Here is a 1,153,433-nt window from a genome sequence, read left to right as displayed (position 1 = left end):
TTGCTCAAAGGACTATATCTCAATAGAATTTATACAACACCCACAAGATTTATAAAAGATTAATATATCTTTTTATTTAATATACAAAAGATTTAATATAACTTAAATGAAGAGAGAATTTGGGCCCCAAAAGAAAGCAAGCTGAGAAAACAACTCACCTTAGAAACATCTGCTATCTTTCATGAAAAAAGACAGAGATACAAGGAAAAGCACAGAAGGTAAGGCAAAGAACCATAAAGAATTATTCCCAGGCTTCAGATCCAATCAAGAAACTTCCAATATTTTCCCATCTGGATCTCAGAATTGCTATGAACCAGGGACACCCTGGCATCTTCCATTTTTGCCCTTTTAGAACAAAACTATCTAGAGCAGTTCTCCTATGCCTGTCCCCCATTGTATGTTCATTCAGTATTGCAGGTGGGGAGAGGCAGATGGGGCAGAATGGTACTCAAAGAGCTGTGCTTGAGGAAAAACACCCAAGGAACCATATCTAAGCCCAGACCTGATTTAGAAGATGAAATTCTGTACTCTGAGATGATATAGTAACAGAATGAGATATGTTAGGCCTTGGGAAGCAGTGGGTGTACTCTGCATGTGGGAAAGACATAAACACCTGGGGTCTGGAGGAGAGACAGTGGCAGCCAACTTCCTTCGTCCTGTTACTCACATTTCCATGTAGTCTCCTCCTGCACAGTGCCAGAGTTGACTTGTATGACCAGTACTAAACAGGAAAAGTGATAGCATCACATCTCAGAAATTTTAACATTGTGGCTTCCAGCTTGGATGCCCTCTCACTCTATCAGATCACTTGCTCTTGGGAAGCCATGTTGTAAGCAGCTCTAGGGAGAGGCCCAACTGGTACTTAAGTGAAGCTTCCTGCCAAAAGCCATAAGAGTGAGCTTGGAAGTGGCACTTACAGACCCAGACAAACTACAGAGGACTGCAACCGTAGCTGACACTATAACTACAATCTCATGAGAGATATCCTACATCAGAACCACCTCTAAGCTTACCATAAATTTCTGACCCTAAGATACTGTGTAAAATAATATTTTTCATTTCAAGCTGCTAAATTTTGGGATCATTTGTTACATAACAGACAACATGTGAACACCACTAAAGCTCCCAGATTCATTCATTCTCATCATCACTGAATTACCTGATTTTCCAATTCAGCAATAATTTATTTCCTATGTAAGGAAAATCTTCCTGTAGAATTACCAAAACAAGAATGCTTTCTCTTACTGTCTCTTGACTTTAAAAAATATTGGAAATTAGCTTACATAGCTCAATATTTTCAGAATTAAGGCTGATCTGGCTGAAAGTCTTTCTTCATTAAGAAAGAAAGAGAGAGGAACCTTACATTTTTAATTAGAACAGTTAAAAACACAAACACATATGCTTGTTTGGATAAAACTAATTATGCATGTTTCCTACTGAAGAAAATATTCAGAATAAATAAGCTTGTTTTCAATAGTTTGTTTTCAATGATAAAACTGAAATGTCTAGTTTTTTTAAAGTACTTTAGTATTCCTAATGCAGATAAAATTTCCACCATTATAATCACTCACGCTGTTCCAAAATAACAAAATACTACCTATAAACAATAATACTCTAATCACAATTACCTGTCAAACACATTAGCACAAACTGATTTATCATATTAGTAACCTAGAAAAAAGTAGGAAAAATTCTAAAAGAACAGTGTACAAATAAAAAATGCTTTCATGCTGGCAAAAAGAAAAAAAAAAGTGCAAATGGTCTCCAGTAAATCCAGTTTGTGTTGGATCCAAACCTAGAGCCATCCGGTTTAAAATTCAGGCCATAATCCAACCTATAGGAAAGACCCTACCACTGCCTTGACAGCAGCTTAAGGGAGGTTACTTCAGCACATTAGGATTTAAAAAATATATTTTACAGCATAAACCATCACTCTTGAGAGGCAGTCAACACCAAAGGCCATGCCCAATCACTGGAAGTATCAAGAAAATCAAAGTGAAAGGGTACAATATAGCCATAGAAAGGCAAAGACAAATGATCACCCATTTAAAGACTATATAATGCAGGAATCAAAAATTCAAATGTCTACAGGCACCAGAAAGTTAACAGTCAGTCAATACATGCAGTGAGCCCTGTAAGTCATAAGTTTACACTGTACGAATGTAAAGCCTGCAACAAACTGAAAAACACATAGTTCATTTCAAGGGAATTGTAATTTGTAATTTATTGTAATTAATCGTAATTTTCCCTACTGTTGCTATACAGTGTGAAGACCCAGTGTGACTGAAACTTTCTATTTCTCAGGAGAAACAAAAACCCTGGATATTTTACTTAAATTAGCTGAAAACTATTTTACAACATTAAAGATTGTGCAGGTCCGTTTAGGCTGGATATCCCCAATTTGCAAACTCTGCTCAATGCAGTATTATAAAGGGTATAATTATCTATTATTTCTCCCATATAGCTCAATAACCTCCAGGGCAAAAACAGGTATGTCAGTAATAAAAATAAGACTCCAGTAATCCCATAAACAATAATTTCCCAGAAAGTTCAATCAGGTCAAAAGTATTTTCCAAAATCAAGTCTAAGATAGATACTCCCAACTACATTAAAGGGTATTAAACCAAATGGATCAAGATGATTAATTTCCAAAAAACCTGAGTACTATAACAATTTCCATAATACACACAAAAATGATGATACCCTGAAGAATGGGTAATACTAATCAGGAGAGTATTTAACTATTTTAATTAATCAAACTTTTGACTTTTTAAAAATGCCTTACTTTGAGTTATAATTTTGGTTACAATTCTAGCCTGTCCATATTCTAAACAAGGCACACAAAACCAAGTTATGCCTTATACCTGAAAAGGATGTCACTTAACACTCCTTCATTACCTTAGATATTAACTGTGGATTTTTTTTTAAAGATTTTATTTATTTATTTGACAGAGAGAAATCACAAGTAGACAGAGAGGCAGGCAGAGAGAGAGAGAGAGGGAAGCAGGCACCCCGCTGAGCAGAGAGCCCGATGCGGGACTCGATCCCACGACCCTGAGATCATGACCTGAGCCGAAGGCAGCGGCTTAACCCACTGAGCCAGCCAGGCGCCCTGTGGATTGTTTTTTAAATAGAAGTAGTGTGTCTACCCACATATAGTATCATTCTTGCTGCTTTCCGAAGCCAAAACTCGTATGAGGGAAATGTGATTAGCACAAGATAAGAACATCAGCCACATCTTATGACAGTTAATAGTTATACTTTTGGATATTAGTTGTGACCATTTTTGTAATGAGCTCATAAAGGGCCTTACAAAGGCCCAAATCCAAAATCTCAGTCTTTTTTTTTTTTTTTAATATTTCACTTATTTATCTGAGAGACAGATTACAAGTAGGAAGAGAGCCAGGTGGGGTGGGGGGGGGAGCAGGCTCCCCACTGAGCAGAGAGCCTGATGGGGGGCTCCATCCCAGGACCCTGGGATCATGACCTCAGCCAAAGGCAGAGGTTTAACCCACTGAGCCACCCAGGCGCCCCCAAAATCTTAGTCTTATTAGCATCTTTCCAACCTCCAAAGAAATCAACCCTGAGTACATTATCAATCTAGACTATACTTAAAATAAATATTTTATCTGCTATATAAAATGCTTTGCTTCAATAATGTGTCTTCACAGTGATATTTTTCTCTATAGCAAAATCATCTACATTATCTATATTGGAAAAAGGAACTAGTCCCCCAAAAAGGAGACAACAATACAATAACAGAGAAAGCAGCAGAGTACTGCTATCTTTGCCTTGTCTTTAACTTAGCTGTGAAACCTTGAGCAAGTCAGTCATCTGCCATGTCATCTGTACCAAATTAATCAATTTTAATTTGCCAAAGAGTGATGAGCAAAATTGTGATACAATTTTTCACTCATTACTTTAAATTAATCAGTTTAAATGAGCTTTATAACTGAAATAGTTAGCTAAATGTAGTACCCAAGAGTATTTTCTAGACAATGATAGTGTACAAAACCATTCAATAGTTAAAAAAAAAAAAAAAAAAGGGAAAAAAAAAAGTGTTACGTTGACCTACTAGACCATTAGCTATTCTGGACAAAAAAACTCCTTTCCTTCTCATAAAAATAATCCAAACCCCCCCCCACCCTTTTTTAACAATGCTGAACATTGTTAAATTACACAATTACTCATTAAATTACTCAATTAAACCTCATTATTCTGTGGATGGAAATAATGTGATACACTGCCTGAAAAATTGTTTATTCCTGTAGGACTGTATATACTGTACCACCTTCCAAACACTGACTACTGAGTCAGATGAACTGACAGACACACTAGTACACAGTAGGTCTTATGAACTACTCAAGGCCAAATGGCTGATTTCAGAACCATATACTGAGATGTAGCTGGTGATCTGCTCTCTCCCGCCCCATCCCATTCCAATCGGTGGAGCTATATTAGTTTCTGTCACCTTGTTGCTGAATCTTATCTCCTCTGCTGCCAGTTCTGCCGCTTATTGTCCATCACCGTTACTGATGTCCTTTGCCACTCCCCATTGTTATATTGCTATCCAGTACTTCTTTCTTCTGTTTCACCATTTTTAAGGGGAGAAAGGAGAACTGAAAAAGAGAATCTTAAGCAGGCTGCACGCCCAGCACACAGTCAGATGCAGAGTTCTACTTCACAATCCCGAGATCATGACCTGAGCCAAAATCAAGAGTCAGATGCTTAACTGACTGAGCCACCCAGGTGCCCCTGTTTAACCATTTTTGTCTCTTCTGTTTGTTTCCAAGCCTCTAGCTCTCAGAAAAAAGAGATCAACTTCACAGACACAGTCAGCTAATCAATACACTCCTTGCCTTCTAATTAAAAGAAAAAAAAAATCAAAGCAGGTAGGAATGATTCTTGGTTTTTCCGAACTGTTTTTTATCACAATCTGATACTCAAAGGTTCATTCATTGTTATAAAAGATGCTTTATGGTCCTTTTTATTTCTAAGTTTGGAGTTATTGCAGATACGTATCTACAGATAATTGAAATTTTTACAATTATAGTATTTTAGGGTTAAGATAATCCACAGAAAAATAGCGGCTGTCTCCTTAATCCTTAGAAGACTCACCAAAAAAAAAAAAAAAATCCAAAAATTTCTATTAAAATCAGATCTTAAAATAAATGAATAGCACTCCGAAGAAGATATACATATGGCCCCAAAGCATATGAAAAGATATTTAACACCTCCAACCATTAGGAAGCTGCAAATAAAAACTACATGAGATACTACTTCACACCCATTAGGATGCCTATTATCAAACACAGAGAGAGAGAGAGAGAATGTGTTTGGCAAAGATGTGAAAAAGTATCAGTAAAGACGTAGAAAAATTGCAACCTCTGCTCATTGTTAGTAGGAACATAAAATAGTACAACCAGTGTGGATAACAGTAAGGTGATTCCTAAAAAATTAAATACAGAATTGACATTTGATTCAATTCTGGATATATAGGCAGGAGACATGAAAGCAGAAACTCATTTACTTGCACACTCCTGTTCAGAGCAACCTTTATTCACAACAGGCAAAATGTGAAAGCACACAATCAGCCACGGTCAAAATGATTTAAAAAAAAATGTGGTACACACATACAATGGAGTATTGGTCAACCTTAAGAAGAAAACAAGATACAACATGCATGAACCTTGAAAGCATAATGCTAAGTGAAATAAGCCAGTCATACTGTATGATATTGTATGATTCCATTCAGACGAGTTAACCTTGAGTAGAAACAGAATATTCAGAGACGGAAAGTAAACTGGTGGTTGTGAGAGGCTAAAGGGAGGGGAGAACAGAGAGTTAATGTTTAAAGTGTATGGATTTTCAGTTGAGGAAGATGAAAAGTTCTGGAGATGGATGACAGTGATGATTGCCTAATAGTGTAAGTGTACTTAGTACCACTCATATATACAGGTTAAAATGTTTAAAATGGTAAATTTTATGTTATGTGTATTTTACCAGAATAAAAAAGATGAATGAAAAGTAAAGTTTACAATAGGGCAGGAAAGTACTTGATATTTACTTATCCCTGGCTACTGTGTAAACCTTATCTGACTAAAAGAGACAGCACAAGTAATTTATTAACTAAGTAAATGGTGTTTAACTTCATTAGTGTCAATGAAGAGCGGAAACATCTCTAAATATTTAAGGACTTCAGATTCTCCTAATAGAGCTCTATCTGGGAAAGATGAAAAAAAAAAAAAAAAAAGAAAACCCAGTCTGTCAATAAGTAAGATCTCTCATGCACACACCAAACCACTGAATAAATACTCATTTTCGAGATTCTTAAACCCTAACGCCTCCATCATTGCTACTCTCAGATATACCAAACATACCCTTGCCTCACCATGTTTTGCTACACTAAAACACCCATCCCCACAACCTGCAGAGTTCACTCTCTCATTTCATTCAGATGTCTACTCATATGTTCCTTTATCAGAGAGGCTAAGCTTGAAAATCCTGTGTAAAATAGTATTCTCTGAAATTCTCACTCCCCACAAAGAGATTTATTTTCTTCACAGTTTTTATCACTACCTGATATATACATTTACTTGCTAATCTTTTTCTCCATCCACTACGACTGAATTCCAGGAGCACAAGGACTTTGTCTATTTTGTTCCCTATTGTACCCCCATCACCTACAACACCACCTGGCACATTGAGGGTGGCCAAAAAATACTTGTTAAATGAATAAACAGATGGATGCTCACAGCATAAAATCATATTTTCCTCTTGGTCTTGGTACACTTCTACCATCTCCAGCCTTCCAACAGCCACCAGGCACTGCCTCAAAGCCATCCAGAGTAGGAATGATTAAAGTAGAACACCTAGTTTAAAAAGTCAGATAGAAGCCTGGTACCAGCACTGACAATAATATCTTAATTAGACACTTCAAACAGTGCTTGCTCTCAAAGTTTCTAAATACCCTAAGTGAATACACTATAACCTCACAACATGGAATAAAGTACAAGGATACAGAATTTAACTCTAACACTGCTTTAAAACAAAAAGATACCATGTATTGCGTAATAAACATTGCACTGCATCTGTTTTAATGAACATTACGAGGCACTTGTTAGTCTGAAAACCGAAGAATTTTTCCCTCTACAACTTCTCAGAGGTAGGGAAATAACACAAGTTGTTAATAAATATAGACAAAAATTAAGTAACCAATTCTTGGCCCAAGAGATATACACTCTGCAGCATGAGAAGAATATGTTAAAACTCTGGATATGAGAGAGTAAAGCATGCTTCCAATACACACCTAAGTTTATTTTAAAGTCAAAAGTTTAAAAACCCATTCCAGTCAAATGTCCCACCGGCGCTTATACATACATTTTACAAGTTTTGAGAGATTTTTTTTTTTTTTTACAACTGCACTTTAATTTTCTGTCTGCAGTTAATGACATCTGGTAAAGCTTCCGCCGTTGATTATAATTTTTGTAGAAAAAAATGTTTAATCAGACAGTAAATACCGTCCCTCCTGAGAAATCATACAACGGCCCATTAGTCTACGGTCTCTAGAGCTCACCGAACCCCACATGTTCATTTGTAAGGACAGTCAACCAGGGAACGGACGTGTCCTGCCCCGTCTCGTAAGTAAAAAGGGCAGGGGGAACCTGCCCTTCGCCGGTGTCCCAGAATTGGGAACACCTGTGCGCAGGGAACGCAGTGTGAGATGTGGACAGCCTGCGGCCCTGGGGCTAACGATCCCAGCCCGAGACCCACCAGGCCAGCCCCTTCCTCTGATTTCCGCCCAGGCCTGCCCCCGGAACTCATATCCCCGCAAACGCAGGTCCTACCTGAGCTCTGCCCCCAGCTACAGGGCTGCGGGGGGAGTCGGGAGGAGGCGTGGCCTTCCAGCTCGCCAGACGAACTCCCTCGTGCGGTTGTTCTGACTTTCCCTCTCGGGATCCGCGCCCCGACCAAGTTCGAGCCGCACTTCCGGGGTCCGCGGGCAACTGAAACGTCATTGCGCGCGCGACGGCTTCTGCGACAATCCGGAAATGGGCGGAGCGTGGTCGCTAAATTAGTTCCTGTGGAGCTAGGTGGGCTGGGAGAGAGGCTTGTGGGAGGTAAGAGTTGTTCTATTCTTTCTCCGCGGGCCTTGGTCGCCTTTTCCTTTACCCTTTTTTGTAAAGCGGGAGACTGCACTTCCTGAGTAGCCTTGAGGATGGGGCCGCCTTGAAGCCTCGTTCTCCAAGAAAATTAAGAAGCAGTTGCGAGACTGTCCATGCAGCCAATTGCCTACTCTCCCACTTATGTTTTGGTTTGTTTGTTTGTTTATTTACAGCATAACAGTGTTCATTGTTTTGGCATCACACCCAGTGCTCCATGCAGTACGTGCCCTCCCTATTACCCACCACCTGGTTCCTCAACCCCCCACCCCCGCCCTTCAAAACCCTCTGGTTGTTTTTCAGAGTCCATAGTCTCTCATGGTTCATCTCCCCTTCCAGTTTCCCTCAACTCCCTCTCTCCATCTCCCCATGTCCTCCATGTTATTTGTTATGCTCCACAAATAAGTGAGACCATATGATACTTGGCTCTCTCTGCTTGACTTACTTCGCTCAGCATAATTTCTTCCAGTCCCGTCCATGTTGCTACAAAAGTTGGGTATTCATCCTTTCTGATGGAGGCATAATACTCCATTGTGTATATGGACCACATCTTCCTTATCCATTCATCCGTTGAAGGGCATCTTGGTTCTTTCCACAGTTTGGCGACCGTAGCCATTGCTGCAATAAACATTGGGGTACAGATGGCCCTTCTTTTCACTACATCTGTATCTTTGGGGTAAATACCCAGCAGTGCAATTGCAGGGTCATAGGGAAGCTCTATTCTTAATTTCTTCAGGAATCTCCACACTGTTCCCCAAAGTGGCTACACTAACTTGCATTCCCACCAACAGTGTAAGAGAGTTCCCCTTTCTCCACATCCTCTCCAACACACGTTGTTTCCTGTCTTGCTAATTTTGGCCATTCTAACTGGTGTCAGGTGGTATCTCGTTTTAATTTGACTCTCCCTGATGGCTAGTGATGATGAACATTTTTTCATGTGTCTGATAGCCATTTGTATGTCTTTGCTGGAGAAGTGTCTGTTCATATCTTCTGCCCATTTTTTGATAGGATTATCTGTTTTGTGTGTGTTGAGTTTGAGAAGTTCTTTATAGATCCTGGATATCAACCTTTTGTCTGTACTGTCATTTGCAAATATCTTCTCCCATTCCGTGGGTTGCCTTTTTGTTTTGTTGACTGTTTCCTTTGCTGTGCAGAAGCTTTTGATCTTGATGAAGTCCCAAAAGTTCATTTTTGCTTTTGTTTCCTTGGCCTTTGGAGACGTATCTTGAAAGAAGTTGCTGTGGCTGATATCGAAGAGGTTACTGCCTATGTTCTCCTCTAGGATTCTGATAGATTCCTGTCTCACGTTGAGGTCTTTTATCCATTTCGAGTTTATCTTTGTGTATGGTGTAAGAGAATGGTCGAGTTTCATTCTTCTACATATCGCTGCTTATGTTTTATTCATACTTTACCCACTCCATTCAGCTCCAGAAAAGACAGAAGGTCGAAACTTCTAGATTTGGAAGGTTAAATTTACTTCAAAATTACGACTTATAAAGTAGGAAATTAAGGTTAAGTTCCCTCACTTGCTTTTTTCCTATTTCCTGAGTTACTAGTGGGATGAATGAGAAACATTTGTGGAAACCTGTAATCACATGACTAAGAGGACTTTGGTTCTAAACGCAGCCTTTATGGGGAAATTCCTGGTACCAAAAATTGCTCATGAAAATCATTTAAATGGCCCACAAAGTACAGAATACATAATGTTAAAAATAAAGTCTAGATATTTAATTCTTATCCACACTTGAATGTGAGACCTCTTAGGTAGTTGAAATGTTAGAATGAAAGAGTTTGTGTGTCAATATCCGGGTATTTAAACAATCAGAAATCCAAGAGGCAATTTCATATCCTAGTAATAACAACTTGTTATTCAGCATATTACTAGGATATTTAATATGCATTTCAGACTCTATCTTCTACCTTCAAAATCTGTTTCCTATTGCATATCTTTCCATCTCAGTAAATGGCATTGGATTCTTAAAATTGTTCAGATTAGGGGCGCCTGGGTGGCTCAGTGGATTAAGCCGCTGCCTTCGGCTCAGGTCATGATCTCAGGGTCCTGGGATCGAGCCCCGCATCGGGCTCTCTGCTCCGCAGGGAGCCTGCTTCCTCCTCTCTCTCTGCCTGCCTCTCTGCCTGATTGTGATCTCTGTCTGTCAAATAAATAAAATCTTTTAAAAAAAAATTGTTCAGATTATCCTCTGATTCCTCTTTCTCTAACATCCCATGTCCAATCCCTCTGCTAAATCTGTTGGCTCTTTTTTCAAAGGGTATGCTGAACCTAACTAGTTCTCAACACCTATACAGCATTATTCTGCTACTCAGTGGATGCTGTAATTGTCTATTAATTGTTCTACAAGCTTCTTTTTTTTGCTTTCCTACAGTCTAGCCTCCATTTGGCAGCTGAATAAATGCTTCTAAAATACATGTCAGAATTTGTTACTTTCCTAGGCAAAACTTTAAAGACCTTCTTTACTCAAGTAGAAGAAAATAAAAAATTGTTTTCTTAAAACTCTAAGATACTACATGATCTGGCCCCTGGTTCCTCTTTGCTGCCACTGAGGAGGAGGGTTGTAAGAGATTTGGAGATGTGGTGGGGGTGAGGCTTGACCAGTAATCTTGGAGTTTGGGAAATGGCAGTCCCAAAGGTGATTACCCAGCTCTCTTGCCTAGAAATATTTAAAGGGAAGAGACCAACTGAGGGTGCCGGTGATGACAAAGATAAAAACTGTCACGTTTTCCCAACAGCTAGTAGACATGTTGGTACATGGCTGTTGTATTCATTTTCAAGGGCTACCAATAACAAAGTACCTTAAACTAGGTGGCTTCACAACAAAAAATTACTGCCTCACATTTCTGGAAGTTAGAAGTTCAAGGTGAAAGTGTAGGCAATGTGGTCCTTTATGAACACTGGAGGGAAATTTTCTTCCATGCTCCTCTTCTGGAATCTGGTGGTTTGCTGGAATCTTTGATGTCCCTTGGCTTATAGATGCATTATCCCAATCTCTACTTGTATCTTGTCATGGCATTCTCCCTGTGTATTGTCTCTGCATCCAAATGTTTGCCATTGTATAGGGACTCTAATCATATTGCATTACGGTATACCCCCAATGACCTCATTTTAGCTTGATTATCTAATGGCCTTATTTCCAAATAATGTCATTTGTGAGGTAATGGGCTTAGGACTTTATTGTATCGTATCTTTTCAAGGGAACACATTTCAACTTGTACCACTCCTAGAATTGTTTTGAAAAGGAAGTGTTTCCAGTAAAATGAAAGAAAGGAAAAGCAACCAGGGAGCAGAGTGAAGTTGTATGAAGTAAGCCACCAGGAGAGGATCTGCATGGAAATTTGACATGCTGGCTGGAGCATTCATTCTGCATATCTGGCAATGGCAGTGTTGGAGTTCCAGAATTTGGGTGAATCTCCAAAATGTCCAAAAGCATCAGCAGTTGTTTTAGGCAGCTTTTAGGTAGTTGTTACAGAGGGCACCATGATTTTCCTTTACCATAGCCTTTTCTTCCCCCATCCCTAAGCTGATTCTAATGGACTTCAAGGCAAGAGAGTGAGTGTGGGATGTATATAAGTAAAAGGTGGAGGAACCAAGACAAAACAGATTTACCTTTTTCCTCCCAGTCATATTTGTAGGTCAGGCCTATGCTAGGAAAGAGGACACTTTAAGTAAGTTAGAGGTTTCTAGTTCAATATGTAAAGAGTTTGGAGCTTGGAGGTCAGTCACTTCCATCCTCACAGTAAGGAAAACCTGAACAAACTAAAAATCATCAACTCTTCTAAATCCATGAAAGACTGAGGTCAGCAGGAAAGTTATTGACCCCCCAAAAGGAGAGACAGGTATTTAAAGAGCACAGCTTAGAGGGAGCAGAAGTTAGCAGCAGGAGTCAGTGTGGGTAGGAACACCCGAAATTGTAATTGATAAATTGCTGGAAGCTCATTGTGGACTACCATGAGAATTTAAACTCAAAGACTAGCTTTAGAGTTAAAAAGTTTCAAGTGGTTCCCCTTTAGGGGGAAGGGATACCACCCACATTTTCCTGAATTTTACCTCTAGAAGCTCTGCCAGGTTCTCACTGTGAAAATAGAAAAATCCTCTTCTATCTGGGGAAGAGGAAAAATGACCATTTTGAAATATGCCTAGAGCTGTCTGTTTTCCTTATCAACCCTGCCATTAAGGGAAACTATTTTACCTACCCAACTGGAGGTTTAGCAATCTAGAGCAATAAAAATACTCATCCACATCCCACTCTAGTCTTTGAAGTGGGGTGGGGGAATGGACAACACATAGGAACAGAAGGGAACTGTAAACAGAAATGAAAACACTAAGGATGAATCCAGAGGAAATGCTAGAAAACTAAAACACATGAACAGAAATGAAAAATAGCTTTGATTGGCTCATAAGTATACTGGACACAGCCAAGGAGAGAATGTAGGTTGAAAATGTGTCAATAGAAGGTTTATAAAACTGAAATGCAAAGAGAAAAAAATGAAAAAAATAATATCCAAGTACTCTGTGGAAATGACAAAATGTGTAACATTGGCATAATAAGAAGCCTAGAAGAAGTAAGAAAGAAATAAAAGAACTATTCGAAGAAATAGTGACAGAATTTTCTAAAAATTTTCTTAATGCAGACACAAAACCCAGAGATCCAGGAACCTAGAAAACTGCAAACTGGATAAATACTAAAAAATCTATACCTGGACATGTATATTCTGAAAGTAAAAAATCATGAAGCCGGGGTGTGGGGGGGAACCTTGCCTACAGAGAAAAAGGGGTAAGAATTAAATTGGACTTGGGGCATCTGGGTTGAAGCCTCTGCCTTCGGCTCAGGTCGTGGTCCCAGGGTCCTGGGATCCAGCTCTGCATCGGGCTGTCTGCTCAGCAGGAAGCCTGCTTCCTCCTCTCTGCCTGCCTCCCTGCCTACTTGTGATCTCTGTCAAATAAATAAAATCTTAAAAAAAAAATTAAATTGGACTTATCTTCGGAAACTATGCAAGAAGAGAGTAGAGTGAAACATTTAAAGTATTGGAAGGAAAAAAAAACAGAATTTGATATCCAGTGAAATTATTCTTAAAAAGGCAAAAGAAAAATACTTTTTTAGACAAACAAAAATGGAGGGAGACTGTCATCAGTGGACCTGAACTGCAAGAAATGTTAAAAGAAGTTCTTCAAAGAAATGGTAATGTTATAGGTTGGAAACTTGGTTCTACTTGAAAAAAAAAAAGTTTTAGAGAAGGAATAAAGGTAAAATTAAATCTATTTTTCTTATTGTAAATTGATCTGACAAAATAATATTGTCAATATTGTGTTCTATAATTAGAGCTTGTGGATAAGTAAAATGAATGACTGCAGTGTTACAAAGGACAGGAGGGAGGAATTGAAAATACTCTGCACTTTCACTACCCATGAAGGTGTATAGTGTTAATTTGAAAGTGAGCTTAGATATGTTATAAATGTATATTGCATCCTCTAGGGCAACTGCTTGAAAAAAGTGGAAGACAAAATATTAAGTAAAGGAAGGAAGCAATGGGGCAAAGAATAGAAAACATTTAAAGTGACTTCAAGGGGCGCATGGGTGGCTCAGTGGTTTAAGCCTCTGCCTTCAGCCCAGGTCGTGATCTCAGGGTCCTGGGATCGAGCCCCGCATCAGGCTCTCTGCTCAGTGAGGAGCCTGTTTCTCCCTCTCTCTTTCTGCCTGCCTCTCTGCCTACTTGGGACCTCTCTCTCTGTCAAATAAATAAATAAAATATTTTTTAAAAAAATAAAAAATAAAGTGACTTCAAGATCATATTGGACTTTTAAATAACTAAAAATTAGACATTTGAAAATGTCCTACTGTGACCAGAAAAGCCATAATGCATGCCTGGCATAAAATCCAGGGATGGGGGAGAAGATCTGATAAAACGGGTTTGGATTGTAGTAGTAGGAGAAAACCTAGGTTTTACTGCTTGTTACCACACATCTCCCAAGTGCTGTACATTGAATATATCAGTTACATCCAAATATTTATGTTACAGAAATTATGAAGTTTAAAATGTTATATAGTATTTATAAAAATCATGTTTTCAAGGTTGGAATGGTACTTTCCCATTGGGGTATTAGTACCAAGTAATTCTTCAATCTGTTCCTGGTACTTTTCCTCTTTTATTAACTTTCCCTTCCAGCCTATATCTAGTCTGAAGTTCTCTATTTCTGATTCTTTATGATAACTAATGTAAACACAAAACTTACTTGCACTCTTCTTCATTGTAATCCTTTTATGTACTGATGTTGCTGTTGTGGGCAACTTGGTTATTCTCAAATACACTCAGAAACTTATTCTCCCTCTCAGTATTCACTGAAACTTGATATATTGGATGTTAAATGTGGTCAGTAGGCTTTTAAGATACATTGCCACATCCTTAAAATGATCCTTCTTTATTACCCACATACTACATACTGTAATAAATCCTAGCTATGAGTACAAGTATGTAATGAATCCTGTGAGTTCTAGTTAATGTCCAAAGGTAAGTGTGGCCCTGAAGACTCCCCCAGCACAGTTAACCATTCAGAAGAGAAAAGACACAGTGGAAGATCTCAAGATGACTCATTGTTGGAGTCATCAAATGACTTTAAAAAGCTATTACAACTATGCTTAATGACAGAGAGGAAAGTATGCTCGTATGGAATGAAAATACAGGAAATCTCAGCAGAGACATGAGAAGTATAGTAAAGAACCAAATGGAAATTCTGTTACGGAAAAATAGTATGAAAATTTTAAAAATTCACTGTTTGGGCCTAACAGCAGAATGGAGATTCTGAGGAGAGAGTCAATGAACTTGGAGATAGATTAATACAAATGTGTCCTACCTATGCATAACACAGATTTCTCAAAAACAACACAGATTTTAGGGGTTCCTGGGGGGCTCAGTCACTAAGTGTCTGCCTTCGGCTCAGGTCATGATCCCAGGATTCTGGGATTGAGCCCTGCATCCAGCTTCCTGCTCAGTGGGGCTTGCTTCTCCCTATCCCACTCCCCCTGCTTGTGTTCCCTCTCTTGCTGTGTCTCTCTCTGTCAAATAAATAAAATCGTAAAAAAACAAAAAAACACCCAGATATTTCTAAAGCAGACAGAATAAAATGACAGTTGTATATAGAACAATCCATATGAACACTGTCTTATCAGAAACAGTGGAAGCCAGAAGAGATTGGATCATCTTACAAGTGCTCAAATAAAAAGGTAATCAGTCCAGGGGCACCTGGGTGGCTCAGTGGGTTAAAGCCTCTGCCTTCAGCTCAGGTCATGATCCCAGGGTCCTGGGATCGAGCCCCGCATCAGGCTCCCTGCTTGGCAGGGAGCCTGCTTCCCTTTCTCTCTGCCTGCCTCTCTGCCTACTTGTGATCTCTTTCTGTCAACTAAATAAATAAAATCTTAAAAAAAAAAAAGTAATCAGTCCAGAATTCTGCATCTAGTGAAATACCTTCAATAATAGTGGAATAAACATTTATCACAAGCAGATCTTCAAGAAGTGCTAATGGAGGGGAAATAAAACCTCATGGAAGTTAGGATCTTAAAGAAGCATCAGAAATAAAAAAACACCTCAGTAAATATGTTAGTTTTCCTCTCAATTTCATTAAAATACATAGAACTTTAGAACAAAAATTTTAACATTGTCTGGTGAGGCTTATTAGATCTGTTGTAATACATGTGAAAGCTGTATTACATACGGCAGGATGAGGTAAGAAGTAAATGGACCTAAACACTATAGAAAGTTAAGGGTATATATTTAATACTTAGAGGAACCACTGGGAAAAAAAATGCAGAGCTATAGCTTAAAAGCCAATAATTAAGATGTGTAAGAATGTTCATAGAAGTTTTATTCATAATGGCCCCAAACTATAAATAGCCCAGGTGTCCATCAGATTGGGGTATAAATAAATCTTGTTGTATTCATGTAATAGAATACTGCAGGCATACCTCACTTTATTGTGCTTTGAAAATAATGCGTTTTTTACAAATTGAGAGTGCTATTGCAGCCTTGCATTGAGCAAGTCTATTAACAGCATTTTTCCAACAGTATTTGCTCTGTTCATAACATCACATTTTGGTAATTCTAGCAATTACTTTAAACTTCATTATTGGTTATGGTGATCTGTGATTAGTGATCTTCAATGTTACTATTGTAATTGTTTTGGGTGCCACAAACCATGCCCATTTAAGACTGTGAGCTTAATTGATAAATGTTGTGTGTCTTCTGACTGCTCCACCAACCAACCATTCCAATTTCTCCCTCTCCTCAGATGTCCGTATTCCCTGAGACACAAAAAGAGTGAAATTAAGCCAATTAATAAGCCTACAGTGGCCTTTAAGTGTTAAAGTGAAAGGAGGAATTGCACATCTCTCACTTTAAATCAAAAGCTAGAAATGATTAAGCTCAGTAAAGAAGGCATGCTGAAAACCAAGATAGGCTGAAAGCTAGGTCTCTTGGGTCAAATAGACAAGTTGTGAAGGCAAAGGAAAAGGTCTAGAAGGAAAGTAAAAGGTCTTCCTACTCCAGGACAAACACAAATGATAAGAAAGTGAAACTGCCTTCTTGCTAATATGGAGGAAATTTTAGTGGTCTGGATAGAAGATCAAATCAGCTGTAACATCCCTCAATCCAAAACCTACACCAGGGCAAAACCCTAACTGTCCTCAATTTTATGAAGGTTGAGAGAAGTAAGAAAGCAGCAGAGACAAGTTGGAAGCTAGTAAATGTTCATGAGGTTTAAGGAAAGAAGCCATCTCTATAACATAGAAGTTCAAGGTGAAACAGCAAATTATTGAAAGATCTAGCTACGATAATTCATGATGGTGTTTATACCAAACAACAGATTTTCTTTGTTCACAGCCTTGTATTGGAAGTAGATGCCATCTGGGACTTTTACAGCTAGAGAGAAGTCAATGACTGGCTTCAAAGCTTCCAAGGGCAGGCAGTCTGACTCCCTTATTAGGGGCCATGCAGCTGGTTACTTTAAGTTGAAGTCAACGCTTATTTGCCATTCTGAAAATCCTTGGGCCCTTAAGAGTTATACTAAATCTATTCTGCCTATGTCCTATAAATAGAACAACAAACCCTGGATGATGGCACATCTGTTTACACCATGGCTTACTGAATATTTTAAGTCCACTCTTCACACCTGCTCAGGAAAAAAAAAAAGATTTTTTTCAAAATATTATGGTTTTTTGACAATGCACCTGATCATCCAAGAATTCTTGGCAGCAGAGATATTCAACAAAATTAATATTTTCAAGCTTACAAACACAACATACATTCTTTAACCCATGGATCGAAGAGTAGTTTCACCTTTCAAATGTTACATGGGAAATGCATTTCTTAAGGCTATAGCTGCCATAAATAGGGATTCCTCTGATGGATCTGGGCAGTCATTTGAAAACTTTCTGTGAAGAATTCACCATTCTGGATGCCCATAAAGAACATCATGATTTGTGGGGAAAAGATAAAAATATCTACAAGAATAGGAGTTTGGAAGAAGTTGATTCCATGGTTGACTTAGAGGCACCCAAAATTTAGTGAAGGAAGTAACTGCAGGTGTGGTTCAGACGAGACCGGGGCACGTTCAGGGTGTTATGGCTGTAAACTGCAGGTGTGGTTCAAATAGCAAGAGAACTAGAAGTGGAGCCTGGAGGTAGGACTGAATTGTTGCAACCTCATGATAACATTTTAACGGATGGGGAGTTGCTTCTTAAGCATAAGCAAAGAAAGTAATTTCTTTAGATGAAATACACTCTTGGTGAAGATGCTATGAAGACTTTTGAAATGACAACAAAGGATTTAGATTATTACCTGAACGTTGTTGATAAGCAGCAATAGGATTTGAGAGGATTAACTCCAGTTAAAAGAAGTTCTGCATTGGGGCACCTGGGTAGTTAAAGCCTCTGCCTTTGGCTCAGGTCATGGTCTCAGGGTCCTGGGATCAAGCCGCACATTGGGCTCTCTGCTTGGCGGGGAGCCTGCTTCCCCTTCTGTCTGCCTGCCTCTCTGCCTACTTGTGATTTCTCTCTCTCTGTCAAATAAATAAAATCTTAAAAAAAAGAAGTTCTATGTATATAATGCTATCAACATCATCTGCTACAAAGAACTTACTTGAGAAAGGAGGAGTCCATGATGCACACTTCATTGTCCTATTTTGAGAAATAAGACCCCAACCTTTAGTAGTTATCTCCCTGATCAGTCAGCAGCCATCAACATGGAGGCAGGACCTTCCCCTAGCAAAGAGATTATGACTCAGTGAAAGCTCAAATAATGGTTAGCATTTCTTAGCAATAAAACGTTAATTAAGATATGTACATTTTTAGGGACGCCTTGGGTAGCTCAGTGGGTTAAACTGCTGCCTTCAGCTCAGGTCATGATCCCAGGGTTGTGGGATCTAGTCCCACATTGGGCTCCTTGCTCAGCAGGGATCCTGCCTCTCTCTCCGTCTCTGCCTGCTTGTGTACTTTCTCTCTCTCTCTCTTTCTGACAAATAAAATCTTTAAAAAAATGTACATTTTAAGACAATGCTATTGTACACTTAGTAGACTACAGTATACTGTAAATATAAGTTTATGTACTAGGAAACCAAAAAATCCATTTAACTCACTTTATTGTGACATTTGCTTTGTTGTGGTGGTCTAGAACCCAACCTTCAGTACCTCTGAGGTATATGCCTGTACTCAGCAATAGAAAGGAATAAGCCACTGATATGTACAATATGAATAAATCTAAAAACATGCCTAGTGAGGGACACCTGGGTGGCTCAATGGGTTAAGCCTCTGCCTTCAGCTCAGGTCATTGTCTCAGGGTCCTGGGATCAAGCCCCGCATGGGGCTCTCTGCTCAGCAGGGAGCCTGCTTCCCCTCTCCCTCTGCCTGCCCTGCCTCTCTGCCTATTTGTGCTCTCTCCCTCTGTCAAATAAATAAATAAAACCTTTAAAAAAATGCCCAGTGAAAGAAGCCTCACATGAAGAAGTACATACTACTTAAATTCATTTGTATGTAGGTCTAGAAAAGGTGAAACCTATTCTGTGGTGAAAAAACTAGAACAAAAGCATGAAGGTTGGCATGTGCCTGGCATATTTAAGAGGTTCTAAGGAAGCCAGTGTGGCTGGAGGGGAGAAAGAAAAGAATAATAGAATGTGTAATCATAGAGGAAAGAGGGATTGGTGAAAGAGAAGACTAGAACTTGTAGGCTACTTTAAAAGACTTTTTGCTCTTGGGGTGCCTGGGTGGCTCAGAGGGTTAAGCCTCTGCCTTCGGCTCAGGTCATGATCTCAGGGTCCTGAGATCGAATCCCGCATCAGGCTCTCTGCTCAGTGGAGAGCCTGCTTCCCCCTCTCTCTGCCTGCCTCTCTGTCTACTTGTGATTTCTCTCTCTGTGAGTCAAATAAATAAATAAAATATTAAAAAAAAAAACTTTTTGCTCTGAATTAAAAGAGGAGTCCTGGAGAACGTTGAATAGAGGAGAGACATGATCTGATTGTAAAAGGATTGCTGTGGCACCACTAAGAATTGACTGAAAGGGGTTGGTGTAGAAGTATGTAGATAATTTGGGAGGCTGTTGGGTTCATCCAAATGAATGATGATGGTGGCATTGATGTGTGAGGAGCTTAGACTGGTGTCTTCTACTCAGTAAGTTTTAACTCAGTGTTATTTTTTTAAAGATTTTATTTATTTATTTGACTGACAAGAGATCACAAGTAGGCAGAGAGGCAGGCAGAGGGAGATGAGGAAGCAGGCTCCCCGCTGAGCAGAGAGCCCGATGCAGGGCTAGATCCCAGGATCCTGGGATCATGACCTGAGCCGAAGGCAGAGGCTTTAACCCAATGAGCCACCCAGGTTCCCCAACTCAGTGTTATTTAAATTCCAGATGACCATGCCAGTTTTTAGTCAATGAATGTTTTTGAAGGCTCAGATATTTATTTTTAATTTTCAAGAAATATTTATTTTCTGATTGCTTTTTTTTCATAGAAGAGCGCTATTTTATGTTGTTCAGTATCATCAGAAAGTTCTTTTCTGTTTCCTGAACCATCTCTTTTTTTCTCTAAGGTTGGATATTCTGTTTATCATGATCCTTTAAGTGTATTTCCTGGCTTTCTGTTTATGTCTTTGTAAAATGGGTTATGTTGACTAGCAGTAACTAGAATGTTTTTCTTTCCATTATTTTATCAGGAAAATTTACAAGCATACAGAAGGTTAAAAGAATAGTACAGTGGACACATGCATGTATCTCTATCTCCTAGGTTATACTGTTAACATTTTCCTATACTTGCTTTATTACATAACTGTCCATCTTCTCCCAAGCCTTGGGAGAAATCTTTTTAAAGTCCATCTCAGTAAGTATCATAGTATTGTTTTGTGGTTTTTTGGGTATATATTCTTTTGTATATAGTAGTATATTTTATAAACAAGAAGGGGAAACTGTGGCTCTGAGTCAGTAGATAAGGCCATTTAAGAAGTGCCCTCAATGCTATAGGGCTAAAAAACAGAGGTAAGTTGAAGTCTTCCCAGTTATCTAAGAAGGGTTTTGTTATGTAGGAGGATTTCCCTCCTGGTCTGTTTTTCTGCACCACTCCCCTACTCCTAATTTTATCCAATTCATCCAATTTTAATCTTTCTCAGAGGCACAGTGTAACCTTAGGGTTCAGTATGTGGTATTTTGTTCCCATATCATATGTTAAGATATTAAGAATTTGCTGTTTGTGATTTAAAAAACCCAAATAACCAGTTTAAGCAAGATGGAAGTTCATTTCTCATTCACCTAAGTGTAGGCACCCTAGGACTTTTATGGCTTTGTGGTCAGTGACCCAAGTTTCTATATTTTTGTTGTTCTGTCAAGTTATCATGTGCCATCTTTATCTAGCCAAAATGGCTACTCCAGCTCTGTTATTATGCTCACAACCCAGCCAGAAGGAAGAGAAAAAATACCCCATGAGAATTTGTGAGAAGTTGCTTGTACAATTTTTGTTTATATCTCATTTTTTAAATTATTTTTTAAAGATTTTATTTATTTAGTTGACAGAGATCACATGTAGGCAGAGAGGCAGGCAGAGAGAGAGGGGGGAGGGAAGCAGGCTCTCTGCTCAGCAGAGAACCCAATGCAGGGTTTGATCCCAGGACCCTGGGATCATGACCTGAGCCGAAGGCAGAGGCTTTAACCCACTGAGCCACCCAGGCACCCCTATTTACATCTTATTGATCAGTACTTAGACATGCAGTCACACATTACTACTATGCTACTAAGCAATTGGAAATGCTATTGTTTTGTTTTTTTAGAGTTTTTGATAAAGATCTTTACTTTTCCCTCCAGGATTGTATTTAAATTCAAATTAATTAACATGCAGTGTAGTTAGTATTAGTTTCAAGAATAGAATCTAGTGATCATCAATTAACATGTAACACCCAGTGCTCAACACAAGTGCCCTCCTTAAGCCCATCATCCTTTTAGCACATCCTGCCACCCACCTCCCCTGTAACAACCTTCAATTTGTTCTCTATAGTTAAGAGTCTCTCATGGTTTGCTTCCCTCTCTGTTTTTATCTTATTTTCCCTTCCCTTCCCCATGTTCATCTGTTTTGTTTCTTAAATTCTACATATGAGTGAAATCACGTGGTATTTGTCTTTCTCTGACTGACTTACGTTGCTTAGCGTAATACACTCCAGTTCCATCCATGTTGTTGCAAATGGCAAGATTTCATTATTTTTCATGGCTAAGTAATATTCCACTATATAAATATTATCCCTTCATCAGCCAGTTGGACATTTGGGCTCTTTATATACTTTGGCTATTGTTGATAGTGCTACTATAAACATTGGGGGTGCATGTGCCCCTTTAAATCAGTATTTTTGTAACCTTTGTTTAAAGTGCAATTGCTGGGTCATAAGGTAGTTCTATTTTTAACTTTTTGAGCAACATCCATGCTGTTTTCCAGAGTGGCTGCACCAGTTTGCATTCCCACCATTTTAAGAGGGTTCTCCTTTCTCTGCATCTTCACCAACATCTCTTGTTTCCATAGCTGTTAATTTTAGCCATTTTGACAGGTGTGAAATGGTATCTCATTGTGGTTTTAATTTGTATTTCACTGATACTGAGTGAGGTTGAGCATTTTTTCATATGTCTGTTAGCTATTTATGTCTTCTTTAGTGAAATGTCTGTTCATGTCTTCTGCCCATTTCTTACCTGGATTATTTATTTTTTGAGTGTTGAAACTGAAAAATTCTTTATAGACTTTGGGCTCTAGCCCTTTATATGATATGTCATTTGCAAATATCCTTTATTCTGTGTGTTGCCTTTAGTTTTGTTGATTGTTTACTGTGCTGTGTAGACGCTTTTTATCTTGATGAAATCCCAATAGTTAATGTTTGCTTTTGTTTCCCTTGCCTCAGGAGACATACCTAGAAAGAAGATTGTTTTTGGCTGATGTCAAAGATGTTAGTTACTACCTGTGTTTTCCTCTAGGATTTTGAGGGATTCTTGTCTCACATTTAGGTCTTTCATCTATTTTGAGTTTATTTTTATGTATGATGTAAGAGAGTGGTCCAGTTTCATTCTTTTAAATTTGGCTGTCCAATTTTCCCAACACCAATTGTTGAACATACTGTCTTTTTTCTATTGAATATTCTTTCCTGCTTTGTTGAAGATTAGTTGATTGTATTGTTGTGGGTCCATTCTGGGTTCTCTGTTCTGTTCCATTGATCCATGTGTCTGTTTTTGTGTAGTATCATGCTGTCTTGATGATTATAGCTTTGTAATATGGCTTGAAGTCTGAAATTGTGATGCCTCCAGCTTTGGCTTTCTCTTTCAGCATTCCTTTAGCTATTCAGGATCTTTTCTGGGTCCATACAAATTTTAGGATTGTTTCTTCCAGCTCTGTAAAAAATGCTGGTGTGATTTGGTAGGGATTGCTTTGAATGTGTAGATTGCTTTTGGTAGTATACACATATTAATGGTATTTGTTCTTCCAATCCATGTTTTTCCACTTCTTTGTGTTTTCTTCAATTTCTTTCATAAGTCTTCTGTAGTTTTCAGAGTACAGATCTTTTACCTCTTTGATTAAGTTTATCCCTAGGTTTCTTACGGGTTTTGGTGCATTGGAAATGGGATCAATTCTGTGATTTCTCTTCTGATTCATTATTGGAATCTAGAAATGCAACATATTTCTGTAAGTTAATTTTATATCCTGCAAATTTGCTGCATTTATTTATCAATTCTAGCAATTTTTTGGTGGTGTCTTTTAGGTTTTCTACATAGAGGGTCATGTCATTTGTGAAGAGTAGAAGTTTGACTTCTCCCTTGCCGATTTGGATACCTTTTCTTTCTGTTATCTGATTGCTGAGGCTAGTACTTCAAGTACTCTGTTGAACAACAATGGTGAGAGTAGACATCCCTGTAGTGTTCCTGGTCTTAGGGGAAAGCTCTCAGTTTTTCTCCACTAAGGATGATGTTAGCTGTGGGTCCTTCATATATGGCATTTATGATGTTGAGATGTTCCTTCTATCCCTACTTTCTTGGGTGTTTTTATCAAGAAAGGGTGCTTTATTTGTCAGATTATTTTTCTGCATTTATTGAGAAGATCATATGGTTCTTATCCTTTCATTTATTAATGTGGAATATCATGCTGATTTGTTTGCAGCTATTAAACCTTCCCTGCAGCCCAGGAATAAATCCCACTTGGTCATGGTGAATAATCCTCTTAATGTACTGTTGGATTTGATTAGCTAGTGTCTTGTTGAGAATTTTTACATCCACATTCATCAGGGATATTCATTTGTAATTCTCCTTTTTAATGGGGTCTTTGTCTGGTTTGGGGATCAAAGTAATGCTGGGCTCATAGAATGAGTATGGAACTTTTCCTTCTACTTTTATTTTTTGGAACGGTTTCAGAAGAATAGGTTTTTTTTAATTTTTAAAAATTTATTTAGCTACAGCTAGCTAACATATAGTACATTATTAGTTTTTGATGTAGTGTTCAGTGATTTATTAGTTGCATATAGCGCTCAGTGAATGGTAAAATTCCCCTGGGAAGTGATACAGCTCTGGACTTTTGTTTGTCGGAAGACTTTTGATTATTGATTCAATTTCTTTTCTGCCTATGGGTCTGTTCAGATTTTCTATTTCCCTCTTTTAGTTTTGGCAGTTTATATGTTTCTAGGAATTTATCAATTTCTTCCAGATTGCCTAATTTGTTGGTTTATAAATGCTCATAATATTTTCTTAACAATTGTATTTCTTCAGTGTTAGCTGTAATCTCTCCTCTTTCATTCATGATTTTATTTATTTGGGTCCTTTCTCTTTTCTTCTTGATAAGTCTGGCTAGGGGTTCATCAGTCATAATAATTGTTTCAAAGAATCAGGTCCTAGTTTTGTTGACCTGTTCTAGTCTTCCTTTCCTTTCCTTTCCTTTTGTTGTCTTGCCTTGCCTTGCCTTCTTTCCTTCCTTCCTATATCATTGACTTCTGCTCTAATCCTATTTTTCTTCTCCTAGTGGGTTTAGACTTTATTTGCCATTTTCCCAGCTTTTCCCAGCTTTTCCCAGCTACTTTAGGTGTAAGTTTAGGTTATGTATTTGAGACTTTTTTTTAGTTTACGTTGTGTATTTAAGACTTTTTTTTTTTTTTTGCTTCTTGAGGAAGGCCTGTATTGCTATATACTTCCCTCTTAAGACTGCTTTTGCTGCATCCCAAAGGTTTTAGACAGTCCTGTTTTCATTTTCCTTTGTTCCCACGTATTTTTAAAAATTTCTTCTTTAATTTCCTCGTTCTTTAATTTCCATTCATTCTTTAGTAGGATGATCTTTTACCTCCATCTGTTTGTGGTCTTTCTGATTTTTTTCTTGTGGTTGACTTCAAGTTTCATAGCGTTGTGGTCTGAAAATATGCATGGTATGATCTCAGTGTTTTTGTACAGGTTAAGGCCTGTTTAGAGACCCAGTATATGATCTATTCTGGAGAATGTTTCATGTGTCCTTGGAAAGAATGTGTATTCTTCTGCTTTAGAATGAAATGCTCTGAATATATCTGTTATGTCAGTCCAGTCCAATGTGTCATTCAAAGCCATTGTTTCCTTGTTGATCTTCTCCTTAGAAGATCTGTCTAATACTGTGAGAGGGGTGTTAAAATCCCCTACTATTATTGTATTGTATCAATGATTTTTTTAAGTTATTATTTGATTTCTATAATTGGCCGCTCCAAAGTTGGGGCCTAAATATTTAAAATTGTTACAACTTGTTGGATAGACCCCCTTTATTATGATATAGTGCCCTTCTTCACCTCTTATTACAGTCTTTGTTTTAAAATCTAGTTTGTCAAACACCACATCAAAAACTAATGATGTATTATATGTTGGCTAATTGAACATAATAAGTAAAAATAATAACAAAAAAATTTTTAAAACCTTGTTTGTCTTATATAAGTAGGGCTATTCCATCTTTCTTTTGATGTCCATTAGGATGATAAATGGTTCTCCACCCCCTCACTTTCAGTTTGGAGGTGTCTTTGGGTATTATTATTTTTTTTAAGATTTTATTTATTTGACACAAACAGAAAGAGAAAGAGAGAGATCACAAGTAGGTAGAGAAGCAGGCAGAGGGAGAGAGAGAGGGAAGCAGGCTCCCCGCTGAGCAGAGAGCCCAATGCGGGTCTCAATGCCAGGACCCCAGGATCATGACCTGAGCCGAAGGCAGAGGCTTCAAACCACTGAACCACCCAGGTGACCTGTCTTTGGGTATTAAATGTTTGTGTTGTAAGCAGCATATCAGTGGGCCTTGTTTTTTTAATCCATTCTGATACCATATTGTTTTTTGCCTGGAGCATTTAGTCCATTTACATTTAGAGTAATTATTGATGGATAGGAATTTACTGCCATTGTATTACCTGTAAGGTTGCTGTTCCTGTAGATTGTCTCTATTGCTTTCTACTCTTTGTTGCTTTTGATTCTTTCTTTCCTGCTCAAAGTGTCCTCTTTAATATTTCTTGCAGAACAGATTTAGTGTTGATGAACTCCTTTGGTTTTTGCTTGTCTTGGGAAATCTTTATCTTTCCTCCTATTCTGAATGGCAGCCTTGCTAGATAAAATACTCTTGGCTACATATTTTTCCCATTTAGCACATTGAATATATCGTACTGCTTTCTTCTGGCCTGTCAAATTTCTGTGGACAGATTTGCTGCTAACCATATTTGTCTGTCTACCCTTATAGGGTAAGGACCTTTTGTCTCCAGCTGCTTTCAGAATTCTCTTTCTCTTTGTATTTTGCAAGTTTCACTATGATATGTCTTCATTTTGATCTGTTTTTGTTGATGTGGAGGGTAGTTCTTTTTGCCTCTTATACTTGAATGCCTGTTTTTTTCCCCATAAGTTGTTCAAATAAACCTTCTGTCCCTTTTTCGCATTCTTCTTCTTCTCAGACTCCTATGATACAGATGTTTTTGCACTTTATGGAATCACTGATTTCCCTAAGCCTATGTTCATGATCTAATAGTTTTCTTTTCCTCTTTTTTTCAGCTTCATTATTTTCTGTAATTTTATCTTTTATATCACTTATTCTTTCCTCTGATTCTTCCATCCTCATTGTGATTATATCCACTCAGTTTTGCATCTTAGTTATAGCATTTTTTATTCAGGCCTGACGACTTTTTAGGTCTTTTGTATGTACAGCAAAAGTTTCTCTCATGTCTTCTATCCTTTTTACAAGCCTAGATAGTATTCTTAAAGCTGTTGTTCTAAAATATTGTTCAGTTATGTTGCTTATATCTGTTTTAAGCAAGTCCTTGGCTGCTGTTCTTGATCTTTCTTTTAGGGAAAATTCCTTCACATTGTCATTTTGGCAAAGTTTCTGTCTTTTGTGTCTTATGACGGCTTTTTATGTTTCCTGCTCCTGAGAGTAATGCTATATTATAGTAATGCTAAAAATTGGTCGTACACTTTCCAGGGCCTGGCACTTCAGGAAGTGTTTCCGATGCATGCTGCCAGCATTCTGTTGTGTTTTAGCTGTTCTTTCCCACAGGTCTATGAAGTTTCTCCTTGCTTGCAGTGGGAAGTGTTTGGGCCTTTACATAGGTGTGCTTTGATTTGTTTGTTAAGATAAGCCTGATAACAGAAAAAAAGAAAACAAAACAAAAATCATGGCCCAAAAAAAAAAAAAAAACAACAAAAAAGGAAAGGGAACCAAAAAAGCAAACAGACAACTATAAACTTGATTCCAAAAAAAAAAAAAAAACCAAGAAAAGGGTACATACAAACACACAAACAAAAAACTATAAGCCTGATTTCAAAGAAAAAAGGAAAAAAAGCTCATGCAGGGGGCCTGTGTTGTTACTAGGAGAGAGGCCCACTGGGCTGGCTCTCAGTCAGACCTGGTCTAGTAAAGCTGCCCTGTAAGCCACAGAGGGGTGGGGTTTGATGTAAGGAGCTCTAGCCTCTACTGGGGCACTGCTTTTCTCTCTCAAGTTCAATAATGCTGGCAGGCTGGCGAGTGTGACAGTAGAAGATAACATCACTCCACCCTCTTGTCCCTGGGGAGGGGAACTCATAGCCACTGCTTTTCAGGAGACCCTTAAAGAAATGCAAACAATCTCCCCTTCTGTAGCCCAAGCCTCTATCAGATCCCTCCCTCAACCCATCTGTACCTGGGCCTTTGGCAAGTCTGGCACCACAGTACTCCTATGCTTTATCTCTGGTGTGCTGCTGGGATTCAAAACTCCAAATCTTAAATGACCTGGTAAGGCATGAACAAGATCTTCTCCCCCAGAGGAGATCCTTGCAGTACTTTGCCCAACATGGCGAGGGTGTCTGGAGCTTATGGTACAACACAGTAAAAAGCAGTGAATGGGTTATCTGCCCTCTACACTCAACAGTTCTCCTATGTTTTATCTCTGGTTGGGGGTGGCTAGGATTCGAAACTTCAAATCTTAAATGACCTAGCAAGGCTTGGACCTGCTTTCCTCCCCTGGAGGAGAACCTCAGCACTGTCCCCAGTATTGCTCTGTCCCAGAAAAGCAGTTGCATGACAGTGAAGGTGCCTGGAGTCTATGGTGCAGCACAGCAAAAAGCTGTGACCATGTTTTCTACTCTCTGCACATGCTTCTGTCCCCTGCTGTTGAATGACTGCTCAGTGGCATACACTGGGTTCCTTGTCCTTGGAGAGAGAATCTGTCCTCTTCTCAATGTACTCCAGGAAGGAGGATATTCTCCCAGTGCAACCCAGGGGATCCCCACACCAGGCTGTCCACCATCAACAACCAGGCCTCCAGCCTCCCTTCCCCAGGGTGCCGCTGCCTGCCCAGTTCAATTCCAGCAAATGGTGTGGACTTCTAAAACCTTAGAATTTGGGCTCCACAGTTTACAGAAAACTTGGAATAGTCAGTTCCTCTCAATTCCTGAATCAGTGGTCCTGAAGGAGTGTTTTTCTTGCATCCCAATGCACTCCTCTCCAACTACCCATCCTCTCCACAAAAAAGGGCTCCCACCCCCTCCATAGCAGTGTGGCTTTTCTCTCCCTGAATTTATGTCTCTGAACCTTGCAGCTTCCATGTTCTTTCCCTTTAATTGTGTAGATTGTTTTCTTAATCCTCAGATGGATATCCTAGTTGTTTAAACTGTTTTGACACTGATCTAGCTATGTTAAAGGGACAAGCAAGCTAAGGATTCTCCCACTACTTTGTCATCTTAATTCTTCCTTGGGAAATATGATCTTAATTTGAGGTGATCGTGTGCTTTACAAAACAAAGGGAGAATGGATGTTGCAAATAGAACTAGCACTTCTGCCTTGGGCCTTAACATCCACATTATTTCCAGGAAGACATTTCCCAAGCGGATTGCTCACTCTCTATGAGGAACCATTCTTAGTATGTTAGCCAGGGCAAAAGAGTCCAAATATACTTATCTGAGCCCAAGATAGCTGTTTCTGTCTAGGTGGTCATCTTGAAACAGAAACTTCCCTCAGTGATTTTCAAAGTGCCTTGAAATTACTTTAAGAATTTTCTAAGAAAGGGGATATGTACTATCTAAATAACTTTCTTAACCTTCATATCTCTTTTATAAATTGTATTTCCTAAAGTAGGAGTTCGCCTGAAGAAAGCATTACTCTGTGAAAGTTTGAAAGCTATTGTCAGTATCCTCTACAGATAGCAAAGGCTCTCTAGTTGAGGAACGTCAGAGCAAATTTTGCCTCTCCCTTCTGTAATCCTAGCACCGTTGTATCATCTAGGGACAGTCTGACTACATTGACTCACCAGTTCTGTTCCTGTTGTTATTTTTAAGATTTTCTTGGCATAACACCAAATACCAATGCAAAGGAAATGCTTCTTCATTTTTCCTTTTCTATTTGGTTTAAAGATAACCAATTCAACTTAGAGATTTTGTTGCCTAAGGTAAAACATCTTGAGCCTATGTAACTCTTAGCTTTAACAGTGCTTACCATGTTAGAGCCAAATACAGCATACAGCACAGCACAATTTATATGTGTAGTAACTTTAATTTCTGTAACTTATCTCATCTTGTTTTATAGCTCTCATTTCTGTTAGGATAGGCTTTGTTGTTGTTATTTTTGTTGTTTAAAGATTTTATTTATTCATTTATTTATTTGACAGAGATCACAAGTAGGCAGAGAGGCAGGCAGAGAGAAAGGGGGAAGCAGGCCCCCTGCTGAGTAGAGAGCCCGACTTGGGGCTCAATCTCAGGACCCTGGGACCATGACCTGAGCCGAAGGCAGAGGCTTTAACCCACTGAGCCACCCAGGCGCCCTATGTTGTTGTTTTTGTTTTTGTTTTAATCCTTAATTTTACCAGTTAAAGCTTGTCTTCTTTTCTAGTTTAAATTTGTATTCTTATAAATGTTTCTCATTCTAATGACTAACCTGCCCACTATTGACATTTGGCCCCGTTTCCTTTTCCTTCTCAAGATAGTATTGAGTGTAAGGGAAATTTAAGTATAAGGTAGGTGGAACAGGAGCCTCTGTCCTCATGCTGTCCTTTGGGTTCTTGTTGCGGTCCATTAAGGTGACCTTCTATTTGTCTAGTTCCTGAGAATTCTACTTTAGGGTACAGTTGGGTGTGGGTTGGTCTGTGTGGTCTGTGTTCATCCCCCCTTTTTTTTAATGTCATTGTCCTAGTAGTCTTCATTTCACTGTGACTTGCCTCTAGTTATGGTCCCTTCAGTCTGTGTTCTTTGTCTTATGACACCAGTCCTAGGACTGAAAAACCGTTGATGGAATGTTTTCAAATAAAACATTTGAAGGTTCGTTACAGTGCTCTCTTTTATAAGATTTTATTTATTTATTTGACAGAGAGAGAGGGAATGCAGGCAGGGAGAGAGGGATAAGCAGGCTCCCCACTGAGCAGGGAGCCCGACACAGAGCTCAATCCCAGGACCCTGGGGTCATGACCCAAGCCGAAGGCAGATGCTTAACCGACTGAGCCACCCAGGTGCCCCGGTTCATTACAGTTCTTAAGAAGAAAAAGGTTAACTAAGAATATTAAATAATACCAGCCCAGTCCTGTTTATACCAAACAGTATCAACAAAAGATTGCAAATTCCAAGCATGAGAAAAGTTGTCAAAACAAAGAACTTATATTCTTTTTTATTTTCCAAAGATTTTATTTATTTGACAGACAGAAATCACAAGTAGGCAGAGAGGCAGGCACAGAGAGAGGGGGAGGCAGGTTCCCTGCCGAGCAGAGAGCCCGATGCGGGTCTTGATCCCAGGACCCTGGGATCATGACCTGAGCCGAAAGCAGAGGCTTTAACCCACTGAGCCACCCAGGCGCCCCAGAACTTATATTCTTAAAGACACAAAAAGAAGACCTTGACCTCTTACTTTACATCATATACAAAAAATTCAAAATGGGTCATATACCTAAATACATATGGTAAAAACAATCATCTAGAGAATATAATAACTTCATGGCTTTGGGATGAGCAAATATTTCTTATGTTACAAAAAGTGTCAACCATAAAAGAAAAGATAGTAATCTGGACATCACAAAAATTTTTCTTTTCATTGTGGAACTGCTGTCTTATTAGCATGTAAAGGATGATTTGGGCTCCAGTGTTTTCAAAGCTTCACACTTAAGATAGACCTTCCATCCCAGGAGTGGGAGCTGAGCAGGAGGAGAGAGGCCCTACCTCTTGACTGCATATGCCAGGGACTTAGCCTCCATACCAGGTGGTTGAGGGCAGGATTAGAAGTGTTGAAATCCTGCTCTTTTCAGGAATAAAGTCCCCAGATTGGAAGGATTGGGTAGAGGGAACTCTGTGTTTTTTTGCTGCAACCTTCTGAAGTGGAGTCTTTGCATCACAGGGAGCAGTTAGGAAGCAAGTGTTCTTGGTTCAGGTACCACATACTCTAGCCTTTCTGACAAAAGCCTGGAGTAGATTTTTTTTAATCTCTTTTTAAAATTTATTTCATTTATTTGAGAGAGAGAACGCACAAGCAAGCAGAGTGGCAGCCAGAGGGAGAGGGAGAATTAGGCTCCCTGCTGAGAAGAGAGCCCAATGTGGGGCTTGATCCCCAGATCCTAGGATCATGACCTGAGCCAAAGGCAGCAGCTTAACCGACTGAGTCACACAGGTGCCACTGGAGTCGATATTTTTTTATTTGCTATTTGCATATGAGGCATTTCCAGAGTCCTTACACGTATTTTTTTTTTTTTTTTTTAATTTTTGTTTTTCAACTCTTCTTTGGGGGAGTGAAGTTTCTCATGCTGTTATGTTAGAAGTCAGTACCAGGTGTGTAGTTTGGGACAGCTGGAGTCTCTTTTTATTTCTGGTGCATTAATTTTACTTTTAAGCCAGATCCAGTATTCTGTTTTTCATTTGTTATATTATACTTTTTAATACTATGTGGTTGGGTTAGAGGTGATGTGTTAAAGCCTGAAATTTGCTGTTCATCTCTTTTTTAAAATTGACTTATAATTGACATACAACATCATATTAGTTTAAGGTGTACACATAATTACTTGATATTTATATATACCGTGAGATGATTACCACAAAAACTCTAGTTAACATCCTTCACCATACATAATTAAAATTTCTTTTCTGGTAATGAGAATTTTTAAGGTTTACTCTCAGCAACTTTCAAATATGAAATATCATTTTAAATATAGTCATCATGCTGCACATTATAACCCCATATCTTATGTATTTTATAGTTTGAAGTTTATGCCTTTTGACCCATTTTGCCCACTCCCCCTCCTGTCCCACGTCTGCAATCAGCAATCTGTTTTCTCTGCATAGGAGCTTGTGTTTTTGTTTTAGATTCCACCAAAAAAAATGAGGTCATACAGTATTTCTTTTTCTTTCTCTAAGAATCATCCATAGTGTCACAAATGGCAAGATTTCACTCTTTTTTATGGCTGAATATTATGCCTGTGTGTGTGTGTGTGTGTGTGTGTGTGTGTACATTTTCTTCACCCATTAATCTAGTAATCTAGTGATCCATGAATCTATCAGTGACCATTTAAGATTGTTTCAATGTCTTAGCTATTATAAATAATGCTGGAATGAATATGGGATTGCATTTTTTTGTTGTTGTTAATGTTTTCATTTTCCTCAGATAAATACCCAGAAGTGACTTGCTAGATCTTATGGTATTTTTTTTATTATTTTTTTTTAAAGATTTTATTTATTTATTTGACAGAGAGAGATCACAAGTAGACAGAGAGGCAGGCAGAGAGAGAGAGGGAAGCAGGCTCCCCGCTGAGCAGAGAGCCCGATGCGGGACTCGATCCCAGGACCCTGAGATCATGACCTGAGATGGGGCGCCTGGGTGGCTCAGTGGGTTAAGCCGCTGCCTTCTTATGGTATTTTTATTTTTAATCCCTTGAAGAACTTCCGCACTGTTTTCCATAGTAGCTGCACCAATTTACATTCGCATCAACAGTGATAAGGATGCTCCACATCCTTACCAATATTTGGTATTTTTTGTCTTTTTTTTCTCTTGATAGTAGACATTCCAGCAGGTGTGATATAATATCTCATTGTGATTTTGATTTGCATTTTCCTGATGATTAGTGATGTTGAGCATCTTTTCATGTACCTCTTGGCCATCAGTATGTCTTTTGAAAACTATTCAGATTTTCTGTTCATCTCAATCAGAATTTTTTTGCTATTGAGTTGTATCAGTTTTAAAATATTGTGGATATTAGCCCTTTATCAGATATATAATATGCAAATATTATCTCCCATTCAATGGGTTGCCTTTTGATTTTGATGGTTTCCTTTGCTGTGTAGATTTTTAGTTTAATGTAGTCTAATTTGTTTGTTTTTACTTTTGTTGCCTTTGCTTTTGGTGCCAAATTCCTAAAATTATTGCAAAGACATATCAAGGAACTGACCAGTTGTGTTTTCTATTATAAGTTTTATGGACGGGGGTGCCTGGGTGGCTCCGTTGGTTGAGCATCCAGCTCTTGATTTCCACTCAGGTTGTGATCTCAGGCTTGTGAGGCTGGGCCCCATGTTGGGCTCTGCACTGGGCATGGAACATGCTTAAGAATTTTCTCTCTCCCTAACGCTCTGACCCTGACCCCACCTTCCAATAAGATAGAGGTCCAGTTTTACTCTTTTGCATGTGACTGCCCAGTTTTCCCAACAACATTTATTGAAGAGACTATTTCTCATTGTATATTGTTGGCCTCTTTGTTATAAACTAATTAACCATGTAAGTATGAGTTCATTTCTGACATCTGTAATCTGTTCCATTGTTCTTTGTGTCTGTTCTCATGCCAGTGTCATACTGTTTTGATAACTATAGTTTTGTAATAGAGTTTGAGATGAGGAAATACACCTCCAGCTTTGTTGTTCTTTCTAAAGATTGCTTTTGATATTTTTATGGTTCTGTTCAAATTTTAGGATTGCTCGTTCTACTTTTGTGAAAAGTATCATCAGTACTTTGATAGGGATTATATTCTGTAGATTGTTTTGGGAATTATGGACATTTTAATACTGTTAATTCTTTTAATCCATTAGCAATGGAGAAGAAATCCACTAATTCCATAATCCACAATACATCTTTTCATTTATTTGTGTCTTTTTCAAATAATTGTTTTAATGGCCTATAGTTCTGAATGCACAGACCTTGTACTTTTCTGGCTTAATTTATTTCTAGATATTTTATTCTTTTTGATGGCATCGTAAATGGGATTATTTTCTTTATTTCTCTTATAGTTAATTATTAATGTATAGAAAATGCAACAGATTTTTGCATGTTGATTTTGAATCAGGCAGCTTTACTGAATTTATTGATTGACTCAAAGTTTTTTGGTATAGTTTGGTATATATAAAGTCTCTTCATTTTTTTCTTTAAGATTTTATTTATTTATTTGACAGAGATCACAAGTAGGCAGAGGCAGGCAGAGAGAGGGAAGCAGGTTCCCCACTGACCAGAGAGCCCGAGGTGGGGCTCGATCCCGGACCCTGAGATCATGACCTGAGCCGAAGGCAGAGGCTTAACCCACTGAGCCACCCAGGCACCCCAAGTCTCTTTCATTTCTGATATATTTGTTGAGTCCTTCCTTTTAGGCTAAAGCTTTATTAATTTTATTTATCTTTTCAGAGAATCAGTTCTTAGTTTCACTCATCTTTTCTATTGCCTTTTTTTTTTTAAAGATTTTATTTATTTAACTGACAGACAAAGATCACAAGTAGGCAGAGAGGCAGACAGAGAGAGGGGGGGGGAAGCAGGCTCCCCGCTGAGCAGAGAGCCCGATAAGGGGCTCAATCCCAGGACCCTGGGACCATGACCTGAGCTGAAGGCAGAGGCTTTAACCCACTGAGCCACCCAGGCACCCCTCTATTGCCTTTTTTAGTCTCTATTTTATTATTTTTCTGATTTTTGTTATTTCCTTCTTTCTACTAACTTTGGGTTTTGTTTGTTCTTCTTCTAGTTCCTTGAGGTGTAAAGTTAGGTTGTTTGAGATTTTTCTTGACCTTGAAGTAAACATTTATCACTATGAACTGCCCTCTGAGCTTCTTTTGCTGAATCCCACGTTTTGGTGTCCTGTGTTTCCATTTTCATTTGTCTCAGTGTAGTTTTTTATTTCTCTTGATTTCTTTGATTCGTTGGTTGTTCAGTAGCTTGTTGTTTACCACATATTCCTGAATTTTCTAGTTTCTTCTTGTAATTGCTTTCTAGTTTCATACCATTGTGGTGAGAAAAGATCCTTGGTTTAACTTTAGTCCTATTAAATTTATTAAGACTTTTTATGTGGCCTAATCTTTGATCTGTCCTGGAGAATGTTCCATGTGCATTTGAAAAGATAGTGTACTCTGTTGTTGGATAGAATGTGTATATACCCATTAAGTCCATCTGGTGTAATGGGGTGTTTAAGGCTGATATTTCCTTGTTGATTTGTCTCGTGTTGATGGAAAGCCAGTCCCTCAAGCAGCAAGTTTTAAAGTAAGCAAATATATATAGCTCTTTGGGACTGCAAGCATAAGCTCCAATTGCTGCCAGAGTCAGGTATCTAGAGGAGTTGATCTGGGCAGAAGTTGCAAAAATTGTAGCTCCAGATGAGTGTATAAGCTTCTTTCTGGGAGATACTGGAAAGCTGTAGCAAGGCTGAGGGAGAGTGTCTCCTGGTCTTTGCTACCCATGGACATCTCTGTATACGTCTAGATGTGTGCCAGACCTGAAGTCTGCCCCTCAGGCTGAAGCTCCAGGACAAGTAAAAGGCCTCTTTCACAGAAATTCTGAAAACATGTTTTAGTCTTCTGTTTCTGTTATGCCCTTGGGGTGGTAGCCTGCCCAGAACTGTCTCTCTCATTGTTAGAGCCCTGTGAGACCCAGGAACATAAGCTTCCTCTGGCCACCAGAGCCAGGCAGTGAAGGGGCATCCCCTGCATGACAGCAGAAAAGACCAGAGCACCACAAGTAAAATCACTTCATCAGGTGTGTGTAAAAGTTCCCTTCCAAAAGATACTGGTGTTCTGGTGCACAGTAGATGGAGAGTAGGAAGATAGTGCCCATCTTTCAAGGTTTCTGGGAAGGCTTACAGATAGTCCTGAGATGTGTTTTGAATTAGAAGTCTGCCCCCACAGGCTGCAGCTGTGATGATAAACTAACAGGCCTCTTTGACAGATTAAACTCCCGGCTTCCTTGCCTTTCTCTATGTCCTGGGAGTGGAAGCTACTTAAGAATTCCTTCTCCATTGCTTAGTTTCCTGTGAGAACCATGACCATAAGCCCCACTACCAGAGCCAGGTGATGTAGAGGTGAACCCTGATGGCAGCCACAAAAACTAGGGTGCCAGACAAGGGCATAAGCTCCTTTCTGGGGAGATGAGGGAGCTGGAGTGAGGCAGAAAGAGCACAAAGATCTCATTTACTGGTCTCCGTTCCCTGAGAACGTCTCCCTAAGTGAGTGCCAAAGCAAAAGCCTGCCTTAAGCCCAAGCTCCTAAATAAGCAGTTAAGTCTCCCTCCCAGAAAGACTGCTGTGTCTTGGTGGAGGTGGGGGAGTGGGTGGGATGGTGGTCATCTGCTCATCTGCTCTCTGTGTAGTGCCCTGGGATGGTAATTTGCCAAGAATGGCCTCTTCAATTGTTATAGTCCCATAGCACCCAGGAACACAAACTTCTCCCTAGCCTCCATAGTCAGGTGAAGAAACAGCATCCCCTGGGTGGCATTCATAAAAACTGGTGTACCAAAAGGTGTAACCATTCCCCTCTGGCAGATAATGGCATTCTTCAGTGCAGCAAAGGGAGAATGTGTAGATGGTGCCCACTGCCTAGAGCAAAGCTGAGGGTTTGTAAAGGTGGTGCCCACTGGAAAGAAACAAAAAGATGATGCCCACAAGTTACAGAGCAGTAAAGGGAGGTGTAATGATTCTGCCCTCTTTGGGGATGGGGAAAGGACTAGGCTTTTGGAAAAAAAAAAAACCTCAGGAATGTAATACATTATGGTGCTTTTAGATTAGCAAATGAGATTCTTCCACATAAAGTTTGGGCATGATCAGCTGCATCTGATGTGGGGCAGGTAAGTCTGAGTGTATGAGTTCTTTCAGACTTATTTTTCAGATTACTGTAGATTTGTATGTCTTGTATTTACAAGCCCCATTGTTTCTCAAAGCTAGATGTTTTGGGGATTCATCTCTTAGGTGAAGATCTTAAAAGTTGAAATTCCCCATTTGGGGTTCAAACCATTCTTTTTAGGGAGAAGCTGTGGGTTTTGAGTTCCCTCCCAATTGTATGTTTTCAAGCCAATGGTTGGCTTTATGGTGAGCATGTGTTTCAGTCTTTCCTACCCGCTTTGACGTGGTGTTTTTTCTCATTTGCCTGATGTGTAGCTGTTGCTTAGCTAGTTTTTAGGTTTTTTCCGAGGGAATTTTTCCATATGTAGCTGTAGATTCAGTGTGTCTGTGAGAGGAGGTCAGGATCTTTCTACATTGCCATCTTGAAGTAGAACCTCACTGTGCATCTTTATTTAATATCTGGGTCACTTTCTTCACATTTCTATAACTAATTTTCCTATTATTATCTAAAATGGGGCTCTCAATGCAAATCTCAGTAGGGACTTAGAGGGATTTAATTGGCTATTTTATATACAGTGTCTGGCACATAGCCTGGCTTACTGTAGCAATAAAAATTAAGTCCTGGCTCTTATTCCCAGTTCTACTTCCACTTCTCAACATGGTTACTGTCATAAAGGATATTTCAGTGCCTAAGTCCTGATTTGTTGTGGATAGACTCCAGAGTAGCTGCCATCATCCTCACCTCCTGGCATTCATGCTGTTCTATGATCCCTTCCCCTGAGCATGGGCAGGATGAATTATTTGCTTTTGACCATTAGAATTTCTTAAAGGTGATGGAATGTGCATGGGGTGTGTAACATTGACCTTGCAAGGAGATTCTTTGTCTCTTGCAGACTTTGAGGAAGCAGGAGTCCATTTTGGGAAGACAATTATGGCAAGTAACTGAGGTCCTGAGTCTGATACCCTGCAGGGTAATGAATGCTGTCTACAACCATGTGAGCTTTGAAGTGGATCCTTCCTCACTTGAGCCTCAGATGAGACCACAGCCCTGGCTGATACTTTTATTTTAGCTATGTAATGTCCTAAACCATGCCCAGACACTTTATGCACAGAGACAATAAGATAATGTATATTGTTTTAAGCTGCTAAATTCTGTCAGTAATTGTGTTCAGCAATAGGTAACTAATACAGATCTTTATTTGTGCAAATAATTGTAATTTAAAAGTGTTTTATAAGGTTTTGAATTCTTTAAATTCTGGAGAAACAAGAGTTTACTGCTTTACTGATAGTAATGTTGAAAACATTTCTCAAAGGCAAAGCAGATGGTTTTTGTTATTGTGTAGAGTAATAGCTGATGCTGAATATAATGGTCTCCTAGTTTCCTATTAAAATTTAAGAACTTTCAGGCATCTTGTTAGGAATATTTTGCAGTGGAATTTCCACATACTGCAGTTTTGGAGTGTGTGTGTGCGTGTGTGTAATGTGGTTAAAAGAAAAAAAGTAACATAAAATCTACCATCTTAACCATTTTAAAGTGTATAGTTGAGTAGTGTTAAGTATATTCACCATGTTGTGAAACAGAGTTCCAGAACTTTTCCATCTTTTAAAACTGAAACTCCGTACTATTCCACAACTCTTCTTTTCCCTAGCCGCAAGTAACCACCATTTTACTTTCTGTCTCTGTGAATTTGACTAGTTTAGCTACCCTACATAAGGGGAACTATACAGTATTTGTCTTTTTCTAACCGCCTTATTTTTTTTTTAAGATTTTATTTATTTATTTGTCAGAGAGAGAGAGAGAATGAGCACACAGGCAAGCAAAGTGGCAGGCAGAAGCAGAGAGAGAAGCAGGCTCCTCACCGAGCAGGGAGCCTGATGCGGAACTTCATCCCAGGACCCTGGGATCATGACCTGACCCAAAGGCAGCTGCTTATCCAAGGCATCCCCTGACTGCCTTATTTCATTTAGTATAATGTCCTCAAATTCATCCATGCTGTAGCATGTGATAAGATTTCTTTCCTGCTGAAGTCTGAATACAGTTTTTTTATGTTTTTAATTATGAAATATTTTAAGCAAAATGAAAAGTATTTAAAAACCTTAAAACTTCTTTCTAATAAAAAATTCTAACTATAAACAACCTGAAGTTCTTTGTGACTCAGGCATATATGAAATGAAATAATAGAATACTTTGAGTAAGCACATATTGGTAGACATAAGGTGATTTATTTTTCACATTTCTTGCTAGATAATTCTATAAAGAGTGTTTGGTAGAGACAACAAAATGTAAAATACCTGAAATTCACATTATCACATATTTTATTAAGAATTCATACTGTTTCACATAATAACTGACAAACCATTAATAAAATAGATATATCACAAATGTAAAATAAACATGAAAAAGAGTTTTGAAATACCATTCTTAAGAAACACATTAAGCATAAAGTCAAAATGATCTGATAAATCAATGGTTTATCATTTAGCATACCCAGTTATAAATTTTATTCCACTTACAGTGGCAGTACTTTCACAAAGGAAATATAGAAGAGAATTCATCTGGGGGTGTATAGAAGAGAATTCATCTGGGGGTGCTTGGGTGGCTCAGTTGGTTAAGCAACCAACTTTTGATTTTAGCTCAGGTCATGATTTCAGGATTCTGAAATCAAGCTCTGCATCAGGTTGTGTGCTGGGCATGGAGCTATATCCTGGCGTCTTTCTCCTCTGCCCCTCCCCACTGCTCACTCACTGTTTTCTCTCTCTCTCTCTGCCCAAAAGAAGAAGAAGGAGAAAATTCATCTGCAAGCTCTTCTGTTTTCCACTTTTCTCTCCTTCCAGTTGATCTCCTTCTCCCCTTATTATTCTAAATTCCTCTCAAATGAAGCCATAGAGAAAATTTTTTTCTAGAGGAAATAAGTCACTTCTCAGGATTACTATAGACATGTACAGATTCAGTTAAAAAAAAATAGTGTTAAAAGATGATCTTTAGATATATTAGAAGACAAGAACTCAAATGTGAAATCCTTTACTCTGTAAGATTACTTAGTTTATTGGCTCAGTTTATTTTTATTTTGACTTTCTATTTTAGTGTCTTTCTTGTAAAATATGCAGTTTTACACAGACCATCACAAAGCTGAAGAAATTCAATTGTTGTCTTAAATTGATTATTATAGTAACTGTTTATAGGTAAGTTCACTTCTCATGAAAATTTCTTACCATTTTTTAAATGGTTTGTAGAGAAATTTTAAATTATTTATTTACTTATTTTAGGGAGAGAGCATGAGTGGGGGGAGAGGTACAGGGGCAGGGAGAGGGAGAGAATCTCAAGCAGACTCCGCACTAAGTGTGGATCCTGAAGTGGGGCTTGATCCCACAATCCCAAGATTGGGACCTGAGCTGAGACCAAGTGTCAGGTATTTTAACCCACTGTGCCACCCAGGTGCCCCAGTCTGTATAGAATTTTTAGAAATTACTTCAACTGTGTCTTAAAACACTTGGCTCATGATTATACTGATCAACAAAAAATACATTTTTTAGAAATAAGATGTGTTACTGGTAGGCAGCTAGCTACATGGCCATTTATATGTTTTTATGTAGGAATTAATGCAAGAGATTTTCTAAGGTGACCTCCTCTGCACTCTAAGCTTTTACTTTTTGAAAAATGCATAAGTACTTTCCTTTGGAAATTGTGTAGCCTACACATATTTTATAAAAATCACAGAATGTGGGAATATGGACAATCTGAGAATATCAGAATCATGAAGTTCGATATCATATGTTCTAAACAAGGTAAGGCTTCTCCCAGATATCCTATAGATTGCTCAACAGTCAAATTGCCTTTTTGTCTTCTTTTAATGACAGTCATTCAAACAACTGTGTTTATTAATTGCCCAATACATGAATAATTCTGTGGCAGGTATTTGGGGAGACTATGAAATCCCATAAAAATGTTTAAAATCCCTTAAAAATGGCTCATATTACAAGCCATTTGAGGTTTTCATAATCTAGTACCATGTACTAATAGGAAGGATATAGTAATTATAATTTGATATACAGGGCACTAGAACACATTCCATTTCCTCTGTGTGTGTGTGTGTGTGTGTGTGTTAATATAAAAGAAATAAAAGAAATAACAGAAACCATGGGATTGCTGGAATGAGTTTTGGAAGAAAGGTACTTTCCAGTTGGGAAAAATTGTAAGCACATGAACCAAGAGGATGACAAGCAGTTGCTCGAATATGGAGACAATGGGTATAGGATCTGAAAGCATAGAATTGAAAGTTTGAACGTGGTGTTTGAAAAACCCTACAGGCAGAGATAGGGCTGAAGTTATACTTCAGGAAAATGTTTTTGTGGTTATGATTCACATAAACTGCATGAGGAAGAGGCTGTGGAAAAGGACGCTGGTACACTGGTGGGTTTTTAAAAGTGACTAAGACCTGAACGTGGACTACAGCTATAAAATTGAATTGAAAGTTTCAGATGACCCTCAAGGGGCTATGTTACTCCATTCAACTTAACATGTAAACGCTGTATTTAAAAATCCTTACGGAAAAGATTTCCAAACATTTTGTCTGTTGTCATAGATACTTCAAGACTAAGAAGAAACAAAAATAATTCAAAGGGAACACGAGATGGCAGCAGTTATATCATATAAAGAGAACAACTGAGGGAAGAAAAACATTTGAAATTATTTTTAAAGTAAAAAAAATGTAGCACTTCATTCGTTATGTGGTGTATTCCTTTTCATTTCAGAGATTACTCAGTTATTGGTTTCATGCTTCACAGCACATCTGAGGTTCATTCTGACTGTAGTAAAAATCCTACTCCGTTACATGTGATTATTTCCTAAAATAAAGCTGTTGCTGTTTTCTGCAGATTATGGTTCCTCTGTGTTATCTGTGGCAGAAGAGTCCTGGATGGTGCAAAATTGTTTTAAATGTTCCAGCATCACTTTTTCTTCCTCTTCCAGTCTCTCATCCTTCCTCATTTCCCATCTAAAAGAAAAATCATATCTTAGTATTTTTGAACTTCCAAACTATAGTCAAGCAGTTACTTAGGACTCAAATATATGTAGTCACTGGTTTACTTGAGGCATGTATTTCTCCTTGTTTATTCTTTTACTGATCCCCTCTCAGGCACCAAATTTCACTGACACTGCTCCAGCAGAATGGGCCAGAAAAATCGGAGAGGAAAGCAGAGTCCAACCAGTTCCAGTCTAGGGTAAAGTTTTAATGTATTGTTTTAAATATGTTAATTTAAAAACTTTAGATGCCTGGGGCGCCTGGGTGGCTCAGTGGATTAAGCCGCTGCCTTCGGCTCAGGTCATGATCTCAGGGTCCTGGGATCGAGCCCCGCATCGGGCTCTCTGCTCCGCAGGGAGCCTGCTTCCTCCTCTCTCTCTGCCTGCCTCTCTGCCTACTTGTGATCTCTCTCTCTCTGTCAAATAAATAAATAAAATCTTTAAAAAAAACAAAACAAAAACAAAAACTTTAGATGCCTTACTAGGATATACATGCATGTAAATAAAACCTAGAATTTGCAATTAATAAGCAAATACTTTCCATAGTATTTTTCCTCACTGATCAGCGTATCTGTGGCTTTAAGTTGCAGAGAGATTTATCAGGAAGACCTCAGCAGCAAGAAGAATATCAAGCTAAATTGAATATGCCTTAAAGGCAGGTCAGTGTATTCCTAGAAATAATATCAGATTTGAAGTAATCGATATAGAATGACCCAAGACAAGTAGCAAATTGTTAGCAAAACTCCGTAGGGAGTATCTCCCAATCTCCCAAAATTAGAGTCATTAAAGACTCTAATTTTGGGAGATTTTGTGTCAGAATATGGAAGTGTATATGAATATAATCTTCAAAGTAAATAGCACAATAGCCCAAGTATGGTCAATTCCTCCTTCTCCTTCCTCTCTCATATATGCCACTTCCTCGGGTCTGGCTAGGGCACACCTGACCCAGCAATCCAACAGTGAATGAATCATCTACATATATTTTCTTTCTGTTTTCCCTACTCCTAATTCTGCCAACCCCCAAGCCATCCACCTTGATATACTGTCACAAAAGGATTTTAAATCCAGTGTTTTAATCCTAAAAAGATATATTCTCAAAGACCCTCAGCTATAAGGGGATAGGATTTCTAACAACAAACAAGGAGCTATTCTCACTGAATGTCTTCCAGAAGCCCACTATTTGATTATTATAGTCAGGACTCTTGGATAAGAGTCTGTCATACATGAAGAAAGTATATTAAGTTTGGAGTGGGATCTTTCTGGTTTTCTCCACTGAAAAGAAAGCAGGGGCATTGGATTTTCTACAGGAACCCCTATTAAGATCCTTGTTCCCACACACAGGTTTTCTTAGAGTGTTAGGCTCACTATGTCCTGACCAATCTTCGGAGGTAGTTTAAATAAAGAAGGAGGAAGAATGGAGAGAGAATTATCTGAGAAATTCTGATCTGAGAAAAAATCTGAGAAAAAAACCCCAACTGACTTGGGTTTAATTTACGTTTCTTCATCATTGTCTGCCTGGGATTCTTATCTCCTAGCCCCAATCTTGGCAGCATCTAAAAACTGTTATTAATGGTTATCTTAATTTCTCTATATGTTCCCATATGGTCAAAGTTAGGTCATTGGTCATATAGGTTTTAATAACAACTTGAAGGATAAAGAGATTTTTCACCACTGCACTGCTCAGTCATGTGACAAGGGACAGTTCTTAGGTCAGTATTTTGAAATTTAAAATTTAGCCCATAAGGTTACCTTCTACTGTTTTCATGAAATTTTATAGATCAAAAACTGTTCACTGCCCATTTTATATAGGTAAACTTGGGCATCATTAATTTGCATGTTAAATTGAATTTCTTCCAAGCAGGAAAATATCAGTAACAGAAAATACTTATATAGCCCTATGTCATTGGCATTGTTTTAAACACTTGACATATCACTCTTTAAATCCATATTAGAAAATGTTGTTATTCCCATTCTACAGAGGAGTAAACTGAGATACAGAATGTTAATGTCACTTGCCCAGGTATCTTTGGATTGAAATCAGGGACCAGATTCTAGAGTTTATGCTTAGAAATGCAACACTCACCATTTTTTAAAAACCATTTATATTTATTATTAATTAATGTTAAAAGTAGTTTGAGTACTTTATTTCCTGAAAAATGTTGCCAAAATTGGACTGTATATTTTAAAAAAAAAGAATTCTCTAAAATTCATGTAAATACATGACATCCAAACATGAAAAATGAGCTTTACTTTTTTTATTCCATGGAAAGGTGTTAATATTGTACTGAGTAAATGAATTATTTTATGAATGTCAACAGAACAAAATATGTAATATGCACATAAATATTTTGATCATTGTCTCTCCTTGTGAAAATTGAAAGCACGATCTCTGCTTCATTTAAATATCTGTATAATTAATGTAATTTAAATGTATTGTATACATAATAGAATCCAAGATAAGGATTTTTGAAGCTTCATGAGAATTGTAGGCATCTCACAGTGTAATTGAGCTGTTAGTAATTAATGACATTAAGCAACATAATTTATCTACTACAGCCTTCTTATATTTGCTTTGTGCTTATTAAGAAGAAATCATTTCCTATGAGAAGAAATCATTTCATGTGAGAATAAATTCTGACAAAGATAGGAGAAAAAATAATATTACAACTACATTTTCTCTAATAATTTTACATTATTGAATAAAACATTAGGGATGTGAAATGTATGTTTATTTACCTCAAGCCCTGTTTTATTTCAAATATGGAATTTTTTTTGAAGTACAGTTGGCATCATATTAGTTTTAGGAGTACAACATACTGGTTTCATATTTATATACATTATAAAATGATCACCAGGATGAGTCTAGTTACCACCTATCACCATACAAGATTGTTATTAGAATATTGTGGACTATATTGCCTGTGCTGTAAAATACATCCGCATGACTTATTCTGTAACTGGAAGGTCATATCTTAATCTCTTTCAATTATTTCATCAATGCCTGCACTCGCCTCTCCCTCCACCCCCAGCAATGTATGAGTCTGTTTCTGTCTTGTTCCACATATAAGTGAAACCACATAATATTTGTCTTTCTCTGATTTATTTCACTTAGCATAACATCCTCTAGGTCTGTCCATGTTGTCACAAGTGGCAAGAATTCCTTTTTTTAATGGCTGGGTAATATTCCATTGTATACATACAGTGTATATCACATCTTTATCCATTTGATCTGTCTCTGGACACTTAGGTTGCTTCCATATCTTGACTATTATAAATAATGATGTACTAAACATAGGGGTGCACATATCCTTTCAAATTAGTGTTTTTGTTTTTTCCCAATAATACCCAGAAGTGGAATTGATGGATCATATAGTTCTTTTTTAAAATGTTTAGGTAACCTCCATGCTGCTCTTCATAGCGACTTCACCAGTTTACTTTCCCACCAATGGTGCAAGAGGATTCTCTCTCTCTCTCTCTCTTTTTTTTTCTACATTCTTGTCAATATTTGTTATTTCTGGTCTTTTTGATAGTAGCCGTTTTGACAGGTGCGAGGTGACATCTCACTGTGGTTTTGGTTTGCATTTCCCTGATGATTAGTAATGCTGAGTATATTTTCATGTGCCTGTTGGCCATCTGTATATGTTTGGAAAAATGTCTACTCGGGTTCTCTGCTCATTTCTTAATCAGAGTTTGCTTTTCTGATACTGAGTTTTGAGGGTTTTTGTTTTTTTTTAATATATTGAAGACATTATTTTCAAATATCTTCTATTCAGTAGGTTGCCTTCTTGTTCTGTTGGTTTTAGTTTGATGTAATGCCATTTTTATTTTTAAACTTTTTAACAGTTTTTTTAAGGTAATTTCTATACCCCAGATGGGCTCCCAGTTCAGAACCCCAAGATCAAGAGTTGCATGTTCTTACAACTGAGCCAGCTAGGCGCCCCATGTAGCGCCATTTTAAAATATTTGCTTTTGCTGTCCTTGTCTGAAGAGACTGATCAAAAAAATACTGCTAAGACAGATGTCAGAGAGCATTACTGCCTATGTCTTCTAGGAGTATTATGGTTTTATGTCGTACATTTAAGTCTTTTATCCATTTTGTGTTTATTTTTGTATCTGGTATTAGAAAGTGGTCCAATTTCATTGTTTTGCATGTAGCTATTCCTTTTATCCCAAAACAATTTATTGAAGAGATTCTCTTTTCCCCACAGTGTTTTCTTGACTCCTTTGTCATAGATTAGTTGCCCATATAAAGCATGGGTTAATTTCTGGGATGTCTGTTGTTTTCCAGTAGTGTGTGTGTGTGTGTGTGTGTGTGTGTGTGTGTGTGTGTGTGAGATTTATGTGTTTATTTATTTATTTTGCCCATACTATACTGTTCTGATTATTAAAGCTCTGTGGTCTAGTTTGAATCTGTTTTAATTACTAAAGCTCTGTGATCTAGTTTGAATTAAGTGTCATGGTACCTCCCGATTTATTTTTCTTTCTCAAGATTGCTTTGGCTACTTGGGGTCTTTTGTGCTTACATACAAATTTTAGAATTATTTGTTTTTGTTATGTGAAAAATGCCTTTGGGTGTTAATAGGGATTACACTGAATCTGTAGGTTGCTTTGGGTAGTATGGACATTTTAACAATATCAGTCCTTCCAATCCATGGGCTTGGTGTATCTTTTCATCTATTTATGCTCTTTTCACTTTCTCTCATCACTGTCTTACAGTTTTCAGAGTATAGCTCTTTCACCTCTTTGTTTAAATTTATTCCTAGGCATTTTCCTCATTTTGATACAGTTGTACATAGGATTGATTTCCTCTTTTTCTAATAGTCATTAGTGTAGAGAAACAGCAGATTTCTGTAAGTGAATTTTTTTATCCTGCAACTTTACTGACTCCACTTGTTATTTATAATAGTATTTTTTAGTGGAGTCATTCCATTTTTTAATCTATAGTGTTAAATCATCTGCCAATAGTGGCAATTTTACTTCTTCCTTTCAACTTTGATGCCTTTTTTTTTCTTCCCCTAAATTCTATGGCTAGGACTTCTAATACTATCTTGATTAAATTGGCACCCTTATCTTTTTCCTGTACTTAGAGGAAAACCTTTCAACTTTTTACCATAGAGGAGTATTACATTAGCTTTGAACTTATCATATAGGGCCTTTATTATGTTGCAGTACATTCACTCCATACCCACTTTGTTGAAAGTTTCTGTTATAAATGGGTGTTGAGTTTTTGTTAAATGCTTTTTCTGCAACTATTGAAATGATCATATGATTTTATCCTACATTTTGTTAATGTGATTTATCACACTGATTGATTTGTTAATCTAAACCATCCCTGGAATAAGTTGCATTGCATTATGGTGTATGATTCTTTTACTGTATTGCTGAATTTGATTTGGTAAAATTTTTTGAGGATTTTTCATCTATATTTATTGTGCATATTACCTTTACTTTTCTTGGAAGTCTTCCTGTCTTGTTTTGGTATCGAGGCAGTGCTGGTTTTGTAAATTTAGTTTGGAAGTATTCCTTTCTTTTCAATTCTTTGGAATAGTTTAAAAAGGAAAGGTGTTAACTCTTCTTTAAGTGTATGGTAGAGGGGCACATGGGTGGTTAATTCAGTTAAGCGTCTGCCTTCGGCTCAGGTCATGACCCCAGGGTACTGGGATCTAGTCCCACATCAGGCTCCCTGCTCAGCAAGAAGTTTGCTTCTTCTTCTCCCTCAACCCATCCCCTCTGGTGTTGCTCTCTAGAGTGTGCATGTGCACACTCTCTTAAATAAATAAATAAAATCTTTACCATACATACATACATACGTGTTTGGTAGAATTCACCAGTGAAGCCCTGTGGTCCCAGACTTGTATTTGTTGGGGTTTTTTTTTTTTTTTTTTTTTTTTTGAATACCGACTCCATTTTTTTTTCCCGAAGATTTTATTCATTTATTTGAGAGAGAGAGCATGTGAGAGAGAGAGAGAGAGAGCAAGCCTGAGAAGGGCAGAGGGGAGCTGGGAGCAGGGAGCCCAACATGGCTGATCCCAGGACCCTGGAATCATGACCCGAGCCAAAAGCAGATGCTTAACTGACTGAGCCATCCAGGCACCCCGAATACTGATTCAATTTTATTGCTAGTAATTAGTCTATTCAAGTTTTCTATTAGTCTATTCAAGTTTTCTATTTCTCATGATTCAGTCTTAGAAGACTATATGTGCCTAGGAATTTTTCCATTTCTTCCAGTTGTCCAATTAGTTGACATTAATTGTTCATGGTAGCCTCTTAAGATCATCTGTATTATGGTATAGGTTGTAATTTCTCTTTCATTTCTGATTTTATTTGGGACCTTTATTTTTTAAAGATTTTTATTATCTGACAGAGAGAAAGAGCACATGCAGGGGAGAGGAGGAAGGAAAGGGAGAAGCAGTCTCCCCACTGAGCAGGGAGCCTGATGTCAGGCTCAATTCCAGGACCCTAAGATCATGACCCGAGCCTAAACCAGATGCTTAACTGACTGAGCCACACAGATGCCCCTGGGATCTCTTTTTTTCTTGATGAGTCTTGCAAAAGGCTTATCAGTTTTATCTTTCCAAAGAACCAGCTCTTAGTTTCATTGATCTTTTCTATTTTTTTTTCTGTGTTTATTTCCTCTCTGAACTTTATTATTTCCTTCCTTCTACTAATTTTGGGCTCTGATTGCTCTTATTTATGTATAATGTTAGGTCGTTTGAGATTTTTATTTCTTGAGGTAAGCTTCTCTGTGAACTTCCCTCTCAGAATTGCTTCTGCTTCATCCCTTAAGACAAATGGAAACGCACTGTTTTGGAACAGTGTGTTTCCATTTGTCTTAAGGTATTTTTAAATTTCCTCTTTGGTATCTTCATTAACCCACTGGTTATTTAATATGTTGTTTAGACATTATGTGTTTTTGTTTTTTCCTAGTTTTCTTCTTGTAATTGATTTCTAATTTTATTCCATATGGTCTAAAAAGAAGTTTGATATGATTTCAGTTTCTTATATTTATTGAGGCTTGTTTTATGTCCTAACATGTGGTCCTTTCTGGAGAATGTTCCATGTGTACTTGAAAAGAATGTGTATTCTGTTGTTTTTGGATAGAATGTTATATTCCATCTGGTCTAATGTGTCATTTAAAGCCAATATTTCCTTGTTGATTTTCTGTCTGGATGATCTATCCAATGATGTAAATGCAGTATTAAAGACCCCATTACTGTTGTATTACTATTTCTCCTTTTATGTCAGTATTTGCTTTATATATTTAGGTGCTCCTATGTTGGGTGCAGAGATATTTATAATTGTTAAATCTCCTTGTTGGATTGATCCATTTATAATTATATAATGTACTTCTCTCTATTTTGTTGCAGTGTTTTAAAGTCTATTTTCTGTGATACAAGTATTGCTACCCCACCTTTCTTTTTGTTTGGATTTGCATGAAATACCTTTTTCCATCCCTTCACTTTCAGTCTGTGTATATCTTTAGATCCAAGTGAACCTTTCGTAGACATCATTTAGATAGGTCTTTTTTTTTTTTAATCCTTTCAGTCAATCTTTGACTTCTGATTGGAGAATTTAGTCCATTTACATTTAGAGTCATTGTTGATAGGTCTGTATTTATTCAACATATTAATTTTTTCTGACTGTTTTACTATAAAAACAAAAAGACACTATAGTCTTTTTGTTCCTTTCTTCTTCTCTTGCTGTCTGATGCCTTTTTTTAGTGTAATCTTTGGATTCCCTTTGCTATATATTTTTTATGCATCTCTGGCAGATTTCTGGCAGATGTGGTTACCACCCCCCCCAACACACACACACACAGTTTAAGTTGATGGTCACTCCAGTTCATTTACATTGTAAAAGCACATTTAACTCCCCCCCCCAACTTTTTTTTTTTTTTTAAGAGTTTATTTATTCATTTGACAGAGAGAGATCACAAGCAGGCAGAGAGGTAGGCAGAGAGAGAGGAGGAAGCAGGCTCCCTGATGAGCAGAGAGCTTGATGTGGGGCTCGATCCCAGGACCCTGGGATCATGACCTGAGCCGAAGGCAGAAGCTTTAACCCACTAAGCCACCCAGGCACCCCTCCTTTCAGCACTTTGAAGACATCATGCCACTCCCTTCTGGCCTGAGAGCTTTTGCTGAAAAATCAGCAGGTAGACTTATGTGGTTCCCTTGTATATAACACAATGTTTTTCTCTTATTGCTTTGAAGATTCTTTGTCTTATTTTTTGACATTATAATTATATGCCTTGGAGTTACTCGTTGGGTTAATCCTGTTTGGAATTCTGTGTTTCTGGGATTTAGATGTCTGTTTTCTTCCATAGGTTAAGAGAAATTTTCAGACATTATTTCTTCAAGTAAGGTTTTTGTCCCTTTCTCTCTTTTGTTGTTCTGGGACCCTGTAATGTGAATATTAGTATGTTTGATGTTGTTCCTGATATCCCTTAAACTATACTTGTTTTCTTCAAATACTTTTTTTCTTTTTGCTGTTTTGATTGGGTGATTTCTACTACATTGTTGTCAACTCACTGATCCATTTTTTTCTGTATCTAATTTGTTAATTCCCTGTAGTGTATTTTTCATTTCGGCTATTGTATTTTTCTGCTCTGATTGGTACTTTCTTATATTTTTTGTCTCTTTGTTGAATTTCTCACTGTGTTTATCCATTTCTTCTCCTGAGTTCTGTGAGCATCTATATGGCTATTACTTTGAACTCTTTATCAGGTCGATATTATTTATCTCCATTTCATTAAGATCTTTTTCTAAGGGTTTTTGTTGTTGTACTTTTGTTGGGAATATATTCCTCTGTCTCTTCATTTTGCTTGACTCTCTGTGTTTCTATGTATTCAGCAAACTGGCTAAATCTCTTAGTCTTGAAGGAGTGTCCTTGTGTAGGAGATGTCTTCTGGGGCCAGACGTATGTGCTCCCTTGGCCACCAGAATCAGGTGCTCTAGGGACATTTCATTTGTGACCTTTGTGTGCCAGGCTATTGTGAGGGTGCTGCTGCTGTAGGTCCAGTGATCGGGGCTCTCCCCTTGGCCCAGCTGGCTGGGTCACTACAGTTGCTGATTAGGTTTCTTTCTGTGGCTCAGCTGGCTGGGGTTGCAGCAGTGTGTGGGGGCTCTTCCCTTAATCAGGCTGACTTGGGCTGCAGTAGTGGGCAGGTCTCTCACATACCACCCCCCCCCCCCACTTCATCCTCTGCCACAACAGCTGGTTGGTGCTGTGATGGGGGGTGGGACTCCCTTATGGGCCCAACAGACATCCCTGCCAACATTAGCATGTTGGAATATGAGTACCAGCCTTGGCACAAGCAAGATAGAATGTGATCACAAAAGTGGTGTGCCTGACAGTGTTTCCATCCCCAGAGAGTCTCTCAGAAGTTTCCCACCTGACTGACAGGTGTCTCAGGACTAATAAGTGGTTCTCCTTCACCTATGTTCTAGGTGTTTTTCCAATTGGTGTTGTATCACTGGTTCTCAGGGCCAGACTATGCACAAGCCCTTTAAGAGTAGCTTCTCCATAGGGTGCCTGGGTGGCTCAGTGGGTTAAAGCCTCTGCCTTTGGCTCAGGTCATGATCCCAGGGTCCTGGGATCCAGCCCAGCATAGGGCTCTCTGCTCAGCAGGGAGCCTGCTTCCCTTCCTCTCTCTGCCTGACTCTCTGCCTGCTTGTGATCTCTGTCTGTCAAATAAATAAATAAAATCTTTAAAAAAAAAAAAAAAAAAGAGTAGGTTCTCCATACTCTATAACTGCTTTTTCTGGTTGTTATCCCTGTTAGTTGTCAAAGCCTGACTTTTTAGGGGTTTGTCTCTCCTGTGAAGGAGAGGGTTGGAATGCCTAATGGAGAACTCCATCCCTTCACTCCTAAGGGGGAAGTTCTGTGTTTTTGAGATCCCTCTCAGTTATGGATTGCCATACCTGGGTTGGACTTTTTCTTATTTTGGTGAGAACTAGTGTCTGATACTCCTACCAGGTCAAGTGCTGTCCTTCTGTCCCTCATTTTTTTGGAGGCTCTGTCTACCAGTTTTCAGGGCTTTTCCGAGGAAATTATTTTATATGTAGTTGCATATCTGTTGTTATATATGGGAGGAGGTGAGCTAAGGTTCTTCCAGGAAGCCATCTTGAATCTTCTCTTATCCATAAGTTCTTAAAAGTTTATTTTTAATTCCATCATAATTTTAGGCTTTTTTTTTTTAACACAATGTAAAAACAAGTCAATTCTATCAAATAACTATTGGAAAAGAAAATAATCTATTAATTTGTTAAACACAACTGACTGGGAAACTTGTTTAAAATGTCTATCCCAAGTTTATTTTGTTTAAAATCTAGTGGAAGCTTGTCCCTTCAGAACCCAAAAACGTTGAAATCAATGTATTCTAGTTCTCCTTTAAAAGCGTTATAGGGGTGCCTGGGTGGCTCGGTGGTTAAAGCTGCTGCCTTCGGCTCAGGTCATGATCTCAGGGTCCTGGGATCGAGTCCCGCATCGGGCTCTCTGCTCAGCAGCAAGCCTGCTTCCCTCTCTCTCTGCCTGCCTCTCTGCCTACTTGTGATCTCTCTCTGTCAAATAAGTAAATAAAAAATCTTTAAAAAAATATATAAAAAAAATAAAATAAAATAAAAGCGTTATAGAGTGAGTATGGTGTTTGTTTTGTTTTTTGTTAGTTTTTTCCTGACTATGGTAGCCTGCTCTCTTTCACTGTTGCTTAATTCTCCACCTGCCTACTATGGAAAACGAACTGCAACCTGACCCACACTCCAGCTGTTGGGAGTGAATTTTTATATTTTAGTCACTAATAAGTGACAAAACTCTAGGAGACCTCACTGATCTCTACCATAATCTTAACTATCTTCTGGAATGTGCTCCATCCATATGGCTCCTGGCTGTGTAGATATGAGAACTTGGCCTACCCTTGACTAGGGCTCCTTTTTCCGATCCAGTCACAACAGGGACCCTCACACCTGGGCTGAGGTACTCTAATAGAACCACTGTTGACAACCTCCTCCTCTACTTGTATTGATCTGAGAATTCTCAGCCTTGGTGGGTCTTGCCGAATTTACACACACATATTCAGACCTGGACCAGAGGTATTCACCTACTTCTCTGTATGTTATGTGATTATTGGCTAATATTTAGGGCTCGTTCATGTATCATGCATGGACTAAGAGCTTTCTGTTTCCACTAGCCTCAGTGAGCAGTGTTGGACTTGGCACCTCTAAAATAAGACCTTGAGGGGTAAAAAATAAAAGTCATAATATTGAGTAACTTATCATCATTTTAGTAGAATCTTTTATATTGGAGGATTATCATCATTTAGTAGATTCAATTTAGTAGAATCTTTTATATTGGAGGATTTTGTGACTAGCTGTGTGTTGGAGCCAACTAAGAGAGTCTTGGTAGGGCTATAGTTAAGCATAAGGTATATCTTTGGTAGGGCAGTTCTAGACTTTCATGGAAGCAATTCCTAGGGCACCCTTACTACAGCAAAGAAGATCCAACACTGGACTGAGGAGGAAGGCAAGAATCTAGAGTGCGACAAGTTCTCTCAGGTATTTACTATGGTTTCTACTAGGGGGAAAAAAATCTAAAATCTGTGAACTCAGTAGTATCCTGCACGTAGGCTCTAGAATCACTCTGCCTTTGGTTGAATCCACTCCACCACTTACTAACTGAAATACATCAGGCAAGTTTCTTAACCTCTCTATGCCTCAGGGTTCTCATCTGTAAAATGGGGTCAGAATAGTTTGTTAGGAGCACAGCCATGCCATTTGTTTATATACTGCCTATGACCGATTTCAGTCTATGTCAGAATTTAGTAGTTGTGACAGTCTAACTGGGATTACAAGCCCTATGAAAGCCTAAAATACTTACTATTTGGACTTATACAGAGAATGTTTGTAAAACATTGTTCTAGAACAGTGATTCTAACTGGGGTGGCACTGCCTCCCTGTGGGGAAAAATGTTGAGAGCATTTTCAGTTGACACTGTCTGGAATGTTTCCAGGATCCAAGGAACAGAGATAGTAAACATATTTAATATATAGCAATCCCAAACAGTAAAGATTTTGTCTTCCCAAAATGTCAATAACATCTTTAATGAAAAGCATGTCTCTAGAATCTCCAAAATACTGTTGGAATATCCCTATCTAATTTGTGATTTTAGCTGAAATGGTTTTAATGTTTAAAAGTTTAGAATATTGTTTGCTAAGGAGTGGAGGTTTAGAAGCCAGGTGCTGGATTTGAATCCTTTACAAGCTGTGCGGCCTCAGGCCAGCCAGATAAACTGTGCCTCAGTTTCCTTATTAATAAAATGAGAATAACAGTGCCTGCTTCATAGGGTTGCAGTCAGGATGATAGGACTAAGTAGTAAAATGGTATATGCTTCATAGTAGACACTCAATGAGATTAACTGTTATCAGTATTTTGGTGTATGGATTAAAGTTGCAAATAGCTGAAATCCTAATTATGCTGCCTTAAACAAATGGTGTCTTAAACAAATAAACAAATTTTTCTCACATTACAAGAAATCCACAGGTAGGTGACTACCCTTATGAGTTAAATTAGCTTGATAATATTAGTACTCATGTCTGTGTGGTTCTCTTGTCCTTTACCTCACGGTTCCAAAATTGTTGCAGCTTCAGCCTCATGTCCTGGTTTTGAGTCAGGAAAAAGGAAGAAGGGAAACGCCAACTTTTCTTGTCCCATTTTAGCAGGGAACTAAAACCTTTCCTAGATTCCTCTCGGTGGACACTGGAAGCCATATTGTGTAGGCTTGAATCCTGACACTGCCTTTTCCTAACTGTGTGACATTGGGCAAATTTCTGAATCTCTCTGTGCTTCAGTTTTCTCATATGTTAAAAAAAGAAAAAGAAAAGAATGCTAATGGTTTATATTTTAGTGCATTATATAAAGAGTGGGTGAGCTATGAATTTATAAAACGTTGGTTTTATTTTATTTTTTATTTTATTATTAACTACTTCTATCAGGTGGCTACCCCAGAGCTCTTGCTTTCACATTCCTCTTCTGCCCTGTGCCTTTACATTGTTTTATCAGATAAGTATAAAGAGATAAAATGAATTTGGTAAATATTATAATGGTTTTACTCAGTGTTCAGTTACACATTTCTGTGATCATGTTGTTCCTTCCTTTCTTTCATGAAGGAGATGTTTCATGCTAGTTCATTCTGTTCAGCCTAGCATGACCATGGATGTTTTGTTTTCCTGTAAACCCTTTGCTGTATTTTTCAAATACAGTCTATAATGACGACATTTGATCATATTATTGGCATTTCTCCTGAAACACCAACAAAGTACTTGGAAATAAAAATGAAATTTGAAATAAGCCTCCTGATTTAATGTTACTATTAAACATTTATGTAGTACTTTATATTTACAAAGTGCTTTACAATTACTTATTAGTTAATCGTACTGTTAAACAACATTAACCATCTGGCCAAATTAATGATTTCAAATTGTCCTACCAGTTGGTAGCTCAGGAGTGAAAAAATGAAGTCATATTGGATTTTATTCTCATTGAACAGACTGTTTCGTCCTTTTCTGTACAACATAGTACAGATTGGCTTCACAGGGAGGTTAAAATCAGAGGGAAAAGGATGTCTCTTTTCTCTTCTTCCAATTGTCCTATAAATGTGGGCTTTCCTCCAAATTCATGCTAGACCTTCTGCACTGAAGACAAGTTTTCTCTCACATGGAAGGCACCACATCTACTTCCACATATTCAGCTGTTGTCTCCACATCTGTAATTCAGTACCTTTAAACTTCATTTTTTAAAATTTATTTCTTTTCAGTGTAACAGAATTCATTGTTATCGCACCACACCCAGTGTAAACTTCATTTTTGTTTTAAGCTCTCTAAATTCAACTTCTTGATGGTCATTTTCACTCCCACTCCAATTATACTCATAATTCAGATTTATTTATTATTTTTAAAAAGATTTTGAGAGAGAGCACAAGCAAGGGGAGCAGCAGGCAGAGGGAGAGGGAGAAGCAGGCTCCCCACTGAGCAAGGGGCCCAGTGTGGGCCCAGGACCCCAGGATCATAACCCCAGCTGAAGGCATCTGCTTAACCAACTGAGCCACCCAGGCGCCCCTCAGATTTATTTTTTTAACATATTTTAAGAAATTATTCCAACTGACCATTACCATCATACTCTTTTTCTTTTATAAATATATTTTGAAAGACATTCTTTTTTTTTTTTAAGATATTTGACAGAGAGAAATCACAAGAGAGGCAGGTAGAGAGAGAGGAAGGGAAGCAGGCTCTCCGCTGAGCAGAGAGCCCAATGCGGGACTCGATCCCAGGACCCTGAGATCATGACCTGAGCCGAAGGCAGCAGCTCAACCCACTGAGCCACCCAGGCGCTCCCATCATACTCTTAAAGCAGGATCGGACTTTAGAAAGTACTGTGCACCTGCACTCCCATCTTGTTCACATAGTTGTCATTAAAGGATAATTTATTCTGCAATCACTTTCATATTTATCTCTCTGCTGTTAGCCCACAGTTCAGGTGCTGCGATAATGTGATTTATAATAAATAGATATTTGGTTTCCATCCCAGTTTCTCCTATAGAGCTCTTAAAACCTTTGGAATTTCCTGTGATGAGAACTATGAAGGTATCTTTTGTTATGTTAAGGAGGTGACTTTTGGAAAACATTTGTTTGGGAAATGGTTACCAGTGGAGCTAATCATGTGATTAGACAGTTGGAATATGCATTCTACTCTCAACCTCCTAAGAGGAGAGAGGGGCTAGATCCAATGGCTAGTGATTTAGTCAGTCATTCCTATGTAATGAAACCTCCATAAAATCCCAAAACACAGGGTTCAGAGAATTTCTGGGATGGTGAACACATGGAAATTGATGCTGGGAGAGAGCACGGTAGCTCTTTGCCCTTCCTCATGCCTTGCCCTGTGCATCTCTTCCATTTGGCTGTTCTGGATATATCCTTTTATAATAAAATGGAACTCTAGTAAGTAAAGTATTTCTCTGAGTTCTGTGAGCTGCTCTAGCAAATTACTGAAATGCAGAGAGGGGTTCAATAGAACCTCTGTTCTGTAGCACTATCAGTCAGAAGTACAGGGAATGGGGTGCCCGGGTGGCTCAGTTGGTGAAGTATCCAACTCGTCATTTTGGCTCAGGTCATGATCTCAGGGTTGTGAGATGGGGCCCTGCATTGGGCTCTGTGCTAAGTGCAGAGTGTGCTTGTCACTCTCCCTCTGCTCCTCCATATCCCTCCCCCTGCCTTTCTCTCAAATAAAAAATCTTAAAAAAATAAGTACGAGTGACAACCTGCTCTAGTGATTGACATCTGTAATATAGGAGAAGGCAGTCTTAAGTCTTAAGGAATGAGTCCTTAACCTGTAAGATGTATTGCCATCTCCAGGTAAATAGTCTCAGAAGTAAGATTAACTGTAGGACACCTACCTGGTCTCAGAATTGCTTGGTGATATGGGGAAAGTGCCCTCACATTGGAATTGCATGCAGAATCACAGGCACTTATGATTTTATTGCCTAAACAGTACAACATTCTCCACATATTCAGAGTTTCAACCTCACGCCATTGGTACACCAAACCTGCAATGACTGCCCTGCCAAGAGAGTTCAAAGTCTTACTATTATAGCTTGCTGGTAGTACTGTTTGGCTATCATTCTCTCTCCTCGGGGAGAAAATGCCATTTCTTATTGCCTCTGCCTTGTGTTTTCCCATGGGTGTGTGTCTACTTCTGCTATTCCATTCACCTAAAATGCCTTTCCATATATCCCCAAACTGCTCATTCTTCAGACCTAGAGTCCAAACCCTACCTTTTTCATAACATCCTTCCCCACTACCCAACCCTGGTGTGATTGTTCTCTTTTGAGTCCTGTAGTTCCTAATGTGAGCACTATTTTGGTCACTTAACCACATACTGCTTTGTTAATCTCTTCTGTTACTATTTTGAACTGTTATTTTATTATATTGTGTGGTTTTTGTCCCACATGTATCTTTTTATCTATACTTGCTTTTCTTTGAGGAAGACTTTTAATTATCTGTAGCTTTTAATTCCGAATATTTTATTTCAAAGAATTTATTATTTCAAATAACAAATAACATAGTGCTCTTTATACTTTGTATACTTTAAGCACTCACAAAATATGTTAATTAATATGTATTAGAAGCTTAGGTATTCTGTTACTCTTAGGTGGACTGAATAAAAAATTTCCTTTAACCACCAGTATCACAATGGATAGTAGTTGGTATTTCAAATAAGGTTGTTAAATTGTTAGTTGTATGAATGATTTAAAAAAAGGGCTCTTTGAGCCTGAAAATTAGTCTCCTCATCTTAGTTCCTACATCACTAGTTGATTCTTGAGGTCTTAAATTCAAGTGATCATGTTAAAAGATGACAACTTGCTTTAAGTTCATTCATTTACCAACCTTTCCAAATCCTTTTCTAAGAATGAGATGGTAGTATGAGGAAAACAAGACATTTGGTAACTTAATGTTATTTGGTAACTGTCTAGTGTTTTTGACTAATGTAAAAAGTTTTAAAACAAGCTTTGCTTAACAAAGTACTTTATCATATTTTAATTGATATGTTTAATTGATGGCCACAGTTGATATAGCCATCAGCTATCTAAACATTTAATTTCGGGGCACCTGGGTGGCTCAGCGGGTTAAAACCTCTGCTTTTGGCTCAGGTCATAATCCCAGGGTCCTGGGATTGAGCCCCACATCGGGCTCTCCGCTCAGCAGGGAGCCTGCTTCCTACTCTCTCTCTCTGCCTGCCTCTCTGCCTACTTGGGATTTCTGTCTGTCAAATAAATAAATAAAATCTTTAAAAAAATAAAATAAAATAAACATTTAATTTCTGGTGATGTGACATCATGAATGATTCCAATAACCTTTCCTTTATTTTGATTTTCTATATAATGAAGTATAACATTCCCTTGGTCTCATTTGTGTCTGTAGTTGTCTTGTTTCTCTCATTAGTTTAGAAGCTCCTCAAAAGCATATCATAGAATTATACTAAAAGGGTTCTGTCATTTTAGTTCTTAGGAACTTTTCACAGTTAATTCTTAGAAATTATACAGGCCAATAGAGTTCTTTTAGTCATCAATAAAAATCACTTTTTCATTCTGCTTAACATAATTAAGAATAACCATTCTTAATTCTTAAAGGATGAGAATATGTCACAGTCACTAAGCAAGCTTAAATCTCTGTTTTGTGACCCAGGAACCTTTTAAGACTATATAGTCTTATTTATTATAACTAAGGCTATCCCATTTCTTAGGATATGGTGCTACAGATAGAGAAGAAATAGAAGATGGTCCAAATTAGCAAAATCTCTGGGCAACTGTCTTAATTGAAGGGTAGTGGTAGGAAACTAATTATAGTGAGACCCCTACATAAGACTGTTATAAGATTAAAATTAAAGTTACCTCATGGGCCTTTATAACATGTAGCTTGTTTTAAGAGATCTGCCTTGGTTTGTTGTTTATTTGATATGTCACAATGAGCCACATTGTAGAACTGTTTTGCTATATATAATTAATTTGCCATTCATCCAGCAAACATTTATTGATAGTCTGCTAACTTCAGATCACTGTGCTAGGTAATGTAGAAGTGAGAGGAACTATATATGGTTTTGTCCTCAAGAAGCTTATTCAGACCAAGAGTTCATCATATGGGCTAGAGTGAATAAGTCTTCTAAATCCATATTCAAAATCCCAGTAAGATTTTATAGAATATTTCACTGAGGTATGAAATGTTAGTGGTAATATAAGGCACAGGGACCATTTCCTTAGGCTTTATTTTAGCAATTGTTTATGGGAAAGGCATAATTCAGGAATTTCTTCTTTGACTTATGGAGCATTCTGAGGTAGCCTTAAGAAATAATGTCCTTTCTTACTTACTGGAGTGATAGCAACATTAATAACAGAAAGTGTCCTGATTTTTTTTTTTTTGCATTATAAAATTCTAAAGTCATTATCAAATTCTACAGTAAAATTGGAAACTCTAGAATTTGATGTTCTTCTTTAAAGATATTTCTGTAGGAAGGTGATTCTGAATAGCAATTAGTCCCAAAGGACAAATTTTAGGGAGGGGGACAGATACAAGCCTATCATATATTTGAGAATAACTTCATGGGTGCTGTCATTCATGAATAATTATGGGAAATCTATTATAAACCAGAAAATTAGCTTTGAATGTAATCACCTTGAATATAAATGGTACTTGTTTTGTTTTGTTTTATCTATACACACCACAAGAGTGGAGAGTTGGTCTTTCCTTTGGAGACAGGTCCTTACAGTACTATACTTAATAGATGATATCTACACTGTTTATGATATGTTTTCCAGTTGATACAAATCTCCAACTCCTTTGGTCTAATATTTTACAACCTAACTTTTAAGAAATGTGTAAGTTTTAGTCCATCTCTTTTAGCATACACTTAGTGAAGACAGAGAAATCAACATTATTCTTTTCATGTAAACATAGAAAATTGACTTATTGCCAAGATTATTTTCTCTGAAATAGAATAGTTTAAAACTTCCTTGTAGATTGTAATTTTTAATGCTTTAAAAGTTTTGTTCTTCTCTCAACTTTATATTCCATTTCTAAATAGTTGAATTATAGTGGTCCTATATTAAACTTACAAGACCTTATACCATTTTCAGTGGGGGGATTAAGGAACAAGTAGATGGCAAACATCTTTGGTAAGGGAGCAGAGAGAGCTTTACAAACTTATTTCTAAATTTAGAAATTCGCTGAAGCTAATCAAGGTTTGCTAGTTTGGGGAGAATTCATTAGGAAAAGGAAAAGCATTAAGGAAACTCATCCACAAAAGAAGGCCAAAAACAGCTAAGAATACCATTATTTGTACTGTTTAATAAATTCATATTTAAAGATAGAGATTTTATTTTTAATATTATAGTTTTCCATGAACTGTAAAGGATATTCAGTTTTTATAGAATACTATAAGTGGCAGTTACATCTTTGCATGTGGAAATTATGTAACATAGGCTTAGAATAAGCAAATGGGAGTTATTTCAACTCCCCACAAATTATTCTGACTTAATATTTTAATCTCCAGAAAATGTTTATCTTTACCAAAATTACATCAGTTTGTTAATACAGTATACTACTTAGAAGCCCTGAAGCCCAATGTTACATACATAATATATACTATATAGACATACAATAAATATATTTGTTAGAAACAATGTATTTTAGGGGTGCCTGGGTGCCTCAGCTGGTTAAGCATCTGCCTTCGGCTCTGGTCATGATCCCAAGGTCCTGGGATTGAGCCCTGCATTAGGCTCTCTGCTCAGCGGGAGTCTGCTTCTCCCTCTCCCTCTGTGATCTCTCTCACTTTTGCTTTCTCAAAGAAATAAAATCTTTAAAAAAAAGAAATATGTATTTTAAATATGTAGAAGTAGTTATACCTATGAAAATCCATACTCAATACTGTTAAATATCAATGCTTGCCATCATGAATTAGAAGTTTGGTTACTGGGGCGCCCGGGTGGCTCAGTGGGTTAAAACCTCTGCCTTCAGCTCAGGTCATGATCCCAGGCTCCTGGGATCAAGCCCTGCATCGGGCTCTCTGCTCAGCATGGAGCCTGCTTCCTCCTCTCTCTGCCTGCCTCTCTGGCTACTTGTGATCTCTGTCTGTCAAATAAATAAATAAAATCTTTAAAAAGAAAAAAAAGTTTGGTTACTTGCTTCAGCCAAGAATTTGTTATATGATGAAGATAACTAGCTATAAGTCCAGTTTATGTAGCTATTTCTCCAAGAATTCAAATGAATATTCTTTTTGTAAGGTGGTTGATTTCTTTTACTGCTACTAATGCAGTAAAAGGAATCTTTCCAAGCTCAGGAACAAGCAGCAAAACCCTTAATTTGAATTTATAGCCTTCAGAGACAATCTGCAACACAGCTGAGCTGTCCAAGCAATTTATTTTAATTAATATGATTTGTTCTATATATTTAAGTAGGAGAGTTATATACCAACAAATGGGACAACTAAGAATGCTAACAGTAACATTTTAAATAGTTATGGCTTATGGAAAACATAAATGGAAGCATAGCCATCAGTAGTTATGGAAGCTGAACTCTTCTGTAATCAGTAAATCATCCATATCTTCTTAGAGACTTCATTTCTAGTAGTGGATTTTTTTTTAATTATAAGAGTTTAGATTAAAGTCCAAGGTCACACTATTTGCCCAGCATTTAGTGCTGATGTAGAAGAAATGCCCTCTGCTAAGAGAAGTGTCAGGAATACTATATATTGCCAGAGAACATTGCTGATTTTTCTTTGAGTAATGTATAATTTAATGAATCAAAAGAAAAAAAGTTTTTTTAAGTTAAATTTGATAGATCTGAAAATATTCACAGATTGTTCTCTAGACACGTAGTGTCTATTCCATTTATAAAACTATTATGTTAAAAGGTACTTAACCTGTGTCAAGCAACCCTATTCTTGCTCTGAAAATATTTTAAAATGTCCTCTTTTCATCAAAAGGAAATAATTACATATTTACAACCCCAAAACTTCCAAAACTTGAGTGCATTTGTACTAACCTTTGTAAAGCTGATGGCAACACAAGGCTAACCATTGCACTAACCACTTCTGGAGATAACAATCTGAATGAAAACTTTTAGAAATACATGGTCCATCAGGTAAAGATCCTAGTTTGCAAGCTTTGTTATTTAAATTAATAGCAACATCATATTTAGTAAAAGATTTGAAATATGGGCCTAGCTCATATTTTGCTTGAAATTGCCTGAGAATTTAGAAAGATTAGAACTGCTCTAGAATCTAAGAGAAAATCAAAGCTCTACATGGTTAATGCCATTACTCTTCATTTAGTCACTGCCTGCATGTTCATATTCATATAGCTTTCAGGGCACCTGGCTGGGTCCGTTGGTTGAGAGTCTGACTTTGGTCAGGTCATGATCCAGGGGTCCTGGGATTGAGCCCCACATCAGGCTCCCTGCTTAGCAGGAGGCCTGCTTCTCTCTCTCCCATTCCCCTTGCCTGTGCTCTCTCTGTCAAATAAATGAATGAATAACCTTAAAATTTTTTTTTTCTTTTCATTCATTTGGTAATCAAAGTATTTACCAAATGAATACCAAAGTATTTACCAAATGCCTACTATGTGGTGTGGAGCCTATAATAATAATAGCTAATACTTACTTAACCATTTTAATGTGGTAGGCAGTGTTCTAAGTACTCTGCATATATTAATTCATTTAGCCTTCACAACAACTTATATTCTTGCTACAGACCAATAGTTACCCAAGGTCACACAATTGCTTAGTGATGGGAGCCAGTATTCTAACTCAAGCAGTTGTCTCCATAGTTAATGCTCTTACCCACTATACTATAGTACATCTGCGGTAACCTATGTTTCTGTGTCTTTGTCTCCCATAACATTAAATGTTAGCTTCTTATAATAAAAAAAAAAAAAAAGTTAGCTTCTTTTGTGGAGTTCCCACTTTCACATCTTATGTCCACTCTGCATGTGTCAAAAAATTAATGGATAGGGCGAAAAATACCTGTCTCTTTGTATTCCATATGCCAGGCCAGGATTGGAAGAACTGATTTAAGTACAGTGTAGAACCTCTTGAGTTGAGATGCTATCATTTTTGCAGTCGTGGCAGAGTAGAAGCCTCTCAAAATAACTCCAGTTACCTCAGCTCCTTAGGGACGATGGAACCACTTCCTCACTTCCTTTCCTAATCCCTGGGGAAGGAACTAGTAAGAAATACTGCTTCCTGTAACTTCATGCTGGCAATCAAGTAGATTGAAAGGCATAATAAACAAAATCTTTACCCTCAAAGAACTGTTCAAATGGAGATCCAAGTTACTCCAAGAATATTTTTCATCTTGTGGCCATTCAGTAAGCTCTCTGGTGGTCCCCTCTTTAATAGCCACAGAAAATATGGAGTACATCATGTTTCCAGACCTGGTCACTCTTTCCAAGATTCTTGGCTTTGTCTCTCCTTACTGTTTCACCTTAGGATATTTAACATGAAATCAACTGCAATGTGGGACTCTCATAGATGAATTTTAATAATTTATCACTTGAACTTTTGAGAGATACTCTCTATATATTAAAAAAAAAAAATCAAAAGACAAAACAAGGCCAACACTTCAACCAACGTGACTGAAAGCTTTGGCAAGATGTATAAAAGTAACACTAAGTCCAAGATAAATTGAAACTCTAAGCACATTTTGCTTGCATTCCTTCCTTGTTTCTAATTTAATAAATGTTTCCCAGAATGAAGTTTGAAAAAAATATATATATATTTAAAATGCTTACTTATTCCCTTTTGGGTTCTATGTCAATTGTGTACATTTCATAAATATAAACATAAGACATATTTGCTAAGGAATTACATTTGTTGATGTGGCAGCCTCATGGCTTAAAGTATGAAAAATTCATACCTTGTCAATTATGAATTGCATTTCTCCCATTTGTATAGAATATGGAACTTGTTTGAGTACTAGCTAAAAATGTACGTGATGCTATTTCAGATGTGAGTATTGCTTAAAAAAAAAAAAAAAAAGCCTCACCCTGCCTTAAGAGGTCAAACAACATCTAAAAACTATAATCCTTATAAATAAATTTCAAAAAATCTGCCCTTTGCTCATTTCTTCATCTTTCTTATTATTATATCCAATTACCAACCCTATCAGTCCATTTCCTTTGATTTATCTTTCATTCCAATGAGTGTGATAATAGAAAGGCAGCATGAGTACCCTTTAATACCTATGGATTTTTTCAAATTTAAACATCTTCCTTGCTAAGCAGAATTTATGCACTGACTAACTCCCACAGCTATCACCCTGGATGCCCTCTTCCTATTTCATTACCATTTTGTGGATGAACATATCATTGGTATGGTATTTATCTTGATAGATAGTGAAAAAGGTCTTGCTCTAAAAAGCTATGCCATGTTTCTAGCCCTTGTTTATGAGGCATTTTCCAGCAGAGTTGCCTATACTAAATGGGGGTCCAACTCAGATCATTGCTATTTTCCCTGAGTAAAATCCTATATATGCTGTCAATTTAATTAGAAACTGGCTCTTTGTTCTATCTTCCCAATCATGTTACCCATTATCTCTCACACCCTAAAATCGTATCCCCCAGTGAATAGGCTGTTTCTCCAAACATCCTTGTCTCATTGCTTCCAGATAACTATCTGTGACTCTTTTTCCCTTTCAACTGCTTATAGTCATTTGAACACCTGTCATCACAGCTTCAGGTGTGATTATATCTAATAATACTTGATGTTTGCAGTGGGTGCACCACAGTTACCGCCGCATACAGAAATTTCTGACTGACATTTCCAGAGCTTTTAAGCATTAGAGTAAGTCAAGTACTGTGTTACCTCTTACCATGATGGCCTCGTGAATAACCCAACACAATCACCTAGTATCTTGAAAGAAGGCCTTATTATTTTGGGGAGCCTTCAGAGCCCCACAGTTGCCCTTTATTCCTCTCTTCTGATGTTATCTCCTTAATTTAAATTCTAATTTCAGTGTATCATTTGGCTAATATTCAAGTTAACTTCCTAAAGGAGTCCATTTGTTGACAAAATTAAATAACTTTTTTTTTTTAATTTTTATTTATTTATTCTGAGAGAGAGAGAGTGAGAGAGAGCATGAGAGGGGAGGTCAGAGGGAGAAACAGACTCCCCATAGAGCTGGGAGCCCAATGTGGGACTTGATCCCAGGACTCTGAGACCATGACCTGAGCCAAAGGCAGTTGCTTAACCAACTGAGCCACCCAGGCGCCCAATTAAATAACTTTCTTTAGCCACATAAATTTAAGGTTGACTGATTTCCTTTTTCTTTTCTTTTCTTTTCTTTTTTTTTTTTCAGGGAAATAGCTAGGAAGCATTAAAGTAAGCTAGGACACTAAGATATTTAGTAAACAAAATCATTCTAGTTTTTTCTGCTTGCTCAGCTATTCTATTTGCCATAACCCATGAATTTGGTGCAAACACAGCAAGTCTAATTTAGTTATAGGCAGTTGATATTCAGAAGTCATCTTCCTTGATGTCTGAATTTTTGTGATGAGTTCCTTCTACTATATTACAATTCTGATTTCCCCATCAAATTTATTAAGCTTTCTCTTCTGTTAAAATCCATCATTTGTCCAGCAATCAGCAGTAAAACCAATAATGTCTATTGATGTTTAATATGCCTAACTTTGTTGTAAATTAAGTTATTAAAAACAAAGTCTTTGCCAGTCCTTTCATTTATAGGTGATAGGGTATACTCAGGAAGATCTGACCTAACAATTCAGAATTATTTTAAAAATGTAAAATGCCTATAATGGGCCAGTTCTTCTTTAACGTTAGCCAGAAGATGAACTCTTCTGGAAGAATACTTTGGGAATATAGTACATTAATGACCCAGTGGGATAAACGCTTGACCATCAAAAAAACACTGCATTTGAAAAATTGTTTTTTCTTAACCTGACCCTGCTTTATACAACATAAACAGAGTCATTACTGCTGAGATATGCTGCATCTCTAATTTCATTTTCACAAAACTTCAACATACCTCCATAGAATCCAGATTAGTTTTCTCAGTAAATAACTATGACATTACCATTATTAGTGTTCATAGGAACTCCCTCTTTAAAAGCACAACAGGGAAATTACTATACAGTATCCCCATCCCCAGCAAACACATAAAAATACAAATACACACACACCCATAGATAGTAAAACATTCAAAAATGATAAGAATAATCAAGAAAATGCTATATCTGCATCTGTGGTTTAGCTATTTGATCAAATTTAACCAATTTTATGATATTTCATTATTTTTAAAATATAGGGAAATATTAGCAATCGAATATTATGATAAAAGTGTCAACCTAATTATGAAATGAAATTAAGCTGTCAAGCAGTAGAATACTGTGAATCATTAATCTTAAATTTTATATTATATGGAAGCAGAAAAGATTCCAGAGAAAAGGCTCAGACTGCATACTGTGAAATATTTTACTTTTACATGTTCCTAGATTCTTTTCTGGATTTTTTCCTTTTCTAATAGCTCAAATTTTTAATAACTAGAATTCCATCCTCATTCATTTGCTACAAACCTAGCATAGCCTGTGGGACCTGAAAATTGATTTGATGAAGTACAACCAACCGTTTTATGGAGAATGGCCATTTGTAAAGTCTCCTAAGCTCCCCTAAGCTTTGAAATTCTTGGTGCTCTGTTGTGGAATCCATTAATATCACAGAGGGAAAGTGAAGAAAGATAGTAGTGCAGGAATCTAGGTACATATGTTTTAAGCCATGAAGCTGTCTATGGTCAAATGGGTGGGTATTAGGCAATGGTAAATAACTAGTCCAGTCTCCTTTCAAAAGTGACTAAGCTACTTAGTGTATGTGTCTTAGAAGCTATACAAATTTCATAAAACAGATTACTGAACAAAATATTGGTATATAGAAACAAATGGTTTTGGAGTGTCTGCTATGAGTAAGGCAATATATTAGGCACAGGAGATAACAGTGAATATGACAATAATTGCCTCTTCTTTTGTGGAACTTATGTCTGTGGCAAAGAGATATTTTGGACAAGTAATCAAATTAGTTACAGTACTGAAAAAGTTAACATTCAAGTTCTTTATATTTCTATAATTTTATAGTTTTTCTATATGGATCCTCCATATTTTGGTTAGGGCTATTCCTAGAGATTTTATGGTATATAGATGTTAGTATTATTCAGAGAATTTTTTCTACTATATCTTTTTTTCTTATTGGCATGTTGACTTTTTTAAATGTTTTTCTAACATTTCACAGCCTTACAGATTCTGTTTAGAAAGATTTTACAAGGCATTTTTGGATTTTCTAAGAAATATTCTCTGCAGTTACTAATGACTTTTCCCTTTTCCTCTCCAGCTGTTAGTCCATTATTTCTGATTTGTGTGTTATTGCACTAGCCAGAAATTCTAGAATAATGCTGAATAATGAGATTGGGGATTCCATCCCTCCTTGATTTTATGAGTTCAGTTTTTATAATTACTATTATATGATGTGATCTGTCTTTTTATATATCCTTTTTTATGAGAAGGAAGTATCCTTCCCTCATTTTTTTTCTTATGATTTTGTTTGTTAGGAATGCTTTTTTCCCCCTAAGTTTTTAAATATTATCTCACAGTTGGCTAAAGTACCATTTCAAGTAATCTTTTTTTCAAGAGGAGCATTTGGTGCTACAATTGTAAAATTCTTGAGTAATTAAGAATTCTGCTACCATCGCATATAAATGGGATCTAGAAGGGCATACAATTCTTAGTTTACAAGTTTTCTCCTAAAAATGCCACAGACAGGTAGAAATGCAGAGTTGTACAGCCACTTGGGGAAGTGTTTTGGCAGTTTATTAAAAAGTTAAACATACACCTACCATATAATCCAGCCATCCCACTCCTAGATTTCTACTTAAGATTAAGGGAAATTCACATTTACACAAAACCCTGTAAAAAATGTTTATGGTAGCTTTATTCACATAGCCCAAACCTGTAAACTAACCAGGTGTCCTTAGACCATTCCATACAATGGAATATGGCTCAGTTCATACAACAGTTGGGTGAATTTTAAATGCATTTTCCTAAGTGAAAGTATGAAAACCTTATATGATCTAAAGAAGACAGTAGTTGTCTGTTGTGTGATTTGGTTTTACATGGTGGTCTTAAAAAATACTCTTAAAAAGGCAAAAGTACAGGGAGGAAAACCTATCAGTGGTTGCCAAGGGTTCTGAGTGGGAGGAGAGATTATCCATAAAGGGGTAACTCTTCTTTTGGAGGATGATGAAAGTGTTCTGTAGGGAACTGTAATGATGGGCATATGACTCCATGCAGAACTGTATACAACTAAGGGTGAATTTTATTGTATGAAAACAACAAAATCAACTAGGATGTGGGGGAAAATATGGAATGTAGATGGTGACAAAAGTAACTATTTTACAAATGAATCACATAACTACACCGAGGGGAGAAAGGAGCTGAATGAAGTAACTCTGGAAAACAAACAGCATTTTGACTGAATACTCTGCTTAAATATGGAGGTTGAGTTAACAAAATTATACAAAATGGGAGTTGTGTTCCTTATTGTCAGAAAAGGTAGTTATAAAAAAGAGGCTACAATGTGCTGCATCATGTATTAAGATTGGAAGTATCAGTGCGAACTTATTCTTTTTAATTGCATGTAAACGATACAGAAATGATCTCTGATATGTATATATTGCAGGGGCTAATATCCATACATGTATTTCCTAGGTTCATCTACTGAAGGTCTAGAAGGTGTCCAGTAGCAATGAGCAAAGCCAGCATTTAAATCTTGGTTTCTAAATTCCATTCTCCAATGAAAGAAACAGGACTCCTTGGGATAATAACTGTTTCTAGGGGTGGGGCAGGGAGAACAATGGGAGTGTATCAAAAGGGCATGTGAGCCATCCTGAAAAAGTTGCCAGTTGCCAAAGCTAGAACAGCTTGAGCAACAAAATAAATAACAATAGCATTGGATTATAGTCAAATAATTAATTTTTAATGAATGTATACCAATATAATTAACTTTAATGAATGTATACTAATATAAATAAACAACTGAATAAATGGGGAAGAAGTGACAACTCTCCCTTAAATAACAATTATAATTAATAAATATGAGCGATTGAGGGAAACAGAAATTATCATTAAAATGCCACAGTAATAATTGCAACACAATGGATGCTAAAATTAGTAGGTACAAAAATAGCATATTTGCATTAGCTCAAAGTATCTCCCCCAAATATTAAAAAAAAGGAAAAATCGTAAAAATGGTAGAGAATCCTAACAAATCCTGGCTTAATTAAGTGACAGTAACATCGCCAGTAATAAGACATACTGATACTCTTGTTAATCCCTGATGTGATACACTGAGAGGGGCACAGCCTCTACGATCTTCCTTCCCAATAATGCATAGTCTTAAACTAATCACAAGAAAGCATCAGACAAACCCAAATTGCAGCAGAGTCTACAAAATAACTGACTGTGAACCTTCAGAAGTATTAAAGTGATGAGAGTCAAAGATTCAGGAACTGCCACAGATTGGGGGAGACGGAGACATGAAAACTAAATGCAGCATGGGATCCAGAAACAATAGAAGAACATTAGTAGAAAAACTTGTGAAATCTGCAAAAGGGTCTCTACTTTAGTATAATAGTAGTGTCCCAAGGTTAATGTCTTTTTTTTTTTTTAATATTTTATTTATTTGACAGAGAGAAATCACAACTAGGCAGAGAGGCAGGAAGAGAGAGAGGAGGAAGCAGGCTCCCTGTGGAGCAGAGAGCCTGATGTGGGGCTTGATCCCAGGACCCTGGGATCATGACCTGAGCCGAAGGCAGAGGCTTTAACCCACTGAGCCACCCAGGTGCCCCTCAAGGTTAATATCTTAGTACTGATAAATGTTTTTTGGTTACATAAGATGTTGAACATAAGGGGACTCTGAGAGAAGGTATATGGGAAATCTGTGCACTATTTTTGCCACTTTTCTGTAAGTCAAAATAAAAAAGGACGGTGCTAAAAAAAAAGAAATGCTGTCTATATGCCATCATCTCGTGTCTCCACTGCTTCAAACAACGTTGAGGCCAACCTAATCTTTGTCCCTTTTTAGGTATCTTGCTTTATGTTTTTCCTGCATGGATGCTTTAAATCTGTTTCTTGAAACTGAGTCCCATGTATCATTAATTTGATTTTCTTTAGTGCCAATTTAAATAATTCTTCCTAGCCCCCAGATGTTATTATCCACTTCCATTTTCACTTTGGTCTCTTGTTGTTACATCACATTGTTTCTCTTTTTTGCCTTACAGATTGTAACCTAGGGCTTTGTACAGTTTGTTCACAGAGGCTATGCCTCGCATCTACTGAGGATGTATCAGCAGGGTGAGTGTTCTAACATTTTTGTCTGATCTCCACAGTAAGGATATAAAACCTGTGTGTGTGTGTGTGCGTGTGTGTTTCCAAAGTGGTTTTTACTGTTCCCTAAGCTAGAGTCTCTTTTCACAAGCACCATTTGCATTCTTTGGATCACTCATCTTCAAAGTAGACCATTTTAATCATCTTGTGATTTGTGGAAAACCACTGACAACAGGTATACTGATTAAATTTGAAGTTGGAGTTTCATTGGGTAGTTGGAAGAGATTTTATTAGGGAATGTTAGGTAGAGCCCATTTTAAATCACAAGCTACCTATTCAAAATGTCTGTGTTTTCGAATTACTGATTTTAGCAGTATCTCTCAAGATACTTCTTTTGAGGAAGAATATGTGCATTGTAAGCATTATGTCTGGATCGCTGTACTCCAGAATCAGAAAAAAGAACGTGAAGCGATAATTTGTATTTCACAGGATAATTAAAGTAAGAAATTTGGTATTTCTCCATGAAGAGAATTATGAAGTTAGATAGTGGCCTGGAAACTGGTGAAGTTGATTGCAAAATGAATATTTAAAAGCCCCTCTGATTTAATATGCTCTTGCTTCCATTCCCTTTTTTTCTTTACAAAGACAAAGAGTCCTCTGTAAATATTGCTTTAAGGATTATCAGGCTTCAATTTTCAAATTCATCTGAAGGCCATAATTTAAACCATAATATTGGATTTGCAAATGCAAACAGTGATTGAACCCCTTTCCTTTAGCTAATAGGAATGCCAATGAAATTAGAGTCAATTAAATAATTGCTTTGCTAACCTAATGTATTTCTGCTGTAAGACATGCCATGGCACTTCCAGCCAGGAAGAAAGCTAGGAGAGAACAAACCTGCAGCAACGCAAAGAGCACAGAAGCCAGCATATTTTAAAAACTTATGTGGTGGGAGGAGTTGAAATCTTGATTCGTCCATTTCATGCTTTGTACTTTAACCCTGGCTAAAGATGGAAAGGTCCTCAGGGGATTTAAAGGTTTTCATTTGATTTTGTTGATACTTAATGTGGGGCCGTTGATGTCTCTAGGTTAGGTTTAACTTGACGTACCTCATCTCTCTGCTTTCTGGACACCAGCTACAGGGAACTAGCTGCCTTCACCTCTGTGGGCTGAAGTCTAGTTGTGTCTCTTTTATGGCTCTTCATTAGTGACTCGCCATTGCTGACAGAAGGATGTTTCAACTCCTTATCAGAACATACAAATCCCTTGATGGTTTGAATCCTAGTCACATATTCATATTCAGCCTCGCTGATCCCCATACTTCTTCCATCCTACCCCTTAGGAGGACCTCCAGCTCTTACTACAGACTCTGCTGGCTCACATCCCTTTTTGTACATTGCAAAGAATAGGTGATTTTCCCTGTGAATTACTGCTCTTTCAGTATGTAAGTTGAAAGATCCCCTCTTCAGTTAAGTTTTCTCTGTCCACCTGTCTCCGGTCTCCTCCTGTGCTTCCCGCAGGCAAGTTATCCCATTCTTTTTCTTTGGTTATATGCAAGTATGTGATTACTTGCTCCCAGGGTTACATACCTTCAGAGATTATACGCAATTATTTTGTACATCTTTTCCTCCTATTATGTTGTCCCCTGGCTTTTCAAGGGTAGGATAAACTGATCAGTAATTTCAGAACTTAGTGAAGTACTTGGTTATACTGCTCAGCAAGTGTTTGGAGAATGAATGAATAGGCAGGTAGCACATTGCTATCTCTAGAAAGATACAAAACAGGTTCTTAGTAGTTACTGCCTTTTTTATAGCTGACACCCCTCTTGTTCTGCCCCAGCCGTTCTTATGTTCCTGAGCATAGAAAAACAAGAAGAATTTTTTTTTCATTTTTTTTTCTGACCCAGGTTCAGACTACATCAAAAGTACAGTCAGAGTTTGTTCCTTTGGAAAGCTTTTATAAATGTTAAGGATGGAAAGAAGGGAGGAAGCAGAGAGCAAGGAATGATTACCACGCTTCGGGTGCTAATATATCTAACATTAATATTATCTCATTTAATCCTAAAACAATTCAGAATAAATATTATTCTCATTTTTACAGTTAAGGAAACTGGGATTATATAAAGTATATACTTTGTATCAGGGCACACATCTGACCAGTGACCAAGCTAGAATTTAAATTGCAGTTGGCTTATACAGGGTATCAAAAGACACAGGGTATCAGAATGGATAAAAAAACCAAAACCCATCAATATGTTGCCTACAGGAAACTCACTTTAGACCCGAAGACACCTCCAGATTTAAAGTGAGGGGGTGGAAAACAATTTACCATGCTAATGGACATCAGAAGAAAGCTGGGGTGGCAATCCTTAGATCAATTAGATTTTAAGCCAAAGACTATAATAAGAGATGAGGAAGGACACTATATCATACTCAAAGGGTCTGTCCAACAAGAAGATCTAACATTTTTTAATATCTATGCCCCTAACGTGGGAGCAGCCAACTATATAAACCAATTAATAACAAAATCAAAGAAACACATCAATAATAATACAATAATAGTAGAGGACTTTAACACTCCCCTCACTGAAATGGACAGATCATCCAAGCAAAAGATCAACAAGGAAATAAAGGCCTTAAATGACACACTGGACCAGATGGACATCACAGATATATTCAGAACATTTCATCCTAAAGCAACAGAACACACATTCTTCTCTAGTGCACGTGGAACATTCTCCAGAATGGATCACATCCTGGGTCCTAAATCAGGTCTCAACGGGTATCAAAAAATTGGGATCATTCCCTGCATATTTTCAGACCACAATGCTCTGAAGCTAGAACTCAATCACAAGAGGAAATTTGGAAAGAACCCAAATACATGGAGACTAAACAGCATCCTTCTAAAGAATGAATGGGTCAACCAGGAAATTAAAGAAGAATTGAAAAAATTCATGGAAACAGAAAAAAAAAATTCATGGAAACAAATGGTAATGAAAACACAGCAGTTCTGTGTGGGACACAGCAAAGGCAGTCCTGACAGGAAAATATATAGCACTACAGGCCTTTCTCAAGAAACAAGAAAGGTCTCAAGTATACAACCTAGCCCTACACGTAAAGGAGCTGGAGAAAGAACAAGAAAGAAACCCTAAACCCAGCAGGAGAAGAGAAATCATAAAGATCAGAGCAGAAATCAATGAAATAGAAACCACAAAAACAATAGAACAAATCAATGAAACTAGGAGCTGGTTCTTTGAAAGAATTAATAAGATTGATAAACCCCTGGCCCCACTTATCAAAAAGAAAAGAGAAAAGACCCAAATTAAAAACATCATGAATGAAAGAGGAGAGATCACAACCAACACCAAAGAAATACAGAAAATTATAAGAACATACTATGAGCAACTCTACGCCAACAAATTTGGCAATCTGGAAGAAATGGATGCATTCCTAGAGACATATAAACTACCACAACTGAACAAGAATGAAATAAAAACCTGAACAGACCCATCACCAGTAAGGAGATTGAAACGGTCATCAAAAATCTCCAAACAAACAAAAGCCCAGAGCCAGACGGTTTCCCAGGGGAATTCTACCAAACATTTAAAGAAGAACTAATTCCTATTCTCCTGAAATTGTTCCAAAAATAGAAATGGAAGGAAAACTTCCAAACTCATTTTATGAGGCCAGCATCACCTTGATCCCAAATCCAGACAAGGATCCCACCAAAAAAGAGAACTACAGACCAATATCCGTGATGAACACAGATGCAAAAATTCTCACCAAAATACTAGCCAATAGGATTCAACAGTACATTAAAAGGATTATTCACCACGACCAAGTGGGATTTATTCCAGGGCTGCAAGGTTGGTTCAACATCCGCAAATCAATCAATGTGATACAACACATTAATAAAAGAAAGAACAAGAACCATATGATACTCTCAATAGATGCTGAAAAAGCATTTGACAAAGTTACAGCATTCCTTCCTGATCAAAACTCTGCAAAGTGTAGAGATAGAGGACACATACTTCAATATTATCAAAGTCATCTATGAAAAACCCACTGCAAATATCATTCTCAATGGAGAAAAATTGAAAGCCTTTCCGCTAAGGTCAGGAACACGGCAGGGATGTCCATTATCACCACTGCTATTCAACATAATACTAGAAGTCCTAGACTCAGCAATCAGACAACAAAAGGAAATTAAAGGCGTCCAAATCGGCAAAGAAGAAGTCAAACTATCACTCTTCGCAGATGGTATGATACTATATGTGGAAAACCCAAAAGACTCCACTCCAAAACTGCTAGAACTTGTACTGGAATTCAGTAAAGTGTCAGGATATAAAATCAATGCACAGAAATCAGTTGCATTTCTCTACACCAACAACAAGACAGAAGAAAGAGAAATTAAGGAGTCCATCCCATTTACAATTGCACCCAAAACTATAAGATACCTAGGAGTAAACCTAACCAAAGAGGCTAAGAATCTATATGCAGAAAACTATAAAATACTCATGAAAGAAATTGAGGAAGACACAAAGAAATGGAGAAATGTTCCATGCTCCCGGATTGGAAGAACAAATATTGTGAAAATGTCTATACTACCTAAAGTAATCTACACATTTAATGCAATCCCTATCAAAATACCATCCTTTTTTTTTTTTTTTCAAAGAAATGGAACAAATAATCCTAAAATTTATATGGAACCAGAAAAGACTTCAAATAGCCAAAGGAATTTTGAAAAAGAAGCCAAAGTTGGTGGCATCACAATTCCAGACTTCAAGCTCTATTACAAAGCTGCCATCATCGAGACAGTATGGTACTGGCACAAAAACAGGCACATAGATCAATGGAACAAAATAGAGAGCCCAGAAATAGACCCTCAGCTCTACGTTCAACTAATTTTCGACAAAGTAGGAAAGAATGTCCAATGGAAAAAAGACAACCTCTTCAATAAATGGTGTTGGGAAAATTGGACAGCCACATGCAGAAAAATGAAATTGGACTATTTCCTTACACCACACATGAAAATAGACTCAAAATGGATGAAGGACCTCAATGTGAGAAAGGAATCCATCAAAATCCTTCAGGAGAACACAGGCAGCAATCTCTTCGACCTCAGGCGCAGCAACGTCTTCCTAGGAACATCGGCAAAGGCAAGGGAAGCAAGGGCAAAAATGAACTATTGGGATTTCATCAAGATCAAAAGCTTTTGCACAGCAGAGGAAACAGTTAACAAAACCAAAAGACAACTGACAAGAATGGGAGAAGATATTTGCAAACAACATATCAGATAAAGGGCTAGTGTCCAAAATCTATAAAGAACTTAGCAAACTCAACACCCAAAGAACAAATAATCCAATCAAGAAATGGGCAGAAGACATGAACAGACATTTCTGCAAAGAAGACATCCAGATGGCCAACAGACACATGAAAAAGTGCTCCACATCACTCGGCATCAGGGAAATACAAATCAAAACCACAATGAGATATCACCTCACACCAGTCAGAATGGCTAAAATTAACAAGTCAGGAAATGACAGATGCTGGCGAGGATGCGGAGAAAGGGGAACCCTCCTACACTCTTGGTGGGAATGCACGCTGGTGCAACCACTCTGGAAAACAGCATGGGGGTTCCTCAAAATGTTGAAAATAGAACTATGACCCAGCAATTGCCCTGCTGGGTATTTACCCTAAAGATACAAATGTAGTGATCCGAAGGGGCACGTGCACCCGAATGTTTATAGCAGCAATGTCTACAATAGCCAAACTATGGAAAGAACCTCAGTGTCCATCAACAGATGAATGGAAAAAAGAAGATGTGATATATATACACAATGGAATACTATGCAGCCATCCAAAGAAATGAAATCTTGCCATTTGTGACGGCGTGGCTGGAACTAGAGGGTATCATGCTTAGTGAAATAAGTCAATCGGAGAAAGACAACTATCATACGATCTCCCTGATATGAGGAAATGGAAATGCAACATGGGGGGTTTGGCGTGTCGGAAAAGAATAAATGAAACAAGATGGGATCAGGAGGGAGACAAACCATAAGTGACTCTTAATCTCACAAAACAGAGGGTTGCTGTGAGTCGGGGGGTTGGGAGAGGGTGGTGGGTTTATGGACATTGGGGAGGGTATGTGCTATGGTGAGTGCTGTGAAGTGTGTAAACCTGGCAATTCACAGACCTTTACCCCTGGGGATAAAATACATTATATGTTTATTAAAAAAATAATAAAAATAAAAAAATTTAAAATTAAAAAAAATGCAGTTGACTCATTCAGAACTCAGTTCTTTCCTTAAAACGTGGGAATTAAAGAACTTATAATTCTACAAAACTGTGATGACCCATTCTATGAGTATTCTCAAATTGATGCAGTTTGTTTTCCAACCTTAAACACGAGGACTCAGAAATGTTTTCCTATCATTTCTATTACACTTAACTTCATTTGGTAGTTATTCACCTATTGGACATTTATTAGACATTTACTGTGAGCCAAGCATCAAGCTATACACTTGGAATGTAAGCATGCCTAAGAGACATACTATCCCTCTACTCAAGGAGTTCTTTTGCCATTTTCTTAGAAGCATTCTCATTCTGGAAAGCCAATCTACTTGCCATCCCATTTATGGTTTATCTATTTTTTTTCTAACTTTAAACAAATTAACCATTCACACAAACATATACCCTATACTCTTTGTATTAATGTCTTATCTGCTTTCTGTCTTATTCTAAAAGGAAAACACACTGCATCTTCTCCATGGCCAACAAAATCTCCTATTCTTTATATATGCAAATATTTAAGAAGCTTGTGTAGAGATTTTTATACTATTAAAGAGGAGTGAAATTAATTTTATAAAATGCTCATATACATATATACATATAAACAACACACACACACATTACAGGTATGTATATGCATGTGCATATAGTCTTTAGAAAGTATTCAACTTTAAATGCACAGGTCAGAGAAACCTTACTCTTTGGTATCTTTTTAAGTCATTTCATCTTAAGTTTGTACCTTCTGTACTTTGCCCATGAAGAATCCACAACTCAGAATGAGGAGGCTTCCCCAAACGAAAAGCTGGCAGCTAGGTGCATCTATTTTCTATGTAACACAGCACCCAAAACTTCGCGCATTAAAACAACGAAATTTACTATTTCTCACAGTTCTCTAGGAAGTTCTGTTTGTCCTGCCTAGACTCACTCACTGGAAGCTCAGTTGGATGGGCTGGGTCTTTGTCTGCCTTTTATACCAGTCTTCTTCACAATATGGTGGTTTCAAGATTCCAAGAGCATAGCCCTAACACAAGTATTTATCAAGATTCTTCTCTTCTCTTTACTGAAGTCTACTGACCAAATCAAGTCATTTGGCTAAGCTCAGAGAAAATGTAGGATCCTGGGAGTTGTGATTCATTAAGAGGCCATTATTCTAAAATATACCACATCAAATATACCACATCAAGTATCTTTATAGCATACTTAAAATTGTATCACATATACTTCTAAGGCTGAGGATATGCTTAATTAGCTACAAAGAGCCTTGAGGATTCTGACAACTTATTGATGGGTATATATCAAAAGAATATAAAGTTTGGTTTAGAGGTATATGCATACATTTAAGTGCTTCTCTGAATTGATAAAGAAACCACATATTAAATATTTTTCCTCTTTTGATTTCATATGCCTTTAGAGGCCCACCACATAATCTACCTGTAGCTGCTGGAGCAAATGCCAGAGCCCTTCCTTTACTTCAGTTTTTCTCACGTTCCAAGTGCCTGGAAGGACTGCTCCTGTATCCCGGTCTTATTTCAGCAATTAATACTCAACAGTTCCGCATTCAGCACTGCAAGCTTGCCGACTCAGAGTACCTGGACTGCATGTTCTGGACAAGCACAGATCAGAATCCATGTAAATTCCTAGGACAGATTATTATGATGCCTAACAAGTAGAGACTTGGAATCATCTGTTCAAGGTATTGGCATAGGAAAGGGCATAGGACTTAGAAAACAAGAGCTTCAGTCTTACCACTGACCATCAAGTCACTTAGTCTCTCTGCATCTTAGTTTTCTCATCTAGGAGATGGAAATAATAATAATAGTAGCTACTTTATAACATTGTTTGGAGGATTAAACAATACAATTACATGAAGGGCCATACAGCACTAAACAAATCTATTCTAGGCCCACACTGCCTTACCTGAAACCCCTGAGGTCATTTTCAAAATTTAGATTTATTTAAATTTTAAAAAGGAAATACAGTATATACCCTGTTTATTAAGTAACATTTCTACCAGAGTCTAGGGTAGTACCTTATACCAAACACATTAATATATCTGCAGTAAACCACTCATTTCAAGTGGAGTGAATTAAGACTATAGATTTATAAAGACTTAGAGCTTAAGAGCTTTTTGTATCTTAGAAATGCAGATAAGGGACTGAGGGTCTCTATTTGTTTAATAAATTTAGGCCATTATTATTATTTTTTAAATGATTTTATTTATTTTTTTTTTGTTTGTTTATTTACAGCACAACAGTGTTCATTGTTTTTGCACCACACCCAGTGCTCCATGCAGTACGTGCCCTCCCTATTACCCACCACCTGGTTCCTCAACCTCCCACCCCCCACCCCCGCCCCTTCAAAACCCTCTGGTTGTTTTTCAGAGTCCATAGTCTCTCATGGTTCATCTCCCCTTCCAGTTTCCCTCAACTCCCTCTCCTCAGAGAGAAATCACAAGTAGGCAGAGAGGCAGACCGGGGGGGGGGGGGGGGGGGGGGGGGATTGGTGGGAGGCAGGCTCCCCGCTGAGCAGAGAGCTGGATGCAGGGCTCAATCGCAGGACCCTGAGATCATGATCTGAGCCGAAGGCAGAGGCTTTAACCCACTGGGGCACCTGGGTGGGTTATACAAAACCTTTAATAGTTAAGATTGCTTTTATATAATATAGATAGAGTATAAATGATTCACACTTTTGTTTTTATGGTTTTCTTTCCTTGCTGGTGTAGGATCTTCATAAAGTAATGAATAATATTTGTATTTGGAAGGAAAGAAGAGGTGAAAGGAGATTTTAAGGACAATGAAGTTATGAATGTGTGATAAGCAATTAAACTAATTAAACACCTATAGGTTGCCTTATATATGGAATATATATAGTTAGTGAGTACGTAAGAAGTATACTATAAAGTTGGGAAAGCTGTGCACTCTGTGCCCTGCATTCACCTAACGTTATTGGGGAAACAAATTCAATATAAGATCTGATCTCTGCCCTCAGAGACCTCACAGTCCAGCACAGAGATAGAGCTAATGTGCAAAAATGAAGGAATCATTGAGAGCAAAGCATTTTCCAATTCATTAGAAATTTGAAGGTATAGATATGAAAAAAAGGTTAGTATGGATAGGAGCTGCCAGAGAAGGTTTTGCAAATTAAGTGGTACTTAAAGGATGCCTTCAGTTTGGATAGAAAAAAGATGACTGAGCAACAATGTCATTTCAAGTAAAGATATGAGAATAGTAGCATGTTCCAGAGGCAGAGAAGGGCCAGTGTATATAGAACAACAAATGAATCTGAAGTCATGCAGTAGAGCCATTTGTAGAGGGATTTAAAAACCTAGAGGGAATAGTTGGACTTGATGGATCATGTAATAGGAAATCACTGCAAGTTCTTGAGCTGAGAAATGAAATCCTGAATTAGTATAAGCTTAGTTAGACAGTGAAATACAAAGGTGAATCAGAATTGGGAGAGACTGGAGACAAGGAGGCTGTTGAAATAATCCATGCAGGCATGTAATAAGGGTAAGACTTAGGAAGGAAGTGGTTGTTAAATAGGAAGAAGAAAAAGGTAAATTTAAAAATCTGGTTAGAAGACATGAAGACAAACAGGAAAGAACACTGGCATTTTTACCCAGTTCAGATTCACATTGGCAAACCAGTTGATGGAACTGGAGACAGACAGTGGAAAGAAAGGGGTAGGTGGTGGCGGGAGGATGAAAAACAGAAAACTGGGGCATCTGGGTGGCTCAGTGGGTTAAAGCCTCTGCCTTCGGCTTGGATCATAATCCCAGGGTCCTGGGATCGAACCCCACATGGGGATCTCTGCCTACTTGTGATCTCTGTCCATCAAATAAATAAAATATTTAAAAAACAAAACAACAAAACAAAAAAAACCTAGAAAACTGAGAACAGGAAGTCATTTTTTAAAAAATATTTATTTGTCAGAGAGAGAGAGAGAGAGAGCACAGGCAGGCAGAGGCAGAGAGAGAAGCAGTCTCCCTGTCGAGAAAGGAGCCCCATGTGGGATTCGATCCCAGTACACTAGGATCATGACCTGAGCTGAAGGCAGCCACTTAACTGACTGAACCACCCAGGCATCCCAGGAAGTCATTTTTTAAAAAGCAAATTACGGACCTAAACTCCCTCATACTCTACACTGTGATGATTCATGTCCAAAAATGATGGTGACTCCCAAGTCATCGCAACATTCTCAATCATCAAAGAAAACAAATCTAACAATGTACACCAGAAAAATATGACAGAACACCATGGTAACACATTTTATAGAGACTTTTCACCAAGTATCTGAAACAAAAACCTGAAGAATCACCCAGAACTAATTTAGGGTTATTCAGAAAACGCAGTTAACTACAACACACCCTTCCAAAGCAATGAGGAGAGCCCGAGAACACTGGAATGGGAAGAGACTTTGAGGCATTGATTTCAGTTCGCAAATATACAGACCTTTCTAATTGATGGTTAACATCTGTCAAAATGTTCTTCCTTAAGCCATTCTGGTATCTCTTTAACTCCTACCCACTAGTAAAAATTATCTTCTAAAATAGCTCAAAAGACCATCTCCCATGGTAGGTAAATTACTAACTAGAGTCAGAGGTGGAAGATGTTACTGAGAACAGAGGCAAGAGAAAAACTTTTTAGAATGGGGGAGCTCTGCTGTACCTTGATTGTGGAGATACAATCATATAACCAATTTAATCCAATTTACTTGTATGAAATTACCTAATTCAATTAAACTGTCCAGTTAAAACTTCAGAACCAAGACCATCTCCCATGGTAGGTAAGAGACCTTCAAATATTTGAAAAGTAATATCATATGTTTTCTTAATTCATCCTACTTATATATTTGGATATTTAAGATGGAAATACCTGATCTGGAACGTGCTAGTAAATCTGCTCAGATTTACTAGCTAGGAGGATTTTATAGCTAGGAGGATTTTGTTTTCTTTTTAAAAAAATAATTATTCAACAACTTGAATATAATAAATAGGAACCAAAATAAAAAATAAGTAGATAATTTGATAGTTACTTAGATAACGTCTCAGGTTACAGTCATTCATTTAAGAAGATCATCTTAGATATATTAACTCTCCTTAGTTCCACAGACCTAGAAATGCCCAGTTTTCTATGTAGTGATTTAATATTAGCTCAGAAAATAGTGTTGAAGCTCAAAGAGTTGAAGAGACCCTTTATGAAAGAGTAAATGGAAGCCAAAAGAAGCAATAGATTGGGCATTTGCATAACCATTTTGGAAAGGCACCATTTGCTTAATATACTGACTTGTATTCAGTAGATGCTTCTGTCTCTGTAACATTTGACTGTCTGTTAGTAATAGTAGTAGTTTTGTATCAAGTTGATTAACTGGACCACTAAAGTGGGTAAGATTGGGAAAAGGCATTTTCAAGAGGTACATAGAAAGGCAGACAAATAAGAACATACTTCTTCGTTTCCCTGATAATTACAACAGCAGAATCACATTGCCCTTTCCAGTGCAGCATGATTTGTAAGCTCACTTAATTGCATGTTTCCCACCAGTCGCTATCCTTTATCAGCGTTCTTAGCTAGAATTATTATAGTCCAAAAAACAAAGAAGAAAACAAAAATCACAGAATAACTTCTATATGATTATATCCTTTGGTACCAAAACCCAGGATCCTCTGAATACATTCTTAAAAGAGCAATGTTTTCTTTATAAAGGAGGCTGAATCACTTCTAAAGCTTTTAGACAGCTTTGGCCCTCCTTTGGCCTCTTCCATAAAAAGAAAATATCTAAATAGTTAAATGACTAATAGGCTTATATTTGTAGACCTTTTGACTAGGCATTATTTTTAATCCTGTAGTTGAGGAAAAACTTTAAGTACAAATCTTTAAAAATGAAAAGATATATACAGATAAGAGACCTCATCTAAATTATACCATTGAATTCTGGGGAACTCTGTTTGTTAAAAAAAAATTTTTTTTTAGGAATTTTTTACTGAAGTACTATTTATATGCCATAAAATTCATGAATTTGAAGTGAACAGTTTAAAGAATTTTGGTAATTTCATATAATTAAATTGACTGAACCTCCATAATTGATACACAGAAAAGTTTCCTCGTGCTAAAAAGTTTTTTCATGCTTTTTTGTTATTCAGTAACATTTTCCAATTTTGGCTATAGGCAGTCACTTGATCTACTTTATGTCATCATATTTTTGCTTTTTCTAGAATTTCCTACTGTTGGGATCATATAGTACCTAGTCTTCGGTTTTTAAAATCTTCTATTTACCACATTTTTGAGATCTCTTCATGTTTTTGAGTTATTAAATATTTTGGTCCTTTTTATTGCCAAGTAGTATTTTCATAATAGTGGATATACCACGGTTTGATTAGCCATTCAACTGTTGATACATTTTAGGGTTGTTTCTCTTTTGGCTACTATGAATAATGCTGCTATGAACATTTGCAGCAACATCTTTGTGTGGAAATTTGTTTTTACTTCCCTCGGGTAAAATACCTAGAAGTGGAATAGCTGCGTTCTGTGGTAAATATGTATGTTTAACTTTATGAAGTACTTTCAGACTCCTTTCCAAAATGGCTGTACCATTTTCATTCCTACCAGCAATGTATGGAAGCTCCACATCCATATCAGCATTTACTATTGTCAGTCATTTTAATTTTAGCCGTTCTAGTAGGTATGTATCCTCACTGTGGTTATAATTTACATTTGCCTGACAGCCAGTGATGTTGAATATCTTTATCTGTTTATTTGCTGTATGTCTATCATCTTTTGTGAAGTGTCTGTTTAAATCTTTCCTCTGTTTTAAAAACTTAGCTGTTTGTCTTTTTCTTACTGAGGTGTAAGAATTCTTTATATATTCTGGATTCAGTCTTTTTGTCAGAAATGTTCTGTGAAAATTTTTTCTAGTCTTGGTATGTTTTTTGTTTTCTTAACTGTCTTTTGGAAGAACAAAAGTTTTTAATAATGATGAGAGTCCATTTTAGCTTTATTTCTTCTTCCTTCATGGTTTGTGTTCTTTATATGCTATTTAATAATGTCACAGAAATTTTCTCTTTTTCTTTTCTTCAGAAGTTTAGCAGTTTAGGTTCTGTAAGCCTAAGATTCCTTTTGAGTTAATCCTAATGGAAGGTAAGGATCAGGCTAATATTTTACCCCGTATCGACACCCAATTAGTCTAGTACCACTTGTTGAAAAGATTATTTTTTCTCCATTGAATTACCTTGGTCTCTTTCTCAAAAATGAATTGATCATGTAAGTATGGATTAATTTCTGGACTCATTGTTATCCATTTCCATATATGCCTATGCCTATCCTTATGTGAGATTTACATGGTCTTAATCTATAGCTTTATACTAAGCATTCAAACCAGGTGATAAAATGCCTTCAATTTGGGTATTCTGAGCCCTTTATCTTTTAATATAAATTTTTAATCATGTCAGTTTATTCAGAGAATGTTGCTTGGATTTTGATTGGGATTGCATACAATTTAGAGATTAGAGACTGTAGAGAATTTAGAGATTTAGAGGATTTAGTGTTCAGGGCTTGCACCTCTTTTAAAAAATTTACTCCTGGGTATATTTTATGCTATTTTAAGTGGAGATTTTAAATTTTTTTCATGGTCACTTGTTTGTTATTACATATAGAAATGCTGGTTTTCATTTTGATCTTGTATCCTGCAATCTTCCTCAACTTATTCATTAGATTAATAGCTATTTTGTGGATTCCTTATGGTTTTAGATCTATACCGTCATGTCATCTACAAATAAGGATAGTTTATCTCTCCTTTTCCTACTCGCATTCCTTTTATTTCCTTTGTCTTATTGCACGGGCTAGAACCTTCAGTAAACATTAAATAAAAGACATCCTTGCCCGGTGCCTGAGTGGCTCAGTCAGTTGAGCACTGGCCTTCCCCTCAGATCATGGTCCCAAGGTCCTGGGATCAAGCATCAGGCTCCCTGTTCCGCAGGCAGCTTGCTTCTCCCTATGCCCTCCCTCTTGCTCCTATTCTCTCCTTCCCTCTGACAAATAGATGAATAAAATCTTAAAAAAAAAAAAAGACATCCTTGCCTTGTTCCTGATCTTTGAATGTGATATTAGCTGTAGTTTTTCATAGGAGCCTTTAATTAAGTTTGCTTTTATTCCAAATTTGCTGAGAGGGTTTTTTGTTTTTTTTTTTTTATCATGAAAAGGTTTTTTCACAGGCCTTCCTACATCTATGGCGATGACTATATGGTTTTTCTCCTGTACTCTTGTGATATGGTGTATTGCACTGATGGATTTTCAAGCACATGTAAGTAATTCGCCCTAACCTGGAAAATAAAGGAGAGAACATAAGGGCATAACATAATAATGTCATTAAATGGAAAATGAAAACATATGTCCTAATATTACTTACTTAATACTTAAAAAAAAAATCGGAAAAAAAAATCAAATGCTAGCTATGTGATTTAGTATAGGTTGGAATGGGACCTACTCCACGAGAAAAAAGCAATGTTTTTCCTTTTCTAATTTAAAATTTTTTCAGGTTTATTGGGAGTACTCATTTCTAGTTGTTTTGACAATGCATTAAAAAGCTGACAACTCAGTGCTGCATTTCATTTGTTTGTTGGTTTGTTTTTTTAAATTTTGAGTCATTTGCCTAAAATTACTTTTTCTATAGAAAAAGAACTTGTCTTCAGGTAACTTGTTTGTACCTGATTATGGAGGAAAACTAAATTCCCAGCTAAAAGTTTTACTAGTGATTAAGTCTTCTTTATAATAAAAACAAAAATATTTCTGTGATTAAATTTAACTGTAGTATTGGGCTATTGTATGATACTTTTGATTCTAGGAAAGCTTAATTTCATTCCACAGAGAAAACATTTCGGTGATTAGGGGCAGGACTAAGCACCCATCCCCACAATAACTGAACATAAAATGAAACAATTCATCATGCAAAAAATAGCCTCTAAAAAAATACAGTTTCCTGAAAGGTAAATTATAAAAGTATGCATTTACCCAATCATTTTAAATACCATAATTATACAAGCTGCTCATCAAAAGACTTTTAAGACTCATTAAAATCATAAAACAATTCTAATTAAATCCATATTTAAGTTTCTGTAACCTACATGGTACTTTAAATCAAACAAGAAAAGTTATATAAAAGATCCAATTAATTCTAAGTTTTTGTAAGAATTAAAGCCTAATTACTCTATGATTAAGTTTCTCCAAAATGTAATCATCAATGGCTCTATTCAGAAGAATTAGCCTTCTGTACCCCAGATGCCAGTGGAGAGCTGCAGCCCATCTTTGACACCAGCAACCCTATTCATCTGAAATCAGCCTGACTGGTGGAAACTTTACCTCCACCCCCACTGGGGAACCAAGTGACAAGACCAAACAGAGCTGCATATTTTATACAGATAAATTTCTCCCTATCGGCAGAGGTCCTTAACTGATTAAATGGATTCGTGTTCATTAGCAAATTTAAAAAACACATCCTCAGAGAAGGTTTTGGAAACAATGGTCATTTCAGGGATTCCCAAATTGGTGGTAAAAGATGCACAAGAGAACAATAAGATTTGCAGCTTATGGAGAAAGAGAACTAGGCCTTCTAAGGGGACAGCACTAAAGCATTTCCTTCTAACTAGGCAACTCTTCTTTCTTACTTAGCTACTTGAAATGTTTTTCATTTTTATTAGGCCAACTTCCCACGGGAAAGAAAATAAAAAAGCTCTGTGACATCGCCGCCTCTTGTGTGTTCTCTGAAACTAATTAACCCTATGAAGTTATTAGGGCAGCATCATTTTTTTCTATGACATCACACAAGGTGAAGGTCACTTCTGTAATATCCTTGGCTTCATTCATGTGGTGCATACCCCACAAAATATAATTTATTGTAATTTCCCCAGTGCCCTGATAGCCAAGTGATTAGTTATTATGGTACATAAAAAGTTCAGACGTACAACATATGACTTATAGCCTCTATTTCTGATAATCTAATTTTCTTTTATGGTAAAAAGAAATTTACTATTTATGTTTTATAGATTGTTATTTTGAGAAAATGACTATTTAAAGTCATCTTCATATGGACACTTGCTGATTGCACAGCATCTGCAAGCTGAAACATCCAAATGTTTGGTGTATAAAGGCAGTTCTTTATCCAGCTGACAAGAACTTTTTATGAATGACCCTTGTCTGTGAGAGTGGCAGAATGGTTAAATTAGGCTGGAGCTAACTGCCATCCACCCCACAGACATAAGTGCAAGAAAGGGTGGTTCTGGACAGATGCAGCTAGGTTCAGGATCCCACTACGACAAGATTTCCTTCCCCTCAGGTACACTGTCCTTGACCTGAGAAGCCCCCAACTCTGCCATAAAAAACATTTCCAGACTTTTTAGATGTGAAATTGGCTTTCCTGCATGTTGCTGCATTTAGAGAAGAGACCGTTTAGAGCAATGACCTTTAAATTCCTGTAACAAAGTTTCTTTCTCCTTCTCCTGTTAAATGAATGCTACATGCAAATGGTTATATTAAAAATGTTTTCTGGGGGCAACTGGGTGGGTCAGTCAGTTAAGATTCTGCCTTCAGCTGAGGTCATGATCTCAGAGTCCTGAGATCGAGCCCAGCACCAGGCTCCCTGCTCAGTGGGGAGGCCGCTTCTCCCTCTTCCTCTGCCCCTCCTCCTGCTCATGCACACTTTTTCTCTCTCTCTCACACACACACACATAAATAAAATCTTTTAAAAAAATAAAAATAGGGGCGCCTGGGTGGCTCAGTGGGTTAAGCCTCTGCCTTCAGCTCAGGTCATGATCTCAGGGTCCTGGGATCAAGCCCCATATCGGGCTCTCTGCTCAACAGGGAGCCTCCTTCCCCCTCTCTCTGCTTGCTTGTGATCTCTCTCTCTCTGTCAAATAAATAAATAAATAAATAAATAAATAAATCTTTAAAAATAAAAATAAAAAATGTTTTCTGGCCCAGTTGGTTTGAGATGTTCATCTGAAGGGTGAGGTTAGCACAGTCACCACAGAAAGTAAACCTGAACAGGCTTTGGTAGATGAAAAAAATGGGTGATCAATGTATCCTGCTCTGGTAAAGACAGAAACACATGAGTGAAGCTGTATCTACGCATGGTAGACTGCCAGGACCCACGGGAAGCCTGTCTGTATCAGGTGTGAAGTCGGACCACAACTCTGATCCCTAGTAAGCTACAGAGCTAATAATAATGGCTCTTAATTATTCAGTACTTACTAAACACTTTACACAAATTGACTCATTCAGTCCTCACAATTATGAAGTAGTTGGTATTATATCACATTTTATAACTAAAGAAACTGAAGCTCAGAGAAGTTAAGTAATTTGTCCTAAGTTACATGCTAGTAAGTGGCTCTAGTATTTATACTTTCAAACATGTATGTTGCTCTTTCAATTATTTTTATTCTGTATTTATTTAATAGCAAATGTTTACATCTAACTTTAGATGTACCAGGCACTCATCTAAGAGTTTTACATACATTAAATCTACTTAGTTCTCACAACAGTCCTACGAAATATGTACTGTTATTACTTCCATTTTTCAGACTAAAAAACCAAGGCACAGATAGACTGAGTAACTTGCAAAGGTTATGAAACTACTAAATGGGAGAGGCTGGGTTTGAAAAAAAGATGGTCTCGTTCTGGAGAGTCCATACTGTGTACTACCTCCTGTTTATTTCTTCTGTTGTCTCTTAATGCCTAGCAAAGTCTCTCCTTAAAGATTTAGCCGGTCCCACTTGTTCTAAGGGTAAACAGAAGAGATTGTTTCTGGCAAAGCACAAAAAGGTGTTGAGTCTAGGCATGGGGATGTGGAGGGAGGAGGTAAGGAGGAGCAGAAAGAAGATCATCTGCACAAGCGAACCCAAGGTAAAGGCAAAACCAATAGAAGCAGAACAGATGGTCAGTGTTCTCCCATAAACAATGGTTCTCCTTCTAGTACTCCTCACTTTGGATCTATTGGTTTCATTCTTCTAAGTGAGGAGCAGCCTCTCATAGACCATCTGCTTTCTTTGCTCTCCCCAGGCTTCCCACCACCCCAATTGCTGAAGACCATTCTTTCATTGGCTTCCATACCACTATCCTAGCTTTTCTCCTAACATTTTGACCACCTCTCTTGGTGGGTTTATTTTTGATTGGGCTACTTCTGCTTTCCTCTCTATAAGTAGAGAGTATCCTCCACTCAGTTTTTGATCTGTGCGCTTTCCTCTCTCATTGACAGCCTAATGGGTTTAACTATCACTGTAAGGCTGGTGACCTCCATTTCTGTATTCTCTTCAGAATGCCAACCCCCCATCTCTAGCTATGTGAGACATAGTCTCACTGAGACATCCTGTTACCTCAGATCTTAGAACTCTGAAATGAAGTGATTTGTATGTCTCCAAACCCATCCCCTGCCATCCCCTCCTGTCACCATCAGGCCAAAGCAGGATAACCTGAAACCGATCGACCTCACCTCCTCACTCACCGTTACTCACTTCCGTCTTTGTCTCTGCTCATGTTCTTTCATCCAACAAGTTTCCATCTTACTCCCTGCTACAGACTGCATGTATGCATTCTCCCAAAATTCACACACTGAAACCTCATCCCCGATGTGATGGTGTTTGGAGGTGGCAACTTTGGGAGGCAAACAGTCATGAAGATGGGATTAGTGCCCTTATAAAAGAGACCTCAGAGAACGAATTCCCTTGTTCCTTCCACTATGTGAGGACACAGTAAGAAGACAGCTGTCTGTGACCCAGCAAGTAGCTTCTCAGCTGGTGCTATGATCTTGTACTTCTCAGCCCCTAAAACTTTGAGAAATGAATGTTTGTTGTTTACTAGCCACCCACTATATGGTATTTGGTTTTAACACCCCCAAACAGACGAAGACACTCTTTAATCCTCTCCATATTTATAGACAAAATCTTCTCTGATTACTTCAGCTCTCAGGGACTCTCAACTCTTTCACATTCAATGTCTATATCCCAAAATGCAACATCTAATTACTTCAGTCTTGCATTTTTTACCATGTATTCACCTGGGTCCTAAACTAATCTTAGTGGAGTATATATACTGTACATCAGGACTGGGGTACTGTCTGAACATCATTCTACCAAATCTTCATTATAGCTCTGTGGGGTTTCATTCTCTAAATTAGAGATAAAAATTAAGATTTTCATCTTAAGAGATTAAGAGAGATAAAGTGGCTTAAAGTCATGGGGCAAAACAGCAAAGGTAAAATTCATACCCATTTTTGTTTGTGGACAAATCAGATCTTTCCCCTTTCTGTTGACCGAGTCCAGTTTCTTTAAACTAATTTTCTAAATCCCTGAATTGGATTTCTTTTCCCTATGAAAGAATTTGGGTTATGATCTGGAGCATACATGTGACCACCTTCAGTCTTGTCTTAGACAACATAAGGCATAAATAAATACATAAATGTAGCATCAGTGGTTTCTATTTAAAAACCCAAGAGGTTCTAATATACATTTTGAATTTATTTCATATTATCAATGTAGAACAAAAATATATTACTACAACTTTAAAAATTTTATGCAATTTGAAATATTTGAGAATCAATTATTTCATATATGCTATAGTCATTATAATACCTGTCTGTGTAAAATTAATGTTTAAAAATATGATTATTATTTATAGCACCTCAGACAAGTTTAATTTGACTAATCCATCATCAGTTTAGAGCTCTCATCTTGAAGCCTCTTCTACTTTAACAGAATATGGCTCCATTAGTACCTAGTGATTTTACTGATGGATAATTTCAATGCCAGTGGTGGGAGATGCTGTTGAAGATCTGCCCATGGTCCCTCAGAGTCCCGTACCATTTCTGTGCCCTGCAGGCCGACCAGCAGTGGCCAGCACCTGCAACTTAGAAGGAGGGCTGCTTTTAGGCTGCTGGAATCTACCCTGCCAGTATGGAACATTCTAAATAGAACTGGAGCTTGAACGCATGACCACTGACCTTTGACCTGGATGAAGTTACACATCTCATTCTACCAACTACCAAATTAAACCAACCCATAAAGAAAAAAAAATTCTTATACCAGAAAAACTATGATTTCCTGCTCCTATTCCTTGTCATTCTGCTTCCTTTTATGGAAAGTCCTTTTCTCAATTTGTTCTCCCCTGCCATATTCCCCACTTAGAGAGCACACTTCTATCACTCCTCAGATCTGCTTTTTCCCAGGACCTTAAACGATATATCTTTTTTTAATTTTTAGGGATTGTTCCTCTTTATTAAACTACAGTAGTATCTGTATAAAAAGTATTTTGCCAAAACATGATCTATAAAACCTAAAAAAATGAGGAGAATAGGTGTTTGAGTCTGTGAGGGTGACCCATAGAATCCTTGGTCAATACAAGGACAGGAAGCAGTGGCCATTGAGTAAGGTACCTTTCTTTAATAAAACGTAGTAGGGTCTCAGTGCCCTTAGCCTTGTTCTTGGCATATGCAGGAGTAAGCGAGCCTCTACCCAGCTGCTGAACACTGAAGGTCTACTGTTTGTTCCATCTCTTGCAACTAAAATATGAATATAAGGATTGTAAAAATGGGGACAGATAGAGGAGAAGAAAAAAAAATATATCACAAGGGTAGCTTATGTGGGAGGTTAGAGGTCTTGGCCTGCTATGCTACATGAACAAAGGAAGGGGAGGACACATCTCTCTATTGTTTGCATATGCTGGGCTTAAAAAGTGACTACTATTATGCTTAAGAGGTAAATTGGAGAGGGAGACAAACCATGAGAGACTGTGGACTCTGAAAAACAAACTGAGAGTTTTGGAGGGGAGGAGGGCGAGTCTGGTGGTGGGTATTATGGAGTGCACGTATTGCATGGAGCACTGGGTGTGGTGAATAAGCAATGAATGCTGGAACACTGTAAAGAAAACACAATAAAATGGGGGGAAAATCCAAAAGGAAAGAATACAGTGAACCTCCCCAGGTGGCAGATCCAATATAGATTCAGTGTTTATCAAGATTTCCCCTCATTTGTTTCATCTTTTCCTTCCTTCCTATTCTGAAGTGTATTAAAGCAAATCAATGAGGAAAAAAAAAAAAGGAGGTAAATTATGCCAACCGTGTGGCTTAGGTGGTTATTTCTGCCAATGTAAGGGACCTCACTAGAGACAGGAGGAACAGGTTGTCAACCTCTGCAATGTCAGTGCTTTTTGTTTCTGGGTGGAGAGGCTTCAACATCAGGAAACACACCAAAGCAGATGTCAAGGACTGGGGAGAGTGTGGGTTCCCAAACAGAATTAAAAGTATGGCAAAAGTTGGTGCCTTTTTATCTAAAAGTTGGTGTAATAGAACCTAGTGACTAGGGTCAGTCTGGGAAGGAGCCTCAACACTGAGTTATATCATCATTGCACGTGAAGCACCACCGCAAGTTTCACTGTAGTTTTTGTTTGTGAACTCAGTGCAATGAACTAATACAGAACAATGAATGCTCCAGCTGACTAGACTAGCCACAAATTGTCCTGGATATGCTAACTGCTGCCTAACAGGAGCTGTTGCTTTATTTTTTCTCTTGTCTTTATTTAAGTTCTGTGCCAAGTCACACGCTCTACTGACTGAGCCCGTCAGGTGCCCCAAATAGTGTCTTTCTCTCTCTTTTTTTTTTTTTTTTTTTAATAAATTTCACACCCAGTGTGGGGCATGAATTCATAACTGGAAGATCAAGAGTTGCATGCCCTATGGACTGAGCCAGGCTGAAACACTTGCCCTTGATTGCTCTGTCTCAAATCCTTTTGTTCTGAGATGGTAGTCTTCAATTTGGAGCATCATGGGTGGTATTTTAGCATCATTCCCAAGATACTGGTATCACTGTTCACAACTGTCCCCATCTGTCCTCAGGGGAACAAAGGCTCTAGTTATAATAATGGCATCCATATGTACACACAGAGAGACATGTAAGTTCATTATTTCTAACAGAAGTACAGAAATTTCCAGAAATAAAGCATTACCTGCCATTTTCGTGATGAACACTTACAATAGAGTGCATAAATGCTTCAGTTTACAGAAATAGACCTTCCTGAACCCTCCCAGTGATTAATTAGAAAGCCTATCTTACAGATTTTTCTCTCAGGTGTAGTAACCTTATAGCCCTTTACCATTAAGAACTAATAAATAAATGCTTGGTTAAGCATAAACAGAGTGATAGGCAGTGAAAGAGTGATGATCTTGGTTTTTATGCAATATGCTCACTCTGTCATTTTACCTTGGAGGACAAAATAATATACAGAACTAAAAGTTACAAAAGCAACTACAGTGAGCAGTTTGTTATTATCCACTTAAAAAATGTTAATAGCCCCCACTGTGAAAGATCATCTTTGTGATTAATCATGTGATATCAAAATTAATTTTAATAAATAAAAATTCATTATTTTAAGAAAGCATTTCAAATTCTGCAATTAAACTGAAGACATGTATTGGGTAAAGACATCTAGAGGGTGACCAGATGTTTAAATATACTGTTAAAAAAAAAAAGAAGGAAGTAAATGAGATCACAAAGTGGGTACTCAGAATCAAATGGAAGCCTGCCCATTTAGCAGATATTTGAGTATCTGATTTGTACAAATGTTTAAGTGACCTATCATATTAAATATAATGCCTCACCTCCTTCCCATAGATTTTACGCCAGTAAACCTACATAACTGCCAAAGGGTCCCATCATTCTCTCTTTTTAAATAAACTTCAGAAAGTATTATGTCAAGCTGGGAGCTTTGACAATCATGAAATGTTATCTTAATCTTCAAAATTTTAGCTTCTGTCATGAAAATGACAATAAAAAGTAGCTAATGCCATTTATAGCTATGCAATCAGAATCCCACAAACATGACAGTATATTCAGAAAAAAAAATCAAAGTAGGTGATGACAAAATATTGGGATAACTAGCTAAATCTGTAAAGAACTAATTCATCTTTACAAGGATCTTTAGAGCAGCAACAAATTATTTTACAAAATCTAGGACACAGTATGTGAGTCAGATCATTCACTTTCATTATTGGGGCAATGTGGGTTATGAAAATCCGAGAAATTTGTACTACTTTGAAAATTGCCAGTTCAGTCAAGGATTTCCTTTCAACCAAAATAGTGACTTGAGACATACACTAAAATATATTCTTACTGTAAAATAAAAGTTTGCATCTACATTTTTTCTCTTTCAAGCCCACATAAAATATCTCTCAAAGATGTTGCCTTATATCTTAAATAATTCCTAAATAAAAAATTACCTTGGATCTGAAAGCCCTGGATTATGAGTGAACAGGGAATAAAAGAGCTACCTAAAAATAGCACAGTTGAGTCTATGCAAATCCTCTTTCCCCTACACTGATCTTTAGCATGGCACTTGCATTCAAACAAATGCAAAAAACTAAAGACCATCAAGTTAAACTGTAAGCTCTTTATGCAAAAATAACTTTAGCTTTCTTTGTAATTCTTCCAAAGATTAACATTGTGCCACTGGGAGCATCCTACCTATACTGATTGTTAGGGCCAATTTAATGTTAAAACCTGTTTAACTATTAGGGCCTGCTTAGCCAGAGCAGCTCCATATTGCCTAGGTAGCCATATTGTTATTTACATCCATGGACTTCATTCCGGGAATAAACGCCGCAGTAGGTCCTGGTATGGTTCCGGGTATCGATTCCGGGAGTAAACGCCTTAACAATAGAAGTCACGTACCTTGGGTCTGCGGTTACGCCCTATAAAACCAGCCTGTGAGATCGGGAGGGGGTCGCTCTCTCCGGAGGCGGCCCTGGCGGGTCGGTCTGACTTCTAATGCTTGGCATAGAATAAAGCTTCACATAACTTTCACTTTGTCTCAGTCTCGTTCCCCTGGCTGGTCAGCCTAACTTCTAATGCTTGGCATAGAATAAGGCTTTGCATAACTTTCACTTTGTCTCAGTCTCGTTCCTTTGATAACGGACCCCAACACTGATCAACTGGGTTTTACCTACCCCCTTCCCCGGGAAGACATGAAAAGGAATATACAAAAGACGAAATCAGAAAAATACTCCAATTCATATCCTTTTTTCTGGACATTTAAAACTGTTCATTCATAAAACTGTTTATATGCTTTCATCTATAGAGGGCAGTTAATAGTCACTAAAATCCCACTACCCAGAAATAACTTCAATATTTGGTGTATGTCTCTCTAGTCATCTACATTTATACATGGACATGGAGATTTTTTTTTTCAATGGGATAATTCTATAAATGCTGGCTTTTATAACAAAGAAAGAAATGAAGTGAAAGAGAAAAAAAATTGAATTCAGAGAAATATTCCTTCACTGAGTTGTTAGAATTCCTTTAAAATTCCTTGAAATTTTAGGGGAAAAAAATACTATGAAAGAGCTCTTAAGGGGCTGAAATTGGTACTTAAAGTCTCTCTGAAAAAAAAAAAAAAAAAAAAAAAAAAGTGTCTCTGCAAGCTGATGGTAAAGGATATGCTAACACATCAATGGTCCTGCCTACAGCTTCCATTTTTCTCCAGCATTCAATAGTTCATATATGTCTGTGTGCACATGTATATATATTTTTTCACTTTCAAGGTTTATAAGACTCAACCATATAACTGGATTTCCATAATTGTTTAATCTTACATATTTTTACCAGTTATTTTATTTGAATTCATCTTTTGCTACTAATAATTGTCACGAGTGCTATAATCCCTAAATTCTTACCTGCTTAAGAATGTTATCTTTATATTTGAAAGATAACTTGCTTATGAATGGAATTCTTAGATCATATTTTCTTGCCCCTGGAAACTAACAGACACAGTCCCACTGTTCTCTGTCATTAAGTGCTGCTTTGAAGTAGTTTAAGACACACCTGGTTTTCCCCCTTTTATAAGACTCACTTTCTCAGCTAGGATGCCCAAATAATTTTATCTTTAAATATCAGAAATTGTATTAGTGAGTAAATAATAATGTTTGGTATTGATTATACCATATTAATTTTTCTTACATTGAAGAGACCCTTGATTATACAAATCAGATCTTTCTTTTAGGAATTTTTTTTCCATTTGTTCTGCTGTTTTCTTCAGAAGTTTTTTTGACTGTTGAATCTCCTTTGTCTGCCATATCTATCATTTTCTTTATACTAATTTTTACATAATTTTTTCCTAATTTGGTTTGTGAGATTTATCTTCCACAATTTAATTCCTCAATTCTGATCCCGATGACTTTGTTTTCAGGAGTAAACAGTTGACTCTTGAACAACATAAAGGTTAGGGGCACAAACCCCTGCACAGTTGAAAATCTATATATAAATACTGACTCCTCAGAAACTTTACTGATAGCGCATTATTGATGGAAGCCTAACCAATGACATGGCAATCCGTATGATATAGATTATATGTTATATTCTTAAAGTAAGCTAGGAAAAAAAAAACACTTTAAAGAAAATCAAAAGGAAGAGAAAATATAATTATAGTACTGTTAAAAAAAAAAAAAAAGGCAGATCTGCATAGTTCAGACCCATGTAGTTCAAGGGCCAACTGGATATTTTAATTTTTATTGCCTTTCATGGGGTTTGCATGTCTATGATGACTTCTAGTTTTCTTTCATTTTTACCCCTGAGCTTTCCAGCTCAGTTTCATCTTCTTTTACTTCATTGTATCATTTTTTTGAATTGTCCTTTGACTGTTTTCAAGAGGCCATGTTGTCTGTAATTTGAGACTCTGGGGAATTATTTTTTTTTAACTTCCTTTGTTTCTCTGTGCCATGCCTCTTCAGATACATATTCTTCATTTGTCTTCATCTTTCCTTTTATTCACAAGTTTGTTTTATGCCCAGGTCATAGTTAGGATTTTAATGCTAATAAAGTAAGCAAGATACCTTCTTAAGGGCAGTCTATTTTTATTTGTGCTCTGTGGCTTCCTCAAGCCTCTTTAAAAATATATATACTTTTATTTATATATATTTACTCATATATATACTCTTACATATACATTTACTCTCTATATTTATATATATGTGTGTGTGTGTGTGTGTGTGTGTGTACTCTCTCTGCATATACTCTTGTCTTCATCAAGAGTCTTCTAATACTCGTATCATGAATATCTTGAGGTCAGTGTTAAGAACTTTTCATCCAATGCCTCAGTAGTTCTCACACATCAAAGGTTTCCCAAAAACTCATATCATAGGTTTTAGTGCTTATCTCTCACACTCCTTCAGGCTCCTCTACAGAGTCTAATCACTGCTCATCAACCATTTGTGGTCTAACCTTTTACTCCATTTCTGTCTCCAAGTGACATGTGATGTTTGTGAAAATAGTTTTAGGGGATTAAGACTGCTCTGGAATGGAGGAATAAGCAGAGGATCAAATACCACATTACTGTTCCTTTTTGGTTAGAGAAGTGGAGGGCATATTTTAAAGGTAGTATCCTTTTTAGTTATTTATTTTGACATGGTTTTATGTTTTATATCACGGATTATTGTGTTTCTTTTACTCTCCAATTCAGATATTGAATCAGCAATGTTCTTTCCTCCTAATTAGGTTTCAGTTATATCTAGGGGCTCCCTAGTTGCCTGTGGCCAAGAACTCTAATATAAATAAAAATGCAATATCATTTTCTGTTCTATTATAATTATCAACTGAGTTGAACAAAACTCACTGAGATGACTATTAAACTACGATAGAAACTTTATGAAATGTGTGGTCCCTGAAAGTACTTTTTACATCAGTTCTTAAACAATCCAAGGTATCAGAAAGAGGTAAGCTTACATATCACTGTCTTTTTAAAAGCATACTTTCCTAGACCTTAGAACTTTCCCAAGCCACTCTGCCCTGGCTGTGGTCTACCCTAATTATCTTTGGCAATGAAGGAAACTAACAGGCATCTTCTCAGCTCCTGCTCCTCTTCTAGTGTGTTGTAACTGAAGACTCAGGCAGATAAAGGACTATTCTTCTAACTAGAACAAGTTTGGCTTGAACTTGTTTACTTTGTTAAGTGTAATATTCTCAGGTATCTGCAAACATTCTTTCCCTGTTTCTGTGGTGCCTAAACACACAAGAACATCACAGGGAAAAGGGTTGTTGGTTTGTTTTACTAGTTTTTATTTACGTATTTGAGAGCGAGAGGGAGAGCGCAAGTAGGGGGCAGAGGCAGAGGGAGAAGCGGACTCCCAGTGGAGCAGGGAATAAGATGTGGGGCTCCATCATGACTTGAGCCAAAGGCAGATGCCCAACCAACTGAGCCACTAAGACACCCTAAAAGGAAGTTTTAAACACAATTACCATGTAATATATTACCATGTAATATATACAACATGGTGAGTAAATAATAATGTATTGCATATTTGAAAGTTGGTAAGAGAGTAGATCTTAAAATTCTTCATCACAAGAAAAAAAAATTTCCTAACTTTATATAGTGACAGATGTTAACTAGACTACTGTGTGGTGATCATTTGGCAATATACACAATATTGAATCATTATGTTGTGCACCTTAAACTAACAATGTTCTGTGTTAATAATAAACAATTGTATAATTGTAATAATACAATTATACTTAAAAATAACTTAAAAATACTTAAAAATAACTGTGTAATAATAAACAATTGTAACAGGTAGGGGAAAGATACTACCTTCAAGAATGATAAAAACTGATTGCATTCATCTCCTTCAGTTTCTAATTTTTCATGTACCTCCAGGATATAGGGAGGCTCCAAGTAAAACACTTCTTTGCTTTACAGTCAGGCAGAACTTACTCTTTAGGTCATGAAAATCCATGTTTTAGGCTACATTAAGATCTATGATATTGGTCTCAAATCAGACATAGTTAAACAATTATAGCCACTGACAGTTAATCATTGTACAAAGCTATCAAATATGTAAGGCCATATAGGTCATAGGTTTGTTTTTTTTTTTAACTAAGAATATCTGAAATATTTATAAAACAAATGATTTGTAGTAGGTGTACTGGTTTGTAGTACTATAATATAGTGTATTTTCCAGCATAATTAATACACTTTAAATATCTGTTTCAGCTGAAGACTTAAAATATTAACAAGTATTGTTTCAGGGGAAATATCATTAAAGCTAATTTAGAAAATCTAAAGCAGAACAACACTTTACAGATGAACCACGGTTACATAAAACAAACAAAATAACAGGTCTCATGTACTTTTACTTACAGGGAGACCCACTCCAAGATTCTAATGAGAATTCTGAGCACACAGTAAGAGAGAACCCTTATCTCTGTGAATGACTTGAAAGTACAAAGCTTGAGTTGGAATTAACATCTCTTAATAAGCAGCTCAGCTCAACATTTATTGTACATATAGCACAAGGCAATGAGTGAGCTGGTATGTGGTAAAAACAGATATGTAAGACAGATCTGAAGGAGTGAACGAGCTAGTAACTTCGAGATAAAGTATGCGTCCAGGTCACTGCTACAGAAGGCAGAAGGTGGTGATGCTGCGAATGGTACAAACAAAAGGCTGGAGGAGCAGAGAGGACAGAAGATCGACCTATTGAAACTACAATCTAGCTGGAAGTTCATGGAGTAGGCGTCATGCCCGAGGGAGAGTTTGAGCTGAATCTTAGAGAAGATAGGACTTGGGCCTATGAAGGGCACAGTATGATCTAAGTCATGGAATGTGAAAACACCAGAGTATTTATGAACAAATGGAACACAGCTTGTCCAAGGGGATATGTGTAAGAGGTGGAGGATTAAGTGTTTACATCTGAACATGGACTGCGGGTTATTCACATAAGAAAAAGTGGTTTCCCAGTTTCCCTCTACATTCAGAATCACCCTGGGGTTCCAGTCAAATTCCAGTTCTCAGGCCCATCCCAGAGATTTTTCTGCACATTTGCATTTTCAGTGAGCACTTTAATGTGTGGTCCACATCCCACACCTGTGTGGGACTTGGAAAGCAATTCTTCTGGCGTTAGAATATATTTTTAGGTAATAGAAATTTTGCATGTTTTTTGAGCAGTGAAATTTTGCTTACAGAAACTGGTTGTTTGGATTTGTTTATGGCACTAAATTTTTTTTCTAATATGAAAACAGATAATCAGCTCTTAAAAGAATACTGATAAAATGTAATCTGTCTCTCTCTCTCTCTCTCACACACACACACACACAGAGGAATAGCATGCACCTCCAGATACAAGAAATTTCTCTCCCACCAAAAAGAGTGTTCAGAAAATAGGCAGTGCAAGCCCAAGAATTCTGCAGAGTTTGAAGTGTCTGTATTCAGAAGCAGCGTGAGACATCAAATGTTCTGCACATCAGTAGGTTTGGATAGAAAAGAAATTTAAATAAGGGACAAACTATGCTGTGGGGCCGTAAGGAGGACTTATATGGAATCTGACCTGTCAGTGTTGAGTTGAAAAGGGGTGTGCTCATGCTTACATAAATCTTCATGCTGCTTTTACTAATTAACATGTGTAAAAATCATGGGAAAATTTTCCACAGGGATGATGCCTCTCCTACCCCTTTATAATTCATTTTTCTTCTAAGTTTTTTTTAATGGTGGTTAGAATCCTGCAATAGGAATCACATTCTGGATTTTTTTTGACAGCATTGCCACATTTTCATCCTTTTGGTGTTTCTTAATTTCATACTCTGCATTTTGACAGCTCAACCCTGTTGATTAATGCCTTGTAGGAACCCCTATATGGCCTGCCTGTTAGCGATCTAATTTTGTGCTGGAATGCCTGGGCTGGTATGTTGAACTGATTCACCACCCAGGTGGCTACATTTGGACTAAATGAGCTGTGAAGGGTTTCATCTTTGCCCATCACAGTCTTCCTTAGCTGAGCCCCCACAGTATGCAGCCACCGCTTCGACATGATTTGTCACAACCCATCAATAGAAAATAAATTATTGCCGTTCTCACTTGTCAATGGGCTTGTCTTCACTTCAGCTGGCCTAATGATTGGAAGCTCAAAGGGAACATTTCCCATTTTTGTGGAGCATGATTATGACCGAATGCACTGCTCCCCTATGCATCTTGGCCAGTAAAAACACGTAGGGAAAGCAAATTAATTGGCTGTTTTGCGCCAGTGATTAGAACATTACACTCGAAGTCTGCAGAAACTGATATTAGGCAAGCAAGATTAGGTCGGTTTTGACTTTTATTTGCTTAGTGCAACATGATTAGCAACTGCTTCATTCAAGGTTAGTGCACTTGCTGCTGCAGGAGAAAATCTTCATCAGATAATGATACTGCATACCTTTAAGCTGATAAGCATGTTCCAGGCAGAAATCAAAAATCTCTTTGGGAAGGAAGCAAATGAGGAGATGTAACAGAGAACTCATCAAATGGCTTTAGAGTCATTCTTATGTCTGGCACTTTTGAAAATTATATTCCTAGGAAACCCGCTTTGCAAGCTATATTTGCAGAATGTAGAGGTGGTAATTGTGTCAGTTCACGAGACAAAGAATAAAAGGACCCAAGGAGCAACACAAAGTAGAAGGTGACACCTTTCAATGAACTAACTGAAAATGAGCTTGCATTAAAAGAAACCGAAACTCTTTTTTTCTTCTTCTTCTTTTTTTTTTTTTTTTTTTTTTTTTTACAAACTACAGCGAGAGCAAGAAGAGCAAAAGATACAATGGCAGAGCATCAAGTAAGACCTCATAATTAAATTCAGAGATACAGTAGATCAAAGAGGAAACTTTAGTAAAAAATTAGGTCTAGGGTATGAATTAGATTTCTCTGTTAACAGCTTTGCCTGCAGTATCATGATGAGAGTCTTTACCTAACAGAACAATAAACAAAGATGTAGTGTACCAGGAAAAGAATGTCTGACACCTTAATTTTTTAAAAATATGATATTGTTTTAGATTTTGGCCATGTCCACAAAACTAAGCAGTTTATTTTTTTAAATTATTATTGCCCTATCTTGTCTGCCACCACCCAGGAATAAGAGAGAGAAACACTGTCAATAAAGATGACAATCAGAGTTCCTAACTTCCATTGTCTCTGGCCTTCTTTTTTTTTTTTTTTAATATTTTATTTATTTGACAGAGAGAAATCACAACTAGGCAGAGAGGCAGGCAGAGAGAGAGGAGGAAGCAGGCTCCCTGCGGAGCAGAGAGCCTGATGCGGGGCTTGATCCCAGGACCCTGGGATCATGACCTGAGCTGAAGGCAGAGGCTTTAACCCACTGAGCCACCCAGGCGCCCCTGTCTCTGGCCTTCTTAATGGATCTTTTTCTAGCTCACCGTTTGTTCTCTAGCCCAGAGATGGATGCCCCAGGACTACAACTAAATCTACAAAGGAGACACAGTTTAGAAATACTATTGGCATAGTTTCGTGTTTATTTAATATGTAGTTCAGATTTCATCTCTGCCATCGAACATGACACCTATAGTTTAAGAACACTCAGGGGCCTCCGTGTGGTGCCAATGATGCAAATGCACGGAACTTTTCCCCCATATCACAGACATTTGTGTTTACCAAACTCTTAGTTCTTCCTCTTTCACCATCATTTACTAGCATGAGTTACTGTCTTCTGGTCTTTGGAGACATAAGGTTCTTGAGCTTTCAAGTCCATCTCTCTGTCTTCTGGAGTAAGATCACATGTCATCACAGAGAACACCTCCTTTCACAGGTTAGCGGTCCTTGTTGTAGGAAGTCTTGCCTGCTCAAGGCTTTATTGCTCTACCTCTCCTGTACTGCATTTCCAGCTTCCTCTATTAAGGCACACTGGATCCTTTTATCTTTTTTTTGTCTTGGACTATTCAAGTAAGATCACTCTCCTGTATATTTTGTCTACTATTTGGATTCTCCTTGCAACTCGGTTTTTATCTTTTTGTCTTTGTGTTTTGTTACCCCCTTCCCCTTTTAAATTTACATGCACTGTTAGTGGATCTCATCTGCTCACATTTGATCCTGGTGAACATTCTTCATCTTCTTTAGCTCCCGGTTCATGGTATTTCCTTATAAAGCATATCCCTAATTGCATTCTGAGATATGACTCTGTGTTTTATAGATAACAATGATGCACACACACAAATTAAATTTGAGGTCTTTCTAGAAATTATGTGCTCATACCCAAGTCAACACTGCTAAGTTAGATGAGATCACCTGACATGTACATAAATACACAGTTGTTATTCTGCTTTAACACATAGGTGGTTTTTGTGACCCAAAGGCTGCCCTTTTATCTATGCTGTCTATCCAATGACTGCTGTCAATACTGTGAATATTCGTGATTTCAACATATACTTGTGATATTTCATATTTATTAAGATAGTAAAGATCTGTCCTACATACATTTGTCCTCTGTGGATCGTGGAAAAAGAAGAAATTTTTAAGAACAAAGTAGTCTTGTATTTCTCAAACTTTTCCTCAATCAAAAAGGCAAAAAGATTGAATTTTTTTTTAAGATTTTATTTATTTATTTGACAGAGAGAGAGAGACCACAAGTAGGCAGAGAGGCAGGCAGAGAGAGAGAGGAGGAAGCAGGCTCCCTACGGAGCAGAGAGCCCGATGCGGGGCTCGATCCCAGGACCCCGAGATCATGACCTGAGCTGAAGGCAGCGGCTTAATCCACTGAGCCACCCAGGCGCCCCAAAGATCGAATTCTTCAAAGTAAAAATAAAGTCTTGTCTCTTGAGCTCCTGTTTATATACTCTTCATAATTAGAATTATGAAAAATAGGGCATCTGGGTGGCTCAGTTGGTTAAGCAGCTGCTTTTGGCTCAGGTCATGATACTGGAGTAACAGGATTGAGTCCTGCATTGGGCTCCCCGCTCCACAAGGAGTCTGCTTCCTCCTCTGACCTTCTCCTGTCTCATGCTCTCTCTCATCGTCTCTCTCTCAAATAAATAAAATCTTAAAAAAAAAAAAAGAATTATGAAAAATACATAATGTCAAGATTGGGAAATAGTGTCTTCAAATACCTGCATCAAAGCTTTACAATATATCGGTCTACACTGAAGAGACCACTTTCTCAAAAAAAAAAAAAAAAAAAAAAAAGAAGGGTCTGAGATTTTTCCCTGTTTGGAAGCTAGCAAAATAGGCTGCCACATTTTCGTAAATGTTGATAAAGACACAGGCCCTTATGAAAGAGGCAAAGACCTTAATTACTCAGGGCACTGGGGGCAACATGAGCTTCATGTTCCCATTGGCTACAATTGCTCCTCAAGTCCCATAGGGCAGTGCGATTGGCCCAGGGAGATGCTGCACACATAGTGGGTTGTGTCTCACCTGAGGAACCTCAAACTTAGGAAACCTACTCTTACAAGAGGGCTGCTAGAGAACCTGCCTACCTTTTACCCCTGAAGGAGCCATTATCTTTATTATCCTGGTTAAGAAACAAATCTGCTCTCTGCCCTGAAGGAGTCACTACCTCTGTCTTCCAAGGCTTTTTGCTCTGCCATCATCCTTGAAATGCAAACATTCTTGAAAAGATAGTCCAGAATAAAAGCTATCCTAGACATGTGGAAATTTTTTGTTTGTTTGTTTGTTTTATTACATTTTGGTTTTTGCTTTTTAAGTGGTCTCCATGTCCAGTGTGGAGCCCAGCATGGGGCTTGAACTCACAACCTTGAGATCAAGACCTGAGCTGATATCAAGAGTATGTTGCTTAACAAAATAAGCCACCGAGGTGCTCCCTTGATAACGTTTTAAATACTATTAATAATATTAGTTAGAGTACTTCTGTGGTCTTGGTTGCTGTATATGTCGTTTCATTCTGTCACTAGCTCTGTGATCCTCATTTCATAGATACGGAAATTGAGGCACTCTAAGGTACTTGGCCAAAGAGGACATTTTTCTCCAGGGCCTGCTACTTAGTATGCTATATAGATATTAATATCTCATGTAAAAAATAACTAGTCAAACTCAATTTTGGGGTGCCTGGGTGGCTCAGTGGGTTAAAGCCTCTGCCTTTGGCTCAGGTCATGATCCCGGGGTCCTGGGATCGAGTCCCACATTGGGCTCTCTGCTCACCAGGGAGCCTGCTTCCCTCTCTCTCTCTGCCTACTTGTGATCTGTCTCTCTGTCAAATAAATAAAAATCTTAAAAAAAAAAACAAACCTCAATTTTGATGCATGTATTTCAGAAAGGAGGTATAAAATATAGTTCCTGATAGATTATTGGAGCAAGTGTGGATTTGACTGGTTATAATCAATATTAATTACATATATTTGTATATTCTTTCATAATTAACCATGGGGTTTCATGGGTACTGTCTTTTCATTAAAAAATTATTAACTGGTTGTCTACTATAGGCAAAGTGCTAAGTTGTGTTCTAGTGAACAGAAATAATGTTATTGCCTTCATTGAGCTTAAAGTCTAATCATGGAGACTGCTATCAAACAAGTAATGCATAATTCCTTATTTGATGGCACTGTATACTCTTGGCCTGGGTGAGTTCATTTATTTCCCCCAGATTCTGTTGCCATTTGTATGCTGATGATGTCCTAGATCTATAACTCTGGCTTCTGTCTGGGAGCTTCATATTTTTTTTTATCTGAAAGTTTTGCTAGGCATCTCAGGTATTTCTTCCCACAGAAGTCTTTTTCCGTGGTGTTCTCTATCTCAGTGAATCACAGAACCAGTTATCCAGTGGCCAAATGAAACATTTGAGCATCATGATTTTATTTTGTCTTTTGTCTGATAAACCACCAAGTCCAATTTTATCTACTAAATACCTCTTGAATTAATCCCCTCTGCTGCTAACTTAATTTAGAACCTCATTATCTCTGGCTATAATCACTGCAACAGTGACTTGCAAGTTGATATTACTATCTTCTCTCTTGCCCACCCCTTCTAAACCCATCTCCACTCTTCCATGAGAACCAAGTCTCTACAAAGAAGATCTAGTTAAGTCATTTCCTTATTTAAAACTTTTGATTCTCCCATAGTCCTCAGGGTAAATTATTTGCAGAGCACACAAAAGCCCTTTACTATGGGGACCTAGATTCATCTTTTGCCTTAACTCTTCATCTGACTTCCAGACGTAGATAACTTTATTCACGTATGTGAAAGTACAATGTTCTTTCTCATCTTGAGTGATCCAGGTGCTCTTTTCTAGAAGAATGGAATATTACTCTGTTGCCTTCACTTTTCTGCCCCTCCTTCCAGCTTTGCCTGGCCAACTCCTATCCTTTATTTCTAAAATATTGTTGTCAATCCTTGCTGTTGTTCCTAATCTGGACTGAAGTTACTTGCTCAGTTCTCTGTCACCACACACCTCATGCTGGACTGTAACTGCCTTTCTCTGTGTGTGTTCATACTTCTGTAAACCCCAGGAGAAGAACGAACTACATTTGTCTTGTTTACCATTTTGTACAGAGTGCCGAAGTACCTAGCACACACCACTCACTCACCACTTTTTAATGCGTGAATGAGTATATGCATAAATCAGTAAATAAGTGAACAAATGAACCATGACTCCTATAAATTTACCTACAACCAATGGGATACATGGAGAAGAGACTCTATAAAGGCCAGACTCCTCCCTCTCTTATTAAGTAACTGGGGACATATTTGAAAAGAAATGGAAATTAGGGTGCCTTGGTGGCTCAGTCAGTTAAGCATCTGCCTTTGGCTCAGGTCATGATCCTGAGTCCTGGAATCGAGTCCCACATCGGGGTCCCTGCTCCCTGGAGAGCCTGCTTCTCCCTCTACCTCTCTCGTGCTCTGTTTTTCATGAAAAAAATAAAAAAATCTTTTTTAAAAAAAGAGAAATGGAAATTTAAAAAAAGATAATAAAGAGGAAACCCTTCAAAATAGACCTTTATTCATTGAGGCCAACCTCTGATATAAAAGTTCATTTTCTTTTTTTTAAAATTTTATTTATTTATTTGACACAGAGAGAGAGATCACAAGTAGGCAGAGAGGCAGGCAGAAAGAGAGGAGGAAAGCAGGCTCCCTGCTGAGCAGAGAGCCCGATGTGGGGCTTGATCCCAGGACCCTGGGATCATGACCTGAGCTGAAGGCAGAGACTTAACCCACTGAGCCACCCACCTACCCTAAGAGTTCATTTTCATTTTGACTTTGTCTCATCTCAACATCCTTTCCTGATTAGCATCACTCTCCCCTCCTCCAGCTTCTTCCCCTAAATGCATAATTGAGTATTCTTGCTGAGCTGAGCTACCCAAAGCCATCTACTCTAGTGGCTCCAGAATCATACTCTGAGAAATTTCTGGGGTCCTGGGTTGTCTTTATCTTGCCTTCATCAAACTTCCTTTCTTCCTACCCTCCTTTGTAAACTTAACACTGGCTGATGTACTAATGGCTCCTAGAGGGTTAAAGAATTACTTTTGCATTCTAGGACTCAAAATGCCCCAATTCAATGGAAAGATAACACGAAAGCAACTGTGACATGGTATTGAGTTTTAGAACACCCGTCAAATAATAATCTCCATTCAAACTTTTCCCCTATGTTGATGTGAGGGACTAGCCTGAGTTCTGACAAAGAAAAAAAAAGAATCATTAAAGCATTGTTAATTGTATGTAAAAAATGCAGTATTTGGTTAAGAGTAGGGTAGTCTAAATCAAAATGTTCAAGTGATTCTCTTTTTCCATTGAGGAATTCATTTAGGGAATATGAGAGGCAAACAACTTCAAAGAACAAGAAAATATAAGTGAGAGTTTCAGAAACATGACTTTTTAAGTTGCAGAAAGCACTGGATGACAAATGTTCTAGGACTCTGGAAGCAAGATGGAATGACAGTGAAGGAAATGGAAAAGAAGGATCAGAATGGCAATAAGAGATAAGGCCTGAGTGAACATTTGAATTTATTACCAGAGGAGAGCAGAAGCTCATGAAAGTAGTAGGAAAATGGGCCTCGTGTGCGTGAAGCACTAGTGTTTGTCCAGTACGTACATTTTACACTGGCTGGAAGAGAGATCAATGCAAGCAGTATACCAGCGTGAAGGAAACACCATTGATTGAGGAATGGAAAAAAAGGGTCCTGAAGGCAGCGCAGAACAAAGATTTGACCTTAGACTTACTGTGGGGGTTGTGAAGAGTCAGATGTTTTAAAAAATTGATGAGCTGAAATACTGATGGAGAATGTAGAGATATATTTTTGTATGGATCTAAATAGGAGATGAAGATGGAAGGAAGATTTATGAATTCAGGTTCCTTCTATTTTTATTATTGCTCATCTCATTTGCCTAAGTATTTGCTTTCTGTATTTCTCTCTTTTCATTCTCCCTGGCTAATCTTTCTGAAAGCCATTTGATTATATAAATTAATCTAGTTATTTCTTTGTTAGTCTCCTTTTATGAGTCCCTTCCTTATCTCCCATTATTTAATGCCTTGACTCCTTTCCTTCTCCAGTAAGCTTCTTGAAAAGGGTGGGCATCACTGCTGAATGCGTTTTCCTGTGGTCACAGTATCTCCCTGGCCTAATCAGTGAATACTTTTAGTCTTTAATCTCTGGCATTTGAATTTATGAATACTTGTTTCCAGAAACTTTCTCCTCATTGCTTTCTTCCTTCTTCTTCTTTCTTCTCCCTTCTGTCTGATCAATTGTCAACTGATCAAATTGTCTGATCAATCCCCCCAGCTCCTCCTCCACCTATACCTACTCCCCCCCCCACTTAACTCTATAAACCCTTCTTTAGCATCTCATGATCTTCTGTCAGGTAAACCCCTAGGCATCTGTGGGGACTCACAACTGAGTACTCCCTGATAAGCTCCAAGTCCGTATTTGCAACGCCGTCCACTTCCACCAAGGTGAGCTTCTGGCATTTCAGATTTGTTATCTCACTGCCTCCTCCTGACCCCCCGAACTGGGCTCCTTTGTCGTGATTTTGGTGTATTCAGCAAAGACAAGTCAGTTTATCCCATCGAAAGAGGCTCTCTCAACATGTGTGGTTCAGGCTGGTCTGACACCCCAGCTTTTCACCTTAACATTTTCCTGTCGGTTTGGAATTACATATCAGATGGTTCATTTGACCCTAAGTAGGTATCAGTTCTGTGTAACTGGAGGAAACAGAGAACAAAGTAAGAATGTACTAAAACACTGGTTAGGGAAGGTCTGGCAGTAAATTGAAGGGATTTAGGCCTGAATCTGGAACCTTAGTCTGAGACTCCAGATGAAAAAGGAGGAGAAGCGGTGGAATAGAGAGAGAGGAAATTTGTTTTAAGACTTGCTGACAGAAATGCTGCTGGGAGCCAGTTCTATTCAGCTGGAGTAGAAGGTATGTTTAGTTGCTCTCATTTAGGCTTTTCTACTTGGCTTTTCACACTGGTCAGGAGGAATAAAGCAATTCATTTGTGATAACAGGAGGTAAAATGCCATGACTGCCTGGTGCTAGAGGACCCTGGGCCGGGCCTGCAGGGCTCCCATTGGCACTAGAGGGCTCAGTGGGCCCTGAGCCGATTAGCAGAACACCACTCAGGAGGCATTCCCAGAGGTGGGCCATTTTTCTCCACCACCTCCCTTCCCCTTCATAGAAAAGATTCACAGGAATTTTTTCTTAACAACTTCCCTATGCCAGAGACAGCCACAAGAAGAGGAAATAGCTTGCTGGATTTTTGCTTTACACATTTCTAATCCTCTACTATTGCCCTTTCTTTGGTGATATTTTAGGAGAACTGAAAAGTACAGAAACAGAGTAGATTAAAATCTATATTTTAATCCTCTAGTTGCCAAATTTCCATGAATTTATGTTAATTAAGTAAATCAGGCCCTCATTTACACATTTACTCCTTAATTATTGTGATTATCTTCACTTTAAAATTCTGCATCAACTAGAAATGAGTCCCATAAAACAAAAAATATTATGACATTAATATTGACATAAGGGGAAAATATGAACATTTCAAAGGCTTTTTCCCCTCTTACTGTACATACATGTAAGAGTTGAATTTGAGGCAATTATTCAAGCTTCTCACAGTTCAGATATCTAGATTATGGAAGGAAGCATTTCAGACTTAACTATTTACATCTTTTAATTTGCCATTTGGTGAGTGTAGACCATTTCAAATGGCATATGTCATTTTGTATTGTCATAAAACTGAAATAAATAGCATAATCCGAGAATTTAGCAAAAGAATGAAGTGCTTCACTTTTACAAATGTACATTTCACAGTGGTGTTGATTTCACATCTCAGCCCATAGTAGCCTCTTTTGTAGCTGAGCAGAGCTTCACAAATGAGAAGTCATGAAGACTGAGCTTCTGCAGCCAGGCACAACTGCCACAGAACTGAGAGGTGAATGAAACCCTGATGCTGCGTCCACTATTTACATACTCAGGATCATCATGGGCTGAACTAGTAGCCCACTGAAAAGCATATTTAGTCCTATATACCTGTACTACAGATAAGCCTATATTTTAAAATGACAGTCTTGACTTGAATTTACTTTCTTCAGATTCATTTCAAGCATAGAGAATTAGGAAGTCAGGGTAGAAAACAGAACTATAGTGCAGGAGGAACACTTAGGTGTATAACACTGTAATACTTCACATAAATATGTGGGTGTTCCGGGAAAGTAACACCATCAGTAACTCCCAAGTCTTTAGGTGGAGGGAGTGGGCCTACAATGGAAGCCTCAGCCTGTATTCCCACCTCAGTGTTACAGCAAAAATTCGACATAGAGAAAACCCAAAACGACGGTTAGCAGTAATGATACCCCTTAGAAACCACTCCAGGCAATGCTTCTGCAGTCCTGAACTAAAGTTTCTCAAAATCAAATGTTATGAAAAAAAAAAAATCTTAAAAAAAATCAATCAGTCACACCTTTTACTTTCGTTCATGCTTTTCCCCCCTGTGCCTTGAACACCTTGGTTTCTGTTTTTTACCTAACACTAACCAGTCAACTTAGACTGGGTTCCAACTACCCTGCTTTTGACAAGCCTGGTCTGACTCCACAGGCTGGGTTAGGTGCTCCTCTCCATCCAGCGGCATTCCAAACATATCTCTAGTAACCATAATACGTGAAAGGATTTACCCCAGTGTAAGTGATCTGAGAGCAGAGAGTGTGTGTATACCTGTTCATCGTTTCTTTCCTTGCTTTGGCACAGTGCTTGTCACTATGGGCACTGGAGGAGTCGCTGTTGAACTAAACCAAAGTGCAGAATCAAACATTCCAGAAGAGGGCTGAGGAAACAGGAGATTGCCAACACACGGTAGGGTCGATCCTGTGCTATGATTAAATTGGAGTGCTTTGTCCAAGCACTTAACCCACGTATCTTACCTATGAACTCTAATTATGTTCCTTCCTTCCCACTGCATACTTCTTCCCAACATTGCGTGCTAAAATCCTATCCATGCTTCAGAGTCTCCAGCAAATTACCTGTTCTCAATGAATTTCTTATTTTTATTCCTAGATATTATTCCTGTGACCCTAACCCATAGGTTTGTTCTTGTTATTATTCTTATGACATTTACTTTATTCAGCTTTTCCCTTTATGTATATATTTCTCTCTTATCCATTTTTGTGCTCTTAGCTTTATACATACTTAATACTCTATAAATAGTTCTTTAATTGAATGCAGTTAACCTAAGGCAAAAACAATCTGTTGTAATGATATACTGGTAATAGCTTATAAATATTACCTTGCTAGGGTCTTAACCTATAAAGAAATAAATATTTTCTTTAAAAAGATCATAAGCCATATGAATTTGTATTTTCACATGAATGTTAATAATGGCTTTATTTATAATAGTCAACAATTAGAAATAACTCCAATATCCATCAGCAAATGAATGAATCAACAATAAAAATGAACATGCAACAAGGATGAATCTGAAAATAATTATGCTGAGTGCAACAGACAAGAAGAGTGTTACTGTATGATTCCATTCATATAAAACTCTGGAAAATGCAAACTAATCTATAGTGACCAAGAGCTGATCTCTGGTTGCTTGGGAATGGGGGAGGCAGGAAGCATTATCAAAGGGCATGAGAAACTCTTGGGGATGATAGAAATGTTCACTGTCTTGATTCTGGTGAGGATTTAAAAGTATACATACTATGTCAAAACTTACTAATTTCTACTTATTTCTTTGCACACTTTATCATATATAATCATCAATTATATCTGAACAAAGCTGTTTTTAAAATTCCTTTTTAAAAAGAACTTGTGATAAATAATTTGATCTGGTTCTTTCATATATTTTCTGTACATGGTGAGACAACTGAAGAGGGAAAAACTGCACTAAAAGTCTTAGAACTATTTTAATATGAGAATGAGAACAGATTAATAATAATGTATTTTCAATAATAAGCAGATTCTTCTACTTGGCAACAAACACATGTGAGAATGATCTACAGTTCAGACTCCTTGCTAACTACTGATCCATTTGTGTGAAGTTATACGTGCCTCTTCATTTTAATTATTCACTCATTTTGTAATAAAAAAAATTAAAGCTGGGTTATTAGAATTCTTATTCATTTTCTCTCTTCCAAGAGAATGCTGTGTTGGGTGTTAATCCCATTAAGAGATGATACTGATCATGCTCATCCTCCCATGGGGTGCCCTGAGGGTCCCACCATTGTAGCCCAAGGGGTAGAACCTGCTGAGATTCCAAAAGAGGCTTGACTTGAGAGTGGCTTCTCCAGCTAATTGACCAGGAATCTGCCCTCATCCCTGGCCTCCCCTGGGAATTGCCAGATGACAAGATATTCCGATCCAATCCACAAGATGTTTACTGACCATAAGTAAATGCTGTATATTTCTATGTCTTTACAGATACAGACTGTGAAGGTCCCACCAACACACATGGAAAGATCACTTCTGTGAAATCAGATGTGGCCAATATGTACATCAGAGCCCTCACTAAGTCTGAGGGAAGAGGCCAGCCAGATGTAGGACCATTCTGACAGAAGGAGGCTCCTGAAGATCAGGGAGTAAGGCCCAGTGGACAAGGGAGGAGGAAAACTTTACAGCCTCTGTGTGTTCTCTAGCCACCAGTCCATTCTGTCACCAAGAAGCCAGAGCTCAGTTCCTTGGTTGCTGGAGCTTAGAAATACTTAGAATACTTAGAAATCTAAGTAGCCCCTAAAGAATGAGATATCCAGGCTGACCTCATGGCACAACGGTAGTGCATCTGACCTCAAGAATGAGATATCCACCTCCCCTTATTCTCTGGTAAATTCCTCCATCACTGAAGGAACAAATACACAGTCTTTTTGTTCCCCTTCTCCCCAAAGAACCTTGTCTTTTTTTGGTAAATCCTACTTCCTCTGCTCAGAAAAAATAGATGTAAGGGTTAAGAAGTTAGGATGTATGTGGCATGTTAGACATTGTATGAAAGTCCAATTGTCTTGGGGCGCCTGGGTGGCTCAGTGGGTTAAAGCCTCTGCCTTCAGCTTGGGTCATGATCCCAGGGTCCTGGGATCGAGCCCTGCATCAGGCTCTCTGCTCAGCAGGGAGCCTGCTTCCTCCTCTCTCTCTCTGCCTGCCTCTCTGCCTACTTGTAATTTCTGTCTGTTAAATAAAATAAATAAAATCTTAAAAAAAAAAAAAGTCCAATTGTCTCACCCATGCTTTTGCCTACCAGTTCTGGGCAAAACTGAAGTGTGTGATTATCCCTGATGATCTCACCTCTTCACTTCCATTTAGTATCTTCCTTCCTTTTTCTCTCATGCCACCCCCGGGCTACACAGAACTACTTATAATAAAACATTTCAGGGTTGAGGGGCGCCTGGGTGGCTCAGTGGGATAAGCCTCTGCCTTCGGCTCAGGTCATGATCTCAGGGTCCTGGGATCGAGCCCCACATCAGGCTCTCTGCTCAGCAAGAAGCCTGCTTCCCCCCCCCACCCCCCGCTCTGCCTACTTGTGATCTCTCTGTGTCAAATGAATAAATAAAATCTTACAAAAAAAAATTTCAGGGCTGAAAGGAACATAAAAAGTCATCTATTGGGTGCCTGGGTGGCTCAGTGGGTTAAAGCCTCTGCCTTCGGCTCGGGTCATGATCCCAGGGTCCTGGGATGGAGCCCGACATTGGGCTCTCTGCTCAGCAGGGAGCCTGCTTCCCCCCTCTCTCTGCCTACCTCTCTGCCTACTTGTGATCTCTGTCAAATAAATAAAATCTTTTAAAAAAAAAAAGTCATCTGGAGATATTCTCCCTAAATCCTTGTCAAACAAGGACATCTGGCTTACAATGTAAAACTATTTTGGCTAACTGAACAAAAGAATCCATGCCAGTAACCAATGTGAAAGGACTGAAGGAGATTCTTGGATTCTTCTCTTCTCCCAGGCAACCAACATATGTTTTAATGATGATTCACTAAAGATAGTATTTGATTCAATACTTCAGGGAAGCAGGGAAGAAGAGAGGAGAAGATGATATGATGGAAGGATGGAAGAGTGCTGTCTTTTTTTTTTTTTTTTTTTCAGCAGGTAGGAATACCTATTTATTCTGTGCATAAGCCTTGATCTCACTATTTTGATTAACCAAGAAAACCTTCTGGATGGTAGCAGGAGAGCAATACAGAAAAAAGCAAGGATTTAAGTCCCAAGAACATTACTCTATAAATTGGAAACTAACCTGGAAAGTCACAATGAAATGTGCCAAGAGACCATTTCTGACCGATGATTAGAATGCCACTATATATTTACTTTGTAAAGAGGCACTCCTGCACAATGAGCTCTCAACAAGTGTAAGAGCATGCCTTGATGTGGTAAGGCATCATTTTATTTATTTTTCTAGATGATGTTCACATAAAAGTAAGTTACGCTTTATTCAACCATATACCAAGTACCTCTCTCTCTTTTTCTTTTTTTAAAGATTTTATTTATTTATTTGACAGACAAAGATCACAAGTAGTCAGAGAGGCAGGCAGAGAGAGAGAGGAGGAAGCAGGCTCCCCACTGAGCAGAGAGCCCAATGCGGGGCTCCATCCCAGGAACCTAGGATCATGACCTGAGCCGAAGGCAGAGGCTTTAACCCACTGAGCCACCCAGGTGCCTCATGTACTTCTCATTTTTAATAGTACTTCTCATTTTTAATAGTGTCAGTTTTTATTGGTAAAATCAAATATATGAAAACTACATTTTGACCAAATAATACTATATCCATTGCTGTTGTTGCTTTTAACTTTGAAAAGTGAATTTCACATTTCATTTTTACCATGTTACAATCCTGTGAGATGGATGGATGGCTTTAGTAATGAATAGGTAAACAGGCACTATGAGACTTGTTCAAGTCAGAGAGGTAGTTATCTGTTACTAGTTAGCTGGTTATCTGTGGTGCCATATCTGGGATAGATCTTCTGGGTTCCACCTCTGGGCAGTCTTTAGCTCAAAAATGTACTTTGAGTGGACTGCACCCCTCTGTGCCCTGCTGATGGTCTTTTTTTTTTTTTTAAGATTTTATTTATTTATTTGACAGAGATCTCAAGTAGGCGGAGAGGCAGGTAGAGAGTGAGAGGGGGAAGCAAGCTCCCTACTGAGCAGAGAGCCTGATGCGGGCTCAATCCTAGGACCCTGGGATCACAACCTGAGCCAAAGGCAGAGGCTTTACTGGACTGAGCCACCCAGGCGCCCCCTGCTGATGGTCTTTACAGAAACTGATTAAACTGGCAAATAGAATCTTTCTGTTACCTTTTCTCATCAGTTTGGCACATGTCCTGTTCCTTAAGCTCTTCTCAGGAGACAGGAGCCACAAGTGCAACTCTGTCATGTCAGTCATTTGACAAATATTCTCCAAAGGAAATAAATATGTTAAACCACCTACAGTGTACAAATATGCTGACTCTATCTAAGGGCTCAGATCTAGAAGGTGATATGAAAAGAACAAGTGAAACTGTATTTTCTTCTTTTGGAAGCACTAAAGATGTCTTCTTTAATTATTACACTAAAGATTCTCTAACTGACAACATATACTTGCTAATAATTTTTGTCTTGCAGGAATATGAATGTTTTCTAATGGGAGGCATTTAAATGCCTTAGCGGAAGATTGATTCAAAGAAAAGCTCTCTTTTGGATTCATCTCAACATCTATCAGGTGGTATTATTTTTCCAATAGTCTTTTACGCTATCCTTTGCTTTTGAAAGAGCTTATGTCCAACCTATAATTATTTTCTGCTAATTAGAGTAATTCATGGTTAATTATTCAAAATGATTCCTCTTCAAAATCAAATCCATTTCTTGTCATGACATTAAAAAAAGATACAAATAAAATATTATCAGAATGCAAATTTCCATCAGAAGGGAATACTTTTAAAAAAAATTTTCTTTAAATAGCATTAAAATCTTTCTCTACTAGCAAAGGCTCCATGATTGCCTACTTCAGTTAATATGAGCTAAAGAAGGGCAACTGAACCATGAAGTGATGACTGTTAATGTTTTTTGATAATTACTAAAGATTAGCTATATTGACTATATCGGAATAAGTAATTTACTATATCCTTAAAGAAGAGCTGCAAAGCAATAAGACCTAAAAACGGTGAGGGCAAACAGTGACTATGTGAGCTTGAGACACTGGACGTCTAAGGACATACTTTGAAGATGTACGCCTCTTTGTGGACTCTCATGGGGCTGAATCTTCCTTTCCTGTTATTGTCCTGGTCCTATTTCCTCAAGAGGCAGCTGCTTCCCTCTGGTATATCTCCTTGGGAGGCCCTGGAGCTCCCTCTTTATCTAAGTGAGGATCATGCGGACCATTGTCCCACTCTGATCTCAATCTCCATTTTATTCTATTCCAATTATTGCATGAATCCCAACTGTCTTTTCTGAGAAGGTAAGGTTCTCCTCTACCTACATTTTTCTTAGGCTATACTTATTTAGGTCTTCAACATACATTTATTGAGTACCTTCAGTGTGCAAGGTCCTGAAGTTGTATAATTTAAATAAAGCAAGTTGAACATGTCATAAACAGTTCTATTAGATTCAAACAAAGAATAAAATTATAGATGCATAAATGTAAGCATAAGAAAAAGAAAGATCTTTAGAAATGGCAGCTACTTCTGGGATGCAGAAGACAAGAAAAGAAAACTATCTATCTGGGAAATGCTGAAATCATTGCTAAAGGAAAGCAAAGTCCTTGCACTTTGATGAGGACTGATCATCATCTTGTTCTCAATATTCACTAAAACTCTTCAACTTCTTTGCCTCCCCCACCCACCAATGGGAATTAAGCTCAACTTTTATAATAAAAATTAACTGCATTAAATTTTTCTTGAGCATCTAGATTTTCATAACGGCCATGACAAAAACTAGGAAAACACAATTAGATGGTAAGTGACCTTATAATGTCTGTGACAAGGACATTCATGCTTGCTAAATAGTCCATGAGTCCCTTTTGTTTCATTGGAGCCATGTGACTTGTTCTGACCTCTGGATTATGAGCAGATTTACCAGGTGTCAAAGCATACCAATGGGGAGAGACCCTCTAGTGGGCTCTTTCATCACCATGACAACAAAAGTAGCTAGGTACTGAGACGGCAGATTCGGAGATGTAAGTGGCCTTCATTGCTCAGCCACCACATGGAAGATGATGCTCGTGGCTCCCAGTTACATTGCCGTCTTCAGCATACAAAAGTCATGACATTAATCTGTGCTATATGTGGCACAGGAGGGATCTCAAGGTACATCTCTGCAATGAATGAAAATGTTCCATATAGGCACATTTCTCATCTAAATGCCAGAGTAAGTTTATACAGGCAACGTCGTGCTGTGTCCTCCAGCGCCCATGACCATAAATGCAAAACCCCCTTGTTGTGTTTGCAGAAGTAATTTCCTATCTTCCATATTTGGAAGTCAGTATGAAAGACGGCATGCTATTTATTGGGAGGGCCTTTTCTTTCTTTTTTTAAAATATTTTATTTATTTAAGAGAGACAGAGAGAGAGCATGAGAGTGGAGAAAGTCAGAGGGAAAAGCAGACTCCCTGTGGAGCTGGGAGCCCAATGCGGCACTCGATCCCAGGACTCTGGGACCACAACGTGAACCAGAGGCAGTCACCCAACCAACTGAGACACCCAGGCGCCCCTGGAGGGCCTTTTCTTTTAAAAGCTAATCAAACAATTAAAAAAAAGGCATTCATATTAATTTACTTTCTATAGTTCATTGAACTACACTGGAAAGCAGAATGAAGGTAATAATGGACTTTTTAAAATCTATATGGAGGGGCGCCTGGTTGGCTCAGTGGGTTAAAGCCTCTGCCTTCGGCTCAGGTCATGATCCCAGGGTCCTGGAATCGAGTCCTGCATCGGGCTGTCTGCTCAGCAGGGAGCCTGCTTCCTCCTCTCTCTGCCTGCCTCTCTGCCTACTTGTGATCTTTGTTTATCAAATAAATAAAATCTTTAAAAAATTTTTAAAAATAAAAAAATCTATACAGAAAATTGCTTTGCTATTCAACTCTTTGAAAGTGTTGCTATATTTTGATATTTTGGGTTTATGTATCAAAAATAGTAATATAGGGAGCCTGGGTGGCTCAGTGGGTTAAGCCGCTGCCTTCGGCTCAGGTCATGATCTCAGGGTCCTGGGATCGAGTCCCGCATCGGGCTCTCTGCTCGGCAGGGAGCCTGCTTCCCTCTCTCTCTCTCTCTCTCTCTCTCTGCCTGCCTTTCTATCTACTTGTGATCTCTCTCTGTCAAATAAATAAAATCTTAAAAAAAAAATAGTAATATAATCATTCCTATTTGGATGAATGTTCAAAGATTTGAAGAATTTTTACCATGACATTATTTAAATAAGATATTAGAGACCAGATAAATGTTCAATTATAGATTATTCATATATTTGGAACATTCATTTTATGATATATTTTATAGGCATTTAACATGATAATGTAGAACATCAGCTTTCAGGTGGGATACAGTAACATTCATTTATCTGATTAAAAATGAGAAGAATAGGGCACCTGGGTGGCTCAGTTGGTTAAGCAACTGCCTTCGGCTCAGGTCATGATCCCAGAGTCCTGGGATCGAGTCCCGCATCGGGCTCCCTGCTCCTTGGAGAGTCTGCTTCTCCCTCTGACTTTCTCCCCTCTCATGCTCTCTCTCTCAAATAAATAAATAAAATCTTTAAAAAAAAATGAGAAGAGTAAAATAAAATCTTTTAAAAAAGAGCAGGGGGCACCTGGATGGCTCAGTTGTTAAGCACCTGCCTTCGGCTCGGGTCATGATCCCAGGGTCCTGGGGAGCCTGCTTCTCCCTCTCCCACTCCCCCTGCTTGTGTTCCCTCTCTCCTTGTAATAAATAAAATCTTTAAAATAAATAAATATGGGAGAGTTAAGCCAACATGATACAACTGTATCCATCTTGCAAAGCTATTTTACCTAGGCTACAGCCTGATTTTCAAAATTTGAGCACATCCTTTTAATTTTGTATAAGTGAGCATGTGCGTTGCTTCAGGGTAAAATAAACAGAACTACCCTGAAAAGAAGAGTCCATGATAGGACAAGCAATAAAGGAAAACTGAAGACAAAGGAAAATGATCTGCATCGCCAATTCATGGCAGCTACTAGAATTGCAGGGATTGACTTCAGAAGGTACATGAAGTGTTAAGTGTTAAGTGCTAAGTGTTAAGTGTTAAGTGAAGTGTTAAGACAAATGGGCAAAGGAACTTAGGAGGATGGATACATGTTGGAGTAGGAGTTTGTTATGAAAGCAGAGACTTACCTAACTTGAGATGCATTCATGTATACCTTTGTGAGGCTATATTTTCTTTCTTTGTGTAATGCCAGTTGTTGGTCATGGAATTTGTTTTTCTTTTCTTTGTTACTTTAAATAAGTTAAGGTCAACTGATCATTTTTATTCTCTACATTTGAATCTGAAGCACAACAATTTCCATTGAGGATTCTTGTGGAACTTCATTTTCGTTATGTTTTAATAAAGTCTTATTTGTATTGACTTCTGAGGTGGCACGGCATTCCCTCACTGATAAACTGTTTGGGTTTAGTTTTTTATGGAGCGGTTTTAATTTAATATGATAGATTCAACCATTGTTTTTCAGGTTTTATATGCATGCCTGGGAGCCTTTTAATAACTTGTAATAATAAACAAAATGAATTTGACTTTTAGGGTAGACACTCTTGTAATTGATATTTTTACCAACTCAGGGTGTTTATTTTTCCAAAAAAATAAAGTGCATTCTTTCCATTCTTGAGGAATAAAGAGTAATGGAATTGCAATTTATGAAAAAGTTGTGAGAGATTCCATAGTTGCAATTTAAAAAATTCATACAGATCTATTTCTTACTTTAGACATGATCCTTGCATAACTCAAAAAAAGGAATTTTTCCTGTGTCTTAAATTCATTTATCTTTCTGGGTAAAGTAGTTAGGGATGAAGATATAATAAAATATTTTTTAAAATATATTAACAGGTAGTAGGTAAGGCTAGTATGGACTAAAAGCCTGCATAGGAAATGATATTTTAACTCACAAAATTGTATATTTTCAATACTGAAAAATGGAGTTTTGAACACAGAAGTGATTTTGATAAATGACAGAATTCTGCCTAAGGCCACAGTAGAGACCAGAACAAGGAACACAAGAATAGGGAATCTACAAATTAGCATGTTATGATTATTCTCTTTCATAGCATTTAAGAACAGCTTTGAAAAGATCTAATGTCTTCAGTAGTTTAAACTTATTTCTACTGTACCTAAGTTGCATGTACTATAACTCAAATTGACAAGGTTGCCTGAGAAATATTGGCATGAGTCTTGTATAGCGATGAGGCATTACTGAACAATATTTTTTGGATGATAAACAGTAATGGAAATTTGAGATTGAAATGGCCTTTCCAAGGAAGGAGGTCACACCTACGAAAACACAAGATAGGTATTTAAGTTTGTCTCTCATTCCTGGATATTGAGCTTCTTCAAGTGTTTGTGCGTTAGTCAATTTGACACCTCAAGGATCCCTAATTTTTATGAAGATGTCAGCATGCTGGTAACATTTTTTTGGAAAGATCTATTTTTTTTTTTAAAAAGTCTGTATCTTACTTGCCCCAAGATGGAATATAATTTTTCATGATAGTTACAAGGCTGGTGAAATATTGAAGGGGTTATGGGAAGAGGGGTTGCAGTTGGGGCAGAGCGGAAGAATATGAGGATTTCACTAATTTTCTGCAGTGCTAATACTGTGTTTACAGTTCTCAAGAAACAAAAGTAATAGCCACTACTTAGTAGGCTCTGCTAAGAACTTGAGGGGAAAAAAAAATCACTGGGCCTCAGTTTCTTCATCTGTATGTAAGGCAATGTCTAGCTCTCAGGTTATTGGCGGGGGGGGGGGGGGGGGGGTGTTACATGATATATACAAAAGCCAGTCCAAGTTAAGCTACAAAATGATTTAAAGGTTTCAAATCCACAGGCATGTACCATTAAGAAAGGAGTCAGGGTTGAAGGAAACACTACTTAATATAGATGTCATCTATGCCATCGAAGACTCTGAAGGTCCCATACATTGCAACCCTTCAGGACATTCCAGTACTGATCTTCCTTCACTTAAGACAGGGTTATGTCCCAGTAGACCCATAAAGCCATCACAAGTTGAAAATATTTTAAGCTAAAAATGCATTTAATGCACTAACCTTCTGAACATCGTAGCTTAGCCTAGCCTACCTTAAATGTGCTCAGAACAATCACTTTAACCTCCAGTTGGGCAAAACCATCTAACACAAAGTCTGTTTTGTAGTAAAGTGTTACATATATCATGTAATCTCTTGAGCACTACCCCGAAAGTCAAAAACAAAATGGCTATATGAGTTCAGTATGGCTGTAAATGGATCAGTTGTTTACCTTCCCCAGTGGGAGCTGGGGCCCACTGCTCAGCATCAGGGCAGAAATGTACCCCACGGAGCTAGCCTGCGAAGAGATCAAAATGCCAAGTGCAATTATTTACTGCAAGCATATTGCCTTCCCACTATCAGGAAAGCCCCCAATCATTAAGCCAAACTACCATAAACTGGGGACTGTCTGTATGTAATCTCAGATGCCTTTGACCCATCCCCTGTTGTTGCCACACTCACTTTTTCTTATTGCAGATCTTTTTTTTTTCTTATTGCAAATCTTATTTTTGTGTATTTCTAAATTCAGTTTTCGATGATCAAATAATTATATCCGACTTGCAAAAAACTAATATAGTTATTATAGTCACTCAGTGAAAAGAGTAGTTTGAGGTTTGTTTTTTTTTTTCTGATCTCATTTATATTACTACTTTCATTGTACCGAAGTTTTAGGTAGGCCTGTAAAATTGTCCTGCTTGTTTCCAGGACTAAAATAAACTTCTGAGTTCATTTCTCTCTCTTGCCTGTATACAGATGTATGCTAAATATTCTGAGAGGAGTCTGTTATCAATATTGGTCATTTCCCCTGGAGCTTGTTTCCCTTCTAGTTTCTAAACTTGAGTATCTTGGAGTTCTCTTGGATTTTTCCCTTTCCATCTACATATTGATATTCATCAAGTCCTATTTATGCTTCCTTTTCAGTTTTTGGACTCTTCTTTCCTAGTTTACTGCTACTTTCATTCCAGTGTCCCTCCAGAAATCTACACACAAACTCCGTAAACTCATTTTCCGTGGTAGTCCAACAAGCTAGCCATGTGTTCTCCTTTTCAAGTATCTGCTGACTTTGGGCAGCTGGTTGTAGGAATATGGGTGGTTTTCTTTGGGCAGAGAAAACCTTGCAGTGGGGATATCTGGCTTGAGACCTGGATGAGAGAAGGGGTCAGCCGTGAGAGGCTGCGAGGGGGTGCAAACTTGATGTGTGTGAGGAAAAAAGAAGGCTAGCAAACAGGACCTGGGCAGTGAAAAGAGAGGCCCGGAGGTGGGAGGGTACCCAGGTCACACAGGGTCTCATGGAGTCTGCCATCTTTTTAAGAATGCTGGAAAATCATGGAGGGGTTTTAAGCAAAGGGAATGAGAGGATCTGATTTACTTTTTAAGTGGTCACTCTGGTTGCTCATAGAGGATGCTGTGGAGATAGAGTCAAGGGAGGCTTCCTAAACACTGCTTCCTCTGAACTTCCTGAAATTCCCTCTCTTACGCAGTTGGCTTTTACATTTATGCAATCTTGTATTCCACTTTAGGTGTGTAGCACACGATTTCACCAAATGCTCTTTGATGGACCCCATATCTTGGCCTCTGTATCTTAAGATTCCTTTGTGCTCTCCATATCACTTGATCAGACACTCTGCATCTGATAGGTACACTACAGATAGTATAGTAATTGTTGGTGGAGCCCTAGTATATGAACTACCCATCCTCGTAGAACAGAATAAAGGAGACCTGAAGAGGTCAGTGTTGCAAGGAGAAGGCCCTGTAGACAGCTCATCCTAGCAATGGTGAGCAGTCTGAAGAGAGGGGTCCTAAGTCTCTACATTCACTGCCCCTCATTCCATGCTGACATCTAATAGAGTTCATAAGCATCACTGAAATTCACTAATAGTTTGCTGAAAATCACCCAATGCTACACTTAAGATGTGTGTATGCACAGATTGTGTGCAAATGTGCCCTCAGAAGAAAAAAAAGGAGTAAACCAAATTTACACTCTAGTTAATGATATGCACATTGGAGTATTAGGGAAAAGAATATTAATGGTTATAAATGACTTTGGAAAGCACCAAAAAATAAGATGAACTGATGGATGGGTAGAAAGATGGATAGGTAGGTAGATATGTGAGAAGTTGAGTATATTAAAATGGCAGGATCAAAGTGATTCTATATATAGGGATGTGGGTATTACAAAATTATTTCAACTGTTCTATGCATTTCAAACTTTTCATAATAAAATATGGTGAAAAGCCAGATGAAAGTGATAACTAAAAAAGATCATATCAACAAAATGCTTAAGTTTATAAGTTCTATACTTCCCATTTTATGTATCTGAGCTTTTAGGAAATCTTCCAATCCTTAGACAGGATACAGATTTTTGGCCATTTATTGATGACTTTGGAAAGTGCCCCAAGAAGCAGTGTAATCAATTCAGCTTCCTATGGCTTCCTAACTTAACAATTTGGGTTCTATTCACCTATATTTTCTAAATGATGGCTCTGTCTCTGATAAAATATTCTGATCTATAAAAATCAGAAAATAAAATTGAAACATTAAATCATTATTAAAATGCATGTTTTGTGATACCTAATGATAGTTAATATAAATAGTTATATATTACTTATTGGGCAGTACAGTCTTACCTGAGCATTTCATCAGGAGAGATATCAAAAAGTATAGTCAGCAGTCTCTCCTCAATACCCTCCCTACCCTCTCTCCTAGCCTTTCTCTCCCTCCACTTCCCCGGCTCCTTTCCCCCATCTCTTATCTGATGCAGAGACACCGAATAGCTCAGGTAAGCATGGCATGTAAATGATCGATATTAGTTCAAGATTGAAGTTACATAACTAGTTTTGTCTTTTTTTTTTTTTTTTTGGAATGGAATTTCTAACATGAAGGATACTGTGCATACCATGTAACATAATATCAAAGCACAATTTTTGGTTTCCACCTTGTTTATCATTTTTCTAGACAGTTTATTTTAACATGCTACTTTTGTGAATGATTTAGATGGGGAAAAAAATGTCCCTTAGTTTTTCTTTTCAAGCCACAGAATGCACATTCTCACATTCGCACTTTTTTATTCTAGGAAGAAGGAATAGAATGTCTATCCAAAGTATACTTTCAACTTGTAGACAATCGATATCTTTGAAGGAGACTTGAAGTGACAGCACAAAAGTATCCCTGCTTCCACTGGGCCAAGCTAGGAATAATGTTTGAAATCAGTGGAAGCTTTACATTTTTGAAAGGTCTGCCCAGGTGTCAGTAAATATGAGAAATGGGCTCAGAGCTGTGTGTAAATGAATAGGTTGCATGCATTTTAAGGCAGTCTTACAGGAACACATTGAGAGATCTGGCATTCTTAAAATCGAGCATATGTCATATCAACATTCCTAGTACAAAGTATTTTGTTACTGTTTCTTTGCTCTAAATAGCCCCATGCAAAGGCACATCATTGAACCAAAGCATATGGCCACGGCTACTCAGTTATGCTGAGCTATGCTACAGTACCAATTTGCTACTGCCTTACTCACCTTTTTCTACACATTTGGCAATGGAAATTGTGGCTCAGAAATCATACTGTAGAAAAAGAAGTAAATACAGGAGGGTGGATTCCATTTCTCAAGACCTATCAATATGAACCAGTGCTATTGTCTGTTTCCTGCTGAATCAATAAGACATATGCACCTATTTCTTAAGGAAACAGTCACGCTTTAAATTGCCCTATATATTTACAATTACCTAATTGCTTTATTTTGCCAAAAATAAAGGTCATTAAAATCATCTTGAAGCTTCCCTTGAATCTCAGAAGTAGCCTGCAAGTTGTAGAGTCTTTAACTATGTTCCATTTAACACATTTAATAGATGTAAAAGCTCACAAGTGATGATATAAAGGATAATTTACGCTTGCAATGCATTTTTGTCCAATTAATAGATTGCCTGCGTGTTGCATATTTTGCATGACAAAAGAGCAGAATATTAAACTGCCATTCATAATGAAAATGCACTTTGCAAATTAAAAGTGCCGAAACAGAAATTTTTCACCCTGTTTAGGAAATAAACAGTCCTTAACCAATTAAACTGCATTGTAATAATTCTATGATTTATTGCAAGTTGTTTAACTTTCAAAACTCGGCTAACCCATATTAAGGTCACAATCCATCATGTCTTGCTTGGAAAGCCAGCAAATAATGGCTGTTGTATTAGCTGCTTTTGATGATAGTATGAAAGAAGTATTAGCACTTGTCAACAAAACTGCTTACAACATAACATTAGCATGCATGGGCTGCTGTACCTATTTATTATTCTGGCAGCTTCACACATATTGTTACAAGCTTATAAAACATTTTGTCGGGTGGAAACCGAATGTACACTGTTTGGTTTTCTGATAGACTGGCAGCATAAATGTCTGGGCTGACTTAGTTTAGTTTAAGTGTAAATAGAGACACAAATTCTTCAACCTGTTCTCTTATTGATACTGAAAAGTGCTGAATTATTCAGCTTCCAACTCTTCTGTTTGTGTCTATCACAGTTATCAATTACCCATCAGTCTTCTTGTCAAAACAGAATGGATTAATCTGGCTGAAAATAAGACAAATAAATGGATACTATAACAGGGGTGCGGGGTTGCCAGACTGTCAAAGGGAAATCCAGGCAGTGACATTTGCCGTCAAAAATGGGATCTCTGGCTTAAGTGAGCAAATGATTCCCCTTTGCGAGCCAAGAATGCACTTAGCTCACCGTAAGTAAATTAATCTGCCTTCTTTGACTGCTAATGCATCAGCACTGAGGTAATAGTTCAATTGCTGAAATTCCTTTATGTTTAAATAATTTTGGTCATCATTATTGTTTCTCAAGGAAATGCAGATACTTTATCTTGGTGAGGAGAGGGCTGCCGGGTAAATAAATGAGCCCGTTTAACAATGAAGTTATTGCTGATAGTTTTGTGCTACTTCATAGCTCTCAGCTTATGTGATACCAAGTAACTCTTTGCACAGATGGCTGGTGGAACCCATCCAGCATCTGCAAAGTCCATCCCTGTTTTCTTTCCCAAACATTTTATTTGGAAATCTTGTTTGGCAAACTTCCTGAGACTCTGCCTAGCTGTTCAAAGTACATATTTCCAATCTATCTCATTTGGCCCTTCTATAAAAAAAGAGCCAGCAAAGTGCCTTCTTATTTGGCACAAAAAATGCAGCCACAGACTGAAGCAAGTTTTAGGTTCCTGGCCAAAAATTTACAAGAATTTTATCTTAGATGCTTCCATACTGGACTGTTTTACATAGTCATCATTAACATCTGAAGCCTTCATATCATGACAGAATCAAATCCCCCCCCCATCTGTATCAACCAATAGCTTCACTTTGCCAACAAGTTCCCTCTTGTTCTCATTTTCCCAGACAGTTGTATCCTAACTAGTGTGGACGCGGGTCTTACTTACACTGTGGGATGGTGAGATATTTAAGCTACCTGCTAGAAAATGGTTCCATCCGCTTGATGAATGAACAGGTTATTTTTGAATGAAACCATCATCTTTTTGTGTGTGTTTGTTTTTCCAACAAATGGTGTCAAGAATTTCAAGCATTTAAAAACCAAAAACCCTTCCTGTATATTTGGGGAGTTCAAAAGAGATCATGCTATTAATTACATTCTAAGTACAACTTTCTCAATTCTCTTAAAGACTTTGACGGACTGGAAATTTTGGTCTCACATTCCCAGAACATTACCTCAAATTTCTCCTCAATGCAAATCAGTTTCCCAGAACTTCAGCATTTAAGGGAAATGCACACAAATTGGCCTAGTCACAACTCATCTTTGCTAAATCTCATTCGCTTGGTATATAATCCCAAAACTACCTCATGGAAGGCAGCTGGTGAAGATATACAAACACTGAACCTTCTCCTGCAATGAGACAGTATTTTTGTTGCCAGTTAATCTATCACTTTACTTTGTCACTCCTGACCTTCTTCTCTTTTTAAATATGTAACTCCCTTATAGGCAAAAGTAGCAATGTATAAAATTTTGCGTGGCCGAAAAGTATTTCCAAAATTGTAATTTTTTCCTCCTTAGGATTAATTCTTTGCAATACCAGTGACTAACTTAATTGACAGGTGTATATAATGAACTTATTTCCATATTCTAGATGTCATTTCCCATTCTTTGAGGAACTTCTTTAAATGTAGCTGTCATTTCAGATCCAAGTAGTCCCAACCTAGACATTCTCTCCCACTGGTTCCCCCCACCTCCACTTTTTAAAAAATATTTTATTTATTTGAGAGAGAGAGAGAGAGAATCAGGGGGAGGGGGAGGAGCAGAGGGAGAGAGAGGAGACATCCCCGCTGAGCAGGGAGCCTGATGAGGAACTCGATCCCAGGACCCTGGGATCATGACCTGAGCTGAAGGCAGATGCTTAACCTACCAAGCCACCCAGGTGCCACCACTGGCTGCCTATTATCAAAGTCTTCCATTGGTTGCTAAGACCTACACAGTCCACCTTTACAATGTCTGTTATTTTTCCCTTCAATTTTGACAGTCACGGTGCTTTTGCAGTCCCTCCTGATTCATTCATACATTCATGCATGCACCAGTTCATTTATTCAACAGCTCTTTGAAGGCCAGACATGAGTGGTCTCTCTGCCTCAAGTCTTTCCAACACACCTCCCACTCTGGCCACCTGCCCTCAGTCTGAAATACCCTCTGCCATCCTACTCAGCTTTTAAATCTCAGTTGAAGTGCACCCTCTTTGCACATTTTTAAAAAAAATTCCCTCACCCACGTTACTTCTTACTTCTTCTAGTCTCTTAAGGACTTTTCTATCTCCCTTATCACAACAAGGTAGAAAACAAGGTAGCTACCTCTGCTACTGACTAGCTTTGGGAAGTTACATAATCAACTGAAGCGTCAGTTTCTCCTCTGAAATCAGAGATACTATTACTCCATAGGGTGTGAAGTTAAATAATGCATGTGACATACTTAGAAAAATGCCAGTGTACATTCAGGTTCTTGTTTGAATGTTCTTTTACGCAGGAAGGAGTTAAAAATATTTGTTGTAACATCTGTGTGTTGAGAGAGAAGCATTGTAGTTGCCTTTGGTGTTTCTGGGGGCCTTAAAACTACATGTACTTAGTGTCCCAGGTGGTGGGCCTGGGGATCCAATTCTGGGCTGATGACTCTGGGGTCATGCTGTCCGTATCCTAGCCCTTGCCATTTACTAGCTCATTTTTTGGGGGGGGAGGGGATATGAAATCAGGCAGTTATAAGTTTCTATACCTCATAGGTAGTTGTTAAGATTAGCCGAAAACATAAGGCTTAGCAGTGCCTGATTCGCAGCAAGACCTCCGTAAGTGTAGCTTGTCATTACCCTAGAGAGGTTTCAGAATGCTCCTTGATCTACTTCTAGGTGGTGAGGAAGGACCATCAAAATGAATGCATAATTCCCTGAATTATTGTCACATCCTTCCAAAAGGCTTCCTGATTAACACTTCTCAGGAATCTGGTCTATCATGGATCTCCCAGACTGACTTAAATATGACTAAATTATATCACTCCCCTAACAGAGTGTGATTCACGTTCTCCCTCTACTGGGACATTGACCCCTCATTTCCAACTTTCAGAGTGCTTCCCAATCATCTCCTCTCTTCTGAAGAAATGTTGTACCTCATTTTCTTCCCGAAATGTATCATTAATCCTCTAACACTTCAGTTCCTGTCCTCCCAGGTCTATAAACTCAAGAGGTCATTCTTCTTGGCCTTGTATCTTCCCTCCTGTTCATCACTTCCTTCCCTGCCCCACACATCTAGAAACATCCACCCGTTAGCGATCCATCTCCCATCCTGGAAGGTTTAAAAAGCGTGCCACTGCCACAGACTTTCTGACTTAGTCCTCAAAGATCTCTCTCTCACCTAAATGCCTGAAGCATTTAGAGATTTTACACACAATTTAGCTGTTAATTACAAATTGTCTTGCAGCCGTTTGCTACGTGTTTGCCTCTGCAGAGATATCTCTCTATCTTTTTTGCTTCCTAGCACTCTCTCTTTTTCTTGGCTAACCCATAATCTTCCTGGTGTGTCATGGAGACCATGCCATTTGTCTTCCAGCTGTCCTTGCTATTGGCCAAATCTGTTTTTATGTACCAGGAAGAATTGTCCCTCCTTCCAAACTGTATTTCTGCCAGTTCTGAGTATCAGCGGCATCTTTACTCTATAGCCAGCCTTCCCTGATGAAGGCAGCTCTGTGCTGGGTGGAAGCACGCACTTCAAGATACTAGAGTTTGGGGTTGAATCTTGGTTTTGCCACTTACTAACCAGGTGACCTCGGGCAAGTTACTTTTCTGAGCCTCAGTTTCATTCAATATAAAAATACTATTACCTAGCTCACAGAAAAAAATATGAGGAATATAAGAGATAAATAACATAAAGTGCCTGATAAAATAATAGGGAGTACATTTTGATACTTTGCCCCTCCAATTAATATGAAATCATATTAAGAGTATCCACAATGGGGGCGCCCGGGTGGCTCAGTGGGTTAAAGCCTCTGCCTTCGGCTCAGGTCATGATCCCAGGGTCCTGGGATCGAGCTCCCCGTCGGGCTCTCTGCTCGGTGGGGAGCCTGCTTCCTTCTCTCTCTCTGCCTGCCTCTCTGCCTCCTTGTGCTGTCTGTCAAATAAATAAATAAATAAAATCTTAAAAAAAAAAAAGTATCCACAATGTGTCCTTACATTATATACACATTGACACAATCATGATTATCTAGAGATTCATGCTTATGTTGGGTACTTACCCATGCATTTGACAACCCTTATCAAACAATTAAATGCTTAACAGTAGGATACAGACTAATCTTAGTATCTGTAACTTAAAACTCAGTGCTTTGTTATGAAACCTGTAGAAGCCATAACTTACTAGCTGTTCAAAGCTGATGAACACTGGCAGTTACCTTTCAAATGAAACACTGGTCTCTTTTCTTTCTCACATTTAAGGAAATTGAAGGCCGAAGGCTAAAAAGTCCCTTGATTAAGAATAAAATGCAGGGGGTGCCTGGGTGGCTCAGTGGGTTAAAGCCCCTGCCTTTGGCTCAGGTCATGATCCCAGCGGTCCTGGGATCAAGCCCGGACTCTGGCTCTCTGCTCAGCAGGGAGACTGCTTCCTCCTCTCTCTCTCTGCCTGCCTCTCCACCTACTTGTGATCTCTGTCAAATAAATAAATAAAATATTATCTTTAATGCAGAATGGACTACCATGGACATGGCTTGTCTTCCCATTTTTGCATTCTAGAAATGTATTCCAAGATAATGAGGCAGTGTTTTGCAGGGTATCTAATGAAAATTTCCTTTAGAGCAGTCACAATTATCATGCCAAAATGATTGAAATTACCTCAAAATTTTTAATAATTCCCTTAGTATATGGTTGTTCTGGTTGGGTGTATCCACACTCTGGTTGAGACATGAGTGGTTTAAAACTAAAACGTGCTTTAAGTAGAATATCTGAGTAGAGCAATCACAATACAATGTCGAATACCTAGGTTTAAGGAGAAAGCCAATTTGAACCTATTTTTCTTTCTTTCTTTTTACTCTGTAAGGATGCCTTGATCTAGTCCATTCATTGACATGTCTCTTTCTAGCTATGAGTATTTTCATCTTCCCAGGGATCAATCTAACCTCTCAGTAGGAGTTAGCATGCAAGGGTTAAACTACCTCTATGGGCAGGATATAGAGATAGAGAAAAATCTAAAACTTAACATGACTAATAGATGACTGAAATGACAAGTCTATCACATATGGTGGTAAAACCAAGTTCTACCTTCATGGATCCATCCTTGAGTATTAGAGAAGTCTTGAGAAACCATGACTCTTCCCATTGCCTTCTGGAAGAAGGGGAGTCAGGGAAGATTTTACTGCTCCCTCTTTAAACTCTTATTAGATGGCTGCCAAAAAGCTCGGACTCAGCAACTTCCCAAGTCACCCAGTCCTTTAAAAAGGTTTCAATGTGACCTCAACTCCACACAACACAGATTTATAATCAGTCTTCTGTTTGGAAAGCCAAAGCTTTGGAGAAACTGAGTGAATAATGTCAAAATAATAGTATTTCAGCTCAACAATGAGATTTTCTCCCATATATATATATAAAAACAGACCCTGGGAACAATTTTCAGGAGCATTTTATTGTTTTGATGGGACAACAAAATATAAAGTTATCATAATAACAGTAAGCTACCTTTTCTCCTTCCGGAAGGAAAAGGTGTACAGCAAAGTATTTTCCTAAGTGGACAGAGCCTCTCTCTGTCCTGTGTAGGAAGCGTCTAGTCTCAGAAGTGAGATTTCCAGAGCAACAGTTTCTGTCATATTGTGAAAGAGGTTAAAATTTTATCCTTTGTTGCAGAGTATTAGCATTGACAAGCTTACTATAGCAAACCAAACTGACCTTCCCCCATCCCCAACTGGCGGGCCATTCCTTCCCTCAGGCTCTCTAATTCACCACACCTGAATGGGGTTTCAGGAAAGAGGACTCTGGCAGGTGAGATGCAAATAGTAAATCAGTAAATGAAACTCCGTAGCAATTCTCTTGAATACTGTTCCATTCTTATTACTTCATTTTTACAGTTACTGCCTCCTTTATTCATAACTATCCCAAGAGAACTTTGCCGCTCTGATGGTACATATAACAAATGTTAGTTATCTCATAAAATCCCCATACCTGTTCTGCAAGTGGTGTCTTAATGTTTTTATATCAGAGCAAAAGTGAGGCTCAGAGAGTCTAAGTGACTTGCGTAAGGTCACACAGTTAGCAAGTAGCAATACCAAGATTCAAACCCAATTAAGACACCACAGTCCATGTTCCTTTCATACAGTATCATGCTGCCTCAATTGGGGAAGGCTGACTGTAGAATAAAGATGTCACTGATTCTAAGAAGTGGCGGAAATACAGTTTAGAAAGAGTTTTATCTTTTCCTCTGGTTCATCTTTCCCCTTCTCTGTCTTTATCTTCCTCACCTCTTCATTTCCCCCATCTTTATTTCCCCCATTTTCATAATTAAATAAGAAGGTTTGTTCTTGAGGTAGAGAATGGTGGCAAATGTGGGCTGTTTCCTAATTCGTAGACTTGGGGGGGTGGTGCTCCTGAATGGACTCAGACTCAAAAAAAAAAAAAAAAAAAAAAACCAAAAAACTTTCCATTCACCTGCCACCGCTACTGAAATTCCTATCATTAGAGAGTCACTTCTTTGGATTAGGTGCGCTTTATGTCTAAAAACTGTCATGGAACATGTAAGTTTCGCATGCTATTTATAATTTTCCCCAATATTTATGCACCCATAGTAATCAATCACGCAACTTTTGGTTGGTAATAAAACAACATGAAAGGTTCAAACAAGTCCTCTGTCGCAGAGAAAAGGACAGGTTCTTGAGGAAAGCATTTTTGCTAAGTTACTAAGAATGTACTTTACAATTCCACTACTGACTCAAAAAAAAGTGCAGGTAGGTTCAAAATGTTTGAAGTGTGGATCGATAAGCTGGAGATTTTGAAAAAGGAAAGAAAACAAAAAAATGCAAGAACTGGAAGATATGAGTGGAAGAACTATAAACTACTGGATTTTTTAATGCAAATGAGTACCAAGTGAGAAGCAACTAGATGATGATTACTTAAAATCAATAACCTCCCCAAAGAAAAGTTAAGAAGCAAACAACAAAAAACTCTCATATAGAATAAATTTGAGAATGTGTCAGCTGTAATTATAAAACCACCTCCTTGTCCTGATCAGAAAAATCCCGGTATGACATATACCCCTGCTGGCCAGATTCTATCATGTGACCCTAGCATGACATTGTACCTGGGTGAATCATCAGGGCCATCAACACATTTCAGTAGATTGGTCTAGAGGAAGAGTAGTGGTGAGTAACAGCCTTGGCCAAAACTCTATAACCTGTTGCAGCTCTGAATGGTGGCATGGACCCGGGCCTCTCCCCCAGTAAGACCTGGCAACTCACCACTTGCTATAATGCAGAATGTGGTAGCAAGTGGGTGTGAGGCTGCAGACACCATGCCAGGGACGGGGGTCACTGCTGACCAGTGGGAAGGCTCAGCTGCAGTGTGGGTTCGCCTCTAAGGAGGCCCATGGGTGCAGGCCTGACAGCACCATTTAACGTGTTGCACAAATGAATGGCCCTGTGCTAGGTGTGTTGCCGTCTCTTAAATAAATTCTGCAGGAGTTACAGAGATGTTTGTAAGATCTCTACAGTACTTCCTTAAGCTACAATTTTGGTACGTCACAAACCACTGAAATTGCCATTTTCTAGGTCAAAAAATGGTTGATTATCAGTGATTTCATGTGACTTGATCTAACTGTTAATTGGTCATGCAGATTTGGTAGCACGGTGTAACTGGGAGAAAACAAGAATTCAAATGTGAACACTAAAATGTCCTTTATTTATTTATTTTTCCCAAGGAAACCCTTTTGGGTTCAAAGAGAAGGCAAATTCCTTTTAGCTGCAATTAGTATTTGTGGAATATCTAATCACACGGCGCTGTTAAGTATACACAATACACAGAAGAGACCAACACTACCCTTGAGAAATCTATCATCTGTATGTGAGGATTTGGCTAAATATAGAATAAAAACAGCATTTCCATTTTCCACACTGCAGACAGAAAAGGCTATAGTGTATAAAGTGCAACTAATCTTTCATCAACTATACTGATGCCAGTACCACAGATACCCAGAAATATCAATTACTGGCTTTATTTTTAATGCATGCCTGCCCGCCCCCCCCCCCACCTCCAATGAATACACTCCCACCACCACCCATTACCCCTACACAAAATCTATTAGTTTTCTTTCCAGGATTGGCTAGATAATTTGCAGGAATAATACAAGATCCTTGTTAAAAAAATTATTAAGAACTTTAAGATGGTGACAGGACAGCATAAACTGAGCCCTTCTAAGCATGGGACCCAGTGTCACTACCCTGTGTCCCCATGAAGCAATCTTGCTGGTGTTTCTTACATATGGCTATGCCTGGCTCATTCTACCCCACGGCTTTAGCACTTGATACTCTCTCTGCTTGAAATGCTCTTCTCTTGGCTAAGGTCTCAGCAAAATATGCTCCCTCCTCAAAGAAGTTTTCCATGACAACTCTGTCTAAAGAAGCTCCTTTTTATGTCATTTTATGTCATTTTCTGAATATTACTGGTTCCAACAGACTTAGCTAATCCACATGCATGAATCCAAACACAAGAATGAACCAAAGAATGAAATTCAAAACTCCAGCTAATGTAATGCATCAAAATTGGAACACTCAGTTATGATTACTAAGTGATATAACTTTATAAATCATACTACATTCTAAAGGTGAACCAGCTATTAGAGTTAAATCTGCTATAGATCTCGGGGCACCTGGGTGGCTCAGTGGGTTAAGCCTCTGCCTTCAGCTCAGGTCATGATCCCAGGGTCCTAGGATCGAGCCCCACATCAGACTCTTTGCTCAGCAGGGAGCCGGCTTCCTCCCTCTCTCTCTCTGCCTGCTTCTCTGCCTACTTGTGATCTCTGTCAAAAAAATAAAGAATTTTTTAAAAAAATCTGCTATAGATCTCATATCTTAAAATTTTTTAGGTAAAAGTTAAAAGTAGACATATATGAAAATGTTGACAGGGGGCACCTGGGTGGCTCAGTCAGTTAAGTGTTCAATTCCTGGTTTCCACTCAGGTTGTGACCTCGGGGTTGTGGGACTGAGCCCCACAGTGGCCTCTATGCTCTGTGTGGAGTCTGCTTAAAATTCTCCCTCTCTCCTGCTTCTTCTGCCCCTCCCCCAACTCCGCTCATGCACACACACTCTCTCTAAAATAAATAAATAAATCTTTTAAAAAAGTGTTGACAGAAAATGTCTTATAGAATAATTTCTAAGAAAATATGGTAATTTTTTACTGCAACTGTGCTTGTTGGTAATAGGATATAATTAAGTCATTATTAAACACTTTATTAGAAAGCTGAATGCAGCCATAATTTTTTCACAGAGCTAATATTCAATCTAGAGTAGCTAAATAACAACAACAAAAAAAAATTGAAATGATTATAAAAGATCATAAAAACTAGGACACTGACCCCTGGCAGGAATCGTGATCCAGAAACTAACCTTAGTTGAATTTACTGGGAGCTCATGTTAGATTATAAAGCCTCTTGTAACCTACTTATTTAATGATCTTTTCTGAATTTAAGGGTCAAAGATAGTGACCCCCCCCCAAGTCTTGACTTTCCATGGTCCAAACGATTCCACCTAGAGTTGGTCACTGCATGCAACTCATCCTTTTTGGTGATTTCATCTTTTCCAACCATAATCAGAAATGAACAAAACAATTTATAAGCACTGACTGTTGAAGACATTCCTACATATCTGACGAGATACGAGATACGCAATGCAATCTAAATAGGAGAGCATTTGCAATTTAAAATATAATTTTCCATAATGAAAATGTAAAGCAGTCGTTCTGTTTTATTCAGTATGGCAGGTTAGGAATCCCCATGAAGCTACATTGAAGCAAAGAGTAGATTAATAATTTAATTTGGTTCAGAACTATGCAACGGGGCACCACAACCTTTTATTCTGTAACCAGCTGCTGACCCTAATATGAATGAACCCATTAGACATCTCTATTTAATTGTTGGGTGACCCATCTAAAACTCACTAGGAATTTTCATTTTAAACAATACTCAACAGTCGGAAAGAATCCTAGGTATCCCCCTGGTGGAGGTGGTTGATTTGATAGAAGCACACAAAGGAGTTCAGCAAACAGGGGGAAGAAACTGCAAGATCATTTTAGACTGTTGTGTAAAAGAACATCTTAATATAATGAGCCTTTTTTCAGTGTCCCTTGGCAGAGCATCAGCCCTCTCAGATAACCCCACACAAAGCAAATACCATCCGTCTGAAGTTACATTTGCTCCTTGTTATCACAACTTATGCCACTTAATTCATTATTCAACGAATTCACTTTCTTGTTTATTAGATGCAAGGTAGCCGCTTATCCCTAAAGGCCATGTATGCAAAAGACTGCTTGTAATCCTGTCACTTCAAACCTCTCTAGGCTTTTACATTGCTTCAGGAATTAGGAGGAAAGAAGCAAACAATTTAGATTTATTCCTGATGATATTAAATCTGTACATGATGAAAGAAATAAGAAAGAAATGCTAACTTGAAATTTCTTGATTTGGAGAGTGGCTTCAGATGCTATCTTTACGTGTAAAAGTGAGTATATTCACTCACTTCCCATAATAAACACCTTAAATTATTCTTCCTACATTAAAGAGGAATAAATTAAATGCATTTGTGTGTGGGGGGGTACAAGTTGCCTGCAAAAAAAAAAGGTAATATAGCTCATAAACTTCATTTCAAAATGCAGGCCAGCTCAATTCACGTGCTGAAAACAGATATTAAACATGCTTTAAAGTCTGAAACCTGATGTGTCAAGGCTTTGGGGCACCATTCTTCAAATGTATTTAAGGTTGGCTTAAAAAATGCTTTCAAAATGGTTTTCAATTTTTTCAGTATGGGTATTTAAGATTCCTTTTGGTTGTCAATAAAAAGATGTGATAAGCATATTCTGAAAACTGTAAGACACTAACTGAACTCTTCACACAATATAGTATAATGGTCAGAGATATTTCAATTTGATTCGGTAATCTAATGCTATTAGAATCATTAAAATGTAAACGAATTACTGAATTAAGCAACTTTCACTGTACTCTTAGCACAATTAATATTGCATAAAATTATCTCCATAATTATACACAGCGTGTTTACATAAAACAACCAGGAAAAAGCTACAAATCAGAGGCTGGGTGTAAAATATTTTAAGCTGTATGCTGAAGTCTTCTAAATATGGAAATCTAAGTGCCTGTTTCGGTATTGGTGCCTGACGTAACTGAAGACAGTTCTAAATTTCATGCTTTACTTACTTAAATGCTAAATAACTCTATACTTATTTTTTTAAGTTCTCATAAATAAATATATGAAATATATCTAGACTGAATGTATTTTGAACCTGAGTGCATTATTCGCCAAACTAAGAGCCACCTACTTTCTTCAATTAATTTGCATTTATGAGGTAACTACTAGAGATTCAACATTAGCTCATCAACAAAAGCCACAGAGGACATTTTAAAGCAGCATAGCCTATACCGATAATGCCTAGGACAAAAGACTCGACATCTCTAGAAAAGAGGAGCCATTTACGAGGAACCTCATTTTGTGAATAGAGTTGTGACTAGCAAAATAATGTGTAAAGAATTACCTGCTACTATTCTGAGGAAGGAAATACCGTCGAAAACTCACATAAGCTAGCAACAGTGGCGATTATTGTAATTCCTGCCATTCTTTCAAATACCACTCATATTAATAGAGTGATGCACAAATTGATTTACCTGAATAATTAACCTTTACTATAGCATAACTACCTGAAGTACAGATTGTTTTCTATTCAGTTTAAGACATAAAACTACCAGAGAAAGCACACTCATTAAATATACTGCAAAAATCAATTGTTTCCTGCCACTCTGAGGAATTAATATCAACAATTAAGTTATGCAGTATTTTTACAAGCCTGTATCCATCCGTCTGTGCCAATTAGACAAAAACGGCAAAACAGAGCAAAATGAAATTAACAAAGAATGCTAATAAAACACAACTTTTCTGTTGATGGCTTAGATATCTAACTTTATTCATTATCGTACAACTCTTGGTTTTTTACATGTGGGAGATTTAAAAAGTCACCCAGTGATTTTTTATAGTGCAACCGTATGCTAGATAAAGATATTTAAGCTGTCAGTATAAACTGCTTCTGTTTTCATTTTGCATTTAATTTCAATGCCAGACTCAAGGCATAAATTTTTCATCACCTGCAATGCTATGAATAAAAGATTAAAAAAAGAACTGAGAAGAAATTCTAACACACGCGGTGCATGCAGCACATTGTGCAGACGCAGTATTCAGAACTAGATGTTTAATTTCCATCCCCCCTCCTTTTTTTTTTTTTTACATCAGGAATGTTATTATTTGAGTTAATACATCATGGAGCTAATTTCCCAGTATTTTAGCTTTGCAGAATTCAAGTTTACCTAGTTTTGGCCAAACAGGCCATTCATTCCACTTGAAACCTGAAGTAGACGCCCTAAGATTTACATGCTACTTTGTTAGCACTGCAGGATTCTATTACTCTCATATTTCTGGAAAGGGAATATTTCAACATCATATATTTTTGTTTTATTCCATGAAATAGCACATACATTAACCTTGCCTGAGAGTTCAAAGAACTAAGAATTACTAAAATGGTCCCACCTAATATCAGATCCTCATTAAGGCTGGCTTCGTGTTCTCAAACCGAAAGATATAATCAATCCCAAGAGGTAAAGTTAGGAGCTCAGTGTTGAGGCATTTTTTATTTAGTACTTAGGACTGTTTCCTGTAGCACAATGCATCTTCGCTGTCACTTTATTAGCCTCTAAAGGACTCGCAGACCAAGACAATTTCTAATTCCCACCAACAGACTCTTAGTGAGCAAGATACGCACAAGAGCCCTTCCTAATCTCATCAGGAGGGCCTTGGGTTTATTAGCCCTGTCAATCTGAAACTCCACTTTCTTAGGCCAGTCAAGAGCCTCCTGAAGACCCCTGGCCTGTCAGGGACATCAAGGGTCAGTCCTTCAGATGTTAGTGGCATCTAATAATGTCTGGCTTATTGTCTTTGGCTCTAATTACTCAAGCTAGTTTTTTATGGTTATTGAAATTAAGTCTAGGGAAAGCTTTGGAAAAAAAATAAGCCAAGCCATGTTCTGATACATTATTATCAATGTGGTATCCAATTAGCTCAGTTGGTTAGCCGATAGTGCTAATGAGACCTAGGTCGTTGGTTCAATTCCAGGGGGACCAGTTAGCCTTACTTTGTTCTATGGTCACAGATGGACACCTCATCTTACCCAGCTGTCTTAAGAGCTGCTGTTCACCAAAATAACCAAATGAGACAGTATGAATGGATCAGCACAAATCCATCCGTACAACTAGGCTCTAGAGGGCATCCGTATCATCTTTTGTGACCACCGTACAAAAATTAGTATTTTAATATAAAACCATGTTTTTCCTTATTTATGACTGCAAAGCAAGCACTTGAGACCTTCAAAATCATTTCGTGAGCTATAATTTGTTAGACTTCATAACATCTCTATGACTTTGGCAAGTTTAATTAAGCTTACTTTACAGATGACAAAGCCCAGAGTGATAGGTTAAGTCACTTGTCGGGGGTCACATAAAGTGTCAGGGGCATTTCTCGGTTTGGAATCCCTGTCTTCCGTATCTCATTCCATATTGGTACCCAAGAGACCGCTCCACCTCTATGGAAACAGCCTGAAGTCACAGTAATATGTCACTATATTATCACATTATTTTTCATTATGCTAGAAGACACAAGCTTAGTAAGAAGGCCTAGGGAGTCAGGGATTACAGATTTATCTCCCTTTAAGCAACATAAATGTATGGAAATTTGGGTTTGTTGAACAGATAAATTAGAGGGTGTCATGTATCACTTTAGTCTATGCTACCTCATACTGTTATTAATCACTTTTTTTTTTTTTTTTTTGCATGCTCTAACTTCCCAACTAGACAGCATGCACAGGGAGCAGACCAGGTCTAACACAGCTCTTTGAATCTGTAGCAGGGATTAAGAGATATTTATTCATGACAGTGGCATTTGATTGGAGGAGGAGAGTATGACTTCATATCCTATGGGAACCGCAAAATAGGAAGTGAGATAACCTTCATGATGGTGGGCAGGATTTTTCCTCCCGAGCCTCTACGATTAGAGCAATTCTAGTTTAATGTGTTATGGGCAAACCTAACATATATCCTGCATATCAAGCCTGGAGAGGACCTATAGAGACAATGCACTAAAGGGAAATGTTTGCAAAGAGTAGAATGCTTCAAAAGCAGGGTAGAAGAGGCAGCTTGATGTAGCTATGGGAGGTAGCAGCACAACCAGACCCCGTCAATGGGAAAATGACTCTGTGAGAAAATTACTTACTCAGTATTACAGAAGAGAAAAAAACTAAACAAAACAAAATACATGAAGGTGAAGTGAGGGAGGACAGTAAACACATTTTTCATTTTATAAAACGATTACTCCTAAGATGTTTTAAAAAGTGTATTTTTCTCATGCCTGAAGTGATTCTTTTTTTGAGAATGCTCGCACACGCATGAGTGGGGGTGAGGGGAGGGGAGAGAGAGAATCCCAAGCAGACTCATGCCCAGTGGGGAGCCTCAAGTGGGGCTCTACCTCGCTACCTTGAGATGATGACCTGAGCTGAAATCAGAAGTCTGAGGTTTAATTGACTGAGCCAGGTGCCCCCACGAAGTCATCTTATTTAAAAGTTATTTTTTAGAAAGTTTCAGAAATTAAAGTAGGCCTATAAGATATTTCCTCCTCCAGTAACTGACCTAGTTTTGATTCTTTTAGTAAAGGATCAAGTCAGGAAGTCTTGGGGTTGCTTTGTCAGAGGAAGAGCTAGTTTAGAAATAGGTCTTAACATCCATGTACTCCAAGAAGGAAATGGCGGACAGCACCAAACTGAGGTATAATATATAACTCCCCTGGACATGGGCCAGTCCAAGTTTTTTTCATTTTAATAGTCACCTCCTTCCTGTTCATTAAATCTCTGGGTATTGGAATTCTTCAAACAGCCTCCTCTAGCCTATGATCTGATCACTAACTCCTGTAGTGGTTAGGAATAGTCACTCTCTTTAAAAAAAAAAAAAAAATATATATATATATATATATATATGAATATCCTGTACAAAATTATTAGAAAATATAAATTCATTGCTCAATTGCGTTAAAAACTAGAAAAAATTAAAATCATTTAGGGCTTATTCTCAGGTGAAATATGGCACTCACTTTCATGCTACACAGATTTACAGGATAATTACATGGTCGATATAGTTCAATTTTCATCTTCTGACTTTTAAAATAGTATTAATGAATTAGTGCTTTATACCGTCAGAGCTCTGATGATAATTTACCCACTTTAATGTATGAGAAAGTGTACTGAGCACCAGTATTTCAGGGATGGTTTCTTCCCACCAGATTAGTGTTTATTAACCTGTGAGGCTTCCAGGGTCCATGAACCTCCTGAAAGTATATGCAAATTTTTGAGGTATATGCATATGTTGCCTGTTTCTAGGCAAAGAGCTCTTCTTAGAACTTCAAAGGAGTTCCTGTATCAAGAAAAGGGTATGAACCACTACCCTACATCTTCAGCTTGTGTTTGCTTTTAAGAAGTTAATAGTCACCTCTTTGTAACAATTAAAGCTATCTATCTATCTATCTAAAGTTCAATTTAAATGTTTTATGAATTAGTGGCATACTCAATGAAAAAAATGCTGTATTTTATTTCTAACAAGGGAAAAGAAAGAGACAAAATGGCAGCTACAAAAGTTTACACTAATGATTTCCATACTGAAGCAGTGGGAGAGATTAATAGGGACAGTTAGAGAAATGCCTTTCCTTGAGATATTTAGGTGTGGTTTCTTCCTAGGAAGTCAAGCACTAGATGAGAAATCCTGGGGTCCTTTCCAGGTTTGTGATCTCTTTACTAGGTGCCTCTAGATGATGATGTGAAATAACTATTTTTATTCATTGTCAATCAAACACATCACTTCACACACATGCTATGCTTAGCCAACCTGTCTTTTAAAACAGGAAACCTATTTTTAAACCCAAATATCCCAATCAGACGCACAAACACTGACACAGGATGAGATGATCGAGCATCCGGTCTATGTACATTTGTGCCATTTTTGTTCCTGTTTTTGTTTTGTACTCCTAATTGCCTTAAATCCGAAAGGCTGGATTTGACTAAGTCAGATGTTTCTCAGTGTATCTCAGGTGACTGAAAAATGACAGATTCTCAGTCCCCATTCCAGGTTTATGCAAACAGAATTGCTTGGGAAGAGCGCTGGGAATGTATCACTTAACAGGTAATCCAGGTGACTCATGACCATACAAATTTGGGAAATCTGGATCAGGAATTCTTAGCCCGTTAAGATTTTTGGATTCGGGCTAGTTGGTATGTGGTTCCTTTCTTTTGAAGAACTTCCATGTATTATATAACTCCCTCAAATCAATTTCACCTGGAGGCTGGGAGAATACATTTCCAATCATGAAATGAATTGTTGGTGAAATGCAACACAGCATTGCAGGAGTTAATTCAAAATTCTATTGTCAAGGAAGGTAAGGGAATGGGAACATGTGTGTGGTATTAAAAATGACAGCTTTCTTTATCCTCCTTTAAAAATCAGTACTGATTTCAGAAGGCATTGATAAGCACAGGGTCAGCATATTTTTTTAGTCATGCTCTTGGGGAAACACTAATTTAATATGCTCTTCTGGACAACTGATTGTTTTTGGATCTCACACAAAAAAAAAGCTTTTAATTCAAAAAGGGAACGGCAGGGTATTGGTGGAAAATTGTAAAAGGTTTATGAGGTTTGGTTTTGTTTTTTTTCCCTTGATTAACAAAATTGAGAGCCAAGACACCTTCTGTTTCTAATCATGTTTCTATTAACTTGGACTTTTTTTTTTCTCCAACCTGAAAGTGTGGGGTGAAATCTTATACTTAGTTCTATGAAGGCAGTTGCCAATATCATAATGCAATTACATTTGGCCACTTGGAGAACAGATCTGTGACCAAAAACACTGTTAACAATGGACATTTTTGCCTGGGGTTATTTTTTTTTCCAGTAATAACACAGCATATTTAAAATAGTGTAAGCTTATATATAATACAAACACAGGAACAAATGCAAGATAATTACACGTCTACTGGCAAATACCAGTGTTTCCAAAACAACTGTATATGATTTCAGAAGTAGATTAGTGACCACTGATTATAACTAAGCTACAGAACAGTATCAAAAGTGTAGAAGATAACTTTCTTAAGTTTCTAAAAGTAATGCCCAGAAAATATGGATATATTTCCAGGTTTTTCTTCATGCTAGAAATGCTACAGAATGGTTGTTACTGTATAACAATGGACTACTTTATTATAAATACAAGGCCGTACTCAACTGGTAGCTCCATGCTGGCTGGTGTGTGATATAGTTCATTCCATTATTATTTAAGATAAAAATTGCCAAATTGTCCCTTTAAATTCAGCTGCCCCTTTCAGTAACGTATGTAGATATACTTTTCCCATTTGGTCAACTTCAGGGAGGAACTCTAAATTTCATTATGGATCTATGTGATTTTCATTTGGGGTGTAAGTGGACATTTTTAAATGGAATTCCTATAGATAAAGAATGGATTCTTGGAGTTTCTTCTAAACTTTATGTGCCAACATGTTTAAATTATTATAATTGGACTAACTTTTGATTTCAGACTATCATCTTACAATTATTTTATCTGTAACAGAAGCTTGGCTCTTCTGTTTCTTCATGATAATTTTGTTGTGCCCCCAATTCAAGATTCATTCTTTTAATATATCAAAAGTGATCATCTTCTCAATTAAGTGTTTGCAAGTCTGTAGGCAACTGATTAATAAGATGAATTTAGAATGCCCTCAGGAAGATGTGAAATCACGCATGAACCACACAATGTGTTTTGTAGCATTACTGTTAAAAAAATCACCTACGTTTCAGTGTGACTTAAAATGTTTTCCAATGCTTTCCATGTTGATCTTTACTAGTATTCCCATTGATAATATATCAGTAAACTAATGACCCAGTGTTTGAAACTGCTGAACATGACTTGCTTGAAGCTTCTATTACACAATAAATTATTTTAAACACACCTTTTGGGTAGTTCATTTATTTAAATGACCCCTAAACCTTGGGGATAATTAAGAATAAAGTTTTATGTAAGCTTCATTTTTAATGATTTTCTGGTACCTTTCTTCTATTGTTGTCTTATTTAGGTTGTCTTTAAAATCTATCAGATATATATATTATCATGTATAATTATTCTAAGCACAGGCATTATTAGTATTTTCATACTTATAATTATTCACTTCAAGTCACTCGACATGCTATTAATGGGTCATAAAGTTAGATATCCAATTTGTTCCTATGACTTATAATTAATTTAAACAGAAGTTCAACATAAAGTATTTTGAAGTTTATAAAAATTATTTCTTGTGTTACATGCATGTCCATAGATATAAAACTCAAAGAGTTTTTTTCTTTCATAATATACTATAATACGGTTACAAGTGCATTGAAATTCATCTTGTTAGAATGGTAGTAATATATCCCACCAGGACTACTGTTCCTAGTAGCAATTTAAAATAATTATTGTGAGACTTGATGCTAGACATCAGGTTTGCAATAGAATTACAATGAGGGAAGTGTATTAGAGACAAAACATTGCTGGAAGAAAACTTCATAATGGCGCAATTTGGAACTAAGCCTCAATTTTACAGTAATAGATTCTCTTTATGATGGCACAAAGGAGTGAATGCACTTAGCAAATTTAAATCTATTATTAGTCACACTTTGTGGATTGCAGTGCAAAAGGAGAAAAGAAATTAGCTTTTTAAGTATGTTCTTATATAAAACAGGTTCTAGTAAGAACCGTCTTATATAAAATCTCCTTGTTATAGTTCAGAAGTACTGTCAGTCTTCATAACAGCAGGGAGTTGTCTGGGTTTAAAAGACTTTCCAAAAGAGTTCTGGGGGTCTCTAATTTCAAATTATAAGTTTCTGAAGTCAGGACACATTCAACATCAGTACATTTCTTATTTACAGAAATTCAGTATAGGACAAGAGAGATGGAGTTAATTTGGTCTCTGCTGCTTTCTGCGATCTCTCTCCTTGAATGAAGAGGTGTCTGGAGTTCACACTGGTACTATACCTACTTTTAACATGATTTTGATTACAGTAGAAGAACGCAACAGCATTAAGCTGCTATGATTTGGCACTCATCTATGTAAAAGGAGTTTCAATTGTCAATTTTGCAAAAGAAGCCAACAGTAAGAATTCAGTAGGTATTTTTAGTGTAAAACCAAAACACTAAAGATCTAAGCTTCCATTTTCAAGTTGACTAAAATGTAATATTTTGTCTTAATTATGACCCATTTTTCCTACCTCATCTTAAAATAAGGCTGAATAGAATATTTGTTAAGAGCCTAATTTAGTTTTAAACGAACAAATAATGTATCTGTTATTGACTGGATATATAGGGATGAAACTATAATCCTAACGAAATATTAAACAAAATTTCTATCTGAGATGTTTCACTGAAGTATTTATCTGTAAAGAGGAGTGGAATCACCCGGCTGAATTGGGAAAGATTAACCATACATACAAATTAATGTTGTTAGATGGATGGGATAAGAAAGCGAGGACAAAAAAAAAAACGGCCACCTGTAAAATCAAGTTCTGCACAGCCTAAATAGGGCAGATATAAATAAAATACAATAATGTAAGGGAATTACTTTTAAAAAGCCTTTTCTCATAAACTATCCACATTCGCTGCACATATTAACACTTAATTTTTTTTTAATGATTTCATTTTCCTTCTGTAACTGGCTTTGTTGAGGAATTTGTAGTCAGTGAGTAGTTCATACAGAGGCTCAGCCAACATTCGATTAATCTCTAAAATATACTCTCTTTTCCCTTCACTTCAAAGACCTCACCCTCTTCTGGTTTCCCCCCTACCTCCTGGTCTCCAGTGTGTTTGTGGAGCTCAGGACTGCACCTGGCCTCTCCCTCCACATGCTGGGTAGTGTCACCCATTCCCTTGGCTGCAGGCAGCATGAATATGCTGATGACCCCAACCTATCTCTCTACTGACCTCCAGATCTGGTTAACCATCCACCTAAGGAGTATCCATCTATTTTCACACACTCCGTGCAGGCATCTCAAACTCCATGTGCCTCAAACTGAGTTTGCATCTACTCTCTCCCTGCAATCACATGCATTCTGCCCCAGGTATATTCTCCATCTCAGGGAAACATCTAGCCAGCTTCCCAAGCCAGAAACTGGTGTATCATCCCAGAAATGTATCCCTTCCATCGCCCATGTCCAACCAATCTCTTGCACAGGTTTTTACCTCCTATTTCACAAACTTTCTATATCCATCTATTCCCCCTGCATTCTCTGTGATATGGAAGAAAGATTATTCCACAATAAAAAATGATAGGAGAAATGACTGATAAATATAGATAAAAAATTTTAACATCAACTCAGGAAAAAAAAATCCAAATAAAATAAAAGATAGGGGACGAGTCAAGATGGCAGAGAAGTAGTAAGCTGAGACTACATCAGGTAGCAGGAGATCAGCTCGATAGCTTATCTAAACATTGCAAACACCTACAAATCCAATGGGAAATTGAAGAGAAGAAGAATAGCAATTCTAGAAACAGAAAATCAACCACTTTCTGAAAGGTAAGACTGGCGGAGAAGTGAATCCAAAACGACGGGAAGATAGACCATGGGGGGAGGGGCCAGCTCCCAGCAAGTGGCGGAGCAACGGAGCACAAAATCAGGACTTTTAAAAGTCTATTCCACTGAGGGACATTGCTCCAGAGGCTGAACCAGGGTGAAGCCCATGTGGGATCAGTGTGGCCCCAGGTCCCGCAGGGTAACAGAAGGATAGGGGGTGTCGGAGTGTTGCAGAGTTGCAGGGATTAGAACGGGGAAGCCGGCTACAGAGACAGAGCCGAGGAGTGAACTCTCAGCTCGGGGTTACCTTGAACTGGTCGCAGGCTGGGTGAGCTCGGAGCACAGCCAGAGGCCGGGGATGCAGGAGTGATTGGGCGCTGTTCTCTGGGGGCACACTGAGGAGTGGGGCCCTGGGCTCTCGGCGCCTCTGGTCTGGAGACTGGGAGGCTGCCATTTTCATTCCCGTCCTCCGGAACTCTACAGAAAGCGTTCAGGGAAGAAAAGCTCCTGAAAGCGAACCCGAGCGGATTAATTAGTCCGGCCCCCGGTAAGGGCGGTGCAATTCCGCCTCAGGCAAAGACACTTGAGAGTCACTACAACAGGCCCCTCCCCCAGAAGATCAACAAAAAATCCAGCCAGAACAAAGTTCACCTACCAAGGAAAGCAGGTTCAATACCAAGGACAGCAGTGGAATTCCAGAAGAGGAGAAAGCAAAGCACAGAACTCATGGCTTTCTCGCCATGATTCTTTAGTCTTGCGGTTAACTTAATTTTTTTTTAAATTTTTTTAAATTTATTCATTTGACAGAGAGAGAGATCAAAAGTAGGCAGAGAGGCAGGCAGAGAGAGAGGAAGGGAAGCAGGCTCCCTGTGGAGCAGAGAGCCTGATGCGGGGCTTGATCCCAGGACCCTGAGATCATGACCTAAGCCGAAGGCAGGGGCTTAATCCACTGAGCCACCTAGGCGCCCCGATTTAATTTTTTTTTAAATTTTTCTTCTTCTGCTAATTTTTTTAAACTTTTACCCTTTTCTCTTTTAACGTTTTTAACTAGTTTATCTAATATATATATTTTTTCTTTCTTTCTTATATTTTTTCTTTATTTGTTTTCTTTTTTTAATTTTTTCTTTTTTTTTCGGAACCTCTTTTTATCCCCTTTCTCCCCCCCACGATTTAGGGTCTCTTCTGATTTAGTTAAAGCGCATTTTTCTGGGGTATTTGCCACCCTTTTAGTATTCTACTTGCTCCTTCATATACTCTTAACTGGACAAAATGACAAGGCAGAAAAATTCACCACAAAAAAAAGAACAAGAGGCTGTACCGAAGGCTAGGGACCTAATCAATGCAGACATTGGTAATATGTCAGATTTAGAATTCAGAATGACGATTCTGAAGGTTCTAGCTGGGCTTGAAAAAGGCATGGAAGATATTAGAGAAACCCTCTCTGGAGATATAAAAGCCCTTTCTGGAGAAATAAAAGAACTAAAATCTAATCAAGGTGAAATCAAAAAAGCTATTAATGAGGTGCAATGAAAAATGGAGGCTCTCACTGCTAGGATAAATGAGGCAGAAGAAAGAATTAGTGATATAGAAGACCAAATGACAGAGAATAAAGAAGCTGAGCAAAAGAGGGACAAACAGCTACTGGACCACGAGGGGAGAATTCGAGAGATAAGTGACACCATAAGATGAAACAAATTAGAATAATTGGGATTCCAGAAGAAGAAGAAAGAGAGAGGGGAGCAGAAGGTCTATTGGAGAGAATTATTGGAGAGAATTTCCCTAATATGGCAAAGGAAACAAGCATCAAAGTCAGGAGGTGCAGAGAACCCCCCTCAAAATCAACAAGAATACGTCCATACCCCGTCACCTAATAGTAAAATTTACAAGTCTTAGTGACAAAGAGAAAATCCTGAAAGCAGCCCGGGAAAAGAAGTCTGTAGCATACAATGGTAAAAATATTAGATTGGCAGCAGACTTATCCACAGAGACCTGGCAGGCCAGAAAGAACTGGCATGATACATTCAGAGCACTAAATAAGAAAAATATGCAGCCAAGAATACTATATCCAGCTAGGCTATCATTGAAAACAGAAGGAGAGATAAAAAGCTTCCAGGACAAACAAAAATTGAAAGAATTGCAAACACCAAACCAGCTCTACAGGAAATATTGAAAGGGGTCCTCTAAGCAAAGAGAGAGCCTAAAAGTAGTAGATCAGAAAGGTACAGAGACAATATACAGTAACAGTCACCTTACAGGCAATACAATGGCACTAAATTCATATCACTCAATAGTTACCCTGAATGCTAATGGTCTAAATGCTCCAATCAAAAGACACAGGGTATCAGAATGGATTAAAAAAAAAACAAAACCCATCTATATGTTGCCTACAAGAAACTCATTTTAGACGCGAAGACACCTCCAGATTTAAAGTGAGGGGGTGGAAAACAATTTACCATGCTAATGGGCATCAGAAGAAAGCTGGGGTGGCAATCCTTATATCAGATCAATTAGATTTTAAGCCAAAGACTATAATAAGAGATGAGGAAGGACACTATATCATACTCAAAGGGTCTGTCCAACAAGAAGATCTAACATTTTTAAATATCTATGCCCCTAACTTGGGAGCAGCCAACTATATAAACCAATGAATAACAAAATCAAAGAAACACATCAATAATAATACAATAATAGTAGGGGACTTTAACACTCCCCTCACTGAATGGACTGATCATCCAAGCAAAGGATCCACAAGGAAATAAAGGTCTTAAATGACAAACTGGAACAGATGAACATCACAGATATATTCAGAACATTTCATCCCAAAGCAAAAGAATACACATTCTTCTCTAATGCACAGGGAACATTCTCCAGAATAGATCACATCCTGGGTCCTAAATCAGGTCTCAACTGGTACCAAAGATTGGGATCATTCCCTGCATATTTTCAGACCACAATGCTCTGAAACTAGAACTCAATCCCAAGAGGAAATTTGGAAAGAACCCAAATACATGGAGACTAAACAGCATCCTTCTAAAGAATGAATGGGTCAACCAGGAAATTAAAGAAAAATTGAAAAAATTCAGGGAAACAAATGATAATGAAAACCAATGGTTCAAAATCTGTGGGACACAGCAAAGGCAGTCCTGAGAGGAAAATATATAGTGATACAAGCCTTTCTCAAGAAACAAGAAAGTTCTCAAGTACACAACCTAATCCTACACCTAAAGGAGCTGGAGAAAGAACAAGAAAGAAATCCTAAACCCAGCAGGAGAAGAGAAATCATAAAGATCAGAGCAGAAATCAATGAAATAGAAACCAAAAATAAATAAATAAATAAATAAATAAACCAATAGAACAAATCAATGAAACTAGGAGCTGGTTCTTTGAAAGATTTAAATTAAAGATTGATAAACCCTTGGCCACACTTATCCAAAAGAAAGGAGAAAGGACCCAAATAAATAAAATCATGAATGAAAGAGGAGAGATCACAACTAACACCAAAGAAATATAGACAACTATAAGAACATACTATGAGCAACTCTACACCAACAAATTTGACAATCTGGAAGAAATGGATACATTCCTAGAGACATATAAACTACCACAACTGAACCAGGAAGAAATAGAAAACCTGAACAGGCCCATAACCAGTAAGGAGATTGAAACGGTCATCAAAAATCTCCAAACAAACAAAAGCCCAGGGCCAGACAGCTTCCCAGGGGAATTCTACCAAACATTTAAAGAAGAATTAATTCCTATTCTCCTGAAACTGTTCCAAAAAATAGAAATGGAAGGAAAACTTCCAAACTCATTTTATGAGGCCAGCATCACCTTGATCCCAAAACCAGACAAGGATCCCACCAAAAAAGAGAACTATAGACCAATATCCTTGATGAACACAGATGCAAAAATTCTCACCAAAATACAAGGCAATAGGATTCAACAGTACATTAAAAGGATTATTCACCACGACCAAGTGGGATTTATTCCAGGGCTGCAAGGTTGGTTCAACATCCGCAAATCAATCAATGTGAGAGAACACATTAATAAAAGAAAGAACAAGAACCATATGATACTCTCAATAGAAGCTGAAAAAGCATTTGACAAAGTACAGCATCCCTTCCTGATCAAAACTCTTCAAAGTGTAGGGATAGAGGGCACATACCTCAATATTATCAAAGCCATCTATGAAAATATCATTCTCAATGGAGAAAAAATGAAAGCTTTTCCGCTAAGGTCAGGAACACGGCAGGGATGTCCATTATCACCACTGCTATTCAACATAGTACTAGAAGTCCTAGCCTCAGCAATCAGACAACAAAAGGAAATTAAAGACATCCAAGTCGGCAAAGAAGAAGTCAAACTATCACTCTTCGCAGATGGTATGATACTATATGTGGAAAACCCAAAAGACTCCACTCCAAAACTGCTAGAACTTGTACTGGAATTCAGTAAAGTGTCAGGATATAAAATCAATACACAGAAATCAGTTGCATTTCTCTACACCAACAACAAGACAGAAGAAAGAGAAATTAAGGAGTCCATCCCATTTACAATTGCACCCAAAACTATAAGATACCTAGGAATAAACCTAACCAAAGAGGCTAAGAATCTATATGCAGAAAACTATAAAGTACTCATGAAAGAAATTGAGGAAGACACAAAGAAATGGAGAAATGTTCCATGCTCCTGGATTGGAAGAACAAATATTGTGAAAATGTCTATACTACCTAAAGTAATCTACACATTTAATGCAATCCCTATCAAAATACCATCCATTTTTTTCAAAGAAATGGAACAAATAATCCTAAAATTTATATGGAACCAGAAAAGACCTTGAATAGCCAAAGGAATATTGATAAAGAAAGCCAAAGTTGGTGGCATCACAATTCCGGACTTCAAGCTCTATTACAAAGCTGCCATCATCGAGACAGTATGGTACTGGCACAAAAACAGACACATAGATCAATGGAACAGAATAGAGAGCCCAGAAATAGACCCTCAACTCTATGGTCAACTAATCTTCAACAAAGCAGGAAAGAATGTCCAATGGAAAAAAGACAGCCTCTTCAATAAATGGTGCTGGGAGAATTGGACAGCCACATGCAGGAAAATGAAATTGGACCACTTCCTTACACCACACATGAAAATAGACTCAAAATGGATGAAGGACCTCAATGTGAGAAAGGAATCCATCAAAATCCTTGAGGAGAACACAGGCAGCAACCTCTTCGACCTCAGCCGCAGGAACTTCTTCCTAGGAACATTGCCAAAGGCAAGGGAAGCAAGGGCAAAAATGAACTATTGGGACTTCATCAAGATTAAAATTTTTTGCACAGCAAAGGAAACAATCAACAAAACCAAAGACAACTGACAGAAATAGAGAAGATTATTGCAAATGACATATCAGATAAAGGGCTAGTATCCACAATCTATAAAGAACTTATCAAACTCAACACCCAAGTCATCGTCATTATCATTGTCATCATCATCATCCTGTCAAGAAATGGGCAGAAGACATGAACAGATATTTCTCTAGACACATACAAATGGCCAATTTACACATGAAAAAATGCTCATCACTCGGCATCAGGGAAATACAAACCAAAACCACAGTGAGATACCAACTCACACCAGTCAGAATGGCTGAAGTTAACAAGCCAGGAAACAACAGATGTTGGCGAGGATGCGGAGAAAGGGGAACCCTCTTACACTGTTGGTGGGAATGCAAGCTGGTGCAACCACTCTGGAAAACAGCATGGGGGTTCCTCAAAATGTTGAAAATAGAATTACCCTATGACCCAGCAATTGCCCTGTTGGCTTTTTACCCTAAAGATACAAACGTAGTGATCCGAAGGGGCATGTACACCCGAATGTTTATAGCAGCAATGTCTACAATAGCCAAACTATGGAAAGAACCTAGATGTCCATCAACAGATGAATGGATAAAGAAGATGTGGTATATACACACAATGGAATACTATGCAGCCATCAAAAGAAATGAAATATTGCCATTTGCGACAACGTGGATGGAACTAGAGGGTATCATGCTTAGTGAAATAAGTCAATCAGAGAAAGACAACTATCATACGATCTCCCTGATATGATGACATGGAGATGCAACATGGGGGGTTAGGGGGATAGGAGAAGAATAAATGAAACAAGACGGGATTGGGAGGGAGACAAACCAGAAGTGACTCTTAATCTCACAAAACAAACTGAGGGTTGCTGGAGGGAGGGGGGGTTGGGAGAGGGTGGTGGGGTTATGGACATTGGGGAAGGTATGTGCTATGGTGAGTGCTGTGAAGTGTGTAATCCTGGCGATTCACAGACCTGTACCCCTGGGGATAAAAATACATTATATGTTTATAAAAAAATAAATAAATAATAATAAAAAAAGAAGAAAATAAAAGATAAATCACAACTCAGAAAAACATTTGAAACACATATAGCAAAGAATTCATGTTGCTAATCAATAACAAATTCTTATAAATACGTATCTAGAAGAAATGGGGCAGAGGAGAGAAACAGCAAGTTTACATAAAAGTAAAATGAGTTTTAAGAATCCGAAAAGATTCTTAACCTTACTCACTGTAAAGGGAAGGGACATCAAAACTAAGTATCATTTTCCACCTACCAGAATATGAAAATTTAAAAATTGGAGCATGTGGGGAAAATGAGTTCTATCTTACACTATCGATGGGTATGTAAATTAGATAAACAAACAAGGATGCTTGCTGAAGAAATCTTTACAATAAGAAAAATGGAGAATAATATAAATATTAATTGGGTTTTGGTTAAATGCTTTATGGAAACCCCTATTCTGGAATATTAGGTTCCAGTGAAATAGAGTAAGATGGATCTTCATGAAGTCATAAGAAAAAAATCTTCATGTTATCAGGTGGAAAAAGATAAAAACAGTTGTACAATGTGCTCTTACTTCTATAAAAAATGGACACACTCATATATATGATGTATACACATAGATAGAAATTCTCTGAAAAACTGTCTAAGACATGTTCACAGTGATTTGTCTTTATGGAACTCTTTGACACTGAGACATGTACTGCTTTTTCAATAATTAAAAACAGCTAGCTATAAATATTAAAAATACTACCATGCCATTCTCACCTTTAAAATTTTTTATGGCTTCTAACTACTGTTAGAATAATGTTCAAGTTCTTTAACGAAGATTATGCAACATCTAAGACACAGCTTCAGCCTCATAGAGACCCTTCCTCTCTCTAATCCCCTCCCACAAACTCTACTTTCAGCCATAATGAACATCTTCACCTCCTCAAACACACCCGGAACCATTCTTTTTCTGCATGATTCACCTTTTCCTAGCCAACTCCTCATGCTTCAATACTCAGTTTCCAAGTCCCTTCCACGAGGAAGCCTTCTCTGACCTTCATATCCCTTTCTTAAAATGCTTAATGCTTAACTCCATGTTTTTCCTACACCTATACTCTAAGCTCCATGAGGGCTGGTACTATGTATCCCTTGTTCTCAACTATAACCCCAGCGATTAATATAGTGTCTGGATAAACGGATATATGTGAACAGAAAAAATTGAGACATCTGAATGCTTTTTAAGTCTGACCAATCTTTAGTAGGAGTAAAACAGGTGCTGAAAGTGGGTATTTGGGGTGCAAAAAACTCAACATTCATAATAATGACAAGCATAGAAATAAAGCAGAAGAATATTTAACAACTGATCAAGGGGTAAAAATATTAAAAGGTGCTGAATATGGGAATGAACTCTGAGAAAGGCTGAGTAAGAGTAGATTTCTTGGTGAATGTGAAGCGTTAACTTGACATAACAATGATGGAAATAGGGACAAAGAGCTCCTAAATGAAGCCAAGAATGTAAGCAGGCAGAGGGGCTGTGGAGATGTCATTTCCCAATGAAGCTGCTTTGTTTCTTCCCGGAGGGAGACTCTGCGTTCTGCGTTCCCTACAGCTTTAAGGCGACTCCATGTCGGACCCAGGCTAGAGTTTCTCTGCTCTTCAGAAATGGGCACAGTGAGAGCGGAGGAGCTTCCCAGCAGCCCTGCGGCCCCTGGGGACAAAAACACTGTTGCTGTGCCCTACCCAGTGCCCAAATCTGTGCCACCTCCTGGAGAATTTTGCTGAGCTCTAGGACACTCTAGCTGTTTCAGAAGTCTTTAGGGGAACATAAAAAACGAGATATCCCATCAGAGAAAATAGAAAAATGCTTCTCTTTCTCATTCAGCTGCAGCAACACTAATGACAGCTGGTTCACTGTTTCCCTTCAACTGTAGTGCTCGAGCCCTCAAAGACTTTTTTCTGCCATATGGTCATGTCTGCCCTCTTCGCTCCACTTTCAGTTGAATCTCAACCTCCATCACGTCTTCTCTGGAGAACCTGACTTCTCACTTCATTCCTCTCCACTCACAACCCAGTTTCTCTTCACATCTGCCAGAACAGATTCCTGTGCTTGGCGCTGTCTCTTCCCACTCTGTGTGTTTTCTCCATCAGTGATTCTTTGCTCCCATTTCTTTAACAATCAGTTGTACACTAATGACTCCCCAGTTTATGTTTTAGTCCTGACCTTTCTCCTGAGTGTCCAGTAGGAAACTCAGTATGCCCCCAAACCAGCTTGTTTCCTTTCCCGAAGACCTTTCCCTCCAGGATGTCTCGTCTTGGGGACGCCACGTCCCTGCTCTGAGTGGATCAAGTTACAAAGCACTGCATGATCTTTTGCTTCTCCACAATCACTTAACATATTTTACTAATTCTTCTTCCAAAGATTTCCCAGACTGTTGGCTCTTTTTTCATGCCTGCTGCACTGTAGGGATTCCAGTCCTCAGTATTTCTGGCCTAGTCTTTAATTGTTTTCTAGTCTATACTTGCTCCATCCCTAGACCATCCTCTGACCTGCCAGGATAGCCTCATTAGAGTCTCCAGAAGCCTCCAAAGGCCAGAGTATAGAGTGTAGATGGTGTTGCTATCTGAAGCCAGCTGAAAGTGGCAGTCTTATTTTCCGTGTTTCCTACCTTCTCACCATAATAAACAGCTCTCCATTTTTAAACAGTGCCAAGTTTTCCCACATCTCTGCCCTTTGCCAATTCAATTTCCTCCCCCCAGCATGTGCTTTCCCCCGTTTCTAGCTGGCCAACTCCTCTAACTGTTTCCATTCAGTCTCACAAGTCATCTTTTACATGCAATTTTTTTCTCTTTACCCCTAAGATAAATTAATTGACCGTTCATCTGCATTCTGGTAAGACATTAAACACACATAATATGTTTATGGGCAAAGCACAAATCTGGTTCGATGCTTACACTCGAGTTCTTGGCCTCCTTCGGAGCCTAATACAGTGTCTGGCACATGGTGGTCATGTAATACATGTGGACTGCATTGAATGAGTGAATAGATAATATCCTATGCCTTTGTTTTTCTACATCAAAGTTAACTTCGTCAGATTGACAATCAAAGAACTTTGAAACTGCTAATTCCCATCCTGTTATCATTTCTTTATTTTTTTAAGCCTCAGAAACAGGGTTCTGTGTCTTATGCAGGTCATAAATATCCCTTATTTGCAATTAAATCCATTTCTGAACCTTTGCTTATACTATTTCCCCTGCTTGGGAAGAGTTCTACATGTATAAAGTTTCCAAGCACGTCTCTCTTCGACTAACAAACTCTCCAGAACTCTGCATTTCATGCTCACTGTGTATTAGTTTTGCATTTCCTTAGATACACATCATACATGATTCTTCATACACACCAGGTATATTCTATTTTAGAAATTGAATGATATGCAATTGCCAATATTCAAAAATTTTGACCTATAAAAACAATGGTTGCATATGGTTCAACTCATTAAAACTTTTAAGATTATTTATTTATTTATTTGACTGAGAGTGATCACAAGAAGTAAGAGATGCAGGCAGAGAGAGAGAGAGAGAGAGGAGGAAACAGGCTCCCTGCCGAGCAGAGAGCCCGATGTGGAACTCAATCCCAGGACCCTGAGATCATGACCTAAGCCAAAGGCAGAGGTTTAACCCACTGAGCCAGCCAGGCACACTCATTAAAAACTTTCTAAAGGCAGGTTACCATGTCAAAATTTTTTCCTATTTTTTTTTCTTGGGCACAATTCTAGGCAGACAGTAGGTAAGAGGTTCTTAAACTGAGGTTTGTGGGCCCCTCTGAACTTCCAAAATCTTGTTCAAACTCTAGTGGCGATCATTGCATTCTTTACTGCCACTCAACTGTATTAAAACAAAAAGTCAGTCTAACTTAGGGGATGCCCTTGATAAGCCAGTGAAAATCATTACTTTTATTGAAACTTAACTCTTGTGTGTTCATCTTTTTAATAGTCTATATGATGAAACGAGGAGTGCAGATAAAGCTACTTCCACTACATACAGCAGTACAATGGCTGTTTCGAGACAAAGCACTTAACATGGCTCAGTTGAAGGTTGAACTCACTACTTTTGTCTTAGAATACCATTTTCACTTAAAAGAACAAGTGGCAGGGGTGCCTGGGTGGCTCAGTGGGTTAAAGCCTCTGCCTTCGGCTCAGGTCATGATCCCAGAGTCCTGGGATCGAGCCCTGCATCGGGCTCTCTGCTTAGCAGGGAGCCTGCTTCCCTTCCTCTCTCTCTGCCTGCCTCTCTGCCTACTTGTGATCTCTGTCAAATAAATAAAATCTTAAAAAAAAAAAAAAAAGAACAAGTGGCAGGTATCTAGTACATATTTTCTCAAGAATGAACAAAGTGGGATGGTCATTTCAAGGAAAGCAACTGACAGTTACTATTGCCAATGGCAAAATTCAAACATGAAAGCAAAATAAGAATTTTGGAAAACTTGTATTTGCCACCATATACTTGATAGCTTCCCTATATTTAAAGATTTCTCTAAGAGATCATGGTGATATTAACAATTATATTTTTTTGATATTGTGTATTGTGTGTATCAACATCTGAAGATCTAAATAACTAAGTGGGCCAATATTTTTCACATGAGCAGTACATGAAGTTACTAAATGTTATATAGTAAAAGATCTATTTGAAGCACAAGATACAGTTTCAGATTCCACGTTGCAACCAACCTTGAAGCTCACCACTTGTTGAGTTTTGGTGTAGTATCAAAACAAAGTAGTAATAAAAATATTCCTAATATCTGTGTGAGGCCAGATTCCTTTCCATATACTTCAACACAAGCAATATATCAAAATAGATTCTATGAGGAAGCAGAAACAAGAATCCAGCTCTATTAAGCCAAAATTAAAGAAATTTGCAAAATTGTAAAGCAATGCCACTCTTACTGCTAATTTTTTGGTTTTAAAAATATAGCTATTTTCCAAAAAAAAGTTATTTATGTTCATATATAATTGACTTAATGTTATTTTCAAGTAGACTAAGAAATACTTTTAAAAAAATTCCCAGTTCTAATTTCTAACAAAGTAAGTATTGTCAGAAATAACCCACATAAGCAAAAGCTTATTGAGTCTGCAGTCATTTTTAAGAATGTCAAAGGGTTCTGAGATGAAAAATATGAGAACCTTTGCAGTAGGTGCTCAATAAATGTATGGTGAGTTAGTGATTCAGTGAAGCAGTACAAAGGAAACATGGACAGTTGTGATTATCTAAGCCCAGTTTTTGATGAGGGGTTTACTCTTGTGGGCTGCCTCAGAGAGTTGGCTATTAACCTACCCAGTCACCACAATGAGAACTAAATGAGGATTAAATCCTACTCAGTTTCAGAAAACAACGAGGTTTTCTGTCAGAGACAAGTTAACCAAAGCTCGGTTTTACATGGAGCAAGATTAACTATCATTTAAAAACTCCAACTAAAAAGAGGATTCACAGAGTAAATGCCTCCCTCACCTTGCAGTGGTTCCAAATATCAGGCGAGGTCTTTAAAAACAACCCTTGAACTTCCCTTAAATTGCTTTAGAAAATGTGCATTAGGAATACTACTTACTACATGGTCTGTTTCCTAGGAGGCTGGATCACCAACCGCACAATATTGGCAAGTGGCCAGTCTACTAGCATTGAAGCTGTCCTGTCACAACACAACTCCTCTGGGCGGGATGGGTGTGGGGAGTGGATGGCCCTGGAGTAGTCAAGCAGCTGCTGCCTGCTGAAGTGAAGTGGGGCAACCACAACGGGAGGGGGCAGGAGCAACACTTCAAAGGAACACTCAATTACAATGTCAAAAACATGTGGCAAAGTTGTTGACTGCCAAGAACCCACAGCAGCCGACAGACTGGTCTGCTATGCCACAAATAGAAACAGGGTGGCTCTTTTTGAGCAAAGGCATTGGGCCAAATGCGACTCAGAGGCAAATAGCAGCTGCAGCCCCCTATCAAAGCAGAATCTTTATAATATATTCTATGAGAAAAGGATTGTTGGTCATGCTCTGCCTGTGTATTCAGCCACACCTGCACAAAGAGATGTCAGGAGCCCAGTCTTAAAAAATGAAACACTCTGAGGAATAAATGGCACACAATTTCCCAATAAGTGTCTTTTTTCCTGAGCCCTCCCTTCACATTTTATTCATTTTTCCCTCTCGTGGCATAAACTGTTTTCAGCCTGGCATTCTAGTTATACTTGGACAAATCCGATTCTTCCCTATCTAGTGGAAACTTCCTGACGACCACTCATTTGTACTTTCAAGCCCATCGCACTATGATATATACATAGTAGATGCTCAGTAAATACAAGTTGAATAAACACAGTCTAAAATTAGCTAAGCAGCTTTGATGATATTGCAAAACTGCCAAAAACCTCCTATCATATCTTGATTCCTTCTATTTGTTCCTCCAACAAGTATTTATTGAGGCCCTACCACATGCAAGGTAATATGCTAGATGATATTGGCTGTGTCAACGTGAAATCGACATGGTTATTTCTAAGTCTCCATAGTTCAGTAACCCAAATTAGTCTCTTTACTGAGAACTAAAGGCATAATGCACCCTTGGTTGCTCTTGACCATCAACATCATTGTGTCTATGGAAAATGAAGAGAGGTAAAAACCACGATCAAATTCACAAAAGATATATGCAAGGAGAAAAAAGTTAGGCTTACTTTGCTGTAATTCCAAGGATGACTAGGATGCTATCCATATAAAATAGTTATAGTTGATATAGAATAGAAAAGATGTGCCCAAGAAACATGGTGTGCACATTTAATGAGCCAAATTGAGTCCATAGCTAGGAGCAATACAGCTCAACCGAGAAAAAGCCTACTTTGGAATTTATAAGAACTTACAATCTTCATGTACTATATAGGGAATAAAAAGAACAATTTTCAGGTGGTAAGATTAGCTCACATTGGCATATATAACAGAATAAGGTTGTGGAGTTTATCATTATGAGATGATTGAACTCTCTCTCTCTCTCCCTTAGCAATTGTTGGATGACCTTTCAGGACCCTCTCAGTCATAGGACTATCAGTGAAAAGAATGTAACAGGGTTTATGAGTAAATTTATGTCAATTTAATCAGTTTAACTAAAAAAAGAAATAATTATTGACATTGCCATAGCATCACCCAAATTTAGATTAATTCTTTCATTTCAACAAAATAATTATTAGGTACAGAATATTCCAGGCACTGAACTAGTTAATACATCACTAGATGTAGAGGCAAGGTCTCCATCTTTAAGGGGCTTACAGAATACAGGGTGTTGTGGTGCCTGGTTGGCTCAGTCGATTAAGCGTCTGCCTTTGGCTCAGGTCATGATCTTAGGGTCCTGGGAATGAGCCCTGCTTCAGGCTCCCTGCTTAGTGGGGAGTCTGCTTCTTCCTCTCCCTCCGCTCCTCCCCCCGCTCTCTCTCTGAAATAAATCTTTAAAAAAAAAAAAAAAAAGAACATGGAGTGTCATATAAGTGATTCCAGTATTATATGAGTATTATATGATGGTCACAATGAGGCTGATCTGATTTAGTTCTTTGCATTCTAGGTCCAGAAAGTCCAATTCGAACCATCTGAAGGAGAGCTAAGATAATAGTAGCAATAGATACTCAAAGATTAATCAGAGGCCATTCTCCTGATTTCGGCTTAGCTTCCTTCGAGTTTCTTCATTTTTAGACAATTCCTCCCTTGCAGAAAGAAAGGGGCTCAAGTGCTGTACATGTTGTACAACTGAAGAGAAATCAGAGCCTTAGAATATAGTATTATTGGGCCTAATTAAGCTCATGTGGATCAGTGCCCAATTCTGACCAATCCTGGAAGCTAGGGGGATCAAAAGCCCTAATTGGCTCAGTCCGATGCTTAGTCACCTTTCCCTGAGGCACACAGGTGTGGAAGGAGTGATTCCCCCAAGCAGAGACAGGGTACTGTTATCTCACAAAGGAGGGAGTGACCTGGACTGCTAAGGCACCCAATCAATGTGCACTGCCTGGGAATACACATGCTTGTCAACATATTCAAGAAATAGTCTTTGAGAACACTGGAGATAATGCACTGACCTAAGCATTTCTCAAGGTTAGAAAGATGCGGACAGAAAGCTCATCATCTAGAAAGGAGGGGCAGGAAGATATACACATAAAACAAAGGAAGGACTCCTTTGTACTTTGGAGAATTGCTGGAATAGAGTTAATTTCCCATTGGAGAAATCGGGAAAACCCCCCAAAGGAAGTAGCCTTTGAAATGGAAGCTAGAAAGTAGGCTGTAGCTTGACCAAAGGCAACCTCACCATAACCTCAAGTACTGTGGTTTCTCCTTACTCTGGAATGACCTTTGAATATCCATTATTATCTTGTTCTAAAAACTCTTTCTTCAAGAGAAGACAACATTTTCCAACTGGGTTTCCGGCGGAAAGAACAGGATTCCCATCTCTAACGGTGCCTACCTTAACCTCAGGGCCCAGCACTGACTTGGTACTCAGACCATCTTGGGCGAATGAACGGATGAATGAATATTTGAATGAACACGTACTATGGCAACATGTTAACGGGTAATAGATGAGATTCCTGTGGTCGTGTAACGTCAATATAAAAGACATCACTAAACCTTGCCTACAACAAGTTGCTTCTCCACAGGTTCCCACGGAGCCACCTCACTCCCCCAGCTAACCCTCAGAGGCTCATCAGTGCCATCATTTGCACGGCTCACATTGTGTGTAATGAAATCCAACCTGGCATCCACCACACCTTCAGTCTTTCAGCATAAAACAAAGTGCAGCTTCCCCCACAGAGCATCGTGATTAAACAAATTAACTATGGCTCTGCCTGCAAATACACACACTGGAGTGCAGGAAATGAACAGATACAATGGCCAAGTCTGTATTTAATTTTAATTAAATTTCATTCTGTAGCTCAATTAATCCACATCTCCAAATGTCAGCAGGACTTAGGCAAATGGAATGACATCTGCTGTACCGCATAGGACCATAAAACCTTCACCGCATGCGAGGTCTCTGGAAGCACACCAGGAAAAATGAAATATCTTTATTAAGTGTGTAGTAACATATAGAAGTCTAACTCAGGGTCTAATGAAAGAACATAAACTAGCGAAGCACGTGAGTGGTTACGGTGATGGCAAGTGTTGCTCGATATCCTGCCTAGTGTTATTTATTGTTGTAAAGTTGCATTTGGCTTTAGAGCTGCTTCCTTTCATATTTACTTAGTGGGCTTCCCAGTTGTCCAGGTTGGGGGATGTGTGTGTGTGTGTGTGTGTGTGTGTGTAAGTGACACAGATTTCTTTCCTGAGAAAAGGGAATCGGTGGAGTATGGGTGATATTTCTACACAGAATATGGAAAAGACCCATTTGCTCTGCAAGGCCATTTGTTATAGGAAGCCAGAGCTGTGGCAGGAAGTGTGTGAGGTCTGAGAAGCCTCGATTAAAATGTTTGTTCTGCCACTTATCGTATCAGATTGGAAGGCTGGTGGGGGGCAGGGGCTGGGGAATCAACACCCAAACATTATTAATTGGTGAGACTGTTCTCAGCTTGACAATGACTGGTTTTGGGAAATGTTTGTGTAGTGTTCTTAGAAAATGTCAATGTGATCACTCTTGTTGGATGAAAAGAGATAGATAACCTTAATAAAATAAATTTGTTTAGTATTTTGTGCCAGACACTGTGCTGGAGCTGGAAACACAATGGTGACTAAGATGGTCCCTTCCCTGGCAAAGAGAGAGGAACAAATAAAAAATAATCACAATAAAATATGACAATATTTTTGTCAAGGAGAGATGCCCAAATAATTAGGCGAGACCTGGAGAAGGGCCAGATGCCTGGGGCTGGGCCCTTGTCTCCTGTGCAACGGCTCTGGAGGATAAATGCGGTTCGAGAAGATAAACAGTGGGGTTCGTTGGGGGTTGGGGGGAGCAGAGGGAAAAGCATGAGCAATGAGAGGAGGTGAAAGTAGTTTGTTTTCTACATTGGGAGAGGAGTTCAAAGTCTACAAAGTAGAGAATAAAGAGAGGAAGGTACTCTGAGGTCAGAATGATGGATCCTGAATGTACTGTGAAGAACTCAGGGTTTGATCCTGGAGGCAATGGGGAAGCTCTGACAGCTTTGGGCAAGGGGACACAGGATCAGGTCTGTGTCTGGAAGTGTAGTGTGGCATATGGAGTACAGAGGGGAGGGCGGCAGACTATCACACCCCAAATATGCCACTTCAGCATAACGATTATTTAGAGCTTAAAGACACTTGAAAGACTTGCCAGGTATAGGTCGTCCACTCGGATCTTCCCTTCTCCCCCCTGAAAGCAGGAGCTAAAACTCTCAGGGGAAAGATGTTCTCTTTCTACCAGGTGGAAAGAAATGTCCTTATCAGCAGAGCTAGGAGTCGAGCCTGAGGGTCATCTATACAGACAGACTTCGTTAAAATAACTCCTATCTTCAGTCTCCCCATCTATTTTGGTTACTTTTCCATGGTCGCTACTCTGTTCAACCTAGGACACAAACACAGGTCTAAGAAGATTTTTTTTTTGTTGAAGATTTTATTTATTTCTTTGACAGAGACAGATCAGAAGTAGGCAAAGAGGAAGGCAGAGAGAGGAGGAAGCAGGCTTCCTGCCGAGCAGAGAGCCTGATGTGGGACTCGAACCCAGGACCCTGAGATTATGACCCGAGCCGAAGGCAGAGGCTTTAACCCACTGAGCCACCCAGGCACCCCCATACACAGGTCTAATCACCTCTTTGGGTCTGCATTTTCTTACTGGGGCTGCCATGCACATGTAAAAATTTTGTATGATCCTCTCCTGTTGATCTGTCTTCCATCAAATTCGTTTTCAGGCCCAGGCAGGGACTGAGAGAGTAGAGAGGAAGTTTTGCCTTTCCCAAAAGGACAAATTATCAGAGCATGGAGACCAGCACGGAGGGATTCCTGGCTTCTACCAAATCAAAACTAATGTGTACACCCGGCAAAGGAGGAGAGGGGAAACTGCATTCTTATTGACAGGCCCGAGAAAGGGCTAAACTAGGTAAGATAAAGACGAGTGTGCCAGCCATGAGAAAGGCCTTGTGGATCATCAGGAGACCAGGTGGGTGGATTCCTGATGTCATGAAAAATGGAAGGAAAGGGGACTTAGGGCAACCCGAGGTCAGTGGGCCCTGCAGCTCCACAGTGTTATTGTCCGCTCAGAAGAAACAAAAAACCCCAAAAAACAAAAAACAAAAAAACCCCACCAGCCTTTTCCCTACTTCTACTTTCTATAAATGGGAATTATTTTCCTAAGCATCCTGTTGGTCTCCGTTTCCTTACTTGTTCTGTCCAAGGGAGACATGAAACTGCTTAACCTACTGATACGTTTGGGAATAACTAAGCAGATCATGCCCACTGGACCCTCTCCCTCTTGAGATGTGCCTCGCTAGCTGGGTAAGTCTAACTGTGGGACTCAGGGCAAAGGCAACATTTTAAGTCTCATTTGACACTGTTTTGTTTCTCAAATTGCTAACGACCCAAGTGGAAAGGAGGAGTGCTGTGTATTGGGGCCCACTCAGGGACTCCAACAGTGAGGAAATAATTCTTGGCCTTTATTCTAGTGTTTGGGACTGTGCTACACCCAACAGGAACACTTGTAAGGAGCAGCCACATTATCTATGGAAAGCCCTCAACAAGGAAGACAGACAGAACCTGGGGAATGTAAGCAAGGAAGGGAAACACCGGGCTAAATGAGGGGCTGAGCACAGAAAGAGTGCTGGTTTTCTGTTTGTTCAGGAAAGAAAACCACAATGAAGGCAAGGCTTCCTCACCTCCGTGATGCCTGTGGTCTGATCAGAGGTAGAACATCTGCTGCCTTTGAAATTCAAGGGATCAGAAACGTGGGTTTGTTACTTTAGAACAGTAGCATGGTAGTTTACTAAACTATGGACCAGGAGGGTTTTATGGGTTGGTTGGAGAAACTTTGATCTACTCTAACATTATAATAATAATAGTTTGCTGCCTTAAAAAAGCATCTTAACTTTTAACAACTAATTTGCAAAAAGTAATTCTCAACTTGATTATAAATTGGAGATTCACTGGAATGATAAAAAACACATATAAAGCAGAAATAGAAACATTTCAAGTTAAAAGGAAAGATGATGCTAAAGACAGAGTAGACAGTCTATCATTCTTTTTTGTTATTTAAGATTTTATTTATTTATTTGCCAAAGAGAGAGAGAGCACAAGCAAGGGGAGTGGCAGGCGGAGAAGCAGGCTCCCACTGAGCAAAGAGCCTTACGCAGGACTTGAACCAGCGCCCTGGGATCATGACCTGAGCCGAAAGCAGACGCTTAACTGACTGAGCCACCCAGATGTCCCAACAGTCCAAGATTCTTATTTAACAATCCAGTGTTAAAGACTGAGAGATCCTACACAGACATATCATCCATGAAAGCTAGGTCTTTTTCACTATATGTAAATATCAATGGGGGGAGAATAGAGCCTCTTTTTATTTTGTTATATTTTGTACTAATCTCAAATTTTCTTTCCTGTTTCTCATAATTTGGTCTTTATTCTCCTCACTTTTCCACATGCCTATCTAAAATTTTAACTCTCATCTAATTTTACATTTGGATTTAAATTAGGAGCTTACACAAAACAATATAGTGCTTTAGAAAAGATCACGGTTGTCTAACAAAATAAAAGGGGGATTGAACTGAAGGAGGAAACTATTAATTATTATATTATAATATTATATTATATTATAATCATAATTATATTATATTATAATAATCTATTAATTATTCAAAATAGATAACATAATTACAAAGCTTGATTTGGCAAATTCATCAAGGAAAATTTTCTAGCTCTGCTATGCTACACTACTGAATTTTAAAATCAGCACACGAGGGTGTGTTACTTAAACTGCACCTAATAAAAAGGTACAGGAAGTAACAATTAGCTTCCAACTATCTCAGGATCCCATCTAGTGAGACACTGAATTGACATGTGGTTCTTAGCGTATTAATGAATCTGAAACAGGAATCAATAATGTATCACTAATTTAATCAGGGTTAAAGTTGGCTTTATTCTTGCCAGAAAGACAATGAGACATACTGATGTTGTAATGGTCCAAATATGTAAAAGTGAAGAATTGAAGTTGTAAAAAGAGAGAGAGAGAGAGAGAGAGAGAAGAAGAAGAAGACTTTAACTGAGTTTAGGAGTTAAATTGCCTCTAACAATCGATCTTAAAGTATAATGGGAATAAGTACATTAAAGCACTTCTGGTTGCATGATTTCATGATTTGTTTGCACTGAGTTGTAAGGATTCCATACACAAAATTAGGTATGAAAAACTGAATTTAGAAACACCTACTTAGACTACTGAATGTTTGCTCCATTTTTCAGGGAAGTGCAAAAGATAGTATCTAACTATGAAGTTGTGTGATTCTACCAAAGATGCTTTTCTGTTATTTTATTTTATGAAAGATTACATTTATTTGTTTGTAGAGAGAGGGAGAGAGCACAAGCAGGGGGAGTAGCAGGCAGAGGGAGAAGACAAATCCCTTCTGAGAAAGGAGCCTGATGTGGGACTTGTTCCTGGAACCCGGGGATCATGACCTGAGCTAAAGGCAGACATTACTAGACTGAGCCAGCCAGATGCCCCAAGGATTTTTTTTTTTTAAATTAAATTGATTGACACTAACTTAGGTTGTTTAGTTGAGGATTTTCTTGAAGTCAGGGACTGTGAGATTAGAGCTCCATCAATGTTTCGTGCAGTACTGAAGGGTCCAGGAATTTAGATTACTTGTATTTATGACAGTATGTCATTGGTAGAAAGAACTTCTATCTTGAGTGATCACTATCTTAAGTGGGATTTTTTTTTTATTATAAATGAACTTAAAATATATATTTTTAGATGTTGAGGTTGGATATGCATTGTTAAATGACAATTCCTTTTTTCCTTAAATTATCTGAATAATTTCCTCAATATTTAATATTGGCGCTACATATATGACAATGGGAAGTCATTACACAATTAGAGATTTTCCTATCTCTTACCCTAAGTTTTTCTCTGAGATGGAAAACGAATGGTGACATAATACAAATCAGCTATTTCAATAACATTTCTTTATTTTTTATCAAAATAAAATATAAAATTCTACCATGTCAGGATTTTAGACATAAGCCCAAGCAGCTTGAAGGGCCAATAAAGCACTAATATTGTAAGTAATGAATAACCATTAAGTATTAATTAGTAACAGGCTTTAAGAAAAATTGACCCAGGGCGCCTGGGTGGCTCAGTGGGTTAAAGCCTCTGCCTTTAGCTCAGGTCATGATCCCAGAGTCCTGGGATGGAGGCCTGCATCGTTCTTTCTGCTCGGCAGGGAGCCTGCTTCCTCCTCTCTCTCTGCCTGACTCTCTGCCTACTTAAGATCTGTGTCTGTGTATCTACTTAAGATCTGTGTCTGTGAAATAAATAAATAAAATCTTTTAAAAAAAGAAAAGAAAAATTGACCCAATTTTCTGTATTTACATGTTACGTTACATGGTATATTACCTAAGTAAGCTTTTAAGGAGACACTGAGAGACTAATATGAACTAAATAAATGTCAAAATAAGACCTGCAAAGTTTAGTGAGTAAAAGCAACATTTAGAGAGGTTCAAAAGTCTAAATTTTGGTCTGGAATTATGCCCTCCTACTAGAGATCCATGGCTCGATAATCCATTCAAAACCAAAGGATTGAACAAGAATGACTGCAGGATAGTATATAAAATGCCATGGCAAGAGTAGGCTTCCCATGGAATACTGTAATAATATAGAGTCACTAACATTTAAAACGGGATTGATTTTAGAGATCACCATTCACTAACTACATCACCCATCATTCCTCTTTCCTTGCCACTTTTCCTACCTATTCTGTTCATGTCTCCTTACTCTACCCCACCCCTTCTCTCCCTTTTCTCTCTTTCCCCTTCCTCCTCCTTCTGTTCTACCTGTTCCCTACTGAATGCCCACTCTCTGCCACACATCATGCTAGCTACCAAAGGAAGAGAATTAGAATCAGGTATCTGTCTTCAAAGGGTATGTCACCATTGTTACAAGAGGCCAAACACCTAGACAGGTACTTGTCACTGATGTGGTAATTATGATGGAAGTTTAGAAAAGCCTAAGGAAGGGGACCTAAAATTAGCCGGCTCACCTGATGAGGTGATTCCCAAGATGCATTTCAGAGCATGACTATGATTAACTAGGAAAAGAGAATGGAGAAAGAAGTTTCAGGCAGAGAGGAGAACATGAATGAGGACCCAAGACACAGAAAATACCAGTGTGTGCACAAGAAACAGTCTGCACAGCCACATTTGGTAGCCCGGGGCTGGACAGGAGTAGTTTTATATGTTAGAAGGTTTGTGCTGGCACCAGAATGGAAGGTGGCTTTAAAAAGAATGAAACTGGAGTTCAGAAAACCATTTGGGAGTTTTCTTCTACTCTTCTGGATTCCAGATGAGCGATGATTAATGCCTGTTGGTCATAAAGCAAAGAGCACTGAACCACAGGCTTAGCAGCTCTAGAATCTGGCCCCTAGCTACTCCACTCTCAGTCCAGAACTTTCTCTGCCATAGCAGAATGGAAATGCTTTGGTTGGAGGCTCTGTTAACTCCACGTAAATCTATGAAGGATAAACTTTTGGGATGACCTGATGACTGAGCTCTAGGATCTGAGCTCCGTATGTTTCACATAGAGCAACTCAATGCTCGTTTATCCTGGGTATTTGGCACATCACACTCATCTTGTACAACAGAGTTGTGCCACATGAAGGGGGAAGCTAAAACTCAACGGGGGCCCTGGATATTACAGTCACTGTTATCGGTTATTAAAATTCACTAAAGATAAGCATCTTGTTTCCACAGCAGAGGGTGTGAGCCTTCTCCTGGTACAGTCTCTTTGTGTGAAACCTCTCGGTGCTGCTACTTGCCATGTCCTAATAGCTTCTCCATCACACCCCCAACTGCTGGTGCCGCAGCAACATTTCAGGTAATGAGGTAAGGGGCACACTTGGGTTCTTTATGTGCCAAGAGGAGAAAAATTAATTTTCAATGCTAAAAAGATGAGACTGCTTGTGCAGACGGTCACTAACCACCACCAGCTGCTCCATAGATTTGGAGTTTGGAAAAGGAAGCCCATTTCAAAATCAGTAACATAACTCCAGGACATGAGAACCCAAATTGTATCAGTGTTCGGAGCAAGAAGCTATTGCCCAAATCATATGCAGTAGCTGGATCATTTAATGTAAGTCTTGATAATTCCGTTTGTGCTTACACTAAACTTCTAAATATCTCAACGTATACAGAAAATAATAAATGACAAAAACACTGTGTGTGCATTAGCAGATTCATAAATAGACTTAAAATATGCACCTATGGGATTTCTTTGCAAAATGGCAGTTTTATGATCCTTGAGGTCTTTTTTGGTGGGAGCCAGGAGAGAAGGCGAGAACTGCATACGGTCTTCCTGAACTCCAGTAGAAGCCCAAAGTAATTTTGCACACACACACACGCACATACCATACCCAAAACCATTTTCTTACACTTTGCATCATTTAATATATAGACAATGAATATGCCTATTCAATACTAAAAAAACGTGATTGTTTTAAGATGTGGCATGAATAAAGAGCGCAAAAAAAATCCTTCAATCTAATCGTCTCTTTCCACTCCATGGATCCAGATTAGAGATTCTCCGCTTTGGCTGCTCATTAGAATCACTTGGGAGCCTTTTAAAACCACCAGTGCTTGAGGCCCCACCCAGGACCAGTGAAGTCTGAATCTCCAGGGATGCAGAGAGTAGGTATTGGTAAGTTGTCAAGTTTCCCAGGTGACTCTGATGAGCAACCCAGGTTAAAACTTGCTTCTGTGATAGGATTTGTCCTCAGCACAAGAGACAACTTTGTATCCCAGGACTCTTGCCAGTATTTCTGGTCTTTACTCATTACGTGCTAGTAACAACCCCTCCTCCCTCTCCAGCTATGACAACCCCAGACTCTCCAAACATCAGTTGTCCCTGGCTGGGGAGAGGAATTAGGGGGGTGGGGAGAGGAATTAGCCCTATTGAGAACCACTGTTTTAGGGGGTTTAATCCCCCATTCTCTTCCACTGACTCTCAGCAGCTGCTGTTTGGATGCCTACCTGTGGTCACCATGTTTTGCTATTTTGCTCTCATCAAAACTGCCCACCCCTTGCCTTGTTCTATGTTCTCCATACCTGTCAAATAGGACATAATTGTATTTCCCACCAAGAGGTCTTCCCCAATGATCCCACCCATTGTGACTTCCTCTTCTGTCATCTCAGCAGACCTGTCACCAGAATGTTGGCAGGCTGCTGCATAAGTATTCTTGTAGAAGATGTTCTCAGTTTAACTATAATCCCACTGAAGGAATGAAGGAACTGTCGTCCGTTTATGTTAGAATTATAAATTGTTTTTAAATATAGGCTTTTAAATATCATCTATTGGGCTCCTTCACCTCAACAGGCAATATATGACAGTGTCGGGGCGCCTGGGTGGCTCAGTCTGTTGGATGTTTGACTCATGACTTTTGCTCAGATCATGATTGCAAGGCTGTGAGATCATGACAGGTTTGCTCAGCAGGGAGTCTCTGCTTGAGAGTCTCTCTGCCCCCCCAAAATAAATAAATTTTTAAAAAGTGTCAGTAAAACTTAATAAAATGTCAGTTCTCCCAATTAAAATTTCAGTTGGCTTCTTGAGGGACCCAAACTTACTTATAATTGATATAGGGGAATATGGCCTCATAGAGCTAAGTACACCTTTAAAAGGACTTGTCTCACCAGATATTAAGACATACAATGAAGCCCTAATAATAATAATAATAATAATAATAATAATAATAATAAAGGTTTAATTGTCACAAAAACAAACTGACAAATGGAACAGCATGGAGAGCTCAGAGGCAGACCCACAAATACATGTGAATTTAATAAATGAGGAAAGTAGCATCACAAATCAATGTTAACAGAGGAAGGCGAATAATCAGCTAGTCTTCCTGATATGAAATACTGAAATTCACAGTTACGGTGATTTTCTCAAATAGTTTCAACTCTTAATTTTTGTTTTGTCAGTTTCATCTTCAAAACCAAGTCGCTTTTTAGCTGGTTGCTTTAGTAAAATGCCACCAGCCTCTTTAGTTAAAAAAATGTTTGTCAGAATGACCAGCGACAGGCGAATTTTCAAACGTGTGGAGAGCCAATTTCAAGGTAAACAATTGTCTATTTAAAGAAAAATCACAGGGAATACTTTCAAATGAAAATAGAAAAAGTACAAAGTAGAAAAGAGATGCAAGGTGTAAAAATTCTGGGGGTGGAGAGAGGGCGTGTAAAATGAAGAAGAAAGCACCTAAAATAGAAGCTAAGGGAAGCCATAAAATAAAATGGTTCTCAACAAAGCAGAAGAATGCAATAATTACCTTCAGAGGATTGAAGCTTGAAGGGAATACTATAAACATTCAAGACTAAAAGGCAGGAGTAGGAAGGAATTCTAAATTCAGAGACTTTAAATCTGAGCTCAATGGTTACTACATTAAAGAACTATTACATTTTAGATGAGTAATAATAATACTACTCCTGATTTATTGAACATCTTTATTCCACCGATTCCAAATGCTCTGAAAATATCTGGTGACAGATATTATTTCCTCTTAACATATGGAGAAACTGAGGTTATGTAGAGCTTAAGTGACTTGTTTGTTTTCTCAATTAATCAGTGGTAATGCTGAAAATGTAATTTAAAGTTCTTTGCTATCCAGTGGAGGAACGGTTTTCTGTCTCATGCTAAATGATCCCTCATTGATTTACTACAGGAATAAAACAGATTCCTAAAGAATAATTATGAAAGTCATGCCTTGGTTAAGATTCATGCTCATGTTATATCACTACTAAAAGCAAAAACCCCCCAAAACCTAAATACTTAAAATAATTTTTAGAAAAACCTAACTTAAAAAAAAAAAGAAAAACCAAACTTGTCACTTAAATAAGACCATTGCAGAGATGGTGAAATTTCAGCAGCAACCAGCAAATTAGGAGCTTGAGTTTTAACTTAAAAATTTTTAAATCTATTTGTGAATCCCTAATAATTAACTGTCTTCCTAAAGAGTTCTTAGCAAGTCCAATGAGTATTTTTACAACAATTACTTCCAAACTAAAAAATAACCTCGTGTATAGCTTATGACTTTTCAAGCCCAACATATCTTTTTGGTGTACTAAGCTCTCCTGGGAAGAGAGTGATTACCAGTTAAACACAAACATGATTACTGAATGCCTAAGTTGGCACAACAGGACTAATCTACCGATTTTCTAAGTGTTTTATTGATGGAATATAGTGTTGATATATTTTTAAGTGAGAAATCCAACTAGTTATTTAATTACATACTGACTACAAATAAGTGATCATTTATTGATTGCATAGCCTACTGATGCATAGTTATTCATCTGGATCTGACACAACAAAAAACAGTGACATTCAACACTACTCTCCCAAATAAAGTCACATCATAGAATTTATGTAAAAATTATATATTTGGGTTGAATTCCCTAACTAGGGTAAATGAACTTGACATGAATCACCAGTCACTTTCCCACTTAAGATTTTTTTCTCAGCTCTTTCATGTTCTCCACTTTTCTATAGTTCCCCAATATCTAATTATAACTGCTTTTTTGTAATAAAGGTGTCTTCTTGACAAAATTATGTTCTGAAACTGTAAGAAGAGGCTGGCACTCTGGAGAAAGTCCACAGACATCCTTGCCTATGTCATCACGCTGTGGTGGCTTGGTCCAAATAATACTTAATTATACCTTATCCTGTGCAAGAAAACTGCCACGAACAGAATCCTTTTCATCCAAACAACCACAGCACGCTGTCTTAGCTAGACCAATCGTCCTGCAGACAACATATTAGATTAACTCTTTTAGATGCGATATACTCAGCTCCATTTGTCTAGCAAAACTTCATGAGTGCTCTCCCTCCCTCACTTCTTCTAAGTACAGACTCAGACCTTGTCATTCAATTCTCTGTTCAATCTGGATTTAACACAACTTGCCAGCACTAATGCGCACTGGTGAAGCTGTGCTGTTCTTTAAATACATCTTGCCCCCTTTTTCTTTACCTTTTGCTTGCAATGTTGTCTGCCAAAAATGGCTCCTGACCCGCAATGGTCCACCATCAGTGTTACCATCTCTGTGCGGCATCCTTTCATCAACCTGCTCATCACTCCCTTCTACCCTGCCCCTGCCCTCCCTTAATTCGGTAGAAATAGTTCATGATTTTTACTAAATGTATCCTGTGTTAATTTCTACATGGCTATTTGCGTGCAGGTCTCAGTTTCTCTTACTGGGCTGTGAGCTTCCTGAAGGGAGGTCTCTCTTCTGCACAAAAGCTGGCATTTCACACTCAGTAGGTGCTCAATATCTATTTGTTAAATGAATTAATGCAGGAGAAGAAAAAAAATTAGAGGAATTATATTTTATGGTTAAATTAGGGAAATAAAAGTAAAAGCTGCACATGAAATTTACATGAACTTATAGCTCAGCCTGAGTGTTGAAATAATTATTGACTTCTCCAAAGAGAAGAAGATAATTCTAGAATATAAATGTGTATAAGGCAGGAAGTTCTATTTTGTTCACTGATGTATTCCAAGTGCTTAAAATAAGGTCATGCATATAGTAGGAATTTAATAAATACTGAATAAACTAATAGGTACCAAAAAATAGTTACTTTAAAACATGCACCATGGTCACCTGGGTGCTCAGTCCGTTAAGCGTCTGATTCTTGATTTCAGCTCAGGTCATGATCAGGGTCGTGAGATTGAGCACCACGTTGGACTCTGTGCTGAGTGTGGAGCCTCTTAAGATTCTCTCTCTCCCTCTCCCTCCGCCCCTCCCATCCCCTCTCTCTAAAACAAAACAGAACAAAACAAAACGACGTAAAACAAAAACAAAATGCTCCAACTTTTCCTATGTTTTGTAGATTTTTTACAGACCCACGATTTCCTAACATTCTGGTTAAGGGAATCTAGTCCAATCTCATTTTCATAAATATTCCTGGTAGTGTCTCTAAACAGAGAAAATATATATATATATGAAGCTACCCATACAGACCGTGAGTTTTGCATAGTCAAATACTTCATTACAAAGAGAAAGTCAACTGAACTTGCTTGAACAGCTAACATGGTTTCAAGCTGACGGTGATGGAGGGTGCTATGGTCTGTATGTTGAAGTTGTGAAAGGATCTAGCTTAAATCCTTCAGTGGGTATAGACTTCTCTAGCTCTTGCCCGAATTTAACTGGGCTGAGAAAGTTATGAAGACTGAAAAGTCCATTAGGTAATGACTAGTTACACCTGAACTAATACGAGTACTTCTGCTCCACTCCTCACAGCTCCCAGACAAAGCCGTCCCGCGACCATTCGCTTAGCCTTCTGAAACACAGCCCGCACAGCCATCCCCGGCAAGAGCACAGAAAACCAGGAGCTGGGGCCGAATGGGATTGAGTTCATACCACTAGTTCTCCAGGAAACTTTTCCAGACCAAAACATGCAAAGGTCAACAGTCAATACTGGAGGAAACCCAGAGCAATTCAGAAAGCAAAGATGAAAACTATAATCAAATTCTGCTACCTGAGCGGCACATGGGCTAATGTACTGATGACAAAACAGAAACCCCTAATCAAGAAGTCAGCACGCCACGCAGGACCAGAGTAGATGAAGTGTGGTGTCAACGTGGCCACAGAGCCGAACCAAGCGAGAACAGTGAATGCTGCCGACATCCTTCTGTTTCGGATCTTTCTTTCTGATGAACAGATTCAGAGAAGGTGGCGCAACAAGGCTCATGAAGAGGAAATGTATGTGTGTGTGTGCATGTGTGTGTGCTTACGTGTGTGTATTGAAATACTGCTTACTTTCCAAAATTCCTCTCTGATAACACTCTTCAATACGCCTTCATGGATGGCCACCTCCCCCTTTGCAGATCCTTGTTCCTTGACAACCAATACATGCTAACAGAGACCAAATCCCATAAACGATTAAGATCTGTTTATGTGTCAGTCTCTGCCTTTGGACGGCAGGCAGGGACACGTCCCGTCACCTCCGCATTCTGAAGTGCCAGCCACCTATTGGATGCTTCACAAATCCCAGAGAGCTAACAGAAGCTTTTGATCTAGACAGTGCTTGCTGAAATCCTAGCTCCACCTGTGGAGGCCTGTGGCCTGGTGCTATGGAAATTGCCCCTTGATGGTCCGTTTGGCTTCTCCTCTGGGGTCATCCTTGGCCTTGAGGGCCCAAAAGCCAATCCCACACATCCATGGGCTTACCTCATACCTCATATCCAGAATTCCAGGCTTTCCTTTGTCCAGAAGAGGAGGTGGCATAGGCCCCAAATTTACTAGCCTTGTATGCTCCATAAAATAATTTATTTTCTCTGAGCCTCCGTTTCCTCATGAAGTAAGTAGGCGTAATAATACTTGTGCCTCAAATGGTCATGACGATGAAACGAGACAGTGTATATGGAGGCCTCCACCATCAGCGTCCAGCACATAGCAGGATTTGAATAAATGGTGGCTACCAACATTGTCTCTAGTTACGTATCTTACACAGATAGGTCTTCTAAGAGTCATAGGCTGGGTGACTCTTGGGCTGGAATAATATAATATACAGCAGCCTTTGCAGGCATATCCAAACAAAGGTCGGCAACATTACCTTGAAATTTAAAGACAACCAGCACTTCAGGAGATGCTTAAAAGCAAGCAAGCATTTTTTCCTGAACCCTGACGTGCCAGATTTTATACCTTCGCTAATTATCATTTTATGAATAAAAATGGGCAACTAATTCAGCTGCTCTATCTTCCTTCTGTTTGGAAAACAAATATAATTATTCTGAGGCATGGAAATATATGCTCAACACTTATTTGTCAAATCAGGACTTCAAAAAAAAATTACCGTATCTTCGCACAAGAATTCTCTATATTGTTCATGTTAAAATTTCAAGTGCCTGACAAATGATGAACTAAAATAGGACTCTTTTCCCCCTCAGAAATATATTTAGAACTCAAAGAAACTTATGATATTAAGGAAAACTTCACTCTAAAATCTTAATGAAAGAATTGGTGAAATAGAAGTTTCCCAGTCACTGAATTTCTAGAAATAAGTACTAAATTTAAACATCTAGTACTCAGATTGTGAATTTTAAAAAATTATCTTACTCCTGGTACTTGGCTGTGCCATGAGGCCAAATGGTAACTCGGCCTGTCATCATGCTCTTAGGGTTACCCCGCAGGGGTCTGTCAGACATCTTGGAGATGTTCCTGTCTTTGAGGGGTACACAGCATGGAGGCTCCCAAGCAGGGTCCTACTGACTGACAAATTCACAGTCTCATCCTCTTTAACCAGGATTACAGAGAGGAAGGTTTAAAGGACCTGGCCAAGCCTATTCCTCCTGCTCCCTTGTAGAGGTTGTCTTCTGGGGGAAAAGGTTAACTGCCCTTGGGTTAGCCCAACTCAGCTTTCATCCAGAGTTTCTAGAAGGAGGTACTTAATGTGATGGCAAGTGAGGGAGCCCCAGCTGTGAGCAGGACCTGAAGCTGGCAGGACCTGAATTGGCAGGTTGCGGCTTATCTCACAGCCGTCTCCAGCCCTCTGCTAAGCCCCTTGTCGTCAACCATCCCACAGACACAAAACATCCTCAGATGTTTTTTTCCTCATTTCTGATTTGCCTTAATTTCCTAACAAGAGGTAAAAATGTTAAAAAAAAAAAAAAAAAGGATTGGGGATGTTTTTAAGGAAAGTTATAAATGTAAGAACTCTTACCAAACTCAGTTTCAAATAGAGATTCAGATATACTCCCAAGATGTCTACAATAAAGGGATCAAGGCTGAAGAATACAGACAGGGAAAGAAACTTCTGAGTTAGCGAAATCAAGGGTCTATTTAGCTAATCTGAATAGACATGTTTACCTACAGGTCTAGGAGCGAGTCTTTTTAATGTACACCTATTTGGGTAGAAATTTAGCACAAAACCTGGGATGCTTTCCCATTTTCCCTTTGGTTTTATCTGCCCATAAACAAACACACATACGTTTGAAATGTGAAAAAAGCTTAAATGCTGTAGCAGCTTTTGTAAAAATAATGGAAACTTTCGTAAAAACAGCTTTAAACACCCTGTTTGCCAAGTCAAACAATGTGCCAATTCTGTGAAAGCTGCTACAGGTTTTATGCTTGTCAAGAGTTGTGGAACCTGGGCCGTCTGACAGTCACTAGAGACTATTTAAATATAAGAATAATTACAATTTTATCAGCCACTTCTTAAGGTTGAATTTAGGCTTCTGAATTCAAGGCCTACCCCAGACGTGAGGGTGTCTCTGGCAGGAAACCACACTTATTGGGACAGCCTCCATTGTGTGTGTGTGTGTTACGCTCATCAACCCTCATCCCCCTTGCATGACCTCCTGATATTCAGAATTTCTGTTGTTGCAGAACAAATTCAAGGCCTATGTCCTCGTCCTTCTACCTTATTCTGTACCCTTTTGGGTAATAGCATGTTTGAAAAGGTCATTGGCTAAGAACAGGATTACTCATAGCAGAGTTCTTCTCTGTAACTATCCTTTCAGAGGTTTTCAGTTGTTTGCTAAAAACAATCGTACAGAAGGCAACAATTTTCATTATTTTTTAGACAACTCTAGTAATGTATACATGCTTGTAGGAAAAGATAAGAAGCAAGACCATTGCACTAAAGAAAGGAAGAATGACTTTTGAACTTTGGTGGTGACCCTGACACATATATAAATGAATAAAATAATAAATGAAGCAATATAAATATTTGTTGAAAAATATTCAAAATGATAGTTATTTTATATTCACTATCTGAAGAGTCTTGGAACTTAACACTGTACAGTGAGATGAAAGCCACTGACTTATTTGACCTCATCATTTTACTGATAATAATAACAGCTTAACTCAAAGGCATACCAAGGGAAGGGAGGTAGGAGAAGTTAGTGTCAAGATCAGGCAGTAAGAGGATACATTTTTGGTAGACTATTTAAAAACCCTTGAGCCAGAGTGCCTGGGTGGCTAAGTCAGTTGAGCGTCCAACTCTTGATTTCAGCTCAGGTGAAGATCTCAAGGTTGTGGGATTGAGCCCTGTGTAGGGCTCCATGCTCAGTGCAGTCTGCTTTTCCCTCTCCCTTTGCTCCTCCCCTTGCTATCTCTCTCTCTAAAAATAAATAAATAAAAATCTTAAAAAATAATAAAAGATAAAAACACTTGGGGCACTTGACTGGTTCGGGCAGTGGAACACATGACTCTTGATTTTGGGGTTCTGTGTTCAAGTCCCACGTTGAATGCAGAGATTACATAAAAAATAAACATTTAAATTTTTTTTAATTAAAAAAACAAAAAATAAAAAAATTAACAAGAAGTTAGCCTGTTTTTTACTATGGCCATGTTCTAGCAATTCGAAATAATATCAATAATAGTCCTCCCTAAAATACAAATCAAAACCACAGTGAGATACCACCTCACACCAGTCAGAATGGCTAAAATTAACCAGTTGGGAAAGGACAGGTGTTGGCAAGGATGCAGGGAAAGGGGAACCTTCCTACACTATTGGTGGGATAAAAAGCTGGTGCAACCACTCTGGAAAACAGCATGGAGGTTCCTCAAAAAATTGAAAATAGAGCCTACAACCCAGCAATTGCACTACTGGGTATTTATCCTAAAGATACAAAAGTAGTGATCTGAAGAGGCACGTGCACCCAGATGTTTATAGCAGCAATGTCCACAATAGCCAAACTATGCTAAGAGCCTAGATGTCCATCAATAGATGAATGGACAAAGAAGATGTGGTGTACACACACACACACACACACACAATGGAATACTATGCAGCCATCAAAAAACCTGAACTCTTGCCGTTTGCGATGACGTAGATGGAACTAGAGGGTATTATGCTAAGCGAAATAAGTCAATCAGAGAAAGAAAATTATCATATGACCTCACTGATAGGAGGAATTTGAGAAATAAGACAGACGATCATAGGGGAAGGGAGGGAAAAATGAAATAAGATGAAGTCAGAGAGGGAGACAAACGATACAAGCTTCTTTTTTTTTTTTTAAGATTTTATTTATTTATTTGACAGAGAGAGATCACAAGTAGATAGGCAGGCAGAGAAAGAGAGGGAAGCAGGCTCCCCGCTGAGCAAAGAGCCCAATGCAGGTCTCGATCCCAGGACCCTGAGATCATGACCTGAGCCAAAGGCAGCTGCTCAACCCACTGAGCCACCCAGGCGCCCAAACGATACAAGATTCTTAATCTCAGGACACAAACTGAAGGTTGCTGAAGGGGAGGGTGGGGGGAAGGGATGCGGTGGCCAGGTGATGAACACTGGGGAGGGTATGTGCTATGATGAGGGGAAAAAAAAAAGATTAGCTAGTGTGGGAGGATAGAAATATGATAAATTCTGTGTGAAGAATAATTATAATATTAACAGGAAAGGTGTACTGAGAAGATGAATAATATAACAAAGACAAAGATGTTAAAAAAAATAATAATAGTCCTCCCTAAAAAAAAATCTGTTACAGGTCTAAATTCTAAACAGTTGCTATAGTGGTTACAGCTGAATTTTAATACTAGTTAAATACTAGAATTTACTAGTTTGTTTGTTTGTTTTAACTATTGTATTTATTTATTTGACAGAGACACAGATCACAAGTAGGCAGAGGCAGGCGGGGGCAGGGGGGACACAGGCTCCCCGCTGAGCAGAGAGCCCAATGCGGGGCTTGATCCCAGGACCCCAAGATCATGACCTGAGCCACGGCAGAGGCTTAACCCACTGACCCACCCAGGTGCCCCAAATACTAGTTTTTTAAAGCTTGTTTTTTAAAGTAATCTCTACACCCAGCATGGAGCTTGAACTTACAACCCCAAGTTCAAGAGTCGCTTGCTCTTCTGACTGAGCCAGCCAAGTGCCCTGCCCTGATTTTTAATACTATTTATGCAAGCTTCAAATTAGCATGCTTTTATTACTTATCCTTTAATAAACATTTTATTCTTCATGGAAAATAATTCAGAGAACTTAATATTATATGGTTAGGTCAGACACATGGAAACTAAGGTGCTCCTTCTTTGCAAGACTAAGTTCATAAGCAAGATAACAACAGGGCACCTGAGTGGCTCAGTTGGTTAAATGTCCAGCTCTTGTTTTTGGCTCAGGTCATGTTCTCATGGCTCATGGGATTGAGTCCCAAGTGGAGCTCCACACTCAGTGGGGAGTCTGCTTAAAAATTCTCTCCCTTTTCCCTTCCCCTCATGCTCTCTCCTTCTCAACTAAATAAATCTTAAAACAACAACAATAAGTAAGGTGGGGCTGGGTAGCTCAGTCAGTTAAGCAACTGGTTTCAGCTCAGGTCATGATCCCAGGGTCTTGGGATTGAGCCCCGTGTCAGGCTTCCTGCTCAGTGGGGAGCCTACTTCTACCTCTCCCTCTACCTGCCACCCTGCATACTTGTGCTCTCTCTCCGTCAAATAAATAAATAAAATATTAAAACAAAATTTAAAGGAATGTAAAAAATTTAAAAAACAAGTAAGATGACAACCACTCCAAAGTGCTCTATCTAGCTTCAAGTGCAGTTGGAATCTCCAAGCCCTGGGCTGGGCACATTCCTGTGCTTAAATAATGGGTTTGAAATAGCTGACAGTAACACAGTAGGATTAAGATAAAGAAACAGAACTCCAGTTACTGTGATCTCTTCTTTTATATGACCACTTGGAGTTTCTGGGTTGAAATTTTTTAGATTTAAAGATTAAAGATGTTTTTTCTAAAAAAAAAAAAAATCAATGTAATTAAAAGATATACATAAAAAGATATAAAGCAATGAATGATTTTTTTCTTGTTTTGGTGCCAAAATATTGATTTCATTATTTATCATTTTTATTGGAATGTCTATATGCTCCACGTTCAATAAAAGAATATTTTCTCTATGTACGTCCCTCCCCCCAGACATCATCATCATCAGTTATTATTCATTTTGCTTTATGATTGTTGCTGAAAATAATTTTGTGGTATAGAATGAGGGTGTTAAGAATGATCTGCTCCAGGTGTCAAATGTGCTCAGTATGTCACTGACTTAAATAGGAGCTTTATGCAATTTACTGATGTCATTAGTTTCTTCTTTCTTCCATAGTGTAGTTATGATAAAAATGCACAATTTAGGAGACTGGGAGAAACTGCTGATCTCTTCAAGTTATCATCAGCTCAGAGGAAGCCAAGATTAAAAATGCCTCAAATTTTGAAGGCAATGTTTATTTGTGTGGGACTGAAGCACTCTTCCCTTTTGGAACTGAAAGAACTCGTTTGAACTTCCACGGGGAATTTCTGTATTTTGTTTTTGAGGTTCCAGGTTCTTTATTTGCTCACTTTGTTTCTGCTTTTCTTTTTCCCCTCCTTCCTCACAGCGCATTCCTGTAGATTTCTGCCGTGCCTGCACTGGAAGGAAGATGGGAGGGTTCTGAATCCGCAGAGATGCCAGGATCAGATCCCTTTGAGTATTTCAGTTTTTGAATTGATGATGTGCCTCCTTCCAGAAAGCCTCAGCCGTGAGAGGCCTGTGAATATGCTCATCTTGTATTTGAGCAGCTGGAGAATCAGCTGGCAAGTTAGTTATGAAGATACAGAAATGTCTCAGCACAGAGAACTATGTGGTATGACCCAAGCTTTCCTTTTTTGTCAGCTGGGAGGGTGTGCCACAGGGTTAGATAACCCCCAAAGTACACTGTGTGGGTCTGAGTCACACGCAGGTGACCCGGATATACAAACTCACCACATTCTCTTCAGCCTCTTGCACGTCACTTACAAAGCAAAAGGCTTTATTTCTGTTTGCTTCCCTTCTAAGAGCATTTTCATCTTTTTCCTACTTCACTGATCAAATTCCATGCAAGCTCAACTATAAAATTTCCAAAGGATTGGGTGCAAGCCGGTTAACTCTGCATTCATTCCTAGGTTTTGTGTGTATACAGGGCAATCCTTCTTGTTTCAGGTTTGTATCTAGTGTTAGTCAGACTCACACCTATTCAGTTGTTAAGGCGAATTCTACTCTCCCTCGTAATTTGGAATTTCTAATGCGAATTTTACTTCAACACTAAAAGTTTCATACTGAAGGCAGAGATACAGTGCTAATAATAATTATGAAAGTTTAAATGGCTTTTGGGAGCTTAAGTAAAAGGAGATAATTTATTTTTGAAACATATTAGAACAAGGAACAGAGTGTCAGCATTCATGAGTTCCTTAACTAGAGCTATTAACTATTTCAGCTTGTCTCAGCAAAAATTATGAGATATTTGTATCCGTTTCTCATCTGGAAAATGAAGGCACATACCTAAAACAAAACCAACTAAATTCTTATGAACTGACCTGGATAGCATTATGAAATGATTAAAAAACAGACAAATAGGGGCACATTTATATATAAAATTCCTCTGAGCCTCCTTGTTATATTTTACAAGTGGGGAACATATTTTTAGAAATCACAGTATGGCACAAATATTATCTTACCAAATAATATATTTAACTGGTTTATATATATATATTAGGAGATGAAGAGATTATTTAATATGTATAACACATTTCAAAATAATTTAAGCTTTAGGATAAAAGATACTATACAGTAAGGTAGTGTAATCCCTGTCTTCCCCACCAGAGATAAAAATTTCATTTCTTTGTGAAGGTGTGTATACTTAACCTTGGTTTAAATCATATCATGGTTTGAAATGGTATCTTTAGCTATTCGTTTTTATATTAAAAGGCATTTCCTAAGAAATAGCTCCCAAATTATATATATATTTTAAGTTGTAATTTGATCTTAGTCAATTGTCCCATTACTAATACACACTAAAATTTATTGACTTAAATTCATCAAATATCAATGTTTTAAGAAACTTAAGTATTTGGTGTTTGGAAACTTGTCAAAATGAGATGGTAGCTGATATATTTCAGTTACATTTCAGGGGCAGGGAAAACATAATCTTACTAGACATATACTGCTTTACAACAGGAAGCCGTAATAATTCATCAATAATAAAGTTTATACATAACCTTACAAAATCTGAAACAAACAGCGAGATCCACTTTCATTTACCTTCAAAAAGGAAGAGGCTTCAAGTCCATCGTTGAACAAAATGATGGCTATGTATTTCAGAGGAACTTATTCTATGTCCTTTCAAGACTTTTCTGTAATAGGTGGGCAAGAAAACAACTTACAAGTAGTCCACAGTCCTGGGAAGGAGAAAGAAAGAGGAGGGCGCGGGAATGCCAGGGGAGAGCCATCGCTGCTCCCTGCTCAGCTGGATTGTCCATACAGCTCAGCTGACAGGGAGTGAGCAGGAATGGACGGGTCTTCTAGAGAGACACGTTTTACTTTTTCACTGAGGATGAGTAAGGGGATAATGGAAAATGCTTAGGCAAGGATGTGGCTAGAGTTAGTCCTGAATGACAGAGTTTTTCTGACCCTCTTCATTACGAATACTTTTCCACAGCCTGTTCTACTCCCTGATTCTGAGATTAAGTTACTGCTACCTTCTGCTGAATGTCCATGAACCAGGAAAGACTGCTGACTACCTGCTACACAAGGTTGATACACCATGTGAACTTGGGCCTATGTCCTTGAGAAGCTGCCAGTCCGGGTGATAGACAGACTTGCAGACTGGCACAGGTGAAACTGAAGCCATTACGAAATACGCAATGCAGTGGGGAGACTTAGGGCTTCAGGTATTCAGAGAAGGGTATGAGTTCTTCTGGCAGAAGTTATCAAGGTACATTTCAAGCAAGAAGAGGGTATGTGAGTGGGTGTGAAAGAGTGTTTTGCTTAATATATGCAAAGATGACAAGGATTTTAGTGAAATAGCCAAATAAAATCAAACATAATGAGAACACATTATGACCAAATTATGCTGCTTACATCTAATACATTTTCACAAGGAAAGCTACACATAAAACAGGTTTTGATTTGACTTCCCCTAAAGGGAACGTGAAAATAAACTGGGCTCCTTCTTAGATACAAATCATTAGAAGACTTCCCAAACTTTGTAACGTGAATGACATTTGTAAGCCATAACTCTGAATGCTGTATTTCACGGAATGCATTTGTTAACTGTAAAGCATAAAAGGTGATTGTTCATTTTATCTTATTAGAAGCTTCCCAGGCCTCATAGCAGTGCTCATCTGGCCCCCACTTCACGCTCGAGTCATGCAGATTGGAGTTGACTCTCAATTACACCAAGTCTTTCTCCAACGATGACAGTCCAAATACAGTAGAGATAAAATACATCAAGGTTTAAAATAGGCCCGTTCAGCCCCAGTGCCGCTTCATCATGAAATGATATAATTCACTGATGCCTCTGCCTAGCCTAACATATGTTCTATTCACAGCCCGCGTCACTCTTCATTTGTAATTATTTCCCTTTTTTTTTTCCCCTTACCCCATCTTGTAATACTTTGCTTGGTTGAAGACAAATACTGAGAGGCAAAGAGTATTATCGTATGATGACCTGTTCCAGGGTGTTAAACCCCTGTCAAGGTTTGATTTTAACGTAGAGTATTGATGACAGTACATCAATTCAAGCATCATGTCCTGAATTAGACTATATTAATTATCACTTGAGAGCAATATGCATGAAAATGCGGTTTCATTGACTAAAAGGATCTGACTGAATAAAAATCCATTTCTCATCTGGTTGCTTATGGATAAAGACATTTTTTTCTTCTTTGCCTTGGATTGTTCTTTATTAAATATGATTTTTATATGATTGTATGAATAAATTGTCTTACCCAACAACAGAACTGGAGAGTTTTAAACAAAGAAAATTTAATGGGTTGTCTACTCTTGGCATGTCTCTAACAATGTATTCTCAGTTAATAATTTAGGCGTATTATTTACAACAATAACTGCCCCCCCAAAAGTTCTTATTTTCAGCGTGCCCTACCTAACTTGAGAAACTCGCTACGAGAAAGAGGTATTTTCAAATTGTTGCCTCCTTCATTTAAAGGAAAGGAAAGTTGTAATTTATAGTTATTTTCGGATGCTGGAAGAGCAACGAGCTCAGTCAGCTAACAACCACACTTAACAGTGAAACTTAATATTACTCCTACTTTCCAAAGAAAAAAAAGAGCATGCGCATGAAGAGCTTCAATGATAGACAAAGTTAAAATTATTTGTAAGTTCAACAAACCCATAGGTGCGTATTTTTGCTAGGGAGATACCTTGGTAACAGATAACCCGAATAACCAAGGCTTAACTTTTACTATACAGTGCTCCATGTGCTTACAGTTTCCACTTAGCTCCAGGTCGGGCTTAAGAAAAGAATTTTCTCTATCTTCTTACAGTATCATGTATCTGAAGACCTTTTCCAACAGTATCTCAAAACTATAGTATAAGCCTAAATTTAAAATATGAAATATTAGGAATCTTAAACCCAAATTGCACCAAAAAAATAAAACAAAAAGACACATCTACTAAAACATACACTATGTTTGGTCCATGTAATCAGTCCATATATTAGAAATAATTTTCAGTTGCAATGTAAAACACACCACCTCCCCCTTAAACAGTCTGAATTGTTTTTACTTTAAAATCCAGCATTTCTTAGTAAATAGGATTCTAAAATTTCCCCCCAATGGCCTTTTCAGTAAAAATTTCACAAAAGGTCAAGTTTAAATTTTGCAGTAGGGAATTTTAAAAATTGGCAATGTGTATTTCATCATAAAGAGGAGTTTGGTGTCCTATAGAAAAGAATATTCGAATTCAACTCCCAAGGGAAAGGAGTTGTCACAACTAAAACAATTCACTCCCAGGGTGTCACTCTCTAATGTCGTCACTAAAAGCATTAAGCAGGTTCTAGGAGGAAGGAAGGTAAGCTGTGGTCATTTGTCCATGGTAAGGCTTCTTATACTCCTACCTAGCTTAACCTTGGTAAAATGGGACAGGAATTCCCAGGGTATGTGACACACTCATGTCACCAAAGAGAGGTTTGGCCACAAAGACATTAATTAGATAGGCTGTGCCCTATCGCCACCTTGATCTTATGAAACAACTGGTTTCTCACCGTATTCTTTGAGTTATCACTGAATACCGCCATCAACATTAGATCACGCCCAGGTAACAGGGCCCAGATGACGCACATCTGCTTGGCCTAGAAAATACTCAATAAATTTCACCTTTGCTTCAAGTTACAAATGACTAAGTTTACATGAAAATTCATCATGTGGGAAGAAATGAATATATTTACCGAGCAAATACTTGGTGTGCTGGAAAGAGTACTAGGATAGAAGCTATTAAAGTCCTGATACAATCCTGGCTCTGCTACTTCTGAGTTACACAAAACCAAGACAAGTCCCTTCTGGGATTGTCTTAAGTGAAGGTGCCTGACGATGGTAAGACATTACGGAATTGCAGGTAGTGCTTCTTCTGCTTTGAGCCTGGTATGGGGGTGACCAGTCTTGCTGGATCTCATTTAACTGTAGTATTATTAGTTCCCCTGATGTCACAGTACCCACTTGCCCTTTCTGTGCTTCCTTTGCTTTCTGGTTGGTCAGTGACCCAAGCAAGCCATTCAAAGATCTCCCTGACAATGGTCAACACAAACACACATGCATTGGCCTTGGAGGAAAGACATTTTCCCATTTTAAAATATTTGAATAAATAAAAACATTTCAGAACCCAAAATAGTCCGCTTGCCCTTTGCTATTATATTCTGAGTTCATAACTCTACAGTTATCACAAGACAAAGGATGGTCCATAAAAATCTTAAAAATTCTAAAAACAAAAACATACTTATTCTTTTGCAATTAGTAACATAATTCTCTTCATTCACAAACCCAAACCCTCCTGCACTGATGAAGAACTAATTAAATTACCTGTTAATACCTTGTATATCATCAACACGTTTTAAAAATCTACCTAAAAAGAAAGGTTAATTTTAAAGAACAAGCCTTGACTTATTACTTCTCTCCAGTACAAATTCCAATGTAAATTTATGGAACCAGGATACACAGAACAATTACTGTTGTTCTAAAGTCAAAATATCGTATTTCTCCATAGAAAAGTAGAATTTAAGTTTTCTTTAAAATTTTATTTATTTGTCAAAGAGAGAGAGAGAGTGTGTGTGCACAAACAGGAGGAGCAGCAGGCAAAAGGAGAAGCAGGCTCCCCACTGAGCAGGGGAACCTGATGCGGGACTAGATCCCGGAACCCCGGGACCATGACCTGAGCCGAAGGCAGACACTTAACTGACTGAGCCACCCAGGCATCCCTGTTTTCATGTCCCTTTTCTTACTTTATGCCATCGAAATACTGTGTCTGCTCACTTATACTAATAAAATGACCAACTTTCCTGATTCATGTACATGAGTCTAAAGGCTTAAAGTTAACTTATAAAACAAAAATTTCTCTCTCGCACGTGCACACACATGCGCACACACACACCCCTACCTTTCCTGAGGGCTGTAATAAAAACAAAGTCTCATTGCCTGCTAGTAAACATAGAGTATCATGTGACTCTGATACCGTCAGAATGCCGTGTTTCACAGCCACCACAGTGTAGAATGATTGACATATGACATTTATAAAATGTCAGAACCCTTCCCCCAATTTTTATAGCCTATTCCCCACTAGGGTTTCGTGATGTAAAATGAACTAAAGGCAACAGTGTGCGCTCATTAGTTGTGCCACTTCTGATACATTACGTCGATTGACAATGAACCACTGTGATATCAAAGTGCAGGTGTAAAAAATAATAAGGCAACTGCTTATGTAACAAAATCTCACTAACTGAGAATGTGTAATAAATATGCAAGGAGGCAGTTTTTTATTCATTGAAAATGTGGCATGGTACATCAAACATAAAACCCAAGAAAGGGTTTTGACATGCCATACTCAATTAAAATGTGTTTTCATGACTATCAACAGAGAAACCCAGTAACCTATTTGTGAATGTAAAAGGTGATTATGCAAGTATCAATAGAAGGATTCAAAGATAGTAATAGATTCAGATAGTGCCAGAAGCAGAACTAACGTCTAACTCTTGCTATCACTTTTAATTCTATTAAGTGATAGAAAACTTGTCATAATGGAAATGATTTTACTACACTTAAAACCTGTCTTAGAGATCTCCTGCCTACTGGAAGAATGTATGTGCTACTATCTCACCATGAGCTGTGCCTCACCTCACCAATGGCTCAGGATCCTAATGCTTAAAAAAAAAAAAAAAATCCCTAAAGGGGGAAACTTAAAATAATTAACAAAATAATAAACTAAATAAAATAAATTTTAATAGACTTAAAATAAATAACAAAGCAAAACAGTGATAATGATTTGAATAATGTATATTACCACTTATATATACGTGTATATGTGTGTATATATATATATATATATATATATATATATATATAAAACCATATAACTGGTTTTACTGAGGGATAAAAAGGAAACATATGAGATCTGAAAGTTTATTTCCTATAAAATTAATTACATCACTAATTCCCCAAATCAAGAATATATTTAGATGTTATTGCCTTTAAGAGTCGTCCCCAGGAATAGGTATACCATTATAACTGTAAAATCCTGAATTCAGATGATAAATACACTGGAAAAGAGTTTGTTTTGTTTTGATATGTCCTCATCATTTAAGAATCAACAAAATGATTAGTGTAATGCACCATCTGGGCAATTCCAGAACCACATTAAAGGTTATGGAAGTAACAGCCACATTTTTTTTTTTTTCAAATAAGGCAAATGTCCATTAGAACTTTGGTGAGATATTTTACCTTCACAGGATGCTCAGAAAAATGACCAGGTAGGTAAGTTCTATTCATTGTACTCATTAAACCCTCAATTTAATTGATAATAAAGTTTCTTTAATAAACTCTTCTCAATGATCTTTAATGGATCATTTTGAGAAAAATATAGAAATTAGAAATTATCAAGATATCATTAACAATAGTAATATCAATATTTAAATATGGATGTTGTAGCAAACATTCCTTTCTATAATTGTTTCAGCTAATCATCTTAACAGTGGTAAATAAAAGCACAAGGAAAGAACATATCACAGTCATGGTTTTCCAACTTAGTACAAATCCAAACCATCTACAGAACTGGTTACAAATACAGAAGTCCCGGTGTCCTTCCTGGGCATTGTGATGAGGTACCTCATGAATGGGGCTTCATATATCCATATCCATCTCTGCAGGTGTTTCTGACAAATATCAACACTTGCTACAATTCTTCCACATTATTCATAAAATATTTCATAGGACATCTTGTTACTCACATCTTAGGGGATTTCTAAAAACTTCTAGATAGTCTACATTCACATATTTATCACTAATAATCTTTAAGCTAACTCCTGCTTTTCACAGAAAAAAAGATAAGCAGATGGGGCTCTGGAGTCACAAAAAAATGAGTATAAAAAATATTCCTTAGTTCCTCCTAGTATGCCTCTTCTCACATTAGTCTCAGATCCGGATCATAGACCCATCCCACCACCACCACCACCACTAATGCACCCCGTCAGTCTGATCCATGATGTTCATTCAACTACTATGGTTTTATAACTCAAATATCAAAACTATTGTTTCCTTGTCACTGTGCCTCCAAACCCAAGGAATCCAAGGATAATTCCTTCCTGTGGAATGTAAGGCTCACTGTGATCTCGCTCTAATCTCTCTTTCCAGCTTACTTTTCTTCCACTTGAGCCAAATGGTACAGTCTCCTCAAAAGGTTATAAACTTTTAAGCCTTTGGATCTTTGCTCACATCATTTGCTTTATGCTAACAACCATCCCTGTAAATTTTCATCCATCTGAACGTGATTTCATCTTCCAATTCCAGCTCAAGCTCCACTTTTTCCAACATTATATAACAACTCCCAACCAAAAAGAGAGACTGCCTTCCCTCTGGGTCCTCATGAAATCTCCTTACATTTGACACTTACCCCACCCCACAATATATTGTATTTCATTACCTTAATTTTTTTTTCTGCCAAATATGGTAATGTTAAGAGGAGGACCACTCCTTCATCTTCTTAATTTCCTTTAGTGCTTTTTGGAAATCTTACTTTCAGGAAATATTTGTTGACTAGTATAATAGAGTCATTTCTTTAGTTAGATACTAAGAATCAAATTTCTGTTCATAGACTAGAAGAGCCTGGGTCATCTTTACTGCAGATAAGCAAGTATTTAATTACACAGGGTAGAGGGAATGGAGATTTTAAAGGTTTTTCTATACCAAATCCTCAGCATCACTGTCACACAGACAAATTCAGGTGTTATTCATAGCAAAATGAAAGTAAACTCAACCAATATTTATTGAGTGTTTCTGCTAAGGGCAAGACACTCAGGCCTCAGGAACTGTGGGGCAGTCACATGGTCTCTCAGAAACTGACACAGTGCTTTATATCTATCACATTTGGAATTTCTTTTCTATTGTTGAACTAATTTAAATTAGAACATAAGCACTTGTGGGACAAAGAGTAGTTAAGATGTAGCCTCTTTCTCAGGAACTTTGAATCTAGTATTGGTTTCAAAACTCAAGCAGCCTGATACTCAGTCACTGGGTTGAAAATAAAGGGAAGTTAGTAAAATTCCAGAAGGAAAAGAAATTATATATTATGATGAAACTTTAAGCATATGGTTTATATATTCACACAGAGAAACGTAAACATAAATTTAAGGGTGTCTAGATTTTCTACATATGAAGCACAAAGTTCCTTGGTAAAAACAAAGAATTCTTGTGTCTTAAGACAGGATTATTCATTTTTTGACTTGTTTGATCAGTAAGTATCAGAGGGAATAACTGCATTCTCTCTTTTAATCAACGTGTAAGGACGGGCTTCCTGCAAAATGTTTCCTTCCATTTGTCCAGGAATAGATTCATGTGCTCAAACTTAAGTGGCTTTTTGGCCACTTCTTTTGGTGAGACGGGATGGAATGAAAATCCTTTCCATTCAGGCTCTTGAGAGGGAGAAGTTTTTGCCATAAACCACACCTCTGAACTTGGATTTAAAGGCAACATATGGGTGCCTGAGTGGCTCAGTTGCTTAAGCATCTGATTCTTGATTTCAGCTCAGGTTATGATCTCAGGGATCTGAGACCCGGAGGCCTCTGCACTGGGCATGGAGCCTGCTTAAGATTCTCTCTCTCCCTCTGCCCCTCCTCCCTTGCTCACGGCAACACACGGCACACGCTCTAAAACAAATGAAAATAAAAATAAAAATAAAAGCAACAGAATCACATTACCAAATATCTCCTTGAAAGCTTGAAACTGGCTACTTCCATTCTCAGCCACAACTGAATGCTCTCTCCATTCACTCGGCTATGGTCTGTTCTTCTATTATTCACATTCATTACTCTCTTGCCCACTGTATTATAGGCTCCTTTTCAGTATCAACAATAACAGTTTCTATCATATCATCCTAAGCAATTAGCACAGGGCCCTGTACCCACGTATTCAATAAATGCTAGTTAAGTGGTTGAAATTTTAATTGAAAACACATTGAGGGCTGTGGTGGTGTGAGGATGACAGTGTGGGCTATGAGGATGTCTAAGACATAGTTCTGCACCCACAGAATTGACATTTTAGCTGAAGAGATAGAAAAGACATTCTCAAGTAACTAATCAAAGTATGATGTGCTTAGGGTCACAGAAGAGGTAAAAAGGAGGTGCCCCGAGAGCTCAGAGGAGGCAGAGATGACTTCCAGCTGTTCTGTGGCCCGTGTCTGCTCAGGGCAGCGAGGATTACAGGATAAAAAGGACCGTACTTGCTGCAACCGGATATACAAATTCACTAGTGGGATAAAACTGGCAAATGCACAGTTTCTGTTAAAATAAAAACCGGAAGACAGACATATTGGACCCAGAAGGGGCGATACAGTCAGTGTTGGACTGTCTGCCAAAGATAACCGTGGTGCAGGATTGTTTGGGAAAGGCTCCATGGAGAGAGATGCTCACTGTTAAGCCTTCAACAAGGGGCAGAATGACTCGGTTCAAAAGGAAGGATTTGAGGCAGAGGACACTGGCAATGTCTCAAAAAGGAAGTTGAAAAAAGGAGATGCTATGCAGTTGCTTCTCTTTGTACAAATCAACCATCTGGAGCATGAGGTATGGCTCATCAATTCCCTCCAGTGAACCCTAAACAGGGATAGCAAAGGAGAGTGGATGAAACCCCACATGGTATAAATAGCAGAGAGTGTTTGAATCGCTGTTAGTGGACATATATCCCTGGACATCTTAGTCATTGACTAGGGAATGTGATGGTGTGCCCTCTGCTCCCTTGATCTTGCTGTCTCATATGAATCTGTTAAAGCCATCATCCCTTATTTTAACTCACTTCTGACCCATATGCCAGATAATGGACATATTACGTGAAACTTTTATGAAATGATAAAGGATCCTTTTAATGGAAGATTAAAAAGTGTTGTAATAGTGAGAAAGAAATTTGACTGTATATACTAAGGTAATATGTATCAGGAAAAATCCATGGTATTCATATTATGTCTTAAGGGGAAAAAGGGTAAAATGTTTTTTTTTTCCCCCCATAAACCTTCACACTTTGCTTTTACAGCTCCCAGATGATGAACCCTTACATTTTCAGAACATTCTCACTGAAAAGGCATCAGACACTCCTCAGTCTATCTTTGGTTCCTATTTTGAATGGCTTCAAGATGTCGGCTGAATGTTTTTTCTTCCATTTTATGTTTTGTCATTGAGGTATTTGCAAAAAACCAGAGTTCTTATTGCGTTTAACGGTTTCGTTTTTATGTACATCATTGTTTTTAAGTAGATTGCTAAGGACAAAAAATTTTTATTCATACTAAAATGCTATTATTTTTTGTTGAATGGACATAAAAATGTGAAAGTAACATGGATGAAAAAACCAGTAGAACAGTTTTAACTACTTAGCATACCACAATAAATTATGTCTAAGTAAAATTACTCAGAAGTAATTTTTCTTATCAACAAGCCATACGTATTAACTATGGTAAAGTTATCTCCAGAAATGATGTGGTAAAGGAAAAAAGCTGACAAATTATTGAACAAGAAATGCATATGAACTCTATTCTAGAATTCTGTTATAACAATTTGGAAAGATTTTCAAAACCCATTATATATGATATATAATGAAAGCTTCTAGTTTCGTTTTGAAAAGCTTGTCATTTGCTTATTTCATCAGAAAAATCAGACAACCATAAGATTTTCATAATGGGTTCCTTAATTGCACTTAATATGACTGACTGTACAGGGAAGACACATAGGATCCATGTATTTTTATCAAAATATCATGCAAACTGTGGTGCATATTAAAAGTATGCGGGATCTACTTTTGTTTTGTTAAAGTGTAGAAAATTTGTAAATAGCAAGGGTGACCTCCAGTGTGCAATAGGTTTATGCCACTGCATTTCTCAGTAACAGAAACCATGCGTTGGTCTACACCAGTTCTCTGAGAGTGCTAAAGATACGGGGAAAGGGAATTTACTATGTCAAAATGAGTCTGTAAGTTCAAAGCAATTGCTTTGTTTTAGGTTGCTTTTTCTTTCTTTCTTTCTTCCTTTCTTTCTTTTTTTTGAAGCTTGTGATGTTGCTTGGAACCTGGAAACACAACAAGCATTAAACTATAGGAAAACAAGAATCCATGACTAATGAGAGTGAGATGACTGTTTCTCTTATACATGATCTAATTAGGGCTTATTCATTAAGGCTTAGATATAAGTTGAGTTTACATTTTTTGAAATAAAAATTCTAAAAGGACACCCTTTAAATGTACAACCCTGCCATGCAAATAGGCAAACCACCTGACATAATTTCTAGACACGGATACTGCCACTTACACCAAATAACAAACACCACAAAATCAAAACTTTAAAAGCTTTTCATCAAGTCTTCCAGATCAAAAGCTTTTCACAGTAGATAAAATTTCTTTTTATGAAAAGCTAATGGCTTGCCACATTGTATAATATAATTTATATTTGTCTCTAATCTCAACACAATAAAAACTATTCACATGAAAAGAAAAAGCATGATGCTTTCCTTACAGGCCAATCCAACATCACTCACTTCCACTTTTACACCGCGATAATACATATTATCCAAAACCACCAGGAGATTTTTCTTTGAAAACTTTTTATTTTCATTTCTGTACCTGATCAACAGCCTAAACCTGGGGTGGGGGGGGGGGGATGCGGTTTCTTTTCAAACCATTTTGCTAGTAAAACATCAAGTTCTGTCTTGGCTAGGCAGACCCCACGAAGATCTAATTATATGGGCGCCCACCAGAGCTCCTGCCTGTCACAGTCAGTGTCACTCAAGCTCTGTCGCTCTTTCCATTAGGCATCTCTACTTTCAAAGGTCTAGGCTATGGACATGAAAAATTTGCTCCAGGCTGACTCTTGGCATAAAAGGTAGAAGGCTGAGAATGAATTGTTTTATGAATATTCATAACAATCAAGGGTGGACTTCTTGAAGTTCCTAGATAGGGAAAATGTAACATAACTGCATGTAATCTGGTTTGCTGACATATTTTATAACATACATTGTGTGTGCATGAAGCATGTATTACTAGTAGAATATAATTAATGAATTAAAATTCACATTGGTGATAATATGCTCTACTTTTAATAAACTATAAAATCCCCAAGTACAGTGTAATCTAAGAAATGATAATTATTCCTTTGGACTTGTTATGATCTATCATGTCAGGAGTCTGCATGCTACCTGCTAAGATTGTCTGAGCAGGCCCTGACATGATGGACCCTAATGGCTCCAAAGGAGCCATTATCATCTATTGTGTCAATATTTTGCGTGCTAAAGAGGATCCACAGAAGAGTTTTAAACCAGGCCTTTGCATATCAGACAGTAATGATGACTCAATCTATTATGTCAATAATATGGAATAAAAAAGTCATTCCCCTGAATGTACACAATTACAGTCGTAGGCGTGTTTTGTCAATGATCTGCTTAGAATATTCTTTGAGTACTCTCAGAAGACAGCATTTTAAGAATCTTGCTAGAGGAAGTTTTTTCTCATCCTAAAAACTGGCTTTTGAATGTCATTTACATGCGTCAAGTATCACAAAAAGGTCTGGGTCAAAATTAAATTCACCTGAGCCAATAATCTTCACAGACTCCTTTTAAATCATTACATTCTCCAGGCTCCTCCAAAACATTTTAGGCAACATTGCAAATAAAGACAATGACTCTTACTTTCCTCCCATAAGGAAATGAATCAAATTATCAATGCAGCTTTGACCTCAGCCCCCACCATTATGTGTAGTTTCCTCAAGGGGCTCGATGTTGAAAATATGTCAGTACTCAACACATTCTACATTTTCTAATCAAAAGAAGAAGCCAGATATCAGAGTCTACGTCAATTTTTGAAGGTTATCATTATAAATGATTTTATTTTTGGAACAAGTAATTTTAAAAAATATATTAGAATAATCTACTTCTCACATTAATCTTAGAATGTTGATTATGTCTTTGAAATACTAAGAATTATTAAATGATATTTAAGAACACAGAGGGTATCTGTAAAATATGTAAACAAGAAAAAGCATGAATTACGTCCCATATAACTTCTTTCAAAGCAACATTTTAAGACGGGGGCGAAGAAGGTAACTTTCATGGCTTCTTAGTAATATTATCCCAGTTATTTGTTAAAAACCCACACTGGCAAAATGCCAGTTATATTCATGCACTGAGTTGAAGATCAAGAATTTTAAAAAATAGTATCAAACGCCTTACATTTAAAATAGGAATTTGAATAAAATGTCTCCTTTTGGAATTTTATACAAATAGGTGAGGTATCATAAAAAGTAGATAAGGTGCTTTTTTGTGTGTATTGATTTTTAAGAAATACTTTCTCAGATGTGTCAGACATGCCTAGATTTTTGAGTAAGAGAGTATTTTTTTCTTTCTTCTTTTTTTTAATCTTGGCTCTGTTCTTTTAAAGGAATGTTTTGGCAAAGTCGGCAAGTTCCTTAAATGAAGATCTTTTTTTCCCCTTCTGGGTATCAGGAGACCATTTTAATTCACTCACCCGCTAAATTCTCAAAGGGACTGGTGTATATGGTAACATAGGAGCCAATATCCTAGCTATCAGTTTTCATACAGCCTAGCTGGACCTTTACATTACGGCTGCCCCACATTTATTGTTCTTTCATTGCATCTGTCAGCATTTCTTGACAGCGCATTATGGAGCACATGGCTACAAAGTCAGTATCAATCAGTCCACGATCATGCAGATATAAGTAGCAGACTATTGATAATGGGCCTTAAATCAGATCATCATGGTTTAAGCATAAGATTCTTAAAAGGCAGCAATCTCACGGGAACTCCTACTTGCCTGCACCTGTTATAAGCCCTCCAAGCCAGTCTCTACTGCCTACCAACTACGACTTCCCCAAAGGGAAAAAAAACAAAAAACAAAAACAGGATCCATTAAATACACATGCACCGTAACACGTTTCACCATGTAAACTGAAGCATGAAGCAAAGGTGGCAATTAAGACAACTTTCACTCTATCTCTCTAAAAAAAATGTGCAGATGTATGGTATCTCCCTTTCCACTAATGAACACCCCCTCCCCGCAACTGAGCTGCATATACACCTCACATTGACAACAGCAGTTTTGTTGTGCTTTGGAAATGTCTTACTTCAAAAGCGTTTCAACTTGATATGGCCATTTAACAAGAAAAGTGAGTGAATTCATTGAGTTTAGAGGTATGCTCCACCGAACTCAAGGCACCATGTTAAAAACAAAGGCATCTAATTTTTCCCAGACATAAATAATAAAACAAAACAGGAGTTGCATGCAAATTTAGTAACATAAAATTTAAGGTGATAAACAGAATGGAGGCTGGCTTCTTGTTTAGTATTCCTTAGTTATCACCATAATTGCTGCATGTCTGTCATCACTAGCAAAAGAAAAAAGTGTCTTTCTCAGCTGCTCCCCTACTTGTTTTGTTCGCTGTATTCTTGTAAAGTGGGAGAAAATAAGTGTCATTTAATGAATAGTGCTATTCTTTGTCTGACAGCTTCATATCTGTTAGGTGTAGGAGGCCTAGTACTTTCTTTTTCTGATAATGTTTTTGACAGTGTGCTAAATTCCTCCCCCAAAAGGCCGGCGTGTATATTCTGCTAAAAGGGGCTTCATCTATCCTGAATGGGTGCCCTCTTTTAACCCCCTTCAGCTTCTGTTCTTACATTAATTGAGCTGATCAGATTGAGCATATGAATTTGTCTTTGATGTATTCGTATGTTTAGTTGACGTTGCTCTCTCTCTCATTGGCAGCGGACAGAGCTCTCAGACAAATAGGACTGTTGCCATGGTAACAGGCAATAGCTAGGGATCTCTTGAAAAATATTTTTATTTCAAAATTCAAACTAGAAAATTCTCACTGGATATGGTTCTCAGTTCTAAACGTGTCATATCTAATGATGAATGCAATTAGGAATCCCACCAGTGTTTTAAATAATAAATTAGCCTAATTTTCTAGGCCTGGCATGATGACATACAAATACTAAAAAGGCGTCTTCTTTTTTAAAATCCATGACAAAGGACTTATTAATGACTTTTGTTCTTAGGATTTCAAATTAAAACGGATGGGAGGCTAATGATAGCGCTTTCTATCTGCTGAAAACCAGAGGCCTAGAGGTAAACTTATTTTTTTTTTTAAAGAAAATACTTCAAGCTTCTCTGATATTTGGTTATTTCATAAAAAAAAAAAACAGGTGTAGAAATTCTTCTATAAATGTTGAAAGCTATAGCAGTTGGTAAATCTCAGTGGATAAAAAATGCCCATGGCCATTTTTAATTACTGAGCACGAAAAAAAGGAATGGATGGTAAACGTAAGTTTTATAGATCACTATCATCTTACAATGGTGGAATTTTCAAATTCCACTCTTTTATTTGAAATAAGAAGAAAAAACAGCAACAAATACTTTGATACATGATAAAAATTCTAGTTATTTTTAAAACAATTTATTTGTGATCAGACAATTCCAGTTATATTAACTATTATAACCCTCCCCAAGTGGGGGCCTTAGAAAACAATGAAAACTACTCTAAGTTGGACAGTTTCAAGAATCTGACATTATATGGAACCACATTATAAAGAGGGTTATTAAAAACAAGCCAAATTTTTCTATTCCTTAAACTCTACAATTTAACATTGTTCAGTTATTTGGTATCTGTTATTCAAAACTGTGTTATATGTCATACTATGGAACTTAGCTTTTTGATTTAACTAATTGGCAATGGTACATTCTTTAATTTTGAGTTATCACAGTCCACACATTAAAAGGAAAGCAAATCTTATGTATATTTTGGATTTGCCTGAAGCAAATAGATCTTCCTCAAACTTTAGAACATCAGCGCAGAAAGTAACCAACAGTGAGGTTAAATTAAATCCAAAAGGTAGTGAGTGTCTATAATACTTGAGTGTTCCCCTGTTAAATATCTGTACATATAAAATAGTTTGTGCTTAAAGCAAAAGATAGAAAAAAGCTAAACCTAAGACGTCAGCAGTTACTAATTTCTATTCTTTCACTATCACCTTTTATATAATAATCTTGTTATTATGGTCAAAACAGAAGGACTATTTTAAGTTTTTTTCTAGGTTATTCCACTAAATCACTTGAAATACTACTTTTTCATCAAAAATTGAAGTGTAGTGTTTCCCAAAATACCCCCCAAACACCCCATTATATGAAAAACACAGAAGACTAGCAAAGAACACCTCAACTTCATTGATAAGTGAACACTTCTCCCCTTGATCGTATTCTGGTCTATTTCATTGAAAAACCGCAGTGACGTTAGCTCATCCAAACTGACTTTAGAGTTCACATGGATAGCTGTGGCCTCCTGAAGCTCTCCTGGAGGGTGGGCACATACTGGGAAGACCCAGGCATGCACCCTGCCCCACCTGGTCATCCTGAAGGTCAAATTGAAATAGTTCACTCCGAAGAGGACATACCATTTCTTCGTCAATAAGGCTTTTATTGTTTTTCTGAGCTGGGGAAGTATGTCTTCTTTGCACCATCTCGGAGCGATTAAAAACCATTTTAAAGGGTATCTTTTCTTGGTTTTGGAACTACCAAGGTAATTCATAGCCATCACCCAAAAGCCAAAAAAATAAAAAATCTTCCCGGCATCCCTTCAGCTCCAAAGCTAACCACTCCACTCGAAAAGAACCACCGACTTAAAAATCAATAATTGGTTATGTATCCTTTCAGACCTCTTCTTACTAAAAGCCATTTTGAGAGCACCACTTTTCATTTACCTTCCACCATCTGATCCATGATAATAAGTGGTATGAGAAAGGAAAAGGACAGCAGGAAAATTTTTGATTCTTGTTCTTATGTCTACACTAGGTAGTAAGACTGGAGAAACAATACTGTTTTTCTCAGTCACAATCAACAGCCAAACTCTGGATCAGGGAGGAAGGGAACTCCGTTCCTGCTCCACCACCATGACGAGCCTCCAAAAGCCTGAAAGTCACAATCCTCCATGTCCTTCCAGGCTCCCGTCAACGCCGCTGCCCTGCCCGGATGTGACTGATCATCTGGAAGTGAGAATGCGCAGCCCTCACCATAGTACCATATTGCCATGTTGGGTTGTAGAAGGAAAGCCCTGCCTTTCAGTATTTAAAATATTTTGAAAATACAAAGCAAGATGATGCCAGTTCCTTCTTTTGCTCAGCAGCACAGTTCTACTCCAAGTACACAGTGGCTCACTGACTTTGGCGCTCAAGGCTTAAATCCGCTCCCTAGTCGTCCAGCAAGCCAAAATAAAAGCTAAATACATTGTTACTGGAACCTCTGCTGTATTCCACAACCCTCAGAAAATACAAGGCAGCACCACGCAGTGGAAAGAGACCTAGATTTGGAATCAGAATGACAGGGTCAGACATTTCTTACTAGCACTCAGACCTTTATCGACCTTCCTGAGTTATAATATCTTCATCTATAACATAGGGACCATGGTATCAGCCTCCTCCTACAGTTACTGTGCAGGGAAAATGAGGTAAAAGATATGAATGTTTTAAAGTGTGCTTTAAATATGCATAGCTTGCACTTGAACCTGACGTTCTCTATATTTTAAAAACTTAAAATCAAGCATATTGGTTTTGCTATGTAAGCTACATTTCTCCATAAAATCTTCAAATTTATACTTATCATGGATAACTAATGTAATTTTATAATGTATCACCTTACATAAAATACCTTCAACTTTAAAACCTATTACTTATTATGAAAAGTAGTTTTCTTCTATACCATAATTAACTTAAAAATGTCTAATTCCTATGTACCATTTGTTTTCTGCAGTGGAATATGCTTTTGAATTCATTATTTTAGAAAGTAAGAGAAGGCAAAAAATTAAATGTTCTGATTCAGTAAATTATAATTACAAAAACTGCTTAAGAGTAACACATAAGAATTTATTTTGATATAAAATTTCTACCTTGCCTATTTCAGGAAATTTAATTAAGCTCCATCATTAATTGTATCTCTTATAGATGATAGGTAAACATGTATACTATATCTATGTATATATAGGATACAAAATTAGGCAAGATGGCTTTAAATACACAAAGCAGCCTCTCAAATATAAGTGGATTATATCTGAACGTTTATTGTAAATTGCTTATTAACAACTTGGGAAATACCTTCTCACAGAAATGATAATATGATATGGTGGGCCCAGGCTACCCTAGAAAAAAAAAAATCCAGCTGACCATAATTTACCCCAGAGATTAATAACCTTACAGGGACAAGCATTTCTTATAGATAATACACACCTGCCCTTGCTGGCAACACCAGGTTCTTTCACTGATTATTGGAGAGCTGGAAAGTCTGAGTGGTAGTACAGGCGAGCTCAGAGTACGGAGAGCAGATGCCAACTTATTTACTTTTGGGGGAAAAAACCAAACTCAAAAGATCAGGAATAGGAATAAAGAATAGTGGCAGAAAGAGCCTACTATCTGCTGATATGTAATAAAAAGTTAATAATTAAAGCTAAAAGAACACGCAGTAGCAGAACTAAGCAGGCTGGGATTTGTGGGCTGAGAAGAGGTAGAGGAATACATGAGCAGCAGTAGGAGGAAAAAGAGGGATTGGCTTAGGAAGGATGTTTTCCTCCTCATACCACCAATTCTGGTCCCCCTGGAGGTTGTCCTGGGTCAGGCATCCATCAACCCAAGAGCGAAGTGAGAAGCACCAGGAGAAGCCTGTGAGGGAAGGAGGTCCATCTGTATAGATGGTAGAGCTGGAGCCCGTCCGGCAGGAGACAGGGAGAGCATCAAAGTTCACGTGCTATGATTGGAAAGCAGAGGGGTACACAAAGCTACAGTGTGTCTAGGAATTTGTGGTCTCAATGATAAAGCAAGAAGGACCCAAGAGGGCGCCTGGGTGGCTCAGTGGGTTAAAGCCTCTGCCTTTCGCTCAGGTCATGATCCCAGGGTCCTGGGATCGAGCCCCGCATCGGGCTCTCTGCTTGGCAGGGAGCCTGCTTCCTCCTCTCTCTCTCTGCCTGCCTCTCTGCCTACTTGTGATCTCTGTCTGTCAAATAAATAAAAACAAAATCTTTAAAATAAAAAAAAAAAGGACCCAAGAATGGACAGGGCATTTAATGTCTCCCTACCTCCAAGCCAAGCGAGTCTGTTGGGATGCCACATTCTCCTAGCTCTTTTCCTACTCCACTCCTGTCTTCTCTCAGTGACCCAACAGCATCGTCCTCCTCCCAACATCATGTCCCAGTGCCCTGGGGTCTCAGGGCTCAGTCAGAATGTCCCTTATAGGCTCCATCACAACTTACAAATATCCTCTGAACTACCATCACTGCCACAATAATTCTGCTCCCGGTCATTCCTTTAACTTCCATGTAACCACATCCATCTCTTACTCCACCTTCCTAGAGGTCTTAAATGCATCTCCAACAGAGAATGTACTGAAAAGAATTCTTGATTTCTCCCCCAAATTCCATCCTTCCTAGGTTTCCTCATCTCACTAAATCAAACACTCATTCTCATAGTGGTTCATGCCAATAGCCTGGGAGATATCCTTGATTTGTTCCTCTCAAACTTCACACTCAATCCATCAGCAATCCTTCAAGTTCTAGTTTTCATGTGGTTTGACTCCACATCATCAAAATGGCTGCCAGAGTCCAATCACTTCTCAACACCGCCATCAACCTAATTTCACCTGGGACTGTGGTCCCTGCATTCTACTTTTTCTCTTCTACTCTTCCACCCTTACGGTCTGCTTTCATAGCAATCAGAACAATGCTTTGAAGGTATAAGATTACACTCTTCAAGCTCAGTACCCTCCTAAGACTTGTTATTACATAAGATCAAAGCTTTCCCATGTGATTTGACCTCTGGTCACCTCTTTGCCTCCCCTCCTTCTTCCTTCCCCTCTCATTTAGCTCTAGTCACAACAGTCTTCTTGCTCATCCTAGACCATGTGGAGCTTGTTTCTTTCTCTGAGCAGAATGGCAAATGTGCTATTCTCTCTGCCTGATGTGCTCTTCCCCAGACATTTTCATAGATTAGTCCCTCGGGTTGTACAAACAACATTTTCCCCACAAATGCCCTCCCCTGGTTATCTTACCTGAAGAGTCACCTGTTCACCATACTCTTATGTGGTCTATTTTACATAGTCTTTTTCCGACCTGAGAGTATGTTCATATTTATTTACTAATCAGTTTATTATCTACTCTATCACTAGAAAGTAAACTTGATGAAGGTAAAGATTTTGTCCAAACTCCTCTCTCTTGTCCACCCCCTCCAGCTAGAATCATCCTAACCTAGTAAGGACTCAGTCTATGTATGTTAACTGCTCATTTTCACATTGCAAATCAATTGCTTTACAATGGAAAAAAATATTAGTTACTCATATTGACACATAAAAATCTTGTTTTGCAAAAGGAAGATACTATGTTACAGGATATTACTTTGCATGATTATTTTTCTTAGAGTGATCTTCAAAACCAGTTAGATCTTTCAAAATCAATTAAGACCTTTAAACATAAGTACTTTCTTCAATTACATGGTAGGAGAGAGGAAAAATGAAAAGGCTGACAAATTCTTTACTCCTATGCTTTTAAAATGTGTTCTGAAATTTAGGCAGTAATTACGTAACTCTTCCTACCGAGACTTTGTTAAAAAATTTACTATTTGACAGTCTATGTCAGTTTTTCACACTGTATCTCGAGTTATGAACGGAACTATAAATGGCCTACTACTATAATCTGGAGCAGAAATTCCAAGGATAAAGAGTTTATTTATATTAATGGGTTAGATATCATCAAGTCATTCACTACCTAGAAGCATCTTAAATAAATTCTAAAGCACTTTGAGAGTTATAAAACTGAAAGCTACATTTCATTTTTTATACCATGTACTCAAAGTTAGCAGCATGAATATTACTAAAAAAAACCCTGATATTTATAGTGCTTACTTTGTACCATGTACTATTTGAAATCGTTTATTTGATGAATTCACTTGTAACCACCTTAAAATGTAGCTCCATTTTACAGATGAAAACACTGAGGCATCAAAAGGCTGGCTGCCTAAGGTCACACAGCTAGAAGGTTATAGAGGTGAGATTTGAACCCAAGCTATTTGGATCCAAAGCATGTCATTTAAATACCAAAGAGTCATATCATATGCACTTTGCTCCATGATTTCTGCCCACGAAGTGTAATTTAGTTAGCAAACAAAAGCCAGAAGTTCGTATGTGTAAGAGATTATCACTAATAGGAAATTTGTTCCTAAGAGTATACTTTGAAGCTGCTTTATATACTAAGCATCCTCTGCTCTGAAATGGCTGTTTATAGTGAACAATTTAACCCACTACCCATCCTCTAGTTGTCTTTAATTCTTTAAAGGTCCATTTGTTAAAATAATGTTTAATAGAAAAAAATTCTTTTTTTTTTTTTTTTTTTTAAAGATTTCATTCATTCACTTGACAGAGATCACAAGTAGGCAGAGAGGCAGGCAGAGAGAGATGAAGGGAAGCAGGCTCCCCGCCGAGCAGAAAGCCCAATGCGGGGCTCGATCCCAGAACCCTGGGATCATGACCTGAGCCGAAGGCAGAGGCTTTAACCCACAGAGCCACCCAGGCGCCCCAGAAAAACTTCTAATTAGCAAATTTAAAACTGTGTAAAATTCTCAGAAAAGCAAGACTTCATCATAAATTAAGTTACAAATGACTGTAACTTATAAAATTTCACAATTAACTTGATTTCTTACTCTGAATTCCAAAAAACTATGGGCATCTTATCAACACAGAAATATTATTTTAAATGGGATTTTATTTAATTTGTATAGGTCAAAACCCACAAAAAGTTCAAGAGCCATGCTAATGATGAATCTTGCTTTTAGGATGTTAGAGGCTGGAATTTTTTTTTTTTTCTGATTTCTAGCAATTTTGAGATCATTCTCTTTACGGAAGAGGAACCACAAAGATTAAAAAAATATTCGAGGTTTTAAAAGTCTTTTCAAAACAGAGCAATACATAGGTAGTGAGCCACAAGAGGCAAAGAGTTCCTGGTCATTTATTTACCTTTTATTATCTTAAATTTCTTTGTCATTGACATAGTATCTTTTTAGGGAGATAACTAAACAGACCCCAAAATAATAGTCTGCAATAATTTAAGGCATGCCCAAACTACCAGAAATGAATAAAGTTTACCCATCTATAAACTAACTGCCAAAGAAAGCCATCATCTTTTAAATAAATGTATAAGTTAATATTTTAAAAAATCACTAGAAACTTCCTATATGTTAGATTGTCCAATACTCTGCATTCTACAGGCATGCTTTGCACTCCAGCTGTAGCAGTAAAATTACTGAAACTGTAATTCTCTTAATATTTAAATAATATATTAAAATTTAATTTTCAGCACCTGGAAGAATCTGTTTTTGTGCCAGCAAATGAGGTAGCTGGGCCTGGAGCTCCTATACATATGGGACTCAAAAACAACCTATCACAAATAATTACTAAGCTAGAGCAGCTGTAGTCACCACAGTAGTCATTTAAAAATCAGGTCAAAGTTGCTTGAATTCTTTTCCATTTTCAAGATACCGAGTGCATAAATTCAGTGGTGTTTATCTTTTCCTATTTCCTGCATTTTGTAAATTATTTATTTTTACTGATAATTGTAGATTGGGGTGGAAAGGGTAGCAAGGATATCTTGTGAGCATTTTTTTTTTAAGTTGCGCATGTTAAAAGAAATTATGCTCCTGATTTCTCTGCTTCTTCAAATGGCTTATGTGAGTGTGCTGATCCAAAACCATAGGCATTTATTAAATCTGCTTACAAGAAGGATTAGACTATATTCTGGGAATTAATAACAACAACAACAACAAAAACTGAGGCATATTAACTGTTGTATATATGCAGCTTTCCATACATATGTGTGTATAAAAGGAGTCTAAATATAGACACACACGTCACTAATGAGATATTCTTCTAAGTATTCTCTGTAACTTTTCAGATCATGATGCCACCTAGTCCATGCGTTAAAGAGAAAAAAATTCAAGTTTTTCATTTATTAAATTTGGACAAATTACTGGGTGAGAGGAATAGTGAACTGAAGATTCAAAAACATTTTCCATTTTATACACTTTCATTCACACCTAGGAAAATAAAACTGTTTTAAAGAATGTCTTCATTGACACAAAATTCCCAAGTTCGTAACCCTTTCTGGAGTTGGGTAGGTAGCCTATCTCTCTTCTCCAGGCTTCAGCATTCCCAATGTACTTAACTGAAACAAAAACTCAGGAGAGCATGGGACATGTTAGGATTTTTTTCTACCACTTCAGTGAAATGCACATTGTTTTACCCAAAAGCTCTAATAAGAAGAAAATTAATTTAAAAAGTGTATTTAGTATAAGGATGGCAATGGCAATAAACTCCTTTGAAAGAAAAATTTTAATTGCTTCCAGTTATTTTTAGATTTCCAATCAGATTCTTGGATATGAAAAAAGGTCTAAATGTCTGCTTTTGAAAGCATCAAAAGACATGCTACACCTGATATTTAGAAAGAAAATAAATTAAGATTTTTATTGATGGAGGAAAGATGGGAATTAGGGGATAAGGAAAAAAATGTACCAAGAATTTATACACTATTACCTTCAATCATTTTGATGCAAGTCATTCATACCACCACCATGCTAACAAGACATCCAATTTACTAAACAATGAATACTGAAAATACATTTAAAAGGTACAAATGACTGTCCAAAGAATGACACTGAAAAATATTAAGTAACAGCTCTACCTCAAGATAAGCTCACCATTAAAGAGTTTTAATGAAGAGAGCCTTCAAAGGCTAAATCAGGAGGCATTGATTAGATTGCCTCTAACTTTGTGTTTTGACACCTTCGTCTTTCGTGGCATTATATTGTCTCTGTGCATCTTACAAAGGAAGCATTTTACTAGGCCCACACAAGAACAGGAGACAGCAATGCTTATAAAAGAGACTGTCAAGGGTGTGAGCCAAAATGGGTCTCATTTGGATTTCAAGTGAAGAAAACTCCTAATGCATTTCATTACAATGTATGCGAACCTCTGAAAAGAAGGATGGATTGGGATTCTCATCCCTATTAATTTATTGAAATAGATTCAGTTTTTTCTTGTATATCAAGAGAGACCATGTGTTTCAAGCAAGGTAACAATATTATAGTCCCAATAACCAAATATGCTATGATTCAGTATGCCCTTCTGTGAGATAAAGACGATGCAATTTTCTTGATAATTGGGATTGGAGTTTAAAAATAAATCCTACAATAGCATGGCAACATATAAATATTCTTTGTTACTATCAGTTTTAAAGATATGATCAAGCTGCTATACAACACAGGGACTGATTCAGCCTTTGTTACCAGAGCAGGCTTTTTGCCATTTGAAATCCTATTTTTTCCCCTTACTACTGTCATTCACATATTGACTTTTTATTTCATTGAGGAATTACATGCGTGATGTAATTAGGATAACACCAATGAAAGTCATATTGTATTAAAAGATAGTGAAAAGAGAATGAGACACAGTCACAGCATTTTAAGCACTGTACTGTAGATCATATATGTGTATGTGTGTGTACAGTGCATATATATACACTGTACCTATATATACACACACACATATATATATATATGCACTGTACACACACACACCCCTTCATAAGAATACTCTAGTCATAAAGGCACCTACTGAGTAATTCATGGTTTAAAAAAAAGTACTTATATTTGGCTGATTCTCTAACTTCAGTAGAATGATACCCACCATTCAAAAAATTCAATCTCTAACCACAGAGAAATGCCACATGGTCTAATGCTCTTAGACATTCTAAATAATTTCATAAATTCACAGGATTACAAATATAAGACATATGCTCTCATTGCTCTTTAACACCATTAACATTTAGAGATGATTGATTATGTTATACCAATAACATTCAGTGAATTCAAAGCTGATCTATTTTTTATGTAAATCATACAACCTGCTAGTCAAATTAAAGGTTAAATATACATAAAGTCTTAGAATAAAATACAGATAATCTTTCACATAGAACATGGACCCATGATATACCTACTCCAACATAATAGGAACAATGGATTCGCAGGTTGCCTACTAATTAAATCCAGAAAAACAGCATGAGCATGTCCTCCTTATGTTATTATACGTTTTCTTCCAAATGGGATTAATATATCCATAGCTAAGTAGAGTTACAAAATATAGCTAGAAAACACAATTAGAAATAAATGTACATATACAAACTTGGAAAGAACCCTCTATAAACATATTCATATTCATCATTTAAATTTTCCCATAGATATAACTATAAAATAGGTGCACTGAGAGTACACATAAACCAAAAACTCAGCATATGTACATACATGTTTGATGTATGTGTGGATGCATATATTCTTTAAGCAAGAGAAAACTATATACAAAAACAGCAAATCTCAACATTAGTATGTGATTATTTTTATAAGAAAGTATACATCTCCCTGTAATACATACAATAGAGGGATTTTTTGATGAATTGTAATTAAATTAGAATGATGCATGTTTCTTATTTTTATCTTGACAGTTCTTGTATTCTCAAGCAGAGCCATTACACACGAATATACAGCAGGTTACTTGCTGAATAATGTATTTCAAGTACTTAAAATTACTGGGGTGTTGCCCAAGATCTACATGTGAATACATATTTTGGCCTTAATTTTCATCACCGCATTTCTACAACTGAATATATTTTATATCCTACTTACAAAGCAGTTAATATCAGATTTTTTTTCAGGACATAACAAAGGTAATAATACCATCTTTATGATATAAACTTTATGACATTCTGAATAAAACTGACAAGTATAAAATTTGATCCATAAAACAAGTGATATACTTATGTTAATTCACCTTTTTAAAGATATTATGTGTTGCTCCGTTTTTTTGACAAGGCTTCCATTCATACTAGAGACATGTTGAAAAACACTATATTTTCTCTCAATAAGGAAAATCACTTTACCCACTATCATGCTTGTTCTGTCTCAATAAAAAATCAATCATCAAATGCTTGCTTCCAAGTTTTACTTGTTAAACTGCCAATTTATGCATACAGTTTGGCTCAGCAGAATTTCACTCAGCACCATTTCTTTCATTATTATAATTTTGCACATCTCATAAAATGTCTTAAACTTAGGGGTTAATGGAAGTTATGGAAGTTTCTATGTGCTCCTACATAGCATTTGAGGTTTATAGTGAAAATAGAGTGGTGGGATATCGTTTCAAACCATCATTTTTAAATAAAAAGAAAAACTATATCTTTCTGGGGTTTTTCAAAGTAATAAAGGCCTGATTGATCCCACTGACTAAGGCAATTGAATCGGTTGTCTAAATGGTAGTAACGTCAATGTCAGATATGTGGTTATCTTTTCATCTGGGCCCATTCTTGAATGTAAAAATCAGATGTTTGAAGGACATTTCACTGACCTGTTATGGCCTCTACGACTCTCAAACACAATACTAGTATTCCTTATATAAGTGCCACATTTTGGATAAAAACCGTTTCATCAATGATGCCTTTGCGACATCTGGCGGTCCTTGGGATATATAAAAATTACTTTTTGTTTTTCCAAATCTATCGGTACTTGAAATTCCAGTCCAAAAGCCTTTGATACCCCCTAGCGGGGGCACAAAAGCACTCTGGCCTGTAAGCTAGGACGTGGACTACCATGAATCCATATGGTGCAAAAGGTCACAAATCTTGAGATGTGGTGACATCATGACAATAAGACACTTTCTAGACAGAAGCTGACCCATTTTGAATATAAAAAGGACCCTGATCACATGTTCCCACACATTTAAAACCATAGAGAAAAAAGAACTATGCTAAGTGCTCTACGCAGAAGCTGAACACTGGTGTTTGAGGGTACCTATAGTTCTCACACTCAAGGAATACTACCCAGAGATTTCCAGCAAGATTGCTTTAAAGGATCTAAGAGTCCTGGTTTTTTATAAGTTGCTGCTCAGTAAATGTTAATAAGCAGGGGAGAAGTGGCTGAATCACAGGATGCATGTTTCCAGGCAATCTTCGTTTCCTTTTTAAATTATTAATCCAGCCATTCTGAAGCTTGTTTTAGATGGTTCTGCCTTTATTTATATTTTCAGCAAAGCACAGACCTTAAATATTATTTGATACAGAAGAAAAAACTGCCCTTTGGATTTTTATTCTTGTTCTGTAGGCAATTAAGCATAAGGAAGGGGGAATAAAAACTAACTTCCATCTCTTCATCATACTTTCTACAGGTGTATTTGTTGTCCACATTGAGAAATGAAGACTTTGTTAATTCCTTGCTCAGCAGGAGAAAACTGCAGATGCTATACATTTGATTTGTTTATTCTGAGTCTTGGTCAAGTAGCACATATGACAGCAGTGAGACCAAGTTCAAGTGTACTATGTTGATTCTACGTTTTCAACTTCCCTTCCAGATATTTGTTTGAAAAAAATCTATATTACTTTGGCTATAAATTAATACTTTCAAGGGGTTTTCCAGAGGGGAAAAAATCTCACGTTTTCCAGCTTTTGTTTTATAAGTTTAATATTTAATATGTAATATTCAATTATGTAATATTTAATATATAATGTGTTTATTATGTAACTCATTTTTAAATATATAACTCATTTTTTATTTTTTTGAATATTAATAGTCATTATAAAAGACACTAGATTCACTTTCCCTGACATGGTACCAACATTTATCTTATTTATGTATGCATCAGTGAGTTGTATACAAATATATTCTTATTTCATAATTTTCATTCATAAAGAATATATAAAAACTTTTTCCTGTAGAAATTACATTGAATTTACATGTAATTATAAAAAGTTTCATGTATATTAAAAAGTTCTCAGGTGTGTGTCTTCCATTAGTTATATACTACTGTTATGGTGGCAATAAGTTCCCTTGATTTTATCTGTAGCAAAATTTGAAATGGATATACATATTTATCCACTAAACTTATTCCATCTTAACAATGCAGAATTATACAGAATAATAAAGTAAACAGAAATTGATATTGTGTTGTCTTGTCATTGTTTAAAAGGATCTTTTTGGAGAAAGTAATGGGATATCAAAAATGCCAGTGTGTATTATTATTAAAAATAAATAATAAGAGGAAAAAAGGAAAATGATCTATTATCACTATATTATTTGCTAATACTGTAGACTACAACAGATGGCTTGATAAATAACAAAAACTATAATGAGATGTACTAAGTAAAATAATAATTTACCTTTCTTTGCCCCAAATGCATTTTAGTGAAATAAACAGTACAATGGAAGCTAGAAAAAAGTGACCACAGACATATCTTTAAGGTAATGACAAATCTTTTCAAATGTTAAGCAATAATTTTGATCAAGGATAATACTAAATATGCAAGCCTTCTATCCATACTTAGATACAAAACCAGCAAAACGTGTTTCAAATATGATGGTGTATACAGACATAAAGAATTAAAGTCATAATCCTGAAATATATTTCATTGTTTTGTAGAGTCTGTCTTTTAGAAATAGATTTATAGGATGTTATGGAGAAATTTTACCATGTAACTTCCAAGAGACACAACAAGAATTATCAAAATAAATCCTGTCCTCAACTGTCAATACAAAGAAATGGGAATTTTGCCACATTATCTATATATTCATTAAAGTTATATTGTTTTGTGAGGGCCATTGTGGAAGCAGCAAAGAGGAGAAAAGACACACAAGAATTAGGATAAGTGAGAAAATAAAATGGAAATAAGCAAACAACTAAAGATAAAAGATATTAGACATGGAAGGCATTGAGGGAGGTCCAACATAAGCATAATTGGTATCCCTAAAGAAAAGAATCAAACACAGGAATTGGGGGAAATATCTGAAGATATAATTTATGAAAACTTACTAGAAATAAAGACTTGCACATACAGATTGAAAGAACACATTACCTTGGGAAAAATGATACAGGATGATAAATACCAAGACATATGCTGGTGAGAGAAACACAGCTTCAAAGATGAATAAAACAATATATTTCACCTTTCAGGTAAAAATATCAAGTTACTAAAGGCAAAAAAGATGTGCTGGCTCCAAAGCTATCTATAGAAACAGCAGGACTATGGCTATCAAGTTTTTTGAGAAATGAAGCAATAGTAAGTACACAGTCAGTCAAACTGTCATTTAGGAATAAAGACAACACTTACCATAATGAGTACAGGGTGATGTACGGAAGAATGGAATTACTATATTGTATAACTGAAACTAATATTACACTGTATGCCAACTAAGCAGAATTAAAATAAAAACTTCTAAAAAAACAGGGAAGAAGAACAAATGCAACAAACACAAAATATTTAAAAATGCAATATTTAAGAAGGACAACTGGTATGATCCCATTTGAATAAACTACTAAAGACTGAACTTAGGCTGAGAAGTAAATGGAGAAACCATGGCAAAAGGATAATAATGAGAACTGAATCCATTTAAATATACAAGTAAGTTTAAAATAACTATGAGAATTATAATTATGAAACAGAATGTAAAGGCTAAAACCAACACAATTAAAGAATAATACGAGCAAAAGTTTCTCAAGAAGAACTTAGCAAAAAAGTTGAACTTATGGTGGGTACTTTAATTTCTTATCTTCTGTGTGGGAGCGCAAGAGTTATTCTTTAATTAATTACCAGCATACTTAGAGTTATGACTATAAATAATAAAAGAACCAAGACAATATTTTCAATTAAAATTAGGTGGTGAAGAATGGGGGAGGTTAAAAAGGAAAGAAGGAGGCAATTGAAGATACTAATTTTACCATTAAGCATTGTGGGGAGTCAATAGGTAAAACCAAAGAAATATGATTAAGTATATTAAGCAAAGTTATGGATATAAAGGGTAGCCATTAGAAGAACTAACATCAGAAAACAACCACTTGCTGGGGAAGTGGAGTGCCTGGAGGACACGGAAGGGGAGACTTACCTTTCGTTATTCATCTATCTATGACTTTTGATTTTTATACTACAGCAATGGTTTTGCTTACTCAAGTTAAGTACTTTTTGAAGGCTGAAGATATCCCACATATCTTCAACATGATTCTTAATAACAAAAGACAAATCTGATCATATTGGTCCCTCCACCCACACTTACCCACTAAAGCATTCTTCATTTAAGTCTCCAAAACCTTAAAGCACTTTACAACCTATGCTGATTTCTCTCTATGACCTCATGGAGGACTGCTCTCCACCATGCCTTCTTTATTACTTCCCCTCCAGGCCCTTCCCAATTCCTTGAAAGCCCTATGCTTCTTCTTGCCACCAACTCATACCTGTGCTATGCAGACAGTGAGCCCCAGATTACATTTTAGTGTGGGTAACTAAGGTACATTGAAGAGTTACTTAACCAAGAGTAAATTCATGTTTCCCATAGGAAGTGCTACCATAGCTGAGACCCAGAGAATAAATGGAAGTTGAAGGAGCCCAGTGAAAGCTCATGTAGAATAAGAGGTCACCAAGCAAAAGGTATTATAAAGGGAAAAGCCTGTCAGTAAGAGATGTTGAGAAATTGACTGAAACGTGATTGAATCAAATTCAGTAAAACACTAAGGGGATAATGCACTTCAATGGAGTTTCATTCTGGTAATACAATAATGACTTTGAATAGGATTCTAAATAATGATTTTCTACACTATGAATCACATAACAAAATATAGTAAGTTTTGTTACATATCTAAGGCCTTGAACAGTTTCTGATATACATTAGGCATACAAAAAATAGTTGGTGAATTAATGAATCTGAATACTATGAAGAAATAGTCACATTGTGATCAGATTATTTCAAAACTTAGAGTTAACCAAGTGAAGCCCGGTCAGTATTACCTTAATATTAGCAACCAATAGAGTGCTTTGTTGGCAGTGTCTACATTATTTTAAAACCTAATATATTTTAAAATGTAGAGTTCTGGGTCTGGAAAAATGGTCTAAGTTTGTTGTAGCTGACCTCTCACACTGATACAACTAAGGACATAGACAAAGGAACAAACACAACATTACTCAACAACTATGAAAAGCAAACAATAGCATGAAGTTTAGGGAGTAAAGATTAAATTTGAATAAAGACCAATATGATGGCAGTAAATTTTTTAGGTTCTTTTCCCCTTCTTTTTCACTCCAAATGAGGCTGAATCAGAGACACTGTGAGCAGGCGTAATCAGCAAAAACTCATAGATGCCCAATCCTCTGGCCAGAAGAGGAGAGAAAAAATTCCCTATGAGCCTGGTAGTTGAACATATTTCTGGTGTTTTTTTTTTGTTTGTTTGTTTTTTGTTTTTTGTTTTTTTCTCTTCTGGTCCGTTCCATGGCCAGCTTAGCCTCCCATATACATTGCCATGGTAGCAGCAGCAGGAGCACCTAAGACAGGGAGAAAATCTGTCTTCTAGATAGAGGAATCAGGGGAAGAAATGCCTATTGTGCAAGAGTGTCGGTTGCATTTCTACATTCTCCTTTCTTCCTTGCCATTTCACCCTAAGGACAGTACCAGGGATAGAGAGCTGTGTTACAATGAGGGAGGCTTAAACTCTTGAGAGAACCCAACTCTTCTGGCCAAAGGACCAGGAAAAGAGGGCCCCTGGAAGCCAGGAAGTATGGGTGGAGGGCAGTTAAATCTTGAGGGAAAAGAGCATGTATTGGGATTCCTAATTCTGTATATAAATCAATAGAAGTCTCAGGCTCACTCACAAGCTATGCATGTGCATAACATATGCAAAGAACCACAGCAAAGGCTTCAGGATCTTAGCTATACAATATCCACACTACCCAAGTAGAAGACTGATGCCTGAATGGCTCATATGAGGGGCAGAACCGGAAAACTGAACTGACACTGCAAATATCACCGAGAGAAAGTGAAACAAAACTTAAGGTCTGATCCTAACTGGATTAATTGCTTGCTAGAAAACAACAAAACAAAGCAAAGTGACAATCTCCAGAGTATTATAACAGGACCCAGAGCCTCACCACAATACTAATGTCTAGGATACAACACAAAATTATTCAACATAACAAAAAAATCTGACCAACTCACAACAACATAAAAAGACAATCAACAATGCCAAACCTTAAATGACCAAAATGTGAGAATTATCAGACTTTAAAAGCAGCTATTAAAACAATACTTAATGAAGTATTAATACTCTTAAAACAAGTGGAAAAATTGAAATTCCCAGCAAAGAAATACAGTGTTTGAAATAAAAATTTTAAGGAATGGCTCAACAGAAGAATACATAAGACAGAAGGAAGAGTGAACTTGAAGGTAGCTGTGTTAAGCTCAATAATGGTCTCCTGATGTCCACAGCCTACTCCCCGAATCTATGAATGTTACCTTGTGTGGCAAAAGAGGGTGCAGGTAAGAGTGAAGCAGTACTTTTGGACGAGGAGATAATTGTGGATTATCTGGGTAGGCCTGATGTAATCCCAGAGGTCCTCATAAGGAGGATGCAGGAGATGAAAGAGAATGCAATGTGATAAAGAAGCAGGGATTGTAGTGATGCAATCTGAAGATGAAGAAAGCAAGAGGGACATTAGAGAACGATTAAAAGGGCCAGTTCACCAAGAAGAAACAATAATTCTAAAGGTGAATGGTTCTAACAACTGACTTCTAAGATATTTGAAGTGAATTTGGTAAAACCGAAAGGAAAAAGAGAGAAGAGGTAGATAGGAAATAAGCAAAAATACAGAAGACTGGAAAAATCTGAACATGACCTGACTCACATTTATAGAACAGCCACCTAACAACTGCAGAACAGAATTTTTTCTAATGTACATGAAACATTCATTAAGATACCATATTTTAGGCCGTAAAACAAAATTTAGATATTTAAAGGAATCAAAATATACAAAAAATGTTTTCTGACCAAATAATTAATGTAGAAATCAGTAATGGAAGGCTATCTGGAAACTCTCTAAACATTCAAAAATTTAAAACACAAATAACCAATGGCTTAAAGAGGAAGTCTCAAGGGCAATTTAAAAATATTTTTAGCAAAATGAAAATGAAAATCCAATACATCAAAATTTGTGGGACACAGCTGAAGTGCTCAGAGGAATATTTGCAGCTTTATTATTTGTACTTGAAAATCTCTAGCCAACAGTCAAAGCTTCTACCACAAGAAATTAGAGAAAAAAGCCTAATAAAAGGAAAGAAATAATAGAGTAGAAATCATTGGCACTGAAAACAAAACACAGAAACAGAGAAAGTAAGTGAAATCAAAAGTTGGTTCCTTAACAACAACAACAACAAAATCAGTGATATTGATCAATTCTACTTAATCCCCCCAACCTTAGAGACAGAGAGAAAAAAGAGAGACAGAGACATAAGCCAACCTAAGAGAAAACACAATGATTTACTACTCTCAGAAATCAAAGTATCACTATAGACCTTACAAGCAGGAAAGGGATAATAGCTGAGTATTACAAACAACGTAAAACACATGACTTTGACCATTTATATGAATTGGACCAATTCCTTGAAATACAACCACAATAACCTATTTAAGAAGAAACAGATAATGAAAACAAACATATCTCTTATAAAAAATAAATTCAGAGTTATAAGTCTTCCAAAACAAAAATTCCTAGGCCCAGATGGTTTCACTGGTAAGCTGAACCAAGTATTTAAGAAATAATACCAATTCTACACAATCTCTTCCAGAAATTTTAAGAGGGGTAAATACTTCTCAACTCACTCCTGGCTTTATGGGTTGGCTATTAAACCAGACAAACATTATAAGAAAACAACAGACCAATATCTCTCATGAACACAGATAAAAATCCTCAAATAAATATTAATGAATTGAATCAAATTATTTGCATAAAGAATAGTGAATCAGTAACAAGAGAAAAATGTCCCAAGAATACAAGTGTGGGTCACTATTTGAAACTAAATTAATATAACTCACTAAATTCACAACCTAAAAAAGAAAACCACATGATCATATCAATAGATGCAGGCAAAGAATTTGACAAAATTCAGAATTCATAAAAAAATATAAAATCAGGGCAAGGCAGAAATAGAGTGAATTTTCTTAACCTGATAAAAGGTATCTATAAAAAATCATTGTTAACAATATACTTAATGGTTAAAAATGCTTTCTTTGTAACAAAGGAATAATGAAGGATGTATGCTCTCACTACTCCTATTTAACATGTTGGGAGTTTTAGCCAATGGAATTAAAAGACAAAAGACAAATTAAGGGGCGCCTGGGTGGCTCAGTGGGTTAAGCCGCTGCCTTAGGCTCAGGTCATGATCTCGGGGTCCTGGGATCAAGTCCCGCATCGGGCTCTCTGCTCAGCAGGGAGCCTGCTTCCCTCTCTCTCTCTGCCTGCCTCTCTATCTACTTGTAATCTCTCTCTCTGTCAAATAAATAAATAAAATATTTAAAAAAAAGACAAATTAAAAGAATAAAAAGACAAAAGACAAAGTAAAAGAAATAAAAGACAAAAAATACTGCAAAGGAAGAATTGAAATGATATCTTTTGTAAAAATATTTTATTTACGTTTTGGACAGAGAGACACAGCAAGAGGGAACACAAGCAGGGGGAGTAGGAGATGGAGAAGCAGGCTTCCCACTGAGTAGGGAGCCCCACGTGGGGCTCGATTCCAGGACCCTGGGATCATGACCTGAGCTGAAGACAGATGCTTAACGACTGAGCCACCCAGGTGCCTCAAAATGACATGATCTATTTTTTAAATGACATGAACATCTATGCAAAATACATAATATAATTTACCCAGAGAAGTACAAAACAACTATAGAAACTGGTCATCTTCTACTGTTCTCAGAATGAAAAAATAAAAATTAAAACAAAAATTTCACATCCTAGTTTTTTAAAGTCCAGATTTTCCAATCATGATATTGGAAACTCACTCCCCATTTGGTGCAATCTTCAATCTCAGAAGAGCAATCCCTAAATTTTGGCATGCACTTCTGTTTAAAATATAAAATCCCAATTCAAGGAAAAGAGAAAGAATATCATGCTATATAGCATGTTATGATGCTGTAACAACTAACTTCCCAATCTAAGGTTTTTTTTTTTTTTTATCATTACTGAGCTGAATAAGAACAGAATTTCTTCTGTTCCATTTATTTATCAGTTCCTTTTTAAAATTTTTTTTATTTTTTTAATTTCTTCTCAGTGTGCCAGAATTCATTGTTTATGCATCACACCCAGTGCTCCATGCAATACGTGCCCTCCTTAATACACACCAGGCTCACACAACTTCCCACCCCCCACCCCTTCAAAACCCTCAGATTGTTTTTCAGAGTCCATAGTCTCTCATGGTTCATCTACCCTCCAATTCTCATACGATTTCTATAACTACTGTAGATTTTTGATGTGTTTAAATACCTGGTTGTTCAATTTCCCTGTCATTACTCCTTCATTCCTTCCTAAATTTAGGATTAGTTTTCAAGTTCCCCATTTCATTGTCCCTCAAAATTCTGTAGGTGTTTGAGTCGAAATTGTATTCAAACTATAAACTATGTTTGAAAAAATAACATCCTTATGATACTTTATTTTCCTTTTTATAAGCATGTTATATTCCTTCATTTATTCATTCTCTTTTAAATAGCTCAGGGAAATTTTATATTTTCTTAATATACACCCTGCATTTTCCCATGGCACTTATTCCAACGCGGAATATTTTAAGGTTTTTATTGCTACTGTTACTGCTTTTTCTCCCTCCATATTTTGAGTTCATTGCCACTATATGGGAATTGATTTTGTACATTTAGTTTAAATTTTATTTTGTATAGTTAGTTTAAAACTGACTTTATAGCTGATCTCTCATTAATTCTAAGAGTTTCTCTGGTTAATTTTATATGAAAAATATTACATCAAAAAAAGCATCCATCCTAGTCTCATTTTAATAAGATTGTCTCTCATACTTTTGATACTGACAATGATGATTATTGGGTTGAGATTAAGTTAAAGGAATGTCCCACTCAGTTTTCATTAATTAAGAATTTTCATCAGGAATTATGTTGTGTATTACTGAGTGCTTTATTATCACTTACTAAAATTATCACATGACTTTTTTTATTTAACCCTGTCATGTTGTCATAATATTTTAAATAATCATTACCCTCCTGAAATAAATCCAACTTAGTTGTATAACATTATAACCTTGTGTTGCCCTGAATTTGATTTGCTTGTATTTAACTTAGTATATTTCACTTATAGTTATCATTGATAGTTGCCCATCATTTTCTGGAAGGCTATATTTATCAGGGCTTAGTTTAAACATACAAGTTTAAAGGGTACCTGGGTGGCTTAGTCAATTAAGTGTCCAATTCTTGATTTTGGCTCAGGTCACAGTCGTAGGGTCCCGAGATCAAGCCCTGCATCAGGCTCCACTCTTAGTGTGGAACCTGCTTAAAATTCTCTCTCTCCCTCCTGCTCCTCACCTACCTCAAAAGAAAAAGATAAAGTTATATGAATGTAGTAAAATAATTGGGTAGGGTTTTTTTTTCTATTCTCAGTAAAGCTCAGAAAACATAACTATTATTATTTCTTGACAGTTTAGGTTCAGTTGATGATATTGTTTTTAGGTTCACATATATTTTTGGTCAATCTTGATTTTTTCCTTTTCAGAAAAGTGTCCAGCATATCGAAACATTCAACATCATTACAAAATCAACATAATTTCTATTTCTCTTTGATTTCTCAACTACATTTAGTACTCATGCTTTCTTTTTATTAGTTTGTTGACACATTCTTCTTTTTTTTTAAGTTCTCAACAGGAACAACAGAAACCAGGATGGAGTAAAGGACAAAGTGCTAAAAGAAGGAAACTATCGGGGCACCTGGGTGACTTAGTGGGTTAAAGCCTCTGCCTTCAGCTCAAGATTTGATCCCGGGGTCCTGGGACTGAGCCCCGCATTGGGCTCTCTGCTCAGCAGGGAGCTTGCTTTCTCCTCTCTCTCTGCCTATCTCTCTGCCTATTTGTGATCTCTGTCTATCAAATAAATAAATAAAATCTTTAAAAAAAAGAAGGAATCTATCAACCAAGAATTCTAAATACAACAAAGTTATCCCATCAAAAATAAATGCAAAATAAAGCTGTTTCCAGATAAACAAAGACATATAATTTGTTGCTAAAATGCCTGCTTTATAGGAAATACTAGAGGAAGTCCCTCAAGTTGAAAGGAATAATACTGGATAGTACCTAGAATCCACAGCAAAAATATAGTACTATAATAAATAAATATGTGGGGCAATAGTTATAAAAGACTGCATAAACACTCTCTTTTCTCTCAAATTCTCTACAAGACGTAAGATTATATAAAGCAATTATGGCAACTGTATGGTTGGGTTTAAAACATAAATAGATATAGATATAATATGTATGGCAAGAATAGTACAAAAGAGTAGGGAGGAAATGTAATGATATAGGAGCAAAGTTTCTATATTCTAACAAAACAGTATTAATCCTAAGTAAATTGCAAAAAGTTGCATATTTTAATATCTAGAGCAACGACTAAAAAAATAGCTCAATCATATGCAACTGATGGATCACTAAATTCTACCCCTGAAACTAATAATACACTATATGTTAACTGAATTGAATTTAAATAAAAATTTTTTAAAATTGCTCAAAAAGAGTAAAATTTCTCAAATTGCGCAAAAAGAGTAAAAATTCAGTTGAGAGGTTAAAATATTCTGTAACAGGCCAAGTCTTGTTCAGCTACCAAACTGGACTACTACACTAAATGAGATCAATACTTGCCCTTAATAAGTTTTATGTTTGGACACAACAAAGTTTTCTTTCAGTTCTGAAAATGCTCTAAAATCTCCTTCCCACTTTGGAGTCTGTGTATGTATGTAATCTCTGATAATCTCTGTGTATGTATGTAATACTGATAAGTATTACCCAGGTTTTCCTTGATACGAAAAAAAGTTTGGTTGAATTAACTTATGACACATTCTTAATCTACATTTTAATGGTAATTTTAGCTAAGTTATTTATACAAAATGATTAAAGATAATTTTTGTCCACATATAAAAATTAATATGAACATGAATTATTAGTTAATATAAATATTCATATGTATTTCATATCTTCGCAACTCAGGATACCTACGTATACTTTCCTTATGCCAATTTAAGTTCATGGCAACAGAAGACAATAAACCAGTCTGGATGATTAAGTTTCTGAAACTAATACAGTTCTGTTGCAATAAAATATAATACATTAGTTACTCTGACATCCTGTGAAAAGGTTCATGATGGATACATCTTACTGACCTTTAGCTACTCTAAAATATACATGGAGCTATACTATCCCAACTTGGGGTATTGAATATAAGCATTAGTTAATCCCCTTAATGGAGTCAGGTAAGTGGGAAAAAGTAAAATGTAGCAAAATTTTGTAGTATGCAAAATTCGAACTGTACAATTATTCATCAGTGCACTATATACGCTAATACTGGGAAAAGTTCAAGATGTATTACATAAAGGAACGAACACAGTTTGCATAGATCTACATATTTTTTTTCCATTCTTTTCAAATATTCCTAAGCATAAATTTACTGATAGATTCCTCATAATTTCAGTGTGATCTTCTTTCAAACATGTTTATTTCTGTGGGTGAGGGGAAATCTGATGATGACAGCTTGAAACAGTAAAAGTTCGATTCTGACATTTTCTTACAACAAAATAGAAAATATACTTTAATCTTTAAAAAGAAGTAATAAGTACATTGATGTTACCTGGAAAAATGTTCTTGTTCATATACTATGTAAACATAGTCTGGAAATGTGTGAGGAGACTCCATTATTCTTGACATCAAATGTCAAGTTCTCGTGAAAATTCCTATGTAAGAACTTGCTAAAATTCTCCATCTTATAAAGTAGATACCCAATGAAACCAGCAGACACTCTGCTTTATACAGGTACAGCACATCTACTCAACGCTCTGTAAACTGGTTACCCTAGCATCATTATAACCACCACCTCCGTCATCATCATCATCATTATTGAGTACATCTAGCTGGACTGAACAGGTCTGAATCAAGGCAGTGATCATTTGCCACTGATATGAAAGTTCTAGGTACAATGGAGGGCTGAGTCTGCAGAATTTAAGTATGGAAAAAGCAGGACCATTAAGAATGATACCTAAGATGTGTTAGCATTTTCATGCAGCTATCTTTGTTCTTATTTTTTCCAAATACTATCAGGCAGAAAGACATTGATTGAAAGAGGTGGAGAGAAGTCAATGCGAAGTATATATATATTACTCTCTTTTTTTTTTTTTTTAAAGATTTTTTTTATTTATTTATTTGACAGATAGAGATCACAAGTAGGGAGAGAGGCAGGCAGAGAGAGAGAGAGAGGAGGAAGCAGGCTCCCTGCCAAGCAGAGAGCCCGATGCGGGGCTCGATCCCAGGACCCTGGGATCATGACCTGAGCTGAAGGCAGAAGCTTTAACCCACTGAGCCACCCAGGCGCCCCTATATATTACTCTCTTTTTAAATTTTCTTTTTTAAAGTAAGCTCTATGCCTAATGTGGGGCTTGAACTCACAACCCTGAGGTCAAGAGTCACATGCTCTACTGAGTAAGCCAGCCAGGTACCCCACATGTACTGCTTTTTCAATCTGCTAAAATAAAACAGACTGATTACTTATACTTATTTCCATTGCTACACAGAACCATTACAGTAGTTTAAATTACTTATTTTGATAATCTGGAATAATGACATATTTGAGTGATCAGCAAAAATATGTTATACTGAGGGGAATAAAACTCCCTTCATCTCAGATTAAGAACAACTTGAGAGATGTGTGTCAAGATGAATTAACTATTTTTTAGTGATAGACATACAGCTGGCAAGCAATTGAATGTATTTAAACAGTTAGGTTTGCCTTTTCTTTCTATGAATGTTCCGTCAAACTAGTCAGTGAGAAGAATTTGTAAAATTCCAACAGAAATACAGACCTAGCCACATTTTAAATCAGCTGTTATAGAATGAAAAAATTAATGTAACATATATAGACAGGGTATTCAGTATCAAATCATCAGAAGTGAAGGCTGAAATTCAGGGGGTCAAATATTTTTAAATTTTTTTGAAGACTGTATTTATTTATCTGACAGACACAGTGAGAGAGGGAATACAAGCAGTGGGAGTGGGAGAAGAAGCAGGCTTCCCATGGAGCAAGGAGCCCAATGCAGCACTTGATCTCTGACCTGAGCCAAAGGCAGACCCTTAAGGACTGAGCTACCCAAGCACCCCAGGGGGTCAAATTTAAAGAATTTTAGTGTTTGGAAATCAGTGATGGAGAGGTTCAAGTCAGAACTTTGAGAAATAAAAATTTGAAAGGGAGAGTAGTTGTAGAAAAAATATCATCTCTGCATATACCATATAACTGGTAACAAGCTAAGGTTGTAAAAAAAAAAACCATTCAAAATTTTATTCTCATGTTTCATTATTTATAGAAATTTAGAATGAGTCTCAGGTAGGTTTTCCCCTTTGAGATTAAGGAACTGGAGAAAAAAAGCACACAAAAACCATTTTAATTCCGTATTTATTGAAGATTGTAAAGAAGAGGGTAAGAAAAAAATTTAAGAAAAGTTCTAACGACTGAAGTAAGAATGAATGAAGATGTTGTTAATTCTCAATATGATTATTTCAAAAGAAGATCAAATATTTCTGATAAAATTATTAGAATAGGTAAGTTTAACAAAGTTGCTGAACTCACTATCAACAAACTTTATATTTACATTTATCAACAAAGAGAAATAAAAATTTATATATAATATTTATAACAGCATTAGATATCACAATAATGTAGAAATAAATTCTAAAGCAAGATGAACAAGATACCTATACAAGGTACTTAACATGAAAATACATTAAGGAAAATCAGAGACCCAAGGAGGAATATAACATATTCATAGCTTGAGGGACTTGATATTATGAAAATAATAATTACCTCCAATTAATCTATAGACACAATGCAAATTCAATCAAAATCTTAACACCTCCATTAAAAAAATATATATTGAAAGCTAATCCTAAAAATATTTTCATGACTTTGGGATAGGGAAGGATTTCTTTAAAAGGGAAACATAACTAGTATTCAGAAGGTTTCATAAATCTTACTACATAAAAACAGGGGCCACACACACACACACACACACACATATATAAAAATATGTATATTATATATAATATATAAAGATTTATTTATAAATATTTATAATATATTATATATTTTAATATATTAAATTATATATAATTATATATTCTATAGGATAATTATGCAAAAAGAATTATAATAATATATATTTATATATAATAATATATATTTATATATAATAATATATATTTATAGGGGTGCCTGGGTGGCTCATTGGGTTAAGCCTCTGCCTTCAGCTCAGGTCATGATCTCAGGGTCCTGGGATTGAGCCCCGCATCACGCTCTCTGATCAGCGGAGAGCCTGCTTCCCCCTCTCTCTCTGCCTGCCTGTCTGTCTATTTGTGATCTCTCTGTCAAATAAATAAATAAAATCTTTTAAAAATAATAATAATAATAAAGACTCACCATCTTTAGTAATCATACCTATCAGAATGGCTAAAACCACATTTGTATTGGTGAAGATATGATGAAATGAGAACTCATACATATACTTTTTGGCAGGAATGTAAACTGGTACAATTTTGGACAATAGCTTGGCACAATCTAAAGGTGAATATATGTATATTCTGACCCAGCAATTCTACTTGTAGGAACACACACAGTATACCCCACACAAACACCAAGATTCATGGAGGTTAATGGTGCCAGCCATATTTTTCAGAATAGTTCCGGTAAAAACCAGAAACAATCCAAATGTTCATCAACAGTGAAATGGATAATAAATTGGATATAATCATATAAAATGATATACAGAAAAAAGGGAAAACTTCAGTTATATTCAACTACATAGATGAATCACAAACAATGTTGAGCAAAAGCATCTAGAATGAAAAGAAAAAATGTATGATTTCATGTGTGTACTTTTTAAAAAGAAAATTTTTAAAAATAAAAATAATAAGTTTTGGAAAGGTCATGGAAGATCTGGAACCTTTGTGAATTGCTGGTGGGAATGTAAAATGCTGTAGTCACTGTGGAAAACAATATGGCAACAGTTCCTCAAAAAATTAAACACAGAATTACCACATGACACAGCAATTCAACTCCTGGGAAACTACCTAAAAGGACTGAAAGCAGCGACTAGAACCAAAAACTGTACACCCATGTTTATGGCAACATTTTTCACAATTGCCATGAAATGAAGAAACCCAAGTGTTCATCAAAAGAAGAATACACAGGGGAGGAGCTTGGTAAGATGAAAGAGTAGGAGGACCATGAGCTCACCCAATCCAATATTTACAACCAGACATAATCTGAATAAGTAAACCAGACAGCAATCCAAAGACGGGCAGAACAAACTGAAGAACTCAATATAAAGAAGAAGCTGCATCTGAAAGGTTAGGAAGGTCAGGAGGCTGTCTGCAGGAGAAAGGCAGCTGTGCACAGGGAGAGAGCAGAACAACAGGCTCTCACACCAGGGAGCTCACACTAGGGAGACTAATCGCTGTAACCTTTGGCTCTGAAAACCAGAGGGGCTGAATTCCATGAGTTTGTATAACCAGTGTGACTTTAAGTCTGGAGCTTTAAAAGTCAGCTGACTCAGCACTGGCGGAGCATGGAGAGTGAGTGATAGCTGGATCATTGCCCTTAAAGAGACAACAAGCTATAAGGACAGGCAAAATGAATGTGGCAGTTTACAGAATGCCAGGGATAAACAGGAGACAGATCTGTTCATTCTGATTTCAGAGTGTGTTGGAGAACTTCTCCCCAAATGAGGAAGCTGGCAGGTGCTACTTTCCTCCCCTCCCCCCAACACACATAAACACAGGGCCAGCATAGGAGGTGGGGCCATAGACACTTGTCTACAAGTGCCAAGTTCTGGTGAACAGAGGACATTGCACTATAGGGCCCTGCAGGACCTCGTCTTCATAAAGCCACTTCTGTCTTTCTTTTCCTTTCTTCTTTGTTTCTTTCTCTTCATCTCTCTCTCTCTCTCTTTCTTAGATTTATTTATTTTAGAGACAGTATGTGAGCATGCATCAGCAGGGGAAGGGGCAGGCAGATACAGAATCCTCAAGCAGACTCCCCCCTGAATGGGGAACCCAACACTGGGCTCATTCCAGAACCCAGAGATCAGGACCTGAGCCAAAACCAAGAATCAGCTGCTTAACTGACTGAGCCACCCTGGTGCCCCCATGAAGTCCCTACTTTGAAGAGCACAAGACATAGTTGACCTTCTTAACACACAGAAACAGACACAGAGAGGCCAACAAAATGAGCAGACAGAGAAATTTATCCCAAATGAAAGAACAGGACAGGGCCATGGCCAGGGATCTGAGTGAAACAGGTATAAGTAACAAGCTTGATAGAGAATTTAAAGTAGTGATTATACGTATACTCACTGGGCTTGAGAAAAGAGAGGAAGACAAAAGTGAGACCCTTAACACAGAGATAAGAAATAACTTAGCAGGGGTGCCTGGGTGGCTCAGCAGGTTAAAGCCTCTGCCTTCGGCTCAGGTCGTGATCCCAGGGATTGAGCCCCACATCGGGCTCTCTGCTCAGTGGGGAGTCTATTTCCCCCTCTCTCTCTGCCTGTCTCTCTGCCTACTTGTGATCCTTGTCTGTCAAATAAATAAATAAAATCTAAAAAAAAAAAAGAAAAGAAAAGAAATAACCTAGCAGAGGGGTGCCTGGGTTAAGTGTGCGCCTTTGGCTCAGGTCATGATCTTGGGTTCCTGGGTTGAGCCCTGTGTTAGGAATCAGTGCTCAGCGGGGAGTCTGCTTCTCCCTCTTCCCCTGTCACTTCCCTCTACTCATGCTCTCTCTCTTTTAAAAGGTGAAAGATTTATGTGATCTGAAGAGAAACCAGAGTATCTCTCTTTTAAGTAAATATTTTTAAAGGAACTAACATAGCAGAGATAAAGGGATCAATAAGTGAAATAAGAAACATGCTTGATGGAATGAACAATAGACTAGAAGAAGCAGAGGAATGAATTTATGACCTAGTAGACATAGTAATGGAAAATAATCAAACTGAAGGAAAGAGAGAAAAAAGAATTAGGCAACACAAGAATAGACTTAGGAAAGTCAGTCACTCCATCAGATAAGATAACTTTAGTATTACAGGAGTTCCAGAAGAAGAAGAGAGAGAAAGGGGGTAGAAAAATTATTTGAAGAAATAATAGCTGAAAATTACCCTAATATGGGGAAGGAAACATATCTAAATCCAGGAGGCACAGAGAACTCCCACCAAAATCAACAAAAGCAGACCCACACCAAGACACATTCTAATTAAACTGGCAAGATACAGTGATAAAGAAAATAATTTAAAGCAGCAAGACAAAAGAAGATAGCAACCTACAAGGGAAAACTCATAAAGCTAGCAGGATATTTTTCAACAGAAACTTTGCAAGCCAAAATAAAGTGGCATGATTTATATATTCAATGTACTGAACGGGAAAAATCTACATCCTCTCTCCAGTAAGGCTATCATTCAGAATAGAAGGAGAGATAAAGACTTTCCCAGACAATGACTAAAGTAGTCCATGGCCACTAAATTGACACTGCAAAAAGCATTAAAGGGGACACTTTGAGTGAAAAGAGAGACCAAAACAGAATATAAAGTTAAGGGATGCAAAAAACAGTAAAAAAGAACATTTCTATAAAAAAAATTAGTCAAGGAACTCACAGAATAAAAATGTATAAAATATAACAACATATACCAAAAATGTGGTGAGAAGAGGAGCAAAGAATGGGTTTAAATTTAAATGACCATCAACTTAATAGAGACCGTTATTTATGCAGAAACATTATATACAAACCTAATAGTAACCATATACCTAAAACTACTAGGGTTGCCTGGAAGGCTCAGTCAGTTGAGTGGCCAGCTCTTGATTTCAAGTCAGGTCATGATCTCATGATCTCAGGATCATGAGACAGAGTCCCACATCAGGCTCCACACTGGTCATGGAGCCTGTTTGGCATCTCACTCCCCCTCTCCGTTTGCCCACCACCCTACTGCCCTCTCGCCCACTGCATCAGTCTCTAAAACAAAGCAAAACAAAACAAAAGCACAATAAATACACAAAAAAATAAAGAGAAAGTATTTCAAATATATCACTAAAGAAAATCAGAAATATGAGAGAAAGATAAGAAAGGATCAGAGAAAACCTTCAGAAACAACCACAAAACAAATAAAATGATAATACCTATCTATCAATAATTATTTTGAATGTATATGAACTAAACACTCCAATCAAAGATATAGGGTAACAGATGGATTAAAAAAAAAACAAAAAACAAAATCCAAGATCCATCTATATGCTGCCTAAAAGAGACACACCTAAGACCTAGACACCTGAAGAGTGAAAGTGAGGGGATAGAGAAACACCTATCACACAAAAAAAATGCATGCCCAAAGGAAGTTGGAGTAGCAATGCTTTATTGCACAAAATAGACTTCAAAACAAAGATTGTAAGAAGAGACAAGAAGGCCACTATATTATTTTTTTAAAAGATTCTTATTTATTTATTTGACAGAGAGAGAGAGAGAGAGAGATCACAAGTAGGCAGAGAGGCAGGCAGAGAGAGAGGGGGAAGCAGGCTCCCTGCTGAGCAGAGAGACTGATGTGGAGTTCGATCCCAGGACCCTGAGATCATGACCTGAGCCGAAGGCAGAGGTTTAACCCTCTGAGCCACCCAGGTGCCCCAGGGCACTATATTATTATAATAAAAGGGACAATCCAACAAGAATATATAAAAATTTGAACTATTTATGCACCAAACATAGGAGCACCCAAATTCATAAAGCAGTTAATAACAAACATATAGGAACTAATTGGGGGGAAAGGAGAGCTAATTGATAAGAACAATGTTATAGCAGGGGATTTTAACACCCCACTCACAGCAATGGAAGATCATCTAACAGAAAATCAACAAGGAAACAATGACTTTGAATGACACACTGGACCAAAGGGATTTAACAGATATATTCAGAACATTCCACCCTAAAACAGCAGAATACACACTCATTGTAGGTGTGTATGGAACACTCTCCACGATACATCACACATAAGCCCACAAAACCCATCTCAACAAATTCAAGAAGAGCAAAGTCATATCATGCTTCTTTTCTGACTGAAACACAAAGAAACAAGAAGTCAACCACAAGAAAAATCTGGAAAGACCACAAATATATGGAGGTTAAGTAACATGCTACTACACAATGAATGGGTCAATCTGGAAATAAGAAGTAAAGAAGCACATGGAAACAAATGAAAATGCAAAGATCCAAAACTTTTGGGGTGCAGCAAAAGTGGTTCTAAGAGGGATTTTATAATAACACAGGCCTCTCTAAGAAGCATGAAAAATCTCAAACAACCTAAAATTATACCTAAAGGGGTTAGAAAAAGAAGAAAAAATAAAACCTAAAACCAGCATAAGAAAACAAGATTAGAGCAGAAATAAATGACAGCAAAAGTAAAATATATATATTATATATATATATAATATATATATATTCATTCATTCAATAGAACAGAGCAGTGAAAACAGGCACTGGTTCTTGGGGGAAAAAATCAGTAAAATTGATAAACCTTTAGGCAGACTAATCAAGAAAAAAGAACAAGAGAGAGACAAAGAACTCAAATAAAATCACAAAGGAGAGCAGAGAAACAACCACCACACCATAGAAATACAAAAATTTTAAGAGAATATTATGAAAAACTATAGCCGACAAATTGAACACCTAACAAGGGCTAACAAACATGTGAAAAGGTGCTATTTACTTAACACCAGAGAAATGCAAACACATCTACAATGATAGATCACTTCACACCTGTCAAAATGACTAAAATCAGCATCACAAAACACAACGGGTTTTGGGGAGAATATGGAGAAAAAATCAGACTTGTGCACTGCTTGGTGGGAATGCAAACTGGTGCAGTCATTTTGGGAAACAGTATGGAAGTTCCTCAAAAAGTTAAAAATAGAACTACCCAGCAATCCAGCAATTGCACTATTGGGTATTTACCCCAAAGGATAAAACATTAATTCCAAGGGATACATAAACCTCTATATTTATAGAAGCATTATTTACAAGAGCCAAGATACAGAAGCAGTCCAAGTGTTCACTGACCAATGAATGGATAAAGAAGATGTAGTTATATATAATGGAATATTATTCAGTTATAAAAAGAATGGAATCTTGGCCATTTGCAACAACATGGACGGAGCCAGAGAGTACAATGTTAAGTGAAACAAGTTAGATAAACAAATACCACAAGCTTTCACTCATATGCAGAATTTAAGAAGCAAATGAGCAAAGGGAAAAAAAAAAAGGAGACAAATCAAGAAACAAACTCCTAATTCTAGAGAATAAACTGTTGATTGCCAGAGGAGAGATAGTAGGGGGATGGGTAAAATAGGTGATGGAGATTAAGGAGTATACTTGTCCTGATGAGCACCAGCTAACGTGTGGAATTGTTGAATCACTGGATTATACTGGATTATACTTATACTGGACAGCTGAAACAAATATAACACTGTTTGTTGACTGATATTAAAGTAAAACCTTAAAAAAAAGAGTGCAGAAACACTATGGATCTATACACAGTAGAAATACTATGCAGCCTTAAAAAGGAAGGAAATAGAAATCATGACACAAGATGCAACATTGATGAACCTTGAAGAAATTATACATAGTGAAATAAGCCAGCCACTGAAGGGCAAACATAGTTTAATTCTACTGATGAGGCACGTAGAATGGTCACGTGCACAGAGATAAGGGCTAGGAGCAGAGAGAAATAGGGGGCTATTTTTTAACTGGTTTAGTTTCAGTTTGAGAATGTGAAAATGGATGGTTCTGGAAATGGATGGTAGTGAGGACTATACCATAGTGTGAATCTACCTAATGCTGCTCAACTATACATTTAAAAGTGGCTAAAATGGTACATTTTATGCTCTACATATTTTACTGCAATTACAAAAAAACACAAACTTGGACTACAGTGTTAGAAGGAAGACAGTAGTTAATTTTAGGGGAGAAGGGAGAGGTGTTTGTAAGGGAGCAAGGGGGGGTACTTCGAGGGTGCTGGCAATGTTATAGTCCTAGGTGTTGGTTATCAGGGGTGGTTAAATGAATGCATGCTTTAGAATAATTTGTAGAGCTTCACAGTTAAGTTTTATATCATTTTCTGAGTGTTATACTTCTACAATAAAAATCTTTAAAAACATATGACATACATACATGTTCACAGAAAACAAGATATTCACATCATATGTCATTTCAACTTGCATTTTGCCAGCAGTCTGAGGTGAAAAGGACGTGGGCTTTGGAGCTAGCCACCAACCTTGGACTCAAATCCCAGCCTGCCCATGGACAGACTGTGTGACACTCGGCAAATGCTTTACCTTCTTTAACCTACTTTCCTATCTTTGTAATTAAGAACCTGACAAGTGTTTTATAGAAAGTTTTTTGAGGATTAAAAGTTTATATATAAAAATATACAGCATGTCGCCAGTCAAGGAACAGTGCTTTAAACATATCAGGCTCTGTTTTCTTTCCTTTAGGAGAATTTCTTCACATTTTAAGTCTGTTATAATTGGAGAGTCAAGAATACTTTTGTGGAGAAACCAGCTCCAAAGAATACAGATAAAGTTGAAAACTGCCCCAAATTAAGTTATTTGAAAAACGTTGTGTATTTCACTCTCTCATTTTAATTGATAAAATTAAAAAACAAGTAGACTGGATTCATAACTTCTCTGTGAGGGTATCAAGCTACATATGTATTTTTTTAATAACATATTGGGTATTTTTTTATTTTATTTTACTTATTTATTTGACAGAGATCACACGTAGGTAGAGAGGCAGGCAGAGAGAGAGGAGAAGCAGAGAGGCAGGCAGAGAGAGAGGAGGAAGCAGGCTCCTCGCTGAGCAGAGATCCAGATGTGGGGCTCGATCCCAGGACCTTGAGACCATGACCTGAGCTGAAAGCAGAGGCTTTAACCCACTGAGCCACCCAGGCGCCCCTCAAGCTATATTTTTAAAAAGCGGACAGACAGTAAAGTCATGAAACAACAATTAGTCAAATATTTTTAAAGAGCTATTTATTAGAATAATAAGAGAAAATCTTCCTCTTAAGAATTGCTACTACTTAACATTTTTAAAGAATCCTTTTGTGTTTAAAAGACAATGGGACAGTCTTTAATTTTTTTCTGTATCATTTATGGAGGTTTAACTGTACATCGTACAAACACTCCCAGTTTCATCCAAATCTACTGTTAAATTACCCATGTAATTATTCCAGTAGAAATCATTATACTTTTTTATTATTAATTTCATTAACATTTTACTGGTGGTAGGAGTGTGGATGTCTCTTTAAATGTGGTTCAGAGTGTTAGTATGACAAAGGAACATTGCTGCATTATTTTTAAAGGGGGTGTATCATTATTAAAATAAGAAAAATTATCAGTCACTAACAATGTAGATTAAAAAAAAAAAAGGTCATGAGGGCTTACTTCAAGACATACTTTCCAATGACCCCAATGACAATATCGTTTTATACATACTTCCATTAAAATGAAGTTTAGTCAGTTGTATATTCCACCTATGATGAGACTATGATGTGACAGCTCTTCGAGTCTTCGTCAACAAGAAGAGTTGCTCAAAGTTATGTACTAACATACACAGACAGCAAAATGGGGCAGGGGGACAATCCATGAGGATGTTCAAACAAATGTTTTGAGGCTAATACGAGCATAGAAAACTGTATATAAATGGAACTTACAAGTACGTATATCTTTTCATTGGAAATTTAACTTTTATCATTATTATATACTGTACTTGTCTATGTATCATATAATATTATTTCTTTTTTAAAAATATTTTTTATTTATTTGACAGAGAGAGATCACAAGTAGGCAGAGAGGCAGGCAGAGAGAGATGGGGAAGCAGACTCCCTGCTGAGCAGATAGCCAGATTCGGGGCCTGATCCCAGGACCCAGGATCATGACCTGAGCCGAAGGCAGAGGCTTTAACCCACTGAGCCACCCAGGTGCCCCCATATAATATTATTTCTTATTCTCCATCACACTTACTTAAATAAGGATTGCAGATGGGATAGAATTTTTAATACTTCAGTTAACTCTCAGTACATAATTCTCATTCTTTCATTTCCTACTACTTTCTTCTATTGCTATTGATCCTCCCACTATTTTCAAATCAAAGTAAGTCATTATTGAGGGCTGCTTCTGTGCAAGTATTTACACCTAAAATAAATCAGCTTGATGTCTTTCTAACCAAGAATTCCCAGAAGAAACTTGGGGGTAAACAAACTGTAAAAATATCAAAGTTTATTCAGTTTTATTGGGGCAACCATAACATGGACCACAAAGTAACTTATTAATTTCTAGTTGTAACAAACCCATCCCTTGCCCTGCCTCCCACCTAACTCTTTTAAAGCAATTCTTCAGCATCAACTTAAAGTCAACATAGAGTAGTAATCACAATATTTTACGGGAATTTATTATATATAACCTACTATTATTTTGGCAGAACAGAGACTGACAAGGAATGTGAATTAGGGTGTAACTCCCTGAGTATAAATTGTGATTTCTGTCTTCTTTTGACATTCCAGTCTATGTGGCACAAATATTCCTATTTTTTTCCCAAGGGACAAAGAAACAATTTAAAGAAGTGAAAAATAACATACTTCATTTGCCTTAGGCTTAATCAGAATTGGCAACAGAGGAAAGCATTTAACCCAGGTAAACAATTTCATAGAGGATGTTGCAAAAATCCTAAACATTTTAAAGAATGTTTCTGACTTTTTCCACATTAAAACATTTTAAAAAAATAACACAAGGCTATGAAATAGTTAGAACTTCGTAACTGCCTTATAGTCAATGAAAATATGATTTATAACTGTTTATGAACAAGATATGTCTCCACTTTTTTGCATGCTCTGCTCTTTTCTACACTAGAGAAAGATATCCAGACTTATTACATAGATGCCTTGGCATAGTATCATTGATCTTTGCATATTTAATGATCACTTAGTTATATTTAAAAGATCATAGGCCACCTCAATGTAATTGGAGTGTTTTAATTCTATTTTTAACTTAATATTCATTGTATTTGATATTGCTTATAACATCCAGAAAATTAGAGTCTGATTATGTTTTTTATATGAGAACTCTGATTTATAATGGTATTTACTAGGGTGATACTTAAATGGAGGTAAAAACTAGTAAGAGGAAAGAATGGTCCAACTCACCTTAGCCTAATGCTTCTCCAGCTTTAATTGTGCAGATGAAGCAATTTAGTATCCTGTAAGAATGCAGATTTTCATTCAGTGGGTCTTAGGAGGGACCCAAGGTTCTGCATTTGTAGGCTGCTATTCATGGGCCAAGCTTTGAGGGGCAAGTTTCTAGAGAACCTACACAAGTTCTAATTGCACCACACTTCACTCTAATTCCTCTGCTCAATGAACACCAATATACTCTCCAATGCTTGAAAGATGATGGGAGTGAAATTGCAATGAGGAAAAATTAAAAAAAAAAAAAAGAATCCTTTGGTGTTATGTATTCCATTTGCAGAAAAAAGCAAAAACAGAAATTACTCACGGTTTATAGATCTCCGAACATCAGACGTACTTAAGGCCATCACGTACTATTTCACTAGAGTTCACTGAAATTCCCCCCCCAAAATATAAACTATATATTCATTTGTAAAGTTACTGATTGTCATTTTGTGGCAAAGCTCCTGACAAAACCACACACCAAACTTAAGGTTTAACTTGACTTCTTTTGTGATATAATAATTTTTAAGAAATAACCTAAAACAAAGTAAAAATTATGATTCCTTGGAGATCAAAAGAAAGAGAAACAAAAGAAATTGAGCTGTTAACTTAGAGAATTTCTTTAGTTAAAAAAGTACTTTACATACCTCTTTCATTAAAAACATCTACAAACATTTCCTCATTAATGAAACTCTTCTGAGTAGCACAGATCAAGTACACACACATGCTTAAAAGTAGATTTTCACTACTGACACTAGCAAATTCCAAGGTCCACCCCTTCATGTACTGTAAGAACAGATAAGATAAGATAAAGGAGAGAAAAGAAGCATTAAGAAAAATAAGATAAGAAATAAAGGCACTAACAAATTTTTATGGGGAAAAAAGCCAAATCTGATTCTTTTTCAAGAAATTTTCATTTTATGAAATAAAATAAACATTTTATGGAGGTTTGGAGAAAATTTGCCATTTTAAACATCACATCTTTAAGACAAAAGAGTTGGAATTTTGCTCTGTTAGAATGTTTATGGATGGGTCTACTTTGACAATTTAGCCTGTCTGATGTGACTTTCACAGTCTGTTGGCAGTTTGTAGGCAAGCCATCACACCTGTGACTCCGTGGTTGATTAATGAGTCTTTCAGCTCATTGCTACCCTCTGAAGGAGGGCTGTGGCCTTTCTGAGCTTCACTGGTTTATTCGCCTTCAACTGCAGTCCTGCTGAGGTATCTTCCATAAGAAAATCACACCTGGCTAAAGCTAATGAAAACCGCAATATGTCATTTTCTAGACAAGTCAAAAAGCATGTAAAACTAGACAAAAGATGTATTCAAGTAACATGAATGCAGTTTTGTCATAACCTGCCACTCCGAAGAGTAACACGAGAAAAGCTGTCCTCAATGACATATTTCAGTGTCAACTTTTAGAGTGAGAACTCTGAATTCTCTGTGTTGTACGATGGCTCTCTACAATGCCAGCTCTTATGCTAGACACAATATACAATTTCATCAGACCTGGGAAGGTTCTAGTTCATGACCCAATAGCCAATTAACTCTGATTATTGATAAGTGGTGAATCTGACTGGAAACTTTAGAGCTTGTTTCAAGTTCTTCAACTTTGGTTGGTCCATTTTAAATGTGTGCCATAATCTTGCAACTTGAGTGCAAGACAGCACTGAATTGCTTTCTCCCCAATCTTGCTTTGGAGATTGAAAAGACATTTAAAGCTTTCCCCCATCTTAAAACAAAATGTGAACTAGAGAAGAAAGGGGAGGAGAGAAGAAGTGGTGGAGAGAGAGAGAGACAGGGTAAGGGAGAGAGGGAGGGAGAGAACGACAGAACGCAAAAGAGCAGATAACAAATAAATAAATAAATAAATAAATAAATAATTTAAAAAGGGGGCGCCTGGGTGGCTCAGTGGGTTAAAGCCTCTGCCTTTGGCTCAGGTCATGATCTCAGGATCCTGGGATGGAGCCTGGCATTGGGCTCTCTGCTCAGCAGGGAGCCTGCTTCCTCTCTCTCTCTGCCTGCTTGTGATCTCTGCCTGTCAAAACAAAAACAAAAACAAAAACAAAAAAACAAAAGAGCACATAACCTGAGGTCTATTGCCTGAACAGTCTAGTACAGGGTAACGTAGTTGGAAATTAAGGAAACATGTAAGATGGGAAACTTTTTCTCTTCATGGTTTCATACCATACCTTTTTTTTTTTTCTTTGAAGTCCTATGAATGTTCCAAACATCAATAATACTTAAATAAATACTAAAATTCCTTTTAAAGCTACATAGTTGTTCTTTATTTTGGATTTTGGATCAGCATTCCCTTCTGGTAGCTACATACACAGTACAAAGGGTTAGATATCTTTTTTTTTTTTTTTAAGATTTTATTTATTTATTAGAGAGAACACAAGCGGGGGAGCAGCAGAGGGAGAGAGAGAGGCAGACTCCTCACTGAGCAGGAAGCCTGACATGGGGCTCAATCCCAGGACCTCAGGATCATGATGGAAGCCAAAGACTGAAGCCTCCTAGGCACCCCAGAGTTAGCTATCTTTAAGTGGCAGATGGAATCACAACACTCCCAGTACTACTGACAAGTGAAGGACCAAAAGTTTCCGTTCTAGCAATGACCATTTTCTGATTCACGGTATTAACTCAACTGTTATATCATTTTGTACACATTATCAGTAAACAGTCCTCTGAACTGGAAGGGCACACCTGCATTATTTCTATTGCACTTATTCAGATCTCTACTACCATGTTTCCATTCAGCTGAAATTGAAACTGATCGAATAAAGAGTAAACATTATTTCTATGCATTTTACCCAAAACATGAAAAGAAATATTTTATTTTACCATGCAATAATCTGAAAAAAATTCATCATTATCATTGCTATTTTTCCAATTTCCTATTCAATGCCTATATTTAGAATTATGGAATGAAAAATATTTAGTACTCTACTAATCTTAATTTTTAACTGATTTTTATTTAGAAAAATTAATTTTGGCTAGTAAAAATATTGATTCCTTCAACAATGTCAACAATGACTTTTTAAGCATTTACTAAGTGTTTGATCATTTCAACAAATTTTTAAATAGTTATATCAATTATTTTAATTATCCTGACTATGAAATCATATCACATGGAAAACTTACCAGAGTATCAGTAACTGTACCTCACCCCAGAGATTCATACTTAATTGATCAGGTGGAGGCCTAGCATTGTGTTTTGTTTTGTTTTTTAATATTTCCCAAATAATTCTAAAGTATATCCAAGATTATACTGCTCTCTCTATATATCTATATATACATAGTTTATACTACATATATAGAGATTATACTGCTCTCTATACTGCTCTATGTAATAGCCCTCATGTTTATTTTGACTTGACTTCAAAGGATGAAAAAATTAAATCCTACCAAAGAAAAGAGATTTCTCAAATTAAGTTGGAAAATGGAATCATCAGTTTGTGGGATTCTTCAGCCTATTATGGTTTATAAGAAAACATGTGGGATCATTAGTCAAAAACCCTGGGCTTGCGTCATTGTTCAGCCCCCTCCAAGACTTTAGTAAGTCCCTCAAGACAAATGCATTCTGATGTACAAAATGAGAAAATTAAGAATCCATCTAGCTTTAGAAGGATATTCTCAAATAATTTCCAAGAGTGCAGAATGCTATTCTTAAAACTAAACAGAGTACTTATCTGATTATATACATAACAAAGGTAGGATTTAAGTCAAGGTGAACAAACTTCACCACTGAAGCTTTCATTCCCCTCTCCTGTCTGGCAGACATTGCTTAATGGTTATATCACTAGAGGGCAAAAACAAACAAAAAATTGTTTTCCTGGATTTTGCACTCAAGATAAAACTATCTCATCTTTGAGTGTTAAGTGCTTAATAGCTCTTTCAAGACTTTTGGACATGCCACCTGAAAATGAGACACTTTGGTACGTTGATTGTTTTGAGCTTAAAGCACTTGAAAAACAGGGGCGCCTGGGTGGTTCAGTGGGTTAAAGCCTCTGCCTTCAGCTCAAGACATGATTCCAGGGTCCTGCGATTGAGCCCGAATCTGGGTCTCTGCTCAGCAGGGAGCCTGCTTACCTTTCTCTCTCTCTGCCTGCCCCTCTGCCTGCTTGTGATCTCTGTCTGTCAAATAAATAAATACAATCTTAAAAAAAAAAAAAAAAAAAAGAAAGAAAGAAAGAAAAGAAAGAAACACTTGAAAAACAGCAGATGTGGGGAGGAGCTTTCCCTGAACAACCTTATCTGCCTAAAGACAGGTCCTCCAAAAGAAACTCAGTCGTCATAAAACTCATCCAGGAGAGTTTCATTAACCAGAGAAGACTGATTCTTACCACAAAAGGGACTAGATATTGACACCATCCCCAGACAAACTATATCACCAACTATCATACCTCCCATCTATTCTTCTAACGGCCCATTCATCTTTCCTAAGTGGCCTAAATTTCCCTCTTTTCTTTCCCTATATTAAGAGGGTATATAAGGTTTCAAATCTCACCATTTTTTGAGGTATTCACATTTTCCCCCATAATGCTCCAATGCACACTAATATTAGAAATTAATATGTTTGTTTACGTTTTCTCCCATCAATCTGCCTGTTGTCAGTTTATTTCATAGACCCAACTATCAAACTTAGGAGGGTAGAGGGGAAGGAAGTGTTTCCTCCTCTACCTTGTTCTTCTTAAAGAGATGATGTCACAAAGTAGTTCAGCAGGATGCTAAAAATGTGCAGAAAGAATCAAAAATTGTTAGCACAGTACAGAAGTAGAGACACCATGACTCACAACATGTGAATAGGTCCTAATGGCAGGCATAGCTTCTTGGAGGGATGGCCTACTTCTACTCCCCAAATAAACCTTTTTGTCATGACCTAGCTTTTGATGTCAATTCACCTAGAGGGAGAGAATTACCAGATCTGCTTGAAGTTGTACTTTTCACTGTACATTAGTAAAATGGAGTTCTGGATTTTACAAAAGTCTCTGTTGAGTTTGGTTACTGTGAGCCAATATTCCTATATGAAGTGAAACTGTCAAGCTTTCAAAGCTAAAGACCAGATCACAGATTAGGATGGAAATAGCAATAAAACCAAGCCCTGCCCAAGAGGTCAGCTGGTCCTCCAGCAGGGAGACAATGAGAAAACACTTGCAAATGTAACTGAAACAACTCAAATAATTTTTACATAAAGTATTTTCTTACACAAACTAAGGAAAAGGAAGTTTTAAAAAGAGCCAAAGCCTTCCCACCTTTGAAAGTTCTTCGCATTTAAAAATAATAATTAACATAAATGTTGTAATGAGGTAATCAGGGTGGGAGTCAATGCTCTTTGAGGACAGGGCCCCCCTCTCACCCAGTGCTAGATGCCATCTCTCATGATAAATCCTGTACCAAAAGACACACTAGTCACACCATCTGCTGCCTCCAGGGAGATAAGTTGCACATTTCAAAGTATGGCAACATTCCACTATAGCATAATGAAGAAAATGAAAAACATATTAGCAAACTGAACACTTTGGGGAAATTTCATTTTCAAATTGTGTGCTGTTTTGCTTTTAAAGAAGTAAAATTATTAAATAAAATGTGTGAGAGGAAGCAAATATTCTCCCTTGTAGCAAAATTACGAATGTTTTTCCTTTGTGAAAAATAACATTATTTCCAACAAATGCATTAACATCACACACACCATCTACATTCGCAGAGTCGTTCTGAGCAAACATCCACAGCTGACATGCATGTACTTGTGCTAAAATCCAATTTCAGTCCTAAAATCTCTGTTAGATTATTTGCTAAGTGAGAAAAACTGAACAATTAATTGGGAAACAATTGCACTTCATTTCTGCTCCAGGAACCCTTTGGGGTCTAGAAATGTCACTGAGGCCATCTCAGACCAGTCGGTTTGCAGCAACAAACCTGAACACACTTAGTTGGAGCATCACTACCTCTCTTGGGCGTTCCCATCACTGTCAGGCAATTCTACCATCCATGGAAAAACTGAAGCACTGAAGAACCGTGCACAGCCCCAGGACAAGCTGCAAGTACACCGAGAGATTAAGAGCAAGACAAATCAGGTACACCTCACATACTTGACCAAGGCCAGTATTAAACTCGCACAGCTTGTCTGAAGAGCCATCAATCATGTACCAAGAGTGCCCTCATGAAGGTATGTCCCATCCAAGCCATATAAATAGAAGGCAAATAGAATTTTACTGACAGACTACAAGGCCATTTGATCTATGAATTATGCAGGACCTGCAATTGCTTACACATGCCTGAAAACCTTCAGGGTTAGGCAAGGCCAAGGATTCAAAAGAAAGAATCTGCAACTCTTAATATTCTTCAGTGATAAACCGAAATAGGACAGGTGCCCCTTTTTCCCCGTACCATTCCTCACTCAATTCAGCATCTGACTTTGTCCTCAGCAGCCTACCATTCATTGTGCCTACATGTTGTGAACAGAATTGATTTTAAAATGAAAAAAGGTAGTAGAGAGACCATCACCCTAGCCGAAATATCTCTGTTGTGGTACTATCTACCTCAAACCCTCTCACTAGACTGTCTCTCACTTTGGCTACCTGGCTGACTCAGGTTCAACGGTCAACACACAGCTTAAGTATGACCATGTCCTGGGTGTCTTTGCCGACTGCTCCAGCATTTAAGTTAGCTCTGCGATCTTCCACTGTATTTAAATGGTAACTTGCAGGAACCTCTAGTATAGCTCCAGCCACTGATTTTTTTTTTTTTTTTTTTTAGTCTGTCTTCTCCACTAGATTCTGAGTTCCTTGACAGCAGGGGCTGTGTCTGGCTCATTTCTTTATCTGCTACGCCTAGAATGCTTGATGGATGGATGAATGAACAAAGAGTCACAGACCCATCTATTTACTCGAAGTCTTGCTGGACTGAATAATGGGATGGAAGTTTTCTTATAATCAACACAGTGTATTCTGTGGGTTATAGAATATCTTACTTTCTTTGCTGCCAACGTATTCTTTGCATAGCGAAGTAATAGAAGTCTGGGTTGTCCTTTATACAAAGGTACCTATTTCCAGGAAGTCCTGACTCTCTATAAGTCCTTTAGAGATGTGATTGTTGAAATGGACAAGTAGATGTTCATCGATGGCTTTGGGCTGAATCAGATGCACAAATGTAGCAAAAACATAATCCTGATGAAGAGAGTCTACTAGGCAAGTGAGACAGGTAAACAACAAAAACGTAATCAGGATGCTGAGTCCTTTCCAAAGACCCATTCTTTCATCCTAGGACTCTATTTATAGGCTTTAATTGATTAACTTGGAGTTATCAACTATGTGACCATAAGAGAATCACCAGCTTCCAGGTCAGTCACTAAATCCTGTATATCTCTGTGCCTTTAAAAATTTTCATTTTATAGAAAGCTAGAATCTTCTTTTTAGCTTTTATTTTTCTAAATCACTAAATTCATCCTGATATTTTTTTCTTTTAAGATTCTATTCAGAATGATGACAACGCTTGAAGGATATTTTAAGATTTAAATGAGATTGAGAGGAAAGGACAGTTTTGTTACCTCAGGTGGGTGGAATTACAAGGCACATGGTGAGGCAGAACAAGGGATTAGTGACTTTGACTGTCCACAATGCCCATATTATTCACTTTGCCTGAGCATATATGTCATTTTAAATAGTTTAATAAAGTTTTTAATAAATGAATTAACAAAGCCTCTTTCTGTTGGTGATCCTTTCCTTACCTCAAAAAGGCCTAAAAGCAAATGAAAGTCATTCCAAAATAGTAAATTGAGACTAGGAGCCAAAAAGCATGACCTGCACAGCCCTGTGCTTTGAACACTGCGTCTTACAGCACAAGCATAGAGCAAGAAGAGCCCGAGCGGCCTGCTGTCGGGGTGCTGACTCTCTACCCAGGGAGACAGAAAACCAAAAAAGTTAGAGAACATTTAGGGTAGCGCATGGTGTATGTTAACATGTGTAAGTGTCTACAAATGCTCTGAGAATTTGGAAAATGGGGGATTTTTGAGATCTCTGAGCCTGGAGAGGGGCTTGACCGTGTGCCTCAGCAAGTAAAGGGCAGACTTGAGTGGTGACAGTCAAGGGGAGCACAGCGGACAAACCCAGGAAAAGGTGGCAGCATCAGTGACACAGATATGAGGAAGTGCTTAAGTTCCCGACAGCCATTCTCCTAGTCTAGCTGTGTCTGTCTTCTCATCTGGAGCCGCCAGTCTGCCAATGATCTGGGGTGAACTTCAGTCCTGGTCAGGCAATGAGGAGGAGACCCTGTCCCTGAGAACCAGTGTCCAGATCAAGTTTCGTCATGGATGCTGGTACACTCGACTCAGAACCCATGTCTACATCCTGATTTCTTAGTAACTCAAATCGACAGCTGAAAACAGGAATGGGTACACAGACTCATGGGTTGATTGACTGTTAAATATTGGCCCTTTCTGGTCACACCTGTCCTGCCTCAGATTCATGAATAACCAGGCTTCAGCTTCTACCTTGAGCCCAGACCATGCATCACACAGCCAACACTTAGTAAAGAATGTTCTAGACCTGACTTTTCTCATTTCTGCTTTTTCTCCTTGGTCCTCCCTTTCCTCATTTTACAGTTATCTGGATGCTTAGATTGTGCCTTACTATTTTATCCCTGGCCACAAGTTTTTGTTTTACCTTACTCTGGCCTGTGCAAAGGAGAGAGCCAAACAATAGCTGAAAATGGTTTTAATGCATATTTATAGAGCATATCCTATGCTCCAAGCTTTGTGCTAAAAACTTGCTGAGGTTAACTTCTTTGATCTGCCCATTTATTAAGAAACATGCTGATACGATCTCCATCATGCAGGCAAGAGAAAGGAGACTTGGAGAGAAAGACTCGAACCACAAATTGCCATACTTCAGAATGGGCAAAGGGATGGTGGGATTATAAAAAAGGCATCTGTGAATGGAAACACCCAATGAAGGAGGCTCTGAAACTGGGGCTAAGGAATTTGGGTTTGGTGCAGTAGGCAATGGGGAGCCACAGTTAAGTTTTGAAACAGAAAATATTTCTGCATATTTCACTCTACTTTTACCTCTTTGAATATTTGGTAATTTATACACAAGTTTGCCCCTGTCCTTTTATTTACCACCTCTATCCTAGCAGCATCAGGGACTAATCTGCACCCACGTGACAGTGTAACATGGAAAAACAAAACCAACCCAGAATCTGGAAGGGCTAGCTAAATTGAGCTGTGATAATTTGGGATAACACTCTAAGTTATTCAAAACAAAAAATCACATCTTCGCATTAATGAATGACAAAAAATAGTATGGTGAAAATGTAGAACCCATGATGGTGAACATAGACTCCCTCCTCACAGTGAGGTGTGAAAGGAGGTGTTTGTTGTGTACACGTACAGGGAACCAGGAGAAAAGAGTTAACAGAGGTGATAGCATTAAATTATAGACACGTTCTTTCTGTGTCCTGAAATGATAATGCTATTCTCAAGTGGTTTTGATAATGATGGAAAATGTTAAGGAGAAAAACACACTAACTGAGCTGAGATCAATGGACTGGAAGTTAAGGTGAGAGAAAGAAGGCCATCTAGCCATCAGCAGATGGGGCGCTGGCTTCGAGAGGGACAGCGCTCGGGGACAGAAAATGGTGTAAGAAACGGGCAGGCCGGGGGTGGGGGGTGGCTTTTGCTGTCCAACAACACACATGAAGGGAGATGGAAACTTTGCAAAGTGATTCAAGATTTCTAGACTGAGGCTGGAAAAATGTCAGTGCCACAAGTAGAAATCACACGACTCTCAAGAGGAGGCAGTTTTCAGATGAAGGTCACTATGATGTTAGGCCTTCTAGATGAGGTGAGAGTTATTACATTAAAATATTATTACAGTGACAATCTAAGTGTGTGTGACCCAGAGCCTCATTGAACAATTACAACTGGAGCTACAGAGGCTGCCAAGGCATAGATTTAGAGATTCACATTGGTGGGCCTAATCCACTCTGAGGACTTCCCCTTCAGCTAACAGAACATTTTTTAAGATTTTTTTTATTTCATTATTTGAGAGAGCGAAAAAATGAGAGAGAGAGCATGAGAAGGGAGAGGGTCGGAGGGAGAAGCTGACTACCTGCAGAGTTGGGAGCCTGATGTGGGACTTGATCCCGGGACTCCAGGATCATGACTTGAGCCGAAGGCAGTTGCTTAACCCACTGAGCCACCCAGGTGCCCCTAACAGAACATTATTTTTTAAATAAAATTTGGGGGGCGCCTGGGTGGCTCAGTAGGTTAAGCCTCTGCCTTTGGCTCAGATCATGATCTCAGGGTCCTAGGATCGAGTCCTGTATTGGGCTCTCTACTTGGCAGGGAGCCTGTTTCCTCCAATCTCTCTCTCTGCCTGCCTCTTTGCCTACTTGTGATCTCTTTCTGTCAAATAAATAAATAAAATCTTTAAAATAAATAAATAAATAAAATTTGGATATTTTCCCTGAGGGATACTTTCACCTCTCCCCCCATTGTATTATACCTTGCCTTCTTCACAAATTTATTTTATTTGCCCAGGCTTGAATGCATCTGATTTTGAGACATAGGATAATCCCTTAAAGCCAGAGAAGTGATTGAGTTTGCTGCAGAAAAAAAGGCAGAAAGGATAGAGAGAGTGTGAGAACAGGAGAACCAAGGACATGAAGCCTGTAGCAATATCCGAGGAAAGAATAAATTAGAACACCTGTCTTAGGAGGAATGCCAGAAAGGGATATAGATGTAACTGGGGATGGGGACAGAGGGAATAATCAAAAACAGGGGGAAAAAAATCTCAAGAAAATCACAATATTAAAGAGGCATACTCAATATGAAGAGAAACCAAAGACTCACACATAGACATGAACTCATTTCAGAATGAAAGGGGTGGCAGGAAAGGTGAAGTAGATGATGACTTAAAAAAAAAAAAAAAGTATCCAGGAAGAAAAAAGGGGGAAAAGAATCCATTTGGCCTCAAATTTCTCCTAGGCAGCACAAAACACAGGAAGACACAATTTCTTTATAAAGTTGAAATAAATATATTACATAACCCAGCATTCCCTTCTCTAGGTATTAATCAAGTGAAATAAAAACCCATGTTTGTGCAAAACCTACACACAAATGGTTACAGAAGCTTTGCTCACAAGCACTGAATACTGCAAACAACCGAAATGTCCTTTAACAGATGAATGGATCAACCAACAATGGAACGTTCTTACAGCGGACTACTATTCTACAATAAGAACAATTGGGAGGAATTTCAAATGTATTGTGCCAAGTAAAAGAAGCCAGATTGAAAAAGTGAAATAGTGTATCATTCTATTACTAGGACATTCCTGAAGGAAAAAATCCTTAAGGACAGAGAACAGATCAGTAGTTGCCAGGGATTGAAACAGGGGAGGAAATGACTACAAGGGAATCTTTTGGAGTCATTTTTATAGTGATGATTGTTAAACAATTTTATGCATGTTTCAACTCAAAACTATACACCAGGAGTGAATCTTATTTTATGTTAAATACACACACACACACAGAAAAATCAATAGAAAAATAGAGGTTATAACCTACGACAAAAAAGTGACCAATGGAAGGGCAAAATTTTAATTTTATTAGCAGAGCTTGAAGAGGAAGGGTAAGAGGAGGTAGTATAACTTAAATTCTGTATTTTTCATCACAAGAAATCAGTAATATTAAGTTGTTAATTTTTTAAAAATTTAGCAGTGGAGCATATCCTTTAGATTTGTCAACTGAACGAAATAAAAACAGAAATGGTTCAAATGGTTATAAGTGAATGGGATTTCTGTGAGGGGAGCTTTTCTATTTCCTATCTTCTTCTACCATTTGAAATAATACATGAGCATGTATTGCTTATAGCTTATTACAAAATAAATTTCAAAGTTATATCAATACAAATAGTCTGGATACAAAAATATCTTGATTAAAAAAAAATTTTTTTTAACCGTATCTCCTATTGGGGGGGGTAATGAAATTTAGAGCTGCATCCTCAGGGTACATAAAGGTGAGAATTTTATTTACAATATAAGGATGCACTATAGGTATCCTAACTAGTTTCATATAGAACAGACCACAAAAGTACTGAAATAATATCATAAATGTTAATATATAAAGTGAACATTAGTTGTTCAGATTTGTTATATTTCATTATATTTAGTAAACATTTAAATTTCTTTCATAATTATGTCTTAATGAAAATATTTTCATTGAGATCATTTCCTGTCTTTATGTTGATAGAGTAACATAAACAGAAATAGTGTATGGTGACAAATAAGCCTAAAAAGTAGTCGATGGTATTTTCATCTTTAGCCAAACTCCTGGCTGAACCTAAGCTAAGACATTTTGTAGAAAAACATCACAGAGGCTTTGGGGTCTAAACAGAATTTGACAGGGGAACAACTTAAAGAACAGTGATTGAAAAAGGAATGTACTCCATACAAGAAAGTTTTTAATAGCTTCTGATATATTGTAAGAACTCCAAAGTGGCAGTATGTGAATGCATAATTAGGTAGGCGAAAATTCATTACAAAGTGAATTTTGGTTCTACTTGACAAGTGAAAAATTCTCCCATGGCTGCTTTTGAGAAAATTATTATACCTTCCTTTCATCAAAATGTTGCCAATTCTGCGTTTCTGTCAATAGCATTTAACCTGTTTATTTAGGTAGTCTGTTCTCTACTTCATTAAAGTAATGGAGAACTTTATTTAAATCACACTCCTATTAACTTACACAACACATGCTCATATCCTCTCACATACCAGAGAAACACCGTTTGTATCCCCATTCTTGTAGCCATGGAAACAGGTGCCACCCACATCTCCTGCTACAGTTAGCATGGGGACGAATGTCCCTAAGTGTCATTCCCCTGCATCTACCATGTGTTCAGGTCATGCTTCTCCCAAGCAGACTTTTGCCAGTGTCTGAGAACAATGAAGGTACTAGGGCCAGCCCATTCTTGCAGGACAAGAGACTCTTCCTTAGCTTGTGGAGTTCTCATTGGCCTTGTCAAAACCTTCTTAGAACTACCCTGCCACCCATGACTCTTTTTACCCAACCCTCCTTCCCCCTCTCCTTTTGCAGCTATCAGATCAGCAACTTGGTCTGAAGGTTCACTTTCCTCCCCTTCCCCCCTCCACTTTATCTTTCATGTGCAACTCTCCCCAAAAACTTCTTGTACCTCTCATTCTATCTGGGATCTGCTTGGAGGATTTGAACTGACACACTCATTCTGAAGGAATGGTAAGCATTGTTCCTCTCCACCTGAAGATCCTCTGGGCCACACTATCTTCAAAGAGAACAGACTGTACCTAACTTTTATGCAAATCAGGAATAGACTTAAATGAGCCTCCAAGCTTCCTTGTGAATATCTTTTATATTTGTGGTGTATAATATCTTTCTCAGCCTCTAGCCACAATCTCCAACCCTTCTCTCTTTGTGACTACCCTGTCCGTCTACTTCGGAGAGAAGTGGTGAAGAGCATGGACGGGAACCAGAATTAGCACTCTGTGCCTAAGTGCCTGAGTGTCCTTACTAGGAAAACTAGGGTGATAGGGTCCCTTATTAATAAGGTTATTTTAAGGATCTATAGTTAAATATGTGTATTCAATTCACTTAAATCATGCCAGCCAGGTGGCAAGTGCTCTCCACGTTTACCCTCTTTGTTATCATACCTACAGCTAATTAACAAAATTGACCAAAGGATACAAATTTCCAGTTAAAAGGTGAAGATCTAACATATGGCATGTGGATTATAGTTACTACCATATTATATACTTGCAAGTGGCTATGAGCGTAGATCTGAAATGCTCCTCCCACACAAAGGCTATGGCGACGATGTGCCATGATGGAGGTGTTGGTTACCACTATGGTGGTTTTCATTTTTACAGTACGTACATGTTATCAAATCAACACATTACACAACTGAAACTCACACAATATTATGTGTCAAGGGTTATTTCAATGAAACTGGAAAAAAAAATCTTAACCAGCAATATGGTGTCGGAGGTAAAGCACCATATACGGAGTCAGAAGTCTTCATTCTAAGTTCCAGATGCCACTTATCATCTCTGCCCTTAATGTCTTTTAATGTTTTGCAACCTCACAGGCACCTGTCTCTTATTACCTAGTTCTTGGGAGGGTCAGAGAAGATCTGTGGGAATGTACTTTACGCACCGTAAAGGACAACATATAGAAGTTACCAAATATAAAATGATACACAGGTATTGGATTGTTCCATTCACTTACCGAAGCCTGGACTCCCGGAAATCTTGATCACCGTGTTAAATTTTTATATCCTAAATACACTTTAGACATGCTGCTTTGGGAGTTAAGGATGAGAGGGAAGCCTGCTCTTGCTTGAGAACACGCCAATGAGGGGTAGAGAGTCACTGAGTCTCTGGGGCCTTGCCTTTTGGGGGAGGTGGGAAGAAAAAGGATTTTTAGAGAGTCAGAGCATGACAAATACCCAGATTTGAATGCCACGGCATATGTAATATACGTAATGGCTCAGAGGTGTGTATTTCTAAAATCAGCTTCCCTTTTTTCTTAAACCCACCTCTCCATAATCAGGCAGCCGGCTGCTGCATCCAGAATTTACTGTTGTGAGCAACCATAAACCTCGTGTTAATGGCAGGGCTGCCCGAGGACAGACGCTGCCAAGCACAGTGTGTGCAGTGAGAGGCCACAGATATTTTCTACTCTCTACACACCCCAGGGCACTCACATTATCATCTGATACAACGTAAAGGTCCTTTAATAATAATAATTATTATTAAAAGCAAACAATCAACTCCACAAATCAACAGCTCTTTTCAAACAGAGTTTCTAATCTCCGTTTCCTCTCAGATGTATGGTTATTGTCCACCTGGAAAGGCCCCAAAGTGATAGCCAGAAATCTGCTACCACCACCCCTTCTGCTGTTCCTGCCATCGTATTTAATTGTGTTTGCTCAACTCGAAGCCAAACTCATATGCAGTATATTTAGATGGTTAAAATAGCAGAGCATTCCTCTGTATTCACAGATTATTTTCAACACCACAATTCTTGGGAATTAGTCTGGAATAAATAAGGTAAAGCAACATAAATTTGTTCCAGTGACAAAGAAAACAATATCAAAATGGCAATCTGGAGATTCGCCATGAATGAAGGACTATACAGTGTCCCTTCTGGTGAACTCTCCTGCAAATGCAATCACCGTCTCATTCACCACTGTGGATTTATTTTAAAGTGAGTGAGAAAGAAAGCAAGAAACTAATAGTAAGAAACTGATTCAAAAGATCAATGTACAATCACTGTACTTGCTCTTACATAGCCTTAAATGTAAAGACGTAGAACTGATATATATGTTGATTTTCTGAACCTCGAAGGAGCCTTTTTTCCCCACAATGGCAAACTTTCTAAATTGAAAAACATCTATCATTAATATATATTCAGGATCTCTCTGAGGTCTCAGCTACTACATTTTTTTCCCAAATGCCTTGAAAATCACAAATTTACAAAGGCTTGGTTAGATACTTTTCTCAGCTATCTCTATCTTAAATTTTTCAACATGTATTTTTAGTATCATTTAATGAATACAAGCCCTATCACTCAAATGTCAAAAAATTTCTGAATCAAGGAGTAAAGAACAGACTTTGTTGCTAAACAGGTAATGACTTGAACTGCATCAGTTAATTAAAAATAAAGACTAGTGTTCCATGCTTTTAATCTGAGCTAAACTTTACATAATAATAAAAACAGGCATTGTAAACATACAGAGCTCTAATGAGATTTTCATTTAAATTGGAAAATGCAGAGAATGAACATGTACTAAATGATTTTCTTACTTGAGATTTTCCACAGTAGACTTTTCCTATCTACATTAGACTCTTAATTCAACCTCGCATTTAGAGAATGCCAACTTTGTGCTCATCTGTCAGGGGCTGACTTCTCTGTACTCTTATTCCTCATTTGTCTGTTAATTCAGCAAATATTACTCAAAACTTATTGTGTGTCCAATGGCTGTTCAAGGTACTGAAGACACAGTTTAAGTAAGACAGGGAAGGTTTTATTCTCCTGGAGTATATATTCTACCCCGGGAGGCAGGACTAGGAGACAACAACCAAACAGAAAGATCTCAGCAGGTGATAACTCAATTAAACACAGTAGAGTAGAACGCTGGGGTGACCTGGAAGGGCCCTTAAGTTGCGTGATAAGGGAAGGCTTATCACGCAACTGGAGGGTAGTAACATGTACTCCATATGAATGAGATGGCAGCAAGCACATGAAGGGCTGAGGGAACGGCAAGTACAAAGACCCAAAAATGAAAAAGAGCTTGGAGAATCCAAACAACAGGAAGAAGACAATGGACTCAGGACACCATGAACTGAGGAGAGGTTTCAAGATGAGGCTGACAGTGAGCGGAGGGCACATCCCTGCCATGTGCTCAGGTCGTCACTTTAAGATTTGTCCTAGGCGGGTGGGGGGGGGGCACAGTGGGTTAAAGCCTCTGCCTTCAGCTCAAGTCATGATCTCGGAGTCCTGGGATCGAGCCCTGCATCGGGCTTTTTGCTCTGCAAGAAGCCTGTTTCCTCCTTTCTCTCTGCCTGCCTCTCGGGCTACTTGTGATCTCTGTCTGTCAAATAAATAAATAAAATCTTAAAAAAAAAAAAAAAGATTTGTCCTGGAGGTGCCTGGATGGCACAGACGGTTAAATAGCAGATTCTAGGTTTTAGCTCAAGTCAAGATCTCAGGATCACAGAATCCAGCCGTACAATGGGCTCCACACTTGGCGTGGAGTCTGCTTGGTGTTCTCTCTCATTCTCTCTCTGCCCCTCCCACTTGTGCAGTCATGCTTGCTCTCTCACAGTCTCTCAAATAAATAAATAAATAAATAAATGATTTTTCTGCCTTTGGAATCCGCATAGAACTAGCTTGTGGGACGAACAGAAGGATTGTCTCAGATACAAATAATGTTGGTACCACCACAAGTCTACATGGTCCTTCACATGGTCATCTCTTGTGTATCTCCTGAGTGGTTCACATGGTTATTAGATGCCCCTCCCCTTCTGCCCATTTTCTAAGTAATGCCTCTGCTGCCTGGTCTCTGACCTGACACTTGTTCTGAGTCTCACTATCGGTTTAATCCTAGAAACTACATAAACTCAGTGTCTGTAATATCAGGTATAACCTGACTGCTCCGCTTACCACCTAGCTCCCTGATAATTCTTATGACATTTATTGTCCCCTTACCTGAGCAATGACATGACTGCTATGAGCTATGGGCATACTTTTTAAATTATGTGTTTTATTTTCAACTTTCAAAAACACTGCCATGTCCTTTAACATTCTTGATTATGTCAACAGTCTCCATGAAGGAGATACATAATTATCATTACTTCACTTTATTTATTTAGTTTTAAGATTTTATTTATTTGAGAGAGAGGAAGAAAGCATAAGTAGGGGGGAGTGGCAGGCAGAGGGAGAAGCAGGCTACCTGCTGAGCAGAGAGCCCGATTCGGGGCTTGATCCCAAGACCCTGAGATCATGACCTGAGCCAAAGGCAGAGGCCCAACCCATTGAGCCACTCAGGCATCCCAAGTTCATTTTAAAGATGAGAAAATTCAAACTCAAATAATTTTAGGTAACTTTCCTAAGGTAAGCTTGTAATAGGGACTGAGAACTCAGGCATCCTGCTTTCCTATCCATCCTGTTCCAGGAGTGTTCTGGAACACTCTAGGCTTGTTCTCTAGAGAGTAAGTCTAGAAGATTTCTACGCTTGAAGTCTCTAGAGGGTAAGTCCACAGATGGTCTGTTTATGCTGCAAAATTTGAAGATCGGCACAAAAGACTTAGAAGGTGAATAGAAAGGACTCCCTTCTCCTCAACTTTTTTCATATGTATATTTGAGTTCAGTATTGTTTGTAACACTATGTCCTCAGACAACATTTGCAGCCCCATATACACGCTTGAACCACAGTGCAGGGATAGATTCGTATAAACATCCTACCAATTAAAGAAAGAAAAAGAACAAGTTTAATTGCCAGGTCTGAGAAAAAGAACTGAGCATATTCAGCAGAACTGCTGTAGGTTTTCTTTTGGCTCTGCCTTCCTCCTGAAATCACAACAGTACATAAGAAATATCACTTGTGGGGCGCCTGGGTGGCTCAGTGGGTTAAAGCCTCTGCCCTCGGCTTAGGTCATGATCCCAGGGTTCTGGGATCAAGCCCTGCTTTGGGCTCGCTGCTCGGCAGGGAGCCTGCTTCCTCCTCTCTCTCTCTCTGCCTGCCTCTCTGCCTGCTTGTGATCTCTGTCAGATAAATAAATAAAATCTTTAAAAAAAAAAAAAAGAAATATCATTTGTGAATGTAGGGTAAAAACCATAACTCTCATTCTAAAGCTCAGTGTTCTTTTGTGTCACTGTCAAATGTAGTTTTAGATAGCCATGTTGTCAAAAACTCAATTCACTACTTAAAAAAAAAATCAGCATTTTCAAGTTCAAACAAAAGAGTCTCTTAGAAAAAAATAACAGAAATTATTTCCTTACCTGTTCAATTAATCAAGTCACATAAATTACATTCTTAAAGTAAGGGAATGTAAAGTAAGGGACTTAGGGAAAGTCCTAAAAAATAATTAAAACTCTCAGGTGTCCCTTATCCTTCTAAGGCAGATCAATTATGTTCACTACAGCTCATAGTATATAGCAGCTTGAAGTGGAATACTTTTCATACCGTTCTTTAAAGTTCCAAGGTTCTTATTAAGGTGATAGCCTAGTTGTTACTATTAAATATTCATGACCCTTTTCCAAGAGAAGTGTTTTGAGCTGTTACTTCTGGCTAAATTTGTGGGAGTTCTTTTCTCCCACCTGACTCTTGCATGTGCTCTCTCTCAGGGAAAGAGACTTTAGTAGACATTGTCCTAAATGAAATGTCTCTAAAGTTTTACACAAAAATAACATGCAATTTTGTAAAAATTCATCTCAAAGTTAATATTATATATAGCAAATGCAAAAAGGTTTGAGGGATGTGTTGCCCCCAAAGTATCATTTGGTGGATTAGAAACAGCAATTCAAAGCTTAAAAAATTTAGTAATACAGAATACAGTTAACCTACATCAACTCGAAATTTTACAAATAGCAGGAAAAAACTGACTCATCATTCCTAGTTTATTTCCAGATAGACATGTAACATTGTATAAACATTGTATATTGTATAAACATTGTATAAACATTGTATAAACAGACTCAACAGAAGACCAGGTCTCTCCTCTACCACCCCCACCTGACGTCTCCCGGGCAACTTTGGGAGAGGATAGGAGCAGGTCTGGGGGACTTTTCTCAACTACTGCCTGCCAGGTGCTAAGCTTGCTGGGAGAAGGCTGTCCTTGATGGGAAAGCTACATTGTTTGGCTTTGTCCATGATGGGTAGGAGAGCTTCATTCAGGGGTGAAATATTAGGAATACCACTGTGACCATACACTTAAATGACAGGTTTTACTGACAATAAAGCTGCCTTTTTTAAACCTCCATCTGGGAAATTATGGGAAATACCAGATATCTCCCCCCTTCATATTTTCTCATATGCACCCAGATTTGTCACGGATGATTTGATGATTCTATTATGTCACTGTCATTATGGTCTTTCAAGAAAAAATGGTATTTAATATTTGTATTGAAGAGATATAGAAATACAGTCTACATCATAAAGATTATATAGAAAATACTTCTCATACTGAACTATAAGCAAACAAATAATACTTGAATAAAAAAGTTGCACACATATTTATCTTAGATGAAAATGTCATACCAAATAGAGAAATCCAATTTTTAAAGACTACACCTTATGGTTTTCAGTCAAGACTTTAAAGTATTTTAAAATCCATGTTAATAGATCCAAAATATAAAGGAAATATTTATACTCTCATTCAAAATAAACTGCATGTGTAAGTTCCCAGGCAAAAACGATGGTACCATTTTATTAGATTGTCCTGGGCTGTGTGGGTGTGTGTGTATGGGTGTGTATATAAAATAACATGTAACAAACTATAGTAACAAAATACCAAAATAACTGGCTTCAAAGCAAAAAATTCAATCATGATGGTTTTAGGATATGTTTCCCTGATTAGACTGGTTGATTTGGCTTGGCATTTTGTATGCATTCATTAAATTATTATCAACAAATACAAAGTAGTATAAGGACATTCAAGTTGATAACTTTTGGTGTGCACAATGCAAAATTATTATATATACAAAGTCAAACGTATTTAAAATTCAGACTAAAATGGACTAATTTCATCTCAGAAAAAATTTCATACTGTCTTTTGTAAATACTATGGAAAAACAGCATTTACAAAGTATACATGGTATACTTTCATACAGGTCTCTCTTTATATAACTAATATGTAAAGGACACACACACACACACACATACACACACACATATATAAAATATATACCCTTTTCCCCCAACCAGATCGCCCAAATCACAAATCTCATTACCTGTTTTTGAGCAGTACACTGAAGGTCATCTTATCCAGTCCCAGATAATCTGGCAGCAAGTTTGACCAATTCCAGTTCCATTTTGTGATGGCTGACTGTTGATAAATGAGAAAACGCTATTGTTCGTTATTAATCAGAGTTAATATGATCAGTAAATTAAAGCTCCAGCTGTGATAGACTAACTAAGAAGGAGGGGGGTCCAGAACAAGGACTTAGACAGATAACATCAATCATGTCCACAGAAGAAGGTTTTTATTCCAATAAGACAGCAATTAATTTATAAATCCATTTGGGGATGTAGTCATTATTTATAAAAATATAAATCAATTTCTTGAGTCGTTATTCTTCCCAAGTGTTAATGACATTTGCCCAACAAGTTTCCCTGAGAGGGTGACTCTTTGAGAAGGAAAGTGAAATAACTGGCAACTTCTTCATCTATCAATTGATAGTTTTTATTCTTTAGCACCCAGAAATTTGATGGAAAAAGGACTTAGAAGTGCTATGACTCAAAGTGCAAGATACCGCTTAATTAGAGTGTGAAAATAATGCCATTTCTGGTTAAGAAAATAATTTAAAGGGGAAATTAGAACAACCTGTAAATGTAAATAACATTCTCTTTTCTCATTTAGTAGGTAATTTCACAACAGAGTAAGGAGAAAAATTGCTGTGAAAGATAATCTCATAATTCAGAACAGAATAAAACATGCCATTTATTTAAACTCAGTGAGGCTAATTTAACAGCTACAATGATTATTTATGGTTTGGAGCACTCTAATGCACAACATAGAGAAGCAGCCAACACACTCAAACTTACACAATATATTTGGTTTTCAAGTATTATAGATGCTTCCATTCCTTAAAACTAAACAGTTTTGATAATAAGAGTCCAGGCCAATGTTTAAAATCCTCTAAGAACTATGCCCTGTCACCTGCTGATTAATGGAGCACCACAATCCTGTCATAGAGCAGGAGAATTCTGCCCCAGGTTGTCAGCATTGAAGGTCTTATTCTACTACAGTATTGATGAATGTAGACTAGGGTTGTAACAGGCATGGCAAAAATATTATCTGCATTCCGAATTAGGCCATTGTTTTAATTCTTATTTTCCTCAGAGCTCTAGGTCAAGCAATCCTTCTCTTCTGCCCTGTTGGTTGGAAGACTCTGTCAGGAGACTTTTCCCTTTTTTATTTACCAAGAGAATAAACAAAGCAAAAACAACTTTAGATTTCAAATGCTTTGGCTTTAATTTGACCTTTTTAATGTAATGATTGAAGTAGGTAGCTTAAACAATGGCATATTCTGACATTAAAAACGTGTGGTATTTATTACATTACCTTTATTCCAAATATCCAGACTTTAAGATCATTTGCAAATTAATTTGAAATGCAGGAATATGTTTAGGATTATAAAAAGGGAAATCTATCTCATGCCACTTAAAATAGGAGCACGAAGCTTTATTTATAATTAGTTGGAAACTCTTATTATTTCTCTGATAAGTTAGATAAATTCATAAAAATTGCAAGGCGTTGAGTGGGTGGATTGGGGATGGGGGCGAGCAGCAAGGGAGAAGACCATTACGAAGTGCCTGCTTTTTCAGGCCTTCTCTAGACACAGCCAAACAGATGTTCCCTCTGCCCATGGTGAACTGACCTGGTCAAAAGTTAAATTATACAGACCAAACATATGAATCAGTTTGACAAATAGAAGATAAAATAACTTTTCCAAAGTCAATTCATGCAGACCACATAAATGAGAACAAGGCCTTTTGCTTCCCGTGGGGGGGAGGGGGAAGAAAGCTTATAAAGTACTCAAACACAAAGCACTTTTCCCCTTTATTTATGTGAAAAAACCCCACACATTTAAGTTAACTTTACTATTTTCCACATACCTGATCTAGCATGTTTTCACTAAATGCCTTGTACACCTGGAAAGGGTTAAAGGCAGAAGGCTGATCTTCCACACTCCTCAAGGTCGTCTTTAAAGGTCTGATGGGTAATGGCTTTTCCTCTGAACCATTCATAGAAAACAGCTGTTCTTTTAAATATTCCTTCAAGGGGAAAAAAATTACAAGTCGTGATGGTGGGAAGCATATATTCTCTTTAAAAATACACTGATCAATATCCAAAATCCACCCTTTCAGCACATTTGCTCGATTACAGTGTATTACTTGCCTCAGGACAAAATACATTTTCAGAAGAAACATAGCAGAATACCAATCAGCATTGCAATAAACCCATCAAAAACAGGTTCACCTAATATACAGGATAGATTAGAAAATCATTTAACAAATTCTCACATAATGAATGTATGCTTGATATATCAGAATCTTTTAAACAGGCATTGTCTTCTTATGGGTTCCTGCGTTAACGTGTCTGGTTACCGAAACTGAACTCAGATGCATGATTCCTCACAGTACAAGATTGCTTGTTCATTCACTAAGTGCAGTTGTTACCTACTCTCTGCTCAGCAGAGTGCTAAGTACTTCGATATTTCACTGCAATCTTCTTTTATGTAGAATTAATTATAATTCAAATTTCTAAACTCTATGTTCATGCTGTGGACTGAAAAATACCAAGATTCAAATGAAGCTCAATGTATGTAATTCTAATCCCCCAACTGCCAGTGGCAGCCTGGGCAAAAAAGTCTATCTACTGCTTTATATTTCCTTTTCCATTCATAAGTAAAAAAGGTGAATGATCCTAATCTATGTTATTGGACTCTTTCTGGAAGACGACAATTAAAACGACATCAAGGTTCCTGTGTAAACCAACAAATACTTACTATTAATAAGTCATTTAAGAAATTAATATAAAAATTCTCCAGTATGTCAAAATATAACTTTTTCTTCAAGAGTAGGACCAGAGTGAGAACATTAGAGCTGAAAAGAACTTCAGAGGTCATCTGGAAAACCCTTGCTACTCAAAGTCTGGCGCCCAGACCAGCCCAGTCAGCCTGGGAACTAGAAAAACAGACTCTCGCCACCCCAGGAGACTGGCAGGCATGTAAAAGTTTTTGAATAACTCTAGCCCACACCACATTCTGCAGTGGGCTCTGAAAGGTCACAGATGAGCCTGAGGTTACACAGGGGTGAGTGGTAGAGTCTGAGTGAGGAGCCACGCCTCCCATCTTGGTTCACTGTGCTTTCTCCTCTACCTCTATAATATAATTTCCTGAACAGAGAACGCCCACTGTACTCATCCAGGAAGGTAAATTTTAGATCCTAAAATCCTCAACATCAAAAACAACCACTGCTTAACTATGATAATCATTTCTTAAATTTGCTCATTGTGGGCCACAGCTCCTTAGATGAATTGTGTAGCGTCATCCACACACAGAAGACTCCCATGTATTATTAGATTAATAAAACCACCAGAAAGGAAGGTTATGTCTAGATTTAGATTTTTATACAGAAATAAAATTTCTCTCCATCATTTCTGAATGTAAAATTTTAAAAAGGAGTAAAAGATTCTAACAAGAACAACTGCTTTGTTTGCTAATAATAATCTGTTTCAACTGAGTTCTCCTTACACCGCTACATTTGACTTTTTTGTTGTCTTGCACCACAATTCAAAAAAGATCAAGTGCTATGTTGCAAGTTGGAAACACTGTAAGGACCTATTTAGAAACTGTCCCTGCTCCCCTTCCCCCAGGGGATTTACTTGGAAACAAGTCCCGGAAACCAGCTCCAGGTAACAAAGCCCAGATACAAGGATGGTCAGGCCAGGTGGAGACATCCGATGAGTGGGGGGTTGCATACTGTCTCCTTAGCTACCAAGGAGTAAGGAGCCCCCTCCCCCCCACTCTTTGGGAGCCTTTTTGGCACCAATCCTAATCAAGGTGTAATAGGCTGGTTCTAATGTCTACTAGGGTAAATTGTAATTCAATTGGTCACCTAGCATCACTGTGGAGTTTCCTGTGTGTGTTACAATTTCATAGGCCACCTGTGCATGGCCAGGCCCAACCGCATGGCCTTTGCCCTTAAAAGCTAGTCTGTGAAAGAGAAGGGTCGCCCTCTCTTATAAGAGGTGCGGCCCGGAACGTTTGGTTAGATTCTTGATGCTTGGTGCAAAATAAAGCTTTGCTTGACCTTTCCTTTATATCAGTCTCGCTCCCTTAATCACGGACCCATTATTGGGGCATAACAAACACAGCGGTGTTTTCTCCCTTGTTAATTTTGCTGAACTCTCCACTATCTTGTCACTCTGGTCACCACCCCTTCTCAAAAACCAATTTTTGTGCTGTCACTTTAACCGGATTTACTGCTAATGTGATTCATTTCTTCAGAAAAATACATTCTTCCTTGAACATCCTTTCTTAAACCCCCTCCCTGTGCAGGGGAATACATGCGTATTTCCCTACCCGCCATTTCAAGAGGTCCCATGACCTCAACCACCCCCTCAGCGAGGCCACCAGAATCTCTAAGCACCGCCTCCCTCGTCTTTGCTCGTGGCCGGGTTCTTCAACTACCCACCGGACTTCGAAGCTCCGACATCCTCCCTGTATCTCAAAGACCAACACTCCTCAACTCCTTTCCTCTCGCAGTTCGCTAGGACGCGGTAGCACACTCAATCGGCCCCTCGCCCAGGCCTGCGCCTGTAAATGCCCCTGTATCTATGCTCCCGTTTTAAAGCACATTCAGCAGTACCCCTGAAAACTCCCAAGCCTCACCGCGCCACTCGGCAGGCGACCACGCCTCCCTGCGCAACTGCGCCCCCAGCATAACGGCGCGCTTCCGGGTAAAAGCCAAGGGGAGTGCGACCCTGGGCGTTGAGTTTGTCGCGGTCTGCAGGTTCTGCCAGTCCCGGGGCAAAGGGCTCGCTCCTTTCTCTGGTCCAGCCTCACTTCCCAGCAGGCCACTTTCTACCTTGCCGCGATGCTTCTCCCCGCGCACAGTCAGCAAGCATTTGCCTGACATGCCACGTGATAAGCAGTGCCGCCAACAGTAAGTGTACTCAGTGGTAGGGAAAGAAAGATCCTAGCTCGGAGCTCATGGCCTCAGGGGTCCACAAACCCTACCCGGAGAACAGCCTTTCGATTTCCTGACTAGGACAGGCGGCCGACAGCCAGGAAATATCCCTGCTTAATTTTGCTTACTGGTGATCACTGATCTTTTTCATGTTAAGGGCTTTTGAGAAGTGGACTGGTCTATCGGGTTAGCAATCTCTCCCAGCCCTCACAACTCTGGTAACGCCACTTTCCTAAAAATCTGAGGGTAATCCTTCTGCAACATCTGTTCCTCAGTAATCACCATGGTTACTTAAGCCCATCTGGGTGGCCATGTGGCCAAGCCAATGAAGGCCATGATTTCACAAGGGTGGTCTTTCTCTTAGCCAAGGCCAGGCGCTCCTGAGTTCCCCACATAGAAACCCTAAACAAATTAAGAGGGACCATTAGCAAATGGGAATAGGTTGTGTTACTTGCTAAACAATTATATACTGAGCTCTAGTGCCTCAGGGACAGGACCATTTCTCATAACAGCAAATCCCTCACACCCTCTCGGGTGATCACTGAATGCACTATTACATCACCTGTTTATTGACTGGTTGGTTAGCTCTAGGAAAGCCAGGAAACAAAATTTACTTGAGGTAACTTTCAGGTAAATGGTAGCGGAAAGAACATTTATGTAACTGAGTTGTAAAATGCTGTGGTAGGATTTAATTCAGTCCTCGGAAATTTATCGTTTTTGAGGCCTACCCCAATGAGATAAAATACTATAGCTTCCCATTACTCACATTTTAGAATTTTTAGTATTCTGAAAAATTACATTCATGCATTTGCGACTAAAAACATGATGTCACGCTGTAATTCAGGTACAAATGTTCAAATTAAAAACCTGATAAAGTTAGCACACTTGTATTGTTCCAAGTCCACAGCTGAGATACCCGCTCTTTACATTTTTGCTCAAATGGCCAGAAACATGCAGGGTCAGAGGCTTAACCCAGCAGAGACACATACAAGCATGACATCGGCCCTAAACAGTGCCCATGCATTAATGCATTTTCTTGGGTTAATCAAGCCGCGCCCTAATAAGGTTCAATATTCTTCTCGAAAAAAAAAATATTCTTCTCGAGTTTTCTCATTATGGAAGAAATCTACAACTTCACCTGACAAGTATGATGTTTGTAGGAGAAGTAACTCTCTCTCCAGAAAATTCATCATTTCACAAGCAGCAGATCTTAACATCAGCTTAACAGTCACAAACACACAATTCCTAAACTCCATGTCTAGTCTATACAATTCAGAACTGAACTGAGTTTATGAGCCGTGTTATTGTTTAAACCATATAAATAAAACCTACATTGTTTCGGTGAGGCTTCTGCTATACAAATGCAGAACAGCCGGGGCTGAATAGATTTTATTAATAATGCAATATTGAGTTTGGTATTGACTTTAAGAAGTATTATCACCTCCTTGACTAACCCTTAGCTGCCAGCAGACGCTGCCTCAGGCCAGTACACACCTAATTGCTCGGTAAAAAGGCCGTTTCCCTACCTCATTGAGCCGCATGATGTGATAAATTTGCCGCAGGTACTCGCTGCCACCTGGTTTGTGGCAGATATCCAGGACCATCATGTTTATTTTCTGCTCAGTCGGTTCAAGAGCACTATCTCCTTCTTCTAAGGCTGTGCTTTCCTCTATTGTCATAAACGCACTAAGTACAAAGAAAGCATAGAAGTATCAGTGGTGAAGAATTGTAAAGATGGAAAATAATCAAAGAGATTGAGCGCAGAGAGTCGATGTAAATCTCATATTCAAAGCACCATAAAGACCGCTCAAATAGGTAAGCTTTCCCAAACCGCCCCTGAGCATAGAAACGGAGCCGCAGAACTAAGCACCTGAAAGCGTTTTTAAAAATTGAATCGTTTCTTTAAAACAGTTCTTTATTGCATTTGTACTCCTATCTATAAAACATTTTCCCATTACTGCAATTGTTGAAATTGCTATAATCATGGGATGAAAACAAAACATTTCTTTTTAAGAACATGTAAGAAATAATTTGTATTTTCTCTTTGAGGATAAAAAGTATCTTTGATGCCTGAAAGAGCTTTGGTATTCTGTCTTTTGTAGATTCCTCTTTACACCTGTCTTTGGAACACATTAAAGACTAATTAAAGTGTCAAAAGGGGGAGTATATTATGCTAAATAAAGGCTGGGCACTCACTGGCAGCGTGCTTACCACTGGATATTTTAAATGGGCCTTTTGACACTTGTTGCCTTTTAAAAATATATACCCCCCCCCCCAATTTCTTCTTGGTAAGGATACCTAGCAAAAGCAACTACCCTGATTATTCTTCAGGAAAAGGGTCTATCATGGCCACCCTGGAATATGCACCTTTTATTTGTGGAACATTTCTTGTTACTGATTTTAAACATTATTCAGATAGTAACGTTGAATGGCATAAATTAAAAAAAAAAAAAACTCCAAATATACCAGTGCAAAAGAAATCATGATATTCAATGTACATGATATATATCCCATACTACTTTTCTTATTACATTGCTATTAGGATCATGTCAGGCTTTGCAATCTAAGTATTCTTAAGAAAATGCATGGTTTTCCACTGTTCCGCAGACTAAATGAAATTTACTGTGGTGTAATCAGCTATATACTGTAGTTCATTACTGAGATTTTGCCATGATTATAAAATTAGTTCTGCTAAGAGTAAGTGCTGCTGACCTGAAGACTGAACCAAATGATACCCAGCTGCTGGACATTAACTTTTATATTGCTTCCACATGTAGTTTCAAAACATCTTTCTTTAAAAAAAAACTAAACTTTACAACTGTGTAAAGCTTGCAAAAAATAAAGTGAATCCTACTCTTAGACGAATTCGTTAGCTACAGTAAATCTTCAACCAAAAGAGACCTTGTTGCAATAAAAGCAGTTTGTAAATATTTTTTTGAAGCTGCATACAGGTTGCAAGCAAAATTTGTCAGGTTTTGTACAGGCTGACATTGAAAAAGTTGAGGCCCTCTGACAAAAGAGTGTCTCAGTGTCAACCCCTGAATTGTATCCTTTCCTGTCCATCACTGTGCAGGTGAAGCAAATGATTGGATTCAGTCAATGCCATGATTAATGAGTTCCTCTCTGGATTTGGGACTGCCTATCAATCATGTCATTAGGGAGAATGTGCCCTGAAAGAGGCAGACCTTAGCCAAGGAATAACTGCATTAATCTTAATCTGTATATGCACCCAGCCAGCCAAGTCAGGGTCACCATGATGAAAAACAATAATCTTCAACTCGACAAATTACTTTGCAAAGACAGACATTTCTTTACTTTTGGGGCTGTGTGTTCTCCAGAATCTAAGTTGACTGTTTACAGCTTGAGTGTTACTACAAAGTGAAGGTTATTTTAATGAATAGTAATGCTTTCAGGCAGTACACAAGACAAGCAGTGCTTACAGCTGCCTGCCACCTTTCCACTACAGGTCTTTTCACAATTTTCATAAAATCAAAGTTAAATCTGAATGCTAGTGAAAAGAAGTCTACCTAAAGGATATTGTGTAGTTCCAAGATAATCATCAGGGGGAATTAAAATTTTGATTACCCTAACCGAAGAACTATTTCAGTTTAAATGGTTACATTCCCAAACTTAAAACAATTATGGTAAAGCCAAGGCAGCCCCTCACCTATACACAGACATCAGGGTTTAAAATACATTTTCCTTTATGGCATAGATCTAGAAACTAAATGATCATCGATTCGTGAGAACTATGCAGAGGGAGAAGTTCACTTGTATAATAGATAATCAATCTGAAATCAGAATCAAGAAGTACATTCCTACAGTGCCATTAAATCCTGGAAGAGATGATCTAATGTGAGTTAATAAGTCAAATTGATGAAGTTCTAGAACCTAGGTGAGGATTGGTGGGCTGAGGTCCGGAGCTGATGACTAAGAAAGAATTCTTGAGACATCTTTGGTGCAAAATGGTGGTTTATTAAAGCATGGGGACAGGACCCGTGGGCAGAAAGAGCTGCCGCCCGTTATCCCGAGGAGTGGTTGATTATATACACAGAAGTTGGGTAGGTGAGAACAAAGAGGGTGATGTCAGTCTCCAAGGAATCTTGGAGGCAAGGTCTCCAGGACCTTGAGGGGCTAACTATTGTTGGGAGAAAGGTTATTTATTACTAGTAGTAAATCAGTGGGCCATATGCTTGGGAATGATTCTCAACACTATCTTGGAGGTTTAGAGATAAAGTTTCCTACAGGAATTGTTGAAGTAGACTTATAGGATTCTGGTCGGACCTGTCGGGGTAGGGGGTCCGTCAGGCTAGGATTGTCCTTAGCAAAACCTCAAGGTGAGGGCAGTTAAGTCCCCAGGGGAGAGCCACTCTGTTTCAAGGGCTTGAGGAACTGAGTTATTTGCCTCTGGAAATTGTGTTATTGTTAAAATAGCTTCTTTGTTGTAAATCTCCAGGACTTTCCTAAACCAAGGGAGACTCCTATCTTGCAGGATTGTAATCTCTGCAAGTTAACTATTTGTTTCTCTTTTATGGCGGTCAGGGGTGCCTGAGGAATGTCACACATATTACCGAGGGGTGCAAGGTGCCAGCTTTTGCTTTGTCCTCAGCCAGCCTCCTGCTCCCTCATCAAAATCTACCGTTTCAGATACATATAAGAAATAACTTTAAAACTGAACTCTTATATATTGATATTCGAGAAACTGAGAAAGACATAGCATTGTGCTAATTACATACTCATACACATTCAGGAACTTTGAGGACTGTAAAACATTTTTTTAAAATCTGTAAAACATTTTTAAAAGATCAGCAATTCTTCATTTTGGATGCATGTTGCAGCAGATAACTAATCAGTCAAATAGAGCTAGACAACTTCCTATATAGAAGGTATCAGATGTGTCCGTGCTGTTTATAAAGAATTTAAATAAACTTTAAAGGAAAAATTTTATTAATTTTATTAAAATTTTATTAATGGAGTCCCGTATGTGGCCCCAGGTATATAGCTGAGACATGACTTTACACTGATCTTATTGATAGAAGGATCCCTAAATCACAAGTATCATAAATTTAACTTTGTAATCCACTATTTTTATTCTTTTTCCCCCCTCTCTCTTAGTAACCAACGCTGAGGATATGACATCTGGCCTTAATCCTTCATTCATTGGTTTCAATAGCCGCCAATTGGTATTGAATGCAAATGTAAAGATTAAGAAGGCTGTTTTTAGCATTACTAAGCATTTGCCTGACTGTGGTTGTTATTCCTACCCACAGCACACCTCAGATGTAAATTTCTACAAGTCCCTATGAGAAGACCAGGAAAATCACCATTACTGAGATTTTTCCATTTGGATTAATATGAAGTCTTACTTCATATTAATCCAAATGGATACAAACCAGTACAATACAATACAATACAAACCAGTAACGAATATTCGTTATCATAATACCAGTGAGTGCAATGTATTTTAACAAAGTTTATAAATAACAAGTGCTTACTAGTTCTAAGCTTGATGCTAAAAACTTTATGAATGTTATTTAGTTTTTCAGAACCACTCCCACCAGCTTGGTATCACCACTGAAAATGAGGCTTTGAGAGATTCCATAATTTGCCCAAGATGGCCTACTCACAAGGGATTCATTTTTGGCCATCCGATTCCAAAGCCTGAGCTCTTTGTCACTACCACATACTAAGGAAAGTAACAACTTTTAGTCGTTTCAGGCAGAGAGTTAAAATAGTATCTGCTAGCGACATGAGAGGGACTGTGTGTGTGTGTGTGTGTGTGTGTGTGTGTGTGTGTGTGTGTGAGTGGTCTGAGAAAGGGCTGGCTTAGTTATCTGTAGGCCATATGAACTGTAATTCCTTTATCAGTATCATGCAGTTCAAAAGTGAAGACTAATTTTAAGACAGGAGTACTCTATGTACATATTTAAATTCATCAGGGACCCTTAAAAATCTTAGCAATACCACAAATCACTGAGTTCTTGGTGACAAACCTATGAGAACGCTGACATTTTCATACAGAAACAGCTGGGTGTGTTTATAGCTCAAGTGTGATATGCCCTAGTTGCCCTCTGGGATTCTTACATTACCAGATGAAAAATGTGTACCTTTTTGACAATCAGGTACACAGAAAGCAATAAAAAGCCTTTTATATCTATTAATTCCTTCTTAATTTAATCTCCATGGCCAATCCATTTACAAAATGCTCCAGGCTATCCACGAGATACCTGTTTGTGCACTGAAAAGGAATGAAACCAAATTCTCTCAGGTTTAACTACCACCCTTTTTATCAGAAACCTTAAAATGGTGACTAAACAGGTATAATGTTCCAGCATGTCAATGGGGTTCAAATTTTAATAAAACAAGGAATGTCTGATAATCCTGTTTTTAATGGGATATTTATCTTTTTCTGTATTCGTCAAAGTTCCCAGGAAGTTAATAAAATAACCACTGTTGCCTATCTCCCAGTTTTTTGTTGTTGTTTATTGGTGATTTTTTTATTGTGAATGTTATCTGATGAAATTCAGTGAGAGAAAAACATCGCCTTACCATTCCGTGCTCAGTTTCCTTGCTTTCACCAACTGGCTCTCAAGCCAGTTGGGTTTTTCCTGCTCAATGCTCTGTATGACCTTCTGGGTCATGTGATTAGGGCCACTTGTCTGCTTTCCCATTATGCTTTCCAAACACACACAGATTAAACCAAGTTTCTCTTTACTCCCTCTGTCAAGGGAGGCACCTGTTAAAAGTTCCACAGTGTTTCCATCCTCAAATATCCGACATATAATTACAATCAAGTTCCAGACAAGAAGGCTAGCTTTCTTCAATTCAACAAAGTTTTTTGACATTTTTCTCTCAGACAGAAAAAAGAAGTATTTAATTGGGGGAGGCAAACATGCAATCACCGTAGGTAACTTGCTGATTACAATAGATACTGCCTGAGCAGCAAGCCTTGTGAAGCCTGGGGAAGAAAGGAAAGAAAAGGTATGATTAATATTAGCATTTGCATTCCATCACTGTGTTGTTTTGAGGGTTGCGTGGGGATGTCTAATTTTTGTGGAGAAAATTGTCGAGAAGAGCAAGTGCTTGACATATTCCGACAGAACTCCACTAGGGTCCCCTCCGGGGCTGCCTAAAATTCCTCAAATCTCAAACTCACTTTTTTTCCCCCTTTCTCAAGAATGAAGATTAGAACGTTTAAAATTATTATACTTTTATCTACTAAGACTGCAGGTTTAAAGGGCTCAGGTGCCCTCTTAATTACCACATGTAAAGGCACTCCTGTTGGACCTCTTTGTGGCCTTTGGTACTTTCTTAAGCCTCCTTCTCCCTTGGAATCCATAACAGAATCATTCTAGATCTTGCTGTGCCTGGCTCCCCTTCTACTTTTTAGCCCAAATGTCACCTCCTCAGATACCTTCACTCACCACCCCATCCAAAGCATCCCTCCATGCTCTTCCCATGCCAGGTCCCACTTCCTCTGTTATCTACTTTGTCACCTAATAATTATCTTAATTGTTAATGATCTGTCACCCTCCACTAGAACATAAGCTCCATGAACACACTACTGTATCCCCAACATTTAGTACCTCATAGTATCAGCTGTTCAATAAAGATTTGGTGAATGAATGAACCAACAACTGTTTCCCATGCTAGTTCTAGTTTATACTAACACCTCTTAAATATAGGTATTGTTAAGAAGTCCTTGCCTTTTATTTTATTTTTTTTTAATTTTTTTAAAGATTTTATTTATTTGACAGAGAGAGAGATCACAAGCAGGCAGAGAGGCAGGCAGAGAGAAAGGGGGAAGCAGGCTCCCAGCTGAGCAAAGAGCCTGATGTGGGGCTTGATCCCAGGACCTGAGATCATGACCTGAGCCGAAGGCAGAGGCTTAACCCAATGAGCCATCCAGGTGCCCAGTCCTTGCCTTTTAAATGATGATTTCACACACTCTCCCTTGCCTGGTGTCATTTCTCTGAAGGATGTACTGATGCTCCCTCTCTAGATCAGGGTGTCTCAACTTTGGCACTAATGACATTTGGCCTGGACAATTCTTTGTTGGGAGGAGCTATCCTATGCACTATAAGATGGTTTAGCAGCATCTCTGGCCTACACCCACTAGATGCCAAGTAACATTCTCCTCAGTGTGACCACCAAGAATGTCTCCAAGCATTGCCAAATGTCCCCTGGGAGTAAAATCTTTCCTGGTGGAGAACTACTCTTTTAGACGAGTCTTAGAATCTTCAGTCTTGGCCTTTCTCCAGGGTAACAATCCTACAACTACAGCTTCCTGTTGGACATTTCAGTTCTCTGTTCTAGTAATCATTAACTCATTATAATTAAGATCAAATTAATTGTTTTCCTCCCAAACTAGCTTGGCCTTGCTGACCCTCCCTTCCCTCTCTTTGTCCCCCCATCCCTTCGATTCTTCCTTCTTTTATAATCTTTAAAGTAGTCTTGTTGATCTTTCATTCCAGAAACCACATTGATAGATCCTCCTACCCCTTCTTCTCTGACATAAAGTTTCACCTCACTGTGAAACATGGCTACTGACCTATGGAAAATCCTCCTTACAAAAGGTACCTGGACTGCTGCAGTGCTCTCCTAACTCATCTCCCTGTTCTGGACCATGCCCAGCCTCTCTCTTGTGTCATAAGCCAAATTAATATACCATATAGTGTGTTATCTAATTTCTCAGCCATGGTTGTTTGAGCTGCTCCCACTGTTTTGAGATCAGTCTCTGGAGTGTTGCTGTCAAAACATTCCACAGTCCAGCGTCAGCCAGTTTCTGTAAACCTTATCTTTATTTTTATCCTCACTGCTTTTAGGCTTCTGAATATCTCATTACTCTCACATGGAATGCCCTCTCTCTCCATGGGTCACCCATTTTTTTCAACTCTTGGTTCAAAGTCCTCTCCTCCTATGAATTTATTCGAATGTACTATCTGCATGACCACTTTGGTAATTAGGTCTATAATATGCCATGCTGTCATCTTTTGCATTATCATCTATTATCGTTTATGTTATTTATGTCTTCATGAGTTGTCTTTACAAACAGACGAAAAGCTCCTCAAGAGAATGGAAAACAACCTCATCGGTCCTTGATTATCCCAAAAAGCCAGGCGCAGTGTTTTAATTGACTATATACATAAAAGCATTTGAAAAATTAAACTGAGTGACGAGCCAAAAGAAGTTAGCTTCAAGTTCTTCAGTAAAACATTCTTTACTGCTTTTGCTAAACAAAAATACTAAAACAATGTGAAAGATTTTTCAAGATACTTGTGACATTTAAAGAAGTCACTCTGCTCTAAAAAATTACAAAGCTCTTGGAAAACATGTCTTGTCTGGTGACTCCACAGAAATTCATGACAACTTAAGAATCACATTAAAAATGAACTGGAACCGTCTTCATAAGTCTGTTAAAGTGGGCCCAGCATATATTTGAAAGATCTCATAAGATTATTGTGTTCAGTAAAATAATAAATTCGAGAACACCTAATTCAGTACTTGGTAACGAATAGTTCCCTGATAAATGTTTTCTTTTTATCCAAATGAGTATGCTTAGATGAAGCTTGAAATAGAAATAAAGCAAATTAAGAAGCTCCTCTGTGACCACTCTTCCCTGTGTTCTTAAATGATTTTAAATGTTTGTTTTCTTCACATGTTTGTGTCATTTACTCCCTATTCTACTCTCAGGTGTTTGACTTAAAAGATTTTATCCTGTGTTCTGTTTATTCAGAAGAGGGTTTAACTGCAGATACCAAGGAAACATTTGACAATCTAAGAAGATATCAGGTAAAGATTACCAATTCTCTTCACACCTGCACTCCTATTGATATTTTATAAAATCTGAGTACTCCAGATACTCAGATCTCCATACCTTATTAAAGCTTATGGCAGATTCCAATCAGAACCTTTAGACTAATGACAAATGAATAAACCCAAATCATAGGGAGTCTGTGATGATGTTAACAATACTCCAGGAAGGGATCTTTTTTAAGAATGCCACACATTAATTCTTCTGTCCTTATTTAAATATTCTGACTTCTATCTAAGCCATATATATGTTACATGTTAAAAGGGCCAATTTCAGAGCTGACAAAGTGTGAAAAAAATATATGTCTTAGGATGGATGCAATGTGATATGAATATTTATGTATTTATCATTTCTTTCTTCCTAGACACGAACCACTGGTTGTTAATATTTTGTGATTATAAAACATGCAGAAAGGAAATTTACAATGAATTAAGTAAAGACAAAATAATATCTTAAAGTCATTTTTAAAATGTTATTTATTAATGGTATAAGGTGTCCATAATAATTTCTCGACTGAGGATAATGTCTTTAATATGCTTTATTATTTTTAAAATCTGGGCTTAACATTTTGATACAGTGATTCAAAGGGCAGGTTCTAAGTTTGGTTTGTTTCAATACTTGATTTTACTGGCTGTCTTAGGTGAAAAAGCTACTACATGAACCTACGTAGATTCACACTGGAACAAGTGTATCAATAACTGTGCTTGTGAAATCATGGCACTTGCTTTTCAATCTCAGTCATCAAATAGGCAAAAGCTGTTGTTGACATTTGACTGCTAAATATTCATTAATCATAATGTCAATGGTTATTCTTGAAAACAAATAGAAAAATATTTCATTTTTGTATTTTCAAGAAACATATTCAGGAATCACTGAAACTCTTATTTGGAATATTTTCAATTATGTTAGAAAATTTTATTTCTAGGTTCTGAAGTGTGTAGATAGGATATTTTTATTGGTGATACTGGTTTTTATAAAAATATTTCTGGTTTTTATAAAATGAACTATTTAAATAACTCCTGATACCATTTTGTATATTTCTGCCATCAGTTTCTCTCCCAATAATCTGCATGCAAATGATATCATGAATACATTTTTTTCTCTTTCCTCCCTAGAATCCACTCATTTAAAACAATTACTCCAACAATTCTCCCACATAGCATTCTTTTCATTCATTTATTTATTTTTAAAAGATTTTATTTATTTGAAAGAGAGAGATCACAAGTAGGAAGAGAGACAGGCCGAGAGAGAAAGGAGTAAGCAGGCTCTCCCCGCTGAGCAGAGAGCCCAATGTGGGGCTCGATCCCAGGATCCTGGGATCATGACCTGGGCCGAAGGCAGAGGCTTTAACCCTCTGAGCCACCCAGGCGCCAAATAATTGGGGCTTCCTCTCTCTTTCTGCCTGCCTCTCTGCCTACTTGTGATCTCTGTCAAATAAATAAATAATAAAATCTTAAAAAATTATAATATATTGGGGTAGCTGGCTGGCGTAATGCAATTCTTAATCTTGGTGTTGTAAGTTCCAGCCCCACAAAGGGTATAGAGATTACTTAAAAATAAAAACTCAAAAAACTAAAATAAGTAAAAAGTAATATACAGCCACAAAACTTTCTCTGGTATATCTTTCATTTAATTGCTGTCAATGAGGGATGCCTGGGGGATCATGATTTCGGGGTCCTGGGATCAAGCCCCGCATCAGGCTCCCTGCTTGATGGGAGTCAGCTTCTCCCTCTGCCTGCTGTTCCCCTGCTTATGCTCTCTCTCTCTCTATTTATTTGTTTATTTAAATAAATAAAATCTTTAAAAGAAATTGCTGTCAATGAAACAAAACAACTACTTTGGGATATCTGTTCTTTGAAACATAAGGGAGCAAATATCTAAGCTGAGCTGTAGCAGAAGCATCTGAACTTTCATTCAACTCTTTGGTAAATCTCTTACATTGTATGATTTATTGTCTTATTTCCTTAAATCCTCACTATTTTCTATGTAACAGTATTTACTGACGAAGTAATAAAAAAATGCATTTCAGTTTGTCACTATAGTGTTTTCCATGTTCTCTCATTTTCACCCTTTCAGGAAGGACAAATATTCCCTTAAGCTAGTGATTATTTGTCTTTTAATAAGTTAGAATCTTAAAAAAAAAAAAAACCACCACCAACAACAAAAAAAATTAATCATTTATCGTTACTTAGACAAATACTGTAAAGTACTCCATTAACTATCACTTGACTTAAAACATTCTTTTTTTTCCATTTTTTTAATGACTTAAAACATTCTTGAAAACAATTACAGAAGTTTGTCTTCATATTTTGCTTAGTTTTGAAATCTTTTGCTAATCAAGATGATTTCCAACCACCTTTAGCTAGCATCTCAAGGCAGGATACCTACCTAAGAGGGATTCATGTTTAACAATAATGTATGGGAAGTCATATTTCAAATGGTTTTCCCATATATTTCCTTTTTTAAAGTCTTTTTTTTTTTTTTTTACCAAATCTGATCAGATCATCATCATTTTTACCTTATAACTACATACAAAGAAAATAATGGAGGTAAGCATGAACCATTTTCGTACTCCAGGTGGATATGACAATAGGAGAATACCATGGTTCTCCATCTCTCTACCCTCTGTTAGACTGACAGTGTTCAACCTTTATTATCACCACCATATACAAAACAGATAATATTTATAGGCCAGACATTAAGTCCCTTACTTGTTCAATTGATATTTATTAAGTGAGTTACCACTATATGCCATGCGTTTCAGTTGAGGTTAACTATAAACTATAAAGTAGATACCTCCTCTTGGTGCTCAAAGACTAGTGACTGGTTCTAAATGGGTGCAAACACCATTGGGGATGTACAAGACAATTCTTTGATATATGAGAAGAAAGGAAGAAATGAAACTTTACTAAAATTTCATATGAAGATTGTCACTGTAACTCTCCCTTGGTCTGTGAGGCCATTATGGGGAGGTGATGGAGGACAGGGAAGCCTACTCTTTCATTAGCATATGCACTTTTTTTGAACCTGAGATTCTTTGAAAGATTATGGAAGAATTCTAGAACACCTGTACAAAGCAAAATTTTTCATGAATAGAATGACTTGAAAGCCACAAACAAAATAGTGCTACTCATACAACAGAAGTTAGCTATAGATTATGCCTCCTGAATTGCTCAAAATCTATGACATATCTAAAAGCTAGAATGGAGGAGAGATGGCAACAACTCAGACAAGGAAGAACTTAAGTAATGAAAAGCTGACATTTTCCAATTTCAATTAAATGGCTTTACTAGATTCAAAGGAAGTTTAATAGGGCTTGGACAGAATTAAAGTATTACTGTGAAAGGTCATAGATAGATAATTGATTTGAGTTGATAATATAAGGTTGCTGGATAAAAGCCACATTAGTTAGGATCTCCATGGAGAAGAATGAAAGAAAGACTAGTCCCTTCAATTGACTTCAGTAGGTTCAGTTAGAATATTTTACCACTGAGTTTCCTTAAATTAATGAAAAATATTCTTCTTTAAAGATAAATACAAAGGAAAAAGTATTATTTTAAAAATCCTAAAGAAGATTCATTAACATGGTCACATAATACACATTCAAAGGAATCTTAACACAGAAACACATAGGTACAAAGAAACCATGTAAGAGGAGAGGTCTTAATAAAATAAATGAGGGGCACTTGAGTGGTTCAGTCTGTTGAGCCTCTGACTCTTGTTTTCAGATCAGGCCATGATCTCAGGGTTCTGAGATCGAGCCCCAAGTCCCGCTCAGCAGGGAGTCTCCTTGAGGATTCTCTCCCTCTGCCCCACCTCCCCACTCTCTAAAATAAATAAATTAAACCTTTTTTTTTTAAAGATTTTATTTATTTATTTGACGAGAGTGAGAGAGCACAGCAGGAGAGGGAGAGGAAAGAGCAGGCTCACCCGTGAGCAGGGAGCCCAATTAGGGACTGGATCCCAGGTCCTGGGATCATCACCTGAGCTGAAGGCAGTCGCTTAAGCAACTGAGCCACCCAGTGTCCCAATAAATAAATCTTTAAAAAAAGAAAAGAAATGAGTAATGTGAACTCATGGTTCTAAAATGTACTTAGAGGCATAGGCCCTAATAGGAACAATGCACTGGATTCAGAACCGTAGATATTGGGGGAAAATACTCTGTCAAAACATGTAGTTACTAAATGGGGTATTATTTTTGACCTAAATGCTACACAAGTAGGTCTGTTAATAAGAGAAAAGAAAGTAGTAATTGGTGGTTGCAGTGGAAAAAACTTCGAGGAAAAATATTACACTGAACATCAGAGCAATATTCTTGAAAGTATAAATTTTAGATTACTTAGTAGATTTAAGGTTACTCACAATCATTGAATAATCCATGAATACTAACATGATCACAACATACCACAGAAAATTCTGATTTGGTAGTTAAATAAAAATGATAACCAGTTGAGTCATTTTCATTTCTAGTTTCCTTGGCCATAAGGCTCACAGTAAAAAAAAAAAAAAAAAAAAAAAGTAAATTTATAGGTCCCAAATATACAGAAATGGTGGAAAAGGGACTAATACAGCTTACAAATCTTAAAATTTTTAGAATTTTATTTGAGTTCATATCCTGGAAAATTGTTTCCCCACAGATATGTTGAAAGAAAGAGAAAAAGATACCTTTGCTTGATTCCTTCCTTTTAGTTTCTTGTGGAATATAATTCCATTCCTTGGGAATGCTCTCACGCAAACAATCAGGAACACTGTGCTTGTTGAAGTTGGTCTCACAGTTCCTCCCAGAGCTCATCACAAATATTATCTGCTGTACAATGTCCTTGACAGCATCGGTCAGTGCCAATCTCAAGCATCGGATGACCTCTAGCTCGGACTCCATGCACGTTGAGACTTTAAAATCAGACAGCATATTACAGTTAGCAGAACCTGGAAATATTTTGTATGTTATTCAACTGGGAATTCAGTTTCTCAGTAATCTAATTTAAAGCTATAGAAAAGGAGAGCTTCTTTTAACCTTGAAATCAAATAATTAATAAGCAGTCCATAAACGTTTGGAAAAAAAGTTTCTTCTTAGTAATAAAGAAAACAGCAATTAAAATAACTGAATAACAATATCTGCTTGTGGTTTGGAACTCTAATGGTAGAAATATAAATGGTATGACCTTAGATGACAACTTGGCAACAATATCAACACTTTAACATGTTACTTACCTGCAAACCCACTTAATTTTGTCTCTAGGACTTCACCCTAAGAAATTAATTATAATCATGTAAAAGATATAAAGGAAAATTGAAAATAATCTGAATGTCCAATAATTGGTTATTTGTTTAAATATCTACACATCTACACAACAAACCCATATATTATTCACTAAAAAAATAAATAAAGGCAGGTTAGGAAAAGCATGACATGCTATTTATTTTATTTTATTTTATTTATTTATTTATTTATTTTAAAGATTTTTTATTTATTTGACAGAGAAAGAGAGATCACAAGTAGGCAGAGAGACAGGCGGAGAGAGAGAGGAAGCAGCCTCCCCGCCAAGCCTGATGTGGGACTCGATCCCAGGACCCTGAGATCATGACCTGAGTTGAAGGCAGAGGCTTAACCCACTGAGCCACCCAGGTGCTCCCATGCTATTTATTTTAAATACACACACACACACACACACACACACACACACACACACACACACAAGAGTTAAAGGATGTACTCTACAACGTTAATAATGAGGTTCAGTGACTGATGGGATTTCAGATATTTTCCTCTTCCTTACCTTTTTTCTGTTTACTTTTGCTTCTTTTATATCTGTAAGGGCCTATTTAGCCAGAGCGACTCCATCTTGATTAAAAGCCAGTTTGTTGTTTGTGCAGTAAGACTTAAACTGACCCTGCCCCCCCACACCCCCAGAGAAACTTACTTAGAAGCCAGTCTGGGAAATCAGTAAAATATGGTCGGCTAGCTCCTAATAACAGAGCCCAGAATACAAGGACGAGTCAGGCCAGATGGAGACATCCAATCATTAAAGCACACATATTGTCTCCCTAACCACCAAAGAATGTAGACTCCACCTTTTTGGCGTCAAACTTGGGCACCAATTCTGACCAGAGTGATAGGCTAGTTCAAACAGCTACTATAGGACAAATTATAATTCAACTGGCCACCTGCATGTGGCCTAACATGACTATACAACTTTCTGTGTATGTTACAATCTCATTGGCCACCTATGTTTGGCCAGGCTTTTGCTCTATAAAAGTTAGTCCGTGAGGCTTGGAGAGGTCACTCTCTTCAGAGGCAGCCCTGACCAGTCAGTTGATTCTGAGCCTGTAAGCTGCAGGTGGGGGGGAGGGGGGGTCGCTCTCTTCAGAGACGGCCCTGGCAGATCAGTCTGACTTCTAATGCTTGGCATAGAATAAAGCTTTAAATAACTTTCACTTTGTCTCAGTCTCGTTTCGTTTAATAACAGACCTAACAGTATCCTCTCTCCCTTCTGTCCTTTTGTCAGCCATTCTACCTTCTTTCTGATTATATATATTACCCACCACAACTATGTATTACTTGTGTGATAAATGCAATAAAATTTTACTTGTTTTTTAATATGACAGCAAGTCTTGGGATAATCACTTGAATCAATACAGAAAAGTACTTATGTTTTTCCCTCAAATTTTGAGGTGATACTTCTTTTTTTTTTCTTCTTCTTCTTCTTTTTTTTTTTTTTTTGTTAACTTTTACTTACTTAAATAATCTCTACACCCAATGGGTTCTCAAACTCACAACACTGAGGTCAAGAGTTGCATGCTTTTGTGAGTCAGTCAGGTGCCCTGAGGTGATATTTCCCACATGCCTCAATCCATTGTTAAAATCACCATCCTGCTGGGATGCCTGGGTGGCTCAGTCTGTTGAGTGACTCTTGATTCAGCTCAGGTCCTAACCTCAGAGTCCTAGGATCAGGACCCTGTGGGGCCCCGCACTGGGCTCTGTGCTCAGTGGAAAGTCAGCTTCAGGAGTCTCGCAAAATACTCAGTATTTTGTCTTTGTAAACCCTCCCCAAGTGATGGTCCAGGTTTTGTAGAGAATAAATGGTGGACCCTTCAGAGAAAAACTTTAATTTTTCTTACTCATAGCTCATCTAACAGAAAGTTTTAAATAATACCTGTAAGTATTCACTTATGTATATACCTTATACATAAGTGTACAAAAGTTGAGTCCCTCACGACTGCTGTAGGGTCTCAGGTTCCAGAAAATATTTAATATCCAAAGAATATTTAATATTTACAAAGAAACAATTTAAACAAAGATCAAGGACATTTCACAAATTTGAATTTCTGATCCTTTGAAACACCCCACACAGTTCAGACTGTATTAATAAGTGTCGTACCTGTTTTAAGAGACTTGTCTGACCTTGTGGAGGAGGATTTGCTCAAAGTGTAGATGAAAAGAAGACTAATTAGGAATGAGTAGCATTTTTGCTTTCTGGTGATAGCACCTAAAGGCCACTGGTATCTTCTAGGTCATTTTCAGTACAGTTTTGTGCTAAGAATCAAAATAGTTCAAGAGCTTAAGAGTTGAAGAATAAATAGTGGTTGAAGCATGAGGGTCACCAATTCTTTTTAATCCTGGGAGAGAATTCGGCTCTCAATTCACCGGAATAACTAAAAACAATAGGGGTGGAAGAGCTTTCAAGGTTATTTTTCTTTCAGTTCCATAAAGTCTACATCAAAAGTAACTAAGTCTTGGGGTGCCTGGGTGGCTCAGTGGATTAAGCCGCTGCCTTCGGCTCAGGTCATGATCTCAGGGTCCTGGGATCGAGCCCCGCATCGGGCTCTCTGCTCCGTGGGGAGTCTGCTTCCTCCTCTCTCTCTGCCTGCCTCTCTGCCTAATTGTGATCTCTCTCTCTGTCAAATAAATAAATAAAATCTTTAAAAAAAAAAAAAAAGTAACTAAGTCTTTCTAACCTGAAAACTGTCCCTCCTTTGGGTAAAGAGGTAGCCATAAGAAATACATGGAAACTAGGAGATAAAACTTGAAAAGGAGATAATTGTTACACAGTCATTAAGTAATAGATTCAGGTTTTTAAAATCATTACAAAAAGTAATCTATTGCTGCTTTTCAGGGATAATGATGAAGAGAAGATGTAACATAATGACTTTAAACTAGCTAAAAAGATACTCAAGTAATGTCTAGAGGATAGTCAAAAAGTCCAGGAAGAACAAAACCATGAATATGAACAAGTTAGATTTTTTATATGGGTCCCAGGAAATACTTTATGGAAATGCAGTTTCCAAAACAGTGTATAAACCAGTTTATAGGCCGACAGCCAAATGTAAATGATGTAAATAGTTAATGGACTAACTACTAAGTTTTTATTCTTTGTTTTCCCAAGATATTATGTAGAATTAAAGTCAGGATATTAAGTATAAAATAATGTAAGCACCTTTCCACCTGGCCCTGAAGATGGGGAAACCCAGGAACACTTTCTATTCAGAAATGCAACCTGCTCTGGCTTTATCATCCATTCTAGTTGTAGGCAGAAGAACAATACAAATGGAAAAACATATGGTCCCCAAAGGAACAAGAGAACATGCTGGCTTTGTAGAGACAGAGGCACACTTTGGTCATAATAATAAATGCCTTTCACATTTAAAGAAAATTGACCAGTGGTTTTGTCTATCAGTTTGTTGAATAAATGCATCTAAGAATCACAAAATATTTTTTCAAAATATTTTATGCTCAATCGCAAAACTTAATCTATGGTAAGTGTTAAATTAAATTTTTGTGAGGACACTTTCTAATAATAATTTAAAAAGAAAATCTGTATTACATAATTCCCCCTCCCCCCCCCAACCTTCCCTTCACCTTGTCCCAGGTATACTATATTTTGATAGGACCTAATGGTTAATGATTCTCAAAGAAATGTTTATACTGAAAAACAAATATAAGAGAAACTTTTACAACAGACTCAGCAAATGTGACGTCAATAAAATCTTCAAAACATCTTTAAAGTTTTATTTAATTATCTATAAAACACTTCTTTTACAAAAAGTAAATTTCTCATACCTGGGATATTATATAGAAAATCCCATAATTGTTCTTCTTCCATGTAGTTCACAAAAACATTTCCAAATGTTTGTGGAGAAAAATTGCAATGGTACAGTACTTTAAAGATGGTTTCTATCAAGCTGGATTCTTGATTCAGATTATTGTCTGTATCAGAAGCTTGTTCTTGAAAGGTATGTTCTTGGGAAAAAAAACCAAAACTGATTTAGTAAGATAGGTGTCAGTGAACGTGAGTAAATTCTTATCACTTGAGGCACCTGAATGACTCAGTCAGTTAAGTGTCCGACTCCTGATTTTGGCTCAGGTCATGATCTCTGGGTAGTGAGATTGGGCCTCTCATCAGGCTCTGCATTGGGTGTGGAGCCTGCTCAAGATTCTCTCTTCCTGGGGCACCTGGGTGGCCCAGTGGCTTAAAGCCTCTGCCTTCGGCTTGGGTCGTGATCCCAGGGTTCCAAGCCCCACATCAGGCTCTCTGCTTGGCAGGGAACCTGCTTCCCCCCACCTCTCTCTCTGCCTGCTTCTCTGCCTACTTGTGATCTCTGTCAAATAAATAAATAAAATCTTTTTAAAAAACCAAAAAGATTCTCTCTCCCTCTCCCTGTGTCTCTCTCAAAAATAAATAAATAAATAAATTCTTACCACTTACCCAAGCATAGTACAGTAAAGCTGTATTTGAATAATACTTACATATAAGAGAAATGGCACATTCTTTCAGAGTAGTGTCCTACCCAACCCAATATTGTTGCTGAGATACTTATGCTATCTGTAGGGGGAAAATTTTGAGAAGGCCCACAGTGACATCATTTCAAAAGGCAAAGCTAGTTTACCTTTAAGTCAAAATTCTCTTTCTCTTAAAGAAAATTTTTTATTCCTTTTGTCATTAAAAATTAATATACATTCATTCTAGAAATTAGAAAACAAACAAAAAAAACAGACAACTAAGAAAATTAAAATTGTGCCAAAACCCATCAACAAGTAATAGCCTACATGTGATGCAGTGTTTCATTTGTATTAAATACAGATATACATAAATGAATATAGGTATGTATAACTTGATCACCAAATAGAATTATTCTATACATATTCTTTTGTTTTCCAAAATCTGTGTAAATCCAGTTCAGTCTTTGTATCTCTCTTTTGGATTTATGTTCTGAACATTATCGTACCCTTTATTCAGAACATACATTTCATGAAAATTCAGTTACAATCTTCCCAGAATTATGCTATAGATTTACAGATAAATAAAATAGGTTTACAAATGTTTACAAATAAATTTACAAATAAATCTACAATAAATTTATAAATGTTTCTCAAACCCATAGATCCTTTCATGGCGATTTACCAATTGGTTCCTCAGTAAAACTATTTAAGGAATTCCCACAAAGACAGAGCCACCTTAATTGCCCTTTTCAGCCCTCATCTGGCTCCATTATGACTTCCTCAAAGACAAGTAATCATAAGTCCCTACACAATTGTATTTATAGGTTGGACTGGAAAGGTGAAATAGTAAGTTCTATTTTGTTTGGACTATTAGCATGATATGCCCAGTATCATAATATGTAAAAATATTTATTGGATTAAAGGTAACATATAACACTGTATGTTAACTACACTGGAATTAAAGTAGAGCAAATAAATAAACATATCTTGTGTCTTATATTTTAAATATCTTGAATAAATAGAATCTAGATCATTTTGGAATGAGTACAGTTCTTCTCCATGCTCATTTGAAAGCTTATGACTTTTATGTTTCCTGTGGATAATTTTACCTCTGTGATTTGATTTTCAGAATCTAGAGAGCCCTCCTCGGGATTTTTGCTAGGCCTATTGGTAAGGTGGCATTCGCTCTCCATGGAGTTGCTAAGGTGGTAGAAAGTTGACTGGAAGTTACTGATGGGGATTCCGGGAAGGACCTGACTGAGAATGAATCCAACACAGTAAAAAGTAGAACCAAGAGATAGAATATCCCTGATGATATGATATGACCCTGAAAACCTGGATCCAGCAATGCCTATATATTTGTGTTAGCTGAGCTGATACATTCCCCTAAATTGTTAGGCCAGGCTAATTCGTGTTTCTAGCGCTGGCAGTCTAAAGCATAAAAGGTTAAATGACAAAGAGTCCTAATCTAGGCATTCATATTTCCATCTTTTTTATTCAAAAAGTTTCGGCAGTTCTCTGTCATTCCCTCCCTCAAATTCCTCTGACATACAACTGTCAGTTTTCCTTTCTGTCATTCCCCCATGTGTAAACCTTTCCCTGAAATTCCTTAGTCTGACAACGAAGAGTTGGCACAATATTTTTCCCCAATTATATTCCAATCCCCAAATATCTGTCCCACACAGATTGGTTTACTTGTTCTTTCTCATAATTGTTCCCTCCCATCTCCTTTTGTTCATTTATGCTATTTCACTAGTCTAGAATGTTCTCCTCCAACAAAATCCCCATGGTTTAATGAATCAGTTAATGAGTCAGCGTTATTATCCTAGATGCTGAGGCCTATGCCTTCTAGGGAGTTACTGACCGTGTAGATGTATATGTTTGTGAGGGGAAGGAAGGAGAGGGGGTCTGCAAGGTAAGAAGAAGTAGGGTGACCATACACTCTGGTTTTCTCTGGACACTCCTGGTTTATGTCTGTTGTTCCGGCATAATTACTGCTAGCAACTTCTTTTAAAAGTGTCTGAGTTTAGATGACAACTTATTCAATCACCTTAAGTCTAAATGGTTTGAGAATAAGGCACTGCGAAAATGCAAAAGACGATGCTTTAAATTTTTTCAGAGAACACAGAGGAGAGCCTGTATTGGCTCAGTCTTTAAGGAGGAGTAGAAGTTTATCAGCGTGACAGGTCTGAGGAGCGGGTACTTTCCAGCAACGCTGGAAAGGAATAGTGGAATGACAAGCAGGCAGGTAGCTGCCGGCAGGATGACACAGCTGAAGTGTGCCAGGTGTGCGGGAGGTGGGAGACAAAGCTAGTCAATCAACACAGCATGAATAATCTATAGGCTCCGTGAACCATGCAGAGAGGATACAGTTGGAGAAAGGGGGTGGGATATGAGCAATAATTAAAATAAAAAATAATTATTACTGTTATTACCATATAAACGTGTCAAGATGCTTCAATGAAATATGATTATTTTAAAATTTTTCTCTGTTTTCCTTTGCCCTGAAATAAAGTAGTCTGTTTCTGTTTCCTTGCCACAGAGGGTTTTGCTCTCGATAAAGCATTGAAGTCAGTTGCCTTCCTAGATTTAAAAAAAAAAAAAAAGAAAAAGGAAGGAAAGAAAACTAAACCTCTCAAGTCATTATTTGAACTACATAAAATAGCCATTTTTTTGCAGGCCAAAAAGGTAAAATATTGGCACCACCGTATGATACCAAAGTAGAATAGTGTGTGCCTTCTGAAAGAGGAGATGCTCTGAGACTGGAAAGCAAAGCCCCTGGGTCGGCAAGTAGCAGTGGCCAGGGAGGCTGATCAGTGTGGGGCCCGGAGGGAAGCCAGCACCCCGACACAGCCTCTCAGTTCCGTGGATATTTCAAGCCCCACCTGATGGCTGCACCTGCACGAGGTGCCCAGGTAACTGATGACCAATAAAGCCTCACAGGGACCCAGTACCACCCTGGGTATGGGGTAGGAGCCCTAAGAAGGGCATTAAGTGTTCTGCCAGCCTGGAAGGATGGGGCTCAGAATTTTCTTAACACTGATTTGCAGACGATAGGGGATTTTGATAGGTCTTTTATATCTGAGTTTAGAAAAAGAGGTTTATACCAGCTCTAAAAGCAAAGCCACTATTCACAAAGTACTTAGTGTATGCCAAACATCACACGAACTGCTTTACAGACCTCGTGTCATCTTCATAGTACTCCTAGGAACAAGGGCCGATGATCCCAGTTTTACAGGATCGTCAGATCAACAGTGAAGTTGAGACAAATGAAGTGACTTGCCCCAAGATCACAAAGGGAGTAAGGATTTGCCTGTGCTGTTTACATTAAACTAGAATCTCCAACATCTCAAAGTCTGCTTTGCCTTTTTTTTTTGACAGGAACCTCTGAATGAGGAGTACTCGGTCCAAACCAGACATTGGGCCTGTGGTAATTTGCTGTCTTCATGCAACATCCTTTAACTTCTGAGAACATTCTACAATTCCACATACACTATCTTAGTCCATGTCATTACTATTAGACTTACTCTGAATGTGCAACTTGTCTCGAGCCATCTTCCCAGCACCTGGAGCTGTGTTATGCGTTTAACTAAGGTTTTCATACCGACAAAGGAAGAAAAAAAAGCAGAGGGGAGAAAGTGAAAGAGATCTGCTGAGTATTTTTTTGTTGGGTTTTGATCCATCTCAAAACTGGATTTTTTGAGATGACATTTACCTCCTTATCACAATATTCAAAGGTTTTTATCCCCCCGAGTTTCATCTTCCTTGTAATCTACTGTATCTTTCCTAGTTACCTTCTCCTTGGAAACCCTCTTCTCTCTTGACTTCCTCATGGCTATGCTCTCTTGGTCTCACGGTGCCTCATCTTTTCTATAGCTCCTTCTCTTTGATCATCTTGAACCAGGTTGGCAAACTTTTTCTATAAAGGGCCAGGTAAATATCTGAGGTTTTGCAAGCCGTTTGTTCTCTGTCTCAGCTGCTCAACTCTGCTGTCATAACATACAACCAGTCATAGACACTATGTGAATGCAGGGTCAAGGCTGTAAATAAAACTGTTTACAGAAACAGTAGTGAGGGAGAAGTGGCATCAGTCCGTGGCTCCCCCAGAATCTTGGCCTTAGCCTTCATTGAACCTTCCTGCTTCACACCTAGCTCAGCGATTCTGTTACCTTTTGATTTCAAACACCACTTTTGTGCAGAAGTTTGTAAATTCATCACCTCTAGATCTAAGCTGTCCCTTTCATGCTCCTTGTGGTATTCTCCATTTCTTTCTTTTTTTTTTTAAGATTTATTTATTTGATAGACAGAGATCACAGGTAGGCAGAGAGAGAGAGGGAAGCAGTCTCCCTGCGGAGCAGAGAGCCCCATGTGGAGCTCGATCCCAGGATGCTGGGATCATGACCTGAGCCGAAGGCAGAGGCTTTAACCCACTGAGCCACCTAGGCGCCCTGGTATTCTCTATTTCTAACTAACACCCCATCATTGTCTTTTCATCTCCAGGTTCCTTGCCTTAGCAATTTGTACTCCTTCTCTGAATTGTTAGATATTATAAATTAAATACGTCTCTCCCCTTAACTCCATTTCCATAATGAATCAAAGGCTGATTTTTTAATGAACCAAATGTTGATTTTTTAAAAGTATTTATTTATTTAAGTAATCTCTACACCCTACATGGGCCTCAAACACCCAACCCTGAGATCAAGAGTTGTGCTCTTCCAACTGAGTTGGCCACCTGGTGCCTCTCAAATGTTGATTTTTTTTTTCCCCTCCAACTCCTTGCCTTCCCTTTTCCCAACACTATTAATTACAGTTCAGGGTTTTTTGTTCGTTTGTTTTTGTTTTTACCTTTTAGTTTAATCAAAACAATCCCCAGAATACACATTAAATCTAACTTCACTGGCTACCTTTTAAAGTCCTCCATAGGGGCGCCTGGGTGGCTCAGTTGGTTAAAGTCCTCCATGAACCATGCCTCACAAATCCAGACTTACCATTTCCTATTACCTCCAATATTCCAACGTAATTTCTAAGTCGAACTTCACCCACTCTCTAAGAAGGTCTGAATGAAGAGTGAGCCTTAGCGGATTTTAGATGTCTCTAAGGTCTGCGCCCTGGAAACCAGGTGAAGACCAGTACCTGTGTGAGGCACTCATGCACAAACCTTGGTTTTCCTTAGATTGCGAATTTCTTATACTACAGGAATTTTCCTCTGTTTTCTCTTTTATTCTCCTACCTCCCATTCCTTTCAAGAAGACTCAGCTAGAGTTCTATGATTTTTGCCTTCTTTTTAAGGTAGTCCCTTCCCTTTTCCTCCACATGTAGGTCTAGCCCTTTCGTATTCTTTCCCTCGGCCTTCTGGACCAGACTCTTGCTTATTTGATGTAAAATCCTCCAGGTGTGTTTTTATAGAATCTTCAGTCATGAAAAACATAAAAATCAATGAGTTGTAGCTCTGTGTAAAGTATCCATTGTTAGGACAAATGTCAGCCATTTAGCCTCATCTCCCTCAATCAATAATATTACCCAAGAGGTATTTTCCCATCAGATCTACAACTAACCAAGGCCTGTACTCCCTTATTGTTTTCCCTTTAATATGAGTCACACTCCTGTCTTTCTCCACACCTCAAGGTAATGGACTCTTCTCAGTGGTGAGCTTGGGGCCCCCCGTACCTCCGGGACTTGCACTCCCGGGTCTGTTCTCCCCTCTGTCAGTCTATTAGGGCTGGTTCTGCTATTGCAAGGGAATCCCAGGGCTTTCAGCTCTGTTGGTGGTAAGGGGGCAGCTAGAGCAGTTGGAGGGACAGAAGGATCAACTTAACTCTGGAGATCAGTGTAGGCAAGCCATATTTAAAGCCATATTTTCTGACCCAGGTTTTACCAATAATAAAGCTGCTATTTTGAATTCCATCTGCCTCTCCTTTATCTATCAAATGTCTTATACATTCTATAAACAAATATAAGATTTGAAAACAGATTGTCTTTTCAGTAACACTGAAGGGCCCTTTTCACAGCCGACATGATGGAGAACTGAACTCATTAGGGCTTCAAGGGAAGGGTGGTATCAGGCGAGCAGCTCCACCACAAACCCACCAGGAGACTATGTTTATTGCTACGAGAGATTTACACATACGTGGTATACTAGCACTTTGCTTTCCAAGACGGCTTAATTTTTACTTTCTACAAAAATGCTGTTAATGACAAGCTCCTGCTGAGTCACTAAAATGGATTTGGCAGCAATGTTGTTGAAGAGAGTGCCATGAGCTGAGGGATGCTGAATTAACCAGGCTCTAACGAGCATCCCTAACCAAAGGGAGGAGACTCAAAGACTCACTTTAGACACAGGTATTAGAGAGAAAGTACAGGAAGAGAAAATGGAGCATATAAAACCAGGACTCCAAACCTAGAACACCAGGCCGGTAAATTAATACCTGAGATGCACTCCACAGGGGGTGAATTATCACATGAAAATTGCTTTAAAGCAGTAAATTTGAATATCACAGCCTAGTTCACTATGAAAATTAACAAAAACGAAAACTGAAACCTGACCTGAATATTAGCTTGAAGTCTGTTGTATAAAAGGTAACAATAGATATAAAGACCTGCCATTTATTTACAAATTTTTGATTAAACACGGCTTGATTATTACTTTTCCCCCCTTCAAACTGTTTTTCCTTTGGCAAAATTCAAAATCTTAAAGAAAAAGTCTAGTGAAATGGGTCTTAAACTACAAGGACCAGAAAAAAAAAATTATTATTTTTCAGAGATCTTCTTTCCCAAGTTTTTCCTGGGACTTATCTTCCTGCTTTATGTTCTAAAATGCTCTATGCAATTTAAAGCTTTTCTGACTTATTCTGTGCTATTTTCCTCAGTACCCAAAGAAACTAAACATCAGATTTCTACCTCTTTCGATTATCCACAGTCCCAAATTCAGGGCTACAATTGCGGTGAGATGGGAGAAATGTCTTCATTGAATACCCACCATGGCATTGGCTCTAGGCTCAGTGTCTTGCATACATTTCACCCATTTATTTAAATCCTCGCAAAAACTCTACTAATTGGATATTATCTCCATTTTTTTAAACAGGTGAAGAAACTAAATCTTAAAGAGGCTGACATGTAATGAATAAAATAGGAAAGTACTCTCTAAGTCATCAAAAGAATAGCTACATTCACTAGAGATTTAAAATTAGACAATGGACTCCAGCTCCTTGAAAACTGATAATCTTTACATGAGAAGCACAGGCAGTTCTGTGTGTTTTATTTATTTATTATTTATTTATTTATCAGATAGAGAGAGAGAGAGAGCACAAGCAGGAGGAGAGGCAGGCAGAGGGAGAAGGAGGCTCACCACTGAGCAAGGAGCCCAATGTGAGACTCAATCCCAGGACCCTGAGATCATGACCTAAGTCAGTCACACGTTTAACCAACTGAGTCATCCAGGTGTCCCCCATATAATTTTTAAACACAAAGAATTGGGACACCTAGGTGGCTCAGTTGGTTAAACGTCTGCCTTCGACTCAGGTCATGATCCCAGGGTCCTGGGATGGAGTCCCACATCAGGCTCCTTGCTCATCGGGGAGCCTGCTTCTCCCTCTGCCTTCTACTCCCCCTGCTTGTGCTCTATCTCTGACAAATAAATAAATTAAAAAAAAATATTTTACAATATCTACAAATTTGTAAGTGTAGATAGGCAAACCTCTGCAAAAGAGTTTTATCTTTGGGGCGCCTGGGTGGCTCAGTGGGTTAAAGCCTCTGCCTTCGGCTCAGGTCATGATCCCAGGGCTCTGGGATCGAGCCCGGCATCGGGCTCTCTGCTCAGCAAGAGGCCTGCTTCCTTCTCTCTCTCTGCCTGCCTCTCTGCCTACTTGTGATCTCTGTCTGTTGAATAAATAAATAAAATCTTAAAAAAAAAAAGAGAGAGAGTTTTATCTTTATCTATCTGTATCTTCTAGAGTTCTTCTCTATGCTTTTCACAAGGTAAGACTTTCTCCAAAGTGCATTTCATGGGATGTTAATGGTTAGCGGTGCATATGTTCTGGAAGTGCTGGTTTCAATATTAAACACTTTGGTTTTCTGCAGGATTTCCCAGAGCCTTTAATTATTCATGAGCCCTGTGCCTCGCCAAGAAGGGATTTTTGTATATAGTGTTTTTTTTAAGCATTTTTGACCATAAAACCCTTTTTAGTATTACATCTAGCAGGACTACTATTCTATAAAACTGAATCTAGAAATCCTGGCACTAATGTTCACAAATACATCTTAAATTAACTTCAAGCCCTTTAGGTTTGCAAATGAAAGTGAGCAGTACCAATGGAAAAAGGAAGCAAGGTAGAAGTACAAAGGGTTACTCTGCATAAGGAGATTGCCAATTTGAAAAGAAATCCTGTCACCACAGTTGAATTTAATTTTAACTCAACTGAATCATGTTGGAGCAGAGAAGGATTCTTACCAGTTGGACACTGGCAAGGATAACAAAGCACAGCCAAAACAGGTCTTCAAAAACTGATTCTTAACCCACAGATACATACCAAGTTCTAACTATCTGATTAAAAAACACAATGAAATTATATGGCTGGCAGGCACCTTACAGAGAAGTCAGTAAATATTTGGTCAACAAATGAGTAAACGTTTGTTGAGTGAATGAATAAAAAGTCCTCTAGTATCTGTGACAATTGTGACCTCCCTCTTTTTGAATACTTTCAGTGGTAGGATTTCCACTACCAACCAGACAGCCCGTCCCTCTGCTGGGCAGCTCAAGTTACGAAGCTGGCATTTGTAAGAAACATATAGAACACTGTTATCAGAAAGGACTACAGAAATCGACTCTGTCTCTTTAGGAGATAAAGAAAAGAAGCACAGAGTTGTAAACAATCTCCTCAAGAACAATTAGGGATGAGAATTCAGGTTTTCTGACTGACAGAGTGACAGCCAAAATCCATCTCCTTCTAACTTATTCCCAAGTACTTCTACCTGCTGACTTGGACAGCCTACTTTTTTTTCTTCTCACATAAATATTTAAAACATATGAGGCTAGCTCTCCTGCCTCCTCTAATCTTTTCTTCTCCAAGTTATACACACCTGGTTTATTTAAGTAAGGTATGGCCTCGTTAACATCTTATCACTCTTCACTCTTTTTTTAAAAATCACTCTTAAATGGGCAATCGCCCTTTAAGCAAGTTGCACCAAGAAAAGACCATGATACCTTGGGCAGGATCTGATGACCACTAAGCATAGGTGGACTAATTGGTCCAATTCTGTAGGTGGCAGCCCTAGGTAGTAAGAGATAAGTTTTGAGCTCCACCTGTGCTCCCTGATACACAAGGTCCCTAGATGTCCATATATTGTCAAACCCAGTTAAAGCTATTTCGAAGGGCAATTCCTTCTATAGCCGATACCAAGCCTATCTACCCAGTGGAAATGTCTACCCAGACCTTGGGAGAGAAGTTTAAAATGCCATGCTAATGCTATATGCAGGTCTCCTCTCCAAATGACTACAGTGCAGAGAGGTGATGAAGCCACTGTGGGAGCTTGGGTGCCACACAATATTCTAGAACAAGGGTTGGCAAGCTCAGGGAACAAATCCAGACTGATGCCCGTTAATGTACAGCTCACAAGCTAAGAATGGTTTTCACATTTTTAAATGGTTGAAAAAAATCAGAAGTAGGATATCCTTTGTGACACACAAAATGATGTGCAATTCAAATTTCAGTGTGCGTAAATTTTCATTGGAATACAGCTGATGGAAATCAGACATGCTACCTCAAATATGGTACACAACCTACTGACTATTTGAGGCTCAGGGAGTGTGAGAAAACAGCAGAAGCAGAAAGGTCACTCTGACCTTCTCCCTACTCTTTGCTCCTGAAACAGCTCATAAAATCTACATGTGACAGGTACCCTCTCTATACTGGGAGGATAGGAGCATCCTTATCCCCCAAGTTCAAGGACACTAAGAAGGATCCTAACAAGTAGGCCTTGCTAAGCTTCCCCCAACTTACTACATTTACTTCATACTCTTTGACCTATCACGTGTCTCCATGACTGTCTGCTCTTCCTTAAACAAACCTGACATAAAAATACTGCAGTTAAATTTTTTCTTTGGGTCTTCATGTCCTTATGAAGGCTCCTGTGTCATGTAAAACTTGAATTAAATAAATTTCTATGCTTTTTCTCCTGTTAATGTGTGTTTGTCAGTTAAGTTTTCAAACACAATCAGGAACCCTAAGACGGCTGACGAAAACCCGCTCCTCCCCTACAAAGCCAAGCTCCTTCACTTACAGCGGCCTATAACCGTTTGTATGCCCCAGTGGTAGAGTTTGGTAGTTGTGACCGAGATGCCACAGTGTACAAAGCCTAAAATATTTACTATCTGGCCCTTGGTAAAAAGGTTTGCTGGCTCCTATTCCAGAATATTGGAAGAAAGTGTACATATATTCCAAATATCTAATACTGAAAAACATCCTCTAACTACTCCCCAAAAACCGGTAAGTAGAATCGGTGTCCACTCCTCAGGGCAGCCTCTGCCTATCACCCAATCTGTCAATCTTTCGTCAGTCACTCTGTTTTAGAAAAGAACTCCATGGTACTTATTAGCAGCTGAACTTAACCTAATTTTTTCTATTTCTTTACTTTATAAGGTCTGCCCTCTCCAATTTTCCCCCAGCAATTAATTCCCCCAAATACAAACGCAATGTGGCATGTAACATTTTTTTTTTTAAGATTTTATTTATTTATTTGACAGAGAGAGATCACAAGTAGGCAGAGAGGCAGGCAGAGAGAGAGGAGGAAGCAGGCTCCCCATGGAGCAGAGAGCCTGATGCGGGGCTCAATCCCAGGACCCTGAGATCATGACCTGAGCTGAAGGCAGAGGCTTAATCCACTGAGCCACCCAGGCGCCCCGGCATGTAACATTTACCATTGTATTCTCCAGCTAACAGTGCCTTGTACCTAGTTGACGCCCATTAAATATTAGTCAAATGGAAAACATACTTATAAAACCAAGTAACCAAACATTTTCAGAAATTAATTCAGAAGAACATTGCTTCTTATTTCTAAGAATGAAATACCTTCACAAAGTCTGAGTTTTTCATTTTAGAATTCATTTAAAAACAATGGATAGACTGTCACAAAATAACGGCCCTTCTTTCTTCTAACAAGGACCTCTTAAACACCAAGTGGGCAATTTATTCAATTTCCCTGTATCAATGTTTCATCATTTATAAAATGGTCCTAATAATCCAAGGGTCATAAAGGAAATAATACTTTAAATTGCTTTGAGTTGTTGGGGAAAAAGATGCTACATAAATTCATGATAATAGTATCACTTGTAATATAATGCCCAATCATTTTGCACGCTAACACTAGAAGCACATTAACTACTAAAGAAGACACATGTTCCTGTAGTTATATTAGACATTTTCTAGATGCCATCAAGAGAGAGAATATAAAATATTTCAGCCACTGTCAAGCCAGATTAAATTTGATTCTACGTAGGAGAAGCATTACAGCAAAATTCATGCTACCAGTCTCCCAAGCTGCATGTGAAGGTTCTCAAAGAGTGTTGTAATATTTAGAACCTGGGAATATTTATTTGGCCCAGTTCTCATCTTCATATCCTAGCATCTTGACAGCTGCTCGGGCAATACCTTCTCAGACACACAGGTGTCAAAGGAGAAGCCCCACTTCCTAGAAGGTGTTTAAATGTACGCTTAGACAGGGCAGAGTTACTGACAAGCGGAGGGAGAGACCATTGAATTGGGCCACAGGAGGAGTGATGGGAGAAGAAAAATACATCAGGTATATTCTTCCAGGCATCCAGTATAAGAGAAGGAAAGAACTGAATACAAATTAAGTACTTACTAAGTGCCAAACAATGGTACTTTATAAATATTTACTGTCCTAAGCCTCAAAATGAACGTATAAGGTCAATATTAGCACTCCATTTAAAAATGAACGAAACAGAATTGTTTCATGGAAATTTAACGGGCTTTCATTCATTCATTCAATTGATGCTTTTGAAGCATGTTCTACATGCTTAGTATCAGTCTGAAGTGTGGGGGACTAGACCAAGCCCCGGTATACAATGGTGACCCATCCCTGCCCTTCTGGAACTTATAGCAGCTGAGACAGACATTAAATACCCAATTATGTCCATTAACCATTCATTTAAAATTATGGAAAGTGTTACAAAAGGAATTACAGTGGGACCTTACAGAACGACCAAAGGTGACTTTCTAGGAAGTAATATTTGAGCTGAAAGATGATTCGCAGCTGCCAGGAAAATGGAGAGGAAAGAGACTCTAGGCACAGAACCCCACAACATTTCAAAGGTTCTGCAGCAGAACAGAACTTGGCATATGGGTCAAGTGAAAGGTCCTTGGTATTAACAGTAGCTGCCTCTTTCCTCAAGACACTTCTGCAGGGACTTTGCTGTTATAAATATACAGATCTAGGATGTACAGCCTAGACCAGAATGTGCGTGCTAAGCTGGAGGAAGCAGGACACAATACATTGGATATATGAGCCACAGCCAGAGCATGACGGGCATTGCTCATGTCTCAGGGTCCCTACCTGGTAAGTAGGGGGACGCCACTAAAGGAATTTAGCAGGGGAGTGACAGTATCAGATCTGTATTTGTGTAAGATCGAGTTTTCTGATTGCTGTGAACTTCTTGATAAAATGGTTTATAAATATTCTTAAGTAAATTCTGTCTCTTCAAAGGTCAGGAATACAATGGCAAGACAGGCCACCTAGTCAAATTCATTTGCCCTCTGTAGCAACAGATACCTTTTTGGATAGCCTTGCCCTCTCAACGTGGTCCAGGGATCAGTAGCAGCAGGGGCAGCATCACATAGGAGCTTGTGAGAAATGCAGAGTCTCAGGCCCCATCCTAAAACCTACTGAATCAGAATCTGTAGTTTTTCGGTTTTGTTCTGTTTTTTTTGTTTGTTTGTTTTGTTTTTAAGATTTTATTTATTTATCTGATGGAGAGAGAGTACATGCAGGGGGAGGCAGGCAGAGGGAGAGGGAGAAGCAGGCTTGCCACTGAGCAGGGAGCCCAACTGCGGGTTCCATCCCAGGACCCCAGGATCATGACCTGAGCCCGAGGCAGGCGCTTAACCAAATGAGCCACCCCAGCGTCCCAGAATCTGCAGAGTTAACAAGCTCCCCAGGTGATATGTTTGCAGGTTAAAGGCAAGAAGCTTTGCTTTCTACTCTACCAGCAGCACGCCCTCAGGGAGACTCAGCAGACCCTAAGTGGTAACCGATTCTGGGACTGTAAGAGTTCTTTGGAGCCCATCCATATTCTCAGCTAGTCAGTCCATCGGCATTCTAAGACAGGATCCATGGTTTGAAAAGACTGGGACAAAAACAAATATGGTTCTACTGTTCCTAATACGAATAGAGTACAAATCCAGTGAAGAAAAAAAGATTGAACAAATCAGAGTAGAGATGTCATCGCTAGCAAAAGCAGCTTAGGACATCCACGTCAGATTCACTAAGGGTATCAAGAGGCAGCATATTTTTACTTTTGGTCAGCTCCTTCAAGACAGTTAGAAAACATCACTTTGGTTATACTTTTCAAGCAAAACAAAACACACACACACACACACACACACACACACACACACACAGTATACAGCAAAACACCAAATTTCTGCCATAACAACCCTCTCATTATCCAAAAGATGAGGAAAATATTAACTGTAAAATAACAGAATTTGAATGGATTCATTCATTTTAAGCCAACCATCCCTTTTTAGTGGTAGCAGCTCTTTTTCTAGAGTTTTGCTTAGGTCTGCTTCTCAAATACCTTCAAGCACTTTGTTACAAGGTTGAAAAGTATGAACAGTACTATCAGAATTATGCACTATACAGGTTCCTGACGGCTCCCAGGAATTGTGCAACTCTACAATTTGGGAAACTTCCTCTGGTTCTGCCTAGAGGCTGTGTGGCGTGGTGAAGAAAGCACAGCCTCCGGAAGCCAGCTGTCTGGATCAAAGGCTGCTTTGCCAGTCTCATGTCACTGGGTCAAGTGACTTAATTTCTCTGTGTCTCAGTTTTTTCACCTCTAAAATGGAGATGAAAATTGTTCCTACTACACAGAGTTGTTATGAGGATTCAGTGAATAAACACATTTAAAGCACTTAGAAAAGATGTCTGGAACATAGTAAATATTATGTATTTGTTTGCTTGTTGTTATATTACAAGTGAAAATTGCCAAAAGCCAAGAAGTTTCACTGGGAATCATTCTTGGGGCAATGGGCAAAGGAAAGAATGTTAGTCACACTTCATTCAAGTGTCACTAACAGGAAAAGGCCACCTGTGAACAAATGGGGAATTGCCAAATATTTGTTCCTTTGATGCTGCAAGTAAGAAACTGGTTTGGCCATGGGGTCTTAGTGAAGTAATTACTGAAACCATCACCCGAGTTTTTAATGTCAATAATCCAAAATAGTATCTTAAAACTTCAAAATCTTCTGTAAACCTCTGTAATTGACAGTTTTCCCCTCAAATTTAAGATGGCCTTTCTTAAAAATAAAACCAACAAACATTACCTTCTAATGCCAACTGAACTGTACCCAAAGAATGTCAGAAACCAACCCCCACGTGAAATCAGTTTATTTTCGTCAAGTTTTTGCAGTGTAATCACTCCTTCAAAATGCTACATCTTTTTTTTTTTTTTAAGACTTTTTAATTTATTCATTTGAGAGAGAGACAGAGAGAGCACACAAGCAGGGGGAAAGGCACAGGGAAAGGGAGAGAAGCAGGCTCCCCACTGAGCCAGCTAGGAGCCAAATGTGGGGCTCGATCCCAGGACCTGAGCTAAAGGCAGACGCCCAACCATCTGAGCCACCCGGGTGTCCTAAAATGCTACATATTTTTATACAGGAGAAATTATTATCCATGGCAAAAACAGGATTTCACTTCCTAGAAGTTTGGAGCCTATGAAGCATATATTATAAATTAAAATTTAACCATTCCTTTATTAAATTTTGCTATTTTCCCCCCTCAGTGAGGTTGCATCTCATACACAAGACAATCATTTCCATTTGGATCTGCCGATTTAAAAAAAATAAATAGAAATTCTGATAAATCACTTTCACAGAGCAAAACCAAAAGTTACAGACATAAAAGTGATTAACTGCATGTGTTTTAATCTTTATAATATATGGTTGTCTATCTAAAATATTTATACTTCATAGAATTTAGTAATTGCTCATTAGGCAAGGAGAACTTTTTTAAAAAATGTATAATGGAAATATGTACTAAAAATCTATTTTTTTTTCCTGAGCCAATTTAACAGTTCAGTTTTATCAATGAGACCAGAAAGGCCCTGTTTATACAGGAAAACTCTCCCCTAAAAAGTTGATAAAACTTAAAACATCTAATTCAACATATCTCATTTCAAAATTTTGCTTTTTTAAATTATCAAATGGTTCTGAGATACTTTGAGACTTATAATCAAATGAAATGAATAGTTACACAAAAAATAGTACAATTTATTTTTTATGTTCAGTTAGCCAGCAGATAGTACATCATAAGATGGATTTATTTTTATATACATAACGATTTCCATTTTAGTCTAGTTAATAAGGTTCCCTAAGTATATTGTTTCTAACTGAAAGTGACAAGACTTCCGCTGGAGCTTAGTAAGGCAATCAATTGATTAGTAAATTCTGTCACTTCATTCTTTTTTTTTTTTTAAAGATTTATTTATTTATAAATTTGACAGACAGAAATCACAAGTAGGCAGAGAGGCAGGCAGATTGAGAGGGAGAAGCAGGCTCCCCGCTGAGCAGAGAGCCCAATACGGGGCTCGATCCCAGGATCCTGGGATCATGACCTGAGCCGAAGGCAGAGGCTTAACCCATTGAGCCACCAGGCGCCCCCCGTCACTTCATTCTTATGGTATTTGCAGTTGCTAACAAAATTCCTTACAAGATGATACCAGAACAGCTATGTAACCTTGATCAAACACTTAGCGGCCTTTGAAAAAATGATAGATATTTGAGCAGGTGGGACAAATACCCTTCCACACTCCATAAGAACCACAACTGAAGGTAACGTAATGTAGGTAACTTTGGATTATTGAAAATTTCTCAAAAATCATATTATGTTATACATATCAGAAAGTGGATGTAATATTTTTGGTAAGTAAAGGTGGTATACATTTGTAAGACAACATGGTTAGATATTCACAACTATGACTACTATGTGTGGTTGCCAAATCAGCTTAGTCGAAAGGTTTGGTCGCAATTGATTTTCCAGGCTGCTCTACAAAACTCTATCAATAGGAGACAATTTCCCTGCTGGGACCATGGCCGTGAGTTTTACCGATGATATTAGGTAACTCTGCAGCCATGTCAGATACTATCTACGTCAGCCACCTTGCCTGAAAGCTCAGAATACGAAGTTTAAGGAAAGCTTTGTATTTTCTATTCTAACTGAGCATTACTTGTCCAATGCTGTTAAATACATGTGCATTGGGATGTCATGGTTCATTCAACCTTGAGAGTGAGCAGATAACAGTTCTTCCAGACACCTCTAGTCCACCCCACAATTTGTCTGAATATTTGTATAGGAAGGACAGGGGACAGAAAGTTCTGGCTGGGTTCAGAATCAACCTTTACCCACCATTTATCAGCTTTGTGAGTCTCTAGGCAAGTAACATTATCTTAAACGCTAATGTCATTATTTTTAACATGAGGAAAACAATACTAAACACTTTATTAGGTTAAAAGAATCCAATGTTGGGCACCTTGGTGGCTCAGTCGGTTGAATATCTGACTCTTGATTTTGGCTCAGGTCGTGAACTCAGGGCTGTGAGATCAAGCCCTGGGAGGGACTCTGCACTAGGCATGGAGCCTGTGTGAGAGTCTCTCTCTCCCTTGGCCTCTCTTCCCCCTGCTTATGCTCAGAGGTGCACACATGCGTGTTCTCTCTCTCAGAATAAATAATTTTTTTAAAAGATTTTATTTATTTATTTGTCAGAGAGATAGAGAGAGTACAGGCAGGCAGAGTGGCAGGAAAAGGCAGAGGGAGAAGCAGGCTTCCCGCAGAGCAAGGAGCCCGATGTGGGACTCAATCCCAGGATGCTGGGATCATGACCTGAGCCAAAGGCAGCCGCTTAACCGACTGAGCCACCCTGGCATCTCATAAATAAATTTTTTAAAAAAGAAAAAAAAAAGAATCAAATTTGAAGTGCTTAGTGCAGCGCCTGACGCCTAATAAGCAAACAATGAAAGTTGGCTACTCAAGGAAGTATTTCCCTTATGCCAGTTTTCTCTTTAGGAGAGTGGCCTTAGAGTCTGAAGTTAAAGAAATTGATTTCAGGTCGACTTTGTGAGATTTGAGGCACAAACACTACCCTGTGGGGGCTAAGGGAATAAAGTCAGATTGAGGATTTAGGAGAAGAGTCAGCTCTGGACTTCTCCTTCAACACAGTGAGATGAGAAGCTGAAGCGATCTTTGGCACCACAAGATTGGACGAATTTGAGAGCACCTAGGAATAAGCAATATTCTCACAAGGGGCTCAGCAGTAAAACACCTCCCCTAAGTGGCTTCTGGTTTAGCAAGTGTCAAGGTCAATGGGAGAGAATATGAGGAACTGGCTGTGAGCAGATCTGGGAAACCAAAAATTTCCAGAAATGACCGGAGCCATCTGGACAGGGGAATGCTATGAGCCTCATTTGTATACTGACAGGCTGATAGGGCCTGGTGACATTTGTCCCATTTATATGCATATATAATAACACTATAAGGCAGCATATCATAAGGGCAAATAAGCAGTCAAGGTAATGAAGGAGTTGGGGAGACGAAGAGATCAGTGTGAACCAGAGCATTCAAAGATCTGGAACATTGACTGGTCCTTGGATACTGGTAAAGACTGGGTTGTCTATGGAGGGTCTTTCAAGTAGGAAAAATGGTTGAGCCAAGGGTGGAGGGAGCATGTGCACAGGACATTGGAGACAATGGCTGAAATGAACATGCTTATGTGTGTGTGTGTGTCTATGTGCACACATGCAAGTGAATAGCGGGGGTGGAGGGGGGAGGAAGGTAAGAAAACTAGTTGAGTGTCACACTTGAATGGCAGAAGGATGGAAATTTGGTCCTGCAGGGTACAGAGAGCTAGGAAAAAAAGACTGTGAGGTAGGAAACCGATAGTGAAGCTAGTGATTGATAAAGTTCATCTGGCCTCCCATGTGGTATAGAATAGGAGAAATGTGTAGGGGTATGTGAAAATGGTTAGAAAACTCTTCATAGATATATCAGGAGAGCAGTGGAATATAATTAGATTGGCATAACTTTTACTTACCGTTCTCTAAAATAGCACTTACTGGGAAAAAAAGAAAGTCTAATTAAGAGAAACATGGTCTTCTATTACTCTTCAGTTTCCATTCATACTTTTCCCATGATTACTTCTCCATGTCCCAATGGACATGGCTATAAGCCACAGTTTGCTTGTTTATAGATTAAGTAAGCCCTCTTCATGATCTACTGAAATTTATAGCATAGTTCTAATGATCTCTCTCTGAATCTCTCTCTCATAGATCTGGTTGAGACTTCCGTTTTGGACATACAACTATGTTTGCATAATTTTCTTCAGTATTTCAAACCCCAGGTATTAATATATTCCTAGGTAGTGATATTTTTGATAGACTAGCACCACATAAAACATATTATGTTTTCCTCATTCGGAGGTCTTGAAAAAGAATCCTTTCAGTAGATGTACAAACTGATCTAGGGTTTTCTTTGCTGCTAACCCCACTGACAGTGGATCTAATGAAGTTGGCTTACATCCCTCTGCCAATGTCCAAGTAGGACAAAAAAAATTCATTCAACTTGAGCAATGACTGGGTTTTCTGAGGACATTTTTGTAACTACAAATACTCACTTGAGCTCTTCAGCAGAATTCTCGGTAAAAGACCATCGTCATGCAGTAGGGTTTCTAGAAGCAGGTTCCAATTACAACCTGGCTGGGATAAGAGCAGTTTCAATCGACCCTCGGCTGTTAGTCCTCCAGACGATGGAGTCCTTTCAAAATGCAAGATAAAGGTAGAGTAATGAAGTTAATTTATCTATGAAATTAATAGCCTTAAAGTACAGATGTAATGCTAACTCCTTTAAATGTCAATTCCTCCCAGATTACTCTGAAAATGCTTTCATGCTTGCTTACTTTAGGGTTGCTCTGGGAAGGAATTACATTTAATCTCAACTAGCTAAAAGCAAATTAACGTTTGGTAGCCTGCCAAATTTAAAACTGATACAAAATAACCATGCCTATATTTCACAAGACTGTGTCTGGTTTTGTTTCATGGAGCAAATTAAAATTATTTATGCATTTATTTTAAATGCATTTATTTGTTCATTCACCAAATACACGAGTACCTACTATGTACTATTAACTCCTTTCATTATTCATGGGAAGAAACTTACCGTGGGTTTAGACTACTTTGTAATTTGCCATGTATTGTGATTGCTGATAAAACTAAAAGAATTCAAAGCTTCTGTCAAGGGTCAACCATAATCTAATTATTTAATACATAAAGCCTTAAATCAACATGCAATTATCAGAACCACTTTAACAGTCACACTGCTACCTACTTGGGTAATCATTTCATCAAAGAGAAATGATTCCAAGGCAAATAAGCTTCTACTTGGGCAATGATCATCAGTGTTGAGTAGAAAATCAAATCAGATCTCCACATTACTACATTAATTTACCAATGGATTGGCAAGAGATAAGAAAGTAAAAGTAGAAACTGAAAACTGATAACATTATTTGCTTTTTCCTTTTACGATCTCAAAGTTTAGATTGGCTAAAGATCATAACATCCAAAATGAGCTTACAACCACCACAACAGAAAAGGCAGGAAATGATGGAACTCAATCTGGTTGCGACCATAAGGGTTGTGGGAATAAGGTGGTGTTGGGAAGGAATGATGTGACTCAAATGGAAAGGTGTGAGTGAGAACACCATATGCTTAGGAGAGGAAAGAAGCAGAACAAAGGGTATCGCTGAGAGAGGGGATTTGCAGCATAATTTCCAGATAACATTTATGGAGTGATGACCCATCCAATTATCAGCATAGTCTAGCCAGTGGTTTTCAAAATTTGGGCCCTGGCCCAGCAGCATCAGCATCACTTGAGAACGTGTTAAAAATGCAAATTCCCAGGCCTCATCCCAGAAATCTGTTTGTGTGTGTCTGTGTGTGTTTCAGAAATCTCTGTGTTAATAAGCTCCTTTTAAATGACTCTGATGCCCACTCAGGTGTGAGAACCAATGTGGTGGGGCAGTGCTTCCTGGAGCATAGGCAGTAGGGACAGACCTAGCTGGTATCATTTCTCTTCCCTCTGTGCCTCTGTGCCCAGACAGATTCACCTTGGCTGCCACCCACACATTGAACTCCCTACAATCCTTTACTTATCTTAATCCTACTCATCCTTCAATTTGCAGCAAAAATATCACTTTCCCTGTGCAGTCATCACTCAAAATTTCTTTTTTTTAAAAAAAGATTTTATTTATTTATTTGTCAGAGAGAGAGAGAGAGAGAGAATACAAGCAGGCAGAGCGGCAGGCAGAGGCAGAGAGAGAAGCAGGCTCCCCGCTGAGCAAGGAGCCCGATGTGGGACTCAATCCCAGGACCCTGGGATCATGACCTGAGTCGAAGGCAACGGCTGAACCAACTGAGCCACCCAGGTGTTCCTGTCACTAAAAATTTCTCTGCACAGGAGTTTCATTCTGAATTAAAGCACCTATGGCAATTATACACATTTTAGCACTTTATTATTCCATCAATTAAAGCTTTATCTGTCTACTTTAGAGTCAAGCTTTGTCAGAACACTTGTTTTATACCCCAAAGCTCCTCCTGGAAAACTAAGCACATTTAAGGGCTCTGTAAATGTTAGCTGATTGACTCATATGATCACAGATGGGTAGGCAAACTCTTAAAAAAAAAAAAAAAAAGAGGATACTTTGTCAAAAGGCTGATTTAAGCAAAAAGTGAGAGGATCTGAAGATACAAAGTGAAATTTCAAAGCACCTCCCCTTGGTTTGGCTTGGCTTGGCTTGGCATAGGTATATCTCACAATGTGATGATGCTCAAAATCTTTCAGCCTCACATGAACTTTGGACCAACTCAAACCTCCCAAGTGAGAATGTCTGATAACAACTGAAAACAGAGAAACTCCTGGGAGATTGGTGGGTCAGTGTGAGGTAGGCCAGCTCCTTCCCTGGGTGGATGGTGAAGAGAGAAACAACAAGTTAAAACTTAACTCTCATGCCAGAGGAATCAAGTCCATCGCTTGAAGAGTTCTGAATAACTCTGGGTACTCCCAGACTGGTCGGCTCTTGCAGACGTTCCCAACATAGTGCCAAAGGAAGGCTCCACCCTTTGGACTGAAACACTGAGGCAAATCCTCACAACGGCAGTCCGGAATCCCAACCCAAACTCCAAGTGCTGATTTCTAGGAACTTGTTTGGGGTTCACAGATGAAAAGGAGCTAGTTGATAGTAAGTTATATATTAAAAGCAACTTAACTTTTAAACATTTCCTACCTATATATTTTGCTTGAGTCGTGGCTGATTTCAGGATGCATTTAATAAACCAAAAGATCCAGTTTGGTGGAGTGTAGGAAAGAAGGGAGGGGTTATTGAGAAACAATCTGAAGAAGGAGACAGGAGCCAGATCGTGGAGGGCCTCGTTAGCCAAAGTGGGGATTTGGGATCAGTCGAAGAGTTTAAGGGAGATGGGTTTCCTGATCTGGCTACAGTGTGGAGAGTGGATTGGACGGGATTGGAGTGGATTGGAGGAGTGTATTTGCTCTGCCCTTTAGACATGTATTAAAACAAAATAATCTGAAGGTCATTTCATACCTCCACATCTGAATACCTGGTTATAAATAAAACCTCTCATTTTCCAGATGGGAAGCTGTTTGTTGAAATATACCTCCATTCTTGGATCTTTCAACTTAGCACAGATTTTGAAATGTACAGTAGAATGACTCACTATGAGGAAAAATAAAATATTACAAACATTCCTCAATCACTAAGCTCCGAGTAATAAATGCATTGAGGAGTCTGTGTTAGGCATATGGAGAAGCATATGTTCCCTCATCCTTTGAGCTGGTAGAGCTGTGAAAGTGAGATTAGCCTCACAAAAAAATGACAGAAAGGGAGATTTTATACATATATATATTTTATATATATGTTTCAAATATGTACATGTTGAATTCCACTATAATACAAAAAAGAGAACAAAAATTTATAAATCCACTGGAACTCATAAAGCTTGTATTGGGAGACAGAATGAATTTATGCCTGGGTTTTATTAGGCTTATACTCTAATAAGTGCTACATTTCTGGGGCATGAATTAGCCTAAAGAATTTTTCAAGTCCTGGGAGTAAGGAGTGATATAATAATAGAGTTCAATCATTACTGGTTATGAAACTAACAAATTATTTTTATAGACTCATCATGTAAAATCTGGGTGTGTTTATTTTATGGAAACTTATCAGGTAGTTCACTTGCAATTACTTCAATTTTTTAGTATGAAATCATACTGCAGTAGAAAGTTAAAAAAAGAAAAATCTTAGCTCTATCAGTATACACCAGCCTGGCTTCCAATCATGGTTGTGCATGAGGTATAGGGCAAGAGAAGTCTCTGTAATATATTCAGGCTGCATGGCCATGGGATTTACTGATCCCACCATGTTTGTTTCATGCAGATACTGCCAGACTAGAAAAACACTGGAATGGGCTCTAAAATGCACAGCTTGAAGATAATACCCAATAATGTTTAGGAACTGTTCTTCAGAATCTAATATTTACTATGAACCAATAGCCATTATATAGTACTATGTTCCTAACAGATAAACTACATGAGTCTCGGTGTGAAGAGTGAAAGTACCAATGGGCCCCTCTCACCAGCGCTCCTGATGATCCTTTGGGGGAATGTGTGTTTTCTATTCCCTAACTCCCCATAGGTCATGTAGGAGTAGAGCTCCTGGTTTCCACCGTGGGGTGAGATGGAGTATGCATACCTCTATCAGGATACCATCAAGAATTCCACTAAACTTATAATATTCCACCTGCCATCTGATCATTTGTGGATTACGATGCCAGCAGTCTAGCAGGGAAAGAAAGGAGTTACTCTACTGGCAAGAGTAATGAACCCTAATTAACATTAAGGAATTGGGAGTTGCTACTGCATAAAGGGAGCAGGGAAGTGTACGTCTGTGTCTCAAGGGATTCACCAGGGCATCTCTTGATGCCCTCATGTAATAACCACAAACAGGCTACAGAAGTAACACCATCCTGATAATGGAATGGTAGTCAAGGGTTCAACCCTTCTTGTACGAACATCTCAGTGACTCCATTGAGCAAGTAACGTAAATCCTCAGATGCAATGCTCAAGGGTAAGGGGAAGATGGAATAAGTGGTAGAGGGATGTAATGATGATTATCCCTCAGGAATAATTGCATTCTAGCTTGTCCCATGAACTCCATGGCAATAACACTTTTTTAAAGAGATGTTTTGACCAGCCATCACCTTGAAGAAGCAATGATAAGACTCAGAGAACTTAACATGGGTAATGAGTGGATTTCAGTAGTGTAAGGGGTATACCAAAGCAGATGTTGTCAATGTCCCCATGTTCTCTTGCCCTTACCAACCACCCAGTTGACATGGCCTGAATTTCTCTGCCTTCTGGCAAGACAAGTTGGAAGTGTCAGTGAATTCACAGTCCCAGAGCAGCCTTCAACTTCAACTGATGGAATTTGCCATGTAAATACCTCCTCATCCTTGCTCCCTTGATGGGATAACTCTCATATATATGCCTTCCACACAGGCCCCAAGAATTTCCCCAGAAGGTTTAAGTGCTGGTTATTCCCTCAGTAGTTGGCTTGATTAAATGAGCCTTTATTTGCTATCTTCCTTCCTGGTCTCACTTACCCACTCTCCTTCCAGTGTTCCCTCTACTTAGAAAAAAAAACTACTTTCACTTAAATCTTCATCTCAGGGTCTGCTTCTTGGGAGATCTAAAATAAGACACGCATAGAGATACTTTGTATTCATCTCAGTCTTTGTTTCAGGAATACTGAGAAACTAGTCAATGGTCATTTAGCTAATAAATATGGCTACTGGACTTTGAATCTAGGTCTTTCTGACTTTAAAACCTAAGCTTATTCCTCTACTCCATGTCACTTGCCATTCAACCTGGTTGATATTTGGTAGGTAAGTTGTATTTTCCAGCACTGAGTATGTTTGTCTGTGTTCAACCTCCTGATTGAGGATACCATCTTTTTGACCCAAAATCAAGTTTGTGGTCTCAAGGCTGATTCTCAAATTGGAGCCAAGTTATTCAAGGGATCTAGGGACTGATTTCAACCAGATGGTTCCTGTCATGGATTATGGGACCAAATTTATAACAGAGACCATAAGTTACATGATTCAGAGAACAAAGGCAAGGGCACAACTAAAGAGAAACTGAGAGTAAAAGACTTAAAGAGAGAAAACAAAAGCAGAGGAGAAGTCCCGTGTTGCTGCACTGATCCTTCACAATCTTCCTAGGAAAGGAAGTAAGTACAAATAGTTAAAGCAATTTTGTCCTCTTTCTCTCAGAAAATAACTTAAATACTTTTGAGGGGGAAAAAGCAACACCAAATATTATTCTGCATCACATTAACCCAGAGTGTACAGATTATATGTAGTTATAGCACTGAAAATGTTTGTACATATTTTATCTCGATAATGGGTATAGGCAACTCTCTATGATCTTTATAATTACAGGTGATTTAATAAACAGAAATCAGCCAAGGTTCACCTGTATACTTGCATAGAGGTTTTGCCTTGATTTTTAATAACTCTGTAGTCTACCAGATTATAGTAGATTGAAACTTTTTTTTAAAAAAAGATTTTATTTATTTATTTGACAGACGGAGATCACAAGTAGGCAGAGAAGCAGGCAGAAAGAGAAGAAGAAGGAGGCTCCCCAATGAGCAGAGAGCCCAGTGCGGGGCTGGATCCCAGGACCCTGGGATCACGACCAGTGCCGAAGGAAGAGGCCCCAACCCACTGAGCCACCCAGGTGCCCCTAGATTGATACTCTTAAAGCGTCCCTTTTTTTAGTTGGTTGTATCTACACTTTCTGGTGTACAACTTAAGGGGTAGATGCTCAAACTATGAGCAGTGGTGTTATTTCCTAATTTTAGCAAAATTAAAGTTTTACACGGGATGACCCCATTTACCCCAAATCACCCAAAGATATTGGTACCCAAACTCATGGCTCTAACTCCATACTTTAATGTTACACAGGTTAGCATATCCTATTGCTAAAAATGTATAAAGTCAGATTTTAATTTTTAAAATATTACATATCCACCATCCCTTTCAGACTCCCCCTGAAGTGCTAATCTAGCACCTGAGTCACTGAGATACTGGACTCAGTGATCACTGAGTCATCCCTTTTGAGGAACAGAAGTTAGTTCTCTAGAGCCTTTAACTATTGTTGGTCCCTGTCTACCAGATAATAAATACCTGTTACAGAGAGTTCAAGAAAGGTCTCCTCTGGCATCATGTTTCAGATAAGTGAAACTCAGTGAGAAAGTGGTTCAATATTCTATCCACTTTATCACACTTATGGGGAGTCCATTGAATATGTCAGGGTAACTGATAAAATCTGTCACTTTCTGAAACATATAGCTCTTTACTAACACACCAGTACTGAATGACTGTTGAGTGAGTACTTATGTGATGAGGCACTTTAGCTCATTTAATTAATTCTCATGACTCTGGTAGGACAGTATCTCAAAAGCTAAGGAAGGAAGATGTTTCAAGACGGAAGAAGTAAAGAATGGTGTTGCAAGTTGTGTGCAAGTACATCTGTAAGGCTGTATTGTATATATGCATGTTTTAAATTTTTCACCAAAATGTAAACCATTTCATATACAGGGAAACTGAAGTTTATGTAGGTTAACAACTTTCCGAGTTCGCAAAACTACAGAAGCCTACAAATCATGTCTATCTAATGTAGAAACCCATAGTTTTCTGTTATCTCATTGCTGCCTCCAGTACTATATTATTTTTTTATATAATACTTTTAAACCATAATAGAAAAGGGAAAATATGAATAAATACCTAGTTATATCAAGTATCTAGCTCATCTGACATTTTAACTTTTTTTTAATAACTGATCCACAGACATGTGACTTTCTAAAATTCTTTTTTTAAGATTTGATTTATTTATTTTAGAGGGAGAGAGAGTGGGTGAGTGAGCAGAGGGAGAGGCAGAGGAGCAGGAAGAGAGAGGGAACCTCAAGCAGACTCCATGCCGAGCACGCAGTCAGACACTGGGGCTCAATCTCACCACCCTGAGAGCATGACTTGAGCTGAAACCAAGAGTCAGACATTTAACCAGCTGAGCCATCCGGATGCCCCTCTAAAAATCTTTTCAATAATCCAGCTGCTTGTCCATCCCCACTCTGGAACAACCACTTAAGAGCTTTGGTGTTAAAAGGCTCTCATTTCTTCTCCCCTGACTGTTGGCTCTGTGTTAAAGCTTGGCACCTCATCAGAGTACAAGATCTCTAAGCTCTTCTCAGTCCTGTGGAATAGCCTATCAGCAGCAGCTGAGACCAAAACTCTTTTTCATCTTCCACCCCAGATATTTTACCCTAAGGATACTAGAAGCCACCTCCTCAACAAGACCATGTTTCTTCTGCCTGAGCTTTACCATTCAGATCAAATGTTCGAAAAGAGCTAAATGTATCATTTAATATGGCAATATCTGAAACAATAGTACAATAATTCATGTGTTCCTTCATCCACTCATTCATTCAACTACTAATTTTTGGCTAACTTGTATGTCCTAGGCCATGAATACAAAAGAGTAAGTAAAAACAGTCACTGTTATTATAGACTTTAGTGGAAAATACATATATAGTTTACATGACCATATAAATAAAGATTAAATTACAACCATAAAAACTCACTGACTGAAGGAAAAGCAAAAGATGCTATTAGAAGATGCAGTAAGAAGTGAACCAATTTTTTTAGTTGATGAAAAGCTGCTCTACAGAAGTCACACTGGAGCTGGGATATGAAGAGAAGTTGGCATTAACTAGGTGAAAGAGAATGAAAACATTTTGGGGAAAGGGAAGAGCATGTGCAAAAACCCCGTGGCAGAAAGGAGCATGGCACAGCAAGGAATGCTAAAAAGGCTAATGTGTATGCAGAGCAGACTGACAGGATAGTATGGTATCCGATGAGGTTGCAGAGGTGGGTGAGCCACATCTCTGTAGGTCTTCCAGGATGCTGAACATTTTGTTTATATTAAGGGACAAAGGAAAATTCATGGAAGGTTTTTGAGCCATAAATGTGAAATGATAAAATTTAGCCTTGAAAATAGATTTGGGTTTGAAAATGTCTGGCTGCATTTCAGAAAACATTGGGAATGGGAGTCAACATACGTATGGGAAGAAAACTAAGAGGTCATTACAGTGCTGAGGAGAAAGACGATTATTTGGACTAAGGCGAAGGTGGTACAATGGATAGCAAATTGTAGGGGTTAAAATTAATAAGACTTAGCAATGGATTGCATATGGAAGGAGAGAAAGAGGGAGATATGCAGGTTGCCTCCTATGTCTCTGGCTTTTACAACTGCATGGAGGTATCATTAGCCAAACTAGGGAATAACAGAAGAGGATCAGTTTGGAGGGGAGTATCCTAAGTCCTTTTGGTTGTGTTGAGTTTGAGGTGTCTTTGTGATCTCCAGGTGTAAACCTCAGGAAGGCATTCATGTATGGTTGGCACCCATGGATATATAGGTCTGCAGTCCCAGAAGAGGTAAAAATTAGAGATTCTAATTTGGGGAGTCATAGGGAGTATATAAAGCCATAGGCAAGTTTCACTTCCCCCGTAAAAATTCTGTGACAGACACAAAAGACGTTCAAGATTTAATAGCCGGGTCTAAGGAGATGAACGGGCAAAGGAAACAGAGAAACAGCAACAGAAAAGGAAGAAGAAGATTGGGAGACTATGTCAGGAGGGAATCGGGAGTATGTCTCAACGTGGGGGAAGTAGACAATGGTATTATATGCTGTTGTCAAGTATGTCACTAAGACTATATTGCTTACCAGTATGTAACTGTTTGAGGAAAGGGGCTTAGTCTCCAAATTCATTGCTTACCTCTTTCCTCACCATTAACACCTAGCACAGTGCCTTACTTATAGAAAAGAATTTATATGAGTTCATAGAGAAAATGAGTATACATCTCTTGGTGAACCAGATAAAAGGAAAGACCCACAGAGCATATATAATATAATGTAGCCAAAAGTAGCTTAATATATTTGGGGAGGGAAAATGTATATAAATCTAAACAGGATTACATTGAATAAAACTAAGTAGAAACAAAAGCAGAGTAGAAAGACATATCTACAGCTCAGAATGGACTGGCCACGGATCAAAACATCATGTTGTCATCATAAAAGAAACTGAGCAGTGTAAAATGAATGGGCTGTTTACTCACACTGTTTATGCTACTTGGTTTCAGTGTGCAGTTATGACCTACTTAGGGAAGGAAGATGGGAAAAATATTAGGAAATATTTAAAGAACCACAAGAAGATCAAAGTTTGGAAAATAATAAAAGAGCATTATAATGTAACAATATAATTGACTAAGATAGTATTCTTCCTTGAACATTCATATGAAAGCACAGTATGGTGTCATAGTATTAACCTTGAGATTAATATATCCTCCACATGTGTTAGTTTAATCTAGTATGAAACTGATTACCCTTTCTAAATCAACTCACATTGTTAGCCTATACCAGTGCTTGGGATAATGAATACAGTACATTTTACTTACTGCTTTGAAAATACATTTATTTTCCCTAAAGCAAACTCTTCTAAACTCTAGTCCAGCGGTTCTAGGAGAACATGAAAAATTCTATTTTTACCAATTTATATACTTCATAGGCTTTTACTAGCAATCTTACAGACAAATTTATGGGTCATACAACTGTGTATACATTCGTGACTCTTAATTTAAGTCTTAATTTCATGTCCTCTTCCTTGCTCTATCTCTTCCATCTCATCTACTTTTAATTCATTACCTTAATATTTTTAACACTTGTTAAAGGCCACATTAAATCCTTTCTAAAACAATGCACAGATGCAAATAAATAAGCAAGTAGGTGAATAAATTACTAAGATCCTTCACAACATTAGATATTTCAGTCATCTCTCCTCTCAACCTCACCTTTTCCAAAAGAGAAAAGCTTTATATATTTTTAGTTTGTCATTATCCAGCCCATGTATTTCTCTGAGCAGTTCATTTTAGTTGTTAAAGCAAGGAAGGGAGTTTTGAGGTATAATTTGGGGGTGACAAACACATAGAAACAGCAGATATTATGTGAGGGAAATGGATGGAGAGGTGGGGACTTTTAAGGTCACACGACAGTGGTCCAGGTGCAATTCACACTGCAATGTTTCACAAATGCAAATCAATACCTTGAGTTATCTGAAATTACTTTTATTGCTACCCTGGGTTCCTCTGACTCTACCACTGTTCTGAGAGAGTTAGATCTTAAGTCACATGGATCATGTCTTTCTAAGCATATTCAATGGACCTGTCAGAGAATAATTACCAGAAAGTACTGCCTTCAGTGGAGGGGAGCTCATCCTCTGCCTTCCATGGGGAATTTTGAGAAGCAAAGAAGAGAACCAAAGGTATTTCAGGAGAGAAAACTTCATAAATAAAGATCTGAAGCTGAGACTAAAAATAACAACAGTGAGAAGTACGGAGAACTGTGTTTTAAAAGATAAGAAAGGAGACTAACAATGGGAGTAGAAAACACTGTTGGGTACTCCAGGTAATAAGCCAGCCAGTGTGGGCCACGCAGAAGCTACACCAAATTCTTGAGCAGTGATGTAATTAAAACAGTGTCTGAAACATGTTTAATAATAGTAAAATGGACTAGGGTTGTTGTAATGGGTTGGAGAGAAAGGATGGTTTTAAGAGAACTGTCAAGAAAGAATCAACTGAACATGCTAATACACTAGGAACAGGCAAAGCAGAGGTCAATATGGAAACTATCATCAAGATTCTACCTGGAAGTGTTTAAGAAGGATGACACTCTTAATACAAAAGACACTATGCATGGGGGACAAGGGAAGAGTAGAAGGAAGGATCAGCTGAGGACATCATAGTGGACTTCCAGTAACAACAGTGGGTTATTCAAAAATATGAGCAGCTGGACATACAATGTGGAGGTAAAGGCAAGTGCTCAGAGTTGGAGATGTGAAGCTAGAAATCATCTGCCTAGAGGATGGAGGGTAAGCCATGTGAACAAAAGAACAATAAAAATTGGGGTTTCTTTCTGCTTTGAAAAACTTTTAATACTGGTGGTCCCGACTTATGATGGATGGTTCTACTTACAGCTTTTCAGCTTTATGATGATGTGAAAGCGATATGCATTCAGTCGAAACCATGCCTCAAATTTTGAGATTTTGACCTCTTCCCAGGCTATGATATGCCATCCGATACTCTAATGATGGCCGGGCGGTGGCAATGAGCTACAGCTCTGGCAGCCGCAAGGGGATCACAAGAGTAGACAACCCAAACCCCTACAACCAATCTGTACCCATACAGTTATGCTGTTATTCATTTCCAGTACAGTAGTCAAGATATGACAGGAGACATGCAGCACTTAATTACAAAATAAGTTTAGTTTTAGATGATTTTGTCCAACTGCAGGCTAATGTGAGTGTTTGGAGTACATTTAAGGTAGGTGGGGCTAATAAGCTATGTTTGGTAAGTTAGGTGCATCAAATGCATTTTTAACATAATATTTTCAACTTATGATGAGTTTATCAGGACGGAACCCCATCGTGAGTCCAGAAAGGTCTATAAAATCATTTTCATTATATGAAATTCAGAAAATATGGAAAATAATACATAAAAAATTATAATTGCTTGCAATCCTACCATACAAAGATAAAAACAATGAGCTCCCCAGCATATATAGCCGCTCAATTTTGCTTTTCTATACATCCTTTTTTAATGCTCTATGTAAAGTAGTATGGCCTAGTTCAACACTTTCAACTGTGTCCCACTTTCCAATAACTGTTCATCCCCTAGGAAACATGGGTCTCACATTTAGCAAGCTTAAGGAATCCACATACTAGATCCCTCCCTTGGAGATATATACTATAGATTAGGACATAAGCACTAATATATTAGTACATAAAAAAGAGATTTTACATAATAAATAACTGACCATCTGGATTTTTTATCCACACCTATTTTTATGTACATGCTAGATTTTTTATGCATACCTTTAATATGTGTTAAGAAACACCTGCTTTTATGCACACTCTGAACATCTGCTCTCCCACTGACAGGTGAAGGTGTAGTTGTCAGAGGCTAGAACTTTGGAGGCAGACAAGCCTAGGCTCAGAGTCTGCCACCCAGCATGGTCCTCTTCAGAAAGTTGCCACCTACGTATCACTTTACTCTCCATGAAAGCAGCACAGAAATAGGTGCCCCACAGGCTGGTGTGATGTTTAAAAGAGATAATGTACATGAAGCACCTAGAATGTGCGGTACACAGTTATCGCTGGAAAAACCGGGCTGGTTTTGATGCTGTCATAATGACTAACAGCAGCTTTCCTTTAACTAAAAATCAAAATTATTTGTCATTAATTTTTTTCAAAATCGACCCTTTTAATGACTCCACAGTAATGTGGAATATGACTATTCCATAACTGATTTGTCTGATTTTATACTGTGGGACATTTATTTCCATTTTTTCCTTTCACAATGTTTCAATGGCTAGCCTTCCAAACAAAGCTTCATCAGCTGCTCTGACTATTTCCTTATGATCAATTCCTAGAAATGAAATTTCTGGATAAAGAAGAGTAAATATTTTTAAGGTTTTTGACACAGCTTCCTAAACTGTCCTCTGGGAAGCTTGTACCAAGCTTCATTTCTACTATGGGCTGAGTAGTGACTCCCAGGTTTGAATAGTTTATGTTAGGATAATGGTGGACATAGATTACTACACAAAAGCAGAAAGAAAGAAAAGCCTTATTACATTTATGCTTGCTTTAAGTATAGAAGAGAGAAAGACGTTAAACACAAGAAGTGGCTATGTGAAAGATAAACCCATTTCCGGGCTGCCTTTCCAGGCCTCTACATGGACTGAATGAGCTTGAAGGTGGAAATCTTACAGAGCAACGCCTGAATGGGGATAATCTCAACAGTTATAGACTAAGATGAATGTAGTAATACTGGGACACCTGGGGCTCAGTTGGTTAAGCATCTGCCTTCAGCTCAGGTCATGATCCCAGGGCCCTGGGGTTGAGTCCCGCATTGGGATCCTTGCTCACTTTTTTTTCCTCTCACTTTCTGTCAAATAAATAAAATCTCGAAAAAAAAAAAGAAAAAAGGAAGTGGTAATACTAATAGATTAAAGAAACTCTGAAAACATGGAGAACAAATAGGTTGAGAAGCTTGGAAACTCTTTAAAATAATACAGATTTTTTGTTTAATTCACACTGTAAAAGATTCAGTTGTTTAATTTCTTATTTTTGTAGTAATGAGTATTAAAAGTCAGCTATTTAATTCTCAATGCCATGAGTCTATTTACACGCAAGCTACTGGATGCTGAGATGACAGAGTACTGAGGGTATTCTGTTTCTAGGTATCAATCATAAGGAATTCATCAGAGACGGTGAAAATGTTTTATTCATAAGTGAAGTAACAACAATACACTAAGGTCTTTGAAGGTAGAGTCTATGTGTCACTGATCTCAGATTCCCCATTGCCTATATGGAGACAGCAACTTAATTGGTAACAGGATTTATTTGTTGTGTTTATAGAGATTTTGTGTACAAGGTTTACACAACATCTATTTATGGCCAGGACTCTTGCTCCTCAAGAGTGAGAGACAGTTACTCAATTTAGAGAGTGAAATCACTGATGGTGTACTTCCAAGATGAATCAAGAATGTACAGGAATTAACAGGATCTCCTTCAGCTATACATGATATATTTATTCACAGATACCAAGGAAAGGTACTTTCCAGTGATATATTCAGCAAAGAATCAAACTGACATTCTATATAATGCCACAAAATGTCATCAGATTATTCTGCGAGTATATTTCATGCTTTAAATGATTTTTTAATGCTTAAATGCTGTTAATTAAATAATAAAAGTGAAAGACCCTATTCATAATTTTTTAAAGTTTCTTCTCTCTCAACTTTTTCCTAAGGCTCTAGTTTGTTACATGAATTATCCAGTTTTGCTGTCTTTCTTTTATTTTTTTCGATAATTAGTTGGAGAACTGTCAAATCCCCAGTCATAGATCAAGCAAGATGAAAATTATAATGGCTAAGTAATTAGCTAAAATAGAACTAAATTCCAAAAATTCATATTTTTCCATTACAACAGTAAAGCTGTAAGTTAGCAGAATGATTATGAAGCTTGTATATTGGATCCTTGGGCTAATAAAAAGAGAAGTAATACTTTTTACTTACCTGCATACTATAAAAATTATAAGCTCTTTTTGTGAGATGCTTTTACCTCCATGGATAAAACTTTCTATTAAACTTTAAAGGGATCATAGAATTATACATAGTGTAGTATTTAGAGGTTCTCACCTGAGTAAAGAAGGGTAGAAATGTGATATGCAAGAAAACCAATGTAGCGGTTGCTTGAAAAATGGTTTTATGGAATCTGAAGCAGAATCATCTATGCCATGCTGAAAAGTCCTGGGGAAATAAAATAATTATTTCAGAATACACAGGAAACATTAACCATAAAGACCAGCAAAAATTTTTATTTTCACTAAGTATTTGAAGTTAATGATTTTTCTTTTCTTTCTTTCTTTTTTTTTTTTTTTTTTTTTTTGAGAGAGAGAGTGCATGTAATTGAGAGGTAGGGGCAGAGGGAGAACTTAAGCAAACTCCATGTTCAGCACAAATCCCTGGGCTTGATCTCATGACCCTGAGATCATGACCTGACTTGAAATCAAGAGTTGGGTGCTTAACTGACTGAGCCACCCAGGCAGCCCTCGAAGTTCATGATTTTGCACAAAATGGTATTGCGTTAGAATGGACAACACATCCATCCACTTGGGATCTTTGTTAATAGGTAACTCAGAGGCCCCTATACAGCAGTTCTTACACTTGGAAAAGTAAGACAATCCCATTAGTAGGTAAAAACTACCATTATAAAATTTATCAAAAATGAATGAATAAAGAATAGGACAGTGTATACATTTATATCACCCTCCTCAACCTGGATCAAATAAATGTCAATATTTTGTCATATTTGCTTCATTACTGTAGAAATGTTTAGCATAGCTACCTCTCTTTATTCTTTAAAGTGATTTATAAATACTAAACAATTAATGAGAATTGATAATTAATTTTATGTTCCTAAGAGCCCACAGAGGGCTTATAAAGAAGAATTTAACTATAAAATATATGACTATGATTTCAAAATTAGAACAATTTGGCCAGTTATCTGGTCTACAATTATCTTTGGAGAAGTGACTGTAACATTTTTCTAGGTTGGCCCAAATTCAGCAATAAATCTTGAGGTAATAAGAAAGAATCTGCTACATAAAATCTTTAGTAGAGAGCTTGGCTAATAAAATTTTTATCATAACAGGAGACTGTATTTGCCTACATGGAGTAAAGAGTAACAACTGGGAACATTTTAGTAATGGAATTGTTTGAAGTGGTACTATCTCTCTTTATATACAGTATAGGAGCAACAGTGTCTTTTAAATAATATGTAGAACAGAATTCCATTTTGAAAACCCATTCAGATTTTTCATTCCATATCCTGCTTCTTGTATTCTCACATTTTCCAAATGTGACCTGTCCCTCTCCAGTTTGTCTTGCTAGCAGAATACCTACTAATTAAATATACTTCAGTATTTTTTCAAATTTTTATTTACTTTTTAAAATTTCTTTTCAGTGTTCCAGAATTCATTGTTTATGCACCACACCCAGTGCTCCATGCAGTACGTGCCCTCCATAATACCCACCGCCAGGCTCATCCAACCTCCCATCCCCCACCCCTCCAAAACCCTCAGATTGTTTTTCAGAGTCCATAGTCTCTCATGGTTCTTCTCCCCTCCAATTTCCCCCAACTCCCTTCTCCTCTTCATCTCCCCATGTCCTCCGTGTTATTCCTTATGTTCCACAAATAAGTGAAACCATATGATAATTGACTCTCTCTGCTTGACTTATTTCACTCAGCATAATCTCTTCCAGTCCATGTTGATACAAAAGTTGGGTATTCATCCTTTCTGATGGAGGCATATTACCCCACAGTATATATGGATCGCAGCTTAAGCTAGGGATAGAGGGAACATTCCTCAACTTCATAAAATCTATCTATGAAAAACCCACAGCGAATATCTATCCTCAATGCTAAAAAGCTGACAGGCTTCCCTTTGAGATCAGGAACACGACAAGGATGCCCACTCTCACCACTCTTGTTCAACATAGTATTAGAAGTCCTAGCAACAGCAATCAGACAACAAAGAGAAATAAGAGGTATTCAAATTGGTAATGAAGAAGTCAAACTCTCTCTCTTCGCAGATGACTTGATAGTTTATATGGAAAATCCAAAAGACTCCACTCCCCAAACTACTAGAACTCATTCAGCAATTCAGTAATGTGGCAGGATACAAAATCAAAGTACAGAAATCAGTTGCTTTCTTATATACTTCAATATTTTTTAGACTTCTAACATATCTCTTCTTTGAAAGCCTTTTTTTTTCTTACTAAATTTCAGAAAGAACAAAATTTGTTACATATGCCTCAAATGAGGCTGTCATGTTTCCAAGCCCTACGTTATACTGTGTGAACTAAGCAGAAGCCTATTGTGATATACTTTTTGTAAGGAGTCTGGACTTCACGCCAGCAATGGGGAATCGCTGAAGAGTTTATAGCATGGGAGATATATCAGCTATTTTATATTTTTCAAAAAATCACTTGTGCAATAGTGCAGGGAGGTCTGGAGGGATCCAGACTGGAATAAGGGAGATAATGAGATGATATTTCAGTAGACCAGACAGAAGAGGACAATGTCCTAAATCAAAGTGAGAAGCAGAGGAGGAAGTCGGTAGGAGGCAAATATAAATAACTTAAACATAAAATTAATATATTTAAATCCCTAAAGACATGGGGTTTGAGATGGCACAAGGGAAAAGGTAGAAAGGAGACAGATTAAGGGTTAAGAGAACCCCGGGAGAACTCACAGGTATTTTACTTAGTTTCAGATATGCTAAGGGAGCTGCAGGCATTTGAAGTACATCCAAAGAGAGACATCCAATAGAAATTTGGATTTGTTGAGGTAGTTTATACAAGAGATATCTGGGTGGAAGATACTGATATGGAAGTCATAATGGCAAAAGCATGGGGTTGGGTGAATTCACCCAAAGAAAGAGTGTAAGAGGAAAAGATGGTTAAGAACGGAGCTCTGGAACACACCAACATCTAAAGGGTAAGGTGAGAAAGAGAAGTACTCAAATGAAACCAAGAAGGAAAAAATTCAAGATGTAGGCAAAGAGCCAGGACAAAGTGATATTAGGGAAACCAAGGGAGGAGAAATGGCCCACAGTGAGAAAAGTTGCAGAAAGGGTAATTGCATGGAGGGGCAAAAACTGGAGTTATTGACTGGATAGGCATGGATGAACTGGCCCATGCTGTTTGTTTAGCGTGATGAGCGCAGCTGCCGTGCATGGAGTGAATGACGGTTGTCAGAGTGGAGACAGTGAATACAAACTATGTTTTAGAAGGGAAATACCATAATAGAGAAAGAAAGAATTTTAATATAAAAGAGGCTTTGGGAAAAGGAAGAGAGAAGTAATATTGAAATAATATTTTAAAGACTACGGCCATGGAGTAGGAGGTAGATGTGATCAAGAGCACAGGCAAAAAAAATTAGGGAGTCAAGATGGCGGGGAAGTAGGAGGAGGCACCATTTCAACCTGTACCCTAAAGTGAGCTGATTACCTACCAAAGAACTCCAACCACCCATGAAATCAGCCTGAGATCAGAATTATACACGTCTGGATCTCTACTGGAGCAGAAGACGCCAGTGGCAGGTAAAGCAGACTGGGAGCATTGGACTGATATCAGAAGATAAACAAAAGGGGGAGGGAGCCACCAGAGGTGACCGATTGGAAAGTAACACCCCAACACGAGAGTGCTCTGCATCTGGGGACCAGCATTAACTTGGAGTCTGGTTGAAAGCACTCAAAAAACAAACAGCAAAGGATCGCGGGGGTAATAGTGGGAACCTGGGCGGTTAGGGTCAGGGACCTAAGTCCCCGGACCCAGGACAGCCTCCCCTGGCGCGGAGCCAGAGAGAGTGCGGCGGAGAAATCAGGTCTCCGTCCCTGAGCCGCCAGTGCACCTGAACGCCAGCGCGCCCGAGAACGAGTGGACGAGTGGGGTCTGGCTCCCGTGAGGGGCTGGGAGCCTGGCCAGACGGCAATCCTGAAACGCGCGCGTCCCACACCCTCCCTTGGGATAGGTGCTCATAGGCGCTAGCCTGGAGCTCTGGCAGCCGGAAAAACCAGACATTCCCAGCCCGGGACAGCGGGAAAATCTCAGTGTGCGATCTCTGCTCGGAACCTCTCTGGCGGTGTGGAGCTGACTAGACAGCCACCGCTGCCCTGGTTTTGGGTACAAAGAGGAGCTCCTGCATCCCCAGGGACAGTGACTCAGAACCGACTCTGCCAGCAGCTTTTGCAAAACAGTCTGAGGCTTCTCTCTGAGAGGGAGGTTGGGGTGCTGTTTGCTCTCCTCTAAACCTCCAAAAACCATCAAAAGCTGTCAAGGCGAGAGAAAGCAGATGAAAGAACATAAAAACCCCCAGAGAACAAAAGGCTGAAAAAAACAGTTTCCTGAAAAAAAAAGAGCTCACCCCCTTGAGGGGAGTGGGAGGACCTAACTCAGGGAACATCATTGTCTGAAAACCCACGTGGCAGGCCCCTCCCCCAGAAAACCAACCAGGAAGAAAGAAAAAAAAAAAAAAAAGACTACAAGAGAACAATCACCACTACTTCATAAATACAACTTTTATTTTTAACTCTTTACCAATATTCTGGTTCTTTTTTTTTATACATACAGATAATTTTTTAACCTATTTACCATCACACTGAGATGTCCAGTACATCAAATTCTTTAATAACCTTCTAACCTGAACTTTTTGATACATACACCCGTGTTTTTCTTTTGTTTTTCTATTTTTTTTGTTTTTTTTGTTTTTCTATTTTTTTAATTCTTTTTTAATTTTAACTTAGTTTAGTCTAGTTTATTCTTTTTTAATTTTTATTTTCTACTATACATATAGAGTTAAACTTCAAGGTAATCCCCTTTCCCCAATCAATGCTACCCCTATAGGCAAACCAGTTTCTAATCCCCCTGTAACTTAGGAAAGTTGAGTCCCTTAACAAAAACATCAAGATACCTTCAGGAAGAATCAAAATAACCTTCCTCACCCACACTGAGAATCTATAACCATTCTCCCAATTTTTCCTTCTGTCAGTGTTTCTGTGAATTTGTGTTTGTCCTGATAATATATAAATCTTATACTTGGGGTTCTTTCTGATGAGGTTCTTCCCTTTTTTTTGCTTATATATACATATTTTTTTCTCTTGTCATATACTTTTATCACTCTTTTTGTCTGTCTGTTTTTGTTTGTATACTCCACAAATCTTACCTTGTGGCCCATTTGGGCTGAACCTTCTCTTTTATCTTCCCTTTTTTTCCTATCTCTCTCTCTCTTTTTTTTTTTCCTTTTTTCTTTCCCCTTTTTTTTCTTTCTTCTTCTCTATTTCTTTTTCTTCTCTTTTTTCTCTCATTTGGGTGGGGAATTCTGATTGCACAGAAGCGTTCCAGGGTGCACATTGACTGCACCACAATCGATAAGTCCAGCTGCATCTGTTTAGTCATCTCTTACCAAAATGACTAGGAGGAGGAATACCCAACAGAAGAAAAATACAGAGGATGGGCCTTCTGCAACAGAGCTAATGGCTATCGACATAGACAATATGTCAGAAAAGGAATTCAGACCAACAATTATCCAGGCAATAGCTAGGTTGGAGAAAGCCATGGATGACCAAACAGAATTGATTAGGGCAGAACTGAAAGCCACCAGGGATGATGTTCACAATGTTAGGGCAGAACTGAAAGCCACCAGGGATGATGTTCAAAATGCTCTCAATGAGTTCCAATCCAATCTAAATTCTCTAAAAGCTAGGGTAACTGAGACAGAAGATAGAATTAGTGATCTGGAGGACAAACAGATAGAGAGAAAGGATCAGGAGGAAGCCTGGAACAAACAGCTCAGAAGCCAAGAAAACAGAATCAGGGAAATAAACGATGCCATGAAACGTTCCAACGTCAGAATTATTGGAATCCCTGAAGGGGAAGAAAAAGAAAGAAGTCTAGAAGATATAGTGGAAGAAGTTGTCTATGAAAATTTTCCCAATCTCACGAATGGAAACAACGTTCATGTACTAGAGGCAGAAAGATTTCCTCCCAAGATTTTAGATTCTCGAAAGTCCTCATGGCACCTTATAGTTAGAATGGGGAATTATGTTTCAAGAGAGACCCTCTTAAAAGCAGCTAGGACAAAGAAGCTTCTTACATACAGAGGAAAGCCCATTAGAATAACGTCAGACCTTTCCACAGAGACCTGGAAAGCCAGGAAGGGCTGGCAAAATATATTCAGAGTACTAAATGAGAAGAACATGCAACCAAGAATACTCTATCCAGCAAGACTGACATTTAAAATGGATGGAGAGATAAAGAGTTTCCAAGACCGGCAAGGCTTAAAAGACTATGCAACCACCAAGCCGACACTGCAGGACATATTAAGGGGGGTCCTATAAAAGAGAAAAAATCCTAAGAATATCATTGAACAGAAATATAGAAACAATCTATAGACAGAAAGACTTCAAAGGCAACACGATGTCAATAAAAACCTATCTCTCAATAATCACTCTCAATGTGAATGGCCTAAATGCGCCCATAAAACAACACAGGGTTGCAGATTGGATAAAACGACAGGACCCATCCATATGTTGTCTACAAGAGACCCATTTTGAACCTAAGGATACACCCAGACTGAAAGTGAAGGGATGGAGAAGCATCTTTCATGCCAATGGGCCTCAAAAGAAGGCCGGGGTAGCGATTCTCATATCAGATAAATTAGATTTTAAACTAAAGACTGTAGTCAGAGATACAGAAGGACACTACATAATTCTTAAAGGGACTATCCGCCAAGACGATCTAACAATTGTGAATATCTATGCCCCCAATATGGGAGCACCCAATTACATAAGAAAACTATTAATCAAGATAAAGAGTCATATTGATATGAATACAATAATAGTAGGAGATCTTAATATGCCTCTCTCAGAAATAGACAGGTCATCGAAGCAGAAAATTAATAAAGAAATAAGAGCATTGAATGAAACATTGGACCAGATGGACCTCATAGACATATACAGAACATTCCACCCTAAAACAACAGAATACTCATTCTTCTCAAGTGCACATGGAACCTTCTCCAGAATAGACCACATACTGGGTCACAAAGCAGGACTCAACCGATACCAAAAGACTGACATTATTCCCTCCATATTCTCCAATCACAATGCTTTGAAACTGGAGCTCAATCACAAGGAAAAGTTCAGAAGGAACTCAAACACCTGGAAGCTAAAGACCACCTTGCTTAAGAATGCTTGGATCAACCAGGAGATCAAAGATGAACTTAAACAATTCATGGAAACCAATGAGAATGAAGACACCTCGGTCCAAAACCTATGGGATACAGCAAAGGCGGTTCTAAGGGGGAAATACATAGCCATCCAAGCCTCCCTCAAAAACATTGAAAAATCCAGAATACACCAGCTGTCTCTACACCTTAAAGAACTGGAGAATCAACAACAAATCAAACCAACTCCACATGCAAGAAGGGAAATAATCAAGATTAGAGCAGAGATCAATGAGGTAGAAACGAGAGATACAGTAGAACGTATCAATGAAACTAGAAGCTGGTTTTTTGAAAGAACCAATAAGATCGATAAACCATTGGCCACACTAATCCAAAAGAAAAGAGAGAAAGCCCAAATTAATAAAATTATGAATGAAAAGGGAGAGACCACAACTAACACCAAGGAAATAGAAGCAATCATCAGAAATTATTACCAACAGTTATATGCCAATAAGCTAAGCAACCTAGATGAAATGGATGCATTCCTGGAAAGCTACAAACTCCAAAAATTGAACCAGGAAGAAATTGACAACCTGAATAGACCGATATCTAGTAATGAGATTGAAGCAGTGATCAAAAACCTCCCAAAAAACAAGAACCCAGGACCTGACGGATTCCCTGGGGAATTCTATCAAACTTTCAAAGAAGAAATAACACCAATTCTCCTGAAGCTGTTCCAAAAAATTGAAGCAGAAGGAAAACTTCCAGACTCTTTTTATGAAGCCAGCATTACCCTGATCCCCAAACCAGGCAAAGACCCTACCAAAAAGGAGAATTTCAGACCAATATCACTGATGAATATGGATGCAAAGATTCTCAACAAGATCCTAGCACACAGGATCCAGCAGCACATTCAAAAGATTATCCACCATGACCAGTTGGGATTCATCCCTGGGTTGCAAGGTTGGTTCAACATTTGCAAATCAATCAGTGTGATAGAACACATCAATAAGAGAAGAGAGAAGAACCACATGGTCCTCTCAATTGATGCAGAAAAAGCATTTGACAAAATCCAGCATCCATTCCTGATGAAAACGCTTCAAAGTATAGGGATAGAGGGAACATTCCTGAACTTCATAAAATCTATCTATGAAAGACCCACAGCAAATATCCTCAATGGGAAAAAGCTTGCAGCCTTCCCGTTGAGATCAGGAACACAACAAGGATGCCCACTCTCACCACTCTTGTTCAACATAGTATTAGAAGTTCTAGCAACGGCAATCAGACAACAAAGAGAAATAAAAGGTATCCAAATTGGCAAGGAAGAAGTCAAACTCTCTCTCTTCGCAGACGACATGATTCTTTATATGGAAAACCCCAAAGACTCCACCCCCAAACTACTAGAACTCATACAGCAATTCAGTAACGTGGCAGGATACAAAGTCAATGTACAGAAATCAGTGGCTTTCTTATACACTAACAATGAAAATACAGAAAGGGAAATTAGAGAATTGATTCCATTTACTATAGCACCAAGAACCATAAGATACCTGGGCATAAACCTAACCAAAGAAGTAAAGGACCTGTACTCGAGGAACTACAGAACACTCATGAAAGAAACTGAAGAAGACAGAAAAAGATGGAAGACTGTTCCATGCTCTTGGATTGGAAGAATAAACATTGTTAAAATGTCTATACTGCCTAGAGCAATCTATACTTTTAATGCCATTCCGATCAAAATTCCACCGATATTTTTCAAAGAGCTGGAGCAAATAATCCTAAAATTTGTATGGAGTCAGAAGAGACCCCGAATTGCTAAGGAAATGTTGAAAAACAAAAACAAAACTGGCGGCATCACGTTACCCGATTTCAAGCTTTACTACAAAGCTGTGATCACCAAGACAGCGTGGTACTGGCCTAAAAACAGACACATAGACCAGTGGAACAGAGTGGAGAGCCCAGATATGGACCCTCAACTCTATGGTCAAATAATCTTCGACAAAACAGGAAAAAATATTCAATGGAAAAAAGACAGTCTCTTCAATAAATGGTGCTGGGAAAACTGGACAGCGATATGTAGAAGAATGAAACTCGACCATTCTCTTACACCGTACACAAAGATAAACTCGAAATGGATAAAAGACCTCAACGTGAGACAGGAATCTATCAGAATCCTAGAGGAGAACATAGGCAGTAACCTCTTCGATATCAGCCACAGCAACTTCTTTCAAGATATGTCTCCAAAGGCCAAGGAAACAAAAGCAAAAATGAACTTTTGGGACTTCATCAAGATCAAAAGCTTCTGCACAGCAAAGGAAACAGTCAATAAAACAAAGAGGCAACCCACAGAATGGGAGAAGATATTTGCAAATGACAGTACAGACAAAAGGTTGATATCCAGGATCTATAAAGAACTTCTCAAACTCAACACACACAAAACAGATAATCATATCAAAAAATGGGCAGAAGATATGAACAGACACTTCTCCAACGAAGACATACAAATGGCTATCAGACACATGAAAAAATGTTCATCATCACTAGCCATCAGGGAGATTCAAATTAAAGCAACATTGAGATACCACCTAACACCAGTTAGAATGGCCAAAATTAGCAAGACAGGAAACAACGTGTGTTGGAGAGGATGTGGAGAAAGGGGAACCCTCTTACACTGTTGGTGGGAATGCAAGTTAGTGCAGCCACTTTGGAGAACAGTGTGGAGATTCCTGAAGAAATTAAAAATAGAGCTTCCCTATGACCCTGCAATTGCACTGCTAGGTATTTACCCCAAAGATACAGATGTAGTGAAAAGAAGGGCCATCTGTACCCCAATGTTTATTGCAGCAATGGCTACGGTCGCCAAACTGTGGAAAGAACCAAGATGCCCTTCAACGGATGAATGGATAAGGAAGATGTGGTCCATATACACAATGGAGTATTATGCCTCCATCAGAAAGGACGAATACCCAACTTTTGTAGCAACATGGACGGGACTGGAAGAAATTATGCTGAGTGAAATAAGTCAAGCAGAGAGAGTCAAGTATCATATGGTCTCACTTATTTGTGGAGCATAACAAATAACATGGAGGACATGGGGAGATGGAGAGGAGAGGGAGTTGAGGGAAACTGGAAGGGGAGATGAAACATGAGAGACTATGGACTCTGAAAAACAACCAGAGGGTTATGAAGGGGTGGCGGGGGGGGGTGGGGGGGGTGGGAGGTTGAGGAACCAGGTGGTTGGTAATAGGGAGGGCACGTACTGCATGGAGCACTGGGTGTGATGCCAAAACAATGAACACTGTTATGCTGTAAATAAAATAAATAAATAAATAAATAAATTAATTAATTAATTAATTAATTAATTAAAAAAAAAGAAAGGGGATTAGGAGGCACAAACTTCTAGTCATAAAACAAATAGTTCACAGAGATGAAAAGTACAGGATGGAACTGTAGTCAATAATATTGCAATAATGTTGAATGATGACTACGTTTATCTTGATGAGCACTGAGTAATGTATAGATCGTTGAGTCAATATACTGTACACATGAAACTAGTATAAAATTGCATGTTATTTTTACTTCAATAAAATAAATGTGGTAAGCAAAAATAACTAAATTTAAAAAAAAAGAGCGCAGGCAAAAAGAGGGGCTTTGCCTAGAAAAAGAGACACATTGACTGTCAAAGGATTTGGAGGTGAGTAAGGATAAAGATAATTACTAAAAATGGAAATGAGAAGTTAAAGTACATTCTTGAGGGCCTAGGTTTTTTCGGAAAGTACAGGGCAAGGCCATCTGCCTACAAAGAGTGGGATGGGGCAAAGTGGAGGGTTTGGCTAAAGTGGAGAATGACACTTCGGACAAAAAGCAGCAGCATCAGAAGGTACAAGAGGCCAGCTAAGTGACACTCACCAGCAGTATTGAAAACTCTGGACAGACAGGCCAAGAGAGTGAGGGCAGGACATGCACTAGCAAAGGAAGTAGGAAGGGAGGGTACTGCTATCACGTGAGAGGAGATGCAGCAAGATGTCTGGCAGGAAAGGAGATCTCAAAGGAAATCAAGCTGGGGGAAAAGGATGGGACAAGAGATGAGAGACTTCATGATGACCAGTAGAGACTGGAGGTTATGTTATGCTAATCTCCTCCTAATTTGCCACATACTTCATGAGCCCTTTGCATAAAGTCCCACTGGCCCCGTTCTCTGGGGGGCAGTTCCTTTCTCCAAGAATGAACACCTTAGCTAGAACGTATTCTCTGTCATGTTCAGCTGGCTCTCTGAATGGCTCTACCCCAAAACCTTGTAGTAAGTCTTCCCTGACCACCCTGTCTAGGATATTTCTTGTCTCACTACCTCATCCCTCTCTATGTCCTTAGTTTGCATCATTTCTTCTTAGGAATCAACTCTACCTCTGATCCTTTCACATTTACTTTTTGCTGCCTGCTCCATCCCCAAGGGTAGGGCCACTGAAGACTATTCAGGGGCAGTGCATGAGCATGTGCCCCAGAGTTCTGGAGCCAGAAAAACTGAGTTTGCAGCTCCGATGGGCTCTTCACTGGACATGTAATGTTGCTTGATGATTGATTCAGCTTCAGTATTCTTATTTTGGAAAATGGGAAGAATAAGAATAATCACCTCAGGTGGTCAGTGTGATGACTGAGATTAAGCGTATAAAGGACACAGAGAAGTGCATGCACGTAATAAGGGACCAAGCTACATAAGATATTATCAGTATGTTAACAACAGCTGCAAACACTTTTTTAAAGAACTTTTTAAAAAAGATTTTATTTATTTATCTACTTGAGAAAGAGCAAGGATGAGAGAGCAGAAGCAGGGGGAGCAGCTGAGGGAGAAGGAGAAGCAGACTCCCAGCTGAGCAGGGAGCTCGATATAGGACTCGATCCCAAGCCCCAGGGATCATGACCCAAGCTGAAGACACTTAACCCACTGAGCCACCCAGGTGCCCCAAGTTGCAAATACTTCTTAAGAAGGTCTACAACTATCTCATAGTCTAAATGGTTGCCTAATTACAGTTCCATCCTTGAGATTAGAAAAAAAATAATGGAGAATCTAATAATAATAGGATGGCTATTTGGAATGGTGCCAAAATTTCTTAAGACGACAAACTACCGGTGATACAGTATTTTCCAGGACATTTCTGCCACTACCTAAGCTCTTGTATTCCACTCATGGTTTCTCAGTCATCCTGGTAATAGTAGGGTTATTTGGCTATACGAAATGTTATGGCAGATGTTTATGGTCTCAGAGGGGGTGGGATCTGTATAAGCATTTAATTCCACAGCAAGATCCCAAATTAGTGTCATTATTCTGGAGAGTATAACAGGGTGAAAATTGGCCCACAAGCCTCATTGGGGAAATGAAATGATGAGCTGGCTATTAGATAACCTCTAATGATGTTTTGGTATACACTTAAAAAAGAGGACGCTCTAAATAATTCATAGTGGAGAACAAAATACAATCGTAAGAGCCACAGAATTATATTTTCCACAAGACATAAAAGAATTTTGATAGAGTAAATTTAAATACTCTTTTAAAAATAAGTAATTGTCCATAGGTTGAAGCAGAAAACATTTCTTCACATATCCAAATTAGCAGACTGTAAAGATGATTTTGTTTCAGGAGAGGAAAGCGGGATTTGGGGAAATTCCTTGCCTTGGCCCTTGGCCCTTGGTCCAGCCTCGGGTGCCCCCTGCCCCCTCCCTGTCACTAGCATCATGCAGGCTCTGTGCTCATCATGGCAGGCCACTTGGGCCCTCTGTCCCAGATTCAGTCTCTTGTGGTTCTCTATGTACAAGTGTGTTGCCTTCCTTCCTTTCTTCATTAACAAAACTCATGGACTTTTTGAGCTTATGTAGCCAGCTGCTGCTAGAAAGAAATAAATCCAACACACATCAAAAGTGAGAACAACTGATAAGCTAAAAAGAGCTAGCTGGGTTTTATGCTTTTCTTGTGCCGCCCTGCTTTTGGCTGCCCTCCCAGGAGAGCGGTGTCTCATAACATAATGCTAATGGAACAAGCCTCCAGGATAGAATCGAGGCAGCCCAAGGACAACTTATAAGTTCCAAGGGGCAGAAGGGCCGGGCCAGATGCCTCACTCCTGTGTCTGTCATGGAGTCCCAGCCGTTGGAGGTGTTCAAGAAACTAAAGTACCAAGAGAAGACCACGATGTCAGAAGCAGCAGAATTCGTTTGAAATTGAACCCCCAGGACAGCGCTGGAATATTTGAGACAATGAGGATATGCAAGCCTTTCTGATGCCTCTGACATCACAATTTACCATAAAGATGTACCAAGAATCAAGCTCAATCTACTTCACCATTTTAAACGCAATTCTAAGTGATTGTTTTGCTTTCATAAGCCAGCATCACCCCTGCGACTATAGGTAGTTGCCTGAATGTCATTAAGTAAGAGAAATTAAGGGAAGACACTCAGATGAAATGTGGCTCCCCACCTTCCCCTGCCCCCTGGCTTGAGAGCATGATGAAAATAACACTTTGAGGTCAGAAAATGATGATTTGAAGTTAAAAAACGACTAGCAGAATGCTTGGACTAACTGTAGGTACATAGCAGATGCTGCTTTAAAAAAAAAAAAAAGTGAAGAATGAATAGAGGGTATTGTCAGACCTTGCTTAGTGGAAAGGACAATGAATTTCAGGGGCCATCTGTGAAGAGCAGTCTTGGGTGGTAGGCAGCCAAAGGGCAGACGGAGAACAGGACATATGGCGGTCGGGCCAATCAAGACTTGATCTCAGAGGAGAGGGCAGGAAACAGCTAGTCAGAGAATCAGGGCACAGGCTTTCTCCAAAGCAAAGACTAGCCCTTCACCAGTGTTTTACATTATTAGAATCACATATAAGGCTGTTTGATTTTAGGTTTAAAAAAAAATAGATATGGGGCGCCTGGGTGGCTCAGTGGGTTAAAGTCTCTGCCTTCGGCTCAGGTCATGGTCCCAGGGTCCTGGGATCGAGCCCCGCATCGGGCTCTCTGCTCTGCAGGGAGCCTGTTTCCTCCTCTCTCTGCCTGCCTGTCTGATTTCTGTCTGTCAAATAAATAAATAAAATCTTTAAAAAAAATAGATATTTTCCTCAAAAGCAACACGTAGAAGAAGGGGACAAAAGGGAGACATTTAATCTAAACAAAATGGCTAAAACAACTAACTCCACTTTCTGAATCACTTTGCATTGTGCCATTTGTTTTTTACATTTTAATGATTTAAATTTTTACTTCTCTTCAGTATATATTCATTTTTTAAAAAAGCTTTATTAAACTATCTAATTCATATACCCCAAAATGTACTCATTTTAAGTTAACAACTAAATGGTTTTTAGTATATTCAGAGTTGTGTAACCTTCTCTCCCATCTCACTTCATAACATTTTACTTATTCTCAAAAGAGAGCCTATACGCATTAGCAGATACTATCCATTCTCCCCTCCTCCTTGCCTCTGGCGACCACTAACCAATTTACTTTTTGTCTCTTATTGTGTATTTTGGAAATTTCTAGTAAGGTGAACTGGACAATATACTCTCTTTTTTCTGGCTCTTTTAACTTAGCATAATGCTTTTGAGGGTCAGTCCTGAAGTAGGCAGCCTCTGTTGGCTCACCATAGGTTTTGTTGTTGTTGTTGTTGTTGTTTTTATGGCTGAATAACACTCCACAGGATGGACAGCTACACCTTTGCTTATCCATTCACCAGTTGGTAGGCATTTGGGTTATTTTCACTCTGTGCTATTATTAAAACTGCTGCTATAAACACCGGCATACCAATCCTTGTACTGGCATACATTCTTACTTCTTTTAGGTATACACCTAGGAGTAAAACTGCTGGGTCTTTGGACCATACGCTCAATATTTTACATAAGCACACTCTATGTTTAATGTTGGAGGAACCGCATATTTTCAAAGCATGCCAGACATTCTTGAAGTATGGAAAATGAAATTTCAGTCCATGCTCTGCTTTGTGAGGGACAGTGAAATAGTTTAAAATAAATAAGTAAATAAACAGATAAGACCATCACCTCAAAATGCCTAGCTATAGATACAGCATATTTTAAAATACCTTGGCATTTAGTTATTCAAAGCCATATCAGTGAAACCAAGTGAACCTCAAGGTAGGTGTGCTGGTCAGTAGCCTGGCCCATATTTGCGGACCCGAGCCTTTGCCTGGTGTGTTGGCACCTGTACTGAAATTCATTCTTCGGTGTTATTAAATGTCATGACACTGGGGAGAGTGGGCGTGTGTGTGTAAATAAATGTAATCTTAACATTAGAAATTTTATTAGACTTGATCTGATGGCAGATATTTATCTTGCTCACTGCGTAACCCTTGTGGCTTAATCCCTGCGCTTAATCAGAGGGGCTAGAGAGGCAACAACATTGACGGAAATGAAAATAAATTGCATTTAGCTAAAATTTTAAGAATTAAATTTTAATTCACTACATAGAAACTAAAATTAATGTTGTACGCAAGCAAAATGCACCAATAGAAACCACATTTGTGTGTGTGTGTGAATGTGCACTGGGTACAGCTCTGAATTGTGCATTTTAACTGCCTTGATGGAAGATCTACAAGCAATAGGCATTTTGGAAAATACATGGTGAATATTTTATGTTTCAGCAGGTCTCTTTCCCTGGAGGACAAACTTAAAGTACTCCTTTTATAACGTTCTAACAGAAATCTACAAAGGAGAGTTGAAAGAGAACACACATTTTTGCAAACAGGTTTCATTCTTCCTGAAAAGATTTTAAAATCATGTATTCCTGCCCTGGGATTTGGTGGTCCTACGCTAAACTCAGAAAGGAAAATACATCCAGTTCATCCGTCAGAACTACTTGGAAGAAATGCAGTCACCTTCAAAAAAGGCCTACCACGTGTAGTGACAAATGTCAGGTGCAGTTTATAAAAAATTCAATACTATCAACATCTGATTGTTTCTTTTCACCGATTCCTCAAAGGATACAGCTTAATTTTTAAATGTGAAGTAGAAATATGATTTTTTCCCCTGAATACTAATAATATGACCATTTCATACCCTGGCTGTGAAAAGAAGCTACATAAGTCAACAGGGTCCTTGTAACACACACAACTTTTTCCTACTTGAGAAGAACATGCTGTCCTGTAGATTTCCTTTCTCAATACAAAGTAAAATACTTTTCAAAGATTGCATTGATATTCTAGAAAGACAATCATAAAATTTAAATCAACACGAATGCGTACGATTTGTGAAAATTTATATGAACTGAGAAATATTAAAAGGGAAAGTATCTAGACTTTCTGTTCATGCTTCAAAGCAATGTAGCTATCCATGTTGTATATTAAGAAAAACCAGAGGCAGTGCTTGATATAAAATGTTCTGTAATCCTGGTTGAAATTAGCAATTTAAATTTGTTGAATGAGGTTACAGTGCAATATCTAATGCACAAATCAGAGATTTGAGTACTTGTATAGTTGTTAAAAATGTATCAAAAGGCCATGGGTTAACAATAATGAATGTATGTTACAATATTATTATTAAAATATGCAATCTTTGATAATAATTTATTTGTTTTACAAATGCATTGGGGGGTTAAAATTTTTCTATTCATCTGTGACAAACCATGAAATTCAATATCGCTCACCATGACCAATCCATGAAATTTGTCAACTTTGTTCCTGATTTTTCACAGGGCCTTCCTCTCAGATGAAATGACCCGTTGAAATAAGAGCATAGCAATTTTTTCATCTATGGTAAATCAGTTGAGTTTACTAGGATTTATTATGTGCTTCAGACCTTGAGCTTTTTATGATTATGAACTACTACGCATATAATCCCAAACTTATGGCAATTTATCTCACTATTTCTTCCCCTTTCTGAAAGAATTTTCCATTTCTAAAATTAGCTCTCAACGGCAGGGTTGCCAGAAGAAACAATCTATAAACAATGGGTTTGCTGAAAGTCAGAGTGGGTGAAAATTATAGGGAAATTGAAATCAAACTTGTTAATTACTTGTAGAATTTCTAACACAAAAGTCTCAAAATTTACTGAAAAATCAAGATTTATATGTTTCTCTTACCAGAATCTTCCAGAAAGGAATACTTTACCCAATTTATGCTAAGAAATAGAAATATGCATACTTTTTCCTATCCAAGAAACTAGGAATATGCAATTATCTAGTTTCTCAGGATAAAGTGACTATTTTGGAGGAAAGTTTAAACAAAATTGTATTATTGTTTTATTATAAAATCTACTTCAACGTCTTCTACAATATTACCAATTCAAATGAAATAAACCAGAAAATTAGTCCAAAATTTTTAATTTCCCTAAATCTTATTTACTATGTAAAATCTTTCAACATTTTAAAAATGCAATTGCTGAGTGTCTCCTTTGCTGTCCTGCCCATTGCTCCCTTCCAGTGTATTAATAAACTTCTGTCTCCTTTGTTCTGCCTTGGGTAAATTCTTTCACCTGATGGATCACCCCACATTTGGTAGCTCTCACCTGGAACCTCTGCTGGACTGGGACTTACCCTGGATTCTCTGGGAACTTCTCAGGACTTTTCCCTCAGTGGATAGACTCTAGTTCCTTGGGGGAACTGACGACCCTGGAGAACTGAGTAACCAGCAGAGGTTACTCTTCTGTGAGGATCTGAAGCTCCAGGGGGAGCCAGTTCCCCTTTTGCCTCTGGAGGGTCCCTTCCCTCCCTCTCCTTTCTCTTTTTGGCTCTTCTGCTGTCTAACCCTAGCACACCTCACACAACAGATTTCTGGCCGGGGTGGGGGGCACTTGTTAGTGTAGTCTGAAGGTCTGAGGGTGAACAGATCGGACTCCGGAGCCTGTGAGGGTGAAGGACCCCTTTCCTCTCTTCTCCCACTCCATCCTCCTGAGGCCTCTATTCCAAACATATGGTGGAATTGGTAGGGGCAGCTCATTCAGGGTGAATTCACACACATTACAAACTTGGTTGGGACCCTTTCCTGACATTGCCGACTCCCAGCTACCTTGATTCTTTCAGGCTCCCCCTTTTCCCTTTGTCCCCCGAGATTCAGCACCATTTTGATCTATAGACAAAAACGTTCCCATGAGTCTGAGTGAATCCAACAATTCCGTATGAATGATGATTCAATAAGGATCCCAGCCCATACCATTAGAGGATCCCTCACCCTAAATCCCATGGACCAGGGCACCAGGGATTTGTCACTCAAATCGCCTATCCACAGGCTAATATAATACCATGCTCTGGTCTATACCTGCACAGAACCCCTGATGGAGCAACACGTTTAGGTAGGAACATTGTGCCCCCATCCAGCATGAAGGAGCTACTGAAGATGAGACTTCCACCCAAATGCCAAAGATCTGTCATTGTTGATCTATCATGGGGGAATGTGGAGGACACCTTAGGCAATAGGCTTGAGCAATGAAAACCTGAGTAAGGTAAAGGGTCCACAGTGACCACTGGGCGGAATGCAAACAAGCTCATTAAAGGACCCACCTCAAAATATCCATAGGCCCTAGCTGACCAATGGGTTACTAAAAACAACACACAGCTACTAAAAAAGGAAAATTCCCTACTTTCCCATACCTCCGCACTCCTCTTAACTATGGACCCCCAGCACCGCCTCCTGGCAGACAGTCTCTCCTTTCCCCTTATGCCTGTTCCTCCCTTGCATTGTATTCAACAAACGTCCATCTCCTTTTCCAAAAAAATGCAATTACTGGGGAACAGGGCTGACTTAGTAGAGCATGCAACTCTTGATCTTGGGATCATGAGTTCAAGCTGCATGTTGGGCGTAGAGTTTACTTGAAAAATAAGTAAATAGATAGACAGACAGAAAATAAAAATGCAATTACTTATTCTTATTGTCACCTGCCATTACTAACTCAGACACTGTAGCCTAATACCAAAAAAATGCAAATGTCTGGCAGATTAACTGAAAGTGTAGAAACATTAGGTTTCTTCCAGATTTGGGAATATTTTGGTATCAACTTTTAAAATTTTTCTATTAGAGCAAAGCATTTCATATAAAATTAAAATTAAAAAATACTTTTAAAAGTAAAAAGCCATTAGATATGATTTTCTCCTTCATAAAGTATCAAGCTGCGCTTGAGATAAGCAACCCATTAATATAATCATTTAAACAACTCAAATAGTGAAGCTCAAGAGTATCCCGATCCTACTGGGGCCTTAGAATCTGAATAAGATTGACCAATAGAGATATAACACAATTATTAGCTCATTTTGTAAAATGGCTCAATTCACAATATCGAAAATGCACTTCAAAATATTTCTACTTGCTACTTCACACAATTCAATAAGTAGAATGAAAATAACTTTGTCACATTATTTCCATATCATAATAGCTAAAAAGAAAATATGTTTGATACTTACTGATATAATTCAGTTAAGGGTGAAGTCAAAATGACTAATGTTGTGAACAAATTATTACAATGTGTGTGAATTTTAAAAATTTTGTCATCTATATACTCATGAGGATTCAAAAGCTTCTGTACAGATGTGCAAACTGACCATAGCATGTTCTCAGTGCATATTAAAATTGTTGTGACATCAAGTCTGTTGGAAAGAAAAAGAAAATCATGATAAGCAAAATTGTTTTTCTGCTTGCTATATACACTATCATTCATATCTCTTATATTAAACATACGTAAGAATAGAAATACTTAGTCAGATACCAGAGCTTCAGAGATCAAAGATAGATAGAAAGAACCAAAGCTTAGCATTTGAGTTTCCAGGTGTTAGATGACTCATATACCTTTATCTTTAGGAATGGTGAGGTCTACCTACAGTACTAGAGTGTTTTAGGAGTACTTTCCTTTCTTTCTTTTTTTTTTTTTTTAAGATTTTTAAAATATATTCATTTGAGAGAGATACAGAGACAGAGACAGTGAGAGCTCAGGAAGCGGGAGAGGGAGTAGGAGAGGAAGAGCAGACTCCCTCCTGAGCTGGGATCCTGAGGTGGGGCTTGCTCCCGGGACCTGGAGATCACGACCTAAGCCAAAGGCAGATGGTTCACCATCTGAGCCTCCCAGGTGCCCCTCTTTTTTTTTTTTTAAAGATTTATTTTGCATTTTTAGGATACTGTTCAAGCTCAAGTGACGTTCCTTGAAATTATGTCCAGCAAAAGAGGAGCCAGATTAAAAGAAAATTGCTATTATCCACATGTAAATGATAGGTAAAATTTTGATAGGAGAACAGTTTTCCTTATCCAACTACAGGCTGTCAAAAGAAAGTTACAAGTTTGAGTAACATGTTTCCACAGCAAATAGGAGAGGAAGAAAAAAATGAGACCAGAAGCACAAATGGAGAAGGCTATAGTTTCTGAAATTTTCAATATTGAATAAAGTTGTGGAAATGTTGTGGTATTTTATAATCTCATTCATAAATTCATTTCTTTGTTTCTATCTTCCCTGTGTTTTAACAGAGACTCAAAGATCTGTTTAAAGATTTTGGTATATGACTGAATTGTACAAACCTCAACTAATTTTTTCTTTTAATTCAGTGTTCAAGGAATAGATGATGGAAATTATAAAGCGATAAGAAAACAAAAAAGTATGAAAATTTTAAAAAATGAGACTTCAGCCTCAAATTTATTACATATATATAAAATAAGTTTATACATATATTAATAACATATAACAGATATTACATATGATACATATGGTTTTAGTCATGTGACAGCTGGATGCCACTAGAATACTAAAAACATCAATAACTGCCTTTAGGAAGGTTTAACTGCAATTTGCATCTATTTTCTCTAATAGTTAATTAAGCAATTACAAATGCAAGATATATGTACACACACACACACACACACACACACACACACACACACACACACACACTGATTTCCAGAGTAACAGCGGTTTAGTCTTAACCATTCAAATAAAATTAAGTATTTATTTTATCTTTTCATGCCATTTTTATATAGCCACCCAGAAAACAAAAACCAAAATCTCTATAGTACATTTAATTAAACATACTACCCAGTAAATCTGATTTCACAAACATCTCATAATGACTCACCACCTCATAGTCAAAAATGATTTAAACTACTGAGGAAAATAATGAAGGTACTCTTTGCTCTCAGAAAAAAACTTGCCATCTATTCTTCTGAGTTCGATGATTTAAAAAAAAATGCTTGGTCAGTAATTCAAAACAGTTTTTGCAAAATACCATATTTATGAAACACTGTAGCAGGACCTGAATACCCTTCAAATGCAGAGTGCTTTACAAGAACATCATCAAGAAACAATTCCTACTGAAAAAAAAAAAAAAAAAAAAGCTTCTGGTATCTTTAGGTTCCTCCTAATACCTATCAGAAGAACAGAGAGATCTTAATCACATCAGTGAGACTATTTATAAAACAAAGCCTTATCTTCATATGACCCTTGTTGTCTTTTATGCACGTTTTTTGTAGTCAACGCCTAGATTTTTCACAGACCCGGACTACAGTTTAATCATTAATACCCTGTGACTGCTGCTCCTCATTTTCTGTGATTTCACATTCTATTGAACTTGCTTTTAGTAATACATAATAGAAAGAAAGGGAAAAAATAAAGGAGAGAAAGAAAGAAGGGATTAGAATATACTTAGACAAAGGAGTTTCCTTATGAAGATGAACGACACGATTTAAAAACTTAAAAACAAAAAGAAAAACTAAAATTCCCTGGTTGCCTAGAATTTCAAAGTCAAATTAACTGCCCATCACAGTACTGCTGCTTTCTTCTCCATTTCAGGCCTCAATTTTCCCTCTTTATCTTATTTAATAACCTTTGTATATAAATGTCTTAGACTGTAATACAGCTTGAATCATTTTTTTTTTAGAACAAGTGGGTTCTATATACAATTTTAATAAGAAAAAAAGAGCAAAGTTATTTTGATTGAAGTGCCACATTTCCACTTAAGTATCTCAGGAGAGTTGAATATGATTTCCTTTCAGATGTTAGAAACATGTTAAATATACAAGGAGTTATGTCATGAGATTCAGAATTACATTCTGCTTTATACCAGTTGATGCAAACATTCTTGAAAAGCAATGATTTTCACAACTTCAATTACCTGATCTGTGGAGTTCTCTTGTAACTGGGATGGGCCCGAGCATATCTGGAGGCCAGTAGACCCAAAGATTTCTCCAGCACTTCTGTGAGGATCACCTGGGCTAACTTAGGGGGCAGAATGGTCCAGAGATCATGATGAAGAGCACAGAAGAAATAATGCCACATCTGGAGTGAGAAGGAGCATCTTTCCCCCTAGCAAAACCACCACACATAAAACAATAGAATCACATCTTCCAAAATGTCAGTTTGCTTCCTATGAACATAATTGGTTCAGGCTGAAAGGAAATAGCGGGAGAGTCTGACACACTAGATGACCAAGAAAGATTTTTGACAAGATGTAAAACATCCTTATTGACAAAGGAACATATGTTTTATTTCAATTACGAGACCAGATATTCTAGTGCAAATCCAGACCGCAAGCTTTTAACCTAGCATATCTTGATTTATCCACTCCCAGCCGGGGGTTTAAAATTTATTTTAGGCAATCAGCTCTACAACTGCCAAACAAGTCATGCTAGTTTAAGATAGAGGGCTGGTTCTTTGAAAATTAAATCTTAATAATTTAAATTGTTTATGTATGTATATTTTTCTGAGACTATTATCATCATAGGAGGTCATTCTTATAGATGTTTGAGATTTCACATTATAATGAGATGACAGGAGAAAAAATAAACTTACATACCACATACTTATCAAAATGCATGAAACCAAGGAGGGGGATGGGTAACTATTAAAGATTATTACATTAGGCTACTGCATTTGTGGGTTTTTAATAACCATGCTAGAAACGGATATACCATAATGGTCTGATTTTACAAGAGTTTGTAAATCCTAGGCAGATGTTATCATTTCTTAGCATTTTTACAGTATTTCATACTTCTAAGGGGCCAGATTCTCCTTCCTTCCACCCCCGAAAGACCTATTCTGTGGGTACCAAATTCTCCCTGACCCCAGAAGAAGACCCAAGAGCAGCTAAGGCCAGTGGGAACAGGCAGAAATGAGAAGGTGGCCTCAAGTGATTTACAAGCATTAATGAGTTAACAGGCTCCCAGGGAGATATGCTAGTAGTTTGACCTCATTTTCCTCAAAGCAGATTAAAAAAAAAACTACTTGAAATAGGAAGAGTAGAATGTGTTTTTCAAATAGTACCTTATTTGTTACCATATCAAAAATTAAATGAGCAAAACTTCACATTTTATCTCTAAGCAATCCTCTTTGACTTAAAATTCTTGCTTTGCCCACTGCTTATAGTTCTCAAACATGATTAAAAAAATTTGTTCTTTTATAGCAAAAGTTGAGTTTCTCATGCAGATATGCCTATCAGTATTTTCCTTACATATTATTCTTCTGATAATTGCTCTGATTTCTAAAATCTTTTGTAGTCACTATAAGAATAATTTACGGTTAATTTCTATTGACTTTCAAATGGAGTTCATAAATGAGTAGAACTGGTATACTTGGGTGGGAAAGTAGAGCATCAAAATGTACAAGAGTCAGGTTCAAAGGAGGAGGCTTTGACCACTTCTGACTTCTAGACTAGACGTATATCAAAACTGTTAAAGAAAAAAAAATTACAAAATTCATGTGGAAGTAGCAAAATTAGAGTATCTTATGCTTCCCTTGCTGTGTGTTCTGTGAAGGAACGTTTTTTAAAATTTTCTGAAGAAAGGATTTTTAGGGCTTGATTTTGTCATACTTTCTGTGTTGTATGTTAATTAAAGCAAAATTGCCCCAGTTGATGTAACGAGTAGTAATGATTTACGCTAACTCTCTCCATAGCAATGGATGGGTGCTTTTAATAACGCGGCCAACATGATTTCTCATATTTTTCAAAATGAAAACCAATTTCCTTAATAGTTAACAATAATGAGAAAGCAAAAGTAACTAGGCATGTAGATTTCTTTTCCTGAAACTGAAAAATACTTCTTTTGAGACTTCCTAAAATGTAAACTTCGTGTTTACTTAAAAATATTCCAAACTGGTCCTCATTCTCACAACTCCCTTCAAAGTGTGTATAACTGTAATAATATACGTAAGGGTTTTCATTAAACTAAATGTGATTCATTTATTCTTCTGACCTGTTTCTCTAAATGTTGTCATTTCAAAAGTATTCTGCTAGTAAACATCTGTTATTTTTGTAGACCCACCATAATGTAAACAGATGTGAGCTTTTATTTAGATTATATATCAGGAAACAAGCAGCTGGGCTTTATTATATAAGCCATTCAGTATTATCTTTGAACAGACAATTCTTTATTCTTTGACTATTGGAAAACACAAGTTGCTAAAATTGAGCAGATGTCAACTATACTCAAAGCTTAATTTTAAACATGTAATCTGAACACCCACTGTGCCATCTGACCAGCAGCTCATCAGAGAGAAACTGAACTCTCTGACTCTCTCAACCTGACAGTTTAGAGAAGGGAAATAATGCATCTAGAGCTCAACTGATGTCACAAAACACGACCAAATATTCCTTCATATCTTGTAAATTCTTTCGCTATTTCCTTATTACCCTTCGCACGCAGCGATAGGCTCCCCTGAGATCGCTCTCCCACCTTTTGCCTCCAGTCAGGCACATTTCATCTCCTTCCCTCTCACAACGGCCCTGCCAAAAACATGCAGTCCTGTTTCACCAATCAATTGGAATAATGGGGAGAGGAGAAGAAAAGGGTGCAGTAAACGGGATAAAACCATTGTCAAGTACTCCGGTTGTCAAAACAGTTTAAAATCTGTGCTATTTTTAGCAGTTTCTTATTTTTGGTAAATAGAAAAGCAGTATCACTTTATTTTCCTGAGCCTAAGTAACAACCACTAACTCTGCAATTAAATTGTAACTACTGACCATGTAAGTATATGGAAACTACGGTACCATGTAATCACGGGGTAACTATCTCCTTATTTCTGTCTCTGAAGCTAACGCCTTGTCATAAGATCTAAGAGCTGCATGTTACATGGTAATTTGGTTTTGTTGTTGTTGTTGTTGTTTTTTAATACTTGGTAACTTCAATAACAGGTTCTCAACGCATCCACTTATTATTTATACCGTACAACTCTTCTAGCTCCCATTTTGCATACGAGAAAACAGAATAGCCCGATGGTGGACGTAGACTGAAAGGATACTTGTGCCTCAACGAAAACATCGTATAAAATTGCTCATTAGTACACTGACATATTGAAATAGTTTGAAACCGGAGATGGACTCATTTTCAATCTCTCTGTTTACCTCAAGGCAAACAAGGAAGCTGGGATGCTGGCAAGAGAGGGGAAGACCAATACTCGGCCTCTTATCTCGAGCTGCCAGCCGCACCGCCACTTTCTCGTGCTCATTCTGCTCGCTGCTGTTTGAAGTGTGTCATGTTTGGAAAACCCTATATGAATGCTCTTGCAAAAAGAAAAACTATCCGGGAAGGGCCTCTAAAGGAGAGATGAAATGGCCTTGGAAAAAGTGGAAATTCCTTTAAAAGAGCTTCTTAGCTACTTCTCTCTGTTATGGCAACATTTGTTATGATTATAACTCGGGCATAAATAGAGCACAGGAACCTTGGGCGTCAGGGGGTTGACAAGAGGGACTTCACTATTTGAATAATACTCCACTCTGGTTTCCCCAGGACTCCATAGCCATCAGGACAGACAGGAAAAACAAGGATCATAAGCTTCAATCCCGAGGACAGGGTAAATTGGGAAAGCTAATGAAGTTGGACTTGACTGATGAATTTTTTAGAAACCCTAATTATCTTTTATTAAGATATTGTAAATGTTTCACTCTGCCCTGAAATCAACTTCATATATTGGGGCTTATGTATAATCAATGAGATTGAAGCCTGACGATGAATAATTTTAATTGATGCTGGGTTTGGTCGTACTGGGAATCATTAGGCTTTAATTCAGCGGAAGTTTGGGAATTCAAAACACAGGCTAAATGAAAATAGGTAAGCTATAAATGATCAGATGGGTCTTAAATCACCCTCATAAGAACATACAACGAGAGGAGCCAAAAATATGTACAAAGAATAAAGTGGCTTAAGAAGAGACATTTAGAGGGGGAAAAAAACAGCGGGGGGGGGGGGGGGGGGAGGGCAGGGATACCCACAGGTAGTCGTCCCTTTGGAGAAAAATATGAAGTAATAGCATTTTGGCATTATCTCTTTGACTTTTCATTGTATCCCGTTACATTCCAACTTAGATAGCACATGCTGCAGCTCAAATTAAGTTATTTTTACTTTTAAGCAGAAGGAGAGTTCTGATGTCTAGCTATTTCAGGTTTTTAAAAAGCGTTTCTCCTAAGTACAAATTCAATATTTAAAAAATATTATCCTAACAGCCTTCATGTGTTAGTAATGCCAAGCTCATGTTTCTAATTAGCCAGAAAGCAGGTAGGCAGTAAAGCATACTTGTGTAAAAAGGAGGGATAGTAAACTTAACTTCACACCTCATAAAAAGCTTTGTAGTCATCCCAGTGGTGGCTCTCAGCATCCTGTAAAAGGCTTGTAGCACAAACTCTGACGCAGTAGTCCGTAACCTGAAACTGGAGAGTGTTGATGAATTCCTGATATCTTTGGACAGGCACCAGGAATATGGGTCTGTTCAGAGGGAATGATCAAAGAGACAGAGATTTAAGGCCTGTGCAGTAGGCGGTAACAATCTCCAGTACTACAAATGGTTTTGATTATTAGATATCAATCATTCATTTCCTCTTAATGCTGAAGTCTGCATCCACATTCACTTTCCAACAAGGAAAAAAAAAAAAAGCTGGTCTTTGTTTTGCAAGTCCTTTGAAAATGTACATCTGCTGTTCCACAAATATGCACTTCAACTTGAGACAAACGGCATTGTCAATACATCATTCAAATATAAAAGTATTCTTTGTAAGCCTATTATTAGAGATCAGTGCATCATTTAGGCATTAGGGTATCGTTATTATAGAGAACAACATGCATTTGTCAGAACCAACTTTTATAAAGCTATCACACGTCCCACAAACACACTCTATTTGTTTTAAAAATTGTAATTTTGTAGATGTCAATTATCTCATAAACTGTTTTAAAATATTCTGCAGAAATATAGTGATTTCTGGCACATTCTGTTTATAAAGTCAAGTATGATTTACCGTATCTGACTACTTACAGGAATTAAAAAAATGTCAGAGCTCTATTTTGCAACGAGCCAAATTTATTTTACTTTTATCTTCAGTTGTCTATATCACACTTTCTTATGCTTTCTCTCCTAAGCAAAGAACTACAGATGCTGTGTCAGGAGTACTGAAGAGATTGTCAGACTCTGGCCGAACAGCCAGGTGCATATGGTCCTTTCATAAAGGGCTGTGCTATCTCCTAGAGGGTACAAGTTTCGCCAGAAAGACTGTGTGGTCATCGTTATCCTATTTCCAGAAAATATACAGTTTTCTTAGACTACTACTATGTGAGAATTAAGACCACCAGATGCTTTCTGCTCAATTATTAAGGACAGCTCATTACTACATGGGCGCTCTGAAGTACATTTACATTGGTCAGTAGAATAGATGGAAAATGCATTTATTCACTGTGTAAGTCCTACTATTCTGTTTGTGTAGAAACAAAAGAGAGAAGTGCCTATTTCACAGTGGTGTGTATGAGGGGCAAAAGCAAGCTTAGCCTTCCTCTCCAGGGTGGTCAGTGCAGTATGCCTTATGAAACGGAGAGGGTCTGTTTGGTCAGGTCATAAATAGCATGTGGAAAACAGTTGCTCCAGATCAGAATATGGAAAAATGTATGGATTTCTCTCTGGAGCAGGCCTTTAGAAAGAGGAGCTGTCTTCCTTCCTAATCTAGGTTTTTGGGTTAATTGATCCCATGTTCTACCTTTTTGACATGCTCAAGTCAAGACAAATCAAAGTCATTCACTGTGTTCATTATAGTTTTCTCTTTCTCGAATATTATCATCAAGATTTCACTCCAGTGATATCCAAAGATTACACATTCCTTTAAGCAAGGCCATCAACCTAATGTAATTGACACTCACTTCTTAGTGTTTTCTTTCATCATATTATCATACTGCATAAAATGCTGGAAGACATAGACCGCTGTGGAGAGCAATGTGTGTAAGTTGGTCAGGGGTGCTTTGGAAGGAAACTCCTTGCTTCTCTCTTGCAGTCTCGCCAGGACAGCTGCTGCCACTTTACAACAGGCCTCCACAAAGTTTGCTCTAATTTCCTGGAAAGAATCATCTCTGCATGCCAGAGCCAGTGGAAGCATTGTGTCAAGTTTTTCCATGATGTCAGAACAAAACTAGGGAGAAATAAATGTAGCACTGAGTTATTTGTACTCTGACAGCACCGTGTAATTAATGTATATGGGAGCCAAGTTCCTAAATAATGACTTTGACATCAAGCATAAAGACACGACGTGATAATAATCAATTTCTCAGTTTCTTGTAGAAAGTTAAATGTTTTATGTCAAATAAGGAAATACCAAAAGGATGCTTCTCTCTATATAATCTTCAAACCTTACGCTTTCCAGACAGACATTATAAAAAACTCATGAAATAGCATGCATGACAATACTTTATTTGTAGTTAATAGAACTTGGAAAACATCCATCCTTGATATTAATCTGATTGCATTATTTTTGAACTTACTCGTTTCTTTGCTGAATTTTTGTAAGTATCTTCTTCTTAATCACCACCTATACACAAGGTCTACTGATTTATTTTAAATAATCCAGAAGCATCAGAAACAATATCACATGGTATCTTTTTTTTTTTAAGATTTTATTTATTTATTTTAGAGAGAGACAGTGAGAGAGAGCATGAGTGAGGAGAAGGTCAGAGGGAGAAGCAGATTCCCCGTAGAGCTGGGAGCCCGATGCGGGACTTGATCCCGAGACTCCAGGATCATGACCTGAGCCGAAGGCAGTCGTCCAACCAACTGAGCCACCCAGGCGTCCCTCATATGGTATCTTTTTAATTGGTAAGAAGTCAGCAACTTTCAGAAGTGATGTGCCTGGCTTTTCAGTCGTTATTATGAATCTACTCTTTATGCGGGATGGGAAGGCAAAACTTGCCAGCACGCCCAATTTGCCAACAGTGTTCCCAGGGGAATATTCTGGAGCCCCAGGCTGGCAGTAGCCAAATAAGGAGGCCATCTTTAAGAATGCTCTTTTTTTTTTTCTTCTTAAGATTTTATTTATTTGAGAGAGAGAGAGAGAGAGAGACTGTGAGCTAGGGGAGAGGTGGATGGAGAAGGAGAAGCAGGCTTCCCAATGAGCAGGGAGCCCCATGTGGGACTTGATCCCGGGATTCTGGGATCATGACCTGAGCGGAAGGCAAACACTTAACTGACCGAACCCCCCGGAGCACCCCAAGAATGCTCCTTTAAAAACATCCCAATCATAAACTGAACTCATTGGGGCTTAATACTGAGTAACTGTATTTATTTATTTATTTGCATAATTACTTTCTATTTTCTCAGTATGATCTGTGACTCTCAAGGTACACACAAAGATGCAAGACAGATGTTAAGGAAATAGAATGTGCATTAGTATGTAAATAAAGATTTGAAAGTTGTCTAGACCAGTAAAAGGTAGTAATTCCTTCAACCTCCTAAATTTCTCCTGAAGTCATTAAAAGGTATAGCCCAAACAGGCAGTTTCACCAGCTCTCCATTAAGTCACAGAAGCCTCTGCTTTAAGGGCCTCAGATTCATGGAGCCACAAGGTGGCCACAGGTTTCAATCTTTTTTGCTACCAGTGGCCATGGCCCATGGACACCAGAGAAGAAATCTGGTATTGAGTTAAATACCAAGTATTTGCCAAGAAACTCCAATATTGTTCTATAGGTTCCCTTTGCAACCTCTTATATTTTATTCTTTTAAAGATTTATTTTATTTATTTGAGAGAGAGGGAGAGAGTGAATACAAGTTGGGGGAAGGGGCAGATGGAGAGAATCTTCAAGCAGACTTCTGGCTGAGCATGGAGCACTCCACAGGACTCTATCCCACCAACCATGAGATCATGACCTGAGCTGAATTCAAGAGTCAGATGCTCAACCAACAGGCGCCACACAATGTCTTATATTTAAAGAAAAAAAAAAAAAGTCTCATTATGGCAGTCAATGGTTTGAAAGGATTTCATTTGATACTTGCCTTTGCAATTTTCTTTGGTTGCTCTTCCTCAGGAACCACATGGCTGTCTTGCCAAACTTCCTGCACATTTACAAGGTTCATAGCATAGGTCACAGCTAAAGTCCTTTCATTCTGTTCCTGCTGGAGAATTTTTGTGGAAAAATCTTCAACTGCTGTTGTTATACAATGTGCCATGGGAAGAGACACTTCTTTAAATGCACTTCGCCAAGCAAAATCTAGTAAAGTAGCCTGAAATATAAATTTATATGAAGTTATATTAATCTTAACTCAGCAACAAGTGTTCACATTGTTATAGATATAAAATTATTACTTTCTTTCAGCATTTGAATATAGGTATTCTTTGATAAATGGCAAAACCATTCTTACAACCTGAAAAATATTACCCAGCAAATAAAGCAATATACAAAAACATGTGTATTCTTTACACAGAGTAATACACTGGCATTTCATTTTAATTCATCAGTAAATTTAATCAAAAACTTTTTTCAAAATTTAATCTTTTAAATATAGTTCAATAAAACTATCTTTATGAAAGTTAAAAGTTACATTTACTGTTTATCACATAAGGCAATCTTTAAATTCAATATATTTAATAAAGCCTAAATTAGATTTTTATAGTCTTTTTTATAGTTTATTGTTAACAAGTACTGCAACATAAGACAGAGTTTAATATTCAATCTTTTATTTCTTTTTCATTCTCAGAAATCCAGACAAGCCAAAAAAGAGCAACAAGAAATCTCTCAGAGAAATTACATCATGGCACCTTTCTAGAGTTTTACTTCTTTAGAATTTTATTCCGTTTCTTCACTACTTTTGTTCCAAGAAATGAGGAATTAAAATTATCTGCATTGTTCTGTGTTGGAGAAGTGGGAGGGGATGTAGTAAATGGAGACTGGTAGTGTTTTGTCTTCTTTTTTCTTGGGGTCTGGGCTCCATATAATTATGAACGTATTCTATCCCCAAGTCCTCTAATGTTCTCTTAAGTACTAAAAAATTATGGGTAGTAGGTGAGCCCAGGCTTAGCATTAAATTTTCCCTGTTTCAATGTAATCTTGCTTACTGTAATAATTCACCTACTCCAACTTTAGAAGACCTGAGGCTCAATATGCCTGATTGAATTACCTATTTTTCTGGATCTCAGTTTTTTCGCTGGAAAAGTAAAAGAGCTGATTTGGATGATGTCTATGGTTTCTCTCAGTCTGAAATTACTGAGATTATGGCCGTTAGCTTACTTTTCCTATACATACATCCCAGTCAGCATTTATTTAGTGCTTTCTATATACACTGTATGAAGTAATAAAGATGATTCATCTTCTAGAGCTAAAATTCCATATAATTCCATGATATACTCCATGAGTATAATCAATAATCAAATCTAAAATCAAAATCTATAGTAAAAAAGTAGCTCTCATTTTCACTATGTATATAATTATGGTATAATTTAACTTTCTTTCTTTTTTTTTTTTTTTAAAGATTCCACTTATTTATCTGACAGAGAGAGATCACAAGTAGGAAGAGAGGCAGGCAGTGGGGCGGGGGGGAGCATGAGCAGAGAGCCTGATGTGGGGCTCGATCCCAGGATCCCGAGACCATGACCGAGCCGAAGGCAGAGGCTTAACCCACTGAGCCACCCAGGTGCCCATTTTTTGCCCTTTTACATGTTTACCTGCTATATCAGTCAGGATCCATTCAGAAAACAGAAACCACATGAGGTATTTCATAAGGAAGAATTTTAATGTAGGGTGTCAGTTACTAAAAGTGATGGAATTTTGACGAGCTAAACGTGGGCTAGGGAGCAAGACAGATATTAACAGAGTAGGAAGCCACTGCCACTTCTGGGGCTGGAGGAACAAGCAAAGGGACTGTATATGGGAGTGTAGTTCCTGGGGCTACCAACCTCAGTTAAAGGTAATGCAGACCCGACAGGTGGAGCTGTGTGTTGAGAGCAGGGTCCATGGAGGAAATGTTTCCTAAAACAGAGAGGGGAAGAAGTACCCTGGTTTCCCTCTATCCACCCTCTAGTCCTCTATCACCGCCTTCCATGGGCCCAAACTTCCTAGAATCCTGGAAGGCGTAGTTCTCTATAACACAAAACAGAGCAGGGAAGAGTGGTAATGGATCTGAGAACAGACAGGCGCAGGCAGGGCACTCTAAAATAAGAGGCCAGTTCAAGCTGTTCTTTCCTCTTTCGTTTCCTTTCTAATGTCCATTTTCTTGCCTTCAACAATTATCTACAGCACAAATTCTCAAAGTGTAGCCAGTGAATTGGGATAAGAACAAACATTTCTTCACTTGCAGTACCCTAACTTCTTCCAGGGAACAGACTGGGCAAGAGAGCAGCGTCCCCACTAAATCCAATTTTTGCCAGAACTTACAAGCTAATTTTCAAACAGGTATTTTTTTTTCTTTAGTGGCAAAGGGTAAAACTCAAGACACTGTGATTCATAATGGATTTACAGACATATGATACTGTTACATATGAGTAAAAAACTACCACCCTTCTTTCCTCATTTACCTCTTTGACAGGTAGCAATTGCTCTGAAGGAACCCTGGTTTCACTTGCTCTGGGTTTCTCTATCATAACTTCTTGACTGGATGGATCCAAAATTCCTAAAGAAAACAAACACAAAAGTGTACATTAAGAAAAACCTTACCAGATGGAATTAATAGACTCGGGTTAAAATTAATTTGGTAGAAAAGTTCTGTCCCTAGTATAGACACACAAACACATATATCAAGATGCAGAGAACGTAGTCAATAAGATGTAGGGTGATGTCACCATTACAGAAACTAGAGGATTAGGGCGCCTGGGTGGCTCAATCATTAAGCATTTGCCTTTGGCTCAGGTCATGATCCCAGGGTCCTGGGATGGAGTCCGGCAGCACGCTCCCTGCTCAGCAGGAAGCCCGATGCTCCCTCTCCCACTCCCCCTGCTTGTGTTCCCTCTCTCACTCTCTCTCTTCTCTGTCAAATAAATAAAGAAAATCTTAAAAAAACAAACAAACTACAGGATCAAAATATGTAGAGCCCCCTTCCATACATACAACTTGATGACATTTATATGCTATCTATATTGATATTTGATATACATGTATATATAACATGTAAAATATAGATAACTTTGTTCTTAATATATTTTCATGTTGAGAATGTAGGATGACAGTACAGAGTAACATCAATCTCCTTGTCCATTTAAGTTTTTTTTTCCTTTTAAGATTTTATTTATCCATTTGTCAGAAAGAAAGAGAGTGCGAGCACAAGGACGGGGAGCAGCAGACAGAGGGAGAAGCAGGCTACCCTGCTGAGTGAGAAGCCTGATATGGGACTCGATCCAAGGACCCTGGGCTCATGATCCGAACCGAAGGCAGATGCTTAACTGGCTGAACCACCCAGGCATCCCTAAAAATTTAACTTCTAAACTTAAGAATGGTGCATTTAAGACATGGTGATGCTCCTTAGCACATTAATACTTCTTCTCTTGAAATGAGGAAGAACAAAAAAGTACATGGGTAAACATCAGCACATCAGGAAAAATTACACTATTAATAAGTATATCAATAATCCATTGGAAAGATACAAACCCTGGGATAAGAAATGATCTTATTTTAAAATGGAAATATTTCCACATATGTATCTTTTAGAATTAAGGAAGTATTTTCCATGGGAAAAAAATTAGAGCTACAAAAATGTGATAAAAATATGCCAAAAATTAATCTTTAAGAATAATTGGTCACCTGGGTGTCTCAGTTGGTTAAGCGACTGCCTTCAGCTCAGGTCATGATCCCTAAATCCTGGGATCGAGTACTGCATCAGGCTCCCAGCTCCATGGGGAGTCTGCTTCTCCCACTGATCTCCCCTATCATGTTCTCTCTCACTCTCTCTCTCTCAAATAAATAGATGAAATCTCAAAAACAAAAAAGACTTGTAAGGATTGTTCCAAAAAAAAAAAAAAAAAGAATCTTTCCACTTTTCCAATCAGAGTCTATTAATTATAATTTAATTTGAAATGAATGAGTTAACATTTACCTTTTGTTTTTGCTTAGTCTTGATATATGATGATTAATTATAAATTTGATGCCCTTTTTTTTTTTAAGTTTGAGGATCTTAAGAATTGGTTTCTGCTTATGTCCTGAGCAAACAAAGTTCAAAGACTGATTCTTATCAGTGGGATTTCTGACAGATATAATCATCTAGAAGATGTGTAGGGTTTTTGTCTTCTGTTTTCTGAATACGGCTCTCTGAGCATAATCATGGATGATTCTTAAGTAGTATAATTTACAAAAGCATTCCCTAGAAAGGTAAATACTCCATTTGGTAAGCAATAATTTCCTTTTTGAAAATTTTATCAGAGTTTATGTATTGTGAGGAAAAGTCTTCCTCAATTCCAGTGTTCTTAATCATTTTGGATTTGTGAACACTTTTGAGAACTTCATTACCATCCAAAATGCACAGTATGATTGCATGGTAGGTGTGCTCACACATACCCATCCCCCCCATACACACACACACACACACACACACACACACACACACACACACACACACACACTATTGGGAATTCCCAGGCCCTCTTGCACAGTGCATTCATGAACTCCAAAGGCCTATGGACTATAGTTTATAGTTTAGGAATCCTGCTTCATTTCTCTTCATATACTATAACATAGAGAGGATTTTAGATCAGTGTTATACCATTTAACCTAAAATGCCTTCTCTCTCTTTCTTTTTAAAAAGATTTTATTAAAAAAAAAAAGATTTTATTTACTTATTTTACAGAGACAGACAGAGCACAAGGAGGGGGAGCAAACAGCAGGCAAAGGGAGAGGGAAAAGCAGGCTCCTCAAGGAGTGGGGAGCCCAATGTGGGACTCAATCCCAGGACTGTAGGATCGTGACTAGAGCCCAAGGCAGATGCTTATCCGACTCAGTCACCCAGGTGCCCCTGGAGTGGTATATTTTTGACAACTAAGGAACCAATATTGATTATTATTACCTAAAGTCCATAGTTTATATTAGGATTAATTTTTTATTAATTTTTTATTTTAATTCCAGTATAGTTAACATGTAGGTTTACATTACTTTCAGGTGTACAGTATAGCAAATTGACAATTCCACATATCATTCAGTGCTCACCAGGACAAGTTTACTCCTTACATTCACCTCCCCTCTGAAATCTATGAGTCTGTTCTCTTATAATTAAGAGTCTATTTTTTGATTTGTCACTCTTTTCCTCCTATTTATTCTTCTTTTGTTTGTTTCTTAAATTCCACATGAGTGAAATCATATGGTACTTGTCCTTCTCTGGCTGACTTATTTCATTTGGGATTATACTCTCTAGCTCCATCTATGTCATTGCAAATGGCAAGATTTCATTCTTTTTTATGGGTGAATAATATTCCATTACATATCTCACATCTTTATCCATTCATCAATCAATGGACACTTGGTCTGTTTCCATTATTTGCTATTACAGATAATGCTGCTATAAACATAGGGCTGCATGTATCCGTTTAATGATTCTGTATTTTTTGGGTAAATCGCCAATAGTTTGATTACTGGATTGTAAAGTAGTTCTGTTTTTAAATTTTAGAGGAATCTTCATATTGTTTTCCGGAGTGGCTGTACCAGTCTGTATTCCCACCAACAATGCAAGAGGGTAACTTTTCTCCACATCCTCGCCAAAACTTGTCTCTTTTTGTGTTTTTGATTTTAGCCATTCTGACAGGTATGAGGTGATACATCATAGCCTCATAGTTTTGATTTGTATTTCCCTGATGCTGAGTGATATTGAGCATCTTTTCATGTGTCTGTTGGCCATCTGGACGTCCTTTTTGGAAAAATGTCTGTTCATGTCTTCTGTCCATTTTTAAATCAGATTATTTGTTTTTTGGGTGTTGAGTTTTCTAAGTTCATTACATTTTGGGGACTCCTGGGTAACTCAGTTGGTTAAGCATCTGCCTTTGGCTTGGGTCATGATCCCAGGGCCCTGGGATCGAGCCCCACATTGGGCTCCCTGCTCAGAGGGGAGTCTGCTTCTCCCTCTCACTCTCCCTCTGTGTTCTCTCTCTGAAATAAATAAATAAAAACTGAAAAAAAAAGTTCTTTATATTTTGGTTACTAACACTTTCTTGGATATATCATTTTAAAATATCTTCTCCCAGGTTGCCTTTTGGTTTTGTTGATTGTTTCTTTCACCATGCAGAAGTTTTTATTTTGATACAGTTCCAATAGTTTATTTCTGCTTTTGTGTCCCTTGCCTCAGAAGATATATCTAAAAAAATGTTGCTAGGGCTTATGTCAGAGAAATTACTGCCTATGCTCCCTTCCAGGATTTTTGTGGTTTTTAAGGCCTCACATTTAGACCTTTAATTCATTTTGAAATTAAGGATTCATTCTTTGTGTTGTGTGCATTCTATGGGTTTTGCCAAGTACATAATGTCATGTATCCACCATTACTGTTTCATATAGAATTATTTCACTGCTCTAGAAATCTCCTGTGCTCCCTCTATTCACCTCTTTTCCCCTTTTCCCTTCCTTTGGAAACTACTGATCTTTTTACTGTCTCTATACTTTTGCTTTTTCCAGAAGGTCATTTAATTGGAATCATGTAGTATATAGTCCTTCCAGATTGGCTGCTTTCATTTAGCAGTATCCGTTTAACATTCTTCCTTGTATTTTTGTAGCTTGGTATCTCATTTATTTTTATCACTGAATAATATTTTATTGTCTGGATGCACCACAATTTATTTACCTATTCATCTACTGAAGGACATCTTGGTTGATTCTAAGTTTTGCCAGTTATGAATAAAGCTGCTATAAACATTCATGTGTTGGTTTTCATGTGAACGTAAGTTTTCAACTCATTTGTGTAAATATCTGAGAGTGTGATTACTAGATAATATAAGACAGTGTTTAGCTTATAAGATACAATGAAATCATCTGCTTGAGAGGCTATACTATTTTACAGTCCCATCAGCAAAGAGTGAGAGTTCCCGTTGCTTCACATCGTTGTGAGAATTTAGTGTTGTTAGTGTTTCAGATTTTAGCCAATCTAACAAGTGTGTAGTGGTATCTCTTTGTTTTGCTTTGCATTTCCCTGATGATATATGAAGTTGGGCATCTTTTCATATGCTTATTTGCCATCTGTATATCTTCTTTGGTAAGGAGTCTGTTCAGATCTTTTGCTCATTTTTTAATTGAGTTTTTGTTGTTGCTTTCTTATTGAATTTTAAGTGTTCTTTGTATATTTTGGATACAAGTCCTTTATCAGATATGTGTTTTGCAAATATTTTGCTCCGTCTATGGGTTGTCTTTTCATCCTCTTAACCACCATATCTTTTCACTTCACAATTTTACTTTAGAAATGTACTGTCCAGATATGCATGTCCACATTTAAGACAAAGTTCAAGGAAATTTGCTCTATCATTGTTTGTGGTAGTAAATAAAGAGGAAAACAAAACCCTATATGTTCATCAGTGAGTAACAGGTTAAATTATGGTACACGTGCCATTGGAAAATTATTTGCCTATTAGGAAGAATGAGATCTTTCTATATAACTGTTAATAAAAAAGAAGTTCTGCATAGTAAGACAAGATTTCACGTTATTTTAACTTGGGGATATATACAAAAGTCGTTGTCTCTGTAAAGGAAAACTAGACAAGTTGGAGCAGAAAAAGACTTAATTTTCACTATATACTCTTTTACCTTGTTCAAAGTTTTACTATATGCTCCGACTACTATTCAAAACAAATTTTAAAGAAGAAAAAACAATAAAGATCAAATTGTTAATGATATGAAGGGACAATGCTAGATTGGTAATGTCATCTTGTTTTTTTTACAGAGAGCTCATAAAACCAGCTAATTTAAAAAGATATTTAACTCTGGAAAAATAATACTAGTTCAAACTACAGGCTTTGCAGATCTATTTCTGGAAATAACTATCTGCCATTGTGCAGCTATAGTTTAAGACTTTAAAAAAAGTTAATTATCTTATATTTATCATTTCACTTCCAAATACATTATGCTTATTCACTGAAAGTAACATGCTTTGATGTTTATACAAACCATTTGCTATTTTCAAGATGAATAAGAAAAAAAGATAAGCTTCCCAAGACTTCTTTTGCCAGTGAGCAGTTCTACAGTAAGACAGAAAATGAATTATCAAGCAGTTATGAATATAATGTTTCCCCTAAAATTAAAAAAATGTAAAAACCTAATCCTATGTAAAGAGCAAAAGGGATCATTTTAAGGTAGTATTAGTAAGATTGATTCTAGACTAATAAGATACCTTGTGGTTTTAATGAATTGTGGCATTTTTGCATTTGCTTGGAATTCAATATGGTCAATATCCAAATTTGGCATTGTCAAACTTAATGAGCTCTGTGAACATGTGACAAATTATTTCATTGATTTAAATATATATTGAAAACTCTATACACTTATTAGCATTATCTAGAGAAGTAGCCCATGTTTGGCTCATCACGCTAAAACATACTTATTTGTATGCAGTCAACACTGGTTTCCTTAAGAGCATGCCCAGATTAAGGACCTCAGTAGAGTGCAGAGGGTCACAGGAATGCCAGCTGCTAAGCAGTCTCCCCCCTAAAGAGTTCGCTGTGGTTCATTTTACATTTCTGGTTAGTTTCCACACTGCCGCTTTCTTTCATAGACAGTAGAGGTTGGCAGTACTTCCCTGTGACATCCACTTTCACACCCAAATTGGTCTTCATAGGCTCCCATTGTGTGCACTACAAAGCAACTTGCCTTGTTGGCAGCTCTAAGTGGGAACTACAAGTCTTTCTTTTCTTCACTGTTCTTTTCTGGCTCACAAGCAACCTCCCACCAAAAGCTGAATCTGTGGAAGAGACTACATCCAAGAGATAATACTATGAAAAAGTATGAAGAGAAGCCCAGGTGGCCACCTTGCAAATTTCCAATGTGGAAGCCTTCGACCTCTCTGCCCAAGAAACAGCTAAAGTCCTAGTGTAATGAGCTTTACAAACCCTAGGAGCCTCTTTACCTTAACTACATACGCCTCCCTAATACAATCCCTTAACCATCTAGCTAAGGAACTCTTAGAAGCCATTTGACCCCTCTTAAGACCCCCTAAGAGTACAAACAATCTTTCAGAAGATCTGAAATCTTTGATTCTTCTGAGACAAACCCTAAGTGTTCTTCTTACATCCAATTGAAGCAGCCATTGCTCTTTGTCATTGCTGGGGCTAAAGAAAAATGAGGGCCAAGAAACCTCCTGGTTTAGATAAATCTCAGATGCCACCTTTGGAAAATTTGAGGAACTGCCCGAAGAACAACTGTATTCCAAAGGAGCATTAGAAGTGCCCCATAAATCAAACCTGAGGCCGCTCCAGAAGACATGATCACCTAAAAGAAATACCGTAAGGCACCATAACAGTCAAATAATGTCCTATCGTTTGCTGAAATGACCAAAATAGAAAACCATCAAGTTATGACCAAAAAAAACAAAGTAAATAAATATCATAGCTAAATATATTTCTTCCTCTGAAAATACTTCTTATGTCTCTACAGGATCTATTGTATCATATTCAAATTATTAAGAGCAATGACAATTCAGCTAAATGGACAATAGAGTAGTAAACATCAAAGTAAAATATTTAATCATCTTTATATTTTCTCTATGTGATGTTAAGCACCTGGGTATTTTTAAAACATCTGGACAATAAGGGGAAAAAAAGCCCTCATTTTCATCACACTGTTTTGGTTACATGGACATAGTAGGCAACTCTTTCCAAGATCTTTATTAGCAAAATATGCTCCAATCAAAAGAAATACACAGGAAACCAAATGACTTGGTCTTTTTTTCCCCTTATTCCCTCCCACACAAGATTTCCAAGCAAAACATTAACTATCAGGATAACTTAAGATGCATTTGGTTTCTTTAATCATCTGTTTCAGGGAACCTTTTCCTTCCTGATTTAAGAAACCAATGCTTTTGATAAGAATTCATTAAGTTGGCTACACTGAATAAAACATTTAAGTTTTTCTTGACAATTTCCCTCAAGATCATTCTTTGCAGGGAGCCATTTATATAAAGTTATGTCAGATTAAATCAATCTTAGTTTTGTTATTAAAAATATGAATTTCAACAATGAGGAAGACATATATCACATGGGGATGATTTAGTACTTAAGACATTTCTTATACCTGTGCTTTAAGATTCCTTCCACATACATTGTTCAATAACCCACAACTGTATTTCTATAATACATTCTTATTAATATGAATTTGAAGTTACTTTTATCTGCCATGCTGCTTATATAATGATAAATTTGGGTAAGGCAGCATGTCGTAGAATAATTATATATTTTCTCTGTTGGTTTTATTCAGTAATGGTAACTATTTCCCTCAAATATATAGCATTTGTAAGTCTCAACAACGCTTGATCTCAATCTGAATGAGTTGAGCCAGCTTTTTCTTTTTCTTCTTTTTCTGAAATCAGTATATCAAACCTTTGCTTCAACTGTTGGCCATTTGAGTTTTGTATCTTTATAATACTTCTCTCATACAATTTAATTTTCAACCTATGCTGCCTTTAAAGGAATAAAGTTCTTAAAATTCACCTAATTTCACTAGAGTCTAGTCTAGGACCAAAACAATATGAGTTCAAGAGGTAAGAGTCTAGATGTGTTGTGGTCTGCTCTGTTTCTTGATCCACACTTCAGAAGAGAACAGCTAGAGATGAGGACAGGAGACACAAACCCTTCGCCAGGCATGATGGATGTTGAGGAGCAAAACCAAGTGTCAAGTGCTTGAGGCACAAACATATCAGTCAAAAATTAGGATGGCATATTTATCTACTCAGATATCTCTTCGACCCAGTCAGTTTAATCTAGAAAACTCTCTAGGGTTTGTATTATCTCCTAATTAAATCTACTTTTCCATTGTCTTTTAATTTTCATATTTTCTTATATTTTTATTATTTTCTTACTGGACTTTTTTGACAGCTTTAGAACCCTGAAATCCACCTCCAATTTTTCTTCAAATTATCTCCAAGTTTGAAAAAAATGATCCACTTGATAACTTAGTAGTGCTACTTAAATTTAATGGGACTCATAGAAGGCCAGTATGCTATGCTTAATATAAAAGAAACTTCAAGCCTGCAACTTTTCAACATTATTTACTCAAGTAAAATAAATAAGGAAATACAAAAGTCAACATCATAAAGTAAATGTAATTCCTTACTAAGAAATCGGGTTTTGAAATTTTCTGATTGATTGTTAATCATTCGGTTCCCTCACTTTATTTTGCAAATGCAGTCACAAGCTGTATTTATTGTGCTTAAACTGATACATGATACCATGTAAAAGAGAACTTCGTGTAGTTCATTCTGATATAGATCAAAATATTTATAAGTATAGATATGAACACAGGGAACATATTTTAACTGTTATGCCTCTGAATTCCACCTATAATATTAGAAACATTATTTTAACATATATGGCATAGCTTTCTTCAAAAGGATTTTGTTAAGATTAACTAAACTTAAAACAACATATTATATAATTTGAATTGCTTTTATAAAGCTCAAGTTTATTGCTTGTTACGTACTAGACATTCTTTTCAATACATACACTAAATTGTTTAATTCTTACAACCTTACATAACATACTGAGATTTGAAGCACATAACAGTAAAAGAAAACAAAGAGAAAGTTAGTTTAGTCCTACACCATCATTTTGAAGATGAGTAAATGACGTCTAAGGAAACTAAATATTTTGCCCAAGGTCATCTGGCCGCTAGAAGCAGAAGAGGAGCTACTAGGTCATCTGGTCTGCTTGTTTTCTTCCATAAGCCAGGCTGTGTTTCTCAGAATTTAAAAAAAAAAAAAATTAATCTGATTTCATCTAAAGATTATTATCCAGAATTGACTTATAATGATTTGTCCCTTGGAATCATGGAATTTGTCATATACAAAGGAAGAAAATGTAATTTCATGGTGTGCATTATAGTCAACATTTATTTAAGGAATTCTTTTTTTTTTTTTTTTTTCCAAGTAATAGTACAGATTCAGCAGGAAGTGAAAACACGGAGAATAGGTATATAAATTTAAACAAAAGAGCATGTTACCTGAAATATTTCTGGGTGTTTTGAGAGATACCAATAATTCGTCCAATAATTTTTCAACATTTTCTTCCAGCTTCAAGAAGGATTTTATGAGTTGTGATAAGAATTTGAGTTTATCAAAGGAGAGGAAAAAGTTTCTTCCTTTCTGTGGGCATTCAGGAGTTACTGTGAAAAGAAAAGATGAATACTATTACATTTGTACATTTTATTTGTTTTCTCAGTAAATACTGAAATAATCTATGTGATTCCATAAGCCATCAAAACTAATAAAATCAGCATTTAAACAAAGTTTATTCTTTAAGAAATGCATATAAAATCTCCTACGAGTTTCTTTTCTTTTGGGAAGCTGGAGATGAGTATTCTGTTTAAAACAAATATGACAATTAAATAATTATATTGATTCTCAGAGTTTATAGACTGGTAATGTGATTTGTAAAATCATATCTTATATAATTCTATTTTTTTTTAAAGTCTTAGACAACTTCAATCTAGTCACGAGAAAACATCAGGCAAACCCAAATTGACAGAAATTCTATAAAATAGCTGGTCTGTACTCTTTAAAAGTGGTATGTCACAAAACACAAAGACTAGGAAATGTTCTACTCAAAAGGAGGAAAAAAAGACATGACAACTGAAATCAATACATGATTGGTATTTTATTTACTTTATTATAAAAAAACATTATTGGGTTAAATTGGTGAAATCTGTGTAAGGTCTACAGTCTGACGCTCTTATTTCATGATTATTTATTTTCTGATATGGGTAACTATACTGTGATTATTAAAGAGAATGCCCTTGTTTATTTGTTTGTTTTCCAAAGTCTACTGATTTATTTCTTTTTAAATTTCATTAACATATCATATATTATTTTCTTCAGGGATACAGATCTGTGAATCCTTAGTCTTACACAATTCAAAGCACTCACGACAGCACATACCCTCCCCAGTGTCCATAACCTCGCAGGGGAGAATGCCCTTGTTGTTAAGAAATACACACTGGGGGTGTCTGGGTGTCTCAGTCAGTTAAGCATCTGCCATCAGTTTAGGTCATGATCTCAGGGTCCTGGGATCAAGCGTCACGTCAGGCTCCCTGCTCAGCAAGGAGTCTGCTTCTCCCTCTCCCTCTGTCTGCTACTCCCCCTGCTTGTACTCCGTGTGTCAAATAAATAAAATCTTGAAAAAAAAAAAAAGAAATACACACTTAAATATATAAGAACAAACATATGTAATCTACTCTCAGTTCAGTTTTCAGAGAGAGTGAATGCAAATGTGGAAATATGGTAAAATACTAGCATTTGAGGAATCTTGATGTTTTTTGTTAGTCTGAAATTAAAATAAAAATTTAACTTAAAAGAGAAAATGACTACACAAAGGATATGAGTTTTTAAGGCCTTAGAAGCATTCCTCCTAAAAAAAAAAAAAAAAAAAGAAGCATTCCTCCTATAGCATTAAAGAGAAGCAACTTTATTGTTGAATCTAGAATACATAATTCATGAAATCATGTTTAAAAATAACTTCTATCTAAATAATTGTGATATCAGTTTCTTTCAGGAGAACAAAAAGAACTTAAAATAAACAAAGATTGATTTTTCTTTTGTAATTTTTTTTCTTTTAAAATTGTAATATACTACCATTTGAATATAGAAAAATATCTTACACTCTAAGCATGTGGAGAATAGAACCAACCTCACCAAAAGGCACTGGGGATCAAGTTTTCAAGAATTTAAGGAATTCATCCTTTATTATTGTCACTTCTTTAAATATGTATTTAAGAACTACCTTGAGGCTTAATGACAAATTGGAAAATTTGTAAACTCTTATAAAGTAAGCACGAAGTACATTTTGTGAGAAAATGCTGAGAATGCCACTTAGACATAATGTAAGGCCTGGTGATTCCTTGTGAAAAAAACATTACCTTCATCACAGGGATTTAAAAAGAAATTTCCAAAAAACAAACCAGTTTAATGGGCAATCCACTTCAACTCAGTTAAACTTTAAAATGTGGGCATCAGACCCGGAACCATATGATAGAGGTTTTTACTGACCACCACAAATTTGAGAGAGACCTGTCAGACAACTTAAACTGTAGAACTGAGTCCTGTTCTTAAAGAGTAAAATAAGGCTTTAAAAAAAAAAATCACAAGTACCTACAAAAACTCTATTTCATCTCTAAATTGATGTTAGGCCCACAAACATTAAAGTCTATGTCTAAACGGCCCTGCTCACTCCCATCGTTCTTCCAAAGGTGTGCCACAGAACATAACATGCATAATCAGCATATAACTAAGGTTCGACCATGAAAATCATGACCTAAAAATGAAAAGAAAAGAGAATAAATATATTGTGCCTCGTTTAGTTGTTGCTTGATTCTCATTTTGCCTGTTTGATTTCTTTTAAGCTCTGCTCATGTGGTTAGAGGGGCTAGTATAACCTTCTAAACCTTAAAGATGCCCCTTTGGAACTAAATATTTATAAGCCAAAATTTTGGACTTTAAGAATTCTTCCTCATTCTTGAAGCAAACCATGAGACTCTGGACTCCGGAAAACAAACTGAGGGTTACAAAAGGGTCGGGGGCAGGGGAATGGAGTAACAAGGTGATGGGTATTAAGGAGGGCATGTGTTGGGATGAGCACTGGCTGTTATATGCAAATAAGGATTTGTTGAACATTTACACAAAAACTTATGATATACTGTATGCTGACTAACTGAACATTAAAAAAAAACCCACAAAAAAGAATTCCTCCTCGTTCTTTAATTGCTTAGCTAGAAATTAAGAAGGCTTTGTGCATCCCCATTCTAATTACAAGTACTGTATTTATAAAGCAAGCAAAGAATCAAAAAATCTTGGAGAATCAAAACAGTGTAATCTAATAGAGCTACTTGTTTAAAAATTATGTAGCGTCTGAGGATTCTATATGAAGAGGTCTTACCTTCATGACCTGGATTTAGAATAATCTTGTATTCCAGAAGTGTAACAATATTGAATGGTAAATCCATTTCAATTCAAAGCATCTTTATGACTTAATAATGAAAGAGGACAGAATAATATGTATGACCTAAATCTAATCATTTTTGTTCTAAAGAAGCAATGATTATGGTAGAGGTCCACTAATTAGCAATCCTTATTTCCTATTAGTATCAGCTCAGTGTTCTCCCAAGGGCTATTGTGAAGGTTCTTAATTTATGGAACAATAATTCTGTGATAAGTTCATTTTTTGAAAGTCCAATTAAAGCAAAATTAAACAAAAATGATGAAAAAGCATAGCCCAAACTTGTCTTATTTTCCCCATAGTATCTGCCAGGACTAGAGTTCTAATCGTCACATCTTAGGTCACTAATTCTTATTTGCCTACATATATCTATTTTTCTGTTCCTTAGACTCTATACTGTCAACCAAATTAGGAAAAGATTTCCCCTTTTACTGTTGCTTTCACTCAATTAATCTTTCTTTCCTTCTTCCACCATTCTGTTTATTCCTCTCCTCCAACTCATCTCCCCAGAAAACCTGAGCTGGATAAAATCAATTTACCTTCTCCTCTAAACTAATCTGGCCTTTATCTGTTCTTTCCTAAACACTGTGCAAAGCGTCTTCCGTCAGGAAATTTTGGACATACAGGCTTATACACAGGCGACTGTGTTTAGCTGGCCACCAATTACCGCTATAAAAGACCTGAAATAATGATTATCACTCTATTATATAGGATGGGCTCGATGTTTCTTAGGAAATACAAAATTTCCCTAAATCCTAATAATATTATAGATAAAAGTTAAACTGACATTTTACAGTAAGACTTCAATTTACCATCAACTAACAGAATAAATCCATGTTGAGGGTTCCCCCCATATTATTTTAATAAAAATTTTAATAAATTTTAATAAATTTAATAAAATATTTTAATAAAATATTTAATAAATATTTAATAAAATATTTTAATAAAAAATTTTCTAAAATACAATATAAAATTCTCTGCTTTCTTATTTAGTGTTTAGAACAAAGTTTAATAATTTTCTTTATAACAGAGTTATGCTAAAAGTTACTTTTCAGATGCTGCTCTGAAAGATGACTATCTGTCCCTCAGCAAAGGGCATTTCTCAAACTCATTTGAAGAGGATTTTATGATCAAATAGGTTTAGGAATCACTATATACTAAATACTACTTAAAGTGACTCACAATGCATATTAGCATATTAAACTCGCTATTTAATTTTATAACACTGTAAATTTTTTAAAAACTTAATGTTTCTCAAGCATTTTTGACCAATGAACACCAGTTTACTAACAAATCTATTAACTTCTGTAACTTTCTCAAAGAGCAGTGCTGTTGAGGGCACCCTGCTCTAGATGACAGCACTACCTGAGTATGTCACCTTGTAATCCCCCCCCCATTGTTAGACCTTTAGTTGGTGGGGGTTCTTATTGCTGGCTATGTGACTGATTTTACTAGTATTTGCTTCCACTTGTAAACTACTGTTCCTAACAGCATTATAGTATTCTGCTGACCTCTTTGAGAAACTATTTAAAGCCTTCTAAATCCCTGTAGCCCCTCTTGTTGAAAAAAAAATCTATACAGTCTTAGATTCAGGGCTGACCAGAGCTACTTGAAGTCCATTATGGCTCTCATTGGGCACTGTGGTCCAGGACCTTTGAATGGTTAAAAATGCATAATCCTTGCCTTCACCAGACCCTTTTTAAAAAAAAAAAATGTTTATTTATTTGACAAGAGAAAGAGACAGCGAGAGAAGGAACATAAGCAGGAGGAGTGGGAGAGGGAGAAGCAGGCTTTCCACTGAGCAGGGAGCCCGATGTGGGGCTGGATCCCAGGACCCTGGGATCATGACCTCACCACACCCTTTTTTTTTTTTTCCATTTTATTTATTTTTTCAGCATAACAGTATTCATTGTTTTTGCACAACACCCAGTGCTCCATGCAAAACGTGCCCTCCACATTACCCAACACCTGTTCCCCCAATCTCCCACCCCTGACCCTTCAAAACCCTCAGGTTGTTTTTCAGAGTCCATAGTCTCTTATGGTTCGCCTCCCCTTCCAAATTTTTTTTTTTATAAACATATAATGTATTTTTATCCCCAGGGGTACAGGTCTGTGAATCGCTAGGTTTACACACTTCACAGCACTCACCATAGCACATACCCTCCCCAATGTCCATAGCCCCCTCCCCCTCTCCCAATCCCACCTCCGCCCAGCAACCCCCAGTTTGTTTTGTGAGATTAAGAGTTATTTATGGTTTGTCTCCCTCCCAATCCCATCTTGTTTCATTTATTCTTCTCCAATCCCCCTAACCCGCCATGTTGCTTCTCCATGTCCTCATATCAGGGAGATCATATGATAGTTGTCTTTCTCCGATTGACTTATTTCACTAAGCATGATACGCTCTAGTTCCATCCACGTCATCGCAAATGGCAAGATTTCATTTCTTTTGATGGCTGCATAGTATTCCATTGTGTAGATATATACCACACCCTTTTTAAGCAAGCGCCCCAACTGAGTTCTCTGCCCTCTGGAGTTCGAGACCATGACCCAGGGGCCCAAGAATTCCAGTTAAAAACTGTTATGGTAGGGGCGCCTGGGTGGCTCAGTGGGTTAAACCACTGCCTTCGGCTCAGGTCATGATCTCAGGGTCCTGGGATCGAGTCCCGCATCGGGCTCTCTGCTCAGCAGGGAGCCTGCTTCCCTCTCTCTTGCTCTCTGCTTGCCTCTCTATCTACTTGTGATCTCTCTCTCTGTCAAATAAATAAATAAATAAATAAATCTAAAAAAAAAAAAACTGTTATGGTAGATTATGGACATTGGGGAGGGTATGTGCTACGGTGAGTGCTGTGAAGTGTGTAAACCTGGCGATTCACAGACCTGTACCCTTGGGGCTAATAATACATTATATGTTTATAAAAAAAATTTAAAAATTTTTAAATAACCGTTATGGTAGAAATTACTCTCTGGGCATTAGAAAATCTGGGGATTTTGGTCTTAGGAAGTCAACCAAAAAGGTGTTGTTATGTAAAATATCAATAACTTCAAAAGGAAATGTTCCTTTTTTTTCCTCTGATTTCTGATTTTTAAAAACATTTCTGGAAGAAATATGGAGCAATTGTAGATAATTTCTAAGAGCAGATCCTACACATTTGCCCTGGGCAAAAGTACTGTTCCCAGGAAAACACCCAAAGAATAGCTATAGTTTTATAGGCACATTCATCAGAAATGTGAAAAAATTTCCATGAGGCCAGACATTATTCCCAGTGTATTCACAATAGTATGTCAAGAACACACCGTAATTTCTTACACAGAGTGGGCACTAAAAACAAACAAACAACAACAACAAAACTGGTTAAAGAAATAAATATATGAAATCCCACAGGTCCTAGAAATAGCTAGGTTTGGCTCAGAACAGAAAGATTTTACACCTATTCCTAAGATGAATTTTTCAAAATGAGAAACATAGATTTAAGTCAATGAATAAGTAAACACATATATAAATAAATACAGTATTATACATTGCATTTAGTATGTAGTCAGACAAAAGAAATTTGGAGATTATTTCTAAAATAGAAAATGTGTGCAAAAAAATATGAAATCAATGATGAACTGGGAATTTGATAGAGCATGTTGATACAACTGACTTTAACCCACTGAGCCACCCAGGCGCCCCAGATACAACTGACTTTAAAATAGGATTTTTTGTGTGAGTTTAAAAAAAATAAAATTATACTTCAGGTAACATTATTGTCAACTATACTCAAAAAAGAATATACTTAAGAAAAATTTTCACTATGAAATAATAATATGCACAGATATTCATAAAACGATTGTTCTAAAATTAAATGAAATCCTTTCTCTTCTCTCTCCAAATATATATGTATATACATATTCATCATAATATACATCCTTATGGATGTATCACTCATAAATAATATAGACTACAGACTCTACACTGAAAGGTGTTTCTCATCTCAGGACTAATAATTATAATATTAATTCTATTCTCTTGAGCAAAATTAAGGACATTGAAAATAAATCTTGAGGGACATTAGGGCTCCTCACATTTGATCCACAACAAAACAGTATTTGGAATAATTATCAAAGTCCAGCTAAATCAGACAAACCATAAAAGTACAGGTAGTTGCTGAAAGCACACGTATTATTTTTCAAAACCATTAGCAACAGAATTCTTGTTAATAATAGCATTAAGATACAGGAGAAAATGAGAAGCTCGAAAATCAGATAATCTGAAGGTGGTGGATCAGTATAATAGGATAAAAGGAACATATTTTCATTTTCCCAAGAAAAACGAACACTAGCCATTCTGTTATTGACTGTAAATGGATCCATCTGCAGTGAGGAAGTATTCTTGGTGCTACCAGACCAATGATGTAAAAAAGAGGTAATGCGCAAAAGCTATTGGAAGTCTCATTATTCCAGATGAAATTCATGACATAATCAAATGGAATATATTTCCTCCAGTAGAGGAAACTATTAAACAACATTACAATAAGAAGTCAGCAGGGACCACACAGGAACAAATAATAAGCAGTACTTTTCCCAGTACCCAAGTCACTTCCTGAGAGCAGGTAGGGCTTTGGAGCACACTACGGTGTTCCAGAAGCCTGAAGGAGGGCTATGCCTCCCCTCAGCACCAGCTTCCACAAGCCACATACCAGGGGAACGAACAGAAGGCAAACACTATGTCCCCGAGTGTGTAAAGAACCTTCTGTGTCATGTTAGCCTAGTAAGTACATGGAGAATCATGGACAACCACAGGCATTGCTTTTTTGTCACATTAAGAAAGAAATTAAAGCTACTTTCCCTTTTTTCTTCAGCATTATCTTTGTAACTTTTAGTTATTTCTCAACAACTGAAAATTTTTAAAAATATTTTTCAAATATACAGAACTAGAAAAGGATTTGAAGTAAAACTATGAAAGCAGCATTTTCACCTTAGTTTTCAAAGCCGAATTTATGATTTCTTATCTCTGGTCAGGGAGCTTCCATAGGTAGGACCCAAATCAGACAGGGTAAAACTTCAAAATAAACCGAGTAAACGAATGAGGGACTGAAGAAATTATTGAAAGGATGAAGTGTTTATCTTTTTTTTTTTTTTAAGATTTTTATTTATTTGACAGAGATCACAAGTAGACAGAGAGGCAGGCGGGAGGACGGGGGCAGGCTACCCGCTGAGCAGAAAGCCTGATGCGGGGCTCGATCCCAGGACCCTGAGATCATGACCTGAGCCCAAGGCAGAAGCTTAACCCACTGAGCCACCCAGGCGCCCCAAGTGTTTATCTTTGAAGTGAAAATGCAACCCAAGACAAGCTGAGTGTGTGAAAATTTAGATGCCCCACTGACAAGTGTCAGGACCCCTCCTCCATATGATGAGAAAATGGAGAAGGAACTCTAGGGAAGGCTGAGCCTCATAAAGGTTAAGGGATCTGGGGCGCCAGGCTGCTTCAGTCAGTGGAGCATGCGACTCTTGATCCCGGGGCTGTAGATTTGAGCCTCACCTTCGGTTTAGAAATTACTTAAAATCTTTTGTTTTCCTTTTTAGATTTATTTATTTATTTATTTGAGAGAGAGAGAGAGAGAGAGAGAATGAGTACATGAGCTCACAAGCAGAGGGACAAGCAGACTCTGGGTTGAGCAGGGAGCCTGACAACGAGGACTCCATGGGGCTGGATCCCAGGACCTGAGCCAAAGGCAGACACTTACCCGATGGAGACACTAAGGCACCCCAAAATTACTTAAAATCTCAAAAATAAAATCTTGTGAAAGTTACTGAATCTGAACTTGAAATCAGAAAACATTTAACTCTTAGGAACTGGAAGTTGGGACGACTCTGCGTCTCTCTGTCTCTCCCCACTTCCGTTTCTCCCGCATGTTTTATTATTATGGAGTACTGTTTATAGTTACACTATCTGAAGCACAAGAGGTGATAGAGTGGAGTAGCTAACATGTAGAATTATGAGCCACAGGGCGTGGGTTCAAATCCTGCCACTCCTCCCTACCAGCCATGTGACTTGGGACAGTTACTTAGTCTGTGACTCAATAGTGCATAGGTTGAACTGAGTTAACATATTAGAGCAGTAATTGAGAGGTAGTAAGTGCTGTATAATTATTAGATATTATTACCATCTTCTCTGAGAAGCCTGCTCTCAGATCCTAGGCCAAATTCGTTTCCTGTTCTACATGCTCCTTCCTATTTTACCTCACACATAGCTTCATTTTAGCACTAAGTAGGTCACATTGTAATTATCAGTTTGGGAAATGTGTCCTTTAATCTCCTAAAGGCTGAGATCCTTTTTCCCTAGTACTGCATTCCCACTACTCAACAGAATGCTTACATGAATGAATGATTTCAAAATGATACATACGGCTAAGCATCAGAGACAAAACCAACTGCTTTTAACTCATTTTGTTTTTTCTCCTCGCCATAAATATATGTCTTTAGTAAAATACTAATATTAAAAGAGTTTAACGTTAGTTACCTTATGCCAGTTTGAACAGGAAATGTTTGGGGAGAAAGAACTATAAACATATCAGAGATCTTGTTTCACTATAAACCACTCTATAAACCACTTTAAGTATTACTATTTTTTTAAAGATTTTATTTATTTGACAGATAGAGATCACAAGCAGGCAGAGAGAGAGGAGGAAGCAGGCTCCCCGCAGAGAAGAGAGCCCGACGCGGGGCCTGATCCCAGGACCCTAGGATGGACTCAACCATCTCTAAGCTTAAACACTCACAAAGTTGCATGTAGACCACTCCAAGTCCTTTCACTGCTCCTTTGCTATATGGATCCTTCAAAGCATTGGTTTTGCTTTTGTGTGAGTCATTATCTTTTCTTAAAATCTAAGCTATGCGCCCGTGTTCACAGAAACAATGTTTTGAATATAGCTCTGGGAGGTTCCCAAATCCTTTAGGCCTTATGGTTCTACTGATCATCAGCTTGAAGCCCTCTGCCTTGGTCTGCTTGACTTTATGAGAATAGGCGTCACAGGTCTCTCTTCCACTATGAAGAGCCGTAGCCCCTAGAAATTCTACTTCCCTTTGCAAGCAGAGTAAGTTTAGTCCAGTTTCTACCCTACAGTCTCCTCTTCACACTTCACATGTGAGAAAACAAAAGATCTCAACATTTACGGACAACAAACTCTCTTGCCTACCATGACATAGACCTTAGGTAAGATGAGGAGATAAACTGAGGAATAACTAATACTCCATCCTTTTAGGAACTTAGACAAACACACAGGTCATACTAACTGACCACTGTGATGATAGTGGAACATGACAACCAAAACATTCTATTATAAAAGACTGAGTTGCTAAGCATATGCTTCATCTGCATTTTTAAAAAGATTTTTCTTTATTTATTTGAGCAAGAGAGAGAAAGCACAAGCGGGAGGTGGGGAGTGGCAGAGAGAGAGGGAGAAGCTGATTCCCTGCTCAGCAGGGAGCCCAAGCGCGGCTCAATCCCAGGACCCTGAGACTATGACCAAAGCCAAACTTAAAAGGCAGGCAAAGGCAGGCACTTAACTGACTGAGCCACCCAGGCGTCCCACTCTGCATTTTTAAAATCTTCTTCCTTTGAGTGTTTTAGGCCAAGATAATTGTTATACTTAATTTTGTATCCACTGACAGGACCAGAATTCCTGGTCTAAAGGCAGGTAGACAGGGGCGCCTGGGTGGCATAGTGGGTTGAGCATCTGACTTTTGGTTTCAGCTCTGATCATGATCTCGAGGGTCATGAGATCGAGCTCAGCACGAAGTCTGCTTGAGATTCCCTCTCCCTCTGCCCCGCCTGCTCTTGCTTGTTCCCACTCCTCTTTCTCAAATAAATTTTAAAATCTTTAAAAATAAAAATAATAATAATAATAATAAAGGCAGGTAGACAAATGGACAGAGAGAACTTCTGCATTTGGAATAAACCCTGACAACCCAACAAAACCCCCACATGACAAGGAGGTTTGCTCACACAAGAAACACATCCTTGCTTCACATAACAAGAAAAACCTAACCGACGAAAGAGGATGGAGGCATGTTGAAGCTATTCTTCTAGGTCAGTGAGAAAAACTGAAAAGAAACTGCTTCTGTGATTACCTTTACGATTCCCAGGCCGACACTGGCTCCACTGGATGTCACCTAAACGTACGGCTAAATGATAACAAATTCTCCCACACTCCATTCCATCTTCTTTGGCAGAAGCTGGCTGTATTACATTAACAAGGGATCAGGCTTCTTGTTCATTTGCCAAGGGCTTAATGCTTGTAGCCCTCTCCTATTTTCTACCTTTCTAATTTTGTTTTCTTTTGACTGAGAACATGAGAGAGAATATCTGACTCATGATGTGGCCACTGTTAGTTGAAGATGCTAATCAAAGAATGGCTCATATTTGAATCCAGCCAAAAATGAGAACCGTACCCAGGGCAAATTTCTGAATATTTTCTCAGCTGGCTTCTGTTTTATGCTCATTTAACTCCCAGTAATAAATACTTAGATACGCTGACCCTTTCAGGGAACATCTTAATAAAAAGACATTTCTAGTGTAATGAAATGAGGTTTGAATTCTAAGTACTGTATGCTAATGGCACATTATTAATGAAGTATCTTCCTAATATCCCTTTCTTAGCCCGAAGTTTTGCTAAAGTTCAGATAATTGTATCTCTTATCATACGTGTTACTTTCTATCATCATGACCCAAAATTAACCAACAGAAAAAACTTAAACTAAATTAACAATTCATTTTTACTACAGTCTAAGGTTGTATCTGAGAATTGATATTTCATCTTTAAAGGAATGTACCATGACAGAGATGTTACATTATCGGCTCTTAATATAAAATGTTAGAAATTAATTTTAAATTTTTTTTTTATTTATTTTATTTGACAGAGAGAAATCACAACTAGGCAAAGAGGCAGGCAGAGAGAGAGGAGGAGGCAGGCTCCCTGCGGAGCAGAGAGCCCAATGTGGGGCTCGATCCCAGGACCTTGGGATCATGACCTGAGCCAAAGGCAGAGGCTTTAACCCACTGAGCCACCCAGGCGCCCCAGAAATTAATTTTAAAAATATAACACTGGAATAAAAATAATGCCATCATCAAAAAGATGGATATAAGTTAAGACACCTGCTGAGTGTGTGTGCCTCCTAATATATTTTCTAATTAAATCCTAAACTTTCAAAAGAGTTGAACATTTTCCCTCTTTTATACTAAAAAATAAAGAGGAGGATTCTCTTCACACAACCAGGTAGGCAAATTATAATGCCTATGAATGTATGTTAAAATTAATATGAGGGGCGCCTGGGTGGCTCAGGGGTTAAGCCTCTGCCTTCAGCTCAGGTCATGATCTCAGGGACCTGAGATCGAGCCCCGCATCGGGCTCTCTGCTCAGCAGGGAGCCTGCTTCCCCCCTTTCTCTCTCCCTGCCTCTCTGCCTACTTGTGATCTCTCTCTGTCAAATAAATAAATAAAATCTTTAAAAAAAATTAATATGAAAAGAGATAGCCATGGTGATAAGTGCAATCTCTCATACTAACCCCAGGAAGCTGTAGTCAATGAGCTCATTATTGTAACAGAGACTAGGGCAGGCCTTAGACTTTGGGAAGCCATTTCCCAGGTGTGACAGCACCTCACACAGCAAATTTTATGGTCAATTTTATCCTTACAGCTGCCTTCCTCATCTAAGAAATAGTTATTCAGACATAAAGGCAAAGTCATATTTCCTTCAAACTTCAAATAGGGCTTTGGAGAATCTTGGTGGCAGATATCATCTTTTAGTCTTCCCTCAAGACCTATGAGCTACAAAAACCACGTTTAAGTGGGTTTTGCTTGCTAATTCAACCAAAGATTTGCCTTGTGCCTACCATGCATAAGGTACCATGTAACTCATCACTCACGGTGACTGATATCAGAGGAACAGAGTGAGATCCCAAAGCAAGATGGGAGTGACTAACACGGGTCATACCTCAGACCCATCACCATCAGCTCCGGTGGCCCTTCCTGTCTCTTCAGAGTAAATTCTTCTCCCCTTATCTAAGTTCAGGCAAGAAGAAAAACACTAGGTTTAATATATAAGAAAAAATTAGAGCTAAGACAAGTCCATGGATTAAAAAACCAATTGAAGAAATCATCAGAGTTGATGGGCCATCCTATTTTGATATACATGGTCAATGCTGGGCTCTGTTGTCCTGTTTGCGTTTGTTTCATGGGAACATTTTTTAATTGAAAGTAAAAAAAATATGAAAATTAAACAACTGGATTTACCGCTTTTGAGTGTGCAAATCTTAGATGTATTTAATTTTGATATACTAAAAACCATAAAATTGTTCAATAAAAACAATATTTTAGAATTCAACTTGCATTACATTTTGGGTGCAGGGTTACTGGTGACTGAGCTGTGTCACCAGTCCTTCCTGAGGAAGGAAGGGAGACAAGAGGAGCTAGAAGGAAAGACAGTAAGACATTAGCAGGACGCAGTTTCCTCAAACAGTGGCTGGTGCATTATAGTTTGTGGAACGAGTTGGCCCATAGCCTATCTTGGATGGTCTGTGAGCTAAGCTGGCATTTTCTTCATAAACGGATAAGGGAAAAATCAAAAGAAGGAGAGTATTTAACAGTACGTAAAATGATATGAAATCCAAGTTTCAGTGTCCACAAATCAAGTTCCCTTAGAGCACAGCCACGCTGATTCACTTAACTATTGTCTGTGTCTGTCCTGAGCTACGACGCGTGCTGAGTAGTGGAGACACAGGCTATACAGCCTGCAGAGCCTAAAATATTAACTTTATCCCTTCACAGAAAAGGACAATTCAGCCCTGGAGAAGTAGGAAGGATGTGAAAAAGAGCAACAGTTACAGACAAGTTGATACACGAAGGAGAAACAAGGTTAGAAAGGGACAGGCAGGGGCGCCTGGGTGGCTCAGTGGGTTAAGCCGCTGCCTTCGGCTCAGGTCATGATCTTAGGGTCCTGGGATCGAGTCCCGCATCGGGCTCTCTGCTCAGCAGGGAGCCTGCTTCCCTCTCTCTCTCTCTCTCTGCCTGCCTCTCTGCCTAGTTGTGATTTCTCTCTGTCAAATAAATAAATAAAATCTTAAAAAAAAAAAAAAAAAAAAAAAAAAAAGAAAGGGACAGGCAAGATGAAAAAGGTCTTCTAGGTGGATTCTTTATATACTTCTTCCCGTTAGGTAATCTTACCTACTACACAGGTCTATTTCTTCAGCACTTTCCTCAAGTTACTTTTCTGCTCTAAAACCTTTAACAAGAACCATGTCTAATCTAAACACCAATGACTGTTTTTCAAGACTCTGTAGTCTGTCCTCATCCTGCTCATCTCATCATTCATTCAATCCACCATTTTTTTGGCATCTTACTTTTCATCTGCCCAGCACTCTTTGTCCCCTTCTTAACAAGCTCATGATTCCTTGGCCAATCAGAGGCTTTCCTTAGACTTTTTGAATTGAAGTCCGAGGGAAGCAGGAAGCTCCTAGGGTGCACTTACTTCAGACACTGGTCTGAGAACAAAGTCACCATATAGGAAGAAACCAAGGCAACAGATGATGAAATACACTGGAAAGCTAAGTTCCGGCTGCTCACATTTCCAGAAATCCTCCAATTTCTATCTTCCTAGAGATTTAAATGTTTAGCTCTTTCTTCTCTTGTGTAAACTACCACATTCTTTTTAAATGAGTGCTTCTCTCTCTCTCTCTCTCTCTCTCTTTCTCTTTGCATAAGAAACAGAGATGAGGTGGCCCCTGGGCCTCACATTTGCTTAAGTGTCTGACTCTTGGTTTCAACTCAGGTCATGATCTTAGGATTGTGAAATGGAGCCCTGCTTTGGGCTCCCTGCACAGCAGGGAATCTGCTTAAGACACTCTCTCCCTGCCCTCTCCCCCTTACCTCTCAAATAAATAAATACATTTTAAAAATAAATAAATCTTTAAAAAAAAAAAAAAGCAGCAGCAGCAGCAGAGATGAGGACTGGAAAAACAAAGCTGTTATTTGCAAGTTCAGAGTCCTGGTTAATGACCTCATCAATTATATATAGAATATCTCCTATATATCAGTCACAGTTCTCTTCACTATCTCCAACGGTAACCTCTACTATACTGTTCAAATGCAAGAGAACCTCTTTCTCTTTCATCTGCCTACACAAGTTCTACTCATACTTCAAGGCCAAATTCAAGTCCATATTCTTTTTTTTTTTTGGATCTTATTCATTTATTTGAGAGAGAGAGAGAAAGAGTGGAGTACAGGGCAGAGGGAGAAGCAGACTTCTCCAACGAGTAGGGAGCCCGACGCGGGGCTCTATCCTGGGACCCCAGGATCATAACCTGAGCCAAAGGCAGACATTCAACCGACTGAGCCATCCCGGTGCCCCCAAGTCCATATTCTTCATGTAATTTTTCTAGCTTGCTCTCCCTTATGTTAAAACCTCCCTTTCGTGAATTCCCGATGTATTTAAAGACTTAGACAAATTAGTTGGTAATTAATTTAATACAGCATTACATGCTTTTTCCCCTCTCATATGGCTTTGTGGGTTAGTCTTTTTCAGCCCTAGATTTGAAAGTACTTGAAGACACCAAGTAAAATTAGATTTTAAATTGATTTCAAACTTCAGAAAAATTTGCCTCGAGGAAAGTAGGTATTCTCAAAAGAAATATTATTAGTTGCTCCAGAGTTGAGCTGGGGGTGTGAGTGGGTGTGAGTGGGTGGTAGAAAGTAAGAACAGAGTAAGGTATCTTATCTTGTCAGAACTTTTGGGATGGAACAATGAGATGAGAGAAGCCATAAGACCTGAGAAACCAGGCCCTGGTTTTCTTACTATTGTGTCTTCCAAATAAACCCTCTATTCTGTATACATCCCCTACTGTGTGTTATAGGAAAGCACCAGAAAGTGAACAGTGGTTTGCCTCTTCCCACTTTCTCCTTCTCCAGATCCTGTCCACCCTGCAATCAACAAGAGTTCCATTTCATCTTCAACACCCTGGACAGCAGAAGGGGCCTCCACCTGCTGGAATCCCTTTCTCAGAACTCAGCACTGCTTGTCTGCATAACTTCCAGGAGCTTTTCATAGATTCATATTTTATTTCTCAATCTAATAGAAAGTAAGGTTAATATACTTTTTGGAATCTCCATTAATCCTAGCACAATATTTTAAAAATATTGTAGGGGCTCAATTAGTAAGTTGATAAGTGGGCTCCTACATTATACCTCCAAAGACTGATTTATTTCGAGAAAATGATGCAGTTAAAAAAATATTCATTGAACTCCTGTTGTGTGTTAGGCAGTAGATTGTGTGCTGGGGAAAACAAATAATACTTGCCCTTGAGGTGCTTAGAGTCCATATGGGGAGACAGACCCCTAATTAGATATTTTAATAGAATATGCTAAGAGCTTTGAGAAAGGCATACGGAGATGCTGCAGGAGCATGGATTAGGGGATCTAGCTCACAGAAAGCATCCCAGAAGAAATAACACATGAGCGGTCATAAAGGATAGATGGGAATTAGGCAAAGAGGAGGAAGAGGGTAAGGAGGTGAGAGCACAGCACGAGCAGCGGTTTCTGTCAGTTCCGTGTTACTAGAGAGTGAAAAATATAAGGCTTGCAGAGGCATGAGATAAGGCTGAAGAAGGCAGGTGCTAGGTCTCAGCTTGGTTTCTAATACTGAGTGTTGCTGGGGCTTTATGACAGTGGTGGGGAGTCACTGAAAAGGCTTAAAAAGGGGAGTGGTATGTTATCTTGTCAGAATAAGGGTAAGGATCCAATAAAAAAAAAAAAGTAGAAAACTATTTTACGAGTCCAAGTGAGAGATAATAAAGACCCAAATTGGGTCTTGATGGCAGAAAGGGATAAGGGATAGACTTGAAAACTTTTAGGTGGTGTGGCAAAACAAAAAACCTTGGTGATTCTTTTGATGGTGGGGAGGTGGGCACAAGGGGAAAATGAGTCACGGTTTCTTCTTGAGTGATTATTAGTGACATTAACTTCGGTTGGGGAAGAGGATCAGGATCAGGGGAAGGAGGAGGAGCTTTGTTTTGTCCACGCTCTGTTTGGACTATCTGTGGAATATCCCAGAGACCAGAATAAGCAGGCATTTAGCTCCAGAAATACACAAGTTCCAGGGTGGGATCAGTGTTGGACCTACATCTGGTAGTCATTCAAACTCAGTGATGGCTGGAGTCAAAAGGATAAACAAGACAATATCTACATGAATCTCTTAACTTAGCCTTATTTCATTATTATTGTTTATTTTTAAGTTGAAACAAATTAGTATAGCACTTCCAGGGAATATCATATAAAGGATTCTAACGATAAAATATTCAATGAGAAATTGATGAAAACAACAAATAACCGGCCCTCTGTCATATACAGGCATTCAGGAACACCATCTTAATATAGGACAAGTCACCTTTTCGGTTTAAAGCAAAGTATGTACATAGTATATGTTTTATATCATGGTAACAAAGTGCATAGTTTGTGCCAAACACTATGCAGGATACCTATATTAATACTGAGACACCTTGAGATGGGTTTTATTATCATCTCCGCCTTACAGATTAAACGACTGACACTAAAAGAAGATGAGCAACCTATCCAATGCCAGGTGGCTGCCCAGTATTAAAGCTGGAATGCAAAGCCGAGTCTGTGGAGCTACAAAACTCCTAGAAGACCTTGAGCATTAAACACCCTCCTCCTTCACCTCCTTCCCTTCGCTGAGGGCCTTTTTTGGCAGCAATGAGAGGACAGCTGACAAGACAGCAATAGCCTTGATAATCCAGAAGGAGGCAGGCGAGCACAGGAATTTTAACACTTGAAAAAAGTGGTTTATAATGAATTGATGTTTAAATGAATTCACGCATTAATTTAGATATTCATGCTTCTGAATAGTTGTAGTTAAAATCCAGTGAGTGTATTAATTTTCGAGGACTATTTGAGTTCACATACCAAAATTTAATCAGCTTACACTTTGGCCCAGGGATCTCTTCTGAGAAAAAAAACTTTAAAAGATACTCACATGAGCAAACCAAAAAAAAAAAAAAAAAAAAAAAAAAGAAAGAAAGAAACTGGGAAAACCCCGGTACCTATCAACAGGAAGTGGTTAATTAAATAATGACATAATCATACAACACAGTAGGTTATAGCCCATGTGTACACATGTATATGTCTTTATATAAAAGTGGGCACGTTGCTTCTGGGAAGACAAAAATTAAGATTTTCTAAACCCAGTGAGTCAACAACCTGATGAGATCAATTTAAATTTAGCCACATGCAAATAAATCATGCTACATCCCTATTACGGGATGGCATAGTGCTGCTGAAAAGAATGCCAGACCAGATTGCACTGATGTGGGAGGAGGTCATGAAATATTAATTGAAAAAAGCACATCGCAGAACAATATGTCTAGTTTGATCTCATTTTGAAAAGTACAAATTTGTATATTAATTTTCACATGTGCGTAAGGAAAATTCTAGGCTGTTCAACAAAGTGTGAATAAGAGTGGTGATCCTGGGGACTGGAATTGGGAGGGAAGGAAATGTAAGGTCCTTGACTTTCTTCTAAATATGTATTTTCTGTTATATGAAATTATATGTTATATGTATTTTCTGCTAATGAAAATTCATTACTCTGATAATTTTTTTAAGGACTAAGAACATTGCTAACAAAATGCAGCCTTAGCAGTGGATTAGTGGATCGCTTTATTTCCACTTTATTTCAGAACTTAAATATTTGGTATCACAACATACACAACTGTACCCTAGAAAAATTTTGGATCCGTAATGTTTATGAAATACATAATTTAGCATAATTTTTCATGTTTAATAGTGCACTAAAGACTGATTAAAATGTAAAAATACTCTAATATATTTTCAAAATCTCAGTTTCTCTGTTTCTTCCCATTCTCACAATATAAATCTAGGCCAGAAATGTCCCTGGTGTTCAATTTGGATGTGAAGCCACCTCCCTTCTGGTCCCACCCCCTTTCTGAAAAGGTACAACTTTAACTGGCAAGACCCCTCGTGAGACCCTCCCCCGCCCCGCCTTAGAAGTCAGGATGCCTGTCCTTCTCACCTCTGTACTGGCTCTTCCCCTACTCTTCCCTCACACTACTTCTTGGTTACCTGACAGTCTCATTCCTGATTCTGAGCTCTTGCTCGTCCCCTTAAGCACTCTTCTTCTCCTTGGTTATCTTTAGAAAAGACCAATTTGAAAACCTCTCTGATTTCTCATAAAGATTCAGAAAAAAAGTTCTGCCACTTGAGAAGCAAACGTGTATCTTGCTAATGAGGAATCATCTACTCTGCTTTTTCCAACCTCTGACATCCTCCAGGGAGCCAGATATCTCAGAGCCAGACTTCATGACCTTTAGACCACAGTGGCAGAGTGCTGCAAGGCCATGATGGGGAAGACGCCTAGGATTCTAGCCTGTCTACCAAGGATTATGATCATGAACATGTACCTGAATTCAAAGGGGCCCACGGAAGAAAGACCTCAATCAGATCAGCTTATGAACCGCCCTGCTTTTAACAAATAACAAAGAGAGTATTGTAAGAGTCCTTTAGATATCTTACCCAAGCCATTTGTTGGAAAGGTTGTAGTTCTCCAAGGTTTTTGGTTACAAGTAACGTTAAAGTAAATTCGAACAAAAAATGGGAATACTGTGTAAGCTCAGAGCTGTCCTGTGTTCTCTGTCTCATATGGGTCGAGAGAGAATGGACAATCAGCTGGAGGGAGATTTCTAAAGTCCCTCTCTTAATCCTCAGCTGAGTCTGCTTCCACTCATGCCAAGCAAGATGATCAGAAAGCAGCCATTTACAGTTGTTGGGAGAGCCAAGATTTCCAGTTTGCCAAAGTGAGACTTATATGCTTGGAATTCACTTGGAGGCTAGAAGGCTCCAAAAGGCTTGTGATAAATTGGGGAAGCAGCTGTGCCCCTTTGTTTTTATCACAAAGTGGCACGAGTGATTCCAAAGTGATATTAGATGAACAATCTTATTTTTGCGAGTGATTCAACATGGAGATCAGATTTCATCTCAGTGTGTGTAAACTCTTAACTATTGAAAAAAATACAAATCTGTTCTTCCTCTGAGAAATCAAAATCTATATTAGCAGATCTAAAAGCTGGCTTTTTAGAATTCACTTATATTTATTACAAATCAAATTAACATTTAGAATTATGTCTACCTGATATTTAAAAGTTAGTCTCAGTATTCAAATTTTTATTTTGTGTAGACATCAACTTAAAATATCTTAAATGCTAATTTTCAAGAAAAAATCTAAATTACGCCATAATAACTAAGAGCATAGACTATGTCAGCTCCACCACATCACCAATTAAAGATTAGATGCTTCAATTGTGAAAACCAGGGATGCCTTGGGTGGCTCAGTCAGTTAAGCATCTGCCTTCAGCTCAGGTTGTGATCCCATGGTCCTGGGATCAAGTCCCACATCGGGCTCCTTGCTCAACAGGGAGCCTGCTTCTCCCTCTGCCTACAGCTCCCTGCCCTCCGCCCCCATGCTTTCTCTCTCTCTCTGACAAATAAATCTTTTTAAAAAATTGTGAAAACATAAATAACTTAGCAATTCTCATTTGATGACTGTGAAAGCTAATATCCTTCAAATTGTTTTAAAATTAATATAGAGGATGACATATATCTTCTTTTCAAAGATTTATCTTAAGTAAATAAAAGGAAATAAAACTATAACTGAATAGAGACTTTAAGATCTTGAAGGAAAAGGCCAAATTAATGATAAACATGCTGCATGTAAAAAATAATCATGCACAGGAAAAGCCCTACAATAACACTAATTTAGCAGAAAATTCAAATTTTATTACAAGATTTCGATACAGAAACTTTGCTATGGAGTTGAGCAACCTCCTGACATTTAATATGACTTTGCGGGATTTGAGAAATACAATTAGTTATCAGCAATCAATTTGTTGACTCTATTGTCCCCAGATAGCCTTTGCTACCAGTGGGAAAATACTGCTTATGCTCTCAGTACTATTGTACACTTCATAACCTGCTAATTAGCACTTAATTTTCCCTTTGCTTGGGGAATAATGATTATTGCTTTCACCTACTACAACAAGGGCTACCTTTAACAATCAATTTTTAAAAATTAGCTAATGATCCGTAGACAATACCCATCCCCCAATGAGTGCCTTACACATTCCATCAGGGCAGAACCACTACAATTTTTCAAGCTCTGGTGAGAGATAGTTAACTTTAATGCTAACATAAATGCAGAATAGTCGCTTTGATTATTTCAGGAACAATAAACCTCTGAACATTTGACCTTTGGTATGAAAATTTCGGTCATAAGTTTTAAACTTGAATACTAAATGATTAGGGTGTGATTTAAAATATTTAACACGAGTGGGCAAGAATGAGACATTAATTCCTGTCCAACAGAAGTTAAAGAGGCAAAGCACAAACAACTAAAGCCAAAGCCTTTCACCCTAAAGTTCTTTAAATTTGTAGAGGTGTTTGGTAACATGTGACTTTGGTAAAGGAAATAATTATAAAAGGTGAAAGCTGACTTCTAAAAGTTGTCTATGGTTTTCAATGGTAGATTCTAATCTGGAGACAAAACTTTGCATTGAAAGATATTTTCTTAGTGTTCAATGTTATTTCATTTTTACTGAATCACATACATGTCATAATGGAACAGATAAATAAAGTTAGTTCTCTCACTTTCGATAGAATATATACTTTAAAAAAACATACACACTTAAAAAACACTTCTCTAGTTTCTAAGCCTCAAAACATGCTGTACCTTTAATCAAACAAGTGAGTTTTAAGTGCAAATTTAAGAAATATGAATTGTGATTCTGATAATGATGAAAGCATAAAATCTAGATATTCCAGGTGCTAACAGTGAATTTACAATGTACATATAACTTGTGGCTACATGTATATTACCACATATTAATTAATATCATACACAGGGATGAAAAGACAAATACATGAATATGCAGACAAGAAAATGAAGTCAAGACACTTTCTATAGCAATTGGAGTATGAAAGATATGATTATCCAAATTTTCAAATTCTTAATTCTTTTTTTTTTTAAAGATTTTACTTATTTATTTGACAGACTGAGATCACAAGTAGGCAGAGAGGCAGGCAGAGAGAAAGGAGGAAGCAGGCTCTCGGCTGAGCAGAGAGCCCGATGCAGGGCTTGATCCCAGGACCTGGGATCATGACCCGAGCAGAAGGCAGAGGCTTTAACCCACTGAGCCACCCAGGCGCCCCCAAATTCTTAATTCTAATTAGATTTATTTAACAAAAAATATGACAAACTTAAAAAAAATGTTAGCAAAGTAATTCAGACAAGTGAAATAGCAAAATGACTGCCAAAAAAAAAAAAAATTTAAAAATTCACACCAAAGTCTTAGGACACACAAAATTTTAAAGACAAGGGAATGTAAATCTTGACTAAGTAACCCAATCAAACAATTCCCAAATTTTATTTGTGGTTTACAGTAAACCAACGAAAGATTGACAAAAACTAATGGAAAACCCTAGGATTTAATGCTTATAAGTAAAAACAGAAGAAAACAAAAATAGTGTTAAATCAGATATGAAGTAGTTTAATAAGCTAAAAACAAAGCAACTTAGCAATTGTGCAGGGGAAATTTTAAGGAATAAGTTTTCGAAGTGGTGCATGGTAAGATCTATGCCTAAATCCTATCAGTAATAATGTGCTCCTCTGATCTTGGCAATACTCACTTTTAAGTGATACCATAACTGTTGTAACAATCCTGCATTTATGACAACATTCATCTACTCAGTCCCTGAAGACAGTGAACTTAAAAGTAGTTATTCTTTCCTTTGCACTTACTAACAATATATTTAGTTTTATAGGCACTAGTCACAGATCGACCCTTTTTTATGTCTCACTGTGCTGTGTAATTTTTTTTTAATAACTGTATGTTTAAAATAATTAGTACTGCTAGATATAATCACTAATTTCCTAAAACTGCAAAAGGCAACTTAATATTTCTACATAGCAGCTGTAATACACAATATTGCACAGAACTAAATTATTACAAACAGTGCCAGCAGTTTTCTATACACAGTACTTAAGATAATTATAAAAAATCATCTTCATTACTGCTTGCTAGCATTTTTTTAACAGTTTAATTTGGATAGGTTACAAAATACATTCAAATCACACAGATATAATTACTGTAAACCCAAGAAGCTATAAAATGTTCCCAACCAAATCCCTTTGACCCTGTTAATGTCTGTTCCTTGTTAATCTAAGGCAAACATTGTTTGTAGTGTGCATTTGTTATAGAATATAAAAAAAAAGAAGGGGGGGGCTAGGAAATCCCTTAAGAGTTGTTATTGATTCCAGCATTTACCGACTGAGAGTTAAGTGCTGTTTACAAAACAGAACAGATGCAGATGCTGACAAAAAGGTAAACAATTGTTGCATGGCTTCCTGCCAGATTGTGAACCGATATATTAAACTCCAAGTGAAGCACATTTCCCCTATGGATTGCACTTATTGCCACTTCATTTCCTATGTGCTCCATCTCTCTCTTGCCGTGCCTGGCACTAAGCTATTTCCAGTTCTTTGCTGACCCCTGAGGCCTGGTGCTACCACACACAGCCATTAGAGAAGGGAATTGCATGTGTCTGACACGGCCTGAAACCAATTATTTGATATTTTCTTCAGAATGATGCCTAACTCTGTTGGGAATGAGCAATCATGAAATAATTTACCTCCTGATTTAATTTTTTCCTGCACAAATTAGTTGTAGTCTGAGCTGGCTATACACAGATGCCTGTGACATGGCTGTCTTATCAAGATGATACTTGAAATGAAGCAGGGGGGTCTGAATTGAATAGGTTGGGGAATCCTGCTTCAAAGAGGCATTGACAAGTTTATCAGATATACTGATCACATGTACTCTCTGTTGATTGAAAATGACAGAACCTTAAAGAACTATCAGGATAGCAGAGAAAACCGCAAGGATGCAAACCTTACCGGAGTATTTAATGTTTTTAAACATCTGTCCAATTTCTGGTTTCCTCTTTGTATCCCAGAAACCTTGGCACATGATCAAAATCTAACAAAACAAAACCAAAAACTCGCTTTGGTTCATGACTACGTGATCTTAACCAAATTTAGTATTCATTGATTCTGTTTTTAGATATACCCGTAATGTCAAGAAACTATGCATTTTTCTGTAAGTCGAATCCCTACAAGTGCCTTTCATAAAATTATAAAGGATATGTGCTTTATAATTTGTTCTCAGTATGTCACAGAAACAAGGCCAAACATGAGATGATCACTTATCAATAAAGAGAAAGCTTGTATAAATTAACACAGGTTTAATCTGAATAATGAGATATTAAGGCCAACTGCTCGAGCTCAATAAAGACAACACAAGTCTCTTTATAGGGGAACTCACTGAACATAAGCTTTAACCAAATCTGTGCAGTAATAGCTTGTCCATAAAGTTGGGCAAAGATTTTTCTCACTTTCACATACTGATTCCACATTAAACCTTGGCCATCAATTCTTAAAGGGACTGTGATTGCTGCGTTTTCCTATCTCTTTTCATGGTCCAGGCTTTCCTAATTAGATCATATACCAATAACTGTGAACTTTAAAGCTTTTGTAACCATGACTAGGAAGAACTATAAGAAAAATGTCCATTAAAAGTATACCCTCTTTAGAGGCAGCTGGGTGGCTCACTTGGTTAAGCGTCTGCCTTCAGCTCAGGTCATGATCCCAGGGTCCCGGGATGGAGCCCTGCATCAGGCTCCTTGCTCAGGTATTAGTCGGTTTCTCCCTCTCACTCTCCCTCTGCCCCACCTCTCCCACCTACTCAAGTGTACTCTCTCCCTCTCTCAAATAAATAAATCTTCAAACAAAATTTTTTTTCAAATAACTGAAGGATCACTGTTTTATTATGCTACAAAAACATCAGTAATGATGATCATAAGTGATTTCTGTACAGTTTGGAAAAAAGATAAAGGCACTACAAAACAATTTTACAATATAACTTTTTCTGACAATGATCATTATAAAATGTAGAAGCAATTTCTCTTTTTGGGACAGAGTATTTTGCAAACCTGGGTATCCACTCCAGTAATTACTACAAGAACTAATACTGTGTGCCTTCTGCTAATGGAAATGCTAATACTGAATTTTAAACTTAATGTCTGGGTGCCTGGGTGGCTCAGTGGGTTAAAGCCTCTGCCTTCAGCTCAGGTCATGATCCCAGGGTCCTGTGACAGAGCCCTGCATCGGGCTCCCCTCTCTCTCTCTGTCTGCCTCTCTGCCTACTTGTGATTTCTGTCAAATAAATAAATAAAATCTTAAAAAAAATATTAATTATAAACTTAATTTCTACCTTGGAGGACAAACAATAATAATTCCAGCTATTCTAAAATCAATTCAATATGATCATGTTATAGAGGTCTAGAAAATCAAAACTTCAAAATATTTAGTCTTTTATATTTCACTGACATGATAATTACAAAGGCAAAGAGTATTGGGGCACCTGACTGGCTCAGTCAGTTGAGCATACAATGCTTAATTGGGGTTGTAAGTTTGAGCTCCACATTGGGTGTAGAGCTTACTCCAAAAAATAAAATCTTTAAAATGAATCAACCAACCAACCAACCAACATATCTTCTTACCTTTAAAAAAAATAACACACACACAAAGGCCAAGATTATCATCTCTCATTAGCACTTATCTGTTAACTTGGTACTTCCTACTGTTGTTCTATTACAGAAGAGATTAAACTAGTAATAGGGTAAACTACACTTTTCTAAATAACAGACATAGGTTTTTACTCGAGGTTAAACGGAATTACAAAAACAAACACTGACTCTGCTTTTGAGATTTTGCTTCTGAGGCAATATACTGTCCTTCATTTTAAATAATTTTTCATTTCCTTATATGAACAATTTTAGATCTCCGTTTAGATACCCGACCATCAAAGTTCTTATGAATGCTTTGGTAACAGTAGAAGAAAATTAAAAATATATGCATAAACAAAGAAACAGAAATTCAATTTTAAGAATGATGGAGGCAAAAGAATTTCTGACTGGAAATCCATTAGGACTTTAAACATTTTACCAAAAGCTAAGGATTGATTGTTCATTTCCACATTGGGAGACTAATTGTTCTAACACTCAAAGCTACTAGCAGTTTCTCCTGTATAAATCCCTACACAGAGATCCGCCCATACTTGGAAAATGCTACTTCCGACAAAGAATTTTAACAGTCCCAAGTGTAAAAGACAGATTTCCCCTGAGTTCAAAAAAATAGGTGGAGATGTTAAATAATGACTGCTTTGAGGCAGAAGATCATTTTATACCAAACACCTGACTTCACAGATGCAACACTGATGGTCAAAGATTTTCATACATACATATATAAATACTGAAAATGAAAATGTTGTACCATAATGAACATTGTCCAAGTTGATTTTTATGATAAAAGAATAACTATTAAAATTTTCAGTTGTTAAAGTGATTACATCTTAAAGGAATCTTACCAATGTTTTTATGCTTATTAAACTTTACTTACTGAACATTTATGAAAAATAATGTGTTGGATACTCATAACCAGAAGTTAACTGTTACATTTTTGAGAACCTGAGAAAGAAATTAGACAAAATTCAACATTATAATAGGCCACTGGAAAATGGACTATTTTAAAACAAAATTTAGGGATTTATGACCTATAAATGTAAAATTCCACAAATGTTTTCATATAAAACAACACGACTAAGCATTCACATTTACTATTATGTTCATAAAGCAAGACAGAGAATAACAAATAATTTTAGCAGGTTAAACACAAGTTACAAAAGTTTTAGGAAGATTGCAAAGTGAGTTAGCAACTCACTTTCTATAGGATATGAATTTCTGGCTTGCCACAACCTCATGTATATCACTTTTATATCTTTGCTCAATATAAAATAGTTGCAAAATAAATTTGTTTACTTTAGAATAATTTTGTTTTAAACTTTGCCATGATTTCTTTTTCAATTATTTTCACCTTGTTCTAAATATGTTACTTATATTTTTAGTTAGAAATTTTCTTTTTCCAAATACAAAACTGGGTGTTAAAATCTCAATGTTTTAATCTTTGGGTTTTTTTTCTTTCAGTTTTTAAAACATTACTGAATGGTTCATAGGCATATAAATCTCAAACTGTCTTATGACTGTTCATGAGAAACTAGTAAGTCATTTCATCTCTCATCCTTAGTATTTGAATGTCATAATTAGAGGATGTAGCAAGTAAAATATTCTTTCCATTCTTTGAAAAACACACAGGTGTTCCATGGAGGGAGGGACTATGAATAACAGTAAGTGCTATTTTATAGTTGCTAATTGTTGTTGTATGAAAGCAAAATTACTAAAACTAAATCTATCCACATTCTCTCTTACAGAATATACTCATCTTTGTTGCCCTACTCTCTTTAGAACAAAGACTCAGAGGTCTTAGAACATTTAACGGTGAATAATGGGTCAGAAAAATTGATTCCATGCAGCAGAAAAATGTTTAAGGTAAATAAAGATAAGCATGCATATGCTTATACCACACATATATCCAAGCACGTAACTACCCTTCACTCATATACCTACACAGCCAGTCATTTTTCTTAGTTCTTCATTAAATAATTTTCACAGATGATACAACCTTCAATAGGAAGAACTGGAAATAAAAACACCATCAGTTCCTCAGGGAACAAACATCCTGGTGTCGAGCTTTTCATTTATGTTCTTATGAGGCATTGAGATACGATGGGAAGACACTTCTAATCTTAGTTCTGTTTCAGAACTGATTTGCTAACCAGCCAAAATGACTTAATTTTCACCCAAAACACAAGAACTGAAAATATTGCACTAATTTCAGAGTAGCAATGCAGCAAAGATAACTTAAAAACAAAAAACAAAAAACGAGGAAGCCTCTTGCAAACATAATGCTAACTAATGGTATTGTTATTAATTAGTCTAAAAAGTATCTCAAACCTGCTAATAACTGTTTCCATGTTTCTGTTACTTTTAGCTTAACTTTGACAAAAAGCTTAAATGTAAGCAGCTTAATTGCATCTCTATGAATAAAATGAGAGTCTCCTTCTAGACACATTTAAAAAAATATATTAAGTAAAAAATCAGTATAACTTTCCTTTTCATGTGTTAGTATGTAAAGTCTTGGGTAACTTTTTTCTTTCCAAATCTTTCCCATAGAGAAGATCTAGTGGTATAGATTGGTACTCTACTACTTTGTTCCTTCCAAAACTCAAGTTTGTTTAATTTTACATGTAGAGAAATAAATACATGTGTTGCAAATCCAGAAAGTTCAGAACACAAATCAGAATTGTGGCTAAAAGGGAATTATTCTTCAAATTACACATAAAAGGATTATTTATCTTACAAAGGAATCCATTTAGCAAAAGACAAAAATTACATAGTTAAAAGAGAATGAGTTTAGTCATGATTCAGAAATGGACTTGAATACCAACTCAAGTAGTTCCTATAGTGGGACTTTTGGCAAGCTACTCAACTTGTCCAAACTCCATTTCTTTATCTATAAAATAGGGATAATAACTAATTTTTGAGAGGTGTTGTATAAATGGCATATCAATACATAAAGTTCTTAGCACAGTACAAGATAAACTAGAACTTATAACTTAAACTTCTGACTTTATGTATTTGTAAGCAGACAACAAGCAAGAGTGAAAATGATCAATAGGGAAATACTAATGAAAACTAATGTTGAATTCATGTTCTGAGTAGCATCCTTTGCCAAGTATCTACTTTATTCAAGTATTTCCCACAAAATAGATCTTAAGTGATATGTGCCCTTACCAAAATTCAAGAATTAGCATGGCTGAAAATGATTTTTAAACACACAAAACACAATCTTAAATTGCTTGAAGAATTTGTTCTGTTCTGGCTCATACATAAAGGATGAAATTAAAATGAAATAGTTCTAGGTTTTACCCTCACCCTGATGGACCACCTTGTATACTTCTACTAGGGAAAGATCAACAGTACAGAAAGGAATTAGGTTCAATGGAGAGAGAATGCCCTCCTGGCTCAGAAAAAGGGAAGACAAGCCCCAAGCCCCCTTTTCTCAGCTGATGGCATGGCTGCCCTAGCATATTCTAGAAGTCTCAAAAAGGCACTGAATATGCCATGTAACAGAACTGGCTGCAGCAAAGGCTTTAGGATAAGTGATGCCAAAACCCAAATCATCACTTTTGACATTTTTTACATGTGGAAAAAAAAATACTGAAATTATTTACAAAAGTTTAACATGTGTAATAGTTTCATTATAGTATGGCTCATCAAATTTTTACCCACAGACTTTTAGGACAAGATCATTCTTCTCTGCTTTCCAGGCTTAATTCTGAGGCTTTCATTTTGTACTTATATAAGGATTTGTATGGAAACAGAGAGGTTTTTAGAAAAAAAGTATTGTCCATGCCTACTGTCTGCAGCTTTGCAGAAATGAGCTGGTTCTTCCTCAGAAACCACCCCCCCTCCCCCACCACACACACACACACACACACACACACACACACACACACACACACACGCAAGTCATTATTAAATCCCTGCCTTGTCTGCTTTTAAAACATGCCAGAAAAAAGGCATAGGGATTTTTTTTAATCGACAGTACAGAATAATAATTGCATTTCCAGTTCTTGCCCGTGATCTTAATTTTCAATTATCTGATTAAAAATGCCCCTGAAATAAATAAATAAAAATAGAAACTAAAAATAAAACAAAAACACTTGATTGTGGAATCAAAGGGGAAACCCCCAAAATAATTACTAGGAATAGCTTCAGATGTTAGTTGGAAGAAAAGACTCTATTTCTTCTTTTTGCTTAACTACCTACTGCCCTCTTCACCATTCCATCCAGACAAAAAAATACAAACACAGGAGGTGGGCAGTTTTTGCATTGTTATTTTCAAGTTTCACTTGAGGAAGAAAAATCATATAGATAAATATCTAAAACAAGTTTTTGTATCTGCTTTTGTGGCAAATAAAACCATATTCTTAGCCAGTTAACACATCTGTACTGTCAGCAGGGAAATAAACGTGGCAGCTTCCAGTGACAAATTGTAGGTATAAAATCTGGGTGTGGAATGATTTCCATGACACACAGTCAGAGAAAATGTAGAGCTTAGATACCACCTAATATAACCCTTTAATTTTATCTATTGGAACAATCTGAAAAGGTTAAATAACTTACCTAAGGCCACAAACAAGGGGGTGGGAGATGTAGAACCACCACCCTTGAATCCCAGTAAATGCACTTTTCAACTTCTGAGAGCCAAGTTCATTGTAAATAAGGAATGCACCAGTATTTCATTAAAAAATGGTATTCATGATAAAGCAGTGGGGAAAAAAAATCAAGGAACAGTATCATTTTCTAGAATGCAACAATGCTATGAAACCCGAGACTACATTATTATTTTAAAGGAACTTGTAATAACTGAATAAACCTATTGCTTTCTCTTAGGAATTCTTTTTGCCCGTTACTGTTTTGTATTATTTGAAATTTCAGCTTCTACTAGTGTGGAGTTAGAGGGCATAATTGTCATTAGAGATTTATTAACAAAGCTCTTCACTTCTGCCTCAGGAGCACATGACAGGGTGAAGAGATGCAGTGTCCTTCCAGAAGGCTTGGAATCTTCTCTAACAATACTCATACAAATGCTTCTTTTTTGTACATATTTTGCATGCTGACCTCAAGATACTTCATCTTTCCTGAGTGATCTTCATCACTCAACTAATCAGAGCTAGTGGAGGAGCATGAGAGAAACTGGGGTGAATTTAACATTGGCCTACTTTCCAACTGTGATCTGAGCCTCCTTAGTCGAGAATTTCTACCTTTATTTGGTTTCAAGGTCTTCTTTACCCTGAAGGATCTTTTCTTCCCTTGAAGGATTCTGTTTTCCCCACTCTTTACCTTCCTTAAACAAAATAGCAAGGGACTGTGAATGCGAAGTGGCCTTAGATGCCACTTAGTTTCAACCTCGCACCCACTATAGATCGTTAGACACCTTCCAAATATTCAAAGGCATGTATTGTATTCTCTTATGTCTTTCCTTTTCTAGCTAACAATAACCTCAAAAAAATTCAGAGTAAGATATACAAGGACCAGGAAATTTATCCTATGAATAAAATCTCCTAATGTATTATTTCATAATAAAATACAGAGGATTGATATGCCTGAAATTTACTACACATAAATAAATCCTCTCTTTTTCAAACATTGAGAAAAATGGCAATAACTTTCCTTAAATATAAAGAAAATACAATTTTAAAAAGTAAAAGTAATTTGATCAATTAACCACTCCAAATGTAGATATAAGAAATGTTCCAATATAAAGAGGGGACTATTTTGAAATACGGATGACACCCATACATGAGTAAATATGGATCTGACATCCCAGATAATGAGCTATCAGGTTATAATAAAAATACTAAAAGGTGGATTTCTAGCTTTATGAAAGTTGTTTGACTTTAAATGAAAATTTAAAGCCTTATAAATTAAATGAAACAACACTATTAAAGCATAAATTGTTATAAAATAATTGATAATTTTCTCAAAAAATTGTAAGAGAAACTATGAGAACACAGATGAACAAAATCAGAATTATTGAGGAAATCTTGGTTCTTAAGTCATTTTTGAAACACTGTAAAAGAATATCTGAATAAATAATATGGTTCTTTTCTAGACAGATCATCAAATCACAAAGATTCAATAATATATATATTAACATGATTTCATCATTTTCTTCAAATTGCAAAACATACAAGCTATATACTTTAAAACTTTTTTAAAGAATTTTATTTATTTGACAGAGAGAAAGAGGGCAAGTGGGGAGCAGCAGATGGAGAAGCAAATTCCCTGCTGAGCTGGGAGTCGGTGGCAGAACTTAATCCCAGGATCCTGGGATCATGACCTGAGCAGAAGGCAGACACTTAAGACGGAGGCATGCAGGGACCCAAAGCTATATACTTCTAAATGTATTATAATACTAAAATAGCAAATGGTCTCAAAGAAATCAAAATTACAAAATCAGAGGAATATTAAGGAGAAAAAGTTTACCATACAATGTCAAGAAGTGGAATTCAAGTCAAGGGATTAACTTATATAACATAAATTAAGTATCTGCCTGGTACTCTGTCTTTGGAAAATGGCTGGAGAGATTGTCACCATATTTTAAATGCATGTACCAGAGAACTTGAATCAATACCCAGCTGCATGGTTGCAGGTAGAATTTACTCTGCTGTGCTCAGGTGAACACCAAACCACCAGAAAGGCCAGCTGGTAAAATCAAATAAAATAGCATAAAAAGTGCCTCTCGTCATTTTCTAAGTTAATAAGCACATGCAAATCATGAGTCAGTTATGAATCACTGTTAATTAAAAAGGAAAAGCAAAAACTTTGAGTGTAGAACACAGGAATGTTAAAATAAAAAAGAAAATATGAAAGTACCTGGTAAATTATTTTTATGCTAATTGCCATAGTGCCTTAAACAGTTTTTGCCATGGAATTTAGCAACATATCAAAATAATATACCAAATAACTGCAAACAATGAAATTCTCTTCCTGTGGATTTTTAGAAAATAATTATTTGCGGCCTTGGAAAATAGTTACCTTTATAGTCTCACATTTTCTCACATTTAAAATATGAATAAGGTTCAAAGATTAAATGAAATCACATATGTAAAACATACATAATAAAAAGCTGTAATTATTTTTGATACTCAAGTAATATTATCTCTCTATATATCCTTATTACAAATACAGATATAAATATACATTGATTTACATGTACACATAAATAGATAATTTATAGATCATTCTGGGGGAAAAACAACCAATCCTCAATCTACATAGAAAAATCAAAGGCGAGTAAGGATTCAGTAGATCCAAATTCCCTTAGGTCATCAAGTATGTAGTAGTATATGCAGAAACAGATAGGACATCAGTTCATTAATTAGTTCATTAAAAACTGAAGAGATGTAGCACTCTCAAACATAGCTAACAAGGCCAAACATTACACAGATACTAGAGCCAGATAAGGGCACTACATGAAAATAAAATTACAGGCCAGTATTCCTAATGAATACAGATGTAAAAATTCTAAACAGAATATTAGCAAACCGAACTCAATACCATATTAAAAGGATCATACACCATGACCAAGTGGGATTTATATCTAGGATGCCAGGATGGTTTAATATATGCAACCAACATGATACACCACATTAATAAAATAAAAGATAAAAATCATATGATCACTTCCATAGATACAGAAAAGGCATTTGACAAAATACAACCTCCTTTCATGATTAAAAACTTAGTGAATTTGGTGTAGAGGGAACATACCTCAACACAGTAAAGACCATTTATAACAAGCCCACAGCTACCATCAAACTCAAAGGTAAATGGCTGAAACATTTTCCTCTAAGATCAATAGGACAAAGATGCCCATTCTCACCACTCTTATCAACATAATACTAGAAGTCTTAGCCAGGACAATCAGACAAGAAAAAGAAATAAAAGGCATTCAAATGAGGAAAAAAAAAAGAGTGATATTGTCTTTGCAAATGATATGATCTTATATAAATAATTCTAAAGATTCCACTAAAAACTGTTAGAATTAAAATCAATGAACTCAGTAGTTTCAGGATATAAAAATCAACATACAAAAATCAGTTGCATTTCTATATACTAACAATGAAATATCTGATAAAGAAATAAAACAATCCCATTCACAACAGCACCAAAAACAATAAAATATTGAGCAATACATTAAACCAACTGAGTTCAAGATCTGTATACTGAAAAATGTAAGAGTTTGAAAAAAGAAATTGAAGAAGATACAAATAAATGGGAAAATACTGGATGTTCATGCATTGAAAGAATTTTAACTGCTAAAACTCCATTTTACCCAGAGCCATCTAGATTCAATGCAAACTCTATGAGAATTTCAGTGCAGGGGCCAGTAGAGTGTGCAAACCTTGATCTTGGGCTTATGAATTCAAGCCCCATAATGGGTGTAGAGATTACTTAAAAAAATAAAATTAAAAATAAATTTCAATATGGTTTGTCACAGAAATAGAAAAAAAATAATCCTCAAATTTGTATGGAACTACAAAGAACTCAAATAGCCAAAGCAATCTTGAGAAAGAACAAAGCTAGAGGTATCACACTTTCTGATTTCAAGCTATTCTGCAAGCCTATAAATCAAAACACAGAGATCAAGGAACAAAATAGAGAACTCAGAAATAAACTGTCACGTGTCTGGTCAATTGGTATTTGACAAGAGAACCAAGAATATTCAATGGGGAAAGGATTAAATAAATGGTGCTGGGAACACTGGATAATCACATGCAGAAGAATGAAATTGTACCCTATCTTATAACACTCTTAAAAATTAATTCAAAATGGATTAAAGACTTAAATATAAGTTCTGTAAAACTGTAAAACCTTGAGAAGGAAGCATTGACACTGGTCTTGGTAATGATTTTTTAGATATGACACCAGAAGCACAAGCAACAAAAGCAAAACTTACATATATATACATATATACATATATATACACATATATATATGTATATACATATACATATATATGTATATGTACATATATATATATATATTATTCAGCCATGATAAAGAAGGGAATCCTGCAATGTTCAACAACATGGATGGACCCTGAAGGTATTCTACTAAGCGAAATAACTCAGAGGAAAGACAAATACTTTACGATAAAACAAGTGAAATCTAAATAAAAATGAATTCATAGAAAAGAAGTATTATGGTGTTTACCGGGGATGGGGAAAAGGGGAAGTGGAAAGATTTTAATCAAAGGTACAAATTTCTAGTTAGATTAATAATTTCTAAGGATCCAATATGAATATATCTAACAATAGTATATTATACACTTGGAAGTTGTTAAGAGACTAAATTTTAAATGTTCGCACCATAGTGAAGTAACGGTAATTATGTGACATGATGGAGATATTAACTAATGCTATGGTGGTGGTGATTTTATAAAAACATATGCTTATCCAATCAATACATTGTACATTTTAAATTTACATTGTTATATGTCAGTTATATCTCAATAAAGCTGGAAGAAAAAAGACTCCTACACACACCCCAACTGCTAAAGATACATCCGTAGATTACAGGAATCATAAGCAGGACACTTTCAAATTGGTATTACATAGTCATCGGATGAGAAGAGGGTGGGATAGTTTTGAAAAAAGTAAAATAATGACTACACTAAAGTAGAGTTAACAATACAGAGGATTCAAAGCAGTATTTTGTTTTGTTTTAAGATTTTATTTATTTATTTGACAGAAAGAGAGCACAAGTAGGCAGAACAGCAGGCAGAGGCAGAAGCAGGCTCTCCGCCAAGGGAGCCCAATGCAGGGCTCGATCCCAGAACCCTGGGATCATGACCTGAGCCAAAGGTAGACGCTTAACCAACTGAGCCACCCAGGCGCTTCTGGAGCAGTGTTTTCAATAGAATGAGCTATTTCTATCCTGTTCCATCAGGCAGTAGAGCACAGCAATAGAGTAGAGGATCTGCAGTCAGACAAACCTCAGTTTGAATCCTGCTTCACTCTGTAACCTTGACCAAATTACTTACTATCTCTCTGCCTCCGTTTCCTCACTGTATAATAGAGATAACAAATAATGGCACTTGGTTGGTTAGAAGGATTAAATGAGATAATGCACATCAATGTTTGGTGCAATTAATGTTAGCTATTGTTATCTAATGAAAATCTTTTCTATGGTTTCAGGCAAAATACTGGAAGACTTGGCGAGCATAAAAACACAGATCTATACTAAAGATAACAATTGAATGACCATTCAAGTCAATGTAGATTTCATTATAATAGGAATATAAATTATTATACTTGTATTAATATTTATTATTAATACTACTATACTATTTCACTCATCTCAAACTGTATTTCCTTAGTAAATAAAATTTGGTCACTGGGTCAAATATTAGTGGAAAGTATGGTGGATCCATTAAGAGTTAGTTTAGCAGTTCTTGAAAACAGCAGTTATTCATTTAGTTTCTTTCCCTTACCACGTCTAGCTCAGTACCTTAAAAATGGTAGCTGCTAAATCCCTTGCCGGTGGTAAGGTGCACAATAAAGCTGAACTGAATTGATTTTCTGGTAGTCGCCTGAAAAGTGCTGTTTGAAACTTCTTTTGCAAGTGACAAAGCACTTTATTCTACACCTTAAGACAAGGTCCACTACCACGATAATTAAATTCATTGGTCTTGGAGACATAAAGACCTACATATGAATCCTGACTCTGCACAACATGACCCAGGGCAAGTTAATGTTTCTAAGCTTCTTTCTTTGTTTATGAAATTAGGGTAGTAAGAAAAAGAATGTATATGGCACAGTGCCTGGCATATGGAAAGCATTCATTTAACAAGTGATTCATACCAACGTTTAGATAAACGAGCTTGAGAAAGATCAGTGCACCTAGACTTGTAGAAAATGTTTCAAATTTTGGTGTTAAAGCCTACACACATGGTTTTCTCTCAGGAATGAGAAAACACCTCAATATCAGCCCTAAAGACTCCATAGCAACTTACACATATTTTCAACCATATGGATCTTTTCTTCTGTTATAAACTATATTTAGCATATATAAAACTTTCATGTTGAAAACACTTTACAAGTAAGTAGGATTCTTTTAGAGACTATATTAGAAAATAAGTATACTCATGAAATGCATTTAAAATTTATGTAACAATTAAAATGAAATCTATTTGCTTTGAGCAAAACTGTAATGTTCCTAAATTAACTTTGTATTCTGCCATAACCTAAACTTGGCTAATGCATGTCTGTTCTGTGATGTGATATAGTTTCCAGAGGAAAATAAAAAATATAAGAGAAAATAACAAGCTATTTGAAAATTCATGTATCATAGTATTTTGGTATTCTGGCATTTTATTAAGAAAGGTATGTAAAACTATAGTGAGCTATGGAAATATTTATAAAGTGATCATAAATTCAAAGACAGCAGTTCACCAAATGATAATTTTCAAATACTTAAAAATATAGCTTTGCACCTATTTAGGAATATACCTCAGAGTTTTTACATAAAAGCATGACTAGTAATTTTCAAAAATATTATTTCCTACCTTGATTTTTCTCCACTAGTAGGAAATTAAAATGGCGACAGAAGAAATTTTATTATATCACAAGAGTTTCTTTTTTCCTTTATCTTTTAAAAAAATTAGAAACTTTCAAATCACTTTTTCTTTGTTATATTCTTAAGAAATAATACTAGAGAAGTTCCTCTAAAATCATTTATAGCTGAAGTGTTATACCTATATGACCAATTTTCATAGTATAGTTGCCATTTCATAATAGCTCTTTATTGGAATTGGCTGACTAAAGGAATACAATTCTAGACTTCCAATTTCAGTTCATGCAAATTTCAACAAATTTCTAGGAATTCTTTTTCCCTAATAAGGTTTCAGCTTTGGAAGTTACAATTAATTAAAAACTATCCTTTTCTGTTACATATATATGAATATTGGTGGATATATTCATATATACATACAATTTCACCGGGTAACTCATGCAATCAAAAAAACCAAAACTCTTATTGGCAACCTTTTGGCTTACGTTTTTCAATATCTTTAATAATTCAAATAACAGGGAAAAAAAAAGATCTTCTACTAGTGTACTTACAGAAAAAGAAATGCAGAAGAAATGTGCACTGCAAAAATTATGTAACATTTATTTCCTGATTTCAAGTTTGCAATTAAGTTTCACCAAAAAAAAAAAAAAAAGTTAGAGAATTAAAGATATCAAAAGGCTTAAATTGAACCAAACAAATTTAAAAGCTCACTAACCCAAAGCATGCACTGCTCCTCTATGCCTGCTGGAGCTCTTGCTTGTTCTAATCACGGGTACAGCACTTTCTTCAAACTGCAGCTCACAAAACTTTTCAAGAAATTTTGCCATTTCTTCTGTAACAGTATCCAGGTAAGTTTCTTTAATGAATTTCACTGTTGAGGTTGGAGCTAAAATTTCATGTAATATGTTAAAATCCTCTTTTATCATTGAATATAACTTAAGCATTGTACTTTGGTATCCATGAACCATGTCGTCTAAATTTGATTCTCTGCTGTAAGAAGGAAAATAGTTCTGCAGCAGTTTAGCTAACAGTTTATTCTGTATGCTTTGGTACTTGACTATAACTTCTGATTCTGGATAAAGAAACAAGAGTTGCTGTATGCACTGATTTTTCAACCAAATCTTGTGCTGTGAATGGCTTATTTCATTAAGGCTTTGTAATCTGTTCACTAAGAAGCGCCGGAGATGTAGTCTTATATGATCCCATACAGACTTTACATCCATAGAGGAATAATCTTCGACAGAATGAAGAGAAGTCCTAGAGAGGAAATGGAAAGACGCTCCACTTAGCAGTGATGGGAATGAAATGCTGCTCTGGCAGGAGAGGTCCCAAAGTAAGTCCAATATCATTTCTTCTTGATTTAGTTCACTCTTCAACAAATCTTCCTAATAAAAGTGAATTATAACATTAGAAATGGGATTAACTGTAAGAGTAAAAGAAAAAACTATTTCTACAGTCCCACAACTTCACAATAACTCAGATATATTTAGAACCAATGCTCTTCAAGTCTTGTTCTGTTTTGCTTTTGCCTGTGGAATATAATTGATTCAGGTATTTTAGAAGGTTAGTTTTATGATCTGTTAAATTTTGTAAACCAAGGTGATGATCTATATTTTCGGTTAGTTTTCCAAACATAGTCTAGTTTTCAGACCTCATTGTTATCCATTCCGAATATAACCTGAGCTGTAGCTTAAACATTCTAAATAAAAATGTGTAACAAACATTGATTGAAATCTATTCCTCAGACAAAATAAATTCAAGATCATGCCCCTAAGTAATTCCTGGTAGAAAATCTTCATGCCTGAATGAGTACATCTATTCTTAGAGAACCCCAAATGAACATACAAAATAGAGACCTTTAAATAACAGTATGTGCCTGGAGGTTACTAATAGCTGTCATCCTGAGGAATAAAATTTAATACATTTAAAGAATTTAACTTTCATTTAAATTCCTTTTTGAGAGCTGCATTAAGAAAGATTTTACCTTGGAAACTAATGAGACTATTTCTGTGCTCTCCAAAAAGATAACTAAGTCAACATGGGAAAAAACACTCTCAGAATCATTTCCCCAAAAGATGATAAGAAATTATTCTTTTATTCTTTCTGTGCTGACAGGAAATAATAGTAGCTATAATTATGAATAGTAAAGGGACAAAAAGTTACTTTCTTTTTGGACTTTGTATTACATGCACACATTCTCCTTACATGCTGACTTTCCAAATTATGTCTCTTTCAGCTAATACTGAAATTAGTTCATATTCTCTGAGTAGCAACAAGCTGATTGTAAGAAAACTGGAAGTAAAATTCTGGTGGCATAAAATCAGGCTGGCTTTGAAATTTCTTACTGACAGAGATATCAGAGATATTATCTGTGATTCAGAATTATAAAGAACTCCTAGGCAAATTCCAGGAATTTGCTCTCAAGTCATTCTAAGCATTGTCATGTCCATTTTAATGTTCTATCTGTAATAAGTAATATCCATTATCTATATAGTATCTTATTATATAAAAAGCACTTTCCTAACAAGTCTCTGGCTTATTCATAACAAAAACTATGTGACATAGATATTTAAATACTCAATTTACAGATACGGACACTAACGTGCAACATGTTTAAGCTACCTTCCAAATGTCATGTACATTAAGCACAAAACCAAGAATGAATCCCTGGTTTCCTTCTTCTCATCCATGTTCTTTCTACTAGACTCCAGACAGCCACAAAGTGCACTGATCTTTCTGAAACTTTCTCTCTCTCTTTCTCTCTCTCATCCCCCTCTATTTAGCTCTTTTGGCACTTCTGGAAAAGAAATGTCCTTACATAGAATTCAGAATGCCAGCATTATGGTAAATATTATGAAACAACCAAGTCATATTTGTGTCTCTATCTTCATTTTTTTAAAATCAGTCTAAAACTGTAAATATTTGATCAAGCAAGATTTAAAGAATAATAAGTTACAAAAGCTTAAGATATGTGTTTACTATGACTACTTAAATTTAAGAATAACTTCAGTATAAGTGCCATAATGAGGATCTCTTAAGTACTTATATAATTAATAAATAATTTTTGTATTAAAAAAAGAGAGCTGTGAAAAATGACTGTTAAGATTGACACTTTTAGCATGCGAAAACTTGATAATAAGGTTGGTTTAATCTGTATCTGTTTTAATAATGTGGTTCTTTCCTCAAAATAACACGATCAATTATGTAAGAAAACCTAGGTCTGGAACAACCCTATCAGTCTAATGAATTTGAGCAAAACTAAAGCGGCCTTTGCCCTGCAGTGAATAGAGAATGACTTATGTGTGACAGATTAAAAGATAATTAAAAGCTTTTGCTTTTAATTAAATGAGAAAGCATTATTACATCAATATTAATGAAATTCAATACACATGGCTCTTAATAGAAATTAAAGGAATAACTATATCCATATTTATTCTTCAGGGCTGCACCTTCAAGAGATAATGGGTGAGAGGATTTTCTTGAAAGAATAAGGCTTCAGGGCGTGCAGTCTTCCTTTCTCTTCCTTTTATTACTTTGCAAACATTAAAGAGACATCTGCAATAATAATGATAGCCAAGAACTTTTCATCTGATTCTGTCATCCTCAGCCATCTCAACCTCAAGATATTTTCCACATCTGCCTTAGTCAATGTTTGGTGTTTAGACAAAAACAGTGCCTTTTTCCCCCAAATTAAATTAAAACCATAGCTACAGGCCTACTGCTTTCTAACAATTTTGCTGCTTCTCTGGGAAACTGTTGTTGTAAGCTAGCTACCCCTCTTCGATGCAGGTGTAATGAAGTAAGCATTCCCACTACTAACACATCCCTCACATAGAGAGTGGGCAGTATCAAAGAATGACCCATGTAGTAATTCTCCATCAATTAAGAGTAGTCTTGTAGAAATTATTGACTTGTGAAAAAAAAAAAATTGGGTATGCCGGCAGCTTGGAAAAGCAGGGAATGATAGGCAGGAGACTTAAAACAAATAATCAGTGGTATCTTTTTATACTTAACAATAAGCACAGAAAAGGAGTAGTTGTGAAGGACAGAAAACACAATAAATACGAACTTTTCTGGTAGACAATATGTATGGTACATATCAATCAACACACTCTGGAATTAGAATATTTAATCTCCATTTCTATAAAACAACATTTTATTGATACAACTCATTATAAAAAGTAAAGACAATTGCCCACTAGATTCCACTGGGGATATATAAACAAAACAAAAGCCCAGTCCCTAGGAATGGCACGGCACCATGGACACTAAAATAAATATTTATGTATTTACATATAGAAAATGAAGAACTGTATTCCTGTTTACCCACCCCACTTTGCTATAAAACAAGGATTATTATGATTTTTTTTTACCAGTGTTTTGAGGAATTTTATCAAATCTCCATGGGGAATGGATGGTGGCTTGGATGGATTATAATTATAGTTATCTAGCCATTCAAGGCAGTCAGTTGTTGTTCCCAGCTGCACATCTGGACACTGTTTGTTAACTTCACACTGTATTTCTTTAATGCAATGTTCTATGCTATAAAAAAGAAAAGAAAAAATTATTTTGGTAGGAAAGAGGTAATGGTTCCACCTCCTAACATTACAGGCCCTGAGATGTTTATATGTACTACCTGGTTGCACACAATTTACAAAATTATAAAACTTTTTTATGATATAAAAACAATAACAGAGACTACATATTTTCATTCATAATTGAAAATGGAACGCTCAGATTTCCTGGCAGTTTCCTTTCAAATACAATGGAGGAAATATAAAATACCTAGCTACTCTGAGACGAATTAGAAATCATTCTGCTTTAAAACAAAAATCAAGCATGGATGCAATAAAATGATGGTCCTCTCAACCGGCAATAGCTGGAAAGCAGAGATAAAATACCCCCCCCCTTTTTTTTTGGTAAAAAGACTTTATTTATTTATTTGACCGACAGAAATCACAAGTAGGCAGAGTGGCAGGGAGAGGGGGGTAGCACGCTCCCCGCTGAGCAGAGAGCCCTATGCAGGGCTCTATTCTAGGACCCTGAGATCGTGACCTGAGCTGAAGGCAGAGGTCTAACCCACTGAGCCACCCAGGCGTCCCAGAGATAAAATACTCTAAAAATAATCTTGATGACTGATGATCATAAACATACATTGTCTATCAATAGGTGAATGACTATATAAATTATGGAAAACTTCGATCAATGGAACATTAAAATGTCACAAAGCAGTTACGAAAACCTTGTATTTTCAAAAATTGTAAAAGACAGAAACACGCTGCATATAACACTGTTAATGACAGCCAAGTATCTTTTCTTGCTATAGAACTCCACTCCAAAAAGCAAAAACAAAAGCATACTTAACATTGCACCTTTAAAAGAAAAAAAAAAAAAAAAAGACTGGAAGGAAATGAAACAAAAGGTTAATAGCAATTATCCTTAGGTAATGAAATTCAATGTTTTAAATTTTACTCTTCTATAATTTTCCAAATTTTCAGAAGGTATATAATACTCTTACCAAAAAATAAAATAAATAAGAACAGAAAAAACTTGCCCAGTTGAATCTTCCAATACATATGTTTTAAAAATTATATACAAAGTAACCTTAATTCTGATACTAAATGGATATACTATGTTATTTTAATTTTCATATAAAAATCTGTGGATTCATGGTCATAAATCTTTGTGGGGTAAACTGGTGACCTTAAGCAGCCTGTCATCTGTGGAGCCACATGGATATGACATATTACTACCACCTGATGGCAGCATATCTAAACTGCAAGAAAGCTTATAAACAAGAAAATTCTTTTGAAGCTGAATGCCCTCATCCAAAATTGACAGCTATGCATTTGCTCCTTAATGGTATTAAGAAGTATCAGTTGCTAAAAAGCCTACTACTGTTTTGAAAACATCATTGCTATTAAATTACATATTCCATGTGACAGAATTATTTAAGCTTTGAAAACTAAGTTCTGATTATTAAAACTGATGTCATATGAATGACTCTTCAAAATTCATCAGGTGTGAGTTGCCTATAAAACATACACTGTAAACTTTAAGGAAGGCTTTTCAAGAGACTTCTGAGCATGAGTGAATTCAAACTGTATTACCTTGAAACAAATACATTCTGAGAATCAAAGAGCCTTTTCATGAAAACAAAGAACTTACAAGAAAAATAATACCTCCTTAGGCTACAGTCCACGCAATTTCCTGATGGGACAGTCTTACTCAGGAATACCAGTTCTAAGTCTGACTTGAGATTGGCATACATTTTTTTAACTTATGTAAGCATATCTATGCACTGAGAAACATGATACCCAAAGCATACACCTTGACTCGAGGGACCCTTTATCAAAGGTTTTTATTACAGCATCCTCATGTGGCTCATTCAGTGAAACCTAATAGATTACAGCAATGTGAATTGGAAAAGCTCAGTGCTGTGTCTACCTAAATCTGTTTCAATCAGGACTCAGCTTTTAGGCTAATCTCTAACATCTGAATCTGAGTAGAGGCCAATAACTACAACTTATAAATAGGGTAAAGCCTTCAGAGGGCTAGATATTTTTAGTAATTTGTCCAAACACTGATAAAGGGACTGAGCAGTTGCATTTCAGACAACCTCCCTCACCAACACAAACTAAGACAGTTGAGCTGGCTTTTAAAATCTCAGATTTTTGTCAAAAAATTTTAAACGTCGTAACTCCTGATTTTGTTTTTTTGGCTACATATCTTGTCATTCTGCCATTCACCACTCTCTACACACCTTGCTCTAAAAGAGCAATAGTTTGAAGTCTAGAGAGTTATTGCCCGATTACTATTACAAAGGTATTATTTTCAAAATTTAAGATCAAAGTCAGTGTGGTATGTTACCTGACAATTTATCTTTCTTAATTGAGGTCAAAGTGAAGTTCAAAATTAATTTTCAACATCAAAAAGGTAACATTATTTTCATATATGTAGAGTGGCAATAATGCTGATGGGCATAGTAATTCTGGGTGAAAGGAGGTCTATTAACTTTAGAGGTAGTTGATACAAGATCCTAGTCTAGGTTTTCTGAAATAACCTGATATTTGTATTTATTCTGGTTTAAGTGTCTTCTGATTAACTGTAAGATGCTTCAAATATTCCTTAGAAGCAAGGTCAGTCATGAGACAATAACCAAGATAATTCAATAAATAGAAATCCGATTAACACATTTATTGTTCGATCCCAAACATTAGGCTAAAAATGTAAACAGTCTAAAAATAGATGCAGAATCTCTTCCCTCAATAGTTTAAATTCCCAAATTTACACTATTAGTTGGATTAGCAAGAAGTTTCTAAAGCAACTTGTTAGCTTTATCCACGGAAAACATCTAACATGTCTGTCAACAGGAAAATTATTAAATAGTTAACTCACTAAGTGGAATAGAGCCATGAAAATAAAGGAGAAATACAGTTATCAACATGAAAGAATCTAACAAATATACTTGTTGATGGAAAAAGGTACAAATGAATATACACAGTATGATATTATCCCTGTAATAGTTGGAAAATATGCAATACAACAGTACATATTGTTCAGGATTACAAGCATGGGTATTAAAGTGTAAGGAAATGTACCCGAATGATCAACATCATGAAATCCAGGGTGGAGATGAAAGTGGGATGAGACAGGCCAGGTACGTAATGAGCCTTAGCAGTACAGGTACTGTTTTATTCCTTAAACTGGGTGGTGGGTGCACAAATGTGTATCATAATACACTTTATGCCTTTTCATATGTCTCAGCATTTAATAAATTTCAACCCAATGTGCTCAATTATAATGACTCCGAATTATCCAACTTAACGATGTGTACAAGTAGATGCACTACTGACAGGCTGTGTGTAAATCAATTTATAAAAACCATTTTTATAATACAATATACAGTGTGCTTTTTTTAAAAGGATATGTGTGGTGATTTTCTCATTCAACATTCACTCCTGGGTACCTTGAGTGTACAAATGACTTATTGAATGAAGGCATATTCGATAAACATTAACTGAATGCTGACTATGTGGCAGGTACTGTGATATATACTCGGGAACCAAAGGTGAAGAAGACACGGTCCCATCCCTAAAGGAATCTGTCTAACGAGAGACAGACCTGCAAATTAAAAACTACTTTACATTAAGACTTGGTACGAGGTGTGTACAGTGCTAAGGGAGTACACAGGCGGGATCTGCTAAGGGATCTGCTAAGTGTGCCTGTGGGAGGTATAGAAAACTTTAGAAAAGGAGATTATATGCAAGGATATTGATGCTTTAAGAAAATGAATGGAATCTCTGTACTTAGAATTCCCTGACACCTGACTTGTGAGAATTTAGGGCCGATCATCTAATCTTATTGCCATGTCACTTTAAAACTATATTTATTTGGATAATAAAAAATAGGAGTTTATTTTTACGGTCACAAGTATATTTATGCATGTATGTAGGTGTGTATGTATATACGCATTATTTTACTTCCAAAAGGACTGAGGTGTCCTACAGTTAAACAGACAGCATTAAATACCAACAGCACAAGAGTCTATTGTTATCAGGCTGGTGTAGTCGAAGACAGGAAGAGGAACTGAGAAAAAGAGAAGAGAATATTTATGACATAAAATCTAGAAACCAATTTTATTGTATTCAAGATTTAAAACACACAGTACCCATCGCTTCTCGGCCTTTTGGCTAAGATCAAGTGTAAAACACACAGTCCTTATTATTCCACCACAAAACAGTTCAAATGAAAAAGAGTATGTTCCACTGTGAAAAATTATGAGAACTGTTTGATGTTAAGATTATAGAAAACATTTATATATGCTCTCATAGTAAGCTAGAATTTCTTTAAAAAAAAAAAGGAAGGTTAGAATTTCTATTTTTATTTTTAAAATCAGGGTAGAGGTATCACAGTAGAGATTAAGAACTTTTTACAGTATGGGATATCTAAACATTAAGAAAATTTTTAATTTTCTATTTTTGATGCTCTTATTTATACTATATAAGGAACATAAATTCAATGTAAGGAAAAGGCTTTTGTAATCAACTATTACATATTTCAAAGCACAAAGAAATAGTTGTGAGATAAATAGTTTTTTGATTTTTAGGTTAATTCCCCTTATCTAACTAGATTACTAAAATTCCCTGGAATTAACAGATAATTAATGGGGATGAGGCTGATGTATAAAAATTAGTGTGTAATTAAAAGTATGTCAGTCATGAAATAAAAAGTTATTTTTTTAAAACAAATATATTTTCGGATAGTGTTTTTTAAAAGGTTGAGAAAAGGATTCATAAAACAATTACTTTAATGGCTAAAAAGTACAGTAAGAAATTCAACATTTATGCCAAACTCTCTTCTTTATTTCCAAGAGTTTTCAGTCCTTAAGTATACTTTCAAGGAAAAAAACATCCTCAACACCAAATCCTGTTGACACTATCTCTTTCAATCTTTCTTAAATAGATCCTCCCTTTTCCATTCCAATTGTGAAAGACTGGGTTCAGGTTGTTCTTATCTCTCATATGAAATATATTAATAGCCTCCCAAGATGCATGTCTGTTGCTAGTCCACCTTTTGTTCATTTATTCTATGAAGAAGATAGTAAGAAAGAAACTTCTGAGTTAGAACCCTCTGTTATTTGTTGCTTTATATCACCAATCCTCACAACAGCAGTTCAGAGAGGCTCTTGAATGGTCCAGACTGCTTCAAGAAAGTTCAGACCTGGGGTAGGGAATACGCCGACCTAAAAGTCTATAGTGCTTTCGAAAATTTTCAGATGTGAAGTATTCGCCCAACTTCCAAGCCAGACAATAGGTTTGACTAGACCTTACAAAGTGAGGGTTTTAAGAACACTGACGGTCATATTGTGAGGAGGCAGGACAGACAACATGCCTTCTCATACACTGCCTACGGGAGAGAAGACAGTTTTAGCATTGCAGGAAAACAACTCTGCAATAGCTAAGTGTACAAATTCTATGAAATCATCTCATAGATAAACTCTCATAAGGAAGGAAGAATATATACATGCACGCATGTATGAAGTAATGGCAAAAAGACTGCAAATAATGTAATGTTTATCAAGAGAGAATTGGCTTAATAAATTGTTGCACATCCACACCAGTAAAATCTAAAAGATGAGATATAATCACATGCAGAGATTTTAAAAATATATTAATTAAAAAAAATCTAACTGCAGTACATCATTTAATTCCCATTTATATAAAAATATAGTTTTGGGTACATGCATATATGTGCAGAGACTATTTCTGGATAGTTAAGCAATAATTTATGAACATAGGTTACCTGTGAAGAATAGAACTAGGAGGGTCAGAGGAGTACTGTTCCTCATCTCTGCCCTGCTATGTTGAACTTTTCCTCACATATGCCTTTCTCTACTGTCGGAAATTTTCTATTAGTATGTATTACTTTTGTAATGTAAAAACAGTTAATGGAAAAGAAAACTAGCATTTGATGACAGCTTCTTCTATCATATTCTACTCACCTAACTTCACACTAGCTAAAGTGAAACAAAATAGATGCCTAACAAGCATGCCTAACACACACTTACTATCTTTTAACCTATTCTGTGCCAGGACTGTTTAGGCAGTGTTGAACGGTTCAAGCCTTTAAAGTAAAAATGAAGGAAGTAATAGTCCCAGCTTTCAAATTCCCTCCACCCACCCCTCAGCTCCCATACCATCCCAAAGAAGGATATTCTTAGTCATGACATTCTAGAATTAGGACTGTGATTAGAAAACGCTATGATGTTAGTGACTCCTTTTTTTTTTTTTTTTAAGATTTTATTTATTTATTTATTTGACAGAGATCACAAGTAGGCAGAGAGGCAGGCAGAGAGAGAGGAAGGGAAGCAGTCTTCTTGCTGAGCAGAGAGCTTAATGCGGGGCTCGATCCATCCCAGGACCCTGGGATTATGACCTGAGCCAAAGGCAGAGGCTTAACCCACTGAGCCACCCAGGCTCCTCTAGTGACTCTTTTTTTTTACTTAAGTTTATTTATTTAAGTCATCTCTACACCCAGCTTAGGGCCCAAACTCATGACCCCGAGATCAAGAGTTGCACGCTCCTCTGACTGAGCCAGTCAGTTGCTCCTCTTGGTGACTCTTTTTAGACAAAGTGTGTCTCTGCTAAATCCCCAAGGAGGCTCTTTTCCAGGGAAAACTGGCATGGTTGGGTTAGATCTCAAGGTATTAACTATGTAAGAGGAAAGATGAGCCAGCCACACATGTGCATCTCATTACCATCATTCAGTTTTCTTTTAGTATCTGCTTCCTTCCTAGCATCTCCTTCTTCCTCTCAGAGCTGGGCCAGGGCTTTACCAGGCACCCCTGGTTTTTACCTTAAAAGTGAATCCTTCCCAAGGGCCAATTAACTACCATCCTTCCTGGGAAACAATGGCCTAACTATGGTTGGCCCAATCTTACCAGGTGTGGATTTTTAGTATACTATTATTCACATTTATAAACAGGCAGACACTTGCTTCCCTTTATTTCCCACAGAAAGATCATTATAAAATATTCTTTAAAAATATCCTCAAATAAAAATTTGTTATTGCCTTATATATATTTGAGCAAGAATGGATGAAGCTAACACACACAAAAATAAAAATTACACTTTAAAATAATGTCAAACACTTATATTACAAGTATTGGTTGAAACAATCATTTAATAATCATCTAATGGCACTACTGGCCCCCAAATTTACCCTACTACTCAGTCTCCTAAAGCAGACATTGAGGGCACACAACACAGGACTATGGAGAAAAGAGTTAGGAACACCACAGACATTCAAATTGTAGAGCTAGTAGTGACAGAAAATGAGGAGAAGAAAGTGGCTCCATAGGCCACCATGAAACACGGGATGGCCCCTCACCTTCTCCCTTACCTCCACTTCTACCTGCATGCATCACAGGACTACAGGTAGAAAGCTTCAGTGGGAGGTCTGCATACATTTAAAAAGTAGAAAATGTAAATGGAGTCAGGCAAAGTCTAAGGCTGCTGAGCTGCTGAGGCCCAGGATGCTGTCTGTCTGCCTGGAAGCATTATCAATCCTGAGGAGGACAAGAGCAGTGAGGAGGGCCCAGGTGGGGTAAGCTGCAAAGTGCCTATTTAAGTCTTACTTTGGTTTCAGGGATAGATGGGGAAAGCTTCCCGATTTCTTTCCTGGTAGCCTAGTCATGCTCAATAATTTCGAAGAGGTAGGAATTCTATCAGATGAAATATAAAAGAATGGAGAACACGAAAGAGAAGTACACACACTAAAGTTTAAAAAGTATTAGTTTGCAGGGCCCCTGGGTGGCTCAGTGGGTTAAAGCCTCTGCCTTCGGCTCAGGTCATGATCCCAGGGTCCTGGGATCCAGCCCCGCATCAGGCTCTCTGCTCAGCAAGGAGACTGCCTCCCTTCCTCTCTCTCTGCCTACTTGTGATCTCTCTCTGTCAAATAAATAAATAATAAAATCTTTAAAAAAAGTTTTAATTTGTATCCTCTTGTTATTACTAAAAACGTGCCAAAATACTGCCAGAAATAATCATACTCTGCTCAGTCTGAAATGACTAATTTTCATTTTATATAATTTGCTATGGCCATAAAATATATTAATGTGAATGTGTGTGTCCACTGGCATGGTTCTACCATAACACGCTGTAAGTTGATAGCTTATCTGAAGATTTCTTTTGGTTACTTCATTCATAACTTTAGGCCATCATGTGGAACCCCCCCCAATTTCATATATAAATACATACAAAAATAAGCATTATGTGAAAAGTAAATGTAATCTATGGAATATGTATCCTCTGTAAATAAGCATGATTAATTTATAGAAACCATATATCCAATGTTCTGTGACAATTTCATGCCTCTCATCCTTGCCCCCATCTCCTGGATTAAGACAAGTCTTATCCATAACACTTTCTATTCTTTCTTTAGGTTAAAAAAGGTGGGGGGGGCAGTAATCCTGTACCAGTAACAGGAAAACTTAGGTCTTGAGGGACACCCATAGACTGTCAATATTTAGAAAACAGAGGGGCGCCTGGGTGGCACAGTCAGTTCAGTGTCTGCTTTTGGCTCAGGTCATGATCCCAGGCTCCTGGGATGAAGCCCTGCATAGGGCTCCCTGCTCAGAGTGGAGCCTGCTTCTCCCTCTGCCTCTGTCTCTGCTCCCCACCCAGCTTGTGCTCTATTTTTCAAATAAATACATAAAATCTTAAAAAAAAAAAAAAACTTTAGAAAACAGAAAGGTAAAATAAACTTTTAATGATATAATTTTATCTAACAGAACATTAAGAGATAATCATCCTATGTCATATAGTGATCCTAGTAAAACTTATACACCTCAGTATCTTGTTCAACTATTAAGTTCCATTTAGCTCAAAATACATTTCAATGACGTGCAGTTTTCAGTTACTGAACTAAGTTGAGTTTGTGGCTACGACATACATAGTATCCCTCTTTGACAGGTTATTTACCTTCCTGTTACCAATTCTGATATGTATTAGAAGTAAATGATTCACCATCATTGAGTTCCACGGTCAGACCTAAGCGTCACCCAGCTCTGACTTGAATGGAAATGACGATGTTAAAGGGAAAATGGTCTGAGAGAAGGACAGCTTCTCTTGAAGGGCAAGGGAAGGTTCACTGACCTCTGGGCACTCTACTTCATTGTGGTGAATCACTGCTTTGGGGAAGCAAAAGACCCTATGGCCCATAAAACCTGATGATATTAAGAAGAGGGAAGGAATTTACACTTAGAATCCAGGGTCACTGCTAGAAATACAACTTTAAAAATTCAACGGTAAGGAAAAATACTATATTTAAAAATGAATTACTAATGTTCTTTCCTTTAAGAAGTATCTGGTAAACCTATATCATACAGATGTTCATTACTTATTCAATGTACACCACTGAGAGATAAATAGAACTGTTAGAATACAAAAATGCCAAGGGTAATTCAACTACTGCAGTGTAAGTGTGGCATAACTGATTCGTCATGACATACAATTTTCTAAAAGCTATTCTGTTAGAAGGCAATAAATGAGTGCATAAATGATTTACATTCTTCTGAACCATGGTTATTATTCAGTATTTTATTCTTAAAAATATATACACCCTCTACTATTATGTTTATTCTCTAGAGTATAATAAAAACATAATTGAATTTGATGAAAAATAGACTTTATTCTAAATGTAGCATAGAGCACATACAACTACTCCCTTATTTTACCCCTTGTGAAGATCAATGGTCACTTGAGGTGGTTATGTTCTAGGTTTGTTTTAATATATGGGCAATAAAATATTTTTAATTTAAAAATTACATCCTTATATTCCATGTCATATTTTCTTTTTAATAACATCTGAGTTTTGACCTAAATAACAACTTATGAATGCAAAATACAATATTTTAATCACTGTTTTACTTCTAATCATGATTTCTTATTGACCAGGTAGGGCAGGAAATTAACTACAGATGGTTTAGCAAATAAAAACGAAGCAGTCTATAACAAAAGAATCAGAGTTCAGTGATTTGTTTTGTTTTGAAAAACCCTAAATACTATTATGAAGACAGGTTACCTCTTAAAAAATATTTAAAATTTGTTTTAATATAACCATTTCTGGAATTTAGATAAATGACTTATAAATATATTTAAGCTAGTGTTACTTTCATTTATAAGTTTCTTTGGGTTAAGAATTGTGCCATAAAATATATTAATATATAATATATAAATTATATAAATATGCAATTTCACTAAAGTTTAATAGTTATTTATATATAAATTATAATACATATGCTATAGTATGTTAAATCATATATATGCTATCTTTATAAAAACATACATAAACACACATATGTGTATGTACATACATGTGTGTGTGCATATATACATATACATATGTATATATATATAGGCAATACAAATGCAAATACAAAATAAGAGGCTTAATTCTCCCTGTTGAAAATAAGGAAACAGATTTCTCTTTCTTCCTTTTTCTTAAAGTATCTTAGAAATCTGTAATTTTAAGAATTTTTCAACTCTATGAAATGTGTCCCTTGAAAGACTAGAGAGACCTTTCATCAGCTTTCTCAGCCAGGACTCTATTTCCTAAGAACCTGAAAGCCATCTTTTCAAAATGCAAACAACCAAGGGAGACGGTTCCCTGGCTCTGAGTTCCTACCCAAGAATAGGAGCCTAACTTCAGTACATGCTTTGTTCCAAGCTGCAAAAATCACATCTTGTCATAAGGATATGAGAAGTGTGTTTCTTCTCGGGATAAAACCAATTAGCTAACACAGGTATCCTTTAACACAGGTAAAGTTATATGAACTATGCATGGAAATGTGCTACCAAATCCTCCACTTGAAGCCTATCACTTAGCTTGAGAACATGTTTGTAATGAGTTGTACCTACTGGGTTATGTAAAGGGGTGAGATTCCCAGCTCTGTCTTTGCATTCTCTCAGCAGAATGCCTGTGATAGGCACTGCACCCTAGTTTAATGCCTGTTGAATAACAGCAGTGTTTTTGTTCTCTTCTGCCTTTTTGGAGAGAATATCTGGGATGGGAGATTTTGTTTTTAATTATAATTCCCCAACATTATGCTTTCTTTTGAATTTAAGTTATTTATGCCCTTTGTTATGACAAAAAATTGACTGCATTCTTAAATAAAACATAAGGAAAAGAAATCACAGGAACATTTCACTTGCTTGGTTTAGTTTCTTTGACAATTCAATACAACTAGTCCTTAAATTTTAAAAAAGGAAATGCTATGAATCATTCTACATTAGAAATTTTTACTGTAGTTTGCATATTTATAATCTACATGAGGTGACTTATTAGAACATTTAACTAAAGGGATTCAAATAAGTGAACTGACTTGACTGACTCTAAGATCCACAGACATATAAAGACAAAGTCCTTTCTTTTTTTTTTTTTTTTAAAGATTTTATTTATTTATTTGAGAGAGAATGAGTGAGAGAGAGCATGAAAGAGGAGGTCAGAGGGAGAAGCAGACTCCCCAAGAAGCTGGGAGCCCGACGCGGGACTCGATCCTGGAAGTCCGGGATCATGACCTGAGCCGAAGGCAATCGCTCAACCAAGTGAGCCACCCAGGCGCCCGACAAAGTCCTTTCTGTCAAAAAACATACACTAATGGCAAACTCCTTAGCTGTCCTTGCCACCCTTAGTGTTTGGTAGCACTAACTTTAGGAGCAGGTGATGAAGACTAACCTTGCATAGCAATTCCCTATGGGGTCTCTAGCCTTCCAAGTGAAAAAGGGACTTACAATGACAAATGTTACATAAAAATAGTATATTTTTCAGGTTCTGTTTTCAACAACTCAAGCAATCCATGGCCTTATACTAAACCATTTTATTTTAACACCTTAATTTCAAATTTTTAATTTCTGTGCTTGTCTCTCAAGTGAGGATGCATAATTCTAAGCATATTAATGAAAATCCAGGCCATCAATATTGGCAAACTCTAAGAAATTAATAGAAATTCAATAAACATTAATTTACCTATTTGAAAGCAGTGCCTAGAGTTTTGAGTCTTATTAAAAGTACTATGCAGTTGGTTAAGTGTCCACCTTTGGCTCAGGTGATGATTCCAGGGTTCTGGGATTGAGGGGGGCTCCCTGCTTCTCTCTCTGCCTCACCCCATTGTGTGTGTGTGTGTGTGTGTGTGTGTGTGTGTGCGCGCGCGCATGTACGCATGCTCTCTCTCTTTCTCTCAAAAAAATAAATAAAATCTTAAAAAAAATAAAGTATTAATCAGATAAAGAAAAATCATGTTTAATTCTGGGGGGGTCTAATCAATTTTTTTCAGGAGAATTAATGATACTAAACCTAAAATGATCTAAAAGTAGCTAACACTAAACTAGACTAGGTAAAAGTATGTGTGAATGAAATATGAAACCAACTTATTTTAAGTAATTAGCAGTATTTACCTTGCAGCATTTTGTTCTATCTTTTCATCAATGTCACTGAAGATCTGCTTAAACTCCAAGTCTCCAGGAAATGAATCTAACAGACAATGTAGGTCAAAAGAATTATAGGAATATTCATCTCCGCAATCCATTCTGAGGAATAAGAATAAAAAACATGTCAGTTCCTTTAAAATAAAGAAAAAAGAAAAAAACAACCCTCCAGTTATGATACTAAACCAAAATAGAAATTTCTACTTATAGGGGCGCCTAGGTGGCTCAGTGGGTTAAAGCCTCTGCCTTCAGCTCAGGTCATGATCCCAGCGTCCTGGGATCGAGCCCCGCGTCGGGCTCTTTGCTTGGCAGGGAGCCTGCTTCCTCCCTTTTCTCTCTCTGCCTGTCTCTCTGCCTACTTGTGATCTGTCAAATAAATAAATAAAATCTTTAAAAAAAAAAGAAATTTCTACTTATAGGTAAAAAATATAGCAGTAGGAAAACTAGGGTACTATTAAACTAGGCAGAATGTTTGGTTATTTAATTTTCATGAGGTGTGACCTAATTTTCATACCCCTCTATGGTTTGAAAGCTGTACAAAACAGCACCCCTCAGAGTGCTTAAGCATCCTGCTGCTTCTCACTGTAACCAAGAGCTCCAAAGGAAATCATAAAGCCTCCTAGACCACTATGAGTGGTCATGAATTCTATGGTGGCAGCAGAATTCAACTTCTTCCCTCTACTCTTATCAAATATGACTGACCCAAAGTCCTAACCTCGGAATTCTAAGTGTCATCCCCTAGCCCTGTTTGTGTGTGAAGAGGGCAAAATTTTCCTTGAGTTCCTCTATCACCCCTGCCAACCTAAATAACTATAACTAAAACTTACATATACCACTCTTCCCAGAGAGAGATGCATTTTTCCACTATGAGATCATTCATTCAGTCAGTCCATATATACTCTTGAATGTTTGATATATAAAAGGTACTGCTGCTGAAGCCAGGATAGAGTTGCAATAAGTCAAAGCCCCTGCCTTCATGGAGTTTTTAATCTGTTTTAAGAGCACATAAGCAGGGGCGCCTGGGTGGCTCAGTGGGTTAAAAAGCCTCTGCCTTTGGCTGGGTCCTGGTCCTGGGGTCCTGGTCCTGGGATCAGGCCACATTGGGCTCTCTGCTCGGCAGGGAGCCTGCCTCTCCCGCTCTCTCTCTGCCTGCTTCTCTGCCTACTTGTGATCTCTGTCTGTCAAATGAATAAATAAAATCTTTAAAAAAAAAAAAGAGCACATAAACAGATATACTTTATAAAAGATCACATGGTAAGAAGTACTATGAGCACAAGTAGAGCAGGGCAATGGGACAGACTAAAAATAATGGAGATGGGTCAGAATGTGAACCATTTTACTTAGGAATATGTTATTTTTGGACATAAAATACTTCTTATAAATTATGTAATGACTGGTTGTATAAATGAATGAGAAATTTAAACATAACATCATTAAAAATATACATGGAATAAATATTAACAAGATAAAGGCCAAGAGGATGTGGTTTTAGTTGAATAAATACAAAAATACCTGGAAAATTATCTAAAAAATTTTACAGAGGCTAGCTACAACATTTATGGGCTTCCTCATCTTCAATTATTTAATTACAACAAATTCAGCTAATTTATTATCCTATAATGAAATAGCTGAAGATTTCTCATAGGCATCATCTGGAACTTCAATGAAATAGCCTTGGGGTAAAGCTTTTTTTTTATTTAATTTTTTTAGAGATTTTATTTTACAAGGAAAATATCCAACCAAAACATTTTAATATAAAAGCCTATGGCATCACAAGGTTTTTCATTTATAAACTCAATTAGTTCTAAAAATTTTACAGAATAATCACAAAAATAAACTGTCAAAATTTTCATACACTTAGATCATCCTACACTTAGATCACCCTTTCAAAATATTTTGCAGTACAAGGTGTACTATCTCGTTGTGAACAAATAATTACTTATAATGTGTCATAATAAATACTAATTTGAAAACAGGCTAAAAAATAGCCAAAAAATTGTAAGCTAAATGGTAGAATACTGTATATACATCAGAAGTTCTACATCTTGAGTGGGTAAAGATGTGATATATATATATATATACACACATATAGATATTATAGATACATATATATAGATAGATAGTATTTATATAAACATAAATACTATGCAGCCATCAAAAAACAAAATCTTGCCATTTGCAACAACATGGATGGAACTGGAGGGTACTATGCTAAGCAAAATAAGTCAATCAGAGAAAGGAAATTATCATATGATCTCACTGATATGAGAAATTTGAGAAGCCAAAGGATCATAGGGAAAGGGAGGGAAAAACAAAACAAGATGAAACCAGAGGGGGAGGCAAGCCATAAGAGACTCTTAATCACAGGAAACAAACTGAGGGTTGCTAGAGGGAGGGGGCGAGAGGGATGGGATGGCTGGGTGATGGACACTGGGGACAGTATGCGCTATGGTGAGAAAATAAATAATAATAATAAAAGAAGTTCTACATCTTTAGGTCACCAAAACTTCAATACTTACATATAACCAATGAGTCTGAGATCCTCTTGTCTCCCTAGCAGCTCAACTATTTACAGCTATTATCATAATATTTTCTTTATACTAAATCCAATGGTCATTATTACTAATAATGAGTTCAGCTTCTGTATTTGCATATTTTTTTAATCTCTTGGGGTAGTTCAGATGATGAGCAATTCAACAATTGTTATAAGAAAGTAAAACCTCACTTTTGTTATGAAAAAATTTGACTGGCTGAGGGCTTTGTAGGAAATTCAAACTTAGTAAACACTTTGTAGCTAGCCTCTCTAATAAAACCAGTTGCATATCAATACTCTGTTCAGACTTGTCTTAATTTGTCAATACTATAAAGCCCCATTAGTTCAAATTCTACATATTCAAAACAAGAAAAAAGGTATAGAAGTCAGCTTAAATATAAGAGCAAAATAGCAATATGATTGATTATGTATCCACTATGTACAAACTAATATACATCATCTTCCTTAATCCTCATAATAACTCTATAAAATAGTTATTATCCTCATTGATAAGGGAAGGAATGTGAGCCCAGAGATTAACTAACATGCACATGTTTCATAGCAGCTATCTAGTGTTAAGAGTAGAATTTGAATGAATCTATTTGGTTTTAAAATTTAAGGGTGTCTGGTATCTTGAGAAATGAATCACTTACTGCATACAAAACACAGTTTTGTAGAAATATTAACCAAAATGTTAAAATGGTTATCCCTCGATATTTAGACTACAGTTTATATTTATTTTCTTCTTTATACTTAGCATTTTCCTATATTTTGGCAGTAAGTACTTACTTTTGCATGTTAAAAAGTAAAATTCAACCACGTGAATTTGAAGATCTAATTCACTTTGCTAAATGATGACTCAGCAGCACCACATCTAGCAAATAGAGAAGCATTCCCAGGAGTTGTACAAAATGAAAGGATTTTATTGAACAGGGTAGGGGCATAACAGTAATTAGTAAAAGAAAAGGGCTGTTCCAGACCAGGCTGTTTTCTAGGGGAAATAGCAAGGGGTTTTATCATGCAGATTACCTCCTCTTTATTTACAGGATGGAGAGGACACAGGTGACAGGACTTATTGGCACTGATGGAAAGAAAAGCTTCCTGATTGACCAGTTAAGGCCACATTTCTGATGGAAGTTGAAACTGCAATTAGATTGGATATTAAACCCCAGTTTGGGAACTTGGTCTGAGTGACACCTTTTTGGACATGTGGTTTTCTTTTTTTGAATATGTAATTAGGAAAAATACTTAAAGAAGGAATTCTGCCCTCTCTCAAGGGGCTTTTAATCTCTTATTTTACATTTTGTCTTCATTTGAAACATCTTCCAATCTTAAAACCTCTCTTGCCAATTTCAGTTTATCATTCCTCTCAAAATCTAACTCAAAACTCACATAATTCCTAAATACCTCTTGACTGTGAATATTTCACCAAACTTTTCATATTATTTTGTGGGTTTTGTGCTTGCAAATGCTGTTAAAAGAAATCTGTTCTTCTGTGTTATTGTGGTATTAAATGTGTGTTATACCTTTCATTGAAATGAGTTCTGGAGTAAAAACAATAATGGACTGAAACATGTTGAGCATTCAGATGGGGTTCAGGACATGATTTTGAAGGATATCCAATATATACAGTTGTGTGATTTTCTCTATCTAACCTCAGTAGAGAAGTTAATCAATAAATATAATGAAAACATTAAGGGAATGCCATTTGACAACAACAGGTACCAGAATGAGGATGGTTCAGAGCTTTCACATGACTAGCATCCACCTGTGATGTTTCTGTATTTAAGATACCGTTCTAAGGTGATGAAGGACAATAGAAAAGTAAAGAGGTAAAGAGGCAGCAGGTTTAAAATTCTGTGTGATAGGATAAGAGAAAACTTCATGGGCAAAATAGAATAGGATGAGGAAATTAACCAGAATGAAGAAAGAGTCACAGGACCAACAAGAAAAATAAATTAAAAGAGGAAAGTAGGCTGTGGTAATGCTCAAGTTTGAACGTAAAAGTTCAAACTTGAGTGATAGAACAGAATGGCAGTGATCCCTGCAGGACTGTGGTGACAAAAAGCACATACTGAATGGGTATGACTACAGGCACTAGTCCTCTCACGTCCTTCCATGCACTCCATGGGCCCACGGTGTGACACTGTGCCTGGGCATCATGAAGGGGGCAGGGAGGAAGAAGGAGAAGAAGTAGATTGGATAGTCTCTCCTCTAAAGGACTAGAGGCAGTAAAGAAAAATAAGGCAATAAGCAAAGGAGCCAGTAGAAAGAGCACTGTTATTCTATAAGTAAAAATAAGTATGACCGTCACAACAAAAAGTGAATAATTAAGGGACTAATGTAACTTGACAATTATCTCAGTGGTACGTCGGAAATGCAGAAAAACCTTCAGAAAATTTGGAGCGGGGGAAGGAAGTGGCTGTGGAGTTGTGGGTCAAGATTGAGCCTCACATTCTGTTTATGTTTCTATACTACTATTATCCTATTGTCATAATGAATGAAGTCTCTTACCCTAATCCATGATCAGCCAAAAATGGGAGTTGAAACTTTTTAAAGTACAGTAACTTTGTTTTTGAAATTGTCATTCCACAGTACTATTTTAAAATATTCATTCTCCTGTAATGTTTCTGACCATTTTTAATATAAGATTTTAAAAAGTGCTTAATATTTCAAACAAGTATTAATAGCTAATCTAATATTAATTATTGCCTTTTAAAAATGAGTAATGTTTGAAGAATTCTATCTAAGCCAAACATCTGTAGATCAAGTTTCAGCCACAGGCAATAATAACAGTTGAGTTATAAATTCCTAAGAACAGTGACTATAATAAAATATGTACATATTATAAGCACAGCCAGAAAACATTAAAATAAAGCAATAAAAAAAAGTCAAACCTCATGTGATCAAAAGAAAGCCCACAAAAGTAATTTTGGAATATCACTTGTCTTTTAACATATTTTAAAATGGTACCTTTCTAATCTAGGGTCTCTTTTTCATTATTTAAACACATATAATGATTAGAATCTTCATTTTATCTTTTTTTTTCCTGTGTCTTCAATAATAAATATCCAGAGTGCCATGTTTCTTATAACCAACAAAATGTATGCTTTCTCTTAATCTACACACTTAGAAAAAGTGAAAAAAGATAAACCAACCATTGGGAAAAAATCTATACTGCAAATGAATTAGTAAAGGGGACACATTAGGATCACGTGACTTCTTCTTCGTGGAAAAGCCCAGAAAGGAAGGTCACATGCCTTTTCAGACCTATGCACAAACTGTGGACTTAATCTGTCCACCAGCTCTAGTTTACCTGAAGTCCTACTGTCTAGCCTAAATAAATACTTTTAATGAGCATGGTAAGGAAATGTTCTAATTAATTAAAAATTTATGTTCCACATTTAACTAAACAAGTTTCAAAATGTTCCACGATACTAAAACACATTTAACTCTAAACACCGCTGAATCAAGAATCAATAGATTTGAGTTCTGATCCTAACTCTGTTAATGTGACTTTAAATCACTTGATCTCTCAAGAGGTACAGAGCTCACATTACTCATTTATAAAATGAGATGGATGGATTTATTAGGCTCTGAGGTTTCTTCTAGCTATAAATTGGCTGTATTCTATAAGGAATGGTAGGAGGAGGACATATTGCTGAACCCCCCCCCCCCCGCCAAATTAACTCTTCCAATGGACTATTTCAATCATTAATACCATCATTCTTCCTGTGTCATGCACTCAGAGCAAATTTTAATTATTTCCTTTTCCCTTCCCCTGGACTGTTACATGAAAAGCTTACATTGAGTCTATAGCTTAGCAAGAAATAAGATGTGAAAAGAGGAAATGTGAGGCAGCAAGTACTAGGTAGATGCCCATACTGATGTTTCACCCTAACCCCCCAGATTTCTACAGTATTCTAAAAAGCAGCTAGCCCGTGTTTCCGAGCTCCCTTAACTTGGCATGCTTTTCACTCAACAAAAGATGTATAAGACCAACTGACTTTGGTTATTATGCCTCCACAAGGAACAGGATGACATTAGGGAATCACACCTTCACAGACATCACGTATCCCTGACCTATTATTTTTTGTATTTTTTTTTAATTCTTTGTATTATTATTGCTGGTTTGATTTGAGTTGCTGGTTTGAAGAAAAAAAAAAGCAGATTGAAAACAAATTTTGTCCAGTTTTTTTCCCTCTAGTCTGGCTCATTTTTACTTTTCCATCCATACCTAGTCACAAAGTAGTTCTGGATCATTCACAAAGTCCTGCCAATATCATAAATATTATAACTTTGCTAAAAATCAGTATCTTAACTTTCCCTAAGTCTTGAAAATTTAATCAGTGTATTCGTTTATTGAGAAATGGATTAAAGGTATGGTGGCTAAATAGTGATTTTAATGATAATTACAGCTAACTTTTACATAGGATTTTTATGGACCATAACTGTTCTAAGTACTTTATATGTAAGAAAACTTTTAATTCTTACCATGATTCTATGGGATAGGTACTATTATATTCTCCACATGAAAGATGTACAAACGGGGGCACAAAGAGGTTTCTTTGAGTTGCCCAAGATTACTTGCATTGGAAGCAGCAAAGCTGGGATTCCATCTGTTTCAAAGGGTGTCCTTAATCCCAATGCTATAAACCGCCCCCTGTATAGACTTGTACTTTTTAAAAAAATCATTATTTTACAGCTTTCCGCCATATGTATTTGACAGCTTTCCCTAGGACCATTATAAATTTCCTTCATTATGAAACCAATTTCCAAAAATAATTTTTTAAGGCAGTATCTTCCCCCTGTGATATTTCAAAGTCACCAGAAATTTATTTCTTTTCATCAATTACTAAAAGTTGAAATTTTAATATTTTAGCCTCTCCAAAGACTGAGAAACAACCCAAACGGATCTCAATTTGTTGATAGTCACTTAAAATACCTTATGCATTAAAGTCTTATATTAGGAAATATAGAACTTGATATTCTTTTCTTTATTTTCTCAACTCTCATCTATGTATTAGGATTCCTACCACAGATTGGTGTGCTTTCTATTAATAATTGTGGAAATTCTGACTATTTTAGTTGTATGAGTGGGACTGTTACTATACATCCAATAAGTAAGCATATTAACATATTATGGCTATTAAAATCCCCTTTGTAACTCCTCTATAAGTAATTTAAATATGTGTATGTATGAGGTAGAAATTGACAGGATCAGTCAGAATACACTTATTGTAGCTTGACAAGCAAACAGAATTAATTGTCATATGTTTTACCCACAAACCTGACACTCTTTATTTTTCAATGCACTTCTCTTTCTAGAAGATATTTTTATTAACTCTATAACCTTTAATATGCAATCCTAGCCATCTCTTGCTTTAATCCAACAGTGAAACCAAGATAATATGAAACCAAATTTTAATTTCCACATTCTTTTATAACTTAGCACTCACACATTTCACATCACTTAAAAGTCATAAAATTATTATATATTTTTAGATTAGACCTAAAGATAGTCACAAATCATGGGGTTAAAGATCAACTAATGAACTTCCAGGCAGAGTAAAAACCTTATTAATTTGGAAAGTATTACAGTAGAAAGTTTAAGTTATGGAGTACTTCTAAAAAGGAACTGTATTGTGTATCAACTAGGAATAATAAATACAGCTTATAAGATGTATTGATTACATTTTTAAGGAATTTTCTTTGAATAACTAGGTAAGAATGATTTAAACTTAGTATATACTTTGTATTTAAATTGGTTCTTCAAAAGAATGTAGGTCTTAAAGTATATTTCAAGGATTTAAGAATTTCTCCTAAAATGCTGTTAATAATATTAATAGTATTACTAGTATATTCACTAACTAGTCCTGTGTCATCAATATCCCTTTCATCTGCCTGTAAACATTTTCGTTTCTCGCTTTTTAGAAACCAACAAAACCTTCCCTAGAACCTCCTTCTATTCATAGCCCAGCATCTGCAAACAGTAGTCCATATTTCTTCATCTTTTATCTCCTCTCTTATTCACTTTTCAATTCAGAGCAATCTGCTTTCTTCCTCTATCCTTGCACTGAAAGTGACAAAATATTTTTCCATTCCTGTCATACTTAATCTCTGCACTATTTGGTACAGACAGCTACTCCTTCCTTGACATTCCTCTCTTGCCAATCTTCCTAAATATTACGGCTTCGTAGTACCTTTCTTGTCCCTTACACATGAATTCACAGGCTCCTGGTAGGAGTTCCCAATTTAGGTAGCTGTCCAGCTCAAGTTTTCTTTATAATCTGATAGGCAATTCAGGGATATATAATGGTGGTCAATTTCTATGCTAGAGGATCCAGCTTTCCTGTCATAACTAATTATCCAAGATTAGACATCTGACCCAAACTGAACCATCAGATGCAAAGAAATCCTGAAATTTAGAATGAAGGGTGGAACAGGGAACCACTTAGTGGTATACCAACCAAGTTAAATCCAGCCTCCCAAGGGAAAGTAAATGGATTTTTTCCTGAGGGCCTATAATCGCCCACTTCTTTTCCTTCTGAGATTAAAAATTCACATAGTTGTTTTGGGGTTTTTTTTGGTTTGATTCTGTCAGAGACACACAATAAATCTTCTTCCTATTCCACTGAACAAGAGCCACTGTTTTTTTCTTTGCTTAAATTAACCAGACTAGTTCTGCGTGATATTCACAGAGTTCTCTCTAGAATCTGTTTCTCATTTTAACTACTTTCCCTAAACATTCTTCTTTCAAAGCTACTGTTTCTTTTTAATTTTGCCAGAGTAGATTTTGTTTTTTTCTAAAGTATTTTAATTTTTAGATATTCTGTTTTACTTTTATTTATTTGGATTCTGTCCTCCTCAAATCTCAAAAAATCTATTCCTATTATCTCTCAGGCTGTAGTCTTCCCATATATCCTTATTCCCCTTGTCTGACTTGGGAAAAAAAAAATACAGACAGTTTTCCTCCCTTTCTCTTCCAGTCCAATTCAGCCTGGAATCTTCTTATTCTACATTTTTTTTAATTGATTAAACTCATCCGTCTATTTTCCCTATGCTGAAAATTTAAAGTCTATATCACTAACCTAGTTCTTTCTCCAAAACCTCAACACATAATTCCAAACATTTGTGAGGCATATTGCTGTTTCAGAGGTCCTTTGAATGCAACAAGTCCAAAATTTAATATAAAATCTTTTCTGTAAACTGGTTTCTCTTCCTATATTACAGGGTCACTGCCTCCCCTTCTCTCTCTCCTCTTCCTTGCCTTACTAACTTCAATCAGGTGTCAGTTGAGTATAGCACCGTCTGTGTTTTCTATGGCCAGCAAACTATGAATGGTCTTTACATTTCTAAAGGGTTGTAAAATTAAAAAGAAACAGAAAGAATATGCCACCATGGCCAAAGGCAGTCCATAAACCCTAAAATACTTACTATCTGGCCCTTAAGAGAAAAAGTTTTCTGACTTCTGTCTTAAATGATCACCAAATTCTTTGACCCTTTCTCTTCCCTAATATATTAAATGGTAACCAAATGCTCTCAAATTTGATTTCTTCCTCTGTGTGGATCCAGTATCTTAAATCTGACATTATTTCTTGCTGAAAAAAAAAAGGAAAAAAACCTCGTATCTGGCATCCAAGACTCACACCTTGTGGTTTAATCAATAATACATATTTGGTTATTGCTCCTTGTCTCCCCCTACCTCCCACCTCACTTTGTCTAAGAATCTCTTCCATTTGGCCCTTCCTGAGTGTATCCTTTCTAAAAATATTGTAACCAGAACTATAGCACTTTCTTGAGTTCTGTGAGTCATTCTAATGACTTACTGAACCTGAGTAGAGGGCTGTGGGACCCTCAAATCTGTAGTCAGCGGGGGCAAGTAGGCATCCCCTGGAGATGCCATCTGAGGCTCTCATGTAATGTAGGGGCAGTCTTGTGGGACAGAGCCATTAACTTGTGGGGTCTGTGCTAACTACAGATAGTGTCAGAATTGAATTAAACTGAACTGTAGCACACCGAGTTTGTGTCCAACTTGCATATCAGCATTGAACTTTTTGTCTTATGAACCAAACTAGATCATTTCACTACCCGGCTTAAATACCACTGAAGGTTTCCACAGTGCGTAAAGCAACTCCAGGCTTTTTACTTTGTTTACATATATAGTTCTTCATATTTAAATATATTTTTCTGCCATAATAGTCCTTGATTAACAACTTGAAATAGCATCCTAGCTGTAACTCCCCCTACTAAGGACATTTTCAGTAGAAAATTATATTTATGGGAGGTATTTGCTTCATCAGTGTCCATAGTATTATTTATAGGCCACATATAAGTATAACATCATTTGTTTATGATCTTTAAACAAAAAAGTTGCCTACCATGGTGGCTTAAACCATTTTTAAATGCTTCTCAACAATTTAAGCCATTTTTTAAAAAATTGTGAAGAGGTAAGAAAATATACTAGTGAAAAATCAAGATTCAACATTTAAGCTATCAAATAATATTTAAATGTGATATTTTCCCAGTTTCCATCTACAAAAAAAAAAAAGGAAATTAGATCAAAATTATCTTTAGGGACCCTTCTAATTTTAAAATTCTATTATTTTAATCATGTGATCTATTTCTCTAATATTTAATCTTCTGTTTTATTGTCTTTGCAGTAGTTTTTTTAATTCTATAGTTTAATAAAAAATTTGTTGTCGGTTAAAGCAAATTCATATCGAAGGACCTGAAAATCTATTTAAAAAGCAATCAGTGAAAATAAATATAGGATTTCTATATGTTAAATCTGAAAATCCATCACTATACTTGCTTTTTACTTTATTTGCTGCTTAACATATCTCAACAGTGAATCTATCATATCAACATAGTCATCATGATCCAAGCTGCAAATAATAGAGAGTGTCAGTGTCAATTTTGCTTTCTCACACTTGCTTCCCTTCAGTTCATCTGATTTTAATAATCCCTGTCAAACCACAAACAGTCCAAATTACCTTTATGACACAGAAGCTTTCAAAGAGCAGACAGAATCTCAACTTTCATTTAGCAACTACAAAAGAAAGCTGTCCAGCTGGACAAATATTATTTCCACACTTGACAATCTCTACAGTTGAGCATGCATTTTAATTTTAACTAAACCTGCCAGGAGTTTGATGTGAGTTTCTTGTTTTGTGTAGATTGACTCACAGGATTATCAGACCAATGACTGTAATTGTGATGAAAGAACCCAGCATTTTTCTACTAAAAGAAAAATCATATACCAAAGCTGAAGGATCAAAATGAACATGTAAGATATAATGTGGCATATATTACAGGAGGAAAACTACTTAGATGGTTTAATCACTAAATAAAGTGTATACATACAGAATACAATTTTTTTTTTATAGTAGGCTCCATACCCAATGTGAGGGTTGAACTCACAACTGTGAGATCAAGCATCATGCGTTTCACTGACAGAGCCCGACAGGCACCCCAAGAATATAATCTTGATATGATTTTAAAAACAAAAAGCTAGTAAGTAAAAATAAAATGTAAGTAAGTTAAAATTTTGTCTATGGATAACAGTGAAAAACAGGTTCTAAGAATAAAATAAAAGGAGATTTTTAAAATTGTTTTGGGCTGACTCAGTGAATGTTTAAATTTCTAGAACAGGTCTATGTATCAAATGATTTAATAAAACTGATGTTCTTGGCAAGACATTAAGAAGTCCACTCTAAACTAATCAACATGTCCTTGTACAAAATAAAACTTTAAAGAAAGTCACAGTAAAAATAAAGATACTGAGTTTGTAGAAAAGTATTAGAATAAAAGTTACAGTATGCAATTATATGAAAGACTTATATCTTAGAAGTTTATTAAATTTAGGTCTAAAAGTTTCAAATGGTAAACTATTTCTGGGAACTTTTCCTGTCTTAGCAAGGCCCAAATTCCTCCTACAGCTAATCCACTGATTATTAGAGCTCTGTTTCTTCCCCAACTCTATCTTGGACAACACAGCTGTTTTCTTTACCAGCTCCTCTCTCTTTCTCTTCCTGTTGGTCTTTGTACTGGACAGATTAATCCACATCCATGTCTTCTGCCACAATGTATATGCTGGAGCAGCTGTTCTAACCATCCAACTCCATACTGGGTAACTCTCTTGGATGTTCCACAGGTACCTCAAACTCAACATGACCCCAGAAAATCTTTTTTTTTTTTTTTTCAAGATTTTATTTATTTATTTGACAGATAGAGATCACAAGTAGGGAGAGAGGCAGGCACAGAGAGAGAGGAGGAAGCAGGCTCCCTGCCCAGCAGAGAGCCCGATGCGGGGCTTGATCCCAGGACCCTGGGATCATGACCCGAGTGAGAGGCAGAGGCTTTAACCCACTGAGCCACCCAGGCGCCCCGACCCCAGAAAATCTTATCATCTGCCCTCTGAAACTTCCTTTCTTCCTTGAGGTCCCTATGACAGCACCACTATCAACTCAGGTATTCACGTCACTGAGCGGGAGTCATCTTCCACATTCTAACTCTCTCACTAAGTGTGCAGCCAAATGATCAGTCTTTTCTGTAATCTCTCATATCATCCATTTCCTACTGCTCCTGTGTAGTTTCAAACTCCATCATCTCCTTCTACTTCCTTTTCTATCCCACCACTAGACAGATCTTTGTAAAACAGAGACAGGAGTCAGTGTTCACAGCAAGATTTTAAGTCTACAAGACTGGGAGAAAAGTCATATTCTTAAGAGAAAGAAAAATCAGAAGAAGGAATTAATTTGTAGAGGTGATCACCCAAACCAGGATGTGTTTTAGAATAAAACAGTTAGTGAGAATAACTAAAATTATATCGTTTTTTCAAATCTTACTCACCAGTTAAATGGTTTTATTTTATCTGTGGACCTACATAATATTTAAAAACAATTTTCAAAAATAACATACTTTCAAAAAATTCTTATAGCTGTGCTCACTAAAGTAAAAAGCCTATATTCTTTCAATATTAAAAGTATACACAGATTCATTTTCATATACTTTTTAAAAATATTTATTTATTTTAGAGAAAGAGAGAGCACACATGCTGGGGGGGAGGGGAGAGAGGGAGAGAGAGAGACAATCTCAAGTAGACTCTTGGCTGAGCAAGGAGCCAGACTTGGGTTTTGATCTCATTAGCCTGAGATCATAATATCATAACCTCAGTGGAAATCAAGAATTGGATGCTTAGTTGATTGAGCCACCCAGGCATCCCTCATTTTCACACACTTTAAACAATTTCTTAGTTGTATCTGTCAAAGATATTTTTCTGAGGAAAGTACTTTTTTATGATTATATTATTTTTATATTTTTCCAAATTGCACTTCAGGTTTAGTAAATCTCATTTTTGAATGGTAACATTGACTTTTTTTTTTTTAAAGATTTATTTGAGAGAGAGAGCAAGAGAGCACAAGCAGGCAAGTGAGGGGAGGGGCAGAGGAAAGATAGAAAATCCTCAAGCAGACTCCCTACAGAGTGCAGAACCCCACACGGGCTCAATCTCAGGATGCCACGATCATGATCTAGCCAAAACTAAGAGTTGGCTGCTTAACCAACTGAGCCACCCAGGCACCCCAAGGGCAAGTAAATTTTAGATTGCTGACACCTATATCATCTTCCTCAGGTGTTAAGTTACCTCGTGAATTTATTAAGTTCACAGCAAGTTTTGCTAAATGAAGAATAACCTCAATTTTAATTTTTAATAATAAAGTATATGAGTATTTAACCCAAGTATTCTTTTTTTTTTAATTTATTTATTTTTATTTGTTTATTTACAGCATAACAGTGTTCATTGTTTTGGCATCACACCCAGTGCTCCATGCAGTACGTGCCCTCCCCATTACCCACCACCTGGTCCCTCAACCTCCCAACCCCCCCACCCCCCCCGCCGCCCCTTCATAACCCTCTAGTTGTTTTTCAGAGTCCACAGTCTCTCATGGTTCATCTCCCCTTCCAGTTTCCCTCAACTCTAACCCAAGTATTCTTAAAAGTACTAGTTTTTGGTTTTTTTGTCTCCAAGCAGAGTGCCTTTTATGGACCAATAACTAAAAAAAACACAAAACACCTCAAATACCTATAAATTAAATTTCTGAAATTTAAAAAAAAAACCTCATCAAATATTTATGGTTATTTTTTAATGTTTTGCTAAATTTAGATGCTGCAGAATTATAGGACTTCCCAGTTCAACTTTACTGTGAACTAGAATATCAATTTATCCAATTTTTAAAAATGTAAATCCATGAAAAGATTTTTCTCATAAGTCTATGTATTTCAAAACACAATTATGGAATTTTACAACTAAATCTTGTACATGGGGCACCTGGGTGTCTCAGTCGTTAAGCCTCTGCCTTTGGCTCAGGTCATGATCCCAGTATCCTGGGATCGAGGCCCACATTGGGCTCCTTGCTCAGCGGGAAGCCTGCTTCTTCCTCTCCCACTCCCCATGCTTGTGTTCCTGCTCTCACTGTGTGACTCTCAGTCAAATAAATAAATAAAAATCTTTAAAAAATAATAAAAAATAAAAGAAAAATAAATAAATCTTGTACATCATTTGAGTTCTCATCATTTAATTTGTTCAGTTTCTCCTTTAATTTCATGGGGATACATTTCAAGGTCTTCCTATATGTGAGCTTTATTTTCAACAATTCCCTAAATGCTTAACATAAAATGATTTTTTTTTTTTTTTTTTGCCCACCATTTGTTCAACACTTTCATTAAAGATTTCTAATCGATTTTGAAGACAGTAACACACAAAAAAATTGAGAATAATTTTACAAGAGTATTTAATACTGGGCACCTGAGTGGCTCAGTTGGTTAAGTGTCTGTCTTTGGCTCAGGTCATGATCCCAAGGTCCTGGGATGGAGCCCCATGTTGGGCTTCCTACTCAGTGGGGAGTCTGCTTCTCCTTCTCCCTCTGCCCTTTCCCCTGACTGTGCACACTGTCTCAAGCTCTCTCTCTCTCAAATAAATTAATTAATAAAATCCTAGAAAAAAAGAATATTTAATATCAAAATAGGTACTTAAAGTCAATTTTAAAGTACAGTAATTCTTCAACATTTCAAGCATTTCTAAAATCCAAAAAGAAAAAGTATATACTACCATGCTTAAGTTATTTCTGTTTTCTTCAAAAGCAGTCTACTCATAAAAAGATATGGCTGGTTATCTTATGTATATAAATCTTATGTACATACAAATCTTATGTTCATATAAATATTTATACTTTTTTTAAAAAAGATTTTATTTATTTATTTGACAGAGAGAGACCACAAGTAGATAGAGAGGCAGGCAGAGAGAGAGAGAGGGAAGCAGGCTCCCTGCTGAGCAGAGAGCCCGATGCGGGACTCGATCCCAGGACCCTGAGATCAAGACCTGAGCCGAAGGCATTGGCTTAACCCACTGAGCCACCCAGGCACCCTAAATATTTATACTTTTTGACAAGCACATCTCCTAGTTAGATTGGTAGATTTTGCAGATTTGGGGGGGTGTAATTACAAATTATCATGTCATCACAACATATTTCAAGTGTAATTCTCTTCAGAGGTTCTATTTAAAAATTGTTATGATGTTATGTTCCATCACAAGATATTTTTAATATCACCAAGACTAAAAAATTATCATATTGCAGTTCTGAATTCAATTTATAATAGTATCCATAATAATGCCAAGTAGTTCATCTTTTACAAAATAAACTTCTAAATGTTTTACACTGATTCCATGAATTAGACATGAAACTTGAACTATTATTGGAATTAATTCCTTTTTTATTAGACGTATCCAAGGATACTGATGTAAAACTGGCATTATCTAACTGCTGATAAAGTTCTATTAACGGAGCCAATACATTAACAGTTATTGATTCACCTTTTATATATGAACAAGAAAACTCATAATTGCAAATGAGAGAAATTAATTTAGAACAGCCACCGGATCTAAGTGAAAAGTAAAGTTCCACAGAGTGGTACACAAATGTACCTTTTGCACCTAAGTATTAAAGGTAGCTTTTTCAGGCACAATCTTAAAATATGACTGTGCAAGAGATGTTGATTCTTCAACAGATAGACATCTTATTTTCATGTGATCAATGATGTTATTATAGTCCCACTGTGTGAGTTACACATTAATTCATTTCAGCAATCAAAGGAAATTCAGTGCTCTGTGTGTGTGTGTGTGTGTGTGTGTGTGTGTGTGTGTGTTACCCAACAATAAACAAGTAGTTGTAGATTTACAATACATGATAGAGACCTCATAGTAATAGAGTTTAGACTGCATTTACTCTATGGCAAGACTGAACAAAGGCTGGGAAACATTGTGTAGGCCAAAGGGCAAGGGCATGGGCATAGCACAAGTGGCTGACACGTTAAATGGTGAGCAGAGGTAGCAGCATCGAATACTTCTGTCACCAGCATCACCCAAGACCTAGAAAAGTTAGCTGTACCTAAGTGCTCATGCCAGAGCACACTCACTTTACCAACAAACTGAAAAAGATGCCCTTGAAAAAGATGTGTTAGCTATTATTACTTCCGGAATGGATCTGGAAAAGGGAAATGGGCTACTGCCAATTTAACCATATGTTAAAGTGAGAATTGTTTATTACACTGGCATCTCAAATATGACATGATGTCAGAATGTAGAAGTACAAAATGAAGGTCTTCCTAAACCTAAGCTTGGTTTAATGACATGCAACTATTAAGTAAGACTTCATTCAAAAATGAAAAATCTGAGGGGCACCTGGGTGGCTCAGTGGCTAAGCGTCTGTCTTTGGTTCAGGTCATGATCCCAGGGTCCTGGGATTGAGCCCCTCACCAGGCTCCCTCCTCAGCGAGGAGTCTGCTTCTCCCTCTCTCTTCCCCCGCTGGTACTTACTCCCGCTCTCTCTCTCTCCCACTCTCTCTCTCTCTCAAATAAATAAGACCTTTAAAAAATGAAAATTAAAAAATGATAAATCTGAGAAAAATGCTAAGCCAAATGAAATATGACAAAAGGCAGAAAATGATACTCTCTTGGGCAAACTGGATATATAATATCAGAATACATGATATTTCAAATAAAAATATAACATAAATAAAATGGACCTCATGTATACATAAAAATGATAATCCAGCTCTGTATGGCATGACATGAAAATATTTCCAGAAAGCTGTATTATTTCATTTAAAAAAATAAGTTATAGAACTATATACACACCATGATACAGTAAAATATTTTTGAAACAAACAAACCAACCCAAAATATCAGGAAGGAAATTTAACAAATTATTAGTGTTAATCTATGGGCAGCGTAACTAAAATGGCACAGGAAAAAAGGAAATTTTTACTCTTAATAACTTCCTATATTTATTTGAACTTGGTATAATGAACATGTCTTAATTTTTACACAAAAGGCAAAAACAAATATAAAAAAAATATTATAAAACCTCAACTAATTTAGTATCCACTGAGTGGTACAAGTAACAAATGACCTAGAATCCTGCAATGGGAACTTCTTTCAAGGCAGAGGAAATCAAGACTGCAAGTCACCCAGAAAAAAGGAAAATGAAAGCGTTCCTAAAGGGAGGAGCCCAGCGATCTCCAAAATTCATAGCCTCACAGGCCCCACAGTTGAAGACATTTAATCTCTCACTCTACGTAGGTTCAAGTCCTCTGCTATTCTGGGAATGATCCAACAAGTAGTGAAGAAAGGACATGGGAAGCCTCAGCTGGATAGTAACGTGAGAAGTGAATGATGAGTTTGGTTCCTGCTTATGTCTGTACTCTTCCACAACCTGGGCTCTTACTAAGTTGTTTATTACCAGTATACAATTACATCTCCATCTTGAGATTTCTTTGTATGCACCAGGATCCCACTCTTAAACCCCAGCTACAGCTACCAGCTCCAGGTTTATGAACCACCACCAACGGCGGACCATGGTAAGGAAAATGATGAGAACATCTCTAGAACATAAATGGGATTATTTGGGGGAGGCAGAGCAGAAAACTCATGGATGAAAATAGTGAAAGATAAAACTGAAGACGTATGGGGCACTTGGCTGGCTCAGTCCATACAGCATGTAACTCTTGATCTCAACGTTATAAATTTAAGCATAATGTTGGGCTTAGAGCTTATTTAAAACAAAACAAAAAAAATGAAGAGGTATGCTATGGATTTTTTTAAACCAACCAACAAACAAAAAACTGAAGAGGTATGTTAAAGCCTTTTTTCCCTCTAGAAGGAAAATATTTGAATTTTATCCTATTCAAAACAGTGAGTCAGAGTTTTTGTTTTTTGTGTTTGTTTTACTAAGGCAATACTAACTAATGTTTTAAAAATGTTTTTCAAATGGAGTGTTAAGAAGGTTTGAGATAACAGAGGTAGGAAGATCAATCAGGACAGCGAATTAATCCACATGAAGGTGATGATGAATAGGAAGAGGATGAGCCACAAGAAAAGGAAAGATGGCTTTTGAAATAACTTTCCAGAATATATATAGATAGGGATTATTGAATGAAGAAGGTAATTATAGCTGAAAGAAAACCAGGCAGGTGTTACAAGTCCCAGGTATAAATAAGCTTTCATTTTAAACCCAAGTGACTAGAGAAACCAAATAGGACAAATTGAAAATTATTATAAAGTCACCCTAAGAGAAAGGTGATTTGTGGATGTGTCATCAGAGGCTGGCAAAGAGGGGCGCCTGGGTGGCTCAGTGGGTTAAAGCCTCTGCCTTCGGCTCAGGTCATGATCCGAGAGTCTAGGATCGAGCCCCGCATCGGGCTCTCTGCTCAGCGGGGAGCCTGCTTCCTCCTCTCTCTCTGCCTGCCTCTCTGCCTACCTGTGATTTCTCTCTCTCTGTCAAATAAATAAATAAAAATATTAAAAAAAAAAAAAAAGAAGCTGGCAAAGAGTGAAGCCAAGGTGTGGGGTCTTCCTGGGCAATAAAACTCAGTGGAGGAAAAGACCAAATATGACAGTGGCTAAGAAAGCGAGATGGGCATCATACAGAGCAGGGCATGCTTGTGGTCAGAGGCTCCCAACAGTCTTGCTGAGGCTGTCAGAGATATCATTCAGTGCATGCCCATGCTAGCCTTACACAAGCTAGCTGAGGAGTGGGTTACTAGTACAGTCCCCATAAACTTTTTTGCTGGTTAGGGCCTAAGGACAGAACAGGGTAGTGAGATGAGGCTACATGACAATTTATGTAAAAAGAGCTGATTATTACAAAGGAAATTCTGAAAGTTTCATCTGGATGACAGTTATGAATATTTTTTTAAATATAGGAGTTAAATGGTGATAGGACGGCATGGCAAATGCAGTTTTACACAGATGATTTTGAGTGTATTATACAAAGGGAAATGTCTCGAATAGAGCTGGAGGCAATATATAAGGGGAATGCATGAGAAAACATATTAGGTCCTAATGTCACACTGAAGTTCAAAGGCCCAGGATTCAGACAGTATCTTTCAAAATTTTTAGACTATGACCCATGGTTAAAAAGTGCATTCGAATCTTATGTATGTGTGTACACACCTATCTTCAAAGTTTCATGAAACATTGCTTACCCTTAATGCTTGCTTTGATATTTCCTACTCCACTCTATTCCTTTTTCTTCTTTATTTTTTAATGTACCCACAGCCTCTAAATTAAATAAGCACCTGCATTTGGCTTAAATTATTTAGATTAAAAAGAGACCCCTGTGATCATTATGTAGAACCATCTGCAAAGACATGACTAATAAATCTGGAAGAGAGGTTTTTGAGAAAGGGTAAAAAAAATTTTTTTTTTAGGGACTGGCATGGGGCCACTAACAGAGAGTAGGGAGAAAAACCAAGGAAGATAAAGAAAATGGAAAAAAACTGCATCAAATTCATGTCTTTGTCTTTACTGCAGTGTTTCTCAAAGTCTACTCCAAGACTAATTGAAGTAGAACTACCCTACCCACTGTTAGAAATTCAAATATCTGGGCCTCATCCCAGGCTTGGTGAAGAGAACTCTCTACGTGTGGGTCTTGGAATTGGCAATTTAAAAGTTTCTCAGGGCATTCTTTTTGCCAACTATTTTTATCTCAGTGCCTTTCACAGATAAGCTTTCAAAATGGCACTTTCTTTCTAGGAACATGCAATCTTACTTCACACATTAGATATATTCTTGAAAAGTTAACTGAGTACTTCCCCTAAAGACTACAATGATTAATTTCAGAATTAGGTGCACCCAGAAGGAAACAAAGAAGCTACTGGAGCACTCAGTCTTTAAATAAACATTCTTTACCCACTTAATTTTTCTGTATTACTTACGCAAGTGGCTAGCCAAATGGGCTTATAATCCTCATTATCTTTATTCAGTTTAAAAGCACATATATTTAAAAATTCAATATGTTAACACATTTCACTTTAATTTTGAATTGATTTCACTGGACTTAACTGGTTAAGTACCACAATCAAGTGGCATTTAGCAGTACTCACAGGCAAGGAAATGCCTCAGTGAGACATTTTTCAGAAAAACACAAATACTGAAGTTTATGGTTTGGACCCTTAACAGAAAAGATACTCCTTTATGTGGTGAGTTCTGCTAACAAGAATATTTGCCAATTTTTTACCAACTGATAATGAAGAAGTATGAGATATGAATCTATTCTAAGATGGAAATGATAGCTAACAACAATAAAGCATAGAAGCTAACATTTATTTACTTGCCTCATATCAGACTCTGTTCTAGATCCTTTGCATGGCTTACTCATTTAATCTTGACACTAATCCTGTGTAGTAAGTATCAGGTAGACCTAATTTTCCCAGTGATGAAGCTGAGGTACAGAGAGCTGTTTAACTTTCCTGAGGTCCCACAAACTAGAAATAGGAGCTGAAATAGGCAGCCAGTCTCTAGAGTTTGTACTCACTGTGCTACACCGTAATTTAGGAAAGTCTCAGCCCTTGAAGAAGTTAGCTGCTTTATGGAGAGAAAGACTTCTTGTTGTTTACACTCTGGAAGATTTCCCACCCTGCTTGCTTTTTTTCTTTCTCTTTCACTCACTCTCTCTCTCTCTTTCTTTCTTTCTTCCAAGAGACAGAGAAAGAGAATCTTAAGCAGGCTTCAATGCCCAACTGGAGCCTGACATGGGTCTCTACCTCACAACTGTGGGATCACGACCTGAGCCAAACTCAAAAGTTGCATGCCTAACAGAATGACCCACCCAGGTGCCCCTCCTCTTCTTTATACAATTGATTTTAAGGTAACTTGGGTCTACATAGGATCCCTGCTCATATTTACTTCTCAGATTTCATTATAATATACTTTATATATGATAGGAATACCCAAAATAGTAGAAAGGTGACAATTCAGCATTACACTGCAGAAAAAGACAGAAATCAGTTTTTAAAAAATTCATTCTGTATATAAGGGCAGGAGAACATAGTGGTTTAGAATCATGCTCTCAAATGCAATGAACCAATAACCTAGAAATCTTATTAAAAATGTAGATTTTTCAATAGGTCTGGGGTAGAGCTTGAGATTTTCCATTTCTAACAAGTTCCCAGGTAATGGATCCCTGTGGCCCAAGGACCACATTTTGAGTAGTGAGGGTTTAGTATGCAAGTTTTGGAGTCACCCTGCTGGTGTGTGACTTCGAGCTGCATTACTTACTAGTTTTGCAACCTTCTTGTGAGCCTCTACTACATCTGTAAAATAGCAAGGTCATTAACGTGTTGTTATGAGGATTACATGAGCTAATCCATAGATAATATGTAAAATAGTTGCCAGCATATAGAAAGCACTCAATAAATATTACAGAAAACTATTAAAAGCATATACTACAACCCATTAGAAAGTCATTTGTAGAACTGACTGATACAGCAGAAACACTAAATAAAATTTCATCATTCTTTCCCAGGCAGTCTCTAGAACATCACTGTTCATTGAAGGACATTAAATACATAAGTTAGATCCACTACCTAGCTTTATTAAATACATAAATCTGAAACTGCTCTAAATGAATTTGCATGAAGCTGGCTTGGTCTATAATATTTAAAAAGAATATTTTGTTTCTCTGCCAGAAAACTTTTTTATATCATAGGTATACAGTGAGTTCTAATTCATTTATTTGAGTAGCTTCCTCTGAATTTAGAAACAGCCATTTTTGTTTAAAATGTCTCATTTGTACCAAATCCAAATCAGTACTAGTATTAGTATGAACAACAGTCATGTTTTCAAAAATTCGTTCACACGTGGGTGGCTGGCTCCATTGGTGGAACATGCTATCCTTGATCTCGGGGTTGTGAGTTCGAGCCCCAGTGTAGGGTGTAGAGATTACTTAAAAATAAAATCTTAGAAAAAGAAAAAGAACCACTTGTTATTCTGGGGGGGAAAAAGTTGTTCAAACAAGGGCACTTTCAGGGGGTATAGCTCAGTGGTAGAGCATTTGACTGCAAACAAGGGCACTAGTATAGTTTCAATGAGTTTAAAGGATTTAGCCCAAACCTTCCCAAATGTATACATTTCAAACCACTACACAAACACTACACTACACACAATTTCAAACCACTGCAGCATAATTCCCTTTCGCTGTTGAAGATGAGCTTAGAAAGAATATTACTTGTCAGAATTGTGATGATTTAATATTGATGTGATATGGGAGGGTCCAGTGGGTAGGAAAAGTAAAGTTAGGACTAGAAGTGAAGATAACATTCCATAGCATCATCCCAAAAGAAAACTATTAAAAATTTCTAAAATTCAAAACTGCTTGAAAAATAGAGTGGATGGAGTGGAGTACACTAGAAAAGAAAGATTAATGTTTGCTCAGTCACTGCTAAAAACCAGGAAGGGTAAAACCTGGTGGTTCAATCAAAGAGGAGTTGAGACTTAAGTGGAATTTTAAGTTGGTCAGTATCTTTGAGTCAGCAAGAAAAGATCAATAGGTAATTTGCTTCTCTTTTAATCTTTCGTATCTCTAACTGAGGTGATGAAAAAGACAACTATGGGACAGATTCTAATATGTTTGTTTTTCTAAATCGAAACTAGATTCAGCATAGGGGTGCCTGGGTGCTCAGTTGGTCAAGCATCTGCCTTCGACTCAGGTCATGATCCCAGGGTCAGCAGGGAACCTGCTTCTCCCTCTCCCCTCCGTTCGCTCACGTGCGCGCTCTCTCTCTCTCTGTCTCTTTCTCTCTGTCGAATAAATAAAATCTTAAAAACAGAAAACAAAACAAAACAAAAAGCTAGATTCAGCATAGACATTGCAGACCTGAGCTGTGAGATTATGACAGTTAAGAATCCAGGAAAAGAAAGGAATGTGGGTGAATAGATGACTGTTTTCCTTCTCTCTTTTTCCTTTTGCTCTTTCCAGGCAGAATGCTCCTGGTTGCCCCTTTAATGAGCGCAGGGGTAATAGAAAAATTTTTAACACACAATACAACATACCAGATTTTACTTTACATTTTACTTTCTGTAACAAGTCACTTTAAAAAAAAACGAGATTTTGCCCTCTCCCCTAGAAAATCTGCATAGAAGTCTTTTATAGAAAGGACTGCCACATGAAGTTTTAAGGCAGGCTTTACATATACTCACATACACTGAAAAAGGATTGTTCAAATGAAATAACCATAAAGCTTAACTCGGTACTTTTAGTGAAAAAAAAAAAAAACATTAAGCATGGGAATTGTGATTTTCAACATCTAGAGAGGTGATAAACAACAAGATGGGATGGGTTAGGATGAGAGGTATAAGAAGAACAGATTGTGAACAGAATTATTATCAACAGCTCATGTTTTGTTACTTCAGTCTATACTGGCCTGAATCAAATTCCTGGAAAAAAAAATTTACTAAAATGCCTGAGCTAACTTTTCCACTTCCGAGGCAGGTATAATCTGTCTTTCAACAGCAGAGAAGCAAGGAATTCCACTTCAGTATGACCTATTTCTGCTTCTTAGATTTATCATATGCATTTTTTAACGAAACGTAGAGACCTATTCGAAAAGCTGACATTAAGGTTGTGACACCAACCAAAACAACAAGAGAATTTAAAGGTAAATTGACACACAATCCCCAAATGAGTCTGTTGCACTCCTAATTTAAAAAGCAGTTTTTGTGTGAATATAGTGATGGCATGTCAGTGTCTGCTTTGAAACTCCCGGAATTTTGTCATTTGGTGTTTGTGTCACAACCTTAATATTATTTAAATATACTTTTTAATATCTATTATTTAAAAAATATCTTTGAATTGAAGATACTCCTAAGGCTTTGAAGAAGCCAACCTCAAAGCACTGCATTCCGAGCATGCCACTTTTATTAGAAGTGGTGCATAAAATATTTGCTGTTGACAAATCTAATTCATTAAAAGGTGAGATGGATGCATTTTAAAATAACTGGCTGGCATCATTATCTGCAGCACCTTTTATAAATTATTCCTCTTTTCCCTTCTGACTGAACTTGTCACAGTTCCCTTTCAGAGTCTGAATGTTATGTCTTAGAGTCAATGCTTTCAACATGTTTAGACAAGTCATAAGTTAAACAAGCAGGGGTACTTTATTTTCTAGAAATGAGAAAGAGGAGCAGAAATACTTACAGATTATTTCATTCGATTCACTGATTTTTAACTAAAGACAAGTAAAGTCAGTTAGTGGTGGTTTTATCTCACACAAAGGATTTAAAAATAAAACCATACTGGCTTGGGTAGAAGGCAGGATTTCAAAGAAAGGTACATAAAAAGAGATGCTGGCAGCCTTGCTGCACTGTTGTGCAGAAGACTTAGTTTAAAATTGAATTGTGCTTCCCCTGACACGGGAGATCAGGTACATCATAAGGCTGACAGCTGGCTGGCATGGTAACTTCCTCAAGGAAAATGCTAACTGTATTTCTCTTGGAGGCCAAAGGAAAAGAATTAGAGAAGCCTTCAAGGAGACAGAGCAGGCAGAGAAAAAATTATTCAAAATATGAAGAAAAACATTTCTTACCTAATTTTGTTTCAGAAGACTCTGAGAATGAGCTAGTCTTCTAATCCCAAATAAGTGGGAAATTATTTCCTTCCAAGTGGTCGGTAGAAGAGCTGCCTTTTCCTTATTATCTTTAGCTGAGTTTTTTTCCCCCAACATATATAAAATATACCTATAAAATAATTAAATAAAACTTAATTACTGTCACAATGGAGGGCACAGAGTCACAATACTTGTCTACATTGGTAGTGACAGTACTATCATTAAGTTCTGACATACAGGCAGGAGTTGAGAGTTGCTGGAGATGTATAAAGACATGCTAAAGTTGGGGTGCCTAAGAAAAGCTTATTAACAAGAAGATCCATAGATTACAGGCACATGAAATAACAGAGGCACCTAGGAAAATGTACATTCAAAACATCCCTTTTCACTGATTTTTCAAATGTTCCTCAGTAAATGTAAATTATATAGAATAAAGTTTGGATGCAGCGCATAACACAAGCAATGCCTTTCGATATAATTCCTTTCTTCCTGTTTAGTTACCAGTTTAATTTCCAGAATAGTTTATTAAAATCCATTTTTTTCTCACTCTTCTGGATTATCTTATTAAAATAGATTCCAATTCAGTTGATCCGTGACTGGTGCCTGGGATTCTGTATTTCTAAGAAACCTCTAGGTAACACCACCAATGCTGAGGAGCTATGGACCACTCTTGCCAATCTATTTGTCATTCCCTCCATCCAAGTACACTGTTGCTATTTTTGATGACTGGCCTTTTGTCTTTCTAGATAATTTTAGACTCTATTGTCAAGTATTCCCCCTTCCCCACCAAAATGAGACAGGAATTTGAGACTGTGTTGATTAAACTGAGCATCTGCAAAGTTGAGTTTTGCAAGCCATGTGTATGGTGTATCATTCCACTTCTGAGTTCTTAATGTGCCACAATAAAGCTTTACCATGTTCCCCGTGGGAGTTTCATATCTCTCTTGTTATATCAGATATATTCCTAGAGACTTCATATTGTCAATATTAGTGTAAATATTATCTCTTTGCAAAAGCATTTTCATTTTTTGTTTAAATAGGTATTTGTATAATTTTTGTATACTGATGTTCTTATCCTGGATATATGCCCAACTCTTATTTTTGTATTTTCTCTTTAAATTTACATCGTGTACAAATAGCTTTACTTATTTGCTTGAAAACCTATGCTTTTTATTCTTTATGTTGCCTCACTAAAGGAAAAAAGTTAAACAATAAATGAATTACTGAGTAAAAAAGACTATTTTGTTATCTTTAATCTGTAAGACTCAACTCTTGGTTAGGCCTCCATTGACTAGAAAACTGCTATGAAGAAGCTCCCAAATGTTTCTTTTGACATTTACTGACTGCCCTCATACTTCTTGCCTTTCTCTGGTGACTAATATGCAAATGGGTAAATGTTACTAACACCCACTATCCCAAACTGACTTCCAATAGTTATTACATCAGAAACAAACACCTTCATAGTCAAAAGAACCAAATGGTTCAGTTCCATCTAAGAACTAAGATGAAGATACCAAGCTAGGATGCCATTAAAGAGATATAACATGTCATCTGCATTTCATAGCCGAAATCACAAGATTTCTTGGAAAACCCGTAAGTAACTGAAATTGCCTTTTTGATGATGATGTCAGCCTGTTCCAGGTCAAATTGCCCTTCTTGATAGCTTTCAGCCAATCAGCTTGACCAAAGGAAAAAAAAAATTAAGATTTCCTACTTCACAAACTGTCAATGTTGTTATCATTAGTTACCCGAGGAAAAGTAAAGGGCATGATGGCAGGATGCAGAAAAGGGTAAAGAAAAGGAGGTAGTAACTAAAATATAATAACCACTGTAATCATGAAAACACCACAAACTGCTTCTTTAAAAATGCATTCAAATTCCACTACAAACAATAGTTATGAAGACTTATGGCAATGTAGAAAATGCTTAAATGGTGAAGTGAAAACAGGACCCCAGAGAGCATGTACACATTCTATTGCAACTGTTTAAAAATATGTGGACAAGGCATGCCTAGCTGGCTCCATCAGTTTAGCATGGGACTCTTAATCTTGGGGTCCTGAGTTTGAGTCCCACACTGGGGTAGAGTTGACGTTAAAAAAATTTGAAAAAATATGGACAATGTTTTTGGTTGGAAGATCAATCAGCATGCATTTTCCCTCATCTCCAAGAGGCCCCCTTAAAAGATAATAAAGGTATGTGTGGGTTGGGGGAGAGGATGTAAACCACTGAGATGAGGAGACTGAGAAAGTCATTACTACAAATTTACAGAAAATGACAGAGGTAAGAGCATTCATGGAAGGAAGAAAGTAGGAAAAGTCAAACCCTAGAAAGTGTGCAGAGAGTGCTGCAATTAAAGGAATGACCTGATACCCCTGACAGAAGTAGGGACTGAGAAGTGAAGCTAACATATCCTGAATCTCCCTCTCTTACCTTTTTGTAGGTGCAGCTACGTACTTTGTCTTTTACTTGTTCATAGCTAAATATATGGCTGTGAGAATAAAATAAGTAGATGGGAGAAGTACTGTGTTTGAAGAAATGAATTAACAGTCTAAAAAATGAGGTAAAGCCATATGGGTATGGATGTCCCCAAAGAAAAGCTGGCCTCACTCAGGCCTTTAGCTGACTTCCAGCATGCTTGAATTTCTCTTTTCTAGCAAGAATGTACAGTCAAGAACCATTGGGCATTTGAGGAAAACCTTTTTTTTTATCCCCCACATTGGAAACCAATTTAAAACAAAATTTACTCCAAGAAAAAGAGAGACAACACAATTAACATGTAAATTTTCCATCACTGTAAGGGAGTAAAGAAAAAAAAATGTATACATAATACAAAACCAGAAATAGGACTTCCAGCTATGGTTGAGTGCAATCAGCAAATATTCTTCCAAAACGAAACTAAAGAGCCAGACAAAATTGACAAATATAATCATTTCAGTGCTCTAGAAATTGACCAAAGGGATATAACAATTTGAGAAGCATGTAAACATGCTTTGAAAGACTGCTAATGTTTAGATAAGAACACTAGGACCCTGTCACTTTCTGGTCTGGCCTCTGTCATCATCATCAACTACAATTCAGTTAGTACGAGGTTCTTCCAGGATGGGGAAGATCATTAAGACTGTAAACATCTGGGACTCTGGGTGGCTTAGCTGGCTAAGTGTCTGTCTTCAGCTCAGGTCATGAACCCAGGGTCCTGGGATCAAGCCCAGCATCAGGGAGCCTGCTTCTCCCTTTTCCTCTAGCTGCTGCTCTCCTTGCTTATGCTCTTCGTCTCTCTCTCAGTCAAATGAATGAATAAAATCTTTAAAAAAAAAAAAATACCGGAAACATCTTTGTTGTGGTCAAAGATGGGGTAACTTGAACTTCAGTGGCAGGTTATGTCCATGTCTAACAGTGTTTCAGGGGAAGTGATGATCTTAGAAACTGGCAAGCAAGGAGAGTAAACAGTTCCATTAGTCCAAAGTCATGGTCATAAATGGGGCAGACATATTCTTGGCTAAGGTGGAGAGAATGTGCAAGGGAGACCAGAGAGAAACAAAGCTACTCACATATTCCCGAGGCCAAATAATCACATACATAGAGCAAATGTGAAAGAGGCCAGCAGAGACTGAAAGCCAGAACGCACCTGAAAACTATGTAAACTTTAAATGCATTCTCTACAGAGATCCATGGATAGATGACAGAAGACTTACTGACTATATGTGTTTAAACACAAGCAATGTCCAACAATCAGTTCTTAATTTAAGATACACAGACAGAGGAGCAAGTCCTAGAAAGCCAAACGCAAAACTCAAACCAAAATATTAAAACCAACCCAAACGAAAACAAAAAACCAGATTTTATCAGTGCCACACATCACAAGAGAGACAGATGTCACTGTACTTAGGCCAATTACTAAACCAAGAAACAAACAAATGAACAAAGCAACAACAACCTTTAGAGGGGGGAAAAAAATCAGAACCCAGAGTTACTACAATAGGTGATCTAAAATACCCAGTTTTCAACAAGAAATTATGAAACATGCAAAGAAATAGGGGAAACCATCTGAGTGTCCCTAAATGTTAGATTTAAACAAAGACTTCAAAGCAGTTATTACCAATATATTCAAAGAACCAAAGGTGATCTTATTTAAAGAATGAGTGCAAGACAACAATAAATAAAAGAGGTTCTCAACAAGGAAACAAATTAAAAAAAAAATCAAATGGATTTTTGAAGTTGAAAAGTACAATCAGAAAATTCACTAGAGATGGGGGACAGTTAAGCATCCAATTCTTGATTTCTGCTCAGGTCATAATCTCAGGGTCATGGGATTAAGCTCTGTGTGGCATCAGGCTCCAAGCTCAAGTTTGCTTGAGATAATCTCCCTCTCCCTCTTTCATTCTCCCTCCCCAACTCATGCTCTCTCTCTCTAAAATAAATAAATCTTTAACAAAAAAGAAAGAAAGAAAGAAAACTGACTAGAGGGGAATGACAGCAGATTCAAGATAAACTGATGAAAGAATCAGTGAATCTAAGATAGATAAATAGAAATTACCCAATCCGAAGAAAAGATAAAAAAAAAATTTTTTTTAAATGAACAAAGACTCAGAGACATTTGGGACTATCAAAACCATATAATGAAACATGTAATGAGGGGCTCCTGGGTGGCTCAGCTCGTTAACTGTCTGCCTTTGGCTCAGGTCATGCTCCCCAAGGTCCTGTGATGGGGCCCTGCATTGGGCTCTCTACTAAGTGGGCAGCCTGCATTTCCCTCCCCTCCCTGCTCCTGAACTCTGTCACTACCTCTGTATGTATGTATGTCAGCCATACATACATACAGACACGTAATGAGTATCTCAGGAGTGAAGACAGAGCGATAGAAAAAATACATGAAGAAATAAAGGACAAAAACATACCAATTTGAAGCAAATTAATCTACTTATCAAAGAAATTCGATAGACACAAAGTAGGACAATTATAAAGAGATCAATATCTAGACATAGCATAATCAAACTACTGAATTACAAAGACAAACAGAAAATCTTAGAAGCAACAAAACTAACTCATCCCATACAACAAAGTACCAATAAAACAACGGAGGCCAGAAATCAGTCACTGAGAAATTCTAAACAGTCAGAAAAAAAAAAAGCCACTATGTATTCTATAGCAAGAATAGATATCCTTTAAATCGAAGATGAAATAAAGCCATCACTTTTAAAACTGAAGATGAAATAAAGACTGAGACTTTGCGGGGCGCCTGGGTGGCTCAGTGGTTTAAGCCGCTGCCTTCGGCTCAGGTCATGATCTCAGGGTCCTGGGATCGAGTCCCACGTCCGGCTCTCTGCTCTGAAGGGAGCCTGCTTCCCTCTCACTCTCTCTGCCTTCCTCTCTGCCTACTTGTGATCTCTCTCTGTCAAATAAATAAATAAAATCTTTAAAAAAAAAAAAAAGACTGAGACTTTGCTGCTAGGAGACCTGTATTAAATACTAAAGGAAAATTTTCAGCTTAAAGAAAATGACACCACATGTTAATTTAAGCACAGAGCAGGAAATGGAGAGGTCCAAAAATGTTAAATATGTGGGTTAATATAAAAGACTGCCTGGGAGGCTCAGCTGGTAGAGCATGTGATTCTTGGTCTCAGGGTTGTGAGTTCAATCCCCATGCTGGACCCCCCCACAAAGCTAAAAGTATTATATTTATTTTCATTGATTGCATTAAAAATTATAACAATACATTGTTCAGTTTATAAAATGGAATATGTTAATACTTATGACAATAATAGCAGAAAAGATGAGGAAGGAACAGAACTATATTGAAATAAAGTTTCTATATTTTATCAAAATTAACTTGGTAGGAACTGGATGGTATTAAGTTGGTTGTGATAAATTAAGATGTACATTATATTGTCTAGAGCAAGCATGAAGAAATTAATTAAAATGTAAAGTTACACTAAAAACAAAAATGTGCATTTGATTTATTTAATACAAAAGAAGGCAGCCAAAGTAGAAGAAAGAAATTAAAAAGACACATGCTTATGGATTAGAAGAATTAATAATGTTAAAATGAACATACTTTTCAAAATGACCTACAGATTTAATGCAAGCTCTATCAAAATACTAACAGCATTTTTCACAGAACTAGAACAAATAATACTAAAATTTGTATGGGACCACAAAAGACTCTGAGTGGCCAAAGCAATCTTGAGAAAGAAGAAAACTAGAAATAGCAAAATTCCAGATTTCAAGAGATATTACAAAGCCGTAATCAAAACAGTATGGTACTAGCACAAATATAGACACATTGTTCAATAGAATAGAACAGAGAGCCCAGAAATATACCCACATTTATATGGCCAATTAATCTATGGCAAAGGAGGCAAGAATATACAATGGAGAAAAGACAGTCTCTTCAATAAATGGTGCTGGGAAAACTGGACAGCAACATGCAAAAGAATGAAACTGGACCACTTTCTAACACCACATACAAAAATAAACTCCAAATGGATTAAAGATCTAAATGTGAGACTTGAAACCATAAAACGTCTAAAAAAAACCATAGGCAGTGATTTCTTTGACATTAGCCTTAGCAATACTTCTCTGGCTGTATCTCCTAAAGAAAGGGGAACAAAAGCAAAATTAAACTATTGGGACTATATCAAAAAAGCTTTTGTACAGTAAAAGAAAACATCAACAAAACAAAAAGGCAACCTACTGGATGAGAGAAGATATTTGCAAATGATATATCTGACAAAGGGTTAATATCCAAAGTGTGTAAAGAATTCATATAACTGAGCACCAAAAAAGCTAAATAATCCAATTAAAAATGGGCAGAAGTTCTGAAAAGATATTTTTCCAAAGACATACAGATGCCTAACAGACCCATGAAAAGATGCTCAACATTACTCATCATCAGGGACATACAAATCAAAAACCACAAAATCATAATGAGGTATCACCGCATACCTGTCAGAATGGCTAAAACCAAAAAGACAAGAAACAACAAGGGTTGGCAAAGATACGGAGAAAAAGGAATCTTGGACATTGTTGGTGGGAATGTAAATTGATACAGCCACTGTGGGAGACAGTATGAGGTTCCTCAAAAACTTAAAATAGAAAAACAGTACGATCCAATAACTCCACTCCTGGGTTTTTATCCAAAGAAAATGGTAACACTAATTTGAAAAATATACATGCACCCCTGTTTACTGCATCATTATTTACAATAGCCAAGATATGGAAGCAGCCCAAGTGTCCATTGATAGATGAATGGATAAAGAAGATGTGGTATATACATATATATATACATACACACACACACACACACACACACACACACACACAGTGGAATATCACTTAGTCACAAAAAAAGATGAGATCTTGCTCTTTACGACATCAATGGACCTATAATGCTAAGTGAAATAAGTCAGACAGAGAAAGACTAATGCCATATGATTTCAGTTATATGTGCAATCTAAAAAAAAAACAAAAACCCAAGTGAATGAATAAACAACAATAGAAGAGGAATACGCAATCAGACCTATAAATATAGAGAACAAAATGATGGCTGCCAGAGGGGAGAAGGTGGAGGGATGGATAAAATGGGTGAAGGGGAGTGGGAGATACAGGTTTCCAGTTACGTGTAAGTCAGAGAAATAAAAGGTACAGTATAAGAAATATAGACGATGGTACTGTAACAGCACTGCATGGTGACAGATGGAAACTACGCTTATGGGGAGCATAACATAATGTATAGACTTGTCAAATCACCATGTTATACACCTGACACTAGCACTGTGTATCAGTTATAATCCAATTCAAAATAAAATAAAATGGGCTACAGGGTACCAGGGGGGTACTAGTTCACTGAGCATCCAATTCTTGGATTCAGCTCAGGTCATGATTTCAGGATCCTGGGATTGAGCCCTGGATGCAGCTCTGCTCCCAGCACGGAGTCTACTTAGGGTTCTTTCTCTCTTTACCTCTGCCTCTCCCCCCTGCAATCACACACTTGCTCTCCCCATCACTCTAAAATAAATGTATCTTTAAAAAATAAGCCCCGGCACGCCTGAGTGGCTCAGTGGGTTAAGCCGCTGCCTTCGGCTCAGGTCATGATCCCAGGGTCCTGGGATCGAGTCCCGCATCGGGCTCTCTGCTCAGCAGGGGCCTGCTTCCCTCTCTCTCTCTGCCTCTCTATCTACTTGTGATCTCTCTCTGTCAAATAAATAAATAAATAATCTTAAAAAAAAAAAAAAAAAAAAAGCCCCGGCAGTAGGAGATCTAAATATCATCAGGTCCCAGGGGTTCAGATAGATAGTTACCAAATCAATCTGAACACCTAATAAAAGAGAAGAAGAGCAGCAATTCTAGGAATAGAAAATTGACCACTTTCCAGAAGGTAGGACGTGTGGAGAAGTGATTCCAAGGTGACATTCGGGAAAATAGACCACAGAGGGAGAGGCCAGCTCCCCCGCAAGTGGTAGAGCAGCGGAGCACTAAATTGGAACTTTTAGAAGTCTGCTCCCCTAAGAAACGTCACTCCAGTGGTTAAACGGGGGTGGAAGCCTTGTGGGCACAGTGTGGTCTCAGGACCCTCAGGGTCACAGAAAGACCAGTGGTGCCTGAGTGTGGCAGAACTCCCAGGTATCGGAGTGGGGAAGCAAACTGTTTGCAGGACAGAGGCAAGGAGGGAGCTCAGAGCTTGGGGTTACCTTAAACTGTGATCCAAGGAACAGTCAGGGCACGGATTTTTGAGCAGGAACCCCACAAGTGGCAGATCCAGAGAGACCCCCTCCTTCTTCTGCAGGGAAGAGTGGTGGAGGAGCATACTGCAGGAAACTACTGGGTTTGGAGATTCCGAAGGAGACTGTGCAACAGAAATAGAAACTAGGGCACAGGCTGGGTGAGCTCAGAGTGCGGCTGGAGATCAGGAAGATGGGAGCGATTGCTTTTCTCTGAGGGCACACTGGGGAGGGGGACCCTTAGCTCTTGGTTCCTATGAGGCCCGAGATTGGGAGGCCGCCATTTTCATTTGCATCCACGAAAGCTGAACGGAAAGCATTCAAGGAACAAAAGCTAGGAGAGCAAAACAGAAACGATTACTCAGGCGGGCCCCTGGCAAGGGCAGTGTAATTCCACCTCAGGCAAAAACATTTGAGAATCACTTCAACAAGCACCTCGCCCAGAAGATCAGCAAGAACATCAGCCAAGTCCAAGTTTACCAATCAAGGAGAACTGCGGAACTCCAGAACCAGAGGAATACAGCACACAGAATGCATGGATTTTTCACATGATCCTTTAGTTTTTCAAGTTAAATTTTCTTCTTCTTTTTCTTTTTCTTCAAGATTTTATTTATTTATTTGACAGAGAGAGAGATCAGAAGTAGGCAGAGAGTCAGGGAGAGAGAGAGGGGGAAGCAGGCTCTCTGCTCAGCAGGGATGCTGAGGCAGATGCGGGGGGGGGGGGGGGGGGGGGGGCGGGCCTGATCCCAGGACCCTGAGATAATGCCCTGAGCCAAAGGCAGCGGCTTAATCCCCTGAGCCACCCAGGCGCCCCTCAAGTTAAATTAAAAAATTTTTTTTTTCTTATTCTATTTTTAAAAATTTTCCTCTCCTATTTAATATTTTTAACTATTTTATCTTATCAATACTTTTTAAAAAATCTTTTAAAATTTTCATTGTTATAATCATATTTTATCCCTTCATTGTATTTAACCTTATTTTTTTGATACATATAGGTTTTCTTTTTCTTTAAAATTTTGGGATACAGTTTCTTCTAATAGATCAAAATATACCCTAAATCTAGATGATGGCTTTGTTCTAGTCTTCAGTCTGATCACATTCTTTCCTCTTTTTTTTAACCAACTTCTTATCAATTACTTTTTTAGAATCTTTTTTAATTTTCATCTTTACATTCTTTTCCATCCCTTCATTGTGTTGAACCTTATTTTTGTATATATAAATAAGTTTTTCTTTCTTTAAGATTTTGGGAGGTAGTTTCATCTAAAACAAAAATACACCCAAAATCAAGTGTGTGTCTCTGTTCTATTCACTAGTCCTATACATACACACACATATATATATACACACACACATACATGTAAATATATATATAAAATATGTGTTATACATATTATAGATATAATATGTATATATTATGTATCTATTTTTTTTTCTTTTTTCCCTTCTTCTCCCCCTGGTTTTGGGTCTCCTCTGATTTGGTTAGTGTATATTTTTCTGGGGTCAATGCTACCCTTTTAGTATTTTGTTCTCTCACTCATCTATTCTTATCTGGATAAAATGAAAGTGAGTTCTTCAGCACACACACAAAAAAAGAACAAGAGGCAATACCGACAGCTAGGGACCTAATCAATATGGACATTAGTAAGATGTCAGAACTAGAGTTCAGAATGATGATTATCAAGGTGCTAGCTGGCTCAAAAAGGCATGGAAGATACTAGAGAATCCCTTTATGGAGAAATGAAATCCCTTTCTGGAGAAATAAAGAAATCTAAAAATCTAGAAAAGTTGAAATCAAAAAAGCTATAAAATAAATGGAGGCTCTTACTGCTAGGATAAATGAGGCAAAAGAGAAAGTTAGTGATATAGAAGGCCAAATGATAGAGAATTAAGAAGCTGACTAAAAGAGAGAAAAACAACTACTGGACCAAAAGGGGAGAATTCGAGAGATAAGTGATACCATAAGACAAAACAATATTAGAATAATTGGGATCCCAGAGGAAGAAGAAAGAGAGAGAGGGGCAGGAGATAAATTGGAGTGAATTATAGCAGAGAATTTTCCTAATTTGGCAAAGGAACAAGCATCAAAATCCAGGAGGCATGGGGCGCGGAGGTGGCTCATTGGGTTGAGGCCTCTGCCTTTGGCTCGAGCCTCACATTGGGCTCTCTGCTCCACAGGGAAGCTGCTTTCTCCTCTCCCTCTCTCTGTCTGCCTCTCTGCTTACTTGTGATCTCTGTCTGTCAAATAAATAAATAAAATCTTGAAAAAAAAATTCAGGAGGCACAGAGAATCCCCCTCAAAATCAATAAAAATAGGTCCACACCCTGTCATCTAATAGTAAACCTTACAAGTCTCAGTGACAAAGAGAAAATCCTGAAAGCAGCTCAGAATAAGAGATCTGTAACATACAACAGTAGAAATATTAACTTGGCAGCAGACCTATCCACACAGACCTGGCAGGCCAGAAAGGACTGGCATGATATATTCTGAGCACTAAAAGAGAAGAATATGCAGCCAAGAATACTATATCCAAGTAGAATGTCACTGAAAATAGAAGGAGAGATAAAAAGCCTCCAGGACAAACAAAAACTAAAAGAATTAGCAAACACCAAAACAATACTACAGGAAATATTGAAAGGGGTCCTCTAAGCAAAGAGAGAGCCTAAAAGTAACAGACCAGAAAGGAACAGAGACAATATAGAGTAACAGTCACCTTACAGGCAATAAAATGGCACTAAATTCATATCTTTCAATAGTTACCCTGAATATAAATGGGCTAAATCCCCCAATCCAAAGACACAGGGTACCAGAATGGATTAAAAAAAAAAAAAAAAACATCAACAACGATACCCATCAATACGCTGTCTATAAGAAACTCATTTTAGAACCAAAGACACCTCCAGATTTAAAATGAGGTTGTGGAAAACCATTTACCATGTTAATGGTCATCAAACGAAAGCTGGAGTGGCAATCCTTATATCAGATAAATTAGATTTTAAGCCAAAGACTATAATAAGAGATGAAGAGGGACACTATATCATACTTAAAGTGTCTGTCCAACAAGAAGATCTAACTATTTTAAATATCTATGCCCCTAACATGGGAGCAGCCAATTATATAAACCAATTAATTACAAATCAAAGAAACACACCGATGTTAACACAATAATAGTAGGGGACTTTAACACTCTCCTCACTGAAATGGACAGATCATCTAAGCAAAAGATCAACAAGGAAATAAAGGCTTTAAATGACACACTGGATCAGATGGACGTCGCAGATATATTTAGAAAATTCCACCCCCAAACAACAGAATACATGTTCTTCTGTAGTACACAAGGAACATTCTCCAGAATAGATCACATCCTAGGTCACAAAGCAGGTCTCAACCAGTACCAAAAGACTGGGATAAATTCCCTGCATATTTTTAGCCAACAATGCTTTGAAACTAGAACTCAGTCACAAGAGGAAAGTTGGAAAGAACGCAAATACAGGGAGGCTAAAGAGCATCCTACTAAAGAATGAATGGGTCAACCAGGAAATAAAAGAAGAAATTTAAAAATTCATGGAAACAAATGAAAATGAAAACACAATGTTTTGAAAATGAAACAATGTTCAAAATCTCTGCACACAGCAAAAGAGGTCCTGAGAGGAAAGTATATAGCAATACAAGGCTTTCTCAAGAAACAAGAAAGTCTCAAGTACACAACCTAACCCTGCACCTAAAGGAGCTGGAGAAAGAAGAGCAAAGAAAGCGTAAACCCAGCAGGAGAAGAAATAATAAAAGATCAGAGCAGAAATCAATGAAATAGAAACCGAATGAACAGGAATGCCTGGGTGGCTTAGTGGTTTAAGCCTCTGCCTTCGGCTTGGGTCATGATCCCGGGGTCCTGGGATCAAGCCCCACATCGGGCTCTCTGCTCAGTGGGAAGCCTGCTTCCCCCTCTCTCTCTGCCTGCCTCCCTTCCTATTTGTGATCTCTCTCTGTCAAATAAATTAATAAAATCTTTAAAAAAAAAAAGAAGCCAAAAGAACAGTAGAACAATCAATGAAACTAGGAGCTGGTTTATTTAAAGAATTAATAAGATTGATAAACTCCTGGCCAGCCTTATCAAAAAGAAAAGAAAAAGAACCCAAATTAATAAAATCACGAAGGAAAGAGAAACGATCAAAACCAACACCAAAGAAATACAAATAATTATAAGAACATATTATGAGCAACTATATGCCAGCATATTTGACAATCTGGAAGAAATGGATGCATTCCTGGAGACATATAAACTACCAACACTGAACCAGAAAGAAATAGAAAACCTGAACACATAACCAGTAAGGAGAGTGAACCAGTCATCAAACATCTCCCAACAAACAAGAGCCCAGGGCCAGATGGCTTCCCAGGGGAGTTCTACCAAACATTTAAAGAAGAATTAATACCTATTCTCCTGAAACTGTCCCAAAAAATAGAAATGGAAGGAAAATTTCTAAACTCATTTTATGAGACCAGACAAAGACCCCATCAAAAAGGAGAATTACAGACCAATATCCCTGATGAACATGGATGCAAAAATTCTTACCAAAATACTAGCCAATAGGATCGAACAGTACCAACTGGGTTTTATTCCTGGGCTGCAAGGTTCGTTCAACATCCATAAATCAATCAATGTGACAATACATTAATAAAAGAAGAACTAGAACCATATGATACTCCCAATAGATATTAAAAAAAGCATTTGACTAAGTACACCATCCTTTTTTGATCAAAACTCTTCAGAGTTTAGGCATAGAGGGTACCTACCTCAGTATCATCAAAGCCATCTATGAAAAACCCACAGTGAATATCATCCTCAATGGGGAAAAACTAAGAGCTTCTCACCTAAGGTCAGGAACATGGCAGTGATGTCCACTATCACCACAGCTATTCAACATAGTACTAAAAGTACTAGAAGTACTAGCCTCAGCAATCAAACAACAAAAAGAAATTAAAGGCATCCGAATTGGCAAACTCTCACCCTTTGCAGATGATATGATACATTATGTGGAAAACCCAAGAGACTCCACTCTAAAATTGCTAGAACTCATACAGGAATTCAATAAAGTGTCAGGATATAAAATCGATGCCCAGAAATCAGTTGCATTTCTATACACCAACAGCAAGAAAGAAGAAAGAGAAATTAAGGAGTTGATCCCATTTATAATTGCACCCAAAACCATAAGATACCTAGGAATAAATCTAGTCAAAGAGGCAAAGAATCTGTACTCAGAAAACTATAAAGTACTCATCAAAGAAAATGAGGAAGACACAAACAAATGGAAGAGCGTTCGATGCTCATGGATTGGAAGAACAAATATTGTGAAAATGTCTATGCTACCTAAAGCAATCAACACATTTAATGTAATCCCTATCAATTTACCATCAATTTTTTTCAAAATAATCCTAAAACTTATATGGAATCAGAAAAAAACCCGAATAGCCAGAGGAATGTTGAAAAAGAAAGCCAAAGTTGGTGGCATCACAATTCCAGACTTCAAGCTCTATGACAAAGCTGTCATCATCAAGACAGTATGGTACTGGCACAACAACAGACACACGGATCAATGGAACAGAATAGAGAGTCCAGAAATAGACCCTCAACTCTATGGTCAACTAATCTTGGACAAAGCAGGAAAGAATCTCCAATGGAAAAAAGACAGTTTTCTTTAACAAATGGTGTTGGGAAAATTGGACAGCCACATGCAGAAGAATGAAATTGGACCATTTCCTTACACCACACACAAATATAGACAGAAAATGGATGAGAGACCTCAATGTGAGTCAAGAATCCATCAAAATCTTTGAGGAGAACACAGGCAGCAACCTCCTCCACCTCAGCCACAGCAACTTCTCCCTAGAAACATCGCCAGAGGCAAGGGAAACAAGGACAAAAATGAACTATTGGGACTTCATCAAAATAAAAAGGTTTTGCACAGTGAAGGAAACAGTCAAAAAAACCAAAAGACAACTGACAGAATGGGAGAAGATATCTGCAAACACATATCAGATAAAGGGCTAGTATCCAAAATCTAGAAAGAATTCATCAAACTCAACACCCAAAGAACAAATAATCCAATCAAGAAATGGGCAGAAGACATGAACAGACATTTCTGCAAAGAAGACATCCAGATGGCCAACAGACACATGAAAAAGTACTCAATATCACTCAGCATCAGGGAAATACAAATCAAAACCACAGTGAGATACCACCTCACACCAGTCAGGAATGGCTAAAATTAACAAGTCAGGAAATGACAGATGCTGGCAAGGATGTGGAGAAAGGGAACCCTCATACACTGTTAGTGGGAATGCAAGCTGGTGCAGCCACTCTGAAAAACAGTATGAAGGTTCCTCAAAAAGTTGAAAATAGAGCTACCCTATGACCCAGCAATCACACTACTGGGTATTTACCCTAAAGACACAAATGTAGTGATCCGAAAGGGCACTTGCATCCTAATGTTTATAGCAGCAATGTTCACAATAGCCAAACTATGGAAAGATCCTAGATGTCCATCAACATATGAATGGATAAAGAAAATGTGGTATATATATACACAATGGAATATAATGCAGCCATCAAAAATATGAAATCATGCCATTTGCAATGACGTGGATAGAACCAGAGGGTATTATGCTAAGCGAAATAAGTCAATCAGAAAAAGCCAATTATCATATAATCTCTCTGACATGAAGAATTTGAGAGGCAAGGCGGGTGGTCGTGGGGGTAGGGAAGGACAAAATGAAACAAGTTGGGATCAGGAGGGTGACAAACCATCAGAGACTCTGAATCTCACGAAACAAACTGAGAGCTGCTGGGGGATGGGGGAGGAAGGATAGGGTAGCTGCATTATGGACATTGGGGAGGGTATGTGCTATGGTGAATGTTGTGAAATGTGTAAGCCTGATGATTCACAGACCTGTACCCCTGAGGCATATAATACGTTATATATTAATTTAAAAATCTAAAAATAAATAAAATAAAATAAGCCTCAAAGAAAAAACACAGGAATCATTAAAAATATAGCAAAATGGAAAATATACACCAAACCATACTAATAAGTATATTAAATATGAATGGTCTAAACACCTAAATCAAAAGGCAGAAATTATCAATGTAAGAGGTGCCTGGCTTGTTCAGTCAGTACAGCATGTGACTCTTCATCTCAGGGTTGTGAGTTTGAGCCCCATGTTCGATGTAGACATTACTGAAAAATAAACATCTTAAAAAAAAATTAAAATTAGGGTCCCTGGGTGGCTAAGTCACATAAGCATCTGCCTTCAGCTCAGGTCATTATCCCAGCAGACTGGGATCAAGACCTCCATCAGGCTCCCTGCTTAGCATGGAGTCTGCTTCTCCCTCTACCCCTCACCCCCTGCTTGTGCACTCTTGCTCTCTCTCTCTCTCTGATCTCTCTCAAATAAATAAAAAAACTTAAAAAACTAAAATTAAAATTAAAATAAATCATCAAAGTAGATAAAAAAGCAACATCCTACCATGTGTCATTTACAAAGATTTATCTTACATTCAATGACAAAAAATAGATTCAAAGTAAAAGAACCGAAAAAGGTATTCCATGCAAACAGTAACTTTAATATAGCTAGTTTCTGCACTTATAGTAAACAAAATAGGCTTTAAAAATAGTATTTGAAGGGGCGCCTTGGTGGTTCAGTGGGTTAAGCCTCTGCCTTCGGCTCAGGTCTTGATCTCAGGGTCCTGGGATCGAGCCCCGCATTGGGCTCTCTGCTCAGCAGGGAGCCTGCTTCCCTTCCTCTCTCTCTGCCTGCCTCTCTGCCTACTTGTGATCTCTCTCAGTCTGTCAAATAAATAAATAAAATCTTTAAAAAAAAAAAAGAATTTATGGCACGTGTACCCGAATGTTTATAGCAGCAATGTCTACAATAGCCAAACTGTGGAAAGAACCTAGATGTCCATCAACAGATGAATGGATAAAGAAGATGTGGTATATATACACAATGGAATACTATGCAGCCATCAAAAGAAATGAAATCTTGCCATTTGGGATGACGTGGATGGAACTAGAGCGTATCATGCTTAGTGAAATAAGTCAATTGGAGAAAGACAACTATCATATGATCTCCCTGATCTGAGGACATGGAGAAGCAAGATGGGGGGTTAGGGGGATAGGAGAAGAATAAATGAAACAAGATGGGATTGGGAGGGAGACAAACCAGAAGTGACTCTTAATCTCACAAAACAAACTGGGGGTTGCTGGGGGGAGGTGGGGTTGGGAGAGGGGTAGGGGGTTATGGACATTGGGGAGGGTATGTGCTATCGTGAGTGCTGTGAAGTGTGTAAACCTGGTGATTCACAGACCTGTACCCCTGGGGATAAAAATACATTATATGTTTATAAAAAAAAAAATTGGAAGGGGAGGTGAACCATAAGAGACTATGGACTCTGAAAAACAACCTGAGGGTTTTGAAGGGTCAGGGGTGGGAGTTTGGGGGAACAGGTGGTGGGTAATAGGGAAGGCACGTTTTGCATGGAGCACTGGGTGTTGTGCAAAAACAATGAATACTGTTACGCTGAAAAAATAAATAAATTAAAAAAAAAAAGAAAAAGAAAAAAAAAGAATTTAAAAACAAAACAAAACAAACAAACAAACAAAACCAGGGGCACCTGGGTAGCTCAGTGAGTTAAGGGTCCAACTCTTGATCTCAGCTCAGGTCATGACCTCAGGGTTGTGAGATCATCAAGCCCCACACAGGCTCTACACTCTTCAGGGACTCTGCTTGAAGTCTCCCTCTACCCCTCCCCCAGCTTGAGCAGACTCTCTTTGTCTCTAAAATAAATACTTTTTAAAAAAAGAAAAAAGACACAAATTACCAAGATAGCAAATGAAAATGTCACTATTGACCATACAGAAATCAAAAGGATTATAAGACAGCACAATGAACAACTTTATGCTAATAAATCAGACACACAGATGAAATAGAAACATTCTTAGAAAGATGTAAATGACCAAAACTGACTTAAGAAATAATGTGAACACTGTATAGACCTACAATAAGACAATGAATTAGTCATTCAAAATCTTACCACAAGGAAAAGTCCCAAAGACTTCAATGGTAAATAAAAATTAAAAAATGAAATAAAAAAATGAAGTAATACCAATAATTCACAAACTCAGAAAACAAAGGAAAGAAATCTTCCTCACTCTACAATGGCAGTATTACCCTAACAAAGCCAGATATACTACAAGAAAATAAAACAGCAAACTAAACACCTGTATTTAAAAAAGATGTAAAATCAATACCTTAACTCCCAACCTTCAGAAAATAGAAAAAGATCAAGTTAAACACAAAACAAGCAGAAGGAAACAATAAAGACTAGATCTGAGGTAAATAAAAAGAGAAGAGAAAAAAACAGAAAAAAAAATCACTGAAACTAAAATTGAGTCTTTGAAAAGGTGAACAAAGTTGACAAAACTTTAGCTAGACTGAACCCCCCCAAAAACAAGGGATGACTCAAATTATTAAAACTATGAATTAAAGTGGGAACATTACTGACATTAGAGAAATAAGAGATTATAAGAGGATACTATAAACAACTGTATATTATCAAATTATAAAATCTAGACAAACTCCTAGAAAGACACCAAGTGAAATGACTGAAAATTAAAAAAAAAAAAAATTATGCATAGACCTGTAACAAACAGAATGAAAATAATCAGAAACCTTACCACAAAAAGAAGCCAGGGCCAGGTGGCTTTAGTGGTGAATGCTACCAAATATTTAAAGAATTAGCACCAATCCTTCACAAATTCTTCCAAAAAATAGAGGAGGACAGAACTCATTCTCTCAGGTCAGTATTACCCTTGATACCAAAACCAGACAAAAACATTACAAGAAAAGAAAACTATAAACCAACAGTTCTTATGAAAATAGAGGCAAAAATACTCAACAAAATAGAGCCAACTGAATCCAGCAACATGTGAGAAGAATTATACACCATGACTAAGCAGGACTCATCACAGGAATGTAAGGTTTAATCAACACAAGAAAATGAATCAATGCAATACACTTTACTAGTAGAATAAAGAACAAAACTACATGATGCTCTGAACAGATGCAGAGAAGAATGTGTTGAAATCCAATACCCTTTCATGGTGAAAAACACTCAACAAACTAGGAATAGAACCCACAGTTGACCTCATACTTAATGGTTAAAGGCTGAAAGCTTTGCCCCTAACATCAGGAAAAAGACAAGAAGGTCCATTTTTAACTCTTCTATTCAACACTGTACTGGAAGTTCTAGTCAAGGCCATTAGGCAACAAAGTAAATAAAAGGCGTCCAGATTTAAAGGGAAGAAGTAAAAATATCTTTATAGATGACACAATCTCATATGTAGAAAACTCTAAGGAACTCTTTAAAAAAAAAATCCAAAATATTGGAGTTAAATACATTCAGCAAAATTTGTAAAACATCAGACTAATAAACAAAAATCAATTTTATTTCTATATGCTAGCACTGAAGTGAACTGAATTTGAAAAAGTTAGGAAAATAATTTCATTTACAACAGCATCAAGTAGAATAAAATAGTTTGGAAAAATTTAACAAAAGGCGGGCAAAACATTCATTTCATAGTACAAAACCTCATTTCAAAAACCTAACATAGACCTAAATAAATGAAAAGTCCATGTCTTATGGACTGAAGGATATAATAACGTTAAAGCAGCAAAACCTCCTAAATCAACGTACAGAATGAATGCAAACCCTATCAAAATCTCAGATGCTTATTTTGCAGAAATTAACAAACCGGTCTTAAAATTCAGATGGAAATGCCCGGAACCCAGAATAGCAAAACCAGTCTTGAAAAAGAACAAAGAGAAGTCACATTTCCCATTTTTCCAAGCTTACCATAGAGCTTCATAATTAAGACTTAAGGAGAGACATATAATCAATGGAATAGAATTTATAGTCCAGTTTTAAACCCCTGCATGTCCAGTTGATTTTTTTATGAGAATTTCAAGAAAATTCAATAGGCAAAGGTAAGTCTTTTCAAGAAATGTTGGTGAGACAACTTAATACCAACACCCAAAAGAACTGTCAGACTCTTCGATCACAAGATATATAAAAATTAACTCAAAATTGACCAAACACCTAAATATAAGCACTGAAGAATAGAAAATTTTTAAAAGAAATCACTGGTAAGACTCTCCTTGACCTTAGGTTAGGCAACGGTTTCTTAAATAAAACACCAAAAGCAGAATCAACAAAAGAAAAAAACCGGTAAACTGGATTTCATAAAAATTAAAAACTGTGCTTCAAAGGACACCATCAATAAAGTGAAACAATAATCTGTAGAATGGGAGAAAATGTTTGCCAATCAAATATCTGATAAGGGAATAGTATACCAGGACCTATAAAGAACTATTATAGCTCAACAATAAGATGGCAGGTAATTCAATTTTAAAAAGGCAAAGGATTTGAACAGACATTTCTCCAAGGATATAAAAATGGCCAATATGTAAGTTAAATGATGCTCACATTATTAGCTAAAAGTAAATTGAGACCACAAAAGATAACACTTCACAACTCACTAGAACGGCTATAATCAAAAGAAAGACAATAACAAGTATTGGGGAAGATGTGGAGAAACCAAAACCCTCAGAATCTGCTAGTGGGAATGTAAACATCTCTCCCTCATCCTGTCAGTGGGAATACTTAACAGCACTTTGAATTTTGTAATTATTTTTGTAGTATCTCCCTTTAGACTGAAAGCACATGAAAACTCTTTACTTCACTGAAGTGTACTAGTTAGGGCACCAGTCATTCTGTGCTATCTGTAATCACTGATTTGCTTACAACTCCCAATCCATTAAAGTGAATCTTTTTTTTAAGATTTTGTTTGAGAGGGGCACCTGGGTGGCTCAGTGGGTTAAAGCCTCTGTCTTCAGCTCAGGTCATTGTCCCAGGGTTCTGGGATTGAGCCCTACATCAGGCTCCCTGCTCAGTGGGAAGCCTGCTTCCCCTCTTTCTCTGCCTATCTCTCTGCCTACTTGTGATCTCTATCTGTTAAATAAATAAATAAAATCTTAAAAAAAAAGAAAGATTTTGTTTGAGAGAGAGAGAGAGAGGACCAGCAAGTATGCATGTGCTTGCATGAGTGAGGGGGAGGAACAGAGGGAGAGAATCTTTAAGCTGACTCCCCAGTGTGTGTGTGGCGGGTGGGTGGGGGGGGTGCACTGGATGCCATGACCCATGAGATCATGGCCTAGTTGCCTAGTTGAAGCCAAGAGTCCAATGCTTAACCGACTGAGGCACCCAGGTACCCTTAAACTGAATCTTCGTAAGATCGGACTGTGCCTTCTTAATTTTTGCATCTTAGTACCAAATCAAGTGGTACACAAAGGAAGCACAAAAGAGAAGTTAAAGTGTGGTACACAGATTTTTGATGGCGTCCCAGTGTTCTTTGATGGGATTCAAAAGTTCAAAACTGTTTTCATAATAATACGACATATGCCATTCACTAGGTTTGACATTTGTACTAATCATGCAAAAGCAATGATGCCCAGGCCCAGACTGCAGTCCCCAAACTGTGTTAGTTGTATGGCTTTCTATTGCTGTTATAATTACTTCCCACAAATTTACTGTCCGAAAACCACAGAAATACATTATCTTACAGTTCTCTAGGTTAGAAGTCTTAAAATGGGTCTCACCAGGCTAAAAGGAAATGGTCAGGAGAATTGCATTCCTTTCGGGAAGCTCTGAAGAGGATGCATTGTTTTCTTGCATTTGTAGCTTTTAGAAGCTGCTCTCATTCCTTGGCTCATGGCCCACTTCCTTCATTTTCTATTTAGCTCTGTGGGTTGAGTCCTTTTCATATTGGATTACTCTGAATTCCTCTTCAGCCTCCTTCGTCCACTTTTGAGAACCACTGTGATTACACTGGACCGATTTGGATAATCCAGGATAATCTCAATATTTTAAGGTAAACTGATCAGCATCTTAAATTCTTCTTTGTGCTATAACCTAACATAGTCACAGGTTCCAGGGATCAGGATGTAGGCATCTGGGGCAGGGGGGACTTATCCTGCTTACCGTCATATTTTTTCCACAGCTATAATAAAAAGCAAAGCCAGGTTTACTTAGCAATGTCTTCAATGAGGCAGTAAAAATTAGTAATGTTATTAGATCAACCTTTGAGTACACCACACATTTGTTTCAAAATCAACCAATTTGAGCTCTCACTTCAAGGAAAACTTTAGACAGCATTTGTTTTCAATGATGAAATTAGAGTTTTCAAAGCAAAAGTAAGAAGTCTGGAAAATTCACATACTGTCAGATGGACAGATTCCTAATATTTTTAAATTTTCCTGATGAGACTGCAGATAATATCAATAGGATTTTTTGATAACATAATGAAATGCATTATGATTTGGAAGATCAGCTTACCTCAATGAATCAGTATTTGCACATGGCCAGTGCATTATATAAAAAAATCACATGAATGTAAGAGTCATTAAAAATGCAAGATAGACCAAGGACATTTTAAAGTTACAGATTACAAAAAGTTCAGTGATAGGGTTTCAGATATCACATTGTAATTCAACTTTAAGAAACCACCACTTAGGGGCGCCTGGGTGGCTCAGTGGGTTAAAACCTCTGCCTTCGGCTCAGGTCATGATCCTGGGGTTCCAGGGTCGAGCCCCACATCGGGCTCTCTGCTCGGCAGCGAGCCTGCTTCACCCCTCTCACTCTGCCTGCCTCTCTGCCTACTTGTCATCTGTCAAATAAATAAATAAAATCTTAAAAAAAAAAAAGAAAAGAAAAAAAGAAACCACCACTTAGTAAATTTAGGTATAGGATCAAAGAAAAACATTCCACAATTACCTGAAAAGGCCACTAAAATACTCCTTTCTTTTTCAGCTGCAAGTCTGTATAAGTTTGGATTTTGTTCACTTACTTCAACTCAAAACAACATATCACAACAGTGTGAAAAGAAGAGCAGACCTGATGCTTTTTCAGCATCTATTGAGAGTATCATATGGTTTTTGTTCTTTCTTTTATTAATGTATTGTATCACATTGATTGATTTATAGATGTTGAACCAAACTTGCAGCCCTGGAATAAATCCCACTTGGTCATGGTGAATAATCTTTTTAATGTACTGTTGGATCCTATTGGCTAGTATTTTGGTGAGAATTTTTTTTTTTTTAGATCTATTTTACTCAATTTATTTATTTTTTTTCAGCGTAACACTATTCATTGTTTTTGCACAATACCCAGTGCTCCATGCAATACGTGCCCTCCCTATTACCCACCACCTGTTCCCCCAACCTCCCACCCCCGACCCTTCAAAACCCTCAGGTTGTTTTTCAGAGTACATAGTCTCTTATGGTTCGCCTTTGGTGAGAATTTTTGCATCTGTGTTCATCAAGGATATTGGTCTGTAATTCTCTTTTTTGATGGGATCCTTGTCTGGTTTTGGGATCAAGGTGATGCTGGCCTCATAAAATGAGTTTGGAAGTTTTCCTTCCATTTCTATTTTTTGGAACAGTTTCAGGAGAATAGGGATTAATTCTTCTTTAAATGTTTGGTAGAATTCCCCTGGAAAGCCGTCTGGCCCTGGACTTTTGTTTGTTTGGAGATTTTTGATGACTGTTTCAATCTCCTTACTGGTTATAGGTCTATTCAGGTTTTCTATTTCTTCCTGGTTCAGTTGTGGTAGTTTATATGTCTCCAGGAATGCATCCATTTCTTCCAGATTGTCAAATTTGTTGCCACAGAGTTGTTCATAATATGTTCTTATAATTGTATTTCTTTGGTGTTGGTTGTGATCTCTCCTTTTTCATTCATGATTTTATTTATTTGGGTCCTTTCTCTTTTCTTTTTGATAAGTCTGGCCAGGGGTTTATCAATCTTATTAATTCTTTCAAAGAACCAGCTCCTAGTTTCGTTGATTTGTTCTATTGTTTTTTTGGTTTCTATTTCATTGATTTCTGCTCTGATCTTTATGATTTCTCTTCTCCTGCTGGGCTGAGGCTTTCTTTGTTGTTCTTTCTCTAGCTCCTTTAGGTGTAGGGTTAGAGTCCTCAAAAAGTTGAAAATAGAGCTACCCTATGACACAGCAATTGCACTACCAGGTATTTACCCTAAAGATACAAATGTAGTGATCCAAAGGGGCACGTGTACCTGAATGTTTATAGTAGCAATGTCCACAATAGCCAAACTATGGAAAGAACCTAGATGTCCATCAACAGATGAATGGATAAAGAAGATGTGGCATATATACACAATGGAATACTATGCAGCCATCAAAAGAAATGAAATCTTGCCATTTGCGACGACATGGATGTAACTAGAGGGTATTATGCTTAGCAAAATAAGTCAATCAGAGAAACACAACTATCATACGATCTCCCTAATATGAGGAAGTGGAGATGCAATGTGGGGGGTTTGGGGAGTAGGAAAAGAATAAATGAAACAAGATGGGATTGGAAGGGAGACAAACCATAAGTGACTCTTAATCCCACAAAACAAACTGAGGGTTGCTGGGGGGAGCAGGGCCGGGAGAGGGGGGTGGGATTATGAACATTGGGGAGGGTATGTGCTATGGTGAGTTCTATGAAGTGTGTAAACCTGGCTATTCACAGACCTGTACCTCTGGGGATAAAAATACATTATATGTTTATAAAAAAAATTTAAAAATTTAATTAAAATAAAAAGAAACTAAATATAAGAGTCCAAGGGGAAAAAATTTCAAAGAACTTAAAAAGAGTAACAACAACAACAACAAAAGGACAAAACAAAACCAAACAAAAACAAAAACAAAAAAAACCCTCTTTATTAGTAACTTTGGAATTATAAGAATATGTATTCATAATACATTTTAAAAGTTTTATATGGGGCACCTGGGTGGCTCAGTGTGTTAAAACCTCTGCCTTTGGCTCAGGTCGTAATCCCAGGGTCCTGGGATGGAGCCCCACATCAGGCTCTCTGCTCAGCAGGGAGCCTGCTTCCCCCTCTCTCTCCCTGCCTGCCTCTCTGCCTACTTGTGATCTCTGTCTGTCAAATGAATGAATAAAATCTTAAAAAAAAAAAAAAAAGAGCAGATCTGAGAATTCAGCTCTCTTCTTTAAGGCAGACATTAAAGACAACGCAAAAAACATGGAATGATGTCACTCTTCCACAAAAACTTTCTTTGGGAAAATATCATTTTTTAAAAATGCTCTATATGTTAACACATAAGGCTTTATTTATTTGAATTAACTACTTTTTAAAAAGTGAATTTTAATTTATAATATAATAAAGGTAAGTAGATAGAATTACATACATAAAAACTCTTTGAGGTCAGTAGTAATTTTTAATTTTTAAGAGTGTAAAAGCCTCCTAAACTAAAAGTTTGAGAACTGCTGAGGAAGATAAATGATAAAGTCCCAGGAAGGTCATGATCAGATAAAAGTTCATCAAAGGAATAAGCTTAGGCAGCCTCACTGATACCAGGGTAGAGAAGGTCACATAAGAAGAGGGCATGGAAGGAGGGCTCCATATACAAAGAGCCCCAAACTCTTTTCCAGTCAAATCTGTGGTTAGCAGACAGAGCTCACCCCTGAGGAGCTAAATAGCCCACAGGCATTTTTGAGAGCAGTTATGGATAAAAAATGAAATAATTGATGCTTTACCAAATTACAAAGGAATAAATTATCACCTGGATTATACAACAAATTTCCATTTAAAAATATTATTTAGTGAACTGAAGTCTAAAAAAAACAAGGAACATGGGTAAAGAATGTCATGACAATGAAACAAAGAATAATATTCACTGGTATTAGTAAAAACTAAGACTTCTTCAGTAGCATGCACTTCAAAATAGCTCGTATTACTCCTCAGTTTAAATTAGGTAAACTTCAGACTTACACTGTTGGATTAGCTGCGTTCCCCAAAGGGAAAATGGAAAGTAATTTCAGGCGATATGGCATGGCTGCTAACTGCTAGAAACAACTTCAGCTGTACAACCTCTCTGAATGGTCAGAGTCAGAGAAGAGCCTTTTCAGTAAATCTTAGCAAGCAAATAATCTAAGTGACAGAAAAGGATGGCCATATTAACCAACTAGAAAATAGAGTAATTATATCCCCTAAATAGAGCAAACAACAAGTCTTTTCTTGGAAGCATGATGAAAAAGAGCCCTAAATTTAGATTCCTAAGACCTTTTGGCTCAAGACACACGTTTCACGAGTTATCTGGGCAAGTTAAAATACCTCTTTAATCTTCATTTCCTCATGTAGGGTATGAAAGTTAGTCTAAATCTCTTGCTTTAAAATTCGACTCTAATTCACAGTAACAAACACATTTTATATTCAAGTCCTAAAGCCACTTTACATCTAAAATAAAAATGCAGGCTAGTTGTCACCAAATTGATGGATTATAACCTGCCATTTGAAAAGTACCAAATTGACTGATGTCTACAGTTGCTTATTAAGAACAACAAAAGAGTGTAGAGGTGACCTAGTAAAGCATAATATCATGATCTTTTTAACTACAGAATTATCTTTGGGGAGGAAGAAAAATGGATATTCACATTTGGGCTAATGTTTAAACTATGGACATTAACATTACTCAGGTTTTGGGGATTTTGTATTTACTGGCTGCCTGAATTTAGAAATGTAAACAGCATATTGTTTACCTCATGTCAAAAATCAGTTGCTTAGGTAATGTTTAATTTCTAACTGTTATTTGGAACTTTTGGTTGCTTAGCTGCTCTCTGGCAAACAAAAGTATACTACAAAATACAAGAAGTTATTCATCTAAGAACATGTACCTCTGAGACTGTACCTTTCTTAGAAGTTGGGGCAAGCAGTAAAAGTCTAGAGTTGAAACTGAAACACACCTGTGAATGTTAGCATGTGACAACTACTAGTTATTTTTATTAACAGTTAACATGATATTGAGCACTGTGGAAGTATGGGATTCCTCTAACAGATGATTTTGAGACACTTATTCCCCGTTGGCTCACTGAAGCTTTTCTCGAATGGTGTGGCAGTTTGACATTCTTTTCACTTTCTTTCACCTCTCCCTTTCTCCTTTCCTCCTCTTCACAGGTTGTCTGACCTGCATTGAGGCCTGGAGGCACTTCCATCCTGTTCTTGCTTCCTTCTCTTTTATCCTTCACAGACCTTTCCCCCAGTAAGCATCTAGCACATCTAATCCCCTCTTAGTATCTGCATTTCTAGGAATCTGAGTCAACAAAGAAAGCGTTTACAAGTCCAACCACCTTATTAAACTGTATGCATCATTATTTAATCTTCACACAAGGCTTATGAACACCTTATTACTATTTCCGTTTTACAAATAAGGAAACAAACACTAAGAGCAGAAAAGTAACTTTCCCAGAGTCACACAACTAGTGACAGACCTAGGATTTGAACTGTTTGACTTCACAGTTGGAGCCCCAGACCTTATTTTGCTTCTTTTTTTTTTTTTAAAGATTTTATTTATTTAATTGACAGAGAGAGAGAGATCACAAGTAGGCAGAGAGGCAGGCAGAGAGAGAGGAGGAAGCAGGCTCCCTGCGGAGCAGAGAGCCCGATGCGGGGCTCGATCCCAGGACCCTGAGATCATGACCTGAGCCGAAGGCAGCGGCTCAATCCACTGAGGCACCCAGGCGCCCCTTATTTTGTTTCTTTTAAGTAGGATCTATACCCAGTGTGCAGCCCAACACAGGGCTCAAAATCACGACCCTAAGATCAAGTTCTGAGCTAAAATCAAGAGTTGGACACTTAATCGACTGAGCCACCCAGGTGTCCCCCACCTTATTTTAAAGCAATTAGGTTATATTAGCCACAACAAAACTAGACAAATCCCTAATAACATTTTTCTGATGCCTGTGTGCTTTCACACACTATCAAACTTAATTCTAATAAATTCGTAAACTTGATAATACCACTTGACAAATGAACAAATTAGGGCTCAAAGAACGTAAGTAACTCTTCCCAGAACATACATAAGTCCATGAATTTGAGCTTATATGCGTGTCTTCTCTGAATTTAGGTACTTTACATTATACTGCTTTTCCTAATTAATCAAAATGACGCTGTCTTTTGTCTGTTAGTTTTAGCTAATTTTCTTGAGGATGTTATTCAGCAAAGAATCCACCAAATGATTTAAACAGCTAGGTATGTTTCATAGACATACACATTACAGACACACTATTAGCAATTTATTTCCTGAGCTACCTCTCTCCTTATCTACTTGTTCTTTAACCAAATAGCTGGAGCACTGGTTCAAAACCTGTCTCCAAAAACATATCAGCAGTTGAGCCTGGGAGGCAGTGTTCTTTTCATAGAGGCTTTCATTTCCATTTCTTTCATTTTCCAGAGGCTTTTTAATATTACTATGCTGATTTTTACCTTCATCCTTGATTCAACTGCAGTCTTTCGACTGTACCACTCAAACACTTTCCTTAACCAGAATCACCTGATGTGATGAGGTGAGTCAGAAGTCTGCAGATTCATCACTTCTAATGATTAATTCCTGGTTGTTTCCCAGCTTCTAAAAAGGAACAACAGCCTCGCAGTAGTCGGCAGTATGTCAGTCAGAGCCGGAGGTCTGAAGTAACTCAGCGCTGTTCTCAAATACTGAAAGGCAGGTGAGGCATTTGTTTGTTTGTTTTGGTGGTGGTGTTTGCTTTTTTCCCCTGTAGATAAGGCACGTGGAAGATTTTTCCAGAAGGGGCAATACTGGGACTCTGGCACCAGCAGGTCAGGAAGAGGAGAGCCAGGACTGACCCTGTCATGGAGGTCCTGGAGCCACTTGTGGGAAGAGAAAGCCAAGTGTCCCTTATCCAATCCACAGTGTGACTTCAGATAGGGAAAGTGGTGCTTAAAGAGGGGCAGGTAGCTGCTCAGAGTCACAGAAAGGGACAGGGGCCATGGAGAAAACAGGAGGACCTCACAGCCTAAGAGAATCCCCACCCCCAGCCAAACCAAAACCCTAGCGCCATCTCCACTAGGTGTCAGTGCTCAGCCCCCACCTTATCAGAACAAGGTGTTTATAAACCAATCCCCCACGTCCTCTCAGAGTGGAGCCCCAGAAATGGGAAGCTAGATGGCCCCTCAGGGTCCTCTCCTATTTTTGACTGGGCCTGAACCGAGTCACAGGCGTCGATTCAGTAGGAAGGAAAGGATTGCTCCCTAATCAGATGAACAGACTAGGGGGAGGGCTAGTAGGCAGGTGCTGAGCTGTGGCTGGAGTAGAATCATGGGCAATTTTTCACTTCTTTTTCCTTTTAGCTTTGTATATTCTCAAATTTTAAACAAAACACCTTTGGGGTTAGATTCTATAAGGTCCCTTCCAGCTGTAAAATCCTCTGACTTTAACTGACTCTCAAGTATTACTCTGAATATTTGAGAAATGATCCTCAGAAAAAAATTTCCCCGAGTATACATCTAGTTAGATGAACTAGGATTAAAATTCAGTTGGAGGCAGTATAGCAGAGTGATTATGATAGTGGCCTCTGAAGTGAACAATGGTTGACATCACAGCTCTGGCAATTAATGACTGGTAACAGAACGATTTACAAAGTATATCTTTTCTCATCTGTAAAACGAGGATAATAATACTTACCCTATAGTTCTGTGAGGATAAAACACTACATAGCAGAGAGTAAGCAATAATCAATACTAGGTATTCTCTTATCTCCTATTTCACTGTCTAGTTTTCTTTGCAGGTGACCACATACCATTTTATGGATGACTATAGAGTGGACATTACATTTCAGCATCAAAGTGAGTAACGATAAGTATGCATTGATTTATATGGTAAAACCCTTTTTTAAAAATGCATGTACAAATACTTCTCTATGGGTAAATAACATTTTAAAAAGTAATCATGATTCCTTCAACTAATGTTTATTGAGACCCTACTATATGCCAGACAGAGCTAAATGCTAGATATGAGATAATGAACAAAACAGATACAATCTCCATCTTCATAAGCACTGAAATTTGACTGAAAACAAATCATCCCTGAGATCTACCTAGGGGATAGGTAAAGCAAACATCTTTCAGACAGTGAAGTTGATAAATGTAAAAAAAAAAACACATCGGTGTTTGAGACTAGCTATACATAATATACTTGTGTCTATACAAGATACACTTTATAAATTGTTATTTATAATACATAAATAGTATTATTTTAATGAAATTTTATTCTCATTTATTCTCAGGCAAAATAATTCCCTGGAAATTAGGCTATTTCTGTTTCTCTATATAAAATAGAATACTGAAATGGGTATGTTTAATTAAGAATACTCCCTTAAAATGTGTGATAAGCACCATCTGTCTGAGGATCACAAGAATGAAATATAACAGTTTTGCTAATAACCAGTAAATAATAATTCCTTACAGGCATTACGAAGTTCAATTTTTATTAAGTTCTCATTCACTCATTTTTTTCCTTCATACACATCATACGTGTGTGTGTGTGTGTGTGTGTGTGTGTGTGTGCGTGAGATGTGCCTGCAAAGCTGACTAAAGAGACATCTGATATTCTGGACTTAGAGTCACCTATACACTGATGGTCTTGAGATTATTTATATTTGTTTGAGTGATGATGATAAAACTGGGCAAGAAAAATTGGATTGTTCATATGTCAAAGTTACCTTGTGGTAATATCTTAAATACTTAACACATTCCTTAATTCTTAACACATTAACTTAAGGAATTCCTTAACCCATTAACACATCCCTAAAATTACTTACTCAAGTTTTGCTATACATTTGACTTTTGAATGTGACCTATTACCTATCCAGTTTCACCTGTTTGAAAAGAATGGTTCATGTTAGGGATATTTGAGTATAAAGAAGAGTAAAAGGAGCCAAAGTTTGGAGTCCAGTCGACTGTGTTCAAATCTCAGTAGTGTCAATTATATAATTTTTTAGAATGTCTTTCAGTCTCAGTCATGTTTTTGAGTCTCAGTACAAAATGTTTGCAAAATAGGGGTAACGTGATTTTTTCTTATAGGACAGTAGTAACTTTAAGGAATGTAAAGTGCCTGGCAAACTATAGCTATGTTTGTGGTATTAGTTGTTGGCTGTGTTAATTTGAAAGAACAAGAATCAAGAGCAAGAATACAAAAAAAAAAAAAAAACAAACCCTGCCTCCCTTAAATTATTTATAATCCTTTCAACCAGAGAAATAACACAAGATTAAATAAACATGGCAAAATTAAAGGACCAAAGGAGATTATAAAAGTTGGCTGAACTATTATCCAACAAGATTAGAATATCAATGTGCTGTCCTCAATATGCTTGCATTACTCAAAAGGTAACAAGGAATTGGACTAATGCATCAGGGGCTTTAAACTGAACACACTCCATTTTTCTTCATGGTACAGTAATTTCCAGAACTCTTTTGGAACTGGCTTTTTGGGGATCAAAATGAGCTGCCTTTGAGGCAGCTTTGAGGCAGCTTTGAGACCGTGTGATGATTTAAATATAAGGTGGAGTGGGAAAACTACTTACCTGAAGAAACTGCATTACACAAGAGAAATAGCCACGGTTCCCTACATCGCTTAAATCTTCGCTTGAAAGAACACATTTTCTCACATTATTCCTCCATCCAAAGCAATATTCTCCATGAAAGTATTGTGGTTACCTCAGACTTTCCTCCCAAATTCTCCTGAATCCTTCATTAGCTAGGAAACCTGGAGCAGAGCATGAGCACTCGTTCTGAAAGTGCATCTACTTCTTGACCACAGGTTTCCAAAAGCTAAAACGTGTACGTAAAGCCCATTAGCTCAGGTAGTGAGGAAAACAAAGCCCCTTCTTACCCAGTTGAAAGAGCGGCCGGAACGTTTAATTCTAAACATGAACGACTCCCTCATCCCACGTGTGAAATGTTTGTAAAAGGCGCGACGCAGGTCAAGGGAAATAGTACTCAGGACAAGGATGGTAAAGTAGCTCTCGGGAATCAAGGGTGACTAAACCCTGCCAATGGGAGAGTAATGACACCCCTCGAACACTGGAAAAAAGACTCGGTACTACAAGTCGCGGTATATGTGGTCTTCGCCTCACTTGGGGATCGGACGTCGAGTTCCAAGTTGGAGACGGACAATGCTATCGCAGAAGGCGGTAAGCCGGAATCCCAGGGCCTTTTCCAGCAGCAGAGGGTCAAGAGTTATGGGGCTGGATGCAGACTCCTCCCGGTTCTACCCTCTCCCGCTCACTTCTTGGTCCGGCCGAGACGCTACACGGCGCCCCGACCGGCCGGAAATATCAGGCCGAAGAGGCAACGTAGAAAAATCACTTACCAGTCTCCCAAGTCTGGTGTAGATCTAGCAGGAGCCTGGCCCGCCCGCCAGAATCCAACCAGGCATCCGCTCAGACCACCCTGACGACGGCTCGAGAGCGTCGCTGACAACCACCCGGAAATGGTTCAATAGCTTCCGGGGCCGCCTAGCGCGCGGCGGGAAATTATTTCCCAGAGCCCGGATTAGTGAGGCTGCGAGTGCTGCAGCGGCAGTCGTCTCCCCAGTCACCACCGCCACCCGAGGGAAACATCCCAGACTCTCCGGCAGGGAAGGTAAAGGGCCTCAGCTCGGAAGACAACAGTGTACCCTGACTTTCTGGGGTTGTTTCCTCCATGCCCCCGAAGTTTCTGCGGCTCCCGGTTTTGAGATTGGGAAAGGGTTGGGGTTGAGCGCCGGCGGTGCCCGCTTCTGCCTTCTCAGCCACCGTTCGTTCCCACTGGCCCGGACTAGCTGAGCTCTGCGCCCGCGTTGGTGGGCTGCGGTTGCAGACCCCGCCCCGCCCCGCCCTTGCCGCGGCTGGGACTGCAGCCGAGCGTCTCTGCAGTGCAGGCTTGAGCGGCTTCCCCGCCTCCTGTTTGCGCAGCTCCGCAGGTCGATCCCCTGCCAGGAAGGCGCTAGGCCACCCGCATCTCCCGTTTCCATAGAACCGACTGGGACGCTTCTCGCGGAGTCTCTTGGCTGCTTTACATAATTTAGCGTCAGTGCAGGTGGCTGGGATCCCCTAGGCCCACCTACCGTGACGGGGAATATAGTGTCATTCTTTTCTCCCTAGCAGATTTTTTTTTTTTTTTTAACATACCCAAGTGGTAATGATTATATCTGCGGCTACTGTATGCCTTTAAACATGCACACACACTTTTCCTTAAAGAATTAGGGTGTATGCTCCTGGGGGTTATAATGTACCAGCTGCCTGAAGGCAGGGAACAAGACTAAGTGATTATCCTGAGATTTCTTCCGTTTCCAAAGCCTCTGATTAAATATTGAAAAAAAAAATTGATTTGTCACGGATACTCCCTATCAGGATTTGACCCAGAAATGAGATGGAGCTTGGTTTTGGAAGCAACAAGCTCTTTTTTAGACGAGTGACTATCCTATCCCTACTCCCCAATTTTTTTTCGTTGAGACCTTAAGAATGAAAATTTAAACTGAATTTACAGCATACGTATCTTATGACAGAATGCCTTTAGAACTTTTTGGTTTATGTCGTTATGTTATGCCTCAGTTTCTAGAAGTATCTATTGATATGTAGGATGGTCCCGTTTTAGGGAACATTGCAGGTGTTCGGTACATAAGTTGAGTGTTGGGGTGGATTTTTATAAGGGAATTAATTTGATTAAGTTTAACTTAAAGAGAATTCTTAATTTAAATGAGCCAGGATGTTTTAAATACTTGAATATATAAATTGTGGAGACAGCCTTGGATAATACAAGTGAGCCCTCTTTAGATCTGATTTACATTTTCTAAATCCCTGGTTTTTTTTCACCTTACTGATTTGGGTTCAATTGTATGATTTAATATTTTCTTTAATATTTTCCCTAGAGTAGAAAGCATAAATCATGTGAAACAGCCATTGAAACTGTGGTTAAAGGTGGTTACTTTTCATAACCAAAATTCAAACCTTTTATGATTTCATAACAGTATGCACAGTCTTCAGTAATGTCTGAAAACAATTTTTTTTTTTTTTTTGGAAACCAATAGTATAGCATTATTAACTAGACAGTTTTTCTGATTATTCTAAGATAGTCTTTTCAGTGCTTAAACAATAACTGTTTATAGATAAGGTTCATAGACTGAATAATAAAATCTAAAAGTGAAGAACCCTGTTTCTCAATAATATAACTATAATGGAATATTATGTGACTCTTATTGACTCCATAAATATGTTAATGAAGAAGGTATGCTGCACAATGTAGTATGTACTATTTTTAATCTAAGGACATGTTACTGCTTTAAAGTAAAATATTACTGAAACTTTTAAGTTAACTTGGTTTTTACTTTCTTTATATTGAAATTACTTTGATGTAGGCTGTTTTGTTACTCTTGATGAAGTCCATATGAATTAGTCTAATGAGTAATTCATACAAGATGCATTTTGAGGGGAAGACAATGAACATTTCCTTTTTTTTTTTTTCCATAAGAAATGGCACTCTTTTTTTTTTTTTAAGATTTTATTTATTTGTCAGAGAGAGAGAGAGACAGAGAGAGAAAGATCACAAGTAGGCAGAGAGGTAGGCAGAGGCAGAGGGAGAAGCAGGCTCCCTGCCGAGCAAGGAGCCCAATATGGGACTCGATCCCAGGACGCTAGGATCATGACCTGAGCCGAAGGCAGCCGCTTAACCAACTGAGCCACCCAGGCGTCCCAAGAAATGGCACTCTTAAGATAATTCCTAAAAATACTTTGAAATTTTAGACATTAATTTTATAATGATGTTTAAATATTTTCAGTAATATTGCTTTTCTAAATATCTCCTCACCCTCATAGTAGATCCCTTTACCTGCAGTGTATTTTTCTCTTGCACTAGCTAAAAATAGATTACTTAATAAAATTATAATGTTAAAAATATTAGACTAAATTCTGAAATTTAAGCAAAGTGATATCATAGAAAAGGCATGTAACTTTTGCAGAAACAGGCAGGTCTTTGCACTGAACCTTGATTTCACTATTTTGCTAGCTATGTTTCCTTGAGCTAGTTTCTTAATAGCTAAGATTCCCCAGTATCCTCATCTGTATAAGAAGGGTAAATAGCACTTAAATTGCCTGTAAGGAAACAAACTAACATGTATGCCTAGACCATAGTAGGTCCTCAACAGAAGTGAACTCCTGCTTTTTCAACCTTACATTCTTATGCTCCTAAGAAGTAGTTAAGTAATACAAAGTTCCTAATACAAACTTAAAGCAGATTTGACTTTCATCCCCTATGGCTAACCAACATAGACTGTCTAGCCATTCTTTTTTCCCTGAACATTTTGTTCATCTTGCTTCCTTTTTTTTTTTTTTTCAAGATTTTATTTATTTGATAGATAGAGATCACAAGTAGGCAGAGAGAGAGGAGGAAGCAGGCTCCCTGCTGAGCAGAGAGCCCAATGCAGGGCTCCTTCCAGCACCCTGGGATCATGACCTCAGCCGAAGGCAGAGGCTTTAACCCACTGAGCCACCCAGGCGCCCCTCATCTTGCTTCCTTAAGGGGCCCTTTGTCCATAAAAGTAGCATCTCCAGTTCAGCCTGTTCATTGTATGTTCCTGGATAGATTGAATGCTTCCGTAAGTCCTCTTAGCCTGTGTCATTTTTGGCTGCAACTGCTCCATTTTCTCCCTCCGCTCAGAGAGACTGAGCATGACTGCTCCTTCCCCAAACAAATAATGCCATTGAAGTAAGAGCATCCCTCAGGTCTCTCCACTGAAGACCTCAATCAAATAACCACACACACACACACACAGAGAGAGAGAGAGAGAGACACACATATACATATTCCGTGTTTTTAAAGGATGAGGCAGGAAACGGACACTACATCTTTAAGAAAAAAATTCCAAAGACCAGCTGAATGAAATTAAGCTAAGCGAAAGGCCTAATTTGGCTCCTAGGCCAGGAGGGTACAGAATTCCTAAACTCCACCTGCTGTTTCAGCATTCAGAGCCCCCAGTTCACTCTATATGAATATGGTGATTTGTATCTACCTTTTGCAGTATTGGGTAAAACAGTGATCCAACACTTTGACCCTTTTCACTTATTTACTTTCCCAGTTAAATGCTTTAGATAAGAGAAACCATGAAAATCTTAAAATTCTTGAATTCAAAGCAGCAATATTGATTGTGTTTAATGGTTGATATATCTTTTCAAGGAAAGGGGTCTTATGAAAGGTGATTTTCTGTAGGTTTAAAATCAAAATAGTTCACTAGCATAACGTTAGAAACCATTAGTTTTCAACCTGGTGGCCTTGAAACAATGAAGAATTTTCACTGGAATGGAAAAATGATCACAGTGTAATTTTAAATAAAATTAAGATACAGAACTATATAATAATGTCAATTTTGTGATGTATGTTTTTTCACACACATACATAAAATGTTTAGGTCATACCCCTCCCCCTGCCCCCAGATGTTAACAATGGTATTAATGGGTGCAGGGATTACAGGTGATTTTAATCTTTCTATATACTTAGTATTTTTTAAATTTTCTATAATCATGGATTAATTACATTGACAGTAAAAGTTACTTTAGGGAAACTTAGTTCTTAAATGCAAGTAAATAATTTTTTCAATAAATCCTTTATTTTAGCTATCAGCATACAATTTATGGGGTGCATTATGTTTTCAAAGTCCTGTGAAGTCCTATGGCTGATCATAAAATCACTTGTAATACAGAGTAGCTAATACAGAGTAGCATATCTTACCACAAACCTTGTTAAGCATCCCTGCCTCTGTTTTTTGCAGCAGTTTCTTCCTGCAGTCAGGAAGAAACTTTTATTCTCCCTCCTGAACCAGACTTTTGCATTCATCTCTATTCCTGCCTCTAGTTTTCCCTGACTTCTCTTTTCAACATACTCTGTGTGTCATATTCAAATATGTTCCAGCTATGTGTCATATTGTAAAGAACTCATAGGACCTAAAAAGCTAGTACATAATAAAATGTTCTTAATTATGATGAGTGCTATAGGTTTATTTGCATTTCTAACTAGCACCAACTGCAGAGGAATTTCAGGCATCAGGGATAGGCCCATGTGGGAGATATTTTGGGAAAGTCCACACCACAGAGACAGTTGCTTTCTTTGCATAAATGCCAGCTCTGTTCACAGTCATTATATCCTTAGTTGTGTGTATTGTATGGTTCGAGGTAAGTAACTAAATATTTTTTTAATTACTACAACATTTTAAAAATTACTACAGAAGCATTTTCTTGTAACTAAGAATCTAGTATATAATTTTTCACTTTTTGACAGTAAAGATAAAACCTTTAACTTTAAATGAATGCTTTCGTTTTTGTTTTTGTTGTGCTGGATAGTATGTTCTGATGAATGCCTGAAGGAACGCCCCCTACAAGTTCTAAAAAAGTTAGAATTGCCCTAGAAATACCAATGATAGAATTAAATTGCAGTGTTTTTACTTACTTTCTTGTGCTAGAAGAGTTCTAACAGTTAGTCCTTGATCCCCATATCCCAGGATATATCATACATACAAAACTTGACCCTATGTATAAGGACTTTGAATTGTTGGGAGTCATTAGAAGTATTAAACCATATCATAATAGTGCTCTCTTTGGATTGGTTGGCATATCATGCAGTTGTTCCTTGTTTTCCTAATCCTGTAGAGTCATAGGAAGAACCAGTATAGTTATAAAAACCTCTCAGTTTTATAAGTATAAATTACCTATGTATCTCTATTTCTGTATTTACAGCTATTAGTTTTTTCATATATATATGAATTAGATCTGTTTGTAAGTTATATATATATGTATATATATGAATTAGATCTAGCTTGTAAGTTTGTCATAGGATGTGGTATTAAAAAGTACTAAGTGTATTGTAAACTGTTATTTGAAGTAGATCATTTGATTATAAGATGCTATTTGATTAGGTTAGATTAGGTTAATGGAATTTTTTTTTTTTTTTTTTAAGAGATTGTGCTACGCGACATCTGGGTAGCTCAGTCAGTGAAGCATTGCCTGTAGCTTAGGTCATGATCTCAGTGTCCTAGGAATCAAGCCCCACATTGGGCTCTCTGCCCAGCGAGGAGCCTGCTTCTCCCTTTCCTTCCTGCTCCTGCTCTCTTTAGCTATCTCTCTCAAATGAATAAATACAATCTTTTTAAAAAAAAAAAAAAGGAAAGAAAGAAAAGAAACTGTGCTGGTTATTGTGTCCTATCACTGGGATTCACGGTTCTATAAAAGTTTAGCCAGTAGCCCAGTTTTTCTGATAAACTTGGGAGTAAATGCCCTATATTGTGTTTGTTTGTTTAAAGATTGATTGACTGATTGGAGAGAAAAAGTGTGTATGGGAGGGGCACAGGGAGTGGGAGAGAATCCCAAGCGGACTGCTCAGGAAGCTTGGAACCCAACAGGGGGCGGATCCCAGGACCCCTAAATCATGACCTGAGCCAAAAACCAAGAGTCAGCCATTTAACCAGTGTGCCACCCAGGTGCCCCTAATTTGTTTTTAGTATTTGTATTTGCATAATTTTTGAATCAGGACATTCCTGTTATTTCACCTTTATTTCTTCCCTTTCCTCTTATTTAGTTTCATAATAAAACTTGCTCAGAGGAAAGAAATTGCATTTAAAAGGCTTTCCTGATTTCTACTATTAAGCACAGGTGCTCCTGCTTTCATTTTACTGTGGACTCTTGCTTTGACAGAAAATGCTGTTAAATATACAAAGTGGGTGGTTTATTTTTATCATAAAGACAATGTGATTTAAAATAAAAAGTTTACATGATACACATACAAATCACTTAATTTATACATCAAAATGTATTAAAATGTCACTAATAATAAACAAATTGTAATATAGCTGTTCATTAACATGATCTAAAACAGGAATATAGTATGATGACTTTTTTCCCTTTATAGTCCTATACAAGATACATTAAGCAGAAGAATAAAATTTAAAGAACAATCTTTAAAACTTTCTGGATGATAGTATTACTGTAATTTTTTTTTCATTGCTTTCTCTATATATTCTGATTATTTAAAGTAGTTTCTGTATGTTAGTATTTTAGAGTAGCAAGATAGGCAAGTTTTTACTTTTTTTTTTTTTTAAGACTTCATTTGTTTGAGAGAGTGCACATGGGTTGGGGGGCACAGGAAGGGGAGATAGGGGCAGAGGGAGAGAGAGAATCCTAAGCAGGTTCTATGCCCAGCCCAGAGCCCAATTCGTTTAATCTCCTGACTTGAGCTAAAATCAAGAGTTGGACACTTAACCAACTGAGCCACCCAGGTTTCCCAAGATTTTAGATTTTTAAAGCTAATTAAAACGTTTTTTGGCAACATTTCTTGAAATAGCCTATGAAATAGCTTTTGAAACTTTAAGATATATGGATAAAATAAATGTAGTAAGTAATATAAATATGGTTAAAACACTTGTGTGCCTCTGATAAAAGTGGCTTTCAAGAACTATAAAAACAATTAGATTACCTTTCCATTAGAATACCAAGATGATATTCACAGCTATGTTGAATTTCACTTATCTAGTATTTCTTGAAAGACCTACCATTTTCTTTATTTTTTAATTCTTTATTTTCTTAAATGTTTTTATTTAAATTACAGCCAACTTAAAGTGTAGTATTGGTTTCAGGTGTACAGTATAGTGATTGAGTACGTCCATACATCACCTGGTGCTCTTTAAGTGCACTCCTTAATCCCCATCACCTATTTAACCCATTTCCAGATCCTTTCCCTGTAGTAACCAACAGTTCTCTATAGTTGGGAGTCTTTTTCTTAGTTTGCCTCACTCTCTTTTCTTTTCCCTCACCCCTTGGCTTATTTATTTTGTTTCTTAAATTCCACATATGAGTGAAATCATATGGTATTTGTCTTTTTCTGACTGACTTCTTTCACTCGGCATAATGCTCTCATTCATCTCATTTCCAATGGCAAGATTTCATTCTTTCTGATGGCCAAATAATATCCCATTCTGTGTGTGTGTGTGTTTATATATTTCTATATATTTTTTTGTATATATACCGCATTCACTTATCAGTCGATGGATACCTAGGCTGTTTCCAAAATTTGGCTGTTGTAGACAGTGCTGCTGTAAACATCAGGGTGCAAGTATTCCTTTGAATTTTTTTTTAATTCTTTAGATTTTTTTTTAATTCTTTAGATTTTAATTCTTAGATTTTTTTTTAATTCTTTAGATTTTAATTCTTTAGTGATTCCTGGATCATAGGGTAGTTCCATTTTTTACTTCTTGAGATACCTCCATATTGTTTACCATAGTGGTTTCACCCATTTCCATTCCCACCAAGAGAGCAACAGGTTCCCCTTTCTCCACATCCTTGCCAACACCTGTTGTTTCCTGTGTTTATTTTAGCAATTCTGACAGGGGTGAGGTGATATCTCCTTATAGTTTTGATTTGTATTCCCTTGATGATCAGTTATGTTGATGATCTTTTCATGTGTCTCGTGGCCATCTGGAAGTCTTCTTTGGAAAAAATGTCTATTCAAGTCTTCTGCCCATTTTTAAAAGTGGATTATTTTGGAGTATTTTGATTAAGTTCTTTATATATTTTGGATACTAACCCTTTAACCTATATGTCATTTGCAAATGTCTTCTCCCATCCCTAGGTTGCCTTTTAGTTTTTTTGATTGTTTCCTTAGCTGTGCAGAAGTTTTTATTTTGATGAAGTTCCAATAGTTTATTTTAGCTTTTGTTTGCCTTGCCTTGGGAGACCTATCTAGAAAGAGGTTATAGCCTGTGTTCTCCTCTAGGATTTTTATGGTTTCAGGTATCATTTTGAATATTTTTGTGTATTCTGTCAGAAAGTAGTCCAGTTTCATTCTTTTGCCTCTTACTGTCCAGTTTTCCTAACACCATTTGTTGAAGAGACAGTCGTTTTCCCATTGGACATTCTTTCCTGCTGTGTGGAAGATGATGTGACCGTAGAGTTGTAGGCTCATTTCTGGGTTTTCTCTTCTTTTCCACTGATCTGTGTATCTGTTTTTGTGCCAGTACCATAATGTTTTGATCACTACACCTATGTAATATAACTTGAAGTCCGAAATTATGATTCCTCCAGCTTTGCTTTGGCTTTTCAAGGAGGACCTGCCATTTTCTAAAGGAAATTTACTTAAAGCATTTATTTATACCCCTAGAATTAATACATGCAACATTTCTCCCTTGTTATGGCCTTATGACTTATAACCCACTTGTGGCTTTATTGTATATGTGTTAATATGTGCTCTGCATCAGACTAAATCCTTATTTCAAATAACAGCATATTCTTTGTAAAGTTTTTATATATTACTAATCTATATTAATGGATATTATCATTCAGGATATATGTCATATATCCCATAAAGTTGGTTTAAAAAATTTGATGATTAATACAGGAAAGAATTCCTTTTGCAAGAAGCCACTCAACGTTTTATGTACTGATGATAGAATTTTACATGAGTGATTTTTCATAAGATGCCAAGCTCTGTTATGTACGTTTTATAATTTTGTACCAGAATCTTTTAACTTTTATTTTTTTAAGATTTATTTTTTATTTAGAGAGAGAGAATGCACTGTGCCAACAAGGGAAAGGGCAGAAGGAGAGGAAGAGAGAATCCTCAAGTAGACTCCCTGCTGGGTGTGGATTCCTGACTCAGGGTTCAGTTCCAGGACCTTGAGATCATGACCTGGGCCAAAATCAGGAATTGTCTGATAAAGCAACTGAGCCACCCAGATGCCCCAGAACCTTTTAACTTTAAAAAAAATGTTTCACTGAAGAGCCTTATCCTTAAAAAGACTCTTTACGTTCTGTGTCTTCAAATTTTAGGATTTTAGAGGGTTAATGCATTATATCCCTTTCCTTCTTTTGGAGCCAATAGAGAAATAAGAAAGTCTGATATTTTGGGTCAAAATAACAGCTTTTTTACTGAAAAAAAATTGGTTTGGACAAGGTAGCTGTATGCAACTCCAGTGTGCTTCTTAATAAATAATCTCTGAATTCATTTACCCTAGAGTCTGCAGGACTGCTATTCTTCTTAGGACATGTCAGAAAGCATTACTATGAGCTGTCTTTGCAAGTATGCAGCTCTATCTATCAAAGCATATCCATTTAGTGTTCTCAGGTAACTTCTCCCAAATCAAGGAGTGATGAAGGGTAGAGAAAGCAGATGTACTATTAGCTGATGTTACTCCTCGTAGAAGCCTTAAGGAGAGGAAATAAAGTTCATCTTAACCCTGAGTAATGCTTTAAACTGTTCATAGACTTTCATTGAGGTTTTACTAAAAAATTAATCTTAGTCTTTACATAAACACCTATATGTATGTACTTCATATGTTTTTTGTATCTATCTCTATATATTTGGTCTTTGACAATAGGATTTCTGTAAAAAACTCTATAAACTTGTCTGGTTCTGTGTTAACACTTGTCACCAATTGTCTGTTACAATTCCTGAGCTCAAACAGGTATGGTTTTTTAGTTTCGTTTTAATTGCCTTTAAAGAGATCAACTGCTTTTGCTCTTTAGTGTTAATTAAACACTGTTCTACAGCTGTAATGACAAAATTGTTAGAGAATGGAAAATTACCAATTTCTGCAGTCCCTGTTTTCCTCATCTATAAAAAGAAACTAGATTTTCTTTAAGATGCTATCAGTTCTGAAGTTCTAATGTCATGTGAACAAACAAAACCCTGTATTCTTGTTAAAAATACTGTGAGGTGTTGTCTTTCTTGCTTAATAAATGTGCCACTTCGAATACAAGTGCTTTATGAACTACATTTGATGTGGATTAAGGTCTCTATTTACATAAATTTGAAAACTGATTTTTTTTCAGTCTACTTTATAGGTGATAAAATCAGCATATAGCAGAGTTAAGAAATGTAGATTGGGAGTAGAATCCAGATTCATTAAGTGTGCCTCATATACTAAGTTATTTGGTGTAAATGCTTTGGGAATAGGAGTTCTGTCAACTTCTGTAATGACTTTTAGGTACTCTTCAATATTTGTCCAGAAATATTTTAAAAATTGTTATAAAATTTGATTAGGTTTCATTGTCCACGGTGTACTTATTTCAGAAGCTCTTAGCAAAAAAGATGCTTTTAAAATGAATTTAGTATTACTATGCTAATATTTATTTAAATAATCTTTTCAGAAGAATTGTATTCATTCATCAGTGTGTTTTAGTGTCAAGTAACAGGAACACAAACATTCAATTTTTAAACACCAAAAAAATCACTTTACAGTCACATTTTGGGAAGATAACTTTTTTTTTAAAGTTTAATTAATTTTTGAGAGAGAAAGAGAGCATGTGAATTATAGGGCAGAGGGAGAGAGAAAATCCTCAAGGAGAGTCACCGATGAGTGGGGAGCCCAACTCAAGGCTTAATCCCAGGACTCTAAGAGATCATGACCTGAGCTGAAATCGAGTTGGCTGCTTAACTGACTGAGCCACCCAGGCACCCTGGGAAAATAACCTGATAAACCAATTTCTATTGCACATAAGCAGTCTTAACATTGGTATTTACAATAAAGCCTTATATGTTTAATTCATTAAAATTTTTTTTTTGCTTTTAATACTCATTGTTAAGCAAAAATGTCAATTCTGTGAATATTACCTTTAACATGTGCTATCTTCTTTATGTGTATTTATGTTAGATGGAAGATGGTGCTCCAAAGCATATCATCCAAATGACAGGATTTAAGATGGAAGAAAAGGAAGCTCTAGGCAAATTGCTTTTAAAACTAGATTGCACTTTTATTAAGAGTGAGGTGAGTACAAAAACTTATAAAATATTCAAGATAGACTTGAAAAATACTGGTCCAAGAATGATAAAATGTCCTCTTGATATAAGAATAAATGTGCTGTAAAGGAAATCTTACCTTAGTAACATTTTTTTCATTTGCATTTTTCCTTCTAGAAGTACAAAAATTGTACACATCTTATAGCTGAACGCCTGTGTAAGAGTGAAAAGTTTTTAGCAGCTTGTGCAGCAGGTAAATTAACCACCTTTCTCCTTTGAAAAAAAAAAAAAACCTTCATGTTAAAAAAAGAAGTACCTTAATCTCCTAAAGATAGTATCATTATTATATCAAACATAAATGTGGTTTTATCTGAATATATTTCTGAAAATATTTGTTATGAATTTTTTGTCTGATTTTTCTAAGTAAAACTTTGTAACACATGAAAACGTACCAAAGAGGTGGGAATACTTACTCAACCAAAGATTTAATGTAAGTATTTTATATCAGAAAAAATTTTTTAACAGAAAAGCTGAGTACAACAATGTCCCCCCTCAAAAAAAAAAAAATGCTTTTGCCAAAATCTCAGCTGTTCTCAGCAAATTTGTTTTCTTTGATCTATCATTGGAAAGAATCTGTTTTTGTTCCCTTCCCATACATGCTATGAAGCAGTGATCACCCTATTGTGTTTTTCTAAGATTTTAAATTCCATAAACCCAGATTAGGACTTAGTGTTTTTCCCTCTCTGTCACCCTTGATGTTTCTTTTATAGTTTCTTCTACTGTGATTGAGCTAGCATATCATTAGTTCACTCTTTGTCCAAAAAAAAAAAAAATATATATATATATATATATATGTTTAGTGAAGTAAATTTGTTATTTTTTAGAGTAATATGCCAGAATAATACTTGGATTTATTATTATCTCCACAAAGGAAAACCTATAGTCCCTGCTTGAGAAAAATTAGCAATTCCCAGATAAGGGAACTACAGAATGTTATTAGATATTCTGAAAAATTCCCTAGCTCAATAAACTTGTTTTACAAAGTGTAACATTGCGTAAACATAATTATAGTTGTTAGCATAAGAGGAAGAATATAAATCTCAGCCAAAACTATAATAAGAGTAGACATAGCTTTAGTAGTACCACATTTATTTTAGTAAGTCTTAAATTTGTATTTAGGAACACTTAGATTCAGAATCATTATGGGAAAGATTACATACAATGTTCAGTAACATCGTAGACCTTTACCAAATATTTGGGGAAAAAAACATAATCCCAAGATAATATTAGCATTTTGTAGCCTAAGAATCTCATGATGATGAAAGTCAAACTTTATTTGATATTTGGTATTTATTGTTGACCATTCATTAGAACTAAAATTCTTCTGTGACTGACAGTTGATTTACTTTCTTTCTAGGAAAGTGGGTACTAACTAAGGACTACATAATTCATAGTGCCAAAAGTGGCAGATGGCTTGATGAAACAACTTATGAATGGGGCTACAAAATTGAAAAAGACTCCCATTATTCTCCTCAAATGCAATCTGCACCTAAAAGGTGGCGTGAAGAACTGAAACGCACTGGTGCCCCAGGAGCCTTCCACAGGTGGAAAGTTGTTCTCCTTGTTAGAGCTGATAAACGAAGTGATTCTCTTATAAGGTAAGATGAGATCTCATAAAAGCTAAACAATGAATAGAAAAAAATTTTTTTTTTTTTTTTTTTTTAAAGATTTATTTATTTGACAGATAGAGATTACAGGTAGGCAGAGTGGCAGGCAGAGAGAGAGAGAGAGGAGGAAGCAGGCTCCCAGCTAAGCAGAGACCCCGATGCGGGGCTCGATCCCAGGACCCTGGGATCATGACCTGAGCTGAAGGCAGAGGCTTTAACCCGCTGAGCCACCCAGGTGCCCCGAAAAAAAATTTTTGGTTTGCTTGGATACCTGTCTTTCTTTGAAATTGATTTCGTCCAAATGAGCCATGGTGATTTACTCTAATCTCTGAGTTAAGTGATTCTGCACTTAATTAAGTATATGTGTCTAATAGAATAAAATCTACTTTATAGTATTGCTTGAAATTATTCTTGGGTCTCTGTTTAAGTTTCCATGTTAATTCTTTTAGCTAACTCAAGAAAAATAAAACTTGGAAGATTTTTGTTTTCATTTTTGAAGCAATTTTAAATTTTTATAAGTATTTATCACAAAGTCTTTTTTTCCCAGTTCATATGGTGCAGTCTTCATGATTCATAATGCTTCTTTGATTATTTCATTTATTTCTAACTTTTACATCATATTTTTAAAATAATTATTATCTGGTAAACTATATTCTGAGACTGCAATGACTTTTAGGGGGCTGCAAAGGCCCTTTGTCACCTTTTATAGAAGTATAATTTATAGACAAGTAAAATGCACATATTTTAACTATACATTTTGATAAATTTAAACAAATTTATATACCTGTCTTGCCACCCCCACACTACAGTCAAGATCTGCAACATTTATATAATCTTACAATGTTCCTGTCATTACACATTTACTAGTGCCTACCAATACAAGACAACCATTGATTTCCTTTCTGTCACCATACAGTAGATTTATCTTTTTTTTAAAGTTCATGTAAATGGAATTATTCTGTATATACTCCTTTGATATAGTTTCAGTTGCTTAACTCATTACTTCTGAGATCCATCCAGGTTACTGTGTTTTGGGAGTTTGTTCCTTTTTCTTGCTGAGTAGTATTCCATTTTGCAGATGTATCCATTTGCAGATGTTTATTCACCCATTGATAGACATTTGTTTTTTGTTTTCGTTTTTTGGGGTTTTTTTCTCTTATGCTAATATAAATAAAGCTGCTATGAACATTTGAGTACAAGTCTTCATATATATTTGTTTTTCTCTTTCTCGGGTAAATACCAAGAATGAAATTTCTGGCTCAGATGGCAGTTGTGTATTTAACATTATAAGGAGATGCCAAACTGTTTTCTGAAGTAGTTGTACTATTTTACATTTCCTCCCAGCAATGTGCAAGATTTCAATTGCTATGCAATTACTTTGGTGCTATTGTCCAAAAATCACTTGAGTATATTTGTGTGGTCTATTTCTGGACTTCTTACTGCATTGATATCTGTCTACCTTATACTAAAAGCACACAGTTTTGGTTACTATAGTTTTATAATGAGTCTTGAAATCTTATAGGTTGGGTGAGCCTCCCAACTTTGTGTTATTCAAAACTGTTTTGGTGATTCTGGAATTTCTATATTTCCATATACATTTTAGAACCACCATGTCAATTTCTACAACAAAGCAAGCTCAGGTTTTGATTGCAATTGTATTGCATCAATAGGTCAAATTGGGGAGAATTGAGGTCTTAAGAATGTCAAGTTGTCCTATTTATAGACTCCTTATTTCTTCAGGTCTTTAATTTCTGCTATTAATGTATTAGTTTTCATTATATAAATCTAGTACGTATTTTGCTAAGTTTAATACTAGGCACTTCATGTTTTGGGATGCAGTTATAAATGGATTGATTGCTTTGAATGTTTTTATGTGCTTCTGTTGAGATTATTGGCTTTTCTCCCTTATTCTATTAATATGGTGAATTATTTTGATGAATTTTAAATGTTAAACCAAACTTGTATTCCTGAGATAAACTGTACTTCATCATAGTATATTACCATTTTTAATAATTGCACATTCTATCTGCAAATGTTTTGTTAAGAATTTTTGTGTCTTCAGTCTGAGCAACTGACAACTGTAAAAATATAAATTTAATATCATGGATTTTTTTTTCTTCCATAATTAGGAATTAAGAAATAGTTGCTCACTCTGACCATTTCTTTTCTTTTCTTTTCTTTTTTTTTTTTTTAACGAGAAAGCGAGAGCTCCAGGACTTGATGGTGGGGATCTTAAGCAGGCTTGACCCCCAGTTCAGAGCCTGGCATGGGGTTCAATCTCAAGACATTGAGGTCATGACCTGCACTGAAATCAACAGTTGGACACTTAACTGACTAAGCCACCCAGGTGCCCTGCACTCTGACTTTTTCTTTTCAGCATTTTACTAGAGGTACTAGACAGTACAATAAGGCAAAGAAAATAAATAAGAGACATAGAATTAGATAGGAAGAAATAAAAGTAATTGTTTTTATTTCTAAAAGATATGGCTAAATACTAAGTATTTTATCCAGAAAAGCTATTAGAAGTAATTATTGATTTCAGCAGGATGGCAGAGTAGTAAGTCACTACATAAAAATTACTGTTTTTTTATATGCTAGTAATGAACAATTGGAAATTAAAATTTTAAAAACAAGATACTGGGGCACCTGGGTGGCTCAGTGGGTTAAAGCCTCTGCCTTTGGCTCAGGTCATGGTCTCAGAGTCCTGAGATCGAGCCCCGCATCGGGCTCTCTGCTCGGCAGGGAGCCTGCTTCCCCCCTCTCTCTGCCTGCCTCTCTCTCTGCCTACTCAAATAAATAAATAAAATCTTAAAAAAAAAAACAAAACAAGATATTGCCTGTGGTTTTTAGCAGTTTGATAATGTATCCAAATGTGTGTGTGTATCTTACATATTATCTGTTATTTATTTGTTCATGTTATTTGCATGGAGTTTCTGAGCTTGGATGTGTGGCTTTTTATCTTTTATTAATTATGGAAAATTCTCAGGCATTATGTTTTAAATTCTGTTGTCTTCTTTTTCTTGTGCTCTATTACCTGTGTTTTAAGCCAATTAATTCTTTTCCACAGTTTTTCTATGTTCTGTTTTGTTTTGTTTTTAACTTTTTCCCCATTTTTTGTTTCAGTTGGATAATTTCTATTGATCTATCATTAAGTTCATTGATTCCATCCTCAGTTGCATGCAGTCTATTCTTAAGCCTGTCAGAGAGATTATTCTTTGATATCGTAACTTTTATTTCTACCATTTTTATGTACTCATTTCTTAATTTCTTAATGCATTTTATTCCGTTTTTTCCTTTGTATCTTCAGACATTGCAGTCATAGTTATTTAAAAGTCACTTTCTGATAATATTAGCAAATGTGCTTTATATTCCTCTATCTCTTGACAGTGGTTTGTTTTCTTCCCTTTTGTGTATGTCTTGTATTGTTTTATTGCATGTATAGATTTCACATATAGATCAGTGGAGGCCCAAATAAATATTTATGTCCAAAAATGGGCTTACTTTTTTCTGTAAAACAGTTAGTTGAGTTAATCTTGTCAGTTTTTAAGCAGGTTTTGGATTTTGTTAGTGCTATAGATACCTTCAGTGCATCCTTCCTGGTTACTCCTGCAGTGGAGTACAGTTTCTTTGTGCTTGGCCTGGTTCTTGGGGTGCTGGAGGGTTTTTAATGGATGTTTTTGCTTCACTGTCAGCTTTCCATGGTCCCTGCATGGCTGGGTCACAGGAGGACTGTCTTATCATTTTCTTCCTCTCTTGCTTGTTACTCATCTCTAGGTTGAGGTTAAGAGTAAGATGTGTTTTTGGTTCTGCTGGTAGACTTCAGTCTTAAACATTCTTTGTGTTCTTGTTCTCTGGGGTTGGTACTTTCTCAGTACTTGTGTCTCAGTTACCCGTGGCAGCCAAATTCTGCTTTGTATCTGTGGGCAGGGTTTTGGCAAGAGACCGTTTCCAGCCTCTGCCCCAGTGTTAGATTTCTGCTTTGTATTGATGCAGAAACCTATGTTTGAGTGGCATTTCTTCTGCCACTTGTCAAGGGACAGATGGATTTTGCCTTTATCCCTCGTCCAGAAACAGTAGATCCTTTTTTGGGTGATGCAGCAGGAGGTTTTCCTGCCCCTTTCTCAGGGCACATAGATTTTACTTATGTTCTTCCAACAGAAGCAGTGCATCTTTTCCTGGATTCTGAAAGTATATTCACACCTTAGCCAAATAACTTAGGACATTTTCTTCATATGAACGAAGGATCCAGGGAAGTGGACCAGGTTTAATTTCTATCTCTTGGTGGGCAACTGGTCCTCACTGGCCCACTTGTGCTATCTAGTAGAGAATCTTATCTGTCCTTAATCTTTTTCATGACTACTGAGGCAAAGAGCTTTCAAGTGAGGGCAGACTTTCCTTGAGTCCGTGACTCCCAGATATTATAAATCGTCATGGTACTTGCCTTTGGCCCTTAAATTTGTTAGAGTTTTACCTACTTTTATGACAGCTACTTCTCTCCTGCACCCTGGCAAAATGAAATAGTTTTTTGAGTATCCAGTCTCTTCACAAAGGGGCTTATCCTTATCACTCTTAGGGAAGTTACGTTTCTTGGTTGGTTATTACCTTTGTTCTCTGATGGGTTTGTGAAAAGTTAAGATATTATAAATCATTTGGCTTTTTCTTAATAGTGTTCTCTTGTGACTCTAAATCTTAAGCAGCAGCAGAACTTTCATGAAACTTTTGGGATGTCAAAAGTTAGTTAATCAAGAATTAATTTTTTTATAAGAATGCTGGCAACTGTAGTTCCTTTTCTGTAGTTTAGAATGATTTCCTTGGAGGTGGCTGCCTTCTGAAGTAGCTACTTTCCTAAACTTCTTTCATTATTCTTTTGGCTTATGGAGGTGATTTTTCCTTAGGGAATAAATTCAACATGCTTGATTCTTAAAAAGTCTTTCCATATCAAGAAATGGATAAATAGAAGAGCATGATTTCTTTAACATCTTCCCTGAGCAAGTTATAATTTAAGAAATCACTGCAGTAGTTATTCTCCATGGCACTCAACCCAGAGGGGCTTAATTCTTTCAGAAAGTTCCACGCCTACTCCTAGGAAGTAATTGATTTAGATAATTTGACTGAATATGCTTTTTTTAAAAAAGTACTTTTTATACTCTTTACGTTTTTATTTAGAGTTCTGGAGGCTGGAAAAGCAAATGTTATTTTACCAAAAAGTTCACCAAGTGGAATAACTCATGTGATTGCCAGTAATGCAAGAATCAAGGCTGAGCAAGAAAAAGACCATTTTAAGGCTCCATTTTATCCAATTCAGTATCTAGGGGATTTTCTTTTAGAGGTAAGTAAAATAGGTAAAAAACAATTTTTAGTGTTTATAGAATATCCATACTGTGAAATAATGTTAAAAATTAAAAAATGTTTTAAAGTTTAAAAATACGGTGATTAGAAGTATAGTTGACCCTTGAACTGTATGCATCCACTTATAAACAGATTTAATAATTCAGTACAATACTGTCAATGTATTCTCTCTTCATGATTTTCTTAGAACATTTTCTTTTCTTAAGCTTACCTTATTATAAGAATGGAGTATGTAATCCATATATAAAATACGTTTTTTAGCTATTGCTAAGATTTCTGGTCAACAGTAGGCTATTAAGTTTTGGGGGAGGGCTACAAGTTATATGTAGATTTTAGTGGAGGGTATTGGTGCCCCAATCCCCACGTTCTTCAAAGGTCAGCTATAATTAAAGTGACATATTTTTAAAAGCAGTTGCTTTCAATTATTTAAATATTTGAGAATATTTCTAATAAATGTGGAAGAAGCTTGCTTGTTGAATTTAAAATTTATCTTATTTTTGAGTCTCTATTTTAGTTTTCTGTGTTTCAGTGATGTTTACTAACTAATTTTAGCATTTTATGTCAGAGTATAAATAAAATAGCAGTGGACCATGGTATGATTTAAGAATTTGTAGGTATTTTTCCCATGGAAAAAAAGATTTAGAAATAAGTCTTTCTAAATCTTTTTTGTAAGGATTTAGAAATATTTTCCTGTCCTGTTCCTCTACCTCCTTATTCCCATTTTATGCAAAGACCACTTAAGTTGTTTGAACGGGAACGGTCCTAGAAGAAATTCTCTGGAAATAAAAGAATTTTTAAGAAGGGTTACTCCAAGTAGAGAAACCTTAGTATGTCTAAAAATGCCACCTTGATCTTGTAGGAAAACTGACTCCTTAAATGTTTCCATCTCAATAGATGCTATAACCTTTTATCTAATTTATGTAGAGACCTGTTAATAACCCGTGAAACCTTCCTCTCCCTTATTCCCCACATTTTGTCAATCAAGTCCCCTTGATTTTATCATCTCAAGTACCACTCAAATCACAGCGCTTCCGTCTTCCTATATTAACATCATACTGAGTTCATCATCTTTCCTCTGCCCTCCTGAAATAGACTCTTAAGTGCTCACTACCTTTTAACTCTTGATAGTATACTAATTACTCTTACCTTTTTCTTCTCTAGTCCATTCTACATCATTCAGAAGGAGTATCCAAAATGTTCTGTGTAAAACAATTCTAATCTTGTCACTGTCCTACTTAAACCCTCCAATGGCTTCCCATTGATATTAGGATACAGTCCTAAACTTCCAACATGGCTTTAAAGTTCCCCACAGAATTCTTGTCAGTCTTGCCTTTCAGGTGTATCCTGCTCAGTTTTTTTCTGTGTTCAACTATAGTATAACAAAACTGCCTTCTCCCAATTTCTTAAACAAGCTAAGCTACTTCCTATCTCAGTGTCTTCTCAAAAGCTAATTTTTCTCCCTGGAAAGGTCCTCCCCAGTACTCTCACCCTCTGTGCCTGCCTGCCTTCTGTTCATCATTCATATCATGATGCCTCTTCAAGGAATCAACTGGCTGATTACATGGTTAAAATTTGTTTTCCCCATCTAAACCAAAAGGACCGTGTCATGAGGATGATACCTCTCTTTTCCATAGTTATATCTGAATAATCTCGCATAAAGCCTGGCACATGAATTGTCATTTTGTGTTAAATTGATAGAGAAATTATGAAATATCTTTGAGTCTTCCAAGAGTAGATATAATACATTGTTCTGTAGTTACCTTTCCGTACTGAGTAGCAGCTATGTAGATTGGAAATATGACCTTATTGGGGGATGGATCTGCTTGGACTATAGATGATCTTGTTGCCTTTGACAACAATTGGTCTCGGAATGGGCATGTCAATCAGTTCTGATCTGTGGGAGATGAAGAGTAATATGTAAGAAGTTCTGGGAAGTTTCTTCATCCTTCTGAAGAGATAGCCTCTGGCAGCCTGACTCCTATTAGATAAGAACATGGGAGAATGTAATCTAAATTATTACTAGCAGCCAATTTTTGACCATGAGGGGAAGCATCCTCAAGATGAAACCAACCCTATAGATAGCAAAATGTAGACACACAATGTGAATCCTTGCAAAGATACTTAGCCAGCCCTGAAACCTGTCTTAGCACTGGACCACAGTACCATGCTGTGAGGTAATAAAACATCCATATTATTTACATTACTTTGAGTTGGTTTTCTATTACTTGATGCCAAAAGCATCCTGTGGGATCTACATATCTGAACAGTTTAACTGTTAATAGAATGAAAGCCATTCTTGACTAGATTAGTAGAAGTATCTGAATTTTCTTTTTTCCTATGGAAATAAGTGAATAAAGTATAAAATATGATATACTTTATCCATAGTCTTATTTTATTGCAGTAATTTGATGGCATTCAGATTCAGTTGCTGAAATATTGGAGGGCAGCAATAGTATATCAAGTAAAAGCAGATACTCTATAACTTACATTTATTTTAGAATACATTGTTTTATGCATTCTGGATTAGGCAGCTGGGAGTTCATAACTACATTCCAAATAAGGAAGGCATTTTGTGATAACTTCTGAGAAGAAAATAGTTAACTTCATGGTAATGTCTTTCTTTTCTTTTACCACTTCGGCATATAGCATATCACATTCCTCATTAGATGGATTCTGAGGTATCCTCTGAGAGTTGCCGTGTAAGATGACGGAGTTAAAAATAACAAGCAATTGGGGGTGCCTGGGTGGCTCAGTGGGTTAGAGCCTCTGCCTTCGGCTCGGGTCATGATCCCGGGGTCCTGGGATCGAGCCCCACGTCGGGCTCTCTGCTCTGCAGAGAGCCTGCTTCCTCCTCTCTCTCCCTGCCTGCCTCTCTGACTACTTGTGATCTCTGTCTGTCAAATAAATAATTGTAATTTTAAAAACAAACAAGCAATTGTTTAAAAAAAGTTTTGTTTAACCTGCTTATACTTTTTTTTTTTTTCTAAGAGAGCTCCTGAGTAACAGAATTAGGAATCTATTTAGTTCAGGTTTATAGGTATTTATTGAAGACTTTTGATGTACCAGGCACAATTCTGTGCAGTAGGCAAAATGAGTAAGACCACATGTCAGGCTTCAAGGTGCTTACTATTTCGTGGTGAAAACAGAACACAGAAACTTAATTTAGTGTGTATTGTGCATTGGCAAATTCAAATGTAAGGTACAGGAATGTAGAGGAACAAATCACTAATGTATCTCAATTGTTTGGCTCAAGGAAGGCCTTGCCCCCCAAAAAAGGAGGGTACTTTGGAATACTTAAAACTTCTTTTGACTGTCTGCCTAAGAAAGAAAATAAAAATTGAACTGCAGAAAAGTCTTAAGTACAGTAGGAATGATAGAAGAAAACATTCATTTTTTAAATGGCAGATCAACTGATTTGTGACCCAGATTTATAATTGATTAGTTTTTTGAGCACAGTCTCTATCCTGAGACTGAATTTCTTCCTTTGTACATAGAAGCTAATACTATCTTACTTTGGTTGTTGTGACAACTATTACAACTGTTACTGTGGACTAATATTTATTGAGTGATTACTATGTGCCAGACTCTCTCCGCTAAGCATTATGCACCCTTAATCTCCGTCTACTTATCTTTCTTTTCTTTCCTTTCCATCCCACCCTTCTGTCCTTCTTTCTTTGCTCACCCAACATGAGGCTTGAACTCACACCCCAAGTTCAGGACTTGCATGCTCTCCCGATGGAGCCAGCCAGGCACTCTTATATACCCCCTTAACCTTACTTTAATAACATCATATTCCTGTGTCTATGTATTATAGCCTCATTTTATAGTTGGCAGAATGAAGTACAATCAGCTTCAAGTATTTGCCCATGCTCCTGCAACTGACATGTGCCAGACCAAAAATTTAAGGTTAAGGACTGAGTAAAATTTAAGACTTCTCTCCTCAAATGCCCTTTCCTATACACATTTGGTTATTAGTAGGTAACCTTGGATTTGTAGGGGTATTATTAGGTAACCTTGATATTCACCTGGTCTCTTTCTGGGTAGTTAAAAATACCTAATGCTGTTGACAGTGCCATAACTAGTAGTAAATCATAAGATCTTCAGAATCAGGGTATGGATACTAGCTAAGAACCATGTATAGCACTCTTTGATTACCTCTCTGATTTTGTATTCGGTGTCATGAATTGTGTGGTGAATGCCATGGCTGAATCAAGGAATAAGATCCAGGGACCAGAGTCTCTCTATACCTAGTGTAAAACAATAAACCCCATCAAATATCTGAATCAGGAGCCAGGCCGACTGTCATTGCCACCCTATGCTACTCTACTCCTAGATAGTAGAATAATTTACTGAATAAGTAGGCTTTGTTCATCTATTTGGAACACAAAATTATACTATATAAGAGAGACTAGATATGGCCTTTTTTCCGTAGGTCATATAGGAGACAAACACTTAACACAATGCCTAGTATATAGTTGGCACCAAAGAAATATTTGTAAAATGAAGAATAAGAGGGGTGCCTGGGCGGCTCAGTTGCTTAAGCATCTGCCAGCGTCCTGGGATCTAGCCCCACCTTGGGCTCCCTACTCAGGAGGGAGCCTGCTTCTCCCTCTGTCCCTACCCTGCTCATATGTTTGCTCGCTCGTGTTCTCGCTTTCTCTCTCTTTGAAATAAAAAAAAAATTACAAAATTTTTTTAAAAGAAATATGGAATAAGCAATGAATATTTGTAGATAAAGAAAATGCTTCCTATATATTTCATTAAAGTATTCAATTAGAGTATTAGTGATTTGGAGAAAAATACATATTGATCATTTAACTCTATAAAAAATATATTCTAAAAAGCTTCCAAATGTCCTCATTTGTCAGGTTATGGTTTTTAATTAGTTAATTTATGTAAGGTACTTGCTTTGTACATTTTATTTCACAGGTCAATATCTAACATCTTGAAATGGATACATAAGTAAATACATCTAAGATTAGAAAACAGTATGTTCTTGCCTAGTTAATGATAATGGAATGTTCTTTTGCTTTTCTGGAACATACTAGATTACTGGAATCTACGTGGGATTAATTCATTCAGTATTTTAGACTTTTCTTGATGCTCTGGGCTGTAAGGATATATCCTCCCATTGTCAACCAGTTTTAAATTTAAAGCCAGAAAGTCACTTTTATCCCACTTCAAGTAGTCCTTAACAATAATTATGGTTTGTACATTCAGAGTAATTCTTTCTTTGATGCCTGGAATAGGAAGGAGGAAAGTTCTTCATTTTTCTTAGTTTTCAGTTTTACTTTCTTGAATAAAAAAAAAGTCAGTCAAGTACTATCAGGAATTGTTCTTTGATTGGAGGATTGCAGCCTGCTAAAAGACCCTCACATCTACATAGGAATCCCAGTACAGGTGAAAGGGAACTAAAGATGACACCATAGGCCTTACACATTTCAGTTTATATCATAACTGTTCCCTAAGAGGACAGTGATTTTCTCATTTCTTTGTAAAGATAATGGATCTCTGAATACCATTCCTTAAGTGCATTGTAGTATATGTCATGAACTCAGTTTTACTTCCATCTCTTTATTTTGCTAAACTTTAGAATTCTCTATATAAGTACATATGCAAATGTCTTAAACATCATTGGTAGGTGGTTTATGAATTCAGTTTGTTTTTCTTGGCAAGAAAAATTTAAATATTTGAGATAGAGTTAGGCAAAAATAATTTTTTATTGCTATTCAAGTAAAATAAGAGCTGGGAATTCTTCTATTAGGCCTCTTTTCCTCTGTGTTTGTAGTAGACTTGCAGTTGAGAAGTCTTACTGGTAAAAACCTGAAAAATAATCAGAAGTAATCTAATCTGAAACATATTTTTATCTATATTGTACCTTTAACTTTGACTGGAACTAGGTAAAATATTTCTGTTCATGATTATTCATGAAAAGCCTTGATTGTTACTAGGCCAACAAAGCATTATATTTTTTGAAGATACACAGAAATCACTTTGTTATTCAGGACCTTCGTTTTGAATTATTTTCCTTGAAAGAATTTACTACCATTTAATAACTTTATTTAGGAGGAGGAATTTTACCTTCTTTTGCAGTTAGATAATGTTGGATAATGTAAAGTACATGGTGTTGATATTATACTTAATTGATTGTCTGAACCATTTATATATACATACAGAAAGAAATTCAGAATGATGAAGATTCCCAGATCCATTCTGTTTGGAATAAACACAGCAATCAGGAAAAAAACAAAGATTTCTGGAAAGATAAAGGATTTCTTAAAATGAAAGGTGCCTTAAAAGAGACCACGTGTAGGACCCAGGTAAAACTTTATGGGCAAAAAAAAAAAAAAAAAAAAAGTACATTTCTGGTTCTTACATCATTATTTTGGGGGCGCATATGGTAGAAATTAAACAAATTTTGAAATCAGAGCTAGTATTTGAACCCAGCTCTGTGTTTTTATTATCTGTTATTTGAGCTTGTTCAAGATATTGCCGTATGTCCCAGGTTTTGAGACTTTTATTGAAATAACACATATATGCATATAAGAACACACAGTTCCTAATGTGTAGTGCATTTTCAACACATGAGAATTACTTATAATTCCCCTGAATGTTTAACATAAATGTATTTCTTATAGAAGATTCTTCTCTTTCAGCAATTATGTATATTCATGATTCATGATCTAAAGTCTAGTATTTTGCTGCATATTGAACAAATTTTTTTAAATGATACAAATGAATTATATTTTGATTTAATAAGGAAAACAAACAGGAAGGACTTTGAACTTGAACCAATGAAAAGTAGATTAAGAAAGCATATATGTGGCTCTCGTATAAAACTTTTCAAATAGCGGCAACCAAAAAAAGGCATTATTATTATTACTTCTACCCTAGAATAGCTAATTTTTAATTATGCTCAGTTTCACACTGTGCTTTATGAAACAGACTATTTGATTTACCAGATCATTGGCCTGTTACTATTATTTAGTCTAAACTAAATATTTTTTTTAAGATTTATTTATTTGACAGACAAAGATCACAAGTAGGCAGAGTGGCAGGCAGAGAGAGGAGGAAGCTCCCTGCTGAGCAGAGACCCCCCCCCCCCCATGCGGGGCTCAATCCCAGGACCCTGGGACCATGACCTGAGCCGAAGTCAGAGGCTTTAACCCCCTGAGCCACCCAGGTGCCCCAAACTAAATTTTTTTAAAGATTTATTTATTTGAGAGTGAAAGAGAGCACGTGAGGTGGGGAAGGGCAGAGGGGAAGGAAAAGGGAAACTGGCAGATTTCCCGCAGGCGCACAGTGACTCTGAGATCACAACCTGAACTGACCTGAGCCGAAACCAAGAGTCACAGCTGAGAGTCAGACATTTAACAGACTGAGCCACCCAGCTTAATAAGAGGCTTTTTGAGCTAATCTGTCTGAGAAAAATGCATCATAAGCCACAGTATAAAAATTTTGACTTTCGGGGCGCCTGGGTGGCTTAGTGGATTGAGCCACTGCCTTCGGCTCAGGTCATGATCTCAGGGTCCTGGGATCGAGCCCCGTGTCGGGCTCTCTGCTCCGCAGGGAGCCTGCTTCCTCCTCTCTCTGCCCACCTCTCTGCCTACTTGTGATCTCTCTCTCTGTCAAATAAATAAAATAAAAAATTAAAAAAAAAAAAAATTTTGACTTTCATAAAGGAATGTAAAATGATGGGAGTTACTAAAACAGTTTTTTTTTAACATGGAAAAAAGAATCAAATGGAGATTACGCAAAAGATACGGGAATTATGAAAATACATCAATTTATATTGTATAACACTAAAATTCAGGTATAAATTTCTATTTTTAAAAATCATTTTCTTTGTACAAAAAACCAGACTCCTAATCATAGAGAGCTGATGGTCACCTGAGGGACGGTAGGGGGGATGGATGAGGTAGGTGACGGGGATTAAGAGTACACTTACCATGATGAACACTGAGTAATGTATGGAATTGTTGAATAACTATATTGTATGTCCATAACTAATATAATAATGTATATGATATATAATGCATATATAACTTTGCATAATGAATAAACAATATGGTTTTAATGCTCCTTAACCTTATTAAAATTTTATGTTCTATAAAAAGATTTTTTTTAGAGCTTTTATTTATTTATTAGAGAGTGAGAGTGAGCATGAGAGGGGAGAAGGTCAGAAGGAGAATTAGACTCCCCATGGAGCTGGGAGCCCAATGCAGGACTCGATCCCAGGACTCCAGGATCATGACCTGAGCCAAAGGCAGTTGCTCAACCAACTGAGCCACCCAGATGCCCCTATAAAAAGATTTTTTGAGATGTTTTTATCTGATATGTCTAATAATGGCAAGATTCTATTTGACCTACAGTCTAAAACTATTTTTAGAAATATTTGGAAAAATAGGAGCACCTGCATGGCTCAGTTGGTTGAGCATCTGCCTTTGGCTCAGGTCATGATCTCGAGATCCTGGGATCGAGCCCCCCCCATTGGGCTCTCTGCTCAGTGGGGAGTCTGCCTCTCTCCCTTTGGTCTCTCTCTCTCTCACTCGCTCTCAAGTAAATTAATGAAAATCTTCAAAAATTTTGGAAAATTTTGGAAAAATAAAATAACGATAATCAAATCATGTTTTTGACTAATCGTGTGACATATGGGGGGGGTAGTAGAGATTCCAAGAAAGATTAATAAAAGTACCTACATGAAATGTATATGTGAACACAATATAAACCTTCCTGAACAAAAATCTACATTTCTTTGCTTCATTTTAGTGTAGCTAAGATGTAATACAATTTCAAGGCTCTTTACTATAGTTAATCTTGTATATATGTTTTAGAAAGCCTACCTTCCTGAATGGGTTTTTCTGTTGTGGCGTGCATTGGTTGTGTTAAGGCTATGTTTCATCCACAGTCTAATTGAAGTTTCCTTCCATACATGTAGAAAGAAATGAAAAATCATGATGCAGATGTTAATGTTAGTTCTCTTTTGACTGAACATCACAAAAAAGAAAAATTCCAAGATTCCAGTAGAGATTTGAAACTTGTTAAAATGAGAGATACCTTAAGAAGGCACACATGCAGAAGTCAGGTAAGACCTTCCAAATGAAAAATGATTTATATTTTTCAGCCCTTTTCTAAATCTGTCAAATGTAATGATATTCATAACATTGTTCCTTCTGAATTACATTTACAGAAATGTTTATAAGGCATTTGTGTACAATTTTAAAAAGTATAAAAGAGTGTTATGTATGCACCAGCTAGGTTAAGAAATAGAGCATTACTAGTTTAAGAGCCTACTCTGTGTCATCTCCAAACTATATCCTCTCTTTATCTCTCTTCCCATGGGTGACCTCTATCTTGGCATTTTTGTTGTTTTCTTGTTTTTCATTATAGTTTTGCTGGTAATGTACTTATCTCTAGCAATATATTGTTTAGTTTTGCCTCTTAACGAACTTTTTGTAGTTGATGATATTCATAATCATGCTTTTTTATTTACTGGCATATATAATCTTTAATCCATTTATTTGCAACTATATCTTTAACCATTTTACTTACTGATATAAGTAAATTTGGGTTTCATTTTCTTGGTTTGTGTTTGCTTGCTTGGTTTTTGCAGTTATGAATAGTTGTGCCATGAACAATGTGAACATTCTCTTTCAGGACTCTTCGTGCACATATACAAGAGTTTGTCTAACTTAGGATGTATTCCTTAGGGTGGATTTGCTAGGTTGTAATAGGTAATGCCCAGCTGTGTTCCAAAATGTTTCACTAATTTATACCAACTTTAACAATGGATGAGGTTTCCTTTTTTATAAAACTATTATTTTTTTAACGTTGTATACTTGTGTTGTAAGTCATATTCTTGAAGTTTTTTTGGATTTTGTAACATCTGTCATTCATGTTGAGATTTAACGGTGGTCTGAATACTTGTAGAAGGAAATAAAGAAAAGAGATGAAGATATTCAAAGGAGTTACAGTTTGAGGAAAAAACGCAAGAAAGAAAAAGAAAGAGATTCCAGGAAAGACATTGAACATAATAAACTTAAAAGTACCTCAAGAAAGCACATATATAGAGATCAGGTAAAACTTTCTAAGCTAAGCTAAACAGTTAATATTCTTTGGCTTCCATAATATAATCTAGACATAAAATCTTACTTTATAATTGCTTACTGTGTCAAATATAACCTGCACACCTTGAAAAAATGGTTTTCAGTTGATCTGGTATATTCATAACTAATGTTGTAATTAACTCTAGTTTATAAAGACAGTATTTTTTACATGCATACACAAGGAAATTTGAATTAATAATCAGGATATTCAAATATATTATGATTTGCCTGAATGTCACAAAAATGAAAAAGAAATAAAGGTTCTGAAAAAAGAGGCTAAAATTCCTAAAATAAAAATCCCTTAGGACTACATGTGTATGAAAGTTTGGGTAATGCATTCTAATCTAAATTTTAGTTTTTGTCTTGTTCTTCCTGGTATAATACAGATCATTTTTAATAAGATAGTGCTTGTCTTTTGAATGGGATCCTTCTTGAGTTAATTATTCTAGAGTATAACTTGATTTTTTCTAAACCGCAGCATGTTTATATGCATATATCCAGAAGGATCTTCAGAAAAATGATAAATAAATAATGAATCATGTTATGTGTGACCATGGCAACAATGGGGTTGAGGAAAGGAAAGTTTGGGATTGAAAGGAAAATTACCCTAGGTAAAACTTTCCAAATTAAAATATTTCCTTTTTTTTTAAACTTTTTATTTCCTTGTATAATTTTTATAAAGTATGATTATAAGGATCTTTGTTGAAGTTAATGCTGCATGAATGTGTTCTTCTTGTATTCTGTTATTTTGATACTTAACATTTGTGGTGATATTGTCTTTAGTACACTGTCTAAAATACTTCTACATATATGCAGAAAGAAATGAAGAGTTCTGTTTTTGCTGATCGTGCCAAAGAATCAAAACCCAAGGATGTCAGAACAGATGTGGATATTGCTGAAATAAAAAATGAGTTAAGGAAGCACATATATAGAGCTCAGGTAGAACTTGGCATACTGAAATTTTCTATAGTTTCCTATCCTTCTCTAGTAGAACCAAAATATAATAATAATAGTAATGACTCATTATGATGTTTAATGTGTCTTAAAATTTTCTCAATTTATTAATTTGTTATGAACAGAAATGTGTTTGTACATTTAATAAATAAGCTGAATTCTCTGCTGTTTATAGCTCAGTGAAGCTACAGATAAATTAGGTGTTTATAGACTGCTGTATCTTTTTTTAAAGATTTTATTTATTTATTCGACAGACAGAGATCACAAGTAGGCAGAGAAAGAGAGAGGAGGAAGCAGCCTCCCTGCAGGGCAGAGAGCCCGATGCAGGACTCGATCCCAGGACCCTGAGATCATCACCTGAGCCGAAGGCAGAAGCTTAACCCACTGAGCCACCCAGGCGCCCAACAATGATGGCTAATTTTTTTTTAAAGTTTTTATTTATTTGTCAAAAAGAGAGCACAAGCCGGGGGAGCAGAGGGAAAGGGAGAAGTAGCCTCCTGCTGAGTGAGGAGCCCCATGTGGGATTCAATCCTAGGACCCTGGAATCATGACCTGAGTGGACGCAGACACTTAACTGACTGAACCATCCAGGGGCTCTAGACTGCTGTATCTTGGTGTTAAAATGCTTGCTAGCTTGGGGCGCCTGGACGGCTCAGTCGGTTAAGCATCCAGCTCTTGATTTCGGCTCATGGTTGTGAGATCAATCCAAGAGAGAGATTTTTTTTCTCCCTCTACTTCTCCCTCTGTCCCTTACCCTCTCTCCCTCCCTCTTGCTTTCTTTCTCTCTCTGTCTCTTCAAAAAAAAAATTAATAAAACTAAAAAGCAAAATAAAATGCTTGCTAGCCAGATAATTGACATTGGGGCCCTTTTATGATGTCCTGGGTCAGCCTAGGTCTTATGCAGCCCTTTAGGGTTGGGGGTGGGCGAGACTTTCTCAGTGATCTTGCCCTGCCCGCAGTGGTAGGGAATTGCTAATGATCCGGGACCATGATTTTTTCTTTCCCTTTTCCAGGGGTAAAGATTTTGTTTTCCGTTCCCTTACCCAGAGGGTTGTGGGTATTTCCTTCTACATCCTAAGTGGAAGCCAGAGCTTTATTGTTGTTCTAATTTGTATTTTTTTTTCCATTTAAATTTTTTATTTATTTCTTATTTTTTCTATAAACATATAATGTATTTTTATCCCCAGGGGTACAGGTCTGTAAATCGCCAGGTTTACACACTTCACAGTACTCACCATGCACATACCCTCCCCAATGTCCATAACCTCCCCCCACCAACCCCACCTCCCCCCAGCAACCCCCAGTTTGTTTTGTGAAATTAAGAGTCACTTATGGTTTGTCTCCCTCCCAATCCCATCTTGTTTCATTTATTTTTCTCCTATCCCCGTAACCCCCCATGTTGCATCTCCACGTCCTCATATCAGGGAGATCATATGATAGTTGTCTTTCTCCGATTGACTTATTTCACTAAGCATGATACCCTCTAGTTCCACCCAAGTTGTCGCAAATGACAAGATTTCATTTCTTTTGATGGCTGCATAGTATTCCATTGTGTATATATACCACATCTTCTTTATCCATTCATCTGTTGATGGACATCTATGTTCTTTCCATAGTTTGGCTATTGTAGACATTGCTGCTATGAACATTCGGGTGCACGTGCCCCTTCGGACCACTATGTTTGTATCTTTAGGGTAAATACCCAGTAGTGCAGTTGCTGGGTCATAGGGTAGTTCTATTTTCAACATTTTGAGGAACCTCCATGCTGTTTTCCAGAGTGGTTGCACCAGCTTGCATTCCCACCAACAAGTGTAAGAGGGTTGCCCATTCTCCGCATCCTCGCCAGCATCTGTCATTTCCTGACTTGTTAATTTTAGCCATTCTGACTGGTGTGAGGTGATATCTCATTGTGGTTTTGATTTGTATTTCCCTGATGCCGAGTGATGTGGAACACTTTTTCATGTGTCTGTTGGCCATCTGGATGTCTTCTTTGCAGAAATGTCTGTTCATGTCCTCTGCCCATTTCTTGATTGGATTGTTTGTTCTTTGGGTGTTGAGTTTGCTAAGTTCCTTATAGATTTTGGATACTAGCCCTTTATCTGATATGTCGTTTGCAAATATGTTCTCCCATTCTGTCAGTTGTCTTTTGGTTTTGTTAACTGTTTCCTTTGCTGTGCAAAAGCTTTTGATCTTGATGAAATCCCAATAGTTCATTTTTGCCCTTGCTTCCCTTGCCTTTGCCGATGTTCCTAGGAAGATGTTGCTGCGGCTGAGGTCGAAGAGATTGCTGCCTGCGTTCTCCTGAAGGATTTTGATGGATTCCTTTCTCACATTGAGGTCCTTCATCCATTTTGAGTCTATTTTCACGTGTGGTGTAAGGAAGTGGTCCAATTTCATTTTTGTGCATGTGGCTGTCCAGTTATCCCAGCACCATTTATTGAAGAGGCTGTCGTTTTTCCATTGGACATTCTTTCCTGCTTTGTTGAAGATTAGTTGATCATAGAGTTGAGGGTCGATTTCTGGGCTCTCTATTCTGTTCCATTGATCTATGTGTCTGTTTTTGTGCCAGTACCATGCTGTCTCGATGATGACGGCTTTGTAATAGAGCTTGAAGTCCGGAATTGTGATGCCACCAACTTTGGCTTTCTTTTTCAATATTCCTTTGGCTATTCAAGGTCTTTTCTGGTTCCATATAAAATTTAGGATTATTTGTTCCATTTCTTTGAAAAAAATGGATGGGATTTTGATAGGAATTGCATTAAATGTGTAGATTGCTTTAGGTAGCATAGACATTTTCACAATATTTATTCTTCCAATCCAGGAGCATGGAATATTTTTCCATTTCTTTGTGTCTTCCTCAGTTTCTTTCATGAGTACTTTATAGTTTTCTGCATATAGATTCTTAGCCTCTTTGGTTAGGTTTATTCCTAGGTATCTTATAGTTTTGGGTGCAGTTGTAAATGGGATTGACTCCTTAATTTCTCTTTCTTCTGTCTTGCTATTGGTGTACAGAAATGCAACTGATTTCTGTGCATTGACTTTATATCCTGACACTTTACTGAATTCCTGTACAAGTTCTAGCAGTTTTGGAGTGGAGTCTTTTGTGTTTTCCACATATAGTATCATATCATCTGCGAAGAGTGATAGTTTGACTTCTTCTTTACCAATTTGGATGCCTTTAATTTCTTTTTGTTGTCTGATTGCTGAGGCTAGGACTTCTAGTACTCTGTTGAATAGCAGTGGTGATAATGGACATCCCTGCCATGTTCCTGACCTTAACGGAAAAGCTTTCAGTTTTTCTCCATTGAGAATGATATTTGCCGTGGGTTTTTCATAGATGGCTTTGATAATATTGAGGTATGTGACCTCTATTCCTACACTTTGAAGAGTTTTGATCAGGAAGGGATGCTGTACTTTGTCAAATGCTTTTTCAGCATCTATTGAGAGTATCATATGGTTCTTGTTCTTTCTTTTATTAATGTGTTGTATCACATTGATTGATTTGCGGATGTTGAACCAACCTTGCAGCCCTGGAATAAATCCCACTTGGTCGTGGTGAATAATCCTTTCAATGTACTGTTGAATCCTATTGGCTAGTATTTTGGTGAGAATTTTTGTATCTGTGTTCATCAAGGATATTGGTCTGTAGTTCTCTTTTATGGTGGGATCCTTGTCTGGTTTTGGGATCAAGGTGATGCTGGCCTCATAAAATGAGTTTGGAAGTTTTCCTTCCATTTCTATTTTTTGGAACAGTTTCGGGAGAATAGGAATTAGTTCTTCTTTAAATGTTTGGTAGAATTCCCCTGGGAAGCCATCTGGCCCTGGGCTTTTGTTTGTCTGGAGATTTTTGATGACTGTTTCAATCTCCTTACTGGTTAAGGGGCCGGTTCAGGTTTTCTATTTCTTCCTGGTTCTGTTGTGGTAGTTTATATGTCTCTAGGAATGCATCCATTTCTTCCAGATTGTCAAATTTGTTGGCGTAGAGTTGCTCATAGTATGTTCTTAAAATTGTCTGTATTTTTTTTGGTTTTAGTTGTGATTTCTCCTCTTTCATTCATGATTTTATTTATTTGGGTCCTTTCTCTTTTCTTTTTGATGAGTCTGGCCAGGGATTTATCAATCTTATTGATTCCTTCAAAGATCCAGCTCCTAGTTTCATTGATTTTTTTTTTCTATTGGTTTTTTGGTTTCTATTTCATTGATTTCTGCTCTGATCTTTATGATTTTGCTTCTCCTGCTGGGTTTAGGGTTTCTTTGTTATTCTTTCTCCAGCTCCTTTACGTGTAGGGTTAGGTTGTGTACTTGAGACCTTTCTTGTTTCTTGAGAAAGGCTTGTACCGCTATATATTTTCCTCTCAGGACTGCCTTTGGTGTCCCACAGATTTTGAACCATTGTGTTTTCATTATCATTTGTTTCCATGAATTTTTTCAATTCTTCTTTAATTTCCTGGTTGACCCATTCATTCTTTAGAAGGATGCTATTTAGTCTCCATGTATTTGGGTTCTTTCCAGCTTTCCTCTTGTGATTGAGTTCTAGCTTCAGAACATTGTGGTCTGAAAATATGCAGGGAATGATCCTAATCTTTTGATACCGGTTGAGACCTCATTTAGGACCCAGGTTGTGATCCATTCTGGAGAATGTTCCATGTGCACTAGAGAAGAATGTGTATTCTGTTGCTTTGGGATGAAATGTTCTGAATATATCTGTGATGTCCATTAGGTCCAGTGTGTCATTTAAGGCCTTTATTTCCTTGTTGATCTTTTGCTTGGACGATCTGTCCATTTCACTGAGGGGAATGTCAAAGTCCCCTACTATTATTATATTATTATTGATGTGTTTCTTTGATTTTGTTATTAATTGGTTTATATAGTTGGCTGCTCCCACGTTAGGGGCATAAATATTTAAAATTGTTAGATCTTCTTGTTGGACAGACTCTTTGAGTATGATATAGTGTCCTTCCTCATCTCCTATTATAGTGTTTGGCTTAAAATCTAATTGATCTGATATAAAGATTGCCACCCCAGCTTTCTTCTGATGTCCATTAGCATGGTAAATTGTTTTCCACCCCCTCACTTTAAATCTGGAGGTGTCTTCGGGTCTAAAATAAGTTTCTTGTAGGCAACATATTGATAGGTTTTGTTTTTTTATCCATTCTGATACCCTGTGTCTTTTGATTGGGGCATTTAGAATTTAAAATTCAGGGTAACTATTGAGAGATATGAATTTAGTGCCATTTTATTGCCTGTAAGGTGACTGTTACTGTATATTGTCTCTGTACCTTTCTGATCTACTACTATTAGGCTCTCTCTTTGCTTAGAGGACCCCTTTCAATATTTCCTGTAGAGCTGGTTTGGTGTTTGCAAATTCTTTCAGTTTTTGTTTGTCCTGGAAGCTTTTTTTCTCTCTTTCTATTTTCAATGATAGCCTTGCTGGATACAGTATTCTTGGCTGCATGTTTTTCTCGTTTAGTGCTCTGAATATATCATGCCAGCTCTTTCTGGCCTGCCAGGTCTCTGTGGATAAGTCTGCTGCCAATCTAATATTTTTACCATTGTATGTTACAGACTTCTTATCCCGGGCTGCTTTCAGGATTTTCTCTTTGTCACTAAGACTTGTAAATTTTACTATTAGGTGATGGGGTGTGGACCTGTTCTTGTTGACTTTGAAGGGGGTTCTCTGCACCTCCTGGATTTTGATGCTTGTTCCCTTTGCCATATTAGGGAAATTCTCTCCATTAATTCTCTCCAGTAGACCTTCTGCTCCCCTCTCTCTTTGTTCTTCTTCTGGAATCCCAATTATTCTAATGTTTTTTCGTTGTATGGTGTCACTTATCTCTCGAATTCTCCCCTCGTGGTCCAGTAGCTGTTTGTCCCTCTTTTGCTCAGCTTCTTTATTCTGTCATTTGGTCTTCTATATCACTAATTCTTTCTTCTGCCTCATTTATCCTAGCAGTGAGAGCCTCCATTTTTTATTGCACCTCATTAATAGCTTTTTTGATATCAACTTGGTTAGATTTTAGTTCTTTAATTTCTCCAGAAAGGGCTTTTATATCTCCAGAGAGGGTTTCTCTAATATCTTACATGCCTTTTTCGATCCCGGCTAGAACCTTCAGAATCGTCATTCTGAACTCTTGATCTGACATATTACCAATGTCTGTGTTGATTAGGTCCCCAGCCTTCGGTACTGCCTCTTGTTCTTTTGTTTGTGGTGATTTTTTTCCGCCTTGTCATTTTGTCCAGATAAGAGGATATGAAGGATCAAATAAAATACTAAAAGGGTGGCAAAGACCCTTTTAAGGCAAAGACCCTGTGCTGTAACCAAATCAGAAGAGACCCCAAATTGTGAGGGGAAGAAAGGGGATAAAAAGAGGTTCAGAAAAAAAGAAAAAAATTAAAAAAAATAAAATAAAGAAAAAATATAAAAAAGAAAGAAAAAATATGTATTTTAGATAAACTAGTCAAAAAACGTTAAAAAAGAAAAGGGTAAAAGTTTTCAAAAATTTAGCAGAAGAAGAAAAAAGAAAAAAAATTGAAAAAAAATTTGAATTAACCGCAAGACTAAAGAATCATGCGGAGATAGCCATGAGTTCCGTGCTTTGCTTTCTCCTCCTCTGGAATTCCGCTGCTGTCCTAGGTATTGAACCTGCTTTCCTTGATAGATGAACTTCGTCCTGGCTGGCTATTTTGTTGATCTTCTGGGGGAGGGGCCTGTTATAGTGACTCTCAAGGGACTTTGCTGGAGGCGGAATTGCACCACCCTTACTGGGGCCGGACTAAGTAATCCGCTCGGGTTTGCTTTTGGGAGCTTCTGTTCCCTGCATGCTTTCCTTGGAGTTCCCGAGGACGGGAATGAAAATGGCGGCCTCCCAGTCTCCGGCCCAGAGGAGCAGAGAGCCCGGGGCCCCACTCCTCAGTGCGCCCCCAGAGGACAGCACCCAATCACTCCCATATCCCCAGCCTCCAGCTGCGCTCCGAGCTCACCCAGCCCGCGACCGGTAGCCGGCTTCTCCGTTCTAACACCTGCGAGCTCTGCGACACTCATACACCCCCGAACCTTCTGTGACCCTGCGGGACCTGGGGCCACGTTGACCCTGCGTGGGCTTCACCCCGGTTTAGCCTCTGGAGCAATGTCCCTCAGTGGAACAGACTTTTAAAAGTTCTCATATTGTGCTCCATTGCTCTGCTGCTTGCCGGGAGGCAGCCCCTCCCCCCCCGTGGTCTGTCTTCCCGTCATTTTGGATTCACTTCTCCGCCAGTCCTATCTTTCAGAAAGTGGTTGATTTTCTGTTTCTAGAATTGCTGTTCTTCTTTTCGATTTCCCGTTGGATTTGTAGGTGTTTTCAATGTTTAGATAAGCTATCGAGCTGATCTCCTGCTACCTGATGTAGTCTCAGCCTGCTACTTCTCCGTCATCTTGACTCCTCCCCTCTAATTTGTATTTCTTTTGGCAGTAGTAAGTTTGAACATATTTTATACCCTCACTTGCCATTTGTATTTTTCTATCTTTGTCACCTGCTTACTTTTATTCTTTTTCAGTTTTCCATTAGTTTATTTTATATCATTGTATCTAGAACTCCTTATATAATCAGAACATTGTTTCTCTTTTTATTGGTTACAAATATTTTTCCAGTATAATCTTTTAAGTAAATACACAATTATAGGTATTTTAAAACAATAGAGGAAGATTGCACATGTTATTATATAGAAAACATGACCACATGTTTTTCTTCTGTGGACTTTTATACAAAATGTTCTCCTTGTTTATATTTCTAATTATTAAAATACTAAGGACTGTAGACCTCCTTAGGTCTTCGAAAGGAAAATGACTTTATTTTTTAAGTTAGTTTAGAAAGAGAAAATAGACAATGTTCACATTCATGAGTGTGCTATACTTGAAAATAGTGGAAGATACTAGTCTGAGTAAATGTGTATCAGTATCAGATCAATTATGGATATTAAAGTGCTCCTGAGTGTATTATGTAAGTTTGCCCAAGGTTTTATTTTTTGTACACTGAAATGTAATTTTCTACCTAAAAAGATGCTTAATTTTGGTAATATGGTTGCTGTTTTATAGGCTATCAGATACAGCTGCATTAGAATAGATAAACAACCAGTGTACAATATTGAGGTAAGGGGCTTCGAGTAGGGTGGTGATGGAGTAAAAAAAAAAAAAATAAGCTTTGTGTTTAATGTTTTTAGTTACTTTGATATAAAGGAATGTGTTGTCTGCATAACAGAGCCCCCTATCAAATTTGAAATGTACTTTCTCTAATCAGAAATGAAAAAAAATATTACAAAGCTCCAAAAAAATTATATATGGTAGTACAAACTGATAACAAGAATTAAAAACTTACCTTGTGCTCATCATGGATGAGCTATGTACCACTGTTACCACATTTTGTAACTTTTGTAATTACTACTTCTAGATGAAAGTTTCAGTATAATATTTTTAAAAGTATATTATTTCCTTTGTATCATTAGTCTTTCCTTTAAGATTTGTTTCATATAGTCTTTCAGAGTATTTTAATTATCTGCTAGTTTAATGTAGTTATTTTGGCTGTTAAAAATACTTTGACCAAAAAAAATTTATATATATATATACATATATATATATATATACTTTGTCCAAGGGGAATGTATTTCATGGAACTCTTAGAGTTTATGTAATGGGCATCCTCAGAGTGACCCTGTAGCAAATATTATACTTGATATACTAGCAAGTATATCAAGTATAATATTATACTTTTTATGTACAATAAACTGTACACTGTAGCAAATATTATACTTGATGACTTCTTAATATATTTAGTATATCTTAATGGATATAGTTTGCTTATTATATGTTTAAAAGAAAACCAAGAAATAATTTTGCCCCTAAAGAATTATGTATAATTGTAGCTCTGCCTAAGGTCTCCTCATTGTCAGTCATACTTTGCAAATGCCTTTTCAAATTTTCTTTTAGTGACAGTATTTCCCCCTTAACTATTTGGGGCAACAGAGAATAATATATAAATCAAGTAATAATGTGTATTTTTGTAGTGCCCTGTAGCTATAAAACACATTCGTATAAATAATCTTTTTGTGAACCATATAACAATCTAATGAAGTCGTGAGGACAGGAATTACCTTCATTTTACAGATGAGAAAATTTTAAATCTCCTTACTAATTTAAAATTTACTCCCAGAATTTTTTTTCTTCTTTGAGTCATAGAATCTTTATTTTTTTTTTTTTAGGTTAAAAATGCTGAATTTCCCAGAGGTATATTAAATTTAATTGAAAGTCTCATAGAAGGGCAGTTTTTTAAAGAAGCAATTGAGGAACTTTCCTCTTTACAAGCACATTATATTCCCCCTGTATGCCTTCTTCATGCTCTACTAGAGAACATTCTACAGGTAAGAGCAGTCTTAAGAGTTTATAATCTTTAAGAGAATCTTAAAATATGAACATTCTCGGGAGGTTGGGGGAACAGGTGGTGGGTAATGGGGAGGGCACGTTTTGCATGGAGCACTGGGTGTTGTGCAAAAAGAATGAATACTGTTACGCTGAAAAAATAAATAAAATGGAAAAAAATATGAACATTCTCATTTTTAATATATTTACAGTTAATTTCTCTTTTCAGTATTTTTTCCCTTATTTTAATAGGAAATGCAGTACCTACTTACAATTTCTTCTTTCTTTCTTTTTTAATTTTTTTTTTTTTTGGTGTATTTTGTATTTGGAGTTACTAGAGAACATTTACTAAAAATTCACAGTTTACTAGATAGTTGTCATAATACAACTAACCCAGCAATGAGAGACAAAATGGGACCTTAATGAGTTTATAGGAATTTGAAGTTACACAGTGGGGACTGGGAGTCACAAAAGCAAGGATCGATTGAGTGCTAAAAGATCATCTCACAGGGTTATTTGTCTTGGTGAGATCACCAGGATCTAGTCCATCGCCTTCAGGTCTTAGACGTCTGCAGCCTGATCTTGGTTGTGTCCCAGAATTCATCCAAATTCAGGAGGTAAAATTATGCTGATTATATGATAAGATTTATAAAACACAATTACCTGGTGCAGGATGTCAGAAAAAGCAGGGCAGCATTGTTAGTAATCTTCCTTGTCTTCACTGGGTGAACTGTTTTATGAATGCACTGAGGAAACGGAGTCATTCTGCAGTCCCTCGGAGACTGGTTTGGGGTGGAAGAAGTATACTCTACTAGTACTCTGGAGGAGGAGGGTACATGTTCAGGACGGTTGATGAAGAAGAAGATATAGAGGGGAGAGGAGGACTACCCCCCATTAGGGGTTCATTCTGAATAATCCCATCGTGGAACTAAGAGCCAGTACTTTTGTGAAAGCCTGTTTTCCTGTGTGTGTCCAGGTGGGAGCATGGATCTCCCCCCATAATGATTATAAGACTGGGCATCAGCTCTCTAGTGGGCCCCAGTGAGGTCAGGACCTTAGATGCCCATTTCTATTTTTAAATTATTTTCTAGGCTACTCTGATTTAATTTATTTTCTTGGAATCTCCAAGATAGTTTTCTCCTGGGAGAAATTAATCTGATTTTTTTTTCTGTGGCAGTAAAGTATCTAACGTAAAAATCTGACAACAGTAATCTAGAAAGGCATATGTACGGTGATAATTATTTTTACTCACAGTATACACAGACAATAAACATGTTCCTTAAACTGTGAAAGCTAGTAAGAACAGCTTTTCAATGGTAGATTTCTAATTGTTTTCTTTATCACAGTGCCAGTTTGAAGAAATAACAGGTGTACGCTATGTCAGACTAATGTTGGTGATAACTAGCATATTACATGAAATCTTCATACCTTTAATTCCTTTCAGGTCACATTTGAGAACTCTTAATCTCACTATAATCATGAAAGGTAAAATGGACATTTCATGTAAGTCTCAATAGCTGGGATTACCTAAATGTATAAATACATACTAAGAATGTGCCTTTCTTAGTTGTAGTATTTCACTAGCTAAATATGATAACTTCCATTGATCTCCTTTGTCTAAACACACATATCTGGCAAGAAAGTTAGGTCAGAGTTACTACAATTTTAGACTAAAGTAACTCGTCAAAGTGTACTTTTAGCTATAGTGTTTTATTTGTTTATTTTTAAATAATAGGATAACATAGATACATTCTCTGGCCGATACTTTCATATATTGTCAGCTCTTCTTCACCTGCATCCTCCTTGGGAGTCCCCAGCCATGTCACGATATTACTTAGAGCTGTTTCAGTGCCCAACTTGCATGAAAGGAGCATGGTCTCTAATAGAAGTGCTTATCAGGTAAGGAATTTGACGTGTGAGGATGTTAAATTTCATCTCCTAGTTCTGCTGTGTATGTTTTGGATATAAATGAAAGAAGTAAATTTCATTTTAGAAAATGTGTGTGTATAGTATGTGTGTTGTATTTATTTTAAAACTCGTAAAAAAGGGCCAAGTCTAGGGGCACCTGGGTGACTCAGTTAAGCGTCTGACTTCCGATTTCAGCTCAGATCATGATGTCATGGTCAAGCCCAATGTTGGGCTCCAAGCTGGATATGGAGCCTGCTTGGGATTCTCTCTCTCCCTCTACCCCCTGTTTTTGTGTTCTCTCTCTCTTTCTTTAAAAAAAAAAAGAAAAGAAAAAAGACCAAGTCTCGATTGGTCATATTTGTCATTTAGTTTTATTTACAAAAAAAAAGTTTAATGAATAAACAGGAAAGCCAAATCATTGTTTTTATTTTTTTATTGTTTTTAGTTAATGATATCTGTGCATATTAAAATCTAATTAACATTTATTGAATATGGCTATCAAATTTTGGTAATCAAAAGTGTAGACATTTGTAACTATATATATTATCTCATTTAGTGTTTTTTTGTTCCTTTTTTTCCAGCTAGAAATCAGAATTTTGAAACTATTTCCTAAATATTCATTCCATTTGTGTCTCTCTCTGCATGTCATCTTCCTACATTTTTCCTTTGTCTTGAAAATGTTTCTCTGGAAGTCCTTTGTATTGCTCTTTCTACCAAATCCACAAATTGTTTTTCTTCTCTGATAACCCCCTGTATCTGACAGAACCTGCCTTTGTCTAGAAAGTACTTTCTTTTTATCCAAGTGCTCAGTTTTAGGACTCCATAGCAGTGAGTGAAAGGATACTTGATGAGCCAGGCAAAGGCTAGACCTTCAGTTATCTCTGAGATCCACAAAGATTCATTTTCTGTCTTGGTTGTGATATATTTGACATGAGCTAATCATCTAGATAGTATGCATTTATTCATTCTTTCAGCAGTTGTTTATTGAGACTTATTGGGAGCCAGGCACTGTGCTACACCCTGGGGATAAAATGATAAATAAAAAGCAGTTCCTTTACTTTTGTAAGCAACTGAGATGTAAACACAATTCTAACACAACAGTACTAGCCCAGCATTGGGCACAGAATATGAGGATATATGGGTTATGTGGCTGACATGCTTTCTGATTTCCAAATCTGCTTCTTTACTGTCTCTTTCTTTCCTGTCATCAAGCTCTCATTGCTTCTTATGTAAACAATTGCAATACCTGCTTTATTGATCTTGATTCTGCTTTTTTCCCTTTAACTTATCTCCCAAAGTACCTCAGTATACTCTTTCCAAAGTAATGTTGTCATTTCCCAGATGAAAGTTTTCAGTTAACTTACACATCATGCGTAAAAGACATTTGAAATTCCTTAGCAAAACATGTAAGACTTTTCATGATTTGATGCTGTATGTGTCTCCATTTTCATCTTCATTTTTTTCCCAAGTGTAACCAGTGACTAAACTATGTCTCATTGCCTATTCCTTTGCTCTTATGTTTTCTCTGCCTAAATATATCTCCATTCTTACATCCTATGAATACCTGGCCAACTCCTAATTATACTTTAACTTGTAACTCATGTCACTACATAATTTTTGACCTTTTCAGTTCAGTTTGTCACTCATGTAAGCTTCTTAGTTTCTGAAAAGTACTCTTAAGTTTTTTTAAATTCAGTTATAATTAATATACAGTGTTCTTTTAGTTTCAGATACAACAATATAAGGATCAATAATTCTGTACATTACTCATTGCTCATCATGATGAATTTTGCTTTAATTCCCATCACCAATTTAAGCCATCCTCCTCTCTGGCAACCCCCAGTTTGTTCTCTGTCTTTAAGAGTTTAGTTTATTTTGTCTCTTCTTTGTGTGTATCTTTTGTTTCTTAAATTCCATATATGAGTGAAATTATGTGGTATTTGGCTTTCTCTGACTTACTTCACTTAACTTTATACCCTCTAGCTTCATCCATGTTGTTGCAAATGGCAAGATTTTATATTTTTTATGGCTTAATAATATTCCTTTGTGTATATCTACCACATCTTCTTTATTCATTCATGTCTGGATGTATACTTGGGTTGCTTCCATACTGTGGCAATTGTAAATAATGCTTTAGTAAACATACTGCATATATCTTTTCCATTTAGTGTTTTCATTTCCCTTGGGCCAATACCCAGTAGTAAAATTACTGGATCATAATTTTTAGTTTTGTTTTGTTTTGTTTTGTTTTTTGAGTTACTAATTTTTTGAGTAACCTCCATACTATTTTACACATTTGTTGCACCAGCTTGAATTACCACCAGTTTCATGGGGGTTCCTTTTTCTCCATGTCCTTGCGAAACTTGTTTCTTGTGTTTTCTGGTTTTGGGCATTCTGATAGGTGTGAGGTGATAATCTCATTGCAGTTTTGATTTGCATTTCTCTGATAATTAGTGATGTTGAGCATCTTTTTATGTGTCTCTCAGCCATCTGGATGTCTTCTTTGGAGAAATGTCTGTTCATATCTTATGCCCATTTTTAATGAATTATTTGGTTTTTTAGCTGTTGAAGTTCTTTATAATTTTGGATATTAATCTCTTATCAGATACATCATTTTCATATATTTTCTCCAATTCGGTAGGTTGTCTTTTTGTTTTGTTGATGGTTTTCTTTGCTGGACAAAAGGATTTTATTTTAGTGTAGTTCCATTAGTTTAATTTTGCTTTTTCCTTCCTTGGGAGACATAACTAGACAAATGTTACTCCAGCTGATGTCAGACATTACTGCCTGTGTTTTCTTCTAGGAATCTTATGGTTTTAGGTCTCACCTTTAGGTCTTGAGTCCATTTTGAGTTTATTTTTATTTATGATATAAGAAAATGGTCCAGTTTTATTCTTTCTCATGAAACTGTCCAGTTTTCCCAGCACCATTTGTTTAAGAGATGGTCTTTTTCTCATATATTCTTGTCTTCTTTGCCATGGATTAATTGACCATATAATTGTGGGTTTATTTCTGAGTTTTCTCTTCTGTTCCATTGATCAAAGTGCCTATTTTTGTGCTAGTAGTATACTGTTTTGATTACTGCAGCTTTGTAATACTATAGGATTGTAATACCTCCAGTTTTGGTTTATTTTTTAAGATTTTAGTCACTTATTTTAGAGAGAGACCGAGCATGCAAGCGAAGCACAGGTCAGAGGTGTAGGGAGAGAATCTCAAGCACACTGTGTATTGAGCCTGAAGCCCAGAGCAGGGCTCAGTCTCACAATCAGGAGATCATGATCTGAGCCAAAACCAAGAGTTGGACATGGGACTGACTGAGCATCCAGGCATCCTGGGATATCTCCATATTTTTATTTTTCTTAAGATTTCTTTGGCTATTTGGGGTCTTCTGTGGTTGTATATAAATTTTCGTATTTTTTGTTCTAGTTTCAGGGAAAATGCTGTTGATATTTTGATAGGGATTGCATTAAATCTGTAGATTGCTTCGAACAGCATGGACATTTTAACAAAATTAGTTCTCCCAATGCATGAGCATGGACTGTCTTTCCATTAAGAAATGGAAAGAAATGTATCTTCTTCAAGTATCTTTCATCAGTATCTTATAGTACAGATCTTTTACTTCCTTGATTCAGTTTATTCATAGGCATTTCAGTCTTTTTGGTATGTTCCTAAATGGAATTGTTTTCCTAAGTTTTCTTTCTGCTAATTCATTAATAATGTACAGAAATACAACAGGTCTTTGTATATTGAATTTGTATCCTACAACTTGACTGAATTAATTTATCACTTCTAACAGTTTTTTTTTTTTTTAAGAAACCTTTTGGTCTTTTTTTTTTTTCCCCTAGGTTTTATTTTTTATTTGACAGACAGATCACAAGTAGGCAGAGAGACGGGCAGACAGAGAGAGAGAGGAGGAGGCAGCCTCCCTGCTGAGCGGAGAGACCGATGTGGGGCTCGATCCCAGGACCCTGAGATCATGACCTGAGCCAAAAGCAGAGACTTTAACCTACTGAGCCACCCAGCTGCCCCCCTTGCCTTGTTTTTGATAATAGAAGTAAAGCGCTCACTTTTTCACCCTTAAGGATGATGTTAAGTGTGGGTTCTTCATAAATGGCCTCTATTTTATTGAGTTATGTTCCTGCTAAGCCTACTTTGTTAAGGGTTTTTTTTCATGAATGGATATTATAATTTGTGAAATGCTTTTTCTGCAGCTATTGAATGAGCATACGGTTTTATCCTTTCTCTTGTTGATGTGATGTGTCATGTTGATTGATTTGAGAATATTGAACCACTCTTGTATCCTGCAGATAAATCCAATTTGATGGTGAATTGTATTTTTAATGTACTGTTAGATTTAGTTTATTAGTATTTTGTTGAGAATTTTTACATCTATGTTCATCACTTATTGGCCTATAGTTTTTTGTGCATGTAATATTTTGTTTTGTTTTTAAGATTTTATTTACTTGAGAGACAGAGCATGAGCAGTGGGGAGAAAGCAGAGGGAGAAGGAGAAGCAGATAACCTGCTAAGTAGGGATCCGGATGCAGGGCTTAATCCCAGGGCCTGGAGATCATGACCTGCCCCCAAGGCAGAAGCTTAACCCACTGTGCCACCCAGGCGTTCTATTTGTGTGTTAATCCAGTTTTGGTATCAAGGTAGTGCTGGCCTCAGAATGAGTTTGGAAGCTTTATTCCTCTTATATTTTTTGAAATAGTTTAAGAAAAAAAAGTTTTAAATCCTCTTTAAATGTTTTGTAGAATTCACTGGAAAGTCGTCTGGTCTTGGACTTGTTTGTTGGGAGATTTTTGAATACTGGTTCAATTTCATTGCTAGTATTCATTGTGTTCATATTTCCTCTTTTTTCCTGATTCAGTTTTACATGCTTATACGTTTTAGGAATTTATCCATTTCTTTTAGGTTGTCCAATTTGTTGGCATATAATTTTTCATATTTTCTTAAAATCCTTTGTATTTCTGTGGTATAAATTGTTGTTTCTCCCCTCCTTCATTTCTGAAATTGAGTCCTCTTTCTCTCTTAAATGAAACTAGCTAAAGGTTTTTCAGTTTGTTTATCTTTTTAAAAAACCAGCTCTTGGTTTCATCAGTCTGTTCTATTGGTTTTTTTAGTCTCTATCTCATTTATTTCTCCTCTAATCTTTATTATTTCCTTTGTTCTGTTGGCGGTAGTCTTTGTTTGTTCTTCCTCTGGCTCCTTAGGTGTAAGGTTAAGCTCTTAATTTGAGATCTTTCTTTCTTCTTGAGTTACACCTATATTGCTCTAATCTTCCCTCTTAGAACATCTTTTGCTGTATCCCAGAGATTTTGGACCATTATATTTTCATTTTCATTTGTCTCCATGTATTTTTTTGTTTCCTCTTCAATTTTTTGGTTGACCCATTCATCATTTTAGTAGCATGTTGTTTAACCTCCATGTATTTTTGTTGTTTCCAGATTTCTTTTTGTGGTTGGTTTCTAGATTTGTACTGTGTGGTTGGAAAAGATACATGATACGATTTAAGTCTTTTTCAATTTGTTGAGACTTGTTTTGTAGCCTAACATGGGATCTGTTCTGCAAAATGTCTATGTACGTTTGAGAAAAAGGTGTATTTCACTGGTTTTGGATGGAATGTTCTGAATATACCTGTTAGATCCATCCGGTCCAATGTGTTATTCAGTGACACTTTTTGCTTGTTGATTTTCTGTCTGATCTATCCATTGATGTAAGTGGGGTATTACATCAACAATAGTTGATTTATATATTGAATAGTTGCTTTATATATTTGGAGACTCCTATGTTGGGTGCATAAATACTTGTTTTTAAGTGTTAAATCTTTTTCTTGGAGTATGTCCTTTATGGTTATTTAATGTCCTTTGTCTCTTGTAGTCTTTGTTTTAAAGTCTGTTTTCTCTGATAGAAGTATTACTATCCCAGCTTTTCACTTCCATTTGCATGATAAATGTTTTTCCATCTCTTCACATGGTTGCTCAGTTTTAAGCATCTCTATTCTCAGTGCTTAATATAATACCTAGACCATAATAAATGTTTAATAAATATTTGGGTGAATTAATGCAACAGGAGGTAGAATTAAAAGTAAAGTTAAATAAATAGAAATACCAAATTTCATGCCAAAATAATTGGGTTCATTGGGAGTTAGAGGCATCTAGGGAAGTGATAAGCATATATATGAGCTAGATAATATAAGTCTACTTTCAAACATATTTGAAATAATCCATAATATATTGGGTTTTTTTTTAAAGATTTTATTTATTTATTTGAAAGACAGAAATTACAAGTAGGCGGAGAGGCAGGCAGAGAGAGAGAGGAGGAAGCAGGCTCCCTGCTGAGCAGAGAGCCTGACGCAGGGCTCGATCCCAGGACCCTGGGATCATGACCTGAGCTGAAGCCAGAGGCTTTAACCCACTGAGCCACCCAGGCGCCCCTATATTGGGTTTTTTTAAAGATTTTATTTGGGAAGGAGAGAGAGAAAGCACAAGTTCGTGGAAGACAGAGGGAGCGGAGAAGCAGACTCCCTGCTAAGTGGCGAACCCCACATGGTGTTCATTCCTGGGACCCCGAGATCATAACCCAAGACGCTTAACCGACTGAGCCACCTGGGCACGCCGTTTTATATATATATACACATACACACACACACATACACACATATACATATTCATATACTTTTTTTTTAATAAAAATACTACGGTATCCATCTCTGGCAGTTTTCAAAGATACTACCTATATAGACATAGAACATCCTCTAGAGAAGAGATTTGGGTATTAAATATTGTTAAATTTAATAGTCATTAAGGACCCTCCTAACCTGATAGTGTGTTACTCAAAAAGAAGATGGGAAGGATGGAGACAGAAGTAGAAAGTTACAAGTACATTATTTATATAATTGGTAATAAAGTTCGAAGATTATTATAAAACATATTGTTACTTAGAATTTCTTTCTTAGGCCTAGACTTCTGAGTAATTTGCATGTTCTTTAAAAAAATAATAATACATACAGTTTTGCTGTCCAACCCCATAGCCAGTAGCCACATTTGATAAATTTTTAAAAAATTAAAAATTCAGGGCACCTGGGGGGCTCAGTGGGTTAAGCCTCTGCCTTCGGCTCAGGTCATGGTCTCAGGGTCCTAGGATCGAGCCCCACATCGGGCTCTATGCTCAGCAGGGAGCCTGCTTCCCCCTCTCTCTCTCTGCCTGCTGCTCTGTGTACTTGTGATCTCTCTTTCTCCGTGTCAAATAAATAAATAAAAATCTTTGGAAAAAAAGAAAAATTCAAGTCCTTATGTGTTCAGTAGAACATATTCATCATCACTGAAAGTTCTGTTGGACAGGACCGCTATAGTAGATGGAAAGAAAATAAATATTGAATTTTTTAAACTCTTAGAAAATAGCCTTAATTGGGGTGCCTGTGTGGCTCATTTAGTTAAGCATCCAACTCTTGATTGACTCAGGTCAGGATCTCCATCATGAGATTGAGCCCCACATCAGTGTCCATGCTGGGTATGGCGCCTGCTTGGGATTCTGTCTCCCTCTCCCTTTGTCCCCACCCCACCATGCTTGCTTACTCTCTCTCGCTCTCTCAAAAAAAAAAAAAAAAAAAAAAATAGAGCCCTAAATCACCTTCATTTTACTAAAAAAATAATGACAAAGAATTTTGAGTAAGAAGAGGACTATAGAGAGTATTTATAAATTCAGTGTAGAGCTGGTCACCTCAAATGAAAGCATTTAATGTAATACATAATTTTTTTGTTCTTTGGCAGTGAAATAATTCAAAGAGTACTATTAGGCTATTAAACATTATAATCAATGAAAAATAGAGAAATTAGATCTGTATTGCTAAAAATTCAATGTCATGAGATTCTTTTTTTTTTTTTTTTTTAAAGATTTTATTTATTTATTTGACAGAGAGACATCACAAGTAGGGAGAGAGGCAGGCAGAGAGAGAGAGGAGGAGGAAGCAGGCTCGCCGCTGAGCAGAGAGCCCGATGCGGGGCTCGATCCCAGGACCCTGGGATCATGACCTGAGCGAAAGGCAGAGGCTTTAACCCACTGAGCCACCCAGGCGCCCCAATGAGATTCTTGACCTGGTTTTCTTTTTAAAGAAAATATATTGATAAAATTTTGTTGGTTAACTTTATATTTTGTTGAAGGAAATTTCATTAGAAACTAATATCCTGAAAGTGTTTGTCCACAGAACATTCATTGACTTGTTTGTATGTCACAAATTACTGGGTTCATGTTTTTCAGGTCTTGCCTTTACAATGAAAGTTTTTGCCATCAAATATCAAAAAATATTATTGGCACTAAGGTGCTCCATCTGACCCTGCTCAAATTTTTCTTTAATATAGTGGAAAGTGAAGTGCGACATCTGAGCCAAAAGTAAGTTTAATCACAAAGAATTTTTCTATATTTATATTGTTTCATGTACCATTTTTTAAATTTATTTACATACTGCTAAAGAGTCACCTTGTTTTCCAGTTTAGATTTATGTATTTTTTTTTTTTTAAGATTTTATTTATTTGACAGATTGCTCAAGAGAACATAGACAGGGAGAGCAGCAGAGAGGCAGAAGCATGCTCCCTGCTAAGCAGGGAGCCTCATGTGGGTGGGACTGGATCCCAGGACTCTGGGATCATGACCTAAGCTGAGGGCAGAAACCCAACCAACTGAGCCACCCAAGTGCCCCTAGTTTAGATTTATTTTTAAAACACAGTTCCAGACATAGTTCTTCAGTGGCAATGAAGTTTTTTGTGTTCTTTTTGTGTCTTTAGTCCACATGTTTATTTTTTACTAACTTAGACATTTGGATAGGTAAAATTTTGTTACATTTTTGAGGGTTTATGTTTTTTTTAATTTTTTTTTTTAAGATTTTATTTATTTATTTGACAGAGAGATCACAAGTAGGCAGAGAGGCAGGCAGAGTGAGAGGGGGGAAGCAGGCTCGCTGCTGAGCAGAGAGCCCAATGTGGGGCTCAATCCTAGGACCCCAGGATCATGACCTGAGCTGAAGGCAGAGGCTTTAACCCACTGAGCCACCCAGGCACCCCTGTTTTTTTTAATTCTTAAGTAATCAAATAGTTAAGTAAAAATTCCACTAGGTTTTCTTTTCCCCCACTAGGTTTTTTAACATTGAATCTCTAATATCCATGATAAATTTTGTGTATGCCCTAAAACATGCAGTTAGATTACTCTGTGTGTGTATTTGTTGGTCATTAAATTGAATTGTGGCCTTTTTTATATTTTGTTCTTTATTATAACTGTATGTTGTAATCTTTATATATTATGCCCTTTCTATATTTAGAAACCACTAGATCTTTTTGTATTATGGCAAGAGATTTTCTGTCTAATAACTATAGGGATCAAGTTGGCATAAAGATATACTTTGATTCATATTTTCATTAGGTTGTATGACTGGTCAGATTCTCAGAGTCTGAAAATAACAGGAAAGGCAATACTTCTTGAAATCTTTTGGTCAGGAAATGAGGCCTCTGGGCTTTTGACCAAACCAGTAAATATGCTTTTGGAGTGGACTATATATTCTCACAAGGAAAAATGCAAGTCTAATGATGTAAGTAGAATTGATTTACAAACGAATAATTGCCTATGAAAAACTACATTTTTGAGTTATGCTTCTTTTGCTTTATTCTTTGAACAATTTGAATAAAACTAAAATTTACCCAAATGTATCATTGTTTTCTATTTAGTTTATTAAGTTTTATTGTAAAAGATCCTTAGAGGGTGGCTTCTTCATCAATACATATTTGGCTATAGTAGCCAGGGACAGTTATTTGATCATTAGTGCTAAGAAATCTGTATTCATTTATCATTCTAGATTTTTTACTTTTGTACATTCCAATTCATAAAGAACGTAGGGTTTTAAAAATTGAGTCCATCTAGTTTTTGTGTGTATAAATGAAAATTTCGACTTGTTTTTAAAATTGCCTTTGGTTGTTAGCAGTTATTTCTTCATAGGTATATGTTGCTTGTCATTAGAAATTTAATGTACAGTGATTTTAGTGTATTACCTACCAAAGGGTAGTTGGGAAGATTAAATGCACTGAAATATGTAAAGTGCATAGCAACATACTCTGCCATGTTTTGGGTTTATAATTACTATTAGTTACCTTTCTTCTCTTCAAAATAATTGCCTTTGGGACTTTATTTTCTGCTTTTTTGTGTTATATCATTGTTTTTAATTCCTTTTACTTTTATGTCTTGATCATTTGGATCTTTTTTCATTTTAGTCTTTATTTCTAATAAGTATACTCAAAAAAATTGTCTTTGAATACAAATTGAGATTTATGTACAGGTTTTGATATCTAAATCTCGGTGCTATTGATGGTTTTTTTCAATGTTTTTTATTGTCACTTAAGAATTCTCCTTTGATTCAAGAAATACTTTAGGATGTTATAAAACTTCTAAATGGGTGTATTTTTGTTATGATTAATGGATTTTGGTTGCCTATGCTTTTTAAAATTTCTAATAGTAAATTACAGTTTAAAAATGAGCCCTATAATTTCTGCCTTCTGGAAATTAACTGAACTTTCCTTTTTGACTCCATGTGTGGTTATACAATGTGTTTTCTCTGTTTTACATTGCTCTCTATCATTTGAAGGAGAGAGAGAGCATGTTTGGGGAGGAGCAGAGGGAAAGAGAGGGAGAGAAACAGACTCGTTCCCAATACCAGGCCTGATCCCAGGACTCTGAGATCATAACCTGAGCCAAAATCAAGAGTCTGATCCTCAACCGACTGAGCCACCTGCGTGCCCTACTCTCTGTCATCTTTTATGACGGGTTTAATAATTGAGATTTAGTCAGACTCTTAGGAATCTACTTCATGAATTTATCCTCCTCCCTTTTTTAAAAACCATCTGTACTTTGTATATAGTAATGCATGGTGGTTTGGGTGGAAAATTCTGGTGTCAGATGAGCCATAAAGTATTCCTTGTCAAGGAAAATCATACATAGTTTATCTTCTCATATTTCCTCTGATCTGTTTTCTCTGCTGGACTTTTTTTAGTTCCAATTAAACTTATGTTACAACTTCTCCTTTTTACTCTGCTTTTCCCCCCTCTCGTCTAGATTATCAGGGTTTTTTCTACATTTGGAGCATTGTGGGTAGTGTCTTTTCATTTAATTTTTAGTTCACTAGTCTCTTTTCAGCTGTATCTAATATGTTGTTAAACATGTCTGTTGCATTTTTGCCAGTTTTAGACTTTTTTACTTCCTAATTACTAAAGCATGTTTTTATGGTTTCTAGTTCCCTACAAAATTTTTAAGGTTTTCTTTTGTCTTTTTATGTGGCAGTAATAGTTAATTTATAGTTTATGTATGACTGTTTCATATTTGAAGTCTTTGTGAGTCTGTTTCTCTTTTCTACTCTTTCTTTCTCTTGTGTTTTTTATATTCTTTTACAAGCTAGTTACCATTTACTGCATGCCATAAATTGCATTTGAAAAATTATTTGTACAAACAGTAACATGGCAAATGTGCTGAATATCTTTCTCGAGAGAGAATTTCTGTTGCCAGGTTTGAGGGTCCCTGGATAGTCCCATGTGAAGTACAGGGCTACAAATACATGTTTTTTTTCTATTGTGTATTAGGCCTTGGACTATGACTTTTATAATCCTTTTCCTCTAGTCTCCAAAAACCACATTTTGGTCTCTCAGCTCTTTCTTTGTGGTCAGCAAGTATCCTTAGGGCAAAGTCAGCTAGTTTTGAGTGCCTTATTTGTCTCTTTACCTTCTCCTAGATCTTGGCTTAGCAATGCTTTGTAACTTTCCAGAAGTTATCTTTTACATAACAAGTTATCTTTCTAGAAGATGTTTTACATATTGTATTCAACATTTTCAGTTTTCTTTTATAAGGTCATTTATTAGTTAAGCTTCCATTATCAGAAACAGAAGCCCTTACTGGCTTAGGGGGTGCCTGAAGCTAACAAAAAGAAAATTCCTTTGAGGGTCCTAATTTTTCTTTAATTTGGCATTAAAAAGGGAGAATTATTTCTGGGTATAGCTAGTCTTTGTGTTCAAATAATTGTATTATGTGGCAATAACCAAGTGAGTAGTGATTATTTTGTACATGTGTCTTATTTAAAAAGAAATATGATTATACACACTTGTAAATTGAAAATACTCAACATAAATAAAACTATACTTCATTGCCAGTTGAGTTTAATACTTGTATAATACTTCTAAGATAAAACTGATAATATTCTTATTAATTAAAATCTGTCTATTTATGTACTTTTTAGACCATAGAATCATTGGGGATAGAAAATGTTTTCTCATTATGGAGTATTTCTTTTTTATCCATTTGATTATATAAATGAAATTGCTCATTTGTAACTGAAAACAATAATAAAACTGACATTTTCACAATTTTACTAAATCACCAAAGAGAAGAGTCAAAGAGAAGAATTTACTCAGGAAATACTGATATAAATTATAACAGATTTATCCATGATTAACTTGAAGGTTTTTGTTCAAATTTATAAATAAATTAAACATATTTTATAAAGCAATCTGCAATAAATTGTAGCATCAGTTGTAATATTAGAACCACCTTAAAACTTAGCAAATCGGTATTTTTATTAAACATTTGAATTGTGTAAATTCATAAAAACTGTTTTGTGTCCATGTGTGTGTATGTGTTACCTTATCTGCTAGAATTCATTCTTGTACCTAATTAAATCTTTTTGGCAGTTTCCAATTTCAAGAATTCCATGCATGTTCACAGACATCATTTTCTGTACTGTAAAGCATTTGTTTCTTGATTTGCTGAGTTGAAGCATTCAATTTAAGTCATTAGCTAAACAGAAGTCCTCAGTTTATGCTAATATTGTTTTGTCATAATGTCAATCAGCAAGTGTTGCAGAGTGACACAAAGGCAGTGAATTTCATTGTCATTAATCTGAGAAAGCTTTGGGCTTTCCTTGGCAAGAGCAGAGGTGAGCTGTGTCAAGGTTATGAAGGAGGTACAAATTTTGCTAAGCTTGATGGTTAGTCCTGTTTTTCTTTGTGATGTCCTTAAGTGCTATTTAATGATAACCCTACAAGTGTAGGTAGAAATGGAAGCTGCTTTGTATTTAAAGATAGGGAAATTGAGGCCAAAGAATTTAATTAGTCAAGGTGTCACACCTTGTTAGGGTAAAGCCTTGCTTAGAGGCCCAAGTCTCCACTGCAGCATACTTGCTCTTGTTTCAAATGCCAGTGTTTTCAACAGGAAGAGGCACGTTGTGTGTATTATGTTTGCATCTTTCTGGCAAGGGTATGTATAGCAGAGCCTTGTGTCATCTGTTGCCGGGGATATTCCTTAAAGCCCTAACCTGAAAGTGTGAAAGCCCAGATCGTTGTTCTGCATTATATACTAGTCAGTTTTTGGAAGATCACCAGATTTATTAAATGGAGATTACTTGTACTGATGGATAATAGAGATCTGTATCGACAGAATGTCTGATAATAGACTTTAACTCATTAAAGAGGTGTTCTAATGTAAATATGTGTCATGTGCACATCATGTCTTTGATTTCTTTGTTAATTCTCAGAGTTTTCTGTTCTTTCAACTTTAACGTACTTTTCAGTATTCCAGGAAATCTTTTCTCCCTTCATGGTTTATTGGCCATTTTCTCACTAATCCGCTTCTAAATCATAAATATATATATCTACAATGCAAGAAACGGTAGCATTATTTATACACTGTTAAATTTGCAGTGGGTACAATCCATAATGCAGGGTCTTGGCCCTATGGTTATAGTGAATAGCAGATAAGAATATATTACAAAAGGATCCAAGAACCTAATTTGAAACTGTCTTTTTATATAAAATTTACTATGGACATTGGGGAGGGTATGTGCTATGGAGAGTGCTGTGAAGTGTGTAAACCTGGCGATTCTCAGACCTGTATCCCTGGGGATAAAAATACATTATATGTTTATAAAAAAATAAAAAATAAAAGAGAAAAAAATTTACTATTAGGAATATATGGTAGTATGGAAGTATAGGAAATGTCACACAGATAAGAATAATTTTGATGTGTTTTTATCAAGATAAGGAAGCTGTAGTCATTCCTTGAGAGTACTGTAAGGGCTACCCATCTCTGTTTAATAGTCATAATATCGAAATAAATTGAATAATAGGCAATATTGATTTTAATTTGTGGTATCAGGTGTGTTATACATAAATTTGTGTAAGGAAAGAGAAAGGTCCCAGCTGGTTGGTTTTCTGAGATTATTTTTTTAATTGTTGAGGTATTGGATTGTGGTTTATATGAAGCTTAGCTCTGTGGGCTTAGCTCCTTTTTCCCTGTCCAGAGCCTTGGGATCAGGGATCTGAAGTGCCTGATTTACTCTACTCTCAGGTTGGGGAACATTTCGAGAAATCAAAATTTACTAGTCTTTTGCATCCTTCTTGCGTAGTGTCATTGGAAATGTTTGGATATATATGTTGTAGCTAGAAGCATTTTGTGGTGTGGATCTTGAAAGGTTCAATTTTTAGTTTAAATGTAGCTTTTCATTCTACTGTTTTATGTTCTCTTGATAAGTTGAACCATAAGAACTTGCTCAAAGCGACTGTCTCCTTTACGAAATAAGAACTTTACAAAGTAAGAACTTGGCTTCCTGCAAACTACTTTGAAGACTAGCTAAGACTCAATGCTTAAGGGAGTGAGTTCTGGTCGGTTCATGGCTTTGATCCTACCGGAATACTAGGGGAGGACTTGGTACTTTCCCAGCCAGCTGATATAGCCATGTTTCCCAAGTCGGAAAGCTGCACCGGGTAGACTTAAACCCAGCTCTCTAATCAGGGTGGGAGACAGGGTGCTGCTGATGCCCACTGATGAGTCCTGACCTGGCAGGATCAGGCTGTGGTCAAGGTTCTATATCATAGCCCCTGATGATATTAGAGGAAAGGCTTCCCTAATCATGCCCCTTAAAATCCCTCCAGCCCCATTCTTCACAGTCTCTCTCTCAAATTCTAATGTCCAGCCCAGCCTTAATGCAGTGTATTGCCACACAGTGTGATAGAGCAACGGGGAACTTGTATACCTCAGCGTCCTGACTCTGGGTTTTTTCCTTGGTAAAAACTATTTCAGCAGCAGGCCTGACATATGTGCTGCTTGACCATTTACCCTTGTTTGGACAACAAACCAGAACTAGAACTTCAGTTTTGAAATCACTTAACTAAGAGCTTCTTACAGTAAGGAATGATGATGCCCTCATGAAATATTGTATACCATAAGAACCTTGTCTGCTGAAGGTAGAAGAAAGAAATCCAGTAGTCACTGGTGGTTAGAGATTTCTCTGTCCCTAATCCCACATTAGGCATAGTATGGTTGCAGAACATAGCACTCAAAATCTATTTGGATACTATAATATTTATTGATTATAACCTTTTCACATGTTTTCTACCCAGTTGTTAATTTGGTGATTTTTTTTCACGTATCCAACATGCCTAAAAAATAAATAGCAAAAGTAAAAGAATTTCAACTAGTTTTAATGTCTTTGTGGAAAATGTCAAGTAGTTTTAATGTCTTCATCAGGGGTGTTTAAAAAATATTTTTGTACCTCTTCACCTTCATATTTATGGATTAGAAAGATATTTTCCACATTAAGGTAAAGCACACTTACTGTAATTAAAACTTTGTATGCTTACTATATTTTCTATGTAAATTTAATAATGTTTATTGTAGAAGTGATGATAGAGAACAGTATTCGTTCTTTAAAAATTAATCTTTATACATTTCTGTTAGGTAATGGCATTTGATATAATTTAATAATTACAATTTGATCCAACCTGTTTCTTCATTTACAACAAAAAGGACAGTCTTACCTGCTGAAGTTTTTATTGAATATGCCATTTGGATAAATGTAAAGGTTAATTTTATATATAAACACTAGGGGTGGCTAAGTCCATCTTTTTTTGTAATCCTATATTCCTGTTAACAGAAATCCACAGAAGCCAGTATTGCCATACTGAAGCACTTGACACTACTGAATAATGTTATTTTAAAAGTTTATTATAAGCTATCCATATATTAAGTCCTGGAGGTTTTGTTTTATTAATTGTTTTCATCATGTGGGTGTAAATATGTAGGTATGGATGGGGGAAGAAGGAGAAGAGAAAGAAGGAGAAACAGAGAATAGAGAGAGGGCGTTAACTTGCTAGGGTTCTCAGGAATACCTTTTAGTATGAGCATACCCTGTATTAAATAACTAAGCTTTGCCTCAACAAGTATCCAAAATAAACACCGATTAAAGAAGAGATAATTTAATATGTTTTACTAATATTTCTCCCATCTTAATGTTAGGTCTTCAAACACGAGCTAGCTTATTTATTGACTGGAATTCTTGGAGCAGCGATAGATTATTGGATCTTCCTTGGTCTTAAGAGGGGTAAAAATGTGATGCGACACATGTCTGATGACTTAGGAAGTTATGTTTCCCTTTCGTGTGATGGTAAGTGCATCTGTACTGTGTTTTTCATAGACCTATTGTGTGCTTTTCCTTTAGGCAGTTTGTAATCTTTAACATACGTTCATATGAAGTTTTTGAAAAATACTTACATATACACTCACTCGTGTAGGTATATATACATAGATACACATAGATGTAGATATATGTATAAACACGCATACACATGAGTATAAAGTAGGTAAAAATTACTCATAATGAATGCTCACACAAATAAACACTTTTTCATCATTTTCTTTCTAGTAATTTCTAAGTATTTTTACATAGTTGAACTCATGTAATTTGTATTCTTATTTCCTTCTTAATATTACATGAGCATGAGCCTTCACCCCATACACATCATTTATTATTCAAAGTATTATTTTGATGATGATGTCATAAAAGTTGAATGTTACAAAAAATAGTACCTGGAAATAAATCACTATATATATATATACATATAATAATATTGTTTTCTTTAATCCTATAACTAAAATTATCAGTAAACTACCCTATACAAGTAAACATTTAACTAGACAAATTTATTTATTTTTATTAACTAGACAAATTTAAATCTGTTTATTCTCTATTCATTGAAGAAATAGTTTAGCTTTTTTAGGTATTGTGTTTTGGAATCTTACATGGTAAGAACTATTTCTGGTCCCTTTAATATTTGTAATCATTCGAGTAGAAAACATTATCTTTTTTTGTTGTTGTTGTTGTTTTGTTTTTGTTTTTGTTTAATTTATTATTTTTTTCAGCGTAACAGTATTCATTGTTTTTGCACAACACCCAGTGCTCCATGCAATATGTGCCCTCCCCATTGTCCACCACCTGGTTGTTCCCCCCCCCCCCCCCCCCCCCCCCCCCCCCGAGAAAGCATTATCTTTTATGTGGGGCAGGGAGCCCAATGCAGGACTTCTCAGGTCTCTTCCTGCATAAGTACTTAACAAAAGATAATGAAATTCATTGACTCAGAATACTTATGTTGTAAAGCCACTTGGATTAATTTGGGTTATATCACTATTTAAAAAACATTTGAAAAAAAAAATTATCCCGTGTACCTGTTGCTTTATATTTTCCTTATTATAAAAAACTGCTACTATTTCTTTCCCATTGAGTCTGGTGATTCAGCAATGAGCATGGAAAAAGCAAAAATAAGTAATTTCTATATAATTTTCTCATTCTTTCTCCTCCCCCCCAACCATCAATTCTGATTTTATTTCCTCTAAAATAAATGGGTGGAGGAGTATTATTTAGGCAATGTGATAATAGAACTCATTTTCATGTGCTTACCTTATGAAAGGTTCTGCTGAACTCTTTTGGTTTCCTAAGTGAAGAGGGCTTCCAAAAGACGTAAGGTACATTCCTGAACTTTAAAGTCAGTTTAGGAAACTGAATCCTTTTATTTCTCTCTCTCTTATATCCTAACTTCCTAAAATGAACGTATTGTTTAAAACAAGTGAGTTTGTGGGGCGCCTGGGTGGCTCAGTGGGTTGAAACAAGTGAGTTTGTGGCCCTCCAATATAAAAGATCATTTTTATATACTTTAAAAATTTTAGATTGTTAATCTTTTTTGTTACACTTGTGTTTCTGTGCATCTAGGTTTTATGTAAAAGAAAAAATTCCTGAATATGCTGTCAATCACTTTAATGCTTTGAAGGGAGATTCTAGAATAGGAATTGAGGATTAAAACTAGGTTCAGGATTTATTCGTTGATGCCCTCTGCAAAGAGAGGTCTCTTTTTATACTACTGAAGTTAGAAGATTTTTTATCTAAAGCATTTTATCTTCTTTTTTTTTTTTTCTTTTTCATTGAGCTGAGGGGTGATTACTGTTCCTTTTGTGGAGTAGCTGTCCTTTGTTGCATGACTTTTTAACATTTCTTAGCTCAATTCAATTTTCCTTTAGAATCTTTTCTTACAATTTCTTTCACACAATTCCTACTGGGTAGTTCTTTTGTTACTGTTGTTGTTTTTGAAAAGCAAATTTCTGTCATCATTTGCTAGCATCAGAACTAAACATTCAGCTAAAAGGATTCCCCTGTTTTTATTCCATAATGAAACTTCTTTGAGTCGGGGCACCCAGGACAGGATTAGCAGTGGCTTTATAGACTTCAGTGACTTCAGAGTCAGTATATTTATAGGTGTTGTTTCAGGTATGTATTTGGTCACCTTTACGGAAATATAATTTATCTTGTAGTTTAGCCAAATGCAGGAAATACAAGCGTATACTAATCTGGTTCTCCATACATGAGCTTCAGTGGTTGCTTCTCTCATATTCTGAATTTTCCTTTACTTTAAAGCAAGGTATTGTTATCCAGTCTTATTTCCACCTTTCATATGACAAGTTTAAATCCAGCAAGTTTTAGTCCGTGACTAACTTAAGCTAAATCTAGAATTAATGTTACCATTACAATTCTTTTTTTTTTTTTTCCTTTTAAGAATTTATTAATTTATTTTTACAAGAGAGGGAGAGAGGGGCGCCTGGGTGGCTCAGTGGATTAAGCCGCTGCCTTCGGCTCCGGTCATGATCTCAGGGTCCTGGGATCGAGCCCCGCATCGGGTTCTTTGCTCCGCAGCGAGCCTGCTTCCTCCTCTCTCTCTGCCTGCCTCTCTACCTACTTGTGATCTCTCTCTCTGTCAAATATATAAATAAAATCTTTGAAAAAAAAAAAGAGAGAGAGAGGGAGAGAATACAAGCACACATGTGCGTATGAGCCCAGGTTAAGGGGAGGAGGGACAGAGGGAGAAGCAGACTCCCACCCAGGGAGCGGGGTTCGATCCCAGGATCCTGACCCAAGCCAAAGATAGACACTCAACCTGCCGAGCCAGTCAGTCTCCCCATCATTGCAATTCCTTCGACATACTAGCAATGACTTTGCTTCCCCAGATACATTTGATCATTTAACACTCTAATTGAGATTTAAACTATATCCATGTTTGAAATTATTTTTTTTTTACCCTTCTCAAAGCACATAAAATTGGTCCCTTAGGCTTCTTAATTTAGCTACAGGTAGGTAGTTTTAAAAATTATTTCTAAAATGGTTCAGTTTACTATCTTTCTAATTTTTTGTTGTTAGTATGTCTTGATTTCTTCCCTTTGTGAAGAGACAGATCAGGTGAACAGTTTGTCTTTAAGAGAGCGGTAGCTTTTCTATATAATATGTAAAATTAAAGTGTTTATTATGGACTTTATAGTGTAATACTTTTATCTGGAAAAAAAAACTTTTATCTGCACAAGTGGACCAGGTATTCTAATAATGTCTTTTTTGTCAGCATGTTGATACTTTGGTGAAGAGCCATTCCTTTTTCTCTGTTCTACCCCCGCCATCCCACCCCCCCCCTTTTTTTTTTTACTATTTTTTGGCATTGTCTTTTTTTTTCCCCCCTTAAGAGTGATTGATTGATTTGAGAGGGAGAGAGAGTCCCAAGCAGACTCTGTGGTAGCTGGGTAGCCTGACATAGGGCTCAATCCCACAACCCTGAGATAAGGACCTAAGTGAAAACCAAGAGTCGGTCACTTAACCCCCTGAGCTACCCAGGTGCTCCTCTTTGCATTATTCTTTAGCTCAGTTACTATTTTTTGCTTTTCCTAAGTCACTAGTAAAAATGTTATAGTTTGACTGTTACATGACATCCAATTGAAGATAATGGTCCATCTTTCTCATTTATGGCCAAGAGTACATTCTTGGGTTTTTGGTGTTTTTTTTAAATTTAATTTAATTTTTTTTCAGTGTTCTTAGATGCACCACACCCAGTGTTCCACGCAATATGTGCCTTCTTTAATACCCACCACCAGGCTCACCCAATCCCGCATCCTCCTCCCCTCTGAAACCCTCAGTTTGTTTCTCAAGAGTCTACAGTCTCATGGTTTGTCTCCCCTCCAATTTTCCCCAACTCACTTCTCTCCAACTCCCAATGTCCTCCATGATATTCCTTATGCTCCACAAGTGAAACCATATGAGAATTGATTGATTCTCTCTGCTTGATTTAGTTCACTGAGCATAATCTCCTTCAGTCCCATCCATGTTGATAGAAAAGTTGGGTATTCATCCTTTCTGATGGAAGCATAATACTCCATTGTATATATGGACCATATCTTCTTTATCCATTCGTCTGTTGAAGGCATCTTGTCTCTTTCCACAGTTTGGCGACTATGGCCATTGCTGCTATGAACATTGGGGTACAGATGGCCCTTCTTTTCACTACATCTGTATCTTTGGGGTAAATACCCAGTAGTGCAATTGCAGGGTCATAGGGTAGCTCATTTTTGGTTTTTTAGGGCAAAAGTATAAAATTCATATTGTGATGCTACTCGGATTCAAATCTATTAATTTTAGTTTAGTAAAACTATTGTTAGTTTTTGTTTTGTAGAAAATTAAGGCAGAAGATCTTTCACTAGGCAAGTAAAATCCTTTCTCCTTTCCATCAGATCTCATGTCTGTCAACCCACATTGACGCCATTCTCTTTTATTTCTGAACACTTTGAACAGAAAGTTTTCTTATCTCCTTTTCTGTATTTTAAGATAAAGTGATCTGAAAGGGGTATTTTTATGGCTAATTGAAATTCCTGGTAAATTGGCTTAAACTAAGGGTTTGCAAATTTTTGTGTGTGTGGTACCACATAGTAAGTATTGTTGGCTCTACAGACTCACAGTCTATCCTCAGCTCTGCAGTTGTAGGAAGAGCAGCCATACACAATATGTAAATGGACATGGCTGTATTCCAATAAAACTTTATTTATAAAGATAGACAACAAGACATTGTTTTCTAACTTAAACTTCTCCTGTTTTTAGTGGAAAGAAAACATGTCATCACAATCTACAGTAAGATTTTTGATATCTTTAGAGAATTTTAATAAAGCTTCCTATGGCCTTCTCCATCTACGTCATTATCCTGATAGTTTTTCAAAAATCTTTATTCACTTTTATTTTTTAAATCCCTATTATAATCCCTCTGCATGCTTTAAGCCTCTTTCATCAATATTTTTTCATAATTTTACTAAGGATCTCATCAAAATGTTTTCTATTCTCTTCATTTATTCAGCAAATTTTTCTTTCCACTCTACCAGACGTTGGTCTAAATGCCATGTACACTGGAAGGAGGTGAAACAAAACATAGTTCTTAAATTTTTGGAGCTTTTGGTGGGAGAAATAGACTACAAGTAGATGCAAATACATCATTTAAAAATGTCAAGTGAGGGGCACCTGGGTGGCTCAGTGGGTTAAGCCTCTGCTTCGGCTCAGGTCATAATCTCAGGGTCCTGGGATCAAGCCCTTCATCGGGATCTCTGCTTGGCAGGGAGCCTGCTCCTCCCTCCCCCACCTGCCTCTCTGCAGAGATTTGTGATCTCTGTTGGTCAAATAAATAAATAAAATCTTTTAAAAAAAAATGCCAAGTGACTCAAACAAAAGCCAGGTGTTGAGGTGAGTGAACTTACACTTTATACCAGTTAGTCAAGGAAAGCAGTCCTACAGGATAAGTAAGAGTTGGGCAGAGTCAGGGAAACATCTCCCATTAGAAAACACAACATTTGCCAAAACTGAAAAAGGAAAAAGTGGGGCCTGTGTGAAATCTTACAGTAGCTGGCTGCTGGCAAGATGCAAGGAGAAGAGTAAATAAAGGCAAAGAAAGAGTTGAGGAGTTAGAAGCCATTTTAATGAGGAGTGGCATGATGTGATAAACTTTTGAAAAGATGATCTAGGTTTAGCTCTCTACAGTTATTGGTCTCTGCCATTCATTCATGCATGCATTCATGAATCTTTCAAATACTAAATGTTTGTTATCTGCAAGTCAGTGACCTACAACCTGTGAGGGATTAAAAATGATCCTGTCCTTAAAGAGTTTACAGTCCTATGGCTTAGTTTCTTGTGTTCTATTTTTCATCTATTTATTATTCCCTTTAAATGTATTATCTGGTAAAATGTGGATCCTTTATGATTTTAGTGTTCTCTGGTTTGTTTGTTTTTTTAAGCTATCAAATGCTCTTTCTGGATGAATAACTTCATTTGGATCATCTCTATTGAACTGTACAGTGCAAGTTATTTCTACTTTCTTTTTGCCTCTGCTTAGAGGTGATAAATTAAGAGATCAGTCGGTTGTAGTAAAGGCTATGATGATAGGCTTTTTTAAAAAATGTGTAACCAGACATTTTATGTTCAAAAGAATTGTTTCAGAAGAGAAAAAAATTTTTGTGAACCATGTATCAGATGAGGGGTTATGGAGTACCTAGGTAGCTAAGTTGTTAAGTATCTGCCTACGGCTACTGTCATGACCCCAGGGTCCTGAGATTAAGTCCCACATCAGGCTCCCTGCTCAGTGGGAGGCCTGCTTTTCCAAACTCTCTCACTCTCCCCACTTGTGTTTCCTCTCTCACTGTCTCTGTCAAATAAATAAATGAAATCTTAAAAAAAAAAAAAAAGTGAGGGGTTAATATTCAAAATATACAAAGAACTAACAAAACTTAATAGCAGACAAACAATCTTTTAAAATTTGGGCAGAGGAGCTAAAGAGACATTTTTCCAAAGAGGTTATCAAAATGGCTAACAAGCACATGAAAAGATGCTCAGCATAACTAATCATCAGGAAGATGCAAATTAAAATGACGGTGAGATAATGCCTCACCAGTTAGAATGGACATTATCAAGAAGACAAGAGCTGATGTGTTTAAAAGGATGTGTTTAATAAAAGGAGGGGGAACCTTTATGCACTGTTAGTGGAAATGTAGAATAGTCCAAATATTATGAACAATAATATGGAGGTTCCTCAAAAAATTAAAATTGATCTACCATACAGTTAAGCGATACCACCTTTGGGTTCATACCCAAAGGAAGTGAAAACATTTTGATGAGGTTTATGCACACCCATTGTCACAGCATTATTCAAAACCCAAATAAATGCCTGTCATTGGATGAACTGATAAAAAAGATGTGGTGTACCTACACAATGAAATAATGAATATTATTCAGCCATGACAAAGGAGGATATTCATTTGAAACAACACTGATGGACCTTGAGTGCATTATGCGAAGTGAGATAAGTCACACACAGAGAGACAAGTACTGTATGATACTGCTAACATGCGGAATCTTAAAAGTCAATCCTGTAAAACCACCACCACCTACAACAACATTGATACGGTGTGATGTTGGGGTGCTGGAGAGAATGGTCCAGAAAGAATTCTTGAGACCTCTTCGGTGCAAAAAGATGGTTTGGTTTGGTTTTGTTTTTTCTAAAACACAGGGACCTTACCTTGGACAGAAAGAGTTTCCTTGGGGTTATGAGGAGGGACTGATTATATAGTTTTAAATTGGGAGAGGTTAAGGATAGGATTTAAGTCTCTAAGGGATTTGGAAGCAAGTTTTTAGGACCTTGAGGGGCTAGCTGTTTATAGGAAAAGGTCGTTCATTTACTACAGTCTAGTAAAACCTTAGTCATGAGACCCTTCAGATGTTTATCAGTGAGCCATATGTTTGGAGGATGATTGCTAACATACATCTTTTTTAGGGGGATAGAGATAAAGGAAGTTTCCGAAGGGATTTTGTATGTTAAAGAAGAATTACAGGATCCTGGAAGTTGGGCTAATGTCTAGTTAAGGTTGTTTGTGTTTTGCCTCTGGCAAAGCATTAACATTGAGGCAATTGAGTTCCTTGAGGAAGGTCTCTCTGCCTATCTCAACTACTTGTCAATGAACTACAAAGGAAATTTAATTTCTCTTATACATTTATTTTTCCTTTGTTCTCCACATCAGAATGTTGGTTACTATAGGATGGGAAGTGGGAGGTAGGATTGATTTGTGTTTAGGGGTACAAACTTAAAAAGAGTAGTAAATAAGCCATAGAGATCTAATATACAGTATAATGAATACAGATACTATTATACTATAATGGTGTTATATAATATTACTTCAATGGCAGTCATGTTACAGTATGTAAATGTATCAAAGTGACTTGGCTGTACACCTTAAATTTATAAAATGTAACATGTCAAGTTGATTAAAATCTTCTGATGATCATTCTTCAGTTCACTGCTTATGCAGTTTCAGTAATACTGAAAGTCTGGTAGGTTGTGAGTAGTCAGTTGTAACAAAAGGTTATAAATAACTCCTTTCTATTTTCCAGTTCTTATAGATTATATTGCAGTTGAGGCCATTTTGGAAAGGAGTTTTTGAATTCAGCAATCTCCTGTCTTTGTGGGACTAATTGGATCTACTTAACATCTGACTGGAGCCATTTGCCCAGATGGCAGTGTGCCTCAAGGCAAGAACGTCAGGTCTTTAGGCAAGGCAGAGTTTCTAACTTAGCCTGGGCACCTTCTATATTTTGGGCTGGATAATTCTTTATTGTTGGGGACTCTCCTGTGAACTGTGAATTATAGGGAATTTAGTAGTTTCCAAGGCTTTGACCACTGGATGCCAGTAACACCTCTCACCCTTGTGACAACCAGACCTTGCCAAATGTTCCCTGGGGGGAAATTCTCCACCCACTTAGTCCGTTCTTTTTCATTGTCCCCCCTCTTTTACCCTCCTCCCCCCAGTTGAACAAATCAAACAATCAAGGACTGCAAGGATACCATCCCTTAGCCTTTTGGTAAAGCATCTGACTAGGAAAGAACTTTAATTGGTTGTCAGGTGTCTTTTCAGCCTAAAGAAACTCAGCCCCTGACTACAGAGGTCAAGTTTTATACTTTATATTGATAATTAGTTTATCATTCTGTTCAGTTTTTAAAATGCATTTAACCTATTATGTTTATTTTGCTAATTTTATTGACTTTTCCTAGTTCTTATTTTTCCAGTGTTAGTAGTGATAGGGGAACCGAAGATGATACTCCAAAATGTGCCACCTTGGCATGTGGATTAATTTGAGCTAAAGTCAGTTGAAGACCGATAGACTTCAGGAAGAGTGAAAATTTTTCCTCCCCTACAGTTGACCACAGAGAGAGTAATTTTACTGCTTCCTCTGGGACTGTTCATGCTGAGATCCTGGGACCATTGACAGAAAGCCAGCAGAAGGTAAGAATTCTTACCATGTCAGTGTCCCAGATCTCTGCCTATGTGGTCCCGTGGAAACAAGAATGGTGAGAGTCCTCTTTCCTTTTCTAAATACAGATTAGCAGGAGGAAGTATTTGTGAAACTAGTTCCTTTTGTATAGTGACTCTGTTCAAGGTTTGTTATGCGTAGTCTTGATTTTTTTTTTTTTTACTATTTTATTTATTTGACAGAGAGAAATCACAACTAGGCAGAGAGGCAGGCAAAGAGAGAGGAGGAAGCAGGCTCTCTGCTCTGCAGGGAGCCTGCAGAGAGAGCAGAGAGCCCCATGTGGGGCTCGATCCCAGGACTCTGGGATCATGACCTGAACCGAAGGCAGAGGCTTTAACCCACTGAGCCACCCAGGCACCCGAGTAGTCTTGATTTTTATTGATCGTTTTCCTCCCAGAGATGGTCACTGTTTTTCTTTGTCTTTCTGCTGTGTTTTTGGTTATAAGGAGGAAAACCATAGGGTATAACACAAGCATAAACCCCATAAACCTACTTTTTTGAAACACTGGCCCCACAGACTGGTGAGTTCATGGTTCTCATCAAACAGGTGTATGTTTAGACAAACTTTGTTGTGCATCAACATGCACATAAGGTAAAGTCAATGCAAAATTGGGGGCACAGGTCAAGCATTTAAAGGCTATTAGAGTTCCCACTGCCTAACTCAGGACTCCCATATTAGGATAAATTGCCCTAGAGCAGGTTAGATTGAAACTAGGTCACCCACCAACCTCAAGGCAATTTCTGTGCCATGAGATACTTGGTAAAAAACGTGCAATTCCCCAAAATGAACATCCTACAAAGTATTACTCTGGCTCTGAGAGACCCAAGTGTCAGTTAGTGTACATGTAAGAGAAACTGGATGAGGTTTTCCTTTTGTCTTGTTTTATGTCCTGAGAGCTTGACTCGTGAGAATATTCTTCCATCGTTTCTGCCAGCTGGAAGGTGCACATACCAGCGTGCCAATTGGTGGCCAGTTGAATAGACTAGGGTTCCAAGACATGAAGTCATAAGTAGCACTCCCTTTGTTTGACTGTGCAAGCTGTGAGGAGAGTTTGTCATGAGAGGCCCTAGTCCAGAAGAGGCCTTAGTCATCTCAACCTGTGTTGTTTTAGTACTGCTAGAAAAGTCCCATTCCAGTAGTGTCTGCCCATTTTCACAGATTAGCATGTCTGTGACTGGAGACACTTTTTTCACTATATCTTTTTTACTCTTAACAACCAAGGTAGACTCTTTGAATGATCTTCTTGGATCATAGGGGCTGCATCTTCTGTACCTTGCCTCTTGTGTCCATGGTAAAGATTGATTCCTTTTTTTTTTTTAATGATTTTATGTATTTATTGGACAGAGAGATCACAAGTAGGCAGAGAAGCAGGCAGAGAGAGGGAGAAGCGGGCTCCCTGCTGAGCAGAGAGCCCAACAAGGGGCTTGATCCCAGGACCCTGAGATTATGACCTGAGCCGAAGGCAGAGGCCAACCCACTGAGCCACCCAGGTGCCCTGTAAAGATTGATTCTAAGCATGGAAAGTTGCTTCTGGATCTTTCCACAAAAAGGTTTACTGGTTTGAATTGCTATTAAGATTAGTATAAGATCCCTCATGTCAATGGACAGGCAATAGGTCCTTTATAATACAAAAATATACAATTGGTTATATATAAAAGGAAAAATTTTAGAGAGCTTTTGTCTCAAACAGTCATCTTATTGGTACTGTGGAAAGACCAGATTTAAAAAGAGAGACCCACAAGAATATAAAAGCTAACCTTAGGGACTCCCTTAATAAGATTAAAGAAGAGAAATTAGGGGCGCCTGGGTGGCTCAGTGGGTTAAAGCCTCTGCCTTCAGCTCAGGTCATGATCCCAGGGTCCTGGGATCAAGCCCCACATCGGGCTCTCTGCTCAGCAGGGAGCCTGCTTCCTCCTCTCCCTCCCTGCCTGCCTCTCTGACTAGTTGCAATCTCTATCAAATAAATAAATAAAATCTTTAAAAAAAAAAAAAAAAGGAAATTAGAACAAAAATTTAAGTCCACATCCTGTATAAATTTCCCATCTTAAATTCCAGCCCCATCTCCTCAGCAGATTTAACTTCCCAAATTGCCCTGTCTTCCCCCCAAATGCCTTAAACACCCAGGTACCTGCATTTCCTTCTACTAAAAGATTTACCTACAACTTTCCAGCCTCATCTGCAAGCTCAGAGTGTACTGGTTACTAGTGTAAATGCTGAAGGCTAGGAAGTAAATTTAAGCAGAAGCACCTGTAATGAGCAGTAGGCCTCTTTTGCAATTTCTTAAAATTCCTCTTGCTTCACAGGGGGTCTGTAATCAGCCCCTGCTAGCTTCAGGCCTTCCTGTGCAGTGTCCCTTGAGGATGTTTGTGACCCATGAACACCAGTAAATCTTACGTACTAAAGCCCTCTTACATCTATTTTCAGAAGACCTACCAAATTTAGTGAACAGAAATTTTAGTGGCCATTCACAACTCCACTATGGGGGACTTTGATTAGCTGCAAAAGAGTATTCTCCAGACCCTAGTTGTGCTGTAGTTAACTGACAAGCCAGATGGATCCCTTAGGAAAAATCCATCTCTCTGAGGAAACAGCACCAGAGTATCTCTTAGACCCTCCTACATATGATCAGCTGACGGCCTAAACGCTAATCTTCAGGGTCTCATAGAAGCAACAATGGAGGCTTTTCCCCCTAAGATGAATTGGTCCAAGGTTGGATTGTACAATCAGAAGGCCTTTGAGTTTTAAAACATTACAGAAAATTTACCAAGGGTATATTGCACTAAACCCTAAAACTGTAGATACAGAAATCCTTAGGTTTCTATCTTAGTTGGAAATCTTTTCCATGATATCTTACAGATCTTTGCAAAACCAGAAATGAAGCCCTAGAAACAATTACCATCCCCCAGATCTTCCCTATAAATCTTAAAATGCTGGTAGATACGGTAAAAGATTGGAACATTGAAAATAGAATTGTCCTGCCCTTAAGAAAAGGAAAGAAAAATTTGAATAGCAGTCACCCTACGTTCCTGACAAATCATAGGCACATATGCCCCAAATCTCCATTCTGGAGAAAACTTGGATACTTGGTGTGTTTGCAATGTAAATTTTCAACAGCCACATACTCTAAGACCTAAGATCCATTCTTTGAAATACAAACTTTAGGGAGAAGTTCTTTTTATCTGAAGGAGTAAGCAAAAGAACTATTTGGAAATAAAGCTAATAAAAAATCTTAAATTTCATCTCCATAAATGCTGAAGAGCTTTAGTCATCTGAGCAGGTGAATTTAACTTATTCCAACTGTCAAAACAAAATTTGGGTCCAACTGCTCTTTTATAAACTAGTGAGTTTTACATTATCATGCCTATCTCATGACTAAAAATTTAGAACAGAACCTGTGAAGGCTGTCTGCAGGTGTGTGGGGGTGGAGGTGGGGCGGCAGGTAGATATATAATATTATTCTACCTCTGGATAGTATTGCTAAAATTACAAAAAGAACTCTACATTAAATAATCTTAAAATTCTCAGAAATACATCAGAGTAACGCAAATGCCTTTAAGGTCCACATAATCTGGGAAAGTATTTAGTACTAAAGCTAGTTTAAGATCACTGGTTTAATTACAATAAACATGTCTTTAAAATTGCCAACATTGGGGCGCCTGGGTGGCTCAGTGGGTTAAAGCCTCTGCCTTTTGCTCAGGTCATGATCCCAGGGTCTTGGGATCGAGCCCCGCATCGGGCTCTCTGCTTGGCAGGGAGCCTGCTTCCTCCTCTCTCTCTCTCTACCTGCCTCTCTCCCTACTTGTGATCTCTATCTGTCAAATAAATAAAATCTTAAAAAAAAAAAAAAAAATTGCCAACATTGAATATAATGAAGACATATAATTTTTACTCTACTTTATTAGAGTGACTTTATTAGTTAAATAAGTTCACATCTTTTAAAAAAAGTTGTGAGCAAGAAACAGGTTGGGATGATGCTTGGCTTTGTCTAATGTCTTACCGACATTTTCATGGGTAATCTAAACATAATTGTAGGGAGCAAGTGATTTAGGCAGATGTAAATGGGATAAGAGTTTTTAGGTGAGTTTTTTCTACAGTAGTTTTGTTTTATGTTATGTGTAATTGAATAGCTTTTCCAAATCTCTTTGGTAACTTCTTAAACCCTTAGAGTTTTGCTAAGTCAAGTTAAATGATAGAAATTCATTGAATACCTAGATCATTTCTAAATTGATGAAATAGTGAAACATAAGTTACTGTTTAAAGGTTTTTCCACTTCTGGTTTCCTTTTACAGAGGAACTAAAGATATTTGGTGTGTTAGTGAACTTGTCTTTTGTCTCTTTGACACATTTACTAAGAGGAACAGTATACTTCCAGAGATTGTAGAATGTATTCAAAATTTGTTGGTAATACCGCAATTGTCTACTTCCTAATTTTTACTAGAAATTAAATATTCTGAGAGTCAAGAATTATAATTAATATATGTAATTAAAAACTATTGGAAATAATAGGGGAAATAACTGCATGCAAGGAAAGTAAGTTGAATTTTTTACTAAAAGAAGGTAAGAGGTATGGAGATGTGTTTTTGGTAAGAAACAAATAGTTTTGTCTTGATTGTTTCATAATGTGAAGGAGAAAGAATTTTACCTGTGTGCTCAAATTGGCTAAAATTAAATGTATTCATTGTAATTTTTAAAAATAATCTTTTTTTTTTTTAAGATTTTATTTATTTATTTGACAGAGAGAGATCACAAGTAGGCAGAGAGGCAGGCAGAGAGAGAGGGGGAAACAGGCTCACTGCTGAGCAGAGAGCCCGATGTGGGGCTCGATCCCAGGACCCTGCGATCATGACCTGAGCTGAAGATAGAGGCTTAACCCACTGAGCCACCCAGGTGCCCCTTAAATAATCTTTGATATCAATAATGTTCTTTATCTTTAAGTAATACTAAAAGTAGTCTTAAATCTGCTAAAAGGACAAAGTTTTCATGGAAGATCGTTTGCTTTTGATAATGTAAAAGGTTTTTCTTCACCTTTAAAATAATCTGCCTAGAAAACAAAGATTGACTGTATTATCAAAATAATTTCTTATGCTGTCTTTGTCAAGTCTTTGATTATGTAAGAAAATAGTCTTCTCTTAAGAGCTAAGGTTTTGTTTTGTTTTTTCCCCAGCTAAATTTCTATATTTGAATACAAAGTTTTTGTGACTTTTGTGAAATTATTTCACAGTGGCTTATGATCCTGTTTGACCAAGTGTGGTAAAATCTTTTGCTATTCTTGACAAACTTCCCCAAATCAAATTCTAAATGAAGTCTTTTTTTACTTTGAATTAAATTTGGGATTTTGCAGAGGATGTCTGGAATATTATAAAAGATCTGTTCTTTCTCCTTATCAAATGAGCGATTTTAAACTAATTAGGTTTAAATCACATGGGGAAATATTGTCAAATAAGAAGTAATACCTAAGCCTTCTTTATGTTGTATTTATATAGGTGTATGTAAGTGTTCCAAAAATAATAGAAAATTCCCAGATATCTGATATGCCCTGGTATATGTTATCACTTGTAATTCTAGCTATCATTTTCCCGAGTATGCCACAGAAGTAACAAAATTTTCTTGTTAGTTGTAATGAACTCTTAACAGACCCTTAACCACAGCCATTTTTAAGTCTGTTGTTTACAGAGTGTTATTGCTCTTCTCTGTTGCCTTTGCGAATACATTTCATCCTCCGAGAGATTCATGGGAAGGACCCTGACAAATACTCTAGAATACATGTTTCTGATCATTTTAAGCTCATAACATTTAACTGAGTAAGAATTTGCACAACTCTGATGAAGAAACATAGCTTCATAAAACTGGAAAGATTAAGATCAACAAGAATTAATTTTATGAGACTGAATGAACTACTGAGAATGATAATTTTTATGACTTTGTTTGCAACATTGCTGGGTAAATGTTACGTTTTTCCACTTTTAAGGAAACTTTACAACAAATTGGTAAAGTATACTATCCTTTGTAAACAAAGATGAAGTGTGTGGGGGCACCTGGGTGGCTCAGGGTTAAGCCGCTGTCTTCAGCTCAGGTCATGATCTCAGGGTCCTGGGATCGAGCCCCACATCGGGCTCTCTGCTCAGCGGAGAGCCTGCTTCCTCCTCTCTCTCTGCCTGCCTCTCTGCTTGCTCGTGATCTCTCTCTCTCTCTCTCTCTGTCAAATAAATAAATAAATAAATCTTTAAAAAATAAAAAAAAAAAAAGATGAAGTGTGTGAAGGTAGATCCCTACCTGATCTCTCTGGAAGTCAGAAGCTTCTTAGCATTCTTGTTTTCATGGCAGTATAGCTATTTGCGTAAGTTCAATAAGAGTCTGTTCTCCTTAAAACAGGACACAATTGGAAACATTGATTGTATTGCCAAAACTTTGGCTGAAATGTCATATTTGAGAATGTACATAGAATCAGATATGACCAGACAGCTTTAAGGAACTAAAGCTGACTTCATGGAGCCATTAAATCCCCTTGGAAAAACAACCTGGTACCTTGCTTTCAGGGTTCCCAGCAGCCTTACCAGGTAAACAAGGTCCCTTGCTGGCAGGCTCAGATATCTGGATGTTTGGGAGACCTCAAGAAAAGAGGAGTTCATCCCCATCTGTAGATAAAACAGACAAAATCTGATGACAGGACCTTCGCTTGGCTTCCTATTCTCAAGATCTTCTGAAAATTCAGTCTGAGGGGTGCCTTTTTGGCTCAGTTGGTAGGTCATACAACTCTTGATCTAGGGGGTCATCTCTACTGGGTGTAGAGATTACGAAAAAAACACAAAACTTAAAAAAAAGTTTAAGATTCGTTATGAAAAGTTCCAACAAAGCAGATTTAGAAGAGCCTCTATGATCAGTAACTATTCTTGCTGCACTTACATAAATAATCAGGCCAAGTTTACTAAAACTGAACTTAATTTTGAAATGACTTAGTCTTACTGTGGTTGAAATTGATTAAATGGAGGGGACTGTAGAGAGAAAAATTGTTTCAGTACTATACACGTTTATGGATATCAAATTCTATTGCTGTTCATCGTCTTTCCGGTCTTGTTTTCTGCCCATAAACTGGACTAGATCCTGAATTCTTCTAGTGCCTCCAGTATTTGGCTATAACTGTTCAAACTGACACTTCTAAATTTTCTTCCGCCTTTCTGACTTGGAAACTCTGAGAACTGAAACTCCCCTCTTCCAGAAGCTGTGCAAGCAAAAGCTGGACAACTAGAGAAATTATCACAGCAGCTTATGCATGGACTGTCTTTATGCCTGTTGCTGTGTGGCCCCTCAGAAAACTCACCAGAGACAGTGAAACTGCAAACCATGAAAATCTTTCAGATTACCATTGCCTGCCCTTATTACATCTGAAGATGTTTTGAGCCAGCCATGTAGAAATCTTGACTGGCTGCCTTCAGAACGTAGAGATTTAGATTATAGTCTGCCCCAACCATTAGCATTTGCTATTCTTTTGCGTCCATAGAAATAACTCTTAGTAAATTCCTGATACTTTGTACAATGTAGACCTGACTTTGGGAGCCCACCAGCATCACTATGTCCTGAAAAGAGATACAACTCATTTAATTGAGCTGATGCTTTCTCAGGGCTAAGATACTGGTTCAATGAGATGGAGCAATCTACCAACTCAAATTCTATAATGTGAAACTTCTTGGGAAGTTCTAAAGGCAGAAATGAAGGGAAGCAGAATATGCCACCCCAGAATGTGCGACGTTAGCATGTGGGTTATTTTGATCTGAAGACAATCAAGGATCATAAGACTCAGGAAGGACTCTTCGTTACTCCCTAAACTGCCCAGAAGTATTTAAATAGAGAGACTGGTCCAGGAAGAGAGCCACCACCAGAGATAACTACAAAATGTATAAGATAGATGTGGTAAGCTAGGTCAAGTTTGGCAGAGCCTGTTTGTCCAGATTCCTCTCTGTGTTTCATTGTGTTTTACATAGCATGTCAAATACTTGTTAACCAAACATTTGCTTTTCTCATCTTCCTAAAAATTGCTTCCTTTCCTTTGAAGCCCCAGACCCCAACTCTCATTCTCCTTAACTCAGGAGGGCATATAAACTTCACTTACCTGTCTTTGAACCTTTCATGTCTATAAGGCTCCCATATGAAAGGAATTAAATTTGTTTTTCTCCTATTAATCTGTCTTATGTCAGTTTAATTAATAGACCAGCCAAAAGAACCTAGGAGAATAGAGGAAAAAATTTTTCTTCCCTATAGTAGTGAATCTGCTGTACTGTATAACATCACAACTTTTTTCTCCTGTTTTAGTTTTAGCTCTTGTAGTGTCTTGTTGATTGGTCTTATTTATTCTTTATAGTCCACTTTATCATCCATTCTGTTACTTATGCAGAGAGTATCAATGGAGAATTCATTAACAGTAAATAGATTATTTTACGTGACAAATAGTCATTCCAGTTTTTCATTACTTTCAGTTCTTTGGTATATGCGTCTCCATGTTATGGGAGAACTTGAGGTTTTTGGCAGAAGAGATTTAGGCTCTTGGTGTTTTTTGGGTTTTGTTATTTAAAATTTTAGTTCCCTCCCCTTAATTCCTGTAGTAGAGTGGGTACAAACTTCTAAGGAAGTCCTTATACATTCTCTTGTCTTAAATTTTCCTTTCCTGTACATTTATTTCTCCTCTGCAGTGATAGGATTCACGGATGTTGTCAGGGGAAAGGGTCTAATTTCTTTCTTCCTGTCAGCTCAGATTAAATAACATATGTGTCCATTAAAAAAACTAAGTACTTGTTGGTCAAAGGCACAACGCTTTGTGGGAAAAGATCTTTAACATTAATCAGAAAATACAGTAATACACAGACCTGTACCCCTGGGGCTAATAATGTATTATATGTTAATTAAAAAAATAAAATTTAAAAAATTAAAATTAAAAAAGATACAGTAATAAAAATCCCATACCTATCTATTCATGTATTATCTATCGATTCATGTGTGTATATATCTAATTTCAAGATTTCTATTTAAAATAATAAAAAGAAATGATTGTTTCAAATATGAGAATATGTGCCATAAATTTTTTTTTTTTCTTGAAAGGCAGGGAATAGGAGTATTAACCCTTATGGGGGTTGAAAATTATGGGGCTGAATCCTACTGGTGTGAGAATCATCATTTGAATGAATAAAAACCCATGCAGAAAATATTCTATAGACAGAACTTTTATAGGGTATAGCGGTGACTATATTTACTTCTCTTGTTTTGTCCAGACTTTTCTTCACAGGAATTAGAGATTTTCATTTGTTCCTTTTCCTCCTCCTGGCTTCAAATGTTTGTTGCAGAGGCAGCCTTTAAAAAGTTGTGTTTACAGAGTTCCATCAATGTTTCTTCTGAGCCACTCTCTCTTCAGAAAATGGTAAGACCACTCTATTCTTCTAATTGCCAAGAAGTGAATTCATAAATTCAAGTTTCAAATGTGTTTTGTGATTTCTAATAATTGGACAGAAATTGTTAACCTTAAATCTTTCAAATTTATGTAAATCTTCGTAATCTTTCAAATCTATGTAAGAGTGGTTATTTTTCAACACCCAAAATGAAGTGTAATTAGTGATAGAAATTTTAATTACTTGAGAGTAATTAAAGCTTGATATCAGAAAAACAATGCAGAAACTTTGTTTCCTAATCATTTGCCGTAGCAAATAAGATAATGATTTTGAAAAGATCGAGATCCAGAAAATTTTTATGTAGTATTTAATGGTATTTAAAAAGCAAAATTTATAAATGATGCCAAAGATTATTTGTTTTTATCTTATATATACACATATGTAAACTGCATGTGACTCAGAGTTTTCCAGTTTTATCTTGGCCATCTTTGATTACTATCTACTGTCTTCAGTTTCTTCAACACATGAGAAATATGCTTGTTTATTAGTTGCATTGGGCAAATACTATTTTGCAGCAATCTTTTGTCCTTAACAACTTTTGCTCTTCTTAGTCCACTCATTCCAGACTTGTTTTCTGTTGAAGGAAGGCATTACCAAAATGGAAATACAAAATATAGGTTGCACATAAATCATAAATATTTAAAATATGCAAACAAACCATAACAAGTTGGGCATTAGACTAATCCAAATGAGAACTTTGCTGAAAGAGTATCAAAAGTGAATTTGAAAAAACAATTATTTTCAAGAAATTTTTCTTTTTGTATCTGTCATGTTAACGACCTGGAACTAGAAAAACTTTCTTATTATTCTAGCATGTTCAAATGAGAAAGGATAACAATGACAGTGATAAAACCAAGAAAATGTAGCTGATTGTAATGGTGAAATGAATCAGGTAATTTCTTTTGACGCTTTCCAGGTCTTTATAGTTGAGAAAGCAATATAATACTATTTTGCAACAGGTATATTCCTATTTGCCAGCTTTGGGGAAGACTGGTGTGCATGGGACTGGAAAGATGCAGATACCAAAAAAAATAGGACAGCGGCCTTGCCTTGAATCTCAGAGAGCCTTATTAATGCTGAACGGTGTGAAACAGAAACAAGTTGAAGGACTGCCAGAGTTACCGTAAGTGATGCTTATATATCAACTTTTTTTTAAAAGTACAGCCCTTTTTTGGAGACATTCCTTAAACTTTATACTTATATTGTCTGAATTATACTGAGTAGCAAAAAACTGAGTTTGAGACTTATAAAAAAAATACATATGATCAATATTATTGCTTTAATTCAAGGTACCTGTTTTCTTTGTGTTAAGATCAAGTGCTTTCCAAAAGAAATACAACTGTTTTGCAGATTCTTTCACACTCTTTTTGCCTGTGTTTTAAATCACTATTTGTGTATAATAAAGATTGGATTTCAGAATGCATACGCATGTAAGATACTCTGAATTGTTGCAGTAGCTTCCCCCACATGCAAAACCTTCTCTAAAAGTATGCTGTAAAAAATTCAGAAAACCTTAAAATGTTTTTAGGAAGAATACGATCAGAATATGAAAATAAGAATGGGGAGCAGGAGCCTGCATTTGGAGCTTAGCATTTTGCTTTTTTATCTTTGCCAAATGTAGTTTACTTGGGCTCTTCCTCTACATGACATTCCATATTCATAAACTTTTCAGTGAGCAATTGGGGGTACAAGGTTAATAAAAATGAAAGCATAAAAATTTGTTTCAGCACATTTGGGATAAATATAAAAAGCAAGCAATAAAGATTTGAGTGAGTAACGGGGTTTAAATGAACAGGAGGCTAGATTTTAAAAAGTACTCACTATGTAATGTACACTGCCATGCCTTGGTGAAAAACAAGCTTTCATTTTTTTCTTATTTTCAGAGAGCTGAACCTTGCTAAATGTTCATCGTTAAAAAGATTGAAAAAGAAGTCAGAAGGAGAATTGTCATGTTCCAAGGAGAATTGCCCCTCTTTAGTTACAAAGATGAATTTTCACAAGACTAATCTAAAAGGTATTGCAAGTATCTAAGTTAATTTATGCTAAGAACTTCTCATGGTTGTAGGCAGTATTTGCAAGTTTTACACACTGGCCCCAATGAATCTTTGAACTTGACTAGTTCCAGAAAATACCTTCTTTGATGGAATATTATTTTTTTTGAACTGTCATGTATGCAGAGAATATGATTATTTAATATTCAGTATAATAGAATATTTCCCCCGTCCTTTATCCCCCTCCTCTCCAGATATTAGCTCATATTGAGCTCATTCCAGACTTGCCCGCCTTACTTTTCTATTCCACCTCAACCTGTGCAGCTTGGGATTAGAGTCTTTTGATTTGAAAGTATAATTCAGTCTTCATCTCTTTCAGTCCTAGACATTTTGTGAACAAAGAATGAGGAGTAGGCTATGTTACATAGCTGTGTTAAGCATATGGACTCTTTTCTCCCAGGCATTGAGCCCAGACTATGAAATGTGTTTGGCTTTTGGTTCTAACTATACTGGAACCTAAGTACCTAAAGGATGGAGTAACAAGAATAGTGCAGTAATAATTCACGTCGGCGCCTTTTTTGTTTCATAACCTCTTAATTCACAAATATAAGTTACCTTCCACAAGTCTATACCCGACCAAAGAAAGTTGCTGAGTCTCTTGTTAATGAGCTGTATTGCACTTTTAATACAAAAATTATCATTAGGACACCAATGTAAACAGAAGGAGTGAGGCTCTTATAATCTCTCCACATGATAAAAGTTCAAATTGCATTTGATGAATTCACAATAGCTGCCCATTTAGCTCAAAATGTGAAAAATGTATTAAAGTGGAACTCTGGTATTAACTACGCGAACAGTGTCCTTTTTCTTTGTTTATTGTGTCAGAAAGTAAAATGAATATGAATGACTTTAGTCTGAACAGCAGAGGGAACTGGGAGGGAGGAAGAGAACTGAGAAACAGTAGAGAAAAAACTTCAAAAGCCTTTCCCTGCATGTAAAAGAAATGTTTTGGTAGAAGTTACAAAGATAATCTATAAAATTGAACACTGTAAAAATGTGCTACTTAGTATGTGATAGCAAGAAAGGGTTTGATTCAGTATTTCATTTGTTTTCTAAGCAATTGCTTATTGTAAGGTTTTTTTTTAATTCCTTTTACATCAAATTATCACTTACATCTTATTAATCTTGGTTACAACAGAGATGGATATAGACCCTTTTAGCCAACAGGCACTAATTGCATCCCTCCTAGAAAAAACTTTACCATTTCATTTGTCACTCTTATTCAGCTTTAAATGGTACTACATTTTTCCCCGTGTGTGTGTGTGTGTGTGTGTGTGTGTGTGTTTATATTAAGATTCCCCCATTTCTCCTTCTCTGTGCTGCTGTAGCCAAGCCAGACAGCCTATTGAGAAGCAGCAAACCATCTGTTAATGGATTTGAAGTTCTGAATTATACTTGAGTGTGTAGAGGCACTCGTGCTTAGCCAGAAACATTCATTTGAATTAAGCTATAAATGCTGTATAAAAAAGAGCCATACATTTAACGTAGGTTCATGAATAAATTTGAGAGGGCAATTGCACTCTAAACTTTTATTGCTGCAGAACCCAGTATTTTTGGTGTTCTCTGATCATTTGGGGCTTTTATAGCGGGATTGAAGCTTTAAACCTTGAACTAGGGGGAGACAATGCCTGTATTAAACCTTTTGCAGTAGAATTTCATTGCTGAATTGCTGATAGAACAGAAGCTCTATGGATTGGTAGGTATCCCTCCCCCTCTTTTTTTTTTTTTTTTTTTTTTTAATGCAAGAGATGTTTAAACCAGTCAAAAGGAAAACTCAATAAATAATTTTCTGGCATGTGGCCAGATCTCCTAGTTCATGCCCTTTGATTATTTTCTTTAGTTGATATCTTGTCTTCTCTGGAATAATCTATTAATTTTTTATGGCAGGAGAAACAGCCCTCCATAGAGCTTGCATAAATAACCAAGTGGAGAAATTGATTCTTCTTCTCTCTTTGCCAGGAATAGACATCAATGTTAAAGGTAAGTTCTGTATTTTTGTAGTCTGATCCAGTGTCTTAGTGTTTGTGGTATTAGTGTTATGTCAACATGAAGAAAAATCATTTAAGTATATTTACCTAACATATCTTTAAAATATTAGCAGTTACAAAACCAGGAAATCATCATATATTGATTTGTAACTAATAGCACAAAAACATTTGTTGTCCATATTTTGATCTCAAAATCATTATTTTAAAATTTTCTTACAATTAGAAATATGATCTTAGGCATTTTTATCAGAACATGCTATTTCTATATGAAGCACCTAGAAAGTCACACCGATAAAGGAAGTAGAATATCAATACTTTACTGCCGAAGTCCTACTTTTGCTATTTTAAAACTTGTCTTGATTTCTAATTTAGACAATGCTGGCTGGACGCCTTTGCATGAAGCCTGTAACTATGGCAACACAGTGTGTGTCCAGGAAATTTTGCAACGTTGTCCAGAGGTAGATCTGCTCACTCAAGTGGACGGGGTGACTCCTTTGCATGATGCACTGTCAAACGGACATGTAGAAATTGGCAAGCTGCTACTACAGCGTGGGGGTGAGTGCATTTATGCTAAACGGGTTTTGATAAATTATCCAGTTTTTTGATGAATTCCCTCAGAGGTAGATAGCATTTTATGTTTAAGGTCTGTAAGGAAAAACGCCCTTATTTTATATTAGTGAAAAAGATTAAAAAGTCTCCTAGAATGAAAGCATTGTATTTAATAGGGATACCTTTCCATAATATGTAAATATTTATTTATTCATTTTTATTAATTACAAAGCCTATTTAGGTTTGTGTATGAGAGTGTATTTTGAATTGAGTGGGTTGGTTTTAAATATTAATCCTCTTACTTAAAGTGTGTAATGTCTTTGTGAACCAGCCATTTCTGAAAGCTTATTAATAAATGAATGTAAGTGTTCCATTGTGGTTACTTGGGTTTTCCATTCTTGTTTCATTTCTTGTATGTAACTGTTAACTCGATTAATCTTTTTTTTTTAATGAGTCATTTCTTTACAGACTACGAAACGAAAGATATCCTAGAATATCTCCATTCACATTTTACAGTAAATTAAGTTATCGTGGAAAGGTTTTTTTCAAATGGTGGTAACTGTTGTGCAGGGGTTTTGTGACGGAGATAACTTGAACTTAATATTTATCTGCTGCTTTTTCTGATTTTTGATCTCTTTATTTCAGAAAGCACTCCCACTCCCCTCTTAGTCACATTCTTCTTACATGTGAACTGAATAATATAAATTTTATGTTAAATTTTGCTGATAACTGATTTGTGTTTTAGAAGAGAAACAAAGGAAAAGTGATGACTGGTTTATAATGCAGAAATAAAAATTTGTGTATATTTCCTGTTACTTTTATTTGTCTTGATTTTAACTGGAAATTTAAAATTATTTTCTCCTGTAATTAAAGCTGTTTCATTCTGCATGAAAATAAAATGCAAATTTTCTTTAGCCCTCCCCCTCCCCCCCCATGTATATACATATGTGAAAGGTTGTATACTTGGTAGCAGAAGCATTTTGGTTATTTATAGTCTTCTCCTGCCCCCTAAAGGCCTTAGTGTGTCTGTTTTACTGACACCATTTCATAATCAATATATTTTTCAGTTCTTCTACTTTTTTTGTATTATATGTTTACTAAACCATAATGTTCTGTCTCCTGTAAGTGTTTTATTTTTCTACTCAGTCATGTAGTGACATTTGAAGCCTATATTTGGCCTTGCTTCAAATGATCTAAGCAGTATAAGAGCCATTGCTGTATTAAGTCCAACTCTTTAGAGAGTGGGATTATACTGACCAAAGTGAATTTTTCCAGGGCTCTTGTTGAAGAATAGTACATGGGTGAGTTCATTGTCGTAAAAGAAGAAACCTCCTTGCAGTTGAATTTACTGAGGTCCTTTGGCAACTATACAGCTTAAGCTTTGCCTTAGTTAAATTCCGTTTGGACCTTTGAAATCGTTTAACATTTAACAGCATCATTATAGTAACTACATCATTCTTCTTTGTGAGTTACTCAGTCTTGAAAGAAGTGATTTTGGAAGGTTATTTATGTCTCTAAAACTTTTGTTTACTTTCGGTATCTTGTCCATAATTTGGTTTTTTGTTTGTTTGTTTGTTTGTCTCTCTGTTTTTGTAAGAAGAGTCACTTGGTACAACTTTTTGAAATATAATGAAAAGAGACCTAGTTTTAGAATTTTATTTTTTCCCATAAAATTAAATTACATATTATCAGTGGTTGACCTTTTATATTAAACACATTTTATAAACTAGGCTATTACATATGTTGCATCAGCTTCATCATTAGGAATTTTTGCAGCTATGATGTGTTTTCGGACAGTATCTCTTATGTTGTATAGTAGGATCTTCTGATTATGTCTTCTAGTACAAAAAATCTTATATCTTTTATAACATTTTTATGGCAGAGTACATAAATAATGACAAGACTTGACAGACAGAGGGGTTAAAAGTACTCAGTGCTATGTGACCAAATACTGAGTCGTTGTTTTGCCCCTCCCATATTATCCTTTACTACCTAGGGGATAGACTCTTCAGTGTTTGCTATGTATATAAATTAGGTTTAGCTAGGACAGAAAGATGAAATCTAACTTTTGACTCAGAGCAGTTAACATTTAATTTTTTGTAAATCAGTTACATATACTAAAAATTGAACATAAGTGAAAGTTAATGAAAAGTGTGATCTGTGTCTGTGCATGGTTTTATACTCTGTTCTTTTGCAGTCACCTGTTAGCGATGGAAGTAGGTAGTACTTCTTTCCCCTTGGCGAAATTATAAGATACATTTAAGACTCGTATACATATTGAGGAAGAACATATTTTGTTAATATCTTCTGGGAACACTGAAATTCTTATCTCAACATGACAATTTATGAAGTTTGATATGCTTTTTAAAAATTTGTAATTACAATATTTATTGAACTAAGGCATGTGTTTTTAGGCAAACCTAGTTAGGCACTGACTAGAATTCTGGGTTTTTTTAGTGTGCCTTTATTAGGCAGTCAATATGTATGGTCAGTTAATTTTGTCAACATGAATTTGTACAAAATATGATTGTAAACAGAGACCTGGGTGCTTTGGAGAAATAGAGAAAGCAACTGATCAGCTGCCAAAATAAAAATGTTTTGACGTTGTGCATTTTCTTTTTCACAGGCCCAGTGCTTTTACAGCAGAGGAACTCTAAGGGAGAATTGCCCTTGGATTATGTGGTATCATCTCAAATCAAGGAAGAACTATTTGCTATTACAAAAATAGAAGATACAGTGGAGAACTTTCATGCCCAAGCAGAGAAACATTTTTACCACCAGCAACTTGAATTTGGCTCGTTTTTACTTAGTAGGATGTTGCTAAATTTTTGTTCAATTTTTGATTTATCTTCGGAGTTCCTCTTAGCTTTCAAAGGGTTAACTCACCTAAATGAGCTGCTTGTGGCTTGTAAGAATTATAAAGAAACCACCAGTGCTCATACTGACTGGTTATTGGATCTGTATGCCAGAAATATAAAGACGTTGCAGACGCTCCCAAATATTCTGAAGGAACTGCCTGAGAATTTAAAAGTGTGTCCTGGAGTGCACACTGAGGCCTTATTGGTGACATTGGAAATGATGTGCCGTTCAGTCACAGAGTTTTCATGATGGTGCCAAAAAACATGAGTCAACTTTCTAACATACTTAGCTTGCTTTGTCTTTTCTTATATACTCCATAGCTTATTAACAAATATTAATTTGATTTATTTATTGACAGAATTTGTAGCTTTGCTAACTTTCAAAAGCACTTAAAGAACTTCTGCAAATCTATAATGTAGGCTTCTGTCTTTTTCCATGTTGTAGAATTTGACTCAAAAGTAAAAAGTTTCATTTGGTATACACTGCTTTCCTTAATCTTTATTATTTCTTGATCTGAAAGTGATATTTATTTATATTGTACATGTACAACATTTTAATTTAAATATTTTTGAAATCAAAATGTTCTGTCCTCTCTTCTAGGGATTTAAGGTCTTAGAATCATGGCAAGGATATTAATGCAAACTAAAAGCATTTAGCTCCCTGTTTATTCTCTGTAGGCTGTTGGACTAAAATACTCATTTTAGTTTTGTGTGTTTGTAAAATAAACATTTCTAAAATTTACAATATTAACACTCTCTTGGTTTTTAATTGCACTGAATGTGCCAAGTTTGACAGTTTGATCCCTTGATCTACTTTATTTTAACAGTTCATGTACAAAGTTTATTTCTACTCCATGTAACCACTGTTCTGTAAGCAAAAACATACTGCTACATAGTAAGTTTTGCCAAATATTAAGATTATAAGTGGTAACTAAGTAATAGATTTGAGATTATCTAAAATCTTAATGTGTGGTATGAATTTACGTTTCAATTTGCAGGTTTTTTCCCTAACAGCAGTTTATAGTAAAACTAAAAGAAAGGGTATGGATAATAACCACTTTTGAAATTAGAGTTGCTTTCCTAGTGGGAATAAGTTACATTGTGGTACAGCTGGGAAAGAATCATTAAAACTTCCATTTAGCTTTTATATAACTAGAGTGATGATCTCACAGCAATTAATCTGCTAAAGAAGCACACTTTAGTTTTATCTTAGAAATAGATCTTTTAACAAGATACAAATTCTGAGTGTTTTATTACTGGGTTTATAATCTAAACTGAAAACTGTTACATTAGTGTATCAGCGCTGAATAAAAATCAAAGGTTTTTTTTTCCTAGTAAGTTTTTATACACACTGTAAGAAATATTAATTGTTTCTAGTTAGCCTTCAAATGTGAAATCTTAAAAGTCTTGGTAATACATACTTAATCTTAAAAAGTATCAGAGAAACCATGACGTAGCAGAGACTATCTAAGGAACGTTAAAATGCTCAGAAAGAGTCAGTAAAATGTTTCCCAACATGATGAATAAGAACATTTTTATTCTGAACAATAGCCCCTTTACATCACTTGTGAAGGCATCGGGAATAATGTTTACTAGGTTAACTAATACAAACTTAAAAACATAGTTTTGACATCTAACAGGCACAGTTGTGTCTAACTTCTGATTAACTAAATATATGACAGATTCGTTTCTGAGCTTTTGCTTTCTTACTTGTCAAATGGAAATAACACCAGGTATTATCTGTGCCAGACTTCTTAGCCTATCACGTTATATAGCACTTAATAAATGTTGCTTCTTTTCTAATTCTTACCTCCTCTTTTTAGTTATAACAAATTATTTAAGCCAGAGAGTAATTGCTCCAGTTGGCAATAATTCTAAGTTAATAAAATAACCAACATCATGAGTTAGGGTTTTGCACTGCTAAGAAACGTAGTTTTCTAAATTAAATGTTCTTAAGGAATATTCATCTAGTTGCAATTAGAATTAATGTTTCATAACTGTTCTATCTGCCAACTTCTACAACTCATGATGGTAAGAAGTATTAAACACTAAAAAATGCCATTGAGATCCCCGCCTATTTTAGTAAGGTGTCATTGTAGTTTTGCATTTATTCAAAAGTGCCACTTAGCAAGCAGATTACTGTGTTTTATATCCTAGTTAACAATAGTAATATATGTACATGAATTTTAAAAAATGTATATGAAATTTAAACCTTCAGTGAGAAACTTTTTTTCTAATATTATTGCCTAAGTTTTATTTTAGAAAATATAATAATTGCTTCAGATTGCTTAGAGGCAGGGGAAATAGAAATATTAATAAATAAAATTCGTAGGCTTTTTGAGTCCTGGCTTTTAGTTGTAAATGGCTGAGTTCTAGCAACTGAAGGCAAGGCTGAGTTATGCTATTCTTTCTTGTGCTTTGCTAGATTTCATATCTGTAGTTCAATAGATCTGTTCTTTTTTTAAAAGCCCAGCAAGGCCTTTATTACAAATGTAAATAAAGGCTGAAATAAGATTTCTGAGCTGTTAAGATGCAGCTTTCCACATATGTAATCCGTAAAAATATTGGGAATATAAAAGATTTTAAAATTTTTACTGGCAGCTCCTTAGGAGGGGTCTTTTCAAAGTTAAGAGTTTTCTAGCTTGTTATTAGTTTTCCTATGCAGAATAAAGTGGTCCATTTATATATATTTTCTGTCATTTCCTTAATTCCAAGATGACCAGGAAAACATTCTTCCTTGTATAAATAAAATGCGAAATCAGTGTTTTTATTGTTTCTTGAACACCTACTATATTCCAGGTGGTGTGCTGACAGGCTGATTACGATAAAAGGAAAAGCTTACAGTCTAGGAAGGTAAATTAGATTGAAATATTGTTACTTTTATTTCCTTCTCTATAGGCTATTGAAAAAAATTCAGTTTTATATGTTTCTAATATTTACAGTAATGGTTTTCTGTTTTAGTTTTTAAATGTGAATATTAAACAGAGCTAATAGTTTACTTCTTTGATCGTTATGATTTTCACAATTATGCTTCAGACAGAGTAGAATGCAGGGTGTGCTTTTGCAGTCTTTGCAAACTAATACGCATTCCCAGGTAAATACAAATGCCTTAATGCTAGGATACTTTATATAAATGCCAGGAAGCATTTGCCATTTTTGTCTGCGCTGTTACAGAAAGTTAAATGAATACCTTCACATAAAAACACTGTTGCTGGAATGTGCGATCCATATGCCTTTACACACCTTTCCAGTTAAGTTATGAACTTGATGAGAGCCTGTCACTGTTGCTCCTGAAGCAGTAGGAAGGGGTCATCTTTGAGTGACATGAGGCACTCTTTCCCTCAGGCATTTATCACGTAGCTTCCACACCAATCGCACCTCATGCTGACGTGGAGCTTGCAAAGTTCTGAATGATAATTGTTTTTATAACAAATGTGGATTGAGTTAGAAAGGTCAGCAATGGCATTATTGGAATTAGTCTGTGCCTGGTGTTGTCAAAACTGCAGACATCAGTTCCATGGAAACATGGAATGGTTAACTCTTTCCTGTAAATCAAATTATGTTATCAAAAAATTCACCTTGTAGGTTGGAAGGAATTGTGGGAGGAGGATATATTCTGACAATTATTTCCTCTGATACAGAATTAGAAGTTACTGGACTAACTTAATGAGAAAATGTTGTGGTATTGTTTTTGCTTGGTTTCAAAGCCTATATCTTTCAAGGTATTGCAAATTTTACAAAAAGACCTTTTCAGGTGAAATAAACAAAAGATAATTTTAACATCATTGATCACTAGATTTTTTTTTAAGTTTTTCCTCTTAAGTAAATGCTAGTCTTCATATAGTGCTTTCCAGTTTATGAAAGCCTCAAGCAACAAAGACTTATAAACATGAATTTATGTGAATTGTTAGGGAGAAATAGATTAAATTACTTGAAAAAGAGGCTTCTTAACACTTTCCAATCATAAATCCAAATGATTCACTTTTAGGGGAGTTGGCTATTTGGGAGTACTTTGTGTGATAAGCAAAATGATAATTTGTATATTTGATACACAAGTATTTTCCAATATCTTACATATTTGAATTCATTTCTATAAGCCTTTTTATAAGTATAGCTATGTAGTTTTTGTTATGAATTCATTTAAACTATGTGTTTAAAAAAAACAAACTATAACTCTTAGTACTATATAGAAGTGATTTTTTTTCATAATACTGTCTTTGTACTGTTAGATATATATTTATGTTTTTCTTTTTAAAAGCAAATATTGTGAACTTTTCTGGATTTTTAAACTACTTCCTGAATTAAGATCCAATAGTATTAAATCAGCAAAGTAACCAACAAATTGTTTTTGAAACAATTTTAAACAACAAAACAACATTGTTTTGTTGTTATAAAAACAATATTTCTAATAAAACGAGTATATAGTATTATTTATATATGTAATTTGTAATATATAATATTGCCCTTAACATAGACCAAAAAATAAAAGTTCCTCATTCAAGCATTTACAATTAGCCTTCTTCAGTTGGAATTGAAACAAATATTTCCACCAATTTTTACTTTTATTATGGCCCCCAAATCTTTTTAGAATAGTAAACCCAGATTTGGTTAATCTGATCTTCCTCTCAAAAGCATCTGAATTGGAGCAAATGAAAATTTATGTGTAGTGGGTGTTAAACATTAATAGAGAATGGCTAACTACTCTTTGGAACATAGGATTTAGTTCTACTGAAGAAAGGAAGTTTTTTAAAAATTAGCTTAGCAATTCCAGTAGGTAAGTTGCACTGAACAGAAAATCTGGAATCCAACTTTGAATTTACACCTATTATACTATCATTTATCTTAATAGTAGATGAACCAAAATTCCAATGATTCTCCATTTTTCTGTCCTCAAAATAGTCATGTTGAAAAAATCATTAATCTTAAAGTGGTGACAGATAAAAAGAACTTAGTTTGTTGTCAGTACTTCTCAACTTAAAGGTTAGGTCAGCAATGGTTTATGTCATGACACTGATAAATTTTTCTAATGACCGGAGTGGTTTGATTTATAATAGTTTTTTGTTTTTGTTTAGCGAATATGTATCTTTGGTATCTGACTTCATCCCAAAGATGCATTTCTGTTTTGCATTGTTTCTTGTTTTTCCTACATAGAGATGAAATTACAGAGCAATAAATAATACTCAGAAAATTAAAATGAAACCTTACAAGCAGAATTACAAAGTTGAAAACTGGGCAAAGGGATGAGGGGGAAAATGGTTAGGAGTCATTCTAGTTTAAAAAATCAAGAGGGTTATTAATAGATTAATTGAAAAAAGTTAATGAAAGTATACAAATCAGACAAAAGGCATATAGGCAGATTCTCTACTCTCACAAACTTTTTGAAAGTTTTGTATAATGTTCAATAAACCAAATGGTTGAGATATTTGTTTTATGGAAGGTTTTTTAGTTGAAACTCAAAAAGAAGAATAAAAATACCGGTTTTACTGGTATTTTCAGAAATAAGCTATCGGACTAGCAGTACTCAGTCCTTTCCTCAAAGTTAAGCAAATCTATTTTCCTTCCCCATGACTTTAGTTCCCTTATTTGTCCTTTCAAACAATGTGTAAGTTCATACAAAGTCATATTGGAGGAAATGGGCTTAAGGAGAAGTTAAGAGTCATTTGTAAAAAGTGGTTAGAGTGGGTTTCCCAAAGCTATTTTTCTTGACTAATTTTAGTTTTTTTAAAAAATGGGATGTAATTAAAAATTACTTCAAATATAATTACATAGTGGAAAAAATTATAGGCAAATACATTGCTAATAGTGGTGTATTTATGATAGAATTTCAAATAATCACCTCTCCAAGTTTCTCTGTAACATGATTTATATTTATAATGCCAGTAACTCTTATTTTTGAAAGTCGTGCTCTTAAGATAAATGCGAATCAAGTCTTGAAAATTTTCTAAAGCTCTTATTTAAACTGGCACATAACTGGATTTTTAAAATATAAAGTACATTTTAAAATATGCCATTTTTCTTCAGGGAAGGTTGTAATTAAACATAGTACCATCTAATGCGGATCTCTAAAAAAATACATACCTGCACTATATGCTCCCTCCTGTAAGAGTGAATCTGGCTCATCATTTACTGGCAGGCTTCTTCAGTCTTCTTCTTCTTTTTTTTTTTTTTTTTAAGATTTTATTTATTTGACAGAGATCACAAGTAGGCAGAGAGACAGGCAGAGAGAGAGAGAGAGGAAGGGAAGCAGGCTTCCCGCTGAGCAGAGAGCCCGATGTAGGGCTCAATCCCAGGACCCTGGGATCATGACCTGAGCCGAAGGCAGAGGCTTTAACCCACTGAGCCACCCAGGCGCCCCTCTTCAGTCTTCTTTTTTTTTTTTTTTTTTTTTAAAGATTTTATTTATTTATTTGACAGAGAGAGATCACAAGTAGGCAGAGAGGCAGGCAGAGAGAGTGAGAGGGAAGCAGGCTCCCTGACGAGCAGAGAGCCCGATGCAGGGCTCGATCCCAGGACCCTGAGATCATGACCTGAGCCGAAGGCAGCGGCTTAAACCACTGAGCCACCCAGGCGCCCTCCTCTTCAGTCTTCTTAACCATGTTCCAAGTAATGTGTAACCGTGTTGGGGTCATTGCTCTAGGAAGATTCTTCAGTTACCAAAGATGAAACTTCTTCCATATAATTACCATGTGGAGTCATGAAAACATAGCTTCACTATTGGCCTTTTCTCATTTTAGAAGTATTCATAGAACCTAAAGAATTGCTTGTCTGATTTTTTTTTTTTTTCAGATTCGACACCAAAATGCAGGGAGAACACTCAGATTGAATGAAGGCTACATTTGAATCTATTTGAAGAGAGGTTGCTACTGTATTACCAAGAATTTTTTTTCTTGTATCATCACAGACCTGGCAAAAATTCCCTTTTTTACTATTGATTTTATTATTTGCAACACTATGGCAGATACAGGCAGCCGATTCACTGAGAGGATTCTGAGTGAAAGTGTCTTGCCAGTATTCTCCAGAGCATATTATTTGGCACCTCTTCTGTGAAGGTCAGGAACATGGTTTCTTGTAAGGTATTGTTTTAAGGAGTACAATTGAAATAGAGTATTTTAACAATGATTTTATAAACTCATTAGATACCAGTAATGTAACTACAGTACACCAGGGAATATCACATTAATGTGTTTGAGGGGGGAGGATTTCTCACCTGCTTGTTGGGGGGTTGTCACAGTTATGGGAGATCATGGAGTATCAGGTACTTCTGTGTTCCCTGCATTAACACCATAGTGCCACAAGAATGGTGTGTACCTGCTTTCTCCACATCCTCTCCAGCATCTGTCATTTCCTGACTTGTTAATAGAGGATGTGGAGAAAGGGGAACCCTCCTCCACTGTTGGTGGGAATGCAAGCTGGTGCAACCACTCTGGAAAACAGCATGGAGGTTCCTCAAAATGTTGAAAATAGAACTACCCTATGACCCAGCAATTGCACTACTGGGTATTTACCCTAAAGATACAAACATAGTGATCCGAAGGGGCACGTGTACCCGAATGTTTATAGCAGCAATGTCTACAATAGCCAGACTATGGAAAGAACCTAGATGTCCATCAACAGATGAATGGATAAAGAAGATGTGGTATATATACACAATGGAATACTATGCAGCCATCAAAAGAAATGAAATCTTGCCATTTGCGACGACGTGGATGGAACTAGAGCGTATCATGCTTAGTGAAATAAGTCAATCGGAGAAAGACAACTATCATATGATCTCCCTGATATGAGGACATGGAGAAGCAACATGGGGGGGTAGGAGATAGGAGAAGAATAAATGAAACAAGATGGGATTGGGAGGGAGACAAACCATAAATGACTCTTAATCTCACAAAACAAACTGGGGGTTGCTGCGGGGAGGTGGGATTGGGGGAGGGGGAGCGGGCTATGGACATTGGGGAGGGGAAGCGAACCATAAGAGACTATGGACTCTGAAAAACAACCTGAGGGTTTTGAAGGGTCAGGGGTGGGAGGTTGGGGGAACAGGTGGTGGGTAATGAGAGGGCACGTTTTGCATGGAGCACTGGGTGTTGTGCAAAAAGAACGAATACTGTTACGCTGAAAAAATAAATAAAATGAGAAAAAAAAAAAAAAAAAAAAAAAGAATGGTGTGTACCTGCTGCCCCACCCCGGGAGAGTTGGTGTGCCTGACTCCTGGTTATCAAGTGCCAGATGTTTTGTGTTGACCCTCCCCCACCAAAAAAAGGTTTTCTCTATTATATCTGAAGATGCATTTTTTTTCTAATCCTACAGGGAAATTTTTAAAGTAATGTTCAACTTCAAACAAATAAAACGGACCACCACATTGATCTATTTTAAAAGTAGTTTTTCAAACGTAAGAAGTATTTGACTTTTCCCAGTGGGTTCCCAGGTGCTTCAAAGACCCTGCTGTAAGTTTGCTAGTTCTCTATGTTAACAGAATCTACTGTGTAGAATTTACTGTGTAAGAGTTCCAGATCAAAGGTAAGGGGTAAGAATACCATTGTGTAAGGTCCAGTCAGAACTTGAGTTAGTTGCCTCCCGTGTTACATAACAGTCAACAAAAACACAAACATTATCCCTCTGTATAATAGATAATAGACACTTAAGTCTTGATCAGGGTTTTTCAAGAGTTTATTAGTTCTTGACAGAAGTAAACTATTTTTCATGATTTCACTATTATAGTTTAGACACAGATTTGGGCTTATAATTGTCATCATTGCTATACAAAGGAGGGATGTTTTGAGGGAATGATGTCAAGTTGAGTTGTAAGGTTTCTGGGTCTCTGGATGGCTTTATTAGAAGATCTCTGAACTTGGGACAAGAAGTGGCACCCTTCCTCTCAGCTCCCTTCTGTAGTCCAGCTGCCTTTCTAATCACTGTTGACTTGTCTCAGGTGAGTCTCCTGTGATCAAGAGCCCATAAGAGTGGTTGGGGCCAAGTGTGCTCCTTTCTTTATGCAGTCAGCATTTCCCCTAAACTTGTTACTATTTGAATTCTAGCAAAATAAAATGTTGCCTCATGCCATTGTGAGCCTTGTCTTTGACAGGAACTCGAACTGAGCCTATCCTGCCGTCTTGCCACAGTAGCAGTAACAAGCCAGGTCTTGGGATCTCTAACGCATTCCTCCTGAGAAGATGTGCTTTGCAGGTTTCTTCACTGACTCAGGTTGGTTGCTCCTTTTCTCTTGAAAGAACACAGAAAAATGTGCAGCATGGGAGAATTATGTTGCATGTTTACTTTTGCTATAGACTGAGAAAACTTTGGCAAAGCTACTTACCTATTTCTGTTTTTAATACAAATAAAGCTTTCAGCTTAATATAGTAATGCTATTAATTGCCTAGAAGAGAACAGCAGTGCCTCTACTTTTTTTTAGATGGAGTTTTATAATTGTTTGGTAACACGTGGAGACACAAGCATCATATAAATAAAAAAAAACCTGTCTACAAAAATACAGCTTGTGCATTTGAGGGACCACTTCTTTGTTATTAATTTAGAATGTGAAAAAAGGAAGATCTCAATAAATTAAAACTCATTTGAGACCATTTATCTACTTGTAACACTTATTTTGGTTCTTAGCACAAATCCCCTAGGGAAAGTGTATACATAATCATTACCTTCCAGCAAACCTTTCACAGTGGTGTTAGCTTTGGCGGCATGTGACCACTTTGTACATTTACTGTTTTGGGAGTTTTTTGCATAGGATTCTTACATAATGCGACATTTTGTTTAGTGTTTCTTAAATCTCTAGACTCAGCTGATATAAATTCTACGATGTGACTGCCACTGTACAAATGTAGAAACTAAGGCATAAGATCTAACATTTTCACCCCAAAAAAGGTTTTATGTTTTTTCTTTCAGTGAGTTACACCAGTCATCCCAGGGAAGAGAAGTATAATTGCAAGGAATGACACTATTGTAAGTATTCATTACATTTTTTTTATGTGGTTTTAATTCATACTTGACTGAACAGTTAGAAAAGGCTGATTCTGGATACTCTAATCAAACAAATGAATTGGCATCTGTACACATACACATACTCACACTCGACATTTAAAGCCCCAGAATTTAAATAAGCATTCCTTTAACAATACCTGAAGCTTTTACAAGAAATTTAATGGTCGATCTCTTTACTTGATTTTCTGGAACATCAGTTGCCTGATAGTACAGTTTTTTTATTTGCTTTTAATGATGAGTACAAAACTCAGAAGTATTGAGGTACATTTAACAAGTGTATAAACTGAAATTAAAACCTCCGAATAAGACTAGTTAACACAAAATTAGATCACTTACAGCATTACAGCCATTTGGATATTAAGATCAAAGTGGGGGGGGGAAGTTCCCATGGTCCCTGAATAAGAGAGCTTACTACCGAATTTTTTTTCACTTTTATATATAGAATAAAATTCTTAAATAGTGCAGAGAGCCTACTCTTGACTCTGGGAAACAGTTGCAGAGGGGTGGGTGGGTATTAAGGAGGGCATATGATGTGACGAACCCTGGCTTATACGCAGCCAATGAATCAATGAATACTACATCAACAACTAATGATGTACTACTATATGTTGGCTAATTGAATTTAAATTTTAAAAAATTTTAAATTATAATTTAATAAAATTTTTTTTAAGAAAAAATAGAATAAAATTCTATAAAAGATACTTTCAGAAACCTATTGATTAAATTTTGTTATTATACTTTAGCTCCAGATTTGATTTTAATATACTGTCACTGGTTGAATCATGCCTGTGGCAGGGCAAGTCAAATAATAGTAATAGGTATTCAATAAATGTATCACAAAGCAAAGTCATTTTAAAAAAAGTCTTTCAGTTTGGGGTCCTGGCTGGCTCATTCAGTGGAGCATGAGACTCTTAAACGCAGGGTTGGGAGTTCAAGCCCCACTTAGGACGTGGAGAGCACTTGAATTTTTTTTAATCTTTCAGTTCAGATTATCCTAGTATTTAGTATGGTTCAAATATAATTTGGAATCCATATAGCATCTGTCAGCTTGAATCTGTGGAACATACCAAAATGAGCAAGTATTATGTTTTTGGTTTTTTTTTGTAAATGAAAAGTTTAAAATATGCCTTTCTTAGGAATTACCACAATTAATAGCAACAATAGTACTTTGTCATGTGAATGACCTTTAGTGAATTTACTCACTGAAAGACAGGAATATATTTAATAGTTGACAACATTACCAGATTTAGCAGTCTCATGCCTATTTGGAGTGACACTGAATCTCATAAAGATCTCTTAAAATATTTAAATGGAAAATCTTTGAAAACTAATCAAGGTAAACAGCTTTCAAAAGGCAAAACTATACCTATGTGAAAAGGGAAAAGAGTTAAAAATTTTTTAAGATTTTATTATCTATTTATTTATTTGACAGACAGAGATTTCAAGTAGGCAGAGAGGCAGGCAGAGAGAGAGAGAGGAGGAAGCAGGCTCCCTGCTGAGCAGAGAACCCGATGCGGGGCTCGATCCCAGGACTCTGGGATCATGACCTGAGCCGAAGGCAGAGGCTTTAACCCACTGAGCCACCCAGGCGCCCCAAGAGTTAAAATTTTATTAGTTTATTCTTTTCAGCCTGTGAATATAGTAGTTTTTAAAACAGCGAAGATTCCTCTGAATATCATTTCATGCCTCAAGATAGTTGTTGTTCTTCTATCAACATCGTTGCATGCTCACTCCTTCGAAAGGAGTCCGTTTCATACGATAGTCAAGGTTTCAGAAAAGGCTTTTTTTGTCTAAACCTAATTTCTCAAGTGAAGTATCATTTAAAAGAATATACAAACAGTCCTCCAGCAAGTCTCTCTCAAACCACCCCCCACAAAAAAAGAAGGAAAGGAAAAGAAAGGAGTACTGATTATACTTAGAAAAGATTTTTTTTATTTAATGCAGTGAATGTAGAGTCAACATTACCACTGAATTTAACATCTGAAAGTTGGTAGAATGAAACAAAAATTAGGCATCTGTTAATGATTACTATGCACTAGGTACATCTGAGGTTGTACAATATCAGGCTTGTAGACATTTGAGTAGACACTGTCAGCACGGAACATAAATCTCACACAAGGTATAATCAAAAGGTATTTCAAACAAATTATCCCATCAATAAACTTTCTCTGGTAACATCAGCTTCATGGAGTATTATGTCTAAGCTACAAACAGTGATAGTATGCAGATAGAAGCATGTCATTATAAACACGGTGAGCTAAATAGAGCATATTGAGGTCAATCCCTTTCTGTAGAAAGGGAATTTAATTGACATTCTCTTTCAAGCATAGTGTATAAACAGATCAAAATAGTTCTATCATAAGAAATAGTATTTAACAACGTTGCTTTAAAATAAAAATACTTTAAAAATTAGCTTTGATGAGATTAAATTTATTTTTAAAGTCTCTTCCTTTAGAGTGAAATACATATTTCTGGCTTCTGGCTTTTCTATGTTTTTCCCCCCCTCCTTCACCCTTTCCCAGTCTATTAATAAAGTAGTGCAAAACATTTTCTACAGCATTTTCAGCCAAGCTTAATCCCCTACCCAGTCAGGGAAGTAAAACATTCTTACCAAATTATTTCTCTCTCCAGAGGTATACTCCCTTGATTTATCAGGGAGCTAGGTACAAAAACTACCACAAGTCTTGGGAATGCAATTTTTAAGTATAGATTCTCTGCTAAGTAGTGAAACGTTTTTTTAAAGGCAAACTCTCCCCTCCCCATAAGCAGTTTTCTGTTTTTTGGTGGGTTTTTTTGTTTTTTTGTTTTTGTTTTTTTACAAATTAGGTTTCATGCATTCATATTATCAAGAATGATTAGTTTTTCTATAAATGAATGTAATGAAACACTAGCATATCACTTAGCACACTAGCATTCTTTACATTAAAATTCACACTAACAGAAATCATACTATGCATTAAAGCATTTCAGTAATCTATGAGAAAGAAGATACTTTTTTGTGTGTGTGATAACACTTGAGTATTAAGTATTTTTAGATGCACAGAGACACCAAAAGCAACACGGATTTAGTTTGCTAGTATTCTTGACAACTGAACGGGGTTGCTAACTTGCTAACTTGGTACAAATTAAAGCTTGCTAACTCGATACAAATTAAAGAAGTGGTAGGTATAAAAATTTAGATAGGCAATCGTTTATAAACCTGGCAGTATTTATGTGTAATCCTGTGGAGATTTTAAGATTTTAGATGGAATGATAGAAGGTTTGAAAGTTTTCTTTGTAGAGTGTGGAAGATTATCCTGACAGAGTGAATGTACCTTCACTCATTAGCTTAAAATAAGCCGAATCATATCTCAGTAATTTGCACGGGAATGAAAGTCAGGATCTGAAGTCAGCATCTATGTTAAATTGAAATGCATCTGTTCCATAATTCAGATTTTGGGATTCCCCCTTCCCTTTTGAAATGTATAAAACATAGAAAACTGTAATGGATTACTTTTCAGATAAAAAATAGTCACATTAAAAAAAAACTTTAAAAATCAAATTGACATTTACATTTTATGTAGATTTAATCAGAGCACAGCTGAGCATTTAATGTAATATTCTAGTGCTTCTACTCGTAATTAGAGAAGTACATATCTCCCAATGTTACCATTCTTCTGTTTGTTGTTCCAGTGTGTTATAATATTATCCGCAGCCAACAAGGCTTTCACACAGCAACAGCTAAACCTTTATCAAATTGAGTCTGTACAATGGAAGTATATTTTCAAAGACATATGCCTTTGTACACTATTTACAAATTCTCTCGATCATGATAAAAATGTAAAATAAATAAAAAGCAGGAAGAAAGGAAATGCTGCTGAGGCTGAAGGCTTTTTCTTTTATCTTCCCAAACAGATGCTGGTCTCCTCAGTGCTGGGAGCTGGCTAGCCAAGATTGTTTTTCTTCCTTTTACATGGACTGTGAGAGGGATCTGGTTTCAGTTCTTGGTATTGCACCTGTTTAAACAGAGTTCAGAGAAAGACTGGTCAGGTGGTCACTTTCTGGCAAAGGAAGGAAAAGCAAAGGAATGAGAGACTGCTTGGAGGCAGGGGTGGGAAGAGCACTCACCCTGGAAGGTCTATGGGATCTGCAGCTGGGATGCAGAAAACAATAGAGTGATAGAGCAAGAATCATAAGGGAAATCCTGCCAGAAATTACGTGAGAGCACTGCTGTGAACTTTGGTAATAGGCTGCCTCTTCACTGTCAGTAACACATTAGATTAAAAGCAAAACCATCTTAATTTTGAAAGGCTGAATAATGGTTCTTTGCAATTTACTGTTTGTTTAGGCTTAGTCTCCCTCTAGCCTATTCTCATGTCGGATACCACATCAAAAATTCAGCTGAAACAAAGGAAGAAAGTATTGCTCCAACATAGTGTCAAGATTTTGAGAAAAATATTTCTCATTTATTCAGAAAATAGCTGATGACTAATGGGCATGAGTAGTTAACCTCAAAGAATTTTAAAAGACTGAGATGTGCCCCAGTCTTGAAAATGCAGTTACTCTCCACCCCGTCCCCTAACGGTCTCCAAAAGATGCATTTTTAAAATTATGCAAAGAAGTGTTGTTGGTTTTTTTTCCAGAGGTTCACTGGCACCTTTTGCTTTCATCCTCTATATTCCTCTTTCCTCTCTTCAGGTAATGATGACCTCCCTTCACAAATCAGGTGAACCTTCCTTGGAGGAAAATTGCCCCTATGAGCTCTGGTAGGTTCTTGATGCAACCCTCTCTCATTCTCCATTCCCCATGCTTTATAAAAGTTCTTCTTGGGTAACACCCCAAGTGGGCTAAATTCCTGAAAGGCAAAATCTGCTACAGATTTAAACTTTAAGTAGCTTAACTTTTTAACTTTAACTGGCTCTTTTAAAACCTTTGAAATTAAAAGGATAAAAAGTGAAAACCCAATTCCATCCTATGTTAAATAAGAGTAATAGGGAAACCTACATACCACTTGTACATCTGAAGGGACTCTGGAAAGGAAGTCAAGTAGTTCATTGTTATCAATTGCATATGGACTCCGAAGCTTTTTTGTAAATTTATTGATACCTGAAAAAGTGATCGGTCAAACATTATTGAAACTCCAGAGTTAGGAATTACAAAAATCACGTATATTTTCATATGTTGCAGTGATTCGAAGATCTAGATTAGGCTCTCTTCAGTCTCCACTGAATGAACCAATACCCTCTGTTTCCTCCCTCTCCCCTTTCCTGTTTTTCTCTCTCTCCTTTCTTTTGTCCCCTTCCTCCTCCATCCCAACTCAATGGCAGCTCTAGTTTTCTCTCTGTACTTCAGTGGCTTCTTCCCATAGGAAAGGCTTTTTATTTGAGAAACAAACCTGGCAAGAATGTACAAGGTTGTGTCTTGCTTTGCCACTCAGTGTCATATTACTTAGAAGGCTTGCTTTAGTATTTCATCTGTGATGAAACTTTTCAAGGCAGAAAGTCTGATTTTCTGGTTTTCCCTTTTTCAAAAGAGAAACGGTACTGTTTTTTTGGAGTGGGGGGAGGTGTTAATATTATGCAAACCGAATGTTTAGAAGACAGCTGTCCTTGTGGGGGGTTTTTTGTTTGTTTTTTTAATGACCTGAAGTGAGAAAGAGTTTACCACCAGCTTTTAAAAAATTAAATAAACAGCTTTAAAGATGGTGATGCAAGAGGATACTGAACTCTCCTCCCTCATATGTGGTGCTCAGGGAAGTCTCACTTTGAAGCAGGTAGGAGAGGCTGGGACCTAAAACTCATCATCCACCTTACTCCCAGTGTGGCAACCAGGGTCAGGAGGGAACTCAAAAGCTGTGCTTCTTTTTTTTTTTTTTTTTAAGATTTTATTTATTTATTTGAAAGACAGAAATCACAAGTAGAGAGGCAGGCAGAGAGAGAGGAGGAAGCAGAGGCTCCCTGCTGAGCAGAGAGCCTGATGCGGGGCTCGATCCCAGGACCCTGGGATCATGACCTGAGCCGAAGGCAGAGGCTTTAACCCACTGAGCCACCCAGGCGCCCCAAAAGCTGTAGCTTCTTGAGGAGTGAAGGATTTGAGCCCCACATCAGGCAGCCCCAGCTCTTAACACGTGCACCTATGAGGGGACTCTCCAAAATGCCTACCTTTGAAAAGCAATGGGGCTCAGGTCCACGAGACCCGCAAGGCTATGGTGATCTGAGAAATGGTTCTTAAAGGACTTGTGTGCTTGGCATCACCCCAGGACCCAACGTAGAAACAGTTAATTGAGGGTTACCTGGACTTCAGGAGAGACTCATTTGCTTGTCTTGGAACATTAGCCTGAGGGGTGGGCCTCTGGTTAGACACACATTCAAGGGACAGCTGGGGTGCTCTCTGGAGCCAGAGACTGGGGTGCCATCTCTGCACTTTCCCTCTGCCTTGCTCCAGCTGGTGGATGCTATCTCCACATGCTCCCTGTGCCACACTCCACAGATGGTCAGCATCTCCCCGAGGGGAGACTTGACATGTGTATGGTGCCCCAGTTTTATGTCTGGTTTCACATCTAGGAGGTGGCTCAATAGGGCAAGGTAGGAAGATCTTGAGCTCATCTCCTCCCATGTATACACCAGATCTGTCCCTCTGAGACAGACCTGAAAACTAGCTGAGTGACTTCACGTCAGAGAAACAAGCAAAAGGCCAATGGAAGTGAGTAGGAGAGGCTATGACAAAAGCTCATTATAAGTCCACGATTACAACATAACTCACAAACACGGAGCTTCCCTCTGAAGAGCAGCAGGTTATACCCTCCATCAGGCACCCCAGCTTTTAAGTCCTGCACCTGAGAGGTGAGCTGGCTTTGAAAATCATGACATAAAGAGCTGTAGTGAACTGAAACATGGCTCAGAGGGCTCAAGTGAAGACTCACTTTGCCAAGGGTACAGCACAGAAGCAGCCATTAGAAAAGCACCCAGGGGCGCCTGGGTGGCTCAGTGGGTTAAGCCGCTGCCTTCGGCTCAGGTCATGATCTCGGGGTCCTGGGATCAAGTCCCACATGGGGCTCTCTGCTCAGCAGGGAGCCTGCTTCCCTCTCTCTCTCTCTCTGCCTGCCTCTCTATCTACTTGTGATCTGTCTCTGTCAAATGAATGTTTAAAAAAAAAAAAAAAAAGAAAGAAAAGCACCCAGACTTTAGCAAATGAATTTCTTTCCTATACCCTTAAAACTTCAGCTGGAGGGGCCGGGGCCTATTGGGATACTCTGCTCCCTCTTTCTGCCTTGTAAAGTTTTTACCTCCAGCTGGCAGGCATCAGCTTCACGCTGTCCCTCTGCCATGCTTCAGAGCACCAACATTTTCTGGAGGGGAGCTTTTATGCACATCTAGTGCTTTGGTTTTTGTGGCTGCCAGCAAAGGGACACCCTTTGATTGCTGGACGCAGTAGGCCAGGGATGCTTCCATTCTGAGTTGCATGGGACTCTAACACTCAGACCATTTTTGGCAGACTGCCATCCCCAGGACACTGTACAGATAGCAGACTGTTAGACACCCCCACTCTTTCTGAGAAAGAAGCCGATTTGCTTATGGAGGAGCTTTGAGCTGCTGCTCAACCCTCTGGTCTGGCACATTTTAAGAGTTTATGGACTTCTCAGGGAACAGAGTCCACTAGATGCAGTCTTTGCACTCTCTGCCTCACTATAGCTTATAAATATCTCGCAGTATGGAGCTTCTGTCCTTGTTTGATACCCCTGACTTTTGTAGCTGCTGCTGGGGGACACCGGTGAATCACCTGTGGTGGCTTACGTGGTTATGCTCACAGGTCCCACAGGACTGTAAACCAAAGCAAAAAGTTTTTTTTTCTTTTTTTTTTTTTTTTTAAATATTTTATTTATTTGACAGAGAGAAATCACAACTAGGCAGAGAGGCAGGCAGAGAGAGAGGAGGAAGCAGGCTCCCTGCGGAGCAGAGAGCCTGATGCGGGGCTCGATCCCAGGACCCTGGAATCATGACCTGAGCCGAAGGCAGAGGCTTTAACCCACTGAGCCACCCAGGCACCCCCAAAGCAAAAAGTTTTTAAACAGCCACAACCCTGAGGACATAGCTAGAGGCAACAGACTCAAATGCTCAGCCTTTATCACAAACCCCTAAGCTTACCATCCCAGTTCCTGCCTAAGGGGCAGTCTTCTAATTAAATACACATGTAAGGGCTGACTGTGGACTTCTCCAGAAACCTTGGTGAGCAGGCTCTATGCCATGCTCTGGAACAGCAGTCTCTCTCTGAGGGGAGGTTTTACATATCCCTGGTGCCCTGGTTTTAACAGCTGCCACTGAGGGAGTAGCCCTTGATCTCCGAGCTCTTGTATTTCTGGGTCCCACATGACTGATGACAGTTACAGAGAGTTTTTGGAAGGCTCCCACCCCCAGGGCACTGCACAGACATTACGCTAAAACATATCCCCAGTCTGTGAAAGAGACCTATTGGATTGTCCTGGAGCTTCAAGCCTGCATGACAGGCTTCAAGTCTAGCACACATTTAGAGGCTTAGGAAAGTGCTCTGAGGAAATGTATGCTGTGGGATACCATCACTACACCACACTGGCATCTCCTTGAAAAGAACTTAGATACTCATGAGGAGCCCCCCAAATATAACTACAGTAATTAGTTAAGGAATTCATAAGATTAAAATGTTAAATGTAACCTCAAAAACAGAACATTGGGGTGAAGAGTTAAAATGTAGAGCTTTAGAATGCAGCCAGCCTTACATTGTTACCCACTTAAAATGGACTATTGCAAGTTCTAATATGTAAGTCTCCTAGTAACTGCAAGGCAAAAACCTAATCTAGATACAGAAAAGATAATAAAGCAGTCAAAGCATACCAGCAAGGAAAGTCATCAAATCATAAAAGAAGAAAGGAACACAGGAACTACAAAACAGAAAACATTAACAAAATGCCAATATAGGTACCTACCTATCAGTAATTAGTTTAAATAAGATAAATTCTCCAGTCAAAAGTATCAGATGGCGGAATGAATAAAAAAACAAGACCCATCCATCTGTCTGTCTATACTGCCTAGAAAAGATGCACTTCAGATGCAAAGATATACACAGACTGAAAGTGAAGGAATAGAAAAACCTACTCCGTGCATATGAAACTAAAAGCAAGCTGGAGTAGGTAGCTGTGCTTACATGGGACAAACAAAACTGTAATAAGAGACTAAGAAAGGTATTACATAATGATAAAGGGGCCAACCCAGCAAAAGGATGTAACATTTTACAATATTTATACAGCCAACACAGGAACACCTGAACTTACAAAGCAAATATTTAAAGACATAAAGGGAGAATTAGCAATGTAATATTAGAGTACTTTAAACCTTCACATCACCACCTAGATCATCAAGGCAGAAAACCAATAAGGAAACATCAGCCTTAAATGACATGTTAGACCATATGGACCTAACAGACATTGATAGAACATTCCATCCAAAAGCAGGAGACTATACATTCTGTCCCAAATGCACATAGAACATTCTCTAGGACAGGGGCACCTGGGTGGCTCAGTGGGTTAAGCCTCTGCCTTCAGCTCAGGTCATGATCTCAGGGTCCTGGGATCGAGCCCCGCATTGGGCTCTCTGCTCAGCAGGGAGCCTGCTTCCCCCTCTATCTCTGCTTGCTGCTCTCTGCCCACTTGTGGTCTCTCTCTCTTCTGTCAAATAAAATCTTTAAAACAAAAACATTCTCTAGGACAGCTCATATGTTAAGCCGCAAAATAGGTCTTAATAAAGAAAACTGGAATCATATCATGCATCTTTTCAACACAATGGAAGGAATCTAGAAATCAATTACAAGAAGAAAACTGGAAAATTCACTAATATGGGGAGACTGAATAACATGCTACTAAAACCAATGCATTAATGAAGAAATAAAAGAATACCTTGAGAAAAATGAAAACAGAAATACAACATACCAGCATGTATGGAGTACAACCAAAGTAGTTCTATAACGTAACTTTATATCAATAAATGCCTATCTTGATTAAAAAAAAAGTAAACCTAACTTTTTATTTCAAAGAACTAAAAAAGGAACAACAAACAAAACCCAAAGTTATAGAAAGAACAGAATAATAAAGTTCAGAGATGATTCTTAGAAGAAAAATGAGTAAATGGCAAACCTTTAGCTAGAGACTTGCCAAGAAAAAAGATTTAAATAAAATCAGAACTGAGAGGATATGATAAACCTGAAACCACAGAAGTAAAGGATCCTAAGGGACTAATATGAACAATTACATGCCAACAAATGGAAACCTAAAAGAAATGATTAAGTTACTAGATATATACAATCTTCTAAGACTGAATCATGAAGAAATAGAAAATTTCTATTCAGACTGATTACCAGGAAGGCAGCAGAATCAGTAATCAAAAACCTCCCAACAAACACAACCAGACAGCTTCACTGGTGAATTCTACCAAACACTCAAAGAAGAGCAATTTTTCTTACTCTTCCAAAAACTAGAAGAGGAGGGAACTTTTCCAAACTCATTTTATGAGGCCAGCATTACTCTCTTTCCAAAACTAGACAAGGACACCACACACACACACAAAAATACAAGCCAATATCTCTGATGAACAGAAGTGAAAAAATCCTCAACAAAATATTAGTAAACTGCACTGAATAATTAAAAGTCTTGTTCACCACAATTAATTTAGATTTATTCCAGGGATGCAAGGATGGTACATCATCTGCAAATCAATCAGTATGATAACACCATGTTACAAAAATGAAGGATAAAAATCAGATGATCATCTCAATAGATGCAGAAAAGCTTTTGACAAAATTCAACATCCACTGATGATAAAAACTCTCCACATAGTGGATACAGAGGGAACGTACCTCAATATAATAAAGGCCATATATGACAGCCCATAGGTAACATCATACTTGGTGAAAAGCTGAAAGCTTTTAAAATAAGTTCAGCAACAAGACAAGTATGTCCGCTCTCACCATTTTTATTCAACAGAGTCCTGGAATTCCTAGCCTGAGCAATCAGGCAAGAAAAAGAAAAACACACAAATTGGAAAGAAAAATGGAATAAGTGCAAACGACATCATGTTATATATAGAAAACTCTAAAGATTATACACGCATCCACAAAGGAATGAGTGAATTCAATGAAGCTTCAGGATTTGAGGGAAGAGGTAATGGAGAAGATTGGAGAGGATATCACCTATAGTTGACCTGGTTGCTTAACTCTGGCAATTAGAGGCTTCTCACACTTTGGGTTTTGAAATATACATTCTGCCCAGTTTCCACAGTGGGAACTGCTCCAAGGATGTAGCCTTGAAAGAGTAAGGTGTTATTAAGACCAGCTGAACAGTTTATGGGACTGAGCCCAGTTAATTATTCTTTGTAATCTTTTAGATTTTGGTGGGCAGGGGTGGAGATTTACTTGCTTGTAGCCACCCAAAACAAGCCTCATAAGTAAGTTCCCTTGTATATTAAATCTGCCACCTACCCGTCTGAAATGGTCTCCCTCTTTCTTCAGTCTATGCACTTTGTGTTTGAGGGCCAATTTGCAAACCAAGGATACAAAATCAATAAAAATCTGATTTTGTTTCTATACACTAATAATGAGCTATCAGAGAAATTAAGAAAACAGTCCCATTCACAATCGGATCAAAAAGAATAAAATACCTATGAATAAATTTAAAGAAGGAAGTGAAAGTCCTATACACTGAAAACTATAAGACATAAAGAAATTGAAGACAACACACATAAATGGAAAGATAGTCCATGTTCATGGATAGGAAGAATCGTGTTAAAATGTTCATACTACCCAAAAGTAGTCTACAGATGCAATGCGAGTAGAACAAACCAACCTAAAATTTATATGGAACCACAAATGATCCCAAACAACCAAAGCAATCTTGAGAAAGAACCACAAAGCTAGAGGCATTACATTCCCTGTTATCACAAGTATGATACTGGCATTAAAAACAGACACATGGATTAATGGAACAGAATAGAAAGTGTGGAAGTAAACCCACACATATATGATCAATAAATTTATGACAAAATAAGACTATACTGGGGCGCCTGGGTGGCTCAGTGGTTTAAGCCGCTGCCTTCGGCTCAGGTCATGATCTCAGGGTCCTGGGATCGAGTCCCACGTCGGGCTCTCTGCACTGAAGGGAGCCTGCTTCCCTCTCACTCTCTCTGCCTGCCTCTCTGCCTACTTGTGATCTCTCTCTGTCAAAATTAATAAATAAAATCTTTAAAAAAAAATAAGACTATACAATGGAAGGACAGTCTCATAAATGGTGTTGGAAAACTGGACAACCATATGCAAAAGAATGAAAGTGGACTACTAAATCATATCCAAAATTTAACTCAAAATGGATTAGAGATTTGAATGTAAGACCAGAAGCCATAAAACTCCCAAGAAGAAAATAAAGGCAGTAAGCTTCCTGACATCGGTCTTGGCAACATTTCAGATTTGACCCCAAAAAGCGAAAACAAGAAAAGTAAAAATAAACAAGACTACATCCTATTAAAAACCTTCTGCACAGCAAAGGAAACCATCAATAAAATGAAAAGCAACCTGCTGAATGGGAGACGATATTTGCAAATCTTACCTCTGCTGTGGGCTAATATCCAAAATACATAAAGAACAATACAACTCACTAGCAAAAACAAAAACACAATCCACTTAAAAAACAGGCAGAGGATCTGAATAGACGTTTTTCCAAATAAGACCTACAGATGGCCACGCAGGATGTGAAAAGATGCTCAACATCACTAATTATCAGGGGACACAAATCAAGAACACCTTGAGATATCACCTCACACCTGTTAGAATGGCTGTTATCAAAAAGACAAGGAATACAAGTATTGGCAGACATGTAGAGAAATGGAAACTCACTATTGTTGAAAGTGTAACCTGGTGCACTATGAAAAACAATGGATAGTCCTAAAAAAAAGAAAAATGAAACTACCCTATATTCTTGCAATTCCTTTTCTAGATATTTATCTAAAGAAAACAAAAACACAAACTCAAAAATACACTTTCCTGGCCCATGCCCACTGCAGCACTGTTTCTAATAGCCAAGACACAGAAACAACCTCAGCGTCCACTGACACGAGTGGATAAAGGAACTAGGGTGTATATATACACAGTGAACTGGCAACCATAAAAAGCAAGGAAATCTTGCCATTTGCAACAGCATAGGTGGGCCTTGAGAGCATTACGCTAACTGGAATTGAGTCTAAGACAAACACCTGAAGAACTTACTTGTGTATAGAATTTTAAAAAAAATAATAAGCCAAGCTCTTAGATCCAGATTGGTAGTTACCAGGGGCCAGAGGTGGGAGGATGGAGGGATGGGTGAAAATGGGTGAGCAGCTACACATTTTCAGCTACAAAAGTAAGTGATGGGATGTAATGTGCAGCATGATTATAGTTAATAATATTACATTGCATTTCTTAAAGTTGCTAAGAGGATGATCTTAAAAGTTCTTAAAATGGGGGGGGGGGTAGGGGCATGAAATGTTTCCATTTCTACAGCTCTGGCATTGAGATTTTCAGGAAGCAATTTCCTTTCAAATTACACAAAATTTAAATGTAATGCTTGCAAAAGATGCTGTGATTGATTTACTTAGATCACTTCTGGAATAGAACAGCCAAGAACCATTACAGATGAGCCATATCTACTAAATTATTCAACAGTTAATCCTCTATAGTACCTGAAGAGTACATGTGGTTGAAGGATACCTGCAGGTGAAATTAGAGCTATTATAGAAACAAAAAACTTAATGAGCTAGAAATGTCAAAACAATATATAAAAAACTAGAAGTATCTATTCTGCGTATTCTATGATATAAGAGAATTTCAGTGGGATAAGTCTACTCTTCAAAATTTATCTTGCACTTAATAAATGACCAACATATTCATATATACGAAATAAATTAACAGCTTTATAGGAAGTCAACAAACTTATAAAAACTGGGCCATAACTTAGAATATCTTGACTCTTCTTCAGGAAGTTCAGCAGAATAAACTTTCTTTTGCATTCTTGATTTTGGTCCGTCTCCCCATGTGAGACCCATGTCTTAAATTTCCAGTTAACATTTCAGCAATCACCTAACACTACAGAAATACTGTTCTTTTTTTATTTCATTTGATGAAACAAGAGGCCCAAACACATTCTCTAAGAATTACGTGTAAGACTGAGCCAGTGAGGCCACCCCAGGTTACCGAGCCAGATGTCTGCCATGGGTTCCAGTTTTTGAGAGCACTGGGAAGCCAAACCAAGAGTCATCACCTATCACAACCGAGATGGCAGATCTGACCCTAAGAAGGTGAGAGATAATAAACTGCCACACCTCATGCTCTGCCCTAATTCCTTCAAGAAAACAGCATCTGTTTTATATATCGAAGGAATGAAAGATGAGGGCTTGAACAGACAGAGGAAGAAAGGCCTCTCTCTCTGTGTAGTGCAAGTACTATCTTATTTGAAATTGTTTAAATTATAACAAGGGGGAAAAAACCACCATTCCCCGACCCTCTCCTCCCTACCCTAGTTGTAAAGGTAAGCAGAGTGAAGGTAAAGGGTAAGAGGGCTTACTGAGGATCTGGCAGGACAGACCAAAAAGAATAGGGAGATAGGAATCTTAAGACCAGAGGGTGTGGGGATCTCAGACCTCTGTCACTTTTCTTTATAAGTCTTAAAAAGAAAACCACATTTAGTGGTTGCATTTAGTGTAAACATGTGTTTTCTGGAAACCATACCCATTTTGGTCCTTTGCATTTTGTATATGTTTAGCAATCTTAAGTGTGTGCAGGCTAGAGGCAAGTAGAGAATCCTATGTCTCCCCGGGCTTGTTTAATTATATCATTAATGTAGTTTCATATGTGAGTGCACTGTAGACACTCGCCGTTTTTCTCAGGGCACGGATTCTCTCAGATAAGGAGTAGAAACCCTAAAACAATGAAGAATCCTGAAACTACCATCGAAGTGCCATCTAGGGCCGTAGGAACGGCAGCTTAAGGGCATTAAAAACGAGGACTGGAAAATAGCACCTTTAACGTGGGTTCTTGCAGAAGCGCTTTTGTTTAATACACAAAAAGCAGGTTCCTTATTCCTAAGCAGCCTGTCAGGGCCAGGGACCTTCTCCTGCATCCTAAAGGTGACCTCTTAAACAGGCGGCCGTATACAGTCCCGTGTTTGCAGATGCTTCCACAAGATAAAGTACCACAGCACAAAAGCATATTGTCCTAAATGCAGCATATGGATCGAAATGCCTCTGTTTTCGTATAAGTGGTGAAAATAAATCAGAATGATATCTAGGCAAAGCTACACTTTGATATATGAAGAATCTGCACAACTACATGTTTACAGGATGATGGAGCCTATGGTGCCAGATAAGAGAAATGCATTTTGTAGGTAGACCTAAATCTTTATCCTGTTGTGATTTTTAACTGACCTGTCTCTTTTCATCATGGAGTAGCTTCATGATCATAAATACAGGGAACTACCGACAGTATAACTCATCCCTTAAAAATAGTTTGTTCCTAGAATATCTAAGACAGTTTAAAAAAAAAAAAAAAAAAAGGCTTTACTTACCCCAGACAAGGACAATGTATCTCAGTGGAATGAAGTACAGGATGACTGTGAACACACAGAAGGCTACAATGGCCAGCCAGCTTAAGAATGGGACAGTCCAGTTGAAAGTACTGAATGAGAAATTAACACATCAGCAATCGGAGCACTTCATACTCTTTTCAAACAAAGGTTACAATAAATGTGGTTCTGACTCAGACTCTAGACGAGGGATCAAGTAAGACTGCATTTCTCTCTCGAACAGAAGGCAATTGTAGTGAGCCTATCAGAGGACATAGGTGAGTCACAATGTGCTGAGTTTCACGAAAGCAGGACCCACGCAAGCAAGTCTTGCCTCCAACCCTTCCAGATGGTCCCAGGTGACTTCAGCATCTGAAGTTGTACTAGTTGGGGGACTCTTTATGCGGTTATAAAAAAAAATTTTTTTAATGTGTTTTTCTACTTCTAGAACAAGTAGCCAATCTTGTCTTCTCCCACTTTTCATAGAGGAGAATGCCCCTGGGCCTGACATTGTTTTCTTCTGTCAACTCACACTGGATTCCAGACACTGGAAATGAAATGTCAGCAACTATCAGTAGACCTGACTCTTGCACTGTTGTGTAAATCCTCCCTGGTTTAGAATTCCTTTGAGGAATACTCCCTTTTCGCTTCAGTTACGTTTCAAATGGATCTAGAGGTCAGGAGGGGGGAACAGAGTTGTCAGCCTTGTAAAAATTCACCTGCCATCATTACCCTTCCCAGAAATAAGGAGATAATTAAGAAATAAAGTCAGTATTGAGTACTGTTCTCCCTGTGTTATTTCTGGCGAAGGAGAGCACATGGTGGATGTGTTGGAAAGACTGTGAAAATGGAGTGTAAGCTGGCCAAGTGGGTTAGAGCAGGGCCTGGCTCATGGGGCTGCAGCGTTCCCATATTGCAGATGAAGGGTAATGCAGGGGGTCGGGGAAGGCGGCGAGACTGCCTGTCAACAGGGAGACAACATCAGAACAAAAACAGGATCAGTGAACAGAAGTGGGGGAAGTTACCAAAAAAGACTACTAAAGATGGGAAGGAACATAGTGGGACAACAAGAAAAATGAGAGAAAAGGTTAAAAAAAAAAAAAGATGTAGGAAATCAGGGAAATGGAACACGGAAAGATTGTAATCATTTAGGGGGTTTTGTGTAGAAATTCTGTAGTGAATCTCATAGTTTTTACGAGCAGATGTCAAAATAATAAAACAGAAGCATTGAATGGAGTCTCAGTGTTGGGTATATAACTGTTACCATTTTACGGGCATCCTGTTGCCTCAACAACCAGCCTCTGAACAGGACCTAACATACACCGCTGAGGGACACTTTAGCACAATTTAATGAAGAGAGTGAAGAAAGTATCCAGTCTCCATTCAAAGCCTAGATTCTGCCATATGACTTTAAAGGAATCAATCTTGCTATATACCTCACCTTCCCTGTTTAAAAATGAGGACAACTTTCATTGTTTCGAGGCAGACTGGTAGAGATGGTAACATGTGAATCAAAGTGAAATTTAAGAGCTAAGTCAACTCTGGGAGTCTATTGCTGTGACAGGGACCCCAGAAACACCTCAAGAAATTGTGAAATTATATGTGAGATGGATAAATGTGAATATTTTTAATTTTCTCTCATTTCCTGGTCATGTATGTTCTGTGCACCTAGGGTGGGGTTTGTCCCGGGCCATTTTTGATCCAGGAAAGGATGATTAAGAGATTTTCTTCCTATATTTTGCTTCAGCTTAACACCTAGGAGTGAATCCTTAGCTTTGTGGGCATATAGCTTGCCTTTGCGTCTGCTTAAGGTCCAGTGTTCTCTAAAACTAGTTTTCCTAATAAAAGAGCCAATTGTCTTGTTTTCTGTAACTCTTGGGGGCTAGCTTTTCTCTTTCTCTTTTTCCTCCCATGGCCAGTGTCAGTGCCCTGTTTAACTGACAGCTGAGAAAGGATCATGCCTTCCTTCCTTCACTGACACTTGTGGAGAAACAGAAGACTGTGGGTCTGCTTGCTTTCCTGGGGCTCAGTTCAGAGCCATCCATCAACACTCTTCACTGTGCAAGGGCACTGGCTCCTTAGTCAGAAAACCCTTTTATTTTTTGGGGCAGCCTCCTTGAAGGGCTCCCTGTGTTCTGCTTTTTCCTCTTAGAAGGATAAATGGCAAGGAATCCTTACCAGTGTAGCTAATGTCAGAAAAGACGACTGCCCTTTTCTATTTCCACAATGCATCATGAAAACTAAATCTAGACTATGATCTTCCCCCAAAAAAGATGCAATTCAAGAAAGTTCTGGAATGGTTATTTAGTAACAAGATGTGGTAATTATAGAGGCTTTTCACTTTGTAGTTAATGATTGCTTCTGAATCTGCTTTCTGGATAGATGCATTTTAATCTCATGCAACCCCAGGAGACTTTCTCTATTTTAATATTTTTAAAAATTGCGCATAAAAGATGGGTCCTATAAGACCCAGTGGACACTATTCATGTTTCTATACTTTACCCTATACCTATAACTCTGTCTATACCTGTGGAAGGTTCTATAAAACTCAGTTTTTCCCAAGGCTGCTCCACAGCCAGGATCTGGCCATATCCTTCAACTGGCTATGATGTCTTAGGACCAAGCACCTACGAAGTCCCCTACTGCCCAGAAAGAAGCTTATGAAGAAGCTTCTTCCTCTCGGGCATAAATTTGCCTGACCTCAGTACTGACCCAGCATCTTATGATATAAATGAGATCCTTCCATCAGGTATCAACACACAGTGTACCTCAGAGAAAGGACAACACTCAAAAGGGAAATGTCCTATTTAGGACTTCACACCATGCTCCAGTAGATAGGGTGTACAGAACAAAGGAACATTCTTAGAAATGGAAATAACATGGAGAAGAAGAAGGAAAAAATGTAGCAACCAGTCTTCAGAAGTCTGAGACTGAGGGCTGCTGTACATTTGGAGTGAGAGGGAGGCTGTTCTAATATGATATTTTAAAAAAATGGAAACTCAGCACCTATGCGTATGTGGAAATATATTAAAAATTATACAAAGTTAAATGCATTATTCCCTGAAACATGAAAAGCATTAGATGAGTGTCTCACACATTTAAACAATTTAATTTAATGTGTATGCCCAAAGATTCAAATCTGTGGAACACTTTTGGTGAATAATAATATAAATAATAAACAATGACTTGATACATGAAACAAGGAATATGTAGGCTTATCCGGATATACAGCACCTGTCTTGAATTGACTATTTAGCAATCATTATGTAACCCATTTTCACATACTTTAGTAGTATGGGGCCTCAATATATTTTTAATCCACCTTATTGAATTTGTAAATCCACCTTATTGAGTTTACAGACAGTTTTTAAAAGTTCATTAGTAAATAAAGTTATTTCAGGTAAAATACAAGTAATGCAAAATTAAGACTATACTCATAAAAATATTCTTAAGAATATTCTTGTATTCTTAATTTTACATTATTTTTACATTAATTTTACATTAGCTTTCAGTGAAGCTATATTTTAAATTAGGAAAGGGGATTCCTTTTTTAAAATTATTACAAGTGTGTTACTTTAGTTCATCTGTAACTATGATTTTCAACTATTTACATAAATTTGAAAATTTTTGCAGGATGCTACATAAAATAGGATTTTTTAAAAAAATTAAAGAGTTCCTTAATGACCGTATAAGACAACCAGTAATAAAATGAAGATGTGTCTTGATTACCTGAAATTCTCATCTAGATTGGTTTATTTTTTTCGTATCACGATTTCATATTCCATTTAAGAACAAAGTCTTTCACTTGGATATGTGCTAAAATTTAGGACGGTGTTATTTCTTCAAAGCTACAAGTAGGACTTCTTTCCAACCAATATGTTCTAAATTTCAGGAAGCAAATTGACAGAACTTTTCATAAAACCAAAGACTGACAGAAACAAAGTAAATAATGAAGAAACTGAGCAATAGATCACCCAGAAGGAGTCTCCCCTGCCAAAAATAATGTGGCATTTCACCCTCTGAAAAACAAATGGACACTCTGTCCCACAGAAGGCCAGGGCTCACATGTCAGCATCACTCACTCACTTCTTTATCCTTTCGCCAAAGGAAGCCACTTCATCTAGGATGTTCTGGACACTGATACAAACCTCCTGGATGGCATAGATTTTATTTATAAATCCCTTTTTTTCACTGTCCTAAAATACAATTAAGAAAAAAGAGAGATTCTGTGTGAGTAAAGGTATTCTTCAGTGCTTGAATTCTTTGAATTGTCCCTGTCACATTTTTAAACCTAAATAAAGTTCATCTCTGTGTGTATGTGTATATGTGTGTATACACACACACACACACACACGCACACACACACTCGGAACCCATGGAAATTTCAGGATATAAAGGGAAACGGAGGAGAAAGGCATACAGCATCATGGACCTCTGCCAATGTAAAGGTGGTTGCAAAGTACCAGACTCAGATTCTGATGATATTGCCCTGATGAACAGAGACATTTTAGCCAGAGCTGGGGGGTCGGGAAGCATGTAAAGGCGTAGGAGAGAGGGCAGGTCTTGAAATGACCAAATCTGGAATACCTGTGAGCAATGAAAGCTGAAAAAGACAAGAAAAGGAAGAAAAAAAAAAAAAAAGACCAGGTCAACTGAAATCTGTTAAATAGACACTTCCTAAATAGTAGTTTAGGAAGATTAGATACAGGGTAATAAGCCTGGCCCACCTCTTCAGTGTAACAGTCACATAGTTGATAGAATAGCATAGGCTATTTTAGGATTCTAACTAACCATTTTTCTCCCTTGGTCCTTAGTTCTTCATTTTAAAACTTGTCCTGGATTTAAGCAAAGCTGGTGTGCTCCAGGGAATGGGTGGGTTGGATTGAGTATAAAGCACCCAGAGAATGGTGTGAGCCTGGGGGAAATGTGCACATTCTGTAATTTTAGACCTAGAGGAAGAAATAGTGGTGGCCTTTCACGATTGAAATTTCTGCTTAGTAGCCTGGCATCACAGGCACTTGCCTAGGCTGTTTGGTGGAGACCATCCAACCCTGATTCCATGACTCCATTCCTCCATGCCAGCTTGAATCTCTATGGAAATGTAGATCCAATTTCATTACTTTAACTTCTTTTGAACACTTCCACACTGTGCCAGAACACTTGAGACCTCATGTGGCAGTCAGTGCTTGCTGAAAGCAGCCAGAAAGCTAGAATAATAATGTCGTCATGCTGCACATTTACATATTGACTTTCACTTCAGAAAAGTCTAAAGCACTTTGCACTGTGAGCACGGCTGGGCGTGGCATCCTGCCACCTTGGAAACCGAGGGCAAGTGAGTGACAGGTGGATGTGCAGCCTCCAAGAACAGGGTACAGTGGGACTGAAGACATGGAGGCCAGTTCTAAACATGACCTTTAGGTAGAAGTTACTTAGAGCCTTCATTTTAAATATAATTCTCATGGGAGACAACTGTCGACATTATTCATCTTGCTTACAGAAGTCGGATTGTCAGACAATGAGGTACAGGAGATGCGAAGTCTCATGAGTATACAGAATCATTATGTACTCTCAGGGTCCCTGCTGTCTCCAGAAGTCACCTGTCATTACGAACATGAATGCATCAATTTCTCGTCTTTTTTCCCTCCCCAGTGATAAAACAAAGTGCATTAATTTCACCTATGCAGTTGTACACTTAAAAAAAAAAAAAGGATATCCAGTGCCTCCTTCTGTTCTTTCCTAAGCTGGTCTGTTCTATTCATCTCTATGGCCTTCAGTGTCTTCTCTCCCAAGCACTGGCTAAATTCATTTATGTCTATGAAGTAAAGTGCTCTTAACAGATATTTTTCTGCATACAGAATAAATCAAGCTGGACTTGAAGGAGGCTGGTTATGCAATCACAATTCATTGAGAATACTATCTTACCAGTTTGAAATGATCATGTGAAAAAATATTTTTCACAGTAGCAATAAAATCTAGAATCACTTAAGCATAGCCTTAATAAGAAATGTACAGAATCTACATTAAGAAAATAGAGATATGGTGTCTCTGCACTGGAACACTGATTATTAAAAGAATGTATTCTTTTCTTCTGTTGAACGTACAGGTTTAGTGCATTTTCAAGCAAATCCTAATGTGTTTGGAGTGCAGTGAAATGGGGAGAATTTGATAAATTTGTTTGGAAAAATAAATTGAGTGCTATAGCCAACAAATTTTTGCAAAACAAATAATGAGAAAGCATTTATTGTACCAGATATTTAAGTAATTAAAATATGAAAGATGAACATTTAAAGAGAGCTTGTTTTATGATAAAGCACCATCATAAATCCACCATACAGATGAACGTAGTATGTTACTGGGTACTTGTGTTAACTATTTGCAGAAAATTATGTTAAATCCTACCTAAATAGACTCTCAGATCCATTCGAGGTAGCCCAATTCTACCTCAGATCTCTACCTTAAATAGATAGCCCCAAATACATTTTAGGCTTATTAAAAAGCAAAAAACTAAAGGTGAAGAAATTCTACCTCAGATCTGCCTTAAACAGATAGCTCCAAATACATTCTAGGCTTATTAAAAAAGCAAAAAACTAAAGGTAAAGAAAATATAGATAAGTTATCTAGTGACCTGGGAATAGGAAATAACTTTTTAAACAAAATGAAGGGAGTCACAAAGGAAAAAAATTGATAGCAGGAGTTACATAAAATAAAGTTTCGGTGTCAAAACTTATCATAAATTTATAAGGTTGATAGAAAAAACTTGCAACAAATATGACAAATTAAGAGATGGGATTTCTAATATATTCAATAAACATCTGAAAAAACTATTACTGCAATTTTGCTTATAATGACCAAAAAAAATCACTGACATGTTGGGTGGAATTAATTATGGTAGGTACAACTGATATACTATAATGAAATTACAAAGTATTATTTAAAAAGAATAATTAATGACAACAAAAATCCTTATGCTCTAAAAGAAACTGTGGGGGTGGGCTGTAAATGTGAGATGGAGTATAATCCTACTTTTTTTTTTAATGGGTAGGCTAGAATATGAATGAAGAAAATGTGTCAAAATATTCAAGGTAGTGGAAGTTTATTTTCTTCTTCATACCCTCCTATAATAAATAATTCTTTGCAATTAACAAGTTTCATTTTTGTAACCAGATCATTTCCCTGATTTTCTCCAATATTATTATTGAAGGAAACTGAGTAGAAGAAATAAAGGAATTGGTACTCATTGATCATATTAGGTGGTTTATCTATTTCTTATATTTTTGTATAAAAGCCTATTTAAAATTATTTTTAGAAAGCAGAATATAAACACTCATGAAGCATTATAACGTGCATTTCACGTGGTTCATTTGGTCTTCACAACCATCCTAAAATATAGTTATTTTTCTGTAGTCTCCAGAAGAAGAAACACAGGATCTGAGAAAAGTGACAGCTTGGATTAGGACTATGACAGGCCAACTCTAGGTCTGTTCTCTCCATAATATACCATGTTACCTTACCACCCTACCCAGGAAGATTTCCGTTCCTACCCAGAATCCCTGTGTGATCAACAAGAACAACAGACTTGAACATTTGGAAACTTACACTGTAGCCACCACAATCAGCAAGATAATAAAATCTGGAAACTTAATTTAACAGTAGAAATCACCAGATGTAATGTCAATAAGGCAGTATGCGAAATTAAATATAAGATATTTGTTAGTAAGATGTGCCACTGAAGGCATCTACAAAAACTATTTTTAGTAGATACTTTAAAGTCTATGTGCTGATGATGTTTGACTACTGGCTAAGGAGTTTTAAAAATTTGCTCACTCTTAATTTTCTATTTCTTTTGTACTCCCACTCCACTACTCAGCCCCTCACCCCCAAACACCAAAAACCAAAATAAGATGGTCTGTAATGTTGACAAAGTTTGGAAAAGCAAATGCTTTGGGATAAAATTTTTATTTTAAAATCTCTTTCATCAAATCCTATTCTCCTCCACTGTGGTCCCCAACCAATGAAGTAATTACTCTTTATATACAGTATATGACCCAAAACTGCAACGGGTAATGGAATTGCTCTGTGTTGCATTCCAATATTTCACATTTTTTCACTAATGTTCAATACTTTATTAGTAGAGAATAAATTGGTACATTTCTTTTATTGTCGTTTTTGCTTTCCTTTATAAACCAGCTTGGATGAAAGAAATATCATAGGGTAGTTAATCATCCAAAGGCTTGTTAGTGACACTGGTTGGTTTTTTTTTTTTTTTTTAATGCATTATTAAGGTTTCTTTTGAAGATGTAAAAAAAAAAAAAAAACCCATAAAAAAGAGCTATAACTATAAATCTGAGAACATGTGAGATTTATATCATACAACTTTTTCTAATGGCTCTATATAATTTTTAAAAATCTTACTATGTTTTAAATAGTCCACAAAACATCAATAACTGCAAACTTGAAATACAGTGATTCTTTCATATTCAGCTATTTTACAATCACATATCACACAGAAAGTTAACTAGATTTTTCCAAAGAACTATCTACCTCCCAGCTTTGAAATATTTAGGAAAATCTAAGGTTCTAAGGAATCAATAGGAGTACCTTCCATGTCTAGAGAATCCTGTCCATTGACTTTCAAACCCAAATGACAAGTACCCCAGTCATTGGCTCTGTTCTGAATGGGAACGAGGACTCAAAGTGATAGGTGTCAGGGGCTGTGTATTGTGTGGCTGGGTTCCTGGGGCATCTGGCTGCATCCCGCTCCAGTCACAAATGCTACTTGGGGGCCTTGCCAAAGTAGTCAGTGTCAGCCCTGTTGACATGATAGAAAAGGGGTCTGTTGGACACCTGTATTGTATCGATCACAACAATTATGTGGAATATATTGACTCAAAATACTTGTTCTGGAATTAATATCTCTGTTACTTTCTAGAGTGAGAGAATGTCTTAAGAATGCAAGGGAGGGTGGGGCGGGGGAAAGGATGCAAGGAAGCTCTTAGGCCAGGAGAAGCATAAAGCAGAACTGACCCAGCAGACCAGGGCATATGATCACTTTACCTATTATTTCCTGAAGGAAGCACTCAGATTTTCCACCCCAAAGAGCTAATCTTGATTGTAATTTTGCTTTCCTTTAAAGCCTTGATATGTAACCTCTGAAAAACCATAAGCAGTAAGATTGATATTTGCTATGAGACATAATTGTTACAGTTTACTATTGACTATAGCTCTTCTGTGAGTAAATATAGTCTCGCATAGCACAGAGTGTACAATTGTGTTTGGAATATGTCTATGTTTCATGTGATTTATTTTTTTATGCTAAAGATGGTTTTGGTGTACAACTTGCTTGGTTCATTCAGTAAAATGCCTTGCAAAACAAACTCCTCTCAGAGCTATACTTCTAACATATGGAAAATATATTAGGAGCTAGAGATTGAATAAAGGCACACAAAGTGATGAAATATTTTCTCTGTGCCAATATTCCTTTCTTTTTCAGATTGAGAAAATAAGTCTCAGAATACTGAAACTCTCACAACAGCTTGGCAAGTCACAGAGACCCTTGACTACCGAATTGTATCTCCAATCTTACTCAGTTCTTAGGATATCAAATCTCACCCAGGTTACTTCATGCCCTGGTTCTTCTCCTCATATTAACCTTAAGAATAAGAACCCTCCATCGAGACATTGAAGGATTCTGAGATAATATTTAAGGTTAAGAGGACAGATGTACACCATTTAAGACAGAATATTTTTCTCTTAAAAAGTAAAACAGATTTCTAAAACATTTACATTTCAGCGTTACAAAGCGGACCAAATTAAGTAAGACACATAGAGCTCTTAGTACAATGCCTGGTACAAATAAACCATCTATAAGTAGTAGTAGTAGTAGTAGTAGTAGTAGTAGTAGTAAAATTATGGACATAGTTTCTTATTAAAAGAATTCAAATTATGTTTATCTCTTTTTGCTTATATTAAAAACAAAACTTTTAACTATTAGGCAGAATCCCCCCTAAATATGCAGCCTTTTTATGCATGTTTAGTTATGCCCCAGAGGACTTAGTGTTAACTTGTCAAATTTCATTTTTGAAAATGATGGTAGATTCTTTATAATGTTATACTGAGAAGATCTTCCCCCCCTCCTTCTGCTGACTCTGCACATGTTTTTCTGCCGAACAAGCATTTACCTGGTCTTAATTTTTTTGCTTGGTAACCCTGGGCTTTTCAGTATTCGTTTTCTACAGTGCAACTTTTAATCGCATTTAGTTGAGCCTTGCTGTGTTCGTTTAACGTTCTACATTTTGCATGGACCTGTAAAAGTGACTGTAAAGTAACACATTTGGAGAGAAATGGCCTCTGGGCGAGGCAATGTAAACAAAAGGCATTTTAAAAATGGCAACTGGCGCTCCTAAGAATTATGCGAAAGCCGGAAAGGAAAAGGAAAGAAAGAGATATGATAGCAGGGGGAGAAAAAGAAAAGCCAGAAAAAGAAGAAAGAGAGAGGAGGAGACTGAGAGCAAGAGAAAGAAGAAGAGGGACTCAGAGGCGCCCCAAGGCCCTGAAGGAAGCTGGAGCGTGGGGACCAAGAGCTCTGAGCAAACATGAAGAAAGGAAGGGAAAGATCTTCGATTATCAACAAAAATTACCTAAAACCAAAGCACAAACACAATCTGTCGACTGTGTTCATTTCTAAATAAATAAACAATCAAAATATTTGTCAAAGTCTGTACATCCATGTTTCAATTCCATTCCACAACAATGTAAATAAACCTTACAGAACGCACCCAGGGATGCGTGTGGTCAGGAGGGAGACTTCCCTGGACCCCAACTGCTTGCTACTCCAGCGGCTCATCAGCAGGACCTAAGGGACTTGCAAATCTCCCTCTTCCTAATGATTTAAGAAAACTCCTTATAACTGTCCTGCTAGTGCTTGAAAGCTCTTAAAAGATTAGGACCATATATCAATATCAAAACCTTTGACTTAATCTCCTTGCCAGCAGGCAGGAAGTGCACTTTCCAGAGAGTGGCTTTATAGATCATCCCATCTCAGGCTCTTGTCCCGGGGGAAGTTCCGTTTCAGACAACTCCCCAGTGAAAGGGCTAGAAGGCCTGGCTCCAGGCTAACCTTGAAGGGAGCCACATCAGAAACTGTGAGGTTGCTATTCCCAAGGAACCTGGCGGGAAAATACGTGACAAGGGATACTTTCACCCAGGACAGTACAAATCAGGTTTTGAGAGAAGAATCTGTAGGCCTCACAAGGTTTTCCAGCAAGGTCAAAACCAACAGACCATGGAAAGATTTGAAAACACGAAAGCACGCTCAGGATTACAGTGGTCCAGGCCCTGTCCTTAGACCTTGTGAAATAACGAAAACACAAAACAAACACCACCCCCACTCCTCCCCCCTCCCCCGCAAAAAAAAAACCTGTTAAATAAAATGTGTCCTAAAATCCCTTCTGGTTCCAAACAAGCCACTTTACTGAGAAGATAAGTGCTATGGAATCCCTTCTGCCCCTCAGAGCCATTTGAAAGCTAACGTGAGGAGCCAGCTGGTGGCTTGGATTTCTCCTGTTCCACATGTGGGCTCCCTGGTGGGAGGTTCAGTGACAACAGGGAACAGAAACACCCTGCTTGTTTCTGAATCCAAACAGCAAATGCTGGACTACTTCGTCTTTACCTTAACTTGTAATGAAAAAGTTGGGTGTCCATGTGTGGGTTTAAAAAAAAAAACAAAACAAAACAAAAAAACCTCTCTTGTCAAATCGTTTATTTTCAAATGTGTGTTTCAGGAAGGTTGGAATTCAAATGCAGAGATGTGAAGGCAAGCTGAGAATTTAGAGAAGCTGTGAGCTCTCTTTTATTCTACTCGCCCCCAATCTGATTTAGAAGATGATTAGATTTCTAACCGGCTCCACTGTTAAGCCTGGTTCAAATCCTGCCTCCAGAATTTCCTTAGCTATGTGCTTGTGAGCAATTTACTGACCTTCATCTGTAAAATGGGGGTAATGATGGAACCTACTTTCATGATGGTTATAGAATTAAATGAATTTAATCCACTTAAAGCCTTTACCACTCATGTCTGGAACACAGGAAGTGCTCAAGACATGTGAGTCATTAATACTATTACCCATTTGAAGAACCTGACAAAATACTATGAAACTTCCGAACGTTAAATTGCTTTAAATCTTCATGAAGATGACAGGATTTTCTCCCTACTTATTTATGATATGTTTCAAGAATCCTGTGTTTGTACAAATTATCTAATATAACCATAGATTATCTTAAATGGATCACCCTGCAAAGTCCTTACAACAGTCACACGAGGATGATGGGTATTATGGTTTTCATTCCCTCCACAGGGAAACTGAAGCCCAGTGGCCTACCATCCCAGCTCAGACTTCTACCCCATTCTGTGCTCACTCCCCTCTGGTGCCTGCAGCCATATCTGTTCTCATCGAAGCTAGCAGATTTGAAAAATTAGCAGAAAGGTCACCGGTTTACAGTATGTCCTCCCCACTGAAAGTTATGCATCCTCCAAAGGCCAAAGCTAGTCATACCCGTGCAGGACACACGCCTTTTCTGTCATGTGATTTTTATCTGTCAGTGTTTATGCAGGTAAAACTTCCCTGAGAATCAGTGATTAGCTCTTCAACAAGCTTCATGGCTCAATCAGGGTCCGAATTTATTACTTCATCTTAGACAGCACAAGCTTTTGTGCTAATCTACCTACTAGTACAGCTCTTGATAAGAATTTAAAGTTTCCTTTTATTATGTATACAAAAAGGCATATACATAAAGGTGTGGAACCCACAAAGATTTTTTTTCTTGAGTAGATTTGTTATGAAAATACTCCTTTACCTTTATCTAGGACTTTATGGTTTAGTAAGCATTTTAAATATATCTTCCCACTTGGATGGCAGGGGTAAGTGAATTCCTCCATTTTACAGATAAACAAACTGAGGCTTGGAGAAGTTAACAATCTCATTTTTTGTTAAAAAGTGTTCCTAGGACTTTAACCCATGTCTCCCGACTGAAATCGGGCTCCCTTCAGGTCACTGTCAAAAAGCCATCAAGTCACATATGGTATTTCTTCACTACACTGTTTTAGATATTTAAACTTGGCTCTTCCCAAACACTAATCTTGAGTTATAATCAAATTGTGTGAGAAAAGAATTATATTCGTATTATAAAAACAATGCTCTTTGTGACATCTCCCAAACCAAGCGAGGATTACTTTGTGAAATCCGGAGGCTATTTTTCTTTACAAATATTTTACAAGACAAACTTGTACCTTTCTAAAAAAGCACATCTGTTGCAAATTACACCCTTACCGAAACAGAGAGAATCACCATCCTTTCTTTCCCATCTGAGCTTAAAAGAGATTTGTTGACATACTCGAAGGCCAGTATAGACAAAACAGCACAGGAAGGAGGAGGCGGTCAGCAAGACCAGGGCTCTTGGCTTTGCTTAAACTAATTCCACATGCCCCATGAGCCATTAGCTGTTTTTTATTTCCTGCTCTAAAGATCTCTAGTGAAAATAATCTGGGGTAGGGAAAAGCTGTTCTTATTATTTTTTTCCCCCCAACAAGATGCTGTGTTAGCACATAGAACATATGAGCCACCTTCAGCAAACCAAGGTCTTTAATAATCCATTTTTCAAACACTACTGGTATTTCCTTTCCAAACAAAGATGGACTGTAACTGGAATCAATTTCATTATTTGTATGGTACAATTGCCAAGTTTCTGTAAATAATAGCCATTTAAATACTGGATAATATTTTTTATATGAATCCAACAACAGTTTTATTGCTATTTAATTTCCATGATTTGTTTGTTTGCTGTAAGTTATCAGGGTTCTGAGAGCACGATGTCTGGGGATAGGGAGAAGCCTTCAGAGTGGCTCAGGGAAAAAGCAATGTCAGAGTCATGTTAAAATACTTGGCTCAACCAAACAAGGGAAATTATAAGTTGGAAAAAACGAGTTGCTCGACCATTTTGGGATTTTCTCCCTCAGTTTCCCTATACCCTGCGTAGTATAACGTCACCCACCATCTTCAGACCTTGGCATAATATAGGAAATCAAGGACAAGACTGAGAACTCGCTTGTCCCCATTATGAAGAGAATGGGGCTCTTCAGTGAAATCCGACAAAACGGAGGCAGTGGTACAAATAAAGTCCTGGTGACTTTGAAGGGAACGGGGCCATCTTTCTCTATTGATGCCATATGTAGCACATACCTGCATAACAACTTCATGCTCTATGGGAGGCTGCTGATATATGGGGTGGGCCTATCCCCTGAACCCCTTCCTTACTACAGACTAAATCACTAAAACAGGCGCATTCTGAGGTCAACCTGGAAGAAAACATCAGTGGCCCATTTTCTGGAACTGAGGGCAATATTTTTATTTACTTGGTGGTATGGCTCCTGGTCTGCCTTGCGATTCACTGAGCAAAGAGGCGGAGGGAGTAGGAAAGGCAGGAAAAACTTGGGAATCGATTTGCAAAAATATCTCAAATTCCTTCCCGGGGATGGCCATGGGGTGTAATAAGATAAAATAAGCAGTTCAGAAATGGTTTACATATCTTCATTTAAGTCTTGTGCATTTAAACGAGAAGTAGGACAGGCACAGAGGGAAGCTATGATGTACTTTCCTGGGCTGGTCCTACCCGACACACTGTGGGCTTGAATCCTGTTGTACGTTTTACAGCCTTGTGATCTTGTATAAGTTCACCTCTCAGATGCTTAGTTTTCCCAACAGTGAAGTGGGAGATAATGTCCCTCCCCAATAGTGCTGATGTGGGAACAGAATGAAATCATGTATATAAAGCAACTGGCACATTAGTGGATATAAAAAATAAATGGGTTTTGTTTTCCCTACTAATTATCTCTCTTGCCAAAGGGTAACATTTTCCATTTTTGCCTAATTTTCCTCTTTCTCTCATACTCCTTTCTTTTTCATGGATTTTGTAGAAGTCTGATTATCATTCATTTACATCACCTCCCCATTTAAGTAATGTTCGCTTTAGCCAAAACTCAGTCCACTCTTCTTATTCATTTATCTAATAAATATTCACCGAGTGCCACCTATGTATCAGACACTATTCTAGGCTCTGGGAACAGTACCACACAAACATATAAATAAAGAAAAATTAGCAGAAAATGAAAAGGGCAATGAAGAGACTCAGAACAGAGACGTGTGCTGGCGAGTGACCCCAGGGGTCAGGGAAGGGGGCTCTGACGATGATCTTTGTGGTTGAGAACTGCTTTGGTCAGAAAGGAAGAGGCTGCTGTAGGTATTTCACACAAATGAATTTAAGCCCCTGAAGTGGCTATGGTGGTGTTGGAAGAACCCAGAGAGAGGGAGAGACAGACATTAGCAAGGCAGGAAGCCGCTCCCAGAGGAGGGGGTGTTCCTGCAGCCCAGAGCCTAGACCACACAATCAGACTGGGGCAGGGGCTGGAGCCGAAGGACAGGGCTGCTCATCAGTATTTGTGATGATGGTGGACAGGCTGCCTCTGTGTGGTCGGCAACTGAACCACTGAGGCGAACGAGCACCCAGTCACTGCTGGAAAATGCCCCCAGAAGCAGAGGTGGGGTCGGGGGAGTGAAGAAAAGCAAGCACAAAGGGGAGGAGAAAGAGGAAAGAGAGGGAAAGACATGGTTCCATTTTTTTTTCCTTCTTCCCTCCTTCCACCATCTCCCATTGGGCAAATCCCCCAACAGCCATCGTCGGGGAGCTGGGAACGGTGGCTTGCAGGAGAAGGGTGGGTGGGGATCAGCCTGGAAGCCAGGAGGCAGTACGTAGAACAAGATGCACAACCCCAGAAGGAGCTAACCGGGACGAGATCAGGAAACCGGTACAGGTAATGCAAGTGCTCTACTGGAGAAAAGATGCCAGTTCACAGCAACTAGGTGGGGGGGAGAGCTGCCCAGGAAGAGGTCGAAGGGCCAGAGGGCCTTGTGAACCAGAATCGAGGGCAAATTTTATTACAAGTATGATGGGAATCTAGGGGAGTCTTCCAACCAGGGACATAACATGATCTAGTTGACATTTTTAAAAGACCATTTAGGCAAAATGTATTGTCGAAGAAAAGATAAGAGGCTATTGTGGTAATTGACAAGACTTGTTTGCTTAGACCGCACCGGGCGTAGGCAGAATGTTCCGTAAGGAGAGTCACTGCAGACACGTGAATAGATGGAGTTCTCTTTTTCTCACCTCCCAGATAAGAAGAACTGCCTACATTTTTGGTTTGAACCACTAGGTAAATGAATGCTGATTTTACTGAGCCACGGAAGAGTAGAGAAAGAACAAGTGTGGGCGAAGAGGAGATGAAGAGCTGTCTTAGGGCCATGAAAAAGCAGGAGCTGCCTCCTGGCCGTCAGGAGGCGCTGTCCACAGGTGGAAGGATGGAGGGGTCAGGGCTGGAGCTGCAGATGTGAAAGCCCTTGGCATTTAGAAGGCCTTTAGAGGCAAGTGAATAGAAGGAGTCACGTGGGGAAAGAATACAGACAAAGTGGGGGGGGCCAGAATGGAGCCCCAAGGCACAACAAAACTTAGTAGCTGAACAGATAAGGAGGCGCCAACTAAGGATACCGAAAAAGACTGACGTGGAAGAAAACCTAGGAAGAGGCCTCGCCGAAGTCAAAAGGAAGGTGTTTTAAGAAGGAGGGAAAGATAACCTCTCCGAAACTCTGCTGTGAGATCAAGAAGTACCAGCGGATTTGGCAAGTAGAGTTCACGGACAAGAACATTGGCAGGGCAGTGTGGGGCATAGAAGCTTTGGATAGACAGAGCAGGGAATTTCAGGGAAAACTGGACACACTGTCTGCAGCCCCCCTCTCACTAAGCATTGCTGTATAGGGTGGCCGAAGGGAGGGAGAGAAGGAGGGAGGGAGGGAGGGAAGGGAAGGGAAAGGTAGGGTAGGGTAGGGGTGGAGAGCAGGGACATGAAGTTAAAAGAGGGGATTGTTTATTTAAACATGGAAAATACAGCCTGAGTCCTCCAATAACAATCTGCATTTTAACAAGATCCCTGGGCAACTTTGAGAAGGGCTACACCACAGTATATTTACTCGCTCTTGGAATGATTGAGGGCTGAGGAGGAAGGGAGGGGGCAGAAAGAGGCACTACCTGTCACAGCCATGTGTCTGGGAAGAGGGGGGACAGAGTTGGGGAAGTGGAGGGGAGAAACAGGGACACCTCTTCCCCCTGTGACCTGAGGGAAAGCCGGAGAGCGATGCAGATGGAATCAGGTCTTCAATCTGGCAGAAGAGAGACATGAAGATGTGCCAGTTCCTAATGGCTGCTGTGTTCTCAATGACGCAAGAGGCAAAAATCACTGGCTGAGAGTGAGCAGGGGCTGGTGGAGCAGGTGTGAAACTGTCTTGTCACTGGGACAGACGTCGTCCAAGTGCTTGGTTCACATGCCTGCAAGGGTGATTTAGAGGAGCTCTGTACTGTCCTACTTGCTATTGATTTTGCATTTCATTCTCTTTCACTGCCTTAATAAAATTAAGAATTTTCCCAGCTTGCCTAGCCAGTCTTTTATTTAGCTCCTTTTTATAAAGCTTAAAAGGATGCCACATAACCTACTGTTAAAACGTCTTAACCAGAATTGTGTTTAACAGGCAGGGTTTGCTCCTAAAAGGAAAAAAGAAAAAAGAAAAAAACCAAAACCAAAAAAAACCTTTTTCCCTTTTTCTGGACAAAGACAACCTCTCCAGGCCCTGCCCTGGGAGACCTGGTGATCCAGCCTGCACCTGCGCCAAAAGCAGGCCCCTGAGGGCAAGAAGCTATTTTGGTTTCTTTTTCACTGATTCCTGCTTCTGGTTCCAGGCTCTTTGGCCTTCTAAGGGACACCAAAGACATTCTCGGCTAAGTAACTGGATAAGCAATCTAGAAACAATCTAGAACTTAGCCAGGTTGCGGGTAATTGAGGTTGGTTTCGTGATGCTGGAATGGTAGGCAGAAAACCAGTCCCTCATGTTGTCTGTCAGGGAGGGGTTTGCTGTTGGCCTGAGAGATCTCTGTGGACCTCTAGGTCCCTCTGCATGCAGTTGCTCATAGTAAAGAAAAACCACCAAACAAAAAAACGGTTGTGATCATGCCACCACAAGATGCTCGGGTTTGAGGGAAACATGCTCTCCCTGTCCAGGTTCTTTAACCAAACATCCATCAAAGCAAAGCTCTGAGAGACCCTTTCAGCGCAGTCTCGTTTGTGCCGGAGATTCCAGGATCAAGTAAGGAGAAATTGTTCTCGCTGTAAACTGGAAAGATTTGGGGCCAAAGGAGGCCTCGCACATAGGTGGTGACCCAGAGGTGAGTTTCCAAGCCCTCCTGTTGAGGAGGAGGAGTTCCCTGGGCATCTCACAAACGTGCTCCTGCCAGCTGCCTTGAAGCAGCTCTCCTGTCACCGCGGGACGTCTGCTCTTCCCTGCCAGCCCCCTTCCCCAAAGGTTTCAGAAAGGAATTAGAAACTGATGCTCGCCACCATGTGGGAACCTGACCCAGAGACTCAGAAACGCGGAGTTCTGGACTACGGTTAATATTAGCAGCTCCGGCCACACATACACACCTAAGTGCTGGAGAAGTTGACCAACATGAAAGCAAATACCTGTGTCACAAATGTAGGAAGGAAGCCTCCAATGGGAAGGAATCCGGACAAGGCGGGAAGGCAACGGACTTCCAGCGCTTTCCGTTGAGGACACATTCCAGAAGGACAGGGAAAATCATTTTCGGTAGGTTTGCCTGCACAGCTTAATAAATTGCCACATACTTTGGTGGATTTAAAATTGTTCTGACCCTAATCTGATAGGATTAATTATCCTGAATTTGCCAAGCATTCTGCCTGCTGCTTGAGATATAGTGAGTTCTCAAAAATGTGACTTATTTATCATTTAAATATTTTTGCTACCATTTTTGTTCCTCTCATGGAGTGGTGGAAGATAGAGGATAATATATGCTGACTGCCCCTACCTGATTTTTCAGGTTTCTGGGATATCAGATATACACAAACATTTAAATGCCTCTGTTTATGAATGTGTTCTAATTGTAAGCACGAGAGTTACAACAATCTGCTCTTCTTCAAACACGCTATGCAGAGTTGATAGAAATTATTTTTAACCTTCTGGTTTGTGTGACTTTTTGGCACATCTACCAGTATTATGAATTAGAAATTTCATCTGAGCCAAACTGCTGCTATGCAAAAATACAAATAGAAGGAGCATTCTCCAGAAAGACAGAGAGCTGGGGGAAACACACAACATGAGTAATTAATTGATTTTTAAAAGAAACTATTATTCACTTACTTCATCCAAATGCTGACATTTTCCTTCTAGTTTCCGCATTCCTGTTTTTCTATTTGTGAGAATCTTTAAAATACTTCTTTAAAAAAAAAGTGAATGGGCATTTATTTCTTCTAACTCAGCAGATAAAAACCAACAAAACAATTGAAAAAGTAAGATTAGTGATGCCAGGTAGCAATGGAAGGTCATTTTGTGGAAGAGCCCCCTAGTGGCAGGCATCTGGTGTTTCACCAGCGTGAGAGGTGGGGGCAGAAATTAGTACTGACTACCTTTAAGAAACAAGGTTTTAAGAAATAGTAAAAGGTAGTGTCATCACTATACAGAAAGGATTTGTTGACAGGATTTTTTTTTAAAGATTTTATTTATTTGACAGAGAGAGAGAAATCAGAAGAGGCAGAGAGAGAGGTGGAAGCAGGCTCCCTGCTGAGCCGAGAGCCAGATGCAGGGCTCCATCCCAGGACCCTGAGATCATGACCTGAGCAGAAGGCAGAAGCTTAACCCACTGAGCCACCCAGGTGCCCCAACAGACTATTTTTTACATTGCTGATGGCTAGGATGTTTTTTCCGCCAGCGTGAATTGTTCACCCATCTAAAAGTTTATATATTTCTCCTGCCTACACACCATCAGCTTGATCAAGAAAGTTAATCAACATTAAAAAGTTAGTCAGATCATCCAGGTATGGTTTACACAAGGGTTTTTATATATGAACATTTAACTATAACATTGGCATTTAAAGTTGAATTTTGCATAATTACCTATAATTTTATCTCTGGGGGGCACCTGGGTGGCTCAGTGGGTTAAGCCGCTGCCTTCGGCTCAGGTCATGATCTCAGGGTCCTGGGATCAAGTCCCACATCAGGCTCTCTGCTCAGTGGGTAGCCTGCTTCCCTCTCTCTCTCTGCCTGCCTCTCTGCTAATTGTGATCTCTCTCTGTCAAATAAACAAATAAAATCTTTAAAAAAAAAAGTGCCCAATGGAAGAGTTAGATTGATAGATGAAAATAAGTAAATAGATTGATAGAAAAAAAAAGAGTAATTTTATCTCTTCCAAATACAAACTTGTGATCATTCTCATCTATTCTGTTATTTAAGCAAGTGCCTTGTGTTGTGTGTTGCAATTATTTGGCACACCCAGTGAAGAGTTATTTTGTGAAATTAATATTTCAAAAAACGTCTAAGGCAATTGAAGTCAGAGAGCAAGAAGGAATAGAGAATTTTCCATTAAAAATCCTGCTTTAACTTATTTGAGGGAATTATGTGAGTGATGAGGAATTTCTCAGGGCTGGAAGGTGGACATCAAAAGGTTTGTGGCTTTAGGCAAACATCCAAAACCCATACTAATGTAATAAGTTCTCCAGTGTCCTCGGGCACAGCAATACGATCAATAGAGGATTTCCATCTTCTTTCCTTAGAACAAATTCTAGAGGTCATAGAAAAGCTCTGTGTATACTGCGTATCAGCATATCATAGGTGCTAATCATTAGGATGTCAAGATGGTCACAGCTTCTCTGGCAATACTCCCCCTCCATGAGTGAAAATGGGATGGTTCTATTTTAAAGGAGCAAAGGCATGACTAAGAAGAATGTTTGCTTAAAAATTAAGTCCATTCCCCATTTCAAAACCACCTTTTTGCTCTCCATTCACATGCGAACACACTGACAAATGTGGGAGAGGCAAAAGCGGGGGGGGGGGGGGGGGGGGGGGCGGCGGGTGGGCAGCATCCAGAGAGTCTAACTGAGATAACAAGGCTCCTCACTTGTGTTAGGAACACACTTCATGAGCAACCCAGCAAAGACCAGGCTCTTTGCCTCCTCTTGCAAATGGAGATAGATAATCTTGGAAAAATCAGAGTGTCTAAGTGGCCGAGTGGGGACCAGAACCTAGAACTGCCCCTAGTCCAAAACAGGGGAAAAAAGCAAGAATCAGTTCTAATGTCACAGAAGAGATCTTAATGCGTATTTAACTCTGTTCAGTTGAATAACTCCAGTCCCAGTTCTGTGATCCCTCCTAAGTACAGAGTGATATTGTAATTAGCATTCAAATTATCCCCTCATGCACCTCCAATACTCACTAAATGTACCAGCTGCCACTTACACACCACTACCATCCTTTCCAGAATTTCTGTAAGCACTGCTGAGCGAATGCAAACACTCACTAGTACTCATTTCAATAGCTGTTCGTTCCTCCACTGATAGACATAGCATGAAAAATCTGAATTTCTTTTCGGGATGCAGTCTTACCACACTTATTGTACTTCTTTCCAGTCATAAAAATAGTACATGTTCATTGCGGAAAACTTGGAAAACAAAAATCTCCAGTAAACCTTGTCAAAATTAAAGGGTATATCCTGCCAGCTGCCCCCTTTTTAAATTGCTTTTTCTGTAATTATTAACCACGTGATTGTTATGTGTCAAGCATTGTCAGACATGTGGATCCAATGAACAAGGCAGACTGCTCTTAATCCATGATGATGAACATAAAAATGTGTTGCATTTTATATGGGTGTGCACTGTGCACACTTAGGCATTTATTTCTTGCTTTAAATTTCCAAATGCAAACATGAATATCCCCTCTCTATTTTGCCATTATAAATAGTGATGCAGAGAACATCTTTGGACACAAGTCCTTGGTAACTCTTTCATAGTATCCTCCAGCTAAAGTCCTAGAACTTGAAATGCAGGATTAAAAGATAAACATGTTTTGTGAGGTACCTGGGTGGCTCACTTGTTAAGTGTCTGCCTTCAGCTCAGGTCAGGATGCCAGGGTCTTGGGATCCAGCCCAAATCCTGCTCCTTGCTCAGCGGGAAGGCTGCTTCCTCCTTTCCTCTGCCCCTGACCCTGCTTGTGTTCCCTCTCTGGCTATCTCTCTCTGTCAAATAAATAAATAAAATCCTTAAAAAAGATTAAATAAGATATACATGTTTTTTAAATATTTTAGAGTTAAAATAGAAGGTTTTTAAGAAGAGAAAATATATGTTTAAATGCACAGAAAAGCCTCTTTCACTCCCTGGGTCCCAGGCAGTTTGCTCCTGTCCCTGGACATTTAACAGTGTTACCAATTCCTAGTATATTCTTCTAGAGATTCTTATATGTGTAGTCAAGCAAATAAAGTCATGGTTAGGTGTGTGCATTATTTGTCCCCCCCACCTTTTTTTTTAAAAGATTCTATTTTTAAGTGATCTCTATACCCAATGTGAGGTTTTCAACTTTGAGATCAAGAGGGGTATATTTGACGGAGACAGCCAAGATCCCCTGCTTCCCTTTTAAGACATAAGTAGTATCTTCTTCTTCTCTTTTTTTTTTTTTTTAAGATTCCATCTATTTACTTGAGAGAGAGAGAGTGCAGGAGTAGGGGATGGGGGAGGGACAGAGGGAGAAGCAAGCTCCCCACTCAGCAGGGAGCCAGATGTGGGGCTCCAACCCAAGACCCTAAGATCATGACCCGAGCCAAAGGTAGACGCTTAACTGACTGCGCCACCAGGCGCCCCTAACTTGTATCTTCTTATAACATTGCCATGCCCTTTTTTCCTACTTAAAAATAACAAAATATATATATACATAATTGTTTCTTATCAGTGCTAAAAAAAACTTCCTCACTCTTACAGCTGCATGAGAGCCCACTGTATGGATGTACTGTAATCTATTTGATCAGTTTTCCTTTAATGAATGTATAGGTTCTTTTTTTTTAATTGGAGAATAATTAACATATAGTTCCAGGTGTACAACGTAATGATTCAGTGATTCCATGCACGATGCTCAGATTCCTTACCAACATGGTGCTATATTACGAGGAAGTAAAGCAAAGAATACCTTGTGTACATAACCATTCTACGCCTGTGTAAGTGTATCTGGAGGGTAAACTTCTAAAAGTGGAATTGTTTGGGCACGGGATTTGTGTTTTTGTAATTTTTGAGTACTACTGCCAAACTGCCTTCCAAAAGAGATTGTACGCCTTCCACTCCCACCAGGAAGACATAGCCGTGCCCGATTCCTTGCCAGTCTGTGTCAGAGATAGGCTTCTTCCTTTCCCTGTGCTTCCAAGACTATCTGGAGACCCAGACTAGTTGCTGTGGGGGCCCCAGAGGGTCAGCTTTTACTTTTTTGCCAAATATTTGTCTACATAATCTTTTAAATTAAGTGATCATCGCTTTGATTTATAGGAATATTGAGTCCATAGGATATATTAGACAAGAGGACAGTTTCCCTGTAGCTATGCAAATGGCCAGACTGGTGGAATATTTTGCAGTAGAAGAGGGTCAGGAATAATTTCCAAACTACTGGTAAACAGGGTTTTTCTTGCTAAATGGCAATTTCCACAAAAACAGATGAACTGAAAGAGAGTTCAGTATTATTTACATATTCTGTCCAAGGTATATAACTCCGTAGGGATGTTTGAAGAAATAGGTTTTTTTCCCACTGCTTTGGATGGGTTTTCAAGCAGGAGAATTCAACACAGTAATGGAGACAGGAAGCAGATCGCATCCTGGTGAAGGATGTAGGCTGTGCTGCCAAACAGCTCCAGGGTGGGTCTCTGGTTCACTAACTATGTGTCCCCACGTATCTAATTTATCCCATCTGAGCTTCAGCTTCTTTAGCTAGAAAACATGGCTCATAATACTGATTATTGCAAATATTCAGTGACAAATACAAAATACTCAAGAAATCGCTATTACTACCACTTGCCATACTGCTGTGAGAGCAGAGTTCCAAATCCAAGCATTCTAACCCATTTGTGAGATGTGTTCCCACACTTCTAAAGATAAATATAAGCAACAGAAATACCGGTCACCCTAAGAATTAAGCATAACAAAATCATAATCTTGTTGAGTTAATCTGTTAATCAAGAAAGATTAATGCCAAAGTACCAGGACCCTTCAACACACACACACACAAGTATGCATGCATGCGTGTCCATGTGAACATTTTAAATGAAACAATGCAAGTGACAAAAGAACCCCTGAAAATCTTTGTGTGAACTTCTTTTGAATCATTCTCGGAGAATAATAGAGGTAAGCTCTGATTGCCTCATTGGCAACGATATACTATATAGTTGTATTTGACTTACGGAGATCAGGTGAAAAGTCCTCTGCATTACTTTTTCAACTAGCAGAAAAAGTTCATTAACTTCCTGAGGGTCTACTCTGTGCGCGACACTGTACTGGGCACTGGAATGAGTGCTAAGCCCAGTAAACATGGTCCCTGCCTTCCTCATGCTTACAGTCAGTAAAACGTCCGGAAGGAAACAGTGGAAGCGGAAGATACTCTCACTGAGCTTCCCGGTAATAGCAGAAGCGCTGTGACATAGGGGCATTATGTAACACATTAGTAACCGCTGAGTAGGAAGGAATAGGCTGTAACCCAGAGGAATGAGCTCAGTTATTAGAATGGGGCACAATTTCCAAATCCCTAAACGCCCAAATAGTTTGGTGTCATTCATTACCAAAGATACCCTGCTGCTACTTGAATACTAAGTGAGGAAGTTTTCCGAGGAGGCAACGCTTAAGAAAAATTAAAACAAAATGGGGACTCCTGTAGGAGTCTTATTTGGATAGTTCCAGTGTTGTACACAGGTGGTTACATGCTTGACGTAACCACCGCTGAGTAATATTTCAATTTCCTCTATCGATTAATAACCAGTTATAGGAGTTATAAAAGCTCTTTTTCACTAACAGAAATCGAATCTGACTCAATTAGAACTTGAATCCTCAAAATTAGCAAAACCCCTTTCACCAGAAGGGAAGCCAATGACTAATCTAAAGCCTCGGATAATGCACGTTCACCACCTAGCGGCCCCTTCAGCAAACTACAGGCACCTTCCGCTTAAAACAGTTTCTTGGGCTAATTTGACTCAAGGGTAACGTCAGAAACTTTACAGATAACTTCTGTGTTCCGGGTCATGTATGATGTTTTGGCGCCTGGCAGCGGTGCAGAGTGACTTCTCTTCTTACTCCTTCCCAATCCCCGCTGCGCGGTCTAGACCAGATAACGCTCACCTTATCCTGGCATTGTGGTACGAGCCACCTCACTAAATTCTCCAACCCCTTTAAAACACCGCCCTTTATAGCGTTCCTCGGCTTAAGAAATAAGAACAAACTCCTCTGTAGTACGTCCAGTAGAAGCACCTGGGCCTGATGCAAAGTGCCCGATTTTGAACTTGCCCCGCAAGGTGAATTCCAGCAAGCGGTTCAAGTGTGACTGCTCGGTGAGCACACATCTCACACAGCTTCCAGCCTGTCCCCTTCCTGAACTCACCACCTGAGGCCTCCTCCCTCCCTCCCTGCCCTCCACCTGGAGAATTCATATTCTTTCAAGATTTAGCTCAAAGCCCCGTGCCGGCAAAAAGCCTTTCTCCTTGACTGCAGTCCATCCGTCTCTCCCGTGATGAATTTTAAGAATGATCGTCTGTGGCCTGAGATTTCCCTTTGACTGGTTTTTGCTCCCCTCTTATTAGTATCTATTCTATCTGTGGACTAGTAGATGAGACAGTTTCTCTACTGACTTGGAAAACATCTTGCAAGCAGAGATGATTGTTCTTTTGTGATTTTAAAGACCCCCCTTCTCCCACTGCCCCCAGCTCAGCAAAGAACACAGAACTCAATAAATACTGAGGTTACGTCCGCCAATCCTTACGAGCATTTCATTATTCTGATCTGTTAGGCTACAGATGACTCCCAGGTGTGGCTTCTGATCAGCCTGTCATCTTTCACTGTAGTTAAAACACATGTGATCTTTTCAACAGCAGAGGCACCTTCTATGTCAGGCATCTGCATATCCAGGGAGGAGGAGAACCGGCATGATGTTTCCTAGTAATTTCGGCCACGAGAACAGCTCTTCTTTGATTATGTGGGTATTTAAGGTAAAGTTAGGGCTCCTATTGGCAAGGATTTGTCTCATTTATTCATTTCACTTTGTATTTGCAGGTCAGTTGTAAGTGATTTATGAATACCTTTCAAAGGTCACTATCCATCTTTAAAATACATCCATCTTCAACAGCAACCTTCCACTTTGAAGAAAGAAACTTACTGTTTCACAAACACGTTAGATGAGAATGTGGTCTGATCAACAGGGCACAGGGACTCGTGAAATCAACATTTATTCACATGACATCACCTGAGGCAGCCAGGACTTCTGGTTCTAATTAAAAGTACTGCAGCAACAACGGATGGATCTAGGAGAACACTTTGTTCTTAAATTAATTTAAATATATCCTGGAATAACAAAAGGCATTGCACTTTGCCACATGTGCCCTCCATGACATGGCATTCGAATGAGAAGACGCGGGTCTTAATCAAATGGAGAATCCAGGGAGAGCACAGCCAGCCCCCGGCATCTCTAACCTCCAGCTTCACCCTGGAGTCTTAAGTGTACAACAGGATCTTAATGTTCTTTAATTTAGAAGAAGGTTTAAGACTGTTTAAAATACATTTTTCTAAGGCTCAAATCTCTTCATCACATAAAGAGCTACAGCAATTACTTGCCAGACACAATATTTTCTTGAATCATACACATATTGAAAATATATGTATATGTACATTACAAAAAATAAAATTCATGTTGACTTATCATTCCTAAAATAACTCTCTCTACTCATATCCATTTATCTCTAGACAAACAGTCATTGAAAATATGATTTGCCAAGGATTTGGATTTGTGTATCTACAGGCTGCATATTCTTATAATAAAAAAAGTAGGAAAATCAACTTACATGCCTTCAGTTATCTTTGTTGAATTTGATTTTTTAGATCTAAATAACCAAACTCTCTCGGTGTAAGCCTGACACCGATAATGAATATGTTTCAGATGGCAACAGGAAAACATACCACCGCTGCAATTAAATGCAAATGTTTGGAGGGCATGCAGTTTTGGAGTCAAGTTGAAGCCCCTGAATGAGGGAATTCAAAAGTTAAGTGGTTCAAAAGGAATAATTTAAACCTGCTGAGTCAGGTTTTCCCAGTGAACAAGACGCCCTTCTGGAGCATATCTGGCGTGGCCCTGTGTGATAGAAATTCTGTCTGTTGGGTTCCATAGTTTTCATATAAATGAAGAGGTTATTCCTGGTATCTCGGCAATTTTTATGCAAAGCCCTCAGGGCTTTGGTTTGAGCGAGGCTTTGCCTCTGTTTATTGGTCCGTCAATCCGTACATCCTGAATATCCACAGTGGGTACAGTGTCACAAACCCAGCATTCAAATAGATACTGGACTTTTGTGCCCTCAAGGAGCTGAACAGCCCATACATGAAAATACCTTTAAATATGTGAGAATGCCGAATCCATTAGCTCTAGGGGGAGTGATTCATCAGGTAGGTAGGATTAATCAAAGAAAACTTCAAAGAGAAGGTGATGACACAGAATGCGAAGTATATAAGTTATTGTATGATGAAGAGACATCAGTGTAATGAATTCAAGCTAAGAATCTCTGTCAAGGAGAACTGAAGGGAAAGGAAGGTGGTGGGGAGGCTGCCCAGGACACCTGTTCAGCCATCTTGGTACCATCTCCTTCTTCTCTGAAGTTCACTATTTATCTCCGATATGTGCATCACATGAGAGAACACTGATAAATAAGTTAATTAGGGTCTTATTTGTAACTCTATCACCCAAAGTTTCACAGAAAATACTTGGCTTCTGGAGACACTTTCACATAATATGTTAGCAAATAAAATTATTAAATTAAAAATAGGAAATAATGAGTCTCAGAATAGAAGCATAAAAATGGAATGCTGGTTTATGCATTTTTTTTTTTAAGATTTTATTTATTTATTTGACAGAGAGAGGTCACAAGTAGGCAGAGAGGCAGGCAGAGAGAGAGAGGGGGAAGCAGGCTCCTCAATGAGCAGAGAGCTGGATGTGGGATTCGATCCCAGGACCCTGGGATCATGACCTGAGCTGAAGGCAGAGGCTTTAACCCACAGAGCCACCCAGGCACCCCTGGCTTATGCATTTTTTTTTTAAGATTTTATTTATTTGACAGAGAGAAATCACAACTAGGCAGAGAGGCAGGCAGAGAGAGAAGAGGAAGCAGGCTTCCTGCTGAGCAGAGAGCCCGATGCGGGACTCGATCCCAGGACCCTGGGATCATGACCTGAGCTGAAGGCAGAGGTTTTAACCCACTGAGCCACCCAGGCGCCCCTGGCTTATGCATTTTTAACTGTACTTTCCTTCTTAAGCCAAAGTATGAGAGAAAACATTATGGGACAGTCTCGTTTCCAACAGTCTCGAGTCTAATACAAAACCCTAGATGATACAAAGGAAATCGTGCAAGCTTGAAGATTTTGCTAATGCTACTCTGTGCCTAATTGAAAAATGAATTTAATGTGTGTCTAGCTTCCTCTCATGTACTTCAGTCAGAGCTGAGTAACAGCAGCCCATGTCACCTAGTTAGGAGCCTCCTCTGGTGAGAGCCACCAGCATTTTCTGGATGGGGAATTTCTGCAAAGCTGCGCATGAGCAAAGAATGCTGGGCGAGCAGAGGAGCAAATGCTTGCATGGCTTGAACTGGAATTCCGCTCTGTGGTTTTGCCAGGTGAGACTTTGAGTTCTTTAACCATACTTAAACCTCAGTTTCTTCAAATGCAAGATCTGGGTTAATAGGAATACGTATTCCTTAGAGTTCTCGTAAGGATTAGATACAACGATCCAATGAGGAGGCTTGCCCCAGGGTTTGGCCCACGCAGCAATACTCCATCAATGTTAACCCTTATTTTATTTCCAGAATGTTTAAATGACATCACATAAGCTGCAGAGTTCAAGGCAAAGAAATCTTGAGTGTCGGTAAGGAAGTAAAATAGCCAAGGGAAAGCCCTGGAAAGGGGACAGCTAGGACTCTGGAGCACTTCTACTGTAGCCCAACAGCGGAAAAGAAAGACAAGGTATGTCTTTTTTTTTTTAGTGTCAAATATTTCTACTGACTTTTAATTTCTTGGGCCTGGTGATCTTAGGAAAGCAGAGTACCATGGCTGTCATTTGCTTTGGTCAATGAAGTCAGAGCTGGGCCAGGAAATGCAGCTGCTGACAGATCAAACATCCAGGCCCTCCACGGGGTCTCCGGGCTGGCCCCCAAAGGCCGTGACAGAAGCACAGGCTAATGAACCCAATTACTGCCTGTGAAGACCGCTTCCACAGAAGAAAGAATAAGTAATTGCTGAAGCCTCTTGATTTTACCAAGAACTCCACAACAACATATCCCTTTGGTCTTTGAGAACTTCATACTAAAATTTTTAACTGGAAGGAAGTATAAAGGAAAATACTATATTAAATTATCAATACCATTGATTAACTTGAGGAAGTAGTGCCAATGACTCCTCATGTCAGACTTAAGAAACTTCAATTGAGATCGTCTATCTACTGTGCGTGTACTTCAGGCAATAATTCAGTCAATGAAACTGTATTGAACACCTATTATATGCCAGTCAGTATGCTGAGTACAAGAGGTACGAAGATGAGGAATACTCAGTCCCTGCCAGGAAGAGAGCCAGCGAGTGAACAAATCCTTAGGATTCATCAGAGAAATTCTACACTAGAGACACAGAAAGGGGAGGACATGGCTAACTGGTGGAAGCAGGGATGACTTCCCAGGGAAGGCAAAACGATTTCATCACCTACCGATGAGCACAATCAGAAGCAAGGATCTAATGAGAATCTGATGAAAACGTCAAGGTAATGCAATGTAAAAAACAAACAAAAACAAAAAAACCCTCAGCATTATTCAGTCGTTTTTCACTCATACTACTTTTCTACAAATGGAACGAAGTGAGAGTTGACTCTACTAAAATTAACCTGAAAGTGGTATTTATTTACTTATTTTTTAAAATTTAGATTCAATTAGCCAACATATAGTACATCATTGGCTTCAGATGTAGAGTTCAGTAATTCATCCAGTTGCATGTAAAATCCAGTGTTCACATCATGTGTCCTCCTTAATGTCCATCACCCAGTTACCCATTCCCCCACCCACCTCCCTTTCCACAACCCTCAGTTTGTCTCCTACAGCTAAGGGTCTCTCATGGTTTGTCTTCCTCTCTGAAGACTCCCCATTCAGTTTTCCGTCCCTTCCCCTATGATCCTCTGTGCTGTTTCTTATATTCCACATATGAGTGAAACCATATGGTAACTGTTTCTCTGACTTTTTTGCTCAGCATAATACCCTTCAGTTCCATCCATGTCAATGTAAATAGTAAGTATTCATCCTTTCTGATGGCCAAGTAATATTCCATTGTATGTATGTGTGTGTGTGTGTGTGTGTGTGTGTGTGTGTGTATATATATACCACATCTTCTTTATCCATTCATTTGTTGATGGACATCTTGGCTCCTTTCACAGTTTGGCTATAATGGCCATTGCTGTTATAATCATTGGGGTGCAGGTGCCCCGTTGGATCACCATATTTTTATTCCCAAAAACTATTTAGAGAAGTATTCAAAGTTGGGTTTATTAGCAAACCAGCAAACTTGCCTCTATTCAATTTAATAAAAAGGTAATTGAGGGTTCACAACATGCCAAGTACTGATTTCATGCTAGAGAGAGAAAACACAGAATAAAGAAGACAGAAACAAACGGGAAAGCTTGGAGACTCAGAAAGGTGGAATGAGTTAAGGGAAACATTTGAAAAATGCTCTATGACCGGTGCCAACAATGTGCTATCAGACAAACTCATATGGCTGCCTCGGCCAGGCTAGGTGAGAGTCCAAGTCCCACGTGGAGGGGCAACCTACGACCCAGCTCTCCGGATCACGGCCATGTGGGAACCCCCACCCGGTGTTGCCAGAACTTCCTCATTTTCAAGGGAAGTTCAAAATCCAACATTTCTGATCTTCTAATTTTGGAAGATAGTTTTCAAATCCTCTCCATAGCTGGATTTAACCCCTTGGCTGCCGGTTTGTAGCTTCTGTGTCTCAAAAATGCATCAGGAGCAATTACAGTGGACGACAGGATTAACAGCAGGCAGGCAAAGGGAGAGGCTTCAGCACTGGATTCAAATCCTACCCTGCCCGCGCCGTGCAAACCCAGGCAGATCCTTAAAATGGCTCTGAGTTTCAGTGTTGCTATCTTTAAACTGGGGATAAATACATCTGCCTCCTAGGGTTTTTGTAAGAAGGCAATGTGAGCTAGCACAAAGTAAGCTCTCCAAAAAACTGACATGTTTATTATTATTTTTAGAAAAGCCTTCACGGAGGAAAGTTCTCAAGGCAGAGGTAGGATTTAGGACTTGGATTGGCAGGGAGGGCCTCCAGGGCTTCTCAGGTATTCCAGGGAGAGGGAGAGAAGACTCAGACACTTAAAGAAGGCACAGATATCCTGTCTTGGAAAAGCAATGCCACTTGGTTTGGTTGGAACAGAGAGTAGATGACAGAATGCAGAGGGATGAATGCAAGAATGTCAGACTGACACCCAAGATCTGGAGCTCTTGAATGCCACCCCACGGGGGCCTAGACTTTATACCATTGGAAATGAAGAGGCAATAAGGTTTTAGTAGAGGACAGAAATCAGATCAGGTTGTTCTGTGTGATGCATTCATCCAACCACTGTTTACTGAGGGCTATCTATGTGCTAGGCATTGTGTTTGGTTCTAGGAATGCAATGGGGGTACAAGGCAAGAACAAGGTCCCTGCTCCATGGATGTAACACACTAGAGGACACAAGAAGCAGATGTGGGTTGGATTCAAGAGCCTGGATTGAGGAGACTAGCAATGAGGCCATTGCTATTTCCAGCGGGAGGTCATGATGGCCTAATTTAAGGCAGAGACAGTGACGTGATCCAGGAGGAGGGGAGTCCAGAGACGGCAGGGAGAAGGAAGCACTATAAGTTGTTGGTGGGACTCAGGGTCCTGAGCTGCAGTGACAGGGCAGTTCTAATGACATTAGCAGCAATGAGAAAGACAAAAGGAGACACTGGTGTGTTGGCATGAATGAGGAGTTGACTTTATCCTAGCAGAGTTTTGGTAAATGGCTCACTAGTCTCTGGCTGGCCTCATCCCTACAGCATCTTAGTCACACGATCCTTTCTGAAGCAATTAGGTTTTCTTACCAGAAGCTAATTGTTGATCGGATTATATTCAGAGATTGGATGTTGTTTGTTACTACGTTCAGCTCATTTCCCAAAATACAGTTTCAAAAGGAGAGACTGAACCAAAGCATTTCCTGTCAGATAACCTTTGCTTTTAAGATGGTGAAAAATGAGATGAGAAGGAAGACTTCAGAGCATTCTCATGATATACTCCCACCTATGTAGAATAAAAACATTCTCCAGCCACGTCTCATGCTTGTGGGTTTCTTTTTGCACAAGCCCCAGCCAGGCAAGGCTCAAGAGGGAGTTTAGGGGCTCCGGTATGAGGACTCACTTAGTGACCACCTTTCTTTTGGGGAGTAGTATACCCACATGTGAACTAACCTTTTTCCAAATGGATCTGTTACAATGTTCTAGATGAAGAACTCATAGCCAAGCTAGAGCTCAGAGAGTGCTCTTTGGGCCAAGATAGGAGGTACAATAAAGGAGTCGTACTGGCTTTCTTGACCTCTTCTTACAGCATGGTCATTTCTTTCTATTTCTTCTGAGGGAATACGGAGAAGTCATGTATAATATACATATTCCTCAGGCCTCCTTTTCACTTTTTGTCTTTTTGTTTCTTTTTTTTTTTTTTAAGATTTTATTTATTTGACAGAGAGAGAGCGCACAAGCAGGGGGAGTGGGAGGGAGAAGTAGCCTGCCTGGCTGAGCAGGAAACCCGATGTGGGACTCGATCCCAGGACCCACGATCATGACCTGAGCCAAAGGCAAATACTTGACTGAGCCACCCACGTGCGATTTTTGTTTCTTTTGCAGGAAAAAGATAGAGAGAAGCTAGAATGATATGAAAGATAGAGATGGACAGAAAAGAGGCCTTCTGTTGTTCTCCACCTGAGTATCTTCAACAAAATTACCAGGTATTCATGCACAGTGGAATTAAGAGTAGAACCATTCTATTTGTAATCCTGGCCTCTAGCACAGTGCCTGACAGATATTAGGTGCTTCAAAATACTTGAAGAAATACAAGAGTTAAAGAAATAAATAGTTGCAGAAATGAATAAACACAAAATCAACTTTTCTCAATGATTCTTCTAGCATTCAGCTGTCTGCAACAGAATATTCAACTAACAGTAGTTTAGGTCATAGAACAAATTTTCCCATATAATAGGAAGTGCAGAAGTCAGTGGTTACAAATGTTGTTCCAGATGTTCCATGATATCATTGGGGCCCCAAGAACTTTCTATCTTTTCATTCCATCATCCTCTTTTTTATTGCCTCATGGTGGTAGGATGGCTGCCCCAGCCCTAGGCATTGCATCCACACTCAAGTCTAGATAGAAAGAGGAAGAATGGAGCCAGCAATATATGTCCTCTTTTATCAAGACAGTAAAAAGGTTTTCTAGACATATCCAGCAATGTTCTCTCTCAGGTCTTTAGTCAAACTATATTATAGAAAACCATGCATAGCTGTAATGAAATCTTAAAAAATTAATATTTAGCCAGATTCTTTGCTGTTATACATAAAATTAGCCTTCTAGCAGGGAAAAAGGTGGAAATGGGCATTGGGTCGATAATTAACAGTGTCTATGATGCTTTTTTTTTTCTCTCCATTTTATTTATTTTTTCAGCGTAACAGTATTCATTGTTTTTGCACAACACCCAGTGCATGCAAAACGTGCCCTCCCTACTACCCACCACCTGTTCCCCCAACCTCCCACCCCTGACCCTTCAAAACCCTCAGGTTGTTTTTCAGAGTCCATAGTCTCTTATGGTTCGCCTCCCCTTCCAATTTTTTTTTTTTAATAAACATATAATGTATTTTTATCCCCAGGGGTACAGGTCTGTGAATCGCCAGGTTTACACACTTCACAGCACTCACGATAGCACATACCCTCCCCAATGTCCATAGCCCCCTCCCCCTCTCCCAATCCCACCTCCCCCCAGCAACCCCCAGTTTGTTTTGTGAGATTAAGAGTCATTTATGGTTTGTCTCCCTCCCAATCCCATCTTGTTTCATTTATTCTTCTCCTATCCCCCTAACCCCCCATGTTGCTTCTCCATGCAAAGAAGACATCCAGATGGCCAACAGACACATGAAAAATTGCTCCACGTCACTCGGCATCAGGGAAATACAAATCAAAACCACAATGAGATATCACCTCACACCAGTCAGAATGGCTAAAATTAACAAGTCAGGAAATGACAGATGCTGGCGAGGATGCGGAGAAAGGGGAACCCTCCTCCACTGTTGGTGGGAATGCAAACTGGTACAACCACTCTGGAAAACAGCATGGAGGTTCCTCAGAATGTTGAAAATAGAACTACCCTATGACCCAGCAATTGCACTACTGGGTATTTACCCTAAAGATACAAACATAGTGATCCGAAGGGGCACGTGTACCCAAATGTTTATAGCAGCAATGTCTACAATAGCCAAACTATGGAAAGAACCTAGATGTCCATCAACAGATGAATGGATAAAGAAGATGTGGTATATATACACAATGGAATACTATGCAGCCATTAAAAGAAATGAAATCTTGCCATTTGCGACGACGTGGATGGAACTAGAGCGTATCATGCTTAGTGAAATAAGTCAATTGGAGAAAGACAACTATCATATGATCTCTATGATGCTTTTATAGCCCATCTTGCCCCGTGGTCCTTTTGAATACTCAAATCACTTATGGCATTTTAATTTATTTGTGTCACTTATTTCCCTTCTAGATTGAGAACAGAATCCATGTTTTACTCATTTCCCCCTATCTTTAATGCAGGCCCTTAGTAAGTAATAAGGCCCTTAGTAAGTATTGTTGAATAAATTGAAAACATTATAAATGTTTTTTTGAAGTACATGTAAAATAATACTTTTTAAGTAGCATTTTTTAAAAAAGATTTTATTTATTTATTTGACAGAGGGAGATCACAAGTAGGCAGAGAGGCAGGCAGAGAGAGAGGAGGAAGCAGGCACACCGCCAAGCAGAGAGCCCGATGTGGGGCTCGATCCCAGGACCCCGGGATCATGACCTGAGCTGAAGGCAGAGGCTTTAACCCACTGAGCCACCCAGGCGCCCCTTTAAGTAGCATTTTTAAAGAAAAAAATATGAATTCATTTTTACATTTGTGCATTACCTACAACTCCATTTTAAACACACTAGGTAAAGTAGGCTTAAGTGAAGCTTCAGAAAAGGAATGTAAGAACAAACAGAAACAACAAATATAAAACATTCCTATAATTATAACAACAATGCAGACAAAACCGTCATTGATCTCTATAAAATGAAGGTAATTTCCTATTTCTTTGTCCTCTAAGGCATTCTATACTACCAAGATACATTATGCTAGAAGCACAAATTCAGGTCCAGAGACCTTCAGTAGATCTCAATCCACATTAAAAAAACTTTCCACATTCCTTGCTCCAGTGGTCAAAACTCTGTATGCTGGTCCCGACTAACCTTCCTGGCCCTGCCACTCAAAATTCTTGTATCAGAATATGTTGTTCCAACCAAATTTTTCTACTCACTGCTCCTCCTGCCTCTTTGGCATTTGACTCCCCTCACCCTGGAATACCTTCAGCTCCTCTCTTGACTAGTCTTAATCAGCCTTTGAAGGTTGGCTTAAGAGTCAAGTAGATATTTACATAATATGTGTTTCTAGCACTCTATGGGCTAGAAATAGAGGTTGCCTGTGGCCTATCTTTTGACTACGTTGGGTTTTGTCACCCCAGCTGTCCCAGAGTCACATGCCTCAACTGCCATTCTTTCCTTTCCATGCAGTATCTTCCTCAGAGCACTGCAGCAGCAACTGTTTCTTCTGTAATGGGAAACTGCTAGAATTCTGAGAGTGATTATACTCACCACTTAGTTAGCACTGATATAATTATGTTAGTGAACATTTACTAAAAAGGAATTGTATTAAGAACTATCATTTGGTTCTTCTAATCTTACGAGGTGCTATTTTTATTTCCACTTTGCAGACGAGGAAAGGGAGGATATAGATAGCTTCCAACCTAGGAGTTAGTAAATTTTTCTGTAAAGGGTTGTATAGTAAATATTTTCAGCTTTACAGGCCATATGGTCTCTGCTATAACTACTTAACTCTGATGTTGTAGCATGAAAACAGTCACAGATACTAAATACGTGAATGGATGTAGTTGTGTTCCAATAAAACTTTATTTACAAAAACAGGCAGTAGGCTGGATGTGGCACGTGGACTGTTGTTCGCTAACCTCTGTTCTAGTCTAAATAACCAATTTATATATTTGGCCAAGAGAGGTAAAGCCACTTGCTCAAGACAGCACTGGAGGCAGAGCTAGAATACAGGTCTTCTGATTGGTTGTTTAACAGTCTTCAATATTAAATGAATTGGGATAATTATTCTGTAATAAATTGAGACTTTGAAGCTGTAAAGTTGACCTGGTACTACTGAAAAACTAGATTATTTTGACCCAGATGATCAGATTCACGTAATTGATGGGGACTTTATTCTATCTTCTGGATCTCTTAAAGGTGTATGAAGTATTAAAGCCAGTTTCCTTGTTTATCTTAGAGAGGAAAGCGTTTTCCAGATCAGCTGAACACATGACACAATTGCATGTAGAGTTAGGACTTAGTCTGTGATGAAAAGCAGGATTTGGTGGGTCTGGAACTACTGAAATGTCAAGACAGAATTCCTTTGACAAGATTCCTTGAATGCTTTTGAATGTAGATGGCTCCCTGCCAACTTTTTAATTCAGCTTCCTATTTTGCCAGGGGACATTCTGACATGGTTAGAAGGGGAAGGGACAAAACCCATGACTTCCTGACCTCCTTAGCTCCATGCCCTAAGAAATTTAGTTCTGCGTTGTTGATTCAGATCTGTGATGGGAAATAAAACTTATGTGGGGCAAGCTGTTATTCTGTGACTTTCATTCCTTCTATTAATAGCCTTGTAATATCATGGAAAATATAGTTAACATCCCCTTGCACATCTACTTCTCAAGCCCTGTTATCAGCCAAGTAAATATGAGAGGTGATGCTGTTACCTTGACTGTTCACAGTAGACTAACCGTTAGCGGACTGGCCAGCCTATTCAGGAGCACTCAACACAATCCGAAGGCTGCAAGATGAGCTGACTCTACGAGGTCAAGTACAGGTATCCTTCATGCTTCTGCTGTAATTGTGGCCCCACAGCATTCTTGTCCTTGACTTATGTCATGACCTAGGGTTATGTTTTGTTTCTGAGCCTCCATGTCTTATTAGGTTATGTGCATCATATTTAAATACTTAGATCAACCTTGAAAGAAATTCAGAATCCTCACCAGCCTATATAATTCTTGTAGTCCACTTTATCATCAAGGTGACTAAAGGAAAAAAAATTGAGTGACAGAAGTATTTACTGTGGATGACTGGTCAAAAGATACCCACAAGTCTTTCTTATTTGTTGAGACCTTCTAGCACTTCAGATATACCCTGAAACCTGATTTTGAAGAACGAGGAATATTTAAAGTATTTTATCAAAGCAATGGAAAATGAGCGAGTTTCCCCCCTTTTCAGAATCTTTAAGTATTGTATTGAAATAAATGTAAAAAATTATAAGTGATCTCATGTTATGGATAATATTTATGGAGTCTTGGGCCAAGAGCGATGAATATATTTTATCCATGCTATGAAGTAAATACTATTATTATATCCATAATGCAGATGAGGAAACTGGGGCCATAGAGAGGTGAAGCAATTTATCCAAGGTATTTTTTTTTTAATGTATTTACTTATTTTAAAAAATATTTTATTTTTAAGTAATCTCTATACTCACTGTGGGGCTTGAACTCACAACATGATATCAAGAAGGGCATGCTCTATCTACTGAGCCGGCCGGGTGTCCCTATCCAAGGTCTTTTAGCTAGTAAAGGATGGAGCTGGGATCCAGGTTGAGGAAGTGTGACTTTGGAGCCTGAGTAAACCATTACTCTAATGGCACCATCACCTGGTAAAATCTAGATCCTTTGGTGGAGACTTGGTGAACGAGAGAAGAGCATAAAAAGCAAACCACCTATTCTAGTCGCTGTATTGCCCAGATCGCTGCTGATATATTATAGAGAACATCTAACCTTGTGCTCCTGTCCCTGCCCAGGCTGTCAAAAAGGGAGATACCAGCGACAGGACTCCGTGATCAGATCTTAATATTGCTGTTTCCCAATAACTACCAAAGTCTGCACCTTGCTTTTGTAATGTTACTGAAGTGCAGGGGGGAAGCACTAAATTCTTAATGGTTCAGATTACATATGTTTGGGTAGACAAACATTTTTTACAGTCATATCTTTCATTATTTTAGGCTCATGAACCTACTGGACTCTCGTAATAATCATTAAGGCCATGCACAAATATTCTGGCTCTCTCTTTTGGGCCTGCAGTAGGATTGCATTTTTCCAGCTACTTGAAGTGATTTGCTTTGGCCAACGAAAGGTCAACACAAGTGGTCTATGTTTCTTTAAGGAGGACGCTTTAAGGGTCAATGTGTGCTTTGCCAACTTTCTCTTTCAGGAAATTGGTAACTGGCAATATTCCAAATCGTGGCTGCTCTGTAGCCTAGGGCTCAAGGTGAGGATGACGGCAAAGCTCCCTACGGCCAAGGTGGACAAAGATTATAAAGAAGAAATAAAGCCGGTGGTTTTAAGCTACCAAGAGTTGGATTACTTGCCTATCCTGACTGGTCCACTCTTACAGAAAATATTAATGCCTACTTCAAAGCAGCAACATAGAGAATATGGCAGAAGAAGGGGACGGGGCTCCTGGCTGCCATGAAGACCCCCCCAACAGGAAATACCCAGGCGCTGCCAAAACCACTGGAGATGGAAGTACAGAAAGAAAAAATCCTTATCATCCAGGACTGAAACCTGGTCAGGGTTTCTTGGGGCAGAGAAATATGGGAATTTCCAGTTCTTGCAACTGACCCGAAGCATCCGGGGCCCCCAAGGAGCCCATCTTTCCCATGTACCCTGATGCCTGAATAAGCAAAAGGTGAAAGCTTGGGGAGTTTTTCACAAAAAAACTGGCTAGGCTGGAGGAACCACTTGCAAGCACACCATTTTAACTTTCCTGACAGATACAATTCGTCAGTAGTGCAACCAAGGGCTTTTCTCTCTCCTTTTCTCCTTTCAGTAATAAGCGAAAGAGTGATGCTGTGAGTTAGAGGTTTAAACAGAAAGAAATTGAAATCCGTGACAGTGATGACTTAATAATATTGCAAATTATAGTTTTTAGTTCAGGTAATTTAGCATACCAAATCACAGTTTAATTTCCTTCTACAGAGCCCAGGCACACAGGATAGTGTACTGGAGAAGGGGCAAGGTGGGTGGGAGGAGGGGGCAAAGACGAGAGTGACAAGAAAACATCTTGAGACCCCTCAAATGCAGGTGCCCTTGAAAGCCTAATAAAAATGACCTGGGGAATGTAAACGGCAGTCGGTTAATAAGTGCAATTGTCGGGAGCCCTGATCTTTGGGAGACCAAGAGTCCTTGCTTCTTTTTGTGTAGGTGCCTGTTTCCCCTGCTCCGTGGAATGGAGCATCAACTGCCAAGAAGGAAAGCATAACGTGTGCAGAGCCCTGACAGCTGCAAAAGCAAAGAATGACTTTGAGAGCGTCAGCAAAGCAGAACAGCAGGTTGAATGGCATGTGTCCTTGACTGCGCACAGCACAATGCCTTGGGGAGGAACAGGCTGGGGGGAGGGGGGCACTGCATTGCTTCCCAGTTTGCTTTTTGTTCTAGGATCCACCTTCCAGAAACAAACTACGGTTCAATCCATACTCACCATTCACCTTGCGCAATATTCAAAATACCTTCCTCGGGTTTGCCTGTTAATTCACCTGGCTAAAGCAGTGTCTGTGCGCTTGGCCAGAGAGACTCAGGAAAGAAATCTCCCATTGAAATTTCCTCTGAAATGATCACCTGAGTTCCAGGCATGAGAAGGCACCGAGGACAAGTCCTCCGCACCAGCTTGGGGGGTATGGCTGTTCCAGCCCGTCAGCATTACCCAGCTAGACTGCCACTGACAAGCCTGACCTGATGTTCACCCCGGTACCTCCAGTAGCTATGTCCCCTTGCATGTACCCGAGTTCAGAATTTAGGGGTCAAATAGCCAGGCTGAGTTTGCCGGGGCTTGACACGGAAGTTCTCAAACCCCACAGTACCTGAGAATCACCTAGGTTAAAAAACAGCAACAACAAAAGATTCCTGCGAACCACCCCATCCTTTCTAGAACAGGAATTTCTTGAGGTGGAGCTGAAGAACCTGCATTTTAATGTGGATCCTAGGGTTTCCTGATGAAAAGGAGGGTCTTTTTATTCATCTCCTCAAATTTACCTGAATAGCTAAAAAGAAAAATAACGCCTCGTGAACACAAAAAGTACAAACAAACACATCTGATAACTCACGTAAGGAGAGAGATCATATCCTTTCTCATCTAAAGCAAGACACTTCTAATTTTTTTTTTTTAATTTTTTTTTTTTTAAGATTTATTTATTTGACAGAGATTACAAGTAGGCAGAGAGGCAGGCAGAGAGAGAGAGAGGAGGAAGCAGGCTCCCAGCCAAGCAGAGAGCCCGATGCGGGGCTCGATCCCAGGACCCCGGGATCATGACCTGAGCTGAAGGCAGAGGCTTTAACCCACTGAGCCACCCAGGCGCCCCATAAAGCAAGACACTTCTGAAAGCAAAACTGGGCGATGTTAATAATCACAGCAGGACAACAGCTAGACGCTGGGACTCCACTAGGCAAACCAGGACTCATGGTCACCTGAGTTCTAAGACTAATCTGACAGGAAAGCTGGTTAGGATCCAGGCCACCAGCCCCACCTAAGCCCCTCATCCAATCTTGAAACTCAGCAATCACTGCAAATATTTTAATAGGGAGGGTTGTATGAGCCCTAAACCTAGAGGATCTGGTTCAGAGGCTTGCACGAGCTTAGACAGGTTGGATGAACCCTCAGGTCCCAATTATGCTGACTAGGAAGAGACCAGTAGACATCTTGACCTCCCGGCGGAAGAGTGCATACAGCGGTAACATTTATCCACAACAACTTCGGAAGCCAATCTCATGAAACGTAAAGGATTATTCCTCAGAGGCAAAGAGGAGGAGAAACAAACCAGGCATTATTCTATTCGTTACATTCATCTTACAGTTTCTAGGAAATACCTTTCCCTCAAGTTTTTAGTTTTACTCTCACGTGGTCAGCACAAACCACCTAACAATTACTGTCACATGGATTTCCTACGGCTTTCTTCCTGGGGGAACTATTGCAATATTCTTGGAGGACAAAGGAAGAATGGGTTGTGCATTTTCATTATTCAATCTGTGCAAAGAAATCAATGTGTAAAGGATGTTTCGGAAGTACAGAATGGCTAAACGAGAAAGCATTTTTTCCTAGGAAATTTCATTTATTTCTTTGGTTTTCATAATGATTGTGGTATTAAATGGCTTTGGCAAATAATTACCGGGGTGTTATTGCCTATTTCCTTTCAGATATTCCATCCATTTTTAAGACAAGCTCAAAATACAGCGTTCATTCAATTAGGCATCTCTTAGCAAAAGGAATTCTAAATCCTCCTCTTGCTCTATGGGCTAATGCCCCAATATTGAAACTCCTTCTTAAAATGTGAAAACCAAATAAGTTGTATATGAAGAATCTGGATCTTAAAAGTAACTTTTCTCCTAGAAATTATATGTAGGGTGGGCTATGCCTCTTCCATGTAGAGTTACCAGTGCATGGAATAGAAGGAAAGCATAATTGGTGTGCTGGTCCCTGAGAGAACAGCAGTATCTGAGGAAACATTGAAATAATTACTAAATATGTGTATAAAAGAGGCATGGTGATAGTTACAGGAGAAGGGAAAGAGAAGGAAAGGAAGAGAGAAATCGTTCTTAGATGATTATAAAATATATCTTATTTACCTGAGAGAGTTAAAGTGCATTGGCTATGCTTTTTAAAAACTGGTCTTAATTACCCTCGAGACCAGAATTCCATATGAGGTAAATATGTTTTTAGATAGTTTTCTAAAATATGTATAATTTACTCAAGGAAAAAAGGACTGTGTCCTCTGGAGCCAATCTAGCCTCACAGGTAAATACAAATTTAAGTAGATTCTTAAGAAGTATATTATGTACAGTGGCTGATGGAGTGGAATGTCTATGAAGAAGCCGGGAAGGTCCGTCAGTTAAGTACATAATAAAAATGTATTGGAAAAATACATCATTTTCTCAGTGGACTATAATTGGCTATGCATAGTAAAAAGTCTTATTTTCAAAAATGTATTCTGCATCCACAGAGTTTTAAATCTCAATAACTGTGTTATTTTTAAAACTGAGAACGCTAAGGAATATTAGCGAGAGTAACAGAAGAACTGCATGGTAGATGTCATTCTATAATTTACAACTCTTTTTGACATCTTTTTTTTTCCCCTTCTTATTCTTTTCAAGCAGGCTTTGTCTAAAGCCAAAGGTGAAAAGTTAAAGAAGATGGAGAACAAAATTCCACTTTCCTTATCAAACAGTTTGATTGATGCCTTTGGAAGTGTCCCAGTACATTCACCTTTAAAATATATCCCTTTTTTATTATCTGGGAAGAGTTTTCTATTATCAACAAGATGAGAATCAAGAAAGAAAGAAAGAGAGAGAAAGAAAGAAAGAAAGAAAGAAAGAAAGAAAGAAAGAAAGAGGGAGGGAGGGAGGAAGAAGATCAGAAAGAAAGAGAAAGAAAGAAAAAGAGAGGGAAGGAGGGAGGAAAAGAAAGGAAAGAAAGGAGAGAGAGAAAGGGAGGGAGAGAAGAAGGAAGAGAAAGAGGGGAGGGTATGTAAAGTGTCTTGAGTAATGCAACAGTTTAGTTCTCTCACTTACATCTAAATTCGGGGGGCAAGGTTTTCCTATCCCGCTGATTAAGAGGCTTCCTCCTTCCAACATCTCCCCATTCCCCCAGCCCATCAACTCAATTCTAGCTTCACTTGTCATCTTTCTTTGTAACTTGTCCCATGTCCTTTCTGTTTTATCCAGTTTGTGTACAAATCACAGTTGTTGAGCTGTGAACTGTTGTGTTTGTTACTACACACTCATGTTATGTCACGTAGCCTGAGCTGAGCCTTCACTGTTAACTTGACCATCTGGTCATTCTGGTGTTGACTATCACATTCCTTTCAAGTACTCTTTCAAACTTCCTCCCTTCTCCAAAGTCTCCTTTCATCTCACAACAGTGACCATTTCTCCTACTTTGCTGAAAGAGAGAAGCCACATGTGCCTCCTCAATACCTACCCTTCCTCCCTGAATCTCACCATGGAATTCCATCCCTTCTTTTGTGTTCTCCCACCCACCCTATCTCTTTTGAGACCTTCTAGCACCTTCCAGCTCTGTAAACCCAACTTCCCCCACTTGTTCCTTCTAAAATATTATGAGCTCCCCATGACAAAAACAAATCCCAAGTTCCTGCCAACACCCTAAGTTCCTGTCCTTCCCCCTCTTTTCAGAGTCAGACCACTCTGAAGGGCAGTCCTTACAAGCTGCCTCTGGTGTACCCGGTGCTTTCTCTGTCACCACTCTAGGGAAACTACAAGCACTAGGTCATGACTGATCAAATCATCAATGTTCACGACTTTTTTTCCTCAGTTCTCATCTTCCATGAGCATTTGCCATATTTATTCTAGTGTTACGTTTCCCAAAACTCTTGGTTCCCATAACAGCAACCCTTCTGATTCCCCTCCTACCACCCTTATGATTCCTTCTCAGCCATATGCTCTGTTCTTCATCCTGTCTTGCCCCTTAAATAGAGGCATTCTCCACAGAACTGTCCTTGGCCCTCTTCCCCACTCTCAACAGCCTCCGTCTCAGTAATTACTTTAATCTCTAATTAGTACTGCTCAAATTTAACTCTCTGGCCATAACCTCTTCTTTGAATTCCAGATTTGTATTTCTAGTATCTACTGGAATTCCTCATTTGATGGCCTGGTGACATTTCAAACTCAACATGTTAGAACAGAAGCAATTTTTCCCCTCTAAAAATCTATCCCTATTTAGACTCTGTTCCATTTAGTGACATGACAACCTTCCTGGTTGCCCATGACCGATTCGTGCTGCTGCTGCTGCTGCTAACAGTAATGACAAAACCACTTTAATACTGTTATACGTATGAAATTTGTTCTGTGATATAGACATCATTCTAAGTTTTATACATATTTCCTTTTATTATTCATTTAATTCTTATAAGGCAGGAACTATCACTACCCCATTTACAGATGAGGAAATAGAGGTATAGAGGCGAAGTACTTTGCCCAACATCACACAGAGGCTTGGTTCAAGAACTAATACTCTTAACCATTAAGCTACTCTGCTTCAAGAAATCTAAAGGGATTTCTGAAGGCATTCGTAAGAATGTGTTATAGCTGGGAGTGGCTGGAAGGTGACTCATTTGAGGTGTGGGGTACTTGAAATCAAGTGGTGGTTTTAGGAATGGGAAGGAGAGTCACTGAGGGGAACTCCCTGGAGCTTGGTGATGACAGGAACTGCACCCAGCTCTGCATCATCTAAGGCACCACAGGCAATGACTGGATTTCAGAGACCAGTGAATGGGGATAGGAACAAATTCTATGCATAGGGAACAGAAAGCTTTTTCTACCATACTGGCAAAGGTAGTTCTAATTCTGTTCCCATATGGGAGCTGTAAATGTTAGACAAATGATCAGAAAGTTATGGGCAAAGTGAAGATCATATGACAATCACATTTCTTTTGCTAAGTATTATCCAGTATTCAACTTGGCTAATTGGAGTGGTTGTGGGACTCTGATACCTGAACTGCTGTTTTCCATTCATACACATACAGCTTTCTTTTCACTGCCTATTTAACCAAATGCTTGTATAACATTGTGCATCGTGTGTCATACTCCTCAGTTTTTGTCACTAGAGTTTATAACGTTTTTGCGGAGACAGGACACATTAAAATTGAATAAGATCATGAATTAATAATTAATATGTAAATGTCATAAGAATGTGGCATAATGGTTTAAATCATGGGCTTTGGAGTCTAGACAGAAGTGAATTCTAGTTTCAGTCTTTATCTGTGACTTTGGACAAGTCGCTGAGCCCAGACAGAACCTATTTGACAGTGTTGTCATGAACAAGAAATGAGATGATGTATGTGTGGTGCTCAGCATAGGGTGCGTAATTAAAAAAAAAAAGGAAGGGAAAAATAGACAAGTAGCAACTGAGGAGAACAAATACATTATTCTATGTTTTGAAGTACAGTTCACTATTGGCTAAAGAGTTAAATGGCAGGATGCAGGGAGGGAGTGGATTCCAGGTGCATTTTAAAGGTGAATGAGTCTTAAATAAGCAGGAAGGGCATTTCATGTAGACAGCAAGACAGAGCACATCAAGAATCTGAGAGGAAGATACAAAGTAAGGAATAACACACTTGCCCTATCTCTGGAATTTTTATTACAGATTAGAGAGAACCACCAAAAGATGGTTTGAGTTTTTACACCTTCGTAAGATACTATGCTATGGCCAAAAATCCATTAGCTACAAATGGAAGCTATTTTGAGAGGAAGAATACAAGTTCAGATTGAAATATACAGAGTTAGGGTTTATGCTGAGACAACTTTCAGTGTCCAAAAGTGTGGAAAGACACAATAGACTTGGGACAAAAGTCATAACCAGAAAGGGTTAGCTCCCCAAGTAGTGGAATTAGGTCTCATTTCTCTTGGTATCCTTCAGAGACACATTGCATAGCAGTTTGGACATTATGAGTACATAATACTTGTTGCATGGATGACTGAATAAGTGAATGAAAGTAAAGATTTTGGAGTTATGCTCCCTGAAGGGATAAATAAATTGCGGGCATAGATTTGTTTGTTTTTTTTTTTAAGATTTTTATTTATTTGAGACAGAACCTGAGCAGTGGGAGGGGCAGAGGGGGAGAGAGAGAAAGAGAGAAAGAGAGAGAGAGAGAGAGAGAGAGAGAGAGAGAGAGATAAGACTCCCCATTGAGCAGGAAGCCCAGACATGGGGTTCGATCTCAGGACCTGGAGATCTCAACCTGAGCCTAAGGCAGATGCCTACCCGACTGAGACACCCAGGTGCCCCCATAGATTAGTTTTGTAAGAAAGAACAAAATTGGGAGATACCCAAACATTGGAGACAAAAGATGAAAACCAAAGTGTTAGAGTAAAAAAACCCTGAGTGCGCGGGGAGAAGGAAGAGGATATTAAATGGTAGTTAAGATAGCACTGAGCTAAATGCTCTAAGAAGGTAGAAGATCCAGTGAAGTTATTAATGTCTTCAGGGAACAAGTTTAGTACAGTGTTATAAATGGAAGCCACAAAGGGAAGAATTAAGATTGAACAAGAGAGGGGAGTAAATGGAGGCAACAGATGTAGAGCGTGTCTCAGATTGATGGTGAAGGAAGGAAAAGTAATCTTACTATTTTTTGAAAATGTGTCCACATAGGATGTAAGAACAGACATTTGCCATAGGTACACAAATATTTATTACGTGCATGTATGCATGACTATGGGAGTGAATGAATGAATTTCATGAATCATTCACACTGAATATGAGAAAAATACCCTATCTTGATTCCTTTTTTCTTAATCAGAATATCTCCCCCTTCACTTTTTTTTTTTTTAAGATTTTATTTATTTGACAGACAGAGATCACAAGTAGGCAGAGAGAGAGAGAGAGAGAGAGAGGGGGAAGCAGGCTCCCTGCCGAGCAGAGAGCCCGACGCGGGACTCGATCCCAGGACCCCGAGATCACGACCCGAGCCCAAGGCAGAGGCTCAACCCACTGAGCCACCCAGGCGCCCCTCCCCCTTCACTTTTGTGCTATGGATGTGCGTCTAGATGCAAGCACACTTACGAGGTGACAACACTGGTCCACCCTCATAAAATGAAAACTGATCTCTTTCTAACATATTACTTTTACTTGTTATGGGAAAAGATTCACACAGGAAGTCCGATCGTTATGATTTAGATGGTAGGAAGGGAAATATTTAGAAATAAATACAAGGAATTTTAATTGTCATATCACTTGTTCTAGTAGAAGCTATAACTTTCCAAGTGTTCCCATCTGGATAGTCTCTTGTATTAAAAACTAATTGTCGGGGTGCCTGGGTGTCTCAGTGGGTTAAAACTCTGCCTTTGGCTCAGATCATGATCTCAGGGTCCTGGGATCGAGCCCCGCATCGGGCTCTCTGCTCAGCAGGGAGCCTGCTTCCTCCTCTCTCTCTGCCTGCCTCTTTGCCTAGTTGTGATTTCTCTATCAAATAAATAAAATATTTAAAAAAAAAAAGAAAGAAATCTAAAACCTAAGACATTTGTTGCATCATTCTTCCTTTGTATATTTAAACTTATCTGTTACATATAGCACATTATTGGGGCACCTGGGTGGCTCAGGGAATTAAAGCCTCTGCCTTCAGCTCAGGTCACAATCTCAGGGTCCTGGGATCGAGCCTCGCATCGGGCTCTCTGCTCAGCAGGAAGCCTGCTTCCTCCTCTCCCTCTTCCTGCTTCTCTGCCTACTTGTGATCTCTGTCAAATTAATAAATAAAATCTTAAAAAAAAAAACTAATTGTTTTGCATGTTTGGAAAATGCCTAATTTTATCATTGTGGAGAAAATAATAAAATAAAACAAACAAACAAACAAACATGACTTATGGAAACAAAAAACCAAACAAAACACCTGAAATCGGTAAGCAGCTATTTACTTCATATATATGAAAAACAGGTATCAAGAAAAGATTTTAGTTATGGGTTTACCTTTTTTTAATGCTATAAAATTCATGCCGAGGGGAGAAAACTCATGCTTGATACATTCAACTTACAGCACATTTTCAAGGTGAATTACTAAATCCTCAGAACCTGACCTTCTAATGAAGGCACTGAAGCAAGCACAAGTTGGTGAAGAAAACCACAAAGATATAAAAATGCATAGATATATGATCAACTAGGGACAAATTTTGATGGAATTATCACCAGATCTCTACAGACAAGGTCTATCTATCAAACATGCCTACCATAAGCTTTGATTCCATTAATTTCCTGAGAAAAGGCATCAGGTAGAGTTCTGGATACCAGGTGTGTAAACACTGCAAGATTCTGATATTAGGGTATCTTTCGTGTAGAAACCCACACACAACCCAACCAGATGCAGAAACGAGTTTCCATTGGGAAAGCAACCCACCCTTTCACTACTGATACCATTATTTAAACGTTTAACATAGGAGAAACTGAAGGCCAAAAAAGAACATGCGTGCACTTAATTTCAAGTGACAGTTCATACAGTGCATTAAAGGTGTAATACTACACACGTGGTAGGTATATATAAATAGTAACATTAAAAAGGGGTTACAACATCCCTAAGACATCCTAAGTCTAAAACACTTAAAAAGCACATTTGCAGTACAACTTCTCTTAAATTATTTTAATTGGTTTCAAGATGACTTCAGATTAGGGATGGGCTTTGACTTTGACTGATTATATAAGAGAAACACAGATGAATGCTTTTTAGGCAGCCTAGCATCATTCCAAGGTAGACAACCACCTAACCTGTGTTACTTAGATGCCATTAACTATCAACGAGTGTTATTTTTACATAAGTGTTTTATGTAAATTTTGTTTTCCTGAAGTTGTTAGTTCTCTTAATAAATACAGCTAATCCAAGAAAAAAAAATTTTTTTTGTTCTTTCTTTGCACTCATTATCCAGCAACTTTTTCAAAGAAGAAGAGGTGGGGGTAGGCAGAGTGACAGAGTTCGAATACTTAGCAACCATTTTACTGTTTAGAGTCTTTTTTTTTTAATAGTATGAAAAATAATCCAGGTACATTCTTTAGCTTGATTACTTACAAATAACCTATCTGAAAAAAAAAATCAGGTAAATCTGTCAGTTGTGGAAGTTTATTCTTCCATGTGTTATCTAGAGATAAGCTAGTCTATGCTATTAGATTTCCACCGACATAATTGTGCATGAATTCTGATCTGATTTGGCATGACCTAGTGCAAAAGGTGACACATTTTCTCTAATATACCCCATTAGAAAGGAGAGAAATTGCCAAAGTATGAAATCTGAGGACCTTGATTCAGAAACTATGTGGCTTTGAGGTCAGCTCGGTGGAAAAAAGAAGAACTTGTTCAACTACCCCAGGCACTGAAGGTTGTGACAAGCAAGCCTAATATGCAGGGTGGTTACTCTGTTGGATAATCAATAAAATCTTACATTATCAGACTGCAACAGCTGTATATTCGTTTATTATACTGCCTCATACATCTCCAAAATATTCTAGTGTGGAATTGCAGAGAATACAGATGCTGTCCCCATTCCCATATCATTGCTGATCAGAATACACGGTCAAGATATCAGAACCAGGAAACAGCATATATGTGCATAATGTGCAGAATATTGATTTTAATATCCACATAATGTGACCTCACTCCAGCAGAAAAATATTAGCTCCAGCGATCCTGGAAAAGAGTGTTGACTGATCTACTTAGAGTTTGTACATCAAAATTTTTAGAGTTATTAGTGATCTTTGAAATCCCCTGGGAAATGTCCTTAAACGAAATAGTAAAATACCAGATGTGAACTCTTCACAATTTCGAATTACATTTTCTGAAAAGGAGAAAGTCCTATGTTTTAAGAAGGAAGTATTCTGCAATCTCCTTTCCTCACTTAAATTTTATTTTTGGCAGCCAGTCAGAGCAAGTACAGACTGACTTCTAGGACACAGGACAGTGGCATCTTGTCCTCCTTCCATGGTGGAGGACAATGGATGTCCATTACGGTTTAAAGAGGAATTTAAGAAGGATTTTTTTTTACAACTCCTTTCCACCCACCAACTAGCTTCCATGGAGAGTTCAGCTAGACGGTGGAATTTCTGGACTGAATCCTTATCTATGCACAAAGCAGAAGAAGGGAGACTTAGGTTTTAACACTTTGAGGTTTTAGTGAAGTAGAGAATGATTTCTCAGTCAGTCCTTTGTTTCTTTTCAACTTGCAAATCAAAAACAAAAAGTGAAGTAAGTAAGTAAGTAAATAAATAAATAAATAAAAAGATTTGGATATACCTGGCCATTTGAATGTGCTATGCTTGTTTAATTTTTGAGATAACCTACTCGCGCACTACGCGCTGATAAACCTTAGATAAAGAGATACTCTCCTGTTAAGCAACAGGGTTCACATTCCTTAATGCTACAGGATATCTATTAAGAGCTTTTCTTCTTCAGAAATAGAGGCTGGTTTTATTTTCCAAAGATGGCCGCATAACATCTCCCATCCCTTATATTCTTATGCAGTAGGACCCTGACACTCCTGATTAAGAGGTAGAACTAAATTCATCATCTCCTTGAATCTGGGATGCCCTTAGTGACTTGCTTGACCAACAGAGCATGACAGAAGGGACATTCTGGGACTTCTAAGGCTATATCATAAGAAGCCTTGCAGCTCCTGCTTGGTCTCTTGAAACCCTCACTTTCGGATCGCTTTTCCCTGTCAGAATTGAACTGCTATGTTATGAGAAGCCGGCAACAACCTCCAGTCTTCTGACTGAGCCATCTTGAATATCCAGCCCACGTCCACCCTTAGAAGACCAAAGCCCCAGACATCTGGCAAGACCCACAAGAGATTCAAGTAGGAACTGCCTTGATGAGCCCAGTCAACCCACTGAATAGTCACTCGGCATCAGGGAAATACAAATCAAAACCACAATGAGATATCACCTCACACCAGTCAGAATGGCTAAAATTAACAAGTCAGGAAATGACAGATGCTGGAGAGGATGTGGAGAAAGGGGAACCCTCCTCCACTGTTGGTGGGAATGCAAGCTGGTCCAACCACTCTGGAAAACAGCATGGAGGTTCCTCAAAATGTTGAAAATAGAACTACCCTATGACCCAGCAATTACACTACTGGGTATTTACCCTAAAGATACAAACATAGTGATCCGAAGGGGCACGTGTACCCGAATGTTTATAGCAGCAATGTCTACAATAGCCAGACTATGGAAAGAACCTAGATGTCCATCAACAGATGAATGGATCAAGAAGATGTGGTATATATACACAATGGAATACTATGCAGCCATCAAAAGAAATGAAATCTTGCCATTTGCGACGACGTGGATGGAACTAGAGCGTATCATGCTTAGTGAAATAAGTCAATCAGAGAAAGACAACTATCATATCATCTCCCTGATATGAGGACATGGAGAAGCAACATGGGGGGGTAGGGGGATAGGAGAAGAATAAATGAAACAAGATGGGATTGGGAGGGAGACAAACCATAAATGACTCTTAATCTCACAAAACAAACTGGGGGTTGCTGGGGGGAGGTGGGATTGGGAGAGGGGGAGCGGGCTATGGACATTGGGGAGGGGAGGCGAACCATAAGAGACTATGGACTCTGAAAAACAACCTGAGGGTTTTGAAGGGTCAGGGGTGGGAGGTTGGGGGAACAGGTGGTGGGTGATGGGGAGGGCACGTTTTGCATGGAGCACTGGGTGTTGTGCAAAAAGAATGAATACTGTTACGCTGAAAAAATTAATAAAAAGGGAAAAAAAAAAGAGTGATAAACATTATTGCTTTAGGTCACTAAGTGGGTTTACGGGGGACGAGTATGGGGAGACTGTAATACAGTCCAAAATGTTGGACTTTGGACACAGACAAAAGTTTGGAGTCTGATTGTTTCACTTCTTTTGTGACTTTGAGTGAGTTACTCTATGTCTCAGAGGTTTCAGTCTTTTCATTTTAAAAAATAGTGACAAGAGAAGGGGCTTCTCAACTGACCCATGATCCTCCTGCATCATAGTTTCTTCACGACTTTCAGATCAAAGTCAGAATCAGCAGGGTTACTATATTCCTTTCCCTCTGAACCAGCTTTTGAGGAATCAAAAATATTTTGCTTCCTTGTACCTGGATACTTCTTGCTTCCACATTGGATGTGTGTTTACTTAGTGAAAGCACACTGAACGGGGAAAAGGCATTGAATATGGACCTGTTGCCGTCATTTTCCAAACATTCTCTCTTGAGACCCAGTGCCCAGGGAGAGGAGGGCTGGGCAGGCACAGGTGACACTCTCTGTCTATACTGACCAGAACAGGTGATGACTCTGCAAAACTGCATACCAAGTGACCTAGGTGTCATTTCTAGGTGGGCCAATGGGCTTTGCTACAACATGACTGGAAGAAAAGTTAATTAGAGGGTTTGTCTTTTCTTTTCTTTTTTTTTTTTTTCCATTTTATTTATTTTTTCAGCGTAACAGTATTCATTCTTTTTGCACAACACCCATTGTAATTAGAGGGTTTGTTTTCTGATCTAAGTTTCTTCTTCATTAGGCAAGTTACCTAATTCCTAGACTTAGCTTCTTTTTGGACAAGTTAACTTGTTTTTAGGCTCAACTACTTTCCTATTGTAGTCACATTATCTGGTTTCTAATCTTAGCTACTTCCCCACTAGCCAAGTTAATCTTCCCGATACTGAAGCATGGGAATGATACCTGATAAGCCAATATGCAGTTATTGTGAACATTAAATTAAGGTATGGGAGGGAAGGTACTTTGAAGCATGTGAAGTGCTACACAAATACAAAGATATCTCAACCAGGCATCTTCTAGTTTTCCTTTAGTCTATACAACATAAATTGTTTCAATAATCTTATTACATTTACTATTAAAAAATCTCTCAAATTTGTTTCTTTCTGATTATCACAATTGCTGGTGTAGCGCAGGCCGCCATTATTTCCCGCTGGGGCAACCAGGGCACCTCCTAGCATACTTCTCTACTTCAAATCTCATTTCCTTCTTATTCCATCGCCTGCCCCTTGCCAGAGTCTTCTTCTAAATTCACAAATGTCATCATGACCATTCCCTATTTCAGAACTGCCTCTGAATCCTCACTGCTTGAGGATAATTCAGATTCCTTAGAAGACGGCTAAAGCCTTCACAGTCTTTAATTTACCTTTCCCAGTGTCCTCGTCCTCCGCTTCATGCTCCCACTGTCCCACATTCTCCTTGACTTTACATACCACACTTCCTTCTACGTTCTCATTCGTCCCTCAAGACCTAAACTAAATGCCGCCTCCTCTGTTCAACATTTGCTACCACTGGGAAGATGGTCATCTTCCTGTTTTTCCCAAACTCTTTTTAACTTGGTTGTAACATGTTTCTCACTGTATTATAATTATTAGTTTACATAATCAAGGGTCCCAGCAGATGGTGACTCCTGAAAGGTCCATATTCTGCCTGATTTATCTTTGTCTACCCTCACAGTGTCTTGTCCTCACTATAAGCTTACGGGAAAAAGAAATCAATTTTTTTTAAGATTTTATTTATTTATTTGAGAGAGAATGAGTGAGAGAGAGCATGAGAGAGGAGAAGGTCAGAGGGAGAAGCAGCCCTATGTGGGACTCGATCCTGGAAGTCCGGGATCATGACCTGAGCCAAAGGCAGTCGCTCAACCAACTGAGCCACCCAGGCACCCCAGAAATAAATTTTCAATGAGAGAGCCCCAACAGCAAATTCAACCTGTATCTGACAGTGGGCCTCAAGGGCTGTGGATAGATCTGTGCTTTCAGGAAGAAAAAATTATCCTAAATTTCCCTTTCAGAGACCCTGATTAGTTTTATTAAAAAAACTCATGTTTTATTTCAAATTCTAATATTAGCACATTGATTCACACAGAGTAATATGGGATGGAGGCTGTATGCAGCAGCCTGGACGAAATTATGTTGCAGCAATGAAGACCTCAAAATCACAAAGGCTCCTCAAAACAAGGACTGGGTTTATTTTTTGTTCATACCACATGCCCTTCTGGGTTGGCTCCACATCATCTGTGTTCTAGAACTCAAGCTAAAGGAGGGCCTCCCGTGTGAATGGTTACAGCTATGTTTCAGAAGGAAAAGAGAGATGGCAGAGCCAAGGATAGCTCTTGAGCCTTTGGCTGCAAAGTGGCATGGGTCAGCCAGAGTGAGTTACACCGCCAAGCCTGAGATCGGTAAGCAGCAAAGAATATTGTGAACAGAGAGCAATCTACTATCAAAGGTAGACAGACAGGTAATGTTGTCACTGCCATGTTAAGACCCTAGCACTGTTTGCTTTTGAGAGGAATCTGAGAAAACACCCCCAGCTAACATGATTATAGCCATACATCTTTGTTTACTTCGAGTCTAGCTTAAGCTGGAAAATTTCAAAGGAAAAATAAATAATACCATAGGTTTTCATATCTATTGATTTTCTATTAATTCTGGAGTGTGATGGAACACAGGAAGTGCAGGATTCTGGCCAACAGAAGTATGCAACCAATCCCATTAAAGGGAGAAGCTCTGGCTCCCTACTCTGAAAATCTATTAGACATTGTGGATTTTTTACTTTATATAAAAATGTCTTGGTTATTAAAGACTGGGACTTTACCTGGCTTTTGCTTTTTCCCCAAGGGGAAAAAAAAAGGACTTGTATTAAAATATTTTTTCGGTTCATCATACCACCACGCAAAATAACCCACGTCACTGGGTTATTTTTCTCTCGGTGAGGCTACACAGGTCTTCAAGTTGTGTTCTCGTCCAGTGATGTCAACACTACAGAATTTCTGACATTTCTCTAATATCTCTCTTTCGCATGTCACAATTCAAATTGATACCTCTATTTGCATAGCCAACGCCTGTTGGCAAGTTCTTACAATCAAAGAAGAATTCCTCCGTCGTGAACTTCTTTTAGAATCTGCAGAGTCAATGCCTCTAGCGTGGTGAAGAATTTCTTTGCCAAACAACTTTTCAGGCAGAATAAAAATCTTGGCACTCTGGGCTCTGATAGAGCATCTGCGATGCTTGGCAACACATCTGGTTCTGCTGCTTTGGTGAAGAAACCTGCTCCTCGTCTCAACATGCAGTGGTGTCAGCCAGTGTCAATGATTCTGCCAGGGAGCCTGAGAAAAGTGTCTATTTCTACGAACGTTGTCAACCCCTTGAGAGCCAGGGTTGACACGCTATTTCAAGAGGTTTTGTCAAGAAATGGAAGTCTAAGAGTAAGTTCGTTGCTGCAATACAGACGTTAACTAGTTTTCCAGAGGACCTGTCTCGAAACCTGTGATTGACTTTCAAATACAAGTTCTGCTTTCTGAGGCAAAGGAAATCCAATGACTAGAAGAAAGCAACAGGAAAGAGTCCCTTCACGGTTTGCTTTACCCGATGGCTGTCCTTGTCAAATGATCCAACTAAATCTTTCTATTTCAATTCTTTTCTCTCTACTGCCATGCTGGAAGGGCATGTTGGGGCACTTATCTACACATTCCAAGGCTGGAGAAGTGCTTCTGGAAAGGAACAAGGAGTGACAAAGCTTTCCAATTTGTTTACAGGTAGAAACCCACAGACAGTTGGAATCATGATAGAACTCCTTAAAAGCTAACTCTGTCTCCCATGACTTCACAGGACTGTGACCATCTAATCCTTTTTTTTTTTTTTTAAATGATGAGGCATTAATGATGCAGACGTGTTAAAAGATGATCTACTCAACACAACAGAACATAAATTCCACCAGGACTTTGGAGAACTGGAGGAATTCCTCTGTGCTTAACCCTCATCGAATAAAGCCATAGCAGCTCCCATTCTGTTTGCTACTGTTTTCTCTTGCCAAGTCAGTGTTTTAAGCACGTATTGCCATGCAACTGAAAAGTCATAGTCAAACAGATGTCAAAAATAACAAGCCTAATGCTATGTCAAAAACCACTCATAATTTCAATATCAAAGCCAAACATCAGCCTTCTTGTAGAGGCTTACTTCTGAGCTGAACTAAACTTTATTTTTACTTGGAAAATTTGCATTTATCTCAGGTGTTTGAGGAAACCAGGCATTAATGTCAAGAGGAAGGTAGTGAGAGCCACAGGGATATGACTTTATAAAGAAATTTTATAGTCTCTGTAAAAATCATTCTATTTCCAATGCAATAAAAAAGGCATGGAAAAGTTTTGTGTATGTGTTTATGTGTCTCCTCCCACCCTCCCCCCAGGGAAAAAGTCTACAGCTTTCTTCAGATTTTCAAAGGGTCTGTGACCTGAGTAGGGCTAATACCCTCTGTCCTGATGCTTTATGGAGTGAACTGTTTTGAGGAATAGAATGAATGTTCTGAGGAAGCGGAATTCTTCTGTGGAAAAAGCAAGTTAACCATGACTTGGTGCCGCACTCACCAATGAAGAATACAGGCTCCTACACAAGAAAGTAACCAAGTGCACAGACATGGGTACAAGCCCACTCTTATTTCTAGGCAAGTTTTTCTGAATAAAAACTAAGGCAATTTGGATAAAAATATTTGCTTTAGTGGTGGGTATTAAGGAGGGCACGTATTGCATGGAGCACTGGGTGTGGTACATAAACAATGAATCTTGGAACACTGAAAAAATAAAATAAAAAGAAAAAAATTGCTTTGTTATACTGTTTTTACTTTCCATATTGAATGAAAAACTGCATAGCCATATTCCTACAGAAAAGTAGGGTTAATAAGGAAAAAATTAGGAGCTCAGATCTAGTGCTTTAAAATGTACTATTATTTTATAAGTGTGGAAAATGCAGTTGGAAGGCACCTGTATTAGTTCCTATTGCCACTATAAAGGATAAACCTAGTGGCTTAAACAACACAAATTTATTAACTTACAGTTCTGCAATCTAGAAGTCAGAAATGAGTCTCACTAGGCTAAACTGAAGATGTGGGTACAGCCATATTTCTTTCTGGAGGCTCTAGGGGAGAATCCATTTCCTTGCCCTTTCCAGCTTCTAAAGGCTGCCCACATTTCTTGGTTTGTGGCCACCCTCCTCCATCCTCAAGGCCCAGAGAGCAGCTCAACCCTCTACCACCACCCTGCCCCCCATCAGTTTGTTGGATTAATGTCAGGGCTCTTGGCCTTGACTCCATCCGCCCCCACACTAGATGCTGTACAGCTGGTCCTTCTGCTGCTGTTTCTTCGCCTTCAGCTTCTCCTAGTGCTCGTTGAGCCTATGGTACAGGGTACACCTTTTCTTGGGACTGTAGAATTTCCTGAGGTTCTCCTTCTGAGTCTGGTGAATGATGGTGAGAACAAGGGTGAGGAGCTTATAGACAGCACAGATCTTGGAGACCTTGGACCCTGCATGGCCCGTCATGTTGGTGACTTGCAGCTGGAGGAGATCTACCTTCAGGTCCTCCAGATGTCTCAGCAGCTCTCTCTTCTGGCCAGGAAGGACCCAAGCACTGGCTTGGGCCATAGCTGGGCAAGGGGTGGCCACTTTGATGGCTTCTTAGGCTTTTAAGGATGCTTACTATTAAATTGGGTCCACTCAGAGAATCCAGCATAATCTAACTCTTAGACGGTCAGCTGATCAGCAACCTTCACCTCATTGGCTACCTTGGAGCCTCTTTGTCATGTAGTGTAATAGACGTTCCAGGGATTAGGATGAGAACATCTTTGAGCGGTTATTATTCTGCCCACCACACCACAGCTTAGGTGGATAGTGGGAAAGGGCCGAAAGCACAGGAAGAATGTGAAGAACTGGAAACCTAGAGGAGCACCTCGCTGGTTTGGATGGTATACTCCCTGATTATGCTACCAGAATACCTGAAGATCAGGTCTAAGGTAATCTGCATCTGTTCTTTTACTTTCATTCTCCTGGAAAACTTAGTTTCTAAGAACGGTAAAGATGCCCACCTTGGAAAACCTGAGTGTCAGCCCTGGCTCTGCCACTCATTGTCAATATCACTTTTGGCGATGCACCTATGTTTGGCTGAAGCACAATTTCCCCATTTTAAAATAAATTTGAAATAGTAGCTCTAGATGATTGTAGTAGGCAGAATTTTAAGATGACTGCCAAGATTCCCACTTCCTGGTGTACATGTTCTGTATAATCCCCTCCCCTTGTATGTGAAGGGAATTAAGAATACAATGGGATGGGGGCGCCTGGGTGGCTCAGTGGTTAAGCCTCTGCCTTCGGCTCAGGTCATGATCTCAGGGTCCTGGGATCGAGTCCCGCATTGGGCTCTCTGCTCCGCAGGGAGCCTGCTTCCTCCTCTCTCTCTCTCTCTCTCTCTCTTTCTCTCTCTCTCTGCCTGCCTTTCTGCCTAATTGTGATTTCTGTCTGTCAAATAAATAAATAAATAAAATATGAAAAAAAAAGAATACAATGGGATGGTCATCCTGTGATTAAGTTATGTTATATGGCAGAGTGGACTTTAAGAAAGGATTACCTTTGGTGGACCTGGCCCAATCAGGTGAACCTTTAACAGGGACTAGGCTCTTCCTGAAGAGAGTTCAAGTATGAAAGAGATTTGCCAGGAGGGAGATTCTCTATTGATGGATATAAAGATGGAAAGGACCATGGAAAGTGACCACAAGGAGTGAAAAGCCGACAAGAAAAATAAGGGCTTCAGTCTTTCAAATACAGGGAACCGAATTCTACCAACAGCCCAAGTGAGATTGGAAGTGGATTCTTCTGCAGAGCCTCACATGAGAGCTCAGCCCGACTGACAGCTTGAGAATTAGACTGAGCACAGAACCCAGTTGAGCTATGCCTACACTTCTGACCTACCCAGCGGAGAGCTAATACATGCGGTTTGTTGTAAGCCTCCAAGTTTGTGGCCATTTGTTATGCAGTAGTAGGAAACCAATAAACTAATACAATGCTATTTCAGTTAAATGTGAGTTAAGATTTCTTTTTAAGAATTTTTTTCTTGACTCCTCTTTCCCCGCCTTCCTCCAAAGCTTTGATTGGCTTCCCCACCATGTAATTATTTCATTGAATACAACTAGAAAATGCCATTTTTTCTGATTAAAATCTTCTCTCCTCTCACATATTGGAGTTATCTCCTTCCCCCCATGCTTGATTTCAGATGCAGAGATGTATGCATCTCGGGTATATTATATATATGGTTAGGGCTGGAGAATCAAACCAGATAACACAGATTTTGAGAATTAAAGCAAACAATCTGCGTATTTTGAAGTAAGTCAGATAAGTTTCACTCACTGCATCTAGTTATCTTGAAACACAGTAACCTTGACCTAATAGCTGAAGAAAAAAGCGAAGCAATGTAAGCATAAATGTCTGAACATTTTAATATCTTTTATCAATAAACATTAGTACTATGCCATGCATTTGAATCCATGCTTGTCCTGAGGAAAACCTGCATTCTATCTTCTGCTTCCTCACACTGCAGCTGGGTCCCATTACAAGGGTAGGACACACCATGGGAAGCATGCCTAAACTTCTTAAGCCACAAAACGAAAGCTGATCTTCATTAATTAGATGTCTAGATTATGCAGATCGACCGCTATATTACTATAAATAATGTGGTCAGAAACACTATTATATGGCTTTTTGATACGTCCTTACTTACTAAGGCATTCTATTAACCACAAAGGCAGGGTTTGGTGTCAGGTCAAAAATCAGATCCAATTGTGACTTTGTGGTTGATGACAGAGAGAATGCTCTACAACAAAGGGAACTGAGAACACAGGGTGATGTCTTCCTAACATTCAATTCAGGAGAAATTTCATCTCCAGCACACCTTCACAGAGCGCTGCTATGTAATGCAGATAAGTGAAAGTATTAACAAGCTAATGATTCATAACTAAGACCCACCATTTAAAACCCATATTCTCTGCCTTTGTGAAAACCATGGAACTGGATGAAGAGAGGAGTCACCTAATTTTAGATTAAAGCCAATGTGGACAGTGGATTCTGGAATGAAGGCAAAGTCTGGGGCTCACACCCCCTCACCCGAATAAGGATCAGCTGTTTTAATAAAAAGGGAGAACACATGACAAAAAGAATGCTCCAAAGGCCATGGTGTGGAAAAGCTTCCAGATCTGGGGATCCAGGTGAATCATGACTTAGCTTTTACCAACTTCAACCAAAGTCTTCCCAGGTGCTGAAGTCAGCACTAAAGAAAAGCTCTCACACAAGTGTTATGCAGAGTAATTATCATCTTTGTCTGCTTCACCTTTTTGTACCTATGTCTTTAAACATCTACATAACGATGTGGAGGGAAAACACTTCGAGCTGAAATGAAATAAACGACGTCGGTTTATGCCCACACGGACCTTGTCAAGTAGCCAATGACTTGCCCTTTCATTGTGAGTGACTAATATCAATGCTGGCTCTAAAGAAAGACACTTTTCATAATCGCCCAACAATCTGCTAAGTGAAAACATATGGATAGGCTTAGGCAAAGCCTGCCAGGGGTCTTTGCTGAATGGAAAACAGGTGCTCTCATTCTGTGCCACGTAATACCCCATTTACCCCCAAGTCCAAAGGTTAGAGGACTAATAGCTGCCTTGTGGTAATCAGGGAAAGCCAAGAAACTAGCCCTGGTGAAACATCTGGGACATATTTTACATACTTGCAACATATGCTTCAGGTTCAATTAAAGTGAGGCTTTGGCACATTTATTAATCTTTTTTACTTTTATCCTATAAGAGGACTCACTGACCTGACCCCACTATTATACCATATGAGAAAACAGAGAAATAATGAGAGCTAGAGGTCAGTACCTGCTCATATAGCAAAAAACACATTTGTTTTCTCCTGAAATTCCATTACGCATGACTCTACACACAAACTTTAAACAGAAGAACCAATGAATTTTTTAAGTAGGAAATTACCCTTCTCCCACTCAGACACACTGATAGCCAAGACTTACAACCTTTACCACTGTGACAGCCAGTCCAGAGACGGAAGCTGCTAAACGGGAACTCGAAGGATCCTTTCATATTTCCATTGCTTATAGGAAAAACTTTATATTTTAACACTCCCACTCTAGGATTCTTCCATTATGCAAGCCCCTAAAAGTCTTTTGTAAATTATTATACTTGAGATTTTCCTTTTTTCGTGGTTCAGATACGATTTTTATGCTATCAATTGCATTATGAGTAGAAAAGAAAAGCCTCCTTATAGATCACTTGAATAAAGAGTAGGATTTATGAAAATCAGCTCACCATCTTTTCATATGGAAAACACACTGTTTGCCAGCACCCTGTGTGCAAGAATACAGCTGAATTCACACGGTAATTTAAGCACTCACTTTCAATCACCTTCGGTAACTAGATCTGAAAATGTGTTAGAACCCGGGTGTCAGTTTCAGACACCTAAACACTAGATTACAATAGATGCCACTCCAGAGGCTTGGTGCTCTTTCCACCTGGCATGTTCCACTTGACATCTAGGTTTTGGTGAGCTGGTTAACCTGGTGCGTTATTCGCTCCCCACTCCTAACATCCTCTCTATTAAAAAAATGACCATCAAGCGGAGATGAGTGGTTTGGAGTATCAACAAACTGGCTAAAAAAAACACACAAAAAAAACCCCAGGTTGACTTCAAGCAGGGACACTGAAGTACTCGACTTCACTAAGGGTTTCCATTTATTAACATTTCGGAGGGAACGCCTGCTGCTGGAATGAATCTTTATGGTAGCTTTAATAATAAAGCAGCAACAAGCAAGGGAAAATGGCCATAAATGGATGGCAGCTCAGTGTTTATCAGCAGAGAAATGATGATTCAGAGCTGGCATGTTGAGTTAAAATACAAGCTCTCTACAGCTCTACAACTGACCTTAACAATAAATCACCTCATTTATTGCCAGAAGTATATGTTCATGTTATTTAACATTAAAAACAAGCACATATGTGTTTTTGTAGAAAGGAGATTTTGTTAGTGTATGTTTGGTAATGTCGCTAATGACTAAATGATGTACAGAAGGAAAATTTCACGTAAAAGCTCTATCAATTTCAAAATGTTTGGAATGGTATTAGAAGGCAGAAAATGTGAATGTGTGTGTCTATGTTTTCATTTTCCTTCTAGCATTGAATATTAGGCAAGAAAAAAAATCATTTGGGAGTTTGACTCCCACAGTTTGTGGTTTTTTTTATTACATTTCTAATGCTTGGTTCCAGCATGCAAATTCTTATACCAGGATATAACTGTACATCTCTACTAGAATCAAAGGTCAAGGGCATAAATTAAGATACACTGTTGTTCTCCTTTATTAAAAAAAAAATCACTTCTTTACTATAAGAACTCTGGTTCCAGTGAAAGTCAAAATCTGGTTTTATATTCTAAACAATTTGGAAATAATGAAAAATGAGTGATATTCTCTTTTCCCTCCCAATCTTACTCTAGCTCTTTTAAGATTTTTGATCTAGAAATGCCCAAGGATATCGATAAATCAGCATCTTGCTCCTCCTTGTCATAAAAAGCCTTTCTTCTCACCCTAGACACAACTACAGTCATACCAGATCATTCTAATTTGTCTTCCCAGGGGACAGCCATACCAAAAAATCCCCGAAACTAGCTGGTTTTTTTTGTTTGTTTGTTTTGTTTTTTTACTGTGGTCACCATTCCCATGCCAACCAGTGATCAGAAAACAACATCTCAACAGGCTTTCCTGACCAAGGAGCTATAGGATCATTCCAAGTCAAGTCTAGGCAAGGGCCCTGAACACTGGGATTATTTAAATATCCTCCAGAGCCCTCCCCACACACGTGTGTTCTTTCGCTGCCCAATTCCTTGAAAATTACAGATGACAATATTCATGTTCAACTTAAGCAGGCTGCTCTTTTTTTCCCTTCTCCTTTCCTCCGAAGTGTAGCCCGATTTGTAATACTCAAGATAGGACAAATTTTTGCCCTTCAAAAACAGTTGTCACTGCTGTTATCTTCACGAGAGCTATCAAGTTCCAGACAAGCTGAATTATTTTTTTTTTGTTCCTGGCAGAAAAATATTTGACCCAGCTCTGGACAAAAGCGAAGAGGATTTATAGCCCTCTCTCCTTCTTTGCAACATGCAGTGGCATTGTTAGGATGATAAACAGCACTGTCCAATTGTCTGGACTCAAACACTTCAACTCCTTTTTTAACTGTCTGTGAAAACAGTGTCATGTCTACATTTCCCCATCCCCTGGTACCCAAGTGCTGGGAAAGATAATTACCTTGTCATCTTTGTCATCTTCTTCTTCCTCGTCCTCCAGCATGTCCTCCACTACCTGCAGACAGAAACAGAAGTCATTTTCGTGCTCTTAAAGCAGAGAATTTTGTTCTGTCATTTTCAACCTTTTGGAAATGAAAACTTCATTAACATTTGAAACAGATGCACAGAGAGGGAACATTTGATCTAGAGATAGGGATTAGGAAAATGCAATGACTTTAATTGATTAAAACCAGGGAACTGAATCCCAGTCAGGGGAACCCTGCTTGTGGGAAATGTTGTGTGACAACCTAAGGAATCTGAAATATACATCAGGTAAACTAACATTAATTTCAGAGATGCTTTCGATCAGAAGATTTCTTTTTTACCTGCTCCACTTTCTGTATTAATCAGACGCTTTAAGTTCAGGATCAGATAACTAAGCAGAAAACAGCTCTGCTATTTCTGATTTACTTTTCACTAAACTCTAAGGTAAAGTAACTTCCTCGTCACTGATTTATGCCGGTGGCCTATGGCATAAAACTAATAGCTTTCACGGCTCAAATTCTACTTATTTTTAAATTTTTATTGAATAAATTTGATACATAACATTGGTTAAGTCTCAAGGATACTATGAGTTACTTGGATATATTTATATATTGTGAAATGATTGCTAATGTGGCAATATTTACCTTATTATATAATTATAGTATGCTATTATTGTCTATGTTCATTACACTGTGCATCAGATCTCTATGGCTTATTTAATACCTGTCTTGTGTTTGTATGCTATCCCTACCCTCCCTCCGCATTGGTGACTGCCTTTTTGTTATTTTTTTTTAATCTTTTAACTTGTTTAGAATCCATAAGTAAGTGATATCATATAGTACTACACTTAACTCTGACTCATCTTGCTTTTAATGCATTCAAGGTCCACCCATGATGTCACAAAAGGGATACTATCTTCCTTCCTTTTAACTGAGTAATATTCTGTGTATATATACCACATCCTTTTCACCCGTTCATCCACTGATGGGCATTTGGGTTGTTTCCATATGTTGAATTTAGTGAATAATACTGTGGCAAACATGGGAGTGCAGATAACTTTTCTATGCCTTGTTTTCATTTCCTTTGGGTATATACTCAGAAGTGTAATTGTTCAATCATAGGGCAGATCTGTTTTTATTTTTTTGGGAATCTCCATATTGTTTTCCATAGTGTTTGGACCAATTTGCATTTCTGCCAACAATACGGGTTCTCTAGTCACCGCTCTCTATTCACCATTCTCAATTAGCAATAATCGCGCCTCGGATAAACCTCATTGGCTACGATACTGCCACTGCGCAAAGCTCTATTCACCATTCTCAACACCACTTATTGTCTGTTCCTGATGACAGCCATTCTGACAGATGTTAGCTAACTCGGTGGTCCACTGATCCAGAGGTGACACGGCATTGTGGTTCTGACTTGCATTTTCTTGATACTAGGGATGTTAAGCATACATTCATCAATCTGTTGGCCATTTCTATATCCTCTGTAGAAAATTGTTTAGTTCTTCTGCTATTTTTAAGCTGGATTGCTTTTTTTGTTAGGGAGTTGACTGAATTCTGTAGATATTTTGGATGTTAACCCTGTATCTGATAGACGGTTTGCCAAAATTTTCTCCCATTCTGCAGGTTGTCATTTTATTAATGTTTGTTTTGCTGTGCAGAAGCTTTTGAGTTTGATGTAGTCCCATTTGTTAATTTTTTCTTTTGTCATTTGTGGTTTTGGTGCCATCAAGGCTCAAGTTGTAATTCTTGTGGATAAATGTCAACTTGTGACTATCTCTGTATTACTTCTTTTTCTTACTTTTTTATTTTGTGAATTGCCAGAGACTCTAATTTTAATTCTCTGATTTTACACAAGGGTTACATTATGAGAATGGACACTGAAAATCAGAAATGTATTCAATAATGAAATGTATGTAATATGTATATATAATCCAGGTAGGTGGGTACACATGAATGTATTTTTTAATGACTCCTAGTGTACTTACTTCAGCATAATGGAATCGTCATTTTGGATTTGCTCAATAATTTACCCTTTCCTTGATTACTGTGTAACTGTGGCATTACAAATGGGAGTTCCCCCTGTTTCAGGTGTTTTACTATGGTTTTATACACCTTCTGTCTCTGTCTCTCTCTCTTTCTCTCCCTAGAAACCAAAAATTTAAAAAACTTTGGGGAGGGTTGCGATTCAGTTAAGTGCCAACTTCTGATCGCATTGATGCCATTTCATATAATTTCTAATTCTTGTGGTGCTTTTCCTTTTTTATCCAGTCTGTATCTTTATTTCTGAATAAACTTGATAGAATCATGGTTATTAAATATTTTTAAGTCTTTCTCCCAAAGCTCATAACTTTAAAAGATAGAGACAGTGAGTGCTTCTTTCATGTGGCTTGTGATACAGACAGGAATATGTTATGAGTGAAAACTTCAATAGCTAAGACTGTGTTATGCAAAGAGCTACACAAACTGAGATAATATGTCAGGACTCTTGGTGATCTAATAATTGTTCTCAAATATTCTAAAAGCATTAGTCGACTTAAAAGAATAGCCCAAACGCAAACCTCTTTTTCTCATAAACCAATATATAACCAAAAGCATCTGACAACCTGTGAGATTGTTCCTAATTTAATTTCATACTTTAAATCTTCTATTACATGGTAGAATTTTGTGGTCTTTGCTTTGGACATTCAGAATTTCAAAAGAACCGTAGTAGCACAATGTGCTGTTTCCAATATCTGGTGAGAGTTTACACTTATTCTGAAGACTTATAAAGCAACTCAGCCTCAGCAAGAAAGAAGGGCGCTTAACATTCTCTCTAACACTATTCAGCAACTCTGTAAGCGTTTATTGTTACGCCCCTTGGCCAAGAAACACAGTGCTAGGTACTGTGGGAATACAAAGATGAATAACACAGATATTTCATCTATACTCATGTCAGCCCTCAAGAGGATTATAATTCAGTAAAATTTAAATGGAGACGATAAGGTAATCTTTCACATTGGCTTTTTTTTTTTTTAAAGATTTTATTTATTTATTTGACAGATAGAAATCACAAGTAGGGAGAGAGGCAGGCAGAGACAGAGAGAAGAGGAAGCAGGCTCCCCGCCAAGCAGAGAGCCCGATGCGGGGCTCGATCCCAGGACCCTGGGATCATGACCTGAGCGAAAGGCAGAGGCTTTAACCCACTGAGCCACCCAGGTGCCCCCACATTGGCTTTTAATTTCCTGAAAATCTGAAGTATTTGGAAGTATATAGACAATAATAGCAACAACGTATAATCACGGTACTCTATACCAGGCAATTCCAAACTGGGCCATTTTTGATGGCAGTTTCAATGGGAGAAACAGCCACAGTATTTCAGTACTTTGTATTTCTTCAAAAGAATTCACCTAACACAGCAAATGGCTGAAACAGAACTCAAACCCAGACAGTGGGACAACTCAGAGACAGCTCTCACTCCCTGCCCAGTTTTTGGGGGTGGGGAGTGAGGGACGGGGAGGGAAGAATTCACCCAACTCTCCTAAGTTTTGTTTAAATGATTGTAATTTTGTATCTCTAATAAGATGACCAATTTAGGGGCGCCTGGGTGGCTTAGTGGTTTAAGCCTCTGCCTTCGGCTCAGGTCATGATCCCAGGGTCCTGGGATCGAGTCCCACATCGGGCTCTCTGCTCGGCAGGGAGCCTGCTTCCTCCTCTCTCTCTCTCTCTGCCTGCCTCTCTGCCTACTTGTGATCTCTGTCTGTCAAATAAATAAATAAAATCTTTAAAAAAATGACCAATGTAGATCAAGTAATTTGTTAGGTTGGTCATTATGATCCATTTTATCTTTCAGGTAAAAGTTGTATATATGGGAGGTATAAAACAGGATAATTTGGTTAAGTAATGTTTTACTAAAATTGCCCACACAAAGTCATTTATCAAATATGTCAAGGAAAAAGAAACAAATACTACAAGTATACTTTTACTGCCATGCATAAACTCAAACAATGTTTTTGTTGGTTATGATTAAAAATGTATTGCACGCTTCTCCTCTTCAGTACTTATGATCGTGCTGCAGGTGCTAGGAAGTAAGAAGAGTGTTGGATTCTGCCTAGCAGATTGCAAGGTGCATAATAGGTGTTCCAGAACTATGTGTTGATAGAAGGAACAGAGGAAAGCATCATCTATTCTTCATAGCCCTCAACAAGATTTTATGGGAAGGAAGTGAACTAGCTTGCAGGCCTGAACTAGCTTATCTGGAAAGACGTGTACTTAATCAGGGATGCAGATTAATAAAAGCAAATATTCAAAGTGCTTTCCAATATCTGCCCGGAAACAGAAAGCATACCCATTTAACCTTTAAGATTTGGAGATTTCTACTTCCTTCAAGTGAATTTTCTACAAATCCAAAATATCGTTGAAACAGCAAACAAGCCAATAGCTTCATTTACACATTTTCCAAATCAGCTGCGGATCTTATGTTCGAGAACGACTCAAAGAGGTCTACAGAATCAGGCTCTTCATTTGCAAAACCCAAACTGTTCTTCCCCTGCACAAGTGGGTAATTGGCTACGCACAATTGCTCTACAAATGTGCAGCCAGAACCACCCAATGCAACCATTTGCTCTTACATTTGGCAGCAAAGTGTTGTGTTAGCGAGAGGCCGTTGTGTTGTGTTTTAGCGCTCTAGCGAGGGCTTTCCCCTCCTCCAGTGCCTTTTTAATGTTACATCAGAAACATCTACAAGTGAGGATTTATAATACAGATGCTTTCCTACGGATGTTCTGAAGCTGCTTCAGAATGTAGCCCACTATTACGTTTCGTTCAGGTGGGGTTTAAGGCGCCCTGGAAACTGGAGATAATAGCACCTATCCCACAGTGTTGATTAAGGACCCAGTGAAATAGTGTATAAAGTTCTTAGCACAGTTCTCGTATCGAAGTAAATGTTCAAAAAGGTTAGCTATTCGTGAAAAGAAAACTAACATGAATTTAATGATATTTTAAACATTATTTTTTAAAAGATTTTTAAAATTCATTGGACAGGGAAAGAGTACAAGCAGGGGAAGTGACAGGCGGAGGGAGCGGGAGCCTGATGTGGGACTCGAACCCAGGGCCCTGGGATCATGACCCGAGCTGAAGACAGACGCTTAACTGACTGAGCCACCCAGGCACCCCTCAACATACATTTTTACAAATTAAATTATTTTTTTTTTGTCCTGGGCAAAATATTCAGTGTTCTTTATGACATATAAAATTCCAATTCATGTTTCACAGACACTAAGAAACACATAAAGGGACACAGGTAGAGGCGTGGATCAAGACCCTTCTTAAAATGATAATGATTTCACTACTTTGCAGGCTTTAAGGGACCAAAGCAATGGATGGCTATGAAGGCAAGAGTGTTTCAGAAGTGCGGCTGTGCTTGAAGACATGAGTCCTGGCCAAATTCAGTGAATACAGAAACTGCAACTAAGGTGTTAAAAACAAACTGTACGTATCCCTGAAGTGCATTTAGTGACTGCAAGAAACTGCAAAACTTCCCAGAGAACTCACGTAACACTACCATTTAGAAAGAGAGTGGAGGAGTTTAATACCTAACAAAGAAAAACTAAATAAAGGAGTCCTGTCTCAAACTCCAGCTCTTTCCTCTTCAATAAAACCACATAAAGACTACATAGTTTTGTTTTCAAGTATATGAAGCCAAACTGACCAAACGTTTGTCAACAATAATTTAATAACACATATGCAGAATTTCCTTGAGGAAAAAAAAATAAGGGTTGAAAAAAATGCAGGTGTTAGAAAAGATACATTTTTCCAAAGTTGTTTTTTTTCTTTTCTTTTTTCTTTCCCTTTTCTTGAGGGGGAATCTCTCAGTTTGGCTCTAGAATTCTCTTTCCAAATTATGCTTTCTGATACCTTGCTTGAAAGCAAGTAGTATTAATCAAACAAAGGAAGGGCACCAGGGAAATCAGAAAGATGTAATGCAAGCAGTTAAAAGTGACATGACCTTCTGTAATGTCGCTCATCACAGACCTATATGCCACACACCGGAGGAAGGTCTTGAAAGAAACTGATTCTTGGTACTATTCCTTGAATGTAATACTAATAAAGATGACATTTTTAAAAACACACGTAGACAGCCCCAAATGCAGCATGCCAGCTACATTACAGCTAAAGAATAAGCAGATAACATTATTTTTAAAAGCGTAATATTTCTTCTTTCATAGTCCCTATTTGCTGAGCATTTGTCATTAACATATAAAATAGAATACGTGACTATACTTTTTAAAAATACATTTTCAAATGGAGCCAAACTCATCTGTAGAATCTGTATATTATATAATCGCACAGGAGCTCTTTTCATATTATGACTTTTAATTATAATTCAACACAACTTAAATGTCTTACGATTTGCAAGGAAATAAAATTTTATTTGGCTGAAAATATTAATAATGGTGTTGGTAATCTGAATATTAAGTACGGTATGTTTAATATTACTGCCCCAGACAATGATGTATAAGGGAGGGGACCTGAGGATGCAGAATTGAACACCAAGACAGTGAAGGGATGAGGAAAAGTAGATTCAGGTAAACTTCATTGTTAAAGTCCTCATGGGGCAGTGAATACTAATTACTGCTTTTTAATGCCAAGTTAGGGGGAGTATCTTAAAACAAAGTGACCAAAGGGAGTTAAAAGGCCTACCAATAATTGTTAAAACACTTTGTATTTCGATTTGCCCAGGAATAAGGTCCTCTACTTACTACTCTTCAAAGAAAAAGGAACCGAGAAAGAATCCTGGTCATGTCACCCTTGTAAGATAAGTACTGAGTACCACGAATCCAAAAACTCCCCAAGCCAAAGCTGACACAAACCAGTTTCTCTCATATGTTTACTTTTTTTCTTGGAAATAATCTTTGAATATAATAGATGTTTTGCTATGTTCAGAATGAATAGTTGCACAATTCAAATTGCTTTACTCAAACACGGTCTATAAAAAAGCAACACATTTAAATTAAAGAAGAAATCACTGCTGTCCAGATGTGCAACTGCATGTTAAAAAATTAAAGAAAGAAAATTGTCACAAAAGAAAGAAGTTTCATATTTAATTTCATATTCATAGAACATCCAAATGTGTACAGATGCTTATATTTGGACACATTACAAACTAAATGCCTATTTCCACCCTAGAGATACAGAGGAATTTGGAGAGAGCAGAATTCTTCAACATGGTCTGGAGTTCATTTATACCATTTTGTGTGTGCATAAACCAAGCAAAGCATGCGTTTGTGTGCCAGTGAATTTATTACATGTGTAAATATCATATGAAATTATTGGAAGCCTATGGATTGAGAAGACGCATATAAATACTCTGACTCTTTCGGATGGCTGAAAAGAACCAAAGCTGACCTCTGGTCCACCAAAGTCAGCTAAAGTGCCAAATAAAGCACGTCTGCTTCTCACGAAATCTTTGAGAAGGAACTTTTTGCAAAATGAATGGCACAATTAAGCTGTCCATATAATTTACTCCACGTTTGGAAGAATAATAAGACTCATAAACAGGTCTGGGATACACTGTTTCATCCAGTATATCTCAAAAGCAACTGGATGTATGATGGCTGCTTAGTTTGATTCACACTATTAAGGATTTGACCTTGGCGTATTTCAGCTACAGTAGTCATCAAGATAACTGAACCACCAGATGTAATAATAATTAGTGTGATAGGCTTACCAGTGAGGTTGAATATATTGCAACACAAAAGAAGGCAGACTAAAAAGAAAAGCATTATTACTTACTGCTAAAAGACTTCCTGATTTTTACAGAGACACTCAAATACAATTATTTCTTCTCGCAGAATGCATTTCTTTGGCTCATTCTGGGAAGTGCCATGTTGTAATTTAGTCTGATTCTTAATAGGAAATGTGGCTTTAATGTGGCTATCAGATGACTTTTGATGCATGCCACTGATTACATACAGTCTGTATTCTGCATCATCAACAACAACATTCTTATTTGCAGTATAATATGCTTTGCTGTAAGGCGCAAGGGCGGTAAATTTACTTTACTGGCCAAGAAGATGTAACCTTTTATTTTTTTTAAGTGTCAGCTTAATATGCAGAAAACCTCTTCCATTATAAAAGACTAAATATAATATAAATTCTATAATCAGTATAAGCATCTGAAATGAATTTCTTTTCATATTTCCTTCTGAGTATTCTTAAATGTTCATTCTTACACTTACACAAAGCCCTGGGAACAGAATTCTAGTGTTTATTTGAACTATGTCTCCATCTAAAGGCTTCCCCATGTATTGTATTTTCGCTGGCAGGGAAAATTCTGAGCTTGGTGTCTAGGATATTGCATATTAATTTGAGCAGGGAAAAATAGGTCAACTGTTCACCTACAACGTGCTTTAAAATAATAATGCTTTTTTGAAAGTATTTTTTGGTCAGGTTAGAAAAAAATGTGTACAAAAAGCCAAAAAGAAAAGGAAAAAAAACCCAACAAACCTAAAACACCGGAGTTGTTTAATGTGCTTTGCAAAGTGAGATTAAAAACTAACTAGACTTGCCACTAATGGATGTTATAAAATTTAGTATTTTCAAAGGAAAATATTTTTTGCCCATTAAAAGTAAACAGATTTCAAATAAAGAAGAAAATTATGCACTCAAGCCTCGTGTAAAACCAGATTTCCATTCCAGAACCACAAATTTGTTATTTTTTAAAAAAGGCACAATTTTAAATGTTTAAAATCCAAAACAACCTTGGGAATTTTCATTTTTTAAGTATGTCATGAAGAGTCCACATTATCGATTTAAAACACTTTCTGCAAAGCCAGAGGAGGGACAGGTGTGACCTCCAGTCTCCTCAGAAACGTGCAATGCTCTAACCCCTGAAGATAGGCTCGGGGGAGCATTAAAGCGGCAGTAGACAAGTTCCCTTTCAGATAAGTGTATAGTTTCAGGACACGCACTAGAGAAAAATGTTACACTTTTGGAACAACAGAATTGGAAAACAAGACAAAAAATCATTTATATTGGAGATTAACGTTAGCAAACTTTTGGACCATACTGCTCTGCTACGTTCGATCCACTTTTTCCAGAAATTCTCGGCTACTCACTATGTTAAGCAGAATGTGGGAAATAAGGGAAGGGGTGAGGGGAATCGGTGGACATTTGTAGAGAAAAACATTCTGGCATTAATTTGATTTTCTTTTTCTTTTGTTCCTCTCGGGCCTAGAATATTTCGAGGCCCGAGAACATTATGTGAAAAAAATCTAAAAATAGACTGAGTTTTGAATGTCAGGAAATCATAGAGTCCAAAAACTTGAGTTTTTTTCTTTACATCCCTTTTATATAAATAATAATGATAAAAATATTTTTTAATCTCTTTTGGATAAAGAATAATCACCTCACAAAAGAAAGCCCATGTGGGTTTAGACCTACATTTGAACTGGAAAGAATGTCTATGGTGAATGGTGAATTGTAGCATAAAAGCCTGAATGAAAAGAATGTTCACGAAACCTCACACAAAACCTCTGTAACCGTTTTATCACGAGCTTCCCACAATGTAACACAAGAGCTCTATATTCTAGGAAAAGCTTGCCTGGTCCACTTATCATTTCTGCTTTATGTAGTGTACTGTATGATTGCTAAATTAGTGCATAATGTATTTATAATATTTATAGTACCAACATTTAGTTAAATAACCTTTATGTAAGATTTATGTTGATTTTTTTTATTTCTCATTTAATGGCAAATTATGAAGAGCATGTTTCATAAAGATAATTCTCCATTTAAATTCATCAGTCCATTAAATATTAAAATTATGTTTCTGATGCAATCGAGAACAAATTTGTCCAGCTTCAGTGATTATTTGCACTCATAAAAATTAGGCTTGATTAATAAAATTTAAATGCTTGATTAAGTTGACATTTTCATGTTCTAGTCTGATTTATTAAAATTAGTCCCTGTGCCCAGGCCTGGTATGCTATGTAGGTTTACCTTTCTCCTTCTCTTAGTCGACATCCAGAGTGAGGCTGTCAGGAAGGAGTATTGTGCTTTTGGACTCAAAGACGGTTTAGACAGTTTCAGGAAAATGCCCTGTTCTTTGCTCAGAGTGCTGCCGGCCTTTGTCTTTATGCATTGTGCCTGCTGGAGGTTTGTATTACAATAAACGAGAAAAATGTTTCTTTCAAATATCTATTGATATGATCTGGAAAATGGCATTTATTTATGGTATTTCTTTACAATTCAGTTACCAAGAAGTTTTCATCTGTAGAGGACTGGCCAAATTTCTTCATCTGCTTGTGGTTGTTTTTTTTTTTTTCCTGATAAAAATACAGTTTTTATTATTGTGGGACTTCCACACGCATAGCAGGAGGGATTATAGACATGGGAAATCTTTCTGTGGCAACGTTACTGTCTTTATCTACAAGCTTAAAAGCAAGACTGATGGTCATGGAAAACTATCCTCTTCAAGAGCACTTACAAGGGAACTTTTCAAAAGAGGAAGTGATGTACAACGTCTAAACCCTCATTACATCCTCGCTGGTTTGTCCTGTTTTCTACATGTGCAGGTGCCTAGTTGTCATTGACTGAGCCCTCGCTGTATGGTTAAGACAGTATGTTGTCTCTTTAATTGTCACAAAACCTCAACAAGGTAAGGTTATTATCCCTGCCTTATTGGTGAGGAAACTGAGGCTCAGGGGAATGAATAAATTTGCATGGCTAACAGGAGGAAGTTCTGCAATTAAATCCCAGATCTTCCTAATTTCAAAGTTTGGGCTTTTAACCTCTACCAACTGGAAATGAGTTGTGGTAACAGTCATTTTTAAGATGTTTTTGAGGCTATCCGTGGGAGTGTAACTCACTTGGAAACTTTTAGATGAACCGACTTTCTCTCATTTAAGCATGCTAACAGAATATTTGGTTATTTTTTAAAAAATAAACGATGTGGCACGATAGTTCTTTTTTTCTTGCATAATGGAATAAATTCAGTGATAAATGACAGAAAATGCCCTTGAAGGCATATTTTAGTTTGGTTACCTACATGTACTATTAAAGTCCTACATAGAAGAAGATGGAAAGACTTTAGAATTGCATGCTCTTGATAATGTATACTACATAACACTAAACAAACAACCAAACAAAAAGAATGCAAACCTCTCAGAGTTACTAGACCCCATCAGAGTTCACATTTACAAACATTTTCCACAAGCAGATAAACACATACCATTTGGTTCCCACTTTCAGCTTGTTAACTGAGGTCTTGTACTTTCTTACCACCTTTCTGAACCAGGGACAATAAATCTTAGCAAATATCATAGGAAACTCTGTGCCAACACCAACCACTACAGAGGGCGTGATGCTTAGGACCAGTAATGCAAACTAGTCATGAGGTCATGAGTCAGCCACAAGATGCTTCTGTTGGCCCTATATCCTACCTCCCTCACTATAAAGTTCAAAGGAGTTTTGGCTAGCTACAAGGAGAATGCAAAGTCATTAAGAAGGACCAAACAGGCTATCACTAAAAGCATGGAGAGTAAAATTAACACAGCCACCCTGAGAACTGAGACCAAAATGATGAGTACCCTTTTTTCCTCCTCTTCTCCATCCCCTTCTTCCATTACAGAAACAACAAAATTGTGGGGCAGACCTTTTGGAAGAATGGAGATAATAAAACCATTTGGTTGACATACAGGTAAATGCTGGGGTTGGACACTTTGGAGAACCATCTAGGTGATGAATTCTTTGGATCCAAGGGAGGCTTTGAAGGGAGTTTTAGAAAGCTGGTTTTACAAGGAGTTTCTAGGGCTCCAGGGGTCATCTGGGGCCCAAATAAGAGAATATAGGTTATTTATGGGGGCAAGAGCTTCAGGTTTCTCTCAAATTTGCCCAGACAGTTCATTTAGTGGGAAAGGAGAAAGATTTCAGGGCAGAAATCCTCTAGAAGAAGGAAGCTCAGCTCTTTACCTTGTTATATTCTCACATGTGTCTTTGGAGAATCTGAGCAAGTTGGGAAGGATTTAGGCAAAATTAGAGAGTAACTGGAAATATCCTCTATGGTGGTTACCCCTAACTTTAAATTCTGTCTTCTGAGTCCTCACAGATCCAAAGCAAGCAGTATGCCTTCCACTGAGGAGAATCCTCAGTAAATTGACTTTTAAAAATAGAAACGCTTTCCTTTACATCTTTCTCTATAGGAACGGACATGTCACGTACAGGTGACATTCATCTTCCACCATTCTACAATTTTATCTTTCCAATTTGAAGTTTAGATGCAGTCTGAGAAGACAGCAAAAACTAGCCAATAAACTGAAGAAGTATGAAAGGCAAACACGGAGTTAGGGAGCGAAAGGGACAGACTGAAGGGTAGAATGGGAGCTGGGTTCACAGATAAACACCCGCTTTCTTTACGTATGCAGCACGCGCACAGACATCTGGGGTGATCTAAATGTCTTTTGGTTGCACACGTGGCACGTCACCTACCCACCTCTATTAGCACACCTATTATGTTCACGCACTCGATTTAGTTGTGCGTTTCCCTCACTAGACCACAAATTGGCCTGGGCAAGGATCCTGTCTTAATCATCTTTGGAACAAGAGTTAGCACTGTGCCTGGAGATGTTCAATAAACTTTCACTGAATTGAAATACTTATGCATAAAAATTAGACAATTTTTGATTTGGAAAGATTAGACTAAAATATTTGTTCATTCATCACAGTTTTTGAGCAACTACTACACACTGCCATGTCTGTGACATCTCATTCTGTGCTGGGATTAAATACACAAATGCGCAATACGATGAGAACAATTTTAGGCTGGTAAGGAAGACCCATGGTGGCGTGACTATTACAATACACTGAGAGGGATATGGGGTCTCAGAGGGGTGAGGGTATATGTTCTGAAGGTACATGTTGGCAAGGGTAGGCTAGTGGTAGGGGTCAAGAGTAGGAGGGAAGTCAGGGATGGCTCTCCGGAGAAAATGATAAAAATGCTAAGTTGTTACCCAGGAACATACACTCAAAATATTAAAATCTTACTGGGTGGCAAATTAGTATTAATTCAGTAAGCCAAAAAACTCAAAATGCACAGGAGCTCTGACCCAGAAATTCTACAACGATTGCCTCAAAGAGCATTACCAGAGACCACACAGAGGATATGGTCAAAAGATTTCTCTACAGCATTATTGGAGATGGCAAAAATCTTTGAAACGTTTCTAATGTAAGTGTTTAAGAAAAAATTAAGTAGTCACATGGTGAAAACTATGCAGTCACTAAAAAGCCTGTGGTTTTCCAGTGATTTAAGGGATATTTCTAAATAGTGTTGATATAAAGAGTACGTAATCTAACAGTACATTTAATGTGATCCAATTTTCGTAAAAAACAAAATATGCCTGACGAAAACCAGTAAATTTATTTTAGTAAATTTATTTTTTGAGAAAAGAATAGAAGGCATAGCAAGAAGGTATAACTATCTGGGAAACCACGAACAGCCTCCGCTCCGGATAACTGCTGCTCCCAAAGCAGCTACCATCCTGGCTACCCTCAGTCCCCATCTCCTACATCCACCAGCCCTCAAAGCTTCCCTTTTCCCCAAGGTGGAAGGTGTCTGGGAGAGCCACTGTCCCCGCCTCATGACCTCCCAGTGACCTCCAGGACCAGGACACACCCTCCTCCTCCTAGTCAAGGCCATCAAGGTCCCCCACAGCCTGAGGAGGAGCTCAGGGGCTGCCCCAGCGTGAGGTCCGGGAGAGCCCGCCTCAGGGGCTGCAGAACCACCGTATATTGTACTTGCAGCCCTTTGTGTGCAGCTCTTTGGGCAAGCACTTCAGGAGCTCCAGCCGCCTGTCACGTCATCACATCACACACTGTGCTAACCTGCAGGTCCCTGGTGCCCCCCCGCCCCGACAACTCGCAGCCAGTGCAGCCATGTGCTTCCGTGAAGTCGGAGACCTGGCCTGTGCTGCCCCTCCCTGGGCCACCATGTCTGTCCCACACATACTGACTGACTCTGCAGAGATTACCAACTTATCCTGAGCCTCAGTTTCCATATCTACATGATGAGAAGGGCATCATCCCTTCTTTCCCTGCTTCTTACTGTGTTTTATGGACCAAGCCCTTGCCCTCTCAGGGCCTGCTGAATGGGTGCCAGAGGAATTGGAAGACAGGGATAGAATGCTGACCTGGGAACCAGAACCTGGGTTCTGGTCCAGCCTTGCTGTGTGAGTCTTTACGAGTGGCATAACCTAGGTTTCCTACTCTCCCAAGTGTTGAACACTTGTTTTGCAGGTAAAAGAGATGACAAAAGAGCAGGGACACTGTCTAGTTCATTTTTGTGGCCTTCCCCTCCCCCCACCTTTTACCCAGGACCCTCACCTATTGTTCAATAAACATGCTGCACTTGAACACAAAACTAAAAAACAAAACAAAACAAAACAAAACAAAAAACCCATACAAACAATTCTGCTGGAATCCAGGAGAGGTAAAGCTAAAGTTATCTATGGTTTGGGTGAGGCCTGCTCATGAGGCTGTCTTCTATATCATTCTTGAAGAGGTTGGAGAAAGACCAAAATAGCCAGACAATCAGAATATTGTTTCAGAACAGATCACCTTCCTAAAGCTCTTGAGAAAAACAAACAAACAAACAAAATGTGTAATTGGGATACAGTTACCAAATAAATACAGAACATCTAGTTATATTCAAATTTCAGATAAATAATGAGTATTATTTTAGGATAAACATCTGTTTATCTTAAATTCTAATTTAACTGGGCATCTGTATCTCTACTTGCTAAATCTGGGAACCCTAAATTGGGGGTGAATTCAGAGAGCTTTAGGAGCTGAATTTTGAGAGAAATCTGTAGGGTAGAAGGCATTGTCAGCTACCAAGATGAAGGAGATAGTAAATAACATGGCAGTCAGGTGGGGGATGTTTGAACAGTGTCGAAAAATTGTGGAAATCTGTTGGTCAATGTCCAGGGCCTGATGAGGTGATGATCACTGATGTCTGGGGACACCAATCTATACAGTGAATGATTATCTGGCACAGCTAAGCGGTTGGTGAACAGCTTTCAGAGGAGTCATAGGGGATAAACTTTTGTACTGACATCTGATTGGCTGTTGGTTTCTACCTTTTTAATGCTAGTGACGGTGTTAGAAAACGAAAGGTCTGGTTCTTTTCATGGTCCTTCTCAGATTTTTGCAAGCTGGTGACCTTCTGAAAAAATTGAGAAAATTGCTGTTGAAATAAGCAGGAAGAAGAAAAAAGTGATCATCCATTTTTAGATGTGTTTACAGGCTGTATGACTCAGTGCTGCTTCTGTTAAGAGCAAGTATCTGGTCTTTTTTGGTACTGAGATGCAAACAGAGGAGGCTTGTGGTCTATGCTACTTTCCGTGAATGATCAAGTATTGAAGTAGAAAAGGTCTAACTGTACATTCAAAGTCTTTTGCTTATGGAATCCTCTCTCTTCTCTTCTCCATTTTGGCCAGCCTCTAGATTCTGTCAGCAATATCTCGCTTGTTCAGTAAGCTACACATTCAAATATTGCACCATGGACTTCTTTGAGACCAGCCGAGAAAATGATCAATCTACCCGATTCACAAGAACTCAAGTCAAACAAGCAAATGATTCTTGGCTAGCTTGATTTGGTGGGCCATCCCACATTGTCCCATCACCAGCATTTCTAGCAGCAAAGAACATTCTCTCCTCATAAGTTTGTTTCTAGAAATAAGTACTCTGGGCCTAAACGAACCAGATCCAACTAGAAACGATATTCAGTACCATTCTAATGGGCGAAAGCAAAATCGAGGGTTTTGCCATTTGAGGAAGCTAACAAAACATTTCAGTATTTACTGAAATAAGTATTTTAGCAAGGCAGACTTTGGCTCAATTTGTGTCACAGTTAGATCATGAATCAGAGAATGATTTCATTGATTTAACCTACTCTTCAGTCTTTTAATGCCTCCATTGATTAGGCAAGTGAGACTGCTATGTGGGAGGAATATCATGACAGTGAAATTGAATGTTCTTTTAAAGTGTAATTAAAAAACACCTCTTGAAGAATCTTTGTATGTCAAAAATATTCAAAGACTTTCTTGACTAATGTGAAGATTCTCCACTTTGGTTTACTCTTCCCATCCATGCTCACCTGGGTTGAGTGAAGGTAGTCCGACAGGTCATGAACAATTCTGAAATTAGTGGGGTCACCTGGGATCAAACAGGGGATCAATGCAAATTCTTGAGAGGTCACTGGGAACCTCCCAAGGATTTGGGGGAATACCTGGGATTCCACGTCAGGCTCTCAACATGTAGAAAGTAAGCCCTTGGGAGAGGCATGACCAAGCATATACCATGAAAATAGCCTCCGCTTCAGAACAGGAAGAGCTGGATGCACATCCCACTTCTTCTATCGAACCCATTATTTATCTTCTTTGGTTTTGAATTTCCTCATTTGTAAAATGATAAAACTAGTTAGAACAATCTACTTGATTGAAGTTTATTGTAAAGAATTAAAATAGATGATGTGTCTAAAAAGGCTTAGCAGGATACCTGATACATAGAAGTTGCTTAATAAACACCTGCTCTATTTCCCTGAAGGCAGGGAGGAATTGGAGGACGGAAGTGGCGTGGGGGCAATGAGGGTTTTCCATCAGTCTAGTGTTCTTGAAGGTGGAGTCAATGTTGCTTGTTCTTCTAAAACTCGAGGGAGAAACTTGCTCTAAAGCTGCCCAGGGAGACATGGGATGCATCAAAATGAAGTCTTAAGAGTCATGCACTTGACCGGTGGTTAGGGGTCATAGTTCAGACGGACTCTAATACCCATTAGAGTCAACAGACTCTAATACCCTTCTGCTACTTTCTAACTGCATGACTTTTCTAACTGTGTGCCTTCGGGTAAGTTGTTAAATCTCCCTGGCCAGTTTCTGTATTTGTAAAGCAGTGAGGACACCCATCTCCTAGGGGGTGCAAGAGACCCCTGGTTTGCTTAGCCAGTGCAGGTCTTCCCTTCTCTGAGCCTTGGAGCCTACTCTGTAGCTTGTACCTTCCCCCAGCCAAGGTGGGTGGGTGCCTGGAGCAAGGCTGTACATCATAAGGGCTGGAGGCTTAGAGGCAGAAGCCCACTGTCTCACAGAGAGACAAGTGTGTCCTCTTGCTCCTTCCTCAGCTGTGTCCAGGGAAGACTGCGCCTTGCCTGCCCCAGGGCCAGGCTGAAGGGAAGTGGCATAACATAGGTGGGTAGACAGACAGATGTGCTCGTGGCCCAGGAGTGGAGGACAGCAGTGGTTAGTTCTTCTCATGGTTCTGCTTGAGCTGGATTAGCTGAAAGGTGATGAAGTTTAAGCCCTTTTCTGTTCCTGTTCTAAATAAATGCTTTTGAACAAGCACAACAAAAAAGACTTCTCTGAGACTTGGAGACTTGATTCCCTCCTCTCAAGGAAGGGCTCTTGTGGCCGTGCTCATTCCACCTGTGCTTGTCCCCTCGCTTGCCACAGAGGAAGAGACCAGGCGGCACTTGACTTAGGAGGATCCAACCTATTGGCTATGCTGATAAAATCAGCTTTTCTCTCCTGGGGGCTGAGGTGAAGGTCACGATGAAACAAAGTGCCCAACAGGGAGCCCAGGGTAATAAGGATTCAGTGGTTTTTATTTATTTATTAAAAAAATTTTTTTTAAATTTTTTAGGTATTTTATTTATTCATTTGAGAGAGAGAGAGAGAGAGCACAAGGCAGGGGGAGAGGTAGCGAGAGAGGGAGAAGCAGACTCTCTGCTGAGCAGGGAGCCTGATGCGAGACTCGATCCCAGGACCCTGGGATCATGACCTGAGCTGAAGGCAGACACTTAACAGTCTGAGCCACCCAGGCGTCTCGGTTCAGTGGTTTTTAAACCCAAAGCAAAGCCAACTTCCTGGCATCTGCTCCTTAATTTTAAAAAACTTCAGTCCTTGGGGTGCCCGGGTGGCTCAGTTGTTAGGCATCTGCCTTCGGCTCAGGTCATGATCCCGGGGTTCTGGGAAGGAGCCCTGCTTTGGGCTCCCTGCTCGGTGGGAAGCCTGCTTCTCTCTCTCCCACTCTCCCTCCTTGTATTCCCTCTCTGTGTCTCTCTGTCAAATAATATTAAAAAAAACAAACAAAAACAAACAAACAAAAAACTTCAGTCCTCAGTAGCTACAATGTGGATAGTTGGTACAAGCCTAATGGGCACTGTGGGTGTGTGGCCAGGGGTGGGGGGGGGTGAGGTGGGGAATTTTCCTCAGGTTTTGAAGTGACAGCTCCAACCAAGACAAGTATGACATTGATGTCTTTATGACCCCTTCACGCCAAAAACATTTCTCAACGAAACATGTATTTATTAAACAGTTCTCCCCCCACCCGCAGAAAAGCCTAACAATTCTCATGCCAGAAATTTTAATGTCATGGTGTGAGTGTAGGTAGATTCAGATGTAGGAGTGCTTATTTTTAACAAGTCCAATTGGGAAACAGCAGAGGTGAGATACCATTTCGAACCACGCCTCTTTCTCACGTGCATGTTCGAGTCTATAGCATTAGCCTCACGACCAGCTGTTTCCTCACCCCGTCCTCAAAGGGTTCAGCTCATTAAATCCAGCAAAACTTCCTCAGCAAAGATTACATCTCATTTTTCTCATTAAACCAGAACAGGCACCATGGCAGGGAAAAGACGGGATTTAGCTCCTGCGATCTTACATATCCAAGAAAGGATATGGTCTCCATAATAAACAACAAACACACAAAGAAATCCTTTCCTATTTTAGTATTAATCTCAACCATCAACCCATACGGTGAAGACAGAATTTTTGCCCATCTGTGAACTTCTCATCTTTCCCCGTATTTTCTTTCTTCGAATTTCTCAGGTCATGAAAATGTTATTCCTTTTTTTCTCTTGCTATAGAAAGCTCAAGGTCAATTTGACTTGTTTTTCTTTTATCATTTTCATCCTAATTGAATGTTCTCAGCTAAATGTACAAATGATTTTTTTTTTTTTTCCATGAGAGGAAATTTGCCTGCCCGCCCACTTTCCCTCCTTCTCTCGCTCTCTTTTAAAACAAGAAAGTTTCTGGAATCACGCAGCAGTGTGATTAATGCACTTCAGAGATTACCTAAAGTTTGCACACATGCTGAAAGATTCTGCATGCTTTTGGGGATGGCAATAAGGACTTAGGGCAGAGCACCATTCCTCTAGTGCTATGCATTATGGCGTAGAGCCAATTAGACACAGCATGGGAGCCCCCATCAATATTTGGCCTTGATTTACATATATACGTACGCACATGTATATGAATGTATAGATATATGCATAGATGTGTGTGTGTGTGTGTATAATCTATAACCAGCAAGGTGTAATCCAGGCTTGTTTGCAAAAGGGGCACAAGTTCAAATGCATAGTTAGGTATGGGAGAAGACATTTAATTAGACAAAATGAATTTAAGAGTTTTATATGGTCTCAACTGAACCACTGCACAAAAGACTGAATGAAGTGTTGTGAGTGCTGCTCTGTTGTCTAGGAAGAACAGACTACGTGGACAGTGTGTTTTGGGCCAATAAAAGGCAGTTACTGAGAGTTATGGAGTATAGCCGGCATTCCATGAAACTTGGACTACGGACTGTTACACAGTGGACTGTGCTGAGGAATCAAATGTCCACGGTTAGAGGGGGGCTCTGTTAGAGATGTGCCTAAAAGAAAAGATCCAGTAAATACAAGGTTGGAATTATATTTTGAGGAAAAAAGGGGCAGTAGAGAAATTTACATAGTCTGTAACTTTTCTTTCTTTCTTTCCTTCTTTCCTTCCTTCCTTCCTTCCGCTTTTATTTATTTGACAGAGACAGCAATAGAAGGAATACAAGCAAGGGGAGTAGGAGAGGGAGAAGGAGGCTTCCTGACAAGCAGGGAGCCTGACGCAGGGCTCGATCCCAGGACCCTGGGATCATGACCAGAGTCAAAGGCAGAGGCTTAACAACTGAGCCACCTAGGCAACCCTGGAACTCTTCAACAGAAATAAAAATTCTCAGAGATTTGGAAGCACAAGGGGGTATATTATATGTGACTCTTTTCCCTCTACAAGAGGACCTTTCCAGCCAAGGCAGGTATATTCTGGAAAAAACAAGTAAAATCTATAGTTACAGAATTTTTCACTAAGAATACTCAAACCAATGACTAAGTATTGACGATAAACCCCCTCATAGGATTAAGAAGCTGAAACTAAATTACCACTTTTTCTTATTTGCAAATAATCTTATTTGCAAATTTGTCTCAAGGCAACTGAATGAAAAGTAGATATTCTTCTCTCTCGACAATCTCCCTGAAATAAATGGTACAAAAAAGCAATTGTCTGAGAGAGTCCCATTTTCTTAAAGAAAACATCCTGGATTAATTGACAAAAGTACCTATTTGTCCCCATGACACCAATGCTTATGGCATTTGGGGCTTGTCTCTCAGTGTGCAATTTAAATATATACCCATAAAATCTTTGCCAGTAATAACTTCTTGTCTGTTGATACTGCCTAACCATTAAAATCTCTATTAACAATCTCACGTTGGATTTGATGAACCTTACAGAAAACGTTTTCAACACTTCAGACTTGCAAGACACTTGCTAGGTAAAGTGGGAAATGCAATGATGAACTAAGAGTCCCCTCCCCCAAATGTACAATCACGCGAGAGGAACAAATATATATAAATAAAAGAGTAAAATAAACATGGTGTGTTGCTGGCAACTTTGCTATATGCTTGGTGGTTATGCATCAGGATTTTTCTTTTATTTTGATGATAAAATTTTTCTGAAGAAGTATATTCACCTGGCGTTACCAGTTGAAGTGTAGTTTGATTGAATTATTTAGTAAAGATTTTATTTATTTATTTAGAGACCAAGCTTGTGCATGTGAGCAGGGGGAGGGGGAGAAAGTGAGGGGGAAAGAGAGTCTCCAGCAGACTGAGCTTTGAGCATGGAGTGCAATGCGGGGCTCGACCTCAGGACCCAGAGTCCATGCCCTGAGCAAAAATCAAGAGCTGGATGCCTAACTGACCGAGCCACCCAGGCACCCCTGCTTGAGTTATGTAAAAGGGAAAAGTTTTAGGTTACAGGTATGTCTGTGCAAACATTATGCTGCTGTTATAATGAAGTATTATATAATACTGTTAAACTGATGATCAGATAACTTTGGTTCCTGCACCATTATGGACATGGTAGATGGCAAAACCTCCTGATTATAAATCAAATGTAGACCCTCAATGGAAAAAAAATAAAACAAAACTGTGTAATCTGATGAAGAGAAACAGCCACCAAATAGATTCTCACATTTCTACAAACCTTTAAATTCTTCTCAATAGCTATCTATGAAGTTATCAAATTGCAAATATCCTATTTGGAGAGGACACCTCCCTCCCATCCATTTATATATTGGAAAGCTTTTTGAAGTCGTATGTTCACTAAGGGGGTTGTGACTGAGGTACTCTAAGGGGAGTGAAAGTTGGCAGAAGGACAAGAGATACAATTACTATGTGGCTAGCTTCTGCTTGCTCTAAAACTCTTTTTGAGAGAGAAGTGGTCTTACAGATTCTAAAAATTTTCAAAAATGCCAGAGAGGGCAGGTGGGTTCAGTATAACTTTCCCTACTTTATCCTCCAGCTGTATTCCTGAAACACCCCTGACACCAAGACGGATATTTGCTGTTATGCAGTGAATTTTCATTGAATAGGTACTTTATGCACTTTCCCAGGCCAACAAATCATCAATCTTTTCTTCCTTCCAATGACAGACTACAGAGAAAGGTCTTAAATAAAATACATTCACTTGGTCTGATCATAAATAATTTTATGACATTACATCTTAACTCAAGATTAAGACATAAAAACAAATGACAGTAAAAGAAATACTCATTTGAAATAACCCATTTATAATTAAAAGTCATAGCTCATTCCTTGGTATGCTCTCGATTTTAGTGCCTACCAAGATGAGTCTGTTAGAAACAGGTGAATACTTTCTCTTATGTTAGGGCCAAAGGGTTGTTATTTTTGAACTGATTAAGACTTTCCTCCAAACTCGAGTGTTTATGAACAGAATTTCTGGTTTGTAAAATTAAATCAATGTTGATCCCGTCAGAGGGACGAAGAATTAGAACAAAACACATACAAATAAGAAAGCAGAAACTTACTGTATCACGTTGCCTGTTATCTTTCCCTGATATTATCAAGAAGTAGTTCCATGTCAACAGTAACAACAGAACCAGTGGTATCATGTAGAGCTCAAAGTTCCAGACAACAAAGAGAAAGAGCTGGAAGAGAAGGAGAAAAAAAAAGATGAGTCAATTCTGACTTCCATTAAATGGACTCTCTTATCCACACCCCACTTCAAAAACACAAAACTAAATGCTTCAGAACGGAAAGATTTGTCTGGAAAACAAAGCCCTGAGAACTTGTTAGGCATTGTTCTAAAAGCATCACAGATCCCTGGGAAGTTAGTGTTAAAATTTTTACTTTGCTTAATTTCTATGAAGGAAAGCCAATATCATTACCCTGACAACAGATAATTTTAATTTTTTTCATCTAGTGAAATTATTGTCAGGTTGGACAAAATCGAGTTTAAAAAAAAAAGGCTGCCAAATGAGCTTCACTACATTGTCAGACATAACTGGTCTATATGCCTTAATGATAAAGAAGGAATCGCTGTTTAACATCATGGAATTTTTTTTTTTTAAATCTCACAATGCAACACACATAATAGGCAGATTAAAATACCAAGTCTGCACCAGAGAGCCAAAGAGCTCACATTATGAATAAAAGCACTGCTACCAATAAGTCTAAAAATAGGTTGGCTTAACATTTAGCACTACCACAGAAATCAAACAGCTATTTAAAAAATAGAATAAGTTTGTCAAAGGAAATTTTTAAATGTCTATGCATATTAAATTTGAAAACTACCAACTCTCTATGTATGTAAATTATTTTTTAATTGTAAGACAATTAGATTATGAACTCACCTAGCCTGGCAGGAGCAGCCACTCTAAGATCACCTGCATTGTAAAATCAGCAGCAATGTGTAAAAAGTGTGTCTTGCCCTTGTGACCGCATGTCATCACCCCCAGCCCCCACCTCGACTCTCTTATAATTCTGAAGAGATCATCTAAACTCTCTAGATCTGTGGCTCCAGCTGCCAAGCAAGGCAACATTAAGTCAAATGATTTCGTGGAGGTACTGAAGAGCTGAATTCCATTCCATTTGATTCCTAATGCATCCTCCCCTCAGTTTCTGCCTCTGTAAAATGGGGCTGAGAAGAGTATCCACCTGACAGGCTGTGAAAATTAAATAGCTGGCGCGTGTTAGGTTAACACACTGCGTGGTACCCGGTCAGTGCTCCAAAAATATTTGTGTTGTTGTGAAAATGTTTATCAATCGCTTACGAAATTCAGAAAGATAACTAGGGATAATCCTTAGCCCATGACTGAAAGCTGGAAAGTCATCTGCCTACTGAGATTTAGCTGAACCATAGTGTGAGTGGAAATTTGAGCTAGGTGGTTGGAGTAACACAGACATCAGGTGTTTGACAGGCCAGGAGGGTTAGGAGCAGTGCCCTGAGAACACTCATGTCAGGCAGGGCAGCATGGACCATTTACAGCCTTCTTAATACGCTTCAGCCAAGCCTACCACCTAGCAAGATGGTGGAGAAAATCAAGGTCTAAAGACCCGATAATCTTTAACATCCCTTCCCTAATATTTAAAATGACTTCATGGCACTACTGTGACATCTGTTGCTATTGTTCTTGTTTTATGTGACATTAAATCCTGAATTCTTGGGATATTTATAACCCAGATGGACACCAACAAATAATGATTTAGTAACCCAACAAATGACTTCTGGACAGAATTACACGGTAACTATAGATTCAAGTTCCTGAATAAGAAAAATCTCAAATATATCAGTGCGTGAGACATAAGTATCATCTTTACTTTCGAAGTAGAAGGATTTCCAGAAAAATAAAATATTTCTATTTAATTTTTGAAATTTATGCAATATATATAAAGATGATACAAATTATAATTGATGGTTATGATTATTTTATTAAAACGTGTTTTTAAAAGATAATTCTTTATTCAGGAAATGAATTAAGGCAAATTTGACAGACATGAACACAAGTGAAAGGGAAAATTATTTTTGGCTAGAATCCATATTAATTCTTTACATATTTATTTGCAAAATTTAGGCAGTTACTAGAATTTAAGCTCTTTAAGGATAAGGACTTTTTCTTTCTGTTCACTCTTCTACCCCTAGAGCACAGAACAGTGCTTAGGAATAGAAGGTGTTCAATAAATATGTATTTGTTGCATTAATGAATAAATGGACATTGGGTTCCCAAGTCTTTTAACATAAGTCTACTTTATTATTGTTTTAGTAAAAGTACTATATAGCCACTATATGACATCAAACAACTTTGTGAAAGTGTATTCAGAATTACAGCCTGGGATGACACTAACGAATTTCTCACTGAGGCACATAAAAGGTTCTCTTTCTATTCTGGCCATGAAGTTATAAACCGACCTGCATATTATGGTCTGACCACTGTCTTTCCTTTTGGAACTTCCTCTATGTTTGTCTTTTCTGAGGATATTCACATGACTTGGTGTGTTCTGGCCGCATAGATGGGACTCAGATGATTCCATAACAATCTGTCACCAATAGTATTCATTTGAAACTTATTAAGCACAGATATTCCATACTTGGAATGTCTATATGTTGGTGTTAGTTGGAGGACAGGTATTGCACAGAAAAAACTTTCTAGATGATAACCAAGTAATCAAGACACCTATCATGCTTTTTTCTTCTCTAGATACAACATCATTAGTTGCTTAAAGCACCAGTCCAAAAGGTATGGTTTCTGGGAACGTCTCCATTGTGGACATCATCCTCTCACCACATCTAAATCCATAAGCAAGCAATAGCTTTCCTAAAATACAGTGCTCAGAACTGACATGACACATTAATACCTGTGGTATTTATAAACTTAACAGCATGAGCACTAGAACATAAGATGGGGAAAGATACAGAAGAAAGAGAGAGAAAAAAGGTAGAATTGCATTAGTTTCATAGATCATGGCAATGGAAATATAATCTTCCCTATTTTGTTTTCTTTAAGAATATAATATTTAGGGGCGCCTGGGTGGCTCAGTGGGTTAAAGCCTCTGCCTTCGGCTCAGGTCATGATCCCAGGGTCCTGGGATCGAGTCCCGCATCCAGCTCTCTGCTCAGCAGGGAGCCTGCTTCCCTCTCTCTCTGCCTGCCTCTCTATCTACTTGTGATCTCTCTCTGTCAAATAAATTTAAAAAAAAAAAAGAATATAATATTTAGGTAACTAAGTAAGGGAGTTGTGCTGTTGAGAATACCTTTAAAAAAAAAGAGAGAGCTTTGAATAAACTCTAAGTACAAAAGTATTCATTTTTTAAATTCAATATCTAACCAGAGATTTCAAAAGGTCAAAGTAAAAAAGAACATAAAGACCGAATAACAATAAAATATACTTACTGAACATTTACTATATGATACACAATAGTTGATATTCAAAATTAAGATATGGCATGGTTTTTAGATTCAGATTGCTATAGTGAATGGTTGCATTCACTATAGTATTAGTGATTATTATAATACTTATTAGCAGGAGAGGATTGTCTAAAAAAGCCCTCAGAGGAGGAAGGGTGCCTTTTAGCTTATTATCTCCACACTCAAGCTTCCCTTCACTCAGGGCCCACCTGCATTGAGATTGATGCTTTCCTACCAAAAAGCCACAATAACACTCAAGACCAAGTCCTCAGTGTCCTCCTAGGGCAGCATGTGAAAGACAGCTCAGAAAACCCAGGAAAGCCAAGACACTATAGGAACTATCCTTGGTCCTGACTTCACTTATTCCTAAGTTTGAGGGAAAAAAGTCAGATATCGTAACAGGCTAAAATGGGGTGGAAAAAGAGATCTAGGTACAATTAAAAAAAAAAAAACAACCCTGGCACATTCACAGAATATAAATACAAACCATAAAAATCCTAACATTTACCCTGACCCATACTTCTAGAACCCAAACTGAAGCTGGTCCAAACTGCTGACCCACAGAATGATCACTAAATAAATGGTAATTGCTTTAAGCTACTAGTTATGGGGTGGTTTGTTATACAGCAAATGCTAACTGATACATGTTCTTTTTCCAAAGAGACAATGGTGTATAATAAATATGGTCTGGACCAGAAGACTGAAGAAGTGGTTTGAGTTCCATTTCTGCTGTTTGATCATCACAGGACTTTGAGGAAGTCAGTTATTCTCTTTTATTTGAGTCTATTTTTATCAAATGGAGATTGAAACACCTGCCTATTTCACAAGCTGGCTGTGGGAAATAAGTCCTGTAATGTATGTGAAAACGCTTTATCACAATGTACTCAGTAAGTTCAAGTATTATCAATTTGATGCTTTTCATATTTAAAATTGTTTCTGAAAAATTCAGAGACTTTATAAACGAATACTCCGAGAATGGTCATTATCATAACTTCAAGCAGTTATTGAAGATGCGTGGTATCTTTAGAGGGATCTGTGTGTGAAAGGTATATGCTGGAAGGAAATCATAAGTGTTCAATAGCAGGGTTGCTGTTAAAGTTTTCACTAATAGCCGAAACAAGAAAAATCCAGGTCTTCACATAAACTCACGATTTCTAATAAACGACGTTATCCCACACTGCAGATTTTGTGAACTCCAGCCTTAATCAGGCGTTTAAACAGCAACCATTTTAAAAAACCCCATGCCCCTAGATAGAAAAGAATCTTGTTCTGAACTAGCAGTTTTTTGATGATTAATTCCTGTTAATATTTTTTTTTGCTTTTAAATCCTAATACTTGTTATCTAAATCAATGTTATCTTGCCTATGAAAGTAGCATCAACATTACAGAAAGCAATTATTCAGTGTCTATTTGGGCTAGACTTTAAAAGCTACCTAAATTTAATCATAAATATTCAGAGTACCTTTTTTGAAAATCTCTAATTTGCTAAAATGTAAATAATAGAATTCATCCTAACAAATGTCTTATATCACATTACATAAAACAAACTTTAGGGAAAAAGTCCTGAGAGGCAGGCTGGGAAGGCAGAGATCACTGTACTTGTTTTGCAAGTAGGTAAACTGAGGCTCAAATTTGAGACTTGTCTATAGACACCTGTTACTGGGTGGCAGAGCCAGGTCTTCTGATCCCCAGTCCAGTGTGTTTTTCCTCCAGTACTCCACTGCCTCTCAGGGGAAGGATTTTTATAGTGAATATTGATGCTCGAAAGTTATCAATTATTTACGGACTGATCATTCAGTTTGTAGATTTTCTGTATGTCTATTTCTTTCCTTCCTCTTGCTCTGGGATAACTACTTCTGCATTAGTGCAGAGAAACAGAACACCACTCTTAGGTGTTCTGGTAAAGGTTTTGCATGGCAGAGAGGTCAACAAATTATGGTCAAAATGAGGTTTGCGGAGCCCAATTTCATTCTTTCCCTTTCTCACTATCTTGCGTGGCTCTGAATAATAAAAAGTTGGCTATTCACCAGGTTTCTATTAAACAGGGTTTTCTTCTGTCCAAAATGTTTAGAAGAGGTTAGCAAGGTGCCGGTACAGCCATAGATTAGAAAATGAATGAGCCAATTACATTTTTACAGATAAAAAAAGAAAAAGCCTTACTTTTTCACATGAAGATTAAACAAAAAAAAAGAAAACCCTTTTCACTCAGAAGCTAGATGAAGATGGGCTGAGGCTTTTCACTCCTATTTAAACAAGGCAAATTATGTCAAGTAGAGTGAATGATTCAAAATATTAAGATTTTAGAGCAACACCATTTCTTAGGAGGTGCAAGACATGCATGATTTTTCTTTCTTTGAGCCTGGGGTCTTAAGAGTCCCAGGCAGGACAGGGCCATTCACATCATCCCATCAATTGATGCTCTCATTGAAGAGCAGAGGAAGATGCCTGCTTTCAATGATCATTCAGTGCAACACATGACCGTATCCCTGGGGGAGAACACTTCAAAAAAATCATTTAAGTTGGAATATTGAATATCCTATTCTTTTGCAAACTACAGTATATTTTAAAAAGAAATCTCATCCAAAATGATTAACACTTCCTACTGTTCAGGAAAAAAGGCTGCCCTTTCAGACTAACAGCTGTGGATCATTAGCTCTCCAGTGATGAGATGTGTTTGATGAGTATTTTTCTTTCTAATTAAGAGATGAGATTCTCTATTTGACTGTCTCTTCAGAAAGAAGTGAAGAAAAAACTCCCTGCCTACATGGAAAGGCCCTCTCCTACAAAACAATTAATTATTTCACAGCCCTTTTAGAAAATCCTTTCCCTCCCTAATTTCAATTCATTTTTTTTTTCTTAAACTTAACACATTCACACTCAGGCCTTCACAGTATTAACCCATTTTTCACCCAAGCATTCCCTCTCTGGTGTCTTCCTGTTTGTTTCATCACCCAGTAAGATCTACTTTAGGTAAAAGAGAATGAGGAAATGTATCAAAAGTACAAATATGCTTAACCTAACAGAGAACATCTGGTATGGGAATATTCTCTGATCCGAGAGAGGCCTCAAATTAGAGAGATGATAAATACATAACATTTGCTTGTTGAGGAACTAGGCAGTGCATTAAAACAAACCAAAAACAACAGCAAAAAACTCTAAGGTGTTTAGCAGTCCATTAAAAAAAACCCAAAAAACAAAAAAACAACCACCATCACCACCACCAACAACAAAAACTGTTTAATGTAATCTGTCCTTAAAAGGAAAGTATTTCAGGATGCCTGGGTGGCTCAGTGGTTAAACAGGTATCTGCCTTCAGGCTCAGGTCATGATCCCAAGGTCCTGGGATCAAATCCTATGTCTGGCTCCTTGCTCAGCGGGGACCTTGCTTCTCCTTCTGCCTGCTGCTCCCCCTGCTTGTGCTCTCTTTCTTTCTGATAAGTAAAAGAATAAAATCTTAAGAAAAAAGGAAAGTATTTCAACTCTACCAGTAAGAGTGGCCTTAAAGAAGAAAGCTAGGGAATGTAAAGTGGGACCTAAAAATACAGTTTTTCTTGTTGAAAAAACCATCAGTAAGGTTATAAAATTCTCAAATTAAAAATATGATTCAAAAAGCAAATTAATCCCATCAAATGCTTCTTTAAATCCTTTTGGGTGCGGGGAGAGAAAGGAGGGAAGGAAGGGAAGAGGGTCCACTTTAAAACATTTGGGTAATGTGCCGCCACATCCTTCCCCCATGGTTCATTTGGAACTATGCGGCGGTATTTTTCATTGTCACAGTGGAGTAGTGGAAGATGGGAGATACTGGCATTTAGTGAAACGCCTTCTCCTATGCGGAAGAGTGCTGCCCAGTGAAAAACCTTCCTGTCCCAAATGTTACCACCACTCCTTTGAGAAACACTGCCAATTCTCTCACACAGACAATAGGTCATTATTAACAAACTTAGCAAAGAAGAAACAGTATGTATATCAACAAATGTACAGAGTGGAGTGCCTGGGTGGCTCAGTCAGATGCCCAACTCTTGGTTCTGACTTAGGTCATGACCTCAGGGTCAGGGGATTGAGCCCTACCTCAGGGCTCTGCACTTGACGGGGGAGAGTCTGTTTGGAATCCTCTCTTCCCTTCCCCCTACCCCAGTTCGGTCTCTCTAAATAAAATCCTCAAAAGAAGTATATACAAAAGAAGGGTAGGTCTATTTCCCAAATGATGGCATGAATTCTGACTTAAGGAGTTAGGGTTAGAGAGGAGTATAGAAAAAGACTTCACTCAGTCATTAGCATTTTCTCTAGTCTCTTTCTCACCATCTATTAGCATTTAACATTTCTTAAAAATATGGCTAAAGAAGAACTAGAGGTTAACCCACTCTGCCCATTTAGTCTCCCTCGGATTAAGTCAGACCACTCTTCAGAACTTCATCTTCTGGGAAGGGGTTGGTTTTGCCTTGATTTAAATAGCCAGATGGCATCACCACCTGCTCTGAAGTCTTTATTTCTGGTTGGTTCCACTACAGCCCTTTGTACCACCTCCACTGAAAAGAGGAGAGAAGATAGGCAAAATGAACCTGATTAATTCCCAGTGGAGCAACAGCCTTTTCAAGGTGGTTTCAAAGTAGGAGATGTTGCTCTTTTGAAGAGAGGTTTTGCTCGGTTTGGACTGTTCTCTAAAAAAAACAGCAGGGAAAGGGTGACAACCTCAGACCCACTGGATTGCTCCAACTTGTTTTTCTGTTTTCTGGGATCATTCATTCCACCATGATACAAGGAGTCTTACCATGTCCAAAAGAGCCTCATATGGATGTTCATATACTGTGGCTTCTCTTCCCTTCTCTCAACTAGAATGAGAATTATGACAGCTCCCTCTAATTTTTCTTTTTGAGTAGTTTCACTCAGATGCCAAACTGACAAGACCATTGGTGTGTTGTGTTTTGTTGTGCTTTGGTGTGTGTGTGTGTGTTGTGTGTTTAGACAAAAAAAAAAGTCAAAACACACTCTGTATTAAATGATCCCTTATATTGACTAGGCATAATACATCAAGAGAACCATCTACCTCTTTTCTGATGACAGGAGGAACATATGGTTAGGAGTAGGAAAAAACAAAGGGAGAGAAACTGGTTGGTGTGTTGGCAAAGCTTTGAACTGAATGTACATACTCTAACTTAGGTTATTATTTGCTCGTAGTGTTGCAAATTCATTGTTGCTTCAGATTTACTTAGACTACTTATAAATACAGATCAGTAACTTCCAGCTCCATACTTTGCGAAACCATACACTGGGTTTTTAAATCGCTTCCTAAAACTTAAAGTCCATAATCTTAGTATACCCAGGTCCTTTTGAAAAGCAGAGCTTGACTCCGTCTATCAAGAAGCACATGTGCCAGCGAGATAGAACTCATCTGAAGACGTCTTACGCACGACCCACAGGAACACCTACTGAAGATGGACCCAAACCACCTCAAAGATGGTGCTATCAACCAATTGTAGCATAGTGCACACCACTTCCCTTGATAGAACTACTCTATCCGTAGAAACTGCCAGCTAGGCGGCTTGGGAACTTATTTATTTAGGCTTTTTTTCTCTTTCAGCTTACAACTTGTACTGATATTTCATGTCATTTTTATCAAAGTCAGAGATGAAAGGCTCTGGCTTTGCTTTGAGAACACTGACAACTCCAAAATGTAAAACCCAGAGTACGTCCAACTAAAGCATCACACCAACCACACAGGAAGAACTGATAAGAAACCCCTGCAATGTTTTGAGTCTAATATTAAGAAAAGTCGGGATGTAGAATCAAAGTGACAAATGCTTATAGATGCCTGGAGACTGGATTCTCTGAGTTCCCCTTCATTAGAAATTAGTACACTACCCAGTAGTTTGTAATGCTCGTCATAGGATCACATACAGTTACGTTTTTAGTTTTAATAGCCTTATTAGTCACAGAAGTTCTGCTCGTTCAAAATCAGGCTGCATGCAAAGTCATTTCTTGCAGATTGCAAATCAACACATACTTACTGTATTGTTTTAAATGACCAAACAGAAATAATGAAGAGGAATTGGTACTGTTTGGTCCATGAAGAGGTGTTGATAGCAAGTAATGACTGCTTTAAAAGATACTGAAGGACTAGCCAAAGAAACATGGAAGAATGTGTTAAGGCTGTTAAGCTCCCTGAAGCTTATCCTTCGCTAGGGTCACATTCCTCTAGGCTGCAGCTGGTTCTGAAAGGACCCATGACTGTCTCACTAGTAAAGGGAAAGAACATTCCATGCTTTAATTTAAAAAATTACTTTACTGTTGGTTCTCAATTTATTTGTGCCTTATCTACACTTCCAGTGCCAATGAAAAAGGCATCTTTTTTCATGATATTCAAGTCATGATATAATGTTCTGGTATCTCTTCCTCTTACTATTTTTTAATTTTATTTTTTTTAAAGATTTTACTTATTTGACAGAAAGATCACAAGTAGGCAGAGAGGCAGGCAGAGAGACAGGGGGAAGCAGACTCCCTACTGAGCAGAGAGCCCGATGTGGGATTCAATCCCAGGACCCTGAGATCATGACCTGAGCCGAAGGCAGAGGCTTAACCCACTGAGCCACCCAGGCACCTCTCTTCCTCTTTTTAAATTCTTAAACTTTACTTAACAAATTATTGGATTAAATGTGTAAGTAATATCATTTGGGGATACTGTCACAAAAATATGCCATTATATATATATATATTTCTATATATTTTCTAATAATATGATTTGGGGATATTGTCATACACATGTGCCATTTAGGTTTTCTAGGCTTTCGAAGTGCTGTAGGTTTGTTAAGGCTTATTAAAGATACTCATCTTTTACATTTTTAATCTACTTTTTAAAAAGTTATTAGAGAGAGAGGGAAACCACATGTGTACCCATGAGTGAGGGGAGGAGCAGAAAGGGACAAGGAGTCTCACGCTGAGCACCGAGCCTGATGTGGGCCTTGATCTCCTAACCCTAAGATCCTGACCTGAGCCGAAATCAAGAGTCAGATGCTTAACGGACTGAGCCACCCAGGTGCCCCATCTTTTAAGTTTTTCAAGAAGTGAATCTGTTACCATTACCCTTTTTGAAGTATATGCCTCATCAACTCCCTTCTTTGTGTGTGTAAATGCTGTAACTAGACTTACAAATCCAATACCAATGTTTGCTGATGTACAAAATGTAAAATTTTCCCTAAGCTTGAAATCTGGCTTTAAAGCTATCTCCATCATGAACAGGTACAATATTTAGGGCAACAGCTGGCACTTCAGTTGCTCATGGGGGGAAACTCCCTCTGTTCTCCATACTGTGCCAGAAAATAGGATACTCAGCCAAACACATGTTAGTAAAGTCTGCGATACAAGTTACTTTCAAAATTAGTACTGTCGTCTTTATAGTCCCCATTCTATGTCACTGAACAAGGATGCCTTAAAAGAAGTAGATGATCGATTGCAGAGAGTGTTTTGTTTTTTTTTTTAAATACAGTAGATGATGTGCAGAGGGTTGCACTTTGCCATATTTGGGGGTGTTTGGTACCATTCTGATTCACTGCCACTCAAATGATCTTACTCAGACTTATTCAGCTTATCATGAATATCTATCTTCCCCAGCCTATTGATTTCTGATCGCTTTTTAATTCATCACGCTATAACCTAGCTGTTGGTGACTTCTTTGTCCAGATTTAATAACTTCATTTCAATCTTAAAATCCCAGAGCTTAAGTCAGAAAGCATGCTTTAAAATGTTCACCTTTATAAATATATTTAAGACCTAATAATATCATGTATTTCAGCTATCTTACCAGCTTCGGAACCTTCATCTCCCATTCTGTCTTATAATTTTCTAATTTTCTCCTTCACTGGTCTCATTCCCCCCAATCCCTCTGTTCTGGAAAAACTTCAAGAGTTATGTTTAGCAGCTCTAGCTATGTCTGAACATTTCTCTTTGCAATTCAAATAATCATCTTAGGCTGATTTTAACAGCCTTCTTTACTCCATTCCATCTTTTACCCTTGCTGTGTAATGTTTACTGATGAATGCCTTTCTCCCGTTTCTTAACAGATCTAAGTGGTATAGTTACTGCACGGGAAGCCTAGAGGTTTGAACACTAAGTAGACATTTCTCTTGGCTATTTTCCACACCTCCAAACATTCTCTTAAATGCAACAGGGCTTGTGTTTCAATGGTAACAGAAGTTATCAGAGAACACTAGTTTAGACAGCAAGCAAGCTGAACTCCAACTGTTCCAACAGCCTGACTTTTACAGTAAAAGGAAAGGCCCTGGGCCAAGACCACTGAGATGAGCAGGTATTTTTAGTTCACTTGTAGGCCAGCTCTAATGTAATTCTGAAATGTTTTCTTCAAACCAAACCCAACTTTTTCAGGGCTGTCCAAATCTGTTTTCTTTTATAGCAAGTACAAATTCTTGGAGCAAGGGAAGCATGCGTATCATTTGCAATGCTGCTGCATGTCTATGGTGTTGATGCCCGATGGCTCAAATTAGTCCGCCAAGCAGATGAGCGCATTGTAATTAGCTCTTGTCAAACTGTTAGAAATACAAAAACCATTTCCACTGTAATAAAAATTATGAAAAAGAAAAATCTCATATCATTTTCAGCCAAAATAGTTCCTGAAATGTCTGGTAGTTTAGGATTCCAGAGTTCTAAAAGAAGGCCATTTCATTTTCAGAAAAGCTTTCACTTCATTGACATGGAGATGCTGACATGTATTATCTTTCAGGCGTTTTTGTTGTTGTATTTGACTGCCTATAAAACCTCATTTCTAAAAATAACCTGTCCGGAGTGGACACATGTTGTTGGGCCCCATGGTACTGATGTAGGATTTTCAAACATTTATACTTGTTCAAGTACTTTTTTGAATCAAGATTTTCGGACTTTTTCTACTAGTGTGTTATTACTACCATTTTCCTGAATAACTACATATTGCATTCTCTCAAGAGAACATTAAGGACACATGATTGATTATAGGTTCAGATGGGATAATCCTGATGTAAACTCTCATGTGATGAACACTAATTTCTTCCAGACAACTTATTTGGACATTCATTAGTGGGACAGTGACTCAAAGACTACTTTGCTCAATATTTAAATTCTTCACCAGTGTGAGGAGGGTTCTTGAGCTCTCTGGAATTTAATGTCCTCTCAAGGAAAAATATGAGCTACTAGCAGGTGGCTATTTCAAAGAGTAAATTTAAATACTAACCGAAAGATACATCAGCTTGGAATTAGGTCAGATGTATCAAAAAACCACCCCCTTCTACTTGCCTTCAGAACCTTCCCAAAGACGCCTTTAAGTATAGTTGTGGAAATCAGCAAGATGTTATAAATGAATCTGTCTTTAAACGTAGTAAAATTACCATACACAAAGCTTAATACAAAATGGATCATGGAGCAAAAACTATAAAACTATTTCTAGAAGGAAACAAGGAGAGAGTAGTTATGGCCTTGGGCTAGGCAAAGAATTCGCAGATGTAACACCAAAAGCATGATCTAAATATGCATCTAAAAATTAGACTTCATTAAAGTTAAAAACTTTTGTGCTTCAAAAGATACTACTAAGAAAAAAAAAAAAAGAGATACTATTAAGCAAGTGAGGGGTGCCTGGGTGGCTTAATCAGTTAAGCATCTGCCTTTGGCTCAGGTCATGCTCTCAGGGTCCTGGGATCAAGTCCCACATCAGGTTCCCTGTTTAGTGGGGAGTTGGCTCCCTCTGCTCCTCCCCTGCTTGTTCTCTCTCACTCTCTCTCAAACCAATCAATCACTCAATCAATCAAAGAAAATGAAAGACAAGCCACATACTGGGAAAAAATAATTGCAAATCATGTATCCAATACAGGATTTGTATCCAGTGTATATAAAGAGCACTTAAAAGTAATACAAAGACAAAACCCCAATTAAAAATTGGGCAAAAAATTTGAATAGATGTTTTACCAAAGAGAACATGCAAATGGCTCATAAGCATATGAAAAGATGCTCAGCATCATCAGCCACTAGAGAAACCTAAATTAAACCGCAAGGCAATACCACTTCATACCCACTAGAATGGCTTAATCAAGGCAGAAAGTACTGAATGGTCAAGATAGAGAGAAACTGGAACTCAGAACACGTTGATGAGCATGTAAAATGGTGCACTCATTTTGGAAAACAGTTTGGAAGTTCCTTAAAAAGGTAAACAGACTTAAACTTACTGTGTGAATCAACACTTCTACTCCATAGTTGTCACAGAGAAGAATGAAAACATACGCCCACATCAAGTGTTCGTCAAGCCTTGTAACATGAACGCTGATATATAGCACCATTATCCATGATACCTCCCAAGTGAAAATAACCCAATTGTTTATAACCTGGCAAAGGGAAGATGAAAATGTGCCCTATCCATACACTGAAACACGACAACAATAAAAAGAAGACACTACTGACACATTCTGGGTCATGGACTCAGAATCATTATGCTAAATGAAACAAGTCAGATGTCTAAGACTACTTTTGCACCATTCCATTTATGGGAAATGTCCAGAAAAAGCAAATCGCTAGACATAAAAAGTGGACGAGTGGTTGCTAGGGGCTGGAGGTGGGAACAGGGAGTGGCTGTAACTGGCATGAGTGATCTTTTTGGGATGTTGGTTGTACAACTCTGTATATTTACTAAAAACCAGTGAATTATACATTTAAACTGATGAATTTTATGGCATACAAATTACACTTTAGTCCAGTTGTGTAAAAGTAAAAATGGTTTATCTTCTGGGGAAGTAAATTCCAAAACGAAGAACTGAGAACAACTAGGCTAAGTCAAAGAATGATCATAGATCTCGATGTAGCTTGCCAATACTCTCAATATGTTCATACTCTCAAATTTTTTTAAAAGATTTTATTTATTTATTTGACAGACAGAGATCACAGGTAGGCAGAGAGGCAGGCAGAGAGAGAGGAAGGGAAGCAGGCTCCCCGCTGAGCAGAGAGCCCAATGCAGGGTTTGATCCCAGGACCCTGGGATCATGACCTGCGCTGAAGGCAGAGGCTTTAACCCACTGAGCCACCCAGGCGTCCCCTTTCAAATGTTTAAAATGCTAGCTGATGAGACTATCTACAGGATTCTTTGGACAGTTGTTTGTCCTTTGAGTTCAGAGAAGTTGTGCAAGACAATTAACAAATAGTTAAGGCAAACATCAGTCTCAATCACTGTTAATTATAATGGGAAATGCAAGGTCCCAGAGGCAGGCCATGTAGATGATAATAAGATACCACCCTAGGCTCAATTGGTTAAGGGTCTGCCTTCCGCCCAGATCATGATCCCAGGGTCCTGGGATCAAGCCCCATGTCAGGCTTCCTGCTCAGTGGAGAGCCTGCTTCTGCCTCTCCCTGCCACTCTGCCTACTTGTGCACACTCTTTGTTAAATAAATAGAATCTTAAAAAAAAAAAAAAAAAAAAAGATACTACCACCCTAAGGTGAGGCTATTATGCAGTATTTCTAAATTCCCATGAAAAATATGATCAATTTGGGGAAAGAAAATGTTGAATTCCTCCTGGTGGTAAAGAGATAGCTGACAGCATGAGAAAAAGAGTCTAAGGAAAACTTAGAGAAGATGTGGAAAAAAAGAAGGAAGGACAGTGGAGAGCAACAGGCTGAAAAAAATCAGTTGAATAAAGGAGAAGAGAAGCAAATCTTCATACAGGAGGATGAGGACAGAGTGGGCAAGGTCAGCCTCCTTCCCCAGAAGAAAGCATTACTGGATAAACATGACAATGCTTTCTACTCTGTAATCGTTTTGGGGAACCCTCTGAATTTGGTCCTAGAGTCTAAGGTTTGCGGGCGGATTCCTCAGTGATCTCTACCCCCAAGTTACCGTGCCGCCTATTAGGAAATAAAACTTCTGACTCCCCAACCCCTGGCCCCCATCCACCAAAATGGCAGGGAAATGTTAAGAGGCAATTGCTTTATTTTTCTGGTCAGCAATAGTCAGCAGCTCCCTTTGGTTGGTTGGGTTTGTTTTTCTCAGTATATTACATCAAGAAAATAGAAATGAAAACTGCTGAACGCAGCAGGAAAAGTGAAATAAATCTGAACACTGCTTCCAACTGTTTTTATTTGAGCACTTCTAAAACTCTAGGAAAATCCTCCATCTTCCTAAACTACTGCATCCTTTTCTTTTCTTTTTTTTGTTAAAGATTTTATTTATTTATTGACAGACAGAGATCACAAGTAGGCAGAGAGGCAGGCAAAGAGAGACAGGGGGAAGTAGGCTCCCCGTTGAGCAGAGAGCCCGATGCGGGGCTCGATCCCAGGACCCTGAGATCATGACCTGAGCCGAGGGCAGAGACATAACCCACTGAGCCACCTAGGTGTCCTCATACTGCATACTTTTCTTAATTTTTTTTCCCCCAGAGTAAAGTGTAATCCATGTGTTTGGAAGTTAATTCTATCCAGCTTGGACAAGCAGGTGAACCCTGGCCGATTTCCCATTGTTTTTACAGTCCCGTTGCCCATCTATCAACTGCCGCAATCTAAACTTGTTCCCTATTGCGCTGTCAGTGCTGCAGAGCGATTCTAGCTCCCAGGGCGACAGGTGTGGCTTTGTCTTCTAAGTGAATGACACTGGGCAGAGTCCAGCTCACCTTTCAGAGGTTCACTGTTGTGGCAACACTGCCTTTCTTTCATTTCAGAGGTGTTTGACCACACTTCTGTCCAGAAGCGTGCGTCATGTTTCTTGCTCTGTGAAAGACACTGACTCAGAGGCAACTCCCAAATAAGTGTTCACTAGTGTCACAAAGGTGGGTGACAGATTTCTCTTTCCTAGCCATGGCTTGATCTGGAGAAGACAGGAAGAGGTGTATGGCTTCTGTATATCAACCAGAAAAGGGCACCTCATGGCAGATTACAGGAGAAGTAAAAGGATCGGGCTGGTGTGAAGGGGGCGGGGGAGTTTTCAACCCATTGAAAACAAAATACATATCACACCAACTGTCACGGACTCTCTGGACGGTTTATAGCTGTGTTTCTCTTCTTCATGCCTTGTCTATGCAAAATAAAGGGTAACTGGCATACAGATAGAGAGGCAGAACCTAAAAAGGAACACAGTAAAAGATGAAAAAGGGCTGAAAATGTGTTCTAACATTTCTCCTATATAACAATTAAGCCCTTTTTTTTTTCTATTGAGAAACTTTATGGATAATGAGAGCCCCCAAACAGCTGCAACATTTTAGTACTCAGAGTAAAATAGTTTATGTATAAATAAATTTACCAAGTGCGTGTCTGCATATAACAGAAGATGTGTGTACATAAGTTTATATTGTATCTAGATCTATCCACACTTTTCTTTATTCATCCCATGGGAAGTGGGTCCTTAGCTATTAAGTGATTATTTATGGTCCCCTCCCCCTCAACTGTAGAATGGAAATATTATAATGTGAAAGTTCATTACATGCTGTTAATGATACAGTTTATCTCACTTAAGAAATAATTTTACATGGGATTAATATCATACTATTAATATATTTAAGAAATTTTCTTATTTTGAAACCTCAATAAGAACTGAACCATAAATCACTCTTAATCTCACAAAACAAACTGGGGGTTGCTGGGGGGAGGTGGGATTGGGAGAGGGGGAGGGGGCTATGGACATTGGGGAGGCTATGTGCTATCGTGAGTGCTGTGAAGTGTGTAAACCTAGCGATTCACAGACCTGTACCCCTGGGGATAAAAATACATTATATGTTTATTAAAAAAAAAAATTTGGAAGGGGAGGCGAACCATAAGAGACTATGGACTCTGAAAAACAACCTGAGGGTTTTGAAGGGTCAGGGGTGGGAGGTTGGGGAACAGGTGGTGGGTAATAGGGAGGGCACGTTTTGCATGGAGCACTGGGTGTTGTGCAAAAACAATGAATATTGTTACGCTGAAAAAATAAATAAAAATGGAAAAAAAAATAATTCATTTTTGACCAAAAAAAAAAAAACTGAAAATGAAGTCAGTTTAAATAATTTTAATTAAATAAAATTATTACCACAGAAGAGTAATTATATCTCTGTAATTCTATGTCCCAAGAGACCATTTAATTTTTTTCACCTTTGTAATTTTTAATTATTTTTATTCCCATCTTGCAGATAGGAAAATTGAGTTGAGGGTGAAGCAAACATTTTCTGACATAATTTTTAAACTCTACTTCACGATCTTATTTCCAGAAACAAGATGGTAAAGTTTGACAGGATTTTAAGACAATTTTTGTAGCCTATCTTCCAAATCATACGAAAAGATATATTTTTAAAGCTTGTTAAATGTAAAAGAGTATTCCTATATTATGGGACTTAAATACATCATTTTATTAATCTGCCCTAATTCTCCTTCCCCATTTTAAAATTCATTTTAAAGACTGTGTCAAAGATAAAAGGTGTCAAAGATAAGAAATGTGCTTGATAACTGGTACTGAAAACCTGTAACAGAGAAACCTTATACCGTACTGAAAACCTCTTATCTTCTCACACCTCCAAGACTCACCCAGTATCCTGGTGCACCTAAAATGCGTCTGGCCTCCCCTATAGAAGTAGTTGAAATTTGCTACATAATAACCTTTCAATTCCACCATCTTTTTGACAATGACAACGGTATTAGTGTCCTGATGCCCTGGTTACTTAAAGGGGCCTAATGGCCCCTTTTGGGGGGCCTTGCTTTCACTGTTGATTCTTTCGATATACTTCTACCTCAATCTTAGTCAAGTTCTAGTGGGAGAAGTCTGACTTGATCTACAACATAAGACACTGAGTAGGAAGAGCAGGGCGAGAAAGCTCCATGCCCCAGCAAAAAAATATGCTAATCAGTTTATTATTTTGTGTGGTCATTCCTCTTCTCAGAAGTGATTCAATTCTATGATAATTATGAGCTTTATTAATAACTGTTGGCCCATTCACCACCAATGTACTATTGATATCCTTCATCTTTCTTTTTTTTAAAGATTTTTAAAAATGTATTTATTTGATGGACAGAAATCACAAGTAGGCAGAGAGGAAGGCAGAGAGAGAGGAGAAAGCAGGCTCCCTGCTGAGTAGAGACAGCCCCCTCCCCATGCGGGGCTCGATCCCAGGACTCTGGGATCATAACCTGAGCCGAAGGCAGAGGCTTTAACCCACTGAGCCACCCAGGCGCCCCTCATCTCTTTATTCAGCACCCTGAGCTTTCTTGTGGAAATCTTCCACCACTACCCGTTGATGGTTTCTGGTGGAATGGATATTGCCTCTGGCTGCAGGTGGATGGACATTTTAGCTGGACCGGGTCGATGACAGCATTACCAGCTTCTGGTGATAGTAGCAGGTTCAAGGATAGATGGGTCAGAATAAGTGAGACTTAACTGTGGGTCTTTGGATCTACGAAAAAGAGAATCTTTTTCCTGACCAAAAGCTAGCAGACTAAGTGTGGGGGTGCTGACTGCCACTTAGGGGACAGCTCTGCTTGGGATCAGTGTTGGCACAAATGGAAACCAAGCCAAGAAATAGGTAGAAAACGAGTTCTAAGTCCATCATGTGAGCTCCCAGATCCAGACAAGTCTATAAGTATAATTTGGCTTTCCATACATACACATGTAAAAGTAGGTAAAAAGGACAATTCAAACACCTTCAATGTAATTTTTATAGCTCTTGAAAAATTTAGAATTCATCCACTACTGATGGCACCTACCAGCCCAAGAATCTCTGGCAGTGGGGCCTTGGAATCTGTAATATTATCTATTTCCTCAGCATTTCTACTGCTCAGTTAATTTAGGGAAGCATTATGGGCATTCATTAAAGGTTCTCACTTTTCTTCTAATACCATCAACAGGTTAGGTGAAATTCACATAATGCCTCCGTAGCTTCCCAGGAAGCAGACTATAAAATCAAATAGGCTGAGGGCCACAGTTACTCTCATTCTGGGAGCTATAATGCCACCACCCCTTTTCTCCTCCAGTGAAGAAAGAGAAGAGATTGCCATTATGTGGGAGAGACTTTAAAGATTTTTGTTTGTTTTTATTTGAGAGACAGAGGGCCAGGATCTGCACTGGTGGGGGGTGGGGCAGATGGCCAGGAAGAGGCAGAAAATCTCAAGTAGGATCAGCCTGATCACAGAGGCTGATGTGAGTGGCTCCACCATCTCACAACCCTGAGATCATGACCTGAGCCAAAACCAAGAATCAGGCACAAGTCACCTAGGTGCCCCATGTGGGAGACACTTTGATAGAAGGAGGTCTCCTTTCTTCCTTCCCAATAACCTCCTGGTAAATTTATACAGTCTCTAATCCCCCTGTGTTCTGGAAGATGTGTGGCTTACTTTCCTGGTAATTGTTTAATTAGGCAAGTAGGATGAGCAGACAAAATGTAATTTGAAAGTCAGCACCCAAATTCAAATTTTCTCATTGTCTTAGTAAATTCAGGTAACCCTCATTGAAGGAACTAAGGTTGTCTGTTGGATCTTAGAATTCAGGACAAGGAATCATCTTGAGACATCATCTCCTGATGTGTAAATGGAGGGAGATCTCAACTGCTATGCTTTATAAAATGGGGGAAAAGAAGCCTAGCCTGAGAAATTTTTCCAAATCTACTGTTTCCAGTTGGCTTCCAGCAACACCTTTCACATAGCACAGTTGTTTAGAAAAGTTGAAATAAATAAAATCTTCAGAGAAGATTTCCTGGCCTCAGAGCTGCTTAAGGGTGGTTTCCAGCCCTGCACACTTGTTCGCCTATATCAACGTTAACGGTAGCCAACACGTCTAATGAGACCAACCCACTGAAAAGAATTATTCTTAAAAATTATCAACCTTTTTATGTTAGATATCTGAGGCTAGTTTTCCCCTTAGTAATTTGCAATTCAGCCTTCTCAGGTCAAAATTTTACCTAAGGAGCAGGCAGGTTCTAAGCATGGCATTGTACCACTGACCACTGTTCCTTTCAGGAAACTGGCCTCAAACCCTATAATTTCAGATAGGTCATTCTGAGATGTCTCAAAATGGACAAGAATTGGCTATGAAGAAGCTGCATGAGGTTCTGTGGGTCTCTAGCCATTAACGATCCTACAGAACCTTGTCACTTTGTGTCATCTTGAGTGGGGTTTTCTGGGCAAGTTATCTTGGTGGATAGAAATTCCATTGAGATGATATGGGCTATGTTCTTCCCATCTTTGCATCAACCTGCATTTCCTCTTAAAATTGTATGTTAAAGACTTATCATTTTTGATAAGCTGTACACAGGGCAAGAAGAGGAGAGAAAAAGGATTTCGTAATGTATTGATGTCCTAGCTTTATTATCACAAAATTGGTGTGAGCTGAAGAAATAAACCTACTATTTAATTGGTATTAAAAATAGTGTTAAGATCGATCATGTTAAAAGCCAAATAATTATTTTTGGCAGATGCTCTGTTACAATTAACTTGCCTGGGAAACAAACCACCCTGAACAGGACTTTGTCACCTAAGGGTAGCAAGTTTTGTTGGAGGACTCACAGGAAGTTAGGTTAGCTAGGCTGTGAGTGCTCTAATGGGACCTTCCTTATGCCCAAGGCAGTGGGCGTTTCACAGCACTCTAACATTTCTGCAGGCTAAAATAATCACAGTCATGCTCTTTGGCATAGAATTTTGAGGTTTGTGAGAAAAATCCTGTCCCATTCTCAGCCCATGTCCATGTGGAGGCGAGGTGGCATTTTACAGACGTATGTTTTGGTTAGACTTCTCAACTTTTAAAAGAGTTGTCAACTATATTCCCATCTCAGCCGAGGCTTAAAGCATGGTCTGTCCCTAATTGGCAACAGAATATTTGCACTCCAAGTACTTGTCAAAAGAGGATAACGCGGAATGCTCGCTGCCCAGTGCCTATCAAAAATCAGTCATGAGAAATTGTATTTATGGAAGGTTGCCTGAAGGACACGCATTCCCGTTTAGATCTTCAATTTTATTTTTGGATTTAGCCAAACCATTTGAGAATAACATACTTAAACCCCATGGCTATGCTACCTCAAATAATAGTTATCATCTGTGGTCATGTGCCTAGCCCCGAGTTAGGTGCTTTTCATACATTAGCAATCATCTTTCAAATAGTCATGTGAAGTCAGGGTTAATAGCCATTTTCCCAGGGAGGAAACAATCTAAGTACCATCAAATTGCTTGCTCGGGACCACCCAGCAAGTCAATGGCAGAGGTACAATCCAAACTAAAGTCTATCTGGCTCCCAATTTCATACCCTGTAGAGCCAGAGTTGCTTTTACTGAATTGCATTTTGGTGTTACAGCAGCCTCTATTGAGGGAAATTAAAAGAGCGAATCCTATGAAGCACAGAATCGTATTTCACTCTAGAGATTTTTGTTCAACTTTATGGAGGCTCTTGAGTAAGAATTTCTGTGATCTTAATACTGGATGTAATTGGGCTTTCACTGAGCAACTAATAGGCTTAATATAAAAATATTAAGAAGATTCTGAAACATGAGAGTCTTTCCCTTCATCTGCTTGCTGGGAAGCCCAGATCCCAAGTTCTGATCTCCCTTTGTCTCACACCTGAGCTCTGCATTTTACGTGGCACCTTCATCACTGGTATCTGACTTGCCCTCCTACTCTCTGGCCACCGGTGGGATATCTTCACTCACATATTCACTTGTTACATTGTATGGATTCTTGCCATCTACTTCCATTATTTTTCTGGAAGGACAGAAGACACATGAAAACCCAAACAAAAAGTCTGCACTTATTAAGCATCTAGTTTCAGAAACAGTCCTAAATGGCACTGGATAGCATTTTCTTTTTGAATGCTACAGTAACTGTGAATTAGGCTCCACCATTCGCCGCCATTTTACAGAAGAGAAAGATGAGACTCGGAGACACTGAATAAAAGGCCCGTACAGTAGAGCCAGATTTCTGTCTGACTCGAGAATCTGAACTCCTGACCACTATGCTTGGGTCTCTTCACTTCCACACCATGGTGAGTTAATGGGAACGGATGGATGTGATAGGATGGGAATAAAGGAGATGTGGCCGGTGGGGAATGGGGATGGAAAAGCAAAGGCAGAGAACGGATTCCCTGACAGGAAGGAAAGGAACAAATTAAAATAGAAGAGAGAAAAAGAAGAGAAAACAAAGAGCACAGGACAGAGATAGAGTATGTTCACAACTCTGCCTCTGAAGTGTGTAACTGAGCCGTCAGAAGGAAGTTTTCATTGTCCACCCCTGAGTATTAGCAAAACGCAAACACCAACTCGTCTGTACCTCTTGTCTGAGCCACTCCTTTCCACAAAGGATCTGTTCTTCTTTCTTGCTAGTGATCACGTTTTCTGTTTCTGCTCCCAACCAAGTAGATTCTACACATGCATGGAAAATGGGGCCACCCTCTTTACAGAATTGGATGTAGTTTATTTCCAGGAAAGAGCCTGGTGGCTTTTTCATTCCAAATAAATTCCTCTCTTGGGACACTTGAGTGGCTCAGTGGGTTAAGCCTCTGCCTTCCGCTCAGGTCATGATCTCAGGGTCCTGGGATCGAGCCCCACATTGGGGTCTCTGCTCAGCAGGGAGCCTGCTTCCCCTTCGCTCTGCCTGCCTCCCTGCCTACTTGTGGTTTTTCTCTCTCTCTGTTAAATAGATATTTTAAAACAAACAAAAAAATAAATTCCTCTCTATGAAGACTTAAGTGCACAAATGAACAAAATCAAAATTAAACTCCTTTGTTTTTCTGACCCCCAGGCAAGAAATCATCACTGTTTGGTTTCCTCCCACAGCAGGGGACATGAAAGGTGAATGCGAAAACAACCATAACAATAACAAAACTCTAGAAGTTTTGTTGAACTATTTACATGGACTTCTATAGGTGGCAATGAGTTATTCCTGGAATTTGAATTTGTAATTAACTCTCCAAAAACACTTTAGAAGTAGCTCTTGCTGTATTAGAAAAGAGCTTGCTTCCCTGCTCTTACTTTCAAATTAAAAAAAAAATAATAAATGAAAAATAAAAATAAATTTTAAAGATTTTACTTATTTTTTTTTTTAAGAAATTTTAAGATTTTATTTATTTATTTGACAGACAGAGATCACAAGTAGGCAGAGAGGCAGGCAGAGAGAGAGGAGGGGAAGCAGGCTCCCTGCTGAGCAGAGAGCCCGATGCGGGGCTCCATCCCAGGACCCTGGGATCATGACCTGAGCTGAAGGCAGAGGTTTTAACCCACTGAGCCACCCAGGTGCCCCAGATTTTACTTATTTTAGATAGAGAACACAACTGGGGGACAGAGAGGGACAGACTCCATACTGAGCCTGATAGAGGGCTTGATCTCAGGACACTGAGATCATGACCTGAGCTGAAATTGAGTCATACTCAACCACCAACCAAGCCACCCAGGTGCCCCTTCAGATTTATTTTTAAAATGAAAGGATTTTTTTTCCCCATTAAATTTTAAAGGATCTGCCGTAGATTAAGAAATGGTAGGAGTTTTAGAAGTTTCTATTGGAACTGGCTAGGAGTCTGTGATTTTATGAGTTGGAAATAGCTTTAGAATTTATTGTCATAATGACCGTCTTTGAGACAATTAGGCTATGTAATTGCTGATTTCTGTAGGTCCCGTTTGGATTCAACATTTCAAGCAGGAGAAAGAGTTGATGGTCTAGATCAAATCTAGTGTTTGATTAAGATCATTCCTCATGGAGCAAAGAAATTTGGTGGGGGTGAACATTCTTTGTGTTTCCACATGGAAGCACGACTTGAGCGTCATCCTCTGGGCATCTTTCCCTAGTCTTTCCTCCTTTTGTGGCAAAGATTTCTAAAAACAGGTAAGTGGAGTAAATTCTAGAGTTGCCTTGACTCTTCTTAAATTCAGAGGAGCTATAAAATGGTGAAGCAAGCTCTGTGTTTGCTCCCAGCTTTCGCCCCAAATCCAACACCCATGACGGAGGCCACTGTGCACTATGGCTCAATCCATCAGGCAAGATTGTTTTGAAAATAATGTATGTGAACGTGCTTTGTAAATGGTAAAACATTAACAAATTAAAGATAATTATATCCAGATCCAGGTCCGTATCTAGCTATAAATAAAAGACTAGATTTTCATCTGCTGCTGCCAATTAGCTAACATTTACTGAGCACTGTTAGATTATGCCACAAGACACAGTGCTGTAGACTTCTTCAAAAAGAGGAGGCTATTGAAGTGCAGGGTCCTATTACGAGCTCAACACCAGTATTAGTAAAACAGCATTGGCAGTAGACTGGAGACAGAGAATTACAATGACAAATGGGAATACCAAGAAAAATTCTACACTATCATAGTGTAGAATAGGATAATGTAGCTCAGAGTTGATGACATTAAGCCAAGGATATTCCTAAACAGGTCCAAACGGGCCTATGTATTACTTTCTGGTTCATCCAATTTTCTATCACTAGGAATCCAGTAAGACCCTCCCAACCACTGCTCTGTGCTTCCAACAGATTATAAAACATTTGTCTTTTGTAACCATACACAAAAATATGCTTACAAAGAATTTTTATGAGAGCCTTGTTTAGATTTTTAAGCTCCCATGTTTAATGCCAGCAGTAATCTTGGAATGTCCTTTAAGGATACACTTAAAATTTGCTTCACAGCTGACAGACACCGGACATTTTAGCCACTGAGCATGGTGTTCCATCTTGTCTATAGGATTTATTTTTGGGAGTCAGAAGTATTTAAAATAAGAATCCTTTGTGTAATGCAATTAATCTAAGCTTTAATGAGTTTTCTTTTAAATTCTCTTTTCAAATTATACTGAAGATGTTTAAGAGTGTAAATGTCCACCAGGATTACATGGGAAGGATATATCCATTTTCTGGAGGCAAATAAATAGGTAGTCAGTTATTTCAAATAATCAAAAAGAGGAGAAGAACTTTGTTAATGTCAATATTTATACTAGACTGAAGGAGAAGAGTGAAGTCTTAAAGAACACATACTTCTTTGGAATTTTTACTGATCGAGCAATAACCTAGGATGGTTTCTTTAATGAACCCATTAATGTTTGATTAGTGTATTAAAAGATTTCTAAAAGTTAGGGCAATCTCAAGGTTTCTGCCGTTTCTATGTGAATTCATGATTCAGCAACTGCTTTAGGAAAGTATAAGGTCTCCATCTCTTTACACAAAATCGGGAGTTATATTATAATATAGTCCCTCCTCGCAGAAGCTATTTGTTCTAAACTAGATGAAGAGGAGATATGAAGAAAAGCTACTTACATTGCCAAAGAGTGAGAAAAGTTGCCCAGTTCTACCTCTGCTTACTCCAGTGTAAGAGAAGGTTTGCAAGTAATCCCCACACTCTCAGAAGACAGAGCCATTTTCTCCCTCGCTTTCAAAGCTTAATTTCTACCCAAGGTAATTTTCACCGGGGAAATATACCAGTGATTTCTTTGACCGACGGCTAAAACATTTAGATCTCCCTCTACAAAATGCTTTGAAAAGTCCATTTGTCTTCTTTGACTCACAGTCCACAGTTTATCCTTTGACTTCTTCCCTCAGTCATTTTGACACAGGCTTTGGGCGATCTGAGTGAGCACACGTGTGCACGTGCACACACACGTGCACACATGCCCCTTCAAAAGGACTTTATGACAAGTGGTCTGATTCTGAACACCACCTTAAATTTCAGCCGCCCTGTTGGCTCCCATACTTACAAAGTCTGAATTTACTGGGGGCCCTTGTAGTGCTATTTTTGACACATCATTAAGCTCCCTTTTCATTGGGAGCCTAAGGGCATATTCAGGCTCACCGCGAAGAGCTAGCCTAAATAACGGTTAAAACACGTGTCACGAGCTGCAAGGGGCTTGTTTGCCAGCAGGGCCAACGGTTCAGTGCAGCTCAAGCAATACCCTACAACAGGGTGGGTAGCGATAATGAGATAACCACACACCACAAGTGAGTTGTTCATCTTTGTCTTCAAGCATCTAAGAACACAGTTATCTCAGTAGGCTGGTGCACCCTGGGGAGTTATAAATATCTTTCAGAAGGTAAAGAAAAACTGTCAAAGAAAACACACCCGAAAAATACAAGCAAAAGAAGAGTTGTGAGCCATTTTTTAAAGCAAAATTTCAGCACTATGAGAACTTACTGAATCAGGCCAATTAGTTCTCTGTGCTTTTTTTTCCCCTGCAATGTTTTATTTTAATTGTATGCAGATTTATTCTAATGTTATGATGCTAATCAACCTTTGTAGCTATAATAAAATAAAGGCAATGTCAACACCTCATCAACTAATCACACGGCTTCTTTTATCCTAGAGACTGTATCCTCCCTACACAACACCTAAGTACTATAAAAATTATTTATACAAATAAACTATTATCTAAAGACTGAAAAGGCGTAATAAATTATGCGTAATATGGCCCAATTATGTGGTAATTTCTTTGTTTTAATTATTTGTATAGTTTTAATGAAGGGGTTGCTAGAAGGTGGAACCATTTTTATATTTAATGGAAAAAACAAATTTGTTTTAAAGAATGAAAACAAAGATAATTGGCTCTTAAATTAGAGGCCTACTAATATATGCATGTTCCTAAATTATTACCAGTATTATTACTTCGTTTGTGCTATCAAAACTTTTTTATCTGGAGCTCTGATGTTGGCTATTCAAGTTATTTTTCCCATTTCTGTTAAATGTATTAATATCTTGCTGCTCATCAAGTGCCAAAATAAAGGTTAAAAAAGTTCCCTAGATTATCTAGAGAAGAAAAATTGGGGAGGGTGATGACAACTATGATCTTTCAAGATGCAGTTTACGAATGCATAATAACTTAAGAAAGTGAGAAAAAAAATAGATTTATCAAGAAAAGAGAGAACTATCCTAAATTCAACACAGCAAATCAGCAAATTTCTTCGGGGAAAGACATCAAATTTGAAAGGCATCAATACTTTTCTGCTGTCACCAAACTGTTATTTATGCTCATGTGCCAGCTGGATTTGTGTATGTGCGTGCATAATCTTTTTCTCACCACTGATGTCATCATTAAAGCTGTGCAAGAATTTTGATTTTCGCTTTGCACAATCTTCAGGAGAGACTTGGACATTATGGTGAAAGTTTGTGACAAGTTTGTAAAAGTAAGAAATGCGGGCTTTACGGCAGTGAAATCTCACGACTGTGAAAAGAGAGGAAGCCTGCCTAACTGTGTACTCTTTGGCCAGTCCGAACAGCACTGAAGAAACCGAACAGAGCAATTCCAGAGAAAAGAGGTAGCTAGCCATTTGGGGGAAAAGAGATAGACGTCTAGTACTACCCCTATAGCGCTTTCCAGAATGAGTCCTTTTGGAGTCGTCAAGCCCACTCTAGAATTAGTTCAAGACTACCGATTTGGGGACATGCAGAAAAATACCAACCACTGGACGTCCATCTCTCAAGGCAGAAATTAGTACTGCTTTTGCTTGCTGTCACCCTCGTCTCTGAGGTTAATAAAAGCTTCGAGATACAAAGGCTCTTAAGTATTTTCATTTGCGAAATCTCAAAGCTGTGATGAATTAGTTTTCAGAGCAGGAGGCAATACCCAAGAACAAAGAGACCTCACACAGCAGTCCAGAGGCAGCCCAGTGTAGGGATCTCTGGTTGCACAGGCGACAAGCTGACAGAGGCCAGAGAGTGGGGCCTAGGAAAGGGGCCCGTTTCCAAAGCAGGGGTATGGCTTTGCTCAGTACTCTTATTTCTGACTCGCAGGACAGTTCCTTAAGTCAGACACCTGTCCTTCTAACTCTTTTGGTAAGGTCTCAGATTTTCCAGAAACAACCTAGCCCAAAATAACCTATCGCCAACCAAACCTCATCGGGACACCTCCCAACTTCATTCCATGATGGTATGCGATTAATTTCGTTAGCAGTTAAAAATGCAGAGGCTTGAGGGACTGGGTGCTGGGGATTTTGAAAGAGAAGGTAAACGGATGGTTATCTATGGTCTCTTGTGGGAGTGAGTGGTTCAGTGAATACACCCTTTTCTTCTGTTTTCTTACTTTATTCTCACAAAACCCTACCAGGAAGGTAGGAGTTTCCCCCTTCTGACAAAGGAGCGAACTGAAAGGCAGAGCAGCTAGAGAACTTGTCCAAGGCAAGAAATTTAAGAGGGAAAAGGGAGTGCCAAGGGGCCAAGGGCCTGGGTTTGAACCCTGGCTCTGCTCTACTAGCTCGACAGCACTGGGCGAGAGAGCTCCCACCTCCGGGCCTTACATCCTCACCTACAGGGCTGTTGTTTGTCGAGAGCAGAGATGCTATCTGTGCGTGGCAATTCAGTGGGCACCTGACCCCAATGTGCGGCCACGGAAGACCTTGCGTCAGCCCAAGCTGCGATCCGGGGGACTTCTCATAACCGGAGAGAGTCACAATCTGCATCCCGGCTGTCTTACTTTAAAGCTCCTGCCCCTCCTTCAAGATAGTTCTTCCAGCTGGATTCGGGGAAGAAATGAATGAAGTAACAAACCTTCATCTGTATTATGTGCATTGTGTCACTGAGCGGTGACAAACGTATACGACTGACAGCCCTCGAGGGCTTACTGTCCGGCGGGGAAGAGAAAACATACACAGAGGACCAATTTAATACATAAAACATGATCCCGTGGTAAGCGACAGAAGGATGGTCAAGACAGAAAGCACTTCAGGAGTTCAGGGATTTTCATGATGGAGTCCCTTCACCTTCTCCCGTCTCCTGTGCTCTTCTGGTTACCATGGTGGCTGCCATCCACTGAGATTCTTTATAAAGACACTCAGGGTTGAGACTTATTGCTGGGAGGCTTATACTCCAAAATTCCTTTTCTCCAGGGATTTTATAATTTCACAGTCTGAGCCTGTGTCTTTGGAATAGATTTAAGTGACCTACCTGATTGCTCACAGTTTGTCCTCCTGCAGCAACCCTAGTGGCTTCTGTCAACTGGAGGTGATAAAATTTGCCATTTCCTATTTATAACATCGTTGCTTCTTTTAGACAAAAGGATAAGATAAGCCAGGTTATTATTGGATCCTGCTCTGCCATTTTAAAAAAATCAGGGACTTAGAAATTATGGGGCCATACACATACCAGGAAGCAAAATGGTTTTTACTAGGAATATTCTTTGTATATAGGACCATTAATAGTGCCGATGAGGGCTTTTTCCCTAAAAGCAAATCTGCAGAAAACCTGCCTTTTTATTTCTTTCCAGGAAGATTCTATTTTTTTTTTTTTTAAGATTTTATTTATTTCAGGGAGCAAGAGTGAAAGAGAGAGAGAGCACGAGAGGAGTGGAGGGTCAGAGAGGGAAGCAGACTCCCTGTTGAGCAGGGAGCCCACTGTGGGACTTGACCCACATGACCCATGGGATCAGGACCTGAGCCAAAGGCAGATGTTTAACCAACTGAGCCTCCCAGGTGCCCAAAGAGTCTACCGTATTAACAGAAGCAAAAAATGAGTCCCATGGTCCCTGGAGACATATCAGAGCACAGTGGTTAGGAACAGAGCTGGGAGCTAATCTGGGTAGGAGATCCACCACTTAACAGCTATGGGTCCCTGGGCAAATTACTTCACTTCTCGGTCTGTCCCTCAGTCTCTTCTTCTGTAAGGATAATAGGAGGAACCAGTTTATGAGATTGTTAGGAGGGTTAGATGAGCTGCATTTATAAACCCCTTAGAACAAAGCCTGGCCCACAGTGAGCACAACTAGAGTACAGGTTCAGTGGGTCAAGAGGGTTGAGCTTGCTTGCCCATTCTCTTTAAGCTTCTCTCCTGTTAGAGGGAGGAGAAAGGGAATATCTGAAATCTGAAGCCCTTGGATTTGAGGGTACAGATGGGGGCACTGGTTAATTGATCGGTCATCTCTTAACGTACAATGAGTCTTAAGGGCCCCCAAATCAGATTACTCTTCATGCTCAAGTAAGGGTAAAGTATTAATCTGTGTATTTAACATCATTTTACGCTCACAAGGAGTCAGAAAGGCAGATATCCTGAGGCACAGCTCTTGGACGGGACTTTTGGCAATGGTATTTAAACATTCCTTTGCATACCACGATTTGATTTAAGGCAGTGATTTGTTAACTGGGTCATCTGTAACACAGATCCTTTCCTTTTTTTGGAAATACACCTGTTTCTGGGATTTGATTTGGCTCCTAATTCAAACAGACCTCCAAGTGCTCTGAAACAAAATCAACCTAAAATTACACACTTATCTAGAGTTACATTTAGGCCATATGGTTTAAGTTGTCCAAATGTCACAGAAGCAACAGCAGCAGCCATCATCATGCTTTGCACTTACCCAGCATCTTTCCTGCCAGAATATTATGTAAGTTATAAAAGTTTCATTAAGACAGAGGTGTTAACCCTAATTCCAAAAGGATAGTCACTTAACTGCTATGTTTTGTTTTGGCTCCATTTCCTGGTGAATTGCTACATAGGAGTTTCTTCAAGACCATAATGGTTTCATGATGGCATTCCTATAACTCATAATGTCTCCAGTGTGAACCCCTATGATATGGAAGACAGATGGGAAGCATGTAGGACAAAGACCTTTTCCCTGGCTCTTTGAATAGACTCTTAACTAAGTTACTCAACTTGCTGCATTTTAGTCAGAAGACAATGGCTAGACTGTCTTTACCAGAAACTCCTGTAAAAAGCTTTGGAAAAGTCTGGGCAGTGAAGCGAACACAGTGCATCCCCTTAAGTCTTTGCCCACTTGAACTTGAAATCCTCTATCAGATTACAAGCCCTACTCCTTAGCATCCACCATCACACCATATGCATAGCAAGTGGTTGACAAATGAATATTGAGTGGATAAATAAATGCATTAAATGCATAATTAGCTTACTGCAACCACCACAAAGAGTTTTACAGTAGGTATCTGCAGCAGATGTGATGGATACAGGCAGAGAAAAAGCAGGAAGAGGACCTGGGACGAGAAAGAGGATGATAGGGCTGCCTGGGGGATGTATTAAGTGCTTGACCTAAAGGATCCTCTGAGTTGATTGTATTAACTTCTCTAAGTAATTTAGTAGGACTCAAGATGAAACTCCATCAATGGTTTGCCTAGAATGAGTCCTGTGGTATTGGATACCTCTGGAATTATCTAGGCTGGAATCAATGAAGATCTATGTTTCCCTCATCATTAACCAAATAACCTTTCAATGAACCGACCAGCCAGGTCGTGTGCCAGTTGCTGGGTGCTGGGACGGAGTACTTCTCAGAGAGGCCCTTCCTGTAGTCAGCAAACTTACAGTAAAATTCAAGAACTGAAAAATCCGATCTTTAAAAATATAGCCAGCTTTCTCCCAGTACCAGTGCTTGGCTCTCACCTTCACATTGAAGTCATCAGATCTAAATATCCAGAAAGTTTTATTATTAACTATTACCATGCCTCTGGGCAAATACCCCACTACCACCAGAGTCTGCTTTACCTGCTAACTACGAATAGGAAGACAGTAACCCAATGAGGAGTATTGTCCTCATAGTTGAGTTTTTACATCTCACTATGCTAAGAAACTCTAGGGCTTAGTCCACAGTTTGGTGAAGGTAAAGAGGGAGAAGACCAAATAAGATAGGAAATGTTTTTGTTTGATTAGTAGTTATTGTAAGGAAATGTAATATAAGCACGAATGGGTTTCAGAATAGAAGGGCTAAGTTACATTCATTTAAAAATAATAGAAGAGGGGGTGCCTAAGTGGTTTAATCAGTTAAGCATCTGCCTTTGGCTCAGGTCATGATCTCAGGGTCCTGGGATGGAGCCCTTTATTGGGCTCCCTGCTTGGCAGGAAGCCTGCTTCTCCTTCACCCTCTGTGCGCTTTTCTCTCCCTCTCCCTCTGTTCTCACTCTCAAGTAAATAAAAAAAAAAAAAATAATAGAGACTTCAAATATTTCTTGCTCACTGCAGTCTCTCTCAGGCTGGGAGACCCAAGTCTCATTGGGATGGATGTGGACTCTGTTGTGCGGATGACGGTGTATCCTGGAATCACCGAGGCGCAAGACCAAACCATGGGTTTGAATCCTGGCTCTAGCACTTTCTAACTCTATGATCTCAGACAAATTTCTCTTTTAGAGATGTGATTTCCTCTTCCATGAAGCACTAAAATAATAGCACCTTCCTTAAGAAAGGATTATAAAGATCACATGATGACATTTGCACATTGCCAGGCATGTAATATATGCTCAATAAGTATTCATCCTCCCTAATTGAAAGAAACTAATTCACACATCAAATTCTAGGACTTCATATACCCTCAATTCAGTATTTAATTATGTCCTCTGGTAATAATTAGACATCTAGAGTAATGACCTCAGGCTAAGCACTAGAAATATGGCTGCATCTGACCCCCACAAGGGATACAAAGCCAAGTCCTTTGAATCAACCTTGTACCACCACGAATGAATTCCACATGCTAAAACTGAGTTTGGTTTAAAGCGACACCCATCTTAAACTCAAATTTTGTAGCTAGGTAAAAGCCCCCATTCCCCAAACTTCAGGGGGATTCTTGAAGCTATCTAAGTTAGTCTGAGAATGGAAAAGAACAATTGAGAGAGAACCTCCTTCAAGATTATGAATGGTATTAATAGAAAAAAGGACGAAATTGCAAAGAGTGAGGTACATAGAGAGGAACGGAGATGACAAATAGCATTCTCTTCCCTCCTTTCTCACCCCTGAGCTGGAACACTAGGGGCCTGGGAAGAAGAGTGTGAGAGAAGAATTTTGCATGTATCTTCTTAGAGAAGAACTCAGTGTGAGAAGAGATTTCGATCCTACACGAACCAGGTAATTGGGGCTTTGGGTCTCCTGGGATGCTCTGTATTTCTTATGGTTCCCATTCTTTCCCTTAACCTTTGATTCCTATTTCTTATTTTGGGCCGGGAGAGGTAAACACCCAGGCTGGTCTGGGCTTACTAGCCCTGTGCTATTGAGTAAGTGATTTTTACCTCACTGGACTTAGTTTCCATTTCTGAAATAAAGAGTATTATGATAAGACTAAAGTATTCTTGTAAAAACCAAATAGTATAATATTCGTAATGTAATCAAGATAGCTATGCTTCCTGATTTCTAGAAAGGCAGTATGGCTACACGAATGGTGGCTAGACTTGTTTCGAAATTGAATTTGAGTATTTTATTTATTTCGACAGAGAGAGACATAACGAGAGAGGGAACACACACAGGGGGAGTGGGAGAGAGGCTTCCCGCTGAGCAGAGAGCCAATGTGGGGCCTCGATCCCAGGACCCTGGGATCATGACCTGAGCCGAAAACAGACGTTTAACAACTGAGCTACCCTGGTGCCCCAAATCTGAGTATTAAGCAAGCAGCTTAATGGAGCATCTATTTGATTTGAGGGGGATTTTTGTGTGTGGAGGGGAGGTTGTTGATGGAGCAGCACCGTCACGTACAGCCATTTCAGACACAACAGCTAAGTACCTGGCACACAGTAGGTGCTCAATATGCAAGCATCCTTGGTGTCTGAGTACCACAGCAGACAAAACGGCACAAGAGTTGGCTGCTTGGCACTCGTCCTCGTCTTCAAGGAGAGAAGCAGATGGGTCCTTCCCTTGTCCTAGATTACCAGCCCAGTTCACCAGGGAATAACAATAGGGATTCAAGGACACATTGCTGAGGCAGAAAGTGCTTCTGGAAAATCAAACAGTGGAGTTCCCAAAGAAGCACTTAATGGGCTGGCCATCACAGAGAAAACGGCGGCAAAAGGTAGCTTAAGTCACAAATCTATGGTCAGTCACGAAGATTGGCACTCAGATTAGAAACACTCTTAGGATCTAACTTTTTCTAGCAGAAAGAGCTGAAAAACAAAGCTGATTTTCTATGCTGTTGCTACGCACCATTTCCTAGTGGCACAACTCCCACCCCAAATGTTGTAGAATTACATTCGGTATAGATTTGTTTATCAGTGCTTCTACCCTATCCATTTTTCAGCAGCTGATTAGTCTCCCTGGGATGTAGACACATCTCTGATCAAGAGCTGCTTGACTCTTTCCCATCCTCACACATGCATCCCAATATCCACATTACTTATAATAAATGTGCTTATATGTACATATATAAACACATTTGTATGCATATAGGTTCTCAATGCTGCATTCAAAGACCCATTCTGAACGGATGTATATATGCACTCATATACATATAGGAATCCACCTGGATTCCCAGAGGGAAATGTGGAACACATTGTTAAAATGTCTGTCATCCATGTAAGAGAAACAGAAATGAGCTGGGCATTAAATTTGCATACAGCCCCGAGCACAGAGGTTCCTGTATGTGTACCGTTCTCCTGTTCTTGATGATGGGCATATCTGACAGAAAGATTCTGTCAGGATTAGCTCAGGAAAAACACCCCCAAGGAGATAATTTGAAGACATACTGAGAATTTGCCTCAATACATGAAAATAAACATGAAATCCTCAGCACTCTCTGCACATTGAGAAGTTCCCACCAACACCGTGATGCACACCGGGGGATAATCTACTGGAGCTAATTAACACACAGTCATACACAACACCGTTAGAAGTGGTTGCCACTTAGGATTGATTTAGTTGCTGCAGTGCTTAAAAGAGCTTGAGAAGGCTTTTGTGTAAATGTGGGAGGAAAGGAGAGGAAATAAAAGTGTAAAAACAGCTGCAAAATTAAAAGGTGCTAAGGTCTTTTTTCCCCCCTGAAGACATTAGGGAAACTTATTGAGAAACTATTAGTATTCCAGTAAAGCTTTTGACTTGATTTTATGTTTTCTTCCACATCAAAATTACACACACACGATGCACAGTCTATAGATTGTGGCTATGAAAAAGGGCATGTTTTACTTTATAAGCAAACAAGATCTTCATTAAATGCTAACATATGGATTGTGTCACGTAAAAAAACAACAATTTTCTCTCTCCGTGTCTACTTCTCACTTATCTTCCTGATTTATGGAGATTTTCCACAACTTTATTAATTAATAATAGGTCTTGGAAAAAATCATCCAGGAAGAGAGGGCCATAATTTTTTCTTTGCTGTATGAGAAAGACAAAACCAGCCTAACTACTTAAAAATGCTCTTCCTCAAAGTCCACGTTCTGAAGGCTATCTTAGGAATCAACAACATCCCTAATCATCAAGATAGTGCAATATCACAACTGAGTAAATAATGAGGTTTTACTAACCTGTTCCTTATTACTGAAACATAATAGAAATAATCTAGGAAAGGCCATTAGTGTAAACCCTGTATCAGGCTTTATGAAAATTTAGAGTTGCGATTGATCGTCTGCCCAGATATATTGGGTTTACTAAAGAAAATGATAATAACATAAAAGTGATTTCAGCGGGGAGAGTGTTTACTCTGGAGTTGGCAGGCTACTTTTTATTTTAGCTGTATTGTTTGTACCCAAAATAGCTAGCAATCATTCTTGATTCAGGCTAATTCTATTTGGCTGTATTTTGCTTTCCTTTACTTGAGAGAGTTTATTAAGGATAATAAGAACTAGGACAAAAAATTCTGTCAATATATCTATTAGCTTAGACTAGACTACAAAATAAAGAATTCAACAACAATGTACCCACCGAGGATCTACGACATCCAAAGCCTTTCCCACATCTTACGTAGAACACACAGACCAATGAAACCTATGCTCCATCCTTCAGAGGCTCAACGCCAGAAGGGAAGGCAGACACAATCACAGAGGCCTCACACATGGGAAATACCGGTGGTGGCTACGTGGACTGGTTTAGACTCACGTGGGTGCTTGCACAGTGCTGTAATCCATTAATGCTGCCTGCCAAGAGAAAGGGCAACAGGTGGCAGAATGGATGTACGTGCGGTCTCTGCCAGCTCTGGCCTCAAGTAGTTATCCGGGGTGGGATGGGTGTTTACGGAAGAAATGAGGTTAGAATGGTTAGTGCAGCTTTATTTACTGCATCTTTCAAAAAACAAAAAAAAAAACAAAAAAAAAACCTAACCAATTATTAACAATGGTTTTGAGACCAGAGATTGCGCCTCATGTAAATTTTAGAGTGGTTTATGTATATAAAAGCATTCACAAAATATTCAATACTAAAGCTGAAGTACACAAGTTTACAAGTGTCCTGTAAATGGTGGAGTGTGGCTGGTTCATCTGGAGAAGTAGGAGACTTTTGATTTTGGGGTTGTGGGTTCGAGGCCCACTTTCGGTATAGAGTACTTAAAAATGAAATCTTAAAAATAAAACAAGAACAAGAGACTCTTAATCTCATGAGACAAAATGAGGGTTGCTAAGGGGTAAGGGGTAGGAATAGGGTGGCTGGGTGATGGACACTGGGAAGGGTACGTGCTATGGTGAATGCTGTGAAGGGTGTAAGTCTGATGATTCACAGACCTGGGGCTAATAATATATTGTATCTTATTATAAACAAACAAACTACTGATTTAAAAAAATAAAAGAAAACGAAGTAAGAACAAAAATCTCTGCAAATGCAAGTAAGAGACTGCTTTAACCGGACAAAGTACCAGAGAAATATTCAGTTTCTAGGAATTTGCAATGCGGGACCAGCGCGTCTGAATGAAGCCAAGAGACTGATTTTTACATAAAAAGGTCGTGTCCTTGTAAAAATAAAGAGTTTTTGTTTGTTTGGTTTTTGCTCTGTCTCCAAACATTAGTCAGAAAACAAGAGCTGGAGGCAGCTACTGGGTCTACTCTATGTAGAACAGATACGAAGTACTGAAACGGACCAGGAGAGATCACCCTTCTCCTAGATTTCCCCTCATTCTGCTTCTTGAATGGTCCCCCAGTGACACTAACACCAAATAATGTTGGGAACAGACAAGGGTTTTGTTCATCGTTCTTTAAAAGAGGTGGAAAGATAAGGACGTCCTTAAAAGATTAAACAAACCTGTGGACATTTCATTTTTATGCATTTCATTCATTGACCTCTACAGCTACACTCATCTACTCTCAGAGCTCTGGAGACCCACAGATGTTCCTTGCGGAGCCTGCTTTTCCTTCTGGATTGAAGGGGGCAGAGAAGCACACAGAAGGCACAGGAGGAGAAAGATGGATTGAAAAGTGTCATGGGGCGCCTGGGTGACTCAGTGGATTAAGCTGCTGCCTTCGGCTCAGGTCATGATCTCAGGGTCCTGGGATTGAGCCCCGCATTGGGCTCTCTGCTCCGCAAGGAGCCTGCTTCCTCCTCTCTCTCTGCCTGCCTCTCTGCCTACTTGTGATCTCTCTCTCTGTCAAATAAATAAAATAAAATAAAAAATAAAGTGTCAGGATGTCAGTCTCAACGCAATGCTGGCAGCCTCCCAACTGCCAGTTGTAGGAACATTTTTCTGAACCTCCTTCACTCACAGGTTTCATTTTATATTGATTAAAAGAGAAATCTTTACCGTTTCCCGCCCTTCTCCTCCTTCAGCAAGTTCTGGCTTTTCTCTTTGGTCTTCTCGAGCACCATCTATGTTCTTTTCCTGGCGTAGTGCTTCCTTTCTCAACGTATTATGGATCCTTTCATGGAAGGAACCCAGTTGGATCTTATAACCTGACTTTGCATTAAACTCACCTGAGGAGTAATGATCTCAGGGTCCTGGGGTCGAGCCCCGCATTGGGCTCTCTGCTCAAGCAGGGAACCTGCTTCCTCCTCTCTCTGCCTGCCTCTCTGCCTACTTGTGATCTCTGTCTGTCAAATAAATAAATAAATAATCTTTAAAAAAAAAAAATAAATAAAAATAAAATAACCTGAGGAGCATTGGATTTTACTCATCATACCTGGGCCTTCTCCGAGACCAGTTATATCAGAATCACGAAAGGCAGAAACTGGTGTGTGAGTGCGTGTCCCATTGCATTCCTGGTGATTTTAACAAGCATTTAGTAGAGTAGATTGTAGATGGCAAGCTCCCATTGTGGACCCTGGCCCAGCATGACTGGCATCACCTGTGGACTTGTTAAAAATGCAAATCCTTGGGCCGGCCCTTATCCCAATACATCAAAAATCTTGGGATCAGGGCTCAGATTTCTGTGTTTCTAAGAGTCTTCCAGATGATTTTGAAACACACTAAACTTCAGAAGACTATGTGCTAGATCATGGACATTTTAATTTTCTAAGTTAAGACCGTTAGCAAAATCTTCTTAAAAGTGTGGACTCTGCCAATAGCTGGCTGTTTGGATCTTACCAATACATGTAGTAATAATAATTATTATGTGTATATTACATGTATATTACAAGTATTAATACATGTAATAATTATTCATTTCTCAAAAACGGAACCTACTTATTCTTCAGCTATTAAAACACAAAGTTGTTTTTCCTATGTGGTGCCAGGTCTAAGCTTTTTTCTATGCTTCTGTTTTTGTTCTAAGGGTATTTTCACATCTCCTGAGAAAAATGAAGGAAGAAAAGGTCAAAATTCCTGATGTTTTCCTTAGTTCTGAGATGTATCCATTTTATTCCTCTGGAAATGGGATCTAAGGTTTGACAGAGAACAAAGATGGATTCTTTGATTTGTGTCCACCCCCACACACAGGAAGGGATCTCTGGGGGTAGAAAATAAAATAAAATAAAAACACCCAACCTTATTGACCGTATTAAGAGGCAGAATGTGTGTATGTGTATACACATCTACTGGAGTGGGTAAATTAGAGGAAGAGGGAAATGTCATTTCTAGCAAGTCAAGTTCATCACCCCTCGGGGTCAAGCCCTGGTGTGAGGATGCCCCAGATTTCTCTATAACAGAGGGAGCTCTGTTGCTTCTTGTGATTATTCTAAAACATGACTTTGTGAGAACCGAAGTAATGGCAAAAGGTCACAAACCCACCTGCTCAAGCACCTGTTTTTCCACTCATCTTCTTTCATCTGCAACTCCAGCCTCATTTAGCTCAGATAAGAACTGATCCCTTGAAACTGCAGGTCCTTCCCTGTTTGGTATCCTAGCCTAAGCCTTGATTTGGAAGGGGTGGTAAGCGGGTGGAGAAAAGGGCTCTCAGAGGATCTACATTTGTAGCAAAGAAAAAGAACACTTTCGGAGTTGAAAAGAGCATACTAAAAAATAATTTCAAACTGCCTGAATCTGATCAAAACCAACATGTACATCAACTACACTCAGTAAAGGAATATGCCCCCGAATCGTGGAAAGTCTTGAAAAAATGTAGAAAGATTCAAAATCAAAGGAGTAACATTAAGAAATGAAGACGCCTCCCTACCCCATTAATGTTAGTGGTCCCAGTTCGACAAGTCTGTTCAAAACTTCTTAGTTAAGTTACTTCTTTCGCAGCTTCCCACCCCCTCAGCCTGGGGGCCAGGGGTGGAGGGGGTCACCCTGTAAGAAAATGACTTCTCTAACCACTTAAGATGTGAATATTTGTCGTAACCAGCTGCAGCTCTAATAACCACTGATCCATGGAATCAAAGCCTATGCCTCACAAACAATAAGCTCTTCTTGTTCCAGAAACTGCACGCTATATCCTTCTCAAGTATTACAAAAAGTAGGCATGGGGGATCCCAGTGCAATTACAGCCACAAGTTTCTTTTGATTGGATTAATTTCAAACTTCAGAAAAGTAGTTGAAGTTTTATCAACAGAGGTGGTAACTGATAACATACAATTGCTAAGACTATGGGATTTATTATTATTTTTAAAATTTTTTTCAAAATGCGGTGTATTGCCAATTCGGTCAACAGCTGAAACTAAAAATGCTGACGGTTTGAGTTACGTTGACACAGCAGTGACGATCAAGGGTTTGCCTCTCTCCTACCTAAATATAATTTTCCATATAAAGAACTACAATAATTCAGAAACAATTTATTCAAAGGATCCCTAAAGTAAATAAACCAAGTTCCATCCTCCATACCAGCTCCTTGGTAGCAAAGGAACACAGGAATGAGGGCTTATAACTTTTTTTTTTAAACCACCACCAAGACATCATGGAATTAGACATTTTCAGGTGTGACATATTACCTAAAAGTTAAGTATATTAATAAGATTTCAGTGTAATCAAAATCCCTGTCCTTCCTCAGGGAAGTAAGATTTTAATAAAATATAAATGTTTCCACTCAGATCCTAACCACTTGGGCCTCCCGATCTAGACTAGAACCTGGACATGTAGTGGGCACTCAGCCCATGTGAGGAAGGAAGGAACGAAGGCAAGTATGTCAAAACTGGACAAATACCCCTGCTGAGAGAAGAGAATTATCATTCTGAAATAAATCAGAAGTTACATTTCTAAAAATATCATGTACTATTTTCAACCCATGAATGAGAAGTAAAGGTGCATTTTGGTATGAAACACACGCTCTGCAACTGTTTGAATTAATACACTGCTCTCAGTTATTCCAAAAAACAGCTGAGAAGGAAGGCAACGATCTTCATTTTCGCTTCAGAAATACATATGCAATGGCACTTTGTAGTATTAGTTTAAAAATAACAAGTCACAATGAGAATGCTGTTCCTTCTGGCTTTGAACTATTCTTAACAGAAGTAAAATTAAACAGGTCTAACCTGGTAAAGGTTCAGAGGTGCTAGCAGTAATTGCCTCGTTGCTTGTGAGGGTGCCTGACTTCCAGAAGCGCTTTTCTGGTAGTATCTGCCACACAGTCCAAAAATATTTTTCTATATTTTAGAAGACTTGTGGATTAATTTTTTATCTGAAGGGCCGCATGAGAAACAAAGCATTATGTTTCCGACAAGAGGCCTCATGATTTTCAAGATTCCAGGTTATGCACTCAGCCATTCAGCTCTCTCCCACCTACATGGGGTCACAATGCAAAGAAAAGTCACCTCTGAGCAAAATTGTGAACTTCAAGGCCAAACAACTGCATAAATAATCGGTAGGCCACAGACCATCATCAAAGTCTGGAATTTATGCAAATAACAACCGCTTACATTGAACAGATCTGTAATGGTGCAAGCTTTTCCAGCCTAAATCAGTGAGAAAGTAGGGAGCTTTTACGGTGCAAGATTGCTACCTACAGGCCAAATGGCAGAATGACATACAAGGCAATTAGGGTGGAGGGGAAATAAGCAAACTGTTCTACCACGGCAATGTTAAGTTATATATTGATAAGCAGACAAACCCAGGAGCAGGTCAAGTTTGCATAACACACCGTGGGATGCCTATGGGCAGTTTTTGTTTTAAAAGTACAACCCACTTTCAGCATTTTCTGTTATTTCCCATTTTTTTGTTTTTCTTTTGGAGGGTCCTTTATCTTCTGAAAAATGTAAATCGCTTTTCTGAGGGGGATGAAGTTCTGTCTCAATAATGTATATTCTAATACATCTGCATGTATATTGAATATACATATATGCATATATACACACAATAAATATATATATTCTATGTAGAATCTGTATTGATAATTTTAATTGTTTTTTCGTAGAGCGATCGATTACAAAATTTGGAATAAGCTTCTATGGTTCAAGCAAATCTCATAAGGCAGCAGTGGCTGGAGGGAACAGTTTATTCTACATTCTCCCTGACTCTGTACAGCTTTTAAAATTCATTTGTTCAACACTCTCTACTTTCCATATTTAGAGTAATCTAAAGATTATGTGTATTTTAAACTGTACTTCTTCTTTAAGAAAATATCAAATACTTCGGTTATGAAATTCAGATGGTAGTTCATCTTACAATAAAAGAATCTGATTCTCACTGACAAAAAAAATATGATTAACACTGAATTCTCAGTAATTTATATAACAGCCACATTTTCTGAAATGTGGAGGGTGATTTTTAAAATACGGATCTTTGAAACTATAAGACAAGTTATTAGAAATGCATTTTTCCTTCAACTGTAAAGAAATTCCAACTCTAAAGAGAATAGGTTTCAAAACTGAATAATATATTATGGTTAAAACACATCAACAATCTGTCCCACCATATGTACAAATAAACATATCCCACCATCCCTGCAAATGCCATAAATGAGGCCAATGAAACATCTGAAAAGGTAGGGCAAATTCTTCCTCAGACTGTTATAGATGCCCAATAACATTGTCAACATTTTCCAAGATATGCCTAAACGAGAGTTATCTTTCTGTAATACAGCTATTTATATAGTTCAAACATTCTGCTTGCCCATCAGATGATGCTCCCCACATCTTTAATTTTAAACACAATTTAGAACATATTCAGTTCGAGGGAGGAAAGAATGCTATTCTTTATAATTGGATTTTGGCTTCGAATAATAAAATAGTAACCATAATATATCCTTGAAATATTTAGAAGTAATAATCTTAGGTGAAACTCAATTAATTAAAGAGTGCAACTATAACAGACTCATCAAAGAGAAGGCAATGTACTAGCAATAAATATGCTAGTTTATTCTGATTTGTAGCCAACTGCATATTTTTCAGCGTTTCCCCCCAACCAGAGTATGAATGTTAAGCAATTAGATGACGTAACAATGTGTGTAAAAGAATCTATAACTTTAAAAGTGGAAGTGGTGAACACATTAACCTACAGGTGTTTTTTTTTTTTCTTCCACTACTATTAGTGTCTCCTGAAGAGCAAATATTTTATATATGGTGTTTAATTGTATATAATCATAATATAATTACACAATGATTAAATGATCTCAATTTTATTTTAATTAAGTAGATAATATTTTTATTAGAAATAGTTTTCTATAATTAAATTATTCAGGAGAAATTTTAATAAAGACTGAAGACAAACCGTATAATTTCTAAAAGCAAATTCATAATGAGTTTCCTGTAAAATTAATATTTAATTTACCGAATGGTATTTTTCCTCATATAGTGCTCCACAAACTGGGTTGTTACTTTTCCAACTGATTTACACTTTGTCAGTCAGTATAACTTGTGAACGGAATTAGTGAAAGTGTTCAGGATGTGTGAGAGAATTATTAATTAAGGGTAAGAAAAAAATGTTTAATTCTGCCCTCTCAGGCAAAATAGATTTTCGAGTCCTTATTATTATTTACCTGAGGCAAATAAATTCATATGTAGAGCTCTAATTCTACCATAACATAGTTACAAATCATAATAAAGGGTAAGAATTTTCCTGTTGCATTTAAGAAGGTTTTAGGAACAAAATACAAGCTGAATCATAAAAATTATATTATGGTTGATGGATACTTATCCTAAGGCTATTTATCAAAATCAACTAAAATTACTGATCATAAGAAATAGTGTCATTATTCAGTTGGTATAATTGTAATGCTCATAACAAGGTAGCCTACTGTGTTTGTGTGTCATTCTAACGTGGACTGTGTATCAGAAAAATTGTCCAAACATACAACAAAATCATTTTTTTCTCAGCTCACAGGACTATATTCGGCATTTCTTTCCTATTGGTGTATTTTCATTGTTCTCATGCTAAGTATGAATGCATTCTAAGACGACATTCACGTTATCAACATGAATTCTAGACCTATGGGGTCTCTTTCTAGGAGGGAATGTTACTTTTATCTTTGTTACATTCTCTGCAAAACTTATTGTAACATACTTTCAGAAACGCCCGCCAATAAACGACACTAAAATAATTTTCTTTATAAAAGCACAGTGATCTTTGGCATCGTTCACTACTTTCAAAGCCATGAAAGAACAGATAACAAATATATGACTCACAAATTATCAATTATGAAAAATAATCTGGTTCAGAAAGCTGCACTAATGTAAAAAGATGGATCACTTGTCACAAACCAATAAAGGCTATTGTTTGCGAATCCAATATTTGATTTTATCGTTTATGTTAGGCAACTTAAAATGATTTTTAAACCACATTACCTTGTGGAAAAAAATGTTATAAAGGTGAACACAGGGGTTGGGGGAGAAGAAACCAGATGTGCAATCTGTCATCCTTGAAACAATTTATACTCTTACATTGAACCCAGCCTGCAAATCTAAATCTCCAAGACCTGGTCAGCAAGGATGGATGTCTTAGAAAGGACCCTACCATGTTCCAGAGAATGGACAGTAGCAGGACCGTTAGGATGACTTTGATTTTGTTTATCCTTTTCATGTGCCATTCTGAGGGCAAAACTTCGCAGCTATGCTGCTTGGTTATGCAGGGAAGCTGAAACGCTGTGTTTTTTGAGGCAAGCGTAGATACATTTCTTAGGAGGGTAGGTTTTTTTGCTTTTTGGTCATACACAGAGCAAAATGAGGCTGCCAAGCCACCAAGCTCAAAAAACCTTTATGACCAGTTCTCTTACAGATTTTTTCATATTTATGATTTTATAATGAAGAGAGAGGTACAGTTTCACCAGTCGTCTAGGAGAGCATCTTTGTGAGTGGCTGGGGCCAGAGATTTCCTACATGGTGTTATCTGAGGACCATTTCCATGCTCTACCTGCTCTCTGATATCCCAGTTACAACCTTTTCTACATGCTTGGCAAAAAGGACTGGGGCGCCTAAGAAAATCAGAATATTTTGTCCATGAGGCCAGTAACAAAATGTGCATAAACGGGAAGGTGGCTCATTCCCACCCCTAGATAACAGATTTGACCATTAGATGATACAGGGCACAGATGAGATTCCCTGACATAAAATATGGCAGACATGGGCAGAGGGGAGCAGATAATGAGGAGCAATCTCCCGATAATGACATGCTCAGATGGGTATCTGGTGGGAAGACCGAAAAATGGTCAAGGAAGGGATGGGTCTAAGGTCAGAAAGGGGTTCACATTCCAGGGACATTATGACACAACAGGCTTTTACTATAGACTTCTTCCCACTCTTTACTCAGTAAAGAAATAATAGCAATCCTGAAACCAAAAAAGGAAGAGACCAAGGGCCCGGTTATCTATGCCAACACATAGTAAGAAAAATTAAGTATTCAACCCTGGATCAACCTCTAACAGCTTGTTTGAGGTGAGGGTCATGAATTTTGCTTGAAATGGGGCTCATGAACGTTCTTGGATATATTCCTACTTGGACTCTGCAAAGAAGTGAAAATGAGGTTGGGGGACGGATATAATTGAGTAACTCCTCAATTATGGCAACTGCTAGCTAATGAAGACCTATTACAACTAAGTTTTTAATAGAAAATGTGCTAATTGACTAGGTTGGAGCTCAGAACAAGCATATGGCTAAGATGTTTGATTACCTAGTCTGGTTCCATGTCAGTGATCAACTCTAACACTGTAAAAATGAGTGTTTCTATGACAACTACTGAGCTTGCTGACTAAGTAGTGGGTGACCAACTTGAGGGATGAATTTCTCCAAATAATATATGATCCATTAGTCCCCACACTCTGTAACCTGGAGGCTCATCAGCTGAAGCATGCTTTTTCTTGTCCCTTACTCAAAACATTCATCTTGCTCTCAGCCTTGACAAAACTTAAAGCAGCCTCTCACGTGAAGAATATTGCATAGGATTTCCTTTTTAATTGGAAAGGGTCTATAAAGCTATGAATCTATTCTTCTCATAAAAGTGAAACAAGTCAGTGCCCTCCGACTAGGTCCGAGTCTAACACTCAACCTCAGGGGGAGTGATTATCATAATTCTGGAAGTTTCTGGACAGGGCCAGCCGCTGGGTGAAAGGCAGCTGGTACAGCAACTTTCGGGAGGTGGGTATTCATCACCCACAGTTTCAGACAAAAACTTTCTTCTCCAGTGTCATTCTAAACTAAAATTTCAAACAGGTGTTCGATGCTAAGGCTGTAACCAAATTATTCTCCCTTATAACCTGCAACTCTGATAAGACTTCCCTCGGAAATATAATGGTTACATAGCCCTTGTACGGCTTTAACAAACCCCTATTTTCTTCTTTCTGCACCATACAATGTGCCGTCTATTTGCACCCATTCAGGACTAAATTACAGATAAAGTTACAGCAAATTTGTTTTCTCAAAAAAGCAGTCAGCCCTAATATCCCTTGAGTAATAAAAGCCTTGTCTTTCATTCAGAACTAGAACTGGCATAATTTTCTCCCAGAAACAAACTCTACTTCCTGCGACAATGGACCTGTTCTTGAAATTCTGAATGGGGTACAGCTCAATTTGCAGGTGTTCGGGTATAAAGGTAAAAGGGCATTTGACCCCCCAACTGGCTACTGTTGCTGTGGTAGGTAACTTCAGTCTCCGAGTTATATCATTCTAGTAGATAAGCTGCCAGAATTTTCAGCTCTGAATTACAGAGGTAGGCTCAAGTGAATCAATAATTTATACAGATATATCTCATTCGTTCTGATGGTATAAAGATACATACTAACAGCCTGCTGCAGCCACAGAACAAAGCCAGAGAGACATTATTTAAAAAGAGAGACAGAAAAAGAAATCCATTTATCTATGGGAGCAGAAACATTACGTAATAATGACCTAATGGCTTATTAATTTTATTTTTCAACTGTTTAAACAAATGCCGTGATGAGATAAATAAGCTCTTTATGAATCCCAATAAGGTGAATGTTAAACTAACATTTAAAACTTCTGGGTTGACTTTAAAACAGAGTGATATTTTACATAGCAGTTTAATACAAATCATTCGAAAGATTCATGTACCTGAGAAGTTTACATTCACTAGCTTAACTAAATCCTTCAAATATTTTATTACTGAATTTCAGTATAAAATTACTTTCTAAAAGATGAGAATCAAATACATTTAGGGACTGTACACTAAGAGTATTGTTAATATAGCCTTATGCTGTTAATCATTACCTGGGGAAAATTACATAGTGTTTTATTCGCTAATACCATGACATTTTTATTAACTCATAATCCCTGTGCTAACAGTGGTGCATTAAACAAGTTATATTAAGAGGGCAGCAAATATTAAAAATGCCTATTTAAAATTCTTCAATCATGTTAAAGGGAATCCTCTCACACACGAGCTTCTCTAAAGGAAAGCGGCATCCCAAACGGTGTGGCTACAGTATAAATTAATAATCAATAGCCCGGAGAGCTTAAACAATATTTCTGTAAGTTCCTGCTGTCTTGTCCCTAAGGATGAAGGGAATCTGTGATCTAAAAACATGATAAAAATCTGTCCTAGCAACTTCAGTTATAAATAGTGACTGTTTCTTGACAGATCTGAAAATTTATGTGAGGATAAGATGCATTAGAAGTTGGTCCCTTGCCCACTTTACCTCTTCCTGTTCAAGGCCGGACATATCGTCTGGCTCGGACATAGGAACCAAGGGCGTTAAAAACCGGTTTAAGAAGACTGGGAACAAAATTAACTAAGGCAATAGACCCAATGAGAAGGGAGACGGGAATCAGAGGTAATACTCAGGTACCCTATTTTCCTCCACACAGTGAAATTATCTTTTCCTTTCTCTTCCAAGCCAACTCCTTGGGAAATAGGGCAGAGGATAAAAATCTGAAAGAAAATAAAAGCACACGCAGGAGTGAAAAGGAGAGGGCCAGGGAGAGCGCGAGAGAGACTTCGGCTGCGGTCTCTACCTCGAGTCCTTAAGCGTTTCCATGCGATACACTGCGCCTGTCTGCTGTAACCGGTTAACATTTCTGGCCTTCCAAGAAAATATAACTCGTCCCTTAAAGTAGAGAGAGGAAGAAGAAATAATGGAGTGTCCCATTTCTGACAGTCAAGAGGAAAAGGAGAGAAATGTTCCCACACTGATCTCATTAAGATGACGAGAATAATGAGTGTGAATCTTATGTATGAATCTCCTAGCAGATAGAGGAGGGCATAAATGTATCCCACGTTCACTCTTTTATGATGCCTGATATACTACATTTATTCTCAGCTTCATCTGATACTACTGTTGGGGGCTTCTGTGACAATATTACAGCTTTAACTTCAAGTTTTGCCGCTGAAGTCATCGGAGTCAGTCATTCAACACAGCTTTATTGAGTGTGCATGAAAACGGGGAAGATCTGTTAATGGCAACTGAAATGCATCTCAGGCAGAACTGCCTGGATTTATTTCCTGTCACTGGTTCTAGTAATGGATTAAAAATACTGACAAATGGCGTTTTTCAGTTTATAATCTATTTTATTTCCCAGTTCCTTAAACTTAGGTTAAACATTCTACTCAATAAGAAATGGCACCCCGGTATTACCGAACATGCCTAAATATTATTGAATATTTTTGGACGGAGAGGCACACGTTTTTCAGCCAACACTGACGAGACGGTTTTTCTGGTGATTTATTTCTCTTTCTTCGATTCGGGAGGAGATATTTTCAAACAGTAATTTTAAGTTATATCAGTTTTCAGGACTGATACAAATTCTGAAACACAGCATCGCTTGCAGGAACAAAACCCATGCTACGATTGTGTGCAGCATTCAAGCCTAAATGATCCACAGGCCCTTGTATTTCAGGACTTCGAAACATTTCATACAGGGGATTTAATTTGCTCTCTTTACTCCAATAACCTTAATAGCAATAAATTGGTGCACCAAGCTTACAGCACAGAATTTATATAACGAAGGCGACAACACCTTACAAAATCTAAGGGTATCTCAACATAGGCCCAAATTACTATTTTAGTACTCCTACTGCTTTGTAAAAGGATAGACTATTCTACTAGGTTGCTCAGTTATAGCTAGAAAAACTTCGATTTACAGACTTCTGAAGGACATTTGGAAGGAGAGCAATATGGTGAAGTTGGATCACCAATTTTTCCAGAAAACTTAAAATATGTACACTTTCGGGGCGCCTGGGTGGCTCAGTGGGTTAAAGCCTCTGCCTTCAGCTCAGGTCATGATCCCAGGGTCCTGGGATCGAGCCCCGCATGGGGCTCTCTGCTCAGCAGGGAGCCTGCTTCCCTTCCTCTCTCTCTGTCTGCCTCTCTGCCTACCTGTGATCTCTGTCTGTCAAATAAATAAAAATAAAATCTTAAAAAAAAATATGTACACTTTCTTCTTGGCATTTATTTAGTCTAATGAACATTTAGGCCATGGACAACTTCATCTTAGCTACCGTTAAATCAATATGAATCAATAGAGATGGTTTAAACTGTTTAAGTAACTCAGGGAAAATATATGTTTGAAACCTGGAAAATATATTCTTAATGAGTCTACATCGACTTTTGGGAATAAGTAGTTTATACTACTTGGAGGCCTAATGACATTATTCCTCTAAAATGTACCCCACTTAGACACACAGCGAACCCTTCAAGGGTTCTGTATTACCAGACACTCATCTCAGCAGTGGGTTGGAGCGTGATAGTGTGATGTGACCTCAACTAACAGAAAAGTTCATTAAAACATGAGATGCACACTTATTAACCTCAGGAAGAATGCTAAGCAAAGTGCACGCAAGTTAACTCTTTCCAATAGGCAATGCCAGCCCTCTCAGGTCAACATACGACTTAACAGGAAATACCAAGGATTGGAAGTCCAATTTCTTACTCTTAGAATTCTATAGGACAATGTCCGACACTTGGCGTTCCTTAATTAAGGACTTGACACATAAACTTCAGAATAGTGAGGTAGATATTTCTATCTTTTGCTCTTTCTCTTTCTGCCCCTCTTATCTTTTCAATGTTGCGCTCTTTGAAACATCCACTCGCAGTCACTGGGGGAGAAGGAGAGTTAGTATCTCAGTAAGTCCCTTCACAACAGAGCACTTTCATCTCCTTGATCGTAAAATGGTCTCCAAGCTCCCTTCCAACTGTAACATTCTGTGACTTCATCAGCATCCTCCAAAGCCCATACACTCTCTGCCTTTGTAGGCCCCTTGTCTTTGCCATGAGGCAGGTGCTCCATGTTGACAGTAGGACAGGGATAGGGGGGTTGCTGGCATCCTGAGCACCAAGCCAGGATGGTTCTGAACCTACTTCGTACATGCAATGGGTCTACTCTACAGCTAGAACTCCATCAAGGGATTGATAGGTTTTGTTAGTGGCTCTGTGTCATTATTGATGACATTGCTCCTGTGGAGAAATGTGTTCTAAAGTCTAAGCAAGTGTCTTGCGAAGCAGACTTTAATATCTTATTTGAAGGTCGGGACACTATTGGAAAAATATTTAGTTTTAACTACACAGCAATAGAGATTTAAGACTTAGAAATTGTGGTAGGAGTCTCATATACTGAGAATTAAAAAAAAAAAAGAAAAGAAAAGAAATAGTACATGTCAGAGAAGCTAATAGAACCTAGGTTACAGGTTTCCTTTATAAATACCAGCCTCCTGGGGCGCCTGGGTGGCTCAGCGGGTTAAGCCGCTGCCTTCGGCTCAGGTCATGATCTCAGGGTCCTGGGATTGAGTCCCGCATCGGGCTCTCTGCTTGGCGGCGAGCCTGCTTCCCTCTCTCTCTCTGCCTGCCTCTCTGTCTACTTGCGATCTCTCTCTGTCAAATTCAAAAAAAAATAATAATAAATAAAAATTAAAAAAAAAATAATAAATAAATACCAGCTTCCTGGCTGAGGCACGCTAGATGCTCTTACCATGAAAAACCAAACTATTTAAAATAATTTAAACACAACCACAAAAATGTCCAATATTGCCACCTGGCCAAGAAAAGAGAATGCTGGTATCTGAACTTCTACATTTATAAATTAATTTTCTCTGAGTAGCAGCCACCACTTTACTAATATTACTCCAAAATGTAACACCTCCTTCATACAACCTCAGCATGTTAAGTTGTGGATAATTAATGGACTACTTTTAACACTGTCGATCTATTATTTTATTTAAAAATTTTTTTTGAAGATTTTATTTATTTATTTGAGAGAGAGGGCATAGGCAGGGGGGAGGGCAAAGGGAGAGGGAGAAGCAGGATTCCCCACTGAGCAGGGAGTCTGATGCAGGACTTGATCCCAGGACCCTGGAATCATGACCTGGGCTGAAGGCAGAAAGCAAACGCTTAACTGACTGAGCCACCCAGACGCCCAACAATCTATTATTTTAAGTTAAAAGACTTCTGTAATTGACTAAGGAAAGTAATATTCACTTCACCAATATTTTATGACAAAACTGAATGATAGATTTCTTTTTTCAAACACGTAAGCATTGCCTGAAGTCCGCTTGGCAAGAAATGTATAGAATGCTAACAATGGAAAGTACCCTAGAATTATTTGTGTAGAGCTAAGTGGAATACAAAACATCATATATTTACATATTGTTGATAAATTGCAATAGTAAAAATTTTTTGATTCCTATGAGGAATTAGACAACTTGACATGCAAAACAGCCAGTAAAATCTGTATCTTCACTGTTTTAAATGACTTTCCTATTCCTCATCCTTTTTCCTTCCCTTCCATGAAGATCTAATAGGTAATCAAGCCTAATGAAGTATGCTTTTATATCTCTGATATAATGATATTCATTTAAGGAGATAAAGATTATCTACTAGTCATAAATACAATGCAATGTATAGACAAAACCCATCAAACCCTCATAATGATGGAGGTTATATTACTTGGGCCAGAATTAATGTTCACCCCACTTCTCCATTTCAGTGAACCACAGCAATACACCCTTGGAATTGGTATGGAGAAGAAAACTCTCATATGGGTTTTCTTAAGGGAAAGATGCAATTTGTTAATCTCTATGAAGCCAAACAAAATCCTTTCTTCAATTGGACTCTAATGTAGTCAATAATTTTGTGTAGAGATCACGAATTATCTTTCTCTAGCCTGATTACCTATGGGAATAATTTCTATTGCATGCAAACTACAGAAAATCCAAACTAGACTTCACTACCAAAAGCACAAAAATAAAACATAGTTAACCTCACATTAAACCTCATTTACAAGCATGAATTCTCAGTGGGGGGCAATATGGTACCCAGGGGGACAAAAATGGGTTCATAGGGGAAAATGAAAAAAAAATTAGGTATTACAATGATTTGTGACCTTCCAAAACCCAACATTTCCTGATAAAATCTTATTCCTTAGCATTTATTTTCTCTCATTTAACGAAAATTTTCTTTTTAAGGGGTTGAATATGGGGGGGGGGAACTCACTGGGAAATACTGACTTAAGATAAAATAAAAGCCAAGTTTTATCTCTAACATTTCTTTTCCATCCTTAAAATCAAGGTTGCCTTTCATTTTCATCCAAATATCTACTGACACTTCAATATAATTTCCATCTTCTCTGGCTTGTTAGCTTTGCTCTGATTTTCTCTTCATTACGTCCCTTTGAGCCTATGGCTGATGACTGGCGTGAACATGAGAGTTGGTTACTCCTTCATCTTTCCTCTTACTGATCGCTGATGTTACCCCTTGCTGAGTGTTGGACCTCTGTTGTCATAGCAAAGGAGAAGGCACAATGTGGAGTCGTAACTCCCAGACCGTTACAGCAAGTCTGGCTACTAGGTGTATAACCAATTCTGACTGTAACGGTCAATGTCGTAAAATGAGGGCAAGAGAAGGAGCCACAAAAACAACAACAACAACAACAACAAACAGAAGCAACTTTCTTAACAACATTTCAGGTCAGCTTCTCCCTTGGCAAATTAACTCTTTTTTTTAAACATTTTTTTTATTAACATAGGCAAATTCATTCTTAATACATTCATAATTCTAAAGTATATCTTCATGACTGGTCAAATAGAAAAATGGGACAAAAGAAAGCATTCTACGCCTATTTCTTAAAATTTACCTGATATAAGGGGGCATGAAAATATGTGCAGAGTAAACTTACTGACTGAAGTATTTTAATGACCCAATTTCTGTGATAATTTACAATCTTTCAGAGGAGTTATTACTTACTTTATAAAATCTTAGTGAAATAAATTATAAAATTATCTCCTTCATTTAAATGTTTTTCTTTGCAAAAACACTTTACATGATAATATTTCACAACAGAACGTGGCTTGCTCTTTTGTCACAAACAATTTAAAACTGAAGCCTGAAGGTAGAAAATTCTTCAGAGGACAAAAACACTGGTTTAGGAATCTGAGGACAGACCATGATTTCATTGTTTTATAATTTTTGATCCTTAAGTCAACTCAGTTATAAAATCTGGACCAAGCTGCATATTTGTAAAGGGTCTCATTATGATCCTGAGGCTGAAACTACCTGAGAAGTAATGCTTGCGGCAAAATGGGACAACAGCCATACAGCCAGGAGGAGACCACACTGAGCCCCTGGTGTCCCTGACTACCCCAGCGTTCATTACACAAACCACGAAGATTCACCAGAAGGCTAATTCCTGATTTCAATAAGGTATCACAGATATGTTCGTGATATCTACAGTTTATGTTTGATTATAAAATAGTGCAATAGCACTCCACCCGGGAAAAAGTGAAATAGTTTTAATTTTCCCCAAATCATCCATAGAAGAATATGTCCCAGATGACAGCATTTTACTATTTCCTACCTTCTGGGACAAAGGAAGGAGACTAGAGATAAGAGAAAATGTGTGTGACATGCTGTAAGAATTAAATTCTTCTCTTTGTAAATATACAATGAAATTTCAGAGGAATAAGCTTTTCAGAGAGCAGTAGACTCTGTGTCTTAGGTTATTATCTCCCTCCAAAGATAGGGAGGCCATTTTGCTGACATCTATGAAAACAGACAACAAAAAAAGGGTGTTGGCACCATTTAAAGAGAACGATGCACTGATTTGAGGAGGTGTTGCCTTTGTAGATGGAACAGCTCAAATATGAAACAAAAAACTACACATTTAAATAGACCTATCAACTGAGCTAGAGCATCACTCCTCAAGAAGGATTAGAGAAATCTAGACAAAATGTTTTGTTCCATTAATACCTGATTGCTACATTTCCTAAGATTCATGGTTGATTTTTACCTAACTGTGATCAATCCTAAAACTCAACCCACTTCTAAATTGTGATTCTTGAGGGGCTTTTATGCAATTGCCAAAATTTATGTGCAGTGCTTTGTGAAAGATACCACCTAAGAAAATCCAATTTTGTATAAGCCAATGCTTGAAAATTTTTTTGAAAATTTCTTCTCTTCCTTCGAATTCAGATAAATTTGGGGGAAAGATGTAGAGTTTGAGTAGCAACTTAAAGTGTCAGTATATCCATCCGAACTGGAGACACAATCTATTTACTGAAAAGGAAGTTGTGGTACTGATGTCTTCAAGTTTCAATAGTCTTTGACCAGGTAGAAGGAATTTTAGGTCATTTTGGAGGTATACAATCTTGGAAATCAGCAAAGTTCCACATAGGCATCCTTCTTTCTTCACACATTCGTAAAGGAAATATTTAATGTACCTTTAAGCTTTGTATAATTAGACTGGAAGTATTGTTTGGTAAACTTAATAAGTGTTTTCAGAGGAAAGCATAAATGAAGAAGAGCGGACAAAAGGAAAGTCTGATTTACATAATTTTAGGAAAATGAGAGAATGCAAGGATAGGACCATGAGTTATAGATCATTTTGCTTTTAGTACTTGTTTCTTTGATTTTTGAGGGTCCTTCTGTTTTTGTTGTCGCAGGGAAAATAACAACAATTATGCCTGGAACATTTCCAATTTTTCTGCTTAGCACTAAAAAAATAATTGTAGCAACAACAACAACAAAGGCTTCTATAAAAATCATTTGAAAACTGCCATAGACTCGGAGTGTAATTTTGTTGGTGTGGTATTACTGGTGTCTCTTAAAAGCTGAAAACAGAAATTTCTGTTGGAATCTTAAAGCACCTTCCCTACGTCCAGTCCAGTACAATAACCCCACACCGCTTACTAACATGAATGCTAAGACTTGAACTACAGGCAGACGTAGATAGGCTTTTGTTTTCACATTGATATTTCTTTTTAAGCAACACCCCCTTTTTTTAGTCCTTGAACGTGAAGGCCACTGAAAATGTCCTTATTGTTTGTAATAACTTTTAGAAAAATCCATATGTTGTTTGATAGCAGCTGGCTTTCTCTACAGAAAATACTCGATATGGTATCCTCGTGAGCCTATTGTCCTCAGATCGTTGTATTATATTCCCAATGCCTGTGCAAGTTCAGTTCTTCCTCCCTTACTGATGTTTCCTCCATTTTTTTTTTTTTAAATCATTTGGCTACACAGAGCTGCCTCATGTCATTCCTTGCATACATCATCTCTGCTTTTTTCTCTTTCCCTGAATAATGGCCCAGCTTTTCTGAGAGTAGCTGTTGTCCCGAGTGTGATCCTTTACTAAAATGGGGATTGAATGAAGGTGAAGCACAAATTATCTGGAAGCAAAGGAAAACCAGGCGTTTGAAAGGGACCCAGAAAGGAAGGAGTAATGAACCAGAGTGGCCTGGATGAATTGCTGGAAAGGGAATTCTCAGTTTTGACACAAAAGGAACACCGGGGATACCAAAGCAAACCCAGGTTGGGGGACAGTCTCTGTAGGAAGCCTGCCCCATAGGCTGGTCAGTAGAGAGGGTGGAAACCAGTAGCCTTCCAGATATGAACAGAAACAAATGTATTTTAGGAGTAACAGTTAGGCATTCAAACATGCCCGTTCTGGAACATAAGATACTCTGAGGGGTTGACATCCCTTCATAATTCATGTTCATTGTTTCTCTAAGTAAAATATGTGTCTCCCCATAGTTATTCTGTTAGGAATTGTACTTTAAAGGCAAGAGGACATTTTTGATAATGTACATCTTAAACTTTTCATTAAACTACCAAATTTAAATTCTACCTTTTTGTGCACTCTGACATTTTTGTCTGGCATTTTCATTAATTTTGCGACATACATAAATGTAGCTGAAATGTTAACTGATCAATACTTTGTCTCTCTCATGTAGCACTAGCGTTCCATTCCCTAAGGACCACACAGCAGAACAGAAATTAAATGTGTAAAATATCAAATGTTACTGTTAAACACAGCGGCACTCACTGTACAACGACAGAAAAGGCTAAAACAATTCCAAATGGACAGATGGTACCACAAATTATCTACAATCACATTTAAAGATTAAAGTTTGTCCTGTAAAATAATTCTCTGACACACACTGAAGTGTGTCCTTTTACTGATAGCTCAGTTGTCCAATTATTTTTGTGCTCATTACAGTGAGAAATGACAGTACTGAAGAGAAAGAGAGTGCGCACTCTGGTTTTTTTTCCGTGTTGCACCCACTGACATCCACAAGAACACAAATGTCTGGTCAAGAGCCTGATGAAAATTAGACCCAATTTATGAGACATTTCCACGTCTACAATAGATGATTCCGAAAGATGAGCCGGGGCCTCCGCACCACACACGTCTGTATGTGATCTTAGGCATACAATATTCATAGTAAAATTTAAAAACCTAATTCACAGCACACAATAACAAGGACATTCCCAGGAACATGCTCGCCTCTATTTATCCCTCACCTCCCAGGCTGACTGCAGCTTCTAATCCCGGCGGCCGGCTCTGCCTCTTCCCCAGAACACATAGGCAGTGCCAGAGAGGCTGGAGCAGCGTTAACCCTGCACGTCTTACGCTTTCCCCTTTAATGGACATTGGGACCAAAAAAATGATTGTTTTTCCATTTTGATTTCATTAATCTCCATTTATTTTTGGATAGAAAATTAGCAAAGAAAAATAAAACGGAATAGGGGGAAAAAAGGCACTTAAACATTATAAAGTTTACGGCTCTGGGCCTAAAACCAAGCCACATAATAGTAGAAATGCGTGTGCTCCGTGAAGCAGCTGCATTTATGAAAAAGTGGGCCAAGTGGAACCAATATTATAATAATAGACCCGAGATCCATCAACAGGGAATGATGGGAACAATATGTTTGTAACAATGGGGTGCTGCTTATACTCCTCTCTTAATGGAAAGCAGTTCTTTTCAATAAACTGGCCTAAAAAAGCTCTGGTTATGCAATGAGATCTTTGAAACATTTCGTTTTTAAATACATCATTTCATATCTGTAAGACAAAGCAAAATCCTACAACAGTTTTTTTTTCTTTCTTCCCTGAATTGTGATGATACTTAGATTACAAGGTGTATATTTTAAAAGCTCCTTTGGAAAGAAAATAATATCTGTTATGAGCTTTGAGCAAGGTTCTTTTCTGTGCCTCAGTTTTTTCCTCTGTATATCGGGAAAATAATAGTATCTCTCTTATAATTAGGTTATTAGGGAATATTAGATTCATTTATGCATGAAAAGCACTTTCATGCCTTAGCGCCTATAGACCAATTTCCTGGCACATGAATGCTCAGCAAGTATGAGTTGTTGTTGTTATTATATAGAGGATTATTATATTGCATATATATTACATATATATTAGTTGTTATATATATAACATATTATTCTATGTTGTTATTATATAGAGATTGTATTATTATATAGGAATTATTATGTATATGACACATATAACCTATACCTAGCATATATAACACAATAATATATTATGATATATGAGTTGTTATATAGAGGATTATTATATTATTATTTAGAGGATTCAATTCATTATAATTTAATTGAAGGTCTAGGGAAAATTGCTGCAGAGCATTAATCTATGCCTATCATCATTTAATAACCAGCTTTACTAGAGCAAAGCCTTATCATTCAAGAAGACTTTCTCCACTTTAGAAAAAATTTTCAGACTGATCGCTGGTTACTGGCTGGCCTACTGATTCAGATAGCCATGGATATTGGGAGCCTGCCAAGTGCTAGGTACTCTGCAGGTGACGCTGGAGTACCAGGGTGAAAAAGGCAGGCCCCCCCTTCTCATGGAATGCCCAGCTCAGGTCTAGATAAACGCGGTCCAGTTCTGCCATTCGTGATTCCAATCACATTCAGTAGAGCGTGATTCGGTGCTTCTACTCAATGAAACAGTTAATACTACCGTCTCCTCTCGAAAGTACTCTTACTGCACACTCACACGCAGTTGTGAGGCCTCTTCTCTCACCGGCAGCGTATGCAGGCCCCTTTCCTACTTCACGCTGGCCTCTCACTCTCTTTCACAAGCATCTTGCGTTCAGTTTGTGTTTTATACGACCAAGGCTGTTGATAGATGATATTATCATCTTCCCTCCCTGGTGAACTTTGATTCCCTTACCGTGAAACCACTCAGGTATGATCCGATAACTGTACCGAAGTTTCTCGGACTTTCAGTGCCTGATTTTTTTTTTTTTTTTAATCAGAAGAAAACTGGGGAAAAATGTCTGCCATCTTGAATTCATTTCAAGTGACCTCGAGAAGCCAGAGGGAGTTTATGAAGACTTACATAACACACTGTCACATTAAAGCATTTGAAATGAATGTTCCTGAACAAATGACATAATTACAGAGATTTCTCTGTTTTCAACTTTCGCCAACTGTTATGGGGAATGACTTTGGAAAGAGTGAATCAAAGATGGCATCATGGCATTTTCAGGAGAATATTACTGCGTCTGTTACAAGGCCCCGTGGAACCTGGAAGTAATGGCATAAAATACGCACAGAAACTCAGTATCATTTTCCCCCTTAACATCAAAGTGCCTGAAAAAATCATAATAAAGTTTGCTTAACTGTACTCCAATGTATTTATTTCATGAAGGCACTAAATAAAAGAATATTGAAAGAGGCAGATTTTCTTTTCTAAATCTTAATGATGACGGCAATCGCTTTCTTTAAGGAGACAACAACATGTCTATGGGAGGCTGGCTGCCTAACTTTCTGGTAACTTACAACACAAAGGGACATACTCACTCTTTGTTCCATGGGCTCAGACATTAATGAAAGTCCCATACAAGGCCCGAGAGGAGGACAGACCTCAGAGTGCTAAACAGATGTGCATACACTCATTTGAATGGTAATACTAAAATGTTGATTTGTTACTATAATTAAGGCTCTTCTTGTAAGGCCCCACAATAAAGTCATATTCTGCTAACCTGGAAACTATAAGAAAGCATAAGGTACTCATATTCTAACAAATATGACAATAAAAGAAAGGATTTCGAAAGAAGGACTCCACTTAAACTTCAGACTGAAATCCTGAATAAGCAAAACTCATGCGAGAGCAGAAAATCCCAGCTAAAGCTCAGAGGAAAGTATTCTCTCAGATTTTCAAGCTCTGCAAGTTGGTCCCATCAGCAGTTTTTAAATAACCAAAGTAAAAGGCCACAAGATGAGCATTGTTAGAGGACTATTTGGATCTATCAAATTCTCACTTGTGCCTTTTTTGAAAACTGAAAATCTCAGAAACAATAAAGCGTCTCTTAAATAGGTCACATCCACTTCCAATCGACTCACGTAAATTTACATTACCAACCAACATCCTACTGCCAACGATTTTCCTATTTTGAGGAAAAAAAAATCTGTAGAACAATAAAATTAAAATGAGGGTGGTCAAGATTATTAATTTTTTTTTTTTTTAACACGAAGGACTTTTCTTGGCTCTGTTATTGGGATTTGGAATTATGCAATATGTAAAATTTTCCTTTTTAACTGTCACGGAGAAAAGTGTATATTGGCTGAGATAACTTGCCTTCCGGAAGTCTGGCGGGGGAGGGGGGATGTGTATTCTTGGACTCGGACCTTGAACGATCCATCAGGTTCCTGCCCACGGCAAATCTGTCCAGTCAAGTCTTAAAATAGGAGTTTTAAAATGGCCACATGCACATAACTGTTACTATAGCCACAGAAACATGCAGCTATGATTACTGAATTTAATGAATAACAATGTAAGTAATAAAGAATTATCATACCACAAAAGCAGCGAGGCTCCTTGGGGGTGAGTCCCAGTCAAAGCAACTATTAACGAAGTATGCAGCGTTTACGAGCACCATGACACAGCGCTTCATTCTGATAAAGTTTCTTAGTAGCAGCTGTAAGGAAGATGAAAATATTATCAGAATTTGCAAGACCAAAAACCATCAGATATGGTACAAAATTCTTTAAGCTTAGTGTGATTTAAAAAGGATTCAGAAAGTTAATAAAGTTGTAAGAGTATAGCAAGCAATTTGGCTCATGAGTTAAAGGAATAGAAGTATGTCTGGAGAGAGTAGAAAGAACTGAATTACAAGAGCAATTTCTTAGCAAAATATGTTTTCTTAAATAATATTATTATGTGGGTTGGGCTACCTTTGTTCAAAAGGAAAAAAAAATCGCTGATAGATTAAAAACATTTATATACTGTGAACCTGTAATACATTTTTTAACTCTTCAATCTCATTGTGATTTTAAGATTCTTTAAATGCTTTAACTGCAAGATATTTCACAGTGAAATGATAACGGGAAATGTTTTAATTTCACATCTGGAGAAAAACCTGTCAAGTATTACTTTATTACAGAAAACAAAATTTTCACCATTTTTGTAGGAATCTCCCTTATTTACTATCAAGTTTTCAGTCTCTGTTTCTTGGTCTCTCTCTCAGACACTCTCTCTTTCTCTCTCTCTTTTCCACAATCAATTTAACCTATATTTTCTCATTGCTTTTTCATAATTTTGGAGTTAGAAAAAAATTTACGGTATCCAACTGCTTTACAAAATCTTTCATTAAAAAGGTACATGAGAACTGATAGCATTTAAATCTAACATTTAAAACAAGACATGACTACAACTATAAAAAGAATAGCCCCTATACGAGATGGTACAAAAAATGATCTATAGTTCTGTTAATAATTAGAGTATTATGTCTGCAGGTTAATAATTTGCTAATGCCAAATACACTTCAATACTGGTGTGGTATTTTAAAGAAGTAGTTATGTAAAGCCTCCTGAGGTCATCTGGAAAAAATACGTACATGTGTGTGTATAAATATAGATGCATGGACAGGTATACCAGTTTTAATAAGTTGTTAAAATTGAAATTCTTTCACGAAAAGAGTCACCCTATTGTTTCCTTCTTTGCTTCCTCCCCTGATCACCTTCCTTTTAGAGCTACTTTTATTACTTTTATCTATAATTGTGAAAAAAATGTAATCTGTATCTCTATTTAGATAGATATTACATTTGTAATCCATGCACTGTCTTTAAACAACCAAAGATCCCACTGTTTATGGTGAATTGATTAGATTAAAAACAAAACTAATTTTAGTCTTCTAATAGCACAGAAAATTGTTAAATATTTTAACACACACAAATGAGTTCCGTAAACTTTATAGCCATAGCAAAAACATTTTATTTTAGCTGCGTTAATTGGAAGTAAACATCTTTTTAAGGAGGTAGCTTAGCACCCTTTCTTAACTTGATATCAAACCTAATTTAAATCTCCATCTAATTACGAGATATAGAGCCTTACTTAAAATGTCGTCATGACAGAAAAATCAGATGTGCTGATTTTCCATTTTCTTAGCTAAAAGTGCCAATAAAAGTTCACTTCTAAAAGTCCATAGTCAAAATCTAATTAACAGGAAGGTTTCCCTTAAAAGATGGAGCCCCCTCTCTTGTGGATTAGAGGGAAGAGCATTACCAAGGGCTCGATTTACACACACCTGCATCATACCTGTGGGTGGTCTGGACATTTATTTGAACCTCAGCCTTTGGTGTTCTCATTTACACATTCCATGGCAATCAGACAGTATTTTATGTTCAAAATGATCATTCTTTGGCTAATGCATGAATACATATCCGTTCTACGCAACGCCTACAGTATCCCCTCTCCATTCTGACCACCCCCATCCAATTTATTAGTATGGTATTGTCCTTGTTTGATCTCTTACGGAAAGGAAGGGAAGAGAGAGAGAAAGAAAAAAGAAAAGAAAAGAAAGAAAGCCATTTCCCATAAGTAGATGATCAAAAATCCCCTAGTCTTCCCCCCTCCACACTTCCAAAGTTTATTTGAATTTACCTAGATGTTTTTACAGATATAATCAGGTCTTCCCAGAGGGATTAATCTTGCCTTGCTTTTTACCTGTTTAGAGAGTCTGTTTTCCTCTTCAATGTACTTCTGTTCTTTGGGTATTAATGTTCGTAAGCTGGCTTTCACCTATACGTCAACATATGTGTCTGTTATGGATTCATATATTACAAATGTTTACAAGGTTTTTCACGCAGTTCAATTTGCAATAATTTCTAAAGTTTCAAAGTCCTGGCTGCTGTGCTCATAAAATATAAATGTATACAGTGGCACATGCACGCGCTTCCATTTCTTACGCCGGCAGGCAGCGGCCCCGGCACAGCCGCAGTGGCAGCCGCCAACTATAACAGAAAGTGTGGCTGTGCCAGCCAGTGGCAGAAGCGTATTCTCCAGGATACATCAAGGTTTAGAGAAAATGAGGAATGACAGAAATTCTCTACAAATCAGGAACAAAAGCTTTCATGAAACTGAACTCTTTAGCAGTACAAAAAAGCCAAAGTTAAGACTTACAGCATTAAAAATCACATCTATTTCAAGATAGATGACCCCCTTTGTTGGCCCTGTCAGCTGCTTGTTTTTCAAGACGTAGGCTTTCTGTTCACCATTTTGAATCTGCGGGAAAAGGACATGACAGCCGTCTGTCTCGCGGTCTCTACTGAATACACTCCCTCGGTGACCTTTGACCCCCAGCTGCTGAAACTGACAGAGAACCCAAAACAACTGTGGCAATTCTGACAAGTACCTGTTCATTACCAGGATCAAGTCTGTCAGGAAAAATTAACTATCATGGGATTCAACATGGCCGTGAATTGAGTATGTTAAAATTTTTAGTGTTCTTATTACAGACCTTGGTTGAGAAATGACAGATACAGAGCTGAGGTTTTTTTTTTTTTTTTTCCTTGAGCAAAAGCAACACAGAGCAGTGTGTCAGGTGAATAAAACTTACAGACAGCAATGGTATAGCAACTTTGCCCAGAAAGTCAGCACTTCGATCCCGATCTTCATCATAAACTGTCACTTCAAGAACTGAATGGATATCTTTAATGTTGCTGCATAATAAATATACGTAAGAAGAAAAGACTTCATCAGTGGGGGACAAGAACAAAAATGCTTTTGAAAATTTAGATGGCTCCAGCTGATTTTGTGTGTATGCGTTTTTGCATATACACGTATACGAGGTAGCTTGGTATCTGACAGAATTTCCCATAATGCACCTTTGTAGACTACAGTGATGGTTCTATTATCTGGAACTTTGAACACTTTTGTAATTTCAAGCTATAATTTTTTAATGAAATATAATTTTCCATCTGGATGGGCACAGAATTAGTGTAAAAAAAATCAGAGAGTGGCACTGATGTTTTTGAGACTTTTCCCTCTCATTATTATCACAATAATTCCTACTTCCTATTAACCCCATGCAAAACTCCACCAAATTTGATATCAGCAAGAGTCACAGTATATTTCATACATTTTGTTTGTTTGTTTGTTTGTAATAGTAGGACGTCTCTCTTGTTTACAGTTCTTACCAAAACATTGACTTATTTCTGGTAGATTTATGGTAAAAATTAACCAATACAGAAAACAAAATGGAGAAAATGTAACATTGATAGCTATTGTACCATCCCAGGGTTTAGAAATTAAATAGTGTCCCATTATGTTCCAAAGACAACGTATGTTAATAAACAACTGTGTGAGCTCTTCATTTTTGTTTCTGGAAAAATAAACCCCAATTGGGTTTATTCTTTGATCAAACTGTTTACCAAGAAAACATGAATTAAGAGAAAACAAAAAAATGAATATATTCATTAATGAAAGACTTCAACCACATGTGAGAAGAGGCTTTATCGGGGCACAATCAATTAATGGCTTTGATAATAATCAAACCTATTCATTCAATTATGCATTCCAGAGAAAAACACTCTCAACAACCTTCTTAGGAGTGCAAGTCTCCTGACCAGGCTTTCATCTCTTATAAAAATGTGGAATTCCTTAAAGATAAATTGGTCAGATAATTAAATCTGATTAGTTACTCACTCTTAAGCAGAGACATTATAAGACATTAATGAGGAATTTAGCAGTTTTCATATACAAAAAAATAAAACTATGTTAGAAAACTTTTAAGAAGGACTCTGTTTGGAGAGTTTTCCTTTGTTCAGAGTTCATTTCTAAAGCCCAGTTTAAAACACACACACACACACACACACACACACACACACACTCTCTCTCTCTCTCTCTCTCTCTCACTCTGTCTCTGTCTCTCTCTCTCTGAATTTAGGAGATACTATGGTGTAGATCAGCAGCTTTTATAGTGTGTGGTCAAAAGATTTATAAACTTTTTTAAAACAAAAGGAAAATTAACCCGAATGTGTTCTGGTAACTAGGACAATACTTAATATTCTTATTGTACCAAAATGCAACAAAGCAAAACCAAAGCATCTCTGAATTCGAGACTGGATTGTTTGCTGATTTGAGCAATGGAACAAATAGAGCTTTGTCCTCCCTGGTGTCAATGCAGTTGGGGAGAATTTCAATAGAAAGTATAAAAGGAAGAAGCGGTATGGCAACTCAGTTAATGGGAGCAAAATCCTTCATCAAACCATATAAAAATCGCAGTTTTAAAAAAATCTGTGAAAACAAAGAAAAATGGCATATTCTTTCCCCAGGTCTCACTGTCAGAAAGGTATTACAATTGTGATATTCGCTGTTGCTAGCAGAGGCAGGCCAGATGCAGAGCTGCTCATCAGTTAAGAATAAACACACACACAAATATCTCAAAAATAAATATTATTAGCTCCATTTTTGAAAGGAGCTCAAGGTAACGATTACTTACAACGTGAAGATTTTGTTCCACTCGGGATTGAGATTTTTGTAGACGGTATGTGTCAGCAGCCTATCATTGTTCAGCTCAACTACACAAAATGGGTCGCTTTTACCTATAAGAGATTTAGGGGGAATATTTTTAGTATAAATAACACCCACAGTTCACGGTGTCATGATCATGGCCACATCGCTTTCCTGAAATTTTTTATGAAAAACAAAAAGTAATGTGCAATTTAAAAAATTTAAACATCAAAATAGAGTTAGATGTAACTGGAGGGCATTAACAATAGGTGTAATTCACAGCAAATTAGAACCTGAAAAAAAGGAGGAGAGAGGAAATTAGACAGCTGATATTTCAATTTGTACTTTTTTTTTTTTTACAAAAAGAAATAATTATTATGAGAGAAAATAGGATGCATGTCCATCCCTCACTCAGTTTTTCTTTAGTGCTATAAAGATCATTTGAAAGGGTCAACCCCTTCACTTCTACGCATATATTTTCCAACTCCGCCGACTCATTAGTAACTCTTAACAGAAATTTCTTAACAAGTTTATGTTGCGAAAACTGCTATGTTATGGAATGACACCACTGTAAGGTGACTTTAAATTCCTTCCTAAAATATCTCTGGCATCACAAGAAGGTAAATTAGACCCTCGGAGGCAGAAAAAATTCTGCCATTTGAAACTTAACCTGAACAACCAATCTGCATGTTAAAGAGCAGTATTTTTTTTTTCTGTCCACTGAGAGTAAAGAATTCGAAAGTTATCATCTGTTTACAGCGAGTCTGTTCTGCCATAATCAAATCTTGTCCATTTGGCAATTATATTTTGTGATATCCTCAATATTTTGTAATGTCATGTCTTGTATTATAAGAACCCCATAAAGTCAGAGGCTCTATGGGGGCAGCATTAATGATATTAGTGCAGCATGTAATTTGTTTGATACCTTATACAAATGACAATGAAATCAATATTTAGACAAAGCTGTCCAGAGGTCATATCTTTTAAACTACAATATTGATTTAGACTACATACGAGGTTAATGTGCATATTATTAACTTTAATGATAAAGAATAATTGTTTTAAATGCATTGTGAATTGTAGTCACAGTAGTTTACACTTCTGCAAAAGCTTAAATATCATTGAAGATTTTCAATTAAATTTTAATAGGAAGGAATCCATTAGCTATCAGTGACGGAGAAGCCACATACTCCCACACAGCAGTGTATTTACTTTCCATATTGCAATTCTTAAAATGAGCCGTACAAACTTTGACTCACCTTTAATTTAATTTATTAGTTATATAATAAAAAAAAGAGAGTAAATATATGTATGTTAGTTCAGGCATCTCATATACCCCAGGATGCTTGCATAATTTAGCAATATGGTAGTCTTCACAATTTTTGGTCTTGGGAACAATTTTGATTAAAGAATAGAGAACTGAAAGTCTTTGAGGTCTGTTGACATTTTTATTTCTGTCTTCGGATCTGCATTATCCTTTTTTTTTTTTTTTTAACTCATACACACATACACACCATGGACAACAGAACTGATAAAAAACAGTTTGTTCATTAAAACACAATGCAAAAGGCTTTATTTGCTACATCAAGAATTTTATTGTCTTCTGTAGAATTCAGGTACAAACATGAAAAGTAGATTCAAGTCTTTTCACCTAGCTTTGCACTACTGGGCGATATGCATACCATAAGAAAGAGGACACACCACCACATCAAATAATTTATAAAAGGGTTGGAGAGATAAAACATATCTACCTCTGATGATCAGAGAGAAAATGAAAGCCAAATTAAAAAGAATTTCATGTCAAAAACATCACTATTCTGTCATCACTTTAGACAGAACTTTAGAGTAAGTGATTAGTGTTGTTAACTTTTACTTAAAAGACAAGGGGGGAACATTCACACTCTTCCTGGGACCTCCTTTTAATTTTTCTCATATATGTGAACATTCATGTAAATCTTAATTTAGTAAAAAAACAAAACAAACAAAAAAAAACAACTATAGAATGATAGCACTTCTGAGCATTTCTGTTTCCTCATTTTCACTTGCTTTAACTTCAATTACAATTGTATTTCAATTGACTTGGTTTTACTTGCCCTCAAGTGATCAGCAATGTATAACAGACTCAATCAAAACTGTCCCAATTATTCAATAGCAAAACAAAAGAACAAACTCCAGAGACCAATATCTAGTGGGAAAATATTCCACTTTATTTTTATTGCCCAGCGTGGAGCCCAACACGGGGCTCGAACTCATGACTGTGAGATCGAGACCGGAGCTGAGATCAAGAGTCGGACACCTAACCAACTGAGCCACTCAGATGCCCTGAAAAAAAATTTTACTTAAAACTTCTACCAGCAGAGGGTGAAAAACTTTACTTGATTTTTTTTTTTTCCTATACACAATTGTGTAAGAGCCTTTCAACCACATGGAAAGTCTCTTAAATCACCACTTTCTTTATTATTCTATCTATATTTGCTGACAAAAAATCTGGAGTCTTAAAGAAATGAAGACACTGAAGCCCTAGAGACAATGCCACACCCATCAAAAATAGTGTGAGCACCTTCTGAGGCCAATTCTCAGTCATTTTGCTAGATTAAATTCCAGGGACATTCCATCATTGGCAAAAATATTCTCTCACATGAACCTGCTTTTAACTTGAAATGGGTAAGCAAGGTAATTTTTAAGAAATCATATTAGACACTGTACCAAATGTAATGGTGCTTACATTAAAAAAAAAGAGAGACTTTTACCTTAGACCAAACTACCATATAACATAGCTCTAATAAAATATATTTAAATGTGGGGTGCCTGGGTGGCTCAGTTGGTTAAGTGTTGACTCTTGACTCTTGATTTCAGCTTAGGTCACGATCTCAGGGTCTTGAGATCAAGCCCTGCCTTGGCTCTGCACTCGGGATGCAATCTCCTTGAGATTTTCTCTCTCTCTCTCCCTGTCCCTCTGCCCCTCCCTGCACTCTCTCTGTCCAAATAAATTTTAAAAATCTTAAAAAAAATTATATGTGTGTGTGTCTGTGTGTGCGTGTGCGTGTGTGTGTGTGTGTGTGTGTGTATTTAAATATAAGGCACCAGGCAAGACCTTTCCCAATAACTGTGTCGCATACTAACTGTAGTTAGTAGGCCACACACATGGGAATAGTTGGCTAATGTTTGACCACAGATTCATTCACTCAACAAGTAATTATTACTGACCACGTACCAGACAGCGTTCTACGTGTTGAGGAGACAGAAGTGCATAAAACAACAATAATGAAAAGCCTGACCTCATGCCATTTACCTTGTGGAAAAAGACAAGGAATACACACATTTTATGGTATTTTAGAAGGTGATAAGTACTATAGAGAAAAATATAGGAATAGCGATGAGGAGTGCTGCTATGTTTGTGCAATTTTGAAGAGAAACGTCAGAGAAGGTCTCACTGAGGAAGTGCTATACGGGCAAAGAAATAAAAAAGGCAAGGAAGGATATGAGCTCTAGGCTCCCTAGAACAGGTCATGGAAAAGTCAGAGAAATGGCCATGCCTGATATGTCTAGGAATGTCCAAGAAGCCAGTTCGAATTGGGGGAAGGGGAAGAGTATTGGGTGAGGTATGGGCTGGGTGGCAGGTCTCTGTAGGATATGGATTTCTCTGCAAGTGCTAGGAGAAGCTTTGGGGCTGAGGCGTGACATGACCTGAGGGCTGCTATTTGGAGAATAAGGTGGAGAGAAGCCATTGGAGAAGGTAGGGTGGGAAGAGTTAGGAGGATATTATGACAATCCAGGTGATGGAAAGTGCTCCGATGCCAACAGTGAATGATCTCTTATGCCTGATACTGTTATTTGCTAATAGAAAAACAATTCCTTGAGCTTCACCAAGTGAGTCTCACCCCCCCCCCCCCCGCCCCCGAGGACAAGAAACATTCAACAAAGTACTCAGGGTAGCTTTCTCTAGAATCTGGCAAAGAGGGAAATTTACATCAGGAGAGCGCAGCCAATTTTGTATTTAACTTCTATTCGTCTTTTCCTTCTAAAAAGTTATGTTTTTACGGTTATCAGTAATGGATGCCAACATCAGGTCTTTACACACTATGTTATTTTCGACTAATTTAGAAAGTATCCTTCTGCCACTGCATGATTCAAGGGTAATTAAAAATTAACAGCAATTTCAACCAAAATAATAGTAAATGTACAATATCAAATTCTATAAACTTATCACTAAAAAGCATTCACCATAGTTTTATTTTAAAGACGTGGCTACACATAGTTAATGTGCTTATCTGGCTTGCTAAATGATGCTTTAAATGACTGGCTTTTCAGTTCCTACATTTTGCTGCCTTGATTACGGGCCACTTAAACAACCAAAAACAATCACAGAAATACTAGGGATGGGCCTAACCATTAATTACGTCCTTAATTATTCCTTCCTTTCATCCTTTTATCATTCTAGTTAGACCCGTGATATGCTGCTACGCTTGCCCAGAGAGTATCTGAGGAGTGGGACTGACGACTGGATGCAGTGTTGGTGTCTACAAAGTACTCCGTGTTCTGCAAAGCTCTAAAGAGTGAGGCGAAGCTACTCCCGGTGATGATTTCACTCAATACTGCGTGGGCAGAAGTGCAAGGAATTAAGGCAGCACCCCAAGTTGAACTGTATTTTGTTTCTGATACTACTTGGCTCTTTAAACAGCCTAAATGTGTGGGAACAGATTATATAATTTCTCGTCTCCCTCTTTGTCATTCTTGTCGTAAGACTAAAGCTGACCTGTGGGTACCAACTGGCTTTCCCTTAACTTTCACCGTTTGGGCTAAAAGGTGCCTAGCCATCTCTCTTGCGGTGCAGGAAAATGATTTGGGTTTGGATACGAGATAGAAATTGCAGCGGTGCTTGGTAAGGATCGGAGCAGCAGGGCTGACTGCGGTAGCTGCCATGACAGCTAAAGGAGTCTCAGCCTTGCTTGAGAACATTGCAATTTTCCATGTTGACAATTTTCTAGAGAGAAATAAGAATACTTCTGAAGCGTTCATTATTTATGGAATGCCTGCTCCTCTCACCCTGGAATTATAAGTATGATTAAGACATAGTCCAGCACTCAAGGCACGCACAGTTTAGTGGGCACGATAAGCATGTAAATACAATTATAAAGTGCCATAGTAAAGGTAAGTGAAGGGTACGATGGGAGCAATGAGAAAGACGCACATCATTCTCTTGCTCTAGAACAAGAAGGGAAAATGAGGCGAAGACTTTTCCTCAGTCGATGAGATGACCCTAGCGATCTATGGTGATTACACATCTCTTTTGCCAACAGTTTTAGAGGAGAAGGACGATTATCTAAAAAGATTTTACAATTTATCATAAGGAATATTTAGCTTAAATTTGTTTCTTTATCCTTTTGATAGGGACTCTTTAACACAGCAACTTAGATATATGTTACAGAGTGATGATGAAATAGATACTTTAAAATGTAAGGACAGGGGGCGCCTGGGTGGCTCAGTGGGTTAAAGCCTCTGCCTTCGGCTCAGGTCATGATCTCAGGGTCCTGGGATAGAGCCCCGCAGCAGGCTCTCTGCTCAGTGGGGAGCCTGTTTCTCCTCTCTCTCTCTCTGCCTGCCTCTCTGCCTACTTGTGATCTCTGTCAAATAAATAAAATCTTTAAAAATAAAAAATAAAATAAAATGTAAGGACAGGACTAATGCTCATTTATCCATAATCTAGTTAAATACTAGGGGCTATTTAATCTCCCTATGGGTTTTTATAGGGGAAAAATTCTCCCACGGGCTTTAAAATTAGAGATTCTTGTATCTGAACTTAAAAGTAAATCCATAATAAGTTTTAAAGCGTATACTCTAACTCCTAAATTCTTGTGGCGAAAAGCCATTCCTACAACAGTAAAAACAGAGGTCAGAATCATCTCCGATGGGCGTCTTTGCTGGGTGTCTTCAAAGCAGCACTGAGGAATGAATGGGATACGCTGACTGGCTAATTCTCTCTCACTCTTAGCCCTTGCTCTTTGAGGTCACAACACTGACACATTTATAAAGAACCGTGGGAAAGTCTGCACCACCCCTGCTTGCTTGTTACCTGTTATGTGGGCAAGTGGACGGCTTCAGTTTGTGCAAACTACTGGATTGAGCATTAAAGTCACTCAAAAGATACCGAATGATATTCTTGCTCCCGGAATAGAAAGTTAATCCTGATCCATCAGTGGTGGGCTTTGTCCGGGGTCATTTTGCTGCTGACAAGCAGCACACTTTGCTGGATGGGATGTGTTATAGAAATGTGTGGGCAGGGGGATACCCAGTGACCACCTCTTTGTTGTCCTGTCTCTGAAAACACAGAAGGCTTTCAAAAGCATGGCAAGCAATTCATATCCACTGGGGCCTTTTATTTGGGGCCTACCTTGCATAAGCCCCTTGGTTTAATTTCCTCAGGTGTCACAGTTTGAAATGGCTATACTTTAATCTTTTTTTTTTTTTTTAATTATAATCGAGATTGCCATCTGTCCTTTCCACAAACTGGAATTTCAATCATAACATACAACAATGTTGTACATAGATGAGGGAATTCCACAGGGTCCACCAAAACAAAAAGCCATGTACGTTGGCTCTATCTTCCAATCCTTCCCTTATCACTAGAGATGGGGTTTGCCCTTTGCTTTTTTCATCAACTGACCTAAACATATTTTAAACATCTGACTGGTACAAATACTTTAACTGATACTTCCCACTGGATCTGATTCTGGGACTGAATAATAATAACTGGGTTTTCCTCTTCTCCCTAAATCATGTGTTAGGATACCTTGTGGCAGGAAAATCAACCCCCTAGAGTTATGGCTCTCAGCCCATTAGATCCAATACATCCTTTCTCATACTGAAGATTGTGTAATGCCTTCCTTACTGTTTTGAAATAAAACGGAGTCAATCATGACTTTGGAATTTCATATAATGCCTTCATGCCATAATAAAGGAGAACTACATCAAAAGTTGCTTATAATAAAATCATATGTTAATTTATTCAACAAATATTTATGGAGTGCTGTTATATGCCAGACCATGTTAAAAAAAAAAAAAAGGAAAGGAAAGGTCCCTGCTCTCTTGGATTCTATTTGTAGTAGGGAGGGAGAAAAAGAGGGACTAGATATTGAACACAATTATATTGTATGTTAGGGACTGATACATGTTAACGAAAAGTAGAAAAAAATAGTGCAGGATAAGGGGTTTGAAGAATGTGGGGGAGGGGCACCGTTTATAAATGTAATTAGTGTGGTTGGAGTACAGGCCTCATTGAGAAGGCAAGATGTGAGCAAACGCCTGAAGGAAGTGAAGGGGTAGTCAAATGGATATCTGGAGAGAAGTATCCCAGGCATCGGCTCAGGTCATGATCCCAGGGTCCTGGGATCGAGCACCGCATCAGGCTCCCTGGTCAGCGGGAGGCCTGCTCCCTCTCTCCCTGTGTCACTCTGTGTCAAATAAATAAATAAATCTTTAATAAAACAAAAAAAGTATCCCAGGCAGAGGCGAGAGCTAGAGCAAAGGCCTGGTGTGCTCAGGGACCCTGCGAGTGTGGGGCACAGTGGGCTTAGGGAACAACGGTGGAACATGTCAGAGAAGCAATGGGGAAACAGATCATGATTCATATGGCTGTGGAGGCAATCTTAAGGTCTTTGGAGTTTACCGTGTAAAATGGCAGCCATCTGCAGGCTCGAGTAAATAATATGTATTTCAGAATGCAATCTAGGCTCAGAGAATCATGAAACAGATTTAAAACCGATATCCATGTCTATGTTTAACCCTACAGGACTTGGGACAATTTTCACTATTTAAGATTGTCTAATACTTTGTAGACATTTAGCATCCTCGTCCCACTCCCACCAAATTTCAAGAGCATTCCCCCCAAATACTATGGCAACTAAATTCTTCCACAGAGCTCTGAAAATGCTCATGAGGGCAATACTGCCTTTTGCAAATGAAGGTCATTGCCCTACAGCAACAGTTCTTAAACATTTTCATCTTTAGGATCTCTTAAAAATTTTTGAGCACGGACGCCTGGGTGGTTTAAGTGTGTTAAGCCTCTGCCTTTGGCTCAGGTCATGATTCCGGGGTCCTGGGAGCAAGCCCCCGTATCGCACCGGGCTCTCTGCTCAGCAGGGAGCCTGCTAACCCCTCTCTCTCTCTGTCTGCCTCTCTGCCTACTTGTGATCTCTGCCTGTCAAATAAATAAACAAAATCTTAAAAAAAATTTTTTTTGAGGACATCTAAAAGTTTTTGTCTATATAAATTATATCTATCAATTTGCCATTTTAGAAATTAAAGATGAGAGCATGTAAAACTATCATTCATTCGAAAATGAAATAATAAATCCATGACATGGTAACATCAGAGCAATCCAATATAGAGCCTTTGAAAATTTTCATTGTACATTCACGAGAGAACGAGAGTGAGAAAAGAAAATGTCCTAGGATTATTATGAAAATAGTTTTGACTTTAGAAGATCCTTGAAAGGTTTTTGGGGGTCCCTGGAAGCTCCTGGGCCACACTTTGAGAACCACAACTAAGAGCAATGGGAATGAAGCACAATGTAAATATGAATTTTTTTCCCTTGGGATCTAGAATGAGATGCAAAAGAATATTTATAGTATTGTGTGTAACAAGATGCATTCTTGAGTCCTAAAATTGAACCGTCTTGGAATATGCTGCGAAGCTTGAAATTTATGAGAGAAGAGCAAGAAATAAAACGAAACAGATAAGAAAGTGGAAAAGAAAGAAAAGGGAGACTATGGGATCTACGAAATGAGAAGAAGCTACGAAAAATTTATGTCCAAACTTTTAAGCGTTTAGATAAATTATGGTAAAAACATTTAAGGATTTTATTTCAGCTAATATTTAATATGGAAACTATATGTAAGTGACTTAATTGTAAGATTGGAAACACAAAAGTAATTTTCTCAAATATAAGTATAAATATTTATTCTAAACTCCTCTGTTTTTGAGAGTTCTCATAGATACTTTGGGACCTACAGTAAATATATATTCAATTAGACTTCCCACAGAAAAGCATGAGGTTTCAGATAACCTCCCTTATAAGTAAATTAATTAGCTGGAGAGATCCTTTGCAGTAGAATAAAATTCTTTAGACTGAAAAAATTAAGTACTCTATTAGGTGATTAAACCTTTTTTTAAAAAATATTTTTAGGCAATAAAACTGAAAATTGTCATCTGTCAAGCCTTTGTCTTTAAAATACCTTTGTCTTTTTATCTCTCTTCTACAAAATATCTACTCATTCAAGAGTCTGTTATTCATCTTGGCACCTACTGGGGGATCTCTAATTCTGAGGGCTGGGAGAAAAGACCAGAGGCCAAGTTCAAAAGCTGATCTAGGGCTTAAATCCTCTCTGCTACCAGGTAGTCTCACAGGCTCTCGTTTAAATCAACAGGGCCAGTGATGGGGGAATTTCCACCTCTACAGGTCTAGTATGATATATTTTTTTAGCAATTATAATTTTGGGGAAGTGCTTCTTTACACGGCACACAAAATTATGTCTCTGTAACTTGTACCGATTTTAGGATTTGCCCCCTGTAGTCATTTTTTAACTTTAAATGAATTAATGGGTGAAAAGCGAGGACATAGCACCTGTCGCTTAGATTATCTGATTAATGTTCATGACCTGCCTCCCTGAGCTGGGTAATGTAGATGGCTTGCTGAGCATGTATTCTAACTTCTGGCATCTCTTCCTGAATAGAGAGACTGCAAAGGCCAAGGTCACATCTTTAGACTCTCTTGCAGCTAGGGTGGGAGATGTGAATTTGGTTGCACCAACCAGGTGTACTTGCCTAAGATTTGATATTAGTTCCCCCAGAGCCTGTACAGCGCATTTTGCTGGGGCAGACTGCAAACAGGAGTATTGTCAGTAGTTCTCACCATGTCTTCTCAACATGCTAATATGGCAAGTTGTTTCATTAACCTCTCCGCATCTCAGTTTTCTAATTTGCAAAGTGGGGAGAACAACAGGAACTAATTAGGTTGTGGTGAGATTCGTGATAATCCTTGTTCTAAGCTCAGGATAGTGTCTGACATGTGATAAGATCTCAATAAACATTGCTGCCGCCACTGTTACTAGTATTATTATTGCCTTTCATGGGTTATTCTCAACTGACTTGATTTTAAAACATCAGATAACCTAACTGAGAATAAATTCTGCTTTGTCAATGTCCTTGTTTAAAGAATCGCTTCCAACCCTGAATTCATACCCCCGTGTGGCTGATGAGTCCAGAAGTGAGTGTCATTCTCAATAACTGCCCTTTATAATTTGTATACCGTAAAACAACAGAACAAAGTTGACATGCGTATGATGCATTTCACAGAGCTTAAACTCAATTCAAGCCCTAAACTTTTTTCTATATTTCCTACTCTAAAGCAAGACATTACTGTTTTGTATCCTGGTAAGGCTTTTTATGTACACTATCCAATGCCCACCTTGTTGAACTAACCCTATTATTTCAGTCAGAACTAAGTTTATTACACACATATATGGATATGTATATATATTATGTATAAGTACTGTAATGATAATGATTAAAAGTGTAAATATATACTATATACCTATAGTATACACGTATATGTAATATGTACATATAGTGTATAGTTAACTATCTCTATATCTCTATCTATAGTTAACTATAGCTATCGATAAGTTACTATAGTTATATCTCTATAGTTAACAATCTCTATAGCAAGTTTGATAAGGAAGCCATCCATTATTTCCTCCGAGTCACTAGTAAATAGGTTGACCAGGTTAGACCAAGTACAGAGCTCTGTATTCCTCCATTTGGCATTCCCGTTGACATCAATCCTTTACAACAATCACTCTTCGGGCTTAGCCACGTAGTCATTTATGCACCTAAGTTTACTGTCATATAACCCGAGTACTCCTGTGGTAAGGTTTTGTTTTTTTTGCTTTTTTTTTTCCCAGAAGTCAGGTTAAATCCAGAGCCTCTCTGTTTACACCAGTTCCCTAATCCATCATTCTAGGAAATATATTGCTTATTGACATCAGAACAAACAATAAAGAACATTTTAATTTCAAACAATACAATTCTAGCATGGGAAAGCATTTCTTCAAGCACTGAGTAGAATCAGGGAGTTAGCTCTCCAAGCCAGATCAGCAATCCTCTATTTCTTTACTCAAAGGCTCATTTTGTAATCTTACTTGCACAGAACTCAGTTAATTACTTTATAGTATTTCTCTTTCCCCCACGTCCCATTGATAGTGGGACCTCCACTTTCTCAGCCCATAGTCCTTCACCTCTAGAGCATATCAAACCCCATTATTAATCTCTTTTGTCATCCCACCTATTCTTTCAAGGCACTACCTTCTGATCATGTGACCTGCACATGAATCACACATGAGTCCTCTCATTCCATCTAAAACACTAGCTCAGACTCAGCCACACTAGCCCTTGAGTTAAATTATCATTTTAATTCCTCTTTTCACAAATATCTCATATCATTTGTTTGGTTTTTGAAAAACACTTGTATTTCTAAAATTTTAGAATAGGATTTAGTTTTGTAAAGATGCAAGTAGTAAAAGGAAGCCACTTTTATTTGTGTGAACTATGATGACATAAAAGAATGAAGAGCAAAAAAAATAAATAAATAAAAAATGAAGAGCAATGATTTGCTTTCTGTCCTTCTGATACCTTCATTTGTTTAGTCTCATTCTTAAGGAAGGTATTTATATAGTGTTAAGACATTTAACATGCATGCATATAAGGTTGTTTTCTAAACTAGGCATGTTACAATGGTAAGACTGTCAGCTGTTGGGTATTGTTTTTTTAAGATTTTTTAAAAATTTATTGATTTGACAGACAGAGATCACAAGTAGGCAGAGAGGCAGGCAGAGATAGAGGGGAAAGCAGGCTCCCTGCTGAGCAGAGAAGAGAGCCTGATGTGGGGCTTGATCCCAAGACCCTGAGATCATGAACTGAGCCGAAGGCAGAGGCTTTAACCCACTGAGCCACCCAGGTGCCCCAGCTGTTCGGTATTTTTAGTGCTTTATAAATTGGAGGAAATTTCTTCTCAAACTATATGATTTTTGATAAAGAGCAAATAAGGACATCATTACTTTATACAATGGAAATAAAGCACGCGTTGCTTGGGAAATTCTCAATGTGTTTTGTGTAAAACTAAGGTATTTTTGTTTCGAGCAATATAATTTTAAGGTTTAATGATAACAAAGGTTAAAAAAATTAGGAGTGACATCTATGCCTAACCCCCTTTTATTTGGTAAATAATTTTAACTTTGATAATGCAGAAATATGAAGGATTTGCACCACATTTTATATATAATATCATCAGTGGAACTATGTAGAGTTTAAAGGATATATATTTTCTCATCTTTCAACATAGGTTTTAAATAATGATCATAAAATCTAAGGCTGCATTTATCAGATATCATGAATGTTATTAAATATGATGACGTAATTAAAGCCACATGCTATCAAAAATTCAGACTGCTACAGTTCCATAAAAGAAGCAACGTACCCACTTTTTCCAGTAGAGCTCTTGTATTCTGAGGCCCACTCAAGCAACAACTGCATATATCTTATGCAGTTTGTTTGGGTAACCCACAAAAAGTTAGCTTTTTTAAAGGACGATATCTTCTCTATGTTATATATACATGTGTGCTCGGCATTTCTCCAACTGTATATAAAACTTTGAAAGAACAGACTCGCCTTTTTTCTGTACAACCACCCTTTCATTTTCTTTCTCTGAATAGACCCATAATGTTCAGGGAAAATACCAAGAATAATAAATCCAAATCTCTGTATAAAATAGACCTTCATGACATACTCAAGCTGGAAATCACAGGAACCAATAAAAATGCAGGCAGCCTACTGATAATGAGGTCAGAAATACAAATAAATTTACTTTTAATGAAGACTGGAAGCACAGTAATCAAAGTGTTAAAATTCATTTCATGCATATCTCATTTGCTTCTTAGCTGATATTTACCACGCAATTCTGTGAGAAAGTAGAGGCCTAAGATGCTCCAGATAAATGGCTCAATTAATTGTACAGAGGTAGACCTCTTTGAGCTGAGCCAGAGCTGTGAGCTCTTTATTAAAAGGACTATTCTGTAGCCCATAACCTTGTTCCTTGACTCCTCTCTGGTTTCCAATTTAAACAAGTCCCCATGCGGCCCGCTCTAAAGGGCTTTGTCTCCCTGTCATTGTTAAGAGAGCTGAGGCATCCTGGAAGTGTGAAATCAGACCTCATGAGTTGAACGGTTCCCCAGGGAACGCCGGACTGTGCAGAAGGTCAAAGTCATGGGCCGGACCGTCTAAAAGTGTCTGATCGCCGGTCTGTGACACAGCAAGGTTGGGGGGGGGGGGGTGGGGAGGCGGCGCTAGACTGAAGAGGACTGAAATTGAACACATCTTAATTAAAGCCCACAGACAGCAAAACAAAATGTTTTCTAGGCAGCCTGTCAAATGGGGCTTAAATTTAGCTCTGCTAATGAATCTGAGCTGCTAACTGTTATTTCTTAAGATAATAAGACTCTCTCGGAAGCTGATAAAAAAAACTGTAGCATGTCTTTTTCTGCTGTTTTGTTACTTAAATATTTTCCAACAATGAAGACAGTTTTCCTAAAGAAAAACATGGGAAAAGTCTATGCAAATAAAGGGGTAGTAAACATCTCCCTTAATAACGAGTAGGTTTCCAGACTATGGGGCTGGTGAGTCATGGGTCTTTAGGCGTAGCCTTGTTTTAGAAAAAGATATGCTCATTTAATGGGACTGTTTCAGTGACAGAGTATGTTAATTGTAAAATTCTCTCCCTCTTCCTTTTTTCTCTCCCTCGCCCTCTATTGTTTCCTGAAAGAGATGGTGCATTAATTTGAGAGATCAATTCACCTGGGGTGGAGAAGTTTTATATTAGTGTTCCTTTTAATACAGTGAAAAGGTAGGGCATCTTTTGAAAGGCTTTCACAGTTCTCCCATATCACCGTTTCTGAACCCGAGTGGCTGTATCCCGGGGGAGGCTGTGACCTCTTCCTCGGGAACTCAAAAAAACAACCCAGGGGGAAATGCAGGGGAGGGGCTGAAGAGAAGAGCCCTTTTCTCTTTCTTCTCTTAGAACTTGAAAGAACCAATAGGCCAGGTCTAATACTCTGCGAAGAAAGCCTCACTCGATATAGAAGACTTTAAATGTCCCGTGGAAAGCAGAAATTAGGTCCCATCCAAGGAAGAGGATAATTAGAAGCCAGAAAAGACAAATTCCAACATGAATTGTTTCCTACCACCTTCAAAAAAATATATATTTTTTCCCACCAGTGGTCTTTCTCTCCTCACAAACTGTCCAGTTTTCAGGAATACTTGATTTAGCGGTAGAGAGAAATTTTCCCCAGTGAACGCAGAGCCAGTCTCTAGGCTTTGCTTTGATGGTACAGAGAGACATTCACCTTTTCACTGCTTAGTTGAAAGGTAAGTAAGTTGTACTGCAAAGTATTTTTCACTTAATCAAACTTTTTTTCCTCACGAAGACTTTAGCTGATCATCTTTGAAAACCAGAGTGCCACTTTCTCAGGCTGTGAAAGGCTGCCCACAATTTGACTGAAATTTCAATCCACTCTTGTGCCTCGCTCAATGCATGTGTATGTGTGGGAGTTGTAAATTGAGGCCTTAACCACCAGAGTTAATCTCTTTTTTAAATCTGTATTAACCTTAATGATTTGAAGTGCACTGTCCAACACTGGGCTATTGAGACGGAAGAAAAAACTACCCTCGACTATCAACAGTTTATTAGGAGCTTAGCTGAAGTGACCTACTGTAGTAGTGTTCAGCTGAACAAGGCTATAGGCTTTTTGTGGAAAGGGAAAGAATTGAGGGTTTCATTAAAAAGTAATTTGTGCTTTGTACTCACTCATTCAAAGAGAGTCTCAATTGCTCTTTATTCACACAGAGTTAATACAGTATCACAATGTTTCTCAATGAATGTGTTGTAACAAAAGAAAAATTTTACATTTTGAAAGGAAAAAAATTCTTTGTAACTGCAGTAAGATTGATGGCTACTTAAAAGATTATAGAATCTCTTGTTCCCGGGCTCATGTTAAATGATGGAATGCTGTAATTTAAAATTTTTTGCTAAACTATGCAAGTTTGGCTTTATGTTCTGATCATTAAAAATAGTTTTAAAATAGAGCAAAGTTGGTCAAATAGAAGTTTGTCTTGTGAGGCTTGTCCAGAAAAAAAGTGTTCTGAAGCCAACTAAGTATCTTAGAGCGATAGCCTCATTTATAGCTGGCCAGAAGATACTCTGCTTAGCTCAGACAGCCATCAGTGATTTAAAATCTCCCCCTCGCCATCCACAACACTCCTAAATGATTGCTAATTTGAGGATTTGAAGACAGCACCATTGACTCAATTTCCGTTTTTCTAGCTGTTGCTCGGTATCTTGTAGAGCCTAACTATGATTCTTTGAACAAGTAAAAGAGAAAGTATTCAAAGAGCTTATTCGTGCTCCAGATTTAATGGTAAAGACCAGGAAGGATCAGTTTACACATAAATATTTGTCCTTTTCAGAAGTAAAGATTACTTAAAAAATTAGTAGTATATTCAGACATTTCTCACTTAAATATATGGTCCTCAGTTTCTGCCACCATCACAAATGTCATAAAGACCACAAAAGGTCCACGAGTGAGCAAGGTCAAAGACTGAATTATCCTCTTGCCCCTGAACAGTTCAACATCTCTCTCATTCAATTCAGAACACATTGGATTATAAGGTCAGTGTGGAATGAGGAATCATGAGATTTATATCCCTAAAACTGGAGGGAAAAAAATGGAGAATCTGTTATTTAGTATTCCCCAAATTAAAGTTCATTTTATCAGATCAAAATTATGTCTCATTGAATCCCTAGGGAACAGACTATTGTTATTCACATTAATTTACATAGAACCATTAGGAAAGAAATATATCTATTTTTTACAGCTTTGAAAGAACATGTACTTTCACTTCCATAGTGGCATACAGGCCAAGTAGGTTAACACAGTTTGCATATTCATGAAGTTTTAAAAGCAACGACAGCTTCTTTCTAAGAGAAACAAACTTAGATAATTGCATTCAACTTGTGTAATGGGCAGGTATCTAAGCTTTTGAAGTAAAGGGGACTTGAATATTTGTATAAGAAATTATGGTGTCCCCTACAAATGTTCAGTAATAATTTTTAGCTCTTAGGTACCCCCCGAGGTATTGATTCTTTTAGGCCTTTTCCCCCATCTTCAGAGGTTTTCAGCTCAACACTGGGGGATCCCCTCCCTACCGAAAATCCCAGGGAAAGCTGAAGGTGCCTCCCATGACGGTGAATGTCACTACCTTGAACGTCACATTCTGAATTGAGCTGCTGCAGGCAATCAGAGGCTAGGTATGACCTCTGTATGAGAAAGCAATACTGACTTCCTATTCCAGTCTTTAAGTTCATGTCCACAGTGAACCAAAAAAGAGCAATTACTGGGCACCTGGGTGGCACAGCTGGTTAAGCATCAGGCTCTTGGTTTCAGCCCAGGTCATGACCTCAGGATCACGAGATTGAGCCCGGAGTTGGGCTCTGTGTTCAGGGTGGACTCTGCTTGAGTCTCCCTCTCCCTCTGCTCCTCATCCCCCATTCTCTTTCTCTCTCAAATAAACGAATAAATAAATAAGTCTTAAAGAAAAATGAGCAGTTAATCAATCGTTCATTGCTGACTGCTGGTTCTAAGACTTAATGCAACATAATAAAAGAAAAAAAAAGAAATTATTATGCCCAGATTAATTTGAGTATAACCACAACAGAAGTCAGAAAGAAAATGAATAAACTTAACATTCACTAATTGGTTAGCACAAAGAACCAAGTCAGTATACATGCAAAATGGTTATAAACTACCTTCTCTCCCCCTACTTCCAAGTGTTCTGTTTTGAAAGAATATTTGACAGTTGTTACTATCTTCCTGGTTACAAATGAATTGACAATCACCTGTTTAAAGAAACTGTAAACTCTCAACATTTTTATCACACAATAAACAGTCACTTGATACTATGCAAATATTAAAATTTAAAAAATATTACCGTTCTGGGGCAGACATCTGCTATTTTAATTTTAATGCATGTCATCTTTTAATTTGGTTTTGATTCTGTTCTGTTTAGATTTGATGAATTAAAGAAGGGCACCAAACATCATGTAATGGATTTACAAGCTCTTAGGTGGTGGGAAAAGTGAGTTTCTCCCTTTTAGATAAGTCCACTACCTTACTAGGATCAACTTGTTGAACATTCACGATGGTAAGCATGTTTCTAAAAATAATAAGCGGATGCTTTCCTTCGGGAGGAGCAAAATTTACCAAAAAATTGGTGAAGCCAGTGCTCTTTGTTATCCATCTTGAGTTAGACAATTTACAAAATGGTGTAAGTATGCCCCAAACCCATGAAACTAGAGAGTAAATGAATGGTCACATAATTGCAAATTCAAAACAATGATTTCATTCTGGAAATTGATGAAATAATTACCATTAGTGAATCAATACATCACAGAAACAGCGATATCCAAATTAGGAAGTTTTAACAGATAAGACTGATTTCAGCATTTTTACAGGTTCATTTCTTGGTTAAAAAATTTAGAACAATGTAGATGCTTAATTCAGATCCAGATGTGCTAAGGAATTTTAACAACAAAAAAGTTGAACCAGCAACCCAGATGCCAGGAGTTCATACCAAATAATCAAATATTTTACACTTAAAATCTCAGTAAACTATGCAACAGAGTTCGTGTGTGTTGGACTTGTAAGTGTTGATGTTACGGTATCATCTCAGGGAAGCTGATACTGCCTGAGAGAAGATGTAGCATTACTCCAAAATGCCAAAATGATGAAACCTGGAAGAAATATTCCCACTACGTTGGATAAACTTTGGAAAAGGCAACAATTTGAAAGTTATTTTACTCTCTATTGTTTGTTTGTTTTTTAAAGATTTTATTTAGCTATTCAACAGAGATAGACAGTGAGAGAGGGAACACAAGCAGGGGGAGCGGGAGAGGGAAAAGCAGGCTTCCCCCCTGAGCAGGGAGCCAGATGCGGGGCTCGATCCCAGGACCTGAGATCATGGCCTGAGCCAAAGGCAGATATTTAACAACTGAGCCACCCAGGCACCTCTCTATTGTTTGTTTTTAATACATTACCTTTCTTTCAAAAAGCAGAAACAGTGTAAAAATTGGGTGGGGCAATTCTTATAAGATCAAACCTGAAACCTTATATTAGTTACTTTGATGATACAGTCAGGTAAAATGATATGGTGTGAGATCGGCACACTGCTCGATATGTATATATGATATATAATAATGATTATAAATATATATATTACATATTAAATATTACAATATATTGTATATATTAGAGTAATATACATAAATAAGTACAGACAATAGAATTGCCTCATTTCTTACCTGTGACATCAGCAACCATCAATCCTTCTGCTCTGATTACTTTCACCTGGAGAAATCCCACATCTTTCAGGTTGTGAAATATCCTCAGTGGGCTCTGAAAGACCCCAACAGCAGTGTTAGAAAAGAAAGGTCCTAGAGGGTCTCAAAGAGCATGTGAGGAAAAACCAAGTTTTTTTTTTTTTTTAAAGATTTTATTTCTTTATTTGACAGACAGAGATCACAAGTAGGCAGAGAAGCAGGCAGAGAGAGAGGAAGGGAAGCAGGCTCCCCGCTGAGCAGAAAGCCCAATGTGGGGCTCAATCCCAGGACCCTGGGATCATGACCTAAGCCCAAGGCAGAGAGAGGCTTTAACCCACTGAGCCACCCAGGCGCCCCGAAACACCAAGTTTTATCATTGATCTCAGGATGCTGCTTAAGCTATTCAAAGGGATATTTGTGTTTCTTCATTACAGATTACCCTTCCACCATCATTAACGTGCACAGACACATAGACACACACATATGTATTGACGTAGATAATTGTTGCTACATGAAACTCTTTGAAAGAATAAAAAAACCACATTTCTTCCCCATAATTATCGGTGAACAATGGTGAACAATAAATTATAGAATAGTATATGCCTACTTTTCCCCTTCAATCTCCTTTACCAAAGCACTCCAAAGAATCTGTTGTCTATGGGCACAATGGTTTGGAGACTAATGATCGTTAGTACTGAGTCTTAGGTTGTTGATCATGAAACACACTTCAGCCTTTAGGATTAAGAAAGTCAATATTAATTTTTTTTTTTTTTTTTTTTTTTTACTGTTTTCCTCTTGGTGAGTTTGGAAATTGCTTGTGCTAGATGAGGGTTGAATTACTGAAATACTATTCTAATATTTGATTCAAAAGATTTACATAGTTCTATGAATGTTTTAGGGAAAAAAATCACATATAATTTCTAAAAGAAGTCAAATTGATCACTAAGAATAAATTCAAAAGTGATGAATAATTTTTCTTAAGTTTGTAATTTTACTTGCCATTGTAGTATGTATAGAAGAGGGAAATTATGGGGCACCTGGGTGGCTCAGATGGTTAAGCATCTGCCTTTGGCTCAGATCATGATCCCAGCTCCTGGGATCAAGGCCCACATCAGGCTCCCTGCTCAGCGGAGAGCCTGCTTCACCCTCTCCCTCTGCTGCTCCACCTGCTTTTGCTCTCTTGCTTTCTCTGTCAAATAAATAAAGTCTTTTAAAAAATTTAAAATAAAAAAAAGAAGTAGGGAAATTTTAGTAGAAGAATCAGATCCAAAGGATAAAACCTATTTAATTTCAGAGTCCATAGTCTCTGAAATTAAATAGGTTTTAAAAACAACCTGAGGGTTTTGAAGGGTCAGGGGTGGGAGGTTGGGGCAACCTGAGGGTTTTGAAGGGTCAGGGGTGGGAGGTTGGGGGAACAGGTGGTGGGTAATGGGGAGGGCACGTTTTGCATGGAGCACTGGGTGTTGTGCAAAAAGAATGAATACTGTTACGCTGAAAAAATAAATAAAATGGGAAAAAAAACCCTATTTAATTTCACAAATTAACAATGGCAGTGATTGGGGAAATATAGTACCTGAAGGCATTAAAAGAGAGATACCAATGTAATAATTCATAAATTCTTAAAAAGAGTAAGTATTAATGGAGAACACTGATATGCATTTGCTTGTTTACACTTCCTAGCATTTTACTTATAACAAGACCAGCATTTCTACTCAATACAGAATAATACAGTAAGGTATTTCAGTATACTTCAGTATAATACAGAAAGGTACTTCTGTATTATAATCCCTAAAATGCTTTAAGACCAGGGAGCATAACATAACAAAGTAATCAAACTGTTACTAAACAACATTCCCGTCCTTGTATTAAGGATGTGAGAATACTGACAAGCAGGAACTTACTGAGATATTACCCTTATCAGTCCTGTATGACTAGCCACTGTGTACACTAAAGCTATGACCTTGGTATGCTGAGAGGAGGAAATGCAGATACATGGGTGATCCCAGAGTCTAATTTTAAGAGTGTTGAGCACAGGATTAGCTCTTAATCTTGTATTGTTTTTAAGCAGTGGTTTATCACCCAAAATCTATTGAAACTACCCAGATAACAGGGTTGAGGAAAAATGCACCTCTCTTTCCTTTTAAATTCGTGTAAGAGAAGGGTTTAACGGTGGGAACTTGAGACAGCAGTGTTATAATTCGGAGGTTTGTAGGCATGTTGTTTTCCTGATTCAGTAACCTCAGGTTTGAGAAGCTTCTCCTTATCTCCGAGCTTCCAAGTGTTATAACACTTATAAGCCAGGTAAGTCTCCTATCTTAATCATAGAGAAGGGTTTTATCAAAAGGTTTCTGTCCTTTAATTGTCGGGTGCAATTGAAACCAAGTTTCACTGTGTCTGAAACAAATCTCATCAGTCCTCGGGCTGAGAATTGTTTCTACGAGTAACCTTCCCTGCCCAGACATGTAGCTTCTGATGCTTCAGCTCCGATGTTCTGCTTCTCATTTGGAGGGGTAATTATTGTTTGAAGGGTTTCTTTCCCCCAATCAGCTGACACTCAGGAATTTACTGCCAACTTCAACTGTTTAGGCCAGTGACCCATCGCTTATAAGAAGAATTCCAAAAAAAAAAAAAAAAAAAAAGGCAAAAAACTTAAATATATCAGTTTAAAAATAGACCTTTCAGGAATGCTTCATCAAGAGGTACTCCTGCCCTGTTATTTATGGTTATTTTAGAAGGCCTCAAAACCTGGATGCCTTCTGAAGCCAGAAATTTCCATAGCAGAGGAATCTATGATTTGCTGTGAATCCTTTCAGCCCTCAATAGATGGGAAAAGATTGAAATGCTCTGGAGAGGAGTCCTCTTTATTTTTTTAATGAAAGGCTGTATAATATATTTTCTCTATGGCTGCAGCAGCTGTCAGGGAGAGCATCTCAGTTCAGCTCTATTACAGGAGAGGCAATACCCCGTCCTATGGCATCGAGATGCTCTGAGGGGCCGGCGCTGATTGACAGCTTGTCACCATGACGTCTTATTCCATCTCTGTTATGGAGAAAATTAATGTCACACCACCAGCCTTATGACTCGCTGTCATCTTAGAACCGCTCACCTTTTATCAATGCTCTAAATAACATTTCAAGCCCATCGTCTCACGGTGGACAATCCGGTCAAGGGACATTAAATCAGATGACTGTGAAATGTCATAATAAAAATGGAATGCTAACAACTTCTTCTCTAAACTAGCTCCTCTGGTTTTTAAACTGTGACAAGGGGGAGCAAGGGTTCAGCATACCCGTTCTGAAAAGGTCATACAATCGCTCTTGGTCTACTACCCATTACTACCCGCCCCCTAGTGACCTTCCCTGCCTTCCTCTCCCCAAAAGAAAAAAAGAAAAAAGAAAAATGGAATTAGCCATCTTTTCAGAATGAGGTGATCAAATAATGGCTCACACAGTAATGTCTGTTTAATTTGTGGGGCTTCAAAGCGTTACAACGAACAACTGAACGACAGAAACGGAGAGCTTTTCCAGGGGTCAGTTCATTTACTTTCCTCACTATGGCCAGGGCCAAATCACATTCATAAGTTTCACCTAAAATTTAAAAAATAAACACGTTCTCCCAAGAAAACATATGAATAATTTCCCAAATAACCTCCTCTGTATGTTTCTCTGAAACAAGTGATGTTTCAGACATGATACAGCATTCATTCATTTCATAATCTGTGTAATAAAAAGGAAACACGCGGAAACAACCCAGTATGGGTCTCTGTCCTTGTATTACTACAAGCAATTATAATATATGTGCTATACTGCCTACAGTAGCTTTGTAGCAACGAGGTCTCCAGAGGGAGATACAGGTCTATGCTTGAAATGCAGGGCTAAAACAAAAACAAAAACAAAACAAACAAACCAAAAAACACATTTAAATATGGTTCACTTTTTAATATGTCGAGCAGCTTATAATCGGAGAATCAGCCGGGGCATCCACACAATATTTTACATTTTATTCGAATAATAACTAACATTTGGAAGAAACTGCGGAAACAAATATCCAAATCCTGAATGGAAATGGCCGATTTAAGGAAGCCCATCCGGCAAAAAAAAAAAAAAAAAGAAAAATCAATAATAGTTGGATTATTCCTAATTACCTAGCCTAGCACTATCATTCTAATATATGGGATAGCATCAAATATTAATCCATAAAATACAGTCTCATAATACCCAGAATTTTTATATTAATATACCAATTAGCTCCTTTAAAATTGTTTCCACTCACAAGGCTCACTCCTGGTAAGAGAAGAACATGTTTTTGTGGGTACCAAAATGTGAAATGATTCTCATAATTGCAATCACATGTTAGAAGACGCCCAACAATACGTTGGGCTCTTAGGTGGTTTAAAAATATATAGTATTTAGCCTTGCTAAGTCACCTCTATTAAACTGTTTATGATAACAGCATTGGTGGATGAGTTGTACAAGCATTAGCAGACAGCTGATTCGGTGGAGATAGCCAGAATAAATTTGCTGAAACGTACATCCTGCTAATCTGTTTGAAGAATATTGTAGAGCATTAGTACCGGTACTTCATGTTATCTGCACAGCCTGATAAGGTACATCTTTATTAAATTCAGTTATTGGAAGGATGTCAGTCAGCAAATAGGAATATTTTAGAATCTTAAAAAAAAAAATTAAGCGGTTCTTTGTTAGTCTGGGCTTGGTTTCATGGCTGAATGTCTAGAGAAGCCTTCTAAACACCTGGCAGCATTGTACAATACAAGCTTTGTCATTTTAAGTGGAAAAGCTTTTTTCCCCCAGCTTCATGGGTACTGAGGCATTCACTTTTTCGAGCCGCCATTGAGAGAGAATGGTGGAGTAAGAGCTCCCCTCTCTGTTGATTCACGAAAACTACAGGTTGGAAAACGCACAGAGGGAGGATGCTGGGAAATAGGTAGATGGGCTGTGGAGATTTTGGTTTGGTGAAATTTGAGAAGCATACTTCCTGTAGTGACTCACTATCCCACCCCATCATGCCACAAGTGATCAAAAGGTAAGGAGGTTTCCTTTTAATTATATTTCACATTCAATTAAAATAAGATAAAGGAATGAAGTGAGGCTTTTCTAAGCAGTTGAAATAAAAATTCCTTCTGTGAATATCCTCTCGTTACCAAGCTACTAATTAACGTAGGTGTCATTAATTCCATTTCAAACTTGGAAAGACAAAGAACTCTTAATTGCAATTACAAAGGGTCAATGAATTAATTTTGAGGTAATATTCTGTATGCTTGACTTTCCTTTATGAGAAGTTGCCTTGCAGGATAGATAGTTGAGCTGCGTGACAAGATCACTGCAGGAGGCTCAGAATCTAGAACTTGGTTTGGAAGAGACTCTAGAGAGGAGCAGGTATGCGGACCTCAGGGCAACGGCATCTGCAATTGTCCAGCTCTCTGTTTCTGCGGACTCAACGGTCACACAGCCCTTCTGATGTAATTCTTTCACTCCAGGTAAATCATTTACCAACTCATCACACATGACCCTGAATTAGGAGGGTTACATACGTACATATCTCCTTAAGATTTCCTCCCGTTCTTTCTGGTCCTCCAGGGAGTTGATGGAGAGGTCCGAGATGCTGACTGTGGCCGAAGCTGTCAGGGTGACCAGCAGTACCAAGTGCCCCTCACCCTCCTCCAGCTGCAACTCCAACTTGTGTGTCTGTTCCCTACTGAGGGACGACAGGTCCACCTGGCACCTGGAAACAAATGTTTTGAATTAGCAAATGGCTACTTCTTTTCTTTTCTTTTTTTTTCTTTCATTTCTCTTCTCTTCTCTTCTTCCCCATCCCTCCCTCCTTTTTTCTTCCTTCTTTCCTTCCTTTTTTGTCACATCAAACAGTGAAAGTGCAGGCTGGTCAGAGCTATGTGAAAAATAAATCAATAGAAACACTTGAACCACTGGAAGGATGAATCTTTCATCTGGCACACTTTCTTCAAAAATTTAGATCCTGATTACTTTTAGTGTCTAATTTCTTATTTCTGTAAGATACAAAAAACATGTTTATCTGATTCTATTACTACCCACTGTCACTGTATTCATAAATCGGGAGGCACTTTCAATGCCTGGATGGCCTAGTTAAGTGGAGCTTTGCCTACAGAAAGATTAACAAGAGCTGTCTGGAGAGGCAAACCACCGAGAATGTGGGTTCTTGTGTAGGATTTAAAACAATGGGTGTTCTTCCTTCATTCATGAATGTTATTAAGCAATGAATAAAATATGTACTTTGATGATGGCATAAGGTTTTACATTTTAAAAACCAAGCCACTTTATTCATAGAACATCACACATAAATCTAAATAAAAAACCAAATCCTCCAAAAAATTATACCTCAAGGGTTATGTACCAGCGTTTTACTAAGAGAGGTTTCACAACATGGCAGCCCATGCTTGATAAGCTCTTCTCTCAGAGCTAAACACCTTGCAAACTCATTTCATAAAAATGTCAATTGATTTGGATGAGAGAGATACTAAGGTGACAGCAAAGCCAATAAACTGAGAGAAAGGGGGCGGAAATGAATAAAAGGCATTTAAAACAGGAAATAGACAATTTTAAGCATAAATGTGGCAACATATCATAAACAGGGGAGTCAGCTATTAGGGACTTATTAAATTTTTGTTCTTCCCTCTTCTTTTTTTAAAAAAGATTTTATTTATTTATTTGACACACAGAGAGAAATTACGAGTAGGCAGAGAGGCAGGCAGAGAGAGAGGGAGCAGGGACCCTGGTGTTGGACTCTATCCCAGGACCCTGAGATCATGGCCTGAGCCAAAGGCAGAGGCTTAAACCACTGAGCCACCCAGGTGCCCTGTTCTTCCTTATTCTTTACTCCACTTATTGTCTATTGTTTGCGTTTTTTTTTTTTTAAAGATAGTTTGTTTATTTATTTATTTGACAGAGAGAGATGCAGAGAGAGAGGGAGCATAAGCAGGGGGAGTGGGAGAGGAAGAAGCAGGCTTCCGATCGAGCAGGGAGCCGGATGTGGGCCTCAATCCCAGAATCCTGGGATCATGACCTGAGCCGAAGGCAGACGCTTAACAACTGAGCCACCCACGCGTGCTACTGCTTTGCTTTTAAATTAAAATTTCTATGAATAGGTCTTCAATGCTAATAGTTGGGTTCAAACATCTCTTTAGTATGAGTAAATTTAGAAATGAACCAAAACCTGCATTTTCCTCCTATTCGTGCCTATCAAAAATGACAAGACAGATACCTGGGACTGAAGCAACTGAGAGGAAGAGGAGTACAGATGCAAGAAATGAAAAGAAAAAGCAACACCCTGGTCAGGGACAGAACATCCATGTGTGTCAATGCTAACTACTGAAGGAGAGCAGGAAATCAGAGTCTGTAGCAAGTCTGGACAACATCTTCCTCAAGGGAGAACGTATATCCAATAACTTCATTGCTTCTGCGAATACAACAAGAATTTCAAAATACTTTCATGCTGTTCCCTTAAACTCTGAAGGCTGAAGAACACACCAAATCCTTGTTCTAAAGTTCTAATTTTAAATGGAATTAAAAGTTCTTGTCAATAACACTTGGACCAAATTGAGGAGAAAGATGTGATGGTGGGGCGCCTGGGTGGCTCAGTGGGTTAAAGCCTCTGCCTTCAGCTCAGTTCATGATCTCAGGGTCCTGGGATGGAGCCCCGCATCAGGCTCTCTGCTCAGCAGGGAGCCTGCTTCCCCTCCTCTCTCTCTGCCTGCCTCTCTGCCTACTTGTGATCTCTGTCTGTCAAATAAATAAAATCTTTAAAAAAAAAAAAAAAGAAAGATGCAATGGTGACAACCAACCAATCAAATGCATTCTCTAAGAAAAAGGGAAAACGTCATTATGATTTTCTACAGATCTTTCCAGCAACCGGCAGAGCGTCTCACCTGTAGTTTGTTGAATATGAGTTCATCTCGGATTAGATTGGGAGTATGATACTGGAGAATTAAACATGGGTTACAATTCGCACAGTACTTTTGGTTGGATAAAGTTGGGAACAAGAACGGTCCTTCACTTATTTGGATCCTGCATGTCTCAATCCCTTCCTTGCCTTACTCTTCCATGTGACACTACACCACTCTTAAAATACACTGACCCCTTCTGGAAGGTTTCTTTCTATGGCTATTACCATTTGACACAGGTCATATGGATGCTGGCTTACTCTTAATTCATCTTAGAGTCATTGTGTTGGATGCTCTAGAGTTGGGGAAGGTGCTATAAAGACGGTTTAGTCCAAGAGTTTCCAACTGGCAACTTGCAGAACACATCTGGTCCATGGATGTGTCCTCTGACTTAACTGCTGTCCCTAGTACTATCTATTATTTACACAACCTCACTTCACTCTATATCTGGTTCAAACTTGCATGGGTATTTGTGATCCTCACAATCTCCTTCGTTTAGCAACAAGAAAACTGAAGGCCAGGGAAATGATATGACTTAATGACTTAATGGAGATATACAGTTAGTTGCTAGCAAAACGAGGAACTGAACTTAGAAGAGTGGAATCGGAGATGTAGGCTTTTTTCCCGGGCTAGTTTTCATTAAGTAACTGTATCCCAGGACAAAGTGTGTCTATTTGCAATGGTTCTAGGTGAAATCTGGGCTTGTTTCTAACAGAAAAAATTATCTCAGTTTTCAAGCATGGAATTATGTAATTTTGTACTTTTAAAATATATATAAGCTATAGAAGAAGACTGTAAGTTATTGCTCTTGTAAGAAGATAAACTTAGAAAGATATACATATTGAATTTAAAAAACTGAAGCTAATAAAATTTAACTTGGTAAATTGTCGGGAGGATTATGCTTTTTTGCTGCAACTAAAGTTTCAAAATGTTTGTGCAGAAATAGTGTCAGATCCTTTCCTATATGTAATGCTTCAGAATTTTGACTTTAATAATTCCAATATAGAAAATGTCTATTAATATAAATGTATTGGAAGAGAGTATTAATGGCTCCAAGGTTCTTTTTACTAGTTTGGGGTCAGCTCTTCTATTCATCTAAAAACTCTGCTGAGGAGTGAGGCTCAGATGCCACTTTATTTTTTTATTTTTATTTTTATTATTATTTTTTTAAAGACTTATTTATTTGACAGATAGAGATCACAAGTAGGCAGAGAGGCAGGCAGAGAGAGAGAGAGGAGGAGGAAGCAGGCTCCCTGCTGAGCAGAGAGCCGGATGCGGGGCTCGATCCCAGGACCCTGGGATCATGACGCGAGCCAAAGGCAGAGGCTTTAACCCACTGAACCACCCAGGTGCCCCTTTATTATTATTTTTTTAAGATTTTATTTATTTATTTGACAGAGGGAGATCACAAGTAGGCAGAGCAGCAGGCAGAGAGAGGGGGAAGCAGGCTCCCTGCTGAGCAGAGAGCCCAATGTGGGGCTCGATCCCAGGACCCTGGGATCATGACCTGAGCTGAAGGCAGAGGCCTTAACCCACTGAGCCACCCAGGCTCCCCTCAGATGCCATTTTAAATGAAATGTCATCTGATAATTGAGCAAAATTGTCTTGTTAACTTGAGAAAAAAGTTAGCATTATAGCATCACTGATACTGCATTAAATGGGTATTAAATCAAATTATTGCTGGAATTTGCTGGAAAAAAAGGTTTTGTTGCTGTTGAATAAATATATACAAAGATGGAACTCCTGTAAAAGAGTCTATTGCAAAGTGACCCCAGTACTTACCCCTATAGGGTCAGTGCCATGATTTGAATGTTTGTCTCCAAAATTCGTATGTTGGAACCTATTGGTCAATGTTACGGTATTAGGAGTGGGGCCTTTGGGTGGTGATTAGATCCTCAGGGTGGATCCTTCAAGAATGAGATTAGCGCCTCAGAGAAGAGGCCCCAGAGAGATCCCTCACCCCTCTGCCATGTAAGGACACAGAGAAAATACAATAGTCAATGAACCAAGAAGCCAGACACAGAATCTGCTGGTGTCTTGATCTTGGACTCACCAGCTTCTAGAACTGTGAGGAATAAATTTCTGTTGTTTACAAACATGTAGTCTGTGGTGATCTGGTATAGCAGTGTAACAGGCAGATTCACCTGTATTGAGCTCATCTGTACTGTTAAAACCGAAAGAAAGAAGGGTTCACATTTTGATATAGGGTTCTACATTTTGGATATAGAAGTCCTCAGTGGTCATTTGGGCAGTCAGAATAGGCATAAATTAATAGTTTCAAACTGATATCAAAATGAGAATGCAAGGGGCGCCTGGGTGGCTCAGTGGGCTAAAGTCTTTGCCTTTGGCTCAGGTCATGATCCCGGGGTCCTGGGACCGGGCCCCGCATCGGGCTCTCTGCTCAGCAAGGAGCCTGCTTCCTCCTCTTTCTCTCTCTGCCTGCCTCTCTGCCTACTTGTGATCCCTGTCTGTCAAATAAATAAATGAATAAATTCTTTTAAATACATTAGAATGCAAAATTTAAAAAGTACTGAAGCAAATTTATGGAGTACATATACCATATATGTACACAGGATAAAGAGCTCAGGATCGGGAGTCAGATTCCCTTGGTTTCAGCCATCTGTCACTAATTAGTTTTATGACCTTTCCCAAGACAACTTACCCCCTTGAATTCCAGTTTTCACACCTGTGATATGAGGTAATTGAACTAGATGAACTTACAAAGTCCTGCAAACCCCAAATTTCACACTTCACTACAACTCTCTCCATGCTTACACTTGTTTACCTCTTCTTTTCTTTGCAATTCCACAAGCCAAACAACTAAGAGACCAAATTCATCTTACAGGCAATGAAATATTATTCCTCAAATGTATTACTCCCCCTCAAATTCTTAATTTGATGCTAGAAAGCAGATCATCTCATCTCTTCGAAACTGGCTCTCAAGGAACACCAACGGGTACCTCAAAAGTCACCATGGAGGGGAGAAAGCTGAAGAACTAGGGTGTGGACTCTTCTCTCTGGTTCAAAGAGCAGCTCCTCTTGCATCTGTTTCATGTTGGTGTTCCACATGTAGGTCTGAAAACTTATTGGATATGTATACATCCCCTTAGTTCTCCTGGAGTCATGGCCTCCTGGATTTTCTGCTGCCTGCTTTGCTACAGCTGTGACTCTGGCTGTGCCTTCCCAAGGGACTGCTTTTCATCCCACCACCATGACCAATTAACTGTGGTTGGGTCCTTATGGGGCTTCCACCTAGGACTGGCTCAATGTTCACTTGCCAAAATAAGCTGGGCTCTTCCCTGGCTGCCACCGTGCCTTGAGGCCCAACAGCCACATGCCCCAAGTTTCTGGCTTCTAAGATTGCTTCTATGTTTGGATAAAAAGCCACACTGTGGGTTGTGGGATCTGGTTCCCTGATCACCTGTCAAAGTAGCCAGATGAAACAAGGCAGAAGTTGTCTTCTTGCGGGGTGAACTGAGATTGATGGAATAGGAGATGGGAAGGTAATTCCTCACACCTCCTTGCTGCTCACAGAGTGCCTCAAAGTAGGATTCTCCATATTGCCTGTGCACATGCAGCCAAGTGGGTGCACAGCAACCAGCTATGTCTCTGAAACACAGGAAGCAGGGGTCCTCCCCGTAACATACTGCCTTGTGTTGCCTCCCAGTCTTCCCTGCTTTATGTTCTTTCTCTCTCCCCTGCAGTGCTTCGGATTGTATCTCCCAATGATTAGCACTTACTCAGTCCTCAAGCTCTGTTCTCAGGGAACCTGGCGAAGGCAAAAACCATCGATACAAGTCAGTCCCCTCAGTTACAGCTGTCTACAACACAAACCTACCATGCTCCTCTCCTCAGTTCCCACCACCCATGAAATCTCCTTGGCAAGGCAGTGGTGCCCTTTCTGACCTACCATCAGCTTGTGTGTCAACAGCTGACTCACACTGACTATTGAAGTCATTCTAGACAGTTTATGATTCTCCCACCATCCAGGCTAGGCCTTACCTTCTTTTTTCTTTGTGTTTGCGCAAGGCAAACACACCTCTGCCTGAGATGATGCATCTGTCTTTGCTTGCCAAATTTTTCCTCATTCTTGACGAAATACCCTGCAGTGTCCTTCTCTGCTAGTATCCTGAGACACCTCAATGGCAGGTGCCTAACCTAGCTCCTGGAATGTAGGGGGTGCTCTATAAGTACTGGAGTAGTTACGGAACAAACAGAAATCAAGAGAGACCAAAAATTCACCCACGCTGACAGCGGCAGAGTCACAGCTAGCATGCAAGGTGCTCATTCGACCCCCTTATACTGTCTTCCTAGAAAGTGGTTTGATTTCTTTTCAATACTTGTTTCACTCACTCATTAACTAATTTATGCATTAATTGCTTTTTAAGTGCTTTATGTGGCAGGCCTCTGTTGGATTTTGCATTAAAATCCAACAGATTTTGATCTGACCTGTGGCATCAGCCGTTGCTAAGCCTTCTAGTTTCTCATTTCCTTTTCCCCAGAAATACCACAGACTCAGCATGTTGCTTTGAACAAAGTTCAAATGGCTTCAGAGTCCATGGCTAAGGGTTTAGAATACTGAAGGTTTAATAAAGCGTATTTATTAGGATTCTGAGATTATGCAAGTCACTTTCAGTACTTGTACATCAGTTTTCCTCATTTATCAAGTGGAATTAAAAAAAAAATACCTTCACTTGGGGTGCCTGGGTGACTCAGTTGGTTAAGCGTCTGACTCTTGGTTTTGGCTCAGGGTGGTGAGATCCAGCCTCACGTCAGGCCCTGTGCTCAGCACAGAGTCTGTTCGAGATTGTATTTCCTTCTCCTTCCCCTCCTCCCCTTCACCTCTCCCTCTAAAATAAATAAATAAGCAAACAAATAAATGATCTTTTAAAAAAATGCCTTCTCTTTGCATAGAGTTGCAAGAACACAGACACAATAGATGAGAAAGTACTTTGAAGAGTTGAAAGTATGATCTAAGTATAATGTGTGATCTTATTATCATACATGCCTTGGTTTAATACTGGAAAATTTTAAAACTTACTATCCCTGCTGAACCCAATTTGTCAATCTATCAATCAATAAGTCAATCAGAGAAAGACAATTATCCTATGGTTTCACTCACAGGTGGAACATAAGAAATAGTGCAGAGGACCATAGCAGAAGTTAGGGAAAACTGAATCGGAAATCATCAGAGGGAGAAAAACCGTAAGAGACTCTTAACTTTATGAAACAAACTGAGGGTTGCTGGAGGGGATGGCGGTGGGGAGGATGGGATAACTTTGTGATGTGCATTAAGGAGGGCATATGATGTGATGGGTGTTGTGTGTTATATGCAGCTGATAAATTATTGAACACTACATCTGAAACTGATGATGTATGTTGGCTAATTGAATTTAAATAAAAAATGTCAATCAATAGGAGAATCAAAACAGATTCAAAACTGAAGATTTCAGAGCTACTTTCTCTTATTCCAGAGTTGGGGAAATGGAGACTTAGAGAAATTAAGTGATGGCAAGCACTGAAATATTGCTGACGTTCATACAAAAGCTTAAGTTCTTTGTGCTTTCTAAAAACTGTATGTAGGGGTGCCTGGGTGGCTCATTTGGTTAAGCATCCGCCTTCAGCTCAGGTGATGATCCCAGGGCTCTGGGATCGAGCCCCACGTTGGGCTCCAGGGAGCCTGTTTCTCCCTCTCTCCCCACTCTTGCCTGTGCTCTCCCTCTTGCTCTCTCTCTCTCTAAAATAAATAAACTCTTTAAAAAAATAAAAATAAAAACTGTATACATTTATTTAGCCACATGAAAGAAATATGTCCCATTTGTCGAGCACATTTCTCCCTAAAATTTAAAGAGTAGAATTTCAGTGTTCTTATCACCTTTTTTCTCCTTTACCTTTCTATCTGCCATTTCTGAATCAGTAACCAACGCTATTCCTCCCAGATGAAAGAGACTTGTGCTTGGGTATAGACATGTATATACATGTGACTACACTGGGGTGCAGGAAGTAAGTGTTAGGACAGGATTATTTAGGGGTTTTTTTTTTTTTTGTAATTTAAAAACAGGACAGGAATCAAGCTTTAAAAATATTTGATATATGCATTAACACTGCTGGCCCATGCACCAGATACATAACTTCTGGCCTGCAAGGTTTTTAGGAAAGAGTAAGAGCTGCATAACACAGAGGGGCTGGCAGTGGCCCCCTTACCTGCTGACTTGCTTTCACTGAACTGCAGTTCATATATGCCTTGTTAAGTGGATTTACGGATTATATGATCTAGTTTTAACTGAACTAATCCCCACAAAATGGACAATTGGCTTTAAAAGATCCCAGTAAAGAAACTGTGGATGGAAGATAATGCTAATTGAACAAGCACAAATGAGCAGAATGATAAACAAGAATACACAGAACCACCCCTTCTCCTGGCGGAGCTCCGTGTCAGCGACGTTGGGAGTCACTAACCAATGGTGGTATAATCAGATCTCACAAGAATTCAGCCCAAACAACCCGGAAGCAGCGAATAATACCTGCAACTGAAATTTACATCTACATTAACGATAAACTCCTAAGTGTGTGCTGTATCTTGACGTGTTAGCTCGTGATACTGTGAAGCCATCATGATTAGCAAGTCATTCAAAAACAAAGCCTTCAGAACAGGAAGACAAACCTCAACAGGATTTCTTGGGTGGGGGTAATTTTTTTTTTTTTAAAGATTTTATTTATTTATTTGACCGACAGAGATCACAAGGAGGCATAGAGGCAGGAAGGGGGGGGGGAAGCAGGCTCCCTGCCGAGCAGAGAGCCCAATGTAGGGCTTGATCCCAGGACCCTGAGATCATGACCTGAGCCGAAGGCAGAGGCTTTAACCCACTGAGCCACACAGGTGCCCTCGGTGGGGGTAATTAAAAAAAAAACACACTTATTTTACAATTCTGACCTAATTTCACAATAAAATGATGAAGCTTTTTGAGAATTCGTAATGCATGAGAACTATTTTACATTAGTAAAACTAATGATTCATAACAGATTATACAATTTTATATTGTAAATCAATATAATATGTGATTCTTTAGGATCTCTGTGTTTTAAAGAATTCAATACATAGGGGCGCCTGGGTGGCTCAGTGGTTTAAGCCGCTGCCTTCGGCTCAGGTCATGATTTCAGGGTTCTGGGATCGAGTCCCGCATCGGGCTCTCTGCTCGGCAGGGAGCCTGCTTCCCTCTCACTCTCTCTGCCTGCCTCTCTGCCTACTTGTATCTCTCTCTGTCAAATAAATAAATAAAATCTTTAAAAAAAAAAAAAAAGAGGGGCGCCTGGGTGGCTCAGTGGATTAAGCCGCTGCCTTCGGCTCAGGTCATGATCTCAGGGTCCTGAGATCGAACCCCGCGTCGGGCTCTCTGCTCCGCAGGGAGCCTGCTTCCTCCTCTCTCTCTGCCTGCCTCTCTGCCTACTTGTGATCTCTCTCTCTGTCAAATAAATAAAATAAAATCTTTAAAAAAAAAAAAAGAATTCAATACATAACCACTACATGGTTTTAAAGTTTCACAATTACGCACATTTTACACCATCTCTGACATTACAAAATGCTAATACTTTTCTTGTCTTTCTGTTGTCAGAAGTTGTCACCGTTTAACTATCTTTGGGGAGATTGCTTTACCAGAGCATATGTGTGAAATTCTTCATTCACTGAGTTGAAGGTAAACCATTCAATATACACAGGATGGTGCATGAAAACCATCCCTGAAAACTTGGCCCACTGTGTAAGAAACACTGCAATGAGTATAAACTTTTGCAAGAAATCTTCACAAGAAAAGAATAGTAACCCATGAAAGAAAATAGATTGAAATCTTAAATATATTTGGCTTGGGTTGATTTTATGAAAAACCAAGACAAGACTCAATGACACATTCCATTCTCTCCTTAAATATTGTCGATCTCCCTAAGGAAATATTTCACTCAATCCTTAGTAAGAAAAATAGTGAAATACAATGATTTCATGAAAAAACTCTCTTCAGTTTAGAATTTTCTGACTAGCTGTCTTTGTGCTTTCAAATTACTAATACAGGAGGATTGTTCCCATTCTATATAGGAAGTAAAAGAGTCATTGACAAATTGGTATCATAAATAAGAAACATTGCAAGTCATGACCTACAGCGTGTCCAATGCAATGACCTTCAACCTACAGAGAACGTTACTTTTGTTAATAGGGAAAGTCAAAGGCTATTTTCCCTGTTTGACACACTATGCTTATATATCTCACATTCTCCTTCCTTCTGCATTAAATACAGAGTCACAGATTTATTTTTTATGCTTATAGAATTTGGAAGCATTTGTCCTTTATCCTGAACTCGCCCATTTGGAATAGATTTTTCTTATCAAACACCACCAATAATTAATAATAATTAATAATTAGATAGGAAATAATTAATAATTAATTATTAATGACCAATTAAGAATTAATAATCAGATATCAATTAGCTTTTGATGAACTATAGCTCTCTGGCGAAGCTTACATCTATAGCACTTTGCAGTCATGGGCAGTTCCAATGCCTTAGCCCTCATAACAATGCAACAAATAAAGTCAGTAGCAATTCACCAACCTAAAATATATGTACCCCAGATCAATGCCACTTTAAAGATAAACAAACATTTTGCACACTAATAAATAACATTATAAATCTTGCTATATTGGATTGCAAACAACTCCAACTGAATAAGATTGCTTGACACGGGATTTACTTATTCTGCACGTTCATAAAAACAACTTGTTCTCTGACAGCACTCATTCTTGGCAATTTACTGCAGCTGTCGGCAGCCAATTTGTTCAGATTACTGCTCTGCATAAAAGTGTAACAATCGTGAGGATTTATTAGCTGATTATCGTAAAGGTGGCAGTCCGTCTTGCCTGCCAAAATGCAGGTGATCAGAAAGTTAAATAATTACATACAGATTAACATTATTTCACCTTCATTTGATTGTTGTAGTTCAGCGACAGGTCGAATTTGTTGTTCAAACTTGCACTATTGTGTACACCAGCTAAGTTGGTTTACTGACTCCTTGGCATTTTATTGAGCACTTAATGGCTTCAGGCCGTTTGGAATATAAGACTGAAGTGAAAGGAGTGTGGACTTCAGAGTCAGGAGTCCTGGATTTGAATCTCATATCAATCACTCCAGATTCGTACTAGCTGAGCGACCTCTCTGCTTCTTCTCCCACCTCACTTTTTGCATCTGCGAAACTGGCACCTATGAACCACTCTGCTTATCCCCTAATATTGAGCTAATGTATTAGTGTCCTGCTGTAGGTATTGATGTTATTGTTTCTCTCTACTTATGGTAAATTTATTTTTTGTGTGTAAAATTTACACCAGATGGCATTAACTCCCTGGATATTGGAATGATGAAGAAGTTATAAGTACCTTGGTAAATGTAGAGGCTACTTTTTAAAAAATGCAAAAATTCAGTATTTTTTTAAGTATTACTCAGATACTTCCATACTCTAACTCATTAATATTCCCTTTTGAGTTATGTATAAATACACTGAAATTTTGTACCTTCCACTGAGTCGTGTTGTTCTAATTGCCTTTGCATTAACACCTGTTGTCAAATATATATTTACAATTGACCCTTGAACAATATCCCTGCACAACTGAACTTCTGTGTAAAACTTTTTTTTTTTAAAGATTTTATTTATTTATTTGACAGAGAGATATCACAAGTAGGCAGAGAGGCAGGCAGAGAGAGAGAGGAAGGGAAGCAGGCTCTCCGCCGAGCAGAGAGCCCGATGCGGGGCTCGATCCCAGGACCCTGAGATCATGAACCGAGCCGAAGGCAGCGGCTTAACCCACTGAGCCACCCAGGCGCCCCTAAAACTTTTGACTTTCCCCAAATTCAACTACTATTGGCCTACTTTGACCAGAAGCTGTACCAATAACATGAACAGATAATTAATAGATATTTTGTATAAGTATTATGTACCATAGTCTTACAATAAAGAAGGCTAGAGAAAGGAAAATGTCATTAAGGAAATCATAAGAAATCATAAGAAAATAAATTCTAGTACTGCATTTATTGGAAAAAATCTGTGTATAAGGGCATGTGTGCAGTTCAAGCCCATTTGAATCAAGGGTCAACTGTACTCAGAGAAGGAGGAGCCATAATTCCTATTATTAAATCAAAATTCAGGTATTTCAGTTAAAATCTGGCAAATATGTATAAAGCACCTCTTGTATGCCATATACTTTTCTAGGCATTGGGGATGTGACAGTGAAGAACAACAACAACAACAACAATAAAACACTTAAAAATCTCTGCTCTCATGAAGTGTTGGCATCATTCTAGCAATGGGAAATAAATGATAAAATAAGTAAGTGAAATGCATATGTGTCAAATGGTGATGACTTCTATGAAGAAGAACAAAGCAGGATAGGGGAAAGGGGATGACAAGGAAAGGGGATTTGCATTTAAAACAGGGTTCATATGGATGCTTCTCTGATGTGACTTTTGTGCACATACCTAAAGAAGGTAAAGAAGCAAGCCAGGGGGAGTGTAGATGGCTCAGAAGGTTGTGAGGTGGAAGGGTGTCTGGTGTGCTTGAGGAAGAGCAAAGAGTGTGGAACGGAACAGAGGGAGGGAGGGCAGAACAGCAGAAGTTCAGGGTAGAGCGGTAAGAGGGCTAGATCATGTGAAGCACTATAGGCCACTATAAAAAGTTGCCCAGGTTTTGCCCAGATTAAGATGGGTAACAATTGAAGAGATTTGAGCAGAGGAGTTAAATTATTTTATTTGGGTTATGTGGAAGGAAGAACAGGAGGCTACAGCTATTGTCCACACGAGAGCTGATGATGGCTTCAATCAGAATTATAATGACCAAGATAATGAAAGGAGTGGACTCTGAGTATATTTGGAAGGAAACATTGGTGGGTTGTTGATGGATTTAATAAGAGTGAGAGAAAGAACAGAAACAAATAAGACTCCATGGTTTTGGGCATTAAAAAAAAACAAGGAAGAGTTTGAAAGGAAGAACAAATTTGGAGATATTGGGCATCAGAAATTTGGTTTTGGACCTGCTCAACTGGGGAAGGCTATTAGACATTCTAGAGGAGATATCTAGCTGACAGGTGGTGTGAAGTCTGGAGTTCAGAGAAGAGTTATGAAGAGGAGCTGTTTGTTCCTATCAATCTCAGGCAATATTGGAAAGTATAGGAAAGTATTGGATGGAGACAATTACAGGAGCAGGTGTAGACAGAGAAGGTGCCCAAGGAGGGGGCTCTGAGGCTCTCCAGAACTAAAACAGGAGGGAGGTGAGGAAAATTCTGTAAGACCAAGAAGGAACATGTGATGAGGTAAGAGAAAAACAAAGAGTGTGGTGTTCTAGAAGCAAGTGACAAACCCAGTACTGCTGCTGAGTTAGGTAAGATGAAGGTTGGAAATTGGCTGTTGGAGTTAATGTCCTGGGGGTCACAGGTGACCTTGACAAGAACAGTTTGGGTGGCTTGTTGCGGGGACGGGTATAAGCCTGACTGCCTGGGTTCAAATGGGAATGGCAGTGGGTAATGCTCAGTGTTAAATGTTTTTCACTATATCAACATTCCAAATTTGCAAGTGGCCCTTTCATTCATAGCCAGCCTTGTATTTATAATGACAAAAAAAAAAAAAAGCCTATTAGTGAGTATACATTTACAAAACACATTTTCAAAAATCATTATATTTGACCAAAACTGGAATATAAAGTGGGACAATAACAAAATTCTCACACAATAAACTAGTCTAGGTAGATAATCCAACCCATACAAGCATTCTCAAGTTTAGGACTGAATTTAGATAGCATCCTTAAAAAAACATTATTAGCCATTCAAGGGACAGTGTTATCCTTCATGGCCAACTTTAAAATTCATTCACCAACCACCAGCCAACTCCCAGAATTGTTTCTAATTTTTAAGTTAATACAGACATATCTTAATTATTTTCATTACAAAAAAGAAATAATGGTGTGATGTGACAGAGGTGTTAACTAGAGCTACAAGGACAACCATGTTACAATGTATAAGTGTATCAAATCAACTATGGTACACTTTAAATTTACATTAGTTACATGTAAAAAGTATTTCTAAGTAAATGATAAAAAGTTAATAGGACATAAAAAAATGTTGCAATGATAGCTTGCAAAACAAGGCAGAAAACCAGGATGAATTTTGCTCTTGTTACTTTACTCCCAGAACTTTCACTTAATGGAAGGTAAGTCAATTCTCATCTAAACTACCCAAGGAACCAAGGAATTCTATTACAATCTGCATTATTTCCATCATTACCATACAGCCTTCACGTAATCACAGTGACTTTACCTATCACTTAAGATATAATAATACTTTGCTTTTCAGTGGCAAGATGTGTTTAAAGTACAATTTAACATATTATACTAACCAAAATAAGTCAATCAGAGAAAGACAATTATATGATCTCACTCATATGTTGAATTTAAGAAACAACAGAGAATATATGGGAAGGGAGGGAAAACTAAAACAAGATGAAACCAGAGAGGGAGACAAACCATAAGAGATTCTTAATCATGGGAAACAAACTGAGGGTTGCTGGAGAGCAGAGGAGTGGGGATGGGGTAATTGAGTGATAGATATTAGGAAGGCGTGTGATATAATGAGCACTGGGTATTATAAAAGACTGATGAATCACTGACCTGTACTTCTGAAATTAATAATACACTAAATGTTAATTAATTGAATTTAAATAGAAAAATAAAGTACAACTTAATAAATATAAAGTTAGGAACCTAGAGTTTGTGGTGCTATCTGGACACTGAATAGATTTTACATGATGATTTACCATAGCCATTTCCTTTTTCTGCAATGGGCATCTTGGTTAAATTAGCAGAGTGAGTGTACAAAAAAGTTCTACTGAACACTTGTGATTACCTCAAAATTTGACAATAACTCCCTTTATTGTGTAAATGGGCTTTCACTGATACTCAGAAGCTGTCCCAGGAGTCATCCTGTCTGCACCTGTACTGTGATGTACTCTTAAATTTTTTGGCTCAAATTGCTTTTATAGGCTGTTATGTTTGGCATATGATCAAAAATGGACTTTAAAAAAAAACAACTGATGTTGATGCCAGGTAAGTTTTTTTTTTTATTATTATTATACTTAGAACAAAACGTAACTTAAAATAAAAGTAATTCATTCAAAATGAATGAGAAATAAAAAAAAAAAAAACCACCACAACAACAACCGGTAACTCTTCAGTGGTAGCATTTGAAATCACCACCCAAGCCAGTTTTAATATAACCAAGACACTGGGAAGCAGAGCATGACGTGTCCGTCAAAGCAATTCAAGTGATTCTACTTGCTGGGTTCTCCTGTGTAATAACTGTGAATATAAACAACTCATCTAACAATCCAGGCAAAGCCCAAGTCACACACTATACACTTCTGAGAACTAGAAAAAGTGAAAAGGGAGAACACACATCCAACTAGATTGCTAGTTTATCATAAAAGGAGATGATTCAGGAACAGCCAGATGAGAGCTACACAGGTAAGATACGGGGTTAGGGCTCTGAGTTTCCATGTCCTCTCAGGCATGCCCCTCACCTAGCCCCTCCACATGCCCGCCAACCACAAAGCTCCAAAGATGGTTTTCTTCTCTCCCAAATTTCAGAAGACTTCCTTAGCACCCTCCCCCATTATCTAGAACAATCCCTATTTTCTTCATATCAGCTAATTGTCACTGCTCTCTCAAAATTTGCCAAATTATGGACAAACCCATAGCAACAAGGTGAGATGAGAAAAACTAGTTCACCTCTTTGCCAACCATTTCTGTAATATAATTAGCCATGGCCTTGAAGAATTCATAATATTTTCAAGTGAGGAAAAGGGAGAGGTCAATACCAGATGGGCTGAGAAATTAAAGTAAGAGAAAAATACATAAAAGTATACCTGTTATTATGGGAAAAATAGAAAAAGGTATGATAAGTTATACTTCATGTGATATGAACTCAGAAGTACAGGAAGGCAGTACATGGTAGCAATTACTTCCTTATATTACTAACATAACAAAGTATGGATATAAAATAATGAGACTGAGGCAGCAAGTTACACATGACAATCATTCTGGTTATCTCATGGTAACCAAATATGGCTAATGTTGCTCTAAATTATGAAAATGAATTAGTTCTTTAAGGAACAGCTAGACAGCACTTACTTGAATAAGCTCATAGCATGTTGAGGAAGACAGAAACATAGACATTTAACCATAAGGAAATGTAGTCAGTGTTATTAACATATGTATACTTAAGCAACGTGAGTGGTGATATATTCCAAAAAGAACAAGTTAGAGCTTAAAAAAAAAACTCTGAAAATAATGTTTTACTAAAGGGGGGGACGATGCAATGAAGTATCATCCTTTAAAAGCCTTGAAATGTAACACGGTATTAGGTTACACCAGTTTTTTCTGTCTCATTTTATAAGCAAAACATTATGGGTTAAGTGAAGCTACTCTTTAACCTCTCACTTTACAATCCTATAAAGAAAGCCAATGTTTAAAAAATAAATCTCAGAATTACAAAAAAGCAAAGAGATAAACACGTTAAGTTGGATTCTTGCTTTTCTAGCATACAATGACCTTGATTATGGTTGGTGTGTACGCATTTCTTCGGGCTGTATGTTTAGAGACTTGGAATTCGTGTGAACTGCAATGAAAAAAGACTATTCTAAACTACCAAGCTCTTCTGTACACTATGTTTTATTTTAGTAGTGGCGGGTCTTGATGTGTTTTGCCACAAAGGAACATACATATTAAAAAAAATAGAAATAGCTTTTAAAGCAAGAAAACAATTCATGGAATTCAAGCAACAATTCGAAATAAACTTGTCCTTGTGGAGCGATGAGATTAAGCCTCGTAATACCCCTTTCTTCACTGCATTCTTAGGTTAACATGGATCTGTCTCACTTACATGTTGCCATCACTAAAACTTGAGAAATCTGCAGATTTATGAACTCCTAAGAGTTTGGTTCTCTGCCTTGTAGGGAGTGGTAGGAAACAATGCATTTTATGGTCTCACCATATGCTTTATGAGAAGTAGTATTATCTCAGATCACTTACAGACAATGACTGTGCTCTTTGTTTAAGTATCTTACATCAAATGAGATTCCTCTTTCGCAATTCCCGGAACTTTTACGCACAATGTTCTGACACCTGGAAAAAATTTCTAGGTACCAAATTCAGATAGCCTATCCATCAACTGGTCAAAACTGCCACCTACTGGTCAGTCTTCAAATCTATTTTTCCCTTCACCCAAGCATTGCTTTACCATGATCAGATCCCTTCCTTCAAAATATTAAAGATCAATTGCAATAACCATAAAGGATAAAGCAGTTATCCTTTTAACAAACTTCACCATCTCTGGGGTGAACCAAAGATACGAAATCATACAAACCTGCCAATAAAATCATCCCTTTTCCCAGCATCTTTGTCCCAGGCAGTGATATCAATGATTCCGCCTCTTTCTTCGTAGAGATGAAAATCAAATTGTTCCCTCCACTGAGGATTCAAAGTTTTTGGCATAATCTGGAAAACAAAAAAGTAGTTGTTGTCTCATCAATATCAGTCTTTCCAAAAAATTAACTCAAGTCATTGAATAAAAATTAAGGTACTATCTAGAAAAGCACGTGTGAGATTTGAACAAAAGCTTCCAGAAATGATAGAAATGAGTCATTAGATGTCTAGCATCTTTAATGCATACCATCTGAAGGAGCCCTCGAGGATATGTCCTGAAAACCAAAGGGCACCCCTTTGTCATCTTGAATAAGAGATGAGACATATGAATTATATAGAAAAGGCAAGTAGTCTATAAGTGAAATAGCTCACTCAGATACTAGCATTTATTTTACATAACTGGTTAATGCACAAAGATATAACTCACAGTCTGTCATCTCACAATAAAGGGAGATGTGGATTCCTAGGGTTGTTTTTTTTTTTTTTCCCCTTACTCCCCACACACATGGGAATTCTGAGCTGAATACATGAAAAAACCCCAGACCATGAAGTTCTATGGGAGCAGGGAGAAACAGAAAGTAACTTTGGGGTGGTCAGGCAAATATTTATGTTAGAATTAGAGCATTTATGTTTCATCCCCATTTGATATCTGGAGAAACTGAGACCTAGAGTTGAAGTGACTGATGCTTTATTATCTAGGCTCTAACTCAGGTCTTTCTTTAAACCCTCAGGTCTCTTTCCCCAAAACAATATGTCAAAAATGTCTGTGAATTAATTCGAGTGTGTGTGTGTACTCTGTATGCTGCAAATACAAAAAAGATACCTTATCCAAAGTGCAATTTTGTAACTTCAAGTATTCAGATAAGACATCTAGTAGAATCAAGGAATAAAGTGACCCATATCGAGGTGCTTTGAAATTTCATTCACCATTGGGTTAACCAACCTTCATATTTGTTTCCCTCTTCTTTCTTTTTAGCAGGAGGGCATGCAGTGGCCTTTTCTCTTTTGAATGTATGAGACAAATCTTCAGATGTAAAGACTTTGAAAGCAATGAAGTATGTTATGTGCAAAGGTAATACAAATGAATCATAATTTTTAAAGTTCATAATCTGAAATTAATCAGCAATATATCATGAAAGAAAGAGCAAAGAGAGACACATGTCCATAGCTGGGTTTCATATTTCATACCTAAAGAGCAGAACTATAAAAATAAGTGATGTTTTAAGCCTACCAGAACATGGAAATGATGTTAATTGATAAAGGACAAGATAGAAGTGGTCATAGGAACCTATTTTTGGAATCAGTAGTTTCTTTAAAATATGTTATTAAGTTCATGGCAGAAAAAAAAAGATGGCACTTGAGGATCCGATGATAATTCAAACCTCTCATTATTGGGCTCAGATGCACTTCTATGGTATTTTGGGGAATGGTCTGTCTTACTTATTTGGCCATGAAGAGCCTAATTTTTCAGTTTCCTTTTTAAGGATTGTCTTTCCTATATGATATCCTTGAGGCCCAAAGTGGTGCCTTCCCCCTCCGCCACATGGGCACTTCATAAGGAAACCAATCAGCCTGCGAGTAGTTTTCACTGCCTACCAACAAATCAGCTCCGTGATATTTCTAACTACCTAGTGACTGATGAAAACTTCCTGTGCCAGAAGGAACCTTGTCAGGCTATTTATCAAAAGTTCTTGAAAATGGTAATGTCAAAGTGAAGATATTCCCAACAAAGTAGAATGTGATTTTTCATACAAGACAGATATGATGGTTGTCCCAAGTGAGGAATGCCAGCTGTAGAAGGTGACCATTTAGGAGGCTATATTTGTTTTTGTTGTTGTTTTTTTTTTAAGTTTTTGTTTATTTACATAAGTAACCTCTATACCCAAGGTGGGGCTCAAACTCAGGAACCCAAGACTGAGAGTCACATGCTCTTCTGGCTGAACCAGACAGGTCCCCCAAAAGGTTGCATTTGGATACAACACAAATAATTCATTACCCCAAATAGAACTATGACCACACTGACCTTTACTAAGTATTATTACTTCTATCAATAATATGATACTAAGATGATTATTTAATATATTACTACTACTAATATAATTGTTATTACACAATATACTTACTACTGCTGATAATCTTTCCGTTACTACCATTTATTATTTATTATGGATGAGGCAGTATTCCAAGCCCTTGACATGTATAACATATAATTATTCAATCTTCTCAATAACTTTATTAGGTAGACATTATTTTATTTTTTATATATATTTTCAAAAGATTTTATTTTATCTATTTGCCAAAGAGAGAGCGAGCACAAGCAGGGGGAGTGGCAAGAAGAAGGAGAAGCAGGCTCCCTGAAAAGCAAGGAGCTCAACATGGGACTCTATCCCAGGACCCTGGGATCATAACTGAGCTGGAGACAGACGCTTAACCAACTGAGCCACCCAGGCGTCCCTAGGCATTACCTTAATTCACGTTTTTACAGATGGGGAAATTGGGACATGGAGAGTTAGAGTAATCATGGCACGCTGCTAGTATGGGCAACAGAAATTTGACCCTTTGTTTTCTAAATAAATAAAGGGAAAAATGTAATCTGCATTGGTGCAAGTCAGTTGGAATAAAATGTTTCAGAGTAATGCACAAAGATTTTTTGGTATGGAAAATAATGCTATTTGTAGTACTGATACCAGTGCTAATTGTAGTAATAATAGTAGCCAACATTCAGCATGTTATATGCCAGGCATTAACTTAGGTTTGTTCTGGCTTTTCTTTTTCTTTTTTTATTTTTTTTTTAAATATTTTATTTATTTATTTGACACAGAGAGAGGTCACAAGTAGGCAGAGAGGCAGGCAGAGAGAGAGGGAGAAACAGGCTCCCCACCGAGCAGAGAGCCCGATGCGGGGCTCGATCCCAGGACCCTGAGATCATGACCGGAGCCGAAGGCAGAGGCTTAAACCACTGAGCCACCCAGGCGCCCCTCTTTTTCTTTTTTTTAAATAGGTAAGTTCAACTCCTGTCTTAGAGATGAAGAAGTTGAGACACAGAAGTAGTTTAAACCAGGTCACAGAGCACATTAAGTAAGAAACACAACAGTACAGTTATTGGTCGGGTTTGCAGACCTGATGTTTGAAAGAAGCTCTGTTCAGCATTTAAGAAGCATCTTCATCTCCCAAAGCATGGCCATTAACCCACCACTGCCTTCCCAATACCAACAGGAACACGAAAGAGATACGGTTACCTTGCTCTTGTACTTCTGATGCCCAAGCCGGAACTTCACATAGGGATCACTCAACCCATTTGAATCCATTGCCTTGAGATCTCGCCCCTCAATCAACGTGATGCTGACTATTCCTCTCCAAAGCTGTGATTTTCTGTGGACGTCTGATAGACGTAAACTTTGGGTCTGAAACTTTTGGTAAAGGAAAACAGAGTTAGCCTCTTGAGTTTTAAACTGAAATACCTCATTTGGTATTACCCTTTGTCCTGTTGCAATTTTTTGAAAATTAAAAAAAAGTAGGTAGTTACAATTGAAGAAAAATAAACATAATTTACAGGTTATTATTAATTCATTGAAAAAACCATCAAAAATGTGAAATTATCACCTCATGATAAATTTCAGGTTGCTATTTACAAGAGGTGAATTCTCAAAATAAAGTCATTTTCCAACTCGTAAAGTCACGAGATGTAGATACTTGAAGATTATCAGAGAATATCTATGTGTCAAAGACGCCAGTGTCAAAATACGTAAAAAATAAATATTATAAATACCAAAGACCTCAACCACATTTAAAATATAAAAATATTTAAATTTTAATTAGTTATGGTTTTTGAGGCTCTCTTTATCAGGTTACAAGTTGGTTTTAGTAGTGGGTTTTAGTTGTAAGATTATGAGCTGTGTGCAGACAATTAAAAAAATTCTTCATTGCTAAGTTAGGAAACAATGGAGTTTCAGCTCATTAGAGAGGGTGCCGTGGAACAGAAGACGAAATCAATATGCCCATCGGAGGTGTCTCGTTTACGCTGAAACTTGCATCACAAATTTTACAAATTATGTATGTGATTTATATTGGTGGGTATGTTTCTGAAATTACTTTGCATTCTAGTTCTTGAACATGTTCCTTAATGATTTTTATCATGCTCTACCGTAAATCACAATCTTCAAGCTGGGGAACAAAGTCACAATTTTTGAAAATTAGGAAGCCTCCCAGAAACGGCTGCATAATCTCTTTGAACTAAACAGCACATACAACAAATCAAAGTCACCAAAATGTTAAAATCTTTTCAATTTGGATTCAGAAATAAGCAGTACTATAAAAACTGCTATTTCCTTCATATTGTCAAGTATGTTGTCTTCACTTACAGTCATTTCTTGAAGGAATTCAACATGTCTCTCAGCCTCAAAGTGCTCCATTTCTAAATTATAGATTAACTCTACTTTCGGCCCAATTCCTTCAACATCAACAGTATAAAGTCATAGCCTATTTTGTGTAACTCCCTCTCTCACTTTGAATTCCTGCTTTTTTTCCCTTACCACACTAATGCCATCACTGTTTTTAATCTATCCTTATGAAAAGCAATGCATTTCAGGTTGCTTTTATTAGGAAAAGGAGAACTACATTCTTCAAAAGACAATACTTTTTAGATTTGAACATTTTAATGTAAATCTTTCTAAATCACATTGCCTACTTCCCTGTCTTGGTGATAAGTAAATTGTGAACAACATGGCTTGGTGGCTCTGCCTTATTAACACCAACACAGGCCTGCGTCTACACACCCCACACCCCACACTGCCGTGAGCTCCGAGAGCAGTGGTCAAGTGTGTTCTGGGGTGCATCAGACTTTCAGGGAACACCTGTAACCTCCACAGGACTCCATATCCCACTGCAGCTAGAGTCCCTCTGCCCTTGTCTGTCTTCCATATTGACCTTCTGCATTGGCTTTTGTTTGAACCAAGAATTCATCAGACGAAAAAAGTTTAGTGCACCAAGGGACTTTGAAGGGTTTCTAAGATTTCAGGCTGTTTATTAGTATATAATGCAGCAATAGATAACAGCATTTTTATTCATTTATGTTTCTATCTATCATCTATCTATCCACTTCTGCTGCTCTTGAGATCGCCTCTAACTACAGACTCTAGAAAAACAGATTCTAAACTTTGGGTCTGAACGTTTGTTAAGGAATATAGGTGGCAAAGAAGGAAAGAAGAAAAATGGATTTTGGGTAAGTAAGAAGAAATAATTATCTTAGCAAAGGCCAAGGAGTTATTAGCGACCCATTTATACAGAGCTGTAGAATTTCAAAGTGCGTATGTGTGCCTTATATCACTTGATTTCCACTAAAACCCTCTGAAGGAGCTAGACAAGGCCTGCTACTTCCGTTTTAATGATGAGGAATTTGAGGCTCAGTGTGGTTTGTGCTAACAGATGTCGGATGTGTGACTAGAACCCAGTATGTCTGACCTTTATTCCTGACCTTCTCCTCATGTTGGTCTTTGGGGTAGAGACTCTCTCCCCGGTCTAAAAGTAATCATGATTTAAGTATTATGTTCCTAATGTTCCTATAATGCTCCAGGGAGGTGAGCTGTTACACCTGAATGACATTCGAGTCTAGATTTTCCTGCACGGTTAATACGTGAAATCATCTTCTACTTTTCTCTTGTAGGAGCACATGCATTCATACTTACAAGATTTCAGATTGTTGATGGATATACTTAGTAACATTTTCTAGGCACTCTAGAAGTAGAAGTTGCCCATGGCACTCAGTCACATTATACCTGGGTACAATCTAGGCTACGTACCACCTTCAATTAGCAAGGCCAAGTTAGCTTCTTGAATGGTACCATGTCTGAAACCCTCCCTAGCTTGCCCCCCACCCCCCTTTCCATTTCTCACATGGAATAGGAACTTTACTTACAGGGTGGGAAGGAGAAACAAGACTTTCAATGGGATCCTTCATGCTTTCACAGAAATAAAATAAACTTCATGAAGGCTTTACCTACCGCCATTTGTTACAAAATGCTTTTTTATAACCTGGAAGAACATTCCTAAAATGAGCTGGAAAGCCAAAGGGAAGGAAGAAGGGGAATATTACTTCACACAAAGAGTGTTAATGAATGTGGGAATTAAGGTGATCTGCATAAAAGTTTAAAAGGATAGGGGCGCCTGGGTGGCTCAGTGGGTTAAAGCCTCTGCCTTCAGCTCAGGTCATGATCCCTGTGTCCTGAGATTGAGCCCCACATCGGGCTCTCTGCTCAGCAGGGAGCATGCTTCCCCCCTCTGTTTCTGCCTGCCTCTCTGTCAACTAAATAAACAAAATCTTTAACAATAAATAAAAGGATAAAGGAGAGGGGTCCCAAAGGGATACTAACCAGATACCATTTTAAGAGGAATATTTCCTTCTTCAATATTTTAATTTGTTAAAAATGGTACTTTTCTTAAAAAAAAAAAAAAAAGTCCCATAAGTGATGTCTGGGTGGCTCAACTGGTTAAGCAACTGCCTTTGGCTCAGGTCATGATCTTGGGGTCCTGGGATCAAGTCCTACATCAGGCTTTCCACTCAGTGGGGAGCCTGCTTCTCCTTTTCCCTCTGCTCCCCCCACCTTGTGCTCTCTCTCAAATAAATAAATAAATAAAAATCTTAGAGAAAAGAACTTCCATAATTCATTTGTGATTTGATTAATGCACAGTCATGAAATAGATAAATATTTAGTCTAAGTATAAAGAATAGGAACTTGAAATAAAATTATAAGGTAAAGGGGGAAGATAGAAACTTACAAAACCAGTCCTAGGAGAGACAATGACTTAACCTAAGGACCCAGTTGCATCTTTCTAGCAATTTCTGACTATGTGACTTGGACGTGTTGCTCCCTTCCTGGGCCTCAGTTTCCCTTCCTTCCATTTAAAGATTTCTTCGTTTAAATGTCAGAGAGAGAGAGAGGAGAGAGCACAAGCAGGGGGAGCTGCAGGCAGAAGAAGAAGCAGACTTCCTGCCGAGCAGGGAGCCCGATGTGGGACTCTATCCCGTGGCCCTGGGATCATGACCTGTGCCAAAGGCAGATGCTTAACCAACTGAGCCACCTAGGCGTCCCTGGACCTCAGTTTTCTTACCTATCGTTCTCCAGACTGTACTCCAGAACTCCAAGTGTACTAAGAACACTATTCTGTGTGTGGAGGGGTAGAGGGGATGGGGGGGGTGTTGGCATATCTGCAGGTAGGGGGGCCTGAATAGAAAACAGTATATTCCGTAAACACAAAAGATTTAACCTGCTTAAGATGGTCATTTATCCCTTTTATTAATTTTTTAAATCAAAGTTTTAGGGAGCTCATTGAAGGATGTTGACAAATGGAATTCCACAACTATTAAAAAAAATGAAACGCCGAAAACCACGAGTGTTAATGCTCTTCAAGATACTTGCCAAGTCACTTGCTGCTCTGTTTAAAGTTCCCTTCCTCTGTATAGCAAAGTTCTCAAAGTGTGGGCCACAGACCAGTGTCACCTGGGAGCTGGCCAGAAATTCAAATTCTTTAGCCCAGACCAAAAGAAGCAGAAGATCTGGTTTATTCAGCCTTCACTCAAGGTCATTGTGATGCGTGCTCAAGGATGCGAACCCCTGCTTTAAAGTTTCTCAGGGTCACAGGCATGGGCCTCCTATGTTCTAATTAGTATTATTAATTACTGTAATTGTGAATATTATCCATTCTCTTGCATGGATATCATATAAGCTAATTAAAGTCTTTTAGTGCTGTTTCTAAATTTACTTGTTAGGAAAGCAGGTTGGTCTGGATATTTGGAGAATTTAAAGAGAGAAGCAGGAGCTTACTGCAAAATTGTGTGCAGTTCATTTATTACTTCTTTCCTTTAGTGTATTTTTTTTAGGATGTACTTAAATAGTACATACTAATTGCAGTATTGATAATTAGTCCATCAGAAATTGCTTATTGAGCACCTAAATGGAAAGGAGTATTAGATCTAAGATAACCCCTCAATGAAATTAACATATTAGAGATGGGGATTTATTTATCTGAGGTCATGTTTTCAATTATGTCCTTGATGAAACAGAATTCTGTTTGAAGAGGAAAAGAAATAGGAAGGAAGAAAAAAAAGGGAAAACAACCTTGCTTCGAAGCAAAGAACCAACACTGCACAAGGAAGAAATAACCTTTGAACTTCTGAAGGAGTGATTCCTGAATTCTAGCGGGCAGTTTGTTGACATCAGTGGGCCTGACCATCCTGGATGCGATTCAGTTCTCGTACAGCAGAGCTACTTGCCTATTTCCAACGTGCTCTGCACGTGATACTCATACCCGCTCAAGTTTGAGACCATCCTCATGAGAAATATTCATCCAAGCTCAGACTTAATCCAGACTATCAGGACATCAGTTATCAATACCAATTTGAAATTCTGAGGCAATTAGTCAATGACCTGCATCGTTAGTAAGATTTTAGAACAGGTGAGTTGGCGTCTTAAGGGGAATATTAGTTTATGCATATTATTCCTTGAAAAGGAATTCGAGATTCAATTCCTCTTCATACATATAAAAGAGGTTAGGATCAGGAATAGGTTTTCAGAACAGTGAGTCAGCCATGAGAGTTCACAGCTCATGCAAGCTCAGAAGGAATAAGCAAACGAGACGGTTGAACTTACTTGTGCATTTTGGTCATACATACTCTGAAGCTCTGCTCTGCAGAAGCCCAGGACGGGAAGAGAAGGCCTGCCGTACGTCTGGATGGAGAGGAACGGTCAGAGCTGTACAGGAAAGCTTTGTGCTACTATCGACACCTCATTTCAACCAGCATTTAGCATTACTTTTCAAAACCACATGATTTGAAAAAAAAAAAAAAAAGGATCAGCTTCCCCAAGTCACTGTCAGAAAATGTCCTCTAGCACAATGAAGATAAATGCCAGTGCAATCATATAATTTCCGGCCACCATTTTCTTTAGTGGCATAATACCACAGTGGTAAAAATAAATAAATAAATAAATAAATAAATAAATAAATAAATAAATAAATAAATAGAAGGACAGAGATTAAACAGTGATGGACCCTGCTGGAGTGTTTTTCGTTCATAAGCATGGTACCGAAAAGAAACATAGGAAGAGAAATCATGGGAGGAATCCTTTCCCAAGGCTGCAGCTTCAGAATGTTTAGGAGACTGTTTCCAATGTCAAAAAATGGATACGGCCCCAGAAGAATACATGTTACATGGATATGATCGCGTTAACTGCATCCCACAGGCAAATCCTTTGTAGTGATTAAAGAGATAGCTCCAAAGTAACAGAGAAATCTTGGCCCCATGTGATTTGCCCCCTTTTCTCTTTGTTGCCCTTGGACCCAAGAATGCAGCTAAAAAATACCTCTGTTACTAAGACAAAGAGCAGCAAGAAATGGATTCAGAAAGACGCAGCTCAACAAGAAATACTGGGCGGAAATTATCATGACAAGCTAAGAGTTTGTATTAAATGACTAGAGCATCTAGGCAGTTTCCAAACAACAGTAGGATCGTGAGATGAGAACATCAACAGGGAGGGTTAGACTCAGCCAATCTGGAAGATCGGTGAGAGCATATACTAAGAAATAAGCATGCATTGAGCAACTTCTAAGTGCTAGTGTGTTCATTCTCCAGTGTTTTTCATAACAGACATTTTTCAGGTAAAGAAACTGAGGCACAGAGATGATAAATCCCCTACTCAAAGCCAAATGGTTAGTGATTGGCAAGACTGAAATTAGAATCTGTGGTTGCTGATATGTAACTGATCATTTCTCTCAGTATATTTCACATTTTGGACAAAGTCTAAGAAGTCCATAATACAAAAACAAAAAAAGGGAAATAACGTGTACAGAATTTGTTGAAATACTTTGACTCCTGTGTAGATAAAATATATCCACGAGGATCAGTTACTGAGGAAGTCTAATCAGGGGCTTGGAGGAAGCAAAAGTTGGCAGGTGGTAATAATTCAAGCATATAGTGTTCAGGAAAGCCTAGGAGAGTTAACTGTGCTCCATCATGAATTATCGTCTAACGTCTATTAACAAGGCGGGCAAGTTATAGAATCTCGTAAGTAAATTCAGAACACTTCTATTTTTCAGTTCCGGTTATTAGGGTTTATTAATTCAATTCCTTGAAAAACCGGATCACTAATAGAAGGAGCTAGCCTATTATTCTAGATCCTGATTAAAAAACAGATCAAAACCAAACCAATCTATCCAGATTTAACATGTGGCTAAAAAGCACTCAGTCATATTAATCTTCTCCCTGAGATGTGCAAATAATCCTTGGCTTTTGTTACCTTGGATTTTATAACCTGTATACAACCTAATCCTTCCAAATGAGAACCAGACCCTGGGAAACTGGAGTGAAAGCCATCAGTGTGTCTTTACAATAGCTGTGTGTGGAGTCAGCTCACCTCTATTTTCAGCACAGAGGTGCACAGGCTTTTATTTAATCAAATGATCCACAAGACACTACAAAGAAGAGATAATGACAGCCTAGAATGGCTGTTTTGTGCTGCAAAGCCTGGAGCGTGGAGCAATTATTAGCTCAATCCCAGGCACAGGCATGTGCTATCTTTTCCTTTGCCTGCCGAGTTTATTCCAGTGAATTGCACCTAGGTGATGAAGTCCAACAAGTAGATTTGCTCTACGGTCCAGCTGCCGTCTCAGAGCAGGATTGCCTTTACAGAGATGCTCCCAGGGCTTTGTCCAGCCTAGTTTAAAGTGTCTCATGTAATAATAAGGCTTCGATCCCTTTTTTTTCTTAGATGATTCATGGCACTATAATCCTTACTGAAATTCTCCTGGTTTTTACCCTTACACTTTCTTTCTTATTTCCGTCGCTTCTTGAAACAACTTACGGTGTCAGGAAGGTATTTATGCTTACTAAAAGAGGCTTTAACTACCATCTCTAAACTGAACTGTGGCCAAACAAAAGTTCTTAAGCTTTTCAATGTTTGCTCAAACTATATACTAGTAAAAAAATCATCATATATGTTGTAATCTTAATTGGTTTGCTCAAGTATTGTATGGGTTTCTACCAATGATGTAAAGAAATAAGGAGTGCTTGGTTCGACTTACACTTTTTCTTTTGAGACTTTTAATTAAATATTACAAATACTTTGTTTTCTGAGGGTCTTACTCCTATCTAAATATATAAATAATACCTCCACTTTTCTTGAGTATATGTCAAACACGGTTGAGTTGTTCAGAACGTAAGTACTTCAGCACAGGATAACATTCTTGTTTCATAGAACCAATACTTCCCTTTGGTCTGCAGGGTCTTCCTTCCACCACACTTTGACTTGACCCTACCCTATGATGGTGCTCTGACAATCCCTAAATGTTCCGTATTCTGTTCACTGTCTTGGGTGCATTTCACATTATGAACCATTTCTCCATTTTTCTATATGAGGTATCTTGGTATAGCCTAGCCTTCTCCATTTAAACAATTTCAGCTTTTCTCTTTAATTCACTATAGTGTTCTCAGAACGTGGTTTGTTCAATTACCTGTCAGTCATGAAAATCTAAATGTCTGGTCAATGGAGTTAACTGGGAAAACGTATATGTACTAACTATCTGAAGCAACTGCATTAAGTTATCGTCCTTTAATGGGAAGTTAAAAATCCTCAATGAAATTCTTCGAGGCCTCCAGGTGACTTCACGAAATGTTTGTTGCTTTCATGAGAAACTTGGTAATTGCCATACCCATTGCTTAATGTTTTGTGTCCTAAGATATAATGTTTTGACGAATTATAAATGTCATGGCTTTGGAAAATTACAGTTATCCATCACTTCAGTCTTTTCTATTATTTTGCTCTCAAGACAGTTAAGATCTACCAAGTAGCCCTGACATTTATTAAGCAAGTTCTCACCAGGATTCAGTTTCACTCAATGTAATTCAGTTGTTGCTTCCAGAACACCAGTACTGATCCTTATAAATAAGCTGAGAAAAACTCACAAAACACCCCATGTGCTCCTCAGGTATGATTTTATCTGTATTTAGGTTTTCTGCATATCTGAAAATGCCTGTGAAAATTTCCCTTCATCCACATCTTCTCTAGGAGTTAATCACAGTAGAAATGGTACCTGAGCAAAGAGCAATGAGGTTGGTCATGAGAGTGACCTTGGAATGTGAATATGAAGGATCCTGCTCATCCAAGGTAGCCTGGATCACTGATTTTCTGATTCTGTAAGAATCCTGAGTCTCAAACATAGCAACCCCATGGCCCTTCAACACATCCATCTATCAGTGGGCTAAGGAGCTGTGGGGGAGAAGGGTTATAAATGCAAGAAGAATCTGAAAGGGGGTCACTGAAGACAAATAAAGGAAGGGCTCTATTTTTACATCACATTTGTATTCATCATTGACTCGAAAAGGAACTCAATTGCTTTAAACAATTGTATCTATGATATTCATAGAAAGAAAAATATAGGTCCTGGTGTGTCATCCCATTCTCAGGTACATAAGGTCAGTGGGATCACTTCTCTGAGCCTTAGTTTCCTCAGTGATAAAATAAATGACCCCTAAGAGGTTCTGCCTTCATGACTCACTTTGTTATTTACTCAACAAATGCTCAGAAGAAAAGATATTAGATCTCTGTGCCTCAAATACAAAAAGGTTATATTCTAAGTTTGTGTATTTCTTAAGTTCAAGAGATTGAGAAAGATTAGTAAGGAGCATTTAAGGATTAAAAAAAGAATACTTAAGGAGGAACATAACCACATGGCACGTACTGGTACATGGAATACTAATTTGGAAGTTGCAAAGTGGAAAGTCGTTGAAAGAACCATTGGGTGGGAAACCCTTAAAAATGATTATCCATGCAATCGATCCTACATTACAGGCTTCATTGTATGTATGTATGTATGTATGTATGTATGTATGTATGTAGCAAGGCTTCATTCATATGATCAGTTTGCAAGCTGGCTGCATATAGAACAAATTCAACACAGAACACTCCTAAATTCTGCTCTCTTGGCAAAGAAGTATACAGTATGAATTCACCATATTTGTGGGGCTCAAGAAAACAGAGACTAAATTTTTGCCAAAAGCCAAATTCCACTTAAGGTAATGTGACATTTCAAGAGCCATCGTTCTGTGTCTCCATGGATAATGCATGAACATATCAAAGAAATTATTATTATTTGAGCAAAGACACAGAATGGCATCACGAAGGCAGCCATCAGTAGACTGAAAGGAAATAAAGATGCTATAATCATTTTTTTAAAGAATTTATTTATTTATTTGACAGACAGAGATCACAAGTAGGCAGAAAGGCAGGCAGAGAGAGAGATGGGGAAGAGGCTCCTCACTGAGCAGGATCCTGGGATCATGACCTGAGCTGAAGGCAGAGGCTTTAACCCACTGAGCCACCCAGGTGCCCCAAGATGCTTTAAATCATTAAAATAAGCTTCCACCAATAAAAGGCTGCCAAAAAAAAAAAAAAAAAGTGTGCGTGGAGGGAGCATAGGATGAAAACAGCTGGTTTACACTGGCTTGATGCATGACTTAATCTAGTGCTGGCCAGTCTGCTTAAAAGACCCTGCAACTAATCTTAAAGTTGTAAAGGAGAAAGGTAGTTTTCCGTCGTGAGCAGTTTCAGAGCCTAGGAAAGGAAATGGCAAGACCTGACGAGTGTAGCATTTTCACTGCAGTATCTAACGCTAGGTAATCATGTACCAAGTGTGAATTTTCAAAGAAAGAAGGAAACTCTGGGCAAACTAGTGAGAGAGCATTTGTAATAAATTGTGCTGCACAGGATGCAGAATTAGAGAAGAGCAAAAAGGATGACAGAGCTCGTTATGTGTAAGTCATGAAAGAGTAAATCACATTAAATTGCAATGGCATTTAAAACAAATTCTCTGTAGAATTTTCACTTTTTTTTTCTGTATTTAAATCAAAAGCAGAGTTGCTGTTTTCTAACTCATAAGTTTTTTTTTTTTTTTCCAAAGAAAGAACACTGATTATCTAGTATGTATATAGTATAAGACCACTGTAAGGGAAGTAAATTTCTCTCTAACAGATGGAGCAGATTTTACAAGAAGGGAAAAAAAGAAACTGAATGGACCCTATAGACAGCACCCTCATCTTCCGGGATGGGCTGTGGGCCTCTAGCCAGCAAGATTTGGGGATAAACTTGTCCCGCAAGGAACTGACTTCAAAGCAATACATTCCATATATGAAGTTCTTAGTTTTTATACATGAAGAAATGAGTCACCTTAATGGTGTGGGATAAAAGTTAATAAAGAAGGCCAATTGAATATGTTTTTCTGAGAGCTTATTTTAAAAAGTGAATTTCCTATTCCATATTTAACTTTCAAAATTACTATTCAAAACCAAAGTCAAGAATATTAATATAAAGGGTGTAGACATTACCCTCCAAAAGAAAGACTTCACAGAGAAATAAGATCCAACCACTTCATTTTCTGAGAGATCCTAAAAACAAACAAATACTTAGCTACATTTTGAGGTGTTTTGAGAAGACTTAATTAACCCAACAATACAAAATGAACAAAACCCCAACGTTATTCCCTTGAGTAAATTAAAGTTTTTTTGGGGGGTGGGGGGAGGACCTTATTCTTATCCGGTATCAATGGTAGTAAGTTTGGAAAGGATTCTTTCTGTCATTTTTAAAGAATCTACTTACCTCTTTATTCTCAAATTATTTTTACATCTCAGAGTCTAACACGTTATTTTAGAAAGTAGGATTGTTCAAACACACTTTAAGATTCTGAAGGAAGTCTGATGATATCTTCCTTTTAACAAAACAAGTTAACAGCATGACCTTCAGAGCATTTTTAAAGAATGAGAATAGAAATCTTATTTAACAACACACATATAGCCAAATTTGGTTTAATGCCTTATTAAAAATTTCCCAGTTTTATGATATAATATAGAATATAGATAATATAAGTTAACTTAAGCTCCATAAAAGTAATTTTGGCAAGAAATGAATACTGAGCAGAGTGGCAACCGGGCTGAGAACAAAGTCACAGATTCATCTTGGATATTTTATTAATAATCCTCAGACTTTCATAAAGTGAAATCAATTTGACTTTAGGAAATCAAAACCATAGTTGCTGATTTTAAGGAGAACATTTGCATTTACATGCATCCTTTACCCTTGAATGTTTTGCATCCTGTCTCTGGATGTCAGTTATGGTAAAATTATGGGAAACGGGGGACGCTGATGGGGCAGAATGACTGTGGGCATCCATGATGAAGAGGATGAGGTTTTGTAACTTATTTGATTACTCCATGATTTTGTGTTAGCAACTAAGATAGTGATCCAGCACCCCACATGATGCCTATTGTATAATAGATGCTCAATAAATAATTTGTTGACTTTAGTCACTTGGAGTTTCATTTGGTTAGGCATAGATATTCCTTCCAAACATGATACCAAAAGTCATACCAGAAAATAATAGTGAACTAAAATATTTAGGGTGTGCAGCAAGTTGAATAAATTTAGAACTAGAGTTACACCAGAGATCATCTATATAACTGGCCTGTTTTTTTTTTTATATGAAACCTATTTCTCAAGAAAATTAATATCAGTTGCCCAAGTTCCCTGCATAGGATTTGGTTAGGTAGCATGGCCAATGTCAGAGGTGACTGGGAAAAAGTCTGGAGTTTAAGACATCATTTTACTGTCACTGCTAAGGTATAATTCGTTTTTACAGCTTTGGTTCTCATCTGTCACACTTAGCACACTGTCATATCAGTATCTAAACAAAACAAGCAAACAAAAAATCCAAGTCTCTTAAAAAACACATTTACATTTGGACATTGGGGTATGAACCTTAGATGGAATGATTGCAGGCTTTTTCAATGCTGAACATGGTTTAACTAAAAATAATCTCATTATAGCTTTTACAAAAGATGTGTGTTTTTCCTTTTGCATTGCCCATTCTCTCCTTACTTTGATTTCCAACTCTTCTGTAATTAAGCAGTATGTTTAGCAACACGTGGGAAATTTAATTTAAAAGTATCATATTAAAGACACTGAAGTTGGGGCACCTGGGTGGCTCAGTGGGTTAAGCCTCTGCCTTCAGCTCAGGTCATGATCCCAGGATCCTGGGATCGAGCCCCACATCGGGCTCTCTGCTCACCAGGGAGCCTGCTTCCTCCCCTCTCTCTGCCTGCCTCTCTGCCTACTTGTGATCTCTGTCTATCAAATAAATAAAAAAAAAAATCTTTAAAAAAAAAATAAAGACACTGAAGTCTTGGAATCTCCTTACACAAGTAATTTCCCCAGAGCCAATCACACAAGTTATGTAACTAACAGCGAGTTTTATCTTAATGTAAAATGTGTTAAGGCAATACTAAGGCAACTTAAATGGATGTGAAAGTATTGGCTTTAGACTCAAGACAGTTATAACAAACAATATGACCATCAAACATTTAAAAGTCTTGTTAATTCATTTAAAGGTTAGGTGGTCTAAAGTGACTAATGTTGAAACTGTACCGATGCCGTACTCCCCACTCTTCCTCAGATGAATACAGAGGTTAATGACCTAATTCTGTGAGTAGTATGCAAAGAGCAAAAGGAGACTGATGAATTTTGTCTGTGTGTGTGTGTTGGGGAGGGGGTTTAATGATCAAGATTTAGAACTTAGGTTTCTCTGTTAAAATTTGAGAAACAAAAATATTAGCCACATTTGCATCCACTGAAGTCTCTAGGCTGTGCTTTTCATGCCACGTTTAATTACTTCTGCCATTATTCATCAACTAAAATTTATATTTCATTTTATAACCTGCATTCTCATGTAAATTTAGGCATTTATTTCAAATGGGACAACTTAATTTTCCTCTGGACCCTTATGCCATTTATTGCCCTGATGAATATAAACTCCACAGCTAACGAGGCAAGGCTTTCCTTTCATGGGAGTTTCTAATAAGAACAACAACAACAATAAGACACCTGGCATTATGATAAAGAGTTCTAAAAAAAAAAGTGATTTTATTATGAGGGCAAGAAAAACCAAACGTGAATTTCAGAGAAGGCCGGTCTTCCATCATGATTGGAAAAGTTTAGTTATGCTTCAGTCTCCACTGAGATGAGAAGTTGATAATTGAGGGAAAGTACCATTTTAAAAGTGCTAAAATTATAAAGTAAGAGCAAAAGGAAGCCAAACACAAAAAAACAGAGGTATCAAGTTAATAAAGGAAAATTACTGAAGTTATCCTGAATAATGAATTGCTATTTCTGCTGAGGCTTTGAATTTATGATCCACTGGTAGTACCTTATTTAAATCCATTTTTTTGCCTCTAAAACACTAAGAACATTTATCCTCAAAGATCAAAAATCCCACTATGAATCTAAAAAATAACAAGATTTTAAATTTAAAAATCTAAAAGATACACTTTTTCCCCAAAGAAATAAAACAAAAGGACAGGTAACTTCTTTCCTAACAAAATGAATATGATGCTGTTTTCAGCCTTATATTTAAATAAGTCATAAAAACCTTTAAGGACTTTGTCATCAGATGAATAAAGATTAGCCACTAAACTTCAATTAATAGTGTTTTTTTATCAGCCTTAATGTGTACAGGCCTTTAAACATTTTGTTTGCTTATCATAATTCAGCAATTCTTCAATACTCGAACACTCACCACAGATTTGAAGCCCAAGGTTCAAAGGCGGAAGTCATGCCAGGTTGCACTCACATTCCACAGCATATTTTAATAGGAATGCAATTTCCTTTTATCAATAACTCTCCGGGCATTTACGAGGTTAAAAATAAGTAAATCCATAAGTAAAAAATTTTTGTAGGCTTCCCTGGTCTGACTGCAACCACTGTTTATCAAAGCTACGGCTCTTACATGCTCCCATCAAATTGAATATGCCCATTGGTCATCATGTAACTGAAAACAGGGGCATGAAGTAAGTAGAAATCGTGCTGAAATGCTGTTTTCCTGTTTTCTTGGTTACTTAAATTGGGGTTCATATCATTTATACTCATTAAACACAAACATGATTCCCTCTGTAACTCCAACTGTCCATCTAAATATTTCTGACAAGAGAGACAATCTCAGCTCCCCAGAGGACACGTCCTATAACTGAAAGCTGGCCTTGCTTTGTCTTTCATTTTTCTAGAAATTTTAACTTAAATCTGCTATGTGTGTGTGAGTGCGTGTGTATCAACACATACATACACGCATGTATACTGCTGTCAACCAGGACTTCGAAAGCGGAATCTTCACAAAATGATTTATTTTCATTGTGGATATTTAGGGCACTTTAAAACCAATAAATCTCCTCCCAGTCGCATTCAATTGAACATATATATATGTATATATATATACACATATACCACATATATACATATATAAGTTAGAGATATCTGATATATATGATATATAGAAATGTATTTCTTTGAATTAGGAGGCGGTGTAATCTTGCAAACCAACCCTTAGCTCTATTAAGCTGGAGCCAAGTTGTATTGGTTCCCACCCTTTGATTAGCCCAGAAAGCATCTTGGGAAATTATCAGCTCACTGGGTAACACATGTTAGCAAAGTGACGACCAACCAATGACCGACAATGAACCATCTTAGAGCTAGCACGCAGGTGTCACGCATCCATGCCCTCTGCCTGAGATTACCTGTTGTCCTTCTGCTTGTGCCAACTCACCCAGATGGGGTCCCTCAAAGACCCACAACACTTTAAAAATTCAACAAGAGCGGTCACATACATGTAAAGCCACTGTTACAGCAAATCCCTGGTGTTAGGAATTTTAATAGGTAAAAATGTATGATATTTTATACCTACGGGAAAATATTGTCAAAACAGCAAGAAAAAATGTCATCTCCACATAAAACTTAATTGTGGCTCTGTGTATTTTGTGGGATAATCAGACATTTTACTGGCATGATGATATCTCTATTTTAAATAAACTTACAAAACTTACAAATTTTAGTAGTTTAGTGATTGAGGTAAAAATAGTCTTTTATAGTAGACTGCTCATGCTATTCGCCCTTTGCAATCTCAAAAGCCTTAATTATGAGGTTACATTTTGGAATCTCAAAAGCCTTAATTATGAAGTTGTCTTGATAGCATTCCCAAATAATACAGATTTGGAAGTATAAACAGTGGTAGGGATTTCTAAAGGAATTACGTATTTACTTTGAAAATACATAAACCATCTATTTTTTTTCCAAGGCATATGCATAATAATTTGAAACGAGACCCCAAAGAAAAACTCTTTGGGTTACTCACAGTTGAGAGAGCCAATGGCCAAGAAAGTTTGCATGTTTTGCAAGTTTTAAAAAATCATCTACTTATTATCAGGATACAAGGCCTTTGGAGAAAGAACCTGATAATTATTAAATAATGACTTCTTTTTTCCCACTATGTCAGACTGACTGTGTGAGATACTTAAAAATGCGTTAATCTGTTTCTCTGGCGTTTCTTAAATTAAAGCACTTAGAGGTTTTCACTGATGCATTTTTAATGTGTCATCCAAGGTGTCAGCTTTAACTACGCCCTGCAGACTTAGAGTTGAAAGTGTTCTCTAGTTTAAATTAACAATATCCTTGCCAAAAGTCTTATTAAAAATTGCTTCATTCACCAGTGAATAAAGTGTTTTATAGTTCATTAAAATTATGCTAAATGATTATAATAAAATCTTTATAAAAAAGATATATTACTAAAAAAATAAGCCATCAAGTAACAGAAGATATGCTAATGAGACATGATCACATAGTCCATATTACATTATTCAAAGGGTGAACTCTTCTTAAAACATTTCTAAACTGTTATTGTTGAGAATATGAATTGCAGTGTGTATATCTTTGTATTATCACAATGGCTATGTCTCATGTAATTAAAGTGATTTATTGAAAGCGCGTAAGTTTATTATCACACTCATTGATAAAGTAATTCTTCTCCATTAAAACACACACACACACACACACACACACACACAATGTAGTGTAAAATCATTTCTGCTTACTGTCTGTCCTATAGACAGTCCTATAAAGGCAATTTTTTCATTATTATTTTCTGTTTTTTGTTTGACTCCACAAAATTTATTCATAAAACACATATACATCTTCTCTTCTGAGCTCATGAAACTTTCTTGTTGAATAATTTAACCTTAGAATAAATTATCAATGATAAGCCTCTTCTAAAGAATAAAATATTGCAATAATTCAAAGCATTACCATTTCTCTGCCAAAATGCATTTTGTCATGTAAGTATAACTCTTTGACCAGGATAATTACTCAGTTGCCCAAGTTTAGGGAGACATTGATCCCTTTCTTCTTAAAATAACATTTTTCTTTAACAGCTGAGTGTGAGGCAGGATTACAAATGTGTAGCATGGAAAGTAAGTTTGTAGAAAACCAGAAGGAGAATTTTAAAGGATGTTATCATCCCCAGAAGAGGAGATATGATGGAATTCATAATTATTTACCGGTTAACATGCCATTCAAATATAGCAAATATTTAATCTTAATATTTAGTCTTGCGTCTCAGAGGTAAACGCAGGTGTATTTCTTTTCCTACTTGTCTTTGGATGGTAACATAATTATGCCAAATAATATGTAAGCCAGTCTTGAACAGCAGTTACAATTCCCTGCCCTCAAGTTGGCTATTCAGCTCTTGCTTTCAATAGTCTATACAATCCTGCATTGTAAGAGTGTCACCAATAATATAATTTCTATGGAAATTGATCATCGGCAAGATGATAAAAATGATGAACAGATATTTAAGTAATGGGAAACCCCATGAGCTGATTTACTTGTATACCGGGGAGATGTACATATTTAAAAAATAACTATGCCAACTTAGTTTTCCCTCTCTTTGGTTATGTCACTTGTGAAAACAAAAGAAAACTCATTCCTAGAGAGAATATCTAGCAATGTTAACTGACTTTGTTTAAGTCTTGGCCAGAAAGTTCATAATTCTCAGGCTTTATAATCACCATGGTACTCACAGACAGGCTTCATATCAAAGCCCTGCTATAGAAAAGCAGGAGACCTCATTCTCATAACTCAAGATTCCAAAGATGAAAATGACCTGTTTATATGAAAAATTCACCTTTGCCTTGAGGACAGTTGTATCAAATATAAAATACCTATATTTAAAGGTAATGCAAATAAATCATATTTTTCCAAAAATAGAAAAAAAGGATATAGTCACAAGGACATTTAAGGGGAAAGTTGAAATAATTAGAAAAGGGATACATAACAGTAACATAGTAGTTCATAATGCTACATAGTATAGTTATTCATCCCTGAGTTTCTCCAGAAGCACAATTTGCTTGAACATCATCCTTCCCGCTTTAATCCTTGGAGGATGGAACTGGGGAAGTAGTTTCAGGGTGTGTGTGAAGGATGGCGGACTATGTGGTCATTGAAGTTACAAACTTTCCCCAGATTTTGAATTTGACACATTGTTCTTATCACACTAATATGGATGAACACAGCATATGTTTTAGGGGACAGTGATGATTTGAATGAATTACCAGGTGTTCAGTACGTTCTCATAGAAAAAAACCAAATGAGTGAACTGATTTTCCTTTACTCAGCATTCAATATCCCTATTAAAATTTATACAACTGAAACTCCCTTAGGCTAAAAACCCAAAAGACATATTACCATATGAACTAAAAATAATCTGCCAAGGACCCCAACAAGTGCAGAGCTAGACACAGGGAATTCTGTATATTCAACGGTGAGCCAGAAAAAGGTACCAGTCTAAATGTACAAATAGTTTACTAATAGTAAACTAAAACTTTAAGAACTTTAGATGTAAAAATAGTGTTAACAGATATTTATTATTCATTTTATTTTTTTGTTGAGCAAAGGAAAAGATGTGGATTTATGTTTATTTAGCTTATGTTTAAAATTAAATTTAAATATGAACTAAAGTGTTTAAAGAAGAATCTTTAGGGGCGCCTGGGTGGCTCAGTGGTTTAAGCCTCTGCCTTCGGCTCAGGTCATGATCTCGGGTCCTGGGATCGAGCCCCGCATCGGGCTCTCTGCTCAGTGGGGAGCCTGTTTCTTCCTCTCTCTCTGCCTGCTTCTCTGCCTACTTGTGACCTCTCTCTCTCTGTCAAAATAAATTAATAAAATATTTTAAAGAAGAATCTTTATACTTGTTCTTTCTTTTATACTACAATAAAATGGATCATTCTTACTAATTAATACTAAATACTATATAATATCCTGCTCTAGTATTATGTCTTAACTATATCTGGAAGAGAAAACATTGATATATATTAAGGTATTACATCATTTTTACACACATATGTCATAATACAGACACAGAATGAGGAAAGTCAAATTATATGACTTTTATAAAAAATTCATATTTTTCAGATAATATTAACTTTGAAGTCAATTACAAAGAAAAACATGTAATACAAACATGAACAGTGCAAACTTCTTTTTAAGACTCTTTGAAACTTTATTTTGGTCAATAAAAAACACAGTGAATACTAAGTCAGAAATACTCAGCAACTTTCTTTAATAGACGTTTTTCACTTTATTAAAATGTAAAGGTGATCTTTAACATGGCCCTGACCTTTTTGTGAGCCACGTTATCTTTCAGTCATCAATACTATAAGAATTAAGAGGAAACTATACAGTAAGAAATACTTGTTAAAGAAAATTCAGAATTATCATAAATATAAAAACATTTTGATATATTTTCTAAATTCACAGTTATTAAAAATGACAAAATTAAAGAGAAATTTAAGTAATAGCATGATTCAATCAGAATGGGGAAAAAAAAGATTGTCATGTTCCAGGGTCTAAAAAAATTACCCACTATTAAAAATGAATACTGACCTTATAAATAGAAATTTGAACAAAACAGATCTTTACAAATAAAATCCCTTTATTTCAAGGACTTTGCATATAAAAGTCAGTTTCATCTTGGTATTTATTTATGTCCAAGAGTGGTACCGCCACTCAACAAATGAGATGCTTAGTTTCTATCTTATGTATTTTACAAGTTATAAGAAGAGCCAGGTCTTCGAAAGTTACAGGAACCATAAACTCCTCTCACTCCCAAGAGCCATTTATTTCTTGAAGTGAGAAGGGGCCATGATGGAAAACTCTTCTCAGTACAGACTCCAAAGACGTAGCACAGGAGGGATTTTGAGTTTAGAAAACCTCAGACTCCATTCTCAGTGAACAACGACAGAGAGTTACAGGAATCTTCCTTCTCTCTGGAGTGGTCTCTACCCTAACCCAACCATTTTACTCCTAATCTGGAGCAAAGGCATTTTCTAGACCCTGTGGCACACACAACAGAAACCAGATGCTGAGAATGATGCTGAGAAGGGACCAGGCATTAGCAAGAGGATGATGTGGATATGAGTGAGTGATCAGTGTGATTTCTAGTTACTTAAGAAGCATCACATGATCTACTTGAAGTTTATGAGAAAAAAAAAAAATAACAAGAGTGATGAAACCCTTTAGTACGGTTTGAAGAGGTGTGAGACAGATTTGGAAATGCAGCTGATGGTTCTTCTCAACAAGAAAAGCTGAAAGATCACATGCTAAGCCATTACCTTACTTGATCTTTTCCAGCTCTTCCTCATTAGCATTGTCTGTAAACGAAATAAAGCATTTTCATTATCTTATCACTCAAGTCCAGAATAGGGCAGCCAGTGGTTTTCTAGAGGAAGCTTAACATTTAAACAGCAGTTTCCAGCAACGAGTATACAAGACAAAACTTGTTTATCACAGACACACACTCAGCTAGAAGAAGCACCTTTAACATTCAAGCAGTCTTTCTGGTGAGAGTTCACTTGCTTTTTTCTTTTGTTGAGAGAAATGAGACAGTATTTTTAAATAGAATAGACATTTTGAGATATCTTAATTATTGGTTGGAAAATAAAAAAACCCTATTGAGTCTCATGATTGGCAATTGTTCCCTTTGGTAGTGGAGGCTGACGGTGTACGATGACTTTACCAGGTAACTTTTCTCTTCGCATGTTCAAGAGTCATTCACTTTGGTGGCATCCTAGCATTAGCTCTGCTTCCAGTTAATCTTTAACTCTATTGGGGTCTGCAAATGCTTTCAGTTGTGAAAAACGCTGCATTAGTAGATCTTCTTGCCAAATGTTCAGCCATAACATGTTCTCTAAATCAGTTTTTTCCTGTCTGTGCGTTTCATAGTAAGAAGTAATTATGGCTATAAGTTTAATTTGAGGCTAATGGAAATCTTTAATGAGTGCCCAAGATCAGTGGTCTCTTGCATAAAGTAAGTCGTAAAAATCCAAAGATCTTTTATTCACTCTTCAGTTTTAAAATTTTCTCCATGAACGCTGTGGTATTAACTCCCTGGTTAACCTCTTTACCCTCTCTTATCTTTAAGGGCGATGAAGTGGAGAATAGGGAGTTTGGAGCAAAGAATATAGCTCATAGAAATGCTTGTCATATTTGTACATCAAGGAAGCATACTGGTGCCTATAGGAACCATACCTCCTTCAGCAGAATTCACTATAAGGCAGGTCCATTTCAGAAACTACTCATAAATTACAAAAATACAAAAAAGAAAAGATTTTAATATAAGATTAAGTCATATAGAAGACAACTTTTGGCCTAAAGAGAGACAACGGAATTATGTAGAAGTTCTAATGGTAAGAAACGAGAAAAATCATGAAATTGTCAAAGATATGGGATTCACTCTTTTACTTTGTAGATAGTGGTTTTATAAGTTATATTTTTCCCATATATCCTCTGTGTTAAATATTGACCAAAATATGGGACAGTGATAGATTTCCAAGGTTGCCATAATTTCTGATATATGTTTTTTTGAATGGAGTCAGGCAACAGCAAAGCATTGTTATCAAATACTATTTATAGAAACATTTTATATGTTTTTTAAGTACTAATGTGCAATTTATTTTGAAGCAACAAAACCCACCATTGGGGTATAAGCCTGATGATTCACAGACCTGTACCCCTGGGACAAAGAGTACATTATATGTTAATTAAAAAAAAAAACACCATTGGATTGTGAGATGGCCACATAGTGATCATGTAATCAATGTTCGTTGTTGATCTTAAGCGAGTTATTGCTCTCAGCATCAACACCAACATCACCACCTTCTCCCTGATCACTGAAAGGCGAGTGGAAACCAAATACTTCACGGTATGCCATATTCAGAGAAACTCCACCAGCAGATGTAAGATAATAAATGCTCAACTTTCTCAGAAAGCAGAGTTTCAATGGACAAAGAATGGTAATTCCTAGAAGCAATGTTTTGAGTCAAATCAAGTGAGAACAGTTAAGATAAGTCAGAAAGTCAAATCGCTTAGCTCTTGGCCATTTATCATCACCGTCTGGTTCCTAAGAATCTCCTAAAATTCCATTCTGTAAGAAATGCTATACTATGAAGAAGGGGCTAAGAACATGAGGATGAGTTGAATCTCTGGCAACACTACTCAGAATGACACACAGTCACCACTGCTGCTCAAAACCACATTCCCTGGGGCACCTGGGTGGCTCAGCCAGTTAAAGCCTCTGCCTTCAGCTCAGGTCATGATCCCAGGGTCCTGGGATCGAGCCCCACATCAGGCTCTCTGCTCCACAGGGAGCCTGCTTCCTCCTCTCTCTCTGCCTGTCTCTCTGCCTACTTATATCTCTGTATGTCAAATAAATAAATAAACTCTTAAAAAAAAATTCCCTGACTTAGAGCCACTACATGCAATAAACCTTCAAGACATAAAGTTAACTATAGGGTTGGTATTTTTTCCTGTCTCTCAAAACTGGCTTTACAAATAGGCTGCATGATATCATTTTTCAGAGTTGAGACACTGACACAAACAAACAAAAAATCATAATTTCCCAGAGCATAAATGTGAGAGATCTGGCAGTTACGGGCATAAATCCGTTATTTTCCCGATTTGGTTTCTAGAAATCTATTATTATATCCACTAACTCTCTAAGTGTCCCTAGATTTTTAAAATTATTATTTTATTTATTTTTTCATCATGACAAGTATATTCTTTAATCCCCATCCCCTATTTCACCCAACTCCCCCCCCCCCCCCCGCCCAGTTCCCCTCTAGTAACCACTAAGTTTTTTCTCTATAGTTAAGAGTCTGTTTCTTGGTTTCTCTCTCTCTCTCTCTCTCTTTTTTCTTTGTCCATTTGTGTTCTTTCTTAAATTCCACATAGAAGTGAGGTTATATGTTATTTTTCTCTTGACTGACTTACTTTTATTTAACATTTTGTACTCTCTAGCTTTAAATGTGTTGCTGCAAATGGCAAGATTTCATTCATTTACATGACTGTATAATATTCCACCGTGTGTGTGTGTGTGTGTGTGTATACCACATCATCTTTATTCATTATTAATCATTTATCGATTTATCAATTGATAGACATTCAGACTGCTTCCATAGTTAGGCTATTGTAAATAACGCTGCTATAGACAAGGGGTGCATGTATCCTTTTGAATGAGTGTCTTTGTATTTTGGGAGTAAATATCCAGTAGTGCAATTACCAGATGATAGGGTAGTTCTATTTTTAACTTTTTGAGAAACTTCCATATTGTTTTCCACAATGGCTGCAGCAGTTTGCATTCCCACCAACAGGGCAAGAGAGTTCCTTCTTCTCTGCATTCTCATCAACACATGTTGTTTCTTGTGTACATATCTAGAAAAATGTTCCCACGGCTGATGTCAGAGACATTACTGCCTGTGTTCTCTTCAAGGATTTTTATAGTTTCAGGTCTCACAGTCAGGTCTTAAATCCATTTTGAGTTTATTTTAGTGTATGGTGAAAGAAAGTGGTCCCTAGATTTTATAACAAGATTTCAGCTTCTTGAGCAAAGCCAACCAGCTAAGTATTGGGTTTAAGTATCCCCCTCCCAAGTTTCTTTTTCTTTTTAGATGGTTGGGTTAAGAAAGATTCAATAAAACTGGAAACAGTAGAAGAGTTTAAAAAAAGGCAAATTTAACAAACATAGTATTACTACTAATACCTTTGCTATCGGTGAGATGTTAGAGAAGAAAGATTGTTTGGGGAATGTTAAAGATAGGAGATAAAGCAAATTATAGAAAAAGAAGATTTACTTTTTGCTCTACGATCTTAATTTCAGCTGAGAAACATATGAATTTGTTTTTGAAATCAACATTATCTAATATTATTACAGGATAATCAAACGTCTTCATTAGTAGCTCAACTTTCTTTGAAACCAGTGAAAGAAATAAGTAGTATAAAAATATGGCCTGTGAAAGAGCTGTAGAGCTGATTATGTTTTCATGAGATTCCACATTCTCAATCCATTTTTTAGCTTTATTTTTTATTGTAGTAGTTTTTAGGCAATTACATGGCTACTAAAGTTACAATAATCAGAGAATAGCTAGATATTATAGTATAGACATATTATAAAACATTAAATTTTTATAAGTGGATTAAAAAAAACATTAGCTATGAAATAATTCAGAAAAATTTGCAAAATAAACCAACATGAAAAAAGTATTTTTTTAATTTGCTAAAGGCCAAATGGGGTCAATTCATATGTTTCTTACAATCCTCTATTTTTTTTAGCTTTAGCCAAGCAATTTGTAGGTCTAGGTTATCTAAGAGAGTGTGTAACACAAATTAACTCACTTTTATTTCACAAATTCTCCAATGAAGAAAGCTGTGGATTGAACTCTGCTAGAAAAAGAGCCAGAAAGAACTCAAACACACCATCAGACCAAAATACCATATACAGGACACACATGGATGCACGACACACTTTTGTAGGTTCAAAAACAAGACATGCATTCAAAACAGAAATGACAGCTGCATCATGCAACTCATCAGCATGCCCCTGCCCCCCATGAAGACTGTGGTTTCTCATACACACAATGCTGGAAACTTCAAAAAATATGTATCTCTATATATCTGTTCACATCTGAGATTTTTTTTTTTAAAGACTCAATGATGAGCTCAATGGAGAAGACTTCAGTATAAGCAATTTTGAAATACTATTGCTATTACTCATACTATACTCCTTAAATTGCTATAATTAGACATTGCATGTTATAGAGGCTTTCATAGATTCAGTAGGCTGCTGGGATTTTCAACTCATTCTTCAGTTTTACTGATTTCCAGAACTGGCAATCAACACAAGGAGAAATCATTCCAACTGCATTATTCATGGCATGTATTGTCAGTATTAAGAGTGCATAAAAGGGGAGGAGTCAAGATGGCGGAGAAGTAGCAGGCTGAAACTAAGAGTGCATAAAAAAAAAACAACAAACACAATTCACAAGATAACTGATTTAGAAACTTTAGCACTTTGTGATGCTAAGTACTCTGTATTTCCAGTTTATCCTACTTTTGATAGCATTTTCTTAACATTAATGTTCTATTGCGTATTTGATTGTTAAACTTTGTCACTAGCTCTTGAAAGTCATGTCTTCCATTCTCTATTTTAACACATATAAAATATTTACCAAAGCTTTGTAAATACAGGCACAAGCATAAACCTGTGGTTCTTGGGCTTAAGTCTTAAATCCCAAAAGCTTAAAATAGATTATTTCTGTTCTAATAATCAAAGAGAGTAGAACTCATAATTTTGGTATGTGAGGATTAATGCAAAAATCATCCTCTATTCCTTTCCTATATATCATGTTAATATTAAATGGAATTGTGAAGACTTTAGTAACTGATTTCTGGCCTGCTGCATTTGAATTTTTCTAAACAAGATTTGTTCCCTGGATAATTTGTGAAAGTTCGGCTTACCATTTTCAAGACAGAAATATGTTTTATATTTCAGACATATAAAAATTTAATTTAAAGATACATTGGATCCCTGATTGTTTTTAACTAAAAAGCTTCAAATATATTCCAGGGAAACATCTGGAGCTAATACTAGACATGGTACAAAATGGAGAAAATACAGTGATATGTTTCTAATGCATTGTCATCATCAAATATCTTCATATTCGATTTTAAGCAGAAGATCATTAATGTACTAATTTTAAGAACTCAAAAGGATACTAAGTAAGTACTTATTGTTTGTGACAATCTCAGGAACTTGAATACTGAGAAGAAGAAAAAAAACCTTAAAATACCTCTCCCTGGATCTTTAAAGTGTTCCTTCAAATCCCCATAGATATTCATCTGCAACTCATTGAACAATCACTGGTACAGAAAGCTGGACTAGCTTTCAGAGCAGTCCTCAAAAGAAAGGTAATCAAAAGCAATATTTTACATATATATGATTATATGTATTTATATGTGTGTGTATATATATTACATATATATAAATATGTATATATACATATATAAATATGTATATATATGTATATATACATATATATACATATATAAATATGTGTATATATACATATATATATATTTATTAATTTTTACCAGAAGTGATAGGATAAAGGATGGAGGTGAGGTGAAGTATGTCAGGTAGGACAAGGGACAGGAAAGAAAGCCTAGACTAGAGAGAAGGTGAGCTCTGCCAGAGTTTGTATGACTGGGGCAGAGGTTACCAGTGAGGGAACACACGATGCTCATTGGAGAGCTTTAAAGTCCCTCATCAGAAATTTCCACTTAATTAGAGAAATAAACACAGGTCACTGAACTCTTAGAAGAAGAAGAGGACATTATAGGACCTGGCACAATGTTTACAGATGATCAGTAAATGTTTTTTGATGCTTGTTCAGCCAACAAATGGTCCTTGTTCAGTCTCAAAATCTCATAATCAGTGTTGGTTCAAAGTTTTAGAGACTTTAATGAAATAGCTATAAAACTGCTATGTAGAATAAAAAGAAAAGAAAATTTATGTCTTTGTTGGAAATTTTCATCCTATAAGCATACACTTAGAAGCCCTGATTCAAATCTAGGACATCAGACTAGCCAGGATACTGGGGATGCCACGAGAATGTCCATAGGGGATCTTTCCTGCTTTCTCCCCTCCACGTGAGTCAGCTTACTTCTCCACAACCAGCCCCATGCTCCCCGCTCTTGATCACATTCCCAAGGAGGAGCAAGTGAAACCACACTGGACACCCTTCCTCCACTCCTCACGTGTGACTGGAGGTCAGGATGGTCACCAGCCAGAAGCTGGCTCTGGTATATGCTTCAACTGTTGTGCTTTTCTGAGGCACTGAGTCCTCACTAAACTACTTGCTTCTCTGGTGAAGAAGAGAGAAGCCAGGTGAAAGTCAAGGCTAGTGTGGGGGCTGGGGTGGGGGGAGGGGGAAGAAAACAACCTTTTTCAGTTGCCACGGAGGAATGAATTCAGAGCTATTTGGGACTCGGAAGGGGGAGGGCATGAAGTAAAGCAGTGAATGAAAAAATCCTTGGCAGTAAAGGCTTTTCTTTCAAAAAGCTGGGTGGTCAAAGGGATTTGAATCAAGAAAACGGCATGAAGATTACAGGAAGAACTCTTTGTCTTAAGGGTAAATGGAGCTGGAGAGAGACAATGAGGAAAACAGAAAAGGAAGAAAAGATGAACAATACCAGATTTTTGATGAGCAACTGTTTCATATAACCCACCTGTTTTCTTCCTATTCATGTTTGATAAATCACTGATGATCAGCAATCAGGCACTGTAATACTTTTTAAAGGATGCTTTTCTAATTAGAAAGACATTGTGCTGAAATAATAAATTTGAGCAACTGTGGAGATTGAAAGATTTTTACAGGAATTGTTAAAGGACAAATAATGCTGGGAACCACTTTGCCTGTGCTAGTAATCTGACGACTCATTTCCGTGCAATTCAGGACAATTTAGCAGCTTCATCTTGGTCCTAACTTGATCTCTCAAGCCCTCAGGGTGATGTTAGATCACTTAATAAATATCACTTTTCTGCAAAAATTCAACAGAGCCTCCATCACCAAATCACCCAAATAACTGTATCAGCCACCATATCCTTCTACTTTACAGTCATGTTGCCAGTTGGGATGGTTTGGGAGACATAAGACCTCAGGCACTTAGGTATTTTCATTTGTAAAGTGTTGTTCTTCATTAAAAGAGCAAAGAATCTCAAAATAAGATTCTATCATTAAGTTTTGTTGATTTTTCCTCTTATACATAAACCTGCTGATTTCTTTCCATCTCTACCTCGAACAATCCTAATCCAAACCTCTATCATCTTCCAGCAGGATTTTGGCAATAGTTGGTCCTAATTGATCTCAATGTATGCATTCTCACCCTTTCATCTGTTTTCCACAATGTAGCTACACAGCTATTTTCAAAAGGTGAAAATGATTATGCCACTTCTGATTCATAGACTCCCCCTTGCTCTTTGGGGAATGACAACAAACCTTAACATGGCCTACAGTCCCTACACAGTCTGGGTATCCCCTTTCCACTGTCATCACATATCATGATCTCCCACACTCGGCTTTGCCTCCACCTTTCCTAAGCTCCAGGAATTTTTCAGTTCCTGGAGTGTGACCTATTTTTCTCTAGCCACAGAATCTTTGCACACACAGTGTCCTCTGCTTGGATACTCTCTTTCCCTGGTTTTTGTCTTATTAACTCCTATTCACACTTCAGACCTGAGGTCCCATTTGACTTCCTTAGAGAATTCCTGTTCCCCTAACTAGACCAAATGCTATTGTATTATCTTAACAGCAACACACACCTCTCTTTCACTGAACTCAAAACAGTCGTCACTATAAATTTCCTTCAGTAATTATTTTAGCCCTAAGTTCTCCACTGGATAGATGTTCTATAGTCTCACAAGGGAACTGCATAGCACCTGGCTTACAGTAGGCTTTGGCCAATACTAGGATTATTTAGATAAAGCAATAAACAAACACATACTTTATTCCTATGTATGGATTAGCCAGCTAGGGTATACTCCTTGGCCTGTACTGGGCGATGTATTGTGCTGTACTTATTCCTTGTGCTGTATAATTCTGGATTGGTGACTTCTACAATGATGGGCTTCCATTTCTAATATTATCTGTAAAGAAGTTTCCTTACCTACCCTTCCATTCGCACACGTGGGCCTATGCATATGCACACTCACATGCATTTTGTTTATGGTGCTAAGTTCTCACAGTAGGTTTTTGGTAGTACTTGTTAAAAAAGAGAAATTTATACCTCACTGAATTAAGTATGGATACTTCAACCATACTTAACAAATATAGTATATAAATATGTGTGCTCATTGCTTAATTTTTGGAAGGATAGAGAAAAAATATTTGTTGAAAGGGTGAATTTTTCAATGAGTTTAAAACAGTTCCAAATTTGAAGTTGGGATTCACTATTTTAATCTACAACCTCAGGGAAAATGTCAATAACACCTTTCCGGCAGACGACACACACCAACTTTCATCATGCATCATTTTAAGACACCAATACACACATTGCTGAAATAGGGTACTTGGACTTGCCAAAAAGATTATGTTTCCTCCTCAAATGTGTTCTAATCAAAACTAGTGGGAACAGCTTCCAGTACATGAAAGCACACTGAATCTAACAGGTAATCTCCAGTAAATTGTGGCAAGAAGTGCATTGGCAAGCATACCGATGCAGGTCGAACCTGATATTTTTTAATGTCACTTAACATGCTGGGGTAATTGGTGCCTCTGTATCCCTTGTCAGTTTCTCACAGCAGCATGGTGTGCAAGGAAGTACAGACAGCCAGTGCTGGAAAATGTGTAACACCGACATGGAAACGCATCCAGAAGATGAAAAGTATTCACTTATCATTCAGCAAACAAATACCAGAAAGCAGAAACTCTATTATAATTTCACCTCATTTTTCTTTGTTATGGTACACCAGATAATACGGTCAAAACAGTAGAGTCTGGATACCTCAGTGTGGAATTCCAAATATTCGATTCAGTAGCAAATGCATTCCCTGAATGAATGCTACCATTTGCCTACAACATAATATGTGTGAAATTCGGAAATGAAATTATAATAAAAATTGCAAACGTGTCCCTTATTTACAACAAGAGGTTCCGATCTGGAGCACAGAACAGGAAATTTGAGTTGAAAAAGATATAAAATGCAGGGACTAAGGAATACCCAGGATACTTACGGAAACAAAGAACAGGCCCGACTTTCATATGCAGCTTCTCTTTATCATTACCTCTGGGTTCAAAGAACACCCATGACATTTCACCAAGTGAGAGCAAGAAAGCACTCCTCAAGTCTGTGGGGCAACTTACCACATCCCTGTGTTCTCCTTCTTTAGGGGTAAGGATGACGGAGAGCAAAATGATTCCAAGGTAATGGTCAGGATAATGGGGATCTTTCAATGTTAGGGTCACATCTGTGGGCCTGTGATATAAAATATTAAGATTGTGAGCAGTCACAAGCCAAAAATATATTTTATATTGACAATTTATTATTATTAATATTTTGCATTAAAAAATTAATATATAATGGATTATTAGCTCCAGAGGTACAGGTCTGTGAATTGCCAGGTTTACACACTTCACAGCACTCACCATAGCACATACCTTCTCCAATGTCCATAACCCTACCACCCTCTCCCTAACCCCTCCCCCTGGCAACCCTCAGTTTGTTTTGTTTTGTGACATTAAGAGTCTCTTATGATTTGTCTCCCTCTCGATCCCACCTTGTTTCATTTATTCTTTTTCTACCCCCCAAGCCCCCCACGTTGCCTCTCAACTTCCTCATATCAGGGAGATCATATGATAGACAATTTATTATTATTAAGAAGAAAGCCAATTTTGTTTTCTTTACTTTTCTGGTGTAACTTTTGTTGCTATTGAAATATCATTAAATCACTAATTTATCCCATCAATTGTGGACCAAATGGAAATACTTGGGTTCACTGCAGATGTATCAGTCCTGCCTGGGGTTCTAGAAGGCAGGGAAACTATAACAGTACTGAGAAATCCACGAGTCTTTTTTTTTTTTTTTTTTTTTTTAGGATCTCTAAACACACAGAAAGCAAAGCCACTAACAAGTATGTGAGGGTCATTTACAGACCACTACATGATTTAGAGTGAATGGATGAGTGGGGAAAAAAGGAAAGGATAAAATATAACTCGCCTAATATACATCATAGACATAATTTAATTTTTTTTTAATATTTTTAACAGACTCCATTGTTTAAAATGCTTCTATATATTTTGGCTGTTTAAACCTATGTCTAAACAATTTTTAGGTTTAGAAACACAAGGAAATCCATTGTTAGTGGATCCAGAGTTAGTGCATACTTAGAAAGCTTTAGAATTATGTATGTCGGGGCACCTGGGTGGCTCAGTGGGTTAAAGCCTCTGCCTTCGGCTAGGGTGAAGATCTCAGGGTCCTGGGATCGAGCCCCGCATCGGGCTCTCTGCTCAGCAGGGAGCCTGCTTCCTCTTCTCTCTCTGCCTGCCTCTCTGCCTACTTGTGATCTCTGTCTGTCAAATAAATAAATAAAATCTTAAAACCCAAAAACAAAAACATAAGTCCATAATTAGGTATGAGGAATGACTAATATTAGTAATAATTATATAACTTTACAAATAGTCAAGCAATGATGAGCTAATCTGAGAAGATACAACTAATCTTCCTCCATGTTTGAGGCACTCTTAGATAACCTAGGATTACCAGTGATAGCAAAATTAGAGCGTACATGGGTTCAGGTGATAAGGGAGTGGCTGGTTTTGAAGCAAGGGACACGTTTTATTTCTTATACAGTGGCCTGATTCTTAAATTAATAATTCTGATTAACATGGATAATCTGTTTTATGTCCCACTACAACCATACCAGCTGTGTGAAAAGTAAGGGATGTGTCTTTTATCTTTATTGTTGGGAGACAAAGCAGGTGTCCAAGAATTTTTCTCCTGAATAATGGTTGTTGAATGAGAGAATCAAGGAAGATGCTACTATTTCCACTGGATAGATAAGAAAGAGGAACTTGAAAAAGACTGGCTAGCATGAAGTCTCACAACAACCAATGAGAGAACAGTGACTAGACAACTGATCTGCTGACATTTTCTATTACACAGGTCCAGCTTCACACCAACATGTAGCAATATTATAATGGTTCAAAAGTTACCTGTTCAACTCCAGTTGTGTAAGATCCAGAAACGCCGAGCCCATAAAGTCATCCTGTAGTCCAAAATCATAGTCAAATACCTAAGAAGCCAAAGTGACAAGGCAATTATTAGAAATAATTCTATATAAGCTTTAAATGAAAATATCTTGATTATAAAATACTGGTTGTTTATGTCACCAAAACCAATGAAACTTTTTAATATTTTTAAAAATCACTTTGTTTGAAATGTTAGGGTCTTGCAAAACATTCAAAGGAAACTACCTTTAACTTTGTACTTAAAATTGCTGTTTCATATCAAATAGAACTTTAAGGAAGATGAAAAACAAAATCAAATAAATTTAGTAAATCATCAAAAATCTGAGGAATATAGGCTTAGAATATTTCCCCCATATTATTAGCATTACTGAAAGGAAAACTAAGTTGGTATGAAAGTCAACAAATATGTCTTCTCTAGTGGGTTACTGGTGATGAGAATATAATTCTAATCTCTGTATTTTTCAGGTCACTGAAGATAAATTCTCTGATATTATAGGAAACTGCTGTTTTAAATATACAAATAAGTACAAATTGAGGTGTTGTTACTAACGCAGTTTGTAAAGCTATACTAAGGTGAAGTCAAATTAAGTTTTTATCATCACAAGCAAGGCTAGGAAATAATATTAATGTAACTACCAACAACAAACAGAAAGGAAAAGAGAGAATGCTACTTCCTCCTTCCTACAAAACTTTTTATCCAGTATCTTCTCTATGCCTTTCATGTTTCTTATTCATCCTATGATGAATAGGGTGAATAAGAAAGCAGTGCCCCTGATCTCTTGGGACCTGCATTTAGGAGCTGAGATGGTTCAATAAAACCCAAAAAGATACATATAGGTCAGTGAGGAGTGCTGTGGACACACGTGTCTAAGGTGGTGTGTTGGGAGCTGCTATTTTAGACTGGAAGTCCAGGAAAGCCTTTTGGAGGAAGTATGCACTAAGATACCGGAATAATGAGAAGGATGAAGCCAGTTTGGGAAGATCACTCCCAGGCAGAAGAAAGAGCAGTCGATTAGCATACTCAAGGGTTCTCCAGAAGCCAGTGTGGTTGAAGCCCACTGAGAAAGATGGAGAGGGAAAGAAGGCTGGAGAATACGGCTGAGGGCAAGGTCAGTTAGGGCCATGTGCAAAAAATGCTAAGTAAATGAGAGTTGGTTAACTTACAACCATTGATTAATTTTCTTTACTCAGTCATCCCTTCTGCCAATATTGATCAGGTATAATAATGTACAAGACAATATGCTTGGCACTGTGTCAGCAGTGGTGAGCAAAGCTGACACCGTCAAGGCTTACAGTTTAGTGAGGGAGACAGACGCTAAATAAGGAAGGGCACAGGTGATACGCAATTACAAATTGTGGTAAGGGTTATAGAGAACAGAGTGTGAAAAGAAAAAAATTACAGTAGAAAGCAGGGAAAACTTTTAAGGTGGAGGAAAGACATAAAGTTGGGGGCTGTGCTTCCTGACCTTTTCACATAGAAAGTCTTTGGAATCCATAGCCCAGCACTCCTGAACCCAAATCAGCACGACTGGCCTCAACAGTTAGAAAGTTTGAAGGAGAGGGAACAGTACGTACGTACAGAGCCCTGAATGATTGTTTTTTTTTTTCTCTCTAGAATAAGTAGAGTTTGAGTTAAGCAAACTTACTATGTAAAAAAATTGATATATAAACAGAAAGATAAACACTTTGCATTACAAAAGGATTCTTAAATTGGAAGAGCCCCAAGGGGATTTATTTAAGTGATAAGTTCCCCTAATGCCTTCTAAATTATTCAGTTTACAGTCATTTGATTTACACACAACCTTTCAGGAGTACATTTGTTATAGACAGCACAGTGCTCCTGTAATAAATATTCTCCTTGATCAATTGCACTTCTGAGCTCTAGTCATCAGCTCAGTGGCATATCACGTGAGTATATTACAACATCTCAGGCAAAGGACACGTCAGTATTTGCAAGTGGCTGCAGAAGGGTATTTTACAACAAAAAAAAATTACACTAACGATTAAATAAATTTTTCTTACACAACCTCTTCCAACCATATCACCCAAAGCTTAAAATCTTGGGGACCCTAGTGATTGATAATCAACGAGACCATCTGGGCTACATCCAGACATGTGAAGTGGAGAGCTGAGAATCCAGTGACTTGACTAGAAGACAGCCCAGCCGCCGAGTGATGGGATATTCGAACTCTCTTTACTCTCATGGTGAAAGTCTTTCCCACAGCAATAATGCTAGGTGCTTACTTAAGTTCTCTTATTACTTAGCAAGGGCATATATATGGGAAAGAATGGGACCATCAGAATCCATTCATTAATGAAGTTATTAGCTATGCTACTTGGTTCTAAGCTCCATAAACTACTTGTCAGAAGGAGCATCGCTGGAGGAGGAGTTTCAGAAATACAGAGCACAGAGAAGAGATAAAATTGGGAAACGTACTCCCACTGCAATAAGAACACACACAATTAACACTGATTAATATTTATTCAATATTTGCTATCCTGTTAGGCACCGCTATTTGTTAAACACGTTGCATAAATTTTTTTCAAGATTTTATTTACTTACTAGTCAGAGAGAGAGTGAGAACACAAGCAGGGAGAGCGGCAGGCAGATGGAGAAGCAGGCTCCCCGCAGAGCAAGGACCCCCCCCCCCCACTGATGTGGGACTCCATCCCAGGACCCTAGGATCATGACCTGAGCTGAAGGTAGAAACTTAATCAACTGAGCCACCCAGGTGCCCCCGTTATGGAGATTTAAAAATTTATCTTACACAACTCAGTGAACAGGGTATCGTGTCCATTTTTCAGATGAGGAATCCAAAGCTTGAAAAGTTTATGTTACTCCCCTCCAAAACTCAGGACTTAGAAGAGGTCAGATTTAGATTCTATTGTGTGGGATGTTTTGTTCAGAACAGAACGTAACTGAAATTTAACAAATATGACTTAGCCACCCACTGCCTGTGAATTCACACCTAAACAGTTTAGAAGGGATCCTTGCTTTCATGGAACCTCCCCTGGGAGAAGAGGAATCCTTAGGTAACATTAGATAAAAGTTGCTCGGGCTCAGTTAACAACTCTCTTCATCCTCATGTAAGTTTAGAACAACACATGCTTTGGGGCACCTGGGTGGCTCAGTGGGTTAAGCCGCTGCCTTCGGCTCAGGTCATGATCTCAGGGTCCTGGGATCGAGTCCCACATGGGGTTCTCTGCTCAGCGGGGAGTCTGCTTCCCGCTCTCTCTCTCTCTCTCTCTGCCTGCCTCTCTGCCTACTTGTGATCTCTCTGTCAAATAAATAAATAAAATCTTTAAAAAAAAAAAAACAACACATGCTTCATTCTAATCAATGAATTTATTTAACATCTTGATTCAATCGTCTTCCCAGAAAAATTGCATCAGGAAGTACACCAGCTAAGATGTTTTTGGGATATAAGTAGCAGAAAACTCATCTCCCACAAATGGGACTTTGTTAGCTTGGATGACTGAAATGCCCACAGGTGCTTAAGACTTCAGCAAAGTTTTCAACTGCCAGCTCGAAAGATTCATAAATTTATTCATTCAGTTACTTGAGAAATATTTGGTTGGCATCTAAAATGTGCCAAATAGTATTCCAGGCACTGAAAATATGGCGGTGAATGGGACAAAGTCTCTGATTTCTTGGGGCTTACAAATGGGGGGATATAGACAATAAACAATTGCACGTTAGGTAGTAGTAAGTGTTATGGAGGAAAATATCTAAGGGTATGGGAGTGATGGGAAGTGCTATTTACAGAAGATGTTTAGGAGGACAATCAGAGAGAGTAGCATTCGAATAAAGAGGCATAGTGGGAATAGGGTGTGGAAAAGGGGCACCTGGGTGGCTCAGTGGGTTAAAGCCTCTGCCTTCGGCTCAGGTCATGGTCTCAGGGTCCTGGGATTGAGCCCACATTGGGATCTCTGCTCAGTGGGGAGCCTGCTTCCTTCTCTCTCTCTGCCTGCCTCTCTGCCTACTTGTGATCTCTCTCTCTGTCAAATAAATAAATAAAATCTTTTTTTTTAAAAAAAAAAAAAAGGATATGGAAAAGGATCTAAATCACATAGTGTAACCCAAGATGTAAAATTCTACTCAAATATATCCATAACTCATTTTCATGTCCAGGAAGCTTCAAAATAATCATTTCACTATACAAGAATAATTAAACTGTGAATTACAGTATTGACATTGTAAAACAAAGAAAATAAAATCTAACCGTGGCCACAGCAATTAGTCAACTTTAGCGGAATAAAGACGTTATGTGGCATAATTGCTGGGTGGACATAGGAAACCCTGAGTCTCTCTAAGTCTCAGTCACCTATAAAATGGGGATGAGGATAGTTACTTATCAGGTATTGTGAGGCTTACATGAGATAAAGTAGGCCTGGCACCCAGCACGGTGCTCAAGAAATGGTAGTTACTATTATTACAATGAAGATGTGACCACAGATCCCATCTTCCCAAGATTCAGTAGCTTCATATGTTCTTTGCCTAAAGCCAAAAGCAAGTATGGTTGCACATGTTTATTTCCTTGTTTTGTTTCGCTGTTGACTTTTTTGTTGTTGTTGTCTAAAATAGTTGAGATTCTTGATTCATGTGTTTACAAAGTATCATTGAACCACATAAGACAAAATGTCTAAGATAATATAAGCATCTAATTTTGGAATAATTTAGTTTGGATGCTGTTCAGTTCAGGGCTGGAAACATTTTCATTCCAATTACTTTGTTGTTCCTATTTAAAAGTCTAGAAAAGTGGCTCCCTACCCAAGCAGTGCATCAGAATAACCTATTGTGTTTCAAAAATACAAAAGATGGGACTCTACCTCCGAGGTTCTGGATCAAAGTCTTTAGGAAAGATACTTGAACACCTAGATTCTTAAAAAACAAAACAAAGCAAAAAAACAAAAAAGTCCACACGAACAGAAACAAAACAAAACAAAAATCCTTTTATGGTAACTCTGATACACAGCCAGGGTTGATGATCATTGGTATATGACATTCTTTTTTTTTTTTTTTTTTTTTAAGATTATTTATTTATTTATTTGACAGAGAGAGAGAGAGATCACAAGTAGGCAGAGCAGAAGGCAGAGAGATGGGGGAAGCAGGCTCCCTGCTGAGCAGAGAATCTGATGTGGGGCTTGATCCCAGGACCCTGAGATCATGACCTGAACTGAAGGCAGAGGCTTATTAACTCACTGAGCCACCCAGGCACCCTGGGTCTATGACATTCTTTTAGAGACCTTAAAACCTAGGGAGAAATAATTTTGCATAAGATGGTAATATGGTCTTTACCTTGAACCATGTTTAGGGACTTTTTTTTTTTTTTTTTGAGAAGAGAAAGCGCATGTGTGAGCATGGGGGCAGGGGTAGTGGAGAGGGAGAGAATCTTCAAGCAGACATCCTGCTGAGCACAGAGCCACACAAGATGATCTCACCACCATGAGATCATGAGCTGAGCTAAGATCAAAAGTCGTATGCTTAACCAACTGAGCCACCCTGGCACTGCAAGGACTTCTTGATTTCAAATCTTAAGCTTGGATGGATATGAGTTACTGAAGGAACTGTCAATTTTGGTAAAAGAACAGAAACAGTAATCTGACCCCAAAGAGAATCACCTTCCTAATTATCAAAAATTTTCTGTTATTTAGAAAAGACTCCAGTCTAATACCCAGATTTCTAGCCTATGATTAGGCTATTCTATTACTTTTCTATTACTTTTCTCTATTCTACTGTAACTCTGGGTGTTCACTGTAGAGCTTGGCAAATAGTGTCAGTGAGATGAAAATCGAGAATTTAAGTCAATTAACTGAAATGGATGCCGAATGTGTGCAGGAGCATCCCTATGGCAGGATGCTCAGTGACTCTCACCTCTGTTAATAGCATTGTATTTAGGGTGGCTAAGTTGGTTAAGCATTTGCTTTCAGCTCGGGTCATGATTCCAGGGTCCTAGAGTTGAGCCCCACGTCAGGCTCCCTGCTCAGCGGGGAGCCTGCCTCTCCCTTTGACTCTGCCCCTCTTCTTGCTTGTGGACTTTCTCTCTCTGTCAAATAAATAAAATCTTTAAAAAAAAAAATAGCACTGCATTTAAACCCCCAGCCTGTACTACTACCTTATAAATATATTTCAAGTCCATGCCTATAAACTTGCTTTCACCTGCCCTTACTATAAAATCATTTGGAGTTGAAGGAATATTCTCATTAAAATTAAAATCTATATGAACACCAACCAATTGGAAAGTATGTTATTATTTATTTTGTGTCTAGTTTTTTAAAATGACAATTCCAAGAAAAGTCTGTTTTTTTCCTAGAATTGGTAAAAGCACTGCAACTTTAATGCAATTTCATAACCTTGGCTCAGAACTGACTTTTGTTTCCCTTGATAATCCTTACATTGATAGAAATCAGATTACAGGGTACATATGGAATTCTTTTTCCTTTAACTGTAGACGGGAGGGTTGTAGACAATATTTTTTAACCATCCAATACATGGATGCATTTTCATATCATCTGTCACTATAGAATCAGTTCGTCCCTAAGAGATCTTTCAGGCAAGATTAATCTCCCAGCATGGAGGATGTTGCTATCATATCCAAATCAAGTCAGTCAATCACACAAGGCTGTGTAGGGACAACAAAAATAATGCAATGTTCATGAAATTCTAGTAACTCAAAGTATTCCTGCCCATGTATTTTGTTTAGGTCTCTGTGTGTACAAAATTAGGCAAAAAGTAGATAACATAACAAACGGAAAAAAGAAGCAAAAACTTAGAGATGTTTCTCAAAAGAAGCCCTATGCATTTCACAGAAAAATGAAAATCGAAAGGAAAAATAGGAAAGCATATTCAAAAGCACAAAGTAGTGCATTAAAATATCGTCATTTTAATGTTTGTATGTGTAGTATTTGGAAAGCCAGTGTGATTCCAACTTAATCATTTTTCTTATGTAGACATGTACAAAAGTGACAAATATTTTACAGTTCACTGTTTTTTTCTGCCTGGTAGAAGCTAGGTTGTGGCTATATGATGTCATACTTTGAAAACTCCAAGTGGTAAACAAACAAAAAAAACACCAAAACATTTGGGGTCTCTTACCTAGCTTCTTAGTGTACAGTGCAGCGGTAGCCAAGGCCTTTGGCCAGCATGCAGTCTCACCATCTCTGTGACAGTGGGAAGATAGGCACATACACATTCTTGCTCTCTCAGACCATGACAAAAGTTTTTGCCACCATTTTTCTGTGTAGGTCAGATTTTTGCTTATTTTTGAGCCTACTAAGATATTCCTTCTAGCAGATGCATTTTGACATTTAGGTTTCCACGGAGATGAATAATCATTCTTTAGCACAAGAGTCTAGGAAGTTCATTTTTTAACCCTTTCAGAGATTGGAGAAAGACTTTTCAAAGACCTGGTTCTTTGATAGAGTAATATCCCAGAAAAGAGAGAGATCCACAGGAAAAGTAACTAAAAATAAATCCTTTTCATTCCATGATTTTTCTCTTATGTAACCTTAAATAAGATGCCAATGGTCCAGTGCAATCCTTACTACCATCTGCTTTCTTTCTTTCCTTTTTTTTTTTTTAAAGATTTTATTTATTTATTTGACAGACAGAGATCACAAGTAGGCAGAGAGAGAGAGGAGGAAGCAGGCTCCCTGCTGAGCAGAGAGCCCGATGCGGGGCTCGATCCCAGGACCCTGAGATCATCACCTTAGCCGAAGGCAGAGGCTTAACCCACTGAGCCACCCAGGTGTCCCTAACACCTGCTTTCTTTCCCCTCCTGTCCATCGTCCCCATGGCTGTAGCTCTAACTCATCTCTTCCAAACCTCCCTGGAAATAAAATTTCCTTTACGTCACACTTGTCTTTTTTTTTTCCCCCCAATTCCTTTTTCATCTTCTATCTCAGTTCTTCATTATGAAGTTATTTTCTTTTTTCTCATGCACATGTTTCTTTCTCTCTGAAAGTGGGGAGCAGGGGAAAAAAATCTCCAACCCAGAAGATCTCCCCCTTGGTGGGAGGAGGGTTGGCTTGAATATTCCCACATTCATAATTCTTATGCCATCATACATTACATATTAAAAGATAGTTCATGGGGGCGCCTGGGTGGCTCAGTGGGTTAAAGGCTCTGCCTTCGGCTCAGGTCATGATCCCAGGGTCCTGGGATCGAGCCCCACATCGGGCTCTCTGCTCGGCGGGTAGCCTGCTTCCTCCTCTCTCTCTCTCTGCCTGCCTCTCTGCCTACTTGTGATCTCTATCTGTCAAATAAATAAATAAAATCTTTAAAAAAAATAAATAGAAGATAGTTCATGGATTCTATTTAATTGATTTTCTTTAGCCAATGTCCTCTTGAGACTATTTTTATGCAAATACAGATCTATTTCCCTATAATGACTTCTAGAAACGTATCAACTCTGTACCTAGGAAATTCTCTTTTCATCAATCTTATACTGTTTTGGTATGATTTTTTTTTTTAAGACCAGTCAAGTGCAGTAGTGAGAAGGGGGAAAAGTGGAATAAGGAGTTCATTCTGTAACTATGAACAATCAATTGAGACAACTCACTACCTTTGGACCAGCCAGTTCTGCTATGATTTTAATAAAATTTTGATTATTACTTTTTCTTTCTGTGGAAAAGAGAAACATCTGGAGGAACTATAAAGGAAGCGTGGAGGGGAAGGAGGATGGGTAGAGATTGCTTAATGATAAGAGATTTTTGTTCCTGTGCCAGTTGTGACAATACAGAAAAAAGGAGGCGGCGTGTGGTTATTATGGTAAAAGTAGAAAAAAGTTTAGGCACTGAATGAACCGTCAGACAATAGGAGCCACAAAGAGTATCTGTGGAGATATGAATTAGATACAGAAAAAAGTATCTAGAGATATGAGTTAAAGAGAATTTAGATCGGGAAATAAAACAAGGATTTACAGTTGCAATGATCTCCTTAAGTTCTTTTCTTCTTTTTCTTTTTTAAACTACATCAAGTGAGAAGAAAGACTTTTTCTCCCTTCATTTTTTGTAATATAATAGAGACAGGAAATCAACCCCCCCCTTTTACCCGTAGCCTTCTCATTTTCCAAGGAAAACATTATTTTTTGCAACCAGTAATGGCAGAAATCCTGACAGAATTCTTGAACAGCGTATTTCACGGAGACTTGTTTTAGAGAGCACTAAGTCAATTAACTGTACCAAACAGGAGAAGACAGACTTCATAATCCTCCGAAATGACCAGCAATAGAACTGTGCCGAAGAGAAATGCTCCCGAGCTTCCCCTCCCCTTGGTCTCCTCTCTGTCACACCATCCACCAACGAGAGTTGTGCACAACAGAATTTATCTCTGGTGAAAAATCTCATGAGACAGGGAGACATGATAGAAAACCACTAAACAGGGCATCTTAGGTCATTGAATTAGAGAAAAACATAACTGGCTCACCTTGATATACAAAGGTTCCCTCAGATGTTCAACAAAAATGCAGGATTTCTCCTCCCACACAGGATTGAGGTTCTTGTGTATTATTTTACTTCTAAAAACTTCTTTTCCTCCAATTTTAAACTTCACGTATGGATCACTTGTCCCTGTTAAAGAGAGAGATTGATTCATGTTAGTCACAATATTTGCTGAGAAGCAAGAGATTAGCTCATTTAAACAACAGGAAGTATTTAAAGGAATCAAAATCAAATAAAGCTTATCACATGGGAAAATAAAAGTTAAGTGTTTTTTCCCAAAATTTTCCTTAAATTTTAAAGTGACTGTAAACATTAATAATAATTATTATACCTAAGTAATAATAATAGTAATCATTATTATTGTATCTGCTGATCTTAATATGGTAACTCTGTTCCAGTATTTAAAAACCTCTATTGCATACTGCATATGTAAATTTAATTCATATTATAAATGATAGAGATTAATCTGACATTTCCTTAGTATCATCCAGGCAACTATTAAAAGATGATCCATGATCTTGACTGACTTCACTAGTTTTAGACTTACATAGGCTGCTCAAATCTCAGGCCAGTCTGACGGGCTTAAGGAAAAGTGAGTCTCAGATTGGGCTTTCTTTTTTTTTTTTTTTTTTGACAGAGAGAGAGCACAAGTAGGCAGAGAGGCAGTCAGAGAGAGAGAGAGGGAAGCAGGCTCCCTGCCGAGCAGAGAGCCCGATGCGGGACTCGATCCCAGGACCCTGAGATCATGACCTGAGCCGAAGGCAGCGGCTTAAACCACTGAGCCACCCAGGCGCCCCTCAGATTGGGCTTTCATTTCATCCTTGGTCCCATATTCTCTCTAGCTGAGAAGTTGCAATTTTAGAACTTGAGGAAAGGATGGAGGTCTCAGAGGAAGGCGTGAAAGGAAGGGGACAACTGTTTACTAAGTAATCTGCAAACTTCATATTATCCCTTCACACCTCCCAAGCTCCTTATGATGATAAAGAAAATCAGAGCTGTCAAGTAAGTTGCTCATGATACACAGCTCACAGGAGATGCAGTTCAAATGGCAACCAAGCTTGTCTGACTCTAACATCTGGGCTTTTTCTACTGCACCTGCAAGGGGGAAGGGCTTTGACATACTTCTGCAGATACCACATCATTTCTCCTTGTGTCTGATGAATGAGGGCAATTGATCTAATGAGTGCATGCTATTATTAAGGATTCCTAGAGAAGGTGAATCACAGACATCCCCAAGTAAGTCATCCCAGTGTGACAACCTTCATCCCCAGAAAATAATTCTTTATACAACACCTGACTCCCTTATAATAAGATTTTGTTGGGGCACCTGGGTGGTTCAGTTGGTTAAGCATCTGCCTTCAGCTCAGGTCATGATCCCAGGGTCCTAGGATCTAGCCCCGCATCGGGCTCCTGGCTCAGTGGGGAGCCTGCTTGTCCCTCTGCCCCCCACTCATGCTGTCTCTCTCTCTCATAAATAAACAACATCTTTAAAAAAAGATTTTGTTTAATTCTTTCTTTGTTGTCTAAACTGAAGCTATAGATGATAACTATGGTCAGTGTGAGTTAAAGAAGAATGTGAGTGGAGGTCTATAAACTGTAAAGCATGATATAAATGTAATGTTAGGCATTACAATTACGACGCTGATATCCTTAAGCTCTCTATTCATATCACTTAACACTCCACTCACTGTCCTGACACATAGATATCGATGCAACATACAAGGACTGCCATACAGGATCTTGTTTTTCTTATTTAATCTTTTGGGGGCTCTGTTGAAACCTTCCACACTTCCGAAGTAAACATAATACCTTGCTCTTTTTATGGCTACATCTGGGTATATTAAAATAACGATGCCAGTTTCTCATTGTGAAACTCCCATCTTAAATGTTTGATTTTATTATTTTTTTTAAAGATTTTATTTATTTATTTGACAGAGAGAGATCACAAGTAGATAGGCAGGTAGAGAGAGAGAGAGAGGGAAGCAGGCTCCCTGCTGAGCAGAGAGCCCGATGCGGGACTCGATCCCAGGACCCCGAGATCATGACCTGAGCCGAAGGCAGCGGCTTAACCCACTGAGCCACCCAGGCGCCCAAATGTTTGATTTTATCATCATGGTACAAACTTTAAAATTTTAATAAATATAAATATAGGCTATTATATGGTTGTCCATTATAATGAATGCATTCTTTTGGGGCATCAATACAATGGAAATGTTTAAAATTGCTATTTTTAACATAGTGGCTCCCAGCTATGGGCTGAGGACCCTGGGCATTGAGGGTTTTATACCACAAATCTGGAGATTATTAAAATCCAATCAAATATTAAATATTTGAAATTTCTCAGTCATGCCCTAGATCAAGTTTTCTCTTTGATTTTGAAATTCATCTATGTAACTACTACCAATGGCTAAAATGTAATCTCCATAATATCAGAGCCATTTGGATCATCTTTTTAAAAAAATCTCCAGCACTTAGTACAGAATCAGACATATTGTTGGTCCTCAATAAACATGTGGTGAATAACTGGATATATTAATGACTTATTAGCGTGGGTGGCAGACCTCTGTTCCTGTTGACTCTTGTTCCCCCGATGTGGATATCTATAGACATTCCAGCGTCCACAATGTCCCAAACTTAAGTTTCAATCCTCTTCCTGCTAAGCCTGCTCCTCCCTCAGGCTTTGTCAGGTCAATCAATGAATGACTTCAACGTCTGACAGTTGCTCATGCATGCCACCTGGAATGTACTCTCAATACCTTCTTCTTCTCCATGCTTTCCACCCAGGACACCATTAAGTCTGATAAATTCCGAAATACACCTTACCCATCTTCTCTGTTTCCAATCTAGTTAAGCCTCCATGATTTCTTTGCCGTTCTACTCTAATAATAGCCTCCTAATTGGACTCTCCACATCTTCTGTGTCCTCCTCCATTAATTCACTATATGGCAGACAGACTGACCTTTTAAAAATGCAAATTTAATCTTCCCCCTTCTTTGCTTAACACATCTCAACAGCTTTCAACTACATCTATAAGAAAATTCAAACTGTGTAACACGGTAAACAGGACCTGCCATTTCTCCAACTCTAGGTTTGGCCCCTTGGCATGTTCCAGCTAGCCGTTACTGGAAGTTATTTTCCGCTTCCAGTTTTTGCACATTCTAGCTGGACTCTCTGCTTGAAAAGTTCCTCCCTCCCATTCTCTTCCCCTTTTGCCTGGCTGACATTTTATTATCCTCCTGGTCTTAGTCTAAATGTAATTTGCTCAGGGATGCCTTTCTTAACCTCCCAATTTGAATTAGGTCTCATCATTACTTTCTCTTGGCATTTGCTCTTTGCTTAGTACCACTAATCATCATGTTACTTACAGGTTGATGTCTACCTGTTTATTGTGTGAATTTCCCCACTGGCTATGACCCCCATTAAGGCCAAGTGTCTGGAGTGGAGGAGGCACTCAGAAAGTATTTAAATAGAGGAGTCAATGAATGACTACAGAGTTTGTAGTGTACAGAGTACTGTTAAACGCATCCTCTGAGATATTGATAAGGGCATATCTGATCAACCTATATCGAAGGTGAGAAAAAAATCTGAGATTCAGTGTGACTTGCCACAAATCACATGACAAATAAACCAGGAAAGTAACAGGATAGAAGCAAACTTAGACTTTCAGACTCCAGATGCAATGTTCCTTCTACTTAGCTTTTAGGAAGCCCAAACATTCATATTTTCCTGCTTTTACTCTACTTTATTTTTTTTTTTTAAGATTTTTATTTATTTATTTGACAGATAGAGATCACAAGTAGGCCGAGAGGCAGGCAGAGAGAGAGGGGGAAGCAGGTTCCCTGCCGAGTGAGAACCCGGCACTATCCCAGGACCCCGGGATCATGACCTGAGCCGAAGGCAGAGGCTTAACCCACTGAGCCACCCAGGTGCCCTGTGTTTGCACTTTTTTTTTTTTTTTAAAGATTTTATTTATTTGACAGAGAGAAATCACAAGAGAGGCAGGCAGAGAGAGAGGAAGGGAAGCAGGCTCTCCGCTGAGCAGAGAGCCCGATGCGGGCCTTGAACCCAGGACCCTGAGATCATGACCTGAGCCGAAGGCAGCAGCTTAACCCACTGAGCCACCCAGGCGCCCCCTCCTGCTTTTACTCTAAAATACCATCAGAGAATTATCATGGAAAGATGTTGAATAATCAGTAAATACTGTAAATAATACTAGTATGAACAAGTAGCCTCCTCTGGTCTCTAGAACACTCACACTCATTATTTGTCTAACCACCCTATGTCTCTGTGAGTCTCCTATTGTCTCCATTTTATAGATGAGAAAACCAGGACAGGTGCTTATTCTAAGTCAGATAAGAACTCACATCTGGGGTGCCTGGGTGGCTCAGTGGGTTAAAGCCTCTGCCTTCAGCTCAGGTCATGATCCCAAGGTTCTGGGATCGAGCCCTGCATAGGGCTCTCTGCTCTGCGGACAGCCTGTTTCCTCCTCTCTCTCTCTGCCTGCCTCTCTGCCTACTTGTGATCTCTGTCTGTCAAATAAATAAATAAAATCTTAAAAAAAAAAAAAAAAAGAACTCACATCTGGACACAAGTCCGGTTAGTGCTTTTTCTGGCATGTCATCACGGAACACTTGTTTCAGGATGCAACAATGCTCAATTTCTGTTGTTCAAAAAGAATAACTCTTTTACAAGAAAAGAGATTTCAAGAAACTTGGCCTTCTGTCTCTAAATAGTGTCTCACTCCATTTGGTTTAGCTATTCTGTAAAAGGACAAAACTTCTAGTAATTCAGCACAGAAGCCCATACACACAAATGCAAATACTTTTGAGAGGCAGTCTGGCTCTTTCTTGCTCCTTCCCAGCAATATTTTCTTCACCTGCTGTATAAGCGGACTGTCGAAATTCCCTCTGAGTTAGATACACCCAGGTCCCAGAATCCTGCGGACCTGTGGTTCTAAGGGCTCAATGATAGACCTTAAATCACAAAAATAAATCTAGACCACTCGAGCTAACATGTGCTGAACTCTTACTACGTCATATAACGTATCACTACCTAACAAGCCTGAGAGATGACTTCAGCTATCTTGAGGTGATGGCGGCAGAAACTACAGCAACAGGTGAGCAAATTTTCCAAAGTCACACAGCGTGGATGTTGGGGCTTAAATTAATTGCTACACTAGGTGCCCTCTCTTGAAAAGAAAAGAACAGAAAAGGGAAAAAAAAAAAAGAAAAGAGAAAAGATACACTTGAGAAAAATAAGCCCCATGGTCAAAGAAGCCTGGAAAATTCTGCATGTCATAACCCTTCTTGGACAATCATGGTGCACACTCACTTATTTAAAGGTGATAGAAAATGAACCTATTTAATTTTGTTCTAAACAAGTGTTTTCTAAATATAATTGGCCACAGAATTCCTTAAAATTCATGGGTTAGTGCTGCTTTGTTGCAATATTGCATTCAACCACAAGATGGCACTAGCACTATCAGATTGTTGTGAGGTCTGTGGTTCGGTTCAAAACGAGGGCCTCTCTACTACACACACACTTCGTGGTTTTCAAGCGTTTTTTTAGTCACCCGTGCTTTGCTGTTATTAGCTGAGCCAGGACGCTCATTAAAACATTTTCTATGGCACTAGTGAAATGAAAACAGGGCAACTAAGTATGGGAGAAGAAAGTAAGATGTGTTAGCCCTAAAATAAAATTCTGGTTTTATTGTTATTAACGTCATATTCAAGAGCAAACTTCTTCACAGGTGCACTTTATCAGATAGTGTTACCTTCAGAATTTATTTTTCAACATTAATCCTCTTATTTTATAATGATAAATTCTGTGCTTTAAAAATTGAAGAGTATTCTAGATCTAGGGATTAGTAATTATTTCTGAATCTTAGGATCAAATTGTTTCAAAAAGACGATTTAATATGGTTTCACTTATTTGTGGAGCATAACAAATGACATGTAGGACATTGGGAGACAGAGAGGAGAAGGAAGTTGAGGGAAAGTGGAAGGGGAGGCGAACCATAAGAGACTATGGACTCTGAAAAACAACCTGAGGGTCTTGAAGGGGCGGGGGGTGGGAGGTTGGGGGAACAGGTGGTGGGTAATAGGGAGGGCACGTATTGCATGGAGCACTGGGTGTGGTGCAAAAACAATGAATACTGTTACTGAAAAAATAAATAAATAAATAAAATATTAAAAAACAAAAAGACGATTTAGATGGTATGTAAGATGTTTTCTCAGCTTGTAAAGGAACATAGTGCGATATTTTCTTTTCTTTTTTTTTTTTTTTTTGGAGTCAGGTCCCTGATGAGCACTTCAACGTATACAGTGTGATTGTTTAGCCTTTCGTGTAATTTAAGTCGAACACAGAAAACTTTGAATGGGTCCACTTTTGTGTGCAATAAACACAGTTTTCACAAGATGGCAGCCTCTCTTCCCTTAAAAACAGTATTTAAGCTATTTCAGTGTAAATAAGGGGTTTCTTTCCTTAGAATAAATGAGCCTCCTGGTTAACAAGTTTAAATCAATCTTATCCCAAACCTAGTATGTAAAGAAAGAGAAACAGCTACTCCTGTTTTGGGAACCTCTAGACATTCGATAATGCTACTCCTAGTCAAAAACAATGCCAAAATGAAACTCGATCTCGGGGTGCTTGGGTGGCTCACTGGGTTAAAGCCTCTGCCTTCGGCTCAGGTCATGATCTCAGGGTCCTGGGATTGAGCCCCGCATCGGGTTATCTGCTTAGCAGGGAGCCTGCTTCTTCCTCTCTCTCTGCCTGCTTCTCTGCCTACTTGTGATCTCTGTCTGTCGAATAAATAAATAAAATCTTAAAAAAAAAAAAAAAAAGAAACTCGGTCTCATATTGGACGTAGGGAAAGAAAAGGAAGAGGGGAGGAAGAGAAGAGCATAACAGGACAATAGAGAAAGGTAAATGTAAATATTGAGTGTAGACCGTTAAAAACAATTTACATTTACTTTGGACCTTCCTGAAGGTACTAGTTTTTCTACAAATATTTTAAGCTGGCCATCTTTCCTGTCCAAATGCAACAAAGAAAGTGTGTATTGTATAACAATGCCCTTCACACTTGAAAGAAGCCTGTAAAAGTAATCTTTAAAGCATACTCAGAGCAATAGGTTATGTCTTTGTGTACACTTATTAATGATTTAAAAATCTACAAAGTAGAGATCTTATTTATGTATTAAAGTTATCTCCCTAGGCTCTCCCATTCCTTCATTTTCTGTTGGAGATTTGGAATGTCCTACAATTGCTATACTGTATAGGGCAAAATAAATAAAAATATTAAGATTCAAATGTGTGAGGTTTCTAACAGCATATGACATACTATAATAAATAAAGAATAAACTAACATTTTTTCATAATAAGTACTATAAATATTCCAATGAATTTGAAATTTATGGCTAATGAAATTACATGATATGGGACATATATAAATTAAAAATAATACTGTGATGCAACACAGCACAGGGCTGAACTAGTAAATTTTTTCCTTTGAAGAGTAGAAGGTACTTCCAGACACACTATAGACAGAAGGCAAATGTGACAGGAATAGGCTATTGATTTATATGAGTAATTTTTTGGCTTGTTTTTCTCTTGTAAATGCAGAGCTCAGGGTATGTGAGAAAAAACTCTACATTCATATTTGGGATAAATACAGCTTGCTCAATTCCCTCTCATATGTGGCATAAATTACAGGGTGTGTCTTAGTACTATTTCCTGATAATGTCTAGGAGTATAGGTAGACTAAAATATGGAAGGGCAGTGCTCATTATATTTTTTCCCCACACTGCTTTAGATAAATATGCTTTAATTTTGAATATAAATTATATAAATATAAATTATATATTAAGTTGTGATAACCACAATAGAGGAGTGTTCTAGACGTCATTTTTTTCTAAGGGCTTTTCTTCCTCTGCCTCTGGAAGCTCCGTCTCTGACCAGTAATTAATGCACTGGCTAGATACAATAAATATTCTTCACAATTTTTTTTTCCCCCAGAGGGAACAGTCTTCCCTGGATTGTGCTAGAATATATTATTATGTTTATTCAGCCATCAAAACTCCCTAAAAACTCAAATAGAAGGAAATTTTTAAAAATTTAGGTACTTTAACTTTCTTATTTAAAAATTCAGAATATTAAAAAATTATACCCTTAAGTTTCTATGCTCTTCTCAATCTTTTTTTTTTCTGGTTATCCCAATACTTCTCTGAAATTGTTTCCTTGATTGTCACCTATAACTTTAACCACCAAGTCCAATGGGCTTTTCTTAGTCTTCAGCCCCTTCTATCTGTGGGTCACATTGAATGTAGTTAACTCCACTGACTGGAATTTCACCCCTCCCCTCCTCTCCTCTTCCCTTCACTTCTTTCTTTCTGATTCTGTGACTCCACTTGGATTAATCCTATCTTGGAAAGAATATCCGCCACAGTCAGTTTTGCTTTTATATAGGCAGTGTGGTCTTAGCAAGGTCACTTAAACTCTCTTGTCTATAGTTTTTTGATCTTTAAAGTGAGAGAATTTCCCAAATTTCTCTGAGGAGAGTAAAGGATCTCTAACGAGATTTCACTTACATGTTATTGACAGAGAACAAACCATTCCACATAAATGAATTTTCCGGTACACTAAAAATAGCCATGTCAAACACCAAGACCTGTTTAATTAATACATTTGAAGAAAGTATTCCTAAAATTTATTGTTTTTCTCCTTTTTAGGTAAATAATGAATGTAACTTAAAAAAATGGTTCAGCGCCTCATACGTTGATTATTTACGTCTAGGAAATTATCACTAAGGTTCCAGGAAAACTAAGTTAAATCTTCTGTAGAAAACTGGTGAAACTTGGCAGAAATCTTTCAACTTCTGGAACTCTCAAGGGAATGCTGCTAAAAGTCAGAAAATATCTCACAGAGAGATATATATCACAGAAAGATCCCCCCCCCAATGAGCATTTCCATAATCTCTAATATATTCTATATATTCTTAGTTTGCTCTATTCCTTTCAATTTAGAGTTGTTATAAATTCAGTATGAATGACAGTAATATTTCTATTACATGTGCCAGTGAATAAAAAGTGGTTCTTAAAATATAACAAGTTAAAAGTGACTTGAGGTGTAAGGAGCCTTAGTTCCTGGATCACTGTGTGGAGGGGAGCCATCTGCCAAGCAGAGGCACGTGCCTTGGACTATTATGTGGGTGAGGAAGAAGCTTCTATTACATTTGAGCCATTAAATATCTTAAGGACGTATTCCTAGCAGCAGCTCAGCCTACCTTAACCAACACAGATGCCTACATCTTGTGAATTTTAATTATTACAATTCGACTTACAACCACAGTTTAACCTGTCCTACCTCAGAAATGCACCTAAATGCTCTGGTTCTAATTCTTAAAATAGCTCTTGAAATTATCTCTGCCAGTATTGCCTCACCATTCTTTATCTAGATTATTCTTAGAGGCTTTAAAAAGTCTCTAATTAATACAAATTAAATTCCTTAATTTGTATTAGGTACTTAGCACAGTTGCTGGAACAAACTAAACATTCAAGAACACTTAGCCATTATTCTTAATCTTATCCAACATGGAGACAAAATAATGTAATTATATCACAACTTGAAAACCTGAAGATAACAAAACTGAAATAAAGAACTACAAACATATCAAAATGGGTATCAAATCTCTGACTTCCCATGCTGAATAATTCATTTCAGTTGAGATAAGAGTTACAACTTAGCTACTTTCCTTAATCATTTAAGAATACATAAACACACAGCAGAAAAATAACTATTATTTTCTGAGATTTCTCCTTTCCAGTTATGTTAGATATAGCAACTCTATCAGATGTTTTAAGAAAAAATAGCCTAGAAAAATTATAAACACTGCATGAATAAATATAAGTCTAAAGTATCATAAAATATGACATTAAAATAACTGGAGTCCATAGTACATAGCCACTAAAAAAACGAAAAGAAAAGAGTTACTGCAACTCTAAGAAGAAAACAGAATCTTCGCCATCAATCAAAACAGTAAGTAAAAGCAGTGTAAGTAGTTTTATGACTCTTGTTGATCGATTACCATCAACTGAACCAATTTCAAGACAACTGTATTACAATGTGATTAAAATGCATCACAGATGCCAGGCCGTGGAATTATATATCCTTTGGCATATTCTCAAATTCAATTTGAGAAAAAAGACAAGTCAGTGGCGTCCTCCTTGTCTCCTTGCTTCTTGTCTTCCCCGCTCCAACTCATTCTCCACGATCCTATGCCTAGGATTTTGGTTTCTGACACAACAGTCTGCTGTCACACCCTTGCTTTAACGTCCTCATTGCTTTCTCATGGATTTCAGAACACAGTTCAAACTCCCTGGCAGGTCATACCAACGTTTCTCTGTGAGTTTCTCCAGACTCCTGTTTTGCCAGAACAAAACTCGCAGCACCTCAGATTTACAGCTTCTTTCCCAGGCCTGTGCCCTTCCTCATCACTTTCCCTTTGCCTTGAACCTGACAGTCCTCACCATCCTCAGTCTTCTTCTGGTACCAGATGCGAGTCTCCCTGCTGTGCGGACATCTTTCCTGCCATCATGTGGACACTATTTGGCCCTTCTCTTATGTTCCCAAATATCCACGGCCACAGCACTTGTCCCTGGGAGGACCTGTTTACCTCTGATGACTGGTGTCAATCAGGACTCCCGGGTTTTCATCTGCGATCAAGAAATGCTGCTTGACTGACAACGCTCATTTTACCTGAATAAAGGAATGTCTGTCTCATGTCAAAATCACAGAGAAACTAGTAAGGGAACCAGTATGTAAGTTGTCTAACCTTTATTTCCTGCTCTTCCCCACTCCCTTATTCACTAGGATCCCAAGAGTCTCATTCGGATTTTATTTTCAAATACCGAGTCTGAACTATGAGAAGTTTAATATCAAACCTGCACCAAGCCACCACTTCTACCCCAGCAAGCATTCTATCATCGTCACTTTCCCACATGATGGTGATGGATAGGCACTGTAATTCCTAAAAATGGTCAGGATTGTCTAAAACCACAAAGTGCTTTTAGACAATCTCGTGTTAGTAGCAATCTGCTTAGACTGTCTATTTATTTGATAGATAGGCTGATTTGGATTTATTCAGAACCATCAACTAGAAATTGTCCCAGAATAAAGGTGAATGAATATGCTTGTGACACCTGTCTTCCATTATTACGCGAAATGTCCAATAAGTAGATAAACTGTACAGTAAACAGCGCATTTTCATGCAAAATCTTAGAAGAAAGATTATTTTTCTCTGTACAGAGAAATGACGGTTGACAATGCTACCTTTCACTGACATCTGTGTTTTCCTCTCCTTTACAGGTAAGTAGCCAAACTACATTTTCTCCTCTTTTTCTTTAGATGGGGCCATGGGACTAAGGACTGGGTTCTGGCCAACAATGAGAACTGAAGTGGTAGCCTAGCCCATGACATCTTCCCATATGCAATCTTCTCTCTTTTTTCCCAATCCTGAGAGAGCAGGACCACAGGAGAGATAAGGGCAGGACCACAAGATAGAAAGAGTCTGGAGTTCCTGAATGAAACAGAAGCACTACCAACAACTACAATGGACTACGAAGTGATAAATAAATTTTTATTTTGTTAAACCCCTGAGATTGGGGTATTCATCTTTTACAGGTCCTAACACTACTTACCTTAACTGACACAAAAATTGATTACAAGAATGCACTCTGTCTGCCATTTAAAAAAAAAAATCTCGGGGCACCTGGGTGGCTCAGTGGGTTAAAGCCTCTGCCTTCGGCTCGCGTCATGATCCCAGGGTCCTGGGATCGAGCCCCGCATCGGGCTCTCTGCTCGAGAGGGAGCCTGCTTCCCTCCCCCCTCTCTCTGCCTGCCTCTCTGCCTACTTGTGATCTGTCAAATAAATAAACAAAATCTTAAAAAAAAAAAATCTCTAAAATGCATAACATTGACTTAGCGATTAGGTGGTAGACAGCAAGATAACTCTGAAAGGCTGAAGAGTCTTGTTAGGCCACTGTCAACATTTGGTAAAACTGTTCTTATGATGACCAGCAAGGCAAACTACCTGCTATCGAACCTAACCTGAGGGGACACTGTTGGAAAGAGCCAGAATGCAGGTGTGTATTTTCTACAAGTGATTGCTTTTGTAAGTAATCATAAGAAAGAGATGAGTTCAGATGAAAATAGGCTGATTCACAAGTAGAAATGAAAGGAAGTGAGGAGAAGAACTGAAAAAGCTCTTTTTAGACCCCAAATAATAGAAAAATAATATTGAAAAAGCCTTTGAACAGCAAGAGCTCATTAACACAGCCTAGATGTAAATGTTAAATTGGCTTTCCCATGCAAGCACCAGAGGCTTAAGGTACACGTCATTGTGTTAAAAGGGAGAAGTAAAGAAATAATTCATGCCTGAGGAGTCTAAGAAAGAACACTGGGTATGGTTGTTGGCACCTGGAAAACAATGAAGTTTTTGAGAGAAAGAACTTGGTGGAGTTACTTGATCTTGCACCAGCAGGAAGCAGGATGATCAGTCCACTTCATATCAATTTCAGATATGGCTATAGAGGATAAAGAACTTCTCAGGTGGTGGAGACAGTTATTACAGAGAACAATCAACAAGAAGATTCTCCCCAGATGGTAGAATTTTACTCTAGCAACTTCCCTACCCTCCAGCTAAGTGGCCTTCATAAAATCTGTCCATGGAGATTTCAGAACTGCTATGGATAAGGAACTGCTATGTGTCTCCCATACTCTTCATTTTGGTCATTATCTGCTGGATGTCTATGGTGAGATGGTGGGCAGATTTATGTTTCAAAGGGCTACAAGGAGCCACATTTGGATCTGATAAGGATTTCCTTTCATTCAGAGTCCTGCACTTGGAGCTGGACACAGTGACCATAAGGAGGGACTCTGGGCTGTTTCCCTTGGGGAAGGGTGAATGTCTTCTTTGTGCAGAAGGAAGCATGAACCTGATATCTAGTGACCAGAAAACTGGAATGCAGCCAGGACTGCTACTTCTTGGCCATATACATGTTTTCTTCTTGTTCCTGAGCACAGAGCTGGCCTATAGTTCCCAGCCTCCTGTAAAATTGGGAATGGACAAGTATCTGCATTTTGGTCAGTTGAATATAACCCAAGAAGATGATGTGTCACTTCAAAGCCTGGCATAGGAAAAACCTCCCATGTGTGACTCTTATTCTATTTTCTCATCCACGGCTGAAGAGAAAAGGCTTGAGGACCAAAAGGAGTAAAAGGTGTTTCTCAGGGAGAAACTTAGTATATCGGACTCCATATTGCTTCTCTGCCTCTTGATGCTGTGACCTACAGCTTGGGAACTTCTGCTTAGCCCTGCATGTAGCCATGTTAATAATTGAAGGAATTTTGCATACAGCTGAGATTTGCAAAAACCACTCTTTATCCAAAGCCTACCTCACCTAAGGAAATAAGGAAGTAGTGAGAGAAGTCGTCATCTCAATTCCTTTAAGACTGAGGAATGATCATGACTCAGGAGGGACTGAAACCATGCCCCATGAGGTTAATGAGATTGAAACTAGCAGAAAAGATAAAGCTTATTTTTCAGAGAACTGTTTCTCCCTAATCAGCTATTTTCTCTTTTCAGACCCCATTAGCAAACCCACTAGCTGTCTCTGCAGAATCCTGGACTCAGGGTCAGCTTGAATTGCTAAGATTCCAGCCTATGAACAAGCAAGGTCCTGAGTTCCTTACCTGAGATACTGAGCCTAAGACTGTAGTTTATACCAGCTCGCGGAGCATGCCCATAACCCTTTCCTTTGGCCTAAGATAACTTTCTCACAACAGGAGCTGAATTTTGACCCATTCTGCTGTTGTCTCTACCGTAAAGTGAACATGGAATATATTTCCTCTATGTTTGCTCAGTGCACATGCTCCATCTGTCCTCCTGAATAGTCAGAAGTCTTCCTGTCCTTTTCATCAATATATATGTAATCTCAACCCCTAGGATTATAAAAATCTTGTTCCCAGCCTGTTCAGGGAGGTGGAGTCCTCTTGTCTCTTCCTTTGGCTGTCTCTGGAATAAACTCCTTCCTTACTGTGTATCTGCAGTCTCAGTGATGGACTTTGCCGTGCATTAGGCAGATGAACTTGGGTTCGGTTACAAAGGAATTAATAATACTAGATGGGAAAAGTCCCCTAATGACTGTGTGGAGCACAGTTGAGGCCCCACTCTCCAACGCTGACCCTTACTGGGCTATGATAAGAGCATGAGATAAGATTCTATTATGCTGGGGCACCTGGGTGACTCAGTGATTTAAGCCTCTGCCTTTGGCTCAGGTCATGGTCTAAGGGTCCTGGGATTGAGCCCCACATCAGGCTCTCTGCTCAGCAGGGAACCTGCTCCCCCCACCCCGCCTACTTGCGATCTCTCTCTGTCAAATAAATAAATAAAATCTTTAAAATATATATATATATATTTAAAAAAAGATTCTATTATGTTAAATCACTGCCATTCAGCAGTGTTTTCCCTTCAAAACTGAGTGATGATAATAGTCTTATAGAAAATGAAGTCTTAGAATTGGAAGGGGACTTTGTTCAGTCTTTCCCTGAAAACAAGAATCCCAGCTACAAAACTGACAGTTGACAGATGGTCATGGAATGTAGAGGTAGTTAGAATACCATCAGCTCAGCACTTTAAAATTAAATTCAGTATTTGTTGAACACACACACTGTGTGAAATAGTATTTCATTTTGGCCAAATTATAAAAAGTTATGAAATGTATATTATAGAGCTCACCTGCTTCCTCTGAATCTTTAGAGCGACAAGAAAATAGCCAGTCCCTGTTTCACAGATACCCTCTCCAAGCATATGCAGTCCCTAATGCCTTTTTCATTGGCATAATTATATATCTAAGGTCATTAAAATAAAGATACAAAAGCTAATCTCATTGACTATTTTTCAAAGAAAGATTTTCTAAAGGATATGATTTTACAGGTAAACAATAAAAGGGAAAGATTTTCTTATTTTCAAAGTACAAGTTTAAAAGGCATGATTATGCTTACCTCCATATCCCTGGATTATCAATTAAAAGCTTTTCTTCAATTATCATATTTGATATGGTCAATGGTTATATATGTTTTATAAGCAAGTAAAAAAGATAAGCAAAGCAAAATGTTAACACCTACAACATAACTAAAATACTTGAACAATGAAAAAACTTTACCCCTTATGCTAAAAACAGTTAACAAGTATTTAAAGTGACAAGTGACTTCAAAACTTGCAATTATCCTGCTAAAGGATGTTGTCACCAACAGAGGCAAAGATGGCAGGTGTAGGACAGTAGTAATTGTGCATCCTTGTTCCTACCCTCAACACCATCTTCCCTTCTCTTCTCTGCCAGGGTATGGAAAAGCCCAGGACCTGCACTGGCAAGTTTCACAAAAACTGTAGAACTAACCTAATCACTACATTTCCCCGTGATCCACTCTTCCTTGGCTTCTGCCTTTTTGCCGAACTTGCTATTTTTTCCATTCCCATTAATATTCTGTTACTTTTTAAAGGAAGGCAGGGCTTTTTCCTAATAAAAGATCTGAGCTAGTTTGCAGAGTGAATGAATTCCCCAGCTGGTATACTTTTCCTTTTCTGAAATACATTCATGCGTTCAACAATATTTACTGCAGGCTACGATGTGCTAGGCATTGGGGATTCAGTAGAGCAGAAAACTAAGTCTCTATTCCCAAGGAGCTTTCATTCTAGGGGAGGTAAACTGCTAATAAGGCGGCAGATAATACGTTATGTGCTGATCGGTCTGTGCAACAACATAAAGCCATGGGTAGGGGTTGGTGATCAGAGGGGCCTCCTATTTTAGACGGGATGCAGACAGAAAGCCTGCACTGGAAGGAAATATTTGAAAAGGGACCCAAAGGAACGAGGAAGAATTTCAGGCAGAGGAAGCAGCAGGTATGGAGGCCCAGAAGGATTCTAGAGTGAGTGATCAAGAAAGTGAGCTGGAGGAGAGAAAATCAGAGCTTATTGAAACAACAGATCGTGTGGGGTCTTACAAAACCTTGTAAGGCCTTGGAGTTCTTCTTAAGCGAGTTAAAATAGAAGAGCAAGTGAATAAGTAGACTAAGATCATTAAGATTGCCTTGTCTGATGTCAAAAGACCCGTTTTTGATTAGAGAATACACCAACACCTGAAAAATTGGATGTACTCAAAGGGCCAATTATAAAAGGGCAAGTATATTGTTTTCTTCAGTTGCTCAAAGTAATTTTTAGACTTAAGACTAGCTCGTCTGCAATATTTGGACAAAGGCAACCTAAAGGTTAATAAGGCATATAAAACAAATGCGAATTTTTATACTTCTCATCTTCATGTCTATACTAGATCCTTTAAAATTTAGATTTCTAAGCTATATATGATACAATATAATTGGATATAAAGTATATTCAGATTCTGTCATGACTCCTGTTGATGTCAATATTATCTTATTTTGATATTAGTATAAAAATAAAATAGATTTGGCAACCAACATTCATCATTAGACTATCATATTTAAGATAATGAGAATTCATTCAATGTTAATGGTCTGCTCAACACATAATGAGACAGTCATTACTGGAAGCTGGTGGTAAATGTCCTCCCTTCTGGGGCAGTAAGAATTCTGAAACGTACCCCCAAGATTTCCCATCTCAATCCCTGGACTGTGATTATGATGAGATCTCATATCTGTGATTATACTGTTTATAGGACAAAAGGGATTCTGCACATGTAAGTAACATTACTAATTAGTTGACTCTGAGTTCATCAAGAGGGAGACTGTCAGGGTAGAACCAATCTCAACTAATTTCCTTTAAAAGCATAGTGTTTTCTCTACTTGGTAGCAGAAAGTCACATTTAAAGCATGAGGGGTATTTAACATCCTATTGCAGGACTGAATATAAAAGGAGCCACATGACCTGAGGCTAGCTTCTAGCAGCTCAAAGAAAACCCTGACTGACAGAGAGCAAGAAAACAGGGGCTTTACTCCCATAGCCACAAAGAAATGAATTCTGCTAATACCAAGAATAAACTTAGAAGTGGACCCTGTGCTCGAGATATGAGTTCAGCCCAGCTGACAACTTGATTTTAACCTTGTAAGACTCAGACCAGTCATGCCGAGCTGATTCGTGACCTACAGAACCTAGAACTGTTAAATGGGTATTATTTTAAGCTGCTAAACTTGTGTACATCAGTTTCAAAGCAATGGAAAACTAATGAGTCGACCTTGAAAAATATAGTATAGCCAGAGAAATTTTTTAAAAAGCCAGAAGGGGGGCGCCTGGGTGGCTCAGTGGGTTAAAGCCTCTGCCTTCGGCTAGGGTCGTGATCCCAGGGTCCTGGGATGGAGCCCCACGTCAGGCTCCATGCTCAGCAGGGAGCCTGCTTCCACCTCTCTCTCTGCCTGCCTCTCTGCCTACTCATCATCTCTGTCTGTCAAATAAATAAATTAAAAAAAAAAAGCCAGAAGGAAACATATTTGAACCTAATAAAAGCCTTCTTTATATTAAAAAGAGTATCAGTGTATTAGCTAGAGGGCTAATATGTCATAACAAAGCAATCAGAAAAATATAGTGGATTAAACTGGAAAGAAATTCATTCTCCTTTTGCAAAACCATAAAGCAAGAAGTAACTCTAAGGCAATTTAACAATTTTGCCATTCTCAACGTGTGGCTTCTGACTTTTGGTCCAAGACAGTTACTCCCTCCCAACTCCCCAGTTTTACTGAGATATAATTGTGTAAGTTTAAAGATGTATAGTATTTCTCTGTTTTCCACATCTCATATCAAAGTATCCACTTTGGTTTGACCTATCGGGACCTTGGCTAAACTTTAGTCCTTTGATCATAATCAGGTTTACTAAGAATATAATACAGGTTTTTTGTTTTTTCTTCACTAAGGACCAACAGTTCACACTTCAGAGCACTTGAGCATGGTGCTTAGGTCTATTTGCAATTATTATTTTTATTTAAAGAGTTAAGACATGTTGCATGCTTTCTACAGGCCAGGCATTGTCCTTGTCACTTTGCATGTCTCAACTCAGCAAATCCTCAAAATAATTTTATACTATTCTCTTATTATTTTAAATATATATTCTCTAATTGTAATTATCATGAGTGCCACTGTCATCTGTATCACTATCAATACAGGACTTCGCAGGGCTGCTGTGTTGCAGAACTCAGTGGATTCCTGGAACTGACAATGTGCTAGGTGCTGCTCAGGCTAGCTGCTCAGGCTAGCTGCTCAGGGATAGGAATTTTTAACACTTGTGCACTTCGTGCTTTTTGTGTCCCTTTTCATATCCCTGGTGTTCTGAGCAGTTCTGACTTAGGCTGAAGATCAATTCTGCAAAAGGCATTATTTATAGAGTTTCAAAAGGGAGTACAAATTGAAAATAGAATCTGTCTTCGGTTGGAACAGGGAATAATATTTCAGGGGCAAGGGACACGTGGGTGGCTCAGTTGGTTAAGTGTCTGCCTTCAGCTCAGATCACGATTCCCGGATCTTGGGATTGAGTCCTGCATAGGGCTCCTTGCTCAGTGGGGAGGCTGCTTCTCCCTCTGCCTGCTGCTCCCCCTGCTTGTGCTCTTTCTTTTTCTGACAAATAAGTAGATAAAATCTTTAAAAAAAATTGAGGGGCAAAAGAGCATAAGAGAAGTCTTTTAATGATGGAGTAATTCAGGGTATACCTTGGGACTTCCTCGGGATAGTCTCCAGGACAATTTTCATAACCTGAACAAATAACTTAATGAGTATGCATAGAGAATAAGAGCTACACTCCCTCATTTGTGGTTAGGACATTGCGCACTATTTTTTTTTATTTTTTTTAAAGATTTTATTTATTTATTTGAAAGAGAGAGAGAGATCACAAGTAGGCAGAGAGGCAGGCAGAGAGAGAGAAGGAAGCAGGCTCCCTGCGGAGCAGAGAGCCCGATGCGAGGCTCGATCCCAGGACCCTGAGATCATGACCTGAGCCGAAGGCAGCGGCTTAATCCACTGAGCCACCCAGGTGCCCCTATTTTTGAAAAGTCATAGGCATGACTCCATGAAAGACTAAAAGCTTTCCCTGTTGAATATAAGACAACTTGGAAAGCTTCTTAATGTTGAGTGTGGTTTTTCTCAAGAGACTTTTATGGGATTCCTCTGTTTGCTTAAGCCTTTCCCATTTAATTATGCTCTCATTATGAAGGGAAGTAAAAATAAAGTCCAAAAAACTTGATTTTCTCTTCGCTACTATCAGAGACATCGATCCTGTTTGACACAAGACACTGTACTTTGAGACGAGGCTCTGTAGAAGCTCAAAAATTACATTCCAGTTCCAGCAGCATTGTTCTCCTTGGCTAGAGCTGTGTGTGTGTGTGTGTGTGTGTGTGTGTTTTAAGATTATTTATTTATTTGACAGACAGAGATCACAAGTAGGCAGAGAAGCAGGCAGAGAGAGAGAGAGGAGGAAGCAGGCTCCCTGCTGAGCAGAGAGCCCGATGTGGGGCTCGATCCCAGGACCCTGGGATCATGACCTGAGCTGAAGGCAGAGGCTTAACCCACTGAGCCACCCAGGCGCCCCTGTGTGTTTATTTTTACATTTCAACTTATTTATTTTCTTTAAAGTTGTTTCCCTATAAATTTATTCAAGTAGTCTCTTCCAAGCTAAGGCAAATCTACTTTTCATAGATACTAAAAGCACAGAAGGTTCATATTAATATTTGTTCTTGAGATAGAGATATAGCTTTTAAAAATACTTTAATGTTAAGAGATAGTGAGATAATGTTAAGAGTTACTTTTTTCTGGGCTGATTTATAAGTCTTCATAGAATAGCGATGTATCTTCTGAGTCATTTCAATCTTCCCTAACCTCTCCGTTTCCTCTTAGAAATGTGACAACTGATTTCTATTGCATTCAAATGATTGCTGTCTCAAGAATTAATGAATATATTTTCCAAATGCTAATGCTTTAGTGAAATGAAAGTGTTCCTTAGCAATTTTGTGTGTTGGATGTTGCAGAAACGATTTTTGGAAGGAGGTTTTTGAAAATGACTTGGCATCTGATAATTTCATATGTTCATTTATCTGGTTCCCTACCTTCTAACCTCATTAAGGGAAACTATTTCAAGATTTGATTAAGTCCAATGGCTCAAAGAGTGGGGTGTGTGTGTGTGTGTGTGTGTGTGTGGTTTTTTTGTTTGTTTTTTGTTTTTTTAGTAATATTTTCCAGGAAAGCTGATGGACAATCCGGATGGAAAGACACAGATCCCTTTTATTTCTTTTTAACTTAGACCCCGTATTAGTTTTCTCATACAGTGTAACAAATTACCATGAACATAACGACTTGCACAACACACATTTGTTGTCTCGAGGTTTCTGTAGGTCAGATTTGGCTTAACTGGGCTCTGCTCAGAGTGTCAGAAGGCTGCAGTCAAGGTGTGAGCTGGGCTAAGCTCTCATCTGGACCTTGTAATCTTTAGGTTATTGGTAGAATTCAGTCCCTTACAGATGTAAGACTGAAGCCCTTGGCTCTTAGAGAGCATTTCTCTCCATTGTTAGTGGCTAACTGGCTTCTTCAAAGTCAGCAAGAGGATCTCATTATCTCAGGGAGGGCTCCAGTTCCCTTTAGAGGACTCACCTGATTAGGCCAGACTCACCAAAGAGCATAGTCCTTTGATTAACTTAAAGTCAATTGACTGGGAACATTTACTAAATTTGCAAAAATCCCTTCACTTTTGCTATATAACATAATATACCACAATCACAGGAGTGATAGCCCCTCATGCCCACAGATTCCACCCATACTAACAGGAAGTGAATTAATAAAAGGACACAGATCATTAGGGGTCAATTTAATTCTGCTTACACTCCACGCCTTAAATCCAATTTTCTTGGACTAGAACAGATCAAGATGCACAGAAATGTAAACATTAAATTAGAACAGACATTGGTTCAATGCATAATTTACTATATTCCAGGCCTCATCACAGGCTCTCCAGCTAGAGGCCCAAAGCACAGATAAATTACAGAATTTTACCAACCCGAGGCCTCCCTTGGCATGGCCCAGGTCACATTCCCCAGGGACTTCCTCTATTACTCTTCCTACCAATTATGCTGGACTTTATGCTTTGTCTTCACAAAGCCATAAGCCAGATCCTACCATCCACTCCCAAGCATGACACCTAACTGTACATCAAAGCATAGGAAGAGCCTCATAAATGTATCACAAATTTCAAACGTATGAAGTGAAATTACATGTGCTATTAAGCAATGGTACATCTGAAATGTTCTTATTTTTGTGAATAAAATTTTAAGAACAATTTCTTATGTTCTTGTGACAAATTAAAATGTTAAGCTTGTTCAGTTTTTTTTCCATTACCAATACTCTACATCAATATATTTCAAGAGTAATAATTATCTATTTGAGTTGTGTTGTCCATCTATGCTACTGATTTTTTGGTACATATGATGGAGACAAAAGAAAAATCTATCAACTTCCTCTATGACATCTATTATTCATAACAGTAAAGAACATTTTTGTTTCCCAAGGTTGTTGAATCAGAATAGTGAACGTGAAGTCAGTAAAAATAAATTTCAAATAATTTTAAATACTCTGAAGTATGAATTGCTTTCTCTAGTTTTATTTTTCTTGCCATCTTGAAAACTGATAATGATTTCTTTTCAGAATTACATTTTAATGATCTCCGTGTTCAATTCCAACATGATTAAGGAAATATGGTTACAGTATTTAAGAAGAAAATACAAGCTTTGTGCATTTAAAAGTCAGGAAAAAATATGAGACATAGCCTCAGCATCACAAAAGCAATTGCCTTTTTCAATTTTTAGCAACAACCCTGCTTTTCTCTCCCCATGAGACAGAGTGGCCATTGGTGCTGGAATAAATAGAACAAAGACATACAATGAACAGACTGTCAATAGCATAAATTGAATAAAAGAGAAATCCTTAGAAAACAACAACTGTAAAGCTGAATATCAGAACCAATTAGAATATATAATACTGACTAAAAATAATCATGAGAAAAGTCTTTGCAGCTCTCATTCAGAAATATTCACTAATTTGACCAATACTACTTCAGTTAATATCATGCTAATAGTAATTTGTTTGTAGGGATGATGGAAATACAGATATATCCTGGTTTATTGCACTTTGCAGATATTGCATTTTTTACAAATTAAAGGTTTTGGCAATCCTGCCTTGAGCAAGTCTATTGGAACCATTTTTCCAACAGCACAGGCTCACTTCGTGTCTCTATGTCGCATCTGGTAATTTTCACAATGTTTCAAATTTTCATTATTACTATAGTTACAGTTATGGTGATCGTGACCAGTGATCCTTTATTTTATTATTGTAATTGTACTGGGGTGCCATGATCTGTGTCTATATAAGACAGTGAATGTAAGTGATAAGTGTTGTGTGTATTCTAACTATTCCACTGACTGGCCGTTCCCCTGTTTCTCTCCCTCTCCTCTGCCTCCCTATTCCCTGAGACAACAATACTGAAATTAGGCCAGTTAACAGCCCTACAATGGTTCTAAGTGTTCAAGTGAAAGGAATAGGTTCACTGGGGCGCCTGGGTGGCTCAGTGGGTTAAAGCCTCTGCCTTTCGCTCAGGTCATGATCCCAGGGTTCTGGGATCGAGCCCCGCATCGGGCTCTCTGCTTGGCAGGGAGCCTGCTTCCTCCTCTCTCTCTCTCTGCCTGCCTCTCTCCCTACTTGAGATCTCTATCTGTCAAATAAATAAATAAAATCTTTAAAAAAAAAAAAAAAAAGGAATAGGTTCACATCTTTCATTTTAAATCAAAAGCTAGAAATGATTAAGCTTTGTGAAGAAGGTACATGTTCAAAGGTGACACAGGCCAAAAGCCAGGCCTCTTGTGTCAAACAGTCAGCCACATTATACATGCAAAGTAAACGTTCTTGGAAGTTAAAAGTGCTACTCCAGCAAACGTAAGAATGATAAGAAAGTGGAATAGAGGGGTGCCTGGGTGGCTCAGTGGATTAAAGCCTCTGCCTTCGGCTCAGGTCATGATCCCAGGGTGCTGGAATCAAGCCCCACATCGGGCTCTCTGCTCTGCGGGGAGCCTGCTTCCTCCTCTCTCTCTCTCTCTCTGCCTGCCCCTCTGCCTAGTTGTGATTTCTCTCTGTCAAATAAATAAAATATTAAAAAAAAAAAAAAAGAAAGTGGAATAGACCTACCGCTGATACTGAGAAAGTTTTAGTAGTCTGGATAGAAGATCAAACCAGCTACAGCAGGCCCTTAAGCCAAGGGCTAAAACAGAGGAAGGCTATACATCTCTCCAATTCTATGGAGGCTGAGAGGTGTGAAAGCTGAAGAAAAAGAGCTGGAAGCTAGCGGAGATTAGCTCATGAGGTTTAAGGGAAGACGCTGTCTCTACAACACACAAGTGCAAGGTAAAGAGGGAAGTGCTAATGCAGAAGCTATAGCAGGTTATCCCCAAGACCTAGCTAAGAGAATGCATTAAGGGGGCTACCCTCAGCAACAGATGTTCCACGTAGATGAAACAGCCTTATATTGAAAGAAAATGCCATCTAGGATTTTTATAGCTATTTTTATAGCTTCTTGAGAGAAGAAATCAATGTCTGCCTGACAGAAGAGCATGTGACTTTTGATCTCAGAGTCATGAGTTTAAGCCCCATACTGGAGGTAGAGTTTTACTGAAATAAACTAAAAAAAAAAAAAAAAGAGAGAGAGAGAAAGAAAAATGTCTCTCAAAGGATGGGCTGACTCTCTTATTAGGGGCAATATGGCTGGTGACTTTAAGTTGAAATCAATGCTCATTTACCATTCGGGAAACCTGGGGGCTCTTAGGATATATGCTAAATCTTCTGCCTCTGCTCTGTAAGTGGAACCAAAAAACCTAGATGACAGAATATATGCTTACATAATATAGTTTACTGAATATTTTAAGCCCACTGTTTAGACCTACTTCTCAGGAAAAAAAATCCTTTCAAAATATTAATGCTCATTGACAATGCACCTAATCACCCAAGAGCTCTGATGGAGAGAGATGTACAATGAGATTCGTGTTGTTTTCAGGACTGCTAACACAATGTCCATTTTGCAACATGTGGTTCACAGTGTAATTTCAACTTTTAACCCTTATTATTTAAGAAATACGCTTTGTAAAGCTATATTTGCCATACATATTAATTCCTCTCATGGATCTGGGCAAAGTAAATTAAAAACCTTCTGGAAAGGATGTATCATGCTAAATGCCATTAAAAAATTTGTGATTTGTGGGAACGGGCTAAAAGCTCAACTTGAATAGGAGTTTGGAAGAAGTTGATTTCAATGCTCTGGGATGACTTTAAAGGCTCTTCAAGACTTCAGTGGAAGAAGTCACTGCAGATGTGATGGAAACATTCAAGGGAACTTGAATTAGAAGTGGAGCCTGAAGATGGGGCTGAATTGTTGCATTCTCATGATAAAACTAATAGATGAAGAGTTGCTTCTTAAGGATGAGCAAAGAAAGTGGTTTCTTTTTTTTTTTTTAAGATTTTATTTATTTATTTGAGAGAGAATGAGTGAGAGAGAGCATGAGAGAGGAGAAGGTCAGAGGGAGAAGCAGACTCCCCAAGGAGCTGGGAGCCCGATGCGGGACTCGATCCTGGAAGTCCGGGATCATGACCTGAGCTGAAGGCAGTCGCTCAACCAACTGAGCCACCCAGGCGCCCAAGAAAGTGGTTTCTTGAGACAGAATCTGCTCCTGGTGGAGATGCTGTGAAGACTGTTGAAATGACAACAAGAGAGACAGAATATGATAGAAACTTAGTTGATGAAGCAGCTTCAGGATTTGAGAGGATTGACTCCAATTCTGAAAGAAGTTCTACTGTGAATAAAATGCTATCAAACAGCTACAGAGAAATTATTTGTGAAAGGAAGAGTCAATTAACTTGGCAAACTTCTTATTTTAATAAATTATCACAACCATCTCAAACCTCAGGAACTACCCCCCCCATCAGTAGCAACATGGAGGCAAGGGCCTGAACCAGCAAAAAGATTACAAGTAGCTGAAAGCTCAGATGACTAGCATTTTTTAGTAATAATTTTTTTGTTTTTGAGAGAGAGAGAGAGAATATGAAGGGAGCGGGGGCAGCATAGAGAGTCAGAGAGAGAATTTTTTTTTCTTTTTTTTTTTTTTCAGAGAGAGAATCTTAAGCAGGCTCCATGCCTAGCATGGAGCCCACTGCGAAGTTCAATCTCATGACTCTGAGATCACAACCTGAACTGAAACCAAGAGCTGGAAACTGAAAATGCCGAGCCACTCAAGCACCCCTAGCAATAAACTATTTTTATTTTTAAATTTTTTAAAAAGATTTTATTTATTTATTTGACAGAGATCATAAGTAGGCAGAGAGGCGGGCGGAGAGAGAGGGAGAAGCAGGTTCCCCGATGAGCAGAGAGCCTGATGCGGGGCTTGATCCCAGGACCCTGAGATCATGACCTGAGCCGAAGGCAGAGGCTTAATCCACTGAGCCACCCAGGCGCCCCCAATAAACTATTTTTAAATTAAGGTGTGTACATTGTTGTCTGTTCAGACATAATGCTATTGCATCCTTCATGGACTGGAACGTAGTGTAAACATAACTTTTATATGCAAGGGGAAACGAAAAAGTCCCTTTGACTCTCTTTACTGTGATATTCGCTCTATTGCAGTGAAACCCAAACCCACAATATCTCAGAGTTATGCCTTGTAGATGATCAGAGGCCTTACTTTGTGTCTTCCTCTAAAACATTATATGCCGAATCCTATGAAACCTTTAGAACAAGCCTAGGAGGAAGATGCTCTTGTTACCACATTTTACATATGAGACTTAGCTCTTCAGTGACCCATTTCTGTCTTTCTGATGCCCACCATATGCTGTGGCAGAGGCCGCCACTGTCCAGCCATATCCCATCTGCACGCTCAGCTTTCCTAAACACCAAAGACTTTCTCCCTCCATTCCTTCCTCAAGCCTGTGACTTGCTGCAGTCATAGGGATGTGCTTCATGCATACATGGCTCAGGCCAATATACCTAGGAGAGCAGGCCTCAGCAGATGGCAAATGGGAACGGTTAAATGAACAGTCCATCTTCATGGTTACTCATCAGGACTTGCTGGGGCCTTGTACACCATGTTTCAGAGGTCCCAGAGGTAACCTGATTTCTCACTATCCCTGAACTGACCTTCTTCCCTTCCCTGTGTTATTCTCACCCCTTCCACTGCCCCGCGGGGGTTATCCCCCAGAGCAACCCAAATCCATGTCTCAGGCTCTGCTTCCACATAACATAACCTAAAAAAACATGGTCTTTTCTTCTGACAGACTGCTAATATTACTTAAAGTAACTGACTAAAGTTTGAGAACTTTTAAACATGAACGTACTTTCTAGAAAAGCAATTTATTTTATTCTTATAATTTATACTCAAAATTTTCTTTAATAAAGTAGAAAGCTTTGTTCATTGTTTTCTAAATTTAACTAGGAATTGTTCTCTGATAACTTTTTTCAATAGCTACTATGTTCTCAAAACACTGGAAAATTTAGAAAAGCTTAAATACACAATTTTATAGTCAATGTCTCTTGGTACATTTGTTACAAAAACGTAATCCTTTAAAATTTAAGACCACTCCTCAGTCTGCCTTTGAAAGATGTTTGTGGGTGACACATTGGTCATTCTTCGACTGTGAGGATCATTTCACTTTAGACCATAAAGCAGAGCGACTACACATATTCACGATGGGCAAAATCCACGCTTAACACAAAGAAGAGACGAATAACGGACATAATAATGAAATACAGTAGAAGCTATAGAGAATGTCCCCTTTTCCCCAGAGCCACTTTCCTTTCATATGGTAGAGCTTGCTTGATAGACTTCGAGCCATGAGTTTACATTTCAAATGGTTGTGAAGATCTAGGAGTCTTTCCTTTTCTCGAGAGCATCTGTTCACTTCAGAAAAACACGCTTTTTTTCTCTCTTAAGCGGGGAGGAGGGCCCACTGTGCCCCTGTGTTCTAAAACTCCCCAGTTGTATAATTCTGGTTCTTCTCCACACTACAGAGACTCTGGAAATGCAGCCAACATTTGTTCTCATGGAATCTCTCGGAAGGCAGAGAGTGAAACGTGGGAAACCAATACTATAAGGAATAATGTCTGATCTTTGATCTAGAAACTTCGTGTTTGCTTTCAGAATAAAATAAAGATAGATGCTAAATCTTTGATATGGCCTAGAGGGAGGCTTTTTACTTGCAAAAAAAATTTGTGAGATATTTCTGATACATATTCATAATTAAGTTGAAATATTTTCTTTCCACTATTCTTGGAGGACCCACACGTGGAGGGTGGAGACCAGAGTGCAGATGGTGAGAGAATTCAGCTGAGGCAGAACAAAGGTGATAGAAGTTTACTGAATAGACTGCAAGGGAGCAGTGGGCAGGGCAGCAGAGGACAGACTGTCTGCCAGGAGGCAGTGGTGGGCAGCTATAGTTAAGGGGGAAGGTGAGGAGGTATGGGAACGTATGGAATTTTCTTTTTTTGGTACCTGTGTCCATTGGTCACCTAGGGCTTATGGCTATTTTGAGGCAGGTTTCCTAATGGGCCTGTTTGCATTCAGCCTGATGGTCGCTGTGGGCCATTCTACGTTACTCAGGCTTCCATCGGTCAAGTTGGTTGCCTAAAAGCAGCCTCTACACCACAGAGAAAGTCTGTGTCATATGAACATCAAAGTCAGCAGACAACAGCCTTTGTGTTTCCCCGACCTTGCTATTTAAGAGCAGCTACAACCAAAAAAATACTAGACTTTTCAAAGACGTGACAATTCCAGCTCATCTTCAGAGCTCGCTCCTGTCAAAGTCGAAGGGCCCTTTGAAGGGCTTCTTGTTCTGTGGTGTTGTGGCATCTTGCCATCTAACATGAGCCCTGAGAGAAGTGAGATGGGCCTGAAGGCCTGAGAGAGACTGGAGGGAGAGTTTTGGACCCAGGGTACCTCAGGGGTTCCAGGAAGGGGAAGCTCAGAATGATGTCATAGTTTTCTAAAGTATGTTTCAGACCTGGGAAATTGTGTGGTCTTTGTTTTGTATTTGAGGAATTCCATGTGGTTGTCTGCTGTCACTGAACAGTGATTAAAACCCCTGGAAAGAAACTCTAGGGTGAGTGAGTACCCCCTCACTGATGTCTTTTGGCTGAAGTATGGTTTGCCCGGGGAGGTTGTTGTACACATGGTTTGTGACCACAGTTTCATTGACTTATGAGTCAAAATTACATATAGTGTTAAAAAAGAAAAAAAAAAAAGCCCAAATTGGAGTCATTTCCCCCCACATCAACAAACCAAGACCAAGTTTCAACCTACTCCAGGAATGTGATCTTTTACGAGTCAGTCTGAAACTTCCTGCTCAGCCCTTGTGTGGCCCTCCACAGGATAGAAACTATGGCGTTCCCTTTCCTTCCAAAGAGGTCCTGGCTGAAACAATCTTTTTCTTTTCTTTCTTTCTTTCTTTTTTTTGATAATAACTTCTTGCTTCACCCTCCTTCTTATAACAATATTCTATTTTATACAACTCCTTAGAACAGCTCTCTACTTGCTAGATAGGATGGTGCCTGACTGATGAATTGCTGAATAAAGCCAATCAGATCTTCAAATTTACTTGGTTGATGTTGCTGGTTTTTTAAATAATTTTTTTATTTTGTTATGTTAGTTTTTAATTAGTGGGGTGATTTTCCGTGTGACTGTGACTGTGGCTGTGGCTGTGATTGTGCGTGTGTGTATGTCCAGTGAGATTCTTAAGACATTTATATGAATGGTTCTCAAACTTTAGCATGCATCAGAATCACCCAGTTTTCTTAAAACACACATGAATGGGCCCCACACCCAGAGCTTATGAATCACTAGGTGTCTGGGGTGGGGCCCAAGGATTTGCAAGTTCCCAAGTGATACTGATGCTGCTCCTCTGGGACCAAACTCTGAGAATTATTGCTCTATATCCACACACACCCCCGCATTTTTAAAGAGCATTTCTAAAAATTAAGGGTGGTTGTGCCCATTATAAGAACATGGAGTTAAATGAGTAAGTCTACTTAAAACATGAAAGGAGAAGGGAGAATCTGATTGTTCATTTCGCAAGAACTTGAAAAAAGAAAGGTGTAATTTCCTTGCAGCGAGTGAACTAAGGAAATAGTTCTAATTCATTTTATTTTATTATTTTTTTATCTTAAATATTTTATTTATTTGAGAGAGAGAGAGAGAGAGAGCGCACATGAGTGAGCAGGGGGAGGAGCAGAAGGGGAGAGAACGAGAACAGAGCCAATGTAGAGCTCGATCACAGAACCACAAGATCATAACCTGAGCTGAAACTAACACTCAGGCACTCAGCTGATAGAGCCACCAGGTGCCCCAGAAATAGTTCTAATTTTAAAAAGACAGAACAAACAACTGAGCAAGATAACTTTATCTCAAGGGCAAAAGAGCTATCCCCTAAACAATGTTAGCATGTATTTTCTTTTTTTTTTTTTGAAAAGGTACCTTCGCCTGCCTCCAGAGGAAAATCAATAAGATTATATAGTCAGTATCTCAAATTTAATTGAGCTCATATTTTGATAGGTTTTGAGATTAACAAATGCACATAAGTTTAGAATAAGGAGTCTCAAAACCTCCCTCCACATAAAAGGAAGAAGAAAGTGCTCAAAGGGATGGCAGAGTTTTAGTTCATGGGTGTCTTGGTCACTAAGACAAGGTAAAGAACAAAAAAAATATGCTAATGGCACAGCCTTAATTAAGAAAACTTTTTGTCTTTTAATATTTTAAACCAAAAGTTAAAGATAGTATTACGTGGTAAATAAATATTAAAAAGTTCTTAAAGTTGACTATTATAATTGAGGACTCTTCATTTGCTTGAACACCGAAAATACTTGAACGAATTAAATTGTTTATTAAATTTGGCTAAATAGACAGCTAAATGTGTTATCTTTGTCTATATCAGAGCGAGATATATAACATAACACTTAGTCCATGTAAATCAGATTGATTTTATAATAACAGGTCTAATTAACTGGAAAATTTGTATACTTGTCTTATGGAACAGGTAAATTATCACTAAAATTTAACATTGTGGCTATAAATATGTATGCAATTAAACTGAATTAGAATAAGTAGCATTTTTATTTAAAAAACAGGTTTTTCTTGTATTTCTTTAAATTTTATTTTACCTCTCTGCAAATTTTTTTTCTCTTTCTTTTTTTTTAAAAGATTTTATTTATTTATTTGACAGAGATCACAGGTAGGCGGAGAACCGGGCAGAGAGAGAGGAGGAAGCAGGCTCTCCACTAAGCAGAGAGCCCAATGCGGGGCTCGATCCCAGGACTCTGGGATCATGACCTGAGCGGAAGGCAGAGGCTTTAACCCACTGAGCCACCCAGGCACCCCACCTCTCTGCAAATTTTTAAGGTCTACATTTTTCTAAAGATTTTATTTAGTTATTTGAGAGAGATAAAGAGTGCAAAAGCAGGGGGGAAGGGCAGAGGCAGAAGCAGACTCCCTGCTGAGTGGGGAGCCCAATGTGGAACTCTGGGATCATACCTCAACTGAAGGCAGACGCTTAACTGACTGAGCTAACCAGGCGCCCCAGGCATTCTATTTCCATCCGTTTACTAGTTATTCTTGACAAGTTTAACATGCCTCCTTATATCAACAGTTCTGAAGATCAAACCTGCTCCTCTGCTGACTAATACAGTCTGTAGAATATTTCTTTCTTCTTTTCATTTTTTAAATTAATTAACACCTAGTGTATTGTTAGTTTCAGCGGCAGAGTTCAGTGATTCATCAGTCTTACGTAACCCCCAGTGCTCATTACATCTTGTTGTAGAATATTTCTTAAACCCTCCACTCCTGACTCATAAGTTGTTACCCAGTATTTTCATTTAGCCCTTTTAAAAAAATCACACACTTTAACAAGTTTTACTTCATATAAATAATGCTTATTTAATGTTACCTGTATGTTTACCAATTCTTTTGCTCACTGTTACTCACTAGAACTCATGTCTGAGATTCTTCTCCCTCAAGTCATTTTTCAGAAGCTCTTTGGGTGAAGCTTGGCAGTGGCAAATTCTCTCAGATACAAATTTCAAAATAAAGCTATTAGAATAGCTTTATTCTGCCTTCAGTCTCAGAAGATTATTTTGCTAGGTAGATAACTCAAAGTGGGTAATTATTTTCTAATTCCAGATTGATAGGTTCTTTCAGCCCTTCACAGAGATTTTTATTTTTATTGTATTTCTTAAAGATTTTATTTATGTATTTGACAGACAGAGATCACAAGTAGGCAGAGAGGCAGGCAGAAAGAGAGAGCAGGAAGCAAGCTCCCTGCTCGATCCCAGAACCCTGGGATCATGACCTGAGCCAAAGGCAGAGGCTTAACCCCTGAGCCACCCAGGCGTCCCCACAGAGATTTTTGATAATATGTTTTCCGAGTCCTTGTTGTGAAACCTGAAGTCGAATTGTCATTTGTGTGTAGATCTTTGTTTTCCTTAAGCTGCTTTTAAAATATTTTTGCGTTTGTGTTCCGGCGTTTTACTATAATGTATCTGGATCTAGAGTTCTGTTATTTATCAAGCTTGCTAGAAGACATATTTTGGACACATAAGGATTTATATCCTTTGTTGGAATTGAAAAATTATCCTCCATTAACTCAGTAACTATTTCTCCTCCTCTCCTCAATGGAAATTCATAAATGAGATTTATTATTCTTTTCCCACATCTCTCAGTCCCAGTTGCAGAATTTCTATCTCCTTGTTTTCTTGTATTGCATTCTGGGTTATTTATTTATTTATTTATTTATTTATTGATATATAATGAGCATACAGTGTTATATTAGTTTCAGGTGAAATACCATATTGATTCAATGAGTCTTTGCACAGTGGTCATCGTAACTGTGGTTACCATCTGTCACCAAATGTTATTACAATATTAACAACATAGTCCCTATGCAGTACTTTCCATCTCCACGGCTTATTTATTTTATAACTGGAAGTTGGTACTTCTTAATCTCCTTTATCTATTTCTCCCATTTTCCAGCACACTTCCCCTCTGGAAACAATCAGTTTGTTCTCTGTATTTAAGCCTCTATTTATTTCTTTGTTTATTTTTTTTTAGACTCCGTGTATAAGTGAAATCACATGGTACTTGTCTCTCTCTGTCTGATTTAGCATAGTATCCCCTCGGTCCATCCATGTTGTTGCAAATGGCAAGATCTCATTCTTTTTTTTATAACTGAGTAGTACTTCATTACACACACACACACACACACACACACACACACACATGTTTATTCATTCATTTATTTACTTCCATATCTTGGCTATTGTAAATAATTCTGCAATAAATATAGGGGTGCATATGTCTCTTTGAATTAGTGTTTTTGTTTTCTTTAAGAAAATATCCAATAGTGGAATTACTGCATCATACGGTAGTTCTATTTTTTTTCATTTTTCGAGGAAATGTCATACTATTTGTCATAGTGGCTGCACCAATTTACATTCCCACCAACTATGTGCAAGGGTTCCTTTTTCTCTACATCTTTGCTGACATTTATTTCTTATCTTTTTGACTGTAGCCATTCTGACCAGTCTAAGGTGATAGCTCGTTGTGATTTTGAAAGGATAGCCGTTGTAAACTTCAGACAATGCTGCATGCTATTCCATTTGGATTCTTCCTTGAATAAAATTTTCCAGTTCCGGTAAGTTTTTAGTATCACTCATAGTTGTATTATTTTATATACTTATGCTAAATCACAATGGAGACAGAGCAAAATACTTGATCTCCATAGAGTAGTGTTGTTTTTTTTTAAATAGACTTTGATTTTTAGAGACGTTTTATTTTCAAAGCAAAGTTGACTGGAAAATACAGAGAGTTTATATTCTTTGCTTCCCACGCATGCCTAGCTTCCCTCCCCATCAACATCCTCCCCACACAATGGTTCACTCGTATCAGTGAATCTACACTGACCCATCATTTTCACTTATAGTCCATAGTTTTCATCAGGGTCACTGAGTAATTTCTGTTTACATATTTTGTCAACATGTAAATATATTTGAAATGTAAATAGCATTCCAATTATAAGGATAACATCAACACAGTAAAGAGTGTCTTATGCTTTACAAAATTAATTATATTCAATCTCTAAAATGTATCACCTATCATTTCATATATATGCATGTCTGTTGAAGATACATACATATTGAGGAAATTTAAAGTTGTTTTTTACAGATACCAGATTAGTTGTTGCTAGAAGTGTAAGGAAAAATTACCACAAAAGATCATAATGGAACTTTCTGAGGTGCTAGAAATGTTAAATATATATATTGTATATATTGTTATATATATGTTGTTATATATATATTGTATATATTGTTATATATATGTTGTATATATAAATGTTATATATATATACACAACATATATATATTTATATATATATATATTTTTTATGCTAGTTATGACTAGTTAGTTAGACTGTATTTTTCTGTCAAACTCATTAAACTGTGTAAGTTTGGACCCTGTGTAAATTATACCTCAAAATATAATTTGAAAAAAAAAACAATTATTTGTTAAAGAGATTTGTGTAATAGAGGACTGATAATCCAGAAAGAAAAATGGTCACTGAAGTATAGAGTCTGTTCTCAATACAAGGTAGTAAAACATGACTGACTTTCTGGATAGATGGAAGGTTTTGCCTCACCCAAACTGAACACATCCTCTCAAAAAGGGTCTGCTTTTATTCTGCTTTTGAGTATTTTATGACCATGGTCACTTGTTGAAAAAAAAAAAAAAAGACCAAGAAAACAGTAGTAAGGGGTGGTCATGTCTAGACAACTTAAGATAGCTAAACGATTTCTTGTTCTACCTTTGTTGTTACGGTTTCTATAAAGGGCTGTGACTTTGGTGGTTAATAACACAGGCAAGGCTGTATCTACTTCTCAGCTTTTCTGAGTACTTCTGGTGCCTGACCAAAATTTCTTTTGATTTCTCTAGGGAGAAATCCTAAATTCCTAAATTCAGACTTATAAAACTGACAAGGTGTTTTTTTTATACTAACTCTGGTGCCTCCTAAACAACTCCTAGGTAGATCTAAAGGCTTGGAATCACACTGCCTTGAACCTCTTCCTGTGGCACTTACGAGCAAGGAGGAACTGTCTGATACAATTAGGCACAGCTGGAATACTCTGTACTTTCTTAATTTTCCCAATGCTTGCTCCTTCTTCTTGAGAATATGACCTCAAGGCTACTCTAGTTCTCTGTTAAGCTGAAGAGATGGTATGTCAACTATGTTCCTAGGCAGCAAACGGTAAAAATGATCTCCTAGTTGGTGAATTTCATCTGGCGTGGGAGGAGTAGAAACACGTGACAGGAAGCTCTATCTTTTGGCTTCCCTGAGTGTAATGACTCTTGGAACTGGGCATGTCGACAAATAGCTATGTCTACAGGGCACCTGGGCGACTCAATCAATTAAGCATCTGCCACAGTTGGGCAGTGATCTCAGGGTCCTGGGACTGAGTCCCTAGTTGGGCTCCCTGCTCAGTGGATAGTCTGCTTGTCCTTTTACCTCTGCCCACCACCCCAACCCTGCCCAGGCTCATGCTCTCTCTCTCTCAAATAAATAAAATCTTAAAAAAAAAAAAAAAAAAGCTACATCTATGAAGTAGTTGTAAGAGATACCGGCTCCTGAGAGAAATAAGGCATTTATACCAGAGTGGTTCTCACACCTGCTCAGTGTGATCCTGTCTTCTTCCATCTGCACCTTGTCACCTGCAGGGCCCAGGAAGACAGCTGCCAGACGGTGTGTGGGCACTGCCACATGGACTGCAACCAGGGATAGCTGTGCCATCCTGCTGTTGAGTTGTGGTCCCTGTCCTGTATCTTTCTGAAGAGATATCAAATATGGCCTTGGATAGTCTTGTGAGGCTGATGTTCAGTTAAACCTAAGGGTCATATTGGGTGTGGGATACTGGTTTTTTTTGGGATAGGGACTTAGCCAAGGCCAATTTTATATAGATGATAAAGTATTATTCTTCAATATGCTATTACATGCCCTATGGGGATAAGGGGAAGCATGTTCAGAGTCATGCACATGACACAATGGATGGCAATAAATTCACCTCGAGGAAGATTTTATTTGTAGTCTTAAAATGCTTTTGTCAACTGGATTTGATCTGGGTGCACACACTATTGTACTGATTGTAAGGCTTTGGAGATTTGCCAATATCTTCATTGTACGTAATACATTTTCCCCCTCAGGGTAATCCATCACCTAAATGATAGTTATCCCCAACTGCTGATGTCATCACTTCCAGCAGGGGATTCTACTGTCTTCTATACTGAGATGACTGGTTTCTATAATAAACTCACCACAAGCATTCAGTGTGTTATCAACAGGTGGCCTCTGTTCTCCCCTCATGCTTGTCTCAAGGTCCCTACTGTAAGCTAAAGACTAGACATCGTGCCTTCTCGAAAAATTACACAGTAAGTCCCAGATCTTGACAGAAATGACTATTGACACTGCTCAGAATCAGCCCATGGGTACAGGTTTCTAAGTGTAAGCTGAAACTGCCACCATGAGAGAATACCTCATCAATGTGCCAGGGGACTTAAAAGTTGGGATTTCCAGAACTATTTTGCTCCAAAGACAGATGATTTTGTGAAAGCAGGTTATCAAGTAGGTTACCTAGATCAGCAAGAGAAGAAATAGGATCTTGGGGAAATGAACAGACACGGTTTTAAATATTGGTATTCTTTTTAGTGGCTTATTTTATAATAAGGCCTTTAGTCGGCTCCACTCAACCCCACATTTAGAAGACTAAATTAGGGCTAATTAGAATAAATGCCTCTTTTTAAATAATCTTATTCAATGGGCTTATAACCTTGTAAGTTTTGGCGATACAAAACAGTTGTACCAAAAATGTAAACTCATTCTCAATTAGGGTGTTTTGCCAATTTGACATTTCAAAATTTGTGGAAAGGATAATTTTGATTATTTCATATGATCCAATTTCAGGGACTATATAACTAAATTTCTGAGAATATTTTTCTCTATGGGCACAATCCATCAAAATGCAGGAACACATTAAATTTCCTTTATTCTAATATCAAGAAGGAACATAATTTATAAGAAGTCTAAATATGGAAAACTATAAATATGAGCTAATTAACCTCTGGTGAATTGAGGACAATATCTAATAAATGGAACTCAGAGACCCATTTTTAAAATGACTTACGCTTAAAATCATCTTTTGTTAACAGATGCTGAATTAAATTATGTTTATTTTAAATCAAATTCATCTATAGAAAATCAAATCAGATTTCCAAAAAACCCACCATTGGCAAAGTCTGTGCAGATTCTGAGGGAAAATGATGCATACTGATTGACCTTGTGGATAGACTCCTGAGAACAACGTCAGATATTGTACACATTGCCTTTCCTAGGTCCTTTTACTTTTTGTGACATGCAGTTACTTGCGAAGGTTTAATAAGAATTGGTCCCTCTTCCTGTCTAAATATAATTAAGCAAAGTAAATCTGTAGGCATAATAATATAAGAAATAGTGCATTTAAAAGTAGGTATTATGGGGCGCCTGGGTGGCTCAGTGGGTTAAGCCGCTGCCTTCGGCTCAGGTCATGATCTCAGGGTCCTGGGATCGAGTCCCACATCGGGCTCTCTGCTCAGCAGCGAGCCTGCTTCCCTCTCTCTCTCTCTGCCTGCCTTTCTGTCTGCTTCTGATCTCTCCCTGTCAAATAAATGAATAAAATCTTAAAAAAAAAATCCTTTAAAAGTAGGTATTATTTAGTTAAGTGTGATAGGACTGTATTTCATTTACAGAAACATTATCTTCAGAGTCTTTTCCAGAGATGGGTGCAGTAATGGCTGTGTGGCTTAAAGAGTTTCAGATTTTCATTTGGTAAAGAATGTCACTTCTTGGCCAACCATGGGAATTCTGAAGAAAGGAACAGCCTGGTGTATACAGCGCTGCAGACCACCTGGGGAAGAGTTACTAGATTCTTTGCTCTGGCTCAGGATAAATGGAGTGTTAAAACCAGTGTTAAAATCTTTCTAGGACAGTGGTGAAGTCCTGGAGTCATTTACAAAATCTCAGGTAGAAGTTCATTGTCAGGGTTCAGTAATTGTATGGCTTTAGTTATATTAACATGTAGCAAGGGAATCTTTGCATGTCAATGAATGATGTTTTTTGCACCTATGAAAATAAGACAGGAAAAACAGGACAGAATACATGTATTCTGCAGAAGCTTACTGATCTATATATGGATGTGTATATACACATATATATGTATATATATGTATGTATATTTGTATTTGCGTATGTATATATAAAGCTTTACTTCAGACTATAGACTATGTAAAATAACTATTATTAAAACTCTGAGCTGCTGTGATTTTTTTTTAAATTCCCCAATGGTAGGAAACTGGTGAGAGGAATGACAATTAACAGGTATATATATGATTGTGTCTGTATTGGGTAAAACAAGTTATACCTGATTCCATCATTTGTAAGAAATGCAAAAAAAATCGACTAAAAACATATTCAATTTACCATCTTAGCACAAGAAGGTAACATGACAGACCTTTTCTTGATCAAAATAGCTCCTTAAGACTGTAAGTCTAAAGAAGGAGCTGCCAAAAAAGTATCTCAAAATCTGCTCAGAGATAGACTTTCTTCTGATGATACAAATTGCATTCTGGGGGAAAAAAAGGGATGCTCACGGTACTTCATTTCCTGATCAACTTTAATGGACTAGAAATTTTTTCTAGGAAGCATCAATATATATAGTACATCTCTAGAATGGGTATCCTTTTGATAGTGAAATGAACACTATTAACAATTATGTCAGTTAACAGTCTAAAAAAAACAACAACAACACTGTCCCCAAGAAAACCAGAATATATGGCCATTCTATCACAGAGGAAATTCCTAAGGGCCCAAACCAGAGAATCCTGAACAACAAAAGGTGGGTGAATGTGTTGGGGTGGCGGCTGCCCTTACAGCCAAATCCCGTGAAGATGAGAGGAAATATATGTAAACGCCAAATATTGCCCCTGAGGCATAATTCACACTCAGAGACTAACTCTCTTGAAAACTTCTCATAAATTATTCTAATGACAAAATTGCTGGCAGGTCCTCCAACTTGAAAAGGGCTTGTTTATACTTAGAATACAAAATATGTTTCAGTTTTGTAAAACCGAATTTATTTTGGGAAAAAAAAAGGCTTTCCAATCATTTCCTCAGATCTGGCTGTCTGTTACTGCTGTTACTGATATAAGGTCTCGGTTAGGGAGGTTTCACTAAACTGTGAGGCAAGTGAAGCTTGCAGAGGAAAACCTTCTAGATCCTTTTCCATCCCCAGGTTTCTAGAATTCTTACTCCAGCCTGAAAACATTGTACTCAGAGCACTCGGGAAACTCTCCTTTGGCGGTGACACATCACACTCAAGAGCAGAGTGACTGGAATTCTCTAACTCTACTCAGCTAGGGACTTCTAACATGGTTATAGATAGAGTCACAATAAACAATTCACATAGATCACTTTTTTTTCCTGCCGACGATCTAATGTCTCATTCAAATGTTATATGCCATAGTTTACTTCTAAGACCTTCTTTCTTTCTTTCTTTCTTTCTTTCATTCTTTCTTTCTTTCTTTCTTTCTTTAATATTTTATTTATTTAGTTGACAGACAGAGATCACAAGTAGGCAGAGAGGCAGACAGAGAGAGGAGGAAGCAGGCTCCCCGCTGAGCAGAGAGCCCGATGCTGGGCTTGATCCCAAGACTCTGGGATCATGACCTGAGTGGAAGGCAGAGGCTTTAAACCCACTGAGCCACCCAGGCACCCCCTAAGACCTTCTTTAAATGACATAAAACATGGATCACTTCTTTGATTATTTAAATTTGTTCCTAGTATTTGAAGAGAATCAGTTGTCCTCTGTAGTGGAATGACTTGGGTTCTCTCGAATATACGTCTAAGTCCTAACCCCGTGCCTGTGAATGTGACCTTATTTGGAAACAGAGTCTTTGTAGGTGTACTGCCGGTATGAATCGTGAGATGAGATCATCCTGGATTTAGGGTAAAAACACTAAATCCAATGACTGTCCTTATGAAAGAAAGGGGCAGAGACTGGAGGTGTGGAGAGACAGAGGGAAATACCCTGTAGGGATGGAAGCAGGGTCGGAGTGATGCTGCCACAAACCAAGGAACGTCTGGGATCAACAGAAACTAGCGGAGTCCAGAAAGAATTTTTCCCAAGAGCATCTGGAGGGAGTGTTGCCCTACCACATCCTTGATTGTTTGACTCCTGGACTCCAGAGCTGTGAGATAATAAATTTCTGTTGTTTTAAGCCACCAAGTTTGCACTAATTTGTTAAAGCAACCCTAGGAAATTAATACACCTTCCACTGTACAAATTACAAGAAATCAAATTGTAGGCAATTGCTATCGCCAGACATAAGTACACAGATCGCTCTTACTTTTCTAACAATGCAAATAATCATGTCAGGACATTACATTCAAATGTGATAGATTATAATATGGTCCCCCAAAACCTAATCCAATTAAAATACAAATGGTGTTTTTCTAATAATAACCAGACATTGTGATTGTCACAGGACTGCCAGATAAGATAAGGAACTCAGTTAAATTGAAATTTCAGATAAATAATATATCACATTTTAGTAAAGTATGTCTTAAATATTACATGAAATATATTATTTATTTGACAAATTTTTATTAATTTTTTATTAAATAAAGTTGACATGTAATATTGTGTAAGTTTGAGGCGTTGGGCATGTTACTCTGATAAATTTATAAGCTGTCACATGTTGTCATTGTAGCAATACATTACATAGTTACAGTACAATATTATTATCTGTATTCATTATACTGTGGATCAGATGAGATGTATTTATACTAAAAGTAATGTGTTGTTGATCCAAAATTCAAATGTAATGAGGCATCCTGTGTTTTTATTTGCTAACTCTGGAACCTTATGATTGCAGCAGAGAGATTGTACACAACACTCCAAATCACATAGCTAATAAAATGTTGAGCTTGACTTTGAAATTATGTGCATCGGTCTCTTTAAGATCATGTGTTTCTAGTTCATCAGGTTGCTTAAAGCAGACATGATAAAACTTAGCGAGAGGCAGTAGTGTTTTGAGAAGTCATCTACTTGTTGTTCTGTAAAAAAGGTTATAAAAATGGAAAAATAATGGCCAGTTTTGACTGCTAAGCCCAACTCCATGTCCATTATGTATGAGGGAAGATTCTGGAGATGAAAAGGTCAAATACTGTAGCTATGTTAGTGATGGTCAAGTGATTTCCCATCCCACTAATTCCACGCCAGGGTGACATGGGACAGAGCAGGGATAGGCATTTGGTTTTGCTGGGTAGTAGGTGAGGGCATCAGTGTAATAAATGATAAAAATAAACTTATGCTAGTTCCAAGAGTTATAAAAATATTTTTGCGGACAGTCACCTTTTTCTAAAAGCCACATTGCTCCCCGGTACTATGACTATTAAATCTCAATAGTTCTTTTGTGCTCCCTCATTCACGATGCTACCACATATTCCCCTAGGTGCCTCTGATATTTTCCTTTCCTTCTCCATTTCCCCATCCACAACCCCACTTCAGTGCCTCAAAACTATACCCCCACATCCCTGCAGCATTTCTTAGCTTGTTTTCTCCCTTCCAATGATCCATCTCCATTTAACTATCTTCTATGTATACAAATTCACAAGTGTGAAGTCACCCAGTACGACCTGTTCAATCACAGGCTGAGCATAGCTGTCATTCACAGGTAGGTCCAAGATCAATTTTAATCAATCTGATACTTAACTCAGGTTCTTTCCTTTGTTTAAATATCTCCTCTCATATCTACTCAATAAAAACCTCATAAATGTTAGGCCAGGTAAGTAAAGCAGTGAAGTTGGATTGGAGTTCGCACTTTAAACACACTGGGATATTCTTCACTTACACAGAGTATTTTTTCCCCATTTTTAGTAAGAATATGGCCCTCTTGTTGACTTCAAAAAATTCCTCTTTGAGGGGCGCCTGGGTGGCTCAGTGGGTTAAGCCTCTGCCTTCGGCTCGGGTCATGATCTCAGGGTCCTGGGATCGAGCCCCGCATCGGGCTCTCTGCTCAGCAGGGAGCCTGCTTCCCCCTATCTCTCTGCCTGCCTCTCTGACTAGTTGCAATCTCTGTCTATCAAATAAATAAATAAAATCTTTAAAAAAAAAATTTCCTCTTTGAGGCAGAGACAACTGTTGAGAGTGCAACCGTAGGAACGACGGCGTGTGTGGACAGTGCCATCCTGACTGACAACTGTGGAGACAGGGAACGGTGGGATGAGATCACGCAGCCCTGTCCACAGGGCAGCCGCTCAGGTCAGACCCTGGCCGAGTATATCTGATGTTTTCTCATGATCACGCTGACTGGATGCACTTTTTGACAAGACTGTCAGAGAAATGATGTGCCTTTCTCAGTGGAACATATCAGGAGGTCCATGTTATCTGTCTCTCTCAGTACACATGGATAAGATGGTATCTTCCAAGTTTCTCCACTGTAAAGTCACTATTTCCCCCTTTGTAATTTATATGGATGTTGTTAGGAAATGCTTTGAAATGATGCAAATATACTGTGTCTCATCACAATTTTGCACTTATAATTTTAGAATCTATTGATGACTTTTGCCAGCAAAATATTATTGTGGTGTTTGTTAAAAGGTGATTTTCTATTTTTATTTTCCCTTCTACATTTGTTCATCGGATTGTTGTACCATAAGGAAAAGCTGTACCTTCTACCCCACTTATTTATTTATTCAGTTATTTACTTACCAGCATGAACCCATATGTATATTATTTGATGGATTAGAATTCATTATTACCATCATTTATTTTGTTGCTGAAATTGGTCACATTTTGATCACTAGGAGCTCTTTTAAGTTGGCTTCTATGTTGTTTTGACATCATGACATCAATTTTTTTTTATTAATTCCTTACTGTCTGGGACTGCAAAATACTCTGGGCTCATCTTGTCTTATCCCTGGCCCAGATCTGCAATCAACCATTTCTCCAGGAGCAATGTTTACTTTTCTTGGGAAAATTATATTTAGAAACTAAAATCTGGGCCCAACACATATCTCGTGCTACTCTGTCATTACATGTTTGCGATTGTTTCTAGGCCCTCTTAGCACATAGATATAGGAAACACACACATGCATGCATGCGTGCGCGCACACACACATGCCCCCCCACACCCACACACACTTCCACCCATCTTAATTTCTGTCTATCTGTATATGTATTAAAAACCATTAGTTCATGGGGCACCTGGGTGGCTCAGTGGGTTAAAGCCTCCACCTTCCGCTCAGGTCATGATCCCAGGGTCCTGGGATCGAGCCCCGCATCAGGCTCTTTGCTCAGCCGGGAGCCTGCTTCCCTTCCTCTCTCTCTGCCTGACTCTCTGCCTGCTTGTGATCTCTGTTAAATAAATAAGTAAAATCTTTAATTAGTTCATACTGATGAGTCTCTAAAACCAGAAGGTTTGTTGCAGCTTTCCCTTGTTCTATGTTTGTAACTTCTTTCTCCAACAGTGGAGAAACTGGCTCTCATCATCTACAATATATTTATGAATTTGTTCAGTCCCATTATACACATTAAGTAGTTTCACAATTGATAGTCATGCTCTAGAGTACATCATGCATAGAGTTTTTGTTTTGTTTTGTTTTGATTATGGTATATAATCCAAATATTGTTTTACATGGTCACTTAGATTAGTTATTTTAGTCCTCATTCTCCTAAGGAATGGTTTTAGTTACCATCAATTTTGGTTTCCTTATACATTCTAATTGATATTTACTTATTTATTTAGTTAGTTGGTTCTGAAATATTGCCATAATTAAAGGATTAGAACTACATAAGTTTTACTCAGAGAAAAATCTCTTCCTCCTAAACCTTTTTATCCCATTCCCATCACTCATTCTTGACACCTGTTCTTACCTATATTATGTGTGTTATTAATGTCATTAGTTTCTGGATTTTACTTCCAATATTTCTTTTTCAATAAATGAACAGATATAACATTCCCTTCTTTCTTACATTCCATACTGTCAATAATCTTTTGTATTTTGCCTTGTCACTTAATAATATCCTGTGACGGGGCGCCTGGGTGGCTCAGTGGGTTAAAGCCTCTGCGTTCAGCTCAGGTCATGATCCCAGGGTCCTAGGATCAAGCCCCACATCGGGTTCTCTGCTCAGCGGGGAGCCTGCTTCCTCCTCTGTCTGCCTGCCTCTCTGCCTACTTATAATCTCTGTCTGTTAAATAAATAAATCTTAAAAAAATAATAATAATATCCTGTGACTCTTTTCTTTTTTTCTTTTTGAAGATTTATTTATTTTGGAGGGTTGTTGAGGGAGAGGGGGAGAAACCATCTCAAGCAGACTCCATGCTGAGCAAGGAGCTTGATGAGAGGCTCAGTCCCGTGACACTGAGATCATGACCTGAGACAGAATAAAGAGTCAGATACTTAATCAACTGAGCCACCCAGGCACCTCCTAGAACTCTTGTCATATCAATTCCTAGAGGTTTTCCTTATTCTTTATTTTATAGCTGCATAACATTTCATCATGTGGATGTACCATATTTTATTTAACCACCTCTCCTATGGATAGGTATTTTATAATTGCAAACAATGTATTAAATAACTATGTGCATATGTATTTAACATTGTTGGGAGGGCATATCTAGGACTAAGATTTGATCTCCTGATGGCTGATTTAAATCAAGTGATGCAACAGAATGTAAGAATACTCCTCAACCTAAAAAAAAATAGTATACATATATACAATAAAATAATACTGTGTTAATATCATTGTTTCCCTTCTCTAATCTAATTGTAACTGTTTTTGAGACAAGCAGTTCAATTCAATAAAAATTTGTCTTCAGATACTTAACCAGATGGTTAATTTTGAAAAATACATGTGTTAAAATTCGACATTTCCAATTACACCTTCATTCACTAGCTTTTACTCAAAAATTAAATCTATTAGCTGTAAAATTTCTAGTCTTAAAAAAACCCACTATTATACTAAATTATTTTCTCCATTTTATTCTTGTAGAGACAAGAGATAGAATTATAAGCTGTCACCCTAATTTGGTTCCTTCTGTACCCGAATTGTGGATGTCACATAGGGTGGGAGCAGAAAAACAAGACGGCATGAGGTCAGGAGCGCTTTTCAGGTTGTCTGACAACTGTTAGATGTTCAAGGGCTACCTCCTTTCCTTCCTGGAGGAGTTACACTCAAATTTAGCCTCCTTTGGAATTGGAATTGTGGGTCCTTAGGGCCCTCCGGCCTCCCTATCCTGAATAGCTAGTATTTTGAACTGTGAACAGGCTGCTCCTCCATAGTTCACCTCTGATCCATCCCTGGGGCTGCCTCTAGTGTGGGTTCAAGGAATCCCTAACGTAGCCCAAGGCTAGTGCACCAGGAGACCGCCTTGAAATTTGGAATCCAGAAACTAGAGAGTATTTTCCTTGTTTCTTCTTCCATCATGGCCTACAAAGACCTACAAAGACCTACTGTGAGACTACTGCCAGTTCCAAACAACACTCAGAAAATCGCTAGTGGGAACCTCCAAAGTTTTGGCAGAATGTTTGCCCTGGATTCTGCAATTTCAGCAGATTTAACCAGCAAATCTATGCAGCAAGCATTTCAGGTCTGCCAAATGGTTTACTTCTGATAGGGTTCCAAATAAGTGCCTCATCTACGAACCAATTATGTCACTGGTAATATATAAGGTAGAGTCTAATTTGTCAACAGTTTGGTAGGGACCATACTGTTTGGGTCATGACCAGTTCAGAGTTTTTGAATTTGCATCATAATCTCTTTCTCCATGGTCTCAGGAGACAAATAAAACTTCAAACCTTATTGTTGAACCCAACCTTCTAAAAATCACAATAATAAAGTTGATTTTTTTTTTTTAACTTAAGCAACCATAAGGAAAACAAAATTTGCCAAAAACATGTAGAATAAATTTCCAGGTAGTGTTGTTCTTATGTTCTTACCTCCTCGATCTCGGGCAGCTAAACTTTGACCCCTTCTTAATGTAATATCCAATTGGTACATTCCGGGATCAGCCAGGGGGACATCTGCATTACTGGTTCCAGCAGTATTTATTTTCTGAAAAACAAGAAATATTACAAAATATTAAATTTATTACCTCTTTCCCATTTCCTCCAGTGGGGGATCATATATAGCTTCTCTCAAACTGGAAGAATTAGTCAATAAAATGAATCATCTTGGGGTGCCTGGGTGGCTCGGTGGAATAAGGCCTCTGCCTTCGACTTGGGTCATGATCCCAGGGTCCTGGGATGGAGCCCCACATCAGGCTCCCTGCTCAGCGGGGAGCCTACTTCCTCCTCTCTCTCTGCCTGCCTCTCTGCCTACTTGTGATCTCTATCTGTCAAATGAATAAATAAAATCTTTAAAAAAAATGAATCATCTTGTGCATTACCATGCCATAATCACCCAGTTCTCTGAAAGTTTTTAAATTCACGAAATTCTTTAGAGTCAAAATAAAAACACAGCACTTATAAGAATTCTTGTTTTAACTCAGATTCGAGATAACAAATATAATATGAAAAACATTCCCCATGGATAACCCCACATAATTCAACTAGGAAGACTACATAGGAATAGTGTCTGAAATAAAAATATGACCAGTGATGAATGGATGGAGAATGAAGGTATGTGAGAGCAGCTGATTTCCATACAAGTGAGCTGAAAATTAAAGTGATCTATTCAGGTAACTCTGTTTACTCATTTATCTACGCAAAAGGGTCATACTGATGGATTACACACTACTACTTCAATCCCAGCATAAAATATGATGTAATTATACAGAAATAAATGTATCCAGCATTTCAACAGTATTTGTAAGGAACAAATACTCAGTGGGGCTAAATTTCTAGTGCTGCTTTCTGTAGAATTAGAGTGCACAAGCTATTTCTAGAACTAAAAATTTTTGCAAGGCTGCCCCTACAGAATATCTTTGTAACAATATACTATTAATTTACAAGCATTAAGTTAAATAAACACTTGCAGGGGGAAACTATATTAAAACAACACAAAAGACACAGAGTAAAAATTTTATAGGTCATATTTTATACTCGATGCCACTTTGAATATAACAGGAAAACTGACTTTTCTTTACACATTTGACATGATTTTAAATTGCTATAATTTTTCTTTCAATTCAAAATGAAATATTCTTGGGGCACCTGGGTGACTCAATGGGTTAAGCCTCTTAAGCCTCTGCCTGCAGCTCAGGTCATGATCTCAGGGTCCTGGGATCGAGCCCCACATTGGGCTCTCTGCTCAGCAGGGAGCCTGTTTCCCCCTCTCTCTCTGCCCGCTGCTCTGCCTACTTGTGATCTCTCTCTGTGCCAAATAAATAAATAAAATCTTAAAAAAAAAGAAATATTCTTTTGTTTTGGAATAATATGCATGGATAAAGTAAAAATGTAAATGCCAGTCTGGTTCTTCTACAGTTCATATGAAATACAATTATAAAGCAGTGTTTTTTCCCCCATGTTTCAAGACCAAGTAAGAAGCTTTCCTATAGGAGCAATTATCATTTAAAATAAGAAGCAACATAACTTTGACAGATAACCCAAACTCCTCATTTCTCCTCTGGTAACAATAAAAAAGATTTCACTTCTCTTCATGGTACCCCTGTTCCTATGTATGAAAGCACGGTGCCCGCAGTGGCTCAGGCTAGAAATCAATGAGTTCTCCTTGACTTCCTCATTTCCCTCTCCACCACAGGTGAAAAGTTGCCATATCCCATCCACTCCATTTCCACCTCCATTCTATCTCCGAATTGTCTTTTTTTTTTAAGTCCTATTAGCCCTAATTTGGATCTGGCCTTGAGACAAGAGAGGAACAAAAGTGAGATGATAGTCTTGCTCTTCCCTCAAACACTGGCTTGCCCCACCTCCTTGGCGTTACCAATTCTAACAATTTAGGGTATATCCTTCCATACTTTTTAAGGGCTTGTATAAACACTGATACCTGTAGGTTTATTTTTCTTTGAGTTTGCAGTTCTTATCTTTTAAAAAGATAGTACTTGAGGCACCTGGGTGGCTCAGTGGGTTAACCCTCTGTCTTCGGCTCAGGTCATAATCCCAAGGTCCTGGGATCGAGCACCACATCAGGCTCTCTGCTCAAGAAGGAGCCTGCTTCCCTGCTCTCTCTCTGCCTCTCTGCCTACTTATGATCTCTATCTGTCAAGTAAATACATAAAATCTTTAAAAAAAAAAAAGATAGTACTAATATTTTGCCTATTATGTCACAAATTATTTAATTTAAAAATGTCACAGGCATTTTGTTAATCAATACATACAGACCTATCTAGTTTTTCGTTCAAGGGACCTCATTTTCCACATGTGGGGGTACCATAATTTCTTCAATTATTTCTCTATTGATGAACATGTGAGCTGGTTTTGGTACTTGCCACTATAAGGACTTCTACTTTTATTTCACTGACAGGATGAATTTTTCCAAAAAAATTTATATAGTTCACACTACTATTGTAAGTATACAAGACATGTATTTCCCTATCCTAGTTAACATTGGATGTTACTAATTTTCAAGTTTGGGGAACAAAAACCCTTTAATATACAGTTCCAGAATTATGGTAGGGTGTCTTATAACTAGTATAAATGGCAAGAGTGACAACTGTTCACTGCACCACAGAGAAGATGCCAACCTGGGAAGATAGTGTTGGGTCCCCAATGTTGGGACCCCAGTAATGTGTCCATGGTCAAAGGAGCGAGACTGATACAAAGCGAAGGTCAAGCAAAGCTTTATTTCACGCCACGCATCAAGAATCAAACCAACCGTCAAACAGACCAGTCAGGGTCACCCCTTACAGAGAGGGCGACTCCTCCCTGCCTCACAGACTAACTTTTATAGAGCAAAGACCATGTGGTTGAGCCTGGCCACAAACTGGTGGTCCATGAGATTGCAATACACAGAGAAAGCTGCACAGTCATGCTAGGTCACTGGCCAATTGAACTACAATTCACCCCACAGTAGACAATTGCACTAGCCTATCACCTTGGTGAGAATTGGCCCCCAAAAGGCGGGGCCCACACTCCTTGGTAGCTAGGGAGACAGTATGCAGGGTTTACTGATTGGATGTCTCCACCTGACTCCACTCATCCCTGCATTCGGGCCCGTTATCTCTACCAGACCTGACCCACCCTTGTATTTGGGCTTTGTTACCTGGGACTGGTTTCCCCGACTTTCTTTTTAATAAGCTGGGGGAGGGGGTAGGGGGTGGCAGGGTCAATTTAAGCTTTACTGCATAAACAACAAAATGGCTGTTCAATCGAGGTGGGGCCACTCTGGCTAAATAGGCCCTTACAATAGGAAGCCAACTGAGGTCTTCTAAACAACTTTTTGAAAAACAGTTTGAATGTGAGTCTAATAAGCAAAATTTAAATTAAAATCCAGAAAACATTTGTTAAGCTCCAAGTATGTTCCAAACCTTTCACTAAGTTCTTGTATGTACATTATTTTGAAATAAACGGGCCCATGAGTAAATATTTACTGTAGATAGATTTACCACTTTTTAAGAAATGGGATAAAATCTACAGGGAAAGAGACATCTTCTACTCACTCTACATCCTCCTCTAGTATTTCGATAGGTATTTTAAGGGCAGAAAGGTTTGAATGCTTAGTTGGCCGCATATTTGGTAGTTTTCATTGTCCTATGCAGTGCCTCTTGAAGTTTAGAGTTAATAATTTATAGGGTACCTGGTTAATATTTTAAAATGTACATTATGTTATACGGCAAGGAAGGAATTTTCAAAGATAATTTTAACTATATTAGGTTTTCCACTTTCATTGTTTTAGAATTTAACTCCCAGTTAAGAGATAACTTCACTGGACTTATATTTACTGGCTTTTTAAAGCCTAAAAAATATTCTTCTGTGAGTGTGTGTGTGTGTGTGTGTGTGCGCGCGCGCGTGTGTGTGTGTGACATTTCCTTTATCCATTCATCCAATGACAAACATTTAATTTGTTTCTGTATCCTGGCTATTGTAAATAATGCTGTAATGAACTTGGGAATGTAGATGTCTCTCCAAGATAATGATTTCATTTCCTTTGGATAAATACCTGCCCTCCCCCTCTTGTTCTCCATGTCTTCCTTCCCAGTCTTCAGGGGTCTTCATTAGCATTTATATCTTTCTTGTCCATATCACATTCTATCTCAAATGTCATATTTGCCATTCTATATTGCAAATTTTTAAAATCAGGGAGTAGAGTGTTAAGGAATCAAACATAAAATTTGATTTTTGATAGAGGCAATGAAAATAGAAAGATGTCTTTAAGGACACATGGTCTAGCTGAGTAGACACAGACATGGCGGTAAATAACAAAGTTGGGTTTCATAAGCAGTTTGTTTCTTCTCTTTTTCTTTCTTTCTTTCTTTTTTAAAATTTTATTTATTTATTTGACAGAGATCGCAAGTAGGCAGAGCAGCAGGCAGAGAGAGAGAGGAGGAAGCAGGCTCCCCGCTGAGCAAAGAGCCCGATGCTGGGCTTGATCCCAAGACTCTGGGATCATGACCTGAGTGGAAGGCAGAGGCTTAACCCACTGAGCCAACCACGCGCCCCTTTGTTTCCTCTCTTTTTCTGTACTCAGGGATGGCATCAGATCTGTTTTGGTACTTTCTGTCATGAGAAACTTAAGTATACCCTTAGAATATTTTTCTAATATATAGTGCTATAGGCTGCCATTACCAATTAGTCAAAATTGGCACTTATAATGAAACCCTGTCCAGTCAAGACCTTTAATTAAAGACAGACTGCCACAATGGAGTAATTAAGTCATTGGGAGAGGAGAAAAGAAAGACCAGTTATTATGTGAGAAGAATCTGAGGTGGCTTCAAAGAGAGGTTAATGGATCAGAGTGTGAAAATACGGGTAGGACTTTGACAAGTGAAGATGTGGAAGAAGGGAGGATGGAAAAATCAGCAGGAGCCCAATGGTGAGTAGTCACCGGAGGGGGCATCACTGGATAGTGTGAGAAAGGAAGTGTGGGGTGGAAAGGAAGACTCACATGCAGTTACACCAGGCTGAGGAGAGTTTCAATCCACGGGCAACACAAAACCACCCCAGGTTTTGAAGAGAGAAGCAGTATAACCAGGACTTGTTTAACAAATATTTTGTGTCTACCTGCTCTGGCCTAAGTCTTTGATTACAGAAATTAAAACAACAACAACAACAAAAAAACCAGGTCTTTTCTTTCCATAGGATAGAAGACAGAAGAGAAATCCTCAGACGAGAAGATATTTAAAAGGTTTTATAACACTCAAGTTTAAGTCACAAGGGTCTGATCTGGTCAGTGGTAACGGAAATAAAAAATGAATTTGAGAGATATTGAAGAGATTCAATCAACTAAATTTGTCAACTGACAAGATGTCGGAGATAGGGAAATGGATGGATGAGTCACACAGAAGGTCTGAGCTGAGGCCCTGGGAGAACAGTGGTGCCAGAAGTGTGAGAGGAGAAGCAAGCTCCAAGTCATCACAGTGGAAACTTCCAACACCTCCAACTCTCTAAAAGAAGAATGTCAAGAACTTAGGAAAACCCAGAGAGTCATCTCTCCTCAGGCTCAATGAAGTGGTTCCAAGAAAACTGGCAGGCTGAGTATAGATACTAGAAATATAATTTTTTATTAAAAAGTATCTTTCTAAACATGTTTATTGAGTCCCCAAATGTTAACATGTATTAGGAAAGATATATTTCAAGTGCTAGGAATATATACCTTTCAAAAAAAAACTTTGTCATTTTAAACACCTTTTCATTCTCAAATTTAACATTTATTTAGTGACTATTACAGGAACTTCAAATGGATCCTTCTCCTCCCTAAACTGTCATGCTCCACACTTAGTTGCTATGCTTAAACTACTTTATTGAGGTGTGATTAATGTGTAAAAAGCTATACATACTTAATATACAATTTGATGAGTTTGGGGTAAGTATACATCTGTGTAACCATCACCGCCATCAAGACCTCCAGCATATCAAGCACCTCCCAAAATTTCCTCCCACCTCCTTTATTCTTATTATCATTGTTTTTTGTTTGTGGTAAGAACATTTAATAAGAGATCCACCCTCAGAGAATTTTAAATATATGATATAGTATTGTTAGCCAAAGGCATTATGCTATACAGCAGATCTCCAGAATTTATTCATCCTGCATAACTGAAACTTTGTACCCTTTCACCACTACCTCCCCACTTTCCCCTCTCCCCTGCCCCTGGAAATCACCATTCTCTGCTTCTATAAGTTTGACTATTTTAGATTCTATATGTAAGTGAAATCACACAGTATTTGTCTTTCTATGTTTGGCTTATTTCACTCAGCATAATGTTCTCCAGGGCTTTTTGTGTTGTCGCAAATGGAATATTTTCCTTTTTTTTAAAAGTGTGGTATTATTATTATTATTATTATTATTATTTGACAGACAGAGATCACAAGTAGGCAGAGAGGCAGGCAGAGAGAGAGAGGAGGAAGCAGGCTCCCCGCGGAGCAGAGAGCCCGACATGGGGCTTGTTCTCAGGACCCTGGGATCGCGACCTGAGCCAAAGGCAGAGGCTTTAACCCACTGAGCCACCCAGGCACCACCCCCCCAACTTTTTTTTTTAAGATGGAATGTTGTTCTACTATACACAAACAATAAATTTCCTTTATCCATTCATCAATCAATGGGCATTTAGGTCATTTCCATATTTTTTCTATACTACAATAAACTTGGGAATGCAGGTAACTCTTCACAATCTTGATTTAAATCCCTTTGCACAAATTTCCAGAAGTGTGATTGCTGGGTCATATGGAACCACAAAAGACCCCAAATCACCAACACAATCTTGAGAAAGAACAAATCTGGAGGCAAGACACTTCCTGGTTTCAAGCTATAATACAAAGCTACAGTGATCAAAACAGTATGGTACTGGCATAAAAAGAGATACATGAACCAACGGAACAAAATAAAAGGCCCAGAAAGAAACTCATACATCAGAGAAGAATCCCAAGGACAGCCAATCTTCTGTAAAGGCACCAAGAACACAAGGTGGGGCAAGTACATGGTGTTTTTAAAACTGGATATCTACATGCAAAAGAATGAAATTAATCCTTATCTTACATGGTGTTTTTAAACTGTACATGGTGTTTTTAAAACTGGATATCTACATGCAAAAGAATGAAATTAATCCTTATCTTACACCACATGTAAAAATCAGCTCAAAATGGAGTAAAGACTTAACTACAAGACCTTAAGTTTTAAAACTCACAGAAAAAAACATGGGAAAAATCTCCTCAGTATTGGTCTTGGCAATGAATTTTTGGATACGACACCAAAGCCACATGCAACAAAAGCAGAAATGGACCAGTAGGCCTACATCTAATTAAAAAGCTTTTGAAGAGCAAAAGAAGTAATCAGCAAAATGAAGACAACCTATGGAATGGGAAAAATATTTATAAATCATATACCCAATAAAGGATTAATATCCAGAGTATATGAGGAACTCATACAACTCAATAGCAAAAAAACACACAAACTGACTAAAAATTGGGCAGAAAACTGAATGGACATTTCTCCAAGGAAGACATACAAATGGTCAACAAATATTTGAAAAGGTGCTCAGCATCACTATCAGGAAAAGCTAATCAAAACCACAATGAAATTTTGCATTATGCCTTTTAAGATGGCTATTATTAAATAAAATAAAAGATAACAAATGCTGCTAAGAGTATGGAGAAGAGGGAATCCTTGTACCCCTTTAGTGGGAGTGTAAAATAAATGCCTAGCTCAAAGTCTGAAATTCTGAGTTCTAACCACAGACGACTGGGGAAGTTTCTGTGACAATACTCAAAGTTTTGGGACTGAGGAAGCCAAAAAACAGATGCCATGTTTGAAATTGTAAATTCTGAGTGAAAGTCAGAACTTTATCAGGTCACTTATGAGAAAGTCAAAAAGAATGTGGAAGAGAGGGACTCCGAGAATTTGAAAGGACATATTTGGAAGGATTTTGTCTAGAGCACCCACATCCTCTACTCTGCCCAGTCACTATTTTTGCAGAAGCCTCTCCTCCATGTTCTTGGCTTGCTTGAAGCAGGGCAGACACCTTCAATGGTCATGTCAAATTTACCAACATTTCTTTCCTTCCTTTAAACATATAATTGGTTTTCAAGCTTGAGGGCTTTGGCTGGGCACCCAGGAACTCTGGGGGTAGAACGCAGGCAGCAGTATTTTCTCTAACAGGTCCTCAGATGGTTTCAATACGCAGCCTAGCCTGGCCCATTGTGCTAATTATAAAAGCAAGTCTTTGAAAAGGCTCATATACAAAGAATTTCCAGACTTTTAAAATGTACACCATGAAACAATTATGAAACACATTGGGGGAATCAATCTGAGGGTTCATGTTACTTCAAGCTCTGCTGCTTAGGAGGCCTTTTCACCCAGGTGAAGAAAGCTTCCGCCAGAAGATATAAGGGTGCTGATGGAATGAAAGTTGAGAGTGCCACCTTGCTTTTTTGAGATTCTCATTATAGACAAAAAATGGGGTTACTCTGTTAGCTGGGGTGGTTGATCATTATCATCAACAGGAAGTGAAGTGTTGTAGCAGTGTACATACAGGGAGGGAGAACAACATCTGCTTTCTAGATTTTCTTGAATGCTCCTAGAACCGCCATGTGCTGTGGATTGTAGGTTGGCTCAGTTTTTCAGTAGGTGGTTCATACACTCAGGCCGTGCTCAGTGCAGCTCTAACTTTGTCTCTCAACAAAACCCATTTAAAGTTAGAACTTCATGAAAGCTTTCACATTTTTAACTTTGCAAATTTAACAACCCTGTCAAGGATATCAAGAGGCATCATTGAGGATTTCTACTTAGTCATTACCAATTTCTACTTAGTCATCTCTCCTAGTTTCTATGACACTGAAAATATCTGCACAGTGGAAATCTCCATCATATCAAAAATTTTAAAAACTGAATTCTCAAAAACAGAACTCAAAAACCACTGAGGTATTCTCAGTTCAGTGAAGCTCCCTGATTCATCTACCATGGCAACATTATGATTAGCTGGAGGTCAACTGAGTAGATGACTTCAGAAACTGAAACCACACAGAATGGGGAAAATCCATGGCAACCAATGGGCATACGCCACTAGGTGTGTCAGTCGCAATGTATGTCTGCTTAATCCACAGCCTGCCCTGAAAGAGAGGCCAGTGCTAGATGTGAACTTAACTTGCTTGCCTCTTGTTCCTAGCTGATTAGAACTGTAGCTGGTTCTCTGAGCTAAGGGCAGACACTGCCAGGCTAGTCATGATAGGTTGTTACTAACATAGGTGTTATTAGGCAAAAGGTGTACCAAGAGTCAAAGGTGTATCGAGTTCAAAGAGAAGAGAAAATTAAAAGTGGCTGCTGAAGCCAAAGGGTCATGACAGAGAGACTGGAGAGGCCATGATTGCCCATGTATAGTCCCAAACCAAGAAAGGGGTGCTGTAACTAAGCAGAAGTATGGGGTGGGAAAAGTACATGCAGTGGGAAGTAGAATGCCACCCTGTAGCAGGACTATAAACAGACCAATCAACCAAAGTATGACAACAGCTGGGCAGGGGAGCGATGTGATGAGCACTGGGTGTTTGTTACATATAACTGGTAAATTATTGAATAATACACTTGAAACTAATAATGTACTCTATGCTGGCTAATTAAATTTAAATTAAATTTTTTTTTTAAAAAGGAGAGTGAGTATCTACGAGTTATTACTGTTGAAGCCCTGGAGTGGCTCTGGGACTTGAGAGCCAGCTGCTCTGGGCTCTGTGCTCTTGGATGACTATGGTCTCTGATCACCTCTTACCTTCCCTGACTTTGTATGAGACAGGTGAAGGAGCCTTTAACTCTTACAATACAATAGAGCAAGAAAAGAAAAGAGCAACAAGAATGAGCAAAAGAAGCACAGAAATAAGAAAACAGTCAGGTAGCACGGGAAAACCATGAGCACTCAGAATGCAGTAATATAGGAGAACCTAAGCTGCACAGAGTGGCTGCAGATAGACAAAAATCGCCCCATGCCTTGACTTCCTCTTCCCCTGTGCTGTGCAGTGTTCACTGATGTTCACATACAGATGCCCCCCAAGATGTTAGCTACCCAGCCACAGGTCAAATAAAGTCAAGGCTCTGCAATTACAAAGGGAGGATAACATCAGGTTTTTATTAATATTTGCAGCAAGAACTGAGGGAAAGTCTTACGGTTAGGGTAATCATATAATTTATCATTCAAATCCACAGTCAGAGGGAGTGCTCTTAATAATTAGAGAGGCAAAACCAGGCATTAACAAAACTGTCTCAGAGGAAGAAGGACACATGTTATAGTACTTAACAAGTTAGCCACAGATTAACTAGAAAGATACACTAAGCTTCTTTCTGCTGATCATCTGGTCACATCAAAGCTTTATGGTAGTTGGTTCTAGAACTGACTACAACCCCGGGTTGAATTCTGGGATTTTGATTTTGCAATAGCACAAACCAAACGAAATGGGCCTATAAATACTCGGGCCCACTACATGGCAATATTTAACCGCTGCTGAAAACAGTACAAAATTCAGTACTCCACAATGTCTCTTCTGGGACTCCCACAACACTGATTACTCACCCTTGACTTGTCTGCTAAATTGACTTTTGTGGAGCATCACTTCATTACCGCAGATAACTTTTCCCGCCCACGCATACAGCATATAAAGTAACTTCAGCCAGAGAAAAGCAGATGAAATTCTCTTTTCTCAATCTTTACAAACACGGACCACTCCTTTTTGGAATCAGACCCTGGAACCAGCCTTCCTGCTAACCAGACACAGACTCTGATGATGAGGGGCAGGTGTGAGGTCAACTATTTCCCTTACTTATCCCCTCTGCACCTTTGTTTTCTCTTTAACATGGAGCAATATATATCTTACAAAGGGCCGTTTTGATGGTGGGACAAAATATGTAAAAGTGCTTTGTTAAGTGTAAGAAATTATTTAACTAGGGGCACCTGGGTGGCTCAGTGGATTGAGCCGCTGCCTTCGGCTCAGGTCATGATCTCAGGGTCCTGGGATCGAGCCCCGCATCGGGCTCTCTGCTCCGCGGGGAGCCTGCTTCCTCCTCTCTCTCTGCCTGCCTCTCTGCCTACTTGTGATCTCTCTGTCAATTAAATAAAATAAAATCTTTAAAAAAAAAAAAGAAATTATTTAACTAGAAGTAGTTATTTGGGGCAGGGGTTGAAGAGAGCTATTCTAAAATGGAGGGAAGATTACAGAAGTCAAAACACAAAGAACCGTACACAAGGCCCAATTATACTATTAACTCTGCTATGAGGCAGAGGAGAAGTGTTTGGACCTCCAGGGACCTCATTTTCTTCTTAAAAAAATAAAAGCTTGTGAAAAGTAAAAGAAATAATGCAATTTACAGTGTTTGTCTAGAATCAAGTGACTTACAAAAGTAAAGTAAGGTTCTTCTGCCTTTTAAAAATTATTATATATATTGTGTATATACCGCTGCTGGTGTTCATTGATGGCTAATCAGAGATTACAAAGTATGTCGTGCTTAAGGGCGCCTGGGTGGCTCAGTCGGTTAAGCATCTGCCTTCGGCTTAGGTCATGATCCCTGGGTTCTGGGATGGAGCCCCGGGTTGGTCTCCCCACTCAGTGGGGAGTCTGCTTTTCCCTCAGTCCCACCCTTACTCGTGTTTTCTCTTTCTCTCAAATAAATAAATAAAATCTTAAAAAAAAAAAAAGGCAAGTACATTAGGGCTTACGGTTACTCTTCCGCTTTCAGTGTTATTATATTACTTGATGACTGTTATCTTCATTATTTCACCAAAATATTTGTTAGACCTGAGAGCATGATAGATTTTATGTGGTTTTAACTCTCCCAAACTTTCGTCTTTTGGTGAGTTCCCAAGCACACTTTTTCTTCACCAGAGAAAATCAACCTGCAATAAAGTGTGGAGGTACTAGTAAAGAAACCATCTCCACAAAGAAAAAATTTGTCAGAAAAAGGCATCATGGAAAATAAACAATCTATTGATTGATTTTATCTTCCGTGCCATGAATGCTTTTTGCCAATAAGTGTTTTAATAAATTAGACCAGTTCTATGACTTCCAAAATTTGAGCAATATGTGCAAGGAAAACATTTTGTTTCAGAGGATTTGAATTTCTGAGATTCCAACAAACTGAGAGACAGAAGCTTGTGTAACAGATGTTAGGCTTGATACTAAACACTTGGGAAAATACTTGTAGTGTTTCTATGTGCTCATATCTATAAAACTGGCAGTGCAGGGATCCATAGCCACATAGTTCTTATGATGAACAAAACTTCTTATAGACTTAAAAGCATTTCTCTACATATTTTGGGACAATCCTACAGTTTTTACATTTTTTTCTCTGGAGCACAAACATTTTTTATTCGGGTTTCTTTTTGAGAACTCTATTATTTCCCTCAAAGTTAACTCCAGAAGACAACAAAGTATGAGTAATATTTTAGTGCTTCTATCAAGTGTTAATTTTGTGGGAATAGCCTATCAATCCTTATGGTAAAATTATACAGAAATCTTCCCAAAGAAAAATAAAAAGCTCTAGGCAACATAAACTCTATTTTCTTTATTTCAACACTTGTTTTTCTTGGGAGAAAAGAAAGGAGATGGTGATTTTTCTGAATGGGAAATTAACAAATTTTAGTAATTAATCTCCAGCCACACAGTGGCCCAAACACCCAAAGTTGATCTCATCTTCATTCAGCATTTCCCTCCTTCACTCATCCTTTCCCTCCCCCTCTCTCTTCCTCCCTCACCTACTGTTTTTTAACAGTGGATGCCCAGCATAGAATTAATGCTATGGAGAACATCGATGTTTGATTATAGTCTTTGCTTTCCAAGACTACCATTGGAACAGTTTTCCATGTAAAGCTTAAATGCTACCATGGAAAAACAAGTGTTTCATGGCAAAAAATGAGAAGTCCTCTCCTCCTCCAACCTACTTCTTTTCTGTTTTGCTCTGGATGTGGGTTTGAGACATCATTATGGAATGCCTAGCCACCTAAATTCAAAAACCTACGCCTACTACTCCTGGGCCCCCAGGGCGCAACCATGAAATCATACCCATTACCTCTAAAAAAAGTTTCTTTGGTCAACCTCTTCCACCACTCCAGTCTATGTCTCATCTACCGCACAGGCCAACTCCATGACTTCCTACCTGTTCTCAGACTCTGGTTTCTTCTGTTCATGGATTCTTTGAAATGATTCTTATGGAGCATTTTTAATCATATGGGCAAATGCTTAGGAAAAAGTGGCAAGGTAGAAATTACGACAAAAAACCTGCATACCAAATGATATTAATTAGGTTAAATATATCTATGCATTGAGGAAGATACAGGAAGGGAATATGAAATGTTAATCGGGGTTATTCCTGCAGAAAATGAGATGAAAAGCAATTTTACTTTCTTCCTGTTTTTCAAAATTTTTCAAAATTTTCTACAAATGTATAGGATTATTTTAACGATTCAAGACTTAAAAATAATACTGATTTCTTCCCTTCCTACCCTTTGATTAACAGTATTAAGGATACTATGGAATGGAGTTCTATAAATTTGCTTTGATTCAATAAATGCCTTTACATGAGGTAAAGCACATCCATGTGCCACTCCCATTTACATTTAAGATGAAACTCATGTATATTTTTCACTTTTAAACAATCTCATGGCTGCAGGTGCACCAGTGTGGTTGAAGCAGGATCTCCTATGCTCAGGTATGCAAATAGCAAGGTATTCCTCATAGGTAAGACCAAAGCACATGCATGGAGCTGCACTGGAGTCTGGCAAAAAGGGGTCCTCCGTGAATACTGTGCTTTTATTTCGTTATTTTCCATCTTTGCAAACCCTGGCAGAAGAAGTTACTGGGAGTTTTCAAGCAACAAAATAAATAACATAGTACTGGATTATAGCACAGAGTATAAAATAAAGATCCATGATTCCATACTGACATAGACAAATGATTTGAATAAGTAATATGAATAAAGAAATAAATGCCGGGAGGGGCACCTGGGTGGCTCAGTCAGTTAAGTGTCTGCCTTTGGCTCAGGTCATGATCCCCAGGTCCCAGGATCGAGTCCCAAGTTCAGCTTCCTGACCAGCAGAGAGTCTGCTTCTCCCTCTCCTTCCGCCTTTTCCCAACTTCTGCTCTGTCTTAAGTAAATAAATAAAATATTTCAAAAAAGAAAGAAATGGGGAGAATAGACAAATCTGTGGTGCAGAAGAATTCAAAATCATTTATGTAGATACTGCTCCTCAAGGAGTTTAACTATAACACCCCAGCTCTTAAATGTGGGCTGCCTAGAGTGGCATCCAAAGAGGAGAGAAAGGAGAAACCCGAAAAACCTCAACCAGGGGGTCAAGGTTAAAATTAATGCAGAGAAGTCACGTTGATAGCATGTTCCCTTTGTACTGTGATGAGAATAGCACTTCACCTCTGTCGTCTTCTTCCCAAAACACACAAGCTCTGCTTCACCATGAGAAAGACACCAGACAAACCCAAATTGAAGGGTATTCTGTAAAATATCTGACCAGTATGACCAAAACAATCAAGGTCATCAAAAATAGGTAAAGTCTTAAAAGTGCTCACAGCAATGAGGAGCCTAAGGAGACATGAAAACATTATAAATGAAAGTTGGCATCCTTGATGAGATCCTTGAACAGAAAATGGACCTTCAGTGAAAACTAAGGTTCTGAATAAAGTATGGACTTTAGTTAATATTAATGTATCAAGACTGGTTCATCTACTGGGACAAGTGTACCATACTAATGAATATAGTATGTAAGCAGCAGGGGAAATTGTGTGTGGGATATATGGGAGTCACCTGTTCTATCTTCATAACCTTTCTGTACATCTAAAAATACTCTAAAGTGAAAAGTTTTTAAAAGTTTTTACACAGCTAACTCTTTTGAGTAAATAACCTTGTCTTTAGTAGGGGGCAACAATTCTAATTTGGTTTTTGCTTAGTAAGTATAATGATACACTTCATAGAAGGCATGTCAGTGATAAATTAACCTAACCTGCCTCACCATCCCCTTTCCTTCCCACATTTCACAGACGAGAAAGCAGAATGAGGTGTAAAGGATACAGTTATGTATCAGTTGTGTCTAATCAAAGTAATTTTGGAATAGGACTTTTATAACCATTTCAACAGCAGGTAACTGAGAAGGATGGTAACAGTGACCACACATTAGGTTAGAAGTCACAAGACTTGGGTTTTCTTCCTATTCCTCCATAAAATGAGCCTTACTATCTCAGGCAAATAACCACCCTCTTTAACTCTCAGTTCCTCACCTGTAGAAAGAGGAGTTTCATCTACATTACTCTCAAATTTTCTGCTCACTTGATCAAAGGGAAAAAGGGTAGATTCTAGTCAGACTTTTTTTCTTTCAAGTTTTGCTGAATCATCCAATAGCTTAGGTTCTCACCTTACAAAATTAGGATAAGAATAGCACCTACCTGAAAGAATTGTTGTGAAAGTTAAATAAAATAATCTGTGAAACAGTATCCTGTCTTTGTGCTCTTCAGAAGACAGTCTGATAACAGATAAGAACATAAACTAAATGGTATGAAAAATAGATTAGTATCTAGTTGAGACTTAAGACACATTCACAAAGGAAGCACTTTAAAGGAGAAAAGTCTGAACAGTTGTAAAAAGTCATTTGTCAGGGATAAATATGGACATTTCTCAATTTTCACAGATTTTCAGAATCCTTCATCCATGAACAGAAATGCTCTCATATGAGCACAATTTTGTGAGGAAAGTGTATTCGCAAATATTCTTACAGTGGGTAAGAGGGCTATGAGCAGAGGTATGAATTAAAAAAAAAGACAAGAAATAAAAAATACATTTCCTTTTCTTTTGCAATATGCTTTTACACTTCATTGTGAGATTTCAAATTCTGAAATGTTACCACAGGACTGTTAATTTTATTTACTTGGCACATAGTCTGTCATAGAGAAAGGTATTTTATGAGGGTTTTCCATATATAAATAAAATCTATTGGATTAATGTTAAATTAGGATCTGCTCTAAATTAATAGTAGATCCTAGAAATTATCAAGAGCTGACTGTAGCAGCTTAAATAAATGAATGAAAATAAATGAAAATAAATGCTTAAATTATTCAATTAACTGATATTTTTTTTTAAAGATTTTATTTATTTATTTGACAGACAGAGATCATAGGTAGGTAGAGAGGCAGCCAGAGAGAGAGGAGGGGAAGCAGGCTCCCTGCTGAGCAGAGAGCCTGATGCGGGACTCGATCCCAGGACCCTGGGACCATGACCTGGGCCGAAGACAGAGGCTTTAACCCACTGAGCCACCCAGGTGCCCCTTAACTGATATTCTTTAAGAATTCTAAAGACATTGCAAGAACAAAGTGAAAAACAGCTTAAGTGTTCTCAGTACTAATTGCAAAAAAGACATCTTCTAAACTGCCAGAACTTGAGTGATATCATATGAGTAGATAATGATGCTGGGTGTCTCTTAAAATTTTCGAAAACTTCCTCACAATTTAGGATTAAATTAAAAATCCAAAATGGTCAACTATCTCTCAGTAATAGGTATTCAGTAAAGGGAAGCTTTTTTTTTTTTTAAAGATTTTATTTATTTATTTGACAGACAGAGATCACAAGCAGGCAGAGAGGCAGGCATAGAGAGAGGGAGAAGCAGGCTCCCCGCTGAGCAGAGAGCCCGATGCGGGGCTTGATCCCAGGACCCTGGGATCATGACCTGAGCTGAAGGCAGAGGCGTTAACCCACTGAGCCACCCAGGTGCCCCAGGAAGCTTTGATTTATTACAGAAATACATACTATTCAACTTGGTAAGCAGTTGTGTGTGTGTGTGTGTGTGTGTGTGTGTGTGTGTGTGGGCACACGTGCACACGTGCATTTCCTGAAATCACTCTGCTTCTAAAAAAAATTTTACAAGGTTTTTTGTTTGTTTTGTTGTTGTTGTTGTGGGCTTTTGTTTTGTTTTGTTTTGTTTTGTTTTGTTTTTTTGCATAAGTATTCCAGAAGCCCACCCAAGGGCACAGGTAACTTCCAGTTCCTGCCTGGGCACTGGATAGCCCTTTCTGTGGTGGCTGACAGCAGTGATCACAATGCTACATGTACTGATCACCTCACCTTCCAAGCAGGGGTTTCTACTTTTCTCCTCCTAATAGTTCTCAATTTCCTCTTGGTAATCACTGTGGTTGTGGGATGCTAACTTGGTCTTCATGTTGAGGGTGGAGAATGTCACAAAGATTAGGCCCATCCAATGCCCTGACTAAAGGACTGGTTCAGGGTTAGGAGTGTGGCTGAATCTCTTCAATTCAGGGTAACTCTTTGGTCTTGGTTGAGAATGCTTGAATAGGCTCAATCATTCCTCTGGGATGAGAATGAGGAAACATGTAGCTGGCTGTGGGAGTGTTAGCAGCCATGTTGGGCTCATGAGAGGAAGTAGCCTAGGATGAAGAGAATAATGGAGAAGGCGAGGTGGATAGGCAGAAATACACTAAATTCTCATGACGTGATTAAACCACTGAGTTAAACTCTAGATTTTCTAGTTATATGAGCCAATAAATTCCCTTTACAATTGTAGTCTATTTGAGTTGTACTTTTTGTTACTTGCAACCCGACGTATCTCAACTGCTGACATAGCCAACACTGATGGAGCACAGACATCGTCTCATTTAGCGTGCACAAAACCCTAAGCAATAATTACTCTTCTTGCTCTAGAAATGCAGTGTGGAACCTGAGGATTAGAAAGGATGAATTACAAGCTTCTGCTAGAAAATGCTAGAAGTAGGATTCAAACTTGCCCAATACCAAAACCCCATGCTCTCAGCCACTACGCAAATACCTCCTCCAGATTAAAAAGAAAAAAAAAATCAGAAAGTGAACTAGACATCTGAAACTACATGGCAATTTTAACTGCTCGGGCCCCAATTACATAAGTTTTCTTAACTAAAAGTTCACGTCAAAAGGAAAGGGTACAAATAAAAAAAAAAAAAAAAAGGAAAGGGTAGGTTGTGGTTAAAGAAAAAGTAGTTTAAATTTCTAATATCCAGGGTTTCTAAATCACAGACTCACAATCTTTCTTATGGAAAAGATATTTTTCTCTGCCCTTTATTACCTTAAGCAATCTGTAGGGCATTTGTTTGCTTCTGATCAAACCTCTTCGGTGCCATTAACTCGACAAAATAGCTGAATACCACTATTTCAGGATAAAGTCCTTATTCTGTGTATACACAACTCAGGTGCTTATAATTAGTGAAGAGAATACAATCACACATATTACCTTTATGCCAGTTCATGCAGTAGAGAAATCATATATAACTTTCTCCATCCAGAAGGTGAAGAAAAAAATCTTCCCCAAAGAAGTAGAAGATGTAATTATAAATTTATTTTTAGATACCAAAGATGAAAACGCACTCCTTCATTTTGCAGAAAAATGTTGTTTGTTTCTTTTTTTAAGCTCCCGAGTCTCCATGCCATCAGCTGACTCTGTCCCATTTGTCGTAGTTGAAAAGGCTACCTATGAGCACAGCATCTCACTTTCCACAGGAGTGCTAGTTCCAATTGTGAAAAGTCTGAAGACCTCAGGCATTAGTGAGGGTTCTGAATCTCACTGCCTCATCAACTAACGTATTAGACCAGCTGCTTTTGCTGGTTCACTGCAGTACTTTGAGAAGTTCCCAGTTATCGATAATTGGCATACCTACACATATGTTCACAGCCAATGACCTGTTTTCCAATGTTACTCAGAAAGACTGTTTATACCATCAAATCGAATAGGTATGAGGTCTATTTACAGAGCCAATAAATGCATCACTCAGTGTATTAGACAGGCACTGTACAAAGGGTATTTGGCAATTCAAGCTGCTTCCTATGGAACTATCAGTTCTGAACACTAAACAATTAGAAATGAAATCACATGTCCAGAAAACAGTGGGAAGATTCAGAAATTTGCTGTCTACTTGGTGACATGGTTTATGGATGGTGATAGGTAAGCCAACACCAGAGTAATACCATCATACACCATCCTGTTGTTAGAGACAAACCAGAGCTTACACAGCACAGCTGAGAGCGCTGCGTGTAGAATTCCCAGTGACGTCTACATCAGGTGTCATTTCTTTAAAACATACCCACAGACATAAAAGTAAAAGTAAGAAGCAAAATCTTCCACTTCCCACCCAAACATCTGCTTCTCCACAATGGTAACCACCATTAACATTTTCTTGAGTATTCTCCAAAAAGAAAAATTAGCACATAGCTGTTTTTAAAATACAGATATAAGAATGAATATATTGCATGCATTATTATGCACTTAAAAAAAGATTTTATTTATTTATTTGTGAGAGAGAGAGAGAGCATGCACAAGCAGGGGGAGCAGCAGGCAGAGGGAGAAGCAGGCTCCCACTGAGCAGGGACCCTGATGTGGGACTTGATCTCAGGACCTTAGGATCACGACCTGAGCCAAAGGCAGATACTTAAACAAATGAGCCACCCAGGTGTCCCTTATGTGTTTTTTTCATATAGTAATATTTTGACATCTTTTGATGTCAAAACATTTCTTTTTTTATGAAGATTTTATTTACTTATTTGAGAGAGAAAGGGAGAGAACACAAGAAGGGGGTGGGTCAGTGGAAGAAACAGACTCTCCCCTGAGCAGGTAGCCCAATGCAGGACTCAGTCCCGGGACTCCAGGATCATGACCAGAACTGAAGGCAGTTACTTAACCAACTGAGCCACCCAGGTGCCCAATGTCAGGACATTTATATTGACCTCGTCCTTCATAAGAGACCAACAGAATTATATTAAATGTATATACCAACATTTATTTAATCAGCTTTTCATTGATGGATTCTTAGGTTTCTAGTTTTTCCCCCTTTTTCGATACTACTACAAACAATGCTGCCATGTGTTTCATCTTATGCACATTGTGGCATGCACTTTTAGGAGGGTTTAATGGATAAATTCCTACCAGTGGGATTGCTAGATGAAAGTTCTACATTTTTAATTTTGAGAGATGTTGTGAAATCACCAACCCTCCAAAAATATCCCACCAGTTCACATTTCCACTAATGGTGATTGAGAGTTTCCTGTGTATCCACTCCAAAAATAGGTATTACCAGATAATTCAAATAAGCCGACCTTCTACAGAAGGTCACATTTAAAGACGCATAGTGCAAAAGCTAAACAAGAAATTTCATTATTTGCTTGCTTTTCTCAAACATTTCAAAAATTTAACCGAACTTATAACCTAGCTTAGCACTTCTCAAAATTGCCTTCCTCTCCCTCCAAAACTCCTAACCAAAGATCTGCCCCTAGATTCTGTCTTACTTTCAACCAACACCAGGGTTCTCTACCCCAGCCAGCAGGGTTTTCCCTTTCTTGAGACCTCCATCTGTTTCCCATCCCTACCCTCCTACTTAGCCCTTTTCCTATTTTCCTCTGTAGTCGTGAAGAGGAAGAAACTGAGCATGAAAATGTTGCAAATGCAGGTGGGAACTCATAAAATCATACCTTCAGCAGTGTCTGACTGTCCTACAAACTGTAAAATGTTTGCCATTCTGACAGATTAAAACAGGAACCTCCTTCTATGTTGCATGCATTTAATTACTAGTAAGACTGTCTTTCACGTCTGTGAGCCATTTATACTTCTTTTTGGGGAACTGCCTGTGCAAATCCTGGACTCACTTTTATTTTACGTTGAGCTCTTTTTAATTGGCTCTTTAATTGGAAGGTGCTCTTTGTATGTTAAAGAAATTAGCAAGGGCTGCATTCTAAAGGATGTGGCTTGTGTGCATGGAGCCAGGAACCAGGGAGTACACTCTGTTAATTCTAACCGAGTATTCTCACCATCTCGGTTCTGCCTGCTAAACTCTGTATGCTCATGGGCTTCCAGCACAAAGTCTTTCTGCCAGAAGCTATTTGTTAGATTTTTTCTGTGCGGCACAATGTAATTTAATGTTCTTACGGGGAAAAATATGGTAAAGGAAACTGGATGTTCTGTCCTTTTCTGCATATAGGTGGGATGATTCTGTGTCCTAGAGGGAGGGCAGGACCCATCTGAGTACTCTGTTGTTATCAGTGGTGTGGGACCATATCATGGAGTAAGGTTCTGGGAGGGCCAGCTCAGAGGTAAAGTCCAGGTGAGAAAGAAGGGACTCTGGGGAGAGAAGGATGGAAGCAGTGGCATTAATTTCATCCCACCTGTAGAATTCAGTTGGTGTTCTGCTATGGGCAGCCATAGGAAAAGAGCAGGACAGATGGCCTGGCCATTTCTGCCTGGCCAGCAGGCAACAGAGAAAGAGCAGTTGTACTCAGGAAAGGAAAGACCATTGTACATTCTCTCTCCAAATGTCAGTGTAAATAAAGAGTGCCGCGGGTTGTGATCTTCAGCCTGCTCCACACTGATCTTGGCATTCTGACCTCAACCAGTACAACAATTTCTAGTGCTTTAGGGAACACCCATGCCCTGGGGCTCAGACTCTTCTGCGATTCAGGCCCACATAGCCAACCACTTATGTGACATTTCCATTTGAATGCTTTATGAGCAACTCAGACTTAACATGTCCAAAATCATCTCTTGATTGTCGGGTTCGACCTGTCCCCATCCTTCCACTCCAGCGAAGCAGTCCCCATCTGTCTTGTTGCTCAGCACCATCCTTTCCTCTCTTTTCTCTTCAACCTCCTCATCAGACCCATCAGCAAGTGTCATGAAGTACCCTTCCAAGATGTGTCTTAGCTCTGTCTTTGCCAAATCCATCACCGCTACCCTCCAGGACATGCTCCATCATCCCTAACCTGAATTCACCCAGGAACCTTCTAGTGATGTTGCATTCATGTCTGCAAAAGCATCTGAAGTGATCATCAAACATAAAAATGATCATGCTCCTCTCCTGCCTAAACCTTTTCAGGGTATTTCCAAACACAGAAAGCTCCTTATTGTGGCTTACAAAATCTTACATAATCTTCATCACCAATTTCTCCAATGTCCTCTCCAGCCATTCTCTCCCTCTTCATTACCTGCTAGCCACACCATCCCTGTGTGAGTTGCTTGACAGGGCTAAGCTCTTGTCTACTAGGAGATTCATACAGGCTGTTAGTTTTGCATGGAGAATTCTTCCCCAGGTTATTTGCATGACTATCTCCTCATCCTGGAGGTGTCAGGTCCTATCATCTCAGAGAAGACTTCCCTGACCCACCCACTGAAAGAGTTCTGTATCTCTATTCTTTTTTTCCCTGAAGATTTATTTAATTTATCTGAGAGAGAAAGCAAGAGCATAAGGGGCAGAGGGAGAGGGAGAGAAAATCTCAAAGGGACTCCACGCTGAGCATGGAGCCCAACGTGGGGCTTGATCTCAGGATCCTGAGATCACGACCTGAACAGAAAACAAGAGCTGGATGCTTACCCTGCTTAACCCACTGTGCCACCCAGGTTCCCCTCCATCTGCTATTCTTTACCATGGTAACCTGCTGTGTCCTTCATGTAATTCATCAAAATTTGGAAATATTTTCTTTGTGAACTGACCTGGTTTTAGTGGATTTTATATCTCTGTATGGTATATCCTCATGACTCCTGCTTTTAAAAGAGAATTTGGCACACAGAGGTACTCTGATGAATGGATGAATGAATGGAGAACGGTTTGTAGATGCAGTGAAAGTCACAGGGCTGGTCCTCAGCAAGAGGAAAGCAGTTTAAGAAGGGAACAAAAGCCTTGGCATCTGACGAAGGATCTCAGGATTTAGTAAAGGGAGGCTTGAGTCATGTGCCAACCAGGAGCGTCAGTAAAAGGGATTTGTAGTCACTGGTTGTATATGAGCCAAATAGGATCCAAAGGCTATAGGGAACCTCATCGGATATGGAATTTTTATTTAATATGCAAGCACATACTTATTTTTTTAATTAATTAATTTTTTCAGCGTAACAGTATTCATTGTTTTTGCTCAACACCCAGTGCTCCATGAAATATGTGCCCTCCCTATTACCCACCACCTGGTTCCCCCAACCTCCCACCCCCGCCCCTTCAAAACCCTCAGGTTGTTTTTCAGAGTCTATAGTCTCTTATGGTTCGCCTCCCCTTTCAATTTCCCTCAACTTCCTTCTCCTCTCCATCTCCCCATGTCCTCCATGTCATTTGTTATGCTCCACAAATAAGTGAAACCATATGATACTTGACTCTCTCTGCTTGACTTATTTCACTTAGCATAATCACTTCCAGTCCCGTCCATGCAAACACATACTTAATGTCGGGTATGTGATACGTGGTCATCTTTGATATTTAAAGGTCTCAAAAATAATACCATGACAAGAATGCTTATTCTTATTATTTTAGAAACAGCATGACAACTCTGTAGCCTGACTGCTTGCATTTGCATCCCAGCTCTGGTCTTTTCCAACTCTGGGAACTTGGGCAAGAGGCTTAACCCCTTTATACCTCAGTTTTCCTTTCTGTGAAATAAAGACAGTAACAGGTCATGCCTCATCGGGTTGTGAGCATGTGGGGAGTTAATAACTGCTTCGTGCTTATGGTAGTGTCAGGTACACAGTAAACACTATAGAAATGTTAACTATTAGTGTTATATTTCCAGAAACAGCAGCAAAGGTTGTTTATGGAGATGAACTCTGAGAACATGTCTCCCAGCAATACAGTATTCTGTGGATCCAACCACATGCAGCAATTCATGAAAATTTGCACAGATAGAGATGCTATAATTTCATTGCTATTATTACCTTGAAAAGAATTCATTTGAAAGGCTAATTAAGCCACATATGCAATTCTTTAAAAGATGCTCAGAAACCTTGTACAAAGCTACGGTCAACTAAATGAATGTGAAGTCTATATCAGCTTTAACAGCTAATTTCACAATTTGACTCCCCCTCAAAACCTCCAGAGAGAGAACTCTTAAAAATAAAACTGCCTCTTTTATTAACTTTTATCTTGGATGTTATTTCATTATGCTAATAGTCTCCCTATTGATCGAGCCTATTCTTCATTTCTCTCAAGCCTCAGGAAGAAATGCTAAAATATTCAAGGATGAAAGAATGAATGAATAAGAGCATCAATACTATCTCACCACTTTTATTTTACAATGTCAAGTTATGAGTGTTTTATTTTATTTTATTTTACTTTATTGTGTGTACACTTTTGATTTTATTTTAATAAAGTGACTTAGATACTCTTAACATTTAAAACTGAGTATCGTCTTTGCTCTCCAGTGAAACAAAAAGAAAATTTAAAAATAAACAGGAAAAAATTACAATAGAGAATGTCAATTTCCAATATGATCCTACAGGTTCTGCTGATTCTCCCATCAAGTGGTAGCTCTCAAGAGTTAGGAGGGGTTTAAAGGATTATTAGGAGTCTGTCAGCAGAGAAGATCACATTGCAGAAGTCTTCCTGACCATCCCTATCCTAACATTCTCTCTTTTTGTTTCTCTTCTCACTGAAATTAGTTCCCTCCACTCTGTGCAATGGCAGTATCTCCCCATGTTACCGTCTCAGTAACATACTGTCTCAATAATATACCGTCTCAGTAACATACCGTCTCAGTAACATAAGAGAATATTACTGTATATTAACTCTTGAATGCACATATCTGTTTCCCCCACGAGACTGTGACTGCCTAGATATGACAACCAAGACTGACTCATCTTTGCAGGTTCCTTGATGAAGTTTTACCAGATTGATTTGCATTTCACGAAAGACTATAATCATGTTTAATATTTGACGCTAATGCAGTATTTTGAATGGCATTCCTGCTGAGAGATAAGCTCTTTGAGGGCACTAATTTCTACTTGGTTTGCTGCACTATGTATCTAGAACAGTAAATGACATGGTGGGCCACTTGATATGTATTAAGGGAGTGAAGAGAGGAGATACCTATAACCTAAAGTACTAGATTTATGGTTTATGGATCCTGCATCAGAAGAGACCTGAGAATTAACCAGAGGCCACAACAACTGTATGGAAGTAGATGATGAGACCATTTATTTTTCTCGTGGACTAATCTCCATTTCGAATCGTAGATCATCTATGAACGCGAATACAGTCCAATACTGAGATCTGCATAGGTTATAAGAATTCAAATTGACAAAGTGTTTCATTTAATACTCTTGTTGTGGGTTAAATTATTCAGTACCTGGTTTATTTATTCCCAAGACTAGATTGTATTTCCAAGGCCTTCAAAACAACTATGTGCCAACTTGGCATTAGGCCACCATAATGTTGTCTTTGTAGGTGTGTATTTGGCACAGGTTGTCTGAAGTTGTCTTGGCCGAGAGCTCAGAAATTGCTTGTTAAAAGCAGAGATTGTGCACCATGTCCCTTTCGTTGGAGACCTCTTTAACATTTTTACCTTCCTACTGATTGTGTGAAGAGAACTTTAAAAATCAGTGTCATTTGGCACCAACTGGAGAGATATTTTCATTGTTCAGGAAGATGCCTACTGTGGCTGAAAAGTGAGGCCTGGTCCTGTACCACCATGGCCTCTGGGACATCTGTTCTTCCTAGTGCCTCATATAACCCTGGTTAAATGGTCTGTGAGGCACTATGTGGGTACCATGGTACAGACTCACACCATTCCCTACAAACCGTGAATGCTTCTCCTTGGCATAGACAATGTATCCTTTGAAAGTCAAGTCCTAGGAAGACATTTGGTTCCCTGGGTGCCTAACTGGTAGCATATGGTATGTCATAACTGGTTGACCACTCTCAAAGTATTACGTCATTGCATTAATAAAAATATGGAACTTTAGAAATATTTCCTTTTTAATAAAAACTAGTTCTTTTTGATTCAATAATAATTTAATATAAGTTTCAAAGAATAAAGAAAATAAAAGGCCATTGCTGTTGAGTTTTCTCTTCCTATGAAAAGAGTACCTCTATAAAATTAACAATGGTGGTGTTTTAGTCGTCTCATACTGAATCAAGGAATTCATATAATTATTTCTGAGGAACAGGATTTCTGTATACCAAACATGTTACCCACCCCTCTATCCTTTCCCTCCCATCTCCTACCTCTCTTTCATATCCATCAATCCATCCGTCCATCCATCCATCCATCCATGCATCTTTCCATTAGGGAATGGATGGATACACAAAAATAGGTTAATACATGCCTCCCACCCATTAGGGAACACGTAAATTTGGAGTTACTGTAATGTAATGAGATATTAAGCAGAAAGTTATTAAATTGCATAGTGTATTCAAAGGAAGTTTTCTTATAATGACTGCACATAAAATACGTTAAGTACAGGGAGCTCTTCCATACTTGTGTTTGAATAACACAAATGGGCCAGCATAACTACAGCATAATTGCTTTTCCTCTCTTCCCAGCACATTAAAGGAATAGAATTTGCTGGGTTGTTTTTGTTTTTTGTTTTTTTTTAATTAGATTATTTAGGAGCCAGAGTATGAGTAATTTACTGATGTACTTTTAATCTTTGTCTGCCATTAGTTGTAATTGCTGCCATAAACTAAAGATGGCAAAGAAGCATAACATACGGTTTATATAAAACTTTTTACATGAAAAATATTATTTTGACTGACTTAATATTTACTAGAATTTGCACCCTATGGAAGAAAAAACAGATCATTATAATGACAAATCCTTTGTCACTGAGATTAATTTCATAAAAAATTTATGTCCTCTGTTGTCATGCTGAGAATACCAAATAATGATGATAAATAGTGTTACAGATTCTAGTCAGAATGTCACTTATCCCCCCTGAGGGAAGATGAGAAGCTACTAAAATAGATAAATCATTGTCAGAAGTAAGAGTTCACCGTTGCCCAAAACATGTATTAATGCCCCACTTACGAAGCAGCTGAGGTAACACCAAAGAAATACTTGGGAATAGTCCAGCTGTTAGATTCCCTGGTCTAAGACCAGGGGTGCACCATGGCTGCTCACTGAAGGACTGACTGGAGGGTCCAATGCAGTTCCCTCAGTTGAGAAGAGTATTCACTGTAACAGTACAATAACTAACAGAATTCTGCAATTTGATCCACCATTATCAAAGGGCAGGAGATCCGGAGGGAGGAAGAGTGACCAAGGATCAATGTTACCATCTTCCTCCTCGCCGAACAGAAAGAGGAAGTCATATTTTATAGCAAAGAGCTCTTGATGGTGCCTGCTCGAGTCCACTTGCAAAGAACCCCAGTATCTCAGAAAAGAGATACGTATAGTCAGGAAGTTGCACTAATGGAAAATTCTTCTGTGTCCTGGAACAGACTGAATTCTAAAAGGCATCGGGGGCAAAGCTTCCCGTGTTGGCATTAGCCACTTTGTTCTCCCAACTTTAAAATCTTTAATGGCATCATCTTTAATTAAACAGCATTGCCTCTGAATCTCCAGAGTCTTATTTTCCTCCTCAAACTCGAGTTTGAGGCGCTGACAATGCTGAGGCTAAACATTTGCTCGTTTCTCTGCAAAACAAGAAAATGCCAGCAAGGCACTTCTGAGTTTAGCACTTCCCAGTAAGTTTCTTAATATTTGCTTCCTATGGAGCAACACTCTTCATTCAAGGAAAACAACCTCACAGTTGGATGCCAAGACTCTTTTGAGGACATCAGAATTACTGCCCACTAATGAGAGCAGAGTTTGTTGAAGCAGAAACCTTGAATGAACAAATCAAAATCTGGAATAGCATAAAGGCTACAGAATTGGTCTAAAATAGTTGACACAAGTGAAATGATACCAAATGAGGAAGAGAAAGAAGGAATAAAATTGCATCCAGAGGCGCAGAAACTAAAAAGACTAACATGCAGAAGAGTGGTCAGGAAAGGACTGGCCTCCCGGGAGAGTGGGGATCAGGCCACCCTGCACGGGCCATGTTGTCATGTCATTCTTCCTTCCCTTCACCGCATTTAAGTAGTTCCCCCCAGCTAAAAGAAATTTCTCACCTCACTTCTCATTCTTCTATGTGGTTTTCAACAATTTATTAATAATTACCAAACTGTGTTGTCCTTTACCATAACACACAAAGATGCTATTTTCAAATTAATCAAATGGACACTAATGCTAGGACCAAGTAGAATAAAACAACCCAGAAGAGTAAACCTCCCTTCACAATTTATACCACCTGAAACATGATAAAAGAGCTTAGCCATGACTGCAAGCTTACAAAAACTCCCTTAGCACCCAGTCTTCTCTCTTAAGTCACACAGGTCAAAATCCAAATAAATATAGTAGAAAAAAAATTGAGTTCAGAATAAACATTTGAAAAACATCATTCCCATTCCCTCTTAAGGCCCTCAGAGAGATGGACAGCAGGCACGGCCCCAGAGGACCCTTATCCCCACCCCTCAAAAGATGTGAGGCAGCCATCCAGATGTTGTGGCAGTCCTTATGCCACCAAAGTAACATCTGGGGGACATTGTTCCATAGCACTAGGATTAAATTCTCCTTTTATATAAAACTGAAGAAGACACAGGAAATATGACATGAAGGTAGGTGCCAGATTTAGAACAACAGGATGCCCAACTAAACTGGAACTTCTGATAAATAAATAATTCTCTAGTGTAAGCATTTTATGTATAATATTTGGAAGCTACTTATACTAAAATATAAATAAAAATATATGTATGTATGTATATATATATATGTCTATTTTGTCATTTATCTGAAATTCTAATTTAACTGGGATTCCTGTATTTTATCTGGCAACCGTATTTCCTGGAGTAGGATGGACCCCTAATCCAATATGACTAGTGCCCTTATTAAAAAGTGGAATTTGGACACAGACACATACACACAGGGGAAACACCATGTGCACATTGGAGATGGTCTGTCACAGGCCAAGGAACTACCAGAAGCTGTGAGAGAAGCCGAAATAGACCCTTCCCTTGTGACTTCAGAAGGAGCATGGCTCTACTAACACCTTGATCTTGAATTTCCAGCCTCCACCCTCTAAGACAACACATTGCTACTCTTTAAACCACTCATTTTGTGGGATGTTATTAGGGCAGACCTAGGAAACTAACATGTATACAAAATCAGCATTCTATTGTCTTCCTTCTCTCTCTCTCTCTCTTTCTCTCCATTTTTACTTTGGAATACAATAGGAATTGTATTCTGGGCTAATTGCTTTGGCCAAAGCATGCCTTATACCCAGTTCTAGCCCATCTCATCCCAAGCCTGAGGCATTGCATATATTCAGTACATGAGATTCTCAAAAACTGGGGTCCTATAGAATCCCCAGACACTTAGAAAGTACAAGTCAGCTCATAAATTTAAATACTCTCTCTAAATATATTGTCAGTCCTGTGACAGTGAATTTCTCTACCTACTGAGCTGACTACCCATTGCCTAGCTCAGGACCTCCCTGCTGGCATTTCCTTAATCACCAGAACTTCCTCCTTAGGTTATTGGACATGTGACCTCTCTCTGTTCTATGAAGGTTTGTCCATGAGTTAGTCTCACCCATCCCCTCTCCATGACCAAGTGGCCTATCTACCTTAGGTAGATCTATGATAAAATATATATTTGAGAAACATATTTCTACACATATCAAAAAAGCACAAACTGAAAGATAAAGAGGGGAACTCCAAGAGAGTAACCTAAAAGCAATGCATTCATGTGTAATATTGAGAAAGTTTGTCTGAAAATTTGCAAAGTAGGCAGGTTACTTGCTAAGTCAATCCTGTGACATTTGCAAAGACAATTCGGCACTTCCTGGGTCAGTCTTTTTTTTTTTTTTTTTTTTTTATTTATTTATTTGACAGACAGAGATCACAAGTAGGCAGAGGCAGGCAGAGAGAGAGAGAAGGAAGCAGGCTCCCTGCTGAGCAGAGAGCCCGATGCGGGGCTCGATCCCAGGACCCTGGGATCATGACCTGAGCCGAAGGCAGGGGCTTAACCCACTGAGCCACCCAGGCGCCCCCTGGGTCAGTCTTCATGTCTCAGATTACTTCCAAACATTTTATTTTTTTTTTTTAAGATTATTTATTTATTTATTTGACAGAGAGCGATCACAAGTAGGCAGAGAGGCAGGCAGAGAGAGAGAGGAGGAAGCAGTCTTCCCGCTAAGCAGAGAGCTCCATGTGGGGTTTGATCCCAGGACCCTGGGTTCATGACCTGAGCCGAAGGCAGAGGCTTTAACCTACTGAGGCACCCAGGTGCCCCACTTCCAAACATTTTAAAAAAGAATTTCTCCAAATGTGATCTACGAAGACTTCATTGGCTTGTTACCATGGCAATGCCCTGGGTTCTACCTTAGAGCTTATGAGTCATTCAGACTCTTGGAGGATGGGACCCCAAGATTTGTCCAGAGAAATTCCTATGCATATTACATGTGAGATTTGAAATAATTTAAAGTGTTTTGGTGGTTGGCTTAAACTCAAAACATGCTATCACTCATTTTCTGTGTTTTTACAAACTGGATTCTTGTTTTCCAGTCCCCAATCAAAGAGCTATAATCTTATGACCTGAAGCTCTTCTTCCAAAAGCCCTCTGCTTCTAGTTGCAACAGGGGTACGGGGGTGGGGGGTGGGGGCTCCACTGTGGCCTTGGTGGGAGGTGGTTTCCAGGAATCAAGTGAATGAGGAATAAAGAAAGTGCTATTCCACCTGTGAGCTTAGGGGCCCAAGATTAAATTAATGATACTGATGATGATATAGACATTTTAATGTGTGGTTTCTAAACATATAAAATTTCACTAAGCTTGTTTTATGAAGGTGGCTGTCCAGTTGAACCAAATTTTAGTACTAAGACAAACATCCTGACCATTTAAAATTCAATTCTGGCCATGCAACATTTAAATTAAAGCAAACGAATTCCTCAATAGGGAAAAGCATTTTACAGCTTGCTTTACTAAAGAAAGTTAGTACAGGAAGTTAAATGTGACAAAGAAATACCTTTAACCCTAAAATAATTCTACTTATTATTCAAAAAGTAATGGGTTTATTTTTAGGCACAAAACTGTTTGTTTGTAAATGCTCCACATTTTTACATGTAAATCAGGGAAATAAAATAATACTTAGGAGAACTGAAGACCAAAGTCTGAAATGACAGAATTATTTCCAGATATTACCAACAACATATGAAGCATGAGCTCTTTTCATGGATTTAAATAAGCATATCTCCACCATGTTTAAATCAGAATGACAGGCTTCTCAGTCCTTATAAAACCACACACTCCAAAGCAGACATTAATTCAAGGTGTTGTTGAGCTCATGAGTGGGCTGTTCACATGTGAATATAAATCTAGGACTACACATAAATCCAGAGCTTCGGGGCATTTTGGAGTAGGAGGGAGGCTTGTAAATGACGCCATCCAGTCTCTACCTCCTGCTTCTCTGATCCTACTGTGCACAGGAATTGAGGGCACCTAGTCAAAATGCACTTGGGGATTCCAAGATCTGGGCTGAGGCCAGAGTTCCCATGACATTTAAACTTTGAAAAAGCAAACCTCTAACCTGTATTCTTTGCATCAGAAAGAAAAGGAAGAACCGAGAAACTAACGGAAACTCAAAGAGAAGGAAAACAACCTTCACTGAGTACCTACTAGATGCCAAGAACAGGGCAGTGGACTTTGACTCAATCCCTTCTGAATGATGGTGTGCCCAGGTGTGGTCTCCACAACTCAACAGACAGGATAATTCAAGGAACTGTCAACTGCTCACAAAATGTTTGATGCTGAAAAGCAGAACCTTGATAAGATTGAGGGAAACTACGCAGTAAGAATAAGATTGAACATAAGACCACAAGAGATATTAGGCAGTGGATAAAAATCAACTGTCTTCTATGTCCATGATTATATGCTCTGAATTTGCCCAACGAATCATCTGGGCCCTCTGGTAGAGTTAAGCTCTCAGGCTCCACCTGACCTGCTGATCATCCCAGGTTGATTCTGGTCATTCTACTCTCAAAGTTCAGGAAATATGGGATTTTTATTTTATTTTGCTTTTAGGAGCTTGCATATTTAAAGCTTAAAAGTAATATCATTCTGCTCCAATGTGTATGAGTAATAAGACACATAGAATAGATGAGAACAGTAAGGCTCCCAGAGCTCCAGGGGCCTGTCCAAGATCACCCAGTTTGTTTTAGTGGAGTTAGGACTTGTTTCCATGTTTCTAGAAACCAAACTCAATACATCTCAACTACAAAACGAAATACAGTCATTTTAAAGCAGAGAATTGCCATGCCAAAGATCACCTTCTTGGGATGCAGTTTAGTAATCATTACGTATTCTGTGCAGGAGATAGTACTTGATCCCACAGAAGATATAAAAAGAGACAAAACAAAAATTCCTTCCAGTTCTTACACAGCTCTGAGCACTTGGTATCACCCATCTGACAAATGTGGGTCTCCAAGTCTCTCCAGTAAGTGCCCATCTGCATTGCTCATGACACTTTGTCTCACATGACATTCCAATTCCAGCACTGGGGTCTATATCCTTGTATCCTTCATTGACAGTAATAATTCCTAACTTAGTGACCTTGTTCTTGTCAGTTCTCTGAGGAAGTACACTTCCTAAATCCCCAAATACTGCTGCTCCGCTCTACGCTTTCCATTAAGAGGAGTGAACTCCCTCATCCCTCCTCACTCCCTTCCAAAGACTGATCACAAAGACACAGTAGTGAGTATGAACATCATGTTACAGGAAAATAGGTAGTATAATCTCATTTAGATACTCAGTTTTACTTATGGACACATATATATCTAAAAAGATGAAAAGGTGATTGAAAGAATACGAGATTCATGGCCACAAGGGATCTCTAATCATGTCTATAATATTTTACTTCTCGGGGTAAAACAAGACCAGAACAAAGCATCACAAAATATTGCTAACATTTGTTAATTACAAAGACTGAAAACCTAAGGGCTTGTTATTATTTGTATTTTCTGTACTTTGGAAAACATCTTTTAAAAAAAGAATAAAGTAAACCTGTATGCAAGTTACAATTATGTCACAGGTGTTGTTGAAGTTTAAAATGTTCAGCTGGGCAGTAAAAACTATTTTAAGAAAAAATTCTTTTCATTTTGAAAACTGATTCTGTGATGTGATATGAGGGGGAAATGAATCCTTTGGCAACATAGAGGTCAGTGAGAATAATTTAGTTGCTATGAGTTAGAATTAGTAACTCTTTCTATATTAGATAGAATTTACCAAAATATTTAACATCAGATTGCAGGCCACACAAGTCCCTTAGAAATAAGAGAGGCATTGAACAGAAAGTTCTACAACTAATAAAAATGAATTAAAAAAAATATATATATATATACATACTTAAAGAGATTGAGATAGTCTCTCAGAAGTTAATAACTCTGTTTTGTTTAGCAAATAACTCCCAACTTTTTGATAATTTCAGACAGGGATGGGTTCAAATTACAAACACTTCCAAACTTCATCTTAGTATATACCTTTAGGTGGCTCTTGGTTCCCCCACCCCTACATTTTTCTTCAGAACAGTCAATGCAGTGATGAGTGGCGCTCTCTGAGCTCTGTTTCATACAGGCTTGGTTTTTGTTTTGTTTTGTTTTGTTTTGTTTCCCTTTTCAACCACTGGAGCACCACAGAGCAGCGAAATGTCAAAATGAAGAAGAATGGGAAGCAAGGGCAGAGATAATCAAACCTAGATAACCTCCCCTGAACAACGGGTATTGTGCATCTCCATTTCAAGGGACTTAGTTCAATGACGAGAAGCCTGTTCATGATAAAAGAGTAACTTTATTTCTGTTAACTGGGTTTGTTTTAATTAAATTGCAAGAAAAAAAAAATAGACTTCTCAAGACAGATCAGTGTTCAGATCAAAATCATTTTCAACCCAGCAATTTTTACAGCCTTTGTTCGCTATTCATATTCTAATAGAATAAATTAGCTGAGACCTAAGCTCTTTTCTCTTATTCTATTAAAGCTCTTCCAAATAATTAAAAAACATAAATTATGTATGGTTGATTCTTAGAAAATGGTAGAATTTAATGTAATGTCACAATGTTAAAGAAGAAATAATGAAGGAAAAATACTTTCCTGTTTTAGTCTAGGCTATGCATAGTTCAGATTTGACTTATAAAGATTTTCATGAAATATAAAACACTGAACTTACTGTATTTTCACATTCCTGTAGTTTTGCTAATCCCATGAGTCAAGGCCAGTACAAGAGAAAAACTATGCTGAGTGAAATAAGTCAAGCTGAGACAATCAATTATATGGTTTCACTTACTTGTGGAGCATAAGGAATAACACGGAGGACATTGGGAGATGGAGAGGAGAAGTGAGCTGGGAGAAATTGGAGAGGAGACAAATCATGAGAGACTGTGGACTCTAAGAAACAAACTGAGGGTTTTGGAGGGGAGAGAGGTGGGGGGTTTTGTGAGCCTGGTGGTGGGTATTGTGGAGGGCATGTATAGCATGGAGCACTGGGTGTGGTGCATAAACAATGAATTTTGGAACACTGAAATTAAATTAAATTAAATTAAAGGAAACAAAAAAGAGAAAGACTCTAATTTGTAGGAAAACAGTGAGCAAATAATTAAATTCTTTGCCTGGGTCTGTACTATATCCTCTGTGTATGACCTGGGGCATCTCAATCTTTCTGGTCCCTTTTGTCTTTTATAAAAATAAGACTTCTAAGATCTCTTTTGCCTACCTTATAATTGTTCAAATGAAATACTGTACAGGAAAGTACTTCAGAAACTATTAGGCCTTATGCAGAGTTAAAATAAGCTACTCTAACATGAACTTAAATAAAAATAAATGAAAGGGTAGGGATGAAAGTTTTCCATGTAGGGAAGATTGAGAGTTCTTTCCTGTCCTCCTACATGCTGTGTCCTGCTACTTAGGACAATTTATTCCTGTGTACCTTACCTCAGAGAACTACAAACAGGGTTTTCCAGGGACTAGGAGAGCAAAATGCTCTGGAATTTCTTTGACACTCTCTTCTGAAAAGGCCCATAGTTTTTTTGACCCCAGTGCTGGCCCACTTGACAGTGTCTACAACTCCCATCCCAGACCCCTGTGTCTCAGTGCACCCTCTTCATTAGGACGCGGGGGCTCAGAAACTCGGGCCATTGCAGTGACAAGCATATGCATGTGACTGTTAAGATGGTTCTTTGAAACCTTGCAGAAATCTCAGTTGAGTCCAATTTGTACCCGAAGTTTTATTATTGGAGCCTTATCTCCAGCAGATCAGAGGGAAGAGAAGAGGAGAAAAAGAGGAGGTGTACAGGGTGGTGAAAGCAGTCGTGGGTAAGCATAACAAGGACACTTTTTCACTTCTAGTCAGCTTTCTTTTATCCCTTTGAATGAAATTTCTTACCCTTTCTCAAAAGTCAGGGGAGAGGGAACTTGAGAGACTGTTTTATTTTGTGTGCCCAAGACGGAGGGAAACCCTGGTCAGAAGAAAGAAATTAAGGCAATGGAAAAGGACATGGGTGATCTAACCCTGGGATCTCTGGTGCAACAGAAAAGAAGGGGTAATTTAGAAATAAGGAGCATGTTTTGTAGGTCTCAGGTCTGAAGTCTCTGGCTATTTTCTGCTTATGCTTACCCGCTCCCCAGCTCCACCCAGTGCTAAGCTCCACCTCAGCACCCCAGTCTCAGAGCAGCAATCACACTCCTCTCCCCTGTCTCATCCCTGCCTCTTTGGAACATCTACCCCAGCTTCCTGAAGCTGGAGGGGCACCTAATCTGCCTCTGCTCAAGGGAAGTGAAGTGAAGACCCCATCCCTGTGTTAGCAGGGCGTCTCCGGATGACCAGCTCCTACAGAGCTGTTAGAAGCTCACACGTTAATTATTGGTGAGTTAAACAGACTTGTGGAAGTTGGTCATTATTCATAAAAATCTTTCTGTTGGAAAATGCACTCTAACTCCTAATAAACAACCTTACAGAGCTTACTTACAGAGAATTTACTCCTAAACTTAAGAAGGCTAAAGAAGTAAAAAAGAAAAAAATTGAAAAATAAATGGCCGTATCTGCAGATGTATCAAAGCTTATGAATAAAAAAGGACTAATATAAATCTTTTTTTTTTTGGTAATAATTAAAAATTCATTGTCCTCAGTTGGTACTTGATGACTCTATCTAAAGTGACTTTGCTCTCTGCAGAATTCCAGATGACATCTTAAGATAGAATTTAAAGAAGAATCTATCCTTAAACCTTTGTTTGTTTCTGCATTCTTAACCCAGCAAAAGGTCCTCAAGGCTGTTGTTACCCCTTCCCATTGTCTGGCAACTCATTAGGCAAATGGTGGGTACATGCCGGTTGTGGAAGATGACTGACATGGATAGAGCCACTTTAACTCTCTGACATCTTCGTCTTTCCCATTATGCCAAATTCAGAAAAAGAAAAGACTACAAAATCATGGGCTGAATGCTCATAAACAGGGAATAACTATTGATGAAAGACAGAAATCAAGGAAAAACATAGTAACTGGAAAGAGAATTTTTTAAAAATGGAGATGGCTTTTCAAAGTCATATCAATAAATGATTCCCTGGGCTCTCTTTATAGATGGCTTTTCTCCTTCCAATGCATGGCCAACGTACTTACATATCCATTTTCACAAACCCTCTTCAAGGTGGTTTTTAATGACATTTACTGACTGCTTTTCTTTGTGGAAGACACTGTGTTTAGTGCTTGGCACCTGCTGTTTCGTTTGCAACTCATGACAACACCAGGAGGCAGTTTTATGGCAATTATCATTTGACCCATAAGGACACTCAGTCACACTGAGGCAAACATGCCTTGGATTGAACAGCAGCAAGGGAGGGGCAGGGAACAGGGCTTCAACTGCAGGCAGACTCCAGAGCCTGTGCAGTTCCTCAGTGTGCTAATCCTGTTTCCCGAGGAAGAACACGAGGTTCAGAGAGGTTGGGTTTACTGACACCAGCTAGTGGTTAGCAAATTCAGACTGAAAATGGGAAGTAAAGCCATCAACGGCCACGAGACTTGGATTTAAGAAAGACTATTTCCTAAGTCAATCAGAGAAAGACAATTACCGTATGATTTCACTGGTATGAGGAATTTGAGAAACAAGACAGAGAGGATCATAGGGGAAGGGAGGGAAAAATGAAACAAGATGAAACCAGAGAAGGAGACAAACCATAAGAGACTCTTAATCTCGGGAAACAAACAGGGTTGCTGGAGGGAAGGGGGTGAGAGGGATGGGGTGGCTGGGTGATGGACATTGGGGAGGGTATGTGCTATGGTGAGCACTGTGAATTGTGTAAGACTAATGAATCACAGACCTGTATCCCTGAAACAAATAATACATTACATGTTAATAAAAAATAAAATAAAGGCCATGCACTTAAAAAAAAAAGAGAGAGAGAAAGAATGACAATTTCCCTAGTTTGATCAATGAATGGGGTGTGGTCGCAGGACGAATTCAGTATTATTTAATTCTTCATAGTATTTGATTTCGTTTAGCTTCTGATATGTTTGTGGATGAAAACTTTACTACGGCAAGATTTCAGAGAATCCATGCCTTTATGATTTTTATTGAAGAGAATTATTTTGATGAAAAAACCTAGATACTAGAAAACCCATCAGAGTTACTGTCTTCATGTACAGATAGCCCACTTCAAGTGGAACTGAAAACTGATGGCAGTTTATACAGGAAGAGCTACAGCTGACAAACACAATCAACTAAAAATGATACCGATGTCCTCCTGACTTCCACTGCTCGGTGGGTAGCCATCTCTTGGGTGGTAGTGTCCTTATCTCTGGGCTCAGAGCAGCATCCAGGCCAGCTGAGACTATAAGAAAAAGAGCTTCACAGTTTCTCCCCATGCTCAGACTCAGCTTCCTTTCCAGAAGGTGGTAAACCCTACAAGCAGTAGGAACAAGACGAAGAGTCTGGTATTTTGATCCCATCCAAGAGTCCCCTCAGCATAAAATGGGCCAAAAGAACTGAACAGCCCCCACAGACTCTTCTGGCATCTGCATTATTTAATTTCAGCAATTACAAATTCTCTCAAAGCCAGAAAAATCCGCCCACATGCAAATAATTCCAATATGCACTACAAATGATGGCGACTGTCAAGACAATGTTATCTTATTATTTCTGGGTCCAGGAATTGATCTTTTAAAGAGAACTTCCTTTGCATAATTTTAAAACAGGTTTCCCTAGCATTTGTAAGAAATGAGCTCTACTGCCGATGAAGAAAGAAGATGTGTGCCAGATTTATCTTGTGGAATGTGACTGCACTGGGAAAGTCAACCCTCTCATCCTTAACACCAGAGATCAGGGATCTCTTCATTTTCATTTCTATTTCTGTTTCCACTTCAATGAACTCTCTCTCTCCTGTGAAATCTTTTTTTATTAGAGCAAACTCATCAGTAGTGCCAATATGGCCATTCATTCTTCTAACAAAAGTCTAAGCTGCAGGATTCCCACCTTCTCTGTCCAAATTAAAAGATTATACATTAGCACAGAAGTTAATTCCAGAAGAAGCCTCACCTGCGGAGACAGGACACAAGGAAACATTCATTTAATCTAAGTTTTGAAGAGAGGACAAAAAAGAATTTTCTATGAAAGATGTTTACTGGTAACCACTTTATTTTTTATCACAAGGTGGTACACCTATATCCTTCTAAATTATAATCCACAAAATGTTGTTATCTTGGCCCCATTATAACAAGGCAAATAGCTCCAAAGTCAACCGACCCAGCCATTCCCATTTCCCAGTGGGAGACAGGGAGATGGAGGTGCAAGGAAGACTGATAACAGCAAAACATCACAGTGGATCAAACTGCATAAACATCTATGTTCATATCAAATGTTTACATACTTCATAATCAAGCTACAACACATATCTTAAGGTCTATCTTACCACCTAACAGTTATTCATACATACGTGTATCCTATATACTACAGGGTTAACCAGATAACCAGTACAAATGGAACTGACATGAAGCAAAACTAATGCCGGTTTATGTAATAGCTGCAACAGCCAAACATAATCAACTAAAAATAACATTAATGATACATTAATACTTGTGACACCTGGGTGGTTCAGTTGGTTAAACATCTGCCTTCCGCTCAAGTCATGATGCCAGGGTGCTGGGATGGGACCCGCACCAGGCTCTCTGCTCCGGAGGGAGCCTGCTTCTCCCTTTCCCTCTAATGCTCTCCGTGCTTGTGGGCTTTCTTACTGCATCTCTCCCTCTGTCTCAAGTAAATAAATAGATAAAGTCTTTAAAAAAATATGCACAGAAGTCTGTGAAGACTCTATGTCTGTACACAGTAGGAGCTCGGCAAAGCTTCCGGTTGTGGTGTTAATAGCTAGACTTCTTGGGATTATACTAATTTTGTATCCTCAGAATCTGGTAACATAATAACAAGTTATTTTTATTTTCAGATACCATATTTTAGTTTCCCTTAATAACTCACATAGTTGGCTACTAGTAAATACCCCATACTTATAGACAAAAATTAATGTTCTTTGACTCTAAGAATAAAAACCTTACTCTGGTATTTTGGATAAGTTCTCAGTCCCCATTCATGAGGAGAATGGTCAGGTCCATCACGGGTTCTATAGACTCTAGTTGGAGAAACTCTGAGGTAGGGCCATATACAGAGGCCCACCAGAGTACCAAAATGACATACAACGATGAGAGTATGGAACCACTGACAACTTTCCTTTAAAATGCGACAAGGCATTTTAAACCAACAGGCAACCATTTTATAAGATGAAATTTTATAGAGTTAATAAAGTTGAGTGAAAAAGTCAATAATTTTGAAAAAAAAATTCAATAATTTTTTTAATAGGTAGAGATGATGAAGCCAAGTATGACCATTTTAGAAGATTCTGAATGTAGCCATTTAAATAGCTGACCAATGAAGAGTTATATTTTCCAATCCTAATCCAGCTCATCTGGCATAACATCTCTGAATACAGTACCATTTTTTTCTATTCAGAAATCTTCAATGCTTCTGAATTTTCTACAAAACATTGCTAATTCATGTGAAATTTATGCAAAATGGACTTTGATCTGGAAATACTATCTGTTAAAATGAATTCAAAAAGAAGTAGAAAATTTGGACATTACTAAAACTGTTTAAGAAATGTTTTCAAGGGGTGCCTGGGTGGCTCAGCAGGTCAAAGCCTCTGCCTTCAGCTCCCGTCATGATCCCAGGGTCCTGGGATCAAGCCCGGCATCGGGCTCTCTGCTTAGCTGGGAGCCTGCTTCCTCCTCTCTCTCTCTCTCTCTCTGCCTGCCTCTCTACCTACTTGTAATCTCTGTCAAATAAATAAATCTTTAAAAAAAAAAAAAAGAAATGTTTTCAATAGTTAAAATCTTCCTTATCTAAGAATCATTTCAGGATTATGCATTATTACAGAGTATAAGAAGATAATCATTTATTGGGGATCAATACTTTCTTTTTTTTAAAGATTTTATTTATTTATTTGACAGAGAGAGAGATCACAAGTAGGCAGAGAGGCAGGCAGAGAGAGGAGGAAGCAGGCTCCCCGCGGAGCGGAGAGCCCGATGCGGGGCTTGATCCCAGGACCCTGAGATCATGACCTGAGCTGAAGGCAGCGGCTTAATCCACTGAGCCACCCAGGCGCCCATGGGGATCAATACTTTAATAACAAAATTTAACAAAAGGATTATAAGAAAGGAAAAAATACTGGTCAATGTCACTCAAAAACATCCATGCATCCATGCAAAAATTCCAAACAAAATATTGACAAACTAAATACAGCAGTGTGTATAAAGGATAAAATGTTATGACTAATATGGATTTATCTCATATTCAAATTCAAAGGCGGGTTGCCATAAAAAAATCACAGTATAATTCACCAATTAGTATTAAAGGCAAAATTCACTTGATCACCTCAAATGATATAGAAAAAGCATTTTATAAAATTTAATATCTATTATTTATTTATTTGGGGGGGCAGAAGGAGAGGGAGAGGGAGGAATCTTAAGCAGGCTCCATGCCCAGTGCTGAGTCTGACATGGGCCTCGATCTCACACCCCTGAGATCACAACCTGAGCCAAAATCAAGAGTCTGATGCCGAACTGACTGAGCCACCCAGGCACCCCAATATCTATTAATTTTTAAATCAATCATCGTAAGTCAGAAATAAAAGAAAACTCTTAATCTCATAAAAGTAATTAACAAATATCATTGCACTTCATGGTAAAACATGAACTCTTCCCCTCTGAGATCACGAAAAAGGGTACTCACTATCATGACTTCAACATTTTGCTAGAGGTACTGATTAGAGGAGTAAAGGTGAAAATGGAATACAAAATATATGACTTAGAAGGAAGAAATAAAATGGACAACACTCATAGATTGTCTCTCTCTATAATCTATTGTTTCTACAAAAAATTCAAAAGGATGTATAAATAAAAAATATATTAAAATTAATAACTTGCTGAAAAATAGTTACACAAAAGTAAGATATATTTACTATTAAGCTTCAAAATATATTTGCATGCATTTTCAAATATTTTATATCCATGTTTTATTAGAATAAGGTTTAAATAATTTCTTAGCTTCAGCTAAAAAAATAAATCATTAAATTATTTAATATTTCAATAAGTTCTTTTATGACAGAGAAAAAGGCAATTACTCTATCCTATTAAATTTATTACTATTCTATTCCACTCAAATTAAAATGAATTATATGGTCAGCGAGAGCAGGAAATGAACTGAGCCACACTTGACTGTAAGTTTCTCAAAGTCAGAGAGAAGGTCTTGGTTAGGTTTGCTAAGAAAAAACTCAATAAAAGAACATGGATTTAATGTACAGCAAAGAGAAAGAGAGAGAGACTGTGGATAGAAGAAGGAAAACATTTCATTCCCAGGGACAGTAAATGCAGGAATTAGGCCACAATGATTTTTAGAAAGGAAGTAATCATCAAAGAAAACAAAAAACCAGGGGGTCTAGTCTAATATGTCAACAGCCCCAGTGGCAGGTGGCAGTTCCACGGGCCCTTGCGGATTTATGGGTTAATCTCTTATAGTGTCCAGCACTCTGGGGACACTTGGTGAGTGATAAATATTTCGAATCTTACTGGCCAATCAGCTGGAATCTGTTTTTTACTTAGTGCACTTCCATTGCCTTTGCTGTTCCCAGCAGCTTTCCAGGTGTCAGTTTGCATTACTATGGTTTTCACAACTGGGTCAAAAAGATAAAGCTTCTATGCCTAATTACACACGGTGCTCACGTACTTTGGCAGTCATTCCTCTGCAGAAATTTATGTTGACCATTTTTGGTCTGTCCTCTCCCATTCTTATCATGCAGGCTCTGCAGTAATAATTATAAATATTTTTAAGGTTTTTTTTTCTTTTTTTAGATTTTATTTATTTATTTGACAGACAGAGATCACAAGTAGGCAGAGAGGCAGGCAGAGAGACAGGAAGGGAAGCAGGCTCCCTGCTGAGCAGAGAGCCCGATGAGGGTCTCCACCCCAGGATCCTGGGATCCTGACCTGAGCCCAAGGCAGAGGCTTTAACCCACTGAGCCACCCAGGTGCCCCAAGAATTATAAAAATTTTACATAATATTTGCATGTCAGAACATGATTTAATATCAATAGTAGCATTTTGGAGCTAAAAGCAAATTAAACTTAGGAGATGGTGAGAGACTAAGCAGGTAACTTTTCCTTTCTTTTCTTTTCCTTTCCCCTTGAGAGAAACTGTGAAACAACAGAACAGTCTGTGCTACATACATAATTAAAACAGATGTTCTCAATCTTAATTTTCATAGCTAATTTTGACAGCCAAAGAAATGCACTTGTCTTTTGTAGAGTCACCTATTTTCTCTCAAATGTGTCCTATTTCATCGCCCACTGGCGATGCTCAGAAAGAAAAGGGTGATGTGATGGGAGGCATTCATGCAACAGCAAGAACTCTGCTATGTTACTGGTAGGTCAGGGAACGGGAACAGCTGTCACAGACAGTGACCAAAGATCATTTTGAAGTCCACGCAGTCTAAGTATTTTTATGCACCAACCTTGCAGGTCACAGTTTTCACTGGCTTTCTCTGGTCTTCCATGACAGAAGCACACAGAAAACACAGAGAGAGGAGAGAACTGTCACCCAGTGCTTGGTGGCAGCATTTGTCATTTTCACACCCATGTCAGGGCACTGTCTGATTGGCACCTAAGCTCTCTTCTTACACATCTGCCAACAACCGATCTGTGAAAGGTCGTGAGCCAGCTCTGCATCTTCCCTGAGGAGGGGAAGGTGCTGGAACAATCTGAGGGAGGCACTCCCGCTCTCTGTTGCCCTGACCAAAAAGCTCCCTCCCTCTTCTCTAGTTCCCTTCCCCTTGCTGGGGAGAGGCTGGGGCGTCCTCCAATCCTACAGTACAGATTGGGGAATACCTCCAGGGAGCTCCAAACCCTCCCAGCATCCACAGTACCTCTGGTTGCTTCATAATTACGCTGGGATCCTCTGACAACTAACTCAAACATAGCCCATTTCCAGCCCACTGTAGGTGGTGGTTTCATTTTCCCTGAGGAACCCAATGTGGGATGATCCAATTGAAGACCCATGACTGGTCCCTCCACGGTGGGAGCTGTCCTGGATTGCCACGGCCCAGAAAGCTACTCTCTGGGTCCCTACCAATGGCACAAGACTCTGGCGATGTTCAAGAAAGGGTCATCAAGGGCAGCTGGTGTTGGTTTCATGCAGCCTGTAAATTCATGTAGCAGGAGACCACCCCTCCCCCCCCAGAAGTGATGCACAAGGAGGAACCACAAAGTCTAAGGGGCAAATAAAGCTCATTCGGATCTGAATGATGGGCCGTATTGAGGGGGGTGTGATCTGGTTAAGGTGGTTTGAGGGGATGGAAGGGGAACAAGCTGACATCCCTCACTGGGAAGATGGTAATGTCTTGGTTCAGGGAAGTTCCACAGGTTTGGGGCTCCAGGAGATGGACTTACTTCCAAGGAGAGGAGACAGGAAATCAGAGACAAGCTGAAAGGACTAGAACACGGAGCAAGAGAGGGAAGGGTGCTCGATTCTTCAGAGAAATGTTGAACAAAGCAGATTTGTGTGGAATTCACACACAAGAGCGTGCTCAGTGAAGTAAAGGTCAGAAAGGCTGCGGGCCAAGTGGGTCCACAGAGAATCTGGGGTTTACCCACAATTTGGCAAATCCAGGGCTGAAGGCAGCATAGGCAGCCCGGAAGCTGGGCTCTGAGGCACTGTCTGGCTCCATATTCAGAGGTCAGGAAACAGGATCTGAATCTTCTGAATAACTTTGGTACCAAATACTAGGCTGGGTACTTGACATAAGTTTCCCCTAATCCTCACAAACTTCCACACAACGGGGAAACCAAAGTTAACTCTACATCTCACTAGTCTTAGCTTAAAAGTCACTTTCTCAGAGTAGACTTCCCTGAGACCATTATCTAAATTAACTTTCCTCATTATGCTCTCAATTGTCTTCTACCTCATGTCGTGTCACTCAGCACAGCATATAATTTGATATTCATGAGAGTGATTAAAGCTCCTTGTTAGCATACATTGTTTCATTTTATCTGCTAAATGTGTTCCCACAGTTTCTGGCACACAGGCTCTCAGAAAATATTTTTGCACCTTTGACTACGTGGAAAGGAATGCATTGAAACAACCAGTGAATTGCATGCGAGTTCCAGAGGTCCTCGTGGGTTCAAAGTTCCACTCAACGGACTTGTGGTCACTGCACAGACTAATGTACCTAAAAATCAGAATGGTATTCATCATCACATAAATGATATTGGGGTTTTTTTTAAGACTTTATTTATTTACTTGTCAGAGAAGGAGAGAGAGAGAGAGAGAACAAGTAGGGGGAGTAACAGGCAGAGGGAGAGGCAGGCTCCCCACTGAGCAGAAAGCCCGATGCAGGACTCGATCCCAGGACCCTGGGATCATGACCTGGTCAGGGCGGATGCTTAACTGACTAAGCCACCCAGGCATCCTGAGATTGTTTTAAATAATCAAAATTTAACATTGACTAGGTTTTCCTAAAATCTGGCAATAATATGAGAGGTGGATTTTATTATTTCACTTCTCTGCTGGACTTCCAAGAAAAAATAGACAGAAATTTGCACTTGTGGAAGTCCATCTATTTGTGCTTATTTACACCATTTCTGTTATGAAAACTGTTAAGAGAGATTTCAATAGGTCCATGAGAAAAAGAAGGCTTCCTGTAGAGTTAATGTGCTTGACTGAGATACAGGCTTCTTTACTATTGGGCTTCTCAGAGACACGAATGTGAAACTATTCATTACAGTTCTCCTCTGTGTGTATGAGGGGGCAGTGGGGGTGGGTTGGCATACAAACATGGATACTAAGCATAGCATTCTGGAGGTACCAATGGACTCCATGCCCAACCCCACGAAGAGAACAGAGTTTGTCAAGTTGCTCTTGTGTTCAGGTAAAAATCAGTTATCAAGAAGCATTTGATAAGCTTTGCGGTACCTCAAATCCCATCTTCCTAATCCTGGCTGGACAAACCCTGAACACAACAAATCATCCAAGGATATATAAACAAGAGCTTGCAAACAAGAGACCATCAATCACTCTACTGTCAAGTTTACCCTGCACTGTAGAGGCTTTTTCAATTTCTGCCCAAGACTGTCTCATCTGAATTGATTGCCCCACACACCACTAGACGAGATATGTCTGCATTTTAAGAACTTGAAAGGGCCTTGGCACTGGCAAGATCTATGTTATACTCTGCAGCTGACCTACGTTAACTAGCTCCAAAGAAGGTACTCTTATTCTCTTTTTAGGAACAGGAAACTGAAGGCCAAAGATGCCAAGTAATGTTATCAAGGTCACATCATATCTGGATTTGAACTTGGGTCCTCTAGCTCCAGCTGTTTCCATGGAATGTACTGAGAGACTCTTTCTCAAGTCCTGTTCCCCACGCCTTCTGTCCCTCAGGATAGCTTGTCCCACTATCCCACAGTCACACCACAGTTCACATGGTCCTCTTGGATCATGTATAGCTGGGCCATCATCTTTTTCAAGGAGTTCCCCAAGCCCCACACTGAGGGGCCTCTTAATTCTCTCCTAGCCTTGGCAGAGAAGGGCCAAGCCCACGTTACGGCTCCTGCCAAAGTTATTTTTGGTATTTTCGGTTGCTCAGCAGAATCTCAGTTTCCTCACTTCATCTGTTTCCTCTTCATCCAGACTCCTGGCTCAACTTCCCTCTGCTGCTCAGGCTTGGCTGGGAGACTTTGACTCAGGACTGAGGGCATCCATACATGGCTGCATTTTGTGATGATCATCCTCTCACACCTCCTGACTACCCCGCCTCCTCAACCTCCCTGAGTATAGAGTGGGAAAGTAGCTGATGGCAGCCTTGACCAGATTCACAGGACAGGGTATTCTGTGATGAGCATTCCCACAAACATCCTTCATTCACCTCTGTCTCCCCGAATGGTTATTCTCACACTCAGAGGATTTCTCCAAGAGCCCTCTCAGTCCTAGGACAGCTCTGCCAGTAGATCAGGGTCTTTTTGGTGTTTTCTCAACAGGGAGGTGCTCAGCAGCTCAGAATGTCTGACGGTTGCAAATTTACGAAGAAGCTGCCAGTGCGATGGGTTGGGAGCATGCTAGACATGACATGCTAGACAGGTAGCAAAGGTGGAGGCAGAAGAAGAGGGAGCTCATGGGTATCCCTTCAGCGTTTCCTGCCATGACTGTCGGCTTCATCAAGCCAAAAACCTGGACACTTCTCACTTGCCCTTATGGTCAGCCCCCAAACACCAGATCGAAATCTACACCCAGTCTGGGACACCCATCCTCTCTACTGCATTCCCTTTATTAACTGCCTTTGTTTTCTCTAGCTGTTTTTTGCCCAGACTGATGGAAGAGCCTCGAAATTGGTTTCCTGGACTCTGAAATCGTTCCTCTCTCAAACCTTCTTCCTCAAAGCCTTCAAAATTCCAATGACAACATTTCCCTCCTTGAAACACTTTTTTGATGCCTCAAATTTGCTCAGCTTGGAGAGAACATTGCAATCACTTGGGTGCTTTTCTCCAGACTTACATTCTTAAGCTCTACCCAAAACATCATCAATCAGAGTCACTTGCGCATAGGGTCTAGGTACACATGTTTTGGAAAAGGTTCCTGGTGAATCTGATGCACATCCTGTTGAAAAATCACTGGCCTCTCAGGGGAAGGCCAAGCTCTGTAACATGGCATTGAAAGACCTTTATGCGCCGACTTGCTTCAACCTGCCTCATCAGCCATTCCCCTCTATCTACCTTAGACTCCGAAAATACTGCTTTTTTTTTTTTCTTAAACAAGGTTCCTAAAGTGGTATGCTGAACCATGCCTCTATGCCTGTGCTCTTATCCATGGGGAAAATGACAACACATCCTTTTAGATCCAGCTTAAGGAACATTTCTGTGAAATCATCCCCACCTCCCCCTTCAGAGTTTCATCACTCCCTACCTTGAGCTTCCACTGTTTCTTGAACGTATCAGTTCAGAAATACAGTATTTTAGATGGTTCTGATATTACTCAATGAGGTAAAAACATCAAAATCAAAATCACTGTTAAAAATTCCTTAAATTGGGGCACCTGAGTGGCTCAATGGGTTAAAGCCTCTGCCTTTGCTCAGGTCGTGATCCCAGGGTCCTGGGATGGAGCCCTGCATCAGGCTCTCTGCTCAGCGGGGAGCCTGCTTCCTCCTCTCTCTCTGCCTGCGTCTCTGCCTACTTGTGATCTGTGTCAAATAAATATATAAATTTTTTTTTAATTCCTTAAATCATTAATAAAGTAAACAGTTTGGTCTAAACAAAGACAGTAATACGTGTATGTAGGTATACACACACACATAGAAAATATAATTATGCAGTATTGTTTAAACACTTTTTGTACTTGGTAGTGAGCTCACATTGTGGTCCTATAGGGACAGAGATCCCAAGGGAACAGCAAATTCATATGTCCCATTTTTTTAAGATGTCCCTCTTTTTAAGACATTCGGTCCCCAAGGGGAATGTTTCATCTGTGTTTCTCAAGAGTGTTCCATGATGGCAGTAGGTAATATTTTGAACATAGGCCTGTTTGAGAAATACCAGATTAGAGCATATTAAACAAATCCCCTTTTAAGGTGTTTTAACGTGCCTGTCATTTGCCTCCAGTGTGAATATGCAAAAAGAGAACAGACTATATCACATTTCCCAAAGTTATTTGATTATAGAATGTCATTTTCGTAGAACTAGCATTCCGAAGAATACTCTGGAAAAAAGATATGCCTTCCTCATTGCTCATTGAAGTTGCAAATGAGAAGCCAAATGAGACAGGACTGCTCTGGTTCTTACCCAAAAAGAAGGAAGGCAGACCACAGCACCTGGAATGGCCTGCATCTGGGCCATTTTCTAAGAGGATCTCCCCCCTGGAGTTGTGCCTGCCTCCTGAAAGCTCCTGCCTGGGTGTGGCCTCCCAGCTCCCCAGGGGCCATCAAGAGAGAAGCAATGAGGCTTGGGCTTCCAGGGCATCACTCACTCTAATGACAAAAGTGTAGTTATCAGGACAGGGCATTGTCTAGAAATTGTTGCCACTTATTTGGTAAAATGATTCAAATAAATACGTATGTTGTTTACTAACACAATAATTTGCATTTATGAAGTTTGCTGTCAGTTTGGTGTAGGCATTCATTTGGAAGATCTGGAACACTGGCCGGGGTTGAAAAGTACAACTTAGATGCACACAAGTGGTTAAATGTGGACCTATCCTCATAATTACATCTAATTATATATCATATATATATATATATATGATATATATATACACACACACATGTATATACATGTGTATACACATGTGTATATATACACACACATGTATATACATGTGTATACACATGTATATACATGTATATATACATGTATATACATGTATATATTATATATACACATGTATATACATATATATATATCAAATATATAACATAAGTGCATCTGCAAAGGCCAAGTAAGTAGAGATAAAGTCTCAGGGGGTCAGGAGAAGCTTCTATGTAGACTCTGGTTAAAATCTGCCCTTTCAAAAAAACCCACAAAACTGCTTAGTGGTCAAAAGGAAATTAGGCCAAATTTAAATTGTCTTGTGCTGTGCACAACTAACGTTTTAATAAGAGGCACAAATCCAATGTGCTATTTGAATACTAAATTCAGATCATGATGCTCTCATTGACTAATGCAGTGAAAGGAGCCCAGAGTTGTGTGTTAGGAACCCCATGCCCAGCTTGGCTCTGTCCAGAGCCTATGTATATAACCTTGGAAAAGTCATTTAATTTGCCTGTGCCAGAATATTTTTCATTTGCAAAAAGAGTTGTGCTAGTTGAACTCTAAGGCACCTTGCAATTACAAAATTTTGTGAACATGAATGATGTGTTGCTGGGATAAAAGGAAGAATTGTGGAAATTTTACTTGGAACTACTTTGACTCAACTGACCTACACTTTTTAAATAAAGCTGATGTTTAGTTTTTAATTAACTTTCTCCTTACGTGCTATTTAAAAGATATAATTAGAATAGAAAAATATAATATTAATCTTTTATGAAAACATACAAAAATAATAGATGCAGTGAGAAAGAGTTCGAGATACGATGAGAAAAGTATTTTTATGCAGCAAATATAATTTTCAGACCTTAGTTGATTTCTGGAAAAAATATACATATATTAGCGTCTGATATATAAAAAAACACGCAAATGGGAACTTTGCCCTTTGTTGTAAAGTATCTGCCAAAGAACAAGACTGCTTTTCTAATAGATTTGTTTTCACCGTCTAAAATTGATATATTGACCCTAAAAGTTACATGTGATCAAGTATTTGTACAGGAAAATTTTCAGTTCTTTTCTCCCTGGGAAAGCCTGAAACAATGATCACCTTAATTCCTTCTCCTAAAAATAACTATAAGAAGTCTATTCCTGCTGATATCAGTAGCTTGCTGGTAGTAATCTGCATACTTTTGGAATTGTGATGTACTTTTCAAAAACTTTGAACATTAATATATTGTGTAATTTATCAAATATTTAAAAGAGGTAATAAAGCTACAAATCCTTATGGCTGGTGTATTTATGATTTTTTGTAGCGATTTACACATTTGGAGTACACAGTTGCCTTGAGGCATTAATTCATTCATCTCTCCATCCACATTATCTATTTATATCATGAACATTTCTCAATCTCTAGGCATGAACTTAGTAGAAATTTTTCAGCCACTTTGGCTAGATAAACTTGGAAGTAATTGCTTCAGAACTGATTTGAAAATAAAAAGCCACCACTGACTTGCAGATGAAAAAGAAAGAAAAGAATCTTCTCCAAAAATAATTCCTAGTCTTTGGGAAACGAGAGAGGGCTAGAGGATCCTTTATTTGAGGGATGTTAAAACTGAAGCTCAGACTGTACAGTGTAGAATTCAGGTCTGCTATGGTAAGGTAATGCTTTCCACTGATTGTTGACTTGGAGAATGTTATTTCCTTTTTTTTTAAATTTTAAGATTTTATTCATTTATTTGACAGACAGAGATCACAGGTAGGCAGAGAGGCAGCCAGAGAGAGAGGAAGGGAAGCAGGCTCCCTGCTGAGCAGAGAGCCTGATGCAGCTGGATCCCAGGACCCTGGGATCATGACCTGAGCTGAAGGCAGAGGCTTTAACCCACTGAGCCACCCAGGCGCCCCAAGAATGTTATTTCTAAGGTAGGAAAATCACCACCAGTAACAGTGAGCCTTAGGAATCAAATGCCTTTCAAATAATTCAAGGCACCTGTATACCAAGGAACAGAATTTCCTTAAATAACGAAGATATGCTGTTGTATTTAGGACCAGAAAAAAGAAAATTCAACCAATGACTTTTTTTGTGCTGATTGGGATTTTCTGTGTGTGTGTGTGTGTGTGTGTGTGTGTGTGTGAGTGTGTGTGTTTCATTTTTAATGACTGTTTTGGGCCAAAGCCAACTGTGTAATTTTCCCAATAGAGTTGCTCCCATTGTCTAAAACTTGCATATATTTTGCATTTGATCAAATGTTTTTACAGGAAATTTCTCTGTGTTTTCCCCCCTTGGAAAACTTGAAACAATAGCCACCATAATACCCTCTCTCGAAATCTGCAGTATTACCTAACCCAACTCCTTGGTCACTATCCTCATTCTGGAAATCATCCCTCACAAGTAAGTGGTGATGCCAAATAAATTTTGGTTCTCAGACTTCTTAGTTTGAGCTCTCTAATGAAATTTGTGTGTGTGGGTGGGTGGTGGGGGGACTTTCTCTTCTAAGATTGAAAGAAATAGGTATTTTTATAAATAAGCAATTAAAAATGATTTTTAAAAATACTTTTCTTTTCTTCAATACTCTGCCTCAATTGTTTCTTCTATGCTTTATTTTTCACAGTAAATCCTAAAATAGTCAATCCTAAAATTTGACAATACCTGTTAATTTAGGTATTCTAATTATTTTGATCTTTTGATTTTATCTAATTTTCTCTGTATATGTATAATGTATATAAATTATATATGTATATATCTACATACATTTAGCTTTTGAATCAAGGGAGTAAAGCATTGATGCTTCTTATGTGTAATTAAAGAAACTCTAATATGAAACAGCGGGAAAGACTTGTGGCAAGAAATGACATATGGCCATACCAGTCCCATGTTGAAAATCATCAGATGATAAAGTATGAGATTGAGATAAACTCTTCCACACATTATACTTCATTCCCTTGTGTCCACGTGCCCAGTGGTAGTCTGGTCCCAAACCAGTCTCAGCTACATGAGTCATGACTCAGAGCAGATCTATAGAAGTCCCAGTTCATCCCCATCATCGATCGATAGATCGATCCATCCATCCATCCATCCATCCACCCATCCATCTTGCCAGACAGCCTAACTGACAGTCTACTATGTACTAGCCATCATGTTAGCACTAAGCGTACACAGCATTGTAAAGAGAGTCCTTGTTTATAAAACTTAAAGAAACATGAAGGTTTGACAACCACCCAAGAATTTCAAGCATAACTTGTGTGACTTATCTGGAGAAAGCAGATCAAAATGTACCCAGTTGCAGAACAGACCTAAACTTCTACTATTCATTCAATGTGCTCCTTCCCCAAATAATACCTTTCCCAAGGAAATGTTTACGGAGTGTACAGAGAAAAGGAGACGTGACATTAATCTTCCCTCAAGACACAAAAATTTCCACAAGCTTTTCTGGGACTGTAGAAGTTGATTATGTGTACACTGAAAGCTATCTACTCCATACCTTAAAAAAAAAAAAAAAAAGAAATCTTTTCATATTGCTGAAGACCAGGATCACCTAGGAGAACTCTCCATTATGTCTACTCATTCTAGACACATTTTGCAATATTACTAGTCTCATCTTACATGAGTTCCTGAGTGAATTTAATATATTTCTGGTTCATAAAGGCCTGGGTTTCACTAAGAATGAGAATGTTGGAGTCATCAAAATGATTAAGTGCACTGCCATTAGAGAGATTTATTTTCCTCTCTATGGCACACTATAACAGTCACTTCCTATTCCTGGGGTCAAGTGATTCTAACTGGAGGTAGCACAGAACGTAGTCAAGTAACGTGGCTCTGAAGCCTGACAGCCTTGGTTCAATTCTGGTCTTTCTACAACCATTTGTATGATATCAGGGATGAGTCACCTAACTTCCAAATACCTCAGTTTCTCCATCTTTGATAGATGGAGAATGGGAATAATAACAGTGCCCAAATTTCATAAGGTGGTTTTAAGAAATTAATTTAGATAGTTCTTAAAAAGGTATGATACAGCCTGAATTAAGTGTTGGCCATCTTGTACAAAAACACTTGTGGAGTGAGGGATCTAGGACCTGATTTGTTACTTTGGGGGATGCTGCAAATTGCTGGGAATAAATATTCTTAATCCCATTCTACTAGTGAAATGACTCAAGCAAAGGAAGACCAAGTGACTAATTTGAGCATCTTCGCTAAATTGATACGGAATTAAAACCCAGCAAACCAACTCCAAAGCTTTCTTCCTTGGGCTTCTCCTAAGGGGATGTTTTACAAACTTTGGCACTTATACCAATGGCACATTGATAGATGCTTCAAATGAGTTCAAAGTGCTTCACCCTCCTTGATGTTCACAGGATCATTAATCAATATTTACCAAGCACCTATAGGATATGTGGGATGATTGTCTGGCTTTCCTGTGTTTCCTGAGCCTTGTAGACAGAAAAACAAAATCAAAAGAAGGCTGTTGGGGCACCTGGGTGGCTCATTGGGTTAAGCCTCTGCCTTCGACTCAGGTCATGATCTCAGGGTCCTGGGATCGAGCCCCGCATCAGGATCTCTGCTTGGCGGGGAGCCTGCTTCATCCTCTCTCTCTCTCTCTGCCTGTCTCTCTGCATACTTGTGATCTCTGTCTGTCAAATAAATTAAAAAAAAAAAAAAAAGAAGAAGAAGGCTGTTACCTCCAAAAGCATTGGAGGGATCAGTATCGCTGAGAAGTACTGATTCCTGTCACCACACTCCTAGAGCCGAGGGCTCTGTCCCTTAAACCACACACACCATCGCTTTGCATTTCTATTTAGCAAAGTTTTTCAAGACCCTTACCTCTCTATTTCATCTGTTTTTCTTTGTTTCCTAACAATTATGTAGCAGATTCATATAGTGCTAGGAATCAAAATAAGCAGTGAACTTTATTCCAAGCAGGATTTGTTCATAAGATAGCATGATGATAAATTTCACTTATTTACTGAAGCTGTAAGTTGGAGGATAGGATATGCTACCTTTCATAGGAGTACACTTTTACTAAACAAAATGGTGATTATATGTTGTTTTGGGGGGTGAAAAATAACTTTTATTCATACCACCGACACAACAAATTTTTTAATTAATCTGTCTTTCGATCTTAATACTAAGAGGTTTTAAAGAAAGTTTTTCTTTATAAACTCATTGGGTTCCTGCGTATAGTAAGATAAATGTCATTAACTTTTGTAATTTGAAAAATCACCTTTCTCCCATCTTATGTCCCTGAGAAAGAAAAGAGTTTCATAAATGTAAAACAGCCAGATCAATTCTAACAGATATGGTTGTGAATCTTATTGGCTGTTGAAATTTTCCTAATCTCTTTTTAAGAGTAAGTGTCTGGAGAATCTCTTTTTGCTAACCACCTTCAAAAAACATCAAAACCATTTACCATACTACCTACAACTTTAAAAGCTACAAAATCTACCCCTGTCCAATATGCACGTATACTTTTATGAGTACAAGGCTTGGACACTTTGTGGCAGAAGCTAAAAGATTGCAAGAGTCAGATGTTATAGTCTGATAATCATTCCAAAAAATTCATGCTCCGTTAAACTAGATCCAACAGAGAATCCTCAGCCCACGAAACCTATAGACAAGGCCATATGTCTTCTGCAAAACATTCTCCAAGGATATAGCTTCCAATAAAGATGTTCATCAATATTCAAAAAATACTATTTATTGTTTAAAAAAAACCAGCCCTAATAGTGTAACTCAAGAAACAGCTAGGCTGCTGATCAATTTCTAGCTAACTGAGCAGACAGAAAGACCCAGGTTTTGATTTTGACCCAGATCCCAGCTTGAGCGAAGCAAAGCACCTTTTTAACTCTTGTGGATCTTACTTCCCTTCTTTGTGAGAGGACCTCAAGTTCTGTTCCAAAAACACAATTTTGTGTATCTTACTTTGTGATAGTGTTATTTGTAAGCTCTATGGAGTTTACAAGGACTCTCACACCCACAGTCTCATTTGATCCTCAAACCTGATTTCCAGAAGTAGGTAGAGGAGTTCCCACTGCAGCTTTTTGCCAGCGAGCGAGCACTTTTGATATCCAACAGGATTCACTAGAGATAGTAGGATCTAAAGCATCTTCCAGAAAGATTTAGTTTTCAGGAGTTGGAATGAATACTTTATAATTTTTTTTTTTTTTGGAACTGTCAAAGCCTGACTTAAAAGAAAAATCTTTAAAAAACAAAGAAAAAATGTCATGCTTTGTCCTTCTACTGATCAGTCCTCACTGGAGGGACATCATGTTGCTTTTAGGTTGAAAATTAAATTTAGTTGCCACTTGATAAATCTTTTTTTTTTTTTAAGATTTTATTTATTTATTTGACAGAGCGAGATCACAAATAGACAGAGAGGCAGGCAGAGAGAGAGAGAAGGAAGCAGGCTCCCGCTGAGCAAAGAGCCCGACGTGGGACTCGATCTCAGGACCCTGAGATCATGACCTGAGCCGAAGGCAGCGGCTTAACCCACTGAGCCACCCAGGCACCCCGATAAATCTCTTTTGAGTGAGGACAAGTCTCCTTGAGGTATGTGAAATTTTAAAGGAGCACCAGGGCTGAGGTAAAATTGTTTTTTTGGGGGGGGGGTTATTTCAAGAGCTCATCCTTGCAAAATATTTTTATATAGACTGGAAATTAACCAGTAAAGTAGTTTACAAAGAGGAGAAAATGGAGGCTTTTATTACTGAAAAAGAAATACTCTGAATCCAGAGTGGACTTCTGTGTATCTCTGATGTTTTCAAAAATATGTGTTTTCAAGTTTTCAAAAATATGTGTCACACTTTACAGCTAATAAAATACAGCAACAGATGTGGAATTATTTCACCTTCGCAACCAATCCTGTAAGGCCAAAGGTTTTCTTAACCGAGCTCCCAATTATTCTTCACCTCAGAGGGCAAGGCATTTCCTGAGTAACTAAGATCCACAGGTTATAGAAAGACTCGTTTTAGTCATCTATCTGACCTCCTTCCTCATGAAACCCATTTTGGTAGAGAGGTTAGAAATAGAAAGAGTATACTATGTGTGTTTGCTTTCTTTCCTTCTCTTCCTCCATGCATTTCCCACCCCCCTTCTGGAAGTGTAAAGAATATAGCCAAAGAATGGGGACCCCAGCATGAAGGCGGGGAAATAAGGTGCCTCAGTTATCCAACCAAGTAATTACCAGCTGACTCCACAATGTCATCAATAACAAAATCCATATTGTAAGTAGAGCAGACTGTAAAGACTTGATTTCACAACATCTGTCAATCTGAGTTTTAATTCATAATAACAGTTTGTGTCGCCATTATAATCCATATTTAAGAATCTGAAACTATGCAAAACGTCATAACACGTTTCTGTCTTGAAGTAGATGCAGTCTATTCTTTCTGTTGACATTTAGTAATTCTCGTACAGTATATGGAAAAATTCTCAAGCAGAATTCTTAACTAACCAGAATAGTTCCCTTTCATCCCAGGCAAAAAAAAAAAAAAAAAAAAAAAAAAAAAAAAAAAGGGTGGGGGGGTGGAGAGTTTGATACTGATTTGGCATCAGGACATTCTATGTATAATAGTTTATTTTAATCTTTTGGGATATGTGCCTTTTCACTATGCAAGTTCCCAAAGTCTCTCATAGTGCTAAGTAATTTCCCTAAAATTCTTTATTTTCTCAATTTGGAATACCACCTTCAAAGATGTCTGGAAGTTGGACTTTCTTCCTTTATCTCTCTCTCTCTCTCTCCCTCCCTCCCTCTCTCTCTTTCTTTCTTTCCTGATTTGTTCCTGATTTTATTTGTTTATTTGATGGAGAGTGAGAATGAGGGGAGCGGTGGTGAGGAGAAGGAGAGGGAGAAGCAGGCTTCCCACCAAGCAGGGCAAGGAGCCAAGGATGCAGAGACGGATCCCAGGACCCCGGGATTATGACCTGAGCCGAAGGCAGATGGTTAACTAACTTAGCCACCCAGGTGCCCCTGGAAGTTGGATTAATTTTAATTTTGCCTTCAAAGAAGAGGAAAACCACAGACATTTCATCAGTTCATTGACCCCCAGCCTTTGTAAAAACATGAATTATTCAATATATACCTAACGAAATGTAATTTCTACATCACAGTTAGAATCAAGCAATTTTGTAATGAGTATAATTTTGAATAGAAATGAAACAATCTATAAGCATGACAGTGGGTCCATCAAGAAGAAAGTAGTCTAATGCCAACTGTCATTAAACATACAAAACCCCTCAACTCACTAGTATCTTACAAATTCCCAGCTATTCCCAGCTCAAAATCAAATTAACCTTTTCTACCTCGAAAGAATTCCTAGGCTTTAAATATGAGCATCCAAAGTTTTGTGACACCAGACACCCACAATTAGTTCTGATTTGATGTCATTTCTTTCATCAATAAAAAAACAAGACAGCCTTCCTGTCATTCGCCCCAACCTCTCACAGCAGCAAGCTTTAAGAATTTGAAAACAGACCAATCATTCGCTTTTCTATCCACAGATTCTTCTACCCATATAATTTGGATATGACTGTCTCTAAGAACAACTGAGGAGCTTGTGATTTAACATTTAATCTAGCTTGGGATAAACTCATACACATTTTAAAGTGAACAGAGCAATCAGAAGTTGATGAATATGATGGCTTTTCACTTACACAGAAAAGGTCAAATATGTAAGTACAAATGCTCTCATTATTTCTCAACTCTAAACTTCCTAATAATTATTAATGCCACTTCTTATTTCAGGGGAGAAATGCAGTTGCAATCTATGGTTACTTAGAGTAAGATCCAAGCATAATCATATGAATTTCATGCATGTTTCACCTTTAACTGAGATCAGAGAATAGCAAATAGGTGGGGAAGAGGCTGGTACTATCTAATCCTTAAAAGAAAAGAAAAGAAAAACTGAAATAATAAGAAACTACAAGAATGTTTCCGCCTCTCGGGTATTGCATTTTTTATAAGAAACTATTACAAAGGATCCAATCAATCTATTAAATTAAGTATCTCGCAAATGGATTGTGCTGTAAGTTTCAAATGACTTGCGTTAGAATCTCAAATGCCACCTTCAGTACTTGTGAGAAGGCATTTTCTGAAGCATAATCACATACGAAAACTGCCACGTTCATTCCAGGCTAACCCGATACAATGAGTAAAGCAAAACGTGGAACTTACCTTATTATAAACAAATGGTAAATTGCAGGCACCTTTGAGCTTGCAGGTGTCTAGCATCGTTGATTAGAAATAAACAAAACATCTTTCATTCCAGTGAGACAACTGCATATTCAGACTTGGCTCTCCTTCCCGAATCCTTAAGAGAGAGGCTGCTCCCCTCCAAGGACTAGTAACAGCCTCTTTACAGAGAACACTTGCTGCTCTCAACTGCAGCCACTTAGAACGAAAGTCAGAGGAACCCGTGCTGCTTAAATACCCTGGCTTCACATTCACAGGATATGACTCAACTCCCTCTCAAACCAGTAAGGGTAGAGTTTCTCCTAGCAAAACTGGCAGATTACGTAACAAGCGTCACATATGAGGCCCAAAACTGTTTGCAAACTAAAAGGCAAACGTTTCATCTCGTAAATCAAATGTGCATTTTTAATGCACAAGCCCCAAGTGGGAATGGGCATTGCAGGGCACAAAGGAAAGTCTTCCGCTTGCTCTCTGCAAGAGAATGAATGTAATGTTGTTAAGTGTATGTGAACTTGGTAGCATCGCCCTGGCAGAGAGATAGCAAAGAGGCGCACGGAAGTCACTGCCATTCCCATCAGTTAAAAAACAATGTGTAGAACAAAACTCTATTTTAATGTGCAAGAAATGGCAGTTCTATACAACACAACAGAATCTCCTTCACGAAGTAGAGGATGGAAATAGATCTTGGAGGTTTGCTGTCGCTGATTCCCACAGAAATCCTGTCCCACGCTGTCATTACCTTGTGAAACTTGCTCTGCCTACCTCTCCAACTCAGAGCCCTCCTTTATCTGTTTTGTGAACATTTCTAAAGAAACATGACTAATGACACAACTCCTTTAGTCAATGTGGCAATTTTCTGTGCTTTCTCCACCACCCACTACCTCTTAACTCTGAGCTGTGTTAAGCTTGATCACACGTTGAATTATTATATTTATACACCTCAGTCAATGAATATTATAGACTTAGGTCCTCGAAGAAAAATCTACTATATAAATTCAATTGTCACCGGCATGATCAAGGACAGAAAGATGAAAAAGCACATGTCATTTATAGCAAATTGAAACCACATAGACTAGGACTGTGCGATAGACATGTAAGATAACCCACATACATCATTTTGAACTCTTAGAGGTTAAGAAAGTGAAGAGAAATACGTAAAATTAATTTTAATAATGCTTACCCCAATGTATCTACAATATTATAATTTCTTCATGTACTCAACATAAAAATTTTTAATTATTTTACAATTTCTGTTCTAATCTTAGAGATCCAATGTACATTTTACATTTATAGTATATTTTAATCAAACTAACGACCAACAGATGCTCAATAGCCATGTGTGGCTAGTGGCTACTGTAGCTTGGAGCACAGGGCTAGAATTTGGGGTTCACTCTTCATCTCCAACTTGTAGTTCAAACATTATCTCTTCAGATAGGTCTTCCTTACCACCTTAGCTGAGATAACCTTCCCTAAATACTTTCCACATCATGATGCTTTTTACTTTCTCCATAGTGCAGCACAGCCTAGAATTTTCTCCTTTTTTATAGTCTATGGTCCCTAACAATATTGTTAAGAAATGTGAGGGCAGAGATCTTGTAGTTAATATTTTATCCCCAGCTTCTGGCATGGTGATGAGTACATAGTAGAATTTAATAAACATTGTTTAATAAATAAATAAATAAATAAATAAATAAAATATAGAATTTAGGCTACAGTTTGGCAAATAATACAATATTTTAAAAGGTGTTCTAAGACAAGGTATTTATTGGGATGCCTGGGTGGCTCAGTTGGTTAAGCGTCTGTTTTGGGCTCAGGTCATGATCCCAGTGTCCTGGGATCAAGTCCCACATTGGGTTCCTTGTTCAGCGGGGAACTTGCTTCTCCCTCTGCCTGCCACTCCCCTGCTTGTGCTCTCTCTCTCTGACAAATAAATAAATAAAATCTTTAAAAAAGAAAAACAAGGTATTTATCATAGAAAAGATATCACTGAACTTTCAGCAAATGTATTGAATGACACTTTCTAAATAGGAAAAATTACATCTTTTTCATGATGTTAATGATCTTCAACCTATAACATGCTTCACTTTCATTTACAATAGTATAAGAAACATGCTTGTTTCATGATACTAGCAAAGATTTGGAAAGATACTTATAAGACTACTTTGGTCTTTTAAGATAAACCAGGATACCATTAGGATGTCTATTCATCTCCTACCCACAAAACCATAACATAATATCTATAGGACACAGATCTATGTCCTATAGAATATACCAGGCACTGGTATATTGGCCTGGCATATGTTCCTCCTCCTTCTGGTATCATCATCCTGATTTTTATTTCGCAAGTCACCCATATGTCCCTTCCTCTCGATGCATACCATTTGGGTCATGCTGACCTGGTCCCAGAAGTGGGCATGTGACCCAGGCCTGACCAACAAGTGTACTATCCACAGAGCTTCAGTGATAGGGTCAAGGTTGGGCACATAACCCAAGCCGGTCCACTGACAGTCAACACTCTACTTTGGCTGCTAATGTGAAAGAGGTTGTTAAGTTTATAGGAAGTAAGCCTAGAACTGCTGGTTGACATTTGTGCTATAACCTGGTGTGCACTGCCTAAAGATGAATCTGATCAAGAGAAAAAAAAAAAGATGTGAAAGGCAGATTTCTGGTGCTATATACTCCCTGGATCTGGCCACGCCATTAAGCCACATCTGCTCTCTGTGCAACGATGGATATACTAGAATATTCCCTGCAGTACTGTTTGCAATATGAAAAAAGGGAAACTTTGTAATGGGTCATGGAGAGCAGAAGGGTTAGATAAACAGTGGGGATACCATACTAAGGAATATTATGAAATTATTAAAAAGAACCATGTTATCTAGATGGGCTGCCCTGCAAAACTCCCTAAAAGACATTACGTGAAATGACACGTTGCAGAAATATACATTATCCCAGTTATGGGTACATGAATTTTTACATGCAAATTCATAGAAAAGAACCTGGATGGACTGTGTACCAATTGTGGACAAGTCATTAAATCTGGGAAGGAGGTTTGAACTAAGGAAATGATGAGTGACAAAGACAGATCTAATCATTTAGTTCAAGGTATTCCTTATTTCACAAATCTTACAAAAATAAAGTCATGTATTCTGTAAGTAATTTGAAAAGAACATGCTATTTTTTACAACCAAATCACAATTTGATATTTTATATGTCTATATTTTACTATATTATTCTCACTCTAAGTGGCCTACTCTTCTCTATTATTATTTTTAAAATAATGTAACACAAGTAAAAGTGCTCTTTTTTGCCCCACTCTGTCTTTTGCTATTTATTTTATTTTATTTTATTTATTTGAGAGACAGAGATCTCAAGTAGTTGGAGAGGCAGGCAGAGAGAGAGAGAGAGAGGAGGAAGGGTTCCTCAGGCTTCCCGCTGAGCAGAGAGTCCGATGTGGGGCTCGATCCCAGGACCCTGGGACCGTAACCTGAGCCGAAGGCAGAAGCTTAACCCACTGAGCCATCCAGGTGCCCCTGTCTTTTGCTATTTAATTGAGGATTTGTGTTTTTAATTTAAAAGTCTACTTTTTTTCAGTTATTTATCTCTATTTCTTGAGTCAGAAATATGGTGAAGAGTAAGTGTTCCTCAGTCATTACTCCTGAGGCCTTCCCAGACATAATGTCAGATTGCATAGCAAAGGGGGAACCTAGGAGAACTCCTATTTCTAATGAGCACTTCCGCTCAGCATTTCCAGAGCATCAGCTGGGTGCCTGTATTGTGTTAGAAAGTAAAAACAAGGAGTCCACACAACAAAGAAATATACAGTCTAATTGAGGAAGAAAAGTTATAGCAGATGATGATGGTGATGACGAAATGAAGAAATAACCATGTGCCAGAAACTGTGATAATTCATTATTTAATAGTAGTTTAAATAAGATGGAGTAAAAGTTGCTGTAAGAGATATATACAAGGTGATTCAGAAGCAGAGAGAAGAGACTATGTTATCACCTTGTACCCCAAAGATCATTCAAAACACGAGATGTTTTGAGGTAGTATGAACCTGAGAGGTAGCAAGATCCAGATCTGATGTTTCTATGTTCCCAAACAGGTTATGCATAAATTAATACTAATTTAGTTAGAAATTAATAGCAATTAAGGTCTGGGTTATTTGTTTGAAAAAAGTGTTTCCTTAGGAAACAGCTTCATTTTTTTTTTTAAGATTTTATTTATTTATTTGACAGAGAGAGAGATCACAAGTAGACAGAGAGGCAGGCAGAGAGAGAGAGGGGGAAGCAGGCTTGCTGCTGAGCAGAGAGCCCGATGCGGGACTCGATCCCAGGACCCTGAGATCATGACCTGAGCCGAAGGCAGCGGCTTAACCCACTGAGCCACCCAGGTGCCCCAGGAAACAGCTTCATTTTTATAATCAGGGATCCGATCACATAATGATATTTTCTTCATTCATTAGACACAGAGTTAAAAAAAAAAAACAACAAAGGCCAATAGTTGTTAACAATCCTAAGAAATGGCACATCTACTTATATGAGATTATTAATAATTTATAACACTAAAGTTAAAAATAAGCTCTTGTTGCTTGAAGAAATCCACTGGTGAACACATTTTTGTTTGGGCATCTAAATGTATGTCTTCTGCAAATACAAATGTTCTCATTCTGTTTCTCTTGGTCTAGGTAATATCTATCACTTCATGAAAAAGTACAGAATATGAGAGTACTCAATATTCTTCACCCAGGAGGAAGAAAAGACTGTTTAGCAAGAAAGAGAAAAACCTGGCCAGCAGCATCCCATATTTCCCGAGGAATGGTTAAGGGTATAGCACTTCCTTGAGGCTATGAATTCACTTCACTGTAACCCAATAGGGCTTACCAACTAAAATGTGTTTTCAGCACTTGAAGGTGACAGTGAAATGAATCTGGAAATAAGAAAATAAGACTGCTGTCTGAGAATTAAACGAGAAAGTAAAAATAGAGTAAGTCAGAGCATACCTAAATGAGGGCAACTTTAAGAGTCAAAACAATGCAAATTCTTGCCTAGAGGCATGCCTGGTACCAGCAGGCAATGCCGCTCAGTGCCAGGGACCTGGTAGGGACCACAGTGAAGGGAATAGAGAGCCAGCCTCAAGCCTCACTCAAAGGGGACAGTCACCACTCGGTTCCAGGGGAGTGACTGGATGAGGGGAAAGTCCAGGAAAGCCAGACCTTCTTCAAGGGAGGCTACAGCTCTGGATGCTTAAGTGAATACTCCTGATTTTTAAACCTTACCCTCTGTAAAGAGAGGAACAGAAGCTTTGGAAGGCCAGATGTGCCCCATGGACCGTCAGTCTTGGATCCTCAGGCATCGCAATAATTTGACTGAGCAAAGCAGCTCTATTAACAGAAAAACAGAGTCCACACAGGGGGAAAAAAAAAGGTGCAAAGCAGTCTCAGAAGCAAGCACAGAAAATGGCTGTTCAAACTCTGAGAGAGGGTGCTCCGGGCTCGTGGGATATCCCTTCCTCCTGGGGATCTTCCCCTCTAATCCTAATAAACCTGAGTTGAGGAATAAATTGCCCTTCTGATGCCATACTCCCCAAGCTGCTTTCTGATTGGGATGTAGCGTCCTGTCCGCATGCCTTCAGGAAGAACTTGCTGGAAACATGAGGGACTTGAGGGGCAACTCAGTCGCTAGGTCCTCATTACAAATTAATAAACTGACAGCCTGGGGAGAGACGAGCCTGTCTCCAGGCACAAACAGGCTGGGTAGGAACATGTACCGCCACGCCCGGGAGTTTCACTTCCTGGAAATGGAAACACTGGCTTTCTGATCCTGTACAGAAGTCGTCTGAGCTTCACTACTATAAGCAAAGCTCTGGGGGACAGATGGGCTCTGCAACTGCTGACCAGTGTGGTTTCTAGGCCCACAAGGCTTCAGGCCAGACCATGGAGAGTGGCAAATTCCTTACTTAACACAAGTCCACCTGCAAAGCCTCTCGGGAGCCTAAGTAATTCATCTCGAAGCCTTGCTTCCCCTATATTCTGCCCCAGTGGTCATCCCTTTTAAAGGATCCCTACCCGGTTCTCAGAAGATCTAGAAGTGACCCAGAAGCGTGACGCGAAGAAATAAAGATAAAACCCAATGAACACAAAGGGACAGAAAGTTCATGGTGGGGCAGGAGAGGAAACAAGGGAGGGGGAGGGGGGAAAAAAGGGAAAAAAAATTTTAGAAGATCATGGGAATTAAAATATTTGCAATCAATGATGTTAGGAAGCAGACGCTGGGCTCTGAGCTTGCCATGTACTATCCCATGAAATCTGAGAAACTGTGAGGCAGGCACTACTCTTGGCAATTACTCTGCTTCACAAAGGAGGAAACTGAGGCCTAATGAGAAAGTCGCTTGAGCACGCTTACACAGCTAACAAGTGGTGGAGTGAGGGTTAGAACCTGTAACCTCAAACACTACACTATGTTGGCTGAATACTTTATCACTCTTGTTTTTAAACACTAAACATACATTTTGCACTTTTTACGTGCCAGACACTCTTCTAACTACTTCACCAATATTGGCTAATTACTTCCTCATAATAAACTTCTGAACTGGGCACTAAAACATCCCTGTTCTGAAAAGGAAACCGAGTCAGAGAGGAGGTAAGAATCTTGCTCAAGATTATACAGCTGGCAGGTGGCCTAGCCGGGATTCAGACCCAGGCCGTCAGCTCCAGGTCCCAGCTCTGTCTCTAAGCTGCCCTCACCAGGCTGCCCGGGAAAAACTGGTAAAGATTCCAATTTTAAATATTCATTTTAGTGTTATTTTAAGTGCAGTTTTTCAGGAGGGTGGATAGAAATACTGAGGAAAGACACCACTTAACATTTCTCTTTATTATATACCAAATAGAAAAACTGCAATTCTTTTGTGTTTAAGAAACACAGGGCAAGTAAACACCACAGCAGACGACAGGCCTGGGTATGATTATTCTTAGGAGATATAGCCAAAGAGGGTAACAAATTAAATGCTACATCTCTTTCCCCTCATACTATAGAGGGAATAAAGGGATACTTTTTATTTCTGAATTTATAAATCTTGGGAAGTAAAAATTGGAATACTTTTGAGAAATCTAAGATGAAGGAAATATTTCAGAGTTTAATTTGAAGGTTTTCTTTTAGAAACAGAGCAAGTTTAATATGAGAATAAAAGTTCCTTGAGCATAGGGATGCCTGGGTGGCTCAGTGGGTTAAGCCTCTGCCTTTGGCTCAGGTCATGATCTCAGGGTCCTGGGATGGAGCCCCACATAGGGCTCTTTGCTCAGTGGGGAGCCTGCTTCCTCTCTCCCCCTGCCTGCCTCTCTGCCTACTTGTGATCTCTGTCAAATAAAAAAATAAATAAAATCTTAAAAAAAAAAAACAAAACAACGTTCTTTGAGCTTAAAAAAACTGATGTGTTTACCTCCTACTTTACTTTAATAAAACAAAAACCAAAAACCCTAATGTGTATTGTTGTTAAAGAAACTACGTACTTTGTAAAACAAAAAACTCAAAACGCTATAGAAGAGTATTAAGCACAGTTTAAAAGTTCTTGTTCCTGCTTCCCCATTACCTAAAGCTGACCGCTCTTAATTTTGCGATTTCATTTCCCAAGCATATGTGATCATATGTATGATATAGGCACACACTCTTACACCACAAAGAGAAATACTCTTTCCATATTATTCTACAACACTCTTCTCTCTGAACAGAACGTCTCTTTTCGTGGCATGATATACACACATTTACATATGTGTTTATTTTCTGTGTATTATTTTTACCATTTTAACAATTTTACTTATTTTTTATTTAAGGTATAGTTGACATATAATATATTGGTTTCAATATTGGTTTCAGGTGTGCAACACACACAGTGATTCCGTAATTCGATATATCACTCAGTGCTCACCATGATAATATTATTACAATACTGTTGACTATATTCCCCATTCTATACTTTTCATCCTCATGACTTATTTATTCTATAACTAGAATCTGTGCCTCTTAATCTCCTTTGCCTATTTTGTCCATCCCCTACCCCTCCTCCTCTCTAGTAACCACCCAGTTTATTCTCTATATTTGTGAGTCTGTTTCCACATTTTTTGTTATTATTGTGTTTGCTTATTTGCTTCTTTTTTAGATTCCACATATAAGTGTAATTATATAGTTGTTTTTCTCTGTCTTACTTCACTTAGCATAATACCCTCTAAGTCTATCTATGTTGTCACAAGTGGCAAGATTTCAGTCTTTCTTATGCCTGAGTAATACTTCATTTTACACACACACACACACACACACACACACACACAGAGAGACACACCCCATATCTCTTTTATCCATTCATCTATCAGTGGACACTTAAGTTGCTTCCATATCTTGGCTATTGCAAACAATGCTGCAATAAACATGGGAGTGTCTAAATCTTTTTGAATTAGTATTTCTGTTTTCCTCAGGTAAACACCCAGAAATCAAATTACTAGATCATAGGATATTGTCATTTTTAATTGCTTGGGGAATCCCCATACTATTTTTTATAGTAGTTGCACAAATTTACATTCCCACCAACAGTGCATGAGGTTCTCTCTTCTCCACATCCTCGCCAACACTTGTTATTTCTAGATACCTCCTACTTTAAACCAAACTTTCCATTCAACTTAAAATGGAACTTTCAGATCCATAAATTATAGACTTTTATTAAAAATATTACTTGGGAATTGATTTGTTAAAAATAACTCCTTGTGACTCATACTGTAAATGTGAGGGGAACTTTTTTTTTTTTTTTTTTAAGATTTTATTTATTTATTTGACAGAGATCACAAGTAGGGAGAGAGGCAGGCAGAGAGAGAGAGAGAGAGAGAGAGGAGGAAGCAGGCTCCCCGCCAAGCAGAGAGCCCGACGCGGGACTCGATCCCAGGACCCCGAGATCATGACCTGAGCCGAAGGCAGCAGCTTAAACCACTGAGCCACCCAGGCGCCCCAGAGGGGAACTTTTTTATTTAAATAATGAGAAAAGGCCTTCATTGGTTCCTGTAACAATTAGACAAACCAATTTAGGCCTTCTGAGCCAGGGTCTAAAAAGTTAGCTCCATCCTGAATCTAGGTAGCCTGTTTTTAAGTCCTGGATCTGTTTTGTTCCCCTACAAGTCTCTGCTGCTTGATTCAGTTCATAAACTCTTTCCAGGGACCATCATCTTGGAGAACAGAACATGCTACTCCACCAGCTCGTAAAACAGCACAGAACAAAAAGGAAAATACCTACAAACTTTTCTTTCTTTCAGCTATCTATTCTCCCAAACAATCTAAACTTCTTTGCCTAATACAATTTACATCATCTGGTAAGCAAGCATAGTTTAATCCCCTGGCAATACTCCTTCCTCGTCCTATACCTGAAAAAATTCTCAACACAGCCCCCACTCAAACTGGGCTTGTTTGAAATTGTATTTGTTACTGCCATTTTCCTCCATGCCTCCTGTTCCTTTGCTCCCTCGTCACCACAAACATACTTTCTTTAGTGCCTCCTTCCTTTTGTCCTTAGAAGACTGGGTTAAAAAGCAAACAAAAACAAAAACAGGTGCTTCTTATTCTCAGCCTCTCCACACAGTAAACAATTCTCAATTTGAGAAATGGCTTGAGGGCAAAGAATAATCCAGAGCTGAATTATAAAATCCTTTGTTAGGAGTTCAGAGAAGAATGGAAGGCAGTGGCTCCTAGAACTTTTTACATACACAAGCATCTAAGCATCTTAAGAGTAAGCTTTCCAAATCCTCTCCATTAAAGGACTGGGCTTCTGTGAGTCACGAGATTGTTATTTCGAGGTATTTCAGAAGGATCTGAAAGTAGAGAAAAAGTACAATTGTGTTTGTGGACTCATAGGAAACCCACAAAGGTTTTAAGAGAATTGTTCTGGAGTAGGAACCACCAACTTGGATTAAAAAACTGGAGATAGTACAGGGGCGCCTGGGTGGCTCAGTGGGTTAAGCCACTGCCTTCGGCTGAGGTCATGATCTCAGGGTCCTGGGATCGAGTCCCGCATCGGGCTCTCTGCTCAGCAGGGAGCCTGCTTCCCTCTCTCTCTCTCTCTGCCTGCTTCTCTGCCTACTTGTGATCTCTCTCTGTCAAATAAATAAATAAAATCTTAAAAAAAAAAAAAAAAAACAACTGGAGATAGTACAAAATGAAAAGTAGACTTTGAACCCCCAGGACTATAGACAGTAAACAGGCAAAGAGAGGAGGCTATTTAGTTGCCCACCCCAATGCCATATAAAGACTGACTCAGAAGGCAGAGCCAAGAGCCTACAGGGTAAAAACTAGAGCCAGGAAGGACAATTCCCAGGAGCAGGACTACACCCTAATGAAGAAACCGGCAGCATGAACCTGGCTGGATTTCTTGATTGCGGCGGGCCAGTGATTGCTTTGTGGCTCCTGCTTTCCCCCCATTTTAAATGGATGAGTCAATAGCAGTTTACCTATGTGTGTCCTGTAACTGAAAGTTGGGTTTTGTGGGGAGTGGGGGAGATGGTAGTTAAAGGGTACAGAGTCTCAGTTATGTAGGGTAAATGAGTTCTGGGGATCTAATGTATAGCATGGTGACTACAGTTAATAGTATGTTGTACACCTGAAATCTGGTAAGAGAGTGTGTCCTAAATGTTCTCACTGCACACAAAAAGTGATAACTGAGAAGTGACAGATATGTTAATTAGGTTGGTTGTGGTGATCATTTCACAATGTATACCTGTGTCAAAGCACCACACTGCACACCATGAATAGATATATCATTTCTCTTTGTCAATTATACCTCAGTAAAACTGGGGGGCGGGGGATCTTTCCTATTCCACATGCTATTCTTGCAATGTGACTGCATTCCTCCCATCAAGAGATGGTGGGAGTTTCCTTCTCCATGAACAGAAGTAGGACTATAGCAGAAATGATGTTATATGACTTCTGAAGATAGGCCATAAAAACTGGCTCATAATCCATCTGGTCTCCTGAAGGGCTTGTTCTTTGAATCCAGCTACTATGCCATAAGAAGCCCAAGCAGCCCATGGTGAGGCTCACATGGAGAAAAACTAGGCCTATAGCCCCAGCTGAGCTCCTGGCCAATGGGCAGCACCAACTTGAACAAACCATCTTGAAAATGGAGCTTCTTGGCTCCAACTGAGTGATGTTGCAGGGAACAGAAACAACTTGCTCTTACCAAGCTCTGCCCAATTTGCTTGTTGATGAACAACATAAATGACTGATGCTGTCTTAAGTCGCTAACCTTGGATCAGTCTGTTATGCAGCAATATATAACCGAAGTACCCTCTTATTGCTTTCCTTGCATGCTGCCTTCTATTGCTCCTCATCCCCCATGAATTTTTTTTTTTAATTTATGTATTTGACAGATAGAGACCACAAGTAGGCAGAGAGGCAGGCAGAGAGAGAGAGGAGGAAGCAGGCTCCCCGCTAAGCAGAGAGCCTGATGCGGGGCTTGATCCCAGGACCCTGGGATCCTGACCTGAGCTGAAGGCAGAGACTTTAACCCACTGAGCCACCCAGGCATCCCCCCCATGAATTTTCTAGAAGATAAAGCTGATCAGATTACGGCCTAGATTCCACCCCCACCTTTTTTTTTTTTTTTTTGGCCATTAGGAACTCTGCCACTAAACTGTAATCACTTTGAGGTCATGAATAATTGCTTAACTTTATAGTAGCATTAAACCTTTAATGAATAGGACACCTGTGTGGCTCAGTTGTTTAAGTGTCTGCTTTTGGCTCAGGTCAGGATCCCAGGGTCCTGGGACTGAGTCCCACATTGGGCTCTCTGCTCATTGGGAAATCTGCTTCTCTCTCACCTACCCCCCCCCAACTCATTCTCTCTCTTTCTCTCAAAAATAAATAAAAATACTTTAACACACACACACACACACACACACACACACACTTACTGAATAAATCTATTATCAAAATGTTTTGTTCCTATAAGTTCAATAGATCTAAACTGAAATCTTGACTTGTAACATGTAAATTTTGTGAAACTGAATTACCAAATTAATATTGTTGATTTCTCTCTTGCCATTTGCGACAACGTGGATGGAACTAGAGGGTATCATGCTTAGTGAAATAAGTCAATCAGAGAAAGACAACTATCATATGATCTCCCTGATATGAGGAAGTGGAGTTGCAACATGGGGAGTTGGGGGGATAGGAGAAGAAAAAATGAAACAAGATGGGATTGGGAGGGAGACAAACCATAAGAGACTCTTAATCTCACAAAACAAACTGAGGGTTGTGGGGGGGGGGTGGGGGGAAGGAGAGGGTGGTTGGGTTATGGACATTGGGACGGTATGTTGCTATGGTGAGTGCTGTGAAGTGTGTAAACCTGAGGATTCACAGACCTGTACCTCTGGAGCTAATAATACACTACATGTTATTAAAAAAATATATTGTTGATTTCTCTTTAATGAGCATAAGGGCAAAAATTTTAAAGAATTCACTTTCCAATATTAAAATAGTATGCGCTTACAAATCAAGAGACATCCTTAATGTAAACATCTTATGACTAAGAAAATAGGGTGTGAAAAATTGACACATATTTCTTTATAAGCAAAAGGTAGACTGTTTTGTCTAAACCTTAGCAGTCTGATTTGGTAAGTCCAAAAATAGTTTTGCTTTATCACATAAAAGTACAAAATTATAAGCAGTTCTTAATATCCCAAGTATAATATTTATTGTTACCATTTCTAAGAATTTCCAAATTTTATGTTAACATAAAATACTATATATTTTCTTCTGAATATTCCTTTAGTCCTTCTGTTAGTACGCAACTACTTCCAAATTCCCTCTGTAACAAATTCTTAGTATTTGTACTTTTTTCTTTTTTTTCTTTTTGCTTCTTAGTGATTGCTTCTTCTGAAGGCAGACTGTTCATTATTTATGTTAAATTTTTATAAAACCCACGTCCTCCAAGGAGTGTAAAGTGCTTGACATACAGAAGGTATTTTTGTATTTTGTTTGTTTTAATGGAGATCTTCCAAGCCTTGAAATGGCAAAGAAAAACACCACCAAAGTTAGAGGAAAAGATCACAGAGCAGGGGACAGAGCAGCAAGGTCAGAAGTGAGTAGGAATTGGTTTATTTGTAGAACAGTGAGATCTCAGGGAATTGTGAAAATAATTAGGTTCAAACCACAGTCAACTTTATAGTGCTACTCTTGGGAAATGAAGGTGTCCGGATCTCTCATTTTTAAGTTGACTGCAGGACCCGTTGTTCCCCGCTACCCTCCTTTAGCCAGTCTCTTCTTTGTGTGTCAAGATAACTGATTAGAAATTGAGTAGTAGTCCCTGCCCTTTGTACATTATGCTGGATTTGGACAAAAGTAAAGGCAGAAACAGACTAAAATCAATGATACACTTATTGAAGAAATTAATTGATATATGACTTGGGGAGGGGACAGTGCACTTGAAATAAAAGGAGGGACAGGGGACAGTGAAGAGACTTCTGTGGGTTTCTGGTGATGAGACCTCTAAGAGGAAGGCTGGCAGGTCACATCCTTGAACGTGGGATCTCAGACACTTTTGAATGGAGACTGAGAATTAAAACTAAGCTGCTTTAAAAAGAGTGAAGAAAAGTGGTATTTATCACACACTGATTTTGTGGGCAAAGACTTCTTCAAAAAGGCCACGTCTTCGGCAAAACGAATGTAGAACACTCAGTGTGCCATCTGGGCCGCACAAGAACTATCCAATATTTCCACTGTGCAGACTGTAATTTTCCAAGAGAAATGTTCAATAGGGAACAACCACAACAACAGCAACAACAAGTCCAAGTATTTCAGCAGCTTCTGTACGAGGGTATTAATGACCACATGAGAATTGGTGGGCAAAACACCAAAGAACTTTTTCATCCTTTGGTAGGCATAAGTGAAATTCTTTTTTTTTTTTTTAAAGATTTTATTTATTTATTTGACACAGAGAGTAAGGGCATAACAAGCAGGAGGAGCCGGCGGAGGGAGAGGGAGAAGCAGGCTCCCCAAGGAAGCCTGACTCGGGACTTGATCCCAGGACTCTGGGATCATGACCTTAGCCAAAGGCAGCTGCTTAACCAACTGAGCCACGCAGGTGCCCCAGCATGAGTGAAACTCTGTTTGTTTGTTTGTTTTTTAAAGATTTTATTTATTTATTTGACAGATCAGAAGTAGGCAGAGAGGCAGGCAGAGAGAGGGGGGAAGTAGGCTCCCTGCTGAGCAGAGAGCCCAATGTGGGGCTCGATTCCAGGACCCTGGGATCATGACCTGAGCCGAAGGCAGAGCTTTAACCCGCTGAGCTACCCAGGTGCTCCATAAGTGAAATTCTTACGTGCATGTTCAGTTTGATACATTTACATATTGCAAAAGGAATAAACCTCTTATAACCAATATAGCTTCAGTGAGAAACTTCCAAGAGCAGGGGTTATAGGCTACTCAGCTTCTGTTTTGCTGAGAGCCTTAAGACTAGTAAGGAAAAGGAAGACAGAGAACACATGTGAAGCAAGGAAAGGAAAAAAGGGAAAAGCAAAGAGTTGTCTCAAAATCCGCTTGAGAAAATAGGTCTGCTTAAGAGAGTTTCCATAAATGGAAGAAGCTTTAATTCTTGCAGTATGCTAAAGCACAGAAGCTTTCAGTGTTTTACAGAGTTAGAGGAGATAAATGGAAGCAAAACTTCAGGAACAAAGACTAAATACCATAAAAGTCCTGAAATCTCTTTTCTTATAAAATACAAGATTTTAACTCTAAAGTCTTTTCATGAATACTAAATGGGGCAGAGAAAAATCAGTTGAATCGTCAAAATAATTCCCTAACCCATCAGTGAGTATTAATATCATTCTAAAATATATATTACATACATTATTGTTCTAAAGAGCTCTAATGGGAGCCCCTGGTATATAATTTTGCATAATTCCATTATGGTTCTTGCTTTTTCATAGTGTTTAAAGGCATTATAAATGTTCAAACACACATATGTGGTAGGACTTGGGGTCTTCTACCATGGTGGTAAATCATTATTTTTAGTAGCTTTTTCTCTGATTATAGTGGTAATCAATGTTTATTTTTACATATTAGGAAAATTCTAAAAAGTAAAGATTTAAAAACCTGTCTATAATACCAGCTCTTATAAATAACTGACGTTAACATATTTATGTCCTTAACGAGTATTTTTTGAGCACCTACTTTGTGCCAGGTCCTTGTCTTAGAAGAAAGACACAGTAGAATTTCCATCCTTCTAAATGAGAAGAGACAAAAAATAGCCCTATTAACAAATAAATAATATTAAACACTAAAATATAACATGAAGAAAATAGATTAGGTTAATGTCATAGGGAATCAATGACAGGTAGGAAAAGGGAAGAGCTTAAGCTAGCAGGAAAGGCTTGCTCACTTTGACAAGGCAGCACTTGTGTGGAGAACCAACTGGGGATCAGGAAGCAAGTGTGGCAAAATCCAGGGGAAGACTGTTTTGGGAACATGGACTGGCACAACCAAAGTCCCTGGGATAGAAATGATCTTATGCTGTGGGAGAGACACAAGAAGGCCAGAACATAGAGAAAGAGAGGCAGAGGTGAGGAGAGAATGCTGGAGAGTTGGGTGGGGTCCACATCATGTAGGGTCTTGGAAGCAGTGCAAAAGGTATGTGGGCTTCATTTTGGTGTGATTTCCTTCATGGGAGTCACATGACCTCTTTCAGAAAGAACACTCCTACTGCTATGTGCAGGTTAGATCAAGGAGACAAAAAAGTAAACATGGGTGTACCTGTCAGGAGGTTGTTGCAGCATTCCTGTGGCTTGGATGAAGGTGTGCTAAGATTCAGGATGTGTTTTGGGCAAAGGGGATATAAACTGCTAATAGAATAGATGAAGCATAAAGAAAAGAAAGGATTTAAAAAGGGGAGATCAAAGATGATTTCTAAGCTTCCGGTCTAATAGATATTTACTGAGTTCTATCTTCTATTGGCTCTCTTTACTGAGTAAAATGGTTCTATTTATTGAGTAGTGAAGTTTCATATATAAAGCTGCCTTTTTTTTTAAAGATTTTATTTATTTATTTATTTGACAGACAGAGATCACAAGTAGGCAGAGAGGCAGGCAGAGAGAGAGGGGGAAGCAGGCTCCCCACGGAGCAGAGAGCCCCATGGGACGCTTGATCCCAGGACCCTGAGATCATGACCTGAGCCGAAGGCAGAGGCTTTAACCCACTGAGTCACCCAGGCATCCCTATAAAGGTGCTTTTATCCCACACTAAGAATACATTGTCAAAAATTTTCCCATTTTTGAATAGCGACTAAAAAGCTCAGAAACATAATTAGTTTTAAATGATAGCAATTGGTATTTGAGATTTCTGACATTTTCTTTATCCAACTAATTTCTGATTTCATTGTTTATTTAGGGTCCTATTTTTTAGTCGATGCTAGGTTTACTGTTTTTTTTAATAGTGTAATGTTATTTATTATAAAAAAAAAAAAGTTTGTTCCTAACCCAAACATAAACCAGATCCTGACACTGAACAATATTTGTAGTCACTGACCACATTTATTTCTTCTTTTGTTATGGCCAACTTGGCTACTGTGCCTTTTTTTTATATGTGTGTATCTGTGTTTTTCCCCATTAATTTAAAAACATACTTCTTTTAGATGTGGTATATATACATAATGGAATATTACTCAGCTATCGAAATAAATGAAAACTTGCCATTTGCAATGATGTGGTTGGACCTAAAGTGTATTATGCAAGCAAAACAAGTTTCTTAGATTGCACTCATACGTGGAATCTAAGAAACAAAACAGAGGGACCTATGGGAGGGGGAAAAAAAGAGAGAGAGAACTAAACTATGAGAGACTCTTTAAAGGAGGTGCCTGGGTGGCCCGGTTGGTTAAGCATTTGACTCTTGGTTTCTGCTCAGGTCATGACCTCATAAGATCCAGTCCTGAAATGGGCTCCATGCACAGTGTAGAGTCTGCTTGAAATTCTCTCTCTCCCTCTCCCTCTGAAGCTCCCTTTGGTCTCTCTCTCAAATAAAATAAATAAAATCTTTTTTTTTTTAAAGATTTTATTTATTTATTTGACAGAGAGAGAGATCACAAGTAGGCAGAGAGGCAGGCAGAGAGAGAGGAGGAAGCAGGCTCCCTGCGGAGCAGAGAGCCCGATGCAGGGCTCGATCCCAGGACCCTGAGATCATGACCTGAGCCGAAGGCAGCGGCTTAATCCACTGAGCCACCCAGGCGCCCCTCTTTTTTTTTTTTTTTTTAAGAGAGAGATTCTTAGAGAGCAAACTGAGGGGTGATGGAGAAAGTGAGTGTGAGTTAGGTGGGGGATGGGTTTTTGGTTTTTTTTTAAGATTTTATTTATTTACTTGACACTGAGAGAGAGAGAGATCACAAGTAGGCAGAGACACAGACAGAGGGTGGGGGAGCAGGCTCCCTGCCAAGCAGAGAGCCCGATGCGGGGCTTGATCCCAGGACCCTGAGATCATGACCTGAGCCAAAGGCAGACGCTTAACCCTCTGAGCCACCCAGGTGCCCCGGGGGATGGGTATTAAAGAGGGCATTTGATAGGATGAGCAATGGGAGTTATGTGTAAGCGATACATCACTGAATTCTACTCCTGAAATCCACATTGCTGTGTTAACTCAACTGGAATTTAAATAAAGAATTTTTAAAAAATAAAAATATATTTCTTTTTATATTAAGAATAGTAACCCTTGGTCTGGATGCAATTATGATTTGTCATTTACTTTCCATTTTGTTTTTCGTATACAAGTAGTATGCAATAAGTATTTTTTTAAAGATTTCATTTATTTGAGCGTGAGAGAGCATGAGATGGGGGGGAGGGTCAGAGGGAGAAGCAGACTACCTGCTGAGCAGGGAGCCTGATGTGGGACTCAATCCTGGGACTCCAGGATCATGACCTAAGCCAAAGGCAGTCACTTAACCAACTGAGCCACCCAACCAAGGAGTATTTTATTTTTACACAGAAATTTATTACTATTTTCCTACATGATTTTTTGTGACCATAATACCATCCTACTATTTACTTTTTGTACTTATCTTTTCAACCTACTTGAAACTAAGTCAATCATTTATGAAATGGGTTTTCATGGGCTTGGGTCTTAGGGACGGGGTTGTATGCTTTCATTAAATACCACATCATTCCTGGCACTTGCACTTTTGAGTGCTCTGTCTCTCGGGAGTTTCACCACCAACTTACTCAGTAGGTCGTGGCACCTAGCATAACAAGTGATGTTGTCATTTCATCATTACATATCCCAGAAACAAAATCATTAAATAAATTTAAAACATCAGGGCACCTGGGTGGCTCAGTAGATTAAACATCCCTTCGGCTCAGGTCATGATCCCAGGCTTCTGGGATCAGCTCCTGCAGTCAGGGCTCCCTGCTCAGTGCGGAGTCTGCTTCTCCCTTTCCCTCTGCCTTTCCCCTTGCTCCTGCTCTCACGCATTTGTACATACTCTCTCTTGCCCTTTCAAATAAAGAAATAAATTTAAAACATCAAATCAATTCATTAGGAGTGAAAGCAAAACAAAACCAACAAAGCAACAAAAAAGAGCAGGAACTAAAATTCAACACACACAGAAACAAACTAATGGTTTATTAAATAGATCAAATCACCACATAGAGCAAACATTTATTCCAAATATTTCTACCAAAAGGAACCAGGGATTCCTAAATAAATTACTAACTCCAGTTCTGAAGCAGGGAAAGGACAAGATAATTTGGGACATTTTATGCCAGAAAACAACAACGCCTCTGTGATGAAAGCTGATGCCATAAGAATCAAAGATCCAGCTCGAACAGGTTCTTACTGGAAAGAATTCTCCCCCAAAATATGAGTCCATAGTGATGTATAAGAAAGAGAAAGGAGGTAAGAGAAAGCTCTTCTTTGTCAAAGAATTTCAGCTAATTAACACAGAAGAGCGACTTCTGGTTTCTGGTCTGGCATGTCAGGAGCTTGGAAGTCATGCCCGTCCAAGTAAAAAGCTAAACAAAATGAAAATCAACAGCTCTTCTTACCTGGCAGAGAAGTGAGGTCACAGGGCAAAACACTGACTCAAAAACTAGAGAGATGGACAGATAAATAAAGAAAATCACAACCTATTAGAGCAAACCCTATGAGCAGAGACTTCTGGGAGAGTGTGTCAGGATAGGAACAACTAAACTGGAACTGATGAATTATTAGAGGCTCAGTGGGAACTAGTATTAGAATTAAAAATTTCAGGAGTATCTAGTCATAAGAGGGGGGCCCCGGTTTTGTGAGTTTTACCTCCAGTATTTCGCACAGTGAATGTTAAAGAAAAATCCCCTTGTTCTTCCAGCAGGGGAGGGGAAAGGAACCAATTTGAAATAGGTCAGAGCACTCTGTTCTTTTTTTTTTTTTTTTTTTTTTTGACAGAGAGAGAGATCACAACTAGGCAGAGAGGCAGGCAGAGAGAGAGAGAAGGAAGCAGGCTCCCTGCGGAGCAGAGAGCCCGATGCGGGGCTCGATCCCAGGACCCTGAACCCTGAGATCACGACCTGAGCCGAAGGCAGCGGCTTAATCCACTGAGCCACCCAGGTGCCCCCAGAGCACTCTGTTCTTAATGAGGCCTGCCTTCAGGGGCAACTAGATAATCAGTGCCTAAGAGACCTTGGGAAAGAGAAATACCCAGCTCCAGACCACTCTAGCCATCCTTTCCATCTCAGGGGCTAGGGGAGGACTGAAGAGCACTTAAGAAGTTCACAGTCTGGGGGCACAGACTCATTAGAAGATTGAAACTATGGGGTACCTGGGTGGCTCAGTCAATTAAACCTCTGCCTTCGGCTCAGGTCATGATCTCAGAGTCCTTGGATCAAGCCCTGCACCAGGCTCCCTGCTCAGCATGAGGTCTGCTTTTCCCTCTCTCTCTGCCCCTCACCCCTGCTCATGCCCCCTCTATCTCACATAAATAAATAATGTGTATATATCTCTCTATATAGCTATATCTATATCTATATATATAGATATCTTTTAAAAGGAGATTGAAAGTGAATTATGGCACTGTAGAATGCTTTCCAGTCCTTCAGAACTCACTACTGTATCACTGAAGTCTCATTTACCGATGTTCCTTTCACCAAATACACCATGTCTACATTTCACCAAAAAAAATTACAAAGCATTCTAAAAGGTGAAAAACACAGCTTGAAGAGACAGAGGATCAGAACCAGACTCAGATATGGTAGGGTTGTGGGAATGACCAGACTGGGAATTTAAAGTTATGACTTCTATGCTAAGGGATCTAATGGAAAAGGTAAAGAGCATGCAAGAACAGATGGGCAATATATGCAATGAGACACAAAGTCTAAAACAGAATAAAAAGAATTGTCAGAGATCAAAAACCTGTAAAACAGATTAAGACTGCCTGTGAAGTGCTCACTGGTAGACTGGACACTGCTGAGGAAAGAATTTCTGAGCTTGAGTCTATGTCAATAAAAACTTCCAAATCCTAAAAGCAAAGAAAGACTGAAGGAAAAAAAAAAACAAAAAAAAACCAAAATCCAATAACTGTGGAGCAACTACAAAAAAAATATAACCTGTGTGTGGTGTAAACAGAATATAAAAGAGAAGAAAAAAAGGAAAAGAAGAAATATTTGGAGCAATAATGACAGAATTGTCCCTAATAATGACTAAAACATAGATCCAGGAAGCTCAGAGAATACCAAACAAGATAAATACAAAAAAAGACAGCAGGAATGATAGAATTAGAATTCTTTTTTAAGATTTATTTATTCATTTGAGAGAGAGAGAGAGCAGGCGCAACTGGAAGGGATGGGCAGAGTGAGAAGGAGAAGCAGACTCCCCACTGAGCTGAGATCATCCTCTGCCCCCAACCTGGGGCTCCATCCCAGGACCCTGAGATCATGTCCTGAGCCAAAATCAAGAGCCAGTCACTTAATCAACTCTACCAACCAGGTGTCCAAACTAGATTTTTTAAAAATTAACATTAAAACATAAAGTCTACACTTGATAAATTCGTATTTTGAAAAAAGATTCTATATCGTGAAACGAAACTATCTTTTTTCAAAACAGATAGCTCTTCCTGTCAGGATATGAAACAGTATATATACATGGGGAGAAAACGTTTTATGTCTTTTCAGTTCAGTGCAGTGAAAAGAAAGGCACATCACAGATACAGAGCGTCCTCCTTTAACCAAAGTAACAGTCTTCTTGTATTTAGGTTTTGTGATTAGTATATCAAATCTAATGCAGATTCTGAGCCAGGACCAAGGGTATGATTGATCCACCGCCATCCCCACCAAGACACCATCGGTTCGCCAGATTGGTCCTGTGTGTGGCAGGCTGTGTGTGTGCCAAGGAAGGGTGTGGTGGGGGCGGAAGTCCACTTGGCAAAGAGAAAGAACCCAGAGTGTCAGATCGAAGCTGCGTCAGGAGGCGATGCCATTCTTCCCGCAGTTTCCACGTTTCCCCTGGGGAATGCCTTCTGCTGGCCACAAGTGTTAAGAGAGCGAAAGAAAACCCAAATTCTATGTGAGCAGACTAAAGACAGAGTCTAAGGAACCCCAATGAAAGACTAAAGAAATGGCCTCAATGGTTTCTAATTTCAGGTGATTGATGGAAAACAGAGCTGCTCTGTGTGATCTTACAGAAAAGAGTAAATAACAGTATTTCATCCATTAGCTTGTAGGCGTTGCTACCATCTTTTATTCCCCCTTGTATTCACATAGGAAACGATATGACTCTGCAGATCCTCCTGTTGCCAGGTGGAATTTATCTGCTCTTCCCTTGGACAGAAGCTGGCCTTGTGACATGCTTCGAATGACAAAATGCACCAAAAGCCACGCAGAGCTAGGTCCAAGCAGAACCCTCAAGAGGACTTTCACGCTCTTGCAAACTCAAGGAGATGAAAAAGCTCAGGCTAGCTGCCTGGAGGGTCAGCCCACTTAGACCAAAGACAAGCAGCTGAGGCCATTCTGGCTGACCTAATGGCGAATTGCTGTTGCGTGACTGGGCCAAGCCAACACCAGAAGAAAAGCCCAGCTCAGGCCAGCTGAAATGCCAACTTACAGAATGAAGAGGGAAGTAAAAGGCTATTGTTTTAAGCTATAAAGTTTAGGGTTGGTTTATCATGTACTAAGGCCAAGTGCTACCCCACTGTCCCCAGTGTTTACCACAGCACCAGGCATTTAGAAGGCACACATCAAAAGGTGGATAAAGGTGTTGTTGTATAAACTAATCCATGTATCGTAATGCCCATAGTGTGCCAAGCTTGTGCCAAGTGTCAGGATACAGAGACAATGGTCGTGGTCTCTGCCATCAAAGCGGTATCAGGTTAGTGGAAGAGACGAACGATTAGGTGGTATTTACACAAGATACTGAAGCAACCTATGCTGGCGGTATGTTGAGGATAACACGGGAGATGCCCAGATTCCAGAGGAGGAGCAGGGTCAGCAGGAGCTCCTTGAGGAGGTGAGACATTGGCTAAGTGTTAAAAACAAACAAACAAACAAACAAACCCACTCCCCCCCCCCCCCAAAAAAAAGGCAAAGAGGCCAGATGAAGTCGTGGTATTGCGCATACGTGCATACAAACAGAAAAGAGTAGAAGGCTACAAACGAAACTGCTCAGGAAAATGGGGTTGCGTTAGGGGAGGGGCAGATGGATGAACTAAGTGTGGCTCCGCTAACAGCTGTGTGGACCTCAGTTCTCACTCCCGCTCGGAGTCTTCCTTTCCTCCTCCGCAAAGTAGGACCTAAACTGCGCTTGGCACAGGGAGGCGTTCTGAGCAATCAACCAGGTAACTTACGCAAAGCGCATGCCCAGTGCCGGCATGTCCTGGCTACCTCATCAAGCCTATGATTATTGAGTTTGCGGTCTTATTACCATAGGCATATATTTCTTTGGATTTACATATATTTCAACAAAGTAGGAAATAAACCTTTGAAAAATAAAGTGATCCTTGAACGCTATAAATAAAGATGTTAGCCTTGAAAAGAAGCAAATTCTTGACCTCAATCTTTATGTTCTGTGCTTCTGTAATAAATCAAATAAATAAAAGAAAAGCAGAGAAAAGCCTTCCCAGGTGGAAGGAACATCGAGTATAAATTTAGCACGTTGTGAAACTGTTCGGCACAAACGTGGGATGGCAAATGCCAAATCTGACCAAAATACGATGTGCCGGGAACATAGCTGGATAGATGGGGCAGAGCGAATAGCCAGAGCTGGGTCATGAAGGACCTCACATGGACAGCAGAGTTTGGAGTTCATGCACAGGCCGTGGGGAGCCACTGTGCCTCTTACTTGGAAGGGATGTAAGCAGCAGTCTTCTTAGAAAATAAAGTATTATTTAAGTAGGAGCAAGATGACACCATTTCCCTCATTCAGCTTTATCCAACAATAATTTTGGGATGCCGTCTACAGATCACTGCTTCTCCACTACAGGCGAATCCAAGTAAGTTCCAGTTCCGGCTCTCAGAGGGTTTCTAGGCTAGAAGGTAAGATAGCCTGGGAAGCAAAGGCTACAACTCAATATACTAGGTTGTAAATGGGAAATGAATCAAGTTCTACATTACAATGGGACAGGACGACTAATTCTGGGAGATAAGGAGGGGCAGGAGTGTTAAGGATAAAGCTTTTGGAGGTAAGATTTCAGTGGTTTACTAAATGAAAAATGATCCATTCTGTCCATTCCTGGGATCTCCAGTTTCTCTACAGGCCACCCCTTTCTATAACCGTCTTCACCATGTCAGAGTACCACTTCCATTTCTCTGTCTGCTGCCTTCCATTGCCAATGTGAACACCTTGGGCACCAATTATCAAAGAACTAATGCAAATATTTATAATATTATATAAATTGGACCCAACAGTATTAAATCACAAACATTGCATATTTAAATTTACCCCATTCCCAAGTCCCAGAAGGGAAAGTTGGCAACTTTCCCCTTTTGTTAATGAGACCCAAACTTAAAATAGCTCTCCAAAACTCATATTAACCAACCACATAATTCAGCAAAAATCCAAGCTGATTACTTTGAACCGTGTGGCTCTCAATTTCATAAGTTTGAGATTTTTGTTCAATGTTAGATCACACATTAAAAGTCATGTTATAATTTATACCATAAAATTTGAATGTTTGGTAAAATAGAAATCCATAGTGAAAACTTTTAAGAAGCAAAGTCCAACATGAAAATCTTTGATTAACTTTTATTATTATACGGGCTCTATAGTCAGTTCAGCACAAGCAACTGATCCCCAGGCTTAAGCAGCCACTAGATGGTGGCACACAGCGACCCTTCGTATGTGGGGCTCTCATCAATGGATCCATCTTTAGGATTTCTATTTGTGTTTAGTCTGTGTTCACCCACACCACAATGTGCACTTTTATTACATTGATTGTCTTAAATTTAGTTGCTCTGCCAAAGTCTATTGCAAGGACACGTATACATTAAAGAGTAGATACTATGGGTTTTCTTATAACAAAAGAAAATTTTCTCAGCAGTTACCAAATTTATCACTAGTTTGGGAAAGTTAAACCATCACCTTCAACATCTGTTGATCCTTTCTCGCTTTCATAAAGCCTCTCTCGTCAGCAGCACATTTAGATAGGCAGGACTAGAGATGAGATTCGCATAAAATAACGTTTTTTGATGATTGAAATCCCCTCAGCTCTTTCACTATGATCTATTATGAAAACATTTATTTCTACATATTCATGTGCCCCACTGAAAGCTACTTCAAGTGGTACTAAAAACGGTTCCTAAAAATAGACTTGGAACAATCTATTCCAGTATGCTGTATATATTCCGTGTGATTTCATACTTGAATTCTCTCGGTGAACGAGAGCCACTTTAACAGGTCTTGGCCAATTAGTAAGTTACAGAAGTAGGATCTGAACCCAGCCACACCAGCTCTAGAGTCTGTGCTCTTATCACCACATTATATGCCTCACTACCACTGAAATTGAGGTTGATGTCCTAACATGTGAAAAATAGTATGTGTTAACTATTATTATTTTTGTTTCACTTGAGCTATACATATGTAATACACAGATATCTAAGTGTATATACACGTATATCTGTGATAAATATATACATATATATCTGTGACATACAATATACAAATATCTTTGATCATTAAAAAACCAATGAATGAAAACAACAAAAAAGAGACAAAACATACAAGTAAATGAAGAAGTAAAAGATAAAAGCTATATTTCTGGCATATGTTTTCTTTGATCTACTATGGCCATTTATTTTGTTTTGGTGAGCAGTTTTGACCCATAACGAAATAGTACTCAAGTGATAGTACTCAATCAGATCTTTCACAAAGAAATAAAAGAAGAATATCACGCTGAATGTTAAGGTGAAATACTATGGAGGCTCGAGTAACCTTCTAAGAAATCCAGGAAACAAAATAATTAATAATAATAATAATAATAATAGTAATAGTAACACTGATAATCAAGGAGCAGCAAGATAATCAAGGAATCAAGTATGCCTTTCAAGAAGGCATACCCAGCACTATACACTTAACAACCGTATCGTCAGATGGGTCTTGATGCATCCACGTGTGAATTCAAGTGTCAATATGAAGACTCACTATAGCGATGTTATGGGAAAAGTTCCGTGGAACATAGAAGGTGCTTGCCTAGCATGTGAATTAATTTGCTAAAAGAACACTTTCCTAATGTATTACTATTTAATTACTATTATTATTAATTACTAGTAATTAATTACTAGTAATTATTAGTAATATTTAATAGTAATAATAAATAATGATATTTAATATTAATAATAGTGATTAATAGTAATTATTAATTAATATTCAATATGGATATGAATACTTAGAAAGTTAATTTTTAGATAAGAACATAAATAAAATATTATTTAGTTATAACTGTATATTCTATTACAATTGGTGAGAGCTTATTTATATTCAATTAATAACTGATATGAAATTCTTTAAAGGACAATTAATTCTTCTCCAATAAATAAAAATCGTCATAAAATGAAATAAGAGTAGCACACTGACAAGTGAATTTACTCAACATCTCAGTATAATGTAAATAAGATTTTTTTTAAATATTCGTGGAAATTTTTATTATATTCTGCTAGAGCAGAATCTTACTTTCCAATGTTCTTAATTAGTATCATTTCTCTAAACATTCACAAAAACACAATATGGGTCAACATCACCAGGAAGTCATATCCCAGGAATAAAGGCCTCAGATAGCTTACAAGTCTGTCTTGTATTTGAGGACTAAGGGGAGGAAGAGAAAAGTAAGCTGTTAGGGTTACAAGAGGTTTGATATGACTGGCAAGCTTCAACCTCTACTTGTCCTCACCTTATGAACCTACAGCATCACCTTGTAGGGAGATTTTAGCCTAGTGTTAACTCAGAAATGGTCTTTCTCATGAAACTTGGGGTCATTATAGGGCCTCATTTGTTGTCTTGGGGAACTCTGGGACCCACAAAACTCTTCACAGGTATCAATTTGAATGTGATTATTAGCCAAAAAAGGACATTCGAAAAGAATACTAGGAACTTTTTCCAAGTGCCCTGGAGACTTGGGCTGGTATGCAAAGAAGGCATCTCTACTCCAAACTCCAAGAGAGTCCTCTTGGGAAGAATGGGACAGGCATGGAGTTTCTGCCACCACAATGAACCCTGGGAGCATGGCTAAGAGGGAAACCCAGGAATTGTCTCCTACACAAGCTACCTACCATCAAGAGTGGCAGGAACAAATATTAGGCTAAACAAAACTTGTGTCAGGAGGTATCTATTCCAGCATGATTCTTTTTTTTTTTTTTTTTTTGACAGAGAGAAATCACAACTAGGCAGAGAGGCAGGCAGAGAGAGAGGAGGAAGCAGGCTCCCTGTAAAGCAGAGAGCCCGATGTGGGGCTCGATCCCAGGACCCTGGGATCATGACCTGAGCCGAAGGCAGAGGCTTTAACCCACTGAGCCACCCAGGCGCCCCGCATGATTCATTTTTAAGAGAAAAATAATTCAGTCACCAATGGGCCTAATGTCCAGGACAAATATAATTATTAAACTTTTAATATATACCGTATTGAGGACAGTGAATACATTTTTCCTATCACATGTTGTAGGTTTAGAGACAGAAACTCTAAGAGACTTAAATCTACTACCTATCCCCTAAAACACCTAGTCTACCAGAAGTATATAGTCCAACGGAAGGAGGTTAATCTTGTTTCAGACTTCTAGTATGTTTTGGTTTGTGATCTGCTGCCAACAGTTACCATTCCTCATTTTCCTGGGGCGGTGCTCATTTGCTGGCATCTTTGTGGGGAACCACCACTCTCTATTCTTTGAACATATGATTTGGGTGGTGTTGATCACCAGTGGGCTGCCCCCGTCCCCGATCTGGCCACAGTATACTTCTTCCCCTGCACAAAGTGGTGGATTCAGGGGTGGGGAGGCCATCTAAGCCAGACCACTGAGACTCAGAGGGTCAGACCCACTACTTAAGTAGAAGATATCTGCAAGAATACTTCTCTTCCTGAGAAGGCAAGCTGTCAGGGCAACGTAAGTCTGAAGCTGCTGGTAACTGCACTTGCCTCCACATACAGAGAGTCTGCCAACGGAGTACAGTAGAGTCTGAAGCAGAAAGAGAAAAGGAAAAAGCACAGTGTTTCTGATGACACAAGGGGGACCTTTGGATCCTGCCAAGACTGAAGCCATGTGTATCCTTGGATATCACAGACCTTTGAACCAGTAAGTTTCTATCTTGTATAGGCTGGCTTGCTCTGGCTTGGCTTCTTTCTTTCTTTCTTCCTTCCTTTCTCTTTCTTTCTTTCTTTCTATCTTTTTAATACTTTATTTATTAGAGAGAGAGAGAGAACAATATGGGGGGAGGGACAGAAGGAGAAGCAGGTGCTTCTTTTTTAAACCATAAAACAGGCAGTATATTTTTACAGACTAATAATCAAAGAAAAAAAATTATCCTTGAAAAGCCATTCAATGAGAATCAGAATATCATCTAAAAACAGTATTCTAGAACATAATAGTAAATACTTTATTCAAAACTTACTGTGCCAAAAATCACAATGCAGAAAAATAAACTCTTACTAAATTTAGTTGAGTGTTAACAATGATAGGGATAAAAGAAATGAACCCAGAGAGAGCCTGAAACGTGGCTATACAATAAGTTAGGAGTTCATTTGAATAGTTTGTATTTAAAATAATGTACTTTAATACCTTTCATCAGTACTCATGTTCAACCCCAAAATACAGCAGGAAAGAGACTACTTTCTCGAAGAGATCTAATGTTACTTCGTGCATGGCATGACAGCACAGGTGTTCTGGAGGACGCAGTATTGAAAAGCTGTAGGGCGTTTACTTTTAACAAGTGAAGAGTTGCATTTCCTCATGAGAATATAGCAATGCCTCCTGTAAAACTAGATGACGCTAAGAGGAGTCAAAGTAGCGACCTTTTCCGAAGATCTTGGATAGGACTCACTCACCAGTTAGAAATAAAAGTAACACTTTGTTACAGGTGTTTTCAGTAGGTCATAACAAAAAGATAAAATAGTATTTGCATTTCACTTTTATAGAAATAAATCTGATAGGAATCTCGAGGCTGTTGTGTAGAGCAAACTCTAAGTAAAGCTGAGAAATAAGTGAAGTTTTCGGTTCTCACTTTCCTGAGCTCTCAGTTGTGTTAAACTATTCTTCAGAGGCCATGCACACCTCACCACCATTAATCTGGAAGCTCCCCAAATTCTAAAGGTATGTCTCTCCTTTTGTCTAAGTACCAACAGAATGAGTTGGTACAGAGCTTGAAAAGCAATTTTCTTACAGTGGGACAGAGCTAGGAAAACTTCAGTCAATTTTCAGGCAAGATGACAGAATTGTACCAAACAGGCATTTTGGAGTTCACCTCCCAATGACACACCAAAGGCAAGGTCAAAGAATCAGCCAAACCCATCTGAGCATACAAGGCTATTAAGAAGGCTAGGAAACCTGTGCTCTGCATTGCTCTTTACTTTCCTTTTTCCACATTCTCTTGGTAACAATCTCTTTAAAAGACCAAACCTTATCCAACCTGCCCTACACGAAAGAGATTATTTCAGACTTTCTTCAAGCACTCTTTGTTCCAGGTACAGTTGTAAGAACAGCCAGACTCTGGGCCCCACAAGGAGGACCAGATGGAAACCAAGAACCTTTGTTAAAAGTCAGTACAGATCCCTCCTGCCAGGTCCCAGGCCCTTGACACATCTTATTAACCAGCACAGAGCAATCTCAAAAAATAATTCACAGCGAGGTGTTAATGACTAATAAAAAGCTTAACATGTTATGTCTCAAACACAAGCCAGCAATATATTTTAGAATAAAAAAACAAGGGAAAAAAAAACAAAAAACAAGGGGATGGAATAGTACAATGAAATCTCAAATGTCTAGACAGCTTATAAAATTTTTAGACCAATGAGGCCCTCAGATCAATTTAATTTCATAACACCAATTCCATCTGTCATAAAGGAAAGCTGGCTTTGCCAGCAACTGGTAAATCACTCATATCAAGACATCTTTCCCAATTGTACCATCTGATACTCTTCCCCTATGTGTCATAATATCCACCTATGCATGTAGTAAGGTCCTCCTTACCAAGTGGATGTTAATAAATATTTGTGAAGGCACCATAGCATGGGATAAAAGGAATCCAGAATAAAGACAGCCTTCAAAGGATGAAAATCTAGGAAAAATACTAATAAGTAGAAAAAATATGTAGCTATCTATTGTTCTGTATCTTCTACATCATAGATGCTATATTTTTTAAAGAAAAATTAAAATAATACTTAACATGTCATTCAAAGAAATCACCAAAAAGTGGTATTAAGTAGAAGTAAAATTATTGGCCTTGTAAAACTAGTCAAAATCTGGCACATAAGGGTTATCTGATAAGGGCAAATTCAGCATTATTTGTGAGTTTACCAAGAGTCCGAACTAACCAATACACAGCCTGAGGTCAATGTCATTTTTCCTTCGGAGGGCTGGGCCTGGATGGACCATCCAGAATTCAGGATATTCATGTTCAGCAAATTCAGTCTTGACCATTTAGGTTTGCCCTAAGCCGGTACCTGTAGGTAGGATGCACTCTTTAAGCAAAAGCAAAGCAGGATATCACTGGAAAGGTAAGAACAATATAACGCTGAGAGGCCCAATAAAATTCTAAAAAGTCTCTCAGATGCAGAGAGAATTACAAAGCAAATTCATTTAGATTTTAAGTATCTTTTCCTCTGAATATAAATTCTCAGGAGATGGGGACTTTTTTGCTCACCGAGTGAAGTACTTGATATGCTAGCAATATTTTCTTTACTCTTAACTCTTGAGGCTTTTACCTATCAAATGAACTCTAGAATATGACTTCTGTCCTCTTTAGATTCCAGAGTCTTTAAACTATAGATTGAAATAGTGTCTTAGTACAGAAAGAGTCAGAGCTTGGACACCAGATTTAAGTCTAATTTTACAGTTGAGGATGGTAAGGACTGGCCTATGGTCACAAAGAAGCAGAAAATGAGAGCAGAAGACAAATCTACTGACCTTAATGAGGGACCTGTTTCTTACACACCTATTCTGCGTCTCTGAATCCAACAATTCTTACTCATTACATTCTGCTGCAGGTTAATACCTTTGGCAGAAGACAATTTCTTTGTATCAATACTTCATCAGCTCAAATGTTTGCAGACAAGCAAAACAAGTCAAAAGTACTTTTGCATAAATTCCCATTTACTTTTAGAAGGAACAGACAAAATTTAAAAAGAAAAGAGTAGGCAGGTTTACCGGATTCACAAAATACCCAACAGAACCATTCATAGACCATACCTAGGAAAGTAAATCACAACTTGTGTGTGGTAGACTAGTGTTTATTATCGACATAACCTAGGGATCACTTTCAAGGAATTTTTACAATCAACTGATAAGTGTAAAATATTTTTCCCTAAGAAGTACAGCTTTTCAAAACAAATTACAACAGAACTTTTCACAGCATCTTTTACATCTTTTACAACTGAAAAGTTCACAGAACTTTTCACAGCATCTTCTTTAATAAGTTTAGGGAAGACAGAATTTATGCTCTCACAAAACTTATGGGCTCTCTGCCATAATACAGATTCTGTAAACCCAGCAAAACTTACCCACTCTTTTATTGTGTGTTTCTCTGGAAAGCAGTTGTCCTGACAGTGACATTTCCCAGCAACCCTTGCACCTAAATGAGGCCATATTACTGGTTCCCACCAGTGGAATGTAGATATAAGAGACATGGTTCATTTAGTAGCCAAGGTGGTTGAAAGGAGGTTGTGCCTTCACTTCTCCATCCTCTCTCATTCTTTCTGTCTGAACCCAAAGGACTCCAAGACTCCTAGGAAATAGCACAGTCCCAGTATGGAAGGGGCCTGGATTTTAGGAATGCTCAGAAACACACATAATTGATGTAATGTGAGTGAGAAATAAGATTCTATTGTGTTAAGCTACTGAAATTTTGGAGTTTATTTTTTTTTTAGCCACTAGCAAAACCCTAAGTGACACACTGACCTAACTAGATAGAACCATAGGCAAAACAGACATCCATATGATAGTAAATGCCAATAAATGTGACACAGAATATATAAATTTTGTGATTAAATTTCCCCTCTCTCTAGCCTGCTCCTAAGATCATAGTGGCTGACCAGGCTAAGTTCAACCCCAAAGTTCTATGGTCAAGCTAAGCATTTAAAAAGACTTTTTCTTCTACCAATATGGTGGGTGATAAGATTTACTAAGATGGCCCCTGACTTCAGATACCTGCTGTCACTTATGTCTCAGTAGGTTTCTGAAACACAAGAGGACTTGGTATTCTTTAAGATCTGAGCGAAACAACTCCGCATTCAAAGCCTTTATGTGAGAGGACACATTATTTTTAAGGAGGAAGAAGTATCAATTCCTGGTGCTAAGGTGAAGGATTATTTTTGAGACACTTGACAGTCTGCAATAAAAAAGGTTCTAAACCATGTTCAAATGTCCAAGGTTGTGACTAAAAAGATGTATCTCCTTTTTCATTTAAAAAATATATACAAGTCATAAATCTCCTATGGCCAATAAATCTTTGTTCAAATGAGTTAAATTCCAATGGAAATGTCTACTGTCTATTTTGCACCTGTTCTTGTAGTAACTAGTGATGGTGTTTCCTTCTTAAAAGAAAGCAAGGAGCACACTAGAGCTACACGTTGATTATGAACTAAATTGGGGAAATGTGATCATGAAGGTGCATTCTTCTCAGTGGCATGCTGAAAAACAAAGACTTGAACAAGTGGGAAGTACATAGTTGCACAAAGTTTTTATCAGAGCTTATGGGACAGACAACATGATGAAATTTGAGATCTTTTATTTCGTATGAAGCCAATATTATGTTTTCAGCTTAGCTTGTCATTGCTTATTTTCAGATGTTGCTCACAAAGCTCACACTATCAAACCTTTTAGCAATTTCACACATTTTAACTTTGTGTTATACTTGTCAAATAAGGTGAGATTACCCAAAGGGTGTTTTGATTTGGACAAAACTTTTTACTTAAAACCATACATACAAAAGGCACTATTATTATCATGGAAAGGGGCCTATTTCAACTGAGCTGAACAAGAAAAATCAATGAAATGGATTTTTCTAATAACAAGTAACTAATTTCCTATGTTAATTTTTAATCAGTTTCATAAGAATACCTTTTTTATGAAGCTTTCCTTATCTTTCTCTGGTGGGTGTAATATCTTTTTCCTTATCTATATACCTTTTATGGCACTGATTACCCTCTAATTTGTTTTTCTAGCTCTTTACACACTTTCCACACTATTTACTTATGCTAATAGACTCAAGCTCTGAGGAAGCATCCACATCTGATTTACCTTGATCTTTCCCATTCTTCAGTACCTACCAGAAGGCCAGGCATGTAGAAAGAACATAAAACATGTTTCAAAAGAAGCACACAAAGTACAGAACACTGCCCATGGAGTCCTCACTGTAATGTCTTAAGGAAATAAAGTTCATTCCTGCATGTCAATGCAGGTGAGGATATCATTTCTGTACCTTCTATTACAAAGCAGTTACACCAAGGTGCTGCTGAATATTTTTCTAATAACTTAACTCTCCTCTGAATAATGCAAAGCCAGTTCTCAAGTTAACCTCAGTGGAACTGTACCTAGAATAAATGCCCAAACACTAGCATTTAAAAGCTATATAGATTTAATCACCTCATTAAACATTGTGCTTAAACTACTCCATAGCATTTCCTCATCCACATGATGGAATGACATTTGAAAGTCAGAATATTGTATTTTTAAAATGCTAGTTTCATCCATCACAACATAGCCTAAAGTCTAAAAACAATAAATAACTGGGGATAAACTTTAAAGTGTTTTAAATTTTCTTTTGGAGGTCTAAATAAAGCCTAGCAACCACTTCTTCATTTATTTTACCCCCATAATTCCAAATTGTCATTTATATTAAAAAAAAAGATGACAAAATATTATATTCCACCTAATCTGAGAAACATAATTATTTTGTGTCATACCATTATTTATTGTTCTATTAAGAAATAAAAACATTATTTCTAAAATGATAATTACAAGAAGAATTTTCATTTCTGGAATGTTAAGATATGAAATAAAAAGTTCATCTTAAAATCAAAAAAGTCTGGTTCTCCCTCTCCTTCTGCCCCTCCCCAATGCTCATGCTCTCTCTCTCTCTCTCTCTTGTTTTCTCTCTCTCAAATAAAGAAAATATTTAAAAAAAAAAAAAGAAGCAGCAGTTTTAAAAAATATCTGAGATACATGAAAGGCAATTATGTTTATTAATCTCAGAGCATGTTCTGGAGGTGCAGGGATCATTGGGAGATTTCTCCAGGAACAAAGGAGCTGTCAAGTGCCATTTCCCCTTTCAACACCCCAACCTAGATACACAGACACCTATGAAAACCAGTGCAGCACAAATGTTCATTACCTAGCTTGCTAGCACCATGCACCCTGATTCAGCATTCTCCTACAGACATGCTCCCTCCTATATACCCTTGGCTGGAGCTCATCAAAGTGGTGACATAAGCCTGCCTGTGTGGAAGCAGCCCCAACAGGGGCCAGCACCACTCCAAAGTGACTCCTGCCCTGGGGAGAGGGGAAGATAACCATACACACCAATCCAACAACAGCCCCAGCAGTGGCCTGGGGGGCAGACATCTGATCTGATTACAGACCCTGCACAATGACAAAACTTTCTCATAGGATAGCACAAGGGAAGCATCGTGCAGTTTAGTGTTGCTGCACCTCAAGCAAATGCCTAATCTAACTCAACTCAAGGTGGCTCAAGATTGGCCTACTAACAAAATAGAGACAAAGCCCTCCTACAACAGGCAAAGAGAGCCACTGATGATGACTGGACTGAAGGCAAAAGGGGCTCAGCCACAATAGTAGGGTGCACACATCACAAACAGGAGAACAGGAGACATTGCACTGCAGAGCACTATAGGACCTCTTCTTCATATTGCCACTACTTTTATGATCAGAACATGTAGCTGACTTTCCTAATACATGGAAATAGACACAGAGACTTAGACAAAATGAGAAGTCAGAGGAATATGTCCTAAATGGAAAAACAACACATTTACAGAAACAGAACTAAATGAAACAAAGATAAGTAATACAGCTGAGAGAATTTAAAGTAATGGTTATAAAGATATTCCCTGGAGAAAAGAGTGAAGGACCTCAGTGGGACCCTTAGCAAAGAAAAAGAAACAAACAAAAAAGCCCTATCAGAGATGAAGAACTCAATAACTGAAATTAAAAATACACTAGATGGAGTAAATAGTAGATTAGAAAAACAGAATGAATCAGTGTCTTGGAGGACAGAGTAATAGAAAGCAATAAAGCTGAACAGGAGAGGAAAAAAATAATAAAAAATAAAAATAGACTTATGGAATTTGGTGATGCCATCAACCATAATAAGATTTGCATTATAAGGATTCCAGAAGGAAAAGAGAGAAAAGGGGGGGGGGGCACAACATTTATTTGAAGAAATAATAGCTGAACACTTCCCATATCTGAGGAAGGAAACAGAAATCCAGATCCAGGAGACACAGAGACCCCTCCCCCCCGCAACAAAATCAACCCTAGGAGGTCCATACCAAGACACGTAGCAATTAGAATGGCAAAAAGTAGTGATAAAGAGAGAATTTTAAAGGCACAAGAAAAAAGATATTAGTCACACATAAGGGAAACCCCTGAAGGCTATCAGCTAATTTTTCAGCAGAAACTTTGCAGGCCAGAAGGCAGAGGCATGATATGTGGAGCTATTCTTAGAAAGTATATTTTAAGCCCTGAGGGGTAACTGTGGAAGCAGCTGAAACTTCAGTGGTGTTCCTATTCTCAGGCTATTGAATGTAATATCCTTGTACAAACGGGATGCCATGATTCCCTGGGGCAAGGCATAGGTTAAGAGCTATGAAAGAATGTAACCCTCAGTCCCCCTTCCTGCATCTGGTGATTGCTAGCACAAATATCCCACTCCCCTCTTATCCCATGACTGCCTCCCTGCATGCCAGTGTATAGGGAAGATGGAAGGCTGCTCTTCAGCTTCAAGATAGTTACCATCCCTTTGTACTCCTTTCCCACACTTTGATGCATCTGTCCTTTCTTTTCTGATAAAGTACATAAAATAAAAACTATGTGCAAAATCCAGCTGCTGCTGCTCTCTCCCTTCCAGAAGCAGTTCTGCACAGCTGCTCAGACTGGTGTCTGAAAACTTTATTTCAGTGTGTGACGACATGATATATTTAAAATGCTGAAAGAAGTAAACCCGCAACCCAAAATAGTCTGCACCAGCGGTACTACTCAGAAGAGAGGGAGAAATAAAGAATTTCCCAGGCAAACAAAAGCTAAGAAATTCATGACCACTAACCTAGACCTACGAGAAATGTTAAAGGGAACTCTCTGAGTGGAAAGTAAAGACCATAAGTAAGAGTAAGAAAAGTAGGAAGGTCAAAAGCAGTAAAATTAAGTATATCTATAAAAATCAGTCAAGGGAGTCACCAAACAAAAGGATTAAGTTATGATATCATATACCTAAAATGTAGGGAGGGGAGAGGAGTATCAAATGGGTTCAAATTTAAATGACATCAACTTAACCTAGACTGTTACATGCACTAGATGTTATGTACAAACCTAATGGTAACCACAAATCAAAAACTGGTAAGAGAGGCAAAAAATAAAGACCAAAGAATCGAAGTATATCACTAAAGAAAACTAGCAAACTGTGAGAGAAAAGAGCGAGAAAAGAAAGGAACACCATAGAACTACAAAAACAACCATAAGACAAGAAATAAAATGGCAATAAGTATATACCTACCAATAATTACTTTGTATGTAAATGGGTTAAATTCTCCATCAAAAGATATAGGGAAACAGAATTGATTAAAAAAGGCAAGACCCATCTATATCCTGCCTCCATATTGACCTGGTCTGAAGTCAGATGCAGACTGAAAGCAAAAGAACGGAAAACCACTTATCATGCAAATGGAAGTGAAAAGAAAGCCAGGATAGCAATATTTCTATTGGATAAAACAGACTCTGAAACAAAGAGTGTAACAAGAGACAAAGAAGGACACTATATAATCATAAAGGGAACAAGTGAACAAGAAGATATAACAATTTTAAATATTTATGCACCCAACATGGGAGCACGCAAATACATAAAGCACCTATTAAGATAAAGTGTGTCATTGATAGTAATACAAAATAGTAGGGGCCTTTAACACCTTCCTTACAGCAACAGATAGATCACCCAAAAATAAAATCAACAAGGAAACAGTGGCTTTGAATATAACATTGGGCCAGATGAGTCTAACAGATACATTCAGAACATTTCATCCTAAAACAGCAGAATACACATTCTTTTCAGGTGCATATGGAATATCCTCCAGAACAGATCACATATTAGGTGACAAAACAAATCTCAACAAATTCAAAAAGAATGAAGTTATACCATGCATCTTTTCTGACCACAACACTAATGAAACTTGAAATTGACCACAGGAAAAAAATCCAGAAAGAAAATAAATACATGGAATGCAAACATCATACTACTAAACAATGAATAGATCAACCAAGAAATTAAAGAAGAAATAAAAAATACATGGAGACAAATGGAAACAAAAACACAATGGTCCAAAATCTCTGGGGTACAGTGAAGTTTGCACTAATACAGACCTACCTCAACAAGTAAGAAAATGAACAACCCAATCTTACACCCAAAGGAGCTATAAAAAGAACAGAGCTCAAAGCCAGTAGAAAAGAGAAATAACAAAGGTTAAAGCAAAAATAAACAAAAAAGAAATGAAAAAAAACAATAGAACATCAATGAAATCAGGAGCCGGTTCTTTGAAAAGATTAACAAAATTGATAGACCTCAAGCCAGACTCATAAAGAGAGAGAGAGAGAGAAAGTACACCAATGAACAAAATTGGAAATGAAAGAGGAGAAATAATAACCAAAACCACAGAAATACAATTATAAGAGAATACTATGAAAAAATTCTCTGCCAACAAATTGGACAACATAGAAGAAATAAATTCCTAGAAACATATAATCTCCCTAAACCAAATCAGGAAGAAACAGAAAATTTGAACATATCAATTACCAGGAATGAAATTGAATCATTAATCAAAAAACTTCCAATAAACAAATATCCAGGGCCAGACGTCTTCGTAAGTAAATTCTACCAAATATATAAAGAGCAATTAATATCTATTCTTCTCAAACTATTCAAACGAATAGAAAAGGAAGGAAAATCCCCAAACTTATTCTATGAGGCCAGCTTTACCCTGATTCTAAAACCAGATAAAGATACCACAGAAAAGAGAACTACAGGCCTGAACACCTATGTTCAGAAGAATTTAATGATCTATGTTCTGAGGAATATAGATGCAAAAATCCTCAACAAAATACTAGCAATCCAAAGCCAACAATACATTAAAAATATCATTCACCACAATCAAGTGGGATTTATTCCTGGTATGCAAGGGTGGTTCAATATTCACATATCAATCGATGTAATGTATTACATCAACCAGAGAGAGGATGAAAACCACATGATCATTTTAATACATGCAGAAAAAGCATTTGACAAAGTTCAATATCCATTCATGATACAAACCCTCAGCAAAGTAGGGTTAGAGGGAACAGACCTCAACGTAATAAAGGCCATATAGGAAAAGCCCACTGCTAACATCATACTCAATGGTGAAAAACTGAGAGCTTTTCCCCTGAGGTCAGAAACAAGACAAGGATGCTCACTCTCACCACTTTTATTCAACATAGTACTGGAAGTTCTAGTCACAGAAATTAGATAAGAAAAAGAAATAAGAGGCATCCAAAATGGTAAGAAAGAAATAAAACTTTCACTATTTGCAGATGATATGATACTATATACAGAAAACCTTAAGGACTCCACCAAAAATCTACTAGGATTGTCAAACAACTTCAATAAGTTCACAGGATACAAAATCAATGTGTAGAAATCCATTCCATTTCTATATACTAATAATGAAGCTGCAGAAAGAGAAATTAAGAAAATAATCTCATTTACAATTGCACCCAAAAGAATGAAATACCTAGGAATAAATTTAACCAAGGAGGTGAAAGTCCCATACTCTGTTAAGCTGTAAAACACTGATGAAAGAAATTGAAGATAACACACACACAAAAATGGAAAGATGTTCCATGCTCATGGACTGGAAGAATAAATATTGTTAAAATGTCCATACTACCTAAAACTTTATAGATTTAATGCAATCCCTATCAAAATAGCAACTGTATTTTTCACGGAACTAGAACAAACAATTCTAAAATTTGTTTGGAACCACAGAAGACCTTAAATAGTCAAAGCAGTCTTGGGGGTGGGGTGGAAATAAAACCCCAAAACAGAGATATCACAATCCCAAATTTCAAAATATACTACAAAGCTGTAGTAATGAAAAGAGTATGGTACTGGTACAAAAATAGACATATAGATCAACAGAACAGAGAGCCCACAAATAAACCCACAATTATATTGTCAATTAATCTTCAACAAAGGAGGAAAAAATGTGCAATGGAAAAAAAGAGAGCTTGGCACTGCCTGCACATTTACCTGAGTCTCCATTATAACTTTTTTCACCAGCCCACCTCATTCTAACCCTACCTCAGCAGAGAGTATGCCAACCTAAGCCCTCCCTTGAGTTAGGTGTCTACCTATATGGGTATACTGTTCTGCATGTCCCTGGAAACTCAGCAAGGACCCCAGATTGGCTTATTTGCCTTGTTGCCATGGCATCCACCACCCAGACCCAGGCTCAGTGGGAGGATGGCCACTGGTAGACACCATGCCACCTGACTGTACTACTTTTCTCTAGGTCTATCCAGGTTTTGGCCAGGCAGAGGTCCAGCATGGGTGTCTTCCTATAATGTCATCAGTATCCACAGGTCTGCCTGTGAGGTCAGACCCTCACTGCCAATGCCATGGGGTCAGGGAGCATTTGCCTTTGACAGATGGGTTTGGATTCCTTCAGGAATAGTGTGTTTCCCCCTCCTCCCTGCCATGGAGTTCAGTGATCAAGCTCTTGGGAGACTATCTAGAAGGGATCATGCATTTATTAATCCCATCAAGCATTTGGAAAATCCCTTTGCTAAAAGCAATTGAATACATAGTTCTATTAAAGCACTTGAAGACAACCCTTCCAAAAAAAAAAAAAATTATACAAGTCAACACCCAAAACCCAAATAATCCAATTTAAAAATGGGCAGAAGACATGAATAGGCATTTCTCCAAAGAACACATACTGAGGGCCAACAGGCATATGAAAAGATGCTCACCATCATTCAATATAAGGGAAATGGAAATCGAACCACAATGAGATATCATCTCACACCTATTGGAATGGTTAAAATCAAACCACAAGAAATAAGTGTTGGCAAGGATGCAGAGAAAAAGGAACCCTCATTCTCCGTTGGTGAGCATGCAAACTGTTGCAGCCAATGTAGAAGACAGTACAGAGGTTGCTCAAACAATTAAAAGTAGATTTACCACATAATTCAGAGGTGCCTGAAGGGCTTAGTTGGTTAAGCATCCGACTCTTGATTTCAGCTCAGGTCATGATCTCAAGGTCATGAACTTGACCCCCACACTGGGCTCCACACTCAGCATGGAGTGTGCTTGGGATGATCTCTCTCCCACTCCCTCTGCCCCTCCTCCTGCTCATGCTTTCTCTCTCTCATAAATAAATAAATCTTAAAAAAAAAAATAAAAAAGAATTATCACATGATCCAGTAATTCCACTCCTGGCTATTTTATATATATATATATATATATATATATATATATATATATATATATATCACCAACCCATAAAAAAGAATGAAATCTTGCCATTTGCAACAACAGGAATGGATCTAGAGAATATAATGCTATATGAAATAAGTCAGTCAAAGACATATACCATGTGATTTCACTCATATGGGTAATTTAAGAAACAAAACAAATGAAGGAGACAAACTAAGACAGAATTGACTATTAACTTTAAAAAACGAAGTGATGGTTACCAGAGCGGAGGTAGGCGGGGAAATGAGTGAAATAGGTGAAGGCCACTAAGAGTACACTTACTTTGATGATAGCACTGAGGGATGTATAGAATTGTTGAATTGCTCTATTGTACACCTAAAACTAATACAACACTGAGTGTTAACTATACTGGAATTACAATTCAAAAATAACTAAAATCATTAAAATAGGCTTTCCTCTTTGAACTATTGAAGGAATAGAATATAACAGATAAAGAATTTGATTTTTCTAATTTACTGGTTTAGAAAAAAAACCTGAACAAGATTTATGAGTTTAGACCAACTGTAGGCTTCACCCAAATTTAGAGATCACTGAGGATTCATAATGTGTATTTCCGAAGAGAAAATACCATTCTTTTAAGAGATGACATCTATCTTGGGATTTGCAAGAAAAACACCCACCTCTTTGCCTGTAAAATGTTTGTCACGCCCTTTCACTAAAGACATCATGGAGCTTCTTCAGAGAGGTAGAATTTACCATGCAGGACAAGATCACACTTTTATTTTCCAGGAAAGCATTCGGATTGTAACAAGATCTCATCTGTTTGGATAAAGCCATGCAGCAACATACAATGAAGGTATTCTGAGACATTCTTGGATGTCTAAATGCATAAAGGAAAAAAGATTTGGTCACATACACAAATGTCAGAGTTTGTGTGTATCTATCCTGTTTGTGTACTCAACCTGGAGCCCGAGAGACCCACAGAGGATCTGGGCTTTATCCGTCTATCAGTTACTCATACGGTGCAGCTTAGGATCCCAGATTCATGAAGGCTGATGATGAATTTTTACTTTTACTTTTGAGTTTTCACCCAACTGCCTCTAGCTGACTGGCATTCTCTGCTTCAGAAACTTTTCAAATTTGAACCGTAGGTGGGTGTGGTAGATAAAGATGAGTGAACTGACAGATTTGTGTGGGAAAGCACACACTATCTGTCAGAGTATTTTATAAAATGGAAAAAGGCACTTTATAAAATGGGAAAATCTGATTCCACAATGTATAGATTAAACAAAGGACTCAAAAATGATGCTTCAAAACTTTCCTTTTACCTTAAAAACTATGCTCAGCTTTTGATTCCCAGTCCCCTCCTGACAGTTTGCTGTGATATTGTGAACAAGCAGCTATGTGGGTAGCTGCCTGGAACATGCACGTACAAGAGAGAGCCAGATCCCATGTTACATGCGCCACTCTCTTACCACAGCACTTCTACAGGCCTTCAGAATCTCTCCACAGACTGACCATGGGAATTCAAAATAACACGTCAAAGAGAATATGGTTCCATTTTCACTGAATACAGTTATGTACTCTCCATGGCCTTTCTGTCATTAATTGAGAGTTGAAATACTGTGGGATGGGGGGTTTGCAGGAATGGGTAATGAAAAGACGCAACGGTTTTGTCTTGGTCAATGTTCAGTTTCAGATCCCTATCAGAAATCAAAGTACAGATGCTGGGTAGGCTACTGACTCTGCTAAGTCTGGAGCTCATGGGGAAAACCCAACCTAGAGATGTTCATTTGAAAGCCAGCAGTGTAGAGATGGTATTTTATGCAATGATGCTAGGGTGTGAGTGAAGAAGAGGGTTGAGGACAGAACTCTAGGGAACAACAACATTTACAGGACTTATGGAGGAGGAAGAGGCAGCAAATGCAACTCAGAACAGCCAAGAAAGCAAGAAATGAAAATTCATCAATTAAAATAAACTTGAAAAATCTGCATCGTTCAGAGGCCTAGAGATGAGGTGGTTCATGAAGGATATTATTAATCATGTTAAGTGCTGCTGAGATAAGAAGTAGGCTATGGATAATAGTGTGAGAAGAAATAATGTGAGAAGAAATCCTGAACCAGGAAGCTCAGGTTCAAATCCTGGTTCCACCACTTACCAAAAATGAGAGCCTTATCAAGTTATTTAACCTTCAGTGTCCTCATTTGTAAAATGGGTGTTCTAATGGTACCTCCCTTATATTGGTGGTTGTAAGAATTAAATGAGTTAGTATCTATTAACCACTTAGAATAGTGCCTGAATCATAGTAAACTTTATAGAGGTCTTTTACTATTATCACCACCATCAGCAGCTTTACTTCTGGTGCTGCAAAGATGTTGACCTTGATGGAAGCCATTTTGAGGAGTAGTAAGAATGAAAACCTGCTTAAACAGGATAAAAAATGATGAGATGAAGAAAAGCATAAAACAAAACAAAAAAACCACTTTAAGGTGTGAAGGGAATGGGAAAGTACTTGGAAGATGACAAGGGCTAGAAGAGAGGTTTTTGCTTCTTTAATTATAAATGTGTGACATGAATGCATGTTTACATGCCAAATGGGAATTATCCAGTAAAAAGGACAAAAAAAAATCCAGAAACAGGAGAGAAGAGAGATGACTGCAAGAAATGAGCCTCTGAGCTGTGGCTGGGAGCTAGGGCCCTGAGGGCAGATGTAGCCTTAGATAGAGTAGGAATATGACTACCATTCTATAAGGCTACTGGCCAAGGTCAATAGATTTTGGTAGTGGAAGAAGTACAAGTTGCCCAACTCTGTTTATTTTCTCTGTATTTGGAGAAATATCTAACTAAGAGAACTTGCTAAAGATTTGAGAAGAAAGAGCTAAGAGCGGAAACTTTATCTCAGAGGAGGTGACTTTATTTGAGAGCCAAAGAAGGATCACCCTGAAGAGCTAAGCATCTATTTCTAATCTGTAGCTTTAAATCTGTAGCCAGTCGAGTCTGTTATTCCAAATACCCTTTCAAAAGCACTTCCGGTGCTTCATAAAAAGAAAATACATATTCCTCCTGTATCCTCTGTGTATTCAAGAGTTGCATTTTAATATAATTTGTTAAAAATTTACTATTTAACTTATATATTGACTTAAGAATCTGAGTATTTCTTTACTGCATATAAATGTTTTTTATTCAGTGAGAATATTTATTTTCATCCTGGAAGGTGAGATTTCCAAAGATGATGACTTTTTTTTTTTTAAGATTTTATTTATTTATTTGACAGAGAGAGAGATCACAAGTGGCAGAGAGGCAGGCAGAGAGAGAGGAGGAAGCAGGCTCCCTGCGGAACAGAGAGCCTGATGTGGGGCTCGATCCCAGGACCCTGAGATCATGACCTGAGCCGAAGGCAGTGGCTTAATCCACTGAGCCACCCAGGCGCCCCAAAGATGATGATTTTTTGAAGTCATCAATAAATTAACACTAGAGGCATATCCATACTGAGAATGTATGTCAAGCCAGCAGTAACTGGCTATCTGTTAGCCATTAGGTTCTGAAATGCAGTACTTCCTTGTTTGAATTCAAGAGATCCTAGAAGTGCATTCTGATTTGCTTTCCCTTTATTATTATTATTTTTTAAGATTTTACTTATTTATTTGAGAGAGAGAGAGAGAGAGCATGAGAGGAGGGAGGTCAACGGGAGAAGCAGACTCCCTGCCGAGCAGACTCCAGGATCATGACCTGAACTGAAGGCAGTCGCTTAACCAACTGAGCCACCCAGGAGCCCCTGATTTGCTTTCCCTTTAAAATGATCCTTCAATATTTGCAATCCTTAATCATTCCATGATTATCAATTATAATACATACACTGAAATTATTCTTCTAGTTTTTATAAGAAAGCAAATGCATAATCCCTATATTTGTAGAAATTACACACTGCATTATTTTCCATAAATATATTATTCTGCTATCCTGGATTTTGTGATGACTAAACCACTTAGTCAAATTATCTAATAAAATCTAAAGAGTTAAGACCGTAAAGATATTTATCCCAATTTTTTCCAACTCTGCTGCCAACTCTGTTGCATGTCTTTTTATTTTGTTTTATGAGAACTTAAAAGTGCTTCCATATGCATATTAAAGGTATCACTTCACCTAGAACAGGTTATAGTTAACTCATAAGATCTTCCTTTGAATATCCTTCAGGGATCAGCAATCAAGAATCTGAATGAATTGGACTTTTATCCTTGAAAAGCAAAATGTTCTAAAAGGTTAAGTAATTTTTAACACTGAATTGCACATGAACATTAGGATGTGTATGTTTTGTGTGGAAGGGAGGGGAGTAATGATCAACTACTGAGAAATAATTCTAATGTGCAATTTTGAATTCTGTCCCTTCCAATCTAACTGCTTACTTAACCGATATAGTTACCTTTTTTTTTTTTTTTAAAGATTTTATTTATTTATTTGACAGACAGAGATCACAAGTAGTCAGAGAGGCAGGCAGAGAGAGAGCAGGGGAAGCAGGCTCCCTGCTGAGCAGAGAGCCTGATGCGGGACTTGATCCCAGGACCCTGAGATCATGACCTGAGTCGAATGCAGAGGCTTTAACCCACTGAGCCACCCAGGCGCCCCGATATAGTTACCTTTTTAAGGTGTTCAAATGACTCAAGAATTGTTATGGGCTGAATTGAGTTCTCCCAAAATTCCTATGTTTAAGTCCTAACCTCTAATGTGATGGTATTTGGAAATGGGGCCTTTAGGTAGGCAATTAGGATTAAATGAAACAATAAATGTGGAACCCTAATTTGAGGTTAGTGGTGTCCCTTTAGGCAGAGGAAGAGACACCAGAAAGCTCTCTTTCTCTGTGCATGCACAGAGGAAAGACCATGTGAATACACAGCAAGGAGACTGACTCTTCTTTAAGTCAGAAAGAGAGCTCCTACCAGAAACCAAAAGTGCTGACACTTTCCTCTCAGACTTCAGGTCGGTAGAAGTGTAACAAAATAAATTTCTGTCCTTACATCTACCTAGTCTGTGGTATTTGGTTATGGCAGCCCAAGCAGACTAACGAAGTATATATGTGTTTACTTCCAGGTAGATCCAATTGTCTGTTCTTATGAAACAATTTTAAACATATAAATTGTTTTTAATTTCTTGAGGAATCTCCACACTGTTCTCCAAACTGGCTGCACCAACTTGCATTCCCACCAACAGGGTAAGAGGGTTCCCCTTTCTCCACATCCTCTCCAATACACGTTGTTTCCTGTCTTGCTAATTTTGGCCATTCTAACTTGTGTCAGGTGGTATCTCAATGTGGTTTTAATTTGAATTTCCCTGATGGCTAGTGATGATGAACATTTTTTCATGTGTCTGATAGCCATTTGTATGTCTTCGTTGGAGAAGTGTCTGTTCATATCTTCTGCCCATTTTTTGATATGATTATCTGTTTTGTGTGTGTTGAGTTTGAGGAGTTCTTTATAGATCCTGGATATCAACCTTTTGTCTGTACTGTCATTTGCAAATATCTTCTCCTATTCCATGGGTTGGATTTTGTGTTGTTGACTGTTTCCTTTGCTGTGCAGAAGCTTTTGATCTTGAGTGAAATATGTCAAGCAGAGAGAGTCAAGTATCATATGGTTTCACTTATTTGTGGAGCATAACAAAGAACATGGAGGACATGGGGAGAGGGAGAGGAGAAGGGAGTTGAGAGAAATTGGAAGGGGAGATGAACCATGAGAGACTATGGACTCTGAAAAACAACCTGAGGGTTTTGAAGGGGCAGGGGGTGGGAGGTTGGGGAACCAGGTGGTGGGTATTATGGAGGGCACATACTGCATGGAGCACTGGGTGTGGTGCAAAAACAATGAACACTGTTATGCTGAAAATAAACAAATAAAAAAAAACATATAAATTGTTATATTGTAAAAAGAGTGATTATATCAAAATATAACTCTCTGCAATTAACTAATTAACCCATGCTACCACCTGAGTCTCAGTGCCTTTGCCCTATTGACCTGGAATTGGATAGCTCCAGTTCTTCACCTGGCTGTCCCTTCATCTTTTAAATATCAACTCAAAGGGGTGCCTGGGTGGCTCAGTCATTAAGTGTCTGACTTAAGCTCAGGTCCTGATCTCAGAGTCCTGGGATGGAGCCCCACATCGGGCTCCCTACTAGGCTGGGAGCCTTCTTCTCCCTCCCCCACTCCCCCTGCTTGTGTCCCTTTCTCACTATGTCTCTCTTTGTCAAATAAGTAAATAAAATGTTAAATAAATAAATAAATATCAACTCAAAGTTTGCCTATTCAAGAAAGGTTTCTCATCCACCTAAGTTTTCCTTACCCCCATACAATGACACAATGAAATCAGATTGTCCTGCTTTATTCCTCACACTCATTGTTTGTTGTTTATTATTTTTTATTGCTTTTCTTAATGAAAATTAATTTTTAAAAAACTTAATAAAAAGTAAAGTGAGGATAGTCATATTGTGTTATTGACTGGCGTATCCCCAGGGTTTAAAATAGCAATTAGCACATAGTAGGTGCTCAATCAACTCAATGAATGAGTAAATGAATAAAACCATGTATATAAAGTAAACTTGCCTTGAAGTTAGTGTTCACAGCTTATCGGGTCTGGAAAAACTGATTCAATTTACTCATTCTGCATTGATCTAACCATGCATACTAAATGTCTAATTATCCAAAAATCTTCTTTATCTTTTACGCCAACAAATCTTCTTCAACTACTCTCCAGATTACTTAAAAACTGTATGTATCCTTCAATTCTTTATCTTTAAAATTATATTGAACATCCAAAACCTCAGGATAGAAATACCCAGAATGCCCAGAGGCAGTAGACATGTACAATTTAATTCCAAAGATTGAAGCATGATATTTGAGGGGAACCAGAGCCACTAGGTGATGCTGGAACTGAAAATGGGAGGCAGAGAGTGGAGCAAGACAAAGCTGGAGAGATGGAGAGCAGGCAGATGGCTGGCACTCCTATACATCTTGTTATAGAGGACTTGGACTTAACCAGGTGATAACTGAAAGGCACTGGAGGGCTAAAACAGGGAAATGACACAATTAGATAAGCTTAGACAATTCGTTTTGGTGCCTATGCAAGGACTGGTTTGAGGAAGAAAAGGCTGGCCAGGTAGGAAAAAGTATGGTTAGCAGTGAGTTCTCTGCACTTATCTAAAGCTCCATAACAAGCACCCACAGCTAGTTATGATGGATGGTTCAAACCACAAGTGTGGATGAGTGCTGTGGAAAATATTCTGGCAGTTCTGCAAACCATTACTCAAATGGTTAAATATAGAGTTACTGTGTAACCCAGCAATTCTGCTCCTAGGAATTTCACTCAAGAAGAAGGGAAAACATGTATCCGTACAAAAACTGGTACATGAATGTTTACAGCAGCATTATTCATAATAGCCAAATAGTAGAAACTCACATGTCCATCAGCTAGTGAATGGATAAAATGTGGTATATCCATAGAATGGAATATCATTTAGCAGAGGAAGTCAAGTACTAACACATGTTATACCATGGATGAATCTTGAAAACCTTATGCTAAGAGAAACAAGTCATTCACGGAGGACTACATATTGCTTAATTCCATTGATATGAAATATCCAGAGTAGGCAAATCTGCAGAGGCAGATTAGCAATTGTCTATGCCAGAGTGGGGGTGGGGGGGGGGCGGTTGGTGCTTGGGAAGGGGAGAAGAAGGATGGAGAAACCAGAGGTGATGACTAAGGGGCACAGGATTTCTTTTTGGGTTAATCAAAATGTTCTGAAATTGATCATGTAATATGCACAATTTTATGATTACATTTAAAGGTACAGAATTATATCCTTTAAATATATGTATGAATTGTATGGTATAGGACATATATCTCAATAAAGCTGTTTAAAATGAATAGTAAGAGCTCCTACAACAACATAAACATTGTTAGGTGGCCCTATAGTGACCACCTGGAAAACCCTATCAGAAGTCAAGAGTGAAAAATGTCTAAAAAAATGATGGCTCATGTTTATTCTATTGGGATTACAAAATTATATCCATATTATAAAGCATTATAAGGAAAATAAAGTGTCCAGTTTCTTCCAGAGAACAAAGAAATCCTCTTTATTAAAACATGTAAGGTTAACATAAATACTAGTTTAGGGACATCTTAGCGGGGAGAGAGAGAGCATTGGGTAGAAAGGACCAGTTACTGGCCTTGTATTTTTCAGCTCACAACTTAAAAGTTTCATGGTTCTCATCTAGTGCTTCAAATCCCTGTAACTCAATAAACTCACTAACTGCAATGTGTTTTCCTAGATGGCTCATGACAACTGTCTTAACTCTATCAGTAACAGTTACCTAAGTTACAAAATAAAAGGCACAAAGCATACTGGGATCTCTAATCTTTTTTTTTTTTTTTTAAGATTTTATTTATTTATTTGACAGACAGAGATCACAAGTAGAGAAGCAGGCAGAGAGAGAGGAGGAAGCAGGCTCCCCACTAAGCATAGAGCCCAATGCGGCGCTTGATCCCAGGACCCTAGGATCATGACCTGAGCCGAAGGCAGAGGCTTTAACCCACTGAGCCACCCAGGCACCCCTGGGATCTCTAATCTTTTTGTGGGGAAAAGTGCATTTGCCACCCAGACTGTCTGAGATAACTGATCTGGGATGGGCCATAAGCAAAGCATAGGTGTTTTGTTTCCACCAGGAAGAGACTTTTTGGCTCGGTGCCAGGAAATAGAATTTAAGAGTACAAATTATTCATTCAATAAATTATTAGGGTGCCTGGGTAGCTCAGTTGGTTAAGCATTCAGCTCTTGATTTTAGCTCAGGTTATGATCTCAGGGTCCCAGGATCAAGCTCTGCACTCAGTGGGGAGTCTGCTTGAGGTTTCTCCTCTCCCTCTGCCCCCACACCCGCTCATACTCTCTCTCTCTCAAATAAATATATAAATCTTTATTAAAAATTTAAAAATAAATTATCTTTAAACTTGTTTGAGGAAAATTCTGGGTTTGTTTGTTCCTCTTGTTACTACTGTTTTGTTTTAATTATAATTAATTCCAATGTTCACTCTATATTCAACCTCTGGCAAACTACTGGTAGTCAAAATTGGTGTCAATTATTTCCCTTTCCCTTGCTGAAATGGTCTCATGTTCTCTGGGGATAACAGAGGAACAAATAGAGCTGCTTTTCCAAATCTTGATGTTGTCAGAGTCGCCTCTAAAAATAAGGAAGGAAACCCTGCCCTTCTCATACCACTTCTGCTTAACTCTCAGATCTAAGACACTGCAGTCAGAAGAAAGAAAGGCCAAGGCCTAGCATTTGAGAGACAGGGTTATTAATAAGGCAACTGAGTTCCAGAAAACGTGATTTAGGGAATGGGGAATTAGGGAAAGGGATCTATTTCTATTCATGTGACTCAGTTTTGATGCTGAGGGCTTTTCCCTCACTCACTGGATCAAAGAACTTTAAGAGTTGTTAGTATAACCCTAAAATTTGACTACTTAGTGGCCAAGGTTGTGATCATGAAATGGAATTTTAGACAAGGACCTCAAGCAGGGTCAGGCTTTTTAATGATAAAGATAAAATTAAAAAGCAATCTCATTACTTACTATGATTCAGGTCTCATTTACAATTTTATAATGGTAGGTACATTGGTCTAAGTACATTCCTAATCCCCTTACTCTGCTCTACGTTTTCTTTTTTATCATAGTAATTATCACTTCTAACATACTATACAATTTACTTAACTTCTTTTACTTTTGATTATCTATCTATACCACCCTAAAATGTAAATTCCTTTAGGGCAAGGACTTCTGCCTTTTTTATTCACTGATGTATCCCAAGCACTTGGAATAAAACTGGTCCCATAGTACACATTCAATAAAGAATGGTTGGGGCACCTGGGTGGCTCAGTTGGTTGGATGTCCAACTCTTGGTTTGGGCTCAGGTCATAGTCTCAAGGGTGTGAGATCCAGCCCCATATCTGGTTCTGTGTTCAGTGGAGAGTCTGCTTGAGATTCTTTCTCTTCCTTTCCCTCCCCCTACTCATGCTCACTTTCTCTCTCTCAAATAAATAAATAAATATTTTTAAAAAAAAAGAATGGTTGGATGAGCAAATGAATGAATGAATGAATGAATATATATGAGTTTCATTAGGGGCAAGTTAATTTTTGTAAGCATGCATTCCAGAATTCATAACTTTATGTATAAGTATACAGGCTCTTAAAATATCCTACAGGGCTCTATCCTCATTCCAGTTATGCCATTACTCAAAAAACATTTAGAATTTCTTAAGCTGTGGTTTATGAGCCACACAAGAAGTTACTCTTGTTACCTTATATTTTATTTTTCAATGCAATTACACTTTTTCAGTGCAATCATCTATTTCCTTTATTAAACCCTGTTCTAAATGTCTTTTAGTTTTTTCCTCCAAGTGAGATTCTACCTGAAAGGATGAAGATTTGTGACAAATCTACAGACAATTAACAACAACATCTCTCACTGCACAATCAGCAGAATGGAAGAACAAGAACCCTAGGAACAGCCTATCCTGCTATTAATGTCGATAGAGACTGCATAAAACGTTTTGGGCAGGACACATAACTCTTGCTCCTAAGAGGCATTTGGACGATCACATTTGACAGCATGTTTGTTCTTTTATATCTATGAGTTCTGCGGTCTTTTGTTGATTTAATTGAATTTTTAAGTACTCAGCTGACATTTTAAGTACAACAAGAAGCAAAGCCATGAACAATTAGCAAAGTGATACTTCTTTACAAGATATTTCATGGGACTACCTTTTCCCCCCAATACAAATAGTTACTATGCTCTTAACGGAGAAAACTCAAAAGATACAGACAAAAAACCAGAATAGTGCTTCGATGGAATTTCTCTGGGTCCAAGAAGTAAGTGCAAGGAAGGCCTGATGACCATGGACTCGGGCCTCATCTCAGACCGCACTCCAGAGCTCTGCTCACCAGGCACAAAGCCTTCCTTGCTGACTGCTCTGTGCTCCTGCTGTCTCAGCACCCTTGCAAAAAGGCTCTCTCTTGGGGCGCCTGGGTGGCTCAGTGGGTTAAAGCCTCTGCCTTTGGCTCAGGTCATGATCCCAGGGTCCTGAGATCGAGCCCTGCATCAGGCTCTCTGCTCAGCAGGGAGCCTGCTTCCTCCTCTCTCTCTGCCTGCCTCTCTGCCTGCTTATGATCTCTGTCTGTCGGGTAAATAAATAAAATCTTTAAAAAAAAAAAAAAAAAGGCTCTCTCTTCTGCCAGGTTTACTTTCTCCCTTCATCCCTTCCTTCATCTGGTGGGACCGCCTGATCAAGTAGATCCCAGCTCTAACACTGCTTCCGTAATGGAGCCTTCCGTTACTCCCAAGTTGGTTAGGAACCTTGTGTTTTGGCTTTGAAGCACTGATCACAGTGGGTGGTTATGTCCTGGGAGGCTGGGATTCACATCTGTCTCCACAGTTACCAAAGTAACAGGGGGCAGAAGCAGGGCTGTTCTGCTCACGGTAGTTCCCCCAGGGCTCCCTTCTGAGCCCAGCCCAAGCAGGTGCTCCATAAACACATTCGTTCATTCTGCACATACTCATTAAGTAGAGAATGCCTGACAGAAATCAGGTGAGCTGCTAGGAAAAGTGGGCATAAATGTTTCTGGATTCCAGTTAAGGTCTGACTTATATGAAAATCATCCCACTAAATTATTCTAAGGAAGTCATGAGCTGATTTAAGATTTGATTATGTGTATTAAGCTTCTTATAAGAGACAATAAGAAATGTCCATTAGAAGAATCCTTTTGTAACTTCTGCAAAACAGTAGTCAAAAATCTACTGTCTGCAACTAAGATCCATGTACTAAATTTCTCCTAAGGGGGGGAGGGGGGACTTGTTCTTCGGGTGAATTTGTGTGCTTCCTACTTGAATAAGAACTGTATAAACTGAAAATGTTTTACATTTTCTAGGCTACCCAGGAGGTCAGACTGAAGTCGAGCTCCCAATAATAATAATTAGTACATTCTGGGCACCTATTTTTCATCTGTTTCTCTTTCTACCAAATTGATTTTCATTCTACTCTTATTTTTTTTATATATATATTTTATTTATTTAACAGAGAGAAATCACAACTAGGCAGAGAGGCAGGCAGAGAGAGAGGAGGAAGCAGGCTCCCTGCGGAGCAGAGAGCCCGACGTGGGGCTCGATCCCAGGACCCTGAGATCATGACCTGAGCCGAAGGCAGCGGCCCAATCCACTGAGCCACCCAGGCGCCCCTCTACTCTTATTTTTAATTACCTCCAAAATGCTTCAATTCTGTTCTGTAAATAGGTGAGATTATAAATAATAAGTAAATAATTTTTAGATACTAAAGTTTTCCAATGTCAAGTATTTTAATAAATTTAGTATATGCCTTTCGATGCTATGTTTTTCATATCTTGAGTTATTAAATATTATTCCACTAAAAGCACTTAAAGACTTAATCTAGTTTCAACTCTATATATACATCTATCTATGATCTCATGGTATAAGTGATATTATGTGTTAGAGTGGCATGCATTACTTAAATATTGTTGTGAAACAAGCCTCTCCAACTTTGTAATTTTAAAACAACAATTGCCCTACTAGCTCAAAACTCAGTGGGTTGGCAGTTTGCACTGGGTTCAGCTAGACAGTTCTTCTGTGGGACTCATTCAAGCCACTGCTATTATGCAGCATTTCAGCTGGAACTAGAGATTCCAAGATGATCTCATCTCATACATTGGTGCTGGCTGTTAGCGGGGCCACAGATCTCCAGCAGACTAGACAGGGTTTCCTCACACAGCAGATGGATTCCAAAAGCAGCAAGAAAAAGACAACCCCCAGTGCTTTTCAAGGCTCTGCGAGCAGCACTTTGCTAATATCATGGTCATCAAAGCAAACCACATGGTCAAGCTCAAAGTCAGAGTGGGGCACTGATAAAGGGAGGTGTGATTAATTGGAAACTACCGCTGTAACAATTCACTACAGAATATAATTAATTAAAATAACCTTTCTTCTCAGTTTTCAAAATACCATTGCTGCTACTGTCTTTGACTAAATAGCAAGCATTCTATAAGATAGCAATTGCCATTTATTATAACCTCGATGTTACATTGTTTTTCTGGGATCTTAATTCACTTTTGCCTGATGGCAAAGGCAATATCCTTTTTCTCTCCCTCAAGTTATAAAAAAAGGTTACACTCAGACACTGAGGGATGTGAAAATGAATATTTCATTAGATCAAGCATAGTTCCAATACCAGTGTGGAGAAATAAAATGAAGAAAAAATTACATTTGCAGAACAAATATGAACAGTTTCTATTACTATGAAAAAATACAGTCAATAATAATACATATTCTCAACTTTTTAGTCAGGGGTCATAAATACCAAAAGATCACACAGAAAGAAAGGAAAATATGTAGCAAGTTGGTAAGCTGAGAATATTAATAACAATTATGGCTTAATGTTTATAATTTGAGTTCAAAAAATCCTGTGAAATGAACAAGTTATCAAGCCAAAAGAAATATCACAGGGTTCAGTGAACATTATAGTATTCTGGTTCAATAAACCAAGAAAAAATTATAGCCTTGTTTACTGTTTCAAACCAATGTACTAAACATTTTCTATTTCAGAAAATAAACATATTAAGCATCAGGTTTTAGCATCCACTTGCAAGTTTGCAGTTAGACTGGATTTCAGCGTGATTGAAATAGGTCTCAAAAATCTGTCCCTAGGGGCGCCTGGGTGGCTCAGTGGGTTAAAGCCTCTGCCTTCGGCTCAGGTCATGATCCCAAGGTCCTGGGATCGAGCCCCGCATTGGGCTGTCTGCTTGGCAGGGAGCCTGCTTCCTCCTCTCTCTCTCTACCTGCCTCTATTCCCTACTTGTGATCTCTGTCAAATAAATAAATAAAATCTTTATAAAAAAAAAAAATCTGTCCCTAAACTACTTTATTGTCCTAAAACACTTGATTCTTTCATATGTATAGGGATTGATAAGGATGATTTCTATGCCTGGACATCCCTTCCCTCTCTTTGCCATCTCATCCATTCTTTTCTTTCTGATGACCCAGAGAAATGTCAGCTCCTGGGTGAATGCCCCCAAGCAGAGGTAACTGCTCACACACTTCTGTGTGCTCCGAAAGGGCTGTAGGTCCTTTGTCCTCCCAGACGGTTCTTGTTACCCACCGGGCTGCTTTCCTGGGTGGATGGCGCTGTCCACTCAGGAAGAGGCCAGCTAAGATGCCTCAGGCTCATGACAAGTTGCCAGCTATTTGCTCAAAGATGGGAGGATGAATGGAGATGAAGGAGAGAAGGAGAGGAAAGATGGAAAATGGGAAGTTGACAAGAGGGAAAGGATGGGGAGAAGGAAGTTAGGGAGAAAGAAAATCAAGAAGGGAGAAGTGGGGAAGGAAGAAAGTCTAGGAAGAGGGAAGTTAGGGAGAAGTAGAAGTGAAGAACAGAAGCAGCACTGGCTCGGAGAGAGCTTACAGTGTACCCAGCTCTTGGTTTTTACATACATTCGTTGTTTTTCTTTTTTTTAAGATTTTGTTTATTTATTTGACAGACAGACAGAGATCACAAGTAGGCAGAGAGGCAGGCAGAGAGAGAGAGAGGAAGGGAAGCAGGCTCCCTGCTGAGCAGAGAGCTGGATGCGGGTCTCGATCCCAGGACCCTGAGATCATGACTTGAGCCAAAGGCAGAGGCTTAACCCACTGAGCCCCCCAGGTGCCCCTACATACATTAGTTTTATAAATGTTTATAATAATCTTATAAGGTAACTACTGTTATTATCCTTATGTAATGGATAAAGAAACTGAGATATTCAGTACCAGAATCTGACAGGAAGAGACAGGGCAAGAGAATTCATAAAGACCCACAACACCTGAGCCAGAGAAATAACCACCCAGTCTTCCTGCCTCACACCGATCTGTCCTCGAATCAACAGAGTAACTCCAGACTCGTGCCTGGACCTGTCTCCTGACCAATTTCATCAAGCCCACATGGAGGGAGATTAACATTTTGCAGATTGCTCATGAAGCACATTCCATGTATTCCTCGAAATAGCCTAGATTTTAAACCTCAGTGAACAAAAACTTTCTAAGCCAAGCGTTTGACACTCATTCTCAGTTTGCAGCAGAAATTTTTCCTGAATTCCTTTAGCACGATGGCCCCTGCTGACCCTCAGAGATGTTGTAAGCAGCAGCTTTATGAGCTCTTGTGCTGTATTTGTTGCTGGCTTGCTGGTTATGACCTTGCTCCCCGCTGGAGAAGGCAGGGAGCATTGCATAAGGTCGTGAGGACAAAGACAACTCCTACAGTTGTCTATGCCCTCCCTCAACTGTTAGAAACCATGTGGCATGTAAAGTTTATTGGATTCTCAAAGACTTGGTTTTGTTATCAATAACATGGTAGTCTTTAGTTCACAGAGTTGTTGTGAAGATTGTATGAGAAAATGTTTGTAAAACCCTTAGGATGCCCAGCACATAGAAAGTGCTCAATGAATGTCCCAAAGTACCATGCAATTACTTTAAGATGTGCATTCTAGGGAAAGCTTTGCCCCTCTTGAAGAGTCAACTTTTTCATGGATGTGGAGCGTCTCTTTTAGCTTTGGTCACTGCTAAGACCAGAGCCGAAATTGCCTCTCAATCTTGGGGCTCTGTGGAATTCTGTTGCTTGCTTATCCCTCATCAAACCCTGCTTTTTCACTCCATCTGTGTTTACTTCATCCAGACCATTTATTCCTATTATATATACATTATTATAAGCAGCTTCAAACGCTTGTGAGGTAAAAGAGAAACAATAAATAATTTTGTTTGTATGTGCAGTCAACCACCAGGAAAGACTGTTCCCCTAAAGTTGGTAACATGTGGGTCCCCCACAAGAAAATGGAATGTGATGATTTGTATGCAACACAGTCTCAGAAAATGTTCACTGAATTAATACATGAATATTGAATTACAGGGAACATGATAATGAAAGTCCCATCGAAAACATTAAAACTCCAGTTCTAGATAATACTCATGCAGGTTTAAATATTTTCAAATTGCTTTGAATTTATTTTTTAATGAGAAGCATTTTTCCCCGTTTTTTAGACATCTTTCACAATAATCTCATTTAGTATCCCATCCTTGTTCTTCCAGGAGAAGGTCTGAGCTGTGTCTGCTAGTGAGCTCACCGTGACGGAATGATGTGGGCACGACCTTTTTTTTAGACCCTTATGATAGTGGTGATGTTCTGGGGGCTGCATAGGATTGTAGAAAGCATTGAAGCCAGCTGTGTTACTTTTTAGAGAAGGTCCAGGGCGTTTCTATGATGTGAGGATAGAACAAGAACCTGGGTTCTTCATTCCCCATCCACTATCTTTGCACTGGACTCAACCTGTATCTTTCTAGAAGAGCAGGAATATTATGACAGAACACTAGAGTAGTAACATAGACAAAGAAAAGAATCATCGGTTCTTTCAGTGCAAGCTTCCTTTCTAAATTGCCTTATTATAAAACAAGTCATTAAATAGAAATGCCGTGGAACTGGTACATTGGTCTGGTAGGACCTCTGAAAAGTTTAGGAAAAGGTCTCCTAACAGAAGAAACAGTCATTCAGCCTTCTTACCTCGAGGCTCACAAAATGACTATAACCTCTTCATGGAGACCTTCTCTGAATCCAGAAAGCTGCTGTCCTCACTCTGCCCTCACCCCATGAGCCGTTCGCTATCATATCACTCTTCTGAGTCCTCATCATGGTGTATAATTGTCTTATTTCTCACTTGATTTTTTAACTAGCACTGCCTCTAGGGTGTGAAATTTAGAACTTGCCTATTCTCTGAATGACAATTTTGACGAGCAGCTGTAACCTTTATAGACAAAGTAATGAAGAGTACATTTTATGGTATATATATAAAAATAATGGAGTATATTTTGTCCAGTATCTTGTAATGACAACCCTAATGTCAGTTATTTTCAGCTAGATAGATCCTTTTCTGGAGTGCTGAATTGGTCAGAGTTTTTATTTATATCTTCTCTTATATGTAAGACATATTTAAGAACTATTTAGAGTGTGACCTTAAAATTATAGTTGTTTTTTTTTTAAGTTTTTATTTATTTATTTGTCAGAGAGAGAGAAAGCACAAGCAGGGGGAGCTGCGGGCAGAGGGAGAGGGAGAAGCAGGCTCCCCGCTAAGCAGGGAGCCCAAGGCAGAACTCTATTCTGGGACCCTGGAATCATGATCTGAGTCAAAGGCAGAAGGTTAACTGACTTAGCCACTCAGGTGTCCCCAAAATACAGTTTTAAAAATTTAGGACTTGTTCAAAGCCTTTAGAATTCTCTTTCAATATTCATATTATTTGAGTATCAGTTAAGAAAGAAAACCGTGATTTAATACATTCACCAAAAAAGGTAGCTCTTCATGTCAAAGCCCAAAATATAAATGTCAAGAATAGAAGAATGAATGCGTGTGTGCTAATAGCCAGAAACATGTGCAGCTCAAACAAAGAAAACAGAACTAGACCATATTATTCTTACAGTCTTGGTAACCTAGGAACATTTGGAGAATACACCCAACAGGAAGAAACATGGTTTGAGATTTAGAGATATTTGCCTGGTATTCTTTCTGGCAAATGCAAATTCCTTAAGGAAATAAAAAGATCTAGAAACTGCAGCGTGCCCCTGACAACATGTGCAGGTGAGAGCAGGATTTGCCCGTTGCATACCTCTGCCTCTTGCCTGGGGACAGGAGAGTTTCTTTTTGTTTTTTCTTTTTTTCCCCAAGCTATTTTAAGTCAAAGGATTTTTATTTTATTTTTTTTTAAAGATTTTATTTATTTATTTGACGGAGAGAGAGATCACAAGTAGGCAGAGAGGCAGGCAGAGAGAGGGAGGGGGAAGCAGGCTCTCCGCTGAGCAGAGAGCCTGATGTGGGGCTCAATCAGGATCATGAGATCATGACTTGAGCCAAAGGCAGAGGCTTAACCAATTGAGTAACCCAGGTGCCCCAAGTCAAAGGAATTTTAAAAGGACTCTCAAAATGAACCTCATTAAGATATAAAAAAGTTAAAGATATTTTGAGCCTGATACTAGATAAGAGGAATTCTTACTACTCACAGATCAGTTTCTAGACAAAACATTCCTATTTGTAGTTCCTTATCCGGGCATACAGGCAAAAAACTAAAGAGCTACAGAGCCACAGAAGCTGTCTCCGTCTGGGCAACGTTGAGTGCTTATTGGTCCCAGTCCCCACTAACTATGATCTCCTCAAAAGTGAAATTATCCTTAACTTTTGTGTTATTATCTAGCACCTAACCTGGCACGTAGTAGGACTTAATAAATTATTATGTTGCATACTGAAAGTAATATAACATAAAAATGATTTAATAAATGGATAAGGGAATATTAATCAGCTTTCACATTTATAAACTTGACTTAAAAAAGCCAGATAATCTGGAGAAGAATGGGCACATATCTTCAAATAACAAAACTGAATGTTTAAAGGGACTTTACTGTCATTTGGCCCAGGCTCCTCTTCAATGCAGTCTCCTTACCAAGAACTAAATCACCTTCTACTTCTGTCTGGCATTCTGCTGGCTTCCTCACCTCCTGCTCCCACACACATGGATGATTTGAGATGGCAGGAAACTGTTTCAAGTCTACAAAGTTTAGACAGGATTCTGCCTTCAGGAGAATAATCACACATTCCTTTAAAAAATTGATATTTGCCAAAACTGTGTTTTGGGGAAGCCATTCCATTGATTCCAGTCCTGTTTTCAAAAGCTCTAGCTATAGTCATGTCCTTGTCCACAATGTGGCACTGCTCACGTGATATGGAAGGTATTCTAGGCCAATAAGTAACAGGAAAAAATATGTGAACACAATTGGTTCATTTATTATTCCTCCATTCTCCAAAAGAAACCTTGAGAGGACAAAAGGAATCTTTCATCAAACAGGAAATTATTCTATGTACAAACTTTTAAAGCAAACTAGTATACTGAGGATTTGAAATCTTCACAGAGTAAAAACGTTTTTTGGAAGGGAGAATCTGAAAAACAGTTGCCACAATAGACCTTTGGACCATGGCTTTGCTGTAAGAACAATTTAATGAGAATGTGCTAGAAAAAGTTACGGATACCTCCCCTGACTGGCAATTTCAGAGTGGAGGTGTTTTCCCACAGAGGAAGCACAAGACAAAGCCAAGAGGCCTGGGTTGTCTAACCTCATTAATAAAGTCACTCACAGCCCTTCACACTGAGGCAGAGTGATTTACCCGTGCTATTTCTCTCTCCTAAAAACCTAAGAGATGGGACGGTACCAAGTTGAAACTTTTTTTCACAGAAACTTAGGCCTGCTAACGAACAGTTTAAAAAAAGTTAAAAAAAAAAAAGATTTTTAATAAAATCTCATTAGTCTGATTCCTACAAATTTGGGACCTATTACTGGAACGTTAACCTTTGCTTTCATGATGGACATTTGAAAGGATCTGACCAAGCAAATAAAAAGTATGAGAAGACTGTAATGGATATATGCTGGTAACTCAAGAGAACAAGTCTTTTTTTCCCCCCAAAACTTTTGAAACACACTAAATGCCTACGTTACTTTATGGATTAAATCAACGGTTAAATCAAAGACACCTGTTTTACTTGATAACACCCCCCCCCGACAGTCTAGCACTTACTCACATGGTTGGGGACCCTTGGATCCCGGTTCAGTTCTGATCATAGCTAGTAGTGTGCAAGAGCTGAGATTTGTTCTTTTTTTTTTTTTTTCCTGAAGAGCAAATGCCCACACATCTGGCTTGTGTTTTGCTCCTTTTTGCCATCTGATACCAAATTGGCAAGAGAGTTTCTTCACCTCCCAGGATCTGGCAATCAGAGCTTCTGCTCATCCTCACTGTCCTCTTGATTCCCCCTTCCCTCTCTTCTTTCCTTCTTTTCTTTCTCTTTTTTTTGGGGGGGGCCCTAGGTTCCTGGGGGACAGGCACCAGTGTGTGTTTTCATATTAGAATTTAACTTATACCTTCATTTAAGTCGATATTTTGATTAGACCAGATCAGACACACTTAGGTGAGGTAGTAAGTTGTCAGCTAAAAGGTTTTTCTTTTTAAAAAATTATTTGTGAAGACTTTAAGAAAAACTACCTGAGCAAACACAGTAAGATGTCATGTATACTGCTGGTCTCCATTTTCAACACTACTAAAAACAGTTGTCTATTGCACACTTAAAAAATGTTTTTGTACAAGAGCTACTGTGAACTAAAAGAACTAAAACTTCATCTCTTTTCTTTTTTTTTTTTTTAAAGATTCTATTTATTTATGTGTCAGACAGAGAGAGAACAAGCAGGGGGAGCAGCAAGCAGAGGGAGAACACAGTTTCCTTGTGGAACAGTGAGTCTGATGTGGGACTCGATCCCAGGACCCTGGGATCATAACCTGAGCCAAAGGCTGATTCTTAACCAACTGAGCCACCCAGTCATCCCAAACTGTATTTTTTAAAATTATACTCAAAATTTCTTTCTTCATCATTGACTCAGAATGATTTGTCATTAGAATTATCCTCATCTTTTTTTTTTTTTTAATTAGATAACTGTCTAAAAGCTCTAAGGCAGGTCTCATGAAGGTTGTGTACAGAGTTAACTCTAGTGATTAGGAATTTTCATAACACAAGACTTTAGCTTGGTCACTGTCTCCAGAAAGGCACCATGTGATTCTCCTAATTGCCAAGTCTCCAGTTAATAAGAATCATGGCTTACCATGTGTCCCTATTGTTAGTACTAATTTGAACTCCCTGCCAAGAAATAAAGCTAACAGGAAAAATAATAACTTTTTAAAATAGAACTTGTGCTTATAATTAGGAATCAAACATGAGATTTCTGAACAAGGAACAACTCCTCAGTATGCTTGGAAATTTCATTACAGATTAGACCTTATGTCACATTTCCTTGCAGACATATATAATCAAAGCCTTCAGTTCCTGGAAAACTGAAAATTATCATTGTTTTTTCCGTTATTACAGTCACTATGGATAAAGAAACAAAATAAATATAAGCAGGGACTGTGGACCAAGGACACAGTCACTAAAAGTTATACATTTAACTCCTATTTAAGAAAAACACTTAACAAAAGACCGTTTGCATTTTTAAAAAATATATTACTTAAATTCAAGTGAGTTAATGTATAGTGTATTACTTGGTTCACGGAAGAGTTTAGTGATTCATCAGTTGCATATAACACCCAGTGCTCATTACATCAAGTCCCATCTTTAATGCCCATCACCCAATTGCTCCATCCCCCCACCCACCTCCCCTCCAGGAACCCTCCGTTTGTTACCTATAGTTAAGAGTCTCTTATGGTTTGCCTCCCTTTCTGTTTTTATCTTATTTTATTTTCCCAAATGACCATTTCCAGTCAAAATTCAGCATCCAGTTGCACAGAACCAATGAGAATGAAAAGAGCTCTTTGGGTCCTGGTCCAGGATTGTTCTGGATGGTTGACCTTGGGCCCAGTGTGTATAACATGAAAACCTGATAGTTCACTAAGAGGAAATAACATTTTAAAAAGCAGGAAGAGCAATGGTTAGGTAAATGATAGTTAACTACGCAGCTTCAAGTCATGGAGTGACCCAAGTTTGTGAAGATAAATCCAGTGCTTTAAGTGTGATGAAAGATGTGGAAGAGAAATATAAACTAAAAACATCCTGTGCAAATGAAAGGCAGTCTATTTCCTAATGACAAGAAAATTAAAATTCTAAAAGGACAGACAAGGGCCAATGCCAAAAGCAACAAAACCATGGATTACTGAGAATGGATTACTGAGAATGTCATGCCTACCGTGACTCCCCTGTATCAGAGGCAGTCCCTTCTTGCTCAAGATCCCTGCCCACAGGGCCACTGTCTCACCCTTGACAGAAGGACACACAGAGAAACCAGAGGCAGCTCGAGACACCTGACGGGCTCCATCCTCACCAATAGGCTCATAGGTTTTAACAACAGGTTTTCTATTTGACAGACCCCAAATTGGCCCAGTTCTCTAGGAACAACACATTTTACTATAAATATCTAGAGTGAACTGTTACACATAAGTAAGTAAAAGTTCTAGGAAACAGGACCTCAACTTTTCAGGTCACAGAAATAGCATTTTCATATTTTAACCTTTTTTTTTTTTTTTAAAGTAGGCTGCATGCTGGGAGCCAACATGGGGCCTGAACTCACAACCCTGAGATCAAGCCCTGAATTGAGATCAAGAGTGGGATGCTTAACCAACCAAGCCACCCAGGCACCCCTTTATTTTAACCATTTTTGATCAAAGTGTCCTAAAATGGAGTATCCCTTCTCAATATTTGTTTGCAGTATATAACCTAATGATGATAATTCAAACTTCTGTTGATGACTGGAATGTTATAAGCATCTTTATTTTCATAACTAATGCAATAATTATGTCTCTGCTTTCTGCTCTCGCTTTTCCCTCAATATCACACTGCCCTTTCAGCTGTCAAGGAGACAACCTCTCCCTCTATACCACTGGTTCTGATCAGCTTTGGAAGAGGAGGTAATTAAATTTTATACTTTGGGTCCCTAAGTAAGAATTCACAAATCATATGTAAGGCCTAAGAGTAGAAATTTTGACATTTAGCTAAGAGGTTTTCTCATTAGCTGTCTTATCTAACTATCTTTGGATTAAAACACAGACTTAAAGTTAACAATGACAACAACAAAATCCAATTTATGAACAAACTGAATATTATCCTACTAGGAAATAGGATTACCATATCATTTTCAATTACCACAAAAGTATTAGAATTATTTAACATTTCTTCTAAGAAAGTAAAACAAAACAAAACCACTCAAGTTAACTGAGTTTCTGTTTCATGTGTCTAAAGGCTACGGGATCTAAAAATGATGCCACAGGAAGAATATACACGTATATATATTTAAATGTAACATTATTGCAGTAAGCTTATCATCATGTGATAGCATCTGGAAGCACATTTTACAGTTATTTTACAGTTCCCCCAGAGAAAGACCTAATAGTTAAATATAACTCATTACTGACACCACCTTGAACTCTCCCTAATGCTGTATTTCCATAATGCTATCAATCTACTTTTCCACTTACCCGTCTTTCCCTCTGATTTAGCTATTAGGATTAGGAGATCCTACCATGTGCCACTTGTTTTAATGTTCAGGCAAAATCTTCCCCCCTCAGCAGGAGTGGTCTCTTACTCTTTTTTTTTTTTTTTTTCTCATTTTATTTATTTTTTCAGCGTAACAGTATTCATTCTTTTTGCACAACACCCAGTGCTCCATGCAAAACGTGCCCTCTCCATTACCCACCACCTGTTCCCCCAACCTCCCACCCCTGACCCTTCAAAACCCTCAGGTTGCCCCAACCTCCCACCCCTGACCCTTCAAAACCCTCAGGTTGTTTTTCAGAGTCCATAGTCTCTTATGGTTCGCTTCCCCTCCCCAATGTCCATAGCCCGCTCCCCCTCCCCCAATCCCACCTCCCCGCAGCAACCCCCAGTTTGTTTTGTGAGATTAAGAGTCATTTATGGTTTGTCTCCCTCCCAATCCCATCTTGTTTCATTTATTCTTCTCCTATCTCCTACCCCCCCATGTTGCTTCTCCATGTCCTCATATCAGGGAGATCATATGATAGTTGTCTTTCTCCGATTGACTTATTTCACTAAGCATGATACGCTCTAGTTCCATCCACGTCATCGCAAATGGCAAGATTTCATTTCTTTTGATGGCTGCATAGTATTCCATTGTGTATATATACCACATCTTCTTTATCCATTCATCTGTTGATGGACATCTAGGTTCTTTCCATAGTCTGGCTATTGTAGACATTGCTGCTATAAACATTCGGGTACACGTGCCCCTTCGGATCACTATGTTTGTATCTTTAGGGTAAATACCCAGTAGTGCAATTGCTGGGTCATAGGGTAGTTCTATTTTCAACATTTTGAGGAACCTCCATGCTGTTTTCCAGAGTGGTTGCACCAGCTTGCATTCCCACCAACAGTGGAGGAGGGTTCCCCTTTCTCCACATCCTCTCCAGCATCTGTCATTTCCTGACTTGTTCATTTTAGCCATTCTGACTGGTGTGAGGTGATATCTCATTGTGGTTTTGATTTGTATTTCCCTGATGCCGAGTGACGTGGAGCACTTTTTCATGTGTCTGTTGGCCATCTGGATGTCTTCTTTGCAGAAATGTCTGTTCATGTCCTCTGCCCATTTCTTGATTGGATTGTTTGTTCTTTGGGTGTTGAGTTTGCTAAGTTCCTTATAGATTTTGGATACTAGCCCTTTATCTGATATGTCGTTTGCAAATATCTTCTCCCATTCTGTCAGTTGTCTTTTGGTTTTGTTAACTGTTTCCTTTGGTCTCTTACTCTTAACTGACATCTCCTCTCTGCTCTATCCTTTGACTCAATGCCTCCAACCTGAAAGGCTAGCACTCCTAGAACAGCCCCTGACCACCTTCACCTGTGTGCATGTGCATGCGTGCACACACACACACACACACACACACACACAACCTAGCAATATCCCTAGTCTCCCTCCCTGGACAACCAGCAATTTCAAATACCGGCACTTGTTTAGAACTTTACTGATGAATATTCTAGGTTATAGCCAAAGAAAATACTTTGCCATTTATCTTTCCTTTAAACGGTATGGGAGGAGGAAAAAAAAGCTCTGGAATATGAATGCAATTTACACCAGTTTTTAACATCTAAAATCACTTAATATAGCCAAAAGAGTAACGAAAGAAAAACTGAAATAAAGCCTAAAAATAATGTCACTTGCCCTCCACCACCCTAGTGAGACTCAATGGAAATTCAAAAATGAGATATGATTTGGATTTATTCCTCACTTAAATCTGATCAAAACACCAAGATCATTCCAAATTCTATTTCACTATTTTTGCATCTTCAAATTAGGCATGCAAGGGAGATGAGCTTGGGCAGCAAGCCTCAGGCACATCACATCGCACTGAAAGCCCAAAGCCAGAGAAATGCCTTCTATAGGAAGGGTACAAGATTTCTCACATATTCTTAACTCTAGGCTATTCTCTTTGGAGCTTTATCACAAGACATACAGATAATATGGAGGATAATTCTCCATTTGGAAACTAGGGAATGTTGCCAGAGACAGGGAAAAATACTAACTTTACAAAGTGGGTTAAGTTTGGACCCAGAAAGCGAATCTAGACCTATTCAGCTTCATTAATGACGATTGCAACTCAATTCCATTCCTTTGTTTTGTTTCTTTGGCAAATATTCCTTCACAGAAGGGTGGGTGTGCTGGGGAAGATAACTTTCCATTGGAGGGGAAAGAAAAGAAAACGTGTCCACATCCATTAACATAACACTATGCTGTTATGGTAATCACTGTAAACACAGGGGAAGATCTAGGGACCCGGACTGAATCCTGAGCAGTTCAACTAAGCAGCTCAGCAGGCCAGACACACTGTGCCCCTGAGAGCATGCTCAGGCACTGTGGTCCTGACAATTGGCCACCCGACCCTCAGGGACCCGAGTGCGGGGACAAAGGGACAGGATGAAATGAGAGAAAATGTTCCCAAACGTCAAAGTTCGCACAGAAGTTTGAAAAGCTCCCTGTAAAGCTCCCTGTAACGCTTTGGAAGCAGTGAAAAATGTGTGCCGAAATCTGCCCCGTGGTTCTCTCTGAGGAGCAATCAGGGAGGTACCGAGCCAAAATGCTTTCCCATAAAGAGGAAATGGAGCTCTCAGTTGCCAGAATGGTCTTCAGGATTCTGACGCCTCATTAGGAGCAGTCTTTGTGTTTAAGGATTTTTTTTTCCTCTCCAAAGAGAATGAGTAATTAAAGGCCTTTAAATTATCCATGCTTGTCTTTCTAAAATCAAAGATTTTTATTGTATTCCTTAAAAAATTAAGAGACTATATTTTTATCTCTCTTCTCTAAAAGTTGTGCCTGAAAGAAATACTAAATAATTTTTAAGGATGCAAGAAATTTTCTTTTGTGGTAAAATATGTTTACCATTTTAGTCACTTAGAATTGATATAACAATGACGCTGTCAACAGAAACCTTCAAGTTGTCGGTGCTACTGTTTTGCTCTATTGTTGACGTATTTGTGCACATCTTGTCACACTCTGTCACTCAGCCACCAACAGCTATTGGACACACTGTGTCCCCCACCAAAGGTGAGCTAGGAGCATGGCTAGGATTTAGCGCTTACTAAGAGCTATTATGCCAGCTTCCTTTTAGGAAGAGAAAAAAATTAGAGCATCTAATGAAAATTAGAGCTAGTGAAAATTGGAGCCTCAAGAATACTGGAAAAATTAACTTAAACCATGATGTATCTTTTACACTAGCAAGAAGCTCACAGGGTTTGGGATGACACAATTGAAAGTGACGGGCACTGAAGCAGCAAAATGGTTTTTTTATGCCAACAGAAACCTGAGGCCAGGGAACCATTCGGGAAGTTTGAATGAATTTCCACTGGATGTTAATTCCCTTGGGAGTCATTTCTTCATCTGTGAATAAAGGAATCGAATCAGACGAACTGTAAGTCCCATTTCAGCTCTAAAATTCTAGCGTCCAACACAAAGAATAAGACAGCTGCCACCACATTTACATACTAATTAAGTATTTTTTGGCTTACAAAAATTAACTTCCTCAAAATGAAATTATACCGGATCCTAACTAAAAAACCAAAAGACTGGGCTCTGTGTAATTATGGCAAACAACTGATTCAATCATGTAACTAAAAGTCTGAGGATGTTGCCCAAAATTCCTACATAGAGCAATTTTTAAAATAAATGCAACAACAAAGAAAGATAATGAAATGTAGAATACCTAGAATATTAGAAAAATTAACCATGATATAACTTTCATAATAATGTTAAATACCAGAATTAGGTTTGTTTGTTTTTTTTTTAAGGAAAAGTGTGACCATGATGAGTAAATTTTGTGAAAATTCTGCCTTTCCCATCATTTATTAGGGGGAACATTGATGGTGAGATCCTAGTTAGAGAAGTTTTCTTTTTCAATACATAAAGGAAAATTGGTTAAAATGAGAATATGATGAGTTGCATGGGGTTTATAGAGAAGACAGAGGTCACCACAATTTAGGCACTATGCTGGGTAGCTATGTTTGGTAAATAGAAAATATAAGCCTGCATAATTTTATAGTTACTATATGCAATGATTATGAATAGAAACAAAATAGATGGCATTAGCGATGTATACACACCATTATTAATAAAATCAAATCTTCCTTTTAAGCCTTTGCTTTAAAGAAAATTACTAGCTAGTTAGAGTTCTACTCATACACAGTATATATGAAAGAATGATTAGAAGATAAGCAAGGATTTGCATGATTCGAACATTAAGACACAGGTGAGGAGAAGTTGACCTAAAGTTAAAGGCATTTTGCAGAGGTCAATGTTATACGGAGGGAAAAGCAGGAAAAAACATGTAATTTACAGAAAATCAGGCTCAGCACATTCCTGTGTTCTAAGGAAGAGTTTTAGCAAGATGGTTGAACTCTTACTCACCTAATCGCCTTGCATATAAAATTTGCTGAAGTATATAATTAACATTTGAAACAATCTGTATGTGTATGATTATGATGATTTTGTTTTTTAATGGCTGAGAGGTAAAGCTAAGGTAGAAATAAGTTATTTTTTGCAAACTGAGCCCTTAACCTTGAAATAGTTAACTTTGAACCCCCTAACGGAGCCTGTAACAAAGACAAAGAGTAAAGACTGGCAATCAACTTTAGGATTTTAATCATATTCCAAGATTGCAACCTACAAACAAGATGGGTAGAACCCATTAAACTACACAGACCCCAAAGCCATGGACGGAGACCAAAATTGCACATTAACCATAGTAGGCAGAATTGTAAGATGGCCCCCACAATTCTTGCCCTCTGGTGCTCATGCCCCACATAATGCCTTTCCCTGAGTGTAGGAGATCTGTGAATATGATAGAACAGGCTTGCCCTTGCTTTGCTTCCACTATCTGACCAAAGGGATGGAGGTGGTCCCTCCCTTCCTTATGCTATATACTACACAAGGCTGGTAGTAGCGGACTGGAGAGAGTTTTATCTGGCTGGCTTTGAAGACAGAAGCTGCCAAACTGTGAGAAAGCTACATGGCTGGGTCTTCAAGTGGTCTTTACGAGCTGAGAGCAAGCCCTGGGTGACAGCCATCAGAATAGCAGGGACACAGTCCCATAGACACGAGGAACCGAATTCTGCCAATAACCTCACTGGACCTGGAAAAGTACCCCAAGCCCAGGGGAGAACCACAGCGTAGCAGATGCCCTAATATAGTCTAGTGAGATTCTAAGCAGAGCTCCCGGAGAAGTGCTAGCTTGACTCCAGACCCATGGAAAGTGTGAGATAATAAATTCGTGCTGCTTTAAATTAAGGAGATGGTAATTTATTACATAGCAAAAGAAACTAATGACCAACACCTGGCTGTCCATGAGATCTTTCAAGTCCAACAACTACAACTCCTAAGTGATGAGTTGAACTGCAAAGTGAATTAGGGATCAAATGCCCGAATACTTTGGAAAACCTCTTTCGTGGGTTTTAATTATACTGCACATGCCTTATATAGCAGTGTGGATAAGTCAGCTTCAGTTTCCACAATGATTTCTGTTCTCCACCTGTCTCAGCTCAAACCAGACTTGTTCACAAACACTACTTTCCTGGCACTGTATATTTTACAATATTTCCTTAAAATTCTCAACTGCTTTCTTCATAGCCACACTCGTACTGGTTCTGAAGACAAAAGAGCAAAGAGACGTAGATTAAATGACTCACTAACAAAGACATTCCTAATGAGATTCCAAGTTGAGAAACTTGGGCTTTTGTTACAATTTGTACATTTACCCTAAATGTCTTTGCCTCCACCTATAATTAACTATAAATGTTTGTACAAAAAAAAAAAATCAAGATTTTTATATCCATGTCGCTGGTCAGCTGAAGTCACAAAACCAAATATTTCAGCACACTGATCTAACAATAAAATGTATGTCCCTGAAGCTTTTTTTTTTTTTTTTTTTTTTTTAAAGTGTTTCTTTTTTTTTTTTAAAGATTTTATTTATTTATTTGACAGAGAGAAATCACAAGAGAGGCAGGCAGAGAGAGAGGAAGGGAAGCAGGCTCTCCGCTGAGCGGAGAGCCCGATGTGGGACTCGATCCCAGGATCCTGAGATCATGACCTGAGCTGAAGGCAGCGGCCTAACCCACTGAGCCACCCAGGCGCCCAGTCCCTGAAGCTTTAATAATTCATATACTCTCATGCATTCATGGCTGGACCTTTATTAATTCATATTTTCCCATGCATTCTGCCTTCCCAGAGCAGCCAAGCTCACTGGGAAGCTTTATTTGAAGAGTGACTAAATGCTAACCACAGAGCTCTCATACTACCTCAGCAAGGAGCCCAGTGCTGCTATCATTAAGATGGACTCTGGGTTCCCAATAGTTTTTTTTTCTGGTTTGGTTTTTTTTTTTTTTTAATATTTTATTTATTTGACAGAGAGAAATCACAACTAGGCAGAGAGGCAGGCAGAGAGAGAAGAGGAAGCAGGCTCCCCGCGGAGCAGAGAGCCCAATGTGGGGCTCGATCCCAGGACCCCAGGATCATGACCTGAGCCGAAGGCAGAGGCTTTAACCCACTGAGCCACCCAGGCGCCCCCCCAATAGTTTTTTTGAAGTACATGTGTGAAAATTCTAAATAAGAACACAGACGTATATAAATAAATGAGAGTTCCATTTTTGTGGAGTTAAAATTACCTTAAGAAAGCCTATGGAAATCCAAATACGTTACAAAGTAGGTGATAGATATTAGACTATATTAACCAATGGACTAGCTTCTGTCTTGCTAGAAGAAGGTACTGCTAATCAGAGGACCTGGAGAGCGAAGAGACAGGATAAAGGCCCTGGGCCCCTGGGTGCCCTGCGGATAAACTGAATACTTCATGAACTTACTTGCACTGCCTCTAGATATAAAGATGACATTGAAAGTTAATTTTCTAGTGCATATTATTCTATCAAAATTATTCAATTGCCCATATAGAAACCCCAGGAAGAGAAAACTTTAGCACCTTAACTAATGGTCAGTGAGGTAGGAGAGCCTAGAGGAGGCAAGTGATTAGCATTTAATCTATTTTTCCAATTAAGACATAACAGCTAAATAATACATCATGAAAAGTACTGGAAAAAACATTTACGATTTCTAGTTATGATAAGTAGACAATGAACAAACAAAGCCATGGCCACCGCCGCCTATCCTAGTTTCTCATTTTTGGAATCAAAAACATGCTTCTGTAGAGCAGGGATCAGCAAACTCTGGCTCATGGCCAATTCAGCCAGCTGCGTGTTCTTGAGAATAAAAATGTACTGAAACATGGCCATGCCCTTTCCTTTATGTATTACTTGTGGCTGCTTTCCTGCAATGGTGACAAAATTGAGCAGTCATGACAGACACTGCATGGCCTGCAAAGCCTAAAGTATTTACCATCCAACCCTTTATAGAAAATGCCACCCCCTGTTTTACTTCGTCAAACATTAGCATTTGGTCTAAGCCTGTATCTTCGATACCTACGATACCTAGAAGAAACGATGTATGATCCATTTAAAGTAAGTCCTTGGTGAAGTAAATAAGTGAAACTGACAGTAAGTGTGCAAAATTAACTTGTTATATGTTGAGCCTAGCTGTTGATTCCACAAAGACCCAAGCCATCTGAACTGTGACAGCTTGCTCTTTTTTGGTAAGCATTTCTAAAGCGATAAACACATCCCATTGGTATTTTTGGTCCTTACCTATCATTTATTTACTGCAACTCTCATCTGGAGATTTTAGTCATGAGACATTTTTTGATGGATTTCACTTTTCCACACACTTCTGTGTAACAGAACTCTATATAAAAATTTTATAACGTTCTGTGTATAAATTAATTCTAGAACTTGGCTGAGAAGAAAAAAACAGAATGAAAGTAGAAATTTTAAAAGGCCATGATAGCTCTTGACATTATAGGATAGGCTTTTGCAATAAATATTAAATCTAGTATGTTCTAAGGACACTATTGTCAGGGATCCAGAAAAAAAAAATTATGGCAAACTTATTCCCAGCGTTTTCCAAAAGCTGTATAATTTAAACAGCAAATATAATTTTAGAGAAATGGCTAAACTCAAATGGTTAAAATTCAGATATATCTTTTTTTCTTATAGTGTAGAATTTTTGAGTTTCCGATGAGTGTTTATCCATATCCTTGAGATGACTGTTTTTTTGAAAAAGTATTTGATGTTATCTGTACACAACCATCCCAGTCTACAATCATGTGAAAGTAGAATGACACCATGTCTAGAGAAGAATTCAAGTCAGAGTACCTGATCTTTTATGACAGGTTGTCAATTTTATAAAAGAATCTGTCTACTCATCTAGTATAAAAACTTCCAAACCACAGTACCATGTCTCCAAATATGCCTTCAGACAGATCAACCATTACTTCAAATCTTAACTACTCAAAAGTTTAGATAACACACCTGACATTTGCAATTTGAGAGATTCAACGGGCTGTGAGAATGGTTTCCCTAGACTCTCTGAGCTCTTTTCATTCATTCATATCACCAAATAGCACACACTTTCTGATGACCTACTATGTGCCAGATATGTTAGCTGCTCTATCACTAGGCATGTTAGCTCAACAGAAACAGAATGCCATAATTTTATTTCCAACAAGCATCTGTTAGGTACCATAATATGTTGTTAGGTACTATACTAGATTCTACGGATAAAGTAATGAGTAAAACACAAGAATGGTCTAAAACACTGATGCGCACAGATACATCTGGGAATTTCATAACAGAGAGGCGTGGCTCCAAGTGATCCACTGGTTTAGAATTTCTGATGGTAGGACCCATAACTGAATTTTTGCGAGTTCTAGTGGCACACAACAAAGACTTTGAGAGTCATTTGTCTGGAAGATGCACCGTAGAGAAAAGAAATAAGGAAAGTACCAGGAATAAAAAACGAAAGACGAGGAAAGCAGCAAACTCTACTGGAGAGATCAGAGAGCTCTTCTGTGAGTAGCCTTGAAGCTAAGTCTTAATAAATGAGAAATGCACCAAGCAGATAAGCAGGGAGATGTAGCTCATGTGCAAAAGAGATAATCCATGTGGGAAAAAATGAAGGCATGAGAATATCATGGTATGTTTGGGGAATTGCAAATAGCTAAGTCACAATGGAAGGCATGCCTGGGAAAAGTCCAGGAGAAGAGATTAGAAAAGCAAGCAGAAGAAGCCAGACTATGAAGGACCCTGTATGCACTGCTAAAAATTTTTATTCTATCTTGTGGACCATAAGGAAGTTACTGAAGTTTTAAAATCAAAGAATCAATTCTTAGACAAATTGCAAATAGTAAAGGAGAATTCGATAGAAACAGGGAGATAGGTTATTCTAGGTGAGAAATGATGGGTACCTGAACTAAAATGGTCGTGTTAGGGGGGAAAGGAAGGACAGATAAAATAGATTTTCAGGGAGCAGTAATGATTTATTCAGATTATAAAATAAATTGTGAAGGGAGAAAGAAGAAATTTGCTCATTTCTAATTTGAGAAACTGACTAGATCGTGCGTGTATTGGAAACAATAATAAAAGCTAACATTTAGAGAACATAAGCTACGTTCCAGGACTGCTGAGAGATTGTCCATCCATTTCTCATTCAACACCCAGAGACAGGTATTTCACCTGCTTTAATGATCAGGAAAGTGAGGACAGAAAGGTTGAATACCTTGCCCAAGGTTACCAACTAGAGGGTGACAAAGTCAAGATTTGAAGAAAGTCTGATTTCACAGCCTATGCTCTTAATTACTTTGTTATACTCACATATACAGATAATCTAGAGAAGCATAAGGGAATTTAAGAATTAGAATTAGTTTTGTAGGAAAGGTGCTGTGGTCCATTTGGGAGACTTGCTGAGATGTCAGGCGGGCAGTGGAGAAGTGCACCTGGAGGTCAGTTGGTTTCTAGGCATGTAGAGTTGGAAGTATTTTGTATGTAGGCGGTCTGACATTCCTGGTATAAAGGAGGTGCCAAGGAAGAAGGTGTGATGGAAGAAGAGAAGTAGCCTAAGAAGAGCACCAATAATATTTTAGAGGAAGATAAGCCCATGACATTTCTAACGTATGGTTATATTTAGATACATGTAGATCTATATCTACTTCTCCATATTTTCCATGATAAACAGAATTTCATTTCTTGGAGAAGGCTGCCTCTTCACTTATAAGATAATAAAAATTCTATTTTTGGAAAAGAAATGAGACAATTACTGGACAGCATTTTTTGACACTTCAGGGTTGGCCTAAAATTACAGGAGAGGGAAGCCATGAGGGGGAAGAGGGGTAAGTGAAAACAAAGCAATATAACTTCTTCTTTCAGATCATTCACAGTTAGGAGGTAAACAGTCAGGTTACCACACATGTGGCTAAGCCTACAGACTACTATGTCAGCAGGAATTTACCAAACTATTTTTTTTAAAGATTTTATTTATTTATTTGACAGACAGAGATCACAAGTAGGCAGAGAGGCAGGCAGAGAGAGAGAGGAGGAAGCAGGCTCCCCGCTGAGCAGAGAGCCCCACACGGGGCTCGATCCCAGGACCCTGAGATCATGACCTGAGCCTAAGGCAGAGGCTTTAACCCACTGAGCCACCCAGGCTTCCTATCAATCTATTTTTAAAGGATTATTTTTAAAAGACTCACTTTATTGCTATGAGACACTGTAGCCAAAATATTAATGGAGTGCCACGATCCAGTCAGAAGCTGAAAGCTGTATGCACATCATTTTGGTGGCAAGGAAAATTTTAGATTACTTTCATTTCTCCAAGCTTCAATAATAGCTTACTTCATCCTCCAACAGTGAGATTCCTTGTCACTATTACCATTTACCTGTCAAGTATGAACATTACTTGACTTCGTGCTTTTCCTGAGGATTTACATATAAACCTGACTGCATCATCTGGGACCATTTTCTGGCTCCACTCAGCAAAGGCGCAATATTAGCAGGAAGGAGGGTTGAATATTAAGTCACACCTTCAAAATGGCCTAAACCAGAAAACAATATTAGCAATATCCTTCTTACTCTTTGAACAAGGTTATGCTACCCAGACTTTCAGAATTTCAATTTTATTGGCTATTAAAATATCTTTGAGTTTTTAAAAATGTATATTTTCAAAAATTTTTTCAAAATTTTTCAAAATTCAAAAATATTTTCAAAAAGTTTTCTCCGTATATGAACCTACCCAAAGTAATTGTAATTGCTATTCCCCCCCCCAAATATCCTAATTTTGTGTTTATTTTTAAGGAGTTAAAGATTTACTACACTGAAGTGGAAAGAATGAGAAAAGCCCACATTTGTGCCAGGGTGCCTATTTCCCAGTTGATGATCAGTAACTATTGAACGAACATGGCCTCAGTTGCCAACATGATAGGTACAAATGACCTTTTGGGTTAGACAGATACTGTATGTTAACCGTGCTAGAGTCCCAATACATACGCCATGGATTGATGTTTCTTAGTTGGCATTAACTTAAGAGTAAAAATCTATCCTTTCTTATGGAAGTATTCTAAGTGGTCTTTTTGTTCATTCTTACAGAGCAAATCCCTTCACTATTTCAAATGAAAGGAAAAAAAAAAACACTGACATATAAAATGTTATCATTATATAGAGTAGTAGTACTCCTTAACAGGTGTTGAGCAATACTGTGTATTCAGTCCTGTACAAACCTTGTCTTGACATTTAAATATCTAGAATCTGTATGATTTGCCTCTCTTATTGGAAAGATGTGTCATTTAACAGAAGTTGTACTTTTGTGCTTTAAGGCAATGAAATGTAGGTACTGTCCTCTTAATGATGAAATCAAATTTTTTTTTTTTTGAAATCAGAATTTGGGTGAAACAGAATTCGGTCTTTATTCCCAGTTTGCTTTGATTGCAAGAATATCTTTGTAGGAGAAAAAGATGAACATTAAAAAAAACACATGACTGGGTTTTGTAGCACTAATTAGTTCTGTATCTTTAGGCATATTCATGACTTTTTGGGTCTCCGTTCCCTCTCTATAAAAAAAGAGGGATTCAATTAAAAGATAGTAGAGAATCACTAATTTTCTCTTAATTTAAATCTATGACATTCATAATCTCCTGCTTTTATTTTGAAAAGGTACTTTTCTTACAGCTTTTCTATTTTATGCTAAGAAGTTTTGATTAAGATACCATAACATCAATCAATTTTTTATTTTCTCTAATTAGTAACTCTCTGAAATTCTTTGTATCTATGATTTTTTACTTCTGCATGTGAATTCATATATTCTATTTTCCATGACTTCATAGTGAGGCAGAAAAGAAACCAGCCCCCCATGCAGCAGTGCTCCTGAGCTCGGCATAATTTGCTTTGAAAAATATGGTGAGTTTTTTTCCTTTATCTCTATCAAAAGGGTATGAAACTAAAGTGGTAGAATTATTGGTCTCCATAAAAAAAAAATCTACTTGTGTAAAACATTTAACTCATGTTTAATTCCCATTTTATTTTTTTACCACTTCCTTTTATTATTCATTTTCAGGATAGCTTTACAAGCAGCCCCTTAGCAAATTCTCACTTCACATTATCAGCAACAGTAAATGCCTTAGGGTTTTAAACTCTGAAATCCCCTATATAGGGTAGGATTAAAGAAAACATTTGCTAATAAACAAATCTCTTCCAAAATAAAATGTTTCATACAACAAAGTCATACTTAATGATCTAAACACCATTATGTCACCAACTCTTTAATTTGCTGACTCATAATTCTAGGGTTATCAGATAAAATACAGAATGTCTAGTTAAATTTGGATTTCAGATGAACAGTGAGTAAAAAATGAGTAAAAAAAATGCATGCAATTTTTACAATATACTTAAGTTTATTCTTATAAATGATTACTGTATTAAAAATATTGCTATTTATCTAAAATCTAAATTTAATTGGATGCTATATATATATGGTTTGGGGTTTTTTAGGGCATGTATGATACTACAATAGTGGTAGGTAAACATCATTATACAATTATCAAAATCCATAGAATGTACAACACCAAGAGTGAACCCTAATAAAAACCATGGACTTAGGGTAATATGTCAATGTACTTTCTTCATTTAAAACAAATGTGTCACTCTGATGAGGGATGTTGTCAGGGAAGTTTCTGGGAAGGGGGGACAGCAGGAACAGGGGATGGAACTCTCTCTTTACTTTCACCTCAATTTTGCTTTAAACCAAAAACCACTCTAATAAAATAAAGTTTTCAAAAAGAATCTGTTGCAAGATACATTTAAAGATGAAAGGAATAAGGAGTATTTAAATGAATATGCAACAGGCAAAAATCTATTCCACAAGGGAGAAGAAAATCCAACTGAATCTCTGCTGGAGAGAAGAGAATGTGCCCGTCTAGAGTTATTCTGCACTGCTCTCAGATAGATATCTGTAATGCAGAGTTCTAACTAGGCTTCACGGAATCAGGCTCAAGTGACCCTGAAAGGTATCCTCTAGAATTTAAAAAAATGCACTGAGACACAAATATCATCCTACTCTGCTTCCTTGTTTCCTTTTATAGTTTCTACAGAGTTAATTCCAGGAGGGGAAACCAGTAAGTAGCTCATGCTGATTCACCTTTTCCTGACAGTCAGAATTAGAGGTGAACCCAATCTGCTTCAGTAACTTCTGCAAATTTATCATTATTTCTCTTCTATTCCTGACACCCTTTCTTGTTTTCCAGCAATATTATATAATTTTTGTTAAAAAAAAAAAAGTAATAGCAACATTTTCCCATCCTTCAAAGGGGTTAGGAATTCATGCTCAGTAAGCCATGTTTAAAATGATCAAGTATTTTTAAAATATTTTTACTTTTTAAAAAAATGGAACACAAATATAAATACACTTTTTGGCATAATCTAATAATTTTGGATTTCCGTTTTTTAAAATGCTCTATGTTACTGCATTCAGATATAAAGACTTACATACTTCACTTTAAATTTACATTGATAACATTAGGTATTGTTTTAGGACTGAGAATATTTTACCTAAATAATAATGGCTAAATATCTGAATGTTATAAATTCTCAAATCTATTATCAATTTGCTATATTACATATTGAGTATCACCATTTGATGATTCAGTATTCTGCTTGATTGATTTAATGTCTTTTACAGTTACAGTTTCTAAATATATATATATACACACATATATATATATAAAAAACAATAAACCCAAAATATATCTGTGTATATATGTATAGAATGCTAATGGTCTTCACTTGCTCACACTTGTGGCTTTAGTTATTTAATGTCCTATATTTTTACTTACTAAATCTGGCAATTCTTTTAAATTCCCATTTGTAAAAGGAGTTACATAGGGTGATGACAAATACCGAACATAAACCCCGAGTGGCCTAACTCAACATAAATCTGTTTCTCACTTTTCAATGTCAGTGTTTGTAGCTGGCAGGTGGCTTTTCTCCAGGTGGTCAATTAAGGACCCAATCTCCTCCCGTTGGTGGTTCTGCCATCCCAAGGGCCTTCGAGGGAATCCCTCGCATCCAGCTGACAGGAAGAGAGAGGATTAAAGCATACCCACTTCTTATCTGCCCTGAACCAGAAGTGATATAGTTTCTACCCATGAGTCATTGTAGAAACTAGTCAGATGTCCCCACTTAGATTAAACAAAGGCTGATAAATATAATTCGCTGTTGAGTAGTGACTTCCCAGAGACAACTCTACATAATGAAGTAGAGCTGACATTCTGGTGAAAAGTTAGTCATTTGTGCCTCAGTCTGAAACCAAAGGAAATAAACACAACAATATGCATAATATTTCTAATTTGATATATTCTTTAAGTATTCTGATAGGTGTATCATAATCTCACTGGGGTTATAATTTATATTTCATAATGAAATTAAGCCCCTTTTATGGTTGTTGACAATTTGGATATCTCCCACACCCCACCTCTGCTTTTTTTGCCATTTTTCATTGGGTTATTTCTTTCTTTTTTTTTTTTTTTAAGATTTTATTTATTTATTTGACAGAGAGAGATCACAGGTAGATAGAGAGGCAGGCAGAGAGAGAGAGAGGGAAGCAGGCTCCCTGCCGAGCAGAGAGCCCGATGCGGGACTCGATCCCAGGACCTGAGATCATGACCTGAGCCGAAGGCAGCGGCTTAACCCACTGAGCCACCCAGGCGCCCATTGGGTTATTTCTTTGTTTGGATTTTTTAGTTTAAGCGGTAGGAACATGCATACATGTGTGTTCTGAATACACGGAATGCTTTGTCAGAAATACACAGGAAAAAAAAAATGTCCTCTCCAGCTGTATACGTTGCCTTTTCAGTTGCTTAATGATGTTTAATAAAATCTTATTTATAGTTTAAATAAATAAATAAACACAACAATCACCCTCAACCATTCCACTTTGTTCTCTGGAAAGACAAAACACTGAACAATATTTGGAGCCTTCCTTCTTTGTGTAAGTGGCACAAAATCTGTGATATTTAATAGTAGGAATGAAGCTGGTCAAGTTGATAGTTTTGTGTGGAATCACTTTTCCTGATACAAAAAAAAAAAATCAGGATTATATATCTAGACCAACCTGTGTCAAAGATCTATCTTGAGATCAGCAAAGTAATAGGTGTGAATTGCTCTGAGAAATTCAGATGCCATTCACACATAAAATCAAAATCCAAGTGACAACTGCAGACTCCTCAGAGAAACTGTCTGCTGCAAAGACCACCAGCCACCAAACTCACCCTCAGTGGCTTGTGACACACGAACGTTAGCCCTTGAAGGCGGCTAGGAAGTCAACCACAGAATTAACCATGGCTTTTGTCCTAACCTGTGAGTCTCTGTGATTCTAGCTCTGAGGACTCAGTGCCTTACTTGCTTGCTCCTGGTCTGAACTGAGATGAAGACATAGTTTTATATTTTTTTGATTCTGTTGGCTATTTCCTGTGTCTTTGCCCAAGTTAGATTTTTACCCATTGCCTCTGACCTCCCCATTGGTCCAGAATTCCACATTTCACCTGCCTCCCTTTCAGGACTCATAAGGACCACAGTAATACCCCGTTTCTTGTAACTGGGTTCCTGGTTAAAATTTCATTACCCCACTCTTACCATTTCTCTTGGTAGCTTCAGTCCCTCTGCACACTGATATGCAGTCTATAGCCACTGTTGCTAAACTGCATTCCCTGAGCTAAGTGTTTATAAAAGCATTCTCCGGACATATGGGAAATGACAGAAGGTCACCTCTTGCCCTCTGGAACCCTAACAATGAGCTCCCATCTTACATGGAGGTGAAAAATTGCTCAGACTCCTCAAGATCTAGCTTTCACACTTCTTCCCCCCAAGGAGAAAATGGAATCAGTGTGTTTACTTTTCTCCATGCCACTCAAAGGAATTCCTCTCTCATTTTTCTTCTTTCATAAGAGCTTTAAGCATTCCAAAGAAGTGAGCCTGCTGCATAAGCACTCATCTCTTTAGAGCAAAACATTTCTCCCAATAGTAATGTAATCAAAATGTAAGTAAGTGTGTTTTTCAGGAAAACACTTAAAAAATAGACTCTTGCAACATTCCATGGTCCCTGGGCTAGATTCTTACCTCTCTTGTCAAAAGCAGCTCATAATTCTTGTTACTTTTAAGACTCTCTCCTGGGTTGGTAGCTTCACTGAGGATTTTATTCTATTTAACAGCCAGAGTGCTAGAAAGCCTTCCCTGACCTTCTTCACAGGCATAGATGAATTACCATTCTTCATCATCCAACATTTATTTGATGCCTGTATGATGTCTGGCTCTATAGGAGGAAGAGCAGAGATTTACCAACATGTAAAATTTGCCTTTTGTTGGTGGTGCCTGATCCATAATCTACACAAATTATCTATGTGCTGAATGAGTAATGAAGTGAATGGAGAAGAAGTATGGGATCTTCTGGGCTACTGTGTGCCATCTTCTTGCATTGAGGCTGACAACCCCACTGCTTAACCTTATTGTCTGACTGGTTGGGGCTGTATTACCAGAGGGCAAATCTCCAAAATCTCATGGGACTGCAATAAACAGCTTCAAACCCTAACAATAAAAAAGTATATATATTCACTGAACAGGCACTTTGTTTCTACTTGGTTCACACATAGTAATTCACATTAATTGTATACCACATACTGAAATATTTTTCAGCCATTTTTCTTAAGGAAAAGAAACAGTGTGTTAAGGTATGCTGTTTCTATAAATTGTTGAACTGAACACTATCACTTATTTTACTTGGCATTATAACTGACCCTTGAACAACGTAAGTTTAAACTGCACAGTCCACTTACATGTGGATTTTTTTTCAATAAATATCCTATAGTACTATAAATACGTTTTCTTTCTTATGATTTTCTTAACATTTTCTTTTCTCGTGCTTACTTTATTGTAAGAATATACCACATAATACATATACCATACAAAGTATGCGTATTAACCGACTCTTTGTTATCAGCAAGACTTCCCGTCAACAGTAGGCTATTTGTAATTAACTTTTCGGAGAGTCAGAAGTTATATGTGGACTTCTGACTGTGCAGGGGGTTGGCACACTTAACCCCCATGTTGTACAAGAGTCAACTGTACTCTGAACAAATAAAAGTTACTATGTACTATGGAACAAAGACTGACAACGTTACCTTTTTAAAATTAGTTAAACTTTTTTAAATTAGTTAAAACATATACCCCAAAAATATACCTGTTGATTTACTGGCACTGGGGCCAATGAGGCTGTAACTGATTTCAGTGAATTAGAACTCAGCACTTCTCTAGACAGCAACCATATAACTGGGTAGAGTTGTTACTTGATGTTTGTATTCAAAATGCAAGAACTGTGGGGATCTGTGTGGATCAGTCAGTTAAGCGTCTGCCTTCAGCTCCAGTCATGATCCCAGGGTCCTAGGATCAAGTCCCACATGAGGCTCCCTGCTCAGTGGGGAACCTGCATCTCCCTCTCCCTCTACAACTACCCCTGCTTGTGTTCTCTTTTTCTCTCTCTGTCAAATAAATAAATAATGTATTTAAAAAAAAAGAACAAAACTCCCAAAAGAACAAAATGCAAGAATGAATTACATTACAATAGATATAGCAATTAAGAGCAATAGAATAGGGGCACCTGGGTGGCTCAGTGGGTTAAAGCCTCTGCCTTCAGCTCAGGTCATGATCCCAGGGTCCCGGGATCGAGCCCCGCATCGGGCTCTCTGCTTGGCAGGGAGTCTGCCTCCCCTTCTCTCTCTGCCTGCCTCTCTGCCTACTTGTGATCTCTGTCAAATAAATAAATAAATCTTTAAAAAAAAGAGCAATAGAATAATATTTGGTCACTAATATTAAATTATATCATAGCCAAGAAAAAATGTTTATGAGACTATGGAACAAAGACTGGAAATTTGTATCTAAAGAGAGTAACTGCAAGGTGCTTGAGTGCCTCAGTCAGGTAAGCATGGGATTCTTGATTTCAGCTCAGGTCATGATCTCAGGGTCATGATTTCAGAGTCTTGAGCTCAAGCCCTGCGATGGGCTCCACACCCAGCAACATAGTCTGCTTGGGATTCTCTCTCTCTTCTTTTGCCCCTCCCTCCTACTTGTGTGCATGGGCATTCTCACTCTCTCTCTCATGCACTCTCTCTCTAAAATAAATAAATAAAATATTTAAAGAAAGTAAATGCAAAAACTCACCTAACATGAACATCATTTAGATTATCAGTGTTTATAGAATAAAGCTTAAACTGTTTTTCTGGGATACTCAAGGCACACTACACTCTGATTCCAGTGATCGGGTCCAGTACTGGTTCCACTTTCTCTTCTCTCTTGACTCCTGGCCACATAATTTAACAGACAATAAACCCACACATATAGGCCAATTATCTAATTAGCATTTTAGTGCTTAACTCTTAAATACTAACACATAGACAAGGATCATCACACATTTAGGGAAAGCCACTAACAAAAAAGAGACTCAAACAAATAAACCACAAAAGTAGTTTAGAGTAAATAGGGACCATACAGAGAACAGAAGAGTACGTTAAATTTTTTTGTTTTATTTGATTTCCTTGGAGACAGAGAAACAAACAAACAAAAAAACAAAAAAACAAACATAGGATACTATAAAAAAAGAAATAATCAGAGAATAAGAAGAAGCAACTAGAAAAAAAAAAGAAAAGAATTAAAATTAAAAGTCAGTAAAACATCTGGAAGATAAAGCCATGGACATCTTTCAGAAAGTTATGCAAAATAGATGAACAGATGGACTACAATAAAAAAAAAATTAAAGGCTCAGTTGAGGGGTGCCTGGGTGGCTCAGTGGGTTTAAAGCCTCTGCCTTTGGCTCAGGTCATGATCCCAGGGTCCTGGGATCAGGCCCCACATTGGGCTCTCAGCTCTATGGGGAGCCTGCTTCCCCCTCTCTCTCTCTACTTGTCTCTCTGCCTACTTGTGATCTCTGTCAAATAAATAAATAAAATCTTAAAAAAAATTTTAAAAAATAAAAATAAATAAATAAAGGCTCAGTTGAGAAGGCCCAACATCCGACTAATTTGCTCAGTGAAAGCAATGCTTTCATGACTGCAAACTTAAGCACAGAATCACAATGCCTAGCACAGAGAAAGTGCTTAATAACTCTATTTGTTGAATAAACAAATGAATGCCCCAAGGAGAACAGAGAGCAAGCCATGGAAGCAAAAGAACCAAACATTTCCAAAAATGAAGAACATCCATCCTATGAAACAGTCCCCAAAGTGATCAGCACAACTACTAGGAAAAAAAAAAAACAACAAAAACAAAACTTCACATAGATGCTCATTTTCATGCAATTTCAGAATCACGTACAAAGTAAAAATCCTAAACCAAGAAAAAAAAAGTCAGGTCAAATACAAAGAATCAGAGACCAAAAGGGCTTGAACTTCTCAAAGAAATATTAGAAGCAAGAAGTCAAAAGAATCACATCTTCAAATTTTAAGAGAAAATTATTTCTTGGCCCAGTACTATAAACCCAATGGCAGGTAAGACATTTTTGTATGTGAGAGGTAACAGAAAATTCATCTCAAGTATTTTTGCTCAGTAAACTACTGGAGGTTATGTTCCACCAAAATCAAGAGGTAAACCAAGGAAGAGTTGTACACGGATTCTGAAGTGGGATCCGACCTAAGGGGGTCGCAATACGAAGTCCAGGTTGACAGCAAATGGAGTCCCTGGATGACAGTGGTTCAGCAAGCCAAAAGAGCAACCGGTCCAGATGGAAGCCAGGGATGGAGAATTCCAGCAAGAATGTCTCCAAGGGGTGCCTGGGTGGTTCAGTTTGTTAAGCGACTGCCTTCCGCTGGGGTCATGATCCTGGAGTCCTGGGATCAAGTCCCACATTGGGCTCGCTGCTTGGCAGGGAGTCTCCTTCTTCCACTGACCTCTCTCCTCTCTTGCTTTCTCTCTCTCATCCTCTCTCTCTCAAGTAAATAAATAAAATCTTTAAAAACAAACAAAAAAAGAATGCTCCCAGGGAAAAAAAAAAAAAAAAAAGAGCAGGAGATTTGACAAGTAGGACAACATGGAAAATTACAGTTACTAGAGAATGTGGAAATACATTATATAAATTCAAAGAAAACTGAACAAAAAAAAATTAGGAAAATAAGTTATACATGAAAGGACATTAATTATGATGTAGCTGTGAAATACATTTACATAGTCATAACACTAAAAACATTGACAATGCAGGGCACCAGGTGGCTCAGTCAGTTAAGCAGCTGCCTTCCACTCAGGCCTTCATCTCAGGGTCCTGGGATCGAGTCCCATATCAGGTCCCCTGCCCAGCGTGGAGTCTGCTTCTCCCTCTCCCTTTGCTCCTACCCCCTTCTCATTCTCTCTCTCCCTCTCTCTCTCAAATAGATAAATAAAACCTTTTAAAAAATAAAGTAAAATAAACACATTGACAATGCACTGAATGAAAATTTAACCTAAGTATATGTGGAGAATGTGCAGGGGGAATGCGAGAACTAGAATCCTCGTTTTAGGACTAAAGGAGGGGGGAATCTGCAGGGTGTGCCAAGAAAGTTAGGGAGAGATCACAGCTTTTTATTCTAAGCAATGGTTCATTATGTGACCTTCTAATCTGTGTAAATGGCTTATTTTGCTCATACTGTTTAAAGCTAAATGAAAACATTTTTTTAAAAAAAGTGGTATAATGTAATTAACACACTGGCAACACTAATGTTTAAAAAATCATATTTAATCACTGAATTTGGTATCTGTTAGACTTAGAAATTAGAAGGTTCATTGAGCTTAGTCAGAAATGGCCTAGCTGGGGCACCTGGGTGGCTCAGTCATTAAGCATCTGCCTTTGGCTCAGGTCTAGACCCCAGGGTCCTGGGATGGAGCCCTGTGTCAGGCTCCCTGCTCAGCGGGAAGCCTGCTTCTCCCTCTCCCACTCTCCCTGCTTGTGTTCCCTCTCTGCTGTGTCTCTCTCTGTTAAATAAATAAAATCTTTGAAAAAAAATGGCTTAGCCAAACAATTTTGAAATAGCTGTTTGTTTCCACATACAGCCATCCGAAAGAGTACCAATGTGACAAACAACGACACCACAAGCCCTGTCGGGCAGAGAGCAGAGTTAACCTTGTTCAGTATGGAGCTGGGCAGCCTTCCACAACTTACTAACATTGTAGCCTTAGGCAAGTGACCTCATGTCTCCTGTCTTACTGAATTCATATGCAAAATGGGGACAGTTCTGGTAGTTACTTCCTGTGCTACTGTGCATGGACAGCAGGGACAACAGAACCAGGCATAAAGTGAGCACTCAATAAATTGTCAGTTACCATTTTTCATTATTCTAAAATACAAAAAAAAAATTCTACAAACCAACAGATTTTTACTAAAATATATACACATTTTATTTGGTTTTTAGAAAGCCATTCTTTTTTTTTTTTACCCCCATTATGTTAGCCATATATTGGAGTCTTTATTTTTTTCCCCATTTTGTCCCCCTGTCTTTCTTACTTCAACATTTCTTATAATATTGGGATAAATGTTAAGTTTTTGGTAAGTGAAGAGAAAATGGTTATGCTTAAGTCAAGATCCAGGCTTTAGCAAATAATAAGTAAATATTACTTAAAAAAGTAATAAAGAAATAACTTTAATACCACTGAAGACAAGAGTACAATAAAACACTTGTTTTTTTTCAGATACAATGGGGAAAAATGAAATTAAACTCATGTTGTGATTTTAAGCCCATTTTTTTAAGTTAAACATTACAAGTGAAAATCATCCTGTGAGACTGCAATTCATTCATCGGTGTTGAATACAAACATTGAAACCTCTCCAGCTCCTAGTGCCATCCTGAACTGACAAGCTTCAAGATTGTCAGGTGAGTTTTAAACTAAGAGGAAGAGTTTCAAACACTGGCTGTTCTTCAGCACAGCAACCGAGAGCAAATGGTGCAACAAGCTTGAAGTCAACCTCCTGTTTTTAGACTCTGTCATTTGGGATGGTTGAGAGTACCTGTTCAACAGATATTGGTACCCTCAGTGCTATTTCTCATAAAGCTATACTGTCAACTGAGGAGAAAACAGAAGAACATTTTGGATTGGAGGCATGTGGAAGAAATGAGAATTTCCAGAGCAAAATCCTCCTACCGTGCCAAAAAAAATTACAAACCAAACAATATCCCCCAACTCCTGTCCTAGAGAAAAATTCCACTTTTCCATCAAATTCTAAAATATTCTAAAGGATGACTTTTGGTAAAGACTGCTTGAAACAGCTTCTGAGTAAATCTAGAGTTGCAGTACAATTGCATGTTAAGTGTAAGGGGAAATGCTTTCTTTTTTTTACATTTTTTTAAAATGTTAAGTTAGCCACCATACAGTAAATCATGAGTTTTTGATATAGTGTTCAATGATTCATTAGTTGTGTATAACACGCAGTGCTCATTACAACACATGCCCCCCATAATACCCATCAACCTTTACTCTATCCCTTACCTCCCTCCCTTCTGTAACCCTCAGTTGTTTCCTGGAGTCTCTCATGGTTTTTCTCCCTCTCTGACCCACCCCCCCTTCAGTCTTCTCTCCCTTCCCCTGTGGTCCTCCTCTACACTATTCCTTATGTTCCACCTATGAGTGAAACCATATGATAACTGACTTTCTCTGCTTGACTTATTCCACTCAGCATAATCCCCTCCAGTTCCATCCATGTCAGTGCAAATGATGGGTATTCTTCCTTTCTGATGGCTGAGTAATATTCCATTGTATATATGAAACCATAAGATACCAAGGAACAAACCTAACCAAAGAGGTAAAGGAGTCATACTCTAGAAACTACAGAACACTCTTGTTTTCTAGTTACTCCCTACAGGATCCTCATATTCAGTTTTGGCTTCTAAGTAACATCTCTACATTGAGGATGTACCTCTCACCCACATCCCTTCCCTGGTCTCTCAATCGGCGATGACAGGCATTTTTTTAACTTACCAGGTCCAAGAGAACTTTGTATCCTCCATTTCCATCTATCGTTTCCCCATATTTGTACATGATACTATCATACCCTAGTTGCCCTAGCCTAAAACTAGAAATGATATTTAATCCCTGTCTTTTCCTCATAGCCCACACCCACTCTAGTAACACATCTACTTAGTTCTGTCATATTTATAGATTATAGAGATATATAGAGAGATTCTCCCTCTATATATATAGCCTGGAGCTGGCTTCTTCTCCCTCTCTTTTGCTGAAACTCTGACCCAAACCATAATTTTCCCTCACCTGAACTGTTCCAGAAACCTCCCAACTGGTTTCCTTGCTTTCACTGTAGCTGCCCCATAGCCAATTTTTATAGTTCAGCTGTCAGGATGATCTAAGAATGCACATAAAATTATATCACTCCTCTGCTTAAAACTCTCTGGTGGATTCCCATCACACAAAGTATAAAATCCAAAGTTCTTATTATGGCCTATAACGCCTTCTATGATCTGTCCTCTGAGAACCTCTCCAAGCTAATCTTCTGATGACTCTCCCCTAGCTCACGCTAGCTGCACTGGCCGACATTCTGTTCTCTGAACACTGCAAGTTCATTCCTGCCTCTGAGGTTTGGCTTTTGTTATCCCCTACACATAACATTTTCTTCACCCTGATTTTAGCAATGCTTTATTTTTTCACTTCATTTGGATATTTTTGATCAAAGGTTAGCTCATCAAGAGGAGTTCCATTATTATGTAAAAGAGCACTTCCCCAATCACGCTCAATATCTCCATTCTTTCTTTATTTTACTTCATAACAATTATCACACATCTTGGCATTGTATTACACACCCACCCACACACACACACACACAGGCAGACCACACTTCACACACTTCTAATATGCACGGGGTTCAGTCACCATGCTTCAGTCACAAACACCAGTCCCTCGACAACATAGTTCAAATTTTAGTTACCATAATAGATGAGTTGTAAATAATTGCAAGAAGTGCAAACTTTGCTGTCGGCCCTTGTCGATCCACAAATCACTACATAAAGAAGAGATGCAAGTGATAATCAGTAACTGATCACATCACTTCTGTTTAAGTCTGTCCGTGATTGGTAATGGTGTGTCTGTTATCCAGTTTTCACTCACAGAAGCAAAGCATAGACTTGTGGTGTTTCCTCATCTCCCACTGATAAATACATGTGCTATTTTATAAAAAGGGATAAATGAAAGAGAGAACTGGCCAAGAAGAAAATGTATTAGAGATCAAAAAATGACAACACTGGAAGCGAAACAGAATCAAATGTAAATGCGATTATAGAAATACTCAACGGTGGGAATGTAGACACTGCCACCATTCAGGAAACTTGATAAGCTCATAGAGGAACTTTTGATATAAATGAAAAAAGCAGTTCTGATGGAAAAGGTGATGATGTCCCAGAAGTCACCCTTGCCGAAAACTTCCTCTTAACATTATTCTCAGAGATATTTTATGACATTAAAGGCACACAGATTAAAACACTGGAAGCAGGAAAAAAAAAAACCCACTGGAAGCTGATCTAAACTTAAAAAGGAGTACGACAATTTGTCAATACATAAGAAGATGTTCGCTGTATATCATAGGTTATACAATAAGAAGAAGGCAAGCACTGTGCAAAAGACTTCTGATACTTTTTTTTCCAGAGAATAACACTATTTAGGATCACTTTAAATAAAATTAAATGCTTAAGTATAAAATCAACAAACACGTATGGGGAGCTCATGCTTAAAATTGCAAAACACAGGATGCCTGGGTGGCTCAGTTGGTTAAGTTGGTTAAGCATCCATGGTTAAGCAGAAACTCTTGGTTTCTGCTTGGGTCATCATCTCAATGTTATGAGATCAAGCCTTGCATCAGGTTCCACAATGGGGCATGCAGTCTGCTTAAGATTCTCTCTCCCTTTCCCCCTGCTCCTCCCCACAAGCACTCTCTGTCTCTCAAAAACAATTTTTTTAATTGTAAAATACTGATGAAATAAATGACATAAATAAATAGAGAGACATATCTTGCTTATGGATTGAAAAACTCAACATACTAAAGGTCTTAATTGTCCCCAAATTGGTATACAGTGTTAATACAATTCCTATCAAAATTCCATCTTTGTAGACATTGACAATCTTACTCTAGAATTTATGTGGAAAATTACAGCGCCTAGAATAACTGAAATAGTCTTGATGAAGAAGAATAAAGAAAGAGAAAAACTGTTTTATCTCATAATAAGGCTTACTGTATACCCACAATAATCAAGTCAGTGGTATTGGTGGAGGTGAAGACAGGAGCTCAAAGGCAAAGAATAGAGAACCCCAAAATAAACACACAAAATATGTAGCTGACTTTGACAAAGAGGCAAATGAAATTCAGTGGAAGAAGGAGAGCCATTTACATCCCCCCCACTCCCCCCGCCCCACCCAGTGCTGGAGCAACTGGACATCTATGGTCAAAAAAAAAAGAAAAGAAAAAAGAAAAGAAAAAAGAACGAGCCTTGATTAAGGTTCACACATCTCTTTATACAAAATTTTACTCAAAATGATCACAGACTTAAATGTAAAACAGCCTTTGGGGGGGGGGACTCACATTTTAGAAATAAATTTCAGAGAAAATCCATGAGATCTAGAACTAAGCAAATAGTCTGACAGCAAACACATGATCTGCAAAAGGAAAAATTGGTAAAATGAACTTACTTAAAATTAAAAATGGCTGCTCTGTGAAAGACCCTTGTAAAAGGATGAAAAGACAAACTACAGTGGGAGAAAATACCCAATAAAGGACTAGTCCCTACATATATGAAGGATTCCCAAAAGTGAAGAGGAAAGAAACAAAAAATCCAAACAGAAACGGACCAAAGACATGAAGAGATACTTCACCAAAACAGATACACAGGTGACAAACAAGCACATGACAAGATGTTCAGCATCATTAGCCGTTAAAGACATAAATTAAGCCACAATGAGATATCACTACAAAATAAAGAATGGCTAAAATTAGGGGCGCCTGGGTGGCTCAGTGGGTTAAAGCCTCTGCCTTCGGCTCAGGTCATGATCCCAGGTTCCTGGGATTGAGCCCGCATCGGGTCTCTGCTCAGCAGGAAGCCTGCTTCCTCCTCTCTCTCTGCCTGCCTCTCTGCCTACTTGTGATCTTTGTCTGTCAAATAAAGAAATAAAATCTTTAAAAAAAAAAAGAATGGCTAAAATTTAAAAAGTAACAACATCAAACGCTGATGAGGATGTAGGGGATTTGCATCATTCATACTCTGCTGCTGGAAATGTAAAATGGTACAGACTAGAAAACAGGTTAGCAGTTTCTTGAAATCAAACTTACTGTTACCGCATGACCCAGCAATTGTGCTCTGGAGCACTTATGCCACAGAAATGAAAGCCACTACTCTAGTGTTCATGACAGCTTTATTAATAATAGCCCCAAACCGAAACCACCTCCAATAGGAAGTAACAACCACTGGTAGAGGTAAAACTTAGATGAATCTCAGAGGAATTAGGGTGAGTAAAACATTCCAATCTCAAAAGTTATATACTGTGTGATTCCATTTATATGGTACAAAATTATAAAGGTGGAGAGCAGATTTGTGGTTTCCAGGGGCTAGGTATGGGGGAGGTGCTTGTGGGTATAAAAAGGCAACATGAGACATCTCCATGGTAATAGAACTGTATCTGACTACAGGGGTGGATATACAAAACTACACCTGGGATAAAATTGCCTGGAAAGAAATTTACACACATACATGTTCACACATGCACAGAAACACCTGCACACACACAAATCAGTAAAACTGGGAAATCTGAATGAGATCTGTGAGTTGTATCAATGCCAATTTCCTGGTGGTGATAACATACTATAATTTCGCAAGCTGTTATCATTGGAGAAAAGTGAATACATGGTACATGGAATCTCTCCGTATTCTTAAAATTGCATGTGAATCTATAATTAGCTCAAAATAAAGTTTTATTAAAACAAAAAGACTTGTATACATAATGTCATATCGCCTTGTTTATGTGAGTCCCAAACTGGAAATAACCCAAACGTTCATCAACGGGTGAATGGAGAAACAACGTATGGTAGAGTGATATGATGAAATCTCACTCAGAAGTAGAAATGAAGAAATTGTTTATACATGCAACACCACAGATAATCTCACAAATATTATTTTGAATGAAAGAAGTCAGTATTTCATTTACATAAAGTTCTAGAGCAAACAGAACCAATCTATTGTGCTCAAAATTAGATCAGTGGATGCCTGAATGAAAAAGAGGGGTAAAAGTCATTGCAAAGGGACACGAGAGAGTGCTCTGGGATGATGGAAATACTTTGCATCTTGATTAGTGCGGTTATGTGGTATACACATTAGTCAAAACCACAAAACTGTACTCTTAGGATCTGAACTTTTTACTATATGCAAGTTATACCTCAATAAGTTATTTTAAAAACTAAGTATGCACATGGTTGTAGGACAGATAGAAAAGGAGGTTAGGAAATTGAGAATAGAAGCAATAAAGTATTAGGGGAGGTCCTGGTGCTGGCATCTCAGATGCTGGTTAGACGGCCTTAAAGGGCAGGCTACCCCAGTCTGGGAAAGAACATGCATTGTTTATAATAGACAAGACTTGGAAACAATCTAAGTGCCCATCAGTGGATGAATGGATAAAGAGTGTTACACATGCACACACTTCAGCCATAAAAAAGAAAGCAATCCTGCCTTTTATGACAGGATTTTATTGATCTTAAGGACTATGCTACATAAAATATGTGAGACAAAGAAAGACTAATACTGTATGACCTCACTTATATGTATAATCTAAAAATATCAAACCCAGAGAAACATAAAGTAGAATGGTGGTTGGTTACCAGGGGCGGAGGGTTTGGGGAAATGGAGAGATGTTGGTCAAAGGGTACAAAGTTTTAGTTATAAAATGAGTAAGTTCTGGGGATCTAACGTAGAGCATGGCGACTATAGTTAACAATTAGTGAAAGCTGCTACAAGTGCAGAGCTTTAATGCTCTCGCAGTCACAACAACATGCAGAGATGCCTGTGTGGCTCAGTCGGTTAAGTGTCTGCCTTTGGCTCAGGTCATGATCCCAGAATCCTGGGATCAAGTCCCACATCAGGATTCTTGCTCAGTGGAGAGCCTGCTTTTCCCCCTGCTTGTGTGAACTCCCTCTCTTGCTCTCTCTCTCTGACAAATAAGTAAATAAAATCTTTTAAAAACAACAAGAAAATGCTAATTATGTGAGGTAAAGGATGCATTAACTAACCTTATTATGGTAAACATCTTGTAATAGATATGTGCATCATTAATGTACACCTTACCATACACCATACACTGTACACCTTAAATTTACACAGTGTTATATCTCAATTACATCCCAATAAAGCTGGAGGGGGAAAAAAAAAGCCAAGAAATCAGTGAGAGCTAAAGCCTCTTTCCTGTTACCTTTCTACAACACAGGGCGTGTGGGAAAATGGAAACCTTAATGCCTACAGTTCAGTGAGATATATTGATGGTGACATAATTTGCACAGGCTTTAATTTGCATTTTTCCACATATGCTAAATCAGTGTTACGTTTAAGGTTTAAATAAACAAATAAACCTGTCAATTCAGGACACATCTAACACTTTGTCCCTTGACTATGCACTTCTGATTACCAAGCACTTTCAGAGAATCAACAAATATTTGATTTCAGAGAATCAACAAATAGACAGGGAGACTAAATGACATGGAAAACAGTGGTTGGTGGCTTTGATATCCATACTTGGCAGGAGTGACACAGATGTAAAAACGTTGAAATATATGTTAGAGAAAATTAAGTTTAAAAGATAAAGCTATCAGCCCTTTGTTAATGGCCTTCAACTGCCTTAATTTGTGCAGTGTTTTTCAAGCAACAGAATGTGTTTCTAACACATATCCTCCAGCAGCACACCACAGCTTAGAAGGGAAACCTGGTAAGGATACAAACAGCTCTCTACCTTTTATATCTTCTGGAACTGGCACTGAATTCTGATGCCCAGATACTTGGAATCTCCAACTAGCCTGCAGAGAAGTCAATTCTAGGAAATAGCACCACCATCTTAATTAAAAATAATAATAATAATAAGACATGGGGAAAATATGTCTGAGATGCTGAGTATAAAGACAGCATTTAGTTATTCTGGATTTGGTTATTTATAGGATCAATTATTCACCCTAAAAGCAATACACCAAGCTCTTTCTGATTTGTTTTTCTGCTAAACCTCTTCTTTTTAGACATTTATATTCTACAGATATTGACTTTCTTTTTTTTTTTTTTTTAAATATTTTATTGATTTGACAGACAGAAATCACAAGCAGGCAGAGAGGCAGGCAGAGAGAGAGGAGGAAGCAGGCTCCCTGCGGAGCAGAGAGCCCAATGTGGGGCTCGATCCCAGGACCCTGAGATCATGACCTGAGCCGAAGGCAGAGGCTTTAACCCACTGAGCCACCCAGGCGCCCCAGATATTGACTTTCTAATCTCTTCCCATTCAAAATTGGGAGGAAATCTACTAAGGGCATTCCAATATGGAACCCAGGAAAGAGCTGAGCTATTGAAACCTGTAATATATGACCCTTACCAGCTATCTGCTCCCCAGTTTCCTTACTGGAAAACAGAGAAAAAAATAATTCCTTCCTTATTCTCTTGGCAAGACTGGAGGATCAAATAAAATGCAAATCATGTTCCATGTATTCAGTATTGTATAAGTACTACTTCACACATATTTGGGGAAAAACTTGACAAAAGAGATAGATGTATCATACGGATACTTGATAAAGTTTGAGAATTCACTTTTGTTTTGACAACATAAGCAACCAAATATAAATAAAACTCTTTCAGGGACTAAAATTCAGAAATCTTCAAAATTCCAAAAGAGTTGAAAATTAACTTATGTATTTGGTTTTACAGAGTGTGATAATGGAGCAAAACCAACATGAAACACAAAGTGTTGTATAATTAACTATCTCCCGGCTAGTTCATGAATTTCCACAACTTTATTATAAGTTATTTGATTCTGAAGATCAAAGTACATAATAGACAGAAATAAAGATAAATAGTTAGGTAAATGTTCTCTATTCTTTCCATTTTACTTTTCATAATGAAATCATAAAATCTACTCATTATGATATATTAAGATATGCCAGGGAACATTACTTTAATATCTGTACAAAGGGTTCACATTAAAAATGTCTGTGTTCAGACTAGGACCTAATTTGAGCAGAATGACACTTTTTTAAACCTTCTAAATGTCCCTAGGTTTCAAAAAGAAGTTTAATAATGCTGACAAAAATACATGCCAAAGTATATGCCAATCTACACATTGCTTCTTATTCTACATATGAATCTGAAAAGGAGGCTATTAATCTAAGAAGCCATCTGCCAGTCTTCATCCTTTTACCCAGAGGAGAAATTTTTTATTTTCTACCCTTACACCTTCTCATTTAATTCATGGCTCTCAGTTATGATCCCTATGAGTTGCTTTCCTTTGCTTCATTTTTTTTCAAACATTTTTAGAAAGATAAAAATAAGTATATTGGTTTGCCTGAAAATATTTTATCTACTATTGTTTTTCAAATGATCAATATATGTCACTAACAACCAAGAAGAATATATGCTTCTTAAACCAACTCCACCCCCTGCTCCAAGTTACATTATTATAGTTGAATAATCCATTGTTGTCTTTCCCTTCTATTGCTTAAAAAGTTTTTTCCTAGGCTAAGTTTTTTAAAGGGATTTGTGCTTTGGGAATCAAATTCCAAGTAGCTATAGTGAAAATAAAGGTCTTCATTTTCTAGACAAATTCCAAACTTTGAAATCAATTTCTTTTTATTTAACTTTACTTCCCAGTTATTGATATAGTTAGTTACTATGCAACCAGTCAGAATCCTACTTATATAGCCAATATTCTAAAAATTCGATAAACTCAAAACTTTAACTTTTTTCTCTACGGCACAATTTTTCCTATCACCCATATTCAATTCTACCCAAAACTGTGTGCACAGAGAGAATATGCCCAAAGAATGAAAAAAAGCTTTTATGTCAAACTAAATGAAGTAATTAAAAACATAATAGCAAAAAAGGCATATGTGTGATGCTGGCAAGTCTGTTCCATATGTGTGATGAATCATGTATGTATAATCACATTCATAATACAGTACACAAGGAATTAGACATATTTTTTCCTTTATGATATTGAGAATTTCTATTTCAGCCTATTTTCATTTTTCCCCTGGCTTCCAGGAAGCTGAGAGTCAAATAAATCTGCTACTCATTACATAACTATATTAGCCTCTTGAACAAATTTGCTTCCTTTTCTTTCCCAAGTTGTAATGTCTATTAAAATTCATTAGCTTTACTGTACCTATGTTATATATCAAATTCTTTTTCAAATCTCTTTTAGGGAACTGGTAGGATACAATGCAAGTGCATCCACATGTACACCCATGCTAAAATCAAGGGTGTAAGTTTTGATTTTAGTAAAAATTAACAGAAGTTGACAAATACTCTTACGTGACATGAAAAAGCATTTAAAACCACATTCCATAAAAGAGTACATTTTATTTTAGCTTACATATTTGCCACTTTCAAGCCTCCTGGGAGGGCTGGGAGACCTTTAATTAAAGACTATCAGAGGACTAAAGAGCACAAAGGCTGTTTGTATGGATATTGAAACCAAGATTTACAAAAGCCTATTATGGTTCCAGTGACATTTCTTTCCTATTTTTCCACATCAGCAGGAATATCTTGAGTGAATAACTGCTATTTGCTGGTGAGCTCTTCTGACAGTGAGTAGGCTAGGTGAGAAACCAGAAAATAAAGAATTTTCAAATGAAAGCATGTAACATTTTACCAGTTACGTAAGTGGATTTTCCTTGAGCCTGAGAAGAAGGATCATTTCTTTTCCTCAAAACTGTACAAAGTTGTACCCTAATCAAAGTTAGTGGGCAATAAAATTATGTCTAGTAATCTCAATATATTAAAAAATTATGTTAAGCATGGTTAAAATTTAATAAACAGCTGAAGACAGTTACCAAGCAAATAAGTAATTGCATTGATCACCAAATTAGAGGCAAACATCTTGTGCACTTTTTATAATATTCAAGGCCTTTTTGACTATGTGCATCTAACCACAGCTGCCTTATTTTCACCTGACGACAACTATTTTTGAGTCCATAAAACCACTTACTATTAATATATTTTATATTTGCATACCATTTTTCTGTTTACAAAGGATTTTCATTCACAGATGACCTCGCTCATGGCTCACCATTCTTGGAGTTCAAATTACATTTACATAAAAAGCAGAGGAATGAAGTTCACAAGGAGACCAAATATACAAACCATTAAATCAGGCTGATTAAGACCCTAGGATTTAAATATTTTGAAAGCTTTGCAAACCCAACACTTTATCAAGTTCACTGAAAAGCTTTTATTAAGTAATATCTGCATGGATTAATGTGCTCTAAGATACACTATAAGGTATTAATATGGATAAACATACTAGGAACATAAAGGTAGAGAATAAAGACATGATAAATGTACCTAACTTCAGGAAAAAAATGTAGACTTTCATCAGTTCAAGCTCAGATTAATGAGAAGCGAATTTATCATTTAGTTTTTTGGTTCAGGATAATAGTAAGATGGCTTTAATTTATGTAATCCCTTCTAGAACTGTGTGAGGGAGGCACTATTATTGGTCCATTTTATACATGGGGAAACTCTGGAATGGAGATAAAGAAACATCACCCAAGATCACACCCCTAAGAAGTAGCCAGGAAGAGATGCAAACCCAGGTAGTCTGGTACCCTACAGTTTGCCCCTAACCCAACTTTCTGCCATAAGAAGTAGTCTATTACTGTAAATGGGAATTTGAAACTGTGTGAAAGAAAGGGGAGGGCAAGGTTTATCTTATGATCAGATGGTAGCCAGAAGTATAATTTGAGAACAAGACAAGAAAGACACCTCTTTAAAATATTCACCTCACTTACTTTCCACCATTAGAAGTTTCCTTCTTAGGATCTGTTCTCAAAAATCTTCTATTTGATGCAGGAATTCAGGGACATGAACAGTCATTATCCAACATATTAACGTTCAACTAATATCATAGAGATAATAATGACTCTTATGACACCCACATGAAAAAACAGACATACAAACAATCATGTCCAGGGTCATACCAAGACCTGAACCCATCAAGAGGAAAGAATAACCAAAATAGCCCATTCTACATTTGGTCTGGTAATGAGGGCAGAAAGTAGATGGCACAGAGAGGAACCTTCTAAACACGTAGAGGAACCTTCAGAACATGTAGAAAAGTACCCAAAGAAACAGGATCCTGGCCATAAGCAAGGTCATTGATCAAATGAGGCCAGAGGTATAAATGGGAAAACGCAGGACTTAAGGCTTTAAAACTGGGGACAGAGACCTTGGCAATAAGAAACTACTGGAAAGATTTCAGAGAAGGTTCAAAATAGAAAGGCAGATTGGCTACTTTGGCACCAGCAAGAGATGTACAAAGTGGAGTCGAGCCAAGCCTATAAGACCTTGAATCCCAAGATTGGAAAGATGGCAGACAACCAAAGTGCGGGAGGTAGCACCAAGGGCATCTTTATTCATATCACATTCTAGAATACACTCCAGGGATTTAGAAGGACAGATGACAGAGAAGTTCTTGCTTATGACATTTCCAGGAAAGATCTGGGACACAGTAGCCTCACAGAATCTTGAGTTTTGCCCCAGAGGTAGCTTGACTGGTAGAGACAATTTTAATACACACTATCTGCCTTCCTTTTACCATCACCTGTGGAAGCTCAGATGGATGCAGAAATTTAAAAAAAAAAAAAATCACTCTTTTTTTTGAAGTAAGTTCCATGCCCCGAGTGAAGCTGATGCAGGGCTCAAACTCATGACCCTGACATCAGGACCTGAGCTAAGATCAAGAGTTAAGAAGTTTAACTGACTGAGCACCCAGGCACCCCCCAAAAAATTCCCTCTTAAAAAAAAAGAATGAGATAATATTTCATATCTATTTCTAATAGAAGAGAGAGAAGGAGAAAGAGACAAAGAGAAGCTATTGTGACAGAAGACAAAAGGAAATAAAAAGTAGATGTTCAGGGGCGCCTGGGTGGCTCAGTGGGTTAATGCCTCTGCCTTCGGCTCAGGTCATGATCCCAGGGTTCTGGGATCGAGCCCCACATGGGGCTCTCTGCTCGGCAGGGAGCCTGCTTCCTCCTCTCTCTCTGCCTGCCTCACTGCCTACTTGTAATCTCTGTCTGTCAAATAAATAAATAAATCTTTAAAAAAAAAAAAAAAGTAGATGTTCAGCAATGGTGAGGAGCATAGGAAATGGAGCTCCCTGGTCAGCATGTTCATAGAAAGGGCCTCTCTACTAGTGACCTATATATATATATATATTTTTTTTTTTTAAGATTTTATTTATTTATTTATTTGTCAGAGAGAGAGAGAGAGAGAGAGAAAGCACACAAGCAGGCAGAGGCAGAGAGAGGGGCAGGCAGAGAGAGAGAGCAGGCTCCCTGCTGAGCAAGGAACCCAATGCGGGACTCAATCCCAGGACCCAGGGATCATGACCTGAGCCGAAGGCAGCGGCTTAACCCACTGAGCCACCCAGGCGTCCCAAACCTATATATATATTTTTAAAGATTTTATTTATTTATTTGACTAAGATCACAAGCAGGCAGAGAGGCAGGCAGAGAGAGAGGAGGAAGCAGGCTCCCTGCTTGAGCAGAGAGCCTGATGAGGGACTCGGTCCCAGGACCCCGAGATCATGACCTGAGCCGAAGGCAGAGGCTTTAACGCACTGAGCCACCCAGGCACCCTGTGACCTACATTTTTTGAGAAGGAAAGAGAGAATTAAAGAATCACACGAAGTCAGAAAAGAAAAGGAGGAACCAGAAAGAGCTTCAGGAGCAGACATTACAGTAAATACCAATTTGACAGGTAGACACTATAAAGAGTACAGGTTTGGATCCAAATAACCAGTTAACAGAGCAATGGGACTTTCTGAAATAAAAGACACATGGAAGAATGAGCATTAAATGATGACACTCAGAAGTAAATAATAATTCCTAGACCCAGATTTCAATGGTAGCAGTATGGCTCATTGTGGGAAGAATATTTTATGCATATAAAAGTTAGAGGGAGGGATGCCTGGGTGGCTCAGTTGGTTAAGCAGCTGCCTTGGGCTCAGGTTATGATCCCAGGGTCTAGGATCAAGCCCCACTTCAGGCTCCCTGCTCAGCAGGAAGCCTGCTTCTCCCTCTCCCTCTTTCCCTGCTTATGTTTCCTCTCTCGATGCCTCTCCGTGTCAAATAAATAAATAAAATCTTAAAAAAAAAAAAAAAAAGAGAGAGAGAGTGAGTGCTGTGCCCTCTGGCAAATTTTTATAGTGACTGATTGTCTTGGTAATCTGACCATATTTTAAAGATTTTTATTGAATGATAGAGAGAGAGAGAGAGAGAGCACACAAGCACAAGAAGGGGAGAGGCAGAGGGAGAAGCAGACTGCCTACAGAGCAGGGAGGTGAATATGGGACTAGATCCTAGGATGCTGGGATCACAACCTGAGTCAAAAGCAGATGCTTAACTGACCAAACCACCCAGGCACGCCCTGACCATATTTTACATTGAGCTCTCTAAGTCTGTGCTGAATAAATGCAGAGAGATGCAGATTTTACTAGACGAAAATAGAAGTGACTCACATCTATTCCCTATATTAGAAAATAAAAAAGACTAGTAAATTTGGGTTACATTTTTGTAATAAATTATCCTTCTTTTATTTAGTCTTAACAGTTTTTCTTACATATTTCTTCTTAAACTATATTTCAACAACAATAATCATGATAATAGCAGTTATCATTTTACTGTTTATACTGTGCTAAGAATAAAAATATTAAAATTATTCCTCCCCAAGAAGACTTTCAGGTAGATAGCTCCAATTTACAGATAAAGAAACTGGGACATAGGTGTCTTGAGCTAAAAAAGAGCTATGCAGGGCGCCTGGGTGGCTCAGTGGGTTAAGCCGCTGCCTTCGGCTCAGGTCATGATCTCAGGGTCCTGGGATCGAGTCCCACATCGGGCTCTCTGCTTGGCAGGGAGCCTGCTTCCCTCTCTCTCTCTCTCTCTGCCTACTTGTGATCTCTCTCACTGTCAAATAAATAAATAAAATTAAAAAAAAAAAAAAAAGAGCTATGCAGACCTAGGGGTAGAAAGTATCCAGCCAGGTGGCGCCTGGGTGGCTCAGTGGGTTAAAGCCTCTGCCTTCAGCTCAGGTCATGATCTCAGGGTCCTGGGATCGAGCCCCGCATCGGGCCCTCTGCTCCACAGGGAGCCTGCTTCCTGCTCTCTCTCTGTCTGCCTCTCTGCCTGCTTGTGATTTCTCTCTGTCAAATAAATAAAATATTTTTTAAAAAAAGAAAGTATCCAGCCAGGAGAGCCAATGACCAGCTGACTGAATCATTCTAAACATCCCTGGAACGCATCATTGGACAGTACCACCAATGACAAAGATCCTAGTTTTAATGGTGACTTTTCTAAAACAGCCCAAGGTCCCCATTATTCTTAAAATATGCTTGGTTTCATTGAGTCTGCTTTTTATTCCATTTGCTTTTAAAAAAAAATTAAGAGTATCAAACCAGAGGAACTTAAAAAAAAGTCTGTCAGATTGATGCTGTTACTGATTACTGGTTTATTGTTTTGGTACTACAGCTTCTTGAGTAGCTGATTATTGTACATTTCAACATTCCCACATTCACTAGTAAGAAAACTATGTAATTCCAACCCAAATCTTCATTTTCAATATATTGCTTTTCTTTCTTTCCCCTTATAGAGAGGGCTCTAGTTTGTTGTTGAGGAAATTAAACTGAGCAGGAACAAGATGTTTTTCACAAGACCCACTTTTAAAATTAAATACTTTGTAATATCCATAAGATTAGATCTGCACAAGCAAATTAATTTAGCAATTTAAAAGTGTCTACCAAACATATTGCTCTATAATAGAGCAATCTCTACAACACTCTGCTACTCGGTGGTTACCCTACAGAAATCTCCACATAGGTGGGCACAGGAAAGCATGCCCAAAACTGTTCAACGCAGACTAGAGGTTTAAGGGCAAATCTGGAAGCAAAATAACTGATCGCCTAACAGGCAATTGTTAAATAGGGATGGATCCTGTGTAGCAGTTAAAAACAATGAGGTAAATCATTATGCACTAACATAGTAAGATCTCTAACACATGTTAATGGAAAGAACCAAGTTGTGCTATATGTGTAGTAAGACACCAGTTATGTAGAAATATCACACACTTGAAACACAAATGTATTTACATAGGGATCACTCTTCTCTATTGACATGTATACTACACATACATAACACATATACATACATGTGTAATGCATAGGGATTGGGGCTGGGAAAGTTTTTCAAAGGAATCTTTGTCCCATTTGCTTGTTTCTATAGAAATAATGAATTTGGGACACCTGGATAGCTCAGTCGTTAAGCGGCTGCCTTCGGCCCAGGTCATGATTCCAGGGTCCTGGGATGGAGCCTACATCAGGCTCCCTGCTCAGCAGGAAGCCTACTTCTCCCTCTCTCACTCCCCCTGCTTGTGTTCCCTCTCTCTCTGTGTCTCTCTCTGTGTCAAATAAATAAATAAAATCTTAGAAAAAGATAAATAATGAATTTCTACATTACTTGTATAATTTTTAAAAAGTTTTAAAATTTTTACCCCAAAAATAAAATATACCTTCAATTTGCTATAAATTAATTTGCTGCATTTCATTTTTAACCAACTTATTAAAGTTAGCTAGCCTGTAATTTTTTGAGTTTTAGATTTTGATAAGAAGAGGAGGCTCTGTATAGATGGAAGAGGGAGATAATGGGAAATCTCTGTACTTTCCTCTCAATTTTGTTGTAAATCTAAAACTGTCATTAATAACAATAACAACAACAAAATACAAAAGTGCAGAAAATGGAAAGTTTTCCTCTCCTTTTCCAGAAAATGTGAACAGGAAGTTTCTTTCTTATTGTTATTACTTTTTTCACCTAAATTTTCTGATAGTTAATTGAAGATACTGCTATTTTGAGTTCTATCATCTGATATTAGGATAAAAATCTGATTCATATTTCCAACATTCCTTGATAGGTAAAAAACCATTTATTTTCATTGGAAGATTTTCCCTTATTCTCAGGGATAGGGAATTTTTCCTAGGAAGTATCCAAACTAATTTCTCCTAAGTGTATTGTTTTTGTTTTCCATGTATCTTGTTTGACATTTACTGGACTCCTTCAAAGTTAAGAATTAACCCTTCTTAAACCTAAAGAAATTTTCTTCTACTAATTCTTTGATTTTTTTTTCCCTCTGCTCTACAGCCCCTATCCTCCACTTTGCAATCCTGGGCTAATGTTTAGTTAGAATCAGTTCTGACTGGATAGCTTTCCAGTCTGACCAATCTATGCCTACGCCGCACCATGGGTTAAATATTTTGAATGGTACCTTTACTGGATTTATTCTTTGATTCATTAAAGACTAATGATTTCATATATTTTCCATTTCTGTGATATGTTTCTGCAGTGGATGAAAAGATAATTCACCTGGGACCTCAAAATATAAACTTGACTTGATTTCAAACTCCTAGTTTCCAGAACTGTAGAGGAATAGAATTCTGTTGTTTCAGCATTGACTTTGTAGTAATTTATTCTTAGGAAATTTATACAGTTTCCTTGGTTTATCTTTCAGATTCTTACTTTATTTTCAACTACAAGTAACTTGTGACTCACTCAATTCAAATTTTATTATAATTTATTTCTATATATTTAAATTTCCAGCTTATTTTCTTAATTTTATCATATCACATTTGCCTTACCTTATAGATATAAAAAATTAGAAAATATTAATTGAACATTCTTCATTTCTATTTCGTTCTCTAACTTCTCTTTTTTGGTCTAGAATCATTCCTACTGATTCATCTTTCATTTTGCTGACCTTCCAAACATATAGTAATATTTCGTGTCCATTTATGTTTATGAGTCACAGAATCTATTGGTTAGCATCAATAACTTACTTAAGTTTATTCTATGTTGTATCTGTTTTCCCATATTGTGTCCTCTTTGTGCTGATGTGTGTAAGTCCGTGTGTGTGTGTGTGTGTGTGTGTGTGTGTTAAGGCAAAGGGAAGCTGACACAGGTACTTAGGCGGCCATATTGAACTGGAAGTCCATGTTATGTTATTTTATTTTCTCCATAAATTATAAATTTCTGCAGAACAAGGATTTCTGTTTTTATTTACATCTCCTGCAGAATTTAGTATAAATCCACACTTTAAAAATTAATTGAATAAATGAATTGCTAAGGAAGTGAATGAGTGAGTTAAAGAAAGCCAGTAAAACAATGTTAATGGCTAATCTGCCCAAGTGAAGGAAAAACTCAGCACTTTCACTCTTTGAGAAGAAAAGTGGCAGAAGTGAATTGTGACTTAATATGCAAGCAAGTAAAAATGATTAATCTTCAGCCTTCAATTAATATGCCATCTTACTAAAAAGTTTATGTCACTGGATCAGATAGTTCACAATCTCTTTTCTCCTGAAGGATATTCAATATTTATCATTTAGATCTTGTATGTCCAGGACATAGTTTTATTAGAATTTTGCAAATGCACTGATTACTAACTACACAAAAAGATGTACATCAATTTGTACTTTGCAAATGCATTCCTGCTTATGCAAATCCATTGAGTTCTGTGCTTGAAAATCACATGACAGGTTAAATGGAATTATCTGTGAGGGCTCTGTGATCTTCAAGACTTGAATTCAAAATTGGACATTTTCTAAATTGAATAAAGTCTTTTAAAAGTTAATCAAAGTCAGTTTCTTCCATTCCTTTATGACTTATAACCCTACAAGCCAGAAGCAGAAAAAAGGAGAGGATTACCTTTATTGAATGGAGACATTTAAGCCAGTATTAGAGAATCTGAGAAAATTTAGGAGGTAGAAGTGAGAAGAAAGGGCATTCCAAGCAGAATAAACAAAGAAAGCCACAACAAACCAAGATTAAAAGGGAACAAACTCACTATAATAAAGGGCATCTATGAAAAACCCATAGCCAGCACCATACTTAATGGTGAGAGACTGAATACTTTCCCCCCATGATCAGAAACAAGCAAGGACATCTTCTTCTTTACTTCTATTCAACTTGGTACTGGGGATTCTTCCAGCACAATTAATAAGAAAAGAAAATAAAAAGCATCCAGGCTAGAAAGGAATTAGTGAAACTATCTCAATTTGTAGAAGACATAAGTTTCTATATAGAAAATCCTAAGGAACTCACTACAACACTATTAGAACTACTAAGTTTAGCAAGGCTTCAGGATACAAGATTAATATATAAAAATCAATTGTATTTCTATACAGTAGCAATGAGTAACTCAAAAATTAAATTATTAAAACAGTACCATTTACAATGGCATCAAAAGGACTAAAATACTTAGGAATAGGGGCGCCTGGGTGGCTCAGTGGATTAGGCCGCTGCCTTCGGCTCAGGTCATGATCTCCGGGTCCTGGGATCGAGCCCCACATCGGGCTCTCTGCTCTGCAGGGAGACTGCTTCCTCCTCTCTCTCTGCCTGCCTCTCTGCCTACTTGTGATCTCTCTCTCTGTCAAATAAATAAATAAAATCTTTAAAAAAGAAATACTTAGGAATAAATACACAAAATAAATGTAAAATTTATACTCTGAAAACTATACAACATTGTTGAAAGAAATTAAGAAGACCTAAATAAATGGAAGCTATCTCATGTTCATGAATCAGATTAGTATTATTAAGATGGCAATATACTTCAAATTGCACTAGGATTCATTACCACGTCTATAAGAATCTCAGTTAGCTTCTTCACAAAAATTGATAAGCTAATCTTAAAATTCATACAGAAATTCAAATAGACTAAAACATCCAAATGATTTTGAAAAAGAAGAAATGTGAACTACTCACACTTCCTAATTTCAAAAGTCACTACAAAGATGCAGTAATTAAGATAGTGTAGTACTGTTATAATAGAAATAGTTAAATGGAATAGAATTGAGAGTCTAGAGATAAACCCTTATATTTATGGTCACTTAATTTTTGACAGGAGAAAAAACAGTCTACTTACCAAATGGTGCAGAGGGAAATCAGATATCTATAGATAAAAGAATAAAATTGTACCTCTACCTCACACCAAATCACAAAAATTAACTCAAAATGGATCATATACCTAAATGTAAAAGCTAAAACCATAAAACTCTTAGAAGAAAACACAGGTATAAGTATTCCTGACCTTAGATTAGGCAACGATTTCTTAGGACATCAAAAGCACAAGCAAGAAAAGAAAAATAAGTGTACTTTATCAAACTTAAAATCTTTTGTGTTTCAAAAGATATCATCAAGAAAGTGAAAAGATAACCCACAAAAGAGGAAAACATACTTACAAATCATATGTTTGATAAGGAACTTGTATCTAGAATAAAGAAAAAAAACTTTATAACTCAATAATAAAAACTAAATAATAGAAAGACAATGAGCCAAGTAAAATTAGGCAGGGGATATGAATAGAGACTTCTCTAAGAAGATATACAATGGGTGTCTGTCTGGCTGTCAGTAGAACATGCAACTTTTGATCTCAGTGTTGTGAGCTCAAGCCCCACATTAGGTGGAGACATTACTTAAAAATAAAATCTTTTGGGGGCGCCTGGGTGGCTCAGTGCGTTAAAACCTCTGCCTTCGGCTCGGGTCATGACCCCGGCATCCTGGGATCCACCCCCACATCGGGCTCTCTGCTCAGCAGGGAGCCTGCTTCCTCCTCTCTCTCTGCCTGCTTCTCTGCCAACTTGTGATCTCTGTCTGTCAAATAAAAATAAATAAATAAAATCTTTTGGAAGGAAAGAAGGAAGAAAGAAGGAGGGAGGAAAGATGAGGGAGGGAGGGAGGGAGGGAGGAAGAAAGAGGGGAAGGGAGGGAGGGAAGAAGGAAGGAAGGAAGGAATACAAATGACAAATAAACACACAAAAAGACAAACAAAATCATTATCCATGAGGGAAATGCAAACCAAACCCCCATGAGATGCCATTTCACACCAAGATGGCTATAATCAAGAAGACAGAAATAACAAATGTTGGTAATGATGAGGAGAAAGTAGAATCTTCATACACTGCTGGTGGGAATGTAAAATGATGCCTCACTTTGGGAAACTGGGAATTTTAAGTTTAAACAAGGAGATACAATATGACCCAGAAATTCTACTCCTAGTTATACATCCTAGAGAATGAAAATGCATATACAAATGAACACAAATGTTCAGAACAACATTATTTCTTTTTTTTTAAGATTTTTAAAAAATTATTTCTTTATGTAACAGAGAGAGAGATCACAAGTAGGCAGAGAGGCAGGCAGGGGAAGGGGGGAAGCAGGCTCCCTGCTGTGTAGAGAGCCCGATGTGGGGCTCCAACCCAGGACCCTGAGATCATGACCCGAGCCGAAGGCAGAGGCTTAACTCACAGAGCTACCCAGGCGCCCAGAACAGCATTATTTCTAACAGCCAAATAGTGGAAACAACCCAAATGGTCAACAATTAATGAATGGAAAAAAATAAAGTGTGATATCCACATAATGGAATATTATTTGGCAATAAAAATTAATTAAATATTGATACATGCTAAAACATGGGTAAATCTTGGAAATATGCTAAATGAAAGATGCCAGACACAAAACACAACATACTATATAATTCCATTTACAGGAAAGCTCAGACTAGGGAAATCTATACTAACTGAATGTAGATTTGTGGTTACCTAAGGGTCAGGAGAATGAGTGTTAACAGCTATGGGATTTCTTTTGGGAATGATAAAAATGTTCCCAAATTATGATGACAGTGGGACAACTCTATCAGTATATTAAAGCCAATGAATTCTACACTTAAAATGGAGGAATTGTATGATATGTGAATTTGTCTCAATGAAGCTGTTACTCTAAGAAAAAAATTATAAGAAAAAAAACAGAAGAATCCCTAACTAGCAGGACTCATGGAATTACAAAGATAAAAAGACATTTATATCCTTCATTTTATAGATTCTTTTTTAAAATACACTTGGAAGATTTTATATTATGTCAGAGAACTTGAATTATATCTACATTTACAATTTAAGTATTTAATTTACTAAATGTCATTATATGTGACTTTAGAAATCTGTTCATGATATACATCAAATTATATATTTATACCCAGTGACATGTACACATCATATAATCTCTATCCAACCAACCAATGCATCTCAGCCTTTTTTCTTCCACTAATTCTAACATACTGAAGAATTTGGCCAATCTTCATCAGAAACATTCCTCAGAACAGGAAAATAAAGGTGGGGAGTAAAGACCATACTTCTGGAATATGGGAGGGAGACAGAAGTTTGACTTCCTGGCTGAAATACCTATTTCAAAGTTTTTTCCCCTCAAATTCAAACAAACACATACAGGGAGATGTAGGTATCCTGATCTAATGAAAATCACTGTAGAGATGATATTAGAAACTTTCTGCACATTCTTCAGAATGCTATTTAAATATGTCAGCTAATTCTGATTAAATTGATCAGAGTCTAGAAAAAATGAATTAGATCAGAAATAGTTAGCCTGAAGTAAGTTGAGATCTACCATATGAATAATGAGCTCTGTCAGAATGAGATAGAGTAATTGAGAGGGGTAAATGCAGATTCTCATAAAACTGTCTGGTAAACACACATAAATACAAAGACTGCAGACTAGCATATGCTCAGATCCCCAAAAGAATTCCTAGCATATAGTAGATGCTCAACAAATATTTACTGAATATATTAATAAAAATATGATTGAAGAGGAGAGAGAAGGTGAAGGAGAAAAATAAGAATGAAAGTAAAAGAAAAGAAAGAACAAAATTTAATGATTAGAAAACCCAGGGAGACAGGAGAGACCAGAAACACAACCCCAGAAATTTTCCTACATAAAGTAAGACATGAAATCACTTTCTAACACATTCGAAGGTAAGAAAAAGAAGAATCACTCCTTGGAACAACAAGAAACAGATTAAGTTTGTCATTCTGTATCCACCACTTCATCAAGAGTCAATGCAGATTTTCTTTTTTTTTTTTTTTTTTTTTTTTTTTTTAAAGATTTATTTATTTGACAGATAGAGATTACAAGTAGGCAGAGAGGCAGGCAGAGAGAGAGAGAGGAGGAAGCAGGCTCCCAGCCAAGCAGAGAGCCCGACGCGGGGCTCGATCCCAGGACCCTGGGATCATGACCTGAGCCGAAGGCAGAGGCTTTAACCCTCTGAGCCACCCAGGCGCCCCCAATGCAGATTTTCTAACAACAACATTTGTACAGGACTTACTTTACAATTCATAAAATGTTTTCACATGCATTAATCATTCCCAATATTCTCTGAGGTAGACATGATTTCCATTTAGCCGATGAGGAAACTTGGGCTTTGAGAGTTTTAATGACATGAACACGAACATACAAGTAGAGGAACTGGAACTTCAGCCACTCCTAAAGCCATGCATCTATAATGGATGTCAGGAGCAAGAACCATAGTGAGACATGGAATTAGGTACCACATGTGTTCATCTTGAAACTTTCCTAAGTAAGTAAACACATCTAAAAAGTACTTTAGAATGTTCTAGCTCACCTAAAAATTACCTTCTTATAAGGCACTGATGATACATTCATCAGAAAAGTCAATGAATTCTCCAGTTTCAATCCACTTATCAATCTATAGCATTAATCATTGTGAACCGCTCCTTCTTTGTTGTCATGAGCCTGTTCTCTGTCAACTCCTCTTTGCTTTTATATATTTTATTTATTTATTTGACAGAGAGAGAGATCACAAGTAGGCAGAGAGGCAAGCAGGAAGAGAGAGGGGGAAGCAGGCTCCCCGCTGAGCAGAGAGCCCAATGTGGGGCTTGACCCCAGGACCCCAAGATCATGACCCGAGCCAAAGGCAGAGGTTCAACCCACTGAGCCACCCAGGTGCCCTCCTTTTTGTTTTTATTTTGCTGTAATTGTTCCTTATATATGTGTGTGTGTGTGTGTGTGTGTGTGTGTTTTCTTCAACTATAAAGAGACATTTAACTTATCTAGACCTTCATCACTATTACTTCTATCACAGTGCATGACTGTTCCACAAGGACATACCACTAATTCCCATGTACAGTATGACCAAAGTGGAATTTTTTATTTACCCACTGTCTTCCAAAATTCCCACTTTTAGCTAACAGCTCCCAGTCCAAATGCCAAGAAGATATTTTTTGGCTCCTCTCTTTTCCTCTTTCCCCCTTCTCCTTGATGGTCAATCAGTCATCAAACCTCAGCTAAAATACTCCAAAACCCATTATCACCATGAACTTCTCATTTTAATCCACTGTCCCTCTCTGAACTAATGGTAGTCTCCCAATAAATATCTCCAAGTATCTGGGCCCCTCCTCCTTCCTCCTTTCTCATTCTCCCTACATCTCCCCTATTGCCATCAGAGTTACTGTCCTTAAAGATGATTCAAAGATGATTTCAAAAGCCTTCAGAATATCTCTAATATTCACAGAAGGAAGTCAAGATTCCTCAGCACGGCCTTCAATCACTTGCATAGTCTAGCCTCAATTTACCAATATATGGATGATTTAATGATTCCGAATATACCTGAGACTCACTGATGGCCGCACTTTAATTTATGTTAGGCAATTTCCAACCACCAATGCACATCTAGAAAGTTCCCGCCTCTATCCTATTTGTCTTTCAGGGTCCTGTTTACACAATTACTTCCTCTGGGAACTTCTTTTTAATGTCACCTGTACTCCAAAGCCTCAGTCAAAATTAATGCTATATTTCTTAATCATCTATTTTGTTTGCGTCTCTTACCCATTTCACCCATGCTTTTTCATGTTACTGTCACCAAATACAGACATTTCCCCTGCTCAATTACAATCTCCTATTATTTCTTTTCCACATAGCTCTTAGCATATAAATGCTGCACACATGTTCACTGAATTGTGGCATCACCAAGTAAAGAGCACTTAAATTTAGAAATAAGCAATAAACTGACAGGTAGCTTATGATATTATATAACATTAAATTAACTTCTAGCCAAAAAACAATTTTATTGCTAGATAAAATGCCTAGTATAGCAGAAGTTATAAGGAAATAAACATCTAAATAGAAATTCTTGAGGTTAAATTATAGTTAATAAGGCAAACAATAAAATTGTTCCATATCTCTCTCTCTCTCTCTCTTTTTTTTTTTTACAGTACAAAAAAAAGTAACCACCTTAGTTCTACTTGTAGACTCTTGTATAATCAGAATGAGCTCTGTAAGGAGTACACAAGCTTGAGGGAGTAAAAGAAGACCAGTTATGATGCTGTTTCCACTCAAAGTTTTTAGCTACAACCCTCAGCTACAATCCATAGTATGTCCTAGAAGCTTGACTCCACCTGCTTGATTTCTCTCAATGACCTGCAACTTCTGATGTACGTGCTTAGGAATGTTTTCTAGATCTACTATAGATGAATTAATAAATGAATTAAGATCCTTCTTATTTTTGCCACTTTGATGTAGCATAAGACAGTGGGGTTTTTTTGTTTGTTTTGTTTTTCAAGACTTCATTTATTTATTTGACAGAGAGAGACAACACAAGAGGTGTAGTGGGAGAGGTAGAAGCCGGGTTCCCACCGAGCGGGGAGCCCAATGCGGGGCTTGATCCCAGGAACCTGGGATCATGACCTGAGCCAAAAACAGATGCTTAACTGACTGAGCCACCCCGGAGCCCCAAGACTGAGTTTTTAAAAGGATAAAATGAGGTCAGAAAAAAAAATAGTTGTGCTATGTTAACTTCTCCCTTTGCCAAAAGAGCACAAGAAAATATCTTAGCAGGGCATGAAAATGAGAAAGCACAAAATATCAAACAGGAACATCCTGTCCTATACATGTCTGATTCTCAAATATAAAGAAATTTAGTTTGTACCAGTTTGAAAGGGGAAAAGACTAATTGAAAGCACTAATTGTTTGTGGCCATTTAGAGAACTGAAACCCTCTGCTATATCAAATGATATTATAAGGTTATTACTACACAAAAAGTGAATAAACTCTCATCCAGTGTGTTAATTTTCTCATTGAGAAATGAAAATGTATGAGTTTCTAAGATATCACTGGCATAAATTCCATAAATTTCTTTTAATCAATCACCATTTGAATTAGCTTGACTAATAACTCACCACTAGAGAAAAACTAACACTCCAATGAAGTAATTCATGTTAAATTATCTATTGTAAATTAATCACACAGCAGATTTTTCTTTGAATTACGAGGAGTCCATTGGTTTGATGATTACCTTTATTTTTAGTATTTTTGTCAGAGATAATGTTATTCATCTATTCTCCCACTTTCCAAATAACGTATGAGTCTTAAAATAACAAAACATAGTTACATAATAATTTTCTTTATGCATAAAAATTTTTAAGTCTTCACATGAGAAATCAACCTCATTTTCCTATTAAAAAGAAATTTAAACATGCCTAAAGCCTTATCCTTCATAAATTCTCTGAATGTAAAGTACATAACTAGAAAATCTGTTCTCTAAAATAAAAATGGATTTTCTTGGGTGCTTATATAAATCTCTCTCAACAAAGCATATTAATTTTTTAAGAACTGTCTCAGAATATTCAGCTAAATGAAAGAAAATAAAAATGAAAAAAGAAAGTATAAATAAAGAGCTAATTTTGGTAATATTTTCTTTCATATGTTGCTTCTAAGAGAGAGATAAGCATATAATCTATGCTTAGTAAGTTACAATAAATTTTAGTTTTAATAAAAACCTAAAACTCTCCAGTAAAGTTCTTTCAAGTTCTACAAGCACCCTATAATACAAATGGGTACTCAATATATTAGCTACGTCTAAAGAAAAGATTTATAATAATATAGACTACAGGTGAGAGCTGACCCCTTCCAAGAGAGGATAACCATCCCCTCTTCTTACAGCAGACTACATTGCTAACTCCTACAACCAAATAACCCACTCATACTGCACGCAAACACCACACATACATTTTGATGCAAAGGTTGAACTCCTATAGCATAAAACTAACTATCAGCAGCTCAGCCCTCTAGAAGGTAGAAGACAGATCAGATTCATGTATGAAATGCTGGACTTAACAACCTGAGAACAATTACAATATATAATTGATGATTCTTAGAAAGCCACCAAATTTGACACTTGTTAGTGTTCACTAGTGAAATAATTTTCAAGGAGTCAGGTTTTCAGAAATTCATTCTCTCTCTGCCTTTCTTTTGAAAAGCCTACTTGGAAAGAAAAACATTAACTTCAGTTTAAACTATCAAAAATAACTGTGCCCAGCCACAGGAAATGAGAGCATTTCTACTTATTATTTCTAAGACCTCCTAATGGATATTACTTTTCTGATTCCACAATCACGTGGGTTTCTTTTCCCCACCGGGCAGTTCACACCAGTTAGGACACCACGGACAACCTTGCTGCGCAGGGTCACACAAGTTTCCCTGACTGTTGGTAGACTGGCTGGCCGTTGGACATGGAAGAACCTAAAGCCAAATGTGGGCTGTAGCAGGTGCTCAGTGTACAACAATCCTTCATCTCTCTTCAGTAAAGCAAGCAGAACACAGTGGCGGGGCCAGGGGAGTGGGGGTGGGACAGGGGATAAAAGGATTTTGTGAGAAAGGAGAATTTCTTCTTGTCCCTTCAATTCCCATCTTCTCAGTACATCTCAGGCCCCCACATAGTCCCTATAACCTTGAGTTGACTTGCAGCCTCCAGTTGCTCCTTACCCAATTCGAGGGCAGTGCTATGTCCTTCCCCCTCACCCAAATAAAGCTCTACTGTATTCAGGGGCAGAATAGTGGAGGTTTGCATCCATTCACCCTACTTCTTAAAAACCTCAGTTTTCCATGGAGCTATGACTCAGACACGGGTAGAGGTTATCATAGACAAATCCTCCAATGGAGGATTTCTAAATTAATAGAACTTTCAAAAGTCCTTTTCCTCTAAACGTTTGTAATGCTATTACACAGAGGACTTCCATAAGCCACACCACACCAAACCAAGTTATATGACCCTGAGGATGGCAGTTCTTTTGACCTTTATTCATCCTCTCAGACAGCTGCTTACACTGAGCCACAGGGGAAACACCTTCTACTGTGATTAGTGCTTGTTTTGAAACATCCCTGGATTCACTCTGATGAACCACTCAAGGTCAAATTTGGCTCATGGGTTAATTCTCATCCAACAGACTAAGGAAGTGATTGCAATATCTGTGGTAAGACCAAAAGTCTCAGAACAATAGAGAAGGTAGCTCATAACCACGGGTTTGTGGTCTTTTTACTAAACACACTTCGGATTGGTCCCTATAGAACCTTCTAACTTTCCTAATAAAAAAGGTGGAAAATCCACTTATATCCTTCTATCCTACATTATTAGAGCTTCTAAAATTGGATGAATTGTGATAATTAACTGGACTAATATGTACTTAGTAGTAGATTATGATAGTCTACATGAGCTTCAGAGATGATAAGGACTTTCGTTTTTAAAAACATTTCATTATCAATTCTATAATTTTCAGATATGAGTGGTGATACTTACCATGCAAGAATAAGATGGTTGGGATGTGGTTGCACTGAGTGTAAATTGTCAATTTAAAAGATACAATGTATCAATAGTACATCCTCTTTTAAATGTAATCTCATCACTCTAATTGGGATACAGAGGAATATTATTAAAATACGTTTCTGTCTTTGTCAAGCATAACTGATAGCAAGAAAGAGAGACCCATACATGCTAGTCTAAGAAAAGAAAACTTACTGAAAGGACACTAGGTTTTCACTGAAGGAAAAGTAAAGTCAAGCCAAACCTCTACGAACTGGTGACTCTGACGTCTTTGGTGTGACACCTTCCTATTTGCTTCTCTTTGCACTTTTTCTCCATGCAGAACTGCTTCCTCTGTTTATTCCCAATTTATGGCCTCTCCTCCTCCTTGGATCTGCTTGTCAGTGACCCTATTTCCAGACAGGTAGTTCTGTTACTGAGAGTGAGATTATGAAGACTCAGAAATCCTTACATTCTCAAGAGAAAATATAGTTGGTTCACATCATCTACTGTGAATGAGCTTCCTTTGACTCAGGTGGTCTATGAAAAAAGACATGTATGGAGGAATCAGCATGGCAGCCTACCCCTGACCCTTCAGCCAGAGCCATGGGCCATTCCCCAAAACATTGGAGAGCAGGCGGAAATTCATTTTAATTTGATTCTGTAAATGTGCGAGTACATCCTATGTTCCAGGAAGGTGATGAACTATAAATTACCCTAAAAACTTAGAAAATTCAAGGTGGCCTCAAAGATAACAAGTACAGAAATGGAAAATGCTTATTATATAGCTATTGATGGCGGCTACATTGAGTGATGAGTTTCCTTCTTTTTCAGACTTTAAGAATTGGACCTTCTCTTAGGGTATAATTTGGATTGCTTCATGCGTCTCTCCACAATGCTATATAGCAATCAGATCTGAGTATCTTACTCAGTTCTTTCCATCCAATCTACTTTTTAAAGAAATACCTCCAAGATTTTCCAAACATCTCAGCTCATGCAAGTCTGATCTCCTAATAGTCTCTTTGCCCATAACCATAATCACACTCATATGTATGATGATTACCTCCATCCTGGGGCTTTTATTCCTTTTTTCCTTCTGCTTAGAATTCATATGCTATTTTCTTCTCCAAATGATAACTCCACAACTCACAGTCAAATCTCACATCCTCATGATTCACTCTCTGATCAGTTCAATTAACTGATATCTTCTCTTCTCTAATTTGTTAAATAAGGTAACAGGGAAATAAAGAAATATGAATAGATTTGAGAATTATTTGAGGTTAATATTAATAGGATTTTTACGACTGACTAATTTCCTACCATTTTCATTTTCCTTTCTAAGAGAATGTCAATTTAGTGAGTGAGGACTAGTAATGTTCTCATCCAGAAAACAATAATCACCTTCTCTGGCAAGCAGAAGATGTCCTGCAACACAATCTTGGCCAAGGAGATACAGGTAGATTGAGCAGTTTTTCGAAAAGGGAGTAAACTCATGCTAGCTTAGCATGAGTCCTTTACCTTTTTCCCTCCCTTCCTTCCTGCCTGGAAAAAATGGATGTGATGTTGGAGATGGAGCAGCAGTCTTATAACCATAAGACCACAAAGAAAAGGGCTAGAGATTTGTAGGGCCTAGATTCTGGAATCCTTGAGCCCATAACTACCTACATCCCAGTTTTTAGTTTGGTGAGAAAAATAAAATTTCTATAATATTTAAGCCACTGGGTTTTTCTTCAGTAGGAGTGGAGGGGGGTTGGAGGGGTCTGTTAGGTGAAGAAAACAATTCCTAACCGGTTCATGGCTCCTCTTATGTATATCCCTGCTGGAACACAGCAGACCTAAGTCAGCACAAACTACCTGGACCTTGTCCCAGCTTAGTGTAGCTACCCTTTTTATTCCCTTACTTTCAGTTATTTACTATTAAGAGAGTTGAGAAAGGGCAACTCACATGCTAGTTAGTTTCTCCCCAGTCTTAAGCTCAGACTTGCTCTAGGCTTGTAATTTAAAGTTGTAGCTCAACCCATAGCTCAATTGTCTTATTTACCCTTCCAGGAATATCAGGTTACGTAAAGAAAAATGGAAAGCAAGGCTTCAAGTCCAATACAATGGAAATGTCTTTGATAATAAGAATTAAAATTGCCCCAGACTTCACTTATTTCTCCCATCCTTCAATCAACTCCCTCACTGGTGATGGTTTTTCAAGGACAACTGAAGGATTCTTTGAAAAATGCTTAAGGCAAATGACTATGATAATCCACTGTCAATTTGCTGTCCAGACCTCTCCTGAACTCACCCAACTTCACTTTCAGTGCATATTAGCCCCAGGTGCATTCGATCAACAACTACCATCTTCAACACCCCAAACTGAAATTCTTACATGCTCATATTTATTTCTAAATAAAGAGTAGTATATACACTGAGAATTCCTCAATCCCTTGACTAATATTAGCTTGTGCATACTGTTAAGACCTAAAGAACTGGGGCGCCTGGGTGGCTCAGTCATTAAGCACTTGCCCTTAGCTAAGGTCATTATCCCAGGGTCCTGGGATGGAGCCCCACATGGGGCTCCCTGATCAGCAACGAGCCTGCTTCTCCCTCTCCCATTCACCTTCCCTCTCTCACTATATCTCTCTCTGTCAAATAAATAAATAAAATCTTAAAAAAAAAAAAAAGAAAAGTCCTAAAGAATTAAAAAGCAAAACAAAAAGCACAAACAAAAACTTTTACACTACCCAAAGGATGACATTTCTGGAACAATTCAATATTTTCTTGATATCTTTGAAATTAAATATTTCAAATAATTTTTAGATTAATATACTTAATATGTTAGTTTATTAATTTAATTACATTAACATACTTCTCAATTTGATAAATCAAGAATTTACCTTCTTTGATTTAAATGTAAACAAATCACCAGTAAATTAACTCTTTGATCTTTGTTTGACATTTGTTGTTAACACGTTTTTCACAGTAGTCTAAGAAATCCTATGGTAAACAGAGATTCCTTTTCCAATGAGAAAATACATACACTAAATGTTATCTAAAAACAGTCATAACTTTGTCAATGTCCTTCCTATTCATAGATGCCTCTGTAAGTGTATGCTGGCATAATTGAGACCCCGCTATGTTGCCAGGAATTCTTGCTATGGTATGTCCATAGGAAGCCTGGGCTTTAGTCCAAAGAACTAGTGCTGGGAAATCCTCTTTTGCCTTTCCAGAGAATTACTGAGAAACTACTCCATCTTACAGACTGTCCTTTTTCCACAGCTACCCATAGCGAGAATATTTTCTTGGCATGATTCCTCTGACACTGTGTTCTACTGGCATTTTTCCAGCTCAAAAGAGCATGAGGCTCTCCAGCCTGACAGGTACCTGCTGGGATGCCCCAAAAGAAAGGCCTACATGCGTTTCTCTTAAGGTGTCTAGAGGAAACTCCACCAGATGTCAAAGCCCTTCCATCATCACAACACTCATAAAGCAGTCATTACAAGAAACGTAAGTCACACACACTGAGGAGCGAGATGGGAGAAATATAAATTCTTGTTATAAACACACTGTTAGGGCAAAGTGAGAAATTGCAGAGTTGCATTAAGCTGATGGATAATCTGGCAGCAAAGAAACACACACTTATTGTCTTTCCAATCTAAGCTGTGTGACTGTTCCCTGCTGTCTTCCATGCCAAGCAAAGACTTCATTGCCAAATTACTGCCATTAATAAAGCACAAGAGGGCAGCCTGTATCATCTCTCCTGAAGAAAAAGACAAAATAAAAAGAAAGCAATTCAACTCTTCTCAGTTAACATTTTTATTGACTACTGTGATGGAGACATGACTCTAGTTAGTAGACGTATATGGTTACATACAGCCCCAGTGGAGTTTACAATTGAAGGCACACACAATAAAGCTTTCAAAAAGCAACAAGAGAAAGATTCCCTTTCAATAAGACTACAGATGCATGCTCACTGATGCCACTGCAAACTTTAAAAAAAAAATACGTATTACTCATGCATTCTAGCACATTCATATTTCCTAGTATTGTTTCTAAATATTCCTAGCATACACTGTAAATAGTTTTTCTTTCCTGGAATTTACCACTGCCATTACTTATTAAATTTACTCATGGGTTTGTTTTCATCAGAGTTTTTAAGATTTTTTTCTTCCCCTGGAGGATGCCAAAATTTATCATATCTAAATTCAGAAAGCTTAATGGAATAGGTATACCCCCTTCTCAAAACACTTTCTATAATTATACCAAAGTTTAGTCAGAACAACAAAGGGAATTTGGAGGTTCCACATTCTAACTACAGATAGCTCTTTGTATTTGTTCCAATAAAGATGAGGGGGACCTATTAACACAGCTGGTCTTGGCCATAACTGCTTTCCTCTGACAAATGGAACATGAAGCCATAATCCTTGTTATTAAATTCTCATGACACCAGCGAATCTACAATGAGATTAAGTTCTATGGGGAAAACTGACAGTTAACTGAGGAGGTCACAGGTATTAACTCTGAAGACATTCTCAGGCTTCATGATAACGCTGAAGGCAAGGTTTTACATGGAAACCTAGAAAAGCACTTACTAGCATATTAAATCATATTAATAAAATAAATGTCTTTTATATGAACCACCTTCAGTGAAGTAATTTTACCAGGCGATGTTTAGATACTTGATGTGACCCGATTGTTTAGTCTGGGCCCCAGAGTACATTTTTTTTTTAATACTTTATTTATTGGACAGACAGAGATCACAAGTAGGCAGAGAGAGAGGGAGGAAGCAGGCTTCCTGCTGAGCAGAGAGCCCGATGCGGAGCTCGATTCCAGGACTCTGGGATCATGACCTGAGCCGAAGGCAGAAGCTTTAACCCACTGAGCCACCCAGGCGCCCCCTCAGAGTACATTTTTGGATTAAAACTAACTCACTACCAAAGAGCAGCACAAATGGAAAAAAATGACCAGGACCCTGAACCTCATATTTATTACATGTGTCTCCTGGCCTTCTCATTCTTCTGATCTTATAGGAATTGCAGAAATGGCATAAGAAACATGAAATACTATTAAAATTTGCTAGAGCGTTGGAGGAATTCTGCCTGTGGACAAGATCAAGGTGTATTCCAAGGTTGAGCTGTGGACGAAGGGAACAGACTGATTGTCAGAAGAGATAAGGAGTTTCTAGTCGCCACGGTAAAATTGCATTGGACTGGGGTAACAAGCAGGAAGAGTTGGGACAGAAAACAAGGACATGGTTGGAGGGTGGTGGACAGGACTGTCTAAATGAGAGAAGAGGTTGAAAGGAAAGCTCTGGGCTTCATGGTAAGTCTGCGGAGGCAAGGATTTGTGTGCTTTGGTCAATTGCATCTCAGTTTGGGGCACATGATAAGTTGAATGAATAAATGAATTATTGAGTTCATTAGGCTTTCAGATCCATGTTCTTTTTTTTTTTAACTTTGTTTGTTTGTTTTTATTTTATTTTATTTAAAGATTTTATTTATTTATTTGACAGAGAGATCACAAGTAGGCAGAGAGGCAGGTAGAGAGAGAGGGGGAAGCAGGCTCCCCGCAGAGCAGAGAGCCCCATGGGGGGCTCGATCCCAGGACCCTGAGATCATGACCTGAGCCCAAGGCAGGGGCTTAACCCACTGAGCCACCCAGGGGCCCCCAGATCCATGTTCTTTATTTGATTTTTTTTTTAACCCTATATTTCTCAAAGCACGATCTGGGCTATCATTTTAGGTGGTAACAATACATTAAAAATCTCTGACCCAGGGATTGACAAGGTTTTCACCTTTCAATTTCCTAATATCAACAAGAAAAATCTCAGCCTGGTGCTAGCAGGTCTTTAACATCCCTCCATTCTTGTCTTAACAGAAGAAAGAAGTTCTCAGGCACTGAGCCTCCAGGTAACATCATCTAGCTTTATCATCTAGTTTTTTTTGGTTTTCAGTCTACTTATTTTTATAGTTACCACCTATTTTCAAAGAGGGTTTTTCTGGTTTGTGGGTAGTAATATAAAATTTCCTTTTAAAATAATTTAAGTCCCCAAACTGTGTGGATTTAAAGGAGAATGAGTAAGTTAAGAATGAAAGTTGTGAATACATATGGCAAAAATGAGACAAGAATACTCAAATGAATTAAATTTGGGAGGCTCTATTCTAATTGCCTTGGGGCTCACATGGGCTTTAGGTCTCACTGCTGTTCTAATAACAAAAACTTAATGTCAGTTTTAGATGGTCTTCACTGAGCCCTCTCTCAGTGCACCTGGACTAGCCTTAGGTCTAGAAGCCACTGCCTCACCCAGCAGACACAGAAAATTGAGACAAAATCCCATCAAACAAATCCACATGTATTCTTCAGTCTCCCGGGGAGCAACTTAAATGAAAATACAGAAACTCCACTTTCCCAAATTTGCCATAAACTTTATATTCTTATTGAGAAAGATGCCTAGAGCTGCCCTCTCATTTTTGTTCATTTGATTCTCCACTATTAAGCTCATTTATAAATAAATCCTGAGCAGATTAAATAATGAACTTAAGAAGTAAGAGAAAATATGAATTACAAAGTCAAATAGCAGCCAGAATTCTGTTAAACACCATATACTCTTTTGGATGATCCTAACTTTAATTCCATAATAAGTACCTGATAAATCTCAAACTCAATTCAGCAACAGCCTGCGTCATCTAAATTGGTAGCCCAAAGTTCTTGAACTAACTTACAGAGGTGATATGAGTTGCTAACAGAGGATATTTCATTTCCGACATTCAAAACCAGGCATAGAAAAAGGACTAACCCAGAACTGAGGTTCCTTATGTACCTGCTAATGGTCTAGGCTATTGGGTAGTCAGTAAAAGTACTAAGAAACTACAGAAGGGATTGCTTTCTGTGCTAACTAGGCACAAATAGATTGCCACAGTACAACACTACTTAAAATAAAATAAAATACCTTCAGCAATGGAACTGGATTCTCCTCTTCTGCAATTTCACAAAGGACTCTTTGGTCTGCAGGCCACTGGAAGATTGTCTAAACATTGATGATGTCATAATTTAAAAGGAAGAGAGATAATATGGAGAAACTTCTTCTCATCCTTAATAATTAATTTTATCTGATTCTTTTGTTTCTCCTTCTTCCTCTAACATTATTGGCCTGTTGCCACTTCACAATAATTAAGATTTTGATTCTGAGGCCAAGAGGGAACTGGGAGAAAAGTAAAACTCATTCATTAATCTAAGACAATGCCTCCCCATCTCATGTCATTACACAACCTACCAGAAACACTATAATAACTTCCTAATGGCTCAAAGCAACAAGAATACCTAATAACAGATATACCTAGACTCTGCCATCCCTGAAATATTTCCTTCTATTTGAAGTAAGTCCTACTAGTGTTGAAATGCTCTCTTATTGTAAAAGTCTTTACCTCACATGGGTGCCATTGTTTAATACAATAACTTTATAAATATACTTTGAGTTTTTTGGAAAAGTGACATGTAAATAAAGCATTATTGCCATAACATCTCCCTTAATGATCGAAAAGAGGCAGTAAATAGCAAGCTGATGGGTTCACAGATGGTACTCAATTGAGAAGTGTTGCAAACATCAGTAAAGGCAGGAAAAATTATGCAAAAGAGACCTAACTTGCTTTAAATAAAAGCAGAGTATTTTTAACTTTATGGGGGAAAGAAAGTGGCATTCTTTTAGAGAGCCCAAAAATATACTGTCCAGGAGAGATGTTACAACCAGCCTGTGAAAACATACCAGCCAGAACCACTTTCAACCCCTCAAAATCAGCTAACATGCCAATATACTTTGCAGGGGGACCAGCAGTCACATAGGCTTATAAACGGGCGGGGCGGGGGCGGGGGACACGACCGGACTATGATTTCATTAGGAAGTGCCCATGAGAAGTTTGGGTTTGTCTGTTTATAACTTCGGAAGAATACAAGAGTCCACTTAGGAAGTAAATCTGCTTTACCCGAAGCCTTTTCATAAGACTAAATTTGTCTCCCATTTAGACAAAGCCATCTGTCTGGACAGATTTTGCATATGGACCAAAAGAGAAATAATGCTTCTTGAGAGCTGTGCTTAGGGTTGCACTTGGCTTTGAGTTTGTCCTCTACTTCCCGTGGTGACTGATGGGGTCCATCTGAGACGCGCTGTTAGAAATACCATCTGTAATAGTGGTGACAACGAAAGCCGACACCAAAGACACTGACACCACCACCATCACCACACCTCTGTCTTCTATGCTCTGACCTGTGCCTTATGAAAAATTTAGACCTGTTTCTAATATGGAAACATTCTAATATCAAAATATATTTATACATGTGTTGGTCATTCCATTTGTTCAGGTGACAGACAGTAGTTGCCTAATATATAAAGTCTTTTTTTTTTTTTTAAAGATTTTATTTATTTATTTGACAGGCAGAGATCACAAGTAGGCAGAGAGGCAGGCAGAGAGAGAGAGAGAGGAAGCAGGCTCCCCGCTGAGCAGAGGAGTCCGATGCGGGGCTCGATCCCAGGACCCTGGGATCATGACCTGAGCTGAAGGCAGAGGCCTTAACCCCCTGAGCCACCCAGGTGCCCCCCTAATATATAAAGTCTTGATGAGCTTAGTGTAAGTTCTTTTGACAGGAGCCAGACCCATTCACATGTTAGCCAAATGAGTTTTCTGATCCTTGAGGACTGACACATGAGGTCTTATTGTCAACCAGGCCTTCAAAGCTGTCGTTGATCTAGGAATGTGTCACTGAATTTTACTAACCTGAGGAATCTGTTTGCACAGAAAATCATCTCCCAAGGGATCAAAAAGAAAAATAAGTTCATGTATCTTCTAAATTAACTTCAGTAAACTTGGACTCTAAAAAGGGATCTCAAATGAGTAACTGAAAATAAGCTGATTCAACACAATAGTTCATTTCTATAGAAAAAAAAAGAGGGCCACCTGGGTGGCTCATTCATTAAGTGTCTGCCTCCGGCTCAGGCCATGATCCCAGGTCCTGGGATGGAGCCCAGCATCAGGGCTCCCTGCTCAGCTGGGAGTCTGAATCTCCTTTTCCCTCTTTTCCTCCCCCTGCTCATGCTCACTCTCACTTTCTCTGTCTCAATACATCAATAAAAATCTTTAAAAAAAAAAAAAAAGAGAGAGAGAGAGAGAGAAGAGAAAAGAAAAGAAAAAAGAAAAGGACTGGAGGTCGTCATCAGGCAGGGTCCGGTATGGCATCCCCTGTTGTCAGACACCCAGGTTCTGCCCACTCTGCTGCTTTGCCATCTTCGGCATGTGCTTTTCCCCAACAGTCCAAGAGGGCTTTTTGTGCTCTGTCTTGTCCAAACAGGACTTAGTCCTGGGGCCACAGCTGGCTGCAAACTGCCTGGAAGCACCCAGGTACCAGGTAGAATTAGGGGTCCTTTTATGTCTCTTACTGAGGAAGAATGAGAGAACGGATTCTGGAGAATAACAAGTGTCAACTAAGAATCATATTTTAACATTCAAAGTTTGCTAATGCTAACAATTCATCTAGCATCAAACCTTGGTTAACAAAATAAGCATTGATTCTCAACTCTTCATTCCTCTGTTTCCTTGAGCTTAGTAACTGAAGAAAACTGCCTATTTTTTCACAACTTTTAAAGAACTCTGCTGCATGGGTTTGCAGCTGCTGTTCCACACTGATGTCTTCATGTACACGATCACAAAATACAAGGGGAAATGAAAAACGTTTACAAAATGATAAAAGGTAAACTTCAAGCGTTTCCTTGTTCTGCTTAGGCTGTTACTTTTTTTTTTTTTTTCAGGCAGAGTTCAAGGACCCATTAAAATAATCATTTTAGCTTGGTCCATTTTAAATACTTTAGTCACACTGAAAAGGAGTGCCTGGGTGGCTCAGTGGGTTAAAGCCTCTGCCTTTGGCTCGGGTCATGATCCCAGGGTCCTGGGATCAAGCCCCACATTGGGCGCTCTGCTCAGCAGGGAGCCTGCTTCTCTTTCTCACTCTCTGCTTACCTGTGATCTCTGTCTGTCAAATAAATAAATAAAATCTTTAAACAAATAATTGTATTAGTTATTATTTGTTATTTATTCCACAAGCTTTCCTTGCATATTTCTAGAAACTGAAAAAAGAAGTGCAGTAATAGAAAGTCTAAATTCAGAAAAATTCGTGAGGGGATTTAGGTGAAAGGAGTATCAAACCCCACAACACTCAGAAGGAATTTTCTTCAGGTGTTGCAGTTCCTCTTTTGAGTTGGCTTGAGTCTACATCTAAAATCCATTTCTAAAATCTCTGAGGCATCCCGCATACTCTGCCTAAAAACTGTTCATCTGCATGTTTTTTAAAGACCATACCAAACATTTGTGATCAGCTTGACTGGAAATACTTTTCTGTTTTTCTAGGTCTTTTTCATAATAAACAATGAGGCTATTTGAAAACATTTCTAAGAAATGTATCTAAATAGCAGGAAATCATGTGGAAACTTTGGGAAACACAGTACAAATAAAGGAAATTCTGATATTTAGGAACATGAGAAACGCAACGGCTCTGGCGAGGTAAGCGTCAGGTCCTGTGAAGAGCATGTTCTGAAACTGAATTCTCCAGCATTACCCAGTTCCTGCGGGACTGTAGACCAGTGAGCTTTTGCTGCCTGGAATAAGGTTTCTACGCATATAAGCCCCTCAGAGATGGGAATTACTCTTGTAGACATCTTCCTGATAAAACCAAAAGAACTTCAAGACTCACTCTTGCTTTATCAACATCTACAGGGATATTTAGATTCTGCTATTGGTAAATCATGCACAGCACTCAGGCAGCCAAAGAATCAGTCCCAGTCCAATTTTCCTGCATTTAAACAACTGTCTAAACCAACCAAGGAAGTCAATGACCCTGATTCAGCACAATTTCAGGTGCAGAGGGATGGGTCTAAAGGAAGGCGCAAGTCTTACTTTGCCTCCAACAAAAACGAAATGAGATAAATGAATTTTTTCTTAATCTCTTAGCCAGTTACTATTTCTTATGTCCAAAGAGTACACCCCCCTTATTTTTTTTTAAGATTTTATTTATTTATTTGACAGAGAGAGAGACAGACAGACAGACACAGAGAGAGAACAAGCAGGGGGAGCTGCAGAGGGAGAGGGAGAAGCAGACTCCCTGCTGAGCAGGGAGCCTGATGTGGGGCTCGATCCCAGCACACTGGGATCATGACCTGAGCTGAAGGCAGACACTTAACCAACTGAGCCACCCAGGCACCTGGATGTGCCCCCTTTAAATTGAAAAGTAGTATCTGTGCAATTATACCCCAATTAACAAAAAGGAGGACGACCTCCAGATAATGCTCTACAACTTTTCATTGTGGTTTTCACGCTCAGAGGAACATTTATGAACAATTATCAATTATGTTCATTCTCTTTCTCTATATGTGTGTCTCTGTCTCTCTCCGTATCTCTCTGACTCCCAGCTCTCTGTGTCTCTCTCTTTTACACACACACACACACACACACACACACACAGTCCCTACTCCCTCATGGCTCAGAAACACTAAAAAGCCATGATGGTTCCAAGACAGAAAATTCTGTGTCTCCAGATGCCAACTGAAATCACGAAATAAAGCTTTCCCCCACTACCTATGTTACAGGAACTACCAAAGAGTAGACTTGGACTTCAGATGTAATTCTAGCCCTGCAGAGTTGGATATAAAGCTTTAACCTCTCTAGACGTCCATGTCCCTTGCCTTAAAATTAGGGTGCTGCCCAACTCCCATGCATGTGATAAGGACTAAATGAAGTATGACTTTCAGGAGCCTAGCCCACAGGATCTAGTCCATTAGCTGGTGTAACTTTCCACTCACCACTTACACAGCGAGATTCTCGGCACCACTGTAAATTCTGGGGTGAAGCTGCCAGTGCCAACTCAGAGAAACTAAGCAGTCAAATGAAACAGAGTTTACCCAGGCCCAGGCTGTCCAGACATCTGCCTCTGGCTCACCAGACTCAGACAGGCTCACTAGACTCAGGCACTGAAGTTAAACTACTAAATGCTATCATCTGTTCTTTCCTTTTCCTTTTTTTCAGGATCCATTTGAAAAGCAAACCACATAGGTATTTGAGAAGTGACTAGCAGTTATGAAGCAAAATGAAAGCTGTCTATTCATTCATCATGAAGACAGAAACCCAATACCCTGTGTGGTCTCAAACAACAGTATCTAGTATCTTCAAAAACCCAAACAAAAATTCTTCCTACTCAGGTCCCATAGCCGAGATAAAAGTGCCTGGGGATCCATGTCTCCCCAGAAGCAACAGCTAACCAATGCCCAGAGGATGGACGAGTACGATCATACCAGCTCCCCTGCTCTGACAGGAACCTCCAGGGCCTGGCCCGTTTTGTCTCCAGGGCCCCCTGCAAGCCTGAGCCAGCTGCACCTCTGACACTTGGCTTGACGTCACTCACAGCCTTACTGGGCCTGCTGCCTTTCTGGTCCTGGCTTCCCTACATTCTACCAGGTTTTCTGAGCAAAATTCCTAAATAAATAATGTTCACGGAAACAAATCCTGTCAAGGTCAGCTTCTAGGGAACACAGCCTAAGATAGGCATCCATGCTGGGACACATCAGTGGGTAAAAACAAGGGGCTGGGCCTATTCAGTCAAGGACATGGGGATGATTATTCAGAGGCAGATAGGAACAATCCATACATAGATTAAAAAAAAAAAAAATGAGAGGTCACTGTCTGCAATCAGATGTGATAAGAATCGTAACTGACCCATACCTGTGTTTACTCCAACCCATTTAATTCCCACAACAACTTCATGAGAGGTGATTATTATTATTATTATTATCTGTTTTGTAGGCCAAAGAAGTGACTTGCCCAAATTCACACAGCTAATAGGTGGTAAGACCTCGGATTCAGACCTCCACAGTGCACACTTATAGCCTCCCTTCCACACAGCCTCTACAGATAAATAAGTTACACTAACTATGGTTGGCCAGAGGATGAAAAGTAGATAATAGTCAATGCTTTGTCACAGGATCTGTAGTATTTCAAAAGCAAAAAACTTATTAACAGGAATATTTAAACTACAATTCCGTTTTAATATGACAGCTTTATAAATTTACATTCTAAAATTAATTACATGCCCATGAGTATGATTTCCGTTTTCTTTCATTGTATGGCCCTAATTTTTCAACTCAACTTTTAATTTTTGTTTATCAAGTACATAGCTGCTCCTTAATGTCCTACTAGATTAAAGGAGTCAAGCTACCTAATCTTGATTTTTTTTTTTAATTTACTCTTGAAAGCAGTAATCCAAACTTAATTTCCCAGTAAAATATTGTAACTTCATATATACTCTAGGCAAGCCTTTTGATGTTCTAAGTCAGAAGATTTCACCTCATTAAATATCATATGGATGATGCCTTGTCTCAAAGGTATCTTGGAGGAGATTTGTATTCTGTTAATCACTGATATTTTAGCAGAAAAAATTTGAACTTTTTTTCTGAAAATATATTGGAAATAAAGTGCCATGAGGTAAAGAATCTAGACCTACCATAAATCCTATGTCATCATTACAAATGTCTAGACTGACGTAATTTCATATTGCCTCAGAAGAAGCTGACAATTTCATGATACAGAAATGCATAGGACTTTGGTCTGAATAGCATACAAAGGCTGTCTATGTCAGGTTAGTGATCGACCTCCAGAATGAATCCCACAGCTGAAATTTTTCTGAAGTAGATGACATAAACTTAATTGTTCCTATTCCTATATTCATTTTCTAGCAATTACAAGGAAACATAATGAAACAAATGATAACAGAAATAAGAAAGATACCAAAGACAAAACAACAAGGAAAGAGCATAGTTGTGTGAAATGTTACTTTATTACAATGGCTCCAAATTTAAGGAGGGTAGCATCGCCCCCTAGGGTGCATTTGGAGGTAACAGGACAGTTCTGATTTAAGTATTTAGATATCAGTATATATTTTAACCAGAAATTGCTTTTCTCTTATTTCTCCTTTAAAATAGACCATATTAATCTTTTGAAAGTATACATTTTAACACATTAAGCGAGTCATTCAAGTTACCCATTATTAAAAAAGGGCATTTTCTGATAGAATTGAGAATCACTTCTTTATAATAATGAAAAATACAGAAAAGACACAGTCAAATGGCCTGTTTGTACAAACGGACCCTCAGAATTGGATGGGATCTTAGTGGCCTCATCTGAGGACATCTGTCTGGTATGTGAATTGCTTCTATGATACACCCAAGTCACGTGTCCTCTTCTGGATCACCTCCTCTATTTAAACATTTAAAGAGAAAAACATAGGTCTTCAACTTTTCAATTGAGAAGACATGCAATTACTTCTTTCGACTTCCTCTTTGCCATATATGAATGAGAACATGCATCAGAAGGTGCTCCAGAATGGAAGCATACATATTAAAAGGCTTTGGCTGGAAAGAGAACGTAAATTAAAACCTGAAAATTAAACCAGTCAACTACAGTTTTTTGTTTGTTTGTTTTTATTTTTTGTTTTTTTTTTAAGCTTACCAAAAGAACTTTTTCCTCATTTTTCAGATAAATGTGCCATAATAGCTCATGGCATCTCATACCAGTAGACTAAAGCAGCTCACATGGTAACGGTTCCTCTGCCTTCCCTAGGAACTCAGGCTTCCTACTATTCACAATAGCTGACAGCCTATTTATTTGCTAGTATTTAAAAAGACCAATGGCTCCTGGTGGCTCATTCGGTTAAGTGTCCGACACTTGATCCGATCAACTCGGGTCTTGTGTCGGGTCATGAGTTTAGGCCCTGCATTGGGCTTCATGCTGGGCATGGAGCCTACTTTAAAAAAAGAAAAAAAAATTAAATAAAAAATAAAAAGCCCGGGGCGCCTGGGTGGCTCAGTGGGTTAAAGCCTCTGCCTTCGGCTCAAGTCATGATCTCAGGGTCCTGGGATCAAGCCCCGCATCGGGCTCTCTGCTCAGCGGGGAGCCTGCTTCCCTCTCTCTCTCTGCCTGCCTCTCTGCCTACTTGTGATCCCTGTCAAATAAATAAAATCGTTAAAAAAATAAAAAATAAAAAAAATTTTTAAAAAGCCCCACAAAAACACGTCAACATCAGTTAAAAGGTCAGGTTATTCAGTACCTGATACAAGTGTCAGTAGTACAGGTATTAGAGATGTTGGAAAAATTCAACTGATTGCCTTCTGAACAAAAATTCTGACAATACTTTGGGTGACTCCACATACAGCCATGACGGTTTCTGACCTGGCATGTGACAGCATACCAGGAATTTAAGATACCAGCTCCAAAAGAGATTCACTGCCAGCAGGCACATATAAACTTCAACACCCCAGGACCAAATGACTATACATATATTTGTCCTATACTATTAATTAGCTCTTAACATTTCCAAGAGCAGTAAATAAGTTCAAGTGAGAAAGAACATTTCAGGCTTTCGTTCCCATCCTAGATACCAGTGAGACTCCCCAGTGTCTGCTGTGGCCTTCTCTTCTTTCCTCAGGGTTCTCTCTCTCTCTCCTAAATCTGCTTTGCTCTGTTCCTGGGGTTTTGTTTTATTTTTCTCTGTATCTATGGGTCTTTCCCTCTCCAACTTCTCTTCCCTCCATCTCTTTTCCTGCCCTCCCTCTTCTCTCCACCATTTTTCCTTGGCCATCACCTGAAACTGTGACATATTTATTGTTAATATGTTTGCTCTTATTGCTGTCTTTAGGAAAGTAAGTTGTATATATTCGAGTAGGGTATCACAGCTATGTCATTTTTATAGTTATTTAATTGAGAGAGGACCTTTCCTCCTCTTTTGAGTTTACCACCTCCTGCCTTGAACAAATATTCCAGTCCACCAAAGCAACACTAACAAATATTTTGTAGGCTGTCAAGTCAGCACGAAAAGCTTGAGAATTTCTTTGTGACATTTGCATGTGTTTTCTTGCTTGGAGTGAATCTGTCCGTGGCTTACATGTCCACAGTAAGTATCTTCTATAGTTATTCCCCATTAAACAAACCTTCCCTCGCCATTTGTCACACCCTCAAAAACACTCCTTTTTCAAAACTCAACATGTATTCTATTCCTTCCCCAATCTTCCATGAGAGAGTTTTGCTAAGTTTTGTAAATTTGGGATTTTTTTTTCATTTGTGAATTGTGAAAATACTTACTGTTGAGGGGAAAAATGCAATTTTTAAAAAATAATTCCAAATATCCACCAAAACCTAATAACTTTCTTTTAAAGTGCAATCTCATTTTAAACTACACTAATTTTAAGAAGAATTTAAGATGAATTTTTGGAGCAAAGAAGAAAATTAATTTGCGGTCATTTTCTATCTGAGGTCATCAAGTACGAACACTTTATTTTCTGAGGCAATTTATAAAACGCAAGTCTAGACAGATGCTGGGTTATAAAATACAATAGGACTTTTGGCTATTCAGAGAAGACCTATCTACTTGTGATCTCTCTCTGTCAAATGAAGAAGTGAAATCTTTGAGAAAAAAAAAAAAAAAAGAAAGAGGCTCTGAATTAAACGTCTCTAAAACCACTTCCAGTCTTTCCCTTCCTTCTGGAAAAATTGACTAAGACAAGCCCACCAAGCCTCATAGACCACAGGGGAAGGGTTTGATGCACTTCTTCAGTTTTAGAAAAGAAATCAGTTTCAGAAAAGAAATTCAAACTGACAGTTTGAATCCTGGTTTCATGTGAATAGCATGTGATTTTGTGGCATGAGATTTTTCTTCTCTCCTTGGCTCTTTTATCTCCTCCTCACTCCTGGCCTCTAATAGGTAAAGCAGAGTAGAGATAATGGCTTTCTTTTAATACACAAACCCCTTAAAGTTATGCTCTGAATGATGGTAGGATATTAGTAAAGGAAAAGCTCGTTATGGGCACAGATGTTCTAGTCAGGTATACACCAAAGGCATTTTTCTATGAGCACTGAGAGAACCATTCATCACCTCTTCTTAGATGGAACCAAAACCAAAACCGAGAACCTTAAAATGAGAACAGCCAGAAATGAGATCACACTCCAATCTGAGACAGACTTTTTACCAGCTAAAAGCCAACTTGATAGGAAGCATAAAAAATAGTCTATACCATCTTCTAGAATCTGTGCGAATGTCAAGGGGTAACATTACTTTCCTTCTGGTGTTAAGCTGTGTCTATATACATTTTCAAGGATAGGGCTCAGTGGAAGGATAACATTTTACAATACACATTATACTATTTTTCATCAGTAGATTACTGTCTCATATTAACATTATCATTAATTCTTTGTTTCAAAAATAAGAATACAAAGGGTTTATCAAATTGTAAAAAAAGTACAAAAAAGTATAAGGCATGCCTCGACCCACAAGAAGCTTTTGATCTAGTTGGGTAGAAAGCTCAGTGTATATCAACCAAAACAGTTCAGACAATGCATGCTCAAAGAGCTCAAAAGAAGGCAAAGTCATATTGTTATTCATATAAATATATACTTAAAATATACTATATATTAGACACTATGACTTATACTTTTTCAGTTGTGCCTGTTTTTTTAAAAGTTTAGGCTCTAGTGAAACAGAAAAGACATCTACACAGAAAACACTAAGAATAAGTAGATTCTAAGAAATTACTATAATAGTTCAAACAAAACCTATAAACATTGAAATGTTTCCTCCCCTCCTCTTTCCAATGAGAATTTGTTTACAAAGAAAAAATTAAGTGTCTTTCTTTCTCTTTTAGGATGGTAAAGTTCAACATATATATAGGTTCTCAGATTCAAATTTTTGCAGTTCCTTATGTACAGTTCAAACCCCAGTATATGTGGGGTGCCTGAGTGACTTCTGACTCTCATCCCCCAAGAAAGGAGAAATTTTAAGGCTAGGGGAACCAATGTACTTATTGCTATAAGTAATAATATCTTGTCCTTGTCTCAGAAAGCTTTGTCTACTTTCAAGATAATGTGAATAAATGTAGAGATTTAAAACACATCAGTGACATAATTACACATTCTATGAATACCAAAAGGATAATGAGTGAATATTGTTATGACAATCCCAAACAAAACTGACAACTTAACCAATTTCTTGAATTTCCCTGAAAGACACAAACTACTAAAGCTGACTCAAGAAGAAACAGATAACCAGAATAGCCTTGAACTAGTAAATAAATTCAATTTGTAAAAAAGACCTTACCACAAAGAAAATTGAAGGCTCAGATGGCTTCACTGGTGATTCCAGCACCATTTAAGAAGAAATTATACAAATAATTCTACACAAATTTTAACCAAAAACCTGAGGAAGAGGAAATATTTACCAGCCAATTCTAGAGGCCAGCATTTTTCTGAGACCATACCAGACAAAAAGATAACAAGAAAATAAAACTACAGTGTTATGAGCATAGATATAAAAGTTTAAAACAAAATTCTAGTACATCAAGTCCAACATTATATAAAAACCAATATATCAAGTGGGGTTTCCCCCAAGAATGCAAGGTTGATTTAACATTTTTAAAAAGCAAGCAATGTAATCACTATAGCGACAAACTCAAAAAGAAACCATATTTATTCATTTCAGCAGATGCAAAAATAGCAACTGACAAAAATCCAACATTTTTCTGATAGAAACTCTTACCAAACTAAGAATAAATAGAAATTCTCTCAACTTAATAAAAGGCATTTCCAAAAAAAAAAAAAAAAAGCAAAAATCCTTACAGCTAACATCATAGAGATGAAACACTAAGTGCTTTTCTCCTAAGATCATAAATAAAACAAGTGTGATGGTCACTCTCATTACCTTTAGTCAGTATTTTGTTGGAAGGTCAAGCTAGCATAATAAGGACAGAAAAGTCATCTAGAATAGAAAGTAGAAGTAAAATTGTCCTTATTCAAAAATGACATAATCGTTTATGTAAAAAAACCAACGAATCTACATAAAAGCTACTGGACATAATATTAGAGCTGAGCAAGATTTCAGGATACAACATCAATATTCACAAATCTTTTGTGATCTTCATATACAAGCAACAAGCAATAGGAAATTAAAATTTTAAAATCCTATAATTAAAAGTACTCTAAGCAATAGTCTCAAATACATGAAGTATTTAGATACCAACCTGACAAAAGATGAGCAGGACCTTAATACTGAAAGCTGTAAACCACTGCTGAGAGAAATTAAAAATCTGAATAAATAGAGAGGCAAACTGATTTCATGTGTGGGAAGATTTAATGTTGATAAGAAGCCAATTCTCTCTAAATTGGTCTAGAGATTCAACACAACCCAATCAAAATCCCAGCAGGAATTTTTTCGTAGAATTTGACAAACTGAACCTAAAATTCATATCAAAATGCAAATGACCTAGAATTGCCAAAAAAAAAAAAAAAAAAAAAAACTTGGAAAAAGAAAAATAGCTAAAGGACTACTACTATCTGGTTTCAAGATGTCCACAAATCTATAGCACTCAAGACAGCATAGTACCAATGTAAAAATAGAGAACAAGATCAATGGATTAAAATAGAAAGTCCAGAAATAGCCCACACTTACAAGGAAGGCTAATTTCCAAGTGGAAAGGTAATTAAGTCAGTGATAAAAGGATAATCTTTCAATAAGTGGTGCTACAACAATTGAATATCCATATGCAAAACAGGGAGCTTGCACAACATGCAAAAATTAACTAGAAATAATTAGGCCTAAATATAGACTCTAAAACTATAAAACTTCCTGAACAAAACACAGGATAAAATCTTTATGAATCTGTGTCAGACAAAGACTTCCTAGATACAACAATAAAGATACCATACATATTTCTTAATTGATAAATTGGAGTGCAACAAAATTAAAACTCCTATTCTTTGAAAGACACAGTTTAAAAAAATGAAAAGACAAACTACTACTTGTGGGGGGGAATATTTGCAAATCATGTATGTGATCAAGGAGTTGAATTGAGACACAGAACCCTCAAAACTCAGTAATAATTTTTTTAATCTTGTATTCAAAAAGTGGGCAAGAGAGACAGTTAAGCAAAAAAGAAAAATATATATATGATAAAAATAGTACATATGTAAAGATGCTCAACATAACTAGTCTTTAGAGAAATGCACATTAAAACTACAAGCTACCACTGCATATCTATGAGAGCATCTCAAAGGTAAGACTGACCATACCAGTTATTGCTGGAGGAGGAGGATCCACACTCTCATGCATTCTCATGCTGCTAGGAGTGTAAAATGTTACAACACTTTGGAAAGCAGTTTCACAGCTTATTTAAATATATACTTACCACATGCTCTAGTCATGCTACTCCTAAATACTTAACCAGGAAAAATAAAAGCCTATGTCCATACAAAGGTGTCTATTGGAATGTTCACAGTTAACTTTATTTACAATGACCAAAATCTGGACACAACCCAAGTGTCCATCAATGAGTGAATGAATAAAAACATTGTTGTACATCCATACAGCAAAATACTATTTGCAATAAAAAGAAATGAACGACTGATACAGGCTACATGAATGAATCTCAAATAATCAGGTGAAGTCAAAGAAGCCAGAACAAAAGTAAAAATGAAAAAAATACATTGGGGTGCCTGGGTGGCTCAGTGGGTTAAAGCCTCTGCCTTCAGCTCAGGTCTAGAGACCTGGGATCGAGCCCCGCATCGGGCTCTCTGCTCAGCAGGGAGCCTATTTCCCTTCCTCTCTCTCTGGTTGCCTCTCTGCCTACTTGTGATCTCTGTCTGTCAAATAAATAAATAAAATCTTTTAAAAAAAATGAAAAAAATACAAGAAAAAGTATCCTCATTGCAGCCAAGGAGGAGGAAAATGGTTACTGGGTAAAATCCCAGAGTATTTTCCATAAAATCAAACACTTCCACCATACACCCTGTGTTTATTTCATATAAACATGCCAAATAAACCAGTCAATCTTCTAACAACATCCTCTTGACCTTCAAGGTGGGGGACGTGAAAAGAGTAAAAAACTGAACAAGATTCTTTATAGCCATCAAGCAGTCCAGAGTCTAACCTAGAGTTAAACATACAGATCTCACCACATGACTGACCCATTACTATATATATTCTCCAGACCCTGGAAATGTAAGTGATCATTTGTCACTTACATTACAATAGCCATTTGACTCAAAATTGCATCAATTTGTTTATCCACATTGTTTCCCTCCCTTTCTAAGACTTTGAGTTCCAAGGGGTTTGATTTAATCCCCAAGAATAGCTGTGACCCTGTTTCAGCAAGAGCACTTTACCCAACTTGTGAGCTGCCTCAGAATCTTAGGAGGAATCACATCAGATACACTACGGTTGCCAGAACTCTCAGATATTCTCATGATATCTCACGATATCCATCCCCTGGTACCACATACTCAATAATATGTAACATGGCGAAAGGATTTTGCACATGTAATTAAAGTTACTATTCAGTTAAATGAAACTGGAGAGATTACCCAGGTGGGTACTATTGGCGTATTATTGGCAGTGAACATATTTATCCCTAAAGATTTTCTAAAAATCGAATGAATGGATTTTGACTAGAACATATTTAGGTACGATTAACCTAACCATGCAAGCTGTTTAAAAGCAGAGGGTTGGGTCACCTGGGTCGCTCAGTGGGTTAAGCCTCTGCCTTCAGGTCAGGTCGTAATCTCAGGATCAAGCCCTACATCAGGCTCTCTGCTCAGCAGGGAGCCTGCTTCCTCCTGTCTCTATGCCTGCCTCTCTGCCTACTTGTGATCTCTATCAAATAAATAAATAAAATCTTTTAAAAAAAAATAAAATAAAATAAAATCAGAGGGTTCCTCTAGCCAGCTGCCGTAGGAAAAGTCACTGGGCTTGAAATGTGAGAGGGATGGGATATGAGAGAGGTTCTCTGCCACAGCCATGGAGGGGGCCATGTGACAAGGCCTGAGAGCAGCCTGTAGAGCCTGAGAGGGTTCTTCAGTTAACAGCAGGGGAGATAAAGTTTCTCAGCCCTACGACCACGAGAAAGTCAATTCTACCAACAACAGGAGGGAGCTCGAAAGCAGATGGTTACCCAGAGCCTTCAGCTAAGAGCCCAGGCCAATCAATACCTTGATTTCAACCTTGCAAGACCCTAAGTGGAAAACTCACTTGAGCCCACCAAAAACTACTTCTGATGAGAGAACTACGAAATACTAAGTAGGTAATACTAGTTTTATGTGCCTGGGTTTGTTCACTGGTTCTGCAGCAATAGAAAATTAATAACACTTTCAGAATCAACATCTCTGAAAAGTGGTGTCCAAGAATGTATGTATTTAACAAGCTCCCAATTTATTTGTGTACACAGTAAAGTATGAGACAAATCAAACCAGAAAAATAGGATCACAGAAATGAAACACATTATGCTTCTGAACCTGTTTTTCAAATCTTGAGAGGCCAAACCCACTTAGGATTGGAATACAGTTCTTGTTTCATTCCTTGTTGATGACATTATTCCTTATCAACACGAGGAAAACTCTTAAGTCACTTAATTCATCTCCCAGACTCCAAGCAAGGCCTAAATATGTTCTAGTCAAAATCCATTCATTCGATTTTCAGAAAATCTTTAGGGATAAATATGCTCACTGCCAATAATAAGATCCAGGGCACAATACCACTTTCTCGTCTGCACATTGTTCCTTTAGAGGCATTCTAAATTCTCTTTTCTGAAAATTAGAAAATTCTAAATTTTCTCTTTTCTGATCTTGGAAAAGTAGTTAAAAGCTGGCTATCTTCCTTTTATGCTACATCTTTTATGTCCTAGGAGACTGGTGAGTAACAATGTGCCTATTCCTAGGAGGCCAACTGTGATTGGTCTAGATTGAAGCTAAATATCATCTGGGCTGGTAACTGGATAAATTGCAGGAAAGATTTTCCTCCTTGGTCAAAAGGGTGATGCAGAGAGATACCATTTTTTCCCTCCCCAAAATCACCAAAACAAACAAAAATGCATGCAGATGCCAAACTGATGTGTATTCACGTCAGGATTCCTTTGCTCAATCCCTACCATGCAGGAGCCTCGGAGAGGTTAGACCACATCTGCATACTACGCATCTAGACACACGAGATTACTGAAGTTGCTGGAGTCATCCCATGACATGAGAGAAGACTTCAGTGACATGCTGATGATCCCAAGGGAAATATGAAGACCACTTGAGCTGCCAAGCCGACCCTGGAGTCTCAAAATCTCCCATTAAGTGCAATGTAAAATGGCCTTCTCATTGAAGCCATATTAGCTGGGTATTCCGATGCGTCCTTACCACCTGTGCAATCTAAGCCACTTTCACATCAGGTAACATCCCCAGAAAGTTCTTAGGAATGCTTAGTGTGTGGTAATTACCTCTAGTCCCTCTTCTTGGCATCTTCCAGAAATCCCAAAGATCCTCTAAGGATTGCAAGGTGGCGCTCTGCCAGGCAAGACATCTCATAACTGGGCATTCTAGAGGAGATGCTGGCTGCCGCCTCTCTGCCCCTTAGTCCTTCCCCAGACCCAGTGGGCACCCCTGCTGAGCCCAGACTGAAGTTTCCAGAAATACCTGCTGAAGGTGGCTTCATAATAGGCTGTTAGGGACACAGTGAGTTGGAGCAAGCTTGGACTCCACCCAGAAGAGAATAACTCTGGTAGGATGGACCCAAAGTCTGTGAGTAAAGGAACTGCCTCAGTTCCTCTAGGCATGACCAAGGTGGGGAGCCGGAGAGCTAAGTGCCTTGAGAGCTATTCTCTGCCTCTACTAGATGTTTTGGCGGTTGTTTCATAGAAAAAAAATCAGGTTTCCAAGGAAGAGAGATTTTCCACTTTATTTTCTTGGCAAACCGCAGTGGAACACAAGGGTAAAAAACGCACAATGTTAAGCACAGAGTAAATGCTCACTAAACTCTTTTCTTTGATTCATGAATAGAATACTTTGAGAAAATTTTATAATTACAATGCTTGGTATTTCCTTTTTAGGACTAGTTTTTTGTGGGTTGTTTTTTTTTTCTCCTGGTCTCGGCATTTCTTTCTGATTTACTCTGTGAAATATTTAGTGGGATGTGTAGAGACTAGAAGGAATGGGAACAGTGAGAAGCATCACCATGACAGGCCGATGGGAAAGCTGCAAATAGCCAAAGAAAGTGCCATATAGCTTGGTGAACCTGCCATGGCCCAGAGCCTTGTTCTCAACTCTGCTGGCTCAGAACCTGATTGTTCCCTGCACATGAGGCTGCCGAGCTGTTGTGAAAAGCAGTCCTGACATGTGGACCTGACTGATTATGACCAGCATGTTCTTTGCAACACACAAAGCAATAAAAGGCCAAATCATAGACCAAATGTAGTGGAACAAGAATGACATCAGAATAAGGAGAATTCACTGACAATCCAAAGTCACAGGGGCACAATGGTGGGCTGGTGAAAGGACTGCAGTTGCCATGCCAGCCTCCTTGAACAGTTCTTAGCCAAGCCCTTCCAGTTTCTTTCTCATACTTTCCTCTAATCCTATGTAGGTAGCAGGCTGAGAAGTCATCTCCCTTCCAACTGGCACATTATTTCTTTAAATACACTAATTTTTCAATCAGTTTGTAGTTCCGTCTTACCCAGCCACAGAGAGACATTCTGATGTTTCCCTCTCTCTGCTTTGTGCTCATTTTATACTTTCCCTTGGGGGCCAACACGGTCTCTAGGTTATTTGCAGAACGCCTCATTGTTACCCCCTCATTGTTATGCCTGGAACTACTGCAAAAGAAATCACACGTGTGCCAAACGGGTGGAGAACTCACAACAGAATTCCTTTGCTCAGTCTGTGCTCCAGCCATGTGTATCTGGACCCCATACGCATGTATCACATCCAAGGGAAGATCTGCGATCTCAATCTTTACGACAAAACAGCCAACAAGTACTGGAACCATCCATGACCACTATTTCCCACTCTCTCTTATAGCCTTTCAATCAGTCCTTTAAAATATTCCCACCTCCACCCCAAAACCATCAATCCTATAATTCCTGGGCATGCAGCACTGTCAGCAGCCCCCCACACCTCTCTTCCACACTGCCACCAGCACCCACGCGCAAGCACACCACGGGGCACGTGTACGTGCAGAAAGCCTTGCTCAATGTAATCCCAATTCCCTTGTATTGTTTGGGAGAGAAGTGAGTGGGGCCTCTTTGATTTCAGTTTCCAAATAGCAAGGGCAAGACTTTCCATCTTTGAAATTTCCATTTATGAAAGCATTTGGCCAAACTGGCACAGACACTTAGGTACCAAAATGTATCCCCTCCCTTAAAAAAAAAAAAATACAAAAACGATTTTTTCAAAAGAGGGAGAAAATTTTTTGTATCTACATCTTCCTGTGGCACAAACATAACATTTGGTTCTTAAAAGAGACAAGAAAAAGGCCACTGAGCCCTCCAGTGGTAAAATTATGAAAATGATACAAGGCACATCCAAGCACCCTGGAGAACTCTCACCTAAAGACAGGCGGAAAGAGAAGAGTCAAACTTAAGTCAATTGAGGTATTTTAGGTTTTCAGAACGCCTTTTAAATTTGTTTACTGTGATTTGAGGTTTATTTACATTCAGTTGTAGGTTTTAATAAAGAGTTTAATTAAAGGCGTATCATAAGACCTATCTGGCGAATCTCACTCCAGGTTTGAATTATAACACTTGTGAAAATCAAACATAAAATGCAAACAGCAGTCATGGCTTGAGGTCTATAATCAAATATTTCAACTCATGGAACATCTGGCCTAAGTTAAAGATGTTCAGTGAAATTGCTAATTATTTTCTCTTGCCATAGGCATTTTCTTGCATTGAGTTACATAGATTGTTGGGTATATGTTTACAACTCTCCGCTTTGCTTTTCTAGTTTCTAGAAGGCTAAGGGAATAGAGAGTGGCAAAGGGCATGCGTTTTTGATGTCTGGTCAGAGGCTTAGAGTCTTCCTTCCATCTAAATTTTTTAATTCATTCAATCATCCATTTATTCATTCACAACTTATCCAGCAAATACTTATTGAGTCCCATACGTGTCTGTCCTCATAGCACACAGATTTTTCAAAGAGTGAAGACTCCAAGGAATCTACAAAGACTCATTTAATCATAAGAGGGAAGAGAAGTGAAAGTCCCTCCAAGAGGGAAAATCACTAAGAGTCTTGAGAATATATAACAATGGGAACCTAATGTAGTCAGAAATGATCAGGGAAGACATCTTTTTTGACTAAGTGGTATTTAAAAGGGATCTGAAAGAGCAGGCAGGGTTAGTTAGACAAAGATAAACAGCAAGGAGAAGGATAGTTTATAAGAAGGTTGGCATGTGCAAAGGCCCTGAGGTTAAGAGAGGAGCATATATGCAATGAGCCCAGGGTTCAGGGAGATAAGGCTAGAAGCTTTCTATGAGTCGCTGCATCAGCTTCCTTATGATCTTTGCTTACCCTGTTGTCTAGTTGTCTACCCCCAGTCTATTCCCAGCCCAGCATCCATAGACTTAAAAATCTAAGTCATGTCATGCTATTACTTTGCTCAAACCCTGCAATACTTCACGTGTCCCTCCCAGCTTCTCTGGCCTCCTCCATATTCCTACCACACTGTAGACAGGTTCCTAAGTGAAGGCTCTTGCCATGGCCATCCCTCTGGCCTGCAATACTCATCTCCTGGACATGCACATGACTGACTGCTTCATATCCTTCAAATCTGTGCTCTAATATCACCCTCCCAATTAAGCCCACCCTGTCTACTCAGTTTACACCTCAAACCCTTTCCCTCAAAGCCCTCTTCATTCTTCTGACCATTCTCTGGTTTTCTTTTAACCAGAGCATGTATCACCTTCTGACACTCTGCTGTTCTTCTCAAATGATCCACCCTCTTCCATCACTTTATCTGTCATCCACCTGTGTATGGGTCTCAAACCTTCAGCTCCCTTAGGGTGTGCCTCACTCTTGAGAGCTTCAGATGCATGCATCCAGATCTCTGGTGGCCTCCAGCTGGATAACTCATTGGCACAAAGCTCAATTATCACACTTTCTCTCACCATAGACTTCACCTTCCCCTGCATTCACATCTCTAAACCTACCACAGTTGAGTTGGCTACTCCTCTACATAGCTGAGGCAGTTGCTAAGAACCCCCTCAGGCTCTCCAAACCCGGTAAACAACACCTTTACTGAGTTTATGTCTGAAACATTTCTCAACTCTGCCAGTGTCTCATTTGGGTTCTCCTCACCTTGTCCCTTCGCTCTCCCAGTAACTTCCTAACCTCTGCCGTATTACAATTATCATACTCTCATGTAAAAATTATTTTACATTTTTTTTCTTAGCCCCACCTGTAATTAGACTGTCCCTAGAGTTTCTACGTTACTATACGACACATCTGCCTTACTAAATAGATGTTCACTTTCAACTGAGATTTCGAGGTACATCATCCTTTCTAATACTTTTTATTTCACTTTTTGTGTATTATTTATTACATCTGATTAAAGATTTCTCATGGATGTCATTACACATTATTGTATAATTTTTCCTCCTCATGAAATTTTGAGCCCTAAAGTTTTCTACAAATATCAAGATTCTATAAAGATTAGACATATAATGTGATTTAATCTGTATTCTTCTTTCATGTATATTAAATTTATATAATGTATATATTTAAATATAAATTATATTTTATAAATGTTTATTCACTGAAAATATATAATGTTCTTCATAAAGTCATCTAGCTAACATGGTATCCCAGTATTTGTGCTATCTGTCCATCTATTTTCTATTTATTTAATTACTTGAAATTCAACATTCAACACAAAAAGCACAAAAGGAGAGGTGCCTGGATGGCTCAGTCTGTTAAGTGTCTGCCTCCAGCTCAAGTCATGATCTTGGTGTCTTAGAATCCAGGCCCACATCGGGTTCCCTGCTCAGTGGAGAATCTGCTTCTGCTGCTCCCCTTGCTTGTGTTCTCTCTCTCTCATTGTCTCAAATAAAATCTTTTCTTTTTAAAGCACATAAGGATAGTATCATTTTAAGTTATATGTACAACACTTACCTGTATTGAAAAGTCAACATTCAGACATTAACCTTAAGTATGATATCTTACCTTGCATACTTAAGAGCTATTGTTGGATAGATTAGACATGATGCGTTCATGCATAAGTTCAGGGATGACAGAAACAACATTAGTGTGGGCATTTCCTCTTGAGCTGTCCAAAGGCTCAGAGCTGACAGTGGGTTCTGGCTGAATAGTGAGGCCAAGGCTGAAGGGTGACACATCCCAGACTCTAGACTGTAATTTTTGGTCTGCTTCTCCGTCTCCCCCAGCATAGCATGAACACTTTGAAGGCAGGTGCGCTACATCAGTCATCTAGGATAGTGTTTGACAAATAGTGAATATTCAAAATGTCTCTTGAATATTCGATAAACTGACCTATCAAGTCAACACAGGCTTATTTTTCTAAGATCTTTGTAAGCTGCATATATCCAGGCAGATTCTAACTTGGTCATGCGCCCTGAAATCTTGGCAACGTACCATTTTACATTTAATCAAAACAATGCTCTACCTTTAGATTCTCTCATCATTTTTTATTATCTCCATTTCTTTTCATATTATAACATATATTCTGACCAGTAAAATACATTCTTCTTTGTTGTCTACTAACACATACACTCTCCTTTCTTCATGTTGATTAAAAGCACATGTTAGAAAACATCCTAAGATATTTTATGCTGTAAATATTATTTATCTTATTTGATTATAAATCAACCAGATATTCCATTTTTCCTTTTGACATTTTGTTCTTAAATACAGATTCTTTTTTTTAAAGATTTTACTTTTTTAAAATTTTATTTATTTATTTGATAGAGACACAGCAGAAGAGGGACACAAACAGGGGGAGTAGGAGAAGGAGAAGCAGGCTTCCCACTGAGCAGGGAGCCTGATGTGGGGCTCGATCCCAGGACCCTGGGATCATGACCTGAGCCGAAGACAGATGCCTAATGACTGAGCCACCCAGGTGCCCCTTAAATACAGATTCTTGATCAAGTTTCACAAATCCAAGGAGGTGCTAAAATAGAATATTGCAGCTTTTAAATGATCAAAATAATAAAAGTATAACAAGCTAAAAAACAAAACAAAAAAAACCCAAAAGGGTTATATTTATTTCCATGGATTGCAAAGTCTAAAACATAGTTTCACGATCATACCTCAAAGAACAATTTTAGAGTTTATAATTCACCCATTTTCATGAGACTTTATTAAGCACATGTTATATGTAAGGTGCCACTCTAGGCACTGTCATAAACTTAGAAAACACATAATTAACCAGATATCTACTACATGTAATTGTGCTTCATATTTAATAAATCCTATCCATGTGGGAATTGTGCCTCAAAAGCACTCAAACAGTCTTTCCATAGAGGTAAAAGACCATTCTTGTGTCTCAGTATGGTAGCTGTTTTGTAGGACAATGTACTATTTGCAACGCAACTTCCTACGGTCTCTGAAATGAGGACAAAGCCATTATTTTTAGAACATTAAGAACTCTGTGGAGGAAGATACTGCACAACTCACTTCCTCATTTCTCGTACAACAGCAGTGAGAAAAACACATGGACGTGGAGATTTCTGAAAATTCACAATAGTCAGAAATCTTAAGAACTGATCTGGCATTAAGGAGAGCATGTGATGTGATGAGCACTGGGTGTTATATGCAACTGATGAATTATTGAACACTACATCTGAAACTAACGATGCATTATATGTTGGCTAAGTGAATTTAAATTAAAAAATGATCTAGGTTAATCTGACACATCAGGCCCATAATATACTGGGGGTATCATCCTGCCCAAACTTGCACAGTCCCCAAAAATATTTTAGGGGGCAAAACATCTCAAAGAACATGCCATTATCCCATTCGGCCATTGGTAAATTCTTAATATCCGTACCACTTTTTAGTTTGCCCAAAGAACATTACGCCCTTACCAACGTCTGGAGTTATTTTCCCTCAATTTAAATTCCCAAGAAAATTTAAGTCCTTCAGATTTTCGTAGCTGTAAAACTCCATTTACATTGGCACTCCAGTCTATTTCTACCTGGCAGCAACATTCATCAAACACCTACACGCTACTGTATAGAAATGACTCATTTCCTCTTCTGGAGGAGATTTAAAGCACAGCCACGCAAAGCAAAATGGACTGAAGAGCTAGAAAGTTACAAATTTACAAAAAAGGAAACACTGAACAACAGTATCTCACTGAGAGAAAATAGGTGGAGAAATAAAAATATAAATCGACTACAAGGTTTAATGAATATCAACACCTCTATGAATCAAAACGCCTATGCAAAAGGCTTAGTGAGAAAAAGAAGTCCTCAGAGAAATGCCTAAAATCATTTCACTCAAATGATGTGACCCTTACTCATTTAAATCACAGCCCTGGGGCTATTTTTGACTAAGAAATGAACAGGTTTGTCTTTAACCAACAAAACTAGATATTTCTAAATTGTTATATTACTCTTTACCTTCTCTCTCTCTCTCTCTCTCTTCCTGTCTCTCTTTCCCACTTACTTCTGGTGAGGCATTTAATTTTTAAAAAAAGAAAGAGAAAGCAAAGAGGAAAAGTATGATAAAGCTCAGTCATTTGGAGATTTAATTGGGTCTCTGAAAATTTTCTAATGGTTGGCATCTTTTTTTTTTCTTTTTTTCTTTTTCTTTCTTTCTTTTTATTTATTTATTTATTTATTTATTTATTTATTTATTTATTTATTTATTTATTTTTGCTATAGTTTATTACTACAGCACAAGTTCCAGGACACAGGAGGGCACCGTCCACACATAACACAGTGGTCAGAGTCCCCCAAAACAGCCTTTCCCACCCCTATGCCTAGCCCCAAGCAGCCCTGCCCCAGCTTAACTCCCTCCCCCTTCCACTCTAGGCATGGCTAGATAGCTATGAAAGTTAGTGTGCCAATGGCCTCCTGCTCCAGTCCTTCCCTCATATTTGTTCATTGTCTACTGCATTCCATGCCAAGTTCCATTTTACACACTGGATACTTCTGTCACATCCTGAGGATTACTGACCCACCAGCAAGCCTCCCCTGACACACATTTATTTAGGCACAAGCCCTTCAGAGATCTGAAGGAATGAGACACCATACTAGCTTTGGTGAATGGAGTTCCAGGCCCAAGTTCCCTCCCCTTGCAATGGGTAAGTAGAGAGTCTGGTGGAGGCATTACAACAACCTCTTATCCCTTATCTACTGACCCCTGCATTAGGGGAAAGAGACATATGCCCTTTCCACCTCCCAAAATGAGGGAGAGCGATGATTTAGGGGTCTGGGTCCCTAAGAGATATTGGACATCTCTCGCAGGAGTTGAGGGAAATCACAGGTTAGAGGCCAATGTTAGGGTAGCAATCCAAGATCAAACTCCTCTCCCCACATGATCTGCCCCTTTCCCTTACTCTAGCCCAACACCCTACGTAGCGTTAGTATGAGGGGAGAGGGACTGGTCCTACACCAGAGCAACAAGGGTCATTCAACAGGAGACCTCTGTGATATGCCCCAGGGGTCCTGAAGGGAAAGCCCCAGACTTGCTGCTCTGAGCCAGGGTGTGAAAACGTGACCCGAGGCCATCAATGGATGCTGCACTGGTCAGGGAGTCAGAAGACAGGTGAGTCATGCTGGATGACACCATATAGCCTGGCCTTGCAAGAAGTACTAGAAGGCCTTGGTCAGCTTGGGATGGCACCTTTTAAAAGTCAGGGTTTGTTTATTTGTTTTGTTTTGTTTTCAGTGTAACAGAATTCATTGTTTATGCACCACACCCAGTGCTCCATGCAATACGTGCCCTCCCTAATATCCACCACCTGGTTCCCCGACCTCCCACCCCCCCCCCCGCCCCTTCAAAACCCTCAGATTGTTTTTCATAGTTCATAATCTTTCGTGGCTCATCTCCCCTTCCAATTTCTCTCAACTCCCTTCTCCTCTCCATCTCCCCATGTCCTCCATGTTATTTGTTATGCTCCACAAATAAGTGAAACCATATGATACTTGACTCTCTCTGCTTGACTTATTTCACTCAGCATAATCTCTTCCAGTCCCATCCATGTTGATACAAAAGTTGCGTAATCATCATTTCTGATAGAGGCATAATACTCCGTCGTGTATATGGACCACATCTTCCTTATCCATTCGTCCATTGAAGGGCATCTTGGTTCTTTCCACAGTTTGGCAACTGTGGCCATTGCTGCTACAAACATTGGGGTACAGATGGCCCTTCTTTTCACTACATCTATATCTTTGGGGTAAATACTCAGTAGGGCAATTTCAGGGTCATAGGGAAGCTCTATTTTTAATTTCTTGAGGAATCTCCACATTGTTTTCCAAAGTGGCTGCACTAACTTGCATTCCCACCAACAGTGTAAGAGGGTTCCCCTTTCTCCACATCCTCTCCAACACACGTTGTTTCCTGTCTTGCTAATTTTAGCCATTTGAACTGGTGTAAGGTGGTATCTCAATGTGGTTTTAATTTGAATTTCCCTGATGGCTAGTGATGATGAACATTTTTTCATGTGTCTGATAGCCATTTGTATGTCTTCATTGGAGAAGTGTCTGTTCATGTCTCCTGCCCATTTTTTGACATGATTATCTGTTTTCTGTGTGTTGAGTTTAAGAAGTTCTTTGTAGATCCTGGATATCAACCTTTTGTCTGTACTGTCATTTGTGAATATCTTCTCCCATTCTGTGGGTTGCCTCTTTGTTTTGTTGACTGTTTTCTTTGCTGTGCAGAAGCTTTTGATCTTGATGAAGTCCCAAAAGTTCATTTTCGCTTTTGTTTCCTTTGCCTTTGGAGACATATCTTGAAAGAAGTTGTTGTGGTTGATATCGAAGAGGTTATTACCTATGTTCTCCTCTAGGATTCTGATGGGATTCTTGTCTCACGTTGAGGTCTTTTATCCATTTCGAGTTTATCTTTATGTACAGTGTAAGAGAATGGTCGAGTTTCATTCTTCTACATATAGCTGTCCAATTTTCCCAGCACCATTTATTGAAGAGACTGTTTTTTATCCACTGTATATTTTTTTCCTGCTTTGTGGAAATTATTTGACCATAGAGTTGAGGGTCCATATCTGGGCTCTCTACTCTGTTCCACTGGTCTATGTGTCTGTTTTTGTGCCAGTACCATGCTGTCTTGGTGATCACAACTTTGTAGTAAAGCTTGAAAAGTCAGTTTTTTAAACAAAATCCCTAAATTACTAAATTGTGAGAAGCAATCACAGACTATTTTACTGGAAACAATAACAGATTTTACATTTCCAGCCTTATCTGTAATAGCTTAAAAGTGGGAATAACCCAAATGCCCACTAACAGATAGACATTATTGAAATATATCATATGATCCACAATAAGAAGGAATTAACTCCTAATACCTGAAACAACATGAATAGATCTTTAAAATATACTGAGTGAAAAAATCCAGGCCCCTCCAAAATGCATAGTATAGGATCTCCCTTAGATAAAATTCTAGAAAACACAAAGTAAAGCTATTATTACATAAATCAGGTCAGCAGTAGTATAGGCTAGTGGATGGAGGAATGGAAGGACTAAAACTGTCATAAGGAAACTTCCTGGATCTGTGGAAATAATTATAATGAGGATTTTACAGATGTATACATATTTCAAAACTAATCAAACTGTACACACCTTTAACATGTGAAATTTATTACATGACAATTAAGCTTCAATAAAGCTGTTTTTTTAAAATGCCATAAAGCACTACTCCCAAAAAGAAGTCATTGAAGTTCCTGTCAAAATTAGAATTTCCGGTTCAGGATGGCAATGTAAGAGGACCCTGACCTCACCTACTCCCCCCCCCCCAATAAATACACAGAATCTATAGCTTCATACAGCACAATTTCCTCTGAAAAAAGTCAGAACCAGCTGAGCAACTCCTATGCACTGGGTGAGCCAGAAAAGGCACACAACAAAGCAGTAGGAGAGGCTGGCACACAGTCTCACCATAAACCACCTCTGGTGCAGCGAGCCATAATCCAGAGGGAACAAAAAACCCCAAGCTTCTCCTTAAGGAGCAAAGGCTTTGAACCCTGTATTAGCCACCCCAATTTTTAAGACCTACACCTGGGACATGAGCCTCCAAAACACCTAACTCTGGAAAACAACATGGCTCACATCCATAAGACGTACGAGGCTATAACAAACTAAGATTTGGCCCTTAAGGGGCTTGAACAGTTGGACTCACTCACTTCAGGGCATAGCATGGAAATAGTCAAGGAGTGGCTGGACGTTGTGTGGGAACAGTCCAACTGCTTGTCTTGGAACATCAGCCTGAGGGACAAGCATCTGATTTGACACACATTTCGGGAGCTTTCTAGGGTGCTTTCTGGGGATAGAGACTGGTGGATGCCATCTTTACACTCTCCTTCTGTCTTGCTGCAGCCAGTGGATGCCATCTTTAAAACAAAAACAAAACTCTACGCTTTTTCTTTTTTTCCTCTTCTTGCTTTTTTTCTCCTCTGGCAAGCATTATCTCTACACTCTCCCTCTGCCTCTGCCTCCCTCCCCCTCTGCTTCCCTAAAGCTTGCCAGTGTCTCCCAGAAAGGAGCTCATACACTCATCTGGACCCCAAATGATACCCAGTGGACTGCTTCCAAATTGCCCTGCACTGGTGGCTGGTGGGGCTTATGTTTTCAATCCACAGGACTCTATATACTTGCATACTTAAAAGCTTCTGCTTGAGAGTCTGGCTTCCAATCAGTCTGAAACTATGTGTTAAGTGAACTCTTCCCCTTTGGGGAAGAACTTGGCACCCTCAACAACTGGAAGCTATGAAAAATAAAATGAGCTGCTTGAATAATCACAAAGGTTTTAAAAAACAAGACCTAGAGCAAGGTTGAATGATAAGGTTCATGTCCTACATGAGGCCACTCCTTCAATACTAAGAGAGGTGGCTGTGCATCTAATGCATAGAAGCTAACACAGAGAGTCAAGGAAAATGAAGAAACAGAGGAAGATGTTCCAAATGAGAGGACAAAATAAAACCTAAAAAAAAAACCTTTAATGAAATAAGTACAACTATAGCTATTGAGAATGTATAAATCAATGAACAAGATGAATCCCAGCTCTCAGAAGATATGTGTGCTTGAATTCATCTTGTTCATATATATACATATGTATATGTATATATACATATACATATGTGACATGAGGACTTTGATCCTTCTTATAATAATGAGAACAAGGGAAATTTAGTTTTATTAAACATGTACCTCTTGATGATGTAAATAATGAGGGACTGTGAAAGCAATGGATAAATGAAACTCATGGAAAAATCTCTTATGATAAGAAAAGATACAGCTGGTTTAAAACAGAAAAAGGAAGAGACAACTAGAAAATGGGAAAATTAAAAAAAAGAAAATGGGAAAATATAAGAGGGCACTGTTATTGAACCACCACCCCCACCCTCCCCAAAAAAAGGTAACATACAACTGTGGTTCTGGAAAGAAGAGAAACCTAGAGTTAGTCCAGGATTGGCCTTTACTGGGACAGTGCAGGATAACAGATACCAAGTGGAGCAGGAATCGTACTAAGCCAAAGAGGCAGAGAGAAAAGAATCCCAAGCTTCAGAGGGTGGGAAGAGAGCAGGCTAGAAGTCATTATGGGAATTTATAATGAGTCTTTGGTGTAAATAAAGAGGCCTAGCAGACGTCATCTAATACAGAGGTGAGAGCTGAACGAAGTTGTACAAAGGTTGAACAGGGCTGGAAGATGGAGTTCTGGCACAAACAGAATGAAGAGATCTTGTTGAAAACCTGAGATATTCAGTTGAGCCCCCATGCCTTGGACTAAAAAGCATGCTCTAGAGTAGAAAAGGAGATAACTCGGATTGCATACAATATATCATCTATGATGTACAGCATACAATAAGAACATTACTAGACATAAGAAGAAAGAGCAAAACACAACTCACAGTCAAGCAATAAGGCAGTCAAGAGAAACAAACCATGAAATGATGATTCAGGTGTTAGAATTACTAAACAAAGATTGCAAAGCAGCTACTTAGAGGAACAGATGGTAACAAGGAGTGAACTGATGGGGAAGTTCCTATATCTCTGTGTTTGTTTCCTCATCTAAAAAGTGGGGATTAAAAATAATACCTACCAGGGCGCCTGGATGGCTCAGTGGGTTAAAGCCTCTGCCTTCGGCTCAGGTCATGATTTCAGGGTCCTGGGATCGGGCTCCGCATCGGGCTCTCTGCTCAGTGGGGAGCCTGCTTCCTCCTCTCTCTCTCTCTCTCTGCCTGCCTCTCTGCCTACTTGTGATCTCTGTCAGGTAAATAAATTAAAAAATAATAATAATACCTACCTCAGAGTACGTGATTATATGTAAGTGCTTAGAATAATGCCTGACTCATCATAAGCACATTGTGAAGGTTTAAGGTGATCATGTGACTTGGGGCATTTTATGTTCCTATCTGAGCCTCAACTTCTTCATTAGGAAGAAGAGGAAATTAACTTTATCTTCTTAGGACTCTTTATTTAATTTAATGAATATATTTATTTGTCAGAGACAGAGAAAGAGCACAAGCCCCTGCTTGAAGGGCAGGAAAGCCTGGAGTGGCAGACAGAGGAAGAAGCAGACTCCCCACTGAGTGTGCAGCCTGATGTGGGACTCGATCCCAGGACCTGAATCATGAACTGAGCTGAAGACAGATGCTTATCCTTCTTAGGACTATTATAAAGATTAAATGAATTATAAAAGTATGGAGAAAACCTAACATAATGCCTGGTAGACAATAACTATTTACATCAGCTCTCTTTACCTTCCAGATACATCATTTTAAACTGAAGATTATAGGAATGGTAAAGTGTGATAACTCTTCTTCTTTTTTTTTTTTTTTTCTAAAACAGAACGAATTAGGGGTAAAAGCAATACTATTAGACATTCCTACATTTCTTCCACTGGAATACATATAGCTATCCAAATGTAAATGAAATATTGTAACAATTAGGTCATCCTTGCTCTCCCTGATCTGGAAATCCTCAGTCACTAACTCCTGAATTCCTCCCTTATTTACTCATCCATTTGCTCTTTCACCAATCAGCTATGAGAGTCAGCTCAGGGCCAGGTTCTGTGCTAGTCCTGGGCATAAACCTAAAAACACAAGATAGTGTCTGCCCTCCAGGAACATAAAAATAATGAAAAGGAAACTACAACAACTACGCCAATACTGAGAGAGGGACAGGTACAGAAAGAGAATAGGAACAGAAAATACAGACGAAAGGTTAAGGCTCATTTGTGTTAGAAGAGGTGATATGACTAGAAGAGGTGAGACTTATAGGAGAGAAAGAGGTAAATATTTTAAGAAAAGGGAGAAGGACATCTCAAGCAGAGGGAGAAGACTGAAAGCACCTGAAATGAGTAAGCATGGAATCTGGAGAACTATAGTATGAACAGAGCATAGTTTGATTACGGAACTGTTGAGAGATGAGGTATGCAGGGGTCACAGAGGGCCTAATATTTATTTCCTATTAAGGGCTTTTGACTTTATTGTGTGAACAATGAATAATCAGTGACACCTGTGAGAAGCAAAAGAAGACAGATATATAATAAAGCTCATCTGCTATGTCATAAATCATAAAGTCCTTTGTCTCTGACCCAGGGTTCTAGTGTCTTCTGTCAACATCCATGAAACTACGGCAACTAACTGGTTGGCTTGTAAGAGTAGTAAAATTTCAGACCCAGTTTTTGATAGAGGATGGGGTTTTCATTTTTAGTGCCATAGAAAGAAAAGAAGACTCTGAGTCACACCAATGTAAGTTTGAATTTTGACCCATCCATTCACAAGCTGCCTAATAACTTCTGCAGGTCTTTTCCTCTTCTACAAAAATGAATATAACAACACTTAAATGTGAAAGTGTGTGTTAACATAATGCTTAACCCAGAGGTCTTTCTTTTTTATATTTCCATTTCCCACTTTTTCTTTATAGGTGTGGAGTTCTCAAGTTATATTTTTAAGGTTCCTGCCACAGTGAACTGAATCTTTGTCTTTGCTCTTTCCCAATGAAAATTCATGAAAAGAATTACTAAAATAAAAGGGCTAAATTGCCATATATCCTTTTATAACCACAGGACACATCATTAGAATAAAATAAAGGTATAAGTACTAAGAAAATAATAAATCTGTAAATCCAAACTAACACACAAAGACAGGACTATTAATCGTTCTGAAAAGAACACTGTGGTGGGGACGGAGAATTGTAAATTTGCTCATTTGAAAGCAAAATCCAATATCCTAACAGCAGACAGCCTATTGTTTAGTTTGCAATTTTCATAATTACTAAAAATATTTGTAGTCTGGGCCATAAAATACCTATTATTCTATAAACATTTTATTGAACCGGCAATAAATTCCTAGATGTTTTAACTCACTAGACAAGTTTACTACACCTGCTAAAAATTCAGTCAGTAAAAATGTGAATAACTTAGTCTCCCAAACCATAAACTATTGGAGCATTCCATTCATTATCACACAGTTAGTAAATGCTGAAGCCAGAATTCCAACCAATGAAGACCAGGTCCAGAGTTTATACCTTAAACTGAAGTTTAACTATTAGTAAAGCGTGTTGTCCTTTCTGATCATCTACAAATGAAGTCTTTCAGTATCTAATCTCAAATAAAATTAACACTGACTCCATATAACATTGACTTCCATATAAGTTATTATGGTGAGTCACGTGGGGCTATAAAGAAACACAGACATGGATGCTATTTTGAGATGCTTAGTAATATTCAAAAAAATTTAATTAGTGCTTAAGACAATAGAAGAATATGCTTCAAAACCCACTGCATATATTAATTGCCAAGATAAGTATCTATATAGGTGCTATTGAAATTTAGAGGCAGGAGAGAAAACTCTAGAATGTTGCACTCTCAGCTCTGATTCAGCCAAGTCAATTAATCATCTTCTGGAAGCTTTGCTATCCTAATTTGTATAACATTTCCAAATTATATTGACATCAGCTTTTAACAAATTGTGGGTTACAACCCATCTGTGGATCATAAAATCGATACAATGGTCAAAAACGGCAACTCTACTAAAAAATGGACTGGAATGGAAAATATCAGAGGTTGCCTTGTGAAGTGTCTTGAATTTCAAACTGTGCCTGTGTACATGGGTGTGTGTGCAGTGTCTGCTGTAAAATGTGATTCTTAGTATGGCCATAATCATGAAAAGTTGAAAGCCAATGTTGTGTTCCAAACTTAAAGAGGTTGCCGGAGATTATACAAGTTAAACATTCTTGTTCCAATACAGACCATTCCAAAGGTGAAAAAGTGGCTATTCTAGGCTGTCAACTCAAGAGTGGTAACCAGGTCTTCCCTACCACTGTCTGTACTCCCAGAATGAGCCCAGTGTCTGACAGAGAGCCAGTCTTCACCACATGATGGAGAGAGAAAACCCTAAATGTAAATAGCCAGAAACATCTGAGGATATCAGCATTTTCCTCAATTTGAAAGAATTGGTAGAATTTTGATGACTTAAAGAATTGAGTAGCGGTCCTTCTTAGAATTCATTCTTTCATTTCCTGACCATATACTAGGGCTGGGAAGGAAATAAAACTAAAAGCTTTCTACTCAGAGCAGGGAGATAATGAACTGAATGACACTGCAAAGCCAGGATGGGACGCTCCCCTCCCCCACAGTGCGCTGATCCCACCCCCAGCCCTATGAAGAATGGGGAAAATATAGGTCCTAGAGCCTGAGGCTAAAAGCACATTGAGGACACTAAGAAGCGTTAGTGTTAACCCTTTTCTCGGAAAAGTTAAAATTAGAGCACTGTGATTCATGCTTCCTATTTTAAACAGGAGCCCAAAGAACAAAGGTTAGATATTACATATAAAGCAGAGAGTCAGAGAACCAGGAATTAAGACAGACAAATTCCCTTAGCATCAAAATGCAGCCTGCCTTTAAGGATTGAGCTCCAGAACTTCTCAGTAATTCTTCTCCACAAATCAATGAGTCATTGCCCTCCCTAAGCAATGTATGCATCCTAGCACTGAATCAGGAAGAAGTTTATCCGTAAACCGTGAAAGGGAGGGTGGCTCATCTGCAGCTCAGGGCATGGATGGCGAATCAGAAGTACCAGGTGCTCTTAAATAAAGGTCTAAAAACTGTACTTCATGGAACTCTTCCAATAAAAATGCACATCAGGTTCTGCCACATGGTTACTTATAGGAGGAGAACCCTAGTTTGAGTCACCTTACACCTTTCTCTTTTTGCTTTGTTAGTTGATTTACTCTGATATTTCTCAAAAAAAAAAGAAGGATGAAAGAGAGGGAGGAAGAAAAGGAGAGAAAGAGGGAATAAAGAAATAAAAAGGGAAAATAACACTGGCCAACTGAATATAATAAAAAATATAAAAAAATACTTCTAATAAATAAATAAATTTAATTAATTTAATTTAAAAAAGGAAGGAAAATAAATGCGAGTTTCTTTTCTAGCAAGGTGTTAGGAAACTATTCAGGGGAGCGCCCAACACTATATGGGCTGGTCTAGGGCCTATCTGCCAGCAGACCATTCCCAGCACACCCAGACTGGTCTACGTCTTAGGCTGTGGGCCATACGGACTCCTGGGATTTGACAGTAAAAGACTGTTGCAAATTTATTTTACTAAAGAAATCACTTTATTACAAGCGCAGTGGTGCACAAGCTTGCCTGATTTCTCCTCTTTTTAGCCAGATGTCTGAAGAAATCAGGGTCCCGGAAGGGAAATACACACCACTCTGAATATTTGAAGCAAAGGGAGTATATAACTTGGGGACCTGGCTGCACAGATGGTGGACAAGCCGAGAAGCCGAACAGGGGATCACAAGGCAACCCAGAGTCTGGCAAAAAGTCAAGGGTGAGCCGAACTCACCCTTAGGAGGGATGGATGAAGGGAGGAGGTGGCTAAGACCCAGTGGTTGAGGTCCCCCAGTGAGGCAAGTATCACACTGCAATGAGTTGGGGGGGGCGGGGCTTGGAGGCATAGGAGACATAATACCCTTGCCAGACCCTCTCTAAGAGGCAGAACGGTGTCAGGACAAATACTCTGGCTTCTCTCTTCCAATCCAACCCTCGCTGCTGAACCCAGATGGACGTCAGCTGCCAGCCAGCAGGAGTCTGAGATGAGTAAGGAGGAGGACAAGGCTTGAACCTCAAAATTCTTCTCAGGGTCACAAAAAGCTAGTTGGTGTTTATTCCTATCCCTCATCATTAGTCAAATTCAACATGACCTGGGGGGTGGGGAGGGGCGGTGCAATTTAAGTGGAGAGGAAAAATACGACACTCACAAGGGATGTTTGGAATTCACCAATCATAATGTCAAACACCTAGAGAGTGTTATATTCGATTATTCATATATTTAAGTATTTAGTGAGTTCCTATAGGTCGGGCACAATCCAACATGCTTGGAATGCAACAGTGTGTCCAGATCCACACCCTCATGGAGGACACTAAAAAGATGGGCACTCAAATAACTATTGTAATATCCCAACTGGGAACAGTGCTCCAAAGCAGAGTATAAAAAGGAAAGAACTGTAACTGGAGATTTGATCAAGTCAGGAAGACAAAGGACGGCTTCCTTGAGGATGAGTTGATAGCTGGCAAATGAACAGACATGAACTAAATGCTCCAGGCAGAAGAAACAGCATAACAGGGAGGGTGGTAACCAATAAAAAGCTCTAAGTTAAGAAGAGTGCAGCTTAGTTAGAGGGAGCAAAAAAAGCAAGATGAGGTGCTGAAATAGGGTCCAAAACCATAAAGAAATTTTCGGCCATATTTTTACAGCACACCCTTCGCTTTTTTTTTTTTTTTTTAACTTTAATGACATTGTTTTGTTCCAATGTAATTTGTTTTGTGTTCATATTCTATTCATGATAGATTTTTACTTTGGGGAATGAAAAAATTTTTCTTTCTTAAGTGTACCTAACGTCTAAAAAAAATCAGTTTAGAGAAAACCATTAAACACATATTGTACAGGTGGTAGGTAGGTATGGCAAATACCATGAATTACTGAAGTTTCAGAAATCCTGACATAAGAATAATGTTGTTGAATTATTTTAATACTGTAAGTACATCTCAATACACTGTGGTCACTGGGAAATTTCCCTCGTCACATTAACTGTCCTCAAATTCTCCTCAGAACAGATGTTGATAACAACTTCTGGTTCAATTCATGGTATATACCTTGAAAATGTTGTTTAATGATTAGTAAGATACAGTCTGAGGAGCTGGGTAACACCAACAAGATCTGCCTCATTTTACTATTTATTTATTTATTTGACACAGAGAAAGAGAGAGAGAGAGAGAATCTTAAGCAAGTTCCAGGCTCGGCGTAGAACTGGACATGGGGATTGATCTTACAACGCTGAGATCATGACCCAAGCTGAAATCAAGAGGCAGATGTATAACCAAATGAGCCACCCAGGTGCCCTCTGCCTCATTTTACTTTTAAAAAATAATTTAGGGGGCACGGTGGCTCAGATGGTTGAGAGGCGGCCTTCGGCTCAGGTTTTGATCTCAGGTCTGGATATTGAGCCCCATGTCAGAATCCCTGCTCAGCAAGGAGTTTGCTTCTCCCTCTCCCTCTGCTTCTCTGTTTGTGCACTCTCTCTCTTTCAAATTAATAAGTTAAAAATTAAAAACAATTTTAATTTTTAAAAATCTTAAGTTTAAATTTTTAATTTAAATTTAATTTTAAAAATTTTAAATTTAAAATTTTTTAAATAAAAAACAATTTTAATGTTAAAAAAAAACTAGTTCCTGTTTCTTTTCTATAATTGCCAGAGATATGATTGATGATTCAGAACTGGGGTGGGGAGGGGGGAAGAAAAGTATAAAAATCTAAAAATCCTACAATCCTTTGATAAATGAACTATTGCTATTTTGGTGTTTGTTATTTACTCTTCTATGAACTTATATTTATAGCTTTTACAAATACACATTTGATATCACTATTTATCTAACTTTACATACTTTCAAAATCTCAGATTATGATAAATATTTTCCTATCCCACTAACAATGCTTCCCAATAGCAAGGAGCACACCTGGTGCCCAGATCTCGGCTTCTTTTTTTTTTTTTCTTTTAAAGATTTTATTTACTTATTTGACAGACAGAGAACACAAGTAGGGAGAGAGGCAGGCAGAGAGAGAGGGGAAGCAGGCTCCCCACAGAGCAGAGAGCCTGATGCAGGGCTCAATCCCAGGACCCTGGGATCATGACCTGAGCCGAAGGCAGACGCTTAACTCACTGAGCCACCCAGGCACCCCCAGATCTCAGTTTCTAATACCATTCTCCAGTAAAAGGAACTAGGAATTCTTCGGGAAATGGTTATTTCAGGGACTAGGGCAGGAAACATAAGATGAGACTCGAGCATCTTCAAGTAAAAAAGTGAGGAAATACTGCAGAAAATAAATGCTCGTACAAAGATGGGAGTAAGCCAAAGGCATACAGCGGCCAGCTAAAAGAGCTCTCTAAAGCCAAAGCTAGAGCAATCTGAGCAAAAGAGTAAATACATTAGTGTTGGGTTAAACACAAAGTATAAAATGAATATCCGTGAGTCCATCCTGCCATAAATCAGTGATTGAATAAATAAATAATGGGGAGACTAGATAAATCGCTTCTGCTGAATTTCAAACAATTTATGTCAACATTCCACCCTCGCAGAAGTGGAAGATAACTTCCCACTCCCTAAGTATAAGCTGTGCGTGATGACCTCCTTCCAAGGAATACAGTATGGAACGTGGGGGCCGGGAGGAATAACTTTACAGAAGCCTGCTACATGCTACCTCCAGCAAGTGGCCAAGGTTCACATTGACTGCAATGAGGCAGGTGGGGTCTGTGCGCCCTTGATAAGATCTGATGAGAATGGTACTCTTCCTCTGTGGTCTTTCCCCCACAAAACCCATAACCCCAGTCTAATAATGAGAAAAACATCAGACAAATCCCAATTGAGAAACAGTCTGCAAAATATCTGACTATACTCCTCAAGCCTATCAAGGTCATCAAAAAGAAGGAATGTCTGAAAAACTGTCATACTCAATAGGAGTTTAAGGAAATATGACAAAATATCACTGGTATACTGGATGGGATCCCAGAACAAACAAATGACATTAGGTAAAATCTAAGGAGACCTGAATGAATGTCAGTTCATTAACTTTAAGTTAATAATAATTTCAGTTAATAATAATAATAATAATTATGTCAGTTCATTAACTATAAGAAATGTACCATAATAATGCTGAATGTTAATAATAGGGGAAACTGAGTGTTGAATATATGGGAATTTGCTGTACCATCTTTGTAATTTTTTTGTAATTATAAAATTGTTCTAAAAATAAAGTTCATTTAAAATGAATACTCAAATATTTTGAAAGTATTTTAAATGACCACATAATGACATAAATATTTTGAAAGTATTTTAAATGATCACGTAATGACCTACAGAGTTTATTAAATTCTTTAAGCATTTCCCTATTGTTGAATATGTGAGCCATTTACAATTTTTCCCTGTTAAAAGTAACTGTGATGAGCAAATATCTCCATGGAGATTTGATTCATACCTTTGATATGTCTTAGCACTAGATTCCTAGAAGTTCATCCTATGTTTTTAAGAAAGTCAAAATGACATATTTATCTAATTGCAATAATAACCAATAATATTGGAAGACCCATTAGATTGTACAGCTTTTTTTCTTTTTTAAATTATATTTATTTATTTATTTGACAGAGAGAGAGAGCAAGAGAGGGAACACAAGCAGGGGGAGTGGGAGAGGGAGAAGCAGACTTCCCACTGAGTAGGGAGCCCCGTGCAGGGTTGGATCCCAGGACCATAGGATCATGACCTGAGCTGAAGGCAGACGCTTTACTGACTGAGCCACCCAGACATCCCAGATTGTGCAGCTTCTCTGAACTAAGTTCCATTCCTCTCAGTAGTAAAAATAAAACAAAACAAAATAAAATAAAATAAATCAATCAATCCAGAATTTGCATTCAACTCCCAATCTTATCCACCGATTCTTGCATTCATTCAATAAACACTTGAGTGGCTGCTATACTCCAGGCAAATGTACTGTCAGGAAAGATATTTAACCACCTTAAGGTCTTATTATTTTATAAATCATAAAAGAAACCTAATTCATAGAATTCTTCATTTGACAGCTAAAGATCATTTCCGGATCTCTGTGGTTAGATAGTATAGGAATAGTAAGTGGTAGGCGCTTTTCAACTAATTTTTTGCAACATTTGAATCTCCAGGCCAGAGTGTGATTCTGTAGCTAAAAAAGATTGCTCCCACATTAGCATTTGGTGATTTCTTAAAAATACTTATTTAAAAACTTAAAATTTTTACTCTATAATAAACGATTTCCTGTAGTATTTCTCTCCTTTTAACTTTGCTGCCCTCTGGTGCCCCCTAATGCCCATCCCTCTGGCACGTTTGTGTTTCTTCATCCTCCCGTAAATGTTATTTTAAGCCTGGGTGTAACCACACCAGCAAAACTTCCCTTGATTGTCTTCAAAATGTCCATGTATCACCAAACTTCAAAACCATTGCCATTGTTTCCATGACATCTAACTGTTTCTTCCTAAAACTTAGAGATCACTTCAAGAAATCCAACAATAGGGGTACCTGGGTGGCTAAGTGGGTTGAGCCTCTGCCTTTGGCTCAGGTCATGGTCTCAGGGTCCTGGGATCCAGCCCGGCATGGGGCTCTCTGCTCCGCAGGGAGCCTGCTTCCCTCTGTGTCTCTGCCTGCCTCTTTCTCTCTCTGTCAAATAAATAAATAAAATCTTAAAAAAAAATTAAAAAAAAAAAGAAATCCAACAATAGTGTCTATTAGAAGAGTTTCTTAGAAATATTCTCTATGATGAAGAGCTGCATGTAGATGGGTTTTTGGGGTAAAGGCGGTACCCCTTAAGATGCACCTGTAAAGATGTGAGGGGGACAGGATTGGGAGGGAGGGAGAAGGTGGCCCACAATGTGGTTTCAACAGCATCGAAATAGATCCCACAGGGAACCTGGACTGCAGAGGTGCCCCCAATGGAGGCAAGAGGGCTGGGCCTTTGTAACCCCTCATTGAGGAGTCATCAGCTCTCAGCACCCCATGGGAGGGAGCCAACCTTGGGAGAGGCAGTTTCCCACGGTCTAGGGCAATGCCCAGTGAGGGACACAGCTGTGGAACCATCACAACCCACAGTCCTAGGGGTGGGAGGAAGGGCACATCCCCAGAGGAGGGGATGTGGCTGGAGCACGGAAGTTTCCACAATGGCTCTGCTCTCACTAAGTCTTTGCCTAGTAGACGACGCTGACGATGAAGAGGACTACTACTACTACTACATTATACTCTTGTCATGGGTCTTAAAAGGACCAAACTCTCCTTTTTTTCTTTTTTAAAGATTTTATTTATTTATTTGACAGAGAGAGACACACTGAGAGAGGGAACACAAGCAGGGGGAGTGGGAAAGAGAGAAGCAGGCTCCCTGTTGAGCAGGGAGCCAGATGCAGGACTGGATCCCAGGACTCTGGGATCATGACCTGAACCCAAGGCAGAAGCTTAACTGACTGAGCCACCCAGGTGCCCCAAGATGATCAAACTCTTGAAAATGAAGTCCACAGTCCAAGGACACTTCTTTTTAATCAAGGAGACTTCTGAGAGACTGCCATGAAACAGTGTAGGTGAGCGGGCACCCCTACATTGCTGCTCCTCACATTGTGTCTAGGTAGGCACTCTGCAAATATCTTTGGAGGTTAGCCAAAGCACCACTATTGTCAGGCATTACACCCACTTTTAGGAAGTGAAAAGGAATGACACCTCAAAATAAAAATGTAAATAATATAAAAGGACCAACACTGAGATGAAGATGCCTAAGTCAGTTCACAGCAAAAACCCGAGGGAGGACTATGTGGAAAGCCGTGAGCAGAGACAGGTTCAGAACCACATCCTAAATCTGTATTTGAGAAATTGATGATTTCTGTCTTTATTTAAACTTGAAAAATAAAATTCCTGTAGTAGTTGTAGCAATGAGATCCTCAGGGGAGTAAGAGGTAGCTTCACTGAAAAACTTATGATTTTGTGAACAAAAGTTTGCATTTAACTTTCTTATGTTGGTTTCATCTGTGTGTTTGTTTTTCCAGACGTTATGTAATTATTCTGAATCTGACAATTTAAAACATGGTAACTAAATCCTTTCTTTAAAAACAGAAATTTGGACTTATGCAGGGTTTTATTCGAAAAAGTTCACTGGGGGCGCCTGGGTGGCTCAGTAGGTTAAGCCTCTGCCTTCAGCTCAGGTCATGATCTCAGGGTCCTGGGATCGAGCCCCGCATCGGGCTCTCTGCTCAGTGGGGAGCCTGCTTCCCTTTCTCTCTCTGCCTGCTGCTCTGCCTACTGTGATATCTCTCTCTGTCAAATGAATAAATAAAGTCTTTAAAAAAATTGAAAAAGAAGAAAAAGAAAAAGTTCACTGTTGCATTAAATATTAAGAAATTGATAAAGAAGTATTAAATGTTTTTTAAAAACTTGCAGCTAAATAGCTCCTTGAGATATTCTTTTAATAAATGACCAAAGCTATTCAATAAATATCAGAAAACTAAAAGATAAAGTTCATTTATGTCATACCATATCACTTATCCCTAATTACTCTCCTAATACTTTAAAATTAAAATTTTTCTTGGGGCACCTGAGTGGCTCAGTCGGTTAAGTGTCTACCTTTGGCTCAGGCCACAATCTTGAGTCCCACATCAGACGCCCTGCTCAGTGGGGAGTCTACTTCTCTCTCTGCCCTTCACCTTGCTTGTGCTTGCACTCACTCACTCACTCTCTCTCTTAAATAAATAAAATATTGAAAATATTAAAAAATTAAAATTAAAGCTTTTCTTCAATTAATAGGAAAATTATTAATTATTCAATTTGATTTCACATTTGTGGAGTATTTGCTATGTGCAAGGCATATATTAAGCAAAGGAAGAAACTAAAACTGACCCCTTCAGAGACGCTCTACTTGGGCTGTGGTGAAGAAACATTATCGAGTGTAGGAAGGCCAATCATCACAAAACTATTATCTGTAAAGTGCAGGCGGCCCCTCGTTTCCTGAACTGGTGAGGTTCCAGAAAGCTGTTTACTGACTTCATTGGCCCAGGGAAGCCATATCACAAATGGGGCTGGTTTCCAGATGAGACCTCCTAATACAGTCCTAGCAGCTCCAGCCCAAGTTCTGGGGGCAAGAAATTACTAGGGACAGGAGAACATGGGGAGTTCTTCACTCCTTTGCCAGGTCCATTCATTCTGTAGCAAAGCTTTGGATCAAAGAAAGTCTTCAGATAGCATTCTCCCTTCTCGCACACCTCCATTCAAAGCTCTACTATTTTCCAGCCTCTTGGCATGCTTGCCAACAATTAAGTTCAGCAGCAACCCCTCAGGCCCAGGTCACTGCCCCAAATTCTACAGACCGAGCTAATTCATTGGGCTCCCACCAACTCCACCCGTCCTCATCAAAATGTATATCATCTATCAAAATGTAAATCTTTTCTGTCCAGGAATGAGGAGGAAAGACTAACTGAATTCATTCATGCTAAAGTAGGAATGATCAGTCCTTAAGACTGTGTGCCAAGAGCTGCTGGAGGAAACCACCTGAGAGGCTCCAGAAGACAAGGGTGTAACTTCTAAAGAAAATACCTGTTAAGTCAAATGTGGAGACCATTAACAGTGACTGCGGTGGGGGAGGGCGGCAGGCAATATAGGAGAATAATGACTGTGTGTTGAGTGTTAACCATGTGACAGGAACTCACTCTAAAGGACACCATCGGGTAAGTATGTTATTCACCCAGTTTTACAGAAGAGAAATGTGGGGTTTGGAGAGGCTAGCACTTGAGCGAGTTCTGGAAGACAATCTGCCCAGTCCTCTCTCCACTATGGCAAAGCCAGTAGGATCCTGACTCCGGAGGTGGGCAGCTCACTCCGGCCATTCTTCTTTTGCATGATTCCTTCTCTTCCTTTCTACTGAAACCAGAGATCCTCTAAAGGCAAATTTTTTCCAGAGTGTGACAGTCAGGACAGCAGAGAAACTGAGGCAGTAATGGATGGATACTACCAAAGCATATTTGTAAAAATGAAACTGCTTCTAAGTGGGGTGTGAATGAGGACCTGCTCGTGACTAGACCCTGTAAAAGGAGAAGGCAGTATCTTAACTTCCTCAGTGCATTTATCCTCCAAGCATCGGTATCTACCTATGGAAAGTATGATTTATAGAGTCTTTTCCAACATTCTAGGCCTCAATTAATGAGAGAGCCTTGAAGATAACTCAAGTATTACCATTTGTACCAAAGCTGACTTTAAGATTACTCATCTCATTACTATGGCTTTACAATAGTATAGAAGGGCATTAAAAAAGGAATCTGATGTACTTTTCCATTCCATACACTATGCTCATTTTACATTAAAAACAGGGAAAACGGTCTTCTCCTGCAGGGCTGGTGAGAGCCCTGTGCCCCACGCCAGAAGCTAGGCCCAGCAGCTCACAGATCAATGTTTCAGGTGCCTGATCATTCATCTTCCCAACTGCTGATTACTGACAGAACCCTAAGGGCACATGGGCAATTTTTGCTTGCCCACGGCAATATTTTTTTAATAGAAACAATCCCACAGCATGTATTGTCATCTGATAATAACATGAAGGCAATCAAAACAATTAATTATTCAATTAATGAACAAATGTTTTGGAAAAATGCTCCCAACAACGGACATCTGAAAAAACAAACTACGTGGCCTTCTCATTGATCACGTCTAGCTGGAGACACTTTGGAGCAGGGTAATACTGTCTCCTTTTAGCATGATCCGACCCATTTGTTTTCTTGACTTTGTTTTAGAATGAATCTCTTCTGCTCTACCCAATACAAGGTTCATGCACTCATCCAAACCAATGACACAGCCCTCCGTCTGCATGGTCACTTGTACCTTATGCCATACCTGAATCCGGGATCTGTTTTTACAAGTATCTGAAGATGAGGTTGATGGGCTGCCCCATCACCTTCTAGGCTTTCTGGCTCTGGCCACCATATGCCATGGTGGGTGCCGAAAAAGACTACATGCTAGCTCAGAAAATGGCCAGAACAGTCCAATTTGCCTTTAAGGACCTGCTTCTCTCTCACTTTCAGTGCCTATGGTTTGGGTTGGATTACCCTCACTGTGGGGCACTAAGGTACACCTGTGATGTGGCCAAGCACCTCATCCCCTGGCCACAAGGAGTAGAGTAAGAGGCCAATCATTCTAGTGAGACTCACTTCAAAAAAACTGTGTGCCAAGGGCTGCTGGAGGAAACTGCCCGAGAGGGAAGATGCCCAGAGCCAAGCAGTTCTGAGGGAACGTAAGAAGGAGGGGAAGAGCAGAGACAGAGAAAGCTGATGGCATAGTTTGAAGCTCTGCATCCAGCCTGCTCTGGGTCTCTTCAGGGGTGAGCTGATACACTCTCTGTTGAAGCCACATCAGGAAGAGTTGAGCTTCTGTCACTCATAAGGAAAGAGTCCTGAATAAGACATCTCTGTGTCTGGGCTCCATTCATCTCATTAGAAACCTGCGTTCCTGCCCGCTTCTCCCCAGATGTTCCTGTTATTATGATGGGAACCACTGTGTGCTCCTGGGCCTGGCCCACCTGGCAGAACCCGCAGGCCCGGCCTCAGTAGCAGGTGCATCTCCTGGGTCCTGGCAAACCAGGCCTCAGTTCTCCCAGCAGGCGCTCACACTCCCTCCTCAGCTCTACCCGCCCTCCTTCTCACAGGCTGCTGCCCCAGGAGAGACTCAGGCTTCCAGGCAGAGAGCTCCAGGTTAGGTCTATGGCTGGCTTCTTTTAAGGGAGTTAAGGGTGATTCCATTTGTCAAGGCCCAAAGGGCACAGCACAGATCCACGTCCCTCTGAACTAGCCACCTCTCAGGTTTGAGAACTGCCTTCTAACTTAAACAAAGCTCTTTCTTCAGAATGACTCCATAGTGTGGGCTTTTACCTTTTTAGCACATTTCTTTTTTTTTTTTTTTTTTTAAGATTTTATTTATTCATTTGACAGACCTAAATCACAAGTAGGCAGAGAGGCAGGCAGAGAGAGAGAGAGGAAGAAGCAGGCTCACCGCTGAGCAGAGAGCCCAACACGGGGCTTGATCCCAGGACCCTGAGATCATGACGTGAGCCGAAGGCAGAGGCTTTAAACCACTCAGCCACCCAGGTGCCCCAGCACCTTTATTTCTAAAACAGGGCCATGGGATCATTGAGAGAAATGAGTATAGCTAAGGGGACAAAAGTCTAGTGGTGGTGCAAACTAGACCAACAGCAGTTTCCATGAGGTAACTGAGCCTCTGTATCTCCTGTGAAGAGGAGTCCCCATGGCTTCATTACTTAATAGTGGGGTGTCCACACTACCTGACAGTGACATTTATCTTCTACATATATTTACTCTTTCCCCAGCTAAGAGGACAAATCTCTGGAGGGCAGAGCCATGGGTCCACAGAAACCAGAACAGAGATATGTGAGTGTAGCTCATAGGCAGCAAATGTTGACCCGTGAGGAGGATAACTAAGAAGATTCCATATCACATTATCCAGGAAAGACATCTTTTTTTCAGTGGTCCAGTCCCAAAGAAGACTCTATACAAGGGAAGAGAAATCAACTTTCAGGAAACAGAATCCAATATTAACAATAAACTCCAGTTATGACCAAATTAGGGTTCCAATTATATACTGGTCACAGTAAATGCTGCAGGCCGCAACTGGCTATTTATTTCTGGGCACATCTGCTTGTCTTTCCAGGAAGCCAGTCTATAGTTCTTTCTAAGAACCAATCCAATCCATGTCCCCTGCAAGTTTCTGGGATAAATGAATATAAAATTTGAAAATTTAAAGACTCAGGTTTTGATTTTTTTTTTTTTTCTTTCCCTAGTGCTAATGGGGCCATCTTACTTCATGAGAGCTATCACTGAGTCTTCCTTTTGACCCAAGAGTACTAATGGAAGTTTTTGGAGTCCATGGGTTGGAAGTCATTGACTTCCTTGCTTGAAGGTGAATTAACAATGATGGATTTGTGTCCATTTGTATTTCTTTTTTTTTTTTAAAGATTGTATTTATTTATTTGACAGACAGAGATTATAAGCAGGCAGAGAGACAAGCAGAGAGAGAGAGAGAGGGAAGCAGGCTCCATGCTGAGCAGAGAGCCCGATACTGGGCTTGATCCCAGGACCCTGGGATCGTGACCTGAGCTGAAAGCAGAGGCTTTAACCCACTGAGCCACCCAGGTGCCCCTCATTTGTATTTCTTTATGCAGAGAATGCAGGTCACACTGTGGTTGCCTGGGGAGATCAAAGCTTGATAGGCAGGCCTCACTTGGGTGGGTCTTGTTATAATTTCTGGGCCCTAACCTGCTAGAAACACTAGAATCCATACCCTGAGCTTTCCTAACGTAGGAAATAAGCTGCTAATACTACTACTTTAGGTTTTATTGATGGACTAGAGTCTCATTGAGGAGTTTTGATATTTCCTTTTTTTCCTACTATAACACTGTATCATAAATATCATGGTGAGGTTTTATGCCCTTTAAGCTTTCCTTGTTGCTTAAGCACAACTGTCAATCTGTTTCACAAATGTGAATATTGGCTGTACATGAAAGTATAAAACTTAGATTTTATATCTAAGAAAATACATTGTAAAATAGAAAACTTAAAACTCCCTCACCACGCTTCAGATCTGCTCAATAAGCAGTCTTCCTAATTAACCAAGATTACGTTAACAAAATATACAGATTTAAATGTACACCTCCTTACAGAATCCCTTCCCAAGGTTCTTCATTTCTTTTCCCCATCCTAACTTCAGGAAAGAAACTGGAAGCTCACAAAATATATGTCTTCCATAATTTACAGCTGTAACATCTAAATCACTGGGCTTTATCTCATTTTCATCTCTACTTAGGCTTGGAAATGTGCTGTCTCTGAGAATCTCTCCCCTGAGTACTGACAAGGGGAGATTAGATTGCATTTCCTGCCTTCATTTACCTTCCAACAGTGTGCAATAAAAAGGCAATAGGAAGAATTAAATGGCCTGTTTTTCCAGGGGGAAAGATATGTTCATCTACTATGTATTTCTGTTTCTTACAGACATTTTTAAAATACAACATCTTGGGAGAGGGAAGTAGCCCCAACCAACATTGTTACCTCCTTATGAAGCGCGTCTATGAGTACAGTGTGGCTCCACAGGGAGCAGTAAAGAACAGCTATTCCCAGACCAAAGTCACGAACTTCCTGCAGATGGTTCTCCTCTTATGGAGGAGCATCGGAGCTCTCACGATGGCTCTAGAACTTGTGAAAGTCCACAACTCCCCATGGCCCACAAGGTCCTGCGTAACCTGGCTCCAGCCAACCATTCCACACTGAGCCCCCATACTTGCCTTCTTACCAAATTCCAGCTGTCCAGGCAAAACTTCTCTAAGGGCCTTCTGCTGTAGTGTCCTGTGCCCAGAACTATTTGCTACATCCCTTCCTTCCTTCCTTCCTTCTGTTCCCCCAAATCTGGCCAAATCCTGTTCATTCTTTGCCTCTCATCTTAAACATCACTTCTTCAGGAAAGACTTCCCCGCCCCTCCCCTTCCTGCAAGCTCAGGTTGGGACCACTTACAACTGGCTATCTGTATTTCTCTGTACTCCTCTGAATCCATTATTACAATTATAATGGAGCGTGACTTGTGATATTTTAAAAACTATAATGGAAATTTCTCCTGCTAGATCATAAACTCTCCAAGAGCAGGAACTGATGTGTCTTCTCTAGCAAGGTATTAACAAGAAACCATGTCTACTGTAGGGTAGATATTTCATAAATATGTGAGGAAGGGAGAGAGAAAGGAAGAGAGATACATTACTGAAATTGTTGGTACTGTAGCAGAAGGAGATCTTTCAGCTACATAGGTATATCTGGGGATGGTTCATTATAGAGAACACTGAACCAAATCTTTTCACCACTCCAAGACTTCTAGAAAAGCCTGAGCTCATGAGCCGATGCAGCAGCTTAGTGTGGGGAGAGTGATGCACCATGGCAGTTAGACTCATGAGTTTTAGAGCCAGCCACTTACTCAGGTACAAAAATCCCAGCTCTGCCACTTACCGCCCTTTCTGAGCAATTTCCTCACCCTTTCTGAGCCTCCACTGATTCATTCATAAAATGAGGCTAAGAATTCTGGCCCCTTTTACAGTTGTCTCAAAAGCTAGAAGTAATGACTGCCAAGCACTCACGATAAAGATTTTAGTGCTGTTATTACTGTTACCAAGAAACATTAGAAGTCGTACTAGATTCAGAAGATACTAAATCTTGCCTTTTTCCTTGCTAAAGGAATATACCCCAACCAGACATAGTCACCAACAACTAGTTGCTTAGAAAACAAGGTGTTTTCCTGTCCAGAGATCCTGACACCTAGACTAACTGCAGAATGCATAGCTTTATTTTTCACAGGCATTTAACAATATGATTGGAAGTCCAGATACATGTACAGAATTCACAACAAGAATGATCTGAAAAATATTCAACAAGAATGATCTGAAAAATTTCAGGATCTGAAAAATATTTGCTGAGCGTGCCAAAAAACAAACTAACCATTCACACTCACTCTATATTTCTGGACACTTTTCTCCAAAAAATAATGGCACATTCTTCCAGTTGTATCTCCAAAACAAACTGGAGACTCATCCCCTTTGGTAAGACTGGTGTTAGAGGAATGCCAAAATCAACCACGAATCAATGGTTTGGGTAGCAGTCACATACCCATCACGGGTGGCAGATGTGGGCTTGCTAACAAGCAGAGTGGGGGTTTCTGGAAACTATGGCCTGGCACAAATCAGACATCGGTTACCCAAGCTCTGCCACTAACTAGCTAAGGACAGAAGCTGGACTGCATACAAGTTAGCCTCTCTAAACATTTCCCAGGTACAAAATGCACTGATAAGACCTCTCTGTCAAAACTGCTGTGAGGTTTGGAGTGAGATAATGTACACAGTCTATAATGATTATTTGAGATACCATGTAAAGAATGCCTAGCAAATCCATCTATTTCATGTCATATCCTTTCCCAATACCGTGCCTTTCCCAGAACAGGAAAGCCTTAATGAGAGAAGCCAGGGGAGCTTGTCAAACATAGATGCTATATCATTATAAGGGTCTTATAACTTATAAAGCGTTCCTAGTAACAATATCAATAACAGAAATAGTGATGATCTCGCAGGATACCTGATGCAGAAGAATTTTTTTTTAAGTAAGACTAACATTTAAAAGATGCCAGCAAGATCTTTATCTAGCGGTCAAAGAGAGCTAAGAGGACTTCGCACAAGTAAGAAGTAAGTGGGAGAGCTAGGAGCACGCATGGCCTCAGAATCTTCTGTTACATTAAGTTTGTGGTTATTAAACTTATTTGTTATGAGACAACCTTCCAACAAGAAAGATGGGAAGGAGATGGTGGAAGAGCTGTAATGTTACTGCTAAGATGGGGAAAAAGACAAGGCTTTAAAACTTCGTCCGAACGTCTCACTGCAGTTCTGTTTCCCTAGGTTGGGCTCCTCGGGCACAACCTCCTTCAGACAGCCTTCCTTTGTAGGATCTAAATTATACTGAAGTGTGACTTTGGAGCAGTCCCTTAATCTCCTATAGCTTAGTTTCCTCACCTGGAAAATGCAAAAGATAATAAACGTACTTCAGAAAGTACCGTTGTCGATACATGAACTAATACATACAAAGCACCCAGAACAGTGCCCATACATAATAAATATACCGCAGCTTTAGGGATTTTTAATAGTAGGTATAAAGTGTCCTTTTAAAATGGCACCAGGGTGAGAGGCCCTTGGTTGGTGGTCCACGCGTCAGAAGTGAGAGGGTACAATTACAAAGAAAGCCCAGCCCAGGTGGTCAGGGGAAGACCACATTCATCATGTCCTACCTCATGTGACCTAACTTCCGCAGATGGACCACGTACTGCGATTTTACAAACGTTAATTCAAATGCAGGGCCATAAAGCCAAGCGCTACCACTAGAAAGAAGTCCATAGGCTTCCTTAAGAAAACTAATTTGCATGACCAATTCCGAGCACCAAATACAAACAAAATTTCTGTAGCTACTGAAAACTCACGTTGGATTTAACTCAGTTATTCTCTGACTTGTCTTTTGAGGTGATTTCACAAAATGAGCTCCTCATCAGTATCAGGAGTACCCTTGGCTGAGAATACATCTTTACAATCCTGAAAGTATCCCTTTTTCTCTAATTAAAACATAAACTATATCAATAAAGAAGTTCACCCAAACACCTCCCTATTTTTAACGGTAAGGATCTCTTTGTGAGGGCAAAATCAGGCCAGGCTTGAAAACGTTAATTGTGGATATTGGTATTTATGACTTCTAGGTTTCAAAAGCTTAAGGGAATGAATCTTTTCTGTGGTGGCTGTAAATAAAATAGCTACTTAGGAAAGAAAAATCATTCTGTTAAGAAAAGACATTCCTTATACATTAGTTCAAATTCAAAGTAAGACTACTCATTTCCTTTACAGAACACACCCCATAGTAAATCACCAAAACAGTCTATTGATTGGTTTTTTTCCTTCTCTCTTTGGCTGAACTGGTTTTTATACAACTATTCAGACTACATAGACTTAAGCCAGTTATTGTAAAGACAATGTTATCACTGAAATTTAGTATTATCGCATTATATTTGGAAGTGGAAGAACATTGGAGCGCTTGGAGGGCTCAGTCAGAGCATGTGATTCTTCATCTCAGGGTCGTCAGTTCAAGCCCCATGTCGGTAGAGAAGTTTTTATTTTAAGTAGTTAAAATAAAAATAAAAACAAAAACAAAAGTAATAAAATAAAATAAAGAAGTAGGAAAAAGTATTGGAGTTGTAGCCATCTTTGACCGCAGGGGAAAACAGTATGTATGTGAAAGAGTAAGTATGTGTAGGGGTGCCTGGGTGGCTCAGTGGATTAAGCTGCTGCCTTTGGCTCAGGTCATGATCTCAGGGTCCTGGGATCGAGCCCCTCATCAGGCTCTCTGCTCCGCAGGGAGCCTGCTTCCTCCTCTCTCTCTGTCTGCCTCTCTGCCTACTTGTGATCTCTCTCTCTGTCAAATAAATAAAATCTTAAAAAAAAAAAAGAGTAAGTATGTGTATATAGCATACCTGGTAAAGGCATAATTGTGTTTGGGTGTGTGTGTGTACACATGTGTCAAAGCAGTACAAAATGTCAAAACATCATGGGAGCTAATTATTTAAACTTCACTATGGAAAAAAAAGTTACAAAATCTTCTAATGAAAAAAAGTGCCTGATTTTCCTCTTTTATTTTCCTGCCCATGTTCCCAGAAGGAAAAAGAAGTAAAATAGTGAAAGGGAGAGAACAGCAGGTCAGAGAATGAAGAGCCAAGACCCACATAATATCCCACGCAGAGAGTCCTGTGAGAGAGGTAAACAGCCTAACCACGGTTGATAATCCAAAATACACAAAAATCCCTTCATAGTAAGTTCCACATACTTCTTCCTCCTGTTCTAGCATATCCCCAAGGGAGAAAAAAAAAGGGGGGGTGGGGGGATCAAGTCAAAGAAAGTGAAAACGTCAAGCAGAAATGAATAAATATAAGACCACTTAACAAAGCTCCATCTTCCTTGACAAGAGGCAGAGGGCATGGGGCCTAGGAAACTGGAAAATGCAGGCTTCCCTCCACCTCCGCTCGATCCCCTATCTCACTCCCCAGACCCCCACAGAGCAGGCCGGAGAGTCACAAAAACACTAGCTGGGTCTGGAGTAAATGAATGCAATGAGGCCTTGGGGGCCAAACAGAGCGGGAAAGGACTGAGGGGTGACCACCAAACTGGTTAGGTAAATGGTTTTTTTTTTTTTTTACATTTTTACTTGAAACTAAGAAGTTGAATTGGCACATCTGCAAGGCCAGTCACAGTCACAGCTGGACGCCCTCCGGGTCCCTCAGCCCCAACTGCTATCTAAACGCAGAGGGAAGCAAAGAAAGGAGGGGAAAGTGCAGTTGTGCCTGCTCCCTACCAGGAGTTGGGGGGTGGGAGGGACATGCTGAGTCAGGGTTTCCCACCTCTAGGGAGCAGGAGGCTTGGCAACTGCTCTGTAGTGACAGAGCGCTTCTCTCCAAAATCTATTCTGATCTCAAAAGATACTTTAGGAAAACTGACTTCTCATTTGGTGTGGTGAAAATGCTATTTAAAAGCAACTATAGAAATGTTGAATTTTTCTGTTATGAAAAGCTATTTTACACTTCAACAAAAGAACGGGAGTCAGATATGGCTTAAGAGTCTGGATAGAATACGGTTTCTATTTTGAGAAGATTATCTATTTGCCATTTTCAGAAATTGATCATTTGCCACACACGATCGATCTTTCGTCTGAAAAAGAAAGCATATTTTAATATGTTTGAAGCACAAAACTCCTCAAGAATGAAAATTTCCAAAAGAGCCCCTGGATTCTAAAACTTTCCATTCTAAGGATTTCTCCAAATATTTAGCCATTCTGACATCAGGTGTGTCAGAATCTACGAAACAGAGTCATGGGGGAGGTTTTCTTGTTTTACCTGATTTTGTTTAACACACGTTTACCCTTTCTCTTACTCCATTAACGCTACTTTCAGTGCCTAATGCCGCAGGAGAAAAGGAAACTGTTTTATTCAGGAAGAATTCAAAATAACTATAAAGAATATGGGCTAGGGGGGCCTGGGTGGCTCAGTGGGTTAAAGCCTCTGCCTTCAGCTCAGGTCATGATCCCAGGGTCCTGGGATCGAGCCCCACATCGGGCTCTCTGCTCGGCGGGGAGCCTGCTTCCTCCTCTCTCTCTGCCTGCCTCTCTGCCTAGTTGTGATTTCTCTTTGTCAAATAAATAAAAAATAAATAAAAAAAATTTAAAAAAAAGAATATGGGCTATTGCTGTAAACAGGTGACAATGTGGTACTCAGGGGTCTGGCACTCTCAGCGGTAAACGCAAATTCAAAACTCAACTTTCCCTCTCCCCTCCCCAGAAAAAGACTTTAATAAAAAAAGCTTTTTTTTTTTTTTTTTTAACAGAACCAAGAAAACCCGAAGACATAAGTAAAAGGGAAAACATGATGCGATTACTTCCTTCCATTCTCCCTTTCCTTGAAGGTTCAGCCAAATCCCTGGTCTTTCCAATCTTTCTCTCCTCCCATCACCAAGGTCAGGTCACTGCCCAGGTTCAGGATCTCCCTAGGACTCTTGGCCTCTGCTACTAACTATGCCATTCTGATGCTTACTTGGCCCTGTCTCTCTCTCCCCTGCTCAGGTGCCTCCAGGGTTCCCTACAGCGGCCCTGATGCCCTGCTCAGCCCCCACAGTCTGGCCACAGCTTCATCTTCACCTCTACTTCCCATACCTTCCTTCCTGAACCCCAGGCCTCAGTCCCATCACTGACTCCCATATTTTGAATACACAGCACACTTACCCGTCTCCGTGGCTATGGCAGTATCCACCTCCAGCCTGCACCCCGCCTAGCCTTGCCACCACCACCACCATCTCCCTGTGCCCAAATCCTAACCACACTCCAGTACAAGGCAGAAGCCCTGGGGGGGGGGGGACACCCCTGAATTGCCAACACCAAACCTACCACTTACCTACATCTACATCCACAGTGTCTCCTTCCATTTGCAATGGAAGAGGAACCCTTCTTCAGGCTGAGGCTACCACTTCCCCTGGACTCTGGGGCACATTCGACCCATGCCCTGAGGTACCTCACCCCTTCATTTATCCCTCTGTTCTCCTTAAACCGCTCCCTCCTCATAGGCTCCTACTGATCAACCCACTCAGGTGAGACCCATTAAAAACCAAAAAGCTTCCAAAGATCCCTCCCATCCCAACAGGGTTCCTTCCTACTCTCCTGCTACCACTTTTCTTTTATCCCCTAAAGAGCCAAACTGCTTGGCTTCTTTCCCTGTCTGGGGCTCCTCTTTCTCACAACCCTCAGCCCACGGCATTCTGGCTTCAATCTCATCACTCCGGATTCCATTGCTTTGGAAAATATTTTGACACCTCTTATATCCCAGATAACACATGCCTGGCACTGGGAGTGGAGAGGAGAAATCAGACCTGAGCTCTCTGAGCCAGAAGTTCAAACTGATCATTAAATTCAGCATAAAAATATATTTTATTTGGAATATAGCTTAATTTTTTTTTCATATAATTTGCCAAAAATTCAAGAACCTGAGATTTCACATGAAAATCCAGGTTTCTGGCTTGTTTTAAAGAATCCAGAAATTCTGGCAACAATGCTTCTTTCACTATATGATGATAACCCGCTGAAGCTGACAAGCAGCCACCCTTCAATGGGACAGGAGCTCTCTGGTTCACCATGGACCCCACCAAACCCTCTCTGCTCATTTTCTTTTCTCTGATGGTCCCTGTGTGCAGTGAAGTTTGAATCCCTGTTCTAGATCGGTGCTATCCACTAAAAATAAAAATGTGAGCCACAAACATGTTTTTAAATATTCTGGTAGTCTTTTTTTTGTTAGAAAATGGAAAGGAACAGGTAAAAATTAACTTTAATAATATATTCCATTTAATCCAACAAATCCAAAATATTATTTCGATGTACAAGCACCATAAAAAATTAATGAGCTCTTTTACCTTCTTTTCTCTGTGCCAAGCCTTCACAATCCAGTGTGCATCTAACACTCATAGCACATCTCAGTTCGAATTTGCCACATTTCCAGCGTTCAAGAGCCAAGTGTGGCTAGTGGCTCCATCTGAGACAGCAGACTCCAGGTGCTTAATGATTCACTATGAAAATCATCTTGCAAGCAGAGAGAGGGAGAGAGAATTTTAACGGGAAAGAAGAAAGCAGGCAGGACTGAGGAAAAGGGTGATGACATTAAAGAGCAGGCATGGTGAGGACTTCAAGTTAGGAGGGGAAAAAAAAGCAGGATCACAGAGACAATGAACAGTACTCCCCAAAAAGATCAGCTGTGGTCTAGCAGTCCAGGTATAAAGTCACCCTTTATAGGCAAATGCAATTAACTGACAATGCAGATTTTCTGGAGGGAGGCTTCAGTCTTTCATAAATAGGCTTAGCATTAAACATGTGGTCACTGTAAAAAGCAATTGACCAAAAGTCTGACCCAGAGTTCACACACTTGGCATTCAAGGGGCAACAGAGTGGACCAGGCTAGTGAGGACAGGATTCTTGGTCCAGGCTGGGATTTTAATCTAGTTCAAGGGGATGGGTTTGAGGAGAAGTGGCAGTGATGCAGGCAGGAAATTCTCTTGAGCTGAGATCCAAGCAGAGATATGACTTAGAAATCATAAGTGAGTGAGACTAGGTCAGCAAAGTGTTGGAAATCCAGATGTGGGCGTGCAGCATCAGAGGTCAGGAAAAGAGATGGGGTGCCAAAAAGGATACCCATAGTCAAAGACTGGCACCTAGAAATGCATCCCTGAGCCACAGACCTTAGAAGCAGAAATCACTCCTCCATCCTCCACATGAATACAATATGGTGGCCAGTTAGTAGGTGTCCTGTCCTCTCCTCACACCCGCAGACATGAACAAGAATTAAAGTACAGGCTGAGAAAAGCCAAGCCACCAGCTAGGGGGAGAGGAGAAGATCATTTGATCTGCCAGACTTAAAAGGACTTGGAAACAAGAAGGGAGGAACATCATTATATAACTAAAAGTGCTTTTGAAACTTTTCCAGAGAATTCTGAATAGCTCTGGCCCATCCATTCATCCCTTCATTCACTCAGCAACCACTTACTGAGTAGTCTTTCCTCTCCAGTGCTGATTAGACAGGTCAATTGTACTGAGGCTTGCCAAATTCTACTCTAGCAGTGCAGGTGAAGGGAGCTCAGGCTGAAGCAAAATAGGGTGAGCTCACTGAATAAAACCTGTGGGATTAGGAGGACATATTGATCCCAACACATCCAGAGGTCCATTTGTCTATCATGTGTTGTAATGCTTCCTAAAAGGATGAGAAATCAGGCTGGTATAAAATATCTCAAGAGACTTCACAGGAATATTGTTCTGTCAAGAAGGCAGCATACAGGACTTTGAAATCTCATTACATGGAAAATACAGGGTTTTTTGCATTGCTTGCATTCAGATTAATGTTAAATACAAATATTTGGAGACATGAGGAAAATTGTGGCCTGCTATTCTGCTGGAAAAAAAAAAAAATTCTCCTGTAAGAAACTGGTCCACATTGGAGGGGGAAACCATTTGCCTAAAATCTTCAGTTTTTGAGGGACAGTAATGACTTTCCATAAAGTGCTTTTATAAAATTTTATAAATTGCTTTTATAAAAAGCAATGTAAGTTGGAAGAAATGGTTGACAGTGACAAAGAAGGCAAAATGGCACATAAAATTAATCTTTCAGGGGAAAAAACGTATGATTGGCGACAGTTCCAACAAGTCAAAAATCACCAATTAAAAAGAGTAGAGATTATTTGACAACAGAAAAAAATGACACGAGGAAGGATGCCTCGCACCTTTCAATAATTAACTTTATAGAAAGAAAGGTTGCCTTAAGTAGATATGCTTTATACCATAATTTTAAGAAAAACAAGTTTATCTAAAGCAAGTTCTAGCACAATATTCACTTCATTCACATTAAAGAAACAAACAAAAAAACCAGTATTCAAACAATAACCCTCAGTTACCAAGAGAAGGTTTTATTTAGGACCCTTGGTTTATTAAGGCAAGAAAATGTATCATGTTTAGCTAAGTTTTCCAGGGGAAAAGAAAAAAAGAAGTCAAACCAAAAAGCTCCAGATTTCAAAAACATCATTTCTGTTTTTCTAAAACATACAACTATGACACTGCAAATAGCTATGAATTAACAGAAAAAATACATGATCCTAACTTTGGAATATGCGGACTTCGTCAATGCTTACAATATTATCTAGACCGACTATTTACTCTTTGTCAATCTAGAGTTAACAAACATTTTGACAACCATCATGAGCCAAGAAACCCCACTCCATATTTCCGAGTTAGAAAAGATATATTATTAACCTTTAATTGTGAAATCATCCCTTATTTCCAAATGATGGGGCAAAAGAGAAAAAACGGAGAGTGTCCTATTGTCTTTATGAATCTATCAATCTTATTTTGTCGCTCTAAGTATTTATTTCACTTTTCCAGAATAATGTGCACACACTTGCCAAAAGTAATATAAGATTTTTTTTTCGTTACTCTGTGAAATTGTGATGTCGCCAGGACCACTTTGGTTAATCTGAGGCTACTTTTTGCCACCCAAGCAAGTAAAATAATTTACATCTTAAATAAAAAGGATGAGCAAAGTTCCCTGTTCATTTTTTTTCCAGCCACCCACATACTTGTAATGGTGGCAGTGGCAAAATTTAATATACTGTTATACTATCATATACTAGCCATTGCTAGGGTTTATTTAGCTCCCATAATATTTACTTGATAACATTTCCATACATACAAGATCCATAGCTGTACTCAAATCTTCCAGATATACAGTATAGAACATAAAAGTCATAGGAAAAATAATTCCACTCCAAAGTAAACCTGTCACTGTTTACTCTCTTCCTCTGCAATAAGCTGATGATCGCAGTATTTTTTAGAATGCTATCACACATCAAAACTTCATGCCCTGTTCCAAAATGTCCTAACATCTCAACCTTCCTCTCTCACTTTAAAAAAGCTTTGAAAAAGTTATTAACATTGCCTGTAGGGCTTGTTTTTGAGAGTATTCGTGTTTTGGTGATTTTAAGTCATTCACGTTAGGAATTACATTTCCTTAAATCTGTGTCTTCCCCAAGATTAAGTTATGTTCTTTGGAGTAATATTAAAGACACCCAGAAAATAGCAAAAATTAACCCACATCACATTTTTAACTCATTTTTGAGAACATGAGCTTTCTCTACAAGGTCAAATAATTAATGAACCAAGTGGCACTTCATGTATAGACTTCATCTTACAAAATATATTTCTACTTTTTGTTGGAGCTTACATATGTATTTTAGGAATTTTATCCCAATGAATGAATATTCCTCTTACTATGTTTTGTAATATTTCTATCAAACCCTGAATAATGTAGCCACTTTTTTTACAAAAATTTCTTTGCTTCTCTATGGAAGCAATTTTAACAACATGAATTTAAAAGAAAAAAACAATAAAAGTTTAACATTCATAGACTTCACACTTTTGTTAAGACTCTAAAAAAATGGGACATATTCATTCTTCACTCTTAATCTTAAAATACTGGCTTCCTGATTCCAGCAAAACATAATTTTAGTAACTCATCAAGACAGAATACATAAAATTGGCATATTTTTGATAGGCACACAAATTGAGAAAGCATCTTTCCCAACTGTGTTGCAGAAAATGAAATGCATCTGGTATGACAATATGGCCAGCACGTGAACTAGAATCAGTGGGAAGAAATGTTGGGTTTTTTTTTTTTTTTCCTTTTTCTCAAAGCAGAACATTTTGAGTAATGTACTTGCCCCAACAACAAGGCATTATTAAGTCTGTTCAAGCGTCTTCCAGAGGTGTATTGGGCTGAGGACCACAGAGTAGCAAGAAGGGACTGGCAGGGGCCTGGGAAGCAGCATGGTTAGTTCAGTGTTAGTCACTGTAGGTCGGTGATTTCCAAATCTCCTTCCCCCAGCAGTTCAACCTGATGTCCTTGTTTCTTTTTTTCTCTTTCTTTTTTTTTTTTTTTTTTTTAATTTTCTTGCTTTTGCTTAACACCTCCACCCAGAGTCAGAGTTTATGCACATATGTTGTTGTGGCCTCATGCTGAGCTGGAGGGGGGAAGTGGAGAGGTAGGGAGGTGTTGGAGAAGAGGGCCAAAGCCAGGATCAAGCAGAGAAAAAGTGAGACATTTGTGTTATTTTTGCAATGCATTTTCTTTCTTGTTTGAAAGAAAGTTCTTTTTACCTAGGCAGGCCGTAGATGTATTTGATGCTCTTATTGTCTTTGCTTTCACGTGTACCTATCTGGCTTGGGGACCAACACAGCAATCTGCATCTGTTACACACTCCCTCCCCCATCCCAAGTATGTTCTGAGGCCAGGGGCTGGGAGAGCAAAGAAAGACAGCTGAGTGACACAGGATGCTTGCAAGGGTGCCACACAGCTCCAGCCTACTCCTGGACGTCTCAGGGAGCCCTCTTCTACTTCCCGCTTCCACCCACTTTCCTCCTCTTCCCAATCACAAGGTGAGACAGCTGGGCTCCTGGAGTTGGGCAGAGGAGCCATGAGAGGACCAAGGAATCTTGCTTCTGCACTGGCGAGAGAGTGCTGCTGAAAGCCCAGTTTGTGACTCCTAACAGAAGGCTGTCCAGTTCTCAAGGAACGGATTCCTAGAGCAGCAGATGCACGGGACCTGCAATGCTGCCTCTTCCCAGGGCTGTGTGTGGCCTCAAACAAGTGCCTTGGGGCTACTGTGCTGTCTACACCCTACCTTTCACCTATTCTTTGAAAGGTATTTTAGCTTTGTTATTCCTCTTATGTCTTCATTGAAATTCTGGTTCCTCATAAGGAAAAGCTTCTTTAGAACGCTAGATGGTATGATTAATAATGTCACTCATAAATGTGATGTCATAGTTAGGAAATAATGTATCACAGAGAAAAGAACAAAGCAGTAGAGCTAATACATCATGGAACTGATTCTAGGGAGGGGGGAAACCCCCCAGAATGTATGTAAACTTGGAAGCATTAATCATAGGACTGAAGTCATCTCAGAAACAGAACAAGCTCTAAAAGTTGTCAAAAGCAGTTATGGTAACATAAAAAGACTCCTGAGAATTTTAGTACAAAACCTCTGTCATTTACTAACCATGTGACCCTAGAAAGGTTACTTAATGTCTTTAAGCATCAGTTTCCTAATCCATAAAATGGCAACAAGAACTTCTGTCCTGTAGGGCTGCAGGACAGATTTGAATGATCAAATCCAGCAAGGTTGTAAAGCATATGATGAGGGCACCTATAATGTTAGTCTAGTATGCTCTCCAAAAATAGGCTGAGGTCTTTGGTATACAAAATTCATAATTACATGGTAGTATTTCTTAAAGATTGAGTGTCAGAAAACTTTCTGGTAATAACTAACATAAAGATTAATTCAGAATTTTCTGCGTTTGCTTTGAGAATCTTGGTCCAATAAACTGCAAACTATTTTGGGGGTAAATAAAATATCAACCTTCACAATAATTCAATCATTTGTTGTTGTATTATTCTTGATCATAGAAGTTAATAAAAAATGTAAACAGTACTCCAACTCTAAAGTCCTTATACCTTAGGTTTATGTACACATCCAAAAGTAAATTCTATTAAAATCTGTAGCATTCATCTACACTGAATTTAAAACACCCTTTTAAAACCACTTTTTACTTTACTTTTGAAACCAGAAACAGGACTTCTACTCAATTATCTTTCAAGATAAAAGAAAACATAGAGTTATCCTGACTCTTCCTCAGTGTTATCTGTACCTACTCTTCTGAGAAAGAACTTTTTCTAGAACATCAGGAGTCCTCTAGAACATCAGTAACATCAGGTTACCCACCTGTATTCTGGCTTGTTTTCTGAAACTGTACTAATTAGCTAATAAACTATAAAAATTTTCAATTGATAGCCCATCCACTCCTGAACTTTGCTGTTCAAAATATGGCCTTATGGTTTTGTAGGTCAACTTTTAATCTAACTAAAAATTAACGTTTAAATTAAAGATTAATTAATCAGAGTCAAATAATGAGAATTTACATAAGCTAAGCTGTATTGGAGAAAAAGAGTTCTTTAGGTCACTGATAGACTAGAACTTTCAAAATGCTTGCTAGCATTAGCACAACTTGTAAGTATTAACAAAAGGAAGGCATCTCTCCAAAACCGAGGAGTAAGATCAGCTGCTCAGTGGAACCCCCTTAAGAATCCTACAAGTTCATTTTTACTTGACTCTTGCCGGACCAAACTTAACTCTTGCCTGAATGCAGAGGCAACATGATGTACATCAAGAGCACAGTTAAAACGCAACCGCTTCCAATGGGGACTATTAAAACTTAGAAAAGGCCGTAGGAACGAGTCTAACTTGGCTGAGACGCTCACGCTGTCCACTAGTTGGGCAGCGATCTACTTGCAGCCGGACTTTGAAGGGAGTGTGAGAAAACAAGCAGACTTCTGCCTTAAGCGTTTCTCCAATAAACGGCCTCACGTTTGCCAATGATTCACCTCTCCGCTTCACAGTTCCTTCCCGAAAGCCATTGATTTCCAATGACGCCCCCTCCGCCCCCTCATACATGGCTGCACTTTTTTAAGTTGTTCAATTTGTTTTTCTTTAGAGAAGGTGAGACTTAGCTCTTCTAGGAGACCTCCAAAAACAGTATTCAACTCATGTCTAACTTTATTCCTCTCCCATTTGGCTACTATAAATACTTCCATTTTCATTGGCAAAGCATAAAGCTACCCAAACAGCTTCTGGTTGTACGCGTTATTTCTACCAAAAGTAACTTCAGGGTGCAAGTCAGAGCTGTATCTTTACTGGATCGGACTGTTTGCTTTTCGCTATTTGATTTACTTGGTAGCACCTCCACTCCCCGGCGTGCACCGGGGTAGCGACAGCCCGAGGCCGGGGGCGTGTCCCGTGCACCTGGGCTCCCTCCGAGCCCACGGGTTGCTCACCTGGCTGCTGCCGAGCTCCTCGCCCTTCTCCGGGGTCCGCGGCTGCACCGGGCTCTGAGCTGGCTCTGCGGGAGGCGGCGGCGGTTCCAGCAGCTGCTCCAGGCAGGCAGTGCCCGGCAGGGATGAACTCTTTTGATGGCACAAGTGCGCCTCGGGGCCCCGACGCCGTGCACCCTCATCTCGGGCGCGGTCCCCCCTCGCGGGCGGCTGGGGCGAGGAGGACAGGGAGGATGAGGCGGAGGACGAAGAGGGAGCCGAGTCCGGGGAGCGTCCGCCAGGAGGCGTCCCTCCCGCTGCTCCGGGGGTCGTCGTCGGCCCCTTTCCCGCGGGGAGCAAATGCTCACGGATCCGGCGGCGCAGGGTGGACCCCTGCTCGGTTCTGCCGGCGCCGCCGGGCTCGAGAGGCTCCGGCGAGGAGCAGCACAGGTTGGGCTGGGAGGAGGAGAAGACGCGGTCCAGCACTTGCTTGCGCTTCTTGAGGCCGCTCCACCTGCTGCCCGCGCCACCCACGCCGGCCAGTGCGTCCCGCCTGCCCCTCGGGAGTGGCGAGGAGGGCGATGGGGTGTCCGCAGTGCGGCGCTCTGGGCCCCCTGCGCGCGCGCCCCCGCCGCCCTTACTCTTGCCCACCCCCAGCTGCAGGTTCTTCCAGAGCCGGGCCTGGAAAGAGGAGGACGCCGCCGCGGGCTCGGGCAACCCAGCCGCGGCTGCCCGGGGCTCCATCCTCCACCCACTGCTCCTCCTCTCCACTCCTCCTCCTCCTCCTCCACCTCCTCCTCCTTCTTCTTCTTCTCCTCCGCCCTCTCCGGCTGCACCTCCTCCCGGAGCCCCGCGGTGGCGGCGGCGGTGGCGGCGGGCGCAGCAGCAGAAGCCGGGAGTGCCCGGCGGCTTCAGGACAGCGCGGGGGAAAGCCGCCGCCGCCGCCGCCTCCAAGGCTCTTCGGCCGCCGGACTCCGGCGCTGCCTCTTCCTCCCGCACCTGCCGAGGTGGGCTGGCGCTGCCACCGAATCCTGGCCGCCGCGCCTGCAAAGTTTCTAGCTCCGAGCTCCGCAGCTCCAGTACTCTGGAGTCCCCCAGGCCGCGCCCTGGCTCCCTCTCCTCGCCGGCTTTGGGCAAGAGAAGCTACGAGCGCCCCGGAGCGTGCGCGTCCAGCTGCGCCAGGGGCCACACCCTGCGCCCTCAGGGCAGCACCTGTCAGCGGCGGGGGCGGCTGCCTCCCAACTGGGCGCGCGCGCGACTCACACAACAGGGCGGATCGGGCTGAAGACAAGCGCGACCAGCAGCCCCGCGGGAGCACCCCGGGACCATCCTCCAGCTCCGGGGTGGGAGGGTGAGCAGGCGAGAGCCGAGCAGAGATGAGTAGGGACCAGAGCCAGGTTGCTCCCTAGGATCTGGCCACAGCTCCCCACGTAGCTCTCTTTGGGCCGACGGCTGGACGCGCGCGCCGGCTCGTGTCTGGGTCCAATGAAGTGAGCCAGAGAGAACATTATGCGCCTTGGGCGGGTCCCGTGGGGCACACAGCGTCCACATCGAGAGAGGTGAACCTGACCGAATTCTGGGACTGGACAGGGCTGTTCCCGCCGCGTTGTGTCCCCTGGACCCGACAGGAGACTGATTTCTTCTGTCTTGACTTCATCCCACCCACCCTCCTTGCTATTTATCTGCGTGTAGTTCCTTTTGTGATCCAGGTCGAGAGATTTCCGGAGTCTGACGGTAAATGAGGCAGTCCTAAAGTTGCAGGGAGTTTACGGTGGACAAAGATGTGGAGGATGTCCACTGACTCTCACACCGTTCCAAATGCAGAGAATCTTGTTTGCTTTCAAGTGCATTTACTTCCTTTGCTTTGTTGCAAGGCAAATGGAAAAGGGTCTGTTTAACTCAGATCTTGCTTCTCCCTAAATCTATGGATCCAAGGGTTTTCTTAGTAGAGTGCTTCTTGAAAAGTAGGTGACACCATGTCCTTCCCTCCTCCACTGCCCTCCACACGATAAATGTGGAAAATTGAAAGAGTTCGCTGGGGGCACCATACTGATTCCATTCCCCTCCAGCTAGCAGTCTGCCCTTGAGGTCATACCATCCTGGCTTTTTAGTCTTTTTTTCTTTTCTTTTTACCTTTATAACAAATACTTTAATATTTATTGACCACTTACTATGTGCCAGAGTATGAGACTGTGAGGATGAAGCTTGGACAGGCAGATGGGGCCCCACCCTCACGGAGCCCAATCTTCCAGTCGGAGAGTCAAACAGTAAACAGAATTTTGAAAAGGAAAACTCCCATGGAGCAAATAAAACAGGGTACTATAACAGAGTGGCTACGGAGGTAGGGTTGCCAGATAAATTGCAGGACATCCAGTTAAGTTTAAATTGTAGACACTAAATAAACAAATTGCAGATACTTTTGAGTATAGGTTTGTCCAGGATATTATACATAACACACTAAAATACCACTTGTTGCTTATCTGATATTCAAGTTTAACTCAGTTTTGTATTTTTTATTTGCTAAATGTGACAACCCCAAACAAAGGTTGCTGTTTTTTCTTAAACCAAAAGTCTGTTGAGAAACTAAAATTTAAAGTGAGATTTTGTGAGGACAAAGAGATAGTCACTGAAAGACCTGATTACAGCATGCCAGGCAGAAGGAATAGCAGCAGGGACAAGGGCCCCTGGACGGGAAGCAGCTTAGTCAGGCATGTTCAAGGACACATGGAGACCAGGCCATATAGCATGGAGCAGGGTGGAAGGGTTGTTGAGCAATGGAGTGGAAAAAATGGACGGGGTCCTCGTTGGGGGGGGGGGGTCCCATAGACACAGTAAGAGTTTGAGGTTCCTGTAAGTGAAATGGGGAGCCATTAGAGAGTTTTTAAACATGAGAGTAACATGTGATTATCTATTACCTACCTGCCCCATAGAGCTGTTTTAAGAATTAAAAGAAGAAGGACAGGTCAGTGCCTGAGGCTTTTCCACACAAGATAATCCAGCTGAAAGTACGATGGCCACAGAAAATCATCTCAGTACAGAGCCAAAGTCATCGTCTAAGAAGAACTGCAATATACAGGTCTTTTTTTTTTTCTATAGCACAGGGACATTATTTGGTTACTTATATTTCTAAGACATGGTAAAAAAAAAAAGCATAGGGAAAATAAGAAACATAGAATTACTGTAAAGAAGTAAGAAGACTGACCACAACTTCTTACCAAACTCTTTATAAATATGTCAGTTTGTCATATTTCTATAACATGGATCTGTGGACCCATGGAGATAATGCTGTACAATTCAGCCTTATATTCATATGGTCTTTTAATGATGCATTTAATTGACTTGTAGTTTAATAGTTTCATTTCTCTCCTCCACCTAATTTTGCCTAGAAAAATACTAACTCTGAGATTTTGGGTTCTAGGTTCTATAATGCATCCCAAATAACACTTATCCATCAAGGTGAATTCATTTATACAACTTGAATACGCGTGTCTATGTAATTTGAGTATGTAACTTTTCCTAAATATCTAAAGTGGATTATAAAACGAGAGGCTGTCCTACAAGTTTTGCATTATATAAAGTTGTACATGGTATGTCCAATGTCTTATTATATTTAAGAGGAGATACTTAAAAAAACGACAACACAAGGGAAAAGGGAATGGTACAAATTGATCACTGAGAAGTGAAGAATCACTTCTGGCCTGACTGATCAAGGAAGATTTCTTGCTGGAGGCATCATCTGAGCTAAGATCTATTGCAGGCGACAGAGTATACCAAGAAGATAGATTGCCACCCACCAGGGAAAGCAAAATTCATGGCACATAGCATTCTTTTTGTCATAATTTACTAACTATCGTAAATATTGATAGAGCATCTGTTGCTTGGATTAATAGGAAATGATTAGATGCATCACACACTGATATACAAGAGGCTGGGAAGGGGATGGGTAAGGAAATAATTCAGCAAAAACCCAAAGGAAGTGAGGGAATGAACCAAGCAGTGAATTTGAAGGAAAATTTTTCCAGAAAGAGGGAACATTAAATGTGAAGAGGCTGAGGCAGGAACTTGCTCAGACTGAGATATGGCAAAGATGACAAAGTAGCCAGAACAGAGAAAGCAAGAGGAGAAGGCGAGGGGAAGAAATTGCAGAGATGGCTGAGGGCCAGGTCCTGTAGGATTCTGTAGGCCAGTGAGGACTTGGGATTTGTGTGGATGGGAAGCCACTAGAGGGCTTTGAGGAGAGTTTTCTTATCTAATTTGCATTTCCAAAGATTCACTCTGGTCTTTTGTTGACAATAGAGTGGAGAAAAGGAATGGGTGGATACAGTTTACTTTTTTTTTTTTTTAAAGATTTTATTTATTTATTTGACAGAAAGAGTACAAGCAGGGGGATGTGGCAGACTGAGGGAGAAGCAGGCTCCCGCTGAGTAGAGAGCCCAACATGGGGCTCAGTCCCAGGACGGGGATGATGACCTGAGCCAAAGGCAGACGCTTAACTGACTGAGCCAACAGGGACCCCAGAAACTAGAAAGGAGCTGTCACTCACTATAATACCTTGGGACGAGGGTGGCTTTGAGCTTTAGCTGAGGAGCCATAAGAGTGATTAAATTCTAGATACACCGTGTTTGGAGGATAGAAGCAACAGGACTAGCCATAGTCTAGATACGGAGTATTCAAGCATTGTACTAAATGCTTTGTACCATTTACTATCTGTAATTCTCACAGCAACCCTATTTTATAAATGCAGGAACCAAGTGTGAGGCATGTGACATGATCTTGCAAGGTCCCTCATTGAGTAGTTAGCAGATCCCAGGTCTAGGGATTCTGAAACCTTTTCAAATGGAAGCATAAATATAGAAGATAAAATAATTGAAAGAGGCTTCAAAAAGATGCCCAGATCCATGTCCTTGCCTTGGATGAGCAGCAAGACTGTCTTGGACAGAACCACCACTTCCACTTGATGAGATCAAGGACATAAATGCAAGCATAAAAACAATATTTGGGAGAGGAATTGAGTTAAAGGCCAACTGAATGGCACTTAGGGAGTCCTCTTGTCAGTGGAGTTCTGGCTGCTGTCCCAGGCAGCTCCCAGCCTGAAGCCAGATGTCTTCAAGCCCTCATTGCCTCTATGGGTCTCTAACATGGGGATAAGAATGTCTATTGGCCTGGCCCACCTCGCAAGGATCCAATGAAAATCTAATGTAGGCAGTGTTTGTGATGAGTAAAGCCTGTCTACAAGAGACACTTTATCATCACTTTGTAATCAAAAAGAAGAAAAACTGCAGGACTGACTTTTCCCAACTTACACGGAAAACTCCTGCCTGTGTGGAGAGAAGCACAGTGAACCTTTTCAAAGCAAGAACCCAGTCATCACAGTTCCACATGTTGAGACGGCTGCTGACTATACCGTCAGCTCAACAGGAAAAAACCCTACTGAGTTGTGAAGTAGTTTTGGCCTTTTTCTTCCCTGCAAGTTTTCTCGACAGCTCTCAGATGCAGTTTAATGTTTAAGTAACTTCAGAGAAGCTATTTCTGTTAACTTTGTTTAACCTAAGCCACCCCCTATTTTCTTCTCAACCAGAGTGTTAAAAATTCGAATGTCCTAATTGGGGAGGGTATGTGCTATGGTGAGTGCTGTGAAGTGTGTAAACCTGGCGATTCACAGACCTGTACCCCTGGGGATAAAAATACATTACATGTTTATAAAAAAATTTTTAAATCTAATAAAAAAAATTTGAGCGTCCTAGACCAAGACATGCTCTGGAATGTCTATGTTGGAAGGTCATAGGACTGTCACGTAGTTTGAATGGGGCAAGGGGGAAGGCTGAAGCTGCCTTTGCAGAATTTTTTTTTTTTTAATCAATTGTCATTGTAAAAGAAGAGAAGAAGGAGTTCAGTGGAGATTTGGGGTGAGAAAAGCCTTCCACGTCCCACCTCTCAATGCCAGTCTACATTGCACAAAGTCAGAAGACATGGGTATCTGCCTGGTGATGCTCTTAAGTGCTCTATAATCATAGGCAGCCCATAGAGTCTCAGTTTTTCACTAGTAAAATGAAGAAATAGAACTAGTTACCCTCCAAGTCTCTTTCAGGTTAAAAAATATGTGAGCTTCTGAAACAGTTCTGCCATGTGGGATATAACCTGTCTACGCATTCTTGGTCTGATGTCCTACTTTCACTGGTATATGCAAAGGCAGGTATTACTGGATGGGCATGTAAATAACCCTCTTTGAATATACACCATATCACAGAAGCTTCCAGGGCCCTACTCCTATCCCTCAAGCCTCAGCTCTTCAAAGCGGGTATCTGATCTCTCTACTACAGCTTCCCCAAGTGCCTGGAAGAGTCCTAAACCAGTGACTTCCAGGAGATGATATGCAGATATTTTGATGTCCCTCAGAGAGGGGGTCAGGTAGGATAATTCAAAGGGGGGATTCATCTTCTTCCTAGTCCGGGTGCCCTTGGTGCCATTTGGGTTGACAGCACACCCTTTCTGAGCTTCCTTCCCATCCTGTCTCACACACCTCCTTCCCTAACACTGTGCCCTGCACTTCACAAATAAATTGCTTGTATTTGAGTCCTTGTGGCTAAGTTGGCTTGTGGGGGAACTCGAACTAAAACACATGCAGTAGATATTTCAGTCTTTAGCTAACTGAGGTCCTTGATTTGACCATTCAGTGAGAACAAAAGTAATGTTCTCCAGCAAGATTCCTTTGGGCCGTACAGTTCTCTCACAGGAGACTATAAAGACAAAATTTATCCCCCAGCCTACAATCTATCCCCTAAAACTGAGACCCCTTGAGAACCAGAGTTTTCATCTATAATTTACCTACTAGAGTAGACCATTGGGTGGACTTCTCGGCATTCATTATACCCTAGAAGATGGGTCACAACTGATCATAGTCATTTCATCCCTTTTAGTTAGATATGTAACCAATCCTGGAAGCTCTGAGTGTCTATTATTTGGGACTGGATTCCACTATGAGTAATACATAAACCTTCAACATGTTCAAGAAGTCTGCCTTAACTGAAGAGAACAAACTGATGTCACCAGAAGGGAGGTGGGTGGGGGATGGGTTAAATAGGTGACAGGGATTAAGGAGGACACTTGGATGAGCACCTGCTGGTGTATGGATGTGTTTAATCACTAAATTCTACACCCAAAACTCATAATACAGCCCACATGTTAAAAGCTTAAAAGGAAAAAAAAAAATGTTCAAGAAGTCGGAAGGTTGTCACTCAGATTGAGCAGGATACTCCGCTCTTGTTGCTCCACCACATAGGCCTACCTTCCTCAAAGTCACTCGTGCTTCGCCATCATCAGTGGAGGTCCAGTCATTACAGTCTCCTTCCAGCAAACAGGACAAAAGGGTAAAGAAGAGTCTGCCCCCACCTTTAAATTCCTTCCCAACTCCTCTTATATCCTGGGCTTAGAAATTAGGTACATGGCCATGTCCAGTCATAAAATCCTAATTTTATGGCTTTTTTATGGTTTATGTATTATAAAATCTCTGGTCGTGTGTCCATCTAAGAAATCTGGGGTTTCATTATTGAGGAAGAAGGGGCAGGTGGATATTGGGGTCAACAAGAAGACTCTGACACAGAGAAGTAGTCATTTGAGGGGTTCCCTCATTCATAAATAAAGGGCACAAAATAATGATCTCCCTTTTTTATCTACATATTTCAGTGTTTGGTGTGATGTCTGGACTGCTGCCTCATCTCCTTCTGAACCTGAGGATGAAGTGAATATTGGCAGAGGAGAGAGAAACAACCTCAGTTCTACATGTCATCTTGCTACACAACCAGTCCATCCTCAAGACCTTCCTTAACTCTGCTCCTCTCCTTATGTAGTTATCTACCTATTAATTATTAAGTAGGAAATTAACTTATCTAGATGTTTAGCCAGTTTTAGCCGAGTTTTAGTTTTTTTTTATTGCTCTCATAACAAATGTAACTGCTTAAAACAAATATTCATTTATTGTCTCACAGTGTCTGTGGGAGCCTGGCTCTGTGGTTCTTCTGCTTCAGGTCTTACAAAACTGAAATCAGAGTGTTGGCAGGCCTGTGCTCCTTTCTGAAGATTCTAGAAAAGAATTTGTTTCTAAGCTCATTCAGATGGTTGGCCAAATTGAGTTCTGTGTCCTTGTAGGACTGAGATCCCTGTTTCCTTGCCAGCTGTCCGCAGGAGCAAGGGTGAGGAGTCATATTTAGATTCTAAAGGCTGCCTGTGTTCCTCGGCTCCCGGCCCTCTTCCTCATCTTCAAAGCCAACAATGGCAGACTAGGTCCTTCTCACATTTGAGACCTCAACTACCTCCCCTTCTGCCCTTCTCTCTTACTGACTCTTCAGTTGGCTTCTAGTTAGAAGAGCTCATGTGATCACACTGAAAACTTCATTACACCTGCAAAACCCCTTCACACCTATAACTCTACTGGCAACTGCTTGAATAACTGGAGACCAGGAATCTTCGGGAGGACATCTAGTTACCGCAAGTTTCCCAGAACCCAATGTGTTCTGAGTGGCACACCTTCCTTGTAGACCAGAAGAAAAATCACATCTCCCCATGTTGCCTCATTCACAGTAGGGCATTAGAGGAACTGGGTCCACGTTACAATTAACTGAGACACATCAACATTCACCAGCACTGAGAGACAGCTAAACAGGGCAGATCTTTCCTCTTTGCTGTGTTATTTCAAATCTGGCCATTCTGCTAATGAGAATCTCACTGCCCCCTCTATTTTCACCTAACATCATGCTTTCCCAGGTTGCAATCAGTTTGGGGTTTGTTTCCAATCCAGTCCCCTAACTCACACATTTTCCTCTGAGCTAAAATGATTATTTAAAAAAATACACATTATTGGGGTACCTGGGTGGCTCAGGGGATTAAAGCCTCTGCCTTCAGCTCAGGTCACAATCTCAGGGTCCTGGGATCGAGCCCCATATCAGGCTCTCTGCTCAGCGGGGAGCCTGCTTCCTCCTCTCTCTCTGACTGCCTCTCTGCCTACTTGTGATCTCTGTCTGTCAAATAAATAAATAAAATCTTTTAAAAAAAATACACATTATTGATTTCAAAACAGTGCCTAAAATTGAGCTGCCTTTCTGGCAAATTCTGTCTTAAAATTGCCTGCTTAGAGAATACGTGAGCAAGAACTGGTTAGAAAAAACTTTTATAGATTTTGTTCTGAAATTATCTTCTGTCTGAATCCCATAGGGGAAGTAGGCAAAGGAAGGAAAGATGGAATAACTAAATGTGTACAACCATCCTTGGAAAATAAAATCAGGAATAATGTATTTTATGAAGAATATTACTTTGAATGAAACTATGTTGGCTAAAATAGATGTCCCAGACCTGATTTTTAGCCTAGAAGTCTTTCCCCCTGGTTTGTTCTTAATCTTGATATCTGCCACCATTACAGTTAAACCTCCAAATTCTGTTCATATAATTACATGCATAGGACAGATACTGTTTTCCCCCTTTGACAGAACACCTAAGAAACCAGGGTATGAGGGGACTCGGGCCAGGTCTCATATAAAGCCAGTGGTGAGATCAGTGAGGTGATCACAGGTAGCAACATCTTTTAGAGTTTGGGCCGGCCTTACTCCCCACCACTCCCAGTGTACCTGGATCTATTTCTCATTCAATTCTACAATTCAGCAGATTGCATCCAAGCACAATTTAACCATTCCAAGATCAAGAAATATCTGTCTCTGTCAGGATGCATCAGACAACAGCCTAAACTCCAAAGACATCAGGTCTGGCACTGCAAAGTCTCGGCTCAAGCCAGAAGGCAGTACCTGGAAACTTGGCACATTTTTCCCAGCCTTGGGTTAAGAAATGAATTTGAGGCAGAAAAATTGCTGCCATAAATAAACAAAATGGCATGCACCATTTATGGGGGCTGCCATCTATAAATAAATCCTCTGAGCACTAATGAGATTGGATATATGGCAAGAGGGCTAGGGACTGTGGGGAGAGGGAGACTCTGACATTGCAAATAGGAGTGTATTGGAATAAAAAACCAGTCCAGCAATCTTCTGTGCAGATGGAGAGAAAAATATAGCTCCTTTATATTTTCTGTAACTAATCTGGTCTTCCTTTAGAGTATTGTCACTCAACCAGAAGTTAATGGAGTAAAAAGAATGAAATATCCAACCCAACTTTAATAATCACCAAGATTGAATCATTTAGATAGTCCCTTTAGGAAATGCCTACAGTCTTCCTGGGATAAAAATGTCTCTCACGTAGGCTTCTCTCCCTTGTTACTCTCCCTAGGAGGGTGTCTGGGTAACTGGGGAGAGGCTGTCTTTCACATCTTCAGGAAAGCAGGAAACGGGGCAATGTCATCTGCCTCTTCTGCTCTGGGGGGGGGGGGGGGGGAGGGTGTCACTTGTCCACTTGTTTTGCCGGCTAGCATTCATGAGCTAGTCTGTACTCCTATGATCTGGTGTTTCCCACAGCCTAGTAAAGCTCCCAGATGACTCAACATTTCTTTGGTTCCCACTGGCTGGGGTCCCTGACATCTATCTGTCATTTCTCTTGTCCAGCTGGGGCCTAATTACTCATACTAAGTTTCTACTGTGAGGGCACCTAGGCTCACTGACACTTGACTCGGCATCCATAACACAAGAGATGAGTCAGGCTCAGAAAAGCTGAATGTCAGGGCCCTCTCCTGCCAGCTCTAGAGTGCCACCTGGTCTTTGTCAGTGCACCTGCACCCTAAATGCATTTGCCAGGGCTCTGTCCTCTGGGAGTAAAGAGAACTTCCTCTTCCCTCTCTCTCTCCCTCTCCCTCCTCCCCTCCCTCTCTCTTCCTCCCAATCTCTATTGCTATCCCTATCCCAATCTCCCCTGCCTTCCCTCCATCCCCTTGGACTGTCCTTGGGTATCCAGACAGGATAGATATACCATTCCAGGTTATAGCAGGAAATAGATACCACATTCAAATAAGGAGATTTTGATATAAATTTAACAAATATAATTACTTTTGTTGGGTCCCCCAATAATGGGTCCATGGTCAAAAGAGTGAGACTGATGCAAAACGAAGGTCAAGCAAAGCTTTATTTCTTGCCAAGCATCAAGAATCAAGACCGTCAAACCGCCACCCCTTACAGAGAGGGCGACCCCTCTCTTCTTTATAGACTAGCTTTTAAGGGCAAAGGCCATGTGGTTGGGCGTGGCCACACACAGGTGACCAATGAGATTGTAACACAGAGAAAGGTGCACAGTCCTGCTAGGTCACACATAAGTGGCCAATTGAATTACAATTCACCCCATAGTAACTATTGGAACTAGCCTATCACCTTAGTCAGAATTGGTGCCCAAAGGGTGGGGCCCACACTCCTTGGTGGCTAGGGAGACAGTATGCCCACTTTACTGATTGGATGTCTCCACCTGCCATGACCCACATTGTATTTGGGCCCTTATCTGCATCTGACCTGACCCACCCTTGTATTTGGGCTTTGTTACCTGGGACTGGTTTCCCAGACTTGCTTTTAAGTAAGTTCCCCTGGGGGGGCAGGGTCAATTTAAGTTTTACTGCATAAACAACAAAATGGCTATTCAACTGGGGTAGGGCTGCTCTGGCCAAATAGGCCCTTACACTTTCAAAGATGTGGCAGTGTTTAGAGCAGTGCCTCTCAGCTCTGATCCGGAGACCCTGAGATCCTTTCCAGCCAAAGCTATTTTCCCAATAATTCTGAGATGTCAGGTGCCTTTTCCATAGTCTTCTACAAGTGTAGAGCAGAGGTTTCCAAAGGCTACACAATGTGTACTATTTATGAGAAAGGACATCATAAACAAGGTAAGAGGTTTAAAAAAATGGGGAAGGGGAAATAACTGTAAAATATATAACAGGCAAGAGATTAAAAGTACAGAGGTTATAAGGAACTCCTCAAATTGATACAAAAAAGACAAACAACCCAATGGACAAATAGGAAAGAACATGAATGGGAAATTCACAAAATAGCAAAAAAGAAAAATGCAAATTGTAACCCCATGAAGATACTTTAAAAAAATTTATTACAGAGATTAGTAAAATATAAAATTGCTTGAGGGTATCAGCTTTGGTATGGGTGTCAGGAATAGCTATCACAATCATTACTAATGACAGTGTGAATTGTTATAGCCATTTAAGAGGTCAGTTTGGGGGCACCTGGGTGGCTCAGTCAGGTATTTGCCTTTGGCTTAGGTCATAATCTCAGGATCCTAGGATCAAGGCCTGCATCAGGCTCCCTGCTAAGTGGAGAGTCTCCTTCTCCCTCTCCTTCTGCCCCTCCCCCCTGCTTGTTCTCTCTCTTTCTCTCTCTCTCTCAAATAAATAAATAAATAAATAAATAAATAAATAAAAGAGGTCAATTTGGCGATACGCATTTAAATGCACGTAATTCATGACTCAGGAATTCTACTCCTACGCATCCTTCCACCCACATCCCCAAACTCTGCACATAGATTAGACTATATATGTAAAGATCACATTGTAACATTGTTAGAAATACCAATAATGGGGGCACCTGGGTGGCTCAGTGGGTTAAAGCCTCTGCCTTCAGCTCAGGTCATGATCCCAGGGTGCTGGGATCAGCCCCATATCTGGTTCTCTGCTCAGCAGGGAGCCTGCTTCCTCCTCTCTCTCTGCCTGCCTCTCTGCCTACTTGTGATCTCTGTTTGTCAAATAAATAAATAAAATCTTAAAAAAAAAAAAAAGAAATACCAATAATGGTTAGTAACACCCAAATAAAAAAAACAAAAAGGAGAAATTTGAATGTCCTTCAACAAAGGAGTGATTATATAAATTGTAATTATCCATGATATGAAAATTCATGCAACAAACAAAAAGAAAAGGGTAGATCAATATGTTCACATAAGAAAGATTACCAAAACATTGCTGAGTCAAGAAAAAGCAAGTTGTAAGTAAATATTTATGCTATAATATCATATTTCCATTTATAAATAAATAAATTCACAAATAGAAATCAGTAGTACATTAAAAAATAATGCACCATAACGTAGTTAGATTCATCTCCACTTTGGAAAAATAATAGTTTAATATTGGGGAATTTACTAAAATAGTATGTCCTATTAATTGTTCAAATGAGATTGAATAATACAAAGCATGTAACAAAATTTGACAGCCTTTACTAATCTAAAAATCCTAGTGAATTAGAAAGAGATGCAGGAGCACCTGGGTGGCTCAGTCGCTAAATGTCCAACCCTTGGTTTCACTCAGGTTGTGATCTCGGTGGTCATGGTATCCAGCCCCAAGTGGGGCTGCACTTGGGAGTTGGCTAGGGATTCTTTCCCTCCACCTCTCCCCCTGCTCATGCTCTCTCTCTCACTTTCTTTTAAATAAATAAATCTTAAAAAAAAGAAAAAGATGGATAATTCTTTAACATGATATAATAATATATGCATAAACCCCAAAGCCAGCAATAATATTCATAGAAAAACAGTAATAAAGGCAATTCTGTGTAAGTCAAGATCCAAGCAAGGATCCCAAATATTGGCATATCTTTTGGTAAGTGTTTTGCAAGACTGAGCCAGTGCATTTAAATATGAAAATAAAATAAGGTGTAAATACTGGAAAGAATGAAACAAATTTTTCATTATTTATAGATGACAATCATTGTGTACTTAAAAAACTAAAGAAAAAACATAAAAGCCATGGAAAACAGTAAAGGAAAAACAATAAAGAAGTAAGTTACAAAATTAATCTACAAAAGTCAATTGTCTTTCTACAGAGATTATAAAATAAAATAGGAAAAATAATATTATTAAAAATAATAGCCAAAATATAAAAACCAAGTGCACAAAATATGATAAACCCAAGAGCTGTATGAAGAAAGCTTTCAAACTTTATTGGGGGACATGAAAGAAGACTTGAATAAATAAAAACCAGTTGGGTGAGGAGATTTGGTATTGGATAGTGATCATTTATACTTAAATGAATCCATAAAGTCAATGTGATCCCAATCACAATACCAATAATTTTTAAAACATGACAAAATAGTTATAAAGTTTATTTGGAAAACTACATATGTTGTTAAGAGTCAGAAAAATAAATCTGTAAAACAAGAGTTTCAAGGGGAAATTAGTTCCTTCAGAAATCAAAATTCGTTATAAACTACAGTAATTTTAAAACTATAGTATTGGTTCGGAAAAAGACACAATGGGTCAATGTTCAGAATGGAGTTTAGAAATAAACCCCAGTACCTACAGGTATTTAGTTTTTCATAAGGGTGTTACTTGAAAACCAACAGTAAAAGAGAAATATTTAGTTGAGATAAATAGGTAGTCCTATAAAGGAAAACAAAACAAGAATGTATTTCTACCTCATTGCTGTTATCAAAGTAAATTTCATATAGCTCCACTGCTAATCCAATGCTAACATAATTAACAATATTATAGCAAATTGAACTGAGCATATTAAAAGAATATCTGAGTGGATCAAACATTATTCCATGAATGCAGACATTTTTGTCTGTTTTACTCACTAATGTAAGATGCCTGACACACAGCTAGTATACCATAAATATTTGTTGGATGAATGCATGAATCATAGACCAAAACATTAATAAAGATAAAAACTACACAAGAAAATATAAACGATTTTTTAAAAATCTCTGAATTAGAGGGGTGCATGGATGGCTTAGTCAGTTACGTGTTCACTCTTGCTTTCAGCTCATGTCATGATCTCAGAGTCATGAGATCTAGCCCCACCTGGGGCTCCGTGCTCCATGGGGTTGAAGGGGTCTGCTTGAGATTTTCTCCTTCTGTCCCTCCCTCCCTCAAATGGATAAATAAATCTTTAAAAAAAAAATCTTTGAATTAGGAAGGTCTTTTTTCATTGTAAAAGGAAATCCAGGAACCACTGAAGGGAGTAAAGATTGATAAACCTGGTCAAATGAAAATTAAATTGTTCACTCAACCAAATTCCCACACATAAAAAATATACATGAGTGGCAAAAGACAAACCTTTTAACATTCGGAATGAATTTCCTAATCAATGCTAACAACCCAAAAGGAAATTAGTGTAAAGAGAATAAGCTATACAGAGAAAGGAATATCGTCAACAATGATTTCATCATTAAGTAACTAAATATAAGTTTTTTAAATGCCACATTTTCTAACCAATAATATTGGAAAAGATAAATTAAATAGACTATATCTAGTGTTCATATGTGTTACTTATTTTAAAAGGCGTTCTTATGCACTATTAGTGAAAATATAAAATGGAACACATTCATTAAGGTAATTTGGCGATGTATATCAAAATGCTGAAAACGGGGGCGCCTGGGTGGCTCAGAGGGTTAAAGCCTCTGCTTTCGGCTCAGGTCATGATCTCGGTCCTGGGATCGAGCCCCGCATCGGGCTCTCTGCTCAGCGGGGAGCCTGCTTCCCTCTCTCTCTCTCTGCCTGCCTCTCTGTCTACTTGTGATCTCTCTCTGTCAAATAAATAAATAAAATCTTAAAAAAAAAAAAATGCTGAAAACGTTTACCATTTGACCCAGTGTTGATCTACCACCTTGGGGAGTTTCCTGGATGAAATTCATTATTCAAATTTTTAATTATTTATAGATAATATCAAATCACCCCTCCTTCACAGATTCAATAAGCAAAGGAGCTTATGCAGACTGTCTGAAGTGGCCATGAAACTAATCAGTCTCCCTACCCACCCACCAGAACCTTAAAAGTTTATAGAGAGGCCTTAACTGGGTTCAGCCACATATTCAGTGCACCTGAACTCAGTCAACACCACCTTACTCTCTGAAGGCCGTGTCCTTGAAACAGCTGCTAGTATGGGCATAGTAGGCAGAACATACATTTTAGATACAAAAAAAAGCTGCCATACAATAGTGGATAGAATATACATTCTACCAGGGTTTTGAAGGGTCAGGGGTGGGAGGTTGGGGGAACAGGTGGTGGGTAATAGGGAGGGCACGTTTTGCATGGAGCACTGGGTGTTGTGCAAAAACAATGAATACTGTTACGCTGAAAAAATAAAAAAAAAAAAAAAAAAGAATATACATTCTACCAACAGACCAACTTTCTGGTCAACTTGTAGTCACATCCTATGACCTCCTTTAGCAGTAGGTTTTTCTATTAATTTATCTGACAGATATACTGTCATAACTGTTCAAAGATTTGTATTCATTATAGCATGTTTATAATAGTGAAATTTTAAAACAATATTCATCAGTATGGATCTGGTTAAACTGCAAAACATAAAAATAAGGGAATACAACATAGTCATTAAAACAAACTGCAAGAGGGGCACCTGGGTGGCTCAGTGGGTTAAAGCCTCTGCCTTCAGCTCAGGTCATGATCCCAAGGTCCTGGGATCGAGCCCCGCATCGGGCTCTCTGCTCAGCGGGGAGCCTGCTTTGTCCTCTCTCTCTGCCTGCCTCTCTGCCTACTTGTGATCTCTGTCTATCAAATAAATAAATAAAAATCTTTTAAAAAAAAACCTGCAAGATAGGAAAAATAACTGTAATATAGATATAAAATTAAAAGAAAATCACAAAATAGCATGAGAACGCCATTTTTAAAAAATCTTTAAAAGTATATAGGGAAGTAAATATATACTCCATGTGGGCACTTAAGGCATCTGGAAGGAAATATGCCTCTTTTTTTTTTTTTTTTAAAGTAGGCTCCATGCCCAGTATGGAGGCCAACACAGGGCTTGAACTCACGTCCCTGAGATCAGGACCTGAGCTGAGATCAGGAGTCAGATGCTCAACCAGCTGAGCTATCCAGGGACCCTGGATATATACCTAACTCTAAATAGCAGTTACTTCTGGTTTGGGGCCACAGAGCATTTCTCACATCACACAATTTCAAGCTGTCAGATCTTTACACTATTTGTTGGCTTTATAATAAAAACCATTTAATAACTGGTTAAGCTTTTAAAACAATACAGTAAAGCCATAAGATTCCTAAAATAATGAATTTAATATAGGACACATAATATATTGACATTAATTAATATCACATTAATTAGTATTAACTCTATTAATATAGGACATAATATACTGGGCATTAGAAGGCTTGGAATTAGAAGATCTGTGTTTGAATTCAGCTTTATCCCTTACTATCAAAAATTTACCAAACCCATATTTACTGGTACCAGATTTACTGGTACTGGTACCAGTGCAGTACCTCTGCACTAGTTACTAGATTCTAGCAACTAATGAGACAGAACAGAACTTTCCTTTATGGAGGCAACAACTATGAGTTATATTACTTGACCTGCCTGGAGTACAGTTTTCCCATCTGTAAAATGGGAGTAGCAATGCCTGCTTCCTGGATTATTGTGACAATTAAATGAGTTAATCCATGTGAAAGTATCTGACTTGTGCCTGGAACATAATAAGCTCTCAGGACATATTTGCTGAATGTAAAGTGTGTGCAGTGACAGACGACTTCACTAGCCTGAGTTTTTAGTGAAAAATAAAAAAAGACAACAAAAGTGCCTTTGTTTGGAAAACAAATTAGATAGATACTGTCTTACTTCAGCCTGCTTTAATGAAATATCACAGACCGCGTAGACTCAAAAGCAGACATTTATTTCTCGTAGTTCTGGAGGCTGGGAAGCCTAAGGTCAAAGTGCCTGGAGATTCTGTTTCTGACCAGAGTTCTCCTCCTGTTTTGCACATGGTCACCTTCTTACTGTTCCCCACAAGGCGGAGAAAGACTCTGGTTTCCTTTCTTATAAGGACACCAATCCCATCATGAGGGCCTAGCATTCAAGGCTTCATCCAATTTAACCACCTTGCAAAGACCCACCCTTAAATACCATCACAGTAGGAGACATAGTTTCAATATATAAACCTGGGGAAGGGGCACCTGGGTGACTCAGTGGATTAAGCCGCTGTCTTCGGCTCAGGTCATGATCTCAGGGTCCTCGGATCGAGCCCCGCATCGGGCTCTCTGCTCTGTGGGGAGCCTGCTTCCTCCTCTCTCTCTCTGCCTGCCTCTCTGCCTGCTTGAAATCTCTGTCTGTCAAATATATAAATAAAATCTTTAAAAAATAATAAAAAAATAAACCTGGGGAAGGACGCAAATATTCAGTCCATGAGAGGATATTGCTCCCTCCTCAGAATCAGCCAGGATAGGTAAATATTTCATTTTAGTAAATCTGTCAGGGGTCCTGTGAACAAACAATAGTTCTGATATATCAAACTAGTATATAAAAAATAGTATATGTCATCATAGGAAAAGCTCTTGGGGTATGTTTGGATTTGCTAATTATTGCCAGACTCACATCCTGGCATTTCCAGCTTGAACTGGTAAATCAAAGATGATGGAATTGGTATTACATAATTTCACTCAAATATTGACTAATCTGACTTTGGTTTTAAAATATTTATTTTAAATGTATTTTAACAATTTTTGTTTATGATACAATAGCAAAGAATTTTGGGGCAACTTTTTTTATTGGTTCCCTCAACTAAATTAAGTTGGCAGTGAAAAGAGATGAAATCGATAATAAGGAGGTAAAGGGTAAGGGAAAATAGATAATACTTATGTTGAACCCGTTGAGAACAATAAAAGACGTACCGCTTTTCTGTCAATCCAACTTTTATAAATAATGACTGAAAAGGCATTTCAGTTTCAAAATCACTTGGTCAACTTGAATTAGGCATAACTCTGCTATTTTACCATAGTAGGCTTGAAGGCGGATTGCATCAATTCCAGCCAAGGCATTTTGTTTTTTATAGTTTTGGATCATTCTTGGGATTATTCTCTCTGGTGGTAATAAGAACAACTAAGAAGATCAAATGACCTAAGTAACTTTTAAGACAATAACTTCAATTTTAAAGCCAAAAATGCAATAAAAGGACCCAATAATTCAATTCAACATACACATTGTGAGTACTTCCAAAGTACAGAGTCTGTCCTAAATGCTAACTGAACACAAAGATCGATCATGCCTGGTCTTTGTCCTTGAAGAGCATATATTCTAGAAAGGGAGCTCTGACACATTCATAAATGATTATTAAACAGTAAAGAATGATTTCTGTTCTTTAAAAGAAATAAAAGATGCTTTAGAGATAGATGGATAGAAAGATAAATAGATAGAGGAGAGAGAGATTTTTTGGTTGGCAGATGGGATAGGTGACGAGGATCAGAAAGTTTCCATGACCAACATGGCATTTAAGCTAAGCCTTGATTGACAGGTGGAGATGAGGAGCAGGAACACCAAATGGAAGGAAGAGCATAAGCAAAAGTACAATGTAAGATCGTGCACAGGAATTAACAAATGGTCTCATTTGCCCAGCTTACTCTGGCAAATTCTGGGGCGGGGATGGAGGAAGCTATACCTATTATGCAGGAGCAAAATATTACATTATTTCTATAGTATGTTAGGCTTTATTCTAGGTAATGGAGAGTAAGTAAAAAAATTTTTTTAGTTGTAGAAGTGATACGGTTTAAGCTGTGGTTTAAGGAGATTAGTCTGAAAGTGTATTAGACAAGGGCAAAATGGGAAGCTGGAGGAAACATTATAGATTATGTTGACAAAAAGATAAGTAATAATGACCTTGGGGTCTAGGGCTAAGGCTGTGCCAAAAAGGAAGAGGTCTTAAAACCCTTGAATGACAAGGAGGAAAATAACACATTTTGAGATCTTGTTTTGTTCTAGATGCTTTATATATGAGCATATATATATTTTATTATTTTATATCATATATATTTTATTTTTATATATTTATATCATCTATATTTTTAAAATATATATGACCATATATATGATCAGCACATATATATTTAATATATAAAATGTTATATATAAACTATATGTCTAATATATAAACTATATATATATGTGTGCGTGTGTGTGTATATGATCACCACAAGGATCCAGGTGGTAAATAATATTATCCTCCTTAAGTGAGGCTAAGGGAGCAAATAATTTGCTAACTAGGTGTGTCTGATTTTAAAGTACATATTTTTTCTAGTGTACTTCTCTGTAAAGTTTACTTGCTAGTTGATTAATGTGGGGGAATAAGAAAGAAATAAACAAGTAAACATTTGGCTTTGACCATGAGTGAATGAGAGAATGCAGGCGCCACCAACAGAAATAAAATATCCTGAGAAAGAATAGCTTAAAGAGGATAATAGTCAAGTTTCAGACATTTTGAGTTTGAATCAATATGCATTGTTTCTTCTCACCCCACGTGTTCACTCACTCAGATCAGGCTTTCATCCCTACTATTTTACCAAAACTGCTCATGTGAGGGTCACCAGTGATGGCCTCATTGTTAAATTCAATGGCCAATTCCCTACTGTCATCTTAAATTAACAACAACATTGGATGCAACTGTGCTCTTTCCTTCCTGATAATTTGTTTTCACTTTCTCTCTAAGACTTTGTGCTTCCTTGCTTTTCCTCCTACCTCACAGATAAACTTGTTAGTCTCCTTTCTTTGGCTCTTCTTCTTCTCCTCAAGCTTGTGATATTGTTGTGCCTTGGAAATCAGTTCTTGATTCTTTTGTCTTCTCCATCCATGCTCATTCTCATGGTGGTCTTGTCCATCCATGACTTTAAACACCATATACATGGTACCAACAGTCACATTCATATTTCCAGCTCACTATCATTCCAGAATCCCAGAATCCTATCCAACATCTCCATTTAAACATCAAACAGATGCCTTAGATTTATCATGTTCAAATGTGATCTCCTGATGCTCCCCCACTGAACCTGTTTTACCTTTCCAGCTTCAACTGATGGCAACTCCATTCTTTTAGTTGTTCATGCTAAACATATAGAATACATCAGGATATTCCAATGGCTCTATATTCAAAATATATCCACAAGTTGACTATCTCCCATCAGCTCAACTCTCCACTATCACTCTTTGCCCAAACTGGAAAATACCTTTACAGTTGTTCTCTCAGAACTATCCTTACCACCCTATACCTGTTTTCAGCACAGTAACCAGAATAATCCATTAAAACTGTAAAATACCTCATGTCATTGCTCTATTCAAAACTTTCCAATGGCTTCCCATTTCTCAAAGGACAAAAACCAAAGCCTGACATGACCCTAAACAATCTGACTTCTCATTTCTTCTCTGACCCTCTCTTCTACCACTATTATTTGAATATATAGGGTACATTCATGCTTTAAAGTCTTTGCAGTGGCTATTCCTCTGCCTAAAATCCATTTCCCCCTGGAGATTTTCAAAGTTAACTCCCTCACATCCTTTAAGACATCTACAAATGTTTTTGTCTGAGCCAGGCCAGCCCTGACCACACTATACAAGAGGGCAATCAATTCTCCTATCACCACCCTTGCTAACTACACTCCTGATTCTCTTTATCCTGTCCTTTTCTCTTCTTTTTCATAGTGCTTCTCACATACAATCTACTTTTTATATTTTTTATGCTTATGATTTCTTGTTTCTCTTCTGCCACTAAAAAGAAAGTACCATGAGGAAGGATGACTTTGCTTTATTCACTGATATATCCCAAGCACCTAGAATATTATCTGATACCTAGTAGACACTCAGTAAATGTTTCTGCAATAAATGAGATAGTATGCAAATGGAAATTTAATTCAAGAAATATTTAGTGAGTATTTACAATGTCCAATATTCTGAATAGTTCTGGAATTCAGGGGGAAAGTTGGAGATATATCTGAGAGTGATCAGAATAATTCTAATAACTGAAATTTTGGAAATGTGTGTATTTCCAAGCAGAAATCTATGAAGACAAAGGAAGGCAATTACAGACATATCTTTGGTATGGAAGGATAAAAAGGACCCAGCGAAGCATAGATGAATCACAAGCATGCCACTTCATGGAAAGAAATTTTCAGGAAGAAAGGGTTTTTTTTTAACAGTGCCAAGTACTAGGAAGAGAAGGGGAGGAGAAGGATGGGAAATGGTACTGGATTTAATAATTATATTTTGAAAGTTACTATGACCTTAAAAGCACCCTTAAAAATTACTATGACCTTAAAAAAAACTATCTTGGGGCACCTGGTGGCTCATAGGCTTAAGAATCCGACTCTTGGTTTCAGGTCAGGTCATGATCTCAGGGTTGTGAGATTGAGCCCTGCCTCAGCCTCTGAGCTCAGCAGCGAGTCTGCTTGAGATTCTCTCTCTCTCCTTCTCTACCCCACCCCTCCACTTGTGCTCTCTCTCACTCTGTCTCTCAAATAAATAAATAAAATCTTTAAAATAAAATAAGATAAAATCTTTTTTAAAAACTGTCTCACATGAAAAAGTGCTCCACATCACTCGGCATCAGGGAAATACAAATCAAAACCACAATGAGATATCACCTCACACCAATCAGAATGGCTAAAATTAACAAGTCAGGAAATGACAGATGCTGGCGAGGATATGGAGAAAGGGGAACCCTCCTACACTGTTGGTGGGAATGCAAGCTGGTGCAACCACTCTGGAAAACAGCATGGAGGTTCCTCAAAAAGGTGAAAATAGAACTACCCTATGACCCAGAAATTGCACTACCGGGTATTTACCCTAAAGATACAAACGTAGTGATCTGAAGGGGCACGTGCACCCAAGTGTTTATGGCAGCAATGTCCACAATAGCCAAACAATGGAAAGAACCTAGATGTCTATCAACAGATGAATGGATAAAGAAGATGTGGTATATATACACAATGGAATACTATGCAGTATCAAAAGAAATGAAATCTTGCCATTTGCGACGACGTGGATGGAACTAGAGGGTATCATGCTTAGTGAAATAAGTCAATCGGAGAAAGACAACTATTATATGATCTCCCTGATATGAGGAAGTGGAGATGCAACATGGAGGGTTTGGGGGGTAGGAAAAGAATAAGTGAAACAAGATGGGATTGGAAGAGAGACAAACCATAAATGACTCTTAATCTCACAAAACAAACTGGGGGTTGCTGGGGGGAGGTGGGGTTGGGAGAGGGGGAGGGGGTTACAGACATTGGGGAGGGTATGTGCTATCGTGAGTGCTGTGAAGTGTGTAAACCTGGCGATTCACAGACCTATACCCCTGGGGATAAAAATACATTATATGTATATAAAAAAATTTTTAATTTAAAAAAAAGTCTCATAAAAAGTTTTATGATACTCAGTTATAAAAATAGGACAGGGAATCAAGAAATGATTTTATTTGCTACACTAGTGAGAAAGCCAGACCTACATAAGAATCATGTTATAATATAAGCATTATTTATTGAACAGGAAGCAATCAAAAATTGAAAAAATATTCATACTTCATTGGTCCTTCTTCATTTGTTAGTCATTTGAATAGTAGTAAAAAGTAGACAGCAGGCAGCACTTGGACTTGGAAAACCTGAGTTTGAGTCCTGGTTCTGCCACTTTCTGGCTTACAGCTTTGGGCAATTCACTTCAACTGTCCAAGTCTCAGTTTAATCCTCTGTCAGATAGATTTAATACTACTTGCCATGTCTACTTCATAGGTTTATGGGAAGAATAAATAAGATAATGTAAGAGAAGGAGTAAACTATAAATCTAATCATTCCACAGCCAATATCATTCCTAGGCAGCATGCTGTGTTAAGAGCTTTTGAGTTCTGCTATGGTTTGACCAAGACATTGGGCATTACAGGGAAACCTGGGTGGTACAGTCAGTTAAGTGTCCAACTCTTGGTTTTGGCTCAGTTTGTGATCTCAGAGTCATAGATCGAGCACCGTATGTGGTTCTGTGCTCAGCACAGAGTCTGCTTATGTTCCTCTCTCCTTCTCCCTCTACTCTTCCCTGCCCCATCTAAAACAAACATACAAATCTTTTAAAAAATGGGCATTACAGATACCTATTATCCCCACTTTTAAAATAAAATGTCAATACTTACCTTATTTATCTCATTTTATCCTTCTAGGGATCTAATGAGCTGCTGTGTAAAAGCACTTTGCAAACTTCTTAAACAAGTGTTTAAGACCCTTGGAACAACAGTTCTCATACTGCAGTGTAAGAATCATTGGGGACCTTGGTAAAATTGTAGATTCCAGAGAGCCCTCTCCAGAAATTCCCAGTCAGTGATCTTACAGGAACCTGGGATCTACATCTGGAACAAGTCCCCAAGATAATTCTGTCTTAAGACAGAGAGTAGCACGACTGGGAGTGTTGAGGAGGTATAAAAAAGGTATAAAGGATGCTAGAAAGAAGGTGAGGCCCCTTCTTCATTCCTGTTAATGGAGACCTGGATGTATGGGAAGGAATGGGCTTATTCTGATCCCTGGTCTCACTCTTTCTTTTTTTAATTAATTATTCTTACTAACACATAATATATTATTTGCCCCAGGGGTGCGGGTCTGTGAATCATCAGGCTTACACATTTCACAGCACTCCCTGGTCTCACTCTTGATGCCTATTGGGGAAGGATGGTTTTTCCTCCAAGGAGGCAAGAAAGTTCTATAAGTTCTTTATCTAACTGCAAGAGTTTCATCAGAAAGTGAAAAACTAACACCACTGATTATTAGTTTGAAATTGGACTAGATACTTAGACATGGAGAACACATTAGTATAATGGGATATGAGATAATTTTATACCAAAATGTCAGCATTTCCCATCCTTGATGCCAAGAATCACTGGGCATGAACACTCAAGATCAGTATGAAAACAAACAAGTACTTCTCCCCTACTGGCCACAAAAGATACTCCTTCTCCCAGATCTCTCTGTAAGTGCATCTCAGCCTTTTGATTCATAGGATGCCCAATACCTCAGTTTGAAAGGAGTCTAGCCAGCTTCCTCCTTCACTGATTGAATTCACACAGCTAAAACTTTCCCTGGACATTATTGCTGTTTCCCTACAAAAGTCCCCTTTCTGCCATTAAGGTTTATCATTTGTTTAAGTGTAGGGCAGTACTTTTCCCACAATTAACCTGGAATAATGTTATAGTTCTACATAACAACACAAAGATAATGCAGATGGTTGCTAAAATAAAAACAATTAATGAAACAAATCCATGTGCAATTAAAAAGTAAGTTCATACTTCCTTGCATTGAAGTATTTCCCAATGATAAAAATAAAAATCTTCTGCACAGCAAAGAAAACAGTCAGCAAAACTAAAAGTCAAACTACTGAATGGGAGAAGATAAGCAAATGGCATATTTGATAAGGGTGAGTATCCGAAATATATAAAGAACTGATAAAATTCAACACCCCCCCAAAATGCATAATTCAATTAAAAAATGGGCAGAAGACATGAATAGACATGTTTCCAAAAAGACATACAGAAGGCTAATAGATGCATGAAAAAATGCTCAACATCACTCATCATCAGAGAAATACAAATTAAAATCACAATGAGATATCACCTCATACCTGTCGGAATGGTTAAAATCAGCAACACAAGAAACAAAAGGTGTTGGAAACGATGTGGAAAAGGGGAACCCTCTTACGCCCTTGGTAAGAATGCAAACTGGTACACTATTCTGGAAAACAGTGCAAGAGTTAACTCAGAAAGTTAAAAAAAAAAAAGGACTACCATATGATCCAGCAATTGTACTACTAAGTATTTGCCCAAAGAATACAAAAACACTAATTCAAAGGGATACATGTACTCTGATGTTTATTGCAGCATTATCTACAATAGCCAAAGTTTGGAGGTAGCCCAAGCATCCATCAGTGGATGAATGGATAAAGAGGAGGTGATAAACAAATATATACAATGAAATATTACTCGGCCATAAAAAAGAATGAAGGGGGGTCTGGGTGGCTCAGTCAGTTAAGCATCTGCCTTCTGCTCAGGTCATGATCCTGGGGTCCTGGGATCAAGCCTTGCATCGGGCTCCCTGCCCTGCAGGAAGCCTGCTTGTCCCTCTCCCACTCCCTTGCTTGTGTTCCCTCTCTCTCTGTCTCTCTCTCAGTCAAATAAATAAACAAAATCTTTGAAAAAAAAAAAAAAGAATGAAATCTTGCCATTTGCAATAACATGGATGGAGCTTGACTCTATTATGCTAAGCAAAATCAGTCAGAGAAAGACAACTACAAAATGATTTCACTCATATGTGGAACAAAAGTACAAAGAGGGGTGGGGAAAGGAGAGAGAGAGGGAGAAGAAGAAAAGAAAAAGACTTTTAATTATAAAGAACAAACTGATGGTTACCTAAGGGGAGGTGGGTGCAGGTTGGGGGAAATAGGTGATGGGGATTCAGGAGGGCACTTGTGGTAATGAGCTCCCGGTGTTTTATGGAGATACAGAGTCGCTATGTTGTACACCTGAAACTAATGTTGCACCATATGTTAACTAACTGGAATTTAAATAAAAACCTTAAAAATTTTTTTCAAATAATTTTCATCGTCTTTGAAATATTTCCAGAGTTTATCATAGATCATCAAGAAACTTGAAATAAATTTCTTTTAAATTAAAAAAAAATCATCTTTCTCTCAAGAGTGTATACATTCCACAAACTTTTACTCAAAAACATTCAGGTTCCCTGGTTCAACCTGAAGAGTGTCTGTAGTTTCCTCTTGAGAAATAGTCCCAAGAGTCTTTTTTTTTAAGAGTTTATTTATTTATTTGACAGACAGAGATCACAAGTAGGCAGAGAGGCAGGCAGAGAGAGAGGAGGAAGCAGGCTCCCCGCTGAGCAGAGAGCCCGATGTGGGGCTCCATCCCAGGACCCTGGGATCATGACCTGAGCCGAAGGCAGAGACTTTAACCCACTGAGCCACCCAGGCACCCCCCAAGAGTCTTATTTTACTTTTATCTTTCACTCTTTTTCCCCTGCAATAGTATTATGCCACTTCACTTCTCAGTTTTATAATTTGAAACAAGACCATTCCCATCTTCAGGAGCACATACGAGCATACAAGCATTTATTTTCCCTAGCTGAAGATCTCTACGTGATGACTTTGCTTCTAGCACATCATGAAAAAAATATTCAAGTACATAATTTAAGATTAAATGTGGCAGCTAATATGTTTAATGGTAATAATCATTCTTTTCATGAAACCTGTGTACTACAGCTGTGCTTTCACATGGGATGAAAGAATATGGCTAAACAAATTATGATACATCAGCCAGTGAAATACAGCATTCTCACTAAAATTCCTAGTATGTAAACTGTATTAATATTACAAATATAAACACATACAAAAGGATGTTCATTTTAAAAGTAACTACAAACTATAATGCGGATACTGTTTGAAACTATTATAGTTTATTTATTAAAACTCTGCCTTCTTTAAAAAATATTTGGTCACTTTGAAGGCTATCTAGCATATAACAAGGAGATATAAATTAGAAGAAATTTTAAAAGTAAAGAAATAAAGCACAACCATGCAAACATTTATTTCTAAACTGACAAAGGTCGAAGTTAATTTCATGAAATATAAAGCTTAGGTCCCATGAGTTGTTTTTTCTGTAAAGTTGAGTACATGATAAAATATTTTTCAGCCATAGTTCATAGAAAATGCCCAAAATAGCTCCATGAAAGAAGTTGTCTCACTGAGACTGAAACTTGTTAAGACTAGTTTCTCTAGGGTATGTCATTGGAACATCAGAGGACTACGGATATTGGTCTAAGTATAATTCTTTGGCTTCTGGTTCCTGCTTTTGGAATGTAAATTCCACCAATCTCAATCAACAAACATGAAAACCCATTATATACAAGAAACGCAACTTCCCTCTTATAAAAAATGTCCTTAATAATGATTAGTGTCTGCTTCACCCTTTGGACTAATTATTCTCCCTTTGCTGAAACTAACTTTCCTGATTCCAACAAAGCATAGCACACTTCGAGGTAAATTACAATTACCTGAGCAAATCGGATTGAGTGCTAAATTTATCTGAATAATCTAAAACAGCTAACGGGAAATAAATGTTTCTAGCTCTTAAGAAGTAAGATTCTCAATACCTCAGCAAAGTATTTTAACACAAGGAAAGGGTTGCAGAGAAGTGAGACTAAAACATGTATCACCATAATCTTGGCATTTATTCTATACTAATTGCATTTTTGTCAAATTAAGTATGAGAAGAAAATTATTCAAAGTTTCTAATATATTTAACTGTGTACAAGATCACTAAGCCCCCCTGGGTTTGTTTCTTGCCTTTAATAAATTACCATCATTTTCCTTTGAAGAAGCCGGTTTGGCACTTGGGAAAACTGAGAGAAGAATAAGATCTTGTGACAAAGTTCAGCATCCTCCCATATATATCCTTCTGGTGCCAAGGGAAACAACAGAAAAAGGACAGCAGCGTAGCTGAGATTCCAAGCAAGGACTTCAGATAGGAATCCAGCAGGAGACAGTGGGCAGGTTTGGTCTCCTTCCGCCAGAGTTTCAGTGGTCTCACTTAAGGTGTTCCAATGCGCCTGACAACAGAACACTCCCTCACCCCCACCGTCACCCCCACTCTCACTCCGGGCAACATCCCTTGCAATTCATTTCTGGATCAAGCAAACACTGAGGAAAACTACCACGCTGATATCAGTCTCAGGCATCTTCCTGAACACCAACATGTTCGCTGGTTACATTTGCTTGAGTTGTCTGAACTTTTTCAATTGCAGACGGGTCCTTTCTTCTTTTTCTTTTTCATTGTCTTTTAAGTTGTTTTATTTTTCCTCTGATATCAAGGTTAACACCCATCCTTTCCAAGAAATTTAAAACATGCAGTTTCCACTATACTTAATACAAAAAATGCCTGTGAGAGATCCATGATTTAATTTCTAGCCTGTCTTAAATGGCAGGTCTCATTCACTATTATTGCTCTAAATTTTACAATTAAAAAAAAAAAACAAACAAAACAAAACCTCTTAGACTTTAAGCTCTGGGACGACAGGGATCATGGTATAAGAATCAGAGTTTTGCTAGAACAGTGGCTCAGGATTCAGATTCTTGGATAAGCCTGCCTGTTTGAATACTAATGGTATGAGCTACATAATTTCTGGACAAGTTAGGGGAGCTCTCTTGGGCTTAATTACCTCATCAACAAAATTGGAATAATAATAATAGTGTCTATCTCAAACAACTGTATTGCATATATTAAATGGAATAACCCATATAAAACATTTATCACAATGCCTGTGACAACTATATAACAAATGTTTAATAAATACAATAAGTACTCATTAGATATTGGCCACTGACTAAATATTTTAAAGAGTTTGAATAGGGCTACTTGATCTTCTTTGTTGCAAATAAACTAGGTTGATATTGCAGACATACCTCAAAGCCTACTCACTGATTTATTGTATCTTCAAGTCTGCTTCCTGTTGGGTTTTGGGACATATGGTTCAATTCTCTTTTCATTAATCTTCATTATACTGAGGAATACAAAACACTGGCTTTGAGCTACTCTCCCCTGGTTATTCTTTCACTATTTTTTTAGTTGCATAATGCATGATATGTCTGGAAGAAAAAGTTTTTACTCAAGACATTGATTCAAGAGTTCTTATTTTTACTTTGAGTGATTTTTCTATTTCTTTGGAACTATTTTAAGTGTTTCCTCTGTTAAAATTGCCTTTCTCTTCTTGGAGTAAAATTAATTCTAATTTTAGTGTATTTTTGTATCTTAAAATATTACATCTTACTTTTCTTTTTCCTTTCCTTTTTTTTTTTTTTTAAATTCACTTCTACAAGAAAAACCGTATAGGTGGTAGGGAGAACATCTGTCATTCTTTAGCTTTTTCCTTGCTTAGATTTGGTCATAAGAGCTGGTTTCCTTGTCTTCATGTTCACAGTATCTGGCCTCTTTTTAGCAATTTTCTGATTTTTTTAAATGTTTTCTGAGTTGCTTCAACATATATAATAAAAAGAACTAATCTTCACAATTTCCTCTACATTTGAAAAATTAAAATATTTTCATAAGAAGGAATAACTAATTTGTTTATATGGTTGCCAGCAAATTAGAACCTAAGGCACTCTTGGTTCTCCAAGCTTTTCACTAAATTTCCTGTTATTATTACTCTGGTTTTTATATTCTTCTCTACATCATATTTTATATAAAACTTAGAGAAGTTGGATTAACTTAAATAAAATCTTATTTTTGATCCTTTTGGAGGGGGGAAATTATAGGAATAAAAGGGATTCTAACAGTCCCGACTACACTGAAACCTAGTCATGTCATGCTCAGGTATCACAGTCCTAGCGTGAATTCCAGCTCTGTGTTGTCCTCTCCAGGGTAAGACACATATCTCAGAGTCCCTGGGCCTTGGCTTTCTTTATTTGGTTTTGTTTTGTTTCTGAAAGAAGAGGCTGAATGAATGAGCTGTAATTTTCCCTACAGATACAAAATTTGTCTTCAAATGAACACACCCTTAAAAATACAACCATTTATATTATTGTGGCAATTTAAAGAAATAGCACAGAGTGACAAAACAACAAAATATTCTTTAACCAGTGATTAGCAGTGATCTTTCTGTTGGGGAAAAAAAAAAAGCCAACTAGAAGATGTACTTCCCTCCTTTCTTTTCTTTAAAGATTTTATTTATTTTGATAGAGAAAGCACCAGCAGAGGGAGGGGCAGAGAGAGAGGAAGCAGCAAGTGGGGAGCCCAAAGAGATGGTGGGGGCAAGGGAGGGAGCTCAATCCCAGGAGCCCGATATCATCATCCAAGCTGAAGTCAGATGCTTAACCGACTGAGCCACACAGGGGCCCCTGAAAAATGTACTTGCTTGAAAGAAACTTTCTTTTCCCTCAATATCAAATGATTTCTTAAGCGTATTTTTTTTTTTAGATTATTGGTATTTTAAAACTTAATAAATTATGAGCACTCTAACAATAATAACACTTCTTGGCCATGAATAAGGGTTCAAATTTTATAATACATTAAACTTCAACCCAATATCTCTATTTTCTCATAAAGCAAAATAGAAAATTTTGTTATATAAAACGGCACCTTGGGTATTTTTGTCATCATCCTTGCTCCTGGTTCTCTTTTTTCCATTAGTACAGAGTGACACCCTTGCATTGTCTAGTCCCTCCTATGGGGAGGAGAAGTACCCAAAGTGACTGCTCTTTTGAGGAGTATTTGCCCTTTGCTAGACACTGGAGGAGCTGGAGGAACTGAGAAATACAGGTCTTTGGTATCACTGTCGCCAAGTGACAAATCATCCTGCCCTCAACATTGACTGTGAACAGGGCAGTCTCCTATTTCAGCTGAAGTAGGAGGAAGCTGCTCATTCGTTCTGAAAAAAAGCACTGACAAAAAATAGGATGTCTGACTCTCTGGTCAAATAATCTTCGACAAAACAGGAAAAAATATACAATGGAAAAAAGACAGTCTCTTCGATAAATGGTGCTGGGAAAACTGGACAGCGATATGTAGAAGAATGAAACTCGACCATTCTCTTACACCGTACACAAAGATAAACTCAAAATGGATAAAAGACCTCAATGTGAGACAGGAATCCATCAGAATCCTAGAGAAGAACATAGGCAGTAACCTCTTCTATATCAACCACAGCAACTTCTTTCAAGATATGTCTCCAAAGGCCAAGGAAACAAAAGCAAAAATGAACTTTTGGGACTTCATCAAGATCAAAAGCTTCTGCACAGCAAAGGAAAGAGTCAACAAAACAAAAAGGCAACCCACGGAATGGGAGAAGATATTTGCAAATGACAGTACAGACAAAAGGTTGATATCCACGATCTATAAAGAACTCCTCAAACTTAACACACACAAAACAGATAATCATATCAAAAAATGGGCAGAAGATATGAACAGACACTTCTCCAACGAAGACATACAAATGGCTATCAGACACATGAAAAAATGTTCATCATCACTAGCCATCAGGGAGATTCAAATTAAAACCACATTGAGATACCACCTGACACCAGTTAGAATGGCTGAAATTAGCAAGACAGGAAACAACGTGTGTTGGAGAGGATGTGGAGAAAGGGGAACCCTCTTACACTGTTGGTGGGAATGCAAGTTAGTGCAGCCACTTTGGAGAACAGTGTGGAGATTCCTGAAGAAATTAAGAATAGAGCTTCCCTATGACCCTGCAATTGCACTGCTGGGTATTTACCGCAAAGATACAGATGTAGTGAAAAGAAGGGCCATCTGTACCCCAATGTTTATTGCAGCAATGGCTACGGTCGCCAAACTGTGGAAAGAACCAAGATGCCCTTCAACGGATGAATGGATAAGGAAGATGTGGTCCATATACACGATGGAGTATTATGCCTCCATCAGAAAGGATGAATACCCAACTTTTGTAGCAACTTGGACGGGACTGGAAGAGATTATGCTGAGTGAAATAAGTCAAGCAGAGAGAGTCAATTATCATATGGTTTCACTTATTTGTGGAGCATACAAATAACATGGAGGACATGGGGAGATGGAGAGGAGAAGGGAGTTGAGGGAAACTGGAAGGGGAGATGAACCACGAGAGACTATGGACTCTGAAAAACAACCAGAGGGTTTTGAAGGGGCTGGGGGGTGGGAGGTTGAGGAACCAGGTGGTGGGTAATAGGGAGGGCACATACTGCATGGAGCACTGGGTGTGGTGCAAAAACAATGAACACTGTTACGCTGAAAATAAACGTAATTAATAAAACATAAATAAAAAAACGTAATAAATTAATAAAAACGTAATAAAAAATTATCACATAAAAAAATAGGATGTCTGTTATTGTAGAGGGAGATGTAAATGTATGCATAAATAAACTGATTTTATTGTTTCCCTTGAACATAAAAGTCTATTAAACTATAGAGTGTGTTCTGGTTAAAACAACAGCTGGGTTTTTAAAAAAAAAAATAAGATTTTACGTAATAGTTTCTACATTTTTATCATCCCCAAAAGAGGCTTCAGAAAAATATTCTCCTGTTTTCACTCATAAAAGCAGTCCCACACTTTCCACTTTCCATATTTTACTCCTCATTTTAAGGTCTAAACCCAAATTGAGGTAATTATGAAATGACCCCTACTTCTTCTTTGAGTATCCAAGTAAGAGCACAAAGAGAGGAAATTGTATCAGAAAACTGGGTCTTCATCTTAATTCTCGAAGCAACCAACTGTGTGTTCATGGGCAAGTCACTTAACCTTTCTGTGCCTCAATTTCCACCTCTGCAAAACGAAAGCACTGGGACTTAATCCTTAAGTGCTACACCTGTAACTATAAAAATCCAAAGCTCTAGGGGCACCTGGGTGGCTCAGTGGGTTGAGCCTCTGCCTTCAGCTCAGGTCATGATCTCAGGGTCCTGGGGTCGAGTCCCGCATCGGGCTCTCAGCTTGGCAGCAAGCCTGCTTCCTCCTCTCTCTCTGTGCCTGCCTCTCTGCCTACTTGTGATCTCTCTCTCTGTCAAATAAATAAATAAAATATTTTTTAAAAAATCCAAAGCTCTAAAACAAACAATTTTTGACAGCCAGTTTGTGAAACAACTCCACTTACGTATTCAATCAAGTCAATTTCCAATTTGGATATTAGAAAGAATTTATCTGATCGGCTTGGGAGGACAGAGTACGAGACTAGGGACCTGAGAGAAAAGAAGAACTCAGTGACTATGTTGACTTGCAAGAAAGTATATGAATATTGGGATCTAGAACTAATAGAGATTGGCAAGATGCCCTCATTAGTGGTCCTTCTCTATCACTGACACTGGGTTTGAGTGGCGGGACACTGACCAAGCTTAGATCCCATCACTGGCCCCATGATGCTTTATGTAGGTTAGAATGTTTGGCTCAGAGCTTCAGTCTAGGAGGCCTCCATTCTGTGCCCCCAGCTACTGCATCAGTTCCTGAGTCTTCCAACTGTTCCACTCACTGAATGACAGGTGCAGGTTATTACAGTAACTTAATACAATCTTTTCTATCCAAACGCAAACATCCCAAGATGAGACGATATTCATTTTTTTCCTATTGCACTTAAGTTTTTAGACCCTTTCCCCCAGGTAACATTTTGATGAGGATAGAAAAAAAAAAGAGAGAGAGAGAGAGAGTACTGCCCCATCAGGAGTTAAAAAGCAAGTAACCAAGAAGGTAGAATGCAGAGGCAAATTGGCTGGAAATCCAGACTTTCAGGAGAAACAAATCTGTTCGACTGCCGTGGTAGTCTCTAGGTCTTATTCAGCAAAAGACAAGAATAGCTTAAAACCCAGATTGGAGAATGGTAGAATTCACCTTGAAGCAAAGAAATTTGGTAATAAGTCTGAGTAAGAAAAGTACTGACAAACTAAAATCTGACCACTGCCATTATCAGGGAATAAGGGGTGGGAATTTACCAAATAACTCAACTCTCGTTTAAATTGCAATACATCTCTTGATCTTAACAAGTTTGACTGTAATCTTTCCAAGCTATTAACAGAGCAACTATATAATTTATCAACCAAATGGGGAAACTTTCAAGAGTAAAAGAAATACTATTTTTAACAGTGCTAGACAACATATTTATATCAAGACTGTCCCAGGAAAACCAGCTATATGGTCACGGTTGGTAACTTTCCTATCTTCTTGGGTGAGGTTGTCTTTTTTTTTTTTTAAGATTTTATTTATTTGTTTGATAGAGAGAGAGAGAGAGAGCACACAAGCAGGGGGAGCAGCAGGTGGGGGGAGGGGGAGAAGAAGACTCCCTGCTAAACAGGGAGCCCGAGGTGTGGGACCCCATCATCCCAGGAACCTGAGATCATAACCTGAGTTGAAGGCAGATACTTAACTGTCTGAGCCACGCAGACCCCTGGGAGAGGTATTCTACATAAAGTAACTTTTTCACTATGATCCAAGTCATGAATACCCATTTCACTGTGTTGAAACACACTGACACCCTCTGGATGTAGAGGACCTAACCACCAGGGGACCTCACCCTCTAGTGGGCACCAGAATCACTGGAGGGTTTGTCAGATTGTCGAGCTCCACCCTCAGAGTTTCTCAAGGAGTAGTTTTGGGATGGGGCCTGAGTATCTGTATTTCTAAATTTCCAAGGGATCCTGACGCTGGTCCAGGGACCACACTTTGAGAAACATCTCAAATAGCGGTGACTCTTTTATCTTCTGTCTTCATGCTGTAGTCCTTCAGCACCAGAATTCAGCTCTCCCTCTCCCCACTTTTTGTTTCGTTTTGGTTTGGTTTGGTTTTGGCCAGCTCTCAGTATACCTGTCCCTCACGGTCTTCTAATTCCTTTAGTTCCTTCTGAACTGCTTCTCCTTTCCGGCTCACTAGGAAAAGCAATCTGCAAGTTATTTACAACTCTCTTTAAAATAAGTGCATCTACAGGCTTGTTCATGTATTTCTTCACAGAGCCAACATGTATTTGTCTTCTCTGGACCACCACTCAGGGGAAAGGACCGAGTTGTGTGGATTCAGGTAATTCACACGCCTTGCTTCCTTTGTTTTCTGTCTCCCAGCTGGACTTCAGGGAAATATATTTTCTGCATAAATGTAGACTACGTGACGGCTAACTGCAATAGCTACTTGGAGAATGTGGAATATAAAAGCTATCTATTAAATTTTTGAAAGGACATTGCCATGGAGACATTGCTCCATAACATGCCTTTATAGAGAGAATGACTAATTTTTTTTTAAAGATTTTATTTATTTATTTGACAGAGAGAGAGATCACAAGTAGGCAGAGAGGCAGGCAGAGAGAGAGGAGGAAGCAGGCTCCCTGCGGAGCAGAGAGCCTGGTGTGGGGCTCGATCCCAGGACCCTGAGATATGACCCAAGCCGAAGGCAGCGGCTTAATCCGCTGAGCCACCCAGGCGCCTCAGAATGACTAATTTTTTAACCAAGATTTTTTTTGGTAAAATCTTTATAAAAAGATGCCATTAATTCATAATATCCTTCCCATATTTGTCATCAACCCTACTCTTAGGAAATTATCTGTTATCCTTACAATACCATCATCAAGTTATCCTTATCCTCTTGGCCCATCCATGCCGTATGGCCATGTCCCTTCATACTTTACTGAGATACATGGATTCTGCTAGAAATATAAGGGAACAAACTGAGCTTTAAAGCAGGCCTGTCTCACAGACAAGAAATCCTCATTTAGTGAAGAAACCTCCTCTCGCTAATCTGAGAACTTCGTGACTGTTAAGTTCTGACTATTTCTTCCGTCTTTCATTGCCCTCCAATTGCTACTCCTCAACACCAGACAGTTGTTCTAAATAAAACTGGCGTTGGAGTCGTGGGTGAAAGCACAACTCTACAAGCCAAAATGGAAAGGAGAAGCCCCAGTGTTGGGTCTTCCCCAGCCTGGACACCAGGACAAAGTGTGAGACCGCACAATGGAAGCACCTGCCTTCCATACTGTGCCAGTGCTGTCAGGACAGGGCAAGGGCAGTGAGCTACTAGGAAGGAGCTGGGCTTCACAGTCAAGTACACCTGGCCTCAAGACTCTTCTCTGTCACCAAGCACTATGACCAAAGAGCCCCAAGACTCTTACTTTCCAAGATTCTCTTTTCTTCTGTTATCTAAATAAAATGATTCACACCCTGGGAGAGGTGCAACCCTTCTGCAATATTTCTGAAGCTTGTAGGAGGAAGGACCTGTAGGTTTCCATTCCTTCTTGCTCCAAGCTTGATTCTCAATCCCTACTCATTTTTCTGTCCTGTATCTTGCTTTCCTTTCTCTTCCTCACTTCACCCTAAGCATGGACCACACAACAAAAATGCTATCGATGCAAGGCTCTTCAGGGTAACAAGGTTTTACTAAGCTCTGACTGCCACTGAGAGTAATCACACAAAGCAGCTTTGAATTCAACACAGATCTCACTGTCCTGCAACATATATCCACCATTTCCAATCAGCTGGCCTTTTTCTTTCTCAGGTTCTGACTTGCTGCTAGGTAACTGACCATACTAGTGACCTAGGGACGAGGTGACACACTGGGCACTCTCCATTCCATTCATTCCTCTGTTTTCCAGAAATCCTGTCCTCTTCTCAGATCACGAGTGTGTAGTCTAAAAACTTCTGTTCCTTTATTATGCAGAGCCGTTCGGTTTCTCAAACTCCATTCTGGACTGGTTGTTGGTTTCTTCATGTAACCAAAAACCAAGTGCTTCTCCCTTGAAATGCATTTCATTTGCTATCTTAGAATGCTAGTCAATGACTCTAGTCATCTGTTTGAGTTGCGTTTTTCCTGTCCAAGACAAGGGCTGCAGGAACGTGTGAAAGCCAATGGGTTTAGCTGAGCTGCAGTTAGCTCATCTACTTCATGTGGTTTTTATCAAGATTACATGTTATATACATGTACATATGTACAGCATAACATTGCCAAAAGGTAACTGATAACCTTGAGAAATTCCCATCAGAAAGGATAATCAGTAATGGCATCGCTTGGGTATTATGAGCCAACACCCACAGACAGTAGCTGACGTGCCAGGCTCAAGCTGAGGGTCCCACACTCTGGCACCAGGGACTGCTTTTCCTGATGCCCTGGGTGCTACATCTTCTGGAAAATACACAGCTGAAATATTAGGCAAATCATCACACCCGAGCGCTAAATATGTCACCATTACCCCCAACAGCAAGGGATGGTGTTCTATCTTGCTTATGTTGTTTACTTCTTTCTCCAGAGAGGAGAACAGAGCTGGACAGAGGCCCAGTAATGTGCTACACGCTTCTGCAATCCATTGCCTGCCATCAGATATCTGCTCTGAGAATAAACTGCAGTCACACTTTTACAAGGATTTAATTTCCCAATGAAACCAAAGTTGGTCTATAGATAATCTGCAAATCACTTAAACTGACAGATGAGTTAATGTCAGTTAATGTCAATGAAATGAGTTAACTTCAGTGAAAAAGGAGCCAAATTTAAGGTGACTACTGGGGTGAGGGGGAGACTTGAATCAGGTCCCCCCCAGCCCACCCCTTTTTCCCAGGTCACCCTTACATCAAAGTGGCCCAAGGCCTTCTCTGAGGAAAGAGACCCTCACCCCCATCTCTTTTCCTGTTTTACATTACCAAGGTGATTCCTACTCATACAGACCTGTCCCAGAACCACAACCCAAGCACTCCTCTGCAAAGGACATGTGGCCTAAGTAGTTTGGGCTGTGGTGCATGTTCTGGGCACCAGCTACATGCCAGGCTCTCAGCTATGTGCTTCACACATGCCCTCTCAATTACCTTCCACACAATGAGGTAGGTAGTACACCCATTTTAAAGACCGAAAACTCATACTCAGAGAAGGTAAGGTACTTGAGCATGGCCGCAGGATCAGTAAGTGAATAAAGGGAATTCAAATCTAGGTCTGTCAAATGTCAAGTCTCAAGCTTTTCACCACACAATCCACCCTGTGTGAGACCATCAGCCTACCATCCCCTCGAAGAAGATTTCTACTTAGTCTGAAGAATTCAAGAATTCGTAGTTTGGAACTGCTCACAGTCTAAACTATTTCCCAATACATTCACCTCCACCCAACTGGGAACAGTGTGGCATTGCTTATTCCACCATTTTGGGCTAACTTGAAAAAATATAAGGTGCTATCGCACAATACCTGAGTGATTAATATATTTATACCGAGCCCTAGAACCACCTCAACAGTGGAGTACTCCTTTCCAGTGTTTGTTCTTCCCAGTTCAGCCTAGGTCATGGTACCCTCTACTATTCTAATTCCCAACTCCCTTTATGGCATTTCTTTCCTTAAAAACTACCTTTCACCCTCTCATGTGCCTCTGCTTAGTGTTCAATGGCCTGTTCGTCCTGGCTGCAATTTAATGTTTCAGCTTCACCTACCACTGACCCTCACATTTCAATGCCCCCCCCCCCCAGTCAAATGAAACCACTCAGGGGTCCGCTCACAGGCCCTAACCTTTTGCTAGTTCAGGGTGGAAGTTGAGAGTAAATTTCTCTGCAATAAGAAGTAACAGAAACCACAATGAGATACCACTTTATACCTACTATGAGATTGGCTGTATTATAGGATAGCTATAATTGAAAAAGTGGAAAACAGAGGTGCCTGGGAGGCTCAGTGGGTTAAAGCCTCTGCTTTCGGCTCAGGTCATGATCCCAGGGTCCTGGGATCGAGCCCCGCATCGGGCTCTCTGCTCAGCGGGGAGCCTGCTTCCTCCTCTCTCTCTCTGCCTGCCTCTCTGCCTACTTTTGATCTCTGTCTGTCAAATAAATAAATAAAATCTTAAAAAAAAAGTGGAAAATAACACGTGTTGATGAGTAGGTGGAGAGACTGGAACCCTCATGCACTGCTAGGAAATGTGAAATGGTACAGCCACCATGGAAACAGTTCAGTGGTTTCTGAAACAGTTAGACATAGATCTACCGTATTATCCAGAAATTCCAAGCCTAGGTATATATACCAAAAAATTGAAAGGAGGGACTCCAACAGATATGAGTGCACAAATATTCATAGCAGCATCATTCACAATAGCCAAAAGGTGACAAGAATCTAAATGTTCATCAATACATGAATGGATAAACAAAATGTGGTATATACATACTGTGGAATTTTATACAGCATTGAGAAGGAATGAAATTTTGATATATGCTACAACATGGATAGACTTTGAAAACATTATGTTCAGTAAAATAAACCAGATATGAAGGCTACATATTGTATGATTTCATCTTTATGTAATATCCAGAATAGGTAAATCTATAGAAAGGATAGGGAATTAGTGGTTTCCAAGGGCTAGAATGTAGGGGAATGGAGAGTGACTGCTTAGTGGGGATGGAGTTTCCTTTTGGGGTTATGATAATGTTCTGGAACTAGATATTGCTAATGGTTGCACATTGTAAATGTACTAAATGCCACTGGATTTTATACTTTAAAATACTTAAAATGATAAATTTTGTCATGTGCATTTTATCACAATAAAAAATACAAACTATAGAAATGGCAGGGCACCTAGGTAGCTCAGAGGGTTAAGCCTCTGCCTTCAGCCTGGGTCATGGTCTCAGGGTCCTGGGATTAACCCCTCATCGGGCTCTGTGCTTGGCAGGGAACCTGCTTCCCCCCCCCCCCCCCCCGCCTACCTCTCTGCCTACTTGTGATCTCTTTCTCTGTGTCAAATAAATAAAGTCTTAAACAAAAAAGAAATGACATAAAAACTGCTCTATCATATTTCTTCAATAACTCATTTATTCAAGGACAGTTGCCTTGAGAACAAATGAGGTTCCAATCCTAATGCAATAAATGTTTATCTGGAATTGCTAAAAACAAAAAATTACCCTCAACCAGATGTCAAAGTGAAAGAACTGGGTATCGTTTTTTGGCTATCAAAACTCCAGGCATAATGATTGACATGATGTGTGATTGTAATTTGGGAAGTATTAATGTTTTGAGAAATTTATCAGTTTGGTCAAGATGTCCTAGATTCAAGTCAATTCAGTCAAGTCAATAATCATCCCTGAGACATAGCAAAAGGGTTTTTAACTGTTTACATCTATATTCCTGAGAAGCTTCATGGCAGAAATTCTGGAGCCCAGTCCTACCACTGAAAGTTGCAGTTCAAACATTCATCCATAACTACCAACTATCTTTTAATCTATTAATCAATCAGTGGTGAGGAATGAAAAACACTTTGCAATCTCTGCCAGCCCAAAGGGAAGGACAGCCTTGGTAAATCCTCACCTTTCGGTACTGGTAACCAAGTAAAAAAATTGTTCAGTCTATCAACTCTTGCAGTTTAGTTTCTATAAAAACAGATTTAATTTCCAGGTAACTTAAATGGACAAATACAATCAAAAGAGAAAATGTGCATTCCTCCTACCATTTGGGGCAATGATTTATGTAAAATTGCAGTTTTTTCAGCTTCAGCCATTTATTGGAAAATATAATTTATTCCTGCAGTCATTACAGACAATCAGTTGGAATAGAGTTGCCAGGAAAAATCATTGTACAATTTAATTTTGGGCACTATTCCCCTTTTTTTTCCTTACAGCTATTGCTTCTTGAATAACAGTTCTGACTCCAGGACCTTTCAAACTTTTTCCTTCATACATTAGCATCTCAAGTCCTGGGGCTGGTCGAGATGGAACACAGATCGCATGGTGGACATAGCAGTGACTTTTGAAGCTAGAAGATTCAGATAAAAATCTCTTCTCTGCTTCTTTCTAGTTGGAAAAAATGAGTCCCTTAAGCTTTGCCCTCTTGATCCCCATCTGTAAAATAGGAATGATTAAATAATCTGTCCTCCCTACTTCAGGAGGCTGCTCTGAAGATTAAAATGAAGTGCTGATTGGGAAAGTAAATTGTAAGTAGTGATGTTGAAAACAGTGAGGACAATCAGCAATTACAGCTGTTTACTACCTGGTCATTACTTAAAACAGATCCAACCACTCACACTCATCACACCCTATTCTCTATGGTTGTCAAATTGACTTTCCTGGGAGACTGTCAAAGAAAAATGGGACAAGATGAGCAGACTTATTTTTATTTTGATACCAGTGCCAACAAAGAGGGGAGAAAGCAAAGACCAAATCTAAGACACTTAGCTCCACAGAGAAAAGGGTTGGAGAGACGAGACTTAAATTTAAGAGTTAGCATAGCGACCCTAGGCCACCTGTGTTTGCTAATTGGCCTCACCCAAAGGAAAAGTAAAATTTCTCATATCTTCATGACAAAAGTAGTTCTCCAGTTTGAAGCAGGGAGGTGGAGGAAGTGAGGCTCCTCCCCTCCCATGAGACTGGGAGAGAGGAGCGCTATAATTGCATTTCATAGGTGACTCTCAGGGTGGCTCAGTCCGTTAAGTGTCTGTCTTCACACCAGGTCATGATCCCAGGGTCCTGGTATCCAGTCCCACATGGCTCCTTCTTTAGCCGGGAACCTACTTCTCCTTCTGCCTGCTGTTCCCCCTGCTTGTACTTGCTCTTTCGCACTCTCTCTGACAAATAAATAAATAAAATATTTTTTAAAATTAAAAACAAAACAAAATGGTGGCTTTCAGGCCCTTGAGAAAGCCATTTCTGGGTTGTAAAACTGACAAGAAGCAGTTAGAAGGGTTAGAAGGAGTGGAGTAAAGCATACACAATAACAACTTCTCTAAAGTAAATGCTCTAGGAAAAGGGAGATCAGGGACTTATAGTCAGGAAGAAGCCTATCTAAAGTTAGTCAAGCTAAAGGGTACTTTAAAGCCATCTTGGTCAAGACCTAAGAGAAAATAGCAGCAAAATGATTTTACAATCTTTGGATGTTACCAATAAAGAGGAAAGATTCTGTAATGGAAATCAAAATGCTTTCGATGCAGCCTTTCAGAAACTCTTTCAAGGGAGAAGCTAATAAAATGTAAAAGCCATATCAGAAAGGATATAGAGTTAAGAAGTTGAAGAATAATCTCACTCTTCTCTCAAGCTACCAAACCCTCCTGGGCTTCCTTCCCTCCCTCCCAGGCCCCTTAATCAGTCAACTCAATAACATCTACTGCTTCTTTCTTTCACTTAGCTTCTTGTCCTTATACCCTAACCCTACCTACCAATCCCTGAACTTGTATCAATTCAATTTACTTTCTCTGCCATCACTTCTGTGAAGTTGAGTACTCTTGGAGAAATCTCAAAATTTTACCTACTGGCAGTAATTCATAGGTTCAGTTTCTGTAGACAGAATAATGGCCTCCACAAAGATGCTCACGTCCTTCCCCCCAGAATCTGGGAATATGTGACCTTACATGGAAAAAGGAGCATTGCAGATGTGATTAAGTTAGGGATCTCAATGTTGGGAGATTATCCTGGATTATCTAAGTGAGCCCAAGGGTCAAGATCAAAGGAAAAGATGTGAACAACAGACCCAAGGAGATGGGGTGATGAGATTTAAAGATGGAGGATGAGGCCATGAAACTGAAAATACAGGGGTCTTCTAGAAAGCTGGAAAGGGCAAGGATACAAATCCTCTCCTGGATCCTCCAGAAGAAACACAGCTGTGCAGACACCTTAATTCTAGTCCCGCAAGAATCATTTTAGATTTCTGAAATCAGAACTGTAAGGCAATAAGCATGTTGGCTTTCCCAGGTGGCTGCCAACCATGACAGATGCTAGTGCTTGGTAGCCAATGCCATCTCTTGGCCACCCAGCAAACATCGTGTCCAAGGAGGTACTCGTGGTGGGGAGGTGGTACACCTGCACTAGCAAGACATCAAGGTCTCTAGCAATGTCTACAGAAGCAAGGGCAGACCTGTTGAGGTGTGCTGCCCCACAAGACCACTCGAAGCCCAGGCTGCCCTGTGCCCCCTCTAGGTGTTTGGTGGGATCCCATCACCTTATGACAAGTAAAAGTGGATGGGACTTCCTGCTGCTCTGAAGCCTATGTGGAAGGAAGGCGAGCTCTATGGTGCCAGGAGGCTGGCTGGGTGTACCCGGGGATAACAGCCTCCCTGGAAGAGAAAAGGAAGGAGAAAGCCAAGATCCATTACTGGGAGGAAAATAACCCAGCTCATGAGGCATGGAAACAGGACACAAAAAAACAGGGCGAAGAAAACTGATAAACACACAGAGGTATTTATTTAGCCCCATGGACTCCTGGCCTGAGCATGATAAAGACTGTTTATTCTTCACGCTTGGCCTGGTCTGCCCTTTTCCATCGCTGTCCTGGATGGGGGTGGGGGGATCCGGGGCAGCCATCCAGGTGCCAAGGCAGCATGGGACTTAGAGAACTGAGACACAGAAGTAGCCTTTGTCACTGCACCTGTTTAAACTGACTGCCTTCTACGAATGTACTTCAAACGTACTTTAAACCGCTCTAACAGTTGCTCAGAGGAAATTTGTCTGTGATCTACTAGTTCATGAGAGAGTTTTAAAAAATGGAGAGGAGGGACAGCCAGTTACTTTGGTTCTGATATTTGCACAAGCGAGCTGGAAAACTCATTGGAACAAGGCGTCGTGAACAAGGCATCGTGAACAAGGCATCTGTTGCCACTTCCCACATGTCAGATACTGCACTCTGCAGCTGTCGGGGAGTTGCTGGTGGGGCCGTGGGAGTCTGGGGTTGCACAAAGGCATTCACAGTTATAGACTGGGCAGACACATGGTAGAGGCATTGCCCCTGCTGCTTCCCTGTATTCTGTGCTTAGAAATGAATATGTTATTTCAAAGTTAATGAGTAAATTGTGTTGTGTTATGCCAACTAAGTTTGTAGTAATATGTTTGGGTGGCAGTAGAAAACAGATACAGTTTCCAGCCTGAGGTGGGTCTTCAAAGCCTCAGAAATTGTGGTGGAGAGACCTCAAAGACCACGGCTTTTGGTTGCCTTCTGCCCTATACCTGCCTGCTGCTCCTGATTGCAACAGGTGTGATCTCTGCCTTCCCCATAAGTCTGGGCTGGCTTCATCGCTTGTGTTGACCAACAGGGTGAGATGGAAGGGACACTCTGCCTGTTCTGGGCCCGCCCTTTCAGCAGCTTTTTGCTTTCTCTGCCTTGGTGGCCGGCACCATGTCGGAAGTCTGACTGTCCTGAGATGGTTATACTGCAAGGAAGCCCGCGTTTTTCCGGGCTATTCCAGCTGAGGCACCAGACACCAGAGTGCAGAAACCATCTTGGATCATCCAGCTAACACAGCAGGAGAAGAACAGCCCAACTGAGCCTAGCTCAGATATCAGAATCATAAATCATACGTGGCTGTTTCTTAAGCCACCAAATTTGGGGTGGTTTGTTACCAAGCAAGAAATAGTTGAAATCAAAATATTTCTCACTTGCCATTGTTAACAACTACTACTACTACTACTACTTCTTCTTCTTTAAGATTTTATTTCACAGAGCGTGAGACAGGGAGAGAGGGAACACAAGCAGGGAGAGTGGGAGAGGGAGAAGTAGGCTTTCCACTAAGCAGGGAGCCTGATGCAGGGCTCAATCCCAGGACCCTGGGATCACGACCTGAGTCAAAGGCAGATGCATAAGGACTGAGCCACCCAGGCACCCCACCATTAGTCAACTTCTTCTCACATCCCCTTCCCTCTCTGCAGATGAACTTACCCACTATTTCAGAGAAATTCTGGTCCCTCCAGCATATTTTCCATTGGCTTCAACCCTAATCTCTCCTACTGTATCTGTAGCCACATTGGTATTCTGGTTAATCCTGTCCTGCATCCCAAAGTTTCAATCTTTTGGCAGATTCCTCTGCTGTCATTCTCGGCTGGCTCTTTTCTTCAGGTGGTAGGCACACCCAGGTTGATCCTAACCCTTTAATTATAGCTTCAAGTTACTGTTCTCCTTTTTTAGTCCAAACTTTTTTTTTAAGATTTTATTTATTTATTTGACAGAGCGAGATCACAAGTAGGCAGAGAGGCAGGCAGAGAGAGAGGGGAGGAAGAAGGCTCCCTGCCAAGCAGAGAGTCTGATGTGGGACTTGATCCCAGGACCCTGAGATCACGACCTGAGCGGAAGGCAGAGGCTTAACCCACTGAGCTACCTAGGCGCCCTAGTCCAAACTTTTTTTTAAAAAGAGTCTGCACCTGTCCTGTTGACATTGAACGCTGGTCAGATAGTGAGCTAAACCAGTGGAAGGACCTAATAAGTGTGGATCCGAGGCAATAGTGTATATGGGAGTGGGGCAGAGGGGACTGGGGAGGAAGGTCTATCATTTAAACAGAATCCAGCTGTCAACACCAGTAAGTAAAGGTGGGTTTATGACCAGTAGTGGCAGAATCAGGGAGAGGACAAATGTGTAGAGCTAAATGTATTCTGCAGGCTGGGTGTAAGTTCCAGGCAAGGCACCGGGAGGGGACTCAGTCTGGCCAGACCAGGAGAAGTTGCGAGGTTGGAGCCTCACTTGTCCAGCGGCACATGTTTATTCTTGCTCAGGTGGACAAATAGGCCGTCACAGAAGGACTTGCCTGCCCCAGACTTTTCTGTTCAGTGGTGAGGTCTCCGTCTCCATACAATTAATGGATTATTCTCAGAAAACAGTTAATGCTTAGATACCTACCAACAAGGCAACATTTTCAAATAAAGTAACACTGAGGTAAAATTACGAAGTTAATTATTTCCAATTAGTTTTCCCTGAAGAGATACTCACTTTGGACCACACGTAACTAAAAAGCTGCAAACCAGCTTTCCCAAAATAACAAATGAACAACATTTTGGCATTCCACTAGTAGGGGTGAATTGTTAAGAGCATGAGCTTTGGGATCAGAGAAGAGGACACACGCATATCGAAACGACAGTCCCTGTCTTCATGCTGGAAACGGTGAAGATATTATCTTATTTACACACATGTGGTGATGAGCACCGGGTGTTTTACACAACTAATATATCATTGAACACTATGTCAAAAACTAATGATGTGCTATATGCTGGCTAATTGAACATAATAATAAAAATATGCCTTCAAAAAATAGTGAGTAATCATAGCAACATATCCCTCAATAAATGGTAAATTATAATAAATTATTAAAATGGAACAATATACAGCCATTAAAAAATCATTGAGGTGGTTCTATGCTTACTAACATGTTCAATGCTTGTAATATATAGCAAACAGGGAGAAAAGCAAGTTTTCAAATAATGTGTACATCATAATTGAATTCTTATAACCACATACTTACACAGAAAAATTTTGTAAGGTTATTCACCGATGTGTTAACGGTGGTAGTGTTTGACTGACATGATCATGAATAATTTAAATTTTGTTTCCAAAAAAAAATAGTACATTACAACCTTGCCCTTTGAATGCAAAATATGGAAGAATTTAAAGAGAATCTACCATAAGATATACTATAAGATTTATAATTTTTTTTTTTTAAAAGCAAAGGGAAATTAAAGTTGCAGATAGAATTAAGATTGCTTATCAGCTGACCTTAAGACAGGGGGAGCATCCTGGTATAAACAGGGAGGCAATGTTATCACAAGGACCCTTCAAAGTATCTGAGGGAGACAACGGTAAGATTGTTGGAGTGTAAGGATTCAACTTGCCTTTGCTGGCTCTGAAGTTGGAGGAAGGGGGCCAGGAGCCTTGGAAGACAGGAAGCCTCTAGAAGCTGGAGAAAGCACGGAAACATCCTCCCCAAATCCAGTGAAACCTTTGTCAGACTTGTTACCTACAGAAATATAAGGGAGGAAACGTGTCATTTGAGCTGCTAAATTTGTGACAAATTGTCAATGGCAGCAGTAAAAAACTAATAGTGGCTATATCGTTCAAATCCTGACTATCACTTACCACGGGTGGACTTGGACTTGGGAAGCGTTACTTAATTTTTCTATTCTTATTTATTTATCTGTAAAATGAGACTAATAAAATGAGATGAGACAATACATATAATATTCAGAGTAATGCCAGACACATAATAAGTGTTCAGTGAAAGTGCTGCCATTGTTGTTTCATTATTGTTTTGTATTTACCTTTCTCTTTCATTTTTGTCACCAGATTTTACCTGAGAACCGTACTCCAAATATGTCTTTCCTTAAATACCACAAAGCCCCTGCCCGCTGAAGGATTCATACCCTGAAAGTCCCAAATTGCCTGGAGTACCTTCTTAGAATGTTTTGTTTTTAGCTTTGAATGTCTAACCCATCTTGCTTGTTTCTAGCTTGCTGGAACAAGCCGTACTAACACCATCTTTTAAAAAGAACTTTGCTACTTCTTGAGGACTTAATTACAGTGCTGCTGGTTGATGAGTTTGCATTTTAAACCGAGACCTTGAAATAAACACAGTCATTTCAGTTCTGGATACAAGGCCAAGAAAGTGCATTCTCTGATTAGCCTGTCGTCTTAGGACTGCTCCATGACAATGGGATAAAATTAGCCACACTTGCCAATGACCTGATACCCATTACAGATTTTGGCAGTTTCTGAACTCTTTTTTTTTTTTTTTTTTAAAGATTTATTTATTTGACAGATAGAGATTACAAGTAGGCAGAGAGGTAGGCAGAGAGAGAGGAGGAAGCAGGCTCCCAGCCGAGCAGAGAGCCCGATGCGGGGCTCGATCCCAGGACCCCGGGATCATGACCTGAGCTGAAGGCAAAGGCTTTAACCCGCTGAGCCACCCAGGCGCCCCCAGTTTCTGAACTCTTAATTCTTTTTAAAGTACATTGTATTTTATATATTGAGGGTGTTTATAGTACATCCAGCTATTTTATCTGAAAAATGTAGTAAGTGTTTGCAGTATTTGATTAACTTAAATAATTTACATTTCCATAAGAGGAAAGTTTTGTTACACAAGTAAAACATAAAGTCCTTTTATTTTTACTAAGTTCTGGGATCCCCTAAGAAAACACAATCTTCAACAATGTCCATCTTCATGCCTACAAAGCATGAAAAAGAGTTTTGCATTAGGGTCTTGCTTTAGTCTGAAAAGTCCCACTCTCCTACTCTTAATGCTTAACCACAGGAGCCCTTTTTATTAGCATTGACAGAAAAATACATAAGAAGTATCAAAGAACATTGTTCAGATAAAAGGTTTTTGGGATGCCTGGGTGACTCAGTTAAGTGTCTGCCTTTGGCTCCGGTCATGATCCCAGGGTCCTGGCATGCAGTCCCACGTAGACTCCTTGCTCAGTGGGGAGCATTCTCCCTCTGCCAGCCACTCCCCTTGCTTCTGCTCTCCGTATATATATATATATGTGTATGTGTATATATACACACACACACACACGTATATACACACGCATATATATATGGAATATATATAGGATATTAGGATCTATATATATATGATTTTATATATCTATATCTATATCTGTATCTATATATATATGATTAAATGGCTTTTAAAACCCACAGAATTCAAAATAGTACCGACTCTGGAGGAGTAGGGAGATGGGAAGGGTGAGGATAGTCAAAAGGCAAGTTTCTACACCCAGTTCTAACACTAGCTCACTGTGTGAATTTATGCAAGTAAATAAATATTTTGTGGGTTTTTAAAAAAATTTATCAGTGTCAAAATGCTCACAGATATAACCTATCTCCCTGGACCCATGAAATATAATTACAAATATGAAAGCATTTTGAAAAGTTAAGTGCTATAATAAAATTGAGTATTATTATAAGTACTCTTACTCTAAGTATGTCAATTTAAGAAACATTTATAAAGAAATGTGTGGCTATAAAAATAATTGTGCCTGTTTTCAATAAAACTGAAAAGATAGAAGGGCATAGTGGGGCAGAGAAAAGGTAGGTTTATAGCCAGACAAGCTTGGCTTCAAACCTTGAGTCTATTTGTTATTAGCTGTGATATCTTGTATCAAGTACGTTTATTCCTTTGAACCTCTGTTTCTTCACCTGTAGAATGGGATAATAATAATAGTCTTATAGGATTGTGGGAAAGATTAATTAACATATAACAGTAAATCCTACTACTGTGCCGGTGGGAATGAAAACTGGCACCGTATCTGAGGAGAGATACATGGCGATATCCATCACATCAAGCTGATATATCTTTGGAACAAGAAATCCCACTTTGACAAGTTTGTCACAGTCTCACACAATTATGAACTGATAATTCAAGATTGTATAATTACAGAGGCTTAGAGATCATTTAAATACACAAACATAATGCACATCCATATAATAGAAAATTATAAAACTATAGAAAAAGTGAGCAAATTCTTTGTATATGTATATGGAATGATCCTTGGGATAACTTGTTCAGTGAAAACCCAAGGTGCAAAAGGAAAAGTATGCAATATACCACAATTTGTGCTTTTTTTAAAAAAGAAAAATATTAGTTTCATATGCATGAAATATTTATTCAAGGACACACAGGATCGTATCACCTTTGTGACCTTTGAGGAGGGAAACTGGAGGATGGGGGTGGGGAGGGGAGGCACCCTGCATACTCTTCTGGAACTTTCAAATTTTGAGCTTGAGAGCTTGTTTGGAGGTTCTAGCAAGGAAGCGCAGCTACTCGTATACCCTTGACCTAAGAACGGCCCTCTCCTCTATCGGGGAAGGTCGTCCTCTTCGACGGAGCGTGCAGCTTCGGGAGGGACGCACATGGAGCGGTGAGGGAGGAAGGGGACACCCGCCTAGCCAGCCAGATCAGCCGAATCAACCCTGGTGATCAATAGGGTGACAGATGTCGCAGCCAGATCGCCCTCACATCCATTTCAAATTTTGAATCAACAAATACATCACCTATTTGATAAAGTTGAAAGGAAGTATGGATGGATGGATGAATCACAATGTCTGGCATAAAATAAATGCTCAAAAACTCTTAGCTTTCATTTCCTGCTCCTCTCCTCCTAAATTATCTTGACACTAAATGTATAAATTTTAACCCTTTATCAATATCACTGAATGATTTCAAAAATTCAATTCTTTAGTTTAAATAAAATAAACAGTAAGTCTGCCAGTTTAAAAAAAAATCCATATTTCCCTATGGCATCAGTTATAGAAAATGAAATAGAATACTCTATCTTTCATCAGATTCTTTAAAAACAACAGCAACACACAGACAAAGGCTCATTTCAAACCCAAAGTGAACTCAAGACTCAAGGACATTAGAAATGAGAGAACAAGCTCAAACACCTCTGTACCTCCTTCCCCAAAGGGGACAAGGTGAACTCTCTTCCTGTAGAGCCTGAGCCACGTCATCCTTCGAATTCAGCCTCCTCTCCCACCTGACCTTTACAGCCACTTTCAAGCATCAAAAAGAAATTCCCTGATTGAAGCGCCAATGAGGAAGAAAATGTTCCAGGGAAGGGAAGAGGCCAGCAAAGCTACAAATTCAATAACCCAAGTAGGTTGGAGGACAAAGCAATTTGACTTTATTAACTTTTCCATTTTTTCTATATGATTAAAGAAATCCCAGTTACCTACAACTTACCATCCTTCACCTCTGTGTTCTTTGGACATTTTTAGAATCCTTTTGGGGTCCTAAGATACTAGAATAAGTTTGAGCTCAGGTATTATTTCCTACTTCAATTCTCAGATTACCCCCCTCTTTGGTACCTTCCCATCTTCAAGGGTTGGTTCCTCAAAATATATATATATATATATAGTGATATCATTGTTTGTTTTTTCTTTTGATTTCATTTACTACATCCATCATGCTTTGCTGCTCAATAAGTGTTTAATCATGGCAATGTACATAAGGGTATAGAGATGTACATGACATAGGACAATGGAAAAGTAAATAATAACCCCAGACAAGAACGCTGAAGGGGAAGCAGTACAGGGTGCCATGAAAGTCAAAAGAATGAGAACAGTAGGTGCCATAGGCCCATTAAAGAGGAAATCACTGTGGTCTGAAAGGACTGGAAAGATTTCAGCACTGTGTGTACTAGAGAATTTGGATAATCCAATGAAGAGGTGAGGACATCCCAGATCCCAGGTAGGAGAAACGGTAAGTGAAGGTATGGAGAATAGAAAATCTAAACCACATTCAATAAACACAGATTTTTTAATTAATTAATTAAAATAAAAATAAACCATATTCGGCCAGGAGTTGTCAGTTTGAGGTAGTATTTCCCAAAGTGTGCACCAGGTAACACGGGAATACTAAAAGATAGATGATACAAGGACAACCATTTGATATTTTAACTTTTTTTTTTTTTTTTGAAAGAGAGGTGGGGAAGGGAAAAGGAGGAGGTAGAGAGAGAATCTAAAACCAGCTCCACATTTAGCCTGGAGCCTGATACGGGGCTCAATCTCATGACCTAAGATCATGACCTGAGCCTAAATCAAGAGTCATACACTTAACCGACTGAGCCATCCAGGCACCCCTATAGCTGTGCTATTTTGAGCAAATCAGTTAACCTTCTGCAGTTAAGTTTTCTCATTTATCAGATGAAGAAATTAAACCAGATCAGTGGTTACTAAATTTTTTTTTTTTGAGATTCTGTGAACTACTAAAATTTCAAAGAACAAAAGGAAACATGACAGAAGGATTGAAATTTAATTTTGCCAAATGTGGCAGGGATTGGCTAATTTGTCACTAATTCTGCTTCTTCTTCCTCCTGAGCATGTAGCTAACCTGTATTTCCCAGCCTCATTTGCTGAGAAGTTTGGCCACATAGTGAGCTCTGGACAATCTAATGCAGCAGACCCACAAGATGAAAGGGATGTGGGTCCCTACGTGAATGGGAGTAATGCTCCTTATATTCAGATTTTACTTGAGGTATACATGAACTTTATTGGGTTAATCCACTAATATCTGGGAATTATAACAGCTGTCATTACTTATCATGAGTCACATGCTAAGTAAAGACATTCTGAAATTACCATCTCCTATCACAAAGAAAGGACATTTTAACATCAAAATTACAGGAAGCATACAATCTTAGAAACTGAAACAGTCCTTCAGACTGAAAAGCTAACTTCCTAAAAAACCCATTGCCTTGAACCTGCTTTTTCTCATTTCACCATGAATGCATGAAAACTTCATTATAGACAGTCATTGGCCCTTGCACAAACATTAATCTTTAGGACAGATGATTCTCCACTCAATCAGAACTCAAGTAACAGACTAAATTCACCTGCTCAGATAAAGCTGTCGAGAAGCAGCCTCTCTCCATCTCCTGACTCTGCCACCCCATGTTGCTTCATTTCCAACAGGGTAAATGCTCATGGTGGGCTTCATTCCTCCAGGCTAACGTGAGCATTATTCCAGGTCCAGAGGGGAGGGAAGCCTTCTTCCTCTTGTTTCATGGAAAGTCCCAGCATCAGTTCTGCTCGGATCATCTTGGGTTATGTGCCCACCACCAACCAAACCCTGCAGCCAAGAGGCCGGGATGGGCTCCATAGCCACGCCTGGGTCACATCCAGGGGTGCATCCCCAGGACAAGACATGTGTGTTCTATTACTCAAAGGAAAGAGAATAAGTTCCATAAGGCCAAAACAGCAGATCCTGCAACTTCCAATGCCTCTCCACGCTGAAATCCTGTTTGTAACTGGGGCAATCTGGTTTGAAGAAGCGTACAGAATATCATAGTAGTCCATGGTATTCCTCACAGCTGGGTACCATAATGCGGTGGGAGAACTTAAGCAAGGATTCTGACCAGCTTTTCAGAGGGATTTAAAACAAAGTGGGGGAGGGGTGCCCAGGTGTCCCAGCTGGTTAAGAGTTAGACTCTTGGTTTCCACTCAGATTGTGATCTCAGGGTTGTAAGCTGGAGCCCCATGAAGGCCAGGGCTCAGTGCCCAGCAGGGAGTCTGCTTGAGATTCTCTCTCTCCCTCTCTCTCTGGCCCTCCTCCTCACTTATTCTCTCTCTCTAAAATAAATAAATAAATAAACAAACAAATAAATAAATCTTTTTAAAAGGAAAGAAAGTGTAGAAGAATCAGCTTACAAAGAAGCACTGTGAGGATCAAAGAGTAAATGAATAATAATCAAGAAGGCACTTATTTCCCAAAATGTGTTATTATCCATATGAAGAGAGATGTAGATGCCAAATTCTTGGCCATAGGCAGGCTTACTAATTTCAAATGTGAGCTTTGCTTTTTATTTGGAGCATAAGAACAAATGAGATAAATTTGGGATAATTAAAAACTCGGTTTCTCCATCTATCATAATATTTTTATACGCTATTAATGTCAGTCCATCTGTGAGAAAAGACTCGAAGACATCCAGCACTCGGTACCATCAAGGCCACATCATCTTTTCCTCTTCTCAATCTAGTGCCCCCCTCCTTCTTAAGCTGGTGATTCTTGGTATCATTAAATGTATCATTTAATTTTACTTTACCCAGATTAGTACGAAGTTTCAGTCTTTCAGTCTAAGGGCTTTTGAATTTAGTATCTCCAAATCCTTTGAAAGACCTGTGTCATCATTTTGGTTCCTTTTATTCTAATTATACAAGAAGGCTGGGTTTTTTTTCCCTATTTTTCAACAATCTAGCCAAGTCTCATAAAATGTAACCCAAGCATAAACCTCCAGAAATAACTGGACAATGAGGAACTTCCAAACCTAGTGCAGATTAAAACTATAATATCATTCTCCATTACATGATATTTTTCTTTTCATCTCTGTTATCATCAATTCAGTCAAGAGCCCTTCAATATGAATTCTCCGCACAGCAATGGATTTGTTTCTCTTCTTTATGTCCATATTTGTCTCTTTCAGGCAGATGTGAAGGCCACTGTCTGCTTTTATTGCTTCAAGGCTATCTCTGCCCTGAATCACCACTTAACACTGCACTTTCATTTTTGTTTTTTTCCCTCAATGAGAAGAAAAAAATCCATAGGCCCCCACATTCACTTGCTATTTCTCATATATCATAACATGTGAGGTCATTTGTATTGTTGAAATATTGGAAATTTTGAAAACATTCACTATTATTAAGATGAAAATTAAATGTATCAATAAAATCTAGAGGATTTTTTTTTCCTAAAGAGATCTGATATTTTTAAAGTACAGTCAGATATCAAGGGAAAGGGATGCTTGGGTGGCTCAGTGGCTTAAGTGGCTGCCTTTGGCTCAGGTCATGATCCCAGGGTCCTGGGATTGTGTCCTGCATGGGGCTCCTTTCTCCACAGGGAGCCTGTTTCTCCCTCTGCCTGCCCCTTCCCCTGTTTCTGCTTTCTCTCTCTCTTTCTCTCTCTCACTGACAAATAAAGAAATAAAATCTTTTTTAAAAAAAATCAAGCGACAGGCAATCACTCATTCTTTAAACAAATACTTATTGAATCCCTGAATGTGTCAGTCAATGTGGTCTGGGAGCTGAGGACACAGCACGGACCCAAGCACTAGGTCTGGCCCTTACAGAGATTATTTCCCAAAGGAGGAGGAGGAAAGAAACACCAACACAATTGTTAGAAAAACTGGGTCAAAAGGTAGAGACTGCCTGACGGAGAACACTGTTTTGGAAGTCTTCTCTCAGGATGTAATATCTCAGCTGAGAGCAGGGAATGAGAAAAAGGCAGTCATGCTGTGGAGTTGGATGGGGACAAATATCCAGGAAGAGGGAACCCAAATGCAAAAGTCCGGAGGTTGGAAAATGTTCCCCAAAGTTAGAGGCTAGAAAGGAGTCTGGTGTGGTTCAATCAATATTTTCAGTCATCTCCGTAAATACCCAATTCAGAGACATTCTTTCTTGTCTTCATTTAACACACCATTTTAGTTTCATGGTTAAGTCACTCACTTCTTAACTTTAATCATGACTTATTTTACTTATGCATTTAGGTCATTGTGACTTCTCTGAATGAGTTTGTCTTCACCACTAGAGAAGCCTTTTGAGAGTCAGTGTATTAAAAGCATCAGCTACCAGGCCAGTGGTCAGGAAGAGTTAATAGACCTCCCCCAAAGAGCTGGTTTACTGCCAAGAAATCCTGTATACCCTGAGGGAATCTGGCTGGGTATTTGTAGCCATCTGGTATTTAAAACAAAACCCATTGTGCAGAAATGGCCAGTATTTTAAACATACAATACACTCCATCTAGGTTTTAAATGTGTATGTACATTGAATTAGGCTGTGCTCATCTTTGCCTTCAAGTGCCCTGGTTTTAATAACATTCCAACCTAACAAAATGTCATGTAAAAAAGATGGAAGGAGCAGGGCTTGATTGTTTCTTTTGAGCTCTGCAGGATCCTGGTGTCTGCTCCATCTGCTTCCTGTAAGCATGGGGCCAATCACGAACCAGCCGATCTGAAGATGACAAAATGCTGACTGCTCACCCTAGCTCTGCTCCAGCTCTCTGGGCAAGTGGGAGGAGAAGCTTCCTTGGCAAGGATGGAGTAAACATTGAGAGGATGGACTATGATGTCAGAAAGACCTGACTATAAATTCTAGACTGCTATTCACCAGCATGAAGAGCTTAGTCCCTAGGTGACTTACCCAACCTCTCCAAGCTTCACTTCTAGCAATTATAGAAGAAGGATAATAACTATGTATTTGAGGGGCGCTTGGGTGGCTCAGTGTGTTATGCCCGAGTTTTCACATCTGAGAGACCACCAAGGAGCCAAGCACCGATGCAATCGCACGAGGGTTTATTTGACAAGCTTAAGCTTGGGCCCAAGTATACCCGACGCAGCGGTGTAGGGACTTGGACCCCGAACCAGATTACAGTCAGAGTTTCTAAAGGCAGAGTAGGGGTGGGCTCGGCGGTGGGTGAGGAGAAACGGGGTTATGGATGATGTAAGTCCCTAAGGAATTTTGGAAGCAGGTCTCCAGGACCTTGAGGGACTAGCTGTTGTCTGGAGAAAAAGTTATTCATTACCAATAATAAAAATCTTCTTGTGAGACCCTTTAGATGTTTATCAGTGGGTCATATGCTCGGGAATGATAGCTGACACTATCTTGGAGGTTTAGAGATGAAGTTTCACATTTCTCCTATCAAGTGTCCTTGTTAGTGAGATTTAGGTTAGGAGAAATTTAACTTTATTTAGGGGTTGAGGAACTGAGTTATTTGCCTCTGGAAATTGTGCTATTGTTAAGATAGCTTCTTTGTTGTAAATCTCTAGGACATTTGTAAGCCAAGGGAGACTCCTGCCTTGCAGGATTGTGATCTTTGCAAGTTAACTATTTGCTTTTCCCCCAGGGCAGCCAGGGGTGGCAGAGGAATGTCACACATACCGAGGGGAGGGGAGCGGGTGGAGAGGGGGTGCAAGGTGCCAGCTTTTGCTTTGCCAAGATGGCTGTACTTACGCTAAAGCTAAACCTGAGGTGGGATGGCCTTAATTTTCTCGGCCTCCACAAGTGGGTTAAAGCCTCTGCTTTCAGCTCAGGTCGTGATCTCAGGGTCCTGGGATTGAGCCCCACATCGGGCTCTCAGCTCAGCAGGGAGTCTGCTTCCTCCTCTCTCTCTGCCTGCCTCTCTGTCTACTTGTGATGTCTATCTGTCAAATAAATAAATAAAATCTTAAAAAAAAACTATGATTTGTTGTGATAATTAAGTACAAGAATGTATATATGGTTTGTGGCACACAGTAGGTGTTCAACTGTAGCGGATGTCATTCTTATTAGTCTTAATAATATAGTCCATTCTTCAG

The 1,153,433-nt window shown here is 38.2% G+C and overlaps 4 protein-coding genes, 1 long non-coding RNA gene and 2 pseudogenes across 24 annotated transcripts in view; 2 read left to right on the top strand and 5 right to left on the bottom strand.

The window, feature by feature from the left end:
- The window catches only part of FAM172A (family with sequence similarity 172 member A), a 429,585-nt gene extending 421,569 nt beyond the window's left edge, over positions 1–8,016 (bottom strand). For 5 of the 6 annotated variants that reach the window (XM_045999240.1, XM_045999242.1, XM_045999244.1 and 2 more), the window contains exon 1: positions 7,848–7,980. The gene's annotated coding sequence lies outside the window, so the exon portion shown is untranslated. Of the gene's footprint in view, positions 1–7,847 lie in introns of all 6 variants that reach the window. The other variant, XM_045999245.1, reaches the window with a different exon arrangement.
- A 31-nt stretch (positions 8,017–8,047) lies between these two features.
- LOC123938156 lies at positions 8,048–113,716 on the top strand. 2 transcript variants are annotated; one of them, XR_006817679.1, is made up of 6 exons: positions 8,048–8,120; positions 42,295–42,379; positions 71,054–71,126; positions 85,584–85,684; positions 111,361–111,465; positions 113,032–113,716. It is a non-coding gene; the product is annotated as an uncharacterized LOC123938156 (long non-coding RNA). The 2 variants fall into 2 exon arrangements; XR_006817680.1 differs by lacking the exon at positions 42,295–42,379 and having other exon boundaries at positions 8,063–8,120.
- On the bottom strand, positions 40,583–467,423 carry KIAA0825 (KIAA0825 ortholog). 3 transcript variants are annotated; one of them, XM_045999249.1, is made up of 21 exons: positions 456,729–456,796; positions 435,279–435,429; positions 409,793–409,924; positions 397,208–397,376; positions 393,550–394,219; positions 355,632–355,793; positions 346,046–346,140; positions 343,531–343,758; positions 341,412–341,677; positions 339,845–339,995; positions 335,414–335,604; positions 332,726–332,908; positions 313,255–313,365; positions 298,486–298,625; positions 278,931–279,110; positions 274,538–274,762; positions 266,608–267,016; positions 261,585–261,744; positions 256,981–257,139; positions 255,093–255,187; positions 40,583–42,153 (listed from the first exon to the last, which is right to left on the bottom strand). In XM_045999249.1, exons 3-21 carry the CDS (start codon positions 409,921–409,923, stop codon positions 42,036–42,038), a joined length of 3,843 nt encoding a protein of 1,280 aa, XP_045855205.1. In that variant the 5' UTR covers position 409,924; positions 435,279–435,429; positions 456,729–456,796; the 3' UTR covers positions 40,583–42,035. The 3 variants fall into 3 exon arrangements, with proteins under 3 accessions (XP_045855205.1, XP_045855203.1, XP_045855204.1); XM_045999247.1 differs by lacking the exons at positions 40,583–42,153; positions 255,093–255,187; positions 256,981–257,139; ... (12 more) ...; positions 355,632–355,793; positions 456,729–456,796 and adding an exon at positions 467,321–467,423 and having other exon boundaries at positions 393,394–394,219; XM_045999248.1 differs by lacking the exons at positions 40,583–42,153; positions 255,093–255,187; positions 256,981–257,139; ... (13 more) ...; positions 435,279–435,429; positions 456,729–456,796 and adding an exon at positions 467,321–467,378 and having other exon boundaries at positions 393,394–394,219.
- A 61-nt stretch (positions 467,424–467,484) lies between these two features.
- On the top strand, positions 467,485–551,248 carry SLF1 (SMC5-SMC6 complex localization factor 1). 3 transcript variants are annotated; one of them, XM_045998896.1, is made up of 21 exons: positions 467,485–467,592; positions 478,616–478,729; positions 478,879–478,954; positions 480,119–480,359; positions 485,535–485,697; positions 491,894–492,037; positions 494,656–494,802; positions 495,648–495,794; positions 496,640–496,762; positions 504,852–504,905; positions 506,012–506,170; positions 507,904–508,067; positions 516,339–516,470; positions 517,494–517,659; positions 524,397–524,544; positions 542,839–542,984; positions 543,972–544,135; positions 544,896–545,026; positions 546,951–547,043; positions 547,424–547,606; positions 550,227–551,248. In XM_045998896.1, exons 2-21 carry the CDS (start codon positions 478,616–478,618, stop codon positions 550,706–550,708), a joined length of 3,177 nt encoding a protein of 1,058 aa, XP_045854852.1. In that variant the 5' UTR covers positions 467,485–467,592; the 3' UTR covers positions 550,709–551,248. The 3 variants fall into 3 exon arrangements, with proteins under 3 accessions (XP_045854852.1, XP_045854853.1, XP_045854854.1); XM_045998897.1 differs by lacking the exon at positions 504,852–504,905; XM_045998898.1 differs by lacking the exon at positions 516,339–516,470.
- An 11,109-nt stretch (positions 551,249–562,357) lies between these two features.
- Positions 562,358–1,097,516, bottom strand: MCTP1 (multiple C2 and transmembrane domain containing 1). 10 transcript variants are annotated; one of them, XM_046000385.1, is made up of 24 exons: positions 915,515–915,750; positions 857,587–857,701; positions 812,425–812,567; positions 802,962–803,041; positions 801,114–801,225; positions 795,589–795,636; positions 791,532–791,570; positions 782,382–782,441; positions 776,656–776,733; positions 771,250–771,420; positions 767,952–768,082; positions 750,129–750,315; positions 744,556–744,649; positions 726,082–726,184; positions 724,198–724,300; positions 723,762–723,863; positions 723,306–723,380; positions 721,159–721,278; positions 661,458–661,577; positions 639,281–639,334; positions 580,121–580,230; positions 576,038–576,147; positions 565,436–565,533; positions 562,358–564,443 (listed from the first exon to the last, which is right to left on the bottom strand). In XM_046000385.1, exons 1-24 carry the CDS (start codon positions 915,569–915,571, stop codon positions 564,372–564,374), a joined length of 2,382 nt encoding a protein of 793 aa, XP_045856341.1. In that variant the 5' UTR covers positions 915,572–915,750; the 3' UTR covers positions 562,358–564,371. The 10 variants fall into 10 exon arrangements, with proteins under 10 accessions (XP_045856341.1, XP_045856337.1, XP_045856338.1 ...); XM_046000381.1 differs by lacking the exons at positions 795,589–795,636; positions 915,515–915,750 and adding an exon at positions 1,096,797–1,097,516; XM_046000382.1 differs by lacking the exons at positions 776,656–776,733; positions 795,589–795,636; positions 915,515–915,750 and adding an exon at positions 1,096,797–1,097,516.
- Positions 640,483–640,606, bottom strand: LOC123939427 (annotated as a pseudogene).
- Positions 1,078,922–1,079,201, bottom strand: LOC123938745 (annotated as a pseudogene).
- Positions 1,097,517–1,153,433: the final 55,917 nt, after the last annotated feature.

This window comes from Meles meles, chromosome 3, assembly GCF_922984935.1.
Source record: "Meles meles chromosome 3, mMelMel3.1 paternal haplotype, whole genome shotgun sequence".
NCBI lineage: Eukaryota > Metazoa > Chordata > Mammalia > Carnivora > Mustelidae > Meles > Meles meles.
Note: the sequence above shows the minus strand (reverse complement) of the source record. Positions and strands in the feature narration are given on the sequence as shown.

What these genes read in the sequence shown, in the direction of transcription:
- KIAA0825 (XM_045999249.1), bottom strand. Translation starts at nt 409,923, where the DNA reads ATGGATTGCGGAGATGAATATTCCTATAATTCTTTTGACCTACATTGT. An exon ending in ATAGAACAAAATGCTGCAAG is followed by an intron (nt 397,377 to 409,792) that starts GTAAATACTGCT and finishes TCTTTTTTATAG; the next exon opens with CATAGAACATTGCATTAAAG. An exon ending in TTCTACCCTTCTTTACTCAG is followed by an intron (nt 298,626 to 313,254) that starts GTGAGAACCTCT and finishes GCATTTTGAAAG; the next exon opens with GACTCCATCGTCTGGAGGAC.
- SLF1 (XM_045998896.1), top strand. Translation starts at nt 478,616, where the DNA reads ATGGAAGATGGTGCTCCAAAGCATATCATCCAAATGACAGGATTTAAG. An exon ending in CACTCTCTCTTCAGAAAATG is followed by an intron (nt 542,985 to 543,971) that starts GTAAGACCACTC and finishes ATTTTGCAACAG; the next exon opens with GTATATTCCTATTTGCCAGC. An exon ending in AATAGACATCAATGTTAAAG is followed by an intron (nt 547,044 to 547,423) that starts GTAAGTTCTGTA and finishes TTTCTAATTTAG; the next exon opens with ACAATGCTGGCTGGACGCCT.
- MCTP1 (XM_046000381.1), bottom strand. Translation starts at nt 1,097,516, where the DNA reads ATGGAGCCCCGGGCAGCCGCGGCTGGGTTGCCCGAGCCCGCGGCGGCG. An exon ending in AGCTGCCCGAGATCGAGGAG is followed by an intron (nt 812,568 to 857,586) that starts GTAAGAACATAA and finishes TCTCTTTAACAG; the next exon opens with GGACAAGTGATCCATACGTG. An exon ending in ATACATTGTCCTTGTCTGGG is followed by an intron (nt 565,534 to 576,037) that starts GTAAGTAAAGCC and finishes TCACTTTTTCAG; the next exon opens with GTATCAATAAATTTACAAAA.